Genomic DNA, 1146305 nt, shown 5'->3' on the forward strand with positions numbered 1-1146305 from the left:
TCTGGGTACACATTTGGACGTAACGTGTTCATCGGCCTTCCCACAGAACAGATTCTGCCCAATAGTCTGAATTATGAAGGGAATGTTCATTCATTTAAAAATGTACTGGGCATCTGCTGGGAGCCAGACACTGTGCTCCGTGCTGGGCACCCAGTCCCTGGCCTCACAAAGCTCACGTGAGAAAGACACATATGTAATCACCATATGGGGTGACACATACAGTGGTAAAGCCACAGAAAGCAGGGGACACCCACACAAGCCCAGAGAGCTGGGGAAGGGAGTCTGGGAAAGCTCCGGAGGTGTATGGGCCAGTCTCAAATGGTGAGTAGGAGAATCTAGCCACGGAACCTTAGCACAGACATGAGAAATGGCTAGCTTGGCTAGATTATGAAATTCTAAGTGAGGAATGGGGGGCGGTGAGACTCCACACAGGCAGGGGCTGTGGGAGTGGGAGACACTTTGTAAACTACACTGGTCTTACACTTCATCTGGAGGGAATGGGGTGCCCAGGTGCCTGAGTCGGTTAAGGGTCTGACTCTGAATTTTGGCTCAGGTCATGACCTCAGGCTCAGAGGATCGAGCTCTGCCTCTGGCTTCGAGCTGGGTGGGGAGCCTGCTTCAGCCCCACACACTTGAAGTGCACACCTGGGCGCTCTCTCTTAAAAAAGTTTATCTGGATGGCAATAGGGAGCCGTGGAAGGATTTCAAACAAGGTAGTGACTTCATCAGATTTGTCCTTGAAGAGAACTGCCTTGTTCCATTTGCAGGTAGAAGGCAGGGGTCCCGGCTGTACGAGACCCCAGTCCCTCCACACAGAAATGGGGTGGAACAGTCAGATCCTCCATGGCAATGTGAGAACCCCATAGGGCCAGCAGCCTTGTGGCAGGGGCCCACCCGGTCAAGGGAACTGGCCCCTCCTCTGCTTGCCCAGCCCCTGGAAGGGATGCCAGCTGAGCATCCGGGCCGCCCAGTGAGCAGTTCAGAGCATGGGCTCCAGAGCCAGCCTGCCTGGTTTCAGTTCCCCGCTCTACCACTTCCCAGGTGGCTGCCAAAGGATAGGCTCACACATTCGTTCACTTACCATCTCTTTACTCAGCACCTCAGTGTCAGGCGCCTTCTATGGACTTGTATCACTGACTACAAGGGACAAAGATGCCTGTCCTCTGGAGCTTACATTTTAGTGGAGGGAAAAGCCGTGTAGTGTGGTGACAGGTGATAAGTCCTTCCAGGAGAGAGGCGAGGTGGGCCAGAGCGAGGGGCTGAGGGTGCTGGGGTGGGGATGGTAGGTTGCCGTGCCCACGGAAGGTCACCGCAGAGTGATCTAGGAGGACAGAGTGCAGAACGAGACCAGATCTTACTCCTAGAGAGGTGGAAGCCACCGGAGGGTTCTGAGCACAGGAGGGACTCCCTGCAAGGGTACCTCTAGGCTAGTGCATGGCGGGTAGGTGCAGGGAGGTATAGTCATGGATGGGGGCTGGGGCAACCAGAGAGACGGTTGTTGCTGTGGGGGGGTGGTGGTGAGATGAGCAGAGTGGTAGGATTCTGGGTGTATTCTGAAGCCACTTCTTTGTGCCTCAGTTTCTTCATCTGTAGAGTGGGGCTAATAGTAGTTAGTTGCAAGTTTACATGAGTTTCATTCATGCCAACACATCCAGACCACCTGGGCTCGGACCCTCGCTCTGCAGCTAACTGGGCAGGTGCGTGTAACTCTGTGCCTGGGGGTTATCAGCCGGAAAGCAGGGCACCTCACCATCCCCATGAGTCTGAGCAGTGGGAGGGGAGCCGAGCACTAGGCGGGAGCCCTCTGCGGCTGGGTCCCTCGCCCCCCGGGCTCTCTCACCAGCCCTGTCCCCCGCCTGTGCCCGCAGACTGCTGCGTCCACTGCATCCTGTCCTGCCTGTTCTGCGAGTTCCTGACGCTGTGCAACATCGTCTTGGACTGCGCCACATGCGGCTCCTGCAGCTCCGAGGACTCGTGCCTCTGCTGCTGCTGCTGCGGCTCGGGCGAGTGCGCCGACTGCGACCTGCCCTGCGACCTGGACTGCGGTATCGTGGACGCCTGCTGCGAGTCCGCCGACTGCCTGGAGATCTGCATGGAGTGCTGCGGGCTCTGCTTCTCCTCCTGACCGCCGCCGCCCCTGCAGCGCCCCTCGCGCAGTGGCCTGGGAGGTGGAGGGGGTGGGGAGGAGGGCGGGGCCAGCTCCGCGGAGGGGGGCGGGGCCGCCGCAGGGCCCCTCACCCCACGCCTCCACCCGGCCTCGCATTGCCGGGACTCGCAGCCGCGCCGACAACCTAGGGGGCGGGCCGGGGAGGGAGCCGCGCCTGGCCCCACGGCCTGGGCCGCAGAACACTGTGAAAGTGGGAGGGCAGCAAAGGGGGCGGGGGGAGGCGGGGCCGGCGGGTTGTGCGCTCCTCTACCTCTCACGGCCCCTGCGGCCCCGCCTCCCGCCGCCCAGGCTCAGCAAAATGTGAAGTGAGACATCCCAGCCCGCTCTGGGCCACGCCCTTCCCCAGCGTCTTTACCCGACCCTCGTGGGGGCCTGACTTGTACGGTGACCCCCGAAGTCCTCCAGGGGGCAGGGCTAAGCTAGGAGGGACAGGAACGGTATAGAAAATACTGGAAGGGGAGAGGGAGGGAATGGAGGGTGGGCCTGTCCTATTTGTTGCTGTAAATAAAGTTATTTGTCCATCTCAGCACCTATGAGAAGTGTCCATAGAACCCCTAGTCTCAAAAGCAAACACTCCCCCCTCCCCCAACAGACACACACAAAGCCCCCAAATGATGGGGGAGGCCTCCCTGCCCTCTGGGGTCCCTTTCCAACTTCATGTTCCCCTCGAAGGCAGTAAGAAGAGAGGTACCCACTCCTCACCATTTTTTCCTTCTTCACACCAAAGGGATGGGGAAGCCCAGGGAGGGAAGAGTTAACCCTTGGCATAGAATTAATTAACAACAGATGTGTTCGGGGTTTGATTAATTAATCTCTTGCTGACTCCTGCTTCTCGAAGCCCTTCTCTGTGATGGCTCAGAGGCTTGGGTGCTGCCCGGGCCAGCTCTGGCCCGTTGCAGTCTGGGCTTGCTCCTGGGCTGCTCTGGGAGCAAGTACGGCCTGAGTAGGGGGTCACGTGGCCCAGCCTCAGTCTCCCGAGTGTCAGGGGCCTGATGAAGAAGAAAACTGGCGGGACTAGCCGAAGCCTTGGAGGCCATGTGGCTAGCACCTTTGATGTCTGTGGGGAAGGCAGCCCTGAGTACTGCAGGGTTCCCCTGGGGGAGAGGGAACTCCCACAGTGGGGAGGGCCAGCTGGACTGAGCCCTCCCCTCCCCATTCCGGGCCTGGAGGAAGCCAGTAGGGGTCGAGGGTGAGTGAGAGGACTGTCCCGTGGCTGGACTCGGATCATCCTGAGGAGAAGACAGGGCTAAAGAAGGCCTCATAAGGTTGAGAAATTGGTGGGTACTGCTTCCAGACAAAGGCTGGAGTGGCCCGGAGGGATTCTGGAAGGAAGGAGGGAGCTCAGAAAAAGGGCTGATGAAATGGGAGTGTTTCAAGGAAGGCCATATGGGGGAGCAGCCCAGGACTGGAGGGGGTCTGGTTGCACCAGAAGGATGTAATAAGGAGGGGTGAGAAGGACTGCCCAGACCAACGCTTGCCTCTCTTACATCTCCCCCCAACAGGTACACAGCCCTCACTTTGCCAACACCAAGGTTTCCCTGACCTCTAGAATCTCGTAGGACACTCAGGACACAGGAAGGAAAGGACCTGTCCAGGGTCACAGAGTCAAGACCAAAGCCAAGAGAGAAGCCCTATCTCCTCAGGTCCCCAGTGTTCACTTACCTATCTGTTGATCTGAATACTTGTGTTCAGCGATTGCACACCCAAAGTACAAAAGCCTCAAAAGTCTCACTTGTGCATACACAAGCATATACACCTATTTTCTCTTATCTCTCTTTTTTTAATATTATTTATTTATTTATTTGACAGAGAGAGATCACAAGTAGACAGAGAGGCAGGCAGAGAGAGAGAGAGAAGCAGGCTGCCCGCTGAGTAGAGAGTCCGATTCGGGACTCGATTCCAGGACCCTGAGATCATGACCTGAGCTGAAGGCAGAGGCTTAACCCACTGAGCCACCCAGGTGCCCCTATTTTCTCTTCTTTTTCTCTTTTACAAAGATGTCAAAATTCTCTACACGTTGTCCTGCCCTGTTTTTATCGCTTGACCATTGGTCCGGGGGATCCTCCTTAGCACAGCAAAGAGTGGCCTGGAGTCCCACGGAAGGACCAGCGGCCACCTGGTTACCCAGCTCCTGCTTAGCCCCCTCCCTTACTCCTCTCTGACCAACAAGGCTGCACAAGCAAGCTGTGTCCGTGGAATATTCCTAACGGTGGGGCTGCTGTGACTCTGACAGGGCCGCCCCATCCAAGTGGCACGCCACGGCTCACAAGGCCACAGGAGCACCACTTCTCGACCGTGAGGAGGGCGGACAGGGTTGGGAGGGGACTTCCAGGCAGTCCCTGCTCCACCTCAGGTCTCCCCCAAGGCTGGGGCCAGGAGGAGGGGCACGGTGCGCCTGACCAGCTTGAGGTCTGGTCCAGGTGGGCAGGAAGGCCCCCTCCCTGGCCCTCTCTCCTCCTGGGGGCCTTGGCAGGAAGAGGCGCCTCTTCCAACCCAAATAGTGATTTCCTGCTGCAGGCTCCGGGCTGTTTTCTTTAGGACAGTGGCTGAAACCCGAGAGGCTGAGCCGGGTGGGGGCCAGTTGGGGCCGGTTGGGGGTGGGACAGGAGCAGGGTTCAGCCAGCCTTCCCCAGCACACACACACACACACACACACTCTCACACTCACACCTACAGACTCTCCTTACAGTCACGTAGTCACATACATTCCACAAAGTCACACACATCACACTCGCACACACAGCACACGTGCATGTGTGGGCACTCGGAGTGCGCAGCCACGGAAGCCACGGAAGCCACGGGCAGCTCAGCCTGGGGCTGTGCGGCAGAGCCTCTCTCCACCCCTCCCCTTCCCTCTGCTTCCCCCAGCCTGGCCCACGTGGCCCTCAGCTGGGCAGGAAAGCCAATGACATTTGTCTTTGAGGCCACCCACCCACCCAGTCCCGCCCAGATACCCTTCCAGGGCAAGCTGTAGTTCTGGAATCTTCTTCCTCTGTACTCCATAGCTGTTCTCCGTTGGCTCCCCGATCTGCCTACACCCTGGCTGGTCTGAGCCAGGAGCCCATTCTAGCCCCAAGGAATGGGGGTCTCTCCCTTGGCCTCAGTGTCTTTGCATAGACCGTAGAACATCAGTGAGACTTGGAAATGTAACGGTTGCCACGGTGTTCAGAAAAAGAGCCCGCCTCTCTGGTTTCCCTTCATCTGTGAATCAGGCGACAAGCCCCGCTTTGGCCTGGGAGATTTCTTGCCTGGCCAATCCTCATGGCCTGAGTTGTCTAACCCAAGACAGGCATTACCACACTTGTGCAAGGAGAAGGTGGTGAGGCCAAGATAACTTGCCTCTGACCAGGACTGCCCGTGACCAGTGGGTGAGCTTGTGTGCCAGACTCAAAAGACTGTGCCCCAGGACTGAGCAAGCAGCTAAGCTAGGGCCTGGCTAATGAGAGGAGGGGTGGACAGCCGGGCCCTCTGCCTGCATGGCTTCTAGCAGCCTCTCTCCATCCTTTAGCACATTTAATTGATGTTCCCGGTGCTGGTACCCAGAGCCAGGCAAACTGAGACTCCGGTCCTGCCGAACCGGTAGCTACAGGACTGCCAGGAGGGGACTCCTGGAAGCAGCCTCCCTGCCAGATTGCCCACAACCAGTCATGCCCTGGGTCCTCTGCCAACCGTCCACCGCCACCACCATTGGGAGATGAGGCAGCCGTGGGGGACTGAGGGCTGCTCCCCGAGGCTCTCGGGACAGCTGCTGTAGATAGAGCAGTGGGACAGTGGTATGGTAGCTCCTGGAACTGGCCCTGAGCAGGAAAGGAGCCTCAGGCAACACATGGGGGCAGCAGAGGGTCCAGAGATGGCAGACCCTGCCCCTTGTTCACCTCCATGTTTATGCTCCTTTCCATATCCTGACTCGACTGGAATGATGTGCAGACACGGCATAGTGGGGACCCATGACCCCAGCCCTCCTGTTGACCCAGCCATCCCTTCACCCTTCACCTCCTGCAGAGAAAATCCTCCTCCCAGCCTTCCTTGCTCCTCACTGGTGTTACTACCTCTCCCCAAGCCTGTACTGACCTCCATAGTCCACAAAGGCTGCCATCACTCAGTATGCCTCATCCCCTCCTACTGCAAGTGCTAGGACTATGGTGGGCCCTGGGGCATGAGGAGGGAAAGATAGCCGTGTTCCTGTGCTGTGTCTACCCGACCTTTCTCGTTTTACCACCTTGAGGCCCCAGGGTCCTCATCCCTGGGCCAGCCACCTTGTCAAGGGATGGGGGGCTTTGATGGGCCAGACCTCTGTGGCCAGGGATGGCAGGAGACTTGGCTGCCCTTCCAGAACCATGTGGGATCCAGGAGGAGAGGCTTCCCAAAGAGGCAGGGGTGCTGTAACCAAAAAGGGGGGAAGGTCTGGCAGATGAAAACAACAGAAATCACAATGGGGCAGGACTCCTGGATGTGGATCCAGGACGGCACCTGGTTCAGGAAGGCCTGGCTGGAAACCCCGAATTATCAAGGGCAGCTCAGGGCACTTGGCCAGAGAAGAGAAGTCAAGGACGGCGGCCTTCAAATATCCAAAGCCCAGGAGGAGACTGAGGCTTATTCTCGGGCTCCAGCAGGTAGAGGAAGACCCAGGAGCAGACATAGCGAGAGAGAGCTCCCAGCCCCAGCATGAAAATGGCTGTGAGAGTGAGAGCTGCCTTGCCATGGCTGGCAAGGGAGGTGGGTGCGGCCTCCCTCTTCCCAGGACTGTTCTGGGGGAGAGGGTATAGATCGGTCCCTCCCTGGGGTTGACGGGTGGCAGGGAGGACAGATGGTGGGGTTGTGTCAGGTGGCCCCCTCAATTTCTGCTAACTCAGACCTTCCAAGGCTCCACAGTGCGGACAGAGATGGGCTGATGAGAGAGAAGCAGAGATGGAAGGATGGAAGGGGGAGGGGATAGTGAGGGGACAGTGCAGACAAAGTGTCCACAAGGCCCTGGAGACAGAAAAGCCATGCAGGCAGGCTGCAGGGCCGTCCCTCGGCTCCTCCCAAGGTCGCCAGCTGCGGGCTGTGGGGGCCATGATGCCCCTTATCCCAAGTCCCTCCCGTACTCGGAGCCTTGAGCACCGGGCAGCTTGGCATTCATTAGGGGCTGGCTAATGGCTCGGAAGATTGGCCAGGGGCGCTGCTGAATAGAGACCTCGGTGAGATTTATTCCTAATTATCTCATTTGTCTCCCCCCATTACTCTTTATGGCTGGAATTTATAGGGCCATTAGTGGGGCCCAGCCAGGCCAGGACGAGCTTGAGCCTTGAGATGCTCCATAATAATAACAATAACAATGCTCACCCTCGCCAGATTAATGGGGGGTTTGTCTTCCTGTCCTCCCCACCCCCTGTCCTTGCTGCCCACACATCCCTCTCCCCTCTGGGACCCCTGTCTTCAGCGCCAGGTCCTCAGCCACCTGTGGAGTTCAAGTCTGCGGCCTCCCCGCCCCCTCTCCACCCCATTTGGGAGCTTCAAGGTGGCAGTAGGGAGTGTGGATTCCAATGGCAATGCCTCTGGGACAAGCCTGTGTTGGTAATGGATGTATCAGTAATGGATGAGTTTGGTTATAAACAGCCGAAAAACCAAATAAAGGTGGCTTAATCTGTAAAGACAGGTATCAACTCCTTACCAAGAAGTACAGAGCTAGGTGACCCTGAGCCGGTCGAGAGGCTCCAAGATGACTCCAAGGAGCCTGGCTTCCATCCTTCTCCTCTGTCATCCTCAGCTTGGGGTTCACGTTTCCCCTCCTGGTCACAAAGTAGCTACCATAGCCCCAGGCATCGAGCTCACACACAGTGTCCACACCAAACAGACAAAAAGACAGATGGGGAAACGAGGGCTTCTCCTCTCACACCTTTCACCAGGGGAAGGAAATCATTCCTGGAGGCTCCTCACAGGTCAGCCTACACCTCTGCTCAGACTGGGCCACAAGCAGTCTTAGCTGAGGCTCCCCCACAAGCAGTCTTAGCGGAGGCTCTCCCAGAAGCAGGCCCTAGACAAGGCAAGTATATTTCTTCAGAAGGGGATTTCAGGAAACAGCAGCCGGGAAGCAGCAGAGAATGAGACCGGGAGGGAAGGCAGCCAATAAAGGGTGTGTTCATTGGTTACCCCTGTGAACAACCGGCACCCAGTCCCAGAGGACACGTGTGTTCAAGGGAGCAGTCGCTGGCAGAGGGCCGTTCCCAGAGGAGTGTCAATTTTCTGGTGCTCGCTACCCAGTTGCACTGCTGGAGGAAGAGTTCAGGCAAAGGGATGGAGATGCAGGCAGACAGAGGTTGACCAGCAAACACTTCACTCACTCACATAAGGCCTGAGCCAACAGGTGGCCCCATCACCTGGGTCTGCCAGGACCGGCATCGGGACCAGCCTGGACTCACGGCTTGGTAGGGAGAAAGGGGCTAGCCAGCAGGGAGGCTGCCATAGGGCTGGCGCAGCCTTTCCCCATGGCCTCTGTGTGTAGGCAGAATTCGCTGTCCTCAGCGCTCACTGTGGGACGTGAGATTCACATGGTGGGAGAGGATGCTGCAGAAGACAAGGGTCTCTCCAGGAAGAAGACGGAGCTCCTATTCAGTGAATAAATACCGCATTGATTCTCTATTGTTATGAAACAAGTAAACCCAAACCTAACAGCTTGAAACAATAATGAATATTTATTCTTTCACAGAGTCTCTGTGGGTCTGGAAGGTGGACATGGCCTGAGCTAGGTGGGTCAGCTTCAAGGTCTCTCTGGAGGTCACTGTCAGGACGTTGACCAGCTCCAGTCATCTGCAAGCCCGATGGGGTGGTGGCTCCCTCATAGGGCCAGCAAGTCGCTGCCAACTCTGGGCAGGGACCCTCAGTTGCTTGTGTGTCCAACTCTCCAGAGGTCTTTCTGAGTGTCCTCACATCATAGCCAGCTGACTTCCCCCATGAGTGACCCAAGAGACCAAGGTAGGACACCACAAAGTCTGTGATGACTTGGCCTCAGAGTTCCCCACATCTTGGAAGCTGGGTACATATATACTATGAACCAGGGTCCACAGCCTATTTAATCTTCATTCAGTTGTTGTTAGAAACCCACGTCTAGTGCTTATCACATGCCAGGCTCACGCAAGTGCTCAGCGCACATGGGCCAGGAATCACTCTCCCCATCTTACAGAGAAGAAAAGAGACTTGGAGAAGCGACGTGTTTAGGATGGTAGCTCTCATGAGGCCCAGTGCCAGGCTGGACCTCAAGTTTTCTGGCACTTGGACGTGTCTCATTTCACCACACTGCTTTCAAGAAAGCAGAATGTGCCCAGAGTCAGGGGTCCTAAGCTATGATTTAGACTCTCTGTTCGCTTGCTGTGACACCTAGGCCATCCCGTCCTGTAGCAGACGGTGTTGATTGCCTGCCTATATTCATTAGGATTATGTCTGCTGTAAGCTTATTTCTCTGTCATGTAGATAAGCTTGGAGACAAGGGTACAGAGCTGGGAGAGTGCTCTGCTCCTGGAGGTTCCCAGAGACCCCACGCTCTTTGGAGCTCACCACTCTGCTATGACCCTTGTTCTCATGGTGCACTGTGGTGGCGTTCACATTCCTGCCAGCAAGTGGGGAGAAGAACAGACAGGAGAGCAAAGGGCATGTGCCAGAAGTCTCTTAAAGAAAATTCCTAGAGGCTGCTGTGTGCAACTTCTGCTTACTTCCCATTGTTTGGGAGTTAGTCACACCATCGTGCTCAGCTTCAAAGGAGGCTGGGAAGTGTACTTTATTCTAGTGTACTCTATGTCCAGCTGAAATTGCTATTATTTTGGAAGAAACAGAGAATGGATATTGGGAGATGGCTAGCTGTTTCAACTACCCTACCCCACAGCCTCTTCTTTTTTTTTTTTCTTTTTTTTTTTTTAAATAGATTCCTGATTAGTTCACTCACCTCCAAGCAGCCATGAGCTTCCATGATAGCGGGTCTTGGCTCCAGGAATTAAATTATGATTGATCAAAGTCAATTATATGGTTTCATTTCCTTGCTAGTGATTTATTTTGAAAAGGGTGTGTGACACCATCTTGGCCAGGGAGAACCGAAAGTAAGTCTCAGAAAGCTCTAGGATGTAAGACGGGAATATCCCCATTTCTGCCCTTAGTGTTTATTGTCTGCATGGAACCTAGGTGGAAAGGGCTACCTTAGGGGTATGAAGGGAGACAATCTAGGAGGTCAAGATTCTGGAGTGGAAAGAAGAAAAATATCTGCTCCTTAATACACCTTTGAGCCACAGATTAACCAACCCTGCAACCTCAATACTTACAAATAAGGCCTGTTCTGAGTATCGTCCTGTGGTAATTCTTATTTCAGCTGCTGTGATTGGGCTATCATGTATGGCTAAAAACATACCGACTTACGAACACCAAACTGGAGAACCTAAAAATAATGGAAAAACTCTTAGAAATATATAACTTACCAAGACCGAACCAGGAAGAAAGAGACAGATTAATTAATCTAGAGTCTAGATCAATTAGATAAATTACTAGGAAGAATATTGAATCAGTAATCAAAAATCTCTTGACAAAGAAAATCTCTTGTCAAAAATCTCTTGACAAAAATCTCTTGACTGACCAGGTGGTTTTACTGGTGAATTTTTTTTTTTTTAAGATTTTATTTATTTACCTGACAGAGAGAGATCACAAGTAGGCAGAGAGGCAGGCAGAGAGAGAGAGGGAAGCAAGCTCCCCGCTGAGCAGAGAGCCCGATGTGGGACTCGATCCCAGGACCCTGAGATCATGACCTGAGCCGAAGACAGCGGCTTAACCCACTGAGCCACCCAGGTGCCCCTTTACTGGTGAATTTTACCAAACATTTAAAGAAGAATTAATACCAATCCTTCTCAAACTCTTCCAAATATATGAGGAGGAGGGAACACTCATTTCCAAATTCTTTTCACAAGGCTAGCATCATCCTGATACCAAAACCCAGAAAAGGACACTAGTAGAAAGGGAAACCACAGGCCAGCATCTCTGATGAACATAGGTGCAAAACACAGATGCACATTCACCATGATAAAAAAAAAATTATCCTTCAGGTAAGAGAATGGTTCAAAATACACAAATCGATGAGTGTGATACACCACATTATTAGAATCAAAGAAAAGAGTCATATGATCATCTCAATAGACACAGAAAAAGCATTTGACAAAATTCAGCATTCATTCATGATAAAAACTCTTAGTGAATTAGACACAGAAGGAACATTATAAAGGCCTATATGACAAACCACAACTAACATCATATTCTGTGTTAAAAGATTGAAAGCTTTTCATTTAAGACCAGAACTAAGATTTGAGTTCTCACTCTTACCACTCCTATTCAACATAGTACTAGAAGTCCTAGCTAAAGCAATCCAGTAAGAAAAAGAAATCAAAGATATCAGAATTGGAAAGAAAGAAGTAAAATTGCCTCTATTTGCAGATGACATGGTTTTATATAGAGAAAACCCTACAAACTCAACCCAAAACAATTAGATCTAACCAATCTATTCAGTAAAGTAGCAGGATATAAAATTAATATACAAAAACCAATAGCATTTCTATACACCAACAGGAAATTTTCTTAAAAAGAAATTAAGAGATCAATCCCATTTATGATAGTATCGAAAACATCAAAATACATAGAAATAAATTTTTTAAAATTAATTTATTTTTTAAAAAGATTTTATTTATTTATTTGACACAGAGAGAGAGATCACAAGTAGGCAGACAGGCAGGCCAAGAGAAGGGGGGAAGCAGGCTGCCTGCTGAGCAGAAAGCCCAATGCAGGACTTAATCTCAGGACCCTGAGATCATGACCTGAGCCGAAGGCAGCCGCTTAACCCACTGAACCACCCAGTGCCCAATACTTAGAAATAAATTTAACCAAGGAGGTGAAAGATCTCTACTCTGAAAACTAAATGACACTGATGAAAGAAACCAAAGAAGACACAAATAAATGGAAAGATGTCTCATGTTCATGGATCAGAAGAATTAATACTATTAAAATGTTAATACTATCAAAAGCCATTATAGATTCCATTTAATCTCCATCAAGATTCCAATGGCAGTGTGCCTGGGTGGCTCAGTAGGTTGAGTAGCCTTTGGCTCCAGTCATGATCCCAGGGTCCTGGAATCAAGCCCCGAGTCAGGTTCCCAGCTTAGCGGGGAACTTGCTTCTCCCTCTCCCTCTACCCATCCTCCTGTTTGCACTCTCTCTGTGTCAAATAAATATATAAGATCTTAAAAAAAAAAAAAAAGATTCCAATGGCATTTATTTACAGAGTAAGGAAAAACACTCCTGAAACATATAGAACCACAAAAGACCCCAAATAGCCAAAGCAATCCTGAGAAAGAAGAACACTCCCTGGATTCAAGCAATGCTAGTTATATTCGGGCTCCTGGGTGGCTCAGTGGGTTGAGTGTCTGACTCTTGATTTAGGCTCAGGTCATGATCTCAGGGTCATGAGTTCTAGCCCCATTCCAGGCTCCATACTCAGCATGGAGTCTGCCTGAGATTCTATCCTTCTTCCTCTGCCCCCCACTCACTCTCTCACTCTCTCGATAAATAAATAAAATATTTCTTAAAAATACTAGTTATAGTCATCAAAACATAATGGTGCTGGCATGAAAACAAACAAATAAACCACTAGAACAGAATAGAGAGACTGGAAATAAACCTAAGCACATACGGTCACCTAAAATTTGACAAGGTAACCAAGGATACTCAATGGAGAAAAGAGAGCCTCTTAAATAAAGGGTCCTGGGATAATTGGATATTTATATGGAAAAGAATGAAACTAGACCTCTATCTTAACACTACTTGAAATGGATTAATCTCTTAAATGTAAGATCTGAAATCATGAAACTTCTAGAAGACATAGGAACAAAGCTCCTTGACATGGGTCTCGATAATGGCTTTTTGGATATGACATCTAAAACACAAACAACAAAATAAAAAATGAGCAAGTGGGAATATATCAAACTAAAAAGCTGCTGCACAGCAAAAGAAAGCATCGATAAAGTGAAAAGCACTTTGGAATGGGAAAAAATATCTATAAACCATATGTATCTGATAAGGCGTTAATATCTAAAACATATAAAGAACTCACACAGGGGCACCTGGCTGACTGGCTTAGTTGGGGGAGTGTACAACTCTTGATCTCAGGGTTGTGAGTCCAAACCCCACATCAGCTGTAGAGATTACTTTTCTTAAAAAATTTTTTTTGTTTATTTGTTTGAGAGAGGGAGAGTAGAGGAAGGTGGGGAGCACAAGCAGGGGGGGTGGCAGAGGGAGAGAGAGAGAGGCAGGCTTCCCGCCAAGCAGGGAGCCCGATGTGGGGCTCGATCCCAGGGACCTGGGATCATGACCAGAGCCGAAAGCAGATGTTTAACCTATTAAGCCACCCAGGTGCCCTGGGCATAGAGATTACTTAAATAAACAAAATACTTTGTTAAAAAAGAACTCATACTACCCAATAGTAAAGAAAAAATTACCAATTTAAAAATGGTTTAAGGACCTGAATAGACATTTTCCCAATGAAAATCTGCAAAAGGCCAACAGGTATGGGAAGAGGCTCAACATCACTTTAGGGAAATGCATATTAAAACCACAATGAGGTATCTCCTCATGCCTGTTCAAGTGACTTATCCAAATGACAAGAGATGACGAAATGCTGATGTGGATGTGGAGGAAAGGGAACCCTCGTGAACTCTTTTTTTTTTTTTTTTTTTTTTTTTAGATTTTATTTATCTATTTGACACACAGAGAGAGATCACAAATAGGCAGAGAGGCAAGGGGAAGCAGGCTCCCCGCTAAGCAAAGAGCCCGATGCAGGGCTTAATCCCAGGACCCGAGTCGAAGGCAGAGGCTTTAACCCACTGATCCACCCAGGCACCCCCCCTTGTGAACTCTTGATAGGATTATAGATTGGTCCAGCCACTATGGAAATCTGTATGAAGGATTCTCAAAAAATTAAAAATAGAACTACCATGGAATCCAGCAATTCCACTTCTGGGAATATAGCCAAAAGAAACAAAACTAGTACTTCAAAAAGATACCTGCACCCCATGTCCATGGCAGCATTATGTACGATAGCCAAGATGTGGAAACAACCCAGCTGTCCATTGCTGGATGAATGCATAAAGGAGTCGTGGTATATATGTACGATGAAATTTTATTCAGCCATTAAAAATGAGGAAATCCTACAATGTGCAAGAACATGGGTGGACCTCGAAGGCATGATGCTAAGTGATATAAGTCAGACAGAGAAAGACAAATACTGTATGATCTCACTTATAGGTGGAATCTAAAGGAAAAAGAAAAAAGAAAAAAAAATCTCATAGATAAAAGAGATCAGACCTGTGGTCCCAGAGGCAGAGGGTGGTGGGAGGATTGGAGGAAGGCAGTCAAAAGACTGAAACTTCCAGTTCTAAGGAAGTGCTAGGGATAGAAGGTACCACATGCTAACTGTAGCCAGCATTGCTATGTGATATATAGGAAAGCTGTTAAGACTATAAATCCTAAGAGCTGTCATCGCAAGGAGAATTTTTTTCTTTTTTTTTTCTTCTCTTTTTATGGATTTATACGAGATGATAGGTGTTGGCTAAGCCTATCGTGGTCACTATTTCACAATATATAGAAATCAAACTATCGGGCAAAATACCGTAGAGCAATGTAGGTCAATTATTTTTCAATAAAACTGACAAACAAAACCTAGTGACTAATCTCCTTCCTTTCTCTTGGCGATCATTGTTCGATGAGAGGCGCGGAGAGGTTACCCCGAAATCTCACTCCCGGTGAGGAATCCAGAAAGCTCTATGTCTACCATGCTAGTGACAGAAATCCTATGCAAACCAGCTTAAGCCAAAAAAGATTTTATTGGCTCTCATAGCTAGGAGGAACACTCTGGTGATTTGTAAAATTAAAGAGAGATTTTCAGCAATCAGTGGGAGCGGGGGACCCGAGGCTGCCAGGATTGTCTCTCTCCTTCCTTCTGTTTCAACTTGGTAACTCCTTGCCTGTTGGCCCCAGAGTCTACCATTGCAGACGATTCTTCTCCAGGTTGGTGGATGGGGGAGAGAGCAAGGCAGGATAGGAATCAGATGTACCAGCACAAACTCAATAGGAAAAGTGTTCTTTATATGGTTTGTCAATCCTAAGAGAGGACTCTGAGGGCTCTCTTGGATCTTTCTAGATGAATCCCTGTTGTCAGGAGCATTGGACACATAGATTGATCGGCCTGCATCGTCTGTTTACTTCTGTTGAGAGGGGCATGATAATTGAGTCTCATCAGAACCACATGCAGGGGGAGAGGAACAGTCTCCCAAAGCAGGCGTCTTGTTTCCGAAGAAGCAGGGCAAGGTTGCTGGGAGGCCAAAACTGGACAGGTGCATAAGACGTACCTTATCCCCTTAGGAAGAGAGACCCCAAGTAGTTCTTTTCCACTAAAAGTTGCCGTGCATCTTGCTTATACTTTGAGTGAAAATAACCCCACTGCCCAGAGAAGGGCTTCCTACTGAAAACCTCCAGGGACCACAATTTACTGTGACTCTATGTGATTGGCACTCCTTGAAGCTAGACAGTGTAGGGCAGCCCTGAACTTGATCATGCCTGGTTGGACCAGGGATGGGAGGCTGAGACACGAAGGAAAGCAGCCGTCTTGGGCTCTTGTCCTAAAACTTTGCTTTCACTTTGGAGGATGGCTCTATGAGTTAGAACCAGTTAGGAAAATACAGAGTATTGCAAATTGTGTGTGTGTGTGTGTGTGTGTGTGTTTGTTTGGGGAGTGAGTGAGGGGAGGATTTAATTCAGGGAACGGGTTTGATGGGTGGTGGAGGAACTAAGCCAATGTGATGGGGAGGCAACCCAAAGATTAGCAGCGCTAGGAAGAGATGGAGAGAAAAGAGGAGGAGGTGGTGTTACCAGAACCCAGAAGCCAGGGCCACGCGGAAGGAGTGACACCCCTCAGGAGCCACAGAGGGGACACACTGCCGCTGGAGGGGTCACCCCAAGCAAACAGAGAGGGAGACACATATCCTGGCTTCTCCCTTCCTTCTGTCCTGCCACGTCCTTCCAGTGGTCCTCACTGGCTGAACTCAGCAGGGAAGACGGAGCCCAAGAAACATGAGGGGCCAAGGCCCATCTTCCCTGTGACGTGAGCAGAACAGAGGAAGGGCAAGGAATGCATCTGAGGACAAATAGACAAATGACAGAGAGAATGGCCGACTGACCCCATCAGATCCTGTCCCTTGGGAAGAGTGAAGGCCATCAGAGGTCATTTTCATGCCGTCTGCTGACATCCAAGTTCTGGAAGGTCGGGTCCTTGCATGACTACCCATCTGTATCTGCACATTCCTAAGTGTCCCTCAGTGATCCTCTGAGAGTTCCTTCCTACTCATCCTCCCAGCCTGGGCCCCCACAGTTCTAGGAGTCTGAGCCGCTGCTGCCTCTAGATCCAGCCTGGGCTGACAGGATTGAAGCCAAAGGCAGAGCGTCCCAGGACTGGGGAGGTAGAAAGCACAGGACACAGGAGGCCAAGCCTGCCATGCCAGCCCAGGGCCAGAGGCCCTTGGACGGCTTCCTGACCTCACTACCACCATGCTGCTCTCCAGGAAAGATCCTGAACTGAAGGCAAATGAAAATGCAGGTCAACATTTGTAGGGTGCAAAGAACAATTTGGAATTTTACACTATCTGATATAAATCTACAGTCATCAAGACAGAAAAGATTGATGGAACAGATAACCAAACAGATCAGTAGAACAGAATGGAAACTCCAGAAATAGACAGGAATGGTCAATTCATTTTTTAAAGATTTTGTTTATTTATTTGACAGAGACTGAGAGAGCACAAGCAGGAGGAGAGGCAGGGGAAGAGGGAGAAGCAGGCTTCCCACTGAGCAGGGAGCTGGATCCCAGGACCCCGGGATCGTGACCTGAGCGGAAGGCAGACGCTTAACCAGCTTAGCCACCTGGGCACGGTCAGTTCATTTTCAACAAAGTGGCCAATACAATTCGGATTTCAAAGGTGCCAAGGCATGGATGATCTTTTCAACAAATGATGCTTGAACAACAGCAATTTTTAATAATATTTTCTGTAAAAAAATAAACTTAGACCCATATCTTGCACCACATTTAAAAATTAACTCGAAATGGACCATAGGCCTAAATATAAAACCTCAAACTATAAAAGTTCCAAGAGAAAACATAGGATAAAAATCTTTGTGATTTTGGGTTTGGTAAATATTTTATAGATAGGACAAACAAAAAAGCATCAACCATAAAAGAAAACAAATTGATAAATTTGATCAAAATTAAGATCTTTTGCTCCTTAAAAGACACACTAGGAGAATGAAAATATAAGTCACAGAATGGCATAAAATATTTGTGATTCACATCTGATAAAGCTCTTGTATGGAGAATGTATAAGGAACTCTCAAAACTCAATATAGAGAAGACAAGAAACCCAAAAAAGGTGGGAAAATGTTTGAAGAGACACTTCACCAAAGGAGAAAGATAGATGACAAATACACATATCAAAAAAAGTTCAACATCACTAGCCATCAGGGAAATTAAAATTAAAATCACAATGAGGGGCGCCTGGGTGCTCAGTCACTTGGGTGTCTGACTCTTGGTTTTGGCTCTGGTCCTGGTCTTAGGGTTATGAGATCGAGCCCCACGTTGGGCTCTGCTTGCAGCACAGAGTCTGATGGAGAATGTTTCTCCCTCTCCCTCTGCCCGCTCCTCCCCCTGCCTGCACACACTCTCTCCCTCTAAAACAAATAAATAAAACCTTTTTAAAAAGTCTCTAGGAGATATCACTATGTATCCATCAGAATGGCCGAAGGGAAAGACTGGCCAGACCAAACACTCTGGAGGCAGTGGAGGAGCTGGAATTCTCAGAGGTTGCTGGTGGGAATGTAAAATGATGTGACCCATTTGGAAAACAGTTTGGCAGTTTCTTTCAAAGTTGGACATACACCCACCGCATGGCATGGCTGTTCCACTCATATGCGTTTACCCAAGAGAAATGAAAGCTTGTCCATCTAAAGACTCGTACACAGGTGTTCACAGCAGCTTTATTTACAACAGCCAGACTTTGAAGCCACCCAACATCTCTCAAAAGGTGTGTAGAGAAAGGAACCGTGATAGAGCCTTACAATGGACTGTTACTCGGCGACAAACAGGAGTCAGGTATGGAGACGTGCAGCCGCGTGGCTGAATCTCTAAATAAGTATGCCTACTGAAAGAAGCCAGAGTGATTCCATTTAAGGAAAATTCTAGAAAATGCCAACGAATCTGTTGTGACAGACAGCAGACTGGTAGTTGCCTGGGAGTGAGTAGTGATGGGTAGGGAGGAGCATAAAGGAGGGATTCCAGACGATCACAGGAACCTTTTGGAGGGGATGGATACATTCACTATCTGGATTGTGGGAGTAATTTCCCAGGAGAAAACATATATCAGACTCTATCAAATTGTACACATTAAATATATGCAATAAATGTCCAGTGTGTATCTCAATAAAGCCACTATAGCAAATGAAGAAGGAATGATGTCCCAGAGGAAACTGAGGCAGAACAACCTTGTGGTGGGGGGCAGTGTGGCACCATCCCTGAGCACATGGCCTCGAGAGCCAGACTATCTGGTTTCGGGCTTGAGTTCCACCTCTTACCATTCGTGTTGGACATTATAAATAACATCGTTATAGACATCTTTGAACATAAAACCTTGAAGCACATCTTGGATGATTTCTTTATGTCAAATTTTTATGTATTACCTAACTGCTTGGTACCTTGGTTTTTCCATCTATAAAATGGGGGTCACAGTGATCTCCATATAGAATTAAATAAGTGTGTGTGTGTGTGTGTGTGTGTGTGTGTGTGTGTCCTAGAATAGTTTCCTGGCACTTATTAATTTTCTTATCAAAAGCTGGACGGATGCTAAAAAGGCAAAAATAGAGATGACCCCTATATCCTGTGGTGTTGGCTGATGGTTTCCAGGATGGGAAGCTCTGGAGATCAGGGACCAGGAAGGGGACACCCAACCAGTGGAAGTCATGAGAAACGGAAAGCGGAAGAGGGGGCTCAGAATATCCAGCTTCTTTTCTGGGCAAAGCCCCCAGGATGAAGAAAACCAAAATGTTGTGAAAACATGTTTCTTCCCCCAAATTTCATCCTGGTAGAATTACTGGCCAGTAATTACCTAGCAAATTAGAGAATTTACCAGGACCCCAATTAGATACCTGAGGACATAATTGGTCCCTAATTAGAAAAAGTTGTCAAACGGGAACAATTATCTCTGTTCTGTGTTTCATTCTCTCCTCTCCTCCAGCCTAATCCCTCTGCTTCCTCTCTTCATTGGGTTCCCCTCCCCGGCACCCGCTGCTCATGCTGCTGGCCAGCCATGAGGCTGGAAGTAGAGAAGGCAGAGGCTCCTCTGTGCCCACCCCTAGGGCCAGCCCTCGGGGGTAGCATGAGCAGCCGCCCTGTGTTCCAAGGGCCCGTTTACTTGTTTCCTCTCCCACTAAACTGTAGGTTCTCTGCAGGCAAACATTTGTCTTTCTTTAGCTCCTGTCTCCAGACCTAGCCCAGGGCCCGGTTTCCAGAAAATGCTTAGAAAGGATTGTTGAAATGTGGTGATGACCAGGGGCCCCAGAGTGATGATGCCGAGGGTCCCCATCCAAGCACAGCTAGAGCTAGAGGCTTATTGCCTGTCCTAGCCCAGAATCACCATCCTACACACATTGGGCAGAGGAATCCTGGCAGGAGGTGTGATCCTACCCAGCATCCTATGTCCTGCTGCTCCAAAGTTGGAAACCGTGCCTCTGGGTTGAGGAATCAGGGACAGCTGCACAGAGCCACTGGTATTTGGTCTGGGAATTGGGAGTTTTGAGGCGAAGCCAACAGAAGCCATTGCAGATGGTCAGAGGAGGGCAGCTCTGGCAGGTGAGTGGGCTGGGCTGGTGGAATTATTGAGGTCCTCGAGGAAGGAAGGAAGGGAAAGGGGGCAAGGGAGGGAGTAAGGAAAAGGAGGAAGGAGGGAGAGAAGGAGGCAGTGAAGCGTCAAAGACCACCAAGGAGCGTGGGCTTCCCATAAGCATTGGGGGGAAATCCAGCAAAGACATTCCTAGAAATTGAAGTCATGACAAAATCTGGGGGATAGAGACCAAGGGTGGTCTCTAAGGCGGGGGGTGGTAGCAGGGGGGAAGGAAAAGGGACTAGAAAAAATGGGGGGGTCACCCCAAATGGCTCCAATGAGATAGTGAAGACAGAAGCGGATGAGAAATAGATCAAATCCAACGCCCCCTCCTTTGAGAGAGCAATTTCACGTAAGTTTCATGAAATTTATCCTAAAGAAATTAATCAAGATGTACTTGATGGACATCAGACCTTCAGGCGGAAGGGAAGGGTTCAGGGCTGGGGGATTCTGTGTGCTGGGAGGGAAGGCTGTGAACAGCTCTGGCCCCCAGCTCTGATGCTGCCCAGCTGTTGGAGAAGGGACCCCTCCAGAAAGGGTGTGAAACAGGTTGGAGGGAGCTGGGGAGTCCTGGAAACAGCTGGCTGGAAGCTGAGAGGTGAGAGGGAAACCTGCAGAGCACGACACTCCACACACAACTGTCGTCCCATATGCCCTCCATGGGAAACACAGAAAGGGCCCCCACTGTCCAGCAGAGCACCGAGGCAGCTCAAGCCGCAGCCTCCTGTCTGCAGGGGGTAACCAGTGTTGCTCTGTATCCGGCCAGGTCATGGTCGACTAACAGGGGAAAATGGGGTGCCTAGGTGGGGGTCAGAGGAGAGAGAAATTAGGAGAAAGCAGTGATAGAAGGCTCTGGAAAGGAGGCGGTGCAGGAGTGTAACCAGAGATACAGAACGCCGTCCAACCCTTTCCAGGCTTTGGTCCTTCCATCTCCAGGGCTGAGATCCAGAGCCTCCCAAAAGAAGCCCTGCTGGGGTGGGGGCAGAGAGGCAGAGTGGAGGAGGGAAAGAGGAAGGAAACAATTATCCATCACCTTCCCTGTGTCCAGTGTGCTTTGGGTCACTGTGGGCATGATGACAGGTCTGTTCGTTCATTCGGTCCACAGACACTCATGGAGAACCTATTCTGTCCCAGGCACTGGGGACAGAGCATGATCACAGAAGCCTCTCTGATATTTGAGCGGAGACTTCAACCAGTGGGCAGGCATGAGCCTCCCAGATATTGGGGGAAGGGGAAGCATCAGCAAGGGCATAGGGTCCGGGGTCATGTGTGGTTCCTTGCGTGCCGTGCACTTGTTTCCCCTGGCTTTGATTTTGAGAGCAGGTCTCAGAGTCTGGCCATCCTGGTGTTTAATCCCAGATCTGCTGCTTAACTGGCTGTGTGACCTTGAATAAGTTACTTAACCTCTCTGGTTCCCAGCATCCTCATTTTTCCTCAAGGGAGAGCAGCTGACGCTACCTTAAAACAAGTGTGGAGAATGGGGTGCAGTGCCTGAAGAGCCCACTTCCACGGAAGTCATGCAGGGGTGTCATCGCTCTGGGCCGACCAAACACTGGTAGTGAGGGACAGCCTCACAGGGCCCCCAAATCTCCATGACCAGAGCCAGTGCAGGTAGGACCAGGGGACAATAAGTCACTGATCCCAGAACTGGAGGAGGTATGACAGGAAGTGGGGCTTCCCTCCACACCCTCCACACCCTCTTTGCATCCACCTCCCCCTTCCATCTTCCATTCCAGAAGCTTCCAGCATGAGGGTCTTTCAGGCTTCTCTGAAGAGGGGACTAATTAAGCCTTAATTGACACAGCCCTAATTAGCTTCTTAATTACACAGAACCACATGATTAGCCATACAGCAGACACTAATTGTTCATTAGGAAGCAGCCTCCCCTCTTCCCTCCCCTTCTCTAGGACCTACCAGTTAAGGTACCTAAGAGGCCTCTGGCAGGCCTCAGCCCCCCAGCCTGGCCCCTGAGCCCATCCCGATGCTGGAGGTGTCCACAGGAATAGTTCCCACTGCGGGGGCCTGAAGCCTGGCGCCCTCTCTGGTGAGAATATAAATAACACCAACTTCTACTATTTTGAGCACCTTGGAGTCAAGAACCTGCAGCCTTTCTTCTCTAAAACCTCTGGCCCATATCAGGGTGGAAGTGTGTTCTGGAGCCACCTTGGGGTGAGGGGATCCCAGGGCAGGCCCAGCTTGGCCAGTGAGAAGAGGGAAGCAGCACTCATGAAATGCCCACCTTGCGCCCATTCCCTTCCACAGCTTAGATCTAGAACCTCCCACACCCAACGGAGCAGGTGCTTTCCAGATAAGGATGTGGGCTCCGTGAGGTGGGACACGCACCCGAGAGGTTCACAGCTGGTGAGTGTTGGCCCCAGCTTCAAACCTGGGTTTGACTCCAAAGCCAAGCTACATCCCACTGGTCCCGTGGCCTCCTGCACAATGTCCCAGATGTCCCAGTGTTCCAAATGGGGACCTGGAGTAGAAAGGTGCCAGTCCTTGTGGAGCCATTATGTCCCCAGCAACACAGCTTAACTTCTCTGTAGAGCCCGGAGCAGAGTCCTCAAAGAGCAGGGACAGGATGCCCGGGTCCTAGTCCCAGCTCTGCCCTTCCAAGCTGTGTGACCTTGGGCAAGTCACTCTCAAACTCTCCATGCCTCAGCTTCCTCATCTGCAAAATGGGGATAAGAATAGTCCCACCCTACCTCACCCTGCTAGGCTGGCTGAGTACTGGAGGAGCTAATGCATGAGAAACTCTGGAACGAGAGCCCGCCTTTGCCAAGCCAGCCACAAAGGCAGCATTTACTGTTTTCTGTAATGGAGGTTGTCGGTACCTCTAGGAGAGCAACTTGGGATTTGGGGTCCCCTACCCCTCTCTCCTACTCTTTGGATTTCCTCTCCACTGTCTACCCTTGCTAGCCATTCTTACGAGCTCCAGCTTCCCTGTCTCTAAGATGTCACCTCCTTCTCCCAAATTTCTGCCCCCAGATGTGACCCTCTCCACCCCCAGCCTTTTCTGGATCCCAAGCAGGCCCTCTCAGCAGCCAAGCCTATCTGCCCCTCGGGGACACACAGAGACCCCAACTCATCCTACCGGAGGTGTGGACAGGAAGGGGAGTGACACTGTGTGGATGTAGGAACACACATCTTGCTTCTTCTAGAACAGTCCATTTTCACCCAATGCCCTAATGTCACTAACAGTGACTTCTTCCATTCTCAGAGTGCCCTGATCTGGACAACTAATGATATGACCCCCCAGTGGCCACCCCCTCCATGCTCCTCTCATGCCTCTCCTGGTTGGCACAAGGATGCCACAAAAGAAGGACCTCGTGGGATGAGGAGGGGCAGAGGTTACTCATGGGGGAGTGTGGTCTCTGAGTTGGGTCTCGGGTGGGCGGGTCTGGGGCACACTGGGCTACAGGGAAGGTATAAGCAAAGGCACAGCTGAGGGACCCGTGTTGAGAGAACAGCACCTCGGTGTCTTCAGTCAAGGCTGCCTACTGGGGGAGAAGGCTGGACAGGTGACAAGTGGATTGGGAGTGAGTAAGAGAGAGGAATCTACAGAGACTAAGGAATGGAGGGGCAGAAGCCTACTATCCAAAGAACTACCCGACTACAGGCAACAGATTCCACACTCCATCTTCTGCCAGCAGTCTCGAGATTTGAGACAGCATGGCAGGGTCCCAAAATGCTTGAACTGAGAGCCTCGTAGAGGCTGGGCCACTTAGGCCAGCCTTAGGTATTGAAACAGATGCCACCAGGATGCAGCCTCTTGCCAACACTAAGGGAGGAAACATCAACGATCTCTTCAGGGATGCTGAGCAGAGCAGCTCGTCGGGCCCTGGGAAGGTCTGATGGGCACCAGGCCAGAAGGACTATCGGGCCTCCTGCTAAGCAGCTTGTTCCTTGTTGAGGAGTCCTAGGGCACCAGCACCTTCAGAGTGGGATGGACAGAGATTTGCTCACTGCCCCTTGTCACCTCCTCCCACAGCTTCTTGCCCTCCCAGAGTCCTTATCAGGTCCCCTTCCAGAGATGCAGGCCTGGTGTCCAGGGCCGAGATGCTCCGATGACACACCCCTTCCCCAGCTGGGTCCTGGGAAGGGGAGAGGGTGAAGGTGCCCAGTGCTGCCCCAGCCTTAGCATACTGTGGGCAGCACCGGCCTCCCACACCCCCGCCACGTCCCTGGTGTCACTTCAAGAGACACAGCAAGTAGGTCACAACGTTCTTCCAGATGCTCCCCAGCTTCTCATTATCTGGAAACTGTTACAGTGTGTCAAGGAAAGCCCTCTGGGGTGTTTTCCCATCTGTTGCTCTATTTCTGACACGGGCTGCTCTCCCACCAGGAATTCCCGTGCCCTCTGCTCCTCTTACCTACGCCTGCCTGTCCTTGGACAAGTTATCAAGTCTCCCTGTGCCTCTTTCTCCTTCTGCGTAATGTGGACGTGACAGGACCCACCTCCTGGGGTCACAGATGACTCACAGGGTTAATTCATACAGAGCACTTACGGCAGGGCCCAGCCCAGAGTAGGTGCTCAGTAAATGAGGGCTACAGTTCTTCTTCAAGGCCCAGCCCAAATCTCTCTTCCTCCGAGAAGCCCTCCCTGACCAGCCCAGCCTTAGGTGGGCACTGCCTCTTCCACCTTTGCTGCCCACTCCTTAGTGCTTATCATATCCTGATGAGCACCATTGTCTTAACAGTACATGTTGCCTCCACACTCCCCGGGGCTCCCTGTATGCCAGGTGCTAAGTGCTCTACTCTACATCTGTTAACTCTTTTAACCCTCACCACATCCCTGTGCTAGGTGCACCAGGTGGGAGGTACACCATCATTATCCCCATTTTACAGAGGAGGAAAATGAGGCACAGATAAGTTAAATAGCCTGCCCAAGGTCACACCGCAAGTAAAGTGATGGACCCAGCCCAAAGACCCAAGCAGGCAGACTCCAAAGTCCATGTTTTTATCCTCTGCTATAATCTCAGGTTGGTAAATGTTTGGGAGGGGGGGCAGTAGGCAGGATATACAGATGATAAGGACAAGTACCCACGGGCTTTGCGGAGTTTCCGGTTTCGCGGATGGGTACCCTCGGGGCCTCACCCCAGGTCTGTGCATGTGTGTTCACAGTGCATGTATGGTGTGCCTGCAGAGACATGTCTGAAGGCTGCCTGCTGTGCGTGTGGCGTGTGTGCGCACGCGTCCCGTGTGTGTGTGCACCCAGCATGTGTTTATGCAAGGGGTCGTGGGAGGGGGCATCTTGCTTCTTTATGTGGCTGTCCCTCTGTTATAACAACTGTTCAATACTGCAGAGGGAAGTGGAATAGCACTCATGTCCTCTTCTTTGGAAACTGAGCTGCTGGAGTCTGGAGTGGTCTCATGGCTAGGGCAGCATATATGTGTGGAGTGTGACCATTATGTGATCTAAGCATGCACACACATGTGTATATCTGCATGCGTGTGCTAAGTACACCCATGCCTACATGCGTCAGTGGCGTTTGCACGGTGCACTGGAAGGTGCATCTGGGTGCATGAAGGAGACACGGGATGTGTGTGCTAGGTATGTGTTCATGTGCAGGTGTGCATGTGTGTCTGTACATTAAGAGGCACAAGGGCAAGGGTATATGTCAGGTAAGGTGGTAGGGGCCAAGATCACCCAGTAAAACAGGCTGAGCACAGCTGCCTCCACCCAAGCCCTGCTGTGTGATCTTGCACGAGTGGCTCCCTCTCCGGAAGCTCAGGGTCTGAGCCATCAAGAGAGAATAGAACACCTATCTCAGAGGAGCACCAGCAGCATCGGAGAGCATGGGCCGGTTGCACAATAGGCACCGGCTGCATGCACGGCTATTGGAGAGTGTGCTGGGTGCACACGTATGTATGTGTGTCCTGAGGATGCATCCATGTGTGTGCACAGAGTGTGCAGTGTATGGGGGGGCATGTGGGTGAGCAAGTGTGTGAGTGAGTGTTGTGTGCACAGCAGGGGTGCATGCCCAAGCTGCGAGGGGAGGGGGTGAAGAGGCGGGAGGGGGCGCACAGTGATGTGACTGTAACTCGTGGGACCATGTGTGCCAGGTCACGCACTGTCTGAGCATGCAGGAGCTGCGCCCCTGGCTTCTTGTCCTAGGTGGGGTTGGAGATGAGGGGCTTGCCGGGGTGGAGGGGGGTATCTCTGGCTGTCAGACCCGCGCTGGGTGGGGGGTGGCCCCGCTGGCAGTGACTGAGCCCCCGCTCTCCCACCAGGCCTGCCAAAATACAGCGAGACAGGGTGTAATTACCGGCACTTACCTCGGCCATTACCCCCCTCGCCGCTGCGCGTGACACACGACCCGTCAGCTCCGCGTTGGCACCATTAAGGGGCCTCATTAGCATCCCGGCTCAGAAGCAAAATTACCCTCACTGCTCATTTCAAGATGTCATCAATTTTAATTTAGGGCCCAAAGATAGTACAATGGGAAGGCCCTCCCCAGCCCGCTGCACACGGAGAGGGAGGAGAGGGTGGGGGAGGGGCTGGAGGGGCAGCCAGGGCTGAGGGGGGCACAGTGGGAAGGGACGGAGAGGGGAGGGAAATGCAGGGCTGAGCGAGAAGGGGAGAGGAACGCTGGTCTCTGCGTGCCCGGGAAAGGTCTCCCGGCTGGGACTTCTGCTGGCACCAGCTCATGAGGGAAAAGGAAAGACACAAGCAGGGCTGGACCCTGAGCCATGCACCCCTCATCAAGGGCCATCTGAGGCTGTGATGTGGGGAGCCACGTCATGGGCAAGATGCTGGGGCCTATCACTTCCTTTCAGTTATTCCTTGATGTCCACAAGAGCCTTTAGATCTTGCAATCCCTCGTTACAGGAAAGGAAACTGAGGCACGGAGACCTCCCCCTCTCCGCCGATCACCTAGCAAGGCCTGGCAGAGCCCACATTTAAACCAGGCCTGTTCGGCTTTGCTGCCCCCTGCCTCCCCAGACCCAAAACCTGGTGGCCTTTGGGGCAGTCTTCCAGTCAGCCTGCCTGGGCCTGTGGGTGGAGGGCCTGGCTGGTCTTCTCATGCTACGTCCTGTGAGAATGTCCCCTCCCTCATCTTGTCAGCCCGGTCCCCATGACTCAGCTTAGTGTCCCCTCTTCCTTTCTTTAAACCTCTGACTGAATCTTCCCTATGGTTTCTGTGGCTATCTCCCTGCCCCCACCTCCCCCGGGGACTGGCTCCTAGAGAGCACAGGCTGTCCCTTAGCCACCCAAGTATCCCTGGCATCCAGCAGGGGGCCACTCAAAGTGGGTGCTGAACGAATGAAAGGCCATTGAGCAACTGGGGCTAAAGACGAGGTGGGTGAGGGGCTCGAGAAGGGCTGTCTGGGTCTACCTGTGACGGGACAGGAGCAGGTGTGCCGCGAAGGTGAGTTGTGTGAATGAACGATTGATCCCATGAATGAGTGAACCAGCAGCTGGAAAGCGCTTTGCCCTGGGTGCTTTCAGGTCCCTCTGTGGACAGAAATTGAGCTATTCCTTCTCCAAGCCTGGCAGCAGCTTGACTTATCAGCACTCGTGGGGCATTTCCATTGTACCAGCAGGGCTTGGGCACGTGCCATTCTGAAACGGGGAATTCACAGGCAGCTCCACAGGCCTCTGGCCAGTGGAAGAGATTTTCCAGAAGGCATGGTTTGGGAGGTGTGGTGGGGGTGGGGCAGTCTTCTCATTATTTCCAGCCAGCTCTGCCGCCCTGGTGCGTCTTACTAGGGCTCCAGGCAAGATCCTGAGTTCTGTGGGCCTCAGTTTCTCCAAGTGGAAAGGAGGAGGCCATAACCCAGTCCTCAGCTCTTCAGCGACAAAAGCAGCAGGAGGAGGGCTGGGCCTGTGGACGCGGGCTGGGTCTGTGGACACGAGCTGAGGAGAAAGAGCACTGCCAGGGACTGTGGCCGCCCTCCTCCAGCCCAGGTCCCGCCCACCTCCCCTGCTGCCTGCCGGCCCCTCCAGCTCCCCGGCCGCTGTGGGGGTGAGAGGAGCAAGAGGGCCCCATCCTGAGCCCCGAGACAGGGTCCTCGCTGGCGGCAGACTCCGCTCCCCAGCCTCACTGAAGACGGATCGCTCCCTTAATCACTCTGGAAAAGAACCCCAAGCCGATATAATATTATAATTAATTAATTCACTAAAAAGGTATTAAATTTCTCTCCCCCCTGTGGATATTATCTGAATTCATTGACCTTTAGAAAAATCACCCTCTAATTGTAACCAGGTCCAAAAGCATTTGCAGCCCGTCCCTTTTACATTAATAATATCTTCCCGGACTCGGCTCTGGCTGCTTAAATATTGTATAAATTCCACTGCCCTCCTCGGAAAAGAGAGAGCCAAGGAAAAAGATGTGGCCAAAGGAGCAGGAGAGGAGGGTGGGGGCCGGACCCTGAGAAGTGGGGGTCCCAGCAGGTGAGGGACAGGCGCTGGCTCCAAGGGCTCTTTAGCTGATATGCCAGGTGGCCCAGAGCGGTGGAGTAGGGCAACTGGCTCGGAGATGAGGAAGGGGGCATGGGTTAGGAGCAAGAGTGTCACACTTGGGGTTCCTTTTGGGGGGGGGGTATGTGTTTGTGTGGTGGGGGGGGATCCAGAGTGTGTATTGGACTCTTATCCAAGTCAGTTCTCTGAGCAGTGAAGGAAGAATCTCGATTTAAAGGAGCAGCGCGTGATGGAAATCCCAAAAAAAAACATTCTGAGGTCCTGCTGCTCCCTCCTAAGCTTCGCTCCACTTCCAGCTTCCCAGACAGCCCTGTCCTAGAGATAGCAGAGCAGGCCTCGGGCAAGGGGCTATCAGATGTCCAGGACGACCTGACACTGAGGACGTAGGTACTAAGGAACAGAGAGCCAGTGTCATTCCACCAGGCTTCAGCAGGGCCCATATCCATTCCTGGCCACCTGTTCAAATGACCAGAAGGGGAAGTCTCCATGGACGGCAGCAGTAGAAAGCCACTCTCCTGTGTGTTCACACCAGCGAATGTGTGGTCTCAGCCTGTGGGACTCAGGTCCCAGGCACCTCAAGGTTACCAGGAGGTGAGAAGCCAACGGCTGGTAGGGAAAGACAAACAGACACAGAAGTGGAGCTGAGAATGGCAGGATCCTCATGCCCAAAATCTCGCCTCCCACTTTGGGGCCCCACATGGGACCTAGGGTGTGACAGCATCTCATCCTTCCCCCACCTAGCTGGGACCCCTTTCCCACACCCCAAGGCTTGTTCTCAAGGCTTGGGAGGGCTTCTTCAGTGAAATGAGGGGGTTGGACGGGTCCATCTGTGTTTCACAGCAGCCTGCTTACCTACTCTACCTTTTAAAAAACAATTTCCAGGGTGCTTGGGTGGCTCAGTGGGTTAAAGCCTCTGCCTTCGGCTCAGGTTGTGATCCCAGAGTCTTGGGATAAAGCCCCACATTGGGCTCTCTGCTCAGCAGGGAGACTGCTGCCCCCCACCCCCACTCTCTCTCTGCCTGCCTCTCTGCCTACTTGTGATCTCTGTCAAATAAATAAAGTATTTTTTAAAAAATTTAAAAATAAAAAATAATATCCCCCTCGTGGAATGGAAGTCTAGGAGGGGCTTGTCTACCAATAAAGAGCCTGAATGAAAGCATTCACTGACTGAACTCTTGTTCAGTCAGAGATGTCCATAACCACCAGTTTGGAGATGTGGGCCTGACTCTGTTTCAGCCACAAGCTAAGGGTCATGCAGGCCAGCCTCAAATACACAAACCCTCGAGGCACCTGGGTGGCTCAGTCCCTTAAGCATCTGCCCTTGGCTCAGGTCATGGTCCCAGGGTCCTGGGATCAAGCCTGACATCAGGCTCCTTGCCTGGTGGGAAGCCTTCTTCTCTCTCTCCTACTCCCCCTGCTGGTGTTCCTTGTCTCTGTCTTTGTCTTTGTGTCTGTCTGTCTGTCTGTCTCTCTCTCTCTCTCTCTGTGTCAAATAAATAAATAAAATATATTTTATAAAGATTTTATTTATTTATTTGACAGACATATCACAAGTAGGCAGAGAGGCAGGCAGAGAGAGAGGGAAGCAGGCTCCCCGCTGAGCAGAGAGCCCGATGCGGGGCTCGATCCCAGGACACTGGCATCATGACCTGAGCTGAAGGCAGAGGCTTTAACCCACTGAGCCACCCAGGCGCCCCAATAAATAAAATATTTTCAAAAACATATACAGAAACCCTTGCTGGTAGCTTGTTGAAATGCTGGAGGTAGCACTTGTGCCTGTCCTAACCAAGCCCGCAGAACCGCAGGACCCGCCGCCCCCCCCAACCCCGGCCCAAGTTTGGAATGTACAATGAAGCTGAGATTCCACTATCCCCCACTAGAGGGCGCCCGCAGAGGCGGGGTGCTGGACCTGTGGCGCACTCTTGTGGTCAGAACCCCTCACACCCTCAGTATGGCCCAAAGGCGGGTTCAGACCCTGCTTCCCGGGTTGCTAGTGGTGGCTCCTCTGAAGCACCTAGGGGACCGGAAGCCAGCAGGCAGGCAGAGGGGGGTGTAATACAGCAGTCGTGAGGGGTTGCATGAGGAGCCTGAAGGGCAGCTCTCCACTCCATTGACTGAATCCCCAGGATGAAGGAGAACAGAGTAGGAGAGAGTTCTCATTTTGACTCAGGAGTTCCCAGACCCCTACGCCCTCCGGTGGTTCCTAAGGCAGGATTGGTTCCCGCAGCAGGGTGGGGCCTCTGGAGGGCGATGCCAGTGCCCCTTGGCTGGCTCAAACTCCACAAGGTCATCCACGGCTCCATCTGACCTTGAGATTAATCCTGCAGCCTCCGTCAGTCCAGCCGCCATCAGCACACACATGCCCAGCTCCCTTCCCTTCTCTCTTCTCACATGTTAATTGCTCCAATGTTGATTTGATCTCCAGTTCTGCACTGGAGGAAATTGCCCTCTTAGCCATTTTTATCCTGGGAGTTTTAATTTTTTTTAATTAGGCCCCTTTGGCCTCTCAGGGCCCCTTGAGGGGAAAACCATTTTGATGTCTGACTGAAGACTATGGGAAGCTGGGAGAGAACTAGGCAAAGCCCAAAAAGACCCTCTTCTCTCTGCCCCAAGACAGCTGGGGCTCAAGAAGCTGCCATTCAGCCCCTCATTGCCCCAAGCCCATCTCCTCTTCCTGGGTGAGGTCACAAAATCCCAGGATCTCAGAGCAGAGGCACATGGGAACAGAGCCAGAGCAGGGAATAGGGCCCACATCCTTGACTCTACCCAGAGTTGGGGACTCCTGCCTCCTCCCAAATTATTTCCACTGGGTCCCCCTTTCCCTAAACCCAGAGGACTCAGCTCCTCAGTTACTAAGGAGCCTGTCCTGCTAGAGACACTGTTCAAGAGCAGAGGGGCCAGCTCTGCTGCCATGGAGCAGGCAGCTGGACTTCTCAAGCAGGTGTCAGTCCACCCACCCAGGGCGGGAGAAAAATCTAGAGGGGTGACCACTAGAACAAGCATTCCGGAACAGGAGAAACATGCCCCCCACCCTGGGCGAGGGGCAGTCTGGGCTGAGGGTGCCCCAAAGCAGCAGCTGAGAACAGAAGACTTGGTTTCTGAGCAACCAGATCCCCCCCCATCACCCAGCTCATCTGTCTCCGGCCACAGCTGGAGGTGCGAACCAGCGAGGTTGCAGCGCCATCTTGTGGCCACAAGGAGGGAAAATGACCCCCTCAGTCCCCAAGCCCCCTAAGATGGGCTGCATCTCCAGCTTCCCTTGAGGCAAGTCTGAGAGGTGGGGGAAACCAGGTGATGGGCTTGTTCCCCACTCTCTGTCTCCCCCTACCCTGACCCCCACAAGGGGCGTTTGAATTCTAAATTCATTATGGTGTGCACTGGGTTAAATCCTCCAGCTGTGTCCGCCCCAGATCCCTCCAAAGAGACAGGACAAGCAGGTACAAAGCACAGTGTTTACTAAAGGCACAAAGTGGGGAGCCCGGAGAGAGCTGCTCTTCCAGCAGTGACCCCGCGCTCGAACAGGAACCCAGCGCCCCCTCTTCCGGCCACCCCCGCCCTCACACCACCTGGTAGAGAGCTGTTAGCACCAAAGGGGGGTGGGGATGCCAGGCTGGAGGGCAGACTTGTGGCCATCTGAGTCCCAGAAAGGCAGGCCTGGGCACCCCCTGGACCGGTCGCTGCCTCGGAGAAGGAACTTCCTGAACCCCCTTGCTCTCACATATCCTTCACGAGCAGGGGCGGGGATCAGACCCAGAAGACAGAACCCTCCCAGGACCTTTTCTTACCCCTAGCACACCTGTCCCCTCCCTTGCCCTCATGAGTTCGCCTCCAGGACCTGGGCTGAAGGCCTACTCAGACCCAGCCCCATCAAGAGGGCGATCCCTGGGGAGTACTGAGCCGGGTAGGTACTGAGCCTGCCCCCACAGGCTGCCAAGCAGGCACTAAGTCCAAAAGTCCAAACAGGGGGCCAACAGGAAGAAGTGAGGCAGGGCAGTTGGCTACGTCACACACAGTGCAGCCCAAGGAGTGGGAGGGAGGTGGCCCCGGCCCTCCCAGGCCCCAGGTCCGCCCCTGTTCCCCAGCATGGCGGCCGCCCGAGTCACAGCACGTCGCCCTCCTCCATGCTGAAGCTGCTCCGGCGGCTACTGGCCTTGGAGGCCTCAGGGGACATGGTGGAGAAGAGAGGGTCAGAGGCCAGTGGTAGCAGTGAGTCGTCCAGGAGCATGAGGTCCAGATCCTTCTTGGACAAGTTGGGGAACGGGGAGCCATGCTCTGGCCCCAGAGGCTCGGGATAGCCTGGGGGCCCTTCATCGCCCCCGCCCCCAAAGCTCAGGCTATGGCTAAAGTCCAGGTGGTGGAATGGGGACGGCGGCTGAGGTGGCTGGGCTGGCAGGGGCAGCGGGGCCTGGGGGGGCAGAACCGGCAGCGGCTCAGGATCCGGGACCTCGGCCTCCAATAGCAGGGCCTCCCCGGGGCCCTCCTCACTGGGCAGCTCCTGCTTCACCACCTGCTGGGCCAGCTCAGCCATATTCATGCCCGACGGCGAGGTGGTGGGCAGGCCATGGACTCGAGCTTGCATTTCCAGCTCCTGCAAGTGGGGGGCGGGCAGAGAGAGCAGAAAAAGAAGGCTGGGGGCACACACCCATGTGTGCCAGCTACCCTGCCTTCCGGGCACCCCCCTGCAGCCCTTGCCCCTCCCCTTGTGGCACCCAAGACCACAGCATGGCTCATGGGGAAGCAGGTAGAGGACGGCTCTAGAGTCTAGACCAGGGGGTTTTCAAACTACAAGTCACAACTCATTTGTGGGTTGTGAAACCACTGTAGTGAGTCTTGACCAGCTCACTCTCTCTTTCTGTTTTCACTGAAACAGACTTGCCTAGACTAGACCAGAATAGAAAGGATCAGAAGGCACTGCATCTATTAAGAATGACGGCTCTTTCGTGAAACTGATTTTTCCCTTGGAGTATGGCCATGCATGCTGGATGGTAATGCCAGCTGTATTAGCTCCTATGAGAGACAGAGAAGTTTACAAGCTGCCATCCGTGTGCCCTCTGTATAGATGGCCAGCCTCGGATCCAGAGAAGACAGAGACCCTGAGCACAGCCAGGATCAGAACCCTCAGCTCCGGATGGCAGCCAAACAGTTCTAGCTCCCTACCTCCCCACTCGGTAGGTCTGCCTTTTCCCATCCCTTTTGAGGTTTGGTGTAGGCCTGGACTTGTACTGATCAAGGAATTGTGAACAGAAGCAACAAGTGTCACCTTAAAAGGTGCACGTGGCTTTAAGAGCCGGCTCTAGATGTGCCCGTCCACTGGCCTGGGTCCCAGAAGGAAGGGCTCACAGAACAGAACCTCTAGCTGGTCCTTGTTGCTCCAAGTCGCTGGGGATGTACTGTTAGCAAACCATCCTCGCTCTTCACGGGCATCCTTCCCATCCCCCCAGTTTCAGAAGTGTAAACACTGCCCCTGAGGTCAAGAGCCAGGCCAGCGTCGGGAGTCACAGCCACCCAAGAAGTCCAAATGCAGGGGCCAGACCTGGATGCGGAGCAAGAGCTGCTTGTTGGTCATCTCCAGGCGCCGAGAGTGGTTCTCGAGCTCCCGGGACTTCTGCAGGTCCTTCTGCATCCGCCGGATGTAGTCGACAGAGGCCTTGAGGATGGTGCCCTTGTTCCAGCGCACGTCCCTGCGGGCCGGGCAGAAGCGGAGGCGCGGGCTCAGACGAGTGCCCGAGCATTCGCCGTGCACTCCAGGGGTTAAAGTAAAACCCTGCTTGGGTTCCAGAAGCCTCTGCTGCCTGTCCCAATGTTGCCCACAAACCCCAGATGCAACCAACCCCGATCTGTGGAGGCCATTCTCCATCTGCACGGAACAGACCCTCTCAGCTGACTTGGTCGCCACAACCCACCTCACGAATTTCATGCAAGCCAACAATTCAGAGCAGCCTCCCTCCCTAGGCCTTCCATTCCTGCTGCCAAAACCCACACCTGTCCTCCACTCTCACTCCTCCCAGCCCTGGGCCCCCTCTGTTCCAGCCCAAGTCCAGAGGTTCCCCGCATAACTCCTCCTCGAGGAAGCCCCCCTCCCTCTGACCCCAGCCTAACTGTTCTGATTGGGGCACAGGACGGAATCTTCTTTCCCTCATGGATCATAAGCTCTTAGGAGCCACCACCCCCACCCCCCACCCCCTGCAACCAGCAATCCCCCCAGGTGCAGAAAATACGCCTCAGCTGCTGCTGCCCCGCCCCCAGCCCCCGCACCCCCCACACCAGAAACCGCTCACAGGTCGTTGGCCTTGGGGATCAGCATTCCCAGCTCCTTGATCCGGTCATTGATGTTGAACCTCCGCCTCCGTTCAACTAAAGGTAACAAATCCCGAGGGACCAATTAGGAGGAGGAGGACCCCACTGGGGAGAAGGGCCCAGCCCAGGGAGGGTGCCTTGGCCCTTCTAGGAAGGAATGAGTGACCCACAGAAGCGACTGCAATTGGAATGAGGGTCCCGGGTACAGGCCAGAACCACCAAGGGGCTCTTCAAGGCCGAATCTCCAGGTCAGTTGTTAGCACAGCAAAGCAGCCAGTACCCCCACCCCCCTACAGGGCTGAGCGTTCCCAGGCTCCAAGCCCTAAAGGAAACAATCTGATATGATAAACCCATTCATTCTGAAGTCCTGGGGATTTCATGAATATCGCTTCCCCCAGGGGGCCCCTCTCCTATCCCCCTCCTAAAAAGGGCCACTGGGAAGAAAGCCGTGCGGGACCCATTCAGTCTCACCAACGGAGGATTTAAGGTCTCTGGTAGGGAAGCCTTTCTAAGAGCGGCTTTTGTTTTGCTGTTGTTGTTGTTTTAAGTAAACTCTCCCCTCAACCTGAGACTCGGGTCAGAGGGGCTTTTTAGGCAGCCCTAGCGAGGAGAGCAAGGAAGAGGGAGGCGGGGAGAAGGCGCAGGCCCGGGACTCACTTAGGTTGTGATTGTCTTTCTTCTGCCGCTCCTTGGCCAGGGCCCGGCTCTCGGCATCTGGACGTCAGGGGAGAAAGAGAGAGGAGCTGGAAGGGAGGAGATGAGGGAGGAATGCGGAGCTGGGGCACTGGGAGATAGGGAGGTGGTACCTGTAAGCTCTCGCTTCTGGGTCAGGTCGGCAGGGCAGGAGCTGCTGGTGACTCCCACCAGGGAGGCAGTGACCTGGGGGTCACCACTGTACACGTTCAGGCGGCTGCTAGACAGGGGCAACTGTGGGGTGAGGTGGGGAGAGGGATGCGGTGAGCAGCCCCCTCTCCAGGGGGACCCCTGCCCGGGGCCCATCATTCCACGGACACCCAGGGGCAGCCGTACAGGGTCCCCCACGCCCCACTTTGAGCCTGAAAGTCCCCACAGCCAGCTCGAGGATGTCAGAATCCACCCTGGGCCTCTGCGCCCAACAATTCCATGGGAAAGTCCGTAGGGGTGGAGGCTGAGGAAGGTGTGGCTCCTGCCCTCCAGGAGCAGCCAGCCTGCAGAGAGATCAGACCTATCAGACAGGGTCACAGCCCTGAGGGGTGACAGATGAGGGGATTAAGTCCCAGGCACTAGGAAGCCCAGAGGAGAAGCACCTAATCGATTCGGGAGTTTCTGAAAGATTTCTGGAGGGTGTGGAATGTGAATTGGGTCCGGAGCGGAGAAGTGAGGAGGAGCACGACAGGCAGGGGTGGGGAGGGCTGAGCAAAGACGCAGGGCTGGACAGAGCGGGTGGTCGCCCCCAGATGCTCAAGCTGCAGGAGCGGACAGTGTGATGTGGGCAGCGCGGGGGACACTGCCGGTTCCAGATCGGACTTGCAAAGACGCTGGCATTTTGTAATGGGCAGCCAGTGTGGGGTGGAGCAGGGGCCTGGCAGGGACAGACTAGAGCTCTAGAATGATCACCCAGCTCCTGCCACAGGAACCCCACAGAGCAAATCACGAGCCCAGAAGCCTAGGTGGGACACCAGCACCCCACCAGATACACGGAAACCAGAGAGGGGACTAGACACTGCGTCCTCTGGCCCTCTCCTTCCTCCAAGCCTTCAGTGCTCAGTGGGAAGCAGGTTTCAGACCCAGCTGACCCCGACCGGTCCCGCCAAGGTCCTAGGCACTGTTGCAGGGCAGCAGGGATCCGGGACTGACTCTTTGACTTCCTACTTCAAGATCTAGGGGCTTCCCCTCAGGGGCATGAGCTGGGGCCAGAGTCAGGGTCATAGGGCTTAGGCCCGAGAGGCAGGGACACCCACAATTCTACCTGCTCAGTGCGAGTACCTGTCACCCCGTGCAGAACTAGCCCCCACTCCTTGCCTTATCTAACTTTCCCACAATGCTGCGCATAGATGGCATCATTCCCATTTTGCTGCTGAGAAAACTGGGGTTCAGAATAATTAAGGGACTTGCCAGGATCACAACCAAAGCCAGAAGCTCAGCCTCTTGATTCTAAGGCTGGCTTCTTCCCCTTTGCTACCTCACCTCTGCCTGGGAGGCCCAGAGAGCCTTCACACTGCCAGGAGGCTGCTGGAGGGAAGGGACAAAGCCAGCACCCTATCACTTGTCGCATGGGGTAAGGGCCATAGGCTTGTCCCCACTGTGCCCTATGCTTTGTAGAAGAGGGAAGCCTCAGATCCCAAAGGAATTCATCAGCTCAAGGCCACACTGCTCCCCTCCAGCAGTGCTTTCCCTGCCTTCCCGCTGCTGAGGCCCAGCACCACTACCTCCTGCCCCTTCCCCAACACCCTCCCCCACACTCAGAGAGCTTTCCCCAACTGCCCAGCCACCACTTCCCACTGAAGCCCCATCATGCATGCATGCATGCTAGGCAACTCTCTCTGGAGTCATAATCTTGCTGGGCCGTGGGCTCTGGTCACACTATTTGACAGAGGTGACTCTCATCTCTGTGGCAAGATGGCTCTGCCCAGGTGAGGACCCTGTAGAGCCACCATAGAACCTCTGCCTCCTCCCTCTGACATACCCACCCCACCCTGGCCAGCAGTACCGTGTTGGGCATCTGAGTTTCAGGGTTGATGAAGCCCAGGACATCATCCAGACACATAATGTTGTCAATGACATCAAACTGAAAGAGAGAAAGTCCATCTGAGGAGAGCCCACTAGCAGAAAGGCACAGGGAAGGGGCACTGGGACAGCCACTGACCTGAATGGACCTTGGAGCCTACCTCCCCTAACCTGCTAATCTCTGGGGGGAAAAGGAAAAAGGACCAGAGAGGGGATGAGCTGTCCCACAAGCCCAAAGCCAAGGCACTTCCCAAGGAGCAGGTGGCTCAAAGAGACTGCTTCGTATACCTTCTGTCTGGACATGACTTTGCAGGTGTGTTGGGCTTTCCTCTATGAGTTTCCTGTTTCTCCCTAGCAAAGCTTTCAAAAGAAGGGAAGAGGCTTCTCTTATGAGACTAGGGTTCACTGGCAGGGTTGTGTATCCCCTCAGACTGAGGGTCCCTGAGGGCAGGATTGTGTCCCCCCCTCAGACTGGGGCTCGCTGAGGCAGGGCTGTGTCTCCCCCTCAGACTGGGGCTCCCTGAGGGCAGAGCTGTGTCTCCCCCCTTAGACTGGGAGGGACTCTAACAGCAGCACCTCGCCTCTGCCATTAGACTAGGAGTCCCAGGAGCACAGTGGTGGGCACCAGCTCTGCTCACCACAGCCACTGGCCAGCCCCTCACTCACCTCCCTCTCGGGGTTGGAGCCGATGTGCAGCATGGCCATGGGGCTGTTGGGAGCACTGTTGCCAGCTGAGGAGGACATCACATGCCCGGCCCGCACCCCTGGGGAGGCCGCCGGCAAGGGCTTTGGGGAGCCCTGAGCCGGGCTGATGTGGGCGGCAAACTTGTTCCCGTAGGTCTCGGACAGGTACTCCCGCACCTTCTGGTCCCGGGACTGCTGCAGGTGGTAGGAGGTGGGGTTCTCCAGGTAGGACTGCACCTGGGAGGGGGGCGGAGAAGGCAAGTGTTCTAGGGATCCCGGAACCGGGCTGGGAGGGGCCCACGCCCTACCTTAGGACAGGCCCTACCTTCAGGACCTCCCCTGGCACAGGTGGCGGAGACTGGAAGTGGACGGGGGTGCTGATGGCTGGAGTGGGCGGCCCGCCCAGCGCCTGCTGCTGCTGCTGCTGCTGCTGCTGCATGTAATGCATGACGGCCTGCTGCTGCATGCGCTCCCGCTGCTCCTCCTGCTGCGCCTGCTCCCGCATGAGCTGCATACGCAGCCCAATGCGCGACGCCATGGTGGCCACCAGCACGGGCTCCCTGTGGGTGGGGGGCAGGGTCGGGGTCTGTGAGATGCAGGCCCCCTGGGTCTCGGGGAGAGGGCCGGGACCAGGGGACGGCACCTGTCGTACAGGAGCAGACGCCGAGGCCCAGAAGGGAGAAGGGGTTCCTTCAAGGTCACCGAGCAAGAGGGTGACAGAGCTGAGACTTGACCCCAAGTTTCCCATTTCCTGGGCCAGATATGGAGACCCTCTGTTCTCCGTTCATTGCAGCTGGTTGGCCCCAAAACGTTGGAGTCAGTCTTGAGTCCTCTCTTTCCCTCATGCCACATGGTGATCCTGGCAGATCTGACTTCAAATAAGTCCCCTCTGCCACCACCTCCCGACCAGACCACGACGATGTGGGCCCAGCCTGTAGCATGCCTTATCTGGCTTTCTGAAGGAGTCTCCTCACGTTCAGATTCCCTCTTTTCTTGCCCTACAACATTCTACTCGTAGCTCAGTAATCAGAGGAATCCTGTTAAAACTTTGTTTAAGTCAGATCCCGTCCCTCCCTCAGCCCAGAACTCTCAATGGCTCCCCCTTCACTTGGAGTAAAAGCCACAGTCCTTCCCACAAAAGGCCCTCTGTGATCCATCCCTGCCTCATGATCCCCTCTGACCCCATCTGCCCCTGCTTTCTCCCTCGTTCCACCAGCTCTGGCCACCTCGCCAGCCTCCTTATAATCCCCCAAACTAAATCCATGACTAACCTATTCAAAACTGCAAAATTCCCACCTGCCCCCTAACACTCCCTATGCCTGTTCCTTTCTTTGTGTTTCTCCAGCACACTTATCACCATCTTAACCATTATGCATCTTTACTTAGTTATTTCATTGACTGTCTATCTCTTTCTCCCTAGGAATGCAAACTCCCCTGAGGGGAAGCACTTTGTCTGTCTTCTTCCCTGCTGTGCCTTCAGCCTTTAGCCCAGGGCCTGGGACACGGCAGATGTTCTGCAAATGTGTGCAGGGAATGACTTTATGAATCAGGCACTGGCGATACACCCCCCAAGCTAACTAGAGTCCCTGAGCTCATGGAGTCAAAAGTCCAGGGAATGAGAAAAGCCACCTGGAATGCCTGCGTGGCTCAGTGGGTTAAGCCGCTGCCTTCAGCTCAGGTCATGATTCCAGTGTCCTCGGATCGAGTCCCACATTGGTCTCCTTACTCCACAGGGAGCCTGCTTCTCCCTCTGCCTCTGTCTGCCTGTGCTCTCTCTCTCACTCTAACTAATAAATAAATTTTTTAAAAAAGAAAAGCCCACAGCTATCACGATCCTGGGCAGAGAGGGTCGCTGCAAGGGTCCGGGAGGGCTCCCCAGACCCAGGATGTCAGCCCTGATCATGGATGGGTCTTGGTGGGCCCCCAGGTCTAGTCTGGAAAGGGGGAGGAAAAGACAGACAGAGCCCAGCTGCAGGCCCTAACTCTCGGAGGGACCCTAGCCCATGGCTTCCCTTGGAGGCTTTGTTTCCCTAGGCACAAAATGAAATGGCTGAACTAGGCGATTTCTAAGGTCCCTCCCAGCTAAGAGACTCCCTGAGAGGTACAGAGCCCCCAGGGGTTCCCCAACTCCATGAAGTTTCCAGCATTATCAAACAGGGCAGACCTGGGCTGAAATCCTGGCTCTGCCCTATCTTGGCTGCGTGACCTTGGGCGAGTCACTTCACCTCTCTGAGCTTCAGCTTCCTCCTCTGCCAACAATTTCTACGTCAGACATTTGGCGAGCCTGTGAAGTGGAAAGATGCTGTCTTGCACAGAGCCTGGCACTTGGTAGGCTGACAGCGGAAGTAAAGGATAAACACAAGACCGAGAGGGTCAGCTCTAGGACAGACCAGAGCCCAGAGCTGTGCCCGGGGGATCTGAAGAATGAGAGCCAGACCTCTGTTGGGTAGCAAAGGAAAGCAGTATCGCCTCATGCCAGACATCAGACTAAGTCACTAAGTACCTTGTGGAAGGTACTGGCAAATATTCACTGAAAACCACCAACTAGGTCACGGAGATAATAATAATTTGCATCTATTTGCGCATTTACTCTGTGCCCGGCGCTGTTCCAGGCACTTGAACCTCAAACCCCCAAGAGGTAGTTTTGGTTATTCTCCTTTTACAGATAAGGAGAAACAGAGGCACAGGGAAGTTAAGTATCTGGGGACAGAGACAGAGCTGGGACCCAGTCCAGTGTGGCTCCCCAGCCCATCGTGGGGCGGGGGGGGGGGGGCATGGGGGGCTGCTGACCACTGTGTCTCCACACAGAGCTGGGAAGGAGCTTGTCCCGGGTTGCGTGTCTGGTTAGCTCAGGGCCACAAATGGAGCCTAGGCCACCAGACCCCAACCTAGGGCTCCCTCTACTGCTACAGCTGCTTCCTTGCAAAGCGGGTCTGCACACCTTCTGCCTCACCTTGGAGCTTTGCACTTTCTTTCCTCCCTTCTTTTTCCCCCCAGGCCAGAAATTAGTGAATCAGCCCCAAGGGTCTCTCTGCCCAGCTCCCAACAGGACAGTCCCCAGGGAGAAAAGATCAGACAGCCACCCATTCCCCCTTCTCTGTCCTGCAGCCGGGACCCAGCTGCAGCCTCCACCCCTTTTCTGGGCTCCTACAGAGGATAGCCTGTCTTCACCATGATCCCCCCCACCCCCGCAGCCCTGCAGACCTTACAGACTCTGACCCCAGCCCAGCCCCCGGCCCTGCCTCTGCACGCCCCACACTCCTGCATGCTCACAAATGCGGCGCCAGGCAGCCTGCCCCTCCGGGAACAATCTGACTTCAGTCGGTCCCTGCTGGGGGGAGTGGCACCAGGCCTGGCAGTGCCAGCCGGCACGGGGACGACTGGGGGAGAACGAGCCCCTTGTTTCTCTGACAAAGGGCTGGGTGCCTGTCCCAGGCTGAGCTAGAGCTGGCTGCCGCGGGAGAACCTGGGCTCCATCCTGCTGGGGTCTCCCTGGCTGTGCCAGCCTCAGTCTGCTCGGTTGGAAGATGCCAGCGGGAATCCTGGCCTGACCAGCCCCACCCAGGGCTGTGCGAGCCTCCTGGGAGAGGCTATCAGAGAATCGTGACCGGCCAGGTGTCCAGGTGTCCGTGCCTTGAGAGGTGTTGGGAGCCTTAGCCTGTCTACTGTCTTCTGACAGAGGGCAGCCCAGGGGCACAGCAGAGTCAGTCTTCCCCACCCCACCCACCCCGCCCCCACTATCACCGCTGTCACCCCAGTCACAGAGCTGATTCCTCACTCCACAGCCCAGCCTCCTCCCCTGGCCCTGTCTGGGTCACTCTGAGCCTGGCCTGGGGGGAGGGATGAGCACAGCCTTACGGGGATCTGAGGACAGATGCAGTGACCCAGGAGAGCCGCTGGGCATGCTAACCATTCCCTGCCCAGCCCTCAAGCACTCCTGCTGACTCTCAACACCTAAGGGACCATTGCCAGCCTCCCCCCGGGACCCATCTGTCAGGAAGAACCAGGATGAGGGACACAGGAGAACCTAGTCCTCCCCCTCATCTGACCTCCAGACCCACCAGGCCTGGGAAGGGCTCCCCAGTCATGCACTCGGGAACAGCGGAAGCCTGGAGTGCCCACTATCCGCAGACACCAGCGCTAGGAGTTTCCCTGCCCCCCCCACCAGGTGACACCCCCCACTGAGCGGACCAGGGGGTCTAACACCCCAGAGAACCCCAGTGTCTCTCCAGTCCTCTAGCAAAGGTAGCAGGGACTGAAGTTTCAGCCAAGACCATGAGAGCAGCCCCTTCCTGCGCCCCCAGAATCCACTAGCCATCCCCGCCTCCCTCGCCCCACGGTTCACTCAGAACCTCCCACCTGACTGCCCCTGCCCCAAGCTGCAACTGGGTTCCCAATCCAACAGATGCAGCTGAAGCCCTCCCCCGCTGCCATCCCCTGCTGTCCCCATACTGGGTTTTTTCTCTTTGGTCAAATGCGACCAACAAGGGCACCTGCCCCTTGGGCTGTCAAGGAGACGTGGTGGGTGTGTGGCACTCCCTAGCATGTCCTCAGGTAGCCCATAACGGACAGATATGCCTCCAAATCCATGCACGTCTCTAGTTGAGGCCAGGCCAGTTTCAGCCCCTGCGGGGTTCGCCCTCATCAACCCTGTACATGTCAGCATGTACCCATTGGGAAGCTTTCCTAAGGGAAAGGGGACACAGGGCAAAGGGAAAGACAGAGAGAAATCACTGGTCTCCAGGAGGGATGGGCACAGAGGGGGAGGCTCCCAGAACAGAAAAGCCTCAGCTAGAAGGATCTCAGAGACTGAGGACTGAGTGGAAAATGAAAACTATAGAATAAAATGTATAGCCTGAGCCCATTTAGACAGGGAAACATGTAGAACAGACTAGGAGCATCAGAAGGGTTGCCCTGGGGCAGGGCTGGTCTCTATGCTTTCACATACTAACTCATCCATTCTTCACAACACCATGAGGTGACTACTATTATTGCCCCCAGTTTTGGGAACTCAGGCACAGAGAGGTGAAATAACTTGCCCAAGGCTGCACAGCGGATGAGTAGCAGAACACACACTTAAACCAGGCTGCCCGGTTCACAGGCCTCACTCTTGAGCTTCTTTCCTGGGCTCCCCCAGGACCCGCAGCTGCACAGAGTGGGTAACAGTGGGCTGGGGAGTGGTAAACAGTGTTCTTGGAGTTTCTCATTCATTCTTACTTTTTTTTTTTTTTTTAAGATTTATTTATTTGAGGGCGCCTGGGTGGCTCAGTGGGTTAAGCCGCTGCCTTCGGCTCAGGTCATGATCTCAGGGTCCTGGGATCGAGTCCTGCATCGGGCTCTCTGCTCAGCAGGGAGCCTGTTTCCTCCTCTCTCTCTCTGCCTGCCTCTCTGCCTACTTGTGATCTCTCTGTCAAATAAATAAATAAAGTCTTTAAAAAAAAAAAAGATTTATTTATTTGAGAGAGAGAGAGCAGGCGAGCACACAAGGCAGGAAGGGACAGAGGGAGAAGGAGAGAAAGAATCCCAAGCAGACTCCCTACTAAACACACTGAGCCCAAGGCAGGGCTCGATCTCACGACCCTGAGATTAAGACCTGAGCCCAAACCAAGAGTCGGATACTTGACTGCGCCACCCAGGCACCTTGTATGATTCTTTTCATTCAAGGGGGAAAGAAAGGGCAGTTTCCAGGGGTTTGTGAGGGCCCCACCTGCTTCTGGTCATATCCAAAGCTGGGGTTCCCTCAATTTTACCCAGAGTCTGGCCCAAGCCCTGCCCTCCTCAGTGTGATGGTTGTTAAGCCAGCTGAGGACCCTGGGTGCAGACACTGAGTGACCACCGGAGGGTCAGAAGTCACATGCCATTTGAAGCTGGAGGGCCACTATCCAAGTCAAACTCCATTTCCACTACAGCCCCAGACATGAGCCCTCAGAGGAAGCGTGGTCAATCAGTGCCCCTCAAATTGCTCCAAGGGGAGCCAGGAGCCCTCAATTAATTGTGGGGCCTGAACTTCTCTGGGATTTTTCTGCCTCCCAGGTGATCCTTTAAAACTTGGAACAGGAAGGAATGCCTGGGTGGCTCAGTCAGTTAAGCTGCTGACTCTTGATTTCTGCTCAGGTCTCGAGGTCGTGAGATCCAGTCCTGTATCAGGCTCCACGCTCAGCATGGAGCTTGCTTGATCTTCTCTCTCCCTCTCCTTCTGTCCCTCTCTGACTCTCGTGAACACACATGCACGCTCTTTCTCTTCCCCAAAATAAGTAAGTAAAATCTTAAAAAATAAATAAAAAGAAACCTTGGCTTAGGAAGCAGAAAATATGTACCCCATTCCTAAGTGGATGCCCAACAGGAAAGCATCCATGGGCTCACCAGAGGACACACACACCAGAAGGTTCACAGCAGCCCTACGGTTAGCGCCCAAGCCAGAAAACACCAGACATCCATCATCAGGGAAATGGATAAGGTACACACACACACTGGACTGCTACTCCACAATGAGAGTAAGCCCGCTATTGCTACTACACACAACACGGACGCCTCTCACAGACAACACTAAACAACGCACAAAACACACCCAGCACCATCAACATTTGTGCCGTTCAAACAGGCAAAACGAACGAATCTTCTGTGAGAAGTCAGGATCCCTTGGGGGGCAGTGCCTGAGAGGTAGCCCAGGGCAGCCGGCCGTGGGGACACTGGGAATGTTCTGTGATGTGATGGACGGTTGGCGACGCAGGAAGTCAAGTTTATGAAAATGCAAGCGGGGACTCACAATGTGTACACTTTTCGGCATGTGTGTTTATACTGTCATTAAAATTTACATACGAATGAGGCCCGACCTTAAATAATTTAAAAGAAGAATGGAACAAATGGCCCTCAGCTCTGCCCAAGTGTGGCTCCGTGGACTTTAAAATGCCTTCATTGGGGGCGCCTGGGTGGCTCAGTGGGTTAAGCCGCTGCCTTCGGCTCAGGTCATGATCTCAGGGTCCTGGGATCGAGTCCTGCATCGGGCTCTCTGCTCAGCGGGGAGCCTGCTTCCTCCTCTCTCTCTGCCTGCCTCTCTGCCTACTTGTGATCTCTCTCTGTCGAATAAATAAATAAAATCTTTAAAAAAAAAAAAATGCCTTCATGGGCACCAGGCGACCTCAACACAGCGGACAAGTGTGGGTGCCGCCTCTTTGGAAAAGCAAGAGGGCAATACGGTTCAAAGCCTTGGAGAGTAGCCACCAGCCTGATAAGGTGATCCCACACAGCAGAAAAGGCTTTTCTGCATCAAGATGCCCATCATATTATATAGAGAAAAATGAAAAATACTCTCAATGTCCTGCAGTAGGATGGTTAAATAAATCATGTGGTAGTCCTCTGGATGGAATGTTATGTTTCCAGTTAGTAACCGGGCAGTGGATACATCAAGTATAAAAAGGCAAAATCATACAGAAGATCTGATCATCACCGTGGACAACTATATGCAGAAAACGCTTTGGGGAGGAAATATACGAAAATATCAGAATTCTTTTGATGATGCAATCAGGAGTGTGTGTTTTTAACTTTTACTTTCTGGGATGTAACTCTTTTTTTTTTTATCATGAACATGTACATGTTTCTAATCAGAAAATAATATTTTATACTAAGAGTTAACACCAACGGTGCACTTACTATGTGCGAGATGGGCTTAAAGCACCTTACTGGACTATCCTACTTCCTTCCAATACTGTTCGCTCCTTTACCAGCAAGGAGAAAGGCACAGAGAGGTGGTCACTTGCCAAAGGTCACAAAGCTAATGCATGGTGAGGCTAGCCCCTGGGGTTTAGAGTTAGGCCCCTCTGCTTGCATTTGGGGCAGGAGTGGCCACATTTTGTTTTCGGGATTGCCACTGAAGAAGCTCCCTACCAGCAAAGGGCTTCAGTCACCCATCTCTTTCAGCCAGCCCAGGGGGCCAGCGGGTGCCTGGGACGATGGAATGGTCTAGAATCCCCAAACGCAAGCAGAAAAAACTCTGCCCTTCCTCAAAGGGCAGAGATAATTTCCTGAATTCCCAGAAAAACACATGTCTCGTGGCTGAAACAACAAAGGGTACAAGCCCAGCCGCCGGGATGCCTGTTTAAACCATTTACTGCGTTCCGTGCCTCTGTGGTTGGAAGAAGTTTCCCTCTGATCCAGGCTCTTACATACTACCAGTTGTGCGGGAGCCTGCCCAGTGGCCTTGGAGGGGAAATCAAACCAACTGCTAAAGGAAGGCCTCCCGGACAGGTCCTGAGGCTCCCGGAGGCCGGGGGAAGGACCCCGTGACCCCCGGCGTGACCTTCCAGCCTTGGGAAGGGAAGAGAGGGGAAGATTCCAGGACCTGGTTTGTTTTGTCTTCTCTGAGCTCCCCTCTGGCAGAGGCAGTGGCAAAGGAAGGCCTGATGAACTAAGAAACAGAACAAAAATGTGCACACACTCCCCATGCCTTGGGCCACGGCCATTTGAAATGACTGAGGTGGTCACTGAGGTACCCACAGGGCCTGGGGGTCATCCACTGGCCCAGGCCCAAAGATAGCTGGGGAGGGGTGGAGGGGGGGTAGATAAGATTCTCAGGAGCCTGCCCTGCCCGATGCTATGAGAACCTGGCCTCAGAAGGCTAGGGTTTGAGTCCCAGCCTCAGTGTTAAAATCAGTCAAGTGGGGGCACCTGGGTGGCTCAGTGGGTTAAGCCTCTGCCCTCGGCTCAGGTCATGATCTCAGGGTCCTGGGATCAAGCCCCGAATAGGCTCTCTGCTCAGCAGGGAGCCTGCTTCCCCTCTCTCTGTCTGCCTCTCTGCCTGCTTGTGATCTCTGTCTGTCAAATAAATAAATAAAATCTTAAAAAAAAAAAAAAATCAGTCAAGTGGGGCTTAGCAGCTAGAACCACCTCTCCCAGAACAGGTGTTGGGATGCTGGGTACGGGAGCCTCTGCAAGGGTAGAAATGTGGGCATGGGAGAGATGTCACCACTTACTGTCCCTTTGTCCATGCCCACCTAGGGCATCCCTGGATCAATCAGTCTCCTCTTCCTGTTCCTCTTAAGTTTCTTTTGAGAAAGGGTCCCATAAACACACACACACACACACACACACTCTCACACACACACACACCATATCAAGACCCCAGGCTGGGGCAGGGCCTAGCAGTCCCCCACCGCAACTCATCTCTCCTTATAGAACAGGGCAGGAAGGCCTCGGGCCGGCTTTTCCTGTTACTGGGCACCCTCTCTGTTTCTTCTCCAAAAGCCTGGCGTTCTTATGAGATTTTCACTTTCAGAGCTTGGGTATCACCTAATTCACTGCAGTGCAATGGGAGAGGCAGGTGGGGAGTAACAAGCCTACCTCCGGGTTCTAAAAAGACCAAAAGTAGGCAGGGTACTCAGCATGGTGCCTGGTACTCTGGAAACACTTCTTAATTCCAGTGGTTTGTTACCTGGTCCAGCGGTTCCCTAGAGGTCAAGCAAGGCAACCTCCGGCTGCCTCCAAGATTGAAAGAGAGCAAATGGAAATCAGCTCTTGGTAAGTGTGCAGTCTTTGAATGGAACATATTTGGTACTAGAAGCAAGAATGGGGTCAGTAGCACATGCTTTTAACACTTTTGTTTTATTTTTATATTTTTTATTTTATTTTATTTTATTTTTTAATTTTTAATTTCAATAAGGCCTTTTCCCCTTGAACCAAGATATAATTCACCCCAGCAAAATGCACAGATTTCAAATGCACAGCTCTGTGCACTCTTCCAGGTGTGCACTCCTGTGTAATCACCCCCCAGATCCAAATGGAGGACGTTTTCATCACCAGGGTAAAGTTCCCTCCAGGACCCTCCCCTGGAGGGCATGTCCCATCTCACCTCCCTCCCCTGGCTCAGTGTCACCCAACCTTGGACAGACAGAAAGGCTATCAAGTGGGATGTGGGCCTCTGTCTCTCTCCTGCAACATAATCACTTGGCCAAATGGGACCACTCTTGGCCCAGGCTGAACAATCCCCTGTTTGTGATGAATAAAGACTGGGGAACAAACAGTGAATTCTAAGAGGAAGCGAAAGCTCCAGAAGAGTGGTCTGCACAGAGCACATCAGTGGCAGCCCAGTGAGACTCAAACCCAGGACGCAGCCCACTCAGCACTCAGAGCACCTGCCTCTAGGGGACCCACCCCAGGAGGCCGGGGGCAGGGAGGGCGCTGCAGGGCTGGTAGGGGGAGTGTGAGGGGGGTCAGGGGCTTGTTTTTCAATCTCTGAATGCAGACAGGAGGTGGGGAGGAGGGAAAGGAAGGGGAGGGGAGGCAGAGGGCAGCCACAGCAGCTCCTGGCCTGCTCAGTGGCTTCCAGCGCCCACAGCTCAGGCCCATCAGCCTCACATCCCAGCTCACATCCCACAGGAAAGGGTGGGAGCTGGCGCCTCCTGGCTGGCCCGCCCGCTGGCCCCGGGGCAAGGCACGGCAATTGTGTGCCACAGGGAGAGGCTTCAAAGGCAATAATCCCAGACCAGAGAGGCGCCCGTCCAGTCCCATAGGGACCAGCTTGGACCCTGGCATGAGGCCTGCCCCAGGAAGACTGCCACTGGGCTTTGGGGGACAGGGGGACATGTAGCCGAGGGAAGCACAGAGAGAAGAAACCAGGAACCTTTCTTCTTTCTTCCTAGTCTACCCTTGTGATATGCACAGACACAGCCCAACCACACAGGCAGACCATCTGCCTGCCTGTCTATCTCTCACACATACCTTGCCATACCCCTCACCCTGCCCCTCAGTGGGCAGCAGCCTCTCCCCACCTCTCTCCCTTGCTCCCTTGTCCCCACCATCTGGACACCTGGTCCCCTTGAGCACCCTGCCTGCAGCTATATTGCCTGGTTCTCCAGTGGTTTCCTGGCCACCAACCTGTCTCCACAGGTACAAGGAAGCTTCCAGAGAAATCAGCTTTCTTCTGAACCTCCATCCCACCCCACCCATCAGAATTCCCAGAACGAGACACGGGGCCCCAGAATGTTGCTTGTCCAATGACCCAGCACAGTCTCAGTTATCCCCTGTCCTCTCACTCAGCAAACACTTCTGAGTCCTTATTCTGGAGAGGGCACTGTCCGAAGCTAAGCATGGCCCTCTATCAGATCATCCGTCCCCCACAAACACTTCACAGAACAAACAGCACCTCTGGCGGGAGAGAACCGAGACTCAGGTTAAGTGACTTGTCCAAGGTCACACTGCGAGAACACGGTGAAGGGGGCGTGCAAGCCCAGGAGATGCGCGATGACCACCAGCTCCCGCCCCGATGAGGAGGATGAGGAGGCCAGGGGACGAGAGGGAAGACCCCTGTCAACGTCCCCCAAAATTTCCAGTCCTGTCCCACCCCCTGTCACCCTCGGTGAATCCAGGTGCCCAGAGAGGCCTGCATATCCTTCCCTCAGGTCCCCAAATGCAGGGCAGACTCCACCTGCCTGCCGAAAACTCTCTTCTGTTTAACAGCCAAGACTGATCCGTTCCCAGGGGCTCAGGAGACGGGAGATGTTCATGTCACGGAGGCCGCTCCCATGAGCTGTGAGAGGGTCTTGGAGGGAGGGAGAGATTAAGTTGAGCTGACTAGAGAGAAACGTGATTACACAGACGGAGGTCTGGCCTGCACTGCAGCAGGGATGGGGGAGGGGCTCCCCAGATACAAAAGGGGCCTGAAGTGCAGGGAAGGGACTTGAGATTGGGACTCCAAGTGTCCCCAGCCCCCACTGGCCTCCCCCTGCCATCCCAGCCAGCCGGCCCCCCTCTCTCTGCTGAGGGCAGATTGGCTAAGCTTTTGCAGATGCTAGATTGGCCTGTATGGCCCCCCTGACCACCCTCCCTGAGGAAAATGAGACCTGGCAGTCCGGACCCTTGGGAATGAATCTGTTCCAAAAGGGCTCCCTCGGCTCGGCACCAGAAACCTGGATGCTTCCCAACGAACCCAGTGTTATTAGAAGACCTGCAATAGGCTATCCACGGCGCAGCTGTGACCGCAGGCAGGTCCTGTCCCTCTCTGGGCCTTGGAACCTGGCTGATAACATGAGAGGGCAGGACGGCATCCCTGGCAGACCCCCTCCTGCTCCGTCCGGGCACGCCGAGCCTCCGGACGGCTCAGATGCGGCCAAGGACACATGCCCGTGGAGCCAGCCTGCAAGGCAGGAACGGCTCCGCACCATCACTCCCACTGCTGCCCAGCATGTGGGAACACCAGGGCTGTGGCAGCCTTGGGGACGCAGCCTGGGCTTTTCTTGCTCCTCAGGGGACGGCAACCCCAGCTGCACGCACACACCCTAGTGCTTCAGCCCCATGCTCGGGCCAGAAAGACTCGGGGCCTCTGGGCAGCACAGAGGAGCAGGCAGCCAGCACGCCAGAGTGCCTTCTGGCTTCCACCTGACGTCTCACTCCCAGCCCGGCCCCGGCACCTGAGCCCCCTTGCCCCAGCCCTCCCTGCCCTGGGCCCAGGACCATGGCGTCCCTGACCCACCAGCCCTGGCTCCTGCCCCGGCTCCCGGGGGTCTCTCCGTCCCTGCTGCCCCAGCCCTACACCGGCCTCTCTAGTCCCCGCCATGGCTTGGCTCATACCCTGCCAATGAACTACTGACAACCGCACTGCAAGTCCAGAGGGCGCCCTCCGGTACCTGTACCTCCCAGGTACAGACCCTCAGGCGTTCCTGATGACCCGTACTGAGCGCGTACTCCACACCAGGCCCAGTTCTGAATTGGTATATATCACCGATTTCATCCTCAAAGCAAGCCCACCCACCTGTGAGGAAGCAGTAACATAGCCCCATTTCAGAGAGGGAATAACCGAGGCACAGAAGAGATAGACACTTTGCTTGAGATCACACGGCTGGTAGGCCTGGGACCCGAGCGCACAGTCAGAGGAGTCCACACACCCACCCACCTCCAGCGCAGGCTCGCAGGCCCAAGGAGCAGGGCAGTGGGGTAGATGCCTGGTGGGGAGTCTGTCTGGAAAGGGGCCTGAAGAGGCAGGTGATGGCAAGCCCATTCGTGGAGGGGCCCCGGTGTAGCAGGCGGGACAGGATGCCGGCCGTACTTAGCTTTCTTCCTTCCAGAATTACTCCCCCTTCGGTCCTTGCTTCCCCTCAGCCTCCTAGGGCTGCCCCCCCATACAGCTTCCTAACCGCTGTGAGCCGTCCCCTCACCCACCCACCTCGGCTGCCACTGTCTGAGCTCTCTGGAAGACATCTGGGCTTTAGTGGAACGCTTATATGCTCTGGACACGGACAGACCAGAGTTCAAGTCTGGCTTTGCCAATTACCAGCTGTGTGGCCCGTGACAGGAACTTAGTCTCTCAGAGCCTCAGTTTCCCCATCTGTAAAACAGGATAGTGATAATGCCACCTCCCTCAGAGCAGGGGAAGGTATGGAGGAGCTGAAGCCTGGGACGCTCCTGGAGTCCACCTAGGGGGTGGCCGGTATTAGCTCTCAGGCTGGGTGAGCAGCGTCACTCCGGTGGGAAGTCTAGATGGTTCAGGGCCTTTTAAGTCCTTACCACTCAAAGCAGGATCCCCAGGCCTCACATGCCCTGGGAGCCAGTTGGAAATGCAAGCTCTCAGGGCTGCCCGGACTATAGAGTCAGAACCTGCATCTTAACATAGTATTCTATGTTACTTGTGGGTGCATTAAAGTCACTTGTAGCCGCCTGGGGGCTTGGTCACCTGGTTCCCAGCATGAAAGTGGGTGCATTAAAGTGGTGCACCCACTTTTAAAGTGGGTGCATTATGTTACTTGTGGGTGCATTAACGTCACTTGTAGCTGCCTGGGGGCTTGGTCACCTGGTTCCCAGCATGAAAGTGGGTGGAAGAAGACAGTGGGAGGTGCAGGTGCCTGGTGGGGAGAAACACCTGAGGGGACAGCAGGGCTCTTCCCTGAACAAACAGCCCTGACTCTCAGGTGCAGAGACAGAGGCAGAGGCAGGAACATGGGGGCACTCAGCTTGCCCTGGGCTGGAGCAGGACGGTCAGGGGCTATGGGGAAGAAACCTGGAAACTCATCCAGTTACCAGTTATCGGTTACCAGTTACGGATTACCAGTGGAAAGGCAAGCCGGACAGGCTGTGTTAAACACGCCCACTCACACACCCACCTACAGCATCTCCTACACACACACACGCTTACCCTCACATTCACATGGCCCCGGGAGGACAGCGTGCACTTGCACGCGGGTGTTCCGCGGTCCACAGGGATGGGGCGTGCAGAAGCCCCCGCAGCAGGTCCAGGAGACCACTCTTTCCTCCTTACTGCTTTACCCTTGCTTGCACCTGCCTAAGCCTCAAATCCATCTGAGCCATGAGAAACCCAAGTCGTGCTCACCTGAGGTCAACAAGGACCCACATTCTCATTGGTCACTGGCACCATGCCTGCGGACCGCCCCCATGCCTGAAACCTCCCACCCCAGGTGGCTGGGGGAGCAGATAGCAGGGTGAGGCTCCGATCTCAGGGTCCCCCCGGAGGCAGCAATACACAGAGGATGCCCATCTCCCAGGCACATGGACACACACAGAACAAGAGCTGAGCCCACCCCCTCTCTGACCACATTGCTTCCCGAGGCACAGGGCAGGTGGGGACACGAGAGCTCCCAACTCCACACCTCCATGTCTGGTTCAGAAACACACACCTACTGACCTCTTTCACCACTGCAGACTGAACTGCCAGAGGCTCCCAGGCTCATGCGGGCTCCAAAGAAACCCTAAAATGTGGGGCCAGAACCTCAAGCAGGCCTAGGATGCCCAAGAAAGAACCATAGATTAGGGGGTCAGTGGGGACTGCTGCAGAGTATGTGGTGTCATGGGTTCTGGAAAGGCCCTTGGCCCCAAAATATCTGCCCTCTGGGTCTGGAAATCCCTCCCAACCCTCTAAGAGCCGCTGCTGGGAGAAGTGGCCCAATGAAGCCCTTGTAGCTCCCAGCTCTAGAGAGGCTGACAGTTGGCTGAAGGGCAGTGAAAGATGGGCAGGGAAGGCACAGGGAGCCAGCGGCACCTCGCCAAAAAGCAGACCATCATCTCACCCGGGTGCCCTGCCTGCAGGCTCTGAGCTCCCACCGGGAGGGGGCACTCTGTCCCCCAACACCGGGAGGCTGGCTCCCTAGAAGCCAGCACCTCTGGGCCAGGGAAGGGGTCTGGCAAGGGGAAGGACAGGCAGCGCCCCGGCCCACATTTGCCAGAGGAAATCTAGTCCCAACCCCACTGTCCCCTTGAGGAAGGCAAAGCACTTATGGCCAGGAGGGGGTGGGGACCCTGAGAGACGAGAGGTGGGGGACAGGAGGGGAATTAACCAGGTTCCAAAATAGCACAGTTGGTTCTGCCTCGCTTCACCCTGTGCAATGTCTGGCAGCTTCTGCTTTCGGTCTGACTCACGCCTAGTGGGGGCGGGACAGGGCAGCCGGCAGCTCGGACGGACGGAGGCTGCAGGACAGCGGAGGGCTGTCCTCTGCTCACTACACACCGGCCCTCCTCCCCCACCACCCCCCTCCCCCCGCTGGCCTTCTGGAAACATCAGGAGCAGCACAAAATCAGGGGCTTCTTTGCCTGGGTCCTGTCCAGCCCTTGCCCACCCCAGGGCCTCCCCCATACTGGCCACTGCCCCAGACCCCAAACTCAGCTTCATTTCTGTCCTGCCAGGTACACTCAGGTGGGCACCTTGACCCCTTCTCCATCTGGGAGGACAGAGAAGAACTGGCCTGACAGCCAACCTCTTCCCACCCACCCACCCCCACCCCCGCAGAAGCAGCAGCCCCACATCATGGCCCATCTACAGAGCAAGGGAGTGGCCTGCACCCACCCCATCCCTGCAGAGCAGAGCTCGGACAGAGCAGTAGCCTTCTTCTCCAAAGTCACTCAACAGTTGGCCCACCTTTGCTTTCTGTCCTCAAACACAAGAAGTACCGTTCCCTTAACTGGGCAGAGAGAGGAACCAAGGGCCCTAGATTTTGTGCATGCTGGGCTGGGGGAGGAGCCCGTCACTCTGCTCTCTCCCTTGCATGATCTCCTACCCACCATGCCCAGCCACCTCCCCAGGTTCCCCCAACCAACAATCCCCACAGAGGTGAGACGTGGGCAGCCAGCCACCTGTACCTGCCTTATACCTCCTCCCCGGACCAAAGCCGCTTCAGCTCCAGCCCGAGCCACCAACAGAAAGCTTCATCACATAGTTCACCTCTTGGTCCCATGTAAACCGTGTCTGTCCCCCTGCCAGCCCTCCTAGCAGCATGCCAGCCCCAAGAGAACAGCCACCCTTCTGTCCAAGTGGGACAGGTGCATAGTAGATGGGGGAGACAGAATGTCAGAGGTCACGAGGTTGGCCCACACGGGCAAACAGACTCCTGCCGCCACACACCCTGACACAACCGGAGGGGAAAGGCCATGGGCGGTGGCTGGAGGGAGAAGCCAAAGAGAAGAGGACCTGGCCGGCCTGCCCGTGGCCGGATGCACCCGTCATCAGGCCCAGCACCTGCCCCGTGCCCCGCCCCAGCTGACCTCCCCCCATTCCCACACCTAAGGCCTTACCTATACACCACTTCCCACTCTTAACTCTTCCCATGCCCTGAGCCCCATAAGGCTTGAGACCACAGTGTGACACTGCGGGGTGGGAGCAGAAGTCAGCAGGGAGGAGGCCGCTCTCCAGGAAGCAGGCACCGGGGCGAGCCTTCAGCAGGAACACAGAAGGATGCCCTTGAATAAAGCACCCCCCCCATTGCCCCGCAAATTGCATCCTGTTCCTCATAGGGACCCAGAGGGAGGGCACTAGAAGACAACCACGTGGCAGCCATGGGGCTTGGGGAAGAGGCAGGGGCATTGAGAGAAAGGAAAAGGAAGTCAGCCAAACCGCTACAATCACAGTTCAGGATGCTGGGGCTGGGAGGGGACTGAAGGTGGCTCCGGGCTGTTCGCCACCTGGCACCTCGGTCCAGCCCCTAGAGAAGTCCACTTGCCTCCCAGGGGGCCTGGAAATGGCTGCCAGCGTCTGACACTTAGGAAGGACCCCATGTGCGCTGGGTCCCTTTCCTCTGCTGTGAGCGCCTGGAGGGATCCTAACAGCTTCCTCTTTTTATCCATGGCCCTGGGCACACAGTAGGAGCTCCTTAAGTATCTGTTGAACACAATGAATGAGGTGCTGGGGACTGGCTCCAGGGGAAGGGTCTGCCCAGGGCAGCTGGGAGGGGCAGCTTCATGGGCACGGAGAGAAGGGAGCTGTGGAAACAGGGCTTGGCAAGACACATGCTCCAAGAGACAGACGGGACTACTGGGCCCAGGTTCTGTGAGTGCAGCTGAGGCTGTGAGGGCGCAGCCATACCCACCACAACCTGCCAGCTGCCAGCACCTGCCTCTGTGTTCGAGCCAGGAACCAGCAAGGCCAGCATCCTGCCTTCCCCAGCAGCCCTTAGCCAGGGGCCAAGGGCAGCAAGAGAATAAACACCCGGTTCCCTGACCCCACCCCGTCCCCGGGTCACTCTAAAACAGGGGTCCCCAGTGAGCCTGAGCCTCAGGTGCCCTGCTCCCGAACACACATTGTCCTGGCTTCCCTTCCTTCCCTGTCTCACTCATCCTGTCCCACGGCAGGTCACCTCCTAGATAAAGTACCAGGATTCCTATCCCAGGGTCCTGACGAGGCAGTCAGTACCTGAAACAGAGCAGATAACTCCTGAGCTTAGAAAGAAAGGCCAGTAAAAGGGCCGGCATTAGAAAGGGGGCTGGCCATCTAGTGGAAAAGCAGAGGGGTGGGTGTGTACGCTGGGGAAGATGGGGCAGTGGCCAAGCGCGTTCCTAGAACTTTCCCACCTGTCAGAGGCAAGACCGCCCTCAGACGCAGATGGACAGAAGCAACAAGGGTGAGCCAAGGTTGCACTTTATGTGGGGAAGCCTCCATTTCAGGGGGATATGACGGCAACATGATGTTACCTGCGGCAAATGCCTAGAGGACTAGAGACCAGCAGTGCCTCCTGGCCCCAAGCTGCATGGAGGAGAGAACTCTAGAGCTGTGGCATTCCGGAACCCCAGCACGCCCATTCATTCCACAGCACGGCTGGTGAGGCTGCGCACGGACTAGACACTGAGGACACCAAGGAAGACCACTTGATTCCACACTAAGAACTCAGAACGTTTGTTTCAAAGCAGGTGGAGCTGAACATTCCAGATAATGTCGCCTATTGTCTGCGTGTCCTTCAGCAACTCACTTAACTCCCCGGCTCTCCCCAGCCTCCTGTGTAAGATGCAGAAAACGGCCATCTTGGAGAATTTCTGTAAGGACTCGATGTAAAGCCCCTAATACAAGTGTTCAGTAAACATCTGACGAATGGATGGATGCCTACATGGGTAGGCAGACGAATGTCTGAAAGGAGAGAGAAAAGATACCGTAGTTGTCTGCAGTCCGATTCCCATCTGGGTCCATACCCTTGCTGCTAAATTTAGTAACAAGAACATGAAGGCCCATCACTCTCCAGTTTATCTGTTAGACAAATCTGTATCTCCATTTATCAGGCTGACAAATGAGAAGTAAGGTCCTTCTCAGGAGCCCCGGCCACACTCCTGGGGGTGGGTCACTCTCTGAAGGGTGCAGGGAGCTACGTCAGAACAGGGGGCATCCTCCCGGCTCCGTCTTCATCATGCCCGGCCTGTGAGGTCCTGTCACGCCCACAGCCCCTCACCCAGGGGAGCCAGGTCAAGGGCTAGGGAGGGGGAGGGAAGCCAGACAAAGCCGGGCAGGGGGAGTAGGCCAGGATGGTGGACAGAGGAAGCCAAGAACAGAGTATGGACATGTGGGAGGGGTGAGCAGGAATCGGACAGAAGGGGCTGAAGAGCAGAGAGAAGGGTTTATTGTCTTTGGAGAAACAAAGAGAACAGCCCTGAGAGAACAAGGGAGTGGAAACAAAATGGACTGAGCAACAAAGAAAAGTCATTGCCTGCTCCATCACCCCCAATGGCGCCCCACTGTCTGCCAGACAAAGTCCGCCAAGCTCCCTACCAGGCCTCAAGGCTTCCAGAATGCCCTCCCTACATGGCCCTGGGTGGCACTGAGGAGGCCTCCTCACCCCTTCTCCCCAACACAGTCTGGGCTTCCAGCTGCTCCCCTGCCCCATCCCCCTTCCACACAACATCCAACCCCCACCGGTGTCCAGAAGCCCATGGATGTGTCCACTCAGATGGAGACGTGTTGGCTGGTCGGTGGGAACAGCCTAAAAGGAGAAAGATGAGCCCCAGCGGAGTGGGGAGGGAGACGGGGCTCCAGGGTAGGCTAGGAAGGGAGCTGGCTTCAGGGCCCTTTTCCAGTTTCTCTCTCCTCCACCTGTCCCCACGGCCCAGGCCTGGCCTTGCACAATCTTGTGGTCACTGCAGAATGCCCTGTCCATTTTTAAGAGGGCTGAGGTGGCACCGAAGGAGGGGACTAGGCCCCACGCCTAGGAGGACAGGGGACAAGGAGGGTGAGCTGAGCAAAGGGGAGGGATTTTCGTTCTCCAGCCCCAGGCTCAGGGCTTGTGGGGTTGAGGTGAGCTCAGAAAGTGAGAAACGGAATAGACCCCATAAGTGTGGCATCTGGGCACCGGCTATCTTGCCCTGAGGGGCATGGGCATGAGGCAGAAGCGGGAACCCCTCACAGCCTAGAGCCAGGCTGCCCCTGTAGGCTGCCTGGCCTCAGAGGTCCCTTCGGGCTGGGAAACCTGAGGAGATGGGGCAGCTCAGGACGGACTCTCAGAATAGAAGCAACTGGAAGCCTTGGCACCCTGCCTCCAGGGGCATCTAGACTGGGAAAGGGGGGCTTCCCCCCCCCCAGTCTGTGAAGCAGAGGAATAGTGCAAGTGTCCAGGCCCCAGCCCTCACCGCACCTCACCTCTATGTTCCTGTGCCCTAACAAAACGCACAGGAGATACACGGTGCAGGTGGAGCAGGGAAACTGAGGCACAGTGCTGCCTTCCAGCTCTGGAGATCTGCTTTGCCCACCTAGCCACCCACACTGTCCTCAGAAACTAGCTACCACACTTTCACAAGCACAAGAGGATTCTAGACCCTCATGTTCCTGGGCCTCCTTCCACCTGGGGAACATAAACTTTCCAGAAGTGGCTGCCGCAGTCCCCAAAATTGGGCTGCGAAAAGAAGAAGGCCTGCCTTTTCCTGAACCCTGACATGGAAGAAGGTGGTGTAGAGAGCCCAGACTCTGGGCCCAAGGCTGCCTGGGCCCAAGCCCGAACTCCAGCGCCTGGTAGCTGCATGACCTTGGGCAAGTCACTTATGTGTATCCATGCCACAGTTTCCCGACATGCATGGGGGGGGGGTGGTAATGCTCCCTGCTCTTGAAATCCACTCTTGGGGACAGAAACAAATGTATTCATTTGGTTCCCCAAGTAGCTGGATGGTCCTAGCTCCTCCACTCAGGACACTCTTACCATCCTGATCACTGGTCCTCCTCCCTCCCCACCAAGGGTGCAGAAGCTCAGGTCCTGGCAGGGGGTGCGGAGGAACTGAGGAGCCACTGCTGTTGATAGAACTGGTGCCAGGCCCACAGTGGGCACAGAGCCCAGGCGTACAATGGGGCTGTGTGTATGCCCAGCGTTACCCTGGAGCAGAGCTGGGCAGGCCGGCATCTGGGGTCAGGCCAGGAATTCGTTTCCCTGGAGAGGGCCTCCCCACCCCTCCTAGGCTGCTCGGCCCCACTGTTGGGGGGGGGTGGGTAGGGAGCCGAGCACCACCCACTCCCTCAGTGAGCCCAGGCAGTGGAATGGGGACGTGCTCAGTGCCGAGCACTGGGGAATTAGGGAGTCCTGGATCCAGCTGCCCCACTGGGCTGCTCCCTTGTGAGGCACATTGGACCCATTCTGTAATTTGGGGCTGTGACCTCCACTGTGGGCAAAAGGAAGGTAGTCTGCAGGACCAGGAGGAGGTATAAGAAAAGTCTACTGCGACCCTCTCCCCAGAAAGAGAGCCTCCATCCCAACCCCCTCCCCATCCTCACCCGGATCTTGCTGGGGCCCTGGGTGACCCAGGGGAGAGAAGCCGGCTCACTCCCCAGAGGAATGAGTCACCAGCAGGCTGGGCAGGGATGGCAGGGACGGTGGGCAGGTGGAGCCTCTCCTGTCCCCTCCCTGGCAGGTCTTCTCAAGCTGGAAAACCACTGGGCCGGTACAGGGCACTAACCACAGCATCCCAGCCTGGGCCTCTGCAGACTACTTCCTCGGGCTCAGGGGATTACCGAGTGCCTGAAATTGAGGCCTAGAAGCCCCTTGGTCCCCACACTGACTCCCACAGCTGCAGGTGCAGATGAACTCCCAGAAGCCCCTGAGAGGGGTGTCAGACTGCCAATCAAGGCAGTCCCCGCCCCCTGTGGCAGGGAGAGGGGGAGCACGGGCCTCAGGCAACTAGCTGGGGGCCAGGGGCAGGGGAGGGGAAGGAAGGAAGCCAGGCCACCCCATCCCTTAGGTTGTGGCCAAAATGCAGAGACTGAAAGGCTCCTTTGCATGAAATCCCTTGCCCTTCTCGGAGGCCTGGCAGCTCCTGGCAACAGCAGCGCCCTTGCTCCCTCACGGCCTCCATTTACATGCCCCCTCACACCCAGGCATTAACGACACAAATATGTGCCCTGTGGGCAGCAGCCCACACTCCCAGAAGGTCACACACAAAAGTCATGGTGGCAGCCGCCGCCCAGTGGACACAGCAGACGCCCACCCTTCTTCTCCCACCCACGGGCCCCCTCATCCCCAGCCAAGCCCCAGCTCCAGCACATCATGGCCTGGGGGCCCCATTCAGATCACTGCAGCACCCCGACTCTCGCTTCAGGAGAACCTGAGGGGGCTCCTGCCTGGGGAGAGGAAGGAGACCTTTGGCAACCAGGCCCACTTCTTGGAGCTGTATGAGGGCCTGTGTGTGTGTGTGTGTGTGTGTGTGTGTGCCACCTGCCCTAAGAACAGAGGCTGGTCACCAGAAGGGACCCTCTGAAGCTGAGCCCACCACCCTCCTTTTACCAATAGTCAAACTGAGGCTCCAACTGAGAAAGTGTCTTTGTTCAAGTTTACGAGCATGGCTGAGTCTGGACCCCAGGGCTGAGGCAGCTTCGGGCTGGTCAAAGAAGCAGGGGACAGGGAAGAGAGAGCGAGGGCAAGAAGGAACAGGAAGGGGTGGGGAGGACCGGCCACCATAGGAGAGGTACTATTTTCCTGGAAGGCTGCCCTGGTATCACTTCATTCATTCTGAGGTATTTGAGCACCTACTATGTGCCAGTGCTGAGGCAAGGGCCTTTCTGCCCCATCTCAGCCCTCGCTCCCTCCCTTGAGAGTCTGCTTCTGGGATTGAGGGTTGTCTTCAAGGCATCCCTGTCCTGTAGGCAGCCAGGCCAGGGCAGTGCTCGGCAGCCCCCCTCTGCGCCCCCACGCCCCGCGGGGAGTCCCGGCACCAGCGCCCACGAGATGCTGGAACGCCCCCTGCACAGGTCACCTCCAAGATTCAATGCCTGTCACAAGACAAGATGCCTGGGAAGTCACCCACCAGAGATCCCCGGGCTGTTTCTAGCCCTAGCTGTAGAACCCTGTTTTCAGATAAAATGAACCTAGTACCTTGATATGTAAACGAGAATGAAGAAGCTCTGTGCGGATGGGGGAGGGCCAGACCAGCTGGCCTCCAGCTGGGGGCCTCCCCGTCCTGTGAGCTCAAACAGTCCCCGAATCATTCCCTGGGGTTTGGAGGAAGAGTCTCAAAACCAGCTTTCTCTGGTCTCTCTGCTGCCCCACAGAAGCCGGGGGAAGCCATCGATGTGCACAGATCACACTGCTGAGGGAGAGCCAGGACCACAGGCCCCCTTCGCCAAGCCTCCAGGCCAGGCTCTCCTCCCTGACTCCCCAGGTAGCAGCACCACGTCCCTCTCATGGGAAAGGGCCACAGCAACGCACCCCACCCCGCACAGTCTCTCGGGTTCAGCTCCCACCAGGAGCCCAGCAATTCGATGGCCTATTAGCACCACTGTCTTGTGGGGAAAAAACGGATGTTCACAAAGGTCAACCAACTCATTCAACCCAGGAAGGGTAAAGCCCACGCTCCGACCCACATCTTGGCTCTCCACCCCTTACTGCAGCCCTACAGAAATCGCCTTCACAATGCCTGGGTGTCAGCCCCCCCTCTGAGCCCCATCCCCAGCTTCATCTCACTCAGAGCAACGCTTGGAAGCCTCCTACCCAACTCACTCCAACATCCAAAGAGGGCACACACAGAGCTGCTCATCACTAATAATAACAACAAAAGTAATAAGATCAGTCACCACCACGTCCTTATATATACACATACTAGCCGACACTTCAACGGTTCTTATCTTCATCCTCAAAACACCAGATTCCCATCCGCAGCCCACAGATAAGGAACGTGAGGTACAAAGAGGTGGACAACTGGCCCAAGGTCACCCAGCTGGGAAGGAGCAAAGCCAGGGTTGGCCCCTAGGTGGTCCAGCGGCAAAGCCTGCACACATAACCACTGAGTGACACTCCTCCCCTATGTCTGCCAGCTCCCCCTCTGGTGGGGGCAACAACAAGGGCCCCGAGCTGGGGGCTTGTCTCCCTCCTCTGAGGCCCCTCTCTGCAGCAGGCAGAAGCCAACTGGAACCTCCAAGTGGTGGGCCTGGGAAAGCCCACCTGAGGAGCACTCATCCCCCTCTTCCCCCACCACCCCGCCCCAGACACAGGAGCTTCGGGACCTGGAAGGATGAGACAGTAGGAGAGCAGTCCAGGCACAAAGCACAAATAGGACACCAACTGTGTGCCTGGCTGCAAGTCGTGACAGGTGCGGGAAGTAGAAGACTCTGTCCTCCTCCTCCTGCAAGTAGCTCCAGTCCCCGGCGATGCCCAAAGGGGTCGCCCCTGCCACCCCTATCCCCTTCAGTACTAGCTGCACCAGATGTTGGCAACACTTAGAAACAGGGCTAAAAATAAACGCTCTAATGAGTCAGTGCTAAGAATAACTCAGGCAAACAGCCCTCCAGGAAAGGACACTCTGCCAGGGAGGCTCCATCTCCCTCCACCTCCCAGCCCAGTCTGGCCCATCCCCTGGCCTTTCCCTCAGAGCCCACCACAGTCCACAGGGGGCCTAGGAGATCTATACCCCAATGGCTGGGTTGACAGAGGCATGGACACACTCACATGCCCTCCCCCTCCACGGGCCAGGTGGCCGGCCACCCAGGTGAATGGCGGTACCAAGGGGCAGGCAGGCCTGGAGAAGGCCACCCAGCTCAACGCAGAGCTGTGCTGAGATTCTGAGATTCTTTCCCCAACCTGAATGGCAACTCCCCCCACAGGAAAGTAGGACACGGTGCCCCAACGCCCACCCATCCTGTCTCACCAGAGTCAGCCAGACCAGCCCATCTTGTAGGTGATGGGGGGTGGGGGAGCTGGGACCTCAGACGGATAGCAGTAGCCTCAAGGGCAGACAGCAAGTGTGGGGGCTGAGACGGAATTTGGGATTGCAAACGTGTTAGATCCCACGGCCAGGGGGATCTCCCTCGTTTTTTCCATGTTCTTCCCTCATTGCCCCCCAAAGGTGATAAGAATAGTTAGACTCGTGGGCATCTGCACATGAACTGAAAACAAATAGCGTACATTCACTTAGGGTGTCAGAGGCGAACCTCTCAGTAAGGATGACAAACCAGATGATGAGTTACCTGACATAGCCGAGGAAAATGGGACTTAAAAAAAAAAAAAACCAACCCCACTAACTTGCTAAGGCCCTGCAGCTGGGGTGCAGCCTAATACTGCCATGCATTAGCCGGGCAAGTAGCTCCCCAGAGCCTGTGTGCTGGGCATAGTCTCATCTCTCATCAGTGAATGCCCAGAGGGACTAGGACACGCTCTAATCCTGCTGGCAGCCAGAGGGAAGGGGCCAGAAAAAAGTGAGGAGCCTTCAGGAAGGGAGCAGCACTACATACAACATTTCTCTGAGGAGAATGGAGGGAGGAGGGAAAAGAGGGGATGTCCTAGGCAAAGAACTGGCCATGCAGTCAGGAGCCCTGGGATCTAGTCCCAGCTTTATCAGAGATAACTGCATGATCTGGGGAAATCATTTTCTAGGCTTCACTCCAGGTCTGTTTCTCTTTCTGGAAAAAGGAGCTTTGAACACCAAGCCTTTGAGATACCCTACGGTATATCACAACCATATACTGGATGTACACAATGAATATCAGCACATCAAAGGCTCTGACAAGTCCTGCAGCAAAGAAAACCATTTGGGGTTTTATTTTCCTTCTTTTTTTATAAAAAATTATTTTACTTAAATTTAATTAATTAACATATAGTGTATTATTTGTTTCAGAGGTGGATTTCAGTGGTTCATCAGTTGCATATAACACCCAGCACTCATTACACCACATGCCCTCCTTAATGCCCTCACCCAGTTATGGCATCCCCACACCCCCCTCCTCTCCAGCAACCCTCAGTTTGTTTCTCATAGTTAAGAGTCTCTTATGGCTTATCTCCCTCTCTTATTTTATCTTATTTTATTTCTCCCTGTCTTCCCCTATGATCCTCTGTTTCGTGTTTGAAATTCCACATAAAAATGAAATCATATGATAATTATCCTTCTCTGATTGACTTATTTCGCTTCCATTTTCCTTTTTTTGACCCCTCATCTCCCATACCTGCTTGACCACCCAACCCTTCAACAGAACATATCTGGTGAAACCCTGGAGTAGAACTGGGGTGCCCTGGAGTTGATCTGAGGTCACCAACTCAAATGCCTATAAAGGCCAGCAGGAAACATGAAAGTTTGAAGCAGGCCCAAACAAAATGCACCAGGACTCTGCAATTAGCGGCAAGCCCCTCAAAATTCTGAGTGGTTCTTGGGGTTCAGGGAGTTTGGCACTTTGGTTCTATGAAGGTCTCCCTCGTTACCCACTGAGGGTTTTCATCCCGACTGATCCTCAACAAGAGGCAAGTGAAGGAGAGCAAAACATGTCACTTTGCCCCTCAAAATTCTGAGTGGTTCTTGGGGTTCAGGGAGTTTGGCACTTTGGTTCTATGAAGGTCTCCCTCATTACCCACTGAGGGTTTTCATCCCGACTGATCCTCAACAAGAGGCAAGTGAAGGAGAGCAAAACATGTCACTTTGGGGGGCACCTGGGTGGCTCAGTGGGTTAAGCCACTGCCTTCGGCTCAGGTCATGATCTCAGGGTCCTGGGATCGAGTCCCGCATCAGGCTCTCTGCTCAGCAGGGATCCTGCTTCCTCCTCTCTCTCTCTCTGCCTGCCTCTCTGCCTACTGTGATCTCTCTCTGTCAAATAAATAAATAAAATCTTTTAAAAAAAAAAAACATGTCACTTTGGCATATCAATTATTTTGAATTGAAGTTACTTAAGAGACAGCAAGTACAAGAAGGACACCCTGCCCTTCCTTTGCACCCCTGAGAGCAGGAAATAAATTTCCCACCTGAAAGGCACCCTCCCTGTACCAAGTGGTAGACAGACACCTTTATCGCCAGAAATAGGGAATTCAGGGCCCAGAAGGCTGTATACACAAACCTTGTTACTTCTTTATTAATCAGCTACCCCAAGCCCAAATCCCTTTCTTTTTGTCAATTCTTCACAAATGTATTGTTTCTTTGTCTAAACAGTATAAAAGCTGCCTGCTTGGTTCACTTCTTGGAGCCTCATTTTTGGGGGGGGCTCCTGTACATACAAAATTAAACTTGTTTTTCTCCTGTTAATCTAGCCTATGTCAATTTCATTATTAGACCAGCCAAAGAACCTAGAAGGGAAGAAGGAAAAAGTTTTCCTCCCCTACAGTTTTGGTGTTCAACATGGGGCTCTTTGCTGGTTGGACAATGCTCACTCCGAGTGGAGCTGAGAGATTCTGGACCTCTAGCAGGAGTCAGCAGAAGGTAAAAATTCTTAACCACATCAGTCCCCCAGATCTCTGCCTGCTGGGGCTGGCGAAAACAAGAGTGGTAAGTCCTTTTCTTTTCTAAATTTAGACTGGGAAGAGAAAATATTTGTGTCAACCAATTCCTTGGGTATAGTGACTCTAGTAAAAATGTATTATAATACTTTTGTTTTCTATTAATCCTCTGAAAGCCCGAGACTGTCACTGTTTTCTTCTGTCTTGGTCTTTTTTGTCATTTGTCATACAGAGGAGAACCAGGGGTCCTTTTCCCTTCATCTTATTCTATGCCCTGAGGGCTTGGCTTTGTGATCCATGAGAATATCCTCTCTGGTCTTCACCATCAGGAAGGCACATGTCCCGTCATACGTTTGATGGCCAGCTGAATAGACTGGGGGTCCAAGACACCAAGCCACAAGCAGCATTCTCTTTGTCTGACAATGCCAACTCTCAGAGCAATCTGTCATAAGTAGGTCTCAATCCAACAAAGGCCTTGGTCACCTCAACCTGCATTGTCTTGGTAGTGCCGCAGAGTCTCATTCCAGTAGCACCCACAATTAGCACAGGTTTTTCTGTAACCGGAGACATCTGATGTTTCCGTGAAAGACCAAAGAGACGCCATTTTTACTATACCGTTATTACCACCTATGATGACAAAGGTCTTTGCTTTCTTAGACTAACGCTGGGTGAACTTCCTGGATCTTGTAAGGGCTGCATCTTTTGCACCCTCTTTAGGAACACCACTAATCCCCATGGTTAAGCCATTAAAAGGCTTACTGGTTTGAGTCACTATTAAGATTAATGTAAGATCCTCGTTGTCAATGACTATGGATTCTTTGAACTGGACTAACTTCTATATTCACACACACACACACACAATCCGACAGCTCATTCTAAATAACTGCCTTATTGGAACCTATGGAAAGATCAAATTAAAAAGAAGACCCAAAGGAATATGGTGGCTAGCTGAAGGACTTTTTCAACAAGACATAATGACAAAGACCGTTTTGTCTCCACTTTGAGAAGATCCTACCAAATTTAAAGATGAGTGGTCATGCACAACCCCGCTCACAGAGACCTCTGCCACCTACTAAGGAGCATTACTCCCACCTGTGATTATACTATAGTTATCGGAGGGGCCAGATGGCCTGCGGGTGGGAGGGAGGAGCACCCCTCCCCCTCTTCACAGAGAAAACAGATGACTAGAATTTCTCCCAGGCCCTCCTACAAATGATCAGGAAATGAATCAGTTGGAGGTCGATGTTCAATAATAGGAACAATAATAGAGGCTTCCCCCCTAAGGTGAATTGGTCCAAGAAGGCCTTTGTTAAATGTTTTACATAGACTTTGAGACACACTGTTTTAAAGCCAGAATCTCTCGGATGTAGAAATTTTCCCATCTCAGTTGGAAATCTCTCTGATATAAAGAAGCAAATTTAGTTGGATGGGCAGGTCAGCCTCTTGATATTCAGGCCACAATCCAGTCCTTGGGGGACTGGAAACAACTGTCTTTGTCTTGCTAATCCCTACAAAGCCAGAAATGTGGCTCTACACACTCGAATCCCACCTGTCTTTACCAAACCCCAAACTTACTCATCTCAGAATGCTTGTAGATACTGTAAAAGATCAGGACGTTGGAGAAAGAGAGTTATCCTACACTTAAGAAAAAGTAGGAAAAATGTAAATGGGAATTACTCTAGATCTCTGATAAGAGGCAAATATACCCCAAAACTCCTTGGGAAAACTTAGATACATTCTCTGTGCCCTCATGATAGGGATTTTCCACTCCCATCTTCTAAGAGCCATTCTTTGAAATGCAAACTTTAGGGAGAAGTTTTTCATCAGGTGCAGAAAAAAAGGACCAATTTGAAAATTGGTCTAATGCAAAAATCTTAAGTCTGGCCTACAAACGTTCTTTTAAAAAAGCTTCAGTCATCTGAGTGGGTAAACTTAACCTGTCCCAACCGCTGGAAACATAATTTGGATCCAGCTGTTGTATAAACTCGTGAGTTTTGTATTATGGCACCTGACTCCCGTATAAAATTTTACAACAATGGCTATAAAGCCTGTTTGTGTCTCTCTGTATATTGACATGTGTCTGTATGTATGCTGTAGATATATGACACTTTTCTGCCTCCAGATGTGATGGCCAAAATTAATCTGTAAAAGAGCTCTACTGAGTTGGGGGAACAAGCACTCAGAACTATGAAAACTAACCCCCAATTTTTTTTAAGTTCACACTGATCTGGGATAATCTTTGGGAATTAAAAGCTTGTTGAAACTTGTTGACTTAATTAAAACAGAGGTGGCTTCAGAGTTATGAGCATTAATTATGATGCAAACATACAACTTCTACTCCACCATGGTTTACCAGTCAAGTAAGTTTATGTTTTCCGTTACAAAATTTGTCAGTGAGAAAAACATTTGGGATGATTTCTGATTTTGTCTAACATCTCATGAATTTTTTGTAGGTAATCTAAATGTAATGTTTAAAACAGGTAATTTAGAAAGATGAACGGGATAAGAGTGTCTGTGTAAACGTTTTTTAATGACTTCTTTTTACATACATGTTTCAATAATAATTGTGTTTTATATATGTCTACTTTAAAAATGGTTTTCCAAATTCTTTGATAACTTCCACCATTAGGTCTGCTAAGTTAAATAACAGAAATTTATTGAATATCGATATCCTTTCTAAGTAAGATAAACCATTAATTACTGAACATAAGCTTACCTAATTTTGTCTTCCTATTATGGAGGAATTAAAGATATTTCAGTCTGTTAAACATGTCTAGGCCACATTAAAAGATCGCAGTATTAAAAATGGCACATGTTCTAGAAATTTTAAGACGTATCTACAAATTTGCCAATTTATAGACTGCTGGTATAACATATGGTTCACCGCTGTTTACTTGTCAATTTTCATTATAAGTTAAAATTCTTTTTTTTTTAAGATTTTATTTATTTATTTGACAGACAGAGATCACAAGCAGACAGAGAAGCAGGCAGAGAGAAAGGGGGAAGCAGGCTCCCTGCCAAGCAGAGAGCCCGATGCAGGTCTCAATCCCAGGACCCTGGGATCATGACCTGAGCTGAAGGCTGAGGCTTAACCCACTGAACCACCCAGGTGCCCCTAAGTTAAAATTCTTAAGGGTTAAACATTTTATTTATTTATTTATTTAAAGATTTTATTTATTTGTCAGAGAGCTAGAGCGAGCACAGGCAGGCAGAGTGGCAGGTGGAGGCATAGGGAGGAAGCAGGCTCCCTGCAGAGCAAGGAGCCGGATGTGGGACTCGATCTCAGGACCCTGAGATCATGACCTGAGCTGAAGGCAGCCACTTAACCGACTGAGCCACTCAGTCATCCCAGGGTTAAACATTTTAACTGATACGTGTAATCACCACTAAATAGTAAGGGAAACAACTCTATGCAAAAAAAGTAGGGTGTGTTTTTTTTTTTGGTTAGAAAAGGTATGAGGTATGAAGATACATTTAGAAAAAATTAAAGAGAGAGTATGACAGAATTTTACCCTGTGCGAATAATCTGGCTAAAATCAAATTGCTGCTGGAAGGGTTTTTAAAATTAAGCTTTAATATCAATAGTTTGGCTATTATAGAACTAAAATTGCTAAAAGGACAAAGTTTTCGTGGACTATTGGTCTGCTCCTGATAAGAGATTATAGAAGGTCTTTTTCTTTTTTTTTTCCTTAGGCTTTTATTATTTTTTCACCCTCCCTGCCCCTCCTTTTTTTTTTTTTTCTTTTAATCTTTTACGTTTGTCTTTATTATCAGGCCTTTGATTACTTAAGAAAACTAAGTCTTCTCAATATTAAAAGAGCTAAGTTTTGCTCATAACTATAGAACCTTCTGTATTTGCCTTTAAAATTTTTTTTTTTGTCACTATTGTTAGTAGGGATCCTGCTTCTCCCTCTCGTTCTGCTGCTCCCCGTGCTTGTACTTTCTCTTTCAAATAAACAAATAAGAAAACCATGACTTAACAGCAATTTCGTAAATTACACCTTTATAAGTAAAATTGAAACATTTACCTTCTTCTCCCTACCTGATGTCTCCAGAATTTGAAAACTCTTCGTGAGCATTCTTGTTTTCATGACAATATAGTTATTTATACCAGTTCAATAAACATCTATTCTTCTAATAACAGAACACCATTGGAAACATTGGCTATATTACCAAGGCTTTGACTGGAATGTCATGTTTGAGGGAGCCATGCGTAGACTCAGAAATGCCCAGACAGCTTTAAGGAACTAAGGTTGACTTTATGAAGCCAATAAAACCCCTTGGAAAAATAAGCCTGGTACCTTGCTTACAGGCTTCCCAGCAGCCTCACCAGGTGAGTAAGGAAGGTCGACTCCTGGCAGGTGCAGAAACCTCAGGATATTTTTGCGGACTTTGAGAAAAGAGGAGTTATTGCAAGTAAAGCCTGAAGAGAAGTCCTTGGCTCAGCTTCCTAGCCTCAAGAGGCTTGTGAAAGCCCAATCTGAGATTCCTTATGAAAAGTTCCAACAGAGCAGATGAAAGGATTCTCTATAGTCAGTGGCAAGTTCTTGCTGCCTTTCCATAAATAATAAGTTAGATTTACTCAAACTAAACCTATTTCGCAAACAAGTTAGTCTTACTCTGATGACCTTTGGTAGTTATGGGGATAACCGGAGAGAAAAAAAATTGTTTCGATGAAAAATGATAGTACATCCTTTGGATATCAGATTCTAGTACTGGGAACAATCAATTGAGTTTTCTTTTCTACCTGTTTCCTCCAATACTTGGCTACAGCTCTCCAAACTAACGGCCCCAGTGTTCTTCCACTCTTAATGTAGACTCACCAAGACCAAAAGCTGCCCTTTTCCCTGAAGCCCTACGAGCGTGAACAATTTGAGGGAAACTTGAGAGAAACCACCGAAACCACTCACGCAGAGGTGATCTCTGTGCCTGTTGCTGTGTGGGCCACTCAGAAGAGACCACCAGAGACACTCAAACTGCAAACCAGGAAGACCTAGCAGATCACTCCCGTTCAGCCCTCTCTCCATCTGGAGATTCCCGGAGCTGACATCTCAAAACCTTCTCCACCAGCTGCCTGCAGAACTAAGAAACTGGGATCCTAGCCGGCTCCAGTCACTCATCTTTGGTTTTCTTTTCTTCCCATAAAAATGCCTTATTAAATACCTGATTTCTCACACGATATGGGCCTTACTTTAAGAGCCCAGATACATCACCACCTCCTAAAATGAAACACAGCTGTTTAACTGAACTGACCTATTTTCAAGACTAATTCAATGAAATAACAAGCACCTCACCAGCTCAGCTTCTAGACTTCGGTAAAACTAAAGGGGAACACAACATCCCACCCCAAAATATGCCGCTCTGGCATAATGATTATTTTGAATTAAAGTTAGTGAAGAGACAGCAGGTACTAGCAAGACACCCTGCCCTTCCTTTGGGTCCCCCAGAGCAGGAAATGAATCTCCCACCTGAAAGTCACCCTCCCAGTAGGAGGAGTCAGAGAGACACCCTTAGCACAAGAAACAGGGAATTCAGGGCCCAGGGGGTGTATAAACAACCCTTGTTACTTCTTTACTAATTAAGCTACCCCAAGCCCAAACCCCTTTCGTTTGTCAATTCTTCACAAATGTATTGTTTCTTTCTCTGAATGGGATGAAAGCTGCCTGCTTGGTTCACTTCTTGGACATTCATATCTTTGGGGATCTTGTACATACAAAATTAAATTTGTTTCTCTTCAGTCAATCTGTCTTATGTAGATTTAATTATTAAGCCAGCCAAAGAAACTAGAAGGGAAGAAGGGAAAAGTTTTCCTCCCCTACTCAAGGAAGGTGTCAGAGGAGGCAGCTGGCCTAGGTCACCCAGCAGGTTACTGCTGTGGGCAGGAGAGATGATGAAGCAGATCTTATTTACTGGGCCCTTATTATGGGCAGCAGCTCACCTGCATTACCTCCTGTAATTCTTGCAACAACCCTTGAGTAAAAGCACTGATGTTATCCCCATCTCTCAGAGCAAGACACTAAGGACCAAAGAGATTCAGTCCCCTGTGTCCAAGGTCACACAGCCAGTCAGTGGCAACCTGAATCCAGAGATCACAGCCTCAGCCCAGCTCTGCCACTCACTAGGCTAGGTCACCTTGGCTGACAGACTTCATTCTGGGCCTCAGTTTGCTCACCTAGAAAACTGGATAATAAAAGAACTGTGTCTTAGGCCATTGTGAAGATTAAATTTGCAAATGTACAAAACCGCTTAACACCCTGTTAGGGAGCAGGTGCTCAGTATATAGGACCTTATCATTAGAGACCACATTCTGCTATAGGAGCTCCCATCTGAGCCTCTGGGCCCTGGGCACAGCAGGTGAGAAGCCACCCATGGCTTCCTGGATATTGGCCTCCGCCAATCAGTCCCCAAGCACTGCCCCTCCACCTGGCAACACTTCCAAGCTGGGACTCCGAGGGTGCCCCATGTACGGGAGGACTCTGGAAGCTGGGGTTCCCAGACCCAGGTTTGACCTGGGTCTCATCTTCTGAGGCCCCTGAAAGGCCACCTCCCCCTCAGAGCCGGGGATAGTCCCAGCTCACCATGGGTCACAGGCCTCTCTCCACCATTGCCCCACAGCCCCAGGTCACGGGGTGGGGAGGCGGGGACTCTCCAGCCAGGCAGCTGACATGCTCATGACCTTTCCCAGCTCTCTCAGCCTTAGAGATGACAAGGACTACCCACCCAGAAGCCTTCACACTTCCTATAGCCGGTTCATCCACACAGGTCACAAGATTAGCATCACCAACCAGAAAGTCGACCGCTCAGGGGCTAGTATGCCCACTTTACAGATGAAGAAACTGAGCCCCCAACTGGCCCTGGGCAGAGATCTAAGTAGCAGAAAGGCTTCTGAACCCTGGACCAGGGCTCAGGACTGATCCAGTTTCTAGGCCAGATTCATTAAAGCCAGCTAGGGCAGTAGAGGGGGAAAAGGCTCAGGAGGCTCCCAAGGCTCAGGAGAGGGGAGGAAATGGCTAAGGCATGGGCCCTGGGTCTTACTGAGTCACTGTAGATCCTGCAAGTCTTGGGGATGGGAGGAGCATCAGTAATCCTAAGTCCTCCTCTACCCCCACCCCACCCTAGCCAGAGAAGAAGGACACAGCCCTTGCCCAGTGCCCTGGGATGACTCCCCCCACCCAGTCCCCTGCTCTAGCTAGCATGGACACTCCAGCCAGACCTGGCCCTGCAGCCCTCCACAGACAGGGACCCCCACCTCCCAAGGTGGCTCTCGAGCTCCAGACCCCGCATCAACCACTCACCCCAGGCACTCTCACCCCCCCCCCACACACACACACAGTCCCTATCCATGTATGAAGCCTTCTCTGGCCACCTCTGCCTCAGCTGACCCCCCCCACACACACAGGGCCCAGTCACCCACATATACCATGCTGAGAATCAGACCCACAATCCTCAGTCTAGACCCCAGCATGTGGCTCTGGGTCTTGCACTGAGTAGGTGCTCTGTAAACATTGCACAAGAGGGAGATAATCTCTAAGGAAGTGACCGTGAATATCTTGACCATGACCTTCAAAAAATATACTTTATTTGGCCCAGTACACACACACACACACACACACACACACACACACACGTATGCATAACACACATACACACACATATGAACCTGAAACAAAAAAAGTTGCTCAAAAAACATTTGGCCAAGACAATGCAATACACCTGGATATCCTCTCTAGATCTTCTTTCTCACTGAAAAAAGTAAATGTTCATTGAGACTCACTAAGCTGACTTCATGGCCAGAAATTAGGGTCCCATTAGTGGCCTTGATCCACAGTTCAAATTATAGCCTCTAGGGAGATCTGTGTGGCCCAAACTTCCCACCCAGCACATGACCTTCTGTATAATCATCAGACACTCACTCTGGGCCAGGCCTGTGCTCAGCACCTTACTATGATATCTCATTTTATTCTCACCATCGCCCAAAGAGATAGGGGCTCTTACTATCCCCATTTGCGGGTGAGGAAACTGAGGCCCAATGTCACACAGTACATGGTTCAGGCAGAATTCAAAGCCAGATCTGTCTGAATCTGGGGCCATGTTCCTAATTCCTGAGCCACACCACCCTCCCACCCCCAGCTGAGGGCCTTCAACCCCTCTCTTGAGTCTGCACACTGGCAGGAAGCTCACTCCAACTCCAAGTACTAAAAAGCCATTCCATGGGTGCATTTAGTTGGCTGCTTGATTGGAGACTGGCCGGGGCCCGCAGGTCTGGAGGCAAGCTAGCCTTCTTGCCTTCACAGTAGACCCTGCTCCCTCCTCCCAACCCACCTCCACCTGAACCCAGGAAAGGGGCTGGGATGGGGCAGCAGGGCTCCAGCGGACCATTCTGCGGTCCCCCCTCACTGATATCACTGCCCTGCAGCAAAGGCCTCACCCTCTCTGTGCCTCCATGTCCCCGGCTATGAAATGGGGTGATGACATGGCACCCACCCACAAAGGGAGACTCTGAGGGCTGAGGGGCTACTGCGGGGCAAGCACTTGGCACAGCACCCGAAATGCAGTAAATGCCTGGGAAAGGTGGGCACTTGGTATTATCGCCCCCAGGGCCAACGCAAAGCCCTGCCATCAAAAATAATGACAGGAACAGCAGGCGGGTTTTTGCGGTTCCCGAACATGCTTCTGTGCCAGGAAAAGGGTCACCTGTGCAGAGCACCTACTTACTGCTTGTCAAGCGGTGCACTGAGCACTCTATGTGAATTAAGTCTTTTAGTTCCCAAAATGAACCCACACGGAGGAACTATGATTGTTCTCTCCATTTTACAGACAAGGACACTGAGGCACCAAGGGACTAAGTGACTTACCCCAGGATCACCTAGCTGCAGAGTGGCGGGGTCAGAATTCGAACCCAGCGGGACCAACAGAGTATCTGCTCCCAATCCCTGAGGTAAGGAGGTATGTACTGTGTGGCCTGGCTATGCACCTCATTATCTCCTCACCAGAGCCTCTAAACAAGCCTGGAGATGTGGAGACCAGGCAGGCAGGGCTGGGCTCAGCTGCCCAGGGAGGCAGAGCTCTTCAGAAGTGGGGCAGGAGGGACGCCTGGGTGGCTCAGTTGGTTAAGCAGCTGCCTTCGGCTCAGGTCATGATCCCAGCGTCCTGGGATCAAGTCCCACATCGGGCTCCTTGCTCTGCAGGGAGCCTGCTTCTCCCTCTGACTCTGCCTTCCACTCTGTCTGCCTGTGCTCGCTCTCTCTCTGACAAATAAATAAATAAAATCTTAAAAAAAAAATAAAAAGAAGTGGGGCAGGAGCCAGCTCCTGGGACTCCTGAGCCCCCAACCTCGCTTTCCACCATTCCCAGTCCCCACCCGGAAGCTGGCCAGAGGCCCCTCCTTTGTGCCACCTGCTTCCCCAACCCAGACCCTGCAAGGTATCTCCCCATCCCCTTCAGAAGACACCCTGATGCCAATGCAGGCCTTAGGGCCTCATCCCCACTCACCTGCCTCCCCGAAGACAGGACACACACACACACACACACACATACACACACGTGTGCACACACTCCCTCATACCTGGGAGAGGCGAGTCCCCTGGAAGGAGCCCCCGAGAAAGCTCAGCTCCTTGGGGGGCCAGAGCCCAGGGCCAGGCCCCTGCCCCGGGTGCCAGACCCAGTTTCCTCATTCTCCCCAGCACTGCTTCTCACCCAGCCCCCTGCACCTCAGTCTGAGAGGAAGTTGCACAATCCCCTGGGAGCTGCAAGTGTGGCCGAGGATTACTCACAGTGCAGAGGGAACCGCACACCCATCCGGAAGGCTTTGCTCACCCACAAGACTACCCAGCGCAGGCAGGCTCCCAACCCGACTCACCCCATCTCACTCACACACCCTGGGGCCCAGGACCCCTACAATGTCCTCCGTCCTCCCGGCCTGAGCCTCTTTCAGACCCCATGAGCCACAGAGCCAAGCCCCACAGGGCACAGACCAAGCCCCCCCACCCCAAGATCGAGAGGGGCAAGAATTTTCAGGAATCTTACCAGGTCTAGTACAGGCCTAGCCCTAACCTGCATACCCTCCCAGCCCTCCTGGAGGCACAGATCCTTAGCCTGAAGCCCCACAGTCCCCCACCTCCCTGACTGACCATGTTATCTGCCACCTTGCCCTTGGGCCTTGCCAGGGCCTCCAGACACCCGGTTCACAGTCTTATGATATAGGCCCACCTGGGAAGGGACCCCGAGACTGAGATACGAGCAACCACACAATAATTCACTTGTGACAACACACTCTTGCTACATGTGATTTCAGAGGTTCCCCAGCCCCCAAAGTACTTCTCTAACAGCCTGTCAAACAAACATTCATTTCACCAGCGTTTCTCTCTGGTGCTTAAGGGATTCCTGCCTTTAACAGGGAAAATTCCTTGTCAAGAAAGGCAGGCAATGATGAAGCCACTGTCTGTCACCTGTCCCTCAAGGTGGGTGAGTTTCCTGGGCCCTTCCATGAGAGTATGGCTCAGGAAGGTACAGGGTAGTAGAAAGAAGATCAGGCAGGCCGTGGTTCATGGCGAAGGCCGGAGATGCCACTGAGGCAAAGTGCGCCCTAGAACAAGGAGGTCAGAGAGGCCCAGGGGGCTCTGACCTAGACTCTGACCCAAGCCTGGGCCCTCCCTGGGTTAGCAACTCTGGAAGAACACAGAGGATGAGTAGGAGGCTGGCCTGGGTGTACAGAGCCCCCAAGAATGACCTCTGGCTTCCACCCCTCACGGCCTGGACTCGAAACAGGGCCTCAGATAAAGAGTATGACAGGTACCTCTTATCACCCCACACAACCTTGGACTCCCACCCAGCTGAGGACAAAGTCAGAAATGGTTTTACCTGGGCCCCGGAGCTCCCCAGAGAGCCCCTCATTTCTGCTGCCCTCATCAAAAGGCTGGGGCCCTCGGGGCAGTTCCCCCACAGTCCCGAGGCCTGGAATAGCAGGAAGCAGGGCCGAGCTCACAGCTGGTCACCTGACACCTCCAGTTCAGTGGACAGGGAGCACAGTCAAGGGGGAGGGGCTGGTACCACAAAGGAAACAAGGAGCAGATGCCCCTTGGCAGGGATGCCTCCCAAAGTGCCCCTCTCCCCAGTTCTGACAGCAGCCTCAGGGAGGGGGAAGGGCAGCCCCCTCACCACCCTCACTGTCCCTAGCTGGAGACCAAGGCTTCAAGCACTGAAGTGACTTCCCCAAGGCTATGCAGCAAGTTCATGGCAAATCTCAGTTTCCTGGCTCTGTTCCCAGGTTGGAGTTTCTCAACCTCAACACAGATGCTCGCAGCCAGAGGATTCCTTGCTGGGGGGCTGTCCTGAGCATTTCAAGATGTTCAGCCACATCCCGGGCTTCTACCCACTAAATGCCAGTAGCATTTCCCGAGTTGTGACAACCAAAAATGTCATCAGACATTGCCAAATGTCCCCGGGGAGGCAAAATGACCACCAGTTGAGAACAACCACCCAAGGAGACCTTGAAAGACAGACACCTGCCGATTCTAAGGTGCACGGTATCTACTGAGGGCTCCAGTCCTCGAGCCTTCCGCCTCCGCTGCCAGATGTGCTGGGCAAGAGGCCCTTGCAGAGGCCGCCCCGTTGGGGGTCCCCTCTGAAGACCGTCTTCCTATCTCCCAACTTGGAGCCCTCCCTGGCATTCACTATTGTCACAGTCTTTCAGCCACGGCTGAAAGTACACAGCTACGAGTACAAAATTTCGAGCATCCCCAGTACATGCTTCTTTTCTCATAAATTGCTAATAAATAACAATGTATGAATAGATCATGCAGGTCAGCAAACCCCCACAAAAACAGATCAATAAAAAAAGGATGAAAAGGGGAATGTAAATTATACCCAAGGAGAGAGACAGCAACATGCACCAGCATGGAAGAAGTTAACAGTTTTTAGCAATACAAAGTGTTGGCTAGAATCCCGAGCAACAGAAACTCTCAGGTGCCCCTGGTGAGGAATAAATTGGCACAACCACTTAACAAGATATTTACTGAAGATAAGACTCCCGGGTGGCTCAGTCAGTTGAGCATCTAACTCTTGATTTTGGCTCAAGTCGTGATCTCAGGGTCATGGGATCAAGCCCCAGATCAGGCTCCGCGCTCGGCGTGGAGTCTGCTTAGGCCTCTCCCTCTTACACTGTGGGCTCTAGCAATTCCATTCAGGCTTATAGGCACTCTGGGGAAATACATGCACCAGTGCACCAGGAAACACACACGAGGACATTCTTACAGGACTGTTTACAGTAGCCGAAAAAGGAGAGCAACCCCCACGGCCACGAGTAGCAGGCTGGGTACAGCCCCATGGTAGCAAGTTCATAGAGGGAAAGGCGGCACAGCAGTGAAAATGAACACACGAGAGCTACACGTCATAACCTGGACAGATCTCACAAACAAAATGTGGAGCGGAAATAACCTTGACATAAGAACGCGTTCAGTGTCATCCTAGCTGTATCAAATTCAAAACCAGGCCAAACTGAACTCTTCTGATAGAGACTGCAGACATCAGTGGTTCCGCGATAAGAAAAAGAAAAAACTAATGATCGGAAAGGTCAGGATCGTGGTTACCTCTGAGGGGAGGGGAGTCGGGACAGAGGTGGGGTGCAGAAGCCTGCATCTGTTTCTTCACCCAGGCGGTGGTTACCTGGGTGATTACAGTTAGTTATTACAGCATACATACATGTTTGTGCTCTTATCAGCAGGGATGGCGTATTTCACTATTAAAAGGGGAGGAAAAGGATGGGATATAAATAAATAGAAACAGAAGTTCTAATATTATCTCCTCACTCCTGGCTTTGAAAACCACTATAATTAGGCCCAACAAACCAGAGAGGAATCTATAGTTCACCACAGGTCTGGATCTCTGATGCCCAGGTGATGCCCAGGGTTGTCTGTGGAGGGGCTCCCCCAGCTGGCCAGCTGCCCCTCAGTCCATCTCCCCGCCACCTCCAGCCTGCGTAGGGCCGGGCACCTTCACACCCGTCTCACCCTGCCCCGGGCCATTCTTCTGGGCCCCCAACACCCCAGAGCTGGTAGGCTGATACCGGGGAGGCACCGAAGGGACCCCCTGAACACCAAAAGGGGGGAGGCAGAAAAAGAAATAAAGAGGAGGGCGAGAAGTGGGAGAGAGAGCAGGAGAGAGAGCCACACACACACTTTGAGGGCCCGTGTTCTGGACACAGTGGAAGTCGATGAAGGTTCAAGAGGGATGAGAGCATGGGGGGCAAAGGAGAGAGGGGAAGACAGAAGGTGCAGGACGTGGAGGGGAGGTGCAAAATCATGGCCCCAAATCCCAGGTCAAGTGTTGGGGGCGCAGCAACAGGCAGGCCCAAAGAGGTCTGAGTTGTTGGGCCCGAGTTAGTACCTCCCCCTTTGCCCACTGCCGGGGGCTTCCGAACGGCAGATGGGCGGCCAGCGCCTTCCTGTGGCCTCCCCTTGCACTCAGCAGCCTCTGGTCCTCCTGGAAGGAAGGACTCTGTCCAGGAGGGAAGCTTCTGGGTCTGTGGAGATGACCCGCAGGTAAGAGGATCCGGGAAGCAATAGAGCTGCCTTGCTGGGGGCCCAGGTGGGCAGGGCTGAGTCAAGATCACCAAATTGGCACAACTCTTTCATAAAAACTCTCTGGACCGAGGAAGAACGCTTTTCAGAGTGAAGGGCCAGGCTTGGGCACATGTCCATTCATTTATATGTAACTCTGTACTATCTTCCACCGGTCCCCCTTCTCTGTCCTCTGTGTTTCCCACAGTTCCCCGCCGGGCTGTCAGCCCAGAGGTAGGAGCTGTGTTCTCATTCCCACCCATCCTGCTCTCCTGCACAGCGCTAGGCACACAGAAGGTGCTCAGTGCGTGCCTGCTGACCCTAAGCGTGCCCCAGGCCATGGGGTGCTGGCAAGGCTCCCTCAGGCTCCCAGGCCTCAGTCCTCTGCTCTCCAAAATATGGAGGAGGCACCAGCTAGCTTCTAAGGCCCCCAGCACCACAGCCCCAGTCAGCCCCCAGCAAAGCCAGCCGCACCCTGCTGCACGGGCCACTGAGAGCACACCTGCCCAGAGCTGGCGGGGGACAAGAGGCGACAGGGGCTGGACAGGATAGTGTGTCACCTCCCAGCCACTCTGTACCTCTCAAGGACTGCAGGGGGGAGCTGAGGCAGGTGCTGTCCCCAAACCAATTATAAACAAGGCAGAGGACAGGCTGTGACTTCCCTTGGCAAACAGGAGAAAATAAACCGGAGCCCCACCCCAGAGACCCACGGGTAGCACTGGGGGGGGGGGGAATGCTGGCAAACTCACCACAGGAAGGGACAGACTGTCAGCCCTAAACCAGAGTGAAGCTGGACCTGGATCCCGGGGAGAGCAGGTGGCCAGGCGGGGGTGGGGAGAGTGTGGGGAGAGGCAGGGAGCTCCTCCTTGTCTAGCCGTGTGCGCATCCCTGAGTATTAGATGGTGAAGCCGATACCCTGCCCACAGGGCAGAGACCTGTTGTGTCCTCATTTCTGGGCACTTGACAGGGGCTCAATTCACATTCAGGCCCTCACTCCATAAAAACTGACTGAGCTCCTGCTGGATCCCAGACTCTCTTCTGGACCCTGGGGATACAGCATCACACAAAACAGATCCAGCCTCTGGGCTCAGGGTGCTGGCACTGCCGGGTTCCATTCATCTGTTGCCTGACGTGCTCAGTGGCCAAGCCCACCTTGCCACCTCCCTGCAGGGCCCAAGACCCTGTCACAGCCTCTTCTCACCTCCCATCATGACTTCTCCAGCTTCCAAGGAAGGATCCATCCCAAGAGCTCAGGGGTGAGCCCCCAAGGTGGCCCACTATCTGCTGCCCTCAAGGCCCAGGACCTCCTAGAAGATGATGGAGACACTCCTCCATCTATCAGTGACAAGCCCCCCACCCCGGCCAACATCTCCAGTCTGGGTCAGGAGGGAGAAGGTCTCAGCTGCCTTCTGTGTGTGTTTAATCATTTCTATTAGTAGTTAAGAAACACAATTCAAAAAAAAAAAAAAAAAAAAAAAAAAAAAAAGAAACACAATTCAACAGTGATGCCATACTTGCCCACCATGGGGTAGGAAAGTCAAGTCACATGGTGGATCTTTCTCTGGCCTCACTTCAGCAGAGCCAAGGACCACTTTGGACAGCTCCCCACTAACCCAGCAATGGCACTCTGTCCCCAAGTACTTTCACAGGAGCTTTAGACCCCACTCCGTGTTCTGATGCCTCCTGGGGACAGTGCGATCCTTTGGTGTCTACCTCATCTCACCTTGATCAAGCAACAAGTATTTCCTGAGCACCTGTCCCGGAGGGTGGTGCTGAGACCACAAGGCTGGTCAGTTTAACGGGAGGTGCGGGCAGAGAGCCAAGGTGGGGAAGGCAGCTGAGTATATGATTATACCAGGGATTAGCAGTCACCAAGTGGTGTCACAGTGGTCTCCACCCCTTGGGACCTGGCTTCAGAAAGAAGACAGGCCTCAGAGGCCCAAAGCAACCAGAGACCCAGGAGACAGAAAGGTCTTGCCTGGGAAACTGCAAAGCAGTGAGTTCTCAAACCATGGTCTGGGGACCAGCGGCATTTGCATCACCTGAGAACTCACCCAAAATACAAATTCCAGGACCTACTGGAATTTCTAGGCCTACTGATTCTGGACCTACTCAGTCAGGAACCCTGGGGGTAAGGCCTAGCAATCTGTGTTTTAACAACTATTCCAGATGATTCTGATACCCACTCCAATCTGAGAGTCGCTGCCCTGGAAAAGGGGCATCAGAATCATTTGGGGAATTTTTAACATGGGCTCCTCCTTCAAGATTCAGATGTACTACTAATATTTATTTATTTATTTATTTATTTATTTATTTATTTATATTTGGTTAAGTAAGCTCTCCACCCAGTGTAGGGCTTGAACTCATGACCCAGAGATTAAAGCATGGTATGCTCTAGCAAGTGAACCAGCTAGGCATGTTCCACTATTTTTAAGCGCTCCCCAGGCGATCATAATATCCACCAAAGCTACAGTCATGGACCCATGGACCCATCGCCTGGTCTCCCTGGAAGGTGTGCCCTGATGGACAGAGGATTTGGTTAGAGGGAGGAGCACAGGAGGGGTGGGCAGGAGAAGGGACCAGCATGAACAAGGGACTGGGAGGAGGAATATGGACCATGGGTTTCTGGAAAACCTGCTGGAATTTTGGATTAATCCCACGGCATCACATGGTGGGGATATTAGTCCTCCTCTCTCCTCCTCATCATGCCCACACCTAGGAGCCAGGAAAGAAAACCAGCAATGGCTCTGCCTCATGCCCCTGCCCCTCTGAGGCATCTGCTGGGGGGCGAGCCATGGGTCAGGAGTGGGTAGTGAGTGTCTAGGCCAGATGCTACCCAGGGAATCCCCAGGGGTGGGGCAGGGCAGGGCAGGGGGCCGGAGAGTTGCCTCAAGCACTGCAGTCCATTCGATTTTGTTAACCGTAGAGACCGGGCTGGGTGTGGTCACCAGGGAATGAAGGGGGACTGAGGCCACCAAAGCTACAAAGCCCCATGTAAGGCATTGCTTTCGAGGGTGTCAGATGTGCAGGGGAGTCCACCCACAGGTCTTTTTCTCTTCACTAGAGCGTTCTGTACCTCTATTTCCTCACTTGGGAATGAGAAACAGAAAAATAAAGGAGTTGTAAGAGTCCGTTAACGATTAATAACATCTTTGAGCACGATGCCATTCTAGGTCTCATTTGAGCTATTCTAGGTCTCATTTGACTGGTGCAGCACGTGTCAAAATACTCAGCCCAGATGGGGTGCCTGGGGGACTCGGTCAGTTAAGCATCTGACTCTTGATTTTGGCTCCTGGTCCTAGGATTGAGCCCTGAGTTGGGCTCCATGCTCAGCTCCGAGTCTGCTTGGAATTCTCTCTCTCCCTCTCCCTCTCCACCTTCCCCTGCTGGAGTTCTCTCTCTTTCTCTCTAAAATAAATGAATAAAATCTTAAAAAAACAACACTCAGCCCTCCCTGCAGCACTAGTAAGCAGGTGCTAGCATAACACTTGCTTTCCAGTGCAAATGGAGGCACAGTGGGGTAAAGCAGCTGGCCCAGGGGTCACACAGCTAGGGTATGTCAGAGGTGGGATTCCAAGCCAAGCAGCCTGGCCCTGGAGCTCCTATTCTCAACAATCTCCTGGCGACATGGCACTTAACTTAGGGCTCAGTTCGCCCTGGCTCTGATGATGTCCCAAGAGAAACTGGCTGGTCGTACCACCCAGGCCAGCCTTAAGCTCATGCTCTAGAGAGTGGACTTCAGCAGTGTCCCCCTCCCCCGGAAGCACACACGCCTCCCTCTGGGGAGCCTCTCCTGTCTGGCTGCCTTTGCCAGAGAGCCACAGAAGGTTCACATTAGAGGGGAAACCGCACCACCATCACCACCCCCCCCCAGGCTAGGTGATAGGTTCCCAGCCATGGAGACGGAGGCTGAGAGCAGTGGGACCTGCGCGCCCATACCGGCTGGCCGGGAGGGGACTCCTGTGTTCTCGTGACTGGTGGCTGTTCATTCTCACTCAATAGCTGCCACAGCCTTTCCCCACATCTAGTAAACAAGTGCCTAGCGAGGGCTGCATGCAAGTTAATGTGTGAGGTTTCCAAGGAGACCCAGGAAGCCTTGTCTGAACTCCTCTCCTCCCCAGGGCCAGTCAGGAGAGTCCTCACCAGAGGTCCTTTGATCACCTGTGTCAGCAGAGTTCAGAGGAACAGCCAGGAGACAGGTGTGGCCCTGGGGCAGAGGCCTCAGCCAGTTTACACCCTGCTCAGAGCAGGAGACCCTGCCTGGGGCAAAGAAGGTTCCCAGACCCACACCTGCCCACCTTTTAAGAGAGAACTCCTGAGAAACCCAAAGTGGTCTGCTTGAGAGACTGAGAACATGGATTCTGGAGGAAGCTGGACCTCAGTTAGAGTCCCTACCTCTTCCATGCTGTGTGACTTCAGGCAACTTGCTTAACTTCTCTGAATCTGGATAATGAAAATAATCATTCCTACCTCACTCTAAAGAGTAAATACACAGGACACCTGGGTGGTTCAGTTGGTTGGGCATCTGCCTTTGGCTCAGGTCATGATCCCAAGGTCCTGGGATCAAGTCCCACATTGGGCTCCTTGTTTGGCAGGGAGCCTGCTGTTCCCCCTGCTTGTGCGTGCAGGTGCTCTCTCTCTCTCTCTCTCTCTCTCTCTCTGACAAATAAGTAAATAAAATCTTTAAGAAAAAAAAAAGTAAAGACATAATAAATGCAACTATTATTTATAGCTAAATTTTCTTAGAATGTTGTTCTATTATAGCATAAAGAAACTAGATGAATATTCCATCAACATATCGTGTGGTTATACTCCCACAGACACACACACGGACGATTCATCTGTACACATGTACCTAGATACCCATCATCTCATCACCATACACACACACACAAACTCCTCTCAATTACACATGCCCCACAGTGAAATATGGAGCAACATTACAGACTCACCAGTACCAGACACTGCTCTACCCTGAACCTTCACAATAGCCTGGAAGGAGGGTACCTTTTCCTCCCTCTTTTTTCAGAGGACAATAGACACCTTACCTACTTATCCACTTGCAGCATCGTGGGGGGTCGACACTTCTGGCAGTTCTGGAAATCCTGACCTCCCTCCCTCAGCATCAGAGGAGGTCTGCCCAATTTCCACAGTCATCTCCAGGGCAGCCCCAAGCTGGGCCCCAAGTGCTGACAGCCCTCCATCCCTAGGACAAAGGCCCAACCTGGCTCTCATGCCAGCTGCGGTTGGGGAAACCCCTGCTATGGGCAGAAACCAAGTTGACTTTGAAAAGGAAGAGACAGAAGCCAGGGGGTGGTTGGGCCACTCCCTGTGGGGGCAGGTGCTAAGTAACTCTATAAAACCCCAGCTAATGATACAATTACAGCCATAAACAAAGCCCCAAGAGGGATGAAGGCCAGAAGCCAGACCCCCAAAGGACAGCCAGCTCTGAAGGGTGGGAGGCCCCTCCTACCTACTTTCAAGCCTTGAGGCTCAAAGGGGGCTGACTGGCCATGGGGGTGGGCCGTAGGTAGGCCCATCATCCCAGGCCCTGGCCCACCCCCTGCCCACCTCTGACTGTGAGTCACCCAACTCTCAGCCCTCAGCAGCCCAGCTGGTTCTCCATGGATTTGGTGCTCACTCGAGGGGGGGAGGGGTCCCCTGCCCCATGCCCTGCACCACCTCCACCGGACCGGAACAGGATTCCCATTCGTCCGCACCTACTAGAGCTGAGTTGTAAGCAGTATTAGCTCCCTTCCAGAGAAGCAGACAGAGCACAGAGTCACACAAACAGCCTCTCATTTATGCTTTCTAGTGAACTAGCGTCGGGGTGTGGGGGACAGGCAGAAAGAAGAGGGCCAAGTGAGTTGCTCATTTTCCTATAGCTGGGGAAACTGAGGCATGGTACTAGCATACCAGCAAACTACCACGCAGGGCTCTCCCCTTCGGCCGCGTCTAAGACCAGCCTTTATTGCTGGCATCTCTCCCCTAGACTGTTATCCGCCTGAGGACAGGGCCTGGAGGCTCTCCACCAGGCTGGGCACACAGAGGGCCTCCGAGCAAACAGGCTAAAGATCCGGGAACTACCTTCCGATCTGAGCCAACCCCTTCTGGCCGCCCAAGAGGAAACCAGAGCCACCTTCCTCCCCCACCAATTGCCAGGTCCTGGGCCAGTGGAATCTTAGACTGGGCGGGTGCAGGGGTCTGAGCCCACATCTGAGAAGTATCACTAAGGGCCTGCACGGGCCTTGCCCTTTCTCAGCTGGACTAAGACTCCCTCACTCAGGGTGGGGGCTGTGCGGTAATTCACGGACACTTCCTGGGGGCGTAATGCCAAAGGAGGCACTGTGCTCAAATCCAGACCAGAAACAGAGCCGAACCGTCCCCGGAACAGAGAGGCGAGAGAATCCCGGCTGGAGTGGAATGGGGTGGAAAGGACTCCGCAGTGAGCGGCCACCAGGGAACGGGGAGGGGGAGCTGGGGACACTAAGGGCGCGCGTGCAGAGGAGCCCCGCCCCGGGAGCCCTCCCTCCTTCCCCGCGGGCGCGGGGCTGGGGCGCGCCAGGCTGCTGCGGCGCGAACCTGCTCGCGCAAACCGGAGCAGCTCCGGGCAGCGGTGCGTGAAGCCAGAACCCGGGGCCGGGAAGGGGCCGAGGGGCGGGGACAAAGCTGGCAACAACCCTCTCTCTTCGAGGAGGGAAGTGCACGCGCTATGCCCCTGTGGCCGACCAGGGTTTGGGGAGGTGGGGAGGAGACCCCGCGTGGATTTCGAGGGCGGGACGTCAAGGGGTTGGGCGGTACGAACTCCTGGAATAAGGGGGAAGGGGGCGTGTTTTCCGGGATTCTGGACCAAGAAGGTGGGGGTACTTAGGGGCCGGCAGATGGCTGGGAGCTCCGGGGAGCAGAAAGAGGGACGCGCGAAGTGTGAGCTCTGGGGTTGGGGTTCTCAGAGGTCGCGGAGTTAATGCAAAGGGGAGAAGAGCTTAGGATACCAGGGGACGCGCCGCTTCTTAAGACACCGAGGGGGAGGAAGAGACGGGAAGGGAGGGAGGGATGGTACTTCCACCCGCCCCGCTCCAGCAGCCCAGCCCCGGGGGCGTGGCGCCGTCCCGGCCCTCCCACTCCCCGGGACCATCCAGGTTGGGCCTGGCCGGGACGAACTCGGCCCCCGCACGCCTCCCGGGCCTCCGGCGCCCTCCCGCGTACCACCCGCCCCAGCCGCCTCCGGTGGAGAAGGAGTAGGCGCAAGGCCCACACGTCCCTCAAACTTGTTGCAAGTTCACTCCCACGCCTCCCGCCCCTTCGACTCCCAGCTCCCGAGTCGGGAAGGCCCATGCCCGCCCCGGCCCCTCCCGCCTGGTTACATAAGGTCGCGGAGAAGCCGCCCCCGGCCCGGGCCTGCAGTGAGGGGCCGGAGGGGCTCCCGGGCTCCGCAAGCAGCTCCGCTCCGGCCATGTGCGGAGGGTCCCGGACTAGACAGACCGCAGAGCTGGTGTTGGCGCGGCACACACACTCTCTGTCCCCTCTTCAGCCGGCACCCCCATCCACCCACCTGTCTCCCGCACCCACAATGGGGGCGGGGGAGCCTGGGTCCGAGGTTCCGGGCCCTCCGTGCACCCCTTGCCCCCCGGTCCCGCTCACCTAGCTCTGAAGGTCAATCCGTCCGCCGCCTGTGCCCCGCGGCTCTGGCAACTTGTCCCAAGTTCAGGTGTCCGGCCCGCGAGCTGCGCCTGCCGCCCCCTCCCGGACTCCTCCGGCTCCGCGCCACCAGGGAGGCCCGCCCCGTCCGCCCTTCCAGCTGCCGTCGGCGCCGCCGCCGCCGCTCCCTAGGTCCAGCCCGCGGCCGCCGCCTCTGCTGTCACCGAGCCCCGCGCCCGGCGCCGGGGCTCCCCCTGTCAATCCGCACCCACTTCCCGCCGCGCCCGGCAGAGGGCAGCACACGCCCCCGCGGTCCGCCCCGCCCCGCCCCTCGCGGGCCGCCCCGCCCCGCCCCGCCCCGCCCCTCGCGGGCCTACCGCGGCGCCCGCGGGGAAATGTAGTCCCTCCCGTCGGCTCCGCCAGGAACGCCGGGGTTTGTAGTCCCACTCTGTGAGCCCTGGCTTGTGTACGTGGCCATGGCTTTTTGACTTGGAACTTAAGTTCCACTTCATTTCTGCCTCTTCTGCAAGTTTTTTTTTTCTTCTTACTCAGAGATGTCACGAACTACAGCTCACTATGATACACCCCGTGGTTTCTCTGACCCCAAGGAGAGGTGTGCAGCATGCTGTCTTTACTAGAGTCTAGGAAAGATGTAGTAGGGTCCCAGATGGTGGGCTGTTGCTATAGAAACCACTACGTGGCAAACCTCAGTTTCCCTCGTGTTTTGGAATGGAGTGCCCGACTTAGATCTTGTCTTTCACCCCTGACCCTGAACATAAGGAGCAAGGTTGAGGTCAGACTAGTGAAGGATGGGGTGAAAGAAATGTGTACAAGGAGCCTACAACCCTCCCATTATGGTTTTCCAGTAATACCCCTCCTCAAGCTTCATCAGTCCTAGCTTCCCCCCCCCCCGCCCCCCGCAGAAGATTCTAGGTGAAAATGTGATCAGTTTCACTCAGCCCAGACCTTTTGAAGTCCTTCTGGAAATAGGTTCTGGGAGCATCACCCCCCTTCCAGAAGTAGCCATGACTGTCACACGTGTACATGGGCATCTAGCATTTCTCAGAAGCTCCCAGTACAAGCTTGATCACAGGTGAGGAGAAGAAGGCCTGGGTAGTGGGAGGATGGGAGCCCTCATCACAGTGCTAGTGGGCTTGTCTGGGGTGGTTCTGCCGGTCCTTTGGTCCATTAGGTCAGCAGAGCATTTTGGGTTGTGGTAATAGGGCCCCTTGGCGCGTCACAAAGGAATGCCTGCCTCAATGTGGAGAGACCCCAAGCTCTGAGGGGCCCAGGGCCCCTCCCCAAGCCCTGCCTTATGCCCTATCTCTCTTAGAACCTCAGTGACACCCCTCCCCACCCCCACAAACCTCTTAGCCCCTGAGAGAGAACAGGTCCAGCAGAAGCACATCTTCCCCTGACTCCGTCTTCCCTCCCATTCCTGTGACCAGGAGCTGCCTTACAGGCCACATCAGCCCTCGAAAAAAAAAAACATGCTGACCAACATGCAGAAAAACTATTTATTAGGACAGAAAGCCCCAAAGCCAGAGAAAGAAGGCTGATTCCAGAGAAGTAGCGCCTGCAGGGCTGAGGGTGGAGAGGAAGAAGGAAGCCAGGCATCTAGGTGCTGAGTCTAGGCGGCAGTGGCAAAGCCCACCCTGTTGTTGCCAATGTCGAAGATGGAATAGTAGGACCTGAGGAAGACGCCCCCGAGGATCCACAGGGACTGGCCACTGCTGGAGGGCAGGTAGGTGGCCTGGACCGCAATGGTGCAAACGCCATTTCCCTGCACAACACGGAAGGGCAGCGCTCATTCCTTGGACCGGGCCCTGCTCAGCCCTGAGCCCCAGGCCAGGAGCGCGAAATGCAGAAACGAGGGAGCCAGGCTTGTGACCCCTGGGGGCTCACAGGCCAGCTGAGCCCCAGAGTAGGAGGGATTTCTGCAATGGATGGAAGCAGGCTGTGGTGACCGTCTGCAGTCTCCTCTCCCCAAGTTCCCATCCACCTCCCTTTTGCTCCCCATCTGGAGGAGGTCAGCCTGCTGGCGAAGCCTTGAAGCCAGACCAATTCAGCTTCCAACCTGAGCTTCACCCCGACTAGCTGTGTAGCCTTGCGTCTGTTTCTTAACCTCTCTGGACCTCCAAGTTTTCACTTGTAAAATAGAAATTAGCACCCCCTTCCTCAAATGGTCTGACAGTTCAGTGGGATGGTGTAGGCAAAATGCTTCCCATAGGGCTTACCCTAGTGAGTACACAACCCATACCCCAGCGCCTCTCCACACTCATTAGTAATAGTAATCAATAATAGATGGCACTCTTCTGTTTCGCGGCCTCGTGCCAGTGTAGGGGTTTGGAACCAGTGAAGGCAGAAAATAAAGTGGGGCTCACGAAGAGCTGGGGGATAGCATGTGGTGAGGAGACCCGGTATCTCGGGCCCCCGGCCCCTCCTCACAGCCGTCGCGTCCCTACAGACTCACTGTGAAGACGTAGGAGTGGTAGGGCAGGGAGAAATGCACACCACTGATGAGGAAGGTCAAGGTGGGCAGGTTCTGGATGTTGTTACAGTCCACGGTAAACTGCAGAGAGGAACAAGGCCCCAGGTGCTGCATTGCCCACCTGAGAGGACCTGCCAACCCCCTCCCTTCAGTGCCCTTGATCCCGCTGGGGCCCTGCTTGGTCCCACAGTCCAGTTAGTTTGATCTTACTCCAAAGCCTGAAAAGTGTTTAGCCCATTACTTTGGAAGGGCTGAAGCTCCAAGGAAATTCTGCCCCAATAGTAGCCACCCATTACCCTCCCAGCTCAAGACCCAGCCCCCAGCCCCAGTTCTCCCAGGCCCCCACCCACCCACCTCCAGGGCTTTGGGACAACTAGGAGCAGGAGGCCAAGAGTGGGGCTATTTCCAGAAGAATCATAAATGCCTCCCAGGGGGCCTCTCTGAAAGAAGGAGGATGCCTACACTAGACACACCTGTCCGTACTGGTCAGCCTGGGCCCCTGTAGCCTGCAGAAGGGCGCTCAGGTACTGCTGGGGTACAGTGAGCGGAGATGTGCCTGTGTCCACAATGGCCTGACAGCCCTGGGAGCACCAGCCCGTGGCATGGCCACCAATGAGGAACCTGAATGGTGAAGAGATGAACGCCTTCAGCATCTCCAGCTCAGGGAATCTAGGAAGTTGGCTTTCCCGCACCCCCAAGGGACAAACAGCCACAGCCACAGAATTGTGGTATACCTGGAGGTAAGGACTCTGCAGAGGTCCTTCCAACCATCCCCCTGCCTCACACCATTCAGAGTCTTTTCAAAGCCACCTAAATGGCCATGGAACGTTGTTATTTAAAGTTCCAAGGAAGGTTCTAGAAACGCTGAAAGCCGGTGTCACTGAACGGTTTAACTATGACCACATTAATTCTCCCCCCAAAAAACATCATAGTTTCCAATTAGTAAGCACATAGTGTTGAACCACAGGGTTTAGAATGTTTCAGATTCCAGACCTACCCCATTTACATTGTGCCCACCTCACCCACTTTTCCAGGCTGAGCTGGGCCTTCAGTCTCCAGCAGAGGATAGCTGTGGCTTTGTGGGGGAAGACTTCAGGGGTCTCCTATGTGTACCTCCTAGAAGTACCTACCTCTGTGTGTGTATGTGTGTGTGTGTGTGTGAGAGAGAGAGAGAGAGAGAGTCTGTGGGTGCATAACATGAAATGCCTCGAAGCCTGCCAGGTCTTCAAGCTCCAGCACAGACTCACTCCTCAATGCCAATCTGCCAGTAGCGCTCCTGGGTGACGGGGGCCCAGTAGATCGGTCCACTGTGCAGGCTGTGGTCTATCCCTCCAAATATGAGAACTGCTCCATTCTGAGAGCTCATGCCTCTGCAGAAGGGAAAGGGAAGGGTGAATCAGGGAAATCGCTATAGAAAAGATTTCCTGTTGAACATTCATCCTCAAAGGGAAATAGAGGTCCTGCCCTGGCTGCAGGCTGGGGGTCCCTAAGAGCATGGCTATGTCTCCCCTCAGACTGGGGTCCCTGAGGGCAGGTCTATGTCTCGCCTCAGACTGGGGTTCCTGAGGGCAGGGCTGTGTCTCCCCCCTCAGACTGGGGTCCCTGAGGACTGGTCTATGTCTCCCTTCTTCAGACTGGGGCTCCCTGAGGCAGGGCTGTGTCTCCTCCCTCAGACTGGGCCCCCAAGGACAACACTGTGTCTCCCCGTCACACTAGGCTTGCTGAGGGAAGGAGTTGTATCCCCCTTTATCACTGCAGCTCCAAGCTGAGCCCCTCAGAATTCCCAGTGCCTCTGGTTCCAGATGCAGGGCCTCAGGGGAAGCTGCTGGCTGTGTGGCCCCCCCCATCCCACACACCCTTCTCTCTCTTCCAGTTCTTGCTACTATTGTCCTATGTCACTGGGAGTCTCACCCTGAGCCCCACTTGTCATTTTTCTGCTGGGACTGGAAGGAGGTAGAGCCTTGGCAAAGAGGAGAGAAGTGTATTCCCTGGTCCTTTCAGCCTCCCCTGGGAGCCGAACCTGAGTGTGGAATTGGGCAGAGCTCCTAAGGGCGAAACTCAGAATGAACTGTAATCAGAGGTGAGACTAAATCAGCAGCATTAGGAACAGGGTGACACTGTTGATAGTCAGACTCAGGAGATTAAGGTGAGAGAGTACATGCTGACTATCTCCAGAAGATGGCTGGCTAACTCTGGGAGAGGAAAGAAAGTCCCCCACAGGCCACTGACTCCGCCCCCACCACCTGGCTCCCAGGCACCGACATGAAGCGGCTGCATGGCTTGTGTTTGCGGTGAGAAAAACACCCTATTATGGGCAAACTATGAACCTTGACCAGAAGACTCCAGGACCTGGAGAGAACAATACATCAAAGGAGATGAAGCAATAGATTGTACACGAAAGAAGTGTCCAGAAGGCAGTGAGCTAACTGCAGCTCTGGGCAGGAGGTAAATCCAAGAGGTATCCAGAACGAGCAGCCTACTCAAAGCTAAGTTCACCCAGAAGAGGGAACGATTCTGAACTGGTGATGAAACGCGAAGTCTGAGTGGGCTGGGGACAGACACAGAGATGAGGGAAAGGACATGGCTAGGGGGACAGTTGGACAGGAGAGGACAGCCCAGGAGGAAAGTCCTAGACACAGTAGGAGCTGAAGCCAAATGCCTGATGGGAAGCCCCCAACCCCCAAAGCATTGAGCTCACTTGTCTGGGGATGGGGGGAGTTGCCTGGGAGCTCAGGAACACCCCCCCACCCTGCAAGCAGTATCTTACCTGCCCAGGTAGAAGCTGAAGACCGGGCTGGAGAGGAGGCCAGCCTGCAGCAGGCCCTGCAGAGCCGTGGCGCTCCTACCCTCTGCCAGGGCTGGGTAGGCCAGGCCCATGATGCCATCAAACTTGAACTGGAGGAAATAGGGACTTGGCTCGTGCTCACTAAGGCCAAACTGCTGGTTGGGGACCTGAGCGCTCTGGACCTGGAAGGGACACGGGGGATGGGAGAGGATAAGTGGAACTCCACTCACCTCCCCATACCCTCCCCCACAAAGACCCTCGAGGCTCCCTAGTTCATCCCTCCCTCACCCCGGCCCCTTGCCTTCTTCTTCTTCTTCTTCTTTTTTTTTTTTAATAAATATGTAATGTATTATTAGCCCCAAGGGTACAGGTCTGTGAATCACCAGGTTTACATACTTCACAGCACTCACCATAGCACATACCCTCCCCAATGTCTATAACCCCACCACCTGCCCCTTGCCTTCTTGATACATCTTGCAAGAGCCAAGTTTTCTCTCAAGTGGCCTTCTCTGGCTGCTGCTGCAGCCACCACCACCCCCCGCCATCTTCTTCCCCCTGACCCCCCTCCCCTGGTTTAAGCTCCTTCACTAAAGGACTAGGTCATCCCCTCCATCAGGGGCACTCAGTGTGCGAAGGGGACGGCATGGAGGGGCACTTGGTGTACTCATCGGCGGGTTTGTACTCAGTAGAGCACTAGGTTTTCTCTGTATTCTCAGGTCGGGCTAAACTCCCATCAGACTCAGGTCTGAGAGCTTCCAGGCCAAGTCAGAGCCCCAGGGACAACTCCCACATCCTGGGGCACAGAGTGGCCTGCAGCCCGGCTCACCCTCAGAGTGTCATAGCCGTAGACGCCACGGAGGCTGCCGCTGCCGTACTGCACGGAGAAGGTCTGCCCGTGACTGGAGTAAGTCGAGGACGCGTTGGGGTTGAAGCGGGAGTGAGTGGCTACAGCGGAAGGAGAGTTTGGGGAGACAGGCCAGCAGGCGGAGGGCTGCGCCCCCGAGTCCCAGCCTGTGCTCCCATCCCGGGGCCCCAGCATCCCAGGACACATGGTCTCGGGGTTCAGGAAGCACAGGAAGGCCTATGTGAGGGTGGCCAGGCTTGGCCTCAAAGCCCCCTCTGACTTGCAGAATCTTTTTTTTTTTTTTTTTTAAAGATTTTGTTTATTTATCAGAGAGAGAGAGGGAGAGAGAGCGAGCACAGGCAGACAGAATGGCAGGCAGAGGCAGAGGGAGAAGCAGGCTCCCCGCCGCGCAAGGAGCCCGATGTGGGACTCGATTCCAGGATGCTGGAATCACCCAGGCGTCCCTGACTTGCAGAATCTTGTGTTGTTCTTTGACCGTGACCCTTGGTAGGTAAGTGGCCTAGAATCCTTCTCTGCTTCCCTGCCCCCTCCTTGCAGATCCCCCCCCGAGAAATCACTCATCATCTGTGGGAGCAAATGAACGTCCAGGGGATCCCTGTGTTCCCTCCACCCTCACCCTGTCAAAAACCTGGACGTGACCAGTGAGGGACTCTTTGGATTAGAAGTGTCAGGACCCAAACCCCCAGGCTCTGGCAGGGACCAAGGCAGCCTTAAGGAGAGGAACTTGGCCTGTCTACAAATACGGCTACAAGACAGGGACCAGCTCTTGCATTGTTCTCCCCTGCGTCTAGGAGACACGCGGTGAGAACTTAGTAAGCAGCGGAGTGGAGTGACATGGAAAGACTGTTGTTGACTTTGGTGAGAGGGAATGGTGTCGTCTACAGGGAACAGAATGGAGCAGAGCAGAGTGGGATGGTTGGAGCTGGGGGGCAGAGGGCGGACTGGAGCAGGTGAAGGAGCATGTGTTGGTGAGAAGGAAGACAAACAGACCACCCAGACCTAGGGCCAGCCTCTTCCTTCGGTCCTGCACATGCCCCTTGACCCTGGCCAAGTACCTGACTCTCAGGATTAAAGCCCTCAGACCCCACCATCTCTTGCCCCTTCCCCCCAAGGCGGTCTGCGCCCTCCCTTGCCAACCACTCTCCCTAGCGAGCCCTGCACTTACCACAGGCCTGGCTCTGGCACTGGACCGAGGGCACCCACAGACTGGAGGATCCGGTATCAAAAAGGACCAGAAAGTTCTGCGGTGGGGTCCCGATGGCGATTTCTCCAAGGTATAGACTCTGGGGGGCCATGGGGCAGGCTGTTAGCTCTGGAGGGATACAGAGACCCTCAGGCCCAGCCTCCTCCTTGGACAGAGCCCTTGCTCTACAACCTGCCACCGAGGAAGAGGCCCAAGCCTATCTTCCATACTTGCCCAGAACACACAGACCCTCAGTGGGGGCTGGCAGGTGTGAGAGAAGGGAGCAGGACGCAGGCACCAGGTGGGAGGGTACAGAGAGATAGCTCGGCACACCCCTGGGAGTCCGGCCTCAGTCTTTGGCCCCAAGGAGAGGGAACCCCCACGGAGGGTCAGGACTCACATCCAGATAGGCCAGGGGTTCGTAGACCATGCCGAGATCACCAACGTGGTACTTCTGGGCAGGGTCATTCTTGTGGGTCCTCAGGAACTCCCCCAGTAAGCCCTTCTCCTTCATGGTTGCACGGACAGGCTCTAATTTCCTCAGGGGGACTCTGAAGAAGGCCTGGCGTCAGGGCAGGGCCCTCCCTACTTCCTACAGCACCTCTGACAGTCCTGGTTCCTCCATCCCTCCCTGCCGTGCCACCTCCAACCGCATCCCTCAGGCCCCAGCCCCCGTGTCCCCTGTGCCCATCACTGTGTCTCTGTGTGTGTCTCCCTCTCGCTCCTGCTCTGGCCCCAGCTCCCTTCGTTTCTCTCTGTCTCTATGTCTCTTTCCCTAGGTCTGTCCCTCTGTTTCTTTCTCCCTCTGCCTCTCTCTTTCCCTCTCCCTCTCTTCAAAGCTCTTCACAGGACTTGTTACACGATTCAGAAAACAAATACCTTCCCTGATGCATGCCCACATCCCATCTCGAGGGTCTACATCCTATCCTGGCCCTTTGCTCTGAGATATCCCATAAATTCCTTCCCTGGAAGGCAAGGAGGACTTTGGCCATTAGCCCTGGCAGGATATGTGCATTGTTTTTGTGTAAGTAAGCTCTACGTCCAGTGTAGGGCTTGAACTCAGGACCCCAAGATCAAAGGTCACGTGCTCTACCGAGTCATCCAGCTAGGCGGCCCAGGAGATATGCATTTTAAGAAAGATTTCAGAGATAGCAGAGTTCACCCCAGTCCCCTCCGGTGGTGGCCCTCCGGCACCTGGTCCTGGATGACTAAGACACAGCATGGGTATGGGGGACAGCACTAGACTGGGACTCAGAAGAAAGGATCCTGTGTCTGCCCTTGCCTCGAATTGTCTGGCCTGGGGCCAGTCACTGCTCTTCTCCCGATGCAGGCGCAGTAGAAGTTGGCCTGGGTGGTCTGGAGCCCAGATCCACCCTGGAATTGGATGAATTGGATGAATTGGATGATGAAGTCTGCACTTCTGCCCCCCATCTCCCTCGGGTTCTCCTCCTTCAAGACCTGCTTGCTGCCATCGCCTCGGAGGTCTCTGTGGGTCCACCCAGGCTCATTCCGGGCTCCAGAAGTCCTGCTCTTTGCATTTCTTTCCCCACCTGATTCCCCATTCCCTCAAGACCCCACTTTCGCCCTCCATTCTGCACGGAACCCATTCACGTTGAGCTTTGAAGACTGATGGTTGCTTGGGCTCGCCGCTTCCCCGGAACTTGCGTATCACACACAGGTTTCTTCGAGGAGCCTTGTCTTCAGCAGGTATCGGCATCGGTCCTCATGGGTGAGACGGGCAGCCGTGTGCAGGCCAGGCACCCTCCCAGGTCCTGGGAGCCACGCCTTCTCACCCCCTTTCTTCTGACGTCTCTGCAGGTGCACGTAACGTTCCTGCTGTCTCTGCTTACATGCCTGTGCCATCTGCTAAATAAATCGTGGGCCTTAAGGGAGTTTTTAGCAAACATCTGCCTATCCAGAAATCATCGTTCCTTTCTGTGGAAGAAAGCACACCTGCCGTTCAGTGTCTATTTGGACAGCAGTCACCCCGACTCTGTCCCAGGTCCATCTTTTCTCATCAGATGGGGAAGCAGCTGTGCTTTTTCCTTTGCCTGGAAGTGCACCCGTCAGCAGATTAAGTCTTCAGCAAGGCATGTAGCCTGTAGTGAAGGATTATGGGGAACACACCAGGATGCTTTGCTTAAGATAATGAAAAGGAAGCCCAAGAGAGTAAGAAATGAATTAGCCTGCACAATCGCAAAGTGTGTGGCCCCAGCTTTTGCTAACAAAGACAGCATCACTGACACACATTGCTGGGGTGTTTAGCGGATTCAGAGCAGGGAAGGAGAGGGCCACCCAGTCACAGCTGATGAAACCAGACAAACCAGGGGCGCCTGGGTGGCTCAGCCGGTTAAGCATCTGCCTTCGGCTCAGGTCGTGATCCTGGGGTCCTGAGATCGAGTCCCACATCGGGCTCCTTGCTTAGCAGGGAGCCTGCTTCTCCCTCTGCCTGCTTCTCCCCCAGCTTGTGCTCTCTCTCACTCTCTCTATCTCCAACAAATAGATAAAATCTTTACAAATAAAAAAGAAAGAAAGAAAGAAACCAGACCAGTGCCAGAAAGACAAGTCATTCAGTCTAGAGGTTGACCCAGTCCCTGACCCTTCAGAAGAATCCACTACCTCAAGCCCCTTGTCTCTGATTATTTCCCCCTTAAAAACCCTCACTTGCAAACCATCGGCGCATTCGGGACTTTTGAGCATTAGCTCCCCACGCTCCCAGGCAGCACCACACCGATCTTGCTTCATGGCAAAAACTCTGGGTCACATTTCTTATTGGCTTACAGGGCAGGACAAACTCTCCTTTGGTTCAGTTACAGACATTTCATGAGGGCAAAGTTGTAGCTCATCCGACCTCTGAGTCCCCGGCTTACACCTGCTCAGGAAACCCTCCCTGTCCCAGCGGAAACTCCGGAGTGGAGCCTGGTGGGGAGGCCACTGGCCAGGTTACCCCTCACAGGGCTCCAGACTCCTGCCCGAACTCCTGCTCCAGCAGCCAGGCCCCAGACTCACTTGATAACTGCCGCCTCTAAGAGCTGGAAGCTGACCAAGGCCACCACCATCCACTCCATGATGCCGGTTCCCAACTGGCCACAGAAGAAGGGCTGCTCCAAGTTGGGCTGTTGCACTAAGTGGATGCCTGAGCTCTCCTTCTGCCTTTATACCCCCAGGTCCCTGCCTCCTGGCCCCAGGCAAAAGCCTGACTTCAATCCCAGGTGCACCTGAGCTCCGCCTATCAGCTGTTTCTGGATGTTTTCCTTCTTTTTTTTAATTTTTTCCAATTTATTTATTTGAGACAGAAGGGGAGCACACAGGGGAAGAGGGGCAGAGTGGAAGGGGAAGCAGGCTCCGCATGGAGCAGGGGGCCTGACGCAGGGCTCAATTCCAGGACCCTGAGATCATGACTTGGGCTGACGGCAGCCGCTTCACTGACTGAGCCACCCAGACGCCCCTGTGTGTCTTCCTTCTTGAGGGTGGCCACAGAGGACTTTTCATCTTGTGCCCTTTTGAATGCAAGCTGTGGGGGCCAAGAAGTGTGAATAATAGGGGTTTCCATTAAGATGCACTGGTGGGGGCGCCTGGGTGGCTCAGTGGATTAAGCCGCTGCCTTCGGCTCAGGTCATGATCTCAGTGTCCTGGGATCAAGCCCCGCATCGGGCTCTTTGCTCAGCGGGAGCCTGCTTCTCTCTCTCTCTCTGCCTGACTCTCCGCCTACTTGTGATTTCTCTCTCTGTCAAATAAATAATAAATAAAATCTATTAAAAAAAAAAAAAAGAAAAGATGCACTGGTGAGGGTTTCTTCTTGTCCAGGAATGGAAGCATGATGTGACAGTTCGGGATGAGGGCCAGAGTCAGGTCCATGGAGGGCCACAGGGCCTCCAGAGATGGGTTTCTCAGCCTCCGTACTATTGCCATTTGGGAATTCCTTGTCGGGGGGCTGCTCCGTGCTGTTGAGATGTTTAGCGCCTTCCCTGGCCTCTACCCAGTGATGCCACCAGCAGTCCAAATGTTGTGAACCAACGTCTCCGGGCATTGCCCATTGTACCCTTAGGGGCCCAAATTGTTGAGAGTCACTGGTGCATAGGTGATGCCCTCGGAGGTCTGACTCAAGTCCTGGTTCCCAGCTCCCCCAAACCTTGTGGGAGCCTGATCGGGTGGCTGGGAAATGGGGCCAGTACCTAAGATGCTGGCAATTCCATGGGGGTAGTGAGACGCTGCTGGTGGTGTGATGACGGCTGGAGCCTTAGCCCTGAGGCCAGTGGTGGGGCTGACGTGCCGATGGCTGAGGTCAGAGCTATTTGCAGCAGCTTTGGAGGCTACCCAGTCCAACGGAGTTCAAATTGGACAGTCTGTCATCATAGCTCAGCAGGTGCTCAGGACACACCCGTGATGTAAATCACACTGGCCTCTGGAACAGCTCAGCAACAACAAGAGGCCTGGGGCAGGGGAGGAGGGGAAAGGCCAGACCTTGCCTCTCTTCCTCCTTGTCTCTCTTCTCTAGCCCCACGGAGGCTCTGCCCCTGTCTGTAGTGCTCCTTCCCCCGTTACTGTCCTCCAAGCCGCCATGTGCCCCTGTCCCGCCTGTAAGTGTGGTCCACCTTTTGCCTCTCTCTCTCTCTCTCTACCCCCCCAGCCCAACTTGCTTCCCAGCTACAAGTTTCTCATTAGCTGAGATGACCAGGAGCTGGCCCAATGCCCACCAGCCTAGCACAGGAAAGCTCCCCAGTTTGGGGTGAGTGGAAAAAGTTCCCAAGTTCTCCCCATCTCTGCCACCTTGTACCGCACACGCAGGGCTCCAAACCCTAGTCAGGCCCTCAGGTCCAGGCAGAAGGCCACAGCCAGGCCTGCAAACACGGATATAATCCAGCCATTGGGGGAGATTTGCCTCTGGCTGCCACCAGGCACTGCCCAGCCAGAGCACCAGAGCCTCCCCTAGCCCTGTGATGGGGGAGGGAGAGAGGGCACTAGAGGTCTTCCCAGGACTGGCACAGAATGGGATGGACCTGCCTGATGGTGTCTCAAAGCCAAAGCAGCTCCCATTCCTCCTGCAGCCCCCCAGGGACACGCTGGACTCCGGGATGGAAGGCAAGGAGTGAGGGACTGCACTCCATGGAGCAGGGGGTCCACAGATTCTCTCCCATCTAACGCGTCCAAATTCTGCCCATCCTTCAGTGCCTCTCCCAGATCGGGGGATGTGCATTCTGAAGACACCTTAGATGTCATCCACGGCCACTTCCTACCAAGGACACCCAAAAGCTTTTGCACAGCAAAGGAAACAATCAACAAAACTAAAAGGCAGCCTACCGAATGGGAGAAGATATTTGTAAACATCTTATCAGATAGAGGGCTGGTATCCATTGCATCATGAGAAAGTGTGTGGGGCCTGGTATTTCATATTTGTTCCATCAGACAACCCTCACAACCATCCCACAAGTTGGATTATCTTAACCGGAGGCCATTTCAGCCATCTGTATCTCAAACAGCTGGAACCTGAACTCTGTGTACAGACAGGGAGAAATAGACAGACTGATTATTTCCTCTCTGTTCTATGGACTAACATACTCTCGCTCCCTGGACACAACTCACCTGACTGGCTTACGTGGAAAGTTGGAGTGGGGCTGTGTGGGATGGTGGGGGGCATGTCACATGGCCACCCAGGTGCAGGAAGTGGAAGAATGGGGTAGGATCTCTGGGTCAACTGGAAGCCGGATTGCAAACCGCACTAGGCCCTTCCAGCTTCTTCTCATTCCTGCTTTGCTTCTGTCCCCCACCCCCTCTCCCATTACACACCGGCTTTCTCCTCATTACTGACCACAGCCAGCTGACTTGCACACTTCCAGAGAAAGAAGGAAATCAGCATTCCCAGACGAATTCCTTGAATCCCTGACCCACTCCAGGACCAGCCAACTGCAGCCCACAGCAGGGCCCTGAGAGAACCTGGAGGCTCCCTTGGGAAGCATTATGAAGGGTGCAGACAGAAGGCCCCAGAAGCAGCGAGGGATGCTTCCAGGCAAATCTCAGAGATGTCCACATACCTGTATTTCTTATGATATATGGACCCTACCACGAACTCTTCCTCACCCCTCTTTGCACAAATTAAAGAATGAGACGGTCACGGGTGACATGCAATTCCCTTGAGAAGACCAGTGTCCACCACTTGTTGACCCCCTGTCCCCAGCAATACACTTACCCTTTCCCAGCGGAGCTTCCCTGACTGGGAGTGGGGATAACATCAGCCCCCAGGCTTGCGGCAACCATCTAATAAGGCCTGTGATTGTGAAAGTTCTAGCAGGGGCAGGCCCCCAAGACCTTGCAGCTGAGTCGGAGTCTCTCTCTTAATGGATCAGGGCTGGCGGCAGGGCTGAAGAGGAAAAGGGACCTGGGGAGGCACAGACAATGTTCTGTTTCTTGACCGGGGCTCCCCTTACGAGGTCTGTTGAAGTCAGCAGAACTCACGTTCTGCACACCTTTCTGTGTGCGTGTAGTACTTCCAATCATGTTTTATAAAGTCACCATGGGAGCAGGGGGAAGAGAAGAAAGGAGATAGGACACCCGTCCTAGGAGAGCCCCTCCCCCGAAATGAAGAAGGGAGGGGTCCCTGCCAGGGAGTTCCCAACTGATGGGGACCCGGCAGGGTGGTCTGTGATACCACTGTCCCCAGCAGGGAAGAAGAGATGCCCTCACAGGAGATAAGGACCAGCATGTATTCTGGGTTGATCATAATACATTTATTTATTTATTTTTCATGACATGAGAGTTTATCATGAAAGTAAATTAAACAAACAAACATACAGTATGGCTAGTGGTGGCAAAGGCAATCTGGTAGCTTAAGGCAAGTTTTAATGGAGACGAGTTTAGACATATGATGCCGTGATGTGATTTTTTAAAAATATAGATTATGGAAAAATATCAAATTGTATCAATAACTTAATAAAAGTTTTCAAAGCCTGCACTCGTGGAGAAAAAAGATCTTAACTCTGGCATTAAGAGAGAAGCAGCAGTGTGCTGAATGATAGGAAAAGTCAAATATTTATGGAAGGATGACAATATGAACATTTAATAGCATTTCTTCTTAATTACTGGTGGGAAAAAGCCCCTATCTGAAAGCAATAGAGAAAAATGTATTATCATCATCATGTTATTTTTAAAAAATTACGTGCAGGGACGCCTGGGTGGCTCAGTCAGTTAAGTTTCTGTCTTTGGCTCAGGTCATGATCCCAGGGTCCTGGGATCGAGCCCTTCGTCGGGCCCCCTGCTCAGCAGGGAGTCTGCTTCTCCCTCTGCCTGCCACTCCCCCTGCTTGTGCTCTCTTTCTCTCTCTGATAAATTAATTAATTAATTAATTAATTAATTAAATGCAGAAGTCAAAAACCAAAAAGCTCTGGGGTAAAGTAATCTTAAAATACCATTTCGAGGGCCACTTAAAAGGTGATTACCTCAGGGGAAATGAGGGCCCTGATTATGTAAACACGTTGAGTTCACAACACCAAAAACCAACCAAATTCATTCATAGTCCTTAGTTACACAAGATCAGCACAGTCTCTTATGATGCATTATTGTTTATAACAATTTAAACACACTCTTTACCATGCATGACTATAAATATGTAAAAATATTGACTATAAATAGGTAAAATCAGATATGTAAAAACATATCTGAAACAAGAAATGTTTATGAATTAGAAGACCTATACACATTGAAAGTCACTCCCCCCATCAGTCAAGTATATATACATATATATGCATATGTGTATGTGTTTTATTTGATGACCTTACCTACCCAAAGGATACAAACATAGTCATCCAAAGAGCATCTGATCCCCAACGTTTATAGCAGCAATGTCCACAATAGGCAAACAATGGAAAGAGCCCAGATGTCCATTAACAGATGAATGTATAAACAAGATGTGATATACATGTGGTAGATAGACAGAGAGATAGATAGAACTATTACCCAGCCATCAAAAAAATTGAAATCTCAACATTTGCAAAATGTGGCTGGAACTAGGGGCATTATGCTGAGCAAAATAAGTCAATCAGAGAAAGACAACTATCATATGTGGAATTTAAGAAACAAAACAGAGGATCATAGGGGGAGGGAGAGTAAAATAAAATAAGACAAAATCAGAGAGAGAGACAAACCATAAGAGACTCTTAACCGTCAGAAACAAACTGAGGGTTGCTGGAGGGGAGGTGGGGGGATGGGGTAGCTGGGAGATGGCCATTAAGGAGGTCATGTGATGGAATGAGCACTGGGTGTTATACGCAACTGATGAGTCACTGAAATCTACCTCTGAAATTAATAATACACTATATGTTACTTAATTGAATTTAAATAAAATAAAATAAAAACATAAATGCGGTGGCCTTATTCAGACTTCAGTTCCTTTTCTGAATTGACCACGTCAGTTTTTCAAACCCTTTAAAATAATACCATTCTGTTATGATAAAATACATTTTTGCAAAAATTCAGGAATGTAATAACATTTAATGAATGCAACCATGAAAAATATTTGTAAAGAGGTACCAATGACTTATCACTTTTTCCAGTGCTGTATGCAAAAAAAAAATTGCATTCAATCTGACAGTGAGTCATTTTTTAAAATAGTCTTATACTACTTCATTTCAAAAGGTTCTATTAATAGTCCTTTTAGAAAATACCGTATGTATAACCTGTGAGTTTTTTCGCAGAATAATTAATGAAGAAAATGTACCCTCTGCACAGATGAACATTTTCTCTCTAATCTTATCACCCAGTATTGTTTTTACAAAAGCAAATATTATAAAATACACTTAAAAGCAGCTACCTTAAATACGATTTTAACACAAATTACTGTGGTAGCTGATTCATCAATATCTCCAGTTGTTTTTTAAAAGTTATTTATTTATTTATTAGAGAGAGAGAGAGAGCACACACGAGTGGGTGAGGGGCAGTGCAGAAGCAGAGGGAGAGAGAGAGAGAATATCAGATTCTGTGCTGAGCATGGAGTCCGACTCAGGGCTCAATCTCACAACCCCGAGATCACGGCCTGAGCCACATTCAAGGGTCGGATGCTTAACCACCTGAGCCACCCAGGCACCCCTTCAATATCTCCAATTTAATATGCTGTTTCATACATGAAGAAGCTCCACTATCCCTTTTGGGTTGACTTTTTTAAAATCCCTGAATAGAACAGAAGGCAACCTTGTACTTTAGGCGTTTTCGTAGAGTATTACCATCTACGGAGAATATCTCTGCACAGACTCATGATCACACAACAGAAAGTAAAACAGATCTGGGACAGACTAGATTTAACACCAGCTGAAAATGTTTATGTTTAAGGAGGAAAGAAAAAGAAGCTGATTAAAAAGGATACAGCAAGGGCTGCCTGGGTGGCTCCATGGGTTAAGCATCCGCCTTCGGCTCAGGTCGTGATCCCAGGGTCCTGGGATCGAGCCCCACATTGGGCTCCCTGCTCGGGGGAGATCCTGCTTTTCCCTCTCCCTCTGCCTCTCACCCCTGCTTGTGCTCTCTGTCTCTCTGACAAATAAATAACAAAATAAATAAAATCTTTAAAAAAAAAAAAAGAAAAAGGATACTGCAAGAGAGAGTCCAAGATAGCGGAGGAGTAGGAGACCTTAATTTTGTCTGGTCCCAGGAATTCAGCTAGATAGCTGTCAAACCACTCTGAACACCTGCGAACTCAGCCGAAGATAGAAAAAAAGGAAAACAGCAATTCTAAAAGGATATTACAGCTTTAACAACTATAAACTTTGTGATAAAAGGCTGTGGCAGGGGCATCTGGGGGACTCAGTCACTTATGCATCTGACTCTTGGTTTTGGCTCAAGTCATGATTTCAAGGTATTGAGATGAGCCTCCACCCTGGGCTCCACGCTGGGCCAGGAGCCTGCTTAAGATTCTCTCTCTCCTTCTGCTTGCCACCCGGCACTGAGGTACATGTGTTCTGTCTCTCTCAAAAAAATAAATAAATAAATAAAAGTAAAAATAAAAGGCTATCGTAGACAGCTCCACACTACAAGGCTTCTAGCTTACAAATAATTCAAATGCAATGCCATGGACTACAAAAACTGGGAAACAATTAACTGAACATCGCTACCTAAAATGCAGCTGTGTAACCAACACATCTAAAATTCTAAAAGAACAACTGATCTGGGGCCGGGAGCAGGGGGAAGAAACCCTCTGATGAAAATTTTAATTTATTGACTTGCTTTTAAATGACATAAACTTTTAAATTAAAATGGAGGATGAAAGGAGCTTTCCAAGCAGATAGTCTCAGCTCACTAAAATCATGCCAACAAGATAAGCCTGCAGAGAAAAAAATTTCAAATTATTAGCTGCATGCCTACAAATTTAGAAACACAGGTATTATATTCACACTGCCAAAACCATGGCAGTGTGTGATGCCTTGTTACTAAGGCTGAGGACAAGACCATAGTACCTCCAGTGACCAGAGTTTCTGGTCTTTCAGTGACTCTTTCTGCCAACTAGAAACAATGTATATGCAAAGCTGGGTGGGCACACCTGCTGTGCTGCTACTTAACGAAGGTGAAGGTCATCACCGTCACCTAAATTGGAGCCAGGACTAGGCTTTTATGGTTTCTTGACATCCAGTTCCTCCCGATGGCACCTGCTTGGTCTTCTAACCCACACCTCCTTCTCCAAACCTCTTCCAAAGCCTGTTGTGCTAACACATCCGCCGGTGGGGCACGCTCCTCGTCAGACCCCAGGCAACCCCTACCATCCAGTCTCTAGAGGTCAGTGCAGTCTTTCCAGATAACAAGACTCCGTTCAGAATCGTGGGAGCCTTCCCACATACCTTGCCACATCCTCCCGGCTAGGTGTGTCGTGTTCTCCTTGCCAGCTGGCTAGAAAACCCTGCAGAGACAGACTGGCTCCTGGGGCCACTAAAGTGATTTCCTAGTGGCTGTCAGGGCAGGTGTTCTGGAAGCATGCCTGGAGATCCTCATGGGGCCTGTTCCCGAAGCTCATGTACTTATTCTCACATTCGCAACTCAGCTTCCTGATAACTCGTGCTTGAGTTCTTGAACTTGGGTCTCTGGTTAGGAACAAGGCATGGCACCTTTCCCATCCTGAGACTGAGCCCTTGGTCTCCAGGCTTGCGGGACACCTGGGGGTCTGCTCCACACTGACCAGCTTGACTACAGTATATTTAGTATAGATGTATCACAAACACATCACACCCATGATTTCACGGACACCGAAGGGTAGGAAGGAAGGACTCCTAAGAGAGGAGGGTCAGGAAGCAGCACAAATGCAGTCTGAAATCCTTGCCTCTTGGGCACCTGTCCCCTGGGCTGGGCACCTCAGGGAGGGGCAGAGCCTGTAGTTAGTTCCCCGAGGGCCCAGGGCCCCAAGGCTGGGGTCTCTAGGGGTTAGATTTGTCCTCCTCTTTCCCCTGACCTTAACTCCCTGGCAAGGGATAGTCTGCTAGAGATGAAGTCCAGCCAGGAACCCCAGCCTCTCCCCACACCACCGAGGCCCTGTCCAGGGGTGGTTATGTCCATTGGAGCACACCGTCAGCCATCCCACCCAGTGGGGGCTCCCCATCCATGGCTCAACTTCCTCCCAAACTGACCGGACCCCCTTTTTCTCAAACCCCAGCCACCTGCCTGTTCCCCAAAGCCAGAGCCCACAGAGCCACTTTATTTGGGGTGTCCTAGCTCTCAGCCCTGAGAAGCTGGATTTGGCTGGAGTTAGTGATAAGTAGGGGCTCTCCAGCTTCTATGAGACCCAAAGAACCAAGGTCATGCCTCCAACCGGAGAGATAGGCAGAGACAGTCTACACAGCTGTGGCCAGCTCCCCTTGTAGTTGCCCATGCCAGACATGGAGTATAGACCCTCAGGAAGGCATCATCTGGGAAACACAGGGGCCAACTGCTCTCCCAGGGAGGAAGGTACTGCACGGACCTGGAGGAAGAGGACTGAGGCGCTCACCAGGCAAGTCTGGCTGGGTTAAGGCAAGAACCTGAGCTCAGAAATCAGAGAAGCCTGGGTTCAAATCCCAACCCACCTCTGCTAGCTCTGTGATATCGGGCAAATCACTTGACCTCTCTGAGCTTCCGTATCTGCATCCCTTGAAGGCAGAAGGGAGGAGATAATGTGCCTCACTGTTGAATTCTGCACCATGAATGTTGAAAAGAGTAGGGAAGAGTGGCTCTGGCAGGCAACATAGCACCTGCAAAGGGCCTGAGGTAGACAGATGATATGATAGAGCCATGAGAGAGAAGGGGGCCTACTGAGGGAAGCAGAGGCTCAACCACCAGAGCTGAGGCCTTCAGGCTTTTTTTGTTTTGTTTTGTTTTGTTTTTGTACCACGGTTAGAAATATATTTTACACCATAACCTTACACACATGCATATAAAACATACCGGAAACAAAACCTCCCATACAAAACTTCAGTCCATGGTACATGTGTGCACCTTAGTTTTTCTATTTCCTTTCTTTCTAAAGTGCTGGTTTCAATCAACAAAACTGATTTCTAAAGGGCCGGGAGCTGCAATTTGAGAAACAGTGATGTACATGGCATTGAGCCCATGTACGCACATGCACACGCTCACAAGCACACACACAGCCTTGTATGCCCAGCTGCCATTCCACACATAAGCGATTAATCCCAGGTTTTTGGAGAGCAGGGTGGTGTCCCTTCCATCCTCCATGTCCCTGGTGGAGGAAGTAGAGAGGTTACTCGCTGTGTATTTGTTCATGAGGAGCAGGGTGGAAGGCTGCAGGAGAAGAGGGGCATAGCCCACCACGTTTGGAGGAACCTGAAGAGGACCTACTGCCCACCATGCCTCTTGTTCTGGCTTCAACCCATTCCCTGGGCAATTAGAATGAAGACCCCTCACAGGTAGTCAGTATCAAGTCTCAGCTTTAGAAAAAGCTGAGGGGGGCACCTGGGTGGCTCAGTGGGTTAAAGCCTCTGCCTTCGGCTCAGTTCATGATCCCAGGGTCCTGGGATGGAGCCCTGAGTCGGGCTCTCTGCTCAGCAGGGAGCCTGCTTCCCTTCCTCTCTCTCTGCCTGTCTCTCTGCCTACTTGTGATCTCTGTCTGTCAAATAAATAAATAACATCTTTAAAAAAAAAAAAAGAGAGAGAGAGAGAAAGAAAAAGCTGAGGGATCATTTGCGGGAGTGAAGGTCGGTCCTGGTCTTGGGGCTGTTACCAGCATTTGAAGAGTAAGTGCCAAGGAGATTGCTTTGAATACCTTCTGTCTGGACGTGGCTTTGTAGGTGTGCTGGCCTTTCCTGTGTGAGTCTCCTATTTCTTCCTAGCAAGGCTTTCAAAAGTAGGGATTGAGGCCTTTCCTATGGGTCTCCCTGAGGGCTGGGCTGTGTCTCCACCCTCAGACTGGAGTTCCTGAGGGCAGAGCTGTGTCTCCCCTCAGACTGGGGCTCTGTGAGGGCGGGTCTATGACTTCTGCCCTCAGATTGGGGCTGACACTCCCCAAAGCTATCCCTATTGATTTCTTGGGTGAATACTCCCTTTTCCAGATTCTGAGGAAGGAGTCTGGATGAACTTCTCCTAAGTCCTTCTCACCACTCACCGTCCACCTTCTTTAGCGAGCTTTCCCCCAACACCTGCTATTACTGTGACCACCATAACAGAGCTTAACTTGGGCTCTGTGCCAAGCACCCACTGAGCCCTTGATGTGCATTTTCTCATTTAACACACAGCATTATGAGGTAAATGTTGTTAGTTTCCCTAAATAGATGAGGAAACAGGTTCAGAGACAGTGAGTAATCTACTCGAGGTCACACATCTTTCAAAAGCCAGACTCATGCATCGCATGCTCCCGTCTCTGTGAGCCTCCCTTCCTCAAATGCAAGTGTTGGAGAGTTGAGGCTTTGTCAGGACTCAGTCCACATGATCTGGATTCTGAATCCTGGGCCTGCTGTGTCCAGTGTCTTCTTGGGAAACAGAGACCACTAGACCTGTACGATTGTGTGTCGTGCCCGTATCCCAAGCCTGAAATATCAATATGTTGATCTATTCTTCAGGGCCCTTAATCCCAGGGGGAAATGAACTCAATAGGAAAGAGGCCAGAACCAACCCATTGGGTCAGAGAGGCAAAGAGCCTCAAAAAACACCTGGAAATCCTTCCCCACCCCCACCCAGCCCTATGCCCAAGGCCCTCCCCTCTTCCTATCCAGGCTCCCGTTTCCCTCCAAGCCCTCCCCAGACTTGGGTGCCCGACTCTGCCCAGCCCCGGCAGCACCCAGACAGAATTAGAGTTGCACTGCATTTCATTCCTTTCCCCAGGCAGTCGAAGTCTCCAGGTTCCCTTCTCCTTGCCTCCACATCCTGGCCTAGCTGCGCTTCTTCTAGGGCCTTCTCACCCAAACAGGAATGGAGCCAGGTAAAGACGGGTAGGTGGAGGGAGGCAACAGAATGACAGAATGACACCCCCAAGGGACCATGCCACCCCAGCTAGAGGGATGGCTAAGGAAACACTCCTGTCACTCAGCAGGCCCCCGGTGGGTTAAGGGGCCCCTCCCCCAACACACACTGCTCATTAACTCAGTCATTATATTAGTAAGCCCTTAAGAATGAGCATAATAACCTCCACCCGCAGCACGAGCCATACTCTCACACACCTGACCTCTGCAGCCGCGCTGCATAGGCCTCCACAGGGCAGTGAGTCAACAAGGTCCGTCCCGACAGAAACTGGGCCCAGAGAGGCTAAGAGAGGGGTTCACCTGGTGAGCAAGGCAAGTGGCAGGGACACTTCCTGTCAACCATAGCAGGCAGAGTACAGCTTCTAGAAGAGCTAGGCTGAAGGACCCAGGGATGCACCCAAATTCTTGCTCCACGACCCATGGAGAACCCCCTCCTGGACCCTTCTTTCTGATGCTCCCAGTCCCCATCTATGCTCTCCAGTCACCTCTGTGTTCATGGCAAGAGCTGACACCTCTAAATTCCAGGACAGACCAAACAACCAGGAAGAAATGTCACCTGGATGAACAGACTTTGAAGTCCTAAGCCAAGGACTCTAATATCAGATGGGGGTCGGTCGGGGGTCTCGAGAGCTGCAGGTGTTCCTATGGAAAGACCCGGTGTTTTGGGCCAGCTCTAAGGTCCCAAGAGCCAGAAGGGCCAGTGAAGGGAGTGCTAACTTGGGCCGCATTAGCAGAAGCATAAGGTCTAGAACAAGGAAAGAGTTGGGCTGAAGGAAGGGGAGGGTCAAGCCTTGGTAATGCACTCTGTTCTGGACCAAACTAGATCCCAGAGGGGTGGGCAGAAGGATGGATACCTTTCTGGTTATGCCAGAAAGAACCACGTTCTGGTGAAAATATTTGCCATGTACTGAGCACTTACTATGGGCCAGCCACCATGGTTCATGCTGGGCAGACATTTCCTTATTTTGATCCTCACAGCGATGTCACAAGAGAGGGACCGTTATTGTTCCTCTATCACTAGTGAGGGAACAGAAGCACAAAGGAGTCCAGTGTGAGTAAGTGGAGATGCCAAGTTTCAAAGTTCAGCACCCTTGGCAGAGGGACCAGATGGCCATGTGTGGGTCTGCGAACAGAATTAGGCCCTAATGAGGGGAATTTAGGGACATTATAACACTGACGGGAGGGAGGACTTCTGAGATAGCCATCTCCCCTTCCTGGGAAGCATGTGAGCAAAAACCTGATAGACATCTCCAAGAATCCTGTCAAAAGGATCCCTGGATGGCTCTTAGCTCAGCTGAGCCACGAAATTCCATCCTGGGCTCTGATTCTGCAGATAGAGAGCCCCAGGGCCGCCACATAGGCCCTCCACCCCTGCCCTCCACAGCTCTCCCTTCCCTTCTGCCTCCCTTCCAGAGTCTGGGGATCCCTCACTATAAAACTCCCTTCTCCAGCGAGTATGACTCCCCTTTAAGGAATTGCTCAGAGAGCTCCCCAGAGCTCAGAGCCCTGACCTAACCTAAGCCAGCCTCCTGTGAGGACCCAGACACACGTCAGGGGTGGGTGGCAGGGCTGGGCAGGGTCCTGCTGATTCCTGCATAGCCATCCACAGAATGGGAGCCATTCCCAGGCCTAGGGGAGGAAAGGGGGGCAGACCTGAATGTTCATCAATGGACGAATGGAGGGGCCCTGGGTGGCTCAGTCGGTTAAGCATCTGCCTTCGGCTCAGGTCATGATCCCAGGGTCCTGGGATTGAGTCCCATGATGTCGGGCTCCCTGCTCGGCAGGGAGCCTGCTTCTCCCTCTCCCTCTGCCTGCCATTCCCCCCTGCTTGTGTTCTTGCTCTCTCTGTCAAAGAAATAAATAAAATCTTAAAAAAAAAAAAGTAAAAATGAAAAAGTGAATAAACCAACAAAAAAGCAGAATGACACTTATAAATACAGAGAACACATGGATGGTTGCTAGAGGGGAGCGGTGGGGGATCAGACAAAAGGGGAGAAGGGGAGTGGGAGGTAGAGATTTCCAGCTATGGGATGAGTGAGTCACAGGAGTACAGGGTGTAGCATCGGGATACAGTCAATGATCTTATAAGAGCAACTGACGGGGGGCACCTGGGTGGCTCAGTGGGTTAAAGCCTCTGTCTTTGGCTCAGATCATGGTCCCAGGGTCCTGGGATCGAGCCCCACATCGGGCTCTCTGCTCAGCAGGGAGCCTGCTTCTTCCTCTCTCTCTGCCTGCCTCTCTGCCTACTTGTGATCTCTGCCTGTCAAATAAATAAATAAAATCTTTAAAAAAAAAAAAAAAGAGCAACTGACGGGACAGGTGGAAGCGACCCTCATAAGCAGAGAGCACCATGTATACACTTGTCACCTCACTGGGTTGTACACCGAAAATGAAGATAACGCGTGCATCAACTATACTCAAATTAAAAAAAAAAAAAGTAAACAACTAAGTCAAGGGGGCGGGTCAGGGTGTGTGGGGGGCCAGGCGCCTGGCAGGCTCCAGGCGGAGTACGTTCTCCTGTTGACCAGGCAAGGCCCTGGCTGGGATTCCCGAGGAGAAGCACTGGACATGCGGCCTCTGCCGGCCCTCCTACAGCCCCTGCCTTCCAGGCCACAGCACCCAACAGTCTTTCTGCAGCCCACCTGAGGGAACAAAGCCCCCACAGACCAGGTGGGAGCATGGAAAGACACACGCCTGGCACGAAGCCCCAGCTCAAGCCGCTAATTACCTTTGTGGCCCAAAGCAAGTCACTTTACCTCTTGGCCTGTTTCCTTCTCTGCACGGCGGTGATAACAATCCAGCCTGGCCAGCCTGTGAGAGATAAATGGTCTACAGGGCCCTCTGGAGAGTCGACTATGTTTATACCATTGTAGAGTGGTGTTATTACCCAGGGGTGGGCTTGGGGAGGGCCCCTCCTGGTCTGACCTGAAATGTCACTCCTGGACAGGATGCTGGCTCCAGTCCTTTCCTGAGGGCAACCCAGGGGTTGGGGAGGGCCTGTTTCTAAAGAAGGGAACTGAGCACTCAGCAAACATTCACTGATGTTGACGATGATCTTTGAAATGATTGCATCAGGACGCCACACCCGGACATCAGCGGAGCAGGCTCCCCCACCCCTCAGGAGTGGTGGTCGCCCTCCTGGGCATCACTCCCAGCCTCTACTTTCCACCTGGAAAGCTGTCCTCTCACACTCCACCCGTCCCGCCAGAGGAAAATTCCTGCCCTCGACCTCATGGGGCGGAGGCGATGACCTGGGGAGGGGAGCAGGAAGGCTGGCTGCCACGCTGGGCTGGGAGCCAAGTCCTGGGCTAAGTCCTCTGGACCTCCAGGCTCCACAAACACATGCACAGAAGCCAATGTGACTTGGTCTGGGTCTACCCCAGAGGAGGAGGCTAGCTGCCCCTGGCACCAGTCAGCAGGGGTGCAGCAGGAGGCCTGGGAACTCAGGGACTGAGGAGCAGTGACTTCCCATGGTATTCCCCTGTGGAACAGCTGGCTTCACACAGCTGGCCTGCTGTCTCCTTCCCAGCATGGAATCATGTTCATCATCTCACTGGCGTCTTCTCACAACTAGCACCATGTTTTCCAGGTGCCAAGGCCCACTAGGGGTGACCAGTTGCTCCAGAGAGCAGAGAACGTAGCCCAATCAGAACCCCAGCCCGGCCTTGTGCCGCAAGCATGCCCTCCCCAATAGCAGCGTCCGTCACGAGGAGCCAGAGCAGACCCGCAAGTCGCTGGTACAGTTATTCCTCCCCCTATCTTGGCCCTCCTGTTTGGAGAGACCAGCTCTCTTGACAAGGGACCCCCAAAGGAGGAGCAGAACTAGGGTGGGGTGGACACACAGAGAGCAGAACAGTGCTACCTAGTGCAGGGTGGACACCGTGTGAAGGACCCAGCCCAGAGTAGTCCTCTCTCCCGTCCAGAGATTAGGAGGAGGTAGAAGGAAGGGGAGAGTCATGGCAGCTGTACCCCAGGACCTTGCTAGGCCCCAGGGGAAGCGTCTCTCCCACAGCCCACTGGGGCCACTTCTCTCTTCACCCCTTTCACTGAAAAAAGTAACAGCCAAGCATGGGGAAGTCTGGAAGCTGGTCAGTTCAGTCCCCACCAGGGTAAAGGGCAGTCCCAGAAATGAAGCCCAGGCAGTGTCATCCTGGACAGCAGGTGGGGAGGGAACTGGGTAGGCCCCACCCTGGCTGGTTTCCTTAGGAAGGAGGACGGGTTGGCTTGCTCCAGGGGGCGGGGAGCTGGGGCACAAACAGGGACCAAAGGCAAGGTTTGTCCCTAAGTCTTGGGCAAACCTTACTCCCACTGCTCCCCTGGGTCCTAATCGCAGATGCTGGATTTCCTTTAGATGAATTATTCAGGGGGCTGAGATAGAAATGGAGTCTTAGAGGCAGGGAGGCCAGCGAGAGGAGGGAGAGGCGGTTTCAAGACAAGGAAAGGGAGCTCCTGCAACAGGGCAACAGGTGGGGGGCTTGTGGGGGCCTGTGCAGGCTCCAGGATTCCAGGCAGGTATTCAGTGGTGGGGACTCTGCTAGGGCCCACCCCTACGGTAGGGTACAGGTGCCGTGAGGAGCCCATTCCTGGAGAGCAGTTCTCTGGGAAAACAATGAGGCAAGCCCGAGGAGTTGGTTATATGTTACATTCTTGTGTTTTCCTTTTGCTGTTCCTGGGCTTTTAGCAAAGTCCTGTGTAAAGGTTCTAGCCTTGATCCAGCCGTGCTGGGGGTGCCGAAGGAGGATCCAGGGCCCACCTCTGGGCCAAGATGTCATAGGAGATCAGTAACCCCAGGGACCTGCCTGGTGGCAGAAGGTAAATCAGCAGGGGGTCCTGGAGAAGGTAAATCTGGTACAGCTCCCCTCCCCCAACCCTGCCCTCCTCCCACCTGCCCCCAACTCAGGAGGATCAGGATGTTCCCAGTAGGGTGGTTTTCCTTCCAGATCCCCTTTCTGCATCCAGGACTCCTGTTGCTGTCCTGTTGCTTTTCTTTGACAGCACATCCATCCCTGGCAACTAAGTTCTGCACCAGGCCTTCTCAGAAGAGAAAAAAAAATGGTCAGACTTGTCACAATAACCACAACCACCCCCAAATTTCCCGGAATGAAGCCCCTCCCTCTAGTCGCACTCCACCCCCAATCCCACCCAGAACCATGCCAGAAGAGACTCCCTAAGAATTTGATATCATCCACCAAGCCAGAATTTAAAAATAATTATATTAATAATAAATATGTTAAATTACATTTAAAACAATAAATAGAAAAATAAACTGATAAATAAAATCAACAGGTACAAAATGTTTCAAAATTTCAACCAAAGAGAACACACAGACAGACGAGAGACAAGACAAATGGACATAAACGGGAGGGTGCTTAAATGCATCAGAGGAACCCTTCACAGTTTACGACCCGGCTCCCTCCTTGCCTGGTCACCCTTTTCTGCCCAGCTTGGGAGACCAGGAGACTCAGTGGCTGCTATCTTCGGGGATGCCAGCCATCGCAGGGAAGCCTGGGTTTCCACCTCGGTGGCCTTCTACAAAGCAACCTTGAACCCAGGATGTGGGTTTGGGGAACAGGAGCGTGAGGCGGAGCGTTGAGGAAGTCCCTACAGAGGCAAGTCGGTGCTGTTGTGCCGGGTTTTCCTGGCAGTGCCATCGTCTCGGGGCAGCGCCCTCTGCAGGTTGGACATGGCCACGGTCTTTTTGAGGTCAATCACGGCATAGGAGTCTGAGCTGCGGGCAGGGTGGGTGGTGGGCATGGGGGCTCGCGGAAACGAGGGGTTCTGGGGCCCCTTGGGGCGGTCTCCACCCCAGCCCTTCAGCTCCACCTGGATGTAGTTGAGCTGCCTGGGGGGCTCGGGGCCCGGCCGGCGGAAATCAAAGTTGAAGACCCTCGGGGAGCCTCGGCGGCAGGTCAGTGGCACAGGAAAGCTGCCATGGCTACGGAGGGCAGCCCGGGTGCTGGTGGGCTTCTGAAGTGGGGTCTCGTCCTCCTCACCATCAGGGAAGCCATTGGAGGAGGGAGTGAGCCCATCCCTCGAGTCTCCGTCATCCCCAGCCTCCTCCCCCAGCTGTTGGCCATGGCTCTCCCACACGGGGGGCAGGGAGGGAAGGTTCTCATAGTGCAGCAGGGCGGCCCGGCGGTGGGCAAGACCATTCCAGCCTGGCTCCTCCGTGCTCAGTCTCCAGCCGGCCCCCGGTCGCAGGCCCGCGCTGACATTCTCATAGGTACACTTGGGCTGAGCCGGGCACTCAGAAGCGCCCTCGTTGTTGTTGTTGTTGGGGGGGGCATCATGCAGGCTGGGCCAGAGGCCCTGGCACTTCATCATGTGCCGCCGAGCGGGGGTGGGGCCCAGCACGAACTTCACCTGGCCTGGCTGCAGAAACACCTGGGGGTCCCGGGGGTCAGGGCCCCCGGGCTGGGGGGGGCTGGGCGCCTGGCCCTCGGGCAAGGGCTGCAGGCAATGCCGGCTCCGGCGGTGGTCATCCTCACCGGCTGGCGTGTTGACATATGTGTGGGACTGGAGGAAGGAGTCCAAGTGAAGCAGGAGGGCGCAAGGGCAGGGAAGAAGGGGAGGGCAGAAGGGACAGCATAAGAGCAGCACAGGGAAGAAGAGGCGGAGGGTCCCCCTCTTCCTGGTGCTCCAAACTTCCCAGGGAAGCTACATCCCTGGGGGGCCCAGGGATTCTCCTCCCTTCCCATGATCCTTAGGAGCGGCCATGTTTCCGACCCCCGTCCCCCCAACCCAGACCAGCGGGGAGGAGCAGCTTGCTCACCTGCTCATCAGGGGCAATGAGGGCATGAGTAGACTCTTCCCCAAGCGAGGGGTGTCGCAGGCTGCTCGTCGAGGGGCGCCGGGGTGCTGAGAATCTCGGGCCCTCTCCTGGGCAGCCAAGGAAGCCATTGGAGAAGCTGGAGACAGTGTAGCCTAGAGCTGGGCACACAGGAGACAAGGCCATATGGGGGCGGGGAGGGGGGGATCCTTAAACCACCTGTGACTGCACATGTGGCATCACGGGAGTCCTCAGAGGAGGGGAGACACTCCCCGGGCCCCCCAGGTGGTTAGCCTAGCTAATCCAGCAGCCCCCAGTCTCTTTCACCTCTCTGCTCCTCAAACCCTGCCCCTTCCCTCAAAGCTCAGCAGGAGCCCCACTTCCCCCAGTTCAGCCTTAGCTGAAACACTTGAGGCCACCTTGCCATCCTGAACTTTCCCTTCGCCTCATTATAGCTCTGCCAGTGAGCGCCAGGGAAGTGCCCAGACATCAGGGATGGTGTTTCTCTAGCTTCTGCCCGCCACAGGCCAGCCCTCGAAGAGAACACGGAGCAGGGGCTCAGGGGGTACTCAGGGAATAAACAAGTGGAAGGTATGGGAACCTCCCCAGGAGAGTTATGAGCCAAAATACCTGTACCAAGTCAAGAAAGGTAGAACGGGTATACCCCAGTAGACAGAAGGAAGGAAGCAAAATAGCTCCAGACTGCTGTTTCCATGGAAACTCAATGTCTTCCTGTCTGCTCCTGAACCATCAGTCACGACAAGGCCCAGGACTCCCCAGCCTCAGCCCGAGTCACCCGACTGGCCCCGACCTGGCCTTATTCATCCCCAAGAGTCATCAGATGGCAGGTGGCTGGCCTGGAGGGCTGGGTGGCCTGGCCGTCCCACCTGCCTGCCTGGCACTTCCTAGGCCTGTGCCTGTGTGTATAAGTGTGGAGGCCGAGGAGGGGTCTCCTCACCATTGGGAGGCTGGGGGGCCCGAGGGAGGCCGAGCTCAGCCGGGTGGCTGTTGCGGGTGACGATGACCGGCTCCTCCATCACGTTGATGCTGTTGCACTGCATCAGATCCTGAAGCAAGTTGAAGATCTCCTCAGCCCGGGAGCACTTGAAGGCAAATATCCCTGAAGGAGGAAAGGGAGAAATGAGGCTCCTCTCCCCAGAGAGACTGAGCAGAGGAAAGACACTCAGGGACTGTCCCTGATCTCGAGGACCAGGCCTGCAGTGGGCAGGAGGGCATCTCCTCATCCCCAGCACTCCCTTAAGGCCCAAGGGCTCCAGGAGAAGCTGGGCCCAAGGCCCCCTTGTTTCCCCCATTAACATGACCGTAGGCTAGAGATCTCTACCTCACCCGAACTCCTCCATGGACTGACCGTGTTCGCAGGTGAGGGGTACACAGGTGAGGGGAGGAGAAGTCACCAGCAAAGCAGAAAAGGACAGTAGGGGCCCCTTAGCCAAAGTTTTGCTTTCTGAAGTTTCAGTGACCACCAGTTAACTGGGGTCCGGAAGCAGACAAGCCTCCTTCTGATGCACCATCTGAATGTCAGCAGGAGCGGCCCACGAGCTCACGCTGCCCGCTTCCTTCCCCTCACTTCCCTCATTGCGTGGGCTTGTCGCCTTCCCACACCATCACAAGAAGAGGGAGCAGAGTACTGTATTTTGAGAGACAGACCACACTCACATAACTTTCATCACAGGCCACTGCTGTGATTGTCTGGCCTTGTTGCTATCGTTGTTCATCTCACTGTGTATAGAAATATACGCAGAACATACAGGTTTGGTGCCATGTGTGGTTTCAGGCACCCACTGGGGGTCCTCCCTGCAGATACAGTGGGGGCCCTACTGGGTCGGATGAATGACCATTCCTCTCCCCACACTGGCTCCATCTCCCTCTGCCTACCACCCTTTGCTCCCTGGAGAAATTTGAGCCCCACCCTCGGCTCAACACCCAAGCATGTCCAAGCTCTCTGAAGGTCAGAGAGTCTGTACTGTTCATTGCTTGCTCACTGCGCACTTAGTCCAGGGCCCGGCCAGAGAGAGAATGTCTACCCTGGAGAGGACAGTGATCTCCCGGCACTTAAACTCTGGTACAGAAAGGAAGAAGGATGGGCAGGCTTGCCTGGGACCCCCACGGCCAGGCCCTCATGCAGCTCTCCAGTGGGGCTGCTCTGACAGCCCCTCTAGCTTTGAGGTGGCAGCTCACGGTCCCAGGCACAGCGGGCCTGGGCTAAGTATCTCCAATTAAGGCGTCCGATTGTGCCCCCGGGGTGTTGGGCCAGCCTGGGATTCTGCATACCCCATGCCGGCAACAGCAGGGCCCAGCACTCAGGAGAGGCTACCTGGGGCGTGCACATGCACAGACCCATAACAAAGATCAACGAAAGCAGCCTGGGCTACAGGACAGCTGACGTTTGCAGGAATGAGACAACAAGGATAGAGGGGGAGGAGAAGGAAGAGGACTCTTCTGGCAAGGGATGTTAAGGGTGAGGAGAGGATAAGCCTGGAGTTTCAGGAGAAACCAGTGTGGGCGCCCTGGGCTGCCTCTCTGGAATCTCAGGTGTGGACGAAACACCACGATGAGAAGCCCCTTCCTGTCCTCCTGCTCAGCCAGTGTAAGCACCTCTGCCACAGAAGCCCAAAGGGGACGATGTGTGTTGAGGGAAGGCTCCCAGCCAAGAGCGCATCAGACACTCACTGCTGGAATGGTGGCCTCGTCAGAGAAGCCTGTTCGCGCCACGCCAGCAGGCACAGCCCTGGCAGCACCTCACGCAAGCCCAGGCCAGCCTCCTTCTGCAGAACTCAGGTCTGGATCCTAAGAAAGAAGCCCAAACCATGCTCTTCCTTCAAGAAGCCGTGGCGGGCCCTGGCCTTGACTTCCTGCAATGATCACTACTCTCTGACCCCCAGCTGTCCGGAGGAAGGGGAGGAAGGGAGAATACATCACTCTCTAGGTGAGAGGAGACAAAGATGAACCTCTTGGAGCCTCCTCTGTACGTCAGAGATCCAAGAGTCCGGCCTCCCCAAGCCTATCGTTCCCAAGCCACCCGGCCCCAAGGTGACCAGAGCTCCCAACTTAACCCTTCACTATTCATGGGCTCCAGAGTACCTGACCTAGGGACTCGGCATAAAGTTTGTTCCTACAGAGGAGATAAGAGGTCCCCTCGAAACTGGAGTAACAGAGGACGGAGGAACTGCTTGCCTTCCCAAGAGGGCTCTGGCCTGAGAGCACTGGCTCTTTCCCTCGGGCCTTGCAATAAACGCCCCCATGAAAGGACCCAGGCCGGAGCCACCGTGCCCGAGGACAGAGAGCACTGACCTGGGAGTCCACTTAGTTCCATACTGCCATGCTCTGTGCTCCTGGTCACCACCCCTGTAACACCTGCCCTGCCAAAAGGCGTCCCCACGGTCCCCAAGGCTCTGACTTCCCGCTGCCGTGCCAGCGCGCAGCAAGAAAAGTACTCACCCTGGCCCGTCTGACAGCGGCGGCCGCTCTCGAAGGAGAAGAGGTTGGAGTCGTAGCCGTAGCGCCGCAGGCAGAGGTAGGGCCAGCGGACAGCCTCGCGCCGCTGCAGGTGCAGCACCAGCTCACTCTGCGTCAGCTCCATAACCCCGGAGCCCAGTTCCACCCCCTCGTCATCCACATTTGTCACCTGGTGGGCAGGGAACCGAAGGGTCAGTGGGTGCGTCCACAAGTATGGGCAGGGGTCCCTGAGCCACTGGGAGGCAGGCCAATGTGGGGTGGGGGCTGGGCGGCCGCAGGGCTCCCCCATCCCCCAACGGGGTCTTGAGAAAGCCACATGACCACCAGGAGACCCAGCGGATGAAGAAGTGTCCTTCCCTAGGTCTCAGCTTTGGCCCTTAGGCAGTGGGGGAGGGGTGGCCAGCTGACCTCCAAGGTCAGATGGTTTGACGACGAAGGTTAGAGGACCTCAATGGTCCATCCCTTGTGCCCAAGAACTGGACGCTGACAGAGGATGGGGTTCAGTTACAAGTTCAAAATCTGAAGGCCCGAGGGGGACAGAACTCATATCAGACCTCCTCCACCTCCCCAGCTCTAGGACCTTGCCGAGGGCTCCCTCTTCTGGTTAGTAGGAGAAGCTGGGCCTCAACAAGTTGGGTGTGAGGAGGGGACTCCCCAGGGAGAGGTGAGAGGTGGTGAAGGTAGGGGGCGGTGCCCAGGTCCACTGGGTCTGGCCTTAGCTTCCCAAAGCCAACAGCCAACGCTAATATAGGGTTTACTGTGTGTTACACATGCTTTATGTGTATTAACTTAGAAACATAGACTTGTGTTGTTTTCTCCAAAAAATATCATGTGTAAAGCGACAAAGGTATACTGGCAGGAGTGAATGTTCCAAAAGCACGGTATCTCTTCATTCTTTAGAGGCCATTCACTGTAGGAGAGCCACACAATGAGCAGTGGCCTAGGCCCCTGAGGAATCTTAACAAGCCACCACCTCAGCCTTTGACTTCACCTTCTCTAGAGAGGGAAGGCTGCTGGACAGGTTGGCCCAAGGCCAGGAAGCCATGCTGGGAGCTCGGGAGAGGAGGGAGTTGTGGATACCTTGAACTTGGTGGGGTGGTTGTCTGGGACACTGTCTCTGTTCAGGCAGCTGCAGCAGCTCCCCATGGTGTCAGAGCAGCCAGTCCGCCCTAGGGGAAAACGTAAGGGAGAAGGTCATCAAGGTCAGCTCCAAAAAGCCCTGCTTTGGGGACGCTGGCAGAACCACATAATTGTGATCACCCACTGTTGGACACAGTAGGACCCTGTCCCTCCTCTAAGAAATTTACTCTCTCAATCCAGGGCCAGACATGCATTGGATAAACATTAAAGCAAGTTAGGATGTGTTAAGGATTAATGCTAACAGAGGGATGAACAGACTTCTCAGAGGTAACATCTGATCTGGACCTTGAGAAGTGAGGACAATTTTGACTAATGTATTGAAAGGGAAGGGAAACCTGACTAATGTACTGAAAGGAAAAGCCCAGATAAAGCAGGGAGGGCGCCTGGGTGGTTCAGTTGGTTAGGCATCCGACTCCTGATTTCAGCTCAGGTCATGATCTTGGGGTTGTGGGATTGAGCCCTGCATCTGGCTCCATGCTCAGCGTGAGTTTGCTTCTCCCTCTCTCTGCTCCTCCCCCAACTCATGCTATCTCTCCCTCTCCCTCAAATAAATAAATAAGTAAAAATTTTTTTTAAAGTGGGGGGGCAGGGGACCAGAAGGAGTGATTTGCTTCAAATGGAGCTGGGTCCAGGGCCTTTATCCAGATTCAGAAACTGGTAGTAACTTGTGAGTCCCCAACACTTTGGCCTGGACCTTCCTCTTTTTTTTTTTTTTTTTCCATCTTTTCCACCTAATCCTTCCCACATCACCCAAATTCTTTCTTACCTCACTACCATCCCAACATCTACTTCAAATTTATCTTTTTGATGTTCTCTTCCATGAGGCATCACATCATGCTCAAAAGATATAGTAAGAAGACAGAACTTGTAACAGAGCACATTTTTTTATAACCTTGATTAAGTCTTTCTTCCTTAAAAAAAAACAAATGCTGGGGCGCCTGGGTGGCTCAGTGGGTTAAGCCGCTGCCTTTGGCTCAGGTCATGATCTCAGGGTCCTGGGATCGAGTCCTGCATCGGGCTCTCTGCTCAGCAGGGAGCCTGCTTCCTTCTCTCTCTCTCTGCCTGCCTCTCAGTGTACTTGTAATTTCTCTCTGTCAAATAAATAAATAAAATCTTAAAAAAAAAAAAAAAAAACATATGCTCAGGTTACTTCTCTTTGTCTAAAGGGGAGACCAGAGGCCCTACTATCTGGCTTTTCCCTCCAGGATTACCGCACTTGGATTATATGTTGCAACAATTGGGCCTCTGTCTAGAATGAAGAGGAGACCACCAAGCTGGAGTGACCCAAGGGAGCAAACAAACGCATAGAACAATCCCAACCAGAAGGGGCTGCAACTTGAAGCGAGAAATGAATCTGTATGGGGCACGTGGGTGGCTCAGTGGGTTAAGCCTCTGACTTTTTTTTTTTAAGATTTTACTTATTTATTTGACACAGAGAGAGAGAAGCAAGCAGAGAGGCAGGCAAAGAAACAGGGGAAAGCAGGCTCCCCGCTGAGTGGAGAACCCGATGTGGGGCTTGATCCCAGGACCCTGAGATCATGACCTGAGCCAAAGGCAGAGGCTTAACCCACTGAGTCACCCAGGCGCCCCAAGCCTCTGACTCTTGATTCCAGTTCAGGCTGTGATCCCAGGGTATGAGATCTAGCCCTGCATCAGGATCCACGCTGGAAATGGAACCTGCTTAAGATTCTCTTTCTCCCTCTCCCTCTGCCCCTCCTGCTTGTTCCCTTTCTCTCTCTAAAATAAATACATCTTTTAAAAAAATAAATCTGTATGATCAGATATCCTTCCAAAACTCCCACTGTATGTGTAAAGCCTTGAACAATCCTATCTCCCATTCCACCCAACCTGAAAAACTCCAGAAAAGTGCCTCCCATACACAGCTCTCACCTCACCCAGGCCATTGGGGAGCTGACCATGGGAGGGGCATGGGGAAGGACCCCCACTTTATTCCCCCTGTTCTTGGTGGGGCATCATGGCAAGTAGTCTGCAGAGAAGTCACCTGGATCCCTCTGGGACACACCTGGGGCTCACCTAGCACAGGAGACAAAGACCACAGGTTAGTGGAAACTTTCCACCCTCGGCCCAGTTGTTAATAAAACTCACTTGCTGTTAGTCCAGCCCACCTGGATATTTGTCCCGGGTCCTAATGGGACAGAAACACAACAAAGAAAGTGAGATCAAAGGCAAAGGGGCCACCAATTCCAAGCCCCACAGGCCCTGAGAGGGAGCAACTCCCCTACTAGCAATGAGTTTCAAGTCTGAGGCAGCCTTTTACTTGCCTCTAGAACCCATCTGTATCCCATTATAACCAACACCAAAGCCACAACCTTACCTTTGCAGAGAACTTTAAGTCTACAGAGAGCTTTCTCAAAAGGACCCTGTGATGTATTGGAAAGAACACTGGCTTAAGATTCAGGCAACCAATATTCTAGTCTGTTTTGTGGCCACAAAGTATCTGGGAAACTCTGGCAAGGCAATCCCCACCTCCCACCTCAACGCCTTAGTTTTCAAGGGAAACATCTGTAAACAGCAAGGCTTCTTGCTTAAATAACCTCTAGAAGTAAGTACATAGGGAAAAGGTCACAAAAATGGACATTTGCCTCTTTCGGGACAAGCTAATAAGCTCCTTCAATCTCACATTTGGAAGCTTAACAGATTTTCTGTCCCCCAAGTGCTGAAAGGCTTACAATTTTAACATATATGCTAATATTAATAAAAATTTTAGAGATCTGAGGTGGACAAGTTGATGAGCAAGGACCTCCAAGATCCTTGAAACCCCACCCTCCTGCTTTTCGAAAGCAACTATCCTTTCCCAGGGCCCCTTGTGCTCTACTTCCACATAAAACTTTCCGGGTAAAAAGACCCCCACCCTCCTGGCCTGGCTTATTCTCTAGAACGAAGCAGGCTGAGGGAGGTGTGCACAGCCTAAAGGAAGGCAGTTAGGAAAATACTGAGGCTTAAGTCACCAACAGGGAGTCAGGGTGAAAACAAGAATTATAGGGTGCAAGATGGGGGAGGGTGTTACACCTTCTTCTGTCCCCTTCATTTGTCTTTAAGATATCAGAACATATCATGACACTTCGGGGGGGTGGGGCGGTACAATGGCTGGGACAGAAGGGGCTCTTGTCTGGGATAGGTGTGGATTGGAGATTAGATGTCAGGGTAGGTTATAGGGACCCCAAATATATGAGGGCTCGGGAAAACGTGGGCAAGTTTTTTGCATTTGAGTATGGTGCAGGGAGAATGGGGCGTATGCATGATCAGAGGAAACGCATAGCTCTGTAAGCATTTGGGGGCATCCCGGAGAATGGTGGCTCTGCGGGCGTTACCAGAATTCGCAGGAGTGAGGGGGTTCCAAGGGCTCCAGGACAAGCGAAGGTGTGTCCGGGGGTGGGGGTGGGGTGGTTCTGGGGAGGAGCGACAGATTCAGGTTGCGGGGTTGTCAGGGGAATTTCTACAGACACCGGGAAGCAATGGGGGGAGGTCGGGGCCGCGCGCCGTCCCTAGATCCCCGCCCCCAGTCCCGGGACTCCACCGCCCGCTCGCCCAAGGGCTTCCTCGGGAGGGAGCGGAGACTGTGGCGCGGCGCGGTGCGGCCTCTGTGGAACCGCCTCGTCCCCGCCCCGCCGCGCCCCGACTCACATCGCCCCGCGGCCCGGGCGGCGCCGGGCCCCGCTCCCGGGTCCCGCTGCAGCAGCCGCCGCCCGCCCGGAGCCAAGGCCTCCCCGCCCCGCCCCGCCCCGCCCCGCAGCCGCGAGGTCGGAGGTCACCGACAGCACCAACGAGACGCTGCGGGCGGGCGGACCTGATCGGGGGCGACCGGCGCGCAGCCTAGAAGGTCCCTTTGGAGGACTTTGCAGGCGGGAACAGAGAGCATGCGCAGACGCCAGAGGGCGCTCCCGGCCAGCCAAGGAGCTAGCCCCCGAGGGAGCGGGGAGGGGCGGGGAGGGGGGCGGGGAGGGGCGGGGCTGAGGAGGGAACCAGAGATGGGACCAGTGGTTTCCACTCCCGGGATCAGAAAAGGGACTCGGGTCGGGGAGAAACGAAAAAGGTGGAGGAAGGGCCTGAAGAGACAGAAGGGAGAAGGGCAAGACGACGGATCCCTAAGAAGGGCTGGGGACCGGCTGGGCGTGGGTGAGGATACCCAGAGAGGGGCGGGGCTAGGAGATCTGAGGGAGGATTGGTGGTGGGGGGCGGGTACCTGCTGGCTGGGAAAGGCGTTCCGTTCCTTGAGCGGTGGAAGACCCGGCACCGCCGCAGTTCCCTGGTGTCTACCCTGTGCCGGCTGGGGCGCGGTGCCGGCGCTACAAACTTGGGAGTGGGGAGGAGGGCAGTGGAGCCTGCACATTTTCCACCCTGGGATCCCCCAAATTCTTTCCTTCAGGCTGCAACTCCAGGCCCCTCCCGAGCCGCCCGTTCTACCAGTCCGGGAGGGGCGGGCAGGGGCCGCCGCGGGGCGTGGGAGAGGAAGGGCCGCGCTCCCGGGGCGGGCAGAGGCGGGCGCTGAGGCCTCGGGGTGGGGACTGGGTGGAGGGCCCGACGACTGGGTCTGTACAGAACGGTCCGGACGCGGGCGAGCAGCGAGGGTGAGACCCCAGCAAAATCCCATTCCCTCCCGTAAACTGCCAGCAACCAGACTGGGAATCTCAACTGACTCCCGGGGAAGTCCAAGAAAAAACTTTGGGGATCTGTCGAGAAGGACCGGACACTTCTCTTCTCCGTCTCACTGTCCGCGGAAAACCTTCCCATCCTTTTACCTCCCTAGTCCCTAGGGCCGTGCAGGCTCGGCCCTCGAGGGCAGGGGTGGATTGGGAAGGTAAAGCTCTTGAGCTCCGTTGCACCTGCGCGGGGTGGGGGTGGGGGGCAGAGAGAAGGGGTTCAATCCTGAGGGAAGAGGAATTTTTTAAGGAATCCAGTATGTTAGTAAGACCTGGTCCAGTGCTGGGTGGAGGTGGGGGGATGGAAGGGTGAAGGGTGAGAGCTAATTTCTGAACGTCGTTTTTGTGGGGGGCAGTTTCATACAAACTTTAACCTGGAAGAGGGCGCAAATCCACTCTGAGGTCCCAGATGGCCCCTGTCGTGTGCCTGACACTCTCCCAAGTACCTCTTGCTGCCTGGAGCAGGGGCAGTGCTGTTAGGGGAAGTGGCTACTTTTGGCTCTGAATGTGGCTGGCTGCTCTCCACAGGAAACTGACCAGAGGGACAGACCAGGAAGGAAGCAAATGGGTGTGGAAGCAGGGATGGGTGGCACAGAATGTCTGAAGGGTGGGGGGTGCTCAGGGCTGGGAATCAATGCAACTGTTATAGTCCAAACCTTGTTCCCAACTCCACAGCTCCGTCTTCTAGAGGCCTGGGATTTGGTCAGGCCTTCCTGTGCCCAGCTGCTGTCAGAATCCATCTGGGATCTCAAAGACAACCTCTCCCTAGGACATCCCTCAGCTTCCTAGTGTGACCTTAGGCAAGTTAACCTCTGTTTGTTTCAACCATCAAATGGGATAACAGAAACTATCTGATAGGATTATTTTGAGGATGCATTATATTGTGCAAAATGCTAGTATAGTCCCTTGCACAGAGTAAAACTTTACAGAAAAATTTGCTCTGGTTCTTTTTCTTCCTGAGGTGCTGTATACACCTTCCCCAGCCTCATTCTGCTGGGTGTCATCTCTGTCTTACCCACTGGACTCCTTGAGGACAGGGCCCATCCCTTCTGTACTTCAGTAGTCCCCCTCACCCCCAAGATACTGTGTTCTTGCTAGGGCCGGCCCCAAGAAGGGCTTAAGAGAGGTATTTGGAATTATCCAGTGGAATTGGAAATTGCTGCTATAGGTAGAAGCCAGATGCACAAGAGTTTCCTCTGTCCTCAGGCTTAGAGACTAGGTGAGGAACTGAGACAGGCACAGGGCACAAAGAGAAACATTAGTACTAAATCTCAGGGTGCAGACTGTATTTCCTTCTGAAGCTCAGAAAAGGGAGAGCTGGTATGGCTGGAGGGGCTGAAAAGGGCTTCCTGGTGACGTGGTCCTTTTACCTGGCCTGAGTCTACAGCTGGAGAAGTGGGGTCTGTGTTGGTAGTGTAGAGGACACTGGCTCACTGGGGTGTTCAGTGCACAGTGAGGAAAGGTGGAGTTAAGGTTGGGGACACGGGGAAGGGTCCAGTCTGCCCAGAGGCTTACTAGAAAAGTGGAATGCCCTCTCTTTCCATTGTGGGCTGCCTCTTTACTCCTTTCCAATCTTGGGAAACCCCAGAATTTGAGCTTCAGAAACTCTAGAGCTGAAAGGCGTGGCCTCAAGACCTGGCTCAGTCACTTGGTACCTGTGTGACCTCAGGCATTTATGCTCCCTGAGTCTCAGTGTAGCCATCTGTAAAATGGGGACAGAATACCACCCATGTCATCTGGTTGCTGGGAGGATGGGAGGAGATAATTCCTGCAGAGCACTTGGCACTGCCCAGCACATTGTTAAGGGGCCAATAAATCGAAGATGTTCTTGTCTTCTGGGCAGACTTTGTCACCGATGTCAGTTCTGAACTCTGACTGGCCCCACCAAGGGGAGAGCCTCAGCCCTCAGGAGCCAGGTCCACCAGCCAACTCAGACAGTGACCTAAGACACTTGCTGGAGAAGTACTCTGAGGGGACTTCTGCTCAGGTACTGGGAGCCCTTTCCTTCCCTCTGAGACCAACACGCCCTCTATCCTACAGCCTCCTCCCACTTCCACTGTCTGGAAGGTAGGTAGCTTTTGTGCCCAGACTCCCATGGCCCTTTTCTCTTTGCAGGAATCCCTGTCTCTACAGCCCCCTCCAGATGGGGTGTGGGGGTTTAACTTTAAACTTATTCACGTGAAGACACATTACCTCTCCTGGCATGGGGCAGGGCGGGCGTCTGCGTTGTCAAAGCACACTCTAGGCTTTGGCTCCAGTGGAGTAAAGGGAGCTCATTTAAAGCAAAAGAAAGGATACCATTTTGGGGAATGGGACCTCCCCAGCCTGCCTCAATCAGACCACAGATGCAGGCGTCGGGTCAGCCATCCTTGTCTCGATCTGGAAAGAGGGGGTGCTTGGAAGTCATTCCAGATTAGAGAAGAGGTGGCAGTGAGGTGGGAGGAAAGAAAAGCAAGGCAAACCTAACCACCCCTTTCCTGCATCTCCTCAGAGTCCTGAAGTTCTGAGCTTGGGGCTCCCTGGCCTGGACACCCAAGGGGCCCCCAACTGGCCTGAGCTTCGGATCCTCCTGCAGCAGCTGCCTCCACAGGACAGTGATGTGGGTCCCCCTCTCTCCAGGTTCCAATCTGTCGCCTCCCTCTCTCTATTTACTGTGGGTCCAGAAGCCAGAGGACATGGATCTAGGGCCTGGGCTGGCTATGCCACTAATTGGGGAAGTCATCCCCCATCCCCAGCCTGAGTTTTCAAATCTACACAATGGGGGCAATAGCATCTGCTCTGCCCACAATGCTTAGCTGAAGAGCAAATGAGAAAATGGACATGAACCACTTTTGAAACCGATAATGGAATGTACAAATGTAGAGTATGGTTAAGTATTTATTGAGACCCTATGTGTGCCCAGACTAAAGCCTTACACTTCAGTTTGGGGAGCTGGGGGGCAGGGGGCAAGACAGGAGAACATGGAATAAATTAGAAAAACAATGGAAAGTGATAGTGAGTGCCAGCTCATGGCAGGTAAGTCTCTAAATTTGTGGTGACAGGGCTCAGTGCTGTGGGCTGTCAGGATCCGAGTGGTGGCCATTCCTTGGGGGAGGTGAGACTGGGGTAGACTTCCTCCATATCTCTTCCCTCTCTCCCTCTCCTTCTCAGTGCCCTTTTGTGTTATCTCCTGGAGCTTCTACAACCTTCCTTTGACCTAGCAGCTAAGCCTCCTCTCTGCAGTCAAACTCCAGTCTCACCTGCTGGGGCTCTCCCAGTCTCAGTGGTGGCCTGTTTCTGCAGGAGCGCTACTGCCTGGCCCTTGGGGAGGATGAGGTGGCCGAGCTGAGGCTCTTCTGTAACCAGCGGAGGCAGGAGGCCCTGGGACAGGGGGTGGCCTGCAGGGTATCTCCCAAGCTGGCAGAACACACCTGTGAGAAGGTATGTGGTGTTCCCCCTGCTCCATTCCCCTTTGCCTTCACACTTCAGCAGAAGGGGCGAGCTCCAGGGACTCAGGTGGGGTAAAGGGGTTGGGGATTGACAGTTTGGCACACTTGAAAAAGAGGAGCCAAGTTTAGGGGTTCTTGGTGGGCCTGCAGTCGAGGTGGGCTGCCAGGGGTCTAGGGAGAACAGTTGGATTGGGGTTGGGATGGAAGAGCCAGGAGGGAAGCCAGGAGCATGCTGGGGCCTCTGCCCAGCCCAGCACACCCCGACTGGCAGTGCAGGGAGCGGCTGAGGCCCGGGGAGTACGGAGTGTTCGCAGCCCCGGCAGGAGAGCGGCGCGGCTGGCACCCGGCTTGCTTTGCCTGCCAGGCCTGTGGCCAGGCCCTGATAAACCTCATCTACTTCTACCACGACGGGCATCTCTACTGTGGCCGTCATCACGCAGAGCTGCTGCGACCGCGCTGCCCGGCTTGTGACCAGGTACAGCTGGAAGAGGGTTGCTTGGAGGGGGCTGCCCAGGGTCCAACGTGGCAGGATATAAGGGGACAACTCTGCCAGTACCGTGGAGTGAAGAACTCATAACCAGCCTGGGACTTTTTGTTCCCTGTTGCTCTGGGGATGGGGACCTGTTGCCTTGTGCCCTCCCCCACTGCAAGCTTTTCTTGGATTGAGAGAATTTCTCCCGAGCAGGGACTGTTGGGCAGATATTGGTTGGTCTCAGTTTGCCGGGTCCCCAGTGCTGTGCCCTATCAGGAGAGGACCTGCCATAATGTCAGCATAAGAGGCCGGCGGAATCCTGGGTTGGGAGTCCAGGCAACTGGGGTCGCACTTTTTCAGGCTATGCCACCTGCTAGCCGGATCCTAGCTAGGCCAATCAGCCCTCCCTGCAGCCGAGAGTGGTTGAGTAGATCAAATGGGATGTCTGTAGACGTGCTTTAGAGTTAACTGGGTGTAAGGCGTGGTTACTGGGTGAATGAATGAGTGAATGAATGAATGAATGAGCTGTTCTCCCTGCCTCTCCCAGCTGATCTTCTCCCAGCGCTGCACTGAGGCAGAGGGACGGCGCTGGCACGAAAACCACTTCTGCTGCCAGGACTGCGCTGGGCCCTTGGGCGGGGGACGTTATGCTTTGCCGGGGGGCGGCCCTTGCTGCCCTAGCTGCTTTGAGAGTCGCTATTCGGATGCCGGCTGGAGCCAGGCCCTTGCACGGGAAGGGAGGCCCTTGCTAGGTAAGGGAGAAGGTGCAGATCAAAGGAGAATGGGGCAGCGGCTTGGGCTGGGCTGAGGAGGGGACTCTCCCGGGCTGGGACCCTCGCCCCGGTCCCACGCCGTCCCGTCCCCCCACCGTACCCCCCAGACCCGAGCCTTGGGGCCCGCAGCTCTCACCGCGCGTCCCTGGTCGGAGCGCTCCAAGGGCCTCCCGAACCCATCCCTCGCCACCGTTGGGTATGCGGTGCGGGACTAGCTCCCGGACTGGGGACGCGGCCGCCCTCTGGTGGGCGGCGGCGGGGAGGGGCGGAGGAGCCCGGGAGAGGTGTCGCAGCCGCGGCGGCGGCGCGCTACGGCTCGGGGGCGGGGCGGGAGGCCGGACCCCAGCTGGAACGGGTTTCTGGGGCCCGCCCCGCTCGGATCCGGGATACGGAGACTCCCGGCTCTGAGATGGGCATTACGGACCCGGCCCGGAACAGGGGAGGCGAGACTCGGTAGAGTTGAAGAGGGAGACTGCGCCCCGCTGGACATCGCTACCATCTCCCGGGCAGCCCTCCCCGCCGCTGCCTCCCACTCCAGTCCGGGAACCCAGAGGGGGCTGCTTCGATCCAGTCCGGAACAGGAGGGTCGAGCTGGGGACCAGGCGGAGGCACCCAAAGGGCGGGAGCGGGGCCGCCTGGAGACGCCCCTCGATGCCAAGCAGGACGCCCCCTGCCCCACCTGCTCCTCTTCTTCTGACTCGGAACCAGAAGGATTTTTCTTAGGCCAGCGCCTTCCCGGTCCCTGGAAGACCCCCGGAAGCCTCCAGGCTGGGGACAGCGACAACTCCAGGAAGCACTGCACCATCTGCTAATGGCGCAGCCCGGAGAAGGGGGAGGGGATATGATGTTAGGTGGGAGAGCGAGATTTTTCTTCTCCTATAGAAATCCTAGACTGAACGCAATCCGGGGCACGCCTGGGAGAGGCGGCCGGATCACAAACTTGGAGTGCTCGCTCTTAAGCCTGCGCAATCTATGACTTCTGACGGAGACGTTCTTGGGGAACCCCACCTCCCAAAGCTTCACATCCCCTGCGGAACTAACCCCTAAGCCCACCCCTCCGCCCCCCCAGGCACAGTCCCATCCTCAGCATCTTTCTGAGCCAATGAAGTGATCACTCAGAGACCACGTGTGTCGGTGCCCAGGTTGTCCAGCCGAAGGCCTAGAGGGAGCCGGAGGTGGGACGCCATCCGGCGACAGTAGTGCGGGGTCGCGCTCCCCCTCTCGCTGAGGTCGTGGAGGCGCAGCCCGGGAGTTGTCCTTCTCCCCTAGGAGCTGTCCCTCTCCCCCAGTAGCCAAACCCAGCTGGAGCAGCGGCGCCCCCTGCTGCCAGTCGTCGGCGGAAGTGCGAGGCCGGAAGTTGCGTGCGCCCCCGGCGCCCACACGGTGCGTGGGAGAGGTCTTTCGGAGCTCGAGCGTGCCGCTATGGCTTCCAGTGGGGTCGGCGTGAGCGCTGCTGGCGCGACAAATGAAGCACCCGAAATCCCGGACAACGTGGGAGATTGGCTCCGGGGCGTCTACCGCTTCGCCACCGACAGGAACGACTTCCGGAGGTAACCGAGACCCCGGGAACTTGTCCCTTTCTGGTCCTCCGAGCCTCCTGCGTTATTTCCTCTACTTGCTGTCTTCGCCCAGGCTGGCCCCTCTGCGTTGCCAGCGTCTTGGCTTCTTAGTGGCTCTGGCTGCGCTTTGGAGAGGCCCTTGACTGGTAGAGTTCCTATGCAGCAGAACCGATTTTTTTCACCCTGTCCTGGGGGACTCGGGGAAAAAGAGGCGCCAACACAAACAGACTTTAAAGCCCTGGGCGAGTGCTTAATTGGCCTTTGCATTTGATTCTGCTCTTATTAGAGACAGAAACGAACTCTTAAGTAACCGTGTAGGTCTTGGGCAACCTCACTGTTGTAAAGCCCTGCGGTCCTGCGATTCTAGAATAGTGTTTTTCCTTCGATAGTTTTTTCCAGGTGATGGTCTTTTCCCCCAGTATCTTTCGTTAATTAAAGACAAGTGGTTCAGTGACCACAGGATTAATGAAGTGTCCTTTTCCCAGGAACTTGATCCTCAATTTGGGACTTTTTGCTGCAGGCGTTTGGCTGGCCAGGAATTTGAGTGACATTGACCTAATGGCACCTCAGCCTGGGGTGTAACCAAATAGGTAAGCACTTAACTACTGCTGTGCGTGTCTCGGAGCTTTAGAGGCTGAGAGAACCAATAATTTTTTACCATCTATGCACAAAATACAGAAAAGAGACTTGACAAAAGTCCCTTGACTAGCCCTAGTTAAATGTGTTACAGATGTTGCAAGAAATTTTGAGTCTCTTACTAATTTTCTTCCAGTACTTTTTTATATTTCTAATGCCACGTGTTGTCCTGTGGTCTGATTGCAGACACATGGAAGCCCCCCCGTGCTGTATTTGAACCTTCCGAAAACAGAGCCTCCAATCTGTGACTGTCACAAGACTTGCCCTGATGGAAGTTTAAGTTTCATACAGAGGGGCACCTTTCCTGCCCGACTGATTTCCTTTTCTCCGTTGAGCCCGCTCAGAACTCCGTTCTCTGATCAGCAGTCAGATTTCAGCCAAAGTGTTGTCCTCTGTTCTGTAAAGTTCTGCACATAGTTCCCAAGTTTCTGCAGGGGGTGATCTTTGTGCTTGTCCTGAGGAATAACCTAATGGTATTTTAACAGATATTTGGAATAAAGACTGCACACAAAGAATCATTTTATTCTTTTAATAAGAAACTTCAGCTTACAAAAACAAGGTGTAAAAAGTCAAGATTTACAAAAATCATAAAAACATGATTTATAGTTCACACTCAAGAGACAGAGACAAGCCCCAAACAGATTGTAACAGAGGTGGTTTGCTTTAAAAGGGGGGAAAAAAAAAAAGAAAAGAAAACTGTAGCCACTGTACATTGATGTCAACATAAGGTGAAACTTATTTTGGAGGAATTTCCACTTTTTTGAGCAGAACCAGGGGAAGAAGCCATTTGGTGTTGCATAGCATTTTAGTGCACCAGGTGGGTTTTCCAGGCACCAGAGGGCATTGTTGCTGTCATCAGTGGGATTTGTTGATGGAAAGAGGGCAGTGATGTGCAATGGAAGCAAAGTGTAAGCAAGCCTGGGCAGTGGGCACGGAAGTGTCACTGCCTGAGGAAGCTGCTTTCTTCACAAGGAAGTAGAGGTTTTCTTACCCTAAATTCACGATAGTGTCACTGTCCAAGAGTTGGGAGTTCTTTGGAAATGGAACGTATGGAAAAGACTCATGTAGGCTCAGGTAGATGTGGAGATGGTAGGCAATTTTATTCCCAGTTAATTTATTCTAAGCATTTAAAAATTTTTGTTTTAAAATTTATTTAATCTCTCTGCACCTAACATGGGGCTCAAACTCATGACCTGGGTATCAAGAGTCGCATGCTTTTCTGACTGAGTCAGCCAGGCACCCCATCTACTAGTCATTTTTTAAAATCCTGCTTTTCCATGCCAAGTCTCCTTTGGAACTGGTATGGGATTAAAGGACATAAATTGGAAAAGAGGGGGATCAGTATGAATACACCACAGTGGCCTAATTATTAGAACTGACAGATGTCTTACCGATCTGTTCACAAAAGGTAAATAGGACAAAACAGTCCTTTTTGACCCTACCTGTGTAAATCTCATTAAGAAATCTGTTTGAGAATGATATTGTATATGTATATTGTACAAAGCACCATTCCCTTGCGGTAATCAGGCAGGTCCCATTTGATTAGTGTGAATCAGGAGGAGTGTGAGTGTGTGTGAATTCAGGCCTGCAGACGGCTTACCATAAAGCCAAGACCCTCTAAGAATCTGTCTACACTGGGACCACAGATAGTTTGACAGGTGTAATAGCCATCTTATTGGGTGTTAAGATAAGGGTCACATACATGAGATCAAGGCTTAGATTGAAGCCATCACCTCCCAAATGGTGACCAGGAAGGAAACTTTAAAGCCATAGCATAGATTCTAAGCCCCTTCAGATCTGCATCATACCACTGCTAAAACAAGAAATACTGGCACCTCCTGTTCTTCATAGAAACAGATCCTTAAAGTCTGCAACCTGATCTATTCCTGTCAGCAGTTCTACTTTATAAAGTTTTTTAAAAGTTGAAAATGCAGCAAAAATTAAGACATGGCAGCTTCCAAAGCACAAGTCATATTTCACCCAAAATTTTGTTTTAACTTCAAGTAATAGTATTTACTGTTAGTTGGTTTATAAAGCCATAATACTGGCAAGGTAAAGTTTCATTTAAACTGGCTTAATTCCTCAAAGTGTTAAGAATTTAGCAAGTAAAGCTATCAAATCTACAATCTCCCCAAATTTCAACGAATAGTCATTAATTCTGTAGATTAAAATGCTGGCTTTCACCATTCCAACACAACATCCTCCCCGAGCGAAGTCAATTTCACATCTGTCACATGGTTTTCAGCCCTGGCTGGTTAACACAGTACTACAGAAATCTCTTACACTACCTGGTTAGATTTTAAGTGGAAACATGCCAGTAGAAGAATGGAAAGAGTCCACAAAAATGACCATTTACCCCAGTGCTAGAATAGCTATGGTGTATTTAGAACAATGTGGGTTGAAGATTAAACACTGGTTAAAGTCAGAGCCCTAGACCAAGAGAATGGTTAAGCGTGAAAGATCTAAACTAAACTCACAGTCATATTTAGAAGATGCTTTCAGCTTTAGTGCTGATTTCAAAAAGAATCTGAACCACCAGGGAGATGTATACTTACCCAGTAAAAAAACTAAGTTGCCATGGGAGATTCTGCTCCAAAAGTACAACCTCCTCACCTAATTAGGCCAGGAATTAGGCTGAAGGAACCAATTATCAAATGTGCTTTGAGCAGTGAGCTTTTTAAACACCCTTTGGTGAAGTCTCGTGAGCTCAGTGGAAACCTTAAGGTCAGTGTGAAAGAACAGACTGTAAACAGCCTTGCAGGTGAGTGGACTGGGTCTTCTCCCCTTCCACAGCCACTCAGCACCATCCCAGTCGCGCCTGCCAGGGAAAAGGGCTGGGGGGCCAGGACAGGTTCTTTGAGCCTTCTCTTTTGCATATTACACAGTGCACTGGCTTGCTATACAATCTAAAGGTTCACATATAGGGGATTGTGTCCTACACTGCTTCCTGAAATTTTGTGCAAAAGAACCTCAGAACTAATTAATGAAGGCAATACTTCAGGAGGAACCATTTTTGTTCAACCTCTACTATAAGTTGCCCAGCATTAGGAAAAAAAGGCCCTTTCTGAACATTTTGTGCTCTCCCAACCAGCTGGAAAAGCAACCCTTCCACTCATAAGATATAACCCGACAGGGGTATAGTATATGTTTGAGAAGAGTTAGCACTCCCAGCCTACCCGAAAAGGACCGAATTAATGTTTGGAACATAAAAGAGGTGGTGAGAAAGAACAGGGTACATAGTCTGCCTTGAAAAGCAGCCATTTGATGAATAATCAAATCCAAAGATTTTGGACATTACAGTAAAATTTCAGAACTTGCTGGTAAGAAGAATTATCTTTTACACACGAGATGAAATGCTTTTAAAAATTCTGATCCCAAATGTCTTTTACACTGTACAGACCCATTTGCCACCTGAAATGACAAGGTGACATCCTTCCCTTAATCTTTTCAATCCCATGCAAACCATAACGGTACAAGGCACCAAATGTTATGAATTGTATAAAATTAGTTCACAAAGCTTTATCAATAAGTAAAACAAACTCCATCTCCCCCTCCCTGCCTGCCCACCCACATCCCACCCCCCCACACCCAACCAAGTTTTCATTCTGTACTACTGTCGACCTCTCTCAGGCTTATGCAGGGGCCTGACAAGGGCCATCCATGCCCCACTACCAGCCAATCCATTTTATTAGTTCTTGCACTTGGATGAAGCTATAAGCATAGCCAGAGTAGGGAACTCATACAATCATTGACTCTAGAAGCCTTGCCATTAAAAACAAAAATAAACTCTTCTATTGAGTCCATAGGACACATTAATCCTCCTACAGTTTTCTAATTTTATTCATGACATTTTAAGAGACATCTGGAAATTCTTTTCAGCGTGGCACTGCTCCCCTCAGCCTGAGAGGGGACTGGATCAAAACTGGCAAGAGCTCTGCCCACCATTTAATAAGAGCTTCAGTTCCTGGCTGTTGAGGGCATTCCTAATTTTTTTTTTTTTTTTTTTTTTTAAACACTAGCATGGATGCTCACCTCAGAGGCAACCACAAGTATGAGGGTCAAACTAGATTGAGGTAAAAAATCCTTTTTGAGGGCCAGGGTGCATTCATCTTGGCTGGCTACAGCAGAAAGTAAACACACCAGCCAACTACAAAGGGTTCCTGGAACAAGACTCCCAACTAGTCTGGGAGAAGCAGGCCCCGTAGGTTCAGTTAGGAGATCTCGGGTTTGATTTGGCAGCATCTAGTCAACGTCTACCTGGTTCTTATCTTCTTCTCTTTAGAATGTTTCAGTTTAAAGTGAGATGCAACTAAGAAATCCATCTACTTCCAATATGTAAATAAATTAAAGGCAAAGGGACATTTCCCTCACAACAGCCATTGGCTTATGCAGCAGGGAACTCTTTAATAAAAGTTTCCATAAATACTAACTTCTCAACAGCGTCTAGTGCTGCTGCCTCTGGGTACCTGAGGTGTCTGTGACTGCAGGGGCACCTTCGAGAGTACGCAGCTCAGTGAGGACTCTGGTAGTGGTTTCTATTCCAACTCATTTTAAACAATTTTATGAACTTGTTAACAGGTGCTCAGCTAAGTCAAGCATTTCTTTCACAAAGTTCTTAAGTCTGCTTAATAATTTTTATAAATATTTGGTATAAAACTATTTTTAAAAATTAAATTTGAAGATCTTTTAATTTTTCATTAAATTTCCATTTTTCTTAAGTTTCCCCCGGAAACACCCTGAGGGATGAAGTAGATGCTCTATTCTTTTCCATTTGTAAGTTCTCTTTTTCTAGAATAACAAATACAGCATTCAAAGAAAGATGAGGCACAATTTATATTTTCCTTTTCACTCTCCTTGCAGTTTTTTGCTTGTTTTGTTTTGAGTTAATGGGCTTTTTCATTGCCATGAAAAGTCATCACCAAGACTGCCAACTTAAAAATGTGGATCTAGAGAGTATAGCTTTGCATCAGAGCCTCTGGCAGCATGGGCAGCTGTGACACTTTAAAACAGTGTCCAGGAGGGTGAGCCCGGGCCAAGCTTGTACAAAGAAGCCTGCAGTAGACAATATAAACCAAATAGCATAAAAAATGCCATACGCTATCGCTTCCAAATAAAAGCTAAATATTACAGAAACCTCACAGTGTTGGAAAAAGCAAGTTTAATTTAAAATATAGTCACTCCCCTTTCTTTATCAGGGTGAGCCATTTTCTGTCTGAATTTCCTCCATGTCTCAGTGCTGTCTGACAGGTCCTGTGGGAGAGTCCATCTCAAAAGAGGTCAACAGCAAATGCTACAGATCTGCTCTGGATATGGGGCTCATTAACACCCCTAAGCTACAACCCTCATTCTTACCCCCTCTTTTCCCAACTTCCCACCCGTCCCCAACTCCCTCCACATCTGCTTCCTTCAAGTGACAACTGTACTTCTACCTGAATTGAAACATTAGGTTGATACACTCAGTCAGAAGATGAGCATTCATAGTGACAGGCTGAGGCAGGCTGCAGCAGCCCCACAGTGAGTTCCGGGCTGCATTCACTTTTACTGCAGGACTGAGAAGGGAAATTCAGTGGTGCCTGATGAGAAGGAGGGCTTGGGGGCAATTTCATTCCACTTAGAAACTGACCCAGTATAAAAAGAAATATGTATCTTACTAGCACTTAAGTAAAAGACAGGGCACTCTTTTTTTCTTTTTTTTTACCCCCTCAGATGGACTGAGTGTAGGAGGGTAAAGAAACAGTAAGGATTATCAAATTTGGGAGGAGAACAGGCTGGGGCCAGCAGCAACGAACTGTTCGGACATATGGGGGCAGATTCCCAAGCCCTAGAAAAGCCTAAGTTCCCAAACCTTGTGCTGAACAAGAATGTTCCAAGCCCTCCAGGTGCAAGCTAAAAGCTGCAGGCTAAGAAAAGCTATGTGCTGCACCAAGGTGAGAACAGGTGATGGGCATCCAAGGTGAGAACAGGTGATGGGCATTCAGATAAGGCCTGGTCCACCAGCTATCCCTGCCTACCCTCAACTGAATTCTGAGCCAGCCTCAGACAACTGACCTAAAGACCAATTTATACCAAACCATGTGCTTATCCTATACCTGAACCAGGGATATGCTACAGAACTGGGCAGCCAGGGGTGCCCTTCAGCTTGGCATGCAGCTAAGAACATGTCATGGACCAGTTGATTGTTTTCCCATATGAACTGCTCCTTTAGAATGAAGGGATGTTCAGAAGACGAGGAATGATTCAATGACAGCAGCAGCCAGGGAAGGTAGGACACTTGAAAAACCTCCCATTTTGCATGGGGAAACTTGCTCTATGCATCTCATTCCACTCTCTCACTGCTAGTCCCTAAAAAAGGAAGTTTGCAAGTTGTCAGCCCTTGAGGGTTACTTCCTTTGTGAGGACAAATCCTTATTATTCACTTCCTGCCTTGGAACCAATCCCATCCAGCAAGCTGCCAGCCCAGGGCCCCACCTCTCATGCTCTGTCCAGGGCTGTTCACATCAGGAGGGTTCTTCTGGGGTCACAGGGAGGTCCTGGTTAATGGGGGAATCATGTAATGGAAAGAAAACATGGCTGCTCTCCTGGCTGCATATGATCAATTTACCCCCTCTTTCCTCCACCCAGATCCTCTCTTTTCAGAAGCAACTGATGAAAGAATCTTCATAGAAGTTACTCCTTCTGTTTTATCAAAGGAGGGAATTCCCAAATCCATTCAAGAGAAAGTGACTACAGATTTTATGATAGAACATGAGTCACCTAGCACCTTCTGCTGTAGTCCCAGTGAGGCAAACCTAGTACTCTGTTCCTGCACTAAACCTTATTTCCTGTAAGAGGAAAGATATATGAACACCAATAGTTTAAAAGCAGGCCAGTCCTTGAAACGTGCCTCCCATTCAGGGGATGAGCCGTGGTCTGCCCTCATCGTTGTTGCTGGACTGCACCTGAGCTTGGAGTTGGTTTTCTGAAATTCTTGCATTGCCCTGAACTGTTCTTTGAGTGTAAAAAAGGATGTAGGCTTGAGTTTTGCACACTTCCTCGACACTGCATACATTCAGCTTTGAGTCATTGCAGTGGACCCAAAAACCTAGGAAACCAAAGGAAAGAAAGAGAGAAAGTGACTACCCAACTTGTATTTCCAATCAGCAGGCAAAACCAGGAGATGAAGAAAGGGACAGAGGAGTTCAGAACAGAACCAGCCCCTGCCTGGTAGTGGGGGCGGGGAAGCAGGGGAGCCGGGAAGATTGGTAAATGAAACCAACAGACTTCCCTGCCACCTCTGGCTTCAACTCCACCCCAGCCCACCGCAATACTACTTACAATCAACTGACTGTAATTTTTGTCCTCATTTTATTCAGGCTTTTTCATTGCCCACTAGGGCCTGCTACAAAGGCAGCCTGAAGACTGGGAGCTAAGAGATGGGAAGAGGAGAGGCAGAGGTGAAATGGACATGGAGGAGTGGTAAAAGGAAATTTAGAAGGAATAAAAAGTTATTTCACCCTGGCCGCCTTAAGGGCAGCAGCGGAGCCCATCCACCTCAGTACACAGTATCTGGGAGGCTGTGCTCTGGGGGGACAAGGACTGAAAGCTCCTTAGGCGGGACCTTGTACCACCATACCTCCTATGGTAAGGACACAGAAGTGCTCAGGAAATGTATTCAGCTTTATCATCAGCCAGGGCTGGTGAAATTAATACAGTATCTCCATGAGGTTACGAATAGCATTTCTGCATAACCACGAAGGAAACAGAGGTCTGCAGAAGTATTAATAACAATGAGAAACCTCTAAAATCAATTGAACATTATGTTCTAGGAACCATACTAAGTACTTTTACATGTGTCAGTTCCTGTCCATTCTTAGTACAATCTTCTGTTGTCACTTAGTGATATATCCAAAGTCTGAACCCCACTTTCACAGTTCTTTCCACTAGATTTTCATGTATGTAATATCCCCCTATAGATGAAGTAAAAGGAAAGCGATGGAATGTGGACACACCAACCCTTTTCCGTGTTCCCCCACCCCACAGAGTCGAGCGCACGCACCTCCCTCTGTGTTGTAGCAATAGGCTGTGTAGTGTCCTGAGCCAAACCCTTTCCCGTGATGCATGACCACTGCGGAGAGATCATAGGCAAAGGTCTCTTTGTCAAGAGAGGAGAGCATGTCCCTGCAGCAGTAAGGTTCCATGGTTAATACCTGGTCAAAGACGACATGGACCCCAATCTTCTCTCGATGATTACGGCCAGACCACCTAAAACATGGATAGAAAGTTCTTACTAGTAAAAAAATGCCATGTTATCCTAGCAAGAGGAAGGTAAAACAGGGAACTGAGAATACATAACCTTCCGGATGTGGCTTTTGCATCAAATAAAACAGTGATCGATGTCCACATATATTTCCTGTGAGTGTTCCATAATGTACTCTGAAACTAGAAATCCCTAAAACAAGCAATTCAGGCAATAATCTTTTCGTAGTTTACTGCCTGCCCTTCTTTTCACAGATTATGCCATATTTGGTCCTGAAGGTGATTCTTGATAAGCCCAGGTGAGGCTAGAGAATCTCCAAGCACAGACACCCAGTACAGGCTGGCTGATGGGACAGAGCCGTGTAAGCTAAAGCCCTCTCCTGCCCGCTGCCCCACCCCCCTTGAACATGCCTCACTGGGCAGGAAGCATTTAATCACTATAGAAAGTGCAAGGTCTCTAGGGAACAGGCTTCTCATCCCAACACCAAAGAAGACATCCACCCTCACCAAAGCCTTTGAGGCAGCTGTCCCCACAGCTCACAGCCACCTGGAAGGCCCCAAAGCAAGCTCACCTGAATCTTTTAAGGTGCAGCCGGAGAACCTGAGGTAGTCTGTAGATCATTAACTGCTTTCTAGCTTCACTCAGAACAAGGGGTTTGGGATTGGATTTTCGTCGTTTGCCTATATGGTTTGGGAAGGTATAAGACAGATTGTGAGGAGTCTCGTTCCTTCTTGGCTATGGCAGAGACTATGACTTGCCACCCAATATGCCTTATTTCTCAGTAGTAGGACCTCGTTTTATCTGGGGCAGTGCTGTGACCCCTTGTCAGTCTGCATTTCCCAGCCCCACATGCCTGCCTGGTATGGCCACAGCAGTTCTCCCAGACACAGAAGGGATGACCATGTGATGGCACTCTTAGGGTGACTGCAACTGCTCCTCTTGGACCACGAGGTAACCTTGGGGAAGGAAGCCTTGAACTAGTCACGTTGAAAGGTGGAAAGAGCTTGGGTCCCCAGTGACCATGCAGCTACTATGCTAGTCCCTGAATGTCCTTCAGACTTCTATGAACAGAAAAAAAATTATACCTAATTTTAAAGTCATTATTTGAGTTAACTGAAAACAACCAAACCTAATCCTTATATATCCACTTCCAATTTTTTTTAAAGAGATTTTATTTATTTGACAGAGATCACAAATAGGCAGAGAGGCAGGCAGAGAGAGATGGGGAAATAGGCTCCCTGCTGAGCAGAGAGCTGGATGCAGGGCTCCATCCCAAAACCCTAAGATCATGACCTGAGCTGAAAGCAGAGGTTTAACTCACTGAGCCACTGAGGCGCCCCTCCACTTCCAAATTTTTGCATCAGCAACCTCCAAAACTGGTATGGGTTTTGGGTGATATATTCCCAATATCATGGATTTATTAATGAAATATACTGGAAGGTCGCTGCAACAACACGCATGCAGAGTAGATGCACATGTCAGGGTTCTATCCCTTTATATATGGGCTTATTAGCACTTAAATTGTGATGCACCAGAATGTAATTTTAAAAGTTTTTGTTTTCATCAAGTAGGCCTAATTCTATTTCCTGCTCACAGCTAGTTGTATGCTGTTCAAAACTCTCATCTTTCGTTTCCTCTCCTGTAAAATGGGAATAATGCATATATTTCAGGCTTGGAAAAAAAGTAAGAGGGCACAGGATTGCTAAAGGACAGAATATTTAAACAGATTCTTTCTTCAGCATGATTTGTGACGTATACAAATATTTTCAAAAGAAACTGCTAGTTTCGTAGTTTTATGCTTTATCTAGTTTTTGAAACATGTTTCTTGGATAAAAGCACACGGCTGGATATGGGAGGAAAAGGTGGACAGACTGGCCAAATTCATCCAGTCCAAAGAAGAACCAGTGGTTAGACTCTCTTTTTGTTTCTAAAGCTACTGAATTGTGAGGGGGAATGCATTTCTAAATTACATCAGATAAACAATGGAAATAAAGTTCTCTTAATTTCCATGGGAAGCCTTCTCTATACCCATTTACTGACAACTGCTCGGTTTTTATATTAATTAGACTAGTGAATGGATGGGAATATAAAACTAGTGGTCCTCTGTGCTGCCTGCTAATTACCTTTGAGATACCATGGTCTCAGTGTCTGAATAGCTTGACATCTAAGTCCTGTCTATACCACTCATGAAAGGCAGCAAATCGCAGCCAAATGATGCTTCACAGGGCTCCCTGGGACAATAGGACGTGTGGCTGCTGGTTCTCATAACAGGCTGTAGCAGATGAGTGTGCCAGAGAACTTTTCAGTAGGGCTGGTGGTCATGATATGTGGGGCATGAACAGAAAGAAAATTCTAAGGGGGGCCTGGCCTTCTTTTACATTCTAATTCCCCAAAAGATTTTCAGAAACTATTGCAGTGCTGCCTGGGAACCCTGGCAGTGACTGCCACTCTCAGTAGAGGGAGTATGTGAGCTAAGATGAAGACAATACAGAATCGGCTTTGTTTCCCTAAAATGAAATTCACAAAGAAAAAGAAATTACTGATTCAACTGAGATTGATCAGTTCTGTCTCCATTTGATTAAGCTGGCCATGAAGAGAGGTAGAAGCCTGATAGTTTTTAAACTTCACAAGCACAGTACAACAATGCATCTCGTACCTTTCACCATAGCTTTCCTTCCCTACTATTTGAGCTTGCCTAGAGAAATCCTGATACATTGGCACATCTGGCAAACAGAAAAATAATCCTTTCTTGCAAAAATAAATAAAAGTATTTTCTCCTTAATCCGCCTTGTCCGAGGACGATGGGAGCTAAAGCTGTTAACTTCCTTCTGTTCCTCACAAGTAAAAAGCTTTAGAATAATCACTACCTTAAAAAAAACAAACAGATACTGTTCTAATAAGGTAATTTAAGTCACAACCTTTATATCTCAATAAGGAACAGGGCAGGTGACTCTGTAGTTAACCAAGTACACCATATCAAATTTTGTTTAAAAATGGGAGAATAATATCAAGCATGATTTTTTGTTTTTGTCCTGCCTCTTCAAGGACAATAGGTTTCCCAGAGTTCACTATTTTAAAAGACCATATATGCAAATATTCTAATAAGGGTTATCATAAAATTGTGGTTCTCAAAACTTGTAGTCACAACTACTTTATGGGTGCAAATTGATCTCAAGACATCTATACAATCCATTAATTTTAGTTTCCAACCCCAAATTCGAACTTCCAGGTATTTGCTCTGCATTTCCTCTGTACGTGTTGGGTTAGCAAACGCACTAAGTGGCAGTGTGGCAAGACACAAGGAGCTCTACATAAGGTACCTACATAACCACATGGAAAGAGTTCCACTTTAAAATGAGAGCCTTGACAGAGAAATACTGTCTTACGACCTTCCCCAGATGCATGGCATGTGAAGGCATGTGAAGAAACAAATGCAGAAAGTAACCATGAAATGTATTATGCACCTTCTGGCTTGCCTTCCTGGTCTCATACCAATCTATAGCATCAATTCTGACAGGCTTGAAATCTGCAAATACAGTACAAGGCACATGTTTCTGATACTGTAACCCTCAAACAAGCAATGCTACCTATCTTTAGATGAAATCAAAACTGTCAGATCAATATTCATGAATTTAATCAGGACCTTGTAGCACTACAAAGCTAAGCACTCACATTCTTAGAGGCTCATTTCAGAACCCACACTTGAAAATGCCTCCCAAGATAAGAACTAATGTCAATCACAGCAGGAGTCAAAGGAAGCCCAGCTCTTAAGTTTTGTTTTGTTTTATAACAAATGATGACCACACGCTTGTTTTCAGGAAAATGGGAGAAAAAAATCTTTAAAAGATGCTTTAGAACCACTCAATATTATCGGTGTTACTTTGGACTAAGAGGGCAAAAACAGCACCTTACACTGACAGTCCAGATGCATGTTTCCCCTCTCCCTCTCCACTTCTACCCCCCCAGCACTCACTGTTACACTGGTCACAAGCGTAGATTCTCCCTTCCAGGGCCTCTGTCTCTGTGAACTTGGCCAGCATCTCAGTGAGCAGGCACTCTGTCTGATTCAAAGGGACAAACCCCTTTTCTATGCAGTGATACCGTTCAGGGAATTCCAGGGACAGATCCCAAAAGGGCTCAATGGTATTGGATTTGTAATTGCATGATACACATGTGACCTAGAAAGAAAAATTTGATTTACAGGTTATATAACCTCCATGCTTCCCACATACATTTTTGCTTGATTTATACAAAACACATAACTTACCAAAACTAAGTGTATAGTTTTCAAAAAAACTTTAATTATAATATTAAAATAATAAATGTAACCTTAAGAGCACTAGAGCATATTACTGTCAGTATACATTTCTAACTATGATGCTAGCTGGAACTGGAAAACCACACAGCACAGAGATCATTACCTACCCCTTTCTCTCTTCTCTTCTAAAGCATGCTCTACCATTCAGTGCTGTGGCAGTACAGACTGGGTTATCATGGGACCATTCTCAGATCAGTCTGAGATAGAGAATTAACAGATTCTTATCTGTTTCTCTTGTCATCATTCCTTCCTCATCCAAACCTTGCTGCTTCTACCCACTCCAACCGCCTCTCTTTTTTGCCCTTGTTTCTGGCAGTATCCTTATATGACACACAAACCTCTGTAACATAATGTAGAGGTTTTACTTGAATCCATTATGTTGCCCACCTTTTTAACTTAAAAAATTCTTTCTGTACATTTCCACAAAGTCTTACTCAAGAGTCTTTTCTTATGTCCCTACATGGCCTATGATACAGCAAATGAGAGGTAATGGGGAATAGAAGGGAGGCTTGCTTAGGCCTTTGACAACCTCCTAGCCATCTCCCTTCCCTGTATGTACAGAATGTTCTGGAAGGAAGAAGGCTCTTTCAAACTACTGTGAAACCAAGGCTATAGGCAAACTGTTCAATTTCCTAATATTGATCAAAGATGGCATGCCAACAGATTCTTAATTATAACAATGAGATTATATATATATCACCAATACTGTCATAAAGATTAAAGACATTCACTGAAAATGACGCAATATGGCAAATTCAACTAAAGATCTGCCCAGACAGAGGAGGCAAGTTCAACAACAAGGCCATAACAACACACAGCACAACCGAAGGTACAATGGCCACCCTCTGATAGGCACCATGACGGCAAATGCTGGCTCTCTTCGTCCGTCCAATAACCTAGCAGAGGCACTCAGGGAAGCCCCAACTAACCAGTGCCATGTGATGGGCAGGCAACCTACCTGACTGAGTAGCTGCCCGTGGAATATGGTGTTCACCACCTTTAAGACCTGTTTGGTGAGCTTCCTCTGGGAGAAGGGGATGAGAATCCGGCGCGTGGTGCCCTCGGACTCGAGCTCCTGCTGCACTTTGTGCAGCAGCTCGCACAAGAACTCCTGCGCGTCCTGCTGGTCGTAGCCGCGGAAGGCGGGGATCAGGCTCCACACCGAGTGAAGCATGGCGAAGGGCGACACCAGGGCCCACTTTCCGGACCACATGACTCGGAAAAGGGTGTGCAGTTCGTGACAGAGGGAAATGTGCTTCGAGCTCGGCTCCTTGTTCTGGATGAGTTCTAGGCTCCTGCTGATGGAGGCCCCGCCATTGAAGCAGAGGGCCTCCCGCTCGCAAGCGTCAGCCCCCTCGCTCCTGGCCGACAGCTCGGTGGCGGAGCCGCCGGCCGGCCTGCCGGAGAGCGGAGCCTTCCCGTTGGGGGCCTTAGGAAACAGCTGCTGGGTCTGGGAAGGGTCGAGGTTCAGAAAACATTCGCGGAACTTCTGGAGGTGGCTGAGCACCTGCAGGATGGAGTTCATGTAGCAGGTGTTGCCCAGGTTGCGCAGGCCGGTGACGCCCGGCGCCATGGCGGGCGCGCGGCGCGGCGGCAGGCGGCCCCCGGTGGGCGCGCGCGGTGAGGCGGGGCGCGGGGCGTCGGCGGCGCGCGGGGCGTGCAGCAGCAGGCGCGCGCTCTTGCGCGGGGGGGCGCTGGCCAGCTCCTCCAGCAGCCGCCTCTTCACCTCGCGCCGCCGCTGCCGCGCCTCCTCCTTCTTGCGCTCCAGCGCCTCCTCCTGCCGCCGCTGCTCCAGCTTCGCCTGGCCGCGGGAGCTCTTCTCGAACCAGTGCCGCAGCGTCTTGGCCAGCAGGCGCTGGCGCCGGTACCACAGAGCCGTGAGCATCTGCGGCTGTCCCTGAGGAGCGCGCTGTGGTGGTACGGCATCCTCGCCGGCGGCCATGGACCGCAGCGTCCGGCCGCGCCTCAGCGGCGGGTCCTGCTTCTGGCCCCTGACCGCCAGCAGGGAGCTTCTGAGCAGCTTCAGGTCCCCCTCCGGGTTGTCGTTGAGCACGTAGTCCTTGCACAGGTAACAGAACACGTACAGATCCCGGACCTCCATGGCTAGCGGGTGCCCGGTCTCCTCAAAGTGTTTCAGGGCGTGATCTTCGATGTAGCGGCCGCAGGCCACGTGAGAGCACTTGAGACAAGCCCACACGGACTCGGTGGTGGCGCACTCCCGGCAGCACCACTTCTGTGGGTTCAGGATGGAGTGGTCCTGGGCGAGCCGCAACCGCCCGACATGTTTGCATCTATCCATGTCTCAGAGAAGGCTCCGCTCTTTCAACCTGGCACGACAGAGCCCCCAGAAAGAGAGAGAGAGAGCTTTCAGCAAAATATTTTCCCAGGAAAAGGCTTGCAACTGCCATTTTCAATTTAATGCTCATTACATTTTAATTCAAAATTGGTTCCGTTGGAAGGTTAAAAAAGACAGTAAGAAAGAAATACTGGGGGGAGGGCTTAGCACCAAGTTGAATCTTTACATTTTCTAAGCCTGTACTAATTCTTGAATATCAGCTAATTTTTATGCGAGGCTAACTGGTATTCCTGAGGAAATGGCATTACCCTTAGTTCATATTGCACCCAACTGGCCACCAGGGGAAAGAAACTTGTATTCTGAACCATCTCTGAACTGATGATGTCCTGGAAGTGAAAGCCTCTATATCTTGTACTGATCAAGATCCTAGTTGTATGCACAAAGGGACAGAGGGCAGGAGAGACATGTTTTTACACCAGTGAGAGATGAAGATCCTCAAAAAGTCAATCTTAGGTCTGTTTCAATGTACTTCAAAGCAAAGGTAACAGGATAAGATAAAGGTAAGAAAGAGAAAGTCCTCTACAGTACAAAGTATCTTTTTTTTTTTCTTGAATCCAAACACCCTAAGGAGGTAGTGTGTGAGCCTCAATCTAAACAATTTTTTTAAGTAGGCTCTATGCCTAATGTGGAATTCAAACTCACAAGCCCTAGATCAAGAGTCACATACATGTTCTACTAACTGAACCTACCAAGTGCTCCAATCTAAATACCATTTTATAGGTCCACTATGGTTGAATGTTTGTGTACCCCCTTTCATATGCTAAAATATCTCTCTCACACACACACCCGGCAATGGCACTAGGAGACGAAGCCTTTGGGAGATGATTAGGTCAAGAATGGGTTGACCGTCATGGGATGAGCCTTCACTAATGGGATTTAGAAAACAGTTCCCTCACCCTTCACCCATGTAAAGACACAACAAAAAGCCAACGTTATGGTCACAAACCGGGAAGTCCTTACCAGACATGGAATCTGGAGCCATGATCTTGGACATCCCAAACTGTGAGAAATGTTTGCTGTTTATAAGCTACTCAGTCTATGGTATTTCTGTTACAGCAACCCTGAGGGACTAAGACAATGTGAAAAGAAAATGTCCGTCTTGTAGAAAGGGTAGGGAAGGGTTTACTTCCTTTACTGAACGCATAGGTAAATACAGAATTAGATCTGACTTTTAGGACAAGTGGTGGAGTGGCTACTGGTTTAACCAAACTATCAAGCAAAAAGAAAAAGAAAAAAGCAGGGGCATCTGGGTGGCTCAGTCGATTGAGCCTCTGCCTTTGGCTTGCGTCATGATCCAGGGTCCTGGGACCAAGCCCCGTGTCGGGCTCCCTGTTCAGCAGAGAGCCTGCTTCTCCCTCTCTCTCTGCCTACTTGTGCTATCTCTCTGTCAGGTGAATAAATTTTAAAAATCTTAAAAAAAAAAAAAAAAGAATCTTTCAGATGATATATGTGAAAATGCTTTTTAAAAAAGGTAACAACATATTGAGCTTTTTTCCCTTTTCTTTCCTGTCTTCCTAACATTGTTTCTAATGTTGTTCCTCAGATAAGCCTAAGGAGCAGTTTCTCCAAGAAGAGGCTAAAGGATTATTTTAAAAGAAAAACTTGTTATTCTTTGGAACCTTGACAGTCCCCCCCACCCCCGCCGTACCAGTATTTGAAATTCCCTAAAGACAGTTCCTCTTATAAAGTGAACTTCCTTCATCCCCATTTCTTCTCCACTTTCATTTCTATGAGCAGATGAAGTTCCATGATTATGGAATCACCCAGAGAAGTTTTAAATCCACTACACTGTGAGTAGTCCCTTTAGTTGGTTTCCAGATGCCCTTTTTGGCCCGGTACTATTGCCAAAACCCTCACAACTATACCACGGGACCAAATTAGAGATCCTTTCCATTTTTTATTGCCCATTCCAGATTGGCAAAGGCCAAGTCGCTAGATAAGAAACCTTTAAAATCATACAAAGTAAGCAACCTAGATGATTTTCAATCAGATTAGATCATGCTATTCCATTGAGTTCTTTCAGGATTTAGTTTTTCCTACATTATTTTTCAAATTATTGATTTGTTACTAAGTGCCCTTTTAAGTCTGCTCTCTGGATGTATTTATCCATTTCCAAACTAGATATCATCTTCAGAGAGAAGACCATGTGTTATATTTCTTTTTTTACTCCTTTATAATTTTGTGGGTGCGCAACTCTTAGTGGTCAAAGGCGTTCTATCAGAATTACCTTCCCACACAGTCCAGAATGGTACTGAAATAACCATTTGTTTACTTTTTATAGGGCACAGCCAAATTAAAACACATATACATTAAAAGATGAGATGGTAAATAACTGAATTTTCTTTTTGCTACTTACTACCAATCAAGAGCTCAAGTTGGCTACATAGGATGCTTACAAACAATTACTGGGGACACAAATGAAAGTCAGTAATGGAAGAATGAAGGGGGAAAGAATCGAGAGACTGGCAATTCCCAAGTTTCTCACTTACTATTTAAAAAAAATGTAGTTCCTGAGCCACTTACCAGCATCAGAATTCCCTAGGATACTTAAGTACAGATTTCTGGTCACAACTCCAAACCTGATGAATGAGACTCTGGAGAGGGGTCTCAAATCTCCATTTTAAATAAGCCCTACAGATGACCCACCTATACATTAAAAACCTTAGAAGCACTGCGCTAATCCAATAAATTATTTAGGAATGAAGGTGTCCTCATGGAAACCAAAGAAAGAATTTTCTTTCTCAAAATCTTCTTTAGGTGCCTGGGTGGCTCAATGGGTTGAACCTCTGACATCAGCTCAGGTCATGATCTCAGGGTCCAGGGATCAAGACCTGCATCAGTCTCTCTGCTCAGTGGGGAGCCTGCTTCCCCCCCCCCTGCCCCCGCCCCTACCTTTCTCTCTGCCTACTTGTGATCTGTCTCTCTGTCAAATAAATAAATAAAATCTTTTTTTAAAAAATCTTCCACTTTGGCTAACATTGTCCAATAGAACTTTCTGCAATGAGGAAAATATAATTTATCTGTGTTGCTTAATACCATATTAACTAACCTTGTGTGCCTGAGTACTTGAAATGTGGCTAGTGAGACTGAGGGACTGAACTTTTAAATTTATGTAATTCTACTTAATTTAAATTTAAATAGTGGCTGCATGTGCATATTGGCTGAAATACTGGATAGCACAGACTTAAATACCCCAGGACATATGATCTTTAGCTCACTTGGCTTTTCTTTTTGTTTTCTTTCCCTCAAAAGACTCGGCACTTGCTGAATCGTATCTGAATAGCTTCTTCTTATGACTCAGAACCTGGCAAATCCCCATTTTAGCCGAGCCTTGATGTGTCTTCAGGAATTTAATTGTTACTGAGATCTTATCACATGAAACACAGCACAGCTTCAAATCCTATAAAGAGACTATCTCTGTGAACAGGAACACAGCGACACAACACCCATAACACTGATGCCTTGCAAGATCAACTCCTGTGCTAGAAAAAATATGCTGCAACGACCAAAAGCCAAAATAGAAAAACACTAAAAAACCATTCCACACCCTCTCCGTGGAGAGCTATCAAATGGAAAGGGCACTCTGGAAATTCTTTCTTCCGATTTCATTTTCTGATCTATAAGTCTGCTGATCACGCACATCCCTTCCTGCACAGCCCTTTTCCCATTACAAATCTGTCGTGGTGACTCACTAACCTGCCATATGGCAGAGTAAATCCATTCAGGGAAACATGGGGCTACTTTGCACCTCACCACAGTGATTTAAGCTAGACAGACTAGTTTCTCTAAAGAAAAAACGTATCTGGATCACAAAATGGAAACAACCCCAAAGTGACAGACAAAAAAGCCCCTTTAACCAACATACAAAATAAAGAATAAAGAAAAAAAAATTCAAGTATACTTAGTTCAAGAAAGACAATGTTTAACTTACCTCTCATATACACTCTGACCACTTTATTTAAAAACAAGGCCTAACACCCAAAGGCATAAAGAATTCCATTTTACATTTTTCTGACATGTACACATTTTTCCTTCGTAATTCCCAAAGCTCATAAGAGTCCTAACATTTCCACTTAAAATAGACATCATCCAGGGTGACAAGTACCCAATATCCAAGAGATGGACTTGCAGCGTGACTGGCAAAGAACAAGAAGTGCCTTAACGTTCTCCATCATTAAGCAGATCAGCAACTTTCAATGACTGTCTTGTACACCCTGGGTTGATCTGCACATAGGGTAAACTTGACAAAATATTAGCTTTAGCTTCTTTAATTACCATAACTTCATTTTAAAAATACGACTCAAATGGAGCTAAAAGACATAATCACTATTTAAAAGTATTCTACTATAGTTAGTATCACTAAATATTAAATTAAAAGGTAATGAAATCTTAAATTCATGCCTTTGTTCTGCTAAGAAACTTCTAGACATCCCATTTTTAAAAAAGTCTCTGTATGAGATGACTGAATATTACAATCATCTTTCAAGAATCTATAGTTTAAAAATATGATTGTCTTTTAATTGGACTAGTCCAATTGTTCTCCTGTAGCAAATTTCTTAGCTGATCCTAAATGTGTAACTGCAGCATCAGAACAAAACTTCTGGGGGAGAAATCAACAAAAACCAAATAGGAAAAAAAGAATCTCCTTTGGGGAGATTTCCATTTCTTTTCTCTCATAATATTGATTTATTTTCAGTTCTTAACTAAGGACAGTGGAATAATCCTGCCTGGTCTTGGTGAGACCAAGTGGCATAAATTCCAGCTTCAGAGAGAGTAGACACTATGGTAACATGCTGACAGCCTTCATTTACATAAAAGAATACTAATTACGTGGTATCATCAACATCTGCGATTCTGCTCACTGCCATATGCGACAGCACAGGGTATTTTAACCCTTCAACTTACTAAATGTACCCTGAACTGCATGTATCACAAAACTTACAAAGATTGCTTAAAAAGGCATAGTGAATACATTTTTATAAATGAGTATTAAAAATTAATTTTATTTTCAGCTAACATTTTATTTCCAAAAGATATTGAAAAATATAATTTAATACCAATATAAAATGAAGGAAAAGATGAAAGACACAGTTAATAACCCAAAGAATGCTACATCCTAGAGAATTATGCAGGGCTCTAAAAGGCTGTATTATAAATACAATATAACCAGCCTTTTGAATTTTTAGGTGGCTAAAATAAAAACAAGACAAAAACAATAAGTACAAAATAAGAAGAAAAAAAAAGTCACAGCAGAGCATGAGAGGGATGAGGTTAGTCAAAGACAGTGTTCAGAAGCCCTTTGCTAAAACAGTGTACGTGTGGGGATGTGGCTAAGCAGGTGGAGTGTCCCCACACACTGCCGCTCCCCTACCCACCTCTCCCATTCTCCAGGAATGTGGGGGTGGCAGGGAGTGGGGGGGAGGAGGGTAAGACACTGGCTCAGAGATTCCCAGGGAGGCAGACCAGGGAGGCAGAACTCTCTGAGAGGGTTTCAGAGGCTCTGACTAAATGGGTTCTTTAGCTCTCTGACCCAAGAGCTGGGATGGATGGCGAGTGAAACAGCAGCGGCTCTTGGCCACAGGTAATGGTATGCTGCTGTACTGGGCATGCCCGAGCCTTGTGAGCTATGTCACTGCTCACCTGGCCTCGGCCATCAAGTCCTGGTGTTCAGAAGTGATTGTATAATTGTAGGTGAGAGCAGATTGCAGGTTATGCCCATGTAGTAATGTCTGTCTCACTGGCCTGAGAACCTGCCTTCTTGGATTAGAAAGGAGTAGTGTTCATCTAGGGAGCTCTGGGCTGGGCCCACAGCCCTGCTTTGCCCAGGGGAGGGGCTGTGACTCTGGCCCAGCAGCGAAATGACAAAGACAGCACAACCATGAAGGAACAAATGCTCTGTGCATTCACCTTTCTCTCCAAGTACACACATGCTCAAGTCTCTCCTGTCTAGACAGAGAAAGAGAGACATACAGACAAAAGGTCGCCCTGCCTCTAGATGATCACTGACACTGTTGTTAGGCTCTTCCTCCTTCTGCCCACTTTACTTCTGGCAACATAATGTGCAGCTGCATCACCTTCCTCACAGCTCACTCCTTAACACATTCATTTCATGGAAACTATTTTTGCAAAGGTTATTGGCAATTTCCTTATAGCTAAGTTCATAAGCCTGAATTTTCGGCTATTGTTCTCTGGTTTTCTTCCTACATCTGAAATCACTCCTTCCCTGTCTTCGTGTTTCTGTCTTCCTTAAAATGTATGCTTTCCTTAAGATTTTGCCCTCAGCTCTTCTCTCAGTGATTTCACCTATTCCTAGAAGGTTGAGTATCATTTCTATCATGTATTTTAATTTTCACAAATACTTTCTATGAAGTACTTTATTGATATAGCTTATATACCATTATATACCATTAAAGGGGTATCTGGGGTGTCTGGGTGGCTTAGTCAGTTAAGCATCTGACTCTTGGTTTCGGCTCAGTCATGGTCTCGGGTAGTAAGATCATGCCCCATGTGGGGCTCCACACTCAGCCAGGAATCTGCTTGGGATTTTCTCTCTCCCTCTCTCTCCACCCTTCTCACATGCACACACACACATACTCTCCCTCTCTCCCCCTCTCTCAAATTAAATAAAATATTTTTTAAAAACCCATACTTCTCAACAATTTTTGGTATATTCAGAGTCCCACAAAAGCACTTTGAACATAAAATCTTTCAATTTCATTGCAGTCTCCATTTCAGATTGAATTTTCACATTCTGATACCTATATTATGTAAACTACTATTAATAGTATTTCCAAGATGAAGCTATTGAATGTGTTTTGAGCTTTTTTTAAAAAATTTTTTTTTATTTATTTGACAGAGAGAGAGAGATACAAAGAAGCAGAGAGGCAGGCAGAGAAGGAGGGGGATGCAGGCTCCCTGCTGAGCAGAGAGCCTGATTCGGGGCTCGATTCCGGGACCCCGAGATCACGACCTGAGCCAAAGGCAGAGGCTTAACCCACTGAACCACCCAGGTAGTTTTGAGCTTTTTGTTTGTTCCTTTGGTAGCTGTAACGATCATGACTGAGATATATACAATTTCACCCAGGTCTCCAGGTACTCAAGATAGAAAAGATGACTGATGGGGGTTAGAGAGATGCCATCTGTGGAACAAAGCTAAGCTAGCTGGCCTTTGACAGATCAGACTTTTTGACTGATTAGCTTAATACTATTGCCAAAGAGGTCTGTGCCTAAAGCTCAACCCCTTGTCCAGGACTATAGTAGTCTGGCCACAAGGTGGCCAAAAAAGTGGGCTCACAAGAAATTCTGAATCCACAGGGAGAAAACACATAAGCACAGATGCGCTCTTAAAAATGTTACGTGTGACTCCACAGAGAAGTGGCAGCCAAGGGGCACCTGGGTGGCTCAGTCGCTAAGCATCTGCCTTCAACTCAGGTCATGATCCCAGTGTCCTGCGATCAAGCCCCACGTCGCCTCCCTGCTCAGCAGAGAGTCTGCTTCTCCCTCTGCCTCTCCCCTTGCTTGTGCTCTCTCTCCTCTCAAATAAATAAAATCTTAAAAAAAGAAAGGGCGGGGGGAGGGCGCCTGGGTGGCCCAGTGGGTTAAGCCTCTGCCTTCGGTTCAGGTCACGATCTCAGGGTCCTAGAATCAAGCCCCACATTGGGCTCTCTGTTCAGCAGGGAGCCTGCTTCCCCTCCCCCTCTCTGCCTACCTCTCTACTTGTGATCTCTGTCAAATAAATATTAAAAAAAAAAAAGAAGAAGAAGAAGTGGCAGCCAAGAGTAGAGGATAACCAGGTCACCTGTGTACTCATTAAACGGGTCTAATTCAGAGCTTAGTAATTTATGCTACCTCCTGATCAAAGAGGCCTTATTTGCTACAACCTGGTGTTGTTTTGGCATGGTCTACTTGATGGGCTTGTGTGAAAGCAAGGTCCAAACTAAAGGCTCCCTCTTCTACTCTTCTGCCATATGGAAAATTTCTGTTGCGACCACTGAGAGAATCAGAGTTAACCTTTGAAAATCTGACCACAGGAATCCTGGTTTGTCCCTGCAGTGTGCCTCGCAAACACTAGGTTCTCCACAGCAGCAAGGCAGTCAATCATCAAAAATGTATACATACATCAAAGTGTATATGTATGCCAGAACTTCTCGGATTATGGCCTTTAAATATGTGCAGTTTATTGTTTACACCTTAGTAGAGCTATTAAAAATTACACAAACACACACCCAGCGAGCAATTTGCCCCTACTGAAATAATGGAGTGAAGCAGCAGCTCCTTATACTACATGAAAGCTAACAGGAAACTTTTATCGGGGTGGGTAAGGCGGAAAACACCTGACTCATTGATCAGTTTCACACTAAAAGCAGGACAATCATACATTATACACTACATGCCGATAGAATGCAGTAAGGGGTTCACAGCAGCATCACCTATAAGGTACTTTGGCTGAATGAACTGAACGTGAGTCCCCTGAAGCATCTGGATCTAACTACCAGGGTATGAGAAATGTGGGAGACAGAACATGCTACACAAGGCTCCAATTAGCCAGATTACCAAATCCCAGTGTGGCAAATGCTACAGCATCAATTATCTAAAGTCTTTAGCAGATACATAGCATAAAGCAAAAAAGGGGGTGAGGGGACGGAACTACTATAGACTATATGAAACCCACAGACATGTCAACCACACTCAGTGTGTGGTTCATATTTAAATCCTGATTTCAACAAACCAACTACAACTGGGAAAAAATGTTTTAAAATATTGTCTGCCGGGCGCCTGGGTGGCTCAGTGGGTTAAGCCACTGCCTTCGGCTCAGGTCATGATCTCAGGGTCCTGTGATCGAGCCCCGCTTGGGCTCTCTGCTCGGCGGGGAGCCTGTCTCCTCCTCTCTCTGACTGCCTCTTTGCCTACTTGTGATCTCTGTCAAAGAAATAAATAAAATATTAAAAAAAAAATATTGTCTGCCTCTACCTATATCACTATGTTTTTTAACAGTTTCAATGAGGTTTAAGTGCCATACAATAAACTGCATACATTTAAAGTATATAATTTGGTAAGTTTTTGAAATGTGGTATATGCTTATAAAATCACCATCAAAAGCATGAACACATCCATCCATCACCCCTCAAATTTCTTCATGCCTCTTTGTAATCCCTCCCTCTCCACCACAACTGGAGAAATTTAAACACAGACTAAGTATTAGAAAACACTAGTTTAATGTGACACTGGTATGGTGGTTATATATATATATTTTTAAGTCTTTATATGTTAGAGATATCTCAAGTATCTATAGGTGAAATATTATGATGTACGGAATCTGCTTTAAATTATTCTGGGAGGGGGAAAGTGGCATGAAGACAGATGAAACACTGTCAAACCATTCATAATTGTTGAAGCTAGTTGATGTCAAACCATTCATAATTGTCGAATCTTTGTTAGGGTATGCTTACAAAGTTCCAAAAAATTGTTTTAAGACAGGGACACCTGGGTGGCTCAGTCGAGGTCATGACTCTGGGTTCCTGGGATAAGAGTCCTGCACAGAGCTCTCTGCTCAGTGGGGAGTCTGTTTCTCCCTCTCCCTCCACCCCTCCCCTCTGATAGTGCTCTCTCATGCGTGCACTCTGTCTCTCAAAATAAATAAATATTTTAAAATTTATTTTTAAGATAATAAAGAATATACTCTTGAAAACCTTGATACAAACCTATCACAAATTAGAGAAGTTCTGGGACACTTTTTATCTCTATCATCATTTTACCATCCTATCTAGCTTGAAATGTACCCTCCCCACATGAATGCACCAAATCAATGCAGTAGTTTTTCTCAGCAGCATTTAGTCAGAGAAGATGGCTGGCAAAATATCCTTTGGTCTGGGCTTCAAATATACCCTTTAGGATCTCTCTGCAGGCCCCCCAAAGTTGCTTTCAATAACTCTACCAGATTTTTTGCCCATAAGAACATTCTGAGTATCTCTGTCTTTTGGGGTCACAAAACCACTTTAGTCAGTCTGTAGAAATGCTCTTGTTTGGTCTAATGTTTTCTCCCTGAAACTTCTTCCTTTATTGGAAAAGAAATACCCTCATTTTTTCACAGTTCTGCTTCTTCCTCTCTAACTCTGATCATCCAGGTGTCAAGGAGCTCCTCTTGTACCTTCCTAAGGCTCACTGTGGTCTTAGCAAACAGTAGCACAATTCTCTGACCCCAGGCAGACACAGGTTACTCCCAGGCCACAGGATGTTTGGCAAAGCAACACTCAGTCACATGGATCCAATCCAATATTCACAAACATCAACCAACAGGTTGTCTCCCAGTTGAGACTTTGGAATCGTCTTCTCAGAGAAACAATGTTATAAATAGCACATGGGCCAGTGAAAGCCCATCGTGTATCTCCAGTGTAGTACTAGAATACTAGAGCTACCAGGAGGGAAGCTAACGACCACATGTATTATTTTGAGAAAATTAATTCAAAGTTTCAACTTGAAATGCCAAGAATTGCTCTCCCAGCTGCAGCCCAGGCAGTGAAATTGGGAAATCTCCCTCCTCCCACTCCCCCACGTGGCTGAAGAGGGCTTTCCACACATGGCCATTTGTATGGAAGACACATATATACGGGAGGAACTGCCTGTAGAGGAAAAAAAAGAACAATTTCTGTGAATGGAAAACAAATCTGACTAGAATTTGCAAATGGATTGTCAGGATTAGATGCCAGTATTGGTTATTTCAGTGGCTGTTCCAAGAAATGGGAACTTCCTCTTCCTAATGTCCTGTTTCTTAAAATGATAGCAGGATATTTAGTTCCGGGCCTTCCCCGTCAATACACCAAAGCACATTTTTCAGGACAAAGGCCCATCATATTTTGCATGAGTGGAGACACAATTTTGAAGCACTTTATTTCAAGAGCAAAGAAGACAAATGTCTAGAAAGAAGGGCCAAATACAAAGGGGTATTTGTCACATACACACAAAAGGAGAAAACTGGAAGCTGCAAAGAGAACACTCTGGCGCTTTAATGGAGAACCAATTAAATAAATTATAAATGGGCCATACAATGGAAACCATCAGTTGTTTTTCATTTTGCTTTGTTTTATGAAGAGGCAGACCTATTTGCACAACAATTCCAAATACAGTATGTGAAAAAAGGGGGGGGGCAGAATGGTGTATATAATATACCATCATGACTGTTTTAAAAAGTAACTATACTCATAAAACCTCCCCCACCCCATGTGCATTAAGAGGTTAAACTAGAAACTGGTAACACCACACACCCCGTGGTGGCAAGCTGCGGGTGGAGATGGAATGCAGACTCCAACCTTTGGAGTCACCAACCTTTGTACCTTTTAGGAAAAAGAAATCATGTGTTATCTATTTTTAAAAAGATATGGCACTGAGGAGACTGTTCAACAGTCTTAAAAATTCAGGCATCAGCAGGATGACTGAAGATAAGCACAGAGCATCCACGGTTTATCATGTTTTCATTAGAAAAGATGTGGAGACAGGTAGTCGGGTGATATTTATGGTATACGGAGAACCTAAGGAATTATATTCTTAGGTTATATTCTAATCATTGCACAGGGACCCCCACCCCCACCCCCACCCCCACAATCCCTCTCCAGAAGCTTAGGACCAGCCAAGTGCAGACCTCTCTGGGTTACTGCAGAGCAGCAACATAGAGCCTTCATGGGTCAAGTGTCAATCATGTGAAATTTCCTATCAGCCAAGGTACCAAGGTCATTTCCACTTTACTTCCCCAGGGGCCACTGCCAAAATTTGTCCATAGAAGTGATTTCCGTGGGCAGTCTCTTGTCTTTCCCAACTCTCAAGAGATCTTTCCTTCCTTCATGGAATAGCTCCTCACAGTATTCCAGTTTACTGGTCAGCAAACTACATCCCTCCACACCGGACCAACCTCTCTGAAGGAGTGTGAGCCTGAGCGTGCGCTAGGGGGCGGTGAAGGCAATCGGGTAAATGGAGGAGGACCCTCCTACATCCTGCTCCAAGTACAATGTAAAGCCACACAATAGCCCGTTTCTCAGTCTGTAAAATCAAAATCAGTACACAATAGTATCTCCTTCAGGGAGTTGTTCTTGAGGGAGGCTCAAATAAAATGGCCATGTAACTGCACTCTGAAAGTGCATGCTTCTAAGCAAAGTCCTGGCTAACTTGGCCAGCTTATCACCTATCCCTGAGAACAGTTATTTTTGCCTCCACAGGGCCTACTTGATTTTATCCAGACAGTTTCGTTTAATAAGGCATTTGGAAAAAAATACTCCTAAACAAGAAATTAGATGGTTCTTTTATATTAAAAATGAGAAAAATCACTATTTTCCCCAAGCAAATTAAAGGTTTTTTTCTAATATCTATTTTTCTTGGGTCTTTAAGACCTTTACGCAACACAATGCAAGGAAAGTAAAAGTCCAATTAAGATGTCAGAAACAAACCCATAGCACCATAAAATGCAGCTGGATGAAAGAAGCAGAATCAGTCTCTGCTCCCTCTCCAGTGGGGGTATGCCCATTGAATATTTACAGGTTCCACAGAATGTGCTGCATGGCAAAAATATAAAAGAGGCCTTCTTTCAAATAAGGCATAGAAGGCTTTTCAAAGACATGAACTGTGCATGAACCCTCATCTCTCGTATAAGAATAAAGCAGAAGTGCTTCTGGGAACTCAACTATAGTAAGCAGACACAAGAGAAAAGAGGGCCAGTGCACACCCAGGCAATGAACTTCATGTAGTTTAAATCCCACAAATTCCAGCCACCTCTGCTCTTATTTTAAAGATGCCAGCCCTCCTATTCTGCTGTGAGTCCTACCTTTTGGATTAAGACAATGATATCCTCAATAAAGGCAAATATAGAATCTTATAAGAGAAATGCACAAAGCCAATCAATCAGTGGCTAACACCTAAGTGCAGATTAATTTACCATAGCAGGAAGTGGAAAGCAGAGCTCTGAGGGACATGGTGCTGTGTAGATTTAAATATAGTGAGGAAGAAACTAAAGAGGGAGAGAAAATCTGAATCACTGCTTGAGACCCAATAGAAGGCAGACTTGAGCCATAAAGGGTAATGGACACCAAGGAGGGAGGGCTCTGAAACAAAATATATAAGAACACAAAAAATAAGCCTCACGACTTCATAATTTTTTCCAGCAACCTTCCCATGTTGCCTGTGGTAACTGCACTGAACATTGTACATAACCACCAAATTAGATCAGTGAAGTATAATGAAACAATGGACGTATGCAATTCATTAGCTTCTAATACATATGAATAACTAGAAAAGCAATTATTCTAAAGTTAAACCTTTCATTTCTGAAGATGTGTTGTCTGAGCCTGACTTCTTAGTAAACTTCAGTTTGTTTTTTATTTCTTCATTTTTATTATTTTTTAGGGGGGAAGGGCAAAGGGAGAGGAAGACAGAATCTTAAGCAGGCTTCACACCCAGCACAGAGCCTGACATGGGGCTCAATCTTGAGACCCTGAGACGAAATCAAGAGTTGAACACTTAACTAACTGAGTCACCCAGGTGCCCTTTCAGTTTGTTATTTTTAAGTTCATGGTCACTAATAGGCTATAGCCAAGGGTAAATAAAGAGCCCATCAAACCACCTAACTCAGCTATAGCAAATTTATCAAAATGTACATATCATCACTATACCTACTACCACTCACATGGGAACCTACCCAAACTAATAAGAACTAAACTGCTTAGAAGGAACTATCAATAAAAAATATCTAGGGATGCCTGGGTGGCTCAGTTGGTTGGACGACTGCCTTCGGCTCAGGTCATGATCCCGGAGTCCCGGGATCGAGTCCCACATCGGGCTCCCAGCTCCATGGGGAGTCTGTTTCGCTCTCTGACCTTCTCCTCACTCATGCTCTCTCTCACTGTCTCTCTCTCAAATAAATAAATAAAATCTTTAAAAAAAAAATATCTAATACTGGCAGAAGCAAAATAAATAATATTCCAAGAGACCAACCAACACACTTCTAAAAAACTATTTAATGCTTTACTAATTCCAATTAGAGTCTGGCTCCTCAGGGCTGGTAAAGAAAATACCTCACAAAGGTCCAAATATGCCCTGGACCTTAATAGGAGGAGGGCAGGTCCATTAAGGTGTTGATGTCATTGAGTAGGTTCAAGAAACAAGAAGATTAAAAAAAAAAAGGAAAATAAAAAGAAATAAGGAACTTTTGGGGCACCTGGATGGCACAGTCGGTTAAGTGTCCAACTCTTAGTTTCAACTCAGGGTCATGAAATCAAGCCCTGTGTTGGGCTCTGTGCTCAATGAGTCTGCTTGACTCTCTCTCCCTCTCCCCCTGCCCCCACCCCACCCACACACACTTTCTCTCAAATAAATCAATCTTTTAACAAAAAAGGAATAAGGAACTTTCCGTTCTCACATGATAGTAATATAAAATGTCTCCAAAAGAGCAGACAAGGATTTATCTTCTGAGATTAATGTTAGAAAAGGGGGGAAAAAAGTAGTAAACACAATAATCCATCTGTTAGGGCGCCTGGGTGGCTCAGTTGGTTAAGCAACTGCCTTCGGCTCAGATCATGATCCCCGCGTCCTGGGATCCAGTCCCACATCGGGCTCCTTTGCTCAGCAGGGAGCCTGCTTCTCCCTCTGCCTCTGCCTGCCATTCTGTCTGCCTGTGCTTGCTCTCTCTCCCTCTCTCTCTCTGATAAATAAATAAAAATTTTAAAAAAATCTTTAAAAATAAAATAAAATAAATAATAATCCATCTGTTAAAAATACCCAAACGTTGAGGTCTGAGTGACTACAGAGTTCCGAGGCCCCCACACCCAATCAAAGTGACCCAGGTATAGCCTCAGAGAGCTAGGGAGAAGAGAATATGACTATCCTGGACATATTAGCCTATGCCTGACCACAGACTAGAGACCACAGGTAAGAGGGAGCATCCTCAGAGGAATCATGAAACAGTGCTCTTTCTACATGGCATAAGGGAACAAGCCCCCAGTTTGTAAATACAACTACTTGCGCCTGGTGATACCAGATGAGGGCCAGATACCATTAATCATGAAAAACATTCAGCATACTTCCTTTGCATTAATTGCTTGCACAGAAAACTAACTTCAAAACTTCACTTGGTTTTCCATGTGGCTTGCCTTCAAGGAGAGAATGTAATAACCAAGTTCAAATACTAGTATGCTTAACAGTTATATTTCACTATAAATGAATATTCTAATTGTTTTGGTCACATTAAGTCAGTTCCCAAGAAACTAGACACCATATTATGTTCTCACAAAATTGAGGTTCTGAACCTTTAGAGTTAGGGTCTTAAACCCTAGTTATGACTTCACCACGGTAAGGCCATCTGCGAGGGCTAGCAAAAAGCTAGCTGGCAATTTGAGGGATAGTTCTCTATCTAAGATCTCTCTAAGTAGAACATGGATAAAATTTCTAGATACTTCCTAGTATTTTTATAATTAACTTGCATTAGAAATAATTGAACTATCATTTCTTGGACATTAATATATCCAGGCACTGTTCTAAAACTTAATGCAAATCGATTCTTCCTGACAACTTGATGAGGTAAATGATTTTAAATTCATTTTAAAAAGAATAAAAATAAAAAGGCTCGGAGAGGAGAAGAAACCTCTCCAAGGTCACATTGTTGGTACATGGCTGAGCTATGAGACAGATTCCAAAGCTGGCTCTTCACCAAATGTGACTGACTGCCGTCAGAACTTTAGATTTTTATAATCTAATGTGAAATATCTCATTGCTTCAGTTTTCATTTGCTTAATTACTAGCCTAACCATTTTTGTTCTCTTTTGTGAACTGAAGAAAACATACACTCACATAAGAACTTACCAGTAAGAATAAAACTGCTTTGGGCAACCCCTTAGGAACCCCTCTCACTCTTGAGAGCTTTGTCTGTATCTTCACTTAATAAACTTCAATCGCTTTACTCACTTACCTTTGTCTGCGAGATACACTCTTCGACTCTGTGAGACAATAACCTAGCTCTCCCGCACCATTTTGGTGCTGAAATCTGGGATCACTTCCACCAAAGGGTGCAGGAACCCCAGGTTACTTTCTTATGCAGAGGAATCTACCCACATCTACAGGACTCTAAATGATAGTATCCAGGCCCTGGATGCATTCAAGCCAACAAAAGAATGAAGTCAGAGAAGGACTTCTCAAGAACCATGCCACTATTGACTGCTACACCATTTGGGATGCGAAAAATTTCCTCACATGTGTTCTAATATTACAGTTAGCTCCTGCAAGGGGTCCCAATTAGCAGGGGACATTTGTGATCTATTAAGATCAAGATATCCACTGATCTATTTGACAAAATTGCTAACTAGGGAACTTATCAAAGTAATGGGATCATAATTTGGGGCCTCATACTTGTTTTATGTTTATCCCTTTGCTTGTGCTGGTGCATGTACCATTTGCTGCCCATCATGACCCCCCCTGGAGCCATACCACAAGCTCCTGGACCAACCCCTGGATAGATTCTAACTGCCATACAGCCCGCCACCCCATTTCAGCAGGAAGCAGCCAGAGCTGTCATTGTCCCATTCCCTAACAGTAGTTAGGGTTACTATTCCAGGGGGAGGAATGAGTAAGGGACAGGTGGGGCTAGGGAGGAAGACATAGAGAGGGGGCTATGTGATCAGGCTCACAGAAATCCCAAAAATGTGGAGGTGTGGGGAGACCAGAGATATGGGGACAAACCAGACCACCCTGCTCTAGGACCACTCTGCCCTAGGCATGGGGAGTGGGGTGTCTTTTATTATGATAATCACCTGAGACCAACAAAGAGAACAACAAAGAATAAGGAGATCCTGGCGGGGAGGTGGGCCACTGAAGGTGTTATCACTAGTCCTTGCTCAATGGTGCTATAAGTAGAGATGTTAAAAGGATTTAAGTTCTCTGGTTACATGTCTATAAAAGACCAACCCTGGCCGCCCACCCCCCCACAAAAAAAACCAACCCTAAAGGTACTTGTTGGCAACCCCATCAGGACCCCTCTCACCTTTGAGAGCTTTTTTTGTATCTTCACTTAATAAATTTCTATCACTTTACTCACCAAAAAACAAAAACAAAAACAAAAAACAAAACCTAAACTGATTTGAAGGTGCTATCAACAGATATATATCTAATATTGGCAGAAATAAAGTAACAGGCATTATGTATTTCAAGAGATCAACTAACCTTTGCCTACTTTTGGATCCCATTGTCTTCTTTATGTAATGAGTTCTTTATATATTCTGGATACCCTCTTTTAGTCTGCTGCTTGTCTTTTGTTTAAGGTATTTTTTGTCCTGAATACGATTCAGTTAATGCAATCATATGATGCAATTTAGGATTTTATATTTTATGAAATCCTTTCTTAATTCAAGGTAATAAAGATATTCTCTTTATAATATCTTCTGAAAGATTTAAAGTTTTACACTTAGGTTATTAAAATACATCTGGATTTATTTTCCTATTCTCTTCAGCCAGCTTATCTGACTAGTCCCTTAGGAAAGCTATACTGTTCTGATTACTACAGAGACAAGTTCTGCAAATCTTGCCATTCTGTACCACTGTTTCAATGCAGCCTTAGCCTTTTTTCCCACTTTACCATATGAAATTTAGGATAAGCTTGCAAAATTATTTTTTAAAATCCTTTGAGTTTTTGATTGGTATTGCTTTAAATCAAAAACTTATTTGAGGAGGGGCACCTTGCTGGCTCAGTCAGAACAGCATGTGTGACTCTTGATCTCGGGGTCATGAGTTCAAGCCCCATGTTCAGTGCAGAAACTACTTAAGTAAAACTTAGAAATTTTAAAAATAAAATAAAGCCTTATTCGGGGGAAAAGTAACCTCTTTATGATAGTTAAGTCTTTCCATCCATGAACATGGTATCTCTCATTTATTCAAGTCTTGCAATATGTTTCCTCCATAAGGACTAACATATTTCTTATTTAGATATTTCCCGGATACTTGACAGTTTTTTATGGGATCTTTTTCTGGGATCTTTTTTAAAATATACACTTAATAAATAGCTATTGATATGACTAACTTTTATATTAGATTGAATCATATGAAAACAACTGATATTTGACCATTTTTACCTACAAAGAAATGTTAATTTCATATGGTTCAACCACAAAATCACTGAACTCCATTATTAGCTCTAATACTTTGTCAATTCTCTTAAATTTTCTATGAATAACCACATCTTCTTCAAATATAGACAGCTGTGTCCTCTCTTTTCTATCTATATCTTTTATTTATTTTTTTCTGGAATTCACCAGAAACTCCAATTTATTACTAAATAGTAAGATGACAGTAGGCACCATGTCCTGTTCCTAACATTAGAGGGAATGGGTCCACAGTTTTAGTATTAAGTATGATAGCTATCACAGGGGGGTTGGGTTAACTTTGAATTAAGGAAGTTCCCTTTTATCTCTAGTTTGGTAAAAAGAAAATTTTAATCAGACTAAATATTAAATTCCATCTAATAGTTTCTTTCTAACTTATTAAGAAAATTATATGACCATACCACCTTATAAACTAATATGCTGGATTATGTCAGTGGTGGATTTCCTGATATTGAACCATCCTTGCATACAATTATTTAAAAAACCATCTGGTCATAATGTTTTAGTTTTGCCTTTTAATATAATGATACATTTAATTTGCTAATACTTCATTTAGAATTTTTACATCCATATTCAGAAATGTGATTAGCCTTTCATTTTCTTCTATCATCCTTCTGTTTTTGTGACAAAATTACACTAACCTCAAAAAAATGAAATGGGTAGCTTTACCTCTTTATCTCTTCTCTAAAACAGTTTAATTCCTCCACAGTTTATCTGTTTCCATGAAGGTCTAATAAAACTTACCTATACAGCTTTCTCTTCTAGGCACTCTTTAGGACTGTTTTCGTGATGGATATAGCTAAGTTCAAAGCAAGACCCATATTTCCTCCCAATGATCATAAGTCTCCAAACTTGGGGAAGTTTGTTTTGGTAATCCAGTGCCTACTTTAACCCCTGCAGAAATTCCTTGTTGTTTTGTACTTTTGAAAGTATTCAAGTAAATAGTAAGTTCATAGTAGGAAGAGAGACAATAGTGGAGTAAACAGAACAGATCTGCAAGCAATTAATACTTTTGAAGCAGTATGCAGCACCAGTGCCAGCCAGCAGGAGATCCTGATACACTGGTGCTACTTTTCCGGCCTGACTGAACTTCAGAGTATAACGGGAAACTCCAAACAAGATAACCTACATTTTGGCTATAAAAAGTGATGCTAGTATTTTTGAAGTAAACTGATTATTTCCCTTCACCACTAACCCTTTGAGCTTCCAAATCCAGACTTAACATTAACCATTGCTCCAAATTAAATAACAACAAAAACCCACAACTACCATCTCTAACAGCTTGCTATTATTTGTATGATAATGCCTAAGTCCCTTAGCCAGACCTTTGTAAGTATTCCAAACAACTGGATGCCAAAGTAGCCTCTCATATTATCTTGAACCCTTTCTTTGCATGCAAACCAGACTGATGTGCTCACCATTTACTCAAAATCCTGATAATACACATTTCCTTGGAATACCATTTTGTTTGCTCTATGCTCAAGCTTCTCCTAACCACTTCACTGCACAATGAATCTCTCCCTCCAAGAACGCCTCTCATTGCCTACAGCCCTCAGTTGTTTATCTATTCTCCTCACCATACTCCAAGCTCCTTAAGGCAAAGGCTGCACCACTTTTTATCACTCCTTACCCAGGGCTCTTCATACAGACAAAAACTAAGAATGTGACCCCAAATCTTTCCTGGGCATCTTCTATTCATTGTTAGTTGCTGGTCTTTTTAATCCTAGGTAGAGTTCCATCACTTTGATAGTATAAGTTGAACTGTTTGTTCTGTGTTACAAAGACACAATTGTCTTTTGAAGTTCTGTGATGACTGCCCATGTCACTGATTCCTTCCCGGTTCCAGTTCCTTTGCTGGACATTTTACAGGACTGTCACACTTTTGTAGCAACATATGTATATCTTGGTAAATGCCTAGGTCCTAGTGAAATTAGGTATTTGCTGGCAAAACAGTCAAATATTTAAAAAGACTTGGCTTTTCAGATAGTTCACATACATGGTGTGTTTCTTGTAAGCACAGTAAGAATGTCATTTCTTATAGCTCTCAACAAAGTGACATTATTTGAAAGAAGTTCGTTTTGTTCAACTAGAAACTCACTGTTATTATGAGGACTATGTTGTTCACAGATACCAGTTTACTTAAAAGGGCATTTCTGGCAGCAAACATTTTATCACTATAAGTTAATCACATCAAAAAGTACTATTGAGAGTCCACCTATGATGTACCAAGAAGTATGTTTTAGGCACAGAAACCAATCAAAATAGGATTGGAACATTATAAAATATCAATTAACTCAAATAATTGACTATTCTGGTATTTCAAAACACTAGAATAAACATAATTCAACATTTCTTTTATTCTTTTGTGATTAAAGATCATGTGATACTTTCAGTTACCTTTTTTGCCCCAACCTTTTTTGGGGGGAAAGGGGGTTGCTTTTGACTTGAATTCTAGTTAATGAAAAATTCAGATCTATGTTTAGGGAAGTAAATTTTTATTGTTAATTGAATATAAAATGTTTCCTTGTTAATCCTCACAGTTGAAATAAATGATTAATAACTAAAGAGTTATAATAGGTGATAAAATGTTTAAGCACCAATGTGCAACATTGCTCTAAATGTTCTGCCATACTCTAACAATACAAGGTTTTGGAAAGCCACTCCAGTTTGAAATGTGAAAAGAAGTACAAAAATTCCACATGAAGAACATAGCATGCTACAGGCCCCCGGGTGGTTCAGAAGCCTCTGCCTTCAGCTTAGGTCATGATCTCAGGGTCCTGGGATCGAGCCCCACATCAGGCTCTCTGCTCAACAGGGAGCCTGCTTCCCCCCTACCCCTGCCTGCTGCTCTGCCTGCTTGTGATCTCTGTCAAATAAATAAATAAAAATCTTTAAAAAAACATAGCAAGGCTTCTCTCTCACTAGGTCTCATTGGTATGATTGAGAATTCCCTTATATCTGTCATACATCACAGGTGAGAATCTGGGCTCAAATAAGGCAGATGTGGACAAGATTATCACAGTATGGGTTCAAGGAAAATAAGAAACAGTAGCAAGACTTCTGTACACTACAAGGAGCCAAGAGATAAAGAGCAGGGTAACAGTACATCTGGAAAACATTTATTAACCTGGCCCAGACAATTCACTGTCTGATTTCAAAACTGTCTTGGCAATGTCTCCTAAAAAGCTATTGTAGAATTCTGCCCTCTTCAAAAAGCACTGTCAATGATGCTAAAATGAGATAGAACTCGAAAAATGTGTTGAATATATTAGCAGGTCTACTAACATATCAATAAACAATGTTTATTTTTTTTCCAAAGATTTTATTTATTTATTTAAGAAAGAGATGGAGAGAGAGAGAGCTAGAGCAGGGAGGAGGGGCAGAGGGAGAGGGAGAAGCAGACTCCTCTCTGAGCAGAGAGCCTAACACGGGGCTCCATCCCAGGACCCTGGGATCTTGATCTGAACTGAAGGCAGCCGCTTAACAGACTAAACCACCCAGGAGCCCAGCATTTGACTTTAAAGCCCTAAAAGTTGGTTAGGGCATCTGGGTGGCTCAGTTGGTTAAGCATCTGCCTTCAGCTCAGGTCAGGATGCCAGTGTCTTGGGATCGAGTTCTGCATCAGATCCCCCAACTCAGCAGGGAGTCTGCTTCTCCCTTTGAACCTCCCTCCACTTGTGCTTGTGTGTTCTCTCATAAATAAATAAATAAATAAGTTTAAAAAAGTCAAATGCTCACATATTTGAATAGCTGAAAATATTGAAACACAGATGCCATCACTAGGGAGAAAATCAATGTGGGCAACTAAAAGAAATGTGTCCTATCTTAATGTTTTCATGAGTTTCTCTGTAGTATAGGGAATTCTTAGGTTTTCCATGTCTGTGACACATCTGACCTTGTGATTCTCGAATTTATAACCTCCCACTTCACTCCTGACTCTGCTATTTTACCTCACTCTAACATAACATCAAATGCTATTAAGAAGGCTTATAATGTAACAATTATACAACAATAACAACAGTAACTATAAAGATGCCCCAGGTCTCAAGTATTCTTCACAACTTCTCTAGGCCTGAAACAGCAAGATGCCATCATTCCCATTTGATAAATGAGGATCCTGAGGCTTTCTTAGATGTTAAATAACTTCCTTAAGAACACATAGTCAGAAAAGAATTCAACCAGGATTCAAAAGTAGTGCTATTTGGGGCACGTGGGTGGCTCAGTGGGTTAAAGCCTCTGCCTTCGGCTCAAGTCATGATCCTAGGGTCCTGGGATCAAGCCCCGCATCAGGCTCTTTACTCAGAAAGAAGCCTGCTTCCTCCTCTCTCTGCCTGCCTCTCTGCCTACTTGTGATCTCTGTCTGTCAAATAAATAAATAAAATATTGGGGGAAAAAAAAAAGTAGTGCTACCTATCTTCAAGTGTGGTCACACTTAACTATCCAAGATACAGAAAGGAAAAGAAATAATGCAACAGTAATACTTGGGAGAGGATGGCAAGGGAAAGGAGACGTGGTGATTCTTGGGGAGATGCACCATCCTGAGACCAAACCACCACTAACATCTTCGATCTGAGTCTTTACCACCATCCAGGGTGCGATCCTGAGGTTGGAGGACACAGCTTGCTACAGGGTTGCCATTTCTTACACTTACTTGGTATCTCCCAGAGTGGCAAAGGCATAACAACACTTTATGGATGGCTTGATGAACAGATGGAAGAAGGTTACTCATGTGTGGAAAGTAGAAGGCATTAGGATGTACACACAACTATTAAGAACCAGAGGACACAAGTTAACAAAAGGTAGGAAAAGTTTATGAAATGATAAATTGAATAGATAGGAAGGAAGTTAACAACAGTAGACACAGGAAGTGGCAGGCAGCTGAGAAAGAAGGTTTTTTGGCTCACAGAGAATAGTAAGTCTTTCTTCACAAACCAGTACCCAAAACACCTGAAATAAGACACCTTGACCAGCAAATATGAAGTTTTCCCTGTTAAAAACAAACAAAAACCACTTCCATCCTCTGATCTCCCATTCCCATTAGTGGCACTATCATTTTCCCATTTATCCAAGAATGAAAAGTTCTGTCTCATCAAGGATTACTTCTTTTCTATCCTTCTATGTACTCACATCAAGCCAAACACCTATATTTAAAAATTCTCCCTTCATAATGGAAAATAATTTCTACCCAATCTACCCCAAAAGCCCTTTCTAAAAGTAAACGCTCTAAAAATGTCCACAGCACCTTACTATTTTCTGCTTAACATTTAAGACTTTACCACCTGACCCTTCTATTTCTGAGTATTTCTGTAGGCTTCCTCCAAAAGTAGACAAACTGAACTATCCATTTCCTTGAAAAACAAAACAAAACAAAACAAAAAAAAAAACCTAAATATACACTTGTCTTCTCACCTTTGCTTATACTGCCCCCCTCTAGGAAGGGTCTTTACTCCTTTCTGCTCATTTATTTGTTATTTGTTAAGTAAATTATTTGAATATCTATTAAGTATTTTGTTGGTCCTGGAAATATTATAGTAAAAAGGCACAATCTTTGGGACACCTGGGTGGCTCAGTCAGTTAAGCGTCTGCCTTCAGCTCAGGTCATGATCCCAGGATCCTGAGATTGAGTCCCACATTGGGCTCCCTAGCAGGGAGCCCATTTTCCCTCTCCCTGCCACTCCCCCTGCTTTTGCTCTATGTCTCTCTCTCTCTGACAAATAAATAACATCTTTAAAAAAAAAACACACACACACACACAGTTCTTGTCTTCAGGGAGCTTCCCATCTATAGAAGCTTATTATTTGCCCAATTCCAGGTTTAAGATTTATGAAGTTTTACTCTCAGCTCCTATTGCATTTATAGGCTGAGCGCTTGTTATAGTCTACCAAATACTGATACTTTTAATTTATAAATCTTGTATTCTTGGTCAGAATATATATCAATTACTTTAAGGCAGCTTCCACTTCTTCCTATTGCCAATGCAAAGCAAAATTCTTTAAAAACAAAAAGCATTAGAGGGAATTATATCAGTAAGATAGCAGACTAGGAAGTTACAGGCCCTCATTCATTCTTCAACAGAGAAAGTGAGTTCATAACATATGGAACAGAATACCTCTGTTAGAACTCCAGAGATCATCTAAAAAGCTATAGCACCCAAGTCATTATAAAACCAGGAGATTTCAGAGAAAAAAGGGAAAAGAAATTTGTGTATTCATGTGCCCATTGATAACCCTCTCCCTACACAGCAGAGCATGGAGCAACTAGGAGGAAACCCCCTCAACCAGGACTCCTCTCTCTGGACAGAAAGAATGGTAGACAAAGCACCCAACATTCTGGCTCATCTGAGGGTTTGCTGAAGGACAGATTTCTGTCTCACCAGACTCAGCACTGACCAGACTGGTGTCAGAGTTTGGAAACCACTGAAAAAACAGAGGTAAACTGTATGTCTGAGGTACAGTTCTGTAGGCAGACATCTGGGGGACAAGAAATTAGAAAAAGTTTGAGGGATCCTAGAACCTCCAACTGGGCTAACTGGTGAAGGTCTTCCCTCCACAAATCGAGTACACAAAGACTGGGATAGGTGGTTGTTTTAAAATCTTTAAAAAAAAAGAAAGAAAGAAAGAAAGAAAGAAAGAAAGAAAGAAAAGAAAAGAAAAGAAAAGAAAAGAAAAGAAAAGAAAAGAAAAGAAAAGAAAAGAAAAGAAAAGAAAAGAAAAGAAAAGAAAAGAAACAGAAATTCTGGAGCTGAGGGGTGCCCGGGTGGCCCAGTCAGTTAAGTGACTAACTTCGGCTCAGATTATGATCTCAGGGTCCTGGGATCAAGACTTGCATTGGGCTCCCTGTTCAGTGGGTAGTCTGCTTGTCCCTCCCTCTCCCTCTGCCCCTTTCCCTGCTTGATCTCTGTCTCTCTCTCTAATAAATAAATAAAATCTCAAAAAGAATAAAAAGGAATTCTGGAGCTGAAAAATACAATAACTGAAGTGAAAAAAATCATTAGAGAGGTTTAACAGCAAATATGAGAAAGCAGAAGAAAAAAGCAGCAAAGGTCCTTTGCTTGCAATGACTTGCACAGGTCATTTGAAATTAACTCAGAGGAATAAAAAAGAAAAAAGAATGAAGAAAAGTGAAGAGAGCCTTAGGGACTTATAGAACACTATTAAGAAAATCAATGTACATACTATGGGAGTCCCAGAAAAGGAAGTGAAAGAGAAAGGGATAGAGAGCATATTTGAAGAAATAATGGCTGAAAACATCCCAAACCTGAGAAAAGAAATGGACATACATAGTCAAAAAGCTGAAAAGACTCCATAGTCTTGCTGTGGAAGAACCCAGCAAGACACACCACATTGTTCAAAGCAACAAGAGAAAAGCTCTTTGTCATATACAAGTGAGCTTCCATTTGATTATCAGTGATTTCTCAGCAGAAACTCTGTAGGCTAGAATGGAGTGAGATGCTACTATTCAAAATGCTGAAAGAAATAAAATCCCTGTCAACCAAGAGAACTGTATCCAGCAAAATTAACTTTCAAAAATGAAGGTGAAATTGGGGCACCTAGGTGGCTCAGAAAGTTAAGCCTCTGCCTTCGACTCAGGTCATGGTCTCAGGGTCCTGGGATTGAGCTCCACACTGGGCTCTCTGCTTGGCAGGGAGCCTGCTTCCCCCTCTCTGCCTGCCTCTCTTCCTACTTGTGATCTCTCTCTGTGTGTCAATAAATAAAATATTTTCTTAAAATGAAGGTAAAATTAAGACTTTCTCATGTAAGAAAAGCTGAGACAGTTCATTAGCACCAGTCCTGCTCTATAAGTAATGCTAAATGGAATCTTTACAAAGAAAAAGACAAGACAGCAACACAAAAACATACAAATATAAGGTTCTCCAGTAAAAGTAAACACACAGACAAATATAGTAACCTGTATTACAGTAATTTTTGATATATAAAATTTAAATGATAAAAACATTTAAAAACTATAAGTCTGGGGCGCCTGGGTGGCTCCGTGGGTTAAAGCCTCTGCCTTCGGCTCAGGGCATGATCTCGGGGTCCTGGGATCGAGCCCCGCATCGGGCTCTAGCTCAGCGGGGAGCCTGCTTCCCTCCCCCTCTCTCTCTGCCTACCTCTCTGCCTATTTTTGATCACTGTCTGTAAATAAATAAATAAATAATCTAAAAAATATATATATATAAATCTATGTTGATAGGTATCCAATATATAAAGATGTAATTTCTAACATCAATAACATAAAGTGTGGGAGTGCCTGGGTAGCTAGGGTGATTAAGTGTCCAACTCTTGATCTCAGCTCAGGTCTTGATCTCGGGGGTGATAAGTTCAGGCACCCAGGGATCCCTGGGTAGCTCGGTTGGTTAAGCATCTGCCTTTGACTCAGGTCATGATCCTAAGGTCCTGGGATGAAGTCCTGCTGAGCAGGGAGCCTGCTTCTCCCTCTGCTTGCCTCTCTGCCTACTTGTGATCTCTCTCTCACTCTCTCAAAAATAAATAAAATCTTTTTTTTTAGATTTTATTTATTTATTTGACAGAGAGAGAGAGGACAAGCAGGAGAAAAGCAGGCTGAGGCAGAGGGAGAAGCAGGCTCCCTGCTTGGGAGCCCAATACAGGGCTCAATCTCAGGATCCTGGGATCATGACCCAAACTACAGACAGACGCTTAACCAACTGAGCCACCTAGGTGCCCCAAATAAAATCTTTTTTTAAAAAATCAACATCCAGGGCGCCTGGGTGGCTCAGTGGGTTAAGCCGCTGCCTTCGGCTCAGGTCATGATCTCAGAGTCCTGGGATCGAGTCCCGCATCGGGCTCTCTGCTCAGCAGAGAGCCTGCTTCCCTCTCTCTGTCTCTGCCTGCCTCTCCATCTACTTGTGATTTCTCTCTGTCAAATAAATAAATAAAATCTTTAAAAAAAAAAATCAACATCCAACTATATGCTGTCTACAAGAGATACACTTTAGATCTAAGAATAAACACTGAAAGTAAAAAGGAAGGAAAAAAATTCCATGCAAATGATAACCAAAAGAGAACAGGAGTTGCTATACTACTATCAGACAGAATAAACTTCAAATCAAAAACTGTTACAGGAGAGGTGCCTGGCTGGCTCAGCTGGAAGAGCATGTGACTCTTGATCTCAGCGTTGTGAGTTTGAGCTCCATGTGGGGTATAGAGATTACTTAAATAAATAAAATTAAAAAAAAAAAAACTGTTACAGGGACAAAGAAGGATATTATTTAATGACAAAAAGGTCAATTCACCTAGAACATACAATATTTATGAACATTTATACACCAAACCTCAAGAGCTCCTAACTATCTGAAGCAAATTCTGACCAACTTGAATGTAATATAGACAGCAACACAGTAAGATGTTTCAACACTCCACTTTCAATAATGGATGGAACAACCAAACAGAAAATCAGTAAGGAAACAGAGAACCTGAACATTATAAACCAAATGGACTTAACACACATACACAGAACATTCCACCCGGTAACAGAATATACATTCTTCTCAAGTGCACCTGGAACATTCTCCTAGAATAAAACACATGTCACTGGAAGAGATTATGCTGAGTGAAATAAGTCAAGCAGAGAGAGTCAATTATCATATGGTTTCACTTATTTGTGGAGCATAACAAACAACATGGAGGACATGGGGAGATGGAGAGGAGAAGGGAGTTGAGGGAAATTGGAAGGGGAGGTGAACCATGAGAGACTATGGACTCTGAAAAACAACCCGAGGGTTTTGAAGGGGCGTGGGGTGGGAGGTTGGGGGAGCCAGGTGGTGGGCATTAAGGAGGGCACGTATTGCATAGAGCACTGGGTGTGGTGCAAAAACAATGAATTGTTACGCTGAAAAGAAATTTAAAAAAATACAAAACACATGTCAGGCCACAAAACTAGTCTTTACAAACTCAAGAAGACTGGAATCATACAAAGTAGCCTTTCCAACACAATGAAATGAAACTAGAAATCAACAGCACAGGGAAAATAAGAAAATCTTCAAATATATGGAAATTAAATGGCACACTCATAAATAACCAAGAGGTCAAAGAAGTCCCAAGGGAACTCAGAAGATACCTTGAGACGAATGAAAGTGAAAAAACAAATACCATGGGGCGCCTGGGTGGCTCAGACGGTTAAAGCCTCTGCCTTCAGCTCAGGTCATGATCCTGGGGTCCTGGGGTCAAGCCCCGCATCGGGCTCTCTGCTCAATAGGAAGCCTGCTTCTTCCTCTCTCTCTGCCTGCCTCTGCCTACCTGTGAACTCTGTCTGTCAAATAAATAAATAAAATCTTAAAAAAACAAAACAAAAACAAAAACAAATACCACAACTATGGAATCCAGTGGAAACAGTGCTTTTAAGAGGGTAACTATAAATGTGTACATTAAAAAAACAACAACAAAACACCTCAATCAATAACCTAACTTTACACCTCAAGAAACTAGAAAAAGAAGAACTAAGCCCAAAGCTACCAGGAGGAAGGAAATAACGAAGATTAGGTTAAAAAAAGAAAAAGAAAAAGAAACCAAACAGCATAGGAAAAAAAAAAGTCAATGAAACTAAGAGTAGGTTTTTTTAAAAGATCAACAAAACTGACAAAGCCTTACATAGTTAATTAGTACAAAAGAGAAGACTTAATTTAAATCAGAAATGAAAGGGAAAATTACAACTAATTCCACAGAAATAAGAAGGATTGTAACAGAATACTATGAGTGACTACACACCAACAAATTGGATAATTTTGAAGAAATGGATACATTCTTAAAAACACACAATCTACCAATCTACAAAAAACTGGATCACTAAGAAAAAGAAAATCTGAAAAGACCAATAACCAGTGAGGAAATTGAATATGAAATCAAAACCTCCCAATGGGATATAGTTGATGGTATTGTAAGAGCACTGTATGGTGACAGGTGGTAGCCGTTCTTGTGGTGGGAACAACATAATGTACAGACTTGGTGCATCACTGAGTTGTACACCTGAAATTAATGTAACACTGTGTATGCCAACTACACTTCAATGAAAACAACCTCCCAAAAAAGAAAAGGCCAGGACCCAATCACTTCACTGGACTAGACACAGATATATGAGAAGACATCTCATGTTCATTAGAAAACAGTATTGTTAAGATGCCTACTCTACCCAAAGTGATATAGAGATTCAATAAAATCTTAATCAAAATCTCAATGGCATTTTTGGCAGAAATATCACCCTAAAATTCATATGGAATCTCAAGGGACTCCAGAAAGCCAAAACAATTTTCAAAAAGAACAAGGTTGGAGGATTCATACTTTCTGATTTCAAACTGTTACAAAGCTGCAGTAATCAAAACAGTATAGTACTGTCATAAAGGCAAACAGACCAATAGAACAGGACAGAGAGCCCAGAAATAAACCCTTGTTTCCTAGTGAAATTATCCTGACAAGAATGCCATTCTTTGAGGAAAGGATAGTCTCTTCAACAAATGATATGGAAAACTTGATATCCATATGGGAAGGAATGAAGTTGACCTTTATCTTACACTGCATGGATTAAAGACCTCAGTGTAAGACCTAAAACTATACAACTTCTAGAACATAGGGGAAATTTTCATGGCATCGGACTTGGCAAGAATTTCTCAGATATGACACCAAAAGCACAGCCAACAAAAGCAAAATTGACAAAAAAGGACTATGTCAAACTTAAAAACTTTTGTGCACCAAAGAACACAACAGCTCAAAAAGTAACCTACGGAATGAGAAAAAATACTTGCAAATCACATACCCAATAAGGGGTTATATCTCACCAATGTTCTTGGTGTTATATGCCCTTTCTATAATGGTAAATGATAGCAGATGGTAGTTTGGGTTGGGGTGTGTGTGTGTGTGTGTGTGTGCACAAGTGTGTATTTGACAGATCTGTGAAATTTTCAGAATCTGAGAACTACGGTTTTAGATAAAAATCCTCTTAGAATGAAGCCTTGGAGGAACTTTTAACCTAACTTAAGATTCTGATTCTAAATGTCACTGTTCTCTAGAAATGGGCTTTCTCATAGTAATCGCCAGCATTGGTGTTGGGTTCTTATGCTACAGTTTTCTTTTGGAAAAAAATAATTCTTTATTAAGAGAACTATTATTTCACTTTCTGCTTCCCACAACTCTGAAAGATAGTTATGGTAGGTGTTTTTTTTTTTGTTTTTTTTTTGACAGAGAGACATCACAAGTAGGCAGAGAGGCAGGCAGAGAGAGAGAGAAGAGGAAGCAGGCTCCCTGCTGAGCAGAGAGCCCAATGTGGGACTCGATCCAGGACCCTGAGATCATGACCTGAGCCGAAGGCAGCGGCTTAACCTACTGAGCCACCCAGGTGCCCTACGGTAGGTATTTTTAATGCATAATGTAAAACCAAACTGAGAGGCAATCCAGCATAGTGGTTAAAAGGTAAAAATCAAGCCGCCTGGGTTGGAATTCTAGCTCTGTGCTTATTAGTTTTATACAGCCTTAGGCAAATCATCTCTTTGGGCCTCAATTTCCTTATCCATAATATGAGGACAATAACAGTTTCTACTTCACAGGGTTGTTGTAAGGATTAGATGAGTTAGTATGTAAAATGCTTAGAGCAATGCCTGGCACGGAGTTAGCGCTCTAGAAATGAGTGTCAACATTTAAATCTTGTGACTTGCTTCAGATCTTAAGATGATACTGCCAACAGAGTGAGGACTATGACTAGCTTGCTCTCTGCTGAGATCCTTCCACCTGATTCCCACAAAGTCCCCTTTCCCATTGGTCTAATATTATAAAGGTAATACAGAAGGACTTTGGGGCAAATTATTACTCTGGGCTCTTAGTCACCTCTTCAACTTAGTCCCTTAAAATCTGATCCTGCCATTTTACAGCTTTAAGTTTATTTACAATTTAAAGCTATCTTCATTCTGACCCCTTTTTGCCTGCACAAATTGAGGCTTGACACATTTAAGGCTCTAAGAATTTGTTAACATTAATAAGCTCTGCTGCCACTTTCAATAGCCTCTCTCTCAAGCATGCTTTCTAAAATTCTCTGCTTTGCATTCCCAAATAGCTGGTGTGTGATGAGCTGAACAGAGATAATTCAAGCAGAAGAGGAAAAAGAAACACTCTGAAGACACACGAAAGCAAAACTTCAAATGATACAGTACCTCAGGAACTCAGGGAATCACAGTGACAGATAAACCAAGAAAGCAAGGATGAATACCTCAAATACTTCTTCCTGAAGAGGAAAGTAAGTGCAAACTGTGCCAAACTTGGAACCTGGAGTCTGCAGCTACAAATCCCAGACCAGTATGGGCAGCTGGTGGGGACTGGTTAGGGGCATGGCAACTACTGGTCAGTGGCTGTCATCTTCGGCTACAAAGGCTAAAGTATGGCTCCCTACACCTGCATTCTTCAACGAGTTATTTATTTCAGTGCTAAAACAACAGTTGGTCTTGAAGCATGTTTCCCCATCTGCCTAAAAAATAAAAAAAGAATCATACACAAAGGGAAAACACACCAGAGGCTTAATAAAAAAGTGTACTGAGCCATCTGACAGATTCCCTCTTTTCAAGCCTCTCTGTACCTTACTATAGAAAAATCCCTTAAAATCTCAGAACCCAACTTAGATAAGTTTTTATGAAATCTGGAAGTGAGAACTTCTGTTTTTTTACTCTGAGTAGCCACTATTCCTCTGTAGGGCCATATGCTTCCGAAGGAGATGACTTCAGCACTAGCTCCAGAGGTGGGTCCTGAGAAGTGTCAGCCCGTTTGTGCGTGGTACTCCCTGGCAATGGTCACTAGGCCAGCAGCAGGCATGTGGCCAAGGCTTGCTAATCAAATTAAATGGAAGGGCATAATCCACATGTAGAGAAGAGGTATTATCTATTGGTTGTCTCTTTCACACTGGCTAAGAATTTCCCATTTTTCTGTAGGCTAAATAATTTTATACTCTGTCCTGGGCATTCTCAATATTATGAGACTCTGCATCTTGTTTAAATCCTATGGAAAATGTTGATATTTTTACTTTAGTAGGCAACCCACCTGGCTGGAATCTGATCCCAAGTTCCAACCAACCTTCTGTGGGGTATAATTTAAATGTCATTTCTACATTCAAAGCCTTTGCAAAACTATTCCGATACGTCTGGCAGGAGCGCAACCCAGTGTCCAGTCTAGGACCTAGACAGTGATTCATCTTATATCTCAATGCTCACAGTTGTTGGTATGCTGTTTGGGAACAGATCCATGCATGTGACAACTCGGGCGGGGGGGGGTAAGCCCAGGAGACCACAACCTTATGGGGTTACTTTCTTAAACTCCTCCCTCTCCACTGTCTCCTAAGTACTCTTCAGTTCGTTGGAGCTCCCCTTTCCTGTCTTCCAGCCAGACACCTGGGGCTTCTGTTATTTCATTCTACCTCCTAATTTGGAAGCTAGGCAGCAGGAAGACAGAGAAAGGAAAAAAGTCATGGGACTTCACCCCCACTGTTTTAGGATGACAGCTTCTCCAACTGGAGAGAAAGGTCCCACTCCCTTAAAGCTTCAGGGATCTGCAAGCCCCCACTGCTGCTGACACTGCCATCACCAACACAAGATTTCCTGGGGATTGGGGTATGACAGAATGATGAAAATTTCTTTAAAGGGGGCAGTTTCTACCACTCTCTCTAAGTGCTAGGAGTCTCCTTTTACATTTGAGTTAGCACTAGAGGGTTTATCCTAGAGCTCTCTCTGTCCTTGCCTGGTGCCCACTTCCAGGTTTGGGAGGCATGGAGTCCAGGCAAAGGATACTAGAAATAAGAAAGGAAACTCCCAGCTGGATGGTGGTATTTCAAATCCTGCTCTTCTCTAATCTACCTGCTACTGCCAACTTCTCAGAGTCCCTGAATTGCTACTCCATGTGTTCTACCAAGGTTTTTAGCTGCATCCTGTGGGAGAGACTGGGTGGCGTGTGCTTACCCTGTCTCATCCAGAAATGGAACTCTCCAGGGGCAAATATTTTTTAATATAGGAGTCATATAGTCTTATAAAATAACAGAAAATCATAACTCTGCAAATATTTTTTTTAGATTTTATTTATTTATTTGACAGAGATCACAAGTAGGCAGAGAGGCAGGCAGAGAGAGAGAGAGAGAGGAGGAAGCAGGCTCCCTGCTGAGCAGAGAGCCCAATGCGGGGCTTGATCCCAGGACCCTGGGATCATGACCTGAGCTGAAGGCAGAGGCTTTAACCCACTGAGCCACCCAGGCGTCCCTCTGCAAATATTTTTTAAGATGAGGTTCAAGTAGACTTTGAAGTTAGAAAAAAAGGGGGGGTGATTTGGCCTACAGAAAAATACTAAGTAACTCTACAAATTTTACCTGTGTGTGACAAATACCACTATGACACAGTGGTATATAAATGTCACAAGTTTGAGAAATGCTGTTCTGTAGGATAGAAGCCACTGTTTTGTTTTGTTTTTTTTAGAGATTTTATTTTTTTATTTGAGAAAGAAAGAGTGAGCACGAGTTGCGGGGAGAGGCAGAAGGAGAAGGAGGAAACTCCCTGCTGAGAGGGGAGCCAGAAAAGGGGGCTCAATGCCAGGGCCCTGGGATAGTGACCTTAGCTGAAGGCAGATGCTGAACCAACTGAGCCACCCAGACGCCCCAGAAGCCAAGGTATTTTTAAAGCTACTTCTATATAGTTATTTTTGTATAACAGTATTACTAATTTTAATTAGGAATTAATACAAAATAAACTACATATGAACCTACTAATACTATTTGCTTTCTGTTAACTGACCCCATAGTTGTTTCCTTCCAGCTATTATAGTCTACAGAATACTGGGAAAGAACAAGGAAGGTCATACAGGGACCTATAAACACAGTCTTCTCAGGAAGATTGGTCTGAAGAACTTGGAAAGAAGGACAGAAGTAGACGGGCATGTTCCACACAGATTAGGTAGCATATGAAAATGTCATGGCTTCAGAAGTTATCCTCCTCTTTTAGAAGTTTATCTCACTTAGCCAAAATTATAAGGAACCCTTCCCTGGACTCCCCATACCTTCTTCACACCCAGTATTACAGCATGCCTAACTGTGACCCCTGATTTCCCTTGTCCACCTTAGTAAATTTTGAAGTCCTTAAGAGTTGGCACAATGACCATATAATTGTGCTCTTTGTCATCTAGGCATCGCATGGAGACTTATGCAGATCATTAGTAAATGAGGATTTAATGGATGGATGCATCTCCGAAACCATGTTTAGGAAAGACATAAAATCATGATGACTTCCCTCTTAGCAGAAACAGCTGCAATACTACTGAACTAGGTTAATGTCAACTAGGAATTTAGCAGAGATCTTAAAGACTGCAAAGAACAACAAAATGCAAATGGGATATGCTGTGTGTCTGTGTATATAGGGTGTGGTAATGTGGTGGAGTAGTCTGCAGTATCCTAAGGGCTCTATCCATATCTAGCCTAGCTCTGCTTCCCCGTTCCTCAGGCATTCTCTTGGCTGCTGAGCAGTCAAGTCTGTCCTTAACTGGAGAACTACCAAAACCAAACGAAAATCCATTCTATGGTGAGAGACTTCTTCCCTTCATAATGGGTATAATCAATATTACCTCTTCCCCAATGTTGTAATAAAAAAGAGATTTGCATGATAATAGGTATCTAAGCTTATTTGCTCCAGCTGCTTTATTCTCTTAAATGAAGTCAAAATATTCACGTTACAAGTTGACTCTGTTCCCTATCTCCTTCCTCCTTTCCATCACCCATATCCAATCAATCCCCAAATCTTACTGATTCCTCCGTTTGAACCTTGATTCTACTTCTGTCCATCACAATTTCACAATGGCCAAAAGGCTATCTCTCTGGGCCAACTCCTCTTATTCTTCTGCTCACGTGTTCCTCTTCAGCCACTGGCCTCCTCACTGTTCCTCTGCCACACCACGCAACCTCTGATCCCAAGAACCATGCAATTCTGTTTCTGCTATTTCAAATACTCTTCCCTCAGATACGCGCATGGCTTGCTTCCTCACTTCATTCAGATATGTGCTCACATGCTAACTTCTCAGTGAAGCCATCACTGGTCACTCTACACAAAAAATCCTTTCCCACACACACTCCCTTATCATCCTCATCCCTCTTTGTGATTTATCCTTCTCCCAGGCAATTACCACTAGATAAGCCCAGTATCTATTTACTGTCTTTTTCCCCACTGCAGTGTACGCTCCAGGAGGGCAGGGAGTTCTATTTTGGTTACTGCTGACTCCCAAGCGCCTAGAATAGCACCTATCAAGAAACAGGTTTATCTGAAAGTATTTTCTGAAAGAACAAATAAGACCACTTCCATCTCTAATGCCTCTAACCTAATTCAAACCACTGTCAATTCTAGTCCACAGTACCATCACTGCTTTTTTAATAGGCCTTGCTGCCTTTGATCTGAAACCCACATAGGTCATCCTTGCTGCCTTGGGGATAAAGCCCAAACTCACTATGGCTCATCAAGTCTCTTAGGGTATGGCCCTGCCCCTCTCTAGGCAATCCCACGTTCCTCACACCACAGCTATGCTCCCATTATTCTAAATTATTTTTAGTGCCCCATGGAACAGCTTACTCTCACTTCTAGGCCTTTCCACAAGTTGCTCCCTCCCCTAGAATGTTTTCATCATTCCCTGGCCACCTGCCTTTCCTTGGTCTGGCTCTTACTTACCCTTTCTCCAGGAAACCTTCCACTACCCTTCAAGACTGATTTACGGTAACCTTCTTCATGCTTCGGAGCACACACACGTGTCTTCCCTTACTCAGCATCTACCATGTTGCACCATACTGCCTGTTTGAAGGACTGCATCACAACGATAATCAACATGAGCTGGACATGGTACCATGAACATAGCAGATATACTGAATAAACTCTGTTGAATGAAAGACTGAATAAGCAAACAAACAACTTTATAATCCAGTATTCTGTTTGGCTAATTATTAGTAATCAGGTCTCTGATTCCTTTTACATACACTCAGAAGGGAGAAAAATATCCAATAAAAACTGAAAAATTAAAAGTAACCTTTTTTAAAAAGATTTTTTTCATTTATTCATTTGAGAGCATAGCAGGGGAGAGGGTCGGAGGGAGAGGATAAAGCAGACTCTGCTCAGCAGGGAGCTGGACGTGGGACTCGATCCCAGGACCCTTGATCATGTCCTGAGCTGAAGGCAGACACTCAATCAATTGAGCCACCTAAGCACCCCAAAAGTAAATTTTAAGTTGGGGTTTAAAAAACATGATGATTCATATGATCAAATAGAAGACTTTATATCATGACAAAGGGTTCAAAGATAAACTAACAGACAAATGGAAATAGCTGCAGACAATAAGAGTCAGAAAGTATTTAAAATAATCTGTATCCAAATGTTGTATACCCTAGAATACTTAATATATTAGCCAAAGCCAATGGAAATAGTTCCATTTATGGAAGACTCTTCAATTAGTGGTCCTACGCAAGGATCATCAGTGGCTACTGACATCACAAAAAAGATAACCAGACAGCGATTCCTAGGAGGCTCAGTCAGTTGAGCATCCATCTCTTGGTTTCAGCTCAGGTCATATTTCAGGGCAATGACACTGAGCCCCTGTACTGGCTCCACACTCAACAGGGAGTTTGCTTAAGATTCTCTCCCTTTCCATCTACCTCTCTCCAGCTCATACTCTTTCTCTCTGAAATAAATAAATCTTAAAAAAATAAAAAATAAAAAGATACCCATACATTACCTCATAATGAAAATATACACCAACACTCACTAAGAATTTCTTCCTCAGAAACAGAACCTGAATCTAATTTGTCTCTGGATTTTACTACTGATTTACAGTCAATGTAGTAAACAATCTAATAATGGTTAACTGTCACTAGGATACAGTCACCAATATTCAGACTGAAGGAAATCCTACAGGACAAATGATTCAAATAGGACAAGGAAGTTTCAAAGAAAAAGAGTGGAAGGAGGAAAGAGAGAGAGATACTATCAGCTAATTGCAATGTTTGAACTTTATTTGGATCCTGATTCAAATGAGTCAACTATTTTAAAAAACGAAATAATTGGGGAGATCTGCACATTGACTAACATATTTGGTGATATTAAGGAATTACTATCAATATTTACAAGCATGAAAATTACTGTGGTTATGTTTATAAAAAATAATTCTTATCTTTTAGAGGCACATAATAAACTATTTATAGATGAGATAATATAATGTCTAGGATTTGTTTCAAAAGAATCCAGGGGTACTGTAAGGAAGACGGAAGGGGTATAGATAAAGTTTGAAATTTTCTATAATGATTTTTTTTTAGTTATGGAAAGCAAGGTTCATTTTAAGTTTTGTTGTTGTTGTTGTTGTTTTTTAAAGATTTTATTTATTTATTTGAGAGAGAGACAGTGAGAGAGAACATGAGAGGCGAGAAGGTCAGAGGGAGAAGCAGACTCCCCATAGAGCTGGGAGCCAGATGCGGGACTCGATCCCAGGACTCCAGGACCGTGACCTGAGCCGAAGGCAGTTGCTCAACCAACTGAGCCACCCAGGCGCCCCTGTTGTTGTTTGTTTGTTTCTAAATAGGCTCTATGCCCAGCACAGAGCCCAACACAGGGCCCAGACCCACGATCCTGAGATCAAGACCTGAGCTGAGCTCAAGAGTCAGACACCCAACCGACTGAGCCACCCAGGAGCCCCAGGGTTCATTCTAAGTTTAGCAAAGGAGGGGCACCAGGCTGGCTCAGTAAGCAGAGTAGGTGACTCTTGATCTTGGGGTGGTGAGTATGAGCCCCACGTTGGGGGTAGTTTATTTAAAAAAAAAGAAAAAAAGTTTAGCAAAGGACAGTGGAGTTCTGTTTTATCATATTAATTTTATATGCTTAAAAAAATAAAAATAATAGCATACAGAACATAAAACTATAAGAGTAAAGCTCTCCCTCTGCTTTTTGTCCCTAGTTGCCTCTCTAGAGGTAACTACTGTTAACTGAGCATCTTTCTGGAGCATATTTCCAAAAATATTTTTATGCTTTTAGAAACATAATTTTTTAACATAAATCCAACTTGATCATATATATTATCCCATATCTTTTTTTTTTAAACTTAACATGCCTTAGACATTTTCCCATACATATGGCTTTATCTCACTCTTTTTAAAGACTATATACCATATTCTATGAGATGGACTGCATAATCCATTGAACTAACTCTTCTATGAGTGAAGAATTAATGCTATTTTCAAAAATGCACCATTGGTACTCTCCGGCATCTATCATGACACACTTATGTAAGTGTGTCTATAAGATAATTTGCAGAAGATCAATTGCTGTATCAAGGGATATATGGATTTAAATTTTGGATAGATATCATCAAGCTCCCCTCCAAGAAGGATGCATTGATTTATACTCTCTCCCTCACCTCCCATCAGTAGTATTTGAGAATACGTGTTCCCCCAGTACTAAGGATTGACACATCTTTAAATAATTTTTACTTAAATAAAATATTAAAATTAAAATAAATAATATTTTGTTTGTGTATGTGTCTTTAATTATGGTGACGATTGATTTTTTTTTCTCTTTACCTGAACTGTCGATTCATGTCTTTTACATGGGGTTCCTGGTCTTTTAGAATTGTCTTGTAAAAACACTTTGTGTGAGGGACGCTTGGGTGGCTCAGTTGGTTAAGCAGCTGCCTTTGGCTCAGGTCATGATCCCAGCATCCTGGGATCGAGTCCCACATCGAGCTCCTTGCTTGGCGGGGAGCCTGCTTCTCCCTCTGCCTCTGCTTCCACTCTGCCTGCCTGTGCTCACTCTCTCTCTCTCTCTCTGGCAAATAAATAAATAAAATCTTAAAAAAAAAAAAAAACAAAAAACACTTTGTGTGCTAATGAAATCAGAGTACTTGCTTCCAAAAAGGAGAAAAAAAAAAAAAGGCCCTCAAATTGAGATTTAAAAATACTAAAGATTAGCTTAAAAATATGGGTATAGGGTGCCTGGGTGGCTCAGTGGGTTAAGCCTCTTACTTCGGCTCAGGTCATGATCTCAGGATCCTGGGATCGAATCCCGCATCGGGCTCTCTGCTTGGCGGGGAGCCTGCTTCACCCGCGCTCTCTGCCTGCCTCTCTGCCTACTTGTGATCTTTCTCTCTTTGTCAAATAAATAAAATCTTTAAAAAAAAAAATACGGGTATATACTATTTCCAACCAACAAATCATGTGACTGAATGAAATCAACTTTCTGTAATAGTGTACGATATGATTACAGGACATTCAGAAAAATGCCAAGAAACAAAGAAAGAAATACAGAAGACATGTCAGATGTTCATATTTCCAAAAAACCATGACATTCACATATGTTGTTCAAGTTTAGTTATTTCCCCTTGTACTTCTTCCCACCTTACCTTAAACCGAGATATGGCACTCCTATTTACCTGACTTGAAAACCTGACATTCCCTCTGATTCCTTATTAATGTCACAGTCAAGCTGGTTACAAAAGCCTACCAATTCACATTCAGAAATGAGAGTACTAGACACAGGGCTAAGTTCTTTGTTACAGTAGCTCATTAAAGAGAATGGATTCAAATCTCTCACACACACACACACACACACACACACACACACACGCTTCTTAAACCTAATTACCTTCCTCATTGCTATTGCTCTCTCCCCTCCAAATCTAGGCCCTTAACACTGCAGACCATTCATTACTGCTTTAGGTGCTAGTTGATGCCTCCTATCTTTTTAGATCTATTATGTTGTTGTTGTTTTTAAGATTTTATTTATTTATTTTGACAGAAAGAGAGGTCACAAGCAGGCAGAGAGGAAGGCAAAGAGAGAGGTGGGAAGCAGGCTCCCCGCCAAGCAGAGAGCCCAACGCAGGGCTGGATCCCAGGACCCTGAGACCATGACCTGAGCTGAATGCAGAGGCCCAACCCACTGAGCCACCTAGGCACCCCAGATCTATTATGTATCTTAAATATTATCACTATATTAAACAAAAACAGCATTTTCATCCTACACTGTGTTCCCCTGCTTAAAAATCTATAATGGTTTGGGTATCTGCTTGGCTCAGTCAATAGAGCATGCGACTCCTGATCTTGGGGTCATGAGCTCAAGCCCCACACAGGGCGCAGAGCTTACATTTAAGGAAAAAAAAAAAAAACCCACAATGGTTATCTAATATCCAATAGATAGTTGATATACAGAAAGAATATTTATTTTAAAAGCCTATCCCAAACCCAACTTTACTTTTTACTGGGCCTGTGACTTTAAATTTGTCTCCATATTCATTAAAATGAGGTATACTACCTATATGCATTGGAGTAAATGTGATGATTGAAGGAAGTGCTTTTTGTGATAGTGCCTAGTGTATAGAAGGTGCTCGAAAAATAACAAAAAATAACAGGTGAATAGCACTAATGTGAATGAATATTCTAACCTCAATAGAAAAATTTGAAGGGATTTTTGAATTAGAGAAAAGACAAGTGTCTAACACAATTCCTGGTATGCTGCACGCACTCAATAACACATGTTAGAACACGGGTTCCCAGTAAAATATGGCAGAATGAATACACTTTTATCTCCTTTTCTCTCAAAATCCCAATAAAATCACAGCAAAGGGTAATAAAGAACATAAATTCATGAGGACAAAAAAGAGTGGCAGATGATAGAATAGTACATGAGAGGTAACAAAATTTTGGACTCTGGTAAGCAAACAGAAGAATGGGAAGTGTAACAGACAAGGGGATACTAAAATTTAAATGTTACTCACACCAGGGGCACCTGGGTGGCTCAGTGGGTTAAAGCCTGCCTTTGGCTTGGGTCATGATCCCACGGCCCTGGGATCAAGCCCCATATCAGGCTCTCTGCTCAGCAGGGAACCTGCTTCCTCCTCTCTCTCTGCCTGCCTCTCTGCCTACCTATAATCTCTGTAATAAATAAAATATTTTTAAAAAACTAAAATAATAAAAAGCTCCTTTAACACCTTCAATAAAGGGAGGGTCACAATGCCACCCCCCATTAAAAAAAAAAAAAAAGAGCTTCTATTAAGAAGTGTATCTTTTTTTTTTTTTAATGGGGTGGCACTGTGACCCTCCCTTTATTGAAGGTGTTAAAGGAGCTTTTTATTTAATTTTTTAAAAAATATTTTATTTATTTATTTGACAGACAGAGATCACAAGTAGGCAGAGAGGCAGGCAGAGAGAGGACGGGAAGCAGGCTCCCCGCTGAGCAGAGAGCCTGACTCGGGACTCAATCCCAGGACCCTGGGATCACAACCTGAGCCGAAGGCAGAGGCTTTAACCCATTGAGCCACCCAGGTACCCCAAGAAGTGTATCTTAAAAATTAAAATTATGTTTAGAGACAATTGTTGGTCATTCACGTTTTGAATGTCACTTTCTTTTTTCGTTAATATTCTAATGATATTTCCACTCGTCTGCATTTGGAAATGACTGAATTTGGTAATGTGATAGACGTCCAGCCGGTGAGCAAGAGTCTGATGGCCGCATTAGTTAACCTTCAAGTCATTATTAAATGACTCAATCTAATGAGCCAAGTAATCTCTTTCTGTATAAAAGTCTATTAAACAAATTACAAGGTCTTGGGAGCAACTCACCAGGCAAGGAAAATCTCACACACATATGAACATTTTTATTCAAATAATGAAAAACAATTAGAATAAATTTAACATTAGTTGGTATTTAATGATTTTAAGTTAAATTTCTTGACAAAAGTGGCAATAACTTGAAAACAAAACAAGATTAAAATAGCCACAATAAGGGTGACTAAATAGACTACCTTTATTGTTCCACGTATGATTTGAAAATTCCCAACCATTTGGTACTTTTTAAAAAAATAATAATAATAAAAATCACAAAATGTCAAGCAGTTTCCACTCTATCCTCAGCAGCTAGCCACTTAGCAATACCAGTCAGTGCTCAAGACACAGAGGTGTGAGCACCACAGCAGCCATCACCAACTCAAGAGTCCCCTGAAGAGGGAGCTGGGACTACAGCAAAGGACTCCAAAGCTAGAATGGAAGCCCAATGAGGACAGAGGTGTTTTTGTTTTTCTTTTGTGAATTGACTTATTTCCAGCCCCTAGAACATAGCTGGAACATAGGAGATGCTCAATTAATACAGTCAAATAAAAGGCTGTCCTGAAAGGTCCTTTTGGTCCTCCCAAGATTGGGAGCAACCGATACAAGGAAAACTCCAAATATGGCACATATCAGTGGGGTCACTGTCAAGGTTGTATGGTGTTCCTAATTAAAGTCAAGCTCTCCTTTCTCTAGATTTCCATAGCTCCTTATAATCTGGAATAGACCATCTAGCACAATTATGAAAAAGGAGCAAAAGTTTCACCTGTCTAGACCAGGAGACATAGCCTCAGTCTATCAGGATGTCCCTAGGTACACGGAGGTGCTGTGTGGTGGGCACTGCCTATGACCAGTGGCAATCCACTCAATCACTAGACAGGAGCACCATGACTCTCTGGCCTAGACTGGGGTCACTGATACATTCTTTTTTTTTTTTTTTTTAAGATTTTATTTATTTATTTGACAGAAAGAGTAAGTGAGAGAGCACAAGCAAGAGGAGCAGCAGAGGGAGGAGGAGAAAGAGGCTCCCTGCTGAGGAGGAAGCCCAAAATGGGGCTTGATCCCAGGACCCTGGGATCATGACCTGAGCCAAAAGGCAGCTGATTAACCAACTGAGACACCCAGGTACCCCCACTGTTACACTCTAAGATAGAAACAAACCTTAGTGCTTCTCATTGCAAATCTAGAGAAGAGTGGTCTTACTTCACGTTTCTGAAGATCTTTTCAATGTCTGGATTAAGGAAGACAGCTAGATTCTCCTAGCCTTTTCTGTATTCACTTGGTTACACATTATATAGCCTTTGGAAAACTCCGCTACATACTCCGTAAGCAAGTAATGTTTTAGTATTGTTATGAACACAATTTTGACTCCTTAAAGAGTCTCAGGGGTCAATGAGCAACACTTTAAGACACTTGTAAAAGAGATGCATGCTGAAAGCCATAATTTTGATCAACACTTAGAGAAGGGATTCTCAGACAGGAAATGGGAATTTTAAAAAATGGAGAGGAGAGAGGAAAACATCGCTGACCACGTGTGGTCACACTTTAAAGAAAGCCAAAACATTTTATCAGTGTTGTTGTTATTTTAAATGTTGCCTACCCTTTGTACTTTACCATATTTCAACAGGGAATGAATGGCTACATGAAGGGGAAAAAAGCCAATGCTTCCCTCTGACAGACATAGCCCAGAACAAAAACCATGTACTATAACTCCTTCCAGTTCCTAGACAAGTGTCGATTGTTAATGCACGTTGACTTTTTAGACCATTACTTCTAAGTGGCATTCTAATTATAAGACCTGTAAGTCACCTTTCTCCTGCCTTTCTTTCCTTGTATAACTTTCTGCTGTCATTCAAATATTATTTAACAGGACAAAAGAACAATTTCCAATCACTAATCTGTTCCGAACTGCTGCACAGTTCAGTCTTTCTGAGAGCCTGTTTCTACAAATAGCAGCTAAATGGCAATCTACAAATCAACTCATTCTAGTCCCTTTTAAACACATACATGCTGGTCCTGAGCTAGGTGCAAGTGATTTTCTATCTACTGAAAATGATTCATAAAGAAGCAGGACAGCTGTATTCATTTAAGGATGGTCTGAGACAAACAATTATTTATGATTAATCATCTCACATCATCATTTTTCCCATACTTAAGAAGATACATGATTTCACATTTTCCTTCCCACAAACAATAAAATCAGATTAGTTATGGTGCTTTTTCAGGAAATATTTGGCTTTATTATCCTATTTAAATTTACACCCACCTTAACAAACCTTATGTGAGTTTACTAACTAGGCCAGCAGTTACAGGCTCTGGAACAGAGATCTAGGTTTGAATCTGAGAACTGCCACTTGCAATGTGACTTTGGGCAAGTTACTTAATCTGTGCCTCAGCTTCCTCAGCTTTTAAAATGAAGATAATAACAGTAGCTGCCTCCTAAGTAGATGATGGGATTAAAAGAGATAATGAGTAAGTAAAGCACTTAAAGCAGAGCCTGACACATAAGAAGTATTCGGTAAATGTTAACTTCTGTTTATATATATTAGTCTTCTAAAATAGTCACAACAGAGAGAATATTCCAGAATAATCTAATAAAGCCCCAGGGCAAAAAGGAGGAAAATATTAAGAAGAGATGACTGTCTCAGTGGCCTCCCTTCCTAAAAACAGGTAAGAAAGTGCTAACAAGCCATGGAAAAGATATCAAAGACATTTTCATAATTACTACAATTCTGTGAAACAAAAAAAATTTAAAAAGACTATCTTTCAAAAGAGACTGAAGGAATCTTAACAGAAAATTTGACATACCTATTAGAAACAAGAGTTTCTAAAGCATCCTGCTTTAACATGATACTTACATGGGCACGATAAAACTATCACAGACAGAAGACAGTCTTTACTCATGCGTATTTGTAAGCATCATTTATACACCATGAAGTATGCAGTAAGAGCTGAAGGTGTAGAACTCTGTTCTCACACACAGCCTAGCAGCATACTCTGAGAGAATCAAAGCTTAAACCAAAAAGAACACTTGCATGAAAATTTTAAAAATCCTTGCCACCAGGGTTAACCTTATCCAAGATGGTTTAACTCCTACAGTACCTGAGGAAAAAAGATTCATCTGTGGAGGGCTGGCACATAAAAAGGCTAACTAGAATACATACGAAAATTACAGCTAACATTTATTTAACACTATGTTTCAGGCATTTTCCCAAGTTTTTTAGATGTATTATCCAATTAATCCTCAACATCACAATGAGACAGAAATTTTACTGTCCCCACTTATAACCAAGGAATTATGTTCATAAAGAAATTTAGTTGCCCAAATGTTAATAGATGCCTAGTCAAAAACAGTCTGGCTTCCAAACCCAATTTTTAAATCATTAGGCAAAGAAGGTTGCACGAAAATGTATCATACATTCTACACCCTGGGAGGGGGCTAAGTTTTAGGGAGAGAGTTTTGGTTATCTATAATGTTTGAATTATTGACAATAAGAACGTATGGACTTGTAGTATTAAAACATTTCACATCTCATAAATTTAGTCACATGTTCTGTGGCATTCCATTGGCACAACCTGCACTTGCCTAAATGAACAGGATCATCAGAGTAAATCCTAACATCACAGCAGCTGGCAGGATTTGGAAAATAAGAATCCAACCACCAATAAGCTTCAAAACCTACCTCAAACCTGGATTTTAGTATGGTTGCTGAACTCCAGATCCTACTTTTATCTTCCAAAACAGCTGTGTCCCCTCTTAGCTTACGCTAACTCATAGTACTGAGAAATTCACAATGGTAAGAAGGAAGCAGGTAATGAAAGTTCAGACTGGGGATAAGACAAATATAGTGACTGGTCATTCACCCTAATGGAATACCAACGTTGGCCGCTTATTACAGACTGGCCATACATAACACTATTAAGAATAATTTTCATTAATCTTTTTATCATAGTTTTATTTCTTACCCATTAAACAAGTTTTTTTCATCTTCTTCCATATCATTCCACAGCCATTGATTAGGTTTCCTCTTCTCTATTACCTGCAGGGGAAACAATTCGTAAGGTTGGGCTAATAAACAGCAAAGAAAAGCAATTTCATGAATTTTATTTATAAATTCAAAAAAGGGATTAGTACCTAGGATATGTAGCTACATGGAATTTAGGTTTAAAAGCTTTATGGCAGGGTGCCTGGGTGGCTCAGTTGGTTAAGCCGCTGCCTTTGGCTCAGGTCATGATCTCAGGGTCCTGGGATCGAGTCCCGTATCAGGCTCTCTACTCAGCAGGGAGTCTGCTTCTCCTTCTCTCTCTGCCTGCCTCTCTGCCTACTTGTGATCTCTCTCTCTCTGTCAAATAAATAAATAAAAATCTAAAAAGAAAAAAAACTTTGAAAAAAAAAATAAAAGCCCTATGGAATAGCTATTAACTTCAGGAGTAATGACTTCAATAATTACAACAGTGATCTTGAAAATTGGGAAATTATAATTTAGCTTAATTCTGAAAACTATTACTAAGACTCTGTGTGTCCAAATATGTGCCATCTAGGTTCCACTTACATCATTTAAACTATTGCAATGTATTTTTGAATGGGAGGGGTGGAATTACAGATACATAAAACAGTAGGAAGAAACTAAAAATGTTGATGACATCCTTTAAATGGTCATTAAAAATAAAGTCCCTAAAAAGCAAATTTCAAGCTTACCTCCTAGTGAAACTTGCTGAATTCTCACGTTTTCTAGTGTCATGCAAGGCAAGAGTACAGGATGCAGAATGGCAAAGACCAGTTATCATCGTGTTGCCCACTTACTTGGACAGGACCTTATGCAAGTTTCCTAATTTGAGCTTGTTTTCTAATATACTTCAGGGCACTGGTGTAATGACTAAATGAAAATGTAGGTAAACATGAGGTCACTGCCATGCACGTAGCTGATGATGAACAAAGGTTTAGCTCCCTTCTTTCCCTTCTTTTTGTCTTTCTACCTTTAGTTTTGAGCAATTTTCAAGCTTGAGAAAGTCCATTCTTAAGCTTCCTCACATTATTCTGCCAAATAATAACAATAACAGTGACAATGATAGCTGCTGATGGCATTTATACAGTTCTAAATGTATGACAGACACTCCCCTAAGCACTCTCGTATGCATTAACTCCTTCACTTCTCACAATGATGAGTTAGGTATTATCTTTATTTCCATTTCACAGACATTGAAACTGAGGCACAAAATAAGTTCCACAGTTACTATCTGCCAGAGCTAGGATTCAAAGTCAGGTTTCTGCTCTGAAAAAATACTAGCACCAAACATCAAAGTGACAGCTATGCCCTCCCTTCCTTGAAGAGCTCTCTAACAGTAATGCAGCCAGATAGGGAATGTTCAGATGGCTCACCAAGTAGATTCATTTTAGGTAATTAAGATTATCTAAATATAAATATATATAAAATAAATGTAACTGAATATTAAATATAACTAAGATTCAATATATATAAATGATAATTTATACATTTAAAAATATAGTTTATGTGTTACATATCTCAAAATATTTTAAGTATATATTTTACAATATTATTTTTTAAAGTTTAAAAAGTTGATCATGAGAATATTAATACATTTAAATTTTTTAAAAATCTAACCAAGATTATACCTTTCTTGGCAAGGTCAGTTATGAGGTACTTTGCAAAACAGAAACATCTATTATCCTATGTTATACCTTGTCTATAACTATCTTCTCCTGTAAACTCCTGGGGGATAACAGTACCTTGTCTTACTTATTGTGAACATCAGTGACGTCTAAAACTATGCCTAGTCTTTACTGGGTGCTCAAAAAATACTGATGAAAGAACAAATAGGCTAGATACTAAATAAAGAAAATGTTCAAATCTGTTGTTTCTATTCACATTCTAAGGTACCAACATTCCACCCTTATTTCCTACCATGCACCCAATCTATGATTTTACCACCAGCAAGCCTTGCTGGATTTAAATGTTTTCCTTGACCCAGTCACATGTTTGGCCTATTCCAATCTATAAACTCTTGCAGCAAAATGTCATTTAACAAACCGTCTCAAGTATACAATTAGTCAGAAGATTCACACATGAATGCATGCATACAACATATTGTTATGGCACTTTATGGTTTTCAAAGTGCTTCTACACCTACCTCTCAGGTGCCTCAAGACAGCCCTGAGAGCAAAAAAGGCAGGTGTGATAAGCCAGGAAGCTACATCTAATGGTGTTTGTTTTGAAGTGGAAACATATTTTCATTGTCACTGCTGAAGAACCAACAGCTCACAAACCAATGCTTTCTCTGTAGCTGGGTAGAAAGTCTAAAAAATGACATTTTTAAGTCCATGTCATAAGTAATTTTTTAAATTATTAATAATCAGTTATATCTTTTTAAATATTTTATTTATTTAAGAGAGTGAGCGAGTGAGAGAGAGAACACAAGTAGAGGGAGGGGAGAGGGAGAAGGAGAAGCAGACTCTGAGAAGGGAGCGCCTAAGCCGGGGCTTGATCCCAGGACTCTGGGATCCTAACCTGAGCTGAAGGCAGACACTTAACTGACTGAGCCACCCAGGCGCTCCTGATCAGTCATATCTAATCAAAGTAAAAATAAGCCTTAGAAGATACAAAGGCAGGGTAAACTCATACAATAAGGAAAAATTTTAGATGCATCCACCATTGAATAAAGAGACTTCATGTAAAATTTTAAGATCACGATTAAATGTTTCTTGGATGTTATATTAGGAATTCCAGCAGGAAAAGAGAAAGCTAGGCTGGATATCAGCAAACCTGGGTTTCAGTCCTTGTTCTGCCACTGAAGAGTTTTGTGATCTCCAGGCCCAAATAAATTTGAAATTCCACAATTTGCACATAATACCCAGAGTAAATAATAATGTAAAAAGAAATGTGTAACACTTTACATTTCAGAGTACAGTATGGATAGCATGAACAAAAAAGTCCAAGGTCTGCTGACTTTACTTTTCTATGATTCTAAGTTATTAGTTGCCATGGGTTTTACCAATTAATGGCCCTAATGGTTTAAGTTCAAATTTAGGACCTCTGTACAGAAACTGGAAAACAGATTTATGATTTTCTGGGAAATACAAAGCATGCTAGGACTGCACTTACACACTCTGACTGTGGCTCAGGATAATTTAGGTGGTAAAATCTAAGTTCACTGGCCAAATGAACTGATTTCTTAGAAGCTGTTTATTAAAATGCTTGTTTGCCACAAAACAGAAATGTGCCCATGGGTTTACAAAGTTTTATTATACAGTGTACATGGAATGTTAACTTAACTATGGGCTTCCTGAGAACAGAGTGCTTCTCATTCATTCTAGTATCCTACTGATTTTTTTTTTAAAGATTTTATTTATTTATTTGACAGAGACAGAGAGTACATACACATGCAGGGGGAGTGGGAGAAGGAGAAGCAAGCTCCCCACTGAGCAGGGAGCCCATGTAAGAGATCCAGAGTCTCGGACTAAAAGTTGGTGAAGCCCCACATTAGAAATTTTTTTCCCTAAATGCCTGATGCCTGTGTGACTCAGTCAGTTAAGTGTTGGACTGTCAGTTTTGGCTCAGGTCATGATCTCAGGGTTCTGGGATTGAGCCCCAAGTCCTGGGCTCCATGCTCAGCACAGAAAACTGCTTGGGATTCTTTCCCTCTTTCTCTCCCTCCCTTGACTCATGCTCACTAATGTGCTCTCTCTCTCTCCCCCTCTCTGTCAAATAAATAAATATATACACAATTAAAAAAAGTTTTAGGGGTGCCAGGCTCAGTCAGTTAAGCATCTGCCTTCGGCTTGGGTCATGATCTCAGGGTTCTGGGATCTAGTCTCACATTGAGCTCCCTGCTCAGCAGGAAGCCTGCTTCTCCCTCTCCCTTTGCCCCTCCCCCATCCATGCATGCACACCCGTGTTCTCTCACTCACAAAGAGATAAATAAAATCTTTTAATAAAAAGTTTTAGAAATCTACCTGCTTTGATTGACTTCCATATCTAGCAATAAGATATTAGATGGGTCTGTTTATTTATAAGGGGCATAAGAACACAGAAGAGTGCAAGAGCCTTAGATTTAGAATCATAAAGCTTGGGTTTAAGCCTCAGGTTATGTTATCCCTTATTAGCAGTGTAACCTTGGGCAACTTACTATTGTCTTGGGACCTCTACCTTCTCACTTCTACTCCCTTCTGAGGGTTGCACAGATCAAATACGAAAATGTATGTGTAAGCGCACTGTAAACTGACAAGAGCTACACAAGGGTTAGCCCTTATTTCCCCGCTACCAAAAATAGCAAAGACTTTAGATCCTTATTCTGATGAGAAGAGACATTGATATTTGAACTTTCCAGGGGCTTGGAGGAGCATGCTAGGATAAAAGAACCTGATCTTTCCTGTGGAGCTAAAGAATCCTAAAATGGTTTTGGTACCTGCATCTTTAGTTAAATAACATCCTGGTCTTAACTAACAGCTTATAGGGATTAAAGGGCATGAGATATTAGCCACTCTGGGAAATTTCTTCTCACCAAAAAATAAAATGATTTAAAAGCAAGAGCAGATATACTTGCATTCTCCCCAATCATCCAAGATCAATATATACAAACAAAAGCAAACCAAAGCCCATTTAGTTTGTAGGGCAGGAGCCACAAAAATAGCCTTCCGTCTAAGATGCACCAGAACTGCCATTCCATTACTATGCTGAAATCGACTCCTGCTTTTCTACTCCCCACATACAATAAATATTATTAATTGGCAGAGTTCAGTCAGCCAGCATTCATTCAAACCATTTTAAAACCTTAGTTCTCATTATCAAGCATATTTTTTAAAAAGGTTTTATTTATTTATTTGACAGACAGAGATCACAAGTAGGCTGAGAGGCAGGCAGAGAGAGAGAGAGAGAGAGGGAACAGGCTCCCTGCTGAGCAGAGAGCCCGATGCAGGGCTCAATCCCAGGACCCTGAGATCATGACCTGAGCCGAAAGCAGAGGCTTTAACCCACTGAGCCACCCAGGCGCCCCTACCAAGCACATTTTATAAATACAATTTTGCCAGCAAAAAGCAGCAATTTTAATGGGAAGAGAACATTTGTGAACATTTATTTTACTCCTACTAGATACCACGTGAAGTGAGGTGTTTTCACGTGTATTTGTTCAGTTAATTCTCACAATGAGGCAGGTGCCAGTGGCACCCCATGGATGAAGAATGGATATTTGAATTGGTTGTTAAATGACTCATCCAGGATCACAAAGGAAAAAACAGCAGTACCTAAGCCCAAGACAATTGCTTACATCCATAACTCTACCTCTGTGGCAAAAAAAAAACAGGAGGTTTACTTAAGCAAAGTTTTGTGTCATGGTAAAATTTAGTTGTCAGTTAGCAATATCCTGAGGCACTTTATTTGCCTTGTTCGAGAGGAGATGGAGCCATAAATCTGCACTCCTATGGAAACAGTATCTGATTCTAAAATTTAAGCACAGAAACTTATTTTCACTGCAGGCTGTGCAGGCTGGCTTGGTGAAAGAGCATGAGACTCTTGATTTGGGGGTCATGAGTTGAAGCCCCACATTGCGCACAGAGATTACTTTAAAACCAAAACAAAAAAAAAAAGGAAAAAAAGAAAGATTTATCACTGCGGCTAGTTGTTTTCAGAGAAAACACTGCAAAGGACACATAAATTCACTAGAGGCAATAACAGTTTTATAAAGAAGCTATCTCTTGGAGATTATATCTAAACAAGTGCCAAAAATTATTGTGTCTTACAAACATAAAAGTCTTTTAAGAATTTTGAATATTAGAAAAATGTTTCCTATAATCACAGCTCTTCTTTTAAAAATTAAAGCTAACTCTAACCTACATATCACCATTCAATAAACATAAAGTGATGATTTTAGTTTTCCCTGAAAATTCCCTAGTACTTAAGAAAATCCACTGGTATTTATAAAATAAATGTTTATAAAATAAACATTTTAGAAGGGCTCTGAAATGGACAATACTAAAAGATACAATAAGGGTTACATAAATTGATGGACTATTTGTCTGTGCCAAGCAATGAGATATTACGAGTGTTTGGACAAGAACCAAAACCCTATAGAGCTTTCCAAGAAAACAGTTCTTGCAGAAACAATACAGAGCTCAGTGGCTACCCTGTTATCTGGTTAAAGTATTCCAAGATACAAAATAAACCCAGATCTTCAAAATATATAATTGTATCTAATTATACAACAGTACCCTAACTAGGTGTCATGCTTAAGAGGGCAAGTTTAAGCATCAGATTGGCTGGATTAGAATCTCACTGGAACCTAATTCCTAGCCTGGGCTCTGCTCCTCACCTACTTCAAACAGCTGCTGGGGAATTAAGATGTGGAAAGTGTTAGAAGAATCAATGGCATAACAGCATCATCTGTTATTTTTCTAGTACTACCTCATGTGAAAAATAAAACATGTAAAAAGAGACTGAAGGCCTCTCATTACTGAGCTAATCTATTCCCAAGTTTAGAATTTAAAAGATAATAAAAAGAAGCAAAATCCCACCTTTCTTGGTAAAATAAGGATGGCAGTTATCCTGGGGTGGGGTGTAAGGGAACATCATGCAGGGAATTTTTACACTTATAGGATGCTTAATCCTGGCTTTTGTTTCACCAGTCTTTAAAATGTTTTGGGGGACCTGGTTGGCTCAGTTGGTATAACATGAGACTTCTGATCTCAGGATTGTGAGTTTGAGCCCCACTCTGAGTATAGAGATTACTTAACTATAAAATCTTTAAAAATAAAAAAATTTTTTCCCCCCAAAGATTTTTGATTTATTTATTTGACAGAGAGAAAGAGACAGACAGCAAGAGAGGGAAGGAACACAAGCAGGGGAGTGAAAGAGAGAGAACCAGGCTTCCCACTGTGCAGGGAACCCAACAACGACAATGAAGCTGGATCCCAGGACCCCGGATCATTACCTGAGCTAAAGGCAGATGCTTAACGATGGAGCCACCCAGGAACCCCTAAAAAACAAATCTTAAAAAAAAAAAAAGCACGTGTTTTAAAATATCTTCACAACAAAAAAATTAGAAAAAACAAAAGCTAAAAAACATTTCCAAGGTATAATGAGAAAGAACCACCTAACTGGAGAAGAGGGGAAAAGGAAAAAAAAAATCAAAAAATGAAACCAAAGCACTATCATTCTAAGTGTTCTAGATTACTTCAGATTATGTATGCAACAGTTTAGCTCAGTTATGGAAACACATCCGTTGAACTCCATTCAATCCTAAGAGACATTTTCCTTTGTTCTTACCAAGAGTGTCACTGATTGAATGGGTGCACCTCTTTATGATCATAAAACCTGGAGGTTTTAAGGAGTCTCAAAGGACTTCTCTTACAACATGTTCACTTTCCACATAAGGGAACGTTAGACCCCTGAGCTTCCAAACAACAGGCTTTCCCCAGTCTGATCCCAGCCATTACTGCCAGCTACCAATGTGACGCAAAGGAAGGGGCAGAGCCCGTTCTTTCAATTCCTTTGAAATAGTGAGTAGAAAAAAAGAGAATTTATACCAACCATCGGAATCTGTTTAAGATCTAATATGTACCCCAAAAGATGCCAGCACCTACAGAGGAGCCTGGTACCTCAGTCAAAGAAGGCGTTTCATAAATATGCAAGTAAATTTAGTCAAAAGTACAATGTAGGAGTTTTGCCCCAAAGAGTTTACATAGAACTCAACAAAGAATTCAACACCAACATAGAATGAATCCAGCAATGTGCTGTGGGCAAATGTACCACATACAGTATACAGGAGGGAATGGGGAAATAAGAGATTTATGTCCGGGGGCACCTGGGTGGCTCAACTGGTTAAGTGTCTGCCTTTGGACCAGGTCATGATCTTGGGGTCCTGGGATCGAACCCCACGTCGGGTGGGTTCCTCACACAGCAGGGAGTCTGCTTGTCCCTCTCCCTCTGCCCCTCACTCCTGCTCATGCTCTCTTTCTCTTGCTCTGCTCTCTCTCTCAATAAAAAAAATAAAATCTTTTTAAAAAAAAAAAGCTTTATATTCCATGGGGTAAAACGGAGGAAGAGGCCTTAGAGAAGAAGTGAGAAATGAGTTTTGAAAAGTCGGTTAAGAGGGACGCCTGGGTGACTCAGTTGTTTAAGCCACTGCCTTCGGCTCAGGTCATGATCCCAGGGTCCTGGGATCGAGTCCTACATCAGGCTCCTTGCTCAGCAGGGAACCTGCTTCTCTCTCTGCCTCTGCCTGTTTCTGCGCGCGTGCTCTCTCTCTCTCTCTCTCTCTCTCTGACAAATAAATAAAAAAATAAAATCTTTAAAAAAAAAAGTTGGTAAGAAAGTGCTCAACCCTGTTGATATTTTTTATAACACCTGCTTCCCTTTTCCACATTACTTCCACATTTTATTTTATTTTTAAGATTTTATTTATTTATTTGACAGAGAGAGAGATCACAAGTAGGCAGAGAGGCAGGCAGAGAGAGAGGGAAGCAGGCTCCCTGTTGAGCAGAGAGCCCGATGCAGGGCTTTATCCCAGGACCCTAAGATCATGACCTGAGTTGAAGGCAGATGCTTAATCCACTAAGTCACCCAGGCGCCCCTACTTCCACATTTTAACAGGTATCCTGAGTTGTTCTAAATTATTTCATCTGCTATAATTATATTCAGGAAAACGTTTTCACTTTCCCCCTCAAGGAACTTTTGGAACCCAGTGAGAATGGAATAATAGGAAGAAAGAAAATAAACCTTTTATTTTTTTTTTTTTTTTTTTAAAGATTTTATTTATTTATTTGACAGATCACAAGTAGGCAGAGAGGCAGGCAGAGAGAGAGAGAGGAGGAAGCAGGCTCCCCGCCGAGCAGAGAGCCCGATGCGGGACTCGATCCCAGGACCCTGAGATCACGACCCGAGCCGAAGGCAGTGGCTTAACCCACCGAGCCACCCAGGCGCCCCGAAAATAAACCTTTTAAATGCTTACTATAAATTCTTCAAAACAGAAACATTTTTTGATGGTGAAATACACATTTTATCAAGTTTGAAGTTCACCAAAATAAAAACGAACCCTAAAAATTAACAAAGAAGAACACTTAAATAACCACCACCCCCCACTCATGACTGTAAACTCAAAGCATACACAAAGTTAACAGGACATTTGGGTGACACAAGAAATGGATAAAGGGCTTCTATTTCCAGTTACTTTAATGGGAAAAGACAGAACCATAGTGGTAAGGAAAAGACAACTGGAGAAGAGACCAGTTCCAGTTCTAGAGAGATGAGTAAACATAAATAGGTCACTTCTGCACTCTGGGTCTGTTTCCACGTCAAAAAGTTCTATTATTCTCTCTGTAAAGTTCCTAAAGCCACTCAGGTATCATTCTCTTTTAGAAAGCTACACATTAGGCATTAATCCATGAGGACAGCAAAAAACAAAATGAATTTATGCTATCCAGATTTCTGTCTGTACTGTAGCAAAGTTCTGAAATTGCCACAAGCCATTTATCTATTAAGTCTTGTACGGATCAGGGCATTAGAGAAGTTTGGATTTTCAGTGAAACATGATGCACTGAACACCTGCACTTACCTCTCTGCTCTCAGTAACTCCACTGAAAACAACAATAAGAACAAGATCTGAAAGACGAAGAATAGGAGAGGAAACAACTACAACAAATTTTGTGGAAGCTGGAAAGCAGATGGATGGGTTATTTGATTTAGCAGCACAAAGGAGCATGTTAAACAGAACTGCAGATCACACTGAATTGGGCTGGAATACACCAGAGAAGCTCAGAATACCTCTGAAAGTGGGGATAGCAGGCAAGGATGAAAAAGGAGAACAGGGTGAAAGTTCTGCCCCAAGATACCCAGCCTCACTCTAAGCAGCCACGGGTCAACGGATGGGAAGCCTACTCTGGAAACCAGACTCAAGCACAACTAGGGGCAGGCCTAGCAGTCTAAAAAGATGCAGATTATGGATGAGTTGCTATCCTGAAAGGTAGATACCTCCAGCTCTTTTCCCACTCAGCAACCCAGATGTTGCAGCCAGGGGTGTAAACTGAGGATGGGAACATTCGCTCTAGGGAAGAACCCGGTCAACAGAAAAACACCTACAAATACTGACTGCTAAAAGTGAGCTCTTCACTACCTTATAATGAATAACACCACCAGTCAACTTTTAGAAGCCCCCGCTCCAGCAAATCCAGCTTTCAGTTTTTCAGTGGCTTGTTACGGAACATGAGTAAGACATCCAAGACTATCCATTTAAGGAAATCCCCTAAATGAAAAAGCAAAAGAAATGATCAAGTAAAGGTATTTTAAGGAAACAGATGGTGCAGGAAACTGAAGAAAAAAATAAATTACAATTAACATACTCAGAGAAAAGCTATTCCACCCATGAAACAAAAATAGACTATTTAAAAGCAACATTCAGGGGCACCTGGATGGCTCAGTGGGTTAAAGCCTCTGCCTTCGGCTCAGGTCATGATCCCAGGGTCCTGGGATCGAGCCCTGCATCGGGCTCTCTGCTCTATGGGGAGCCTGCTTCCTCCTCTCTCCCTCTGCCTACTTGTGATCTCTGTCTGTCAAATGAATAAATAAAATCTTTAAAAAAAAAAAAAAAAAAGCAACATTCAGGGGCGCCTGGGTGGCTCAGTGGGTTAAAGCCTCTGCCTTCTGCTCAGGTCACGATCCCAGGGTCCTGGGATCAAGTCCCGCATGGGGCTTCTTGCTCAAGCAGGGAGCCTGCTTCCCCCTCTCTCTGCCTGCCTCTCTGCCTACTTGTGATCTCTGTCTGTCAAATAAATAAATTAAATATTTTAAAATAAATAAATAAAAGCAACATTCAGGGCCCCTGGGTGGCTTAGTTGTTTAAGCCACTGCCTTTGGCTCAGGTCATTATCCCAGAGTCCCAGAATCGAGTCCCACATCGGGTTCCCAGTTCTGCGGGGAGTCTGTGTCTCCCTCTGACCTTCTCCCTTCTCATGCTCTTACTCTCTTTTTCTCGCTCAAATAAACAAAATCTTAAAAAAAAAAAAAAAAAGTAAAAGCAACATTCACAGGGCAACTGGTAAGCTCAGTTGGTGGAGTGTGCGACTTTTCATCTCAGGGTTTTGAGTTCAACCCCCATGTTGGGGGAAGAAATTACATAAAAATAATTTTTTTTTAATTTTTGAAGATTTTTATTTATTTATTTGAGAGAGAGAATGCACACACAGAGGGGCACAGGGGGAAGAAGAGGGAAAAGCAGACTCCATGCTGAGTACAGCCTGATGCGGAGCTTAATCTCAGGAACCTGGGTTGAGTTGAAATCAAGAGTCAGACGCTCAACTCACTGTGCCACAGAGATGCCCCTAAAATCTTTTTTAAAAATAGCAGTATTCACTAGGGTGAGTGCTGTGAAGTGTGTAAATCTGGCAATTCACAGACCTGTACCCCTGGGGATAAAAATACATTATATGTTTATAAAAAATAAAATAGCAGTATTCAGAGAAAAAAAACTAGTGATTAAAAATATGAAAGCAGAAACATAAAACTAATTAGAAGAATCTGAAGTCAAGACATCTTCCAGAAAGTAATGAGACAAAAAAGATAAGAAATAGTAAAAATAGGAAAAGTAAAGCAGTCCATATATTCCAAACACAAATAGAGTGAGTTCAGGAGGGAAAGAATGGGAAAACTGAGGACAAGAGAGAGAAGGGGGATATTGGTTAGAATTTAAGAATTCAAGAAAATCTCCCAGAACTGAAAAATCTACATTTCCAAATTGAATAGGTCCCCATTGTGCCATGTATGACAGAGAGAACAAGGCTCACAGTGAGGCAGATTATCATAAAATTTCAGAATATCAGAGACAAAGATCAACTTCTAATTGCACTTCTAATCAAGGAGGGGAAAAGAAAAAAAAAAGTCTGAACATCAACAGACTTTTCGTTAGCAACAACAGAAGCTAAAAATCAATAAAGCAATTCCTGTTAAACTCAGAAAATTATTCTATACTGTATTCCCAGGTAAACTATAAATCAAGTATGAGAGAAAAGGAAGACATTTTCATATATGCAGATTCCCAAATGTACATCCTATGCAGCTTCTTAGGAAACTTCTGGAAGAACTGCTTAAGTATCAACACTGAAGAGGTAAGATGTGGGGTCCAGGAAACAGAGGTCCCAACATAAAAAAGAGATGAAGGAAGGTAGACCCAAGAATGACAACTGTACAGGTCTAGAGAACGAGCTATACAGACTTTTAAAAATAGCAGCATAAGCCTACTGCTTAAAAGTGTGGCATTAAATACCAAAAGAAACAGCTGGAAGAATAGAAAATGGAGGTCCCCATAGAGGCCAAATGCTGGGGGAAGGAAAAGCAGGTAGGGTACTTTTTATGCTACATACAGCTTAGCACTGATAAATGTTCAATTGTAAAAGATTCTTGAAAAGTTTAAAAGAATGTTTTAAAATCACATCTAAAAACATAATTGTTTAAATATTTCATTTATTTATTTGAGAGAAAGAGCAAGAGCTAGAGAGAGAAAGAGAGCACAAACAAAGAGGGCAGAGGGAGAGAGAGAAGCAGTCTCCCCAATGAGGAGGGAGCCCAATGTGGGATTCACTTCCACGACACTGGGATCATGACCAGAACCAAAGGGAGATGCTTAACTAATTGAGCCACCCAGGCGTCCCTAAAAAGATGATTTTCCAAGCAAGGTTTTGGGGAGAAAAGAAAATAATAAAAAATGTAATTTTCAAGGCAGAGCAAAACCCAGTAATTTGAAAAAACATACTACACCTTCACACAGAGTGTGGCATTGCTTGAAAACAATTAAGAACAGGAAATAATATTTTGCTGATACTTCTTCAAAAATCATAAACTCAAAGCCAGCCAAAAAAAAAAAAAAAGGAAAAATTTAAGCATATTATGCTATTACTGGGGAAAGTTCACAGCTTATGGCTCTATCACTTCACAAATTAAAATTCCTTTTTCAAACAGTCAAGCAGATGCTAAACCAATGTCAAAAGAATAACCCGACTGCGTCACATTTTGGTAAGAAATGAAAATGCCTCAGAGACCATTGTTTCCTCAGGAAAGCACAAATACTGAGGATTTGTTAAAACAAAAGCCAGCGTTTTCTATCAGAGATATTTATCCCTTCCTGAAGACTGACACAAAGAGTAGTGGGATTCACCAGATTTCAACTGCTGCTCAGCATTCTCTAAGACCCTAAGAAACAGTATCTCAGAAAATATGTTCTTCTCTATACCCAAATACTCTAAAAATTACATCTATAGCCCTCTCATAGCAAATGCATATGAATAGTATTTGTTCATCATATTTAATAATATCTATTTACAGTCAATGAACGTTAAGGTCATGCTTAGGATCAAGCACTGAGCTCTTCAATAAACAGACAAGTAGAGGAGGTGTTGCCAACTACTCAGTTTTCTGACATCTAGGAAGACTGTAAACATAGGAAATCACTGGAGCTGATATTTTTTGATAGTCTACCAATCTGTGGTCAAGGGAAATCTTTTTATTTTTTTTAAAGATTTTATTTATTTGACAGACAGAAATCAAAGAGGCAGGCAGAGAGAGAGGGGGAAGGCAGGCTCCCTGCTGAGCAGAGAGCCCGATGTGGGGCTCGATCCCAGGACCCTGAGAACACAACCCAAGCTGAAGGCATAAGTTTAACCCACTGAGCCACCCAGGCGCCCCAGGAAATCTTTTTAAACCACTGAAAGGAAGCACTCTCCAACCAAATCTACTCTAGTAAAAATGCCTGCTCTCCTTTCAGCATAAATGAAGACAATGAGAATAGATTAATTAGCAAGGTGATTTAATTGTAACGTACTCCACAGCTTTTGAGTTGAATGCATAAAAATATGTTCGTTTAGGGGTACCTGGATGGCTCAGTTGGAAGAGCGTGCAACTCTTGATCTCGGGGTCGTGAATTCAAGCTCCACATGGGGTGTAAAAATTAGTTAAATAGGTAAAATGTAAAAGTAAATAAAATTTTAGAAGAATATGTTTGTTTCAGGCTCTTGGAATCAGGAAGAAAATAATACTTTAAGATGTTGCATAAAGTATAATATTCTTCCTTGTTTGAAGTCTGAGAAAACACATTAATATCTTACAAAATAGGGGCACCTGGGTGTCTCAGTGGGTTAATAAGCCTCTGCCTTCGGCTCAGGTCATGATCTCAGGGTCCTGGGATCTAGCGCTGCATCGGGCTCTCTGCTAGGCGGGGAGCCTGCTTTCCCCTTCTCTGCCTGCCTCTCTACCTACTTGTGGGATCTCTCTCTCTGTCAAATAAATAAATAAAATCTTTAAAATATATATATATTACAAAATAAAATGCATAACCAAAAGCTCCTTAAACTTTAAAAACTAAAAAAGTAATGGGATGCCTGGGTGGCTCAGTGAGTTAAGCCTCTGCCTCCAGCTCAGGTCATGATCTCAGGGTCCTGGGACAAAGTCCCACATCGGGCTCTCTGCTCAGCGGGGAGCGTGCTTCCCCTCTCTTTCTGCCTATCTGTGATCTCTTTCTGTCAAATAAATAAATAAAAATCTTTTTAAAAATAAAATTAAATTAAAAATTAAAAAAAAATAGAAATAAAATGCACTATGTCCGGATCTATTCTCTAAGCAAATCAGAAAGATAGTAGAATAAAGTCTACACTGCAAGAAAAAAATTTTTTATAACAACGTATGGTGATAAATGTTACTAGATTTACTATAGTAATCATTTCACAATATATACAAATAGCAAATCATAATATACATCTGAAACTAACATGTTCTACATAAATTATACTTCAGTAAAAAATATTTTTAATACTATGCTGTTTCATGCTTATTTCACAGAAGAGAAACAGTTAACTAAAATATGAAGAAACGTTCAAACTCACTAGTGGTTAGAAAATTCAGATTAAAGGGGCGCCTGGGTGGCTCAGTGGGTTAAAGCCTCTGCCTTCGGCTCAGGTCATGATCTCAGGGTCCTGGGATTGAGTCCCGCATCGGGCTCTCTGCTCGGCAGGGAGCCTGCTTCCTCCTCCTCTCTCTCTGCCTGCCTCTCTGCCTGCTTGTGATCTCTCTCTGTCAAATAAATAAATAAAATTTTAAAAAAAAAGAAAATTCAGATTAAAATAGATATTAAACAGCAAAAATTCAAACTGGCCAACAGCAAGTGTTGGGAGGTTGCAATACAATGTCTGTGAGGTGTGTACACTCAGCAGCCTGACAGTACTTATGCCGCAATGCCACTCCTGAGTCTGCATCCCAAAGAAATTCTCAAACATGTCCATGAACACAAACAAGTCTGTTATTGGGAGCACTGTTTATGGTAGCCTAGACACCCATCACTATGGGAATGGATGCACACCATGGGGTAGCACACTGCAGGTAGGAGCCATTAGTTAATGTATACCCAAAACCACTCGCAGGTCTTAAAACAGTGCTGAGTGAAAATAGTAAAACCAGAGTAAGAGCTACAGCATTATTTTTTAAAGATTATCTTTTTAAATAATCTCTACACCCAACATGGGGTTCAAACTCAGAATCCTGAGATCAAGAGCCATAGCTCTACCAACTGAACCAGCCAAGCACCCCAGAGCTATAGCATTTTTACAGGGAGAATTCTATAGCCAAATTCTGCAATAGTGTAGTGGCATGAACAGTTTTGGAATTAAAGATAAGTACACCAAAAAAAAAAATCACTGAGCATTTTAGAAAGAATCAAGAATCAAGGATATACATCGAATACATTAGATAAGGTGCTTGTGACGTAGTAGAGGAAAAAAGGCATGGAAATGGAGGCTGCAGAGAAGGCCTTTACACGCCAATGCTAGACTGTGTGCAAATCACAGGGTATAAAGTTAAAATTAAAAATATTTTAAATTCATGCACACATTAATTTATTCAATAAAATTTACAGAACACTAAGTGCCAAGTACTGTGCTTAAATATATACTTTTATTGTTATTTCTGTTGAATGTTTTTATTTTAAAACCTCAAAAAGAGATATGCTTTAAGATACATCTTACCTGGAAGTGGAAAGGAAAAAATAATTTACGATAGAATTCATATACTATAAAGTGAGAAATTCATAGTTCTTAAAACAGTTTTAGAAATTTTTTTTTTAACAAATATATACATTCAAATTCTTTAAATGGCAAACTTCAATGGAAGGTTGAAATACAGAACGAACTCTAAAGTCCTAGCAAATTACATTGTCACATCTCAATCTACAAGTAAAGCATCTTTTCTCGTGGCTTTCAGTGGTGAAACAATTTCTTTTTGGAGGAGAAATTTTTTCTACTTTATTTGTTCTATGTAATTTTCCCAAAGATATTTCAACTGCTCAGGAACACTTCTAGCCAGATTTCTGTTTTTCTAAAAGAATTCACAAGCAGACTGCTGGCTGCCAATGTAGGTGTTGTAGCTAATATGCTCATTACACTGCACTGCTAAGAAAAACTGATGAACACATTTAGTGCAAAGTGACATATCTATTCCACATCCCATGGGACAGAAAATGTTTTCCCCCAAAATTACCTGTTCTCTCCCCTTTTTTTTTTTTTACAAACCCCAAAAGATAACTAGTATACAAGATAATATTGGCAAGCAAAACCAAAAGCAACTTGTAGGACATCGTATGTCTAAACCTCTAAAATTATAATCCTTCAGTATTTCAGATTTTAATACTACTAAGAGTTAGCAGGTGGGAGGATCAAAGGTGAAAAATAGAAATGGTTGGTCCAACCATCACTACTGCTGGAAAAACACACAAAAGCTATGTGATCTGTCAGAGGGGTCAGCAGAATCATCAGCACACATAATAAAAGACAATATGTTAATTTATTCAGGCTTACAAATGACAATGTATTTTCATTCAATAACAATAGCTAATAATGAACACTTACTATATGTCGGTTACTGTTCCAAACATTTTATATGCATTATTTAATTTAGTCCTCACAAGAACCCAATGGACTAGGTACCTTTTGGGGGGGGGAGGTTAAAGATTTTATTTATTTGACAGACAGAGATCACAAGTAGGCAGAGGCAGGCAGAGAGAGAGGAAGGGAAGCAGGCTCCCCACTGAGCGGAGAGTCTGATGCGGGGCTGGATCCCAGCACCCTGGGACCATGACCTGAGCCGAAGGCAGAGGCTTTAACCCACTGAGCCACTCAGGTGCCCCTGGACTAGGTGCTTTTATCATCTCCATTTTATAAGATCATTTTTCACATCAGATGCAGACTCTTTATCATTGCCTTTAAAACCTCCATCAAATGGCCTCAAATTCCAGTATACCCCCCTTTCTGCCATTCCAGTTCTCACTTCTGACTCAAAAATTTGACTGATGTGTATTACATGAATGAAGCAGTTCTCTTCTCCAGCCAGCTTCCTTCTTCTCCCTTTCTACCTCAGAAGATCCCACTGTAACGATGTTGTCAGTGAACCCCTTCTTCATAGGCTTATTAAAAGTAAACACCATAGAAGTATATTGAGGAAAAAGTGAATACCTCCCCCAAACAAGCGAACACCTTGGTAACAGTCCTTACATTTTATGAAATAGAAATATTCTACATATATTGTTCTGTAACATTTTTTAAAAATATGGAATTCAAAAAATAAAAACATAATTTAACAGGGGGCGTGTGGCTGGCTCAACTAGTTGGAAGAGTATGTGACTCTTAATCTCAGGGTCAAGAGTTTGAGCCCCACGCTGGGCACTGAGATCACTTAAACAAACAAATAAAGAAGAGCTTTTAGGTGTATTTAAAAATAAATAAATAAAATTTAACAGTGGACATCTTTCTACATTAGCAAACAAAGATCCACTGCATTCCTAATAGCTTCATGGAGGTTCCACTGTGTAGAAATGTCACATGTCATTTTCTTCCTATAACAAACAATGCTACTGTATCCATATTTTTCATGCAAGTGTATGAATATATCCATAGGACAGATTTCTAGGAGTGGAACTTCTGGGTCACAGGGTAAACACATTTTAAATTCTAATAGGCACTGCCAAATTTACCTCCAAGGAAATTTACATTCCCCCCAAAAGCGTGTGAGTGTTCCAGCTGTCCCACATCCTTACCCTCTACTGGTTACCATCATCTTCCAATCTAATAAGTAAAAGTGGCAATTACATGCTTTATTTTATATTTATTTAAATTATTAGGATTATTGAATTGATAGCTTAAATAGATTTTGAATTATTATTAAGTGTAGGCTAAGCTTTTTTTTCTCTATGGAGAAAATAAAAGTTCAAGCAGCACATTTACAGGGTAACTGGGGAGACTGGTAATATTTAACCAACGCAGGATTCTAGCATGGAGCAGACAATGATGTCAATCACAAATGAGTTTGATCTCTTCACTAAAGCACGCTTACCATGCACTTGAAATACACTGCTATCAGTTCTTCGAGCTATGCCATATATTTTAGCAAATGTTTCTTTTAAAAGAGTATATTTGGGGCGCCTGGGTGGCTCAGTGGGTTGAAGCCTTTGCCTTCAGCTCCGGTCTAGATCCCAGTGTCCTGGGGTCGAGCCCCACATCTGGCTCTCTGCTCCACGGGGAGACTGCTTCCTCCTCTCTGCCTGCCTCTCTGCCTACTTGTGATCTCTGTCTGTCAAATAAATAAATAAAATCTTTAAAAATAAAATAAAATAAAATAAAAGGGTATATTTAACTCCACAGTCATGTATTCACTTCGTCATCTTTGCTTACTCATAATAATCCTCTGTGTGATGTCTATTTCAATATTTTGTTTTATATAAAATGTTGCTCATTAATCTGACCTTTGACCTCTTTTAGATGTTAAAGCTCAAGTCTATAATGAGTGTCTGGCCATGAACATCCAATAATATTAAGACAACTGATATGGGTAGCTGTATTAGAACACAGAAAAAGGAGAATAAGAGAAGTAGATCTTAGCAATGACCATCCGCAGAGATGCTCTAGGCATTTCAGATTATGAAAACAAAACACGAACAAAACCTCCACCTACTCTATAAATGTTTACATAAATGTGATGTCTTCTGTTCATAAATGCTGATTCACTGTCAATGGCTAGATGCTTATGATTACAATGCTATTAGCAATGATGGCGGAACTGAGCTATACACACATTTTCTTACCTAATTCTCTTTGTAGACACCTTCAGGTAACAATTTTTGTCAGGGAGATTCTAATGAGCTCTATCAGGGACTGACCTTATTATCCTGATAAGTTAGTACCCATAACTGCAAAAATAAGTACCACAAATTATCTAGTATTCTAGGAAGGTTTTGACTCAAAATGATGGATCAGTAAACTCCTCTCTATGCTTCCCTTAATTCTCAAATAAAATTTATATTGTTCATAGAACAAACTGATACTTAAGACTTTATTTCAAAGCCAAAAGCTAAGCTCTTGCTACTTTAGTATGTCCACATGGCCAGTCCACATGAGCACATGACAGATCCTACACATCATCTTTCCCGTATCAGAGACTGGCAGAAAGAGATAGAGCAGGGGGCAGGAAAGAGCAGAACACCAACATGACAAAGTGCCAAAGCCAGGCTATAAATTATCTTTTGGTCACTCATGACTGCATTATGAAAAAGCTGACACAAAGGTAGGACCCATCCTTCCTTTGGAGGAATACAAGTATTGTATGAAAGCATCTTCCTAACTAACTAACAACAGAGCTGCACTCCCACCCCTCACATAACTTGCCCAATGAAAGAAGCGCTGCTGGGTTCTAAAGGCAATGAGAAGGAGCTCTGTATTCTGGCAATGGGAGGGAGCAATGAAGACCAGCTTCCCGGGCTCTAAACTCTGCCAGACTGCCCTGCTAATCCTTCCCAAATCCTGCAATGCTGGGGTGGGGGTGGGGGACAGAATAGAAAACGATCCAAAACTGAATCAAGGACAGTAGCTCTGGATTACAGGAGGTCATAACATGCCTATTTGAATGGGGGTGGGATGGGCATCGAGGCAGTCGCAGGGCACATACAAAAGCCTGTACGTTTATAAAAACACAATACAAAAAAAATTTATCCCTGATCCTTGCGAAGCGGTAACCAACGTCTGCCCCCAATCATTTGTCAGCCCAGGCTGCATGGAAGGCACAGAGTAGCATGCATTTTCACACAGTGAGGCTGGAAGAGATTCTACAGAGTGTAAATTACTAATTAGCTCAATAGAAGACAAAGAGAGAAAATACCTGTCACAGAATGCTATTTACAACTTGACATATAATAAAAACAACACCGAAAATTTTAGAAGAGCGCCTTACTTTTCAGACTTCTATTAACAAGTAAATGGCAAAGGAACAGTATTATAGTCTTTAAAAACTGCCCATGTCTCAGAAACAATAATGCATGACGGGAAAGGATGCTTTCCAAATAATTTATAATTTTCTCATCCTTATGAAAGCTAAGTGTTTTTAATTATTACAATCAGCTTTAGTAAGGAGCTATATTTCATAGCTTTGATGATCACTTAAAAACGTGGGGTGGGGAGAAGCCCATTTTACATACATAAGACTATAGTTAATAGTCCTTATACTAAAACTGAACAGGCCTCAATCTGCAGGTCATGTTTTTATGAAATGGACTGGCTACCATTTTAATAAAGACTGACGATGAGCTGGAAGATAATAGTGGGATGGAGGCAGTTACATCTCCATATATGATGACAACTGAAAAGACTCAAAATTTAGGTTTATTTTGGAGGAAGGTAATAACATGTTAGGATATTTATATTCATTCCTCTACCATAAGGCAAACCTGTTTGTATTAACTGCAACCTGGTTCTTTTTTTTTTTTAATTTTTTTTTTAAAATTTATTTAACAGAGAGAGATCACAAGTAGGCGGAGAGGCAGGCAGAGAGAGAAGGGGGGAAGCAGGATCCCTGCTCAGCAGAGAGCCCGATGTGGGGCTCGATCCCAGGACCCTGGGACCATGACCTGAGCCAAAGGCAGAGGCTTAACTCACTGAGCCACCCAGGCGCCCCTGCAACCTGGTTCTTAAGGAAGCACATTCTGCACTTAGATTTCTTCCCGCTCCTTGATGCTACATAAGGATCTTCAATATATGTATTTCACCTAAATATGTCTCAGTCACAGTGATGAACAGGCCTGTGACTCCTGTTTTCACATAACAATCACCCAAACAGGGTGCATGAAAGGCTCAGTCCATTAAGTGTCTGACTTCAGCTCAGGTTATGATTTTGGGGTCCTCCTGGGATCGAGCCCCACATTGGGCTCCTCACTGAGTGGGGAGTCTACTTGTCCCTCTCCCTCTGCCCCTTCCCCTACTCGTGCACGCTCTCTCTCTCAAATAAATAAAATCCTTAAAAACATAATAATCACCCATATGTCAACAGTTATCATATCCTGAGGATTCCCTTGTGTGTGGACACATCATGCCAGATGCTAAGAAGGTCCCCAACAGAGGTGTACACCACGACATGGTTTTTGCTGATGAGGGAGGGGCCTACAAATTTGTCATTCACAGGTGAAATTAACTAAAATCAAACATACCAACTTAATATACATTCAAAACATTCTCCCCTTTCCTTTTTAATTTTTTTAAAAGATTTTATTTATTTGAGACAGAGAGAAGGAACAGGGAGAAGGGTAAAACAGGAGAGAGAAGTTAAGCAGGGAGCCTGACATGGGGCTCAATCCTAGTACCTTGGGATCATGACCTGAGCTGCAGGCAGACGCTTAACTGACTGAGCCACCCAGGTATCCCCACCTTTTCTTTTCTTTTCTTTTCTTTTTTTTTTTTAAGATTTTATTTATTTATTTGACAGACAGAGATCACAAGTAGGCAGAGAGGCAGGCAAGAGAGAGAGGAGGAAGCAGGCTCCCCACTGAGCAGAGAGCCCGATGTGGGGCTCGATCCCAGGACCCTGGGACCATGACCTGAGCCAAAGACAGAGGCTTTAACCCACTGAGCCACCCAGGTGCCCTGCCACCTTTTCTTTTTAAAATTAGGCCTTCTAGGGGGCGCCTGGGTGGCTCAGTGGGTTGGGCCTCTGCCTTCAGCTTGGGTCATGATCTCAGGGTCCTGAAAATAAGGCCTTCTTATCCACTTTTTTTCAACTTTTCTTGAAAAATATTCAAGTGAAAGAAAATGATAAAGCAAAAGGGGCAAATAAAAGCAACTGGTGAATCTGAATGAGGGAAGAGAGAAGTTCCCACACTATCTTTGCAATTTTTCCATAAGCCTGAAACATAATAAAAATATCAAGTCACACACACAAAAAGAGCGTTAACAACAGAAGCTCTCTCACACGGTTGCTGAGAGTTTCAAACAATTCACATACTTAGCTCATGCTGGGCACTTAGTAAACACTAATTATTAGTTATTTTTAAAAAATGAGAGTGGATCAACTATAACAAATGAACCACTCTGGTGAGAGAATGTTGATAATGGGAGAGGCTGGCTGTACATGTAAGGGAGCAGGGGGATACAGGAAATTTCTGCACCTTTCTCTCAATTTTGCTGTGAACCTAAAGCTGCTCTAAAAAAATAAATAAAGTCTTAATAGAAAGGGTGGATCAATTTACTTAACCAAATTAAAGCATACATAAATATATTTAGTATATTGTTTGCACAGACACACATAAAGAGAAGACAGTAAAAAACCAGGCAGAATCTGAACATACTTTGCTTACAGACATCTGCACTGGAACTGGAGTTCCATTTTTCCTCAATGGGCAACAATCTCAACTATAAACCTATATGTGGTTTAAAACGAGTCTTTTTTTTTATGTGAAAAAGATAGGTAACCATTTATCTGCAATGCACTTAGGCATTTTTACTGGTTTTAGGTTGTTTTGTTTTATGAACACCATTTTGTAAAGAAAAAAATAAGGGCATGTAAGAACCCTGATGTAATCTTGGCATTAGACATAGCCCTCATGGTGTTTGTCCCAGGTTCCCCATCTAGCAAGCCACTAAGGAAAGGTCAGTAACAGAATCACAGGGATAATCTCAGGACTGGCAAACAGGACAGGTTAAGGGATAAAATAAACCAGCACTGTTTAATCCTAATCTGGAGAAGAACATGGATACTGATCAGTTCACAACAGTCAAGCAGAGGTAATACCAGAGCAGAGACAGCCTGCAAAATGCCAAGGTTCAAGTCCTATCCCCACCACTTGGTAGAATTCTACAACTGGAAAAAAAAGTCTGAGTGACTCCTTGAGGACAAGTCATTTAATCTCAAGGAGACTTTATTTCATCACATGTAAAATGGGAACAGTAACACCACCAACCTCATAGGGTTGCTGCTAGGAGTGAATGAGTTACAATCTACAAAGAACTTACAACAATGGGTGGCATAAAAGCATATATGTCGGCAGCCATTGTTATTAAGTTTATGAAGTACTAGGGTCTTCTTAATACTATAGTAAGCACATATTTTTACTAAAAAATGGAGAATAGGGCAACAGAGAACACATACAAATACAGTATTAGGTGTATGCTGGTTAGACAGAAGGCAGACTGTCCTAATAAAGAAAATAATTAAATACCAGAAAAGATTATCTACAGAGGTTGCCACATTCTCTCTGAAGATTTATGAAAACAGGATAAATTTTTATCTACCTGGGATGATTTAAGTGGGATATTGACTGAAGTTGCAGGATAAACTAGAGGTCCTTTCAAGGTCTCTTCCCATCCAAAGAATCTACAATTAATCAGAAAAACATTTAAGTATGTAAAACCTACTCACCCAAATGTGAACACAGAATTTAAAAGTTTTTTGCTTAGCAAACAAGATTATAACCAAAATAAAGTTCAACTGAGTTCACTTGAGCAAATGAAAAGAAAGCTTACCTTTATCACTGAGTCCTTATTGATGAATAGTATTATCTGAACCAAAAGATTACCCATTTTCAGTTTTAGAAATATCAACTGAGAAACAATCATTCCCAATAAGAATCAGTGTATTTAGCACACTACTGCGGCAGATAGAGACAAAAGACAGAACCCAACAGACTTTTTCCCTTCTTCACCAACATCAAATAAGTCTAAAATTATTTACATGAAGACATCAAATATAAAACAATTACATTACAAAAACAGCAAAACCATAAACAGAGTACAACCTACTAGTAATACCAAACTTATCTAGACAGGAAGGGAATATGCACAAATATCCTACAGAAACAGGTGCCCCACATCAGTTAATCTTCAGCTCAAAAGTTTACATTTCAGACTAATCCTCTTAAAATTTAGCAGCAAAAATAGTAATTTCTAAAAATCTTCTATTAAATTACAAAATCAATGTAGTCACCTTGACCATCTGCTTAAGAGAATCCAGAATCCATGAACACAGAAGCTGAATCCAGATAGATTTTAGATTCTAAACTGACAGAAATGAACATCAGTGATTCTGATAACCACTAATCAAAATATAAGTTTATTGTTACAAATGCTATCATCTTTGCCATTTACACAAAAACCCATAAAACGAAAAAAAAAATCCATAAAACGGTGGCAATTCAAAATTTATACAACTTTGGAAAAAAGTTATCTTTATATATCCGAATGTATACTAATAAAATAACCACAAATAAGATTCTCAAGATCGGTTTGCATTTTTTCCTTAAGTAAATTATAGCTATCCTTTGGAACTACCAAATAAAAAGTAATAATCATTCACATTCGTAACTAAATGTAAAAGCTTCAGAATAAATATCATCAAACAAAATAGTAAGAATAATCTAAATTTTGTCCCAAATTTCTCATCTTCCTTTATATTTCCAGAAGTGTCTTAAAAATCAAAAGCTTCTAGGAAATTAATATTAATATGGCCTTCTTTATTCACAACTACAAAACAGGAGAGGCAGTGGAGCTGTCCAAGGCACTGCATTATTGTATGGAGGCTTTTTCATGATAAAAAAAAAAAAAAAAAAAAACTCAAAAATTCACTACTTAACCTAAAAAAGAAGTCCCACTCTAAAATCCTCCCCTGTTCTACAAATTTCCCTTTCTTTATTCCATTTAGTTAATGAGTAAGTCACCCACTACAGTGTGAAATGTCCCACATAAAGCTAAAGGCAGCTTAGGAACTCAAAGCCCTCACAGTCCTGATTTAAATCTCTTCCTCAGCAAACTTCCCTAGTTGGTTATTTGCTCTCTTCTGAAATGATTTCTCAATATTCTCCAGCCATCAAAAAACAATTAGGCAGAAATCTGGTTGGTTAATCAAAACAAAAAGATGTTCATCCTTCTCTATCTCAACAACAGTAGGCTCTCCATTGAAAATGAATGTGCTGTGGCTAAAGCACTCTGCTCAGTGCTGTCAGGTACACCCTGTTACAACACAACACTATCACACCACACAGGAAGAGCCATACTGTAAGTAAATAAAACCTGTATTCCCATCATCACAATACTAGCGAAATGCAGAGGTTTTCAGCATCCAGTTGATCCTTCATCATTCACAGAAGAACAAAATCAAATCAAAATGGGTCTCATCTTTTCAAAGTAGACATGAAAGTCGAATTAAAAGCAATAAGAGGTGAAAGCAGATTCATGATGCCTTGAAGAGAAAGACAGGTTTCTGGAATTTCCTACTTTTGTAGACAAAAGGACCCACAATTTCAACACACAGTTCTCTTCTCAACAAAGAACTCCTTTCCTACAAACACCCACCACCGCTCCCCAACCTCCACTCTTACTTTTCAGTGTTTACTCCTATCTCTAGGTCTCTGTTCACTCACCATGGTTCCTCCTCTTCTGCACCAAAGGCTCCCTACACTTGATCCTTCACTATAGCATCTGTGCCCTGACCCATGCAGACTTTCTGGAACATCTCCCCACAACCTGCACATTTGATTCCCACTCCTGCACAGTCTAGTCCAGTTCTTCATCCAGCAGGACTTCTCCAGCTTCCCTTAATCCTATTCTCTTCCCTTACACCCCATCTCATCCTTTAAATCCCAGGGCCCATCTCTTCCTTGCTTCTCTCACCATCCCCTTTTAGCCCTGTTTCTCCACCTCACTGTTTTTACCTTGGATCTGGCTGAACCTAGTCAATTAACACAATTCCCCAGTTACCATGTCCCAGACCGCCATCACTCCTTTACACCCTTACTCTTTTCTCCTTTCAGCTTGTCTGGCCCCAGAATTACCCTATAAACGCCTCACCTCTCATCTGTTTCCATTCACCCTTCCACTACGCTAAGTCCTAACTCCACCTGGTACTCGTCCAGTATCTATTTCACCCTCCCTCACTTTCAAGAATTTACACCCATCGCCCACCCACTAACCCATACCTTTCTCAGAACCTCGCGATTCCCACCCCACCGCGGGTCCTAGTCCTTCAGCTCCTCTCGCTCTGCACTAGTTCACACCCTTGTCACGTCTGGCTCTTCATCACCCTCTCTCCTCTACTCCCAACTAGCACCCCAGCTCTGCCCCTCCTAGCCTTCCACTTCCAACTCTTCCCCCCAGCACCCTCACCCTGCTACCATTCCCTATAAAGCTCTCGTCCTCAAACCCCTGCTCTTAAACCTAACCCCAGACCGGGTCTTCCTAACCTCATTCCCTGCTGGCTTCCTTAACACCCACCCTGGGTTTTGCCTCCTTTCTACCTCCTTGGCTGGCTTTTTCTTACTCCTCCTCTCCCTGCCTTCTAACCCTTTCTCCCCTTAATCCTCCTCATCTCATTCTTAGACCCGTTCCCCCCACAGCCCCTAAGCCTTCCTTCGCTTCTCCTCTCAAGGCTTTTTTTTTTTTTTAACCCCAATCCAGTCGTAACCCACCCCGCCAAAATAATGCTCTGGCGCGCCCCGACTGCCGGCTCTCGCCTCCGCCGGCCCCCGCCCCGGGCGCCCCCAGCCCGCCGGCGCCGCGGTCCCGCCCCCTGCCGCCGCTCCTCCCGCCCGCGAGGCGCGCGCCGCCTTTGTCGCCCCTCACCCGGTGTGTGAGGATTTGGCTTCTTTAAAGGGGAGGGCCAGTGTGCCGGAGACTCCTGTCCCCGCCTCCGAGTCTTAGAACAGGCTCCCTGGCCGTCGCGTCCTCCCCGGTCCCCGTCCCCCCACCCCCTGGAGCTACCCCCTTGGCTGCCTCCCTACCTCCTCCGCCCCCTCCCCGACCCCCCCCCTCTATTTACCGCCATCATCAGCACGCGCGAGCTGTCACCAGGGCGCGAGACAACCGAACAGGCCCCGCCCCCTGCCCGCCCATTGGCCCGCCCGCTTGAGCCCCGCCCCCCGGACCCCGCATTGCGCCAACGGCGCAGCGCTCGGCCCCGACCCCGGCACAGACTGCCTCTCCGAAGGTTCGCGCTGCGGGCGCAAAGTTTAGGGTTAGCCACAAACGTGCGGCCGATTTGAGCCTGGCGTAAGGGGCGGCGGCGTAGAGGGGCGCTGTGAATCGCGGGTCGAAGTTTGGTTGAAGCACAGCAGGGTAAATAAGGAGGTTTCCAGACAAAGAGACTCTTAAAGGTACAGAGTCTTAAGGCTGTCCCTCCTCCTTAAAGGGCCAGACTCTCCGAGCCCATCTCCGCCCCCTTCTCCCCAGCACTTCAGCCCGCGGAACAGTGAAGGAATTCCATCTACACTAGTTCCCCACACACTTTTTGGAGCTCCTTTAACATCTCTCTCCACTACCACGGGTGGAAGCCTTTGTCACTATCCTATGTTTTTGTTTTATTCTGTTAAAAGACTAAGTGATTGCTAACATTGTCGTTCCTAAAGTAGCAGCCTCCGAACCCTGGGGTTTCCTGAGGCTGCGTTTGCAAAAGTTACTATTGGCTACCAGACAGTGAGCACGTGTCTGACTTTTGACACTGATGACCCAGGCGGGACCCAGCTGTTTTATGGAAATCCCCCCAAGGAAGAGGCTCACAGCCAAAAACTTAAGAAGTTCAGCAGATCGTAGGGATGCAGACCACAGGGAAACAACAGCGGCTATTTCTACTAGTCTTAAAGATTTCCTCCAGAGGCTGCATTGTTCTGACATAAATTGCGGGAGGTGACGTTTCACCCCCACCCACCCAGTTTACAGATACCAGACCAACACTGTTACATCACTCAACACATGGCTAAAGCAGGTAAAGGCTTACATGTAAATAGAAGGACAAAGAAAACAAACATCTGAGTTAACAGCTACAGTGGCTCAAGGCTACACACTTGTCAATATGAAATAAATAAGCACAAAAGCTCAAGAACAGCAAAATTAGAAGGGAGAAACAGCCAGTGCATGTGTAAGCATGAAACTACAATGCCTGCAGCCAAGCTTACATAAGTGTAAAAACAGGTCTAAAGGTAATTAACCTGGCCATTTTTAAGAGGTTTGATGATGGAAGGAAAGGACTCCGCGGTTGATTTGATGAAGATTTGCCATGTGGTTCATGAGCTCAAAGTAGGGTCTAAAAATTTGGCATTCCCTTTGTTGCCTATCACCTTTAATTCCTTTTTAAAATCTTATCTTACATTTTAACTCTTATTAGCAGTTTTCTCCCCTTGCTCCCCAAACACCCACCCCCCAAATTTTTGGAGATTCAAGATTGTACCTTTTTCAATGTCAATTCCTTAGCAAAGTGCCCCACACATAATAGGTGCTTTTATTGAGAGGTTTTGGAACACCTAAGACTTCTGAAGGAAGGAGTGTGTTCTCAGAATAGCAATCTAAGGGGAAAAGATTCTCAGTGCCCTGAGCATATATTGGATCAGCGGTTCTCAAAGTGTGGCCTATGGAGTCCTGACACACTTTCACAGGGTCCCTGAGATCACAACTATTTTCATCATAATAAGACATTATTTGGTTTTGTCAAAGTGATGACATTTGCACTAATGGAAAAAAAAGTAACAATGGATAAAATTACTGCTGCCTTAGCATGTATCAAGGCAACAGCACTGAACTGTGCTATCAATGTCCTCTTCACTGTCACCCACTCATAGGAAAAAATAAAACTTGTTTCACTTTAGAAATGTTTGATGAAATACTAAAAATTATTTTAAGTACCCATCTTTTCAATACTATTCTACATGATTAAATGGACATATGCATAAAGTGCTTCTATTTCTTACCTAAGTACCATCTTTCTCTTGAGGAAAAGCACTTGTGCAATTTCTCTGCATTTTGAGCTGAATTAGTAACTTTATTCATGGAATACCATTTTTACTTGAAAGAAAGCTAACAGAAAAACTCTATTTTGTCAGCTCTGGGTGTCTGACAGAGATTTTCTCAAAGATAAAGTGAGCCTGACAGCACTTGTTAGCAATGATGAAACTCAAGCTCTCAAGAAAAACTTCGAATTTTGTAAACCTGTAACTGCCACTGTGAACTTAATAGCCTCACAAGACTTTCCTGATGATAACAGTGGTGATGTTAATATGATTTTTTTCTCTTGTATAACAAAATGTGTCAGCACTTAAAAGATCTGCAATGTTTTCCAAATGACCAATGCATGATGCTAGAAAATCAGGTATCAGTAAAAGATCCCTTCAGGTACAAAATAAACCAATGAATATTATTATATATTATTATATAACAGAGTACAAAAAGTTTACTGATAAATTTGAGATTCTGCATTGCAACTAACAGCAGAGTTGCGATGTAGTTTCAAAGAATATGCACAATTATGTGTCAAGATTGTTAAAATACCCCTCCCCTTTTCCAACTACACATCTGTGAGGCTGGAGTCACAGTCTTCAATCAAAATGACAAATTTTAATAGACTAAATGAAGAACAGGTATGAGAATCCACTGTCTTCAATTACGCCAGACATTCAAGAGATTTGCAAAGATATAAAACAATGTCACTTTTGTAAGTTTTTTGCTTGAAAAAAAAAGTCATTTTTCATTAAAATATGTTAAGATGCATTGGACTTATTTTATCTTTAAATGAATACCTTCTTTTTCTCGTAAGTTTTAATAAGGCAAATATCAATAGGTATAACCTACATAAACAAAAGGTCTTTGGAACTTTTAAAAGCACCAAGGAGTCCTGAGACTAAAGAGTTTGAGAATTGTCTATTAGATGGAAGCAGAATAAAAAGACTATTTTGGATAATCCAAATATGAGAAGGCTATGCAGCATAGCTAACAAAAAGGTTTTAGTGTAGTTTCAGAGTTAAGAACATCAATGGTTCAACAAAAATGGAAAATAGAATCAAACACTGAGCTTCCTTTAAAGGCACAACTGGTAATGTGCATGATTACAATACACATGGCACCACATAAACACAGTTCAGAGACAGGCACAACTAAGGCCTGGGAAATGAGGGGAAACAGGGATGGGTATGTTCCACAAAGAAGGTAGAGTCAATTCCGCCCCAACTTTTTTATTTATTTATTTTTTAAGCAGAGCCTCTTTCCCTTCAGTTTGTAGAATAAGTAAAATCTTATCACTGTAGATATTAAAAATAAGAGTTCAGTGCTCCAGAGATGGGCCATACACTGTGCTCACTGATCTGTTTAAAAAATATACCTGTACTATTGTATACTTTCTTGGGACCCTCTCTCACTGCTCGTTGTCTATGACAATAGCATTCTTTCCACTGGGGGAGAATTTTAACTTGCCACCAAGCAGTATGACCCCGTAACTTCCCCACTTTTTTCTTTAAAGATTTTATTTTTAAGTAATCTCTATTCCCAGCATGGGACTCAAACTCATAACCACGAGATCAAGAGCCGCATGCTCTTCCAACGGAGCCAGCCAGGTGCCCCCATAATATCCCAGCTTAAACATCCTAATCAAACACCAGTACCTTCAACACCATTAAAAAGAAGCAAGAGCAGAGAGAGTGTCTCCTTACCTACAAAGCTTTTGATATCTACTCTCCTTTGAGCCCCTCAACAAGCCTATGAAAAATGGGTAGTGGGCATCATTTATTCCCACTTTACAGATGAGACCCAGAAAGGCCAACATGACTGAAGTTACAAAACAGGTTCAGGACAGTACTATGGCCAGCACCCAGCTAGCTACCTGTCTTCTAAACCAGCGCTCTCTCTCCTTTAGTAGCAGCCTTGGAATACCTGTCACCTCCACATCCCTAGCTTTGCCCTTCCTACATGACAGATTTCCAATACTGAATTCTGTCTTTGGGACAGAAGATACATATATTTATATACAGGACATATAAATGCATATGATAAGCCAGCAGGATGTATTTCACATCTGCTTTACCTCTGCCTTCCTGTTTCCCTTCAGGATGTGCTCTTTTAGAGACCCTCTTATAGGTCACAGATCTTTGAGATCCTCTAATGAACTCTACAAATCCTATTCCCCCCAAACTACACACATATACACACACAGAGTTTGAGGCATCTTCATCCTCTCAGGGCTCCCCTCGGGGCTTAGGCTGCCCTAAGTTCAAACTGCTACTTGAGAGTCATCGTCCGCTGACACTCTTGCACAACTAAGAAAAAACTCCCTCATTAAGCACAATACAGTCTCCATGATCCGGGAGGGAAAGGATAGGCTTGTTTTGCATTTGTCTCAGTTACTGAGAAAAGCAATGGAATACACAGGGAAGGGATTTCCCTAGATGAGGCCAAGTGAAGGCTGCATGACCCCCGGGAGGGATGATGTAAAGATCTGAGTCCTGAATCATGGTCAAACAAGGTGACCTAAAGGACCCTTGTAACCCAAGAGACTGATTTTGGAATGCTCTACACAATGGCAGAAACTCACCTTGGGGGAGAGTCCATCCCCAAGAAGGGACTGCTCAAAGTCCAAAGATACCAACCCCTAGGAGAGGACCAAATTTGTGATACAACTGGTTTTAGCCATGCCACATGGCACTTGTGACTGGGGCCTGCAGTGCAAGGGGTCCAGACAGCGGCAGATACAGAGAAGGAGGCTGTTGTAAGGGAATGACAATACTAGGAATCACAGGTATGTACCACCCATCAGCCCCACCTAGCTCCAGATCTACTATATGCACAGCTTCAAAATGTTCAGCCTATTGCCCTTCCTATGTTCACAGAGTCTCCACTCCTGACACCTGGAGGGCATGAGGAGGGCATGGAATTTCTAACTGCTTTCCTTTATCATCCAGGATTCGGAAAAGAAAAATCTCACTGAAGCCCCATGAATGAATACTGGACATACTGGGCCAGGGCTGACCTGGTAGTGGAGACCAGTGGTCAGTCTCTAGGTCTTCCTTCAGAGGAGCAAGAACACCAAGAGATGGCGGGGAAACGTGACTGACCACTCGGTACTCAAGATCTGAGGCAAGCAAGCAGGAGGCAGCCTGGGAACAGGAGTACAGAGAATCACAAGAGCAGGGGACACAGGAGGAGGGCACAGCCAGTGCAGGAACCATGAATGGATACAAGTGATGGGCTAGACACAGGTAGAATACAGGGTTCCCCAAATCCCAGCATTTGCCTTCTGCCATCCCAGGGTTTGCCATCTACAGGTATCATTTGTGCAAGAGCTCAATAGTTCAAGAACTCAATAGTTCTTCTTTAAAAACTTACCCTCATCCTAAGGAATAAAGTGCTAGTGATGCTTTTTTCTAATACACATTAGAATAAGACGTAAGTACTAACAGAAAAGTGTTTTCCACATTCCACCTAAAATAACCTGGCACCACACACAGGCCCAGGAGCCACACTTAGACACATGATAGCAGCTACGGGTCCTAAGTCTGGAGTTCGGTCCCAACTGCAGCCTCCTCTCTCAGCATGACCTATGTGGGGGCCCCACCTCCCCGGCTCCCAAAAAAGGAAGACTAGTGGAGTCCCACAGCTTTGCTGCAGAGCTCTGACAAAGGTACTCACCAAGCCGACATGTTAGCAGGGTCTTAGAACCCAGTTTCTGCTCTTTTGGGGTGGATACAGATGGGAAGAAGGGAAAAGCCTCTGCAAGCAGAGGCAGGAGACTCAGGAAGACAGATCTAGCAAAGAAGGAACCACATCAGATTTAAAACCAAACACATGGTATCTCCATTAACTAGCCACATTTAAGTTATCATTTATAAAATGAGGATCACCATGCCCTTTTTTCCTTAAATTTATACCAATGCTCCTAAGCTTTCATTCAACCTGAACTTTCAAAAATGATACAGACAATCCTCAACAGCTCTTGAAAGTCCCATTCCGACTTGCACATAAAAGCTAGATGACATCTGGACCCTTCCAACTAGTTACCAGTTCAGTTTTGGCAACCTCACTAGAGGAGCCATATATGTTAAATGAAGAAATATATTGCATTACCTGCCTTTTATAAGGATAAACTTTTTTTAATTGACGCAAAGAACAAGAGTGGACAGAAGTACCCAATGTGGCAGTTCATAAAGCCCGGTCTGGTGTCCTCTGGACTTGACTTTGGTTAAATGTATGCTCGAAATAAGGGAAAAGTATGAGGAAATGTATGAGCCAAGATTGCATCAAAAGGCAAACTACAGTTAGGGAGTTTATACTCTTCTTTACTTTTAGAGCACAGAACCCCTCCGTAAAATGCATACGTCTTGAATCACATTTATCACACTCTATCTCTGTATGTTTTCAAAACGCCGTCTCATCTCACAAAAGCTTTGAGGGAGTCTACAGAAAAACACAGATAAAGCTGGACGAGAGCAAATATAAATTAGAGGGCCAAAAACACAAGATCTATGTATGCATTTTATTGTCTGTAAATGACATCTAAAACACACCTCAATTTTAAAAAGCAAAAACAGAAGAAAGAACCAAACAAAAATGCCAGGGGCAAAGGAAAACAAAAAGTACAGGCAGCAGGTCCTGCAGTTGAAGTTAACCGAGCTTCCTGCCAGCCAAATCTACAAGGGAAATGTGACGGTCTCCCGATTCCTGTTGCAGAGGCATCTGATCTAAAACTAATTTCTCTGAGGTACCTGCAGTGAGGGACAGTATCCTTGAGGACAGCTCTGTGGTAAAATTCGTTAAAGTGTTTCCTCAGACCATTCCTGCCTGTATATATCAATGTTAGCCCAAGTGAACATTTCTGTAGCCTGAGTTGGTTGAGCAGGCGATGTAAGTTCAATGAGCAGCTTGGAGCCTCAAATGAAACAAGGACAAAGAGCTCAGGAAGCCGTGAACCCTTAGGCAAGGGAGGCGGAACGGACTACCCAGCGTGACTAAGCCAGGGAAACTCACGAGTGGCTCTGGCACCTGCCCTAACCCAATGCGACTGACAAATAACTCCGTTACCGGGGGTGCTCTCCAAAATAACCACCAAGGGCCCTCCTGGGCACATCCATTGAGCTCCATGTAGCAGAGGCCCCTGACTAGGCCCCCACATCCATTTTCTCCTTCATCTTTTAGTCATGGAAGCCCCGGGGTTTTAACTGGACACATGGTCAGTGAAGTAAGAGGCTCTATGTCCCAGCGCCCCTTTCAGCAAAGTGTGGCCACACTGATTTGAGGGACTCCAGGTCATATCCTTTAAAAAGAAAGTGCTTTGCTCTCTCTTTCCCTGGTGTACTGCAGACACGGAACTGATGAGTCTGCTTTGACCTGGTGGGCAAGGTCAATACCCCAAAGTTGGCTGAACAAGACAGAAGGAACCCAAGGTCCTGGTGACCATGTAAAATTAAATCTGCCCCAGACCATTTGATTACATCTGTACTATCAGAAGAGAGAAGAACCTTCTACCAGGAGCCACTGTACTTTAGGTTCTCTTTGTTACAGCAGCTTGGCTTACAGCTCAACCTCATTCACAACAGAACAGAAAGATGCCAGAGGGAGACTCCAAAGTACTCCGGCAGTATCCTAGAAAAGTCAACTCACAGTTCACTTCAGCAAACAGGTCAAGAAATGACAGCCATCACACCAAGTTATGCCTTCTACTCCTTCTCCAGGAGAGGCCCAACTGCATCCCTGGAGTAGAGGAAGAGGCTTTTATTACAGCCCAGCACAGCACAGCACAGCCCAGTCCATCCACTGTGGACCTAGGCCAAATCTGCAACAGCTGGAGATACAGACTGCTTTCCCACCAACACTGGGCAGGGACAGCCCTGTCCTACCTTTTCCCTAAAGCAGGAAAGCTCCACACTTCTCCATTCTTCGTAATTACCATTCTTGAGAACAGGCCAAGTCCAGTAAGGCGTAGGGTGAAGCAGCTGCCGGGGGGCTGTGTGTGAGGGTCAGGGGAGGGGAGTCCAGATCCCCAGAACAAAAGTCATAGCTGAGAGGAGGGAGAGAAGCCTCCATGTCTGCCCTGGGTTTCTGGGGTCCAGGGGTCTCAGGGTGCAGCCCTTGATCTTCCTGTACCGACCCCCTGGTGACAGAGCTCAGCTAGGCAGCCACCAGTCACTAACGAATCCCAGCCACTGGCACCTGCTGCTGCTTGCGGATCTTATTGAAGAGTTCCATGTACTGGATCATGGTATCTGCTGGGCCATAGACGGCATCGTGTCTGTTCCCAAACACTGCGGGAGCCCCTGGTGTGTGGCTGCCTAGAAAACTCTGTAGGAACTCGAGCAGCAGGCTCCAGCAGTCGCTAGCTACCACACAGGGGCCATACTCCACCTGGGAACCAAAAGAACAGAGAACAAAGGTGAGTGCAGGCAAGAATGAGGTCTTCTGCTTCTCTTGCACCTCTTGCCCCTTGCTCCCATCTTCTCCAACCCCAAGCCCAAGACACACACCTTCTAACAGTATTGCTCCACAGGAAAAACTCAAGCCACACACCAGGAATTCCACATTCCCTTTAGGGATCTCTGACATTCTCATCTTGGGAATTATCGACCCACAGCCCCCACCCACAAGACCCAGGACAGGATACAGGCCCCTTCTGATGATCTCAGAACTGTACAGTCCCTGCTATGGTGCATGAAGATCCAAGGAGAGCTCAGGAAAATTCTGACAGAAAATGAAGAACAAGAGAATGTAAAAGTGTGTATGTATCTGTGTGTGTGTCCACAGGGGGCAAAGCAGACACACATGCTCTTAGGTCTCTTTAAGACCAAACATTACCCCCACAATGGACCCCACTTGACCCTAAGAAGTAATTTCCCCACCAATGTGGCAAGGGCCAAAGGAGATACATCTTACACTTTCTCAATCCTTTCTCCTATTTTTTCACTGGAAGGATGGCAAGGAAAATAATTAGTAACCATGAGGAAAAACACGTAAAGAAAGAACTGGGATATATTTGTACTATAAAGCTGGAAATAGGAAGGACAGGCAGACAGTGGGTTCCCAGTGGGTCTCAGCAAATGCGAGGTGTATCACAAGCCAAAAGGGGTCAGGAAATCTTGGTCACAGGGGTCCCTGGAGTTTCAGAACAGTAATTACTGCTAAGGCCCTTTTCTCTACCTGGAATGCTTTGTGAGTCTCATCTATCCCCATATCTCTACATTTTAAGTCCCTCTTTACATGCTACTCCTGAAGAAAGCATCCCAATCCTCAAAGTCAGCAGTGTTCTCATTGGCCTGAATTCCCAGAGCAATCTGTGCCCGGGGAATGTCTTACAGACTAACTTCAAAAACACTTTGTTTCAGCTTTGCTCATTTACTATCATACGTTTTCAAAAGGCAGGCCCCTGTAGCTCACCTGTTTTTTGGGTTTTTTTTTTTTAATCTCACACAGTGCTGGGCATGTGGTAGACTGAGGAATTTCACTGGTCCCAAAGCCAGCTATTGCCACATTCTTTGTGGTTTCCAGTATACACCTCAGAGATGAAGTCTCCCCCCGCACACACACCTCTTTCTACCATGCAAGAAAATCGACAGCATGTCAAAAGGAAAAGCTCATCTTGCTACACAACCTTTGTGACCTATCTTAAGTTGTACTATGGAAAAACTATGTAGACACATGATTTAGGGCCCACCTCCCAAAAGTTCCTGCACAAAAAGTTGCCCTGGTTTGCTCCAGTCCTTGTGATGGGTGACTGGTCCCTTCTCTTCTCCAGCAAGCCAGCCCTCCTAAGCTTTCTATCTGCTCTGACCCCAACGTCCCATTCCCATCATGGACCAGAGCCTGAATGATTAAAGAAAAGGTAAAGGCCACAGGACAGAGGAGCACACAGGCCCTGGAGACAGGGATGAGGAAGGCATAAGTGCCTGTCTGCATTCAGAGGGGTGAGAAAACCTACAGGGCCCTCTGCTGAGCAGCGCTTCAGCACACAATGCTCCTGCTTCCCCAAGGTCTTACCTCTACGGAGATTCCCCGGGCACTGGGCCCCATGGTGACTGTGCCCACCTTTACTAGGAAGTCACAGTACTGGTAACGGGTACCCCGTGTCTCAATCTTGCTGGCCTTGGCACTCTGGAAGAAGCCCTTGAGTTTCACCATGAGCACGTCGAAGTTGGTGTCGGCAATAAGCCAAGGGCCATTCTCAAAGAGGGCGAAGCAGCTCAGAGGGTACTCTGAGTTGTGCATCACGTACATCAGCTTCCCAGCCTGACCTGCAGGGAAAGAGAGCCTATCAGCATCAAAATCTTCATCCTCAAATCCCGGGATAGAGTCAAATGTGCACAACAGGGCCAGATGGCAATCTGCCATTACCTCAGCCATCTTGGAGGGCAATGGCCAGGGGTGGAGGGTGAAATTCCCCTCACCAACGATCTTTTTCAAAGAGGAAGAGAGAAGAACGGCAGGCAAGGCAGCATGTGGTAAAACCCGGCTCTACAGAAAACGTGAGGACCACAAGGGAATTTTGATAGAGCTAGTAACAGTTTAGTTCTTAGGTTGAGAGATGATCTCCTAGATGGATGCTTGATGTCAAATAAAATCTTTAGCAAAAAAAAGATTTTATTTATTAGAGAGAGAGAGTGAAAGAGAGAATGCACATGCACAAGCAGAGGGGAACAGTACAGGGAGAAGCAGATTCCTTGATGAGCAGGAAGGTGGATGCAGAACTTGATCCCAGGACCCTGGCATCATGAACTGAAGACAGATGCTTAACCGACTGAGCCATCCAGGTGCCCAAACCCTTGGAGTGCTTTAAAGTATTAGCTGATTTGGGTGATTTCTCTGAGAAATGAGTTTTCTCACTGATGATTACTACTAGAGATTCTCTGCAAGAAGAAAGAAAAGCTACATATATTTGGTTAACTGAAAATGGAAAGCAAAATCCCCCTCTCATATACAACAAGAATCAATGGATAGACTACCAAGTATTTATTAAGACTTAACTATAAAATATTTATTAAGTACTTAACTATCCCTAATATTTTTTTTTTAGTTTTTTAGTTTTTTAAAAATATTTCATTTGTTTATTTGTCAGGCAGAAGGAGAGAGAGAGAGAGGGCACACATACCAGCAGGCAGAGGCAGAGAGAGAAGCTGGCTCCCTGCCAATCAAGGAGCCCATGCGGAACTCGATCCCAGGACCCTGGGATCATGACTTGAGCTGAAGGCAGCGGCTTAACCCACTGAGCCACCCAGGCGTCCCTATCCCCAATATTTTTTGCAAGAGTTTAAGAGGCAATGCAAGTGGAGGACTTAGCACCTGGCCCAGGAAGCTGATGCTCTCATTAAAGACAGGTGAGGGACACCTGGGTGGCTTGGTCAGTTAAACATCTGTCTCTAGCTCAGGTGATGATGCCAAGGTCCTGGGATCGAGCCCCACGTCAGGCTTCCTGCTCAGGTGGAGGTCTGCTTCTCCCTTTTTCTCTCCCTCTGCCCCTCCCAACTGCTCTTTCACTCTTTCTCTCTCAAATAAATAAATAAAAATCTTTAAGAAAAAAAAATAAAGACAAGTGAAAAACTTTTAAAGAGACTGTAAGACCAAAATGCTTACATGGGACAGACCAGAAGTCTTCTTGGAAGGAAGATCAGAGCAGAAAGAGATCAAATTGTGCAAGAATCAGCAGGAAAAACTTTCATGGAGAAAACAGGACCTGAACTATGAAATGAGGAGAGGATAGAATTCAGCCGCAAGGAGGAGGAAAGACATCCTAGGCAGGAATGAGAGTTTAACAGTGGGAAAGAGAAGATGGGGTGGAGACAGCTCTACACAGGCCTCCATTCTGCTGCCACTTCCAAATCTCAACAGGCTCTGTGCCAACTGCCCCCCACATCCCTCCTGACCACCTGCTGCCAATGCGTACCTTTCACCTCCTGCCAAACCCAATGCAAAAAAAACAAAAGTACCCAAAGATGATCTGTCATTCTGTTCTTGTGCAAACTCACTGTAACTAATTCATACTATAGTTGTCTGCAGTTCTTACTGTCTTAAAAATATTTTGAAAGTCAGCTAAGGTTTTTGTTTTTGTTTTTAATGAAGAAGGCACTGCCAATTGTTTACAAACAATAGTATTTTTTAAATCAAAATAAAGTATCTTTGGGGATGCCTGGGTGGCTTAGTTGGCTGAGTGCCTGCTTTTTTTTTAGAAAGATTTTATTTATTTGACAGACACAGATCACAAGCAGGCAGAAAGGCAGGCAGGGGTGGGGGGGGGAGCAGGCTCCCTGCTGAGCAGAGAGGCCAGAGCTCAATCCCAGGACCCTAAGATCATGACCTGAGCTGAAGGCAGAGGCTTAATCCAGGCACCCCTAAGAGTCTGCTTTTGGCTCATGTTATGATCTCAGGATCCTGAGATCAAGCCCTTCATAGTCTGCTTTGCCCTCTTTCTCTCCCCCAGCTTGTGCTTTCTCTCTCTCTCAAATAAATAAATCTTTTTTTAAAAAGTATCTTTATATCAGCACAAACTTGTGAAGCAAGCAGAACCAGTGTTACTCTCCCCCTTTTACATACAAGGAAAATGAAGCCTATAGGATTCTGGACCAGCAACAGCAGCAACAGCGCCACCGCCTGGGAACTTGTTGAAAATGTGGATTCTCTGCCCTGGCTGATACTTACTGAGTGGAAAAGTCTGGGAGGTACCCCCACAACCTGTGTTAACGAGCTCTCTCGGTAATGTTAATGCTGGCTCACGTGAAAACTTGTGATCTAAAGGCACAGAGTCAGCAAGGAGCAGAAGTGGAACTCCAATCCGGGCCTTCTGACCTCAAGTCTATTGCTCCTTCCATTCCACCCCACTGTCTGCTACCAATGTGTCCTCTCCCCAACTAGACTGTAGCTCCTTAAAAAGTAAAGGTCAAATCAGGAAACAGAGCCTCTGACAGGTAGTTTCATAGATATGTATGCCATCTTATATCTGTGCACAAATGTTTCGTTTTCCAAATGCCTTCGTAACTGTTCTCTCTTTCAATTCCTACATCCTTCCTACTGAAGGCAAAACTAATGGTAACACTGTGATTTTACTGATGATGAAATTCAGCAGAGCTCTTATTTATTAAACACTACATGACAACCTCAGTTCTAAGTACTTTGCATATATTATTTAATGACCACACAACTTATTTAATGACCACAACACTAGGGGATCAGTACTATGATAGAACAGTCCTGGGAAGATACAGAAACAGACCATGTAGCAAATAGTTTCATCAGAGGGGATTTTTTTTTAAGTTTTATTTATTTATTTGACAGCTAGAGATCATAAGTAGACGGAGAGGCAGGCAAAGAGAGGAGGAAGCAGGCTCCTCGCCGAGCAGAGAGGCCTACGTGGGGCTCGATCCCAGGACCCTGGGAACACGACCTGAGCTGAAGGCAGAGGCTTCAACCCATTGAGCCACCCAGGCGCCCCTCATCAGAGGGGATTAATAAAGGAAACAAAATACCAGGGTTGGGAAAACAAACAAAAAAAAAAAACCAAAACAAACAGTGAGGCCACTCAAATATTAGCAGCACAGGAAGCTACTATAAGAAATAATACTGCTGGGGCATCTGGATAGCTCAGTGGGTTAAGGCTCTGCCTTCGGCTCAGGTCATAATCCCAGTGTCCTGGGATCGAGTCCTGCATCGGGCTCTCTGCTCCTTGGGGAGTCTGCTTCCTCCTCTCTCCCTTTGCCTGCCTCTCTGACTACTTGAGATCTCTGTCTGTCAAATAAATAAATAAAATCTTTTAAAAAATAATAATAATAATAAAATAAAAAGAAATAATACTGCTTATTAGGAATAAGAAATACTTTCTATTAGCAGTAGGAAGCTACTGCTTCTCTAAGTCTGGAAGGAAAAAAGAAAGGATGTATTGTCATTCGAGCCAGGCACAAGGGGCACCCAGCAGGAGCTAAATCCAAGGGATAGACACAGTCACATCCGGAGACACTGCTCAAAGCAGGAGAGGAGATCCTGTGCTCTTTCTTCGGTCCTCTAGCCTTCCCCACTGCCCCTCACTGGCCAAAGGTGACTAAAAGGGGCCTGGCAAATGCTGATGGCAGGGAAAGTATGGGGAATGGGTCTACAGGAGAAATAGGCTAATGACCGGCACAGAAACGGTTATAGGTTGTGGAACTTCAATAAGTTGCATTTAGTATGTGACCAGGACTTAGTTCTCTGGTTCCATGATCTAACCTCTGTGCTCTGGAACTGTCCCAGGTCAAATTAATGCAGAGCCAAGACTAAGAGAACCCAGGCTCTCTAATTCACATGCAAACGTTCTCTAACACAGGAAACAACAGATGTTGGCAAGGATGTAGAGAAAGGGGAACCCTCTTACACTGTTGGTGGGAATGCAAACTGGTATAGCCACTGTGGAAAACAGTATGGAGTTTCTTAAGAATTTAAGAAACTACCCTACGACCCAGCAATTGCACTACTAGGTATTTATCCAAAGGATATAAAAGTACAGATTCGAAGAGGTACAGCATCCTGGTGTTTACAGCAGCATTATCAACAATAGCCAAATTATGGAAAGAGCCCAAATGTCCATCAACTGATGCACGGACAAAGAAAATGTGGGAGATGTATAGATACATATCTACTATCTATATATACATATGTCTATACATTTACTACATCTACATATATTATAGAGATGCATAATGGAATATTAGCCATCAAAAAGAAAAATCTTGAGATCTGCAACAACATGGATAGAAATAGAGTATATTATGGTAAGTGAAGTAAGTCAGAGAAAGACAAATACAATATGATTTCATTCATATGTAGAATTTAAGAAACAAAAGAGTTTAACATACAGGAGGGGAAAAAAAGAGATAGGGTGGAGCAAACCATAGAAGACTTTTTTTTTTAAAGATTTTATTTATTTATCTGACAGACAGAGATCACAGTAGGCAGAGATGAAGGCAGAGAGAGAGAGAGGAGGAAGCAGGCTCCCTGCTGAGCAGAGAGCCCGATGCGGGACTTGATCCCAGGACCCTGAGATCATGACCTGAGCCGAAGGCAGAGGCTTAACCCACTGAGCCACCCAGGCGCCCCGAAGACTTTTTTTTTTTTAAGATTTTATTATTTATTTGACAGAGAGACTGCGAGAAAGGGAAACACAAACAGGGGGAGTGGGAGAGGGAGAAGCAGGCTCCCTGCTGAGGGGCTCGATCCCAGAATCCTGGGATCATGACCTGAGCCGAAGACAGACGCTAAACAAGTGAGCCACCCAGACACCCCACCATAAAAGACTTTTAACAATAGATAACAAACAGGATTGAAGAAGGGAAGTGGGTGGCGGCTAAATGGGGTGATGAACACCCGTTGTTACAGTAAGCAACATATCAGTAAATTCTACTCCTACTACTTCTAATATACGCTGTATGTTAACTAACTAGAATTTAAATAAAAACTTGAAGAATAAGAAAGATTCTCTTTGCCTCCCTACCATCACCATCCACAGTCCATCTCAATATACTTAAAACAAAAGATTTTTTTTTTAAAGATTTTATTTATTTATTTGACAGAGAGAGAGACCACAAGTAGGCATAGAGGTAGGCAGAGAGAGAGAGAGGAAGAAGCAGGCTCCCCTCTGAGCAGAGAGCCCGATGCGGGGTTCGATCCCAGGACCCTGGGATCATGACCTGAGCTGAAGGCAGAGGCGTTAACCCACTGAGCCACCCAGGTGTCCATAAAAGTTGATTTATTTTTTATTTATTTTTTTATTTTTTTAAAAGATTTTATTTATTTATTTGACAGAGAGAAATCACAAGTAGATGGAGAGGCAGGCAGAGAGAGAGAGGGAAGCAGGCTCCCTGCTAAGCAGAGAGTCCGATGCGGGACTTGATCCCAGGACCCTGAGATCATGACCTGAGCCGAAGGCAGAGGCTTAACCCACTGAGCCACCCAGGCGCCCCACAAAAGTTGATTTAAAGGTCAAGGTCAGGGGTGCCTGGTGGCTCGGTGGGTTAAAGCCTCTGCCTTCAGCTCGGGTCATGATTCCAGAGTCCTGGATCGAGCCCCGCATCGGGCTCTCTGCTCGGCAGGGAGCCTGCTTCCTCCTCTCTCTCTGTCTGCCTCTCTGCCTACTTGTGACCTCTGTCTGTCAAATAAATAAATAAATAACTCTTAAAAAAATAAAAATAAAAAAAATAAAGGTCAAGGTCATGCCAGTGAGATATCCAATGCCACTGACTAGGTGTGGGAATCTGAAAGCCTTTCTGCACGAAGTTCAAACACTCTAAAGCTGTGAAAGGATCATAGACTTCCGGACCTAAAAGGAGTCTCTCTCAAACTGAAGAGTGTGTAAAGATCATCAAGGGAGCTGGCTGAAGTGTAATTATGAGGCCTATAGCACCAATCAGGTGGTAAGGAGAGCCGGGACTCTGCAACTTTATTTTTTTAAGATTTTATTTACTTATTTGAGAGAAAGCTAGAGAGTGAGAAGGAGGGAAGAGGGAGAAGGAGAGAGAGAAATCTAAGCAGATGCTGTACTCCGTGTGGAGCCTGATGCAGGACTTGATTCCTGAGCCAAAATCAAGAGTTGGATGCTTCATCGACTGAGCCACACAGGTGCCCCAGGACTCTGCACCTTTACCAAGTAATCCAGATGCTTAGATGCCATTAGCCAGTGACCAATCACCTGAGAATCACAGCTTTAAAAGTGCAAAGTGCAAAAAGACTAAAGCTTCGGCCCAGTCTTAAGAGATAAAGGACCAAGATTTAATGCATTCAGAAACATGTGCCACATGTTCAAGAATACCGCCCTTAGCAAAAGAGCATAAAGATTTCAATAGAGAAAAAAATATATTTTTTTCAATGAACATGAATGTCAATCAACTCCAAGCGAGGTTCCAGCCATCCTGCAGATCCATCTCACTGACCTTGGCTGCCAAGAGTGGAGGCAGCTGTGTGGTAGGTCTCACAATCCACACAAAATGTTCCTTGCTTCTCTGCCCCAAGCATCTCCAATTTCCGGGTGAGGAGCTCCACCGTCTGCTGGACACTCTTGCCCTCAGCCACAGGCATCTGGGACACACTGGAAGGGAGAGGACCAAATCATCAGTACCCAGAGACCTAGGTGCACTCACTGAGCCATTCACTCAGAATCACAGAACCACAGCTCTTCAGGGCCAGGAGTTCCCCTGATCCTCTCTCTCTCATTTTAAAGACAAAGAAATAGAGGCTCACAGTTCCTGAGAGCTCCACTGAGAACTAGAACACAGGTCTCAGGACACTCTCATCAGTACAGTGAACTCCATATCACACCAATGTTTCCCAAGCAGGACATGTATGTCAATGTTCAAGAGAAGGTTTTAAGGGAGCCTGTGTGGCTCAGTCGATTAAGCATTTGCCTTTGGCTCAGGTCATGACCCCAGGGTCCTGGGATAGAGTGCCACATCAGGCTCCTTGCTCAGTGGAGAGCCTGCTTCTCCCTCCCGCTCTGCCTGCCACTCTGCCTACTTGTATGCCCTCTCTGTCAAATAAATAAATAAAATCTTAAAAAATAATAAAATAAAATGATTTTAAAAATAGTCTCATTTTAAAAAAAAGAGAGAAGGTTTTAAATGGTAGAGATTGAGCAATCCGTAACATTGGGTCATATGAGAAAGGGATGTCCTTTGTGATTCCTTCAGTTCTGACTATATAGGGAAAATCTCAATCTGGGGTTAGTATGTCTTTACACCATTTCCCTAACACTTTGAATGTGCACTGTCTAGAACAGTAGCCACAAGCCGCATGTGGCTATTTATATTTACACTAATAAAACAAGTCAAATTAAAAAGTCAACTCCTCAGCTACACTACCCACATTTCAAAGGCTCAATAGCCACATGTGACCGAAGGCTAGTGTATTCAACAATGGTGTCAATAGAACATTTCCGTCAATGCAGAAAATTGTAGTCAACAGCCCTAGGATCCAAGAGAAAGCAAGCCTCAAGTTTATAATCTTTAGGAATGAGAGGTAACAGTGCGTACAAGAATAAAATCAAAACAATGAAATAAAAATGTTATTTTCAAGATTTCCTTCTATGGTAAGTGAAACTGGCTTCCCCTTTAGAGTAGTAGGTAACAATCATTTCGCATCAACCATGTACCAGGCAGAGTCCAAAGGCCTTTAGACAAATGAACTCTTTGAATCCTCCCAACAGCCCTATAAATGAGCTATTATTTATATCCTTGCTACAAACAAAGAAACTGAAGTACAGAGGGATTGAGTAACTCGCACAAGGTCACAGAGCTTGGTTTGGTGTAGCAAGATTTGAAGCCAGCAGGCTGGCTCTGTGTTTGTGTTCTTATCCATTATACTAGATTGTTTCCCTGGAGACGTTGCTGCCTATTAAAAAGTTTTTAAGGCAAAGACATAAATTTAAAAGAAAACAAAAACTACTGCATGTGGTACCTAGCTATATAAAAACTGCATGTTACTGAATTTTGGAAGACACCACGTAACTTTATGATCAACTACATGAAGGTATAAAAATGGAAGTCCTGCTGTTGCTAAAAATTGTCACAACTCTCCATCGAAAAAGGCACTCACGAGCAATGAGATGACGTGCCTTGTTGAGAAACATAAGAGAATCCCTAAACTGATGTTATAGGGGTCAGAAGTCCCAGGAATGTGAAAAACTTAAGGGTCCCATTCCCTCTCTTGTCTTCTACTGAAAGAACAGGGGCTTCCAGAGTTCCAAGGCTCTATGCTACAAACTTTTCATTCCATCCCTCACACATTCCCCCTTACACAAGAAGACTTAGAAAAGGCTCATGATGTCCACTATGGAAAACAAAACTGCAGTAACGGACAAGCCAGCAAGAACTAGAGCTACCGGAAAAAGTAGTTCCCACGGGCTCTGGCCACTAACTTCAGGATATCCCAGCCTCCAGCCCTCTCTTACTGGAAACATGCTAATACTTACCAATATTCAAAACAAAACCAAAAAAGACCTGAAATCTACCATTTTGGAACCCATGCCCCCAGGCATTAGGCCCATACCTTTCTCTGCCACCCTACTTATATCATGTCAGTAAAAGTCCATAGAAACTAGTCCAATCATATAATTAAACACAGTAGGAACCCTCATCTGACTCCAACAGCTTCTCCCTCCCGCCCCTTAGACTGAAAATCTTAAAACGGCCACACCAGAACCAGACACGGGCTGGTCTAACTTCATTAGGTGGCTGTAGGGAGGGGCAGGAGAAAACCTGGAAAAAAAAGATGGTTCCCCCGTGGCCTATCCTGCACCCCCTCTAGCCCCGCCTGCAGATTGGGTCCCAGTCCGGACAACCTATTTCCAACGCTTAAATTCCGCCCCTGGCAGCCCGATGGCCTCCTGGGAAGGAAGAAAAAGGAAGGAGTTTCACCACCGATGGGCTCCTGGGACAAAACCTTTTACCTGCCGCCTTCCAGGACGAAAAGAAGCATCTTTGAGCAAACAAACCCAGAGAATCCGCAACCCTCACAGTGCCTCCCTCACCCACACATTCCGAAGACATCTTGCTCAGCTCGTGGAGGACCGCGGACCCCGGTACCGAGCCTACTCCCGGGTACACTCCAGGCTCCTTAGGGCCCTTCCCGACCCCAAACGCCGCCCCTCAAAGTCCCTTGCGGGCCTACCAAGTCACTCCCATGGTACCGGGCCAGGAGGGTGAAAGGAATAAACAGTTAAATCACAGTGGTCTCCGGCCGCCCACACTAGACGAATCCACCCTACTGCAAGCTTCTAACGAGGGATGTGCTCCGGAAATGAGGTAAAAACAGAGCGTCCAGTCGACGCGCCCACGAGGAGCGGGGGCAGGTCTAGGCACCTCCTCGGTGACGCCTCCAGTGACGTCACGGCTCAACTCCGGGCCCCGGCCTTCCAGCTGGTTCACGTCTGGGGACATAGGTCTTCGATCCGTGAAAGTAGAAAAATCATCGCTCGACTGCCACCACTTGGAAAATCCAACGTTAAATGCAATGAGTTTATTCGGGAATCCAGCTCCAGGATCCGCGAGCTCTTTTAGGGGGTGTGATGGCGCGGATGGCACTCCTGGCCTCCGAACACTAGGAGGCGCTGTAATCTCCGTGGGAGTCTCTTGGGAAGTGAGAGTTCACTGCGCAAGTGCGCTGGAGACCTTTCCCCCCCCACCCACCCTCCGTTCCCACGTGTGAAGTTTTCCGGCGAAGTTTTGGAGGAAAATGCCCAAATTCAAGGCGGCTCGCGGAGCTGCGAGTCAGGAAAAACATGCGCCCCTGGCTGAGCAGATCCTGAGTGGGGACGCGGTGCGAGCAGGAGCCCGGGAAAAGCGGCGCGGTCGTGGGACCGGAGACGAGGAGGAAGAGTATGTGGGGCCCCGGCTGACCCGACGGATTTTGCAGCAAGCACGGCAGCAGCAGGAGGAACTCGAGACCGAGCATGGGACTAGGGGCAAACCCTCAGCGCCACGCGAGCGTACCACGCGGCTCGGTGAGTGGGGGTGGGGGAGTACCAGGAAGAGGGAGGTTCTTTTGGGGGAGGGGAGGAGTAGACGACCAAAAGGTATTTGGCACGGGAATCGTTTGAAATTAAGAAAATCAAATAAAGTAAATAAGGGGTCCGCAGTACACCCTTGCGAAGGTAATGAATTGGGAGACCCCGCTCTGGACCAGATTTAGAATGGTCAGATCTCTCTACATCACTTGTAGTTTTAGATACTCGGCTTCTAGGCACCCCTGAAGTTAGACCAACAGGAAGTAGTTGCTCGCGCCACAGAGCACTCCTAACATTTATCCATTTGTTCTGTACATTCTTGGGGGTTGTCTAGTCCGCGCTTTGCACTGTGCTAGGAGTTTAGATGGTTTGGGTAAAGAAGGAAACAGGAGAGCCATGTGCCTGACTTCAAGATCTTACAGTCTAGCCCAAGAGAGAGATAATTAAATTGATTTTTAGAACAATACATTCCAGGGTAAAGAAAGAATAGCTTTCCTTATAACAATAGCATTACTTTTGGGGTCAGGCTTCCCAGATTGCATGACTTTTGTGTTGAGAAAAATGAGTGGGAAGTGCTCTGAGCAGAAAGAGTGATATTGTTTAGGTGCTCAAGAGGAAGAGAGACTAATTTGTGTTGACCTCCGAGTTGCTTGATCCGTTTCTCAGATCTCATCTTTAATTTAAAGATCTCATCTTTAATTGTCCTGAGAGCACTGTTTTTAACAGTTGAACACTGGCCTTCTGGCTTCAGTATCTTTTGCTGGCTCCTCTTTTGGGTCCAGCCTCTTATCATTGTTGGGCCACAAGGTTCAGTTCTTGAACCTCTTCATGTCACTTCTGCGGTGCTGTCATCAGTTTCATGGTTTAAGTGCCATCTACTTGGTGACTGCTCCCAACTTTGTATTCTTGCCCAGATCTCTTCCATGAAAATAAGATTCTTCTATTTCAGCTGCCTTTTTTACATCTCAAATTTAGTGTGTCCAAAACAGAAATCCTGTTCTTGCCAAGCCTGCTCCTCCCACTGTCCTCCTCATTTCAGTTAATAGGATGATATCTTCCCATTTCGTCAAGACAGAAGAAACCTTGGATTCCTCTCTTTCTTACTCCACATCTGATCTATTAGGAAATCCTGTTGACTGTCTTCAAAATAGATTAAGAGTCAGACCTTTTCTCATCACCTTGAAACACAGTCCTGTTTGAACCACCATAATCTTTCACCTGGATTATTGTAGTAGCTTCCTAATTAGTATTCCCATCCACCTTACAGTCCGTTCGCAGCAGCGGGAAGACTTCAAAGATCTATGTGATCTGCCCCTGTTGCCAAATTGACCTCTTCTAGTACTTTCCCCTTCCCCTCTTCATCCATACAGGCTTTATTTTTCCTTAAACATAATAAGCTGGGGCTTTTGCCCTCATTATTTCTTTTGTATTCATACCCCTGTAGATTTATTCCCCTGATTCTTCACCTTCTCAGAGAAGCCTACCGTGGCCACTCCGAAAAATATCTGGGGGCACCTGGGTGGCTCAGTCGGTTAAACATCTGATTTCTGCTCAAGTCGTGATCTCAGGGTCCTGGGATCTAGTCTGATGTTGGGATCCGTGCTCAGTAGGGAGTCTGCTTGTCCCTTTCTCTCACTCCCAAATGAATAAAATATTAAAAAGAAGAAGAAAAAGAAAGATAGATAGATTGGGTGGCTCAGTCATTAAGTGCCTGCCTTCTTCTCAGGTCATGATCCCAGGGTGCTGGGATCTAGCTCCACGTTGGACTCCCTGCCTGGCAGGAAGCCTGCTTCTCCCTCTCCCACTCCTCGTGCTTGTGTTCCCTCTCTCACTGTGTCTCTCTCAAATAAATAAATAAAATCTTTTTTAAAAAAAGAAAGAGCGAGCTCCCATTTCTGTTTCCACACTTACAACTTCTCTACTCTGCTCTATGTCTTTTTTTTTTTTTTTTTTTTTTAAGATTTCATTCATTTATCTGACAGACAGAGATTACAAGTAGGCAGAGAGAGAGGAGAAAGCAGGCTCCCCGCTGAGCAGAAAGCCGGATGCGGGGGCTTGATCCCAGCACCCTGGGGCCATGACCCGCACTGAAGGCAGAGGCTTTAACCCACTGAGCCACCCAGGCGCCCCTGCTCTATGTCTTTTTCATAGCACTTGTCTTCTTTTAATACTTATTATTGTCTCTTTCCCTTATTAAAACACTCGGCTCTGTCGGGTGTTTTACACTAATTTCAGCGCTCAGAATGGTGCCTCACATATAGTAGGCACTCACTGTTGTTGAGTGAATGGGTTAATGGTAGTAGGGTAGGTAGGAACCAAATCTACAGAAAACTCCGAGGCTATGTTCAGGATTTAAAGTTGTCCCAAAGACAGTAGGGGGCTGTTGGAAAATATGGAGACCAGTTAGGGGATTGTTGAACTAATGCAGATGAGATGATGCTAATCTAGGTTCAGGCAGAACTGTGAAGGATTTGAGAGATAGTTTGGGAGGTAGAATTGAATAGGCCTTGCTCACTGATTGTGTATTGGGGTGAGGGCAGGGGATGAGGCAGGCCTACCAGGTTCTGCCTCAGCATTTGGTGAACAGTAGTGCCATTTAAGACATGAATACAGTGAATGCAGAGACCTAGAAGGGAAAGAGAGTGAATTCGGTTGATGACAGGTGAAGTTTGAATTGCCTGTGGCTTATCCAAGAGCTGCTCTACAGGAGGGAGCTGGAGTGAGTCTCTGGAGTAAAGGGAAATCTACCTACTGGCACAGATTTGGGGTTTGTTAGCATGTGGAGACAAAACATCTGGTGCATCCCCCTCCCCCATTTAGCTTTTATCACACATTGCCTCCATTCTTTTTTTTTTTAAGATTTTATTTATTTGATAGAGCGTGCGCACAAGCAGGGGGAGTGGCAGGCAGAGGGAGAGAGAGAAGCAGACTTCTTGCTGAGCAGAGAGCCATGCATGGGGCTCCATCCCAGGAACTCTGCAATCATGACCCAAGCCGAAGGCAGGTGCCTGACTGAGCTACCCAGATGTCCTCACTGCCTCTGTTCTTAATGAGCTATTGAGTGTAACATTTTATCTTTCTGCTTGGATTATTACACACCTTTCCAGATGCCCAGCTAGCTGTAGCCTTCCAATAATCATTATAAAAATGGGTTGTGCCAGGGTGCCTGGGTGGCTCAGTCAGTTAAGCATCTGACTTTGGCTTAGGTCATAATCTCAGTGTCCTGGAATTGAGCCCTCTGCGGCATCTGGCTCTGCATTCAGCTGGGAGTCTGCTGCTTCCTTGCCTTCTGCCTCCACCCCTGCCCTTGTTCATGCTCACGTGCATGCGCAGACACTCTTTCTCAAATCAATAAGTTCTAAAGGTAGGGGGAAGGGGTTTGTTCCATTGAAATCTGAAGTCCGTTGCCTGGCCTCAAGACCCTCTGCAGTGGAGCTTTACTTTACTGCTCTAGCCTTATTTCGTGCTACAGCCTGTTAGATACTCTGGTAACCAACCGTTTCTGCCAGTGTTGTTACCCACACCTGGAGCACACCCCTCCAGTTCCTGTACTGCCTGTCCAGAGTCTGATCATCCCTTGCTTCCATCACCTTTTACATGCCTGTGGTATACACTGCCTGTACTACTCGTTTTGGCATATATTGAAGCCCTACAACGTGTATAGAACAGAGGGGAAGAATGCGCAGTCTAAATGCAGACTACCTGCCTAGGCAAGTTACGTGACTTTCCCATGCTTCAGAGTCCCCCTCTGAAGCTGGGTAGAATAGTAGTATTTACTTCTTGGTGTTATGAAAATTAGGTACAGTGTTTAGAAGAGCTCCTGCGTGTTAATGATTATGCATTGGCATCGCTATCTCCTTGGCTCCTATTTGTACATTTTGTTTCTCAAGCGAGATCGGGAACAGGAACCCCCCCCACACCCCGGAACTGGAAGATAGTGGGGCATCACTGCTTTCACTACAATTGTCCATGTATGTTACAAGCCCATTTGAGGCTTGTACTGTGCATCATGGGTAACATTGAAATGACCTCTACATCTCCCACCCACAACTTGCCTTTGCTCATCCATTTTTCTCCTCTTCTAGGTCCAGGAGTCCCACAGGATGGATCAGATGATGAGGACGAGGAGTGGCCCACCCTGGAGAAGGCTGCCACAATGACAGGGTCAGGCCATCATGCAGAGGTGGTCGTGGACCCTGAGGATGAACGTGCCATTGAGATGTTCATGAATAAGAACCCTCCTGCCAGGTAGAGCTGGCATGGTCTGGGGCTGTGGGAGGTCAGGTTCCGGTGGCAGCTTTCCTACAGGGAAGCAGATGCCCTGGCAGTTTCGGTTCCCTGCCTTTGGGAAGGGCCTGAGCATAGCTAGTTTTGGGGAACCGGCCCTCCTCAGTGGGAATGACCCAGGCCCAGCTGTCCACTTATAGAACTGCCCGGGGAGACAGCTATAGGGCCTTCTCTCATGCCTCCAGGGCAGTCCATCCCATTGGATTTGGTTTTGGTCTGCTCGGTTTGCTGAGTGCTAATTTCCTTGGCCAGGTCTCTTTCACGCTCTCAGCATCAGTTCAGCCCAGGTTTCTCAGCCTCGGCTCTACTGGCATTTTGGGCTAGATAATTATTTTTTATGGAGGCTATCCTGTGCACTGGGGGATGTTTAGCAGCATGCCTGACTTCTGCTTGCTGGGTGCCAGTAGTGATCTTTTCCCTAATCACGATAACCAAACAATGTGTCCAGACTGTTAGATGTGCCCTGGTGGGCAGACTCACCCCGGTTGGAAGCACACTTTTCTTGCCATGTATCCTAAATGGCAGCTCCAAAGCACGCGGGCACTAAAGTTCCTATGGTCAAACTCTCAAGCCCATAGATTCTGACCCAGGGGAGGCGGAGTCTCGGATAAAGGCCCTCAACTAGTTCATTCTGACCCTGTGATACTTATATGATGCTGTTCTTAGTTCTTATGCTTTTTAGAGCTAATTTAGGGCATATCTCTTTGCTAGTAATATTGAGAATAAGAAAGGGATACTTAAAAAAAAAAGAAAGGGAAACTAAAGGGCACCTGGATGGCTCGGTAGGTTAAGCCTCTGCCTTTGGCTTAGGCCATGATCTCATGGTCCTGGGATCGAGCCCCCGCATTGGGCTCTCTGCTAAGCAGGGAGCCTGCTTCCCCATCTCTCTCTCTCTCGGCTGCCTTGTGATTTCTCTCTCACTCTGTCAAATAAATAAATAAAATCTTTTTTTAAAAGAAAAAAAGGGGGGCACCTGGGTGGCTCAGTGGGTTAAACCGCTGCCTTCGGCTCAGGTCATGATCTCAGAGTCCTGGGATCGAGTCCCGCATCGGGCTCTCTGCTCAGCAGAGAGCCTGCTTCCCTCTCTCTCTCTCTGCCTGCCTCTCCATCTACTTGTGATTTCTCTCTGTCAAATAAATAAATAAAATCTTTAAAAAATAAAAAAAGAAAAAAAGGAAGCTGAAGGAGTTCTGTGATCACTTGAGAGCACAGAATGAGAAAATGAGCCCATTGCCCACACTGATTCCCAGCAGCTGAAGTAGATGTCACAGTGTGTCCTGGTCTGGTATGTTTGTCCTGCCAGAGAGCCCGTTGGGTTCTCGCTCAGCACCTCTGAACTCCTTTGTAACACAGCATGCTGGCAGAACTGGCTGGGTGACTTTACTGGTCACAGCTACCGAAAACAGGGGCTGCTGATAGTCTTGAGAAATGACAGCTGGCAGCTTCTGAAAGCCAAGCCCAGACCCACATGAACTCAGCAGTCAGAGGCCGGTGCAGTTGGGGTTACATGATAGCATACCGTCGAGTACCTGAATTTTAGAATGTGAAAGACCAGGGTTGAAGATCCAGCAAGTCTTTAAGACCTTGGAGGAATTATTGACCTCTGTGGGTATCTGTTCTTGTGTCTGAATAAGGGCAGTATTGACACCTCTTTGAGATGTTGCACAGCCTGTATGAGGTAACATCTGCCAAGCCCTGCCTCACTGCCTGGTGTTGAGAAAACAGGAGGTATTTTATTTTTTTTTTTTTTTTTTTTTTTTTTTTTTTTTTAAAGATTTTATTTATTTATTTGACAGAGAGAAATCACAAGTAGATGGAGAAGCAGGCAGAGAGAGAGAGAGAGGGAAGCAGGCTCCCTGCTGAGCAGAAAGCCCGATGCGGGACTCGATCCCAGGACCCTGAGATCATGACCTGAGCCGAAGGCAGCGGCTTAACCCACTGAGCCACCCAGGCGCCCCAGGAGGTATTTTAAATGTAGAGCCTCTGAAGACACCGTTATTATCCTGAAGCCCAACGTGACAGTAATTCCAAATTGTCACAATAAGGTGATGTGTGATACGCTCTACATAAGGAACCTGAGAAAAATACCATTAATCTTAGAAACCTTTCCATAAATTTTAATTTTTTTAAAGATTATATTTATTTATTTGACAGAGAGATGGAGAGCACAAGTAGGCAGAGCGTCAGGCCTAGGGAGAGGGAGAAGCAGACTCCTGCTGAGCAGGGAGCCTGATATGGGATCTTAATCCCAGGACCCCAGGATCATGACCCGAGCCAAAGGCAGAGGCTTTAACCCATGGAGCCACCCAGGGGCCCCTCCATAAATTTTAATAAATGAAGTTATGGGGAAGTTTGTGTCATAGTCCCTCCTTAATGGCCCCTTACTCCTTGAAATTTTGGAAGGTAACTGCGATATGTCTGGCACGCTGGAGAGGTCATACCAGGACTTTGTAACAGGGGACTTCTCCGCATGTCACCAGCACAGGATAGATGCATTTGAAATAAACGATGTTTCCTGCATGCTTGCTATGTCCTAATATTAAGGTATGAACATTAACTCCCGTAATCCTCATGCTGACTTTAGGAGTTAGGTACTGTTAATATCCCTGTCTCACAGATGAGGAAAACTGAGGCGTAGAGAAGCCAAGGAATGTGCCCAGGGTCATACAGGGAGAATGCAGGTTCTTCACCTTCCTACACTGTCAGCTTTGTCCCAGAATGAATGACTTTCAGGTCCTCCGCACCCTGCAGGGATTCTGTGGTAGGTGGTATGGCCCAGGGAGACTGGGGCCTCACATCCCAACGCGGGCTGTGTAGAGTTTCCTGGACTGACCCCAGCCCTCTCTCCTTCCCTCCCGCACCTCCCTTACTCATAGACGTACCCTGGCTGACATCATCATGGAGAAGCTGACTGAGAAGCAGACGGAAGTTGAGACGGTTATGTCAGAGGTGTCAGGCTTTCCCTTGCATCAGCTGGACCCCCGGGTTCTGGAGGTCTACAGGGGAGTCCGGGAGGTAAGAGCTGAGAGGAGAGCCGTAATGGAATACCCTGCCAGGGGCTGTGGGCTCCCACCTCCGGCTTTCTTCCCACACAAATGAGGCACAGTGGCCAGGAGCAGACTTAAGAGCCTGTGTGTGTGGGTCCTGATTCCTGCTGTGCCACTCAGGCACGTGGTGGCCTTGGGGAAGGTTCCTTAACCCTGGTCTTGGTTTCCCCACCTGCGAAATGAGGTGCTGGGAGCACATCCTTACAGGATTGTTGTGAGGACTAAGTGAACAAGCCGTGAAAACCACACAGAGAGGCCTGGCATGGGGCACGTGGCTTCTGTGTCATTGGCAGTGCTCATTCTGCACCCCCACCCCCACCCCCAGGTGTTATCCACATACCGGAGTGGGAAGCTGCCCAAGGCCTTCAAGATCATCCCTGCGCTCTCCAACTGGGAGCAGATACTCTACGTGACGGAGCCCGAGGCCTGGACTGCAGCTGCCATGTACCAGGCTACAAGGTGGAGTAAAGGGGGCTAGGTAGATGCTAAGGGTGAGGGGGACAGGCTTTGTCTGCCATTGTTGTTGTTTTAGTCCTACCATTGTTGTCTGCCATTGTTGTTGTTTTAGTCCTGCCCCAGAGCTCTAGCCTGTACTTCTTTAGCTCACTGTTTCCCCAGCTTTCCTGTTTCCGGCCTCAGGGCCAGGACCACGTTGAGACTCTGCTCTGATGAGTTTCCAGAAACAGGGCTCATAACTACTGAGAGACAACCCTTGGTGTGTCAGAGGGGCTTCTGAAGTCTGGCTCCCCAGGCAGGCTCAGTTCCCTCGTAACAAGCAAAGAGAGAACCCATGTTGGAGAAGGAAAGGGAACAGTGGAGAGCGCAGGCTTTCCTGAAGACAGCACTCACTCTGCTTGGGGGCACCTGGTAGCCTGTCCTGTGCCCTTTCTTGTCTGACTTGGGTGTTGAGTGCACACAGCTGACTCCCACACACACCTCACATCTCATGTGTGCACCAGCCATGATGATACTCAAAGTGCCAGTGCCACACTGTCCAGTGACCTGGGATCTTCCCCCATATCCCTCTTTCCCACCCTCCACCCCCCAAAAAAACCTAGGATTTTCGCCTCTAACCTGAAGGAACGCATGGCTCAGCGCTTCTACAACCTTGTCCTGCTCCCCCGGGTACGAGACGACATCGCTGAATACAAACGACTGAATTTCCACCTCTATATGGCTCTCAAGAAGGCCCTGTTTAAGCCCGGAGCCTGGTTTAAAGGTGGGAACCCGGGAGGCTGCTAAGAGGGAGGGGCTGGAGCTCCTGCAGGTGAAAGCAACAAGCCTGACTTGGGAGCTGACTATATTTCGGGTAGGTGGGGAGCTGCTGTAGCACCTGAACTCAACCTGAACTCAAGGTGACCCCCGTCTGACTCTCCCCAGGGATCCTGATCCCACTGTGCGAGTCCGGCACCTGTACCCTCCGGGAAGCCATCATTGTGGGTAGCATCATCACCAAATGCTCCATCCCTGTGTTGCACTCCAGGTAGTGTCGGTGGGAGTGGAGGACAGTTAGGAGAGACCCAGATAGGAGAATCCCAGGATGGGGGGGTAGGGGGACACACACAGTGGAGAAGGAGCTGGAACAGCCCTGGGTCTGTGGCTTGTTGAAGCACCTAAGTGTGTTGCTGCTCCACTAGAATGTAAGCTCCCCCAAAACAGGAGCCCAGTGCCTGGCACATGGCAGGTGCTTAGTAAAGAGTTGAATGAATGAATAGGAAACATGGGAAGAAAGTGTGTTAAGGGTGGAGATCTTCACATGCTTGAATCTATTCTAGCCAGATAATGAGACTGAGACCAGCGGTTGAGCAAGAAGTAGGGATCTGGGGTGAAATCTGTGTTGAGCTGGTAACTGGGGCCGAGGGAGTGTCAGGTTGGGTAGGTGAGAAGGCAACCTGAGATGGCCCCCTTCGGGAATAGCACAGTGCAGGGGCCTACAGAGGAGGAAAAGGGTCGGAGGGACGATAGAAGGCGGCCCTTCCTCCAGCATCCCCCCCACCACTAATCCTTCCCCACCAGTGCAGCCATGCTGAAAATCGCCGAGATGGAATACAGCGGTGCTAACAGCATCTTCCTGCGACTGTTGCTGGATAAGAAGTATGCGCTGCCCTACCGCGTGCTGGACGCCCTGGTCTTCCACTTCCTGGGCTTCCGGATGGATAAGCGCGAACTGCCTGTGCTCTGGCACCAGTGCCTCCTGACTTTTGTCCAGCGCTACAAGGCAGACCTAGCCACGGATCAGAAGGAGGCCCTCTTGGAACTGCTCCGTCTACAGCCCCATCCACAGCTGTCCCCTGAGATTCGGCGTGAGCTTCAGAGCGCGGTCCCCCGAGATGTGGAAGACATGCCTGTCACCATGGAGTGAGGAAAGTGACTTGCCCTGGTCTGAGGAGACATGAGGGGATACCAGGATTCCCTGTTGGTGACACACAGCTTTTAACAGCTGAACTCGGGACAGGTCAGGACAGTGAGTGGTCACAGGCAGCTGTGACTCCCAGTGGCTGACAGGGAGGACTGGAGGGTCAGGCTGGCTCCTTCTTCCATTCTAGGTCTTCGTCCCTACTCAGTTCTGAGGCCTGACTGGAGGTGCCCCATGCCAGCATTCCCACTCCCTGGCCAGGGCTTGGAATAGGTTCTTTACGTGGGCTGTTGTGGCTCATCACTGGGCCATATAGATAAAAACCAAAGGCAGGTATTTATTGAACTTCTGTGTTTTGATGTGATCAGTAGAAATCTTTGTTTTCCCTCTTCAGCTGGCGGGAAACTCTTCCCTTTTTGTGTTCAGAGCAGATTCTTAACAGTTGATACCCTTCCCTGCCGCCTCATTCTGTGAGTCTGTGTCTCCAGTTAGAGCCTTCACAAAGTCAGAAGCTACTTTGGGGGAATGCCAGCAACCAGGAAGGAGGGTGTTTCAAAAGATGGTCCTGTCTCAGCTGCAGGTGGACTGCTGCAGGAGAAAGTCTCGAGAGAAAACTGCAGCCACGGAGAATAAGGTCAGGCCCTGGAATGCGTCAGTTTGGAGTCACCGCCAGCCAGGTTCCCTAACTTTATTGGCTACTTAAAGCTTCAGACCAGATGTTGGCAGAGTAGAGTTGTAAGTAGATTTTCCTGCAGCCCATGAGCTAATCGTGATTTTTACATCTTTTAAGTGGGAAAAAAAACTTGAGTATTTTGTGATAGGTGAAAATTATATGAAATTCCGATTTCAGTGTCCCTAAGTAAAGTTGTGTTGGGACACAGCTGTGCCTATCCATTTGTTTTTTATGGGTGCTTTGATGCTACAGCAGCAGAGCTGAGTAGGGTTGGACCTCAAAGAGTACATGGGGTTGGGGCGCCAACCCCCTCATATAGCCAGAAATCTGCGTATAAAACTTTTGACTCCCCAGACATGAGCACCAATAGCCTCCTATGACTGGAAGCCTTACCAATAACCAGTCAATTCACACGTTTTGTAGGTTATGTATCATACCTACAGCATTCCTACAATAAAATAAGCCGGAGAAAAGGAGATGTGAAGGAAATCATGAGAGAACACATTCACAGTCCCATACTATTTATCAATAGTGTTAAGTGAATACATCTATTTAGAAAAATCTGCATATGTAAGTGGACCTGCCTGGTTCCATCCCATATTCAAGGGCCAGCTGTACAGTCCTTCTAGAACTTTTTTTTTAAGATTTTATTTGACAGAGGTCACAAGCAGGCAGAGAGGCAGGCAGAGAGAGGGGAGGAAGCTGGCTCCCCACTGAGCAGAGAGCCCAATGCAGGGCTCTAATTCCAGGACCCCGGGATCATGACCTGAGCTGAAGGCAGAGGCTTTAACCCACTGAGCCATCCAGGCGCCCCTAGAACCCTTCTTGTTTGCTTTTGGTGACTTTCTTCCAACCTAGTTCATGTATTTGAAGAGAAACTGATCATGAATTTTGTATTTATCTGCATTTGCATCTTTGAGAAACACTACCAACTGCCCAGGCCCCTGACACCAGACCTGCCTCCCTTTACCTCATTTGGGGAACCACACACACACACACACTTCAGGTTTTTTTCAAGAGAAAGGGCTGTATTACAGTATATAGGTTTCTTAACCATTTAAAGCAAAAACTATGCCATCTACTTCATTTCCTTCCTAAAAATGTGTCACTGAGTTACTGAATATTGTGCCTCAAGCCTGTTTTCCCTGGGCCCTGTGGTTTTTATTGAGCAATTCTGCATGGTGCCATGAGTTTTAGGAATGCATACATCCCATTGTAATGCAGAACTGACTGTATCTGGGGCAAAAACCAAATGGCCCAGAGCCTAAAATACTCTGGCCCTTCACAAATTGGCTTTGTGATGACCCCTGCGTCATGACCCTTGACTTCTGCCCTGCTTTTTACATCCTGCCCTCTAAAAACAGCTTTTGCCCATGCCACCATCCAACCCAAGAAGCCAAAGCCAGGTCTATTCCAGAATCTTTATTAAGGTAGCGTGATGGTCCTGGGCCACCAGCCTGGACCTTGTGGCCTTAAGAAAGACCTGTGTCAACAGGGCTTGCCTCCCTCTCCAGAGGGGGGCTGTCACCTCCAGTTTATTCCTGCTCCATCCCTCACCCCCAGAGGATGGGGCAGAGGGCCAGAGGGAGAGGAGGGCATGGCCCCACCCCAGGCTGTAGCAGCTCCTCGGCCACAAAGATCCTCCAGTAGCAGAAGGGAGGGCTGCAGCAACCACCAGGGTTACTGCTACCTGTGGGGTAGATGGGCCCCACCACACCCTCTTACAGCCATCCTCAAAACAATAAATTAAAACCACCTCTTCCTTCAGCATTGACCCCCCTCAATCACACAGGAGAAGCTGAGCAGAAAGCAAAGCGGAAACCAAGGAGGGCTTGGTTGGTCCCGCCCCTCTGACAGAGGCCTGGGCCAGCCCTGTGGGAGCAGCTGTGGGCATGGATCATGCAGGGGCCTCCAAAGTGTGTCAAGAGGAGCTGTCCAGACTGTTTCCCCTCACACACGTCTACCAGAATATCTGAGACTTCTCCAGAAAGAACTCTGGAAGGTGCAACACCTTTACAAGGCACTGGGGGCATGTGGGCATCTGAGAACGTGAGAGGCCCAGAGATAGGGGTGCCTCAAAAAGAAATGTTGGTACGTGTATTTTACCTACTTCAATTTCATTCCAACCAGCCTGGCCCACCACCAGCTAGGATCAGGGAAGGGGCAGAGCTGGTCAGATGCAGAGAAAAGGAGGAGACCAGCCAGCCACCGACACACATGGCTGGCCAGGACTCTTAGTGCACACTGCAGAGATAGGTAGGGGCTGACCCCTTAGGCTTTGCAAGGGGCGAATAGGAAGTAGCCCCCTCGTGCTTCGGATGTAGCGCGGTTCGTTCCTGCAGGCAGGGAGGGGGGGTGGCAGTGTCCCCTCTTCTGCTGCCCATGGCCACTGGAGGGGGCCTCTCCAGGGCTACAGGTGGATAGCTGTGACATCTGTCGGAGTGCTGGTCTGGCTGGGCCCCTGGCTACTGGAGCCCCTGGGGGCTTTGGGTGCTGGACTGGGCGAGGTCTCGGCGGCTTCTCGGAGGCTCTCCCTGAGCGCAGCTTCGATCTGTTCCTGACAGGCCCGTAGGCAGTCCTGCAAACAGGGCAACAGTGAGCTGTGACTGCTGGGTACGATGGCAGAAGGTTGTCTCTTTGGGGACTAAGGGTCCACTTCCCACAGCCCACAGCATTTGGCGGCAGGTGTGGGGGAAGGACACCTTCCAGCACACAGGGAAGTCTGGGGAGGTTAGGCCACAGCCCAGCCCCAGGAATCAGCCTTCAGTTCTAAGAAACTGGCAAGAGGATGTGGCAAGGGGGTGTGAGAGCAGCCCTGCGTGTGACAGCAGATCCTCCACCCCCACTCCTGCACACTATTTGGCAGGAAAAGGGCACCCAGGGACAGTGCCCTTCAACCCACCCAAGGGTGCCTGCTCTTCCCCAGACCGAGGCAGGAGATAAAAGGCCACAGAAGCCCCAAGGGTGGGGCACCTGAAACCAGGAGGGGGACTGGGTTAGGGATGCACACCTCCCTCTGCTGGAGGCCCAGAGAATAGTGCTGCATCAGGAACTGCCCCCTGGCTGCAGGCCTTGGCCCCCTACTCACCACCTCGGTGCCTGTGATCCCTGCCAGCAGCTCCGTAAGCTCATCCCCAGACGTGGAACACGCACCCAGGCCTTGCACTGCAGCCCCAATGCTGCCCGTGGCAATCATGGATGGCGGGTACATGGCGAATGTGTAATCTTGGAAAGAGGGAGAGGGAAGCATGAGGCAAAGGCTTGGTGATGACTTCCTGTGGCTCAGAAAAGCGCCAGGCAGCGTGAATGGAGCTGGAATGGGCCTCTCTTGAGAGCGCCAGGCTGGACAGCAAACTCCCACACTACCATCTGGTCCAGGGTGGTTGGTTAGTGAGCCTGACCAGGGACTGGGGAGTGAATGACTTCTCTTCCTGGTGTGGAAAAAAACACGAGGGCCAAGAAGACCTTCGTTCTGCTCCCAGCTTCATCACTGAGACCTTGAGCAAGTCACTTCTAAGCCACCTACATGGTGGGGGGGGGGGTGTCTCTCAAATCCCATACCGCTCTGATTATGTTCTGCTGCCTTCTCTGGGGCCCCCACCTCAGAAAGGATAGGATAATCACAAATTTTGAGAGGAGTATACACCACAACCCAGTTACATGCCACCCTTCCCAGTCTTCGGATTTTCCTCATTTGGCAAAAAAAGAATGTGTACAGGACTCTTACCTGTAGCACAGAGGGCCAAAAAGGTCTGGGCATGTTTTTTGACCAAGGCTTGTCGGTCGTGGGGGAGAGAAAGCCGGTGCAGAATCAGGGCCAGGAAATCATGGGCAATCACAGCAGCCAGGTCCCACTTCAGTTTCCCCAGGACCAGCACCTCCCAGTCCTGGAGGTTGGAAAGAGGGTGGAGTCAGTGGCTGAGGAGGGAAGGAGAGGGAGTAAAGCAGAAGTCTGCCAGGGAAGGAAACCTTGAAGGTCAAGACCCCAGTTCTGCTTCTGAGTTTACACACTGGTGCTACAGAATGGCAAGTCCTGGGGGAGTTGGCTTTGGGCACCTGCTGCTCACTTACCAAGTACCAGAACTACATGGTCGATATAAATTGTTTCTTTCGATCCTGTTTGGTTATCTTTCAGGGGGGCCAATAATACAGGTCCTCTCCTGACCTCATGCAGGGTTCTGGACACTTCCCCCAGCCAGGGCTGAAAGAAGCGAAGCACCAGCGAATACCACCAGCAGCATCATAACTTTGAACCTCCTCTGGAATGAAACAGACTCTCCGAAATCCCAAGGATTTATGAAAGGGAAGACCACCACTAGCCTCTCCTCCAGTTCTGCATCACAGCCAAGTCCACACCTTTTTAAGACACCAGAATGAACATGAGGCCACGCCTCCTGTGACAGAGCCACTGAACCAACCCTGAGGTTCCTCAAAGGGGAGGTTGCCCAACCCAACCCACATCCCGCTGGTGGGACACTAGGGGTGGGTCTGAGACGTAGCACCCCACTGCACCCCCTTTTCCCTGGAACCACAGTGGCTAGTGCCATTTAAGCCTCAGAAGCCAAGGGGAGGCCAAACCCAACAGGATAGGTCCAGATGATCCCTGAGGGACCAAAACCCCTATCCTTGCCTGCCCTCACCTACATACCACTGCTAGATCCTGGCGGAGAGGCTGGGAGCCCCACCCGAATCCACTCATCTGGGGTTCCTAGTCCTGGCCCCATTTCTGAGTTGCACACATGAAGATTTCTTCATTGTTTTATCTCAGGAAGGAACTCATGGGTTTGGCTCCTTACTGAGGCAGAAATGGCAACCCCACCCAATCTCTTCCAGGTCCCCTGTCACAGCTGGCCCCCACCTTAGTGTCATCCTCCCAAATCAGCCCCAAGCCTCTCACAGGGCCCTGTAGAAAAAGCCTGGCCCAGAGCCAAAGTTGGGCTGAGAAGCCAGCATTCTACTCATGCTAGTCCCAGTGCTCCAACTTCTAACTCAGAAATGATAGAAAGCACCTAGCCTCTAAGGAACCATCTAGAAGGGGTGAGGCCCTCCCTGTGGGGAGGCAGGGAATCCCATGTGAGAGAAGCCAGCCACCCCACCCTGGATCGGGGCAATTCCTGAAAATCTCCGCCCTCACTTGGTGGACAAAACAGCCCTGGGAGCAATTAGTGGCAGTGGTTGGCAGCTTCCACATCTGGAAGCTCTGAGGCCCCCTGGGCTAGCCAGAAGACTCTGACCTTCCTCATCTGCTTCAGTGCAGTCTTCCCCCTCCTTCTCTGGGCCTCAACTGAGCCTCTCTGCTGTGCAAGGATTTGGACTGACTGGAGTTCTTTCTGCAGTCGCTTCCAACTCTGACCTTCTAGGAAGGCATCTGTCCACTCCTCCCCCAGCTCAGGCAGCAGTAGAGAAGAGTCCTTGTGGCCTATTCTGGAAAACTCCCCTCACATAAAGGAACACACCCCTTGCCAATCTTTTCACAAAAAGGAAGTCCTCTTCTACCCTCCTGCCCAAACCCCTCCAAAAACATCTGGCTCGCCAGCCCTGGAAACCGGCTCCACCTCCAGACTTGCCAAAAACTACCAGATTCATCACAAAAGAGCTGTGAGGCCTCCCAGATTCCCAACTCCGGCCTCCTACTCCCATCTCCAAGAGCGACTTGGCAGGAAGAGGAATCCCGTTCCTCGACAAGCAGCAGTCGGGGCCCCAGTACCCTGGCCTCCCGGCCAGCCAATCACAGCAGCCTCCAGGCTGCCCTCCTCCCTGGGAGATGGGGCCCAGAGACTCCTCTCAGGGTCAGGAGAAGACTTGGCTGGCCGTAGAGCAAGGTGGAGGAAGGTGCCAGCTCACCCATCCTCCTCTCCTGGCTCAATGGGGGAAGGAGAGCCTTGACTCTCCTGCCCTGCCTGGGGAAGAGCCCAGCCCAAGTTCCCAGCAAGAGGCCGAGGGAGCCACTTCCCAAACCACAGGAGTGACAGCAGCTCCCCACAGGGTTATGAAAGACTTCAGGGCGGAGAGGGTGGGCCCGGGGAGGGGGCAGCATTATCACATGGGAAGCAGCTGCAGCTCAGCTCCGGCCTCTGGCTGAGGGGGAAAGGGAGAGGTGACTCCACTGGGTCGGAAGCAGCAGCTTAAGCTCCTCAGAATGAGGACAAGGAAAGAGCTGGCTCTTCTGGGATATAAAAGGAAGGAAGCAAGGTGGGATGACAACTCCTCAGCCCTTCCTGAAAGCAATCAGGGCCTGACCATAATCAGCTCTGGGAAGCTTTTCAATCACAAAGTCCACAGTGGGACAAAGACAATCAAGGCAGCCCCTTCCCTCACATAAAGCACATTCCACTCCCCCCACTCCAGTGGTGGTGGTGGGGGGGGTGCAGGCATGACCTTTTGCTGCCAATAAATAACTCACGGTTGCTGTGTAAACCCAGAGGCAAAGTACTAGTGAGTGGAGACATGCAGTTTGACTTGTTGCTATCTGGGGGAAAGACCAGGAAGGAATGGCACCCCCTGGAGGTCAGGAGAAGGGGATCCGACTGGTGCCGGCAGCTCGAGCCTGGGCTGGGGCTACACTGACGGTCCCACCGCGGTGCCCCATCTTTTGACCCCCAAGATAAGCTGCCCGCTGCCCTACCCAGAGGCAGAAAGCCTCTGAGGTCTCCGGGGTTTTCTTTTCCTGCTAAGTGAGGCGGTACTGTGTCGGGGGTGGGGATTTGTAGGCACGCACCCGCAGCTGGCGGGGAGAGACGGAGTGGTCGGTGTAGATGCACAGTTTTTCGATGGTCAGGGGCGTAGTCTCGCGCAGCTTGGAGGCCAGCAGCATGCAGACCGCACCCAGGAGCTGCAACTGCGCCTTTCGGGTGGGGACGCAGGACAGGTAGCGATCCAGGTAGTTCATGGCCAGGGGGAAGACTTCCTCCTCACAGCGCTGCTCCTCACAGACCTAGGGGAGGGCGCACAGTCACTTCTGGGGGCGGGGGCCTGGGGAAAGCTGCGGGACTGAAGGATGGGGGCGGGTGGCGTCGAAGGGAAGTGGAATGGGAAGCAAAAAAATGGGGGGGGGGGATAAGTGTACCTTCGGTGACAAGGACTAACATACCGAGGAGGATGCGCCTTCCCCGAGGTGACGCCCCCCACTTCCTCTGAGTTGCCTGCCTCCTCGCCCCATCCCCTGGGGGCTGGGGGGTTACGCCAGAGGCTCCCTTCCTTAAGAAAGATTCCAAACTCAGACTGCCCTCCCCCATGGCGAGAAGGGGGTTGGGGAAACGGAAGAGTCACCCATGGTAGCCAAGATCACTGGGACCTTACCCCCCATTACCACCACCCACTGCACACACCCAAAGGGAAGGGAGGAGACTCCAGCCGCTGCCTCCCGCACTTTTCATTTCCCTGACTGCCGGAACAGCGCGCGCCACCCCCACCGTCTGCCCCGCCAGAACCCCGCGACAGACACAGGAACCGGCTCTGGGGCGGGGGCGGCCAAGCCCAGGGTTTTCCAGGCGCGCTCTCCCGAGAAATCCGGGCGGGGGAGGGAAGCAGGAGACGCCGAGAGAAGCCGAAGGGGAGAGGGTTGCCCTGGTCCCGCTTTCCCGGCCCGAAGAGAGGGTTAGTGAGGGTGCCAAACGACCGGCCGTCAGAGTTAGGGCTGGGGAAGGGAAAGGGACACCACGGAGGCAGTCGGCCCGCTAGGGTACCCGAGTGAAAAGCCAGGCCCCGGGGATCTGGGCCACCAAAGCATCTTGCCGATCGTTGTTGGGACCAGGATGTCCCAACAAGTCGGCCCGAGGATGTCCGGAGCCGGGCGGCGGGGGAGGGGAGACCCTTCCGGGCCATACCTCCAGCATCCAGTACGCCAGCATCTTCCGCATGTGCGGCTTGATCTCCCTCTGCACACACTGGAAGTAGGAGGCGCGGGGCACGTAGCGCTCCTCCAGGCGGAGCAAGCTCTGCAGGACACGCTGGTCCCCGAGCAGTCGCGGGTCCGGCCCGGCCCGGGGCGCGTGCCGGGTGCCCTCGCAGCACAGCAGCTCCATATTCGGGCGGCGCACGGGCGGGCGGGAGCTCGGACTCGGGAGCCAGAACGCAGGCGGCGGTCGGGAGAGCGCGGGGCGCGGGTCTGGTGCTGGCGCTGGCACTGCGCGGCCGAGCCCCAGCCCGCCCGCGCCGGCGCGCGCGCCGCTTCCCTGACAGGCGCCCCGCCCCTCGCGACGATGTAGCAACCGTGGAATGCTCGAGCGCCGCAACGCACAAGGGGCGGGGCCGCCGGAGCCCAGGACGGAAAGGGCTGGCTGGCCGCCCCCTCCCCCCGGGCGGCCGCATTGGTCGGCCGGGCGCGGGCAGGCCGGCTTCCGGGCGCTCCCGGCCCTTCTGACCACCCGGTGGAAAGAAGCTCCTTGGAGGTGGGCCTCTTCCTCACCGACCAGCCCTCCCCTTTGGCTTCTCCAACTCGAGCCGCCCAGGAAAGAACTTTTTTCTAAAGGTTATTCATTCATTCGTCAAACCCTGCTTCACCAACCGCCCCCCACCAAAGGCTCTGAGAATGATAATAAACTAGCCACTTCTTCATGCACACCGGTCTAAGCACTTAACGTGTCGCTACACTTACTAAATACTCACTCGCGCTCTACGAGTCAGGTATGAGACTCATTTCGCAGATGACGAAACAGCAGTACAGTGAGGGTCACAATCATAGAGTCTGTGGCCCAGCTAGGACTGGGAAGCTGAAGTCTGGCTCCAGAATCCATGCTCTGCACCACGGCCACGAGAACTGCAATCCCCAGCCGGGCAAAATTGGCATGGCCCGAGAGCTGCTGAGAAATGGCCCACCTCGGACCTGCTGGGTCCAAATCTGCATTTCAACAAGATCTCTTGGGCTCCCTTGGCACACCTAAGTATGAGAAGGATGGGTCTAAATCTGCATATTACAGTGATAGAACAGGGCGGAAAGGCCATGGATTCAAGGCCTCACCTTGTCATTCAGTCGGCTGGGTGGCCTTGGACAAGCCTTAGTTGCTGTTTGAGGAAAACATGGGCGGAGAAAGTAGATCCTCTGTGAAGAGAACTCCTGGCTCTAGCTCTGTAAAATCTCCCAGCTCCATTTCTTCTACTTCCCACAGTCTGGGTTACTTCGCAGTTTCCCCAAAGCCGGATTCTATGTGACAAAGGGCCAGACCATAGGCTTCCTGGAAGGCTCCAAATGGGAGAAGGCCTGAGGAGATCCCTGCCTCCCATGGGATCCTCCCCAGGAAGGAGCCACTGAGTTGTTAGAGAAATGAGTTAGGAAAAAGGCAAGTTTTACGCTGAGCATTTTCTCAATGAATTTTTTTTTAAGTTTTGTTGTTGTTGTTTTGTTTTGTTTTTTTAAGTAATCTCTGTTCCCAACATGGGGCTCAAACTCATGACCCGAAGATCTAGAGCCGCATGCCCTTCTGACTGAACCAGCCTTGCGTCTCTGTTCTTTTAGTGTCATTTTCATATCATAGGAATACTCATTTACAGTATAGAAAACTTAAGACAATATGTATAAGCCACAAAAAAAGGGAAATAACCACCTACAATTTCACCATCCAGAGAAAACCCTTTAAAGTGTCAATGTTTATCTTTCTAAAATTGTTCTACAAATATACATTTTATTTTTAAACGAATAAACATTTTTAGGAATAAGATTGCAAGTTGTTTCATAAGCTTTTTCACTAAAAAAATAATACTGTTAATACGTTTCCCATATCATTAAATAGTCCACATTTTAATGGCTATGTAGTATGCCTTTGGTGAATGTATCAAAATATATTTTCCAAAAGCTGTACTGCTGGAAATTTAAGTTGTTTCTACTTCTTCACTATGAGAAACAATACTGTAAAATATTTTTGTCATATCATTGTGCACATTCATGATTATTTCTAAAGTGAATTAATTTCTAAAAGTGGAATTTCTCAATGTAGGGTTATGAAACATTCTAAGGCTTTTGATACAGTTCTTATTACCAAATTTCCCTGATAAGAATCTGAACAGAGGAGCGCCTGGGTGGCTCAGTTGGTTAAGTGTCTGCCTTTGGCTCAGGTCATGATCCCCAGGGTCCTGGGATCACTCTGGGCTCTCGGCTCCTTGGGGAGCCTGCTTCTCCCTCTCCCTCCACCTGCTGCTCCCTCTGTTTGTGTTCTCTGTCAAATATATAAATACAATCTTTAAAAAAAAAAAAAAAAGCTGAACTAATCTAATGAACAAACAAAACTGGAAAGAAAAAAAAAAACACTACCAATTGGAGAGATGAAAATAGCAAATACTGTAACAGTAATCATATGTATTTTTAATTCAAGAGCACCTGTATCAACATGTATGTGTGCCATGCACTTTGCCTGATCCTGTGAGTCCTTTCCTTCCCTTGTCTTCAAAAATATAAACGTGGGGCGCCTGGGTGGCTCAGTGGGTTAAACCTCTGCTTTCAGCTTAGGTCATGATCCCGGGGTCCTGGGATGGAGTCCCGCATCAGGCTCTCTGCTTGGCAGGGAGCCTGCTTCCCTTCCTCTCTCTCCCTGCCTGCCTCTCTGCCTACTTGTGATCTTTGTCTGTCAAATAAATAAATAAATAAATAAAATCTTAAAAAAAAAATACAAACATGCATTTCTTTAGCTAATCATTGCAATGCACTCTTTATGAAAAAAGAACACTAAATTTAAAATTATAAAGATTGGGTATGAAGTTCTGGGGAGGCAAAGATGTGGAAATGTAAGAGGCTTTTAGGGTACAGGAGGACTAAAAAATGTAGCTTTGGGGGGCTTCTGGGGGGCTCAGTCCATTAAGCATCTGCCTTCAGCTCAGATCATAATCCCAGGGTCCCCTTGGGGCTCTTTGCTCAGCGGGGAGCCTGCTTCTCATTCTCCCTCTGCCTGCTGCTTCCCCTACCTGTGCTTGTGCACGCGCGCTCTCTCTCTCCCTCTGTCAAATAAATTAATAAAATCTTAAAAAAAATGTAGCTTTTGAAACACAGAACCAAAAACTAGATCTGTCCTGAAGCAAGGTGTTTCTTTACTTCCAGAATTATTGAGTAGGAGTGCTGAGATCAGAAAACCGTTATCTTTGATGAGAAAATAAATCATCATTATTTCATATCTTAAACATTTTCCAGACTTTTTTTTTAATTTTCCAGACTTCTTGAGCTATAATGACATATACCTAAATTGTAGTAGTTTAAGTTAGACAACATGACTTGATGTATGTATATGTTGCAAAACGACTACCCCAATCAGTTAACAACTATCACTTCAACTAGTTTCTCCTCTTCTGATGAGAACTTTTAAGATCTACTCTCTTAGCGAACTTCAAATATACAATACAGTAACTATAATCACCATGTTGTGCATTGTATTTCCAGAACTTTTCTACATTATAATTAAAAATTTGTACCTTTTGGGGTGCCTGGGTCGCTCAGAGAAGACTCTGCCGTCAGCTCAGGTCATGATCTCAGGGTCCTGGAATTGAGCCCCACCTCAGGCTCTCTGCTCAGCGGGGAGCCTGCTTCCTCCTCTCTCTCTGCCTGCCTCTCTGCCTACCTGTGATCTCTCTCCCTCAAATAAATAAATAAAATCTTTTGACCACCTTCACCATTTCCCCTACCTGCCACACTTCCCCACCCCCTGCCTCTGACAAGCAACAATCTGTTTTCTGTACCTGAGTTTAGTTTCCTCAGATTCCACGCACAAGTGACATCATATAGTACTTGTCTTTCCTTGTCTGACTTATTTCACTTAATATAATGTCCTCAGGGTCTGTCAATGTTGTCATAAATGGCAAATTTTTTTTCTTTTTTCATGGCTGAATAATCTTTATATATATATATATATATATATATATACACATACACATACATATATACATGCCACATTTTATAGAGAGAAAACTACAGATGAAAAGTGGAATATTAGTAATAATACTTTGACAAGCTATTAGACATTTACATGTCTTATGTAAATGAATTACCTATTTATGTCCTTTGCCCATTCTTTTTTTTTTTTTTTTAAGATTTTATTTATTTATTTGTCAGAGAGAGAGCAAGCACAGGCAGACAGAGTGGCAGGCAGAGGCAAAGGGAGAAGCAGGATTCCTGCCAAGCAAGGAGCTCTATGCAGGACTCAATCCCAGGATGCCGAGATCACGACCTGAGCAGAAGGCAGCTGCTCAACCAACTGAGCCACCCAGGTGTCCCTCCTTTGCCCATTCTTTTATATTGATTTTTTTCTTATTGATTTATAAGCACTTGTTACATTTGAAGGATATTAGCCCCTTTTCATATTTTTCTTTGTCATATATTTTGTAATTTATTTTTTTTTTAAGATTTTATTTATTTATTTGACAGACAGAGATCACAAGTAGGCAGAGAGGCAGGCAGGGACAAAGAGGGGCGAAGCAGGCTCGTCGCTGAGCAGAGAGCCCGATGCGGGACCATCTCAGGACCCCGGGATCATGACCTGAGCTGAAGACAGAGGCCTTAACCCACTGAGCCACCCAGGCACCCCAATGGGAGATTTCTTCTTATTGACAAATTAAAGTTTTTTATTTTACATAGCCTTATCTACTGATATTTTCTGCAATGACTTCTGCCTTTGAATCATGCCTTGTCCACCTTAAAATTTATAAAAGCGCTACAAGAAAATGTGGGAAATATTTATAGATGAATGTTTTTTATCATCTAGGAAACTTGTTGAAAATGCAATTTTCTGACCCCTACTTCAGGGCTTTTCATTCTTCAAGTCTGTCATGAGGCCCCAAAATCTGCATTTTCAGGAGTACATAAACTTGGGTGTTGGTTTTTTTCAATGTATACATTGTTACCTACCTTTATTCATTGTATCATATTAAGTGGGGCTCTAACCTTACTTTTCCCAGATTATCACCCAGAGTTCCCATGGCACTGATTTAACAATCTGTTCTTTCTTTGTCACTTACTTCTCTGCTACAAGCACTCCTTGGCCTGGTTCTTGCACTTCAGACTCTGCCTTATTTTTGTCATTCATGACCAAACACTTTCACTGGGATGAAATGACCCTCACAATTCTTGCAACTTTTGTCTATGGAAATTCACCTGAGGGCCCCTGGGTGGCTCAGTAGGTTAAGTGACTGCTTTGGGCTCAGGTCATGATCCCAGGGTCTTGGGATCTGAATCCCACACTGGGCTCCCCCTGATCTGTGGGGAGCCTGCTTCTCCCTCTCCCTCCGCCTGCCACTCCTCCTGCTTGTGCTCTCTCTGTCAAGTAAATAAAATCTTAAAAACAAAAGAAGAAGCAAAAGAAAGAAATTCACCTTGTCTTTACCCCAATATTAAGTACAATAGTACTTAAGAAAAACACCAAAAGCTCATCCAATCTGAAATAACCATGGTCACTTCCAAGAAAAGTGGCCTTCAACAAGAGGTATGTAAGGGCGCCTGGGTGGCTCAGTGGGTTAAGCCACTGCCTTCGGCTCAGGTCATGATCTCAGGGTCCTGGGATCGAGTCTCGCATCAGGCTCTCTGCTCAGCAGGGAGCCTGCTTCCTCCTCTCTCTCTCTGCCTGCCTCTCTGCCTACTTGTGATCTCTCTCTGTCAAATAAATAAATAAATATTTAAAACAAAAAACAAAAAACAAGAGGTATGTAAGGCAGCAGGGAAAACTCCAGTTAGACAATGATATGAGGCAGAGGAAACAGAATCTTCTTCTCTACAGACCTCTGAAAACATGGCAAGACCTCTCACTGCCCTCCCCATCTCTTCATTCCCTCTTCCTCCACTGGTTAGCCTATTAATCTCTCTGCTCTGTTTCCTTCTTAACTTTTTTAAGATTTGATTTAAATATTTATTTATTTGACAGACAGACTCCTTGCTGAGCAGGGTGCCCGATGTAGGGCTCGATCCCAGAACCCTGAGACCATGACCTGAGCCAAAGTCAGATGCTTAACTGAATGAGCCACACCCAGGTGCCCCTGCCCCATTTCTTTATTCATCCTTGGACTCAGATCCAATCTCCTCCTCCACGAAGCCTCCCTAGGATAATCCAACTACAGGAACCAATCCTTTGACCTCCAGACTCCTGCAGATAGAACTATCCATCCTCTACCTCTGGCTGGCTGGCTCTGGCCCTGCTCTCTTTCCCTATTCAGAGTGTAGTTCCTAGAAAGGGGAGGAGAATCCATATGTATTGAGATCCAACTATATGCCAGGCACGGGGCCAGGGTGTTTATGATGCGTGGTCTCACCCTTTAAGAATGGTTTTTGGATGGGAAAACTGAGGTACTGCAGAGTTAAATAACATACAGAAGGTCTACTTAGCTCTTCCCAAACTGCACCCTTTTCAATGCTGGACTGCCTCTTCTCAAGGAAGGGACTGTGTCCTATATGCTTGGGTCTCCTCTGCAAGACCCAGCACTGTGTTGGGACCACCAGCAAGAATATCAATCCTTTATGGGGGGCTCCCTCTGTCCCAGGCACCGTGTGTACCTGATAGGTATTGAATCGTCTCATTTTCACATCAACTGTATGAGAAGTATACTATTATTTCACCCTATTCTACACAAAAGGAAATGAAGACTCAGAGTAACTAACTAATTTGCCCAAGGTCACACAGGAAGTCGGAGGTAGTAGCAGGATTCAACCCGGGCAATCTGGCCGCAAAATTCCTGCTCTTAAACTAATTCATTCTTCTGCCTCTTCTGCTTGTTCCATGAATGGGTGTTGATTTATTAGTTGTTGATTTATTGAGGAAAAGGCACACAAGAGACCGCCCCATCCTGGAAGGTAGGGTGGGAACTTGTGCCCTGGGAAAGGGAACTCCTGGTGAGCAGAGGGACTCTGCCTCACCCCAGGCTGGGACTGCAGTGCCCAGGGCTGAGTCATCTGAACCTCCAGGGCCAAAGAGCCAGTCAACAACCAGCCGGCAGTCCTCAAAGGAGGCAGGTGAGCTCAATGCTGCCCGGGGTCAGGCAGAGCAGCTCCTGGATGTTGGCTGATCTGCCTACAGGGGCTTCACCAATCAGCTCTCCCTCAAAGGAATAGGGGCTCCCCTCGGTTTTTGTAACAACAACAACAACAAAACAAAACACAAAAAACAAAACAACAAAGCAATGAATGACTGGGCCAATATGGGAGGAGTTTCTAACCAGGTGCACTCAATTAGAAAACGCTGCTCAAGGAAATGGCAAGTTTGAGGAGGGGTGGGAATGGAATGCCACAGGCCAGATGAAAAGCCCCAAGAAGGAAGCATTACAATGCTTTCTCCCTCCTCTTCTTCCTTCTCCCACTCCTCCTCCTCCTCTGCCATTGAAATGTCCCCACCTGGGAACTGAGGGGGTAAAGAAAGTGATGAGGGAGGTTCTGCTCCCTGGCTTTCCCCCCACTCCGACCCCACCCTCTCGCCCCTCACTTCCTGCCTGACTCCCAGTCTCCATTCGGTGGCTCAATTACCTTCAAATCCCATTGAGAGGACAGGTAGAGGCAAGGCAGCCCTGGGGTGGGGAAAGGCTCTGGAGTCAGGCTCCTGGAGGCTAAAACCTGGCTCCGGGCCTTATGACTCTGAGGGAGTTACTGGAACCTCTCGGGCTGTTTCCTCTTTTGTCCAATAAGGACAATGCTCGTAGCCCATGGTGAGGTCCTGAGGACTAAACAGGCAGAAAACATCTCACCCTGGCTTATAGCACATGGCAAACCCTCAAAGGTGGTAGTTTCTGGGGGCACCTGGGTGGCGCCTGAGTGGAACAGCCTGGGTGGCTCAGTTGGTTATTCGTTTGCCTTTGGCTTGGGTCATGATCCCAGGCTCCTGGGATCGAGACCAACATCACACTGGGCTCCCTGCTCGGCGGGGAGCCTCCTTCTCCCTTTCCTTCTGCCCCTCTCCCTACTAATGCTCTCTCTAATAAATGAACAAAATCTTTAAAGAAAAAAAAAGAGGGGGCGCCTGGGTGGCCCAGGGGGTTAAAGCCTCTGCCTTCAGCTCAGATCATGATCCCAGGGTCCTGGGATTGAGCCCCACACCAGGCTCCCTGCTCAAGCAGGGAGCCTGCTTCCCCTTCTCTCTCTGCCTGCCTCTCCGCCTACTTGTGATCTCTCTGTCAAATAAATAAATAAAATCTTTTTTTTTAAAGGGCAGTCTTATTATTATTTATTTATTTATTATTTTATTATTATTTCATTATTATTTATTTATTTATTTATTATTAAAAAGGCAATTATTATTGCCTCTCTCGAGGAGTACACTTTCTGCTATGGACATGCACCCAGAACCCCTCAGAGAAAAGCAAAAGTCTGAGCAGCAGAAAACCCCTTCCTGGGCAGGCAGCTCCAGCAAAGCTCATGATGTGAAGTGCGTGGTCAGGGGGGAGTGGTGAACAACACAGGGCCCCGCACTCCCTGTCCCTGGCTGTGTGCCTATGGCAAGTTATATCACCTGTCTGTGCCTGTTTCCTTTTCTGAAAATGAGGATAAAAGTACCTCCCCTAGGGGCGCCTGGATGGCTCGGTGGGTTGAGCAGTTGCCTTCGGCTCAGGTTGTGATCCCAGAGTGCTGGGATCGAGCCCCGCATCCATGGGGCTCTCTGCTCAGCAGGGAGCCTGCTTCCTCCTCTCTCTCTGCCTGCCTCTCTGCCTGCTTGTCATCTCTCTCTGTCAAATAAATAAATAAATAATCTTTAAAAAAAAAAAAAAAGTACCTCCCCTATAGAGTGGTTGTGAGGCTGAAACGGGCTCTTTTCGTGTAAAATACACGGAACCATGCCTGGCATATGGAAAACCATAAAAAAATAAAGTCAGTGTGACTGTGGTAGTTTAAGACACAAACTTCTTCATACATGTGGACTATTTATGATAATAAATATAATATAAAGGACATGGAGGCTTCTGCAAAATAAATACACCAGGGATTACTCTTGCAGTAGCAAAGGTGTGGCAAATTCTTTGCCTCAGAGAGGGTGAAGAAGACAATATTCCAGCCAATGAAACAATTGAGTACACAAACTGTGGTCTGAGAGGCAGGGGAGGGAAAAAATAAAAATAAAATAAACATTGTCTGATATACCACTCTTGGATTTCCTCATTTTCTGAGAACTGACGGAAACTATATGTGAATCCTGTTTTTCCCCCAACTTTCTACGTTGAAATATTTCAAACCTCAAGAAAAGCTGCGAGAATAATAACATCCTTTATCTAAACCCATGTGTGTTTGGTTGAACCGTTTGAGACCTAATGACAAACATCACCCCCCCAATCCCTACATATTCCGGCCTGTGTCTCCTAAGAATGCAGCAGTCTCCCACATAACCCCAAACAAAGATGACAATTAGAAAATTCACACTAAGACAATACCATAAACAATCTGTAGACAAAGATCCCCAGTTGTTCCACCAATATCCTTTTGTAGTTTTTTTCCTTCTCAACCCAAGATCCCATCAAGGCTCATGCGTGCATTGTTACCCTAACTCTTTAATCTCTTTTATTCTACAACCGTCCCTCACCCTTGTCTTTGATAACACTAATATTTTTGAAAGCCAACTGTTTTATCAATGTGCTCTGATATGGATTTGTCTGATTGTTTCCTCCTGATTATGTAAAGAGTAAATAAATATTCTTGGGAGAGATACTATACAAGTAATGTTGTATATTTTAGGGCCACCGGGATGGCTCAACCAGTTAAGCATCTGAGTCTTTTTTTTTTTTTTAAGATTTTATTTGTTTGTCAGAGAGAGAGAGAGCACAAGCAGGGGGAGTGGCATAGGGAGAGGAGGAAGCAGGCTCCCTGCTTAGCAGAGAGCCTGATGCAGAACTCCATCCCAGGACCCTGGGATTATGACCTGAGCCGAAGGCAGAGGTTTAACCAACCAAGCCACCCAAGCACCCCTAAGCATCTGAGTCAATCTTAGGGTTGTGAGTTCAAGCTCTGTGATGGACTCCAAGCTGGGTGTGGTGCCTACTTAAAAATAAGTAAATAAGTGTATATTGTGCCGTGGAAAAATCAAGCATTAAGCCAAACTGAACATAACTTTGTTTTTTGTTCAAGGATTCAGGAGACACTTCAGGACATACAGTATTTCAAGCCATACTTTCGAGCACCTGTTGTAAAATATCTCAAATCAGTTATCTTCAGAGGTATCTCTCCATTTCTCAGTAAAAACAGCATATCATTCCTGTACAGGATACTTAATTTGTAAACAATTTCGTACCTGCTAGTCTACGATATCATGCATGCTAGAGAATATATTAAGAAATTTTAAAGGGTAGGGGCATCTGTGTGGCTCAGTGGGTTAAAGCCTCTGCCTTCGGCTCAGGTCATGATTCCAGGGTCCTGGGATCCAGCCCCGCATCTGGCTCTCTGCTCAGCAGGGAGCCTGCTTCCTCCTCTCTCTCTCTCTGCCTGCCTCTCTGCCTACTTGTGATCTCTGTCAAATAAATAAATAAAATCTTAAAAAAAAAAAAAGAAAGAAAGAAAGAAAAAGAAAAGAAAAAAAAGAAAAAGAAAAAAGAAAAGAAATTTTTAAAAGTAAGACAAAAATACATAGAACAGAATTTTTCACATTTTCTTCCTACTCCACAACAGAAAGTCTTACACCTAGAGTTCACCATTATTTGCCTAACCAGCTCCAGAGACAGGTCTCACTAGGGATCAGGAAACTCCCAAGGCACCTGGCTGGCTCAGAGGGTAGAATATGTGACTCTCGATCTCGGGATTCTGAGTTTGAGCCCTGCAATGGGTGTAAGAGATTGCTTAAAAGTAAAATATTAAGGGGGCACCTGGGTGGTTCAGTGGGCTAAATAAAGCCTCTGCCTTCGGCTCAGGTCATGATTCCAGGGTCCTGGGATCCAGCCCCGCATCTGGCTCTCTGCTCAGCAGGGAGCCTGCTTCCTCCTCTCTCTCTCTGCCTGCCTCTCCGCCTGCTTGTGATCTCTGTCTGTCAAATAAAGAAATAAAATGTTAAAAAAAAAAATTTTTTAAAGTAAAATAGTAGGAAAAAAAGAAAAACTCTTTTCCATTGGTGAGCCTTAAAAATCTCAACACAGGGGCTCCCAGCTTGCTCAGTCAAACGTGCAACTCTTGATTTCAGGCTTGTAAGTTCGAGCCCCATGTTGGGCATAGAGATTACTTAAAAAAATAAAAAATAAAAAATAAATAAAACAAAACCTTAAAAAAAACACCTCGGGGCACCTAGGTGGCTCAGTGGGTTAAGCTTCTGCCTTCGGCTCAGGTCATGACCACATGGTCCTGGGATCGAGCCCCACATCAGGCTCTGCTCAGTGGGGAGCCTGCTTCCCCCCTCTCTCTGCCTGCCTCTCTGCTTACTTACTCTCTGTCAAATGAATAAATACAATCTTAAAAAAAAAAAATCTCAACACCGTCAACACAGCCCTTGCAGGTAGCACTACCAAATCGGAGAAATCAGAGCTGGCATGGGAACTGACCTGTTTTCTGTTTGTTTCACATAGGAGGCTGCCTTCTTGGCTGTTCCATGGAGATTCAATAGACACTTTTTTTTTTTTTTAAGATTTTATTTATTTATTTGAGAAAGAGAGAGAGAGAATGTGGAGGGGGGCAGAGGGAGAAGCAGACTCGCCACTGAGCAGGAAGCCAGACTCGAGGCTCTACCCCAGGACACTGGGATCATGACCTGAGCCAAAAGCAGACACTTAACCGACTGAGCCACCCAGGCTCCCCTAATAGGCACCTTTAAATTCAACTTCTCCAAAACTGAGATCCTCATCTTTCTCCTGTTCCAAACCTGTTTCTCCCACAGGCTTCCTCACATCACCAGAAGGCAACTCCATCCTTCCAAAACAGAGCCAACACCCTTGGTGTCATTCCTGACTCCTCTTTCAAATCTCACATCCATCCATCAGCAGAGCAGAGATGCTCTACTTTTGAAATATCTCCAGAATCCACCCTTTTCCTTCCTCTGCCTTTGCTACTTACTTCCCTGGTCCAAATTCAATCCTTCCTTCTCCTTGGCGGTCTCCCACATCCACCCTGTTACCCATTTCTGGTTGATTCTATGCCCCAAACACATCTCCAGTCCTCCCCTTTCCTCTATTCACCTGCCACCACCTTGGCATAGTTGGATCACCTGGCTCACAGCTGAGATAGCTTCCCAGTGGGTATCCCTGGTCCACCCTGTCCTCCTCCGGTCTCATCTCAATACAGCAGCACTCAGGCAGCTCTTCAGTCCACTCCCGGTGACCGCTGACGTCCTTGTGATGCGCATTAGACCTGCGCCATCTGCTCCCACGCCATTTCCCACTATTCTCTCACCCACTCGGCTATTTCTGGAACAGACGCTACATGTGTCGCTAACATCCTGTATCTGTTTATACTTTGTTCCTTCCCCATCCCACCAAGAATGGTGCCGGGTCATAGTAAGTGTCCAAAAGAACTTTGCGGAATGAATGAATGAATGAATGAATGAAAAAAACTAGTTGTAAGAAAATACCAGCCTGAGCCACGGGATAAATGGCATTTTGGTGGTGGTAAGGGAGCTGTTGGGGAGGGGTGGGGCTGGGCGTGGGGACAGCATGGGTCCCACCCAAAGAAGGGAGGTACTGCTTAGCTCCCCCTTTTCGCTCTGTGGTTGGTCATGGGCGCTGCTGTACATTCCTTTTGTTTTCCAGGCACACACAAAGCTGTAGGGATTGGATCAGAGGGGCGGGGAGCCATTTGCAATCTCTAGCACATAAATTGCTTGTGAAAAGAAACCTCAGGTACTAGCCTGAACCTGTTTAGTCTCTCCTTATCATAAAATTAGAACACAGGCTATATATGTACATATTTGCTTTTTCTCCCTCCTCCTGGCCCTCTGGATTCTGAGTAAATGAAGCTTTCCTGTCCTACTACCGTCTCTGAGATTCCTGTTCAACAGCTAGGGGTGGGATGAGCATGTGGGCCTCCAGGGTAGATGAGTGACCTGCTCCAGCAGAACACCTGGCAAAACGAGACCTGTCCCTGGGCTCTCAGATGGGGAGTAAAGACGCCAGCATGCTTCATCCCAGGCCCCGGTTTTAGCATCATGACTAAGGGAGCTCTAGAGTTAGGCTGATGCCGGGCTCTGCCATTTGCCAGCTGTGATCTTGGGCAGGTTACTTAACTTCTCTGTGCTAGGCTCCTCATCTCCAGGCTGGAAAAACTAACACTTACCTCGTAGGGTGGTGGCAAAAATTAACATGGGAAAAAATACCAACAGCACCAGGCCCATAGTAAGTGCTCAGTAGCTGTGATCAACACCCACAACAACAATTTATTGAGTGTCTTCCCTGCCCCAGACCTCAGGAAGGCTTTGAGATGTCCTAGAATATTTGTTCGTTTTTTGTTTTTGGTTTCTGTTTTTAAGATTTTACTTATTTATTTATTTGAGAGAGAGACTGTGCACACAAATTGGGGGAGAGGAAAGAAGAAGAGGAAGAAGCAGGCTCCCCACTGAGCAGGGAGTCCCACCCAGTCCTGGGCTCCATCCCAGGACCTGGAGATACTAACCTGAGCCAAAGGCAGACACAACCAACTGAACCACCCAGGCGCCCCAAGATGTCCTAGAATATTCTGGACATGAGTCAGAAATGAGAAGCCTCCAGTTTAAAGAGTTTCCAGTCTAAAGGGGACCCCTAAGATGCTCCTACATCATGGAGAAATCCTGAGATGTCATTCTGACAGGAGTTTTACCTGGGTATTTGGAACACCCACCAGAAGTGATGGGAAGGATGGACTGCATTGAGAGTGGTGGGAATGGGTGGTCCTGGACACCTGATTGGAAGGAGACAGCCTGTGATGAAGAGGGGGCGCTGCAGAAGTTCAGAGAGTAAGTGGGGTGTAAGAAGGGAGAGGCAAGGAGTAGTGGGTCTCAACTATGCGGTACCCGCATACTGTAGCATGTACCAAAGCACAAGGCAGTTAGGTAGTAATAACAGTAATGGGAATAATAATAATAATAATTGTTATGCACTTTCTCTTAGTCAGGCACTGAGAGCTTTACCACATTTGTTCTATGAGGTACAGGGGCTGTTAAGTATCCTCATATGATGGATGTGAACAGAGAAACACAAAGAAGCTAGGTATTGTCAACACAACCAGCAAATGGCTGCCTTGGTTTGGGCTCTCTGGAAGCATAGTCTGAGCCAAGGACTCCAGGGAAGTCATTTCCCTGAGAGATGGTCCCAGGAAGCACCCAAAAGGGAGTGGGGAAATGACCCAGGAAAGGGGAGGAATGCAGTAAAGAGTGTGGGATTGGGTAAGCTCCCACTTACCCAATGTGGGCCATGTGAGAAATTTAAGCTCATTCGTGCTGGAGATAAGGAAAAGCTCTTGCCTGGAAGCCACTGCAACCAAAGGGGAAAGGCGAGGGAGCCGGGATGTGTGTGTCCACGGATTCCCAACAGGCAGAGGTTGAGGGCTGCTGGGGAGGGAGGGAAGAGCCTCCAATTAATTAACTACACTTACTTCCTGTGGGAGGGCACAGTGGACTTGGACAGACAGAACAAGCTGTCAGGCAAAGCCACAGCGCAGGCACTTGGAAGCAGGGGTGCACCCTGTAGTGGTGAGAGAGCAGAGGGGAGCAGCAGGATGGACCCCACCCCCAACCCTGCATGTATCACATTGGCAGAGCTGGGATTCCAGCCCAGTCAGGAGCTGGAGCGGGAGTTCTAAGCCTGAATAAATATTTTTAAGGTTGTGTGCTCATTTTAAGGTAGTAGGAGGGAGGCTGGGTGGCTCAGTCAGTTGGGCATCTGCCTTCAGCTTAGTTCATGATCCCAGAGTCCTGGGATCTAGTCCCCCATGGGGCTCCCTGCTCAGGGGGGAGTCTGCTTCTTCCTCTGCGCCCCCCTCCCCTCCCCTGATTCCTGTTCCTGTTCTCTTTCATCTCTCTCTCTCAAAATAAATAAATAAATAATCTTAATAGCAGGTCCATGACAGACAGTTGGTAATTTACAGAAGAGCAATGAAAGGGGAGAACTTTTGAATCCCAAGACCTGCACTTGAGTCCCAGGACCTGGCTCTGTCCCAACGAGAGAGAGAGAGAGAGAGACATACAGACACACACACACACACACACTCACACACACAGGCAAGCACACCTCCAGCTCCAGAAGCCTGTTTCCCGACTATGAAAGATGGATAATGACAAAGCACACTGCTTAGAAGGGGATTCTGAGACTAGCGGAGATCACACACTAGTTAAAAAGCCAATAAGGCAGGGGCGCCTGGGTGGCTCAGTGGGTTGAAGCCTCTGCTTTCGGCTTGGATCATGATCCCAGGGTTCTGGGATAGAGCCCCTCATCGGGCTCTCTGCTCAGCAGGGAGCCTGCTTCCCCCTCTCTCTCTGCCTGCTGCTCTGCCTACTTGTGATTTCTGTGTGTCAAATAAATAAATACAGTCTTTAAAAAATAAAAAAAGCAATAACGCAAGGCACCTGGCTGGCTCAGTCAGAAGAATGTGTGACTCAGTCTCGGTGTCCTGGGTTCGAGCCCCACATCAAGGGAAGAGATTACTTAAATAAACTTAGAAAAGCATTAAGTAAACTGAAGTGCTATAGGTGAAATGAAAGGGTAATTCCAAGGAATCTTGTGGAGAGCCCACAGGAATGGGGACTCCGATTCTGCCCCTCCTTATGACCCAAACGTCCCCACCATCATCCTTCCAACCTCTTCCTTGCAAACAATCCAGACTTTAAAAAAAAATATTTATTTAATTATTGGAGAGAGCAAGAGAGAGAGAGAGAGAGAGAGAGAGAGCATGAGAGGGGTAAGGGTCAGAGGGAGAAGCAGACTCCCTGCTGAGCAGGGAGCCCGATGTGGGACTCGATCCCTGGACACCAGGATCATGACCTGAGCCAAAGGCAGATGCTCAACCAACTGAGCCACCCCGGTGCCCCAACAATCCAGATTTCAATGAAGAGTCAGGTTGTCGTGTGTTTCAGGGGAGGCTAGACATTCATCTCAAAGGTTAAATCTAAATTACTCCAAACCAAATCATGATAATCCCACAGCTGGCTTAGGAATGGGCACCTGCCAAATTCTAGCCAATAAATGTGAAGTCAGTTTGCTGAGGGGCTTCAATAAATGGGGTACAAGAGGAAAAAAATTCATTTCTGCCCGTGTGAGAATGGAGTAAGATATATTAATATTTATTGTATGCTTACCATATGCAAAACACTATTTTAAGAGTTAAAAAACAGGGGCACCTGGATGGCTCAGTCGTTAAGTGACTGCCTTAGGCTCAGGTCATGCCCAGGGTCCTGGGATCAAGCCCCGAATCAGGCTCTCTGCTCAGCAGGAAGCCTGCTTTTCCCACTCCCACTCCCCCTGCTTGTATCCCCTCTCTCCTGTGTCTCTCTCTGTCAAGTAAATAAATAAAATCTTAAAAAAAAAAAAAAAGAAACAAAACCAAATCCTAATTCATTTAATCTATACAACAGTAAATTTTGAGGTAAAATACCATTATTATCCCATTTTCCAGAGAGGTTAAGCATTGCCTAGTGTCATAGTGATTTGGAACCAGTGTTAGCTACAAAACCCATCCTCTTAACCACTGTGTTGCAATGCGTGGAGCAACTGCAGCCATCTTGCAATAAGAGAAGAAGCTGACACCTGACAATGACACAGCTACAAAATCAGAATAAACTCTCCCCGATAATGTTGTTGAACTGCTGAATTAACCAATTCTGGGACACCTACTTCTGGACTTTTTGTGATGTATGGGGTAACAGATGTTCCTTATTGTTTAATATAACTCCTCATATAAAAGTTCCTTTCTCTACTATAACCCACATGATGGGATAAACTTCAATAGCAACCAAGCAAAGAGTTCCATCAAAAATTCAAGAAAGAAGCAATTTCAATATTACCTAAAGTCTTTTAGAAAATATAAAAAGAGGGTTCCCTTCTCAACGTATTTTTAGTGTCACTTGGATTCCAAAACCAGACAAAAACAGCATGAGAAAAGAAAATTACATTCATAAAGATATCAGCAAACTGAGTCCAGCAATATATAAAAGGATACTATGTTATGATTATGTTGACTTTATGTCAAAAATGCTTGGATAGTTTATTTTTTAAAATCTATACAATTTATCACACAAAAAGATTAAAGGGTGAAGAAACCCATATAATCACATCAACAAATACCAAAAAAAGCATTTGATAAAATTCAACACCCGCTCACAGCAAGCAAAGAAAGAACTCTTGGCAAAGCAGGAATAGATGAGAACTTCCTTAGTCTGATATAGGACATCTACAAAAACCCTGTAGTAAACATCCTGTCTCATAGTAATACATTAATAGTAAAGCAGGCAAAATGCCAAACATCCAGGCTAATGGAGAGCTTCAAGGGCAAAGGCTGAGAAAGACCCAGAAGTGCCAGTTCCTCCTGTATGTCCAATCTGCCCAGTCCTTTCCTGGGGCTAGCAAGGCCATCTGTTCCCTAGGTTCTCATGGTAAACCATCATCTTCCCTCCTTTCTCTCAAATGGTACATTTTTAAATTATTTATTTATTTTATTATTTAAAGAGAGAGAGAGAGAAAGCTTGTGCAGGATACTGAGTGGGAAGGGGCAGAAGGAGAGACTCTTCAAGCAGATTCCCCCACAAGCACAAAGCCCCAGGTGGGGTTCGGGCTCCATCCCAGGACCCTATGATCAGGACAGGAGCTGAAATCATGAGCTGGAAACTCCATTGGCTGAGCCACCCAGGCGCCCCTCAAATTGTACATTTTTATGAATAGCACACCATCTTTCTTCTGAGTCCTCGGATTTTAAACTCTGGCACCATCTTGGATTTCTTTCTTTGGTTTCCAACATCTAATCCTTTACCTGGGCCAAAGTGAAACCACTCCTGAAACTAAGATCCCACCCTTCCCATCCTTCCAGTTGACTTTTAGCAAATTTCCCAAAACCTGCCACCAAGTAAACCCTTTACAGCAGAGAACAGAGAATGCATCTCCCTCTGACGAATCTGGTAGTATAATTCAAAATTGTCCCCGGCAAACCTAAAATGTATTTGACGTCTAACATTCTGCCTTAGAAATTTATATATACATTTAGGATTCCAGTGGAGAATAATTGTTGTCATATAAAAATAATGATTTAAGTTACTTATGGTTAAGGAAAACTGAACTCTAGAGAAGCCATGTATACAGTGAGACTGGTAGGAGTTTCAAACCCTCTTTGGAAGGGCTGGGCTTCTAGTACTGTTGCAAAGGCCTCCCTGAGAGCCTCTTGGTCTTTACACTGCTTCCAGATAGATCCAGATCGATGGCCCAGAGCCATCAGATTAATCTCTCATAGACACTCCTTTCATCTTCAGTCCAAGGACCTGCTTATCAGGTCAAATTTAAAAGTCAACCAGCCTGGCTTTTAAAGTTCTCCTTCGAGAGGCCCCAACCACCCTCTCCAATTTATCTCAGACAGAGCACTCCAGTCCACCTCAAGGCCTTATCACCCGCCACTGGCATCTTACCCCTTTCTCCAAATCGAGCTCTTTCCTTCAAGGCCTACCTTCTGGGCCACCAATCCCACAGAAGCTTCCAGGGCTATAGGGCTGAATAATCAGGAAAATTTAGATCTGGAAGGATCAATGACGGTCAGAGATGGGAGCTGACCTCCCTGAGGGCACACAGCCAGTTAAGGGTCCTTTTAAATTATTCTCATTGTTTCCTATGAATAAAACACTGGACCCTCTCGGGGGTAGGTCCTACATCCTCTCATTCCCAAATTTGGTTAGCTTGCTGTAGAGGTGTTCTGCATAAAGCTTTGCACTCTGCTTCCAGACTCCCAGCTTGTAGGCTTGTAAGGTCTTTCTCCCACCTTCCATTAGCCATCTACACTCGCAAAATCCGGTTAAAGAATCCTCTAATTGGGGGCGCCTGGGTGGCTCAGTGGGTTAAAGCCTCTGCCTTCGGCTCAGGTCATGATCCCAGGGTCCTGGGATCGAGCCCCGCATCGGGCTCTCTGCTCAGCGGGGAGCCTGCTTCTCCCTCTCTCTCTGCCTGCCTCTCTGCCTACATGTGATCTGTGTCTGTCATATAAATAAATAAAATCTTTAAAAAAAAAAAAAAGAATCCTCTAATTGTTGGTAATTTACTTTTTCCTTTTAAAATTATCATTAGCGGGACGCCTGGGTGGCTCAGTTGGTTGGACGACTGCCTTCGGCTCAGGTCATGATCCCGGAGTCCTGGGATCGAGTCCCGCATCAGGCTCCCAGCTCCATGAGGAGTCTGCTTCGCTCTCTGACCTTCTCCTTGCTCATGCTCTCTCTCACTGTTTCTCTCTCAAATAAATAAATAAAATCTTTAAAAAATAATAATAATAATAAATAAATAAATAAAATTATCATTAGCAAAGTGGCACCTGCGGGGCTCAGTCATTAAGCATCTGCCTTAGGCTAAGGGTCATGATCCCAGGGTTCTGGGATCAAGCCCCATATTGGGCTCCCTGCTCAGTGGGGAGCCTGTTTCTCCGTCTCCCATTCCCCCGTCTGTGTTCCCTCTCTTGCTGTCTCTGTGTCAGATAAATAAATAAAATCTTTTTTAAAAATTGTCATTGGTAAAAATAAATAAATAAAATTGTCATTAGTGCTGTTCCACACTGAGCAAAAAAAAAACCATTTTTAGAAAAGATCCACACTTCCTCCAAACTCATAAATCTGGGCCAGATGACTCATTTCTATTTTTCTTTTTTTTACATTCCCTCCAGGAAAGTTTGTATTATTCATTCTCATTCATTCATTTATTCCACAGATCCTTACTGAAACCCTATGGCGTACCAAGATATTCCTGGGGCCCTAAACAATACAAATACAAGACAGTTCTTTTTTTCTTATTAAAGAGAACACAATCTCCTGGGAGAAATAAAATGTGCTTTCCTTCTTAATAATTTACCTTCACTTGATTCTTTAATTGACTCAAGTATAGGGGTTTTTTGGGCTTTGACTCATCATGTGGCCAGAAAAGTTCCCTGAAAGCAGGAATTGAATCTTCTCTCTCTCTCTCTTTTTTTTTTTTTTTTTTGCTAAGTAGGTAGAGTTCAGATGTTCCCATTGCTACTGGTTATCCTGGTGTAATTATTAATGGTGGACCCTTTTACCATCAACAGCCTCCCGGTTTGGAATAACAAGTGTTGGTGAGGATGTGGGAGAGTTGGAGCACTCCTAACCGCTGTTGGGAACCCAGAACGTTGCAGCCACTTTGGAAAATGGTTCAGCAGTTCCTCAAAACATTAAACACAGAATTACCATATAACTTCGCAATTCCTCTCCTGAGCATAGATGCAAGAAAAATTAAGAAAAATTTAAAAATCAAGAAAAATTTTTAAAAAATACATCCACATAAAACCTGTGTACAGATGTCAGAGCGTTATTATTACCCATAAGAGCCCCAAAGTGGAAGCAATCCAAATGTTTGCCAACATGTGAACAAGCCCAAGGAAGACAGAGGTGTATCCATACAATGGACTATCATTCGGTCATTCACGCAAAGAAAGGTCATTCACGCAAAGAAAGGCCAACCGGGATGCATTCTGGCAGCAGGAATGAACCCTGAAGCCTAATGGTAAGTGAAAGAAGCCAACCAAAAAGACCACAGTTCATAAGCTTCCATTTATACGAAGTGTTCAGAATAGGCAAATCTGTAGAGACAGAAAATAGATCAGTGGTCGCCCGGGACTGGGGTGGTGATGGTAACGGGGAGTGACCGCTAATGGGTACTGAGTTTCTTTTTGGGTTGATGAAAATGTTCTAAAATGAGATGACAGCAATGACTGCACAGCTCTGTAAATACCCACCAAAAGAAACTGTAGAATTGTAAACTCAATATAGGTGAATTCTATGGTATGAAAATTAGATCTCAATAAGACTTTATTTTTTTTAATTTTTTATTTATTTATTTTTTAAGTAGGCTCCGTGCCCAACGTGGGGCTCGAACTCACAGCCCAGCCAGATGCCCCTTGATAAAAATTTTTTTCATGTATTCCAATTTGGAGAATAAATTCTATGATCACCTCCTACCTAAGGAAGCCTCACATTCGCAATTGAGAGCACAGGGACTTTTGAGTTAGACCGCCTGACTCTATCCCTCCCTTGTGTGACCTGGGGAAAATGATCTGATTTTTCATCCGCAAAACAGGGTAGTCATGCCTCCCTCAGAGGCTTGTTGTAATGTAAGATAATGCATGACAACCCCATGTGCAAAGTGTTCCACTTTTAGCAAAAGTCTACACAGGATAAACGGATGGATGGATGGATGGGCGGATGGATGGGCCAATGGGCGAAGCAGGCCTGAAGCAACTCAAGATTCAGAGAGCAGATCACACTCATTCCATGAAACAAGATATTCTCTTAAAAAGGAACTCAAGGAGAAGACATGGACCAAATTCACCACAGCCACACATCCCACTTAGCCATTCAGCCCCCTCGCTAGTGTTCTGAGCCCCACAGTATACAAAACCCTAGGCTGAGCTTCCTGGAGAATAATGGGGGAGAAGTCAGGATCTCCACTTTCAGGAGATTTCTCTCAAAAGTGGGAGGCTGGACATATGTCTACGGAAGACCACGCAAACAAACTCAGGTTGAGCAGAAGCACTCCTGGTCTCTGAGTGGCTCTGGGCAGACAGCCCAGACTAGGTCAACTGTGGTTCCCCCTGGGACGTGGCCTCCATCACCACCCATCAGCTGCTGAGCTATGTCCAACGGTCCCAGAGATGCCTTCACCAAAACCCTCCTCCACAGCTCCCTCCTTAGCTCCTCTTCCTCCATCAGCCTCAAGAACTGTAAACACCGGGCGCCTGGGTGGCTCAGTGGGTTAAAGCCTCTGTCTTTGGCTGAGGTCATGATCCCAGGGTCTGGGATCAAGCCCTGCATCAGGCTCTCTGCTCGACAGGGAGCCTGCTTCCTCCTTTCTCTCTGCCTGTTGCTCTGCCTACTTGTGATCTTTGTCTGTCAAATAAATAAATAAAATCTTAAAAAAAAAAAAAAAGAAAAGAAAAGAACTGTAAACACCTTCCAGGGCTTAAGCCAAAGCCCTTATGTTCTCTTCTCACAAACAGCCGAGACTCCCCTCTCTTCCTTCAGCCTCAGCCTTCAAGCTTCTCCAGTCCTCAACTCCAGCTTGAACTCCTGGTCTACACCCCTACCTAGATGTCACACAGCTGGCTCAAACTCGAGGTGCTTAAAACCTATCCCTCCTCCTTCGTATTATGTGTCAGTTAACTGTGACCCACCAAGTCATCCAAGCTAAAGACACTGACATCATTCTTTTCTAGTGCCTCTTGCTCCCACCTAACATTTGGACTGGTGCAATCCCCTCTCTCCCCCCACACAGCCTCTCCAACCCCGCTCCCCACTACTGCCCAGGCATTCTTTCAAAAACATCAGGAATGCACACATGCTTCCTTTGCTTCTTTAAATCTTAAAACCCCTATGACTACAGAGATAAAATCCAGACCACTTATCTGAAATGGGCACGCTAAGTCGGCCATTTGAAAAAAAAGGCTGTCATGATCTACCCTACGTTCTCCCTCCAGCCTTATCTCCTCTCCCTCAACAAACACATCCTCTGAGCACCTACACTCCCAATGCACTAGATGGTCCAGCACGCGACACTTTTGTGCCACTCACACACTTCCTTCCACCGAAATTCTCATCCGTGCCTCTCTTGGCCATGCTCCGTGTCCTCCAAGACCAGTTCAGATGCCACCCCTCCAAAGACAGTCGCCTCAGATCTTCCTGCTGAAGTCTGAAGGAAGGTATGGAGGGAGGTACGGCAGTTGCCCACAGAGGCCCCTCTGACTACTGACCAGGGACAGGGAATTTGCCGAGGCCAAGTCACCACCACATTTCAGGGTCTGGTCCTCAGCTTTGCAGAATTGTGCTTTCTGAGACTGCCTGAGGAGTAGATACAGTTTAACTGTCTCCAATAAAGGCCACAGGAACGGATACACACAAGAGCAAAACAGAGCCACCCAAGTGAACCTGAATGGCAAGGCCGTGGATCAGCCCACGCTCTCCTTGACACGGGAAGCAAGCTCCAACTAGAGGGCTGCGGGGTGAACACAGAGCCAGTCACTCCTCAGCCAAGGCACCCACAGTGTCCAGCAAAAGGCTTTATAGAGGGATGATTGAATCAAGAGTTACAGAACCTGGGTTTTTCTGTGACTTTGCTTAACCTACCTAGACTCGGCTTGCTCATCTGTCAAATGGGACTATTGATCCCCTCTGTCCTGGCTATTCCCTCTGCCTGAACTACTCTTCCCCTAGATACCTACATAGCCCCCTCTTCTCCTTCCCTCAGGTCTCTGCTCCTCTTCAGAGAGGCTTTTCCTGACCTTCTTAGCTAAAATTGAAATCCCTCCCCTCATTTCTAGCACCCCCCATGCTGCGTGCTCTGTCATATCCCCAGTACCCAGACCAGGGCTTAGCCATCCATGTAAGCACAGCAGAATGAAGCGTGCCTTCCGCTCTGGTCATGATCCTGGCATCCTGGGATCAAGCCCCACATCAGGCTCCCTGCTCAGCGGGAAGCCTGCTTCTCCCTCTCCCGCTTCCCCAGCTTGTGTTCCCTCTTCTGTCTCTCTCTCAGTCAAATAAATAAATAAAATGTAAAAAATAATAATAATAATAAGTAAACGTTCTTACTGAGTGCTCGGAATGCCTACTGTCTGTTTTCATCCTTATGACAATCATGTACGATAGGCATTCATATCCCATTTCTCAGATAAACAACAGACTGAGGCTAAAAAAACAATGTAAAGAAATTTCTAGGGTCCACGGCAGGAAGCGAGCCATCTCGGATGGGAGCTCCCCCTCCTATCTGATGACACCTTACCCTCTCCCCAACCTTAACCTTGATGCCTAGAGTCTGGACACCTGGTGTACACACCTCTGAAGTCCTCAGCACCAGGCAACCCAGTCATAGTCTGGGGAATATGAGGGGAGTGCAGAAAACACCCTCTTTTAAAGGACAGGTGGAGAAAGAGGACCCATGGAAGGAAATGACAGTTTGAGAGGTCCAGAGAGAAAGGAAGGAAGCCCAGGGGAAAAGTGTAAGCCAGATCACAAATCACAATTATGCCAGGGGTCGGCAGGCCCAGGACCCATCCCTCAGCGCACAAAGGGCCAGACCAATGGCCCAAGCACCCTCCCACCCCCACTGAGGCAGTCTTTATTTAGATATGTTAATAGAGGCCACAGGTGAAGGTTGAGCCTTCTCTGGCTCTAGGAGCCTTTGTGTCTCTTTAAATCAGTTTGCATATCTTTGCTCTGACCTATTATGTATCGATTTTATAGTTTACAACAGAGGGAACAATCTTAATGTCAATTTCTGGGAAGTTTCTTCCTGGCTGACCTTCTGCAGTGTGGAATGTGACACAATGCATTCAAGCTTTCAGACTCAGACCTAGATTAAACAATGGCCCTGCTGGATGACTTTGGCCAAATTATTCAAACCTCAGCGTTCTTATCTGTAAAACGGGGATAATATAAACTGCCTTGTGGGGATGGTTACGAAGGGGAGAGAAATGAACCCCCGAGTTTATACTAACGTGCTCTGTTACTATTAGGTTGTCTCTGGTTACTGTTGGACTTCATTCCTCATTACCTGGGGAGCTTCTTAAGAATCCTAGTGCCTCCGTTCCACTCCCAGACCTGGACATCAGAATCTCTAGGTGTGGGGCCCAGGTTCTGTATGTTTGTTCCCCAGTGATTCCGAAATGCACCCAGGGCTGAGAACTGCAAGCCAGTTTCCAGCCAAGAATTACTCTCCTTCCCCTGTTGTCTGGAGAGCTGCAAACTGAATCTATCAACAGAGCAGTAAACTGCCTTTGGTAACAGGTCTGTCACTGCCATGATTGGAAATTTTCAGAGGGCCACCCTCCTCCCAGATGGAATGTGGTTATTCCCAAATCAACTTGACTGACTCATGCCTCATCGCCCATTAAAATAATCTCATTTTCAGAGAGCAACCCAGAGCTTTCTAATTTTATTAATTTATTCACTCATTTGCAGTTGCCCCCTTAAACTCTCTAAAGCATGAATAACTGGGAATCCATGCAAATTCTGGGGTGAGGCTAGGCAAATGGAAGGAGAAGTTCGGCACAAGATCACCCAGGTCTCATCCAGGTATTAACAACTCCTCCGTAATGAGTAAGAACAACAAGAACGGTTATAAAGTGATGACTCTAAGTGCTTCACATAGTTTGATTATGGTCTAAGTGCTTTACATAGTTTAATTATTTTAACCCTCAAATATACTCTCATCCCCACTTCGCTGAAGAGGAAAGGTGACATGACCTGGTCAAAGTCACACAAATACAAGAGGTAGAGGCAGAATTTGAACTCAGACAATCTGGGTCCAGCTTCAGGATTAACAATGTAAAATAAGCTCAGGAATGCTGGGCTGGACGGGCCCCTGGCAGCCCAGAACTGGAGACCGCTGAGGAAGAATGCCTGGTGCTGTCCCCCAGGGCCAGGGAGGAGTCAGGAGTGGGGGTGAGCCCCAGAAAAACCAGACTGGAGGGTCACAGCTGACCCCAAGCCCAAGGCTTCCTGGATTCCCTGGCAGAGGAATGAGCAACATGAAAGGGAAATTCCTCCAGGAAAAGAAAACATTTTTGAGGGTTGTGTTTTTTGTTTTTTGGGTCTTTTTTTTTTTTTTTTTTTTTTTTTTGCTTCATTTCTGATTTCAGACCTATGGTTTCTTTGCTGAGTCACGGAGGACATTATGAAAGGGGTGGGGCTGACATAGGCAAGTCACCTCCGCACTCCCAGAATGGGCTGGGGGCTTCTGCAGCCCCCCCCCCCGCCTCTGGAAGGTTGATTCCAGACAGCTCCAGTTCTAGAAAGGGTTCACCAAGAAGAAAAAGATTCCACTGCTCATCTCCCATGGTCTTTTCAATGAATAAATAAGAACATTAATGAATGCTTAAATCAATTAATCAAGTCAGTAAGTGATTCAAGCAACATTTACTGATCCCCTTTACTGAAGGCTTTGGAATCAGACATCCCTGGGTTCGGTTGGTTCCCAGCTTCTGCCACTTATGACAAGAAAGTGACGGGGCCTCAGTTTCTTTATCTATAAAATGGGGGCTTTCTGGGGCATACGGCTGGCTCAATCGGTAGAGCATGCGATTCTTGATTTTGAGGTCGTGGGTTCGAGCCCCAACTTGCGCATGGAGATAGTGTATGTACATACATACACACACATACATTGAAATAGGGATATTTGTTTCAGCCTACAGGCCTGAAGCGAGGGCCAAATGAGTTAAGAGAGACAAAGCTCTTGGCATGCAGTGGGCATTCCATAAATGGTACTTCCTGGGTGCCAGTACTGTGAAGGGCCAGAAATCAAAGAAGAGAACTCAGTCCCGTAGAAGTCTGCAGTCAGGTGGGAGAGGAACAGAGATGGAATGAATCCACACAATGGGCGACTGCCAGAAGCAAGAAGAGAGGCCGGTTCCTAAGGCTAAAGGCACAGCAAGGAAAAAGACAGCCGCCAAGCCTGGGCAGGCACATAGGAAGTTCCAGCTCAAGTCTCTGGTCCAGGGCTTCTCAGATAACCACCTGCAGCTCTGTGAAAATGCAGTTGTGGGTAGGGCCTGAGATTATGCATTTCTCTTTCTTTCCCTCCCTCCCTTCCTTCATCTCCAGGCCCAAAGTGGGGCTTGAACTCACGACCCTGAGAACAAGGGTCACATGCTCTACTAAGTGACCCAGTCAGGTGCTCCCATGAAGCCCGCCCCACCCCATTGATGCAAAACCAGCTCCCATAGCAGGTGCCAGACCACGGGTCACCCTTTGGGTCCAAAGCGAGGCAGCTGGAGCTGTTCTCACTCACACACTTTTTCTATTATTCTTCTTATCCATTTTAGGCCAACCTGTTCAAAGGGACTTGCAGAACCTGTTAACTAGGCAGTCACCGGAGCCTCTCCCCAGGTCTTGGAATCAGGCTCAGATACACCCTGCTGCCTCCAATGCCCACAAAGGTTCATATCCTTAAAGGTGGTTATTTATTCGCTGCCTCTAGCCTTCCTCTTTCCAGGCCAAATCATCCGAATGCTTCAAATGTTTTCACATCCGGTATTTTGTAATGAATTCCCTTGAAAAGGTCACAGACTTGTGAGAAAGGACTTTAATTATGAGTCTTTCAGTAACATAACTATCCTCATTCCGTCTCAAGGGGTTGGGAGACGAGAAGCTGGTACTAGAAAAGATGAGAATTTTTTGCCAATTTGACCCAAGATACTGATAACAAAGATTATGTTTAGCTGACTCAAAATCAGGTAAGAAATGTCCCCAAATCCAGAATTATTTTATATGAATCACTGCACCAGAAAACATGAAAGACCCTAAAATCTTGTGGAAGAAACTGTGATGGAGGCTTTTCCGAAAGTGACAATTATCCTAATATTTATATATTATCAATAATAACGTGTAAAACTGAGTTAAACTTTTCTAGACTGTCAGTAATTTTTATGTATTTATTTAAAATTTTACTTATTTATTTGAGAGAGAGGGAGAGAGGGAACACAAACAGAGAGAGTGGGAGAGGGAGAAGTAGGCTCCCCGCTGAGCAGGGAGCCTCATGCGGGGCTCAATCCCAGGACCCTGGAATCATGATCTGAGCCCAAGGCAGACGCTTAATGACTGAGCCACCCAGGCACCCCTGTCAATAATTTTTTTAAAAAACTTCCAATCAGGGCGCCTGGGTGGCTCAGTGGGTTAAAGCCTCTACCTTCAGCTCAGGTCGTGATCCCAGGGTGCTGGGATTGAGTCCCGCATCAGGCTCTCTGCTCCGCGAGAAGCCTGCTTCCTCCTCTTTCTCTGCCTGCCTCTCTGCCTACTTGTGATCTCTGTCAAATAAATACATAAAATATTTTTTTAAATAAAAAAAAATAAAAACTTCCAATCGGAGGCGCCTGGGTGGCTCAGTCGGTTAGGTATCTGCCTCCGGATCAGGTGATGATCCCAGAGTCTTGGGATGGGTAGAGCCACACATCAGACATCATGCTCATCGGGGAGCCTGCTTCTCCCTCTCCCACTCCCCCTGCTTGTGTGCTCTCTCTCTTTCTGTGTCAAACGGATAAAATCTTAAAAAAACAAAAACAAAAGCCAAAAAAACCCAACAACTTCCAATCAACCATGCTAGAGAAACACTGAGAACACTGAGTTATCTTTTTTATTTTCTCCATGGAAGAGGTTACAAAATCATTGTCATAGGGGAACACAACCAAAGAGGATGTAGCCAGAAGACACAGGACCAAAGTGTTACAGAGGAGCGTCAAGCAGTTATCACAAATGTTATGTTCGTTTTCTGGGGTTTGGGATGTTTGTGATATTTGGGCTCTGGCATGTTTTTCGAATATAAAGTGGTAATTTCACTGCAGAATCTCAATAAACATCCAGGGGCTCCTGGGTGGTTCAGTGGGTTAAGCCTCTGCCTTCGGCTCAGGTCATGATCTCAGGGTCCTGGGATGGAGCCCCACATGGGGGGGGGGGTCTCTGCTCAGCGGGGGGCCTGCTTCTCCTTCTCTCTCTGCCTGCCTCTCTGCCTACTTGTGATCTCTGTCTCTGTCAAACAAATAAATAAAATCTTTTTAAAACATCTAAATAAACATCCACTCTTGTATCTGCAATATTACTTTGTGATTTTGTATTGTTTTCCTTAAAGAGGGCTTCCAAAATTGCATAGGCTTTGGAGCCAAAAAAATCTGAACCTACCCCCGGTAGACCAGGAAGCACGTGGGGTTTAGGGTCAGCCCCGGGCTTACGTCACAGATCCACCGCTCCCCCCGCCTTGCGCGCTGTGTGGCCTCTGAGAAGTTACTTAACTTCCCCGAACTGTAGTCTTCTCCTTTATCTAAAATGGGATGGTAATATCTATCTGGCAGGCTTGTCTGAGGATTAAATAAGATACCACATGTAAAGTGGCTATTATGTGGCCATCTCAATGACCTTGTGGTCAAGAGACAATTGAGACAGCGAGGGGTTCATCTGAGGTCACATAGCTGAGGAGATGCCCTTCAGAAAGAATCCGGATTTTGAGTTTATATTAACAATCTTCCTTTTGCCATCGCCCATCACTTTTAAGACAGGAAGTAAAAAGCATCTGTACCATCTTGAGCCGACCCCCACTCTTCACCAGAAGAGAGGTCACCGAGCCGCTCACCTCCATGTGGGGATATGCAATGAGCACCCCACGGACGATGCCTGTGGGAAATAATGACTCAGATGAAATGAAGAAATATTTGGCCTTTTGTTGAAATCACATATTTGGTTACCAGTTTTGTGTTCTCCCTTTTCTACCAACTCAAACAACCTCGAGATTCTTCTCTTCTTTCCATAAACTTGTGCCAGTCCCTCTATAAGCATTGTCTCATTTCCGTCTTACCACGGCCCCACGGGATGAGAAGCTATAACTCCCATTTTGCGGATGAAGAAACTGAGGCTCAGGGTAGGATGTGAATCTTGGGCTGTCTAATGTCACAGCCGAGACTCTTTTCTTATATATTTATTAATTAATTTATTTATTTAAGAGAGATTGAGAGCATGAGAGAAAGTGTGCTTAATCCGGGGCGGGGGGGGGGCAGAGGGAGAGGGAGAATCAGGCTCCCCACTGAGCAGGGAGTTTGAGGTGGGGCTCGATCCCAGGTCCCCAGGATCATGACCAGAGCCAAAGGCAGACACTTAACCAACTGAGCCACCCAGGCACCCCGAAGCCCAGACTCTTAATCATTATGCCATGCTACCTTCCTGACAATTGTTCCCACTTGTATTTTTCTATACAGTGGAACTAGAATTTAGGTATGTGAGGGAATAAGGAGTGGAAAAACAGAGGATTCTTGTGGTTCCCTCTCTCCATGAACCCTAGCAATGCCCAGCAATACCAACCTACTCCTATCTCTCTGGACCTGCTCTACCAGCACATGCTTCAACTCCGAGTGCTCCAGAGAGAGTCGAGCTAAGAGCTATTTGCCTCTAGAGAGCTACAGGGTGGGCATCAGAAGACCTTTGTTCTAATCTGGCTGGCCCAACATCTTGCCCTTAGAAAAGTCCGTTGATCTCTCTAGACCTCCTCTTACTCACTTTAAAAATAAGGCAGGAAAGATACTTCCAGGATCCTTTGTGGTCCCAACACCCTCGAAGTGAGCCCAACTGGTAAACACACATGCAGGTAATTGGACATGTTCTTGCGGATTTCTTGCAAATTCCCCCCCAAGAACTACAAGGTCCTCTTTTTTATAGTGCATCACAAAGGCTGCAAAGTAGATGTAGCAGATCACATGATGTGGCCACAGAATTTAGACAGCCCTATCTCTGAACCCCGGCTCTATCAGTCCCTGGCTCCACAGCCTTGGCAAGCCCTTAACTTCCTGAAGCTTCCTTTTCCTCCTCCATAAGATGGCGTTTTTGTAAGGGTCCCCATCCCCCAAAGCTGTGAGGACACAAGAGGTGAGGACTGGACTCCTGCTGAGGGCTTAGTGTATGAGACCCTTACGGTCATCACTGTGTACTCAGGCTTCCTCTTCCATTTTCAACCTGGGACATAGGAACCAAAGGGGAAACTTCAACAGGAGACAGAGTTGGAAAGGGCATGGGATGGACAGATGGTGTGACTCCAGATGGCCGCACATGGCTGATCTGGGGAAGAAAATGGCTCACCCTCTGGCCAGCCCCACCCACGTGTATCTGGGCAATGTCAGTGAGATACTGGGCTGGAAAAAGCTAGAGAACACTAACACATCCAAAGTGGGAATTACAGATATTTCTGAAATGCATCCCCAACTCTCTATCTCAGCAGGCAATGCCAAATCCCTGGGCTAAAGCATGGGGTCTGTTCTTTCCTTCACTCCACACTGGCACCATTCCTAATCAGAATTTCATTCCCCATGCAAGCAGTCAACTCAAAGCCTCCAATTCTTCCAGCATCTGAGACCTCAGCCCATCTGCTCTAAATCCTTGAAAAGAAACAAATAAACTGATAAATCAAACAACATTCCTACCATTTCTCTCTTTAAAAAAAAAGAAAGAAAGAAAGACAGACTTGGCATTTATTTATAATGGGAACAAAATGGAAGCAACCTACATGTCTAACGATAGAGAATTCATCATATATATAACAGTTTTTTTTTTAAGATTTTATTTATTTATTTGATAGAGAGAGATCACAAGTAGATGGAGAGGCAGGCAGAGAGAGAGAGAGAGATGGAAGCAGGCTCCCTGCTGAGCAGAGAGCCCAACGCGGGACTCGATCCCAGGACCCTGAGATCATGACCTGAGCCAAAGGCAGCGGCTTAACCCACTGAGCCACCCAGGCACCCAAGAATTCATCATATAAACGGTAACCTCGTAACAGATCATACTACGATAGGGGAGTGTACTATAATAGAATGTCGTATGACGTTATATATAATACTACAGTGCACGTTCCTGTTGAATATTAAGGGCAACCACGGATACAACTCCAGAGGTGGACGGACCTGGGGCTGACTCCCAGGTCCACCACATACTATCTGTGTGACCTTGTCAAGCCTCTCTCTGCCTTAGGTGTGCATCAGAAAAATGACAATAATAAAACAAGCTCTGGGGGTGCCTGGGTGGCTCAGTGGGTTAAAGCCTCTGCCTTCAGCTCAGGTCACAATCTCAGGGTCCTGGGATTGAGCCCTGCATCGGGCTCTCTGCTCAGCGGGGAGCCTGCTTCCCCCTCTCTCTCTGCCTGCCTCTCTGCCTGCTTGTGATCTCTCTCTCTGTCGAATGAATAAATAAAATATTTAAAAAAAAAAAAACAAAAACAAAAAAACCTCTGACTCCCCAGTCAGACTTCCTGCCTGGTTTAAATCCTGGTTTTGGGGGCACCTGGGTGACTCAGATGGTTAAGCGTCTGCCTTCAGCTTGGGTATGATCTCCAGATGCCTGGGATAGAGTTCCAGTTCAGAAAGGAGTCTGCTTCTCCCTCTTCCTCTCCCCCTGCTTGTGCTCTCTCTCTCTCTCAAATGAATAAATAAAATCTTTATAAAAAATAAATCCTGGTGGGGCGCCTGGGTGGCTCAGTCATTAAGCGTCTGCCTTTCTTCTCGGGTCATGATCCCGGCCGGGATCCTGGGTTCCAGCTCACATCGGGCTGCCTGCTCGGCGGGAGGCCTGCTTCTCCTTCTCCCATTCCCTCTGTTTGTGTTCTCTCTCTCACACTGTGTTTCTCTCTGTCAAATAAATAAAATCTTTTTAAAATTAAATAAATAAATAAATAAATCCTGGTATGGAGACTGGGGAGGGTATGTGCTAGAGTGAGTGCTATGAATTGTGTAAGATCATGATTCACAGACCTGTCTGTACCCCTGAAGCAAATAATACACTATATGTTAATTAAAAAATAAATAAACAAAAACTTATAAAAATAAATCCTGGTTCTGTCACTTTCCAGTAGCTGTGCAGTTTTGGACTGGTTAATGAAGCCTTCTGTTCCTCAGTTTCCTCATCTGTAAACAGATCTACCACCCAGGGGCTTTTGGGGTGAAAATTAAATGAGGTAACACATTAATTCCTTAGAATAGTACTCAGCACAGCTAATAGGAGCCTGTCACCCCCATTTCCATGCCACCTCTCAACCACCAAGTGATTCCTAAATATAAACATACGTCCAAGTTATCTAGAATACACCACCTTGAAAAAGATCCCCCGAGCTACTCCGGATGGGTCCCATCAACCAGGATCCAGCCCATGTAGGACCCCTTGGCGGGGTGTCTGTCACGGGCAAGAAGGGGTGAAGCAGGCACGGCCCCCTTCCCTTGAGCAGGAGCAGCTGGAGGGTTCTAGGGCTCACTTTAGTCCAGTGGAAAAACAGCAGCCTGAGCTCAGCGTCTGGTGAGTCACGTGGTCATGTGCCCTGCCCTTGAGCTTTATGGGGAAACTCACTGGCTGTCCTGATGGAGGGTCCCAAGTGCCCCGTTTCCACTCAACAAAAGCCCAACTGAGCCGGGGTCACAGATAGGCAGCCACCTGTTGAACCACAGCCTAACTCAGTTCCCATCTTAGTTCTTCCTCTGGGTAAACCCTGGCACTATTATCAATTTAACCCTCAAAGAGGGGGGTAGGTGGCCAATCTGCTATTTCTCTTGAGCCCAACTGTCAATTTCCCATGGTTCTTGACTCCCAACAGAACTAGGGTAATTCATACGGCAACAGGGTTACACTTTTCAGAGTCTATACATACACACAGGATCCCACTTGATCACAACAGTCATCATCTGCACGTGTAGAATGCTTCGACATGTTAGCAAGCGCTTTCTTTGCCACTGACTGAATTTCATCTTCACAAGAACACAGAGAGCAGAGCTGGAGGAACTCCAGTGGGGTGGATGGTGAGGTGAATGGAGGTATGGGGTGTTGGCTGGGAAGGCAAGCCCCAAGGTCACAAGGAGGGTATGACCTCAGCGAGGGCTGGGCCTGCCTCCTCAGCTCCTCAGGCTCCAAACTAGGACCTGCCAACACACGTCCAGGGGAGCCTCCACTCCTGGGGCAAACTCAAGGTAACCAGTGCTCCCAGGCAGAGGTGCACTTCACACAGCCAAGTGTAAACCAACAGTGGGAGACACAGCGACTGAGCAGACATGACAGAGGCACTTGGGGCCTCGGGCCAGTACATTCTCTCCATGTAGACCCTTCCCCAAAGGCAACCAAAGGCAAAGCAGAAGGGAGTTAGGGAGTAAAGAAGCGGAACAAAGGGAAGCAGCCAACAAAGTTCCTGTGTTGGGGGCATGGCCTGGAAGAGGTCACTTTTTCCACAAAAGGGAAAATCACTAGGCTGGGTCAGCTTCCCTCTCTACTCGGTGACCTTGTGCCTGAGCTGGGATGCCTGGGTGGCTCAGTTGTTGAAATGTGTCTTCAGGAATGCCTGGGTGGCTCAGTCATTAAGCGTCTGCCTTTGGCTCAGGTCATGATCCCAGGGTCAGTGGATAGAGCCCCACATCAGGCTCCCTGCTCAAGGGGAGGCCTGCTCCTCCCTCTCCCACTCTCCTGCTTGTGTTCCCTCTCTTGCTGTATCTCTCTCTGTCAAATAAACAAATAAAATCTTAAAAAAAAAAATAAAAAGTGTCTGTCTTCAGTTCTGGTCATGATCTCTGGTACTGGGATTGAGCCCCATGTCTTTGGGCTCCCAGCTCAGCGGGGAGTCGGTTTTGCCGTCTCCCTCTGCCCCTCCCACTGCTCGTGCTCTCTGTCTCTCTCTCTCAAATGAATAAATACAATATACATACATACATACATACATACATAAAGTATCCAGAGCTAATGGACCTTTCTTTGTAGCCATGTTAGGTTAAGTTTCTGGGAACTAAGTTGTGGGGAAAATGAAGGTGTCATGGTTAGGAAGCCATTCTCTTTAAGGTAACTCGGCACATCTCCAGTCTGCTTTGATCTCACGGTCTATCTCTCAGAGTCGGATTTTTCTTTGCAGCTCTGGCTGGAGGTGAGGGAAGTAGGCAGAGATGCCTCTCCATGGCTGTTAGATGGTACTATTATCCTCATCTTGTATGGGAGTTGTGGTAACAAAACCATCCTTTGTATATGAAGGACTCTAAGCTCCTTGGAGTAGAGATCCTGGGGGATTGACCTCAGACTCTAACCTCCTGGCCCACTGGAACAGTAGTTCAGGAACACCGTGGCACAGAGCACAGAGTCTCCCCACCAGGAGCCTTCAGCAAGATGGAAGACGAGGACGCTGGAGGTCATAGGACAGTGGTCCCTCCCACAAGCTGGCTGCCAAGGGCATCCACTAGAAGAACTCTATGATAGCTATAGAGGCCGAGTGGTGCAGAACCATTCACCTCTTTCCCCAGTACCCCACCTAAATGCTCTCATTTGCAGAATGACTCACTTGGATCAGATGGTCCAAGCTGTGGCCCTGAAATGATAGACTCTCAGGTTCAGAAGGGGATTCAAAGGCGCCTACTTGAGCCTAACCAAATTATTCATTTTCCCCACAACCCTAGTTCCCAGAAACTTACATTTCAAAGACCAGTAAAATTTCCCCCCAAATTTTGGAGACCAAAAATCAAGACTATTGTCAAGTGAGGGTATTAGGGAAAAAACCTCTGGTCTATATATACCATATTTCATAAAACAAAGACTACCTGAGCACCAAGCACTTAAAGAGGGCTCAGAATAAAGGATGGTACTTATTTTAAAAATCTAATCTTTATTATTATGTTTCATTTTCATTTATTTCCTTTTATTTATTTTTTTTAGTTTAAATTCAATTAATTAACATACAACATATTATTGGTTTCAGAGGTAGAGTCGGTGATTCATCAGTCTTCCATAACTGTTCTATAACTATTCCATCATGTGCCCTCCCTAATGGCCATCACCCCGTCGTTACCCCATTTCATTTCCCCCCCCCATCTCCCCCTCTGGAACCCTTACTTTATTTCCTATGATTAAGCATCTATTATGGTTTGTCTAATCTTTATTATTACGATGATGACTTTTTGTAAATTCTACACCCAACGTGGGGCTCAAACTTACACTCTTGAGATCAAGAAATTGCAAGTTCTACCAACTGAGTCAGCCAGATGCCCCAATGGATAGTACTTTTCTTTTTCTTTTCTTTTCTTTTTAAGATTTCATTTAATTATTTGTAAGAGAAAGAGAGAAAATGAACCGGGGGAGCAACAGGCAGAGGAAGCAGGTTCCCTGCTGAGCAAGGAGTCCAATGTGGGGCTCCATCCCAGGACCCTGGGATCATGACTGGAGCCGAAGGCTGACAATTAACCGACTGAGCCACCCAGGCGTCCCATGGACAATACTTTTAACGGAATGAAATTAATCACCCAAAACACCCAGTACATCCTCTGATGAAAACTAGTTTGGAATCACAGCCCTGTACCAGCCCCTCAGTGATCTGTGCAGTGCCTGTTAAAACTGACTCAGCAGGGGCACCTGGGTGGCTCAGTGGGTTAATCCTCTGCCTTTGGCTCAGGTCATGATCTCAGGGTCTGGGATCGAGCCCCGCATCGGGCTCTCTGCTCAGCGGGGAGCCTGCTTCCCCCTCTCTCTGCCTACTTGTGATCTCTGTCTGTCAAATAAATAAATAAAATCTTAAAAAACAAAAAACCTGCCTCAGTGTCGGGAGCTCACCATTGGAGACAGCCTGACTCGGTTTCAAAAAACTCTTACTAAGTTTTAAAAAAATTTATAAACATATTTTATAAAAAATTAATCTGTAAGGGATAATATTTCAGTAACCTTCATACCTTCACTCCACTCCACTGCACATTCTGCAATCACATTCAGCACCAATTCCACGGAGGCCGGGTAAGTAGTAAGAATAATTGCTAAACCATCGAGTGTCTATGAGCTGAGCACCACTGCTCTGAGTGGTTAATATGTACTCACTCAGTTACTTCCTAGAACTACCTCACGGGGCAGGTATAACTATTATTCCTGCTTACAGACTCTTAGGAAACATAAAGACTAATTTGCCCAACTTGGCCAAGTTCACATTCCAATTCTAGCAGCCTGGTTCCAGAGCCTCTCCTCCTAACGACCACACTTGTAGTAGTAAGGCTTCCTTACACATCCATTTCGAGGCAGGAAACACATCCACTTCCCTCCTCCTCCCATGGCCTCTGCTCCAGTTCAACTTCTCCTTCCATTTCCCCTGGACTGCTGCAGTAAACCCAACCCATATCCCTGCTTCCACTCTCTGCATCTAATGTACTCCTTCCTCCTATCCTGCACACATTCATTCATTCATTCATTTACTTATTGTGTAGGCTCCATGTCCGGTGTGGAGCCCAATGCAGGGCTTGAACTCATGACCCTGGATCAAGACCTGAGCCGAGATCAAGAGTCAGATACTTAATTGATGGAGCCACCCAGGCGCCCTCTTGCACACATTTAATATTATCATAAAAGTAGTTACACTCAGTTAAAGAAAATATGGGAAATACAGACAACCAGAAAGAAAAGGAAAAAGAATCCAATCTTATTCACAGTCTTACCAACCACCAAAACCGTCTCTATGAACATTTTGATAATTTTCCTTCCAGTCACTCTTTTTCTTTCTTTTTTTTTTTTTTAAGATTTTTATTTATTTATTTGACAGACAGAGATCACAAGTAGGCAGAGAGGCAGGCAGAGAGAGAGAGGAGGAAGCAGGCTCCCCGCTTGAGCACAGAGCCCGATATGGGGCTCGATCCCAGGACTCTGAGATCATGACCTGAGCTGAAGGCTGAGGCTTTAACTCACTGAGCCATCCAGGCACCCCCAGTCACTCTTTCTTAATACATGAAGACTTTTGGGTGCCTGGGTGGCTCAGTCGATTAAGCAGCTGCCTTCCACTCAGGTCATGATCCCAAAATCCTGGGATGGAGTCCGACATCGGGCTCCGTGCTCAGCAGGGAGTCTGCTTCTCTCTCTCCCCCTGCTTGTTGCTCCCCCTGCTTGTGTGCTTGCTCTCTCTCTCTCTGTGTCAAATAAATAGATAAGATCTTAAAAAAAAAAATACATGAAGGCTTTTTATCCATAAAAGAGATTTTTTTTTAACTTGACTATAATCACAGTACATCTAAACTTTTAGTGAAAATTATCTCATGGGCATTTTTCATGTTATTAAACACAATTGATGTTATAAAGCTAAGCTCTGATCATATTAATTATATTTCAAAAATTTCCAAAGCTCCTCCTGCTCCTATCACAAAATTTTCAATTCCTTAGTTTGGTATTCATGGCCTTCTATAATCTACTGAAGAGTTTTTGGTTTTTGAGGGTTTTTTTTTTTGTTGTTGTTGTTGTTGTTTTTAAGATTTTATTTTTAAGTAATCCCTACACCCGATACAGGGCTTGAACCCAAAATCCCGAGATCAAGAGTTTCACGCTTCATCAACTGAGCCCACCAGGCGCCCCTACTGCAGTATATTTTATCTCCTATTTTTTTTTAAGATTTTATTTATTTATTTGACAGAGATCACAAGTAGACAGAGAGGCAGGCAGAGAGAGAAAGAGAGAGGAGGAAGCAGGCTCCCCGATGAGCAGAGAGCCTGATTCGGGGCTCGATCGCCAGACCCTGAGATCAGAGCCTGAGCAGAAGGCAGAGGCTTTAACCCACTGAGCCACCCAGCTGGCTCAAATTTATAAAATAAAATTTTATTTTATTTATTTACTTGAGAGAAAGAGTGTGTGTGAGAGAGCAGAAACTGAGGGAGCTACAGAGGGAGAGGGAGAGGTAGGTTCCTTGCTGAGAAAGAAGCCCCATGTGGGGCTCGATCCCAGGACCCTGAGACCATGACCAGAGCCAAAGGCAGATGCCCAACCGACTGAGCCACTCTGGCGCCCCGTATCTCCCATTTTTCCATACCCTGGCCCTCATCCCGATACATATTCTTAGCATATGGGATCTTCATTGTTTGAATACTTCCTAAACACACACCCTGGGCCTTTGTTGACACCTTCCCTCTACCCTAACCAAGCTCTACCATCATTGGCTCCGGGGAAATACCTTGGAGTTTTATAGGACTCCTTTTTTCCCTCACATGACCCACATCCCATCCATCAGTAACTTCAAACGGCTTTGACTTGGAGTATCTATCGTGAACCCAAACACTTCTCAGTATTTGCCCCTTGACCTTCCAAATTCAAACCACCTGTATTTCTCACCCAAGTGAATGTAACAGCCTACATCTGGACCTCCCTGCTTTTCACTCTGGCCTCCACTCACACTGCTTCTAATGCAGGAACCAAAGGGTTCTGTAGAAAAGTAAATTTTAAAAAAGATTTTATTTATTTATTTATTTGGGTGGGGGGGGGGTGGGGAGCAGACACCCCTGCTAAGCTGTGAGCCTGACACTGGCTTGATCCCAGGACCCTGGGATCATGGCCTGAACTGAAGGCAGACACTTAACCCACTGACCCATCCAGGTGCCCCAGCAGTGGGATTTTTAAAAAGCTCCCCCAGGTGATTCTAATGTCCAGACAGCACTGAGAACCACCAAAGCTCTGGTCAACCCTTGACCAGGAAACCTATCTCTAGAAATCTATCCTTTAAAAAAAGTTACTAATAGAATCTTAATAGGCCTCTATCGATTAAGGAAATTGAATCAATAACTAATAACTTTCCAAAACAGAAAGCACCAGGCCGGGACGCCTGGGTGGCTCAGTTGGTTAAGCGGCTGCCTTCGGCTCAGGTCATGATCCCGGCGTCCTGGGATCGAGTCCCACATCGGGCTCCTTGCTCAGCAGGGAGCCTGCTTCTCCCTCTGCCTCTGCCTGCCATTCTGTCTGCCTGTGCTCGCTCTCCGCCCCCCTCTGATAAATAAATAAAATCTTAAAAAAAAAAAAAAAAAAAGCACCAGGCCCAGATGGGTTCACTGGCAATTTTACCAAACATGTAAGGAAGGAATTATACTGATTCTCTGGAATCTTCTTTAGAAGATAGAAGCAGAAGGACTGCATCCCAACTATTCTTCTGAGGCCAGCATTACCCTAATACCAAAATCAGACAAAAATATTACAAGAAAAAATTAAAAAAAACTATGGACCCAATTTCTCATGAATATAAATGCAAAAATCCTCCACAAAATATTAAGAAATTGAATCCAACAATGTATGAAAATTATACACCATGATCAGGTGAGAATTATCCCAGGTATGCAAGGCTGGTTTAACATTCAAAAATCAATTAAAATAATCCATCATATCAATAGGCTAAAGAAGAAAAATCAAGGATGGTATCAGCAGAGGCAGAAACACATTCGACAAAATCCAACACCCATTCATGATAGAAACTCACAGTAACCAGAAATAGAGGGATACTTCTTCAACTTGAAAAAGAATAGCTACCTAAAACCCATAGCTAATATCATATTTAATGATGAGAAACTCGGTTTTCCCACTAAGATGAGGAACAAGATAAGGATGTCCCTTTTCACCACTGTTTTCAATGAAATAAATGATATACAGATTGGGAAGGAAGAAACAAAGCTGTTTTTGTCCAAAAATGGCATGATTACCTATACGGAAAATTTTAAATAATCAACAACAAAAAGTCCTAGAATGAATAAGCAATTTTAGCAAAGTTTCAGGATACAAGATTAATATGCTCAAGTCAATCACCTTTCTATATACTAACAAGTGGAACAAGTAAAATTGGAAATTACCATTGACATTAGCAGCCCCTTCCAAAATTAAATAGTCATTATTTTTTATATGAAATACCATATAAACAGATCTAAATGAGAAAAACTATAAAACTCTGATGACTCTGATGAAGGATACCAAAGAATTAAATGTTCATGGGTAAGAAAATCCAATATCGTCAAGATGCCAGTTCTTCCCAACTTGATCTGTAATTTCAACACAATCCCCCCCCCCCAAATTCCAGTAACTTATTTTGTGGATAAAAACAAACTGATTCTAAAATTTATATGGAAAGACAAAAGACCCAGAACAGCCAACTCAGTATTGAAGGAGAACAAAGTCAGAGAGGACTGACAATACCCAATCTCAAGACAGTGTCGTGTTGGTGAAAGAATTGACGAAAACGTCAATGGAACAGAACAGAGAACCTAAAATAGACCCACAAAAATATAACCAACTGATATTCTTTTCTTTAAAATGTGGAACACTTGGGGCACCTGGGTGGCTCAGTGAGTTAAAGCCTCTGCCTTCGGCTCAGGTCATGATCCCAGGGTCCTAGGATCGAGCCCTGGGTCTGGTTGGGCTCTCTGCTCAGCAGGGAGCCTGCTTCCTCCTCTCTTTCTGCCTGTCTCTCTGCCTACTTGTGATCTCTGTCTGTCAAATAAATAAATAAAACCTTTTAAAATATGGAACACTTCACAAATTTGCGTGTCATCCTTGTGCAGGGGCCATGCTCATCTCTTCTGTATTGTTCCAATTTTAGTATATGTGCTGCCGAAGCGAGCACTATAACCAACTGATTTTTTTTTTTTTAAAGATTTTATTTATTTATTTGACAGAGAGAAATCACAAGTAGATGGAGAGGTAGGCAGAGAGAGAGAGAGAGGGAAGCAGGCTCTCCGCTGAGCAGAGAGCCCGACGCGGGACTCGATCCCAGGACTCTGAGATCATGACCTGAGCCGAAGGCAGCGGCTTAACCCACTGAGCCACCCAGGCGCCCCCAACTGATTTTTTTTTTAAAGATTTTATTTATTTATTTGACGGAGAGAGAGACAGCAAGAGAGGAAGCACAAGCAGGGGGAGTGGGAGAGGGAGAAGGGGGGGTGGGAGAGGGGGGAAGCAGGTTCCCTGCTGAGGAGAGAGCCCAATTCGGGGCTTGATCCCAGGACCTTGAGATCATGACCTGAGCTGAAGGCAGAGCCTTAAGGATTGAGCCATCCAGGTGCCGCTCAACTGATTTTTAATAAAATAGCAAAGGCAATACAATGGAGCAAAGATACTCTTTTCAATAAATAGTACTGAAACAATTGGACATCTATCCACCAAAAAATGAATCTAGATATAGGCCTACATTCCTCACAAAAACTCACTCAAAATGGATCATAGACCTAAACATAAAACTCAAAGCTATAGAACTTCTATTTTATTTTTTTTACGATTTTACTAATTTATTCGACAGAGACAGAGAAAGCACAAGCAGGGAGAGCAGCAGAAGGAGAGGAAGAAGCAGGCTCCCCACTGAGCAGGGAGCCTGACACAGCACTCGATCACAGGACCCTGAGATCACTACCTGAGCTGAAGGCAGATGCCTAACTGACTGAGCCACCCAGGTGTCCCCCAAACTACAGAACTTCTAGAAGAAAACACAGGAAAAGCCCTAAAAGACCTTGGATCAAGTCATAACTTTGTAGCTAGAACAGCAAAGGCATGATCCATGAAAGAAATAATTAATAAGCTAGACTTCATTAACATTAAAAACTTCTGCACTGCAAAAGACAATGTCAAGAGAATGAGGAGACAGGCTATGGATGATGATAAAATATTTACAAAAGATACATCTATAAAGGACTGTTGTCCAAAATACATAAACTCTTGAGGTGCCTGGGTGGCTCAGTTGGTTAAGTGTCTGCTTTTGGCTTGGGTCATGATCATGGAGCCCTGGGATAGAGCCCCACATCGATCAGGCTCCTTGCTCAGCAGGGAATACGCTTCTCCCTCTCCCTCTGCCTGTGTATGTGCTCTCTCTCTCTGTGTCAAATAAATAAATAAATAAATAAATAAAGTCTTTAAAAACAAATATAAAAACAAAATACATAAACTCTTAAAGCTCAACAACATGAAAATTAACAATCTGATTAGAAAATGGACAAAAATCCTGAACAGACACCTCACCAAAGAATAGATACGGATGGCACATAAGTATATGAAAAGTTGCTCAATATCATATGTCATCAGGTAAATGAAAATTAAAATAAAGATGAGATATCACATGTATAGGAAACACCTCATAGTCCTCCTATATGCTTGTCCTTTACTCTCACGTGACAACCATACTCACAATGCTGCTGACCCCTGATGTGTGGAGGTTCCCCCCACCCCACACCAAGCAATTCTGCAACACCTGCTGGGTGGCCTACAATTTACCTCCGTTCTCACACTACCTACTGAGAGAGAGTGTCAGATCTCACAGGTGAAGGTCTCACTCCCCCAGGACTTCCTGGGGGAGTCATACTTCAGATACCAGTAACAAGTAGTAGTCCCAGGTTACCTAGAACTCTGTCCAACTGTCTCCAGGTCAGAGGTTCCCATGACCACCTCCTCCTTGGATCTGACTAAACTGCTGGTTCACAGATCTCAGGGACACAGTTACTGACCTTGACCAGTTTATTAAAGGATATGATAAAAGCCAGACAATCAGCCAGATGAAGAGATACATAGGGCAAGATCTGGGAAGGTTCCAGGCTTCTGTACCTGTGGAGTTGGGATGTATCACCCTCTCAGCACATGGATGTGTTTACCCACCTGGAAGCTCCCCAAACTTCAGACTATTGGGGTTTTGTGGAGGCTTCCTAATGGAGGCATTAATTATTAATTCCATTTCTATCCCCTCTCCCCCCTCTCCAGAATGAGAGGACAGGGCTGAAAATTCCAAGCTTTTAATCACGGTCTTTATAGTGAGCAGACCCACCCAGGAGCCAACCAGGAACCCACCCAGAGTCACTTCATTAGAACAAAAGACACTCCTGTCCCCAAGGAAATACCAAGGGGCTTCAGATCCCTATGTCAGGAACCTGGATCAAAGATCAAATATCAGAACAAAAGATGCTCCTTATGCTCTTATCACAGGAAATTACAGGGGTTTAGAAACTCTGTGCAAGGAACCAGGGGCAGAGACCAACATATATTTTTTCTGTTATTTCCTACCACTCCACACCTAAATGGCCAATATCCAGAAGTCTGACAACGCCAGATGCTGATCCTAGTGTGGAGCAGCAGGAACTCTCCGTCATCGCTGGGGGGAGTGCAGAGCGGGGGAGACACTTTGAAGACCAGTCTGGCGGTTTCTTACAAAACTAAATACATTCTTCGCATAATTTCAGTAATTGTGCTCCCGGGCATTTACCCAAGTGAACTGAAAACACATTCACAAAAAAAAAACCTGCCTGGGGATGTTCACAGCAGCTCTATTTATGATTGCAAAAGCTTGAAGAAACCAAGATGTCCTTCAGTTGGTGAATGGATAAAGAAACCATGCTTCATGCAGACAAGGAGGAAACTGAAATGCATATTCCTAAGTGAAAGAAGCCAATCTGAAAAGGCTGCTTATTATACAATTTAAACTATGTGACAGACTGGAAAATGCAAAACTATGCAAAGAGGAAAAAGATCAGTGGTTGCCAGGGGCTAGTGGGGAAGGATGGTAGAATAGAAGGGATAATAGAGCCCAGAGGATTTTTAGGGCTGTGAAACGACTCTGCGGGATACTGCACTGGCGGATACGTGTCATTACACATTTGTCAAAACCCATAAAATGTGTAACCCCAAGGGTGAACCTAGAGTAAACCATGGCCTTTGGGTGATAATGATAATAATGGGACAATGATTAGAACGGATGTGCCCTTCGGTGAAGGATGTCCATAGCGGGGCTGACAGTGGCGGAGGCTGTGTATGTGTGGGGATGGGGGGTAAATGAGAATGCTCTGCACTTTTTGCTTAGTTTTTCTCTGAACTTAAAAACTAAGTTTATTAGTTTAAAAGTATTGCCTATGTGTAGGACTACACCAGGGGTTATTTATGGGGCGCCTGGGTGGCTCAATTGGTTGGGTGTCCAACTCTTGATTTCTGCTCGGGTCATGATCTCGGGGTCATGGAATGGATCCCCGTGTCCAGCTCTGAGCTCAATACGGAGTCTGCTTGGGATTCTCTCTCTCCTTCTGTCCCTTCCTCCCGCTTATGCGTGCTCTCTCTCTCTCAAACAAATCTTCAAAAAAACCACAAAGGGCTATTTATGGTAGCAAATATGTGTAAACAATCTTACAGTCGGAGGGCAGGGGCATGGTTATGTGAATTACATCCCACAGCCACTAGTTCTATCTGTGAAGCATTTATAATGAGCAAAGCAAATGCTGAGACACTGAAAAAAGCAGGTATCTAGAACTATACGAACGGGATGATAAAACTATGTATTACAAAAAGCCCGGGAAGATGACATGCTGAAATGTTAGTCGTCTGTTGTCTTTGGGTTTTAAATTTTGTTTTTATGAATGTATATTCTTTTTATTGTAAAACTCATGATAAAAAACTTAAAAAATACAGAAATGGATAGCAAACAGAAATTACCCATAACTCCATTACCTGCCAGTAACAGAGGGCACCTTCAATTGTGAGAGAGTGGGTGATTTTCTTTTCTTTCTGTGTTCTACTACTTGCAGATTTTCTACTACTAGTAGTAAATTTACTACTTGATCTTGGAGTTGTGAGTTTGAGCCCCACATGTAGTGGGTATTTACTTAAAATTAACAAAAAAATATATATTTTTAAAAAGATTATTTATTTATTTATTTATTTAGACAGAGAGAGAGAGAGAGAGAGAGAGAAGAGGAAGCAGACTCCCTGCTGAGCAGAGAGCCTGATATGGGGTTCAATCCCAGGACCTTGAGATCATGACCTGAGCTGAAGGCAGAGGCTTTAACCCACTGAGCCACCCAGGCACCCCAACAAAAAAATCTTAAATAAGTAAATAAACATAATCCTTTTCAGGCACCAGTTCTAAGGCCACCAACACCCTCTCCAGGGAATTTTTCAAATCCTCCAGATTGAATGGGGGCTCTCATCCCTATCTATGCTGATTTGTGTCTGTTTCAGCTCAGGATACAGCTTACTCCGTGTGCTTATTAATTGTGTACTTGCATTTCCTTTTCTCCTTGTAGGTAGAGACAAGTCTTTTTTTTTTTTTTTAAGATTTTATTTATTTATTTATTTGACAGACAGAGATCACAAGCAGGCAGAGAGAGAGGAAGGGAAGCAGGCTCCGTGCTGAGCAGAGAGCCTGCTGCAGGGCTCGATCCCAGGACCCTGGGATCATGACCTGAGCCGAAGGCAGAGGCTTTAACCCACTGAGCCACCCAGGTGCCCCGCAGGTGAAGACAAGTCTTACCCTTTCTGCAGCCTAGCTCTGAATCTAGAATTTACTTATCAAATGTCTGCCATGTTCCGTGGCACGTCCCTGCCAGCATATCTGTGTGCCCTCTCCCCAGCCAACATGGTGGATTCTCAAAGAGGATCCATCTTCCTTTAGGGGAGTTGGATGGCCTGAATCTCTCCCAGCTTCCTAGCTTGTAGGTTGCTCCATCGCTCCCTCCCACAGACCAGGACACAGGGGGCGCGGCATTTTCTCCAGAAGGGCCCCAGTCATAATGCACCTTTGTATGAAGAGGCAACCTTTGCACTGGCTCCAATTAGTATTTTCAGAAATCCGTTTATCAGATTAACTAGCTGGCACTGACATGCAGAACCTGACCCTGGGACAGAGATAGAGGCAAACTAAGGTGGGGTGGTGAGCAGGTGGCAGAGCAAAGATCGGGCTGGTGGGGAGCAGCGGGGAGCTGGATGGGTGCTCTGGGGTAGACGAGGCAGACTGGGGGCAAGACAAGTAAGGGGGCAGGGATTAAGGCTGGGGCCATGAAAATACATTTCCTGGGACACCCTGGGTAGCTCAGTTGTTGGGCATCTGCCTTGGGCTCTGGTCATGATCCTGGGGTCCTGGGATCGAGTACCACATCTGGCTCCTCGGTTGGTGGGGAGCCTGCTTCTCCCTCTCCAACTCCCCCTGCTTGTGTTCCCTCTCTAGCAAATAAATAAATAAATAAATCTAAAAAAAAAAGAAAATACATTTCCTTTATTTTACCTAAACGCTTAGAGCCACAGCGTAAGCTAAAAACCAGGAGCAGCAGGAGAATCTGGCTAGACACCAAGAACAGCCTCAGTCTATCGTTTTAGGATTTCAGGTGATCATTTCTTTTCTGTCCCCAATGATGGCAATATCCACAATTATACAGCACTTACACCGTGCCATGGTCTATGCTTTTTATTGTGAACTTAAATCAATCTAAAAACCAGGGGAGAGAGATAAAGTAAGTTGCCCAAATTCCCACAGCCCGACGTGGACAATGTAGAGTACGGAATCCATCAGAACCTGTGCTCAGTCCGCCTGGGTGCTCTCCCCAAATGCTGGGAGGGCACAGTGAGATCCTCCCCTCCAGGATTAGGCATCCCTTCCCTCCCCCACCAGGGCCTCTGCTCAACCCTTTCACTTTTCCTTTCTGATTCTATAGGAGGAAGCAAAAGGGCTAGAAAGCCTGTAGCACTGAGGTGATTTTTACTTGCCTTCAGGGGCAGTATAGAGGTGACCAAGAAACAAGCTCTTAAAAAAATAAGTAAATAAAATAAAAGAGAGTGAGATCCACCCATTCCCTAATTGTGTGGTATTCAAAAGCTCCCTCTGGGGATGCCTGGGTGGCTCAGTCGGTTAAGCGTCTGCTTGTGGCTCAGGGATTGAGTCCCGAATCAGGCTCCTTACTCAGCAGGGACCCTGCTTCACCCTCTGCCTGTGACTCCTTCTGCTTGTGCTCCCCCACTCTCTGATAAATAAATAAATAAATAAATAAATAAATAAATAAATAAATAAAATCTTCGGGCGGGGGGGAAGCTCCCTCCATCTCTCTATCTGCCCCCCAATTGCTGAGTTTAATGTAGCCTTGCAAATAACCTCTAAGCACCTCCTGAAATTGAGACAAGTTCGGGCATTTAAAAAATATTTATTGTAGGGACTTCTGGGTGGCTCAGTTGGTTAAGCATCCGACTCTTGGTTTCACCTCAGCTTGTGAGCTCAGGGGTCCTGGGATCGAGCCTTGCATCAGGCTCCACACTCAGTGGGGAGTCTTCTCCCCACCACCCTCACTCTCGCTTCCTCTGCCCCTCCCCCCATCTTGTGTGCACACACACTCTCTCTCAAATAAATAAATAAACTAACTAACCAACTCACTAACTTACTGAATACCTACTGTGTGCCAAGCACTGGTGTAAGTGCCAGAATAATTTTTTTTGGCTGAAAGGATTATTATTATTACTTTTTAAAGATTTTATTTATTTACTTGTCAGAGAGAGAGCGCACGTGTGGGCGCACACAAGCAGAGGGTGTGGCAGGCAGGGAGAGAAGCAGGCTCCCCACTGAGCAGGGAGCCAGATGTGGGGATCAATACCAGGACCATGGGATCATGACCTGAGGTGAGGGCAGATGCCCAACTGACTAAGCCACCCAGGCGCCCCAGCTGAAAGGTTTATTACAGTCAACAAGATGGCAGAACAATTTGAGGATCTCCTCAAGCAGAGATGGAACACATGTGACTATGGAGGTGACTCCCTTCCCCTCCTGGGCCCAGGTCTTCCCAAGAAGAGCAGCCATAGGAACAGGTCGGGAGTGGCTGATGTCAAAGATGTCTCTGAAGTAAAAGATGCTTAATGGGGGCTTTGGGGTCCCAGAGACTGTGTCACCACAAGATGTAAGAGGCCTAGATCCCTGTGTCACCAGTTGGAGGTTGTGAAGTGAGGAAAAGCTGTCTGATTTGTTGTAACCCTCTTACAATACAATCCGTGGTATTGGGAGAATGACAGGTGACAGTGCTGGTATGTTTGGTGGAGCTGGGGAAATGGGCTTCCCCCAGTCTCAGGCTGACCAATTGGTCAGCCTCATCCCCATAGGGTCCATCTCTTCTGCAGGGTCTCAAAGCATCTTGTTTGAATTTCTATAATGGCACTTCTACTGGATGTTCTGGGGTCAGGCTTCTATTGGGTGGTGAGCTCCTGAAGGGTAGGGCTTCATGTCAGTCCATCTCTCAGGTGCTCAAGAAAATCAGATGATTCCATGGGGAGAGAGGAGGCACAAAGTAGCTTTGGACAGAACATCTAAATGGATGGTGAGATACCCATGGGGTCCTACTCCACTAGCATTTTATTTATTTATTTTTAAAAAAATTTTTTAAGATTTTATTTATTTATTTGACAGAGAGATCATAAGTAGGCAGAGAGGCAGGCAGAGAGAGAGAGAGGAGGAAGCAGGCTCCCCGCTGAGCGGAGACCCTGACACGGAACTCGATCCCAGGACCCTGAGATCATGACCTGAGCTGAAGGCAGCGGCTTAACCCACTGAGCCACCCAGGCGCCCCTCCACTAGCATTTTAGATAAGGGCTTCAAGCTCAGGTAAGACATTACAGGTGACTTAGGCCATCCGAAAAGTGCCAATATTGAAAACTCTAACAGCAGAAGAAATCCTGCAGATCAAGACCACGGTGGCTAGGCACTGTGCTGAGCTCTTTTCATCGCTATATTTTAAAATTTTCTTTCTTTCTTTTTTTAGGAGCAGAGGAAGAGGAAGAGAGAGAATCCCAAGCAGACTGCCCGCTGAGCTCAGAGCCCCATGCAGGGCTCGATATCACGACCCCAAGATCATTACCTGAGCAAGAACCAAGAGTCAGATGTTCAACTGATTGAGCCACCCAGGTGCCCGTCACCATTGTTTTACTCCATTCTCAGAGCAACCCCAGGAAGGAAGCAGAGACTCTAGTTATATATTTGGTCACCTACTGGTAAGTTGAGGAGCCAGAACTCAGATAAAAGCAACAGCGACACAATGAACATAATCATAAACACAGAGACATTGAGTTAGTATTTATTGAATACTTAGGATGCCCTAGATAATTTAGTAACTTTTTCTTAGTACTTTTTTAAAAAAAGATTTTATTTATTTATTTGACAGAGAGAGAGAAGAGGAAGCAGGCTCCCCACTGAGCAGAGAGCCTGATACAGGGCTCAATCCCAGGACTCTGGGATCATGACCTGAGCCGAAGGCAGAGGCTTAACCCACTGAGACACCCAGGTGCCCAGTACTTTTTTTCTTTTTCTTTCTTTTTTTTTTTTTTTAATATTTTATTTATTTATTTGACAGACAGAGATCACAAGTAAGCAGAGAGGCAGGCAGAGAGAGAGGGGGAAGCAGGCTCCCTGCTGAACAGAGAGCCCAATGTGGGGCTTGATCCCAGGAACCTGGGATCATGACCTGAGACAAAGGCAGATGCTTAACTGACTGAGCCACCCAGGCACCCCAATCGGTGCCAAATATTAGCATGGGATAAAACAGACGCTGAGGGGGCCGCCTGGGTGGCTGGGATCAAGCCCCACATCGGGCTCTCTGCTCAGCAGCGAGCCTGCTTCCTCCTCTCTCTCTCTGCCTGCCTCTCTGCCTGCTTGTGATCTCTGTCTGTCAAATAAACAAATAAAATCTTTAAAAAAAAAAAAAAAAAACAGACGCTGAGGCAAAAAGCATTATAAGAGACATCCACCATATGATGATTTAAAAAAAAAACAAAAACAGATGCTGAGGCAAAAAGCATTATAAGAGACATCCACCATATGATGATTTGAAAATGTGATAGAATAAAAATTTGTTTGCTACAATAATACAATAATTCCAAATCTGTATATCCCAAATAAGAAAAGCTTCTAAATACATAAAGCTAAACCTGACAAAACTATAAGGAGAAATTAGTAAATCCACGTTGGGGCAGGAGAGTTTTAATACATCTTTTTTAGTAATTGATAGATCAAAGGGCACCTGGGTGGCTCAGTCAGTATAGCGTCTGCCTTTGGCTCAGGTCATGATCTTGGGATCCTGGAATCAAGCCCTGTGTCAGGCTTCCTGCTCAGCAGGGAGTCTGCTTCTCCCTCTCCCTCTGCCCTTTCCCCTGCTGCCTGTGCTCTGTTTCTCTCAAATAAATAGAATCCTAAAAAATTATAATTGATAGATTAAGCAGAAAAAAAATATGTATATATGTGTATAGATCTCAAGCTTATTAAATAAATACTTATGTGTATTAAAAAACACGCATTTTTTAAAGATTTTATTCATTTATTTGACAGAGAAAGAGAGAGAGATCACAAGCAGGCAGAGAGGCAGGCAGAGAGGCAGGCAGAGAGAGAGAGAGAGGGAAGCAGGCTCCCGACCGAGCAGAGAGCCCGATACAGGACTCGATCCCAGGACCCCGAGATCATGACCTGAACCGAAGGCAGAGGCTCAACCATCTGAGCCCCCCGAGAACACGCATTCTTTTTGAGCATACAAATTTACTACATTTTAGATCATAGGCAAGGCTCAAAACATTCAAAAAATGTGTTATAAAGACTGAATTAACTGACCCAAGTGGAATTAACTTAGAAATTATCAGCAGCAACAAAAAGTTCCACCCATGTGGAAATTTTAAAACATACTTCCAAATAACTTAGAGATCAAAGAATCTTCATGGAAAATTTTTAAGAACTAGAACTAAATGAAAATCAAAATGCTATATCATAAAACTTAAGAGATGCCTACATTCAGACCCAGCTTTTCCAATTCCAGGAACCCACCCAAGAGAAATGAAAGTTTATGTCCACAAAAGACTTGTACAAGGATGTTCACAATTGCTTTATTTGTAATAGTGAAAAACTGGAAATAATCCAAACGTGCATCAACAAAGAATGAATAAATAAAAAGTGTATATCCATCTATATATTGGAATAAACTCAGTAATAAAATGGAAGTAATTAATATATACAACATGTACTGAGTGACAGAAGCCAAACCTGAAAGAGTATATACTGTATGATTCCACTTAGATGAACTTGTAGCCAAGTGTATTTCTAAACTCATTAACTCTGGTGGTGAAGGGTGGACTGATCCATAATGAACCCCACGGCCATGGAACTTTCTAGAATGATGGAAATGTCCTATATCTCAATCTGGATGATGGCAACATGGGCATTTACATTTGCCAAAACTAAAAAAAACTGAAGATTTTAAGATCTGTGCATTGTATGATATGCATATACAGTCAGGAAAAAAACATATAGGTGTTTCAGTAAGGAAAAAACACCCTATAGATGTGTGTGTGTTTGTTTTCACAGACAGAGATCACAAGTAGGCAGACAGGCAGGCAGAGAGAGGGGAAAGCAGGCTCCCTGCTGAGCAGAAAGCCCAATGTGGGGCTCGATCCCAGGATCCTGAGATCATGACCTGAGCCAAAGGCAGAGGCCTAACCCACTGAGCCTATAAGGCGCCCCCTTATAGGTGGTTTTTAAGGACACATATTAGAAAAGAAACAGATTCTAAATGGATCAACCAAGGTCAGAAGTAAGGAAGTTAAAAAAAAAAAAAAAAAAGAGCAGCAGAATAAGTCCTAAGAGAGCAAAAAAGAGAAAGGAGTAAAATAAGAGCAAAAATTAATGAAATGGAAAATAAATAGTAGGGAAAATCAAGAAAGTCAAAAGTCATATGCTCAAAGGACTAATAAAATAGACAACACTTAGGTAGTATTGATCAAGAAAAAAGATATAAACAATGTTACAGATTTTAAAAGTAATATACTTAAGGCTACAGGTGAGTTTAAAAAAAAAATTGTTATTTTTTTACTTATTTGACAGAGAGAGAGTACAAACAGGGGCGGTGGCAGGCAGAGGGAGAAGCCCGCTCTCCACTGAGCAGGGAGTCTGATCCAGGGCTGGATCCCAGGACCCTGAGATCATGACCTGAGCTGAAGGCAGACACTTAACTGATGCAGCAACTCAGGCACCCTTACTACTGAGTTTTAAAAATGAGAACTATATGAACAAGTTATGCCAATAAATTTGAGGCAAACTGGAATATACTATAGAAAAATATAATTTACCAAAACTAATCCAATAATAAAGAGAAAAGCCTATATAGTCCCATATGCAGAATAATCACATATTTTATTAGCCAAAGCAGGACATCTTTAAAAGTGAAAGCAGCCCCTATTACAAATATGCCAGGGAACAGGCAAAACCTGGCTTTAGCCCAGGCAAACCAGGATATGTAGTCACTTTACTTACAGCTATAAACAAAATAAAAAATCTTTCAACAAAGATGATACCAGCTCTAGAAGGTTTTCTAGGAATGCTTAACCAAATACTCACAAGTGCATCGATTCCAATTTTATGCCACTTTTCCTTTTTTTTTTTTTTTTTTTTTTTTTTTTATTTGACAGAGAGAGTCACAGCAAGAGAGGGAACACAAGCAGGGGAAGCCGGAGAGGGAGAAGCAGGCTTCCCGCTGAGCAGGAAGCCCTTATCTGGGGGGCTGTGATCCCAGAACACAGGGATCACGACCTGAGCAGAAGGCAGAAGTTGAATGACTGAGCCACCCAGGCACCCCATTATGCCACTTTTTCTTGGAGATTAAAAAATAAAGAAACTCTCTCAACTTACTCAATGATATTAGTAAAATGCCAATTCCAATCAGCCAAATATAGTATAAGAAAGAAAATCAACAGGTTAATTTAGGAGCCTAGATGCTGATCAAGTTTGTTCAAAATATAACCAGACCAAACCAAACCTAGCAGTATATTAAAAAAGATAATATAAGAGCACCTGGGTGGCTCAGTCAGTTAAGCATCTAACTTCAGCTCAGGTAATAATCCCCATGTTGGGCTCCCTGCTCAGTGGGGAGCCTGCTTCTCCCTCTCCCCCTTTGTGCATGTGCTCTCTCTCAGTCTCTCACTCTCTCAAATAAATAAATAAAACCTTTAATATAAGAAATAAAAAACAGAAAGATAATATATCATGCAACAATTCAATTTATCCCAGAAATGCAAAGAAAGTTCAACATAAAAATATTCTGATAGGGGCGCCTGGGTGGCTCAGTGGGTTAAAGCCTCTGCCTTCGGCTCAGGTCATGATCTCAGGGTCCTGGGATCGAGCCCCGCATCAGGCTCTCTGCTCATCAGGGAGCCTGCTTCTCCCCTCTCTCTGCCTGCCTCTCTGCCTGCCTCTCTGTGTATTTGTGATCTCTCTCTCTCTGTCAAATGAATAAAGAAAATCTTAAAAAAAAAAAAAATTCTGGTAATTTAGAGCATTCACAATGAAAAAAGAAAAAAAAAACAATTTATCATTTCAATAGATGCAGAAAAAGCAATTTGATAAAATTCAACCCCTGTTAAAAAGCATTTAGGGAAAAACCTACAGCAATCATTACTAGTACCCTAAGAAGCACTTCCTTCCGGGGGATGGAGGGTTGTGCAAAATGAGTGAGGGGAGTGGGAGATAGAGGATTCCAGTGATGGAATGAACAAGCCCCACAAATAAAAGGTACAGCAAAGGGAACATAGTCAATGGCAGTGTAATAGTGTCATATGGAGTCGGGTGGTGGCTGTCCCCATGGTGAACACAGCACAACCTATAAACCTCTTAAATCACTATGTTGTATACTTGAAGTTAATGTAACATCGTGTTAACTATCCTTCAACTGAGAAAAGTGGGGAGGGGACTGGCTGTTTCAGTCAGAAGAGCATGTGACTCAAGGGGCGCCTGGGTGGCTCAGTGGGTTAAGCCTCTGCCTTGGGCCCAGGTCAAGATCTCAGGGTCCTCGGATCAAGCTCCATATCGGGCTTTCTGCTCAGCGGGGACCCTGCTTCCTCCTCTCTCTGTGCCTGCCTCTCTGCCTACTTATGATCTCTCTCTGTCAAAAAAAAAAAATAAAAATCTTAAACAAAAAAAAAAAAAAAGAAGAAGAAAAAGAAGACGACGGGCGCCTGGGTGGCTCAGTGGGTTAAAGCCTCTGCCTTTGGCTCGGATCATGATCCCAGGGTGCTGGGATGGAGCCCCGCATCAGGCTCTCTGCTCAGCGGGGAGCCTGCTTCCTCCTCTTTCTCTGCTTGCCTCTCTGCCTACTTGTAATCTTTGTCAAATAAATAAATAAAATCTTTAAAAAAAAAAAAAAAGAGAATGTGACGCTTGACCTCGGGGTCCTGAGTTTGAGCCCCACGTTGGGTGTAGAGATTACTAAAAAACAAAAACAAAAAACATATATATACATATATATATGTGTGTGTGTGTGTGTGTGTATACACACACACACACACACACACATATACACAGCATTTCCTTCAAATTCAGGAACAAGTCCAGGAGGCCAGCTGTTCCTGCTTCTAGTTGACATTACACTGGAGCAACAGCAGAAAGGAAAGGAAAATACATTCGAGGTACACAATTAGAAAGAACCAATAATGCTATTAGTAATAGATGATGTGACTGTTTGGAGAGAAGCCCTTCAAATTAAGTTACTAAAATTGATTAGGAGAATGATCAATAAAACTGAGTACGTCCGTGGTGTTCACTGGAGCCATGGCACCAAAAGGGACACATAGGCAATGTCCATGGACTTGCTGATGTTGTATTAAATTGCAGGGGAGGTATCACAGGTTCAGTTTTATTACACTGCTTCATAATTTATAATTTATATATATACTTATATATGCATTTATATTCTTCTGGATCATACCATTCGTTATTCAATGTAAACGTTTAAACATAGTGTCTTTCTACTTTCTATATTACACGTTTATTAGTTGTTGTATTCTTTTACAACGCAAATGTCAAAATGGCTGTAGTTGGAAGAAAAACAATGATTAAAGAAAGAAAAAAAACAAAAGCCAATGAACAGAGGCCGGATGGGTCTGATGGATGGGCTGGTGGGTGGCTTTGAGGGTGGTGAATAAGGCCAAGTCCAATTAATGTCAGGACAAGAGCTCAGTCAAGGACAGAGAAGAAGCTGGCAGATTTGGAAGGGGGGGCGGGGAAGACTGATAGCCGTGACCTTTAAGAGGGCAGTTTTTATAGGCCAGCAGGAGGCGGGGCCCAAGAGCAGAGGGTTAAATCATGAATGAATAAATAGCCCCAAACTGGAACCCACCCAAAGGCCCAACAATCAGGGCCTGGTTAAACAACCATAGCGCCATTCATAGAAGAAATGATGCTGTGTCCACACACAGACGGGCTCACAAAATTAGGTGACGTAAAAAATTTCAGGGCACAAGATAGCATTTGTGCCGATTACAATCATGAAAGGGCATGCGTGTGCAGTGAGGAGCCCACGGGATTGGACCAGATAGAGCCCTCTGTGCGGATGCTGTTTTCAGGAGAGGGTTTTTTTTGTTTTTGTTTTTGTTTTGGGAATGCCGGCCACCAACAAACAAAAACATGTCATGTGTCTTTAAAACCCAAAGAATGGCTGGTGAAGAGATGGACCCAGCAAGTGCTGGTGCCGCCCGGGAAGGGCTGAGACAGCGGAGCAGCTGGAGGCCTGTGAGAAGGGCTTCGGGCTGCAGCCGGCGGTGGAGAGAGGAGGGCGGAGGCCGTCTGTTTCTTGGACTGCCTGTTTCTTTTTCTAATTAAAAAATTGATAATCTTGGGGTGCCTGGGTGGCTCAGGTGTTAAGCACCTGCCTTGGGCTCAGGTCCTGATCCCAGGGTCCTGTGTTTGAGCTCTGCATAGGGCTGCCTGCTCAGCGGGAGGCCTGCTGCTCCCTCTCCCATTCCCTCTGCTTGCATTCCCTCTCTCGCTGTGTTTCTGTCAAATAAATAAAATCTTTTTTAAAAAACTTGTAATCTTCCTTTTAACAAATTCGAACAGTCTAGAAGTGCGTGCACGAATGCACACACATGTGTGTGGGGGCGGGGAGAAAGAGCCCTCAGCACCCTCCCTGCTCCCCACTGTTAATAGCTGAGCGTAGCTCTCCTGAGCTGTACGTCTATTATATGCAGCTCATTGGTTTAATTACAGAAGGAGATAGGCTTTCTCAAGTATAGCATTAGAGGAACAGAAGAGGGAGATGTCCCGTCCTCCAGAGCAGACTTCTGCTGGCAAGTGTCCTTCCAGACTCTTTGGTCTGTGTGCATGTAAACACATATATGTATCTATATATATTCACATAGGGCTTCAAGGTTGGTTTTTTTTTTTTTTTTTTTCCAAAGCAGTAAGGTGGTTTTGGAAGACAGGTGAGGTTTGATGGGGTGGAATATGGAGGCCACGACCAAGAAAGAATTCTTGAGATGTTTTTGGTGCAAAATGGTGGTTTATTAAAACACAGACACTGTAACCGGAGGCAGAGGCAGAAAGAGAGACAGTCCCCAGGGTCTTAAGGAGTGGCTGACTATATACTCAGGAGTTGGGGAAGTAAGGAAAAAGGAAGGTTTCAAAAGAACTTTCATATGCTAAAGAGGACCTACAAGATACCGGAGGCCTTGCCATTGTCAAGCTAAGGTTGTTTCCTCCCCATCCCAGCAATGCATTAACATTCAGATAGTTGGGTGATTCCTGGAAGAAAGTCATGCGTGTCCCAAGCCGGAGTGGGGAGGAGTTGTAAGGGGTCTGCTTATGCTTGGTCTTCAGCCAGCCTTCTGCTCTCTCATCAGCAAGAACATTTTCTACCCATCATGGAGTGGTTTCACTCTACAATAGGTCATGATGGATCACTCCCAAGTCACCACACAGAGATTAACCTCATGCTTGAATAGCTGCCTAATATCCTACAGCATACAGAGGAAAGGTAAGCGTCAGAGAACACAGGGACATCGCTTTCCCTACCATTGGTGGGGAAGGAGACACAGAGACAAAAGATTCAAGATGGCAGGAGGCAAGCTGGGAGGCGGACTGGTCCTGAGAGCGGGAAGCAAGCAGACAGAGAGGGTCTTCTTTCTGCCCTCTTAAACCAGAGTCCCATCCAAATCTAGCTAAACCACACAGAACTGCAGGGGGGTAGGGTTATGATTTGAGCCCTGAGTGATAAGGCCGCTGCTGGGGGCCCAACTTCCTTGAGTGACCTGTTCTTCCCCCCAGTGGCGGCTAGGCTGAGCCCACTTACCAGAAATCTTAACGGGGGGCCCCGGAACAGTAGTTCTCTAAGTGGGATCCCTGAGCCAACAGAAAACAGCATCGACAGGGGAATCCTCGGGTTGTGGGTCCTACTGAATCCAAATCGAATCTCGGGAATTAAGTCCCAGCAATCTGTTTAAGGAGCCCTCCAGGGGAACGCAGATAGAGTAGGGAAGGCCACTCTGAATACCTTTGCTCTAGAATGTGGTTTTGAGTCTGACCCGCCCCACCCCATCTCCTAGGAGAGGCAGAGAAGTCCACCCAGAAGAGGATGGGTAGGCTGTAGGCCGGTCTTCTGTGAGTTTAGAGGCTGTTGGCAAGTCCCTGGAGTTGTCCTCCCCTCCCTATGACACCACCTCCATCTCACCACCTCCCTTTCATAAAAAAAAAAAGAAAAGAAAAGAAACACCACAAGAGAAAGGGAGGGTGGGGGAGCAACCCAAGCTTTCCACTTTCCCTTAACGGTGGTGTCCCCTCCCAGTTTAAGTAACCCCTCCCTTGGGGTACTGCCCTTCGATGGATGGAGGGTGGAGGAGGCAGAGGGGAGAGCAGCTTTGAAAGTTGGGGAGGAAATGGGATGTGGCTTCAGTGTGGCTGGGTTGGGGGAGGGAGTTGAAGGGAGAAGAGAAAGGGAGAGAAGAATGTCCTCATTTGGCCCAGCTGCTTCTGCCTGCACCTGTTCAGCTGAGGCCTGAGGAAGGACACCAGTAAATGAAACACAGCCCCACCCAGTCAAGAGGGGCCCCTTCCCACACTGTCGTGGGGCCTGGGTTAACTGACAGGAAAACTGTGAATGGGTTCAGGTGGCTGAAATGAGAGGCTAGGGGAAACAGCTGGGCTGCTCCGGGGCGTGGAGTAACTGTCTTCTGTCACCCCCAGACTCTCAGAGTTTTGGGCAAGGGGTGGAGGGATGGGGCGGGTGGGGACCCAGTCTGAGACCTGCAGATCTCTCGGATGCAGAATGGGACATCATTGCAGAGAGGGAAGTCTCGTAGAAACGGGCCACGCCCAACCAGAGCAGGTTCCTGTTGTTAAGCCCTACAACATTCCACGATGCTCACTGTTCTTCAGCCACTCGATGGGCCATCACCTTCTCTTTAAAAAAAAAAAAAAATTTTTTTTTTTACTTTATTTGTAGAGCAGTTTTACAGAAAAAGCTGTGAAAACTGACAGGGCATTTTAAAAGTCTCCTTTTGGTCTGTGGCCCAGACAGTAGTTCATCGAAGCAGTCAACTGGTCAGTCAGTCCGTCAATTAATCAATCACTTAATCTATACATATCCAGTGAGGGCTTTTGAGAGCAATCCTCAAACTTACTAAGAATCACGAGGAAGTTAATTAATGAGGTAGGCTCTGGGTCTCCCAACCAGAGATTCTGATTCAGGAGGCCTTGAGGAAGACCCTGGTTGTGTATTTTTGATATTTTTGACACACTCCGCAGGAGATGTTGATGTATTTGGCACACTGAACCCTATGCTGAGAAATCTGGGATTGTGTAGTGTACAGGGCCAGAGGCTCTGGTGGGAAGCAAGGAAGCGGTAAACATAAAAACCCCAATCTGCCCCTTCTCCCCCGCAACAAAAAACCCCAAAACGCAAATCCCATTCCCCATCCCCCACCTGATCCTGACGACACAGCATATGGATCCATGTAAACTGAGGCAGTGGGGGATGACGGGTGCTCACCCGCTCTAAAAAGGTCAGAGAGGGCCACTGACTAGAATACTCATGGCACAGAGATCTCTTCTAGAGAAATCAGAAAAAACTCTGGAATGAGGAGGAAACAAGCCAGGAAAATGTCCAATAATCATTTTTGTTGTGAGGCCTTGAGTAAATTAAGCTTTCTGTGCCTCCATTTCCTCATCTGTAAAATGGAGCTCATGATGGTCCCTCCTAGTAGGCTTAAAAGAACACTATGTGTAAAGAGTATAGAGCAGTGCCCCCGGGATATAATAAGAAAGTTGTCACTGTTAGCACAAAGAGGGGCCCCGACTGGCAGAGAAGAGTGGAGAGAGCCAGAAGAAAGCCTTGAATCTGGGATTTCAAAAGCAAGTATCCTCTGAAGATGGTTAGTGTGGATGGAACAGAGGGGCCATGGATAAGGAAATGCAGAATTAGGTTGGAAAGGTGAGGTGAGGGGTGCTGAATTATGGCTCGCTCCCAACATGATACATTGAAGTTCTAGCCCCCCAGTACCTCAGAATGTGACTTCATTTGGAAATGGGTTGTTGCAGATGTAATGAAGATGAGATCATATTGGAGTAGAGTGGGCCCTTTATCCCATATGACTAGGTATCCTTATAAGAAGAGACACAGAGGGAAGATGGCAGATTGGAGTGACCCAGCTACAAGCCAAGGAACAACTTGGAATACCAGAAAATAAAAGAAAGAGGAAGAATGCTCTCCTATGGTCTTCGGAGGGACATGGTCTGCTGACACCTTCGTTTTGGACTTCTGGCTTCTGGAACTGTGCGAGTACATCTGTGTTGTTTTAAGTCACTCAGTTTTTGGTCCTTTGTTATGGCTTCCCTAGGCAATGAAGAGAGCTTTTGGATTCCATGTGACGGGCAGGAGCACGGAGCCACTGAGGGATCTTCAGCAAGGAAATCGTTCTTGGTGAATAAACCAAAGAAACATAAAGATTCACATCAAAACCTGCTCATTAAAATGAGTCTTAGCTCATTTAAAAAAAAACAAAAAAAACCTTTGCTTAAAAGTCCTTTGCCCCACTGTCAAAAAGGTTGGTTGTCATGAAAGACAAAGAAAAATTTAAGAGCCATGTCAGGTTACAGGAAACCTACAGAGACATGACCATTGAATATAACCCATGATCTGGGTCTTTATTCTTGGTTGTTTTTGCTTTGTTTTGTTTGGGCTATAAAGCATGTATAATTGGTACTACTGGGACGTATGAATGAGGTCTGTAGATGACATTGTGTCAATGTTAATTTCGTGGCTTTTATCATTCTACTGAAGTTATGAAAGTGAAGACCTAATTTTAAGAGTACATACCAAACTAGGAGTGAAGGGACATAGTGCCTGTGACTTATATTCAAATAATGTATAAATATACTGGGTAGAATGATAAAAGCAAATGGGATGGAATGTTAACGTCTGGGAAATCTGGGTCAAGACTATATGAGGATTTCTCAGACAATTCTTGCAACTTTTCCCTGTCAAAACTGTCACAATAAGAAGGGGGGAAAGAAGTCTGTTGACTGATCCTCTGACTTTCCTACTGAACTTTTTCTAACCCTGTGAAGTTTCTGGAGCCCAAATCTGGACATGGAGCTAATGTGATAAGAGAAAGAATTCTGAGAACTTGTGATTTCTACATGTTGGGATTCTACGTATGCCCTTGGTGATTACGGACTATTACAATTGGTTAATTAATGTGGAATTGTATTCTCTACAATACAAATTATTTGCAGAAATCCTTTTCTCCTTCACAGTATTACCTGGGACTAGAAGGAGCCATACATATGTAACCCAGGCTTCTACCATACTCATATCCTCATTAATATCAAGACAGATGAATGCAAGTTCTTTTGATGGGAATCTAACCCTCTCACGTTCCCCATTCCATTACTGGTCAGCTCTGAGCACTGGACAATTTCTCAACCCACTGAACTGGAACCTCCCTTCCTGACACAGGATGACATACAAGTATGTCACTGTCCTTCCAGGATGTAAATGCAATATTTATTCCAGGTCCAGCCTGACAACCAGAGAGTAAAGGGTGTTTGCTGGGCATTCTGTTCACACAGCCTCAAAGGGAATTAGGCTTTTTCAAAACTGAATTACGCAGTTAATCATGATTAACTTAGACTCAACTCCAACCACAGTTTTCTTTTGTGAACCACGGCTAACAGCCATTGATGATCGCCACCCAGCATCACATTATGTATCTGAGTGTGCTCAGGGTCAGGTTCCACTACAAGAATGTCAGTTTCATAAAGGCAGGGGCTTCCTCTTGTTTCAACTCCCCAGCACCTAGAACAAGTCCAGGCCCATCATAGACGTTCTTTTTTTTAAGATTTATTTATTTATTTGGGGGGGCAGAGGGTGGGGGAGAGAGAATCCCAAGCAGATTCCATGCCAAGTGTAGAGCCCAAAACTGGGCTGGATCTCATGACCCCAAGATCATGACCCAAGCTGAAACAAAGAGACAGACACTCAACCGATTGTCCCACCCAGGTGTCACCCCCATCACAGACCACTCAATAAATATATGCTGAATAAATGAATTCAGTGTATCTATAAGATATAAGCCATATATCGTTTATCTTGTACTTGCATAATTTATTTAAAATCCACACCCAGTCTGCCAACAAGAACTTGAGATGACTTGCTTTGCACAGGACTTTTAACTTAGGGCCAACTTTGTTCTTGTTGGAATTTATATTTTATTAAATTTACATCCTTGTTGAAGATCTCAACATCTGGTTGAGATCCCTCGCTCTCTCAACCAACATGTCAGCCGTCCCTCCAAGTCTCAAGCCATTCATTCAAGAATGACTCTCTCTGACTGGTTTCCTGGCTATTCCTCAACGGTCCAGGAAGGTTCTAGTCCCAGGATCTTTGTTTTGGCTGTTTCTTCCCTCCTTCCCCCTGGGCCCAGCGACACTGCCAATTCCGCAGCTTCAAATCACCATTCAAATGTTAACTTCTCAGTATGCCCGACACTGGTCATCCTACTTAAAACTGTAAGATGTCACCCTCTCCAGTGCCATTCCCTTGCCCAGCTCTATATTTTTTGTCATGTTAGTAGTTCTTATTACCTCTTAATGAATGTTATGACTGCTTTTTTTTTTTATGCATATTGCTTGCTGTCCGTCCTGCTACTCCTACCCCGTCCTATACAAGGGAAAGATTTTTTTTGCCTGTTTTTTTTCACTGGTGTATCCCAGGTCATAGAACAATGCCTGGCACATAAGAGATACTCAATAAATATTTTCTGAATGAATGAATGAACAGGCAACTTACTCCGGACCCAGGAATTTATACAACACCAAGATAGGACAGACCTCCCTCCTCGCAGAATGGCCCCAATCTATGAATCAACTCCCTCCATGTACAGTTTTTCAATCAGTAAAACAAAATAAAACAAAACAACATTAATAACTCTATTTCGGGGCACCTGGGTGGCTCAGTGGGTTAAGCCATTGCCTTTGACTTGGGTCATGATCCCAGGGTCCTGGGATGGAGCCCCGCATCGGGCTTTCTGCTCAGCAGGGAGCCTGCTCCCCGCCCCCCACCCCCCACCCCCGCCTGCCTCTCTGCCTACTATGTGATCTCTGTCAGTTAAATAAATAAAGTCTTTAAAAAAAAAAAAAGTAACCCTGTTTCAAAAAATATTTTAATGGCATTAAAAAAATGCTCATCTTAGGGACGCCTGGGTGGCTCAGTTGGTTGAGCAGCTGCCTTCGGCTCAGGTCATGATCCCAGCGTCCTGGGATCGAGTCCCACATCGGGCTCCTTGCTCGGCAGGGAGCCTGCTTCTCCCTCTGCCTCTGCCTGCCATTCTGTCTGCCTGTGCTCGCTCCCTCTCTCTCTCTGATAAATAAATAAAATCTTTAAAAAAAAAAAAAGAATGCTCTACTCTTTAAAAAAAAAAAATGCTCATCTTATATACAACCAGGTCAGTGGGGGATACAAAACTGTATTACAGCACATGATCTCAATTATAGGAAAATAACTGTCTACATAGAAACAAGACCAGAAAGAAATACGCCAAAATGTTAACAATGATTAATATATTTTTTTAAGATTTTATTTATTTATTTGGCAGACAAAGATCACAAGTAGGCAGAAAGGCAGAGACAGAGGAGGATGTGGGACTCGATCCCAGGACCCTGGGATCATGACCTGAGCCGAAGGCAAAGGTTTAACCGACTAGCCACCCAGGTGCCCCAAGAGTGGTTATTTCTGAGTAGTGGGATTATGTTTCATTTTTGTTTTCTTCTTCATATTTTCCAAAGTTTCTACAATAAGTATTTTTTTGTATAGAAAGAATTCTAATATATGGCTATTTGTTGTCCTCTCACTAGCAGTGAGAACACAGGTGATACCTTCCTGAAATCGACCCTGCCCTCAGAAAGTTTCCATTCTAGAGCGCCTGGGTGGCTCAGTTGGTTAAGTGTCTGAGTTTGGCTCAGGTTGTGATCCAGGGGTCCTGAGATCAAGCCCTGCAGTGGGCTCCACACTCAGGGGGGGATCTGCTTGTCCCTCCGCCCCTCTCCCACCTTGTGCAGGTGCTATCTTTCTCAAATAAATAAATAGAATCTTTAAAAAAAAAAGTTTCCGTTCTCATTAACATCAGTAACAAATACATATACACATTCAATTTAATCCCCAAACAATTCTATGAGGAAGGCATCATGATCGCCTTCATATTATAGATGAAAAAATAGGTTCAAAGAGGTAAAACTAATTTGCTCAAGGTCACTTATCTGAGCCTGGATTTTGAATGCAGGTGCACTCCAGAACGGACGCTCGTAACCACTCCGCCACCCTCTACACACTCAAACAAGCAGCTCCCAAGGAAATGGTGACACAGAATCTGTGGGGGTGAGGGCTACAATGGGACAGGGATCTGATACACTGCATTTAGTTCTAGAAACTACCCTGGGAAAAACATGTTATTTTCTTTCTTTCTTCCTTTCTTTTTTAAAGATTCCATTTATCCATTTGAGAGAGAGAGTACACAAGCAGGAGGAGCAGCAGGCTGAAGGAAAGGGAGAAGCAGGCTCTGCACTGAGCGGGGAGCCAGATATAGGGCTGGATCCCAGGGTCCTGGGATCACAACCAAGCCGAGGGCAGATGCTTACCCAGCTAAGCCACCAGGCGCCCCAAACATGTTATTTTCATCTCCCTGCTACAAAGGAGGAAAATGAGACTCGAATAGGGGTTTGGGCCTCTGCTGTGATGCTTCAAGCTTCCTAAATCTTTTGCCTTCCAGTTTTCCCACTATAACCACAGGGATAACAATAGTTATTACCTCACTGACTATTACCAAGTACCAAGTGAGGAACAACAGATTCAAATAGAACAACAGATTCAAAACACTCATTGCTATGCCTAACATATGTTAAATGCTTCAAAAATATTAGTTACTGCTAGCACGATCCTTGATTCCCGAGTTCACACTCTTTCAGCTGCAACAGGCTGACCTTCTCGGTGGACAAAGCAGCCAGATTCATGCTAAGTGATGCCGTCAGGACATGTTTGGTGAATGAATGGCATCACAGGGGAGATGCCATCCGAAGGGGCCTGGACCGGCAGGCTTTCACCAGGTGGGGGGGGGGGGCATGCCTTAAACCAGGCAAGGGGCTAGCTTGGTTCCTGGCCCAGGCCCTGACTCTCTCCTGCTTGGCGGCCTGCCCCTCTCTGGCAGCTCTCTCTGCCTCTGTTCCCCACTGCGGCCTTCCGGTTCTCCCGCCCCCTCTGCCGTGGGTCCCTTGCCTCAGCTGTTTCCTTAATCAGGGCCCCACAGCCTTTGCAGCAGGGAGTGGGAGCCCCTGCCCCTGGGATGCCCTGATAAACAGCTGGAGCCCTTGGTCTCAGAATCTGTCATCTCCAAAGGAAAAGCAGAAACAAACCACCAGAGCTGGGGGGATGGTTGATAATAAGTCACATTGCAACTGGGGGCCCCTCCGTTCTGTCCTCCGCCCTCTGCCTCTGGGGCTTCCTGCTCTCTCTTTAGCCCCCAGAGCAACAGCGTCTTCTCCCCACAAAGCCTTCCTTGACCAAGCCCTCGCCCCTCCACCCCTCACAAACTTCCACTGCCCGCAGCACAGAACCCGTCCCTGCCATTTATTACATTAAGTGGAAAGCGTGCAGGCCTTGGGCTCTCAACCAGCCTGGGAGTTCCAGAAGGCAGGCATTTTGTCTCATGGGCCTAGCACAAAGCTTAGGAGACGTGGAGGAAACCCTGCAAACAATTAAGTAAAATATGGGAGGAATACTACACAGGCGTTGGAAAATGTATGCATTGACAGAAAAGTCTTTTTGTTAAAATGTCTGTCTTTTTGTTAAAAGATAGAACTCAAAGCCTGGGGATTTTTTTCTTTTTCCAAAATAATTAGCATTTTACATTTTAGCCGTAAGATGTTCACTTGAGAGGCAAGTTTCATTTGACTTGAGAGATCTAAGGATAACGCACTTTTCCTTTAGTTTTGTTTATGCAAAACAAACAAACAAAAAGTATCACCCACTCCTTTTAATTGTATATGTATATCCGTATATATACAATATGTGTATATTTTGGGAATTTTATTTATTTGAGAGAAAAAGCATAAGCGGGAGAACAGCAGAGGGAAAAGGAGAAGCAGACCCTGCTAAGCAGGGAGCCTGACAAGAGGCTCAATCCCCGGAGCCCAAGATCACGATCTGAGCCAAAGACAGTCACTCAACTGACTGAACCACCCCGGTCCCTTTAAAAATATTTTAACTTGAGGGGCACCTGGCTGCCTTAGTCTGTAGAATGTGAGAGTTTTAATCTTGGGGTTGTGAGTTCAAGCCCCATACTGGGCACAGAGATTACTTTAAAAAAATGCTTTAACTAGGGGCGCCTGGATGGCTCAGTCAGTTAGGTGTCTGACTTCAGCTCAAGTCATGATCTTAGGGTCCTGGGATCAAGCCCCGTATCAGGTTCCCTGCTCAGCAGGGAGACTACTTCTCCCTTTCCCTCTGCCCCTACCCCTAACCCCTACCCATGCACTCACTCTCTCACATAAATAAATAAACTGTTTAAAAAAATACTTTGGGGGGCGCCTGGGTGGCTCAGTTGGTTAAGCGACTGCCTTCGGCTCAGGTTGTGATCCTGGAGTCCTGGGATTGAGTCCCATATCAGACTCCCTTCTCAGCGGGGAGTCTGCTTCTCCCGCTGACCTCTCTCCTCTCATGCTCTCTCTCTCTCTCAAATAAAAAAAAAATAAAATCATTAAAAAAAATACTTTAGGGGGTGGGAGGGATGGGGTGATTGGGTAATGGACATTGGGGAGGGTATGTACTGTGGTGAGTGCTGTGAATTGTGTAAGACTCATGATTCACAGACCTGTACCCCTGAAGCAAATACTATATGTATCATATATTAAAAATACTTTATATATTAAATGTTAAGGTTTTAAAGTCATTTTGATTAATCAATGAGATAGTTCTGTCATGTTCTAAAATGTTCAGATTAGATTTCCAGGCAGTTGCGAAGTTGCAGTGTAACTAGATCAGGTGTTACTGGTATGGATTTGTTTTGTATAGTGTCAGATATTTAAGTATATTTACATAGTATTAAAAAAAAAAGTTATGTAAAAAAAGAGAAATGCAACACTGGGCATACAAAATGGCCCTAACTTTGTAAACACAAAAATGATAACACATAAACAATATTCTCTGGCCTGATTTTAAAAGGACACACCTATGAGTGTATATGTACAGGAAAAAATGGTTCAGAAGGACACATATCAACTCCTACCACTGGTATCCCCCAGGGGATGGGATTTGGAGAGCAGGGTGCAATTTGCACTTTTACCTCTTCTTCTTCCTGTCTATAATCTGTTTTTAAAATGATAAAGCTTGTTTCACTTTTATAACTTTTCACTAATTTAATACACACAGGAATGAAATATAAAAATTAACTATGTGTTGGGGCGCCTGGGTGGCTCAGTGGTTTGGGCTGCTGCCTTCGGCTCGGGTCATGATCTCAGGGTCCTGGGATCGAGCCCCGCATCAGGCTCCCTGCTCCGCAGGAAGCCTGCTTCCCTCTCTCTCTCTCTCTCTCTCTCTCTGCCTGCCTCTCTGCCTACTTGTGATCTCTGTCTGTCAAATAAATAAATAAAATCTTTAAAAAAAAAAAAAAGTTAACTATGTGAAGAGCTGTTTAGGGCTCCTGGGTGGCTCAGTCGATTAAGTGGCTGCCTTCAGCTCAGGTCATGATCCCAGAGTCCTGGGATCGAGCCCCTCATCAGGCTCTCTGCTCAGTGGGGAGTCTGCTTCTCCCTCTCCCTCTGCCAGCCTCTCTGCCCACTTGTGCTTTCTCTCCATCTCTCTGTCAAATAAATAAATATAATTTTTTACATAACTGCAGGACAATTATTTATATAACAAAGCTGTAAGACCAGAAAGAAACACACGGGATGTAAACCAAGGTTGTCTTGAGGGTTAAGAACCACAAACACCTTCTCTAACTTTTCCAATTTTTCCTCTATCGTCCAACTTTCCTATACCGAGCAAGCATTCATTTTATCATTTTGCAAAACTTTAAAAATAAAGGCTGAATGAACCAATGGACATACGAATGAACATGTGACCTTCCCAAGCTCTGCACTGTCCACATCTTACTGAACATGCAGGAGATTCTTAGCTGTCACTCTGTCCTTCCTCACTTTGCTCTGTGGATCAGGGCCTCTGTAGGACCCTGTCCACAGTTGCGGATGGTTCAAGCTTCCGCAGTGCCCTCCCCAGATCCCAACACCTGCGCAGCACTGGGGCTGGAGCAAAAATGGCCTCTGGTCAAGACAGTCACGGACACTGCTACACCCTGGCCTCCGCCTTCCAATGTCCCCAGCTACCCCCATTCACCTCCAAACACTGCTCAGCTCTCCCAGAATCCTCCCCCACCACCAGCCTTCCTGACTCGCTCTTGCTTCAGAACAACGCCCATGTCATCGAGTCTGTCCTTGAAGACTTCACATGTGCAGTCCTGTTCTATCTCCCTCACTCATTTGTCAGACCTGCATGTATTGAAAGGGTATCATACGCAGTGAGGGGCACTGCTGGAGAAGAAGCCCAGGGGCCCAGAGGTGTAGGGTGCAGAAGCGTCATCCTGCATACAGGTCAAGTTAAAGGAGGGTGGAAGGCGACCAAGAAGCAGAGCTTGACGTCTAGAAAGGACGAGAATCTGCACCCATTCGTAACATCCATTAGGACGAGCTACCCAGGAGGTGGACTACGTGAGCAGAAGCAGCAAAGTGGATTTATTTAATTTTTTCCTAAAGATTTTATTTATTTATTTATTTATTTATAAAGCATGCGGGTGCATGAGCAGGGGGAGGGGCAAGCAAAGAGAGAGGGAGAAGCAGGCCTCTGATGCAGAAATCGAACCCAGAACCGCAGGATAATGACCTGAGCTGAAGGCAGATGCTTAACTGAATGAGCTATCCAGGCGCCCCAATAGCCAAGTGGAATTGAACGGAGCCCTGAAGAACGGCCACATTTGGACAGGGTAGATGGGAGAAGCATGTAAGGGGTGTCTGAGGAAGGGAAGATGGCGAGAGCAAAGTGACGGAAGCAGGAGCACAACAGGATGGGTCAGGCTCTTTTAGTGGCAGGAATTGGGTTATCAAGGTTGATCGTGGGCGCAGGGGCGAGAAAAGTGGGTTGAGCGGAGACGCTAGGAGAACCAGAGCACCACGTAAGCTGAATTTGATTTCACAGGCCTGGGAAGGCTCTGCTGGTCTTTGAGCAGTGGTGCTGTGGAAATGCACAGTGATCCAGGCAGGTGTTCCGGAAGATCTGGGGCAGGGAGGCAGCCACAGGAGGAGGAAGGAGGCGCAGAAACTGGAAACCTTGTTTGCACGTGCGCAGTGTGTCCTTCCGGGAAGAAACTGACTCGCGCTGAGAGCTGACCACGAGTGCCATCAGTATTCTACACACTCCAATCCTCGAAACAGTCCTATGAAATGAGATTGTGTGATCCCACAGATCAACTTGCCCAGGGGGTCATCTTGCTGATAAGCAGTCCTCCCAGCAATGTGAATACCTGGGCCAAAACACCCTTTCTCCATCTCACTTTCTTTTATAGGAATCTTTCCTGTTCACCAGCATCTAGCACCGTGGGGGCTCAGTACGCGCTAGCATGAGTGGGAGAAGAAACGAAGGAACAAATGATGGGATCCCAGGGCGGCAGAGAAAGCTTCTCGGCACATATAAAAAGGGTGGAGGTGGGGAAGAGATGTAAGGGTAAGTGGAAAATAAAACAATCGTTTTGTTACCACTTCCTCTGGGGCCGGGTCTCGGTTTTCAACAGCACACAGCAGGCACACAGTCTGGCACGCGCAGAGACACGTAAAGAGCTATTTATTTACTTCCTTTGTGAGGGGTAAATAAAGATTAGGTCAAAACAGGCCCCCCCAAACTGCCAGGGGGTCTTCCCCAGGTGTCGATGCAGCACTTGGGTGAGAAAAGTCACAGGTGGCCACCCGCTCATGTCACCCTACCTCCCTTTATGCATGTGTGGGTCTCGTTTGCCAGTGAGGCCTCACTGTGCAGTGGGGAAGTAGGGGTTGGGTTGGGGGGAGGAGGGCAGGGCAAGGTTTCCTCTCTCCTCCTCTAGTGCAGGCCCAGGCAGCCAAAGGCACCCACCTGCCAACAAGAGTGAACCGTGGTACAGCATAGGTGCTGGCCCAAGTGTGGGTCTAGCGAAGCGGGGGGCAGGGGACCTGCTGGGCCAGGCAATCAACCTTTAAGGGTCTGAAGGTTGCAGGGAATGAGTTAGTTGCTGACCACCAGGCAGCGGGTATCCACCAACCCATGCAGTGCTAGAGTTGATCCTCATTATTTGTGGATTTGGCATCTGCAAATTTGCCTACTCACTAAAATTTGTTTGCAGCTCCCAAATCAACACACAGGCCACCTTCACGGCCATTTGCAGACATGCACAGAACTGTGAAAAAAATCAGAGTCACCTGATGCTCCTGCTTATTGTTGAGGTCACCCAAGGCACGCTTTGCCTTCTTGTCTCAGCTTCCATGCAGTAAGAAGTCTAGTTAGTGCGACCTTTTCCACATTTTTTGCCCTTTTGTTGGTTTCGCTGTTAAATGGCCCCCGACTGCAGGGTTGATTTACTGTCTAAAAATTCCAGGCCCAAGAAGGCTGTGATGGGTCAGAGAAAACACATGTGTTGGATAAATTTTGTTTGGGCACGAGTTATGGTGCCCCTGGCCACAAGTTCAATGTTAATGAATCAATAATACATTTTAAGTAAGTTGTCTTTAAACAGAAACACACATAAAACAAAATATTCTATCTGCCCACTGATGAAAACAGTGTGACCAAGGGCTTGAAGGAACCTCACCCAGTATTCTCCTAGGAGCAATGGCCCAGTATTCACTAAATCAGTGTTCACGGCAACTTTATAGAACCCGCTACCAGGAATAATGAGGGTTCACTATATTTCAATACTATAATAATCGGGCAGCCATATTTTTGGGTACCTATAAGATGCCCATCTCCGTCTACCACCCATCATCGACCGAACACCTGCTACGTACAAAAGAGGGGTGACAAGAAAGGCAAGCAGACAGACTGCATCCTGGAGGATTTCAGCCATCCCTCTGATGAAGAGGGGTCCCTCTCCTCTGCCATGCCACCGGCATTGTTCCATAGCAAGAGAAAAAGAAGTGATATGGAGCCCCCTCAGAAGTCTGGACTAGGCCAGGCCTCCGGGAAGAGAGTGAGAGAGGGCAACCCACGCAGGCAGACAGAGGGTCTGGGACAGAGGAAACAGGGAGCCAGGGCAAGCTCTCTGAGGAGCTGAGGGCATGGTGCCTCTCTTCCTGGGAGAGTTGGGGGAACCACAAGGTCAAGAGGGGCCCAGAGCCTTAGCAACCAAAGGCCCCACAGAGGAAGTGTCCCCACACAGGATTTCCACTTCTCATACTACCCCCTTTCCTGGAGCAAAGCAACGCAGTTGGAGAGCTGGTCACAGGGCCCCAGTTGGAAGGAATCCCAAACTGGAGCACTGGAGAAACAGCCAGGGTTGGAGGAAAGGGGTGGGAGTCGATCTTTCCCCTCGGCTAAGATGAGAAGTCACAAACCTCACCAACCGAGAAAACACGATTCCATGCTGGTATGCGACAGAGAAGTGAAACTGCAACTCCAGTGCTGCTCACCCCCTCCCCACGGGCACCCCAATCCCCTCCCCCAGCCCACAGCGCGCCCTGCTGCCCCAAGATGGTAGACACCTGGCTCCAAGGCGAGGGCCTGCCCTGTGCTCTCCTGAGCTCCCGTTGGGCCACAAAGCTGGCTCTCTTAGAACTGTGACAGCCTAGCAGGGACCAGAGAAACCGAGGGCTTATCAGCTCCATGAGGTAAGCAACTGTGTCTGCCCTGTTCTCTTCTCTTTTGCCCACAGTGAGCACAGTACCAGGTGTATCCATGGTAGGCGCTCAATGAACAGACACTGAGGGAGCGGATGGGTGGACGAGTGAGTGCTGGACCCAGAAGACTGCCTGCTGGCAACAAGCCACCAGGAGTTTCACAGGATTTTTGACAAAGCTTGACTCGGCTCGCTTTCCATCTGTCTCAGAGACTGAGACTGGACCTGAGAGCTCTGGAACTCTCTGTATCTCTCAGCCTTTCGATGTCTCCATTTCCTGGTGCTCAAGATAATTATTACCTCACTGAAGTGTAAGGATATGACCCTTCTCCATGCCTCCCAAGAATAGAAGGGCCCCCGAAAGAAAGAGGTGAATGTGGTGCTCTCAAAGAAGTTCCCCCGATCCTATAGGGCTAATGGGACCAGGGCTCCCTGAGGGCTTCCAAGAGGCTTCTGATCAGGGCAAGGGAGACTCGAACCCTCTACCCTGGACCAGAGATGAGGCAGTCCAGGAGACAGTGCATTTGTCAAGGGCTGACGGCCCCTCTGCCTTACGCCTCACCCAGAGAGAAGATCCTCTGAGAACATTTCTCTCAGAGTTTCCCCATAGATCGCCAGCCTCATCATGTGACCTCAGCTCTCTTGGTCCCTGCCCTTCTCCATCCGCTGACAAATATCAGTAATCGCTGCTCCTCCCCCCAGAATCCAGTTCCCATTCCTGTACCTTCCATACTAGGAACCAGCCCCCCCCCCCCAGTATATATGATTCCCAAGCTTGTGGCTCAGCGTGGCAGATGACCAACTTTTGGCCACAGGGATAGGCGATCTGTCCAGTTTAGGTTATGTCCAGAAAAGGAAGGGCAGTGCCTCTCCTTTTCCTTTTCTTCTGACTGGCAAGGTCTTGGACCCTGGACCCAGGAGACATGGCGCGGCGCTGTCTTCAACGTCCCAAGGCTTGAAGAAGCGACATCATGGGGAGGAGCTTGGGTCCTCAACACCGCCAAAGGTTCAGATCCCCCACCCAGACGTGTATGTGAGAAATTACTATTTTGTTTCAGTCCCTGATTTGGGGAGGGTCTCTGTTTACAGCAGTCTAGCCGCCCCCCCCCCCGACCCTGCCGCCAATGTCTATCCCAGAACATCTTCGGTGCCAGGATGCTGATGGGTACCAGGAGTGTGAGAGGCCTTCTTCCTCATGCGTTCGGCTCCAATCACCTAACTCCATGACACCTGCTTTCCCAAGGGCCTGAAAGGGCCTTCCGGGGAGATAAGATCCCCCTGACCCCCACCCAGTTCACGCAAAATGGAGGCAGGAGGTGAACGTCTCCCTCCCTCAGAATACACACCATCTTCTTCCCTCAAACTGACCATTTCTCAAACTATTTATTGACTTCTTGAGAACAGGCTCTTCCTTGCTCAGAGAACGGCCACACATTGTCAGGCCAGCCCCGTCCTATGGAGTAGATGGTGAGGGGGAGCAGGAAATGCCCCGGCTTCAATCTGGGCCCACGTCTCCTCCTTCCCGCTTATCAGCCTTGTAACTCTGGACAACCTCTTAGCCCCTCTTGCCTCAGTGGGATAATAATCATTGTTTACAGGTCTGTGGAGGGAATTCAAGGTTATACACCTGGTGGCGTGCCCAGCATATAGTAGGTGCTCAGTAAGCTGTGGCTTTTGTTACCACGGAGGGAAGTGTGGGACTACTGAGGGCACAGCTGGCCCCTGTGAGGGGTGGTGGGAAAGGGAAGGGGGAGAGCGAGGGAGGGGAGAGGCAGCGTGGAAGGTGAGAGCAGGGCAGAGCAGGGAGAGGGTGGAGGGCACAGCTGTGCTGTCTATCAGTGGCCTCCAGCTCACGCTGTCCCTGCACCCATCTCACCCATCTCCACCCGGCACTTCTGCCTGGGCTGGCCACCCTCACCGCCACTACCATTGTCCCCACACTGTCAGCTGCTGTTTCTTGCCTCATCTTCCTTCCTGCCTCTGATAGGGCAGAAAAAGAGGACGGGAAGCAGCTGTCTTGCCCAGCAACCTCCCTACCCTATAGGCTGGACTGGCGGGAGGGGGGTGTGGCTGAGAGCCCAGGCTTTGCTGACAGACAGGCTGGGTTCCTCCCTCCCCCACCTGGGCTCTGGTCCTTAAGAGCTGGTGATCTCAGCAAGTTATGTGGCTTGTCTAATCCCTCGATTTCCTTGTCTGCACAATAGGGATAATCAGGCCACTCAGAGTAAAGCATGAGACAACGCATGGCAAAGCGCCTGGCAGGCGGCAAAGGGCTGATACACGTTAGCTACATCGGGGCTGCCTTCATGGGCAAGTAACCTATGTAGTCATACAGAGCCCCATGCTCAGAAGGCCCCCCCCCACTTGGTTTAATGCTCTATTGTCACCATCTTGAAAGTCTAAATACTTACTTAAAAAAAAGTAAGCACTACATGGGGCTCAAATGCCCAACATGGGGCTCAAACTCGCGATCCCAAATTCAAGTCGCCTGCTCTACCAACTGTGCCAGTCAGGCATCCTAAAAGTCATAATCATTTTCGAACAAGGGGCTCTGCTAATTCTGTCAGTCCTGGCTATTATAGCCTGTATTACAGTCGGCTGGCTCCCAGGGGTGGGGGTGAGCTGTAGAAGGAAGGAGAGGCCTAGCAGTCTGCTTGCTGGAGATGTGGGTCACTAGAGGGCCCTGGGGACTCAGGGGGACATTTAAATACAGTGATGTCGGTCGGACCCTACCAGGTCGCCAGCAGTGGGACCGAGAGTGAGGTGCCCATACACACCCTCACTGGGCCTCGGGGCAGATGTGAGCACCCTGTCCTCCGACAGCCAGACCAACCGAGAGCCTCGGGAGACACCCCCCCCGCCCCATTCCTCTTTTAGCCATCCCCCCCCATTGAGGGTGAAGATTCCCAACACACCTCAAGGCACACACTGACCCCTGTCCCTGGCTTTGATACTCTCTGTCCTGGTCAGAGGCCACATACAAGCTAGGAGCATGGGAGTTATGCCCAGAATCTCTCCAGGTTTGGCTGTGATGGGAGCCAGTGCTGCCTTGATGCCCTGCGGTGTCCAGGTCCCGCTGGGTCCTGCTGTGCGGGCCAGGACTGGTAAGGGACTGACAGAAAGGAATGTGTTAATTACTATTCTGAGTGGCCCAAGGCATCGGTCCAGCCCCAGGAAATGGAAAATATCTGCTCCTTCTATCTCCTCCATTTTAAATCCCAGGTTAGCTGGGCATTTGGTGACTCAGTCGGTTTAGCATCTGTCTTCAGCTCAAGTCATGATCCCAGGGTCCTGGGATGGAGCCCCACATCAGGCTCTCTGCTCAGCAGGAAGTCCGCTTCTCTCTCTCTCTCTCTCCTTCTGCCCCTCCCCACCACTCATTCTCTCTCAAATAAAATCTTTAAAAATAAAAATAAAAAATAAAACAAATAAAATCCTAGGTTAGCATGTTTGGAAAGTTGTCTGGGGTGTCTGAGGCAGGGACTTGAACTCTCAAGAGACGTGGAGGCTCACAAGGATTCCCCTAAGCATTATGGTAAGGAATGACCTCCTAGAGCGGCCATAAACCACCTAGGGAGGCACCTTTTATACCTACTGCCTGCCTCTTCTGCTGGACTGTGAGATCCCAAAGGGCAAGGCCCACCCACAGGGAGGGCAGACCAGACGTCCGCAGCCATTAGTACCCCTGCACACCACCCTCCCCACACACCCCACACCGCCCCCCATCCCAGTCCTGCCTCAGCTTCCCCAGCCTTCCCCTCTTCTGTTCCTGGGCCCATGTGTGAGTCTGAGGGTGGCCGAGCCTGACAGGTGGAGCTGGGATGAGGCCCCGTCAGCATCCGCCTCCGGCCACCTGTCCCGAATACTCACTCCCTTCCAGACAGCTGGACACGGGCCCCAGAGCCTCTGGTTAATGGAGGGGGGCGGTGTGGGAAGGTTCTGAGGGAGCCAAGCCAAGGCTGAGGGGAGGCCCTCCTAGCTGATGGGATGCTGAGTGTGCATGCATGGGGGTGGGGTGGGGGACAGTGCTGGGGAGAAGCGGAATTGGGGGTGGGATCAGAGAATGGAATGTGGAGTTCATTCTCCTGGGGGCACAGCTGTTTATTTTGATCTTCCCGGTCAGCTGTTGCATATTCCTTATCTTGGGGATAAATCCAGACTCCACCTCCCTCACTGTTGCTGAGCGGGGGAAAGGCAGATATTGTGGGCTACAGTCCTGCTCCCGCGCTCACCACCATTGGTTCCCACTGCTCCAAGCTGCTAAAATGGACAAGGAGAAATCAGGCCTCCACCACCACCACCAAAGAAATGCCAGCTCCACCCATCAGATCCACTCTGTGCCCATCCATGGGTAACTGGAGCATGACAGTGTGTCATCCAAGGTTAAGACGCACCCCTAACAGCCATGACAGCCGGAGCTGGCCATCCCAGAGGTGCCTGGGTATTTCGGTGTTGTTGGTCCACTGGACCGGAAGGATCAGCAGCTGGTGTTGGCTTAGTTGTGAACATGAGGCAGCCATCCCTCCCCAGGCCACATCAGGATCTCCTGGGAGCACGCTTACCAGATGCCTCATGCCATCTCTTTACCTGGCCTCTACTGTCTCTGAGGAGAGACCATGAAATCAGACAGACGTTCTATATACTTATGGAAACAAGACTCAAGACTGTAACATTGTTCATGTCATTACAGAGCCGGAATATTTGGGGGGAATAAATAAGAAAAAAATCATGCATAGTTCTACTGTCCCCCCAAAATCACCACTGCTAACACTCTGGTGTATTTTCCTTCCAGTCTCTTCTGTGTGCATGTGTGTCTGTGTATGTGTGTATAGAATATATAATTGCCATATGTTGTGTGTACAGTTCTGCATCCTGTTTTCCTTCACTTGATATATAATTAATTTTTGTGATATCACATATCTTTGCAATTGACTTTTTAGAAAAGATTTATTTATTTATTCTTGAGAGACAGAGTGTGCATGGAGTGGGGGGCAGAGGGAGAAGGAGAAACTTAAGCAAATCTGTGCTGAGCAGAGGCCACTATGGGGCTCAAACTCATGACCCTGACATCACGACCCAAGCAAAAACCAAGAGTCAGGCATTTAACCAACTGCACCGCCCAGGTGCCCTGCAGTTGACATTTTTAATGGCTATCTAATATTTTCTTTACCAGAAATACTGTATTTTGCTTACTCATGCTCTATTGTGAGGCAAACTGCTTTCTGAAGGGAGAGTTTACCACGTGACAAGGCCACCAGCAGGGCAAGAACATGTCCAGTCAGGTCCACTATTGTGTAAGGACACCACTCACTATTAGACATAGTTTTTATTTTTAAGATTTTATTTATTTGAGAGACAGAGAGAGAGAGCATGAGCAGGGGTGTTAGGCAGAGGGAGATGGAGAAGCAGGATCTCCCCTGAGCGGGGAGCTCAACGCGGGGCTCAATCCCAGGACCCCAGGATCATGACCCGAGCCGAATGCAGATGCTTAGTGACTGAGACACCCAGACATCTTTTTAGGTGCATACCTGGCGCATACCAGGATACCTTTTGTAGACTCTTCTCTTGTGGCTGTCAAGCATCCAGTCTTCTTTCCTACAGCACTGCCACTTCCTTTTGGGGGACTCTCCTCTTCCCTAGTATAAATTGGGGAGCCAGCCTGCCTGCATGCACCACAGACACGGGCACGGCCAGCGCCTCCATTCCCACCATGCCTGGCCAGGCAGAGGTGTGACCCCCCAGCTCCTGGAATCTTCCTGTGTGGCCCTCTGCCCGGCCCTCAGGCACTTTATCAGTTTCTGTCCATTTCCAAAGCTAGTGTTCCAGCTTTTTTGGCAAGTCTGAGTTCCCAGCCTTCTTCCAGTAAATTCCTTTTGCCTCATATTGGACAATCTATTTCTGTTGCGAACAGAACTTTGAAAATACTAAGGGATACCTCGCCCACTTAAGAGTTTTTCCAATTGCAAGTCAGGATCCTTTACTGGGTACTAAAGTCATGAAGCTCAGCATGACCAGCATTTAAAAAATAAATCAAACAACAGAATAAAAGAAAATATCAGGGGACGCCTGGGTGGCTCAGTGGGTTAAAGCCTCTGCCTTCGGCTCAGGTCATGATCCCAGAGTCCTGGGATCGAGTCCCGCATCGGGCTCTCTGCTCAGTGGGGAGCCTGCTTCCTCCTCTCTCTCTGTCTGCCTCTCTGCCTCCTTGTGATTTCTGTCTGTCAAATAAATAAATTAATTAAAAAAAATAAGAAAAAATATCAGAAGTACATTATCAGGAGTAAGGGTAACATTGCTTTGTGAAACTTGTTTGATATACGTGTGTGCGCATGCACTCATGCATGTCTATAAAACAGGTTAAAATGAAAGCCTTTCTAGTTTTGGGAAAAACACTGCCCTAATTGAACTTGACTTACTGAAGAAAAATAATGGAGCAATCTCTCCTCGATATTTTTATAGTTCTCCCCACATCTTTGGAACCCAGGAACGTGTACTTCCTTGCCAACAGCCTGGTATATTTCAAGGTGCACCCACTATCTCTCTCTCTTTATAGCCTGACATCTCCCCCTACCCTTCTTTACTCAGTAATACTTAACAATAATGGACATATTTTCCTCCTGGTCTTTAAGTTTCTCTTAACGGCACCATGATTCTGCCAGCCACACAGGCTGAAACGTTCTGGGGAGGTCCTGCCTACTCTCATTCATTCATTTACCGCGGGCACCCATGGAAGTCTAGAGAAGACACACAAGCAGCACATGACAACATGCTCCATCTTAGAAGTATGTGTGGTGCCCAGCAGGGGAAGGGCAGAGCAATTTCACAGAGCGGATGATTATTCATACCTTCCTACCAAATAATTACTAAGTTCTGTTGCTTTTACCTTCAAAATATTTAGCCAAATCACCCCCTTATTTCCATTTCCACGGGCCTCACCCTAGTTTCAATCCTTTTTAGATTTTGTGTAGACTCTCTCTTACCAACTCTGTTCTACTGCTGCCCTAGAAATCCTCTTAAAACAGTCTGATCATGGCACCTCCATGCTCAGAAGCCTTCTGTGGCTCCCCATTGTCTATGAAATAGAGTCTAAACTCCCCTACGCAAAGCTGTTGATTTGGCTTCTTCACTACTGTCCTGTGTCCTACGAGGCCACAGGTTCTAAACCAGTCCACAGGTTCTCCCTTTCCAAACACCTGTCTGAGGCCAGATTTTCTTCATGGACATCAACCAAAACAACACAGTATAGCAGATGAGAGCAGAAGCCAACGCGATAACTGGGCTGTCTTCTACTAACTCAGGCATTACAGAGATTTGCAAAAAAAAAGTAAAACAAAGCCACACTGCTCACTAATTTTGAATAATTTAATAATATAGTTATTGCTTTATTAAAAAATACGATGCTATGTTAACACGCAATGAATTTTTTACTGTGACTTTAAAGGAATTTGTATTTTTAAAATCTTGCATTTAAAATGAGAAGTTGGGGCGCCTGGGTGGCTCAGTGGGTTAAGCCTCTGCCTTCGGCTCAGGTCATGGTCTCAGGGTCCTGGGATCGAGCCCCGCATGGGGCTCTCTGCTCAGCAGGGGGAGCCTGCTTCCCTTCCTCTCTCTCTCTTTGCCTGCCTCTCTGCCTACTTGTGATCTCTGTCTGCCAAATAAATAAATAAAATCTTTAAAAAATAAATAAAAATAAAAAATAAAATGAGAAGTTAAGGGGCACCTGGGTGGTTCAGTGGGTTAAGCCTCTGCTTTCCGCTATGGTTATGATCACAGGGTCCTGGGATCGAGCCCAGCATGGGGCTCTCTGCTCAGCAGGGAGCCTGCTCCCCGCTCCCCCGCACCTTCTGCCTGCCTCTCTCCCTACTTGTGATTTCTAATAAATAAATAAAATCTTAAAATAAATAAATAAAATAAACAAAATGAGAAGTTAAATGTCAAGAGCCACAATCTTCAAAAACAAAAACTCTTGGGATCCTCAGTAATTTTTAAGGGTGCAATGCCCCAGCCCTCTCTCCACTTTACCTTCACTCATGTCTTCACCCATCTGCCCTAGTGTCTTGCTGGAGTTTTGGGGTTTTCAAAAAATGTTTTATTTATTTTAGAGTCAGAGAATCAGAGAGAGTGCAGGGAGGAGGGGCAGAGGGAGAGGGAGAGAGAGAATCTCAAGCAGGTTCCCCACTGAGCCCCACTGAGCCCACATGACCCTAATATCATGACCTGAGCTGAAATCAAAGGTCAGACACTCAACCAACTGAGCCACCCAGGTCCCCCTGGAGTTTTCAAACCATGAAAAAAATAAGAAAGGGCATACTAAAAATAATTATTGTTCTAAAAATAATGGTGTAACAGAAATAGCCATTAATTGTTTCTTTAGAAAGAAACAATATTGATACACAGAATAAGTAAGCGTGGTAATTGTTATAGGAACAGGAATCGAAAAATGATTATTTCTACAGTGTGGTTTTCAGCAAAAAACTCAGATATTCAGAAAAGTAAAAAATTACAAAACCACCACCACTGAAAACTATTCCTGGGGCACCGGGCTGGTTCAGTGGAAGAGCATCCAAATCATAAACTTGGGGTTGTGAGTTCGAGTCCAACATTGGGTCTAGAGATCACCAAAACTAAATAAATTTAAAAATAAAATAAAATTTCTCCTGAATAATTTCTCAAGTCCACTCCTCTTTTATTTTCTCAAATGACATCTCTGAGAAGAAATTCCTGGTTAATCTATCCAAAAGCAACTTCTCCTTCCTCCAGATTGCCCCAGAACTGCTACTCAAACCTTTCCTGTGGTCCAGGGAGCCCATGAGAGCCCAGGAATGAATGTATATTGAATTTCTCAATGTGCCTCTCTAACGAACACAAATTCAATTACATCCACTGCAGACACTAGCATTAGCCACTTAGATATTATTTATACAATGTGGTCCCTTAACTCAAACCCAGCATCATGTTCAACCAAGGACTCAGCCATCTATTCCAATGGCAACTGGCCGTGTTGGTAGATTCTGAGATGGGGGAGAAGGCCCAAACTACACCTCCTATGTTCTATGAGCAGTTTCAGGAGGCTTTAGTGGTCATTTTCAGATGGATTTTGTTTTTACACTGACCTTGAACCCAGCACTGCCTTAACTGTGACTCTGCTGTACATGAGCAATGGATAAGACCTCTGAGCCTCACAGATGTTGCTGGAGGGACACACAAGATGGGTGAGCCCAGGATCCTAGATCCTAGACCTCTGGCCACTGCCCTTTTTGGGAGGGGTACCTTGAAGGTGAAGTTTGCAGGTCCAGTGCGAGGACTCAGCTTAACCCCCAATTCCAGAGGGGTGTCCTCAGCCACTGCCCTGAATCCACACCCCTACCAAAGCCTGAGCCTGGGGGAGAGAAAGGAAAGAAAAGGAACATTTGGGGGTACAGCTAGAGGAAAAAGTTGTGCGCACCATCACCGCAGATGGGGCGGCTGTGGTCAGGCTGATTCATCCAGGGCTCCCCAGATAGGTCAGGGCCCCAGCCCCACCTAGCAAAGCTCATATCACCACCGCCCACTCCTCTGTTTCCTGGGTCTTGTGTGACACCTGACCTGACTGTTGGGGCAGGGCTGGGCCATCCTCACTCCTTCCCTTCAGTCTTGCTTGGCTTAGAGGGCAGCTCTGTAGCTCTGGCCAGGAGTGCTGAGGGACGGATGAGGCTCTGGGCTTGCCTGGGGAGCTTGGACCCACACCATCATAGCTCCACAGAGACGTGCACACACAAATTCACCATCACACATGGAGGCAGCTCTGGGGCCTACCTGTCTATGTGACCTGAGGCTGTGTTCAGGGCAATGTCTCCACAGAACCTGAGGACATCTCACACCCACCCTGGTGGGTGAACACACGCATGTGGGAACACACACACACAACTACACAACATGCAGGAAAAGTCCCACTCAGGTCAGAGTTCTTTCAGCCCCCAGGCTCTCAGGACTGACTAGCCGTATGACCTTGTGCAAGTTACTTAACCTCTGTGCCTCAGTTCCTTCACCTATAAAATAAGGGAACCTCGTGGGATTCTTGGGAAGAACAAATGAGAAATGAGTTAATAGACATGCACATTTACTAAAAACTGATCTCAAGTAGAACATACTGTCCGCAGGTGCCCACTACAGCACCTGGCTTATGGAAGCATCATGCAAAAAATAGGCTATCACTATCTCCAGAGTGTTTGCTGCCATGTGCCTGGGAAGAAATGAGGGTTCAGAGAAATCCACACAACAAATTCCCACAAGGAATGCCAAAAATGACTCCCAGAAGCCATATCAGATGAAAGCCAAGGGAAGGCAGGACTTTCTGAGGATGACCCAGGAAGCACCAAGCTCATGTCCAGCATTTGTAAAGAGAGTTTTGGGGGGGCGGTTAGAACCCAAGAGGCTGGTCCTAAGCTGAAAAAGACTGTTTCCCTGGAGACACAGAGACCCAAGAGAAAAATTCAGCCTGGTCCTAGATGTGGAGTCAAATCAATTCCAAGAGGACATAGAGGCTGCCTGTAGGACCAGCAGGTACCAGCAGACTGGAAAGAAAAAGGGAGAGGGCCCAGGAAAAACCAGAATGTTCTACTCCCTGGCCTATACTCAGCTACCCGCTACATCTGAGAGTCTGTAACCCCAAGATCCTCTCTCGTCGCTGTGATGAAAATAGATTGCACATGTGAACAGCCTCCAAGTTTGTGGTTCTGCAATAGATACTGTTTAAAGAAAAGGGACTGAGCTGGAAGGAAGGGGAAACAGGGGAAACGCACCCTTGACTCACAGGGGCCTGGGGTTGGGAGGCAGCAAGCCTCCCTCCCCTCCATAATCCAAAGTCAGCCTGTGATAGGCGCTTGCCAGAAAGGAGTAAACCCTCCCTTGGGTCTTATCCAGACAGAACTGCTCGGCCCCCAGGGGTGAGCTTAGGAAAGAGTCTATGAAGGATAGATGACTTCCTGGGGACAGGCAGCCTGGGGGGCCCTCTATACCCCCATCCTCTCTCCCCATGGCTGCCGGGCTCCTCCCGCCATAGCCTCCGACACCTCCAGCTAGAGCCTAAGTTGGAGCCTGAGGTCTGCATCTGAGGCCCTGCTCCTGCTTCCTTTCCCAGAACTCAGGGCCCCTGGGGAGGGGCAGGAGGAGCAGCCTGGAGAGAAGAGAATCGAGGACAGGAGGGAGGGCGAGCTGGAGCAGACAAAGCTGGGGCCAGAACTGGGAGCTTCTGGGACAGTCCCAATTTCAAGTATTCTCATCCAACTGTCCGACCACAGGCCAGAACTTGTAGGCTGGTATTTATTTTAGAAAAAAAGGATGAAATGGGAGTCCTAGGTAGAACGGTGAGGAAAGAAACCCCGGCTGCCTCTTGGTTTGGGGATAGCCCCATGCCCACCTCAAGCCGCTCTGGCTGGAAAATGACTAAAACCACGTAAAGATGGGAGACTCATCACTTATAAGGACTCACGACCTGTCTGGCACTGGGCAGGTTTCAGGTGCATTAATCTCCCGTGCCCAGTGCTGGGGGTGGCCTCTGAAGCCTCAGCCCCTTACTCTGTGTAACAACTTGTGCCTCAGTTTCCTTGTCCGTAAAGACATAACACTAGTGCCGGCCTCGCAAAAATGCCGTGAGGACAAAAAGGAGAATACTTGTTATACAGTAAGCTTTCAAGGAATATGGGCCATTAGGGATCCCCGCAATGACCCAGTGAGGTGGGGACTACAGCCACACCCACCTGACAGATGAGGAAACTCAGTTTCACACTAGCAGGAAGGGACCAAGCCAAGACTCAAACCAGAGTGGTATGTGTACAAGACACTGGCTCTCGTAACCTCTACACAAGAGAAAGCACATATTAGGGGTTACACACACAGACTTTATGCCAAATGGCCAAGTCAGACTTCCAGCTCAGCCACTGACCAGCTGTGCGAATGGAAGCCAGCTGCTTAACCCTTGGTGCTTTGGTTTGCTCATCTGTAAAATGGGCCTCCTGCCTTATTGTGAGAAGGGAAGACGCGCCTAAGGAAAGGTTTGGAACACGACTAAGTGATGGGCTTGGCCTCCACAGTGCCCTCTGGTGACGGGGCTTGGAACTGCACTCTCGGTTCCCGTTCATGTGGGGGCCCTCACTGCTCTGTGCGTTTCCAAGGGCGTCGGGGGCACCAAGCAACCCATCTCTTCTCCACCATTCCTAGACAATTCCTGGGCCTCACCTTAGGAGTGGCCATTTCGGGGGCGACTTTCAACCAGAGTGGGAGAAGTGGCCGCTGAGAGCAAGTGAGGGGCAACTTTTGAGGCCCCTTAAAAGAGACAACATAGTGTCATGCCTTTGAAGGCTATGAAGGGCCATGTCCACAAGGGCTGCTGGCCTGGCCCTCTGCTCCCAACACACAGGTCCTTCTATCTCAAGGGCAAAGGAAGATGAGGAGTGTGGGGTGGGGAGAGAAGGTGTGGGAGGGAGGGGCCCCTAGGGTAAGGAGCAGCCCCACGGTCTCAGACCTAAGAGAGCATTTTATGGGGGTTGCATTGGGTCAAAACTGGCTCCCTGGGTCCTCGTGTAGATAACTGGGGAAGGGGTGGGGCAGAGGCCCCATGAAACCAGCCCGCAGCTGAAGGACCAGATGGTGCTCTTGGCCCAGTCTAGCAGTCCATGGACAACACACTGAGCAACAGCCCCACCTGGTGGACAGATGGGGATCGCCATGGGCAGGGTAGCAGAGGGAGCAAAGGGATGACCCAGAAGGGGAAGCAGGTGAAGAATCAAATGGGAAGTTTAGAGCTGGAAGGGGCTTCGAGGTTTTTTCACTAGCAGAAGCCCCTCCTGAGGTGCCCTAGAGCCCCGCAGACGAGGAACTCACTTCTTCAGACGGGGATCAGGCAACTGTTAGAAAGTTCTTACGCTTTTTGGAAAAAGTCTTCCAAAGTCCTCCAAGTCTTCCCCGCACTGCTCCCTACCTAGGGGCCTCCAAAGACAACCTCTCAAATACTTGAACACAGCTACAATATCCTTCCTAAGTCTCCCCATTTGTTTCAACCATTCAGAGTCTGACTTAAGTCATTCACCCACTGCATCTTTTCTTCACTTGGTGATCCTTTTAAAATACATTACCTTCCAAAGAACACCTTCCGATTCTCTATGTAAGCCACCCTTTCTAGCAAAGTCATTTGAATTTCAACTTCCTACTCTTCAAGGTCTGGTATGATACAGTATTGTTCAGGTCTGATATATACTAATGCTCTGATTTGGCTATTAATTTAAATGTCAAGAGCACAGGCTCTGAAGTCAAATACACCAAGTGTTCAAATCCGGGCTCTGCCACTTACTAATAACTGTGTGACCTCGGGGAGGTTTCTTAGCCTTTCTAGGTTTCAGCTTCCTCGTCTGCAAATCAGGGACAGGGATATTTACTACCTGGCGTTGTGATGAGTATCAAGTGAGATATCAAATGTTTTACTTGATATGAGTATCAAGTAAAACATTTGGGACAGCTCCTGGCTGCCTCATTCAGCTCCTAAGTGACCATTATAAGTGCATTCCTCTGAGTTTAGGGCTGGAGGGGGTGCTTTGGGGAAGAGAGAGAAGAAAAAGAGAGAAGACCTTCTGGAGTTATGCTGCCTTTCTCAAGCAGTGTGAATGCTGGGTGAAATCCAATAAAAGGGTACCTTACTTTGGTCTCATTTCCAGAGGTGTCTCTGCCAGCCCCTCCCCAACACCCCCCAACACTGGCCAGCCGCCCTCTAATCCCCCAACATCCGCTGCCTTCACCACCACCAGCCCAGCCACTGTAATGGGGCCACTGTAATGGCGCAGGTCTTGACAGCTCTTTGAAACTCAGAGGGTTTAAAATTTAAATGTCTTTGAGGGTAAGAGAAACACACCAAAATAAACATACCTCCTGCTGAACAGAGAAAGGGAAACTTGGCAGGCGCCCCAGAACTTTCCCCACCCCCAGCCCTCCCTAAACTTCCTCTTGTGGTTTCTCAAGAGTACAACCTGTTCTCCCCAGCCAAGAAAGCGCCTGGGGCAGGGGGCTGGGGCATGCCAAGGGTTCCACCGCTCCCCACCCTATGACAAGGGAGAAAAGTATGCATGGCAGAAGTAGCCTGGAGGTCTATATAGTTCTGAATTTCACAACCTGCTTACCTGCTTATCTTGGCCTTTACCCCCAACTGCCAGCCTCAAAACCCATCCTCATCCCCAACACAGGCCTCTCTCTCAAAGATAGATGCACAAGGTGGTTTGACTGCAGGTAGAGGGGACCACTTCAGGCCTGCCCAGATCTGTGCAGAGGACTCTCGAGAAACACCTAGAGTTCCAGAAAGGTAATGGAAAAGCAGCTTGGAATCCCTGGAGCCTTGGCCCTGTGGCCTGGCTCATATCCAGGGCAAGGTCTCAGCCTGCTGGGAGGGAGTGGGTCAGATACACGGTGGCAGCTCTGAGATGCAGCAGCTGTGGGCTAGAGAAGCGAACATCTTCTACTGTTTGACTATCTTCTTTACTCAACTACCAGGCTGGGACTGTTCCTCTTGGAATCTAGAATATGAAAGTCTCTGATAGTCTTAAAAGATTCCCACCAAATGAGGGGTCCGGGTGTCCCACATCCTCAGATTCTGGCACATCACACCCATGTTGCCTCCTTTCCTGCATCATTCTTCAGTCTGTTCCTCTTGAGGCTTATTCAAGAAAACACACACACACACACACACACAGCCTGAAGGAAAGGATACCAGCTCAGTGCTGTCCCTACAAGCCTACTACAGATCTACTGGGGGTCCATGTAAACCGTTACCAGCATCCACACTCTGCTAAAAAGTTTCTCTCCTGCCTACCACCCAAGATACAGGTCCTTTCAGAAACTCCTAAGTCCCTGGCTTAAGTGGACATTCTGTGTGGTCAGTCAGGGAGACAAATTAGCCTAGGGTTATGAACAGGGTCTCCCAGGTCAAGTGACCTGGCTTTCAATCTCAGCTGTGCCATTTATTTCTGGTGTACTCTTTAGGAAAATGACTCACCTCCTCTGTGCCTAGGCTTTCCCATCTACACAGTGAGATAATTCTAGTGCTGACCTCATAAGACTTAGGGAAATTAAAAGAGGACATTACACTCCAAACATTTAGAGTGTTCTGAACCCTTGAGGGAAGGAAACAAAAGGAAACAAAAAAGAGGCACTAAGGACCAAGGCAGTCATGGTCTCAAGGACTAGGATCCTGCTGGAATTCTCAGAGATGCTTTTGAGTGGAAATTCCAGGCAGAGTAGAAGCTCTGATTCGTTTACCGCTATGTCCCCAACATCTAGCCTGTGCAGAGGATGGTCACAGCTAGCAAGTGGTGAATGAATTAATTAAATGTTGTATCAGTCATCTCTCCAAGGAGCCTAGGAATTGACAGAGAAGAATCTGCAGGGACACAATGGGAGACCTAGTTCTCTTCACCTGTACGTGTCTGGTCCCCAAGAGAACTGAGGTGGGGGCATAGAGGAAACAGTGGAAACAGTCCTAAGGTCCAAGAATGAGGAATGGGTACCCCAACATTGTGTGGATGGTCACATAACTCTCAAGCAGACTCCCAGCTGCACGCAGCTAGGGATTCCTGGATTTTTAGGGACCAGCCCAGAAACTTGCCTATCCCTGAATTTAACCTGTTCATTCCCACCTCTTCTTCATGCCTAGACAGCAGGTGAATGAAAGCAGGAATGCCTTCTGGGTCCTCATTATACCCCAAGGTCCAACACCAGTCAGGGTTCAGTGCAACTCTGCCGAATGAACAGCTGGCCCCCCAAAGACTTCCTACCACTTCTCAGCCTGGTGACTCTCCTCTCACTCAGAATCCAACTCCAAAGCCCCCTTCTCTCTGGAGTCTTGCTAGCCAGCCCAACTTGGCACTTTATCTCTGTTGTTCCATCATGCACACTAAACACAGATGAAAAACATCATTGCACCCTCAGCATCCCCAGAATTCCAGAACAATAGTAGGTGCTCAATGTTTGCAGATGAAACCATTATGCTCCCTTAGTAACAGCAACCAAGTTCTTCAGTTACTCTTCTTGGCAATACATTTAAAAACCCAGAAGAGGCTTGTATACCCATCAGACACCAGAGTGACAAACACTGAGGGGTCCTTCCTTCCAGTCCTGCCTTCTGACCTCCTTCCTCCCTCTGCTCTCGCTGGCAGGAGATTTGGAAGGCTCCCTGCCCACATTGGCTCTGCCTTCCTACTAGCCTCCCATCCCTATCTCTGAGGTATGAAGAACGAAAACCCAGTGAGGCCACTGGGCTTCTAGGTCAGCTTAGAGAGCGGCTGTGGGGGCAGGGCCCAGGGCTTCGGGGAGGGGGGGGGGACATCTCTGCTCTTCGACTAGGTGCCGAACAGCTCACCGAGAAAGCAACGGAGCCGAGCTTTGGGGGACAACCGGGAGGTGATGACGACGCGGGGACCCACTTAACGGACCCAATCTACCTGCCCCAGGCGTCCAGCCCGAACTTGGAGGCCCCAGCGAAGGGGGGAGAGGCTGACACCGCATCTATCTAGGCTTCTTCAGCCATCAAGCCTACCTCCATAGTAGGTGAGCCCCCCGGAGCACGGATCGTGGCCTCATTCTCCCGTCGCCTCTGACTTCTATCTTTGGGGAGGTAGGGGGTCGCCACCTCCAGCCGTGGGGAGGGGCGTGCACTGCAGCGTCAGGCGACCCAGCAGAAAGAGTCTCCACCCCCGCAGGCGCCGAGTGTTTACAAAGTCCGCGCCGCGCCGCGGATCCCGAGTTTAAAGCTGGGCAGGAAGTGGGGAAGAGGGGGCGGGGGAGACAAAGGGGCTGGGTGCTCGGCTCCACTGAAGTTTGGGCCTGACTCCTCCCCCGGCCGCCCGCGGCACGCCCTGCAGCCCCCGACCCTAGTGCCCTCGGTGAGGGGGCGGGGAACGCCCCCAGGCTCAGGTGCACCCGCGGGGCCCGTGCGGCGCGGGTTGCCAGGCCTCTGCGCGTTCGCTAGTCATTCACGCGTCGCGCAGGAAATAAACAACTTCAGGTGCTGTTTCTTGACCGCTTACTACGCGTCTGGCACTGTGCCAGACCCTTTGTGTGTATTAGCTTATTTTCTTCTTTATCAATTCCACCCCAGTTTCATACCCCCCAACACACACAAGTAAACTGAGGCACAGTGTGGTTAAGGAACGCGCCCGAAGTCCCACAGCCTGCGAGCGCTATGATTCAAAGCCAGCATCTGCACCCTCCCAGGCACCCTCAAACGGAACCGAACGAGGAGCGGTGCGGCCCCCGGTGCCGGCACGGAGAATCCCGTCCCGGAGTGGCTGATGAGCGAGGGAGACGCTGAAAACCATAAGCCCCGCGCCGACTCCGCGCCCTGGGAGTGAGGCGGGCACGGGACAGCTTCCTGCCGCCCGCACCTCCAGCCTCGCCCCGCAAATACCCGCGGCCTGAGGGCGAGAAGGCAGCGGGGATGCAGAGGAAGACCGGGGCTACCAGGTCGGTAGGCTCCAGTTCCGAGCGGACCACTGGCGGGCTGCGGGGCTGTCAGCACGAAATAAGGCTTCTCCAAATTTCCAGGTCAGGAGAATCACCTGGAGAGCTTCCCAGTACGGATTTCCAGGCCCCTTCCCCACTGAGTGAGTCATTGGCACCGGGCGGGACACAGCCAGGTGCTGCTAACACCAACAAGCAAGTTTGGAGCGTTCCAAGGATGTGCTCTTTATGAGAAACGATTTCATCTAGGAATAGGTGTGATGCTGCGGGCGCATCTTCCTAGCCAATTCCGACGCTCACTAGGGCCCCAAGAACCTACCACGCACTGAAGGTCACGTGAGCCGGGGTCCTGAGACGTACACACCACCCACCCACTTGGGTTTAGGAAAGCTTGTAGGGGTGCACGCCGCCCCGCCTCCTCCCCGCCTCCGCCCCTCCCCGTTCGGCGACTACAAGTCCCATACTGCTCTGCGCCCGCGCACATTACGCCAGAGCAAGATGGCCGACACGGCGGCCACTGCCGGGGCCGGTGGCTCCGGAACGGTAAGGGCGGGAGGCGCGGGGCCGAGGCGAGAGAGTCTGGGCATTTTGTAATTTCCCCCTAATGTGGGCAACAATCCCATAGCCAGAAATCCAGCCCCACTATGAGCCCCGAGTGGAGGAGCGTCTTTCAGGCCGTACATGCCCCCCTCCTTGGGACTTGGCTACAGGCCTCCGGAGTTGGTGGACCTGTGTAGTGATTGGGCTCCTTCCCTGTTGGGGGTTGGGAACCCGGAACACCTCCTGATTGGTCCGAAGAGGCTGGCTTCGCCTTCTTATTGGCCAGCCGAAGTTGGGGGGATTCCGGTTTCAAAATATTTAGCTTTCCTACTTTCCTGAGCGGTTGTCCTTTGCCTTTCTCTCCTTAACGTCGTGTGGTGGTGTTTTAATTTTTCCTGTTAGTGAAGTGGTGTGGAGATGGGAGGAAAAAGAGAGAGAGCATTTTCTGGGAGAAGGCATGAATTCAATCCCATCATGCATGTTTTTTTCCGCTATATATTTTGATAATCTGCTAAAATAGAAAGTAAAAAGTAGACATTTTGTGGTTTTGGAATTTTAAGTTTTAGGTAGCTCCTTGGTATTTAGAGCCCCTTGGGTACTCGATTATTATTACTCAGCTGGCCAGGGTTTGTAAGTCTAAACACCAGGGGCATTTATTTTTTTATTTTTTTATTTTTTTTTAAGATTTTTAAAAAATTTATTTATCAGAGAGAGGGGGGGGGGAGAGAGCGAGCACAGGCAGACAGAATGGCAGGCAGAGGCAGAGGGAGAAGCAGGCTCCCTGCCAAGCAAGGTGCCCGATGTGGGACTCGATCCGAGGACGCTGGGATCATGACCTGAGCCGAAGGCAGCTGCTTAACCAACTGAGCCACCCAGGCGTCCCGCATTTTTAAATTTTATTTTAGTAAGCACTGATAAATATTTGCTTCCCAAACCTTTGCTTGCCATTGATGATATGGTAATTATTTGATTGCAACCTTGTCTTACGGGCGAAAATCTTTTTTCTTTTTTTTTTTAATGGGGTGCTGACTGGCAGAGATCAGGAAGTAAACAATCCACTAACCCTGCTGACAACTACCATCTGGCCCGGAGGCGAACCCTTCAGGTGGTTGTGAGCTCCTTGTTGACAGAGGCAGGGTTCGAGAGTGCTGAGAAAGCATCCGTGGAAACATTGACAGAGATGCTGCAGAGCTGTAAGTACCAAGAAACAACAGGCCACCTTCTTGGAGTCAACCAAAATCTGTTCGGTGTTCTGCAATCTGATAGTGTTAGCGAGGATCTAGGAAAAAGAAGAATGTAGTTAAGTGACTTACAGGCTTTGGAATCAGTGGGATGTGGGTATAAGTCATCACTCTGCTACTTCACAGCTTGAGCAAGTCACTAAATCTCCTGAACCTCAATTTCCTTATTTGTGAAGTAGGATAATAATTTGTATTTCACGGAGTTGTGAGGTGTGTATGTAAAGCATTTGATGTTAGGAACATTGTAATCTCCTGAGGATTTGTAGGTGCTGTTGTTGCTGCTTGTTTTCTGTACTCAAAGTAGAGTTTTGTTGCAGAGTCACAATGAATTCCCATGAATAGATGCTACACATCGCATAATCAAATGGTATCATATGTGATACAAGAGGGAGGGCAAATAAAGTTTTTAGAATGGAAAACAACTTGAAATGGGTTGAGGTATAGGAGCCTGGAATGGTCTCACATAGGCTTTTCTGCTTGTGCATTATATTTCCTTGCTTGGGTTTTATTGGGGTGGGTGGTGGAAGGTAGGGTGGAATGAGAGATGGGGTTACTTAAGTTGTCTCTTGAGGGATCAACACTTACAAATGAAAGTGAGAAAAAGGTTTAGGCAGTGGGAGACTTTAACTGCAATGCAGGCCAAATAAAGAATTAGCTAACCCAGTGGGGAGCTCTGGAGCAGTCGTTGCCTTTCAGAGTACGCCTCATCAGGCTGAAAAGGCCCTGCCTTTGTACTCAGTTCTCCATCAGGCACTTGATGTGGGCTGCCCCAGGAAGGACGTGGTCTGAGGTGAGATGACTCTCTGCAGCTGATGTTCGCAACTCTATTTATTTATTTATTTATTCACAGATTTTATTTATTTGACAGAGAGAGAGAGCATAAGTAGGCAGAGAGGCAGGCAGAGAAGAGGGGGGAAGCAGGCTCCCTGCTGAGCAGAGAGCCCAAAGTGGGGCTCGATCCTAGGACCCTGAGATCATGACCTGAGCTGAAGGCAGAGGCTTAACCCACTGAGCCACCCAGGCGCCCCTGTTCAGAACTTTTATTTTTATTTATTTATTTATTTATTTATTTATTTATTTTTAATTTTATTTATTTTTATTTGATAGACAGAGATGACAAGTAGGCAGAGAGAGAGAGGAGGAAGCAGGCTCTCTGCAGAGCAGACAGCCCGATGCGAGGCTCGATCCCAGGACCCTGGGATCATGACCTGAGCTGAAGGCAGAGGCTCTAACCACTGAGCCACCCAGGCACCCCTGTTCAGAACTTTTAAATACCAAATGTTTTCCTAAAGCAGTGCTCTCAGATGTTTGGGTCTTAGAACCTCTTTAGACTCTTAAATATTGAGAGTCCTGAGAAGTTGTTCTGTCTACATGGGCTTTACATAGAGTGATTTTTGCCACATTAGGAAATAAAATTGAGAAAAATTAAAAAAAAATTTTTTTTAAGATTTTATTTTTATTTATTTGACAGAGAAAGATCACAAGCAGGCAGAGAGAGAGGAGGAAGCAGGCTCCCCACTGAGCAGATAGCCCGATGCGGGGCTTGATCCCAGGACCCTGGGATCATGACCTGAGCTGAAGGCAGCGGCTTAACCCACTGAGCCACCCAGGCGCCCCTAAATTGAGAAAAATTTTAAACGTAAACATATGCAAGCCTACATTTCATTGTCCATCAGAGCCATGATATCATCATAGACCAGGTCGCCTTTGGAAGACTGCAGGAGACAATGAGAGTAAAAAAAAAATCAACATCTTCATTTCATTATAAACATGGTTTTGGCTTGTGGAGTTTGGAAAGGATTCAGGGCTGCCTGGGGATTCCCAGACCATACTTTGAGAACTTCTGTCCTAAAAGAATAGACAAATAGTTCCCAACAGAGAAGAATTCAGTTCTTGGAAAGATCTTGGAATTCAGAGTTTAAAGGTCCTCATGGTTGAGGCAGCTCTTTTTTTTTTTTTTTTTTTTTTTTTTTAAAGATTTTATTTATTTATCAGAGGGGGAGAGAGCGAGCACAGGCAGACAGAATGGCAGGCAGAGGGAGAAGCAGGCTCCCTGCTGAGCAAGGAGCCTGATGTGGGACTCGATCCCAGGACGCTGGGATCATGACCTGAGCCGAAGGCAGCTGCTTAACCAACTGAGCCACCCAGGTGTCCCGAGGCAGCTCTTTCTGACATCACTGACCAAGAGGGCCTTCTTTCTCTCCGAAGAAATAGTTGCCACTCGGGGGATGGAGCTGCAATAGTGGCGCTGGAAAGCTGTGAATATTGAAACTGAAAGGCTTGAAAATAGTATAAAAGTCTGTTGCTTTGTTCCAAGGAATACCAAGAATGGATAGCTTAAGCTGGGGTCTTCTGAGTCTTGAGCATTTCCATGTTGTCAGGAGCTCTGGATATCGAAGTTTCAGCATTTGCGTTAGTTGTCAGGCAGTTTTTGTGTTTGTTGCCTACAGTCCCTTAGTTTCTAGGGACTCCTGTCTTAGACTGTCTTCAGAGCCAAGTCTCTGAATATTATTTTCTACATTTCTTTTACATATCCTTTGAAATCCTAGGATCTGATAAAAAAAAAGAGAGAGAGAGAAAGGCCAAATGGGTATAGATATTTTATTTATTTTAAAGACTTTATTTATTTGACAGACAGAGATCACAAGCAGGCGGAGAGGCAGGCAGAGAGAGAGGAGGAAGCGGGCTCCCTGCCAAGCAGAGAGCCTGATGCCGAAGGCAGAGGCTTTAACCCACTGAGCCACCCAGGTGCCCCAGGTATAGGTATTTTAAATGCCACCTGGCTTGTTTCTAAGATATTCTATCAGGATTTTAATTAGACTTTCCCCACAGTAAACAGATGCGGCACCCCTACTCCTGCCATTTTCAGGTGTGGAAGTTAGGACTAGTGACTTGATCTGGGTAGTGGTAAGTTGGTCGTGGGTCTTCAGTTAGACACTCTTCCCTCTCAAATACCACTTGCTTTTAACTTCTGAGCCATGAGGGCTTCTAGAGCAGGGGTTCCTTACCTTTTGGGGCTCCTTTTGTAGCTGAAGAAATCTCTGAACCTATCCCCAGAAAAAGAATTTTCTGTATGTAAAATTCACCACAATTTCAGAGTTTCCATGGAATTGCCTATCCACCTCTGAAGCCCAGTTATGGAGCCCAGCTTCATACCTCCCCTTTTCCCTGAAGAACTTTGGCATAACTTTTTTTTTTTTTTTAATTGTGTTTTTAAGTAATCTCTACTCCCAACATGGGGCTCAAACTTAGAGCCCCAAGATCAAGAGTTGCCAGGTCTGCCGACTGTGTCAGCCAGGTGCCCCCATAACTCTTAAATAGAAGTTCAATTTCAGGCAGAAAAAACAAAGACTTGTTCCTCCTCCCCCTTTTTTGGTGGCAAGATGTGCATAACATAGCATTACAAGCGTAACCATTTGTAAATGAACAATTCAGTGGCATTAAGTATATGCACAATATCAAATGACTGTCAACACTATCCATTTCCAGAACTTTTCCATCATCTAAACAGAAACACTGTGGAATGCCTGGGTGGCTCAGTCAGTTAAGCCTCTGCCTTCGGCTCAGGTCATGATCCTAGGGTCCTGGGATTGAGTCCCGCATCAGGCTCCCTGCTCAGTGGGAGCCTGCTGCTCCCCCTGCTTGTGCTCTCTGACAAATGAATAAATAAAATAAATAAATAAACAGAAACACTATATCCGTCACATTAACTTCCCATCTCCTCCCACACTCCCGCCAAGCTCCTGGTAACCTCAAATCCACCTTTTGTCTATATGAATTTTCTTTTTTTCTAGATACCTCATATAAGTGGAATCTTAAAATATTTGATTTTCTGTGTCTGACTTATTTCACTTTACCTAACATTTTCAAGGTTTTTCCATGTTGTATGAGAATTTCATTCCCTTTGAAGGCCAGATAATGCTTCACATTGTATGTGTGAACCACATTTTGTTTATCCATTCATTTGTGGATGTACACTGGGTTGTTTCCACCTTTTGGCTACTGTGAATCACGCTGCAGTGAACTTTGGTGTACAAGTATCTGTTTTCAGTTCGCTTGGGTGTATCCCTAGGAGCGGAATTGCTGGCTCTTACAATAATTCTGTACTTAACTTTGTGTGAACAGAGAATAAGACTTTGTGCCTTTGATCCTTTGCTAGACATTTCAGAAATTGGGAGGAGTGCCAAGTCCTACTGTGAGCACACAGCCAGAACGCAGCCCACACTGTCAGACATCGTGGTCACGCTTGTTGAGATGGGTGAGTACACCTCCAGTTTTCCAGTTGTCCAGTGCAGCTGAGTTGGGGTTATGAGAGAAAGAAGAGTCCCCAAGAGTTAGCCCTGTCTGCCAGGTGTTCTCGAGTTTCCTCAGGAGTCTCCTGGTTTGTTTTTAGCTTGAGAGAGGGTTCCCTCAAAAGAGGGTTCCTCTGACTCTATTTAAGAGACTTCCTACTTTCCTGCTGGGGGATTCAGCTGGAGCTGCTTTCAAGTGGCCGCAAAGCACTCAAGCTGGGGGTCTCCACTCTTTCTCCACAGTATCACTCCCCCTTTAGTGATTTTTTATTTTTGTTCTCCTGTTTCTTAGGCTTCAATGTGGACACTCTTCCTGCTTATGCGAAACGGTCTCAGAGGATGGTCATCACTGCCCGTAAGTGTCTTTGAACTGAGGTCCTCAGTAAGTGCTCAATCAGTGGTTATGGAATGACTTCATTGAAGAGGGCAAGGATCGATTTGCAGCTACTTCCCATTGTGGGCTCCCTTCCATTATTTGGGGCTACCTGAAATAGGATCTTTATTTAGATTAATAGGATTAAGTTGCGAAGTTCAGTCACCAGAAAGGTAATCCGTTTCTGAGGTGTTGCTGTGCTTTAACCCCAGAAGAGGGCTGTTTGAAAAATGTGAAAGGTCTCACTCTTACATCAGTCAAGTAAGCTATGGCCTGGAGGCCTAATACAGCTTGCTTCCTGTTTATGTAAATAAAGTTTTATTGGAACACAGCCATGTTTAATTATTATCCCTGGCAGCTTTCATGCTATAATGGCAGAGTTAAAGTCATTGTGACAGACTATATGGCTGGCAAAACCTGAAATATTTACTCTGTCCCTTTACACAAATGATGACTTCTCCCTTAGATGAAGTGAGTGCCATAAACTGACTTGGGAGTAACAGTTTGGGCCTGTAGGACCTTGAGGAGAATATACTAGATTTTTTTCTCTGCATTCTTTTCATGCTTGCACCTTTTTAAGAAATACGGTCATGGCTCCATAGCTCAGGGGTTAGAGCACTGGTCTCGTAAGAAATACTCTCAGAGTAGAGTGGAAAGACCATTTATTTTTATTTAATTTTTTTTTTTTAAGATTTTGCTTATTTATTTGACAGAGACATAGCGAGAGAGGGAACAGAAGCAGGGGAGAGTGGGAGAGAGAGAAACAGGCCTCCTGCCGAGCAGGGAGCCTGATGTGCGGCTCCATACCCTTGGGATCCTGACCTAAGCCAACGGCAGACGCTTAATGACTGAGCCACCCAGGCACTCCAGAAAGGACCATTTTTAATCCCTTCTTGTTTTCGTTAGCCCGTTCTGACTTACCCTGCCTGGCTTAGGGTTTGTCTTTGTCATCTGGGTTCTATGGAAAAAGAGCCACTAGCCCACTTGAGTCTCCTTAGTTCCTCGTCTCCCTTATGTATTTAACTTGTCACAGCCACCCACTCACCTGCCTAGGCGGTATGCCATCAGATTGTCGTACGTGCGACTGTGACCCCAGGTCATCCAGCAGAGCCTGGCGTGGCAGGGGCGACCTTCTCAGGTCCTCAAGCCGTTAAAGGCCCTTTATTGATAGAAGTACAAAGTGCCTGTTGTACAGGGAGAGCACTGAGGTCCAGCATTTACTTTGAGAAAAGTGGGGACAGGGTAGAGAAGCACAGCCTGGGGTGGTGGAATAACCCCTTGTAACTCTGTTGCAGCTCCAGTGACCAATCAGCCGGTGACCCCCAAGGCCCTCACTGCAGGGCAGAACCGACCCCACCCACCGCATATCCCCAGCCATTTTCCCGAGTTCCCTGACCCCCACACCTACATCAAAACTCCGGTGAGTGAAGCGGCCACGCTGGGGACTGGGACCAATGCAGAAGTAGTCAGTTCCTACTGACTGTCAGGCTGGAGTCCAAGAGTTTGATGATAGAAGGGCGGTTCAGGGCTCAGCACGTCTTTCCTCATTGACACACAGTTTGGCAAAGGAGGATTACATTCTCTAGGGTTCGAATGTGCTCCCATTTGCCAGATCCACGGTTTCACCTCCCCTTGGGGAGGTGTGCTGTGCCCAGGGGTCTTCATACACCTCCTTTGTCCTCACCTCCACCCCATGTCCTGGTGCACATATGGCCATTAGGCAGCTTTTGGGGCAAGTCCTCCAGGACATTTCTCTACACCTAAGAAGAAAATGGTCACCCACCACTGCAACACGGCCATCGTCCTTGACCAGTAGTCTCTGTATGGGTGTCGTACGGCTGCCTGCTACAAAAAGTGCCACAAACTAGGTGGCCTAGCACAACAGAAATGAATTGTCTTACAGTTCGAGAGGCTAGGGTTCAAAACCATGGTGTTAGCAGGTTCCCTCTGAAACCTGTAGGAGAATCCTTCCTTGCCTCTTCCTAGCTTTGAGTGGCTTATGGGCAGTCTGTGGTGTTTCTTGACTTCTAGATGCATCCCTCCCACTGTCTTCACAGGGCACTCTCTGTATCTCTCTGCACGCTGCCATTTTCTTCTAAGGGTACAGTCCTGTTGGACTAGTACCAACGTACTCCAGTTCAGCCTCATGCTGATTACATCTTGCAATGACCCCATTTCCAAACAAGATCATATTCTGAAGTACCAGCATTAGGACTTCAACAGTTTATCTCTTTTTGGGGGGACACAGTTGAACCTACAACAGTCTCCCACTCTTATACAGTGTCTCTTTGTCAGTAAAAGTATTAAATTAAGCCCATATTCCTCTGTTTGCTTATTGACATGACCCTAATGTAGCACTCTGCCAAAGTTAAATATATTAACAGATCATCTCACCCCTGTTAAAGGTTCGGGAAACTTGTTTGCTTCTCCACAGTGGCAGCCATGGGATCACCTCTGCTCTTTATTTTTTGGAATTGTTGTTTGACACTGGGGATAGTAAGTCAGAGGTCTGATCCTAAGGTCCATTTACTTTGGTTCTTGAACAGCTCTCATAGTTGAAAAGGCATATTGCAAAGCTGTGCAGCATCATCGGTTGCCCTTAAAAAATCATAAACATAATTGTTTTTGTTCTCATCGACCGGTTATTTGAAGAATCTTATTAAAATTTTTCTATTAAAATTCCAGTTTCTTGAATGTCAAATGGTTGTCTTTAAAAATAATTGTAAGGTCTTGCATTTTTTTTTTAAGGATTTTATTTATTTATTTGACAGAGAGAGAGAGAGATCACAAGTAGGCAGAGAGGCAGACAGAGAGAGAGGGGGAAGCAGGCTTCCCGCTGAGCAGAGAGCCTGATGCAGGGCTCGCTCCCAAGACCCTGAGATCCTGACCTGAGCCGAAGGCAGAGGCTTAACCCACTGAGCCACCCAGGCTCCCCAAGATCTTGCATTTTAATGTTTTTAACAAGTACGTTCACAATCCCTTCCAATTTTTTATTTGGGGAAAATTTTAAACACGTCTGAAAATGCTGTTCTGTGTTTCAGTGGAGCTAGGGGAAGCATACATATAGGCGACACACTTGAATTAACATTGACAACAGTCGGAATGTTTCCAATACCTCTTTTTTTAAAAGTATACTTTAAATAAAATATCACAAACATACAGAAAAGCACAAATAATAAATGTATAATTTGATGAATTTTTACTAAGTGCACACGCCTGTTGAACTAGTGCCTGAGCTAAAAACAAAAGAAAACCAAAACCAAAAAAACTCCATGGGGCACTAGCTGGCTCATTCGGTGGAACAGGTGACTTTTGGTCTCGGAGTGGTAAGTTCAACCCCCACAATAGGTGCAGAGATTGCTAAAAAATAAAACCTTTAAAAAAAAAAAAGAACAAAACACCCTAAGCCAGCCTTCCTAAAGGTTCCCATCCCCCTTCAGCAACTAGCCCCCCAAAGGTAATCTAATTTTAATCACCATAAACTCTTTTGTCAGTTGTTGTGCTTTATGTAAACTACGTGGCTTCTTCCAGTCAATGTTCTGTCTCTGAGATTTGTCTGTGTTGCTGGGTGTAGTTGAAGTTTATTTAACATATGCATAATCTTTTGGCTTTTGTTCCTCTCTAGGTTTTGGCTTACACAAACGACACTGCTGTGAACATTCTGGCAATTTCTGTATATCAACTGTCAGATACTCAGAATTTTTTTTTTTTTAAAGATTTAATTATTTGACAGACAGAGATCACAAGTAGGCAGAGAGGCAGAGAGAGAGAGAGAGAGGAGGAAGTAGGCTCCCCGCTAAGCAGAGACCCCGATGCGGGGCTCGATCCCAGGACCCTGAGATCATGACCCGAGCCAAAGGTAGAGGCTTTAACCCACTGAGCCACCCAGGCGCCCTAGATACTCGGACTTTTATACGTAGCGTTCAACCCATGACATCTTTTGGGGCATGTATGTTTGCGTTCTGCTGAATATATACCCAGGGCCTGGACAGTGGGGTCATCAGGGAATACTGGAGTTCAGCTGTAGTAGATGCTGCCAAGTGGGTCCAGTACCTCTTTAAAAAATTGAATCTCCATATCATGAAGAGCAGTTGCTTTTTTGTTCATAGTTAAAATGTCAGTTTTACCCTTGCAGTTTAAAACGTTTACACTAACTTCTCATCATTGATGAGCTCTCGGTCATCTTTCACTGGGTGACATGATTGCCAAAGAGCCCATAATTAGGAGCCAGAGTGTCAGCCCACCATTTTCTCATTCTCTCACACTTCCATTAATAGCTTCAGTCTTGGGTTTCTTGTTAAGGCTCTTTTGGGACAACACAGCCACTTTGTAAAGGTTGGTTTTAAAAAACCCAATACATAAGCAGCCACTCACTTCCTGTGGGATGTCCCCTTACACTGGTGGAACTGGAGGTGGAACGTGGCTCCCTGTCACGGCTTCCCAGGGGGGATTCCCACTCTCCCTTCAGGGTGCGTCTCTAATGCCTGAGACCAACTGTCACAGAAGCCACATGAAGGCCCAGGGGCATTTGTCGTAGTAAATGTGCAGTTCTTAATTTTGAAGCTCAAAAACAAATTATTGGTAATAGTTACATCATTTTCTTTCTGCCCCTCTACTGCCCTTGGGGGTCTTGGCTTCAATTGACGTCAGTGGGCCACTTCGAAAAGGTGGAAGGAGATTGCAACAGCAAGAGTGATCCATTGGTATCCCTCTAGTGTCCTTGCTCTTCTCTTTACAGACGTACCGTGAGCCCGTGTCAGACTACCAGGTCCTGCGGGAGAAGGCTGCATCCCAGAGACGAGATGTGGAGCGGGCACTCACCCGCTTTATGGCCAAGACAGGCGAGACCCAGAGTCTTTTCAAAGATGACGTCAGCACGTTTCCATGTGAGAGTCTGTCCCCTCTGGGGATCCTGTCTTGTCATTTGAATTAATTATTCCATCTTTCCTATCTCTCAGCGTGAGAGGAAGAAATGCAAGCTTTGTCTTTGTCTTGGGGGCAGCGTGTGCTGCACGTTTCTGGCTCCTGTTCTGAGGTCTTAGGGGCCTGTCCCTCACCGGTGACTATAAAATGTTATGGCCCGTTTTGGGATCAGCTCTCTGAGGTTGAGTTCAGGCTGCCTCGAGGATGACTGACAGTAGGCCTCAGAGAGGCTCACCCAGCAGAAGTGGCTGCCCTGGGAGTAGGAGGGACACAGAAGGCAGGCAGCAGGGCACTTACCAAACACCTCCCCAATCCTCCCCTGCACGTCCCCTACCCCTGTCTCTGCCTTCACCATGTTCTTTCACAGGCTCCGTGTCACTGAATTTCTCATCTGGGTGCTGATGTTACCTCATCACTGTGGGCCACGGTTTTGCCAGAGGAGAACGAGACAAATGGGTTTGGGTGACTGATTCAGTCAGCAAGGCCCTATAGGAGGCTCACTGTGGGCCTGGCCCGGAAATGAGAGTGTTCACCAGTATTTTCCCTTATGTTCTCTCACTGAATCCTCTCACGAACCTGTGAGTCAGGGACCGTCCCACCACCCTTAGAGGCTTTTAGAGAAAAGAGATGAAGTCATTTGCCCAAAGTCACACAGCTGGTAGATAGAATGCACACTAGCTCATTCCAACCATGGGACCCTACATTAGAGGCACAGCAAAAGTCATCTCAGAGTGTCTCCTGCACGTCATGTTCTGCCATCAAAGTATACATAGATGATGTCTTTCTTTTAATTTTTTTTTTTTAATTCATAATTTTTTCTTTTCATCGGTGCCTTTTGGAAGAACTGGAATGCTCACATACTTGAAGTGCTCTCTAGCTCAGGGAATGGATACATGCAGAGAGTTTTCGGGTCCAGTATTTAGACTGGAGTCCTTTAGCCTCTAGGGATCAATACCCTCACTCAAGAAACGAGGCTGAGAGAGCTTAACTGACCTTGGGTCTAGGATCATGAAGCTGACGCTTTGCTAGAATTCAGCCGCAGTTTTATCTGAGTTTAGTTATATGTGGTGAAAGTGGGCTCTGAGGTCATAGTGCCCGAATTGAGATGCCACACTGTCACTCTCTGTGTGCTTGACGAGGTCACTCCATGACGCAGGGTCCTCATCTGTGAAATGAGGCAGGCAGTTGCACTGAATAGGGTGGGGGCCAGAATTAAAGATAGCGCATGGGGTGTTGAGTGGCCTGTGGTGAAGGTTCGGAGCACGTTAGCCATGACTGTTTATTGCCGCTCATGGAGCTGTCAGAAGGCCCTTGGCCCACGGCAGGGACACTGTGACTAGAATGGTCCCTCTCTTCCCATTCCCCAGTGATCGCTGCCAGGCCTTTCACCATCCCTTACCTGACGGCCCTTCTTCCATCGGAGCTGGAGATGCAGCAGATGGAAGAGACAGATTCCTCGGAGCAGGATGAGCAGACGGACACAGAGAACCTCCCTCTTCATATCAGCACGGTGGGTCCTGCCTCCTCTCTGCTTCTTAATACCCCCAAAACACGCCCGTGCTGCCTGCAGCCTGTCACCCTAAGTAGACACGACCCACCTCAGGTCTCTGGCTTTGTGGTAGGGACTTGCGTGTTGGGCTCGTGATAATCCAAGTGTGACATGAGCGCTTGCCTAAGAGATAAGTCCATGTCGTGGGGATCACTCATTCATTCAACAGATACTGAACGGGTTTCTGCCAGAGCCAGGCACAGTTCCAAGTACTGAGGAATTCGTAGGAGACAAAATAGACAAAATTTTGTGCCCTCGTGTAGCTAAGAAAAATGATAAATTAGGAGATAGGAAGTAGCATAGGCATGAGGGGATATGTGGTACTGGATAGGGGGACTGACAAAGTGACAACTGAAGGGAAGACCTGAAGGGAACAAGGCTTGTACACAGCTGGGAGTAGAGCATTCCTTGTAGAGGGCACAGGAGATGCAAAGGCCCTGAGGTGGGAGCCGTTGTGTTGAGGAACCTCAAGCCATCAAGGAGGCATGAACAAGGGTATCTCCTGGGCAGTTGCATCTTAAAAAAGACTGTATTAAACACTGGGCTTTTTCTCAGTGAGGTGGGAGCCATTGGGAATGCTGAGCAGGGGAGGTCAGGGTCTGATGGAGGTTTATTAACAAGGTGGTCAGGTTGCTGTGTTGAGAGTGGACTGCAGAAAGTAAGGGCAGAAGCAGACACTCTACTTATGAGGCTCTGCAGTAAACTCAGTGGGGGTAATAGAAGCGAAGACCATGAGATGTGGTCAGATAGAGTATTTGGTCAGATTCTAGACTATTTTCAGAGCAGAGCCAAACGATGGAGTGAGTATGAGTTCAGAGAGAGAGCCAAAGAGGAATGCAAGGCATTTCGCCTGAGCAACAGGAAAGATAGCGTTGCCTTCAGCCAAGATAGGGAAGCCCTGGATGGGCCAGGTGGCTGGGAAGAGAGGCAGGTGTTCCAGTGAAACAGGATACCTTGAGATGCTTATTAGACACCTGGTGGTGATATCACATGGAGAGATGGATATAGGAGTTGGAGTTTGAGGAGCTGTTAGGGATAGAGATGCAAATTTGTAGGTTTTGTTTAAAACTGTGAGACTGGGTGAGCTCCTTGGGAATGGGTAAGGATACAAAGAATAGGAACTGGACTCTATAAGTACAGATTTGTGCCATCCATTACAGTAGCTACGTGTGTCTATTTAAACTGAAATTAGGGGTGCCTGGTGGGCTCAGTAGGCGGAGTGTGTGACTCTTGATCTTGGGGTTGTGAGTTCGAGCCCCACATTGGGTGCAGAGACTATTTAAAAACAAAATCTTAACAAAATCTAAAAAAAAAAAAGAAAGAAATTAATATAATTTAGATAAAACTAAAAATATAATTTCTTAGTCACACTGGCCATTTTTCAGATAGCCACCTCTGGCTAGTGGCTACCATACCGGGCAGTGCAGATGTAAACACTGATGTCATTGCAGAAAGTTCCACTGGACAGCGCTTTTTTTAAAAATTTATTTATTTGACAGACAGAGATCACAGGCAGGCAGAGAGGCAGGCAGAGAGGAAGGGAAGCAGGCTCCCCGCTGAGCAGAGAGCCCGATGCGGGGCTTGATCCCAGGACCCTGGGATCATGACCTGAGCCAAAGGCAGAGGCTTTTAACCCACTGAGCCACCCAGGCACCCCTGGACAGCACTTTTATAGACAATTTTTTCAAGGAACTTTGCTGTAAAGGGAAGGGGAAAAATGGAGCGGTGGCCAAAGGGGGAACGTTAAGGGGTTAAGAGAACCGTTTTTATTTTTGTTTGTTTCTTTAAGATAAAAGAACAGGATGTCAGTATGCTGATGGGATGATCTGGTAGAGAGGAAAAGTGGATGCAGGAGAGAAAGAAACATTTTGGATTGATGTTCTTTGGTAGGTGAGAGGTAAGGGCTCTAGGGGCCAGGGCATGGTGGAGGGGTTTGTCTTGTTAGGGGCATTTCACTCCCGGGGGAGGAGACCCAAGTGTGCGAGCACAGAGACCGAAGCGGGTGAGTCGTGCTCGTCAGAGCTCATGGATGTTCTCATCTGGGTATCAAGGTGTTGTCCTCAGCACGTGCAAGGATAAAACCCCACTCGTGTTTCTGCATCTTTTTGAGAAAGTGCCAAGTACAGCTACAGAGCTGCTAGAAGCTGAAATGCCGTTAAGGCTTGTGGGACCCTGTGGTCCGCTTACCATATTCATCCATCCTTTAAGGCCGGCCCTGGCTTTGAAGCAAAGGATGCCTTGGTGGTTATCATTGGACCAAGCATTCTGCACATTCTCCAGGGTTCCATGCGGCAGGTGGCAGCCAGCAGCCCCAGTATGCAGGTGGAACGCGACCTGTGCTGTCTTCTGTTATTTGCCGGTGGGCCTCCTTGCTTGAACACGTGTCTCTTTAATGTTGGATTATTCCTTTCTGAATTAGGGCTGGAAGCCCATGGCTTTACCTAAAGCAGAGGACCTTGTTATTCTCCACTTCTGTTTTGGACTCAGTTAATTTGGTCTGCGATATGGTGATGTGGTCGTGGACTCAGATGAGTTTCATGTTATGAACAGGAGGCATCCTCTAAGCAAAACCACCATCCCTTTGTAAGTACCAAGTAGCTAAAGGGTCTGCAGATATGTGACTGGACACCGCAGGTGGTGACAGAGGTCAGGTCATGGCCATGAATGAGCTGAGGCTACAGGAACACGGGAGCTGCTGTAGGACTCCAGGGTGCCGAGAGGCCAAGCCAGACGGCAGAGAGGAGGAAGAGCTGACCCTCAGAGTCACGCTGGCCTGGCCTCCGATCCAGATGGCGCTGCTTTCCAGATAACTTGACCTGGGTGGCATTCCCTAACATCTGAGTCTGTTTCCTCACAAGTACAAGCAGGAATAGGAAAACCTGTCTCAGCAGCGTACATTGGGTGCCTAACTGACGGCTCCCTCCCCCAGCCTCCCACCGTTTTAGGCTGTACCACCACCTGCTCTTCTAATAAAAATAAATAAATAAAAAGACCTCAAGAAAAGGATCCTAGCAACAACAGATACACAGTTGATTGGACTTACTCCTGTTATTCTGTTGAATGGCAAATACAATCCTATGTTTCAAAATTCACAAGGTAGAAGGAAGTGTATGGCCACCCTCCTTTACCTCATCCTTGTTCCCTGTCGTCCGCTTCCCCGCCTCCCAAGCCGCCAGTGTTCCCAGTCTTTTTTGTATCCTCCCAGAGACAGTTTCCTCCTTGTTTTAAACACAAATAGCAAGTCACAGTGTTCCCTTTCTTGGTGTATCTTGGTGATCATTCCATATGTGTATGTCAGGAGCCTCTTCGGCCTTCCTTAGGCTTTCATTGTGTTCCACTGTGCGGACGTAACCATGGGACCTGACCAGCTCCGTGTAGACGCTTATGTTTTCTATCTGTGCTTTACAGACATCGTTAACAGTGAATTAAATAACTGCTGTTTTAAATTATTCTTTTATCTACCAATGGCAGCACCCTTTTCAAGGACTGTTGCTAGGTGGTTTACTTTGTTTAATCCGGTTCCGGTTTCTCCATGTACTTGAACATAAAAGGACTATTCATTTTAAATTATGTGTAAGAGAATTTTTTCCCCTTGTATATTTGAACTAGCTGCCTTCTGTGATAATACCCATATCTAAACTTGATGCTCCTTTATCAACAATGTACCATTCATTCACTCAACAAGTATTTAGTACCTGTATGTGCTAGATACTGTTCTGGGTGCTTGGGATGCCTCAGTGAAAAGAATTAATGAAACATCTGTCTTTTGGAAGCCTGTGTGTTGGCCAGGGTGGGGGGAGGGGAGAAACAATGAATGTAATATATAAATGAATCATCTACAGTATATTAAAGATGCAGATGCTGTTGTTGGGGCAAGGGGACCAAGGAAGGGGAAGATCCAGGGTGAAAGATGGAAGTTTCAGTTTTAAATAAGGTAATCAGGGTAGACATCACTGAGGAGACATTTGACAAGAGACTTGCAGGAAGTAAGCAAGTGAGCCATGTGGATATCTGGGGAAGAGCATTCTGGAAAGGGAGCAACCAGTGCAGAGGCCCTGAGGAACAACCCAGAGGTGAGTTGGACTGTGGCTGAGGGAGGCAGTGGGAGGGAGGCTGAGGTCAGGTCAGTTAAGATCCTGCAGTCAGCTCTCAGAACTGGCTTTTAATTGGGTGAGTGGGAGTCGTGGGAGGGTGTGAAATGGAGGAGGGACATACCAGAACTTCCTTAAAGATCTCGGGCTATGGGGGAGGTCAGTTAGGAAGCTGTTGCAGTAGTCTTGATGAGAGCTCTTGAGGGTCCAACAGGGCAGCTGCAGTAGAGAGAGCAGAAGTGGTCAGATTCTACCCGTATTTTGAAGGTAAGGCCAAGGAGTTATCCTAACAGATTTGGTTGTGAGAGTCTGGGAGAGAAGAGCAAGCGTGACGGTGGAGTTGGCTGGAACGGCTGGAAGGACGGAGTCCCCTCAGGAAGGGCTGGAGTTTCGATTCTGGCACAGAAGTCTGAGGTGCCTCTCGAGGCCCGGTGGAGATGTTGAGCGAGCAGGTGGCTATGCAAGCCTGGGAGTCAGGAGAGAGGTGAGGGCAGAGAGGTGCCTGCAGCAGTGGTCAGGATAGAAAGATGGCATTGGAAACTGTGAGGCACTGCAGTCACCTGGGGTCGTGGGGGGCTTACCAGAGTGCACACACTCTGGCCTTCACAGGCCTGGGGAGCTTCTCACAGACTCTTCTGCTCCCACCTTTTTCAAGCAAATCTCCATGAGTTTGGCATTTTACTTTTATCTACTCCTGTCCCTCCCTATTTCAAGGCTGCCTGTCCCTGAAGGAGGCAAGAAAGTGGCCATTCCAGCTCTACTTGGGAGAAGAGAAGCTGTTGTCCCATGACTCAGGACCCACATCCTGGCCTTGTGAGACAAGTGAGCCGAACAAAGGAAGCCTAATGCCCTCTGGCAGAGCTCCCAGGGCTGGCTTTTTTGTGCCCCTCACTGTCCCTCCCCTCCTTATTATCTCAGGAAACACTTAAGTTGTGGTTGAAGGAACTTGCCACTACTTAAGATAGGACATTTCCGGTAGAGAAAGGACAGCAGGGAGGTAGGGGTGAGTTATTAAACCAACCCATTAACAACTTCAGAAAAATTGGGAGCCAAATATCCCAGGGAGGTCTGGTCGTCTGGCATGAGCTAGGTTAGCCTGGGGGCATCCCCTTTTAAGGGAGCCTCCAGAAGGTCCGCAGTGGTTCTAGGTCACTTTGTGGGAGAGGGAAAACACAGGGACCCTGGATGGAACTGGGTTTGGCGGGAGAACAGAATTGGCGGGGTGGGGGGGGGGTTGGGGTGTGGAACCTAGAAGGGAGCCAGTTTCTTCAGACTCGCTAAGCCTGAGACAGGAGTCCCTGAATGGCCTGCTGTCCCTTGTGAGGGAGCCTGCTGTTCCTGTCATCCAGTCACAGTGTCCTCTTCTGCCCTGCTGTCTTTGGACAACAGAATCTCCTGGTTGAGGTCAGGTCCTCTTTTGCCTCAATTACTAAACAGGAATCTCAGTGACAGGAGCCGTGGCCTGTCACCAGGGGGCGCAGCCCAATCAGCTGCTGCTGGTCACTTCTAGCCCCTCAGGCCTGAGCTTCTAGGTCAAGGCCTTGGTGTGATTTTTCTCCCCCTTCCCCAGCAGCTTCTGCTCATTTTAAAAAACTTGGAAAATAAAGGAGGGTATAAATAAGGGAGAATCAATCACCCATATTTCCAGAACCAGTTTTTAACGTTTCAACCTACTTTTAATATGTCTACACTGATTAAAAAATGTTTTAATTTGAGATCATGTGGAATATATGTAAACCTATAAACTTTTCTCCCAAATCACCTTCCTCAAAAAGCAAACAGTGAAAGAGCTGAGCCACGGGTCACAGATGGGGAGTATCGTTGACGTTCCCGTGTTGGCACCTGTGTGCTCTCTTTGCCTTGGCGGGAACCCTCAGGGCTCAAGGAATGTTCGGCTTCTGCTGCAATATGACCGTTGGTACCTGTTGCAGGTAGCAGATATTTGAGAATCTGAGGGAAATTGGTTATGACTGGCATTCAGTTTGGCCCAGGAGAGGCCCTGTGCACAAGATCTGTTCTAGCCCTCTGTCCTGCAAAGCATCACGGGTCATTTCTCTATTTCTTTATCTCCACACAAGCCGGGTTTCCTCCTTGAGTGTCTAATTGTTTGCCTCTGACTCCTCGCTCCTGCCAGGCCTCTGTTCTAACTCATGTCCTTGCCTTCTCAAGAGACTCAGAGTTTTGTTTTCCATGCTGCCCTGTGTCCAAGCTATGTTCTCATCTTCCTCTGCTAGCTGGTCCATGCCTGGGCCTTACTTCTCCGGGGCAGAGATAGGTACATTAGAAAGAAGGTGGTCCCTGGGCTTCTCATTTCTTGACGAAAGGGATGCTAATAGTAGTTCTTATTTTGGGCATGATCTCTTTCCTTATGCCGTTGGTGTTTTGCTTTATTTCGGCTTTTACTCAAAGGATGATTCTGGAGCCGAGAAGGAGAACACCTCTGTCCTGCAGCAGAACCCCTCCTTGTCGGGCAGCCGGAATGGGGAGGAGAACGTCATCGATAACCCCTATCTGCGGCCTGTGAAGAAACCCAAGATTCGCAGGAAGAAGTGAGTTGGAGGCTGGGGAGCCGAGAGGCTTCTCTGGCCAACTGAGGTGGTCTTCTCTGCTCCCTGGCAGAAAGGAGAGGCTCCCCAGTGGGTCTGAATCTAGGGAAAGGAAATTTTCTCCCTTTTTCTCTCCTCACTCATCCCCCACATGTACCTCTTGTTGCAAAGAGGTTGAGCGCCCTGCGGCCCAGGGGCCAGCCCTCAACAGCCCTAGAGCTGTCCCCCTTAGAAGGAGAGCAGGTGGGGACCCCCCTACCAGGCAGGCTCCATGGATTCCTCTTCTTTCTAGGTCCCTCTCATGAGCCGAGAAGGAAGCCTGCCTTGTACAGAAACGTGGACACCACTCTCCTGGGGCTGTTAAAGCCACTGGAGGGAAGAAGAGAGGGTGGTCTCCTCGCTGTCAAGCCCTGGTGGCTGGCATGACCCGGCATGATTTTAATAGCCAGCTCAATATTAAGACTACCTAATTTCACTGGATCTTTGGGTGGAGAAGACGTGATGGTGATGATCAGACTTTTCTAATCCCCCTGGCCGTACTGTGGGGCGCCGGAGCAGACAGTGACTTCAGTTATTGTCACAGGACTTGATTCCTTTGAACCCTGGAAGACCAGGCACACACAGATCTGCTAAACACACAGGAGTTAGAGTGACGCGTGCGCACAGCACCGACTCTCTCATGGGCACTTGCTCCCAAAAGCAGGGCCGCACTCTCTCCTGGGAGAGTAATCCCCGACTCTCCCTCTGTGGGATGTGTGCTTGGGGACTTCCAACTAAGTCCCGCTCCATCCTGTGAAAGAGCTTTTCTCTGATGAGCGCTAATCAGTGAATATATTATGGTGTGACTTGTAGAGGAATCACGGATTGTAAACAACAGGAAAAGGATTTGATGGGGAGGGTGGGGGAGGGGGAGATTTCGAGGGATGGGCCTGGCTAGCTGCTGGAAGGCTGGCAGGGACAGAAGGCCGTGGTTCCCCTTACGGTGGAGCCTGCAGACCAAGCCAGGGTCTTCTTCCAGAAGCACGTCTGAATCTGATCAACCTCTTTTCCTCCTGGGGAGAGAAGACTTCATCCTTGATGTACTCTACAAACAAAAATCAAAACCAAAAATCCCAAGTGTTGAGGAAGATTCTGGACAAGCTGATACCCTTTGGCTGGTCTCCAAAGGAAGAGATTTAAAAACCAAAGTCCAAAGAAGAAAAATGCCAGTGACACCTGGAAGTTAACACAGGATAAACAAGTTGTTCCCTGGGTTAGCATCCTGAGGTCCGTATTGAACTTTCCTGATGCTCCGCTTCCAGAGTCCTCTCCTGATCTTCCATGCTCTGGGTGAATTTGAAAACAAAAAACTTGACAGCAGGTTCCATATTCCTCTGGCCTCACTGTTGCTTTAGGGCCCTCCATCCCATTGCCCAGAGGCAAAGAGCTGCTTGTCAGTCCCCAAAGATGGCATGCTGGGGAGATATTTGGATTCCCCCATTCCGGACCAAATAAGCATTCAGGTTTGTAGTGGCCTGAAACTCTGGATGACAGTCAACTGGACGGCAGTCAGAGTGGGCCCTTGCTGAGTTTGTGATTTGGCTCGTGGCAATTCTTCGCCGGTTAAGTTTACAGGCCTGGGTTTGAGTCTTGGCCAGTGCAGGGCTGAGACCTTGCCAGCTTGCTGTTCTCTGCCCTCGAGGCAGCCACCCTCGTCAGCATTTCTGCACTTCCTCATTCGCCATTACTGTCCAAAACCAGCACCTGCTCCATGCCATGTTGCCAAGGGAAGAGGCAGGTTTGGGAAAATGTTGCCCCTTCTGCTTTTAAGATCGGAGACCCGAATTCTGTTCTGGGTGAGAGGCCCTGGGAGGTGATAAGACAGCTTGAAACATTGACCCGACCATCGTTGTGTAAAAACTGTGCATAATTCTCAGTGTATATTTATAAATGTCTATTTTTTTATAACTTTGGGAGACTTCTTGGAAAGAAAAGTAGTAAACAGAGCCAGATTAAGGATGTGATTTATGAGCTTTTAATCAAAGGTCATAATAAAAACTGCAAATGAAACAGAATGGTATACTTTGAATTTAATTTGTATTGAAAAGTCACAGCAAGGACTAAGACTGTAGGCAGATAAGGCTTAGTCCTTCTGTTGGACTTAGTACCCCTGGGAGCTATCTAAAACTCTACTTTGGGAATTTTCAAACACAGAATGAGGAAAGTATATGTGCTTTCCCTCTATATCCTTCGCCCAGCTTCAACACTAAGCAATATCTTTTCAATTCTGTTTCGTTAATGTCTCCCACCTTTTTTCCCTTTATTTTTCCTTCCTGGAGGGTTTTTTTTTTAAGATTTTGTTTATTTATTTGAAAGAGAGCAAAAGCAGAGGGGAGGAGCAGAGGAGAAGACAAAGGGACCAGCAAACTCCCCGCTGAGCGAGGAGCCAGGATGCAGGGGTCAGTCTCACTGTGATCATTACCCTGAGATTACAACCTGATCTGAAACAGGGAGTCAGAGGACACTTAACCAACTGAGCCACCCACGGGCCCCTTTTCCTGGGCTTTTAAAGTAAACGCAAGACCTGTGTCATTTAACTTGTAAATAGGTCTCCATACATCTCTCTTTGATAAACCTTTTTTCTTTCTTTCTAATTTTGAAATTACAGATTCATAAGATGTTGGAAAGAAAAAAAATGTCCCATGTGCCCTTGGCCCAGTTTGCCCCAGTGGTAGCATCTTGTGTAACAGGTGCAGTATCAGACCCAGGAGACTGGCCCCAGTACAACCCATAGCACCTACTTGGTTTTCACTTTGACCTCTGTGTGTGAGTGGTTCTGTGCAGTTTGGTTACATGTGGATTCATGTAACAACCACCGTGATCAAGATCAAAATACAGAACGTTCATCACCACCAGCTCCCCTGTGGCAGTCTCTATAACCACATCCACCCTTCCCCGTCCCTAACCCCTGGCAGCCACTCTTCTGTTCTCCATCTTTATAATTGTATTTATAGGTTGTTGGGGCACCTGGGTGGCTCAGTGGGTTAAGGGTCTGCCTTCAGCTCAGGTCATGATCCCAGGGTCCTGGGATTGAGCCCTGTGTCAGAACCCCCAATTCTCCCTCTCCTCTGCTCTTCCCGCCCCACTCAAGTTTTCTCTCTCTCTCAAAAAAAAAAATTTTTTTTAAATAGACATGGGGGTGCCTGGCTGGCTCAGTCGGTAGAGCATGCATCTCTTGATTAAGGATTTGTGACTTCCAGCCCCATGTTAGGCATAGAATTTACTTTAAAAAAAAATTGTTAATATAAATGGAATCATATAGTTATAACCTTTCAAGGTTGGCTTTTTTCACTCGGCATGAGGAAGAGCCCTCCAGGTTGTGTGTATCGGTAGTTCCTTTGTTGTTTTTTTTTTTTTTTTGCTGAGTCCTGCTTCACGGTACAGCTGTACCACAGTGCGTGTGACCATTCGCACTTTGAGGAACACCGTGACAGTTTCCGGTTTCGGCCTAGTATGAATAAAGCGGCTATGTACATTTGTGGAGAGGGTCTATGTAAACATAAGTTTCACTTCTCTGCAATTAATATCCAAGAATGCGATTGCTGGGTCCTGTGGTAACTGCTCATTGAATGTTAAAAGGAACCGAAACTCTTGCAGAGTAGCTAGCTGTACCATTCTGCATTCCTGTTTGCAGTGTATGAGGGATCCGGTTTCTCCGCATCCTCGCCGATATTTGGTGTTATTATTTTATATTGCTTTAGCCATTCTGACAGGTGTGTAATAATAACTCGTTGTGACCTTAGTTTGTATTTTACTTATGGCTAGAGGGGTTTATTTGCTCTCTGGTGGGATCTAGTTTAGTCTTTTGCCCATTTTCTCATTGGGTTGTTTGTTTGTTTGTAAATTTCTTTATTCTAGATAAAAGAACTTCTCAGGTGTGCGGTTTGAAGACGTTTTCCTGCTCCACAGCTTGTCCTTGTGTCCTCCCCACAGGTTCTAATGCAGACCAAAAAGCTTTTAATTTTGAAGACCAGTTTATCGGTGTTTTCTTTTACGGGTTTTTTTTTTTTTTTAAGATTCTCTTTATGTATTTGATAGAGAGATCACAAGTAGGCAGAAAGGCAGGCAGAGAGGGAGAGAGGAGGAAGCAGGCTCACTGCCCAGCAGAGAGCCGGACGCGGGGCTTGATCCCAGGACCCCGAGACCATGACCCTAGCTGAAGGCAGTCATTTGATAGTCAGCTAACCACTGAGCCACCCAGGCGCCACTATGGGTATTTTTAGTGTTGGGTCCAAAAACTCTTCACCAAGCCCTAGTTCCCGAAAATCTTTTTCTCTTTTTTTTTTTATAACATTTTTATAAATGTATGTTTTACATTTTAGTCCTTGATCTGTTTTGAGTACATTTTTATAGAAGATGGGAGATTTAGGTAGGCTTCCTTACTTTGTATCTGTCCAGTTGATCTGGCACCTTTTGTTGAAAAGCTACTTTTCCTTCACTGAATTACATTTGTACCTTTGAAAAGACTTAGCATTTTTTGTGTTGGGGGCCAGATTTGTGTGGGTTGATAGACTTTTTTTTTTTTTAACATCATCACTATCTCAATATTATACTTAGCAAATAAACAGATTTCATTATAGCCTTTAGTATCTAGCTCATACTCCGGTTTTTCCAGCTGTCTCAAGAATGTTTCTGTTTGTTTGTTTTTAATAGTTACCTTGCTTGGATCAAGATCAAAAAAAGATCCACACACCATATAGGTTTTCACGTCTCCTAAGTATACAACAGTCCCTCTGCTCTTTACCAAGGAGCACGCCCCTTCCTGGGTGCCCCCTCCTGGGCCAGCAGCCCCCAGTCTGGCCTCTGGCGAGGACACTCACAGGCTCCTTTCCTTTGTTTCTGACCAAGGGGCAGTTAAACAGTGACCAGTGAAAACTGAGAAACCAGTAACAAAATGGCCCGGCCCTCTAGGGAAACAAGCGTAAAAGGAACTGAGGTTCCTGTGCTTTGTTTTTCTAGAATCCTGAAGTTGCTGTAAGAGGCCACGTGGTTCAGTAGAACAAAGCTCACGGACATGTGTATTCATGGTCCCACAATTGACCAGCTGTGAAATCTCAGGCAAATCACTAAATTACCAAACCAGTTTCTATAACATGGGATAATTATGATATCTCGGGAGGAGGATTTAATGAGAAATGTCTGTAACCAAGGCTTATAAATGACAATATTATTTCATTGCCAGACTTTTCCCTATTGCTTTAAAAATGACATATAAAAAACTAATACTAACTGAGAACTTAACTCTTGTCCATCACTGTTTTACATGTATTGACTCATTTACTCACAGTGATCTCATAGCAGATTTTCTTATGGCTTCCATTTCCAACTCGGGACGGGAGGCGCAGGGAGGGCAGTAGCTTCCTGCAGTCTCCTCGGCTGCTGAGTCCCACAGCTGTAGTCCGTACCCAGCATCCTGCTCCCGAGCTCAGGCGTTTTGACCTTTGGCTGTTCCTTCACGGTCATACATGATTGTCCCTCAAATGCACTGGGTGCTACTGTGTACAAACTGATTCCCAGCACACACCCACACTGTCGTTCGTTGGTCTGTGGGTGGGAGAGGAGGGACCTAGGAATGGAACCAGTGACACAGCGGGGAATGGGGAGGCAGGATGAGGCTGCCAATCACAGCTCTTGTCCATGCCTCGATGAAGTAGATGAAGACACAAAAAAGACTTGTGAAGGACTTTGATCTGTTTATGAATAATGGATCTGTAGCAGATCATAAAGGAGACTACAGGTACTACCACTGGTACAAGGAGAGTGAGGGTCTTGTCAGGGGAAATGCCTGGGGCCTCTTTCCCTGCCCTGTGTGGGTCCTGGCAGAGACCATCTGGGACAACTTTTGTTCTGACCTAAGGTGGTATCTCTCTACTGGATTAAATGGTGTGTTCCAGTATGAGTTGGGCTGGAGAGTCTCCAAAAGTCCCCAAAATCTAGTGGTTTAGGACAGGAATGTATGCCTCCTATGAAACTTTTGAGTAGGCGGTCCAGGCTGGTTTGGTGGCCCGATGGTGTCAAGCGTCCTTCTGTTTCATGGCTTTTCCATCATCTCAGGTGCTGTTCCCATCCATGCGATGGAAGGCGGCTGCCGCCCTCTCCACTGGGTCCGCAGTCCAGCCCGAGGGGAGGCGTCTGTGCAGGAGAGCTCAAGCCCTGGAAGCTGCCCTCTCCTAGTCAGTGGCCCCACCAAACTGGAGGGAAGTGAGGACACGTGGGTCTTAGCTGAGGTCTAGGTAAAATTTGGGAGCTCCATCACCGTGGGAAGAACAAAAGAATGGATCTGGAAGATAGCCGGCAGTCCGCCACAAACGAGGTTGAGGGTGTGTGCCCAGGAGTGCCTGGTGGGACAGGCAGCAAACCCCTCATGAACACGGAAACCGCCTGACTTGGCACCCGTGGTTCTGCCAGCCAGGCCCAGAGGCTAGCAGTCGGGTGCTCCTCTGGGCTGGGGTCCTCAGTGAGGGCCAACCCTTACTGCCTCTGATGTGTGACCTTGTTTCATTGCCCCTTCCTTCAGAGCTGTTCTTGGCTTCTAGGACATTACTCTCCCTGCCTTGGTTATTCTACCTCTTGGCTTCCCCTTTGTTAGCTGGCTCTTCCCCCTGACCTACCCAGCTGTGGATGGTCATAGACATTCTTCTGCTTATGCAAGGAGTTGGCTCATCATTCCACCTCTGTCTGGTACCTCCCTGGGAGTCCTCAGCATCTGTCTGTAGCTCTCTGGCCACTGAGCTGTCAGGCTGTACTCTCGATGTGACACAGTCCACCTTGGTGGCAGGCTTTACAGCATTGTCTCATCTCCCTCTCCCCCCCCCACCCCTCCCCAGGGCTAAACACTCTGGAATCTTCCTTCTTCCTCTACACTGGGTCAGTCACCAAATTCTGCCATCTCCTCCTCTTGTGCCAGTCTGATGCCGCACCTCCCTGCTATTCCCCGCCTGTGTCGCCTGCAAGCCCACCTTCCTCCACGTCTCGTCCCTCCCCGGAGGACAACTCGAAGTTCTTCCCTGTGGCTCCTTACCCCAAGTCTAACTTGCCCAACCTGGCTTCCCAGTCTCTTGCCCAACCTGGCTTCCCAGTCTCTGCCAGTCCATAGTTTCTTTTGGATAACTCCTCTCTCTTTAATTTATTCAACAAATGTGGGTCTAGCACCTTCTGTGTAGGCCAGGCACTATTCTAGGCTGTAAGGATACCACAGTGAACAAGACAGACATGGCCCCTACCCCCAGGGAAGTCAGTTCCGTTGGGAAGAAAACAAAACCCAAGCATTAGAGATTGTGGAGAAATCGGAAGAAGGACGTCAAGGGGAGAGTGGTTATGCCTTGAGTGAAGAAGGCCGTTCTCATCACCCCTACATCCCATGCCGCATTTTGTGCTCTTCGTGGCCAGCACCTCCTAGAATCTGACCTTTCCTTCGAGCCTCCATATCCCCTCCAGATTATATTGATCCATTCTTTCCACACTCATTCGTTCCGCAAACATTAACTGAGCTACTTAGTGCGGGCGCTGAGCCAGATGCTGGGATACAGCACAGAGTGTAGTAAGGTCATTACCTTCTCTGACCTTGTGGTCCAGCTGTGGGACAGACAGCTCACCGACAGCAGACATGTGACGTCGGGTGGTGAAGTGGGGTCCTGAAAGGAAAGCCATAGTGTGCTTTGCATAATTTAAAGATTTATTCGTTTTAGAGAGAGAGCGTGCACATGCATGCCTCCACATGTGTGTGGGTGGGGTTAGGGGCAGAGAGAGAGGGAGACAGAATCTCAAGCAGACTCCATGCTGAGCCCATCTTGCTCGATTTCATGGCTCATGAGATCATGACCTGAGCCAAAACCAAGAGTTGGAGGCTTACCCAACTGAGCCACCCAGGTTTCAGGAAGATTTAATAAAGGGATTATCTCCAAGGGGTGGTGTAGGGAAGACAAGGGTGGTGTACTTCCTGGGTGAGTAACAGGGAGGGAGAGGTCAGTTACCAGAACCTGGAGAGAGGCCTGTGTGGGCGCCTTCTGCCAAGAGCGGAGGGCTTGGCTCATGGTGGCCTCCAGTCACACGCAGCAGCCCTTTAGGGAGGGAGCCCGCTGGGGAATTAATACCAGGACCTCAGTCTCCAGCCCCCCAAACTTCTGATATCTTGCCTGTTCTCTGCCGAATGGAAGCCAGAAGCCAGAGGGCCAGCCTCCCAGGGCACAGCGCAGGGGGGACAGTAGGAGTGAACGGATCCGGAGGAGCAGATGAGAGGAGCTAGGTGCCAAAGGGGTTGCTATTTTACTTTGTTGTATTATTTTTTTAAGATTTTATTTATTTTTGAGAGAGCATGAGAAGGGGGAGGGGGAGAGGTGGGGAAGGGACAGGGGAGGGGCAGTGGGAAGGAGAAACCCAGAATATCCTTGACTGCAGAGCTCAGCACAGGGCTGGATCCCAGGACTCCAAGATAATGACCTGAGCTGAAGTCAGGTGCTTAACTCACTGAGCCACCCAGGGGCCCCGAAGGGGTTGCTGTTTTAGAAAGGGTAGGGAAGGAAAGCTGTCTTTGAGCAAGGCTCTGAGTGCACAGACGAGGCCAGGCTAGTGGAAAAGCATTCCAGGGAGAGGGAAAAGCAAGCGCTGTGTGCCCGGAGAAGGTGGGGGGGGGGATCAGGGAGGAGCAGGGGCCCCACCATGCAAAGCCTCCTGGGCCTGAGTGGGGACTTGGAGTGTTAGTCCCAGATGGGTGGCAAGGGAGTATCAGGATCATTGCAGCCTCTGGGTGGTGTTCCGGCTGAGGGTATGATGAGACTACTTGTCTTCAGTTAGTTTCACGAAGTTTGGCATTTAGCAAATTCAAATGATTCAACTAGGTGGACAGCCAGCAACCCCAAAACTGGAGGCCCCAAGAGAGCCAACCAGGCCTCTGGACCTCACCCTGCAGTCTGAGCCCTATACCCCAGGGTGAGGGAAGAAACAGACACACAGTAACTCCCTTCCCCCCGGCGCTCACTTGTAGTCCAGGAGACAAATAAACGCAAGAACCTGATTAACACCACGGACCTAGATGAGGAGCAAGTGTCCAGAGGGTTGGGCTTGAGGGCTGAAGACCGGCATGAATGGGGTGGGCTTGGCAAGTGAAGCTTCTGGAAGAGGTATGGGACCGGATGGGAGAGCCGAAATGGCCTGAGGGAAGGTGGGAGGTCAAGGGACCCAGTGGGAGAGGATTCAGGGGCTTAGTTACCCTCCACCCTCAAGGCCCTGCTTTCCCTGTACTGCTCCTGAGGCTCCCGTGCCCCTTCTGCACAGCGGCGAGTCTGGGGTCAGCTGGAACCAGCCTTCTCCCCTGTAAACCTGGCGGAGACCCCTTCTGTGGCATTGGTCTGCACATTGTACCCCAGTCAGGCAGGCTGGGTTTTGGAACATCTCCTCCAGCTCCACACCAGTATTGCCCCAGGAACGGGGCTATTTTTTTTTTTTTTTAAGATTTTACTTATTTATTTGAGAGAGAAAGAGAGATCACAAGCAGATGGGGAGGGAAGCAGGTTCCCCTCTGAGAGCAGAGCTGGACACCAGGCTTGATCCCAGGACCCTGAGACCATGACCTGAGCTGAAGGCAGAGGCTTAAGGGACTGAGCCACCCAGGCACCCCGAAAGGGGCCATTTGAACTGATGGGGTCTGGGGTTTGAAGGGGCCCTGCTCCAGCTCATTTACCCAGGTGAGTTCCTGATATTCTTCAAGGTTTTTAAATAGAAGGGTTAGGAGGCTCAGAGGCCCTTAGGAGTAGTGCCCTGGGTGTATGAGGAATAGCCGGAGCCTTGCCACTTCCTTGCCATCGTGAAAGAGCCTCGGGGGCCCCAAATTCTAATTTGATTTCTTTAGGACTTTGTTAAGCATTCATTTATGAATTTTCTTCAATCGCTGCTGACAGGTCTACTATCATTCTTCTGTTTTACTCAGGCTCATACTGAAACAAGTTTTTAATTCTCTGCACGTCAGTCAGCCCACAGTGCCCAGGTGCAAGTGGGGGGCAGCCGGCCCGAGGGTAAAGAGTTCCCATGGACATTCTCGCTTCTGGAAACACATTCGAGGTATTTCTCCTCCTCTGGGAGCGAGCAGCTTACCCTCATCTCCATTTTATTACCAGCTTTTCCTTCTTTACTAAAAAGTTATTTAATTTTGACTAGATAATATATGTACACAGTAGAAAATTTCGAAGACAAAGATAGAAGGGATCCCCTTCTTGCCCCTGGAGGCTGCCGTTATGTTAGTATCAATATTATCTTATGTATTCTTCCAGAAATAGGCTGTGTTTTGAATGCGAATGCTTGTATATACTCTCTCCTCTTTTTACACAATGGCAGATATTATGTAAACTATCGTTGCTTTCCGCCCCACTTTGCAGTGTACCGTTGGGGAGGGGTTCCATGTCAGTAATAAAAAGTTGCTTCATTCTGTTCCTTGGCTGCAATGATGTTCCACAGTGTGGCTCTACCATGAACTTACCAGCCAGTGCTGGGGGCTGGACGCGTAGGGAGTCTCCAGGCTTCTTTTGTGCACGGATGCTGCGAGCAGATTCAGGCACATGTCATTTCGCTGGGCATGCTCACTGCACGTGGACAGGTGTCCCCAGATGGCTCACGAGCCACCACAACTTACACTCTCATCTCAGCACCTGCCTCTTACTGACTTCCACCTCCTGTTCTCCAAACCTGTTAGAGCTCGCCAGCCTGAGAGGTAGAAAATGGGCCCTTGCCGTGGTTCCGTTGGTGTGGAGATGGTTTTATCATAGCAAGCAGGTGTGTGGTGGGGGGCAGTAATCGGCCAGAACTGGGGACTTCAGCACCACGTGGTGTGATGATATACCTCAGGGGGACCACCCCCGACCCCCACCCAGGAGCCCCGCCATCACAGGCTCCTTCTGGGCTAAGGCTTGAGAAAGAGCATCCCAGGGATGGTGACCCCGGAGTTGGCCCTTAAAGCTGAGCAAGTCAAGCAAAGGACAGAGGGGACAGAGACCACAGCAGGTAAGGGGGACACAAGGCTCAGTGTGGAAATGAAGGCTAAAGGCGGACCCTCAGGGCCTTGCGGGAGAGTTTCTGTTTTGATCCTGTAAGGGTCCGGGTGCTCGTGAAAAACCAAGATGCATGTGCACCCAGATCCATTGACAGAGTACCTGCCGCGCGCACGCCGGGGGCCACGCTAGATGGCACGTCCTCCCAGCAGCCCGAGCCGGGGTGCGATTATCATCCCCACTTAACACATGTCTCATCTCATCTCGTAACAGTACTACCATTCTCGCTGCTTCTTGCTGCGTAACACAAGGGGACACAGAGGCTTAGAGGTTAGAGGACATGGGTGAGGTCTCCAGACTATGGAATGGCTAAATGGGTTTCAAGCCCTGCTTCCTCCTGACCACTGACTGCCACCTCTGGGAGCCACTGGTTGGGCCCCACTTTGAGGGAGGATGAAGGGGACAAGAGCCCTCACTGGGAGCAGAGGCAGCTGCAGGACACCAGGCCCCCTCCCAGCATATCTCCTGTGATACCAGTGGCTGACGTGTCTTCCAGCAAGCTCTGTGCACAGCAAGCAAACACAGACACACATTTCCCCCTTTTTTTACACAGGTGTTAGCAGCCTCGTCCACTCTTCTGCATTTATTTTCTTCCCGAGTAATAGCTCTTCGGTCTTCTGTTCCATATTAGTTCATAAAGTGCATCCTTATTTGTTCTTACATCTGCAGAACATTCGTCGTGTGTCTTTAATTTGTCACCATTGATTTAGAGAAATTGAGGGTATTTCCAACAAACAATGCTGCGATGACATGATGTCATTTTACTGGGCTCTCTGTAAGCCAACTCCCTGGGAGTGGAATTCCTTGCCCACGATATGTATTTCATATTTTGGGAGCTATTGCCAAATACCTCCCATGGAGGGTGGTACCATTTTAGCTTCCATCCGGGGGAAAAAGAACCTGTTTCCCTATACCCTTGTCAAGACAAGTGATCGAGGTGTTAATCTTTTGCCAATCTCAGCAAAAAATGGTATTTTAGAATAGCTTTAGGTGGCATTTCTGTTATGGCTGAGGTAAACTTTTCCATGGTGGATATTAAAATGCAGTGTTCCCAACACCACATCCCTGCCGAGGAGGGACCCAAGATGTTCGTTCTTGGGAACCCAGCCTTCTCCACTGTCCCTGAGGTGGTCGGGGCACCCACCAGTCCTTTCAGTTCACAAGTTGTCCTGGTGGGCGTGCACAGGAGCAGAGTGAGAATTCCTTCTGAACCTCGGCATTCTGAGTGTGTGTGTGTGTGTGTGTGTGTGTGTGTGTGTGTGTGTAATACTCCATGTAAATCACCCTAGGAGCTGTCCCTGGCTGCCTTATCTTTCTCCAATGCCAGAAGCTGCCCCCTTCCTTGACCATCCTCCCCTGAAAATAGGATTAGCCAAGCAGTGTCTCCTGCTTGGCTATATATACTCCTTCTCCCTTTCCCCATGTTTCTTGGGCCGGGTACATTCTGGAGAATCATTAGACACTGTCCTAAACTCCCAAGTGCTCCCAAGTTGGCCAGTCTCCAGGAGAACAAAAAGGTCAAAGAAGACACACATGTAAGCCAGCCCAGGTTTTGTACTCCTTCCAAACCTTGCTAGTGTGGGACACTGTCCCTACAAACTTGTCAGAGACAGTGGTACCTGGGCCTGGGCCCTTTCTTGATTACCGAGGGGACAGGGCCACCTGTAGCCCTCTAGAAGGTCATTCAGACATGGACCCTGTCCTCGAGGAGCCCAAGGCTAGTCCTGCCGTGTCCTCTAAAGTACTTAGTTTCTTTTCTCAGAGGCCCGAATATACCAGGTCTCATGGTCTCCTCTGAAGTCTTCTCCTGGTTCGTTCATTCTTCTGGAATGTTCTGGAAACTTGAGATCCTGTCAGGGAGTATGTCCCCAGCTTGTGTGAGAGAGACCTGCATCCTTCCTGAGCCCTCAGAAGCACCCAGGAACGCTGTCCCCAGTAGCTCTCCTTTGGGGCCATCTCCAACTCATCCACCTAGACTGGGGCAGACCCACTCCCACCCCATTGGCCCCAGCTCTACTATCCCTTCTTTCCATTGAAATAATTTCCTATTATTTTTATTTTTTTTTAAGATTTTATTTATTTATTCAACAGACAGAGATCACAAGTAGGCAGAGGAGGCAGGCAGAGAGAGGGGGGAGCAGGCTCCCTGCTGAGCAGAGAGCCCAATGCGGGGCTTGATCCCAGGACCCTGGGATCATGACCCGAGTTGAAGGCAGAGGCTTTAACCCACTGAACCACCCAGGCACCCTGAGGGAGAGGGAGAGTCTTAAGCAGACTCCATAGTGAGCATGGAGCCCGATGCAGGACTCCACACTGGACTTGATCTCACAACCCTGAGATCATAATCTGAGCCAAAACCAAGAGTCTGACGCTTAACCGACTGCCTCACCCAGGTGCTCCAGAATACACTCCTATAATACTTCCATGTGTCAGGTACTATTTTAAGTATTTATATTAAATGATAAATGGGCACAGTAAAAAATTCAAAAGGTAGAAAAAGATACACAGTAAAAACTAAGTCTTCCTCCTCCTGCTGTTTCTACTGTCACCCCATCCCCCACCCCAGAAACCACCACCAGTACAGGTCTCCTGTGTGTCCCTTTGGAGCTCCTCTACGGAAACATATGCACATGGGTATCTGTTCCTTTGTCGCTGTCACACAGGTGGTGGCATATAAAATGCCACCTTTTGTATCTGGCTTTTTTGGTTAATTTTTCCAGGTTTGCTTTCCACGGCTCTGAGGGTCTCCCCTCCCCCCCCCAACCCCTTCCCACCTTGGAATGCAGAGCGCTGTGATGGGGCGGAATGGTGACTGGCAGGCCTGTGGTCAGTGCCACGTCCCTCTGTGCGACTAGCTGCACATGACTGAACCGCCCGAGTCTCACTTTTCCTCATCTGCAAAGTGGGCTAATACCTCAAGGGTGTTATTGAGCAGGAGAGAAAATGGGAGAGAGAAGTGTTGTGTTAGAGATGATACGTGTGACACTCCTGCTGGTACTGACATTATCCCCAGTTTCCTGCTCCTCCCCTGGCGCCCCCCCCCCCGCCACCATGTAGTGATGGCGGCCAGGGCCTCGGTGATGGGTCAAGAGCACATCCCAAGGGAAGGTGACACACAGGAAGAGGATCCAGGCCTGACCCATCACTGTATTTCCGGGATGCCTGAGCAGGGAGGGAGTGAGAAGGGGAAGCAGGAGGGCTGGGTTGGTGGCCTTTGTCTCAGATGTCAGCACTGGTGAGCTTATAGCTCTGCCCCTTTGGAAAATGGGCATGCCCCCCACTACAGACAGTGCAGCTCCAGAGGCAGGCTGGGTCCCTTCCCTGCAGAGATTTCTGCTGTACTGGAGACAGTCAAGCGTGAGCAGGCCTCAGCTCTGGGTACCGTAGGAACCGTGAGCCTGACAGGGCCTCAGGAGCCCACAGCCTGTTGGAGCATTTGTCCAGCTGCCCAGCCCTGCAGTACCCCCCTCACCACCATCTAATCTCCACATCCCGGCTTCTTTCTTCCAAGCATATTCCAAGCTTGGCAGGAACGAAGAGTTAACGAACCCTAGCCCTTCAGGAAACCGAGGCCAACTACACACAGAGCTGTCTGGTAATGTCCACTTTGAGTCTCCTCAGGGACTGGGGCAAGGCAGGGGGTACGGGGGGCCCTGGGCCCCCAGATCAGTGACACATTCAGCCCTCGCTTTCCACATTGGGTTTCTTGGTGGTGGAGTGATTTGTACTGAAAAACTTCCAGAAAAATGTTTCCTAGTTGAGTAAGTATAAATATATTAGGAAATAAAGTGAAAAATGTCCAGAAAAAGCAAAGCCTCAAGGAAACGTCGCTTTCTTTTCTTTCTTTTCTTTTCTTTTTTTAGTGACAACTTCAGGGTTCTCCCCAAAGCTTGAGGAGATGGGATGGCAGGTTCATTTGTTCCACTTTGCTGTTTGGAAATCTTGGTGGAAAAATATTAGAATTAGTCTAATGAATGGTTCTTCCATTAACCGTGTCATCATGAGATAGTTCCTTTTTGTATTTCTTTTTATTCCACAATGGATTAGAGAGAGTTTGTAACAGAAACAATAAAGGATGAAAACACTAAAATCAGGACCAGTGGGAAAAGGACATTAAGCAAATCAGGGTGGAGATGAGGGAGAAGAGGGCCAGGGATAAGCAAATATATATATTGTACATCAGATGGTTTATATCTGCACTGAGGAAGAAATAAAGCAAGGTCATGAGAATAGGGAGGAGGAAGGGCATTGCACTTTTATGGAGTAGTTAGGGGAGGCCTGGCCTCTCCAAGAGGGTAACATCCGGATTAAGACCAGATAACTAGTAGAGACTATTCAGTGATGAAGGACCAGCAAGTGCAAAGGCCCTGGGGCAGGAGTGGCCTTAGCACATTGAGTACAGTGTGGCCAACATGGAGAGATAAGGGGCAAAGCGGCAAGAGGAAGGAGGGAAAGGGCGAGTCTCCAGGGCCCTCAGGTTCCTCTCTTCTCACTACTCACATACCCCTGTGATTCTCCAGTTTCCTCACCTGTCAACTGGGGATAATGTTTGTTCTTCAAGGGTTGTGAAGTAGGAAGTTTGCCCTTCAAACCCTCTCTAAACTGCAGGCTCAGGGACCTCTGGCCACCTTCGCCAGAGCCTACTCTCAACTGGCCATCACAGTGGGACTTCAGGGAGACCAGGCTTCAACCTAGATGGCAGGTTTTCTCAAGCTGATGTTTTGGGGCTGGATTGTCGGTGGGGGGGGGCAGTGAGGGAGGGGCTTCCCTGTGTGTTCTTAAGACATGAGTAGCATCCCTGATTCCCATCTACTGAATGTCCATAGAGTCCCCCCAGGTCTGACAACCAAAAGTGTTCCGACATTGCCAAATGTCCCCTGGAGAGCAAAATGGCCCCTGGATGAGAACAACTGAGCTAAAATTAAGAACTAAGGCTGTGTATGTTCAGGCACCAGCAAGAGGTTGGTGGAAAAGTATTGGGCGCATCAGAGACTTTTTTCCCCCTCTCAAATTAGAATGTGTCTTCAGCTGTTCTCTTTGTTTAATTTCCCTGCGGCTAGACCACAGGAATGTTCTGGAAGACAGTGTTGGGTCATACTTCCGAGTCTGACTGCTTGCATAGGAATCCTGGCTCTGCAGCTTGCTAGCTCTGTGACCTTGGGCAAGTTACTGAGCCTTTCTGTTCCTCTGTTTCTCATCCATACACAGAGGATAACAAAAATACCTGCCTCCTGGAGCTGTTGGGAGGATCCCATGACATAATTCATGTAATGCTTAGAACAGTACCTAACAAGTCCTTGCAGGACAGGTTCCCTGGGAAACGGATATTTTGTGTGCAGGGAGTTTCTTGTGGGGGGTGACTTCAGGAAGTATACCCAGTGTGGGAAGGGGTGGGGCAGAGCGAGAAGCTGGGCTTCCTGAGCTTGTGGGAACAGAGGCCATCAGAAGCCCTGGAGCTAAGACAACTTTTCAGAGTGGTCCTTAGTCGGAAGGTTGGATGCCTCAATCGGTGAATGTGGACTGCCGCCACCCCCTACCCTGAGAGGAGGTGTGACTTGGACAAAGGGGGCTCTACAGTGGAAAGAACAGTTCCCAGGGAGGGGCTCAGCTGAGTGGAACTTTAGTCCGGAAAAGGGAAGGGGGGCTGGGAGGCAGGCAGGGCCCAGAGTACTTACTGGCCAATATTGTGGGATTAGATTTCTTTTCTTTCTTTCTTTCTTTTTTTAAGATTTTATGTATTTATTTGACAGAGAGCTCACAAGGAGGCAGAGAGGCAGGCAGAGAGAGAGTGGGGGGAGGCAGGCTCCCCAGTGAGCAGAGAGCTCAATGCAGGGCTCAAATGCCAGGACCCTGAGATCATGACCTGAGCTGAAGGCTTAACCCACTGAGCCACCCAGGCGCCCCTGGGATTAGATTTCAACAGAAGCTAAAGTGCTTTTAAAACACCCTGCCAAAGTGTGGGGGGAAGCATTTCTGAGCAGCACGGGGCTGGGGAGGGCTTCCTGCAGGGGCTGATTTCTCTCTGCTTGCCTCTCTGCCTACTTGTGATCTCTATCTGTCAAATAAATAAAATCTTTAAATAAAACCCACAACACCTGGGACAGAATAGAAATTACTCAGTCTGACAATGTCCCATGTCCCTCCCAATACCCTGCTTATCCCAAGTCTGCTCTCTCTCTTTTTAAAGATTTTATTTATTTTTGAGAGAGAGAACATGAGCAGGGGGAGGGGAAAAGGAAGAGAGCAGAGGGAGGGCAGACTCTTCTCCCAGCTGGGATCCCAAAGCAGGACTGGATCCTGCCACCCCGGGACCTGAGCTGAAGGCAGACGCTTAACCGACTGAGCCACCCAGGCACCCAGCCTGCTGTCTTTTCTTGCTCTCCTGGAACTAGAGTGGGCAGGTTGATTTCAGACAGGCATAGCCATTCCCACCCCCGCCGGCTGCCCCAGCGGGGACAAAGACCAAGACAAGGTCACTTGGCCTGCCAGTGCTTTAGATTCTTCTTTGGTGTGTTGGGAGTGCTACCGCTTCCCCAGAGTGAGGAGAGAGGATTGAATGGGATGCCACATGGCCATGGTTCTCAAAGTGTGGTCCATGGGCCATCAGGACTGGCTGCCCAATCTGGGAACTTGTTGGAAATGGGAATTCTCAGGCCCCATCCCAAATCCACTGAATCAGGAGCTCTGGGGAAAGGTTCTAGGAATCGTTGTTTTGACAAGTCCTCCAGCGCTACTGCCACACCCTCACGTTTGAGAACGACCTGTGTGCCGGACAGCACTTAGCTCTGAGTCTGGATCCTGGAAGGAGCCGTGTCGACCTCAGTTGAATAGGATTCTGCCTTGAATCAGATGCCCGGGGGCAGAGCGCCACCTGCTGGTGATAGCCGGTATGTGCACACATAAGGAACGCGCGCTCGCGCGCGCGCGGAAAGCAGCTCTGCCACCAGGGCAAGTTAGCCAGATGTCCTCTCCTCACTCCGCTCCACTCGCCCTGGAGAAATCAGGTTAAAGAGAATGTCGAGGGCAGCTTTCAAGGGCCAAGAGAGGTCACCAAAAGACACCAGCGATGTGTTTGAATCAGTGATAATGGGGGCTCCTGACCGAGGGTTTAAATGTCGGACACACTGAAGGAAAAAGGAACAAACGGCAGACCTCGTTCCTCCACCCCGATTACGCACGGGCTCCCACTGGAATGACGGAGCTAAGGACAGCCTTGATGACTAGTCATGGGCAAGCAAGAGGGGCCACCCGTGGACCTCGGCCAGCAGTGTCCTGTGCGGTCACCTGCTCTATTGGGCTACCCAGCTCTCCTGGGTGGGAGAACTTTGTATTCTGCTTTATATTCCAGCTGGGTGTGTGTCTCCTGAATTGGACTGCAAGCCTTTTGTCTCTGGCTCTTTGGCCTGTACTGAGTGGCACCCCCTAGTGGTGTTGAATGGAACTGATGGGGCTTTGTGCCAACCTTAAGTATTTGCAACAAATGCTGAAGTTTGGAGCCCAAACATGGAAAGATCCAAGACAGGACAGAGATGAGAGAGAGAGAGAGAGAGAGAGAGAGAGAAAACAAGCACAGGAGCCTCCCAAGCCCTCTTTGAGTGGCTCAGAAAATGAGCTAGGTAACAATGATAAGAAATGGCAAGGAGATACATCTCTGCGGTTAGGAAAGGTAAAAGCAATCCAGAGGCTCAGACTATGAAGAACCCCGGCAGAAGAAACTCAGTGTTCAAGAATGTGCAGGGGGCATCCTGCCGAGAGCTGGCTGTGCCTGGCCTCAGAGAGCAGCGCTGGGGGTCAGGATCCTAAGGCTTTTAAAGAGGATGAAACTGAAAGCAGCAAGTCTGGCAAGCCTGAGCTTGGCACTTTGCTCTCTGCTAGACCCCGAGAACCCCATGCAGGTAGCTAGCTGTTGAAGGGAAACAAGACTGCCAGCCAACCACAAGGCTTTCCTCTTGAGGGAGGGCTCTCTGGGGCAGAGAGGGCCAGAGAACAGGACCTGTTCCTTCTCATTCTCTGGCCCATATTTGGCAGAGCCTTTCCCATGGGTCCCCGTTGCACAGGTGGGAGAAGCTGCGGCCCCGAATAACATTACCGGAGACTAAAGGACATCAAAAGAGAAGTTAAATTGAGTGAGAGCCCCCTGGATGGTTGGGGCCAGCGGCTCCAGGAGGCTGGCTCACTCGAAGGGCCACCTGATATGAGGGCCAGCTGCCACCCCTCACCCTGGCCCTTTATAAGGCTGGTAGCATTACTTCCTAGCCCTTCCTGTCTCCACTTAGAGGGCAGGGCGTCTCAGCCTTCCTGGCAGGAGCCATTCCAAGGCACCCTGCCACCCCTGTGATGAAACCCAAGAGCCCTCACCTCTAAAACCATAATTTTGTGCTACCTGAGAAACCTCAGCATTAGGTCAGGTGACACACCACTAGAAATAAGAAAGTTATATGGTCCCTAGTCTGTGGGAGACATGATCTTTGCCCTCAAGGAACTTAAATAGTGCTTGACAGTATTCGATTAAATACTAACATGGATTCATTCAACAAACGTATGTTTAGTGCTCCCGCCAGTGCCAGGAGCAGCGCCAGATGCTGGAGATACCGTGATGAATGAGACCGGCAGTCCTTGCGTTCTGGAGCTCCCCAGCAGCAGGGGGAGGGAGACATGGAGCAGGTAACAGCCATGTGAGGGGACCAGGAGGCCTTGGGAGCCTTAGCAAGAGCTGATGCAGCCTGGGGGGGTGAAGGGTGTCTGAGCAGAGCTTGCAGGGTGAGAAAGGGCCAGGCAAGGGAAATGGGTGCCAAAGTGTGTATGTGGGGGGGGGCACTTTTGAGCAGCACGGGGCTGGGGAGGGCTTCCTGCAGGGGCTGATTTCAACTGGGTGTTGAAGAGCGAGTCAGCCTGAGGAAGTGGAGGAGACAGAGCAGCCGGTTAGGAATCAGCATTTGGGGATGGTAGGGCTGTGGGTCTGGCTGAGAAGGAAGAAGGGACAAAAGAATCCCTTTTCCAGAGGCCAAATTTGAGTGGCTAGCCAGGCATCCACCTGGAAATGTCCAGGGGGTGCTTTCTCATTAGTAACATGGACCTCTGGGGGCTCCTGCGTGGCTCAGTTTGTTGGGCGTCTGCCTTCGGCTTAGGTCGTGATCTCAGGGTCCTGGGATCGAGCCCCATGTTGGGCTCCCTACTCAGCGGTGTCTGCTTCTCTGTCTCCCTCTGAAAACTTCCCCTGCTTGTGCTCTCTCTCTCTCAAATAGAAAAATAAAATCTGGGGGCACCTGGGTGGCTCAGTGGCTTAAAGCCTCTGCCTTCAGCTCAGGTTGTGATCCCAGGGTCCTGGGATCGAGCCCCGCATCAGGCAGGGAGCCTGCTTCCTCCTCTCTCTCTGCCTGCCTCTCTGCCTACTTGTGATCTCTGTCTGTCAAATAAATAAATAAATAAATAAATAAAATCTTTAAAAAAAGAAAAAGAAAAACAAAATCTTAGAAAAGACAAGACAAGAAGAGAAAAGGAAGGAGGGAGAAAGAGAGAGAGAAAGGAAGAAGAAAAAGAAAGAGAAAGAAAAGAAGAAAAGAAAGGAAGAAAGAAATGGGGACCTCTGGTGTGGAGAAGCTCAGTCTTCCAGAGAAACTATGTAGAAGAAAGCCAAGGTGAGCATGTTGAGACACTGGGGTGGGGGAAAGGAACCAGCCTGGAAGACAGAGAAGCCCATAAGAACACATTCTGTAGAAGCTCAGCAGGGAAAGGAGAGGCTCCTGTGGGCCAAATGTTAGCGACGTTTCTGGGGCTCCAGGAATTGGAAGGGAGCACAGGATTATATACATAAACAAGTGAGCATTCATAATGCACTGTCTTGGTCTGTACCCCTCTCACAGCACTGCTGCTTCTCTCACCTTCCTGCTAAAAATATCTCCCCGAGGTCCCAACCCCAGGTCTATGGCAGCTGGCCATCCCTACATCTGTGGAGGGAGGAGGAGGCCCAGGTTCTCTGCCTAGTGTCATGGGCCACCCGTGATGGACAGCTATGATGGGATGCCAGCATTGCCTTTCAGTGATGGAAATGAAAGTGGCCATGGGCTGCTGTGAGTAGGCAGGTGGGGTGTGTAGGCAGGGGTAGGCCTGCCTGATAGCTCTGCACTGAGGTCGCTTCTCTCCCACACCTGCCGGTCCCAAGTCACCCCTATCCTCCAGCTTCCCACAGAAGGGAAGGCAAGCCTCCTTGGGAGTCAGAGAATCCTCCCCCCCCTTAAACGAGAGGAGGCCTTGGAAAAGCTGGATTCCATCGAGGAGGATCGGGATGTCATGTACCATTGACAGCAGGTCCCAGCAGGGCTTCACAGAGAGGCGGGGTTCTGGCCACTGGGGATTGGGCCACACCCAGGCAGCTGCTGGAAGGTTCCAGAAATCAAGGTGCAGCCAGCCTGATCCAGGAACACCTGTGCCATCCACGCCAATGAACATTTTCTGGCACCAGAGTACCTATACCCTCCTTAAACCCTCCGGACTCCTGCTCTGCTAGGAAGATAGGAAGTTTGGGTGGTGGCTTGTGGGGGATAATGGGCAAGGGGATGCCACGAGAAGGGAGGCCACTGTAATGAGGTTCATGGTTTGGAGGCAGGTGGGCTCTTCTGAGTGACTCACTTTTCTTCTTAGAGCCTTGATTTTATCACTGACAAAATGGAATTAGGAGTATTACAAGGCCAACACGTTTCAGAGGACTATCGTGAATAAACAGAGAACCAGTGAACTTTCCAAGCTGTCAAGGTCAAGTGTTGCTGGGTTCCAAGACCAGCCAGTGTTGCATTGCGAATTTTCAACGTGAAGTCCATGGAGCCCTCATTGGAGGAATTCTGTGAACTACTTTGAAATAATGTGTAAAAATGCACGTGGCGGGGCATCTCTCCTGGGTGAGGAGCCATAGTTCTCAGCAGCTTTTTATTTTATTTTAATTTTTTTCTCTCCCCCCCACCCCCGCCCCCAGGCACCAATCAGCAGGTCTGGGACCCACATGCGTCTTAGGTCTGTCCCTGTCATGTTTCTGATGAGTTAGTGGAGACCCGTGGTAACACAGCTTGTCAGGCCCTGGTCCCCCACCCTCCAGAAGATCAGGGAGGGGTAGGCAGCCAGAGGAAGAGGCCCAAGTCCTACAGGGAATTAGGGCCCCTGTCCTCTGTGTTACCAGGATGAGAGCCTCCAGTGGAAGGGCAGGAGAAGGACGAAGCCTCAGGCTAGGGGAGGCCCAGGAGGCCTAGAAGCAGGAGCTGCTGAATAAGTGAGTCATCCTCCTGTCTCCCCAGCCCCCCACCCCGCCCCTGCCACCCCACACCACAGAAGACTCAAAGGAGGAAATACAGCTCTTTCTGACACTGTCTTGAGATAAACACTCTGGTTGTGTTTCGTCTTCTGAAAAAATTGGAGACACCATGTCAAAGCTTTAAGAGAAACTGTGAAAGGCCCCACACAAATGTAAGGGAGTCATCTGCCAAAAATGCAAATTTATTGAACAACTACTGACTGCCGGACACTTTTGGATGCTTTGGCGAAATGGGCATAAATGTTACCGCTTCAAGAGGCCCGCCCTGAGCACCCGATTAAGGTAAATCCACTCCTCTCCCCCACCCTCCGGTTATTCTCACACTCCCTGTGCCTTTCCTTCCCACCACTTATTATACTGTGTGATGCTCCTGGGTGTTGTTTTTACCCCCTCTCTCCTCCGTGAGACTGGCCATGAGCAGGAGTCATGCGTATCCATGCCGAGCACAGTGCCCACCGCCCAGCCGTCCCTCAAATACTTGTTAAGGAACACGTGACTATCTCTGATCTTCATAGCAGCCTTGTTAGGAAGGCATTATTATCCTGCCCATTATACAGAAGAAGAAACTGAGGTTCAGAGAGTCAAAGAGACTTGCTTAAGGATACACTTTGTTGCCACCACACTTTAGCTCTGCTCCTCCCCCTTGAAAGATTTAAAGAACAACAGGCTTAAGTGTCAGAAGAGAAAGTGTGGCCCCAGCGAAATGGCTCATGGGTTCAGTCGCCACCCCGTACTCAGCCTTCCCCTGCTGAGCTCTTCCAATCTCTATCACACCCAAGTAGCTCCAAGTCATCAATCCACAGCCATGGAGCTGAGGCCAGTCCGAACTGGCCTGTTTATTTCCCAAGTCAAGTGACAGCCAGTCCTTGCTGTCACTCTCCTCAAACCCGTCCCACTCCTCAAACCTGACACAGAAGATAAATTAGGGAAGTCTTTTATAAAACATTGTACAGGGGGAAATACATACATATTTATAGGGCCAGTGCTGGTTGGGGTGGAGTTCGCTTCTTGAACACAGGGAACCAGATCCTGCCCCATTAGGGTGCCTGCACTCTCTTTCCCTGAACTAGTTCCCTTGCTGTCCTCACAGCCCGGTCCCTGGCTGGTTAGATCAAGTCATAAAGGTCCAACAGCTTGCCCCCCAAGGGCACTGCTTCCTGGCTGCCCCCACCAGCTGCTCCCCTGGTGAGTCACTCCTTGCCCTTCCTCCTTACAGGGGTGGCCGGCCTTGGCCTGGCCCTAGGAATTCCGCCTCCAGAGGGGAGAGGGAAGGCAGACGGAGGAATACTGTTTCCTGATATGTATGGGAGATAAATGTCCTCCAAACCAGGACTACTTCGGGAAGTGGATGAGGGTCTAATTCACAGGCAAAGAGGCATAAACCCACACTGCCCAGGCCAAAGACAAATGGTCACCCCACTGACAGGTCTCCCCTGCTCTGAACTGGCCCTGTCCTACCACTCTAGACTTTCTAAAACACACTCCCGGTCAGCAGCAAACACCTCTCAGATCCCAGTGCCCATCTCTGCAGTCTCCCATTCTGTATCTCCCAGCATCTTTACTATGCATTTTAAAGCCTCCCTAATACTGGGGACCTGTAGTGTTGGGATTGGGAAGGGTAGCTGGTTAGGATGCCCCCACCAACTCCCAAATAGGTTCTGGCTGTATTAGGCCTTTGGTGTCACGCCCCCAGGCCTTCTGGCTCCTTGGGCCCAATCCCCCAAATCATGGCTGCCTGGGTCTGAGTAGGAAAACAAGACTTGGTCCTCTGTCTCCCATCCCATACTTGCCAGGTCTTCTCTCCCTAGGCTTCCCCGCAGCTGAGGTAGCTAAGGGCCAGGGCCAGGGAACCACTGACCCTCCTTAGCCCCGCCCTTGGCCAATGCAAAGAACTCTGTTCCAGTACCTTCTCCACACCTTGTCCATGCCTATTCCTGGTCCCACCTCAATGTGGCTTCTATGCTAGGAACCCCAGGAATCAGCTCTTAGAGTGGCAAATGGTGGATTGAGATCAACCCTAGTTCCCTGCAGCCCTAGCTGGATGGAGCTGGCTCTCAGCCCTTTGGGAGCGCCAGACAGCCAATTACAGCCACGTAGAGGGACCCAGTGAGTGCCCCACCCCTTGCTTTTAGAACCTGCTCAGTAGGCCTGCTTGTCAAACTCTTGCTAAAGCCAACAGTACCAGGTAAGGGAAACTCAGGCTCCAGCCCCTTAAAGCCGCCTCCTCTCCTCCCTCATTCTCCCTCCCCTCCCTCATGTAGTCCACAAGCCACACCAGTGCTTCAGGAGCCAGAGGCCCGCCCTTGATCTTTCTCTTGCTTCTCACTCCACATCAGCGTTTGGGTAACAAAGACTCCTCCATGTTTAAGTCCGGACGCCTAATGCCCGCCACATCCCTCCCACCCCCCCAAAAACAAGTGCCCAGATCTGACCCCTCGGAGTAGAGCTGAGAACACCTGGGGCTCAGGACGGGGCTTGCCGGTGGTTCCCCGAGTAGGCATAGGAGATGGGATGGCGGGTCCCAGGCCTCACGGTGAATGTGTTGATGGGGCTTCCGTAGTGGGGGGTGCTCTGGGGAGACCTGGAATGGGGGAGCAGGAGAGAGGAAAGTTAATATTTGCAACTAGTTAACCAACACCCCTCCCATCTTCCTCAGGGCACGAGAGGAAAAGATACCATAGGGCTGTGGTATCTGCCCACACAAGCCCCGGGGACAGGGTGGGACCGGGCCGACCAGTACTGATTCAACTGACACTGGGCTCCTCCTCCCAGCTAGGTTTGGCTGGCCACAGAATAGTCAGTCCCTGATTCCCTTCTGTTCAGAACTCTTCACTCCTAGCCTGGGTCTGGATCCTCTGTGGGAAATCCCCATAGGCAAGGGTCACTCAGGTCTCGCCCGCCACGCCACTCTTAGCCCCCCATCCCTGAGTCTCTAGAGAGTGGGAAAGAGGAGACAGAAGAAGGGGAGCTGGTGGGGAAAAGCAGGAGGGTAGGAAGAGAGAAAACAAGGGAGTAAGTTAAGTCAGGCAACCGCTAACATCGCTCTTTCCGAGTTAAGTGCACCTCGCGTCCCTTTCTCTGCCCAGAGAGCCAGAGGAGAGCAAACCCAATGTCCCCACACCCCCGTGGTGGCCATGGCCTACTGGGCTCCTCTGGGGCCCAAGGGCAGGGCTCCCACTCACCCGGGTTCTCACCCAGGGCTGCGTTTCTCGCCCCGCCCCCAGCTCACCTGCCAGCCACAGGGGTGAAGCCGAAGTCGCCTCCGGGCGCCTTGAACTTGGCCTCCCCGCGGGCTGCGCCCTCCATGGACAGCCTTCGAGCGTGCAGGCCTCCGGGGAGCGCGCGGCCCGCTGAGTTGACGCGCCGCATTTCCGGGCCTCCTGGTGGCGGCCCAAAGCAGTTTGGGGAGCTGAGGCTGCGGCCGGTGCCGCCGCGGGGCTGCCCGGGGTGGCGGTGGGGCTCCCCGACATACAGGCGCTTCTTGATGAGCGACCGGCCCCCGCCCGAGAAGCGTTCCAGGCCCCCAGCCCCGGCGTGGTGCCCACCGGCCGGAATACGCGAGAAGCCGCGAGGTGCTGAGGGCTGCCCCAAGTTTGAGAAGTTGTTCCGGGGAGGGGATCCCCGGCGCCCCAAATACTGGAAGGCCGGGGCGGGGGGCTCGGGGTCGTTGCTGAACTCTGGCGGTGGCGGGATGACCTCAAAGTGGAACTCCCCCACCTCGTGGTCCTCCTCCTCCTTGCAGGAAGGGGAAGGAGGGGACGAGAAGGATTTGGGCAGCACGCGGCCCTGGGGGAGGTTGGAGGATGCTGGTCTTTCCCAGGCCACTGGGGCCTGGGGCTCTGCCTTTGTCCCATTGTGTCTGAGGCTTGGCACCGTGCCCTCCGGGTCTCCCCGGGGCTGGGGCTTCCACTGACTGGCTATGGTGGGCTGTACCGGTGAGGCCAGCTGAGTGTCCTTCTCAGCCTCCTTGGGCAACTTGGGGACCACAGTGAAGGAGTTGGGCCGGCCCTCCTTGTGGAAGATGCTGTCAGAGCCTGCTTGGGGCTGGCTGCTGTGGCCCCGGAGGCTCCCGGGCAGGGAGGACCGGCTCAGGGCCAGCCCTCCGGGCCTCCCCTTCTGGGCCCTCTGCCTGGCGGCAAGGAGCAGAGCCATTGGGGAGCCTGGCTGCACCACCTCCCCGGTCACCGGATGCCTGAGGAGTTCGTCGGCAGGCTGGGCCGAGGTGGGGGGCTTGGCTGGCTGTCCCTGGGGCTCCTTCTCCTCCTCAGGTCCCCCTGACCTGTGGGCTGAACCTGTGGCCAGTGGTGCCGTCCCCACGGCAACCTCATGGCTGGGGCTTTTCTGGGTGCGATGGAGCTTGTAGAGGAATGTCACCTCTTCCCCGCCAGGGGATCTCTTTGGTGGGAAGGCTGGAGCTGAGAGGGCTCCTGGGGTAGGAGGTTTACTGGGCTCTGTGGGGCGCCCTTCTGCCTCTAGCTGGCCGGGCACTGTAAGTTCTTGAGGTCTGGGCTTCTCCCACTGCCCAGCTGGGACAAGGTTCTCTGTCGGCTGGGGAGATGTGGTGGGCACAGGTGGGGCCGCAGATGGTATGGCAGGCCCCGGCCCGGGCTTGGGTGGTAGGGCTGGCCCAGGCGTGGCTTTGGTAGGTGTGGCTGGCCCAGGTGTGGCGTTGGGTGGCGTGGCTGGCCCAGGCGTGGCGTTGGGTGGCGTGGCTGGCCCAGGCGTGGCGTTGGGTGGTGTGGCTGGTCCAGGTGTGGCCTTTGGTGGTGTGGCTGGCCCAGGCATGGCCTTGCACTGAAGTGGTGTGGTTGGCAGAGGGGTAGCGGATAGAGAGGGGAGATTCTTGGCTATGGACTTAGAGAAGTTGCCATTAGTCCCCCTGTTTTCAAAGCTTCTTCCCCCTTCTAGCTGAGGCTTGGGAGGCAGAGACCCTATGCTGGGCTTGGCTTCCTTCTCTGCTGAGGAGGAAAAGCGGGCCTCCAGCTCGTTGCGGATCTGCCGGACACTGGGAGCAGAGGACTCTTGGGGGATGTAGTCCACGGGAGGGAGGGTGAGGCTGGTGGCAGCCCCCTTGTCAGGCAGGCTGCAGGGACTCTTCTCAGGGACACTCGGGAGGATCTCCTTCTCCGGCGGGCTGGGGCCCTTCTTGCCCTCCTTTTCCTGGGAGGCCACCACCATGGGGCCAGCCGAGTGACTGAGGACTCGGTCCTCCCTCTTGGAGCCACAGAGATAGGCTGCCAGCTCGCTCCGCAGCTTTTCCATCTGGCTGGGGTCCCTCCAGTCCACAGGCGCTGAAGAGGCTGTGTCCTCTGGGCTGGGGGGATTCGGTTTGGGTTTGGGAGCAGGGGAGCTGGATGGGCGGCTTTTCCCAAACCTGGAAGGCTGAGGCACTGCCTTCTCAGCGGAAGGTAAAGGAGGGGCAGGTGGGGGAAGTGGCGGTGCAGGGGGAGGTTGCGGGGGTGCGGGAGAGGGCAGGGGAGGGGCTGGTGGCAGAGTCTCAGCCTGTTCCTTAGTCCAGGACTGGCCATGGCCCAGGCCGGGGCTGGCTGGTGCTGTAGTCCTGAGCTCCCCTGAGTGGTCTGGCTCAGGGGTCCGATCTGCGTAGATCTGGGACGCGGGGCGGATGTGGAAGCTGGGAGGCAGTGGGAGTCGGTGGGGGGCTTTCTTGGTGGCCCCTTCCTCTACAGGAGTCGCCTGTGCTTCCTGAGCTGGGATGGATGAAGTCCTGACTGGGGTTGGGGGAGGCACCTTGAATGAGCGCGGGAAAGTAAGGTGGGGGTCTGGCTTGGGCCCCAGAAGGCTCCCCTTTGGCTCAGCTGGGCTTTGCGGGGGGCTGGTTCTGGGGGTCTCTGGCTGCCTTCCATTCAGCGCTACCTCCGATTTCCACTTGGTGACACCCCCAGGGGCAAAGGGGCGAGTCCCTGTCGTGTGAGGAGATGCTGGGGGTGCTGGGGCTGGCAGAGGGGGTGGGGGTGGGGCCAGAGAGGCCAAGGGTGGGGCAGGAGGAATGAAGTCCGGAGGAGTAGGTGTGGATGGGGAGGAAAGGGTGGAGAGAGGGGCTGGGGCCCCCAATACTGGAGGCGGGGGTGGGGCCGTGCTGGGTGGGGGTGGGGGTTCCAGTAGCAGGGGAGGTGGCGGGGGCGCCATGGAAGGTGGGGGTGGGGGGGACTCCTCTTGAGGTTGAGAAGCATCTGTGGGTGGCCCTGGGGCTGGACCTGGGGGAGGTGGGGGGATGAGTGGGTCCTGCCCATAGTGCCCAGGCCTCAGGTCACCCACAGAGCTGTACAGCCGGAGGTTGCCGTTGACTAGTGAGCTGGTACCTGAAAGAAGGAGACACAAAGAAAAGCAAGGCGATGAAGCCAACCAGCCTTGCCCATCTCTTCAGGGTGGCACCCAAGAGAGTAACCAGCCAGCTTCATGTCTTTCCTCCTACACACCAGGTGGGGGAGCAGCAATGTCTCCAAGTCCCCTGAGCTGTCCTGGGGGTGAGCTCTCCTTTCTAGGGAGGGGCCCCTGCATGTCCTGGCCACTGCGCCTGGAGCCTGGACTGAGTATTCCCTGTCTGCTGCACTCATCTCTGCCCTGCTGTGTGCGGGGACTCCCTTATCCTCCGGCTACAGCTGGGTTGAGCCCATGGGAGCTGCTGGCAGAGGTCAGGCTCCCTTCTTGACGGGCCAGAGTCCAAAAGGGCTGCCTTTCTGCCAGGTTAGCCCCTGTCCCACAGCTCAGAGACAGGAGTAGCTCACCACTGCTCCTTCGGCCTCTGGGGCGTCACCAACAACTTCAGTCCCCGCACCCTGCTCACACCCTTGTATGTCATGCCATCCCTCTATTAAATGCCATGGTTATCCCCTTGGAGTTGCCATCTGTGTTCCATAGAGGCCTTGGGTGATACAAAGCCAAAGAGGCCAGGGTTCAGATCCCAGCTCTAGCACTTACTCGGGTGTGTGACCTCAGACACACTAGTTAACCTTGCTGAGCCTCTGTTTCATCATCTATAAAATGGGCATGACGCCAATGCTTACCACATAGAGCTGTGTGAGGCTCCATGAGAGAATTCATGTAAAGACCCATAAAGGGCTGATCATGGTGCTAAGCCCATAGTAGGCACTTAATGGCCGGTGACCACTATGATGGTGACCACCTGCGCTTAATCTTTCGGACTGTGAGACAGTGAAAGTAGGAGAAAAATGGGAAATTGGGGATCAGGGGATCAGAGGCAGGGGTCTGGAGACTTTCTCAGTAGGGGTCTAGAGACCTCACTAAGAAGTTTGGGTGAAAGACCCATAGGAGAGAGCAGGATACACGAGAAACTTCTGCTTTCCAAAGACCCTGAATCTACCAAGAACCCAACTTCCCACCTCACACAGAGCTTCTGGAACAGACGCTGGACTGTGGGGGTAGAATCAGGATAGAGGTATGCAGAAAAAAGGTGACCTGAATACCCAGGCGCTAAGAGATGCCCAGCACCTCTGGCCCCAGCAGCTCATACCTTTCCCTTCTTGGACCTGGACCCCAGAGCCCCCACTCCACAGAGTCTGCAGACCACCGCGATGCCCTGTTACTTCTCTCTTAGGGGCACCCATCCTCTGCTTCCCTGCCTCTCAGCTTCTAGCACAGAACATAACAAACCTGGGGAATGTGAGTCAGTTGTCTGACTTCAAGACAAAAAACATAGTGGGGGTGTGGAGAAGAAAAAACTCACATTCATTAAGCACCCAAGTGGGCGGCCTGGGTGACTCAGTCGGTTAAGCGTCTGCCTTTGGCTCAGGTCATGATCTCAGGGTCCTGGGATGGAGTCCTGCATCAGGCTCCCTGTTCAGTGGGGAGCCTGTTTCTCCCTCTCCTTTTGCCCCTCCCCCCACTGCTTATGCTCCCTCTCATGCTTTCTCTCTCTCTCAAATAAATAAATAAAATATCTTTAAAAAGAAAAAAGCAGGGCGCCTGGGTGGCTCAGTGGGTTAAAGCCTCTGCTTTCAGCTCAGGTCATAATCCCAGGATCCTGAGATCAAGCCCTGCATTGGGCTCTCTGCTCAGCAGGGAGCCTGCCTCCCCGTCTCTCTCTGTTGCCTCTCTGCCTATTTGTGATCTCTGTCTGTCAAATAAATAAATAAAATCTTAAAAAAAAAAAATCCAAGTGTTAGGAGCTATGATACAGCAGTGAAAATGAAACAAAAATGGTCAAAATGCTGGCCCTCCTGGCCCTCCTGGAGGACACATCCATGTACTAGTACCACATTAGCCGATGAGCAACACATGGAACACAACCAGGAGGAGTGCTGGGGTACAATTTGAATAAGGTGGTCAGAGAAGACCTCCCTGAGAAGGTGACAGCTGAGCAAAGAGGGAGTGAGGGAGAAAAAGTGTTGTACCTATGTGTAGGAGAAGAGCAGTCAAGGCAGAGCGAATGGCAGTGCAAAGACCCTGGGGTAGAAATGTGCCTGGTACTGAAGGGCAAGAAGGATACCGGGATGGCTGGGGCCGTGTGAGACAGGGAGAGAAAGCAGGATCTGAGCCTAGGTGAGGCCAGACTCTGGCAGTCCTGGCCAAGAGCCTTCGACTCGAGCGACATGGAAAGTCACAGGCACTTTTTGACCAGACGTACAACAAGAAGCGCCTAATGTCCCATCCTGTACTTCAGAACAGAAATGGGGTTGGCCCCGGCTCATTCACAGATACAGAGGTGCAAGGGGTTAAGTGATTTGCCCAAGGGAGCAAAGCTAATCTGTAGCTGGGACTGAACGCCAAGTCTGTCTGACTCCAGGGTTCTTCCCCCACTTCATGCTGCCCTTGTCCCTGCTTTGACCTTGGCCCTCACCATCCTTCCCCCACTGGAAGCGGGCCTTAGCCAGCCTTGGCTCTCTTCAGCTACACCCCCCCACCCAACCCCACTGCAGCCAGTAGCCAAAAGGCCTGCAGATTCCAGCTTTATCACCAGCTGGGGCGGTGGGCCTGATGCTTAGGCCAAGGGAGGAAAAAAAGATGGATAAGCCCCAAGCCCAGGGCCCTCTTACCTGTTACTTCTTTGTCCGCAAATTCTCCTGGGACAGAGGGGGTGGGCACAGCTAGTCCATGGTTCTCCTGGGCATTCTGAAGGAGGGCAAAGAGAGCAGGGAACAGGGAAAGACAGAGAAATCTTAAGTTGCTGCTCTAGGAGGTCATTTTACTGCTCAAAAATCAGCAGTGATGATGAGGGTTTGTGTAACCTTGTGAATATACTAAGATACAAAAAGGTTAATTTAAAAGGGTGAGTTTTGGGGCCCCTGGGTGGCTCAATCAGTTGAGTGTCCGACTTTTGATTTCGGCTCAGGTCACGATCTCAGGGTTGTGGGATCAAGCCCTGTGTTGGACTCCAGACTGGGCGTGGAGCCTGTTAGGATTCTCTTTCTTCCTCTCCTTCTGCCCCTCCCCCTTCACATAAATAAACAAACCCTCAAAGGCTGAATTTTATGTCCAGGTGAGCTTGTTATTTGCAGTAGTTATTTGGTCTGTAAAGTTGCTTCCAACACTAAATTAGAAAATGTGGAATCAATGCCCCAAGGGAAACACAGGATTAGGTTCCTGCAAACTTTAGTCAAAGCATTTTCAACCCGTCAATACAGAATTTAGTTTCATGTGTGTTTCTGTTTAAAGACACCTTATTTAAAATATTCTTGACACATTGACATTGAACTCATGGCCAACAGCACTGTAACTCAAGCCTGAACAAAGTTTATCTAACATTTGTATTTTTTCTGTAAGCACATCACAGCCTTCTTACACTTAAGGATGTTAGCACATCAGCACTATATTTGGGGGCATTTTAAACAGTGAAATCACCAACAAAAAGCAAAGAAGTACAGGGATGCCTGGGTGGCTCAGTGGGTTAAAGCCTCTGCCTTTGGCTCAGGTCATGATCCCAGGGTCCTGGCATCGAGCCCCATGTTGGGCTCTCTGCTCAGCAAGGAGCCTGGTTCCTCCTTCTCTTTGCCTGCCTCTCTGCCTACTTGTGATCTCTCTTTATTTATCAAATAAATAAATAAAATCTTAAAAAAAAAAAGCAAAGAATTACAAAAACGCCAACGCACTACAGAGCAAAGGACACTTATTTATAGTATGAGACCCGAAGCAAGAAGGCAAAGGGTCCTGTTTGATCTCAGCTGGGACTGGGTACATCAGGTAACTCAGATTTTTCCTAGCTCTGCCTGTGTCCAAAGTGTCTGGAGGATTGCTTTGGGGGAGTTACAAATACATTTTAGTGAGTAGGTGAATTTGCAAATACAAAATCTGCAAATAATGAGAGTCGACTGTCTGCGAATGATATCTCCATTAAAACAAAACAAAAGTGGCTTGCTCCCCTGTGCAAGTCCATAAGTTAAAAGCCAAATGCTTTAGCCAGGCCTCCTGTTCGCTCTTGGTTTTCATTAGGTATTTACAGAGAAGTAAATGCATTAAAAGTGGCAAACTGGAATAGTTCTAGCACTGCAGATGCCCTTCTGATCTTAAGCCTCACAAACCATAATGTATTTACACAGCTGTCAGTTTGTACATACTATTTTGCATTCTATTTTTTTTTTCAAATACACATTTCCATACATCAACAAAGTACACACCTGTGTTTTGGAAGTGCTGTGGAGCATTTTATGGCAGCTCTCAAGGTCCTCGACACCACCCTGGCCTCATCTTTCCCAGCGAGCTTTTATTTCCCACTCAACATGACGGACCCATCCTGGATTCTACTTGATCATCCCCCTCTCCACTACCCTTCCAACCCACACACGGAGTTCATGCTCATCCCTGAGGCTGCGTGTTGGTCAGGTTGCACCCCTCTCCCCACCCTTTATTTCTAACAATAATACTCCTTGCTCTATGCTCTAAACACATGATCTCTGTCACGCTACTCTATGAAGAAGACGATATCCCCATTTACCAGATGAGGACACTGAGGCTCAGAAGTGTTTGTTAAGTTGTCTACAGCCACACAACCAGTACTACCACACCCAGGTCTGTGGTGCTCGTGTTCTTCAGTATTTTGCTTCTCTGAAATCTCTCCTCCTTCAAGGATTAGCTGACCCCTCGAGGTGGATGGTAGAGTGAAGGGGCTAGGAGCACTGGCTTTGGAGCCAGACTACCTGGATTTGAATTCCAGAACTGCCACCTACTAGCTGTAGGGCTGTGCTGGTTGCTGAAGCTCTCTCTGTCTCAGTTTCCCTGCTTATGAGGTGGTGATATGAAATAGAATTTAGCTATTCTAGGGCAGTCGTGGGGTTAAATGACATAATACACAAAAAGCACTTCACTCCTAGCATGTGGTGAATGCCCGTTAAGGGGAGCCCAGTAAACATTATTAGCAGGAGCCCTCACTGACCTGATGCTTTATTTTTTTTTTTTTTGAAGATTTTATTTGTTCATTTGACAGAAAGAGAGCACAAGCAGGGGGAGCAGCAGGCAGAGGGAGAGGGAGAAGCAGGCTCTCACCGAGCAGGGAGCTCAATGTGGGGGCTCGATCCCAGGACCCTCGAATCATAACCTGAGCCGAAGGCAGCCACTTAACTAACTGAGCCATCCAGGCACCCCTGACCAGACGCTCTTCAGAGCAACCCATAGCAAAACCCCTCAAAGGAAGATTTTCGTTTGCTCAATCGATATTCCCCTAGTTCCTCCAGTGAGATGTGGTTGACCTTGGAGCCCAGGGAGTACGTCCTATATGAGCCTCCCAAAGCTGGACACACAGTAAGCCATGTTGTTACTCACTGATGGGCTGACGGTGCTTACTCTGGGCTTAATGGCCTCATGGCTTCATATAAAAGATGGGAAGTTTAAGAAAGGTGTTTTGAAAATATCCATGAGACTCTGGGTTACCAAGTGCAATCTTGGAATTATTCTTTGCCCGTTTGGGGGCAAGAAACCACTCATCTTCTCATCCTCAAAGAATTCTGATGCTGGAATAGCCATGAGGCATCATCTTCCTCCTGCCTCTTAGTAATTTTTTCCTGCCTTTACTTGATTCACACAGCCAACACACACCTGTTCTTCACATCTCTCAAACCCAGCGATCTGGACCGGGGGAGGGACAGGGGCCAGCCAATCCGAGGAGTGTCTCCCAGGACATTCTGAGGCACACACACACCCCACTGACTGTCTAATAAACCTTCATCAATTATGTTCCCTCTTTTGATGAGGTGGATTTTGATGAGGTGGAGGCCAGACCATCAAAAGCTAGGGCTGAGACTTCTGTTTACTCTTTTGAACATAATTGGAAAATAAAAAGGCATGGGGACTCAGCATAAAAGGTCTTGTATTCCATTTGTGCTCTGAATTTTGCCAGGGGCATGACCTTGGATGAGGCAGTGACATTAAACCATCACTTCTGTACCTACCGTGTGCTGGCACTAACAGCTTTACCTACATCATCTCAAATCTCTTAACAGAGCCAGGGTGCAAACCCAGGCCTCCTAACTCACCTTTTCTACCAATCACCCATTTTCTTCACTTATGAAATGGAGATAATATTCCCTACTTTGCATTATGAGGGTGAAATGAGATAATATTCCTAACCCAGGAAATCTGTGTTAGCTGAAGGCTTCTGTCTCCCCATCCTCTCTCCTACAAAGGTGAAAAAATTGTGAATGATCAAAGCTAAGCTGCCTGGAATCCTAGAAACTTCTTCTGGGTCACCCGTGGTGCTCCAGTACAATGAGGCGTGGAAGAGGAAGATGGACAGATTTTATGCAGCAAAGGTCCTATTGCCCATCCCACCCTTTGATCTTCAAGAACTCTGGAAACACAGTAGACTGACTCCGCAGACCACAGGATGGAAGTCTGTTTCATGAGCGGTCTTGGAGCAACAGTGCAGAACAAGGTCAGGCTTCTCAGGTTCTCCCCAGAGACATGGGCGGGAGGAGTTCCAGGACACGCCCATCACCTCGCTGTACTGCTTGAGATGATGGGGCTCTCTATTGTTCACCACCCTCGGGGCATGTCCCAAAGTCTAGCCTCATCTGTTCAGGAGCTCCCAGTATGGAAGTGAACTGACCTTGCATCCCCAAGACCCTGATGGCTCTCCCCTTTACCGCTCATGCCCACACAGTCCCAGAGTGCTCACTCAGCTGTCCTTTCCACGGCTGCCTTTGCCAAACTCATTTTCACCTTAGTCCTAGAAAAACAGACCCGGAAGGTGAGTTCCCTTCACTCGTCAGGGAGACCCAGGGAGCTGGCTGGGATGGGGCCGTGTTTTAGTGGGCAAATGCACTGGTGTAGACAGCATCCATCTCCACGAGTGCTGAATTCCTTGACCTGCCTCCTTGAGCCTCAAAGAATGGAGGTAAAGCCTACATGTGAGCCGTAACTGCAATGTGTGATCCTGAATTGGACCCTGGGATGTGTGCCATGAAGAACATTAGTAGGGCAATTGGCAACAACATAAATGTCCGTTAGATAAAAAGTATCATATCAATATTAAATTCCTGACTTTGGTAATTGTGCAGAAAATGTCTCTGTTCTTAGGTTACACACAGTGAAGTATTTAGGAGTAGAGGGACACAAGGGCTCAATGGTTCAGGAAGAAACAGTGTGTACATAGCAAGGGTGGAGGGAGCAAATAAAGCAAACGTGCTGAATGTGGGCGAAGGCTCTAGAGAGTTCTTTGGGCTATTCCCGTAACTTCTCTGCACACAGGGATTGACTGAAAGAAAAAGTTACTTAATGCCACTGAATTACACGTCTTAAAATGATTGCAATGGTTACTCTCATGGAATGTGTATCTTATAATTTAAACAAAATGAAAATAAAAGAGAAGACCGTGGAAAGAGAAGGAACTAAGAGAGCCTCAGAGCTTCTCCATCCGCTGGCGGTCAGCACCTCACACCATTTTTCTCCCACCGTCTCCAGAACTCCCAGTCTCCGCAGTGACAATGGCAGTTGCTGATTTATATCAGGTGTTCTTTCTGTGTTTTCTCTCTCTTAACTCATTTACTTTCCACAACAACCTGATGAGATTGGTGCTGTTATTGCTACCTGCCTTTTGCAGAAAAGGAAGGACACTGAGGCACAGAGAGGTTAGGGGACTTGCCCAAGGACCCACAACTAGTTATAGATCTCTGTCTTTCCAGGCACCTGGTCATCATCTGCACACCCAGCTTGTCACCTGATTCTGCCAGGCACTTCCTAGGTCCCTCTCTTCTCTCCATCCCCCCAGCTCACCCCTTCTTCAGTCCTCACTGTCTCTTACCCAGACGGACAGACAAGACTACCATCACTGTCTCCAGATACTTCCCTGGCCTCTGCCTCACTCTGTTCTTTACTATTTATTTATTTGACAGACACAGATCACAAGCAGGCAAAGAGGCAGACAGAGAGAGGAAGGTGGGGGAAGCAGGCTCCCCGCTGAGCAGAGAGCCTGATGCGGGGCTTGATCCCAGGATCCTGAGATTATGACCTGAGTTGAAGGAAAGGCTTAACCCAATGAGCCCCTTCACTCTGTTCTTTAAACCAGATGCCAGGATGTTGTTTCTGAAATGCATCTCGAAGCTGGTCACTTCCCTGCTCAGAAACCTTCCACTAGTCCAGAAGATGAAACTGAAGCACTTTCACATGGCATTCAAGAACTTTCATAAGCTGTCCCCTCTGTGGTTCCTGCCATCTTCTCACCACCCTCTCCACAAACCCTGGGCTCCAACTAGTGGTTCTCATCTTTTTCCCACTCGAGTGTCCGTGGGGACCTGACTCACTCATGAGCAAGTGGGGTCCTTGCAGCAGGGATCCTCAGTAAGCCAGAGACACGATCTTCAAAGAGGCTATTTGGAGGTTCTGTGGGTGGGTGACTAGAAAATACAAATAAGCTGCCTCTCAGGGTTACTTGAGGACTTTCTATGTTGCTCCATGTCAAGTACTCCCGATGGTGCCTATAGCACATAGTAGGCACCTAATAAGTGGGAGCTGTGGTAATAATGCACACGGGGTGAGGACATACAGGGTAGAGACGTTAACGCTGGCTGGAGTTGCCAAGGAGGGCTTCGTGGACCAGGGGCATTTATTCTGGGGTTTAAAGGATAAGTAAGAGTTTTCCAGGCAAAGAAGAACATCCCAGGCAGAATCGGAGCAAGAGCAAGGCTGTGGACAGACACTCAAGGTGTTTCTAATCTCAAAAATCCCAAGATTCTATGGATAATCAAAAAGCAATCAACTAGAGTATTTTTATTCTTAGGGTATTCAATCAGACTATATAGTCTAGGGCTCCTGGCTGGCTCAGTCAGTAAAGCATGCAACTCTTGGTCTTGGGGTCATGAATTCAATGCCTGAGTTAGGGGTAGAGATTACTTTAAAAAAAAAAAAAAGGAGTTTCTAGCTCAACCTATAATCCTGAATTTATCTTTAATTTATTGGAATATTTCACTGACTTTGGATAGAAGAAACTTTAGATTTTAAAAAGTAAAAGGCAATCACAATGATGAAAAGGTTAAAAAGGGCCCTAAGCGATTCGGTCACACCTCCCTCCTCCACCTCCTAAGAACCACTGTAGCTGCTTGGGATTCATTCCCCTGTCCTCTCGGGTCTCCACAGCCTTGCTCTTGCTCCGATTCTGCCTGGGATGTTCTTCTTTGCCTGGAAAACTCCTACTTATCCTTTAAACCCCAGAATAAATGCCTCTGGTCCACGAAGCCCTCCTTGGCAACTCCAGCCAGCGTTAACGTCTCTACCCTGTATGTCCTCACCCCGTGTGCATTATTACCACAGCTCCCACTTATTAGGTGCCTACTATGTGCTATAGGCACCATCGGGAGTACTTGACATGGAGCAACATAGAAAGTCCTCAAGTAACCCTCAGAGGCAGCTTATTTGTATTTTCTAGAAGAGGACTCTGAGGCATGGAAAGGCAAGGAACATTGCTCAAGGTCACACAGCTAGTAAGTGGCAACTTCGGGATCTGCCCTCATGTCTTTCCTCGAGCACAGACGGAACCGGTCTTAGGTCAGTGTAGTCTCTGCTACCCCAGCCCAGCCTCCTTGTGGGTCAGGTGACGGCTACTCATTTGGTCACGCTTGGCACAGAATGGACAAGGCCGCAAGTTTGTTAAGTGAATGAGGGGAAGAGAGAATACAGGAACAGGAGCAATGGGAAGGCTGCCTGTGTTCTGGAGCCAGCCCTATCACCAACCAAGCTGGAGCCAAGTCACTTGTCTCTCGGGGCCTCTCTGCCTCTTCTGTAACCATTTGCTAAGTAAAGGTCACTTCAACCACGGTGCTCTGTGAGTACCCGCCAGTAAGGTATTCTGCCAGTGACTCTGAGCCCCCTGTGCCTTCTGTGGTGGCCTGGGTGCTCCGGGCCAAGCCTCCATGACCGGGAGTGAAGACAGACGTCTGCCGTGGTCTCCAGATGATTCTCTATCTCCAGAGAGGGGAAGAGACAAATGGGATAAAGGAGGAGTTCCTGAAGCTGTTTTCCCAGGAGCCACAGGGTGAGGCCAAGCGGGCGGGGCTGGGCTTGAGGTCATGGCTAGCTAGCCTCAGTCCCGGGACTCTGACAGTCCAGTCCTGGAGGAGCTGGGCGTCTGCCACCCGTCATCGCGCTGAGAAAATGACAGAGCCCCGGGCCCCGCGGCGCTGCCGACAGGAGCCCGCATGCGCCTCAGACTCAGCGGGGAGGATTGTGAGGCTCTTTGAGGATGGCAGCCCACAAGCACAGAGCGCCACACCGACCCGACCCGTGCGCGCAGAAACCAACCGAGAATAAGCAAAAGAACCTTCTGAGCACCCCCCTCCACCCTAGGCCACGCCCCGACCCGACCACGCCCCTCGACAGGCCACGCCTATCCCTGCTCCGCAGCCTCAGCCTGGCCTGCTTGGGCCCTGGAGCAGAGTCCAGCCCCTGCCCTGACGGGTGGGGCCCTCCACCTGAAACTGGGGCTCAGGCCCTCCCTGTCCCAACGCCTAGTGGCTAAGATCCTTGATCACACCTCACTCACCCTGTTCACACAGGGTGCAAGCCAGCTCCCCGCCTCAGTCAAGCATCGCAGCCTGATATATAGGGAAGTTACCCAGCAACGATTAATTGTTGAGAAAGATGGGGGTGGAGGCAATTCCAGGAATATTTATATTTATTTTCTTCCTTATACGTGTCTCTAATTCTCAGTTCTTAACAATGAACGTCTGTGTCCTTCATAATTGGAAAAAAAAAAAAACAATACAATAGTTATTATTATTTTTTTAAAATATGAACTTGGGGCACCTGGCTGGCTCAGTTGATAGAGCCTCAAACCCCACGTTGGGTCTACTTAAAAAATAGAAAACAAACAAACAAACAAAACAAAAGAAAACAATATAACATTAACTTTGGAGTCAAACCAGACTGGCAGTCTTAATTTAACTCTATCGTCTCAAAGGAATGAAATACAGTATGTGACACATGGTCAGTGCTCAAGTGTGCCCCTCTCTTGCCTTCTGAGTCAGTTTTCTCATTTGTAAAATGGGGATGATCTCACTGGCCTTAGGCTTGTTAGGACACCAGAGGTCACCACATACCTAAAGAGATCTTGCAGAGTTAGCACTCAAGAAAGGTCATTCACCCCCGCCCCTGGGCCTCCCTCAGGTCCTAACTCAGTGCAGTGGTTAGCAATGTCTCCAAGTCTCCAAGAAGTTGGAGACTCTGCTCCATGGCATGGCCTCTAGTTTGTTGTCTCTGGTTGAAGCTGAAAAGATAGACGCTTCCCAGGTCACTAAAAATCCCTGCCCTTTGACTACACACATTTCAGAGTTGAGGAGAAGGAGGAAAGGTGGAAAACCCTCACTATTTGAGGGGAGGTTATGTTCCTCTTAGAATTTTAGGGGGTCAGAGTCCCACCATGGTCTCAGGGGGACAGGACTCACTCCAGTGATGGCTCCAGCCCTACCCTCCTGGCCTCCTCATGCCTGGGACACACATGCCTGGGACATCCTCATGCCTGGGATTCCTCAAAGTCCAGCCAAACCCCAAGGGTGGGTCACCAGGGGTTGGGCCAACGGGCAACACATGGTTGACCTTGGGTGTGGGCCAACTCTGAGTCTTAGCCGCACATTGTGGAATGCAAGCCTCCTCACCAGATTGCTCCTGGAGCTTGGCTGGGGCACCTCAGGATGGGGCGCAGAGCTGCAGGGGGTAAAGGAAATGACCCTCAAGCAGATTTAGAATTGGGGAGCAGAGGATGGAACCCTAGAGTAAAAGCCACAAGGAAACCCTTCCAAAGTCTCCAGCTGGGTGAAGCCCAAGTAGGTGTTGCTTGGGTTTGAAGAGCAGTGTGAGGGGAGGGGGGGTGCTGGCCAGGAGCAGGAGGTAGAAGTTTAAGAAAGGAAACTGTGTGTTCTCCACAGAGCAGCTTCTCTAAAGTGGGGAGCCAGTGAGCATTTTATTAAACACCTTGATTTCTTCCTCCACCCTTTGTCACAGTTCAAACACTCTTGGAGGTCAGAGCAGAATCTTCACTAATGAGGCCATGTTCCTCCGAACCCACCTGCTATCTCAGACCGCTCTTGAACGCAGGGCCCCGCCCCTGCCTCTGTGTCCTGAGGGCCCTGCTCTGGTTCCCTACGCGGTGAAGAGTCTATGGGATCAAGGGGACATGCTCTTAGAGCCCATACCACCCCCTTCTTGACCTTGCTCCAGGCACCAAGGCTCCTAGAATTGAAGCCCCTGCTTCAATGGTCCTGAGCCCATTTCTAGAGCTTCTTCCACAGTTAGTCCTCCTGAGTGCAGCCCAAGCTGGGGGTACGCATATCCCGGAGCCCATAGTGTGGTCAAGGGGGAGATGCATGTGGGTAGGATGAAGGTGTAGAGCTTCAGAGTGAGGCCCTCACGGTGAGGGAAAAAGCCAGTGCATAGAGCAGGCAGCGGGCTTCCATGCGGACTCCATCTTGTTTCAGGCCTCTGACACCCACCCCCACAGGAACACACAATGCTCCCTTACCCCGCAGCCCTTCCAGCCAATGTCAGCCACATGAATCAGTCAAAAACCAACAATGACTGCCCTGCTTGGTTCATCCTAAGAAGTTCAAACCCCAACCCCAAAGGGAGCGTGGAGTTTGAATTCAGAGATGAGCTAAGAGGGGGTCGAGCGGAAAGCATAAACCCAGCGGACTTTGAGTTTCCAGGCATGGAGGAATAGGGGGAGGGAACCAGAGCCCATGGAGCTTCCTGCCCCCAGTCCAGCCTGCCACCTCCCCAGGCAGAGCCAGGATTGCCTGACTCACAGGGTGGGGTGACCCAGGGAGCTCTCACCGCCTGGGGCACCCCTAGGGACCTGTCCGGCCAGTTTCCCTATATTTGCCACATTGGCATTTAACTGTTAATTCCTCACATGCGTCACCCTGGGTATGGTTTGATTCAGAGCAGGGGAGGGCAAGAGGGAGCCCCAGAGAGAAGGACAAGCTTCCTACTACTGGCTGTTTGATCAGCTCAGCTCTGGAAAGCTTGGGCAAGCTCTGGCTTGAGCCTTGGGCCCGGCCTCCCCTCAGGGGTAGCAGCAGTAAGTGGAGAGAAAGGATTCTTCCTCCACTCAGCCCAGGCCCTCAGTGGTGTGGACCGTTCTGGCCTGGGAGGAAACCCGGGCTCTGGTCCCGTCTCTGCCTCTACTGAGCTGGGTAACCTAGACCCTTCCCTCCCCAGGCCTGGTTTTTCTCATCCTAATGAGCACCAAGGTCCTCCCCAGTTCAGAAGTTTGGTGATTCCGATCCAGTTCCTCTTAGCTCTCGGAGCAGGAAGTAGGGGGGCTGGAAGGCAACCCGTGGCAGCTATGGAAAGATAGCTCAAGCAGTGAGTGATCTGGGTGTTGTGAGGGGCCTGGCTTCTTGTAGGGGCTTCCTGCCTCTCCATTAGGACTTATATAACACAGACAGTTACAGCTAGGGAGACCCAAAAGGACCATCTGGTGTAACCCCCCTGAATGGGTGGGGACCCAGGGGCCTGGGGAGAGGAAGGGCCGCCCTGCCAGCTCCCTGAGGGCCACTTGGGTCCCATCCCAGTCACAGGGGGGATGCAGAGGTTCTTTTCAGCCCTGGCCTTTGGCTGCCAGCTGCCTGAGAAAGTATCTCTTAGTTCTCTGTCCTTCTACCTCAGCTCTAGTGAGGAGGCTCCAGGAAGTGGTCAGAAGCATCTGCCCTTGCCTCGCGCTGCCTCCTGTCGCCCTCCCCACCTTGCATCCAGCCCTTTGAAGGCTGGAGTAAAAAGCTGACAGTGAGCGTGCCTGCAAAGCTCGAGGAAGAACATGGGCCTCACTGGGCCTGTCACCTGGTTTCTTGGGACACTGCTGCCCAGCACCGCCCCTGCCCCAGGGAAGCATGGCCTAGGAGGTGGCTGAGTATGGTATGGGAAGGGAGGACAGGGAGGGGTGAGACCCGCCTGGCCAGGACAATGTCAGCCAGGGCTTGGGCACGGGCCCAGCTTCCCACCCACCCTAACTTGGCAGGCTGTGGGGGCGGGCTGTGCCCGAGTGTGTATCTATGCGTGAACCCACACCCACAGGGAGCTTCTGTCCTCCTGCTTCTCATTCTCCCAGCCTCCTGCCCCAGATGGAAGAAAGTAAAGACCTGGTCCAGAGCCTAAGGGAGAGGAGTCAGATTCCCCTCAACCCAGGTGACAAAGGATACTGAGGCGGCTGTGTATCTTATGACCTGAATCAGGAGCACAGGGATGTCCCCAGGATATGAACCGTCAGGCCGAGGGTTCCTGATCTAAAGGCCCATCATAGGTGGGCTTCTGGGGACTTGAGAGGGGCCTCTGCTGAAATTGTAAGCAAAACTGCATAGATATGGCTTATAGCCTCATCGGGGTCTCAAAGGGGTCTATGACCCCAAAGAGGCAAGAGACCCTGGTATCCAGCAAGCCTCCGCCGTTGGACAGAGAGCTTCGGAGAGGCAGACGAGAGAGATGTAGGTGTTTGTGCAGGCTGGTGCTGGAAGAGAAGAGAAAAGCTTCTAGATTGTGCATGGAAGGGAGCATAGGAGGGCCTGAATAGAACTTGGACCCTGGAGCCTGGCTGTGGGGCTCCAAATCCCAGCTGGACCACTTAGGAGCTGTGTGACCTTAAGCAAGTTACTCTCCCATTCTGTGCTCCAATTCCTCCATCTGAGAATTAGTAACAGCACCTTCCTGACAAGGCGGCTCTGTGGACTCTGTTAACACACCGGAGACACCTGGAATGCTGCCCAACACAGAGTGAGTGCTCTGTCTGTGTGTGCCACGATCTCAGGGCCATGCCACTGGATGGGACCCTGCAAGCCGCAAGGTGGACTGCCTGGGGAGAAGCCCCCATCTCCTGACTGGCTTGGAGCCTGGCCTGGAGGACTGGCCCTCCCAAAGGCAGTCTTGGATCTCCAGGCCTGATCTGCCAGCCAAGCCCATTCCAGTGTCTCCACCACACCCACACCCCCTTCTGCCTAGTCTGCCTGTGCTCTGGGGAAGGGCTCCAACCAGAAGGGGTAAGGCAGGAAAGCTGGGACAGGCCCTAATTATGGCAGGGACCCAAGGGGGTGGGTGGGGCAGAACATATCCATTTCAGCCAATCTGAGCAAACACGGCTGCACGGCAGGGTGGCAGGAACTAACCCTACAGCGGCTGGAGCCACTCCAGGGGCAAGGGCCCTATCTGAAAGAGCAGAACAGGTGCGGGTGGGTCAACCCTGGGCCCACGCCACTATAATTCTGAGTGTGTGTCTTGGGGGTGGCTGAAGGGAGAGAATCTAATTCACCTTCAGCAATAGAAGATCTCGAAATTATTTCATGGCTGCAATGACCCCTGTAACACTTTTATACATCTCTGGAAATAAAGTTAGGGGCTGGCTCATTTGCTTCTTACCTTTTTGTTGGTGGCGTCGTACTTCCTATATTTGCCTATAATTCCCACAAGTTGCTTTTATTTATTTTTTTTATTGTATTTATTGTATGTATGTATGTATGCATGTATTTTTTGAGAGAGAGTGTGTGTAATGGGGGAGGGGAGGGGCAGAGGGAGAGGGAAAGACAGAAAACCTTAAGCAGGCTTCACGCCCAGCATAGAGTCGGATGTGGGGCTCCATCTCAGGTCTCTGAGATCATGACCTGAGCCAAAATCTAGAGTCAGATGCTTAACCGACTGAGCCACCATGAGTTGCTTTTATAAGCAGAAAACAGGGTGAAGTTGTATTCCCAGAGGTCTGTGCGCTCAGCCCTCCACCTCCAGGTCTTGGGGAATGCAGCCAGAATAGAAGACTCCATGTCTCCCATCTAGAATCTCAGGGTCTTGGTGAGGTTGGACAAACCAAAAAAAAAAAAAAAAAAAAATCAGGTGACAGAGAGGGAGGTGGTTGTGCCAAACAGCGCTAGTGACCAGAGGGCACAAATCCTCAAGGATGCCAATCATAATATTGTCCCAGCCAGGAACCAGACAGACAAGCCTGAACCTAGAATCTAGGCTCTAGACCTTGGTGAAGCAGTCCCGGAGCCACTGGCCACAGTGAATGTCACTCATCAGGGATGTATATGTAAGTACAGTACTTCAGATGTCAAAGACTTAGCATGAAAAATTCCCTTTCTGGAATTTCTAATCTGACTTTCTCACCTGAATGTCAAACAGCTCAGCAGTATTTTTTTAACATCAATTTAATGTTGAAATAATAATTTTTCGAATATATTGAATTAAGTAACGTATTATTAAAATGAACCTTGCCTATTTCTATGTACTTTCAATGTGGCTACTAGAAAATTTTAAATGACATATGAGGCTTGCATTGTATTTCTGTCAGATAGCACTGGTCCACACTGTCCCAGAAAACCCCAGAACGTGTCTCACAATCAACAGAACCTGTCAGAGAGCAGTGGATGTTGAGTTTGTGTCCCTTGCCAAAAAACAAAAGCCCAACCATGGCTCCAGAAGGGAGATTTTGGTTTCCTGCAGTTTCAGACCCACGAACAATCCTGTCCCAAATGCACTTCTCCCAGGGATCACGGCTATTTGTCCTTTGAGACAGCTCAGTTGTTACCCTCTTCCAGGAAGCCTTCCTGACCACCTCTGTGGCCAGATTGGCTGCCGGTGCTCTGAGTTATGTTCCAACAGTCTGTTTACTCACTCCTGTCCTTCCCTGAGAGCAGCAGTGTGGGCTCTGTCCTCTCTGTGTATCCGTGTCCAGTGCAAGGCCTGGCACAGAGCAGGCAGTGGTCAGTGCTTGCAGAACAGGGACAAGAATCTTGCTTCGCTAGAGGGACCCATCACTGCGTTGCCTTTGCATACAAGATCCCCAGAACCTCTCCTTGGGTTTCAACTTGGAGGAGCTGACACCCTTAGCCTCAGCCTTTCTGCCATGAGTCTTAGCCATGCTTCCTCCCAGAAGCCACCCTGGGTTGGCATCAGGAAGGAAGGGAATGAGCAGAAGCTGAGATGTCCACTAGGGCTAGGGCAGCAGGTGGCCCAACCAGAGCCAACCCCCAGACCGCAGTCCAGAACCGTACTTACTAGTGGAAGGAAGGTCAGGAGCGGCCGGACTCTTGGCCGAGCTTTCAGTGTGGCCGTTCCTGACTCACTCACAGAGTCAAACCGATTGTCTCCATAATAGATAGCACCTGGGGGAGACAAATGCAGGAGACCATGAGCTGGAGATCAAAGGCATGTGCGACGACTGAATTAATCTACCCTGCAGTTCCGAGGGAGGAGAGCCAGGCCCTGTGGTTGGCCCATCTGACTCAGCTCCTCGGCTCTTACACAATAAGATCCTGTCAATGGGGTGGGTGCTCAGGGGGCCCACTGCAGTGGGGTTGGGAGCGACGCCAAGGGGGCTGTTTCCTGGGGCCTCCTGCAGCGTTCCCAGCTTGCCCCAGCAGCATGTTCCTCCTGATTCCCGGACAGCTCCTGAGTCTACACTTCAACAAGTCGTCCTTCCTTTAGGGGCCCTGAGATTGTGACCAATGCCCCAGTTAAAGCTTATCTCTGAGCAAGGGAGGAACGCAAGGTGGCTTTTCTCTCAAGTGTTTGAATTTCTAATCTGGAACAAGCAGAGAAGATGAGGTCACCTGCTGCCCCCAGTGGCTCAGCCCCCACCTTCTGGACTCTTCTAACTCAAGATTTCCCTAGTCCCTGAAACCATCAATGTTTGTGAGCATGGCTCCCCTTCATTGTACCCTTGAGGGCAGAGCAGAAAGAGTGGGACAGTAGGGTCCATGTGACCTAGCACAAATCCCAGCCTGGCTACTTACTGGCAGTGTCATGTAACCTCTCTGGGCCTCAGTTTTCCTATCTGTACAATGGGAGTGATATTAGTGCTAACCTTATAGGACTGTTGTGAGGAGTTAGTGTGGCCCACACATAGTAAGAGCTCAGCAAATGTGGTCACTTCCCCTGTAGGAGGATGATACAAAGACTCTTCTCTTCCTCTAGTTACTGGGTCTATATTCTGGGCTTGCTTGCTTGCTTTCAATATTTTATTTATTTATTGGAGATAGAGAGCACAAGCAGGAGGAGAGACAGAAGGAGAGGGAGAAGCAGGCCTTCCCCTGAGCAGGGGTCACTGTGGACTTCCTACTATGTTGGTCATAAGCAGGAAGGGTTTTCACCCCTTTAACAGGGCACGAGGGACTTTTGGTTCCTCTATAACCAAAGGGGAAAGAGAAGAAAAGTCAAAATCCCAAGGAACCAGAATCCTATAACTGGAACATTGAACAAATCATGATTACTTTTCCCATTGCACATGACTCCAGGAGCAAACTGCAAGAAAGCCAAAAGATTTATTCAAGAGAGACTGGGCTTGTAAGGGAAGTCCTGAGATCAGAACACATTCACCCCAAATTCCCACACTTACAGCCACACACCCCCCCCCTCTATGTCAGAATCTAGGGTTTTGAATGTGACATAAAGGCTCTTGAGAACATCAAAGCAGCTGGACCCAGAGCCCTTTGTGTGCTGTCCCTCCAGGCAGAGAGTGACTGGAACGTTCAGGAATCTCCACCTCTGAAAAGGGGCCAAAAGGACGAGTTCTCTGTGTGTGCCACAGTCCCCAGTAACTCCAGTTCCCAGCAGGGCCCTGCCCAGCGCACTCCAGGAAGACATGGTTGCCCAGTCCCTACCAGGTGCCAGGGAGCGGGGGCGGGGGCGGGGGGGTGGGGGCGTGCAGGAAGCATAGGAGTGCAGATCTGGCCCAATCAGAAATCACAAAAGTGGAAGATAACAGGGAAATCCCAACAACGACGGCTCTTGCTAAGGCCCACCTGATTCTCTCTGGCTTCTAAGGGTTTGCACATTGACACCAGGATCTCCTGGGACGTTCCCCAGATAGTGGTGTGCGGACACCGAAGTCTAAATCCAACTTGCCTGATATGGCTGCTGGGCCCTTACTAGGACCGGGGTGGGGAGAGATAGCAAGAGAGGCAGGCTCCCAGGCTGACCTTTTCTCTAATCATCTCATCTCTGCATTAGTGCTGGGATCTATGGGGCCTCCTTTCTACAGGCAAATTGTCCTAACATCAATGGCTAGTGTTATCGTGTGCCTTTGGAAGGGAGCACCTTGGCAAGGGGATCACAGGGGCAGTAATAATATAGTAATGGGTAAAACTTACGGAGCACTTTTTTTTTTTTAAGATTTTATTTATTATTTGACGGACAGAGATCACAAGTAGGCAGAGAGGCAGGTGGTGGGGGGGGGAGCAGCCCCCCCCCGCCACGATGAGCAGAGAGCCTGATTCGGGGCTCGATCCCAGGATCCTAGGATCATGATCCGAGCCGAAGGCAGAGGCTTTAACCCACTGAGCCACCCAGGCGCCCCTTACTGAGCACTTTCAATGGGCCGGGGACTGTTCTAGGCGACTTGCACATTATCTATTCACTTAATTTTTGAAACAGTTCCATTTTAAATTGGGACAATCATCACTGCAATTGGACAGTCATTATCCCCATTTTACAGATGAGGAAATGGGGACAGAGAGAGGTCTAAGAACTTGCCCGAAGCCTCTGAAGCCAGGATTTCTGCTGCAGGGCTGATCTCTGAACCATGACCTGTCCAGAGTAGGGAATCCTAATCCCGCTGTTTACAGGGTGGGGGGTTAGGGGTTAGGGGCCGGGTGGGGAGCTATTTGGGGGTAAGAGAGTCTTGGCTGGGGCCCTGGAGTAGCTCTGGGGAGGGGCGGGAGCGGAAGCTTGCCCAGGCCGGGGCAGAGCTCAATCTGACTTGCACGCAGGTGCTTGGGCTCTAACCACCTCACAGATTCCACAGTTCTAACTGCCTCATAGATCCCATGACTCAGCCCTGACTGGGAGGCACTGTCGTTTTGGTTTGTGGTCATTTTCAACGAGGGAACACTTTCTAAAAATACAGTCCATCTCTGGGAAAGCAATCAGAGGCGAGAGGCGGTGCTTGAGGCCCCGTGGCTCTTTCCCCACCAGGGCGCTTCTGTGAAATTCAGTTTGGCTCTCCAGGACTAAGAGGCATGGCTGGGGTCAGGGCAGGGGGTAGTATGGTGACAGAGTCAGAGCGGTGTGAGGTGAGAAACGGTCCACTGGCTCCTGCTGGCTCTCAAGATGGCAGGGGCCACGAGCCAAGGAATGTGGGTGGCCCTTAGAAGCTGGAAAAACTGAGAAAACAGACTCTCCTCTACAGCCTCTGGGAAGGAACAGAGTCTCATGGACATGTTAATTTTAGCCCTGTGAGCTCAGTGTCAGACTTCTGACCGACAGAACTTCAGATAATAAATGTATGTCGTTTGAAGAAAGAAAAACAAAACAAAAAAGACGCGTGGCTAGAACCTGCCAGACTTTCCCTGGGCCCCTCGTGCCTGGGCTCAGTTTCTGACTGAAGCACACCATCAGGTGAGGCAAGAGGGGCCACCACCATGAGCTGGGTCCTCCACGAGTTCAAGGTCAGGGCTGAGGCTTTCTAACCCTCAAGATCAAGGTCCAAACTAAACAGAGACAATAGAGTCCAACTTGGGGCTTTTCCCATGGAAGTAAATGAACTGGGTTCCAGTCACAGTCTCAGGGGTGCTGGAATGGAGCTTCCTAAGAAGCAGTCCCCTCCTCACCCAAAGAGGTAAAGGAGGGCCAGGCCAGATCTTGAGGAGGGAAAGGGAGTGACAAAGAGGAATCTGAACTTCTCACCCTCTGAGGACACAGTGAAGCTGCTCAATAAAAAAAGATCCCAGTCTACTGTCTTGCCCACCCTGAAACCTGGAAACTCCCTCTGCATCTGTCTTTTTACTCGGCACCTTGCCCACCGGAAGAGTCCTTGGGGGATCTCGAGCTTGCAACATGGCCCAGAGGGACACCAGGAGCATCCCAGCAGGATTCAGGAGGCAGGGAAGTGGAGAGAGCCACCAGGGACCTAGAAGCTTCTAGAGAAAGGGGGCATCTTCGGGAAACCCTGGGGCCATTCCAGCAGCCAGGTAGACTTAGGAGGCACCAGGGGCAGGGCCTGAGCAGAGCCGAAGCCCCAGGTGGACCACAGCCCTGTCAAGGCACAAACAAGTATCTCTGCCTGGCAAACTCATCTCAAACGAGCGCAGTGATAAGAGAGGAGAAAGTTCAGAGCTGCCTCCCCATACCCAGACCCGATCTTTAAAACAATCCCAGCTTCCCCTGCAAATGAAATCTTCTTCCTGACAGGCCTGTGCCCAGGATCCCTTTGCATTTGGTTACATTTCTCTCTCACAGATGGACGGGAAACAAAGGCCGCTTTTCATTTACGTTTCCTCAAGGATCTCAGTTCATGTAAATCCTATCTCCTATCCAGAAACCCGGTTCAAAAATAACTCTTGGTGGCCCCACGTGTTTCAGCAGGAAGACATCCCCTCAGACCTCAGGCCCCACCTCCCCAGCTGGGTGGCGGGGTGGGGGGTGGGGCACAGCAAGTGGTGCAGGGACCCGGGCTGTGGGTTTAGGAATCAGCAGAGCCTGGTTCCAGTCCTGGCTCCATCACTTACTCACTGTAGGGCCTTGGGCATGTTTCTAGGTCTCTGGGAGGCTAGCCCTCATCTTTGTAACTGTAGGTGATGATCCCGACTTGGGGGGTGGGCTGGGTGAGGCTGAGTGAGAGACACAGTATGCAACAGCTGAGCACAGTGCCTAGCAGATAATTTCTGCTCAGTAACCATCATCATCGCCACCGCCCTCATCATTGCGCTCCCTCTGTCCCCCCTTAGCTTGCTTGGGCAAGGGTTTGGCTATGAGCTCGAAACACAGCAAATTAAGGGTAAATAGCTATGCCCCTGTGTGTGAGCCATGGGGAGGCGGGTAGCCCTTTGCTCTCATGTCGGGGAGAACTCTGAATGCGGACATTTGGGGCTGCTCTTGGCAGATGGGAAGACAGAGGTGCCACGTGGGTGGGGCAGGCTCAAGGTCACAGAGCAGCCCCTGTGCCAGGACCCAAACAGTGTGCCTGACTTGCAATGCTGGGCTCTGGGCACAAATGATGAGTGCCTTACATATGGCACACGGCTTGCTGCCTCTCCCCAAATTGGTTCTCTTGGTGTATGTGTGTGTGTGTGTATGTGTGTGTGTGTATAAGTGTAGTGGGGTGGGTGGGTGGGTGGCCTGCTCTGGGGAAGCTGAGGGCTGGGCCCAGCTGCTGCCTCCTTCCCAGCCCTCCCTTCCTCCCCTTCTTGCCAAAGGGAGCAGCATCTCACTGGGTCTTTGGCATTTCTTTTCTCTGAGAGTTCTGGGTCGAAACTCCTTGTCCAGCCACAAAGCAGCCACAGATCTCCTTGGAGGCTGAGGCTTGGGACCGTCCTTTAGCTCTTTCCCCAAATCCTAGACAGGTCTGAACTAGAGAGAAAATTAATAATAAAAATGCAAATGTCTAACATCTATTAAGCAAGTATTACGAGCTTGGAGTGATTTGAAGTGCTCTGTGCATTCTCATTCACAAACCTTGGGAGAGGCCCTCTCATTATGCCCATTTTGCAGATGAAGAAACTGAGGCGCAGAGAGGTTAGGTCCCTGCCCGAGGGCCCACAGCTGGTGAATGAAAGGGGCCAGGATTCAAGCCCAGACAACCTGACTCTAGGACCCTCTGACCACAACCAGAACAGTGGGGAAATAATGAAGAGGTCTGGCTCCTCTTCCCTCTATCTCCTGTTTTCCCAGACACTCAGAATGGGGTGCCACCTAGAGGAAACAAATGGACCTAGGAATCAGCTCTGGGGTCACGGTGGCTCCTCAGTGTGTTGCCTGAGGATTTGGGGGCACTTTCTCGGGCTTTGTTTCCCCACTTATCCTATGGGGTCCATTACTCTTATGTTGCAGGAAGCCTCCCACAATCAGAGGGAAAGGAGCTGGCAAGGACATGAGGAGGGCTGGGGGGATGATATGTGGCCCCAAATTGCCGGAAGCCCCCAAATGGCCCCAAGTGCACTGGCCCCAGGGTCTAATCCCAGGGGCTTCGGAGGGGTGAGGCTGTAGCTGAGGGAGTTTGTTGCCTTGACACAGAATAAGCCAGAACCCCCAAATCGACACCCCATCTCTACCCCACAGAGATGAAGCATCCAGTCCTTGGTCACTAAGGAGCCCCAGCCTTTCAGGGAAGCAGCAGAGGGGCCCCACAAAGGTAACACACAAATGACATTAATGAGGCCCTTCCTTGCTAATTAACAGGTCCACATGACAGAAACCTGAAAAGGCCAGTCTGTCCCAGCAAGCCCCAGCAGGTCTGACCCAGGCACCAGAGAGAGGCCTTTGTCCAAGGGCAGAGAGGACGCAGCAGGTTGAGCTGGGCCTGAGCAGGAAGCCACAGGTAGAGTCGGAAGGGGGTGGGAGGTGGGGTGGGGGATGGAGTCGGTGGGGACAGAGCGCTGGGGCCTTGGGGGCGGGACCTGGCCCTCTGCTTTCTAGTTAGGATGCACTGCTCAGAGTACAGACTCACCCAAGGACTTCACCTGGGGACCCGCTGGAAATGAAGTCTCCCCCCATTCCGAACGGACTGCGTCAGAATCTGATTTTAACAAGGCCCCAGGCGACTGGATGCACGGCAGCATTTGAGCTGCCCTGAGCTGAAATGACTGAGTCTTTTCACCTACCCAAGCCTTTCGACTCTGTTAACATATGGAGTTTTTTTTTTTTTTTTTTTTTTTTTTTAAGATTGTATTTATTTGACAGAGAGAGACACAGCGAGAGAGGGAACAGAAGCAGGGGGAGTGGGAGAGGGGAAACAGGTTTCCCTCCAAGCAGGAAGCCCAATGTGGGGCTCGATCCCAGAACCCTGGAATCATGACCTGAGTTGAAGGCAGATGCTTAGCCGACTGAGCCACCCAGGAGCCCCTAACATATGTAGTTTTTAGCATGGTGCCTGGGTCAGTAAATAACTGATAATAATAATAATGATGATATTATTACTGCTACTCATGTGTCTGCTGGAGAGAAGGGGTACCCTGGAGCTGGTCTGCTGTGGTCTAGGGAGACCCTGGCCTTCTGGAGTTGAACCACAGGGACAAAAGGAGCTTGGGTAATGGGTGAGTATGTGTGCACTGACCTGCCAGCTAACCGCAGTGAACCTCCAGGGGACAGGAGGAAACAGCAGTCTCCTTCACACCCCTGCAAGGCCCAGGCAGCTCTCAGGAGGCCGGGGACATCCTGGCCCAGGCAGTGACTAGGCGCTCAGCATCAGGGATTCACAACTTCCTACCTTTCAGTCTGGCCTGAGAAAAGGTCACGGACCCCCAGGAGCAGGGACGCCAGAACCACTAGCCAACCCTAGGGATCATTGGGATTCTCTGGCCAGGAGCTGGCTTCAGTCCCTGCACATTTATTTAGACCTGCAGGAAGTCCTAGCCCAGTGATTCTGAGTGGGACCCCAGGAATCTGCATCTGTAATAAGTGTCCTATGTGGTTGTGACATAAGCAATTTACATTTGGAGAAACAAGGCAAGAAAGAGAGGATGACCCATTGCTGGGATGGGGTGAGATGGTGGGGAATAAAGAAGGTGGGTTAATTCATCCAAGAAGTAAGGGAGGAGTCCCGAAGGATAGACAGCCTTGTTTCTGGCTGCCGCAGCCCGTCCCTGATCACGGAATTTGCAAAGATCCACATCTCTGCCTTCTCAAGCATTTCGAAAACAATCCTGTGGCCTTTTAAGACCCCTCTGTGGGCTGGTGGATGGGGAGCAGGAGGCTTCATTAGGATTACATCTGCATTAAGTGAAGCTCTCCCAATAGTTATTAGAATATATGTCAAGGAAATTGTTTAAAGAAAAGCAGCTGTCACCGCTTTCACATGACTGTTTGCATTTTACCCACTGCACCCAGCCTACCCTTATGCAAACAGATTTTTTACATACTATAGCCACAGAGCGGAGAGTTACCTTCCACACCTTCCCTTCCACACCTCTGGATTGATATCCCCCTTCCATTCCTCCACACCACCCCCACCCTGTTCTCTAGGGCCCAATACCACCAGCATCTCAGAGAATGCTGCAGACTCAGGGATCCTATAGAATGCTAATCTCAGCCCCTTTAAGGCCTTAAGATGGCCTCAGTTTCCTCTGGTCTACAGCATTGTTAGGAAGAGATGCTGAAGCTGGCAAGGGCAGGAAGCGCAGAGTTGAAATGACCGGAACATAATAAATCATACAGTAGTCAACCTATTTTTTCTGTGAAGGCCCAGCTAGTAAATATCCTGGGCTTTGTGAGCCATACCGTCTCTGCTGAGGCTACGCAACAATGCCACTGCATCATGAAAGCAGCCACAGACAACATGTAAATCATGGGCATGACTGGCTGTTTTAATAAAACTTTATTCATGAAAACAAGCCAGGGGCCAGATTTGAGCCAGGTCTATAATTTGCCAATTCTTACTTTTAGGGCTTTTCTTTTAAAGAGTCTTCAAACCACTGCCATGTACAAACCTCAAGCAGCCATTCTCCAGACCACCTAGAAACCATCCCCATTTCATAGAAGAAAAAAACCAAGGCCCAGGGAGTGGCTAGCCTTCACTTTATAGACAGAGACAGGTCTGGTATCTTCATCCCATCACAGAATCTCCAACACTGGTCCCTCCTCTCCCAACTCCTAGCACATGTCCTGGGCTACACCCACTGGCACCCTGGGGAACACCCCGGAAACACTGGGGGAACATCCCACTGGGTGCATGTTGTTTTCCACCCCTCCATGCGCAGGGTGCGACCAGGCTGAGTCAGCTGAGTCAGCTAGAGGCCCAGCCCTGCCCTGGGAATGGGAGGAACTGCCCCCTGGGCTTCAGCCTTGCCCAGGCTGGTGAAGGCTGCAGCTGGCCGAAGGTGACAGGGAACAATGCCTCCACTTCACTCACCAGAGGGACTGATCCCTACCAGCAGCCTGATTAGTGCAGCCAAAAATACAGAGAAGGGTCTAAGATATTTCTGAGGTCTCCCCTTAGGAAAGCAGTGTGTGTGTGTGTGTGTGTGTGTGTGTGTGTGTGTGTGTTGTGGGAGGGGTGTGTTCTCAGGCAGGTGTCCCTCAAGTCAAATTCACCTTTGAATCACCTCTCCTTAAGTTAATTCAGCAAGCTGGCTAAGAATGTTGTCTCTGGGGCCTGGCTTTGGGGTTCAAATATCAGCTCTGCCTCATGAAGGAAGTTTTGGGGTAACTGAAGGGTTCTCAAACCGAATTGTGGTGACGGTTGCACAAGTCAGTAAGCCTAACAATCATTGAATTGTATACTTAAGAAAATCCTGACATGGTCATGTAAAGCTGTGTGATTTGGGGCATGTTACTTAACCTCCCTGTGCCTCAGTCTCCCCATCTGACAAATGGGAATTATAGGACTTGCATCACTGACTACATGGAGATTGCTAGATGAGGAGGGTCCAACCAGTAGACAACATACAGACTTTAGAATGGTATCTTGCATTCAGACTTTAGAATGTAACCCTAGCAAAGGGTCAGTAAGTGTTTGCTACACAAGTGAGGAGAGGTGTTCAGGCCTCGCAGAGTCAGTACACTCGGCAGTTAGTAAGTTCCTAAATTGTGCCTCCACATTGCTCTGCCCCTCCTAGGCTTTGCTCCTGCTGTTTACTCTGCAAAGTGCTGGATGCCCTTCCCTCTCAGCTCAAACCCTAGTTCCAAGCAGAGGTCATTTCTCTTCTCCACCCCTTACGCCCTCCATTTTTTAGAGCAAAGGCTCAGAACAGTCTAAACAGCCTATGGTTAGCTTTGTTCATCCACTGGTCTGAGATCTTTGGGCCAGAAGAGGTGATACCTTGTTTCTCCCCCTCCTGTCCAGGTGCTTTGTGTCCCCACTCTGACAACCTGGGTGCCGAACCGAAACCAACAGCAGGTATAGGGGGTATAGGATGAGTCCATACCATCTTCTTGTAGGTCATGGTATAGTGGCCATAAAGGTCAGAGGAGACATTAGGGTGACAATGAAGGAGGTGAGCCAAAGCTTCAGCTCATACACAAGAAGTGAATTCCCGTCCCTATCGCACTGGTTTCCCCTCAGTTACTGAGGGTATAAACTGCAAAAAAGATGCAGTGGTGACCAGATGACCCACAGCTAAAGCACCAGGGCTGGGTTGGCTTGGTGAGTCCAGACACAAGGCTCCCCAGGCCGCTGCCCGTCAGGAGGGTGTTCCCTGGACTCCACTGTCCCTGCTTGGCCTCCGGGACCTGAGCCCATAGACAACACCGGCCCCAGGCTGACCGCAGGAAGGGACTCGGGTGTATTGCACCCACTGGTCATTTCGCAGCAGTGGCTTCGGTTGATTTTCCCTGGGCCGCCCCTGTGCAGAGCCTAGCGTGTCAGCACCAAGAGAGCAGCCCCTCTTTTTGCCTAGGACCCCGGCCAGGAACTGAAGGGACACCCCCTGGGGCTCGGCTGGGAGGAACAAAGCCCAGGAAGACTTTCTGACAGTAACTCAGACGCACTTTTCACCGAAGGAGGGAAAATAATCACCTCCGACGAGCAGCCAGGGTAAGCGGCGAGCGGCGGGGGGCCTCCCTCCCTCCCCGTCCCTCTGGCCCCTCGACCCTCTCCCGGGACAGCCAGCCGGCCGCCTTCCCTTCCCGGCAGCGCCTCCGCACCCGGGGCGCAGGTCGCGGCGTGTTCCTTCCCGACCGCGCGGAGCCGCGCCTCCCGCGCTCCCCGCCGCCTCCCCCGGGCCCGGGGGGCCGCCACCCAGCGCGCGTGCTCCTACCGAAGTCCCGGCTCCCCTCCTCCGGGGCCTCCTGGGTGAAGATCCAGGGGGGGTTGGTGGCGTAGAGGGAGGTGTTGGGAGGGTTGGCGTGCTTCTTGCCGAAGAGTTTGCTGAAGGTGCCCTGCACCGTCTGGTTCTTTTTCATGCTGCCGCCGGCCGCGCGGCACCAGGGGAAGGACCTTCCCTCCCCCGGCCGTGCCCTGCCCCGGACCCAAGTCCGCTCCGGCTTCCCCGGGGGCCCCTAACAGGCCATGCCCCCCGCCCGGCTCCCCGCCCGCGCGCACCCGCGACAGGTGCTGCGGGCGCCGCCGCTCGCCTGCAAATGCGAGCTACCTGGACAGGTAAGAGGCTGCCGCCGAGCCCCGGCCCCGCCCCGCCCCGCCGCCACCGCCAGGGCCGCCCCGCCGCCCGACTCCCCCGGCTGCATTCCTGCCCGCCTCCTCCGACAACAGGCCATTGTTGGCACGGCCCGGTGGGCTGGGGACCTCGCCCAGCCCACGCCCAGCCTGGAAGACGAGCCGCCGGCCTCCCCCGGGTCCCCTCCTGGCCCTCCTCCTCCTCCACCCCTCTTCTCCCAAGGCGAGGGAGGAGGCGGGCTAGCTCCCTACTCCGGAGGAGGTTCACGACCAGGTCAGTAGGCGCGCTTTGGGTCCCACACTGGGGCAATGGCTGGCCCAAGCGGGCACGTTGCGGGCCTTCCAAGATGTGGGCCGTAAGCCTTCAGTGGATTATAAGGAAGTGCCCATGCAGCAGAAAAGAGAAAGGAGGGAAGCAGTGAAGGAGTCTCCCTAGCTGATGACAGAGGTGGAAAAGAGCGACAGTGACCCAGCTCCAAAGAGAACGCAGGACGCCTGAATCTTGCCATTTTTTGTACAACAAATTCTCTTTCCTTTTCTGTGAAGTGAAGTGAATATAATTTGTGGAAATTCAAGGTGGGTTGAGTAAATGTAGTGTTGAAAAACTCAGGGTGGGTTGAAAACTCAGGGTGGGTTGAGCCCACTTAGGGTTCAGTTGTCTCTCCCGGGAGAGGAGCTGTGGCCCTTTAAGGTACCCGGGAGGACAGTCCTGGCTGGGGTGGGCGGTGGCTGCTGCCCTAGTGAGGAGTCCTGGGAGTTGGTCGATGACTGGGAGACTGGAGATGGAGTGCAAGGTGCTGAGAGTAGGGGACTGGCAGGCCAAGGGGTTGGACTTCCATGCTTCCTGGCAGCGGGCATGGATGGGTGGGTGGGGAGACCAGTCCCAGACAGTCCCTGAATTTCCCCTGAGTGCCCCCAGACGGTTGTATTTGTCCAAGTCTTTGTACCAGAGTTCCCCCTAAACTTTTCATTCTAAAAAACTTGGAAGACTCGTAAAATGACCATCTATACACCTTCCTCCTGGATTGTCAATGTGTCACCACGTTCTCATGCAAGCCCCCCCCCCACGCCTTTATTTTTTCATTTTCATTGCTGTAGGTGGAAACTTGCAGATACCCTGGCCCATCCCCTCATGCATACTTCAATATCCACTGCCTAAGAGTCAGGACATTCTTCTAAGTGACCGCAGTAGCTACCACACTGAAGTATTAAACATTTCCCAGTTATCTCTCAAATGTCATTTTTGTTTATTATTTTTTTTCCCCAATCCACAGAGCCAATGTGGTCAAGAGCCACACATTGCATTTGCTTATCGTGTGCTTTTAAGCTCTGATTTAGTACCACCACCCTTGCTTTTGTTTTTCATGACAGTGGCTTTTTTTTTTCTTTTAAGATTTTATTTATTTGACCGGGAGAGAGACACAGCCAGAGGGGGAACACAAGCAGGGGGAGCGTGGAGCAGGGAACCTGATGCAGGCGGGGCTGGATCCCAGGACTCCAGGACCATGACCTCTGCTGAAGGCAGTCGTGTAACAACTGAGCCACCCAGGTGCCCCTACAGTGTCATTTTTTTATTTTGAGAGAGAGAGAGAGAGAGATCACAAGTAAGCAGAGAGGCAGGCAGAGGGAGAGGGGGAAGCAGCCTGAACAGAGAACCAATGTGGGGCTCGATCCCAGGACCCTGGGATCATGACCTGAGCTGAAGGCAGAGGCTTTCACGCACTGGCCACCCAGATGCCCCATACAGTGGCATTTTTTAAAAGTCCTCTTTACTTGCTCCAGGTTAAGAGACAGGATGAGTTGGGTTTTCAGGGCTTGTGGCTATGAGGTCATTGTCTTACCGGCAGGAGGGAAGAGACTGAGGAACAGATGGGCTTGGGTTGGGGGCAGGGCAGGAGCTTCTTTGGAAACCCTCATGTTACCCAAATGTTTTTGGTTGGAGACGCCCAGGGTCAACCCTGTCTCACCCCAGCCACTCCATGGCACTCCTGAAACCCACTGCTGTTCATTCAAGGAGCAGTTATGGAAGCTCTCCCAACTGCCTAGTTCTGGGTTGAGGGTTTCGGGGTATGCAGGAATATAAGAGCATTATAGAGGCCTTATTTCTACCATAGAGGATCTTGGGGTTTCATCAGGGAGACGAGGTGTATATGATCCGAGGTGGTAGACCACGATGACTAAGTAGAACAGGGATTGCTGTCACTCATACACATAGCAGGAATTCAGAGGAAGGGAAGTCAGTGCGGGCTGGAGAAGTCCAGGAAGTCTTCTTAGAAGACTTGAGACTTGAGCTGGCCCGTGAAAGATGACAAGGATGTTAACAGGAAAGGGAAGGACACACATACCCACTTGCACACACACCCATACCAACCATCCCTCTCCATCCTCCTGTCTCCGCAGCATGGTTCCTCCCATCGTCCACACAGGGAGGGCACAAGGGAAACCCAGATGCCCCATGCTGCACTGGACATCATGATAAACTGCCTGAGGGCTCCAGACACTCAGGCTTGAGATAGAGGCTTCTTTCTTGGAGACCTTGGAGCCATGAAGCGTTCCCAGGTTGGGTAGCTCCTGGGTTCTTCTGCCCTGAACCAGCAGCCCCAGCAGAGTCTCAAGGGAGAGGCTCCATTCATATGCAGTGCTCCACTACAGACCTAGTGTTCTAGAGAACTGCTCTGTGCAAGTGGTGGGCTGTGAAGGATCCGGACGGGTCAAAGACATGGCATCAAAGTTCAAGTTGCTTTAGTCTATCTGGGGAGGCAGAAAGAGACAGGTGGAGAGATGAAGAAGGGAAGTTAATGAGGAGGAGACTAAGGGGGCAGAGGTTCAGAGCAGTAGCTGTGGGGGTGGGAGCTGGAGCATCTGGGAGGGCATGCAGGAGGTGTGAGGGATGGGGCAGGAGCTCTGCGTGGTGGGAGGTGGGAACTGGCAGGGTGAGAGCCAGGTCATGGCAAGATTGGCCAGGGTATCACGGGCTTCAGAAGACCATTTGGTAAGATGGGAAACAACCCAAACTGTCCATCTGGAGATGACTGGTTAAGTAAATTATGGCACGTCCACACAGTGCAACTCTAGAGATGTGAGTCAGCTGACTGTGTCCAGTTATCTCTCAGATAAACTGATAAACTGTGGACAAAACGGTGTGTCGTTTGCTACCATTTGGGGCGAGATAAGTATGATCTTATTTGTATGGGTACAGAAAAACTTTGGAGAGACCTTACAAAACTAATAGAAGTGGTTACTGGAGGGTGGGTATGGGGGGAACTGAGCAGATGTGGGGATAGAAGTGGGAGGGAGAACTTTGACCAAGTACATTTTTATACTTTTTCATTTTCCAACCATGTAAATGTATTTGCTGTTCAAAATTAAAGAAAAACGTGTGTCAACTATACTTCAATTAAAAATAAAGAATAGGGTGCCTGGGTGGCTCATCTGGTTAAGCATCTGCCTTTGGTTCGGGTTGTGACCCCAAGGTCCTGTGTCGGGCTCCCTGCTCAGTGGGGAGTCTGCTTCTCCCTTTCCCTCTGCCCCATCCCCGGTTTGTGCTCTCCATCACTCACTCTCTCTCCCAAAGAAATAAATAAAGTCTTAAAAATAAAAAAAAATTTAAAAAAATTAAAAATTAAAGAAAAATAAGTAGGTGCCTGGGTGGCTCAGTGGGTTAAGTCTCAGGGTCCTGGATCTGAGCCCCACATAGGACTCTCTGCTCAGCAGGAAGCCTGTTTCCCCCCTCTCTGCCTGCTGCTCTGCCTGCTTGTGATCCATCTCTCTCTGTCAAATAAATAAATTCTTAAAAAAAAATCTAAAAAAAAAAAAGAAAAAATAAGTAGGCAGGAGAGTCTAGAAATATGGTCTATGAACCAGCAGCATCAGTATCACCTGGAAACTTACTAGAACTGGAGAATCTCCTGGAAATGGAGAAACCCCATCCCAGACATTGGGCAACCACTCTTGGGCCTCAGTTTGTTTGTCTGTCAAACAGGCTATTAATTTAAGGTTGTTATGAGATGCAATGAGCTGATGGGTTAAGGCACCCAGCAGAGGATGTAGGTTTTAACAAGGTTCCCGGGTGACTCAGGACCATGTTAAGGTTTGAGGAGCTCTGGCCTAGAATCTGTGGTTACCAGGAGCAGGCACTGGTGACTGATAACAGCTGTGGGGTTTGGTTTGTTTGTTTGTTTTTGTTTTTAAAGATTTTATGTATTTGATAGACAGAGATCACAAGTAGGCAGAGAGGCAGGCAGAGAGGAGGAAGCAGGCTCCCCACTGAGCAGAGAGCCCGATGCGGGGCTCGATCCTAGGACCCTGGGATCATGACCTGAACCGAAGGCAGAGGATTTAAACCACTGAGCCACCCAGGTGCCCCTATTTGTTTGTTTTTTAAGTAATCTCAACACCGAATCTGGGGCTCAAACTCATGATCCCGAGATCAAGAGTCGTCCACTCCACTGACTAAGCCAGTCAGACTACCCTATAGCTGTGTTTAGAGGATGGTCATCTAGCAGCAGGATGGGGGGTGATGGGAAGAAGGAAGTGGAGGCTAAGGAGCAAAGGGGAGCTGCTCAATTGCTCAGTAAATTGGTTAGTTATTTAGTAAAGCAGGAGAGGAGTGGGGGTAGGACTTAGTTTACTGGTGGTAGAAACAGAGCAAAATTGTTAGTCTGTGGAACATTTTTTAGGAAGAAAGGGAAGTCTTGATGGACTGTTTGCATATAGGAGAAGTGAAAAATGCACTGAGCATTTTTTAAAAAAAGATTTTATTTGAGATAGAGAACAATCGCGAGCAGGGAGAAGGGTATAACGGGAGGGAGAAGCAGGCTCTCACTGAGCAGGGAGCCTGATGCAGGGCTCGATCTGAGGACCCCAGGATTGTGGCCTGAGCCAAAGACAGACATCTAACTGACTGAGCCACCCTGGTGCCCCTGCTTTCCTCATCGGTAGCGTAGGTGTAATAGTGCCCTCATAGTGTTGTCAGGAAGATTCAGTAAGATTGTGGGTGTGCAATGCCAGCACAGGGCCTGGTGCCCACGGGCGCTCCCCAAGTGTTTGTTCATTTCTCTGGAGGTGTTTCATCCGTGACACGAGGGAGAGAGGGAATCGGTGTGATCTTGAACACCAGAAGGCTATCAGGCTGCAGGGTCTGAATGTCAGGGTTCTTTGTGCTGTTTCACCACCCATTTCACCCGGACTGCAGTCCTACATTGGCAGGGGCTGGTGGGGGCAGCCTACAGAAGGCCTGGGTTCAACGATGGGCACTCCGTCTCCACCAGTTCGGCCCTGGTGGCCTGGACAGCTTTGGAGTCCAAGTCCCCTGGGGCAGTGTCCCTCTCTGTGCCCTGTGATGCTGCAGCAGGGCCCCCCTTTCAGCTCATAACACACCTCAACCTGCTCCCCCAGTAAAAGAAACAGCCAAATAACAGGCTGTCCTTGAAACAGCCAAAGCCCAATCCTGTAATTAAATCTTGGCTCCTCAATGACTTAGGAACCTCTGAGAGCCGACTTTCTGGCCACTTCTGGGCTGTGGGGTGAGATTGGGGCACAGAAGCTGTAGTCTTCTCAGAGAGCCAGCCAGGACTCTGTCTGGCTTTCCCTCCATGCAACAAAGCCAAGCACTCCTGGCTGGGAGAACGCACTCCTGGCTGGGAGAACGCACTCCGTGTGGGGCAAGTGCAGGGTGAGCAGTGCTGAGACCCCCAGCACTCCCATCCGGGTGTCTACAGGGGCAAAGGTCAGCGCTCCCAACTCCCCCATGCTACTGAGCTACAGATCCTCTGGTCCAGCCTCCTGCTTCGGGCTGGAGACACTTTATACCAGACCAGCTCCTAAAGCTATTTCTTTCCATCTGCAGGGGTGGGTAGGCTCCAGAGCCTGGACCTCAGCATTCCTCTGGGCTGGACGCGTACCAAGAGATGAGGTCAGGCTTAGATGAAGACCAGCGGGGGTGAACACCCACCTCCTGAGAGGAGGCTCAGAGAATGTCGTTACCCGGTTCCCCGAGAGTGTGGAGATCCAACTCCAGCCCTGGGTGGTTGGGGGGGGTATGTTGTGGGGTGCTGGGGAGACACTCATTTTCCTTGGTAACCATGGGCTCTGCTGAGAGGACCGTGCCATGGTGGGAAGGATCCCTGCTGGGGAATAGGTTTGAATCCTGACTCAGCTCTTTGGCCAGAGTGTGGCCACAGCCAGCTGCCATCTCTCTGAGTGTCAGTTTGCTCAAATGGAAAAGGGGCTATTAATGTCAGGTTATTATGAGGTTCAACAAGATAGTTGGTTCAGGTATCTGGGAGGCTGACTTACTGTAGGTCCTTAGCACCTGCACGTTCCTGCCCCCGTTCCCTACCCTGGCTCTGGGCAGAGAGGGGCTACCCAGAGAGCAGCAAAGACCGACCAGAGGCCCTGCCAGGCTGGAAGAGGGCAGTGACAATTCAACCAAAGAAGCTTAAGAAGGAAAATTCCACTGGAGCCCAGGAGACAGGGTGCGGCAGGTGTCTACAGGATCACCTTGAAGGCCAGGCGAAAACATCCCATTGTAAAACACACCCCACGATCTGAAATAACACGTGTATGTGCACATGTTTTAAAAAAAAAAAAAAAGGTTGCTAAGTACAAAAAGCAAATAACAAAAATTCCATGTAGATTGTAACCATAGATATAGAAAGTGAATTTGTAAATGGCCAAGGATTAGAAGGGAGCAGAACCATGGAGAAAGTGGAATGCCAGCCGGAATGCCAGGACTACATGTGGGGATTTTTGTCTCATTTTGTTTTGTTTTGTTTGTTTATTTATTTATTTATTTGACAGAGAGAAATCACAAGTAGATGGAGAGGCAGGCAGAGAGAGAGAGAGGGAAGCAGGCTCCCTGCTGAGCAGAGAGCCCGATGCGGGGCTCGATCCCAGGACCCTGAGATCATGACCTGAGCCAAAGGCAGTGGCTTAACCCACTGAGCCACCCAGGTGCCCCTCGTTTTGTTTTGTTTTGTTTTTACTGTTTAGTACTATGCTCTGCTGGTAGGTCATTTGTTTTAAATGAAAAGTCCATAGATAATAAAGAACATAAATTTTTTTTAAAGATTTTTAAAATTTATTTGACAGACAGAGATCACAGGTAGGCAAGGAAGGCAGGTGGCAGAGAGAGAGGAGGAGGCAGGCTCCCCGCTGAGCAGGGACCCCCCGATGCGGGGCTCGATCCCAGGACCCTGGGATCATGACCTGAGCCGAAGGCAGAGACTTAACCCACTGAGCCACCCAGGCACCTCAAAGAACATCATTTAATATGGAAAGCATTTTCCTTTAAAGAGTCCTTCAGCAGAGAACCCAGAGATGCCCATTCTAGAGCCACTTCTGCCACTAACCTCCTGTGAGACCATGCAGCTAGCCTGAGCCTCAGTCTCTGTCTCTACAATGGGAGGGTGAAATCCAGCACTCAGGTGTGGTTTCACATCCGGTTAAAATGCTCGTTGGCTGACAGAGTTGGGACAGGAGAACAAATAAGGCTATCTGGCACCTTCCGTGTGAAGAGATTACTCTGGCTCCAAGGAAAGAGTGAGAAATGGGATGTAGCAGGCATTTCCTGGGCACACCAGGACCTACGCCCGGGCTGCGGGAGCTTCAGATATTCCAGATCATTCCATACCTCCAGGAATCAGCCACACATTTTTTTGCGGGCTCTGCAGACCAATCCTGGAGCTGGGACTTTGAACCCTGGGTACATTTCTCTGGGAGCCCACCTGGGTCCGGCTTATCTCCAGCTCTCCCTAAGGTCTGGAGGGAACAGCCATTGATCCTCTCTTCTGTGTCAGGCATGGGGGCCAAGTGGATTGCTTTTGTTAACCCACCACCATCATCAGTGCCACAGGGGACAGGACAATACACTCATTTTATGGATGGAGAAAAGACCTTAAGTGATGTTTCCTCCTAGTCTATGGTTAATCAATTCTGCTCTTAGGACTCTGCCCCAAAATAACCCCCCCAGCTCCACAGAGGGCCAAGGATGGGATAGCATTGTGGTGTTGTCTGTTGGGATGGGGAGTGAAGGCCCTTGGGGGTCCTGGGGTGGGGAGCAGAGACATGAAATGTGGTGGATGCCCTGAGTGGGCTACTTCTCCATGGGAACCAGATGCTGGATCTTAAAAACATTAGGGAGCGGGGCTCCTGGGTGGCTCAGTGGGTTAAAGCCTCTGCCTTCGGCTCAGGTCATGATCTCAGGGTTCTGGGATCGAGCCCTGCGTGGGGCTCTCTGCTCAGCGGGAAGCCTGTTTCCTTTCCTCGCGCTCTGCCTGCCTCTCTGCCTGCTTGTGATCTCTGTCTGCCAAATAAATAAATAAAATCTTAAAAAACAACAACAAAAAACACTAGGGAGCCTTCCAAGTAAACAAGCGAGATAAAAAACACACCATGCCACTTAGGTAAATGAAAATGACCCGCATGCACAACAATAGTACATATATTTTGTAAGAATCTATGAACGAGAAGAGAAGATGCTCATTAAGTGCATTAGAACAGTTGCCTCTGGCTGGGGCGGGTGGGAACGTGGTTGGAGACTGGTGAAGAAGGGGGAAAATTAATGCGAGAGAGGAGGCCTCCGAAGACCAGGGAAGATAAGGCCCCATGAATAAGGTGTATGAATAACTCAGCCCTCAATACCTGAAGTTCAACAAAGGGAAAACAAGGAAGGATCAGAGAGGTTAAGTAATTTGCCCAAATCGCACAGTAGGTAAGGAGGGGTGGAAGGAACGGCCAAACAACCAGGCCTACGTAGAGCAAGATGCTGGGAGAACACTTCGGCAGCGGGGAGGTGGGGGTAGGGGGTGGGGGTAAAAAGGTGTGTGGGTGCCGGCCGAGTTTCCTGTGCTCCAGGTAACTGTGGCCTTCACCAGCTCCAGCTCTCCCCATCCTTCTCAAGTGCCCACCGAGGAGGATACAGGTCAGTCCTTACCCTCCAGCAACTTTGACAATGAATAAAACGAGACGATGCTTGGAGTGTGGCAGAGAAGTCAGAGAAGGGTGGTCTTCAGGCGGCAAGAGTGAATCGGTGTGGTCTGGGGTTTAGAAATAATAACAGGATAACTGCTGGTACCTACCGCACAGCGGGCAGGGCTCTAAGCTCATGGTTGGGGGGGGGGGTGCACAACAAGCTTCCAGGTGGATTCCATTATTAGCCTCACTTTGCAGATTAGGGATTGAGGCAGAGACAGGTTAAGTGATTTAGGCAAGTTACGTAGCTGAGAAGTAGCAGTGCTGGGATTTGAACCCAGGCAGAGTGGGTCTGGGGGCCACAATTTTTTTTTCTAAGATTTATTTATTTGAGGGGCCCCTGGTTGGCTCAGTGGGTTAAGCCTCTGCCTTTGGCTCATGTTATGATCTCAGGGTCCTGGGATAGAGCCCCACATCTTGATCTCTGCTCAGCAGGGAGCTTTCTTCCCCCTCTTTCTCTGCCTGCTGCTCTGCCTACTTGTGATCTCTCTCTCTCTCTCTCTCAAATAAATAAATAAAAATATATGTAAAAAAAAGATTTATTTATTTGCGAGAGGAGGGGCAGAGAGAGAAGGAGAGAAGCAGACTTCGCCCTGAGCACGGAGCCTGATCCGGGGCTCAATCTCATCACCCTGAGATCATGACCTGAGAGGAAACCAAAAGTTGGATGCTTAACTGACTGTGCCATCCAGGTGCCCCATGATCTCAACCATTCTGTGATTGACGAATGAAATAAGATAGATGTGGCTTGACGGGCCAGGCCTTCCTACAGGAAGTCTCTCCCCCGCTCTGCCCCACCTGGAGGTTCCCACCAAGAGGATGGCACAGCCTGGGCAGGAGACACTCCTGGGGCAGGGTCCAGGCCTATGGTCAGTTGTGGGAGGGGGGTTCCTTATTTGAAGTCTTCAGGATGGGATTCAATCCCCCTTCCTTCAAATGTCCAGGATGGAGAGACCAGACATCCTCATTGTGCACATGTAGAAACTGAGGCCCAGAGAGGCCATGCGACTCGTTTCAGGTCGCCAGTGCCTCCCCATTGGGCTGAGACAAGATGTAGGGTGTGTTACACTGTGGTGCCCTGCTCCCTTGAGAGAACCCTTGCCTGTCTCCTGGGCTCCTTCCTGACAGCTCCTTCAGGCCGTGGGCCAGGAGCCACGCCACTTTCCCCACCATCAAGAATACCATGTTCCCACCTTCCCTCCCTCTCTCAAGCAAGCTACCATTGCCCCAGAGCCTTGGAAAACCCTGATCAGAGGCTCCGTGAAGGTAAGCCTCTCCTCCCCGCCCACCCTTTCAGAAATTAGGGGTCATTACCATCAGGATATAAGATCTGAGCAGGACACATGCCATCAACACCCCAGCTTCCGATCTGCCACAGGGCCCCAAAGTCCACCCCGTAAACGACGGTCAGTGCTGACACAGTACCAGGAAGGAAACGAGTGCTGGGCCCAGCCCAAGCCAGCGGGGCAGAAGGCAGGAAGTCACTGGCTTGTACTATCTCCCTCTCCTCTGGCCCCAGGGAGAAGCCCAGTTTCCTTCCTATGTGTGGGATTTCTGACACATTCCTGGAAGGTGCCTACGGAGTCTGGCGTTGGGAGGGCCTGGTTTTCGAAGACGGCGACAGGATGGCCCATTCAGCCGCCTACCCATCAATCCCGTTACCTGCCTACCCACAATAATAGCTCATAGTTACTGAGTGCTTACTCTGTGCCAGGCACGTCCTGAGTGCTCTGCCCAGCCCTAATCGGCCGAGACCTATAGTCTTCCCACTTTCCAGATGAACAAATGGACAGCTAGTAAAATATTAGAGCCAGTTTCGAGCTCAAGGAGTCTGACTCTTGGATCTGCTATCCCATCCTCTGCAGCACAACCGTCCCCCCATCCAGCCATTTACTGACCACCTGTTTATCCTTTCTCCCAGGGACACCCCGCCCAGCCACCTATCTATGGAACAGCATATGCAAAGGCTTGAAGTGGGAAAAGCGGGTCATGTTTAGAAACCAGCTTCTGCATAGAGCGAGGGGAAAAATAGCTCAGATCATGGGCATCTGCCCAGCAGGCGTCTGTCTATCTCCTGCCCACCCACTCTCCCATTCCTCTGTCTGTCCGTGCATCCGTCCACCCTTTCCTCCCTCCCTCCAGCCATCATCTCGGTAATTTGGCAGGCAGAGAGATGGGGAGACAGAAAGGGAAGGGAGAGTTGGCTGGGGACATTCCCTCCCTGCCAGTAATTTCTTATGACCTGTTGGGGGGGTCTGGGGGGAAACATAAGGATTTCTGGAAGTACTTGAATAACCAGGAGAATTTCTTCCCCTTTCTACTCACCCCACTACCCACAGGTCACAAGTCCTGAGAGACTGTGGGAAGAGGGCACTGCAGAGTGGATCAGTATCAAGGCGAAAAGACACTTCCAGGCCTTGAGACTCCAGCCCCCGGCCCGGCCCCTGTGTCTCCTTGGGAAGACAGAAGGAATTGTGCTGTCAAAGAGGCATCACAATGTCCCTGCCTACGCACCAGCCACCCCCCACCCACCCCGCATTCCCAGTATTTTCCAAGAGTCCCTGGGAGACTCTGGAGCCTGCAATCACCAGAAATCCATTTCACCAACAAGAAAGGCCCCAGTCAACGATGTACCAGGTGGGATGACAAAACAGGGCTGCATCAGGGCAGCCCAGGGGCATTAAGTCTGATTGACTGGAAAGCGTATGAAGGCCCCAGCCTGGCCCACCCACATGGCTGGGAGCTGGGGGCCTCCTACGTAACAGATAGCCATGATAGCTGAAGTTTACTGAGTGCTCACGAGGTTTAGGCACTTTATGGCAAATGTCCCATGAAATCCTCACGGTAACCCTATGAGGTAGATAACTTCCGTTGTTCCCACTTTATAAGTGGGAAGACAGAGGTATGGAGTATTATAAATTTCTGAAAGATCGCCCGCCTAGCATTAGTGGTGGAGCGGGAATTCGCACCCCAAGCCGCCATGCTAGACAGCCTCACGAGGAAGCTAAGGCCCAGGCTGGGCCTTCTCATCCTCTCCCTTCCCAGCTCCTCTGGGAACCACAGACCCAACACGCTCCGGCAAAGAGGAGCGTGTTCGAAACCTACGGGTACCCGCGGGAGGGGGCTGCCCATAATTACTATTTGCATTATGTTCCTACGGTTCCCACCCCCACTGCTCCCCCATGGCATGCTGGTGAAGGAGAGAGCCTTATTATCCTCATTTTGCCAACAAGGCAATGGAAGCTCCAAGAGCTTCTGAGACTCGCCCAAGGTTGCCTGACCTGTAGGGGCAGAGTGAGGGCCTGAGCTCAGACCTTCACACTCCAGAGCCCAGGCACATTCCACAGCACCAGGTGCCCTGGGAGGCCTGACCAGCTGCCTCACCCAGTGCCATTTGCATTTCAAGAGGGCACCAGGATTCCCCTCCGCCCCCAAGAGTGAGCTGCTAGTGGTAGAAGGTCAGGGTCAGTGGGCCTGAAGTATTGGAAAGGGCAGTGTCTTCCCAGACCTGGAGAAATACCCCATATGAGGTCTTTGGGCCCTATTCAGAAAGCCTCACTTTTTTTGTTTTTTTAAGATTTTATTTATTTGTCGGAGAGAGAGCACAAGCACAGGGCGCTGCAGGCAGAGGGAGAAGCAGGTTTCCCCGCTGAGCAGGGAGCCTGATGCAGGACTCGATCCCACGTGACCTGAGCCAGAGGCAGACACTTAATGGACTGAGCCACCCAGGCGTCCCAAGGAAGCCCCACTCTTGATTCACCCTCTTCCCTACTGTAAGTCCTGGTAAAAGGGACAGACACACAGATATGGGTGTCTACAAAGCCTTGGTAGCTCTGCCTGGGGTGGGGGGTGGTGAGGCTCATGGAGGGAGAGGTCTATTCAGGGTCCTTCTTGAGTCTCTAGCTGGAAATGGCAAATAAAAATAGGGTAGTGAGGGGCGCCTGGGTGGCTCAGTGGGTTAAGCCTCTGCCTTGGGCTCGGGTCATGATCTCGGGATCCTGGGATGGAGCCCCACATGGGGCTCTCTGCTTGGCAGGGAGCCTGCTTCCCCCTCTCTCTCTGCGTCTCTGCCTACTTGTGATATCTCTCTCTGTCAAATAAATAAATAAATAAAATCTTAAAAAAAAAAAAAAAAAGGATAGTGAGAGGGAAGGGACTGGTGAGACCCTCTACTTGACTTCTAGACTTCCTTGCCCCAGGCATGGGAGGCTTAAGGGCGGGCTGAGGAAGCAGGCGGGTAGTTAGAGATCTTCCTCAAAGCTCTAAGGCAGGTTCTCAGCCTTGGCGGTGCTGACACTGTGTGCAGAGGATTCTGTGTTGGGGGCCTGTCCTGGCTCTGTAGGATATTTACCTGCCAGTAAATATGTCTTGGCCTCTCCCCACTGGATGCTAGGATCATTCCCACCGTGAAAAGCAAAAATGTCTCCGGGCATTGCTAAGTGGTTTCCTGGAGAGAAAAACAACCCTGGTTGTGAACCACTCCTCTGGAGTCACACACACAGGTATCCTCCCCCCACCCCCCATCTCCACCCAGTACACTTGACAGGAGAACCCGAGAGGGGAGGAGATGGTTAAATGAAACCAGATGGTAACCCGGAAAGTATGCATTCAGGCCCCACCCTCCCCCAGAGCTGGCAAGTGCTGGGCCCTAGGCTGGTGATGGGGTGTTCTCAGCCCTCTGAGGTTAGTCACCTGGAGCCTGGCTGGGCCCTTGGAGGGAGCAGGGCAAGGCTGGGCTGCCTGGGCTTCCTCTCCCTCCTCCCCCCTCCTTTTCTCTCTCCTCCTCCCCTTGCCCCTCCTCCCTGGTGTCTTCTCTTCCTCCTCCCTTTCCTCCTCTTCCTTGCCTTGCGGCAACACCGCTCTGCCCCAGTTTCTGTGAGGGCCTCATCCCTGGATGTGCTGAAGGCTCTGGGTGACCCCACTCCAGGGCCCCAAAGTTTGCTGTAGCAGCCACTGAGGCATAGCTGACAGGTGGACCGAGGGCAGGAGGGCCTCCAAGGCAGGGCCTGGGCAGGGCCAGAGGCAGGGCAGGGGTGGGGTGGGAGCATTCCAGCCCTGGTTCCCGCACTAAGTAGTCTTCGCTGTGGGACTTCTGCAGGTCCCCATTAGCAAAACTGTTGCCCTTCCCTCCATGGGTCTCTGGTCAGACACCCCCAGCCATTCTGAAAGCACATGCTCCTGTCACTCCTGACAAGCCTCCCAAGCCCAAGGAGCAGGGACCAGATGGCCGAGACCGGAGGCTGGCGGGCGCTGCAGGTCTTCATCTCCACGGCCGTGGGCTGAGCCCTTCTGCAATGTCAAGGGGACCGGAACCCCACATCCTCAGAAGCATACTTCCTACGCTGAACTTCCTGCATGTCCAGCACTGCCCCACAACAAAGAATTCTCAGTGCCCAGGGTCCGTGGTGCTGAGGGCAGGACGCCCCGCACTATAGGGCTTCGTGAGTGTGCTTCCACTTGTGTTATTTGCACACTCGGAGTCTGGCCTATAAGAGGAGTCATTTTGAATGAGTGACTGCGTGAGGCAAACAAGGCTACAGCCTCAGGGGTGCTAAGCAAGGGTAATGCCAAAAGCCAGCATTCACAGCCCTGTAGCCTTCCTGCCCACTGGGGAGGTCTGGCTGCCCTTGCCCTCAGCGGCTCCCCTGCTGCCCTTGACGGAACGGAACGTGGGTAGACCCACACGCCCCTCCCCGTAGACATAGTAGGCACGGTGGGGCGTAGCGTGTGGACCGCGGGGTCAGGCAGGCCTGGGTTCAGTCACTGGCCCTCTGCCCCTAGATGGACAATGACCCTCCTTACTACAGTTTGCTCAACTATAAATAGGACTGAGTAACAATATCTTCCTTAAAGGGTACTGGGAGGATTAGAAGAGATAATCCACATAAAGGGTTCGATGCTGTGCTCGCAGCAGGTGGGGAAGAGTGATTGTTGATTACTGGCATCGGAGCCCATTTCCGGTGTTGCCCCTCTGCTTGTAAAACCCCCAACCCCGTCCCCGCTGCTGAGTCCAGAAGAGTGTGGGAAGGCTGCTGAATACTTGGTCGCCCCTCTCTCCAGCTCAGCCATGTGCCAGCCCTGGGATAAGCCCCAGCGACACAAAGGCGACTAGGATGTGGTCCTGAACACTGCGAGCAGTTCACGAGCCACTGGAACACTGGCAGGAGCCTGGAAGGACTGGGATCTGGGGTTAGGATGAGGCCAGCACAGCAGCCAGGGCAGCGAGAGGCCCCAAAGCATTCAGGGCCCTTGCTGACAGACTCAGAATTAGCTCCTCCTTGAAATGTGCACTGGCCTCCTCCTAGTCCCAACCAAGCAAATGACCACACCCCAAGAGGAGGGCCTGAAGGCACAGAGGAAGATGAGATCAGGGCAGGAGCTGCAGTGCCAGAGGCTTCCTGGAGGAGGTGTCAAGAGGGCTGCTGCCCTGAAAGGGGAAGTAGGATTTTGAAAGGCAAAACTGACAACACACACATTCCTGGGTAGGGACTTCTAGCACCAAAGCCTGCTTGGGAGGAAGGCCCTGGGCAGATGTGAGCTGGGCAAGTAGTTTGTAAATTAAATGCAAAAGAGCGTACATCATCTCTCGAGTACAGGGATTTCCTCTGGAAGATGGCAGTTCTCTGGAGCTGGGGGTTCCCTCCCAGGGACCCGGGGGGCTGGAGGGCTGTGAGGCCTGGCAGAGTGGAAGTGGGTTCTCCTCGCCTCTGTGTCCTGGAGGAGCGGGACAGAGCCAGCCCGACACACAGGCATTTCGTCCTCTGGGTCGTGCTGTCATGTCTGTGAAGGTCCCCAGTACAACGGGCATCCAGTACCTGGGAGATAGTGTGGGGTCAGAGGTGAACCAAACACTTGGTTGTCACGAAAGCGGCAACGGAGGAGTAAATAAATGGCACTAGACCTGATGGGCATGGCCCTGGGGGCCTCCTGGAGGAATAGACCTCTGTGCCCCATCAACCAAGAGTGGTGATTATGGAGAGCCGCGTTGACACCTCGTAACAATGAGAGGCGTTCTAAGATAGAACGGGTGGACTGGTTGGAATGGGGACTGCCCCTCGCTAGAACCCAGTTCAATTGGACCAACATTTATTGAGTGCTCACTAAATGCCTTGTTCTGGAGTGAAAGAAGGAAGAGGATCTGGGAGGCTGTTATGTCAAGGGTAAGGGCGAGGGAGCACTGCCCTTAAGGAGCTCACAGCTGGAAGGGAAAGAGAATCTCCCTGACTGATGGGGGGCCGGGGGCATGCTGGGCTGGGGGAAGCACCCGAGCAAATGTCCAGGGGCTTTGAAGGACCAGGTGCCACCAGGGGTGATGGGCAGGAGGTCTGGCAAGAGCACAGGTGATGGGAACCCCGTCCTTAATGTCCTTGCCTTCAGGGCTGGCAGTACAGAGCAAAAGATGCTTTGAGGAGGAGAGCTACACAAGTTGGCCATTGATATGGAAAGATTCATTTGGTGTGAGTGTGAAGCCCAAGCTGAGAGGTCCGAGATGGGCCCTGGGGAGGGCTTGGTGGGAAGCCGGAGGAACCCTGCAGGAGGATGGAAGCCTGGTGGGAGTAGTGGCAGAGGAGGGCTGGATGAGAACCATATGGAGGACACTGACAGCCGTACATGAGGGAGAGGGGTGAGGGGTCACCTTGGCTTCTGGCCTCTGAGCTGGCAGAGGCCTCTGAGAAGCAGGCTGGGGTCTGCACAAGCCAGGGACATGTCAGGGGACCCTGAAGGCCACTCTCCCTTAGCTGGAGCTGTCTGGCTCCATGGCCAGCAGAGCTGTCAGCCAGAACCAGGCTGGCTCTAGAAGCTTCTGACTGGTGGCACCTTGCCCCTCATCCCACCCTTGGCCATAGCAGTGGAAGCCCCAGTGTCTGATGCCTCAGCTCTCCCCTTCTTTCCTCCCTCCCCCCCAGAACTCAAAGAAACCCTCCTTACCCAGCCAGGAGCCGAAGACACCATCGGGCAAAAAGGTGAAGTCTCCATGCCCTCCCCTGTCCCGGTCATGGAAGCAGGACCGCGAGCAGACGCTGGCGGCGGCTTACGTGCCAGTGGTGGTAGACCCAAGGGGGCAGAACCTGGACAAGCTCAGGTTCAACTTCTACACCTCCCAGTACTCCAATTCCCTGAACCCCTTCTACACCTTGCAGAAGCCTACCTGTGGCTACCTGTACCGAAGGGACACTGACCACACCCGCAAGCTCTTTGACGTGCCTCCTGCCAACCTGGCCTTGTGGCGCTCCTAGGCCCCCACCAGGCAGCAGCCCCCGCCTGCACCTTTTCCTCCGCAATCCTGGGTCCCAGGCAGGGGGGGATGGGCTGCCTGTTCCAGGAGGAGTGGACTGAGCCTGGACTAGGAAAGCTGTGCCATGCTGAGTGTCAAGGATGACAAAGGGAGGTCCCTGTTCTTGGCAGCAATTAAAGTTGGTCCTTCCTTTCCCCAGCATCTGAATGAGTGGCTGCTGGTGGGTAAACCGAAGCCATAAGGTTGTTGTACAACAGGTCAAGTCCAGAGGTGCCTGAAGACTTGGAAGGACTTGATTCACAGCCTCCTCTCCTCAAGAGTGGCCTCCACACCCCTCCAGAGCCTGAGTCCTGGTGAAAGCTGAGGCTGGCCACACCCTCCCCATAGTCGAAGCTTGGCAACCGCTCCAGAGTCAACAAAGAGAAAAGTCAGCTGACTGTGAGCCACCGGAAAATGGGGAAGCCATGCAGGGCGAAACCCAGTCTCTGGGGAGGCCTCCTCTGCAGTCTGAGTCTTAGACCAAATCAGCCCTTCTGCAGTTCGTTGCTGGGCGGATGGATTTCCCATCTTGTTTCCCCTCTGGTCCAGAAGAGCTGACCCTGAGGTTAGTCGGGCTCACAGGCCATGCTTCCTGAGAAAGAGCGATGAAGGCAGAAGGCGCTTGACCCCGTGCAGTCCTGAGGGCGTCCCTGGCCGCTCTGGGACCCAGCGGTATTCTGGAATCAGATCAGACGGGCCTGAGGGGGCGGACGGCGGGCCTCTCCTCCCGAGTCCACAGCTGGTGACTCTGTGTTGGTGACTGCTAAGACCAGCAAACACCTGAAAATTAGGGTCTCTCTTTTCCAGAGAGCCAGTTGTAAAGTGTCGGCCAGCACGTCACTGGGTGGGCCCAGCAGACTTCATCCTAGAGGTCACCGCTCATTCCGGGGAGGGGGGGGCGGGCAGGGGTCGCGGGTACTGGTGTACCCAGGAGAGCATCCTTCTGCAGTGGAAGAGAGAGGGGCCGGTGTGGGATGGAGGAACAGGATTCTGGAGACCCAGACACGCCGCCAAGGCATTGGCCAGGACTCCCTGGATGCCTTTCTCTTTTCAGAGAAAGGATGCCCTTTCTCTGAAAAGAAGAGGGTGGGAAGGGAAGAAGGAGCCCCCCCCCCCAAAGGTCCCTCACAGGACAGAGTCCAGGTTTTTCTGTTTGTTGGCAGTAGGCTCTCTCTCAAAAGCCAGAGGCTTTCCTTCAGTGCCTGGCGATCCTTGGCTGGAAGCGGGCCCTTTGGCCTCTGGACCGGGTCGCTCCTGCCCGATTGTCAGTGTCGGAGTTGCCGGCCTGAGAAGGAGCTGGGGGTCTCTTCGTGTGCGAATTCTCCCTTAACTCCCAGTTTCTAGAGCGACCTTTCGCTCTTCTCCAGCCTCTTGGTCCAGAGCCCCAGAATAAGCGACAGCCGGGGGTGGAGGAAGGAGGGCCAGAGATGTCCGTCCTGCTGCCTTGCAGAGCTGTCTGGGGAACTTTCCACCTGGCCACCTTTTCCTGCCCCTGCCTGTCCTAACCCCAGCTTCCAGGGCACCTTCTGCACCCACGCCTGAGCCCGCAGGCTTCTGAGGCAGACACAGGCACTACGTCCGGACCATCCACCTGCCCTCTCGAAGTGTTTGAGTTTTGACTTTCTGCCCTGAGACAGTTACCCCTTGTCCATCTGCCTTCTGTTGTCCAGAATTTTACTAGAACCTCTCTCCTGCTGTTTTCATTCTCTTTGTCTCTGTGGGTTGGTAGGTTTAAAGCCATTATTGCCTTTTTTGTTGGAATAGAGATACATTCAAGTGTTCAGCCTAGGTGTAAAGAAAAGTCAAACATCCACTCCATCATCCAACAGACCCTTGCTGAACACCTGAAGGCTGGGTCCTTAGGCTGCAGAAATGTCTGAGAACCGTCTCTGCACCCCCAAAACCTAAGAACCGGGTGGGCTGAAGTGGGGATGGGGGTGGGGGCCCAGCATTTTCCCTTCCCCAAGGGACTAATGCCCTTGCCTCTCCCCTGGAGAATGGTCTCCCCCTTGAGGTTCACCTTGGTAGAGCAGCCTTCCAAGGGACTTTTTTAAAGAAGCTGACCCAGGTCCCACGTGGGTGTGGGCGGGATCAGTCCAGAAGGCAAAGACCCAGTGCTTAGGGCTCTGATCTGTTTCTGTGGGGGTGGAGAGTGGCGGCCAGGCAGCCTTGGAGGGGGATGTTTAGGCCTGGGACGGCTGCCCCCCGATCTCTTCCCAGCCCGGTTTCTGCCTCCGCACACCTGTGCCAAGCGCTCCTTCTCCCTGGAACGGCTCAGCCAAGTGGGTCTTCTCACTCGGCTCTTGGCATCTGTCCCAGGAGGGATTCCTGAAGTCATGAAGCAGCCTGGGGAAGCCCCCAGGCCTCTGTCTGACGTGCCCACCACAGTGGGTGTGCACTTGGCCCCTCCATACCTCTCTGTGCGTTCACCTCTTCCTGGAGGCTTTGGTGTGGACCCCAGCCCTCCTGACCTGGCATCCGTGTCTGGGCGAAGAATGGAGAGCGGGACTGAGGGAAGCCACAGAAAGGGGAGAAGCTGGGCTCTGGGCTGGGGAAGTCGGCGGATGTCATTCCCACCCGGGGTCTGAGAGAAAGGATGGGGGCCCCACATCCAAACATCCTGACCCCTGTCACTAGAATTGTCCCTGCAGACGGGCCATGGAGAAGCTGCTGGAGTCAGGGTGGAGGGCTCCTCTACATCCACCCCCACCCCCTCAACCGCCGGGCCTTTCTCAGAGATTTAAAGGCTTGGGCTAAGAGCGTGATGGTGAGGGGAAAATTCTGGTGCCACCACTTGAAATTTCTGTGAACCTCAATGATTTTTCTGTCCCCAGTTCCTCTTGGGTCACGTGGAAATAATCCCACCCTACAGGGCCATTGTAAGCCTCTTCCTTGAGCTTAGCTCGGTGCTCTGAACACAGGAGACACTGGATGGAGGCTCCGTCCTGCTCCAGCCTTCTTGAATTCTTCCTTTAATCAAGCACACATGCATTCACTCACATTTTACTGTGCTCAGGTCCCTGTCGGTCAGGTGTTACCCTCAGAAAGATAACTTTCTGAGTTTCTGAGTCAGTGTTTAAGGAATGGAGTGTTTGCAGAGAAGGGGGCATCGCTGAGGGACAGTGACACGCCCAGAGAGTGGCCACAGAGGGCAGCCCATCTTGCTTCCAAACCTGAGTGGTAAAGGGAGGTGGCTTTACCAGAGGAGCCCAGGGAGAATGTTCCTAGGAGCTGTGGTTGAAACCAAACCACCTCTCTCCTACTACCAGCTGGTGTCCTTCCAGGGCTTCCCAGGCATGAACCGCCGGGAGCCAGAGGGCAGGGGAGCCCGAGTGAGTGAGTCTGCAGGGGTCAGCCTCCGGGAGCTCAGAGCACACAGAAAGCTGTAGAATGAATGGGGAGGGGGCCAACAGGACAACCAGCAACACGACCATGTGGAATTCAGGTACTAGGTCCGGAGCAGGAGCAAGAGATGAAGAGCACAGTGGCCTCTGCCCCAAGTTCCTGAGGACAGGCTGACAATACACAGCTGCTTATAATCCAAGAAATAAATGAACATTATAAATGTTATAGAAGCGTGGACATTGTCATAGATGTGAAAGTGACCCCCGTGACTTCCATCTCCTGCTCTTTCTGTCTTGCCACAGTCCTCCTGCTTTGGCGGGGGGGAGACCCATGACTCGCAGCTCACCCACGGAACGTGCCAAAGGTAATGGGATGGCATCGCCTTGGGTAGGTACCCTATGTAAGCTTCCTCTGTAGTGGATTGGAGAGTGTCCTTGCTGCTTTATGAAATAAGGAGCCACATTGGGGAGTCCATGGAACAAGGAACTTTGGACAGCTTCTAGAAATCGCAGGCAGCCTCTAGGACCTGAGAGTGGCCTCCAGACAATATCTAGCATGAAGCCAGAGCCCTCAGTCTGAGAGCCAGGAAATGAATTCTCCCAAGCACATGAATGAGGGGGAAGTGGATTCTTCCCCAGTCAAGCCTCCAGACTCAGACACAGCCCAGATGACACCTTGATCCCTGCCTTTCAAGACGTGGGACAGAGGACCCAGGGAAACTATGCCCCGACTCCTGGCCCCCAGCAACTGTGGGATAATGTGTAGAGTTAGCAGCCACTGACTTTGTGGTAATGTTAAAGCTGCGTAGAAAGCTAACATAACACATAAGCAAACAGTAGGCTGAGGCGAGAAAAACGAATTCTGTGGAGATTCACAGAGGAGGGTGTGTGTGTGCTCACACAGGAAGGGTGGGGAGACGATGGGAATAGGGAGCGGTGGAAAGATGATTGTCCCCTCACCCCTGCGCCCTTCACCCCAAATCCCGAAGCTGAGAGGACTCCAAGAACAAGGATGCCAGCCTGGGCCCACGGAGTTCACTAAACCCGGCCTAGGGTGCCCTGTGTTCATCACTTTGGGCAGAGGAGAGGCAAAGCAGTCCTATTCAGTTTCTTTTTCTAAAACAGCTCTCCTCTCTTCTTATGAGTAATATGAGTTCGTTATAAACCACTTAAAAATATGGATAATTTTTATTTATTTTTTTAAAAATAGTTTATTTGACAGAGAGAGGCACAGGGAGAGAGGGAACACAAGCAGGGGCAGAGAGCGAGGAAGAAGCAGGTTCCCCGCTGGGCAGGGAGCCTGATACAGGGCTCAGTCCCAGGACCCTGGGATCATGACCTAAGCCGAAGGTAGACACTTAACGACTGAGCCACCCAGATGCCCCAGGTAATTTTTAAAAAGCAAAGATTAAAATTTCACTGGTGATGTCATGACCCAGGTTTGAGCCTTGTTAACGAGTTGGCTGCTTCCTTCTAGTTCCAGATATCATGAACATGACAGTGTTGTGTGACAGGGGCAACCCTCATCCTGGACAGGCACTATGCTTGGCCTAGGACATTTCTGGGATGAGTAGTAGCAGCTTACCATGCACCTGTGTGCTGGCACACACACACACACACACACACACACACACACCCCTCAGGCCACTAGGCACACACTGTTCCCCATCCCCATGCCCTGGGAGGAGATAGTATCAAGTGTGGATCAAATGGAAGGCTAAATTCAAGCCTCTGGGGATGAGTCTCTGGGAATGTAAGAGTGTGGCCAGAAGAGGACCAGTGAGTGTGTGTGTGTGTATATACAAGGCCGTGTGTACTTATACAGTATTACGTTGGAGGAGGCTCCCCCTGACTGCTCAGAACTCATCTTGGAAGCCCACAGACTCTGCATCACTCAGGTGTTCTTGTATATTAACTATCCCTGATGTGACCGGAAGCCCTTAATTGTGCTGCCCAAGTGCAGTGCACAGCCTGGATAACTGTACATAACTGTCCTGTCAGGAGCCCACAGTTGGCCCAGCTGTGGAAAAGGAACCAGCTCTATCTCACATGTACCTCAGTTCCATGTCTGAGGGCAGGAACCAAAAACATTGAGAACCCACTCAAAGCAGGAGAGGAGAATGGAGGTAATGGGATGAGAACAGCCACTGGCTCACCACCCACTCCGCCCTGGTAAGAAGGGATAAGGAGATTGCAAAATGGGTAAGAACATCCTCTCACCTGTCAGCTCAAGGCCGTAATCCTGGGCCTCTGCTTCCCTAAGCTCTTTTCTATTTTCACTCCTCTTTTCTACCCCATTGGCTGCGAGGGTTTAGTGGGGACTTAAGGCCGGTTCTCAGGCATCTTCTGGATTTGGTCGTGGGACTGCACAGCCCCCCATTACCTTTGTCCCTCTGCTCACCTCCTCCCGACATTTTCCTGCACTGTCTGATTCATCAAACCCTCTTTGCTGAGCTCGGGAGGCCTCCGGCCTCTGATCGAGGAGGGCCCAGGGTTAGAGAACCCAGCCGCCCTGTTGCAGGGGCTGCGGGGAATAAGATCTAGCCACCTGGGGCACAGGCCCCCCGCAGGCCTGGGAGATGGGCAATGTGATGGATGGGAAGTCCGTGGAGGAGCTGAGCAGCACCGAGTGCCACCAATGGTACAAGAAGTTCATGACTGAGTGCCCCTCCGGCCAGCTCACCCTCTACGAGTTCCGCCAGTTCTTCGGTCTCAAGAACCTGAGCCCGTCGGCCAGCCAGTATGTGGAGCAGATGTTTGAGACCTTTGACTTCAACAAAGTGAGCGGAGGCCTGGGTGGGGGACGCTGGAGGCCCGGCCAGTGCGGGGCTCGGGTAGGGGGTGCAGGGGCCGGAACATGGCGTCTGCTGGAGGAGGGGGCAGGCCTGTTGGTGTATATGGGGTCCCTTTAGGGGGTCAACGGATCTCACGTTCATTGAGCACCTACTGTGAGTCAGGCACTGGTGGTTCAAAAAGGAACCAGACCCTGTCTGCACCCTCACCTTCCAGGCAAGAACAGAGAGGTCCACAGGTTAGGGTGTCAGGAGACCCAATCTAATGACTTCCTCTGCCTCGTCCACACACGCGTGTCTCGGTTTACTCCAGAACGGGTGTGAACACCTACAACACAGTGGTCGAGCACTTATTAAGTGCTCAGGTCATACCTGGCGCTTTTGCCCAGGCCCTTAGAGGGTCCAAAAGGAAGGGGAGTGGAGAGGAGAGAGCAGGGTGATAAGCCTCTGGCCCCTGCTGGCTGGCACAGGCAGGCCCATGTTACATGAGCCATCCCTGATGCTCTGGGGACAGGCCAGGCTGCCTGGCCACTGGGATGTCCAGGCTACGCCCGTCTCCAAAGTGCCCAGTGACCTCAGCTTACCTTCTCTTGAGTGGGTCTGAAGGTCTGCACGGTGGTCAAATGGTATTGTCCCTGAGTCATCAGCGGGACATGGGATGAGGACTTCCTGTCAGCTGGGGGGGTGGGCACCCAGGGGGACTGGGCACAGTGAGTTAGGGCGCTTGGTTTTCATCAGCTGGATGACCATGCACCCAGCCCCTCTCCCACAGCACCCTTAGCTCAGTACCTGCATCTTTCCCGGATGTTGAGAGCATGAGTTAAGATGCTTGTTAGTTTCCAGAGCAAATCTTTCATTGGTTTGGAGCAATTCAGTCAAGATGCCGTGGTAGAAGGACCCCTGGTCTCCCTGCCCCGTTGGGCCCCACCCAGGGTGTGCTGAAACTCTCCCACGTGTCCTCTTCAAGCTGGGGACACGCTGCCCAGAGCTTTCTCGGCCCCCCACCGCCCAGAGGGTTCAAACACCACTGTGGGCAGGGCTTCTAAGGACAGCTAGGGCTCAGAGGCTATTTAAAACTCACTAATATTTAAGGTCAAGGGGCCAAAGCAGATTATGGGTGTTGAGTCCCAAGCTCAAGGGCAGCATCCTGGAGCCCACGGGCTTTCCTAGAAGGGTTGCTGGGAACAGAGTGTTGCAGCCCATGGCATGAGCCCAGAAGGGATGGGCTCAGCTTGCTGGGCCCCCCGAGTGCTCCCCACAAGGAGGAGTAATTCCTGAACAGGAGAGAGGAAAGTAATGGTTGAGCCTCAACGCCTTACACTCAAATACACAGGAGTATCTCAGCTTCTCACCTGCTAAAGAAACCCTTGGGATCAAGACATATCTCCAGGAGGACCCCCTAAAATCACAAGGATGACACCAGGGAGGGACAACCCTCCAACTCTGTATTGGCAAGCATCGCCCCCTCTGTCCCAGACCTGACTTTCTTGATTACACCATGCACACCTTCACTTTAGGGCCTTTCTGATGCCTGGGACCCTCTTCCTCCAAAATTCTGCTTGGCTCACACCCCACCCCACCCCTTACAAGTCTCTGCCTAGAAGTCTCCTTCCCGCTGACACCTGCCCCAATTTCCTGGTTGAAACCCTGTTTAACTGGGGCTAGCCGCTACCCTTGCATTTCCTGTCCCACCACCCCCAGCACGTCTAATCTTCTAAGACGTGCTGAATAACACTTAGCCACTATGTTTGCTGTCTGTCTCCCTCACTGGAATGTGAACTCCAGGAGGACAGAGATTTTTGTCTGTCTGGTTCAGTGCTGCATCCCTAGCACTTAGAACGATGCCTGGACGTGGGTAGGGGCTTAACGAGTATTTGTTATCTGAGAAACCATGAGTTCTTTGGGCAATTCTGTGTTTTCTAATACACATGAATTTAAACACATAATTATTACAATGAAGAGTATCTCTGTAACATTTAAAGGACCTCACATACACCAACGGTGTAAATCTCACTTTGGGCACTATTGCCTTCTATCTATTGTCACGTGTGCAAAGCTAGGGGCCCAGCAGGTCAGCGGAGAGATGGGACAATGGAGCGGGAAGTTCAATGGGTCTGTGCAAACGATGGCCTGTAGGCCTATTTTTGTAAGTGAAGCTTCAGTAGAACACACCACACCCACTTGTTTACACATCACCCAGACTGAAATACTTGTGATCTGGTCGTTTACAGAAAAGGTTGGCCAGCCCGCCCCTGAGTTGACAGGCAGCGAGATCCTGTGGACTGTGCTGGAAGGGCAAGGTTGAGGGAAGCAGAAGCTTGAGTGGGGAGTGTGCCTCGGTGGGGATAAGCGCCTTCAAAGGCGCTTGCTTCAAAGTTTTGCCTGGGCTTGGCCGTGCCCAGCACTCACACAGGTACACACAAATCAATGTAAATCTTCACCCCTGCCTCTGAGGCCCAGTGGGGTTTAGGCCACCCAGCTTCTAGCCAAGGCTTGCTCATTCACTGGTTGTGAGGTCTAATTCCTCCTCACAACAGCTTTCCTCCGAAAATGGGGACCAAACTCCCACCTCCCAGGGGTGGTCATGAGATTAAAGGAGGAAAGCAAATAAAACACTGAGCGAGAGGCACTAGAAAGAAGTTAGTGTCATTGTGGTATCATTATGGAATCTCACCCAAACCGAGGTCTTGAAAAGCAGGCCCTGTCATTCCCAGTGTCCAGCTGCGGAACCGAGACTTGTCCAAGGCTGCACTCTCCTAAGACATCAATTAGCTCTTTCTGGCACAAGAGCCCATAATTTTCCATTGCTCCTTTTTTGCCATTTAAAAAAAAAAAACAAACTATGAAAGTAATTTTTAAAATTATTCACTGTAATTATGTGAAAGCTCATTATAAACATTTCCTACAGTAGAGAGAGATGAAAAATGAAAAACCAAAGTGTCCTTGTCCCATGACCTCTTACCCAGGGGAGACCTCCTTGGCCGTTTTTCTTGCTTCTCTGAGCATTGTGGCAAGGGAGGCCTTACTCTGTTCTGAGGACAGCCCCGGGCATGGATCGGGCAAGGATGGAATGAGCTAAGGCTTATGTGAAAGCCTGTGAATACAGGGAAGCACCACACGAATGTTCACTATGACCTCAGCACCCACTGTGGGGCTCGGGCTCATCGAGACCTCACCTGAGGCCTGGGGCGGGGGGCACAGAGCCAGACCTCAGAGGCCATCCTGCCCAGCCTCTGCCAAATCTTTAATGACAGTGCTCCAGCCTCTGCTTGCATGCTTTCAGTGACGGGGAGCTCATTACTACACCAGGCTGGCCCATTTGCCAGCGGCAAATCTGCCTGTTAGAGGTCTTCCTTCCGACCCCAAACGTGCCTCTGGGTAACTTCCCAGTTCCAGAGCCGGGGTTGTGAGTAAGTGAAGGAACAGGGGCTGAACTCCAAGTTCACATGCTGAGCCTGTGCTCCTTAGGAGGGCTCAGCCTTTCTGTAAAGCACAGACTTCCCTCTCCCAGCCTCACTCAGGGGCGAGATGGGCAGAGGCAGGCCTATGTTCCCCACTTCCCTGACGCCCCCCCGCCCCGGTGGGACTGGCAGGGTCAGACAGTGGGTCAGCCTATGAAATTTGGGGGGCCCTGGAGAAATAGCCCCCAGGCATGTCTTGTGCCACCTTCTGGCATGGTCAACCCCTCTCAGACTCAAGAGGGCATCACCTTTCCCAGGAAGCCTCCTTGAGCCTCTCCTCTGGTCTCTGTCCTGGCAGAGCTGGGTGATCTTGTTCTGGGATTCCATAATGTCCCGTCCAGATGTGCTGTCACTATATTTCATCACACTGGCATACTGACCTCTCTCTCTCTCTAAGATTTTTAATTCATTTATTTGACAAAGAGAGAACGCAAGTAGGCAGAGCTGCAGGCAGAGGGAGGGGGAGAAGCAGGCTCCTCGCTGAGCAGAGAGCCAGATGCGGGACCTGATCCCACAATGCTGGGATCATGACTCAAGCTGAAGGTGGGGATTTTATCGACTGAGCCACCCTGGTGCCCTAATGATCTCTTTATAGAAACAATTCTAGTACGTGTAGTAAGGGTTGCCATTTCCTCAGTGTTTATTGTACATCAGGCAGTGTTGAGTGCTTTAGACATATAAATTCACCCACTCCCACCGCAGTCCCACAGAGGTAGGTACTATTAGAATTATGGATGAGGAAATGGAGGGCCAGAGACACTGAGTGCTTGCCCCAGATCCCATAGCTTTGAGAGGGTGAAGGCAAGATTCAAACCTGCATCCCAGTACTGCACTCCCATCAGGACCGGGGTCATATCTTACTGAGTTTTGAAGCCTCTATCACTGAGCATAGTAGGTGCTCAGTGAAGTTTGAAGAATAAAGGGAAGAATAAGACAGGTGCTCCGTCCTCCCTATCTACTACTTGCCCTCTCCCCAGCTCCAAAGACCCCAACTTTCCCTGGCAGTTTGTTCCTCTTCCTTCACCAACACATCTTGCAACTGGAAGGGCTCCAGTTGGAGAATCACAGGGGAGCAGCCAGTGACCGCTGGCACCAAAGTGCCAGTACAGAGAGAACACCACCATTTACAACCCGGGAGACGGGTGGTTTACCAAAGCTGCTGGCAGCCTCTGGGGCAGGCTTGGTGGGCTGCCTGGAGGCGGGGACAGAAGTGGCAGGACTGAAGCAGGAAGGGCACGGGGATCCACGTGGGCTTGGCCTTCCTGGGGCCTCTGGAGATCGGGCTCAAGGGGCTGTGCCTCCCGCCCAGGACGGCTACATTGACTTCATGGAGTACGTGGCTGCGCTCAGCCTGGTCCTCAAGGGGAAAGTGGAACAGAAGCTGCGCTGGTACTTCAAGCTCTACGACGTCGATGGCAACGGATGCATTGACCACGATGAGCTGCTCACCATCATCCGGGTAACTCTAGGTGCAGAGGGCCAGGCCGGGGCAGAGGCAGCAGCAGGGCCCACCGGAGCGGACAGGCAGCCTGAGGGCCGGCAGGCATGATGGGTCTTCAGCAGGAAGAACTGCAGTCTCAGAAGGGGGCAGGGTTGGGACTGAGCGTCTGGCGCAGGGCTGGGGATGGGGGGAGGAGTGTGGGTGGGATGGGTAGCATGACCCGGCCTCAGGCAGTCCAGCCTCTGGGCCTCCATTTTTCCATCTGCACGGAGACAAGCTCTTAAACCCCAGTGCTGCCTCTAGAGCCCAGTCTGTTGCTCTGACACCACTGAGGCTGAGCTAGGATGGGTCCTCTCACTTCTCCCCAGGCCATCCGAGCCATTAACCCCTGCAGCGACTCCACCATGAGTGCCGAAGAGTTCACCAATACAGTGTTCTCCAAGATTGATGTCAACGGGGATGGTGAGGAATCTGGGATGGGGACCGCTGTGGGAAGTGGGGGGGCGTGGGAGAGGGGCGGGGCCTCTGCTGGCCACATCCTCCATCTGCCCCTGCCCCAGGCACAAGAGTAGGATTTTAGGGACCATTGGACCAGACCTTGGCTCTGGCTCCTTTAGCCGCCCCCCCCTCACAGCCTCGCTTCCCCTCCTCACAGCCTCGCTTCCCCTCTCATTGGCTCTGCCCCCCTCCATGCTACCGGGAAGCGGGGAGCACCCTCCCCCTGACTCCCTTTCTCTGTACGCCAGGGGAACTGTCCCTGGAGGAGTTCATCGAGGGCGTCCAGAAGGACCAGATGCTCCTGGACACGTTGACACGGAGCCTGGACCTCACCCGCATCGTGCGCAGGCTCCAGAACCGCGAGGAGGAGGAGGGTGGGGAGGGGGCAGGCGGTGGGGAGACTGAGGCAGCCGGCTGAGCCCACTGCTGGGCTGATTCTGTACTGGGGAGGGGTCGTGTGTTGGTGCCTAAGGTCGTCACTGTAATACTAGATGTGGTTTGCTGAACTCAAAGGCTCAGCTCCCCTCTTTGGGGTGTGGGATGGGTGGGCCAGAAGGGCAGGGGTGGGAGTCTGAAAGGGTGGTTCCTGAACCCTGTGCATGACTCAGCTGGTGGTGACTGCCCCTCCTGGGTGACCCTCAGGGACTTCCCCAGCTTTTCCCCAGTGAGATGCTCCAGTCCCCCTATTTCGGAGCTGGGCTTTCAGGGACCCTGATGGAATCCTACAGATCGGATGCTGCAATCACACACCCGACCTGCACCCCAGCACCGGAGCCTACTTGTATGGTGTGTTGATTTATTCCTCCCTTCTGCAAGCGTTTATCATACACCTCCTTTGTAGGAACACTAGATGTTGGACACATCAAGAAGAGAATCCCTAAGGAACTAACAGGCTAAGCATTAGTATAATAAAATATGGGAAGAGAAGCTAGGATACTACAGAAAGTCCTCATTTATCCAGAGGAACTCTGTCTTTGTTCAGAAGTGATAGCACAGCACCCTGACTTCCCGCGCTGGCCCTGCAGTGGCCTGCAGGGCCCTGGGGTTTCCCACAGTTCTGTGTCTCACTGCCTGTGGCAAGTGTCCTGACCACCCCCCGCCCCGGGTCTAACTTAAATCCCTCTTGCTGCAGTGATACTTGACACCAGTTGGGAAGTGGGGCAGGCAGTTAGTTACAGGTGGGCCCCATTCCCGTTTTTTGCATGCCCCAGCTTTGGGAATACCTCTCCAAGAACCTGGGGAGAGACACAGGCTGGAGCAGCTGGGCTTATTTTTGCAAAGATGCTCCTTCTGGGCTTTGAGACTTTGCTTCTGTTGGGTGTGGGGGAAGGACAAGGAGTGAATAAAAATCCAAGGGTAGGAGAGAGAAAACAAGGGGCAAGAGGAATGAAGCTCCAGCTTGCTGAGAGGCACCCTCTCGCCATGGGGAGGGGGTTGGGGAAGAGAGGGTCCTACTAGTAATCACTGGGACCACCTCAGGCTGTTAAGTCAGCCAACACCTGAGCACAGACCTGGCAGGAAGGTGGAGATCAATGCCCTGGGCAGCCTGGAAGAAAAGGGAGCTGACATTTCCACGTCTTCTCTTGGTGGCTGCCTCTTGGGAAATCCTGAAGGTGGGAGGTGGGAGGTTATTTGAACAGAATTAGGACATTTCCCCAATGTCAGGCCCACACCACCTTCCTGATGTTTGGGCTGATCTGTGTCCACCTTGATTACTATTCTTTTTTTTTTTTTAAGATTAAAAAAAAAATTATTTGACAGAGAGTCAGAGATCATAAGTAGGCAGAGAGGCAGGCAGAGAGAGAGAGGAAGGGAAGCAGCCTCCCTGCTGAGCAGAGAGCCTGATGCGGGGCTCGATCCCAGAACCCTGAGATCATGACCTGAGCCGAAGGCAGAGGCTTTAACCCTCTGAGCTACCCAGGACCCCCTACTATTTTTTTTTTAAGGTTTTATTTACTTATTTCACAGACAGAGATCACAAGTCAGAGATCACAAGTAGGCAGAGAGGCAGGCAGAGGGCGGGGGAAGCAGGCTCCTTGCCCAGCAAGGATCATGACCTGAGTGGAAGGCAGAGGCTTAACAACTGAGCCACCCAGGCGCCCCTAAAGGAAACTTTATATGAATATCATGCCTAAGAAACTGCAGTTCAGTAGGTGAGTTTTATTTTTCATCCATCAACATAAAAACACATCTCTTCAAAGATGTTCCTGTTCTGAGTTCCTCACTGCTCCCCCACCCCCCGCCCCCGCCCAGTTCAACCAGAACAACTCCCTTTAAATCTAGTTTGTACACTGAGGCTACACATAGAGTTGTATGACAAAATAACTTCACATCTAAAAAAATAAAAAATAAAAAAACCGCCTGGTTTGTCCAACTTGCTCAGTGCACAGAGATGATAATTGAGGTTAGGGAGAGAGAAATGGCCATCTTGGGTCAATGGGAGAGGCAGGTGTGGGATGAGGGGCAGGGAGGGGGAGAGGAGGTTTGTGTGGGTGTGTGGCTGGAGGAGCCACACCGGGGCAGAGCTGAAACAGCTCCTTTGAGCACAGCCCATCCCTCTGAGGACAGAGGGCCTGGAGACCAGCGCCTTACTGGCTGAAATTTTCCCTTGCGGACACCCCTGGTGAAGACAAGTTGGAAGGGGGAGGCGAGAGACCTCCCCACGAACTCCTTAGGATCCAGGACTCAGGCCCAAGTCCTATTTTTTCTTCAGATGCGACACTTTCCAGCCCCCGGCTTCCCACTGTGGGGGCAGTCTAGGGGACCCCCATCCCTCAGTATTCCCCTGCTTCCAGGTAGGAACCAGGTAGGAAATTGTGGACGCCCCACAACCACCCAGCCGAAGCACACTTTCCCCAGAAGCAGCTGAAAGGAGAGAGGAAGCCGGTTCTCCTCGCCTCCCGGGTAAATCCTGCCCTCGGACTGTGTCCTCTCACTTTAGGCCAAGAGCCCCTAGCCACCCGCCTCGGCCCAGTCCCTTTCATAGGGGGGCGCCAGATAAGAGTGGGCACAAGCAGGCTGAGCCAGGGACCCTCTGGCTCTTCGGGAAACCTGGTGAGCCTGGAGTCCTGGAGGGGCCTGTGGACACATACTGGGCTCCCAGGACGCCCGACTCCTCAGAACATGGCACTTTTCCGCCTCTGCTGAGAGATCCAGCCACTGGGGTTCACGTCCATCTGCAGCATCTTCATCACCCACTTGTCCCGACGGGCACCTTCCATGAACTCATTCAGAGACAGCTGGCCTGAGGGAGGGGTAGGAGAGATGGTGGTGCGGGAGGGTGAGGAAATGGGGCTGGGGGCAAGAGGAGAGAGGCCTCCACTCGCAGGGGGCAGCCTCTCAGACAAGCTACACCTCTTACACAAATGAGCCCGCAGTCTGGGGCCCACCAGGCCGGTTAATTCTCCCTTCTCCCAGAGTCTCCTGGAAGCTTCCAGGATTCCTTAAAGGGACTGGCTTTGCAAATGAATTTGTGTTTACTTTGGCCCCTTCAAAATGCTCCTGAGGGCTCTTCTGGGTGTGTTCCCAGTCAGCCGGAGGTGTCAAGCCACAGGGCAGAGGGCCTCAGTAGCCTGAATGGGGGCCTACCCCATGCCTTTCTCTCAAACACCTCCCCTCATTGATTCCTCGGAATTACTATTCTCCCCATCTTCCAGATGAGGAAGCTGAGTCCAGGCCGAGTGGGGAAATGGCTTGCCTGACTCCTGAGCTCCTACTCTTTCACAGCGCTCTGCCCAGCTTCCATCAGCGGCTCTGGTGGGAGCGTCCATCCCTCTTTCCAACCTCACGAGCCAGTGACATCCCTGTTACGTCATGTCCTCCTCTCTGCCCACAGCTCACAGATGAGGAAACCGTGGCTGGGAGGTGGAGGGCCTGGGGGTGCTGTGGAGTGGGCCGCCCCCCACCTCTGCCCCCCATTACCGTCTCCATTCTCATCCAACAAGAGGAAGATTCTGTCCACCACCTCCTCGGGGGTGAGCATCTGTCCCTGCCGCTCACACTCCATCTCCACCCTGCAGGCTTTCTTCAGCTTGTAGATCGCCTGTGGGAGAAAACCAGGCTGTGGGCCCCCCCACCCATACCACCCTGAGACCTTGCGTGCTCCCTCCCTCTTGCTGCCAGGACCCCAGGCCCTCAGCCCTGCATCCCCAGCACTGTCCACCCTCCGCTGCCAGCGGGTGCATCTTAGGCCCACAGGACCCAGACCCTAATAAAAACTGACCCAGCCTAGAGCCTAGTTCCAACTGCGTGTCAGGCCTCACAGGCTCCCTCAGCCTGATGCCAGTGGCTTTTCCCCTGTGAGCATCTGAGTGAACCCAAAACCCTTCGGTGAGGGAGGTACCCTGCTCTGTGGTGGTCTCAACTCCACTTGACACACAGGGAGAGCCCGAGAGGAGAAGAGCATGGAGTGTACTTATGGGCGTGTGTGTAACATAGGATGATGGGAGATACGGGGGTTTGGACTGGAGGGAAAAACAGGTTTCTCCTTTGCCCTGTGTTCCCTCCCTGTGAGGCACCATTGGTGAAGGGAAGTGGTGAAGACACAGAGACATGTGAGGGTTTTCCTCAGTTCCCTGACAGGGCGCTCTGCCTATAGAGGCCTGTCTTGTCCGCCCCAGGGTCTCACAGCCCAGCGTGGCACCTGGGACACGGTGGGCCCCACAGACAGGGTCTGGGAACCCCGGAGCTACAGCCAGCCCCAGCACCTCCTGGGAGAGATGAACTTGGGCAAACCACAGAACTACCCGGAGGGGACCCCTTTGTCTCTGACCTGGGTGGACAAGCCCTACTCGGGAGTACAGTTCTGGGGAGGAACAGGCTGATCGGGTCCAGTGTCAGTCCGAGTTATACTAGGGACGGTTTCCTCCTTGCTCATTCTTGCTGTCAGTGTGGTTCATAGTGCAAAGAACCAGCTTTTGGTTTTGTTGACTTTTCTTCTCTATGTGTTTGTTTCCTATTTCATTCATTTCTGCTCTTTAGTATTTCCCTTCTTCTACTCTCTGGGTTTAATTTACTCTTCTTTTTTCTCAATTCTTCTTTTCTTTCTTTCTTTCTTTTTTTTTTAAGATTTTATTTATTCATTTATCAGTGAGAGAGAGAATGAGCAGGAGGAGGGATAGAGGGAGAGGCAGACTCCCCACTGAGCAGGGAGCTGGTTGTCGGCCAGGGATCATGACCTGAGCCCAAGGCAAACTCTTAACTAACTGAGCCACCCGTGAGCCCCTGTTTCTTTTTTCATTTCCTGAGATGACTTCTAAGATCATTGATCTCCAGCCTCTCATTTTCTGGCATATACATTTTGGGCTAAAAAGCCTCTGCCAGCCTAGTGTTGGCAACATTTCCCAGTTTTGTTGTTACGTGTGCATTATCATCCCGTTCAAAACACTTGGTGTGCCTAGGTGTGATAGAATTTCTCTGATTTCTGGACTATCTGGGAGTGTGTTGCCTTATTTCCAAACAGATGGGGAATTTTTAGGTATCTTTTTGTAATTGATTTCTAGCCTAACTCTGAGATGGGAAAGCACCCTCTGATGGATTCCAGTGCCACTCCCCACCCCCAGCTGCAGGGGCCCCTCTCACCTCCACAATGTCGAGCAGCTCCTGGCGGTCGATGCGGCCGTTGCAGTCCTTGTCGTAGATCTTGAAGGTCCACTTGAGTTTGTGCTCCAGGGTGCCCCTCAGCACAAGGTTCAGGGCTGCCACATACTCCAGGAAGTCGATGGTGTTGTCCTGCGGTGGGAGTGGGAACGCGAGCTGTGAGGCCCATCCCGCCTCCCCCCAAGCGCAGTGGTGGCCCGATTCTGGCTGGTCCATCCCCACACACTCGGGGCTTGGCCTCCAGCCATCCTCCTGGCCTCTAAGGCTTCGCTCATGGGTGTTCTCCAGCCCAGCATCCTTGCCCGATCGGGCATCTCCCCACACTACCACTCCACCAGGCCAGCTCAAGGGTTGCCTCCTCTAGGAAGCCTTCCTTCTCCGACCACTTCAGCACAGTGGTCTCTCTCACTCCCTCTTCTAGCATCCAGGGGCCTTCTACTCAGTTCCGCGCAGTTCGGGTCTCCCTCTGGGGCCTCACTCAGCCGTTGCGTGTGTGTGTCTCATTTTCTAGCTGTGTCATATGCTCCTGGAGAAACAAGGGGCTTCCATGGCCTTTGTCTCTCCTTTGTGCTTTGCACAGCGCCACTTCTGTGCAGTCAGGTCTTATGAATATGTATGAATCTACAAATACATGACTGACTTAATTTCAATTTGGGTCTAAGGCAGTTCTGGAAGATTAGAAAGCCACGCTCACACTAAAAATGTCCTTTGTCCTTTCATTCACTCTGAGCCCGAGGGAAGGCAGACAGGCCTTGGCTCCAGCTCTGTTGTGGTCTAGGCTCAGATGGGCATTACCCTTCCTGCAGGACAGGCCTCCTCCACCCCCACCCAGGAAGGGGCAAGGAGAGTCAGGACTCAGGGACTAACCACCCAGAAGGAAGGGGGGCACGCGGTCTGCCTCTGGGGTCACTGCCCAGGTCACCGAAACTCCTATCAAGAATGTGGTGACAGGGGCGCCTGGGTGGCTCAGTGGTTAAGCCGCTGCCTTCGGCTCGGGTCATGATCCCAGGGTCCTGGGATCGAGCCCCGCATCGGGCTCTCTGCTCAGCAGGGAGCCTGCTTCCTCCTCTCTCTCTCTGCCTGCCTCTCTGCCTACTTATGATCTCTGTCTGTCAAATAAATAAATAAAATCTTTAAAAAAAAAAAAAAGAATGTGGTGACAATGATTCCAAAAGCAGCAAACGAGGCAGGGAGCACTTGCTTCTTGTTCTTCTAGGCCGATTGAGTTGGAGGTGAGAGGCTGCTGCTGGTGGTGTCTGCAGGGGGCTGGTCAGGCTGAGTTTTACAGGGTGCTCCCACTTTCAGGAGCTCCTGCTTCTGAGGGCGGAGACCTCAGCTCTCCAAAGCCAGAACCCAAGTCATCACTCTCCCGGAAGTGGCTGTCAGGCACAGGGCTTTGGAAATGACATCGCTGGCCCAGAGCACCCCTGTCCCCCTGGGCCCTGCCGCTTGGGAGCCCTACCCCCAGATCAAGGGGCGCTTCGGCAAGCAAGGTGTGAGCCACAGAACACGACAGAATACGAGGCAACTAGAAAAGAGCCTACTGACAAACCAAGAAGGAAGCAAAACAAGCCCGCCTCAACACCCCAGGTGTCTTACTCAACACCTTTTGTGGGATGATTTCTGGTCCCCCTACCTCCCACCGTGTATTTCTCTAATTGAGGTCAGACTGGAGCTATGGTTTTATCTCCTGGGTTTTTGTTTTAAAATGCCCCATGTCTTTAAAATTATTTGAAATCATTTTATCTTTTTGAGGGGTACTCTGCAGTCCCTCTTGCTGAACACGGGTTTAATATTTTGCATTATGCAACGAACATCTTTGTGTATAGGTAGGCTTTCTTAGATAGTTGGTAACTTTTTTAAGGTGCATTCTTAGCAATGATTGTTTTGGTCTCATTTTTCACTAGTCTTTAATGCACCTTGTGTGTAAGTCTGCCATTTGAGGTTTTGTCATATGTGTAGACAGGTGTAACTCAACCCGAGGACATTGTCTTGTGTTACTAGTCACATCCTTCTTCCAACTGTAACCCTCAGCGGCCGCTGAGCTGGTCCCCAGCACTACAGTGTCTCCACTTGGAGAATGGTATACACATGGGGTCACAGTGTGTAGCTTCAAGACTGGCCGCTTTCACTCAGCACAATGCCCTTGGGCTGCTCACTCAGCCCAAGCTGCTGAGCGCATCAACGCTTCCTTCTCTGCTGTTGCTGAGCACGAACCGCCCCTCGCTGTTCTCCTCACTCACCGAAGGTTATCTGGCTTGTTTCCATACACCCTCCCCAAGCTTTGTTGAGATATAATTGCAGATACAGCCTTTTAGAGAATGTTGTGTGAGTTTAAGGTGTACAATGCGATGACTGGTGAGTTGTTCTTTCAAAGGCTATTTTCATTAGTAATTGTGTATTAAGCTTACTGAACATCAATCTTATATTTCTTTTTTAATAAGAGTAGAAAAAAATGTATGTAAAATGGCAGGTAGGAACCATCTACGTCACATACGTTTTCCCCCTTGGGTTTGTTATACCCACTTTATGGATGAGGAAGCTGAGGCTCAGAGGTTAAATAAGTTGCCCAAGGAAAACCCACCTAGGAAGCGGCAGAGCCTTTCAAGCTACAGATCTTCTCTAGTTCAAGTTGAAGAACTTTCCTTCTCCTCTCTAGAGTCTAATAGTCTCTTAGAGTCCAATAGACTCTAAGGCCTATTATGGTCTGAAAAATGAGCCTCATATCTAGCACCACAGAGAGAAAAACAAACCAGCAAAAAACGACTGACAAATCCTTACTCTCCAACCTATAGATTCTCCCACATTCTTTGTCTAGAACATTCTGTTCTCACAGCATCCTAAACTCAGCATGCTATGGTTTCCACAATGAGCCCTTGCGTCCTATGAGGCACACCATAGTGCGGTCCTTCCTGTGGGGTGACCTCACCTGTAATGTTTCTTCAGCCCCAGGACAAGTCCTGGGAAGCTCCCAGAGAGGACTAATCTCATCCTGTGTGCCCGGCCCTCGTCAGCTTCAATTACCCACAGAGGCAACGGGAAGATGATGGGAATAAATGCTTCTGTCGACTCAAGAGCAGGAGCAGAAGTGACAGGCGTGTGATCTGCTCTGTGGGATTAGCTGCCCCATTTCTCCCTGATTTGGCCATATTTGCGCACCAGCCCTGACCCTACTTCAGGTTACATAAGGATCCCGAATGACATTTGATTTCACCACCCTTTTCTTCCATCCCAGTGCATCACAGGGCAACCACTGGAGAGAAGAGTGTTACAGGGAGAGGCAGAGACAGGCGCTCCGACCTCATTGCCTCCTCCAGGCCCCCATTTCTATCCCCCCTGGAACTGACGTGTGAGCTAGATCTATGACTTCTCGATCTTACTTGCCTCAGAGAGTTCAGACCAATTGCCCAGAAATGAGACTCACTAATGTAAGAACAGTGCCAACACGGGGAGTGGAGATGGGTGTGGGTTTGGAGACAGAAACTAAGTGGGAAAAGAAAAGAAGGAGGGGCTCCATCTCTGACAGAGGAACTTAACAAATGTCTAGGAAAGCTCTTCCTTAGTAGTAGAATTCCAACTGATAAAGAAGGGATGGTAGAATTAGAAAATTATCGATGGGGGCACCTGGGTGGCTCAGTTGGCTAAAATGTCTGCCTTTGGCTCGGGTCCTGATCCCAGGGTCCTGGGATTGAGCATCACATAGGGGCTCCCTGCTGGGCGGGAAGTCTGCTTCTTCTACCTGCCGCTCCCCCTGCTTGTGCCCTCTCTCTGTCAAATAAATAAACAAAATCTTAAAAAAAAAAAAAAAAGAAAGAAAGAAAGAAAATTATGGGTGGATGCCAAATTTAGGAGATAAAAATCTGGGGGAGCCACGGGATATTCACATAGTTTCAAAGTATCTTCCTGTAAAATGCTTGTTAATTACAGAGGAAAAATGGTAACTTTACAGTGGAGGAAACTGGCAGACACCATGTAACCAAATGATGGAAGTTAACCACTCAGCAATGGGACAGACCAACATCATAGGCCCCTGACATATGAGAAGGACGTGATATCACCTCTGGGGCACCTGTGCCAGAAACAGAAAACCTGAAACTAATCACAAAGCTACACTGAACAAACCCAAAGTGTGAGACCTTCTACAAAATTAATTGGCCTGCAATCTTCAAAAATGTCAGGGTCAAATAAAACAAAGAAAAGCTGAGATTAAAGATTCTGAATTAGAGGCTAAAAAGACTGGACGAGGGGCGCCTGGGTGGCTCAGTGGGTTAAGCCGCTGCCTTCGGCTCAGGTCATGATCTCAGGGTCCTGGGATCGAGTCCTGTATCGGGCTCTCTGCTCAGCAGGGAGCCTGCTTCCCTCTCTCTCTCTCTCTGCCTGCCTCTCCGTCTACTTGTGATCTCTCTCTGTCAAATAAATAAATAAAATCTTTAAAAAAAAAAAAAAAAGACTGGACGAGTGAACACAATGTGTGATCAAACCAAAAAAAGAAAGAAAGAAAGGAAAGCAAACAAGGAAGCTATAAAGAACACATCACATGTCAATTTGACAAAACTTGAATATGGATTAAGTCATGGAATTGGGTCAATGTGGAATTTCCTGATTTTAAAAAAAGATTTATTTATTTATTTGAGAGAATGAGATAGAGAGCATGAGCAGTGGGGGAGGGAGAGAGAAACTGAAGCAGACTGCACACACAGCACAGAGCCTGACGCAGGCCTCCATCTCACCACCCTGAGATCATGACCTGAGCAGAGACCAAGAGTTGCACGCTTAACTGAATGCACCACCCAAGTGCCCTTGAATTTCCTAAGTTTGATCTTTGTATTAGGTAATTTAAGGGAACATCCTTGTTCTTAGGAAAAACACACTGAAATACTTAGTGGTAAAAGGGCATGATGTCTTCAACTTTCTCTAAAAGAGAACGACACACACACACACACACACAAAGCAAATGAGGCAAAATGTAAACAACTGGGTAAACTGTGCCTGGGAGTCACTTACACTGTTCTTCCAACTTGGTACAAATTAGAAATCCTATCAAAATAAAAGTTATAGGGACGCCTGGGTGGCTCAGTCGGTTAAGCATCTGCCTTCTACTCAGGTCATAATCTGGGGGTCCTGGGATCGAGCCCCACATGAGACACCCTGCTCAGTGGAAGTCTGCTTCTGCCTCTCCCTCTTCCTCTCCTCCTGTTTGTGCTCTTTCTCTGTCTCAGATAAATCAATAAAATCTTTTAAAAAAGTTATAGGGGCGCCTGGGTGGCTCAGTGGGTTAAAGCCTCTGCCTTCAGCTCAGGTCATGATCCCAGGGTCCTGGGATCGAATCCCACGTCAGGCTCTCTGCTCAGCAGGGAGCCTGCTTCCTCCTCTCTCTGCCTGCCTCTCTGCCTACTTGTAACTCCTGTCTGTCAAATAAATAAAATCTTTAAAAAAAAAATAAAAAGTTATAATGATAGGAAAAAAGCAATCGATGCCTATCATGCGCTAATTTGTAAGAAGAGATGAGGTAGCTATAAGGGGTACAGCCATATTACGCCCATGAAACTTGACAATCCCTTTTCAATCTTGAGCTGTTGTTGAACTGAATTTTTAGGTGGAGATGGGGAATAGTGATATATTTATGATAGTAAGTCTTGTCACGTATGAGCTGTTTAGTTAAAAATCATTTTCTCTTTCTCAAAACAAAACAAAACAACACAAAACAACAAAACCAAAAACAAACTGCCTTCTGAGCAGGCACATTGATGGGGAGTCAGGACCCTTCAGTCTATAATCTTGGCCAAACCGTTTCACTTCCTTTTGTCCTAGTTGTGTTGTCATTTAATTTGGATGATGAAGAGGGCTGCGATGGGCTTGGACGGGGGAGCTTGGAGAAGTGTGAAACTCTGTCTGTGAGGGAGTTCATAGGGTTCATCTCTAAGGAGGTTTCTGTTGCCCTGAGGATGCTCACTGCACCCTCCCTTGCCCCTGACAGGTGCTGACTGGTCCCGGGGCCAAGGTCAGCCCTGAAGGGCATTCCCAGCGACTCAGCCTAGAGAGTGAAGCTCTCCATGCATGGAAAAGCAGGGTATAGAGGCTTTCTCCAGATTGGTTATCTAGACCCAATAGCCGCCCCTCAATTTGGGGGATGGAAATAGTACTTGAGGCAAGTCTAACGATCTGAAGGATCACGGAGGCAATGGATGGATGAGCTTCAATAATGAAGGGGTTTCTGTTTCTAAGTTCAATCTCCAGGGGCACACTTAGAGCATCTTCTCAGCTGTAGGTACCACTGGGGGGCTTACAGAAATCCTGTGGTTGGATAATTTCATGGACTCTTCCCTGACTTGGAGACTTGTAAAGGACTTTTGCATCATCCGTCTAGTCGCCCCATCAGCCCAGGAGGTCCCTCCAGCACGCTGGGCGGGAAGACCTGACTGGTCTCAACTCCAATGACCCCAATGAGGGGGAGCGCACCGTCTATACCAAGCTAGCTCAGCCCTTTGGAACAGCTCTTGAGCTCCTTAACTTTAGAGTGACAGGGGCTCCGGTGAGTGTGAAAAACCAAGCCCTTAGGCTGTACAGCCTTGGTCAAAAACACTCAGATTGCAGACTGACGTTTGTGCCTTTCTGCCCAGCTTGCCTTCAGCTCTCAGCAGGAGGAGAGAGGGAGTCAGGAAGAGTAGAGAGGCCGAGGGAGAGAAGGTGAGACAGAGAGGAGGGAAGGAAAGATGGGAAGTGAGAAGAGTGTGGGGGAGAGAGAGACAGAACAGGTGAACAGGGATTGGAGAGAAGAGCGGGACGCCTGGGGACGGGGCGCTCCCTCCCACAGGGGTGCTCCTTCCGCTCAAAGGGACATGAGCCAGGCAGGCTGGCCGCCAACCTCCCTTCAGTGCCTCCTTACCCCATTCTTGTCGAAGGCTCGGAACATGCCCTCTACAAACTCGGTGGCCTCCTCGTTGCCTGTGACCTTGAAGAAGCACTTAAACTCATGCATGAAGAGAGAGCCGCTGGGGCACTCCACCACGAACTTCTTGTACCACTCCTGAAGCTGGGCCACGTCCATCTCACCGGCCGCCTCCGCCTCCTCCCAGCTGAACTGCTGCCCCATCTTGGCCTGGGGGGATGTCAGGGAGCCAGGCTCTGTGCTGCCTCCTGGGCTGCTGCTGATCAATGCCTTAGGAGAGGGTCCTCTTCCTGCCTCTCCTCTGCTCAGCCAGCCTCTTCCTCATCTCCTGGCGACTGAACACGATGGGCGGTATAGGGCAGGTGGCAGGGGGGTGGGACCAGGCCTGCTCAGCACCCTAAGATCATTAGAAGATTCCTCTGGAAGGTCTGACCTCCAGTCAGCTAAGCTCCCCCAGCCTCACCCCTCCTTTCTGTCTTGTCAATCATGTAACTCAGCCAGATTCTGAAGGGGGAAGACGGGCAGGAAACCGACACCCCCCCCCCCACACACACGCTCCCTGTTCCTTTAGTTGGGCACCACGCTGCTCCAGAGAGGCCCAACTTGGAGACACAGGGGACTCTGAAGGCCAGAGAGGGAGCAAGACCAACTCCTAGCCCACAAGACAGAACCTGCTGGCGACCTGGGGCTCACTCTTCCCCACAGTCCAGTGAGAAGCAGCAGAATCTGTGACGTGAAGGTCCCCAAGCTCGGTCCCAGCAAGCCACACCCTTGAGTCTAGGAAATTTTCCATTTCCTAATTTAAAGGACAAATGATTCCCTCTAACACCCTTCACCCAAAACCTAGAGAAAGGGTTTCTCCTACTTTCTTTCCCAAGTGTGAGTACAGGAGAAGAATCTGGGAGATGGCTTAAAATATCTCTAAGTCTCTTCTTGTTTTTATATTAAATGTCCTGCAAATTTGTTTTCAAATCAATTATATATTTGTGCTTATTTTAAAGTAATAGTAAAATGACACCTTGAAGAAACCAGAAGATTTGATGCACTTTTCCAGGTTGTAGGAGCAGTCGTTCGTTCCCATGAATCTCATCATCTTAGGGGTAACACTGCTGTCTACCGCTGGCTATTCCTGAATTGTTCTCTACACCTCCAGGCCTCACCCCCTCTCTCACATAACCCCCGCCTCTGTACATCCCTAATCTCTTGATGTTCTCCTAAGTCCTTGCCCTTCCTGAAGTAGGAGCTCCACTTCCTGTCATCCTTTAGGGCACTCAGGGATTTTTCATCTCACCCATGTCCCTTGGGGTCAGGAGAGTAGGGCTAGTCGCCTCCCTACTTGTTGCCTCCAACTCTTCTCTTTTTTGCCTCAAAACTGCTAGTCCCTTTGAAGCCATGTCCGACTCAACCCACTTGCCATCACTCACTGGTGTCTCCCCTGGACACAGAAGTCACAAGCTGCTTTGAGACAAACCTCAAACCTTCCGCTCACTCCCATGTCCATCTGAGGACCTTGTTACAAACTTCATTGCAGACAGGACTAGATGCATCACAGGAACACTTCATCTTCCCAGGAGAGTTCTCTGCACCTGTGCCCACGCTCTCGCCTCCTTCCTGGTCCGTGGAGGTGGTGTCCCTTTCCTTCTTCTCCACCTGTTGGCTCCTCTGCTAGGTCTCACCTCTCTCCAGCTACCCAAGCACTTCACTCCGCAAATAATTCCCTTTCTCTGCTGCATCCTCAGCTTATCCTTCTCTAATGGATCATTCCTGTCTGCAAACTGCCTGAATATCACCTTTTAAAAAACAGAACCAAACAAAAATCCTTCCTTGACTCCACAGTCAGGGTCCCATTATGGGGCATCCAATGAGCCCGTACGCTTTTGCCTTCATGGGTCATAAGATAAAAACTGAGTAAATAAATATTAATAAATATTAAACATATTTTATCACTCATTGGTGTAAAGATGAACATAGTCCAGTCGAGACTGCATTTTTTTCTCGTTCTTCTGATTTTGAAAGAAATTAAACATATAGAAGATAGTAAAAATCCTGCGGGTCCCAGGCACTATGCCTACCGCATCCGGTTGCCTTTCTAGCTACTGTGTTAATTTGGCTCCTCTTCTAACAAAACCCCTTGTGGAAGATGTTCTTTTCCCAAAAAATGGCATAGCGACAGATCTGGTCTCCCTCGTTCCTCCCATCAGGGGGAAGAGCCTACTTCTCCTTCTCTTCCACCTGCACGGGACTTTGTGGCTACTCATTGGAGAGAATAGGCAAAATCCTTTTTTGGAAGTCACGTAGTGACTACGTGACTTCCAAATGTCAGCCGTCAGAAGCAATCGGGCTTCTGCCTGCCTCTCCCTCAGGACTTGCCCTGGGAGCTCAGCCCGTACTGTGGGAAGCCCAGAGCACCCGGGGGCATTCTGGCTGGCAGCCGGCTTCCACCACTGGGAACGTCGGGTGAGTGAGTGACTCTGCAGATGACTCCAGCCCTCATCTTCCAGCCACTGCAGCTGATACCCAATGGGCATGGTCCTCGAACCGTGACCGAGCTGTAACTCATGTGCGAAGTAAGCGTCAGTGAAGCTACTAGGGGCTGGGTGTTTTTCAGGTAGCGATAGATAAGCGAACCTTCTCAAAACTGTTTTGCATCCTCTTCTCTCTTCTTCACACAGCTTTTACTCTAACTGGATACTCATCCTTGTTACTCCAGGGAGAGGTAGTCACCAATGACCTACTTTCCTTACTCAATCTGCCAACAGATTCACCCCAGCTCAACCAATGAATTCCTTCCCCGAAACTCCAGGTTTCAAGAACGCACAATCCTCTGATTTCACTCCAAACTCACTCTCACTGACCGCTCATGTCCTTTGCTCGCACCTCCTCCTGTTTAACAAACCTCTTCCTGCTTGGGGCTCCCAGGCTTGTCGTCAGTTCTCCTCTCCCCTCCCCATGTTGCCGTCCACGTGAACTCACTCACCCCGACATTACAAACCATTGGTTGGCTGATAGCTTCCAAATCCCAACCCGCCAGCTGGACCTCTCTCCAGAACTCCAGATTACAAACCTAGCTGCCTACCAGACATCTATACTCAGACTGCAGACGTACCAAAGCCAAAGCCAAAGCCAAATCCCTGATTTCCATAGATGCCTCCCTCGAGCCTTTTCCACCTCTGTAACAGCATGATCATGTACCCAGCTGCTTAGGCCTAAAACGAGGAGTCGCTCTTCAATCTTTTCTTGCTCCTGGATCTCATTTCAATCTACCAGTAGGCTGTTTCATCAGCTTCACGTCCAAACCATATTCTGAGTCCAACCACTTCTCATCATTCCTGCATCTCTTGTCTAGGCCGTGTCCTCACACTGGTCCCTGCAGCAGGTCCTAACATGTTTCTGCCCCCTTTCTCAGTGCCTACCTAGCAGCCCGAAAAGTGTGCTGTAAAGATCTGATCTGTCACTCTCCTGTTCCAAACCTTCCTATGGCTTCCCATTCACACTCAGGATTAAACCATGCTCCTTCCCACAGCCATGATGTGTGACACGATTGAGCCCTTGCTTGCTTGGTCTTCATGCTCCTCAGCCCTTGTCCCCAGACACACCAAGGTCATGGGGCCTTACCATTGATTGCTCCTGCTGCCCGGACCGCTCTGACCCTATGTCAGAAATAGCTCAGAGAGCTATTTCCCAAGCCCACCTCAAGTAGCCCCTCAAGTCATTCTGACACTATCCTGTTCTATTTTCTTCATCATGCTTAACTCCATCTTATTCTCCCATCCCACCCCCCACTTATATGTCTCCTTCCCCAAGTCCAAGATCCTTGAGGAGAGGACTTTACCATATACACGGAATTCCCGGTATCCCCAACAGTGCTTGGCAGATACAAGGAACTCATATACTTATTGAGTCACTGAGCAAAGGGCTCGGCACGGTGCTGAATGAATGGGAGCTCTTACTCCTAAATTTTATAGAGCAGCTCCCTTGATTCAAGAGTGGCTGGGTTCACGGGTAGCTCTTGATGTGACATGGCAATGGGATTTTAGACCTGGAAGAGGCCTTGAAGATCCTGTAGCCCAGGGATTTCCATTTTCCCCACCACCTCACACCTGAAGACAGGTGCCTGGCAGCTGCAGCGGCTCTGCACCCACAGCACCTTAACGGAGGGGTGTGAAGGGGCTGTTATCCCTGTCTCTTCGTGCTTATCGAGATTTAAGCAATACTGAGGAGTGACTGCAGCACGGCACCTGTGCTCACCTTAAAGAACAATATGAACGTGGGGCGCCTGGGTGGCTCAGTCGGTGAAGCATCTGCCTTCGCTCAGGTCATGATCCCAGAGTCCTGGGATCCTGCCCCACATGGGGCTCCCTGCTCAGCGGGGAGCCCATTTCTCCCTCTCCTTCCTGCTTGTGCTCTTTCTCTCTCAAATAAATAAATAAAATCTTAAAAAAACAAACAAACCTATGAATGAAATAACTCAATTTAACCTCTGGTCAAGGAAACTACAATTCAGTTGGCTACTTCCGTGTGGGTCAGTTGCCCATGACCTGTCCTTAAATACCGCTGAGCTGTTGAGGTATAAATATATCACCTGAAAGAGGATTAGGAGCCATACAGGCAAATGATAGCTGGAAGCGAGTGACAATAGCAACGATTTAAGGAGGGCAGGGTTAGGAATTGAACGAGGATTTGCAGACAACACTGGGGATCCCACGCAGTCAGCCGTAAGCCTGGCTCCAGGAATAACGTCTGGGAGCTACAAGCCGGAATGTGCTGAGCCCTGAATGGGCCTGGCCTGACGCCCTACTGTAAATCGTCTCCATGCCAGTTGTCTTGTGACCCAGTGAGACCCCCCTGCTGAAGAAGCCTCAACTCTCCTGTCGCCCCCCTTGGACACTTGGGACCAGTGTTGGCCCTGAGACCACAGGGATTACACTGTATATCATGCTTCCTGCCTTTATTCATACACATTTACGCCTTTTATTCTTCAGATACTTTCTCCCTTATCAATCCCACTTTTTTTTTTAAGTCAGCTCCACCCACGCTCAGCCTGGAGCTCAATGTGAGGCTTGAACCCACGACCCTGAGATCAAGACCTGAGCTGAGATCAAGAGTCGCACATTTGGGGCGCCTGGGTGGCTCAGAGGGTTAAGCCTCTGTTTTCGGCTCAGGTCATGGTCTCGGGTCCTGGGATGGAGCCCCACATCTAGATCCCTGCTCAGTGGGGAGCCTGCTTCTCCCTCCCTCTCTGCCTACTTGTGATCTGTTAAATAAATAAAACAAACAAACAAATAAGAGTTGGATGTTTAACTGACTGAGGTACCCAGGTGCTCCCTATCTCTTTACTTCCAAGCTTTAGGGAAACGAGTACGTTTTGCTCACATACAAGGGGAAATGAATTTGGATTCTAGGTTTGAATATTCTGCATTTAATACGTGGACATCCGAGTACTTCCTAGCCTTTCTAGACTGTCCCTGCCTTTACCTGGAACTCCCACTGATCAGTTGCACTTTTGGTCTGTTTCATCTGTGCACTGGGTGACTGAGTGGGCTAGTCAGAACTTGGTTTTCCCTCCTGTAAAATGGAGGTAATTATTGTTAACTCCTTTATTGGGTTGTTATGAAGATTAAGTAAGATAGCATCTGTAATGACTACGTAAAATGCTTGGCATAATGGGTGGTGGTGATTATAATAAGCATGTTACATGTTTTCTCATCTAAATTAACCCTCGCATCAACTTCGGCAAATAAATAAGACTTTGTAGCCACTCTAAGTGTTGTCCTCGCCAGCTGGGTCTTAAACAGTCCCTACAGCATGCAAACACCTGGAGCTTCACGGATTGGTACTGCTGTCCTATAACTGCTACTCTGTAGTGGATGTCTATTATCCCCCGGGACGACGCGAGGTACTGCTCAGCGATCTAATTTAACACTCCTAACCTTAATAAGTAGGTATTGTTTCCTACATTTTCCTAATGAGTAAACTGAGGCTCTGACAGGGTTAATTACTCCACCCAAGTTTAAAGCAGTTAGGGCGTTGAACTCTTACCTGAGGTCTGACTCCAAAGTCTGTGTTTTCTCCACTCTGCTCCTCACTCAAGTTGTGGTAATACTAAGTAATATAATGTAGGAAAGGATCAATGGTAGCTTTAACAAGTAAAAATGCTTTAGGAAATTAGACTACAGGCTGAAAATAACTGCCGTATGTATTTCCTGTGGCATGTTCAAGCAGCCAAAGGAACCTGTCAGTGATTTGCTTTGAAAGCATCAAAACCAGGCCCTGAATGAGTTTATCTGTGGAGGTCTGTCAATAACTTTAAACAGATAATAACATTATTTTGTTTAATATAAAAAGAAAATGTATCTCAGATCAGAGAGAACAACAATGAACCCAGGATTACACCTCAGTAAATAAAAACAACCCTCACTTCCTACCTGCCTTGTGGTTTATTCCATCAGGTCCTTTTCTCTCATGACCTCCCTTCCCCAAACGGACAAAATATGGTACTTGGGTATTAATTATGATTTTCGGAATAGGCACTTTTCTCAGGAAACCCAATTTAAAAAGTCCTGTCAGGATGAAGAAATTACCTTGTTTATATCAGGAAGTAGGCTTCAAATATGCAAAATACTTTTGTCAAAGAAAGACCACTAAGTTTTTATTATGTATGTAGTTTATTTGTATATTCACCTTAAAACAAGATTTTAATATGTAATTTGAAGTGCTAAGCAATCTGGTTATAGACTGATTTAGTCGCAAACCAGCTCTTAGGAGATTCATACCTTTGAAAGAGCTCACGAGGACCATCACTGGAGGCAAGTTTGCATAAATCACCTTAGGATACAGTGATTAATACTGTCAGTAAAAAAAGGCTTAAATGATCCATATTTAAGAATTTCTTTTAAAGTAAAAAGAGCTCACAGATTGTGGCTTTGCTAGATACAGTTCTGTTACATCAATCTTGTTTTATTCATTAGTTCTTGATGTCGAGGCTTAGACCTGGGATAAGCGTGCCTTACACACTCGTGAATGTCACCATTGACCACTGAGTGGGAAACCGAGTAAGGTCACGGGCACAAGACTGTAACTCTTTTCATGTTAATGACAGCACTGGAAGTCTGACGCCTAAGCAGTGTGCATTCAAAGCGCCAATACCTGAAAGTGGGCCGGGGAAAGGGACCCGGGATGCCAGTTTAAGGGGAGAAAAACTGAGAAGTCATAACGACCCCAAAGATAGGAAGGAAACCGCAAAAAGACACAGATCGGATTGTGCTGTAGAAAGGAAACGAATCGCTCCCTTGGGGTTCCTATACCAGCAGTTCCAGCCCATGGTAGCTTTGCCTCTTTCAGGCTTTTAACTCTGATTTAATTTCATGGAAAAGTAGACCTCTCCAAAGAGAAAGAATGCCATTTACCAAAAGAAAGAGGCCTTGTCAACATGGGGTTTATTAAGGAAAAATATTTATCCGTGCCCTGTACAGTTTTCAAAAGCCATTATTTCCATTTACTGTTTGGTATTTTCTACAGTGCTGGTTATAGAGTTAACAAAAGCCTCCTGAGTGAATGACTCACAGGATGAAAAAGGTGATACAGTGATTTCTTGAGAGCTCAGATTCCACAACAGTGAGCCTTCCCAGAGGCCTGGTGAGGGTCTGGGCCACAAGAGGAGTTCAGTGCGTGAAATGCTGCCCACTACATTCATGTTCAAGAACGTCACGCTTAAATGAGGTAAAATTTGGAGGTTACAATCCCCAAACTAGCATTTGCCAGCTAGCATTGCGGTAAATGGGAAGACTTTAACTGTTCGGTGTTAAACTAACCAAGTTAACCGAAGGTTCCTTCTAGGTGGCTCAAAAGGGAAAATGCGTAAGGAATATTTCAAAGATTGACTTTCAGATGAAATGATACAGATTAAAATTAGCACGATCTAATCACTGAACAGTAACAGAGTACCAAAATACAAACTCGATTCTCTTGGCGCACAGCAGTCAAAGTGGTTTGCTCACATTTGTTAAAATCAGAACTGAAAGGATGAGTGTACAGAAGAACAGGTCAAGTGGTTTTTCACTCTAGTCCAGTGTATCACTGAAGTTCGGCCCCTTGCTGTGAGCTGATCAGGGCATGTGTGGTCACACAGGCTCCACGGAGCAGTCAGGTAGACTCATGGTCGAGCCTCTCTATCTCAACATACATTTCTGACCTCCTCTTGGGTCAAAGGCCAGCACCAGCAGACTCGCTGAGACTTTAGGACTTGCTTTCTTTTTCTTCTGGTACCGTTTCCCAGACTGGCTCCTTGATGTGTTCTGGTAACTGTTCTAATTTGGTCTAAAAAGAGAAAAACAGAACTACAACATAATGTGGACTTCACTGAACTCTTTGGCCACAGATGGGATTTATTCATTTTGTTCCCTCAAGTCCTCTTGTTTCTTTTTCCCTCTCACTCCCCCTCATCTCTGTGTAGGGCTCTCAAACAAGGAGAAGGAACCTGGACGGTGTACAAAAACACTCTCACACGCATCACTCGGTGATCTCCAGGGACTGCCAATGAATGTGGCCCCTCTGTCCACTACTGCTGAGGGGAAGGGAGACCAGGGACAGCTTGGGGAGACGTGGGCTGTCGGCACTGCAGGGAGGCAAGGACCCCCACCATGGTGGCAACTCAGCCCCCAGTCTGCCTCAGGGGCAGGACAGGGCTGTGAAGTAGCAAAACAGTGATACATACCTCTTGCCAATGGAGCCAGAAATTTAAGTCATACCTTTGTTACTTCCATGGCAACTCCTTCAGGTAAGTTACGCTGAATATATTCCAAGTAGACATCTGCTGTACTTCCAGTTAGATGTTCTAACTAAAATTTCAAATATGAAATTGGTTCATGATATGCTGTTAAAGCAGAAATTTTAAGTTTTTTTTTCTTCTTAAAGTAAAAGCTCTATAGCCTCTTCTTTCGCTATGAAATCTTACATGGAATTCCAGCTTCGTTTGTTTTTAAGACAGAGAGAAAGCGTGAGCACAGGTGAGGGTAGGAGGGGCAGAAGGAGAGGGAAGAGAATCCCGAGCAGGCTCTACGGGCAGGCTCTATGGGCAGCACATAGCCCAGCTTGGGCTTGATCTCATGATCCTGAGACCACGAACTGAGCTGAAATCAAGAATCAGACACTTAACTGATTGAGCCACCCAGATACCTCCAGAATTCCAGCTTAAAAGGAAAAAAGTATTGGGGTATCTGGGTGGCTCAACTGGCTAAGCAACTGCTCTTGGCTCAGGTCATGATTTCAGGCTCCTGGGACTGACCCCACATTGGGCTCCCCACTCAGGAGGGGAGTCTGCTTGTCCCCCTGCAACCCCTCCTCCCTCTGCTCACATACAGATTCTTGCTGATAAATAGATAAAATCTTTAAACATAAATAAATAAATAAAAATAACTAAAAATAAATAAATAAAAAAGATCTTCTGGTTGATTGGAAGGGGCGAGCACAGCACACTGGATACCTTAAAACCAGGGCTCTATGGAACCCAGCCGGCAAGTGTGATTTACCTGCATTTGTTTTCATGACATTTACTAATCATTTACTATGTAACAGGAGGATTCTAAGTGCTTTCAATAAATACCGCATTTAATCCTCACACTAAACTTACGAGATGCATACCAGAATCGCTCATTCCACAGATCGGGGAACTGAGGTGCAGACCACACTGCTGGGACATGCCAGTACTTGGACCTGATTCCAGAACCCTTGCCTCCTTAACCACAAGACCACGCTGACCCGATTGGATGCGCGAACGAGTAACTGATGAATGAAAAACCTTCCTGTTTCCCGTTGTGGACATGGAAAACCCACTAGTGTGTGAGAAGAATCACTAGAACTATGTAGGAACTTAACTAGAATTTATGAAATATAAGCCAAATCCTTCCAAGGTTTCATACTGTATGAAAATTAGCATACCCTGCATTGCTGAGTTGAAGTACAAACTGCTCTGAAGGATGGCTGTGAGTCTCATTTCCTATCATTTACCTTTTCTCCAGTCAAAAGTCACCGGCTGACAGAAAGTCCACCCAGTCAACGTCAAAGGACAGTTACAGGGTGCTAGTATAAAACCCCGGGCATTTCAAAAACGCTTTAATGTCTGAAATTAACTCACCTCTAAACATCTGTAAAGTGTTCTCATTTCATACTGAACTCTGTGCTTCTTGAAAATATGCACTGATTTGAGAAGAGTAAATCGCTCTATTTTCCTTGGAGGTTCATGTCTGAAAAATCAATGGGCAAACAACATACTAAGCTAAGTGGTGTTAAAACCTGAGTCACCGATAGCAAAGCATAATTCCACAATTTCGTAGGCGGGGCTCATAATTATAGGCATTAGCTACCACTTACAGACTTGCAGCTGTCAAGACTGTCACGCGTTAACAATTGCTGTCATAAAGCTCAGGCCAAAGTAAACACAGCAGACGGCAAGGGGAACAAATATCCCACAGACCCAGAACTGAGCCTTGGCAATGCAAGGGCACAGTGCATGCCTCTGGCTCTTATCCGCCGCCCACCTTAGTCTGGTTTTGGCCAAATGTATGAACTGTGAAGAGTGGAACTAATGTGTTGCTGTGTGTGTTGTTTTAGGGAAATCTGCAAATCTACCAATAACCACGAAACTAAAAAGCCTATTATGGGAAAGGTGTGGGTTCCTTCTGTTTTCTTATAACGCAAGCCTGACAAAGCCCTAAATGGGCCTTGTTCAGCACCAGAAGGAGCAGGTGACAAAAAAGGTGCAGCAGTGCCCCCCCCCCCAACCCATGGTTTTGCTTCCAGCAGTTTTAGCCGCCTGTGGCCAACCACAGGCCCGAAGCAGGTAAGTCCTTCTGAAAGAGTCAGTAGGTTAAGAGCAGCCTAACGTACATCACAGTGCCTACAGCATTCAGCTCATTTCGTCTCACTGCCTGGGCAGCTCATCATCTCACATCATCCCAAGGCTGAGTACAGCACAAGAAGGTATTTTGAGAGAGGAAGAGAGAGACGGCATATTCACGTAGCTTTTATTATAGTATATTGTGGCAACTGTTCTATTTCATGACTGGGTATTGTTGTTAATCTCTTCCTGTGCCTAATTTATAAATCACTTTAGCACAGGCATATAGGTATAGGAGAAAAAAAACGACATGCAAGATTCAGTGCCCTACCCAGGTCTAGGCACCGGCCGGGGGTGCTGAGTGCCCTCCATGGACAAGGGGGAGACTACTATAGTTATACTTGACCCAGCAGTGATTTCAAGGTCATCTGAAGCTTGCCTTGCTCCTGCGTGAAATGACTAGGTGAGTGATGTTTCCAGAGGTAGTTTTGAAACAATAGCTATTAGCAAAAACCATCAGAGTCTGAAAAGATTAACTTTTCACCTAATTCACCTCCCTGCCCCACGGAGTCTCTAGACATTAGGGCTTTGTGGGTCTCCTTATGTCTGTGCAATTGCTAAAGAAAGGATTTCCTTTATTTTCCTTGTTCACTCGTTCTAGTTTTTAAAAATTCTAGTAGGCAGGAATCCTGATTAGGATAACACAATAAACCTAAACTCTACCCACTATGAGTTTCTATGCTACCTTAAGGCCTTAGACCTAGCTGGAATTAGCACCATTTTTCAGGTTGATCACGTTATAACAGATAATAGGTCAGATTAGGAAAGATCATACTTATATTTTATTTTTTTAGAAGATTTTATTTATTTATTTGAGACAGAGAGAGAGAGAGAGATCATGAGCAGGGGTGGGGTAGAGGTAGAAGCAGACTCCCCGCTGAGCAGAGACTCCCCCCCCACCCCCGCCACCCCCGCAGTGTGGAACTCAATCCCAGGTTCCTGGGATCGTGACCCCAGCAGAAGGCAGACACTTAACCTGATTGAGCCACCCAGGCGCCCCATACTTACACTTTAATAGAGATACCAAGTTCTTTCGCAGCAAGCACTGCAAAATATTCATAACTGTCCAATACAGCCTTATCATGGCCTTTTACTAAAACTGACAGGCGCTTATATAATGTATCTGGTTCATCAGAGATGGTTATCTACAATTTTAAAATCAAAAACAAAAGTTTCAGTTATGGTTCCTCTAGTATTTATAATTGGAAAATTTCATGTATTATTCTCAATTGAGCAATTTCAGAGTTTACTAATAAGCGGGGTGAAAAATGCTGAGTAATAGCTTAATACTATTAGCTTAATTACCTAGCTACTTTCACATTCAGATCTCCACAATGACTCCTACAATCCGTTAAAATAAAGTTTAAATCAAAGGACTTTCAAGCAACCTACAAAGTCACTAATGGAACCTTCTAACTTCATAGTTATTGATAATTGATACTGATATTGGTATCTGATCCCAAATACCTAATGGGAAGAGATTTTGGGGTCTGTTAACAAAGTAGCCTGGTGAGAAGATCAGAAGATGTGGACTGGGAATTAAACTGCCACTTCCAGCTGAGTAAAAACAGGCAAGTCCCAGGATTTCACTGCATGACAGTTTGCTCATATATAAAATAGGATCATCCTTATGCTAGAGTTCACAGCATTTCTGTGGCCAAAAAATAACAAACACAGATGAAGTGCTTAGAAATTACAAAATGTTGTTACACAAAGGCAAGCTATTGCTATTCATATTTTTACTAGTTTTTTTTCTTTTCGATTTTGTTAGAGCGAGAGTGCACAAAGCAGGGGACAGTGGCAGGCAGAGGGAAAAACAGGCCTCCTGCTAAGCAAGGAGCCCAGTGCAGGACTCAGTCCCAGGACCTTGGGATCATGACCTGAGCTGAAGGCAGACGCTTAACTGAATAAGCCACCCAGGCGTTCCTTATTAGGTTTTATTCATGTATGTTTTGCCTGCCCTAATAGAAAAATTACTCATTTCTAATTAAAATGTTTTGGCACTGACTGTACATTTAACTTCTCCCTCTTCTACTCTAATATTTAAAGATCTTAGGAATAATGGGTCTGACATTTCTGACTTTCTTCCAAAAGATGAATTACATTCACCTTCATTTGTCCATTAGACCAGTAATTTATCTTACTAATCCAATGATTCAGGGTTAAATTACTTCACTCCTGAAAGGAGATCTACTTATTAACCAGGAAGCTACCTAGACATTTACTCTCAATTACCCCAAATACAGTTGCTGGAAGAAGTGACTACGCTGATATTCTGTATCATAACTTGGGGGACTGGGGAAACGGAGTAGAGCTCCAAGATGTGTTTTGACTGGTCCCTGTAGGGCTTTAAATACAGTCTGAATCTGTTGTGATAAAAAAAACTCAAAAGATTTTGAATAAAAATTTGGATTTCATGTTAGCTTGGAAAACTTAAGACATCACTAGTCTACATGTCTACAGGCAACATGTGGCTGGAGTAAGTGGTAGCTGTCTCACTTATAAAGGGCATAGCCTATCACTGTGCCCACGCCACCACCTCTCCTTACAGACTTGCCCATGAGAACACCTGGCGTGGAGGCCCAGGGTTCGTATGTACTTTCATGGAAAGAGATCCAGTATCTATTCAGTGAAAACAAATCAAAAGAGCAGTACATGATGTATAGCAGAATTCCAGTTTGGTGAGCACATGCATAGAGAGGATGGTTACACACAGAAAAATGTCTAGAAGAAGTCATACCGAATGGTTAACAAGGGATTATTTTTGAGGGGTGGAAATGAATAGATCCAGAATTTGTAAGGACTGTTTAAACCACAATTTACACAAAAACTGGGTTGATAAATTATGGTTCTTATTTAAAGGAAATAAGGTTACACAGCTACTTCTAGATTTTCTTTGCCAGTGGTAATGCTCCTCCTTGCTGTGAATAATAAAGGACTGTCCAGGCCCAGCCTCTATGCCTTAAAATGGAAACAAAGACTTGAAGCCTCCAAAAAAAATATTTTCTGTAACATAATATGAAGTATTCTGTACCATTAATTATGACTACTCATCACACTGTGCTGAGCTAAAGCAAAAATCTGCTTCTTCTCACAGTAATTAGTTATTTGGGGTAAATAACCAATTCCCTGACCCCCTGAAAGATGGTATGAGCATGCAGAAATGTCAGAGTACTTCACTCAGGCACACCGTGCCCCTGCCAGTATTCCAGAACAAAACATTTTTGTCCATAAGGTGTTTGGGAAACAGCCTCAAATGAAATACAGAGGAAAATCTATTGCTAATACAGCTCTTTATCAAGAAATAGGAAGTACAAGAGTGCTATGAACTGTGTAAACCTGGCAATTCACAGACCTGTACCCCTGGGGCTAATAATACATTTTATGTTTATTAAAAAAATTAAAAAAAAAAGAAATAGGAAGTACATACCTTAGGTTTGGTCAAATCCTTGGGAATATCAACGTGTAGGTTTGAAAACTGTACCCATTTCATACTGGTAGTGCTACGTGTGGAAACAAAGGAAAAACCTAAGTGATATAGTACAAAAGCCCATTTCCTTATTCAATTTAGCACATCTAATTACATACTTACAGGAGAAAGCCACCATTTCTGGCTGTACTGCTCTTAGAAGGGTTTACAGAAAAATTCCTTGAACCCTAAAAAAGGGGGGGAGCATGTTTTAGAATTAAAGTCAATCCTTAAACATTCAGTTTCCCCTAAAAAAAAAAAAAAAAGAAATCAAAAGATATACAATCCTTCAAATTAAGGACTATCTCATTATTTCAGATGAAGATACTAGGGTAACTAAAATGCCAGATTAGATTTCATTTAAAAACAAGAGGAGGGGGCGCCTGGGTGGCTCAGTGGGTTGGGCCGCTGCCTTCGGCTCAGGTCATGATCTCAGGGTCCTGGGATTGAGTCCTGCATCGGGCTCTTTGCTCAGCAGGGAGCCTGCTTCCCTCTCTCTCTTTCTGCCTGCCTCTCCATCTACTTGGGATTTCTCTCTGTCAAATAAATAAATAAAATCTTAAAAAAAAAAAAACAAAAAAACAAGAGGAGGGACGCCTGGGTGGCTCAGTGGGTTAAGCCTCTGCCTTCTGCTCAGGTCATGATCTCAGGGTCCTGGGATCGGGCCCTACATCGGGCTCTCTGCTCAGCAGGAGGCCTGCTTCCTCCTCTCTCTCTGTCTCCCTCTCTGCCTACTTGTGATCTCTGTCTGACAAATAAATAAAATCTTTAAAAAAAAAAAAAAAGAGGACAACGAAAGAGTTGGTAATCAAAATAAATTCTCAGAATACGACAGCATCTATATCTCTTAAAGCTTAGATTAAGAACTTTTTAAAAAGGCACTTTACACAGACACACATAAGCAATTCTCACACTGAAAGAACATCTATGATTTTAAGTATGTGGACATCAAGGAAAAAGTGACTTCATTTTCCCATTTTTTTTAATAGATTAAATGTACTACAATATAATACTTACCTTGCCTATTTCTGAGCAAGTCTCTTTTTAATTTATTTATAAGAATTGAAGTAAGAATTCTAAAGTACCCTTTTTGCAAAGCTTTCATACATCTTTCTACTGTAAGTTTCTTGGCTTGGCTGGGAGATTTATAAATAAACTGAAATACAGTGAAACACACATCATCTTACACCACTGCTGTACCTCATACTCCCAACAATCCAGCCTTTCCACATCCTTTATTGTCAGCTCCCTCTGGTGGACAAAACTTCTAGCTGCAGGACACCTGTGGCACTATATCTAATAATGTAATTTGCCATCTGTTTCCCCCTTGAGCTTTCCTGATTTAAAAATGTAACCTGGGAGGGGTGCTGGGTGGCGTAGTCAATGAAGCATCCGACTCTTGGTTTTGGCTCAGGTTATGATCTCAGGTTATAAGATCCCAGCCCTCTGTGGGACTGTGTATTCAGCAGAAAGTCAGCTTAAAACACTCTCCCCTCTGCCCCTCTACCCCATGCTTGCTCGATCTCTTTCTCTAAAATAAATAAATAAATAATTTTAAAATAAATTGTATTTATTTATTTGAGAGAGAGAAAGCAAGACAGATCAGAGGGAGAGAGAGAAGCAGACTCCCCACTGAGCAGAGAGCCCAATGTGGGGCTCAATTCCAGGACCTTGAGATTATGATCTGAGCCCAAGGCAGATGCTTTACCGAATGAACCACCCAGGCACCCAATAAATAATTAAAGCACCACAGGTCTGGGCACCTGATAGGACACTTTCCAGTCATATTCTCCAAGTACAAACCTCTGCTTTTAAAAGTTGGAGCTTAGGGATGCCTGGGTGGCGCAGTGGGTTAAGCGTCTGCCTTCAGCTCAGGTCATGATCTCATGGTCCTGGGATCAAATCAAGCCCCACATCAGGCTCCCAGCTCAGCGGGCAGCCTGCTGCTCCCCCTGCTTGTACTCACTCTCTGACAAATAAATAAAATCCTTTAAAAAAAAAGTGCTGTTATAACCACAAATCAACTTTTTAAAAAAATCTTTATTTTATTTATCTGGGTGGAGGGGCAGGAGAGGGAGAGAGAATCTCAAGCTGACATTGCACTGAATGTGGAGCCTGATATGGGGCTCAATCTAACGACCCTGAGATCCTGACCTGAGCAGAAACCAAGAGTTGGATGCTTAACGGACTGTACCACCCGGGTGTACCCAACAGGAAAAGATGTTCACTGAATCTTCTACAAGAAATGATTACCTCTTGCAACTCAGACAATGAAAAACCATCACTCTGAACTCTTGTTTTCCACTGGACTTTCAAAACCCCTCCCAACTTCTTCCTTTTTCTCCAAAAAATATTTCTCTTCTTTGTTTCTGGGACTTGTCCATGGTTTTGCAATAACTTGCATGTCCCAAACTCCAATTTTCTGCCATTCCCAAATAAACCAAATAACTTTCATTTTTAAGGTTAACATTATTTGGTGATCAGAGTGGGATCCAGGGCGCCTCGGTGGCTCAGTGGGTTAAAGCCTCTGCCTTTGGCTCAGGTCATGATCCCCAGGTCCTGGAATCGAGTCCCGCATCAGGCTCTCTGCTCAGCAGGGAACCTGCTTCCTCCTCTCTCTCTGCCTGCTTGTGATCTCTGTCTGTCAAATAAATAAATAAAATCTTAAAAAAAAAAAAAAAAAGAAGAAGAAGTGGGATCCAGAAATATTCAATAACTTCGAGGCTGATGAGCAAACAGGTGCTAGGGCACACAGAGCCAATGAAGTTCACTGTTCTCTTACCAACCCTGGAGTTGGAGGCTCTTTTTCCTGGACTTCGAGCTCTACTCTCTGCGTTTTGAGCTCTCCAGGATCTGTTTCAAGACTCTGTCCTTTCAGAGAGTGCTGGTCTGACCTTTGGACTGACTTCTCTTTGGAACCAGACAGTTCCTATTGGAACTGTGCCTACTTGGAATGGAAGTGTGTTAGTTTTGGTCCACCTCCTTTCCAGAAATGGGCTGTTCCTATTGGTTCCGTGCTGGCCTTTGGTCCAATTCCTTTGGAACTTAGATGTTCCTGTTGAAACTGTGCTGTTGAGGAATTTTTCTTTTTTTACTCTAGAGAAAAACCTCTAAGAAACAGGATCCCCGTCATTAAAATGATTTGAGGGCAGCTCCCCTTCTGAAACACTAGTGGTTTTATGTTTAAAAGCTGTGGTTCTTCCTCCTGACCATCTCTAACTGTAGTTACTGACTTAATCAAAAGAAATTTAGAATGTCAATGGACATTATGGGGAACTTCTGATTTCCTCCCAACTAAACCAGGCAGCTAAGTCTCCAAAACTGTCAAAACTGAATAGGATGCCTATTTTGATTGGTATCTTAGAGCTTCTAAACACTATCATGGAATCTAAAATAGCCTCTCCACAAAATACAATTTCTAGACTAACTGCAGCAAAGATAAAAAGGCTCCTGAGATCTGAGGGATGCCCTCCCTGCCCAACTCCCAGGACTGTGGCAACTACTTTATGCTCAGCAGCGCCCCCCCACCCCCCGCCCCCGGGTGTCATCACCCTCCTTCTCCTTGTGACGCCTCCAGCTCCTCCACACCCTCAACTTCCCTGTTCTAATTCTCCCACCAAACTTTCTTTTGCATCTGAACCTCAGCCTGCTCCGTCCTCTACTGAACCTATCAAAATCTGCCCCTTTAAAGTTAAATCTTTTTACTTTAAAAAAAATTTTTTTCTTTTTTGAGAACATGCATGTGCCCAAGTGAGGGAAGGGGCAGAGGGAGAGAATCTCAAGCAGACTTCCTGATACGGAGCTTGATCTCACAACTCTGAGATCACGACCTGAGCCGAAATCAAGGTGGACATTTAACTGCCTGAGCCACCTAGGTGCCCCTAAAGTTAAAATCTTCTGAGGATCCAAATAAAACCCAAATTTCTTATGTTCTCTAGAATGATGCTGAATTGAGAGCCATAGTTGAAGTTTCCTGTAGTGACTGAGAACCCCCACAGGTTTGCAGGAAGCATTTCACATAGTTATTCAAACTTACCAACCTGGTTTCTCAGATTTTTTAGAAATTAGTCCATATGCATGTTGATGAGGGCTAAGCCAAATATTGGCTGTAGCTAGCCCGATGGGAATATCTCGAAAGGAATTTAGAGAAACAGATCCCTAACTTTTGCTAAGATGCTAGAACATTTGCTGGAAATCTCCACCAAGCAATTACACTAGCTTTTCCTAAGCCTGTTGAATGGACCAAAGTTCAGTCTCGCATACAAAAGCCTGATGAACCTCTTCATGGCTACTGTAATTGATTTCAGATTATTTTCAAAGAAAATTCTGGTCTTCTTTTTCATGTTGAATCCATCAGAGTAGCATTTAGCTATGTTTCTTAATGGGCTGAACTGGGCTAACTCTTTTAGGTAAATAAAACCAAGATGGAGTGGGAAACTGCGTCCACTCCTGATTTAGTTAATTTGGCAAACCAGCTTGCTAGTACCCTAGGGCAGTCACCTAAAAGACCACTAAAATTCTTAACTTTCTTTCCATCTTCTTCTTCTTCTTTTTTTTTTTTTTTAAGTAGGCTCCATGTCCAGCATGGAGCCCAATGCAGGGCCTGAACTCATGACCCCAAGATCAAGATCTGAGCTGAGATCAAGATTTGGACAGTTACCCGACTGAGCCACTCAGGCATCCCTAAATTCTTAATTTTCAACTCCAACAAATGAAGGTCCTTAAACAAACCAAAAACTTTCTCGTTTCTGCTATCATTGCAAAAAGCCAGAACACTGGGAAAAAGGTTACCATCACAAGTGCTCCAGGTGTCTTCAGCCCTCTACAGCCAGCCTTTCCAATGGCTACGAGGAACTATAGGGGCTCCTCCCCAAAATCCCTCTTGATTGGCTCAGAGAAACCACTGTTCAGTTCAGAAAGAAAATCTTTGTCCTTACTGACACCAGAACTACACTACCGCAAAGCAGTTCCTCCCTGCCTTACAGTTCTAAAATGGTTCAAACAACTCTCTAATGAACTTCACCAGTTTCCTGTCTCTGAACCAGTTCCTGTTGGTCTAGGTCCACTGGGAGATACAAACCCTTTTCTCCTTAGTTCCTCTGCTCCTAGTCATTTATTGGGCTAAGACTTTTAAAAAAATTTTATTTATTCATTTTAGAGAGAGAAAGATACAGAGACACAGCATGAGCAGGGGGAGAGGCAGATGCCCTGCTGAGCCAGAAGCCCAACCCCGGACTTGATCGAAGAACCTAGAGATCATGAGCTGAGCTAAAGGCAGAAGGGAGTTGGGGTAAATTGGAAGGGGAGGTGAATCATGAGAGACTATGGACTCTGAAAAACAAACTGAGGGGTTTGGAGTGGCGGGGGGGGGGGGGGTGGGAGGTTGGGGTACCAGGTGGTGGGTATTATAGAGGGCACAGATTGCATGGAGCACTAGATGTGGTGAAAAAATAATGAATACTGTTTTTCTGAAAATAAATAAATTGAAAAAATAAAAAAATAAAAATAAAAAATAAATAAAGGCAGATGCTTAGCCATCTGAGCGACCCAGGTGCCCCTGGGGCAGGACTTTTTCTTTTTTAAAGATTTTACTTATTTATTTAAAAGACAGAGACCACAAACAGGCAGAGAGGCAGACAGAGAGGAAGGGAAGGAGGCTCCCCGCTGAGCAGAGAGCCTGATGTAGGGCTCGATCCCAGGACCCTGGGATCATGACCTGAGCCGAAGGCAGAGGCTTTAACCCACTGAGCCACCCAGGTGCCCTGGGCCAGGACTTTTTAAAAATAAATGTATCATGCTGGAATTCCTTTCTCCCAAAAGGGAAATAATTCTAGAATTTGATAGTAGTAATCAAAATGGCCAACAAGGTGGATTAAATGACCTTTTGACATCTTTTATTTGCTCCATGTCTGTTAGCACTGTGGCTGCATCTGGCGACAGTTTGTCCTTACTGGCACAAATCCTCTTTCTGTACAAAATCCTCAACTGATAGGTAGAATCTACAGAGTACTTCCCATAAAGATTCAAACAGATCCCTCAACCCTCTCCCCAGAATTGATGAATACCTTATAAATAAAGAAGCCCCGGAGGGCATCAAGCCTGTAACAGCAGATTACAAAGCTCAGGGCCTTATTATCCCCGGCACTAGTCCTAGTTACTACCTACCCCTTTTGACCTGTGAGAAAACCCAATGGCCAAGGATGGAGGTTTGTCTACGGCCTCTGAACAATACACTGTTATCCCTGGAACCCTGTTGTTCCTAACCCCCACATGCTGCTGATAACCATTCCCAATGAAAGCAAATTTTTCACTGTAACTGAAAGGCAGAGTGTATTTTTTAGTATTCCAGTTGGTAAGGATAGCCAGTATCTTTTTGCTTCCACTTGGGAAGGTTGTAAAGATACCTGGACAGTAAGGCCTCAGAGTTGCACAGAGTCCTTACTTTTCACCAACCTTAAAAACAGATTTGGATGACTAAGTTTTCTGTAGGCTCTACCTTGTTATGTAGGTGATTTGCCTTTCTGTTGCCCTTCTCAAATCTCTTCTCAGTAAGATAGCATCTACCTACTAAAGCTTTTGGCTTGGGCCTTAAAAGGAACACAAAGCCAACAAAGGGAAAAACTGCAATTTGCTCAAACCCAGGTTCAATACTCAGAGCACCTATCTCAGATCAAGAACTACATTTGGATCCAGGGAGGACTCATACCATCTTGAACTTCCCCAAACCTAAAAAGAAGTGCCAATTACAAGGTCTTCGTGGACTGGCTGGCTGCTGTTGAAATTGGATTTGGAAACTTCTTCTATGGCTCACTCTCTATATGCTTTACTAAAAAACAAACAAACAAACAAAAAACCCCCAATCCTATCATTTGGAAAAATCAAGAAGACAAAACTTTTGGGACTTTAATAAAGCCCTCTGCCCTCAGACATCCTAATTACCAACTTCCCTTTACTCTTTGTACGTGGAAGGGAAAGGAACACCCTTGCGAGTACTCATCCCAAAACACAGTGACCATGACGGACCCATCGGATACTGTAGTCAATAACCAGACCCTGTAGCAAGATATTCCACTAACTTCTGAGCCATTCCCGCCACTGCACTTAATTAAGGCCACTGAATAAAAAAAATCAAGGGATTCCCCTTTAACTATCCTTGAATTTTGGCTAAGGGTAAAGCTGCAAATTTATACCAACAGTCAGTATGTCTCTGGGGTAGTTCGTAATTTTGGAATGTTAGAAAGCAGTCAAGAAGTTTCCTGGGACACCTGAGTGGCTCAGATGGTTAAGCATCTGCCTTTGGCTCAGGTCAAGATCTTCATGTCCTGAGATCAAGCCCCACGTCAGGCTCCTAGCTCAGTGGGGAGTCTGCTTCTCCCTCTCAGTCTTTCCCCCTGCTTGTGCTCTTTCTGTCTCTCTCAAATGGATAAATAAAAAAATCTTAAAAAAAAAAAAAAAGTTTCCTAATCTCCAATTTATCCCCATGATAAATTAATAACATTTCCTATTTCCAATTTATTCAATACCATACTTTGGCTGGCTGCTGTTACTAAGGTTCCCAGGCATTCCAGACTCAACTCCCTGGGCACCAAACGAAACCACCTCACTACTACTTTCAACAAAAATACTGCTTTCAAAGAAATCAAAAGCCAAACCTCTGTCATGGTCCAAAGGGATGTTCCCCAAAATGATAACCTGGAAAAATTAACCAGAGATACCCAACAATTGGTCCCAGAGAGGGAAAAACAGTATCAGAAAGAGAGTAATTATTGGCTTGATAAAAACAGAACTGTGGGGCGCCTGGGTGGCTCAGTGGGTTAAAGCCACTACCTTCGGCTCATGATCCCGGAGTCCTGGGATTGAGCCCCGCATCGGGCTCTCTGCTCAGCAGGTAGCCTGCTTCCTCCTCTCTCTCAACCTGCCTCTCTGCCCATTTGTGATCTCTGTCAAATAAATAAATAAAATCTTAAAAAAAAAAAAAGAAAAAAGAAAAAAGAAAAAAGAGAGAGAGACAACTGTAGTTTGGACCAAATAACAATATGACCTTACCAGAAATTCTAACATTCCCACTATTAAACACTGCACATGCATTAAACCATTGGTCTACTGACAAAATGACAGCATCACTAACTAATATTTATGGGGGAATTTTTTTCTTTAAGAGAGAGAGCATGGGGAAAGGAGAATGGGGAAAGTCAAAAGTAGAGGGAGAGAGAGTCTTTTTTTTTTTTTTTAAAGATTTTATTTATTTATTTGACAGACAGATCACAAGTAGGCAGAGAGGCAGGAGGAAGCAGGCTCCCTGCTGAGCAGAGAGCCAATGCAGAGCTTGATCCCAAGACCCTGGGATCATGACTTGAGCTGAAGGCAGAGGCTTTAACCCACTGAGCCACCCAGGCGCTATGGGGAAATATTAGTAAGGGCGCAAAAAATATCTACCTCACTCATCCCACCTGTCCAAAGTGCAATGAAAAGAAATCTATTCGCAAGAATTTCACAGTAGTCCCCCACCTCATGGATATAAATATGCTTTAGTCATGGTTTGTACATTTCTCACTGAACTAAAGCTTTTCCTTATAGACAGGCCACAGCTTCTTCTGTGGCTAAAATTCTGTTAGAAAGCATTATTCCTACTGGGGAACCCCTCTTGAACTTCAGAGTGATTGGGGAACCCACGTTACTAGTCAGGTGCTTTTAACAAGTCTGTGCTGTTTGGCTGGTTTTATAACACTTTCATTGTATATATACCATCTTCAGTCCTCAGGGTTAGTTAAACTCACTAATGGTACTATTAAGATTCAACTGGCAAAATTTGTAGAGACTCTCCCAATACCTTGGCTGAGAATCCTTCTGAATCTCAGATCCACCCACTCTGGAACTCAGACTCTCACTCTCTGAGCTAGTCACAGGATGCCCAATGTACCTAGTCCCTGCCTCCTTGACTCACAACTAATAAAAGGATATATACTTCATATTATAAAGGCCTAATTATTTCTATTAAAAACTACCATCCTTTGGTCGAGGAATCTCTTCACAGTGCATTCCTGGGAGAGAGAACTTAATCATCACACCATGCAACCTGGAGATTTCATCTACTGGAAAAGATACGTCCAGAAAGACTCCCTTTAACCTTGCTGGAAGGGACCTCATCGGCTACTGCTAACCAACCCTTGTGCTCTGAACTCCAAGGGACAGACTGCTGAGTTCACATGACACATCTTAAAAAAGATCAAACACTGACTGGACCTGCCCACCATCTGATGAACTAAAAGTAAAGATTTCCCAAAACTCAAGTAGATGAATTTGAAGAAACAGCTTTTTAAAGATGTCCAGGCCAGGCCTGTATACCTTTTCCCATTTACTTCTACTACCTCTTTTGTGGAAAGAAAATGCCCTTGTCTACATTTTGCAAACCCTTGTGAAAGGGGGAAACCTCTTCCTTTGATTATGACCTTTTGAAAACAGCCGCATCATGATCCTAGGTCAAAAACACCTTCCAGGGGCACCCGGGTGGCTCAGTGGGTTGAGCCGCTTCCTTCGGCTCGGGTCGTGATCTCAGGGTCCTGGGATCCCGCATCGGGCTCTCCGCTCAGCGGGGAGCCTGCTTCCCCCTCTCTCTCTCTGCCTACTTGTGATCTTTCTCTGTCAAATAAATAAATAAAATCTTTAAAACAAACAAACAAACAAACAAAAAACCTTCCACATGCTTTTTCTGAAGGGTGAGACAGTTCAGCATTCACAAGTCTCCTGTTCATCCGGACTCTTAACTGACTCTGGCATCTTATCCAAATTCACAATCTCTGAATTTGCAACCTTATGTGCTGTATTATTGGATGACATTTGGTTCCAAACAGTTCTTTTGGGATAACAATAGTGCTTTCATTTATCTTTGAAGTTTTACTATTTTTGTAAAAAGTTCATTAGCTATTAGCTTCATGTTTATGACTACACTGTATCTTCCCAAATGCACTCAGTTATTTCTTTCAGAGTGATCTTACAGCCTTCACTATTTTGTCTTCATGGCTACATGAAGCAGGGACTTAGGTTTGCCTTTGTAGGGGTAACTTTCCTCCCCTAACTTGGAATAAGTGCCACTAAATATTTCAGTAGGCTACCTCCAGACTTAGGGCAGAACCATCATACAATCTGAAATTGTTACACTTATTTTGTTTTGTGTAATTATTTAAGTTTTGTACTTAGCCTGTCCAACTTTTGTAAAAACGATGTAACCAATAAGGAGATGATCTCCAGTGCTCATAAGCTTGATAATGTCTTGACAGATGGAAATGCCTGAGCATTTTCCCTGCCACCCCTCCTTGTTACTTGAATGAGACCTCAGTAAGTTACCAATCTATAGCTTCCCTCAGACATAAAACATGGCAACCAGGAAAAGTCCTTCCTGACACGGAGGGACACAACCACTAAACATGGAAACCTGACTCCCCAATCAGCAATGCTTTTGGAGAAAGATCTTAATCAAAAGGAGATGTAAAAATGAAGGGAAACCTCACTCAAGTAGAGCTGGCGGATTAAAGGGGGACCCACACTACTTAAAATCAATTACAGGAAGAACTGCCAATTACAGGCCTCAAGAGAAGAATCATCAACAGAAAAGAAAGATCAATTACAGGCCCCAACAGAAGAAGACCTACACTGAATCTTCTACAAGAAACTGACCACCCTGCAATTCAGCCAAGGAGAAACCACCTTCACCCTGAACTCTTGCTTTTCTCCAATGGACTTCCATTCAAAACAGTCCCTCCTATGTACTTCCTTCTTTGTAAAGAAATAAGGCTTTATCTGCGGACTTACCATTAGTTTTGCCATAGCTTGCATGTCCGAAATTGCAATTCTGTTAATTCCTGAATAAACTCATTTTTGCTGGTAAAGTAAGTTTTATTTTTAAAGTTAACAAGAGACTTACAACAGAAAACACAGCCACTCTTATAACAAACCCTGAAAAACTTAGTTATCGCTCCATAAAAAAGTTAATAAGCATAAGCTAACTTTATTTTTAAATGAATAAGTATTTTTAAGACTCTCAGTTTGATTTTCTAGTAAGCTACATAACCATAGCTAAAACCCACAAACACAAAAGCTCTTTGGAGTCCTCAACCACTTTTAAAATGTTACAGGGGTAGTGAGACTCAATATTTTGAGAATGACTGCTTAAGTTTTTGCTTTGTCTCCAGAGAACGGCAGAGAATCCTTAACCCATTCCTAAGACTTCAGCGACTCTCATCTAATCTCACAACTTCCAGATATCAAAAAAACATCACAATTTGGTTCCATGAGAGGTCTAAGACCTTGCACCAGTTCAGCCCCTAATTTTACCGAGGCAATCATTCTCTGAGCTTCAGTTTATTTTGTAAACCTGAAAGCAGGGGTTTGAAACATATGCTGCTCAATATTCTTTCCAGCTCTGACATACTGTGATTCTTGTTCCCGTTTTTGTCCTGAATCTTATGTTTTAACCCGTGAGAGAATACGAAATAAAACCAGTCGCTTTCTCGCCACTTTCCGGCAAAGCCCCACGATGAGGAATAAATATCGGAGAAAATTCCAGATGGCCACAACGACATCTGGCAATCAGATTTTGTGGCTACTAACATGTTAGCTGGCTTAGCACCCCCAGCCCGCCAGGTACCTGCCAGAGACGCCGGCACATGGAGCCGAGCGCTCCCCGCGCCGCCATCTTGCCTCCAAGGCCTCCCAAAACGGCTTCCGGGGTCACGGCAGCGCCCTCAGGCCATAGAGTTCCGCTAAAGGAGAGAGTGTAGCCTTGCGTTCCGGCACAGAAACAACCATAGAGACTTTATTCCATGCTTTTTGAGGGTGGGACTGATAATACGGCTGGCTTCCCTAGGGTTGGCTGACTAGCCGATGCTCCGTATTGATAACATTGCATCAACCCATGTCTAGATTGTTACCAAGTTCCTTAAATGTTTCCTCTTCAAATCCTGTTTGCCTTATGTAGTTCCTGTTTTGTTGGAGGCAACATAATACATGCTTTGAAAAATATATGTTAATATATTAGCAGCAATTATTTCTGGGTAGTGGATTATCAATGGTTAATTTATTTTCCTATTTCTGCATTTAAAAAAAAATTTGTATTTCATTAAAAAGAAAAAGTACCAGGGGTGCCTTGCTAGCTGGGTCAGTGGAGCGTGTGTCTCTTGATCTCAGGGTTGTGAGTTTGAGCCCCACGTTAGGTGAAGAGATTACTTAAAAATAAAATCTTAGAAAAGAAAAAGAAAGAAAGAAAAAGTACTTTACTTCATTTCAATAGCCTTGCTATGTTCTGTAATTCTATATTCTTTTCTGACATCATTTCACATTTTTGTGCCCCACCCCCTGCCATCCTGCACAACACTGTCCTACAGGTCTTCTGAAGTCTTCATTTCCTTATGTTACTTTAGTATTTCAGAATTTACAATTGCTGCCATTACCCAGTACCACAAACCAAAAAGTTTTATAACTAAAAAATGGTTATTAGTGTCCACCATAATTTAGCTCCAACCCTTTTGAACTGGGGTTTGTTGTAGTAGAAGTCTCTTACATTTGTGTAATTCTTTAAGTTTTATTTTCCCCAGGTGTTTTCACAGATGCAATTCAGCATAATGGAAAACTCTAGACTTACAATTGGGAGATCTGGGTTTACCACTTAGCTGAATGACTGGGCAAGTTACTTGCCCACTCTGAGCCTCAAGTTTCTAATATATCAACTAGAGATGATAATAATTGTTCCCATTTCAAATAATTGCTATGCAGGATAAATGAAATATTGATGTGTGAAGGTTTGGTATAATGCCCAGCACATAATGATGCAAGGTAAATATCATCCACTATTTGCAACATAAAGTTTCTGCACCTGGATGGTGCAGTCGGTTGAGCATCTAACTGTTGGTCTCTGCCTGGGTTGTGATCTAGGATTCATGGGGTTGAGCCCTGCATTGGACTCTGTATGTGACCAGGAGTTGGCTAGAGATTCTCTCCCTCTATCACTCCCCCAACCCAAATCAACCAATCAAATCAATCTTTCTATCCTTCTATCAATCAATCAATCTTCTACCTCACAGGCCTTGCAAGATTGTTGACTGGATTAGGGATGCCTGGGTGGCTTTGTTGTTAAGTGTCTGCCTTCAGCTCAGGCTATGATCTCAGGGTCCTGGGATCAAGTCTTGCATCAGGCTCCTGTTCAATAGGGATTCTGCCTCTCCCTTTGCCCTCTCCCCTGTTTGTGTGCATTCTCCCCCTCTCTCAAATAAATAAATAAAACCTCTTAAAGAAAAAGATTGTTGAATGGATTAAAAATAAAAAGATCAAGTTTATGAGAATATTTTGTACCACCTAACTAACGTACTATGCAAATATATTCTCTCCCCTCCAAGTAGGTTATCACTCACCCTACTTGGCAGGCAAGAGAACCAAGGAAGAAGTAGCATGATTTTCCCAACATCACACAAATTGATGAGGATAGGAACAGAAATCAGTTTTGGGGCCCCTCAGACTAGCCTCTTTTCACTAGAAGTCTGTCCACGTGGTGGCGTGGTGGAAATGTACAGATGTTGATACACCAGAGCATGTCAACACCACACCTTACACCTGCACTCTACTGTCCTTGACTGCGCCCAGCTTTGGCAGGCTGCCCAGAGCCCTTTTCAGAGATAGGCTCCCTCTCTGAATTGTGACGTTCAAAGTTGGCTGGTCTCTCCCAGCCAGTGGGGCTCTCCAGTAGCTCTCCAATTCTCCTGTTACTTCTGAAGTTTGCCTCTGTTTCTCTTAATGGCACTTCTGCAACAGCTTTTCAGCCTGCCTCCTGCCCACTTTGAGTAGTCTCTAGTGGTTGAGTGTTCCACAGCCACAATGATGGTGACATTCTCCCAATTTGATCCTCACAGGAAGACACAAATTTTATTCTAATTTTAGAGTGAGGTCACTGAAGCTCAGAGATGAAATGACTCCTATGAATTAGTTACAGCTGAACCAATAACCATCTTCAAAATCTTAGCTCTGTACCTGTCTACCTTTGCAGTGGGTTGCAGTGGGTTACTCTGTGATGACATGTGGTTCTATTTAAGTCCCTGTGGATTCGAGGGCTAGAGAACCCCACTCCCCCACCTCCCTGCAAGAGAAAGGGCTTATTTTTATTTTTAAAAACGTGTGGACTGAACTACCCCTAGAACTGGAAAAAAACCCACTGGAAAAGTGGGTTCAAAGCAACCTTAAGGACTGGATACCCTCTCCATTTTTAAAACCAAACATGGTCTCTCTAATGGTGGGCTTTCCCTGCTTTCAAGGAGCTTCTGCTCCTCCAGAATTCTGCATTGCATGTGGCCATTGCTGGTTGCCTTTGGCTTTCTGTGTTTCTCCATTCATACCTTCAAATCCGGAGATTTGATTTGGTCCCTCCTTTTTCCTGGGCCAAACCATATTGTGTGTCACCAAGCAGCCTATGGGCCCAATAGCATGGTGTCAGGTGCCAGCCCTGGTCCAATTAACTGGGGGCGAAGGGGAGAGTCACTGTGAGGGGTCTTGCCAGCCATGGGGCCATAGAGAGGGTTCTCTGCCATGGTGTGTAGGCAAGGACAGTGCTCTCCAGCTTGACCCAGCCATCATGGGCCTCTTCTACTACCTAAACTTTCAAATGTCTGACTTAATATAAGATGAGTAGGAGGCTAAATGATTCTATGCAGTTGAGGGAAGTACACCTTGCTTTATATTCAGGAAGAACAAAAGTATATGAGTCATATATTTCTACCTTATATTTTGATTGCACCAGCTGTTCTGTTTTAAAAGACAGCCCTTTTCCCTTGATTGTGATGGTTTCACAGGTATATACTTATCTTCAAAGTTACAGCTCATCGAGCTGTATATGTTAAATATGTATAGCTTTTTGTATGTCAAGCACATCTCAATGAAGGGATTTTAACAATGCCAATTATTGCTAAAAATGAAGTTACACAAGCAGAGGAAGTAATGACCTAAAACAGCCCAAAGCAAGCACCAGTGTGGTAAAGGTATGTGTGCTGGAATGCAAGACAAGCAGGGATGGCTTCTCTGGCCTTTACAACTAACTTACCTTGGGGCAGGGGTGGGATGGGGAGGGCAGCCCTTTTCAAAGATTATCTCTCTCTCTCTTTTTTTTTTTTTTTAAGATTTTATTTATTTATTTGACAGACAGAGATCGCAAGAAGGCAGAGAGAGAGAGAGGAGGAAGCAGAGAGCTCAATGTGGGCTGGATCCCAGGAACCTGGGATCATGATCTGAGCTGAAGGCAGTGGCTTTAATCCACTGAGCCACCCAGACGCTCCAAAGATTCTCTTATATAAAGGAAATAATCAGCACCTTTTCCTCTCTCTTTTTAAAAAGATTTTTATTGTTTATTTATCTGATAGAGAGAGAGACACAGTGAGAGAGGGAACACAAGCAGGAGCAGTGGGAGAGGGAGAAGCAGATTTCCTGCTGAGCAGGGAGCCTGATGCATGGCTCAATCCCAGGACCCTGGCATCATGATCTGAGCCAAAGGCAGACACATGCTTAATGACTGAGCCACCCAAGCGCCCCATTTTGGCTCTTTTATACAGGGATGTCTGTGATCCAAAGATCACCTATGGTTCACTTAGGAACATATTATTCGATTTCTTAACTTATCTTCTTAAACGTGTTTTGCTTGTGTCAACATTGAAACTCATTCTCATTCCTAGAGCACACCCCAGCTGGCTGGCTGTGGTCGAGGGAGGTAGACTGGGAGTCTATGAATTTCAAGAGGCTTTATTTACACACACACACATACACACGCATACCTAGAAGAGTAAATTAATAAATTTATTATATTAGTATTATTAATATTAGTATTATTTATTTTTATTAGTATTGTTAATAATTAATCAATTTAACAGATTGTTGCTGAGCACCCGATACACATTGCTGGGGGAGGCAATGGTGGTAACGGGGTTCAGATTATTAATAAAACATGACCTTTGCTCTTCCCAGTGGTGAAATTAGATCAAGTCCCAGACCTCTATATGTTCTAAGTATTAAATCGGCAGGAAGGAATGTTGGTCATCTTCACACTTTCTTCCCACATGTATAATACAGTGTGGAATAGTGTTTTCTGGGGCGCCTGGGTAGCTCAGTGGGTAGAAGCCTCTGCCTTTGGCTCAGGTCATGATCTCAGGGTTGTTGGGATTGAGCCCGGAGTATTGGGCTCTCTGCTCAGCAGGGAACCTGCTTCCTCCTCTCTCTTACCTGCCTCTCTGCCTACTTGTGATCTCTGTCTGTCAAATACATAAATAAAATCTAAAAAAAAAAAAAAGGAATAGTGCTTTCTACATGGGTATCATGAGTACTGAATGAATAAACAGGAAAATGTCTTCAGATCGGACATGTGAACCTCTGCAAGCAGAATTTAAATTTACAACACTGGCCACGTACATGCTGCTTCTAGAGGAATTGCTATTTTATTTATACAGAACTGTCTAAAACTGATAGCTAAATATTAAAGTAACCTCCCCCCCACCAAAGAACCTAGATCAAAAGGCATGAATGGGTATGCCCCACTTGGAGCAAATTTAAAAAAAAAAATTATTTGTTTAGTGGGGTGCCTGGGTGACACCTCAAGTTTGTTTTTAATCGTTAAAAAGTAAGCACACTCCAGAATTTGGAAATCCAGACTAGCAAAGCTGATACACCAGGGTGGCCGGGGTCTTGGTGGTGAATTCACCATGAGCGACCCGCGTGTAATACTGAGCCCCCATAAGCTACAGGCCAGGAAGTCTGGTGCAGAGACCACTGACCTGGCAAGGGGTTCATCCTCTCTTTGTAGCAGAAATGCTATGTTCTTGTCTCCAGGAAGTGTTGGGTAGAGGGTGCTTCAATGAGCTACCAAGTGTCATCGGCAGACCTCTGAATCGCTCTACGGAAACCAACTAGTAGGTAAATTAGCACTTATCCAGCAGTGAGAAGTGGCTAGAAAGAAGGAATGTTTAAGCCAAATGAAACTCAAAAAGATAACATTTTATTTTCAGAGCAGCTGATGCAGTATTGAATCAGGTTTTCACATATAAATAGGACAGTGTCTATTTGGTTACATCTCTGTTTGATGAATGCCTAGCTATAGGAACTGTAATAAATTTCTGAGAAGGCTAATGCCTGGAACCTTTTAAGTAAAATTCTTCTGGCTCTCTTTCTGAAAAAAGGATTGTGAGAACTTAAAAAAAAAAATGCTTTTCACTCAGGAGGAGAACCAATCTAGAATGCCTCATTTAAGTTTTGAAGGAATGCACCTTTTTAGGACAAGTCTATAAAACAACTTTATTTGTTTGTTACATATGATGTTTAAATATAACTTTGCTTTCAAGCTTCAAACTTTTTTTTTTTAAACCCCTGGTAAAATAAGACTTTTGGTTCACCTTAACAAAAACTGACCTAGGAAGAAACATTTTTAGCAAAATGTATTATAAAATTCACTAGAAAATACTGTCCTCTTTTTTGCCAAAATGTTACATAAAATCCTTATTAAAAATACACACGTTACAAAAGAAAAAATTAAGAAGATGCTAATACATAGTGCTTTGGATACGGACCCAGGGACCTGCATTCCGGGAAAAATACAGTTAAGTACACTAAATATTATGATGTCAACTTATAATAGTGCAAACCTGAATAAATTACATCCTGAAATGAGAAGGCATGCAAGTCACTTGCTGAGAATAGAACATAATGAAGCCAGAACAGGAAGCAATCACAACACTATTTAAAAATGTTTTCGTTTTTATTACATTAATTTTTTTCAAAAATACTTTTCTTTACAATAGAACTCCTAGAAAATATTTACAACCTTCCTCTAATAAAATATAACAGCAGTTAAATATATTTGAAAATAAGATGGGTTTTTCCATAAAATATATCTGTTAACTTTTTATATACAAGCTTTCTCAAAGAGGTCTAAATTCACTAATGAAAAACCATCTGATAGTAAACAGTAACGGTGTTGAAGACATTAATCTTTAGGAAGAGAAATTCTTTGGGGTGGGGAGGGCGAGGGAAGCAAAAACACAACACATACATGCAGGCAGAATCATTTCAGAAGGAAAATAAGTGCAATATTTTACCGTGAAGTCAATTCTTTAAGTTGATATTGTCAAGAAATACTACTTCAGCAATTTGAACTGTCTCATTAAGGAGGAGTTCTTTGGTTATTTCAAGTCAAAGATGCTTACATTATACTGCATGAAAAATCAAAATTAAATTGTGCATTACATTTTTTGCCTTGGCAACTCAGTTTATTTTTAATGTTTAAAACTGGAACGGCTGGGCAAGTCTCCAAACACAACAAGGACATTTGCTTTATAAACATGTTTCTGGGTGTTTGCTCCTTTGATAGATAAGCTTTCATAGACCCGATAGCAGAACCATTCCAGAATCACTCTCAGAGGCCAGCACACGCCGAGGGAAGCAGTCACCGGGACAGCCGCAATCAGCTGATCTTACGGAATGGTTCTGGAACAATTCTGCCACAAAGTTGATGCGCAAGGCCTGGGCAGTTTTAACTCGAAATAGAAGAGAGAATAACCTGTCAAGAATGGCAGCAAATAAAACCTTTCTTTTTGCCTGTAGGAAAGGATGAATGAAACCCCCAAGGCCTTTTTTTCTGAAAACGCAAAGACAGAAACGAAAAGAACCTTTACATTTATCTTCTGACTGTGGCTTTCCTGAGATTCAGAGAACACTGCCTAGGCAGGGCTGCGAGGGAAAGCGAGCGTGTGCTAAAATGCTTCTGCTGGAGTCAAACTTTAAAAGATGCTCAGGTCCTGTCCTCATGTTTGGCTGACCTTCTAATGTCAAGCTATTAACTAATGTGCCAGCAGAGTCTTCAGGGACAGGCCACACCTACACAAGCTCGGGGAGCCAGCCTCCCTAGGGTGGGGCAAGGCCTGAAAGCCCTCCTTCCAGAAGTCAGGCAGCATTAACGCTCCAGGGGAGGTCGCTGGGGGCAGTCCTCTGGCTGGGCTGCGTCCCAGTCTGAAGACACGTGCTCATTTGCCCTACCCAGGGAGGGGGCAGTCTGACTCAGCTCAAAAGCCTGAGCTAAATGCCATTTTTGAAGGATTATAGGCTTATTACCTTCAAGTACAAACAGCAACCCTGCTAAGGAGACAGGAGGAAGCAGAGTTCTGTAGCTTGGAGAATTCTAGAAATGCTTTGGTAAATGACTTGAATGAATACATTCCTTGTTTGAATGCAAATATTGGTGGCTAAAGTGGTATCAGAAACCATTATTGTTGGCCTTTAATGCTATTTCACTTGTATTTGCTGTTAAATCGGTTAGGAAACAGTCCAGCAAAGGTGAATGACAGCAGAATCCCAGCGAATGAGGTTTCACAGTACTTCCAAGGGACACAAAGTAATTCCAGAACTCCATGGACCATTAAACAGTGCTGCAAAAAGAATGGGCTTTTCCAGTCTAGTTTTTGGGCAAAAGAACACTTTTCAGTGTCCCAGAATGTGTGACCCTCAACCACTTTCCCTAAACAACTTCATGGTTGGGGTTGTTTTCCTCTAGACAGCTCAAACAGAGACACGGCTCTGCCAATCCACCAATCGGAACCAACCAGTTCCAGGGGAAGGGGGGAACACAGGAGAGGATGATGTACTCCCTCTAGGGACCAGGTCCTCAGTAAAGCCTGAAATTGTACAGTACTCCTGGAAACAGGCCAACGGGGATAGCCGAGACAGGGAGAAAACTTATTTTCACATTTGGTCGACTTTTCAAATGGTGTATGTGCTAGAGGAAAGCCGTGTAAGAGGAGGGCTTGCTTTGCTCACTGGAAAGTTACCCCTTAACACAGAATCTCCTGCTAGAGACTCCAGGTTTGCTGCAAACTCCAGAATGAGGTCAAAACAGAACAAAAATAACTCTTAGTGGGAAAGGATGGCCCAAGGCCCCAACATGAAGAGGGGAGCCTGCTCCACACACGCACACGCATCCACACGCTCACGGCAAGCTTTGGGATCAAAGGCAGCAAGGATGGTTGACATCTGAAAGCAAAAGAACATTGAAGGTCAGGTTTATTCCCTGCCAGAAATGAGTTCGTGGGAATGCAGCCCAGATGAAACACCTCTTAAATAGAGTTGTGCCAATTATTTATTCCCTCCAACCTCCCACAGAAACATTGATTTTTTTTTTAAATAAAAGGAAAAGAAACTGAAAAAAAAAAATTTTTTTTTTTCCTAAACCTGAATGAAACGACCACTTCTTTAAACAGGTAGTTTAAAATGGTTACAAAACGAGCAGGGAGTCCAGGTTTCCTGATTAACGAAGACGGAGGCCGTGGGTGTTGGCTGTCTCTGCGTGACAAGTGGGCCTTTATAGTTCGGCATCACCCTGAAGTAAAACTGAATCTTGGTCGTCCAAGAGGAGATCTGTGTCCACAACCTCGGCCTCTTCCATGACGCCTCCCAACTGCTGGACCATGTCGCCATCGAGGATGTCCACGTCCTTGATGGGTTTGATCAGGCTCAGCTGGTCCAGGGGCAGCAGCCCCGGCGCCCCTGCGGGCCCCGTAGTCCTCTCGATCGTGGCGGCCATTTCGGCGGCAAAAGCTGCCTTCTGAGCCTTTTGCCTCTGCTGTTCCTCCTGCTGCCTGTGTGTTTTCATGTGCGCATTTCGGCTTTTGATCTTGAAGAAGACTCTAAAAATGAGGAAAAAGCAGCATGTGAAATTTAGGGGATCTGAGTTCTTGGAAATCTGGATGCCCAACAGGGAATAGGTGCTTCGTGGTCTAACATCTGGTTTGGGTGGCATGGAGAGAGTCTCTGGGTCACCTAGGACCTCCTGCCCCTGTTGCTTCTCCTCTCCAAGCATTACAAAGGAAAGGAGGTGGGCATGGGAGCACATGTACAGTGTTTTAGGCTTCCTCCCTGGGACAACGGAGGATGGATTCTCAAAGACCTTCCTGTCCATCTGTGGTCTGCAGCATGTGCCTTTCTCCCCCTTTAGCCTTCCCCACCCCCGTCTCCTCATCGCAACTGGAGAATCCCTCAGTCATGCTGCTGAGCTCTCACAGTTCCCATAATAAAGCCCATCATCTGCCTTTGGCTTCTGTCCCTGTTCCTCCGTAGTCAAATTTCTGGAAGGCTCTGCCCAATCCTTCACACTTGTTATCTTCCTCTCTTCTTCACCCTCCCCAACTGGATTCTTGTCTCCTCCACTGCAGCCCCAGCCCTCTTCTCAAGGTCACCACTCTGTGTGGCCAAATCCAATGCCCTCCGCAATTCCATTTTCATTGTACTTGACTTCTGAGCTACACCCACCACTCCTTTTCACCTAAGGCCCCTCTTGTTGGCCACCAACGACCAAATTATTGTCATAATTTCCTACTTTTAGCTTTAGAAGGAAATAGTTCTCAGCTGCAGGTGATTCTGCCTTCCCAGGGACACCCGGTGATGTGTGGAGTCATTTTTGACTGTCACAACTCGAGGGGAGGATGGTATTTCTCGCATCCAGTAGGCAGAGGTCAGGGTGGTCTCCATAGCCCATCACGTGGAGGGTGGTCCCCTTCTTCCCCAAACAAGGACTGATCAGACCCAAATGTCACTGCTGAGGTTGAAAAACTTTGAGACAAGGGGCCTGCAAACTACAGTCAATGGACCAAATCCAGCCCACTAAATTTTCATAAATAAAGTTTTATTGGAACCCAGCCATGTCTATTTGTTTATGGACTGTCTGTGGCTGCTCTGCTCAGCAAAGGTACCACTGGAAGTTGTGACACGGACAGTATGGGCCACAAAGCCTGAAATATTTCTCTCTGAACCTTTTTCAGAAGCCATTTGCCCAGATGTGAGGCTGCCTCTTTTGGGAGAGGGGGTGGCACAGATACCCTGCATTCATTCCTGAGCTCATAAAGGGAAATGGGAAAAAAAAAAAAAACCCTCTGATTTCTAAGACAAGCAGAGTTGATGAATCACAATTGCACATATTGAAACTGTTTCATGTAATGAACATAATTTCAGCAGCTAAAACAGGCATTCTGCAAACATTTGCCTGTTATTCCTACTCTGGAAAACCACAGAAAATATTTCTATTTTCCACAAAATCTTAACTGGAGTTATGGTATTAAAAGGTCCCAAGCAACATCAAAACAAGACAAGAAAAACACTTAATGGGTGTCACTGAGAGACAGCCAGTGAGCTCAAGATGCTAATTCTGGTTTGCTAAAATGTTCTTTGTCTCCACCTGCTGGAACAAGGAGTTGTAGCCTGTGTGTCCCAAAGTGAGCAGAGGGAGGTGTTGGCTCCTCTCAGGGGACAGGTGGGGGATAGAGCGAGTCAGTCTGAAGATGGCTCCTTACTTCAAGTCCGGAAGCCTAATGATCCATCTGGAGGTTCACGTCTCCGTGGTAAGATGAAGAGAGAGATACTTTGTCCTGGCTCTGAGGGGTATGAGAATACAGAGGAGCTGCACTAAAGGCATCTCCCCCATCACTGTGCTTCACAGAGAGAAGACTGCTGCTAATTCCATCTCACCTTGGCGAGAGCCACCAGACGGAGTTAGGCTCACTCAGAGGCTGAGAGCGCTGGCCTGGGTCAGGCTGCGTAGCCTGAATCCTGACTCAGATGTGCACTGTGACCAAAACCTTACTCTTTATGTGCCGCATTTTCTCAGCTTGTCCAAAAGCGCCTATTAAAAGGGCCTACCCTGGGGTGCCTGGGTGGCTCAGTGGGTTAAAGCCTCTGCCCTCGGCTCAAGTCATGATTCCAGGGTCCTGGGATCGAGCCCCGCATCAGGCTCTCTGCTCGGCGGGGAGCCTGCTTCCCTTCCTCTCCCTCTGCCTGCCTTTCTGCCTACTTGTGATCTCTCTCTGTCAAAGAAATAAATAAAATCTTAAAAAAAAAATAAATAAAAGGACCTACCCTGTGGCACTAAAGATTAAATTAATCAATACCTGTACAAATCCATTAGAACTGTGCCAGCAAACAGTACCCTACAAATGGCAAGTACTGGTAAGTTGTCGGAAATAGCCTAATGAGTATCATAGGCAGAGGTCCTATTGGGCCTCACTCATACAACTAGGGATGCTCAAGGAAGTCACTCATGACAACCCCTCCAAGTCAGGCGGCCTCACTGAGACGTGGAGTTCTACCCTGGATGGTGTGGGAGGGAAGGCCGTGTGTCTTACCATCCGTGATCTTTTCCACCTAAAATAAACAGACCGGTAAGATGGAGCAGTGGTCAGGGTCCTGGGCTCTGCACTTTGACAGAGACGGGCCCAAATCTCAGTTCTGCTCTCAAGGGGGATGTGACCAGAGGCAAGTTATTTTACTTGATTTTCAATCTTTATTTGTGTAACAAGGATAAAAACAGTCTCTGTACCACATGGAGTTTCTGTGTGAGGATTAAAATGAGCTCCTGCACATAAGGTAGTTCCCAAAGTGAGTGCTCAGCAAGTGTTAGATGTTACTAGTACTGCCTGCTGTCGGTTTTCCTCTCTGAGTGGTCTTCAGTTATACTTAAAAGGGCAGGGATGACAAACAGGATTTTTCTCCTGAGTCATCCTGATCAATTGGTTATGCCTGCTTGAAGCATTAGGGTCGAAAAGATCTGAGGTCCTGTCTTAAGATGACAGTGAAGAGTGCAGCAATCGGCTAGTGATGTCTGCCCCGACACAGGAAGGAGCCTGCAGTGAGAGGATACTTCCTGATACGTGTTTCAGAGCCATTCTCAAATCACTCAGAAGGAATGCAAAGAGAGCAACACTCGTGAATATGGTTTGGGTGTGAAGGGAAGGAGTGGGAATCAGAGTCCCACCCACCGTTTCTGAAAAAGAGGGAAGTTTTTGTTACTAGAGGTTTGCCCTGAAGTTGTCTGTCCTTATTAGGCATGAGGATATCAGAATGACCATATTCTGAGTCAGAGACAACGTCCACCCACCCTGAGGCTCTGTGCAGACCACAAGGATGATACGAGGGAGTATTTGGAAACACTGGGTTCTTTTTTTAGCTGAAGAAACCTCAGACCATCTTGGCCAGGCCTCCACAGAGCACTTATTCATCACAGACTCAGATTTGGTCCCCAATCCAACTGCACGTACTTGCCACACTCCTTGCAGGGGAAGATGGTGGTGGGGTCTGTCTCGCCGCTGGTGGTGCTGTGAGAGGGGGAGCTCTTCACTGAGCAGTACCCACTCTGGGCACTGCCTGGCTTCTGCTTCCCAGAGGGGATGGCCCCCCGGGCTTTGGTCACCTGGTTGGTGCCACCATGGATGCGGGCGTGGCCATTCAGTGCCTGTCGGGAGCTGAACACCTGGGGAAGAAAGGGAGTGACATGACATCTACAGTCCTGAAAAGGAAATTAGGGTTATTAGTTACTCAATGGTGAAACACGTGATACTTGAAACAGTGTTTAATGACGGGGTGCAGGGGTTTTATGCAAGCAAACTTTGGACGTGGGCACGAAAAGGTCAAGGTCAAATACTACCACCACTAACACTGCCTGCGCCCATAAAAAAAACCGCACCGTTGTTACAACTGGAAGACAAGAAACACTGTGGCCGAGTCTGAAGGACAAAGCTGCCATCTAGCAGTCAGGGACCTGGGGGGTGAGATCCGGCCTCTGTGTCATAGGGAAAGCTGCTGGGCCATTTCCCCTCTGTATACCCAATTTCTTTTTTCCACCTGTAAGATGAGGGAGTTGACCAGCTTCCAAACTCTTTTTTTTTTTTTAAGTTGGAAATTACCTCCCTCTCCTCCCCTCCCCCTTTCTCCTTCCCTTCCCTTTCTTTCTTTTATTTTAAGAAAAACAAAACAAAATAAATGAGGTTTTATGCAAATGCTCAAAGTTAAAAGCAGAGATGTTCTGGCTGAAATAGAGCCAGCACCCTGGGAAGTGGGCCTACTTGCTCAGCTCTATCTCCCTACCACGGAAAGACCGAGCACCCCAAGAAACACAGGTGGAAAGACACTGATTAGCGGCTCTGATAAATTCTGTACATTACATCCAAGCCTTAATCAGTGACCAATTGTCAAAGCAATGTTTCAGACTCCCAGATTTTACTGTGGGATGATAAAAAGGGGCAGGACCTGGACAGTCTTTTGAAACTTGCCAAAAGCAGTCTCTCCCAACCTCAGTATGACTGACATTTGGGGCCAGATAGTTTTTGTTGGAGTGGGGCCGTGTTAAGTAGGAATTTTAGCAGCATCCTGGTCTCTACCCTGGAGAAGCCAACAGCACCTCTCCAGATGTGACATAAATGTCTCCAGACATTGCCAAATGCTCTTGGGGAACAAAATAACTCCTAGTTGAGCACCACTATTATAAAGAGATTCAATCCACTTCCCTGAATTTGAAGAGCCCCGACTTCAAGATTGTTAAACCTATCAGCTAACAGGCCTACCCACGGAGCCGTAGGAGGTTTGCTCTGTGTGAAATTCATGAGTTCTGTTTATGGTCTTACTGGGGGGGAAAAATAAATCTATGGCTGATTTAGCAACCCAAATCTCCAGACTTAGGCAAGGAATAAAACTAACATGTTTTCTCCTTGTGAATTTTAAAAATCATTAAAAAATATCCAGCTTGCTGAGCATTTCTGATTGGCAAAAGTGAAAGATGACTTCCCACTCAGTCAAGAATTTACTGTACACCAAACTATGAGCTGATGAAAACAGTGAATTTCTAAACTAATTCACCCAGAAATACTGGCATTGAAAGTCACATCTTAACCATCCCTGAACGGAAGAGCTCTATACAAAATGGAAATGATGTGGTGATGCTTCCAGGTCATTAAACATCAAAGACAGAAACAAGCTAGCAATTTCTTATGTTCTCTTCGAAGCTAATGCCAGATGTATGTTTTTTTTTTCTTACTTTTCCAGTTTTTTTTTTCGAACGTAAGTCAAGTGAATTTCTGCATTAGTATCTAAATATTTTAAAAACTATTGCTTTCTCCATCTAAATGTCGGAATCATCAAGCAGCATTCAATACACTCTGGAAAACAGTGTTGTCCTGCATAATATACAAGCAAAGATGAGCACTAGCTTGGAAAACACAGGGGTTCTCGTGAAGGAGTTAACATTCTCATTTTTTGAGGAATACTTCTAGAACTTACCTGTACAGCTGTGCCTGGATTTAAGATACCTGACTCAGGAAAAGTTCAACAATGCAGGCTAGTGGGGGGACTGGTGAGGGACTGAAAGTCTAAAGTTAACATCTTAAAAAAAATATATCCTTTAAGATACACTGGGGGCCTTAGACCGGACCAGTATAGATTGCATAAGGCCTTCCTTAGTGGTAAGAATGATCAAACAGTGAATTTATTTTAGCTAAACGGTATTTCCAATGTACTTGAAAAGTACTATGCTAATTGTACAGACTTACTGGTTCAGCCTGTTTACATGATTAAATTGCTTAGTAAAAATTTTCTTGGTTCTTTGAAAAGCATACAAAGGTAAACTTCCACTAAATCACTGTAATGATTTTCTCAAATTTCAGATTACTGACATTTGAATGAGTAACACTTAATGGAATCATGAAACGCAAAACCTTCCAGACAGGTGAGATGACCAGGAATGGGGACAAGTGTTACGAGAGGGCAAGCCTTCTCTGTGGGCTCCCCCAAGGCATTTCAGTGTGTGCCAAGGGGGCAGGACCTACTGTTACATGGCCCCGAGGGGTGGCGGGGCACCAAGAAACAAGGCTTGTAAGTTCTGGAGGCCAAGGCTCACCGCTGAAACCATGCTCAGTAGCTCTGAGGAGCTTGGATCATAAGCTTCCTGAGGGCAGGGACCTTCTCTGGGGCCCCAGAGCACCCCAGTGCTCATCTGCCGGCTCATCAACATCTGCCGGCTGAGTGAATAAGGAAATGGAAACACAGGGAAAAAAAAACAATGCAACGTGAAATTGCCTCCGTGAAACTTTCCTTGCTAAAAGTGCAGCCTTTCTAAAGCGCTCTGTCCTTAAAGCCAGGCACGGCCCGCTGCCCTCCTAGTCCCAGCTTCCTGAAGGACACAGTGACACTTACAGCCCCGCAGTTGGGCATCTCACAGATGAAGGAGCCGGATGGCTGGCCGAGGGCCTGCAGGGGTGGCCCCTCCGTGGGAGCCAGTGCGGGGCCTGGCGGTGGCTCGGGTGACTTGGGCACTTCACTCTCCTCTTCTCTTGTAGATTTCCTATCTTCTTCCGGGTCCTCCTCCTCCTCCTCTAACTCCTCTTCTTCTTCACTCGTCTGGTGGTGAGACAACAGAAGCAAAAGAGGGGACATCCCCAAATGGCATTTTTAGTGATGAACAGGCCACCAGCCAGAAGGAGAGAGGGGCTGAACACAGAGGGTTCTTTCTGCCTAAGGAATAGCAACAGATGGTCTCTACCAGTCCTGTCATTGGGTGCTTGGGGTTTTGAGGTCGAGGAAGTCCCCCTGCCTCACTGTGGGGCCCCCTCACCACTTTTGTAAAAATATGCGAAGGCAGAGAAGAGAGATTTCTGTGTGTAGAGTTTCTCTCCCTTGCTCAAGACCAGCAGACTTTGAATTGGATTAAATCTCACTCATGAGCAGCTCTGTCTCCCCAGAGCAGTAAGGAGGGCTTTTAAGCAGTCACGATACTGCGGAACCCCCCCCCGGAGAGAGACTAAAGACATATATAGTGATTTGTTTCCAGACCTTATGATACATTTCCGGGCAAAACAACCCACATATCTGATCTGACCTCTGGCCTGTGGAAAGCATGGGACTCACTGTGCTCTGACGGGTTCCTGCTTACTCTTGTCAAAATAGAATCCAAGAGTGAACGTCAACAGCTTTGTAGAGAGGAAAGGGGAAGGGATAACCACCCCAAGCCCCCACATTTTTTTTTTTCTTTCTGGACTATGTCATCATGGGCTTGGAGAAATGCCTAGCAGAGGTATTCTATCAAAAATAACATGAAAAATATTAGTAGCCTCACTGCTACTGTGTCCCTTCCCCCTACTTCAGAACAAGCAGGTGGAGAACAGAGACGCAGGAGGCCTTCATTCTATTTGTTCAACTACCTTACTCTGTTTCCTCCGTCCTCCCGGAGGGATGCTGGCTCCTCCAGGCTGTGGAAGGATGGAGGCTCAGGGAGAGGGAGTTCTACGTTATGTCATTTTTCATTCCAGCTTCTGTTTCACAGCACTTCACAGTTTACAAAGTATTTTCATGTTTGCAGTCTCACCCAGAAGCTGGAAACATCTTCCCATTTTACAGATGAAGAAACAAAAGGCATGTCCTGTTGCCTCCACCCTGACAGGTCAGCTGTGTCTGCCAGGCTCTGCTTAAAGCACATGGGCTCCAGGCTGATTTATCTCAGAGAATGATGGAACTCTGGGGGAACCTACGATTCTTAGAACCCAGAAGCAAAAATTCCTGAAAAGGACGAAGATTTCTAAGAGTAGAGGAGCAGTCCCCTGGGATCCAGAAACCACAAACTTTCTCTCTCCAGTTTGGATTGGGGGCAGGAGAGAAAGACAATGCTAGTACATATGGGGCATTTAACATTCCAATGTTGTCCCACTGCTGTCTGCATTTAATACTATATGCATATTTGAGAGAATGTAGTGATAGGGTATACTTAAGAAATAGCTTCAGGGTGCCTGGGTGGCTCAGTTGGTTAAGCAACTGCCTTTGGCTCAGGTCATGATCCTGGAGTCCTTGGATCGAGTCCCACATAGGGCTTCCTGCTCAGCAGGAAGTCTGCCTCTCTCTCTGACCCTTCACTTCCTGTGCACTCTCTCCCTCTCATTCTCTCTCTCTCAGATAAATAAATAAAATCTTAAGAAGAAAATCTTAAAAAAAAAAAAGAGAGAAAGAAATAGCTTCAGTTTCCAGTGGGTTCATTACAATGAACCAGTAATGATTACATTTGCTGAAAGACTTCAGTGAGCACAGATGTAGGCCTACTTCATTTTGCAGAGTTATTTCTGATACATGAGTCGTAGGTCTCATAATTATGAGTATAGAACACACGGGTTGATTTTCCTTAAATGGTCTGATTCCCACGTGAATCCAACATCTTTGAACCTCAAAGGGTTTCAGGTAAAACCATGTCATGTCAAACTCCAATGGTTCACTCCAGACCTTTCTAGAACTGGAGCTCTGTGGACTCAATATTGCTTTATTAAGCAAGCCATTGTCCACACCTTGGCCCTTAGATTACATGGTAACTTTTAATGACAATGGCATTTGTTTTACAGTCCTTGCTATAATTACAATTTTCTCACAATACCATTTTTTTGGGCTTAAAAACTCTTAGAAAGAGAACGAGATCTTAGAAAGATTCCATATAGTCACAAATTTACAGATTAAATTACACTGTGCTGTGATTATATATGTCTCTGGAATTTAGATAGGTTTTATTTCAACTGGCAATCTATACATGTTCACAAAATGATTTATCACCAAGCCATATGGCTTACCAAAGTGACTAAGAGATACAAAGATAGGAGGACAAGAATCCTAACATGGACAACTTTGTATCAACAAGTTGGCCATTTCACGATGTATTGTGAAATAAAACACTGAATAATATTCCCAAACTGGTAGCAGGTGGGCAAATACAGGATGGGGAGGTGGTGATGTATTTAACACGGTGCTTAAAACCTTGGGAGTCTGCAGTAAGGGTTCCTTGAGGAGGATGATACTCTTATTTCTCAGGCATGCAAATGGAATTTGCATGATGAGACATTTGTTAAGTGAAAATACAAATGCTCAACAGCCCAAATTTACTCAGAGACATAAATCTGAGCGTCACAGTTACTTATGATGATGGTAATGGTGGGGATGAAAACATGTTGGAAGCCTGCTAGGAATTAGGCACCACACACACACACGTATGCACGCATACATATACACGAAATTTCTGGTGCATACGATAATCCCGTACAAATGAGGAAATCGGCCAGAGAGTGACTTTCCCTAAGGTCACAAAGCCGGTAAAAAAGTTGAACTGAGATTGAAACCTCAACTATCTGATTTCAAAATCTAGCCTTCTTCATTTATTGGCCCTGCAGTGATGTCCACAGGGGGACATGTGTTCATCTGCACACAGTTTATATTTTCAGCCCAAACAAAGAGATCCTAAACCCCTCAAACCATTGCAAACAGCTGCCTATAAATGTCAAAGGGCAGCAGGCGCGTTCCCAAGCTTCCATCAGCAGTGGACCAGGTGGTAGTAACTTAGGTGCTTAGACCATGGGTGAGCATTGCCCTTGGGAGACCTGACTGCTATCTTCCAAAGTCAGCTACTCTTCTCACTTAGTTTCTTGAATTGTGCTGAATTTACAACCAGACCCACAGATTGGCCTTGAGTGGGAGCATGAGTGCGGGCAGGAGACAAGGAGATGTGATCAGTACTTTTCTCCTACATCCTTAACAGAGCCCACCCTGGTCCCCTTCTTTTGCCTCCAAGATGGGAGGACCTCTCATGGCTTTAGGCCAGAAGTCTAATCAGCTGAGGAAGCTACTGCGGTCTGTTGGCCTTCTGGTTACCTCAAGAGCAGCCATTCCTCACAAACTCTCTTTTTCCCTTCTCCCCACAAAAGTCCCTGAACTATCCGAGTGTGTTCCATCTGGACGAAACACTGCGGACCTATGATCAGGAAGCCTTTGGGCAGGCCCAGAGGACAAAGGGCAGGACCCCTATGACTGTGCCTTCTACACCCTTCCCATTTCTTGCATGGTCCCAATTTTTCATCTCTACTTTGCAAACTTTCCTTAAAAGGCTGACTGTGTCTTCACAGTGCCTGAAAGAAAGTGTGAGCTACCATGCTGACCTTAAATCAAGATTCGCTCCCTCTTTCTTTCTTTCTTTCTTGTGGGCCTGAGTCATCTCTGCACATGGCTTTTTGGTCTCCTTAAGGTAACAAGGGTGGGGATGCTCCCGATCCAACCTCATCCTGGCTCCTGGTGAACAGGCTTAAGAAGGTGTGGTTCCTTGGGCATCATCTTACCCTCTTCTCCTTGTCTCGGGCTAACAGGCTGGCCTGGCCTTTCTGCACAGCTCCAGAGCCCTGCCAGCCCACATCGGCCCCTCTTCCTTACGTGGTAATATCTTCCTTAGCAGCAATCCCCTGCTCTGAATCCCCCTGTTCTCCCCATCTCCCTGCAGTGTGTTCATAGAGGGAGCACTGCTATGAGCCCCAGTGACTCCTCTCTGGGAATGATGTTCATTCACTTCATTCCACAACAGATATTTAAAGGATTTATATGATGCTAGGAACACCCCTAGGCGCTTGGTAACACACAGCTAGAAAGACATCCATTGGCCTTAGGAAACCATATTCTCTGAGTTTGCCTTCTTCCAAAACATGACTCTGACAGAGACCAGAATGTTTCAGAACTGGAAGGGACCTTCCAAATCATCTGAGCCATCTGCCCCATTTTATAGGTCAGTAAGCTTAGGAGCCAGGTCTTAGGTCTGCAAGACCAAGTTTCTTCATGCTTGTTTGCCATCTAGTCCACTCATCTGGAAAGTAATGCTCTGTGTGACCTTGGGCAGCCCTTCCCCTCTCTGGGCCTCAAACCCTTGCTCGGGCATGGTGGAGCTGGAGGAGAGAGAGGACCTAAGGTGCCATCCAAGTCCTTTTGGCTCTTGTCTTACGCTGCTTGTAAACACTCTTGGGGTTCATGCTAAAGCTTCCATTTGTGTATGCCACATCCTCCAACTTCAGTATACGTTCCTGGTGTGGGGAGGGGGGCCAGAGGCCAGTTGACATCCCCGGGTCACCCACAGTACCACATGCGCTTTGTTATTTACATCGTGGGAACTCAACTGCGTTCAGCTGATTGAGCCAGAACAGACCACATTGCTTTTTTTAAACATTAGGCCACAGGTGAGAACAATGCTCTCCAGATAGAAGACAGCACCCACTTCAGTTACTCAAACAAAAGCCCTGGTCACGGGAAGCCGCAAGCACAGAACACCATCATCTCTGATGCAGATGTCGATTCTTTCCTGATACCTGGGTCCAAATATAAATTCAAATATGTGTGTATATTTCACAGCTAGGATAATTCTTAGGTAGGAACTTGGACCTCAAGGAATTAATGAGCCCCAAAGTTTTTATACTTCTTTAAGAGTCTGCATTGTACTGCTCTTAAGTATCACACAGGGAATCAGGCTCAGACAACATCCTCACCAGCCATTTGACCACGGCTAAGTTACCTACGCTCTGTGCCTCAGTTCCCTACCTCCCGGATGTCTATGAGGATTAAGAGTTCATACTGGTAAAGGGCCTAGCACAAGGCCCAGCACATAGAAAGGGCTATGTAAGTGTCCATTAAAGAAAATAAGCCACGTATGTGCTATCACAACTGGGGCATGATGGTGAATGACAGTGTAATTACAGATATTCACAACAATCATGAATTCCGAACACTTTCCCCGATGGTGACAGCTTGGAGTTCACGAATCTGTTGTAAGACATGCCATTTTTATACACCCCTGCACGGCTGGTAATGTTTCCCACAGTGCGTGGAAATATTTCCCCTGGCTATGGATGCAGATAAAAGGAGTGAACCACAAGTACAAAAGTGATCATAATTACTGAAGCCACACATTAGGGGTTCAGAGAAGACTTCAGTGTCTTTCATCCTTAGTGTGTTACGTCTTTCATGTCTGCTTAATATGCAGACAACTTTGGATCGTCTGCCACCGAAGGAAATCAATCTTGAGGATAAACGGTGATTAAGGATTAGAATATACACACTGCTAACTATTCCTCAATAATTGAGAGCTCCTGACACGGTCTAGAAGCCAGAGCTCCTCCTTGGTCATGCTTCACAGACGCTGTGGGAAAACCCGAGGGCTGTGCTTCTCTGGCCAGCAGCATCTGTGATGCCAGTGGGATCAGAAAGGATATCCTGGGGGGTCAAGGGCACCCACTTATAAGCCATCAAGTCAAGGCAGGGATCACCCTGGGTGCCTCAGAAGCCAGGCAAGCCCTCACCTCCTTGAACTGAGTGCTGAGCTCCGGGGGAAAGTCAGAAGCACCTTCCTTCTGGCATTTCTGTGCCAGGAAGTGGAGGCCTGAATCCCGCCAGGGAGTGGGCCATCACCTGCTCAGGTAGTCATCTCCATAAAGCCGAGCCAAACGCCAGCCGCTTACTAACCTGGGTGTGGGGCGGGAGCGGGGCCCGCATAAGCAGCGACTGACCAGCTTCACTCACCACAGAATCATCAATTTCTGCGAGGCGTGTCCGGTGCTTCCGCCCCAAGCGCATGATCTTTTTCCAGGTGTAGTAGTACTCCACACACTGAGCCACGGTCTTAGACTTCACCTGCCGGGAAAGCCATCTGCAGATCAGCTCGGCAGCATGCGCTCTGCCCAGCCATCAGCTTTTGTGAAATAGCTCACAAGTGTTTGCAATTCAATTAAAAAAAAAATGTAGATCGGGAAAACCCTCCTTCGGCACCTGGTCTCCCTCCATCCAGCCCTCACTCTCCACCCCCGCCACACAGCTACCCCTCATTTCTTGGGTCTCATGCCAAAAACTGAATGCAGATACCAAAGAATACAAAAATGTATTTCTCCTCACAAGAGGCAGCACACTGTCTGCTGTTTTGCAACTTGACTTTTTTTTCCCACAATATAGCCTGGAGATCTTTTTTGATGTTGGTTCACAGAGAGCTCATTCCCTTTTTTAACCCATAAAGCAGCATGTTTTTTCATTTAATGTGCTTGAGTGTATTTGGCTCTCTGGCTGGTTGACCTTCAAAATCTATTTGTGAAAAATGTTCCTCAGTAATCGAACAGGAATGTAAGGCAAAAGTTATGATGATAAGAGCTTAGTTTCTGCAGGAAACCAATGCTGCTCTGCCCTCCCCCAAGGGGGCAAAGGTACATATATTAGAGGGGGGAAAAATGCCTTTGTGTAGTTCATAGATCTCCAAGCTCAAGGTGTGGTTCAATAATGTGTGTTTTCTGGAGGCTGGCCACAATTCTTGCGGGGAGCCAGCCAACCCAATCGTAAGATCAGAGGGGCAAAACCCCAAGTCCTGTCTTCCTGAAGCTGTCCCCTTCTCATCCCTGGATATCTTGAATTTCTAGAGCTGCGCAGGGAGTGAGGACACTGGCTCGGAGAGCACTTGCTCGCAAAGCCAGGGAGTGAGGACACTGGCTCGGAGAGCACTTGCTCGCAAACATGACACATGACTCCATCACCAGTCAACACGGTGCAGGCCTGCAAGGGGTGAGGCCTCCCCTGGCTCAGTCCTGGGGCAAGGGGACTCAAAAAAGACGACAGCATGGAAGCTGCTGAGCTGACGGGGCAGCCAAGAGTGGGGTGGGCTCCAAGGCAGAGAAAGCCAATAGTGAATACAGATCTGGAGAGGGAGGAGAGTCTACCTGTTCTGATTCCTATCCATCAAGGAAGGCCCTAGATTAAGGACAGGAGACAGGCATCCAAGTGGGTGACATCGGCCAGTACAGATGCCAGTGGGAGTTATTACCTGCAACTGCTCTCTGTGGACCTGAACATTTTAATTACCTTAATAACACAACACGTCTCCATTGTTCATGGATTTTCTGAAACACCCTTGGGATCATTTTAACTTTTAGTCTAAACCACCTCACCTCTTAGAAATGAAGGTCTACTAAGTTCATTATCTGCTGTAAAAGTGCTATTTCATCTGTATAGAAGAGTTCTATTTTGTTGCAAGATGTTATGTATGCAAACTATTATTTTTATTATTATTGCCATTATGATTAGGGGCCCCAAACCAGATGCTTTGCTGCTGGCTAGCGGGGAGGCACCTATCATCCCTTCTTTAATTTCTCAGAAAAAAATTGCCAAAACACAACAAATCTGTCAAATATACAAGAAATGAATCATGTATATTGTAAACTAGCAGACCCGTCCTATTTATTCTGAGAGAATGTATAAATTACATGTATTTAATAAGATAAAAAATACCCCCCGACCACTATGTCCAAATAATGTAGGTTCTCCTTCTCCCTCACCTCCCTGACACTGGAGTGACCCTAACATCCTTCTCGTGAGAGTGTTAAATGAGTACCAGATATTTCTGTATGTCTTTAGGTACACAATTTCCCAAATTCAATTTCAAGTGAGCGATTAGAAAAAGCATGCTTACCATCTTCTGTACAAAAATAAAGTCTTTGCTGTAAGTGGCTAGTGCTTTATTGAACAGTTTTCTTTCTAGGGAGGTCCACTTGTCGGAACCTACAAAATAGAAACATTGTAAGAACAGCTCACAGTTCTCCCTACTTTTAGGTGCTGGCTTATTTAGTTACAAAACATGACTGTTTAGAAAGTGATATGATACACATCCAACTCCAGTTTGAACAAGAAATCCAGTGTAGTGTAATGGTTCGCAACCCTGACATCTGGATTCAAATCCCAGCTCTGGCTTTGACCTTGGCAAGTTACTGAACTCAAGACTCAGTCTGGTGACCTACAAATGGGAATGATTCCAATCGTCTTCAGCTTTTGTGATCTCTGCGAAGGTTAAAGAAGATAAGACACCACAAGTGCTTAGCTTAGTAACTGGAAAACAGGGAGTGCCCAGCAAAATGTAGCTAAAGGTAGATTCAGCAGTCTCCACCATCAAGATGCTCACCATCTAGTGGGGAGAGACACACCAGCAGGCCACGGTGTTCAAGGTGAGCCTCACGCTCAGGTTAGGGTCAGGCTTCCCGGTAGAGAAAACACCTGAGCTGAGTTTTAAAGGACACGCAGAAACAGTTCAGGCATGGAGGAGATGGAAGGGAATTCTGGGGAGGAAACGTGTTTGAGGCAAAAGTAAGAGCAAAGAGTGAGATGATGCATTCATTCACTCCATTCATTCATTCACTCAATCAACAGGTATTAGATGTCTACTACACGCAAGACACCGTGCTAGGAAAACAAATGACAAAACCCCTAGCATTTCTAGGTGCTTACTATTCCGCTTTCTAAGTACTTCAGAGGTATTAATCATTAGGCTGTACTGATAACCCCATAAGACTGGCATTACTGTTACCCATTTTACAGATGAAATGGAGGTGTTCAGAGAAGCAGTAACCCAGTATGGTTTAACTACAAGCTCCCAGCAAAAAGAAAGCAGATGAGGCTGGAGAGGTGGGTAGGACCAGTCCTTGATCTGCAAGACCAATGAGGACAAGGCCCCACAGTGCTGGGTTGGTGTACCTGCTTTGGTGGCTGAACTTGATTTTCACATTTGTTTCCCCTCCATAAATAAGAAAGCAAGATATGCAGATCATCATACAGGGTGGTCCTGTTAAGAAATTAAGCTTATTTCTAAGATAGGTCCTATTTCTGGAGGCTCTAGATAAGGTTCAGTCCTGGTGGCTGGTTCGCAGAAAACTCTGCTTCACTTTCCTGGCTTTTTGAGTTCTCTACATCTCTGAATTTTTTGGATGGTACACGGCAGGACCTTTGACGTTCTTCTACTTCTCAGAGCTATAATCCCCCAAACCGTAGTACTTTCCCTCCTCACCAGCGTAAGCCCAGGATTTCCACTTTGCTATGGCTGGCTGATGAAGATGAAAATACAGGAAACCTGAATTGTGTCTCCCATTGGAAGTTTCAGCCAAAATCAGTGAATCAGGCTCCTTGAGAGAATGTGTGAGTCAGTGATAGAAACAGATTTCTCAAATAAACACCTTCTCCGTGTGACCCAGTGATGGGTCCCCAAGCCAAGAGCTTTGGCTCCAGACTCAGAATATGTTCTGTGGAGTTGGCTGGCTCAGATCTCCAAAACACAGGGCCACCACCACCTGATTTCTTTGGTTTGCAAGTTTCTCTTTATTTCCAGAAGGGGAGTGGCCTTCCGAATAATCCTCAGCAGAAAGAAGCATCTTCCACAGGTTCTGGAGGCTGGGACATCTCTGGCTGTGCAGCCATCACAACAAGAAGGAGAAGAGAGGAGGAGTAGAGAGGTTTTGCTGGAATGGATATGAGCAGAGGACGTCAGTGCGATTTGGGTCTCTAGAATGGTTCCATCAGTGTTCCTCAAATTCTGTCTAATATTCAGGGCCTTGGAGTTCCAGCAATCATATTCCTCTTGCTCAGGAGCAGACGTAGAAAGAGAGAGACAGAAAGGATTACCAACTCTTCAGTTGAATAACCAAAGAGCAGCTGTGATTTCCTTTAGGTAGCCATCCAAACAGCAGAGGTAAGAGGAATCAGACATGTAATGATGGAAGAGGATCATTATGGGGACATGTCACATTGGCTGAAGCCCTGGTCAAGCTATCCCGCTGCAGGTCCAGAGCCCAGACAGCTCTGGGTTGCATCTCAGATATGGAATCAGGGGACCTCTTGCTGATGATGACTAGATCAATGAGAATTCTGTCTGCTCTCAGCCAGAGCACACATTTCCTAAGTTAGAGTGGGGCTCTCAGACCGGATGAGACACTAACAGGGCCAGGCAGCCTTCTCAGGTCAGCACCCATCTCTACGGTGGGCACAGGTGATTCCACCCCACGCCAGGAGAAGAATCATCACGTGATTACAGCCCAGGTCTATTATTTTTTTTAAGATTTTATTTATTTATTTGACAGAGATCACAAGTAGGCAGAGAGAGAGGCAGAGAGAGAGGAAGGGAAGCAGGCTCCCTGCTGAGCAGAGAGCCCCATGAGGAACTTGATCCCAGGACCCTGGGAACATGACCTGAGCCAAACACAGAGGCTTTAACCCAGTGAGCCACCCAGGCACCCCCCCAGGTCTATTTTTAAGCAGCATATCCCTTCATGCCTCCAAAGAGCTTGCCAGTTGCAACCCCACTGAATGGGAAGTAGCTTCCTGGACCATCTGACATGGGGGACTCCAAGCCTCATGGGGGAAGGGCATCCCCCCTGCTGATTCCTCAGTGACTTTTTTAGGGCTGCTGCTCTGTGATGGGGTCTTCAGTCTCCCCCACCTGAGTGTTTGTTCTGTACCTCTAGCCTGGATCAGAAGTGTGCTGCACTTCCCTGCTCTGAGGGCTTGCAGGGCCCGGGGCAGGGAGCATGTGCTCAGAGTAAAAGACGGCTGCCTTATGTGGTCCTCTGGGTGCACTTCAGTGCACAAGACAGCACCATGTATGTGTGTCTATCCAACAAGGACATCCATGAAGTGAGAGGCAGAGGCAAGGCCAGACCAGCAAATCCATTCGCTCACACTAGAGCGGGGTCCATCTTCATGACATCCTGATTAAGAGTGCCCCCAGGGCTGAGAATCCACCCCTGGGCTCCTGGACAGAATTCCCAGGACCGCATCTAGAAACACCCAAATGTGCTTTTCCCAGATAAAGGTACTGTGCTGTGATAAAAAGGGGTGACTTCAGCGGTGCCTGGGTGGTTCAGATGGTTAGGCAGCTGACTTTGGGTCAGGCCATGATCTCGGGGTCCTGGAATTGAGCCCCCACATCGGCTCTCTGCTTGGTGAAGCCTACTTGTCCCTCTCTCTCTGCCTACCATCCCCCCTGCTTGTGCGTGCTGTCAAATAAATGAATACAATCTTAAAGGAAAAGCAGTGACTTTAGTCAAGAGACCCCAGTCTGCAAATCCAGTTCTGCCACTTACTCCTATGGCCTCAGGCAAAGGTACTCAACTTCTCTGGCTCTCAGTTTCCTCTTCTCTGACAGACAGCACCATTTGGTCCTAAGTGGGTAGGTACACAACAATTATTGCTGGTCCCTTGGAAAGGAGATTCCAAGTCAGCCCACAGCTAGGGGATACACACTGTCCCCGGCTGACCTGAATTAACGGCACTGGAGAAGAATACTGGTCGTGCTGGTGTTCCTAGTTCTGTGGGAGTACAATCCCACCGCTGCTGGTTGCTGGTGGCTCCCCGACTTCCACTCCCTGACCCCCAAAATGCCTTCTGTAATCCCATAAAGGCAAGACTCAGGCATCTCATTCCCAGAGGCTCTGTCGGACAGGAGCGCTTTCTGCATTTTTAGACAAGGTTCTAAGCCAGCCCTTCCTGGATTCTGTGTCTTGGACAAAGTCCAGGATAAAACACAAAACCGAGGCAGGGGGCTGCCTCTAACAGTCCCCTTGCTCTGCCCTTTCTTCCTCTCCAGGATCCCCGCTGTCCACTCAGCATGCACACAGGGTTAGTGGGCTGACATTCCCCCTGCGCTCATTTGCCCTACCTGGGGATTCCTGGCTATTGGGCTGTTATCAGCAGGGGCCCCTAACAAGCCGATTAAGGCTAATTACAAAGGGCCTAATTAACTGAGGAAACTGGTGCTGGAACAGTATCCAGAGGAAAAATGTTCTGAGCTTTGGTTGCTGGGAAACAGGCTCTGGACTAGGGCTACATTTGGGGCCATCTATAGCTAACACAGGCAATTAAAAAGAGACATGGAGCGGTGAGAGAATTGGGCTCAGGATCTTTTAGAGGGCCCTTCCATCCTGCTCTCAAGACTTAAAATACTTTGGTGATGGTGTTGTTATTGCACAGAACAAGGAAGACCTGTTCACTGCAGGGAAAGGGGGACTGTTTTTAAATCAGATCTTCATTTCTGCGTAAGGTTTTCCACAGTAGGTAAAGGATGAATCCTTTTTTAGGGGGTGGAGGGTGAAATCGGCTGCTGCCAAAGATCCCCGTGAGGCAGAAGGAAGGGAGGCCTCCATCTGAATCCACACCTCGAACTCAGACGCTGAGCCCTTCTTTACCAGCATTGTGTCAGGCAAGGCCAGAGACCAATTACAACGACTCAGGTCCTGCCCTTGAGGAGACCACTCTCCAGCCAGAGACATGAGCTGAGAAAGCCTGGAAAATGCCATCACAGCTGTGTTCCTCGCCAAGCATTCTCTTGAGTATGTAGTCCTATCTGCTCATCAAACTGGGCAGCTTCCAAGATAGAGAACAGGCCTTCGCCAACCGATTGGGGATTTCCTCCAGGAATCCTGCAAGTCCAGAGTGAGGTCAGGGTCTGGGACTTGGGAAGAGCCTGGGCTGTGGTGGGAGCTGGATGGTAGCCTTTGTTGCACCCTTGCCAGGAAGCATGAGGCCAGTGTCTGCACCCACCTGCAGGAATGATCAGTTCGATGGAAAACCCAGGGATGCAGGAAGCCCCTTAATCACAACCAGGCGTCCTCCTCACCCTGACTCCCCCATGTTCAGGCCTTCCCCACCCAACCCAACTGCTAGCAGGGGAACTTCTGCAAAGTGCTACCCACACATGGGCGGGGGGGGGTGGGCTGAGAGGCTGGACAGCGTGCCTGGGTGTGGATTTGCATGCCGGAGGCCCATGCAACGGCATGTTCCTTCCTCCCAAGGATCTTGTACAGCGCTCCTCTGGCCTTGGCAAGATGCCCACCCATACTGGTGTCTTTCCTGGGCCCCAGCACTGGTCACTTTTTTCTTTTCATACTGAATTGTTTGGGATGAGGGGGGCAATGTCCTAAGTAAAGTAGGGGAAGTGATTTTCACACAGGCCTGGGTCTCCGTCTGTCTCCCCCCCAAACTTGTAGCCTCTGCCTCTAACCTTAGATGTTCTACCTCGCCTCCAGGGACAGAGTGGGGGTGGGGTGACACTGGTCACAGCCACAGAGCCAAAGCCTAAGGCGATCCAGAAGACCGTGTCCTGGTGATGCTGACTTTACAGAATCCTATTGGAGAGCAACCAAAAAGGGCACAAAGGCCAAGACAGGATGGGGCCACAGGGATGTGAGTCACTGATACCCTGAACCAAACTGAGGGAAGAAGGTGGTGGCTGGTAATTAGGACATATAAGGGGGATATACTCTGGGGCCTCTTCTGGGGCCTGGAAGAGAACTATAAAGTTATGGAGACTTTAGGGACCCATGACCTGTGGCCTTTTTGCTCATAGTTCTACTAGATTCTCCACGGCCCAGTCTGTGATCACTTCCTGGAGAAGGGAGACGTCTGGCAGATATATGTGAATACCCTTTTCTTGGAGACACAGGGCTAGTGGAATACCAACCTTTCAGACCTCAGCTCCACCTCTCCTGCCTCCAAGGTTGAAAATTTCAGGAGGCAAAAGAGTGCTTCCTGGTCTGCTTATGGGGGAGGGAGGCCAAGGATGGGCAACTAATTAGCTGGGTACCCTAAAAGATGGGTAATTTTAGCAGAGTTTAGTTTCAGAACCCTTATTATTATTACAGCATTTTGGTTCTGTTTTCTTTGGGGAGGGGTGGCTTCTATATAGCTTTCCAAATGTTGTGTCATGACACACATAAAACAATGTTATACTTGCTTGGCACAGTGGGAAGAACTGGATGGAGGGGGTCTGGGTCTCAGACAAGGTTGCTTACAGCTGGAGCTGACCAGCCCAGAGGCTCCGGCCACCCTGGTTCCCCCGTGGGTGAAGCAGCTACAGCAGATGGCTGGGAAGCTCCCTGTCATCAACAGTCTCGCCCACTCTTCAAAGAAGCCTGAGACAGGCTCCAGTAGGCTGGACAGCCTGTCAGGGTTTAATGGGCAGCAGATGACACTGGGAATTAAGAGGACTGAATTGTTTCCACGGCAGATTAGGGAGAACTCCCACATCTTCCTACCCGTACTCGGGGCAGACACCAAGCAGGAAGTTATGGAGACAATAGTAAGAAACTGGTTGGCTTAGGCCCCAGTTAAATGATTTCTTATCCCCGTGTCCCTTTTGTGCTTGCCTACTTCTGGTAGCAGCCCATGTGCTAACAGTGATCCATAGACAGACATCCAGGGCTGTCTGTGCTCAGGTAAGTGGCTTCTGGGCCTTTCCAGCCCGTGATGCCACCCACAGTTAGCGTGGCAAAGGACGCTGGGCCCAGTGGGGCACCCATGGAGAACACTCTCATATTTGCTGAGCAGCCCTCACGTTAGGCCACATCTGTCTGCCTGGACTGAGGACTAGGAAAGGTCCAACCAGGTCCCCAAGCCCACTTCAGTACTTAGCACCTACTTATGCAGGATCTGCCCAAGGCACCAATGGAACCTTCAAATCCTCATTGGAGGATTTAGTCCCCTCTCCAGCAGGCTTGCACAGCCCTCAGAACGGATGGAGCTGACCAATTAAAATGTTGATTTCAACTTCCTTTTGTCACTTCAGGCTCCCTGACCTGTCGCCTTCTCTTTCCATGATTCTTACCACATTCAATTCTCAAAGGTGTTTTCTTCTTCCCCCTTACTGGTGATGCCATCATTAACCCACACCGTCACAGGACACATTCTGTATGTGTACGTTTATGTGTGTAACACGTGTACATATATATATATGCATGCGTATATATGTATGTGCGTGTGTATAGTACACACATATGTAGATGTCCTTCTCTGGCCTTGAGTGTCATCTGTGGTTGGTGACTCCTTCCTCCTCAGACTGAAGACTGCAGGAGGTAGGATTCCACCTACGTCCGTCATAGGCACTGTTTTATCTTAGTACTTAGCACAGTTTCTTGTATGCAGCAAGTACTCAATAAGTAATTAGTCAATAAATAAATGATAGTGACTAGACTATGCCATGCGTTGTGCTACATCTACTATCTCTGATCATCACAAAGTGCTGCAAAGGATGGAGGAGGAGCCCCGTTTCACGGGTGAGGAGACCAAGGTTCCAGAAGGCCAAAGGGTGCAGGCAAGATCTGAACACATGGCCACTAATTCCAAAGCCGAGAGGGCCACCGAGCGTTGTCTCTGTGCCATCCCCTGGGTGGTGCCTTCCTGCCGACGCACCAGTCTCACTGCCACACACGCAGGCACCGGCCACTGTCACCCAGCTCTTGGCACGTCCATTAGGGTGAGGGGAACCCATACAAACACCCAAGAGTACCCAGCCAACAGACACAACTGCCCCACCAGCTGTGCCCCAGAAGTCCTGGAGCTCACAAGGGGAGATTAGGACAGGACTGGTGGATCTATTATTAAAAAGTAACCCCACCAAACATGCAAAAAGCCTGCTCTCAGGAAGCAATGGGGCACAAGGCTCCTGGCAACCTACCGGCATAGTGGTAATTTGCTAACGGATGACATTTTAACCTGACTGGCTTCCTCAGCAGCAGCATTTCCAGAGCAACCTGCAGACCCATGGGAGAGAAAAGGGAGAGTCAGTGAGCGGTCTGTGGGCTGCGGGAAGAGCATTACCTAACGGGGAAAAGGAGTCAGCACTACAGAGCTAGGAGTTCCGGGTGCTGGAAGGAAACCCAGACCGGGCTTCCTTTCTGGCCGGCACCCCATGGGATGTGGCACTTAAACGCCTCCCCCTGCCCATGCCTGTGGCCAGAGAAAAATAGTGGAGACCCCACTCCTTCCCTGGTGAAGGCCCCAGCCTCAGAGAGACAGTGGGATCTCCACTGAATGGGGACTCAATCTCTGGGGAAAGGCTCCAAGTAAATGAGTGGGTGATTTGTGGGTGTTTTGCAGAAAAATGCATTTTGTTGCAATTAACATAAACAGTTGTGTTAATAGTAACTGTACTATGCACTGTCTTTCCAGAGAGCCTAGGTAAAGAACACTTTCAAATATGCCTCTTTCAGCCTGTTCAACTTAAAAAAAAAATGGTGGCTCTGGAATTGTACATGGGAACAGTAGATGGGTTAGGAGCAGAGCAAGGCTTAGAATCTCGCTTCTCAAGTGTGGTCCATGGGCCAGCAGCATGGGCATCCACCGGGAGCTGGTTAGAAACGCAGAACCTTGGGCCCCACCTCCAGAACTGTTGAGTAAGAATTTACATTTTAACAAGATGCCCCAAGTGATTTGTGTGCACATTAGAAGTTTGAGAAATGCTTCTTCTCTGCAATACTTGTCTTAAAGGATTAGGAAGCATTCTCTTAACATCCTAGAAAAGCCATGAAAGGAATCAATAATCTCATGAGAAGGTAGTATTGGGACACAAGAGGCCAGATTTGGTACCAAAACCATGTACTTCTTAAGGGGGAAACTGATGTGAGTAACTGAGTGCCCCTGGTAGGAGCCCAGGTGAAGCAGGTAAATGGTCAGCTAGGATCCTGGGAGAATGACACCAAAGGTCTGACTGTGCCAAAGCTGCAAGAATGACCCCAGTTGGTACACAGCAAACCCTTCATTTTGGGTAGGAGATAAACTTCTATGAACATCAAACTGGCGGACTTCCACAGCAGGGAAGAACAGTCAGCAGAGTAGGATAGGCTCTTTCAGGCCAAGTCTAGTCTCAGTAAGGTTTTCTACCTCTATCATTGGAGGCCCAGTTTCTGATGTGAATTATAAGACTACTGAAAAGAAATTCTAATTTCCCAAGACAGGTGTGAACATAATTATTACTCAGGAATAGACGTACAGACAGAAGTCCAGCTGCAGGTTTCTCCTACAGGCTTAAATCCAGACCCACTCAGTGAGATAAGGAACATGGTGGCATGTTGATTGGTGATGATCTTAAAAACTGGTTTTATGGCATGTGGGACAACACAGAATTTCAGGAAAATACTTTTCAAAATTCTGACATGGGGAATATGAACTGTGAAGTCTCTCTCTCTCTCTTTTTGATGGTCTCTCTTCTCCATTCCTTACCATCACATCACCTTTGGCCTCGAAAAGAGAGTGCAAAGCAAATTCAGAATTGGTCCCTCCACCAGGCAACGCACTTGAACAGCACAAATTCAGGAGATTCTCCACTGTTGGGGACAATAAGAAGCCAATGCATCAGAGAGAGCTCAAATCTCAAGGACAAACAACACCCAGCCTGAAGCCAGAGACCCTTGTGAGAGGATCAAGCCTTCCCCACCCAGTTCTTCCCACATGCCAATACCTCTTTGCTGGAGGTCATGGTTTTCCAGCTCTGGCCAGGGCTTCCATACTAGTGTGGCCTTGTGTGTGTCCTGAGCCAAGGCAGAGACATCCTGAAGTTCTGGGATCTCTGCTTGGAACCTCAAGCCAATGTTGATGCGTCTTTAAGGACAAGAATGAAAACAACAGTGTGGCCTTCAATTTGAGGTCAAGAGCAACTGTCAGAAACTTGAAAAAGGAGGAAACCAGTTCCTTCTGCAAGAAGAATGCAGAGGCATTTCCCAACAGTGTGATCCTAAGATTCCAGGGATGGCCTTTTCACTGGGAGAAGGAACAGCTTTAAGATTGGGGAGAGATGCTACATGGAGGGGCGGGGGAAAGTCTGCTCGGAGCATCATAGCTCACTGTAACTCAGACAGGATAGGTGCTAATTGCAAGGCAACAGCTGCCCAGGGTATGGCCGCTGGCACAATTTAACCAGGATAAACGGAACAAGCATAATGTGCTTATTACATTTGTTATCCCTTTCAGACTACTTTCACATAAATTATGCCATCTGAATCTCACAAAAACCTGAGATGTAAGCAAGGCAGTGATAATTATTTCCACTTAATAGGTCGGTTAACTAAAGCCTAGAAAGGTTGGGGTGCCTGAGTGGCTCAGTCGGTTAAATGTCTGCCTTTAAGCTCATGTCATGGTCTCAGGGTCTTGCAATGGAACCCCTCATCAGGCTCCCTCCTCAGCAGGGAGCCAGCTTCTCCCTCTGCCCCTCCTCCCACTCCTGCTCTCTCTCTCTCAAATAAATAAATAAATAAAATCTTAAAAAAAGTAAAGCCTAGAAAGTTTAACTTCATCAATGTCAACTGAAAAACGGTGCTGTCTCAATGTTGTCACCACTCTACCACCTGGTCTTTTTTGCGCTTATCTATGAAAATAGCACCTTCCCTGGGTCTCCTGGGTGGCTCAGTCAGTTGAGCCTCCAACTCTGGGTTTGGGTCCAGGTCGTGATCTCAGGATTTTGGGATGGAGCCCGGGGTCGGGCTCCTCACTCACTCAGCAGGGAGTCTGCTTGAAAGTTTTTCTCCCTTTGCCCCTCCCCTACTCATGCTTCCTCTCTTTAAGTAAAATACATAAACAAACAAAAGAAAAAAGAAGGAAAAAAGAAAATAGCACCTTTCTTCCATTATATCTCCAGTCTCTCCCACACTAAGCCTATTTGGAGGACCAGTCAAGAATTTTAGGGAAGGGACAGGGAAGCAAGGGCATTTGGATGGAGCCTTGTAGAGAGCTCAATGTCACTGGGAATGTGCAAGCATGTGGCCCGAACCATGCAGATGGAGATGGGGACACTAGGTTCTCTGAATATAGGACTTCATGCTTTAGTATACATTTAGTCTTTGGCAAAAGCCTTGCAACACCAGAAACTGAGAAATACCATGATCTTATAATTTTTCTAACTTCTCATTCGGTGGTAATTCTCAAAGTTCCTCATCCCCAGCTGAGGCTTCTGTTACACAAAACAAAACAAAAACAAACAAACAAAAAAACAACCAAAATTGGCTTTCCTTACGGTTCAACATCAATGGTCTGCTCTCCAGGCCCTGGGGTGACTGTCACGTTGCTGCCATCAATGCTGTCTGAAGCACAAAACCCAGAGGTCAGTGGTCAACAGGAAAAGGAACGGAAGAAACTATAGCCAATGAGCAGTGACCTAAACACTCACAATGGGACCCCCCCTCCCACTCAACCCACACCAGAATTACTCGCAGTAGTCTCCAAGGAACTGGATGGCATGTGGTGCTAAATGGTTTAGGATTACTCATTTCTCGCACAGGGCAAGGAGAAGCCATCGCCCCGATTCTGGTCCACTAAGCTCCTCGTTCGTTCCTCTGAAACCATTCTTACTCTAGAAAGAGATACTGGCTCCGAGGCTCTCCATGCTTGAACTTTAGACAACGTGTGCATAAGATGCAGAAGCGGAGTCTTGCAAATAATACCTAATCCTATTTGTCTATCTGCTTAGTACATGTATTGCGGGGGGCTGTCTCCGAGGATGATCCGTGGCACCGGCTTAGGGACCGCGTGCGCACTTGAACTGTTCCAACTTAGGCCAAAGAGACAGTAATTAACCAGAGCTCCGGGGTCTCTCCCGCTAGACTGGGGATCCCGAGGGTGAGAACCACCCGTGGAGTCTAAGTGTTTCGGGCACCTCGCCCAGCGCGCTCCCAGTAGAGACAAGCCCCAGCAGAAGTGAGTGCGGTGCAGGAGCCCCGCGTGGGAAGGGAGCCCCCGGGGCGGGGTGGGGCCGGGCGCGTGAGGAGGGCCCGCGGGGACTCACTGGAGCGGCACAGCAGCACCCGCGGCGTGGGCGTCAGGGGCGTGAGGGGCAGCTGCGGGTGCGCGCCGGGGCCGTGGCCCGCGATGAGGACGTTGCTGAAGAGGCCCGAGCCCTGGCGCACCGGGCTCAGCATGGGCGGGGGCGTGTAGGGGGGCAGCTCGTGGGCGGGGTCCAGCAGCAGGTGGTCCCCGAGGATGCGGGGGGAGCGCAGCTGGCTCTGGTACAGGGTGGCGCCCGAGTACGAGGAGGCGGCGGCGGAGTTGGCGGTGTAGGAGGGCGGTGGCGGGATGAACAGCGGCTCCGGCCGGTGCCGGAACTTTTTCTTGTCCGGCAAGCTCTTGAGGGGCTCCTCGGCTTTGGCCACGGCCGGCTGATGTTTCTTGGGGAGTTCCTAGAACGGGAAGAACGGTCCGGTTCGAATCCTCAGGCGTTCCCCACAGGCCACTTCCACAGGCTGAAGGAAGGGGAGCGTCTGTTCTAACGGGGGATCCCCCCCCCGGGCCCCCCCTCGGCCCCCCCCACCACTTGTCTGCTCCCCCCTCCCCCCGCATCCCTTGCCTTGAAAAACAGCCTCCTCCAGTTCCCACAGGGCGAGTTTGGGGGCTTGATGGGGGAGAAAACTGGGATTCAGGAGGAAATCCCTCACGTCTGGAGGCGATGGGGATGGTAGGAAAGGTGGGTGGGCAAGAAAGAATAAATTCACATTCTCTATTGCTTAGCACCGCATTCCCATCTGGTGAGTGGAATCCAGCCGAGTGGGTCCTTTAATTCCCCACCGCTCCCAGGGGACAGACATCAGGGACAGATAACACATGTTCTGAGAAGGGGACAGAATATTCAGGGAGGCTGGGCTGCGGCTGAGGAGCAGAAGAGGGGGGCCAGTGACCCGCACTGGGCTCTCCTTTGAGGTAACTCTGGAGCTGAGGGACAGCCATCTTCAGACCTGTTCCGTGTGCTCCCCTAAAACCGGATCCGGCGAAGCCCCCCCGCCGCCCGCCCCTCACCACCGCTCCCAGGACCGTAGCTCATTTGCTGCAAGCCCCTCTCCTGGGTAGCTTCCTGTCAGCAGTGTTAGTTTACTTTATGGCAGCGGACCCAAGCACAGTCTGGAAGGAGGATCTGCCACATGGATACATATATACTAATAAGTAAACATGTGCACATAAATAGATAAGCAGGGCATGCCAAAGCCAAACAGAAACAGACTTGGGGCGTGTGCCAGCATCAGCCCAGAGAAACCCGCTGGGTGTGGCTGGGTGTGGCTGGGGAGGCCGAGGTGCGGTTGGGAGAGGCTGTGGGGATACCTGCAGAAAGTTCTGGGCAGTCTGTGGTACCCTCCCAGGCCCTGCAGGCCAGTGCCTGTCACAGCTGCAGTTCCTGGCAATTCCTGTGCCCAGGGTGGCAACCGAGTAGGAGGAGCAGGGGGTGATGGGAAGGGCAGGCCATGGTCATGTGACCAGTTGCCTCCAACCATGTGACCTGCTCCAGTCTTCCCTCAGCTCTGGGCTCCTGCTGCTGCCCCTCCTGTTTTCTCCCTCAGCTTCCCTGTCTTCTGGGCTGCTGTCCCAACCCCTAGGAGGGAAGTCTAGGGAAGCTGAGGGGTGGGGAAAGGAGAGGGGACACCTCTGTGAGCTCCCAGCTCACCCCCAGGGGGTTCTCCTTAGGCCAGAGTGCCACAACCCGCCTCCTCTCCCCACCAGAGGGCTCCTTACCACCTGAGGCTGAGGCGGAAAGAGAGGTCTGAGGAGAATGGGGAGTGGGTGTCTCTGCCCCCCAAGCTGGGAAGCAATCCTGAAGCCTTATACCCTGTTCCGGGGTAACTGATGAGGCCATGTGAGCACAGGCTGACCTGGCATGGTTTCAACCCTGTGTGGGCATCTAGACCTCTGATCCCAAGGTCCAAGGTCCCTTTTGGGCTCCCTCTACTTGAGCCTCTGGTCCTTTTACTCCAGTTCTCAACTCCAGGCAAGACCCTGAGACCCTGAGCCAGCGGATTCACCCAGAATGCCAGGCCTGGATGTCACTTGAGAGGAATCATTTATAGGGTTCTACCTCTACCAAGCTATTCAGACTCTGGAGGTGGGATCACTCATGGAGAGGTTTTTAAAAGCTCCCCCGGGGCAGGGAGAACCACTGATGAGTCCAAACCCAGGCTTTTTGAGGGAGAGGGTCTCACAGTTGCCTGCATCCCCAGGGGGCCAGCAGCAGAGTGGGGACTGAAAGCCAGGGCTCCTCCCCAGACATTTTAATTTCTTTAAGTGTCAGGATCTTGCCCGTATTTTCCCAATCCCAGCTACAGGCTTCTGGTTCAGCTTATCTCCTTACTACAATGTCTCTCTTTTCTACAAAGCCAGCTTTATCCCTGCCTTTAAAACCCTGCTCAAAACTGTGCTCATGGTGGTCTTCTGACCAAATTCTTACCAAACTCCCTGTGTCTCCCCAGTCCCTAGTTACTTTAACTGCCCAGGGGTGCCCCCCTATGGGGGACTACTGTTTCTTCTGTGCCCTGGTTTCCCTCCAACTGTCTTAAACTGGGGCAGGGGGTGCTGCCTGGGGTTTAGACCCCTGTGTGACAAGGAACAATACTGTCTCCAGCTTCAAGCTGAGAATTCTCTAGCGGTAGAAACAGTGGGTCTCCCACTAAATCAGGGACTTCCCTGGGCAAAGAGGGAGCTTGGCTCTGAAATTTCATCTCTCTGCTTATTACTGGCCCCCAAGTCCTGCTGACTTCTGAGAATCGTGCTCACTCCCAGAGGTTCCCCCTCCGCCTCTCCTCTTCTGATGCCTTGATATTACATAGAGAACCAAGAAGGTTCTTTCTGGACTTTTCTAGTTTTCTTAATTTTCCACCCTCCCTCTGTTTTGGCCCAACCCCACCCTCATACCACCTGGAATCCCAGCAGCCACTTATTCTTCGAGGACAAATGTGACCCAGCACACCACTTTGTGGAGAGGGAACAAATCCAATGTAGTCAACTGCATGGGTTACAGACTCCCCAGGGGAGGGAAGGAGGGAAGAGGGAGGAAGACAGAAAAAGACGGAGAGAGGGAGACGGGAAGGGTGGGGTAGAGAGAGGGAGAGAGAGAGATCTCTGTCCCAGAGCCAAGCTAAGCTGCTTGGGTGAAGCAGAAGAATTTGAGAAGGAGGAGGAGAACGTAAGAGTGAGTGAGAAACACAGATCTCTTTGCTTTCCTGAGATTGGGGGATGAGTGTCTCTCAGTGGAATTACTTTGGGAACCATAGCGAATTAGGTCCTCTAAGGCTAATGATGCAGGTGGGATACCGAAAATATGAAGCATCTGCTGAGGCTGACCACCAGAACGGATGCAGGGCTATCCTACGGAGGCTTGCTGTGCCAGGGGTTCCCTCTGGATCTGAGGAGGTCTGGAGATCCTGCAGGCCCCAGGCAATAGCTCTTTATTACCTGGGATAGTACTTCCATGTTTTAATAACTGTGTGATTACCAGCTGAGTTATCATCTTTGTTTTCACCTTGGAATAGCTTCAGCTCTCTTAGAATCTAATCCAGACCGTTAGCCTGGTAGAGGTGGTCACTGGGTAGCAAGCAATGTGGACAAGGATGGGATTCCCAAGGCAGCCAGGATTGGGAGCTCAAACTGAGGGCCAAGCCATGTCTGAGAGCTCAGGTCAGTGATTGGAAGAGCTGCCCCATCTCCAAGAAAGCAAAGGGATGTTCCCACCCCAGGCGGGCGGGGGCAGAGCAGCAACTCACAGCAGGCGGGTGGGGGGCAGCCCCTTGGGGTGAGTGTGGGGGAGAGAGGGTCATCCTCACGAGCACGGGCATCTCGTCGTCCGACATCGAGCTGGCTGGCTTGTCTCTGGTGGAGGGGGCGGCAACGATGCTGTTGGCGAAGCCCTGAGAGCCTGGCTTGGGCGGGAGAAGCTTGACAGGGACAGACACGGGCATGACCATAGGCGTGAGGCTTTCTGCCTCGGGAGGGAGCTGCGGTGGCGGCGGAGGCGGAGGTGGCAGTGGCGGCTGGGGCTGAGGCTGAGGCGGCAGGGCCTTCTCTCCTTCCTCCTACACAGACAATAAAGGCTTTGATCCTGGGCTGAGAGCAGCCTTCCCAAACTGGGGACGCACTCTGCTCTTCCTGAAATGTTGTAGGACATCATAAGTGGGTGATGGAGAACCACGGCAGGGTGGTTTCCTTCCTGCAACCCTGAGTCTCTTGGCTTTATTGAGGCCAGTTGGGAGTGGACAAGGCCATGCACTCTATTTTCTATGTTAAGAGAAGCTCCTCAACCATTATCACTTGTATAATTAAAACATATTAAAATTTTGTTGTTGTCATTGCTTTTAAAGAAAAGGATGTAGACTGGGAATTAGGCATAAAACAAAACAGAACACATAGGCTTTTGTGTAGGACCTCTGAATTCTATGGGCCTCAGTTTACTCATCTGTCCAATGGAAGACAAAGCTATTTTATCTGGAATGGTCAGGAGATGGGGTGAGCCGGGATATCCAGGCTTTTGGCAAACAGACAGTTAATCCCATAGACTTAAATTTAGATCAACAATATCTAAAGAATTTGAGAAATTCTTTGATTTCTAATCTTACTCTAAAACTGCATGGATAGTTCACCACATGGATAGCCTTCCTCCCTGGATAATCCTGAGGGTAATTAAAGACCTTCTTTTGCTAGAATCAAACACTGAGTAGAAAGTGCTGGCTGAGAGCCCAATGGTCACGTTAGCTTTCCTTGGCCATCGGCTACTATGCTGGAAGGCCCAAGAGACTGGTCTTCTAAGTCTTTAACTTAGAAGTTAAAAATAATATTGCCTCTATGTGTTTTCTTTGCTGTCTTTTTCAGATAGTGGAGAGACTCGGATCCCTCAAGAATTTATTCTAGCCTCTGTTTTTGACCCTTGTTCACGAAACCAGTGGAAGCGGGGTCTGTTTGACCTGGCTGGCTCCTAGTGGCAAAGCTTTAAGGGAAGGACAGTGCCTTCCTGGGTGCCCACCTGGGGGTCCCATTACTCTCTGATGGCAGCAAAGCAAAGCAAGCAACACATGGCCTGGGAAGGGCTGGGCGCTGGCTCCTGCTAACCTGTTTGAGGCTGGGGGAGGCTCTCATTCCCCCATGGGACCGCATGTGGCCGTTCAGGGCAGGTAGGCTCTTGAATTCCTTCAGGCAGATGGAGCACGTCAATTTGTTCTTGGCATCAAACTGCTCCCCAAACACTCCTTTTGATTGGCCACTGCTCAAGGGTAGGGACAAATGAGAGGACACACATATTGATAAAGAGGAAGGGTGACTTATCACAAGACCTCACACCCCACAGTGAACCCATTTCATTCACTCAATGCTCCCATGGCCCCACTTGTATTATCCCAGTACCCTTCAGAGAACTAAGCCCACTTTACAGGCGGAAAACTGAGGCTCAAGAGCGGGAAAAGGCTTACTCAAAATCATGTGGGAGTTGAATAAAATATCCTTCATTCTAAGCCATCAAGTGCTAGGTTTTTTTCACCTCTGGCCTGTTATCTTTCTAGAGTCAGCTCAAGTGGCCTCTAAGCATTCCCTTAGAGACATGCGTCTAAGTCCCCTTGCTTAGCCTCCAGACTTACATGTCTTAGCATTTTATCAGGTTCTGGCTAAGAATTTACCATGCCCATGATGGGGGAAAACAAGTCTGTACTATTTACTGCTGCATTCTCCAAGCTTAGCTCTATGCCTGGCACGCAGTAGGTACCCAGTGAATATTGACTGACTGAGCAGGGGAGAGAATGTGGCGTCAGGACTCAATTCCAGTATTGCCACTTACTTGATGTACAACTCCAAGTCTCTGAGCCTGTTTTCTCATTTGTAAGGCCATTGGAATAAAGCCAAGAATGATTGAGCTCTTACTACGTGCTAGGCACATGGTAATCCTACCTACCCCTACTGGGTTGCTTTATTACACAAAATATAGTGTGCTTAGCACACAGTAAATGCTCAGACACAATAGCTGCTATTATTATTATAAACTTCTTCAGAAAACTGACTTTGAATTTGAAAATGAGTCTGGAGAGACAACCCAGGAAAACCTCCCCAAATGCCAACATGCCTTCTTGCATCCATCCTACCTTGACTCCGGGGACCCTGGCTGGGCTCTGCCATCAGGTAGGTGCATCTAATTTAATCCATGCAGGACATGGGAAGAAAGAAGAAAGAGAAAAAAAGTGTATTTCTACTGGGAGAAGTCTTTGAGCTAAGGGAACCCCAGGACCTGCACTTTCTAGAATACTTCCTCAAGCTCACAGCGGCCAGCAGTTCATGTCCAGATGCTGGAGCACCTGACACTTCTTTCCCGGGCTTCCTTCAGCCCCCCAACCTGGTAACAGATCCACTCCAGGAGTTGCCACCAGCCCCCAGCCCACCAGGATTCAATCCACTGCCTCAATACCCCCTTTTCTCCCTGTCCACCACCGTGTGCACAGACAGGCTTCATTTCCAAAAGACATAGAACAGAGAGCCAGACGACACAGCAGCATGCCCAGAGACCTCCTGCTTGTCATGTCAGCACTGGCCATGTCACCTTATTCTTATATTCATAACGGCTCTCCATTACTACTGGGCCTGGGTTTCAAGCAAGACAGAGTCAAGTGAAGCTCATCTACAGCCTCCATCAGAGCCCTGTCTCTATCTATTCTGGCCTCTTTCTCCCCTGAGCTGTTGTCACATGACTGTAGCACCTGGAACATGCCAAGGCCTCGACAGTGCCCAGCACACAGGAGGCTGTTTTGTGGCAACTACATTTGGGAAACAATCAAGGGTTAATAACAACCTTGGCCCATAGCCTTGCAGACGCCATCAGATGGGGCATTTGTGCTCTAGGCCACCACAGTGGGCACCACTCCCCATTATCTCCTAACAAGCCACTTTGCTTACTCCCTTTACCTGCCCGGATCCTGAGGGCAGCTAAGATTCTCATCTCTGAAGCTAGCCGAGATATCCCCTCTGGGAGAGTCTCAGTGCTCGTTAGCATATTAATGGCTCTGAGAAGCCCCTCAGCATTGCAACCTGATTCACAGTAGGAGACCCTCAGATGTATTGATCTGGAGAACCCACACCCCTCAGCCATTCCTATTAAAAATTCTATGGTCTTCCTGGTCTGAGCAATATACTAGGAGAAATGCTGTCATAATGTGGTCTTCCCAAAGAGGGAACAATTTCATGGGAATTCCCCGAGGATTCAGAACTAAGGGGACCAGATGCCTTCCCTGTGTGGTCCCTGGGCCCAACTCAGGCTTGACCGCTACATGCATCATTCAGGCCCGGTACTGGCCCCCTCTGCAGCAAGCTCAAGCTCAGCGGGCAGAGGGCTGTGTTGAAATTGATTCTGTGTTCCCTGTGCCTAGCACAGACAGCGTCTGGCATGTGTGAACATTAACGTTCGCGGTGTGAACAGAGAACAAAAGCCCGGGAGGGGCTGCGAGAGGGTTGGGTGCTGCCTAGACTCGGCTCTTGCCAGAGCAGTGGCACACAGAGGGACCCAGAGATGCTCCCGCTCTGAGAATACCTGGGGCCACAGGGCACTGGGAGACAGCTGCTGGTGCTGAGACCCCATGTTGTTGAGGTGGATCCCGCTGGGGGACAGCAGCGGCCGGTGGGGGAGGGCCCCGCCAAGCCGGTTCAGGTCTGAGCTTGCCGGGTCTCCCATTCCTGCGTCGGGAGGCCCCAGGTCGCCGTGGGAGCTCAGCACGGCCTGGGCCTGCCTGTCGCCCGGGTACGTCTTGGGCTGACTGTCCTCGCGCTGCTGGTGCTGGGGCAGGTGGCTCTGCTGGCAGACGTGGTGGCCGTAGGGCTGCTGGGGCTCCTGGTAGTAGTACTGGGGTACGGAGCCCAGCTGGATCAGCTGGACGGCGTGCGCCTGCTCCGGGCCGTACTGGTGGGCGTCCCTGTGATAAGAGGGGGGCTGCAGGTGCATCTGCGGCGGCTGTTGCTGCGGCTGTTCTTGCAAGTGCTGCATCACGGGCTGGGGCTGGTAATACTGAGGTATCTGCATCGGACCCTGCCGCTGCTGCAGCTGCAGCTGCTGTTGCTGCTGCTGCTGCGGCTGCTGCGGGCGGCTCTGCTGCTGCGGCTGCTGCATTTCCTGCAGGGATAGAGGCTGCTGCCCAGCCTGCTGCGGCTGCGGCGGGTAATACTGCTGCTGCTGCATCTGCTGCATGTGCTGCGACAGCATCGGGGGGGCCTGCAGCGGCTGTCCTCCCTGCACCGGCATCTGGGCCAGCGGCTGCTGGTAGTCATAGTACAGGTGCCCCTGGCCGGCATGTGGCCCCACCTGCAGGGCTGGTTTGGACAGGCCGCCGGGGAAAGCGGGGTGAGCCTGCTGGGGCACCTGCTGGTAGCGAGCAGGAAGAGCCGGCGCCGGGGGCTCCATGGGCTTCTGGGACAACAACTGGCGGAGGGCACTGTCAGGGGCCCCGTCCATCACTGCCGACTGGGTGTGCAGCACCTGGGCCATATTGTTGACCTGAATTCGCAGGTTTTGGTTGGCGAACACCTGGGTGAAGGAGTCTAGCTTGTGCAGGACACCGCTGGTGAGTTTCTGGGTGCGGATCTCACTGGCCTGGGAGTAGGTATACTGGTAGCCATCGGCGGGCTCAGGCTGGGCCGGGGTCCCCCACATCATGTTTGAGTTGGTCAGGTTGCTGCGTAGCTGGACGTGGTTGCCAGGCCCAGTGTGACCTCCCCACCCTCCCTGCCTCGAGGTATCCACTTGGCCTAGGTTTTTGGAACCAACAGGCAAGCCTAGACCATCCCGAGTATCTTGAGGGAAGTGGGGGGAGAGGGGTGATGCCTGAGGGGCCTCCAATCCAGCCCCTGTGACTGTATTCCCATAGTTGTGGTTCAGCCCACCATGGATGCCAAGCGGTGGCTGTTGGTAGAAAAGGTTCTCACCACCGTGGGCCACGTGATTGGTCTTGTAGAGTTGCTGATCCCCCATGGCGCCTGCCTTGGCTGGGAACGTCCAGCCACAAAACCATAAAAAAAGGTCAATGAAACAAAACCCAAAAGGACTGAAACCCTGAGAAGCTGAGAGAAGGTGTCCACACTATTCCACGGCTGACATGTCTGTGAACGTGGCTGCAGCCAGATGTTCCTGTGGGCCTGTACCACTCATGTGCAGGGAGGGGGGCTTGACATTGTCACGGGGGCTGAGGTATGGACCGAACACCACCGTGGGGCACAGATGTCGTGCACACCTGTAAGACAAGGTACAAAAGCACAGGACCAGATTTACTCGGATGCTCCACATGAACAAGGACATCTACCCCAACCAATCAGAATTTAATACAAAACAGAAGACTTGATTCAAAATAGCCTGTTTCATACACTGACCACACTTTACACTAATTCTGCAGCTATGGGCCCTCGTGGGAGACAGAACTCTCTTACTTTCCAGCCTTTGTTCAATGGCTCATTAGTTCATTGATTTGTTAATTCATTGTTTTTTGCTCACTGATTAATTCCTCCATTCTTTGGAGGCTCGGCCCTATTCTAGGACCTGCAGGGGATGCGCAGAAGGTCAAGGCATTCATTTATCAACTTTTCTGCTCAACACATACTTACTAGACACCTACTAAGCATAAGGCACAATGCCAGGGAATGATTGCAACATGGGCCAGCTCTTGAGGTGTTTATGGTGGAAAGAACATTTAAGGAGGAAGGATGCGCATAATAAAAAGGTAAAATAACAGATATGGGAACTCAGACCGGAGAGCTTATGCTGGGTAAGAACAGAACTGGAGAAAGTGTCAAGGAGGAGTACGGCACATATTAGTTCGCCGGTCCAGTTACCAAGGTTCCCTGCTTTCTGAGGTCCCCACTCAGGCAAACATCTCCAAACAGGGTTGATCTGGCATGAAAAACCATACCAGGACAAGTCTTAGAACCATGAACTAGGCCATCTGGGGAGACAGGTTTAGTCTGGTTTGAGTCAGATAGTTTTTTTAGGGGACTTCTAACTGGGGTCTGTAAACCCCCGGGAGTACATGAAGACTTTCCAAGCACTACACACATGCACTCCAAGTTTTAAGAAAAACTCTTTCTTCCTCTAAACTCCGACAGCCTCAAACTTCCATAGAAGCTATTTTCTAGAACCGAATAGTGATGAAGGTGCAAGTTGACATTTTAAACTTGCACTCTCACAACTGCCCTCCTCCCTTCCAAAAGGAAAGACAGACCTTTTACTCACGTTGTCTCAAATCTTTTTTTTTTTTTAAAGCTAAGCTCTTTAATTCATACATGCTCCGAGAAATCAATAAGAAAACGTCACTATCCCAATAGAAAATATGAAAACAATATGGAAAGATTTCTCAAATGAAAGAGAAAGAATTCCTAAACACATGGAAATTCAGCCAAACTTGTTCGTAATAATCTAGGTATTAAAAGGTCTCTGAGTTACCAATCAGATTCACCTGACAGATTGAAAATACATCCAATAGTTTGATAACGCACCTTTTTATCAGAGTGCTAGGGAAAATGGCACTCACAATGTTGGTAAGAATATAAATTGATGTAATCCTGCAGAGCACAATTCATTAATAGCTATCAAAAGTCAAATATTAACATTAAAATTCAAATGTATTCAACATCCTTCAATCAAGGAATTTCATTTTGGAGGATTTATTCAATAGGCATGACCTCATCCCAAATCTGAACAGGGCTTATTACCCAGTAAAACCCCCCTGGCCACCATATGAAAGGACATCTAGAAAACAAGCAACTCTAATAAAAGAGTAGTGTATCTGCTTTGACGCTGGGTGGTTTCCAATTCTCTTTTTCCCCCTTAGGAAAACCTAATAAAAGTAATTAAAGTCTAATTGTTAGTGATAGATCACTATGTGATTTTTGGTATAGAACTCAGAAGCAGATCAAGAACTGAGTGATCCTGTTTTACCAAAACTTCCATCCGTTCACGCGAATGAGGATATACAGTGCTTACATACAGATGAATGAAAAACAGAAATGCAATCAGTGTTGGCACCTGTCTCATATCTCCTACCAAGCGTAATATTCTTCCAAGGATTTAAAAACAAACTGAACAAATAACCCAAGGCCAGCAATATTCTATTTCTGGACGTGGTGATAACGGTACGAGTGCGCTCAATCGGCTAATTCAAGCTGTAGGTTCTGGTCATATATAGGCATGTCTGTCGTAAATCAATAAAAAGATTTGTTTTAAAAAGTCATCCAGCATTACCATCCCACCAAGAGATGCATCTTCAATGTAATTTTAGGTTTTATGTTTATTAAATATTTATCCAAATTAGCAATACATTTATGTTATTTTGATTAATTGTCTCCTATCAATAATTTTTATCAATAACTCAAATAAGAAAATGTCAATACTTAGAGCTTTATGATTTCAGGAAATTAAAGAGGTTTTAATTTCATATAAAATTGTTATGGAGAAACATGATAGGGAACAAACGAGAGAGTTTTAAGCATAAGATGGATTACATATATTCCATTAGGATAAAATTCCACAGGGCAAGTGAACCGAAATAAAATTTCAAGAAGAAAAAGGAACACTGACTATTAGTGAAGAGGATGTCTGTGCATTTTAAAAATGGATGATGGGGGATATTGAATGTCTATGGTGCTTGGATTCCAGTGGATAAATTTAAAACAGTGATGTCATGGTTTTACTTAAAAATATCAATGTTGGTAATATGCTGGAACTTGCATCTTCTGCAAATGTATGATAAAAAATGTAGAGGTAAACTTGAAAATATGTGAGTGGGTCATTATATTTACCATATCCTTTTATGCGGGATTTTAAGCCACAAAGTGTGGAGACCATTATAGTAGCCCCCTCCAACCGGGAGCTAGACTGAGTTGGTCTCTGTCCCTTTCTGCATGATAGAGAGGGACAAATTCAGAGCAAGGGATTTGGTTTGGCTTGGTAGAATGAAGGGTGGATGAAGGGAAGCAGTGGGAGGAAACCATGGTGGCCAAGGAGAGCCGGAGCAAATCCTGAATTTAACCGTGAATGGCTGCTGAAGGCCTCCCAGCAGTGGCATGATGATGCTGGGCTGGATGGCCCTGAGCTTCAGAAGCAGGGTGAGACTCGATCCCCTCATTGAAAAGGTGGTCCGGGGGCACCTGGGTGGCTCAATGGGTTAAAACCTCTGCCTTCGGCTTAGGTCATGATCTCAGGGTCCTGGGATCGAGCCCCACATTGGGCTGTCTGCTCAGCAGGGAGTCTGCTTCCCCTCTCTCTCTGCCTGCCTCTCTGTCTACTTGTGATCTCTCTTTCTGTCAAATAATGAATAAAATCTTTAAAAAAGAAAAGAAAAGAAAAGGCTGTCCGTATCACCTGAGAGCTTGTTAAAAATTCAGATTCTCAGGCTTCAGCCCTCATCTACTGAAACATCATCTCCATTTTATCAAGACCCCTAAGTGATTCACGTGCATATTAAAACTTGAGAATTTTAGTAGGCTCTTGCTGCATCCAGATGAGACCTAAGAAAGACCTGAACTTAGATGATGGTAAGCAGAACCAAGGGAGAAACAAGAAAAACAGCCCCTGTGGTGCCAGTGGGAAGGGAGTCTCCTTCAGGGGCTTATGACCCAGTCTGAAGAGATACCCCTTCTTTCCTCGCACAAGCTCTCCTCCTTGACATCCCTATTCACCACTATACCTTGCTGACTCCCAGTCATTACTCCCAGCCCAGAGGGTCTGCCTACTCCAGCTGCCTACCCCAAATTCTACTTCCATGTTCAAAGGCAAAGGCGACATCGTATTCCCCAGAATAGATGCTCCTCTAAACTCTTGCCCTCAACTCCTCCCTCTCTCTTAACCAGCCTCACAACCTATCCATTTACCTCCTCATGCTTTCTTAACTGCATCCATTTTCCCTGTTCCACTACTATCACCTTAATCCAAGACACCTCATTTGTCTTCCAGACCATCCCAATAGCCTTCCAACCCATCTCCCTGCTTTTGGTCTTGTCTATGCTCCAGACAGCAGCAACACAATGAACTTTTCAAATATAACTCCAATCCCATCACTGTTCAAAATTCTTTGATGTCATTTTAGTGCTCCCAGGTTAAAAATTAAAATCATGAACAAGGCCAATTTGGCACAGCAGTCTGTCCCAGTCTGGTGATGTATTTCTCTTTCCTTTGTTCTCTACCCCCTTCCCATCCCACCACCCCAAGCCATTCTGGTCTTCTCTCAGTTTCTTGAAGCTGCCACATTGTCACCCACCACAGGACCTTTGCACATGCTGCTGGTGTGTCCCCCACACCCCTAATTTGGGAAGTTGTTCCTCTTCCTATACTCTCTTCATCTAGTGACGTCCTGGGCATCCTTCATTCAAATGTCAGTCAGCTCAGGCTATATTTCTCAAGGAAGTCTATCCTGATCCCAGCCACAAGTAAACATCAGGGTCATTTCTTACACGTTCCTTTCTTTCAAACCACTCTTCTTAGTCCATAATTGTACTTCCACCAGTACCACTATTTAATTAATGGATTTCTCTTTATTAGAGCTGGGGCCACGTCCATTTTTGCCTCTGATCCTATTCCCAAAGCCTACCACAATGCCCAACATATGGTAGCCCCTCCAGTAAGGATTTGTTGAAGGAGGAATAATATTTATTGAATTAATGAACTGATGAATGAAAAAACAAAACAAAACAAAACAGAACAATGATCAAGTTTCCCGCTGAATTGTTATCAGCAGAAAAAGATGCTCAGTGTAGGGGGAATGAATGTTAAGTTCTTATGGAGAACAGTCAGATTTACCTGGGTGTTGATGGACCAATAGGGTTTATACAGAGATGAGAGGACCAGGAAGGGTATTCTGGCTGAGGAAATAGTGTGTATAAAAGCATGGAGTCAGGGGCAGGTGTCCAAGTCAGGAACTCACTGATGATCAGACTGAACTTGTAAGGCAGGGATAAACTGTGGGGGCTTTAAAATGACCTCTAGCAGTGTTATCCTGTGGGCATTAGGCCTGGTGGAAACACTGCCCTGCCTAGCTTAAACCTCACCACGTAACTTTTCTCAAAAGGCTTTGCACCTCGTTACCTCCCACAGGAAGAATTACTTATCGGAACTCACCAGATTCTGACCATGACCTGATTTCATGTTCCTCCACTGTGCCCCTGTGGGTGGAATGGAAGCTAGATACTTTTACTTCTGTTGAAGTGTCCGCTTTGTGTTCTCAGCTACAGAAATCTATTCTTTATTCTCTAATATTTTCAGAACTGGAAATGTAGTTTATTTACAAGTACAGAACCCTACAAAGTCAGAAGTGGTTCCTGGGTCAGCAGCATAAGCATCACATGGGAACTTGCTATAAATGTTAACTCTTGGCCCACACCCAGATCCACTGAATCAGCAACTTGGTTGGGGGACAGCAGTCCGTGTTTTAACGAGCCCTCTGTTGGGTCTGATGCCCTCTCCGGTTGAAGACTGCAATAAAGCTCATCTAATCTCCCCACGTGACAGATTTAGACACCAAGGCCCAGAAAATAGTGCCCAGTTTACAGGGGCAGGCATTTAAGAATCATACATTGAATGGAAGAGAGGGGAAAATGACTTCCGTAGGAAGATATAACGAAGTAGTGGGAAAACCAGGTGCTATTTATGTTAATTAATTTTTTAAAAGAGAGCATGAGCAGAGGGAACAGAAGGCAGAGGGAGAGGGAGAAAATGGCCCCTGTGACCTTAGGAGCCGGACGGATGCAGGGCTCAATCCCAGGGCCCCGAGATCATGACCTGAGGTAAAAGTGGACACTTAACCGACTGAGCCACCCACACGCCCCTATTTTATGTTAAATTTATAGATTTTTAAATTTGTATTTATTTATTTTCCCCAAGAACTTAAATTCTTTGTATTCTGCATATGTGCATACATTTATATATATATATATACATATATATTTTAAATAGGAACTATATTTATGTGGTTTAAAATTCAAAAGGCATAACAGTATACAAAAGAGTGAAAATTACCCCCAAATAAATAAGTGCTTAAAAAGAAAGTGAGGGGCACCTGGGTAGTTCAGTTGTTAAGTGTCTGCCTTTGGCTCAGGTCATGATCCCAGAGTCCTGGGATTGAGCTCCGTGTTAGGCTCTCTGCTCAGCAGGGACCTGCTTCTCTCTCTCCCACTTCCCCTTGCTTGTGTTCCCTGTCCCATTGTGTCTCTTTCTGTCAAATAAATAAATAAAATCTTTTTTTAAAAAAGAAAGAAAGTGGGGGCGCGCCTGGGTGGCTCGGTGGGTTAAGCGCTTCTGCCTTCGGCTCAGGTCATGGTCTCAGGGTCCTGGGATCCAGCCCTGCATCAGACTTTCTGCTCAGCAGGGAGCCTGCTTCCCCCTCTTTCTCTGCCTGCCTCTCTGCCTACTTGTGATCTCTCTCTCTCTGTCAAATAAATAAATAAAATCTTAAAAAAAAAAAAAGAAAGTGAAAAGTTAGAGCAAAAATTTTTTTAAAAGGTATGCATGAAAAGTCTTCTTTTTGCCTCTATTCCCAGATACCCAGCAGCCCAACCCTCTTGGGATAATCACTCAGATTCTTGTGTATTCTAGAAACATTTGCCTTTTGCAAAGAGGATAGCATGCCACAGTTCAGCATCTTGTCAAAAGGTATCTTAAATATACATTTACAACCTAAAAACTGTTCTTCTTGGTGGATTAGTCAATCTTCTAGAATTGTCATAATACCATCGCAGGGTTCAAGTCTTAATGATTTTTCTAATAAGGTAACTGCTTTCCTCATTATGTAAAACATTTCCTATTGGGTAATTGGCACCAGGAGCTTTTTCACTCGTGAACTAATTAACAGAACTACTACTTTCACATTCCTTGGATCAATTCCTTCCTTAGAGCAAAACTCAGGGATTCCAGAGTAGAACCAACAAATGAAGGCTGACTCAGAACCCGAGGTGCCCTCTCCGTTCCTCCCAACGCACGAGAGCCACACAACCTGCTCCCATGCCCATCTGTCCACTGGTTGTCCTGTCATTCTAAGGCAGGGACAGCATCCTACTCATCTTATGTCCCCAGAAGCTCAATCAATGCTCATTGAACCGATACGCTGAGGCAAACCGATGAGACGGGGAGTACTTCAGCCCTGACACGGAGCCAGGGATGTAGTCTCTTATTCTCTGTTTCGGGCTGGGTGCCCTACAGCCCCAGCTGGGATACTATAGGTAGTAAGGCTCTGCACAGAGTTTTCTACACTGGAGGTTTTCTGTACGGGACCAGCTAGCAAATATTCTCAGGTTTGTGGGCCATACGATCTTGGGACACAACTTCCCACCTGCAGCGTGAAAGCAGCCATAAAATGATATATGGCTGTGTTCTGATACAACTTTATTTATGGACACGGAAATGTGGATTTTACATCTTTTCCTCATATCAAGACATATTACTGTTCTTCTTTTGATCTTTTCTTCAACCATGACCACATGTAAAAACGCTTCCTTAGCTCACAGGTGTGGGCTGGGTTTGGCCCTGGCCAAAGTTTGCAGACCCCCATTCTGATGCATCAAAGTCCCTACCAGTCTGTCTGAGCCCTCGCCCTCCCCGCCTGGAGCACCAGGAGACAGAGCACAATCTGCAAGGAGGATATCTGTCCAAAAGGACTGTCCTTTGAACCAGAAAGAGAGAGAGGGAGGAAGTTGACTTTGGCCAAGGACCCAGCGGGACTTGTTTGCTTACAATTCAGCCGGGGTAACACCCTGCTCCCGCCAGACCACCACCGCTGGTTGGAGAAAGAAAAACCAAAAAGATTTCCCTTTTTCCGACACCGGGTCATCCTTCAGAGTCTGTATACACAATCCCCCAAATGACTTGGCTTGGGTTTTGGGGAAGCCTTCCCCTCAGGTCTGTCAAAGGAGCTTCATTTGGGTTCTCCTGGGATTCTTCTCACTCCAACTCTCTCCCCAGCTCCCCAGAGGAGGCAGAGGCCAAGGGCAGCTCTCCAAGGCGTGGGCCCATGGTTCAGGGTCTCCTTTATAGCAATGTTGTTGTTCTAAATACTTTCTGATTAGTCTTCTAAGTAAAGTCGGTGGGTATTTTATGATTCTGTAACCCAATGACTGCAGACGAGTTTCCAGTGCTGGCTATTAGCACCGTTCCCCCTCACAGAGTGACTGGTCTGCTCTTTTCCTTTGTAGCCTGCTGCTCCCCGTCCTGGGTCTCTGATGACTCCCCACAGTGGAAGGATTTCCAAGACTTCCCTCGGGCTTCAAGGGACACTTATTGCTCCCTCTTTAGGACTCACCCTGTGGCATCAATTATCATTCTAAGCCCAGGAACCAGGAAGAAGCCTGACACATAGCCCAGGAAGTTGCAAAATGGGAGTTTGGATTGTGCTTCCGATGGACAGTCACCATCAGTAAATGGCAATGGGAGCTATTTCATTTTCGGGGGGGTGGGGGTGGGCAGAGCTATTTCACTTTCTGACCCACACCGTCATTGCTCATTCCTTTGGGCTAGCAGTAGTCCTCGACCAGGGAATCAACACCGTCTTCCCCCAGTGACTGCCTCATGCCATTTCTTCTCTCCCTCCCCCCAGCTGGCCTGAAGGATGTGGATGCTAAGGATATAGGGAGATAAGGGATCACAGGAATCTAGGATGGCTTCCTGGAGGAGGCAGCTATGGTCTGAGTGTGCCTTGTTGATATATTTCTGAATATACTTTTGGAAACCACCTTCCTCCACAAATGGCTAGACCTAGGTAGAGACGTTAGGAGTATGGGCTTTGACTCTGGGAATACGGTGCAATTAAAGGGGCACTGGAGGAGTAAACAGAAGACTCGGCTATGCCTATATTGACTGTGTGACCCCGGGCAAGTCATTTACCCTGTCTGGACCTCAGCCACATTTGTATGTATCCAGATAATTAAAGTCAAATTTTTCTAGAGGGAGCCTGAATGAAATACATAAAATCCCTACCTCATCTTTTATCAACTTGTAGAGGCTGAAATTAATGGTGCAGTATCTAATTAGTATTTCATGTGCAGAGTGGACAGCTGTTCAGGGGTGAATGCACACAGCTTAGTGATTGCTACGGGGTGTCTATCTCCCCTAGGACAGAGAAGTTAGGGAGGAGGCGGCAACTGACGTGAATGGATGTGGCCCAGCCCTTCCTGACTCCCCAGGACTCCATGATGTAACTGCTCCAGGAGACCAGAGTGGGACCTGCTCAGATTCACCTGGTAAGATCCATGTTTGTCACAGAGCAAGTCAGTTACATCCTGGGGAGAAGGCGTCATGGGGGACAGCGTAGAAAATTTATACTCTAAACTTAGGGCTCCTTAGATCTCAAGGGAGAGATGCATCAGATTCTGGGGCAGGAATGCCAGCGATGAGGTCCACACGGGCTCCAGGAAGGCTCCTCCCAACCACAGCTGACCACTCCTGGTGGTGGGGCGGTTGACAGGCAATGCGGCCAAGAGGTCCACAAAGAGAAGGCAGGCCAGGGGGATCACCCGAACAAGCCACACAGGAGGTCCCAAACAGTGACTACTACATAAGAACATGTTTCTCCTAAGGAGGAGTTCTAGGAGAATTTCAGAATCCATCAGCAACTATAACGAAGACCGTACCTGTGCCAAGAAACCTGATCAAGTCATAGCTGCTGCCCTCAAGGGGTTTACAGCTGATGGAAGGCCATCCGTGCCCGGCCCATCCTTTATATTCTTTCACACCATCTAGCCCCAAGGAACTATGGTGCCAGGACTCTGCTAGGGAATAAAAACCTGAAAACTTGCATCTTTAACCTCATAGTCTGGGGTGGGGCTTCCAAAAGACTCCAAGGAATTTTACAAAGAGGAGTAAGAGGAGGGCCTGGGGGAGTGTTGCGAGGTGACTCTAGCCAGGGTCCAGGAGGCACAGTGGGCAGACCCTTGCTGTTGGGGATGGAGTGGATATCTCTGTAGGGTGGACACTGGAAGAGGGGCTGGGCCTCGAGTCACAGGGAGGATCCACCACTCTTGTCCCTGAGGACCTAGGATGTGGGCTTTGTGAATCAACACGTGGGACTGCAGCCAAAGAAAGGATCCCCATCCCTGCCCAGAGCCCCCTGTTCAGGACAGGGCAGGGGAGGGCAGGGCAGGGCAGGGCAGGGCTGGGAGAATGGAAGATTCCCTCCAGCTGTTCTGATGACACCTAGGAAGTGTGGGGGATGAAGAGGGACTGAAGGGGTGCTGGTTGGTGGGTAGATCTGACACCTGTACTCTGCCTCTAGCCTCCAAGTGAATTATAAATCTAAGAAAACCCAAGTGGAGCATCTGAGGGCTCTATTCCTCCTACCTATGACTCAAGCCCCACATCCAGCACCCTGGGCTCAGCCACCAAGAGGGCCTCCAGCAGGTCAGTGGTACAGACCGGCTTCCTTGGCAGGGGCGGATGAGAAGGGCAGCAGCCTGCTCTGCCTCCTGGGATAGACCAGCCCGTAGACTCTCCTGCCTTAGGACTCTAAGTAGGCTGCCCAGTCAGGGCTTCTGTTCCCAAATGGAGCAGCTGGCTTGGCTTTGGTCTATGGCCTTTAAGGTCTGATGTTGATATAGAAGACAAATGCCACTGGACACCCAAAGTCTCAAAGATGGGGGTCAGTGTCTTGGAGAAAACACCGCCCTTCTTTCTGGAAAACAGCTTCCAGCTCATTGGGTGACAAAGTCAGTGATGTTCCTTTGTGTGTAAAATAATTGTGCCTTGCATTCCTGGTGCTGGCGGTGTCTGAGGGTCTCTCTTGGCTCTCCTAGCCGCGTTTCAGACAGGGGGCTCCCCGGGTTATGATGTCAGTGCTACGTCTGGGCATTCTGTAAACAGCAGCGGCAACACAGCCCCATCCTGCGGCAATGCCACGGCTCCCGGGCTCCTCACTTGTATGACTAGGGGGCTAAGACAAGCAGAAAAGCATGCCCCTAGCCCTTTCTGGCTCAGAGGTCTGAGACTTTGGAGGAAATTCTGGGAGTCAGGAAACAAGCCAGAGGGACCTCTGTGTCTGGGGCAGGAAGCCTTCCTAGAGGCACTTCCTGAGGGGCTCCCTCCTCCAGACCCCTGTAGATTAGACTCTAGCCCATCATCACCGCTCATGCCCGAACCTTGCCAGCCCTGAGGGCTGCTGGAGGCCCATCCTGGTCAGCTCTGGGACCAGCCTTGGCCTCAGGCCTGGCTCTGTGCCAACTAGGTGTTTGCTCTGTGAAGCAGACAGAGGGCCTCACAGCCCACCTGGAGCCTCCTGTCACCCCGTAGCCCCCTGACCAAGGTTTGACTCTGTGGCTTGGCTGCCTAAGATGTCTCCTTTGTCCTCTGGTGTGCAGAGGCCTCCACCAGATGAGAGGGGCTCCTGGTCCCCAGGTTCTTGGGAAGTTCTCTGGGGAGCAAACATGGAGCAGATCCCAGAGATGAACGTCCTGCAAGAGGCAAAGCTGATGGAGTTGTGGAGACCAGTTCTGTCAGGAGGGCCTCGTCCTGAATCACAGTGTGCCGAGGTGAGGAACAGCAGCAGGCTTTTATCTACAGATGCTTCTAAGAGTTCAAATACTATAAAGTTGGAAGCAACTATTCCCAACAAACCCCTCACCTGAGATTCCCCCACTGTTGAGTTCTTTTTGCTGATGATGGGAGGGACAGGAAGCTTGGTTTCCATTTGCTCAAAAGGCTACTGACAGGCCTCTGGGAATCAAAAGGGTATCTTGCCCTTTTCTGGGTTTGCTCCCTCTTGGTGATCCTTTACATCCTGGGAAGCCCCCAAACGTGTCCGGACTTGCCCAAGTCTGATATTCTGTTGGTCATCCGTTCCTACCATCTCACTGTCTCAAATTCTTACATACATATTTTTGAAGATTTATTTATTTATTTGAAAGACAGAGACAGAGAGCACATGTAAGTGAGAGAGCACAGGCCAGGCATGGGTGAGCGCAGAAGGAAAGGGAAAGCAGTTTCCCCGCTGAGCAGGGACTCGATCCCAGGACCCTGGAATCTGAAGCTGAACCTGAGCTGAAGGCAGACACTTAACTGACTGAGCCACCAGGCACCCCTCACTGTCTCAAAGTCTTGCCCAACCAACTTCCCTTTGCTGCTCTAAGACCAGGAAGCTTCAGGATGCATCCACCAGGGGCCCCGTGGCTGAAATGAGAGGGCTGAAATGGGGCCCTTAGAGCTTGGGGATCTTGGGGAGAATGAGGACCATACCCTAGAGGAAGGATTTACAGGCCCAGAGACGAATCCTTCTGCTTATTGGAAATATTACTCATCACGGAGTCGCATAAGGTATTCTATTTTTCAACCAATGCTCAATTTTAAGTTCTGAAGGCACAGAATTGTGTCTTAATACCTCTGTTTGTATGTCTCTCCCTACCTTCTCCACCACGTCATGACCAGTGTTGGGCCCAAAGCGGGTCCAGTCAATGCTTACGGAATGCAGCAACCAAGTTTGCCAAACATCAACGCCGTGTGCCTGGTGAAGGATCAGGACGTGAAGGAGACAATCCCCTTCCCAGGAAGCTGATGTGGCCCGGTGTAAAGCCTAGGTAGGATACCAGCCTATGAATGTTCCCAGCAGTGCCCAGGCGTCCTCCAACCCCATGTGGAGACAGATCACAGAGAGATGAGCTGTGGTTGGGAGAAGAGAGGTAAGACCCCCGCTGTCATGCTGATGAGCTGGACTAACGCTGCTGAGCGAACAGGAAGGAAGAACAATAAAGATAACGTGGCCAACATGCCTGGGCTGCCAAGCTCGGGCCAGGCACAGTGCCAAGTCCTTCACATGCCCTTCACCTACCCCCACACCCACCCCAGTAGGAACCCACCCCTCTTACACCTCACTACCTTATTGATCTCCCACAGACCCCCCAAGATAGCATTCTCAGATGAGTCCCCTTCCAAACCTCTGTGAGATCTGTTTAGGCTACACCCCAAGGAGTCCAGAATTCCCTTTCTAGTAAGTTGGTTACAGAAGACAACAAATGACACGTACAGACAAGCATGTACACTGCAGTACTGTTTTGAGTAGCCAAAGATTGAAAACATCCCAAATGCAGACCAGTAAGGGACCAATTAAAGAGAATTATAGAATAACCCCAGGGTGGAATACTATGCAGCCATTAAAAAGAACAAGGAACCTCTCTGTGGACTGATATGGAAAGCTCTCCAAAGTTAAAACAGAATATACACATATCTGTAAATAGTCAATTCTCATTATTAGTAGTCCTATGTCCTGTAAAGTCATCAAGAACACGGAATTTGTGAACACTCTACCACTGCTTCTGAGGAAAATACAAGTCAGGTCCCCATGAGGTCACAACATTTCCATCAACTGATCAGTACATATCTCGTTTTACGTGTGTTTCTGCTTAAAGGCACCTTATTTAATATATATTGCTGATTCATAAACACTGAACTCATGGCCAACAGCCCTTTAACTCTTACTTAAATGAAGCTTAGCTGACAAGTGTTTTCTCCATAGGTCACACACAACCTGGTACTTCGGAGCCCTAGCCAGCACATTAGACCACATCTTGGGGCTACGTTAAAACGGCAAAATCAACAGGAAGCACAAGAAGGTGAAAAATGTGGCACGAAACAGAACAGGAGAAGGACACCTGTTTATAGCACGAGCGCCTGACAGGAAGGCAGCACATCACGCGGGGCAGCCTCAGCTGGGGATGTGTGCTGGGCAAATCCAATGTCCACTGCTCTGTGCCTGTCCGCCAATGACTTCCCAAGTGTTGCCAAGTATCGATTTGGGAGTTATAAGTAAATCGGAGAGAGCAGAAGAATTTGTAAATACAGAACCCGTAAATAGTGAGGACCCGCCGTATATTCACAGTTGGTGGCTGTGCAAAAAGAAAGTTTCGAAGGATCCAAGAAACCAGTAAGAGCTATCTGTGGGGAGAGGCTGTGTCTGGGCTGCATGGGAAGAGAGTGGGAAGGAGACTCCATTTTATAGCTTTTTATGTTTTTCTCAATTATTGAACCACAGGAAGCTATTACTTCTTCAAAAATAAACAGACATCTTAAAACATTGAAAAACCTGCACGTACACTTAAAAGCCCTACATTCATGCCTTAAAATTTTATTTAATCTTCAAACACAGATATCTTAAGAATCTTTCTGAGGCAGCATCCAGGCCTCTGCACACAGAGAGCTTTGTGTCTTTGTGTCTCATCTGTCGACGAGAGCTTTGCATTTGTCTTTTCGGCATAAATCGCCCCACCATGCATCATGGGTCATTTTCTAGTGCGGTGTCTGGAAGGTAAGGGCCAGTGGCCAGTGGAGGCAGCATGGCACAGACTCCCCCCTAACAGGGACATCCGGCCCTCTCCTCCCAGGGCTGGTCCCCGCAGCCGTGGTCACGCACACAGCTGGCGAGGGATGTTTCTCAGAGCGCCTTGCTTCCATCAATTCTTTCCAAAGCATTCAGTTCACTTTTCACAGAAACAGCATTTCTAGATCTTCCGTGTACTCAGAGGTCATCTGTTCATGTCACATCGACGTGACATCACACTGCCAATTGCAACTTGGCCTAAGCAGGTGGATCGTGAAGGCCGGACCATCCCTGTGGGGGTGGGGGCTGCGTGGGCGGTCTGGGGGCCAAGGGGATCTGGGCAGCCACTGGTCATGAGGTAGAAGGTGACTGACGACGGCCTCACCTGTGCCTGAACATGCCTTGCGACCCTGAACACACCACGAAGAAGCAGGATGTCGCTGAAGCATGTTTTCGTGTCTGTTCTTCATGCATGTTATGTGCCAGTTAGGTCTGTGGGTCAGAGAGACTGTCCGGGTGCGGAGGGCTGGTCCCCGCAGTGCTCAGAGCAGAGCTGGGCGGAAGGACAGAGTAGGCCCTCGGCAAACATCTTCTGAAGGGAGAGACTCTCCTTAGAGTCCTCCAAGGTAGGATTTCTGACAAAGCAGACATTTGGCCATCCCATTTTTAGGAAAAGGTAGAGGAAAGGCAGGTCTGTAAAATCTCCTTAAGGGCCCTATGAATCCCCAGGGAAGCTATTTGGGATTGAAGTCCTCAGTCTGGGCCTCCCATCCCCACTTCCGGCACCCGGCAACAGGGCAAAGGGGCCAAAGTTCCAAACCCAAAAGTTCTTTGTCTCAGCAGATGATACTGACTCTGCTTCGCAGAGGAGACGGAGGCTGCTGGCCTTGGCTCCCTCCACTTCCTGGGCCCAAACGAATTTTTGAGCCTCCACCCCTGCGTCAACTCTTTCCTCTCCACTGTCTTAAGAACTGGAAGGGACTGAATCAGAAATCTGGGGCCCCCAAGTGCGCAACACACTTCTTACTTCTGATAGGTTATCAATTCCTGTTGACCTCTCCTCCATGGCATTCCCTGACCGTCTTCTCTCCATTCTCTTGCCAACTCTACAACAGAGTCTATTCATGGCCGGTCTCACTTCCTCCAGCCCACTTCCCCCCAGTAGCCCTGCCCATGGCACCCTTCTGCTCCCCCTGCCGACAGTGCTCCCCCTGCCAACAGAAGTGTCCCCATAGCTCAGCCTGGCACATGGGGCCCTCACGATTTTGCCTCATCTGTCTTTGCAACAATTCCCCCAACCATTCACCCATACATACCCCAAGCACTAGACCTAGGAAGCTACCCCAAGTTTCCAGAATGCTGGTTCCTCTGCCTGAAATTGCTTTCTCTTATTCTCCAATTTCTCAGTCTACAAGTTCCTGCTCAGACTTAACATCTTTTATGAAACTTTCCCTGATTCTCAGACATGGACTGTAACAAAATATTTGGGTGCCTACTTTATAGCAGGCACACTAGATATAATGGGGTGGGTACATGACTCAGTGTCAGCCCTTGTGGGGCTTGAGCTCTGGGAAGGCAGTGTCATACCCAGACAAATGTAATTCTATGACCATGTTGAATGGCTCTATTATCAGGTCATGACCTCAGCAGAAAGGTCTGGGAAAGATCCTCTGAGGAAGTCACAGTAATGCAGTCATTGGAAGGATGAGAAGAGTCTGGAAATGGTGTGATATGTCACATTTCGGACAGAGTCAAAGGCAGTATGGGCAAAGGTCCTGGGGCAGGTAGGAAAAAGGTGGACATGAAGAACAACAATAAAAAAGGCCAGAGTGGCTAGGGCCTTGCAGGACCAAGGAGCATGGTGATAAAACTGGAAGGGGGTAAGGGCCAGACCACCCAATGTTCTTAAGGGTAAGGAGTGTTATCTTTATCCTAAAAAGTAATGGGGAGCCAAAAAGTGTTTTGAGTGGTGTGTGTCTGTGTGTCTGTGTCTTCTAAGTAAGTGTGACTGGCCAGATTTCCATCTTGAAAAGGCCACAGTGGTCCAGGTCCATAGTTTTTCAAAGTAAAGAGCTAGTTAGAATATATTCTAGCTGTTGCAGCCAGAGGACAAAACCAAGGCTATAATGTAGACACACATGTAATGAGGGAAATACACATTTCTACAAATTTTTCAAGGAAACTCAAAGTAGAATAATAACTGAGTACTTTTTTTTGGTAACACAGATCTGCTAAGGAGAAGAGTGGAAATATTTTTTGGAGGGAAAACATCTTGCTTAAGTGGGGTTCAAAGCTAGTGTTCCCATATCATCAGTGTTCATATGTACAAACCATTCTGAGCTCACGGGCCATAGTGTGTGCACCAGTGGTGCAGACATGGACTGGAGGAGGGTGAGTGGGAACACAGGGCCCTTAGCTTTACAGTGATCCAGAAGGGGTAACTCACACGTGGGAGGTGATGGAGAGGCGTTTCGGGGTGAACTAGGCAGAACTTAATGATGGGGTGAGTATAAAGGCACAGGAGGGGCAGGTGTCAAGAAGACGTCCTGATGTCAGGTTCGAGCCTATGAAGATGGGGCACTGTGAGAGTTCAGTTTCATCTGAAGACCTACCACAGGAGCTGCCTGTGAGGAAGCCGGACTGGGGGATCCCAGGCTGAGAGGTCTGTGAGTTTCCCGACAACAGGTAATATGTGAAGGGAGGAGCACGAGGAAGAACATCTGGAGGGTGAGCAAGAATGGGCCCAGGACTCTGCGTGTCATCACACCACTCAGCACGCTGTGCCCCACCGGGCTACTGCCTCTGCCATTAGGCTAGCACCTCTTCTGAGGAGTGCCACATCAATTCTGTCTTCAGGGCCGCCATATTCCATGGTACCCACTGGGTACTAAAGACATGAGAGAGGGAGAGAGACAGAGAGAAGGGGAGGCCTTTTGTTTCTACAGGATAACACGGAAAAGATTCCCTCAATTCACAAGGGAATCCTTCTCTGAAGAGCATACTGTGTCCTTCCCAAGAGCTGCTTTCGATAAGGGTCACTGGACCCTCCCCAATCATGCTAAATCATCCAGGCGTGTGAGCGCACATGCACATTTACACACAAATCTCCTCCCCACCAACCCCTGCAACATGATTTGTGGTGATGGTGTATTAATAACACACCCATCAGCTGTCAGTTGAACATGTCTAAATATTGTGTCCCAGCAACCAGAACATCACTTTTTTAAATTTAAAAAAAAAAAAAAAAAGCAAAATGGCAATTCCACTCATAGCAAAGAGGGGAGGAAGAAAAAAAAAGCCACAGATTAAAGAAAATTAATTTTTCTCTTTTTCCCATTTTGTTTGTTGTTGTTGTTTTTGTTTTTCAACAGAAGAATAAGAAGCTCTTGGTTCCATCTCTTTAACAGTCCAGGGATGGGGTCATCAGGGTGACCTGCCCTGATGACCACGGGGTGTGTTTGCGGACATCTGTGGAGCTCAGGGCTGGTCCACAGCCACAAATCCTCTGGCCCAGTGTGAAGTCTCTGACAGGGACAGCAAGAGTTCACAGGAGGGTGTGTATATCCTCCTCATGGCCAAAAGTAACATTCTGGAAAGCAGTGCACAAAGCACAACATACACTATTTCTGTTTGTCCCCATAACAAGCCTGTGAAGGCAGAAGTGCTTTCCCTATTTAAAAGATGAGAGGATTAATATGGGGGGAATAATCTGCACAAGATCACACAATCAGTGATCAAGGACAGACCTCTAATGATCTGATGCCCAAGGATGAGGCTTCCTGGGGTCCCGGGTTCCCCATCACAGATCTGATTAGCATGAAGCTACTTCCCCCGAGTGTGAACCTTCCAGCTTTCTCTTTGACTCTAGAAGGCTGAGGAAAGCCAGTTTCACCACAGTACAGACATGCCCTGGGAATCTGGCCATTGGCCCTGAGCAACCTTCAACCCTCCACATACAGCTATGAACTTGGAAGTATGAAAAGAAACTGATGCACTTTACACCAAAAAAACGTCCTATTTCTAGTCTGAAAGGGGCTATCTTTTACACACATCAGGAACTTCTCCCCACAGAGAAACACTTGCGGGGGATGTAGCAGGAATGTTCTTCACAGAAATGCTCAGACCACTCTTCTGGAGTCAGAAGATCTGAGTTCAAATCCTAAACTTCCACTGGCAAAGAACCTAGCAGGCTGATCTTGTCCTTCTGTTTTTGGAGACTCAGTTTGGACTGAGGAATGACAATACCTACTGTTCCATTTTCTTTTCGTGAGTATTAAACAAGAGAACATATGGGACGTGCGTGGCACCCAGTGAGACTCCCAGAGCCTCACCGCCCGGGGTGGGGTTCCTGTTGTTTTGTTTTGACTTGGGTACAGTTTAGATCAGGCCTCAGTAACTCAGTGGGGATTGAATTGGGTTTGGTTATTTGTTTCCTGGGCAACCTTGAGCCCTCCCTGTTTCAGTTAGCAGACTGGTGCTTGGGGGGCAGGCGCTGCAGAAGTGGACACCGTAAGGAAGAGAGACAAACTGCAAAAACCATCCACCGGGAAACGTCAGCAGCAGCGGGGACCAATGACCACACTGACCCCACCACCCAGGGTGCCTTCTCTCTTAGCCCTCACAAAGATCCAGAGACACTACGGATAGCCTCACGCACATTAAGCATATTCTTCATGAGGCAGAGAAGTAACCAGAAGAACGTAAATGCTCATGGGACTGGTTCGTCGTTGAGGGAAGCTTTCCCCGGCAGCTCAGCCCCCGCAAAAGAGGCCTTCAGCTCTCCAAGGCTCAGTGTGCTTCAGGAGGTGACTGAGGAACTTAGAGTGGGGCTGCAGGTCTGGCCAAGTTCTCCCACACGGTTACTGGTAATGAAGGAGGGGCTCTGCTTTCTGGGGTCTTGCCTTCAAGCAGTTCAAGACTCACTCCCCAGACCCCTGCCCCGAGGAAAAGAGAAGAAATTATTTAGTGGCCATCTAAAGCTTAACCTTATCCGTGGTTATCATTCAAGAAGAACTGAAGGCCCTGCAGTTACCCAGAAAGAGTAATTTCATTCCCTCCATGATACCAGATAAAGAGATCGTCTACTCCCTTTCCTGTTTCAAGAGGGCCCCCAGTGCTCAGATTCCTGGAAACTGGCAGTAACTCTGTCCCGATCTGCAGTTTCCTGACTTCTAGTCCCAGCCTCTCGGCCTGTCTCAACAATGGTCCCTCGAAGGAAGCCGGGACACACCGTGCGATGGGGCTGTCCCAGGGCAGTGGGCCTGGGGTGGCTCTGGGGGCCCCCTCTATCACTGGATCTGATGGGAAAATGAGAGTTTGCCTGGTGGAAGCACTGAACTCTCTCAGGGCTCAGGCCAAGGCAGGTGTGAGAGAGGGCCAAAGGAGGCCAACCTAAGCCTTACCATGTTGAGGACACTTACAACCCATTATTTTTCTGTGAGGCAGACCGTCAGGATGTTGCATTCCCATTCTGAGCTAAGCTATGAAAGCTCCGAGGGAAGAAGAGATTTCCAAAGGATCCCCCGTGCCAGGAGTAGCAAACTCGAGGGACTCGAGGGCAGAGGCCTCTGGTCCCAGGCCAAAGAGCCCCCCCAGAGAGCATGAAACCACTGCCACTAAAACGGGACTAGGGCCACCAAGTGACTTGAACGTTCTCCAAAAATACTAACAAGAAGGCATTGCTAAAGTGCAAAAACCAAATTCCTATTTATTTCTATTCCATCGATAAAAATGTCCCAGCCTCCTCTGAATGGCTCCTATTTTGTCCTCCTTCTCCCCCCCCCCCCCCAACCCCCACAACTCTTGTTGGTCTTTTGGACCCAAACCAAGTCTTCCCTCTCCTTTTGATTATGTGCACATAGATTATCTCCCGCTTCATGGGACACTCACAGGAAATTTAAACATTCTCAGATGGGGTTCTTTTAAGCCCACTTCCCCTGCCCTCCTCCTCCCTACCCCCACACCCGTTGCTGGCGTATTCAGGAAATGCAAACCCAATATAAAGATAACCCGGACCAAACAGAAAAGGAGACTGGCCCTGTGACCTTGTTGGGTAAATGACTTCCCCTCCCTGCACCTCAGACTCAGCTTCCGCAGAACGCGGAGGCTGGGCCCAATGGGCTGCCAGGATGTCCCTCTGGCTCTGACCTTCGAAGGCTCAGCTGAGTGAGCACCCTCAGCCCCTGCTTGGTCCCAGGGACATCCAACAATTCTGAGCCAGGATACTGAGGCACTGGGGTCTTCTACCGCTCATACCTGAGCCCTGAGGGTCCCACTACAGTGGATCAAAAGTGCTGCGAATCGGGATGCCTGATTCTAGTCTCAGTTCTGCCACCTTCTCGAAAAGGGAAGAAAGAGAATGGGGGAGGGTATCTGAGCAGACATATGCTCCAGCTACTGTGTTTTAATTAAAAAAAAAAAAAAGAATAATAATGGAAAGGACTAGTAAAGATTTTTTAAAAAGATTTTACTTATTTATCAGAGAGAGAGAGAGCACAAGCAGGAGTAGCAGCAGGCAGAGGGAGAAGCAGTGTTCCTGCTGAGCAAGGAGCCCTACATGGGACTTGATCCCAGGACTCTGGGATCATGACCTGAGCCAAGGGTCGATGCTTAACTGACTAAACTACCCAGGCATACCTATAATAAAGATTTAAAAAATATTTTTAGAGGGGAGACCACACAACAGTGAGAAGGAAGTGATGGTGAATCTCTTAGAGCAGTACTTCAAGACGCAGCTGAGAACATGTGTCCATTGGCTTTCTGTGGCTTTCCCTGGGTCTCCCCGTGTCCCTGTGTCCATAACAATCCTGGCTCCCCAAACTCCTAAGATAGCCCCAGACATAAGGTGTTGGACTTCCTGGTTCTGGAAAATGGCCTCCATGACTGTACCTAGAATAAACCCCTTGTTTCACTGTGCAGGGCTGACCAGGAGAACACAGGCTGGGTTGTCACCCAATGAAGACTATTTAATCTACCAGCTAAGCTCCCCCTGGGCAAAGCCAGTTGAATGGTATAAGTAATCAATCTTGGCTCACAGCTCTGAGTAACTAGAATGGAGGAGGGACGGACAGGAAGCATGAGTCATCATTGGGAGAGAGCTGTTAATAAACTTTGAGGTTTGCAGGCAGGGGTGGGGTTGGGGCTGGGCCCTCAGCTGGGTGGAGAATATCCAGGACATCATCTTGGGAGTTGTGGAGAACAAAGAAGCCCCTCTCAAACCACAGCAACATTAAAGTTCAGGCTTCTAGAATCTTCATCCTTCGTGGAACAACTTAGAAAAGGAAGACAAGTGGTTGGCTCCAAATAAATCTGATACTCACAGACTGAATATTTATTTATTTATTTATTTATTTTAAAGATTTTATTTATTTGACAGAGAGAGAGAAGGAGTAGGAGAGGAAGAGGGACCAGCAGACTCCACACTAAGTGCAGAACCCAACTCAGGGCTTAATCCCATGATCCTGAGATCATAACTTGAAACCGAAATCAATAGCTGGAAACTCAACTGACTAAGCCACATAGGTCCCCCTTACCTGACTGAATTTTTTTTTTTTTAAAGATTTTATTTATTTATTTGACAGACAGAGATCACATGTAGCAGAGAGACAGGCAGAGAGAGAGGGGAAGGGAAGCAGGCTCCCCGTTGAGCAGAGAGCCCAATGCGTAGCTTGATCCCTGGACCCTGAGATCATGACCTGAGCTGAAGGCAGAGGCTTTAACCCACTGAGCCACCCAGGCGCTCCTACAGACTGAGTTTTTAAAGAAAGTTGCCAGTTACTGTTTTAGGATAGTGAGCTGATGGCCTGGAGTCAACTGAAGCATTGGTTAGAGAGACAGAAGCCAAATGTTAATTAGCTCAAGACCTCCATGCACTCAAGACCACCATGTTCAATGGCCATGAGTGGTGAATCACGCTTGGGAAACCTGGTGAAACACAGTCAAACATTAACTGTAGGACGTCTCCGGGTGTTTGATATGCTAGTGGATGTGGCTCTCCAAGAGGAGTCACAGGGGCCATTTGTCTCATATCTCTATACCTCATGTCACACCATAAGGCCAGCTCCAACCCACCTGCTCCAGCCTTCTCTGACCACAGAGTAGGGCACAGTGTTGTCCTTCATGACGACCCATTCTGTACACCTAACACTTAATCTCATGAAGATGTTTTATTCTTTGTGTCTATTTTTGGTCATAAAGTTTTTGAAGATTAGTAGACCTTATTTTTTTAGAGCAGTTTATGGTCACACCACCTCTATGCATTTTTTAATACCACTTGCCTAATGTATAAAACCTAGAGTCACTATGAATAACAGGCACTGCAAAAAGTTGTTGCATCATAGATATCAAATCAGGGAGTGATACAAATCTGAGCATGATATAAAGCCAAATAATAGAAGGGGGTGTATGAAAAAAAGTGAACATCAGCTATAAGAATGAAAGTAAAATGGACAGTGAGGACGACCTCTCTCACCCCCACTGGACATGTATCTGGCAGGGTGGTTGTGCCATCCTTGACCTTGGGGGGGCGCTCCACAAGGGAAAAGTCCCCAGTGAGTAGTGTCATCAGAGGGCATGGCTTAGAGGGAGGGCTGAGATTTTGGAGTACCCCATTTCTAGAGCCCACAGTTTATATACTCTGCAAATACTGGCCAGATGGATGTGCTCTGTTTTCCCTCAAACTGCCTTTAAAAACACCCCCAGTTTGAAGTACATAATAGTGAAGCTGGGAATCCCACACGGACCCCTAGATTTCTGCCTCCATTTTCATTGTGGTTCACAAACCAGTTCTTGTCAACTTAACAGCATCACTGAACAAAAGCTTGGGGCTTGAAGGGTATATCTTAGTCATAACAATACTGGCTATTATAGACTGAGTGCTGTAAGGCTCCAAACTCTTGTCACAAGCTCTATGTACATCGTCTTTCTAAAAAATTTATTTATTATTTGAGAGAGAGAAACAGGGCATGTGCGTGCATGGGGGAGGGGCAGAGGGGGAGAGAGAATCTCAAGCCGACTCCACACCAAGTGTGGAGCCTGATGTGGGGGTTAATCTCACCACCCTGAGATTCTGACCTGAGCTGAAGTCAAGAGTTGGATGCTCAACCCGCTGAACATTGTCTTATTTAGTCCTTAAATAGTTCTGCCTATTGTCCTCATGGTACAGATAAAGAAACTGAAGTTTAGAGACACTAAGCTAGTACGTCGCAGAGTGAGGTTCAAACTCAGCTCCTCTCCCTGCCCCCAAAGCTCAAAAAAATCTAACCACGGTGCTCTGTGGCCTCCCCTCCAATGAACGGCACACACGAGGAGACAGAAAAACCAAGAGCAGAAAGGATGGGGGTGCGGGAAAGGGAAGGGAGGAAAGTGGGGGAGGAGATAGTGGCATGCAGAGGAGAGGAAGTTGAGATCTGGAGGAGGTGCATAAGGGGTTTGGCATTGGGTCCAGAAGGCCTTTGAGCAGTGGAATGGAGCAGGAAAGTTGCTGGTGCCCGCTAGAGAAATAGGCCACAAAATATGCAGAAGCCATTTCCTCTCTCAAGGGAAGATAAACAATAGATTCATAAACAAATTTTACAAAGCTGTCCAGCTATTTAAAGCATTCTGCTAGGGACTCATATCCTTTGTAAGCATAAAGTTCATCCAACTGAAACGGTCAACAGTTACTTTGGGGAGAGGGAAAGTGGGGAAAGGGGGACAGGTAGAGACACACTCTTTATAGTATGTCACCTGCTAGCCCTAGGGCTGCAGCCAGTTACATGCCCTCTCTGAGCTCTGGTTCACTCTTCTGTGATAAGGACTAGAAATTTCTACTGTATGGAGCTATGGTGAAGAAGAAAGAAGATACTTTCAGGCAATATGGCAGATCAGATAACCCTACCTGACTTTCCCAATCGAAACAACTAACATGCTGGACAAAATTTAGAATATAAATATTGTATACACATCACTGAGCTCATATCAATGCAAGGATTCTTCAAAAGACCAAACACAAAGCCAAAGCAGGAACCCTGGGAGGTGAGCTAGCAGCAAAGCTGACTTTTGCCCTGAGGGTTCCTGTCAAATCCTAGAGATTCTATGTCGTGAGAGCTGCACAGTGTTCAGGACATAGGAGAAAAAAACCTCATTCCTCCATAAAGTTGGGGCTTCACACTCAATGAATGAGAAATAAGTGCACAACACAGGAGGAGACTGCAAAGAAACCTGACTTTGGGCTAGTGGAAAGGGAAACAAATCTCTCCTGAAAATTTGTGTGTGTGTGTGTTTCTTTTTCTCTCTCTTTTTTTCTTTTTTAGAGAGGGAGAGGGGGGAGGGGCAGAGGGAGAGGGAGAGGGAGAATCCCAAGTGGGCTCTATCCCCAGTGTGGAGCTGACATAGGGCTCCATCTCACAACTCTGAGATCATGATCTGAGCAGAAATCAAGAGTCAGTGGCTTAACAGACTGAGCCACCCAGGCACCCCTTTGCTTTTAGAGAGAGAGAGAGTGCATGAGGGAAGGGGGCAGAGGGAGAGGGAGAGAATCTCAAGCAGACTCTGAACTGAGCATGGAGCTTTAGCTCATGTGACACTGAGATCATGACGTGAGTCAAAATCAAGAGTCAGACACTTAACTGAGTCCTGGCACCCCTCTCCTGAAAATATGTAACCAAAAGCTAGAGCTCACACAGGTTTAGAGTTTGAATTAATGCTTCTTACGTAGCCAGAGAAAGCTTAAGTAGAAAATTAATTTGAAGTGATTTTTGGTTGCTAGTGACCCCAAACAATTAGCAGAAATGAATAAAAATTCTTTCTGGAAAAGTCGATGTCAACGAATACCTCAAATAATTCTCAAAGTTTTAAGGAAAATAAGCAGCTTGCAGGAAACAAGACACCATGATTACTAGCCAGCAGACACAAGAGACAGCAGTACTGGACCTCCAGGGATTTCAGAATCTGGAATTACCAGACATGAGAGTTTACAATTTCTTTCAAAGATTTTATTTATTTATTTGACAGAGAGAGAGATCACAAGTAGGCAGAGAGGCAGGCAGAGAGAGAGAGAGAGAGAAGGAAGCAGGCTCCCTGCTGAGCAGAGAGCCTGATGCAGGGCTCGATCCCAGGACCCTGAGACCATGACCTTAGCCAAAAGCAGAGGCTTTAACCCACTGAGCCACCCAGGTGCCCCGAGAGTTTACAATTTCTAAATAGCTAATTCAACAGGTTAAAAAAAAAATAAAAAAGAAGTTTGCAAATATGAGCAAGGAATAAGAGACTAGAAAAATAATGAGCCAGAACTTTCAGAAACAATAAATAAAACAACCACAAGGAAAATGGATGTAATCACTGGGGGATTAAAGAGCATTTGAGACCCCAAATATGTGAGTTGAATGGAAGGCAGATTTGAGGAAATTATTCAGAGTCAGCCCAGAGAGACAAAGAGATGAAAAATATGAAACAGAGGTTGAGAGCTAAACAGAACAGAATGAGAAGGTCTAACATAAGTCTAACAGGAGTTCCAGAAGAAGATATTAGAGAGAATGAAAAAGAGGCAATAGTCAAAGAAATGAAGGGTGGGAAATTTCCAGGACTGTTGAAAGACACCCATCTTTAGCTCTAGGAATCCCTACAAACCCCAAGCAGAATGAAGACAGAAAAACTTATACCTAGTTACGTGGTAATGGAAGCTGCAGAACACCAAAGAAAACAATGTGTTGTTGTTGCTGTTGTTAAAGGTTTTATTTATTTCTTTGAGAGAGAGAACAAGTAGCGGGAGTGGGAGAGGGAGAAGCAGACTCCCTGCTGAGCAGGGAGCTCAATGTGGGATTTGATCCTAGGACCTGAGCTGAAGGCAGATGCTTCACTAACTGAACCACCTGGTGCCCTGAAAACAATGTTTTTAACAGAGCCAGAGAGAAATACCAGGTCACTTACAGAGAACAGCAGCTGGACTGACAGCCAACTTCTCAACAGCAATTTCAAAGCCAGAAGCAGTGATACAATGGCTTTAGTGACTTAAGAGAACATATTCAGTAAAGCCACCGTTCAAGACGGAGAAAAAAATAAACACATTTTCAAGCCAACAAAAGCCGAAAACCAAACCAAACCAGACCAGTAAAAACACTTGGGAATTTAACACCACCAGACTCTCACTAAAAGCTAATGCTAAACAAGCAGAGGGAAACTATCTGAGATACATAAAAGAATAAGAAAAGATAATGGTAAGTATGTGCGTACATCTGTATCAACACTTACTGTATGAAACAGTGATGTTTCATGAAGTAAAGACCCTGATGAATTTTGGTCTTTGGTGAGTATCCCAGCTACAACAGCTCGAGTACCCATTGCAAGAACAGAGCGTGTAGAGCTTCTAAATAAGAAGATGGAAAATGGAACAGGGGTGGAGGAACAGCTCAGTCTAGAAGAAACATCAGAAAAAGCTGCAAGTCTATAAAGGTGGTAGAAATCTATCTCAACTCACCAGTAATATACACTGATTCTAAACATCGAGACACCCAATAGCATTGCCTTAAGATATATAAAACTGACAAACCCAATGGGAGATTTTCAACACATTTCTCTCAATAACTGATAGGCTAATCAGACAAAAACAGAAAAGGACATACTATAGATGATTTGCACCATACAATGAATGAATTCATTTTGACCAGCCTATACAGAAAACTATATCCAACAATAAGAGAATATAGCTTTCTATCGAGCGCTCATGGAACATTTGAGGAAAAAAGTTGAAAGGAGATAAAACATGAAAAAGGAACACGCTGAGGGGGTTATGTTTCTTTCTAACTCTCTCTGAGGATCCAAACTTGTTTTGTCTTGATGTACCTCGAGTCTAGAGCAGTGACTATCACAAAGGAGGTTCTTAAGATGTCCTGACCAAAGAATGGTAAGTAGAGGTTCTCTGCGGAGGCTGGCAGAGGCTGAGTGAGCATGGAAGTCCTTTCCAACACAGAGAGGGACAAGGGGGCCCACAAGTGAGTGGGGCCAGTCTCCAGGGTGAATGAATACCAACAAGAAAAACAGAGTCATGACCGCCATCTTCCCATTTGAAAAGAGAGTCATGTGGAAGAGATTTTGAAAGCCCAGTCTTTGTGGTTCCATAAGGCAGAGCAGTGAAGGGCAGACCAGAATCACAGAGAAAAAGAGTTGCTTCCAAATTAGGAAGAATTTTCTAGTAATTCACTGCTCAACTTTGGTTACAAATTGGCCTGGCTGGTCCTTTAAGACCTCTTACAACCCTGTGTGGGACAGGAGTCTGTCCGGGGAGTCCCACATCACAGACTAAATGTCTTTCAAATCCCATTCTTTCCAGGGAGTCCTTCACCCCAAATTGCCTGGATATACAATCCCTAAAAGATATGCCAAAGGTCCCAGATTCAGGAGGTAGTAGAGGAACATTCTTTCAGAACACGGTGCGAGATCACAGAAGCACAGAGAATTAGTTAAAATAAAAATGCCTGAACCTTCCAGGAGAAAGGCAAGCAAGCTTACCTTGACCTCTGCAGCTGATGGTTGAGTTGGGGGCCTGGCTCTGGGGGCTTCTCCTGCGGCCGGGCAGTCATGCTGCTCTCATGCTGCTGGGCAGGTGGGAAGAGGAGACCTGGTTCTGCGGGGGCAAGAGCAGGAAAGGTCACTCCTTCACTGTCTGCTCCTAGCTCTCCATTACCAGCCTGAAGGGGATCCTATCTGAAAGCCCAGGGAGTTCCTGAGGCTAGCCTCACCCACTCTCATGTCCTCGGGGAGCAGAGAGGCATGGATGGGACAAACATTTCCCACGCCCTGCAATGTGCCATGCAGGGATCTGGGGAATGAGTCTGAAAAGATGGATTAGATGCACTCCCTACTCTCAAGAAACAGTCAGAGAGAAAGAGAGAGAGAGAGAGAGAGAAGGGAAGGAGGGAGGGAGACGTGCACATGTTTCATTACAATATAATTTGGTAAGTGCTGTGATTTCCCCAAATTCATTCAGCAGCCTACCTGTCCCACAGGGAGCAGAGACAGCTCACAAGCGCTACCCACAGGCCTTCCCAAAGAACTTGGCAGGAAGGAAAGGAGTTGTCTCTGTGTTTTAATTTCCAACCCATCGTGGGTCACTCTTTTTAATAAAAGATAATGAAAATGAACTGGTGGATAAATGAAATAAAAAAATGCTCATACAAAGCACCATCTCTTCGATGACCTGACTCAACAGATCACTCTGTCCAGTCGGGATGGAAATTTCTAAGTGCTTCCTCACCATTTCTGTACTCATCTCGTGGACGGGTGAGCAATTTGCGGCCAGCGCCATCCGCAAACCGCAGTTGGGTCGCATCCGTGGAAGTTCCCAGGTTGTTGGGCTGATCTCCTGAGAGGGTGGCTAGCAGTGTGGTTGATGCCAAATTCACCCCCTGGACTACAGATCAGAGTCTCTCTCCTGGAGGAAGGCCACAGCAGGGGCTTTGGGGAAAGCATCTGGGTAGAGCCAGTGGACTTGCTGGGCTCAGGTTACAGAGCATGGGATTCATGAAACCTGGTCAGAATTTCCCAGCCCTAACTCTGGCAACCTCGCCAAAGCTACCACTGTTATCTGTTAAAACGGACTGGGACATTGCAGAAAAATCAGTTCCAAAATGTCAAGAGGGCTGCTGGTGCTCATTCCTATCATTTAATGCCATAAAAAAGTTTTTTTAAAATTGAGAACTCCTTTGTCTGTGACAGCCAGCTCAAAAAAAAAAAAAAAAAAATCAAAAAAACCTTTAAATGCCTATTGCCTTAATACTTGAGGGAGAGATTACAAGTCATTTTCACCCATTTGAATGTTTAAGAGAAAGTGTTCATTCCTCTAAACTCTGAGCTTTTAAGTAGTTCCTATTTTAAACTTTAGAAGATAGCTCCACAGAAGAAAAACTTCCCCCTTTCTAAGTCTTTTTTTGTTTTGTTTTAACGCAAACACTCATATATTCTCACTCCGTGCTTCAAATGCTAAATCATCTGCAATTTGGTAGTTTGAAGCTCATGAAATTCTAGCGAGAAGCACATCAGATAGAGGCTTATAGCAACAGAATGCTTTTGAACCGATGTCTGTGATGTTATAAAGATTGCATATCATTATCTCTGAATGGTGGGGAAGAGAAGGTTATGGCAATAGCTGTTTATGTACAAATAAGTCAATATAGTAACTGGCAAGCCGCGTAGAAGACATTAGCAAGAAGCTAAATTACAGTGTGTGGTGAGAAGCAGGGATGCACTTCCTCAGTTTCCATGACTAAAGGCCTGTGCCATCTCTCAGCAAGGTCCCAGCCACAGCCTGAGTCCTTGCAGCTGATTGTCTCAGGGGCAAGAGCTATGTGAGGCAACCAGAGAGCCAAATGTGACTGGTCCTCTGCCGTAAGTCAGGTGCTGGGCTGGCCTCCAGGGTCCTCAACACGGGTGCTCCTTCAAGGTGGCCCAAGACAGACATGGAAGCAGGTATTTACAACCTCCCTACCCTGCTAAAAAAACAAAAACAAAAACCGCACACACTGGCTGGAGTTAAGGGAGAGGAAGTCAGTAACTAGCTCGATCCATCTCTCCAACCATCCATTCATCCATCCAGTGATGACTGAGAGATGGTAGGCACCATCTTCAGCCGCAAGGCACTAGGCAGAGAACAGGTGAGACCACAGTGGTCCCTGCCTTCACGGAGCTTATAGTCTAGAGGGAGAAACAATGAGAAGTAACTGTAATAGTGATGTGCTCTAAAGAAGTATGGCTACTGCTTTAAGAACACGTGATGGGGGTAGACTCGTCACGGAAAAGGGTCAGTGGCATTTTCAGAATGAACTGTTCTTTAATCGGAGCCCTAAGAGCACATTAGTGAAGCAAAACAGAGAGGGCGGGAGAGGAACGAGAGAGAAAAGGTGTTGCTGGCACAATGAATGGCCTGTGCAAAGGTCCTGTGATTAGAAGGAGCAAGGCACATTCTAGTTAAAAAAGGAGGCTTGTAATAAGGACCAGATCGGTTCTTGGCCTCACACCACGCTTCAGTCAACTGTGGTATTCAAGGAAAGCACGAAAGTTGTGCAGGTTTTTCAAAAGTGCCTAGGAAGTTACTTATGGCAAGCCAGGAGCAGAAGGTGCATACATACACACATATGGCATAATTTTCTCTCACCCTAAGCAGGCACAAGGAATCCAAAATAGGGGCTACCTCGCTCTCCCTCCAATTTTAGACCAAGTTTTTGGCCAAGTTTTCTTACCTATTTTCTTTACAGCAGTGGTGACTTGGTTAAATTCAATTCAATTCGGCCAGTAGTAAAAGACTAGCTGATCAGCGTTGATAAGAGAGTGAGTGTGTGGGTTTTGGAATGCGAATGAGCATTCCATTATTAAGATTATTGCTGGAGAAGCATCCTGCGGGGGAGGGGGCGCTCCTTTAAGAAAAGTCATATGATTTCAGGCATGGAACATGAGCTTTGGGGCCTAGCAGGCCTGGGTTCAAATGTGACTCCACCCCTCACTGGCCATTTGGCCCCTGTTCTTCTGTTAAAATGGGATTAGCTGTACCTCCTTGCATGGGTCTCAAGGAGATCAGCAAGAAGCACACTGCCTGGCTCCCAGAAGCCCCCGAATAAGGGGCAGCATCACCATCAATGCACCCCAGTGAGCAGGGGACAGGGACAGCCACAGCCCTCCCTCCCTGTGAAAATCAACAGGAATCCATGAAATGATCTCCCAGGCACTACTGGGGCTGTAGGGGAGCTTTGCAAGGACTCAGGGGTTACCCCTCAGTGGCTAGGTATCCTGGTGACTCATGGTTTCTTGGTGTGTACCCTCAATGGTCCCCCGCCACCTTGCTCAGAGTCCGCAGCCAGAAGTCCTGCTCTCCGCATTGAGTCACACCTCATCTGCCCCAGGCTCAAGTGCATCTGAGAAATCCAGATGTCCCTCCGGGGACTGATGAGGAGCCCCACTCAGGAACTCTGGGGTCCCATCATGGGTGGAGCCAAGGGTTTCCTCTGGACAAACAGCGGAGTCCCCAAAGGTAGAGGAAATGGACCAGCATCCTACCACAGACTAGGCATGGTGCTGGGACTTCCCAGCAATCGCCTCTGATATTGACAACAATGCTGCTGAGTCACTGTGGGTATCACAATCTAACAAGGAGGAAACTGAGGCCTGCAGACTTGCCCAAGACCACAGAACTGAGCGCTGGAGCCAGACCCTGAAGCCCGGAAGCCCTTCCTCTTTACTCCAGCACCACACTGCCTCACGGGGACAGAAATCTTACTATCTCTTTCCCAGGCGACCAAGGAGGACACAGCCCTGGGAGGCTGTGTGCCGTTCCAAGAATCTGCAGCCAGCAAGCCACCAGGCATGGCCAGACTCTTCCCACTGCCCCACATGGCTGTTTGGGCCTCAGTTTCCCTTTTGCACACTCATGGGGACAAATACCCCTTACATACCACACTCTTTTCAGAGTTAAGGGGCAGGGGAGACAAAGATTAAAGATCTGGGGGGAGGGAAAAAATTAATTTACAATAACACTTTAAATGGGTACTGAGAGGCTCAAACCAAAGAGGGAGGGTTCTATTCAGCCACAAAGTGGTTGTAAAGAAAAGAGCAGCTCAGGGATGCCTGGGTGGCTCAGCTGGCTCACGGCATGATCTCAGGGTCCTGGAATTGAGCCTGGTATCAAGCTCCCGGCTCAGTGAGGAGTCTGTTTCTCCCTCTGCCTCTGTCCCCCTCCCCCTCCCCTTGCTTGTGCTCACTCTCTCTCTCAAATAAATAAATAAAATCTTGAAAAAAAAAAAAGAAAAAAGAAAGTAAGGAAGAGTTCACATCCTGCCCTGATGGGTTTGGGGAAGGCTTAGCTGGGGACACAGGATATACAAGAGGGAGCCTCTGAAATGGGAAGCAGGACCAAATGAAGTCTGGAGAAGTCCCTCCATGCCACCCACAATAAATTAGGAATTGGCACAGATTTTATTTTTATTTTTTAATTTTTTTTAAAGATTTTATTTATTTATTTGATAGACAGAGATCACAAGTAGGCAGAGAGACAGACAGAGAGAGAGGGGATCAGGCTCCCGCTGAGTGGAGAGCCCGATGTGGGGCTCGATCCCAGGACACTGGGATCATGACCTGAGCCAAAGGCAGAGGCTTTAACCCACTGAACCACCCAGGCACCCAACACAGATTTTAAAAAGAAGGAAAAGGAGGGGGAGGGGAACGATGAGGAGGAGGAAGATTCAATCTGTAGCTTTAATTTAAGAAACAGTCTAAAGAGTGATGGATGCAATGAGGAGTCTCAGACTCTAGGTGCTCGGGGGTCAACCCTTCCGTCCAATGAGCACTATGCAGAGACAATGCGGGCACGGAAGAAGATCTCATCTTCAAGTGACACATTCCCCCCAACAACCAGGGGAGGCTCGGAAGCTTTTAAGATGGGGTGGGGGGTACTCATTCACTCCCCAAGCATCTCTTCTTTTGGTGCCCCACTCCCATTTCCACTGAGGTTGAGAAAAAAATAGCTGTCTGCACGGCAGGAGGGGGTTCTGCCCAGGCCACTATGAGTTAATCCAGCCTCTTGCACCTGGTTACTCCAGAACACAGAAGCTCGGCCATTCACATCAGTACCAGAATAGCTCAAACACTGAGAACATATCATCAGACAGACTCACTGTAGACTGATGGTGAACAGCAGGCCACTAGCCACTCTGCAACCTCCTCTGGCCTCCTACACCCCTATTCATGGCCCCAGCCAGCCTGTGTTTAGGGTTTCACACACCCACAAGCTCTTTCCCACCCCAGGGCCTTTGCACACACGGACCTCTCTGACTAGGATGCTCTTCTCCTGGCTCCTCCCTCATTAGCATCTAGTCAAGTTTTCAGGTTAAAGTTTCAGCGAGACTTCTGACTCTCCAGAAATATAAGTGTGCAGCAGTACTCATCACAGTTGCAATCGGTTAATTATGTGCTTAGCAAGCTGGTCTCCCCAGTCAGACTGTGTAAGCCCTACTATGGCATGGACAATGTCTCTCTCTTTTTTTAACCATTGTGTCCCATGGCTCGCCCAGCAGTTCTCAATCCTGGTTGCACATCAAAATCATCTGGGGAGTTTACAAAACCACGGATGCCTGGGTTCTACCACAAACCTATTAAACAATAGTGCTTAAAGCTTGCCAAGTGGTTGTAATATGTGGCCAAGGCTGAGAACCGCTGACATAAGGAGGTCGTGGGTGCTAGGCTTATGTCCTACAGCAATCTTGCAGTGGCCTGGGGCGTTACAGTAGACCTTGCTCCCATTGCTTGTGTATACAATGTAGCATTTAAATGTTGTTTTTCACTCCAGAGATTAAATTTGAGGAAATTCCAGAAGAGGGAAACAAAATCCTCATTGTTAGAAAGGAATACTATGCCTTTCGCTCAGTTCTCCCTATATAGTCCCCCTCCCCAACACACCTCTGTCTGTTTACTCTGCTTTATCACCTTGATCCTCAGAGCCATTAAATTAACCTCATGCGTTCCTGAAATACACTTAAATACCGGGGATGAAATCTACTCTTTTTTTTTTTTAATTAAAACAGGCCTCGCTATACAATGCAATAGGATGCAAAAATTTCACACTGAGTTTTAGTAAAACAGCAGAGTTCAAAGCCAGTTTGCACTGGGACAGGCTTGCTGAAGCAGCCTTTCTGTCCCCAGGTGACCTATGTGCCTAACGAAGCGTGGGCAGCCCTGGTCTCTCCAGCTGCACTGTCCAACATAGTAACTACTAGTCACAAGTGGCTCTTTCCATTAAAATAAGATGAAATGAACTTAAAAACTCAGTGCTTCCAGTTTTACTCGCCACATTTTAAGTACTCAGTAGCCACATGTGGCTAGTGGCTACCATATTGAATGGCACAGAACAGAACATTTCCATCACTGCTAAGAGTTCCTTCTAGAGCAGAGTATTGCTACATGGGCGCTAGTGACATTTGGAGAGGGATAGTTCTTTCTTGTGGGGAGCTTCCAGCCTATGGTGGAGTGGTATTTCTTGACCTTGGATGATTTTTGCCCTTCAAGGAACACCTGGCAATGTCCAGAGACAGCTTTTGGTCCTCACAGCTAGGGATTCTACTAGCATCTAATGGGCAGAGGCCAGAGATGTTGCTAACATCCCCATAGCTCACAAGGCAGTCCCCACAACAAAGAATGCCCTGGTCCCAATGTCAGTAGTGCTGAGGTAAGAAACTACTCTAGGTTCAACAAGAAAACACAGCCTTTCTCAGTAAAACTGGTGGCAGGAGACTCATAAAACCAAAGGGCCCCTAACCCCCTCCTTCCTCAAATTCAGAGAACAAGTATCTAGGCAAACAGGTGTCTCTATTTGTCAAGAATGCAGGTTTCCAGAATAATCTATGAATTCATTTTTAAAATGAAGTCCCTGCACTTGGAATCCTCAGGACTGGGAAAAGTAGAGATTCACTTCTAGCACTGTGGTTTGGAATGTGTGATTGATTCCACAGGAAACCAAGTCTGCCTGTTAGATGTAGATATGCCTTTGTTGACACTTCTACTTATTCGGGAGTATTTGCTGAGAACCCACTATGAGTTGGGTACCTTTCTAGTGCTAGAAACAGAGCAGTAAATAAAAGAAGCCAGGTTCCTGACCTGTGGAGTGGACTTTACACTAGGGAAGACCAACAGTACACAAGGAAACAAATACACCAGCAGTGGAAAGTGGGAATGATACTGTCAGGAAGGAAAACAGGACAGGGTAAGGAGACCGCGGTAAGGGGGACGGATGCCTGAGGTCATCCCCCTGAAGAATGAACAGGGAAGGTCAGCAGAAAAAGTGACATCTGGGCAGAGACCTAAGTGAACTGAGATTGAACAAGGTAATTCAAGGAGGCAAGAGAGTCCCAGGCAGGGGGAAGAGTGGATGCTGGGTCCTTTGATGATATGAGCTTGGGGGAGAGAAGAGGGCTGGCAGAGACATCAGTGAGGCAGTAGGGGCCAGGTGACAGTGCTAGGAAGTCACTGGATGGCTCTGAGCAGAGGAGAGACGGGGCCTGGTTAATGTTTCACAGAGAGAACAAAGTATGGGAGGACAAGAGTGGAGAAAGACCAGTTATGAGGTTGCTAAGGTTTTCCAGGCAAGACATGGTGATGACATTATTAATCAATCAATCAACGAAATCATTAATACTAATACCGGCTCTCTACTTGGTCAATGCTATTCATATTCTATCTTGGATAGATCATGGGCAGACCAAGCATCCTATTCAAGCTACCTGTATGGGAAAATACACTCTAAGTTCCAAATGGTCAGCTAGGGTTTTAAGCTGAGGACCGAGTGATCTGAGAAAAGATGGCAGGGAAAGGGAGTTGGGAGTTGGGAAGCTCTGCAGGAGGAAAAAGGGAGAAATCCCCAATTACCATCCCCCCTTTCTCCAAAGGCGTCAGAGAAGGGGAGTCTGAGAGGGCCCTTCCCACCATATTCTTCCCAGGGTTGTTGGGTAGCCAGTGGTTGAGACCCACTCGCCCACTATAGGCAGAGCGGAAGGGGAAGGACTGGTTCCCCCAGAAGGATGGCATTGCAGCTGAGAACGAAGGAGGGCATGGCATCTCTTCCAGAAGCGAGAAAGACTCTACTTCTGGGGTTTCTCGTGTTGAAGGGCAACACAGGGTCAGGGAAACAGCCATGGAGTCAGCAGACGTAGCACAGAATAATCTAGCCATGTTTCTTCCTAACCGTACAACACTGAGCATGCTGCCCGATCTCCCCAGCATCTGTAAAATGGAAACGAGACCCTGCCTCTCAGTGGGGTTAGAAGGGGTCAGATCAGACAACACCCATGCTGAGAGTAAAAACTGCTTCCAGTCCACGGGCCAAAGTTTGGACATGCAAGTCTTCTGGAGTAGAGGCAGAACCCACCACAGTCCACGGGCGTGTCGGCGGGATTCAGCTCTATCCCTGGGAAGGGGCTTCCCTTTCATTAATTTGTTTCTCCAACACACACTCACTAGGTCTCAGTGCTGGCCATGGTTTCTGGAAAAAAGCGAGAGGATGATGCAGCGTCTCCTCTCTAGGAACACAAGAGCAGTGGGAGTGGTGGGAGATGCGACAAAGGGTCCTCTAATCCTCTTTTTCCCTTGGTGTGTGGTGACCCCACTCAGATGGTTTTCACACCGTTAAGACCCTGGGGACCCACCCTCCAGCCTGGCCAGCAGGTCTGATTGGTTCTCCTGGAGGAAAAGGATGGGGAGGAAAAGGCAGGGCTGGCTGGGTCGATGGGGATGCAGGAAAAGCGACTGCTTTCAGCCAGGCCTTCCCTCCAGCCGCCTCTTCCTCCCTGCAGTGGACGAAAAAGAAAAAGACCAGGACAGGTCAGGGGCCAGAAGGACACCTGATTCTGACCCTCAGATGGCCTAGTGCTCGGCATCTTCTCAGGCGCTTCCCTAGGAATGTCTTCACGAGAAGGCCCCAGCTCTGAGTCATCCGAAGCAGAGAAGGGACCTTGTAAAAATAACTCCCGAGTATGAGGAACCTGTATTCACATTATTCATGAAACAAAGAACAAAAAAGCAGGGCAGGAAGCAGAGGAGGAAAGTGTCGTTCACGTCAGTTTTCTTCACATGACAAGCAGCCAGGAACTCATTTGCTGAGCCCCATCTCTCCCTCTCTCCCCTCCTCTCTCCTTAGAGCGATTACATAAGCTGGAGAGAGGGTCTCCTTTTAACCTTTTGACTCTCCCACCCACCCTCCCTCAACTGTCACCCCCAAATCTGAGCCTTCCCAGTAATCCGGGACCGTATCCAGAGGGGTGCAGGTGGGGTCTACCCAGACACAGGGAATTCCCATGAAGCCCCAAGAGCCTCTGCCAGGTGCCAAGGGCAGCATATCTGCCACTGTGACCAAAAATATTTTAGTAAACATCTATAAAAACAAAAGGAAAATACCTTATAATCCATCACTTTGGGAGAATATTTATTTCAATTTTTTTTTTTTTGCTCAATTTTTAAGGAACTATGGTTTGAGATCATATTGTATATATAATTTTGTATCCTGTTTCTAACATAAGCATTTTGGCATGTTATTAAAAGCTCTTTGTAAATATTAGCTTTAACTGTTGGATAATAATTCACTGAACATTATGGTCCATTCCCTAATGTTATAAGGAACAGGAACCCGTATCCTTCCTGGACTTATTTTCCTAATAATGCAGGTACTTTTAAGTGACCCATCTCTGAGCATTTACTACTTTGTACCTGGGACCCTGCCTCCTGCCATGTCAGCTGGCTGGGAAGGTCAGATGTGGGGATGGCTTAAGAGCATACTATCCCATGCAGAATAGATCCCCTTTCTCCACACTTGGAGCTTCTACCCCTCCCTTGGTTGAGGGCCGCCTCCTAGTCCACTCTTCCTTCTCCCAGAAAAACCAGGGCCTCACCCTCATTCTGTTGAGGGGGAACTCCAGGTCTGAAAAGCAGAGGTCTGAAAGACCTCGGGTTGGTCTTCGGGTGTCAGGGCTGGCCAACCACAGCCTGCTCACAGCCAGCCCCCTATATATATGCGAAGAGAGCTTTCACAGAACACAGCGACACCCATCATTTACATATTGTCTACTGCTGCCTTCAGTACAATAAACAGACTTGCGACAGAGACCATATGGCCCACAAGCTCTTTAAGACCGTTTGCTGACCCTTGTGTTTGAAGGCCAAACATCCTCCAAAATCCATGCTCCCCATTATTTAGTGAGAGGTGTCCTTCAGAGGCAGTTGCCCAGCCAGGAACCCCATCTGCCAGCTCTTCCTGCAAGATGGGACCCTATGACTAGTTCTCATCAATGAAACAAGGGCCTGGGGACATATGTCATCTTGGGGCCCTGCTGGCGAAGAGGTAGGTGAGCTTCTACTACCTTCTTTTTTCCCTTCCACCTGAACCCAGGGGCCTCCTGGGCCTGCAGTAGTGTTTCCTTGCTTTCTTCATCATTATTCCCCAGAAAGGAGCAGTTTTGTATATTTTTTTCCTAATTGCCTTCCTCCATGAAATTATACCACAGATACACCATATATCTGGTTAGCTACCATGTATAGATCCATCATATTTATGTAAGGAATGTAAAATTTTTTTTGCCCCGGGAACTAATTTTTGCTCCCCTGAGTGTGATATTAACCCCACTGAGAATGTACCCTCTAAAATATAGCAGAGTCATAAGACAGAGGTACCTGGGTCCCTGAATAACCCTGTGGAGGAATACCAGGCATTCCTCCAGAACACTTGCTTTTGACCGTTATCAAGGGCAAGACATAATTGATCATGGTAAACTCCCCCAAACCAGAAGATAACTGTGGCAGCTAATGTTGCTTTAACAATGATAATACAAGATCTAAACTTAATCATTTTTGTTTCAAAAGTATAGATTGGATAGATATGTAATATTAGAAACAGAGAATCTCTCCTAAATCCCAAAGAAAGTAAATTTGGGATTAAAAGCCCCTACTTAGATGGGGGAGAGTTTAGCCTGTTATCTGTAGAAGTGATTTGGCAAAAATTTTAAACAGATTCAAGAAGGGTTGAGATTCCATCTTTATTAGATGGAACATGGATAACACATTACTTATATTCTTTTCATATAGCTAAGTCACTGCACAGACAAAAGTAAAGGAAGTAAGATTTTAAAAAGACATCATTTCAGGATGCCTGGGTGACTCTCAGTTCGTTAAGCATCCAACTCTTGATTTCGGCTCAGGTCATGTTCTCATGGTCAAAAGATCGAGCCCCATGTCAGGCTCCAAGCGGGGCATGGAGCCTGCTTAAGAGTCTCCTTCTCCCTCTCCCTCTGCCTACCCGCCACCCTACACTCATATTCTCTCCAAGAAAAAAAGAAAAAAAAAAGACATCATTTCAAATAACAAAGGAAATAGGTAAGGGTTACTAGGGAAGAGACTGGAACAACTTTGTGGAAAATAAACAGATGATGCAAGGTTGGAAATTGATGATGCAGGCACAGGAAGCCTGAGTCCAGAGTAGATGTGAGTATCATGGGAGCCCATCAGCCTGGCAGAATGGCCAAGAGGCTCATGACTCAGGGCAATGGAGGGCAGGAATCAGATGTGAGGCTGAACAGGGGGGGATTATATGAAATCTGAAGTCAAGAGGAGTTGAATCCTCTATAGGTGGCTGACAGGCAGTCAGGTATCTACTCTCCCGAGCAAAAAAATGGCATTTTTTCCCTGAAGAAACTGAATGGACCCAAAGAAAAGATATGAGGTCCAGAAAGCAGTAGAACAATAGTAAAATAGTAATAGTAAATAGTAATAGTAAATAGAAAATAGTAAAATAGTAAAGGAAAATCCCAGATGACAATGTGTAGCAGGCCTAGAGAGCAACCAGATCAAACTTGAGGAGAATAGAGGCTCTGGGAGAAAGGGAGGATATATAAAATACCCAACTGGCTGGAGGGTTTGGGAGGAAGGAAAATGACAATATGATAACAACAAATGGTTAAAAAAAAAAAAAGGCAATAAAATACTCTTGGAAAAATAAAAGGCTGCTCCCCAAAAGACTCCTAATATATTATTACTTGGTTCCAAAGAGGATAATATATCAGGTCTCAGGGTCACACACTTTAAATGCCTTCATGGTGAAGCAAGTAAGTTAATGATCAGAGCAGGTTAAGTATCACGCACATGCATACACTGAATGAGTAGGTGGGGACTGTAAAAACTGGTGTAGGCATGCCCATTCTAAAGAAGGCATCCTCAAGCTGGGTTACCATTTGGGAAGTCAGACCATATGTGCCAGAGCTTCCAATTTTAAATCAATATCCCAAACTCTAACTCTTTTATGAAAATTCTATTTTAAAATATTGGCTGAAATTAAAAAAAAATCACTAGGCAAACCAAACACGTATGTCCAAGGGCAGACAGCCAATACACAATTTATTATTTACATATTCACAGTAAGACAAATCCTATCTGCTGATTTTTCAGTCTTAAGGATCAACCTACAGTTAAAGCACAGAAGATTTAATGGCCATTAGAAATAAAAATGTAAATGCTATCACCTTTATTGTAAAGGGAAAAAAAAATAGAGATGACTTAAATTGGAAAATGGGAGGTAGCTGGGGTACGAACACTAACATCTTCATCTTACTGAGAAGAGAATCAAGAAATATTGTTGTTAATGAACAAGAAATATGACAGCAAGAATCTCTGGTTATAAAGCTAACCAAATAGAGGAACTATAAATAACAATACAACTATGTTGTGAGGATGTGGGGAGGGAGGTAGAAGGGTGGTATGAGTGAGCTAAATCATCACCTATCACAACAGGAAGTGAGTTGATAATTTCTAAAATAGGAGTGAAATAAAAGCACCTTCTTTTCAAATATGGAGATAAGTGCCAGAAAGAAGTAACTGAAAGAGTTAAAAGTGATTGCCCCCAAGGGAGTGCGGCTGGGTTAGGGAGAGAAGGGGACAGGAGACTGTTATTTTTGTTATAAATTCTTCTGAATACAAACACCCCAACCCTAGTGGAAAAAAAAAAAAAAACGTTTGAAAGAAAATGAAACAGATCACTTCATGGGTTTGCCTACTGAGATAGGTAAGTAAGCCTATAAGCTGACTGAGTAACATAGTATGGATGGCACCCAAAAGAGTTTAAATGGAGATAATTTAGTGAATGGACAGAGGTTAAGGGAACCAACAATATATGGTACAGCGCTCAGAGACTAAGACCAACAAGAAGCCCTTACCACTCCTGGATGTGAAGAGCAAAGGAAGGGAATGGTGTTCCTGGAGCCCAGTGAGGCTAGAGCTCTGGGAGAGGGGCTGAAGCTGTAAACAAACAAACAAACAAACAAACAAACACAGCCACTGCCAGAAATCAGATAAAGCAAAAAGGAACCAAGAGGATTAATACTCCAACCTTTCCTTCCTCTGGTTCTTGACTCTCAAGAACCTCTGGTGCTGGCATCTCCCATTAGTCAAACCCAATTAGAAGGTAAAGTAGAGAAGTCCAGCTGATGCAATCCACAGAGGCCAGCCTCCCAAGGACACAGCAAGGCAGAGAATGGATCTAGAAGAAGGCAGGCAAAGAGAGAACAACCAACACACATTCTCACACTCTCCATTACCTGAGAGTTAAAAAAAAAAAAAAAAAAAGAAAAAAAAGATTAGATGCCCAGAGTGGTAACTCTGCCCTTCTCTAGTTCAGCAGCAGAACTATGGGTCTGCCATGAAGAAGTGATAAATGATGTGTAATTTCCCCCCAATTTTAATTTGTAAATATAGATGGAGGACCTCCATATTTAAGTCCTGCATTTAGTCAAGGAGAAGAACCAGGATGTATGAAGTAAGAATCCCATCAACATGAAAAAAGGAGAGAGACAGGCCTACACAGCAAGGTAATGAATGATACAGGGTGGTCTGACGAACGTCCAGAAATGTGCAACCACACATCTCCAAGACCCAAACCAGGAAGCAACACACCTCCCCAGGCTTTCCTGAACAGGGAAGATGGGATCGGCTCTTGAAGGACAAGTGCAATTAGATAAACAAGAGAGAGCAGCACCTGAGACATGTTCAGGGGCACTGAGTGGGTCTGCTCGGTCACAGGAGGAATGAGAAATAAGCTGGTCATCGGGCTGGGACAACATAGAGGAGGGATGCCAACGTCAGGCTCAGGAGCTAAAACCTTCAGATCAATGACATGCCTGTAGCTGTGCAAAAATTACACGGGTGGGATATGAACCAATGTCAAAGAGCAGGTGGGGACATAAAGGACTTGTCCTACTGGATGCTTAATATCTGTGGGAAGATGAGAGTCCAGGAGCTAGGAAGCACCTATAGATGCATATAGGTAGGCACTGCGCTGTCATTTAAGATTCAGTTATAAGGTCATTACCTCTTTTAAATTTTTCTTGACCAAACCCTGCCTTTTCTCAGTAGTGGGAACATTAAGCCCGACTATCGGAGCTTGGAACACTTCCCTGAACTCATGTTTCCTGCTGTATGAACTCATATTACTGTATGAAATATCTCGAAAGCAAGAATGGTGACTTATTCACCTTTATATCCCCAGATCCTAGCTCAGGGCCTAGTCCATAACAAGTGACCCCCTGGATGGATGGATGATGGATGGGATGACAGGGGCCTGCATTAGGATAATAATAATAATGCAAATGAAACAAGAAATCAATAGCATTTGGATCTTCCCGGAGTATGCAGGGCAGATGCCTGTCTCTTTTGGAAAGTGGGAGATTATAACTTAATTGCTTTATGATTCTGCAAATATTCCCCAGCTTGTGAGGGCATGTTTAGTTATTAGTAGCAGATCGTGCAGCAAATTGGACACAGGAAATAAATGACGGGTGATAGAAAGGTGGGTCGGGCTCAGGGCAAGAAGCAGAGACCAAAGACCCCCTTGCGTACCATTTAGAAGGATGGGGTCGGACATGTTGGCTCGCTTAACTTTGAAGTTTTGGTTGCTTCATTTTTAATAATTCATCTCAACAGAATGACAAGGAACAAGAAGGCCGTTTCCAGTTCCACACATGAACATCTCATCTACTACCATAGGCTTGTTTCCTAACTATTGGTCTTGGCAAAAGTCATAGAAAGCAAAACATTGCCCTTACATTAGGTTCCAGAAAAACACCAGCTGTTGAAATTAAACAGCCAGACTGGGGGCCTAATGATGAGTAAGAACAACTTCCTTCAGAAAGTGCCATCACTATGCAAGAGACTTTCGGATCCTCAGACAATAAAATCCAACCACTCTAATCAGATGGGACTGCGGCCTCGAGTCCCATAATCCTCTTGACCAGTTACATAAACACAGCATCTCCTACACCAGGGGGCCAAAAATTGATTCTGAGATTCTAGCTAGAATCTCGGAGACCTTTAAGAACTCCCCGAGAGACTATCAGATGCCTAGAAATAAGGGAAGGCAGTGATACTGATAAAAACTTTCAGGACTGCCATGACAGAGATGGGTGGTGGCGAACTATCCACCTTGCCTGCGTTCAGGGAGGAAGGGAATATGTCTACTATCTCCTTGTGTTGGAGGACAATGCCCAATGATGCCCTGCATCTCTTCTGCCCTATGAATGCCCCCAAGTAATTTCAACAACAAATCTCCCAAGAACCCAGAGGAGGAGCTGAAGCAGGTTCCTCTAGTCACATCTGACAGATGGAAAAATAAACTTGCATGAATCTAGATATGCAACTTGCCCCAGGGCCTCAGAGAGGAGTCCCAGACCCAGCCTAATCTGGAACACTGCTCTCCTGATGACCCGGATGCAAGGCTGGTGACCTCCTCTTTCTTCTCTCTCTGACTCCTAGCACAGAGCCTGCTCCTGGTCCATAACCAGTTCTCAACAAACACCTGGGGGATAGATGACTCCTGGTGTCAAACCACTACGTTAGCCCCGCTGGGGAGTTGATCTCTTTCATCTCTAAAATGGAAATAATAATATTCTTCTCATAGGGTTAATAGGAGGCTCCAAAGCGTCCAAACATGTACAGTTTTGATGACACTGCCTGGCCCATGGTTGATACCCCTCAATAGTAGCTATTACTACTACTGTTGATGGTGTCACTGCTGTGAAGGAAAGAGTAAGATAACTTGAGTGAGAATGACATACTGGGGTGGGGGGAGTATACCTTAGCTGGGCTTGTGGGGAAGACGCTCTTGAAGATGGGACATTGGAGCAAGACCGAAGTGACAGAAGGAGTCAGCCTTGCTGGATCTGGGGAAGTGGGGGGCAGGTTGGGTGGAGGGGGAGGTACGCAGGGCAAAGGCTGAGAGACTGGAGTGAGCCTGGCGTGTCCGAGGGGTGGAAGGATGTGGCAGTTTTGTGATGGTCCCAATCCATTTTATACATCCTAGTTCCTTTCCATCCTTAATTTTTAGGAGGAAATGTGGAATTATCCATCTTGGATAGCTACCCCACTGTAGGCAGAATCATAAAGGCCACTCTTGAGGATTTGGTCAACATATCTTGAAAGACCCACTTTGCTGAAAGTTTTTAAAAAGTCCCTTCAGCATTGTTCACACATTTTTAAAAGAGATCTTACTTCTACCCCACAGATGACTGGCTGGGGAAACTGAGGCTCCAGGCCACCTTGACCATGGAAGTCCCCAGCTTCTGCTCAGCAACAGCACCCACTGCTCTACCGCCCCCCAGTCAGCCTCCTCCCTGAGCCTGTCTCACCAGGAGGAAATCTGGTAAATGTGGAGGAAGGAGGCAAGTCAATTCAGTAAACACCAAGGAGAAACACACATTGCAATGTAAAGCGACTGCATTGGAATAGAACTGTCCTGTAGCATTTGAGGCTACCCTATGCTATTATCACAGGAAGCTGGAGCTGAACCAACTCGGGTGAGCCCTTTAAAGCCCCAGACCCACTGGTCTTGTCCTGACTTTCCTTGAGGCTCAATCGGGCAGAGAAGATTTGGACAGGAACAGCCCCTCCTCATAACCATCAGCCCTAGTGAGCAACACTGCCCCCTGAGGCCAGCTCTTAGGGGCAGGAAAGATCTGGAGCTCTGCTGCTCTGAATCATGTCCATACCCCTCACTGACATTCATCCTCTGCCTCTGGATCACCCCAGTGTGAGGTGGGTTCTGGAACATTCCAGCCAGCAGCTCCCCAGGCCATGTAATGCTGAGTCCCAGGCAGGGGCTGCCTCTTCCGCAGCACTAGTCTCCCACCCCCACGTGGGGTTAGCAGTCCCAGGAGAACTGGTGTTCGTGACCTGGCCCTCATTCTGAAAGAACTGAACTCAGTTGCACTGACATCTGCAGCCAGCCCATCACTCAGGCCCTAGCCCTGAAGAAGTGAAGGTAGCCCAGGAAGTTCAAGGTGCGAGTGATCTTGGACATGGACCATGAAGGCAACAGACTGATCAATCCTGGACGCGGACCATGAAGACAACAGACTGATCAATCCTGGACACGGACCACGAAGGCAACAAACTGATCAATTTTACTGTTTAAGACTTACTGGTTGCATACTCAAACAAACACCAAACGGTAGACAAAATTAAAAGTCAACAAAATAAAAAAATAATTTCCTATATGCATATTAGTATCCTTCATATATAAAGAGAGCCTAAAAATCACAAAGAACAAAATGGGTTACAGGCCATCCATGAGAGAAGAAATACAAATGGTGTAAAGACATGAAAAACTGTAAGCCTAAGTAGAGATCAAGAAAAGGCAGATGAAAGGAACCTATCAAATTGGAAAATATTTTTTATATCCTAGTGCTGTGCAGGCAAGAATGTGGAAGAAATGAGCATGCTCATGCATGATGTTAAGAGGACCAATGTCTATCCAAACCTTAAAGCGCACGCAGTCCGACCCAGAAATCTATCCCATAGAATGCTCACATTATAGAGACAAAAATATATGCTGTATGATCTCCAGCACTGACAGGAATGTGGAGAAGCAGGCACATTCATTACTGCCAGTGGAAATGAAAATTAGTCCCATATGAGGAGACATTTAGCAACATATACCAGAAACATCTTAAGGTTTTGCATATCCTTTGACCCAAAAATTCTACTTGCAGAAATTCACCCTTTGGGAATCATCATGACCATGCCGGAAAATTTACTACAAGGGTGCCTCATGTGCTGATTTTAATGGGGGGGGGTGGGTAGTGCAGAGGGATGAAATATACATGTGCAAAGACACAAGCCTAGGTAAAGGGAAGGTACAGACACAGCACAGAATACCGTGAAGTTCGTTAAATGACCGCGTAGCCCTTCCAGTTTAAAAATGGAAGACTGAAAACCTGTTTATCCCTTACTCCTTCTAGGACTCCATTAAAATGACAGTCAAGGAACTCTTTTAATTGTATAACCTTAACAACACTGAAGAGAACAGGAAAGAAGCAATTAGCGACAAATTATAGGAAGATGGCCAATGGACAGGAGGCAGCACTGAGAAAGCAGGACAGGGCACTCCAGGGGAAGATGTGGATGAGGAGGGTGTGTCTGTCTTCTCCGTAGACTCCAGAGTGAGGGAGGCAGGGGTGTCAGGACTGGGGAAGGGTGGAAAGAGACGAGGCTAGAAACAGGGACTAAGGGCAAATCAGAGAACAGAAGACTGGTGCATCCATAAGGTTCATCGCTCCTTCCTACCCACTTGCACCTACCTTGCAGGTAGGAGACTAGAGGCCCCTTCTCCAGATTAACTGAATGACAAGCAGGTCACCCCAAGTAGTGGCCAGGTCCCCTGTGGGTCACCCAAAAAAGCTCCCCAGCTATGAGCCACTAAGTCAGAGAGAGCAAAGGTGCAGGAGAATAAAGGGCCCCCGCGTGCCATGGATCCCCAAGCAAGAGAAAGAAAGAGATTTAGAGCCTAGGGTAGGGTCTGATCTCCTTAGGGGCACTGGGCTGGGTGCTGGCTGCTGTTGCCCCCCCCCCCGCCCTGAGGTTTTGGGCCACTCCAAGCTAGACCCAGGCTAGTAGGTACGCCCCAGACCCCAGAGGCCACACACATATGTAGTCCCTTCTGCCCTTAGCCTTTCCCCTTCCTTTGAGCTCTGCCAAAGAGCTGAGAATGGAGACTGTTTCCAGGGAAGTAAAATGCGTGTCACCGGTCATTCTTTTCCTGAAAAGTCAGGAAGTGCTCTAAACCAAGTGTAACATCCTGGCAAAGAAGAGGCCCAGTGGGGTGCCTGGCTGGCTCAGTCGGTTAAGCAAGCATCTGACTTGGCCCCAGGTCCTGAGATCGGGTCCCACCTTGGGCTCCCAGCTCGGGGGAGAGCCTGCTTCTCCCTCTCCCCTGCTCCTCCCCACTGCTTGTGCGCACACTCTCTCGCTCTCAAATAATAAATGAAAAATATTTTTTTAAAAGAACTATTAATAAAAAAAAGAAGAGGCCTTGTGAGGGACACGGTGCAGTGTCATGTGTGGGGCCGAACCCAAGGAAGCTGGAGCCATTCCTACTTTTCCACAGATTTCTAGAAAGAGAGAAAAATGGCTTGGAAAACAGACTATCCAGTACAAGATTCCCTCAGATGGGCAAAGCTCTCACAGAAGAGAAGCTCACAGCAAAGCTACCCTACCTCCTTGGGCATAGGCAACACTGAAAGGGTGGAACTCACAAGGGTGGGGTGAGGGTAGGGGGCAGGAGCAGCTCTCCTCAACCTTTTAGGCAGGCGACAGTCTCAAATCCCCAATGGGTGGGACAGTCTTGCTCATTCTCTAGGCCTCCTCCCCTCCACTATGAACCTGACCTCTGTGAATGTGCCTAGAGGCTCTCATAATTAGTCAGGGTCAGTCTGAGCAGACTTCTTCCACTGGCTTCTTCAAGATGGTCCGTACTCTTTTTCCTGTCTCAGTGCTTACTCTTTCTAAGAATTCCAGAAGGCTATATTCTGGCCACTAAGATGGGTGAGAGGACAGTCCTCTATGGAGTGTCTGATGCAGTAATGCCAGGCCTTTCTGCTAAGCTGAGCGCCAAGGACAGGAAGCCGACCTGCTTTTATGGATCTGGTTTCCCACCACGTTTCCAACAAATAGATACATATATTTGAAGAGCATGTCCATGATGCTCCAGAGAGAGTTGTACGGGGTGGGGGGGAAGAGGAAAGGAAAGAGAAGGAAAAAGGGATTCTAGTAAGTGATGAGGTTGTAGGTTAATACAACACAAAAGTCTGGTGTATGAGCCAGTGGAGAGAACTGACTTCCCACAGCCCATCACAGAAGCACACACTTACCAGTTACCAGCTTGCTCCTTAATAGCGACTGATAACATGCTAGCTGATTTTAACTCAGATGGTTCCTGATTAAGCTTATTTCATCTCCTGCTTTCATAAATTGGAAAGCTAGGTTCTGGCAACATTTTGGGGTGCTCGTGACTGCAGTCAATGCTTAAGGTCTCACATGCATGAGGAAGTTACCACCCTCCTCGTGAGAATGAAGGGGGCATTTAAAGGGATGTTTTCTAAAGATCCTGTCATGTGGTTCTAGCAGGCACCTGACTCGCTGGTCACCTCAGCCCCTTCCTTGCCAGGGAAGGTGCTCACTCGCCTGACAGAAACCTTCGGTATCCACATCAAAGCCAGCAGCTTCCCTTCATCCTGGTACAGCTGGGCAAAGGGTTCTTTGTGCCAGAGAACTGCCCTGGGCCCCTGAGCCAGGATGCAGAACTCCTACCATCGTTAAGGAAAGGGACCGACACCCCCTAATTCCAACTGGCACAAGGAGCAGAAAATAACCACAAGATCCCAAGGGGGCCCCGTGACTGACTTCATCCTCCATGGGAGGAAAATATAGGAGCCTTCAAGGGCCACATGGGCCCCTCTACTGCTTACTTAATGTGAAGAGGAAATTGCCCCAGACACCCACCAACGGATGCCGAGGCGCTGAGGCCAAGAGCAGTGACGAATCCCAACGGCCACATCCCATCGCGTCTCAGCCGTAAAAAAAAGGAAAATTCCAAGGATACAGCAAAGATATTTTTTATTTTAGGTCAGCAATCCTAGGTGGGCTTTCAGCTGGGGCCAGTAAAAAAAAAAAAAAAGAAAAAAGAAAAACAAAACAACTATATAGACATGTAGCTCAAAGGGTGTGTGTGTATGTGCATGCGCACATGTGGATGTGTGCTTGTGTGTGTGTATACCAAAAGGTGTGTGTGTGTATGTGTGTGCATGTGTGTGTGTGTATACACTGAAAGGGGTGCCAGCGAGGTCAAGAAGCCCTGAAAGGATAAATGTGGAAATCTAAAAATAAAACAAAGGAAAGTTCGGGAAGGCGAGTGGGGCCCAGTGATTTGAAGATAGTTGAGCCATGGGGGTGAAAGTAAGATAGCAAATGTAGGAGATGGGCCTCCAGAAGCCCCTGACACGCTCACTCCTTCCCCAGCAACGGCCTGTTCGGGTTCCTCAACCACTTCCACTGTCACGACCCGCTTTCGAATTTTAAAGCAACCCAAGCCCAGCTCTAACATTCTCCACAATTGTGCTACCTAATAATATTATCCAGGCCGATCTCGTGTATCAAATCTCATTACAAGAGAGAATTGCTTGGATGGGCCAAGTTACGGTGATGTTTTGATTTGGTTAGAAAGGAGTCTCTCTGGGAATTAATCCTATGCAGCAAATCCTATCTATCTGGGCTGGACCACTTAGAGTGGTCCCTCTCCGCACTGAAACAGCTGGCTCGGAGGGGACAGCAGCGCAGATCAGAGAGAGGGGACGGCCATGGCTTTGCTGATGGCTGCAGCTCCCTAAGGGGAAAAGGGAGCGAAGCTCCGAGACACCTCCCGCCCCCCCCAGGTAAGGGCCAACACGTCCCACGAGCCTGGCGGCTCTGGAACTGAAAAGGTGCCGTGATGGAGGGGCAAAGAATGCTCCCTCTGATATTTCGAAGCTGTGCGTGATCAATGTGCCCGTGGTCGCACCAGAGCACCGAGACATCCCACCTGCACCTGAGTGACGCCCCGGAGGGGACAGGAATGGGTACTGGGGGTCCAGCCGGAGGGAAGATGCTGGCTACCTCAGCTACATGGGTTAGATCTTCCCTCCCTGGAGTCCTAACATTGACGAGGAGGTGAATCCGATACACTGGTGTCAGGACTGACCTTGCTGGATTATTGGATTGTTATGGGACTACATGATGTCCAGGTCCCAGACACAGTGACTTCTGCACCATCAAACCAAGTGTCTGTGGGGTCCTCTGGGAGGACTGACATCAGAGAGGCCAGAACGGGACAGGGTGGGGAGGGGACACTAGGAGCCAGAACTTTTGGTTTGCCTGGCAGTATAAGCCAAGACCCCAGAAGCCCTGCTCCCAGGTGATTCTGCTTATGATCCCATAAGCAGCTGGAGGGAGGGCATCACCCTGCTGACAAGTCAGGGGTCCTGGAAACAGCAAGGGTGACAGCAGCCAGCACTCAGAAGCACTTACAGGGTGCCAGGCACTCCCAGATGCTTTGTGTCTATTAACTCATTTAATCTTAGTGACAATTCTATCATGGACATACTATTTTGTCCATTTTACAGATGAGGAAACTGAGGCACGCAGAGTTCAAGTAAACAGATCTGAACCCAGGCAGTGTGTGCTCACCAGGGAACAGCAGGCCCTGTGCTCCATACAGCTCCAAATTAAACAGTCGCCATGAGTGTGCACTGGGACAGTCGGTCACTGAATGCCAGTGATAGCCCATGTCTAGGCACTTCCCTGTGCACTAACGCCGGGACCCTCTCTCCTTTCTCCTCTCCTCTCCAACTTCCCTGCCAACCTGGTTACCATCTGCTCCAATCCCAATGCAGCCATCACTTCCTCAGGGAAGCCCAGGTTCCCCCAGCTAGGTCCAGCTCCCATTATCTGCTGACAGGACTCCCTTTACTTTGTCTTCCTGTTGCCTTCCATGGCTCCACATTATGTCTGTTTACATAATAAATGCTCTTCTGGGGCACCAGGGCAGCTCAGTCGGTTAAGTGTCTGACTCCTGACTTTGGCTCAGGTCATGAGTTCACAGTCGTGAGACTGAGCCCCAAGTCAGCCTCTGAGTTCAGCACAGAATCTGCTTCAAATTCTCTCTCTCCCTCCCCCTGCCGCTTGGGCTCTCTCTCTTTCAAATAAATAAATGAATAAAATCTTAAAAAGGAAAGTAAATGCTTTTCTCCCTGGCTAGATGGTAGGCCAGCACCATTTAATAAGACTTTATGCGGTAGCAGAAAGCTCTTCTGTTTGTGCTGTTCAATGTGGTAGCCTGAGCCATGTGTGGCTGTTGAACGCTTGAAATCTGGCTACTTAATGTAACTGGGGAACTGAATTGAAGAATACATTTAATTTTATTTAATTGAAATCTAATTATCTACAGGATACGCACAGCCACTATATTCCACACTGCAGGCCTAATCCCCACAAGGGCCCGTTTTTGCACTGCACTATCCCCAGAGTCAGGAGGCAGTAAACACGGACATGAATGAAAGAGGAATGAACAGAGGAAAGAAGACAGAAATGCAGGAGAGGGAAGCTGATGAGGAAGAAAGCAGCAGGATTCCAGGGGACACTGCATTCTTGCCTCCCATTTACTTTCTACTGTCTCACCCACCTGGCTATACTACCCACCTGGCCATCACGCTCACCTGGCCTTCACACTCCCTGGCTTTCTCGCCCACCTGACCATCCCACCCACCTGGCCATGACGCCCACCTGGCCATCACACCCTAGTGCAAGGTCTTGAGAGGCTTGCATAGCCCTGCTCACCTTCCGCAGCCTCTGAGGTCCAGGAGAGTCTGGAGCCACAATGCCCGTTTCTATCCTTCCCCACCCTTGCCAGGAAGTAGCTTTATTCTACCTACTGGGGACACACTGGGGTCAACAAGCCATTACCTGTGAGACAAATGATTCCAAAGGAGGGATCATCACTCCTTCCTCCACTCTTTAAGCTCTGCATGTCCTGTGCCGGCCAGGGGGGTTCACATCATGCCTGCACAGAACTCAGTGGAGCAAATGATCCCCATCAGACCCTCAATAGCTGTGTGAGAACCGTGACCTAAGGAAACAGTGGCCTGTACGGCTCAGGGCAAATTCACAGCACCCCCGGCTGGTGTTCAGCAGCCAGGGGTCAAACTTCAGTTCTGCTACTTAAGTGTCACATAGCTTGGTGCAGCTGCACCACCTGTCTCAGCAGCCAGTGCTCCACGTCCATGCGGGTCATAGTTATTAGGCTCCTACTGCATGCAGGCTATGGGTATGACGGGGCATGGTGGTGGTCATGGTTGCCGCTCAGTGGAGCACAGGCCCTAGCAAATGTGAAAAGAAGAAAAATACGGGGTGGTTTTCTTTCTTTAAGGAGGCCAACTGGGGGCCATGGAGTGTGTATCTGGAAAGGGGAGAGAAGTAAGGGACACAGGAAGATGCCAGAGAAACTCCAGCCACTGACCCATCCTTTGGGCATCCTGAGCTGCTCATTGGAACTGTGAGCATTGAGGAGCCTGGGACAGGCCCTGCTCTCTCCTTCTGCAGAGGTGTGGCTATGTGGCCCAAGGCCCAGCAGAGAGGAAGCTGGCCAGGTAAGGGCAATGGGCAGGTGGTCAGGAGTCCTGGGGCAGTGGAGCAAGATCTTTAATATCTGCAACCTTCTCCAACATTAGAAGCACCCTCTTTTCACGTAGACTTCTTCTCTTGGAAAAGTTGGGTTCAAGTTCTGGTTCTATGGCTCCTCAGAGAAATGCAGGAGAAACTCACCATAGCAGGGTGAAGCCCCTGTGGTTTGTCTCTGGGCCTGGGAAAAATCTGATTCACTCCTGTTTATGGAATCCCTGCTTGTAGTGGAGTAGGTGCATCCATCCTCAAAGCCAGCCTGCTTGGCTGCAAGAGGCAGCCATGCCCAGACCATCTCCATGGGGAGGAATGCGTGATGGAGAGCACAGAGGAAAGGGACAGACTTACCCTGGTGGGGACTGAGAAAGGCTCCAAGGAGACAAGCCTCTGCGCTGAACTTTGAAGGACAGATATAACTCTCCCAGGTGGAAAGAGGGAAAGGCGTAAGCAGGAGGGACAGTCTAAGCCGAAGGACGGAGATAGGTAGGTCGCAAATCAGTGGTTCTCAACCTGGCTGCATATTAAAATCACTCATGGAGCTTTGAAAACGGATGGATGCCCAGGCCCTGCCACCCAGAGATTCTGGTATGACCCATCTGGGGTGGGGTCCTAGCATTGGTTTTTATTAAAAACTCCACAGGGCTGAGGGTTGAAATCCCAGCTATCTGGGCCCCCAGCACCACCAACACTTGGGAGCTTATTCAAAACACAGAGTCTCGGGCCCCATCCCAGACCTTCTGAGTCAGAATCTGCATTTTCACAAGATCCCCAGGTGATGTGTGTGCACATTAAACTTTGAGAAGTCCTGCTCTAGGGTACTGGAAGAAGAGCGAGGAGTTGCATTTAAATCACCTTTTTTGTTCAAAGGCAACTGGCTCCCTGCTGTGGGGAAAGTGGCAGGACCCCAAACGATAACCAAATGACCCAAAACAGAAAGAGCTGGCTTCCACTGAGCACTGTGGGGAAAGGAGTGCTGCCATAAAGCACAGATACAAAAGACAGAACTAAGAAGTTGGGGGGCAGGGGAAGCAGCACGCTGACAAGACTGGGATTCTGTGAAGCCATGAGAAGAAAAAATGATCTGGGCCACAGCAATGTGAACTCAAGAGTGCACGCGTGCACACATGTGCACATACACGTGCACACACAGAGGCGTGAAGTTCAAAATGGCGCTATCAGACTTTGAGCTACTTACCAGAGGCCAAGCATCCTAAATTGAATGGAATTTACAAATTATTCAGGGGAATTGACAAAGAAATTAACAAGGCCCTACTATGAACTTCTGAAAAGCAGTAATCTTGCTTCTGAGTATTATGGGCTAGAAAATGGCCCTCCTTTGCCTCCTCCCTTCTTATGCCCCATTTCCACCCCGCAGGATTTAAGAGGACTTCCCCTGAATCCAGACTGCAATGTCACACACAGACTTTGGAAAGGACTGGCCACGTTGCTGGAAGGGGACCCAAAAGAGGCCCTTCCATACCATAACATTCTCATTTGGAACTCCATTCACAGCCCACGCAGAGCGAACTCCCAGGAGCATCTGGTTTTCTGTGGTGATGATTCAACACCCATTTGTTTTTACTTATTTTTCACAACTGGTCTATGCCCACCAGTTGGCTGGATAACCCACCAGCCATTCCTAACCCCTCTTGCCCACCTCCGCTACTAAAAGGCTGGAAAAACTGAATAGTCCATCACCAGCTTCCCTTGCAGCTAGGGGTGACCACGTCACACTCACGGAACTAATGAGAAAAGAAGCCCAAGGACAGAAAGCCAGAACACCAAGGAGAGTGAAGCAGGAAGACTGAAAAGACTCTGGTCCTTGACATCACCACTGAACTGCCCCAGGTACACAACAGATAACCACTGAGTCCATCCTAACTTCTTGCTTTATGAGAAAATGTATTACTGTTATTTATGGCCCAAAGCATATCCTCAGCTCCTCTCCCTCCATCGGCTTCACCTCCTTGTCTGCTCACTATTTCCATTTCGTTTTTGCACCAACCTCTAGACGGCTCCATTTTTCCTTACTCTTTTTCTAATTACAACCTCCATCCCCAACTCCTATAATAAAATGTACTAGAAGAGCAGGGTCAGATACACAACCCCCACTTTTGAAACACCGAATCAGAATGTCCCATCCTTGAGCCCCACACAGTAGCCTCTTCTTATCTCTGGAAGCTTTTGCATTGCTACAGATTTTACCCAAAGCTGCAAAAGCCACGAGCAAATTCCATTATTATGTTTCTTTACATCTTGGGTTATCGTTACAAGCCAATAAAGGTATGTAAGGATATTTCTCAAGTGTGTTTATATTTTAACAAATCTTGAATTTCATAGCAGGTAACAAGCCTCCGGTAACTCAGCCAGGCCGACATTATCAACAAAGACAGAAGGCCTTGAATAAGTAACTACTCCTGAGAACAAATGTGTAAACAGAAACACAATTTATGAACTAGCCCAGTGCGCTTTCCAACGTTGACTCATGGCATCCAGACACTACCTGGCTAGCCCCGGGCATTTAACTGGATATGTGATTAGGCAAAGCATACTCTAATCTTGATGAAGTTTAAGATTTCTTTCTTTCAATGAGATGCTTAACATGTATGTTCAACTGACATGTTTTCTGCAACTGTTGACCTGCCTCTGCCTCCTTCAAGTTGCGAAATGCTCGAAGGCAGGAATTGTGTCCAAAAAGCTCTTCGTCCTTCCACACTGCGCCCAGCCCAAGGCCAAGTCGGATCCAATCCCCAAAACAACAGCAACCAAGTCAAAATCAGAAATAACATGGCAGTTGCCAGTCACAACCAAACAGCCATTTCTTACCTGTAGGTGCTACAGAAATTAGTCACATTTTCAGGGCTCCCTCATTTCAAGAATGATTCACAATTTTTTTGTGACTCAGACACACCACCCCATTCCTGCTCTAGCTCATAAGGAGTGTGGAGTGAAAGCGTCAAGGGATGGATAAGTCCCTCAAGATTACCCTGGTGGGGGAGGCAGGAGGGGCAGACCACGGAACGGACGGGAGCTCACCAGGCCCATCACAGAAGGTCAAGCATTCTAACTGCAAACTTCAATTGCCCCTCCCCCACGGAATATCACTGCCATGGTCAACATCTATCCGTCAGCGCACGGATGGATCTATTTATGCTTTTGCAAGTGGCATTTCCCCCCTTTCTTAGCTTTGTGTATCCTCACCCCTACATGTGAGGCTTCAGAAGGGTCTTCCTTCCCCAACCACATATATGAGCAAAAAAGAAAACTCTCTTATCAGATCACATCAAATTAACATTCTGAAAATTCTCCTGAAATGATCGACTTCTTTCTGGAACTTACTCTGACCAGCACCACCTAACTCCTCCATAATATGCCCAGCTGAATTTTTTTTTTTTTTTTTTAGGGTTCATCTTTATGCACTCAGCACTTGACCATGGCTGCTGGGAACTGGTTCAGAATCTGTTACTCCAAGGCAGGGGCTGGTTCGGAGATGCCGAGAGCCCATCTGTGGTGACGGGCTCCCCAGCAATCCCCTGTGTGCCATGCTAAGCTCAGCCTGGTGGCTTCCCCTCACATCCTCCCAGATCTGGGTGTGGGACTTTCATGACCCCAAATCATTTACCAGCAGAGCAGGAGGTGGAAAGAACAAGGGGCTTTAGAGACAGAATGCTCTGGGCATGACCCTGGCCTACCACTCAACGTCGACAAGCTTCTGTTTTCTCATCTGTAAATGAACACCTGCAGAGTTGTTTCAAGGATTACAAATGGTGTGGGAAGTTTCTGGCCCAAAGGGGATACTCGGTCTGGTCAATTACCAATAACCACCCTTATCGCCATAGTGAGAAATACTCCAAAAATACACTCATACACTTATGTGATACCTCAGACAGAGGTACTGCCTGGTTTCTGTGCATCCATTCAGGTTTTCATTCCGTGGCATGTCCCTGGGTCTGCCTTAGATTCTAAGTCCCCAGGAATGGGAGCAGGGCAAGGTTTGGCTCCCAGGTGAGGGCAGGGCAAGTTTTAGACAATACAGCAGAGGAAGGCACATTCCCTTTGGAGATGAGGCACCTGTCATTTTTACGGGCGACCTGGCTTACGGTGAAAATTCAGCAGGTGAGCTACACTGTCTGAATAATGCCAAGGTCTAACCCTGACATGGCGCCCTCTTCCAGAGCCACAGAGCCCAGACCCCTTCCAAGGTCTGCTGCTTCATGAAGTCACAAACAGTGAGTTCTGGCACTACCAGAAGAAAATGAAAAGTCTGTTTTTCAATCCATCTTGGATGCAATGGGGAGAGGAGTTTCCACTTTATTTGTAGGAGGGACAGCTTGTAAATGTTCAATACCCGGACGCCCAGGTGGCTCAGTCGGCTGAGCGTCTGCCTTCAGCTTAGGTCATGGTCTCAGGGTCCTGGGATCAAGTCCCACACTGGGCTCCTTGCTCTGTGGGGGCCTGGTTCTCTCTCTACCTCCCACTCCCCCTGGTTGTGCTTTCTCTCTCTCTGACAAATAAATAAATAAAATCTCTAAAAAAAATGCTCAATATCAATTCATAGGCTGACATCCCCCCCCTCCGCAACCCCAGGCTTTGGTAATTATTAGTGAAGCCATCTGCTCAGCCTAATGAAATGTGCAATCTCCTGCACATATAATTAGTGAAGTCATTTTAATTAATTAAACAAATTAATTAATTGCAAGGATACTGCAACCATTTCCTAGGAACTGCATCCAACTCATTTATTCTGCATGTGTCTACTGGGCTCCTACTGAGGGAAGAGTCCCACACTCGTGCTCTGAGGAAATAAAGATACACCATGAGGAGAAATGGAAGGCCAATGTGTAGAGATTTGCTGATGCCAATTCCCTCTGCTTTGGGTGACCAATTCATTTTGGTTTTCCTGGGATTGTCTTGGTTTGTAAGCTCAAAGTCCAGGTCCTGAAAACCAGCCCCTCAGCGTAATCCCAAGCAAACCAGGATGGTTGGTCATCCACTACTGTTTGACCTGGGTCAAAGTTCACCACTAGATAATCTCCACTGGAAAGGAGATAGCTAATATGAGCCTCCTGCAATCTGGCCTCCTGTCATTGTAGACATTGTTTTTGGTTGTTTAAGTTTTTTTTTTTTTTTTTTAAAAGACTTTATTTATTGAGAGAGAGAAGGAGAGAATCCAAAGCAGATTCCGTGCTGAGTGTGGAGCCCGACAGAGGACTTGATTCCACACCCCTGAAATCATGACCTGAGCCAAAATCAAGAGTCAGACACTCAACCAATTGAGGCACCGGGGCACCCCTCATGGTAGACACTGTTAATCAAAGAGTCCCTACTTGTTGAGCCAACCCCAAATCCTTCTCACTTTCGCTCTGGAAGCCACTATGAAAATCCTGAATAAGAAGCCCAGAAAATTAAATTAATTTTCCAGGTATGCCCTAAAATCATAGAAGATCTAGGCTAGCAAAGGCCTTTGAAGTCTAGTCTAATCACTCATCCAGAGCTTAAATCACCCTTATCGCCTTAGTGAGAGGCATAGTATCCTATGGTATCCTCCACAAGCAGCCAATCAGTCTCTCCTTACATACCTCTAATGATGGGGAACTCACTATTTCTTAAAGTAACTCTTCCTCTTTTCAAAAGGTTGGGCTGTCAGACTCCTTCCCTTAATTACTGAAATGTCTCTCTTATCAGTCCTTTTGGGGGGACCACATCATGGTGTTTCAAAGAATGAAACACAGCTATTAAAGTCCTCCCAAGTCGTCTTTTTTCCAGGTCCAATTCCTCCATCTGCTCCTTGGTTTCAAGCTGGGAGTGCTGTCCCAGTCCTCTCACATCCTGTTTCAGCCCCTCCTGAGGCACAGTACCCAGATACGTCCCCCATGCCAGTTGCCAAGCCCCCGGTGCCTTCTCCACTCTGTCGTAGCACCTGGCAGCTCCCCCATGCACTGACTCATACCAGCTCCCCGACGTTGTTTCCGAAATTGCGACGGTTGAGCCACAGCTCCATCCATCTGCCATAGGACTTCCCAGGAGCTTACGCTCCATCTGGAGTCCTGGGGTATGAGAAACCCCACCAGACGGTAAGAAAATATACTATAAATGACTGACTGCCAATTTCCCTGTTACAAACAACTTGCTCTAAAGGTTTGCTTTAAAGTGATTTCTTAAGAATCCTGACAGCATGTAGCCACAGAAACCATATTTAAAATGATGGTTAGACTCCTGGGCCAGCCCACAAAAGCCTTCTGCACTCACAATGTACCTGCAGCATAAAACTAACAGGATAATTTTACCTACACAGAGCCACCACTTACATGACGGTTTCCACACTAACACACGCTCCTTGCATTTAATTTCAGAGAACTAGACAGGAGATAAACCCAGGGCTGCGCTACTCTGGGCAGTCCCCATGTGGGGGTGTAGGTGGGGGGTGCTGGCCTCGGAGGAGAAATGACTCTAGACACCAGTATTCCCACTTTGGCAAGACTCCCAGGTCTTTTAATGGTGTGGCCTACCTACCCGAGGGCCTGTTAGGGCTAGGCTTGCTGGGAGGCCGCTGCCAGGAGACCTTCTGGAAGGAGGCAAGTGATAACAGTTACAGAGTTTGGGTGTTGTCTGTGGTGGCAGTGTTGCAGACACAAGGATGGGGTATTTCTCAATGGAAATGTAAATTGGAAATGTAAAACTAGAGAAGTCACTACAAATGGTCGTGTTCCTGAGTCTTTATGAGGGATTTTTACAAGATGCTGGGTGTGGTGTCTGGGGGGACCTGGGCGGGGGTGGGGAAGATGTGTTGACGCCCAGTGAACAGCACTGAGGATGCTAGGCAGAGCTGCCAAGCCTCAGCTCTTCCCAGGAGAAGCACTATATCCTTCCTTCTTCCCACCCCGACCAATCCTGCCCCCCGACTCTTGCCTGACCTTGGGCTGCTTTTCTTCAGAGGAGTCTAGAGAGCAATCAGGAAGGCAGCAAATGGAATCTGTGGCCACATACCTGGGCACCTGTCTAAAGCAGGAGTAGCTGTGCCCACCTGGAGGAAGGCAGGTGCTTACCTGGATTGAGCTGGGCCTGGAGCCTGAAGCCTGTGATTTGAGACCCCACTCCACCACCCACTAGCACCCTGAACTTGCTCATTAGTGCTGCTAACTTCCCTGGGCCTCAGCTTCCTCATCTCTAAGCTGAGCTTAACATCCTCCTCTTGGGACTGTCCCAAGTAATACATGAAAGGGAGTAGTAATAACACCCAAACCTCTTATAGCAGCTCTTTCCAGCACTGTTCTATACACTCGGATCATCTCATCTAAACTGTACGACGACTCTGATACTTTATAAATGAGGCCCAGAAAGGGAGGGTTAGTGGCCCCAAGTTGTTCAGGCAGTAAGCAACAAGGAAGGGTAACAGACAAAAAGCTACACTGGAAACAACAATATGTTATACAAATGGCAGTCACTGTTGTTGGTGATGAGCAACGTAAGACAGGCATGGATTGCTCAAGTCTGTTTCCTACCACGAGGGATCTGAGTGGCTCCTGCCCAGCCCTCCTAAGTCTCTGACAGTGAGTCCCCTCCAGCCACAGCTGCAGACCTAACCCAGCAGTCATCTTAGTGGCATGTGCTGTGCGCTGGACATTATAGCCCCGGAGCTTGTGCAAAGGCCTCTCCATCACCTGAGCACCCAGTTTAAACCCGCAAAATGCATGTTACCCTCTTCACTCCCCCTTACCTTCTTTATCTCATTTTCCCCCATAACATGTATCACCTTCTATCCCACCACATGCTGTCTGCTCAGTTATTGCCAGTCACCCCGGCTAGACTACAGGTTCCCCAAGGGCGTGGAGTTTTATCCCTGCTGTTCAGTGTTACATTCCCAACACCCTGTATCCTGCTGGACACACAGGAAGCATTCAGTAAGTGTTTGCTGAACGAATGATAAATGAATCTTCACTGACACGGAGAAAATGTCAGTAAGACAGTGTTAAGCAAAAGAAAGCAGGTGCCTACATTTTATATAAAATGATCCCATCTGTGTAAATATACCATTTTATGTGTGTGCGTACGTGTCTGAACATATGTGTGAGTGCACAGAAAAGAATCTAGAAAGAAGCTTTAACTTCCTACTAAATGTTTTACCAAGACCATATATTATTCCTATACAATTTTAAAGCTATTTACGTCGAAAAACAAATACACTGTTTATGCAGGCATGCACAGAGCAGAAGCACGCAGTTGGTTACAGGAGACCCAAGCTAGAGGTTTGGACCAGCAAAAGCTCGACATCTCTGCCCTCCAGGTGGTGGGCCGGAGCTGCATTTTCACTCGTGGATCAGCATGCTGAGACAAGTAATAGAATTTGGTCTCCAGGGTCCAGCACAGCACACAGCACTTCCTTCAAAACTCCTCCAAAAACGGAATGAATCAAAAAAGGAAAACTCTATAAAAATCAAACCCACTTTACTGCCTCTGTAAAGCAGTCTCAGAATTGTTTCCTCCTCTGTGATTATTTTTAAATTACATTCGAATGTTCCAGAAAATGTAAAGCAATCCTAATATATAGAGTGAAGTATTTTGCGACTGAAAATTCGCTTGTGCCAGCGTTCAAGAGGATGTCGGGGAACCTGAATTCCAGCCAGGACCCAGGGCCTGGCTCAGGCCACTCTGTGGTCCTGCCGTCCTCCTCCTCCACAGTACCCACGTACTCCACATTCAGAGGCTCACGGAGAACCAGCCCACTGACCATCCTCTGTCACCCACAAATCACCAAGGCGCCCTCAACCACACTACATACCCCAAGCGAGGGCCAGCTATGGGCCAGGTGCAATGAGGTAGAAGGAAAGGAAGCAAGATAAGACGCCTGCTTTCAAGGAAGAACGAACACACGAGAAATGCAAAAGAAAACAATGAGACTCGCTGCATGGAGCAGCACGGGATGTGTACTAAGAGTTCTGAGAACAGAGAGCTAAATGTGGGCAAGGAGGCTTCGGAGAAGAGAGCCGCGGCCTCTAACAGCAGAAATGCAAGCAGGGTTTGGGGCTTAGCTTAAAAGAGCTAGCGAAGAAGGAGTGGCGAAGGGAAAAAGAGAGGAAGAATGAGGCCCAATCAAGGACCTTGCAAAGGGAAAAGAAATGGGCAAAGAGCTGGCCAGGGCAGGGAAGGGAGTAAGTGGCATCTAAAGTGACCGACTATCCTGGTTTGCCAGGGACAGAGCGGGTGTTCCAGGACTCAGGACTTTTATCACTGAATCTGGGACAGTCTTAGGCAAACATGAGCTCGTCCACCCTGAGGTACCTATAATACCACTCAGGGATGCTAAGGGGGTGCTGACCCCTTGATGTCCTCCACCCCTCCTTTGTGGATCTGTTCTTGCTGATCAGCACCTCCTAGGGCAATGGGAAGGATGCAGCTGTCAACGCAGGGAGAAGACCATTTACCCTTCCTGGCTTGGGTCCTCTTATCTCCACCACGATGATTTCTCAAGGGCTTGGGTAGAAAATTCTTTATTGTTGTTGAAATAATAGCTAGAATTACAGCCACTATCCTTTACTCAACTGTTTCTCATGCACTAAGCTCACCAGCCACCCCCAGGGGAGAACACAGCACCCTGCCATTAGGGAAGTGCCTTATCTGTACCTGGAAATCAGAAGAAAGGAGTAGGCACACCCAGCTCTTGAAACCATCCCCATCCAGTCTCCATCACCCTCTTCCCTCTCAGGGCTTTAGTTCCCATCTGTGTCTCCCCAAGACAGGGTCCTAAGATGATGCTGATCCCTGGCCTCCACCTGCCCATGACATCCATCTACTCAACAAGAATTTACTGAGCATTTACTATGGGCAGACACGGTTAGGGACTATGAAGAACACAAAGGACAATAAGATACATTCTCTGCCATCCAAAAACTTATGGTTTGGCGGGGGCGGGGGGTTGTGGAGTGAGGTGGGAATGTAGGGGTGGTATAGAGAAGGCGAGAATCATTTAATTAGTGAATACATATTTCCTTTCCCATTAAAATGTGCCAAGAACTGTAGTGGAGGAATAGAGACAATAGACAACCGCATAAACCACTGGAAGTACAATGAGGGTGATTCGGGAGCCCTCAGGAGGGGAATCTGCTCAGGGACTGAACCCAATACCAAATGATCACCCACTTCACTTTAGCACGGAGGTAAGTGCTATGGAGGATTGAACACACATGTGCGTGCACACACACATATGCACACACCGTGATAAGGCCAATCACGGACCTCAAACAGTTAACCAAATGATCACAGACATGAAACCCACACATATGAAATATTCAGTGTATCACAGGACACAGAGGAAGGGACTAACTGTAGAGTCCACACATCAGCACCAAGAGAAACAGCAGGAGAAGGTCCACAAAGCTGCCAGAGGAAGTGGAAGTAAAATCAGAGATGGAATATTGATGGGGAAGGGTTTTCCAGGCAGGGAGGTATCAGGTATCAGTCATTTTGCTCAAAAAGGAAAAGCAAATGCATAGTCACTTCTAAAAATGTTTCTGAGTGGCACAGCTATTTACAGGTCTCTGGTGTAAGCAAATGAGGACCTTGCCAATAGTAACTTTCACAAGTGTAAGTTACATTACAATGAAAAGATAGAGATCAAATCTAATTTCAACTGAACTGAAACATACTTAATTTTGTAACTGCAGGTCCATGTACATACCTGCATGCATGCACGCAAAGACACACACACACACACACACACACACACACACACACACACAGCCTTTGGCTCCTTTCTGTACGTCTATCCTCAAGCCGTCCAAACTCCATCTTTGTATTAAAAGAATACCATAATCCAGGGAAAGAAAAACTGAATTACCAGGAACAATCTACAAATTAATGACTGAGCATCGACCACATTGGTTTTTGCTATAATGATATCCACAAAGTATGAGTAGAAAGGTCACATTTGGTCTGATGGTACACCGGTCAGTCAATAACAAGTTAACAACTATTGATCGACTGTCTATTTAATGAAGAGCCCCGTGCTGGTGTTGGTGGAGTGGGAAGGAGGGGCTGGTGAGAGGGGTTGGTAGAAAAAAGGATGACACAGTGAAAAGAAATGGAAGACTCATTAGACAAGGAGTCTGGTCCTAGCTCTACCACTGACAAGGCCTTGGGTAAGCGGATCCCATGGTGAATTTCACCTCATCCTGGAACAGCTCCCACCAACCTCTTAGGGTCATCTGCACTTCAAAGGAGGGAATGTAGGCATACAGTGCTCAGAAAAGCAGAAGGATCTACATAATGCAACATGAAGGTTTGGAGGTACCTCCCTGACTTCACTACCCCATCAACTTTTCCAATAGTCCCCCGAGTCTTTCAGGCAGCCAATCTGTCCCATCCCCTCTACATGATACTCATACAGGGAAGTGTTAAGATCCAAATTAAGCCAACCAGGGGCAACTGGACACAATTCTACACCCTTGGTTCATCCATTAAGGGTCTTTACTCCTACCTGATGAGAACAAGGAAACAGGCCGACACAGGAGTTGTGGGCTACCATTCTGTGGCTGGAAAGGGAGAGCATGCCTGGGGAAGGAACCAACATTGAAGGAGAAATACTGGATCTCGGGCACTTCATTTGAGCCCCTGGATAAAGCCTCACCTGATGCTATCATCTAGTCCTAAACTGAAACCAGTCTGGGTTGGTTTTCAGTTAATCTGTCACCTAATAAAATTAGAGAAAGTATGGCTAATGCAATGTAATAAATGTCTCTAGTCCTTCACCAGATTCCTGTGGTTCCATAAACTACCCAGGGAGCACTGAACAGGGAATCCTCCTGAACAGGGAAGACATGAAAGGGCTCAACAAAATGAAGAAAGGCAATCATAAGCAATAAGACATAAGTGACTACTGGGCCTGCCAATAATTCATTTGCTTCCTGTCTTCCAAAACCAGTGAGGGTGGAAGTGGTAGAAGGGGAAGGAAATCTCCACGATAAGCTCAAGGATTAGAGCTTCTGTCTCAGCTCTATTCTGCAAGCTTCCTCCAGATGTTTACCTATTCTCTTTTATGGTAACCACTGTAGAGCCCAGAGGAATAATACCAGTATCCTACTGACTTATTTTATATCTTAAAAAAAATTACTCAGGGCCTGCAGTACTGAGCTCATGTTCAAATTAAGTTTGCTGCAAATCTAATTTGGGATGAGTAATTTAATTTGGCTACTACAATTAAAAGTGGTGCAGTATTTGTGTTTTAGAGGAAAACCATATTAGATTCATCTAATCTTATTAGGCGAATATCACATTTAGATCACATTATATCTGGAACAGATATATATGGGATTGATTCCTTTCATAAATCACTCAGGAGACCAAAGGGACTAACTTTCCTCCCACTCCCCACACAGGTCAGAATAGGTGGTGAAGGTCAACGAGGCCCCATGGAGAACTCCACTCCACAGCGGGGGCGATCACACATCCAAAACATCACCTACGACAACCTCTCAAGTTCTGCTGATGAGTACACTGAGGGCTCAAGTGGACAAGGGTCTTGCTCAGGGTCACAGTCAATGGCAGAACCGAGACTCCCACCCAGCTCCTTGACCCCTACCTTGGCTCCTGCCATTCTACCACGTGTGTTTTTATTAAGATCTAACATGAAGGAGAGCCAGAGGGCTCTGAGACCCTACTGCGACTCAATTACCTAAAGCCATGGAGTCCTTCAGATACCATCAACCTGGCTCCTTGCTGCTCTTAACTATCTTGGGAAGATAAAGAAGGCAATCTCAACAACTCCGTGGCTAAAAAAAAACCAAAACACCAGTGCCCCAACTCCTCCATCTTGAGTCCATTTTCTCGATGACTACTTTAAATGCCTTCACTTCAAGATAACTAAAATTTCACAATAAGAACATTCAAACCATATGATGCGTCAGAAAAAAGAATCTGATTTGCTTTTTAAAAATGTTATCAATCTCAGAAGTACCACTAACCAGGCAGATTCAGTGGGTATGATAGCACATATTGGGGTTCCAACTGTAGAGTTTAATCTTTAAAAATTAGTTCACCAAGCAAAATCAAGGAAAAGAGAAGATAGATAAAAGTGTTTATAACATGGCAAGTTAATACATACTGCATAAAAATCTCTTATAAATGATTGAAAAGAAGATGGAACACTTCAAAGTAAAAATGGAAAAGGATGCAAAGAGGCAATTCTCACACACGCACGCACAGATTATTGACAGCTGCTTTAAAAAATGTTCAAACCCACTGTAAGGAAAGCTTACAAAGTAAAACAGTGCAGTACCTTGCTCAACAATCAAATTGGCAAAAACCGAAACAATTCTAACGCCCATGATAGTCAAGAGTGCTCTGAAATAAGAATTCTCAGACACTACTGATAAGAGTGTAAATAAGTCCACATTTCTGAAGGGCCATCTGGTAATATGCATCACCAACCTCAACACTGAGCAAGTTCATTCCCAAGAATTTTCCCTGAGGAAATAATCAAAGGAATACTCCAAGATTTATGCACGAGGACATTTATAGCAGCCCTATTCAGAATAATAAAAATCTAGGTAAAGCTAACTGTACCATAATAGAAAAGTGGTTAAGTCAATTATGATATATCAAAACAAGGAATAACATGTAGACATTAAAACTCTTGTTTTTGAAAGAGACTCACACAAAAGCTTACAATATGATGCTAAAGGAGTGCCAGGGGGGGATCAGTTGGTTAAGCGTGTGTCTTCAGCCTGCTTTCGGGTCCTGGGATCAAGCCTCGTGTCAGGTTCCCTGCTCAGTGGGGAATCTGCTTCTCCTTCTCTCTCTCCCTCTGCCCCTCCTCCCCCTCGTGCTCTCTCTCTCAAAAAAATAAAATCTTTTATAAATGATGCTAAAATTCAAAACTTTTAAAAGGATGATTCCATTTTGTAAAGAAAATATGTATCATATACGTTATAGACATAACAAATGGTGGCAGATTCAGTTGAATGTCAAACAAATATTCATGCTCTTTCCAGAATGCAAGTTTTTCACTGGAAAGTCATTAGCCAGCCAGGAACTACATTTCCCAGCATCCCTTCTACAAAGGTGTTATACATGTGACAATTCCCACCAATGGAAAATAGGCAGAAGTGACAGGAAGCACTTTTAAGCTTAGGTGGTTTTAATAAATGACATGTATTCTCCCTGTTCTCTTCTTTCAACGTGCCAAATAGATGCACAGAACCCCAAAGCCCCAGAGAATGGAAAAACCGTAAGACAGAAGGACCGTGGGCCATTGAATAATTCACTGGAAGGCTGCCCACCAATCAGAAACAACTATGTTGGATTAATAAATAAACCCCTACTATGTCGTTATAATCTGGGGTTTTAACTGTTTCATCAGCAACTATTACTTTAATTAATATACAGGTATAGAAGAATTACTGAAAGGAAAATCACCAAATTTTGCCCGAGGCACTGTGTGACAGACAATTATAGGTAAATTTTTTAAAAAATGTATTCTTGGGGCACCTGGGTGGTTCAGTGGGTTAAATGACTGCCTTTGGCTCAGGTCATGATCCCAGGTCCTGGGATTGAGCCCCACATCCGGGTCCTTGCTCAGTGGGGAAGCCTGTTTCTCCCTCTCCCTTGCCACTCCCCCTGCTTGTGCTCTCTCTCTGTCAAATAAGCAAATAATATCTTTAAAATTAATTAATTAATTAATTAAACAAAATAAAAATAAAAGTACAAATGTATCCTTTCAACCACAAATATCTTATTTAATAACCAATAAATGTATTAAAATATAAAAGCAAACTTTCCAGGGCAATGCTATATAATGAAATCCCTCAGTAAAATATTGAGTAAGACTACAAAAAAGAAAATGTAGAAAATTACAAAGGCTCAAAGAAAAAAAATAATCTAGATTTACAACTTTTAAAAATCTAAAATGGGGTGCCTGGGTGGCTCAGTGTGTTAAAGCTTCTGCCTGCCACTTAGGTCATGATCCCAGGGTCTGGGATAGAGCCCCGCAGCATGGTAGCATCGAGCTCTCTGCTCAGCAGGGAGCCTGCTTTCACCTCTCTCTGCCTGCCTCTCTGCCTACTTGTGATCTCTGCCTGTCAAATAAATAAATAAAATCTTAAATAAATAAAAATCTAAAATAATTCCAGACAAATGATGGTTCAAAAATGACCTAAGGTTAAATGACAAACAAAAAACTAGGGAGAAAAATTGCATTTTATACAATATATGAAACATTAGTGTCCTTTAACATGTAAAAAGACTTTATGAATCAGTGGGAGGATAAATACAACAATTGGGGGAAGATATAAACAGCTAGTCATAAAATAAGAAATACTGACATACACATACAGAAAGATTTTCAACTCACAAATAATTTTAAAAATGCAAATTAAAATAAGATATTCTTATTTTATTTATTCTTTATCCCTCTATCAGACTGACAAACATTTAAAAATTGTGACTATAGCACTCAATGTTGCTGAAATTATGATGAAATGGGTAATCATATATACTATAGGAGGGAATTCAAAATGGTATCATATTTCCAACAAAAAGTCTGCCATGATAAAGAAAAAAGCCTTAAAAACTCTTGGATTTTCCAGGTATTTCTCAGAAGAAAAATGTATGCAGAGCTGTTTGAATAGAAAAAAAAAAAAATGAAACAACTTAGATATCTATTTGTAAAGGATTGCTTAGATCAAAACAAATTATGGCATTTGTGTGTGTTTTCCCGTATTAGAGTAATACATAGTCATAATATTAAGTTATGAGGAAGATCTAAATATACTAAAGCCCAATAGTGTCCACAATATAAAAAAGCAGGATGCAAAAACAATACAGATAGTATAATTTCTTCTTTAAACATATGTATGCATAAGAGTATGTATTTTAAGTGCACAAGGAAAGAGTATAGAAGGAGCCCTATAAAAATGTTGATAGTAGTTATCTCCAGGGGATGGGAATGTGGGTGACTTTCATTTCTTTCTTTATACTTTTCTATACTTTACACATTTTCACCTGTAAATATGTATTACTCTTATTTATATTTTATTATGAAAAGTTCTAAACATCTATACAAAAGTATCAAGAATATATGTACTCACTGCCCAACTTCAGTTATCAATTACCATGTAATAATAATAATTATATTATTACATGGCTGACCTTGTTTCATCTATACACCACTATAGCCCCTACCCCTGCATTATTTTAATGTAAATCCTGGATATATCATTTATCCACAGAAAAACCCCAAATATGGACTTTTCATATTTAATATACCCAAACTCTCCTCTAGATTATCTTAAAGTAAAAATCTGATATATTATATGTTCCTAAACACTATAGCATGCATCTTTAAAACATAACCATAAATAAAGTCATACCTAAAAATTAATAATTTCACAATATCAAATATCAAATCAGTGTCCCAATTTTCCCAATTATCTCATAAACACCTTTTCACAATTGGTTTAAGTCAGGATCCAAACAAGATGTGCACTGGAATTTGGCTGTGTCTCTCAAGTCTTTTAAAATTTATTAGACTGCTGTCCCTCCTTTTCCATGCCATTTTATTTATGAGCAACGTATGTTCTAAGAATATCCTGGCTGCACCTTCATGGTGTCTTTTACATGTTCCTCTATCCCAGTATTATCTTTCAACAGAGCTGTAGTTCTAGTGTCTGCGTGACTTACAAATTTTTGTAAGACTATCTCATTATTGTTATTATTTTTGTAACCAGTCAAAATACTAAGCTAAAAAATATTTTAAAGGAACCCAAAGAAATGCCAGTCTTTCTAATTCATCCTCAACAGCAATACAATAAACTCAGTATCCATGAAATTTTCTCAGAATTCAGGCTAGGTCAAGGCTTTCTCACACAAGTAAGATGCTCAGTAACCATTCATAGATGCATTTATTCTTTCCAAATACATTCCTTTTACATTTTAAGTACATCTTGGGGGGGGGGGCGCCTGGGTGGCTCAGTGGGTTAAAGCCTCTGCCTTCGGCTCGGGTCATGATCTCAGGGTCTTGGGATCCTGGGATCGAGCCCTGCATCTGGCTCTCTGCTTGGCAGGGAGCCTGCTTCCTCCTCTCTCTCTCTGCCTACTTGTGATCTCTGTCTGACAAATGAATAAATAAAATCTTTTTTAAAATAAATAAATAAATACATCTTGGGGCACATGTGTGGCTTAATAAGTTAAGCATCTGCTTTCAGTTCAGGTCATGATCCCGAGGTCCTGGGATTGCACCCTGTGTGGGGCTCCCTCTTCTCCCTCTGCCCCTCCCCTTAACTGCACATGTGTGTGCACATGCTGTCTCTCTCTCTCTCTCTCTCTCTCTCTCAAATAAATAAATAAAATTCTTAAAATAAATAAATCCACCTCCCCTTCTGCCTCAGTGGTGAAGTCTAACACTCGAGCAATGGCTCACTCTACTGAGTGAGCTTAAGTCACTCTACTGGAAGCTTAAGTCATCCTATAGTTGCAGAAGTCTTCTTCAATTTTCCTTTCTTTTTTAAAAAATGAAACAAAAGCACATACAGGCATACCCCAGAGATATTGTGGGTTCAGTTCCAGACCATTGCAATAAAGTGAATGTAGCAATTATGTGCTTTAAATGAATTTTTGGCTTCTCAGTGCATATAAAAGTTGTGTTTACACTACACCATAGTCCATTAAATGTTAAATAGCATTATGTCTAAAAAACTATTATACATAACTTAATTTAAATACTTTATTGCTGGGGCTCCTGGGTGTGCAGTCAGCCAGTTGAGCATCTGGTTGTTGGTTTTGGCTCAGGTCATGATCTTGGGGTTGTGAGATCAAGCCCCACATCGGGCTCCGTGCTCAGTATGGAGTCTGCTTAAAAGCCTTTCTCTCCCCCTCTCTCTGCCCCTTCTCACTCAAATAAATAAATCTTTTTAAAAATAAAATAAAATACTTTATTTCTAAAAAATGCAAACCATCATCTGAGATTTCAGTGAATTATAATCTTTTTGCTGTTGGAGGGTCCTGCCTCAATATTGCTGGCTGCTGACTGATCAAGGTGGTGGTGGCCGAGGACTTGGGGTGGCTGTGGCCGTTTCTTAACATAAGACATCAGTGACATTTGCTGCATCATTTGGCTCTTCCTTTCAGAATGATTTCTCCGGACCATGTGATGCCGTTTGAGAGCATTTTACCCACTGCAGAACTTCTTTCAAAATTGGAATTAATCCTCTCCCACCCTGCTGCTGCTTTATCAACTACGTTTACAAAGTATTCTAAATCCTTCACTGTCATTTCAACAATCTTCACAGCATCTTCACCAGGTTTAGATTCCATCTCAAGAAACCACTTTCTTTGCTCATCCACAGGAAGCAACTCCTCATCTATTAAAGTTTGACCGTAAGACAGCATAAATTTAGGCACCTCCTCAGGCTCCAAGGGTAACATGAAAGACTATTGACCACAGATCACCAGAACAGATAGAAACAGTCAGGAACAAGTCTGAAGTACTGTGAGAATTACCCAAATGTGACCCATAAACACAAAGTGAGAAAATGCTACTGGAAAACGGCACCGACAGACCCCCTCAACACAGGGTTGTCACACAACTGCGAATCACGATAAATGGAAGAGCAGTAAAGCCAGGTAAGACTGTCAATGAAAATTCGGAAATGAAAGAAAATGAAAGAACGACCCATCCATAATTTCACTCCTCTTACACGTCACTATTACCTATATACTTTCTTACCATCTATTAGGGGTAAAGATTTTGTACATAATTGGACTCCGTGAATATGGTTTTAATACTCCTTTGTTAAATTAACACTAAATACACAAAAAATACTTATCGCTTATTTTAAGGTATAAAAAAAGGGCTATAAGGGGAAGCCTGGGTGACTCAGTCGGTTGTGTCTACCTTCGACTCAGGTCATGATCCCAGGATCCTGGTGTTGAGACCCACACTGCCCACACTGGGGGCTCCCTGCTCAGTGAGGAGTCTGCTTGTTCCTCTTTCCTCTGCTCCTCCCCCCACTCACACACACACATACTCTCTCTCTCTCTCAAATAAATAAAGCCTTTAGAAAATAAATTTAGGGCGCCTGGGTGGCTCAGTTGGTTGGGTGACTGCCTTTGGCTCAGGTCATGATCCTGGAGTCCCAGGATCAAGTCCCACATCAGGGTCCCTGCTCAGCGGGGAGTCTGCTTCTCCCTCTGACTTCTCCCTTCTCATCCTCTCTCTCTCATTCTCTCCCTCTCTCAAATAAATAAATAAAATCTTTAAAAAAAAAAAAAAAGAAAAGAAATTTTAAAATTTTAAAAGAGCAATAATATATATACTTTTGTGAAAGAGAAGTTTACCATCCCCTAGATAGCCCCCATGGGCTCCTCCCACAACCTCATCTTTCCTCCCCCAACTAGACTGAATTTTTGTCTATGCTTGCTTGTTTGTATTGGGTTTGCCACATGCCTGCAGATGTCTAAACGCTCTATCACTAGTTTTGCTTGTATCTGAACTTTATGTAATTGGGATCAAGTGGCTATTCTGCAACTTGCTTTTTTTAAAAAATTGTATGTTCTCATTTTAATTCCAATTAGTTAACAGACAGTATTATATTAGTGTCAGGTATACAATACAGTGATTTAACAATCAGACGTCATTGGTCCTCATCACGGTAAGTGCACTCCTTCATCCCCATCACCTATCTAACCCATCCCCCTTGCCACCTCCCCTCTGGCACCCATGAGTTTGTTCTCTCTAGTTGAGTCTGTTTCTTGATTTGTCTTTCTCTTTTTCCCTTGGCTCATTTGTGTTTTTCCTTAAATTCTACATATGACTGAAATAATATAGTATTTGTCCTTCTCTGACTGACTTATTGCACTTAGCATTACACTTTCCAGCTCCCTGCATTTTGTAGAATAGAAAACCCAGAAATGAACCCAAAACTATATGGTCAATTTCATTTCAACAAAACAGGAAAGAACGTCCAATGGGAAAAAGACAGTCTCTTCAAGTAATGGTGTTGGGAAAACCGGGCAGCAACACGCAAAAGCAAGAAGTTAGATCACCTTAATACATTATACACAAAAATACATTTAAAGTGGATTAAAGACCTAAATCTGAGACCTAAAACCATAAAAATCCCATAAGAGTACACAGCCAGTAACCTGTTTGACATCAGCCATAGCAACTTTTTTCCTGAATAGGTCTCCTGAGGTAAGGGAGATAAACACAACTTGCTTATTTACTTAACAGTTGTGTTCCTGAGATCTTCAGTCGTCACAGGCAGCTATGGGTCATTCAATCTAATTGCACAGCAATATAGCTGTATTCTATAGTGCAACTACACCACAATTTATACTGTAATTTCTATACATAAAATTATATTGTAAGTATCGTGCCACATTACGATGTATCTTCAAAATAATTGTTCATTATATTACAGTATTATGCTGAGAAGAGCTATTTCATTTTATGGTTACCTAACAGTTGGACATTAGTTGTGTGTGTGTGTGTGTGTGTGTGTGTGTGTGTATTTTGTAAATAATGCATCAGGGAGCATCTTTGTTGAAATAGCTTATTAAGTATTGTGTATTATTTCCTTCACTGAGGGAATGGGGGGAGATGGTCCACAGAAGTAATATTACTGGATCAAAATGTATGAATAAATAATATGGCTCTTTAATATATTGTATAGCCATTTCGCAATATTGCAATACCACCAGAATTGGGGATTAGCATTAAAAATGCATTCTTTGGCTAATACGTTAAAATCGTATTTTGCCAATGTTTTAATCTACATATCTCTTATTACAAAATTGACCATTCTCTCTATATATTTGTACAGTACTTATGTAGTCACCTATACAAGTGTTCCAACAAGGTTTAATTTTTTTAATTAGTTTTTTAAGTTTGTTTGAGCATGTCCCAAAATAAAGATGCTAATTCTGTCCTGTTACTGAAGATCTTTTCCTAATCTACTATTACCCCGTTGGCTTTTCACATGAAGAAATCTTTTATTTATTTTTTTTTCTGTAGTTTGACTTTTCCTGTTTGAGGGTTTTTCCTTTGTTTCTAAGCAATATTCAATTCTATAGATTTCCTATGCCTCTACATTTTGCAGTTAATTGTTTAATCAATATGGAATTCATTTTGGTGAAGTTAGAATGATTTTTTCCAAATTGCTAACTATGCATCAAAATTACTTTTTGAATAATCTTTCCTTCCCCACTGATTTCTGATGTCTTCTTTATGATTTACCATATTATTTATGTGAGGGTCTGCTTTTGAACTGTCCTGGTTCCCTTACCTACTTCCTCGTCTTCCGCCAGCATCACTGTGTTTTAATTACGAAGACTTCATTAGGCACTTTAATATCTGGTAGTGCAATATACTATAATATCCAACAGATCTAACACCCTCCTCCTACAGCCATTTCCAGAATTCTCCTGAGGTTCTCATCTACTTATTTTTCCATATAGACTGATAATCATCTTATGAAATTTTTAAAACCTTGGTGGGACTTTGAAAAGAATGGCATTAGACTCGTGAACTGATTTCAGAAGTATCCAAATCCTTAGTTCATTTGTTTGTTTTTTAAAAGATTTTACTTATCTATTTTGCAAGACAAAAATGGGGGTAGGGTCAGTGGGAGAGGGAGAGAGAGCATCTCAAGCAAACACCACACCCAGCATGGAGCCCAACGCGGGGTTTACTCTCAAGACCCTGAGATCATGACCTGAGCCGAAATCAAGGGTTGGATGCGTAACCTACAGAGCCACCCATGTGCCCCTCCAAAATCCTTAGTTTTTATCTTTCCATCTAAAAGTAATCTCTTTAAGCCTTCTTGATCTACAACTGAGTGATCTGTAAGGATAATTTTATCCTTTTCCTTATAATATTTCTTCTCTAAAGTTAAAGTTACTACTTTCATAAATTTCTACATTGGCTTTCTGTTTTGATCTCAGTCATATCTAATAATATCTTTATTGGGGCCCCACAAAAGTATAAATGACAGTGGGCTCTTATCATATGAAGGAATGGTCATGTTATATGCTCGTTTTTAAGTGGTTCATAAAAATTAGAAGTTGAATTGACTGAGTGTTCTTCTGAACTAATGAGATTATCGCCTATGTTCACTTAAATAATTTATGTGACTCAAATGAAAATCTATGTATATGAAGCCATTCATATACATTCCTGTATTCCATAACCTACTTGGGTCTGGTGGAACATTCACAAAACCTATTGTTGAAACCCACTCACTAGAATTTTATCTGAAATTTTTACATTCCGGAGAGAGACTGGTATATAGCCTCCCTTTGGGGGCTTGCCAGATTTGTTATCAGGGTCATGTTTGCTTGAAAAAAGAATCTGGAAGTTTTCCATCTTTTTTCTAAAGCCTGGAACAGTTTATATAACACAGAAATTATCTGTTCTTGAAAGTTTAAAAAGAACGTTCAAAGGCCTTTTATATTTTAAAATATTCCACCTGGCACAGGTTTCTCTGTGTGTGTGCGCGTGTGTATGTGCATTCACGCACGCCTGTGTCCATGCAGACATTCCTGAATTTGTAGACACTTCAAATGACACTGCAAGATATTGATCTCTAATGGAAAAGGGAACAGTTTTAGTATAATTTACTGCCTTCCTTTCCCCCATGAAAAGGAAGTAAATGCCCAAGAGGATAAAGTGCTAAGAACTCATTTTCCCAGGCTTTCATTCTGAAAGCCTCCTTTTTAGAGGCCTAAAAGGGAGGCTACAGATGGTGGTCGGGGAATACTGAATGCTGACCTAGCCACACTTCATTGAGGCTGACCGAATTTAGCATCCATAACTTTACCACTGACATTTGGATCTAAGAAACCCAAGATCTGAAAAGAGGAGGAGATCACCAGTCTACCTAGGTCACCTTGAATTCTGTGGTAAACGGTTTCCAACTTTGTAATCCCCCAAGCCACCTATAGAATGCTGTATGTGTTCCACAACAATAATTCTAAGGCTTTCTTTACTTACTGCAGGGCTCCTGGACTAACGACACTGTAAACACTTCAAGGGAGCCACAAATAAAGATTCAGAATTATTATGGACAGGAAATTTGTGTCTGGTCATCCGTCACCACCCACACAACCAAAATCGTATGTTTGAAATCCTAGCCCCCAATCTGATAGCATTAGGAGGCGGGGCCTCTGGGAGTCAACTTGGTTAAGATGAGTCACAAGGGTGGAGCCCCCCTGATGGGATTAGTGTCCTAAGAAGAAGAAGAGTCTCCAGAGCTTCCTCTTTTCACAAGGGCACAAAGAAGAGGTCAAGTGAGCACACAGTAAGATGGTGGCCGCCTACAAGCCAACATTAAGAGGTCTCAGAATGAAACCTGCCTTGCCAACACCTTGATCTTAGACTTCCCAGCCTTCAGAACTGTGAGAAATAAATTTCTATTTTAAGCCACCCAGTCTGTGGTATTTTGTTATGGCAGCCCAAACTGACTAAAGCAAGAGGGTTGTGGTAATGGCTGTCCAAAAGAACACTGAGCTGTGACTAAACACACAGAATACCCTGCTGTAGAGAGAGAGACACCCGAATAGAAACAAGTGGTAAGGAGTCCGAGTGAAGATGGAGTATCTGTTGGAACAGGCGAGGACTGTGCTGTAGGAGCGTATGTGAGAATATCAACAGGACTCAAACAGCGACACTGTGCCTCACAATGAGGCTGTCAACAGGGCAGTTAACTGCATGTGCGGTGTGTTGCAGAACGGTCTGTTTTTTCCTGAGAAAGACATATCTTAGTTCATGTCCTTGTTCACAGAGGATCCGTGAAATGTTAGAGGTCAATGACACACTAGGATTAGGTCACCTTTTGTCAGTCATGGAGATGAGCTTTCAGGTAGCCTGGCAGGAAGGCATGGAACTCAAGACCCTCTGTGGCACTACAATCCCACAATTCCATTCAGGATTTCGCACAGGCATGCAAGCAGTTTTCTCTCCCCCTCAACAATGACAGAGAAGTTGTTTTCACACCAGTCATGGCCTCATACGGAAGCTTAATCCCTGGCTGGAAGGCAAAACATGTTTGTGGCAAAATCAAGCAAGCATGTGAAGTGAAGCAGAATGAGGAATGTTTTATTACTGTTTGGGATGCCAGGGGTGGTTGGGTGTATGTGTGGGGTTTTTTCATGATGTCAAAAGACATCTTAAAAAGCCATATTCTGTTGGCAGCTCCGAGATGTAATTGTTACTACAAGTACTACCGCTTACCAGCGACTGACTAAGGCACACATTGATTTTCTCACAAGCACCCTTTCCTTTCTGGGGCTTTTCACCTAATTAAGTTCTCTCTTTCTCTCCCTCACTCCCCCCTCCCTCCCTCCCTCCCTCCCTCCGTGCGAGTGTGTGTGTGTGTGTGTGTGTGTGCTTTCCCACACACAGAGGCATATACTACACAACTGAAGGCCAAATTGAAATGAACAGATTTATCATTTTTACGGTCAAATTATGGAAAAAGAAAAACTGTTGATACAGCTAGGTATTGCAAGATTTTCTACAACTAACAATTCTAAGTTAATGACTTGAGAGGAAACAGTTCCTTCTTTAAAAAATGGATTGGATTCATCAAAACTTGTATACAAGGGAATTTCTCCTCCTTTAAGTCAGATAAAGACATGACTTAAGAGAATGCCTAGGTTCTAAGAGAATCTTCAGAAAAGTAGGCTCTCCCCCGCTCCACTGCACATTAAGTAAATTACTCCCCATCTCCCCAGTGCTTGCTACCCATAGACTGTAGCTCAGGGCCCAAATATGCTGTAGTTTTTATAGGTAATATCAAGAAAAAAATGTTCCTTTCTTGTATGATAACCGTGGTAATGTTAGATATTTCAAAATATCCACTAAGGATGGCAAAATCAGAAGTTGGTAGCCCTAAGCCAATCCCTTCCATTTTCTTTTCTTTTTTTTTTGACAGTTTCTTCAACCAAGTGATCTATGTATGAGAACCACTTGTCTGAACCAAGGAATTTAGGGTCAATCATTTAGTTGTTACTAGCTGCCATCTAGTTATCACAATGGTGACCATCCTCAGGACCAACAAGCAACCCATAGAAAATTTAAGGTTTATTTTAGTCAAATGCAAGGAAGAGAGTATGAAAATTTTTAAGGTCTATAAACTTGTGGTCTATAAGTTCCTGGTTGTTCTGGAAGTTTTTCCTCTATCTGCAGGCCCCTCACTGCACCCTATTCACCCCTCATTCGAAACACAGGTGCTAAAGCTTGAGGGTACCACTAATCTGGGAACCCCCAAATTAAGACAATTCACCCTGAAATTCTGAGAGGTCGGCCTTATGGTACTAAAGGCTTTAGAGAACAATTCACAGCATTTTGTCACAGCATTGGTTCAGTTAAATTCAACTGAAATAAATGCCTGAGACTAGCTTCTTGCTACTGTAGCATCTCACCCGATCCAAGTGATCCTAAAATCCATCCACCCAGAGAAGCCAAATGGCATGGTTGGCTTGGGAAACCAAAGCTTAGGAGGGTCACTTGTTCCCTCCAGAACCTCCATACTGAGAACAAAAAAAAAAAAAAAAAAAAAAAAAAAAAAATCAGCTGGGATACATCATGACAGGACTTCAACGATTTATAAAACTTTTCAAGTAAGAATATGTTAAAAAGTGACTGTAAACTTAAATCCCATTTTATCCAGGGATTCTATCTACCCTTAACTGTATGATACCTAAATTTTCTTTTTTTAGATTTCCCCGAAAATGATTTCTAAAATAAAAACCATTCTGGTGGGGAAAAAAATCCATAAACAGTAAATTTTTTAATACCTTTATTTACCTCATCTCTAAGTAATCAGTGACAAATAATGTATTTGTTGTGAAAAGAGTTAATTTCCTAGATTAAATGTGCACATAAACACATAAATGTGACAATATTTTGAGATACAGGATGCTAATAAAGGTAACATTTATTGGGCTAGCTACTGGGACACTGGGTTACTTTACTTGGATTACCTCGGCTAATCCTTAAAACAAACCTATGAAGTCGAGGCTATTCTTACTCCCATTTAAGGGTAAGTTTTAAATGATGAGACTTTTAATGTAATTTAATCTCCACTAACCCAGAATTTGAGTTCAGTGTTTACTCTGGGTATACAAAGTATGAATACGCATATGAGAAATTAAGCAGAATTGTAGAAAGCATGGTTGACCTACCAGAAGAGTCTGTTTTCAGACATACTGGAAAGCAGATGCTAATTGCAAGCCATCCAACAAGAACTGTTTGGAAAGCTTCTGTCTGAGACAACTGCCATGAAATGCTTGAAGATTCGGACTTTCGCTAGTTAAAAGCAGGTTTCCTGTCACTGTTACTTCCAAATTAGTAAGGTTTCTACAGATGATACAGTATACTGGACGTCAGCTGCCACTCTCCCAGCACCCATCTCCCTTTTCCAATGCTACTCAGTTCTGTCCCCTCCATCTGCCCTCCAAGCCCTAGTACTAGGGAAAGGTTATGCATGCCCCCAGCAGAGGGATAGAACAATCAGAAAAACCTGCCGCCCCTGCCAATCAACAGACTGTCTACTGTTCACCTGTCTACTGGGATTGTCTGAGGAATGAGAATGTGGCATAATTCCCACCAATGAAATGCCAGGGTTGGCTTGCAAGGGATGAAATTCTGGGAAAGCTACTCTCTCAGTTTTTTTAGGAGTTACTGGCAGGAATGCTTCTTTCCTTCTGGCCAGAGAGACTTAACTATGAGCCCAGGAACTTCCGCAGCCATTCTGCCTCCCTGAGGTTGAACTGACATCATGGAAGAGTGACAGAGAGAGGGAAAGAAACTGGATGGTTGATGTCATATTGAGTTGCTATTTCACACCCACAATGCAGTCCACCCCATCCCTGAACTTTGCAGGTACAAGAGCCAATTAATTAATTTCCTGTGCGGTGGGAGCCCCTTTGAGTTGGGTGTTATGATGGTCACAACCCCAGAGGATCCAAAATGATAAATGAGAAAAAGCACTAATTCACAGCCTTCTCCCCATGTGCTTAGATTTTACTTGACACTGCTTCTTAACTGTTTCAAGTGGCTTTGTGTTGGTTTTCTCCTTAAAATGGAACAGGTTTTCAAGACACACTTTCAAGAATTCATGAGTGGCCTTAGGCAAGTCACTTGACTTTCCTGGGTCTTCCCAACTGTAAAAAGGATGACGTTTGACTAGAGGATTTCTGTTGCTCTTCCCAGCCCTCACAGCCAACAGCTCTATGTGGCTGACCTAATAATGCAAAGTTTCATTTACTCCACCAAACAAAAACCCCTCTTTTTTTTTTTTTAAGATTTTATTTATTTATTTGACAGACAGAGATCACAAGTAGGCAGAGAGGCAGGCAGAGAGAGAGAGAGGGAAGCAGGCTTCCTGCAGAGCAGAGAGCCCGATGCGGGGCTCGATCCCAGGACCCTGAGATCATGACCCGAGCTGAAGGCAGCAGCCCAAACCACTGAGCCATCCAGGCGCCCCTAAAAACCCCTCTTTGGATAGAAACATCCAATATAATCCAAGCAATTTGCATTGCTTGCTTGGTCAGCTATTTTCCACTTGCATCCCTATATCCATCCCCCCTTCTGCAGTCAGTTCTATGCCCCCCAAGAGGGTCTTGATCTCTATGGACAGCATCAGTCTGGCTCACTGCCTTCTAGCTTCTGGCTGAGTGTGCCTAATGGGAGGGGCCATCAGGAGACAGGGAGGACTAACAAGGGAGTTCAATGAGGATATTTATTCTCTTGGCTCCTTCCCAGCTGTGTCACTGAAGGTTGACTACATCCTTCCACCAGACAGAGCCTTTCCATGGAGCTTCTCTTTCCAGTTCTAATAACCATCCCTTCCCTCTTGCTTTCAGGACCAGGCATAGTAACAGCTCCCTGATACCGCTAGCCTCGGGATACTTCGACACCCTGTGCTTGGTTCTCTTAACCCTGCCTATACCTACAGCCCCATCAGAAGAGTCTTTTGGATGACACCACCTGTTTCTTACTGGATCCCCAAGACACGATGGCTTAAAAATTAAAATTAAGCACAAAAAAAAGAAACAGAAGCCATCAACTTTGAGTCTCACTAAGAGAGATGAAAAGTGTGGCCCTTGCCAAGAAAAACAACCTGCACATACCAAGAGAATCCAGTTTGACACCCACCACCCTCCTTTCTCTGCTGTCACTGAGAATTGTGGGAAGTGGCTATCCCTTGCTATGCCAGGGTTTAAACATTAAAAAAAAAAAAAAGTCTCTTTATACACAAACTTATTGACCCCTCAGACAACTTCTGTGTGGGACCTGATAGGGGAATCCTGGCTATGTGTCCATTTTCTAGGGGGGCAGACTGAGCCTGGAAGAGAATACAGGGCTATAGCTGATTAAAAAAAAAAAAAAAACAAACACTAGAAATATCCCAGGGCCAATTCAAAGTCTCCTTAGGTCAAGAATCTGCCTCCTACAGGCTCTGGTGGCTTTCTCCAAGCAGCCCTCTGTACCACCATTCTCCAGAGAGGTCTAATTCCCCCCTGAACACATCCAGAGCTACCATTCATGAATGTCTTTTGGCTCCTTCACTGTTCACAACTCTGCAAAGTCAAGTGACAAAAGGCACAAGGCCCTCAGCCCCATTCCACATGATGCTGAATGCCACTAAGTGAATCCACAACCGCCGACCATTTCCCAAAGAAAGTTTTCCAGAAATCTATGGGTGAGCAGGCCCACAGCATCCTTTCTCCCCTTCTTGGGGCATTTTCCATTGCATGGATATCCAAGGAATGCTTTCAAGGACCCCTTCATCACAAAACACTTCAGAGCAGCTACCTGTTTCAGGATTAAGAGGCTTAATTGTTCAGGGTTGTCCTGCTTCCATGTCTTCCTCCTTCAGCATCCGCCAGAGCCAGGGCCTGTAGGAGTGACCCAAAAAGCACATTCAGGATATTCAGCTTCACCATGGGAAAGATTGTATCAATCAGGAGAGACTGGAGCAGCCAAGGATGAAGCCCTGAAGAATCCAACAGCGGATGGACCGGAGGAAGCCCCTGAAAGGCTGCTGAGGAAGCCCAAGGGAGAGGAGAATGTAGAGAAGAGAAAGACACCCAACGCCATTCTAGTTCCTCAGGCCTTCATGAAACCCAGGAGTCTCCTTAACTCCCCTCTTTCCCTCACATTCCACCTCCACACCATCAACCAGCAAATGATGTCAGCTGATTCTTCAAGACACATCTAGACTCACCCCTTCTCGTTCATTCCATTGCCACCATTTTGGTCCAAGCCAGCAGTTTTGCTCCTTGGATTATTGCAATGACTTCCTTACTCGTCATCTCCCTACTTCCACCCTTGCTTGCCTTTCTAGAATCCACCTATGATGGGGATTGAATCGTGTTATGGGTTGGACTGCATCTCCCCCAAATTCCTTTGTTAAAGTCCTAACCCCCAATACCTCAGAATATGACCTTATTTGGAATAGGGTCATTGCAGATGTAATCAGCTGTTGAGATAAGGTCATCCTGGAGTTAGGGTGGGTCTCTAACCAGTACAACTGGCGTTGGTATAAAAAGGGGAAATTAGGAAGCAGGCACCCACACGGGGAGTACTGGGGAGTATGCTGCTGTGTGAAGATGGGAGTTCCACTGCCACAAGCCCAGGAACTACCAGAAGCTGGGAGGGGGGCCTGGAACAGATCCTTCCCTAGGGCCTTCAGAGGGTGGGAGACCCCGCTGACACTTTGAGCTCAGATTCTGGCCTCCAGAACTGTGAGAAAATATACTTCTGTTATGTAAGAGTTATAAAATACACTTCTGTTATCTGGTAATATTCTGTTATTACCCAGTTTGTGGTATGTTTTTATGGCAGCCCAAGCTGATAAATACACCATGCTCCCCACAACAGCCTCAGTGATCATTTAAAAATCACTCTTCTGCTCAGAAGATTCCTATAGTGTTTCATCTCTCTCAAAATAAAAGACAAAATTCTTGAAATGACCTTCAGGGCCCACATGACCTGGTCCAGCCTCTTCCTTGACCTTTTCTTCTACTCTGCCCTTCTTCAGTTTCCTTTAGCCAGAAGGGCTTCCTCAAACACCCCAAGCAGGCTTCTCCCTCAAGACCTTAGCCTTTGCTCTCCCCTCTGCCCAGAACGCTCTTCTTCCAGGGCATCCTTTACTTTCTTCAGGTTCTGGTGACAATGTCCCTTTCTTAATGAGACCCTCCCCCACAACCCCATACCCTTCCTATCACCCTTCCTCACTGTGTATTTTGGTGTAGCATTTATCAGCACCTGACATTTGTTTATATTTTTTGCCTTCTTCCCTCACACTGGTCTTCAAACTCCCTACAAATAAGGGGCATGGTATTACGATCCATCCCAGAGTCTGGAACATGTTGGTGCTCAAGAAATAGTTGCGGAGAGATTTATTTGTGGAATGAAAGAAGCCAAGAGAAGTGAGAGGTGCAAAAAGGAGGAAGTTGTCCAGTGTCAAAAGTAGCAAGGAGTCCAGAAAGATAAAGAGTGAAGGGTCCGTTGGGTGTGGCAATATGAAGGTCACAGGTGACCTGACAGGGGGCAGGTTGCTATGGAAGGCATGAGCCCTCTGCAGCAAATCCAACCAGGTTCCTCCCCTGGGCCCCACACCTCCTCCCACAGGCAGAAAACATACCGAGATGGCTGTGTCAACTAAGGAGCAAAACCTGAAGGCAGATTCTTTCCAGACAACTGTCTCTTAAGGGCGGAGAAAAAGGAATGAGAACTAGAGAGGGTGAAGGTTTTTGAGGTTTGGCTTCAGCCAGCTGATGGAAGGGTGTGAGGTCCCAGAAGCTACGGGAGATGGGGAGGATTCAGGCACAGGAAGAAGCTTCTCTCTGGCCAGGAGGAGGGAAGCGTCCATCTCTGAGTGGAAGGAAGTCAGGCTGGGATGAGCCCCAGTGTCAGTACCCACAAGGAAGTGGAGCCAGGAACCTGACACGGCTTAAGACTACGCTGTTTGGAACCTGTCAAGGAATAAACGAAGCCAGGTTGTCTCCTGAGTGAAGAAGGGCAGAGAGGAAGGAGCTCAACAGGGGGTATGGTGTGAAACACCCCTCCAAGGGGAATCATGTAAGTGACAGGGCAGCCCTAAAACAGGGGGCCTCCTTAAGTTTTATGCCTCAGTGTCTCACTAGCCTCCCCCAGTGGCGACCTGACTGGGGTTGGAGGGCCCAGCAGTACTGAGGGCCCAGCTGAAACCAGAAGCCATGGTTTCACAGAGGCATAATCCACAGGGCTGTGGGGGTTCTGGACAGGCCCACAGCAGCCTGGATTAGAAAAGCTTTCCCCAGACTGAATCTGGAGGCCCCCACAGGTTCCCAGAGTGAGCCCCTGGAGAGCTCTCAGAACGCTCCCCTGCCGCCTCCCCACATGTCACAAACTGGGCCTTGCCCCCACAGGAGGACTCATACTCTGCTGAGCACTGACCACAATGTGTGGGCCAGCCGCCACACAAGCCAAACCCTCACACGACCGTCCCGTGAAGTGTTTTTGGCCTCCACACACAGACGCTGAAACAGAGATTCAAGAAATTAAGTAACCTGCACAAGGTCCCACAGGCAGCAAGGGGCAGAGCTCGGGCTTAACACCTTCCATTTCTCTGTCTTCCCTTCTATATTCATGTCACTACCTTCATCCAAGCCCTCAAAGTTTCCCCTCCTAAAATTCAACAGGATAAATGTGTTCTTACTCGCCCCCTGGCGTTCCCCGGCATCTCCAGGGCAGCCAGCCAGGTGAGCCTAGCCTGTGTTTACCTAGCCTGGTCCTGTTCAGCTGGCTTTGGCAGCTCTGGATATGGGAAAATGGCCAACACCAGAGCCATATTCCATGGGATCCTTCAGGAACACTTCTTCAGTCTTGTTTCCCATAGGCACCCTCCATTCCACCCCACTGACTATGCGCCTCCCCTTTCCAGGCCCCTCAGGTCCCAGGGCCCCACATATTTCTCCCCCTGCAGCCCCGCCCCTCTCAACCCACCAGCTCTTGGCCCTCTCCTGCAGCCCACTGAGCGACACTACCCCGGCATCCTAACCCTCCCGGATCTTCTGAGCTTACGGCATTTCCCTTCCATGTAGACTGCGAACCCCTCGAGGGTGATGATACTTGTGTTGAAAATGCTTGGAATTGCCCACTGTTCAACACAGGGACTCTTGGCTGGTAAACACTGCTTGATCTACAAAACAATGCTGATGTAGCTCTGATGATACAGTTGCAGAAGTTTCTCAGAAAATAGAAGAGAACTGGAATGGGCAAGGGACGGGACACACGGCCATCTTCAAGTTTCTGGAAGCGTACTGATTGTTCCTTTGCAGGAGCACCCAGAGTCTGGCATCCTGTAAGAGCTATCCCAATGAGAAGGAGGGTGCTAGATTTAGCTCCCCCTCCTCCTCCTTCCCACATATTCGAGGCCTTGGCATCCTTCCTTAGCTACCCCTTCACATGCTTTCACAGACACAGATAGCTAACCTCTCTTCTTCCCTCTTCAAGGGAAGAGCTTGAGATGTGAGAAATCCAGCTCAGCAGGGTTTGTGGTGACCAGAGGAATGGTCAGAAGTAGAAAAAAGGACACTCCATTTCTGGGGAATTGGGAGTTGGCCCTAACCCACTTTAGTCATCAGCCACGGACAACACATAATTCTGGGCTTTGTGGGGCTACAAGGGGAAGATGAGTGGGAAAGATCGAAGTCAGCAGAACACTCAAGGACCATCAAATCACACCCCAGACCGAGAGAATGGGCAGCCCCTGAGTAACAAGAGAAACAGGGATCAAGGTGATGCTATCCACCAAGAAGCCCAATAAGATATCAAGATCTCCTTAAACCAGTGGAACCAAAGGCGCAGCAGGGTCCTCACGGACCTCTGGAGTCAGGCTGGGATCCAATCCTGACCTGGTCACCCAGGGGCTGGCCAGTCTTGGGCTGGTCCCTTAACCTCTCTGAGCCTGGTTCTGCATGAGCTACCATGAGGCCTAAATGCAACACACATACAGAAACATCTAGCACACTGCCTAGCTTTATATAAGGGGCCCAATAAATGTTGCCCCCCTCCTTCCTCCCAGCCTTCAAACCTCCCAGCTCTCAACCCTGGATAATGAGAACAAGAACAGAAGCTACCGAGTGCTTCCCAGAGAGAAGGTCTGCAAAGAAAGATGGCAACCGTCAGCGAAAGGAAGGAGAACAAAGGGGCCACCCCACAGCCTCTAAGAGAGAAGCGCCGGACCTCTGTGAACACCAGGGTTTCAAAACACAACAAAGCTTTGAGCCTCAGACCATACCCAAACAGGAAGTTTGTGACAAACTTAGAAAACACATAGGCACGACTGAAGGGGGTAGCACATCCCTCCACAAAGATAAAAACCAGCCCCTCGCAGGGGTCCGCGGGGAATAAAAGGAGTGCGCCCGCTTGGCGTTCAAAATGCACAAAACTCTCTCTGGGCATCAGGGAGCACCCTGCCCTGTGCTCCCCCTCACCTCAAACACGTGGCCCAAAGCACATACAGCTGCTCTGGTTTTGCCAAAGCCGGGGTCTGGCAATTGCTCCCTGCTCTCTGTCCTTCCCCCCACCCCCGCAGGGATCGGGGACAGTGGGCACCCTGAAAAGTCATGGGGGGGCGGGGCAGGGGACTTAGGTGTGTGGGGTCACTTTTCAGTCAGGAGAAGGGAGCACAGGAAGAGGAAGTGATATGTGGAGGTGCCTGGCCTGTGTATGTTCCAGCAGGCCCCCGGCACTCCGCGCTGGGGTCATCAGGCTGCCATTTTTCCTCCTCTGAAATGATGCCTGGCACTAACCTTTGCACTGGCACTGTTCACACTGGCGCGGGCACTACAGCCTCCGTCCATGTGTCTGTAAGTGCAGGCAAATAGGGACATGCCTAACCGCCACCTTTGAAGGCTCATGTCCCCACCTAGAGTGCAAACCAGGAGGTCTCTTCCCTATGGTTCGCCATCCCCTAGCCCCCTGGAGGGAGCCTTGCTACCAGTCCACATGCTTGGTGAGTGAGTGCACTCCAGAAAATACTGGATAAATTAATAAGCATACCAATGCCATTTCTGCTACCTCACCCCCTCCCAGGCTGTGTGCCTCTCATCTTGATACACCCTCAGCAGACAGGTTCCCGGTTCCAGCCCTCCCAGGTGCAAGGCCCAAGTGTAAACTCGGTCCTCACTGCCCACCTCCCCTCCTTGGCACCTCTCACAGCGGTTTCCCCACCTCCCCAAGTTAGGGTCCTTTAAAAAAAAAATGACTCATTTAGGAAGAGACAAAACCAGAAACTTCAATGGTACAGATAAAACAGCATCAAGTCTCTTTAAACATCCCCTACTCCATGTAGGAATTAGGTCTGATAAAGACTCCCCAAACTGGACCTCTTAATTCGGAACTTAGGGTATATACAATTCTTCTAGTGAAAACATTTCCAGTAATGCCTCCTCTCTGAACTTTTCAAAGTCTCCTTCTTCTTCTTCTTCTTCTTTTTTTGGTTAAGGTTTATTTATACACTCTAGAGAGGGGAGGGGTAGAGGGAGAGGGAGAGAGAAACTTTAGCAGACTTCTCGCTGAGCCCGACACAGGACTTAATCTCACGACCATGACATTGTGACCTGAGCTGAAACCAAGAATTGGATGCTTGACCGACTGCACCACCCAGGCGCCCCCACATCTTCTTTATACACGGAGGTGGACTCAGGCTTCTAGTTGGTAGCTTTTTCAAAATGAGAGAATGAGAAAGAGAAGTCCATGCTCTCAACTCCTGGTGCAAGAAGTAACTATTTGTTGTTTTTCTATGTTTATGATTCCAACTCATTGGAAAAAGGATGTTGGCATTATATCCCTGGCCTACTCAGAATTATGGGGAGTGTTTCTTTCTTTCTTTCTTTTTTTCTTAAGATTTTATTTATTTGATAGGCAGAGATCACAAGTAGGCAGAGAGGCAGGCAGAGAGGGAGAGGGGGAAGCAGGCTCCATGCCAAGCAGAGAGCCTGATTCAGGGCTCGATCCCAGGACTCTAGGATCATGACCTAAGCAAAGGCAGAGGCTTTAACACACTGAGCCACCCAGGCACCCCATGGGGAGTGTTTCTTAAATAGTAAAACTTCTTGGTAGTTAACAAGTTTATAACATCGGTGCACAGTGTTTGAAAGGAATAAAATTATATAATACCAGACACAGAACTGTAACATTTTTTGGCTACAATGAGCGATTAGGTGAATTCTACCCCAGGGATATTTAACGTTGACTGCATTAAAAAAATTCCTAGGCCCCACCACCAAAGATTCAGGCAACTTTGGGCTGGAGTAGGGCTCTGACATGGGGTATTTTTTAAGTTCCCTCATGATTTTAATGTGCATCCAGGACTGAGAACCTATCAACTACAGATAAGAAAGCTGAGATCTGGACAAATTAAGGTACAATCCAAGAAGGCCTAGCCAAAGACAAAAGCAGAACAATATCTGACAGTTAGGACTCCCCAACCAGTTCTCCAGTCTTACTCAGATTCTCAGCATTCAAAGATTTGTTTAAATTTTTTTTTTTTTTTTTTTAGTTTGGGGGTCTAACACAGACTTGTTGACTTTTTATTTTGTCAACCAAGGGTAATTTTATAAATATCCACCAATTACTGTCACTGCTTCCTAACACGGCTCTTGCTCATTTGCATTCCTGCCACCCTCCCTACCCCAATCCCCGCCCAGGGGGTAAGATCTGATAGTATTTGGCCCCTGCCCTTGGTCTCCCTCAGCTCCACTCACCCTGCTCTGCTCCTCACCGACACCCATGTGACAAATCCAAACAGAAACCAGGCCTCAAAAATTCGGCATCCCCTCCTTCCCCTAACCCCCCAGTATCAATTTCTGAAAGCCCCTTCACTAACTACAAACTACTTCCCAGTCCCTCCAAACCCACCCTTCACTTTCCTCCTGACACGTGACGGCTAATATTTGCACAAGTTACAACAACCAATATTTCCAGTTTGTTATTTCATGTATATTGTCCCTTCTATCTTGTTCCCTAATCAGGGATATCCTGGAAACTTCTAAAGAAGAATAGAATTAGGGGTGAGGAGGGGAGAGCAAGGGGAGTTCTCTTTATCCCCTTCAGTTTTAAGTTGGGGCAAGCATTTTATTATTATTTTTTTAATGGGACAAATCTCTCTCTCTCTCTCTCTCTCTCTCACACACACACACACACACACACACACACACACACACACACTCACACACCAGGTTACAAAATATATCTACAAATACCATCTAAGTGGTTTGCTTCCACTCTGTAAATACAAAAAATCACCTGGGAAGTTTCCCTACGTAAGTTCTAAATGTAAATGATATCTGGGTGGCAGGATTATGGGTGACATTAATTTCAGTTCCCTTTCTTCTTTGCTTATCTTTATTGTGTTTTATTTATGTAATGAAGGAATAATGAAAGTTTAAAACCTGAACCAAAGCATTATCTGATCTCTGAATCCTACACAGTGTTGAGAAGCAAAGTGCCAGAGCAGGTCCCAGTCTGGTATGTAGAAAGTCTCCTTCTTGTAAAATGAAAGCTGTCTCTCCAGGACCAAGCCCACCGCTGTCACTGACCCCCAAGCCACACCCAGGCCCTGCCGGTCCCCAAGAACAGATACAGAAGAGGTGCCTCAGCCCAGCTGGAGCCATCTGGCCTCTTCAGCTTCATCTCCCCCTTCTCCCTGAATTTCAGCCCCAGGGATTGGTCGTCTTGCCTGAGGGTCTCCTCTGGTCCCTGCTTCTGAGACTGCACCTCAGCTTCGTCACCCGCCCCAACTGGTTTCCTTCCTGAGTCTCTGCCAAGGTGACCAGTCACGCCCACTCCAAGGAACAATCAAAGCCACAACGTATAGATCAGGAGCCCAGAAAAGCTTCAGATGGAGTGTAAGCTATGGACTTTTCCACAGTCCCCACTGCTCCCTACTAACAAGTCCGTGAAGAGGGATGAGAGAGTCTTCCAGGCAGAAAGAACAAGGAGCTCAAAGGCCTGGAGGTCGGCTGAGGTGTGGTGTGTTCAGTGAAGAAAGGGGCATTTAGGATGTCTGGAGCATCCCCTAGCATGTCCAGGACTCAGTAGAGAGAAAAATCCAAAGAAACTCATCATCAAAAGGTAAGAGCTAGCAAAAAGAGGCCCTTTGGGTTTTCATCCTTCCAACTGCTTGACCACAATTCACCCTACCCTTCCAGTGTCTAGTTGGGTCTAGGCCAACAGGAGTGGGTGGAAAAATAGGAATAGAGAAAAAAAGAAATGAGATTAAGCAACACCATATGGAGGAAAACCGAGGTCCTCCCAGTGCAACATCAATTCTTCCTATGTGGCTCTGGGTGATTCTTTTTTTTTTTTTTAATTTTTTATTTTTTATAAACATATAATTTTATCCCCAGGGGTACAAGTCTGTGAATCGCCAGGTTTACACACTTCACAGCACTCACCATAGCACATACCCTCCCCAATGTCCATAACCCCATCCCCCTTCTCCCAACCCCCCTCCCCCCAGCAACCCTCAGTTTGTTTTGTGAGATTAAGAGTCACTTATGGTTTGTCTCCCTCCCAATCCCATCTTGTTTCATTGAGGCTCTGGGTGATTCTTATGGCGTGTGGGGGACATGGTGCTTCAGCTTCTCCTAAGGCCAGCCCCAAAGATGAAGGATGTTTGCTAATTATTCAAACTTCTGGGACCCTCGAAACATTTTTTAAGTACTCTGAAACTTCAAAATCACTGAAACACAGACTAGCCAGGCTCCACCCAGATGCCTCTGTGGCCCGTGTGAGGCCTTGCAGGAAATAACTCACAGCAGCTGCCGGACAAGAACCACCTCTTATCCCTGAAAGAAGGAAGCCTTCAACAATTTTGGCTCCTCAAATGTCCACCTCCATTGGGCTTGAGTCTTGGCTAATGGTATGCTCATCTGTCCAGGGAGAAAATACTGCTCCGCAAAAGTGCTGTGCTATTTTAGGAAGGGGTATGTGCCTGTCTTCTCCCCCTCAAATACTCAGCTAGACTGTAAGCTCTTACTGGGCTCTGCTCTAGCTTATGGTCTCTCCTTCTAAAAAAATCCTCCCCGTTGGCTTTCAGTGGGCATTTACTGAGGAGAAAAGCAATCCTCAGATCCATCAGTTCCTACCATGTGGCCCCTCTCCCAGCCATCTCTGGGCGCCATGACTGCTCACTCTGAGGAAATTCCTTCCCGCTCTGGAGTGGTAATAGCTTGCTTCCTCCTGCCACCGCCCCTCCCCGTGTTGGTCCCTGGGCACCAGACCACCACTGCTGTTTCCCTTAACCCTATAGCTCTGTAAATAATTACTTTATTAAAGTCTCTTCAATTCAACCTTTTGAGTGAATGAAGAGTTCAAAACAAAAAAAAACAAAATAAAACAACTCGGGATCTTAACACCTCTATTAATGAAAATTGGAGTCTTCTTGGAAATGGAGGAGAGGTACCACTCAAAATAGCCAGATAATCCCATCACGGATTGCTGAAAGAGAGGTATAGAAGGCTGGACTGGCTGGAGAAGGTCTCATGGAGGAAGTGAGATCTGAGCTGGGTCCTAACAATGGGTTCAACTGGGTCAGGTGGAGAGGAAGTAGGAAGACCATCCCAGGCAGTGGAACCAGCACACATGCGGCATGGACCACAGGGTGGGGAGGGCCCCAGTGCAGAGGAATGAGACCATGAGGCACTGAGAGGTCAAGAGTATGTGTTCAGGAGTCAGACAGAACTGCTCAGAGCCCAGCTTTGACTCTTGTGAGCTCTGCCACTGGGCAACCTACTGGCTGTCTCAGTCCCATGACTTTACCAGAAACATGGCAAAGATGAGAACAAGAGGGCCAACCTGCTGGGGGGTCCTTGTGAAGATTTAATGAGGATGCACATAAAATGCTTAGGCTGCTCAGTGCCTGCCATCGATGAATAGGATGTTTTTCTTGCTATCGTCAAAACTACCCAATGCCTATCCTGCTGATATAATTACACTTTCTGCTTGATAACAGCCATGATTCCGGAAGGAGTGAACTCTGGTTGACCGGTCCCATGCTGACTAACCTAAGACATGCAAGAGTCAGCTAGGCATTAGAAATTAGAATGCCCATGCAGCTAGGACTAGGTCTTGTCAATCTGACACACACACAATGTGCTCTGCTCTGATCAGACTAGACCGCATTGACTGGGTTCCGTAGGCTTCCGGGTGGATTTGGATAAAAGGAAAGCATTTACTTCCCTCTACCTTTTACCTGGCCAGTTTGGCAGTAGCTGTATCCCTTCAGAATTCCAGCCATTGTTGGGGGCCCCTTCTTTAGAGTTCTCTCCTACCGGCCTAAGGGAGGTGGGTAACAGCTTCCCACTACGGCCAGCCCTAGAGTGCTCCTAACCCTTTGGGGTGTCTAGTTCTGACCACACGTCTCTAAACACTCACCATTAAAGTCTCACTAGCTAAGCCCTTTGCATCTGCCAGCCATTTCATCCTGGGTCCCTAACCAACAGAGCCAGGACCTCCATCCATCATCAGATGCACAGGGCTGAAAGTGCAGCCCTGTCCCATACTTACTTCCCTCTTCCCCAAAGAGGCAGGATGTGAACAGCAGTGTTCACGATGTAAGCACCAATGCCTCTTGCCCATGAGCAATCACATGGGAAATTAAAATCCCCAGGAAACTGGGGAAAAGCCAAGTGGCTCAGGGAAAAGCAACTCTCCAAGCCCAGGCAGGAGTATATTCAAAGGCCTTGTGCTCTTCCACATCTATCATACATGGAGCCTCTTTGGATGTGGCCCTCCGATTCCATGACCCAACGGAGCTCCTACAAAGTGACAGAATCCAGCTTGGCGCCTGACACACGGGAGGCACTCAGTAACTGGGTGCTCATGCAGGTCCTTTGACTAATGATGGAAGTCTGAGATCTAAGAGATCATTTAGGAAAGGATACTCCGCGGAAGCTTCTACTGCAGGCGGCAGCTTGGGAGATGCCCTTTGTTTGTCATCTCACGTGACAGGAAGCTCTGAGATGCCCCTGTGAATGGGCAGCAGGTTTCAGACTTTGTTCTTTTCCTACCACAAATGCTATTCTCTTGTCTCTTATCAAGTCATTCCTCAGGCTTGTCATCTCCTCAGCCTCTCTCTGGCTCATTCTGTTGCTTCGCACTCCCTCACAGGACCAAGCACAGTCATGGTTCAGTGCAGTTCAAGGGAATATAAGTGACGGGGCATGTGGGTGGTTCAGTGGGTTAAGTGTCTGACTCTCGATTTTGGCCCAGATCAGATCTCAATGCCTTGAGATCAAGCCCCGTGTTGGACTCCATGCTGGGTGTGGAGTCTGCTTCAGATGGTCTCTTCCTCTCAGTCTGCCCCTCCTGCTCATGTTTTCTCTCTCTCTCAAATAAATAAATCTTTAAAAAAAAAAAAAAACCTACACATTTACTAAGTGCTTACTGGGTAGAAGCACTGTGTCAGGCATTGTGGATCCAAAGATAATTTTTTTTTTTTTTAAGATTTTATTTATTTGGCAGAGAGAGCGAGCAAGTGCACAAATAGGGGGAGCAGCAGACAGAGGGAGAAGAGGAAACAGACTCCCCACTGAGCAAGGATCCCTATGTGGGACATGATCCCAGGATCCTGAGATCGTGACCTGAGCCAACATTTAACTGACTGAGCCCCTAGGTGCTCCAAAGATCCAAAGATGATTAAAAGAAAGATCTCAGAATCCAAGAGCCACAAATAAATATGAAGAAAAACCATTTAATACCGACTAAAGGGATTCTCAAAGAGCTAGAGCTTGAACTACACTGTGTCCTGAGGGATGGGGCTATGGCAACAGGGACGGAGGCCAAGGCAGCAGGATATGTGAGAGGGACAGGGGAGAAGGAGCAGTCCCGGGCAAGGACAAGCAGGACTGAACTGAGAGGGACAAGAGCAGAAGTGCTAGGCAAGGGGTTTGTCTCAAATTGGGGCCACCTGATTCAAGAACCAAGCACATTAACAAAGCAGTAATGAGACCTGACTGGAAAGATGCCGCCCGCCCCAAGCAGTCCTCCATGAACTGCTCCCCCACTCCCCCTCCACCCCCTAGCCGAGAAAATAATAAAGGCAGCTGGGGTCCTGGGGCAGGGACCCTTGTCCTGAAGGAATATTTCTGAGGCCTGCCCCTCACCCACTGCCCACCTGACTCTGTCTTAGGGTCAGCCAGCTCGGTGGGCAGAAAGGGCACCTGGTCACCCCTGGTTTCACGGGGCACCCGGCCCCATGAAAATGAGCAACCTTCCACGCTCACTTGCTCTTACTTGGAATTCTAAAATTAAACATTCATTCCTCTTACCTAAAAGCTTTCTCCCTTTATAAGCTAATATGCAAATGCCTTGGATGGGGCTAAGTCTTAGCAGCCACAGATCCGCTTAGCATGAATGCTTCCAGAAGATCTTTCCTGGAAAACGGGCTTTGTATAAGGGATGCCCAAGAGATTATCTGCAGCTGAAGGTAAGGCAGGAAGAAGAGGGAGGGGCTCGTGGAAGGAGAGGCCACTCCTGCACTGAACCCACAACACCCACCAAGGGCAGAGGGTAAAGAGTTCAAGTCCAAGCCTTCAAAAGATCTTTATTTTCACATTTTAAAAAAATACTGAGCTTTAACTTGTGAACTGTAAAATTTACCCTTTAAACTGCATGGTTCAGTGGTCTATTAGCATAGCAACAAGGCTGTCCAACCATCGCCACTACAGGCTTATTTTCATCACCCCCCCCCCAAAAAAAAACCCCATACCCAGTAGCCATCACTCCCCATTCCCCTCTTCCCCTGGCAACCACTTTCTCTTTCTATGGGCTCGCCCATTCTGGACATTTCCAATAAATACAACCATCCAGCTTCTTTCCCTTAACATAATATTTCCAGGGTTCCTTTGTATTGTACCACAGACAAGGACTTCATTCCCATTTATGGCTAAATCATACTCCACTGTACAGATAAACCACATTTTGTTTATCCATCAAAGGACTTCCTAAAGGCAAAGCAAGTGATGCCCTGCAGAAAGGAGCTTCCCGTATCCTTGGGGCTGCTTGGGCAATGTAATCATTTCTAAACCATCATCCTCTGAGCCTCCCACGGGCACTCAAGGACATTGCCCAAACCCTCCCCACTACACACGCATGATTTCCCAAACACACAGTGGCTCAGGCCAGAAGCCCTGAATCTCACCAGAGGCCATGACAGCGACACCTCCAACTCCTTCTGAAGAAGCTGGTCATGAGCGTTCAAATGTGTTTTATAAGTCTCTCTGGTCTTGGGAACGTAAGAGGGAAGAGCAGAGCCAGCCACAAGGGCATGCGACTGGTGTAAGTTCAGAGGGCCCCACACCTGGCTGAAGGCACTACCGTCGCCGTCTTGAAAGTCCTCATCTTTAAACAAGGGGCCCCACATTTTCATTTTGTGCTGGGCCCAGCAAAGTATGTAGCTGGTCCTGGGCAAGAGGCTGGGGTTTGGGAGTGGGTTGAAACTTAACAACCTCCCCAGAGAGACTGCCATATGATGGGAGCTCAATGAGTCAGGATGGGGTGCCGGGGAGGGAGATGGCAGATAAATGAGGAAGAGGAGCCAGGTCTATGGGTGCGGAGGACCCAGCGTCCAAACTGCAAACTGCCCAAGACCAAGCCTTCCTGCCCTGACGGCTGAGCAGTTGACTGACAAAAGCCTCCCCAGAACAGCCCGACTAGTTGAAAGTAAACGTGGTAAGCTGACGCCGTAGAGACTCAGACTGTAAAGCATGGGGACTCAAACTGAAACTTGTTTGATCTTGTAATCGCTTACAGGTTAAGACCAAGAAGAAAGAAAGAAAAAAAAAAACCCCACACTTACTACAGTAACTGGCATTGAGAACACTTTTTGACATGTACTTTTTTTTTTTCTTAACTGTCACCTCTATTTCCAGCATTATCCAGGAAGTCATGGTTTTACCAAAAACCTGATATTCGATCCAAAGAGTGTCAGAGACCTGATGTCGGGATGGAAGGGAACCTTAGGAACAACCCAGCCGCATGAATCCCCAGGAGCCTTGACCAACCCCCTGGGGCCCCCAGGTTCAGTCCAACTCTTTTATTTTATAGATGAGGAAGCTAAGCTGTGAGAGAGGAAGTAGCTAGTCAAGGCCACCCACAAAAAGAGGCAGGACGAGGAGCCGGGAGCTTTCAGCTTCCCCTTCCAACCTCCCAGCTTCATAAGTCCAACCAAAATTCATATGCCCCCGCCCCCAATCTGCTCCTGGATCCTCAACACCAATCTTGGGGTACTTGTCTTTGTCCTTGTGAAAAGGGAGTCTGTCTGGTCCTGCAGATAAGTTGAAGACTTATAAACCCCAAGAGAGAAGACGCAGCTTCCTTCCACCACAATCTCTGTTCCATCATTTGGCACAAGGCGAGAAGAGCTCCAGGGGAGGGGTCAGAGCCTTTCCATGGCCGGGGCATTTATAAACACATTTCTTTTCTGGGAAGGGTGAAGCTGAACCTAGTTTCTTCTCCTTATAAGTGAAAGTATAATACAAGGTAGATGGAGGGAAGGAGCAACAGAGACTGCTGCCAGCCACCCAAGACACAGGTCCAGATGACACTGGCAGGTGATTTGATCTCGCCACTTATCGTTTTGTCCTTTTTCTTTTTTTTTTTTTTGGTCCTAACCAAATGAAACGACTAACACCGAGTGATTTCAATTTGTGTTTTGTACTCTCTCCTTCCCTCCTTTCCTTCTCTGAACAAACAGATATTAAGCATTTACTATGTGTCACACATGTTCTGGTTGCTGGGCATATAGCAGAGAAGGAAACAGACCATTTTTTGGTATTTACATTCTAAAGGGAGGAAACTAAGAAATAAATGAAGAGAAGCCATTTAAGATGGTGACAAACGCTCTGGAGAAAGTAAAGCAGGAGAAGAGGGATAGAAAATGGCAGGGAAGGAAGGCTTTTATCCAGGACGGTCCGGTTAGGGCTCTCCGAAAGAGGTGAAGAAGTGAGCCATCTGGGTAAGATATTTCAGGCAAAAGGATCGGCAAGTGCAAAGATCCTGAGGTTTCGAAATGGCCTGGGATGTTCAAGGAACAACCAGGAGTCTAGTGTGCCACAAATGACAAGCAGAGTGGCAGACAGAGAGGCGTGAGGTGGGAGCCAGATCAGGCCACCCTAAAGCCACAGAAATACCTTTGGTTTTACTCCACGTGGGATGGGAGTGGAGTATGCAGGCTCCAAGCAGGGGGAGTAACGGACCTGGTGGAGGCTTTACCAGGACTTCCCTGAGTGCTGTGGTTACCAGGCCTCTTCTCTAGGGACCAGATTCAGGAGCTAGGCCATAAGCCCAACACAAGCTCTAAGCCACCTTGAGAAAAACACTTCCCTTCTCTGGGCCTCCACAATCTCCTCTGTGAAATGGGAAGATAAGACTAGATGACGTCTAACATCCTTTCTAGGATATTCTTATTGTTCTGACCTTAAAACAGACTGTCCAAAGGGTCTCCAGGTATCCCCCTGTGACTCAGGAAAAGGCAAGGGACCACAGCCAAGTTCTGGAAGCCCTCAGTCACTCTGCACTGCCTCCCCTGCCCCAAGCCAAATTCTCACCCAGCTAAAAGCACAGTTCTCTAGGGGGAGAGGTCCAGCCCAGGAAGCAGCCACGTCAGCAACGGCCTCTAAAGATTACAAAGGGTGACCACTAAAGATAGCGCAGCCTGCACATGTTTTGGGGTGGGGCTGGGCGGGCAGAGGCCAGTAAGAGTGGCTGCTACAGCCCAGTCAAAGGGTGCTGCTGAAAATGCCCCTTCCCCAGGCTGCCTCAGTCTCTCCTATCTCCCCTACTTCTATTGTGGACGCAGAAACAAGGCTATGGGGTTAAGCACTGCTCCATCTTGCCCATTTTTTTGAGGGCTCTGTCTGTATCACATCATCAAACCACGTCAGAAGGCAAGACTCCGGTCTCCTCCATCAGGCTAGATAAACAGGCTTTGTCTCTCCCACATCAGACTGGGAGTTCCCTGAGAATATGAGCTCTCTCACCATCAGACTGTGAATTCATCCTATGCCTCCTCCATTAGATTGGAGACTCCATGAAGGTCAGGGCTGTATTTCTCCCAAGAGAGTGGGAGCACCTCACATCAGGGGCTGTGCTATCTCCACGGGACTGGAAGCTCCCTGAGGACAGGGTTTCTGTGTCCCTCCACCTCCACTACCCCACTGCATCCCATATGTCTTCTGTAGGTTTTGTGAGTTCTTAAAAGAAGGCGCTGATTGAAGCATTCAGACGGTACCACCCACCCAGGCACAAACTCTTGTGATCTTCAGCCATTAAAAGATCCACGAAAACCATCCGGATACGAACCTTCAAAGTGAATGTAAAGAAAACAAAATGAGAAATTGGCTTCACCCAACATTTCGGCAGACTGTTTATAAGTTCTGGCCAAAGACCGTCCCCAGTTTATAAATAACCCCTTCTGGTGACTGTGGCTGAGGCCAAACTGAAAGGCACCTAGACAACCAAGAGCAGTGAGCTCAGGAGCCCAGGACTGACAGAAGCCAAGTCCTTCATGGGAGGGAAGCCCACGGCCCAGACACAACCATCCTCTCAGCTTCCAACTTAGGCTTTTCCAAGGCAGTCTCACCAGATGATGTGGGGGGAGACAGGAAACTGGCCACGGGAACTGGAATCAGGAGAATGAAATGAAGAGACCCATCTCAGAGAGGCAGGCCCAAGCCTCCCTCGATGGAGGAGATCGGGGGTGGGAGGATGGAGAGCACAGGGCCCGCTCCATGAAGCTCCCAGTGCCTCCTGGGAGGAGCAGAACCCTCCCCAGACACGGCGAGGGGCACTCGTGTTTCTGTGGACTCAGGAAGCCTCCAGAGGCACCGTGGGACTCAAGTATGCTGGCTCATCTTGGCAAAGGCTTTCTACAGAACTGCAAAAGAGGGGCAAGAAGGTTGAAACCTCTGAGGGCAGAAACCAATAATCACAATCACGATACTATGGCAAACACAAACAAGTACTGTACGGAGTACTTTCCATTTAGTAACTCAGTTCATCTTCCTTCTCATGCTAATACTGCTCCCTTTGTACCCAAGAGGCAACAGGAGGCCGCTCAAAGTTGAGCCTTGGTGAGGAAGAAAGATTTCAAGTGGCAGTTGGCCTCCCCAGCAAGGGCTTTTCCCCTCCTCCTGCTCTGAAAATGAGGAAAATCCTAGGGTATTTCTGCTGGTTCCTCTGAACCTCTGGGGTTGAGGGCCACTGGCAGCAGACATTCTAGAGGTTGGGGGACTCACATAGAGCCCAGGAGGGTCCCTGGGTTGCCCTCCCACTGTGCGGAAAGCCCGGATATCTGAAAATGCCATCATGCTGGCATCCAGGTCCCTTTCCTTTCAGGAGTCTCGGGTTTAAAAAATCGGCACCCCCTTGCCCCCACTTTTTACGTGCATGTGTGCACAGGGCAAAGAGTGATGGCAGTAAGAAGGGACAACGGTAGTGACAGGTCTCTGCCCCCACTGAAATCCCACAGGGGGTCAAAAACCTCAGGAAACATAGGATTGACTTCTTTTCAAATGGTGTACTAGTCACATTTTCAAATCAGATTCTCCAAGTTCTTCTTCAACCTCCACACCTTTTCAGGTGAAGGCCATCTAATTGTGACACTATAGAAGGTCCAAAATGTTTGAAAACTGAAGGAAACAGTGCACCTATTGTATCTTTTCTTTTTTCCTCCAGATTTACCACTGGATCCTGTTGTTTTACGAGGGCTTTCCATGTATTGACATTATTAGCATTTAGGGCTGAAAACTGTCTGCTGCAGGGGCTGTCCTGTGCGTTGCAGGATGTGTAACAGCCTCCGTGGCCTCCACCCACTCCAAACCCGTGGCCTTCTCCTCCCCCCCCCCACGCCCCCACTCCCGAAGGTGACAACCAAAACTGTCTCCAGACACTCAACTGCCCCAGGATGGGGGCAGGAGTGGGGTGCTGAGATCGCTCTGGGTTGACAAACACTGCTTTGGGTTTAGATAAACCTCCTCTAGAAAGGTGTCTGAAGGCTGAAAAATGAAACCATATTAAGGATAGTACTGAAAACATGACCAACATACCACTTAAAATTAAGCGCATCCTATTTTCCTAGACTTCTCAGATACTGTGTATTTGAAAATTTTCGGTGCAGGGGCGATGACCCTTCCCCATGAATCTGCCTCAACATAAACACTCAGCACCCCAAGTCCTGGTGCGCCACTCCTCTCCCTCGCAACCCCAGCCTCCCCGGTCTCGTTCATGTCCAACCCCAAATCCAATCTATCCTCACATAGCCAGCACAGCAGCGGGCACTTGCTGTCCACCTGAATCAGACTTCTGCAGGAGCACCGTGGGGATGCCACCAGAAACCACTAGGTTCAGGGACCCCAGCAGCCTTGGGGGCAGCAGTGGCCACACCCAAGAAAATGAACCTGTTTTCAACCCTAGCATAGTCGATCCACCCCACTCCCCAAAGCCTCATTTGAATGCACGCATCGTCGCCCTGGCCCCCAAGAGTGAGCTCTGCCAAGTACAGAAATGGGTCAAACAGATACTGAATCTAAAAGACGATGAACTTTCGATCTACAGCCTGAGAGAAAAAAATGGGCAACAGATACGAATTAAAAGGAAAGGAAATACAAATGGATCTTAAACCTGTGAAAAATGTTCAACCACACTCATGAAAGAAATGCAAATTAAAACTGAGATACCAATTTTCATCTATCAGATTGGCAAAGATCAAAAAACTTCGATAACTCGCTGTGTTGGCGAGGACGTCTCATTCATTGAGGGTGCCAGGGTAAAGCATTACCAACTCCTTGAAAGGCTACTTGCAGTGTCTACCAGTATCACAGACATCTATATATGCTTTTACCGGCAATGCCGCTTCTAAGAATTTCTTCTGCAGACATACTCCTACATATGCAAAATGGTGTGTATACAAGGATACGCCAGCAGTGTGATTTGAAATGACAAAAGACTAGAAACAGCCTCAGTATCCACTGCTGGGGAATGGCTGTAATACATTGAGCTCATCCATAAAGTAGAAAGCGCTATGTCATCATGTGGACTCGTTTTCCACGTGTGCTATTAGGGAAACAGGAGAGGCACAGACTGACGTGAAGAGTATGCTAGCGGTTGTTGAAAAACACTATGTGTTCATATGTGCATTTATGAGAAAGATAAGCCTTGAGAAAGATAACCGAGAAGCTAGTAACAGTGGTTATCTCTAGAGAAGGGAACTAGGAGACACTGGGCAGAAGGGGAAGAGTTACTACACACTCCCTTCGACTGTCACTTCCAACGTTTATGTCATGTGCACATATTAATAAAGAAAGAAAGGAACAAATAAATAAATAGGAAAGGATTTTACATAACTGCTCTAGCTCTCCCATTGTGACACATGGATGCATGCAACAGATGGTAAATGTCAGCGTCAATTATACATTTTTTATTCCTGTGCGTATCCTTTCTCATCAGTTCAAAAGTCCCAGGTGGTTTTGATGCAAAAGGCGGATGGATGATCTCCACATCCAGAACACACAAGAAACTCACCAGCTTCCCTCCTCACTTCAGTTTGAAATCATTCCTCCTCAAAATGACCTTCCATATCTGAAAAATGTCCAGCCTTGACCCTGGAGCCACAACCACACTGAAGCTCCACAAGTGGCTAAGTGGAATCCTTTGGAAGGTGCACAGCATATCCACTTACTTGTCAGAGAGAGAGAGAGGGAGAGAGAGAGAGAAAGTGCACAAGCAGGGAGAGAGGCAGGCTCCCCGCTGAGCAGGGAGCCCGACAAGGGACTCGATTCTGGGACCCTGGGATCATGACCTGAGCCGAAGACAGAGCTTAACCGACTGAGCCACCTAGGCATCCCCCCCCCCACACACACACTTTTAATAGTGCCTCAAAGCACTATTATCTGGGACCATGTATCACAAAAGTGACCTGGACCCCGATACCTATCAGGAGTGACAGGAACCTCCCCCCAGCACCCCCGCAGCCACCCAATTCCTCCCCACAGCTCTGCCAGCAACACCATTTTAATGACACATTACTCAAAGGTGCCACAGCTGTCACTGGTTTTAAACCTAACCCACTACCACTGCCACTTCATCAAAAAATAACCCTTATATATATTTTAAGCTGTAAATCAGCATTTGTCAAGTTCTAAATTGGGCTACAGCAATATTTATTCATCAAAGGATAAATTTGCCCTGCACAGCCATAAAACTGCCTAATAATTTAATATGCTATCATTCTTACCTGAAACTTGTCAAAAAGTGGCCTGGAAGAGGCATGTGCTTTACAGTTGACTGGCGGTATGTCTGTAGTTTATTAAATAGTTCACGTTCTTAATTCTCTCTATGGGGAAAAATGGCACCCAGGACACATCTTACGCAAACCGCCAATCTGGAGATTCATGAAGCTCGTTTGGCGTAGAGAAAAGCAGATTCCCCCAAGAGGCCCAAGGACTTGTCCAACACCACCTCAAAACGGGTGGTAGAGATAGAAAGGCAAAACAATTCAAATTACGGCATTGTGCATGGGGTAGGGGCAAAATACACTAAGTTACAGAATTCACACTGCTGCGCAGGGCCATGGCGCTATAAGACAGGAAATTGTCAGAAGGGTGGGAAAAAAGACACCAAGCTACAAAATTAGTACAGCTGGGCCAAGATGCCAATTTCTGGGACCCTTTCAGATCTTTGGAGCAGTAAACATTCTGGACCTGGGGGTTCCACCGCATTAGGAATATGTACATCCTGCCACCCAGAGCCCAAGCCATTGCTGTCCCGGGACGGACAGACAGCAACCAAGCCCTGAGATCAAGGGTTCTCAATCTTGGCACCACTGACACCTTGGACTGAGAACCCTTCCTCGTGGGGCTGTCCTATGCATTGCACGATGTTGAGCTATCCCAGCCCTCTACCTGCTCATTGGCAGTAACCTCCCCCCAAACCACTGTGACAACCAAAATTGTCTCCAGACATCATCAAATGTCGTATGGAGGCAAAATCACACCACACACACACACACACATACACACACACACACCCGTTGAGAGCCACTGGCCTAGATGAATGAAGTCTAACTTGACGAAGATGGACTGATGTAGTTAATCCACTCCACAACAACCAATGTCCTGTTTCCCTGACGCCGCTTTTTCTCTGAAGTTTTAAAATACAAATCTAGGGGCACCTCGGTGGCTCAGTCAGTGAATTGCCTGCCTTCGGCTCAGGTTATGATCCCAGGGTCCTGGGATTGAGCCCAGCATGGGGCTCCCTGCTCAGTGGGGAGTCAGAATGCTTCTCCCTCTGCCTGATGCTCCCCCTGCTTGTGCTCTCTTCTCTCTGACAAATAAATAAAATCTTTGAAAAAAAAATGCAAATCTAAGCAAATGAAGACATTAGAACAGCAAAGCTGAGTTGGCACACTGCTAACCTTCTCTCACTAGTGATGTCCAAGCCTGACTCAGGGCTTGGGAGTACCTTGCCAGACTTTGTTTCCCTGTCTCTTTTATCTATCCTTCAACACCCCTCCCACCACACACACACACACACACACACACACACACACACCACCCACAAGCTTCAGGCTTTACCTTTTACTACCAACTTACCCCCCCCATTTCCTTTACGTTTTTCCACAACTTTGCGGTTTACGCGGGCAAAGTACATGTTTCAGGCTGGCATTCACTGGTGGTTAATGACAAGGTGGGTTTCTAAGCCACAAACACTATTAATTTTAAACCCTTTGAATAGACTCTCCTTGTTCACGGGCAACCTGGGGAGGCAATCCCTCCCCAGGGCTCTACACTGAACTCCTAGCAGAACTTAACACAATCATCAAAAATAGAGCGCCAATTTCTAATTACGAAAAAAAAAAAGGGCCAAGTTCATATATGTTCATGTTCTAGGCCACATTTCCCACAAGAATTTTATAGTCAACAGAGCAGGAGACTACATTTAACCTGCAAGATTCCATCCAGGGAGCTGTCTAGCTCTTGGGCTTTAAAACCCTACTGGAAGACAATAGAACCTGAACTGAACTCAGATAAATGCAGTTAAGAGATTAAGCTTTGATTTCATTGTGGGGTTAAAAAAAAAAAAAGAAAAAGGCGCCTGGGTGGCTCAGTGGGTTAAGCCTCTGCTTTTGTCTCAGGGTCCTGGGATCAAGCCCTGCATCCTGCTCTCTGCTCGGCAGGGAGCCTGCTTCCTCCTCTCTCTCTCTTTCTCTCTCTTCCTGCCTCTCTGCTTACTTGTGATTCGTTAAATAAATGAATAAAATCTTAAAAAAAAAAATGTTAGCTCTATGAAGACAGTACTTGAACAGGACGGGAAAATTTCAAGGAAGCTGGACTGGAGGTTCCGAAAGATTTCTCGTGTATTTATAGTCATCCGTCAGGGTTAGTTAGGTTTAGGGCCCCCCTACCAGAAGAACAAGAGAGGTGAGCGGAGCCCTGAGGCTCGAGGCTGGCGGCCTCACACCAGGACTGCACCACAGCCACAGACTCCTGTCAGTGGTCAGCTCCCAGTCATGCCAACCAACCTCTCTGTGTGTCTGATTCACAAGCAACTGAAACGCAGCCTGCTGCGAGATTTGCCTGGACGCTCTGCCTTCCTTCCACAAGGTTCATCTGCTCCATCGTCACCACCTCTGCCTTAGTATGCCTCTGAACAGCTTAGTGGAATCACCAGGGTAAGAGACACCTAAGGTTGGGGCTGTTTGCCACGTGGGGGGACTCCTGTACAAGGTCGGTTAGAACTCCCCAAATTAGCTCATGAAGGCCAACCTTCCGCAGGAAGCAATCTAGTTTGCTGTTGTTGTTGTTGTTTAAAGATTTTATTTATTTATTTGACAGAGAGAGCAGCAGAGGGAGAGGAAGGAGAAACAGACTTTCCACTGACCAGGGAACCCGATGCCGGGCTCAATCCCAGGATGCTGAGATCATGACCTGAGCTGAAAGCAGATACTTAACCAACTAAGCCACCCAGGAGCCCTCCTCTTTAGGTTTTTAAAAACTCTTTCAGTCCCATGCCCTACTCCTTCCATCTGTCACGTACACGTTTGTTAAATTAGCTGACTGTTCGGTTTGCTTATGCTCTCCACACCTCTATTCCAATAGAGATTTAAAACACAGAAATGAAGTCACAAGAGGGTAGATAGGAAGGTGCCCAAGTCTCACTGGTGCGGAGGGCCTCTGAGTATAACCTCTCCATCAGAGGGCCATCAGAGCTTGGACTCAGACTCTCAGAGCAGTCCTTACACACACTCTGATCATGGCAAGGCAAAATGCCATAGACATCAAATGGAACTGGGGAGAGGGGTAGCTTAAAAAAAAGAAGGGGCACCCAGGTGGTTCAGTCAGTTGAGCATCTGCCTTTGGGTTAGGTCATGATCCTAGGATCCTGGGATTGAGCCCCATGTCAGGCTCCTTGCTCCTCGGGGAGTCTGTTTCTCCCTCTCCCACTGCTCTCCCGCACTTGTGTTCTTGCACGCTCTGCTCTCCTTCTGTCAAATAAATAAATACTATTTTTTAAAAAGAAGACCTTAACCTTTCTTTGAACTAGCCCATGCCCTAGTGTATTTCCAGGGGCACACAGCCCACATAGTCCTGCAAGGCCTTGGTGGGCGGCGAAGATGCCTATCCACGAGCAAAGCTTACGGAGTCAGGGTCGGGACATGCCTTGGAGCGGTGAGCTTCCCCCAGAGAACGCTTCTATTGCCAGCTCATCAACCATACCCCCAACCAGCCATTTCAGAAGTCAATGTCAACAAACACAGAAGGCAACACGGGAGACGCCATCTGTGACACATGTGAACTGAGGGGCAGGACACCTGCTCCATTATTTCAGGTCACTGAACTTATTATTCCATGGCCCATCTGTACAATGGAATCCCCTCAGCATTAAAGAGCGTTAGGTCATACCTATGACCCAGCACCAGGCTTCCAGAACCAAAGAAACGTGCCCAGGAAGCGCTGGCTTACTGTTCCTGTATTCGTTATTACGTTACTAATATTATCCAGCCACCAACAATGGCGCACCTGTATGCCTCTATCTTCCCTCCCAATGTCATCGTAAGCTTGGTGGAAGGGTAGACCGTGGAAATGCAGGTGAAGAAGTTTCTACAAACACAGCTCTTCTTGCTCGCAACGCTATTGTTACTTCAGATCCCCAAACTCAAAGCCCCAACGGAGCTAATCCAACCTGAGCGACGGGGCTCCAGTATCCAAACAGCCACACCTCTCAGCAGCCTCCTTCCTCGGACCATATCTGCTCCTCAGATGAAAAGCTGTCTGTCTAAACTAACAATCCCTCTCTCCATCTGGCCAGCCAGTGATTTGTCCCCGGATGTGTGAAGTGTGCCCTCCCCAGTGGGAGGCAGCTGAGGCAGTGACAAGCTTGATGGGGTCTTGTCAGAGTCAACACGGGTGGGCCCTCACCATACCGGAAACTAATGGTTAAATGTGCGCTCTCTCCTTTTGAAGTCATTAGTGGGAAATGAGAAACTGAGGTAGAAGCCAATGAAGAAAAACCGTGGGGGCAGAATTCCACTTTCCCCACCGTCTTTCATCAAGCACAAGAAAAGCTAAATTGAGTCCTCCAAAGGAAGGTCTAAAAAGAGGAGCAATTTAAATAACTTTCCCCAGCCCTTGGTAGAGAAATGGAGAGAGAGGATCAAACAGCCTCCAGAACCCTGACATGAATTTGCATAACTTTGGCCAAGCAAGGGAGGAGGAGGGTGGTTTGCTCCTTCCCTAAACTTGTTTGACACCCACCACACACTCTCTCCAGAGGTCTCTTCAGAGGGTGAACCTTTTCAAACAAACAAGAACTTCTACCTCAACAATCTAACAGAACGCTATGATTTTAAAGAGAGAGAGAGAGAGAGAGAGAGAAAAAAGGTCAACAGCCTTCTGAGTACACAGCGCAGGCTTTGTTCTGCTCCCTTCCCCACTTCCTGTTGCCTCCTCACCTCATCACTTTTTAGTTTTGAAGTGTATGTGTTTGCTCTGGTGTCACTGCACGGTTTCAGTGGGAGGCCATCGGAGCGACCAGGATGGGGACTAGACCGTTCTGACACACGAAATCACCACCGCCCGACCATTAGGAAAGTACACCCCAAATTTCACTCCCCTCCTGTCAAGAGTGGGCGTGCTAGGAAAACACTTGTGGGCGAGCTTTCCTTTGTGGGGAAGGTCCTGTGTGGGCAATGGCCACCTAACCGCTAGCGAATACCAGGTGGCTTAGAACTGGGAACCGAGGCGGAAAATACTCGGTACCCACAGACCAAGAAATACCCTCGAGGAGGCAAATTCCAGCCCTGAAATCCTTCCCCAAACCCTGCACTCCGGGCAGCACACAGCACTTGGGAAAGGAACTGAAAGACTAAAATGCTCTGTGAGGGGGACCCTGTGTAACCTCCTCCTTAGACGGAAAGGTCAGAGCAAAAAGAGACATCAAGACCGTCTGGATAGCACCTTCTATCACAGAGGAGCAAACCAACACCGAGACATTTATCATACAGGTCATTTATTAATAGCAGGGCCGGTACTGGTCCCCGGCTCTCCGTCTCCCAGGGCAGGGCTTTTCAACGTCTTATCCACTGAACATGGACAAGATGCTCACTAAATGTTGGCTTGGCCACAGGGGACACCAGCTTGTCCCCAACACGTGAGGGTCAGGGAGGGTGACTCTAACATGCTTTTGTCTGTTACTCACTAGAAGGGCCCATCTTCTAGAAGGACGTTTTGCCGGGTAGAGGACAGTCGGTCTTTGTGACCCACTCTGACTCCTGAAGGCCTGGAGTTAGGGGCTGTCTTTTAATGGGTCTCCAAACTAGCTTACTGCATCCATCCTCCAGGCAGCAATAAAAAAATAAAATAAAATCTGGCAGAAGGATGATGTTACATAAGGTGCGGGACTGGGAATGGGAAACTGGGCTCCACCCTTTGGTGAACTTGGGTCTCATGGGGAAGCCTGGGGAAGTCATCCTGCCCTCCACACCTTCCTGTGTCCGTGTGTTCCATGCAAATGTTGACCTTCAAGAAACTGTTAAAAGCCTTGTGAGTCCTAAACCTGCGTCCCTTCTCCCACCCACTGACTGCCACAGAGCTCATTGTCCTCTTCCTACCTTCACTGCTCAGCCCTCCTGCTCGTTCTACCGGCCCAGAACACCTGGGAGCCCTCAGAAGGGAGACCAGTGCACCAGACGGGGCCGGGGGCACTCGCACCTGATTTGAGCTTATTGTAAGCTCTCAGCGTGCCTTCCTGTGTCATCTCCGTGCAGCAAAGCTCCAATCACCCAACCAATAAATATGTGACATGGGGCTGCTGTGCTCGAGGTGCCCGACTACATACAGGGTGGGCGTGTTTCAAGGACAGAGAGGCAGACATCCAGGATTGGAATCTAAACAGCCAAACCCAGCCCTTGCCCCATCAGCCTCAAGCTCCCTCCCTGGATGGCTTATCTTGTAGCCTCCGGAAACTCCTGACTTGGCAGTTCATGTTTACGTGTTTATTTATTATCTGTCTTGCTCACTAGAAGGAATGCTCCTTCTAGACTGAGGGGTACAGAGACTGACTTCGTTCATGGCAGCGAGGGCAGCCCTCGGCCCATGGATGAATGAGTGAGCAAACTCGGATCTTCCTCCATCACAACCAAGGTACTGAACATCTCTAAAGGTCACATTTTGGGGGCACCTGGTTGGCTCCGTTGTTAAGCATCTCCCTTCGGCTCAGGTCGTGATCTCAGGGTTCTGGGATTGAGCCCCGCCTCGGGCTCCCCGCTCTACAGGAAGCCTGCTTCTCCCTCTCCCACTCCCCCTGCTTATATTCTCTCTCTCGTTGTCTCTCTCTGTCAAACAAGTAAAATCTTGAAAAAAAAAAAGAAAGAAGTGTCACCTATTCCTCATTTCTAAAACAAGGGTAATGTTAATGTATTCTTTATATGACCCGAGTAAAGATTAAACAAGAAAATGATTGTAAAAGCATTTAGGACGTACCTGCCACACAGTAAACAATCAATGAGTGCTACCTATTACTTGTTAGCCATTATTATTATAGCCACTGATGGAAACACAGGCAAAAAAAAGCCTATTTATTATGCCCTGGGCAGTTTTAAGGCTAAAGAACTAAAATTCGGAGTACGGAAGACCCATCCATAAAAGATCATTAAGAGAGGACCGGGCCACAGGCCCGCATAGCTACTAGGAACCCCTCAGAACTAAGTCTTAGCATAAATTTTTTTTCATGTAGTTTATTTATTTTTTTTTAAGATTTTATTTATTTATTTATTCAACAGATAGAGATCACAAATAGGCAGAGAGGCAGGCAGAGAGAGAGAGAGAGGAGAAAGCAGGCTCCCTGCTGAGCAGAGAGCCGTATGTGGGGCTCCATCCCAAGACCCTTGGGATCATGACCTGAGCTGAAGGCAGAGGTTTTAACCCACTGAGCCACGCAGGTGCCCCTTTTCATGTAGTTTAAAGTCATGAGCTCATTTGGGTAAATGCAGCTTTACAGGGCCCTATTGTTAAAAATCTTAGAGTATCTAAGGCCTGCTCTTAAGATCCAGCTGGGGAAAATGAGACATACACACACAAAAAAAACTATCAACTGAAACCAAAACAATGTATGTCAAATGTTAAATAAGAGCCCTGGACAGTAGGGGTGCCTGGGTGGCTCAGTGGGTTAAGCATCTGCCTTCAGCTCAGGTCATGATCTCTGGGTCCTAAAATTGAGCCCACATCAGGCTCCCTGCTCCATGGGGAATCTGCTTCTCCTTCTCCCTCTGCCTCTCCCCCTGCTTGTGTTCCCTCCCTCTCTCTCTCTGACGAATAAATAAATAAATCTTTAAAAAAAAAAAAAAAAAAGCCCCAGACAGTAGGACTGTAAAGTGCTGGTAAATGTTTACCGATCACCTCTAAAGAAAAGGGGGGGGGTTAGCCTTGATTGTAGCATTTGTCTATTTCCATGGTACAGACACACTCACTACAGCCCATCTCGAGCTTCCAGCGTGAGGGCCAGTGGACATGGAGTTGGGAAGAGGTGTGTGCAATCCACCCCCAAGAGCTGGTGTAAGCCAGCTGCAGGTACCACAGGACCAGGCCCTGTAACTGGTCCTCAAGGTCAATGCTGACAACTAACATCTTTATGTACTTCAAGTTGCAAAACAGCTAGGGCCACACTGCACCTCCTCATTCAGTCACAAGGGTATATTGCCCTCATTCTGCAGAGAAGGAAAACAGAGTGTCAAAAATGCACCCCAAATGTTTGGGCTCTGCCAGTAACTGACATTATCAGGGCCCGAACCAGTATCTTCTCTCATGGCCCCCACTACCCCTGAGAACTAGTGCTTCCTAGAGGAGAAGCAGTTGGCAGGGTAAGTAGTATGCGGAGACCAGGGCAGAAATGCAGGACAGGGACCGTGGTTTTACCTCAACAGTGAACTCAGTAGCAGAGGCCAAGGGGCTAGGGAACACGTAAGGTATGAAAAAACTTGAAACTAATGAAACCATTTGTTCAGCGTGCTTCACCGGAGAACTGCTCTCCTAAAAACAGTGATCCAGTTATTAAAATCTGCATTCCCAAATTTGCTGCAGCATAAGGTGAAGGAGCACAAGAAAGGGGAAGCAATTTAAATGACAAACAATGGGGGGCTCGGTAAATCACTTAAGGGCTACCCAGCACCACAGAATGCTGTTGCCACCACCCAAAGTCGTGTTTTAGAAGAACAATCTACAACTAGGAAATGCTCACAGAATATTGTTTTAAAAGCGTATTACATAACAGTATGTGCAATGTGACTCCAATTTTATAAAAACGGACAAGCAGGCAAACGCACCCTATGTATAGATGCAGAGAAAAAAACGACTGGAGACACAGATTTCAAATCCTCGCACCGGTCTCTTCTAGAAAGGTGTGATTATGGACGATTTTTATTTCGCTTCTGATTTCCTGTATGCTCCAACTTTTCTATAAATGTGTCGCTTTTATAACCAGAGAGATAACCAGTGGACCATATATTTCCATGAGGATTTTAAAAGGCTGAGAAGAATAACAGCACAGAATCAGAGAAATAAACTCCAAGGAGGCATTCCCCTGGAGCAAAGGTCCAGCTGTTCAGGCTTCTCGTACTTTCCTCCTATTCCCCAAGGAGAAAAGCCCCCCAAACTCCAACTCCCTTACACACACACACATACTGACACACACACTGACCAGCACCTGCCTCACCTCCATCCCAGCCCCTCACCTCTGCCTTCAGGAGACCATCCTCTCAACCTCATCCCATGATCTACCCCCGACCTGGAGGGGGGCAAGACCTGGAGGACACAGAAGAGGACGGACAGCCACCAACAACTTATAAGCAGTCCCCATGTGCTGTGAATTCAGATGTATGGCAATTCTAAAATGTAACTACTGATACCAACCTTTTAAAACAAAGAAAAAAGAAGTTCAAGAAATGATACCCAAGGTCATGTAGCCAGCAAGGGCCCAGAATCGGGAATGAAACCCAAATCTAATCAAAAGTGGCCTGTACATGCCTAAGAGGCTTGCCCCCTAACTGTATTTGACCATCATGAAATACAAAATAATAATATGCCAATTCAACCTACTTTGGTTTATATCCAGGCTGGAAGTGAAATGCACCACCAGTCCTGAATTGAGAATATACAGATAATTAATAATTAAAAAAAAAAAAAGAAAGAAAGAAAGAAAGGAAAGGAAAGGGTTGGGGGAAAAACCCAACCCTCAGCTCTGTGCTCATCCCTCATTCAGTGAAGTAAAAATAAAAATTGAACCTTCCCCCAACACATTGTGCTTTAATGAAAGCACCAAGCCAATCTTCTTCACTACCACCCACCCCAGCCCACTTCGTTTAAATTTAGGCAACCACCAGGCAAACTGTACCCAACTGCATTATCTGAAATGAAGTCATAGAGCCCTCATCTGTAACACCAGCACATGCTCCCAGGAAAATAGGGTAGGGCACACAGGGCTGGTGTCCCAGGGGGGCATCCGAGGCTGTGCCTCGAAGACCCTTTGCAAAGAGCGAGTTCTATGAGCAGCTGTGCCCGGGTGATGCTGTGTAACCTCGTGACCGCCAACTTCCCCTCTCTGCGTTCAGTCACCAGCTTACAAGTCTGGGGTGGACCCACCTCCACGTACAGCTGTACGGCTCCCCGGTTCCTAGGACCCTGACGTGTACAAGGCAGCTTGCAGGCAAGGCCTGGATGCCCCATCCCACCTTACAACGCCCAGCATGAATGAACAGCAACCCAAGGTATGGGTGATGGGGGTGACATGAGTTGACCAGACCCGGAACTGCTATAGTAAGATTCTTAAGCTCCGGCTTTGGAGTATTTGGTTCCCACCCGATGTCTGGTAACAGGAAGAAGAGAGAGGGCTAAACAGCCAGAGGTTTCAGCAAGGCGGGCTCTTCGGGGACCACCCAGGCAACACTGGAAGGGATTCTGCCCGCTGAGACCCAACAAGCTCCGAGTCCCTCTCTCCGCACTTGACCTTCTACATAAGATCTGGCCGGAGAAAGGGAACTTACAAGCCAATGAAAAACTCCTTCTGGTTCTCTAGATGAACCTGAGGCTCTAGGGGCCCACAGGCTAGCTGGATTTTTCTTCCAGCAACCTAGTCCATAAATGTCTTTTCAAGGTTTCCTAGAGTTTCACCAGTGTGTCTAAGCCCTTATCTGTCGGTCTATACCCACTTCCTCAGGAAGAGGTATCAGGCACCTGGGAAAAGAGGATAAAATTAATATTCCCAACTCAAGGAGAAACATAGTCTTCACAAAAGTAGAACTCACAGCTCTACGCTGGAGGAAACCTTAAACTACTGTGCACTCACTGAGACCCTGGGTTGACAGCACTGTCTAACCAACCTGGGGCACACACACACAATTCCAGTCCTGCTCCAGCCCTGCCTCCTTCACACCTGGACTCTCCCAAGCAGACTGTCCCTGCTGAGCCATGCTCTAAGACTCTGTCAGATACCCAGTAGGTGACCAGAAAGGCTCAGAGACAAGAGGTTTAGAGAATGCAGAGGGCAACCAATGGCCTCAAGGCTCTGAAGCTCTCAGACAAGTGACTTTAACTATTCAGCTTCAGGACCTGGGAAGCAAGCCTCACACACCTCTCCCCTCGGCCTGAATCCTACAGAACAGAAGACTCAGAGCCTGAGCCCCCTCCCCCAACACTCCCACACCATGGTCATCGTCACAGCCCAGAACATCCCACCCTCCAAAGGCAGTACTTTCAAGGTGAGTAAAAGTGAGACATACATATTACGTTATTTTACACAGTGTTAAATTTACCCAGCCCACATCCCCAAGGGGGGGAAATGACAGAGAATAATAAATATTTTTGATTGTAGGTAAAAGTATGACTGATGCATACAGTACCAACAACCATGAACTCTGGAATCAGATCTGGATTCAAATCTAGACCTTTTCCGTTAAAGGCTATGTGACCTCAAGCAAGTTACTTGATGTCTCTGAGCTTCCTCATCTGTGAAACGAGAGTGTATAAAACTTAGAGACAGTATATAGCAGAGAAAGTATCTGTAACTTGCAATTTATTCATTAGTTTTGATTGTGAAACTCCCAAGTTGTTCTTAGCAGCCCGGGCCGAAAGGAGAATTATGAATCCCTGGAGAATGAGGACCCACACTCAAGGAGCAGAGTCAGAGCAACAGGACAAGCACATTGGTCCCCTGCCCCCAACATGCACAGAGTGAAGCAGGAGGTGTGGCCCTCACTCACAGACCCCGGGGCCCTTGCAATGAGCACTGCAGATACGCTCTTAGGCATCTGGTTTTCAAACTTTTTTTAGCACCAGAATCCCAGGCCCTAATATAGAAAACAAAGATAAAAGGCAAGATGCTCTTGGAGAAGCAGATTCTAAGATTAACTAATCTGTAGCCCTGAGAGAATCTGGCAAACTATAATCGCCCTGTAACAGAGAAGAGGGGAAAGTGACGAGGAGGAGGAGGAGAGCGAGTCATCGGAGGAGGGTGTCAGCTGTGCCACAGGATGGGAATCTTGAGGCAACGGTACCCAGGTACCCATTTGCCTGACAAAACCGACAGCCTAGGGCACCTTCCTCGGCCAGGTTTTGCTCCCCGAACCCCTTTTCCGAGGGTGAAAATGGCAAGACAGAGGTGCCACGGAGACAGGCTCTAGAATTACAATATTATTTCATTATTGCCAAACATTTATTAAGGTTCAAACACCCACCCTGCCCCTGACGCCCCTCGGGTCTCAAGACATCTCTTGGGAAAAACGGGCCCAGAATTCCCAGGGCCCAATCTCCAGCCTTGGTCCCAGCAAGTGTCTCCTCCCATTCCTCGCCCTGCTCACTCTCACCGTCTCTCCTTTCAGATTTCATGACTTGGCATTCATTTGTCCAATAAAAACCTCGCCCCAGCAAACTCCTAGGAGGACTACCAGGCCAATTCAGCCAGCTCGCAAAAGCTTGTCTCCATTAGAAATGTATAAACAACCCATTCCAGCACAGAATGTGACTATCAGAAGATAGCTGCTCATAAGAAAGTAATACGCACAGCAATCGTCTCATAAACCAGCCAATAGCAGCACTGCTGGAGAGCAACACCGTGGCGTAATACCATCGTGTAATACCATGCTTCCAGAAAAGCATGGCCAAAATGACACTTGTCCTTCCATCAACCACACGAAGTCTGAATGACATGAGTTAAGAGAGCAAAATAATTTCACAGTATTCCCGCCCGTCAGAAGCCAACTCCTACTTTGCAACCTGAACCCTACAGCTGGGGAGTTACTGCTTCAGCAGCAGCAGCTTCCAGGGAGAAGGTGGTAAGGCAGCACGGTGGGAACAGTCCCAGGATCCTGTGTTCAAATCCCAGCTCCAGCACTTGCTAGGGGTGTGCCCCTCAATTAGCTGATGTAAGCAGAAATATTCAATAAATGCAAGCCTGCTCTTAATGCCAACCTTCCACCGCAATCCCTAATCCTAACGAAGGGAGACCGCTCCAAACATTTTCCCAAACCATTAATGGGGCAAGTGTCCTTCAACCCAGGTCAGGATCACCTGTGTGTTCACAGGATGGTATTCAGGAATCATATGCTCTCAGTCCTTACTTCCCCAAATGCATTTCTGTGCTCTGCCCAGCACCAGAATTCTATCCACCCTTCAAAACTCAGTTCCAGTGGTGTCTCTGCCATCTCTCAATGGAAATTAACCCCTCTTCTGCTACTCCCCCTTGCTTGTTTCGTACAGCACTCAGTTGTTCTGCTTGGTATTATAGTTGTGTTAGGGTTCTGTGCCCCAAAGAAAAGATTATTCAGCAATGTTTGTCTCCCTCATCCCCCCCAAAACCTCCTGGGTCTGGCACATTGCTTTGTGCAGAGCAGGTCAAGAAATATTTCAGAAGGATGGATGGGTGGGGAAGGAACCCATTCGAGAGAGACCTGATACCACTTAAAATGTATTTTGGTGCACTCAGTGGGAGCCCGTGTTACCTAACCCAATCAGACTACAAGGAGGAAGGACTAAGGATACACAGTGGCAGGGAGAACAGTCTGCAAATAACACCAACACTTGGAGGTGGGGGGAAACAGAACTACGGGTCTGGAACCCAAGCAGTATAGACCTGACTCAGTCATTCTCCTGTAACAACCTCAACCCACTGCCATCACCTCAATGGGGCCTCAGTTTCTTCAGGTCGACTACCTAACCTGCTCCACCATGAGACAAATGGTGGGAAGGAAGGCACCACAGTGGGAAAGTGTTGTGTATTTCCTGGGGTGCAATTTTATTTTCTAAATGGTTTGGGTTTTTATAGGAGGCTATTTGTGACTTTTCTACTAGAAAAGTCCAGAGGAAGAGAAATGAAACAGAATGTACAGAATTTTTAAATATAAAACAAAAATCAAGAGGAAGTGGGTCCCTCTCAAAGGTTTCTCATTAAACCAATAGTCAAATTTTAGTAATCATCTTGTGTTATGATTTCCATGACAGATCAGAGCATATTCAACCTAAAATGATCAGAGAACGTACAGCCCCCCCCCCCGCAACTGGATTCCACCCCTCAATTTTCTCTACCACCAGCTGGGGACCCTGGGTTTCCTCCTGCACCTGCCTGCAGGGAAGAGACACTGATAAGCAGGAGGGGACTGTCCAAATGACAAGACGTGACCAGAAAAGAACCTACGCCTTCGGAACAGCCACGGCGCTGGGGGTCCTGGATGAGAGAGTTCTTCACCTGAAGACTTTAGGAAAGGCATGTGCATGGCTGTATCCAGCGCCAGAACAGATGTTGACGTGAAGTAACTGGAGTAGACAGGAGGGACAGAGGGAACATAGGAAGGACAGCTCCTTCAAGTCACTGCCACTGGAATTAGGGGGTGGCGAGCAGGATCAGAGTAAGTGAGGGCTCTGGGAACAGAGGCCCGCTTCCCCGCCCTGATTTCTGACTCCTCTAGCTCATGTCAGACCCTCTGTAGTACAGTAGGGAATGGAGACCGCCACTTCGGTGACCGCCACTTATTCACACTCTTTCTGTTCTCCAAGCAGAGCCCTCAGGACCCAGGGGGAACAGGAGGATTGGATCGCAGGATTAGAGCCTTCTAGCATTCCAGGAGTCGGTGTGATGCTTCAGAAGGAACACTACCTTCGGAGTCAGAACTGTGTTAGTATTGTGATTATTACATACAGGGTGTCACTTGGCCTCCCTGACCAATTTGACGTGCATAGGTTTTCTTCCTCAGCCGGATCCAGTTATAATGAAACTGAGGTCATAGGATCCACACTTTCTCTGCAGAGAAAAGCATTCCTGGTCCCAGTTATGGGCAGTACCCCAACCCCATCCGGCCTCTGCCTAAATGCTGCACCATTACTACACCAGGGAGTACCAAGCAAAGGCATCTGTATTGCTCTGAGAGCACAACTCAAGAGACATAAACACAGAAAGAAGAAAGTAACAAATTATAATGACCTACTTCACATGGGGGTGGGAGGCCAGTAATCTCCCTGAGTTTTTCTCATCCTGAGCACCCTTCATTCACTCCCTCTCTCAACACTGGCTTACAGAGGGGATGTCCTGGATGAGTGTCCCAAGTAAGACACTAAGCATCCCCCCACCCCCTGCCCAGGACTGTACCCTCTGGGAGGGCAGCAAACATGGGGTTGGTAGAGGCAGCAGTATCACCGTATGACAAAGTCAAGAAGCAAGGGTGCTCCGCTGTAGGAAAACCATCCCCACCGCTGAAAGCTGAGGATGGCAGAAGAGGGACTTGAGGAGATGTCAGTACGGAAGGAGGCAGAGGCAAAGGATGATACCTTTATCCCACCATCCTTCACTGCAGGTAAGGTCAGCTACGGCAACTGCCACCCTGAATGTCCCGAAGTTCCGATAGCAAATAGCGTGTCATGACTGCCCCCATAAACTTTGGTCATCTCCCAAGGAGGCCCAAACAGATGCCCTTCACAACTTCTTCTTCCCAGGGGAGGCACAAAGATCTCTGGGAGACCCTGGGGCCTGACTGGCCAGAGCAAGAGGGCAGGATGTGTACTGAACTGCAAGGGTTTGTGGCCATCGTCTCAAAACACCAGAAAAGCCTGGTCTGGCCAATCCCAGGAGAAGCCCAAGAGGAGAGAGGATGGGAAAGGGGCATGCTCTACCAGGACCAACAGCAAGTCCAAGGTGCAGAGGCAGGAACTAGTTAAGTGAAAACAGAGGCCAATTTAAGATACTGAACTAAGTACCATCAATAACCAGGGAGTTCACCACTAATTACCTAGAAGGAACATCTTCTCTCCCCTCTTCTTACCAAGGGCTTCCTCCATCATCCATGCTTTTAAAATACAAGATTCACAGCACTGCTTGTCTTTATAACTACCACTTTTTCTGTACCAGGCCTGTAGTGAGTGCCTTAATTTATCTCATCAAATCCTTGAAACAATCCAACTGAGCAAAGTGTCAGCGTTCCCATTCTACAGATGAGCAAACTGGCTGAGAGGTTACATAACTTACCCAAGGTCCTATGGCACAGATATGCACGCACACATGCACATACACATGCACACACACACAGAGAAACATTTTATCTGTTCACTCCAACTTTAAATTCCATCAGAGCCCCAGACCCGGCCACAGAACCCACCTGCAGGGAACCAGGTTGCTAGAACGGTCTCAGGTATGTACAGGGCACCCCTGGCCGCTTCTGCAGCCACTCACGACTCCCCACGCCCTGCCACACCCAGCCCCACCTGCAAGAGGGAACAGGCTGCCCCATCTTCACAACTGAGCTCATCCTCAAAGACTAAAAATGCCCCAATCCCTGTCTGCCACTGGAGACCAAATGGAATTTCACAGGTTCATCTCTTGAAAGGAAAAGAAAACCATCACCTGCAGGCAGAGAGGAACCAAAGACATTTTTACTTAAGACGAAAAAAGGTCTCAGGCTTTGAAGTGTTGCTCTCAGTGGCCGATAATCAAGAGATGAGAGTCGATCCCTTAAAAAAAAATTAATATTCACACGAGACCAAAAGCAGACACAGCATAAACCTCTAGTTGAGAGGCAGGCAAACACCAATTTGCACAGACTTATTTAACTGACTTCAAAAATGCTGAGCACCATTTTCTGGGTCAAAATAAAACTCGTGTAGGGAAATCTGGGGAAGGAGGAAGTCGAGAAAGCGACGGACCCTCACCCAAGACCTTCCTACTACTTGGGACCATGGCAAGTATTTTCCCTCTTCTTCTTCTTCTTTTTTTTTTTTAAACATTTTATTTATTTATTTGACAGAGAGAGACACAGCGGGAGAGGGAACACAAGCAGAGGGAGTGAGAGAGGGAGAAGCAGTCCTCCTGCTGAGCAGGGAGCCCAACAAAGGGCTCGATCCCAAGACCCTGGGATAATGACCTGAGCCAAAGGCAGATGCTCAATGACTGAGCCACCCCGGCTCCCCTTTTCTCTCTCTTCTTCAGACATTGATGGCTGCTCTGCCTTATGGCAGAAGGCCCTACCGCTCCCGTCTGGCAAGGGCCTGCCGGGCATCTGAAAGCTTTACAGTAAACGGTGACTCACCTACTGCAGCCACCATAGGTACCGCTAATGTAATAGGCGCGAGTTTGTTCCATCCACATGAAAGAGAAACACTGGGTGCAGGGCTGTAAGTCTGACTCAAACTGTGACCCCCACTCACCACCACTCATCAGCATTTAGCTGAAACTCAAACTGTAATTACCCAGCTCTTGGGGACCAAGGACAGGAGGAAGGGGGTTTCTAAGGAAGGGTCACATCCATAAACACAGACATGTCACTTCTCATCAGACTAAGTCTACTCATGCAACCACTTATTCGACAAATATGCAGGGAGCAGCTACTCTGTCAGATACTGGGCCCAGTGCCAGATAGACAGAAGGAAAGAAAAACCATAGCTGCGACCCTCAAGGAGATCCTAAGTCCTGCCTTCACTGCTTTACACACTTTTTCTCACTGGATTTATGAAGCTCTCATGCCACAGCTCCAGCCGACAGAGGAGGACACTGAGGCCGGGAGGTTAGAGCCGGGTCACGGGGCTAACTGAAGTGGACAGCCAGGACTCGAATTCATTTCTAAGCACCCTCGGGTCTGGGCTCTCAGACATGATGTTACCCGGAACACAAATAAATAATTACAAATAATAATGACAATGACTAGGGTGCTGGGGGGTGGGTGCCTGGAGGGCTCAATCGTGTAAGCCTCTGACCCTTAGTTTCGGCTCAGATGATGATCTCATGGGTGGTGGGATAGAGCCCTGCCTCAGGCTCTGCGCTCAGTGGGGAGTCTGGTTGAGAGTCTCTTTCTTCCTCACCCTTTGCCCCTCCCTGCTCTCTTAAATAAATAAATAAATAAATCCTAAATAAGTAATAAATAAATAAATAAATAAATAGGAAAGCTCGGAAAGAGACAATGAAGTTCAGGCAGGATGGATTCTGGACGCCTTCGCATAAGGAAGCCAAGGTCGGGGGGGAAGTGAGAATACGGCCAAAAAAGCAAGTAGAGGCGAGGCCTAGACTGGATTGAACAGTGTCATCCTTCTCCCAAATTCATGATCACTGGGAACCTCAGAATACGATCTTACAAGGAAATAGGGTCTTGGCAGATGTACTTGTTAAGATGAATTCCTATTCATCTTAAGCCCACCGATGCCGTGAGGAAGAGAGAAAACAGACATAGAAATGCTCACAGGGAAAAGGTCCTGTCACAGGCAAGGCAGAGATTGGAGGACGGATGTGTCTCCAAGCCAAGGAATGCCAGCGTTGCCGGCAGCCGCTGGAAGAAAGGCAGGGAACAAATTCTCCTTCAGAGCCTCTGGAGGGAACCAACTCTGCTAACACCTTGATTTCCAACTTCTAGCCTCAGGACTCTGAGAGAACAGGTTTCTGTTCTTTGAGGTCACCCAGCTAACATGAGGCCTGCTCTCGACAGGCCGTACGCATTGGCATCAGGAGTCTGGAGGTCGGGGTATATTCAAGGGTGTGTTTTATTACCAGTGCGAAGCTTGTGCCCTTCAAAGCTGGGGACTCCAGTCCTATGGATACCTGTTAGTGACCTCCAGTGATCTTCCCACCCACGTACTTGCTGGTTTCATCAGGGGTCACCAACTGTCCACGCCACTCCCATTTTCCACCCCCATCACGGGAGCGCTACGGTACCTTCTGGATGTCTCTATGGCCACATGATGAATTTTCATTCCTCTGGGAGGACCCGACCCCCTTTCCTTACCGGCCCCCACCCCAATCCAGCCCTCCTGAACAGCACAGCCACGGCCAAATCAGAGAAGCACAGCTCCCAGAACACCTGACCTCTGGCCCCACTGCACCCGGCCTCAAGGCTCTGGCTGATTCATAGGCCTTTACTCAGGCCGGAGTCCGACCCCAACTCATTTCCCTGTCCTCTGCTCCCACCTCTCGCTCCTACCCTCCTACCGTTCTCTCTGCTAACGCCTGCTTCCTGTCCTAGCCAAGCAACGCAGAGCCAAAGGCCTCAAGAAGTTAACACCATAGCCGGTCTGCCTTCTCTCACTAGGAAACTCTCACATGGAGTTTTCTTTGTATCTGTCCAGAGTGGAGCTAAGATCACACTTGCTGCACTCAGTGATCTCCTCCTGTCTGTGGGCACCACCAAAGAGGTTTGGAGGGTGGCAGAAGTGTTCACATGTTTAGTCAAAGCTCATGTGCCACCCCCCCCGCCCCCGTTTATGCCAGAGACCAGGTCCCTTTCCCATGGGGCAGGATCATGCCTGGGGCTGCAGATGGGGTAACTGCCGCCCCCACTTCCAGCCACGCTCCAAAGCTTTGGCTGTTATCTTACTTAATCTTCACAGTACCCTTGCCAAGTATTGCTGTTATCACTGCTAATTTCTAGACAGCAGGGTGAGGCCCTAGGTGGTTAAGCACCTTGACTCCAAGTCTTATAGGGAAAAAGTGAAAGGCAACAGTCCTGCTGTGTCCCAACTCACGGGTTCAGGGGAGGGGTGCAGGGAACCCGAGCCCCAGCACACAGCGCCCACTGCATGTCCCCAAGGACCAAGACAGGTTGGCATCCCTCCTGCGGGACCCTCTGAGCCTCCACTTCCATATCTGAAAAACAAGAAGGATGACTCCCACCTTCAACAGTTACTGGGAGGATTTCAATGAGGTACCATAGGTAAAATAACCGAACAAAATGCCTAACCCGAGGAAGGTGCCTAATACAGTTAAGGTGCCTTAAATCCAAGAGAGGGACAGAGACAAAGAAAGAGGGACAGAGAGAGGTAGGCAGAAAGAGAGAAGCATCCACCTGCCCCTGAGAAGTAAAAAGTAGCACTGACCCCCTGGGCAGCAAAGCCAACGACACAGAAGCAAATGCCATCATTTCCTGGAGGCTCCAATCCTTCGTGATCACAAAATAGTAACATCGGCAGCTATGACGCATGGAAGCTTGCGCTTTGTGCAAACACTTTCCACAGATAACTCTCAATGAGTTGGCCTCTCACACCCCAGAAGGGAAGCTGGTTATCCTTCTTTTACAGACAGAGGGACAGAGGCTCAGAGAAGTCGATTAACTTGGTCACAGTCACACGGGTTGGCAGTCGTAAAGCTGGGGCTGACCCCCAAGTAACTGACTCCAGGCCGCATTATCCTTATCACTGCCTCCCTAAAGTCAGTCAGACCCACCTCATGACCCTCACCTTCCATCTTCTCCACCTCAGAAATTCCCTGCCTTTCATCCTCTTCTCCCCACTGAGAGGGAGAAGCAGAGTGCTCGCTGCTTGGTGCCCACAACTCATCGTTCTCAGGAAGGTTTGTGGCACAGATGCAGAGGAAGCCAGGAGCCTGTCCTGGACCCCTGTTATCCCAGGAAGGAGCTCAGAGCCCTTCGCAAGCTGCCCTTCACAAGCCCCTCCCCTCATAAGCTGCTGTAAGGCTCACATGAGGTAACAGACATGGATGTGTTCAGTACATCCCACAGGACTGCACAAATCCATCTCAGGCCTTTGGAACCTTCCAGAAAACACCACCTCTCTCTCAAGCGTCCTCACACTCTGTCTCTTGCCTAGTCACTAGCCCCTTGCCCTGAGTAGCCCCAATTTCCCTCATCCTAAAAGGCCACCTCTGACCTTGCCGGCTTCTCGGGACACTTGCCCCTTTGTAGAAACCCGTATCATCACCCCCTCTGGGCTGATCAAGCTCCCTGGAGGCAAGGACCATCAATCAGACGGCCCCATATCCCTATGGGATGCAGCATGGGGTCTTTTGGGGGCATGCATTCGGGGAACACCTTGACCAATAATAACTGAAAGCACAGAGAAATCCTAAGTCATTCTCACAACCAACGAGGGAGACAGAGAGGTTACCCTCATTTCACAATGAGGAAACTGGGGGTCAGGTTAAGAAATCCAAGGACATTCAGCTCCCAAGCAGAGGAGCCTGACACTAGAATTTCTTAGTGAGGCCCCAAAATGTACCAAACAGGCCGAATAAGGGCCTGGCCTCCTTCCCTTCCTGCCTTGTCCACAGGCTGGGCTTCTAAAAAGATTCAGCTGTGTGGTAATTCTGAACCTGCTCACCAGAAGATTCTCCCGAAGTCCCTGTGTCTTCCTCAGGCCACATCTCCCGTTCCAACATGGAAGGGGCACATTATCTCTGTTTAATGTTTCCCGGGGCTGCCGATGCCTTCCAGAAGTAATTCAGTGGCTCTGCTGGCTGTCTTGTCTGGGGGTGTATCTGTCTGCCTCCCTCCCACTAGAAGTGACATTCTGCAGAGTTGGGGAGAAAGTGAAGGAGCGAAGGCAGGGGCTCCCAGCACCCTGCAAAGCTGTTCATGAAAAGAGTGCTCGCCACAGCCAAGAGCTCCTGGGATCTAATTTGTGGGTGTCACCATCACCTCCCTCTGAGTGGGGACAAGGGGGCTGGACAAGGTGTGTGACTAGCCCCAAACCACATGGCAACGCAGTGACTCAAACCCAGCCCATGTGGATGCCTTGCCCAGTGCTGTCTCTCCACCACAACACGGTGCCCACGTTTCCTCTTTTTTACTACCAGAATTTTCCCCCTCCTTCCTGCACTGCATATCAACAATTTTATGGGGGGGGGGTGAAACCTCTCCTCGTTCCACCTAACTTCACCCCACACAGTCACCTAACTTCACCCCACACAGCCACATGTGGGGGATCCCACGGGATCGCTGTCCCAGAGTTTACCTACACAAGGGTTATTTCCAATTTTTCCCCATCTGTGGACAAGCTGGTTGTTGGCCCCTTTGCGATTACTTCTGTGGGACTTATTCCCAGAAGTAAAAATACTGGTCCCAAGGCATGAACCATCCCGGTGCTATTGAAGCCCAACGTCATCCTGATGTCCTGAAAAACAGCCCCACCTTTCAGTCACACGAGAGGCACCCTGTGTTCTTTCCCACAGGCCTCCGCACTGGGTTCTAGAAATCCGATCGATGTGCTCCTAACTTTATAGGCCAACCGAGCTGTTTGAACTCCTGTATCTCTGGCGTTGAGGAAGATAAACGCTGCACATCTCAGGGTATTTGGGCTTCAGACAAAATGACCCTCTTATGTTACCAACAGTCTGAATATTTGCCTTTAAAAATCTTTGCCAGTTCTGTGTCTACCTTTGACAACAAGTTCTTTTGGGTTTGTTTTGGTTTTTTTAATTAATTTTTTTTTAAACAAGTCCTTACCCATCAGCTCAGGGCACCTGTTTCCCTCTTATCCTCCCCTTTAGCACAATTTTTATTATCAGTTTTGGGGGAAAACACTCCTCCCCCTTTACTGAGCCACACAGAGCATAAACATGTCCCTGGAGAGCCCCACCCCAAAGCCCAGGTCCACAAAGCCCGCCCTGAAATGACCGGGTACACGTGTATTCCTTCTACCTCACAGATTTCACTCCTGTATGGCTGAATGCATCTTGGTTTCGTCAATGATTACTGGTATGGAATTTTCACAAACACACCATTGCTCCCTTCAGCGAGGATAAGTATTCCATCTGCTTCCTCTGAGTTCTGACAAGTTTTTAACATCAGGTTTTTAATATGTTGAGATTTTATAACCTATGATGAGACGTAAGTCTAAGTGTGCCTTCTCTGCGTGGCTCTCTGGTGGTTCCCAAGAGCCCCTTTAAAATAATATCCTTCGCTATTGTTCGCCATTCCAAATTTGCCACGTGCGAATGTCTTCCATTTCTTTAGATCCATTTCCTCGCACCAACCTCCCATTTTTCTATAATACCACACAGCTTTAATAACCACTGCTTGCCTGCCCCGTTTGCCAAGAGGAGCCCGCTGCTAAAAGATTTTCGAAGGATATTTCGGTATGCTTACCCACCAATTTTTCCTGATTATTGCTATTATTATCATTTTGCATGCTTTAGAACGTTTTTTCACTGGGATTTTAACTGCCGGGGCATGAAATCGAGGCAAAAACCTTGGGAGACTGACTTTTCAGTACTTTAAACTTCTGATCAGAAACAGCCATGCAGGATTTTGTAATTCTCTTTGAATAGAAATTGTGTCATTTGCAAACAGTGATATTTTTATCTCTTCCTTCCCTATACCAATCCCTCCAGTTTCTTTTTGTTCCTATATTGTTATGACAAGCATCTGTTAAACTATGTTAAATAAAAGTAGTGATAAGGGACATTCTGGTTTAGTTCCTGTTTTTCAGGGCACACTTCTAGTATTTCTCCACTTGGTATCTGCACTCCTGGAAGGCTTGGTACATGATTATACACACCAGGCTCTTTAGCTCATTTAGGAGTAAATCTCCCAACAATCCCATTTTTAATCTTATGATGCTTTATAATGCATCTATAATTAAGTATTTTTTGGCATTTACTGAGACCTAACTCCTTCATTCATTGAGTATTTGTTCAGCATTGATTAGGTTCCAGGCATTGTCGTAAATATTGGATGCTCTGATTTTTATGGCTTATTTCTATTAATAGCGGTCTCTCTGTATTAAACCACGCATATATTCCTGGGATGAGCCCTACTTGGTAACTTTTCAAGACTCATTTTCCAAGAACCCAAGTGGCTGTAAAATTTATCTGGAGAGGGGCGCCTGGGGGGCACAGTCGGTTGAGTGTCCCAACTCTTGGTTTCCGCTCAGGTCACGTTGTCAGGGCCTGCACTGGGCTACCTGGTGAGCTGGGGAGGAGTCTCTCCTTCACACACACACACACAAGCGCGCACACACGCACACACACACACATGCACTCTCAAATAAATAGATCTTTTTAAAAAATTCATCTGGAAAAATTAATAGACAAGGATCTTGAGTTATCAACCTTCAAGAAGCAATTCTAATGTTGCCTCCCCCTTCTGAAGCAGAGGTTCCAGTTCCTTCCTCTGGGCACGATGGCCCCCCTCCCATCCTCTCCCAGCCTTACCGCACTTACTGCGGGGGCTGTAATACAATCAGACATCCAGCTCTCTGCCCCACCTCAGGGCTCCATCACTGACTGCCCTGAGGACAGAAGCCTGGGTGTTTCACTGGTGCGAAGCACCATGACTAGCGGACAAGAGTTGCTCAATAAATATTTCCCGGAGTAGTTAGGTCATTCATCTATTTGTTTATTTCACCCATGATCTTTTGCAGCTGTACTTTTTAAGTGAAACTGATATGTAAAATCCTTCTCAGGATCAGCTGGACGTGGACAAGCCAGCCCAATTCCACACACACACACACACACAGAAGCTGTCTCCTGCAGCGTGGGCCTCCAGTCAAGAGGAGATCCTAGGGATCTCCAGCTAGAGGATGGGCTCACAGTGACTTCGGAGTAGGTGACAGCGTAAGATGAGGTGACGAACAGTCTTTACCAAAGGGCAAAGCCCTGTGACATGGGAGCCCAGACAGTGACCCTCCACCACACAAGCATCTGGACATCTATGAAAAGGTTACCAAAGCCCCAGCTGGCGGGTTGAGGCCAGATTCCAACACCCGGAGTGGGACTAGTCTTGCTAATTGTTGCTTATCAACACACATCCATGCCCCAGACACCCTACAGAGTTATCTTTCCAACCACCCCGGGAGGTATCCTCAACACTTCCTGTCACACACATGAAGAAACTGAGGCCAGGCAGGTCAAGTAATCTACTCCGAGCCACACGGCCAGTAAATGGATGAGCTGGGATTCCAGCTGACGACTTCCCACCACACCTTGCCATCTCCAGCAAAGGGCCAAGGCAGGGTCTTAGTCCCAGCACATATATCAGGCATGTTAGCAGAACAGGAACCAACACAGAAGCCTCTTAGAAGAACCGAGACTCAGAGAAGGAAACGGGACACAGGAACAACGCAGGAGGCCCCTGCCATGTTAGAGCCAGAACAGTGTCTGAGCCCAGAATCCTGGCCGGAAGGGACTGGAGTCTGCTTCCTCAGACCATACGGGACTCTAAGAGCTGAGGGCAGGGAGGAGCGGCAGGAAATAGCCCATCCTCTCCCAAGATGATGCAGGCTGGGTCCAGGTGGGCATGCCTCTCAGCTCCACAGACTGCGAGGGGAAGCAGGGTCAAGCCAAGCAGGCCCTCCACTGCCACGGGCAACTGTTTAGAATGGGGGCTTGGGGAACAATGAGAATCCCACTTAAACACCTGAAAATCTTGGCCTTTGGTTTCCTTATGCATAAAGGGAACAGGGCCGGATCAGATGCCTTCTGTAGATACTGTGGGTTCTAGTCTTCATTTGGGGATTCTTTGCTTTAGCAGCACCATTTAATCAGGGGTCTTATGACCTAGACATAGGCTTCAGGATGTTTGAAGCCCCTACAAGCAAAAGAATTGAGGGTTTCAGTGGGCATGAATGAGGGTCGGCCTATTTCTGGAGCAGAAGTCTAGATTTTCCCTCACATTTTCAATGGGTCCACAGACCATCAAAAAGGTTCAGAACAATGGATCCAAATGTACCTAAAGTCAGCTAAACCAGGACAGGCTAGACAGCAGTGCTGAGGTAAGGCAGTCCACTCACCCACCAAGTATGGCTAAAGAAGTTCTGGACCTTGTAGTGTTTAAGACCACCTGCAAAATGTGTGGTCACTAATGAAGCCAGAGAAAGTGACCAGGATTTGGGGGGGGATCCCATCTTCCCTACTTCAAAGAAGAACAGTATGAATTTTATCACAAGAGTTAGTAGCATCATCTTTGGACAGCTGACAGGTTTACTGCATACCATTCCCTCGGGAGATCTAGTGCCCAAAGTTCAGAGAAGGAACAGGTGCCACTTCCTCTCCTTTCTTGCTCCTCAGCGGTCGGCCCCACCTGGAGCTGGTTAGAAACCCAGAATCTGGGGCCTCACTCCGGGCTGGCAGGATCAGAATCTGCATTTAACAAAGGCCCTAGACCCCAGGGGATTTGTGTGCACTTTAAAGCTGGAAAAGCGCTGCTGTACTTGTGTGGACGGAAATTCACAGGAGGAAAAAAAAAAGAAAGATAAAATAAAAGTGAAAATAGAAGGAACAAACAAGAATGTGAGCAAATGTCCAGGAAGAGAACAAAAGCCCAAAGCTGACTCTTAGAAAAAATAATGAGGGGCGCCCAGCTGGCTCAGTTGGTAGAGCAAGCAGCTCTCGATCTTAGGGCTATGAGTTCGAGCCCCATGATCGGTGTAGAGATTACTTAAAAAATAACAATCTTAAGAAAAAAAAAAGAATGAACGTTCTATAAACCATGGGCACAAGTAATTTCAAAAGAATACACTAGAGGGGCGCCTGGGTGGCTCAGTGGGTTAAGCCTCTGCCTTCAGCTCAGGTCATGATCCCAGTGTCCTGGGATCAAGCCCCGAATCAGGCTCTCTGCTCAGCAGGGAGGCTGCTTCCCCCTCTCTCTCTATGTCTGCCTCTCTGCCTACTTGCAATCTCTGTCTGTCAAATAAATGAATAAAAATAAAAAAAAAAAAAAAAGAATACACTAGGAAAGTCAAAAAAGAAACACAACCTCATAAATGAGTCACTGATACACTAACAGTTTCAGTGATCATAAGCTAATCAATGAAAAGGCTAGGATGATGCTGATAAATATGTAAGATCCTCAAATTAAAGCAAAAAAAAAAAAAAGGCAAGAAAACTGATCAGAAACAGAAGACGGGTCACAAAAAAGCAGAAACAACCAAGGGAAAAGCGCCTGTGCTTAATGGCTCCATTGGAAAATCTCTGCGATGTGTAAATATTTTTTAACATTCCAGTAAACAGCTAAAGCATTCATACTTTCCTTTTGACAAATTAAAGCATGCAACTCAAAGCTGAAGCCTTTCAAATCTGACTCCAGTTCCCAGAGGGCACCTCCGAGAAGAGCTCGGTGCCCACCTTTCAGGCCTGCTTTATATGAAAACACGATCCCCCCCAAAACATGATACTGTCAAAAAGATGATACCATCTTCCTTTTCAAAAATGGTAACACATCGTATGCATATCACCCTGCAACTTGCCTTTTGCACTCAATATTACATTTCCAAGGTCTACTCTTTATCATAAGATTATCACAACATTATCTATTCCTTTGAACCACTCCTGCATGGTTTTTCCAACTTTCTAGACTGAGTCCCATAAGACGAAGTCTATTTTATAGTGTGACCCAGTTCACACTTGGTGAATGTGCAAAACTGAAACAAAAAGTCTCACCAAATATCAGCCCCCACTGTGGACAAGGCTCCCCTGATCGCCCACTGCCTCCCAACCCACCACGCTGATTTACTGGCACCCTCAGGGTCTGCGCAGCCCAAGCTGTATTTAGCCCTCACTAAATAAACACATACTTATTTATCCATCATGCTTATGGATGTTCCCCTTGTCCTCTCCAATCTCCACTACAACAATGTTCCATCGACACTGCCCATGGGTGTGAACGTTTCCCTGGGGCAGACACCTAGGAGTGGGGTCACTGGGTCCTGAGACATGGGCATGTATAATTTAGATAAACACCACCAACTGCCTTCCAAAGTCATTTATCCATTTGCTCCCACTGAGGATGTACAAATGTACCTTTCCTTTACACACTCACCAACTCAATATATTCTCAAATGCTTTCATCTCTTCCAATCTGACAGAGGAAAATGTCATTTTACTGTTGTTACGATCTGCATGCTTTATTGGAAGAGTCTGTGCATCTTTTCTTTTTAAGAGTCTGTTACCTTTCTTTTCCTGTGAATTTCTGTTCTTATCCTTTGCCCCTTCAATTAAGTCAGCAATCCTTATTTCTAAGAGCTCGTTATATATAGACAGTTAGCTCCTTTTATCATGTACATTGCAAATATTTTTTTCTCAGATTATCACCAATCTTTTTTCTTAAAGATTTATTTTATTTGAGAGAGAGAGGGCACGCACACTCACATGAGGGGAGGGACACAGGGAGAGAATCTTCAAGCAGACTCCCCACTGAGAGGGGAGCCCGATAAGGGGCTCAGTCCCATGACCCAGGAGATCATGACCTGACCCCAAACCAAGAGTCAGAAGCTCAACCGACTGAGCCACCCAGGTGCCCCATATGACCACCTATCTTTTGACTTTGTTTATGATGGTCTCCTCGTGCAAAAATTCTCATTTTTCTGTTGTCAGTTTTATCAATCTTGCATGTCCTCTGGGAAATGAGTCACACTTAGGAAGGTCTCTCTACACCAAGACCGTAGAAAGATTCTAGTGCTTATATACTTTGATTCTTCATTTAAATCTTTCACCTATCTCTGATAGACTTATTTTGATCTAAGGCACAAGGTAGGGACCCTACTTCCTGCACCTCCCCCTACCACAGACGGCTATCTAGATGTGAAGATATTATCGTTCCCCATAAACTTGAAATGCTGCCTTTATTACAAATCACACACACACACATACACCCCTCCTTTTTATTTTGGGGCTCTCTATTCTGCCCTGTCACTTGTTATCTTAATTACTACAGCTTTTATTTATTTTTTTAAAAAAGATTTTATTTATTTATTTGACAGAGAGAGAAAAATCACAAGTAGGCAGAGAGGCAGGCAGAGGGTGGGGGGAAGCAGGCTCCCTGCTGTGCAGAGAGCTCCATGCGGGGCTCCATCCCAGGACCCTGAGATCATGACCGGAGCCAAAGGCAGAAGCTTAACCCACTGAGCCACCCAGGCGCCCCACTACAGCTTTTAAAATGTTTAATATCTGTTACAGTAGACCCTTCTCTCTTTTTCTTTGTCATATTTTCATGCAGATTAATTTTTCTATATGAACTTAGAATCAGATTTTTCTACTACCAAAATAACCCTATTGGTAGTTTTTATTGTGGTCACATTTTTACTGTATAGGAGAATTGATATTTTTCTAACACTGACTCTTTCCAGCCAAGATTATATTATCTTCCTGTTTAAGTATTTTATGTCCCTTTGCATAGCACTGAAGTCACATATAATTTTTGAAGCTTATAACTAGATAGTTCATCTCTTTTGTTGCTTACATAAATCGAATTTTTTCTTCCATCGTGTTTTCCAGTTGGGATATTGTTTATATGGGAGAGGTACTGATTTTATGCATTCATGATATATTCATCTACTTTAACAAATTCTCTGTCCTTAGTCTCCTCCTTCTAGTTCTTATACCTCTTATTTCTTTCTCTTATCTAATTTTACCAGCTTATCCTTCCAAAACAAGGTTACAGAATTATGGTGCTGAATCATGATTTTATTGGGAATGTATCTACTACCCACCATTTCAATGCTAAGCAAAATTTGGCTACCAGTTTGACAAAGATCTATTTTCTCACAGTGAGGAAGTATCTAATTATTCTTATGTTATGAGTTTTTATTAGAAAGAGATGCTTAATTTTTCATAAATCTTTTCAGCAGCTTAGACCCTTGAATATGATGAATTGTATTAATAGAAATCCTAAAATTAACCTATCCTTGCATTCCTGCTCTGAAACCCACATGCCTATGCAGTTCTTTCAGTGAACTACTAGATTCTGTGTGCTAATCAGTAGTAGAATTTTGCATCAATATTCAAAACTGCGATCACTTTGTAGCTGTGTGTGCCCCTACAACTCTCTTGCCAGTATTTATTATGCTACGTTCACAAGAAGAATGTAAGCATTCCTTCTTTCTTTGCTCTAGAACAATTCAAGTAGTATTAGAATCACCTGCACCTTCAATATTTGAAAAACTTTACCTGTGAAACCCATCTGGTCTTATGACTATTTTAAGGAATAGCTCTTCGATAACGTTCTCAGTTTCTTCTATGGTAACTGATCTGTTTAAATTTTATTCTGTTCTGGTGTCAGTTTATTGCGGGTTTTTTTTTTAAAGAATGCATACGCTCATCTTCCATAAACTATTTCTAAACACAGAAAAAGATCCTACCAGTATACCTGTCAGAAGTAAATATAGCCTCCACCCCAAACCTTATCAGGACAATGCCAGTTCCTAATATCTGCACCTGTCCTCCCTGCCTCTCCTTAAAGGATCTACCTTTCCCCACCATCAGACTTATGTAAAAAGAGAAAGGACAGGTTAGCAATAAACCAGATACACGAGGGCACTCATTCTCTCCCTCTGGGACCATTATGGAAAGGCTATAGACAAGGGGCCCAATTCCCACCTCTCCTCTGTGGAGTCCCTTCCAATCTCTTCTAGGCTTCTTTTCAGAGCCCTCACCAATCCCCACCCCAACTGTGAAGCCAGCAACACAACTTACCCACTCATATCGAATCCTTGCCCTCTTGATGCTGGACAGCCTCAAGGAACCTACAGTGTTCATTCATCAGGCCATACCCACACTCTAATGAAAGTGTGTTATCTGAGCGAGGGGTTAAGACCAGCCCACAAAAACAACAAGGCTTCAGTAAGCAGCCCCAAATCACCAAGTACAAAACAGTGCAGCAGAGCAAACAAGGGTGCAGAGAACAGAGAAATCACGGGACTACCAGGAAGGCAGTGGGAAAGATACTTCAGACATGGGACCCTGAGTCAGGTTCAAGGAGAATCAGCCCAGTGCAATCGTGCTATACAGTGGGATGCTGCCTGGCCTTGGAAAGAGGCAGATAAACCTGGGCCCCGAGGTGTAGGAACCCCAGTGAGAGGTTTGGATATGACACAGCAGGCAATGGGAGGTACCATGGGCTCCTGTTCAGAGGAGCAACAGGAAGAAAGTGGTGTTCTGGTCATCCTCCCCACCACCACATTCTATGATGCCAGACTTGCATTCAGAGAAATGACTAGCTATGCCAAGAACTCGGTTAGCGGAGGGGGGTAGGGGCACAGGAGATGTAAACCACAACCCTATACTGACGCCACAAGTGACAATGGACACACACACACGTCCACACAGACAAATCCAGGTTCTAATTAAAGACACTGGCTGGAAACCTACAGCAGCCCTAGGGTTCAAATATTTTATTGCACTACCCAATAAAAAACACATTGCCACAAATCTCTAACCTCAGGGGGCATGTGTGCTGGTCCAGTGCTTCTCAAATGTTAAAGTACACCCAGACCCCCTGAGAACCTTGTTTAAAATGCAGATCCAGACTCTACCAGTGTGGGTTCTGCGTTTACTCTAAGAAGCTCCCAGGGGATGTGGGACGCCACTGATTCAGGGACCATGCTTGGAGAAGCAAAGGACTAGAGGAAACAGAGGCTCTAGTGAGCTCTCAGGCAGCAGGTCACGGGCATTAACTACAGGTGGAGAGAAAGCTGAGAGCAGAGCATCCAAACTAACCAACTCATTTTCTTTTTGATAAATTCACCATGGGGGTTCAGTGCCAGGCAGGGCTCCCTCAACGCCATTAGTAAATGGAAACCGCCCCCCATTTCACAACTACCATCTAATTACTCTCCCTGTAACCTTCCACAGCAGCCCTAAGCCAGCTCTTTCAAGCGCTGATGCCACTAATCAAGTCATAAAGCCTTAAAGCTCATATTATGAGCCTTGATAACAGAGGGTAAAACAAACTCCATCAATTGCCTTCCATCCCAGCTGAGGCCATCCGTCAGGTTAACTGGCTGCATTTGCATGACACCCCAGGTAAAGGAAAAACACAGCTAGCCCATGAGGATATCCTATTCTGGATGGGTCTCGTATGAGAAATTTATCTGCTCTCTTAACGATCCTCTGAGAAGATCCTGGAAACTGATCACAATCCACCATAATCCTAGCGATTTCTTTGCTATCCACATCTCCTTGGGTAATTTGGAAGCCTGGAAGAAGCTTCTCCCCACCCCTCCTATCTCCCCACTCCTTCCGTGGCATCCCCTCCCCTCAGATTGTTGCCTACTTAGGCACAGAATGACCGACTTCAAATGGACCCCATCACAAACCACAGAGCTCCTCAACACAGTTCAATTCTTAAATCAGATGGCTTGTGTTTCAAGATGCATGCCTGTACCACTTGGAGATGAGGCGACTGGTCGATCCATGGAGCCACAGTAACAGAAACTATTCAAAGTAGACTTGGATCGTACCTCCATGTGACTCATGAAAACACACACAAACATCAGTTCAATGACTCAGACATGTAAAGCATATACAATCTGAGCACCTACTCGGCACTATGAGGATTCAGAAAACAAAAATCTCTGAACTTGAGGAACCAGTCAAAGAGAAGATGAAGTTCTCCATGGCCATGTAGCAACTGTACTTTAAGTTCCATGATGGTTGGCACCCATCAAGCTGGAGAGCTTCCTACACTTGTGGCCTAAAGTCTACAGAACATGGTCAATGACAGCTCTAAGAAGATGAGGCCATTGACTCTAGAAGGAAATTAGCCTTAGGACCTGCTCTGTTTGGGGATAGTATTCCTGCCATGAGCTGACTAAGTGATATGTGAAGAAGAATTAAATTCCTCCAGTGACCGTGAGCAAGTAACTAACCAAAGATTACACAGAGAGCTTTAAAGCTGGAAGCAGAACCCGAGTCGCTCAATTCCCAGATCAAGGTTCTTTCAACTAAATCCCAGTCCTCTCACCTCTGCTTTGGAATTTCCCCACAAATTCAGAATTTGAAGTTGGCCACTTCTTTGGTTTTTATTCACCCCAACCTCAACCAACTTTTAGGACTGCTTTTCCTTGAGAAAGCAACATAGTTTAGCCCATATGAAAGCTGGTCCCATTCTGCTCTCTATGGGATGGGTCAAAGGCAAAACAAAGTCACATTCCCTCTTCAGGACTTAGTTTCCTCTTCTATAAAATGAGGAGTTTAGTGGAGATGACCTCCAAGATCCTTTCCAGCTTTAAATAAAATCAGTGCAAGCTTCACTTTGGAGCCGTGGTCCCACATGTCATCCTGTTTTGTGCAAGCAGGATGGGCTGGTACAGGCAACTGATAAGAAGCTACTGTTCACACAAAACAAAAACAAAAACAAAAACAAAAACCTGTCCACCAATCACCTCCCATGGTGTGCACAGAGCCTCTCCAGACCACATTGGAACAGAAACAGCCACCTGCCAGCTATCTTCACAAACTTGCCAGGAAGAATTCTTAATTAAAGTTTTTGTTGCATTGCACCATTATTTCCTTTTTAATGACTTTTTAAAAATTATAAAATTGATGTGTGCTTGTTACACAAAACAAGAAAACATTTTTTCATATCTTTTTAAAATCATGAAATAAATGTACATTCATTACAGAAAACTTGTTAAAAGAAAACTCCACTTGTAAACAAGTCTACAACTATGTTAACTAAGTAAGTTGTACTCTAATCAAGGATCAAAGAAACCCAAGAGTTGGACTGCCTTTCGACAGGAACAGGTTGCATTCCTAGCTACACCATAAAACATTTGTGGGAATAATCAGGGATCCACAGTACTGATCCAATCCAAACCCCCATCACCACTGTCCCACAGGTGCAACTCAGCCTCTGCTCAAAGACTTCCCACTTTCCACCCGTTTTCCAGGCTTTGGGAAAGCTCCATCAGTGCTTCTTCCTGTAGTAGACATTCATTATATGCTTAGGCCTGTAAAAGGCCTGCAGTTGGGTTCAATTCCAGACTCACATGCTCCATGACTCTGGGAGAGTCACTTAGCTTCTCTGAACTTGATATCCTCATCTCTAAGATGGGAATGATAATATCTGCTTAAAAGAGTTGTCCTGAGATTTAAATGAGAAAATGTATGGAAAGCACTTAGCAGAGTGCCTGGCACGGTATAAGCGCTCCATAAATAGTAAGGACTATTATTAAATGGTAGCTTGTAACAAAGACTTTCAAACTTTCTCCACCTTACCTCTAAAACAAAATTATACTTTTTATCATGACTCAGTACCTAAAATATCTATATATCCATATAAATATATAAAATGGAACAAATATTTTCTCTCTTTTTAAAAAGATTTTATTTATGGGGTACCTGGGTGCCTCAGTTGTTGGGCTTCTGCCTTCGGCTCAGGTCTTGCTCCCAGGGTCCTGGGATCCAGCCTGGCTGGCATCAGGCTCTCTGTTTCTCGGGAAGCCTGCTTCTCCCTCTCCCACTCCCTCTGTTTGTGTTCCCTCTCCCACTGTCTTGCTCTATCAAATAAATAAATAAATATTTTTTTTTAAAAAAGGACTTTATTTATTCTCTCTCTGTCAAATAAATAAATAAATAAATCTTTAAAAAAATAAAAATAGATTTTATTTATTTGACACAGAGAGAGAGACAGCAAGAGAGGGAATACAAGCAGGGGGAGTGGGAAAGGAAGAGGAAGAAACAGGCTTCTTGCCAAACAGAGTCTGTCTGACTCAGGGCTTGATCCCAGGAACCCTGGGATCATGAAGTGAGCTGAAGGCAGATGCTCAACGAATGAGCCACCCAGGTAACCCTGAACAAACATTTTCAAGAAACAATGTTGACCCATCCATCTCTGATCCACAGGAAATTTGTCTTCCCGTTTTATTCTTTCCTTTCCATTATATTTCATCTTCCTAAATTGCTGGTCTTCATCATTTAGTTAATTAGACAACCCACTAATGGACTGCAAACTACAGTATGAAAAACACTGGACTTATACTAAGACCAAATATCTCCTCTGGAGCTCTCACCTCGGGCTTTCCTTTCTGGAACACACAGAACCACCCTGGTCCACCTGCTCACCTTCCAGGCACTCCCTGTTCTCTCACGCAGTCACTGCATACGGTCTGGCTTGCTGATCCCCCTTTATCCACATCCCCTCCTCTGGACTCTTTCTTTTCCTCTGCAAACGTGTTCCCCCTTAACCCCTGCTGCCGGGGAGGACCACGCTCAGTCAGCAGGTCCTCTGTGCCCCCGATGGCTTCCATGTCACCTCAGGTCAGACAGCCTGACAAGAGCATCTTTCCAAACCTTCCCACCAGATGAGCTATTCATCCCCAGAGGAGCACATCTTGGTTTCTTCCAGCCCACCCCCAACTCCCCTCTGGTGCTTTCATACAAAAAGTTGCTCCCTCTGCTCTCTCCTCTGTCCTTCCACAGATGACTTTCGGACGCCTCAAGGCCCATCAATGAGAAAAGCGAAAGTGAGGAAGAGTTTCGATATGCATGTGTGAGCCTGAGTCTACAACCAAAAAGTGCTCCCCTCTTACTCATCTCTGAACTACCTCTGCCTGCTAAACCTGGAACCGGAGAAGGCCTCATCACAGCGCCACATCAGTCTCTTCATGGGGAAGGGGGCCCTGTGACCAGGAATCTCACAGCTGGCTGCAAACACAGCCGCCCTCCAAGCTAACATCCGCCGACACCACTCTTGGGGGCAGGAAACGGCAGCGATCACGACACTCAGGCCACAGTTTCCCATATCCCATCTGCATTTGTGGTCATCGAAAAAGGCGTTCAGGGTAAAAAAAAAAAAAAAAAAATACATAAAATGCACACAGAGGCACCTAGCGTCACTACTCCGATAGGTAACGTTTTGTAATTTGGGTTAAAAAAAAAAAGCTTCCAAAGCAATCGGCAAAAAAAAGGCTACAAAACACAAGCTGGCTCCTGGTTCCTCCCCACTCCCTTCTCCTCACTGCTCTTTAAAAATAAAGAGCCAGTGTCCAGAGAAGCAGGTTCAAGAGACTGGCCCCACCAGAGGATCCTTCCCCAAACCCAACCCCCTGCCCCCGAAACAATGTATTTTAAATGTTCTGTTGACTTTAAAATGAATTCCGAAGGTAGTCCGCTCTATGGGCTGTGCAGGGTCTTGCTTTAGCTACAACTGCAGACAGGTTTAAGATTCACTCTTACCCATACACGCAGATGCTGTTCATTTCTTGTCACTATGGCCTAGTGGCTCATCACGTGACCACAATCTCATTCTCCAGCAGAAGAGCATTCAGGCTTCCAGCTTCCTGCTCACATCTACAGTGTTCCAAGGAGGAACATTCTTAGGACACATCTCCAAGTGCCCCTCTGAATGAGTTTCTCGTGATTTTGTACCCTGAGGAGTAGACCGGCCAAGTCACACAGTACGCGCACATACAACTTTACAAGACAGCCCCAAACCATTCTCCAGTGTGGCTGCATCTGTTCAGGCTCCTAACCCGCAGTGCACATGAGGCCAGGGGCTCTACACTCCCTCCAATGCTCGCTCAGCGAGGCTTCCTCATGTCTGGCCACCCAATGCTGATAAGATGGAATCTCGCCGTGAGCTGTATTCCCCGATTACTAATGAAATTAAGTGTCTTGTAAAAAGAAAGATCGTCTCCCAACCTAAAGCCCTGTACTTTTCTCTCACTGCTCTTATCACAGTCTATAATTAAACATTTGTGGGATTATTTGATTAAAGCCCATCGCCATGCCTGCTTTCTTCACCACTGCACACTGTACAACAGAGTAGAGCCTCTGCGTAAGTGCCGAATGAATGAATGCATGAACGGCTGAGTCAATGAGATGATCCCATTGGTTGTCAGACTCAGATCTGATTTTATTAAAAGCCTGGGCTCAGGAATCTGGGTCTGACCTCCCCATCTGAGTTATCCAGGGAGTGGGGATAGAAGTGATGGGAGGAAAAGGAGGGGAAGTCCAGTCTTGGTCTCGGGTAATTTCCGGGGCCTCCCCAGTAACAAGAACAGTAAAACGACTACTGCTGTGAGTTGCAGGCCTAACATGGGCCACTTGCTTCACACCAAACAATTACAGCTATCATTTACATAGAGCGCTCATAAACCAAGCACTGTGTAATGTGCTTACTGGACTATTCTGTCTGATCCTCACCACCTCCAGGGAATGGTATTACTATTTCTTTTAAAGAGTTATTTTGTTTGTTTGAGAGAGAGCCCACATGTGTGGGGAGGGGGAGGGGCAGAGGGAGAGAAAGAGAATCTCAAGCCCTCTCCCTGCTGAGCTAGGAGCCTGACGTGGGGCTTGATCTCACGTCCCTGAGATCACGACCTGGGCCGAAACCAAGAGTCAGATGCTCAACTGACTGAGCCACCCAGGCGACACCCGCTATGGAATGGATATTATAGCCCCATTTTATAGCAAAGAAAACTGAGGCATAGAGAGGCTAAGAAGCACCCCGCTATGGGGCGTAAGGGACAAACTCAAGAGTCAGAGGCACATCAAGGTCAGTCTGGCCCCAGAACCCATGCCCCTTCCACACACTGGCTGCCAACCCTGCCCCCTGGGCTTTTTATCTTCTCTGCACAGGACTGCTCTCCCTCCCCATCTACCCACAAAATCTCTGCAGATTCCAAGTTTGCTCCACCGCTTCCAAATGCTTTCCCTGCAGTGGGGGAGAGGTGCTTGAGTAAAAGATCACCCTGCTATCTGTCACTGAAACATTTACCCTGAGAACACACTTACCTGGCAGGTCCCCGGCTACAGGGTGTGGACTGTCACCCCTTTGGCCAGCATGAGGATACCACCCTCGCCCGACTCTCCCAGCGTTCTCCCAAGTCAACACTTCTCACCAGGGGCGGTTCTGCACAGACTAGCTCCTTTTCAACTTGGGAAGGGTTTTTACTGCAACTGGAAACAAACACCTAAGAAATGCCTACTATACCGGGGCATCTAACAGGCCTTAACTCAGCAAGAAATATTACGTAGCCACTACAATTAAACAATCCAGGCCAATGCATGAAACTATGCATGTGAAATTGTTAAGTGAAAAGAAAACAAAAACAAAAACAAAAACCAGCAACTCAAAAATATATCTACGTGCCAAATTAAGTACACACCGTACCCTCAGACACCAGAGGGTACTATAAATAGAACTTCCTATGCACGAGTAGAACTGCCTATGCACCAGGACGTTTCTCCAGGAAAGTTACTTACTTTCCATGAAGGTTTCCATGGCCCCCCTAAAGCTACTTGTAAAACTATTTACAACAGGTGTGGTCTCAAAGCAATGCTACTAACAGTAGCAAAGAATCATCCCCAGCAAAAATGAAAGTTCCCTGAGGGTCATGATCAGGTCTGTTTTGTTCATGGCTATATCTTTAATGAAGGGGTTGAAGGGGTCAGACCAGGGGTCAGTAGCTGGCCTGCTGCCAATCCCACCACCTGCTTTTGTAAATAAAGTTTAATGGGTACACAGCCCCGCAATTTATCCAAACACATTTTGTCTGTGGTTGCAGTTATGCTACAATAGCAAGACTTACTTAGTACAGAGGACAGAGACATGGCTCCCAGAGCTGAAAATATTTACTCTCCGGCCTTCTAAAGAAAGTTTGCCAATGCCTAGCTTGGAGTCTGCATATAGTGAGGATTCAATAATGTGTACTGAATTAATTATTTCAAGTATGTCCAAATCAAGCTACTAGATAAGAACAAAGACCTTATTTACCCAGGACACATAATAACAGATGTCTAACAACTGGGAAATCTACTCCTGTATATTTAAATCAAAAGTGGGACTCCTGACACCCTCAGTAGGAGGGCTATGCCTTGAGCATTTTCTTCCACAGTGGAGATAGATTACACCAAATCACCTGCACCCAAGAGCTACAGGGAGAGACAGCTGGTGAGGGCTTGGCAGGCCATCTGAGGCCAGGAGGAGGAGCCAAGTCTGGGTAACTAGTCACCATAATCTCATGTGGGGCTCAAAGCAGGATTTGGGCCTCCTTAGTCGTATATTCTAAACAACTAAACTATAGGGCCCAAACGACCTAGGGTGAAGTCATTTTATTTATTTCCTATGTAACTTCTGGTGGGGACAATGCATCAGTAAACAGCAGTAGGCTCAATTATTTTCCCTTTAATTTATTAGTATATCTGCATTATAATGTAACCGTGTATTTTTAGTTGTACAGACTTGATTATTCAGAGGCTGATCGTTCAGCTGGTGGCTTTTTGAAGCTCATTATGGCCCCAGTACAGACAAGAGAAAGGAAATGAAAGGAGGTGAAACTCACATCAGTTGGTGTTGCTACTTTATTAGCAGATGAAATGCCAAGATTGGGGTGGAGGGGGTGGGAGAGGGTGAAAACCCAGGTCTCCAAGGCTGAAGCTCTCCCCAGGCCTCCCTTATCGGATCCCCACATCTCACTTACATCACTGTATGCTGACAGCCTATTGATAATTTTGTTATCCTGGCCTAGCCCTGTGACAACCCAAGAATATTACAGTTGACCCTTAAGCAACATGGGTTTGAATAGTGCAGGCCCTCTTGTATACCGGTTTTTTTCTGATAAATATGATACAGTACTATAAATGTATGTTCCCTTCGCTGTGATTTTCTTTCTTTTTTTTTTTTTAAGATTTTATTTATTTATCTGACAGACAGAGATCACAAGGAGACAGAGAAGCAGGCAGAGAGAGAGGAGGAAGCTGGCTCCCCGCTGAGCAGAGAGCCCGATGCAGGGCTCGATCCCAGGACCCTGGGATCATGACCTGAGCCTAAGGCAGAGCCTTTAGCCCACTGAGCCACCCAGGCGCCCCTCACTGTGATTTTCTTAATAACATTTTCTTTCTTCTAGCTTCCTTTATCCTAAGAATACAGTATGCGCTACATGTAACATTCAAAATGCATGTTAAGTGCTTGTTATTGGTAAGGCTTGTTGTCAACAGCAGGTGATTAGCAGTTAAGTTTCTGGGGTGTCGAAAGTTATACACAGATTTTCGAATGCCCCCCAAACATCCCCCAGTGTTCAAGAGTCAACTGTAGGGGCACCTGGGTGGCTCAGTGGGTTAAAGCCTCTGCCTTAGGCTGAGGTCATGGTCCCAGGGTCCTGGGTTCGAGCCCCACATCAAACTCTCTGCTAAGCGGGGAGCCTGCTTCCCCCCTCTCCCCCCCACCTGCCTCTCTGCCTACTTGTGATCTCTGTCAAATAAATAATTTAAAAATCTTAAAAAAAAAAAAAAAAGAGTCAACTGTACCCTCTAAGCTCCCTTCTTTTGTTCACAAGGAGAAAACAAAAGTCTAAAGGAGATTCGCAGTTGAAGCTCCGGATGAACAAAGCCTTCCTTGGCCTACTGAAGTCAGAGGACAGGTCTGCCCTGCTTGAGAAGCCAGAGCATGGATTCATTTAGGGAAATCTCTGGAAAAGAATGCTGGGAGGAGTCTGAGCCCCTTCCCCATCCACCACACACGTTAATTACTCCCAGCAGGTCTGCCCCCTTCCCAGGAACCCACAGATCCAGAAGTTCAACACGCTGGCTTCAGAGCCACAAGGTTCCACACCCAAGCCCCCCCATCCCTGGTGGGATCCCTCCTGCAGCAGAATGAGTACTGAGTGACCCAGAGCCCAGGCCCACAGGCCCTTCAAGCCTATTTGTACTGTAACCACTGCTGAACACATCAACAAAATCCACTGGTTGTTTTAAGCGAAAACTAAAAGTCACACCCACAGAGGACCACAAGTCTACTTTCTCCTTGGGCCATTATTCCTCCACCTGAACCATATAAAACACACCTCACTGCTCTCCCTTCTCACCAGCCTGCCACCTCTTACCCCTTCTATCCTGACTCCTGGTGACTGGAGAAACCCTTCAATGTGGGAAGGCAGCATTTTCTATTCTGGCTGACAGGAAACTCTCCAGCTGGTTGTACCCCTTGAGGCCCGGGAACCCCTGCTCACCTCGACCCTGAGGGCTTCAGGCCGTCCTAAGGGAACCAACCCCATGAGACAACCACAACCACGGACGGGGGAAATGGAAGGAAGTACCCTCCATGGCTGCCTCCTCGCACTTTCCCTGGGGCCTTAGCTCTGTCAGATTTTGAAGCATAATGAGTTTTGTTTCATAACAGGCTTAAATGAACTGGAAGGGGGAAGGGGATGACAATGATAAAAATCTTAATTAAAAAAATTCCTACAGGCAAAGACTTTTCAGATCCTAAGATGTGATAAAAGTCTCTTGAGCTGGGGGCCCTACAGAGCCCCCAGGAGCCCAGCACTCAACAAACATCTCCTGGGGGCCTACTATGTGCCTGGCCCCATGCTGGGTGCTTAGGGTCGGCAGAGAATAAACACAGAAAGATCTCTGGCTCCTCGGGGCTCATGTTCTAGAAGGGAGGAGACAGTAAAGATAAGAAATAAGTAAACTATATGGAATCCTAAATGGTTAAAGTGGTTGTTTTTTTTTTTTAATGATTTTATTTATGTATTCGAGAGAGACAGAGATAGGGAGAGCGAGCATGAGCAGGGAGGAGAGGGAGAAGAAGGCCCCCCACTGAGTAGGAAGCCCATCAAGGGGCTCGATCCCAGGACCCCGGGATCATGAGCCGAGCCAAAGGCAGACACCTAACAGACTATGCCACTCAGGTTCCCCTTAAATATTTCTAAAAAAGACAAAGAGCAGATAAAGGGAATGGAAAATCCAGGCAAAATGTATTAAAGGGGATGGGCAATTCAGCACTGAATACAGTAGAGAGGAAAGCCTCAGTGAGAAAGGGACGTCTGAGAAAAGACTTGAAGGGGAAGACAGTGAGCAATGCAGATGGGTATCTAGGTTCTGGAAGAGCAATCCAAGCATAGAAGACAGCCTATGCAAAGGCCCTAAGGCAAGAAGGTGCCAGGTACATCCAGGGAATGGTGAAGAGGCAGAATGTGGCTCAAGCAGAATGAAGGAAGAGAGTAGCAGGATGAGGGAGCAGAGTATCACCAGGCCACTGCAAGGACACTGGCTTTCACTGACTTTCACTGGCTTTCACTCTCTTCACTGGGAAGAGAGTATCAGAATGAGGGAGCAGAGTATCACCAGGCCACTGCAAGGACACTGGCTTTCACTGACTACAGTAGGGGCTGCTGAAAGGCTGTGAGCAGGGAAGGGACAAGTTCTCCTTCACTTCTCTGCCACCTAGTCATCCTTCCTACATAGCTCCTTTGATACCACTTAATCAACATGCTCAAAGCCACCTCACCCGCAAAGCTCTCTCTGATGAACCCCTTCAAGGTACAAACCCAACAACCCTAAGGAAACCAGTTATCCCCACATCCACCTCTTCCCCAAATCCATGTTATACCCAAAAGGGGAGATGAGCAGGAAGATGAAAGAGGGGAATGGGTAGGAGGAAGACATAACAAGCAGAGAGGGACAGGAGACTGATGGGGACACTTACAGAAAGATCCAAAGAGAGGCAGAAAGACAAATGTCAACGACTTCTCCACTCTTCATCCACACCCCACAGTCCCTAAAGTCCAAAGCACCAGTGCTTTATCAGGCAAGCCCTGATAACTATTTGTGCTCCTAACCGGAAGTGGAACTGGAAAAAGGGAGAAGAGAAAAGGATTACTTCACTCTGCCTCTCTAAATGGCAAAATCAGCAGCCAGCTAACGCTGGCCCGTCAAACCACAGGTGGAGGCAGAATTCCCTGTCATTCGATCCACACCCAGAGTCCCCAACAGACACACTACAAGCCACCCGGCAAGCTTATCTGGTCAACCTATAAAGTGAGCTGTCCCTGCACAGACCCAGTCCCAGAAACAGCAATTTCTGTCCCTGGCACCTTGTACCCACATTCACACTCATCCCCCAGCAACCACAAGGCAGACGGTTTTTAAAAAAAAAAAAAAGGTCAATTAAGAAAAGGCTGGGGCAGCTCTGGAATAAGCTAAAATGGGAGGAAAAGGAAGTGATAAGTTAGAACAATTAGCTCCAGGTGGTACAGGGGAGGAGCCAAAACCATGGGCTCTAGAGTAGGAACTCATGGCTCAGCTCTGCCACTGACAGGCTGTGTGACCTTGGAAGTTACTTGGGTGACCTTGGGCAAGTTATCTACCCTCCTGTGCTCAGAGTCCTCATCTTTAAAACCATTATCATTATTACTACCTGTGTCCTAGGGCCCTTAGGAGAATTAAAATTAGTATTATAAAGCATATAAAAGAATGCCTGGCACATGGTAAGCACTAAATGAATATTTTTAAAGAAATAAAAACACTTTGGAAAAAGGAATGTTTCTCTCTGGACCATCTGAGATAGAAAAGTTTTGTATTTATTTTTGTACCTGACATATACATGGAAACAATCACTACTGATTAATATTTTCAACTCTGATCATTCATAGTCCATGCTTTTAAAATATATTAAGATGCTCTGGCACAAAGACATTTACTGCAGCATTATTTTTTTAAAAGCAAGTTATGGGAAATGACCTAAGCATCCAACATTAGAAAAATGGTTGAGTAGATTATAAAAGCCATAGCAAACAGTTTTGTGCAGATATTAAAAATCACCTAATGAAGAATTTTTAAAAATTCATTTATTTATTTGAGAGAGAGTGAGTAAGCGGGATGGAAGGGGGAGGGGCAGAGGGAGAAAATCCAGAAGCAGGCTCCCCACTGAGCACAGAGTCCTGATCCCAGGACCCTGAGATCAGGACCTGAGCTGAAATCAAGACTCAGGTGCTTCACCACCTGAGCCACCCGGGCACCCACCCTCCATGAAGAATACAAAATACTTAAAATGTCAAATGATAAAAGATTTAAAAAAACTAGACTTCACTTTCAACTGTCATGACACAACTGCTATTAGATTAACCCTCCTGTATAGAACAAGTATAAAAGATAGATAAAATATGAAATAATAATAATAATAATAACCATAATAACTGTTGAAGCTATGGGAGTACAACAAGGCAGCCAGGCCGGGAAGGATGATTCCCCTAGAAGAAAGAGAACCTTGGTGAGGTACATATCAGTTGCTGATGTTTCTCCCCAGAACATGTGCTGATCTGGTATAACAAACACTGAGAGAAAAGGCAGCAAGATACAGCATGCTGCAGCTCTCTCCCTGGACAAGGAAACAAAAGCTGCAGTTCAGGGCTATAATGACATCCAGGATTTAAGACCCAAGATCTCAGGGAAAAATGAACCACTCATACATGAACCCAATGTTCAATAATTTCCCCTCAAGGCATTTGATGACACTGAAATCACCTGTGTACAGAGCTAGGTCCTGGAAATCCAAACCGGGAAAAAAAAAAAAAAAGTTAAAAAACTGAAAAGCTAAGCAGAGACTTTGGTAGTCTCCCAGAGGTAGAAAAACAAATTGTGAATATCAGGGTCTATCAAGGAAGCGGGACCCCAATAAACACTCACTCTAAAAGCAAGGGCAGATCAAAAGTAGACCAGCCTTAACAGAATCAAGGTGACCCAACATCCTGAGCTTTTTCCATCTGAAATGCCCAGCATTCAAACAAAAATTACCAAGCACATCAGGACCAAACCAAGAGAAAAATACAATCATTAAAAACAATCAGAAACTGGGCACCTGGGTGGCTCAGTGGGTTAAGCCGCTGCCTTCGGCTCAGGTCATGATCTCAGGGTCCTGGGATCGAGCCCTGCATCAGGCTCTCTGCTCAGCAGGGAGCCTGCTTCCCTCTATCTCTCTCTCTCTGCCTGCCTCTCCGTCTACTTGTGATCTCTCTCTGTCAAATAAATAATAAACATTTTAAAAAAATCTTTAAAAAAATCAGAAACTATCTTTTTTATAAATAAGATATTTACAACAATTAAAATAAATTAAGAATTTACTAGATAGGTTGGACAACAAACAGGAAAGAGATGACTCATGAAGTGGAAAATAGATTAGTAGAAAAAATACTCATATTGAAGCACAGAAAATACAAAAACAACTTCAGGGACCTGTCAGATACCACAAAAGAGTCTAACAAATGCAAAGACAAAGAAGAGGAGAGAAATAATGGGGCAAAAGCAATTTAAAGAGAACTCCCCCCAAATTTTCTAAAATGGACTTTAAATCAAGCCATAAATTCTAAAAGCTCTCCAAACTCCATGGGGGATACATACAAAGAGAGCCACACTTAATGTACACCATAATGCAATTGCTTTAAAAAAAAAAGCTAAAGAGAAAAGAAAATATTACTTTCAAAAGAAACACAATAAAACTGACAGATGACTTTTTAACAGAAATGCAGGAAGCCAGTGGACAATGGAACATTATCTTTAAGGAATTAAAAGAAAAAAAAAAAGGCAACCTAGACTTCTATACCTGGTGGAAATATCCTCCAAATAAAAGGGGAAAGACATTTTCAGACAAACATAAATTGAAAGACTAGGGCACCACCAGACACCCCCTATGCATGCTTACACACACACACACACACACAACTAAGGGGGTTTCTTCAGAAAGAAGGAAATTAATCTGAGAGAACATCATGAGCACGGTCATTCAAGAAGAAACGAAGAACACCACAGAGATCTACATATTTATGGAGATTAATCTAAATTATTATTGACTTTTTAAAACAACATCCCTTGGGGCTTAATCTAGAGAGAAGCTTAAAATCACAAGACCACAAGAGGCATAAAGGAGGTAAAGGGAGCCTAAGTGTTGTATATAAGTAGCTTGAACCAATCAGGAAATGGTTAAAACAAACAAACAAACTCACACCCAGAAAGCCTCCAACTATGCAAAGATATAGATATATATATATTGTTTTATATATATATATATGGGAAAAGAAAACACTAGAAAGGAACACACCATTTTTTTTTAAAACAGAGGTTCTATCTAGATGATGGAATGCTGTCTGGTTTTCATTCCCTTTCTACTTTTCAGCATTTTCAATAGAGCAACTTTTTTCTCCATATTTCATTTCATACAACACTTGGACACTATGATACTTGTGGGAGGTAAAAGGAGCCTTCCTTTCCTTATAAAGTTTCAAACAGAACAAATTCCTAAAACTTTCAACAGGGACCCCGTAATTCTGCAGTCGACTGCTAACAACGATTATTTACATGAGTGGAGAATCCTGGTCGCCTGACAATACAAACCAGCTATCTGACACACCCCATGCCCTGGGCAGGGATGTGTGTGGTGAGAAGAAAGTACTTCTCAAGTCTCTGCATAAGCATAAAGAAATTCTAACTTGGCTGAAAGCAGCACTTTCAATAATAATTCAGGTCATCTGCACAGCCTTTCTACAACAGAAACCCAAAGATCCTGCTAAATTTATAAATAGTAGTTACCAGCAGGAGACCTTTGTACCCCACCTTGCAGCAGGAAAAAAATGAGTCCCAGAGAAGAGCTGTAGTCCATGGTAGAAAGGGTAACCCACACTACACAAGAATTACCATTTTTTGAAAAATAGTATTAGAGCTGGTGAAGGGAGGTCAGTACTCTCACATGCTAGTCGGATGAATGAAAATTAATTTTTAAAAATGTTTTGAAGAACAATTAGGAAATATTACTGAGAACCTTAAAAACACCCATTATCTTTAACACCGCAATTCTTCTTTCCAGGGATTTATCCTAAGAAAATTATCTGAGATGTGATCAAAGATTTATGCACAAGGATGTCTATCGAAGCATTATTTATAATGGAGTGAAAAACTAAATTTCTAATAATAGGAGTTAGTAAAATAAATTCTGGGACCCAGTGCCTGGCACACAGGCACACTATTTCTGGTGCTCCAGAAATATTTGTTGAACATAAAATCCACATGAGAATATACTAAAAAAACTATAAAAAAAAAAGGACCCAAAGAATATTTAATGAACAAAATATTAACATTAAATCTCATTCAAAATTAGCCCAATACTATTTTCAGGCTTAATATCATAGCTAATGTCTACTGAGAACTTACTAAGTGCCAGGCATGTTTTACATGTATCCGTTTGTTTCATCTCACCCATCCCCATTATTTCCATGAAGTGAAGGATTCTGGATCCAAAGCCAGGCATGTCTGACTACAGAACTTAAACTATTAATCAACAGACTATGCTGCCTAGAAAAAATACTGGAAGGAAGTTACTAAAAAAGTAAGAGGAAGGAATTAAAGACAACTGGTATTTTCTTCCTAAGGCCTACCAATATTTTCCAAATGCTCTATAGTCACCTCGCACTACCTGTAGTCTCCTTGTCCAAACTAAAAAGTTCTATGAACTTTTCACTTATCATTTACACAATTTCAGTGAAAAAGTCTTAGCTCCAAAGGGGTTTTGAATCGTGTCCTTCTCCAGGTCTTAAAAGCAGGAGAACATATGAGCCATACATTCTGACCAGGAAAGGGAATGGGCTGAGAGTGTGCTCAACCGACCATGCTGCCCATGACCTCCATTGCACATACACACATCACTATCTGGCTGACAAGGTGCTGTTTCATACACATATTCTGCCATTAATCTTCCCAATGACACCTCTGAGTAGATGTGACCATCTCAGGAAATGGAGCTTTAGGAAGGTGAAGTGACTTTCCCAAGGTCATGCAGAGCACTCCAGCACTGATCAAGGTTCCACCTACCATGTGTCTAGCCACCAACCATTCCCCCAAATCGTGGTGACTGCAAAGTTTGGGAGATAAACCAAAGTCTCCCAAAGGAAACAAGGGAGATCTGTGGGACAGGGTGCGTGCACGCACACACACACACACACACACACACACACACACACTGTGCCCAAAACCCAGATACAACCCTGGGACCCAACCATCTCAATGCTTTGCTCCTTCACAAAACAATTCTGCAGAAGAGTAAAGTATATGGCTTTGTATTTGTCAAAGCACTTGTGCATCCTTTCTCTCCTTTGATTCTTAAAATAAGCCTTTTCAACCAGAAAAGCAAAAGTACTGAGAATAAGGAAAATGAGGCTCGGAGAGTTACACCGCTATCCAGGAGTACCCTACAAGGGTCAGTGTGGTGTCCCTTCTCCATATTATCCTGGCCACATTCTGAACTGAACTCGGGCCACACTGTCTGGTAAGGCTAAGTGGGAGGCAGGAGGAGGAAGGGGGAAAAGCATCTGCTTTTACAGTCACACAGGTCTGGATTCCTGGGTTTGAATCCCTGCTAATCACGAGACCTTGAGCAAGTCTGTTCATCCCTTTGTCCCCCCACTTCCTCCCTTGTTTAGTAAGGATAATAATGCCTTCTCCATTGAGTTGCTCTGAGGCTTTAATGAGGTCCTATATATAAAATGATGGCATGTGTCTGCACTTAGGAGGTAGCTGTCACATTCTGAAATGCATCCTATCCCCAAACATACAGTGTGAGGTCACCACGTCCAGAAGAGCACCTTACCTCACCTTCCTAAAGAAAATAATCCTTTTAATGTTTCTCTACTTCTGCTATCCTGGTTCCTTTCCACTCAAAGAGCCTAGATTGATCTCAGTTACTTTCCAGACTCCTTTGCAAAACTCTCTACAAGTCTTCTTAAATTTAGGCCCCCAGAAGTGTCCTCCAAGGAGAATCCATCATGGGCTGAAAAAGACAGTAGGCTAAAACCCCAGCCTCTGTGCTGAGCGTCAGATTTACTACAAGGGGTCAGACATGGAACCATACTGAGTAAAGTATACCCTGAGGGGAAACTACCCTGAAGAGAAACGAGCAGGTGAGCACCCGGCAGGGTAAGGGTGAGAGGGTGAGGAGATAAGGGGGTGGAGATGCTCACCATCTACAAAAGTAGAGACCAAGGCTGGGGCCCCCTAAGAAGAAAGAGGTTGGGCGCCTGGGTGGCTCAGTTGGTTAACCAACTGCCTTCAGCTCAGGTCATGATCCTGGAGTCCTGGGATCGAGTCCCACATAGGGCTCCCAGCTCTAAGGGGAGTCTGCTTCGCTCTCTGACCTCCCCTCTCATGCTTTCTCTCACTGTCTCTCTCTCTCAAACAAAGAAATAAAATCTCAAAAAGAAGAAGAAAGAGGTTGAGGGTACCCAGAAGAAGTGAAAGGGAATGTTTTCTGCAGCTTCCCTTAGAAACGAACGGGAACATCCAAAATGGAGACAGGAATGGTAGGAAACCCTGACTTGGCAAGATGGTGACATTACTCCTCAAACTCGCTAGCATAGCTAAGGAGTAGAGACCTTTCCCTTCCTGCTTCTGTCCTCCAAATACTTTCTTACCTCATCTCAGTCTACAACCTCAGCCCCTCCAGCCTATCCTCCATACCTTTGACCGACAGTTCTTTTCTTTTTTTTTTCTTAAGGATTTTATTTATTTATTTGACAAAGAGAGATCACAAGGAGGCAGAAAGGCAGGCAGAGAGAGAGGGGAAGCTCCCTGCTGAGCAGACTCGATCCCAGGACCCCAAGATCATGACCTGAGCCGAAGGCAGAAGCTTAACCCACTGAGCCACCCAGGCGCCCCTGACTAACCTTTCTAATACAGAAATCTGACTTGTCCACTTTCCCCCCTACACCTCTCCTCACTTCAAACTCTTCAATGAAGGGTTTGCCTACAAGGTCAAGTCTAAGATTCCTATCATGGTATCAGGTCCTCCCAGCCCAATCCCTTCTCACCTCTCCAGCCTCATCACCTGCAATTACGACTGGGAACTTCGTATGTGCTGGGCCCTGACTGGTTGCTGGGGACACAACGATACACAAGACGTGGCACAAAAATGAACACAACCTATCTCATGCCCTTTAGAAAATGAAAGTCCTCATAGGCAGACGGACACAGAAAGGGATCACTGCAATCCAGGTGGGCAGTGGGCTGGCGACATACCCTGGGGTGCACAGGGAAGGCCTCTGGAGGAAGTAGGAATGAGCTAGGTAAGGGATAAAGAAGGAAAACATTGCTTGCAGAAGAAGCCTCAGGGCAAAGTTCATGAGCAGTGCGACCTTACACAACTGCCTGCTCTAATGGAAATATTCTATATGCATGCTCTCCAATATGGCAGCCACCAGCCACATGTAGCTAATGAGCACTTGACGTGGGGCTAGTGCCACGGGGGAAAACGAATATTTTATTTTATTTAATTTTTAATTAAAACTTAAATGGCCATGCATGGGGCGCCTGGGTGGCTCCATGGGTTAAGCCTCTGCCTTTGGCTCAGGTCAGGATCTCTGGGTCCTGGGATCGAGCCCTGCATCAGGCTCCCTGCTCAGTGGGAAGCCTGCTTCCCCACCCTCCGCCCGCCTATAGATCTGCCTACTTGTGATCTCTCTCTCTCTCTCTGTCAAATAAATAAATAAAATCTTTTTTTTAAAAAATGTCCATGCGTGGGCTAACGGCTACCATATTGGATAGCACAGTTCTAAAGCATTAAACTGAAGGTGATGGAAGATAACATTAGATGAGTAAGCTTTTTATTTCCTAGACAAAGAGAGAGCTTGAAGCAGGGGATAGAGGGGGAGCAAAGGGAGAGGAAAAGAATCTTAAGTAGGCTCTGCGCTGAGCTCAACACAGGGCTCGATCTCACGACCCTAAGATCACGACCTGAGCTGAAATCAAGAGTCAGACGCTCAACCAACTGAGCCACCCAGGCGCCCCAGAAGGGTAAGCTTTGAATTGATGCTTCAGTAAAGCCAGATTCTATGTAGCTTCCTATACTCGCCATGCTATCTGCTAGTCCCTCCCCCCTTGCCTACCCAGCAAGCCCCCACTGAACCCATACAACCCCACTCATGTACCACCTCTCTGAAGACTTCCCTGGCTCCTCCACACAGTCTCTCCCACTGACTGCTTCTGCAGTATGATCTTTTTCTAAGCAGGTCTCTCTGTGTGCCGGGTTTATATGTTCTCCTGACTTGTCCCTACCAGACTCTGAGCTCCTTCTCCTACTGGTCCTGGAACTTCCAGCCACTGGTACAGTCTGGGCACATGAGAAGCACTAACACACACTTGAAGATCAAGTTGTCAGCACTGACGGTCACTGTAGCCTGGCAGGATGAGAAGCAGGGCTCTCGCTCACTTCTTCTAACAAAGATGTGAGCCACTAACCTTGATCTTAGAAAGACAGCTCTGTCCAGGGGCTCAGCAAAAGTTCTCGTGAACATCCTGAGCACTCCACCCTTCACTTGGATTGCAGGCCTTGGGGTAGTCCAGGTTCCTAGAATCTAGATAGCCGTACGGGGAAGGTGACCAGGCAGCCTTTGCGGGTTAGCCCTGGGTCTGGAGACCAGCCTGGCAGCTCAGCACCCACGTCTCCTTAAGCCTCAGTTTCCTCAAGTGTAAAGTGTAAAGTGGGCACCCATCTGCCTCCTACAAATGCTGGAAGACTGAAGTGACTAGTACACCTGCACAGGGCCAGCGACACACACTAAGCTCTCAGTCAACAACAGTAGCAACTACCCCTAAAGCCATCTGAAAACCTCATTTGGATACCCCACAGCATATGCAAATTCTTGAGCCCCTAAATAAGGCTCTTCTTGGTGCTCTCCGGGATGCAAGGGATACAATCCAATCTCTGACTCACAGCGTGTTGCCAAAATTCTCCCTGAGTTCCCAAGAGAAAATTTATTTTAATTCCCTCCAACTTTAAAAATTAAACAGTCCTTACAGCATTTTGGGGTGGCACGGAGTGACAATGGAGACCATGAAATCCAACAAGCAGCTTTAAAAAGGTTACAAACTGATTGGAGAAAGAAAGGAGAAGGCAGCCGAAGGGGGTGAGCAGGGGGGGTTGGAGACAATCCCCCGAGTGTCTGCTATTATTGAATACCCCAACTCTCAAAGCAGCCTGGCCGCCCCCTCCTCCATGCGAGCTAAGCTCTGTTAATGAGAAAACGGAGCTCTGCCTACATTTTACCACAATAATGATTTCCCCGTTGCATTTTTACATGCCTGCCGCTTTATCATAGCAGAAGTAGACATATATTTTCAATAAATCCCTTCTCTCCTTCCTCCTCCCCAACTCCAGCTCGCCCAGTAAATGTTGTTCCCTCCGCGCCCTCCCCCAACGCAATCCCAACCCTGGAGCACAATGAGTTCCACTAATCAAAACAGAAAGAAAAAGAAAAATGGAAAAATCACAGCTGCTGAAAAACAGCATTCGCTACAAGTCAAAGCCCTCCACATTTTTTCTGCATGCAGCATTTACTTCTTCAAGGACATATCACCCCCCCACCATCAGAAATCTTATGTAGAGTTGCTCCAAGGGGAGAGGGAAGGGGGGGCAGGGAAAGAAATCTAATATTCACTCTCTTTCCTATTTTGACTAAGCCAGCACAGACAGAAATATAGATAAGGCCTCAAATAACTGATTTAACAAAATGTCACTTATTAAAAGGCATGGGGGATGGGGCTGCACTTGAATTTGAGAGCTCAGTTAAAGCACCCCAGCTAAAGGCTGCCAGACCGTGAGAGGCAAGGGGGAAGGAAACATTCTCTAGCCTGGTCTCCTTCAGGGGCTGCTAGAGCTGACCCTGGTGGCAGAGGGGCCTGGATTTCTCCCTCCAGGGAGAACCAGTAGGGGGCGGGGTGGGGGGAGGAGGCAGGGGAACCTGAGATGAAACAAACAAAAAAACCAAAAAAACCCCAGTTGATTCTTAAATATATAAGCATTTATACTGCACCAACTAGTGCCAGGTGCCGGGGGTACAACGAGTGCTGACCCAGTTCTGCCCTCCCTGGGGCAGCAAGGAAGGGGTAAAAGACACACGGGTTGGGGGGGCAGGGGAGGCAGATATTATGACAACAGCATCCTAACAGCCCAGCCCAGCCCACAGCACCGGTCAGTGACCAGGCACATGGGGGCACACGGGGCTCTGGAGAGAGAATGAAGGAATGAATGAGCATAAGCACACTGAAATTGTTTGAATTCCATACTGGTTTCTAAAGCAGCTCAGACTCTTCAAAAGAAGATAGGCCTCTAAATGTCCTTACCTACTGTAGCTCCCCATAACACCACCCCAGCTCACATCTGTTCACCCAATTAAGAACGAAAAGTGAACAAGCCCTGGTACTTGAGAATCAGCCTCATTACTGGTATCCTTGAGTTGAATTTTAAGGGAGTGTGGTATCTCCTATTGTGATGACATCAGAGGGAACTCGAATGACACCCCCTATCCAAACGCCTTGGGCATCAACTCCAACTTTTTTTTTTCCCCTTTCCCTTTTTCAAACATCTTTTAAAGAAGTTAGATGGGAGGTGGTTTCCCAAGACGAGCAGAGAGGCCCTCAGAGCTGTCCCTGTTATGACCAACCACCCCCCCACACACAAGGGGCCCCCAGGAAGCTTTCCAAGGTAGCAAATAGCAAACTATTGGAAACTAAAGGCCAGGCCGTCTAGAAACAACCATGGCTTGTCCAGGTCCCTCCACTCAGGAGCCCCACAAAAAGGACAGGGCTAAGGGTAAGAGGCTGATGGAGAACGGCCATGCAATTTGTTAAAGTCAAGTTTTGGCTTTAATTATGAGGCAGCCTTTGAGCTGTGTGCTCCAGAACGAGCCAGACAATTCAAGTTTTTTAAAAATGAAACGTCGGAAACATGTTTAAATCATCTGAGTCTTTCCAACGAAGGTGACTGGGACTTAGAAGCCCAAAGTTCCCAGATGATGGTCTTGGTTTCCATGATCTCTACAGCTACTCAGTACCATATCCTTAATACTGCATAGCATTATCTGAGGGTGCACAACATCTGGAGACCATTCAACTTCTGGCCTTAAACCAGGATGCTGGCTGGACCTGGGACTCTGGGTTAATCACTTATTTATATATTTTTTTCGATTCTCCTTCTTGAGCCTCACTTTCTTTGGCTGTCAGATGAGGATACCAACCTCCTGTGGTTGTTGCTTCTGTCGTCAGATAAAATAAGAAGAGGCTTTGGACCAGCAACAAACTAGGTAAACACCGGTTATTTCAATGATGGCATCCATTTCCTCTCTCTCTGATTTTTCGTTGATTATTTTCCCCTTTATGAAACCAAATTGGTATCAGTTCCACTGATCTCTCAAAACTGACAACTTGTATTTATTATACAATTACAAGGAGTCCTCTTACACACAGGTGAGCAAAATCTCAGTAACAGCTGCATCTGGGTGACGGGTACAAGGGAGCTCATTATGCTAGCCTGTCTGCTTTTGTTGCATTTTCAAGTTTTCCCATCATAAAAATTAATTCAGAAATAAACAAATAAAGCCTCCCCCTCTAGCCCGGAGGCAAGCGGTCTGATGAGGGAAAAGCACAAGGTATTTCTTAAAACTAGAAATGACTTTTGCAGCATGACAGTATGAGAAAGGGCCCAGGGCTGGTTTTTGTTGTTTGGTGGGGGTTTTTTTGTTGTTGTTGTTGTTTTAGGTAGACTCTGCTTTACAGTACAAGCCTCATTTGCGAAACAAAAGCTGAATGCAAATGAAGACCTGCCAGGACCCTCGGACCCCAGTCCGGTTTCCTGCAGAGGCTCAAGGCTCCCCAGCACCCAGTGCACAAACCAAGTGTGTCTGTCGCCTCGACTGGGCAGGTCTCCAAGTTTCAATTCGGGATCAGAGTCTGAACCTAGACCGCCTAGCATGTCACCGCCTGAGCTCGGATGCCAGCCTTCCTGTAGCACTTTCGATACAAAGATCCCAGAGGACCCGAAACCCCTAAGGAGAAAGTGGCTAGGAGGCTGGAACAAGAGTGAGAGAGGGCTTGGTGAACAGGGGTGTGGGCAGAGGCTCTGGGAAGTTAAGGGAAACGTTTCAGTGGTTGTCAGGTTTTATATCTGAAAAGGAGATCTGGCTGAAGATTAATTCACCTCGCTGCTCTCGGTGCGCGATGCCTCTTACAGTTTACATAGCACTTTCCGTACATTATCTGATGGCATCCTCACAAGTGGAGGGGAGAGGCGACAGATGGTATCACCCGCCCTTTACAGATGCCCAGACAGGCTGGGAGGCCCCCTTGGCCAGAGCCAGGAGACCATGAGGGCGCCGGACTCTAACCTAGACCTTCAGCCGCCATCCTCACCCTCCAATCCCCACGCAGACCCCTCGCTGGGGGCCACCCAGGCTGGCAGTCTGTGGCGTGTGCTCCTGAAAGGCTGCCCAGAGGAGAGGGCTCTTTTTTTTTTCCTTCTTCTTTTCTTTTTTGGAGCCTCTTCCTCCAAACCTATGCCACGGTGCCCACCAACTTTTGAACAGGGCTGAAAATCACAGATTTTTTTTCAATGATAGTATTCAAACAAATCTAACGTGAGGCCCAAATTACTTTAACTGAAGACTCTTCCTCAAGCGAAAAGAATTTGCTCTCGTCTCTGTATTGCTCAGTAATGCAGTCAAATGTTGAGAAAATGCAGTACAATTTTCTGATGCAGTCTTAACCCTTAGAAGTCTCTGGCTGGTGTCAGGTCCTGAGCCCAAACCCTTTCCCTAGGAGGGTGCAGACACAGCCTGGAGCAGCTTCCCCACCTTCTGCTCATCTGCACCTGTCTTCTCAGGTTTTCCCTTGGTCCAGGACCGAAGGCCCTCCACACCCATGCACACCCCTTCCCCTGCCCCTGAGGAAAAGGCCACATCTTCTGGAAACCCTCTCAAGGGCTTTAGTCAGCTGACCCTACCCACCAGCTGCTCTCCTCAATTCCTCCCTCTCCAGGATCTTTCCTGTCCATACACCAAGGTAATAATACCAGCACCCAAAACACCCTTCCATTCTGCACAGGTCCTTCCTGCTCCCGCTCCGTATCTCTGCCCTCTCTTGCACAATCAAACTTTGCCAAAAAGTTGCCCACACATGCTGTGACCAGTTCCACCTCCTAGAACCCCCCCAACCCCTTCAATCTTGCCCCCACCCCATCCATTGCATTCCACGGAAGCGGTTCTTTGGAAAGTCCCCACTGGCTTCCATTTTGTCAAATAATCCAGTGGTGACTTTTCTGGCCTTATCAACCTCATGAAACATTTAACCACCACCCCCTCCCCACCAACACACCAACACACACAAACACAGCGCCTCTCCTCTCTATAGGCTCCTTAGGGCATTCCATCCAGTCTCCTAGATTTAAACACCAGTTCCCTGGCCAATGGCTCATTTTTATCTCTTGCCTGGCCACTCCTCTGGTGCTGGACACTGCTGTCAGACTGCCTTCCTGACCTCTCCACCTTGAGTCTATCTAACAAGAGCTTCAAACTTAGCGGGACCCAAACAAAAATAGCTTGATTCCACTCCCCTCCTTCTCCCAATCTTCCCCGTCTGGGCAAACAGCACCAGCCATGTACCCAAATGCTCAAGTCAGAACCCTCAGAGCTTTCCTCAACTCTTTCTCACCAGCTACCATCAAACCCAAACAGAAATACCTCCAAAGGTACGCACTTCCTGATACCTCCAAAGTGCATCTCACATGCACCTGCTCTCTCCACTGCCCATCATCTTCTACCAGGCCTGCTCTCCAACTCCACACCTGCCCACCTCCACCACTGCAAGCCCCTTTATCAGAAGTTGGGAGTGCCACTTCCCACTGGAAACTTTCAGTGGTTTCTCACTGCACTTCAAATGAAACCCAACCTTTTCAAAGGCCTCCAAAGTCCTGCACATTCACCTCGTGCTGCCCTCTCTGTCCCTCTTGTCTGCCTGTGCCCTTCTTATACAGCATCCCCCAAGCCAAAGTCCTTCCACACAGGCTCTCCTCCTGGTGCTCTCTTCCAAACCTCAGAGCACCTTTATAGGCTACTCTAGCTGCGTAAGGCCAGGTCACTGTTCCCTGTGGTTTCATCATTTATCACATTTTGCAATATATATTTCTGTACGTGTCTACCACTCCTCTGAATGGTAAGCTAGAGGCTGGGGTGGGGGTAAGGGGAGAGGGAGTAAAATATGTGTATTTTAATTATCATCATAGTCCCAGAGCCGTAAGACAGTACCTAGAATAGTAGGTATTCAGTAAAGTAGTTGCTGAACATACCAGTGAATAAAGTAGATCCAATTATGGCATGAAAATAATTGTTACCTTCTAGGACCCCAGAGTTATCACTGCCATTAGGGCACAAGGGTTCTCTTCCCCCCTTTCTCTCTAACAACAACAACAAAAATGTTTAGTATGGTTGCACCGACAGCCCAATAACTCAGCATATCCCACCAATCCCCAGCTTGTCGTCTTTGACCAGGAAAACACAAAAACTACCCTCTTGCTCAGTAAACGCAAATTAAACAGAAGACCTTAATAAGCAGATACCATGAGTACTTTAAAATTCTTAGAAAATATCACACGATCTTTTTATTATGCAGTTTCTTTAACCCAGAAGAAAAGATTTAGTAAGAAGCCATGGGATCAAACGTAGTGTTACCAGGACTGTATTATTCCTTAAAATGCCACAGTACCCGTGGTGACAAGTGCCAATATCTTGGTCGCCAGCTACTCCTGTCTCCTCCCCACAAAAGAAATCAACTATGTTTTACTTTCCCCTTTATTTCTGTGGTTCCCCTCCAACATGCAAATTCAGAAATATTATTAATCCACAAGATCCCAGCTGATTCTAATCCTCCCTTCTCCCTAAATCACACTGTTCTATGAGGTGATAAATAAGCTGAATTCAACTGCTTTTAGAGCAGAACAACCAACATCCATTCCTACTGGCTGGGGTCTGAGCCACTTGTCTGGATCCTCACTTTTTATGTCAATGTTCAAAGTCAATAAAAACATCTAGAGCTTTCCCCCAAAAAATGCCCAAGGTGAAATACAGGATATCCCAGAAATGACAGGAATACGACATCACTATTATGAACTCTATCACAAACATATGACCAAATCCCAATTACCTGTATGTGAATTCTCCACAGAAAGTGGGTAAAGCCACACTCAGCCTTCTCCCCCAAGACTATGTCCTCCTGCGGCGTGGGAATAACAGCTCAATTAACCTTAGACTTGACCAAGCATAATTAGACAGGTAAGCCAGCTGGCTGGAGGGGAAATTTTCAAGATTAACTGAAATTATTTTGGGTGCCTGGGGTAATGTGCCCCTACGCTCTATTAGCACATATAATTGCGAAACAACCATCTACTTTTTTTTCCCAAGATAGTGGCAGACTTTCCTTAAGTATTTCTTTGTATTCGATGGTCAAGATTACCAGCTACCTACTCAAGAGTCCTTTTTGGAATGCCAAGGTACAAATCCACTCTCTCCATGAGAAGACAAAAACGGAAGTTAATCAACTCGTCCTAGTCCATGAAGCAATTTGGCCGTTGGCCCAGGAAGAGCCTGTCGAGACCTCCTGAGACCTCTCTCCACAAGACCCAAGTCACAGAATTTCAGAAATGGGAGAAACTCATGGGTCAAATACGTATTATTAAGATTAAAAAAAACCCAAGACCCAGAAGTGGCTAAAAACTGGTACCTTCCCAACTTTTCTCCTAGGTGACATTTACTCCCTGCTTTGAGAATCAAATCACCTTAAAAGTTCTTTGTCACTTTACAAATAATGTGAACTGAGCCAATTCTCCAATGCAAGACAATGGTAACACTTTCTGATTAGTAGACTTGATGGAGAACCCTTAAACTTTCAAAAAAAAAAAAAAAATCAATGCGTTTGATTATTATGACCAACCTACCTATCAGAGGAAAAAGAATATTCTGAGTAAGCTTTGTTTTTGTGACCACACATTTTATTATATAAGCAGCAGTCCCCTTTTACTACAAAAGCTCCTACTTCACCAAAAACCACAGGCCCAAGCCAGTTAAGGAGGCAAAACTGAATACTTTTCACACAGTTCATAGAACAACTGTTTTCACAGCAAGCTCACATAAATGCTATGTGATATTAACACATGCCTGCTAGGTGGAAGCCGGCTTACCAAGCTGTGAAAAGACCCATGTTCACCATGGAACCTGCAAAATTAATATTCTCAATGCCCATAAAGCAGAAGGGAAATGCTCTTTTTTTAAGATGTCAAGCTGGCTTCTCAACAATCCTTTGGCGAAAATGGACATGCCTAAAAGGGCGGGGCCCCAAGAGGTGTGTCACTCCCGGTATCAATTCCTATAAATCAAATCCTGACAATCACCACAATATTTTAAAAGAATAAATTATGATTCATGGGCCTTCAAACCTTTATTACCACAAGAACATTCTCGGCAAAACAGAAAAAAAAAAGCTACTGTGACTTGATTAATGGCCAAAGCAAGACAATAAAATAAATCTCATAAATATAAGGGAAAAAAAAAACTGAAAGACTGCTCTTGGCTTCTCGGATAGACACGTAAATAATTCAACTACCCTGGGGTAAACACATATAAAGATTTTGTTTACCCTCCCAGCATATACACCATCCAGACTAAGATTCTCAGCAGGGAAAAATAATAGTGAATTTTTTTAACTAATGCCTAGTTAGGAATATTTGTTAAGTGGCAATAATATTTAATTTCCAATGAACTCAACTCTCAACTGGCCAAAAATCAAATTCTCAATCTGGAAATCTGATGACAGGAAGGAAAGAAGAAAAGCACCGTCCATCAGTAACACGTAGAGAGATCTTTTTTTAAAACCCACTTTTTCCCCTCCTAGAATTGAGCTCATCCACAGAATTGCACAAAGCTTAACCAACTTTAGTTAACCACACATGTAGGTTACTACCTGACCCTAAGAAACACGTCTGGGTTTCCGTCTCGTCTGGGTTTGAGTCTCTGGAGTTAAAATTATACTGGCAAAGTTAAAACTCCCAGTATCATCAGGGTCCCTGATAGCCAAATCCTATAACTCATTTGCAGAAACCAGCAGGCTGAAGACCAGGAAGAGAGAGGCTGGGAGAAGCAAAGACTGCTGGTTAAGCTTGGAGTCCCGCTTATTATTCTGACAGTGGGCATCTAAATCACGTTTTCTACCACCGGATTGCTTTCTTGAAACATAAATGATGCCAAAGGTCGGTACCAACTGGGACAACTTAAAACTCCTCTCTTAAGGCTCTCCACCGCAGCCTGCTAAAAGGGGAACCCAGGTGGCTTTGGGGAGGCATTTTTTTTTTTTTAAAGTACTCTTCAGTCATCCCTGGCTTCTTCATTCCCAAGCATCACCTCCACGGACTTCACCAGACAGCCCAGGCCACGTTGTGAGCCACCGGCTTCAACGCTTCATTTGCCAAAGCCACGTCTCGTCTTGGGGAAGAGTTTCCACAAAGCAGGCTGTAACAGACCAGCCGAAGGTACTCGGAGGAACCAGAAGTCATTTTCTTTAACCTAAGGATGGCAGGCGCACATGCTCCAGCCCAGTGCTGGCCAGAGGCTGCCCGCCAGGTGCTCTCGGCCTCCACCAGTGAATGGGTGGTTTTGTGTTATTCTTAAATGTCTATTTCTTCAGCCCACCAGCAGTTAACTTCCCAGTCTCCTAAACTGAAGTTAGGGAGTGAAGGGGGCAGGCTTACCCCCTTACACATTTCTCTTATCTGGGTGGCCGCCGTAACTTGGGGGAGTACCCAGCCCCCAAAGAGCCTTACAGGCACATATCCATACACATATGCATCATGTCAAAAACCCCCAAAGGCACATCCCTAGGGTCCTGCGGTTTCTTGGCTGGAAGAATGAAGGCTTTATAACATCACAAGCTTCAATTGCAAGCCCCACCACCACCACCCTTTAAGCCGGGGCTGCCAATTATAGCGCCCACCGTGGCCCTCCCCCTTTGCTGGGATGCTGGACAGCCTGCAGAGGGACGAGGGAAGAAGGGAAGCAGAAAGAAGGCCCTGCTAACAGACTGAAAGTACAGAAGTGTGTGTAGGGGGGGACTTTTCCCTTCCCCTCCCCCGTCTTCTCACGGAGCATCCCCCAACTAATTTTTTTTTTAAATGAAACTTAATAAGCTTCTTGCCTACCTTGGCTGTTTCTGCAACAAGTGCATGGGCAATCCGACAAGACCAGACTCCGCTTGGGGGGTGAGATGGGGGGCGAGCAGAGCTGATGGAATAATTTCAATATTAATTTATGTCAGAGCCGCCTTCTCGAAGCGCTACTCACTTACAGTACTGCCCTCAGCCTGTAAACAAATATCGCTCCGCCAGGAAACATACTCCCCAGATGCAAGCCCCTTCCCCAGCAGGGAACAGGGCCCTGCGCCGCCCCCACCCCACCCCCAACAGCATGCGCCCCCACCCCGGGGAGGAAGCTCCGGGTTCCCAAAGCACCAACCTACCACCTCCGCCACCACCCCAGCAAGAAACTTACTCGGTCCGTCTACGCCTCCACCCTCCCTTCAGGAAATCTACTCTCCATATGCATTCAGCCTCCCCGCAGGAAATCTGCTCCCCCCTCCCCCCTTCTATATACATGCACCCCTCCCTCTCCTCCTCCCCACGCGCCCTCCCCAACCAGAAACTTACTAGCGTGCAAGCGTGCAGGCTCTCCTGATCCTGGAAACTTACTCCCAGATATAGCGCCCGCCAGCCCCCTTTCCCGGCCCTGCTCCCCTTCCTGCCCTCCGCGGCAAGCAACTCCAAACTCTCCGCATCCAGCCACTCTCCCTCCCCGGTGGAAATTTGCAGCGCGGGGCCGCGCGCGTGCATCCACCCTCCCCTTCAGGAAACTTACTCCCCATCTGCATGCACCGCCTCTCAGCCATCGCTTAGAGGGAAGGGGGTGTGCTAGGGAGACAGAAATACATATGTATCTCTCGCCCCTCCCCCGGCCGCAGCCCACTCGGGGCCGAGCCGCGGTAACCTGGCCTTACCTTTTGCATTGCTCCCCACCCTCGCCCCCTCCCTTAACCCTCCTTATCCGCTCCCCGGCGCCCCCCTTTTTTTCACCCATTACCCACCCCTAGCAACCGTTCCCAAGCTCCTCTCGGCCTTTTTTTTTTAATCCAGGATGCAAATTCCTCCCCTGTCAGCAAATCGACTGTCAAATTATTTTCTTGCAAAAGGAGAAAGGCGGGGTGGGGGGGGGAGCAGAAGCAAAAAAGGGGAGGGCGGGGGAAGGGAGAGAGGGACAGAGGAGGGGAGAGATATCCCTCCGCAGAGCTGGGTCTGGCGGCGGGCGGGGAAGCAGGAAGTAAGGTGTCCAGCGCCGCGGCCGGCGGGTCCTCCGCCGCGGCCCCCACCCGCGCCCCCTGTCCCCCCGGGCGACGCGCTCGGGCGGGCGCGGGCAGCCTAGCGCATTGTTAGCAGCCTCCCCGGCGATGCGCTGCCGACCTTATTTGTGTGCTCTGCATGTGCGTGAAGTTGCACCTTTTGTAGGCTGGCGAGACTCTGGACGAGGATGGGGCGGGGGACGCGGACCGAGTTGCGGCCCCGTGCGGGACCTGTCAGCCCCGGGGTGTGGCAGACTCTCCGGCGTGACCGGAAAATCGAGGCCCGGGAGAAGGCGGCGTGGCCGGGAAGCTGCCGCCTTAGACCCGGACCAGTGCAGGATTGCTTCCTGCGTAGCCGTCCCGGTTATTGTAACGCGCTTTGCAGTTGAACGACTGGGGGTGGGGGGCTATTTATTTTTTATTTTTAAGGGGTTGCAAAGACGCCAGGGTCTAGGTGGAGTGCGGAGAGATGGTCTGTACCTACCCCCGCTGCACCGAGGCTCGGCGGGGCTGGGAGAGGGGCTGGGGCTCCCGGGAAGGGGCTGGAGGTTCGCGAAGCGCGCGGCTCCATCCCTCCGCCCCGATGGGGGCGGGGAGGGGGTGCTGCAGCCGGCGCTGGAAACGCAGCTCTCTGGGGAGGGGTCTCCATCTCCGTGGCGCTGCAGGCCGGGGAGGGAGGTTGCCTAGGAGAGGAGCCGGGGCCGGGAGGGGAGGGGAGGGGGCGGGGGGGCGGTGGCTGCGCGCGCTCGCCCCTCCTCGCGCGCCATGACTGTGGAACGTGGTGCCGGGGAGGAGGGACGGCCGCCGGGGGCCGCCCGGGGCTGCTCGGCATTGGTGCGGAAACCCGAGCCCCGAGTCGCTCCTCGCGCTGTCTCCTCCTCCTCCGCTGCGGGGGAAACCGCTGCACCCAAACCGAGAGCAGCTGCGAGCAGGGGGCAGGGCGCGGGCTGAAAGGCGAGCCGAGGGTTCAAACCTCGGCGGCGCCAGTGGGGCGAGGGCAGGATGGCCCCCGGGGCCCCGCGAAGGCGCGGCCGCCGGTCGGTCCAGCGCGGGACCCCGGCATTTCCAGGCTTCTCTCCCGGTCAGAGGGAATGGGAAACCAAAGGTGGCCAGGCTAGACAGACCCCCCTCGAGCCGGGTCCGAGGCGTCGATCTCAGGAAGGGCCCACAAGACAGCGAGTAGTTTTTGCTCAAGGGAAAGTTAAGCCATGTTTTGTTTTGTTTTTTTTTTTCCCCAGTGAGGGGAAATCGTTGCGTCCCTTCCCCGAGATCTCGCGCGGGATAAATGAGGTGCGCCCCTACCCAGACCTTCACTGCTGTCCCCCACCCCACCCCCACTCGGGCGCTGGGTGGGGACTGGGCGGGGGAAGGCTATATGGGAGCTTAAAGCATGAGGTCATGGGCGGAGAAGGCTGCTGCCAAAAGCGGCCGAGGTTTGTGTGTATTTTGAGGGGTAACGGTTCTTCTTCAGCAGTGATAAGTTCTCCCGCCTGACCCTACCAATTCTGGGGCGCCTGGGCCAGAGAGCCCCCGAAGGAAGACGGTGGCTCTGGCTATTTTCGCTCAGTGAGTGTTTGGCCGGTGCCCAGCCCTTTATGAGGTCCTTCCATAGAAGCAAAGAAAGCTGAGGGACAGCGCACAGTGTCTCGGGGACTGAGAAAGGCTTCAGATGCTCGGTTGCCGCCCCCCTCCCTTCTTCGGTCCTCAGTCTCTTTCAATCGGACTGCTTTCTGTGATAGCCTCCTGTCCCCCTCCCACCCATTCTTCCCTAGCGGCCAGAGGAGTCTCTAAAACTCTCCGCCACACTCCTTCAAAACCCTCCCAGTTGCTCTTAGAATAAAGGCAAGCGCTGAAACCCCTGCGTGATTTCGCCGCTACGGACCTCCCCACTCTCGCAGCTCCTCCCCTCCCACACTCTAAGGCGAGTGGTGCTTCTTTGTTCTGCATGGGGCGGGGGGCGGAGGGGAGATCTCTAACCCTCTTATTACTAACTCCCGCTAGACCTTTAGGATTGGGCTCTACCGTCGGCGCTACCTCCAAGAAGCCTTCCTGAGCATACAATCTCATCTCTAACACCCTCGGGGGAGAAAGACCCTCCCTAGGACACCCCTCCCTCTCCCTCCAATCCAGCTCCTGCTGGAGCTGGCCCCAGTAACGGCCCTTTTCCCAGCCAGGGAAGAATAGCAAAGCTTGAGCGCCATCACTGCCTGGGGCCTGATCTCCTGGAAGGGAGAAAAACCTCCAAATACCCAGTCACCTTTAGAGACCTGGAAGAAGCAGCACTTCCACGTCCCACCCCCAGCACACACCCGTACATGGGAGGCAAGGAGAGGTCTTTCCATCTGAAACTCCTCCTTGGGGCAGAAAGATAAGGAACCTGAAGCAAAGACTGAGTAGATAAATGGCTCAGGGTCAATGCAGAAATTCACACTCTGGTCTTTCCGGCTCCTAAACCAGAAGATGCAAAAAAAGAAGGATTGGGGATTTGGGACCCAAGGTATCGCTGCTACACAATCAATCAGGCTTGAGTCACCTTCAAAGACCCCCTGCATCCTTGGGCTGCTACCAACAGAGAAGTAGTATTGCCTGTTGCTTAGTCCAGCAAGCTCTGACCTTGAAGCAACTTGATTCCGTTGCTTTGCCTATAAAATTGGAATCGTGGTATCTACAGTGTAGTGTTGTGAGGTTTGAATGAATTAATATATGTGAAGGCCTTAGAAAAGTGTCTAGAAAAACTCTTGATTATTTGTGAGAGGGAGTTAGGTGTCTCCCACCTTCCCAAGGACCCTAGAAAATCAGGTCCTCAGAGACTACAACTGACTTAACCATCAAAAGTGTTCTGGCCCAAAGAACTCAAAAGCCCTGATAAATGTACAGATAACACACAAATATGTTATTTAGCCAGTAAATTCAACCCTCAACAGTGCATGTGCTTGGAGACAATCCACCGGGTAGATGACCCCCATTCTGTGAGCTGTGGTTCTGGACCCTTAGAATGAGTGTCAGAGGGAGGACACCTGAGATTAAAATATCACCTTGGATCTTTGAAATGAGAGTCAAGCTTGGGGCACCTGGGTGGCTCAGTTGGTTGAGGGTCTGCCTTGGACTCAGGTCATGATTCTAGAGTCCTGTGAACAATGACCATCAATGGCCGTCTCCCTGCTCAGCAGGGAATGTTTCCCCCTCTGCCCTTCCCCTGCTCGTGTTCAAATAAATAAATAAATCTTGGGAAATAAACAGAGTCAGGCTGAAATACTCCTAATACTGGTGCAAAACCCACCTTGTATGATCTAGACCCTCCTAGGGCTGCAAAAAAATGTAAGGGGACTATTTTTCTTATCATTAGATTCTAGTCTTTCTATTCTCAGTACCCCCATGATAAGGGTTTTTTTAAAAAAATGCACTCACATGGCTCCCGATTCAAATAAACATTGAGAAGTCTCCCTCCCACCCTGTCTGACACCCACCGATTTTCCCTATGTGGAAGCAACCAAGGTCAGTCTTCAGAAGACATGTTTTAACTGTTTTCCAGCTGAGGCCTTCAGAGAACTCCTTGGATGCCTGTTTATATCTTCATGTCCACAGCTCCCTTCTCGAATCCAGGCAGAAATCACTACCCAATCCCACCCTAGCCACCCCCTTCAGGTTGTATTACTAGTGATGACCATTTCCTGACCTACCAACAAAAGCAAACACTTTGCGGGTTCTTTCTCCTTTTCTACACCAATAATAATCACTAAGGTTTATTGAGTACTTTCTATGTGCCCAGCGCTGTGCTAAGTACTAGACATGCCTAATCCTATTTAATCAGCCCCAAATCATCATTATCCTTACTTTACAGATGCAGACAGAAGTGGAGGATCAGAGTACATAATTTACTCCAATTTGCAAGCCAACTTGAGCCCAAACCCTCTCTCCTAACCAGCAGTCCTCTTGCCTCTGCAACACAGGAAAAAAAATTTTGGTAGCCTGAAGGGGAAGGGGTAGAATGGAGTCTTCAGACTTTGTCAGCCCTCAATTCAAAATTTGGCTCTGGCTCTCACAGCAATGAGACCTTGAGGAGGTTTCTTCAGCTCTCTGGGCCCCAGTTCGCTGCCCGCCTATGAACCGGGAATGTACAATTTTCGTGGGGTTAGTGTGAAGATCAAATGCATGTAAATAATGGCTTCCAAAATGCCTAGCAAACCAAATGCAGTGTTTAAATCTTGTGTGGTTCTGATTTGAATAAGCCAATCGTTAAAGAGAGATTTTTGAGACAGGGAAGTAAAATGTGGACTTGATGGAAATGTTAGAGATTATATTAATGTGATATAGATGTGATATATATAGATATCATAGATATGTGATAGATACAGCTATTATAGGTGTGATAATGGCATTGTGGTTAAGTTCTTTCTTCAGTTCTTATCTATTAGAGATGCATAATAAAAGATTTGGGGTGAAAGTATGTCTAGGACTTATTTTCAACTACTCCAGCCTCCTCCTCCAAAAAACAGGAGACAAATAAAATGAGATTAGCAAAATATGGATAATTGTTGAAGCTATTTTTTATACTGTTTTCCCTACTTCTGTTGAATAATTGAAATATTTCAGGTCAATTTGAAATAAATTTAATAGTAAAATGATTATATTCTAAAACATTAAAATTTAAAATGATCATTCAATTACTATGAATTGTTAATAATCATAAAATTTTCTAAATTATTGAAATACAGTACTAACTTACAGTACTTACATGCAAAAATGGCAGTTTTGTTCCCGGGAGACATTCAGGACAGGTCTTAGCCGCCGTTGGCAGCTAAGCAGGTGGTGGGGGTGGGAAGATGGAAAAGAATGAACGCTGCAGAAAGCGAGGTGAACAGGTAATTGTTAAGGACCCATTCAACCATACAGAGGTCAATGTACAGGCAGGTAAATGGCAGGACGAATGGGGCACAGAGGCACAGACAAATTGAAATTGGGGGTGGATTTTCCCCTAAAATGTACGTCTGCACGGAGCCACTTCAAAACTGAATGGATTAGGAATCAATCAGATGCACTGGGCAAAATTCTCAATTCTACCAATGCTGTTACCCAGTCCAGAGGGCCCTGAATTCCCTTGTTTGCAGTTTGGGTGCAAGACTTCTCCCAACCCTTCTGTTGTCCAGACTGGAAGTCTAAGGAATGCTATTGGCCTTCCACAAGAAAAGCATCATTTCTGAGGCCACTCTGGTTATTTGCTTATCTCAAGAACAGATCAGAGCTGAATAGAAATGGAAATATATCCAACTCATAACTAAATAAGATTTTTTAGGACCAGCAAGCATTTGTTTATTGTTCTAGGAGTAATTTTTTTTTTTTAATGCTCTGGATTCAAACAGCTGGAATTATTTTTACATGCGACCCATTTTGAAATAAATGTTTGTCTTCTTTGAGAGAAAATTTGCATTTCAGAGAAAATATGAGACAATATATTTGGCAACTCTTTAAAGAAAGGAACCCTTCTGTATAATACATTCCTTTATATTAAAGTTAGCTCTTGCGAACTTTCTAAAAGCTGGAAGAAGGGGACGTACGAAAAAATAGGGGAGAAGCCTATATCACCTTGCTTCCTGTATTATCTGAGGCTGCGGAGTGAAGGTTCTGATAGACAATACGAGCAAGTCAAGGGACCATGGAAGAAGTGGACTGTGTGCTTTAGGGATGGGTGATGGATGGAAGGATGTCACTAATGCCGCTGTCGAAGGAGGCTCAGTGGTGATGGCAAGTTAGAGCAAAGAAACAGTATGGTGATGGACTGTTACTGAAGCTCTCATTTTTTTCTCCTTAAATCTGGAACAACCAAAGCAATGAAAGCAAAAAATCATGGCAAGGAAGGGCTGACGGGGTTCCCACTTTAAAACCTTTAAAACCAGTAAGATAGCGTAAGTCACGTCAACTGCCAAGTCTGTTAGGGATGGTGTTGACAGAGAAGACCTTACTCAAGACAGGAGGCCTAACTGGTGTTTGCGGTAATACTAAGAGATTGCTATCTTGGCCAAGTTTCTAGCCAGAAGGAGAAAATAGGTTCCAGGCTTTGAGAATGTTCTCAGTTTCAGTCATATTTCCAAGAGGGAAAAAAAAAAAGAGAGAGAGAGAGAGAGAAAAGCTAGGATATTTAGTAAATTCCGTATCAAATATAAAAAATAAAAAGGGGCTAACTGGTGGAAATCACTGCTAAAAATTCCCATCCCTGTCCAGAAGGCACGCTTGGGAGTCACACATTTCAGCTATGGTATTAGTACATGGTGGGAGTGCTCAAGGGCTGCGGTAGCCCACAATGGTTCCCATAAGAGTGGCTTTGTTCGCTGTGAGGGCGAGCACGAGATTAACTGAATTTCCTAGTTAGGATGCAAATCTATTAAAAAGTTTTAAATTGTGGGGCGCCTGGGTGGTCAGTGGGTTAAAGCCTCTGCCTTCAGCTCAGGTCATGATCTCAGGGTCCTGGGATCGAGCCCCTCATTGGGCTCTCTGCTCAGCAGGGAGCCTGCTTCCCCCTCTCTCTCTGCCTACTTGTGATCTCTCTCTGTCTATCAAATAAATAAATAAAATCTTAAAAAAAAAAAAGAAAGAAAGAAAGGATCCTGGCAGGAACCAGCTAGCCCGCTCAACAAGTGACTGACAAGTATTTAAAGTAAGCACTAGCTGTAATCATATGCAGGCAGGGCAGACTTCATGGATGTGATCACACAAAAACCCCGCTTAGAAGGGTCTTGCACTGAGCGTAGTGCCTTGTGGTTACCATCTCCAAATTCTCAGTAATTTTTTAACAAAGTGTCCTGCGTTTTCATTTTGTACTGGGTCTCACAAATAATGTAGGCAGTCCTGCGTGCAGGGTTAAGGGAAACCAGCAAGAAGTATAGTATCTGAAGATCAAAGTAGTGTAGAGCCTTTAGCCCTCCCTAAGACAGAAAGGGCAAACAAAGGAAGTATCTGGCGTGGAGAGAGGGCTGTTACTGAAGTTGTGACTGTAGCCATAGCTATAGGACAAAGTCACACCAGAGACGCAGTGGCCTTTGGTAGAAGAAGAACAATAGTCACCCCATACACTGTACAGAGGGAGGCAGGTGAGTAGATACCCAAGTTTTTCTCCACTCCTCCCCTCTGGTCTCTTGCATATGCTTCCCATAGGTTGAACCCTACAGGAAACCAGAGGGTCTGGGAGCCCACTGATGAAATCAGTGAGTATTAGCTCGGGGTACAATGGAAAAAGGTAAGAGTTAATCTGGAAACGGCAGAAAATATCCAGCTCAGGACTTTTCCTGAAATCTTCAGGATCAGGGTTAAGAGTAAACAAAATGGAAATACCACAAACAATGAACTTCAGTAAAGGACTTTAAGTTGTGATGATTTTTTTAAAAGATTTATTTATTTATTTGAGAGAAAGAGCATGTGTACACACAAGCGAGGGAGGGACAGAGGGAGTGGGAGAGTATCCTAAGCAGACTCCCCACTGGGCACCAAACTCCATGCAACACTGGGTTCCATGCCCCAGGCTCAATCCCACAACCTGAGATCATGACCTGAAACAAAATCAAGAGTCGGAGGTTTAACTGACTGAGCCCCAAATTGTAATGATTTTTAAAGGATAGTCATTTGGTGTGTATTATGCACAGGTTTTTATACACTTTCAAAAGAAAAACAAGACAATTTAAGAATTTTCCAAAAATTGGGTTGTGTGGTGGAAGGAACTGTCATTAGCAAAGAGATAAACCTGAAATTTCAAAAAATTTGAGAAACATTCCAGGCCCCTTGGGGCACCTGGGTGGCTCAGTCAGTTAAGTGTCTGCCTCCGGCTCAGATCATGATCCCAGGGTTCTGAGTTCGAGCCCTGAATTGGGCTCCCTACTCAGCAGAGAGCCTGCTTCTCCCTCTCCCACTGCCTGCCTCTCTGTCTACTTGTGCGCGCTCTCTCTCTCTTTCTCTCTCTGTCAAATAAATAAATAAAATCTTTTTTTTAATAAAATATATATTTTTTAAAAACCCACAAAACATTCCAGGCCCCAAAGTAAAATTTTGCAGACCGCCCCCCCCCCAACGCTCCTCTTTACTCTTTCTTTTCCTTCCCCTTTCAAGGCACCATGACAACAAAAAGGGCCTTTGACAGGCAGAGAATTCCATGAATTACCAGAGCCACAAGGGAAATAGCAGCTGAAGAGAATCTATTCCCAAAGACGATTTTGATATAATTAAATATTTGTAGATACCTTTTACATATGAGGAGCACTGAAAAGCTCATACAAAGGGAGTTCGTTATGCCGATTAGTATCTCTTGCAACTATTCCATGCCTCTGAATGGTTTCTACTACCCAGATCACGTTCAAAAAAGTACATATCACTGATTAATTTGGATTCCACTCAGAGTTCCTGACTATTCAGACATGGGCTGAACTTAATTTATCCATTATGGTCTCCATGAAAGACAAAGATTTCGCTTACAAATGTGAATAAGATTACAGGGGCACACCTCATCTTTTTTCAAAATTGAGACAAAAGTCACAGAATATAAAATCAGTAATTTTAAAGTATACAATTCAGTGGCATTTAATACATTCACAATGTGGTATAACCATCCCCTCGATCTAGTTGCAAAACATTTTTATCATCCCAAGGGGAAATCCCATACCCATTATGCAGTCATCCCCGATTCTCCCCTCTCCCTGGCTCCTGGCAACCACTAATCTGCCTTCTGTCTCCAGATTTATCTGTTGTGGGTATTTCACATAAATGGAATCATACAATATATGACCTTTCCTGTCTGGTTCGTTCACTTAGTCTAACATTTTTGAGGTTTATCTGTGTGGTAGTGTGTATCAGTCCTTCATTCCTTTTTATAGCTGGATAAAATTCCATTGTATGGATTTATAACATTTTATCATCAGCGGATGGACAGTTGGGGTGTTTCCACCTTTTGGCAATTGTGAATATACCACTATGAACATGAGTGTGCGTATACTCATTTGGATAACTGTTTTCAATTCTTTTGGGTCTATGAGTAGAAGTGGGGTTGCTGGGTCATATGGTAATTCTATGTTTAACTTTTTGAGGAACCGCCGAACTGATTACACTAAATCTTTTTTGGGTACTCACTGTTTGAAATCTCTTTTAGAAGCACTCAATTACAATCACTTGAGAACATACCTAGAGGAATGAAGCCCATTCTTGCCTATGAAATAAAACAAAGTCCAAAAAATATTTCTACATGGAAGATACTCTAGTTAGCAATTGACTTGAGTTCTTACAACTTATTTAAGTTATTAGTTTCTAAATGTAACACATACTTATTAGGCATTTTTTAGAAAGATGAAGGGGCACATAGGTGGCTCAGTTGGTTTAAGTGTCCGACTCTTTTTTTTTTTTTTTAAGATTTTATTTACTCATCTGACATAGAGCACAAGTAGGCAGAACGGCAAGCAGAGGGAGAGGGGAAGCAGGCTTCCTGCTGAACAGGGAGCCCCATGCGGGGCTTGATCCTAGGAACCTGGGATCATGACCTGAGCCAAAGGCAGACGCTTAACCAACGTACCCTGGAAGTGTCCAACTCTTAATTTCAGCTCAGGTCTTGATCTCACAGTTGTGAGTTCATAGCCCCTGTGCTGGGCATGGAGCATACTTTAAATAAATAAATAAATAAATAAATAACCTAAATGGCCCCAGACTAAGTGTAGGCATTCTTTTCTTTTTTAAATGACACAGAGTAAAATTGACTCCATGTGTGTATATGCATGTTTATGTGTGTGTATGCATGTACAGTTCTATGTATAAACATCATCACAGTCAGGAAACAGTTCCATCATCCACCCCCAAATCTCCCATGCTATCCGTTGAGAGTCACACAGTCTCTCCCATCCCTAACCCCTGGCAACCGCTGATCTGTTCTCCATCACCCCTTTGCTTTTTTCCCCGAATGTCATATAAATGGAATCACACAGCATATAATCTTTTGAGACTGACTCCTTTCGCTCCACATAATGTCTTTGAGACTCATTCATGCCGCTGCATATGATAATAGTTAGTTCCTTTTTATTGCTAAATAGTATTTATATTATATTAGCAATAGTATATATTGCTGAATAGTATTTTAATGCTAAATAGTATGAATGCACACAGTTTATACACCCATTGAAGGACTCTTGGGTTGTCTCCATTGTTTGGCTATGATTATGAATAAAGCTGATACAAACATTCCCGTACAGGTTTTTGGGTAAACATAAGATTCACTTCTCTAAGGTAAATACTTAGGAGGGGGATTGCTGGGTCATATGGTAAGTATGTGTTTAACTTTATAAAAGACAGGTATATTGTTTTCCTGAGCACCATTTACATTCCCAATAGCTGTGAATGAGGGTTCCAGTTGTATTGTTGAGCTTTTGTTATCGTTTCTGTTCCCATTCTTAACAGCTGTGTAATGGTATCTCATCCTGGCTTTAATTAGCTTTTTCTTAATGGCTGCTGATGATGACCATCTTTTTATGTGTTTATTTACCTCCTACAAATCCAGTTTGTTAAATGTTTATATGTTTAAGGCTTCTGACTCTTGCCTTTTTTTTTTTTTAAACCATCTAACAAACTATATATTTTACCTATTTATTTTACTTATCGTCTGTCTTCTCAAGTTAAAATGTAAGTTCTGGGGCACCTGGGTGGCTCAGTCTGTTAAGCATCTGAGTCTGAGTTTGAGCCCCACTTCGGACTCCACGCTGGTCGTCGGGCCTACTTTAAAATGAAATGAAATGAAATGTAAGTTCATGAGGACAGGAATTCTGGTCTATGCTGTTCAGCGCTCTAACAGCTGTAACCAAAAATATTTATAACCTGCAATATCTTGTCTCCTGTAACAGTGCTTCACACATAGTAGATCTCTCACTAATATTTATTGAATGAATGAACTAACATTTGTTGAGTATTTCCTGTGTGTCAAGTTCCATTCTAAAAACACCATATTATCAGATTTTTGTTGACATTTAATTATTTCATCAATACTTCTTATTTATTCTTTCCAAGTCTTGCTCAACAAACACACTGAGTGGGTTACTATGTATCAGTTACTATGGGATAAAAGTGAAATAGGAATAAAGTGAAATAAAGTACCATTTTCTATAGCTACCATTAAGAGTCAGGCAGGTTGATATTGCAAGATAAGAAAGGTGCTGTGGTAACGACATACACATAGGAACCTGCCAAAGTACAGGGGAGGAACACTGAAATCACACATAATGGTCAAGGGAAGTTTTCTGGAAGAGCTGATTGCTTGAATTAAACTTAAGTGACAAAAATGCTTAGCTTAGGGGAGCCTGGGTGGCTCAGTGGGTTAAAGCCTCTGCCTTCAGCTCAGGTCATGATCCCAGCGTCCTGGGATCGAGCCCCGTATCAGGCTCTCTGCTCCGCGGGGAGCCTCCTTCCCCCTCTCTCTGCCTGCCTCTCTGCTTACTTGTGATCTCTCTCTGTCAAATAAATAAATAAAATCTTAAAAAAAAAATGCTTAGCTTATACTTGTCCCATACCGTTAAACAGAATTAAATTTTAAAATTATTTTTATTCCCACTTACAGTAATATAATTATCAGGAAGCACTGTACTTTATTTATTTTTTTCAAGATTTTATTTTTAAATAATCTTTATACCCAAGATGGGGCTCAGACCCACAACCCCAAGATCAAGAGTCACATGCTCTACTGACAAAGCCTGCCAGACACCCCAGAAGCACTACTGGACAAGGAGAATTGGACATTGGAAATAATCAAACAAAAGTCATCAGTTATTGTTTCTTATCATGGTAAGTACCCTGTTTTAAGGATTATAAGAACTCAACTATAACAAGATGGTTTCCTTTTTTTTTTTTAGAGTGAGTGCTCACACAAGCATAGGCAGGGGTGGAGGGCAGAAAGAGAGGGAGAGAGAGAATGTTAAGCAGTCTCCACATTCCTCCCAGAGCCAATCGGGGGTCTCAAACTCATGACCCCATGATCATGTCCTGAGCCGAAATCAAAAGTCAGATGCTTAACCGACTGAGCCACACAGGTGTCCCACGTATCCTCATTTTTTTTAAATTGGGTTTTTTGTTTTCCTGTTACTAAGTTCTGAGAGTTTTGTTGGATATGTGATTTGAAAATACTTTCCCCTTATCTGTAGCTTTGCGTGCACCTCGTTTCTTTCACAAAGCAAAAGTTTTTCATTTTCACAAAAGTCCTATTTAATAATTTTTCTTTTATGGGTTGTGCTTCTGGTGTCAAGTCTAAGAAAGGTCTTCCTAATTCCAAGTCCAGAACATGTCTACTATATTTTCTTTGAAAAGTTTTATAGTTTTACCTTTTACTTTCATCTCTGTGATCCATTTTTGAGTTAATTTCTGTAGCAAGTATGAGATTGAGGTCAAGATTTTTGTTTTTTAATTTTAAGTAGGCTCCATGCCCAACATGGGGCTCAAACTCACACCCCTGAGATCAAGAGTCATGTGCTCTACTGACTGAGCCAGCCAAGTACCCGAGGTCAAGATTTTTTTAGGTTTCTTTGCTTGTTTGTTTTGTGGAATACTTTTGTGTACGGATGTTCAGTTGTTCCAGTACCATATGTTGAAAAGACTATCCCTTTTCCATTGAATGGCTTTTTACCTTTGTCAACAACCCACATTCTGTCAATCAATTGCTGGACATTCTATTCTACTCCATTGAGCTAGGCCTCTATCCCTCTGCAAATATCCCACCGTCTTAATCACTGTTGCTTTACAGTAAGTCCTGAAATCAGGTAGACAGATTCTTCCCACCTTACCATGTTTTTTTTTTTTTTTTTTTTTTTCCAAAATTGTTCTGGCTAATGTACAGCATAGGGAATATAGTCAATAATATTGTAATAACTTTCTGACAGATAGTAACTAGACTTATCATGGGGATCACATGTAAAAATGTCAAATCTTTATGATGTACATCTGAAATTAATAGTATATTATACATCAATTATATTTCAATGAGGAAAATTGTTTTGGTTATTCAAATCCCTTTGCCTTTCCAAAAAATTTTAGAATCAGTTTGTCTACATTTGCAAAAATTCTATTGGCATATTTATTGGAATTGCATTCAGTCTATAGGTTTACTTGGAGAAAATGGATGTTTTACCAAATCAAGTCTTCCAACCCATGAGCACAGTATATCTCTCCATTTATTTATGTCCTTCGATTTCTTTCCTCAGTGTCAGCATACAGATCCTGCACAAGTTTTGTTAGATTTACACCTAGATATTTCTCTTTTAAAATTTTCTTTCTTTTCTTTTTTAAAGATTTTATTTATTTATTTGACAAAGATCACAAGTAGGCAGAGAGGCAGGCAGAGAGAAAGAGGGGGAAGCAGGCCCCCTGCTGAGCAGAGAGCCCAATGTGGGGCTCCATCCCAGGACTCTGAGATCATGACTTGAGGCAAAGGCAGAGGCTTAACCCACTGAGCCAGCCACCCAGGTGCCCTCTTCTTTTCTAATATAGGCATTTTAAATTTATAAGCATTATAAGCATTTATAAACATTATAAATTTCCCCTTTAGGCACTGCTTTAACCTCATCCCACAAATTTGTATGTGTCATGTTTTCATTTTTATTCTGTTAAAAATATTTTAAAATACATTTTGGGACTTCTTTTCAGCCCTTAGATTTATTTAGATGTGTGTTAATTTCCAAGAGTGTGGATATTTATCAGTTATCTTTCTGTTGTTGATTTCTAGTTCAATTTAATTATGATCTACGAATATACATTACATGATTTCAATTTTTTCAAATTTGTTGAATTTTGTTTTATGAACCAGGATGTGGTCTGTCTTGATGAAGTTTCCATGTGTACTTGAAAAGAATGTGTATTCTGCTGTTAAATGGCATACTTTACAAATGTCTATTAGATCCAGTTGTTTGATAGTGCCATTCAGCTCTATAACCCTGCTGATTTTCTGTCTAGCTGTATCATTTTTTTAATGAGAGAAAAGTAGCGAAACCTCCAATTACAATTGTGGATTTGTTGTATTTTTCTTCATGTCTTTTTTTTTAAGTTTGTTTTTCTTTTTAGTTTTTAACAGAGATAAGTAGGCAGAGAGGCAGGCGGGGGTGGGGGGGTGGAACAGGCCCCCTGCTGAGCAGAGAGCCCAATGTGGGGCTCGATCCCAGGACCCTGAGATCATGACCTGAGGCTAAGGCAGAGGCTTAACCCACTGAGCCACCCGGGTGCCTGTTTCATGTGTCATGACGCTCAGTGGTTTGATGCATGTACATTTAGGATTGTTATGTCTTCTCAACAAATGACCCATTTATTGTTTTGTAATGTCCCTCTCTATGCTTGTTTATTTTTCTTGCTTTAAAGCCCACTTTTTCTATTGTTAATTTAGCCATTCTTGCTTTCTCTTGCTTAATGTTTTCATGATATAACTTTTTACATTTTAAAATTTATGTTCCTTATGATATTATATTTAAACTTGTTTTCCAGGGTTCCGGGATGGCTCAGTGGTGTATTGGACTTATTTACCATTTTACTATTTGTTTCCTGATTTTTGTTCTTCAGTTTTCCCATTCTTATTTCTTTTTGATAATCTAAATATCTGATGAAATATATATTAGAATTTCAGATATGGTGTCATGAATTCCTGAGGTTCTGCTCATTTTTTTTTCTTTTTTTTCCCCTCTCTATTGTTAAAATTATTTATTGATTTGTTTTTAGGATCATAGACTCTTTCCTGCATCATCTCTATTCTCATCCAGTAAATTTTTATTTTAATTACTGTATTTTTCATTTAGAATTTTTCCATCATTTCTTCTCTTTTTTTTAAAGATTTCTTTTAAAGTAATCTCTACGTCCAGTGTGGGGCTCAAAACTACAACTCCCAGATCAAGAGTCACATGTTCTCCTGACTGAGCCAGCCAGGTGCTCCCTTATATTTTTATCTCCTTGCTGAGAGGTTCTTTGTACCATTTGTTTCAAGAGTATTCATCTGTACCTCTTTGAGCACTGCTGTTGAAAAGTTTGTCTCATTAATACAACACTTATGTCTCCCTAGGATTAGTATCATTGATTGTTTTTTCCTTTATCACCTGAGATTTTTCTGGTTCTTCATATGCTGGTTAATGTTGGATTGTAAATCTGGGATATTTTTAAGACTAACAACAGATCTCAAAAAGGATTTGACTGTACACCTTTCAGGCTTAACCAAGTTCTGTAATATCATTACAAGCCAGTGGAATACAAAAGGGGATTGTGCATTCTTTAAAAACAACAACAACAACAACAACATATACACTATGCATGTATGCAAAGGTTCGTGTTGAACTCTTGTTTTTTTTAGCAAATTAATAAAAGAGTGTTGCTCTTTTTAAAAAATTTTTTAAATTTTTAAAAATGATTTTATTTATTTGAGAGAGAGAGCATGGGGGGATGGGTAGAGGGAGAAGCAGACTCCATGCTCAGCCGGATGTGGGTCGGGCTCTATCCTAGGGGCCTGGGATTATGACCTGCACTGAAAGCAGATGCTTAACCATTGAGCCACCCAGGTGCCCTGAGTATTGCTCTTTTCAAAGCAATAATTATTGCATTCATTGCAAGTTAAAATAGTTTTTAAAATATTAAAATATTTTTTGATTGCTCTGACCCTATCCCCCTGAGCCTCTTTCCACTAGACCCACATTACCTCAGCTTCCCCATCAGGAAACTCCAAACCTGCCTTTTATTTAACAGTTAAAGAGTTAACGTCTGGCCCAGGAGGAGCTTACCCGCCTCTGTTCCAAGGCTGTGGTTGAAGACTCTTCTGATTAGTCAAGGGCAATGCCTACCGGTCATTAAATATTTGGAATATCACCTCTGCCATTACCTCATATTTGTACAGCATTTTATAGTTACAAACGATGTTTACATATATTGTTTTAGTTAATCTTCATGCTAACTCTGACATCAGTAGGAATTATGACTGCCATCAGAAAACATCTTAATGATAAAATTAACATGATGAGTGTGGAAAATGAATTATTATTGGGGAACTCTTGGCTCAGGAAGGTTATCACTTATACAAATCCCATGGTTATAGGAGTTGGAGTCTAAACTTCTCATAGCACCAAGAATGGTATATGTCTTAAGTACCCAGTTTGGGGGAGGGAGATTTCACTCTGGGCTGGATATATCTGGGAAAGCAATTGTAGGAGGAAGGCATTGAACTTGATACTGAGGGACTGGTGGGATCTGGAAAGCAGAGAAGAGCAACGATGTTTTACTCAGGAAGTGTGAGATGTAATCCAAATATAGTAAAATATCCCATTTCCACCACTATCTCAAGACTTCTTGTCTGGAGTCTTGTACTGGAACTGAAAAATGCCCCAAGGTTCAATCACACAGGGCCCTGGGCAGAGCTCTCCTCCGCTACATTGCTTTCTCAGTCCTGGATTACTGTTGACTCCTTCGAATATTCATGAGCCACTGAAAACAAATTGTACTTACTGAGCCTTGTGTGTCCTTCACAGTCTGGTCCCTCTACATAGAGTAGTTGATGCAAAAGAAGGTGAGGAAGTCTTAAATATTATTCACAGTTCCCTGGCTGCTTTGCTGAGTCCACAAAGCCTTCTCCAAGAGGAGAGTATTGCTCTAAGTCTAAGCATGGCCACCATGGCCCTCACGTTCTCTGGGTATCTGTGTCAGGTCTGCAGTAGTGATCGGAACACTTTGCTCACTCAACACTCCTTTAAGCTCCTTGTAACAGTAAGGTTGAATCCAGGTGTGGTGGGCCCTAATCTTACACAATTTGGGACCTCTTTAAAAACACACACGCATGATTACAAATAAAAAAAAAATCGATACAGGACTTTGGAAAGAACTCTGGGAGGGCCTGGAAGCCTTAATTTCATTAGCTTTATAGTGCATTTGACACTGGAACAATGCAGGGGTTAGCTGAAAATCAACGTGTAACTTTTGATTCCCCCCAAAACTTAACTACAAATGGCCTACTGTTGACTGGAAGGTTTATGAATAACACAAACTCAATGAAGCCATATTTTGTATGTCATATGTATTATGTACTATAACCTTACAGTCAAGGAAGCCAGGGACAAGAAAATGTTGAGAAAATCATAAGGAAGAGAAAGTACATATACAGCACTGTCCAGTTTTAAAAAATGCATGTATTACGTGGACTGTCACGGATCAAACCCGTGCTGTTGGAGGATCAACTGTCTACCTGTGCTTAGCAATATAACAAATCTCCTCTACAAATGGAGGAGAAACTATTCAATTAAAGAAAACAGAAGTCTTTTTTCACTGTATATTCACCTCTGCTGAACAGTAATTTTAAAAATCTGCTAAAAGAACGGGAAATTATCCAAGTAATAGCCAAATAATGAATAAGAGATCTTTTTTTTAATGGTACCTATGCTCCCAGGCTGGGTTTTTTTTTTTTTTTCTACCCAGTACTTTTTAAATAGTTTTATTGAAATCTAGTTGACATACAATAAACTCTCATATCTGAAGCAAACAATCCAAGTTTCGAATTATGCATATACCTGTGAAAGCATCAAAAGTTTCTTTGTGCCTTTTTGTAATTCCGCTGTCCAGCCCCCTCCACATAGTCCCTCCCCACCTCTGCCCGCATATTGTATAATACTTTAATCTGCTTTCTTGATCTTTTTCTTTTTTTAATTAAGTAGACTCCGTGCCCAGTATGGAGCCCAACACAGAGCTCAAATTCATGACCCTGAGACCAAGACCTGAGCGGGAAATCAAGAGTCAGACCCTTAACCAACTTAGCCACCCAGGAACCCCAATCTGCTTCTGTAGTTGTTTAAAGCAGAAGAATAAATTTGGTCCCTGGTATTTTATCTTGTCCTGATAGATGTCTCCAGGCTTTTTTTTTTTTTTTTAAGGCAGAGGAAAAATATTAATCCAAATATGAAGAAGTGAAGAGATGCTCCTTCAGGATAAGTAGAATTTTGAGTAGAGAAACTAGAAGACCAATAATCCAAGAGAACTCTCTGATCTTTTTTTTTTTCCTAAGATTTTATTTATTTGTTTGACAGAGAGATAGAGACAGCGAGAGAAGGAACACAAGCAGGGGGAGTGGGAGATGAAGAAGCAGGCTTCCTGCTGGGTAGGAAGCCCAATGTGGGGCTCGATCCCAGGACCCCGGGATCATGGTCCGAGCTGAAGGCAGACTCTTAATGACTGAGCCCCCCGGGCACCCGAGAACTCTCTGACCTTAAGAACAAAAGTAGAGAATATACCTAAGATGTAGGTCCAGTCCAAAGGAGTCTTTGTCTGCGAACTCACGGATTAACTTCAGGGATGTGGTCATCATGCAGAATCATGTAAAAAAGAAAATGACCGACTTTTCTCCCATCCTTGACTTGTTATAAATCCACAATGAAATTAATTTTGGTTCGTCTCTGTGCCTAGTGTGTACTTGGGCCCAAGCGAGGTTTCTATATGAATTCAATAATTTTCCAAGTCTTCCCATCAACAGTGTTCACCAAACACTGTGCTATGTAACCGGGTCGCAGTGGGGATTTGCTGAGATGCTTGCCTCCTCCTCACCCTCTGCGGGGAGGCTCTGGCGGATGCCAAGCTGTTTTGTCATCCAAGACTGGGCCCGCATGGCCCTTCTAGTGATCCCCAACCACTTATTTTTTCCCTTCCAAGTACTTGCCAACTTACATTTAGTCCTCAGTGCATGCTCTTTCCTGAGTATCTTATTACTATGTGTTTTTCCCATGTATGTTCTCTTTTACGAATGAATGAGATCATAAACCTCTTAAAGGCAAGAACATATTTGTATTCCTTTTTAGCATCTCAGTTCTTATCATGGAGCATAATACAAGTTGACATACATTTATTTTACTATTATCCTCTTTCTTTTTTAAAGTAAACTCTACACCTAACTTGGGGCTTGAACTCAGGAAACAGATATCAAGAGTTATATGTTCTACCCACTGAGCCAACCAGAAGCCTCTATTATATATCCTTATTATCTAATTAACACTTGTTCATAATGGAAATGTTCAGCATGGATACGTAAGATAATGTGGACAAGCAAAAAGATTTTTAAATTACCTATAATTCTACCACCCCCAAATAACTACTGTTAACAATTTTTATAGGGTGTGCCCCAAACAGGATGTAAAATTGCCCCAAGGGAGCTAAAATTTTAATGGAATAAATTGAAATATACACAACTACAAGTAAGGCCAGGTAAGTGGATAGAGTTACTTTTTTTTTTTTTTAATTAATTGTGGCACCTGGGTGGCTCAGTCGGTTAAGCATCTGCCCTTGGCTCAGATCATGATCCCAGGGTCCTGGGATCGAGACCCCCATCGGGTTCCCTGCTCAACAAGAAGCCTGCTTCTCCGTCTCCTTCTCCCTCTGCCTACTGCTCCCACTACTTGTGCTCTCTCTGCCAAACACGTAAATAAAAAATCTTAAAAAAAAATTAAAAACAAAAAGAATGCACACTGGTATTAGTCTCTGATTGAAATTATTACCTTCATGGTGATTCTACACATTGATGCAAACATTTGACAACTTCGCCATGCTTCCTATTGTAGTTAGGTGTACACATTTTATGTAGTTTTATGGGAAACTACTCTTCTTTTATTTCTCCTTTATATCTGGGCGCTATAATTATTTTAAAATTTTGTGTGTAGAATGATCCTATCACCTGTGAATTTCATTTTGGTATTAAAAAAGTACATTATAAGATATTTCTTGAAAACCAGTGAACCAAGAGTTCCTTAGTAAGGAAATTTAGGTTAAGAGAATGAAAAATAAAACAAAAAAACAGAAACAAAAAACCCCCACACCAAACCCTCACTTAAGCTTCAGATGACACAGTGGGTAATTGAGACAGGACCGCTGTATACCCATTGCTGACTGACAGCAAGTCTAGACTCTTTGATTAGGCCACTCTAATTTCCAAGGCCATGGCCTCCGTGCAAGTAATAGCGATCACAATACCTTTGATATGCCTAGTCTTGCTGTGCGCTAGACATGGTTCCCACAGGTTTTACATTTGCTAACACTCTGACCCTCACAACAGCCCTCTCAGGTAGGTACTCTTCTTCAACTGTACAGGTGGGGAAGCCAATGCACAGAGGGGTTAAGAGATCTTCCCAAAGGCACACAGCTGATGTATAACCCAGTGAAGATGATCCATGGCTATCTGGCTTTTCATCACTGTATCATTTCAAAGACAGGGTCGGAAGCTGGGCAAACCCAGTGGAGACATTTGGGCTGTAGAAATGGAAGGAAATGGACACACCCAAGCCATACCATTGTTCAAGTAAGACAATGTCCCTGGATGAGCTTTGCGGTTTTTGTGGAACCCCTGACATTATATGCAAACTATGAGTCTATATGTGTGTATTTGCACATTATTTTAGTGAGCAAGTTCATGGTTCTCATTTGATTCTCAAAGCAGCTTCCTGACCACAGAAAAGTTAGAGCCACTGGTTTCAAGAGGTAGTAGAAGGACTTGGCAAGGTGCAGGATCTAGGCACGGAACTTCCAACCCCAGGGATAGGCTGAGCGCTGGGATGGGAACTCCCTTTGCTGGAACTTCTCTGCTCTTGGGCATCTCTGTCTGGGAGCAACCTCTCAATTTCTGTTCCCAGCAAAAGCAAACCCTGAGAAAGTCAACACGCTGCTCAGATAAGACCCTATGCACTGATTTACAGTAAAGGGAGAGAAAAAATCATATTCTGAGAGCACGATTGAGGTTGAAAGGGCTATTCGGTACCCAAATGGCTCTCAAGATTTTTCTGCCCCCACACATCAGGGCACGTCGAGAGGGCACAGACCACCAGGGGCCGTATGAGGATCTGCTGTGCGAGGAAGAGCTTCTGAGGGAGAGATGGTCAATGCCCCTCAGTGCTCTGTGACTGAGCCGCCTTCAGCTTTGGTGCAAGTCCCCATTCACACCAACAGTTTCAGATCCCAAACCCTGGCTTCTTTTCTGCCTCTGAGCTGCCTCTGGCCCCTATGCCCTATCAGTCTGCGCTCCCAGGGACAATTGTCAATGAGGACGGGAGTTAATGAATAAATGACTCCGTTTGCCCACCCTCAGTGGAACAAATCTGAGGTGTGTTTTACACAGTCTTTCAGAACGTCGCTAGTGGGATGGGGCCCCAGCTGCCCACAGCCGTAGCCTGCTCCTTGATGCATCTTGTACTGACATTTTCCTTACTTCGTATCTCAATTTCCCAACCCCTGCTTCCTGGGGCCAACTCCAAAGTAAACCATATTCAAATGCTTGTCTTACGGTCTGCTTTTAGGGGAAGCCAAGCTAAGACAGTCCCCGTGGAGATCACGTGTCAGCTGAGAATCGTTGCTAAACAAGCCAGGCCTCTGACACACCTTGGTTGCGAATGTCATTGAGGCATCATGGGCCTGGCATTACTGTGGACAGGGTGCTCACAAGTCCTTTGTAGGATGAATCTAAAGTGCTCCAAAACCAGGGCAGTCATTAAGCCTCTGCCTTCAGCTCAGGTCATGATCCCAGCGTCCTGGGATCCAGCCCGGCATCGGGCTCCCGACTCAGCGGAGAGCCTTCTCCCTCTCCCACTCCCCCTGCTTGTATTCCCTCTCTCACTGTGTCTCTCTTTGTCAAATAAATAAAATAAAAATCCTAAAAAAAAAATAAAATAAACTGTTTGAAAAAATTTTTTAAAAATACAGAGCTCCAAAACCAGGGAGAGAAAGCATTCATTCACATCCTTAAATGAGAAATTCTATCACAGAGGACCTTCTCACTAAATGCAAACTGTTCCAAGATAGACCCAAGAAAGAAAATTCCAGAGAATCACCTTATAAATAGGCCTTAAAAGAATAATTTTGTGCCACTAGGGGCCTCTCCAAAGGTTGCACCCTGGCTGAGGGGGCAAAGGGAGTTAAATTTCAGCCTGCGTTCTGGTCACCAAGCTGTGTGCCCATGTGAAGGGTTTACCTTTTAAAAATATGCACAAAAGGGGTGATTCACACTTGACCCCTTGCGTATCCACCAAGGTCTTTGCTGGTTCACTCTAAAAAAAATCAGTTAGTTTTGGTCTTAGATCCAAACTATCATTGCTAGCAATATATTCTTTATAACAATATTCCACTGATCTAGAACAAAAGCAATTTGAAAGCCCCAGGCTGTTGGTTGTAATGGAATTTTCCTCATGTGAAAAAGTAAGCATTGCTGTTGTATTATTAATGGAGTTTATCCTTTTTCTACCAAGTTGACAGCTTTAGTATCATGTTGGTACAATTTATTCTGCTAAATGATTAGAATACTTCTCTGTCACATTTCTATCTTCCTTTTCTAAATTGGAAACGCTTGTATTCTTGCTGCAAAGTCCGACATTTAATGAGATTTGAACTTGTTTGCTTTGTGTTGAATGGGATTAACCCCCCCGCAGGGCCCACTCACCAGTCTTTGTGTTGGGAAGGCCCCAGTTAGGGGCCAAATGGATGGTTATTCTCAGCAATAAAAATGAGCAAATAACGTGAAAACACCCATACCTCAAAAAGCAGAAGAGTGACCTTGGTTTGACCTTGAGGTCTGGGCGCTGAAAAGTTCCCTAACAGACAAAACAAGCTTTGAGCCAGAGAAAAAGAGAAAGATTGCTTACTTTCTGATTACTTTGTTTAAACCAACCTCCTCTCTAGTTTATAATCCTTTACGGGAGCGTATTAGGAAGGGGCAGTTTAAGGTCTGTTTAGAGTGGCGAGGAATCATGAAATAAACAATTAATATTTAGGAAAGGGGCCCAGAGCCTTTTTTGGAGGCCTTTTCCTCTCCCCATTTAATGAATCATAGCCTTGAACTGTGGTCTCAGGCATCCCATGTATTTATTTTGATTACTATTGTCATATATTCAGTGGTTACTCTCTCTCTGCTATTTCAGACAATCCAAAATCGGGGACTTCATTGGAGTAAATAATGCCATGATTTTGGCTGGTGTGAATTGTATATGGAATATAGCAGTGTCCGTTCCAGTAACAGGGAAGCAAAGTCGGCATTCACATTTTATCCTGGCAAAGCGGTTTTGGAGATTTTGCCTTGGGTGGTTTCTAAAAATCAGTCAGTATTCTTTCTCTCGCCGCCAAAGACTCCATATTACATTGCAGTGTAAGCTGTGGTTGCTACAGCTCCTGCCTAAGGCTGGTCTGCCCTGTCCAGCTTCTACATCTGTTCAGGTCAATGCCTTTTGTGTCTCTTGTGTTAGTATTTCCCATCCTCAAAGAGGAGTTCAAGGTGCCTGGGTGGCTCAGTCGGTGGGTGGCTCAGTCTGTCAGCATCTGCCTTTGGCTCAGGTTATGGTCCTGGTGTCCTGGGATTGAGTCCCCCATCAGGCTCCCTGCTCAAAAGGGGAGTCTGCTCCCCCTGCTTGTACTCCCCTCTCTCTGTCAAATAAATAAATAAAATCCTAAAAAAAAAAAAAAAGGGAGGGGGGTTCAAATCCTAGTTCTTCCAAGCAGCTTTCCCAGGCTACCTTGACACCTTCTCTCCCTCCTCCAAATTTTGATAACCCATTGCTTGGCCCCTCTCAATATAGTACTGATTGGTTTTTCAAGCCTACAGGTTATTTGTCCAGGTAAATTTTAACTTCCTAGCAGAAATTGTAAGTTGCCACCCAATATCCATTCTGCCCCACTTTTTAGTAACAGACCCCCAGTTACTCAGGATGGCAATAAACCCACAGAGAATCTACCCTCTCGGGACTACCTTGCCAAGTATGGTCATGTGACTGAATTCTCATTAGTGAGACACATAAGGAGAAATGTTTTCTGGAACTTACAGAAAGACTGCTAAAGGAGAGAAGACTGGACCTTTTGTCTTTTCCTCCTTCCTTCCACCTTCCTGTTGCCTACGGTGAAGAAGGGGGGATGGCTAGTGCTAAGAAAGCCACTTTGGACCATGAGGGGACCATCAGGATGAACACCATGGTCAAGGATAATGGAGTTAAAAATAAGAAGAGACGATGTCCAGTGACTTTGTGGAGCCATTATTCCATCCCTGGATTATCTCCTCTAGACTTCTTTTCTAGAAAAGAATAAACCTTTTATGTTTAAGTCATTGTTATTCCCTTTCTTCTCTTGTCCAGCAAATTGAGGGCAGGTTGGCTTTTTAATCATTGCACGGCAAAAAGTGCCCGACAAAGTACATGATAAATTCTAAACAGCTATTTGTTAAAGCTGGAAAATATTTTCCTTCTGACCCATAAAGTTCTCATCCTCCTTAATAAGCAGAATGGCCCTCTTTAAAATCATGCTTATTGATCTTACGCTCCAATTTCAGAAGTTGATATGGTTTCCACTGCGTAGGATTCTGTATCCTTACAGATGAAGTCATTGTTTATGTAAGAAATATAAGAGATCACAGAAAAGAAAGAAGGCCATGATTAGGTCACAAGTAGAATTAGGTAAGTTTATCATACGATCCAGAGGAGCCTTCATGAAAGGTATATTGGGCGCATTTAATGTCATTTTTGCTCCATTGCAGGCAGAAGAGAAACAAGGCATTCCATTCATATACCTGGACAATTCTTTGTGGCCAACTCTTCTTTCATTAACTTGACCTTCTAATGTTGACCTCCTTGAGTCAGTATCTGCGACCAGTGATATGAATCCTAGTCATCCATCAATAAGAAATGCTACTGTAGATTTTGAACCAGAGATTTTGAACCATAAAATATAAGAAAGTGATTGTCACATTTTTCCTAGGGATCTGTAGATTGACCTTTGACAAATCATTTAGCTTTCCTCTGTAGCCCTTGGCTTTCTATAACATTGTCACATATGTGTGTACCAGTCCTCCCACACAAAAGTGGCTGAGATTAATGAGGTCACCATTTCCAAATGTATTTAAAGGTACTTCCATAGAAAACCACTTTACAGGCAGAAAAAAAAATGATTATTGCCCTATTATCATTTCCTACAACATCAATGGCCAACCTTGAATAAAATCTTATTTAAAAAGAAACCCTCGGGGCGCCTCGGTGGCTCAGTTGGTTAATGCCTCTGCATTCGGCTTGGGTCATGATCCCAGGGTCCTGGGATCGAGCCCCGCATAGGGCTCTCTGGTCCGTGGAGAGCCTGCTTCCTCCTCTCTCTGCCTGCCTCTCTGCCTACTTGTGATCTCTGTCTGTCAAATAAGTAAATAAAATCCTAAAAAAAAAAAAAAAAGAAAAAGAAAGAAACCCTCTTCCCTATGTCTTTCTCCTAAATATAATAATTCTTGGGAATAAATGGTGGAAGAATTGTATTTAAAAGCTGTATAGCTTATGTAGCAGGTCATAAGCTTTGTCATTTTAAGGAAATACGATTTTAAATTTTTTCTTTCCACTCACCATTTCCACAGTTAATACCAAACTTATGTACCTTAAGAGCAAAACAAAATGGGAAGCTTAAATTGTGTTTGTGCTCTTCAATTTTAAAAATGTAAAACCTCAGAACTAGAAAAGGACCCTGTAAGAGTATCTGATGGTTATTCTTCCTCCAGATAGATGAAAAGCTAAACTATGAAGGACAAGTTTCCATCCATTCCATTCATAAAGGTCTCTAGGAATCAGGAAATTCTTTGTTTTCCCGGAGTCTTGTTCAGCATTTTAAAGTTCCCTTTCATATTTGACCAGAATAGCTACATCTCCAGTCCCACGAGTGCCCCAGAAAAATAGTTTTCCTAGAAGAAGGTCACCAATACAGGGAATCTTTTATTATAAGCCCTATTACACAGAGTGAAATGGCAGCCATCTCTGACTTGCTGTAATCTTTGAGCATAAATAGGCACATCTACACACAGGACCCACAAATAGTTGAGTTACCAAAAAATCAAATCCATAGCTAAGTGGACAAAGAAATATTAATGTCTTAAATAAGGAGCCTTCTCCCCCTTAGCCAGGTCATGAATTCCGTCCTGGAAACTCACTTATAGAGGGGAGTGACTTTTCTATAAAATAAGAGAACATTTTTTCCTAGGAAAATATTCCCCCAAAGAGAAAAAGATTAGTGGGAAATTAGGTTAAGATCCAATTTATTTGAAACCGATATATAAAATTAGGTCATTCATTCTCTTTATACCCAAATAACAATGACTCATGTTCCTAGCAGACTTTGCTATATACTACTACACCCATCCCCCAACGTATTTGAGAAGCTCCTCCTCCAGTCCTCTCGTCGTGGCTCACCATTCTGCCGGACACAACTCTCTTCTGCTGACTGATATTGCTAACCATCTCCACCAGAAATTTGGACTTCCACCTTTCCTTCTTATTTCTTTGTACCAAGCCCAAACACCAGCTCGTTCCTAATTTCCCCCAGCAGCTCTGAGACTGAAGTGGAACATTAATAATAACTGCTGAAGGCTAAGAGGAAGACAGGCTGAGAGTAGAGACAGAGTGTACCATTCAAAAACAACGTATAGGGCGCCTGGGTGGCTCAGTCGGTTAAGCTTCTGACTATTGATTTCAGATCAGGACATGATCTCAGGGTCCTGAGTTGGAGCTGGAGTAGGGCTGTGCACTGCGTGCGGAGCCTGCTTAGGAGTCTCTCCTCTCCTTTTTCCCTTTGCCCCTCCCCCGGCCCCACTCCTCCCTCCCTCCAACCCTTACTCCTGTGGGCTTACTCTCTCTCAAAAATAAACATACAGGGGTGCCTGGGTGGCTCATTTGGGTGGATTGGGCGTCTGCCTTCGGGTCAGGTCAGGATTCCATGTCCCTGGGATCAAGCCCCACATCCAGCTCCTTGTGTGGCAGGGAGCCGGCTTCTCCCTCTGCTTGCTGGTCCCCTTGATTATGTTCTCTATTTCTTTTTGACAAATAAATAAAATCTTTTAAAAATAATAAAAACAAACAACTTATAATTCCTTTCTAAGCCCCGGTGACTCCCTGGCTCTTCTGACCTGTACCTAAGCAGCTCACCCTCTACCACAAAAGTACTTCAAGTCTTTCCTTTCTATGAAGAATGGATGTTCCCACCATCAATCATGTCGTAAATAGGTTCATTTGCAGTTAGAATTTGGAAATGTAAGAAGACTCCTAAACAAGAGAGGGAGAAGGAAATTTTATTTTTCTTTTGGGGATTAGAGGTCAGTTTTTCCAAGACTTGGAAATGAGGAAAGACCTGGAATTCTAGCCATTTTGGTACCAGGAGGATGAAAACAACCAAGAAATAAGTTCAGAGCCAAGAGAAGTGCAAGGAAACAGAGGTTTGGATCAGTTTGGATCAGTTTTAAACTTACCTTGTCTCTTGAATTTTAGGTATGAGAGCAAAAACATATACTTATAATCCAAGTCAAATTGAATTAAGGTTATTTTTGTTATTGAAAAAAAGCTCCCAGGGGCACCTGGGTGTCTCAGTAGGTTAAAGCCTCTGCCTACGGCTCTGGTCATGATCCCAGGGTCTTGGGATCAAGCCCCACAATGGGCTCTCTGCTCGGCAGGGAGTATGCTTCCTCCTCTCTCTCTCTCTGCCTGCCTCTCTGCCTACTTGTGATCTCTGTCTGTGAAATGAATAAATCTTATAGGAAAAAAAAAAGCACCCTGATGTACTTCTATATTCCTAATTATACTTCGACTGCCATTTTTTAGTTTATCAATATTGGATATTATGTATTTAATCTGTCATTTGATAAATGAAAAAATAGGCTCTTTTCAACACCTTTCCTACCTCCTCTTTTAGTCTCTTTATTCGTTACCTTTATAACATTTAAAACTTTTACCTTTATAAAGGTCATCCTAACAGATTTATTTTTTTGGTGCATCAACTATCTTTTTTTTTTTTTTAAAGATTTTGTTTATTTATTTGACAGAGAGAGAGAGAGAGGGCGCAAGCAGGGGAAGCAGCAAAGGGAGAGGGAGAAGCAGGCTTCCTATGGAGCAGGGAGTGCCATGTGAGGCTTGATCCCAGGACCCCGGGATCATGACCTGAGCCAAAGGCAGATGCTTAACCAAGAGAGCCACCCAGGCGCCCCCATCAATCCTTTTAATGCTCTTCATAAAATTAAGATATTAGCTCTTCAACAAGTCCATTTAGTAATTCTACACTTCCCTTTGTACCTTCTGTCATTCATACTCAACCTTTGCATTATCAAGGTTGATAGAATTTAAACTATAACTAAATGGTCTAAGCTTTGTCTGTAGGTTGACCATGAACAAAAGTCAATGAAAACTCATTGCTATTGGCAATGAATGCACCAGGATGGCAAGGCTGAACAGTATTCAATAATACCGTGTTCCGGGGCACCTGGGTGGCTCAGTCTGGTGAGCATCTGACTCTTGATTTTGGCTCCGGTCAAAATCTCAAGGTCATGAAATTGAGCCCTGTGTCAGGCTCCATGCTCAGTGGGGAGTCTGCTTGAGGTTCTCCCTCTCCCTCTGCCCCTCTCCACTCTAAATGAATGAATGAATGAATGAATGAATAAATAAATAAATAACAGCATCATCCATCTTCTCTCATTTTAAGTCCATGGAAGTCCCTGGAAACTTGTCTTGCTTTGTAGCTAAGATAGACAGAGGTAGAATGGAGACAGAAAGAGAGAGACAAACAGACAGGGCTGATGTAATTGTAAGAAGCAAGGACCTGGTCTGCTTGGGAGTTATATTCCACACCATAAATGAACAAAATTTTATCATGGCATGACTATTTGTGAACATAAAATGCTGGTGGAAGTTAACATACTCATGTACATGTAAACACATAGATAAATCATCCACACTTACCGTGCAGAAGGAGAGGAAGAGAGAAAACAGAAACAAAAACAGAAATCTCTACATTATTATGACTAAAATACTGCTCATTCCAGAATCAGTGATCAGTAGAGTTACATTTCCCTTCTTTTTTTAAAATTTTTTTGAGATTTTTATTTATTTATTTGAGACTGAGAGAGAGAGAGAGGGCACACAAGCAGGGACAGTGGGGCAGAGGGAGAGGAAGAAGCAGATTCTCCACTGAGCAGGGAGCTCATCTTGGGTCTTGATCCCAGGATCCCAGGATCATGACCTCAGCCAAAGTCAGATGCTTAACCCACTGAGCCACCCAGGGTCCTTAGATTTCCTTTCTTACTGCTTTTTGTTCTTTCTAAAATTTCTGTCTTTATTTTTATTCCAAACTGTTTATAAATTTAATGTAGGAAAAAAAAGTAGGAAAATTTCACTGTTTTTATTTTTTCCATAACTATCTTTTCCAAAACTTTTCCTATTCATTTGCATACATGTGTGCGTGTATAAAGAGTTTTATTTTGCAGTTTTGTTTTACATAAGTGTTATAACATTGTACACATGGTTCTTTGACTTGCTTTTTTCACTTAATAATATGTCTTGGGAAATAACATTTCCATGACAAAAAAAAATACAGCTCAACTTAATTATTTTCTCTTAACTCTCACCTAAGTATTAGTATGGTTGTATCACAGTTCTGTTTATTTGTTTTTTGTTTTTCCAATTGTACTAGACCCCAGTTGTACAAATAGATTGACATGATTTGATTATTCATTTACAACCAGTATGGGGTTTTTTCCTTTATTTCCATTCTTCTCCCTTTAACATAGGCATCTAGTCTTAGATATTTAATATATATCTTTCCAATCCACCTGTCATGTTTTTCTTATATAATACACAGCATTATTTAGTGAGCTTAAGCTTTTTTAAAAAATTATGCTTGAGATCCATCCACATTGATAAATATGTTTATTCCTTTTTTTTTTAAAGATTTTATTTATTTATTTGACAGAGAGAGAATCACAAGTAGGCAGAGAGGCAGGCAGAGAGGGAGAGGGGGAAGCAGGCTCCCCGCTGAGCAGAGAACCTGATTCAGGGCTCCATCCCAGGACCCTGAGATCATGACCCTAGCCAAAGGCAGAGGCTTAACCCACTGAGTCACCCAGGTGCCCCAAGTTTATTCCTTTTAACGGCTGTGTGGAATCTATCATATGATGAGACTGCATTATCTATCCATTCTCCCATGGTTGTCATTTAGGTTGTTTTTGACTTTGCCAGCAAAAGCAGTGGTGTAATGCATATTATTATACATATCTCCTTCTGCATATGTACAACCCATAATGATTTAATCATATCACCACTGATGGAAATTTAGTTTGTTTTGAATTTTTATTAATATGGATCTCTTTGTCCTATGTGCATATATTCCTCTACCAAGTGCTATGTAAGTCATGTTCTTACATAAAAGGGTATGCATTTTTAGAATTTTGATATCCCTAGATTATCTTCCAAAAGATTATATCAATTCAAATCCCCAACAACGGAGTATAAGAAATCAATTTTCTACACATTTGTCCACACTTGTTATAATCAAGATGAAATTTTTCTCTATGACACAGTTAAGAAATAGTATCTCATTGTTAAGATTTGCATTTCCTCAACTGACTGTAAAAGTGGGGTATTTTTTAAATATCTTCACTGGCTTGCCTCTTTATAGCCTTTGACAACTTTTCTATTGAATTGCTTTTTTCTTTCTTGTTGACTGTCTAACGTATTTATGATCTAATTTTTGTTACTGTAAATATGATACAAATCTTTCTTCTCACCTTGCTCTTTATTTTACTTGGTTGTGGTGTGTTTTATAAGAAGAATATTTTACTTTGAAGTCATCAAACTTATCACTCTTTCCTGTAAAGGTTTTTGAGTTTGAGGCTTTCTTGCTTTAGAGACTTTTCCTATCCCATGGGTTAAAAATATTTGCCTATATGTTCTTATTATTTGTGTGTGTGTGTGTGTGTGTGTGTGAGAGAGAGAGAGAGAGAGAGGATCCTTCCTTCTCAGTAATTATATATATGTGTCTGTTTTTATCTAATACTTCCATAGATTATGGGTCTTTTATAAGCTTACCCTTTAATTCATTTGGAATTTAATTTTGGGAATGGTATATGGCAGGGATGTAGCTTTTTTCTCCCAATTATTCCAACACTATTGAATTTAAAATAATTTTAACATTATATACTACTACATTCTCACATATAGATAAATCTACTTCTATGGTCTCCATTCTGCCCCATTAATCTCTTTATGAATTTCTATGCCAAAACCACACAATTTTAATTGCGTTAGTATTATAAAATATTTTTGTATTTGATATAGCAAGTCATAATGTCTGTTTCTAGGAGTATAGTAGACCAGACCCTGAACAACTTCTTGGTGTAAGGCAACTAAAAATTCGAATAAAATAGATGTCTTTTCATATTTTTCAAAAGATTTTAACAATTTATTTATTTGAAAGAGAGAGCAGAGAGAGAGAGCACACACACACACGGGCGGAGGTTGGGAGGAACAGGGAGAGAGGGAGAAGCAGACTCCCTTGCTGAACAGGGAGCCTGATGTGGGGCTCAATCCCAGGACCCTGAGATTATGGCCTGAGCTGAAGGCAGAGGCTTATCCAACTGAGCCACCCAGGCACCCCCATATATTTTCAATTTTAAAAATAAGTTAGCAAGAAAATTACAAAAAGTTACATAGGCCAAATGAGTGAAAAGAGAAATCCATGTGGAATGCCAGGTGCCTTATATTCCTCTTGTATGACCTCACGTTTCCATTTCAACATTCTCCCAACGTCTAGAGCATTGAAGTACTTCCAAAGTGAGGAAAATGAATAGAAGACCCATGCACAAAGCTAAAATCTAAAAGATGTGTTAGAAAAATCAAGCCCACAGGAAAGTACAGTAAGAAAACTTATCTGCTTCAAAGTTGGTGGTGGGTGGGAGGGGAAATAAAAAGGTATCCTCAGAAAATATAGAACCACAGCTAGCCTTTCCATTGATGTGTAGCCTAAATTCACGTGGCCTGTGTTTTCTGAGAAACCTCAATCTTATAATTTATTTGTAAATGCTTTGAGAGTAAACATTACATTGACATCAAAACCTGACAAAGATTGTCCAAAGGAAAAAAACTATAGACCAACCTACTTACAAATATCAAGGTAAAAACCTGAAATAAGACATTAACAAGCATGGGGCACCTGGGTGGCTCAGTGGGTTAAGCCTCTGCCTTCGGCTCCAGTCATGATCTCAGGGTCCTGGGATTGAACCTCACATCGGGCTCTCTGCTCAGCAGGGAGCCTGCTTCCCTCTCTCTCTCTGCCTGCCTCTCTGCCTACTTGTGATCTCTCTCTCTCTGTGTCAAATAAATAAATAAAATCTTAAAAAAAAATTAACAAGCAGAAGCAAAGGGTACATTACAAATAATAACCAAATGATGTTGATTGCATGAATGAAAAGACAGTTCCATACTAGGAATCTATCTATATTAACATATCTGAGAAGAAAAATTATGTGATCATCTCAACTGTTACTAATAAGTATTTGCAAAAGATAAACATCCATTCTTGATTTTTAAAAACATTACTCAAAATATAAGTAGGTAATTTATTTTACATGATTAAGATTTATTAATCCAGAAACCAGAATCAGTCTGCATGAAGAGCACTAGAAGAATGCATCTTGAAGTAAGAAACAGAACAAAGATGCTCATTATCACCACTGTTATTCAATACCGTCCTGAAGATATTAAAAAAATATAATTAGATGAAGAAAGTAAGGAATTTTCTTTTTATATATTTCTTTACTTTTTTTATTTTTATTTTTTTTAAGATTTTACTTTTTGTCAGAGAGAGGAAACACAAACAGGGGGAGCAGCAGGCAGAGGGAGAAACAGGCTCTCCGCTGAGCAAGGAGCCTGATGTGGAACTTGGTCATGACCTGAGCTGAAGATGGATACATAACCAACTGAGCCACCCAGGCGTCCCTTATTTATTTAGTAATGAGACAGAGAGCAAGTGAGCACAGGGGAGGGGTAAAGGGAGAGGAAGAGAGAGAGAATGTTAAGCAGGCTCCAACCCTGGTGTGGAGCCTGACACAGGAGCTCCATCTCACAACCCTCAGCCCAAACCAAGAGTGAGACACTTAACTGACTGAGCCACCCAGGCACCCCAGAAGTAAGGAATTTTTAAAAAGATGGTAAAAACGTCACTATTTTCAAATGATTTGATTTGATTTTATATTTAAGAAAATCAAATGAAAATTTACCACAAATAATAAAAGAGTCCAGTAAGCTGCAGGATATAAAATTAATATAAATCAATGAATACCTTTCTTATATAAAACAATACCAGTTTAAAAATATGGTAGAAAAGAATATCACATCTGCAGTAGCAAGAAAGACAACAAATGGATATACTACTTAAGAATAACTTCATAAGAAATATGCACTTTTGTGGGGAAAATTTCCAAACACCACTGTTGGACATTAAAACAGACCTGAACACACACACACACACACACGAAATAATAAAATAAAACAGTCCTGAACGATAGAAATATATGCACAAAAAGCCAACATGGCAAAAAGTGTGTTTTCTCTGAGTCAATTTATAAATTTAACCTTAAAAAAATTATCAGCAGATTTTTTTCCTCCAGGAAATGGATAAATTGATTTTAAATTCATTAAAAAAATATATAAGCAGGGATAACTAGGTAACGCAGCTGGCTCAGTTGGAGCTGTGTGCAACTCTTGGTTGTGAGTTTGACTCCCATGTTGGGTGTAGAGATTACTTACCTAAATTAAAAACTTAAAAAAAAAAAAAAAAGAGTAGACAGAAACACTCTGGAAATGGAGATGTGATGAATTTATCCCAAACAGGTATTAAAATATACCTACAGGTCCCTGAAATTAAAACAGATATTGGTGCATGACTAGACAGGCTACCAGAGGAAAATGTAAAATGCAGAAATAGAACCAAATACATTTAAAAACTTAATACATGAAAAGATGGCAACTCAAATCAGAGTGACAAGAAAGAATTTTAAATAAAAAACTGGGTACCGGGGCACCTGGGTGGCTCAGTAGGTTAAAGCCTCTGCCTTTGGCTCAGGTCATGATGCCAGAACCCTGGGATCAGGCTCTCTGCTCGGCAGGGAGCCGGCTTCCCTTTCTTTCTCTGCCTGCCTCTCTGTCTACTCTCTCTGTCAAGTAAATAAAATCTTTAAAACAAAACAAAACAAAAAGCAAGAAAAAAAAAAAAAACCTGGGTACCACCTGGAAAAAATAATGTTGAATCAAGACCTCTCATTATATACCAGGAAAAAGGCAAATATCTTTACAATCTTAATATTAAAAGATGCACCTCGCTGGTTCAGTTGGAAGAGCGAAAGACTCTTGACTCGGGTTGGTGAGTTTGAGCCTCACCTTGGGTGTAGAGATACTAAAAAAAATAAATAAACCTTAAAAAGTCTTAATATTTAAAAATGTAACAATAAAACTATCAGAAGAAAACACGAGGGGCGCCTGGGTGACTCAGTGGGTTAAACCTCCACCTTTAGCTCAGATCCTGATTGAGGGTCCTAGGATGGAGCCCCGCACCAGGCTATCTGCTCAGCGGGGAGCCTGCTTCTTCCTCTCTCTGCCTGCCTCTCTGCCTTCTTGTGATCTCTGTCTGTCAGATGAATAAATAAAATCTTTTAAAAAATAAATTAAAAAATAGAAAAGAAAACACGAGTGAATTTCTTTAGGAGCTAACTATGACTTAAAATACACATACAAAAAGCTTAGTAATTTGATAACATAAAACAAGTTTCAAGTGCATGGAAAAATATAACAAAAGCAATGCTTAAAGACAAAGGACAAACTGGGAAAATAAATTTGCAACCTACGTCATTGCCAAAGAGCAAATTATCCAAATATGTAAGGAGTAACAGTAAATCAATATTAAAAAGACCAATAAAGATCAGTATTTTTAAAGAAAAATGAACAGAAGCACCTGGGTGGCTTAGTTAAGTGTCTGCCTTCGGCTCAGCTCAGTTCATGATCTCAGAATCTTGGGATCAGGCCCAACTTCCGCTCCCTCTCCCTTGGCCCCTACCCCCACTCACGCTCTGTCTCTCGATTTCTCTCTCTCAGATCAATACATAAAATCTTAAAAAAAAAAAAAAAAAGAAAAGAAAAGTAAAATGAACAAAGTACATGGAACAGAAAATTCACCAAAAAAAAAATAATAATAAAAATAAACAAATGGCCCTAATGCATATAAAAAGAAAGTAAGCTTTCTTTAACTTATAATAAGAAAAATGCAAATTGAAACTAAACCAAGGTAATTCTTAAATTAGGAAAAAAAACCCAAAAGTTGAACTGCAGTTTCTGTTAGCAGGGCTGTGGGGAACCAGGTCACCTCAGACGTTGCCCATAGTAGTGAAAAACGTTACAACCCTCACAGAAGGCAATTGGCAGTATTTCCCAAATTTACAACACATTTACCCTTTGACCTGGCATTTTTCACTTCTAGAGACTTTATATGTTCCCGTACTCACTGACAAAATGATGTATGTACAGGGTAATTCATTACTGCATCATCGTCTGTAGTAGGAAAGGATCCAAAACAAGTACCTACCAATACGGAACTGCTTAAGTAAACTATGCTCTATTCACACAATGGAACACAATACAACTGTAAAAAAAAAAAAAAAAGGAAGTTTCTTTATGGACTGATGTGAAAGTTCTTTAAGATCTACTTTAAGAACAAAGGGAAGGTACAGAAGAGTAATTTATAATTTTGTGCCTTTTTTGCAAGAAAGGGGGAAAACATATATTCTTGTTTGTATCTGCATAAAGAATATGGGAAGTATTGAAAAGAAGTTGATAAAAGCGCTCAACAGCAGCAAGAAGGAGGAAGTGGAGGGTAGCCTATCAGTAGGGAAGGAGTGACTGGATTCTTTGTTAAAAAGGAGGATAAAGATGTGGGCTAACTTTAGATTTTGTGGATTGAGTCAGGATCGGTTTGGTTATGTATGTCACAGTAACAAACACACCAAAATCTCAGTGGTCTAACCACTAAGATTTTCTCTCTTTCTCTCTCTCTTTTTTAATTTGAAAGAGAGCAGAGCAAGAGAGAGGGAGTGAGAAGGAGCAGGGGTGAGGTGGGAGAGGTAGGGGCAGAGGGAGACAGAGAAGCAGGCTCCCCGCTGAGCAGGGAACCCACGCGTACTCCATCCGAGGATCCTGGGATCATGCCCCGAGCCAAAGCAGACGCTTAACAAACTGAGCCGCCCAGGCAGCTTTAACCACCAAGATTTTCTTTCTCCCACTAAATGTCCATTCCATCATGGGCATACTGGGAGCTCTATTCCATAGTTCTGGGATGGGCATAGGACCTAGTTTCCACCAGTGAAATGTGACAAAATATCCTGGGGCACTTCCGGCAAACATTTCCTCACTGCTGAGAGGAGTCACACAGGAAGCCATCGCTTCTGTGTCACAGGATGCTGACTGGTATGGACGCCATGTTGTTGCCTCGGAAGGGGGAAGCTTGAGACACTTAAATAGCAGGCCTCCTGGTTATGGTGGAGTTAAAAATGGAAAGAACCCGGGTGCTTAATGATGTCAGCAAGCCCCTGAGTCGGCCAACTCTGGAGACTTTCTACCTCAGGAGTCCTTATTATGTGAGATAATAAAATGAATTTTATAAATTTTTCCAAATTGGGATTTCTGTTAGTATTTGTAGATGAAAACGTCCTCATTTCTAGGTTTCTTATTCATTTTTCTTATTTTATTGCATTGACTAGATCTCCCAACGTAATGTTTTATAGCAGCATGAAAGCAGGCATCCCTGTCTTATTCCTGATTCAACAGGATCACCTCTAAAATCATCCCTAAGGATTAGAATAACTGTAGGTTTTGGGTTGGTTCTTTATTAAAATAAGAAATTTCCTTTCTGGGGGCGCCTGAGTGGCTCAGTGGGTTGGGCCTCTGCCTTTGGCTCAGGTCATGATCTCCGGGTCCTGGGATCGAGCCCCAATAGGGCTCTCTGCTCAGTGGGGAGCCTGCTTTCCTCTCGCCGCCCCCCACCCCCGACTCCCCCGCCCCACCTGCCTCTCTGCCTGCTTTTGATCTCTGTCAAATGAATTTTAAAAATTAAAAAAAATTTTTTTCCTTTCTGCTTCAGGTCTTTTTTCATCCTTAATAGATGTTAAATATAAATTATTTTTTGGTGTTTATTGATATAATCAGATGCTTTAATCCGTGAATGTAGTGGCTTATATAAACCTTTTGTTTTTGTTTTTGTTTTTAAGTAGGCTTCACACCCAGCGTGATGCCCAGTGCAAGGCTGGAACTCACAACCCCAAGATCAAGACCTGAGCTGATGCTGAGAGTTCGACTCATAACAGACTGAGCCACTCAGGTGCCCTGTGAATTTTATTAACTTCCAAGTTAACATTAGATCCATGGACTTCTGTAATTAACCTCCATTTGTCATAATAGATTCCTTTGACACACTGTTGTATTTGCTTTGCTGAAATTTAAATAGGATATTTGCATCTATGTCCCAAGTGTACTTGATTTTATTTGGTCTTGGCATTCATGGTTTGCTGGTCTTACAAAATGAGTCAGATACCTTCCAACACTAGAATAATACCTATAACATAGAAATTATCGTTTTTTGGAAAGTTTTGTAGCACTCACCCATAAAACTCCTTAGACTTATTGTCTTTTTTTAACTTTAAAAAATTTATTAAAATGCAAGAAATAATATAACTCCCCATTTACTAATTCATAGCCAAAAATGTTTGACTTGTAACAATGATCATTTGACATAACATCTATAATATTTCAGCATGTATCTCTAAAATATAAGAACCCTTTTTAACCCTGCCCTCACCCCGCCCAAAGTGTTCTTATTGCTTAAGAATTTATTTGTTGAACGAACTGAGTCATTTGTTCTGTGGAATTTGGATACTGTTTGGATTTTGTCGATTATATCCTTTAGTGTTGTTTAATTTCTTCATTGTCTCCTATTTCTTGTAGCAAGCAGCCAATAAGAATTGTTCATTTGTTTTAATTCTCACAGACACTTAAACTTATTATCTGAAGTGTTTTAATCCAGTGCATGTATTATTTTTATTAGTCAGAGGGAGCCTCTTTATGTTGGTTCCCAAGTGGTTTTGACACTCTCTGTAGTCTTTCACTTTCTTGCTTCTGATAGGAAAGCTTGTTCCAGGCTCATCTTTTACATTTCCTGCCCCTGACGTGGAACCAGCGCTTTCTCAAGTGAACTCTGATCCCTTTTAGTGGGAAATAATGTTTAGAGAACACTACTGAGGCACCAGGGATGCTTACCCCTACCCAGTGAATCTCTTTTCTAGATTTCCTTGAATTCTCTTTTATTTGCTTTAAATGTATTCACATAGAGGTTCTTTCCATTCATTTCTTTTTTGAATATCTTTTTCCATCACTTTGTTTTCAACGTTCACAGGTGATTTTATTTTACATGTATCTCTTGTAATAGCTGGATTGATAAAAATCCAACATAAGATTCTCTTTTCATCCATGAACTTAACCCAATCACAGGCAATATGGTACTGACACAGCTGAGCTCTCATCTTATTTTCTTTTCTATTTATTCTGGATTTTTGTTGTTTCCTTTTGTCTCTTGTAAGATTTATTAAATTTTCTTTGTCTCATTTTGTCCTTAACATTTGGAATTTCTATCCACTATTTCTTCCAGTAGTTACCCTCATTTATATGGATTTTACAATAAGTTTCACTGATTTCTTTAAGAAGATACTGCTTCATATGTCTCTGTGGGATTATGTTTAAATTTAAAATTTTGCCAGGTAAGTACATCCTTTATTAATTATTTGTGGATGGTAAATTTTCTGAGTCCTTGAATATCTATAAATGTATTTATTTTGCTTTCACACCTGAATAATAGCTGAGTATAGAATTCTAGATTTGTAACCATTTTCCTATACATTTCTATTTTCTTGTTTTCAACATGTTCTCATTGAAAATTCTTATATCAACGTTTTTAGAAATGCTTTTAAGAATCTTTGGATGCTTTAAGGGATTCTCCTTATGCCCTATTGCTTTAAAATTTTACTGTACATATCTAGATGTAGTCATTTCTTTCTTTCTCCCTTCTTTCCTCTTTTTTTTTAAGATGTAGTCATTTCTTTTTCTTATTTTTTTAAGGTTTATTGGAGAGAGAGAGAATGCAGGGGGAGGGGCAGAGAGAGTGAGAGAGAAAGAGAAACTCAAGCAGACTCCACACTAGCATACAGCCTGATGTGGGGCTTGATCCCAGGACCCTGAGATCAAAACCTGAGTGGAAATCAAGAGTCAGATGCTCAACTGCTGAGCCACCAGGTGCCCCAAAGATATAGTCATTTTTTATTCATCCCACTCAGTTCCCAACCTGAAGACTTGTGTCTTTATTCAACTCTGGAAATTTTTCTTTTATTATATTTTGAATTTTTCTTTCCTTTCATTTCTCTGTTTTTAAAATTTCCTTCTGGAACATGTATGACTAGGTTTGGGTGGCTCTGGCTCTATTGTCCATGTTTATAAACATTTCTTTCATACTTTCAGTCCCTTTCTACTGGCATTCTGGGAGAATCACTTGGCTTTTGTTTCTAGCTCACTAAGTAGCTCTTTATCTGTATTCATTCTGCTATTTCCCCCTCTTCTGAATACTTTTCATTTCTAAGATCTTGATTCTTTCTCTTTGGATCCTTGGTACTTGGTTCTTTTTCGTGCTTCCTTTTTGTCTAATGGATTCAGTTACATTTCTTACCCCACGAAGATTTTAATTATATTTCACTTAAAATCACCTGCTGTGACTCCTGTTAACTATTTCTTAGGTATTCATCATGTGTTATATTTTCTGCTTCTCTTGGGCAATGTACTAGTGATACGTACCTCTATGCACATCTTTTCCTTTGAGATTCTCTGTTAATCCTGCCTGGGGGAGCTGTTTATTGAAACCTACTGCCAGTAAGCATTGGGGAGGGATGTGGGGATGGACCTGTATTTGGCGTTCTGAATGTGGAGCTGCTGTCTGTTTCTGACTATCAGCAGCCCCCTAAGATTCTACCTTGCCCCTTACACCCAAAGGTCTCTTCTCACTTTTCAGGGGCAGATACCTCTGCTCACTGCTATATGACACAAAGTGGGAAGTAGTGAAGAAGAGAACACTCAGTCTCCTCCTACCTAAGTGTACTGGATTGAGTAGTGCCCCCCCCACCCATGCCCTGCAAAATCCATGTTCATTTAGAACCTGTGAATATGACCTTATTTGGAAGGAGGGCCCAAATGCAGATGTAGTCAAGAGAAAATGAGGCCATACTGGATTAGGGTAAGTAAATCCAATATGGCTGGCATTCTTATAAGAAGAGGAAAATTTGGATGTTAAGACATAAACGGGGAAGGCCATGTAGAAGGCAGGCACCAAGACTAGAGTGATGTACTTACAAGCCAAAGAATGCCAAAAATTACAAGCAACTCCCAGAAACTAAAAGAGGTTAAAAGAGGCAAGGAAGGATTCCTCTCCCAGACCCTTCAGAGGTAGCATGGCCTCACTGATGCCTTGATTTCAGACTGGTAGCCTCCAAAACTTGGAAAGAAACAATTAAAAATTTCTGTTGTTTTAAGCCACCCAGTGTGTGGTAATGTGTTCCAGCAGCCCTAGGAAATGAATACACCATGCAACCCTACCAATCATCCTCCATCCCTTCTCTAGCCCATTTGGCATCTTTCCAATCTTTAACCATGAGATGGTCAGGTTCATGATAGAAACCCTTTTCATTTCCTTTGCAGATGACAACAGTTGACTGCCACCCTCTCCTGCCACCTTGAGCCAAAAGAAATTTACCATATAAGACAAGAAATTGACCCTGCAGTTGAAATTCAGTATGTCCTCCTAAATATCAGATCATCATAAAGATTTAACTCTTCAAGTCACAGTTTAATCATCTAGCAAACAGAAATAATAGTACCTCCTACTGTACACAGTTATTATGAGGAACAAAAAAATAAGGTTGGTATAAAGAGCTGTGTGAGTCAGGGCATTGCATATTGGCTTATGGTAAGTAAGTGCCACACAAAGAAGATTAGCAGTGATAACACAACTCAAAAGTAATATGTGTTATCCTGACTTGGAGTAAGAACCCTAATTCTGTAAATAGACCTCAAGAAAATAACAAACTATAGAACCATCTTTATGCTTGAAAAATGTTCACCATAGCAATCCTTATTAAAGCAAGGGATTGGCAGTAAACGAAATAGCCAACAATGAGGACATCATTACATATATTTGCCTTTCCCTATAGATATAAATATAAATATATATAGCTTTTTACTACCTAAGTCTTTGTCCACTCAAAATAATCTTGTAAAATTCATTGCATTTTAAAAAATCATTTTGTAATTGTTGTATTATTTTTATTTAACAAGCACATATAGTGCTTACTATGTGCCAGGCATGGTTCTAAGAACTTCAAAAGTATTTTAAAATATTAATATCCTTATTTTAAAAACTTTTTGTTGGGGCACCTGGTTGGCTCAGTCAATTACACATCTGCCTTCTGCTCAGGTCACCATCCCAGGGTCCTGGGATTGAACTCTCCATTGGAATCTCCGGTCAGTGGGGATCCTGCTTCTCCCTTTCCCTCCAACTACTGCTCTGCCTATTTGTGCTCTCTGTCAAATAAATAAAAATCTTAATAAAATAAAAACTTTTTTATAAAATATTTTGTATTTAATGAAATAGTATTAAAATTGTATGTTAAAGACTGTTTAATACATCAGTCATTAATATCTAAGACAAAAACATAATGTCCTATTAACATGTGATGTATGCTTTAAATAACTACATAATTACATTTTAATTGCATTAAAAAGCATAATTTGTGGTATACATTTTGAAATGGAATTGCTTAATATGCTTAGGGACAAAATCTATATTTTGATTAAAAGAAGCTACATGCTATGGCATTAAAATGGGTAAACATTTTTCTAGTTACCTACTGTTTAGAATTTTTGCATTTTAACTTAAAATAACAACTATATTCTCTTTATAATTTTTATATTTTGTTTCCAGATGAAGAGATGAGGGAAACTTTACACCTCATTTGCAAATATTTCTCTAAAATACATTTGGAAACTGAAGGTAAGTGCAGATAGTCATTATTCCTAGGAGTGAATTACTCCTTCCAACCTTTATTTTATTTTATTTTATTTTATTTTATTTTATTTTTTTTTTTTTAAAGATTTTATTTATTTATTTGACAGAGAGAAATCACAAGTAGGCAGAGAGGCAGGCAGAGAGAGAGAGGAGGAAGCAGGCTCCCCGCTGAGCAGAGAGCCCGATGCGGGACTCGATCCCAGGACCCTGAGATCATGACCTGAGCCGAAGGCAGCGGCTTAACCCACTGAGCCACCCAGGCGCCCTATTTTATTTTATTTTAAATCTTAAGTGATCTCTATACCCAAAATGGGGCTTCAACTCATGATCCCAAGCTCAAGAGTCATAGGCTGAGATAGCCAGATGCTCCTCCCACTTTTAAAACAGATTTTAAAGTACCAGACATGTTTTGATGTTTAAATTCATATTACTGTAATGATGAAATAAATAAAACTTGCCTATCTGATTATCTCTCCTTCAAGGAAAGAAATTCAGAATTATCATTTTTTATTTTGGTAAATACATGTATTGTAAAATTTGCCATTAGTGGCATTTAGAACATTCACAATGTTGTGCAACCACCACCACTATCTAGTTTGAGAACATTTCCATCACCCAAAAGGAAACCCCTTTCCCATTAAGCAGTCATCCTCCCTCCCGGCCCCCAAAACCGCTAATCTACTTTCTGGCTTTATGGATTTGCTTATTCTGAATATCTCATATAAATGGAATCATATAGCATGTGGCCTTTTGCACTTGGCATCTTTCATTTAGTAGTTACTAAACTACTGTTTAGTAGTTTTCAAGGTGCACCCATTCCATAGTATGTGTCAATACAGAATTATAATTTTAATGCTTCCCATTAACTTATTATATAATTTTTAAAGATTCTACTTATTTATTTGACAGAGAGAGAGAGATCACAAGTGGGCAGAGAGGCAGGCAGAGACAGAAGGGGAAGCACGCTCCCTGCCGAGCAGAGAGCCCAATGTGGGGCTCCATCCCAGGACCCTGAGATCATGACCTGAGCCGAAGGCAGATGCTTAACCCACTGAGCCACCCAGGCACCCCAACTTATTATATTTTAACATAACACTATTCCTTATTCTTTCTGTTTTTACCCTATAGGCTATTATGTGTGTAGATTAAATAATACAACAAGAGTAAAGGCAGTTTACAACTGCCAATAGGTTCCTTAGGTATTAGGGATCATGGTGTGGTGGTGATCAGGATAAGGACTGGGGGATTGTTTCACCATCTCCACTAACCCTGTCTGGGTGCTCTGTCTCCACACACACTCAGAGGTTCCTCCCCCCACGCCCCCCAGTTTTTATTTATTTTTTTGAGAGAGAGAGAGTAGGGGGAGCAGCAGAGAGAGGGGGAGAAGCAGACTCCCCACTGAGCAAGGAGCCTGATTTGGGGCTCGATCCAAGAACTCTGAGATCTGCTTAAGCAACTGAGCCACCCAGGCACCCACACCCAGAGGTTCTCTCACTACTCACTGTTATAGGGCAAATGTTTTTGAATAACTAACTTTTTACTTTTTGAAATTCAAACAAATGCCTTAGCTATCTTTGAAAAAGGAATAACGTTCCACGTTCTCTGGAATTCCTGGAATGATGTCCACAGATGTAGCAGAGGATCGCACACTTTATGGGTCTCTCATGAGGTGGAACGTTTTATGACCATTTAAACATGATGCTCATGAAGACTATGTATTACATGAAAAATATTGATGATATAACGACACAGGGGAAAGCAGCGTACAAGTTTGTAAACATGCTACAGAAATGAGAACAAGTGTAAAACTGTGAAAGTTACTTCTATAAAAAAGAAAGGAAATATTCAAAATAGTAACAATAATGAAGGATGGTGAAATACGATTATATTTTTTCTTTCCTAAATTTCCCAAAGATCTGCAATGTGCTTATATTACATTCATAATTTAAATAATTATACAAGAAGAAAATACTAGTTCATGACCATTGACCTTTAGGAACTTTCTGCTGACTTCTGTTGATTCCGGTCATCATAAAAGGACATGTAGACCCACATATACTTTACAGATAAAAATCTTGAAGTTACATGATTGGAAAATTACACGGACATTGCTTTCTTTTTTTTTTTTTTTTTTTTTGAGAGAAAGAGAGAACATGCACATACGAGCGCTAGCAGGGAGTGGAGCAGAAGGAGAGAGCAAATCTTTTTTTTTTTTTGAAGATTTTATTTATTTATTTGACAGACACAGATCACAAGTTGGCAGAGAGGCAGGAAGAGAGAGGAGGGAAGCAGGATCCCTGCTGAGCAGAGAGCCCGATGCGGGACTTGATCCTAGGACCCTGGGATCATGACCTGAGCTGAAGGCAGAGGCTTTAACCCACTGAGCCACCCAAGAATCCCCCCCGCCTTTTTAAAAAGATTTTATTTGAGAGAGACAATCTTAAGCAGTCTCCATACCCAGCATGGAGCCCAATGCAGGGGTCAAATCTCAGGACCCTGAGATCACAACCCTGAGATCAAGACCTGAGCCAAAATCAAGAGACAGACACTTAATGGCTCCCTCAGGTTCCCCCTCTGTAATGTTTGCTTTAAAAAGGTAACTTTTGGAGGTCAGCTCTTTTTGATGAGCCCCTTTTTGTACTTCATTAATCCCCATTGGATGGCCTTTAATTTGACCAAATTCTGCTTACTATATACTTCTTAAAATAAAAGCAGGGTTGCATTCGCTTCCGGTAACAGGCCACCTACTGTCATGTGTGGGGAAGGACACGGACATAGGTGTTAAGAGGCCTGAGGTCAAGGCTTAGCTCTGTGGTCTAAGGCACGTCAAACTACAGGTTTGAACTTTGTCTTCCTCATCTGCACACGGGGAAGGGAGTCCCAGCCTCTATGCAGCTATGCTATATGTGAGAAGGAGCTTCTCAGCTATTCAAATGATCTCTCATTTCACATAAATAGGGGCACTCCAAAAGCGTGAGACTCCTGTTATAACAGAAACAGCTGGAGAGACGGAAAAGGAAGAAAGATCAAAAGAGGGCACTTGAAAATCAGCCTGGAGCAGGGAGGGCACTAGAGGGTGAATCTCAGGAGACCTGAGTTCTAGTCCTTGCTCTGCCACTCGCTAAAGATGTGATCCTGGGTTAGTCATTTCCCTTCTGCAGGCCCACTTTCTTCCTCTGTGAAATGAGGTGACAGATCAAAGGCCCCTTACGGTTACAAATTCTATTAATACATGACTATAGCATAGGACAAGGGGTGCTGGTCGTAGCCTCACTTGGTTCTTAAGGGTCCTCTTGGTTAGTCAAGGGATTCAGCACAATGTTGACTTTTTAATCCTTTCATTCTTTCTAGTGTCATCCTTGAAGTAAATCAGAAGAGAAAATCCAGATGAACGTTCCCATTTAAACCAGTTTCTTGAGGCTGATATTTTAACAAATAATAAATCATGAGGATGGCCTTGGAAAATATTAGACAATTAAATCTGCTCAACATTTTTTAGGAAACAGGCTGTGGGGGACCTGGGTGGCTCAGTTGGTTAAGCAATTGCCTTGACTCAGGTCATGATCCTGGAGTCCCGGGATCGAGTCCCACATCAGGCTCCCTGCTCTGCAGGGAGTTTGCTTCTCCCTCTGATGTCTCTCCTCTCATGCTTTCTCTCATTTTCTCTCTCTCAAATAAATAAATAAAATATTTTTTTAAAAAAAGAAACAGGCTGTAAATGAGGGAAGAAAAAATGTAAATATGTTCAAAATGGGGAACTGTCTTAAATAAAAATAACTACATTTTACTTTTAAATTTAAAAAAAAAATCTGCTAAAGAGGACTTGGGATGGGTACAAACATAGTGTCAGGGATTTTCCTTTAGATCCCACAGTCAACTCAGAATGTGCTCAACAGAGCATTTTGGGAAATTTGCATCACGAATGCAGCCTGAGACAAGGAGGATCTGGAGATGGGTGACTTCTCCAGCCCTTCCTCAGTTGCATGGTTTTCCCGATGGTCACACTCCATGCGAAAACCAAGCCCCTCGCCATCAGGAGAAGCTGGGGGCAAAAGTTACCTTCAGACTCAGCATCTGGTTCTCCTCACTCAGTATCCAGCCCTCTCCAAAGGTGCCTTACATACCTGGAGTCTGTCCTCCCTCCATTCCTTTCTTCCTTCCTTCCTTCGTTCCTCCTTCCTTCCCTCCCCACCCCCTTTTCTTCTCCTTCCTTCTTTTCTTCCTCCCTCTCTCCCTCCTTCTTTCTTTCTTTTCTCTTTTCTTTCTTCCTTACTGTCTTTCCTCTCTCTTCCTCCCTACTTTCCCTCCTTTCTTTTCTTTTCTTTCTTTTCCCCCACACCTTCTACAGGAGAAATCTTCTGAGTATATTGTTCTGAGCTATAGTGGGTTGAGAATACTCTACAATAGGTTGTATCTTCCCAGGTTCCCTAAGCTTTTTGAGGATTCAAAGGCTCAAACAAATGGAATACACTTTCCCATAAGAAGTATGGCCCGAAGCCATGGTTGAGGGAATGTGGGGTATGAGAGGAGGGGGTATTAATAGGCTCTATCAGTCAGGATCCATCTGCAAATAACTGAGACTATTTGGGCTAGTTTAAATAACCCTTTAAACCCTTCAAACCCTTCAAACCCTTGTTTGAAAGCTATGGGAAGAGCTTCCAGGAATGGCTCCCCAGAACACGATGGTAGAAGTGGCCCACAAAGGGAGGTATGGCTGTCGATATCACTAAGCTAGGGAATCCCAAATCTCTAGGGCTGGCTTGCTCATGTGTTAGTAAGTGGGGGAAGGACAATAAAGTATCCTCCAGACAGAGAAGGCGCTTAGAGACAGTAAAATGAGGGAAGCCACTCCTTATCATTTACACAGAGTTTTATTTGGGGTTACTTACTGATGGTGGTGGGGCAGGGTATTGGGCAGACAGACCATCCAGCCATTCTCCAGCTCCTTCTGGACCTTAACCCATGGGTTTTATAGAGCAAGGGGATCACTGTCGTGGTGAAGTGAAAAGAAGTTACCTAAGTTAGTATCCTCCGTGCACCGGAAGATCTCTCCTGGTCCTGTACAGTGGGCTGTATGTACCCAGTCTGTACCCAGATCTCTCCTGGTCCTGTACAGTGGGCTGTCTGTAACCCACTAGTTACCCACTCTGGATCTCTGCTAGGTAACTACAGTGATGCCTTTTCTGCACCACTTGAGGGAGGATCAGAGCAAACCTCCTCGAATTCTGGTCAGGGCATAGGTTAATCTCCAAGGGGACTGGAGCACATACCCCTGAGGGAGGTCATGGTGTGGGCACCACATGAGGGCGGGCCAAAGATGGACTCAGTGTTGTCAGCATTGCTACATCCTGACCCCCAAAGAGCTAAGAACCAGACCCTGGGACTTCCAGCAGAAGAACCCAGCTCATCTCTACTTGCTTGCAAGCCAGCAGGAATGACAAAAAAACAGAAGTATGGCCTCCCCCTCTTCCTGACTTTCAAGTCCCATCATGTTTCCATGATGGGCTTGGAACGCTGGTCATCAAGGACTCTAGGAAGTATGTTGTCTTTTATTTTTTATCTAAAGCATTTAGAAAGGCATATTATAAGGGAGTTGAAATGGAGCTGAGTGAGTGTATCTGTAATATTTGACATGAAAGGAGGGAGGGGGAAAGACTTCATTTTCCCCAAGGCCCTAGAAGTTCACTCTCATACATGAAGGCCAGCCAAGAACATCTTGGTGTAAGAGGAGGCCATGCAGAGCATAAGGCCTTCTGGCAGGGGAGGACTCAGAGAGTATATATCATCCTTGGCTACCTAGACCTTACACTGTCCCATTTGAAAAATAGTAACACACTCTCAGATTGGCAGGTCAACATTATATATAGTATATATTATATATATGACAGACGTTGAAAACAATTGCATTAGGAAATTTGTAATTTCCTTTTTTAAAAAATCTACCTTAGATGACATTGGTATGTAGAGGCTAGAGATAACGTCCAATTTACAACATGTGTTTGTTCTGAGCCTACAAGTTACCAAGAAATACTCTAATATTTCTTTTCATTCAATCTTCATAACACATGAATTTGGAATTCCAGAGGTATGAGACATATTACATATATAAAGCAGTTACTGACTTCCCAGAGCGGGCAAGATGGAGGTAGAAACAGCACGTGTAGCAGCAACTCATTTATCTTTACTAGAGAAGCGAGAATTGCAACAAGGTACAACCATTTAGAGAGGATTTCAGAGTTCCAAAAGTATAAATGCGTAAGGAAATTTAAATGTACATCTAACCCCCATGACCTTGGGCTGCTGGAGTTAATTCTAACTTTAAGTTACTGCGAAAGAAGTGTTATGACCTTGGTGTTTTTGCCTGGTTGGGGTGTGTGTAGGTGGTGGGGTGACAGGGAAGGATCCTGCTTCAAAAGATACCAAAGAGATAGTTTTTTTCTTCCACGGAAGCAGCAGAAAACCACTAGCCCATGGGCACAAGTCATAAAACACAGATTTATTCGACAGAGAGAGAGTGAGAGAGCACAAGCAGGGCAAGCAGCAGGCAGAGGGAGAGGGAGATGGAGGCTTCCCTCCAAGTTGAGAGCTCAGCAGGGGGCCCAATCCCAGGACTCCAGGATCACAACCCCAGCCAAAGGCAGACACCCAATTGACTGAGGCACCCAGGCGCCCCCAGAGCTCTCCTATTAAAAGGCACCATCTGCCGGGCACTTGGGTGGCTCAGTCATTAAGCGTCTTCCTTTGGCTGGGGTCTTGATCCCAGGGTTCTGGGCTAGAGCTTTGCATCTGGCTCCCTGCTCAGCAGGAAGCCTGCTTCTCCCTCTTCTACACCCCCTGCTTGTGTTCCCTCTCTCACTGTGTCTCTCTCTGTCAAATAAATAAATAAAACCTTTTTTTAAAAAGGCACATCTGCTATGGACCAGCAGCCAAAGGCTTAAGCCATATCTGGGTAGAATAACTATAGGAAAGCATTTTCCAGAACTCTCTTGAGGAAATCAAAGGCTTTGGGGGGGGGGGGGAAGTAACCATTCTATGTTCATAGGCAAAATACATAAAAAATGGACAGAGGTCGACTTTTTGGTTTTAGGAGGTAGGTATTTTTTAAAAAAATTGTTATTACTGGTGCGTCTGGGTGGCTCAGATGTTAAGCATCTGCCTTTGGCTCAGGTCATGATCCCAGGGTCCTGGGATCTGGCTGAATCAGGCTCCCTGCTCAGCGGGGAGCCTGCTTTCTCCCTCTGCCTCTTCCCCCACTTGTGTTCCCTCTCTTGCTATGTCTCTCTCTGTCAAATAAATAAATAAAACCTCTAAAAAAATTATCTTTTTAATTATTGAAGTATAGTGGATAAGAAGTAGGTCTCACTGAAGGGCACACACCACTTTCTGGTCCTTTTTAAATTTTTTAATTGTCTGTATTGATACTATTAATAGTCTTATCTACTGAGTTCTTATATCTGTACTTTGTGTACATTACCTCATTTATCGACATGTCTGCTTATAATTTCCATTTTATACATAGAAGGTGGAGGCTTAGAGAATTTATCAAAATTATACAGAAAATAAGCATGGACTCTGGGATTAAAAGCCAGGTGTGACTCCAGACAACCACTGACATCCTAGCATCATTAGACTGAGCTGTGGGCTCAGTTCTATCACAAATACATAGAAGATGCTGAATAAAATACAACTGAAACACGTATTTAAGTAAATAAGCTTGAAAAAAGTAAAGGAAAATGTCTAAATACTAGGAATGAAGAGAGCCATCAAAGGCAGAGCAGCCAACAAGTGCACTAATGTTACAACAGCCCACAAGAATTTGGATCTGGAGTTAGGGCCAGGAGTTTATACCCATAAAGGGCAAGGGGAAGGTGGCAAGCCATGATTGTTCTCTCTGCATAAAATCTAAGGCCTGGGGGGTGCCTAGATGGCTCAGTCCATTAAACATCTGACTCCTGATCTCAATTCAGGTCTTGATCTCAGGGTTGTGAGCTCAAGCCAGGAAAAAATCTAAGGTCTTGAAGAAGAACCCTTCCCTGTGAAATGGAGGTAGAAAAATTGCACACAGGTCCTGGAAACTGGCCAGGAAGTTTACCACTTGTCAAAGTTCTTATGTGGAGCAAAAATATCATCCATGAGAAATCTAAACCTTGGGCCTATGCCATGTGCCAGAGCAGAGGTCTAAATTAAACTACCTGCAGAGTGCAAAATCCAAAATGAAAATTTGACATAAAAACTGGTTTAGGGCCATTGAGACACTTAGCATTCTAGTAGACACAAATCATGAATCTGCTCCATGGAGATAAGCCACTATACAGAGCTTCAGAGATTCCCATAGGAAGAAACAACCTCTGCTGAAGATAAGTTCACAAGAAATTACAAATATCTTGTCATGCTGGTGAGAGAGTAAAATCATGTCTGGGATTTAAAGAGTGCAAATTGGTTTGAATTAGAAAACAAAAGAAAATGGCAGCTCTGTCAAATTAGGTGAGAGGGCAGGAGAACAAGTACTAATACAGCCAGATAGAGTTAACAGGAAACATTCTTACTCCCGAGGTCAGACAGCCTTTATAAAACACCACAATGAGCTGTGGTGAGTGCTGTGAAGTGTGTAAACCTGGCGATTCACAGACCTGTACCCCTGAGGCTAATAATACATTATATGTTAATAAAAAATTATAAAAAAAATACCACAATGACCCCGAGTGACTACTGTTTTCCTACCAAACCCCAATCACTTTGCCATACCCTTCTATTGCTTGGGTACCCTGTTGCTAAACCACCTTCTCCTCATGAGGAGAAGCACCCACCTTCTCCTCAGGAAAGCACCCAAACCCTAGTTAATCTGCACTTCTCCTAATACCGCCTCAGTAAGAGCAACCAATCCAGAATTGATACCCACTTCCCTTAGCATCGTCAGAATCCCTCAGTGGGATCTGAACCTTACAAAAATGCCCCCCTCCTCCCGGTTGTTCCCATGGAATGCCTTTCCTTGCCGCATTGAGTCGGTAACTGACACGAGCACACTCTGGCCTTGCTCCTGGTGGTCTGTAGCTAATTAGACTTAATCAGTAGAGAGTTTGCATATGCAAGAGAAAGAAAACTTGGCCCTTCGCCCAAAGTCAAAATAATAGAAAATCTGAAACTAATCACGGGTAGATTTTTTTTTTAAAGATTTTATTTATTTATTTGACAGACGGAGATCACTTGTGCCTACTTGTGAGCAGGCAGAGAAGCAGGCAGGAGAGAGGAGGAAGCAGGCTCCCCGCTGAGCAGAGAGCCCGATGCTGGGCTCTATCCCAGGACCCTAGGATTATGACCTGAGCCTAAGGCAGAGGCTTTAACCCACTGAGCCAACCAGGTACCCTCACAAGTAGATTTTAAATGAAGATGATAGTAAAGATAGCTAACACTCAGCTAACACTGTTCAAAGCACTTCACAGAATGTGAATTCATTTAGTCTTCCTGAAATCCCTGTGAAACAGATACTATTAATTTCTCCATTTTACAGAAGAGATGTGAGGACATTTACCCAGGATCTCATAGCTAGTAGGGAAACAGAGCTGGGGTCTAAACCCAAGCAGGCTATTGCCAGAGCTCATGCTACTCATCACTCTAAATGGAAAGCAAAGGACACTCTTTTTTTTTTTCCTTTTTATTAAATTTATTTATTTTTTAAATAAACATATAATGTATTTTTATCCCCAGGAGTACAGGTCTGTGAATTGCCACGTTTACACATTTCACAGCACTCATCATAGTATATACCCTCCCCAATGTCCATATCCCCACCACTCTCTCCTGTCCCCCCTCCCCCCAGCAACCCTCAGTCTGTTTTTGAGATTGAGTCTTTTATGGTTTGTCTCCCTCCCAATCCCACTTTCTTTCATTTTTTCTTTTCCTACCCCCCAACCCCCCCAACATTGCATCTCCACTTCTTCATATCAGGGAGATCATATGATAGTTGTCTTTCTCTGATTGACTTATTTCGCTAAGCATAATACCCTCTAGTTCCATCCACGTCGTCGCAAATGGCAAGATTTCATTTCTTTTGATGACTGCATAGTATTCCATTGTGTATATATACCACATCTTCTTTATCTATTCATCTGTTGATGGACATCTAGGTTCTTTCCATAGTTTGGCTATTGTGGACATTGCTGCTATAAACATTTGGGTGCACGTGCCCCTTCAGAGCACCACGTTTGTATCTTTAGGATGTATACCCAGTAGTGCAATCTCTGGGTCATAGGGTAGCTCTATTTTCAGTTTTTTGAGGAACCTCCACACGGTTTTCCAGAGTGGTTGCATCAGCTTGCATTCCCACCAACAGTGTAGGAGAGTTCCCCTCTCTCCGCATCCTCGCCAGCATCTGTCATTTCTTGACTTGTTAATTTTAGCCATTCAGTCTGGTGTGAGGTGGTATCTCATTGTAGTTTTGATTTGCATTTCCCTGATTCCAAGTGATGTGGAGCATTTTTTTCATGTTTCTGTTGGCCATCTGGATGTCTTCTTTGCAGAAATGTCTGTTCATGTCCTCTGCCCATTTCTTGATTGGATTATTTGTTCTTTGGGTGTTGAGTTTGCTAAGCTCTTTATAGATTTTGGATACTAGCCGTTTATCTGATATGTCATTTGCAAATATCTTCTCCCATTCTGTCATTTGTCTTTTGGTTTTGTTAACTGTTTCCTTTGCTGTGCAAAAGTTTTTGATCTTGATGAAATCCCAATAGTTCATTTTTGCCCTTGCTTCTGTTGTCTTTGGTGATGTTCCTAGGAAGAAGTTGCTGCAGTTGAGGTTGAAGAGGTTGCTCCCTGTGTTTTCCTCAAGGATTTTAATGGATTCCTTTCTCACATTGAGGTCCTTCATCCATTTTGAGTCTATTTTCGTGTATGGTGTAAGGAAATAGTCCAATTTCATTTTTCTGCATGTGGCTTTCCAATTTTCCCAGCACCATTTGTTGAAGAGGCTGTCTTTTTTCCATTGGACATTCCTTCCTGCTTTGTCAAAAATTAGTTGACCATAGAGTTGAGGGTCTATTTCTGGGCTCTCTATTCTGTTCCATTGATCTATGTGTCTGTTTTTGTGCCAGTACCATGCTGTCTTGATGATGATAGCTTTGTAATAGAGCTTGAAGTCTGGAATTGTGATGCCACCAACTTTGGCTTTTTTTTTTTTTTTTCAATATTCCCTTGACTATTCGAGGTCTTTTCTGGTTCCATATAAATTTTAGGATTGTTTTTTCTATTTCTTTGGAAAAAATGGATGGGATTTTGATAGGGATTGCATTAAATGTGGTAGATTGCTTTAGGTAGAATAGACATTTTCACAATATTTGTTCTTCCAATGCAAAGGACACTCTTAAATAAGGACAAGCATGTTTGAAGGAAGAACTCATTCAACTTTTTAGAAATAAAAACAAGTAGAGTCACTTGTTCATTCATTTACCAAATATTTCTTGAGCCCATATTATATAGCAGACATGAGCTCTGGGAACATTTCAGTGAACAAAATAGACAAACACTTCGTCTTAACAGAGCTTACATTTTAGTGATGAAGATAGATAATAAATACAGCATATGAGGGAGAGATACATGCTAAAGAGAAAAAGTAAAGTAGTGAAGAAGGGAACAAACTATCAAGAGGGAGTGGGTGAAATTTTAGATAGGGTATCTAGGAAAACCTCACTGAGCAAAGGATTTTTATTCAAGACCTTAAAAAGCAAACCATATAGATGTGTGAGAAAGAACTTTCCAGATGGAGAAAGCAACCAGAGCAAAGGCCTTGCAGGAGGACTATGTCTGGTGTTTTTAAGCAACAGCAAGGAGCCCAGTGTAGGTGGGAGTGGAAAAACAGAGTGGGAGACTGAGAGAGAGAGGGAAAGAGAGAGAGAGAGAGAGCAAGCAGTGGGAGGTGAGCCCAGGAAATAACAAGGGGCTGGATCATGCAGGAAATTGCTGATCACAGTAAGGACTTTGGTTTTACTTTGAGAGACAAGGGAGTCCTGGTGCGGTCTCAGTGGAGGGAAGTAAGGATCTGAATAACATATTGGCAGGATTGCTCTGGCTACCATGTTGAAAAGAGGCTGTAGGCAGACAGGTCAGGAGGTTATTGCAATAATCCAGGCAAGAAATGACAGTGATTTGGACCAGAGGGGACAACAGTGAGAATTGTTTAAAAACAGCCAAATTGTGGGGGCTCCTGGGTATCTCGGTTAATCATCCAACCCTTGCTTTCAGCTCAGTTCATGATCTCAGGGTTGTGGGATTGAGCCCTGTGTCAGGCTCTGTGCTCACCACGGAGTTTGCTTGCTCCTCTCCTTCCACTCCTCTCCCTGCTCACTCTCTTTCTCTAAAATAAATAAATAAAATCTTTTTTTAAAAAGTGGCCAAATTCTGGATCTATTTTTAGATAAAATCCACACGATTTGTAGTATTTACAGTGTGAGACAAAGAGAGGTGATAAAGCTGATCCGAGGGGTTCAGCCTGAACATCTATAATAACAGTTACCATGAATTGATATAGGAGGAAGAAAACTGCAGAATCTGAGAATGAAGATCAAGAGCTCAGACTGCAAACTCCTGCATGGAGAGGTGTCATAGCCAGCTGGATATATAGGTCAGGAGTTTAGGGGAGACGTCTGAGCTGGAGATATAAATTTGGAAGTTATCAGCATATCTATGGTATTTGAAGTCACAAGACTGATGACTTCATCTGGAAAGTGGTTTAGATTGTGAAAAAAGAGAAGAGGTTCAAGAACCGAGCCCCAGGGACTTCATCATTTAGAAGTGGGGACGATGAAGAGGAACCAGCAAACAAGACTGAAACAGAGCAACCAGAAATACAGGAAGAAAACAAGATGAGTGTGTGTCTTCAAAGCCAACTGAAGGAAGTTATTAAGGTATTCAAGTCCATAGATGGGTTCAATAGCAGTTTAGACATACATGAAGTTAAAATTAGCAAATTCAAAGGAAAAGATAGAAAGATGGAAAAAAGGGGGTGATTATAAGGAATGGAGGATAGAATGAAGACATTCAACATGTATTTATTCAGTGAACGTACTGGAAGGAAAGAACAGAGAATGCAAAAAGGTGATATTTCAAGAAAATATCTAGGAATTTTCTGTCATTAAATTTAGAGAGACATTAGTGTTGCAGGTTGGGTTCCTGGGGAGGTAAGTTGAGACAGAGGTTGGTGAACAGGAGGCTTATTATGGAATACTTCTGGGATCAATATCAGTGGAAGGGATGAAAGCAGGACAAGGCAGAGGGAGAGGGGGAGTGCTCTGCCGTCTCAACAAAGACTTCATTCACCTTTATGAGAAGGATGACCAACTGCCCTGGTTTGCCCAGGATCAACGGATTTCCCAAGATGCAAAATTGAGGGTTTTCAGAGACAAGAGTCTCTGAAATCTAGGCAAATCTAGGATGAATTAATTGTCCTATGATGGAAGCTGGGAAGCTAAGATGGACCTTTAGAATTGTCCCATGTAGAGACAAGAGGGCTGACTCTATATACCCCTGCCTCAACCAATCATTGGATGCCAGCTGCACTCAGGAAGGGGTGTCATGCTGTGGGAGAAGCAGCCCTATTCAGCTGAAGGCAATTCCTAGAGAGGGGCTGACATTGTGAGATGTCTGCTGGAAGTACCTCCAGCTTCTATCATCTGGAATATTAGGACTAAGTCCTTCAGCCCTGAAGAGAGAGCCAGGTGGTCAGGACAGTGTCAAACACCATGAATCTTGGGTTCCTGGTGGCTCAGTCATTAAGCATCTGCCTTTGATTTGGATCATGATCCCAGGGTCTTGGGATCAAGCCATGCTTTGGGCTCCCTGCTTAGCACGGAGTCTGCTTCTCCCTCCCCCACTCCCCCTGCTTGTGTTCCCTCTCTCACTGTCCCTCTCTCTGTCAAACAAATAAATAAAATCTTTAAAACAAACAAATAATATCATGAGTCTTGGGGTACCTGGGTGTCTGACTCTCGGTTTCTGCTCAGGTCATAATTTCATGGGTCACGGGACTGAACCTCACATTGGGCTCCCCACTCAGCAGGTAGTCTGCTTAAAGATTCTTTTCCTCTGCCCCTCCTCCGGTTTGCACCCCCTCACTCTAAATATAAATAAATCAAATGAATTTTTAAAAAGCATGAAAATATAAAAATCATTTTAAAACACTGTAAGTCTTTCTAATGGAAGTAGCCAATTGAGTCTTGACAGAGTAAATAAATACAAATCCATACGCAGACACATCATCACACCTGCAGAGCAATATAGACAAAGAAGAGAGAAATCCAACCAAACTGGAAAGACAGATTGTCTACAAAAGCACAGTAATTCCTGAGAGTCACCTTCTCATCCGCAATAACAAGAAAAGAAAATGAAACAGTTTGTTCAATGTAGCAAGGGAAAGTCATTGTCAACATGGAATTCTATATTCACCTGAATCATGTTTCCAGTCTGAGTTCAAAATAAAATAATGACATATTCAGAGAAGCTAAAGATGGAGAGAGTTCATTTCTCACAGAACCTCAGTGAAAGAATTCCTGAAGAACATTCTCCACTAAGATGATAGTTGGAGTGGGATGCAAGGAGCAGTGGTGAATAACAGACTCTTAACTCTAGAGAACAAACTGAAGTTTGCTGGGAAGGAAGTGGATGGAGAATGGACTAGATAGGTACTAAGGAGTGCATTTGTGATGAGCACTGGGTGTTATATGTAAATGTTTAGTCACTAAATTCTAGTCCTGAAACCACCCCCAAAAAGGGGGGCGGGTGGTGGAGGCATCATGACATTAAAATAATTATTTTTCTTTTAATAAAAAAAAAAGAAGCAGTGGTGAACAAACAGGTAGATTGGTAACCTAAACCCCAACAAACACTATTAAAAATTACTAATTTGTGTGGAGAGGTTTAGAAACAAGACAGAAATACATTTTTTGGCACCTATAATATGAAATGTAAGGGGGGAGGTATTAAATCATTATAAGACCTTGCATTTTTTAGGAAGATAACAATACCAATTAATTTTGTAATTTATTATGTCAAAAATACATATTAAAATGCTAAGTGTCGCTTCTAAAAGAATAAAAAATAGAATACATAATTATCAAATGCATAGAAATGAAAGGGAGGCCATATGAAAAACTTTTTATTAATATAATAAAAACAATTTAGAAAAAGAAAAGGCTTGAAAAAGGAAATGCACAAAAAGAGGACAGCAACATAAATCCAAACAGATCACTAGTCCCAATAAATTTATGTATTTACTTACTTCTCTTTTTAAAATTTTTTCAACAAATTTTTAAAATTAAATCCAGCTGTTAAAAGAGAAAATTTCCAAAAAAGTAAAATAAAAAAGACAAAAATTCTCAGACCGGGATGTGAAATCCAACAGTTACGTTCTTTTTAAAGCAATAAATCTGGGGGTGACTGCATGGCCCACTGGGGGTGCCAAGTGCCTGCCTTCCACTCAGTTCATGATCCCAGAGTTCTGGGATCAAGCCTGAGTTCAGCTCCCTGCTCAGTAGGGAAGTCTGCTTCTCTCTCTCTCTCTGCCCTGCTTGTGGTCTCTCTCTCTCTCACTCTCTCAAACAAATAAATAAAATGTTTTTAAAAATAAAGAGGTAAATCTGAGGGGCACTTGGGTGGTTCAGTCAGTTAAGCTGTCTGACTTCAGCTCAGATCATGATCTCAGGGACCTGGGATAGAGCAGAGCCCTAGTCAGGCTCCCTGCCCATTGGGGAGTCTGCTTCTCCCTCTCCCCCTTACCCCCCTTTACGCCTCCTCCTCCCCCTGCTTGTGCTTTCGCTCTCTCAAATAAATAAATAAGATATAAAATACCAACAATAATAATATAATAATAAAGAGAAAAATCAAAGATGTAATGATATAAGAATGTTCAAAGTAAATAGATGGCAGCATCTACACAAGGCAAATGCCGCAGGAAAGACAGCTGGTGTGGCAATAGCAATGTCAGGCAAAAAAAAACATTACTAGAAACTAACTAAACTTCAGCTTGCAGCAAAGATGGAGTAACAGGACCCAGATTTACCCTCTCGCCTGAAACAACTAAAGAAGTGAGCAGACTACTGGAAACAAAGGCTTTTCACACTTTGGACATCAGATGGCACAGATAGATCTCTGAGAGAGGAAACAAATTTGGCAAGCTGTATAATTGTTCCAGTTTAAAGCCTGGAGAGTTCCCAGGACATGGCATAGGCAGGGAGAACCCAGGCAGACCTGTGGTCTCCCTGAGGTGAAGAGACAAGTCTGGGAGTCCAAAGCAGGGAGATAAAGCTGTTATGGGTTTGCAGGCATAGCATTGGACAGAAGAGAATTGCACACAGAGAAAAACAGTTCCAGAGATCTGCATGTAAGATCCCCCTTAAGTCTTCAACTGAGTACTCTTCAGTACATGAGTGAAAGGAAACTTCCAAAAACCAGAAGAGAAGTGACCCAAAAGGAGAAGAGGGAACCATCCAGGGAGATGACACAGGGCTAGGAATAGTTGGGTTCCCATAAGACAAAGTGGAAAACCCTGTAATTGATGCAGCATTGAGTAATCAGGACACGGCCTCAATAGTGGGGAGAAAACAGCACTAGACTAAAGACTACAAGAGTCTCACCAAACAAAGCTTAAAAATGAAAAATCCTGTGACACCTGGGTGGCACAGTCAATTAATCATTGCCTCTCAGTTTTGGCATAAATCATGATCTCAGGATTGTGAGATCAAGCCCTTCACAGGGCTCTGTGCTCAGTGGGAAGTCTGCTTGAGATTCTCTCTGTTGCTCTGCCTCTGCCCTTCCCCTGCACTCTCTCTCTCAAATAAATAAATAAATCTTAAAAAAATAAAAAAAAATCCTTAGGGGGCGCCTGGGTGGCTCAGTGGGTTAAGCCTCTACCTTTGGCTCAGGTCATGATCCCAGGGTCCTGGGATCGAGCCCCGCATCCGGCTCTCTGCTCCACAGGGAGCCTGCTTCCTCCTCTCTCTCTGCCTGCGTCTCTGCCTCCTTGTGATCTCTGTCAAATAAATTAATAAGATCTTTAAAAATAATAATAATAATAAATAAATAAAATAAAAAATCCTTAGGAGAATCAGCTGTTTCCTTGTAATTTAACTGGGTCCCAGAACAAAGCTCAAGAACATTTACAGAAACACAAAACATCTAGCATTTAACAAGGTAAAATATACAATGTCCGGAAACTAAGCAAAACTTAAAACTAGCATGAAAAGAAGCAGGAAACTATGATCCATAATGAGGAGAAAATTGGGGTGGAGGGGGAGGAATAAGGATGAGAAGATGGTGGAGGAGTAGAGACCTAAATATCACTGGGTCCAAGGAGATCAGCTAGATAGTTATCCAACCATTCTAAACAACTGTAAACTCAACAGGAGATCGAATGGAAGAGCAGCAATTCTAGGAACAGAAAAGTGACCACTTTCTGGAAGGTAAGACACACAGAGAAGTGAATCTGAGACGATATACGGGAAGATAGACCACCGGGCGGGGTGGGGGTTGGCTCCTGGTAAGTGGTAGAGAAGTGGAGCACAAAATTGGAACTTTTAGAAGTCTGCTCCACTGAGGAACACGGCTCCAGAGGCTAAGCGGGGAGTGGAGCCCTCGTGGGGACAGTGTAGTCTCAGGACCCATGGGGCCACAGAAAGAGCGGGGGTGTCTGAGTGTGGCAGAGCTCCCAGGTATCGGATCAGGGAAGACAGCTATAGAGATGGAACCAAGCAGTGAGCTCTCAGCTCAGGGTTACCTTAAACTGTGATCTGCAGCATAGTCAGACCACTGCTCATTGAGCAGAGATCCTGCTAGTGGCAGATCTGGGGAAACTCAGCTTCCTCCACCAGGAGGAGTGATGCGGGAGTATGCTGCAGGAATCAGCTAGGTTGGAGACTCCAAACAGGGTTATGTGCCAGAGATAGAAACTCTTGGTCACAGACTGGGTGCGCAGGGAACGGACTGGAGACTAGGGAGACAGGAGGGATTGACTGCTTATCTCTGAGGGCACACTGAGGAGTGTGGCCCCAGGCTCTTGGCTCCTCTGGGCTGGAGATTGGGAGGCCACCATTTTCATTCCCATCCTCCAGAACTCTCCAGAAAGCATTCAGGGGGGTGCCTGGGTGGCTCAGTGGGTTAAAGCCTCCGCCTTCCACTTAGGTCATGATCTCAGAGTCCTGGGATCAAGCCCCACAATGGGCTCTCTGCTCAAGCAGGGAGCTGCTTCCTCCTCTCTCTCTCTGCCTGCCTCTCTGCCTACTTGTGATCTCTGTCTGTCAAATAAATAAATAAAAATCTTAAAAAAAAAAAAAAAGATAGCATTCAGGGAACAAAAGCTCCAAGAGCGAACCCAAGCAGATTACTTAGCCTGGCCCCTGGAAAGGGCAGTGCAATTCCACCTCAGGCAAAGACATTTGAGAATCATGGCAACAGGCACCTCACCCAGAAGATCAGCAAGAACATCCAGCCAAGACCAAGTTCACCGATCAATGAGAACTGAGGAACTGCAGAGCTAGGGAATGGAACATATAGAATTCATGGCTTTTTTCCCATGATTCTTTAGTTTTTTGAAGTTAAATTTTTTAAATTTTATTTTTTTCTTATTCCATTTTTAAAAATTTTTCCTCTTTCCTATTTTAACATTTTTAACTATTTTATCTTATCAATATCTTTTTTAAAAATCTTTTTAGGGGTGCCTGGGTGGCTCAGTGGGTTAAAGCCTCTGCCTTTGGCTCAGGTCATAATCCCAGGGTCCTGGGATCAAACCCCACTTCGGGCTCTCTGCTCTGCGGGGAGCCTGCTTCCCCTCTCTCTCTCTGCCTGCCTCTCTGCCTACTTGTGACCTCTGTCTGTCAAGTAAATAAATAAAATCTTTTTTAAAAATCTTTTAAAATTTTCATTGTTATAGTCATATTCTATCTCTTCAGTGCATTTAACCTTATTTTTTGTACATATAGGTTTTTCTTTCTTTAAAATTTTGGGATACAGTTTCTTCTAACAGATCAAAACATATCCTGAATCTAGCACAGGGTTTTGTTCCAGTCTCCAGCCTGACCACATTCTTTCCTCTTTTTTTTTTTTTCAACTTCTTATCTTATCAATTCCTTTTTTAGAATCTTTTTTAAAAATTTTCATCTTTACAGTCATATTCTATCCTTCATCATGTTTACACTTATTTTTGTGTATATATAAGTTTTTCATTCTTTAAAATTTGGGAGGCAGTTTCTTCTAACAGGCAGGTACACCCAAAATCAAATGTGTGGCTCTGTTCTATTCACCAGTTATATATAATCATTAGTAAGAAGCCAGAACTAGAGTTCAGAATGATGATTATCAAGGTGCTAGCTGGGCTTGAAAAAAGCATGGAAGATACTAGAGAATCCCTTTCTGGAGAAATAAAATACCTTTATGGAGAAATAAAAGAACTAAAATCTAACCAAGAAGAAATTTTTAAAAGCTATTAAAGAGTGCAATAAAAAATGGAGTCTCTTACTGCTAGCATAAAAGAGGCAGAAGAGAGAACTAGTGATATAGAAGACCAAATGATGGAGAATAAATATGCCGAGAAAAACAGCTATTAAATCACAAGGGGAAAATTCAAGAGATAAGTAATACCATAAGATGAAACAATATTAGAATAATTGGAATCCCAAAAGAAGAAGAAAGGGGGGGGGGCGCAGAAAGTATATTGGAGCAAATTATAGCAGAGAAGTTCCCTAATTTGGCCAAGGGAACAAGCATCAAAATCCAGGAGGCACAGAGAAACCCCTCAAAATCAATAAAAATAGGTCCATACCCCATCATCTAATAATAAAATTTATAAGTCTCAGTGATAAAGAAAAAGCCTGAAAGCAACTCGGGACAAGAAGTCTGTAACTTGGTAGAAATATTAGATTGGCAACAGACCTATCCACAGAGACCTGGCAGGCCAGAAAGGACTGGCATGATATATTCAGAGCACTAACTGAGAAAAATATGCAGCCAAAAATACTATATCCACCTAAGCTGTCATTGAAAATAGAAGGAGAGATGAATAGCTTCCAGGACAAACAAAATCTAAAAGAATTCGCAATCACCAAACCAGCCCTACAGGAAATATTGAAAAGGGTCCTCTAAGCAAAGAAAAAGCCTAAAAATAACAGACCAGAAAGGAGCAGAGACAATATACAGTAACAGTCACCTTACAGGCATTACAATGGCACTAAACTCCTATCTTTCAATGTTACCCTGAATGTAAATGGGCTAAATGTCCCAATCAAAAGACACAGAGTACCAGAATGGATTAAAAAAAAAATAAGACCCATCAATATGCTGTCTGCAAGAAGCTCATTTTAGACCCAAAGATACCTCCAGATTTAAAGCAAAGGGGTAGAAAACAATTTGCCAGGCTAATGGACATCTAAAAAAAAAAAAAAAAAAAAAAGCTAGGTGGCAATCCTTATTTCAGAGGAGAAAACTCAATTAATAGAAACACATCATCCAGAAACAGCACAGAGGATAGAATTAATAGATAAGGACGCTAAGTTACTGTAACTATATTCCATAAGTTCAAGAAGGTGGAGGAAAGATTGAGCATGTTAAGAAGAGACATGAGAGATACAAAAAAGACCCAAATTGAAACTTTTAGAGATAAAAACTACAATGTCTGGGACAGATTTCACTGGTTGGTGTGAGCAGCCGATTGGCCACAGCAGGAAATAAAAGGGAGTTCATTAGAAAGTTATAAAAATCCATGGGACGCCTGGGTGGCTCAGTTGGTTGGACGACTGCCTTCGGCTCAGGTCATGATCCTGGAGTCCCGGGATCGAGTCCCGCATCGGACTCCCAGCTCCATGGGGAGTCTGCTTCTCTCTCTGACCTTCTCCTCGTTCATGCTCTCTCTCACTGTCTCTCTCTCAAGTAAATAAATAAATATAAAAAAAAAAAAAAAAAAAAAAAAAAAAAAAAAAAGAAAGTTATAAAAATCCTGAACAGCCATGCACCTAAACATAGAGACTTGAAGTATATGAAACAAAAATTGACAGACCTAAAGGAGTATTTGATGACTTCATGACCATGGTGAGAGATTTGCTTTATCAAATTCTGCTAGATAGAAAGGCAGAGCTTTACATTAAAACAATAACAAAATGGGCTGCCTAGGTGCCTTGGTTACGCATCTGTCTTTGGGTCAGGTCATGATCCCGCAGTTGTGGGATCGAATTCCCGTATCCTGCTCCCTGCTCACTGGGGAGTCTGCTTCTCCCTCTCCCTCTGGCACTCCTCTGACTTGTGCTCTCCCTCTCCTTTTCTTACTCTATCAAGTAAATAAATAAAATCTTTAGAAAATAAATTAGTTAAATAATAACAAAATATAATTAAAAACATAAATTCAAAGTAAAAATAAACTGCCATTGCAGGTCATATATCCTCATGGATTCAGACATTTGTCATCTATTATGAGGTCCCCAAAGAACAGAATTCAGGATCGACCCCTCAGAGCCTAGCATGGGGCCTGACATAGTTTATCAATAAATAAACATTTATTATTTTAATTCTAAATAACTAAAACATTTGTAAAGTCATAGAGCACATAAATGCATAATTAGCAAGCTTGAATTAGTGGATATATATAAAACTGCACCTAACAACAAATGGAACATACTTTTTAAAAAAGACTTATTTATTTATTTATTTATTTTAGAGAGAGAGCAGGGAGGGGCAGAGGGAGAGAGAGAAGTTTTAGCAAACTCTGCGTTCAGCACAGTATTCATTGTGGGGCTCAATCTCACCACCCTGAGATCACGACCTGAGCCAAAACCAAGAGTCTGATGCTCGAGCGATCACTCCACCCAGGCACCCTGCATATATACTTTTTTCAAAACCATGTGAAACTTCTGGGAAAGTCAACTATGGAGTAACCATTAGATAATGAAAAATGTGCTGTTATGCTGCTGTAGGAGAGTCAAACTGTACCTTGGAAATAAAAGTTATGAACACTGTTTTGTTTTCTGGGAAATTGAAGAGGGGACAATACTTCCCTCTCCCCTCTCTCCATGTCGACAAGCTACTATCACTTCATAATCAGAACACAGCAGATCCTAAGTGGTGGTTTAAACTTCATATTCAGAGAACGTAAGAACTCAGATCAAGTCTCCATACTGATCTTCACCTTACTGGTAAGAGGAATATAATAATATTAACTGTAATATTACACTCTATTAACTGTATGATAAACTGACATTTAATTCTCATTTCACATTTAGTCCTATAAACTCCTCCATCAAAAAGCCCATTAAAGTTAGCTATTGTTGTTAGCTATCTGGGTTGATTTCTCTTATCTGGTGATAGGCAAGAGTCTGGTGCCCCAAATAGTTAAAACAAAATAGACATCAGTCTCATAGAATTTTGAATTAAAAAAAAAAAACAATTTTGGGGTGCCTGGCTGGCTCAGTCAGTAGAGTGTGTGACTCTCTTTCTTTTTTTATTGAGAGGGAAAGAGAGAGCAAGTGAGCAAGCACAAGCAGGGGAATGGCAGGCAGAGGGAGAGGGAGGAGCAGGCTCCTTGCTGAGCAGAGCCTGATGTGGGGCTCGATCCCAGGACCCTGGGATCATGACCTGAGCCAAAGACAGACAATTAACCAATTGAGTTACCCAGGTGCCCTAAGTGTGTGACTCTTGATCTCAGGGTCATCAGTTTGAGACTTGTACTGGGTGTAGGGATTTTTTTTTTTTTAAGATTTTATTTATTTATTTGACAGAGAGAGATCACAAGTATGCAGAGAGGCAGGCAGAGAGAGAGAGGAAGAAGCAGGCTCCCTGCCGAGCAGAGAGCCCGATGTGGGGTTCGATCTCCGAGGACCCTGAGATCACGACCCGAGCCAAAGGCAGAGGTTTAACCCACTGAGCCACCCAGGCACCCCAGTGTAGGGATTTCTTAAAAATAAAATCATAATAAAAAATTTTTAAAACACCTTTATTGAGATATAATTCATGCCATACAGTTCACCCAAGTGTATAATTCAATGTTTGTGTATCCACAGTTTGAAATCTTCAAGCAATCAATTTTAGAATATTTTCATTAACCCCAAAACAAATTCTTTACCCACTGATGGTCGTTTTTCATTGTTCTCAGCCTAGGTGACCCTAATCTTCTCTCGGCCTCTATAGATTTGCCTATTCTGGACATTTCATATAAATAGAATTATACAATATATGTTCTCTGTGACTGGCTTCTTTCATTTAACATAATATTTTTTTAAATTAATTTTCATTTAAAAATATTTTTAAACTAATCTCTGCACCCAACGTAAGGCTCAAACTCACAACCCCAAGATCAAGAGTCACACATTCTACATACTGTGCCAGCCCAGGGACCCCTAACATAACATTTTATTTTTCATTACAATTCTTTTTTTTTTAAGACTCCTTTTTTTTTTTTTTAAGATTTTTTATTTATTTGACAGACAGAGATCACAAGTAGGCAGAGAGGCAAGCAGCAAGAGAGGGGGAAACAGGCCCACTGCTGAGCAGAAAGCCTGACATGGGGCTCAATCCTAGGACCCTAGGATCATGACCTGAGCGAATGGCAGAAACTTTAACCCACTGAGCCACCCAGGAGCCCCAATATAACATTTTCAAGTTTCATTCACGTTGTAGCCTGTGTCAGTACTTCATGCCTTTCTATCACCAAATAATATTCACATATATGGATCATGTGATTTATCCATTTGTCACATGATGGACATTTGGGTTGTTTCTGATTTTCAGCTATTATGAATAATGTTGCTATGAATGGTTCTGTACAAGTTTTTGTGGGAACATACATTTTCCATTTCCCCTGGGTATATGGTAATGGAATTGCTGGATCACATGCGAACTCTATGAGGAAACTGCCAGATAGCCTTCCAAAGCAGCTGCACTATTTTGCATCCCACCAAAGGTGTTTAAGGGTTTCGATTTCTCCACGTAACTGTCAACACTTGCTACCATCTGTCTTTGATAATTGTTATCATAATGATAGATGAAAAGTGCCATCTCACTGTGGTCCAAATATCAAGTGTTTTTTAAATTACCTTGCTATAAAATGCATTGTTATTAACCTTGTGTATCCATATAAATAACCAGGTTTGATATATGAAAATGGAAGGTGTTTGGTTACCTATTGCTATGTGACAAACCACCCCACAACTCAGGGGCTTAAAATAACAACCATTTTATTAGCTTTCGTGATTTTGTAGGTTGATGAGGCTCAGCTGGGTGATTCTTCTGCTATGTGTGTTATCAGCTGATACCACAGTCACGGTGGCGGGGTGGGGGTGGGGGCTCTACTGCACAGGACCAGCCAAGATAGCACATCATCATGTCTGATACTTTCTTGGAGATAGCTGGCAGGCTGGACTTTGAGACCTTTCTAAAGCTTAGGCCTAGAACTGGCAAAGCTTCCACCATATTGTATTGATTGAAGGGAATCTGGGCCAATCTAGACCCCCAGACATGAGTCCTATATGGGGCAGATCCTGGGGGACCATCTTTGTAGTCTGGCTACTGCAAAACGAATAGCTCACTCAGGTAATAATATCAACAATTGTTCTAATTTACTAACATTACTGTTCATGCTTTCAATGGTTAAGGCATTTCTGGCATCTATCATTCAGTACCTTTTGAAAAGTAAGGAAGAACTTGGTTTTGTAAGAAACTCTAAGAAAATATTTTCCCCCACCTTCCAGATTTCTTGTTCTCTCATGTGTCAAGGAGATTCAAAAAGGATCATTCTTACAAAAGAATCTTGAGAAAAAAGACCCCCATGGCAGCTCAGAAAAATTATATGGAAACAGTCAGTCATTCCCATTGTCAAAACACACCTTCTTCTGATGCTTTTGGAAGATTGCCCTACCCACCATTCCACATGTTAGGTTATTTCTGGATGGGCATGCTTGTATTTCCCCATGGGCTCATGTTAAAGGGAAATAGAGGCTCCATGCTGCAGAAATTCAAACCCCAGTCCTAGACAACACACCTGAAGATGTTCTACATTTTACAACATTTGAAGGCATCTTGCCAGCATCTGATCCTAAGGTAATTTGAGATTTATTATTTTAAATGCACTCATCAAGTCCAACCATGTTGCTGATTCCTGATGAAGTAGGAAGCTCCCATCCCCAGAAGGCTTCCTACAGAGCTGGGTCCCCTGTCATGGATACTGCAAATTCCAGATCTTATTATTTTAAACTTGTTCAAAGTAGCCAAAGCATTGCCCACTAATGATATGTTCCATTTCTGAAGTCATATTGATCTGGCTTTATAACGTGGATTCACCATTTGCCAGCCATATGACTCTTGGATGGGTCATTTAAACTCTGTCAGCATGTTTTCTCAACTGTACAATAGGGATGAGAGTATTATCTATATTTAAGGTGTGGGTCCTTTAGCTGATCCAGAAAGCATGCAAGTGCTCCAGCCTTGGACCAGTTGCCTTTACTTCCAAAGTCACAGACTCCTCTAAGGATCTGAGAGCAGTGGAACCTCCATATTCCCCCAACCTGTGTTCGTATGATGAAAATGTTACTAAACATAAACAAGTTTATGGGTTTACAAACCCTCAGTTGCTCATTCATGGTTCTTCTAGGGAGTTCCAAGCCTTGGCTCTAGACTAAACACAACAGCAAGAAATCAACAAAGAAAAGGCAGCAACTCCTCTTCGTGAAAACTAGAGCAGCTCCAAAGGCAAACATGGACTGTGTCTTTGAGAGGCTCAGTCTACCTTTGATGTCCAGGAGTATAATCTTCTGGGACTGAGCTGACCCAATGGAAAATTTCCCATGTTGTTGTTTTAAGAACTATCTTGGAAGAAATAAAATGTAATAAGCAACACATAACCATCTTACCTTTAACATTTCAGTCATCTTTCTACAATCTAAATAATTTTTGAGAAGTTCTCTGAGGAAAACCTAATTTTATTCTTTCCAGAATTTCCCCTGGATCTTCACTCTCTATTCTCCCACGTAGAGACTAGAAAGGCACAAATAGATTGAGAAGCTGAACTTGGAAGCCAAGTCTGTCATTAAAAAGAAGGAAGGGAAATTTGCAAATTTTTGGGTTTCTCACTCAAGCCCTGGCCTGAGTATTATCTAGAGGCTTATGAACCTATGAGCATTTATTTGATGGTTTAGGGGTTGGAAACTCTGAGTGCCCACTGAATAAGGAGACCTAGTCCTATGGCAGATGGGGAGAAATAACAAGTAACCCATCTCAGGACTAAAGAGAGCTACTCTTCTAAAGTCTATCCTCTCTCAAGAGAGGTCCAGTAGGGCCTCTGCATGGATGAAAAAACACTGTAATGTGGTCTGAGCATATTATTATTGTTAATGATTGACTTTTCTCAAGAAGTAAATGGATGGGGCACCTGGGTGGTTCAGTGGGTTAAGCCTCTGCCTTCGGCTCAGGTCATGATCCCAGGTCCTGGGATCGAGCCCCAAGTTAGGCTCTCTGCTCAGCAGAGAGCCTGCTTCTCTCTCTCCCTCCACCTGCCGCGCTGCCTGCTTGTGCTCTCTCACGCTCTCTCTCTCTCTCTCTGTCAAATAAATAAATAAAATCTTAAAAAAAAAAAAAAAAAGGAAGTAAATGGATAACATCTCTTGTGTTTGACCAAAGAGTTTTTGTGTCCCTTATATGGTTGTTTTAAACTAGAGCTTAATTTTTAATAATTCATTAATGAATCTTGTTTAACCTTGCTTAATCTTCTTGCCTAATTCTCCTATACATTAAGGGATTAAAGACAGAAAAGGCGTAGCCAAGGGATGACTCACTCCTCTTTCAGTGCTGATCCCCAAAGGCAGATAGATGAGAATATATGTCCCAAGAATGAATGAAACACACAAGTCTAAACTGAAAAATAAATCATCCGAATCTCAGTCTATTTATTCTAACTTCCCCTTTCTTTCATGGCACAGAAATTAGTCTTAAGAGGTCTGCAAGTGCTAGTCACTGCTGTACCTTCCACAGAATGCTCTCGAATGAAGCTGGCATTACTAACTCACTGCCCCAAATCATTTGCTCTGAGCTTCTTCTCTGATGGTGGGTTGGGCCACACTGAGTCATCCACACTCTCCCCCAGGCCCCTAAGAATCCAGGAGATTGTTTATTTGACAAGTGGCCAGGATTAGTAATGCAGGGACTGTGGCTGCGGGGGCGGGGGACAGGCAGGCCATGGGGCCCAGGCCGTGCTAGGGCTGAGGAGGCTGGAAGGAGAGGCTGAGTCTCAGACTAGTTGGTTGCAGCCTGATGAGGTCAACTTACCCTACAGAACTCAGAAATGGTGTCTGGGTCACTTCAGTGGGTTCTGTGTTGCCCTTACCTACTTCCTGTTTCTACCCAAACTGGTGAAGTGTATCCTGACGTGGTGGGGCTCGAAGGGTCCCTGCTTTGAGGCCACCTGTGTTTTGGTCTTTCTGAATTAAACCTGGAAAGCTTCCCCCTTTCCACCACATTCTTACAAGCCATCAGCCTCATGTGTGGGAGAATCAAGTAGGCACTTCCTAGACACCATGATTTAGGGGTACCAGATAAAGCCCTGTTCCCTGAGAAGACCTGCCACCTGGTTTAACATTCCCGTAGAACACCCCCCTTCGAGGTAAGACAGCGAAAGTAGCTGCTAAACAGCAAATGAGGTTTGGGTGGCCTGACAAATAAACCTGTTCTCTGCCATTAATGCCTTTCAAATTCATTGATAAGAATTGCCCATTGAGACATTTGAACTCTGAAAATAGCTCTCTAGACTGGTTACTTTTAGATAGCTTGGAGCCCAAATTTTCAGATTCAGCTTTCTGCATATTTTTGCTAGTGAGGATTCCAGCCACTGCATTGAGATTTTGTGTAGAAGGTGTGGAATCATGATGCTAGCAAACACGAAACAGTACACGCTTTGCAGCCCACATTCCTCAGCTGGTTCAAAGGCTGTGTTCTTCATGCTGTAAGACAAAAACCAAACCAAGATGGGGAGAAAGTGTTTCTATCTTCTGGCCTCCCAATGATCCAAAGCAGGGAAGAAAAGTGAGAGAGATTATAAAGAATGCAGAAAAGCAGATTAGCACTAAAGAAGTTCACGACTTTATAGAGTGGTCTCCCCCTTCTCTGTGGGAAACCCCCAGTGGATGCCTGAAATTGTGGATAGTACTAAACCCTATAGGTACTGGGTTTCTTCTACACGTACATACTTATGATAAAGTTTCATTTATAAATTAGGCACGGTAAGAGATTAGCAATAACAAATAATGGAATAGGACAATGATAGCAATGATAGTAGTAAAAGTTACGTGAATGTGCTCTCTCTCTCCAAATATCTTATTGTACTGTCCTGACCTTTCTTCTTGTGATGACTTGAGATGATAAAATGCCTACGTATGAGATGAAATGAACAGAGTGCCATAAGTGCATGAAGGATTGTGATGCAGCCTTAAGCTACTGAACATCAGAAGGAGGATCACCTGCTTCCAGATCACACTTGACCTCACATACTAGAAACCACCGGCATTGACACTGTGGATAAGGGGGACTGCTCTACATGCTTGCCTGGTTGGCTGGCTTTCTGAATTCACTTTTGCCTGGGCCAGTGGTTGGCAACCTGCTCTGTGGAGTCCAGGTGTGTTCTGGTCTCTTCCCCCAGCCATATGATAAACCAAATAAGATCACCTCTCTCCTTGCAGGGGTGGACAATGGTGTTTTGGAGTAGTCCAAAACAGGACAGTATTGCCAAGACCATTTGACTTCACAACCGAGTTTGGTAATGAAACCAGCATTTTATTTTATTTTTTTAAGATGTTATTATTTACTTGAGAGAGAGAACACAAGCAGGGAGGATGGGCAGAGAGAGTGAGAGAAGCAGACTCCCTGCTGAGCAGGGAGCCCCATGTGGGCTCAATGCCAGGATCCTCAGGTCATGTCCTGAGCTGAAGGCAGAAGGCACCCAAAAACCAGCATTTTAATGATCCCTTAAAAATAAAGTTTAGGGGCACCTCGGTGGCTCAGTTGGTTAAGTGACTGCCTTCGGCTTGGGTGTGAACCCAGTGTCCTGGGATCAAACCCCACATTGGGATCCTTGCTCAGCAGGGAGCCTGCTTCTCCCTCTCCCTCTCCCTCTACCTGCTACTCTGCTAGCCTGTGGTCTCTCTCCCTCTCTCAAATAAATACAAATTATTTTAAAAAAATAAAATTTAAACATCTATAAAATTTAAATATAAAAATATATATAAAGTTAAACACATGTAAAATTTATATATAATCCTAAAAATTCAAATAGGAGAAGAGACGTACTGTTCCGTTGTCCCCCTGCATTTAGGGTGACTTTTGTTTCCATTCACCGGTGTTCTGGAGTGCACCGCCAGGGGCTCAGGGCTTGAGGCAAGAGTTCATGAGACTATTTCTGATTCAGCCTTTTTACCAAGAGCCTCACCCAGGCTGAGATTACTCAGGTGTGTATGTATGCTGGCTGGGTACACCACTTCTCTGTGCTCTCAAGAAAGAGTGTCCTCCAAGGCGCCTGGGTGGCTCAGCCGTTAAGCGTCTGCCTTCAGCTCAGGTCATGATCCCAGCATCCTGGGATCTAGCCTGGGATCAAACCCTGGGATAGAGCCCCACACTGCGCTCCCTGCTTGGTGGAAAGCCTGCTCCTCCCTCTTCCACTCCCCCTGCTTCTGTTCCCTCTCTCTCTGTGTCTCTCTCTCAGTCAAATAAATAAAATCTTTAAAACTAATAAAAAAAAAGAGTGTCTTCCACACTGCCCAGAACAGTGAATATATAGAATCCTCATACCTACTAAACAAATGTTTCTGTGTTGTTTATCAGGAAGGATACTGAGGTTACAAAATGAAAGAGAAACCATGAATTCTTGGGATGATCTCACAAACAGGTCACATCTACGACTGGCATAGAGGTAACACACAAGGGGTTGTGGACACAGAGAGGAGGGGATTTTTAACTCTATCTAGGGAAGAAAGGGCTTCAAAAGGCATAAATATATACACAAAAGGCACAAATATATACACATATATACGTATATATTTGGCTTTGAGTAGTAGAATATCCAACTACAGTAACTGAAACAGTAAAGGTGTTTATCTTCTCATATAACAAGAAGTATGAAGACCAGGAAGTGCCGGATTGGTCTCGATGCCATTAAGAACCAGGTTCTCAAAAAACCCCAAAACCAAAACCAACCAAACAAACAAAAAAAAGCAGGCTCTATTTGTCCTGGCCCTGGGGAAAGAAGACTTCATTTACTTTAAATCTTCCCCACGGTGGATTTAATATGAAGTTTCCATTCTTATATTCCTCATTTCTGATCCAACAGTTCAGGATTTCTTCAGCGACTAAAATACATTTCGTGGTTTGTTATTATTTTATTATGAATTATTATATTTTATTATTTTAATAATACCCTTGGACCAAATATGTTTCTTTTTCTTATGAAGAACCTTTCAGTTTTGCAGCAGTGACTGAATGCCCCACTTGTCTCAAGCATTGATGAGTGTCCCTTGTAACAATCATTTTGGAGGACCAGGATAATTTCTCTCCCATTCTAGTAAAAATGCTGAACTAGGTCAATATCAGTTGTCTTTTAAATGTTCTAGGGAGAAAAAGCAAGGTTGCCATTTATTAAAACTGCGTTTGTTTATTTGATTACACAAGAGTAATACACATACATTTTAGAAGCTAGAGGCAATAAAGGAGGTTGTATGAGCCAGAGGTGTGAAGAGGGACAAATGGAGTCCTCTGGAGTTGTACAGTGCACATCCTATGAGACAGTATATGGCAACTTATTTCTGAACACATAGCACATAAGTGAAACAATTCCCCATGATTCTACCTTCTAGCAACAATATTAATATTTTTATAAGTTTATTTCCAGTCTTTCTTCTAGGTACATTGTGTTTTTAAATATTATAATGTACGTCTGTTTTGTAACCTCCTTCACTTAACAATTAATTATGAACTTAATTATATTTAAATTTCTTAAAAACATCATTCTCAATTGTGCCATATTTTATTATTTCATTTAACAAACACTTACACAGTTGACCCTTGAAAAACATGGTGGTTAAATTTTTAAATTAAAAAAAAATTTTTTTTAAGGTTATTTATTTATTTATTTGACAGAGAGAGAGAGAGATCACAAGTAGGCAGAGAGAGAATCAGGGGAATCAGGCTCCCTACTGAACAGAGAACCCGATGTGGGGCTCAATCCCAGAACCCTGGGATCATGACCCAAGCTGAAGGCAGAGGTTTTAACCCACTGGGCCACACAAGCGCCCCAAACATGGTGGTTAGGGGCACCAACTCTCCCATGCAGTTGAAAATCCACATATAACTTGTGACTCCCTCAAAACTTGACTACTAATAGCCTACTGTTGACAGGAAGACTTACTAATAACATAAACAACACATATGTTGTATGTTATATCTGTTCTTACAATAAAATAAGCTAGAGAAAAGAAAATATTATTAGGAAACTCATATGGAAGAGAAAGTACATTTACAGTACAGTACTTATCAAAACAAAAAAATCTGTATAAATGGACTCATGTAGTTTAACCCCATGTTGTTCAAGGTTAACTGTACAGCATTTCCTTTTTTTAAAAAAGATTTTATTTATTTATTTATTTAGTTAGTTAGTTAGTTCACAGAATGAGAAAGAAAGCATAAGCTGGGGGAGCAGCAGGGGCAGAGGGAGAGAGAGAAGCAGGCTCCCCGCTGAGCAGAAATCCTGAGGTGGGGCTTGATCCCAAGACCCTGGGATCATGACCTGAGCCAAAGGCAGCCTTTTTAACCACCTGAGCCACCCAGGTGCCCCTGAACAGTACTTTCTTAGTTTGTTTTTGTTTGTTTGTTTGTTTTGTTTTGTTGAGAGAGACAGAGAGTGCACAGTGACAGAGGGGCAAGAGGGACAGGGAGAAAATCTTAAAAGACATTGCTCAGCTCAGAGCCAGACACAGGACTCGATCTCATAACCCTGAGATCATGATCTGAGTCAAAATCAAGAGTCACCTCAGCCAACTAGGCACCCCCTACAGTATTTTCTACATACTAGTCACTATCCTAAACTCATTAAAAATATTAACTCATATAATGCTGCACAGATACCTTCGTTTGCCTCTCCAGTCACCTCTACCTTCTTCCACCCTGCTCTGTGCCCCAGAAGGCCAACTTGCGTAGGTCAACAAGCTTCTGTACCATCTCACTTCCCTTGGGTTTGGCCAGTGACAAATTGTGGTAGACTGGATTGTCATTCCCAACTCCACTCCCTGCCTTTCTTCCTGTGTTAGCATTTACCATGTCAATGTGCCTTCTCGTAGAATACACGGAACATAAATATTTCTACTCTGTTGATCTTGGGCTCAGTCATGTGACATGCTTTGGCCAATGGGATGGTTGTAGACTGGGGGCAATCAGAGGCCTGAAATGGACTTGTCTGTCTGGTTTGTCCTCTTGACTTCTGGCCCCAAAATAAAAGGCCTTCAAAGCTGACCAGAACCCAACCAATCCAAAACCTGAAGCAGAGCCACCCCTCAACCTGGGAATGAGAAAAACAAATGTTTGCAGTTGGTAGCCACTGAAATTTGGAGTTGTTTGTATATAGCCCTACAGCAGAAATGGCAGACTCATCACAGGTGTCTCAGAAGGACCCTAGAGAGTGAGGTCAAGGTACTTATGAAGGCTCTGTGGGCTTTCTTCAAAAAGCACAGCTCCTCCTAGATTGACCTCTTTCTCCCTCTCCCTCTCTCTCCCCTTCACTTTCTCTCTCACCAGGTTCCAATCACTGCCCAACTGCTTCCTATGACTGCATACTTTACTAGCCCAGGGTACTGCACTGTCATTTTTTGCCCGACACCCTGCCCCCACCTCTATAAAGAGTCCCTTTGTTAAATTCTCCTCAAATTACCTAATTTCAGTGTGTCATTGGTTTTCCCTGTGCACCCTAACAGAGAAACATCCTCATAACTATCCTACAAGGCAGGTAATTATTGCTATCCCCACTTTACTGATGACCTTGTACAAGGTCACACAGCAGGTAAGTGTAGAAGATTTGAATCTAACTGACTTCACTCCAGGACTATCAGTCCACCTAATGGACCCATATCACAGTTTATTTATCTAGCTCCCTGTTGTCGAACATTTAGATGGTGCTTATATGTTTGCTATCAGGTTTTTTGTTTGGTTTTTTTTCTGTTGTACATACTGTTGGTGTGAGCAATCTCTGCATAAGTATTTGTTCATTTTCAGGGTGAAGAGCATTTCTGTTTTAAGATTTATTTATTTATTTATTTGAGAGAGACAGAGCACATGCATGTGTAGGGGGACAGGGCAGAGGGAGTGGAAGTCTTAAGCCAAGTCTGAGCTGAGCGCAAAGCCCTGCCAGGGCTCGATCTCACCACCCTGAGATCACTGCGAGAGTGAGAGTCAGATGCTTAGCTGACTGCCCCACCCAGGCGCCTCAGGGTTAAGAGCATATTTAAAAGTGATATTGTTGAATTAAAGAACATGAACTTCTCTGTTCTCTAACTCTTTCTTTGTTTTTAAAATTGTTTCTTTTTTACTATAAAAATGACCAGATTTGATAAGCATAGGTCAATCATAACACAAGTGTATCTTGTAGGACATGAACAACCCTGTAATTCCATGCCCCCAGAAAACCATTGGTCCAGGATTTGTTACATTCTCTTTAGTAACAATAAATAGTAATTATTAATTTTTCTTATGGGAAAACCAACAAATACATTCTGTGGAAATGCAAAAAAAGAAAAGGAAAAAAATATTTTGTAATGTACAATTCATGCTGTGTGTGTGTGTAAACATAGGACCATATTGTGAATACAACCCAGTAAGATGCATTTTTCACTCTGCAATACACATTGTCATGAATATTTATCATGTCATTGAATATTCTTCTACAATATCAGCTGTGTAGTACCTTCTATATCTACCTCCTATTTTACTGAATAGTATAAAACACTGGCATTTGTGCAACCAATTCCCTAGAAATAGACATTTAAGTTTTTTCTCCCTTTAAAGTACAATACAATTTCCATGAACATAATTATAAAGAGATACTTACACATACTTCTGGTTATTCCTTTAGAAAATATTTCTAGATAAGCAATTGCTGAATCAGAATGGATGCACGTTGATAAGGCTTTTGATTTATAATACAACTGGCCTTACAGAAGGGCTGCCAATTTAGTCTCCCAACAAAGGATACTATTGTTTAAAATTATTTTGTCAGTATGATTAAGTTTTTTAAAAAACAGGGAGGAGGAGATCTTCAGGGTCATTATTTACTCTCATTTGCTAACTAAGAAGATAGAGCATTTCCCAATTTTGTTGTCATTTGTACTTCTGTGATTAAATTATGTACTTTCCCATTTTTCTGTTAGCATGTTAATTCTTTTCTTAATGATTTGTAAGAATTCTCTTAAATTATCATATATGCCACAAAGGTTTTTTCCGCATTGTCATTTCTACTGTACTTTTTTGAAATGGATTTTTCATGCAGTCAGATTTTATCTGTTTCTACGTTTATGGTGTCTGCCTTTCACGTTATATTTAGAAAGTTTTTCTTCACCCAAAAACCATGTAATCATTGATCCTTCTTCTAATTCTTCTGTGGTTTTACTTTTTTTTAATGTTAAAAGTTGTAAGCCATCTGAAATTTATTTTGGTATTTTGGAGAGATAGGAACCTAGTTTAAGTTGTGTTCAAATAATGGGGTGCCTGGGTGGCTCAGTGGGGTAGGCCTCTACCTTCAGCTCGGGTCATGATGTCAGGGTCATGGGATCAAGCCCCACATCGGGCTCTCTGCTAAGCGGGGAGCCTGCTTCTCCCTCTCTCTCTGCCTGCCTCTCTGCCTACTTGTGATCTCTGTCTGTCAAATAAATAAATAAATAAAATCTTTAAAAAAAAAAGTGTGTTCAAATGATCAGTCTATTCTCCCAACATCATTTACAAAGTAAACCATCCTTTCCCAATTGACCTGAACCACCTGTATTATGTTTATCATATACCAAATTTTGGTATATTTCCTGGGCTTTTCATTTTGTTTCATTGGTTGAATAATTCTATGCCAATACCTCACTGCTTAAAATACCAAAGTTTATTATTATTTTATTTTATTTTTAAAGATTTATTTATTTATTAAAGAGAGAGCATGAAGGCAGAGAGAGGAAGGGAGAGTGAGGGGGATAGACTCTCAAGCAGACTCCTCACTGAGTGCAGAGTTCCCTGTGGGGCTCAATCTCATGACTCTGAGATCATGACGTGAGCCAAAACTAAGAGTTGGGCGCTTAACTGACTAAGCCACCCAGGGGCCCCTATTTTTATTTTTAAGTCGGCTCCATGCTGAGTGTGGACACCAACTTGGGCCTCAAACTCATGACCCCGAGATCAAGACCCAAGCTGAGATTAAGAGTCCGATGCTTAATCAACAGAGCCACCCAGATGCCCCCAAAGTACCAAGTTTTAATAACTTTTTTTTTAAGATTTTATTTATTTATTTATTTGACAAAGAGAGAGAGATCACAAGTAGGCAGAGAGGCAGGCAGAGAGAAGGGGTGGGGGGGGAAGCAGGCCTCCTGCTGAGCAGAGAGCCTGATGTGGGGCTAGATCCCAGGATTCTGAGATCATGACCTGACCAAAGGCAGAGGCTTTAACCACTGAACCACCCAGGCGCCCCTAAGGTTTAATAACTTTTAATAACTAGTAGCTAGTAACACAACACTTCATTCATAATTGTTCTTTTTCAAAAATTTCTCACACTTTTATTCAGGAAGTATTCTAGCAGATGAACTTGGGATCACTTTTGCCTTGTTCAAAAAAAAAAAATTTACTGAAATCTTTTAAAGATTTATTTATTTATTTTGAGAGGCGGGGTGGGAGGGACAGAGAGAAATGGAGAGAGAGAATCTCCAGCAGATTTCCCACTGAATGGGGAGTCCAATGTGGGTCTCAATCTCACAACACTGAGATCATGACCCTGAGATCCTGACTGTAACCAAAATTGAGATTAGGGTGCTCAACCTACTGAGACACCAGCCATCCCCTGAAATTTTAAGTTAAAACTGCATTCAATGTATTAAATAATTTTGAGGAGCCTATCTTTGCAATATTGAATTGTTCCATTTAGAAAGACAATATTCCATATTCCACTTATGCAGGTCCTTTGGGAACATCAAAGTACAGTTCGTGTGTTTTTTTGTTTTGTTTTATTTTGTTTTGTTTTCACAAAAATCCTGTGCAATTATTTTAGATGTTGAAAGATATGGGAAGTTGAAACTCTATAGTGGTTTTCAAATTCCAGGGAGCCCTGATTAGAAGCCAAAAGATCTAAAAGAGCCTGGCTTAGTCAGTAGAGTATTCGACTCTTGATCTTGGAGTTGTAAATTCAAGCCCCATGTTGGGTGTGGGGATTCCTTTAAAGAGTTGTCTTGGGGTGCCTGGCTGTCTCAGTTGGTAGAACAAGCTCCACACTGGGTGTAAAGCCTACAAGAAAAGAAAGGAGAAGAGAGACAAGAGAAGAGAAGAGAAGAGAAGAGAAGAGAAGAAGAGGAAAGGAAAGGGAAGGAGGGAAAGGAAAGGAAAGGAAATCTTAAAGAAAAAATCCTTGAAAGATAGGTTTTAGGCATTCACTTAGAAAAATTCACAAAACTTTCCTCACCCTCAGTTTCCTCAACTAGACTAATAATCCTTACCTGTTCCTACTTTCAGAGTTGGTCTGAGGATCATACAAACACTTCAGTAGAGAAAGCCATGTTAATACAACAGTTATTGTTTTACCAGTATATAGCTAACAATGGGGACGAGCTAGGAGGGATTTTACCGTATAAAATAATCCAACCAATCAAGAAATAATTACCCAGTAAAGTGCCCAATGTTTTTGCCAAAACCAGGTTTTTTTGTTTTGTTTTCTGGACATGTTACCTTCAGTGTTAAGACCAGGAAAAGTCTCAGCAAGCCAGAATGCATTGGTCATGCTAGCAGGCAGGGATTCCCTTTGAACTCTAAGAGGTTACAGTTCCGGGGACAAAACTGGCTTGTGCTCGCAAGGTGTTTCCAATCTAGTAGTAGTGGAGTTCTAGTGTCTGCCTATGGCGTGATGAGGAAATGTGTACACACTGGGTTGTTCCATGAGGACTGGTGGAGGAATAGGGCTCCAAAGCGGGTGACTGGTTTAGACTGGAGACTCCACTGGAGGTGCCCGAATTAGACCTAAGAACCAGAGCATGTGTGGGGGATGGGACTCCAGATGAGGAGGGAACAGAAGGTAGGAATCAGAGTTCGATTGCATGGAAGACATGATTGAGCTTTCTGCCCCAGGCCTGACACAAGGGTGGTACTCAATGAACACAAGTTCGGTCGCTTTTGATGGACCTGGTGACACGAACTGGATTATGCATGGAGCATCTGCTCAGGGTTGCACACCCTCAAGTTTGCACTGTGAACAACAGGAAATGCAGAGCACCCCCTAAGAAGCTCTCTTCTAAAATGCTAAGTGAAATCACGGGAAATTTATACAAGTACGTTTCTCTTTTTCCTTTGGCATGCAGTTTTAATGCTAAATTTAGTGCCCAGGACAACTTCAAGAACTAGTTCCCATTTACTCCCTCCACTTCCTTCAATCAGGCATTGTTCTTTCATATCCTGAAATATCACAGTTTGCATTGCTTTAAAAAAAATTTCTACTTTGTGGTGGGGGCGTGGGATGGGGGACCCGACTGGCTCAGTTGGTGAAGTAACTTGACTCTTGACCTCAGGGTTTTAAGTTTGAACCCCATGTTGGGTGTAGAGATTGTGTTTAAAAAAAACTTACTACCTGAAAAATACGCTATGAAAAAAATTAGGATATAAAGAAAAAGGTGAGGATGAAAGCCAAAATTTCTGATACACCCTCTAAGTATAGCTAATGTTAAGATTTTAGTGTTCCCTCCCCTCACACACACACACACTCCCACCAAATTATTCTTTCTGGATATTGAACTGAGACTGTTTTCTTTTTTATTATTATTATTTTAAAGGTTTTATTTATTTATTTGAGAGAGAGAAAGAGCATGAGCAGGAGGAAGGCACAGCGGGAGAAGAAGAAGTAGACTCCCTGCTGAAGAGGGATTCCCAACATGAGTCTCCATCCCAGAACCCTGAGATTATAACCTGAGCCGAAGGCAGCTACTTAACTGACTGAGCCACCCAGGTGTCTTGGAATAGTTTTCTAACTTACTTTAAAAAAAAAATTATTATTTATTTATTTGACAGAGAGAGATCACAAGTAGGCAGAGAGGCAGGCAGAGAGAGAGAGAGAGAGAGACAGGAGGAAGCAGGCTCCCTGCTGAGCAGAGAGCCTGAAGTGGGACTTGATCCCAGGACCCTGAGATCATGACAGTGGGTTAAGGCAGAGGCTTAACCCACTGAGCCACCCAGGTGCCCTCTAACTTACTTTTTTGACTTAATACTTCATGAAGATTTTTTCCATTTCAATAAATTGCCTCTGTATCAGTAGTCTTAGCTGTTACATATCATTTCACTTCGTGGTGATTCATTAATTTATGAACTAGTCTCCTGGTCTGCCTACTTTTGCTCTGCATTATGCAGTTGTCTGGTCATTTCCTTGAATAAAGTCCTAGAACTAACATCACTGGGCAAAATCTAAGTGTATTTTATATAGTATCACTTGCAGGTGAAGAGGCCAGTTCTTGGGTCAGATTGCCTAGGTTTAAAGCCTCTATTTTCCAGCTCTGTGGCCATAAGTCTCTTCTTGAATCCTTCTAAACCTTGTTTTTCATCTGATATTAAGATCACAATCGTACCCACTACATGGGGCTGTTGTGAGGATATAAATGATATGATATATGTGAAGCACTCAGCACTGCATCTAACCAGAGTGAGCACTAAATGCCTTCTATAATTATTTTGCTAAAGTGATCTCCAGAAATATAGCATCAGTTTGCACTGATAACAAAGATCAATGGCCTTTGAGGGAGCAGATAGGATTTAACTCAAATAAAAGTTAAAAAGTAGCAATACATGCTGGTCCTTTGCCCACTAGGATGACTCTGAGCAATGTCCCCAAGAATGTCAGCCTATCCTTCCCAGAGTGTTTTAATCCAGTCCCCCTAGTGGCCAAGGGGCTGAATTTTCCTTTTTTTTTTTTTTTTAAGATTTTATTTATTTATTCTACAGAATAAAGACCACAAGTAGGCAGAGAGACAGGGAGAAGGGGGGGGGGGAGCCGGCTCCCCGCTGAGCAGAGAGCCCGATGCGGGGCTCCATCCCAGGACCCTGAGATCATGACCCGAGCCAAGGGCAGAGGCTTAACCCACTGAGCCACCCAGGTGCCCCAGGGCTGAATTTTCACAATAACTAAACTAATTCTGTTCTTTCAAGGTTAATTCACAAAGGGAAAATAAAACAACCTTGATTTTTTTTTAAAGATTTTATTTATTTATTTGAGAGAGAGAGGGAGGGCACAAGCTCAAGCAGGGGAAGCAGCAGAAGGGAGAGGCAGAAGCGGACTCCCGGCCAAGCAGGGAGCCCAATGCTGAGACTCCATCCCAGGACCCTGGGATCATAACCTAAGCTGAAGACAGGTGTTTAACTGACTGAGCCACCTAGATGCCCCAATTTCTTTTTAATAGAAAATTTGTCATGGCCCAAGTAACAGTCCTAAAGATAATATCGGGTCTCTCTACCTTCTGAAAGCTGCTAGCCTACTTTCCCAGATAGATGTAGTTTGTCCCTGCTAAAGAAGAATAAATCTGGCTAAAGCAGGGGTTCTCCATCTTGGCTGAGCCTCAGCATCCTGAAAAATAGAGATTCTCCAGAGATCCTGATTTAATCAGACAACAGTGTGGCTGAGTATCAGAATTTTAAAAAGCTCTCCAAGAAATTCTAATGTTCAGCTGAGGCTAAAGACATTTGGCAAGAATGCCCTCAAATTCATCTAAACCTCCACCCATTCTTCAACCAGACAAGCTACAGAGGATTTGCTTCTTCTCTTACCAATTCCTCTACTCTTAGGAGGGTTCCAAAGAGAATAAAGAACAAGTGTGAATAAACCCCCTGGGTCTAACTTCCCATTGCCTCTACCTGGCTAGAAATAAAGTGTGAGCTACATAAGTAATTTAAAATTTTCTGAGTAGCTACATTTACCCAGGGAAAAAGAAACAGGTGAAATAATTTCAATAATATGCTTTATTTAACCCAAACATATCTAAATCAATGTCATTTCAATGTATAATTAATAGATAACATTATTATGTTATTATACATTGTTATATACATTATATAAATACATTTTATACATTATTATACTTAGCACTATTATTATGAGCTTTTACTTTTTTTATACTAGGTCTTTGAAATCTGGTGATATTTTACACTTAAGGTACATATCAATTCAGACTGGCCATTTAAGTGTTCAAAAGCCATCTGTGGCTAGTGGCTTCCATATTGGACAGCACAGGGCTAGGAATTAAATGCAAATGAAGTCACCTCGCTAGGGCTCAGCCTTCCCTAAAATGGCAATACTTGTAGTGCTCCTCCTTGACATTGTCACAAGGATCAGTGAAATGCCTGTTACAGTGCTGGGTGGCCAGTGATCTCTCAGCAATGTTTAGTTTCTCTTATGCTAAGGGAAAGAGATGCACTGGTAGGAGGTAGATGGACAGACTCTTATCTCTTTAAAACAGGGTTTTTTTCAGTATGCTTAACCCATCTTCCCTTTTGCTAACCAAAGAAAGCTCATGGTTTCCTTTGTGATTATTATTTATCTCAAAATACAATTTAAAAAATTCAATATTGTGACTAAAAATAAAAGAGATAGCACAAAGACTGCTTTGTCGTCATTCTCCCTCTTCCAGACCAAGCACGAGCCCTCCCTTCCCTTTTCTTCTCTCTCTTTTTTTAAGATTTTATTTATTTATTTGACAGACAGAGATCACAAATAGGTAGAGAGGCAGGGAGAGAGAGAGGGGGAAGCAGGCTCCCCACAGAGCAGAGAGCCTGATGCGGGCTCAATCCCAGGACCCTGATACCTTGACCAGAGCCAAAGGCAGAGGCTTAACCCTCTGAGCCACCCAGGCACCCCCTCCCTTCCCTTTTCTATTGTGAATCCTGCTCTAAACAATCTTTCTCATTTCAAGTCTGCTGTCTAAACTTCAGATGAGCCTTACATTCATGTTTAAAATAAGTTCTTTATCATTACAAAAATGATACATGTTCCCTAAACAAAATGAGAAAATGCAGACAAGCAGAAAGTATAATGTTGGAACCGCTAGATCTGCACCATCCACAGGGAGCGTACACTAACACCTGTGGGAGATCTTTGAAGCAGCTGTTTCCAATCCTGGCTGTTCATCAGGATCACCTGGGCTTTCTAAGCTATAGGATGCCCACCACCCATCCCCCTCCCTCTCTCTCCTCCTTTCTCCCTCTCTCCCTCCCCCACCCAGAGACTGTGATTTAATTGGATTGGGTGCCGCCTGGGCACCAGGATTTTTTTTTAATGGACCTGGCTGGCTCAGTTGGTGGAGCAGGCAACACTTGATATCAGGGTTTTAAGTTCGAGTCCCACACTGGGTAAAGAGATTAATTAAAAATAAAATCTTTAAAAAATAAAAAATAAATAAATGCTCCTCAAGTGAGCTCTAATGAGCAACCAAGATAAGAACCAGTGTTCAAGAGCAGCGAGTCTCGGACTTTAATGTGCACACCAATCGTGGTGACTTCGTCAAAATGCAGATTCTGCTTGAATATCTCTAGAGTGGAGGCCAGGTTCTTTTATTTTTTTATTTTTTAATATTTTTGTTATTTATTTGAGAGACTAAATAAGAGAGAGAGCACAAGAAGGGACAGAGGCAGAGGGAGAAGCAGACTCCCCTGCTGAGCAGGGAGCCCGGCCCGGGGCTCAATCCTGGGCCCCTGGGATCATGACTTGAGCTGAAGGCAGATGCTTAACTGACTGAGGCACCCAGGTGCCCCTCCACAAACAACTCTTATATACTATCCCTCTCTCTTCTTTCCAGACCTTGAGAGCCACTGACTTAACACTTCCCTATTTTATAGGCACTAAACTTCCAACTGCTTTTCAGGTAAACATAGCTAAAAAAGAAAAAAGGCGGGGGAAGAAAAGGTAGATCACATCGCTCTTATGAAGTGTTATTACTGTCTCCATTTTACAAATAAATAAAACTTTTGTGTGTAAAAATTTGCCCGTTAGATTCCTCTATTCACTTGGTTTGAGAATCATCAAAATTCTAATTTTACCCTTTTGTACTTGTGGGAAGGACAACAGTGTTTCCTAGACAAAGCCAAGCTCAGAGTGCTGGGCACACCCACAGCCCTGCCAGATCCCTGCATGAAGGGAAAGACCCCAGACAAAGCCACAGGTATCCATGGGCAAAGGCCAAAAGACCAGGGAAACCAATGCAGGTCAAGCCAGCCGCCTACGAGGAGCTCTGCTATAAAACCCCTGGCTCAGCAGACTGGAGGCAGGTAGTAGCACCATGAGACACAGAAGCTGTAGAGGCCCAGAACTCTAGAAAAGCAGAAGCTAAGAGAGAGCAGAAGCCATGAGGCAGAGAAAAGAGGTGTGAAAGGTGGGCTGACAGCAACAGAAGTGTGAGAAGCGGAAGCAGAAGAAGGCTGTGTCATGCCGCGAAATGGACACTGTCTTGCCAAGGTGGGAACAAGACACTGTCCTTCAGGCTCTAGTTCCCAGAGCTCCTCCCCATCCTTGAGCTGTGTTCCAGTGAAGCCAGCTGGGAAGCCACTCCTGGTGCTTCTGGGGCCCTGAGCCCCACAATTACTATAGGGACTCTTCAAAATAATTATGTAGCCTCCTGCCCAATAAAGGAGGGGAATTATTTAAGGTAAACCAGAAAAACCTTCCTTACAAGCAAAAGTGTCTAACATACACTCCTCATAATTTGACCCATTTCTTACATTTTGTGGGAAAAAAAAAAGTAAAATCTGATTTGTTTTAATGGGAAGAAGAATGAAAGCAGGGTGATTGAATGAGGTGGAGACTGGGGGATCCCTGGAGAAGCAAGAGAGGAAAGACATTGTGGGGAGGGTAGAATAGGGGGAGATGGGAACAGACTTTTCCATCAGTAGCCAGTCTAGACTATTCCTGGAATGTTCGACTGTCTAGTCAGAAAGAGGACCCAACTGGTGGCAGAGTCAGAGAGAAGGGAAACTGGGCTGCAGTGTTGTCCATAAGGTGCTCAGGGGACAGTGTGGTGACCAGAGCAGGCCAAAGTGTGCAGGAAGCAGGGACTCCTTAAAGTCGCCTTTGGTCTGTTGAGGATCGGTCAGAAACAGCAACCAGATTTGCCCACCCAGAGTCCAGTCGTTCCATCGGAACAAGAACAAATATCCCAGTGCACTTTTAGAGGACAGAACTTAGGCATCCAGAAAGTCCCCACCATTTCCCCTAAGACAAAAGATACGCACCAAGAACTGGAGAGTCAGAGGTCAGCAGGCTCCTGTGAGCAGTGGGCTGACTGGCTACCATCGAACTCCCGGAGAAGCCTCAATTTTACATGCATCTCTCCCAAAGCTCCTATTTAGTGACATAAGAATAACAGTATTAGCAAAAGCGAATATGTGGTAAATCCTTAATGTGGGCCAGATGCCATGATAGAAGCCTCAAACCCATTATCTCATTTGATTTTTATATCACCCTTATGAAGTAGGCACAAAGACTCTCCCCACTTTACAGATAAGCTTATGCTCCAAGACACTGGTTAGTTTGATCAATGTCATACAGCTAGTTAGAGCAGAAATGGGATTCCCACTGTATGTCCGAATCCAGAGTCTGTGCTCTTGGTCACTTGAGTCATACAGACTCTCTAATCAATTATGATATTGAAAGGGAGTATAGTCATGATCTAAATTCAAAGCTCCATTTAAAATAGGAAAACATGTTCAACACCTCCGGATTTCATAGAGTGGTGAGCTTGGAAAATTACAAGAGTAACCCAGGCACCCAGTCTGGCAACAGGTGGTGAAGTCAAGCACCTAGAGGAAGTGACTTTCATTTGCAAATATGGCCAAACATTTCTCCTTTATAATGTACTGAACCCTTCCCAGAACCTTCACCTCAGCATTTCTCCTGGAGGTAGAAAACCCTGAAAAGCCATTAGGTCTTGAATCACACAGGCAAATCGAGCTGGTACAGTGAACTAAACACCATCTTTCATCAGAGAAAAGGATCAGTAAGTCCCCAAACCGGCACAGGGCTTAACTGTTTATCAGCAAGTAGCAACTCCAGATCTCATTCCAATGGTGCAGAGGGGGCCTCACATATTTCCTCTGGGGAAGTGTCTACAAAGGTGACTGGGGAGACCACGGGAGTGTGGGGCCAAGTCTGAGGACTGTGGAGAAAGGAGTGGTAGAAATTCCTTTTATTTTGTCCTATTTTATCAGGGCTGCCGAAGAGAAACATGGTCTGTTGAACTAAATTCTTATCCAAACAATACAATTAACTTCCTCCTCCTCCTTTTCCTTTTCCTTCTCCTCCTTTTCCGGCTCCCTGAAGCTTCCAGAAAGTAAATTTTACATCTTTCATTCAATATTACTTCTGCGCCGCTGAGACTACAGCTTACAGGGTACGTCTGCTTAGAGATGGGCCTCACCCTACCAACTGTGATTTGATTTGAAGGATGGGGAAGGGCCAATCTGTCCAAGTGCTGGACACTATTATTTTTCAAATTTACTCACCAGATGGTTCCAATGCTGTTAGGCAATTTAGAAGCATAAGAGAGAAAGCAAGCTTTCAGACTTTTTTTTTTTTTTTTTACAAAACCAGTATTACACTGATATCAAAACCTGAAAAATACAGCACCCAGAAGAAAACCACAAATTTCACTCCTGAATAGAGATTTTAAAAACCTGGAAGATGCGACATTGATTTCTGATAAAATCTCTTAATAAAAAAGAAGGATATCCCCGTAACATAAGAAACATATTCAGTCACACCAAAGCTAGCATCATGCGTAATCGTGAAATAATAAAAGGACACCCAGTAAACCTAACAAAAGACAAAGAGGCCCTCATTTGGATACTGGAGGGGAGGGGTTTAGGAGGGATGGGGTGGCTGGGTGATGGATATTGGGGAGAGTATGTGTTATGGTGTGTGATGCGAAATGTGTAAGAGTGATGATTCGCAGACCTGTACCCCTGAAACAAATAATACATTATATGTTAATTTTTTTAAAAAAATGGGGTGCCTGGGTGGCTCAGGTCATGATCTCAGGGTCCTGGGGTCGAGTCCCACGCCGGGCTCTCTGCTCAGCAGGGAGCCTGCTTCCCTCTATCTCTCACTCTGCCTGCCTCTTCATCTACTTGTGATCTCTCTCTGTCAAATAAATAAATAAAATCTTTAAAAAAAAAAAAAAGATGCCCTCACTGCCACTATTATATTTTTCATGTTGTAGTAGAGGTATAAGCCAATGCAATTATAGAAGGGAAAGAAATAGGAAATATAAAAATCATTAAGGGAAAGACAATTTTCATTATTTATGGATGCTATGATGGTATGCTTTGAAAACTTAAGGGTAAGAAACTGCACTACAGTGTCTAACTGCAAAATAAATACAACAGAATATATAGTTCTATCAGTAAACGACTCAGACCTGAGAAATAGAATTGTAAGATGGCAGTGGGAAAGATAAGAATCAAACCAATTTGTACCGCAGAATCCCCCACAGGCTCAGGAATTGGTGGGACCAGTTCCCTTCGGAAGTGGAGGAAGAATTAAAGCAAAGAGAACTGATGGAAATATTGTTTGAGAAGCAGTTAGAATCCCAAGGATCCTCTCACCTTCCTGCCTCGCCACAGCAGAAGACTGGAGGTTTATACTCTGGAAAGGGAATACCGGGGAGGTCTCTGGCTTGGAGGACATTAGGCACACTTGAGGGCAGGGGTACCAGTTGGAAAACAGGACTAGGTGTTAAGTATTGGTTGCTGAAACTTCTGCCCTCTTCCACCACCACTGCTCCTAGGAGATAGCAGCCTGCCTTTCTCCCTTGCAGAAGGAGGTTGGAAAAGACTTACCTGGGGAATCCAACCAGCTCACATGGAAAGACATAAAGGTACAGACAAAGGTCCCCCCCAGTGAAACCATCCACCTGGAATACGTTACAAATCCTTCTCTACACCTGCAAAGCTTCCAATCAGCTTAAATAGGAGCAGATGACCAAAGATCACCAAGCATCTGAGGAAAACTTCTAACATGCAGAAACCAAATGCGGAAAGAGAAAAAGGAAGATGGAGGAAATGGATTATGCAATTATGCAAGGAGAAGAGCACAAAAACAAGGACAACAAAAACCATTATTAATATCCTTAGGAACATAAGAAGCTATTGTGACATTGCATCCACAAAATAAGAATAGAATGCTCTAAAAAATATATGGGAAAAAAAAAAGAGCGAGAGAGAGCTTTCGAAATTTTTTAAAAAAGATTTTATTTGAGGGGCGCCTGGGTGGCTCAGTGGGTTAAAGCCTCTGCCTTCAGCTCAGGTCATGATTCCAGGGTCCTGGGATCAAGCCCCGCATCGGGCTCTCTGCTCCTCGGGGAGTCTGCTTCCTCCTCTCTCTCTGCCTGCCTCTCTGTCTACTTGTGATTTCTGTCTGCCAAATAAATAAATAAAATCTTTAAAAAAAAAAAAAGATTTTATTTGAGAGAGACAGAGAGAAAGCGCGTGCACATGCACGGACAGAGGGACAAGCAAACTTCCCACTGAGTGGGGAGCCAAGATCCTGGTGGTCATGACCTGAGCCAAACACAGATGTTTAACCAACTGAGGCACCCCGGCACTCCCACTCCGTAGCTTTTGGAATTTAAATACATGATATGAGAGATTTGGTTTTAATCTACAGAAATGTTGGAAGTTGGTGTGGAGAAAATCTCTCAGTGTAAAGCCGAGAGACAAAAAGATATGGCAAATAGGAGAGAAAATATAAGAAAGTTAGCAGCCTGGTCCTAGAGGTCCAATACCCGAAACGCAGGAGTTCAAGAAAGAATAAACAATGAACATAAAAGGGAGGGAATTATTAAAGAAATAATTTGAGAAAATTTCCCAGAACTGGAGAGCATGAGTTTCCAAATTAAAAGTATTCTACACAAAGAATTAAAATAGACCTGTGCTCACATTTATCATCGTAAAATTTCAGAACAATGAAGACAAACAAAAAATCCTCCAAATTTCTGGTGAGGTAAACAAAAGACTCAAATAAAAATGATCTGAGAATAGAGATGGTTTCTGACTTCTACCACATGAAGCTAGAAAGCAACAGAATGATGTTATCAAAATTCCAGAGTGGCTTTCAACTTAGAGATCCATGTTCATGATGCCATTACTGAAGTACAGGAGTCAAACAGGGACATGTTTACTTTTATTTTTTTTTTAAGATTTTATTTATTTATCTGACAGAGAGAGACAGAAGAGGGAACACAAGCAGAGAGAGTGGGAGAGGGAGAAGCAGGCTTCCCGCTGAGCAGGGAGCCCGATATGGGGCTAGATCCCAGGACTCTAGGATCATGACTTGGGCTGAAGGCAGAGGCTTAGTGACTGAGCCACCCAGGCACCCCTAGGGACATTTTTAGATGTGAGAAAATGTACCTCTAAAGCACCCTTCCTTATAAAGCTATTGAAGGATATGCTTCACCAAAACATGAGAGTAAACAAAAAAAAAAAAAAAAGAAGAAGAAGAAGAAAGAAAGTAAGAAAGAAAGAAAGAAAGAAAGAAAGAAAGAAAGGAAAGGAAAATCTAACGTCCAAAAACTAGAGCTCTTTCACAGGAGACAGGCTGAGGGGCTCTCCAGAAGAAATGACCAAGAGAGGAAAATATGTACCAGGCATAGAGACCAAGTCCACATGTTTCTTAGGAAGAAAAAAGTTGATAAAATAGTAAACCTTGAGAAGAGATTTAGAAACTAGCAAAGAATTTGAAGTGGAATCAATCATAAACAGAAGAAATAAACAGAAAAAAATCAATCAATAAAAACAATCAGTAAACAGAAAAACAACTAAGAAAACGGGGGGGGGGGCGGGGAAGAAACAGTTATTAACTCAGACACAGAAAACAAATACTGAATACTAAAACACATTATAAATCTACCTATTTGAAACAATTTGGTGCCAGTTCAGGAATACACAAACAATTGTAACAGATTAAAGAGTTTAGGAAAAACTCTACATACCAATGAGAATTTAAAGTGTAATTTGGGGGGTGCCTGGGTGGCTCAGTGGGTTAAAGCCTCTGCCTTTGACTCAGGTCATGATCCCAGGATCCTAGGATCAAGCTGCATCAGGCTCTCTGCTCTTTCTCTGCCTGCCTCTCTCCTTACTTGTGATCTCTGTCTGTCAAATATATAAATAAAAAATCTTAAAAAAAAAATAAAATAAAATAAAGTGTAATTTGGTTGGTATTCCCAATCAGTGGGGGAAAGGATAGTTTCTCAATAAATCATGTTGGCTAGCCATTTAGGGAAAAAAAAAAAAAAAGGTAGATGTCTTTCTTACTCTCCATTCCGAAGTAAATTTTAGATGGATTTAAACAGAAGAAATAAAGTCATAATAGGTATTGAGAAAACATGGGTAAATACTTTATAAACTTATTGTGAAAAAAAACCTTTTAAATAAAAAACAAAATCTAGGGGGGCGCCTGGGTGGCTCAGTGGTTAAGCCGCTGCCTTCGGCTCGGGTCATGATCTCAGGGTCCTGGGATCGAGCCCCGCATCGGGCTCTCTGCTCAGCAGGGAGCCTGCTTCCTCCTCCTCTCTCTCTGCCTGCTTGTGATCTCTCTCTGTCAAATAAATAAATAAAATCTTAAAAAAAAAAAAAATCTAGGGATGCCTGGGTGGCTTAGTCGGTTTAGTGTCCAACTCTTGGTTTCAGCTCATGTCAAAATTTCAGGGTTGTAAGATCAAGCCCCACAACAGGCTCTGCACTCAGCAGATAGTCTGCTTTCTCCTCCCTCTCCCTCTGCCCCTCCTCTCTTATGCTCATGCATGTGTGCTCTCTTTCTCTGTCAAATAAATAAATAAATAAATAAATCTTTTTTTTAAAAAAGGTACGAAATCTGGGGTGCCTGAGTGGCTCTGTCAGTAAAATGTCTGCTTTCAGCTCACATGATTTCAGGGTCCAAGGATAGAGCCGCGTGTAGAGAATCTGCTTCTCCCTCTCCCTCTGCTCCTCTCTCTCTCTCTCTCTCAAATAAATAAATAAATAAATAATCTTTTTTTTTTTTAAGACAAAATCTAATACTATAAAGGAAAAGATTAATAATTTTGACTACATAAAAATATAAATCACTCCTTTTCGGGGGGAAAAACCATGAAAAAGTCAAAAGACAAGCAAAAAGACAGAGATAATAGTTGCAACACATATAATGACCAGAGAGTTATTTTCCTTAACATATAAAGAGTATTAACAAACCAATAAAAAGGACCAAAAATCTACTTGAAAAATGGAACTAGGGAATTTACTTATAGGGAACATAATTGTGCTTTTAGAAGACATAAGAAGTGTTTAATTTTGCTCATAATTAAGAGACATAAAACAAAAATATAATGCTATTTTATCTGTAAGATTGGCAAAGATTAAAAAGTGCTATAATCCTCAATGTTGCTAAGAATATGGGGAAACATTAATTCTCACATACTGTTCGTGGGAGTGCAAATCAATATATTGTCTTAAAAAGGGAAATTGGCTATATATATCAAAACTTGTAGTGTAAATACTATTTGGACCAGCAGTTCTACTTCTGGCAATTTATACTAAACATATATTCTCATATGTTTACCAAATCGTATATACAAGATTTGTCATGTTAAACATATCTCTTTGGGGACTCCTGTTTGTGTAATAGGATTCAAGATAAATTCCACAAGCGGCATAGTGTGGGTTAAAGAATAGACTTCAGGGGCACCTGGGCAGCTCAGCTGGTTGGGCGTCCGACTCTTGAATTTGGCTGTGGTCAGATCTCAGGGTCATGAAATTGAGCCCATGTTCAGGCTCCATGTTCAGAGGGGAGTCTGCAGGAAATTCTGTCCCTCTCCCTCCCTCTCTACCATCTGCCCCCCCTTGCTCTCTGGCTTGCTCTCTCTCTCTCTCTCTAATAAATAAATAAAGCTTAGAAAAAAATAAAGAATAGACTTTAATGAGGGATGGTTGGGGTCAACAAGAGAAGGCCCATGATCCCCATCAACATATTTGCCCCTGGAGAAATGTGCTAGGACCCTGCAGTCTACTGGATATGCAATGCACATTTGTGTTTCATGGGAGGGACTCCAGTTCCCTGACAGAATCCCATCTTTCAGGGGAAACATGAGAACCACCTTACCAATGAAGCACAAGCTTGGATGCTGTGCCGTCTAGATATGGTGCCAGCGAATTTAGACACAGGGTGAGGCAAAAGAGCCACCTATTTCAGGTACAAAATTTAAGAAGCCACCCATACCTCAGTAATCAAGATAATTTATATTTTAATAAAATATATTAAAATAAAAATCAATATATAAGCCAAAATGACTTGGCACAGCACTGTTACTGATTCTGTCTTTATTTAAAATGTTGATATTTTGTTCATCATGGATTTTTTTGATTAATATTTATTTTTAAATTTTGCATCAAATATCTTTTTTTTTCTTAATTACTGAGATTTGACATCCCTCTTAAAAGTTGCATCCAAGCACCATAGTCTCAGCCCTTTTGCCATTGTTGGCTATGCTGTCTGGGAAAGCCAGCGCCCTCAACCCTGCACCTGGATGAAGGAGCTCTCAGTATTACTGATGGAGTTCAGGTGCAGCCCTGTCCACTGATAAAAGTAGAGTGGAGGGAGACTCCAAGTTCCAGCTTGCTCATTTTCTAGACTGCTTGGGAGAAACACTTGAGGACAATCATTGCACCACAAAGATGTTCACCGAAGCAGTAATCAGATAGAATAGGGCTGAAAGGAAACCAAATGACCATCAATAGAAACAAATTAATTTTTTAAAAGGATTTCTAGGGGTGCCTGGGTGGCTAAGTCGGTTAAGTATCTGCCTTTGGCTCAGGTCATGATCCCAGGGTCCTGGATGGAGCCAGGTCCCATGGTCCCAGGATGGAGCCCCACATCTGGCTCCCTGCTCCGCGGGGAGCCTGCTTCTCCCTCTCTCACTCCCTTTACTCGTGTTACTGCTCTCACTGTATCTCTCTCTGTCAAATAAGTAAATAAAATCTTTTCAATAAATAAATGAAAGGATTTCTACGGATCTGTGAAAAAAATAAGCAAGACTTAGAAGGTGAATAAAAGCAAGCTATACAACGATTCATGTAGTACAGTGGTTCTGCCTTAATCCAGGGTTTTGATTCCCGCAGTTTCAGCTACTCGTGGTAAACTGTGGTCTGGAAGAAAATAGTCTTCCTTCTGACATATTGTCATCAGGTCAGTATAGCCTAATACTGTATCACAATGCCCATGTCATTCCCCTTCACTTCCTCTCATCATGTAGGCATTTTATCACCTCACGTTATCACAAGAAAAAAGAGGTGAATACAGTACAATAAGATATTTTAAGAGAAACCACATTTGCCTCACTTTTTTAAAAAAATATTTTATTTATTTATTTATTTATTTGCCAGAGAGCGAGCAAGAGAGCGTGAGAGTGCAAGCAGGGGGAGCAGTAGGCAGAGGGAGAAGCAGGCTCCCCATGAGGAAGGAGTGTCCTGGGATCATGACCTGAGCTAAAGGCAGATGCCCAACTGACTGAGCCACCCAAGTCCACACATTCACTTTTATTAAAGTATATTGTTATAATTGTATAATTTTATTATTGTTAATCTTTTATTGTGTCTAATTTATAAATTAAACTTTACTATAGGTATGCATGCACAGGAAAAAAACGTATATATATTTTTAAGATTTTATTTATTTATTTGACAGAGAGAGAGAGCACAGGCAAGGGGAGTGGCAGGCAGAGGGAGAAGGAGAAATAGGCTACCAGCTCAGCAGGGATCCCAACCAGCATCTCCATCCCAGGACCTTGGGTTCAGGCACATAACCATTTAACCGACTGAACCACCCACCCATGTGCCCAGAAAAAACAGTATACATAGGGTTTGGTGCTGTTTTAGGCATCCACTGGGAGTCATGGAACACACCCCCATGGATAAGAGGGGACTACTACATGTCTCCATATGAATTTGCAACACAGGATATATAATATCAATGGTAATAATTATCATTATTGATAATAGACAGTCATTCAGTGCCTTATGTGTGCCAGACTCATTTAACCTCCATTAAAACCCTATTAAGTGGATACTATTATTATCCTCATGTTACAGATAAGGGAACTAAGATCCAGATAAATGAAGTAACCCTTTGAAGTCACCCAGCTAACAACTGAGGGAGTCAGGATTCTTCATTCCGCAAGGCCAGAAATTCCCTTGCTCCTGCCACAGTGAAATACCAATGATCCCACAACATGTCTCAATCTGATTAAGACAGGATTTCAACAGGTGGCATAACGCAGATATTGAAGTTACTCAATTCAATTACAACATATTAATTAGGATGATTCAGAAACAACTGTGCCTGAAATTCTGCCTTCCCTTGATTTTTTTTTTTTTTACTGAAAAGGGATTAGTTGTCAACTACAAAACACCTCAGGCGCCCTCCATGGCACGGTTTGGCTCTATCTCTAACCCCAAGAGCAAGCAGAAGAGGCTTTTGTTCAAATGCCCTGCCAATAAAAAAACAGACATATATTAATGGGAATTTCGGGCTCTAGAGAAAGCAACTCCACATCTGGGTACAGTATCGGAATTTGTATGGGGTCTGAACCACACACAGCTTCGGAAGCCTCACAGACAGCCATACACGCCGCCCTTCCGCTAGGTCCATATCACAAACCAGAATAGGAGGTGTGTCTCCTTGACCCATGGAGGCTAGATCCTCTCTGGGATTCCTCAGGGAGGGGAAGGAATTGGCCCCAAGCTTCCGGTCCTGAGGAGGCGGAACACCGCGCTCCTTTGAATGTCAGTTACCAGTCGCTTATTGAATGTAAAACAACAAAGGGACATCAAGTACTTCTGCGTCCCAAGCTGTGCAACGGGAATCGCTCATGTTCAAACAAATGCAAGCTCCATTGTTAAAGAAGAGGAACCCCAGGGAATAGGAAAGCCCAGCCCCGCCGAGTCGGCCCTCCCCGACGCGCTGCAGAGGCCAGCCCTGGGCAAGAGCGCCCCCTGCAGGCACCCAGCATCATTGCCAGGGAGCGCAGTCTAATTCAGAACCTCAGCCAGGTAAGTGCATGGCCTTGACTCACATCTAAAACCTCCTTAGGTGGTAGTCCTCTTACACGTAGCTTGGGTTGGGGGGTTGGGGCACTACACTTGAAAAGGAGAATGAGGGGTCTCATCACAGTGGGGGCCGATTAAAGGCAGTACAAATGACATGACTCTGGACTCTGGAGATAAACTGGATATCCTCTCATGGTTTCAAAGCCCTGGGCTGTGATGGATGTTGACAATTGACTTTGCTGGTACAAAGTCAGTTGTCTGGCAACAACTGACTTCAGTTGACTGGCAATTCTGAGAAAATTAAACTCCTGGTTCTTTGTGTGGACGCCACCAAATCCCTGGTGAGGAATCCTTGTTCTTACAAGATGAGGGAGGCAGGCAAGAGACACATGAACAGAGTGATCACAGAGAAATGGATACAGCCCAGGCAAAGACAAGGGTCCAACATATATAACAACTAACATGCTATTTTCAACAACCCTGGGAGGAGGTTGGCCTTTCCCTCCATACTACTGTGCCTAGAGATAACATCCTGCCCATAGCCTGCTACTCAGGCTATCAAACCCACGAGAGTGTTGTCACATCAGTTAATGCTTAATTAAGTGAAATCAGCCATTATGGAATTATGTCTTTAGAAGCTTTCCTAAGAAGTTGTACAAGAATATGACATTCCTGGGGCGCCTGGGTGGCTCAGTGGGTTGGGCCTCTGCCTTCGGCTCAGGTCATGATCTCAGGGTACTGGGATCGAGCTCTGCATCGGGCTCTCTGCTCAGCGGGGTGTCTGCTTCCCCCTCTCTCTCTGCTTGCCTCTCTGCCTACTTGTGATCTCCATCTGTCAAATAAATAAATAGAATCTTAAAAAAAAAAAAGAATATGACAGTCTCGATTTCTTTTTTTTTTTTTTTTAAGAGGGAGTGATAGAAAGGTGAGGGGAGAGGCAGAGGGAGAGAGAGAATCCCAGGAAGGCTCCATGCCCAGCTCAGAGCCCCACAAGGGCTCAGTCTCACAACCCTGAAATCATTGACCTGAGCGGAAACCAAGAGTCAGAGGTTTAACCGACTGAGCCACCCAGCGTCCCCAACATTCCTGATTTCTGAGCATCTGATTTGGAAACACAGCTTCACAACTGTTGTGATTCAAGAACGGGTTTATAATCTAAGTATAAAACAACCTTCCCACGTGTCCATCTCTCCCAAGCAGCAGGTAAGAAAAGACCCCCTCAGGGATCAATGGAATTGATCCCTCATTTCATTGCTGAGAATATTTATTAGGTTAGGAACATGCATTAGAAGGTTTACAATTCTAAGATATGCCAGTCACTCTCATGCTAATTGTTCTCTACCACATTCCACCTGTTGGTAGCACCAAGGAATGAGTAAAAATAATGAGGTATAGTAAGAGTCCTAACATATGGGCCAAATCCCCAAATATATCTGGCTATGTCACTTATGAAAGGACCTGATAAATACAAATAAGGAGGTTTTCTTAAAAACATTTTATTTATTTATTTGAGGAAGAGAGAGAGGAAGGGACAGAGAGAGAGGGAGAAGCAGATTCCCCACTGAGCTCATAGTCCAATGTGAGGCTTGATCCCAGAACCCTGAGATCATGACCTGAGCTGAAGCCAGACACCTAATGGACTGAGTCACTCCCAAATAAGGAGTTTTAAACTTAGCTTTGATCGGGGTGGGTGCCTGAGCAGCTCAGTCAGTTAAGTGTTCCACTCTGGGTTTTGGCTTGGGTCTTGATCTCAAGGTCGTGAGATTGAGCCCCACATCGGGCTCTGGGCTCTGGGCTCAGGGCAGTGTTGCTTGAGATTCTCTGCCTCTCCCTCTCCTTCTGCCTTCCCCTGCTCATGCTCACATTTGTTCTCTCTCTAAAAAAAAATCTTTTAAAAAATAAAAAAATAATAAACTTGGCTTTGATAAAGCACAAGTGAAGGATGTGGGCAAAAGTGAGAAAAGAACTATGAATTGGAAAAAATAACAAGTAAACATATGAGTCTCAGATGAAATTTCCCTCTATCTTTTGGGTTTTACACAATGTGGGTGACCAATCTGATGATCGTTTACTGGGTAAAGTGGGACAGGAACTTATGATTTCACAATTTATCAGAAAGATTAAAGTAAAAATGAAAACTCCCTTTAACTAAATGGTAGGTGCATTATGAACTTACTACCTTGGAATCAAACCATGAACGGGAGAAGAAGGGAGGCCCAGAAAAGATTGAATATGATCATAAACATAAATTCAGCACTCCCAAATCATGTGATGAGGTCTTTGATTGAATTTTCCTTTTCTAGTGTAGCTGCTCTGATCTTGTTTCTTTTCATTAGGGCTCCTGTTGCTCAAAGAGCAGCCCTTGATGGATGTGGGATTATTCCCTCTACTGGGAAGCAACACAACCTCCAGCATAAGGTGACTCCTCATCCATCAATTGCAGACAGACTGGACATGTAAGACTCTCCCAAGCCAGGATGGGATGTATAAAAAGAACAATCATGGGGTGCCTGGGTGGCTCAGTGGATTAAGCTACTGCCTTTGGCTCAGGTCATGATCCCAGGGTCCTGGGATAGAGCCCCGCATTGGCCTCTCTGCTCAGCAGGGAGCCTGCTTCCCCTCCTCTCTCTCTGCCTGCCTCTCTGCCTACTTGTGATCTCTTTCTGTCAAATAAATAAATAAAATCTTTTTAAAAAAGAAAAAAAATAGTCACATACTCTAATTAATAACATCCAATTATTTGAGTGTTTGCAGATAGAAGACGATATGGGAGGTAAGCTCAATTATGGAAGGATTCAACTATTGTAGCCACTGGCAAAAATAAATAATGAATGGAAATAAAAGCCAACAGTAAGTAATCCATATGTATAGATCCAAGATCAGAACATGACTTTTTAAAAAGTATACTGATATCCTTTTAACAATAAAAAAATGAGCACATTCATCCCTTCCAGTCTACAATGAGTTTGTTTAACTGACTCAACTTGGGAGCCTGGGAATTGTGTTCCTGCAGGTTCTGGCAGTGGGTGCCATATTGGACTACTCCACTGACAGTGGGAAAAGATTGGAACATTTTACCATCCAGGCAAAAGACGAAACCTAAATCAAGAGTCGGATGCTTAACAGACTGAGCCATCTAGGTGCCCCTGATCCATGTCTTTAATATCTTTTTTTCTCTATATTTTTCAGGTGCATAATTTTCCTCCCCACAATCTATTGTGCAAAAATTTTAAACTATAGGAAAGACCCAAAAACTTCACGATAAACACTATACACCTACCTCCTAAATCCTACACTTAACATTTTATTATGCTTATTTTATCACCAATCTGTCCATCTATCCATTCCTCGGAGTTTACATTATTATGCTGATGAAAATTAATTATAGCTGAACCATATGGTAAATTACGGTGACTTTTCCTGAACAGCTTTTTGTTTTCCATGGCATTAAAAATTGTCTTGTTTCTCATTTTCACTTCTCTCTGAACACATCAGAATGTTCAACTCCCAAGTCTCCTCTCCACCAATTGGCTAAATATTTCATTATACTGAGACACATGCAGTTGCCTATAATTTTAGCTCATTGAGATCTCTCCTGGAGTTTTCTGACCTACTCCAAAATGGGCTGATTGCCCTGTTAGCTTAGAGCCGGAAGTGGACTTCTCATGAAGCTAATGAAGCCTCAGCTGCCGGAACCCTCCACACAATCATGAATTGGGTAAAATTTGCAAAGTAAGATATTTTAACTGTGATTGGTTAAATTCACTGTTTCTTTTCTATTCAACTTTCCCTCTGTCATACTTGTTCTCACACTGCAGTTATAGGAAAGTAAATTGGAGATCCCTTCAGTTTAGATTTAGTTGGATTTATTTCTGTAGCTTGCAGTCACATCTATATTCAGTTAGCTTATGGTCAACCATTCCAGTAGGAATTGCTTCAGGAGTATTTCTACCTCCTACTGTACCCAGCTCACCTAGAGCTATTACATGAAGGTGCTAGGTCAGAGGTTATAGCAAGATGTGCTATGGTGCCTAGCAGCAGGGTGAGTAGGGGCAGAGAGACAAAGATTGAATGTAAGGAGCCAGAAGCTAGTCTGTGGAAAACATTTTTCATTAATCAGATATAGGAAATTGCAAGCAACAGATTCGATTCTCAGCAATTCAGTTTTCTCCTATCAGGAATATACTGGATAATGCCACACATACAATTATAAATGCACTGTACAGTTTTTCTCTTTTGGGAGAATACATATATGAAATTTATCAGAATTTTGCTTAAGCCTATAGCAGAACAATACTATGTGTATATAAAGTTGCTTATTTTATACATCTCTACTGGTAATAATAAAAACAAATTGTGACTAACCACGCTCAAGAAAAGATTGAATTATCTCCCTATTCTCTCTAGAGAAAAATATCACAAAATCACTGTCACATGACTATATTAGGACGATAGAGGAATAGGAAAGGAGCCTGTATGTGGTGGGGGCAGGGGCTGAAAGAGAGTGAAATTCTCATCTTTCGGTACAGGAAGTGCATAAACGATACCTAAAATGGAAAAAAAAAAATCAAGAAGCAGTACAGGGAAGCTATTTTGAGATATGGAAGCAGCTAAAATAATTCAAAGTGATTGCCTCTGAGAAGGCAGAAATGGGAGGAACGAGACTAAGCACTGCTTTGGTTTTTTTCTTACCAAACTTTGCAGAACCCTATAACTCTTGAAATTTGTGCATGAGTAATTTTGATAAAAATTAAAAATTAAAGAACACTCATATCCTGAAATCGAGGGATTCTAGCTTTGAGAATTTATCTATCCCACAGATAGATTTACATATCTGCATAATGACATTTTTACAAAGTTATTGATTGCAACATGATCTATAAGAAATGATTTAAATACCATCAACAAGGGCTCATTAAATAAATGAAGTATATTCATTGCAATACTAGATTGCCTATTTTTAAAAAGAGGTGACTTGATATACATGTGGAAGTATCTCCTAATTGAAAAAGAAAAATGCAGAAAATGTGCATGGATCCTACCACTGGAATAGGAACAAGAAAATACTTGAATAGAAACTCTAGAAGGTAGGGCCACCTAGGTGGCTCAGTGGGTCAGCCTCTGTCTTCGGCTCAGGTCATAGTCTCAGGGTCCTGGGATCAAGCCCCGCATCAGGGCCTCTCCTTCCCCCTCTCTCTGTCTGCCTGTCTGCCTACTTGTGATCTTGGTCTGTCAAATAAATAAATAAAATCTTAAAGAAAAAAAAAAAGAAAATAAAAGAAACTCTAGAAAGACACACCAAAAATAAAAAGTTAATATTAGTTGTCTCCAGGAGAGAGAACTTGATGGCTAATGGAAAGGGTAGGAGTGTGACTTACTTTTCACTACTATACCCTTTCATACTTTTAAAATCGCAGGCTGTGTGATAATATTACTTATTAAAAATGAATTTTTAATTAGAAAAATGTTACTACAAAATGTAAAAACCATACAGTTAATTAAAGGAGCCCAACAACAAAATAAATGTGTATTTGCTAATTAGTAACAGTATCAATGAGGATTCTCCAGAGAAACAGAACCAATTTATATATACAGAGACAGATTTATTTTAAGGAACTGGCTCTCACGATCAAGAGGGCTGGCAAGTCTGGAAAATGTGGGGCAGGTCAACAGGCTAGAAACTCAAATAAGATCTCTATTACAGTTTGAAGCAAATTCCTTTTTCTCCAGGAAACCTTAGTTTTTGTTTTTAAGGCCTTCAATTGACTGGATGGGGTCCACCCACATTATCAAGAGTAATCTTCTTTACTTAAAGTCAACTGATTATAAATGTTCATCACATCTGCAAGATACTTTCACAGCAATATCTACACTAGTGTTTGACCAAACAACTGGGCACCATAACTCAACCAAATTAACACCTAAAATTAACCATCAGAGTAACCATCAATGAAGGTCGAGTTACAAAGCATTGAAATTGCTATGCAGGTTTTTTTTTTTTTTTTTTTTTTAAGAAAGTAGGTATTTGATACAAGAAAGTAGATGCTCACAAGGGTGCAATTTTTGAATGAGCATCTAGGAGATTGATCCTGGAACTGCTAAATTTACTGCCACAATAATGGCCTCTTAATATTTTAGAAACTATAGTCTGTAATCTACAGATGGTGTAGATAACTCAACATCTCCATGATCATGCTTGATATCTGTAATAGCCATGGAAACAGAAAGACAGCCGCCAACTCACTTTCAACTTCTAAATCTCACCAGAGCACATATAACTGATTTGTCTTAGAGCCCTCATTGCAAAGGAAGGTGGGAAATGTAGTGTTTAGCTTACCACACTTTGTAGCATGTGAAAGCATACCCCCTGATGAAACTGGCTGGCAAACCAATCCACAGCATTTCCTGCAGCAACTAAACTTGTGAATGATGGTTCCTGAGAGGCCAGTAGATTAGTACCCTTCCTAGCAGCCTTAAGCTTTTGTGGTTTTTGGGTTGGAAGTCATTGGCTTACTAATGCCTTTGCAAAGCCAGGTGGATAGAGATCATTTCTTTCACTGACACAGTGACCAAGTATAATCATTTATACACTTTAAAGAGTGTATTATACCTGTCAAGAAAAAACAAATTTCATGATACTTGTTTAAAGATGATAAAGAAGACTTTATTCAAAGAGGCTACTACAGAATGGGGTTTTGTGATCAAGGAGAAAGATCAGGTTCAGAATACAACAAAGACAAATAGAGATTTATAGCCAAGGAGCAGGATGGGCTCACGGGGTGGACGATTGTTAAGAGGAAACATCAAAACTAGCAGGATTCTTGTTAGCCCAACTCAACCAGATTCCTGCTGAAGGCAGGCTAGGGTTATAAAATATCAAGGATGAGGGATGAGGAATTTGATTAAATATCAAGTCAGTCAGACCAAAGGTGGGAGATTCTTGCCAAACTGACTCAGCAGAATTCTTGCTAAACTTGAATAAGCAGGCCAAAGACAGTTCCCAAGGCCTAGTCAAAAACAGGACTCAGAGGAGTCTGACTAGAGGTAGGTCGAGAGCAAAGTCTTTGTCACATCTCTCCACACTCAATGGACAGAAATAATTGGGGAGGGATGAAATGTGCTAGCTGAACAATTTTTCCTTATGGTATGCCATGTGATAATCCTTGCCAATCTGGAAAAAAGACTGTCTTGATAAGCTGTCTTTAGGGAGCAGAAGGCTCCTAATGTTCTGTTCCCAAGACATCATTTACCTCTGTGACAACAGATGAAGAAAATATGAGGGCACCTTGGTCTCCCTGGACTCCTTCACGTGCTTGCAGCTACCTACAGGTCAGCAGGTGACTCTGCTTCTAGGAGTTGGCTAGCTGCTAACCTGTGTACCACTATTCTCCTCCATGTGATCTCATCCTCCAGCAGGCCAGCCCAACTTTGTTGCCATGGGGAAGGCAGAGGTCCAAGAAAGAGGGTTGCAATGTGCAAGACCACATCTGGGGATCTAGGCTTGGAACTGGGATACCATCATTTTCATTGCATTCTATTTACTAAAGCAAATCACAAGGTCATCCCAGTTTCGAAGGATAGGAAAATAGACTCAAAGACTGACAGAGTCACATTGTAGTGGAAGTAGTATGGGGGGGCATTAATTAGGTCCATAAAACTGCATTCAAGGGTGCCTGGGTGGCTCAGTTGGTTAAGCATCTGTCTTCAGTTCAGGTCATGATCCCAGAGTATAAGGATCAAGTCCCATGTTGGGCTCCCTGCTCAGCAGGGAGTCTGCTTCTCCCTCTGTCCTTCACCCTGCATGTACTCTCTCTTGCTTTCTCTCTCGCACTCTCAAATAAATAAATGAAATATAAAAAAAAAATTGCAATCAATCTATCACAGTGACTTTGAGTAAGTTACTTATCTATATGATCTATCTATAGTTACTTATCTATAGATCTATACTTATCTATCATCATGTCTTAAATGAAAGTAAAGTAACTTTTCATTTCATTTAATGAAAGGAAAGTAAAGTAACATCTGAAAGGGTTTTAGTAAATAAGAATAATACACCTGTTCCAATCACTAGTAAGCACAGCATTTATTTATCTGAAAACTTTTAAAATATATTTTTAGGGGCGGATGGGCAAAGAAAGAGGGCAAGAGAGAATCCCAAGCAGGCCCCACATCCAATGCAGAGCCCCTACACAGGGCTTGACCCCATAACCCTGAGATCACGACCTGACCTGAAATCAAGAGTCAGACGCCCAACCGACTGAGCCACCCAGGCACCCCATCTGAAAAGTTTCTGCAATAAAGTCATAGCTTTCATATTTTTCTTGATTCATTTCAAGTTTGTTTCAGCCTCAGGGCCTTTGCATTTGCCACATCCTTTGTCTAGAATGCTCTCGTCTCAGATCCTAACATGAGTATTCTTTTCACTTAGGGCTCAACTCAATTCTTTTTTTTTTTTAAGATTTTATTTATTTATTTGAAAGAGAAAGATCACAAGTCAGCAGAGAGGCAGGCAGAGAGAGAGAGAGAGAAGCAGGCTCGCCGTTGAGCAAAGAGCCCGATGCGGGGCTCGATCCCAGGACCCTGAGATCATGACCTGAGCCAGAGGCAGCGGCTTAACCCACTGAGCCACCCAGGCACCCCAGGGCTCAACTCAATTCTTACCTGCACCCCCAACTCACATATGCCTCCCTGACCTGTCTATACTTAAAAAGAGTTTGCCAATCTATATGAACAAGGAATTTCATTATTTTAATTACACAAAACACTGAAAAAAGCCAATGAGTTTATCAGTAAGGCTAAATACATTATGATGCATTCATATCTTGGAATACTATGTAGCTATGAAAAATGATGAAGCATTATGGGGTTTAATAAAAACAACATGAAGGAGCACCTGGGTGACTCAGTCAGTTGAGTGTCTGACTGTTGATTTTGGCTTAGGTCATAATCTCAGGATCATGAGATCGAGCTCCATGTCAGGCTCTGTTCTCAGTGAAGAGTCTGCTCTCCTTCTCTCTCTCCCTTTGCTCCTCCCTGATTTGCACATTTTCTTTCTATATATTAAACAAAAAAACAAATTGATCTTTAAAAAAGATCAATGTGGATTTGTGGTTTACTCATTCATCTGGTAAATATTTATGGAGCATGTAGTATGTTCCAAACACTCTTCTAGAAACATGGATACATGCATTAAAAACAGGGTCCTTGCCTTCATTCAACCCACATTTTAGCAATTCTGAAAATATGACAAACTTTATCACCTCAATAACCACCACTTCCAAGACAAATACCTAGAAATTTTGGATAAAAATATAATAAATATGATGTAAATGCATATTTTAAAGATGGGTTCCATTCTGATTCTGTTGCCTTTGTGTTGTCTCTTTCTGGAAGTTGGTAGACTTCTTTGTTCCTGATGTTCTAAAAGGTCCTTATGATTTGTCATGATGTTGCTACATTTATTTATTAAATAAAAATATCTTGTTTTTAAGTAATCTCTATACCTAATATGGAGCTTGAAGCAACAACCCTAAGGTCAAGAGTCACATGTTCTTCCAACTGAGCTAGCCAGGCACCCCAACATTGCTATATTTAAAGCAATTGTTCTGTGTACTGGATGGGCTTATTCAGTCTAGAATCTCATATATTTCAGTTTTTGCAAGTTTCCTTGAAAATTTTTCTCGATAATTTATACTCATCCATTTTTGTTGTTCTTTCTAGAATTCCTATTATTCAATTTTTACTCTGAATATTTTAAAGGTTAGTGCGATTCTGATTCAGTTGCCTTTTTGTTTTCTCTTTCTGGAAATTTTTAGGATTCTCTCTTTGTTCCTGACATTCTGAAAGTCCAAAACCACGAGAAAATAAATTTCTGTTATTTAAGTCACCGAGTTGGTAATATTTTGTTATGGCTGCCTGAGCTGTCTAATATAGGGTTCCACTCCTCTGGCAGATTTTCTTTCTTTTGAGCTGGTCAGTTTCTCTGCAGAAGACTTTCTCAAACTCCTGCCTGGGAGTTATAAGCCAGTCACTGATGTTCTCAGAGTCAAGTGGGGGGAAATGCACTGGAGTAAGTCTGTTCAGTGGAGAGACTTTGAATCAATGCCCCAGTATTTAGTACAGTGTTACTGTCCTTAGCTGTGCCTGGTGTCTCACAATCCAAAGACCTCAGGAGCAGCCTCTCTAGAGGAAAAGCCTCCAGTCTTCTTCCAGGGTAGAAGATGGGGTGATCTAAATTCCTGCTATATAGACATTTTTTTTAAAAGATTTTATTTATTTATTTGACAGACAGAGATCACATGCAGGCAGAGAGGCAGGTGGTGGGGTGGGGGTTGGGGGGTGGGAGCAGGCTCCCTGCTGAGCAGAAAGCCTGATGTGGGCTTAATTCCAGGATGCTGGGATCATGACCTGATCCAAAAACAGAGGCTTAAACCACTGAGCCACCCAGGCGCCCCCATACAGACTTTCAAACAATATTCTTGCTTTTAAGATCATCTTCACCCACTCTCAGAGCAACATAGTGCTTCAAATTTCTAAGTCTTTCAGGGTTCTGTACATGAATTCACTTGATTCTGGGTTTTCCTGCTGCTAACTTAGGTTTTAGCATTCTCTAATTGCTAAGCCAGTTATTTCTCATCCATTTGCTTCCCATCTTCCAAAATTTTGATGTTGCCATTCCCTAGCCTCTTCCCCACCCCCTGGCCTTTTGCTCCTATGAGTATTCAATACGTCCTGTCTAACCAGATGTTTTAAATGCCCACATGGGAACATAAGACAAGACCTTGGATCCAAGGAACACTAATTGAAACTGTGATCCCTACATAAAGCCACGGCTTTCAAAGGAAAGTAACATCAGTGAAAACATAGACTAGAAAAACACACACTGACCTGAAGAGGGAAATGACAAGGAAGATTTTAACCTTGACTCTGAGAAGGAAAAAGTATTCTCCCTTAAGAATTTACAAACAGGGACAATGTCACACAATTGAATTTATATTATTAGGGAACCCCAAGACAAGAAACTGACATAAAAATTGGTCCCTATGCATATGATACTCCCAGAGGGCCTAGTCCTGAGTTTATGATGCTTCTAGAATGCTTGGCTTTGCAGAGGTAAATGCAAAACCACTTTGAAAGTACATGCTCTCAACAGAGGCCTCTCAAGTTTCTCATGGCTAATGTTTAATGAAGATGATCTCAAAATTCACAATTACAAAGTGGAAAGGAAACAATCATTAAGGTGATTAACACATAAACACACACAGTAAGATTAGATTCCCAAGATCTTCATAACTACAACAATCTAATGAATACTGAATATGCCTATTTAAAAGTATGAGAGATATAAAAATATTTAGAACCATACATTAAGTAACATGACATTATGAAAGAAGAACAAGAATCTTTGAAATGAATTAAATGTAATTTCTAGGAATGACAAAGGAAATCACTGAAAATAACTTAGCAGATTGTTCAATATCAGATTAGACACAGCTGACGAGAGAGTTTGCATACTAGAAGATATATCCAGAATGCAGCACAGACAGTTAAAAGTATGGAAGAATGTGGGGCTCCTGAATGACTCAGTGGTTTAAAGCCTCTGCCTTCAGCTCAGGTCATTATCCCAGGGTCCTGGGATTGAACCCCGCATCGCATCGGACTCTCTCCTCAGCAGGGAGCCTGCTTCCCCTCCCCTCTCTCTGCCTGCCTCTCTGCCTACTTGTGATCTCTGTCTGTCAAATAAGCAAATAAAATTTTTTTTCAAAATATGGAAGAATGAAAAAGATTAATAAAGAATAGAAAAAGGAGTCAGAAAGAAGTCCCAGAAGGAGAAAATAGAATGGTAATATCTGAAGAAACATTTGAAGGTAATATTTGAAAAAATAATGGCTTTGAAGAATTTGTTGGCCATATACTCTAGTCTGCAAACCAAAAGTCATTTTATACTACAGAATGTACATCATATAGACCATGTTCTCTCCCCACAATATGATACAATGAGAAAGCAGTAACAAACAATAACAATACCACACATATTTGAAAAATTTAACCTATACTATATGGGTCAAAGAAGAAATCATAGTAAAATCAGAAAATATTTAGCAATGGATGATAATGAAATCACTACATACCAAAATGTGTATAATGCAGTCAAAGCAGTAGATACAGAAATGTATTGCCTAATAAATCTTTTGGTTCTAAAGTTGGTCCCAGGCCAGCAGGATGATCCAGGAACTTGACAGAAATGCAATTTTCTGTCTCCACCCAAAACCTATTGAATTAGAAATTTTGAAGGTGGGATCTAGAAATCTGTATTTTATCAAGACCTCCAGGTGATTCTGATGCATGCTTAACTTTGAGAACCACTGCCTTAAATGTATATATTGAAACAAAGAGAAATATTAATAGCAAATACCCAACTCAAGAATTTGGAAAAAATAATAAAATCAATCTAAAAGTAATAGAAGTAAGGAAATAATGTTAACAGCAGACATTTTCTTTATAATCTATTTAAATGGCTTTAATTCTATGTTAGGACCCTTAAAGAGGCATTACCTTTGCTTCCAGGTTGTAACAATCCCAGTTTTCCTCCAGCTTGACTCTGACTAGGTAGAGTAACAGTCAAGAAAATTGGGTAAAAAAGAAAGTAACATATAGAACAACATTTCAAGATAATTCATTCTAGATATCTATCTAGATATATGTATTTTTTTTCTAGACCAAGTCATAAGAAAGTATTAAAAATTATTTTCTTTGGGGAGGAGGGACTGGGAGTAAGTGGAGTAGTTTTCATTTTTCTTTTTAAAAACTTTTTAATGATTTTACTTATTTATTTGAGACAGAGAGAGAGAGCATGCACATACAAGCTGGAGAGGGTGACAGAGAGAAATGGAGGGAGAAGCCGACTCCCCACTGAGCAGGGATCCCAATGAAGGACTTGATTCCAGGATGCTGGGATCATGAACTAAGCCGAAGACAGACGATTAACCAGCTGAGTCACCCAGGCACCCCTCATTTTTCCTTTTAAAATATTTCTACATGGGCACCTGGCTGACTCAGTTGGTGGAGATAGGACTTTTGATCTTGGGGTCGGGAGTTCAATCCCCATGTTGGGCATAGCACTTACTTTAAAAATAAATAGAGAAATGAATAAAATATTCCTACCAGGGCACCTGGGTGGCTCAATCATTTAAGCATCTGCCTTGGCTCAGGTCATGATCTTGGAGTCCTGGGATGGAGCCCCAAGTCCGGCTCCCTGCTCAGTGATGAGCCTGCTTCCTCTTCTCCTTCTGCTCCTCCCCCCTGCTCATATGTGATTTTTCCTGCTCTGTCTCAAATAAATAAATAAAACATTTAAAAATATATTCCTATTAAGTTTGAATTTCTAATCTTTTATTTTCAAAAGCAATAGCAAGACTTATTTGATCTATGAGATTATAGGTAATTTTTATTTCCTAATCAAAAAAGCAAAAACAAAAAGATACTTGGTTAATATTATTATTAAAACAATAAAAACAAAAACATTTCCCAGGCCTGGAGTGTGTCAGATCCCCCCCCCCTTAATTCACAATCTCTTTCTCGGAATTAACTAGCATGCTTGATAAAATGTGTAAGCAATTTTCTGATAAACTCCAAAAGAACTGAAGACTTGTTCTAAGAAACCCATTCACCTAACTGCCAGTCAAAACCCTAATTACCTCTAAACTAACATTGTACCTAATCTATTTTTATAAAATGTCCCTATCAAGAGTAAATCTTGATAGATTTGGCTTACAGGCTACTTTTCCTTTCCAGCAACATTTATAATAAACTTTGAGATAAGTGGTCATAACTAAATTACTTGGAAATATTTTCTTGCCTAGTGCTTAAGTATGTTTCAAACCCTTAAAGAATCTGGGTAATGTCCACCGAACTTACAGTCTGAAAGATGAGGGCATGATGAATGACAGGGCCATAGAACTATGGGAATAGAATGGGATTCTTCCATTCTTTCCACGATTATCTGTCTACCTATGTCAGGCTTTGAAAAGTACTTGAGCGGTTGCCACGTGCCAGGCACCGTTCTAGGATCTGCAGATACAAACAGGAACAAATAGACTGAGGGAATAAAACTACACTTCCCACAGTGTCTTGCTCTTCGGCTTCTTCCCAGGTGAGGGCTTCTTTCCGCCAGTCTCTTCCCAGGATCCTAGTAGTACAGGAAAGCCCCGCCCGCTTAGCTGCCATTTGCCCATGTTCTGGTTAAAAGATGGACTACAACTCCCAAAATGCCTTCGTGGGGCACCCTATAAGGGCTCCACCCGCTTCCCTGCCGTGTGGCGGAGGACTACAGCTCCCAGAATGCTCTGCTTCCTCTTTTGGGTGTTGTTGCCCCTTTCCCGGTGCCGGACGCGGTAGAAGCTAGCGAGAGTGCCAGGTCCTGGGTTCTCTGTGTCCTTCTCCGGGGCCAGGTCGAGGCAGTGACTTGACTTTTGGGCGCCGAGCTCGGAGGGAGCGCAGGAGGCCGCTTTTCCTTCTGTCCGGTTTACCTCAGACTACTCTTCTTCTTCCCCACCCGCGGCCGCCTGGACGACTCCGGACTGACTGCCTGGGGCACGGGTGGCAGTCTCGGCAGCTAGGGCTGTGGCGAGGCCGCGGCCCTCGGGACGGCGGTCGCGGCGTCAGCTCTGGTGAGGAGGAGGAGGGAAGATGGCGTCGGAGCTGGAGCCCGAGGTGCAGGCCATCGACCGGAGTTTGCTGGAATGTTCGGCTGAGGAGATTGCAGGGGTGAGTGCCGGGACCCGAGCGGGGACTTTCGGCCCTCGCAGGCCGCGCGTCCCGGGGGAGGAACCGACTCCTGGAAATCTTGGAGCAGCCCTGCCCTGACTTGGGGCTACGACCTCGCCGGGCTCTCTGTCCTCGCCTTGTGGGTAACGGCCCGGGGAGGCCACTGTGCCTGCCCCGCTTCTTCCTTCTTTTATCTTCTAATGGGCGGCAGAGCCGTGCTGGGCGCCAGCCACCTTTGCGCTTCCCTTTCTGCCTAGGAGAACCGACAGCTCTTCCACTATTCCTCTTTTGCCCCCAGGCTCTCATTAGGTCCCCAGCACGAGGGCATTTGCCCTTTTTGCTAGCTCCTGGAAGAGGGAAGGGGAGACGCTTCCTGGTTTGGGGGTATAATCGTCCTACTTCATCTGCCTAATTCCTTTTCCGCAGATTAGCGGAGCGTTGCCTCCTCCACCGAAACATGCTACCCGAACCGGGTTCCTACTGTGTTCTGGGATTGCCCTGGGCACCGGAGGATGCAAACGGCGCTGTTTTCCCTTCATCCCCTGTTCAGTGCATTTTTGCCCCGGTTTGGTCAGTCGACAGCGTTGATGAATGTGCGGAAAGTAGTGTCTGGTCGTGTTTACTGAGTGTGAGAAAGCAATAGTGGAGGCTGGGAGAGTAAAAAAAATAATTTTTAGGGAGTTGGGGTTAGTCGGGTGGAAAGAATTGTTATGTAACTTTGAGAGAGCAGCTTTCAACAAATAGAAGCCAATAAAGTGAGTTTTGGTCACAGCCTAGTGGGTGCAGTTAAATCCCAAACTTAAACATTCAAACCCAGTATTGTAACGAAAGTGTATTATGAATATGCTCTTGTAAGTAGCAGAGTTGTAAAATGATTATTTTAATAAACTTGATGGCATTTTTGCTCAAGAAGGACAGGGAACACCATTAGAACAAATAGTTCAGGATGGCTATAAGAACCAAAACAACCTAGGCCTCACCTCTAAGGCCTCTGATTTAAGAAGGTTAGTTTCTGGGGAGGGAGGGACCTTTGAACACTTGTCAACAACGCTAATGTTAGGAACAAAATTTTAGTGGGGCCCTTTGGAGCTGTTGGTCAGTGAGGAGTTATTTGTGTGACTTGATGAAGACACTAGAGGCAGAGTGGAAGCAGTTGACAGGAGTAGAGGTGAAGAGTTTAATATGTTGAATGATGACTCTTGCATTTTATTATTTTGAAACCACCTTGTTTAGTGTAGGTCTGTTTTCATTTACTTCCTACTTAATATCGCAGCAACCTGAGGGTTTTCGTCCCTTATCTATGAGATGTGAAAAAAGAAAAAGTGTTACAAGTAAACAGTAAAATGGTCAGAATAACAGCTATTCCCAATCTGTCACTGTGTTAGTATCCATGTTGATATTTTAATCTGTTGTCTACCTCAGAGTGTTGTTTTTACACCCACCAAATTATGTGTGTGTTGGCCCAGCGATACAGGCTGTGTGCTTCATTTTTGCAGTTCTGAAAGTGCAAGCTATCAAGTGATTGGGAGTTTCACCAACTTGTTGAAGTTCCTGCGAAGACAAGTTATAAACGGTGTTAGAGGGCAGTGTAATAATTCTTGTGCAGGGAAATTCTCAGGCAGATGCAGAGGGAGAAATTAAGGGAAAAGCAGTAAAAATTTATTAATTTGAGTTTGTGAAGATCACAGTCTGAGCCACATTTTACTTTTGTTCTGTTTACTTTTGAATGGCTTTCTGAACAATAATATGAAAAAATATCTAGTCTAAAGACCAACAGAAGTCCTTAAAGAAGATGCACACTAATATTAAAATACAAGGCTCTTCTAGCTGTATAACCTGCCCTTACTTTGTGAGAAATTGTCTGTATTTAGTTAAAATGATATAACACTTACAAGCTGTTCTTTCAGCTTGGGCTGTAGCACAGCTCTATATCACAAATTGAAATGAATTAATAAAGTTTTTTCAAGTTAAAAGTAAATTTTAGAGTAAACAGCAGTAATTGCAGCCTTTAGACCTTTGTTACTGGTAATTTTGGGGATCACATCCACTTAAAATTACTTAATAAGCTTTTCCCACACTTTATTTACACACTGCTTTTTAAATTTCTATTATAAGGAGGAAGGATTTTTGTGATTTTGTATATCCTGACAAGCATTCTCACAAATAAAAGCCTTTACGCGCTCTCTGCGATAGTTGTAAGCCTTATCAATTATCTTACAGTGACCCTCTTTTCTCAGTTTTCTCCTTTTCTTGGTAGACTTGATTGCACAACAATATGACTTTCCCAGCGCTTCTTGAGTCTATCTACATTTTTTACTGCACAAATTTTATTATCATGCGTTCTAGTGGATGATTGTGACTTAAGAAGTACCTATATTGTTTTTCCCCAAACCTAAAATACATATTCATTATAGAAGTTTTATGTTGAGTTTTATGTCTGTATTGGATACTTTTTGCTTTTAAATTTTGATAGTTTTATACATAATTCAGATATATAAATTCAGTTTAGTGTGTTTTTAGTATATTCACAGTTGTGCGACGTTCACTACAATTTTAGAACATTTCATCATCCCAAAAAAGAAATCCTATACCTATCAGTAGTCACTTCTGTTTTCCTTTAAACTCCCAACTAAACTGTGTATCTATTTTCTGCTGCCATCAATTTGCTTATTCTGGAAATTTCTTTTTCTTTCTTTTTTCTTTTAAGATTTTATTTATTTATTTGACAGAGATCACAAGTAGGCTGGGGGGGAGCAGGCTCCCTGCTGAGCAGAGATCCCGATGTGGATCTCGATCCCAGGGTCACGACCTGAGCCAAAGGCAGAGGTTTAACCCACTGAGGCACTCAGGCACCCCTATTCTGGAAATTTCATATAGATGGAAGCATAACAATATGTTGTCTTTTTTACTTTTCTCACTTAACAGATGTTTACAAGGTTCATCCTTGTAGCATATATCAATACTCATTCCTTTTTATTGCCAAATGATAGTTCATTATATGACTATACTGTATTTTATTTATCCATTCATCAGTTGATGGACATTTGGGTTGTTAACACTTTTTGGATATTAGGAATTATGCTGCTGTGAACATTTGTGTTTGTTTTTATGGGAACATACGTTTTAATTTCTCTTGGGCATATATACCCAGGCATAGAATTGCTGGGTTCTATGGTAGTTTTATGCTTAATGTCTTGGGGAACCACTCAGCTGTTGTTCAGAGTGACTGCATCCTTTTACACTTTAACCAGCAGTATGCGAGGGTTCTATTGAATTTCTCTGTATCCTTTCCAACCCTATTATCTTTTTGATTATAGCCATTCTGTTGAATGTAAAGTGGTATCTCATTGTAGTTTTGATTTGTATTTCCCTCATGACTGTTGATGCTGAACATCTTTTCATGATCTTACTGACTATACATCTTAAGAAGTGTCAATTCAGGTCTTTTGCTTATTTTTTAAATTCGATTTTTTTTCTTTTATTACTGAGTTTCTGTATTATTTTGATTTGTGAATGCTTCATTTCTGGAACTCAATATGATTTGTTTAAAATTTTTCTAATCTTAAAATTTTCATTTCAGCACTAGTGATTATTGTTTTGTAATTAACTTACATGTTGGTGGTTCTTGTTTGAAAACAAATCAAATGTGGTTGAAGGATACAGTTTTAATTGGGTATAGAATAATAATTAGATACTGTAATAAAAGGCTAACCTCTAGGGATTCTTTCATTTTTTTGTGTTTATCGTACTTGCTCTCTATCCCAAGGCTTAAATTTAGCATTCAAAAAAGGAAAGCTCCTGGAAACATTGTCATAACATGTTTACTTTAGTGGAATGAGTTGACAAGTTTCTTTAGTTCCCTTATGGAGGACTTCTAATAAGATAGTGCTTATTACTTTGTTGTGCACATTGGTGTGACAGCCACAAGTGTCTGAAATACTAACATGCAACCAAGTTAGAAATCAATAGTTTTTCCTGTTGAGGAAACAGTTACTGTTAGCTTATGTTAGTGAGGAGAGGAAAGGCTATTGATTTTATTCTTTTGAGAAATACGAGCTGTTATTGTGAAAGGTGGCCAAAAAATTTTTACCTCCTCAGTTTTTCTTTACAATTTTTTTTTTTTAATCTATACTGTTGCCAGTCACTAATTCAGTATTTCTGGTATGGAATTCTCATGTAAAGGTACTTTGCTTTTTTTTTTTTTTAAAGATTTTATTTATTTGTCAGAGAGAGAGAGGGAGAGAGAGTGAGCACAGGCAGACAGAATGGCAGGCAGAGGCAGAGGGAGAAGCAGGCTCCCTGCTGAGCAAGGAGCCCGATGTGGGACTCGATCCCAGGAGGCTGGGATCATGACCTGAGCCGAAGGCAGTCGCTTAACCAACTGAGCCACCCTGGCATCCCGGTACTTTGCTTTTTATGTTGTTTAAATTTAAAGAAGTTTGAAATGCCCATTTCAGATCTCAAATCTGTTAGGTGATTTTAAATTTAAAGCATATGCCTGTGTTTTTTAAACCAGATATTTGTATTTTCTTAGTAATTTATAATAATATATTACAAACAGTATTCAGACTGAAATGCTTTACTAATATGTGATATATTATCAGCAGATATTATATATAGTAATATATTATTTTATATATAACAATATACAAGTATTAACAGTGATGATATAGTATAAATATATAACATGTAGTTAATATTATAATATAAAAAATATTTCATATAAGAGTGCTGATTTTTTTCTTAACCAAAAGTTGGTATTAGTTTCTGAATTTTTTGTCTAAGGAATCTATGAACAGGGTGTGCCTTGCTGGCTCCTTTGGTAGAGCATACAACTCTTAATCTCAGGGTCATGAGTTCAAGCCCCATGTTGGGCATGGAGTCTACTTTAAAAAAAAAAAAAATTATGAACAGATTTGACCTGTCAGTGTTGTTGGAGCCACAAAACATATAATTTATTTTAGAAATCATCACCTTTTATTCTACCTGGATGAAAATGCTGCAAAAGTGGTTTTAAGAAAATGGGAACATAAACTATAAAAAAAAAAATTGTTGTTAAAATAAAACCTTTAAATGTGCTGTAAATTAACATTGCCTGAAGTGTAACTTTCTAGCAACATAGGAGTGAATTCTTTGAATCTTAAAGCTTTTATATCCAGAAAGAAGTTACTTAGGATAATTTTACTATCTTCATTCAGATTTTGAAATAGGGTTTCTGACAATGGGTGAAAAACTGGGCATTTATCCTTAGATATGGCCAAAAGGTATTTTTTAGCCCAGAGAATTAGATTTTAGGTTGCTTATTGATTGATGACTCTTTGCCTTATACTATTGACTACTTTTTTTTTAAATTCATCCTTTTATAATTGCTGAATTGTGTGTGTGTGTGTATAATTTTGATTGCAAGTCACTTCTCTAAAGAGTGGTAATCCTTAATCCTGTGGGGTTATCTCCCAAGAAGTGCTTTTAAGAGTAGTTTAGTCTTTCTCCTTGAATAAAGCAAACAACTAAATTAGTAACATTTGAAAAAGATAGTTTCTCTTCAGGATAAAAACTTTTTTCACTGTGCTCCCTAAGAAGCTTCAATTCAGTCCTTTAATTTACAAACAAAAAATTTTTTTTTTTTTAAGATTTTATTTATTTATTTGACAGAGAGAGATTACAAGTAGGCAGAGAGGGAGGCAGAGAGAGAGAGGAGGAAGCAGGCTCCCTGCTGAGCAGAGAGCCCGATGCAGGACCCGATCCCAGGACCCTGAGATCATGACCTGAGCCGAAGGCAGCGGCTTAACCCACTGAGCCACCCAGGCGCCCTACAAACAAAATTTTTACATTTTTAGTACACATGAAAATATGAAGTTGACTAGAAATATATATATTATATATATAATATAGAATATTATATATATAATATATATACCACCTCAGAAATATTTAAAATTTCTCTCTCTATATAGTTATTTTTAGAAGGAAGGAAGTGGGTAAAGACTGTACAAGTAAGAGTTAAAATGAAGACCTTATACTGTTGTCTTATGGTGTTAGACATTACTAAAATGTAAACTCTTTTAACAAGGATGTAATGTAAACTTTGATTGTAATCCATAGGTAAACATGGGGCATGTGAGTTAGCAGCTCTATTAACTGCATCTTTGTAGAAGTGAGTCCTTTCATGTGTTCTGATTTTAAATTTTTGCCTGGTTTAGAGCCAAAATAAGTAGCAAATACACAAAGCAGTATGGGAGATAAATAAACATACAGACAGAATTGATGGGGGATTGATGACAATACAGGGAAGAGACTTAGATAAAAGGAAGTAAAAATGGAAAGGAAAGAAGACGGTTTGAAGGATGCCTTATCTAGGGCTTATTGGTTTGGTTTTTAGAGATTGCAGGCCTGGATCTATTATCTCTGCTTTCATTAAAGCCACAAGTAGCATCTTTCTGTAGTATCAATACGTATGATAGTAAGTAGTATATTATAAACATGTTTATAGTCACTCTGGTAAAAGATTTTACTAAATCCCCACTGACGCTGGGTTCTATTTTAGACCTAGGGGAATTGGGAACGGGTGATAGGAATGAGGAATGGGCTGAGCAGGCATCTTAGAGAATGTGAAACATGGAGTTCTGAAGAATGAGTAGAAAATAACCTGTAAAGCAGAGAAGAGCACTACTCAGGTGGAGGAGACAAGTATGACAGAGGCAGAGGACCTTATAGATCCTGTTGGGGACTTCACTTGATCCTAAATGCAAGGGGGAGTGGAATGACATGATCAGATTGACGTTTTGCAAGAATCACTCTGGTAGTGAGGTTGGAAAATGGGCTGTACAAGGGCAAGACTAACGGGGATGAAGGAAGATTTTCAGGTTTTTCTGGCCCACTTTATGTGGGTGTGGTTACTTAGGTCGATGCTTGTATCTAAAATAGGGAAGTGGAGGCGATAGGTTTTTGAGAAGGGGTAATGGAGATCTTAAGTTCAATTTTAGACCTGTTGAGTTGGTGTTTGAATCAAGAGAAACTTTCTTCTATTTTTCTCTACACTTAACAATACCTGTGGCCACTGAATGTGTGAGTTTTTTCCCCATACTAAGTTCTCTAATTCCCTACAGACGCCAGGTGGGTGTCCTACAATTCTGACACCATACACCTGGAATTAGAATCAGATCCCATAGATTAAGGGCACGGTCCCACAAGACTGACCCCCCTCACCACTTAAGATGCCAGTCACAAACAGTGGGTCCTCAGGTTACATAGAACTTCTGTCTGACTTGGCTACAAATTGAGGGTTCCCATGACCCCCTCTTCGGGTTCAATAATTTGCTAGATTGGCTCACAGAAGGTTTATTTAATAAATTACTGGTTTATTGTAAAATGATACAACTCAGAAACAGCAGGTGGAAGAGATGCATAGAGCAGCGTATGTGGGAAGGGGTGCAGAGCTTCCATGCTGAATCTGGGTGCACCAGCCCTTCTGGGTTCACCATTCCAGAAGCTCTTTGAACCGCAGCATAGAAATTTTTATGGAAGCTTCATTATGTAAGCATAATTAGTAAATCAGTGGCCGTTAATGATTAGCTCAACTGGGAGCACCTCTCCCCTCCCTGAGGTTGGGGGTGGAGGCTATTATTTCCAACCTTCTTATCACATGCTATGTTCCCCTGGCAACCAGGTATCCATCCCTAGGGGCTTTCCAAAAGTCATCTTATTAAACTCAGCTCTAGTTCAGTTGAAAGGAGATTAATTATCACAGGTAGTTGGACATCAGAGTTTGGGGCAGAAAAGTAGCTTTTGTTTTTGAGCAGGAAGAGCAAAGGGGAAAGGGTTTACAGAGTGGTTAATCAGGGAAAGAAGGCATAATTGATACAACAAAGTCCCTTGTAGATTCCTATTCATAAGAGACTGGTATATCATTTATTAATCAATGAGAAGTGTAAGTAGGCATAGTATAAGGCAGTTCATTTTCATTGCCTACTCTTCCTGTTAGCAAACTGACATGAGAACCCAAATTACAATCAGTATATCATTTGAGCAAAGGGTTAGAATGGAAGTCAGATGGGCATAATGGTTTGTCTCTTACATGATGATTTGTTGTGGTCATTTTCCTATAACTGCCTATAGAAGGTTGCTTCAAGAGTAATTTTGAGGAGAGGGATCATTTTACTTTAAGTAAAGTAGAATTCTTAAATAGTGGCATTTTAGTAAAGTTCTAAATGAATTTTACCCTTTTTGGAAAGAAAACCTGGTTATGAATTAAGTCAATAAAATAGTTTATGTGATTATCTTAATCACTGTTTTTGTACTAAAGGAATATGTAGTAGGTTTATCCCCATTAGCAGTTTGACATTGTTTAAACCTAATTTTTCTTTTTTCTTTTTTCTTTTTTTTTTTTTTTAAAGAAATGGCTGCAAGCAACTGACCTCACTAGAGAAGTTTACCAGCATTTAGCCCACTATGTACCCAAAATCTACTGCAGGGGTCCCAACCCTTTTCCACAGAAGGAGGACATGCTGGCACAGCATGTTTTGTTGGGACCAATGGAATGGTACCTTTGTGGTGAAGATCCTGCATTTGGATTTCCAAAACTTGAACAAGCAAACAAACCTTCTCATCTTTGTGGTCGTGTTTTTAAAGTAGGAGAACCTACATACTCTTGCAGGTAAAATACTGTAGTTTTCTTTCTAAAAGGCTCTTGTTTTTACTTTTTTTCCTGAAACTTTTATGTTTTTGTTTTAAAATTATGAAATATGTACATATTAAGAAAGTCTACACAAATATATATGGCTTATTAAATAATCATGAAACAAATATTCATGTAATTATTTTCCAGGTCAAGATACAGAACATCAGGGGCACCTGGGTGGCTCAGTGAGTTAAACCTCTGCCTTCTGCTCAGGTCATGATCTCAGGGCCCTGGGATGGAGCCCCACATTAGGCTCTCTGCTCACCAGGGAGCCTTCTTCCCCCTCTCTCTCTCTCTGCCTGCCTCTCTGCCTACTTGTGATCTCTGTCTGTCAAATAAATAAATAAATAATCTTTGAAAAGAAAAGTAAAAGAAATAGAACATCATCAGCATTCCAGAAAACCACAGTATGTTTTCCTCCTGCCCTGTATTTAACTGCTGCCCTGACTGTTAAAATAATCATTTCTTTGCTTTTCTTGATAGTTTTCTAGCTGGTGATTTCTTTTTTTTTAAATGTTGAGAATTGAGGGCAGAAGATGGAGAGGAAGGTGCCCTGTCTCCTTTAAAACCATCTACTCCTTTTCACAGAACTAGTCATTGTCAACAGTTTCTTATGTATCTTTCCAGAAATTTTTAATGCATAGTCAGTCCCATATATATGGCTATCTTATACATGTATACAAACATACATACCAAAGGGAATATGTGTTATATATTCTGGGCTGAATTTTCCTTTCTGTGTTTAACAAAGTCTCGACTTCTGTCCATATCAGTTGGTATAGCTAGGTAATATTCCACTGCGTGGTTGTACTATTTATAGAGGCATTATGTACCATTTCTTTTCCTTAACACTTTTTTCTATAAGACTTAAATTTAATAAGATCGGGATGCCTGCATGGCTCAGTTGGTTGAGCAGCTGCCTTCGGCTCAGGTCATGATCCCAGCATCCTAGGACTGATTCCCACATTGGGGGCTCCTTGCTCCACAGGGAGCCTGCTTCTCCCTCTTCCTCTGTCTGCCACTCTGCCTGCCTGTACTCTCTTTCTCTCTGACAAATAAATAAATAAAATCTAAAAAAAATAAAAAATTAATAAGACCAGTTTTGGTTAAGGCCTGTAAGCATCTATGGTAGTCTTCCTTTATAAGCATGGTTAGAATACCAGTGGAGGTCTTTTTATATTTTGAAATACTGTTAGATTTAGTTTTTTGTTTGTCTTTATAAAAACTTCTTTGAGTTCTCTATTGATGTTTGCAATAGATTAGTTTAACATCATGATGTACAGACGAGGAACCTAAGACCCACTTGTTCCACTAATGTCTTTTGTAGCAAAAAGATCCATTTTCAGCACATGTATTTGAATGTCATATCTTTTGATCTTTGATCTGGAATTTTTTCTCGGAGTTTTTTGTTGTTGTTTTGGTGTGGTGTTTTTTTTTTTTTAACTTTCATGATCTTGATACTTTTGAAGATTACAAGCCAGTTGTTTTTTAACTGTCCGTTTAGGTTTGTCTAGCCCACTTTATGTTGGAGTTCGGTTGCATCTTTCACAGAAATATCACAGAAATCACATGTTCTCATTTTCATTTTACCCTGTCAAGTAGCATGTGATTTTGATTTGTTTGATAACTGGTGATATTAATTTTGATCGCTTGATTAAAGGAGTGTCGACAAGACTTCTCTGCTTGAAGTTACTCTTTTACTCTTTGTAGTCAATAAGTATTTTGTAGGGAGGTACTCTAAGATATTTAATGTCCTGTTTCTTATTAAACATTCATTTTATTCATTTATCTCAGTATATGTTCATGGAATCCCATTTTTATGTTCAAATAGTTCTGTATTTGACCAGTGGGAGGCCATTCAAGCTGTCTTCTTTGTTCTTTTCACGTCCCCATCATTTTTTGAATACTTCTTGGTCTGTCAAAAGATGTTTAGGGCACATCTTGAACTTTCTCTTGTCCCAGACCTGAAATCAGTCATTTCTTCAGGGAGCCTTGTTCCTTTTCAGTAGACATTAGTATTAAGAAATAAAATACTAGGTGTGCTTATTGCTATTGGTATGTCACTAATTCCAGGCCATCTCAGTGGATCTGTAATTTATAGATGTCTTTAGATACATATTGAAAGAAGTACTGAAAATCATGCATTTGCAGTAATCTCTCTAGTCTAGTCCAATGCCATAGCCTTTTCTCTTGTTTTCTCCCTTTGCGCATATGTATAGATAGATAGATAGATAGATATTTTTTTAAGATTATTTATTTATTTATTTGCAGACAGAGATCACAAGTAGACAGAGAGGCAGGAAGGGAAACAGGCTCCCGGCTGACCAGAGAGCCCGATGCGGAGCTCGATCCCAGGACCCTGGGATCATGACCTGAGCCGACGGCAGAGGCTTTAACCCACTGAGCCACCCAGGTGTCCCATCCCTTTGCATATTTTTAATTTCTGTCTCTGATGAATCTGAGTCTCATTATCCTAAAAATACTTATTTGAGGGACACCTGGGTGGCTCACTTGGTTAAGTGGCTGTCTTTGGCTCAGGTCCTGATCCTGGGGTCCTGGGATCGAGTCCCGCATCAGGCTCCTTGCTTGGTGGGGAGCCTACTTCTCTCTCTCCCTCTGCCTGCTTGTGCCCTTTCTCTGTCTCTGTCAAATAAATAAAATCTTTAAAAAAATTTTTTTTATTTGATCATTTACTTACGTACAACCACTGCTGCCGCCACTGCCTTATCCCATTTGGGCTCCATACCCTATGCTAGGTCATGGTAGCCTTCCCTCACCCCTCATTAGGACAGATCTAAAAGAAGTCTTCAAGACACATGATGTTGAATCAGCTGGATGTCTACCTTGACAAGAAGTCCAGAGTCCTCTAGCACTGTTGGCTGGACTTGAGTTATCTCTGTGGCACTCTTGATTCCCTAGCAGCCATTCCCTGAAGAGTGTTACTCTCTGTGTGTGCAACCTAACCCTCAGCCAAGAACTCATCTGTAGGTGACCTCCATATAGACTTCTGTCCTTTCCTGCCCCACCCGACCAGTGTACATTTCCACTCTTGGACCCTGACCCAAGATTTCTAGCTCTTTTACCTGCCCCCAAATTTGATCTAATCTCAGCTCAGTGGGACCTTCCTGTACTGCTTAGATTCTAGCTCACTGTGCCACAGGTGGGAATTTACCGCCTCAATGAGAGAGCCTTATGTATTCATCCAGTTTTATGGCTGTGTAGAGTATTCTGTTGAAACCAGAAGTGGAAGTTCTAATATTTATTTTAACAATGTTGCTTATGTTTGTTGAGCACCTTTAAGGCTCCACATTTAATGGTAAGTGTTTAATATGAAATCATGTTTAATCTGTCTACAAACTTCTGAGATAATATCCCTGAGGAGACTAAGGGTCAGAGTGGTTAAGTGACTTAACTTGCAGTCATAAAAATTGAAACCAGGGAGCTCTCAGACTCTAAAATCCATTATCTTTTCATTTTACCTTTGATCGATTCTCTTATATTGGTCTCTTACGAACTTTTTATTCATATTCAGTAAAAGAGGAAAAATGTTGTTTTTCTTGCAACTAAATCTGTCTAGTTCCCAAATTCTGGGAAATGTTCTTTGTTGCTAAGATATTAGTATTTAAAATGAAGACAATGAACTAGGTAGTTTTGTTTTTTATTGATTTTAGACAAAAAATCAGCAATCCTTTTTGTGGTCATTCCACTGGTCCCAGAAACTCAGTAGCACTTGATTCCTAAGCAGAAAATCAAGTTGCTCTGTAGTACTGCTGTACTACAAAGTACCTGCAAAGAATATTAAATAAACTTATTTGGGCTGGAGAAGGAGCTTTTGGTGACGGTATTGTGAACTGGGCCTGAATCTTTTTTCCCCTCATTATTCCCAGTTAGCCTAGTCTATAAGATACTCTTTCCCCATTGCAGATGTTTGGCACTAGTAATAGCCTCATACATATTAGGTGCTTAGCAAATATTTATTAAGAAAATGTCTGTTTTATTGTTCAAAGTACAGAGGACAGTTTTTTTTTTTTTAATTTTTTATTTTTTATAAACATATATTTTTATCCCCAGGGGTACAGGTCTGTGAATCACCAGGTTTACACACTTCACAGCACTCACCAAAGCACATACCCTCCCCAATGTCCATAATCCCACCCCCTTCTCCCAAACCCCCTCCCCCCGGCAACCCTCAGTTTGTTTTGTGAGATTAAGAGTCACTTATGGTTTGTCTCCCTCCCAATCCCATCTTGTTTCATTTATTCTTCTTCTACCCACTTAAGCCTCCATGTTGCATCACCACTTCCTCATATCAGGGAGATCATATGATAGTTGTCTTTCTCTGCTTGACTTATTTCGCTAAGCATGATACGCTCTAGTTCCATCCATGTTGTTGCAAATGGCAAGATTTCATTTCTTTTGATGGCTGCATAGTATTCCATTGTGTATATATACCACATCTTCTTGATCCATTCATCTGTTGATGGACATCTAGGTTCTTTCCATAGTTTGGCTATTGTGGACATTGCTGCTATAAACATTCGGGTGCATGTGTCCCTTTGGATCACTACATTTGTATCTTTAGGGTAAATACCCAATAGTGCAATTGCTGGGTCATAGGGCAGTTCTATTTTCAACATTTTGAGGAACCTCCATGCTGTTTTCCAGAGTGGCTGCACCAGCTTGCATTCCCACCAACAGTGTAGGAGGGTTCCCCTTTCTCCGCATCCTCGCCAGCATCTGTCATTTCCTGACTTGTTGATTTTAGCCATTCTGACTGGTGTGAGGTGATATCTCATTGTGGTTTTGATTTGTATTTCCCTGATGCCGAGTGATATGGAGCACTTTTTCATGTGTCTGTTCGCCATCTGGATGTCTTCTTTGCAGAAATGTCTGTTCATGTCTTCTGCCCATTTCTTGATTGGATTATTTGTTCTTTGGGTGTTGAGTTTGCTAAGTTCTTTATAGATTCTGGACACTAGTCCTTTATCTGATATGTCGTTTGCAAATATCTTCTCCCATTCTGTCAGTTGTCTTTTGATTTTGTTAACTGTTTCCTTTGCTGTGCAAAAGCTTTTGATCTTGATGTTTTAAAGATATTCTGCTTTTCCTACTGTAGTTAAATTGTTTGAGTGTTCTTATTTTTTGCTTATTTCCATACCTGCCTGGTGGCAATATCATATTTATTGTAAGCCAGTACTTTGGGAGGTGTTATTAATGATTATGTATAAGAAATCCTTCTCATTCTAGATTTTACAACTTTGACTATTCTTCTATCCAGCCAAATCATTACTAGGACAGCTGGTGCTACCAGTACGTAGCACATTAATCTCTCTTATGAATTTATTGCCATCTCATTTATCTTTTAACCATAGGCACAGTATTCAGAAATTTTGTTAGTACCAGGAATTCATATGTGTCAATGTGGGCCCATCCCATGGGAGAAGAGATTGGGTACAGGTTTGAATGCTTTATACGGAGATCTTGTTTAAATTGACAGGGTTCTGGGATCTTCCATTACTAGAAGAAAAGGAAGTAAGAAGAACCTTGTCTTCAAAAGTGACTGTGGAATAGACTTTTGGGAGCTTGGAGGCATGGAGTGGGATGGCAGGAAGAGGAATATATTTATTCCCTCAATGAAAATGGTGCACTGAAAAGCTATTTTCCTATATTGGAAGGTTAGGTGTGTGTAAAGATTTGTGGGGGAAACTAAGTCAGAGATGATGTTAGTAGATTTTTTTTCTTTATTACATGTGGTCAAGTTTGAACTTGGGTACGTCAGCCTGGAGTTTCTCTGAGATATAAATTCTTTTCACTATAGTCCAGGTGTTTAGGTTAATCCATCATCCCTGTTCTGGATATTCTAACTGTATTAAGAGGTTGTATATAATCGGTGGAAGGAAGGCACAATTGGTAAGGGGAATGCCTCATGTTATGAGGAGAAAATTACTTCGTTGACATCATCTCAAGAGAGTCACAAGGGTATATTAAGGACAGAACATAGAAGAAAAGCCTTAGCTACTGCTTTTTAGAAATTAAAAACCTAACAGGCAAGACATGCATTTGGTTATATCTTTCAAAAGGTACAAAAGTATATGCCATGAAAAATAACCTTCCTCCTCCGTCCCTTAATTTCCCGGCTTCCTTATCCAGAAGTGGCCACCATTAGTAGTTTCTTGTGTATTCTTCCAGATATCCTATGCATTTGCAAGCATTTGTATTTTAGTCAGTGAATGCTAGCATATCACGTATCATATATACTGTTTTCACCTCGTTTATATAATTTCAAATTTGTCCTTAAAATTGTTACATAACATTAGAGAGTAACTATGCCAACTTTGTCTTATGTTTTTAATGGCTGATTATTCTATTGCAAAATAGTCTATCCTTTACTTACTAGCCTTCTATTAATAGATATTTCGGTGGTTTGAGGTATTAGAAATAATAACACACTAAATATTTTTGTATGTCTTTGTGCACATGTAGAAGTAGATCACAGTATAGATTCCTGTAAGTCGAATTTCTGGGTCAAAGGATGAATACTTTTATTTCTCTTTTCGTGATCAGTAGTAAAAACCTATAAAATGGGAAAGAGATGGGGACACCTGGGTGGCTTGTCAGTTAAGCAGCTACATTTGGCTTGGGTCATGATCCCAGGGGGTGCTAAGATCCAGTCCCACATCGGTTCCCTGCTAAGCAGGGAACCTGCTTCTCCCTCTGCTTGAGCACACGCTCTCTCTCTCTCTCTCTGACAAATATATAAATAAAATCTTAAAAACAAAAAAGAAAGGTGATGTGCTAGTTTGAGGAAGAGAGGCAGGGTGGGAGGCAAACAACAGACACTGCAATGGAAATGATGAGAAAGTTTGGAAGATCTGTCTTCTAGCCAACCTTACAGGGATAAAAAACCAGGCAGAACAGAACAGTGTGCAACCCACTGAAAGAGGAAGCAGATTGGTCAGTTACCTGAGCTGTAGAGGAAAGAAAGCAGTGTCTGGTGAGAATCTCACGTGAAAGAACAGAAATCTTTCTCCCTGAGGTGGGAGTAAAAGATTTAATCTGTAAAGGGTCCAGTAGGTCCTACTGGAGTAGGTCCACTCTTAACAGATCTTTGTAAACTTTGCTGATACCTGAAGTTAGCCACACTCCAGATTAAAGGTACTGTCCTTCAAGACTGTTCAAGATACAGATGCATCGTATTTCATCTTCTCAGAGGCACCTTCAATTCTAATCAGCTGGCTGCAAATTTCAGGTATCTCGGGCTACCAGAGGTTACATAATTCATTAGAACAACTCCCAGAACTGAGGATAATGCTGTACTTATGATTAAAGTTTTATTACAGAAAAAGGATACAAATCAGAATTAGCCAGGGAGATAACGTGGGAAGATTTCCAAATGCAAAGCTCCTGTTTTCCTCAGGGACACATTATCTTCTGGACACGTTAATGCATGATGATCCACACACAGTATTGGCAACTAGGGACTCTCATCCAGGCTTTGGTGTCCAGAGTTCTGTTGGGTTTTCATTATGTAGAAATAACTAACTGAATCATTGCCCATGGACTTAATATCTAGCTCCACTTCCCTTCCCAGAGGTAGGGCTACTATTATGCTGCTGAAAACCCCAACCCTCCAATCACATGGTTTGTCTTTCTAGTATGACCTATCCCCACTCTCTCATTCATTAGCATAAACTATCACATGGAGGGGACAGCATGAGTAACAAAGATACTCCTATCACAGGAAATTATAAGGATTTAAGAGTTCCCTGCAGAAATCCTGGGACAAAAGCCAGCCACATTCTTCAGTTACAGAGTTGTTGAGAAAGTAAAAGAGATCCATTGTATATTGCTTTCCACAATTCTTAGCACATGGTAAACTCTTCGTAAATGTCCGCGCTGGGGTCCTGGGGATGAATGTCTCCTGTTACTCCCATGTCTCATGTATTCCTGGTAAAATAACATGGAGCCTATCATTTGGAAAGATGAAGTACGATTATTGAAATTCTAGGGGAGTTTCTAAACTAGATCCTTCAAGGATAAAAATGATTTGTGTCTACAGGATAGAGGTTTTTTTGAACTAGAAAAAATGATATTCAGGAGTCTTTTATATGTGTTACTTAGGAAAGGGATTTGTGAAGGAAATTAGGTTAGTTTTTCTGTAGTGATTTGTACATAGTTTCTAAATTTGTATAGGTTCCAAATTACCTTGCTAAAGCCTCTGTGATACCAGAAAAACCTGTTTTCAGGCAGTAGGCTAGTATTTTATATTTGTCTGTACTCGGTTATCTATTAGGAAAAGTGTAGTCAAATTTAACACTTGTTATTCCTTTCTAAATAGGGATGGTTATTAGGGACAGTAATCTTAGTATTGATCATAACTATTTACCATTTTATAACCATTAACAGAAATAAAATATTAGTAAAATATGAAATCATACTTTAGTGTGGTATAAATTTTAATTTGAGTTTAACACTTCTGTTAGATGTAAAGAAATTAGCTTTAGTGATTTCTTTGCATAGTTAAATTGAGAACATTTTTTTTATTGGAGTTTTATTTATTTAAATAATCTCTACACCCGATATAGTTGTAGCTCAAACTCATCATGTGAGATCGAGTCACATGCTCTTCCATCTGAGCCAGCCAGGCACCCTGACAACATTTTTTTTTAGCTAATAGTTTTAAAAACTTACTGCATAAATGTTGCAGATAACCAGAAGTTATGGTTGGGGAGTTATGCTGCCATCACGAATATTCTTACTGTGTGTTTCCAGATGATGCTTTATTATAAATTATTAAATGGTTTTGCTCAGGTTTAACTTTTTTTCTTAACTTTGATTCTGTTAGTCGTGATAGATGAAGTTATGCTAAAAATAACAAACCAACCTATGGTCTTAAAGATTTGAACTACCTAAAATGTATTTATCACTCAGACTGTGACCCATTCAGATTGGTGAAGGCAATGAGTCAAGGGTTCTATATTGGTTAGTTACTTAACACCATATTAAGTCTTTGTAAACTTAACATAATGCTCTTTAGGGTTCAGCACAGCAAGGGAAGAGTAGGACTGGAGAGTCTTGCCCTGCAAATAAATTGCAGTCCTCAGAATTATCAACCATGCCATATCCCTTTAGCCAGAACTAATCTGAAGGCCTCTGTCTAACTACAAAACAGGGTGGGGAGGTATAATTCTCCAGTGTCTAGAAGAGATGGTAAACTCTCTGGATGAACATTAGAAGTATCTTTAGTGATTTTTTTAGGTTTGGGGGTTATTTTTCCTTCCTCACAGAGCAGTTAGGAAAAATGAGGTAATACGTAAATACAGCACTCGAGGAATTATGTAGGTAAGAATTTTTAAACCAAACACGGAGCCTTCTAATGAGTTACTGAGCCATGAGTAATATCTCAAGCAGAGGGGTAGAGATAATTTCATTTCTATTCTGTGTGGAAATATAACGGTCTAATGTGGAAGAAAGAACCTCTTATTTCCAATAAGAAGAGTTTGTTTAGTTTCTTGACTTTTAAAAAATTTGAAAACTTGATCTCTTTTTTAGCTGAGTTATAATTTAAGACTTTTTGTCTCGAATAGTCTAGAGATTGAAATCAATGCTATGTTAGTTTTAAAAGATACTATTTACCTCTAATTACGATGTGCTGCATGAATGAAATTACACTGTGTATATTGCACTTGTGACTTTTTTCCGTTTAACAGTTTGTCTCAGAGAACTTTCCCTGTTGATATGTATAAATCATCACTCTTCTAACTCTGTGTTTCTATAGTAAGTTCAGGCCATTATTTAGTTCACTGCTCTGTTAATGAAATTAGAAATGGGGAATTTCTGGGATTTTTTCCCCATAATAAACTGCTGCAAAGAATACCCTGTACATATTTGTACACATCTCTTTTTATATATGTCCCAGTATTTCTCAAGATAAATATCTTGAAGTAGAATTTCAGTGCTGCGTGTTGTCATTGTGAGCTTCAATGTATAGGAAATTGCCTTGTCTGCACTGCTGTCTTTGCCCCAGGAAAATGACAGAGAGTGGGCAGTTGATTCCTTCTAAATAGTTTGGATTCCTGTAGTTGTCTAAAATGAGTCCTGTAGTCTTGTTTTAGATATCTGTGATTGTTTTTAATTACTCTGTGCCAGTTTGTTGCAGGATCAAATATAGGCATGCATGGGGTATAATATCAACTTTATATGTGTACCTTTGTCTAGATGTTAGGAAACAGTAGAACTATGACTAGATTACTATGGCCTGATCCTTTCAGGTACAGAAACTCAGATTTATATCTAAAATTTTCCTTTTGATGCACAATTGAGTTCTGTGTGTGTGTGTGTGTTTTAAGTGAAAATTTACATATTTCAAAAGGCACAAATCTTAATTATACATTTTTGGCAGTAGTTAACCTCATGTAACTCACATGCCTTTTGGATATGAATATTTCCATCTGCCTAGAAATTTCCCTTTGAATAGCTCCAGCCTCTAGGTAACCACTATTCTGATAATTTCACTTTATTTTGCCTGTTCTAGAACTTCATAAAAATGAAATCATTCTTTTGTGCCTGGCTTCTTTTACTCACGTAATGTCTATCAGATTTATCCATATTGGTACAATTGTGGGAAATTCGTTCCACTTCAATTGCTGAGTAGTAGTCCATTGTATGAATGTCCTTATATTTGCCCATAATCCATTGGCCTGCTGATGAACGTTTGGATGGTTTCCAGTTAGAGGCTATCATGAGTAAAGTTTCTATGACCTTTTTTTTAATTGCTTTTTTTTTAGTAAGATTTTTTATTTATTTTTGAGAGAGAGAGAGAGAGAGAGAGAGAGAGATAGCACAAGCCTGAGCAGGGGGAGAGGTGGAGGGAGAGGGAGACACAAACCCTCCACTGAGCAGGGAGCTCAGTGCAGCACTCGATCCCAGGACTGTAGGATCATGACCTGAGCTGAAGGCAGACAATTAACCTACAGGGCCACCCAGGTGGCCGCCTTTTTTTTCCTTTTCCTTTTTTTTTTTTTTTTTTTTTAACAATTCTATTTTTTGTGTGTGAAAATTTTCTAAATTTAAAGGAAAGAAAATGGTAATTTTCTTTCATAAATCATATCATATCAGTTTTTATTTTTTTATTTTTTTTTCTTTATCCATTTGAGAGAGTGTGACCACGAGCCAGAAGAGGAGCGCAGAAGGAGAGACATATACAGACTGAGGGTGGCTCCCAAACAAGGCTCCATCCCAGGACATTGAGATCATGACCCGAGCTGACGCCACTTACCCAACTGAGCCACCCAGGTTCCCCTAAATCATATCAGTTTATGCCAGCATTATTTTAAATGCAGCATACTAAAGTACTGGGTGTTATTATTCTGTACTTAAATGTACTTATATGTGTCTAATAGGCCAAATAACATAAATCTTGGACTATTAAAAATCTTCAGCTTTTTATGACACATTTTAGGAATATTAAGATACCATTAAAATAGACCTTTCTGGACAGTAATCTAATACAGTGAGCATTCTTATCTGATACATTAGTTACTATTACCATTTGCAAACAAGTCTTTTTCTAGACTTAATGTTTAATTTTTTCATGGATAATCCTTAGGAGTGGAATTGCTGAATCAAAGGGCAGGTATATGTTGAACTGCCAAAAACTTTCTCCAAAATGGTTTTTGTTCCCACCAGTAATGTGTGAAAACTGTTTGTTCCATATGTTAGTTTTTTAAATTATAGCCATTCTGTGTAGTGGTATCATTATTTTTTTGTGATTTTTTCTTAAAAATTTTATTTATTTATTCAACAGAGAGAGAGAGAGCACAAGTAGGCAGAGAGGCAGGCAGAGAGAGAGGAGGAAGCAGGCTCCCCGCTGTGCAGAGAGCCCGATGTGGGGCTCTAGCCCAGGTCCCTGAGATCATGACCGAGCCGAAGGCAGAGGCTTAACCCATTGAGCCACCCAGGCGCCCCTCTCATTATGTTTTTAATTACCCCTAATGATGAATGATGTTGATGGAATTTTACAAGTACTCTTTGCTCATTCATCTAACTTTCAAAGTTTTTGTTCCAGTCTTTTGTCTATTTTTTATTGGATTGTTTGTCTTTATATTATTGAGTGTTGGAGTTCTTTAGATACTCTGGGTTAGATGTGTTTTGTGAGTATTTTCTCACAGTCTGTGGCTTGCCTATATGGTGTCTTAATGATAGACGTTTTTAATAATGATGTCTTTTTACCAGTTTTTTTTCTTTTCTGATGATTTAAGAAATGTCTGCCTTCTCCCAGGTAGCATAGTCTGTATATTTTCTTTTATAAACTTTGATATGTTAGATTTTATGTCTGGGTTTATGATCTTTTTCAAACATTTTTTTGAAATGTTTGTAAACATTTCAAACAACTACCTGTTGAGGTTTGAGGAGTTGAGCTTCACGTATTTATATGTGAATATCCAGTTGTTCCAGCACCATTTTTTCTTTTCCCTAGTGAATTGCTTTGGTACCTTATGAAAAAACATTTGACCATATAAGTGTTGGTCTATTTCAGAACACCTTAATCTATCATAGCCCTCTTTTATCCACATGGGATATGTTCCTAGACACCCAGTAGATGCCTGAAACCATGCACAATACCAAACCCTATATATACTGTGGTTTTTTTGTATATACATACCTGTTGTAAAGTTGAATTTATAAATTAGGCACAGTTAGAGATTAACAAAACACAACAATGATAACAGTGTACTGTAATAAAAGGTATGTGAATGTGGTCTCTCAGAATATTTTATTGTATGTATTCGCCCTTTTTTGTGATGACGTGAAATGATAAAATGCCTACATAATGAAATGAAGTGAGGTGAATAACATTCCCTTGATCACATTGAGGAAGTTCTTATTTCTAGTTTGTAGAGTTTAAAAAGTATTATAAATGACTGTTGAATACTGTCAACTGCTTTTATATTGCAGCTTTCAGAATTGTCATAATTTTCCTTTTTTATTCCATTAGTGATTGCATTAATTGATTTTTCAGATGTTTTTCTTTTTTCTTTTTTTAAAAATTAATTTATTTAATTATTGGACAGAGATCACAAGTAGGCAGAGAAGTAGGCAAAGAGAGAGGAGGAAGCAGGCTCCCTGCTGAGCAGAGAGCTCTATTTGGGCTCTGTCCCAGGACCCTGGGATCATGACCTGAGCCGAAGGCAGAGGCTTTAACTCACTGAGCCACCCAGGCGCCCCCAGATGTTTTTCATTACTGAGATAAACCCAACTTGATTATCATGTATTATAACTTTTATGTATTACTTGATTCCGTTTGCTAATACTGTGTTAAAGACTTTTGTGATTGTGTTCTATGCAGTATACCAGTCTGTCACCTTCTACAATTGACTTTGGTTTTTATATCTGAGTTAGTGTTGGCCTTATAAAATGAATTAAGAAGTATTTTTTCTACATTTTCTGAAGAATCTATGTAAAATTGATAGGATTTCTTGCTTAAGTGTTTGATAAAATTTTTCAGTAAAACTGTCAAAACCTGGTGTTTTTGTTAAGGAAGTTTTTGTTTGTTTGTTTTTGGTTTGTTTTTTAGGATTCTATTTATTTATTTGACAGAGATCATAAGTAGGCAGAGAGGTAGGCAAAGAGAGGAGGAAGCAGGCTCCCTGCCGAGCAGAGAGCTTGATGCAGGGCTCTGTCCCAGGACCCTGGGATCATGACTTGAGCTGAAGACCAGGATTTAACCCACTGAGCCACCCAGGTGCCCCTGTTGAAGGAAGTTTTTGATGACAAATTTCTTTCATACTTATTATACTTGTTCAGAACTGTATTTCATCTTGTGTCAAGAAATATGTTTGATTGTATAATTCAAATTTATTGATATAAAGTTATACATAGTATTTTCTTATGCTATTGATGTCTGTAGTATCTGTAGTGAGGTCCCCTCTTTAATTCCTGATATTAGTGATTTGTGTTTTCTGTTGTTAATCAGTTTTATAAATCTTTCCAAAGAATCCATTTTTGGCTTTGTTAATGTTCTCTTTTATGTGTTTTGTTTCATTGATTTTTTTTTCTTAAGATTTAATTTATTTGACAGAGATCCCAAGTAGGCAGAGAGGCAGGCAGAGAGAGAGGAGAAAGCAGGCTCCCGGCCGAGCAGAGAACCCAATGCGGGACTCGATCCCAGGACCCTGGGATCATGACCTGAGCCGAAGGCAGAGGCTTTAACCCACTGAGCCACCCAGGCGCCCCTGTTTCATTGATTTTTGCTCCTGTTGTTACTCTCCTTTCTGCTTACTTTAGATTTAATGTGCTTATATTTTATTCTTTAATCTCTCAGTTACTTAGAAGTATATTGTTTAATTTCCATAAACTTGAGGCTTTCCTAGATACTGTAACTTATTTCTAACACAAATGTTCTGTAAGGTTTCATTCTTGAAATTTATTAAGACTTGTTTTATGAGGAGCGCCTGGGTGGCTCAGTCATTTAAGGGTCTGCTTTCAGCTCAGGTCTGATCTCAGGGTCCTGGGATTGAGCCCCAGGGCTGGCTCCCTGCAAGTTTAAAAAATCTTAAAAAAAAAAAAAAACCCAAAAAAAAAAAACTTGTTTTATGATTCAGGACCACGGCCAGTCTTGAACATTCCGTATACACTTGAAAAGAAGGTGTATTTGGCAGTTGTTGGTTATAATATTCTAAAATGTCAATTAGAACAAGGTGGTTGGTAGTGCTGATCAGGTCGTCCTTGTGCTTATTTAGTGATTTTTATGACTAGTTGTTTTTATCAATTACTGAGAAAAGGGTATGAAAATACTCTAATGTGATTGTGGATTTATTTATTTCTTCGAGTTCTGTCAGTTTATTTTTCAGTTATCTTTCAGCTCTTTTATAAGCCACATACATAGATGTTCATAATTGCTGTGACTTCCTTTCGTATTGACCCTTTTATCATTATGAATTGTCAGTGTCCTTTATTAATTCTGGTAATATTCCTTGCCTCAGGTCTACTTTATCAGATGTTAATATAGCCATTCCTACCTATTATAACATTCGTTATACTTTTTTTTTCCATTTTATTCTGTGGTTGCCCTAGAATTTGCAGTATATATTTACAGTTAATCCAAGTTTCTTCATCTGAGAAAATTTTTTCTTTCTCCTTCACTTTTGAAAGATAATTTTGCAGATACAGAGCTGTAGGTTGGTGGGGTTTATCCTTCAACTTTTTTTTTTTTTTAAGATTTTATTTATTTATTTATTTATTTATTTGACAGAGACAGAGAGGGAACACAAGCTGTGGGAGTGGGAGAGGAAGAAGTGGGCTTCCTGCTGAACAGGGAGCCCCATGCAGGGCTTGATCCTAGAACCCTGGGATCATAACCTAAACCAAAGACAGACTCTGAAGGACTGAGCCACCCAGGCACCCATATCCTTCAACATTTGAAGTGTTCCACTCTACCCTCCTCTAACTTGCATGGCTTCTGAGAAATCCAGATATAATTCTTATCTTTATTGCTCTGTAGGTAAAGTGTTTTTTCTCCATTTGTGGCTTTTATCTTTAACTTTCTGTAATCTGAAAATAATATACGTAGGAATCATCTTTTTGGCATTTGTCTTGATGTTCTCTGAGCTTTCTGGATCTGTAGTTTGATGTCTGATGTTATTTTAGGGAAATTCTCAGTAATTTCTGTTTCAAAGAGTTCTTCTGTCCCCTTTTCTTTCTTGCCTTTTTTTTTTTCTTTAAGATTTTACTCATTTACTTGTCAGAGGGAACAAACAAGCTGGAGGAGCACCAGACAGAGGGAGAAGTAGACTCCCAGCTGAGCAAGGCCTCCCTCCTCCCCCACCATGCAGGACTCCATCCGGGGACCCTGGGATCATGACCTGAGCCAAAGGCAGACACTTAACCAACTGAGCCACTCAGGCATCCCTCCTTTTTCTTTCTTCTTTTTCTCTTCTCTGGTATTCCTTTTAAACATACATTCATATCTTTCGTAGTTGTCTCACATTTTGTGGATATTTTGTACTTTTTTTTTGTCTTTTTCTGTTTGCTTCTCAGATTGTTGAGATATTCTCAACTCAAGTATTCTTTGTCCAGCTTTGTCCAGTCTGCTAATAAGCCCATCAAAGGCATTCTTCATTCTTTTACATCGTTTTGATCTTTAGGTTTTTTGTTAATTTTTAGCTTTCTTGTTAATTTTTTTTTTGGTTCTTTCTTAACATTTCCATCTCTGCTTACATTGCCCTTATTTTCTTGCATGCTGTCTACTATATTCATTAGAGACTCTAATATATTAGTTAGAGTTGTTTTCAATTTCAGATCTGATAAATCCAACATTTTTTTAAAGATTTTATTTATTTATTTGACACAGATCACAACTAGGCAGAGAGAGGGGGCAGGGAAGCAGGCTCCCCGCTGAGCAGAGAGCCCAATGTGGGGCTCAATCCCAGGACCCCAAGATCATGACCTGAATGAAGGCATAGACTTAACCCCACTGAGCCACGCAGGTGCCCCATATTCATCCTTTCTGATGGAGGCATAATACTCCATTGTATATATGGACCATATCTTCTTTATCATTTTGTCTATCGAAGGGCATCTTGGCTCTTTCCACAGTTTGGCGACTGTGGCCATTGCTGCTATGAACATTGGGGTACAGATGGCCCTTCTTTTCACTACATCTGTATCTTTGGGATTAATACCCAGTAGTGCAATTGCAGGGTCATAGGGTAGTTTTCTTGTTAATTTCTTAAGGAATCTCCACACTGTTTTCCAAAGTGACTGCACCAACTTGCATTCTCACCAACAGTGTAAGAGGGTTCCACTTTATCCACATCGTTTCCAACACACGTTTATTGTCTTACTGATTTTGGCCATTCTAACTGGTATAAGGTATCTCACTGTGGTTTTGATTTGAATTTCCCTGATGGCTAATGACAATGTTTTCTTCATGTGTCTGTTAACCATTTTTATGTCTTTTTTGGAGAAGTGTCTATTCACGTCTTCTGCCCATTTTTTGACGTGATTATCTGTTTTTTGAGTGTTGAATTTGAGGAATTCTTTATAGATCTTGGATATCATTTGGACATGGACATGTAGTGTCATTTGTGAGTATCTTATCTTTTAAATTTTTTAAAATTAACATATAATGTATTATTTGTTTCAGGGGTAGAGGTCTGTGATTCATCAGTCTTAACATAATTCACAGCACTCACCATAGCACATACCCTCCCCAATCACCCATCACCCAGAAACCCCATCCTTCCCACCACCCTCCCCTCCAGCAACTCTCAGTTTTATTAACCCTCTGAGCCACCCAGGCACCCCATAAATCCAACATTTCTGGCATAAAGTGAGTTTGATTTTGATGCTTGCTCTGTCTCTTCAAGCTAAATTTTTGCCTTTTAGTCTTATAATTTTTTTTTTTTTTTGGATAGCCAGGCATATGATATACCAGGTAAAAGGAATGTCATAAGCTTTTAGTGAAGTGGTAGTAAGGTGTGGGAAAGGGGAAACATTTTCTATCCTATGATCAGATCTCAGTCTTCTAGTGAGTCTGTACCTCTGGACTCTGAACTTCTCAGGTGCCTTTCATTACCCCGCCGCCCCGCTCCCCTGGTCTTTATGTGGGACAGGATGGCTAGAGTGGGCTGGAAGTGGATAGTTCTCTTTTCCAGGTCAGTTAGATGCTGATAAAACCCCAGCTGGTTAAGCTCTGATTTATGGTTTCTTCTGAGGGCAGACTTTTTAAGAACAGAATGCCCTTGCATATTTTAGAATGATTCCTTTTTTTTCCTACCTGCCGGAAATTTGAGATTTTTTTTCTGATGTTCACTGTGAAAACCTAGTAGAATTCCAGGAAATAAAACTCACCAAAATGTTAGGGCCCCCAGTGACTAGGTACCCCTCTGGTTCCCAGTGACTGGAGTTTTAATCTCTCAAACATTCACACTGAGCCTCCAGCAGTTTGGCAGGTACAGTTCAGGTTTCCCTACCTCAGCACTGGTTCCTGTAGAGGTTTGTGTTTGTGGATTTCTGCTCTCACAAGTTGTGTCTCTGTATTCATTTATTGGTCTGTGTAATTTCAGGGGAAGACTGTGACTTTACTCCTTTCGAAATCTAAGTAGTATTGTTGGCTTTTCAGTTTGTTTAACTTTTTTACTTGTGAGGACAGTGTGGCAACCTCCAGACTTACATGCTCACTAGAAACTGGAAGTCTGCTCTCATTTTTGGGGGATATTTTCCTGAATATAGAATTCTGGGTTGATACTCCCCCCCACACACACACACCCTTCAGCATTTTAAAGATCTTGTTCCATTGTCTTCTGACCTCTGTTAGCTTTGATGATGTCCGTTTTTATTAGCATATGTATGTGGCTCTGTATTAAGTGTGCTGGTTTTCTCTAGCTGGCTTTTCAAGATTCTTACTTTATTGTTGGATGTCAGCAGTGTGACTGTGATATGCCTGGCTGTATGTTCCTTTTTTGTATCCTTGAGTTTCTTGGATCGTAAGTTGATGTCTTTAACCAAATTTGGAAAGTTCAGGTTATTACTTTTTCAAATAAACTTTCTGCCTCATATTTTCCACTGGGACTCCAGTTACACAGTAGTGTAAGTGAGGGACAGATTTTACTACATAGTAGTAAAGCATAAATATAACTTTAAAATATATGTAAAATTACTATGGAGATATGTGTGTAATACAAATGTATTTACATATTGCGTAAATATTTTAAATAAGAAATGTTTAAATATTTTAATAAGAAATGTGTGATTCAAGAGAGATTGGAGATGACTGCTTTTGCTAACGCTCTAAAATCTCAGGGATCTTTGTGTGCTTTCACCAAACCAGCATACCTTTAATATGGCAATTAACAACTGGTCCTGTAACTGAACTGTACATATTTGTCTTTTCTGTTAAATGATGGGCTCTTAGAGAACAAGGGTCTGACTTTACTTTTCTTTTTAGTTATGTAAAGAGAGTGGCTCCCAGGTCGATTTTTAGAAACCCCAAAATTCTGTTTATGAGAGGCAAAGTAAAACTGAAAGTCACTAAAAATAGGAATAGAAATGGAGAAAAAACTGCCAGCCAAAACTATGATACAGTAGAAGGCTGGAATAACAATTTTTATATCTGACAAATAGAATTTATCATAGAAAACTAAAGGACACAAAAAGACAACCTAATTTTTAAAATGTGCAAAGGATCTGAATAGACATTTCTCCAAACATTTTGGTTGGTTATGTTTGTGCAACCTTGTAATATTACAAAGCTACCAAGTTGGACACTTTTTAAAAAATTAATAAGCCATTGTATTTGTTTTTGTTTTTGTGTTTTTTAAAGACTTTATTTATTTGTCAGAGAGAGAGCACACAAGCACAAGCAAGGGGAGAGGCAAGTAGAGGAAGACACAGGCTCCCTGCTGAGCAAGGAGCCAGATACAGGACTCCATCCCAGACTGTGGGATCATGACCTGAGCCAAAGGCAGATGCTTAACCCACTAAGCCACCCAGGCGTCCCTTTTTTTGTTTTTTTTTTTTTTTTTTAACATAAGTCCTACATCCAACATGGGGCTTGAACTCATGATCCTGAGATCAAGAGTTACATGCTTCACTGACTGAGACAGCCAGGTGCCCCTAAGGTGGACATTTTTAAAAAGATGAATTTTATATGTTAATTAGATCTTAATTTTTTAAAAGCAATCTGTTTATTTAACATAAAGGAAACTTCAGTTAATTCTTGAGGCTCAGAGCCATGCAGATTGTTTTCCCCCTATGTTTAATAAAATTCGAAACTACGAAAGAGTAGGTTAAATAAATTTTATGTTCGGAAACTAACATTGCTAATGTTAAGTAAAAGAATATCACTGAAATCACTAAGAAAATTTAGAAATAGAACTGAATGATAAAAACGTGTTAAAATTTTGGGGACATAGCTAAGGGAGTATTCGTTCAGAAGGAAATACATACTTAAAAAAATATTTGCCAAGAAGAAATAAAGGTTAAAAATAAGCTATGTGGTGGAAAACAAATGAAAACAAAAACAAAACAGTCCAGAATCTTTGGGATATAGACAAAGTGATTCTAAGAGGGAAGTTCATAGCAATACAGGCCTGCCTTAAGAAGCAAGAAAAATCTCAACCAAACCTTTTACCTAAAGAAGCTAGAAAAAGAACAAAACCCAAACCCAGCAAAAGGAAGGAAATAATAAGGAGTAAAGCAGAAATAAATGATATAGAAACTAAAACAACAACAAAAAAAAACAGATCAGTGAAACCAGGACATGGTTCTTTGAAAAGATTGACAAAATTGGTAAATCCGTATCAAAACTCATTTTAAAAAAGAGGGAAAACCCAAAAAAACAAAATCACCAGTGGAAGAAACAACAACCAACACAATAGAAATACAAACAGTTGTTACAGAATATCATAAAAACCTATATGCCAATGAATTGGACAACTTAGAAGGAATGGATAAATTACTAGAAACATACAACCTACCAAAACTTAAACAGAAAGAAGTAGAAAATTTGGACAGACCGATTACCAGCAATTAAATTGAATTTGTAATTTAAAAATTCCAAAAAACAAAAGTCCAGGACCAGATGGGTTCACAGATGAATTCCATCACACATTTTCTCAAACTAATCTGAAGAAAACACGAGAGAAAGGAAAACTTTCATATTCATTCTATGAGGCCAGTATATCAAAACACAAAAAAAGAGAACCACAGGCCAGATAGATCGAAAAATCCACAACAACATAATAGCAAACCAAATCCAAAAATACATTAAAAAAATTGTACACCACGATCAAGTGGTTCGGTATTCATAAAACAATCTACATGATATGTCACATCAGTAAGAGGAAGCATAGAAACCATATAATCATTTCTGTAGATGCAGAAAAAGCATTTAACAAAGTACAACATCCATTCATGAGAAAAAAACCCTCTGCAAAGTAGACCTAGAGGGAACATATCTCAGCGCAATAAAGGCCTTATACAAAACACGCACAGCCAACATCCTATTTAATGGTGAAAAACTGAGAGCTTTTCCCCTAAGGTCAGGAACAAGACAAGGATGTCCACTCTCACCACTTTTATTCAACACAGTACTGGAAGTCCTAGCCAGAGCAATTTAGAGAACATAAATTAAAGGCATCTAAATTGGTAAGGAAGAAGTAAAACTCTCAGTGTTTGCAGGTGACATGGTAGTATATATAGAAGACCCTAAAGACTTGCCCAAAAAGCTACTAGAATTGATAAAACAAATTCAGTAAAGTCACAGTTTACAAAATCAGTGAACAGAAATCTGTTGCATTCTTGTACACTAATAATGAAGCAGCGGAAAGTGAATTAAGAAAGCAATCCCATTTACAATTGCACCAAAAAACAATAAAATATCTAGGAATAAACTTAACTAGAGAGGTAAAAGACCTGTCCTCTGAACACTATAAAAGACTGATAAAAGAAATTCAAGACAATGCAAGGAAATGGGAAAGATATTCTATGAAATGTTCATGGGTTGGAAGAACAAGTATTAAAATGTCTGTACTACCTAAAGCATTCCCTAGTTTCTGGAATCCCTATCAAAATACCAACACATTTTTCACAGAACTAGAACAATCATAAAATCTGTATAGAAGCCCAAAAGACCTTGAATATCCAAAGCAGTCTTGAAAAAGAAAAACAAAAATGAAGGTATCAGAATCCCAAATTTCAAGTTACATTACAAAACAGGGTGCCTGAGTGGCTCAGTCCTTTAAGCATCTGCCTTTGACTCGGTCATGATCCAGGGTCGGGATGGAGTCCCACATTAGGCTCCCTGCTGAGAAGGAAGTCTGCTTCTCCCTTTGCCCCTCCCCTCTCCTTGTACTTTCACGCATTTGCTCGCTCGTTCTCTTGCTCTCTCTCATAAATAAGCAAGTAAAATCTTTTAAAAAAACACAAAATGGGGGGAGCCTGGGTGGCTCAGTGGGTTAAAGCCTCTGCCTTTGGCTCAGGTCATGATCCGGGTGTCCTGGGATCGAGCCCTGCATCTGGCTCTCTGCTCAGTGGGGAGCCTGCTTTCTCTTCTCTCTATGCCTGCCTCTCTGCCTACTTATGATCTCTGTCAAATGAATGAATAGAATCTTTGAAAAAAAAAAGTTTTAAAATTAAAAAAAAACACACAAAATGGTAATAATTTTTTTTTTTAAGATTTATTTGTCAGAGAGAGAGGGAAGCGTATATGCTTACATGAGCAGAGGGAGAGAAATCCTCAAGCAGACTCCCCACTGAGCATGGAGCCCAAATCAGCGCTCAGTGCCAGGACCCTGATATCATGACCTGAGCCAGACTCAAGGGTTGGATGCTCAACTGACTGAGCCACCCAGGTGCCCCAAAGTGGTTGTAATTAAAATGGTATATAGTACTAGCATAAAAATAGACACACAGATCAATGGAACAGAATAGAAAACCCAGAAATAAACCTTTAAGAGTATGATCAATTAATTTTCAAGAAAGGAGGAATGAATATACAATGGGGAAAAACAGTCTCTTCAACAAATGGTGTTGGAAAAATTGGACAGCCACTTGCAAAAGAATGAAACTAGACCACTTTCTTTCATCATATACAAAAATAAATTGAAAATGGATCGAACACCTAAATGTGAGACCTGAAACCATAAAAATCCTTGAGGAGAGCATCAGCAGTAAAAAGCATCAGCAGTAATATCTTTGACATCAGCCGTAACAGTGTTTTTCTAGATATATTTCCTGAGGCAAGAGAAAATAAAACTTAAACACAGTGAAGGAAACAGTCAACAAAACTAAAGGCAGCCTATGAATGGGAGAAGCTCTTTGCAAATGACATAATTGATAAAGGATTGGTATCCAAAACCTGTAAAGAACTCCTACAACTCAATATCCAAAAGACAAGTAATCCAATTTAAAAATGGGCAGAAGACATGAACAGACATTTCTCCAATGAAGACATATAGATGGCTGACACATGAAAAAGATGCCCAACATCATTCATCAGGGAATGACAAATCAAAAGTACAGTGAAATACCACCTCACACCTGTCCAAATGACCAAAATCAAAACAAACAACCAAGTGTTGATGAGGATGTGAAGAAAAAGCAATTGGTAGGAATGCAAACTGGTACACCCATTCTGGAAAACAAAACAACTTAAAAATAGAACTACCTAATGATCCAGTAATCATACTACCAGATATTTGCCCCCAAAGTACAAAAACACTCATTCAAAGGATTCATGTACCCCGGTTTATTGTAGCATTATTCACAATGGCCAGGCTGTGGAAGAGCCCAAGTGTCCATCAATAGGTGAAATGGGTAAAGAGGATGTGGCATATATTACACAGTGGGCTATTATTTGGCCATTAAAAAAAAAGAAAGAAAGAAATCTTGCTATTTGCACAATGTGGATAAAGCTAGAAAGTATACTGCTAAGGGAAGTAAGTCAAAGACAAATATTGTATGATCATACTCCTGAGGAATTTAAGAACAAAGCAGACAAGCAGAGAAAAGAGAGAGAGAAGCTAAGAAACAGACCATAACTATAGAGAATGAACTGATGGTTACCGGAGGGGAGGTTGGTGGGAGATGGGGGAAATAGGGGATGGGGTTTAAAGAGTACATTTATCATGATGAAAAAAATAAAATACTAAAAAATAGCTATACATTTCCTGGTTTTGTCTGCTGAAAGGGTCTAGAACAATGGAACTCCTGTAGCAGTGAGCACATCTAATACCCAGATACTGGTTTCTTAATTCCAGTGTCCAATAAAAGGAATTAGAGCTCCATGATGAAATGATTGATTCCAGGGCTGGGACAGAGAAAATACAAATTAAGTTTGGAACATGTTGTGTTGCTCTCTTCCCCCAAGAAAAAGAGGGAACATGTTGAAAGGGCACAGGAGCCAACCTGAAAGAGCTCCTGGTGGTCACAGTTGAAACCATTTGAACAGTAAAATGATTGGATTAAACTCTAACCCATAGACTCAAATAAATACTCATGAGACCACACTGATAGAAGTATTTGGTTGAATAAATAAATGGGAGAGAAGGGATGTTTTCAGTAGTTTTCCCATACTGAAAAATTCCAATTAATAAATAAGACAGGAATGCAGAAAATAGAAAGTTATCATTAGGCAAATGACATATCAGTAACTGTAGACAAGATTCATTGATAGGGGCACCGGGGTGGCTCAGTGGGTTAAAGCCTCTGCCTTCGGCTCCGGTCATGATCCCAAGGTCCTGGGATGGAGCCCCACATCGAGCTGTCTGCTCAGCGGGGAGCCTGCTTCCTCCTCTCTCTCTCTGCCTGCCTCTCAGCCTACTTGTGATCTCTGTCAAATAAATAAATAAAATCTTTAAAAAAAAAAAGATTCATTGATAAATGCTAAAAGTAGTAGAAAAAAGTTTGAGAAATAGTAGGATATTTGCATAGTCTCAAAGTATCTCCCCAAATATATTTATTGATAAATGCTAAAAGTAGTAGATAAAAATTTGAAAAATAGTGGGATATTTGCATAGTCTCAAAGTATCTCCCCAAATATATTTAATTATAAAAGGTACAGTAGCAAATTTATAGTGAAGGAATCTGACAGATACCATTTTTTAAAATTAACATGTATTATTTGTTTCAGGGGTACATGTCTATGATTCATCAGTTTTATACAATTTTTTTTAAGATGTTATTTCTTTATTTGACAGAAATCACAAGTAGGCAGAGAGGAAGGGAAGTAGGCTCCCTGCTGAGCAGAGAGTCCAATGGAGGGCTCGATCCGAGAATGCTAGGATCGTGACCTGAGCTGAAGGCAGAGGCTTTAACCCACTGAGCCACCCAGGCGCCCAGTTTTACACAATTCTGAATGCTCACCATAGCATATACCCTCCCCAAGTCCATCCCTCCCACCCCCCTCCACTCTAGCAACCTTCAATTTGTTTCCTGAGATGAAGAGTTTCTTGTGTTTTGTCTCCTCTGCTTTCATTTTGTTTCATTTTTCCCTCCTTTCCACTATGATCTTATGTCTTGTTTCTCAGATTCCTCATATCAGAGAGATCATGTGATAATTGTCTTTCTCTGATAGACTTACTTTGCTTAGCATAATGCCCTCTAGTTCCATTCATGTCATTGCAAATGGCAAAGATTTTGGTGTTTTTTGATGGCTGCATAATATTTCCATTGTATGTATAAACCACATCTTCTTTATCCATTCGTCTGTTAATGGACATCTAGGCTCTTTTCCATAGTTTGGTTATTGTGGACATTGTGGCAGACACCATCTTAGCAATGTAAGCAAAGTTAATGCCACCAGTACTACGGCATATCAGATCAGCATCTTGTGCCCCATGTTACAATGTACTGAGGACAGAGCATCGCTTCCTGCAACATCACTTCTATAGTATCTTTGCCAAAAATACCTAACTTAATGTAATTCTGAACATGTCAGACAAACCCAAATTGTGGGACCTCTACAGAATAACTAACCAACATTTTTCAAAAGGGTATGGTGACAAAAATTGAGAGAAGGCTGAGGAACTGTTAGAATTTGGAGGAGACTTAAGGAGCCATGACATCTAATACAATGTGGGATCTTGTATTGTATCCTGAAAGAGAAAAAGGGACCATTGTGGGAAAACTGATTACTTCTGATTAAGGGCTGTAGTTAATAATATTATGCCAATATTTATTTCCTTGTATTATTGTTAACATGAGGAAAGATTTGTTTAGGGTATAAAGGAATTCTTTTTTGCACCTTTCCTATGAATAAAATTATTTCAAAGAAAAAATAAAAATAAATAGAGTAAACATCCAGCTCAGTAGGGTAGAACAATTGAGCACACTCAAAGGAGAGAGAAGAGAAATGGTCAGAAAATAAAAGTAAAAAATTGAGAAATACTGACTCTTTGTAATTAAGCCAATTTCCTTGCAAGACTGAATAAAAAGAATGCAGATACATAAAATTCAGAATGAAAAACTGGGAAACACATTTACATATTCCTTTTGGTGGTGTTATGTCTTACAAAGCTAGGTCCTCAACATTGCTGTGGTTGAAAAGCAGATACTTTGTGGAATAGGCAATGAAGGTAACAGTGTCCAACTTGATTCCAAAGTGTTAAAATATTGTTCAGTGACCAATAGTTACTAAGTTGTTTGGGCTTTATTTGATAAACAGAACAATTGTTTCTTTTAGACTAGGGGTACCCTGAAAAAAGAAAAAAAAAACTATGGTGACACTAAAGAACTTGGCAACCTCTGAAATATAAGGATTATAAACAACTAAATGCTAAAAAAAATTCAAAAACTTCAATGAAATGGATAAATTCATAGAAAAATAATAGGCAGCTTGAATGAAAAACATTGGAATGGTAATCAAAAATCTTCCCTCCCACAAATTAGGTATGACTGTATAGGTAAATTTTACCAAATTTCAAAGGGAAATTAATTCCCCTTTTACACAGGTTACTACAAAAAATAGAAAATGTGAAAACTGCCTTAACTCTTTATGAGCCTAATATACTCTTTATGAGCCTAATATAATCTTGTTTTCAATCCCTGATAAATTTAAGAGATTCTAAAGCCATTTCTCTTACTAATGTAACCAAAAGTATCTTAAATAAAATATTAGCTATCTGAATCCAGGAATATACTAAAAGAATAATGCATCATAATCAAATGGAGTTTAGTTCAGGAATCTAAATAGTTTGTCTTTATAACAATTATTAGTGTAATTCACCATTTTAATAGAGAAGAAAACTTTCTGAGTTGATTCTGGAAAGCATTATATAAATTTCAGCGATTGTTTATGATATAAATTCTTAGCAAACTACTGAATAATTTGGTGTTGGATTTTTAGAAACTTTTTGTTATGGACATTTTCAAACATTAAAAATAGAGTGAATGAATGGTATGATGAATCTTAAATGTACTTACTGCTCAGCTTCAGCTATTACCAACATATCGCAACTCTTTTTATGCACACACATATACTCACACACTTTTTTCTCTTGCCCTGCAAGTTTTTGTTTTTGTTTTTGTTTTTGTTTTTTTAAGAGAGAGCAAGCAGAGAGACCTGAGTGGCTTAGTCAGTTAAGCATCTGCTTTTGGCTCAGGTCATGATCCCAGGATTCTTGGAGAGAGAGAGCAAGAACATTGTGGTGGCGGGAGAAGGGGGTGTTGCAGAGAGAGAATATTAATCAGGCTCCACCCTGTGCTGCTCCTGATGCAAGGGACTCAATCTTACGACCCTGAGATCATGACATGAGCCAAAGTCAAGAGTCCGATGCTTGACTGAGTGAGCCACCCAGGCTCCCTATCTACCGGATTACTTTAAAGCAAATTCCAGCAGCATGCCTTTTAACTCAGAATATAGCTTTTTTTTCTCTACAACCATTAACATCCTAAAAAAATTAACACTAATCTCTTAACATTATCTAATACCTAGGCTGAGTAGAATTGTCCTGATTGACTCACAGGTGGATTCAAAGTCCACACATTGCATTGGCTGTTATTCCTCATTTTTTCTTTTAATCTGTAATAGTTCTTCTCTCTCTTATTTTTTTTTCTTTTCTTCTTTTTTCCATTTATATTACTAAGAAACCAGGTCATTTGTCCTGTGGAATTTTCCACAGTCTGGATTTGTTTATTGTGTTCCCATGGTGTTGCTTAACATGTTTTTTCATTCCTTGTATGTCCTCTAAACAGGTAGTTAGGCATGATTAAATTGTTATTTGGTATTGGGGGTGAATTATAACTTCATAAATATTGATGTGCTTAATTCTTAATGTCAGGAAGCACATGATGCTTGTTTTTTTTTTATTTGTTAAGATGATCAGTGAGTTTAGGTACATGGCAGATGCAACCATTAAAAATGTCTTCTTTAACCTTTTTATTTACTGTCACTGATGCCTGTTGTTTAAATCATTATATTATTAGGAGGTAGCAAAATATTCTAACTTGTCATTTCCTTTATTAGCTTGTCTTTTATAAAAGAAGCACAGTCCTTCCTTAATCCTCTGATTAGCTTCAGATATAGTTTAGATAGGAAAGAAAAGGCAAGATACATGCTTCATTTTCCCCCCCTAGAAGGTCACGTTCTTAGTAAACCTACTATGAACATAATACTAATGGAGAACCTTTAGATATGTTTTTCTTTAATATCTAAAGCAAGGCAAGGGTGCCTACTTTTACTGCTGCTGTTTATTATATCATTGGAGGTCCTTGTCAACAATATAAAGGAAGAAAAATAAAATGCATTAATATTATATAAGGAAAGAGATAAAGTTGCCATATGCAACTATATATATTCATTTACCTTGGGAGAAAAACAAAACAGAATTCAACAAACTGCAAGAACTGCCTTGAGTTTCATCAAGGGTCCTAAAAATCAGTGGTGCTACTTTTCATCATCCTTAAGCAACTAGAAAAGTATTTTTTAAAAATATGTTTTCACTTAAAACCTAGAGAGTATCTAAATATTAATCTAATCAAGAATATAAAGGATTCATCTGAAGAAAACTTTATAACTTCAGTAGAAAACTTAAGAAATAATCATGGACATGATAATTTCCTCTTATAACAATGTTCTTATTCCTGAAGTTTGTCAATAAATTCTAAGTAGCCTCTGTCAGAATTTTAGCTAGATATTTTTGAGAGGTTCTATACACTTAATCCTAAGTGATGTGTGGAAGAATAAAGAAGAGTTTTTGAATAGCTACGTCAACATTTTTAAAAAAGAGAAAAAAGGGAACTTCCAGCAGATATTCAGATATACTACAAAGCTATGTAATGTAACGTGGTATGGTGTAGGAATAGATGACTTGCACATATTAGCTGAGATGTAGACCCAAGGAGATGTAGGAACTTAATATATTACAAAGATGACACCACAAGTACTAAAAGATCATTGAGTAGATGGTGTTGAGAAAAAAAGAGCTCAGTATATATTGAGAAGTTAAACTTTATTCTGCATCATATGCAAAGGTATAATGCATTCTACCTAAATGTGGAAGATAAACCAAAAGGTTAACAGAAGAAAATAAAGAATATTTTTGTGACCTGGGTTTGGGGAAGAACTATTTTTTTTTTTTAAGATTTAATTAATTTATTTGACAGAATACAAGCAGTCGGAGCAGGAGAGGGAGAAGCAGGCTTCCTGCTGAGCAGGGAGCCTGATGGTGGGGCTCAATCCCAGGACCCTGGGATCATGACCCTAGCCAAAGGCAGCCATTTAACCAACTGACCAGCCAGGAGCCCCAGGAAAGAACTTCTTAAAACCTCAAAATACAAACCAGTTGAAGGTGTATGTGTGAATTTAATTGCATCAAAATAGGTACATCTATTTAACAAAGGACCCATAGGCAAAATTAATATACATGTAACAAATGAGAGACAATATTTGCAGTGTTCGATATTGCCAAGTGATTATATCCTCTAGATTAGATTGTGCAAATAAAATAAAGCGATCCCAGCAGGAAAATGGGCAAAGACAATATAGAAAAGGAAACCCCAAATGCAATAAGCGTTTGAAGAGTTGATCAAACATATTAACAATCAGGACATGCAAATTAAAACAATAATACACCATTTCAAATATGTTGGCCTTGCACATATTAGAAAACTAGATAAAACCAAATGCATTGAAGATGCAGGGCTATCCCTGCATCCCTACACTGGTAGGGGATATGTAGCCACTCTGGACAGTAGCATGGCATTCAAATTAAGAACTTAACATGTATATGACCCAGCAATTCTGCTCCTGAGTTTATTTGCCAAAGAAAGTCTCAGACACATCTGTAAGAACACATTTATACTGCTTTTATTACAGCATTATATATGGTAGAAAGGCATTGGAGTTGATCCATGTGTCCAGTACAGGGAGAGTAGAGAGATAAAATATTTTGGAAAAATGCCATGGCATATTATGTAGTGATTAGAAGCAGCAAATCAGATGTTCACTTACAAAATGAATGAATTATGTTATAGAAGGGAAAAAGTAACAGAATGAGATATATGATATAATAAGAGTTATATGCATTAAAAATACATGCACTTAAAAGAACACAGAGTAAGAGTAAGCACGGAGGAATGGTTGCCTATCAGGTTACAGTAACAAGGATAAGGGGAAATGTAAAGATTTTTGTAACTCCCTATCTCATTCCATGGAAGTATAGGGAGTCTCTTGTTTAAGATATGATCTATAAACGTATCTAACTGGCAGTATGAGGAAAGCAAATGAAACAACTGAAGTGAGATGAAAATGTGATTTACCCAAATCTAGTAGAAGATAATACATATCCAGTAGTATAAGAATCAGGTTCTTAAGCTGACTTCATTGCCCAAAGATCTAACAGATCTTTGGAAATAATACTTCCTTTCTTATAACACCAAGGCAGTTCACTATTCTGGCTTTTCTAGGATGGATTCCAACTGAAATATTATGTTGTGAAATACAGTTTTTTTAATGACACCCTGATTTTTTTTTTCTTTAACTTTACAGAGACTGTGCAGTTGATCCAACTTGTGTTTTATGCATGGAGTGCTTTTTGGGAAGTATTCACAGAGACCATCGATATAGGGTTAGTAATGTCCAGATAATAACCATACCCAACTATTAAATTTTATGTTAGATACCTTTTCTGCCTTTTTTAAATTCCAAGATTTAACATTATAATGGAGGAGAGTGGTTTAATAAATGTGTTATTTAAATCCTGTTAAACATATGATAGCAGTATAGAAATGAATTGTGAATCCAGACTTCTTGAACACATGGTTTAGGAACGACAGCACAGATACCAGTTTCTGCATATAGGTTTTTAACTAGTCTGTTTTGCTATTTCCTTATGTTTATTATTGTCATAATTCTCTGTTTATGCAGAAGGTTATCAAAAATTAGAGGGTAAAGGTGAGAGGTAAAACCAGGAGGGAGGTTCTGAAGGGAAGGATGTGTGAGAAAAGGAGTAAGGAAAAGTGTCAGGAAATTTAAGAAATATTCTATCTATTGGTCATCTTCTACAGAAAATTTGTCATTTCTTAATATTAAAGAGGCATCTTCTGCATTGTGAAAGAGGGCCCAACCCCAGAACATGACACCCGCGAATTTTACTATTTTTCTACTGCTGTAATGCAACCAGTACTTTTCCAAAAATCATCTATGTTTGCTTTTAGATCAGGGATCTGATCAAAGGCAGATTATTGCTAAGCTTATCCTGATTGATTCCGCTACTGGATATTGAAGACAAAGCCTTGGACATTTAAAAGTTAGGGAAGTGTTAGTAGCTAGACCTTGGCACCCTATTCTCAAATCATGGAGAGGGAATATTGCAGTCTTGTTATTAATTCAGGAGCCCTATTGGCTCAGGACTTTTACTCCTGTTTTTCTTCACTCTACCCGAGTATTGATAATAATGAGCTAAAACATACAAAATTGGATCCCTTGGATCTTTGTATGTTCTCTTTATTTTCCTAAATTGGTAAGAGAATCCCTGTTTCCCATAAGCTGCCTTACCTATCTTGGGTAACCATAAGAAGCACAGAAGCTACAGGGTTATCATTTTCCAAATGTTTGGCTGCCTGTGTATCTTGGCATATATCCTTGCAGCTCCTGGGAATAACTGTCATTTGTGGGTTTACGTTAATTATATTTTGATATAGAACACACAGATAACTTTTGGGGGGGGCAGAATATAATAGGGCTCATTCTAAAGTTTGCATCAAATACCCACTCCTAAACTCTCACAGTATTTTTTTTTTAAAGCAGAATTTCTGATAATTAAATAAAAAGTCTGTCTTGCCAGATTCCTTGAATCATTGCCATATCAGGGAAGTATGAATAATTCTTGAACCCTGCAGGTTGTGAAAACTTTCTCACTGGACAGTCTTACTTGTACATTTCTTTCCTTGTAAATGAAGACTATTTAGAAGGTGTTAGAAAAGAAAAACAAACTATTTCTGTGGTTTTTGTTGGTCACATTATCTAACGCAGTTATAGCACACTCATGAGACTGTTCCTGAGGGAAAGCAACTGTAGTTACCTTTATTACTGGAATCTGTTGTGTTACATTAAGCACTATAACCTGAGGGCATTGATACTGACATTTTACCAAACCCAGCAGGAAAACCCTCATGATTTCCTTAATTAAGGAAATCCTATAGGTGGACACATTTTACCTCTTTAAAATATCTGTAGTTTATTAGACATTACGAAGTAGTTTATTTTATTTTGAAATTGCTTAAATTAGTGTAGGCTTATTTAAGCTTTAAAACATTGAGGGTTTTGGCCTTTTATTTAATTTTAACTCCTCCAAAGGAACTAAGCACTTTAGCAATGTTATTTCCTTAGCACTTGATATTCTTATTTATAATCTGATAGCCCTCAGGAAACACGTATTGACAAGATACTTTACAATTTTTTTTTAAGATGACAACATCAGGAGGTGGAGGTTTCTGTGACTGTGGTGATACTGAAGCTTGGAAAGAGGGTCCTTACTGTCAAAAACATGAACTTAACACCTCTGAAATTGAGGAAGAAGAGGTAAAAACATTTTCGCTAAGTTGTTTTTAAGGAAATACTGTTTTAACTACAAATTTGAAATAGTTTCAGACATAGGAATTAGCTTATGAGATATGGGTAAGCAAAATAGTCCTGTCACTATAACCAGTGGCCAGATATACTTTGTAAGTTTTTTGCATTTTATAGATGCCATACCATTGCTGGTGGTACTCACTTGAAATTCTGGAAATTTAATTTAATTGGGATTTATTATTTGAGGTTTTGCTTTAAGTCCTCATTTATCATTGAAGGATATTTTTCCCATATGTAGAGACTAGTTAACTTGGTTGGTTTTTGTATAGTTGTGTTGTGACTAAGATTTTGTAGGCTAGATACCTTTCTTTACTGTAAGCGTACATGGTAGCCAGTCCTAATCACTAGCTTGCCTATCATGACCTTCGGATAAGTGATGGGACCAAGTATAAAGACAGTATGCTGCTCAGTACCCATTATAGTCACTCCAGCTGTTAATATGTGCTTTTTAAAGTAATTGATTCTGCATTATTTTTCTCTAAATGATATTTGTAACAATGTAGTGGACTCTTACTAAATAAATATATAAATCTCTGCTATTTCTGACAGTTTGATGTTTGATTCAGGATCCTTATTTCACATATTATTTTTAAATGCAGAGAGATAGGTACATTTGAAGTACTTATGCATTGTTAGTAGGTCTGCTATAGATCTACGACAGGCGAACATTAATGGTGCTTCTGGTGCACATACCTTACAGGTCTCAAAATTTGACTAAGATTTTATAGTATGGAACAATGTCTTTTAGATTGTGTTCCACTGTGTTCAGGACAGATTAAAATTTGTATGAAGTGTTGAGTGCTATGGGAAACATATTTTGTGTTTCATTTGTTTTGTGTAAGTGTTTTAGGATTTGTGACAGATGCCCAGTGATCAGGATTTCAGAGCTCTCCACTTACATTGAAGGAGCTCTCTTGTTATCTCTTTTATATACTGTATTAGAGTTCCATTTGTAAAAATACAAATAGAAAAGCTGTTTTTGACAAAAAGAGCTGTGCTTCTTCTAAAAAAAATTGGAAACCGGTATAAAACTATGGGAGAAAATATTTACAAATTTTATAGAGTAGTCCCACCTTATCCGTGGAGGATATGTTCTAAGACCCCCCGTTAATGCCTGACATCATGGATGGTACCACACCCTGCATAGACTGTGTTTTTTTTTCTTATGCATACATACCTATGACAAAATTTAATTTGTGAATTAAGCACAGGAAAAGACTGATAGTAACATTACAATAAAAGTTATGTGAATGTGCACTCACTCATTTGTTCTTATAATATTGTGCTGTGATGATATGAGATAGTGAAATGCCTACTTTGATGAGATGAAGTAAGGTGAATGCCACAGGCATCATAAGATAATGTTAGGCTACTGTTGAGCTTCTGAGTGTACATGAGAAGAAGGACTGTCAGCTTCTAGTCTGCAGTTGCCCTGGGAGTGCCTGAAGCTGTGGATAAGGGGGAATTTAATGGATCTGACAAGGGTCTAGTATCCAGAATATGTAAGAACTCAACAACAAAACCACAAATAACCCTGTTAAATATGGGCAAAGGACTTAAATAGACCTTTCTCCAAAGACGATACAATACAAATGACCAACAAACACATGAAAACATGTTCAGCATCATTAGTTACTAAGGAAATGCACATTGAAACCACTTCACACCCACTAAGATGGCTATAATCAGAAAGAAAGAATGTGTGTGTTGGCGAGGATGTAGAAAAACTAGAGCCCTTGTACATTGCTTAAATGGGATGCAAAATGATCCAGTGCTGTGGAACAATTTGACAATTTTACTGTTCCTCCAAAAATTAAACAGAATTACTATATGAACCTTTAATTTCACTCTTGGATATATACCCAAAAGAACTGAAAACAAGTATTCAAGTAAGTATCACCCATAACATCTATGGGTGGATGGATGGAATTGTGGTATATAGCTACAGTGTAATATTACTCAGAGGTAAAAAGGAATGAAATACTGATACATGGTACAACTTGGATGAACCTGCCAAAACATGCTAAGTGAAAGAAGCCAGGCACAAAATACCACATATTGTATGATTCCATTGAAAAATATCGGAAAGAGGTAAATCTGTAGACAGAACTCATACTGGTGATTGCCAAGGGAGGGAGGAAGGGGGAGAATGGGGGGAAACTGCTTAATGGGTAAGGGGTTTTACTTTGAAGTAATAGAAATGTTTTGAAATTCTATAGGCGTGGTAGTGGAACAGCATTATGAATGTAGCAAATACCACAAAGTAGTTTACTTTAAAATGGTTAAGTTTAGGTATTTGATTTTATCTCAATAAATTTGCAAAGAAAAACCTTAGGACTTTTGTTATCTTTCAGTCTTTGTTTTAGAGTAGACTTAAATCACTTTCTAAGAAAATTTGCTTTATTTTACTCTGTTGACCTTATTCTCATACATTAGTAGGGTTGCTATCTAATAGTGCAGACTTGAGTTAATTTCCTGAATTTTAGGAAGATGTTACCAAGATCACCTTCCTGGCTGAAATTATATGGTCCTGCCTGGAGAATTCATACTTCAGCAACTTGGCAGAAAATAAAACCTCCAGACTCTGCCATTTAATTCCTGTTTAAGAATTCAGCTAAGAGAAATGAAGTCCTCAAGGATAAGACTGTAAGAGAAGCTATTTTTAAAATAGCATTATGTTTAGCATTGCTGGTCCCCACTCATTAAATTTATACATATATGTAGGTTTTTAATATTTTGTGCTTGAAAAGGAAGAAAGCTATATAATATTTGCAGTGTACTTTTTAAAAAAAATCTGTCATAGGATTGTTTTTATTGAATGTAATTTTTGTTATACATTTGGCCTGCATCTTAAGAAAAGGTAGAAAAAGCTTAATACACTTCTATAGGGATAATGCTTAGCACTTCCACGGGTCTTCTCAACTCATTGCATATGGGATGGGACTTTTTTTTATTGTATAGGCCAAGGGTCAGCAAACTGTGGCCCCACAGGCCAGATCTTATTTTCAACCTGTTGCTGGCACCACCATAAGCTAAAAATGGTTTTTATATTTTTAAATACTTGGAAAAAGTCAATAGGATGATATCTGTGGCATGTGAAAATGATAGGAAATTCAAATTTTTGTGTCTGTAAAACAATTTTATTGCAACAAAGCAATGCTTGTGTTTATTGTCCAAAATTGCTTTTCCACTACAATAGAAAAATTGAGTAGCTACAACAAATACCCTAGAGTCTACAAAAACTAAGAGACAATATCTGACTCTTCACAGAAGAGTTTGTGGACCCCATGTGTATGCTGTCAGAAGCATTGTGTTTATTATACCTGCTTCCCCCTCACTAAATGGCAATAGCATCTCCCATCACTGTGACGATAGTAAATGCCAGACCAGGTTTCCAAATGGGCCCTTTGGGCATGGGAGGTGAGTAAGAAGGCTAGAGTGTCCCCTTTGATAATCTTTACAGGAACTATAAGAAACTTCTCTTAGGTCTCTGCATTAGGAAATATTACTTTCTCTTTCTATGGGTCTGGTAACTGATTTTTTCCTCTTACTGAAGCTTTTGGGAAATAGAGTCAAATGTTTGGAAACGTGCCTGTCTATAGTAGCTGTTCAGAAATTGTATGATATGTCTGTATAATAAACATGTTATCTTGATTTCATTTTCCTACCTTTATTCTGGTTTTGCCCTCTTTGTACATCTATTTTTTTAATATTATGCTTTGGATGTATTCTTAAATTGCTATAAATCCTTTTTGAAGTGAGATTTAATTCAGTAACAAATGCACTTGAGTGAACAACCTCAGTGAAGACTTTCTTTTACCTGAAATTTTCACTTATCAGTGCTGCCCCCATCTCAGACATAGATTTGTGATTATTAGCTAAATATTATGCTAAGTATTGTGTTTATTTCTTTAATTCTCAGAACAGCCCTATAAGATAAATACTGCTGTTAATGTTAGTGCAGAAGCTTGAGTTTTAGGAGTTAAAAATTTTTCCAAAGTGTCTTAATGGTAGTATGGGCTCCAGTAATGGAATTCTTTAACAGTATTTTGCACTGATTTTATTTTATTTTATTCTCCAAATTTTTATTTAACATACAGTGTAATATTAGTTTCAGTGTAGATTTTAGTGATTCATCACTTAAATACAATACCCAGTGCTCATCAGAGCAAGTGCCCTCCTACCATTACCTACTTAACCCATCCCCCCGCCCACCTCTCCTCCAGTAACCATCAGTTTGTTCTCTGGTTAAGAGTCTGTTTCTTGGTTTGCCACTCTTTTCCCCCAGTGTTCATTTATTTATTGTTTCATTTCTTAAATTCCACCATATGAGTGAAGTCATACGGTATTTGTCTTTCTTTGACTGACTTATTTCAGTTAGCATAATACTCTCCAGCTTCATCCACATTGTTGCAAATGGCAAGATTTCATTCATTTTTTTCGCTGAGTAATATTACAGTGTGTGTGTGTGTGTGTGTGTGTGTGTGTGTGTGTGTGTGTATCTCACATCTTCCTTATCCATACATTAGTCAGTGGACATTTGGGCTCCTTCTGTAATTTGGCTGTTGATGATGCTACATTACACTGATTTTATAAATAATATTCAGCAGTGGAATTGCTTTTTTTTTCCCAACAAAATTCTAATTTTAAAATCCCAATAATTAAAGAGAATAAAGAGGGAAGCCTGCTTCTCTCTTTTTATTCCAGTGTAATTAGCATACAATGTTATATTAGCTCCAGGTACAAAATACAACGTTTCACCAGTTCTTTACATCACTCACTGCTCATCAGGATAAGTGTACCCTTTTTTTTTTTTTTTATAGATGAGTTCTTTTTTTTTAAAGATTTTATTTATTTATTTGACAGAGACAGATCACAATTAGGTAGAGAGGCAGGCAGAGATAGGAAGGAAAGCAGGCTCCCTGCCGAGCAGAGAGCCCAATGTGGGGCTCGATCCCAAGACCCCGGGATCACGACCTGAGCCAAAGGCAGAGGCTTTAAACCACTGAGCCACCCAGGCGCCTCTAGGATAAGTGTACTCTTAATTCCTTTCAACTGTTTCACCCATGCCCCACCTACTTCCCCTCTGGTAAACACCAGTTTGATTCCATATATTAATTTAAGAGTCTGTTTTTTGTTTATCTCTTTTTTCTTTGCTCATTTGTTTTGCTTCTTAAATTCTACATAATTGAAATCATGTGGTATTTGTCTTTCTCTGACTTATTTCACTTAGCATTATACCCTGTAGATCCATACATGTTGTTGCAAATGGCAAGATTTATTCTTTTTTATGGCTGAGTAATATTCCATCGTGTATATATATGTCACAGCTGCTTTATCCATTTATCAGTGGGCACTAAAAGCGGTATAATTAATGAACTTACTTTTTATCAGTTGAAATGTGTATTAATTACTTGCTAGAAAGTCAACTTTGAAATAAGGGAGGTGGTTTTGATAATTATTTAGTTTCTAGTTTATTACTAGTTTCAGTTGGGGAGTATAGGAAAAGTCCTTATTCATAGCTTATTTGCATATGACAACAGTTAAAATTGTTATTGTAATACAGTGTATGCTTACACTTTAAAAAATGACACAGGGGTGCCTGGGTGGCTCAGCTGTTAAACATCTGCCTTCAGCTCAGGTCATGATCCCAGGGTCCTGGGATGGAGCCCTGTGTCAGGCTCCCTGCTCAGAGGGAAGCCTGCTTCTCTCTCTGCCCCTCCCCCTGCTTGTTCCTGCTCTTGTTGTCTGTCTTTCTTTCAAATAAATAAATAAAATCTTTTTTTAAAAAGTGTATGACAGGGGCGCCTGGGTGGCTCAGGGGGTTAAAGCCTCTGCCTTCGGCTCAGGTCATGATCCCAGGGTCTTGGGATCCAGCCCCGCATCGGGCTCTCCGCTCGGCAGGGAGCCTGCTTCCCTTCCTCTCTCTGCCTGCCTCTCTGCCTACTTGTGATCTCTGTCAAATAAATAAATAAAATCTTTTTTAAAAAAAATAGATAAAAAGCGTATGACATAAAAAACTAGTTTTCCATAATTCCCACTACCTTCTAATGTAAGCAGATATCCTTTTTAGTAATATGTCTTGTGTTCTTCTAGTTTGAAAGAAGAGTAACTCACAGTTGACTCACAGACCAGAGTTTGCATTCTATAAAATAAATGTAATCAAAGAACTACAGTTATTAGTCATAATTGATAATACAGTATAGGGTGAGATGATCATTTATTTACAAATTCCAACTGACTTATGATATCATAAGAGCACTTTGAGCAGAAGTCTTTCTTAGCATTTAATGAGAATCTTAAGCAGACTCCACAGTGTGCATGAAGCCCAATGGGGGACTTGGTCTCATGACCCTGAGATCGTAACCTGAGCTGAAACCAAGAGTCAGACGCTTAACTGACTCTGCCCTCAGGTGTCACCAGAAATAATTCTTAATGAGTGACCATCTTTGAAGATGTTAACTTGTATGCAGAGATGGCAGAAAAATCTTTATTCCTAGCCCTGCCCCAAACTGGGTTAATGTAATGGCAAAATTACTAGTTGGTGATCCTCAATATGTAATATTACACATCTTAGAGTGTATTTTTACATTCCATTTTAAAATACAGATAATTATATATTTTTAAGCCAGTGTGTAATTTAAACAGGAAACAGCTTTACCGGGCCCTCGGATTTTATAGAACAGTTTGAATACTACTGTCTTGGATTCTCAAGAATTGGCATTTGTTTCTGTTTCAGGACCTGTTTCGTTCTTATAAATTCTGTTTATTGTAATTCATTCTCTAAATGTCTTGTATTATGGGACATAATTGTGAGAAATGAGTGACTGACTATATAGCAGGGTAATATCACCAAGCAAACTGAGCTTTGATTCTACTTTCTATTTTGGTGTAGAAAGAGGTTCATATATATATATTTTTTAAGATTTTATTTATTTATTTGACAGAACAAGAGAGCACAAGCAGGGGGAACAGTAGAGGGAGAAACAAGCTCTCCACTTAGCAGACAGCCCAATGCAGGGCCCCATCCCAGGACCCTGGGATCACAACCCGAGCCAGAAGTAGGCACTCAACCATCTGAGCCACCCAGGCGGCCCTCCCCGCATTTCTTAAGATTTTATTTATTTATTTGTCAAAGCACACACAAGCAGGGAGAGTGGCAGGCGGAAGGAGAAGCAGGCTCCCTGCTCAGAAAGGAGCCTGATGTAAGACTCCATCCCAGGACCCTGAGATCATGACCTGAGCCAAAGGCAAGCACTTAACTGACTAAGCCACACAGGCCTCCGGAGGTTCATATTATTATTAATACCCATTCTTTTATGAATCTCCAGGAGGTACCAGTTCTAGTTCCTTCTTTGTATGGATGGTTTCACTATGTTAGTGACTTCTAGTCTCTGAAAGAAATAGTAAAATAAACTTTGCTAGTAGGATAAAAAAAATTTTTCCCATGGGACATATAAAGCAGACCATTGAGAAGATTGTAGATAAAAAGTCCTGTAAGACAAAAATCTTCTTACTCTTCTTTTTCTTATGTTCTTCACACTCTTTACCCATCTCCTTTAGGAGTCTTTTTTCTTCCGTTCTTTTTATTCCCCGTCTCCATGTGTTTGTTATCAGTTCCACTAGGCTTATTTTTGGTGAGGATGTACAAAAAAATCTGTATCCTTTATGTATATTTGCAGTAATGTGTTGATTCCCATTCCATGATGTTGGAGCATACTGATTTTCCCTTTTTCGTAAAGATATATTTATTTTAAAGGGTTTGTGTACAAGAGAGAGGAGGGGCAGAGGGAGAGGAAGAGAGAATCTCTCAAGGAGACTCCCCACTCACCAGGGAGCCCGCTGCTGGGCTCAGTATCACAACCCTGAGATGAGGACATGGCCCACAGTCAAGAGTTGGATGCTGAACTTACTGAGCCACCCAGGTGCCCCAGAACATACTATTTTATTATTTGGGAATGAATATAATACTACTTAGCCATTAAGCTAGGTAACAAGCAAAGCATTAAGATTAAAATTGTGTAAAACATTTTGCCTAGAAGGTATGATAAGCTTAGTGTATATTTACAGTAATACTTTTTCACATTAACCTAGAATTTTTGTGACTTATTCCCTGTTAAGTATAAGGTGCTAAGTTCCCCTTCCATACATACATGACATGCACTGCTAAAACAAAGTAGACAAGGGAGTGATACTTACAGCATCAAGGGGCGGTTTTCTGACCTTGTATTCTGACCGTTTAGAGTTGGGCTGAAAATGAGGCTCTCCTTTATACCTATAAACTAAATTATCTGTCCTTAGGTATCATTACTTTGTTTATTCTGGAAATTGGGGATTAGTAGGATATGAAGCTATAAAGATGGTTTGATGTTAGGTTTTAAAGATCCTGGAATGCCATGCTAAAATTTTTAGATTTATTCATCAATGGCCTTGGGATGCCATCGATTATGTTTAGGTTATCCAGTAATTGGGATCATTATAAACAGAATGGTTCAGGAAGCTTGATTTGGTAGGACATACAGGATCAACCTGAAGAGAAGCCAAAGCTGGAAGATCAGTCAGCTGTTCACAGTAGTATTTTGAGGGGTAGAGGCAGAACAGGAAAGAGGAGAATTAATATGCATTTAAGATGGTTGCAATTTTTATTTTCTGTTCTTAACAGGATCCTCTTGTGCATTTATCAGAAGATGTGATAGCAAGAACCTACAACATTTTTGCTATTATGTTTAGATATGCAGTGGAGATACTAACCTGGGAAAAAGAAAGTGAATTGCCAGCAGATTTAGAGATAATGTAAGTACAGCCCTTTTATTCTTTGTATTCGTATTTGCTCAAACTCTGTTTTAAGCATTTTGATTCTAATTCCTCAAATTAAGTTTAATACAGCTAAGATCGAACATACTCTCTTTTAGTAATTAGTTTTCAGAATACTTTATTTCAGAGTTTTTAAATATGTGTGATCCACTTAGTTGGTAGAGATTTCTCCCTGTTCATTGATTAGTTTACTTTAGCCTCGTATTTCAGGCACAGGCACTTTTCCGTTCTTTGTGTGATAAACCTGATAACTCTCACATTTTTACTGTTTGCGTTTTGATTATTGATTATTGCAAACTTGTGACCAGAGAGTTGGATTCTGCCATAGTTGTATTAAGGCTCAGGGCTGGCTTTTCCATGTGATGTGCCTGCCTCAAACAACCTTCCCTTTAACTTTTAATTCTAACTAAATTTATTGGAGTCCTGTTCATATTTAAGGTTGATTACAAGTTGAAGTGAGGGTCTAGTGAACATCAGTGGTTTCTTTTTTTGCTTTTTCAGTACTGTTCTAGACACTTAGACTCTTCAGTGTTTTTTAATAAAGTGAGATGTTAATTATACTTTTTTAGAAATGTTGAAAATAGTGCCTTATGAATCTATCTTCACATGTATCCATATTGCCATATGAATCTTCACATATATCCACACATACCCATATATGTCGTATGAATGTATCTTCACAATATCTTGCAGGTATTGCAGGTTGGTTTCCAGACCACTGCAATAAAGCAAGTCAAATGAACTTTTTGGTTTCCCAGTACACATGAAAGTTAGATTTACACCATGCTGTAGTCTAATAACATTATGTTTAAAAAACAAAGTACATAACCTTAACTTAAAAATACTTCATTGCTAAAAGATGCTGACCATCATCTCAGATTTCAGGGAGTCATAATCGAAGGTCCTGCCTCAATGTTGTTGGCTGCTGACTGAGCAGGTAGGGAGTGGCTGTGGCAGTTTCTTAAAACAAGACAACAGTGAAGATTGCTACATCAATCGACTCTTCCTTTCACTTGAACACTTAGAGATCATTACAGTTTCAGTTGTCTCAGAATACAGAGGCCCAGGGAGAGGGAGAGAAACAGGAAACAGCTGCTCAGTGGAGCAGTCAGAACACATACAACATTTATACCTAAGTTTGCAGTATTAAATGGATGTGGTTCCTAGTGCTCCAAAACAATTATGACCGTAACATTAAAGATCACTGATCACTGATCACAGTTCACCATAACAAATATAATAATGATGAAGATGTTTGAAGTATTGCAAGAATTACCAAAACATGATGCAGAGACATAACATGAGCAAATGCTGTTAGAAAGATGGCACTGAAGAGGCTTGCTCAACACAGCATTGCCACAAACCTTCAGTTTGTAAAAAAACAAAACAAAAAAACAAAACCCACAATATCTACAAAGCACAGTAAAACAAGATGTACTTCAAGTTGGGAACCGTTGATCAAAGATACAAATTTAGACCCTAGAGAATAGAAGAGTTTTGTTTTTATCTTTTTGTTTCATTGTAGGTTCAAAATCACCAGTATAGAAGGGAAAAGAATGTAACTTGCTTCTCTTATACTATTTTCCTGACTTAGTAGATGGCATTCCATCTACACAGAAACCTGAATCGCCTATACCCATTTAGATTTCAAACCCAGCTGGTTCTTCCTCCATCAAATCATATAACTTCTGTTCTTCTCCATTACTGCTGTCCTACTCCAAATTAATTAATTTCATCATTGACAACATTGCTTCCCTAGCAGAATTGCTATATCTATTCTTGTCCTCAACGATTCATTCTCCACATGGTAGCAAAGTGAACTTTAAGGCAAACCTGACTGTTACTTATTTTAAGGATCTCTGATATAAATCCCAAGTGGGGCTTGAACTCATGACCCCGAGATCAAGAGTCACATGCTCTTCCAACTGAGCCAGCCAGGTACCCCAGTGTATTGTAAAATACTTAGCAGGATCCCTGGTCCTTAACTGCTAGATGACAGTGGCACTCCTGCCCCAGTCATGACAACAGAAAATGTCTCTAGACATTGCCAAGTGGTCCTCTATGGTAGTTAGTGGAGAAGTGCCTCCAGTTTAGAACCATTGATAGTTAGTTTGACTTTGGGTCTCAGATTACTTCTCTGCAGTTCTCTGAAGTCCCAGATCTATTTTACCCTGTTGCAGTTTTTTGTTCTTCTTGATAAAAGCCAGTTCACTTAGAATTACATGTCAAATACATATCTTCCCCAACAGATAGTGGTGTCATCGAGCATGGGGGACCACAGATGACTTTGCTACAGATATGTGCCCAGTACCTAGCACATCCCCTAGCACTAGAACCAAGTGTGCTCTTACTTAATCAGCCTAGAGCTAGAGAATATGCAGTTAGATAATATATAATTTACGTTTTACCCCACAGAGAGAAGAGGGATACCTACTATTGCATGCTGTTTAATGATGAGGTGCATACTTATGAACAAGTTATTTATACCCTTCAGAAAGCTGTTAACTGTACACAAAAAGAAGCCATTGGCTTTGCAACTACAGTAGATCGAGATGTAAGTAATTTTCATTATATTAATGTCACATAATAAATTTGAACCTTTATTACAGATAAGCTATTCTGGGAAAATTGAATAGTCTAGGGTGTTTTTGTTTTAAGGATTTTATTTATTTATTTGAGAGAGAGAAAGAACACAAGTAGAGGGGAGGAGCAGAGGGAGAGGGGGAAGCAGACTCCCCACTGAGCAGGGAGCCCAATGTAGGGCTTGATCCTGGGACTCTGGAATCATGACCTGAGACAAAGGCAGGCACTTAACCAACTGAGCCACCCAGGTGTTCTTTGGCTATTTTTTTTTTTTTTAATTTCATTTGAATATTGGGACAGATACATATTGGGTATAAATATAAGCTGTTGTCAGAAAGTTTAGAAGGAAATGTAGATGGAATTGCCCTCATTCTACCCAGTGATTAGAAATATTCAGTTATGGAGCACCTGGGTGGCTCAATCAGTTAAGCATCTCCCTTCAGCTCAGGTCATGATTCCAGGGTCCCTGCTCAGTGGGGAGTCGTCATCTCCCTCTGCCCCTCCCCACAACTTGTGCTCTTTCTCTCTCTCTAACTCACTCTGTCTCTCAAAGAAATAAAATCTTAAAAAAAAAGAAAAGAAATACTTAGTTATGAAAACAGGAATTATAGCAACCTAGAAGAATAAATGTTATATCATTTAAGGAAATATACTTATTAGTGAGTTGAAAATATTAGGATGGTTTTGAAGGAAGATAATTTACTTTTCATCATTGAATAGAATGAATGTTGTAAATATTAAAGTTGACTGGAGTTGTTATATGCTCAAATATGTTTATTTACTGGATGAAAAGTTATTAATACTGAATATAATATTTTTACATGTTAATTTAAAATATCTTCATTTACCAGGGTCGTAGGTCTGTTCGATATGGAGATTTCCAGTATTGTGAACAAGCAAAATCAGTGATTGTTGTAAGTAATTTAAAAACATGTCTACGCTATTATTTTTTTTTTAATTAGTTTAAAACTCATTCCATATTTTGGCATTTATGAACACATATTTCTGTATTCATGAATGTAAAGCCAGCATCAGCCAAAAGTCATGTTTAATGATATGTTTCTTGAGCATTCATTCATTGTATTATTGCTCTGTTTTTTTAAGGTAAGAATAATATTGAAAATGAACATTTACATGAAATACAGATTTTATGCCTTCCTATTTCTCTGTCAGAAATATCTTAGAAAGTGTATCATTTTTGTTTTGTTTTTGATAGCATGTCACATTACTTTTTAGGACTTTAACTGACTTAGCACCAAGATCAGAATTCAAGGGAGGTTGTTTCTTAGTAACTTATACCAAAGTATGCTGCATATAATAATAGCACTTAATGTAGTATTTCTCTAAAAGAAAACTATTCCTCACATTTATATTTATTTTAAAAAGTAAGAATTATTTTAAACTCTTCCATGTAAATGAATTTTATGTAAATGTCCTTTTTGTTAAGTATTTTAAATATGCAGATAAAAATAGAGATAACATAGCAAATGCCTGTATGCCCACATTATACAGCTTTTCCTCACACTTTTTTAATGTAAATAAAATAGTGTCGAGGACCCTGTATTAACCCTTCTTTATCCTATTCCCTTTTCTCCTACCCTAGAGATAGATAATGACTTTTACTCATTTGTTTGTTCATTCTTGTGCGTACCTTTATGCTTCCATTTATTAAATCTGTTAACATTATATGTATTGATTTGGAGGCCTTTAAACATTAATTCATAATGTTTCATAACAAGGTTCATACTGGATGTATTTATACTACAGCTTTCTATTTCATTGTTGATACTAGGTTTGTGTGTGTTGATGCATGTACCTGTGAAGTATTCGATTAATAACTTTACCATAATTTTGCCATTCTCCTACTGATGGACAATTAGGATAATTCCTTTTTTTTTTTCTTCTTTTGCTATGACTAAAAATCCGGCTATGGTTGCATAGATGTAAAAGTTTCTCTAGGGTATATACCAAGAAATAGGATTTCAGAGCATTTTCATCTTTACTAGAGTTTGCTAAGTTAGTCTCCAAAATGGTGGCACTAATATGCATGCCCATCAGAGGTGTATAGAGAGTTCCCATTTCTCCACAACTTTGTCAAAACTGTGTATTGTCAGATTTTTAAATTTTTGCCAATTTCATGTGTGTGGATGGCATCTCGTCAATTAAATTTACATTGTCTTAATTATGAGTATCTTTATATTTTCTTTAAGATTTATTTATTTATTTATTTATTTGATGGAGAGAGAGAGCGCACAAGTAGGCAGAGCAGTAGGGAGAGGGAGAAGCAGGTTGCTCATTGAGCAGAGGGCCTTTTGTAGAGCTGGATCCCAGGACCCTAGGATGATGACCTGAGCTGAAAGCAGACACTTCAGCTGACACTGACTGAGCCACCAAGGCACCCCATTTTATTTCATATTTATTTATGTTTTCTGTGAATTTCCTATTGATATCCTTTACCCATTTGGGGGGTTTTGTCTTTTTCTTACTTTTTTGTTAGGGGTTCTTTATGTAACCCGAATTGTGGTCTTTTGTTACAAATATCTTTTCCCACGATGTGACTTAATTTACATTTGTCTCTGGTTCCTTTCATTGAGCAAAAACTTTAAATTTTACTGTAGCAAAATACATCTTTTTCTTTATGATTTGTACATTTGATGTTTTATTTTAAAAATCCTTAATATCTAGACATAATAATACATGAGGAACTATATCATGGTTGGGTAGAAGAATATTTCCATTTTTAGGAAATGCAGATTGAATATTAAGGGATAAGGAGGGATGATGCATATAACACACCCTCAGTAGTTCTTGGGGGTTTTTCTTTTTTTTTTAATTTAAGTTAATATATGTTTATCTGTGTGGAGAGAAGAAAAATAAGGTGGAAATGATAAAGCAATCGGGATCAAAGTTATAGTAGATGAATCTGAGTAAAGCAAAGAGGTATTTTTTTCTTATATTGGTTACTTTATAACTTCTTATTTGTAGTACTGTCATTTCAATTTTTCCTTTTTAAGAAAATTAGTATTTGTAATCTCTGGTGGCATTTATATAGATATATTCATAATACAGAAAAGAAAGTCCAGAAATAGATACTAGCTAGAAGTAACTATAGGTACGTTCTAAGGAAGGAGGAGAGCTTCTTAACCTATACTAGAACCCCAGGAGTTAATAAAGAAATGTATTTTTTGGCTACGTAAAAAATTAGCATAAGAAGATACTCCATAAACAAAGTCAAGAGACAAACAGTAGATTTAGGCAAAATTATTTCTAACATAGAGGATAGACATTTAATGTTTATGATAAACAGAATACTCATAGATTATCAAGTAGGGAACAAATAACAAAATAGAAAAATGGACAGAGGATATGGAAAGGCAATTACAGCAGAGAAAAAAATCTAGGCAGTCAGTATACATGAAGAGACTCACTCATTGGTAATCAGTAAAATGATGGGGAGATTTCATATTCAACAGGTTGGAGAGGTTAGAGTGGTAAAATACCTTACTGGCAGAGATGCAGAGAATTTGAAAGCTGGTGTAAAATAAATGGCTACAGCATTTGGGGAAATAACTTAGTAGCATCTATTACTAAAGTTTTATCTTTCCTAAGAATTTATCTCATAGAAATGTAAGCACTAGCAAGTGTGTATACAAAGATGTTCAGTGCTGCTTTTTTTGTAGTCACAGGAGACTGAAAACAAAGGGAATATGAATGCCCTTCTCTAGAGGATGTTTGAATAAATCCACACCACAGAATATCATGAGTCATTAACCCAAAAAAATTGGTTAACGCAAAGATACACAAGAGTATGTATAGTATCCCATTTTTGTAGATCAAATAAAAATCTTTATAAATGTATACATATATAACATATAGATAGAGAAAATATGCAGAGACATACTGTGTTAATGTGGATTATGGGGATGGGATAAAGTTGGGGGTAGAAAGATGATCCAAACAAAAAATTATAATAGACTTAAGTAGACCTTTCTTCAAAAAGGTATATAAATTACCAGTAAGCACATGAAAACATCCTCAATAATCACTAATTGTTAGGGAAATGCAAATGAAAACCATGATGAGATACCCACCTGTTACCCATTTGGATGGCTGTTATAAACAAAAAACGTAACAGCATCAAAAGAGTTGGCAAGGATATGGAGAAATTGCAACCCTTGGGCACATTACTGGTGGGAATGTAAAATGGTACAGCTACTATGGAAAATTGTAATGTAGTTCCTCTAAAAATTAAAAGGGAATTAACATATGATCCAGCAGTTTTGCTTCTGGGTATATGCACAAAAGAATTGAAAGCAAGGTCTAGGAGATATTTGTACACCTATGTTCAAAGCAGCATTGTTATTCACAATAGGCAAAAGACAGAGCAACTCAAGTGTCTATTGATGGATGAATGGAAAAATAAAATCTATATACATACAATAGAATATCATTCAGCCTTAAAAAGGAAGGAAATGCTGGTGCATGCTACAACATAGGTAAACCTTGAGGATATTATGCTGAGAGAAATAAGCCAGTCACAAAAAGATAAATAGTGTATGATTCCATTTATATGATACCTACAGTGTTTGGTGGGTATAAAGTTTGGGTTCTTCAAGATGAAAAGAATTCTGGAGAAAAAAAAAAGAGTTCTGGACTGCCCTATGACCCAGCAATTGCACTACTGGGTATTTACCCTAAAGATACAAATGTAGTTATCCGAAGGGGCACGTGCACCCGAATGTTTATAGCAGCAATGTCCACAATAGCCAAACTATGGAAAGAACCTAGATGTCCATCAACAGATGAATGGATAAAGAAGATGTGGTATATATACACAATGGAATACTATGCAGCTGCATCAAAAGAAATGAAATCTTGCCATTTGCGACAACATGGATGGAACTAGAGCGTATCATGCTTAGCGAAATAAGTCAAGCGGAGAAAGACAACTATCATACGATCTCCCTGATATGAGGAAGTGGTGATGCAACATGGGGGCTTAAGTGGGTAGGAGAAGAACCAATGAAACAAGATGGGATTGGGAGGGAGACAAACCATAAGTGACTCTTAATCTCACAAAACAAACTGAGGTTTGCTGAGGGGAGGGGGTTTGGAAGAAGGGGAGTGGGGTTATGGACATTGGGGAGGGTGTGTGCTATGGTGAGTGCTATGAAGTGTGTAAACCTGGCAATTCACAGACCTGTACCCCTGGGGATAAAAATATATATTTATAAAAAATTAAAAAAAAAAAAGTTCTGGAAATTGGTTACACCACAGTGTGAATGTACTTAAGACTTCTACATTTAAAACTTAAGACTTCTATACATTTAAAAATGGTTATGTTGGAAATTATAGTTTATTATACAGCAGAGATTTTCTTTTTTTCGAAGTATGGATAACATCACTTCTATACTGTGAAGCAAATTACTTAAATAAATATGTAATTGCATTTAAGAAATTGAAAACCTAAAACAAATGTCAGCATTTAAGTAATTTCTAATTGGTGGGGCAGATTTTCAAATATAGGACCAAAGACCCAGGTTACTCATAAGCTGTAACTTCTTACTTTTTTGGAGGAATCCTAAGATTCTTTCTAGATCCTAAATTAGGATCTGAGTAAGGCAGGCCAAGTGGTATTTTTCTTACACTCATACATGAAAAAAAATTTCTCCTGTATGATGAGAGTATAGTTACATCAAATAAAAATGCTAGCTTTTTTCTATAAGACAGCCTTTTTAAGTTTGTTTTTTTCTTTCTGCCATTTCTTTTTAAGAGAAATACCAGTAGACAGACAAAGCCACTCAAAGTTCAAGTTATGCATTCGTCTATTGTCGCACATCAGAATTTTGGTTTGAAACTTTTGTCTTGGCTGGGAAGTATTATTGGATATTCAGGTAGGTTCAAAAAACTATTTTGGAAAAAATATCAAGTGAAATAATTTCTTTCTTTATTGTCACATTTTAAAATACCATCTCAGAATATATTTATGTACATAAATTTTCTCAAATTTTGCTCCACAGGATTTTTTATATGCATACAAAGGATTTTGTGTTCAAATAAATGCAGGAAATACTGGATTAAACAATAATAAATGACTTTAATATGCTAATGAAATGCAAATCTTGCAGACTTAATAAAAGAACCCCTTTTTTTTTTAACCCCATCCTGTGGAACTCTGTTCCACAGAGCAAGCTAGGAAATACTACTATAAATAAAACATAAGTGATTAGCAGTTTAAAGGATACACACTAATGTTGATATCTTTGTTTTGACTCTTCTAACTTCTGGTTACTAATAATTTGCAACTCCAAACACTTGCAGATTTGAAGTTAATGATTTATATTTGTTATTTTTTGTCTTTCCACATTCCACAAATTAGATAATCTTTTTAATGTGGTAGCAGAATGAAGAACCCACATGGCTAATGCCAAAAATACAAGTTTGATGTATAAAATAGAATACTAAAGAGAAAAATAGGAACAGATCTAAGCTATCCGTTATACTGTTCTTCGGAAAGCAAGAGTGGTGATTTGGATAAATGACATTGTGATGTTTATTATAAAAAGAAGTTCTAAAGTTTTGTATTAAAAGAGCATTGCCACACTGTGAACATGACAGTTGAAAAAATATGGAGGTACAGAAATTTAGGAAACCATGTTTGCTTGTCTTTTTAAATGTTTTTCCATTATTTTTCTTATCCTCAGTCTTTTTAGTTTTGGTATTTTCCATTGGATACCTGTTCACCAAGTTCTCCACTAGAGTAGTAATGAATAGTATCATGGAAGCAATTTCCTGCCAGAAATTTTTTTGAGATATTTACCCTTAATTATTTAAAGACCTTGTCTCTTATTTAATACTATATACGTATTTCTCTTTAGTCTTATAAACAATTTCTGTTTGGTGGCTTTTATAATTTAAAATACATACATTTCTTTCTGATTATTTTGCATGCTTATAGAAGACTAAAAACTGATTTTAAAAATCATAAAGTATGAAACATAAGGTATTAAAGTTTTGGTTATGTTAATGCTTATGTTAATATTTGAAGAACTTTTTTTTTAAGTTCAGCATTTAGAAGATACAGGAATTTGTCTTCCGGGACCTTTCACATAGTAGGTACACATAGGTTCACAGGGAACATTTATTTAATGAGTGGAAACATTTTGCATAGCACTGACAAGTGGACTGGTGCTTATTATAGTACAGAGGCCATACATACTTTTTTTTTTTTAATGGCAGCACAATTATACCTACCTTCACTTGTCATGGATGTAACAGTTTTATTATAATCTGGTTTAATTAACATAGGTCCTTAAAGAACTGTATTTAAGTTCTTTACAACATAAGAGGTCGTTGCCCTTCTGATAGGCTTATATTTTGGTATTCTGGAATGAGTGTTGGTGTAGAATGTGAGATTTGGAATTTTTCTCTTTTTGTGAAAATGCTAATAAAATAGTTAATATGTTTACTTTTTCTGAATAAAGTTGACCATTAACAAACATATAAAGCTCTATAGATTCACTGGAACATTTCTTTTAAAATGTCATTTTATTTTAATACTTGAAGTTTATATTTCATTGACTACTTTCCTTCCTGTTTTAAGATGGGCTTCGTCGAATTTTATGTCAAGTTGGTTTACAAGAAGGGCCAGATGGTGAAAATTCTTCTCTAGTGGATAGATTGATGCTTAATGATTCCAAATTGTGGAAAGGTAATCTTTTAACTACTTTCAGGGTATAGGAGAACCTTAAATAAGTAAATGGGAAAAGGTTTTTTGGTTTTGTTTTGTTTTGTTTTCATTTGTGAAGGTATTTAATAAATATATTTATAGTTTTTAGAATTAACACATGCAGTCTTATTCTTTGGAAAAAACATCAACAGATTTTGGAGTCCATGACCCAAATTAAATGGCCTTTATATTTTGGTAGAAAACTATTTTTAGAAAAAATTTTTTAAGAAGCAGATTGCAAGTGTTTTATACTGAAGGAACACATTTAGAGTTCTGCTCTTAAGACTTGAAATATAGTTTGACATATAAAAATCTTGGAATTGTAATTTTTGGCTTGTTTGATACATCATTATTTTACATCTACTCTTTTTGTAAAAGGTGCTAGGAGTGTATATCACCAGTTGTTTATGAGCAGTCTCCTTATGGATTTGAAATACAAGAAATTGTTTGCTGTTCGATTTGCAAAGGTAAGTAGTCTCTCAGTTTGAAATTTAACGAAATGGGTATATACAGAGTAAATATAACCCATGATTATATCCAGGCTTTATAATATTAGCAACCAATAGTAATATGTCACCGTGTTGATTTTAAGTTCTCAGAAACTTCAATAGATGATCTTTTTCTCTTTTATAAATAGAGTAAAATTCCAGCAGTAAGGCTTTTCTTTTGCGTCACCTACCATGATAATAAAAAATCCACCTGTGAGATGTATATGATATCAAATGATAAATGAAGAATTTAAACCTATGCCATTGTGTATTATGTATGGTATTATACCCATTAAAATTTGTATAAGGAAAAGATCTTAGGTGAAATGACATGTATATGTGGATGTGTCCCATTCTCAAACTTAATTAGGCAAATTCACCAAGAATGGGATCCAAGCATGTGTACTTGGAAAGAGCCATCAGGTGATTCTGATATACATCCATAAGAAATAGAAGTCTGTTTTCATCAGAGACCATGTAGAGCTGCTGTGATTTAGCCCTACCAGTGTACAATAACATCCCAAGATTTTAGAAGCTGTTACTCCTGTTTGAGCTTGTAAAGATTGTATAGTGAATCAGTATTTATACAAAATTTCATTGATAGAAATTATTTCAGTTATCATTCTCATAGCAGTGTTATCTTACTGACTCCTCCAACCCTGACTTTTCATTATAATCCTTAAACATTTGGTCGATGTGGATTAGAGGTGAATCTCCCCCTTGTTGTTTAGAATTACCAGCAGTTGCAGAGAGATTTTATGGAGGATGATCACGAGCGAGCAGTGTCCGTGACTGCTCTGTCTGTCCAGTTCTTCACCGCACCTACTCTGGTGAGTAGTGCTTGCCTTTTCTTTGTAACTGATAGCTGGCACTCCTTGCCTTTTTTTGCCTTCTTAATAGAACTATGAGCGTTTGCAGAGTGATTATGTGACAGATGACCACGACAGAGAGTTTTCAATCGCAGACCTCTCGGTTCAGATATTCACGGTTCCTTCACTTGTAAGTACTAAAAGACTAAGAAGAACTTTCTTGTTTGCCATTGACAGAAATAAAGCCTTAAAATACTAGAGAATAAAGATCTGTATATTCCTGAATAGAATAATATTTTATTAATGGGTGATCACACTTCAGACACCTTCAGCCATACTAGAACATAGCCTTCAGTATGTAATCTGAAAGAAAAAGTCATTTAAACTTAATCTGTACATTGTCATACACTTCCCCAAGGTTTTGAACTGGTAAGTTAAAAATTCAGCTGATTGGTTTAACAAACGTATCCATTAGAAATAGCATTTTTTTTTAATTAGAAATAGCATTTTATATACAATCTCACATTTTGAGAAGCTTCCTTCCTCCCAATAAGACAATTGAATCACAATGGTTGGAGGTGGTCTCATACTAAGTTTCACTAGTTGCCCAGGAAGGCATCACTATGTTTTAGTGCTATTCAGTAATTAAAATTCATATTTAATTTATTTGACAAAAATGTGTTGAGATCTTTTATTTCTTGGACACAGTTCTAAGCTTTGGGAGTACAGTGGTGAACTTAAAATAATGGGAAGGACTCACAGAATTGGTTAATTAAAACTGTAATGAAAACTCAAGAATTTCATTGTTTTGAGAGAGAATCAGAGAAAGATCTAACCTATTCCCAAATTTCCGAGAAGGGTTCTGTAGGGAAAGCACCTTTATGTGGGGTCATGAAGGAAAGTTCATTTAAATGGATCAGCACTTGAGCAGGTCTTGAGTTAGGAAAGTTCCTATCCAGGAAACAGAAGGAAAGCCAGCACAGTTGAAGATCCTTAAAGATGGAATAAAATAGAAGGCCGGTGCCTAATTGTATAGTATTCTAGGGTTATTTTCCTACAGAGGTGCATTTTCCAGTTTTTTTGTGTGTTTATAATGAGTGTTTTTCTCGGGATTACCTTTATGTTAAAGGATGTATTCTAGTCTAGTTGAAGCTGTCTGTATCCACTAATGAAATATTATAAGCCAAGAGAAAGATTTTGGTTCAATGGGAGACCAGTGAATATTTTAAAAGTGGCATTTACATCATCATGTTTGTGATTTTTAAAAGATCGTGCTGTTTGTAATTTGGAGAACAAATTGACAGGGGGCAAAAGTGAGCGTGAGGAACCTAATTAGAAGCTGATGCTGTGATCCAGACAAAAATTGGTGGTAACTCAGTCTGGGATTGTGGCAGTAGATGTGAGTTGTGAGAGAGATTTAAATAGTAAAAGCTACAGAATTGGCCAGACTTGGGTTTGGAGGATCAGTTGGTGATTGGTTGTTCAGTTGGAGAGAAAGAGTAAAGATGACTCCCAGGTTTGTGACTTGCAGCCCAGTGGATGTCATGCCACCTGCACAGGGGATTTTGGAAAACGAGTAGTATTTGTGAAGAGAGAAAATGATGCTTTCATTTTTAGTCAGAGATGTTTGAGAAGCCTCTGAGATATCCCATATGTGTTCATATCTGTGCTTCCTCCATTATTATCCATTTCCATGTCTGAACTAAAATTGGGATGCCTGGGTGGCTCAGTTGGTTAAGCGGCTGCCTTTGGCTCAGGTCATGATCCCAGGATCCTGGGATCAAGTCCTGCATTGGGTTCCTTGCTCCTTGCGGGGAGCCGCTGCCTGCCACTAGGCCTACTTGTGCACGTGCTCGCTCGCTCTCTCTCTTTCTCTCTCTGTCTGTCTCTGACAGATAAATAAATAAAATATTTTTTTTTAAATGAACTAAAAACACAAAAAAAACACATTAGGATTTTGATTGAAAATGTATTTAAAGATACTTTGGGAAGAACTGATATCTTTGCAAATATCCCTGTCCGGGAACATAGTTTGTCCTCATTTATTAAGTCTTATTTTATGTTCTTATTACAAACTTAACCGTTCTCTTCTTGTGGGTCTTACACATTTTTAATCTGGCTATGTCTGGCATGTAGAAAAAGCACTGTTACTTACATACTCATCTTAAATCTTTCTGGTCCTCTTAATTAACATTTAAATATTAAATTTTGTGTTAAATAATTTTGTATTAAATAACAAAATAATATTTTGTGTTGATTCCTTGGAATTTTGAGTAATCTACAAGTAATTTTTGTTCTACTATTTCATCTTCTATTTTTTCTTGTCTGATTCTTTTAGTTAGAAACACTAGACAAATAGCATATGTACTCATTTATTCAGAACTTACTTATTTAGCACCTTTGCTGAGCAGGTACTGTTGTGGGCTCTGGAGAAAAATATTGCAGTAAACAAAGCAGACAAAAGTCCCTGATCCTATGGAATTGGGAAGAGACAGATATACAAACAGTTGGATACCATTTATGAATCAAGTGTTGATGAGTGCTATGAAGTAGAAAAGCAGGTTGAATGGATAGAGAGTGACACTTAAGGGATCATACTTTATACAAGGTTATCAGAAGGCCTCTTAGAGAAGTAGTGTTTGAACAGGAACCTGAAGAAAGTAAGAGATGAGTAATGTGACTAACTGGTGGAAGAGCCTCCTGGGCAGAGAGAACAGCAAGTACAAAAGTTCTGAGATGAATGTGCACTTGACATTTTGGAAGAAAGAATCCCAAACAGGCCAGTGTTGCTAGATAAATGAGGAAAATGGTCAGTGACATCACTGAGGTATAGGGTTGAAGATGGAATGGCAAGGGCCATTGTAAAAGCTTAGGTCTTTTGTCTAAAGAAAGTTTAATAAGGGAAATGATAAAAGAACAGAAATTAATAAAACAAAGCAAATATATGTAATAAAAAAATCAGTACAACCAAAAGTTGGTTCTTTTAAAACACCAAGGAAAAAAGGAATAGATATTTAGAAAGACTAATAAAAATAGAAAAATTTTATTGTGAAAAGGGCTGCAAAAAAGCACAGGCCTTACAGTTATTAAGTAGAAAATAAGACAATATTGGGACCAACTTAAATCATATAATTGGAAGTTTGGATAAAATGAACAGATTCCTAAGAAAACCCGCAGGTTATTAAAAGAGAAATAAGGAACAAAAATTTTTAATTATTATAAAAATCTTCTCACAAGTCCCCAGGCCCAAGTGGCTACACTGGAGAATCCTTCCAAATATTTAAGGAAGAAATAACAACTGTCTTACATTAATTTTTCTGGAAAACAGAGAAAGAGAATATACTGGCCAATTTAATTGAGTTCTCTGTTATCTTGATACCAAAATCCAGCAAGGCAATTTACAAGAAAATTACCATCTACTCCCTCTCACAGATGAGGTTGCACAAATCAAATCAGGCAATATAGAAAAAGGATAATACATCACACCAACTTTGGTTTTTTTCCTTAATGCAAGAGTAGTATAACATTTGGGGGAAAAAATCAGCTGGAATAATTCACCTTATTAACAGTTGCAAAAAAAAAATTGTATCAAATGTTTTTTCTGAATTAATGAAAATTCAACACTTTCTCATAATTTAAAACAAAATACCTCATACCTAGAAATGAAAGAGAACTTTAATCCGAGAGTACCTAAGAACAAAACAAAAAGTGAAAACCTCAAGCAAACATTCTGTTTAATGCTAAGTGTTAAAAGCTTTTCCCCTGAGATGAGGAATGAGAAAGATTCCTGCTTTTATTCACCACATGATGACAACCATTCTTCCTGTAATTTCTTAAGATAGATGTTTAAGTTGTTGGCTTTCAGCCTTTCTCTCCTGATAAGTGCATATAAGGCTTAAGTTTCCATCTAAGCAATGACGTTAGCTGCATCCCACAATTTTGTAATGTCCTATTTTTATTATACAGTTCAAAAAATCCACTGAGTTCCTTTGGGACCTCTTTTTCCTTGATCCATTTTTTTCTTCTTTGTGGTTATACTCCTTAGAGATATATTGCTAAATTTCAAAACACTCGGGCATTTTCTAATAATTATTTTGTTACGAATTCTAGTTTAATTTTACTGTGGTTGGAGAACTTGCTGATTTCAGTTGTTTAGTCTAGCTTTATGGCCAGAATATTTTCAGTTTTGATAAATATCCCATATGAACTTGAAAATAATGTATATTCTCTTATCATTGGGTACAGTGTTTCTGTATGTCACTTGGGTCAAGTTTGTTCATTTTCATTTTGTAAGTCTTACATATTTACTAATCTTCTGCCTGCTTGTTCCATCAGCTGTTGAAGCATCTTAGGGCTTCCCACAGTGATTGTTAGATTTGTCTTTCTCCTTTTACATCTGTTTCTATATACGTGTTTTATATATCTTTATGTTATTGAACACATACAAATTTAGAATTGTACCTTATAGATTAATCCTTTTATCATTGAGTTATTTTTTCATCTCAGATAATACTGCTGACTTAAAGTAATTTATATGATATTACAGCAACAACTGCTTTTTATTGGTTAGTGTTTGCATAATATGTCTTTTCCATTCTTTTTTTTTTTTTTTTAAGAGAGAGATAGTTGGGAGTTGGGGAGGGCCAGTGGGAGTAGGAGAGAATCTCAAGCAGCCCCTACTCCTAATGCAGAGCCTGACATGGGGTTCAATCTCACAACCCAGAGATCATGACCTGAGCTGAAATTAAGAGTTGGATGCTTAACCAGCTGAGCCACCCAGACACCTCACATTTTTAACTTTTTTGTACCTTCATACTAAATTTAACATCACTTTTATAAAGCATGTATTTAGGTTTTGTTGTTTACCCAGTCTGTCACACCTGATGATATATAATCACATTACTGCTCATTTAATGTAATTACTGGTATATTTGGCTTTAAAGATTACCTTGTGATTTTTTTGTTGTTGTTTGAACCACCTATTTCGTTTCTTTTTCTCTTCTTTCTTACCTTCTTTTGGATTAAGTAGTTATTTCTTTACCCCACCCTTTATTAACTTGTCTTACATTCACTTACTACTCTCGTAAGGGTGACTCTAAAGCAGTTTTATTCCGATGTGTCAGTAATGACAGGATAAACAACTTGTACCAGAATGTGAACCAACACGTTGTTGATCTCAGCATAACTCTTACTATGAGAGGGGTGCCTGGGTGGCTCCGTAGGTTAAGCCTCTGCCTTCGGCTCGGGTCATGATCTCATGGTCCTGGGATGAGCCCCGCATCAGGCCCTCTGCTCAGCAGGGAGCCTGCTTCTCCCCGCCCTCCACCCCACCTGCCTCTGTCTACTTGTAATCTCTCTCTCTCTGTCAAATAAATAAATAAAATCTTAAAAAAAAAAAAAAACACTCTGGCTATGAGGAAAAAAAAGTCAGCTAAATTAAACTGTTACTAGTTAATTTATCTTCTTGTCACAACAAGCAGTTTGTATGCTGCTGGTCCATGGAGAGTACTTTGAGTAGCACTGCCCTAGAGGTTACGTGTGCATCCCTGATACTGCAGGCCAGCGCTATGTTTCAGCCCTGAAGGGTGGAAGTCTAGACATCGCCACTCAGCTTTTGCTGGTGTAGATGGGACTGGAGCTATAGTTTTTTCTGTAGCAGTTGCCTAGAGTAGAGGGGTTCTTGTTGAAAGTTTTCTCTCCTGCTGGGTTACTTCTTTCCTGTAGCTGAGAGAGCTGGCTTTTATTGGGGCTTTAAAAAAAAAAATCTGTGCCCATTGGCATTTTCAGATTACCAGCTTCTTAGAACTCTGCCATGTCATTTTTTGGGTTCTCTGAGGTCCCTAGCCAGTCTGCCTTCTATCTAGCCACCTCTCTGAAATCTTCTGGTGTTCTTTTGCATATAATATCCAGGATTTTTAGGTGTACTTAGAAAACTAGAGAAAACTAAACCTACTCCCTCTAACCTGATCACTGGAACAAAAAAATTCATTTTTTTTTTAAATGGATTCCAGTTTTCTGGTGAAATACTCCATTTTTTCCTCAGTTTTCTGACCATGTAAATCGTAGTTATTTTAAAGTCATGGTCTGATCTGGAAGTGCCTGGGTGGCTCAGTCAGTTGAACTTTCAGTTCTTGATTTCAGCTCAGGTCATGATCTCAGGGTCATGGCCTTGAGCCCCGTGTCAGGCTCTGTGCTCAGTGTGAATCCTGCTTGGGATTCTCTCCCTCTTCTTCTCCCTCTCCCCCTGCCCCTGCTTGCTCGCTCTCTCTCTCTCTCTCTCTCTCTCTCTGTAAAGTGGATAAATAAATACATCTTAAAGTCATAGTCTGATAATGTCATTATCTAGATCATTTGTAGGTCTATTCCTGTTTTTTTATGTTTTTGCTTCAGATGTTTTCCTTCAGATGCTGAAGGAAAAGCAGCTCCAGAATGTTGGCTCACCTCCCTCTGCCATGCCCCTTCTCCATGGTTTTATCCCCTCGAGTCCTTATTGTCTCAGCAGCTCTCTAATGATTTCAAACATTTCTTCCTAACTGATCTTTTCTGGTTGTTCTTAGGGGGAAATGTTGGTCAGCCTCAAGCTTCCATCATGACTGGATGCAGAAGACTTACATGTATCATTTCTTGAAAAAGCACCATTAGTAGTTCATCTGCCTATCCCTGCTTAAAAATCAATTGCCTAGGGGCGCCTGGGTGGCTTAGTCATTAAGCATCTGCCTTTGGCTCAGGTCATGATCCCAGGGTCCTGGGATCTAGACATGCGTCAGACTCTCTCTCATTTTGATATTTAGTCCTTTAAAATGCTTAATAACTTTTTATTGACATTTGTCTTAGATTTCAGCAGTCTTGATTTATGATTTATATAGCTTTGATTTTCTTTATAGATACTGAATGTAGATACTATATCCCTATGCTGGTGGCTTTCTCAGATTTGGAAATTTTGGAGTCCTTCTCTTCTCAAATACGGTTTCTGTCCATTCTCTTTCTCATTGCCTTCTGATAAGATGTTCTTTATTACAAAATCTTAGATACTGCATGATATCTTTCTCCTAAGAAGATTCTCTTTAATGTTAGGCAGCTGGAGAGAGGTCTGTCACCTTAGTCCAGTTAGGAATTGACATGACGCCAGGTTGTTTTGGCAAGACTCTGTCTTCTGAGTCATCCTCACCCCTGCAACATTATCCTCCAAGATTTCCCAATCGAGAGCCTAGAGGGTTCACAAGAGTCCTCCCCTCTCTAGGGTTCTGAACTTGTTTTATTTCCTCCACTTGCTAAAACTGCCACAGCGCTCCTCTGTTCTTCTAGTCTTTCTGCTCTTAGACTTCTGGCCTGCGTAGCTTCAGAATTTTGCAGGTATCTTATGGGGGAAAATGGAAGAAAATTGGACTCCATTCCTACTCTTCTGTTCTTACTAGAGTCCTGACCACCCCACTCCCCACACCAGATAAAATCTTTGGTTTTTCTTCCTGTTAGCAGTTTTGTCAGACTCTTTCCCAGGATCTTCTGTCTCATTTTGTCCAGTTCCCAGAAGAGTCAGATGCTGAAGGAAAAGCAGCTCCAGAATGTTGGCTCACCTCCTTCTGCCATGCCCTTCTCCATGGTTTTATCCCCTCGAGTCCTTATTGTCTCAGCAGCTCTCTAATGATTTCAAACTTTTCTTCCTAACTGATCTTTTCTGGTTGTTCTTAGGGGGAAATGTTGGTTAGCCTCAAGCTTCCATCATGACTGGAAGCAGAAGACTCACATGTATCATTTCTTGAAAAAGCACCATTAGTAATTCATCTGCCTATCCCTGCTTAAAAATCAATTGCTTAGGGGCGCCTGGGTGGCTCAGTCATTAAGCGTCTGCCTTCAACTCAGGTCATGATCCCACGGTCTTGGGATCGAGCCCTGCTCTCTGCTCAGTGGGGAGCCTGCTTCTCCACTCTCTCACTCCCCCTTCTTGTGTTCCCTCTCTCGCTGTGTCTCTTTTTGTCAAATAAATAAATAAAATCTTTTTAAAAAAAAATCAGTTGCCTAGATATTAGTGAAATGTTATATATCCGTGATAGAACTCCATATATTGATTGATCTTTTGGGTTAACTGAAAATTCAGTCTTCATTTTTAAATAACCTGGTCAAAAAGCAAAACTAATAATTCAAGTGATGACAGTATCTTATTTGTTCTAATTTGTTTTTGTTATATGTGCCCTAATTTATAGTCAGCATTATTCCTGTATGCTGTATCATGTTTAGCTTAACTGAAAGTGTGTACACAGGCCATTATTATTCAGTAAAGTTTTTCAGAGGAGTGTTTGGGTGGTTCAGTCAGTTGGTCATCCGACTTGATTTCAGCTCATGTCCTGATCTCAGGGTGGTGAGATTGACCGCCATGTCAGGCTCTGTGCTCATTGTGGAATCTGCTTGAGATTCTTTCTCTCCCTCTGCCCCTGCCCCTCCTGATGCTCACACTCTCTTGGTCTCAAAATAATAAATAAGATCTGTATAAAAAAATCTTAAAAAATAAAATGGGGGCCCCTGGGTGGCTCAGGCATTAAGCCTCAGACTTTGGCTGAGGACGTGATCCCAGAGTCTTGGGATCAAGCCCTGCATTGGGCTCCCTGCTCCATGGGAAGCAGCCTTCTCCCTCTCGCACTCCCCCTGCTTGTGTTCCCTCTCTCACTGTCTCTCTCTGTCAAATAAGTCAAATAAAAAATCTTTTTAAAAAATTAAAAATAAAGTTTTTCAGAGTCTTGGGGAACTATGGCCCATTTTGAATATGCTGTTAGATATGTAATGAGCCTTGCAACACAAGATTGAATACAAATTATATAAAGTGAATAAAATTATAATTAAGGTAAGTAGCAGTAGTAAAATTTAAAGCAAAGCGAATTGTAGGCATTTAAAAATTAAGCAGTTTGGGGATGCCTGGGTGGCTCAGTTGGTTAAGTGACTGCCTTTGGCTCAGGTCATGTCGAGCCCCACCTCCCTCTCCTTCTGCCACTCCCTCTGCCTGTGCTGTCTTGCTTTCTCTCTCTCTCAAATAAATAAAATCTTTTTAAAAATAAATAAATTAAAATTAAAATTAAGCACTTTTAGGATAATAAGAAGTTCTAGGACTGTATAATAATGTTAGATATTTAATGTTGAAGGTTACCTTGAAAGGTTAGCAACAAGCTAGGCAAGAGGTGATAAAGCCAAGCACTTAAAGTTTTTTGTTCTTTTCTGAACTTTTTTGTTCTTCTTTCCTGAACTTTTGCTCTTGCTTTCTCTGGTTTTCATTTTAGAAGTAGAAATACCTGAATAACTCCTATCTCTTAATGGGACATTACTAATGGACGTCTTAGTGATTTTTTTTTTAAGTTGGCACCCATGACCATCAGAATCATTTTACTTTCTCAAAATCAACTAATTCAGCAAACAAAGAAAAGGACTGTTTTGTTTTGTTTTTTAAAAGATTCTATTTATTTATTTGAGAGAGAATGAGAGAGAGAGCATGAGAAGGGGGAGGGTCAGAGAAGCAGACTCCCTGCCAAGCAGGGACCCTGATGTGGGCCTCAGTCTCCAGGGACTCCAGGATCATGACTTGAGCCAAAGGCAGTTGCTTAACCAACTGAGCCACCCAGGTGCCCCAACCTTTTATCTTAACCTGTCAATACCTCCTCTTCTTCAAAGTTGACCTTAGTCTTCACTGTGTAGGAAAATGAACAGAACTTAATCCTGTTGATTTTTGAGGTCTTAGGTCCTATGTTTTGACAAGGTGATGATGACTTGAGTTTTTCAAAGGAATATTTAACTACATAGATTTTTCTCTTTATCTGATAACCTCAGAACTTTTACATTAGAACACAGCCTTACTATATACTTAGACTTATATCTTCTGCACTTTTTTGTCCTACCTTTTTTAAAAGATTTATTTATTATTTTAGAGAAAGAGAGCACATGTGGGCAGGGGAAGGGGCAGAGAGAAGGAGAGAAGTATGGAGCCTGGCATGTGGCTCGATCCCATGACCCTGAGATCATGACCACCTGAGCCGAAATCAAGAAGTTGGACACTTAACCAACTGAGCCACCCATGCACCCTGTCCTACTTTTTGATGCAACTTTCTATATTGCTAATTGATTAGTGGGAGACCTAGTTAAGTAGGTCCCCCCCAACGCCAGTAATACCCTTGAGCCTAGTTAGGCTAGAAAGGTAGGGGAAAACCGTGATCATTTATAGCACAGTAATAATGAGGTATTCAAATAATATTAGACCTTCTGACTTTATTATGGAGCAGAAAAGGAAATGCAAATTGTTATAAAATAATATCCAACCTCATTCAAAGTAAGATGAAATCTAAAATCATCAGAATGGCAAAGATCAAATGTTTAAAGTTTCATTGTGTTACTGAAAGCATGAGGGGAAGGTCACACACTGTAGATGGACATATAAATTGGTGAGCTTCTTTGTGGAGACAGTTTGGTGATATCAGTAAAATTTATAATGTGCGTACACTTTAACCCAGTAATTCTACTTCTAGAAAATTATTCTATAAATATCCTTGCAGTTGTACACAGCTAATATTCATTGCAACATCTTTTGTAATAAATAGCAGAAGACTGGAAAAAATCCAGATGTCTCATGTCTCACCATTAAGGGCCTGCCTGGCTAAATAAAGTACGGTAGAAAAAAATAACCTGGTGATAGTTAAGATGATTGAGGGAATTTATATGAACTGATATGGAACAATCTCTAAAATACATGAAGTTAAAAAAACAAGTGCAGAACAGTTTATAATATGCTATCCTTTGAGGGTCAGAAATAGATATAATTAAATATATGTAGAGAAATAGGTATAGTTAAATTTATGTATACTTCTATCTACTTAGTAACACTTAACCCATATATTATAAATGTATATACGTGTGTGTGTGTGTGTGTGTGTGTGTGTGTGTGTTGTTGGTACATATATGTATGTATTATACACACACACATCATCTCTGGAAGAATATGCAAGAAAACTGCTCAAAGAGATTGCCTTTGCAAGGGGGACCTTGGGAGCTAGGAAACTTTTTACCTTTTTTTTTTTAGTCATTTAAATGTATTTGCTTATTCAAAAATACATAGATACGTATATACATAGAAACAAAAAATAAATTTTAAAAGGAGATTAAGAGGAAATATAGTTTCATACAGAATCTGATATGAACCTCTGGATCCTAGAATAATTATACCATACCATTATAGGTGTCTAAATGTCTCAGTTAAGGAAAATTTGCAGCCTGGTTCAGATCCCCCACCCTGAATTGTCTTTGAATAATGAGCCTTGGATCTGTCTCCTAAAATTCTGGCATCTTTCTCCATGATATAATTGTTGCTTCATACACGTGGCTGTTGGAGTAAGTAATTGTTATTTAGAAATAATGCATTTATGATACATAGTTACAGTGAAAGAGGTTTAAACTTCAAAGAGCTAACCAGTGTTGGTGACTTTTTTTAGCTTTCTAGTAAACAGGTTTTAATCACCAATGTGCCCTGATACACTTTTTTCTAGGCTCGGATGCTTATCACAGAAGAAAACCTGATGACCATCATCATTAAGACTTTTATGGATCATTTGAGACATCGAGATGCCCAGGGTAGATTTCAGTTTGAACGATATACTGCTTTACAAGCCTTCAAGTTTAGGAGAGTTCAGAGTCTTATTTTAGATCTCAAGTAAGTTTTTGTTTAATTATCCAACCACTTGCAACTTGTAATATGTCAGTGTTTACCCATATGTTCATTGCTATTTTTATCTTGTTCAGGTATGTGTTAATTAGCAAACCAACCGAGTGGTCAGATGATCTGAGGGAGAAATTCCTAGAAGGATTTGATGCCTTTTTGGAATTACTCAAATGTATGCAGGTATGTATAAATGGAACATTTTAAAGAAAAGAACTTTCTTTTTCTTTCTTTCTTTTCTTTTCTTTTTTTTTTTTTTTTTTTTTTTTTTTTTTTTTTTTTTTTTTTTTTTTTTTTTTTTTTTTTTTTTTTGGTTTATTGCACTGAACATCTTTTGTGTTTTCATTTGGGGCACATTTCCAAAAGAATGATTTAGATGACTATAATTTGGACAAAGAAACTCTTTGGAAGAGTTTCTTTCTAAGAGTTGGAAACTCTTAGAATGGTGTAGAATGAATGACATCCAAGCAAAAGTTCTGGCATCTGCTATTCTTTTGTATTTGGCTGTTCTTTTGGTTACCATTAACGGGTTTTTTTTGAGGATTGCAAGTTTACTGTTTTTAATATGCTTACATGGAAATATTGTGAAGTTAAGAAACTATAATATTTAATTTTTTTGTTTAATGTTTCCATAATTCTTTTTCTCTCCTTGGTATATTTATATAATACAGTATAGAACTTACTGCCCTCTGTTTAATTCTGTTTTTTTGGAAACACTGTCCTATACAGAACAGAATCTAGAAGCAGAAGCTAACTGGTATGGTTTTAACTGTAAGAAGGTTGATATCATGCCAAAATATCTGAGCCATACCATTATAATTCTTTTATTTTTTTTTTAAGATTTTATTTATTCATTTGATAGACAGAGATCACAAGTAGGCAGAGAGGCAGGTAGAGAGAGAGGGAGAAGCAGGCTCCCTTGTCGAGCAGAGAGCCCGATGCGGGGTTCGATCCCAGGACCCTGAGATCATAACCTGGGCCGAAGGCAGAGGCTTAACCCACTGAGCCACCCAGGCACCCCCATTATAATTCTTTTAGTAGCTATCTGACTTCCTTAAGCAAGAAATAAAATCAACTTATCATTTTTGGAAAATATTCTGGTTTCTATATTGGGTTAGGATGTTTAATTTATTATAATACTTTTCTGCTTTTCTATCTGTAGAAACTTTGGCCATTTTAAGTATTAGAGCTATCCTCTATTTCTGTAATCAGTTCTGATGCACCAAGAGGGTAGTTAGGCTAGTTTCTTATTTTACTTTTTTGTCTCTCTCTCTTTTTTTTTTTTTTTAAGATTTTACTTATTTATTTGACAGAGCACGCAAGCAGACAGAGCAGCAGGCAGAGGGAAAAGGAGAAGCACGCCACCCACTGAGCAGGGAGCCCAATGCAAGGCTCAATCCCAGGACTCTGAGATCATGACCTGAGCCGAAGACAGATGCTTAACCAACTCAGCCACCCAGACACCCTGTTAGGCTAATTTCTAAAACATTATATTCTTACTTAAAATTCTTCTAAAACTATATATTTTGGGGCGCCCAGCATGGCTCAGTCGGTTAAGCATCTGCTTTAGGCACAGGTCACGATCCCAGGGTTCTGGGATCAAGCTAGGTTGGGCTCCCTCCTCAGCAGGGAGCCTGCTTCTCCTCTCCCTCTGCCTCTCTCCCCTGCTCATGTTCTCTCTCTCTTTCCCTCAAATAAATAAAATCTTTTTTTTTTTTTAAGTATATTCTTATATAACTATTTTGTTTATCTTTTTGTTTTCTATTTCTGTTTTGGAGGGGCTTTTTTTGTTTTGCTTTCTTTATTCTGTGAGAACTTTTAGTTGCGGATTAGCAATAATTACAAAAACTTTATTATATTGTAAAATATAAATTCATTACTATTTTAAAAACCTGTTCAATTTCTTTCAACAGTTTAGTCCGTAAATGATAGAGCTAAAAATATAACTTGAAGGATCATTGGAGTGAAGTATACATTTTATTGTTTAAAACATATACAAGATTGCCTCAAAATTATTTGTTCTAATTTTTTTTAATTCCATATTTTAGAGAATGTTAATATAGAAACATGTAAGTTAGGGAGTTGGACTTCTTATAAAACTTGCATTTTACGTGTTTTTATAATCAAAATATATTCTATACTATTTCTTAAGTTTCATTGTAAGAGGACAAGCATAATTTTAATCCATTTAAAATCTTTTCTCTTCTTTTGGGGCACCTGGGTGGCTCAGTCAGTAAAGCGTCTGCCTTTGGCTCAGGTAATGAATCCCCTGTCGGGCTCTGTTCAGCAGGGAACCTGTTTCTCCCTCTCCTTCTGCCTGCCCTTCTGCCTGCTTGTGCGCTCTTTTTCTCAAATAAATGCATAAAATATTTTAAAAATAAAATTTTTTTGCTTCTTCTAAGGGAATGGATCCAATTACACGTCAAGTAGGACAGCATATTGAAATGGAACCAGAATGGGAGGCAGCCTTTACGCTACAAATGAAATTAACACATGTCATTTCAATGATGCAGGACTGGTGTGCTTTAGACGTGAGTTTCTTCGAGGGGTAGTGGGGGAAGGAGATAAATGGAAGAGGGGCTGTAGACAGATTCCTAAGATTTCTGAGGACATTTGGAGAGGATAGTGGTGATACTTAACTCGTGAAATAACATTTTTTTCTTCTCTTACCTACAAATTCCTTAAACGTTAAAATTCTGAAGCCTTAGGAAGAAACTTGGAAAACAGAGAAAGAAATGATCCACTCTCTCTTCTGTTACTATCTACATTTCCCCCCCATAATCTCATCTAGATTTTGAGCTTATAAAAAGAGTTTAGAGATTTATTCAAAAATGAAGCTTTATAACTATTTCATTTGTTCTCTGTCTTAAAATTACTTTGCTCTCCTTTGGCTATAAAGTCTAGGTGAGAGCCTGTGTAAGTTAAGAGGTAAGAGAAGACTTCTATGAGATCTGAACTATGTGTCAGAGTTAACTGGTCAAAGAGCAAAGAATATTCCTGACTGTGAGACAGCTGCAGCATGCTCTGTTGATGAGAAAGAGTATGATTGGTCCAGGGGCCATGAGAAGGCTCAGGTTGGAGCACTGCAGTTGAAGGTAGAGAACTGGACAGGGACCTGATACTGCAGGGTCTTGGAGGCCATGGAGAGAAATTTGGGTTTTATTCTAATAGAGTTGGGATGCCACTAGTGGCTACTGTGCAGAAAAGGTGACATGATACAGGTTACATGTTGTTGTTTTCTTTTTTTTAATTACTCTGTGTGAGAATAGATAGAGGAGAGGTCAAAATAGAAGCAGGGAATTTAATAAGTGGTTGGCTTTCCTTTGAGTTACTGGAGATGATAATTGGCCAGTTTTGAGAGAAATTTAGGAGATGAAATTGTAACTTAGTAATAGATTGGACAGTGGGAAATGAGGGAAAGGAGAGTATTGGAATAATTTCTAGATTTCCACAGCTGTATGGAGATGGTGTTCCCTGAGATAGGGCACTGGAAGAGGGACTATATTGGGGGAGGGAAGATTGTGTTTGGTCTTGCCTATATTGATATCTGAGGTACTTAGTAAGTAAGTAAGTAAGAGGGCTTATTCAATGTTGTAGAAACCCAACTTTTTAAGTCACTTACAGAATACCCTCTTTTTTAGGAAAAAGTGTTAATTGAAGCTTACAAGAAATGCCTTGCTGTATTGATGCAGTGTCATGGTGGTTTCACTGATGGTGAACAGCCAATCACGTTAAGCATTTGTGGACATTCAGTGGAAACTATCAGATACTGTGTTTCCCAAGAAAAAGTTAGCATTCACCTCCCAGTTTCTCGCTTACTTGCAGGTAAAGCATTTTTCCCCAAAAGAGAACCCTGAAATTATCTTTTAAGTTGTCTGTGGTTAATATTTTTTGAATACTTTCTGTACATTATATTGAGAGTTTTATAAGCATTGACTTACTTAATCACCACATTGGCCTATGAGGTAGGTATTATTACTATTACATTTGCTTCACAGAAGGGAAGACTGAGACATAGAGGTGACTTCTTAGTGTCATGCAGCAAGAAAGAGTCAGAGTAGGAATTGTGAGGTGCTTTGGTCCCAGAAGCCATGTTTATAAGGACAGTACCATAGTGCTGCCTCAGGCTTCTAAACTGCACATACCACGTGTTGTATACCACATGGTTAACTCAGCCCACATTCAGAGTCTGTGTTGTTACCATTCAAATCACCCTGTCACTTAAGTGATTGCTGATAAATTGGAACCACCCTAATTTTTTTTCTTCTCCTCTGAACTGTTTCTTACTCATTTATTGATAACCTTTTAAGCAGCAGGTCTAGAGTGAGTCCCACATTGGAATGACAGTTTTTTAATCATAAGTAGTTGATTTACAAACCCGTTTTTACTTGGTGGAATATTTGAAGCCACCACCTTGTAGCAGCCAAAAACTTCGAATATTCACTTGTCCATCTCTACCTTCAGACTCATTTCGGTGTAGCTTCCTTCCATATTTCTTAATTGCAGGAATTCTTATCCTGCTCACATACTACTGTTCCCTTTAGTTACATTTTTAACTTTTGAGAGTAGAAGTTCTGAAGGTAGCTATTTTACTCATTGCAGAATTTGTAGTTTATCTTAAGTATGTGGCTGAATAATTTATTATGATGTAAAAGTGGTTTGTGTAAGAGATCGTGGAGAATTGATACCATTTCTTCCTTAAATGTTTGGTAGAATTCCTCAGTGAAACCATATGGGCTTGAGAGTTTTCTTTTTTGGAAGGTCATTAATTACTGGCTCAGTTTCTTTAATGGATATAGGTTAGTTCTAGTTATCTGTTTCTCCTTCTAGGAGCTTTGGTAGTCTGTGTTTTTCAAGAAATTGTTACATTTCATCTAAGTTATCAAATTTATGGGCATAGAGCTCTTCCTAGTATTCCTTTAGTATTCCTTTAAGTATTCTATTCTTTATTATTCCTTTATTATTCTTTACATACATAAAGTATGTAAAGTATTCCTTTATTATTCTTTATTATTCTTAAATGGACATGGGATCAGGAATAATAATCCTCTTTCTTTTCTGAGTGCATTTTTCTTTGACTGCTCTGAGCATTGTCACATTTTCTTAATGCTAGAGCCTAGCATTCCAGCAGTCTTATGGAAGTTGTGGAGATTTAAGAGAACTTAGACATCCAAATATCAGTAATGCAACAAATAGAACAACAAAGAAGTACTTAGTATGAAACTTGTTGAGGCCCTGTTTTGTTTCCACAAGTGCTTTGAGCAGACTGAACCTATTGATACTTGTGAGCAGGTGATAGCACAGTGTTGTGGGAAAGTTTTCAGCTGGGATGTAGGAATGTTGGTCCTATTTACAACTCAGTTGCTGATCTTTGCTGCCTTTAAAAATTCTGGTTTTATGTTGGAGGCCAGTGCTGATAGTTATCCACAAGGAAAACAGTCAGTACTCTGAGAGTTGTACTCATTTCTGCCTACCTAGGTCTTTACTGCTCTCAGACCTCAGTGAACCTTTTTGAGCATTCTCCTGACTGTATTTGATAAAACTTGGCCTAAATGCTTATAATCTAATTGAAGAGCTTACTAAGTAAACACACATAAAACGGTTCAACAACAACCTGGGGTTTGTACTAATGGAGCTTGAGTGGCAGATGTCAAGTGCAGGTCATTAGAATGAAGACTCATGATTCAGGTCTTCTCGGGTATAAAAGCCTCAAGCCAGTATTAACCAAGTGGTCCGCCTTATCTATTGATAAGATTGTAGAAAAACATTCTCTATGTAGACAGCAACATAAATAGAATTAGTTCTTAGTTAACAGAATTAAGCAAGGTTGAGCAATACAAAAGCCCTTTGCAGTTAGGAACTAGAGAGGCTTTGATCTTAAAGTTCTAAGGGAACTTAAATCTGAGATCAGGATTGGCATGGACCATGAATCCCAGGACTCATCTCTCTGTTGACTTGCCAGAAGGATCTCCTGCTATACTTTAAATGGGGACAGTGAAATATGACCCTTAAAGTGAGGATAACATATATAAATTGCTTTGATAATTACAGAACTGCTTTTGCTATATTTGTACGTCTAACATTTAGTTCTGTAAAACATCATCAGTGTGTATTAGTAAATGTAATTAGGACTCTAGCTCTAAGTGTACCTTTGATACAGAGGTTCATGAGAATATCAATTCAAAAAGCTTCATTTATAGATTCAATTCATTTTTTATCTTACTTTGTAATGAGATAGGTTCCCAAAGAGAAAGAGTAGATACGAAGTTGAGTGAATATTTAGGACTTTTTTCTAAATGATTTGCATTTGTAGAAATGCTTTTTTGTTTGTTCTCCTATGCAGGTTTACATGTATTATTAAGCAAAAGCGAAGTGGCATACAAATTTCCAGAACTCCTACCTCTAGTAAGTAATTTTAACATTTAAAAGTAAATGCCTGTTTATTATGTTTCATGTGCTTGAAATTACTTTAAAACAAACTTTATTAATCAGGGTTCTGGAGAAAAAAAACAGAACCAATAGAAGATTGTGCATACGTGCATGTTCACAGGGGTGTGTAAGTATGGAGAGAGAAAAAGACAAAAAATTGATTTATTGTAAGGAATTGGCTTACGCAGATTATGGGGTCTGGCAAGTCTGAAATATGGAGACCCAAGGAAGAGTTCATATTGTAGTCTGAGGTCCAAAGGCATTCTGGAAACCAAATTTCTTCAGCTGTGATTGGGGGACCTCAGTGTTTCTTTTAAGGCCTTGAACTTAATTGGATGAGGTCCATCTACATTACGGAAGGTAATGTGCTTTACTCAAAGTATGGTGATTTAAATGCTAATCACATCTACAAAATATTTTCACAGCAGCATGTGGACTGGACTTAATCAAAAGCTGGGTACCATGGCGTAGCCAAGTTAACACATAAAATTAACCATCAGGCAAACATACTTTAAGTAATTTTGACTGCTGTTTTATATAGTTTCCATCACTATCACCCTATCTTCTTTATACAGTTGAGATTTTTATGGATTAAAAAAATTTTTTTTTATATACAGAGTGAACTTAGCCCACCCATGTTGATAGAACACCCTCTTAGATGTCTTGTTTTATGTGCCCAAGTACATGCAGGCATGTGGAGAAGAAATGGGTTCTCTCTAGTAAACCAGGTAAGTGTTTTTTAGTTCATGAAGAGATTTCAGTCCATCTATCCCTTTGGCTTCTGAGAAGGTTGTAATTTTCACTCTACTTAAGTCATGGAAAGTTGAGTATCTATATTAAATTGTTCAAAAGGATAAAAGTAATGTTAAACCAAAAAGTTTCTTAGAACTCTTATTCATACTTTGTCAAGAAACAGTATCAAAAATAGAAATGAACTTAAGTTACTTGATTTTTTTAAATTTGAGATCATTCTTAGAATCGTTTAACAAAACATAATGTAGTAAAAATCCAGATTTCATCTATTTAAATAAAATTGTGCTAAAAGTTGAAAATTCTCTCAGAAACTAATGGTTACCAGAGGGGAAGGGGTATGGAGATGGGTTAAATGGGTGAAGCATAGTGAGGGGTATAAGTTTCCAATTATGGAATGAGTAAGTCATGAAGATGAAAGGCACAGCATAGGGACTCTTAGTCAGTGGTATTGTGATAGTGTTAAATGGGGACAGATGGCAGCTACACTTGTGAGCACAGCATAACTTAATGGACTTGTCCAATTATTGTGTTGCACACCAGAAACTAATGGAATATTGTGTGTCAGCTGTACTTCAATCAAAAAAAAAGTTATATTACTATAGCTCTGAAATTGAGGTTTTTATTTTTAGACCTTATCAAGGCTTGGTATAGGGTTTGGTTTGGTTTGGTTTTCATTCTTCATAGCCATAAACCTTATAGAAAAGTAGTTTTGTTGGGGAAACCAGAAAGTTGGTTGCAAAATGTGGGCTATAGAGTGAATACTGAAATCTGGAAATTTCTAATTAATTAATCTCTGTGAGGATAGTATTAACTGTTGAGAGAACCACGTGTGTGTGTGTGTGTACAAGCATGCATGTGCGTGTGCATCTGCGTTCACACTTGGATTAAACCCATGTGCTATTGGGGATTGGGGAGGGAAGGGAGCTGCACAAATAAAAACCTATTTACCCAATATAATCAATTTTTTTTTAGATATATTACTACCATAATGTGAAATGCAGACGTGAAATGTTTGACAAGGATATAATAATGCTTCAGGTAATGAATTAAAAGCATTAAACTTAGGGGTTGTAGGAAATGTTTTTCTTCTTGTCATTTTCACAGAACCCAGTCACTTATGATTACTCCCAAATCTGTAGCTTTAGCCTAGCCCTGTCTGCTGAGCTCTAAACTCATATGGCTAACAGCCTGTAGAACATTTCCATCTAGATTTCTTGGACATGTTTCAGATTTAGTATATTCAAACTAACTCCTCTTATTTCCTCCATACCTTCCTCCTGTCTTGGGTTTCCTATCTCAGTATATTGTTTAATAATCTATACAGTCGTATAGTTGAGTCAGAAACCTGAAAGCCATCTTTTTCTTCATTGTCCTCTGGTTAAAGACCCCAGACCCTAAGGCTTATGAAACTTAACTATGTTAAAATTCCCTGAAATTGCCATGCTCTCTTAAGTCTTACATTCTGCACATCTGTTTCTTTTGCTCCCCAGTTTGCCCACCCCATCCCCTTCCTTTTCTGTTCACCTTGCAGCTTGTCTTCCTGCATGTCTTAGTGTTTAGTGTCACTTTCACCAGAAGGCTTCCCCAACACACAGAAATGTAGCTAAATATCCCATTTGGGAAGGTCCTAGCATGGTGTTCATCCCTACCATAGCATTTACAGCTCTGGATCCGCAGTTGCCAATTTACTTTTTGTCCCTTCCACTAAACTATGGCAACTGTATCTTAGTCCCTTTTTGTCCATTGTGCAGATAGCATAATCACATAGTAGTTGTTATTGCTGAATAGATTTAAAAGTGATACGAAAGGTTATGAAATGTAAATTTCAAAAATGATTGGCTCAAAATAAAATTCGAGTTGATTTAATTAAAGAAGAATTAAAACTAATATTTAAAAGCTGTTTCGGGGGCACCTGGATGGCTCAGTGGGTTAAAGCCTCTGCCTTTGGCTTAGGTCATGATCCAGGGTTCGGGGATCAAGCCCCGAATTGGGCTCTCTGCTAGGCAGGGAGACTACTTCCTCCCCTCTCTCTCTGCCTGCCTCTCTGCCTACTTGTGATCTCTGTCTGTCAAATAAATAAATAAATAATCTTTAAAAAAAAAAAAAAAAAAAAACCTTTCAGTTAGTATAGTTTTTATCACCAAAAATTAGTTTGAGAGTTCTCCTTAAGAACTTAGTATTAGGTAAATAAGTGCTAGAAGCTTAATTGCAATAGCACATTTCTCTCAGAGTCCATGCACTACTAGAGAGTGATAAGAGAGCCCGGAGATAAAATTTCGAATGGAATTTATAGGGTTGCAGTTAAGTCAGAGCATTAAAAGACAAGAGAACATATTAGTCCGTATTATTCCAGTGGGTAAGGTTAGGGTGTTTTTGTTTTGTCTATACTTTATTTTGTTTTACCAGCTTAGATTCTTGTCCACACTTGTAGCTTCAACAGGTAGGGAATTGACTGGGGGGGGGGGTTCATCTTTTATAGGGATTGGTGAATAAGTAAGCTCTTTTCACTTATTCATCCCAAAATATCTTTCACTAATTGTTTAGTAACCCTTTTAACCTCCCTCTTTTCCTTTATCTCAAACATTTAAAAAAACAAAACAAAACAAAAGACAGGTGTCTCCATGATGGATCCAAATCATTTCCTGATGATAATGCTCAGCCGCTTTGAACTTTACCAGATTTTCAGTACTCCAGACTATGGAAAAAGATTTAGCTCTGAGATTACCCATAAGGTAAGAGCATGTTTTATAAGACCACAATACATTATTTAAAAAATATCTTTCATTCTTTTTGGATGTGTTTGTATTTGTATCTCTGAACTTCCCTTCCACTTGTTACAGGATGTAGTTCAGCAAAACAACACTTTAATAGAAGAGATGTTGTACCTCATTATAATGCTTGTTGGTAAGTTTGGATTGTTTGCAACATTTATCAATTACATTGACTTTTGTGATAAGAAATAGTTCCAAGTTTCTAAGCTGCAGTTCTTTTGTTTGAGCAGTTCTTCAGTTTCAGGGGAAGATTAGAGCATCCATCTCTTTCTCCCTTCCAGTTACTGTAGCACTGAGAGTGATAATGCCTTGGTGCTTTGGAAGAAGAGAGTGAAAGTGCTGAAGCAGAATAATCTGAAAGGCTCTTTGTTGAGAAAAAAGTAGGACAGAAGAGTTTATCAAGTAAAAATAAGATGTTTAGGAGCTATTTGAGCTATTTACTATTACTTCATATCTTAAGCATGTTTCTTTCTGTGGTTTTGTGTTACAGAACTGTCATCTTGGCTTTTAGATAGGATAAAAATAAGTTAATAGAGACCTGTGGCTAACAGATGCAGATTTCTTCTCTTATTGCCTGTATTTTCAGTCCAGTCACCGCCATCTTTCCTATTCTATTTTTTTACCTTCTCTACCTCCTCTACTATTTTAGACTCTGTAGTCCGTACAACAGAGCACCCTGGCTTCTGTCAGGGGGTGATACTAACAGAGGTCTCAGAAGGTGAGATCTTATTTGCCACTAGATAGAAGGACAGAGGAAGGCTCTCCCTCCCTGCTACCTGTGGCAGATGGTGTGAAAGCAGTTTCCTAGTCCTCTGGTTACAACTACTGCTCTACCAGTTACTGACTACATCTAGTCCCTTCCTGCCTTCTCATCCCATTCTTTCAAAATAGCATGCAGAGTTTTCTCTGTGCTACCCAAAGCCTGTACTCACCTGTTGTGTCTGAGCCTCAGAAGTATGGTTAGGAGCTGCTCTCACCCTAGCTTCTTGCCAAACCAATTATTACTTTCCTAGTGCACAAAGAAAAATACATTATTGCATTGCACTGATTAAAAGTGTATGCTGCTTAAGTATTGTGATTATGTTAAATGTGTGAATATATACTTTTGCACTAACAGGAGAGAGATTTAGTCCTGGAGTTGGACAGGTAAATGCTACAGATGAAATTAAGCGAGAGATTATCCATCAATTAAGCATCAAACCTATGGCCCACAGTGAATTGGTGAAGTCTTTACCTGAAGATGTAAGTACCTACATCTTACAAAAGAAATTATGGAAATTCTTCCTTTCCTGACAGGCTAGTGTGTTTAGATTTAGAGTGGTAAAGACTGCAGTTCTAGGACAACTGTAATTCCCAGTCACTCTTATTAGAAATAATTAGAGGGGCACTTGGATAGTTGTTAGTAGAGCGAGACTCTCTGAGTAGAGTGAGACTCTAAGGAGTTGTGGGTTTGAGCCCCACACTAGGTGTAGAGGTTACTTCAGTTTTTTTTCTTTCTCTTTTCTTTTTTTTGTATGGGGGAAACAAAAGAATACTAGTGACTGGGAATAGACAGCAGCATAAGAGTAGAATGTTTTACAGTGAATTCTTAGAAGAGGTAAGGATGCTGAATAAAAATAAACCTGAATTCTTAGAAGAGGTAAGGATGCTGAATAAAAGTAAACCTGATCTTGAAAACTGAATTTATTTATCCAGTAGACAGGGTTTATTATTGAGTCCTTACTACAAAGTTGCCATGGGTGGAGATAATGCTTTACAACTTCATATATTGGAGAAGGAAGTGAAAAATATCTATTCATCTGTATTGAGGATACTAAAGTTTTTCAGAACTTTTTCCTTCTGAAGCATCCAGAAACTCTCTTTAGGGAGCCATCTCTTTCATTTTAGTAAATGTAAAGTAATGTTCACATGGGCATTCATGGGCTAATTGTAACTGTTTACCGACAGGATCTCAAGTTCCCTGGCAACCTGTTTTTCAGCCACAGGGCTTTTCAGATAGATACCCAATACTTATAGTTAGGAGAGGTCCTTTTTTCCTTGAGGCTTTTCAAAATGCTTCCCCAAATTTGAAACATAGATCAAAACTTTCAACTTTAATGTTCATTCTTCTGAGATTTAAACCTGTATTTGTTGCATAATCCTTCCTTTAAACTTTATATTATGAAAAGTTTTAAATATCTATAGAAATAGAAAACATAGTGTAACAAAACCCATCACCAGTTTTAACCAGTCTTGTTTTATCTATACCCAAACCACTAATCTCTGCATGCCCACTGGATTATTTGGTTAAGAATACTTGGTTTAGGGGCGCCTGGGTGGCTCAGTGGGTTAAGCCGCTGCCTTCGGCTCAGGTCATGATCTCAGGGTCCTGGATCGAGTCCTACATCAGGCTCTCTGCTCAGCAGGGAGCCTGCTTCCTCCTCTCTCTCTGCCTACTTGTGATCTCTGTCTGTCAAATAAATAAATAAAATCTTTAAAAAAAAAAAAAAAGAATACTTGGTTTAGGGACACTTGGGTGGCTCAGTCGTTAAGTATCTGCCTTTAGCTCAGGTCATGATCCCAGGGTCCTGGGATCGAGCCCTACATTGGGCTCCCTGCTCATCAGGAAGACTGCTTCTCCCTCTTCCACTACCCCTGCTTGTGTTCCTTCTCTTGCTGTGTCTCTGTCAAATAAATAAATAAAATCTTAAAAAAAACAAAGTTTGCCCGCAAATGATACACAGTCTCCACCACCCAACCAAAACCACAAAAAAGAAAATTTGTATTTTTTATTATATTTTATATTTTATGTACGTATTGCTAGTGCTCAGCCATGTTTAATGATCTTGGATGACCAAACCAGCCTTCAAAGTATCTTCTGTCCTGCTTCTGACTTTACTTGTTTGTGACCATGTTCATTATCATTTCAAAGGAGAGAAAAAGATCTTTATTTAAAAAAAAAAAACCCAGCAACAAAAAAACCAGTCTTATTCCAAGCATAGCAGTAACTTTTTTGTTATGCGCTTAGTTATAATATAAGTAGTTGGTTTATATGAGATGGTTAAAAAGGTCAAAGATGAAGATTTCTTTTTTTTTTCCTTTTTTTGTTTATGAAGTTTCCTGGCAGGGGGTGGGGGATGGTTGGCCTGTTTGATGTATGTGTAAAACAGTGCTGTACAACAATAAGCCAAAATTTTATTTTGCTGAGTTGTTCTAACCACTACCCTTCCCCCCAAAAATTAAAAAACCGGAATGCAGGGCTTACCATTTCATCTATAAATAGAACTGTTTATATGTTAAAACAGTGGTTCTCAACCAGGGATAGTTTTGCCCTCCAGGAGACATTTGGCAGTGTCACTGCTCAGGGCAGGGCTGTGTGGTGCCCCTGGCAGCCGGTGAGCAGAGGCCAGGAGTACAGCTAAATATCCCTCAATGCATAGGGCAGACCCCCACAACAACATCAGAATTATCTGATGCAAACAGCAGTGCCATGGTTGAGAAACTGGCCTAAAAGGACTTTTAGAAAAACCTATCTATCCCTATGCCATGATGAAAGAACAATAATTAATAATTTCTTAGTATCACTAAATATCTGGTCAGGATAAAAATTGCTCCTACTTTTTTATACAGGATATGAATCCTGAGTTGTTAGATGAGGAAGCAATTACAGTTTCACTTAGACTTTATTCACTTAGAATAAAGAAGAATATAATTTGGGGGTGGGAGGAGAGGCAGAGGGAGGAGAGAGAGAATCTCAGGCAAGCTCCATGTCCAGCACAGAGCCCAACACAGGGCTCGATCCCAGGACACTGATCATGACCTGAGCCAAAAGTTAAGAATCAGACACTTAAGCGAGCCACCCAGACACCCCAAGAGGAATATATGCTAAACAGCATTTTAAAGTACACCTGGTACAACACAGTGGCAACTATATTTACCAAACATCTTTGACCAGAGAATTCTTTAATCAGAATTCATATTAACATCTTTTTATAAATACTTTATGATTTAGGAAATGCTGTTGTACTAAAAATAGATAAGGAATCAGTGTAACTTTCACAAAATAGTATAAATATCTTACATAAATTTTGTTTAAATATTATGTGTACTTTGTGTTTTTAGCTTAATTCCTTTTGAAAGCTGTTGCCTTGAGTCCATATGGTAATGACTTGTTTTTAATTATATGAGTCTGAATGAATGTTAGGTGACAAAATAGGTTTCCCTGGTTATATATTAAAAATTATGTTTACTGTGGAATCCTCAACTGTAAAAAATTTGGGGAAAATCGTGTATCTGCTTCATAGGATTGCTGTAAGTGGTTAAGGAGAGAAAAACACCATGTTCAAAGTGCTAGCCGATACTGTTAACATGAAACGCACTTACTTGTTTTTCGTACTGTTAGGAGAACAAGGAGACTGGCATGGAGAGCGTAATTGAAGCAGTTGCCCATTTCAAGTGAGTTTATTTCCTGTTTTTTTCCTCTTCCATTTTTTTAATATAAATTAATTTTTCTTGTGTTTTGATGGACGTGAGAATGAAATTGTTCCTTTCAGAGAGTGACAGACATTTTCAGATACTTAGTTCTGAACTAGATTTCTGTCATTTCACTCTTCTGATCTAGCTCTGCACTAAGCAACCTAAACTGGTTTAAGAGAATCTTCACTGTGCTCAGAACCAATATTCCTGATAGTTTCAGATAATTGACATTAAACTGGCAGGTGACAAAAGTCAATGCATTGAGTTTTCTTAAAACTGCTTTCTTTGTTTCCATCTGAATGTGTCTCCTAAGTTGCAAAACGCTCTCTCAGTACTGCCTTCACTCTCTGGAGGCCAGGGTGCTGCCCAGTAGGTAAATTAGTCGATCTGAGGATGATTGAGGCAGTTCCTCACTCCTGCTTTGTCCTTGCTCCCACCCCACCTGTGATGACTGTTTTTGTTCATTATAAAGATACAGTAATGCTTTTAGAGAAAATACAGAAAAAAATATATATAAACATTCCCTAACCCTTAAAATTGTACCTACTTTTTCCAACTGATAGAACTTATCAGAGACATCTTTATACATCAAAATTTAGATATTATTATCACTTTTAGTGATGTTCAACTGTGTGGCAGTGTAATAATGTGTATAACATATTTCCTGTTGTTAGTTTTTGAATTGTCACTATAATGACCATCACATTCACCTGTCCAGTTAGGATAAATTCAAAGTGGATGTGTCCAATAGGATGATGCATGTAGAGCTTTGCATTTAGGTTACCAGATTAGCCTACAGAAAATAGTACCAGTTTACGTTCATCAGCAGTAAATGAGAACTCTGCTTTTTTGTTATGTTATCTAAGACTATCATAAGTTAGGGTATGACTTTAATAATAATATTTTAAGGACTTTTTTTTCCATAGAAAACCTGGATTAACAGGACGAGGCATGTATGAACTGAAACCAGAGTGTGCCAAAGAGTTCAATTTGTATTTCTATCACTTTTCAAGGGCAGAGCAGTCCAAGGTAAATGGGAAAATAGAAAGTATACTGGGGAAGAGCTGTGTGTGTTTGTTGATTTGATTTGTTTCTCCTATACAACTTTTACTGTCTTTCAGAGATTAAAAAATGATACATTTTTATTGTAGGAAATTTGAGAAGTATAAAAAGCTATAATGAAGAAGGTAGAGATTACCTAAAAATACCACGACCTAACAACCTAACACCTCCCTCCCACCATGTATACTACATACATATATAAGATCTATATAATTGTATCATAAACCATACATATATAATTATATTTTGTTGGCTTTTGAAAAGAAATTGTCAACGTGTATAATAGTTAAGCTATTTTATGCTCATTTCAGAATTGCTACTACCTAACACTGCTTTTCCATAGTACTTTATGCGATTTTCCTCGTGATTCTTGGCTAAGTTTTGTCTTTTAGCATTCTACTTTGTTTTTAAGATTTGCTTATTATTAGAGCGGTAGACTGCACACACACATGGGAGTGAGAGGGGAAAGGGTGTGGAAGAGAATCTTACGCGGAGTCCCCACAGAGCACAGAGTCTGGCACTTAACTGACTGAGCCATGCAGGCGCCCTCGCAGTCTACTTTTAAAATACTTCTTCAGGGCGCCTGGGTGGCTCAGTGGGTTAAAGCCTCTGCCTTCTGCACAGGTCATGATCCCAGGGTCCTGAGATCGAGTCCTGCATCGGGCTCTCTGCTCAGCAGGGAGCCTGCTTCCCCCCACCCCGCTGCCCCCGCTTCTCTCTCTGCCTACCTGTGATCTCTGTCAAATAAATAAATAAATCTTTAAAATAAATAAATAAAATACTTTTTCATAAATGGCATTAATTAAATTTAAACATGAAGCTTTGTTTAGTTTTAGATGCATGTCATAGAGTTTAAGCCTAAATAATACTAAATAATATTTTGGTTTGATTTGTATGTGTTTCCCCTGCGTTTTAAAATAAGAAAGAACTCCTTGGGGCTTGGTGGCAGTGAGTAGTGAGGGGAAAAAATAACTTAGATGTGTCATTTGGGGGCTGGGGAGAGCACTATAAAACTAAGAGTAAATATCAGAAGATAATATGACAAAGATTAACTTAATGTTTTGGATATTAGGTTGTTGTGTATTACTAATTCCCTGTCCAAATTTCTTTTTTATTAGGCAGAGGAAGCTCAACGAAAATTGAAAAGACAAAACAGGGAAGATACAGGTATTTTTAATCTTTCTAAAAATCTCTTGTCTCTTCTTCTATGTGTTAAATGATGTTTTCTATTGACTATGATTATCCTTGGTGAAGTGGAAGATGTAAATGTATGCTTTCCAAGTGAACATTCACAAGACTCGCCTATATAGAAATAGGCTATACTGAGTCATCTCTGGGTTAATGGTTTTATCTCAGATCCTAGGATATTCCTAGGGAAAAGTCTTCCCTTTGTACTGCTACTATTAATGTAGCTGTTTTTATGCATTTGACCTTGAGAAGGTAAAATACAGCTTTAAGATGTATTAATATTCTTTGAGTGAAGACTATCTAAAGATGGGGTCTTTTTTTTTAAAACATGTTCTAAAAAGAAACCAATAATAACCTTATTTTCAGCACTTCCACCTCCAGTTTTGCCTCCATTCTGCCCTCTATTTGCAAGTCTGGTAAATATTTTGCAATCAGATGTGATGTTGTGCATCATGAGGACAGTCCTCCAGTGGGCTGTAGAACATAATGGATATGCCTGGTCTGAGTCCATGCTGCAAAGGGTAGGTTTAAAAACATTTATTGTTTAAATTTTAGTGCTTTTTTAGTAAAAGCCAAAGTATTCATCAGTATCTAGATACAGACAGCTAAGCACTAAATGTAGTGATGTTTAAATTTGAAATATAGTAATATTATTACTGCTTTTGTGTCTGACATTGAAAATGGTAGTCTGGCAGATACTTTTTATACCAGTTGGTTGTGATTACCTTGGTCTTACTGGCTAGTCTTCTTCTCATTGATTGTTAATGATATGTCCCTGTTTATGCAGTACTCTGATATTTGTATGATGTCTTATCTTCAACATTTTTTTAAATTTAATCCCCTCAAAAACCCTGTGGGTTCATCAGTATCTATACTTTACAGTTGAAGAAATTGAAACTCAGACACATATGGTCTGTTGCTAATAAGTGGCATGTCTAGAACCTTGTTTGTATTTTATTTTGTAGCCTTGATGTGAGTCATTCTTCTACTGTTTATTTCATTGAATTCACACAATACCCATTTGGGTAGATACAACTTTTTCTGTTGTATAGATGAGGAAGTCAGGTTTCAGTGAGATTCACGTAACTTGTCCATGTTACTCAACTAGTTAGTAACATAATAGTAATTAATCAGTTAATAGAATTAGCCTGTTCTGTGCCTTATTCTGTGGTATGTACTTTTACATTCATACAATGTTTGCAATTCTCAAAATTCTAAAGGGAAGCTTTTTTTTTTCCATTTTAAAGTTGATGAAATTAGGCTCAGATTCCCTGAAGGTGTGTTACCTTGAAAGCTGTGAAGCCAGGATGTAAATGAAAGCACGCATTCTTCCAGAGTCATCCTCCAAAACTATTTTTCTTTCCATTGTCTTAGCAGGCTTAAGTGTCTCATTGGCTAAGATACATATATACTACACACCCCTCCCATTTATAAACAGACACTTAAAATGTAAAAACAGAGCTGGGGTCTACTAGAGACCATCATTATGTGAGCAGAGGAGTTGTAGGAAATGATGGAGAAACAAAGAACAGTTTTTATTTTTTGTGTACATTTGTTTCATGTCCTTCAAGCTAACCTAGTTCATCCAGCTCTCTGACATCCACAGTAGCTTTTTGTGTGGGGAAACATACAGACACCACACCGATATCTCCTTCCAAAATTGGGAAGCAGGATAAGAGCAATAAAAATGCAAATAAGATAAGTGTAATTTTTTATTTTCTTAGAAATCTGGTAAGGAATTTTTTGTGAGATATAGGGAATAACTGTAAACATCTTCAATAATTATGTGGCATTAAATTGAAAGTATGTATCTTTCTGAGACGATTAAGATTTTTAGTCCTTAGAGAAATTTAACTAGAGAGTATTATAGACCATATCATTCCCTGATAGATGCTTTCAGCTCTAATTATTTGGCCACCAATTCTTAGAAGTTTTTTTTTTTTTTTTAAAGACTGTAGTGTAGGGATGTATATGAACTTACCCTAAGAATATACGGTTGAATTTTCTTCATACCTGATGTGGAAATTTTTGTTTCCTTACTGAGAATTTTTTTATCAGAAAATGAAATATAGAGTTTGAGTTTAATAGTTAGTCTTTAGTAGTTTGCTTTATCTTTTTCCAGTGGTGAATTCATTTTTGTTACTATAAACTTGGTTTTGGATTTACTAAAAGTTACAAAACATTTTATTCGAGGTGTTACATTTAATTGGAATGGCACTACAAGAAGAAAAACAGCATTTAGACAATGTCACGGAAGAGCATGTAGTAACATTTACCTTCACTCAGAAGATATCAAGTACGTATACACCTTTTACTAAATTAATTCAAGATACTAGTGATTTTAAATATGTAATATAGGGGCACCTGGGTGGCTCAGTTAAGTGACTACCTTCAGCTCAGGTCATGATCCCAGAGTCCTGGAATTGAGCCCCACATCAGGCTTCCCACTTAATGGAAAGTCTGCTTATCCTTCCCCCTCTGCCTGCTACTCCGTAAACTATGCTCGCTTGCTCTCTCCCTGTCAAATAAATACTTAGAAAGAAAAATTTTTTAATAAATATGTAATATAACCTCTTATTTGCTCCTACAGTTTCAAAATAAATTTTAATCCAGATTTCTGAGATTATATGTATTTATCTGTGTTAAAGGTACTATATGAGATCCTGATGTATTTTCATAAAAACATATAGTTTTAATTCATAAACTGCAAACATTAATGAGGAGTCACTAGCTTGAAGTCATTATGGCACATGCATTTAAATAATTCTCAGATGCGCTTTAAAAACAAAAAGTATGCTATCAGGATTTCACTTTTAAAATTATTGCTGTTACCTTGTAAAGACATAATGAAAATAAGAGAATTAGCTATAGGGGGCACCTGGGTGGCTCAGTCGGTTAAGAAAATTAACTATAGTGGATTAGATTATCATTTTGTATATAAAGTTACACGACTTTTTTAGAAGGCCAGGAGACATTTTTTCCTATCTTTTTATTATTAAGAAGTTTAAACATACAGGCAAGAGTTGGTAAAGCAAACATCCATACACCTGCCACCTAGATTCAGTAGTTAGTATTTTTCTATATTTGCTTTAATATTTGCACACTTCTTTAAACCATTTGTTTTAGCCATCATATTTCACCTCTGAAGAAAACCTTTTCCAGGGTGCCTGGGTGGCTTAGTCGTTCAGCATCTGCCTTTGGCTCAGGTCATGATCCCAGGGTCCTGGGATCAAGTCCTGCTTCAGTCTCCCTCCTCAGCTGAGAGCCTGCTTCTCTCTCCTTGTATTCTCTCTCTCTGTCAAATAAATAAATTTTTTTAAAAAATCTACTGATTTTCAGAATAAGCAGTTGGTTTAGTAGTTAACTTCAGTGGTGACAACTGTGAATCTTTTTTGTTTGCTTAGGATTGTTACGCTTTATTTTTTTAATATTACTCTTGTGTTTTTATTCTCTGTCTTTGAGTCACATGATCAAGTCTCCTTTTTTAAAAAAAAATCTTTTTGATACTCAAACTGCCAATTTTGGTCACTGGGAATCTGTTCAGTTGGCCTCACTGCCCTTTTGACCCAAGCCCACTAGTATTTGAGCACCACCTTGCTTTCTAGCACAAAAGATAACCCAGGCTCATCTTATACCCTGCCCCAGACAGATGTGCAATCAAGCATTTGGTGAGATACTTATGAATTTATGCTGGTATACTAGGAGTTACAGCAGTCAGTATATAATGGGTAATATGACCCAGTAGAGGTAGTATAATGGATAATATGGTCTTGTTTGCTGCTGGATCTCTATTTTTCCCCTTTTTGCCCTCATATAGAAAAGTAGGAGGATGAGGGGAAACTGCCTTTCCATACTGAAGCCTAGGTTCTTAGGTGCCAGCCTTTCCCTGCTCTTTTCTCTCAGTATTTCTTCCTGTGGATTAGCATTGTATGTTTTGCCCCCTTCATCTCCAGGGCTTTTACTTTAGGATAACCACACAGAAAACTGCCTGATTTCATCCACTTACCACTATACAATCCCAGATTCTCTCTCTCTTTTTTTTTTTTTTGTCTCTCTTTCTTTGAACAAGCAACCTTTTTCTTTAGACATTCCTCCTATTTCTCTTTAAACATTTTATTTCATTAAAGCACACTGTTTAGAGCGAAATCCCTAAACTATAGGCATAAAACTTTACATCTGAAAGAATATTAAAGATCACGTAGTTCAGTCTCTTCCCCTCTTAAGAATATTTTGCCCAAATGATGACACTTAAACCAAGAAAATCAATAACTGGACGTTTCTGACTACAGAACTAAATTGCAAACATTAAATTACGTGTACTTTTGAGCCACTGAACTTGACTTGTATGTTTTTTCCTCAAATGAAGAAATAAATTTACAGAGGAAGAAATGTATTTTTTTAATTTTTATAAAGATTTTATTTGTTTGTTTGTTTGTTTAAGAGAAAGAGGCAGAGAAAGCAACGGAGAGTGAGAGAAAACACAAGCAGCGAGGAGAGGGAGAAGTAAGCTGCCAGGCGAGTAGGGAGCCTGACAAAGGGCTCAATCCCAGAACCCTGGGATTATGACTTGAGCCAAAAGAAGACTCAACCAACTGAGCCACCTATGTACCCTAAAATGCACTTTATTTTAAATCTAGGTTTTATTTAAAAGGAAAACAAAATATATTTTTACACACACATCCTTACAAATGCAGTTCATTTCTTAGACTTGGTAAAATCTCAGGTAGATCTTTTAGCTGGATTTTTATTTAATAGCTAAAGGCTATGTTAAATAATCATTTGGTGTAAGGTGTCCGTTTTGAATGATTAAAGCATTCTGGTTGTTAACTTGTTTGTTAAGTACAGATACATCATGTTCTCAAGAAGTATTGAAAATCTCTAATAAGTAGAGCTATAATTAAATGATGGGCAGATAATGTTATAAGCAACATTATCTTCTCATGCATAGTAATAAGCACTGTGAAGTCTTAGCTGTTGTTATTGTGCCTTTTATTTTTTTTCTGCCTTAGAACCTGGTGAAGCACCAAACAACTCCCCTAGTATACTAGCTATGCTGGAAACACTACAGAGCGCTCCCTACCTAGATGTACACAAAGATATGATTAGGTGGATATTAAAGGTACAATTTCTGGCATCACTGTTTTTGTGATAAACACTCAGTGTTTGTTATCTTTAAATTTTTGTAATATTTCATAGCTTCCAAATAACTGATACTTTCTGTCATAGACTTTTAATGCTATTAAGAAGATAAGAGAAAGCTCATCCACCAGTCCCGTGGCAGAGACTGAAGGAACCATAATGGAAGAGGTATGAGAAGCAAGGTGTGGTGCTACTGAAGGATTGTAGCAAGTTCACTACACACAATTGATTTTATCTGTAATAAGTTGGTACTTGATAATACTCACAAAAAAATGTGAATTCCAAAAAATGTGCCACTATTTATCTTTATTTGTTGTAGCAAAATTTTTTTGCTCCCTGTTCTTTTTTTAAAAACAAGTAAAAAAAATATTTTCTCTTGTTTTATAAGTGACATTATAAAACAGTTTTTTAATTAGTATTTACAATCAGGGTAGTTCTGCTTTGGGGGAAAAATATGCATTTGGCATCTAATGGTCTAACTAAATGAAGCATACTTTCAGAGTTCAAGAGACAAAGACAAGGCTGAGAGGAAGAGAAAAGCTGAGATTGCCAGACTGCGCAGAGAAAAGATCATGGCCCAGATGTCTGAGATGCAGAGACACTTTATTGATGAGAACAAAGAACTCTTTCAGCAGACTTTAGAACTGGATGCCTCTACCTCTGCTGTTCTTGATAATAGGTAAAAGTTAAAAAAAAAATCAACATTTTTAAATCTCTTGACTCTTGGTTCTCAAATGGGAAAGATGTTGCTTTTTTGCCTTAAAAGTACATGTTTAGTCTTAAAGTAATTTAGAAGGATTGGTAGGTAAATTTTACAGTCTCCAACTAGAGGAATTAGTCTTAGAATTTGAGTTTATTAGTATATGTTTATATCTCTTAACTGTAGATGAGATACCATGTGCACACTCAGAATGATATGTCTCACAGAACACCCTTGACATTCATAAAAGCATGGGTGCACAGGGGCATCTGGGTGGCTCAGTTTGTTGATCATCCAACTCTTGATTTCGGCTCAGGTCGTGATCTCAGGGTCATGAGATCGAGCCCTGCATCAGGCTTCACACTTAACAGGGAGTCTGCTTGAGATCCTCTCCCTCTCCCTATGCACTTACCCATGCTCGCTCGCACTCTTTTTCAAATAAATAAGTCTTAAGAAGGAAAAAAAAAAAAAAAATGAGTGCACTAGGTTCAGTTAACTGAGTGGCTTCTGTTTTGCATTTTGGATTGCTGTGAGGATTATAGGAGAAGGTTTGAGAAATATGAATGACTTCTGCCAGTTCAAATCATACCATGTGTTCAATATGTGCATACCTAAAGTCCACTGTTTTATGATTAAATGGAAACTTCTTAGGCTCGTTAATGAAACATCTACTATTTTATCGCAGCCCTATGGTTTCAGATACGGCACTTACAGCGTTGGGCCCAGCACAAACTCAGGTCCCTGAACAGAGACAGTTTGTTACTTGTATATTGTGTCAAGAGGAGCAAGAGGTGAAGGTGGAGAGCAAGGCAATGGTTCTGGCAGCATTTGTTCAAAGATCAACTGTATTATCAAAAAACAGGAGTAAATTCATTCAAGATCCAGGTAAGTCATAGCCAGATCCTCTCCTCCCTCTTAATGATTGCCACTCAGTGTGGCATAGAAATTTTATTAAGCTAATAGTAACTCCATAGGGTTGGTGGTGTCTAGGCAGCTGTCTTAGACAGAAATTTTCCAGTTGACAGGTGTGGAAACACTCCAGAAAGTTAAGTATCAGTCATGAATTAGATAGCTGGTAAATAACAGGGATTCAAAAGGAAGCTTTTCTTTGTGATATAACATTAATATAATTGGTACTTAACTGTCCCATTCTTCAATACACTTGGAAAGTCCTAATAATTAGTTGGCACATGGAAATAATAATAATTTTGTCTCCTGAATAGATCCAAAGTGTGATCTCTTGGGAACAGTTGTGTGAGTTACCTATGTGAGAAGCAGTCCTTGAGCCAGATTCTGATGCAAAGTAGTAATATCACTGATAGGGTTCCCCAGAAAACAGACTCTTAAAATAGAGATTACCATGCAGGACATTTATTCGGGATAGCCTTGGAATAAACATCTGTGGAATGGAGAAGAAGGGAGCAGCTTTGGGCAAAGGGAGCAGTTGAGCTTTCATGCAATCCCCCAAAGGCTTCATCCCACCCCACTGGAGCTCTCTAGCTGATGGCCCTTTGGAGGTGTTCCGAGTCAGAGCAAGGGGAATAGGGTCTTTAAACCCCAGCAGTGATCAGTGACTGTGGGCCACCTCTAGAAAGAGGTGTGACTTTGAGCAAAGCAGTTGCCACTTACGAATAAGAGTAAAGTGCCCTTGGGCGCCTGGGTGGCTCAGTGGGTTAAGCCGCTGCCTTCAGCTCAGGTCATGATCTCGGGGTCCTGGGATCAAGTCCTGCATCGGACTCTCTGCTCGGCAGGGAGCCTGCTTCCTCCTCTCTCTCTGCCTGCCTCTCTGCCTACTTGTGATCTCTCTGTGTCAAATAAATAATAAAATCTTTAAAAAAAAAAAAAAAAAGAGTAAAGTGCCCTCTTCCAACTGCTAAGGAGGGAGTAAGTCATTCATTCCTCCACTGGCATCTAAGCTGCACATTATTGTTTCCACCACAGACATTTTTCATATCTCTACTCTTAGACTCGTTTATATGTGCATATACCTCGACAATTCTAGTAAACTTCTTGAGAGTGGGAACTGTGTCTTAGAATTTCCAAAGCACTTATTTAACAAGTGCCTTTTACATGGTAGAATTAAAAAGCCACCGGTACGATAGCTCTTTCTCCATAAGGAAAGTCTTCACAGTGTGGCTCTCAAGCACCTAGTTGATAAGGATTAGTCTGCTTCATCTTAAAAAATGGTCCTTTGAACTCCACGATTTGTAAATTTCATTCCAGGCCAAAGATTAAAGTTAACAGTTTTATTTAAATAGTTATTTTGTGAAGAAAAAACTTGGGCTAAAAGAAGGTTTTCCAAATGCTTTCACAACTTATATTGGAAATATTTTCTTTATGCTATGTAAAGCAAATTGAAACTTGAGTAATTCTTTATAGACTGCTATAGAATTTCTAAGATCATACTAATTAATATAGAGAATTTGAAAAATTCTAAAAAGCCAGGGAGCCATCTTAAGTTTGTCTTCATGTTTTCATCTTCTTTGAGTATAAAAAATTAGCACTAGATTGGACAACTGTCTAAATTATCCTATTCCCCATCTGGGCTGCTATCCTGGGCATTCTGTTCCCACTTTGGCTCTGTCTGGTACTCATTGTGACTCTTCTTTGCACGAGAGTCTTTAGGCAGAATCTCCTCTAGGGGGCGTCCCATTACTGCCAAAATACCTTCTTGTTGCAGATACGGTGACCCAGCCCCGCCAAAGTATTAAAGGCAGCCCCATGAAGAACGAGTTCTGGGCTTTTGCAGGGGATAGGAGTCTCTTAGTGCCCTGAAAGCATGGAATGTTCAAAGGAGTAGATGTACATAATTCAGAATTCCAGTTTCAGTTAACAACTTAGGGATGTTTCATTTGCTCAGGGTGATAAAAATTAGAGTCCTGCTTTCTAAATAATCCAGGGTCTTGCATAAATGACTGATATCTCGAAGGAATAAACTAGCATTTCATTTCAAATTTACAAGCCCTTATTAAGGATTTCACAATTTAAAGCTGTACATTTATTATAGGAAGATTAAATGCTTGTTTTTTTGTTTTTTGTTTCTTTGTTTTCTAATGCAGAAAAATATGATCCATTATTCATGCACCCTGATCTGTCTTGTGGAACACACACTGGTAGCTGTGGGCACATTATGCATGCCCATTGTTGGCAAAGGTAATTTATATTCTTAATATTAGTCAAGAGAAGCTTATCTGAACGCTCAAAATTAACTTTTTAAATAAAGGACATATCATTCTAGAAAAAGGGAGAAAGAATGAGAGATGCTGAAGAAAAACCTGCATATCACTACTTAATAACAATTAAAATTGAGCTGCTTTGTTGTACATGTTAAAGGAGTAACTTAGAAATTTCATAGTATATCAGATATATTTTTTAATGTGGGGATCTATAGTAACTAACAAGTTGGACAAAGAAAAAAGATTTTTTTTTTAATAGAAAAAAGATTTTTATGGTGGCATAAAAACTAGGTGAGTAATGTCTTGCCAGGGTGTTCACTCTTAACTCTAAAGGTATTAGTACTTACCTTATTACTTCCTGAGATTGTCCTGGCTCCCCGACCTAAGATGGGATAACCTCAAATTTGTTCTACTTTGGTCTATTCTGCAAAGCCAACAAGTCAGTGTTATTGTTGCACTGTGCTCATTCAGTAATCATGCACTTCCACTAGCAAGTAGCCACCGGCCCTGGGAAAGTGACAAAACAGCACTGGGACCAAGAACTGTGAAGATTTTATTGTATTGTGGAAACAAAATAGTTAAAACGTAGAAGCTTGTGGCTCTCATTGAGAAAAATTACCGTTGTTTTTGATACCTCATGTTCTCTAATTGTAAAGGTATTTTGATTCCGTTCAAGCTAAAGAACAGCGAAGGCAACAGAGATTGCGCTTACATACCAGCTACGATGTGGAAAATGGAGAATTCCTTTGTCCCCTCTGTGAGTGCTTGAGTAATACTGTAATTCCTCTGCTGCTTCCTCCACGAAATGTTTTTAACAGGTAAGTTTGGGCCCATGAAACCTTTGTATTTAAGCTGTAGTTTTCCATTAAAGATAATGAGATGATAAACCAGAGAGGGGAGAAATCATTCCAGGTAATCACATTGTTTTCCCGATACATTTTTTGTAGTCATTTCTTCTGATAGACTTGTGAAATACAATTTTGGTTTTTAGAAAGGAATAGGCCAGACTTCAGTTTCTTGGTCATCCATTATAGAAGGTGTAAAATGCCCATATGTTTATGAAAACTGTTTTCCTTTATTTCTAGGACCCTACCTTAAGTATCTTCCTCATACTTTGCAAGATATGTTTGGTAAATTGGTAGGGGATGGAGGAGCTGCTCAAACTGAATTTATTGAATATTCTAACAAATATAATTTTTTACAATTTACTGGCTGATAATACCTTCAAGAGTTGGGCCAAAAAAATTAAAATCTGTTGATGTTTTTAAAATGGAAATTTTTTGTTGTTTTTATGTTATTTCATAATTTGTAGGATGCTTCTAGTTAATAGAAGTATTGGATATTCTCATTTCAAATATGAATTTGATACTATCTGCTCTTCAGATCTGGTTTTTATATTTCAGTATTCAATTATGCTATCTACCTTACATGCACAAATACTAATTTAAGTTTTGTAAATATGAATCATCCATTAATTTCTGTGCTGTTTGGATTCAACTCGAAGCAAAGTTCTTTTCAGTTTTAAGAATTCAAACTATGGTGTCTTATTTATGCTACCACAAAATCTTCTTAAAATACGAGTAGAAAAAAAAACACACCAGTAGATTTGAGTATAAGGTCATGCTTTTTAATCATAACAGAAAGTCATGGTGACTTACATCTGTATTTGAACTAATAAATTAGTCATTGTTAGATTAAGGATTCACTGCATATAAGAAGTAAAAAAATTACCTTTGTTGTGTTTCACACATCACTTCTGTTTTGTTTCGTTTTCTCATGAAGGCCAATTACATCATAGTCCTGAAGAACACAGGCTTTTTTTGGAGTCTGTATAACTGGGTTTGAATGCCAGATCTGTACTTTATGTGGTCTTAGTCAAGTTACATAGCTCTAAACCTCAGTTTCCTCATCTGTAAAATGGGGAAAATAACATAATCTATCACATAAGAGTATTTTAATAAGTCTAATACTGTAAAATGCTTTTAGTATTTGTCACATAATAAATACTAGTAGTGGTGCTATGATTGTCTAAGAATTATTAGCAAATTCCAGTACTGCGAAAAAAGTGAAATTTTTGACAAATAATGTTGTTAGCATTATAGTAACAAATAGTATCTTCTCATTTCCATTGGCAAATACCTATTATTTTTTTAAGGCACCAAATTTTCCCCTACCTTTTTTTTTTAAAGTATTTGAAATGTGTTTAAATCATTATGCTCAAGCATTTGAAGAATCTTTTTGTATCTTAAACTAAGCAGCAACAGAATACTAAACAGTTTCTATAATCTTCTCTAGCAGGTTAAATATTTCAGACCAACCAAAACTGACTCAGTGGATTAGAACAATCTCTCAGCAAATAAAAGCATTACAGGTTCTTAGGAAAGAAGAAAGTATTCCTAGTAAGTTCTGATAAGTTCATTTTTCCCCTAAAGTCTGAGATTGTTGGAAAATGTAGCTCCACAAGAAATTATTTAAGAATATTTTAAAAGTGAAACCTCTCATTTTAAAATTTGATTTATTCTGATTTTCTTTGTCTTAATGAACTAATTTTGACTTTACTACATTATTCCTTATTCCTTGAAAAACATACAAGCCCATGTGATGTTTATAATAAATACTTCTCACTTATTCCCCCATTTTATTGAAGAGCTTCTGGGGGTGGGGGAATGTAACTGAGTGTTGGAGAGCCAGCTTTAGTTGGTGGTGAGCTGACTCACTTTATTGAGACTTCCCAAGTTTCATAAATATGTACGGCATTTAATGACCTTTCAAGAAAGCAGTCTGAAAAAAAAAAAAAGGCAGTCTGAGCAGAATTTCTATCATTGGACTTTATTAAAACAAAATAGCATACTCTCTTTACCTTCCCTAGCTGTGTCCTAGTGGCTCTACTATTAGGAAAGCGTAGTTGACTGTGAAAGGTGCCTTGGTCAGTCAGCTACTATTTCTCATGCTTTGAATGTACCTTAGGACAGTTTTTGTTAATGGGACTCTCCCCTGTCATTTTTTAATTTCTTTGACCTACTTATATTTAGAATTAAATTTATGACTGAAATTTACAGAACTACTATAGAACCGATGATTAATAATATAAAATGCTTATTTCTTTAGATACCGCTTCTTCAAAGAATTCAGAAAATATGGATGAACTGCAGCTCCCTGAAGGGTTTAGGCCTGATTTTCATCCTAAGTGAGTATATTATTTGATTTCATTCACACTTGTTCCAGTTAAAATGAAAAATTTAATGGTTAGAATATGATTTATCAAACTAGGGAGCAAAATATTATGAGACATTGATCTTGAAATCTGAGGTTTAAAGATTACATGATAAAAACCAAAGAACCATATGACATGCTTTACTCCTCCCAGCCTCCTTTAGTTTGCATTGCTGACTCCCTGCTCTACCCTTTGTCTGGCTCTCCCCAGCAACAACTAATCAGTACATCTAAATCTGAACTGTTCAGCTTCCCCACGAAGTCCTGTGCTTTCCTTCTGACTTTCATATTTCTGTTGAGGGCCCCACCAGTGTCTGAGTAACCCAGGATCAAACCAGAATATTTTCAGCCCTGTTTTAAGCAAATTAATTGTGAAGTGTAGTATAGATTATAGAGCCAAACTGCGACTGCTTGATTCAGTCTCCAGCAGCACTACCTACCTACTAGCTATGTGACTTTTTTTTCCAAATGCATAACCTCTCTGTACTTCAATTTCCTCATCTGTAAAGTGAGAGTACTAATATTCCCCTTGTCAGTGTTGTGAGGGTAAAGTGACATGCTGTAGGTAAAGCCACCTGGCTGCCACGCCTGGCATGTACTACGTTAACTCAAGAAAAGCCTCAGTCCTTTGCCTTCCACATCCCCTACTTCCGTCCCCATCACCAGTCCTATGATATTGTTTATTTCTTCTGCCATTTACTTCCATATATCTAGTTAAAATGCTTAGTCGACTATCTCTTGATTTATCATTTTTAAACCATTACCTCTCTGTTGACTAACTGGCAGTTAATTCACCCCTCACGTCTGTTGTATCCACTGCCCCTCACCAGTGCGTAGGTAAAGTTACTTCAGGTTTTAGATAAATCAGTTGGCAGTTTTTACGTTGTAATTGTCTCTGCTGATAGAAGTTATGTGTTACAATTTTATTTACTTATATAATTTTGCCTTTCTGGTGGCTAATAATCACCTCATATCTTTCATGTGCTTGGTTTTCTATGTGTATATTACTTTCCCCCACAGACACCCATGGTGTCTAGCTGTAGCTTTTCGAAAATGCTCAGATGGATCAGATGATTTTCTGTCCTGGACCATCACCCCACAGCCTGCGTCCTCCTGTACTTATCAGGACAAGGCCCAGCTGTCATCCTGAGACTTCCCTTCGCCATGCCCTTCATACTTCCCTGACTCTCATATCATGCTCTTTCTCGATTTACTTCTGATTCCTAAGAAAGGGTGCCTGGGTGTTAAATTTTCATGTTTGAAAATACATTTATTTATTTACTTGGTTGATGGCTTGGGTATAGAACTGTAGATAGGTTAGAAGTAATTTTTCATCTAGACTTTGAAAGTATTGTTTTACCAAATTCTAGCGTCTGTTGAGAAATTAACGCCATTCTGACTCCTTTTCCTTTGTAGTTATTACTTCTGGAAGCTGTGGGATCTTCCCTTTAATTCTCAGTGGTGCTTTGTTGTTGTTGTTAAGATTTTATTTATTTGACAGAGAGAGAGATAGGGAGAGAGGGAACACAAGCACGAGGAGTGGGAGAGGGAGAAGCAGGCTTCCGGCTGAGCAGGGAGCCCAACACAGGACTCAATCTAGGACCCTGGGATCATGACCTAAGCCAAAGGCAGACGCTTAACAACTGAGCCACCCAGGCACCCAATTCCCAGTGTTCTAAAAATTTCTCTGTGTTGTTCCTTGGTATGTGAATCTTTTCCTCATCCATTTTGCTACATTTTTAGTAGGCTCTTTGGAGATTCCCATCCTTTAGCTATGAGAGTTGTCTGTTTCTTCGACAGTCCTCTCCTTTTGGTTTTTCGGCTCTTGGAGATAGTCTTACTGTTACCTCAGTGTTGGCGCTCTTGGACTGATCCTCTAAATTTCTCACAAGTTTGCTGGGTTCTGTACTGTTTCTGTTATCCCTGTATTTTTTGTTTCTGCCTGTTTGTTTGAATTTATCTCTTTGATGTTTGATTCTTTCCTTAAATGTTTACTGTTCCTCAGGTGGCTATTCAAAAGCTCAATGGATTCCTGGTGGGCAGGCTGGAGCTTGCTGACCTGTTAACTTCACATTGAAATGATCAGGCCCCCACCGGTCCTTTACTTGGATCCCCAAATGCCAGTGTGTAAAACAGCTTCCCTCTGAGGATTCTTCCCTGAAGAAACTAAAATTTGTGTTAGTGGATATACACTGCCAATGTTCTGTAGATGGAGAAAGAGTTCAAGGGTTAACTTTAACCTTTGTTATGATTCAGTATATAGGCTTCCACTGGATAACTTATTTTCAGCCCTGGGCTTCACCCCTGCCCACTGAAATAAAGTATAACTCCTTTCAGGCAGAGACAGTTTGCAAGTCTCTAATTCCCACTTTGCACACTCTGTTTTTAAGTAGTTTAAGTGTTTCAATTCCAGCATAGCAAATGGCTGTTAAGAAACTAAACCATTGACGCCTGGGTGGCTCAGTTGGTTGAGCGGTTGCCTTCGGCTCAAGTCATGATCCCAGCGTCCTAGGATCGAGTCCCGCATCGGGCTCCTTGCTCCGTGGGGAGCCTCCTTCTCCCTCTGACTCTGCCTTCCACTCTGTCTGCCTGTGCTCCCTCTCGCTCACTCTCTCTCTGACAAATAAATTTTAAAAAATTTAAAAAAAAAAGAAACTAAACCATTGATTATCATGAGCACATTGTTTTGAGCTAATTCTATACATGTTCACTTCAGGAACCCTTATTCTGAGAGCATAAAAGAAATGCTAACAACATTTGGAACTGCTACTTACAAGGTGGGACTAAAGGTTCATCCCAATGAGGAGGATCCCCGTGTACCCATAATGTGTTGGGGTAGTTGTGCATACACCATCCAAAGCATAGGTAAGAGATTTACAATTGTCTCAACATTAAGTCACAAGCATGTGCTAACATGAGTTATGTGTAGAAGCCTCTATTTAAATGAGTTGTTTAAAGTGGCAATAGTCTGAGGATATAAAGACTTTGAAGCAGGAAGTATATACGGACAAAATATTAGACTGACAGCTTGTAAATTAAGCACAGAAACAACTTATTCTTGTTGGTTGAGAGGATGTATTTCCAGTTTTACTTTTCATTCAGAGTTAATTCTTGTGAAATTACTTAAAAGATTTCAAAATGTAACAATATCGTGCTTTCAAATATACATAATATCCAGTTTATTTATCATCTTAACCATTTTTAATCTGCAGAAAGAATTTTAAGTGATGAAGATAAACCATTATTTGGTCCTTTGCCTTGCAGACTGGTAAGTTGTCAGTTTGCTCAGTTCACAGAATGGTGGGAATAGAAATTCAGAAGTTCTGCTTTTTTTAATTTTAAAAACCTGAACTGGTTATTTAAGCATAGGTTTATCACTCCTTTCATAGTAAAACCCATTTTCTTTAACAGTAATGAAGAAGTCATGCTTGTTGTTTAATTTTTCATGACTTTCTTTTAAATAGATTTGAGCTCTTCACATCCAGAGATCTTGGTTAAACACATGAAAAGTGGGAAAAAAACTAAAAAGAGTTCTTTTTTTTTTTTTTTTTTTTTTTTTTTTTTTTGTTTTAAAGATTTTATTCATTTTTTAGATCACAAGCAGGCAGAGAGGCAGTAAGAGAGGAGGAAAATCCCCGCCGATAAAACGATCCCAACCCATATCATCTGACCGAAGGCATTTGATTAGGCCCAAGAGTTCTTTTCTTGATTTTTAATGCAGTATAGTAAAGTACATTATGTAGTACAGATTGATGTGAAAATAATACATTTAATACTAAGAATGAAGAAGGAATATACAAAGCTTGCTAATTTTTATTGTGTAGTTAGTGTCAGTGTGATAGACCACCCTGCTATCCAAGTTTAAAATCATAAAAGTGCACTTAAGAACAAAATCATGTAATTTTATTCATGTAGAATCACTTGGGGAGTTTAAAAAATGCCTGGGCTCTACATGAGTCAATTAGAGTCTCTGGAGATGGGCCCCAGGCATTAGGGTTTTTTTTTTTTAATTTCTTAGGTGCCAAGATTGACAACACAGAGATAAGAGCCTAACGAAGAAACAAACAGCATAGAAAATACAGTTCAGCATGATCACTCAACAACTAGTGAATTTGCTGACTTTTGTTTTCATTGCAAACACTAGAGTCTCAGGACCCTTTCTTATCATTTAAAGAATATAGTTTGCATATCAGAAGTACTTAGCTTGGGGTTGTCCATTCAAATCCTCTTTGGAACATTTTAATAATAGAAGTATCTAAACTGCTTTGCACTTGGAAAATCTGGAAGTAGACCTAGTATTAAAACCATCCTGAATTATATCTTTATAGTAAATCAGCAGAAAGGTAGTTCTTAACTATCAGATATACGATGATATAATGATATGATATATCAGAGTTGACTGTGACATTTTTCTTACAGTAAATAAGAGTTGGTAATAGGTTGATTATTAAAAAGGCAATCTAGGGGCACCTGGGTGGCTCAGTGGGTTAAGCCGCTGCCTGCGGCTCAGGTCATGATCTCAGAGTCCTGGGATCGAGTCCCGCATCGGGCTCTCTGCTCAGCAGAGAGCCTGCTTTCCTCTCTCTCTCTGCCTGCCTCTCCATCTACTTGTGATTTCTGTCAAATAAATAAATAAAATCTTTAAAAAAAAAAAAAAGGCAATCTAAGTAGCCATCTAGTTGATCAGCAGAGTTTGTTGAATTCCTCTTCTTTGTATTTGTCCTGTCCCTTTCATTCATACTCCCGCTCGTTTGGTTCATACCATTTCTGGCCTAGATTATTATATCAGTCTCTACCCTGAATCTTTTTCCTAATACAATATCAGAGGGTTCCTCCAAACAAGTGACTATATCTCTTAACCTTTTTTTTTTTAAGTATATTTAGTTATTTATTTAAGTAATCTCTGCACCCAATGTGGGGCTCAAACTCAAACTCCAAGATCAAGAGTTGCATGCTCTACTGATTGAGCCAGTCAGACACCCCTATCTCTTAAGCTTCTTTTTTTTTTTTTTTTTAAGATTTTATTTATTTATTTGACAGAGACACAGCGAGAGAGGGAACACAAGCAGGGGAAATGGGAGAGAGAAATAGGCTTCCCACAAAGCAGACAGCCTGATGTGGGACTCAAACCCAGGATCCTAGGATTTTGACCTGAGCTGAAAGCAGTTGCTTAACCAACTGAGCCACCCTGGTGCCCCTCTCTGAAACTTCTTTTTTTTTTTAAGATTTTATTTATTTATTTGACAGAGATCACAAGTAGGCAGAGAGGCAGGCAGAGAGAGGGGGGAAGCAGGCTCCCTGCTGAGCAGAGAGCCCGATGCAGGGCTCGATCCCAGGATCCTGGAATCATGACCCAAGCCGAGGCAGAGGCTTTAACTCACTGAGCCACCCAGGCGCCCCACTCTGAAACTTCTTAACCTGTTTCTCCATTGTCACTTCCTGCCAATCCCCACATCCATGGTCCAAGCTGACAGAATTACTGCCAGTCCCCAAATGCTAATTCCCAGGCCTTCCTCTCTGTTAGAGTGCCCCAAATAGACTCCTCTTTTTGATGGCTATTCAAGCTCTGCCTTCTCTGGGAAACCTCTGAGCCGTGCCCAATGAGGGGGATATCCCTCTTCTGTGATACTGCCTCCTGCAGTCATTTTCTCCCCATTTCCTCCCCTACCTCTGCTCACCCCAATCCCCCATCCATCCACCCCCAGCCAGGACCATGAGATTCTTGAGTGCAGGAGAAGTGGAGTAAGTGTTCATTTAAGAGTTTCAAAACCTAGACTGACATATATTAGTAGTCCTCAATATCTGGTGAACCAAACAGTGTTACAGGAATTCAGAAAACAGAATTAAGCAGAAAGGGAAAAACTCATCAGTTCACCACCTTTTTCATTAGCATGTTGAAACTTGATTACAGTTGATACTTAACATGTAGTTTTGTTCTTGCTATATTCTTCACTTTACATCAAGATTTTTCTCATTGTTGGGGCACCTGGGTGGCTCAGTCGTTGAGTGTCTGCCTTCAGCTCAGGTCATGATCCCAGGGTCCTGGAATTGAGCCCTGCATTGGGCTCCCTGCTCAGCAGAAAGCCTGCTTCTCCCTCTCCCACTCCCCCTCCTTGTATTCCCTTTCTCTCTGTCTCTCTCTCTGTCAAATAAATAAACAAAATCTTTTTTAAAAAATTGTTTTTTTCTCAATGTTGCTACGTAGTCACTATAATAATTTTGATGAGCTGCAGACATGCTGATTTGTTACATCCATCTTCTTGCCCATAGTTTCCCCACTATTCGGAGGATTTCCCACATTTTCGAATATCTTTTTAGAATAAAGAAATACTGCATCACCTTGGGAGTCTTGGTTATTCACGGTTTGTCTTGATGCATGTGTCCGTTTCCTTAGAGAACTAGCAGCATGGTTGCAAGGAGATAGCTTTAGTGTTTTCTGCGTACAATTAGATATTCTTCATTCCATTCCTTTCACGTTAGAGTCCTGTCATTACAGATGTGACAGAGTCAGTTCCTTATTACCTAGAAATATCCAAAAGAGATCTCCTATGCATCCAGCTTTGCTTTGACTAGCTGTGCTCTGAACTAGAATTCCTGAAAGGAGAGAACTACAACATAGGTTTGAACTGAACAGGTTCATTTATACATGGGGTGTGTGTGTGTGTGTGTGTGTGTGTGTGTACAGTGCCATAAATGTATTTTCTCTTAAGTCATAATGGCCTATTTTCTTTTTTCTTGCTTCTTCTATTATAAGAATATAGTATGTAATACATGTAACATACAAAAAGGTGTTAACTGTTTATGTCATCAGTAAGGCTTCTAGTCAGCAGTAGGCTATTAAGTTTTGGGGGAGTGAAAGTTATATGCAGATTTTCAGCTGTGGTGAAGTGGGGCTCGGCTCCTCCAACCCCCAACGTTGCTCAAGGATGAAGTGTACCTTATATGCTGGCTTCTTTGCTCATTGCATCAATCTCTTTATTTCAGGATGACTGTCTTAGGTCACTAACAAGATTTGCTGCAGCACATTGGACAGTGGCATCACTTTCAGTGGTGCAAGGACACTTCTGTAAACTTTTTGCATGTGAGTATGAACACTTAATCCGTATATGGTAATTTCTCATCTTCCGTGATTTTTTCTTAGTGGTGCAACTTCTCTCCGTTAGTAAAAATAGTTTGGTAATACTGTTTATGTGCAGGTTCTAGCTTATAAATTCATACTTATCTTACAGAAGAACACATTTAAACTCTAGGGTGTATACGTTTTTATGTTGGCATATGAGATGTGCTAATATATTTTTCTTTAACTATTTAGCATTGGTGCCAGATGACAACCATGGAGACCTTCCATGCATATTAGATATTGACATGTTCCATTTGTTGGTGAGTATCTTGTGATTTGTGTTTGGAATTCTCTTTATTGTACTCTATCTTAGACTTGGTGAATAGTGTAAAGGCAAACAGGAGGAGTTGTCATCTATTATTATTAATACTTTTGAGTATAATTCTTTTCCCAGAAGGCTCAAAAAAGAAAATGTTAAGGAATATAGTTAAGAGGCTTGACCTCTTATTTTGCTTTGTGACTGAGGTCAGTAATTTAACCTCTTTATGTTTTTTACCCATACAGTGCTTTGGGACAGATAAACCCTATGGTCATGTTGCTTAGCAACAGACAGCTCTTTTCAGTGATTTAAGGAAAGGTTTGTCTTCTGAGCAGGTGCTTTCTAGTGCCAGGACGCAGCACGGGCCAGGCAGTGGGTGGCTAACCTTTAGCACCGCATCAGCTGGGTGCCTTACACAGGACACTGAGTGCGCCACCACACACAGCAACCCTATGTGCTGTCCCCTTAACCTCTTTGGGCATCAGATTCTGAACCTTTGAGTTAGTTAGTTCCTATCTCGTATGATTGTGTCAGAACTAGCATTTACTGTGTACCTGACTGCTTTCATCTGTTCTCAGTTAGCCCTTACATCCTTACTGCTGAGGTATTAAAGCATATATATATTAGGTCTAGTTTACCAGCAGGAAAGCTGAGGCTCAAAGTTGCTAACTTGAATAAAAAGCCTGTAAGAGGAGCTGGGATTCATATCTAGATTTTTGTGTGTCCAAAACCCTGGGTTTTTTTTTCCACTGCTCACTCCCTAGAAAGGTATCAAGTGTTATCTTTCTTACTACTAATAAGGTATGTATGAGGGAGTCCCTGGACGTATGAAATGATGGTACTTATGCAGACTGCATTAGGCCGTAAGTGGTTTCATTTAGCCAATCCCAGTGGAATTTCTAGCATGTGCCCTTTAACAACAAAGATTTCTGAAGGGGAGGGGCTAAGCTCAGAAGAAGATCATGTTAAGAAAATGGAAATGTTTTCAACTGTGGAAGGAAAGGTCACCTGTCTGACTCTTGGCATTTGGTATCTAGGTGGGCTTGGTGCTCGCTTTCCCTGCTTTGCAGTGTCAGGATTTCTCTGGGATCAGCCTTGGCACTGGAGACCTTCACATTTTCCATCTGGTTACTATGGCACACATCATACAGATCTTACTTACCTCATGTACAGGTAACTCATTTTTTTTCAGTTTCTTCAAGGGTGTACTTGAGTTTTCCCTGTTTAAAAAAAAAAAGAGGGTGGGACACCTGGGTGGCTCAGTCAGTTAAACATCTGCCTTCAGCTCAGGTTCCTGGGATCGAGTCCCACATTGGGCTCCTTGCTCAATGGGGGAGCCTGCTTCTCCCTCTTCCTGCCACTCCCCTTACTTGTGAGCTCGCACATGCAAACACACACTCACTTGCTCTTTCTGACAAATAAATAAAATCTTTTAAAAAAAAGGAAGAGGTGCCCAGACAAGGATAATGCATAAATTAGCATAAATTATAATTAGGCTTCTTTTTTCTGTTCATCCTCACATGGATCATTTTGAAACCAATTCTTTTCTCCTAGTAAAATCCCCTAGCAGTGTGAGTGTTTTCTACTTATTTATTATTTCTTAAGTTCAGTAATAGTCGAGTACCATAGAATGTGTATTTGGCTAATTTCCTCAAAGCCTGCTGGCTCCTTGTTATGATGGAGATTGACACAGTGCTCATACCTGGGAGCTAAATTTCTTTGTATTCCGTGTGAGTATTTTCAGATATGTGCAAATATAGGAATCTATTTGAGGACTTAAATGATGTCATTAATCCATAAGCAAATATAGGTTACTGATATTTTCATATCTTTCAGAAGAGGATGGCATGGATCAAGAAAATCCTGCTGGGGAAGAAGAATTAGCAGTTCTTGCTTTGTATAAAACACTTCAGCAGCATACAGGAAGGTGAGGTCATAATCTTGACATCATCACAGTTCCCCAAATATTAGTGGCTGATAGCATGAGAAAGGAATTCCTCTGTTGGAAAGGGACATTGCTGCCTGTTGACATGTGTAAAAAAGAAAATGAGGGATGAAATTTTAATATGCTAACATGATTGGAAATCTCTGAGAAACAAGTAATATATAGAGCTTCCCACGTGTATTTGGCCATAGAACCTTTGCTCACAGGATCTGGCACGGACTAGTGAAAATATGGAACTTACTTTGAAAAGTATTATTCTAAAATATATGTTGTTGGGGCGCCTGGGTGGCTCAGTGGGTTAAGCTTCTGCCTTCGGCTCAGGTCATGGTCTCAGAGTCCTGAGATGGAGCCCCGCATCGGGCTCTCTGCTCAGTAGGGAGTCTGCTTCCCCCTCTCTCCACCTGCCTCTCTTCCTACTTGTGATCTCTGTCTGTCAAATAAATAAATAAAATCTTAAAAAAATAAAATAAAATATATGTTGTCTCACTAGGAGTTTTTAAATGCAAGTTAAGTCAGCATAATATATTTTTAAGGTAATATCCAGGACTGGCTGGAGTGCAGAGGAATTACTAGAATTCCACATATTGTTGGAGTCATTTGGATTTGTTACGGCAGTTTCACTTAGCTTTCTAACAGTGTGTGTCAAGAACCATAATTTTATTCTTTAAATTTTATTCTTTTTCCCATTTCTGAGAATGCACTCTAATAAAATAATTCAACATATAGAAAAACCTATCGCCATAAAGATATACACTGTGACAAAGAATTTAAAGCAGTCGCAGTGTTTGCTTATAGGGGAATAATTTTCTGAATATTATGATTGATGTATTCTGGAATATTACAGTTCTGATAAAAATTATGTTTTATGATGTTCTGAAAAAGATTTTTATATTTCATATGTTTCAGCTATAACTACATAAGACATAGATGAGTGTGAAAATAAAAATAGCTAGAGTAATGGTGCTGGTAAAAGTTTCTAGAATAGTGTTTTGTTTTTTTTCAAACTTTACATAGTTATACTTTTTTATATTTTAATAACAGCATTCTGGGGGCGCCTGGGTGGCTCAGTGGGTTAGGCCGCTGCCTTCGGCTCAGGTCATGATCTCAGGATCCTGGGATCGAGTCCTGCATCGGGCTCTCTGCTCAGCAGGGAGCCTGCTTCCCTCTCTCTCTCTGCCTGCCTCTCCATCTACTTGTGATTTCTCTCTGTCAAATAAATACATAAAATCTTTAAAAAAAAAAAAACAGCATTCTGTATTTAATAACAGCGTAATAATGGCTATAGCACCATTTATACCTGACATCCCATAATGGGGCTGCCCCACTCCTTTTAAGCCTCTGCCACTGATTCCAAATAGCAGTGTTCCCCGTTTTCATGATGTGCTATAACTAGAATGACCTTTCCTCATAGATTTCCCAGTTACCATTTTTCTCTTTTTAGTGCCTTGAAAGAAACACCATCTGGCTGGCATCTGTGGAGGAATGTCAGGAATGGAATCATGCCTTTCCTGAAGTGTTCTGCTTTGTTTTTTCACTACTTAAATGGAGTTCCTTCCCCACCTGAAATTCAAGGTAATTTCTTATTTCTTTCAAAATGTAGGAAATGTATGTAGTCTTTTACTCTAGCAGTATATAATTAAAGTTACTTGCAAAAAATGAAAGCTTAGGGGGCACCTGGTTGGCTCAGTCGGTCAAGCATCCAACTTTTCATTTTGACTCAGGTCATTATCTCAGTGTCATGAGATCAAACCCTGTGTGGGCTTCATGCTGGTTATGGAGCCTGCTTAAGATTCTCCCCTCTCTGTCTGTCCTCTCCCCCCAACTTGGGTGCCCACTCTCTCTCTCTCAAAAAAAAAAAAAAGAAGGAAAGAAAACTTAGAACGTAGCTAATTGAACTGTTTTGAGGTACACAATTATAGAATAAAAATACATATACATGTATATATGACTGATTTTATTTAGCTCTCATAAATGTATTGTTTTTATGTACAAAAACATACTAGTTTTTCTTCAGAGTTAGAGTGTTCAATTATATGTTATTCATCAACTGGGTTCTTCAGGTAATAAAAAGGGAAAACTCATAATGTCAGGTGTTTGTTAACTTGAAATGTTTTGAAATATGTGGCATTAATGTTCAGAATACCTGTAATTGCACATGTGATTTTAATTTAGAAATTCATTTGCTGTTTTACAGTTATTTTCTATGTTTTATTTTGATTCATCTCATAAAATTATAGCATCAAGACAGACTTAAAGTTTACTTAGTCTCTGTATCTCATAGTGTCTGGTACAGGGCAAGGGGTGCCCACCAGTGAGATTGTCCTCTTAAAGTATGTTGACTGGCACCTTCGTTCAGCTAACAGTGTAGACTTCCTAATCATTTGCAGTGATGATTAAGGGTAGTGCTTAAATCCATCTCCCATGATAAAATGATTTTCTATTTCTGTGCTGCTTTATACTTTTCTAGAGCATTCATACTTTTTATTATCATCTGTTTGTTCACATATAACCCCAATGAAGTAGACTGGTCTGGTACATAATTTTTCAAATGGTTAAATTGAGACACCAAGAAATCGTGACCAGTTTGGTGTGGGAGCTGCATGGTTTTGTTCTCAGTTCTCCCATTTTCTAAGGACCCCTTCCATATGCCCCTTGTGAACTTCCAATGAGTTATGTATCTAGTAAATCCAAACTCTTTCATCATGCTTTTAAGTTCTGCTAGTGCTTACTGTCCTACAGGATGCACTCTCAGTTGTTATATGCACCACTCTTCTCTGCCCCATTTGCAGTTTCTGGAACAAGCCATTTTGAGCATTTGTGTAACTACCTTTCCCTGCCAAACAACCTCATTTGCCTTTTTCAAGAAAATAATGAGATAACAAAATTACTGATTGAAAGGTAAGGATTATATGCTTTTCTTCCCTTATATTGAATAGTTCTGTGGAAACAAACTTAGGTTTTTTTTTCACATATTACAGAATTCTCAGGTAGGGAGCCTGGAAGAATTCAATCTGTATAATTCATCCTGTAAGGATTAGGCCTTCTTAGTTAAGAATCTACCTTTGTGGAAAGGTTTTTGCCAAGCTAGAATAGCATAAGCAAATTTGCTCAGAAGGAGGATAGTGGTAGGAATGTTTATTTCCTCATATTAATTTACTTGTTAAGGATTCTGTTACATAAATTTTTGGAACTGAAAAACCTTGAGTGTTATCTAGTCCAATGCCCTCACTTTATATTTGAGAAAATTGAAGTCAGTCATGTCAAGTTAGTGAGTTAAGATTAGAATTTGGCTGTTTAACCCACCGAATGGGGGGTTGCAAATCATGTATCTGGTAAGGGATCAGTATTCAGAATGTATGAGTATATGGCCAGAATACTTACATCTCAACCAAAAAAGCAACCTCCCATTTAAAAAGGAGCAAAGGACTTCTCCAAAGAAGATAGAGGCCAGTAAGCACATGAAAACATGCTCACATCCCTAGACGTTAAGAAAACACAAATAAGGGCCACAGTGAGGTTCTACTTCACACTTATTAGGATGGTTGTAATCAAAAGACAATAATAACACATGCTTTTTAGAAATGAAAGAAATTGAAGTTCTTGTGCATTGCTCATAGGAATAGAAAATAGGGCAGTTGCTCTGGAAAATAGTATGGCATTTCCTCAAAAAGTTAAACATAGAATTATCATATGATGCAGTAGATCACCTTCCTGGTATATATTGCAAAAGATTGGAAATCAGGGACTCAGATAGCTAGTTGTACAACTGTGTTCATAGCAGCATTAGTCATAATAGCCAAAAGGTAGAGCAACCTAACTGTCTAACAAATGAGTAGATAAACAATATGTAGTATATACATATACTATATGACATACTCTTTTGGCCTCAAAAAGGAAGGAAATTCTGGCCCCTGCTACAATAGGGATGAAGCTTGAAAACATGCTGAGTAGAAGCCAGTCACAAAAGAATGAATATTATATGTTTCTATTTACCTTAGGTATCTTCGGTAGTCAGATTCATAGAGACAGAAAACAGTGATTGTCAGAGGCCAGAGGGAAGGAGGAAGGGGTTAGTGTTTAACGAGTACAGAATTTCATTTCGGAATGTTGAAAAAGTTGTGGAGATGGATGGTAGGGATGGTTGCCCAACTGTGTGAATGTACTTAATGCCACAGGACTATATGCTTTAAAATGGTTAAAATAGTAAGCTTCATGTTATGTATATTTTGCCACAATTTAAAAAAAAAAAATTTTTATAATGACTGTTCTAGCTCCAAATAATAAGAGCTTGTCATTAATTCATACTGCATTTTCCAGAATGCCCAAGTTAGTGGGATAATAGTGTATGCTTTTAGGAAATCACAGGTCATATTCTTCTGAATTTAAAAATTACAGCAAAATATGTCTTCCTCCTTTTGATGTGGTGAGTATATTAAGCCAAGAAGATTTGGTTTTTTCTTACTAGATAGAGAAATAGGAAAAAATCCTATTTTCACCTTTCAAAAGTTAAATTTTGGTTTTTTTTTTTTCCCATTCACATTGAAGTTGGTGCCATAACATTGAAGTGAAAAGATATCTAGAAGGTGAAAGAGATGCCATAAGGTAAGTTAAAGATTATCAAAAATTTGGTTGGGCAGGAAGTAAGGAAGAAGCAGGATGTAAGTATGCCTTTCCTTTAAAATTGACCTCCCAGGGGCACCTGGGTGGCTCAGTGGGTTAGGCCGCTGCCTTCGGCTCAGGTCATGATCTCGGGGTCCTGGGATCGAGTCCCACATCGGGCTCTCTGCTCAGCAGGGAGCCTGCTTCCTCCTCTCTCTCTCTCTCTCTCTCTGCCTGCCTCTCTGCCTACTTGTGATCTCTCTCTGTCAAATAAATAAATAAAATCTTTAAAAATAATAATAAAATAAATAAAATAAAATTGACCTCCCAGGCATTCAGTGATTCTGAGAGGAAGAACATCTTGCCTTCATACTTTTTTCTTAGTCTAACAATGAGAGTTTCTAAAGAATAAGAATTATGAATCTAAGTATAGTGCATTATTCTTGGCAGAGGAAAAAAATAACAAAATTATTATATTTTGAAGTGTTTGCTCTTTTAAAAATATAGGTCCTTTTTCAGATTTTTTCTTAGCTGTTTTTTTTTTTCCATTTATTGTGGAAAATTTTAAACTGTCCAAAAGTGTGAAAGGTTGTATGATAAGGTTCCACATTCCTATCACTCAGTTTCAGTAATTATCAAATCATGGCCTTTCCCCCCCCCCATTCTTTTTGATGTTAGCTCTATTCTGATTCCGTAGGAAAGTATGCTATCGTGGTGATAACAGATGTATTTCATCTGTTAATCGCTCCTTGGTTCTACCAAATACATCTCTCATAAAACTCAGAAGGCTAGAGGAAATGATCTGTTCTGTTTCTTTGATTTTTTTTTAAAGATTTTATTTATTTATTTGACAGAGAGAGAGATCACAAGTAGAGCAACAGGCGGGGGTGGGGGGAAGCAGACTCCCCGCTGAGCAGAGAGCCCTATGTGGGGCTCGATCCCAAGACCCTGAGATCATGACTTGAGCCAAAGGCAGAGACTTAACCCACTGAGCCACCCAGGCACTTTTATTTCTTTGATTTCATACACATCCTGTCCCAAATCTAGAAATGATAGCACCCTAATTTTATTAAGTTGAGCCACATGAAATTCCAGTTAATTTAAGTCAAAAATGGTTAAGTATCACCAGTGTCATATGGTTCAACTCTGCAGTCAGAAAACTCATGTGGAACAGTAGTTCTCTACTTAACATCTCCATCAGCTTTTTAAAAATACTCAGGCCTAAGGGTGCCTGACTGGCTCAGTGACTCTTATTCTTGGGGTTGTGAGTTTGGTTCCCTCATTGGGTATAGAGATTACTTTAAAGAAATCTTGGGGAAAAAAAAAATACCCAGGCCTTACCTACCAAATCTGATTTCTCTAACATTGGTATGTATATGTGTCTCCCCAAGTTCCGCCCATGTGACTCTGGTATAAGATCTGCTATCTGAGGGGCACCTGGGTGGCTCAGTCAATTAAGTGTCCCACTCTTGATTTCGGCTCAGGTCATGATCTCAGGGTTGTAAGAGCAAACCCCCATGTTAGGTTCACATACTAGGCCTGTTTAGGATTCTCTCTCTCTCACTCCCTCTCTCTCTCTCTCTTTTTTTTTTCCTTAAAACGATCTGCTATCTCAGTCACTCCCCCTTGGCTATGTGTCTTGCCTCAGGGAAAGAAGGGGCAGGCCATATTACACAGCCTGTGTTGGGCATATGTGAACACTGAGAAGAGATCCACACATATAGTTAAATTTGGAACTACATATTATATGAATTAACTTGTCACAGAATCATCATGGCCTGGTGTCTCGAATTTAAAGAAAATCTATTTGTTCTTCTACTGCCTTCTCTTCTCCCCCCTCATTTCACCCTTAATAAGTATATCTTCTCTGTCTTACCCTGAGTTTTGTGGTTGGACTCTCCATTACTGTGCTGTTTTTCCATAGAAGCCCAGGGAGGAATCTCCCCTTCTTCCCAGAGCTACCAGATTTTCACTTAAATGGGGCAGGTACTAAGTACTATCTACTGTCTTGATTATGTATTCTGGGCTCTTCAAGTAAAAATGTAAACAGTAGGGTCCTGTGTTATTTAAGAGTGCCTTTTTAGGAGTCCCTGACTGGCTCAGTGGGAGAACATGGGATTCTTGATCCTGGGGTTGTGAGTTCAACCCCCATGTTGGGCATAGAGCTTTCATAAAAATTTTTAAAATACTAATAATAAAGATACTGCATCTTTTTTTAAAAAAGAGTGTCTTTTGAATCTTTTATTGTGGCTTCTCTTACCACTGTGATAATACCCAGTCACTCAGATTGAGTCTTCCTTTATTTGTTTCAACTAAGAGTTACTTGTCATTGTTGTACTATGACTTCTGACTGGTTTTATATGTGGCTTTTTGTGTATTGGTTTTGTTTTGTTTTAGCTATCCAAGAGAATCCAACAAATTAATAGACCTTCCAGAGGATTACAGCAGCCTCATTAATCAAGCATCTAATTTCTCGTAAGTTCTGATATTTAAGTGTTGAGCATTTCTTAACACTGGAAGCCCTCATTGTTCTATACAGATTTGAGGGGATTTTGTTGTTGTTCTATTTTGTTTGGGTCGGGGAATTAGAACTTTGGTAGTGTTTTTCATTGCCCATCTTGTAACAGCACCATTCCAGAACGCTTCAGAATAAGGTATGAGAAACGCTGATGGGTGACAGATTGGATTCATTACACGTTATCTAAATAACTGTTTGCACTTTAAAGTAATAACAGCCCTTAGTAGTATTTGTAAACGTTTGATGCAGAAACTGCATAAGAATAATGGGTAGTGTAAAAACCGGAACAATACCGAGGCAATTGACGCTGCCTTGTGTACCTCTTCTCTACACTTCTCGTGTTCGTCCTCCTCCTCCCCCTGCAGAGACCCCCTGTTCTACACAGAGTATCAAGCTTCTGCTACATTTATATGTTAGCAACTAATGTTTATATTCCCAAGCAGCATATTTTGCCTTTCTAAGCTTTAAAAATGTCACTCTGTTGTACATATCCTATAGTTCCTTGCACTCAGCACTGTTTGTCAGAGGTTTTTTTACTTTCAGCATATATAACTATTAACTCATCAATTTTCATCTTGTGTAGTATTTCTTCACAACAGAATTTACTGGTTTTTTCTCTTACTGATTTTAATTTACCTCTTTTCCAGTTGTTGAATGAATGTTTCCAGTACATGGTGCTTGTGTGAGATGTTCCTAATTCCAGAAGTAAATTTGTCTGGGCCGTAGGATATAGGCATCTTCAGCTCTGCTTGATGTTGCAGAATTTGGTCCAGGGTGCCTTTACCACCATCAGCTCTTTAGCCACTCTTTTTTAGAGCAATGACTTGAGCTTTTTTTTGTCCCATGGAGGTGCCCCAAATCAGGTGGTGATAAGAGCAGAGCCCCCACTCTGTGCCTTGTGTGTGGAACTCTGTTGTGCTCCCAGAGCTACTGCTGTCAGACTGAACTGGAAGGGGAAGACGTGGGAGCCTGCACAGCTCACACCTACTCCTGTGGTTCTGGGGTGGGCATCTTCCTCAGGTAAGACCCTGACAGGAGCTGTTTGTTCACTTTGCATCTGCCATGGTATGTGCATGTTGAGGGATAGCACAAGAAACTACTGTGTTGCAGAGAATTTTGAGAGCGCTGTTCTCCTTGTTTTACTCATTCAAGGAACATGGGAGCCTTGTCTCCTCACATCTGTTTGGCTCATGCTATCTCTTTGCCACTTCTTCCATTGTCATCCTTCCCACTTCCATGGCAATTCAGTTCGACTTTCTGTGTGCCTCATTCTAGTGTGAAACTTTACCTTGATTTCCTGCCCAGATCAGTCAAAATTACTTCTTTAGTTGTATCCTTATGGTTTGGGATCCATAAGATACCACTGGCCGATGTGTATACCGTTGACCCTTGAATAACATGGTCTGGAACTATATTCAAGTCTGCTCATACATAGACTTTTTTCAGTAAATACAGTATAGTGCTGCAAGTGTATTTTCTCTTCCTTCTGAGTTTCTTAATAACATTTTTCTCTTGCTTTATTAAAAGAATACAGTACATAATACATAAAACATGCGAGACGTGTGTTCATAAATTGTCTGTGTTATTGGTAAAGCTTTTAGTCAACAGTGAGCTATTGATAGTTAAGTTTTGGGAGAGTCAGAAGTTAAATGCAGATACTCAGCCGCATGACGGCAGTGGCAGCATCTCTAACTGCCGTGTTCTAGGGTCAACTGTGATTATATTAGACAACAAACCAAAAATACTGTGACTACTGTTTACTGGACTTTGAGAACGCAATAGTCAGCAAAACAGACCAAAATCTCTACCTTTGTGGAGCTCATTTTCTAGTGTGGGAGATGAAAAATAAGGCTGATAAGAATTTTAGAAAGTGATACACTCAAAAGAGAAAAACTAAAGCAGGGAGAGGAATATGAAATGGCAGGTGGGGAGTTGGATTTTATTTAGGGAATCACGAAGGTGACTTTTGAATAAACACTGAAAGAAGTGGAGAGAACACTCTAGGGAGGGTACAGCAATTGTGAAAATTGCTGGGGAATGTGCCTGCTGTGTTCAGGAAACAGCAGTGAGGCTGGTGTCACTGGAATAGTGTGCGCAAAGCGGGGAGTCCTGGGACTTGCTATATCCTGGTGACACCTCTGAGTGAGAAAACTCAGTTCAGGGTTTGAAGGAGAGAAGTGACAAGAGTTTGAGTTCACCTGAGGCATTAATTAGGTCTGTATCTTAGGTAGCTTTGTGCCCTGGAACCTGACAGTTTTCCTTTGTGACAGGTTCTCAGTAAATATTGAATTGAGCCAAATTATTAATACCCCAAAAAGGTCAGGCAAACCTCTCAAAGGGATTGGGAGACACATTTTTAAATAGCCCTTAGGAGAAATCAAAAAGCAGTTTCTCTTATCTAGCATATTTCAAAATCGTTTCAGTCATGTATGGTGTAACTTTGTGTTTCAAATCAGTCAGTGTTTTTGTACATTTTTTAAATGAACAATTTCTTCATAATAGTGGTTAAAATATCAGTAACTATTTTATGTTTAGAAGTTAACTGTCAGAGCTTCTGGATAGCTCAGATGGTTCAGCCTCTGCCCTTGGTCAGGTCATGATCTCCGATTCTGGAATCAAGCCCCACATCAGGCTCTGCTCAGTGGGGAGTCTGCTTCTCTCTCTCTCCCTCTTCCCCTCCCCCTGCTTGTGCTGTCTCTCTCTCTCAAATGAATAAATTTTTTTAAAAAGATTTAAACAATCTTAAAAAAAAAAAGCTAACTATCTCTCTCACACTTCATAATGTTTTTAAATGCTAGTATTACATGAGCCATTGGTTCGTAGTCCAAAATGTTCCTCACCCTCCCTATACTGATTTACAATGCAATAATTATTGGTTACAGTACAATCATTTTAGTTATTTTAAAACTTGGGCAGATGTGTTGATACTTGAAGTATCTTTGCTTGAATGTTTCTTCTAACACTGGTGTTTAGTTTTATGAGATTTCAGTCCATTAGGAACTAAATCCAAGCATCGGTTAATAATATATAATGTGTAAATGGTCTCTCTACAGAGTGCGGGAATGTCAGGTGCTATTCTTAGCTGGCAAAACCAAAGGCTGTTTTTACTCTCCTCCTTACCTTGATGACTATGGGGAGACTGACCAGGGACTCAGGTAAGAGCCCATCCTAGGGGGCTGGGTTGGCTGACCCTAGGCCTCCAGAGCCGTCAGCACACAGTGAATGTGATCAGCCTGAGTGAGGCTAATAGTCTGGCAGCTGTAGAGCTGTTTTGGCAGAGATGGATCTTCCAAGAAGGGCACCCTGTCTGCTTCCTTGGGGATTTTCTTACCCAGCCCTCAGAATGTCATAAGTGGGGGTGCCTGGGTTGCTCAGTTGGTTAAGCATCTGACCTTGGCTCAGGTCATGATCTCAGGGTTCTGGAATCAAGCCCTGATCAGCAGAGAGTCTGCTTGTCCCTCTGCCTCTGCACCTGTTTGTACTCTGTCTCTCTATCTTCTCTCAAATAAATAAAATGTATATTTTTTTGATGTCATGAAGGCCATCAGGACAGATAAGGGAAAAGAAATGGAGAGAGTGCAATTTTTTCCATTTATCACTCTAGGGAACCATTGAAATGGCCCCATGGCATCGACAGCATCAGAACACTGCAGGGATAGCCTGTTGTGATTTGTGTTGCTTTGTATGAGGAGACCCAGTGTTGTTCAGATGATGTAAAAGAGCAAATCTTAATTGGTGAGAGATGAGCTTGGGGCGCCCAACTGGCTCAGTCAGTGGAGCATGCAGCTCTTGATCTCAGGATCGTGAGTTCCAGCCCCATGCTGCGTGTGGTGCCTACTTTTAAAAAAGAGAGAGAGAGATGTGATACCTTTTAACTTAAGAGTCTGGGGACAAAGATACCGAACATATAGAGCAATACAACAGTATTTGAGGCTTAATCACTTCTACTCTGGTTGCTTCTATTATAGCATGAGAAAATGCTAACGGCAGTTCCCTCGAGCACTAGTAACTTCTTTTAGACCATCTTTTTGCCCAGAGGAGATGAAAATATTAACCTAGGTAGAACCATCCAGCCTTGGGGAGCAGAAAATGAAGACCTAGAAACCAAGGCAAGATAAGTAGGGGCCTGTCCCATGAGCTCGGCCGCAAGTTTACAGGCATATGCCACCTGGTAATGGCTCTCCCGATACCCTGAGGAGTGTGGGCTGTAGGAGGAAGAGCCCTGGTTAAGAGAGTAAGAGGATTGATGTGCTCTGATCAGGAGCAAAGGCCATCAGCGTGAACTCCCCAAAACCTTCTCTCTGGTTCAATTAGACCTGGAAGTCATTCACACTTGGCTGCTTCGCTTCTGCTTTGTGGCTGAAAGAGCACTCTGGGGAGTGTTTTTTACCCTTGCAATTCTTGCATCCTCTCCCCTTCCTTCTCCCTTTTTTCTTACATTTTACCAACAAAGTGAACAATGAATGGATAGTTCTAGCCTCTCCACCCAGACCTTTCTACTCAACCCTACCCTCTCTTCCCTCACCCCAGCTTGAGTAAGTGTAGCTCGTGTACATTTTCCTCTTCTTTTCAGCACCTACTCGCAGCTGCTCCTAGCCAGCCTTCAGAGCCAATGTGTTAATAGCCACAGTCTTGTGCCGAACAGGAATTGTGCAAAGGATCTTAAACCAGTAACTTGTAACTGTTCCTAAATCAGGAAAGGTTGGGGTATAATAGATGAATAAACAGAATGCATCCTGAGTGACATGCATCTTCCTTCTAGACGGGGAAATCCTTTACATTTGTGCAAAGAGCGATTTAAGAAGATTCAGAAGCTTTGGCACCAGCACAGTATCACGGAGGAGATTGGACATGCACAGGAAGCAAATCAGACACTGGTTGGCATTGACTGGCAACATTTATAATTACTTCACCACCAAAAACATAAACTTGGATTTTTTGTAACCCAGTTGGCTTTTCAGGAAAGAGAATAGGAAATAAATTCTGCTGAATTTGGAAATAAATTCTCTATTTAAGCTTTTCTTCCCAGTTTTGTTTTCATAGTTTCTGGCTCCAGGGACTGATGAAAGTCATCTTCCATCAGTGGATTTTCTTGCACCGTTTGCTGTGCTCCTCAAATGTAACTGCTTGAGTTTTAGGACCCAGCGAGGAGCTTCTCTTCGCAGGTTGAGCACAGCCCTTTTTGGGCATCTGACTGTGTCTGACCATTCCCAGTAGTCTGAGCCATGTTACATTACTGATCACAAGGAACTCCAGGCCTGAAGCTGACTCAACAGCAGCAGGAAACAGTCTCTGTAATCTGTTGGGGTCACACTTCCTGGTCCCTTTCAGTGACTCTCAACACTGGGACTAGGTCGCTGTCCCCTCTGCTGACAGGACCCTACCTCTAAGAGCAAAGCAGTGGATTTTTAAAGCGGCTATCCCTCATCTCCACTGGTTACGAGCGGGTTGGGGCACATGCTCAGGAGGAGCCTGTGGGATGAAGGGGAGAGCCTGGTTGTTTCATATGCTGGGTGGTTTTCAGGGCTATAGAAGTTGGATTTTTATTTTTTTATTTTTATTTTATTATTTTATTTTTTTTGCAAGACTTTTGGCTTTGAGAGGAAAACTCAATTTAAAGGGCTTTTTGAAAACTTAGAGTATCCTAATTTTTCAGACAGTATATTCCCATTTCTAAATCTAAACTGAGAGATCGTATGCATCTAGAATCAATCAAACACTAGAGGAAAAAATGAGAACTCAGAGTTTTGAGGTTCCCCTACTCCTTCCAGCATTTCCTGGACTAGATGAATTGCTGTTTACCTGCTGGCTCACTTAGATATTCCTGGGACAGCCTGTGTGCCCAGGCTTTTTATTATTTTTAAACATTATTTTTCTTACTAAGAGGTGCCTTCCTAGAATGATAGCCACTTAGTAAAATAACTTTTAACTCATATACTGCACAGCCACTCTCGTTTGATATATATATGCTGAGAGCTTGAATACACACAGAGAATGATGGCAGATTAGTGGAGGAAGAAATTCTGAGCCTCTCTAAGGTGGGACTGAGGGACAAATGAATAATAAAAGGCTCTTGGATTTTTTTTTAACCAGTGCAAGTAACCCTTTCACTCAGTTTTTTTGAACTGCATCTAATGGTTCTGTTCCACTCAGCTTTGCATACACTGCAATAAACCCAGGAGGAAGGTCAGAAATCCAGACTTTGGGTCAGAATAAGTGGTGGGAATGAAGAAGCCACATTCACTGCTGCTTTTCCAAGATAGTGTGTGACAGGAGTGCCCTCTTCTGAAAGGATGACCATAACCCTTCTTGCTTGGGACTGGCTCACCAGCTGAGAGGAGGACCAACAGGAAGAAAATCCAAATTAGAACCCAGCACTTTACCCCTTCTTCTGGCCTTTCTTCCATTCATAAGATCTGGGGCTATGGATGGCATAGTGATTTTAATGTTTATTTTGGCATTTGTCACATCCCCATCCCTTTAGCTTTTAAGCCCAGCTTCTTTTGGCCTTTATCCATATGTTCATCAAGCTTAAATTTAAAATAGAACCAGGTTTCTCTCTCTATAAATGGATTATAAACATTTCCACCAAATCATAGCAATACTCTGGCTTTCAGGAATGACTTCATAGAAGTCCTTGGTTAGCAGAGGGTGTCCCTGGATTTCATTTTCTGAAAATGTCGGGGAGTCTGAGAGATGATGAACTTATATGAAGTAGCAACACACGTATGCCCTTTATTTTCTAGTGTGTGCATCATTAAGCTAATTGTCTTCCTTACCTAATGAATCATCTTAGTTTTTATGATTTGTTCCGCATGTATTATGTTTATTGTAGAAATGTTTATATAACATGCTTTCCATATCAGGGAAAATCATATCTGTTTAATAAATTGGCTATAACTTTAATATCTGTGGACAGCTGTAAAATTTGGAATGTATTATATGTAAAAAGTTTAAAGATATCAAAATAAATGCTTTAGGTGTTGACATTACTTTGGATCTGCCTACATTTTCTTTCTGTTTTGTTTCACACATTTAAATGCCATGGAAATGCTCCCCATGTCACCTTGCTACAACTAAAGTGGGACGTCTGTATTAGCTTGAAAATTAAGATGCTTATATTATTAGTGTCAGTTATGGCCATTAGCCAGACAAACCATCTTGACCTTCCCAGAGATAGCTGGATCATCATTTCAGCTGATTAATCTCCGTATTCATTGGCTATGACAACTCATGACCTTTCTGAACCATTTTGAACCTCAAATCGCTGGGAAAACAGCATTCAAAGTCTCTCTCAGGAACGAGACTTGTCTCCAGGTTTATGCTCTTCTTTCTCTTTCTTCCCTGGTAATCTCCGTGTCCTTATAATTACACAGTCCCCAGACACTGATTATGAGAGACCCATGTAAGAAAGAACACGTATATCCTTCATTTGCAGGAGAGTTACTACCTACAAGAGCTCTGCTGTGCTTTTCAAAATTGCCTTAAAGTGGAAGGTATAAACTTAAGAAATCAAGGTTTCCATCCACTTTCCCTGTCTCCTGGCCTTTCATGCTGCTCCCAGCTTACTCCCTTCCCTGGTCCTAATGTTAGCATTAGCCCTGTGAAAATGTTGCTTGTTCTGTCTGTACTCTTGTTTTTTCAAGTCAAGTTTATTAAGGTTTATTTTACACACAGTAAAATTCACCCTAATTTTTAATGGAAAGTTTTATGCATTTTAACAAATGCATACATTGTTTAACAACTGCTACAATCAAATAGTACAGTTCTGTGTCCCCATGAAGCTCTCTCAAGCCCCTTTGTGGTCACCTTCTTGCCCCATCCTCACCCCAGCCAACCACTAACCTTTCTGTCCCTTTGTTTTGCCTCTTCCAGAATGGTCTATAAATACATATCATGTAGTCTTTTGAGCCTGGCTTCTCTCACTAAGAAGACTAATGCGTTGGAGAATCATCCACATGATTTTGGTTGCTGAGCCGCATTCCGTTGTGCAGATGTTTATGCAGTTACCAGGTGTGAAGGATGTTTGGGTGGTTTTTGGTGATATGAAGAAAGTAAAAACATTAATGCACAGGTTTTTGTGTGGACCTACATTTCCATTCTCCTTGGGTAAATAACTAGTTGCCCCTGGTTAATAAAATAAAATTTTATTATTTTATAAACTATCTTATAGTTTATATATTTTATTATTTTAAAGTTGCCCCTTTATCTTAAGCGACTGTATATCATCTTTAACTTTGCTGTTTATACTCATTCTCTTTTTGGGAGGACAAAGCGTACCATTGAAAGTTAAAGACTGTTGTTTCCTCCCTTCAAGCTAGTTTCCTGCCCACTGAGGACCAGGAAGGCATCCCCTCTCTCCCTTACTTACATACTGTCCCCACCCACCCCACCCCCCAACTGCCACATTCCTGTTCCTAACACACCCTGCTGCTGCCTGCTGCACTGTCTTCAGGAGCCCTGTTCTTACCCAGTAGTAGGTCAGAGGCCCTGTCTTGGTTCCCCCTTCCCCCACCCCAGCTCTTGGCTAAGCTGCAAACCTGCTGGCCTAGCATTACAGATGCCGGGACAAGGAGGGGCAGGGGGCCATGCAATGCAGAGCAAGCACTTAATCTTATTAACTTGTATTGAGGTTACTTGGGGTTTATTTGCTGGTGGCTCAGCTCTGCGCTGGACAGTGTTGCAAGAGACTGTGGGTTCTTAAACTGAAAGCCACGGATTCTAGGATACTTGTCTTCCTAAACGTTCAAGAATAAGTAACTAGTACTTACTTCACCATGGGGTAAGTGTTTTAAAAGGCCTAAGGTGATGCCTTTATCTCTCATCCTACCCCAGGGCTAGGCCTGCCAGACTTGAAAACCTGGCTGAGTCCCTGGGGAAAAATGAATTTACACTGTCCCAGGAAAGACTGAGGTTAGACACAAGGAAGTCCTGGTACAGAGTCTTGCCAGCAGCTTCCTGAGAGGACCTGATAAATGCAGGTCGCCCTAAGTCTGCTCTGAACCAACCAGGGATATTCATTGTAAGGTCAGTTAACCCTTAGTCCTCCCAGCAGCTCTCCGATTTACATCTGCCCTATTACCTGGCCCACAGAGACTCACATTTCCTTGTTTGGGAAAATACGTTTTGACCAGTGCAGGAAAAAACATGGTTTGGAATTTTTGCTTAAATCGTTAAACTAAAATTCCACCTATTAAATGAATTCAGCTCTGGTCTAAACTAGCAAATGTCAAGATTATTTGGATAACCTTATAATCACTGTACTTACAGACAGGAAATGGTAAGAGGGAGAGTGGTAACACCCATCTTGTTGAAACATAGCTACCCTGTTGAAACGCTTCCTTTTAGGGTCAAGTGCAATTTGGCTTTGTTAACAAATACTAGCTAGAGTTGGGAATGCTGTGATAACATACTGTTGAATAGGCTAAGATAGGCATTAACACAAATGATTTTCACACAATGTAATTTTTAATGTCTATCATACAGCTGTTAACAGCATAGTTACACATGGGCCTAGAGCAGCACATTCACGATGGTTCTCAGCACTCCTGAGGGGAGAGAGTTCCAGGCCCCTTGTCAGAGGTGGCTGACTCCCTCAGCATTTTCAATGTGGACCATTCTTTGGTCTCAAAGAGACTCAGAAGTCTAATTAAATTAAACCTGGGACCAAAGTCTGACAGTGTCCAAATATCTTTGATCTGATCTTATGCCGGGGAGAATTAGAGCCCCAGAACATACCCCAGGCAGCACCAGAAGTTTTTTTCTCCCCACTGAACACTTCAGAACAGTAACAAAGTCATTATCTCCTTCCCCTAAAAGCTTCCTTTTTTTTTCTTTTCTGAGAGAAGTTAAAATTTCTCTTGCCATCACTAGCTCGGGAAGATGGACGGTCTCAAGGAATCTTCTTTAATACAGAGGCATTCCAGAAATATTGCTTTGCAGGATGGGTATTTGGGAAAAGAAACAGGAAGAATCTCCCAGAGGATACCTTGCGCTCCACTGTAGACCATACGTGTGGTCCATGGAGGCTGTCATGGCCACCTGTGTGGGTATTCCTGGGCCCCTCAAGAGGTGAGGCCTGGTCTCCAAAGGATGGACTCTTATCTGATTGTTGCTCCTCTTCCAGTAAAGGGCAACCACCTAACCCAGTGCTTCCGCAGACAAGCCAAAGGAGGTCAGCTGGCACTTGAGGGGTGATATGTTGCCGGAACATGCAAATAACCTGACTTCCTCAGCCCATGGCTCACTCCAGGCTAACTGAGGGCATGGGACTGTGACACAAAAGTAGCCTTTAACTGTGTTTTTGGTGAGAAAGTAATCCCCTGTCTTTAGGTTATTTTGCCCCATGATTGAAGGCTTCCTCTTGTGAAGCCCTCAGTGCTTTGAGAGTGCATTACTCTTAGAAAAGTATAATGCCCCCCCTCCTTCCACAATTACACAAATAAAATGGCTGACCTGTCGATCTTGGCATTGGTAAAAAAAAAAAAAAAAAAAAAAAAAAAAGATGACAACACGGCCAGGACATTTTTTAGACTTCTCTGCCTGTGTACCGAGTGACGCTTTGGATACAGAATGAAGCAACTTGGAGCTCGTGATGGCATACACTTTAAAGGGGAGCTGCCCTCATGTGTGGCCAGTAGCTTCAGGGTGGAACTGAATTCATGTGCTATGAAGAGTGATCCGTGAAGAGTCCACCATGAGGGCATATCCAAAAGTAGTGGGCCTGAGTAGGGGTTCGTTCATTTTTAGGTCATTCAACAAATGTTTGCCAAATGCTTTTAGGGATCCTAAACTTTAAATCCCACCATCCAGAAGAGTCTCTGTAAAATTGCCATCCTCCTTGGGAGATTCAGATTGGATGGGCGTGTATCCACTTTTTGGAGTCTGCTACTTCTCCGTGTTCAGGAGGGGAGGGTGCCCCGGGGCCATCAGCCAGCCTCTGGGGCCTGGCCCGCATCCGCACCCTCAGCTTCCACCTGGTTACTCTTGCCCAACTTTTTCAGACTCTCCAAAAAGGCCTTCCAAGTCTCCGACACACTCTTTTCCAGAAGCCAGCCCTCACTCTCACACTCAGGGTCTTCCGGGTTGGACACACTTTCCAGTGCTGTGTGTAGGTAGCGCAGGCCAATTGTGATGGTCACCTGGTGGGGAGAAGAGATTTAGAGGAGGTCTGGGAGAAGGAGCTAGGGGCTGGAGCTATTAGGAAACTGTGCAGGCCACCAGCCTCTTCAACCCTGGGGCCCCACAAGTGTGACAGGATCTCTGGAGTCTGGGTCGGTTGAGGGCCTGCACACCAGCCTGGCCTCATGCTCAAGATAGCTGCCTCTTCTCCAGCCTCATCTCCAGCCCCATTCTCCTCTCTCTCTGGTCACTCTGGGCTCCTTAGGGTCCCATCCACACTTCTTCCCTCTAGTTTTTACCATTTGCTGTTTGCCTAGAACATTGTTCCTCTCCACATTCACCTGTTAATTCAGCTTCAGCCTTCCGTGAGTGGCCCTGCTACTCACTCTCCTTCCTCCTCTCAGGTTTCACATTCTGAGAGCATTAGTCCCAGGCTTCTCCTCATAACCACCCCATTCCTAGCACAGTGCTTGGCCCGTACTGGGTGTTGGGTAACTATTTGCTATACAAAATTAAAGTCACCCCCTTCTCAGCAAACAGTACCACTGTATGTGGTTTCCTCTACTTCTGTTATTTTGATTCGTGCAGGGATGAGTGGGTGATTAGTTTGCATTTGTTCACTAGCAGTCATTGCAGCAGGCTATGGAGCCAAAATGCCTGGGTTCAAATCCCAGTCCTGGCACTTGGCAAGCCATGTGACTAAGAAGCCTCAGTTAACTCATCTGGTTTACAGATTTTCAGATGGAGTGTCTCCGCCGCGTGTGCATGCTGTGTCATGTCAGTAGCAGTAGAGCGCGGTACGTGGTGTGCAGTAAGGATGAATAGACATGTCGGCCGTGGTTGGTTGTTAGTGTGGTAAGTACTGTTTCCACTGTTCTAATGTATTGTGTTACCCACTTGTTTCTACACAGATTCCTGGTTTTATTCTCTTACACACTGTGAGGTGGTAAGGCCTGCTTACAGAGAATGTCCACCCCCTAATCCATCTCATTCATTCAGTCTCCCAGCCCCTAGGACAGCGCCCCATGGCCGTAGGGCCTCAAGAAACATCTACTGAATCAATGCTCAAGGAGTAGTTTATCATTGCAATAGTAGATGACATTAGTAACTAATAGCTTTAGGTTTTTGTTATTGTCATTGTCTATTGAAAGTTTTATAAAAATATTTTTATGGTGGAAAAACTCACCTCCAGGAGGTCCTTCTGGTATGCATGCTCCCACTCTGATCCCCTCCTGCTTTCCTGAAGGGGGCTTACTGCTGCATTATGAACTTTGCACTTGGTAATGGTTTTCCCTGTGGTTCATGAGTTAGGTGTCACCTCCTAACTGGATTGTGAGGCCCAGCAGGGCAAGACTCAGGCCAGAGTCCTAGCATTAGTAGTTCAGCCACCCTTGTGCCCATCACAGAGTTCAGCTAACCAAAGACCTCAACTAAAAATCAAGGGCATTTACTCCCTGTTTCCAGTGAGCCCGTCCTCATCTCATACAGTCATTAGCTCCCTAGAATGGTGAGCAAACTGAGAGGCAACCGGTGGGACCCCATTTTCCCACTGACTTCTGTTATCCTTTCAGACTTCTTTTCATGGGTTTTCAGGGGACACGACCTTCTGACCTTCTAGCAGTAAGCTTCTCGCCCAGCTCAACCCACTCATACCCAAGACTGTGCCTCAAGGAGTCAATGGCCAATAAAACGATATTCATGTGCCTCAACAATAAAAGAAGCCCTCCCTTCCCAACCAGCCCATCCCCAGATTTTACAGTACCTCTAATGGGATGTAGTGAGTTAGAAGCAGTCATCTCAGCCAAGGGCACAACTAAGTGTGAACTTCCATAGCACTAAGAGAACAACTTACTTAAAGGAAACTTTCAGTGAATCTTCTCTAATGGACAAACTTTCCCCACCTAAGGCTTCTTGCTTTGTACTTGTGAATCTGGGGGTCTGAATTTTCTGCTGTTAGCACAAAGCAGGAGCCCCTAAGTCACCCTCTCTACCCCCACGGTTTATCACTCCCTAATACTTGCTTTCATTCAGCACCCAGGACAGCACCTAGCAGTCCAAGAACTAACTCTTCAATAAATGAATAAGTGGCTACATCCCAAACTCTTCTTTACAGAGAGGAATTAAGCCTTACAGGTGAAATCAGATGAACACACTAATTAGAATAACAGCTAAATTGCTACCAGAGTCTCCAGAGAATCACAAATCCAAACAGCTCCAATTTCCTGAACACAATGTACGTATTATCTCCTTTTGCCCCCCAGGAGTCCCAAAGCTAATGCTATCGGCACCCTATAACAGAGAGGTTAAATAACTTTCCACAACCTCAGACTGAAAAAACAAAGGCACAGGATGAACCTCTAAAACGTGCAAAGTGAAGGAAGCCAGACAGGAAAGTTACATATTGTGATGACATTTATATAAAATGTCCAGAATAGATAAATACACAAGAACAGAGCACAGATTAACGGTTGCCAGGGGCTGGGGTGAAAGAGATGGGGAGTATGCTCCTTAATGGGTATGAGCTTCTCTTTGGGAGTGATGAAAATCTAGAGCTAGATAGAGGTCATGGTTACACAACATTGTGAATGTACTAACTGCCACTGAATTGCTCACTTTAAATTGTTCATTTTATGTTCCATGAATTTCACCTCAACAAACTACTTTTTGAGTCATAGGAAAGAAACAAAAAATAATGAAGGTGCTGGGATTGAAACTTAGGCCTGCCTGACCCACAGCTAGGCTAAGGGCTGGTGCCAAGGAGAGAGACAAGCACTCCAGGCCAGGCCCCACCCATGAAATCCAAATGGAGCAGGTGGCTCCCACTTCCTCGCCCCCACCTGGCCCAAAGCCTACCTCAAAGAGCCAGACAAGGAGGGCGACAGCACCCATGGAGTTCATGAGGCTGCTGTAGTAGTTCAGCAGGGCGGCCCTGCAGCCATTCACCCATAGGTTCAGCTCCTCTGTCTGGTGGTCGTAGCTGTAATGCGCTGAGTTGTTGGTGAGCTGGTACTGAATGCAGGGCCGTGGTGAGCTGGGGTTGCAGCAGCTGAAGGGAACGCCATCCACCAGGTATCGCCCATCCACATTGCTCTTGATGCGACTAGAGGAGAAAGATGGCTTGAGAGAGGCTTCTTGGATTTCTCACCAGGAGCCAACTCCCCCCATCCCCTGACTCTGAAAATCTATAATATTCATTCATCCATTTGTTCATTCATTCATTCTTGATAAATATTTGTTGTGCATCTACTATGTGCCAGCCACTGTTCTAGGAGCTGAAGATAGAGAAATGATGGGGCGCCTGGGTGGCTCAGTTGTTAAGCATCTGCCTTTAGCTCAGGTCATGATTCCAGGGTCCTGGGATTGAGCCCCACATCGGGCTCCCTGCTCAGCAGGAAGCCTGCTTCTCCCTCTCCCACCCCGCCCCCTGCTTGTGTTCCCTCTCTCACTGTGTCTCTCTCTGTCAAATAAATAAAATCTTTTAAAAAAGAGAGAGAGAGAGAAATTACCCTAGAAAACCAATCTTCCTGCCTTCCTAGAGCTAATGTCGTACAGGGTTGAGACAGATGATGAATCAAGAAGCAAGTCAGTAAGAAATGTAGAAATTCATCCAACCACCCTGTGGACTGCCCAGGCCCTGGCCTGCAGGGATTATTTGGAGCCATGTCAAGCTGGTAGGAAGAGGAACAGGACAGGTGGTGACTAGGACAAGACTTGCCAACAACCTTTAGCCCCCAGCCCTGTCTCCAACCTTCTGTCTCCCAATAACAAGTCACTGGGAACCAAGGCCCCCTCTGGCCAGACCAGTTCTATTCAAGAGATGTTTCCAGAAGTCCTGCTCTGGCCCGGGTCTATGTGCGGGCAGGGAATGAGACTGGACAGTCACAGTCCTTGCCGTCAGCTTGCTTGATGTCCACAGTGAACTCTGCCTGTGGCCAGGTGGGCTCTCCTTACTCACCTGAAGGATGCAGTGCACATTACTTCTGCACTTCCATTTTTACTATGTTTTTGGTTAGGGCGTACCATACATTCATCTGGGTTGAGAATTCAAAAGGGGCAGACATCTTTACAGTGAAGGCTCTCCCCATCCTCTTCAGGCATCTGGGTATGTCCTGTCTGACCTGAGTGCAGTTACCCAGATGTCTTATGTGCGAGACGTCCTCAAGCTTCATACTTAAGATCTGTGCGAGTGTATGCCTGCCATCTTGAGTACCAAGTTTTTTTTAATTTGCACATGAACAATACATTACATAATAGTGGCATACTTTTACAATGCAAGAATAGAAAGCATGTAATTATTTAAAGTAGAAATTATAATTCCACTTCTGGGTATTCAAAGAAAATGAGAACATTAACTCGAAGAGCACCTGGCTGGCTCAGTCATTGGAGCATGTGACTCTTGATCTCGGGGTTGTGAGTTCAGGCCCCACATTGAGTGTAGAGGTTACTTAAAAATAAAATCTTGAAAGAAGAAGATATTAAGTTGAAAAGATATATGTATCCCTGTGTTCACTCCAGCATTATTTATAAAAGCCAAAACATGGCAACAACTTAAGTGTCCATTGATGGGTGAATGGATAAAGAAACTTTACCACACAATGGTATATTATTCAGCTATTAAAAAAAAAATCTTTAAAAGAAATCTATAAAAAAAGAAATCTTGCCATTTGAAACAACACGTATGGACCTTGAGGACATTATGCCAAGTGAAATAATAAAGACAAATACAATTTGATCTCACTTATATGTGGACTCTAAAAACAAAACAAGCCAAAAAAACAAGTTTATAGATACAGAGAATATTTGTGGTTACCAGAGGCAGGTGAGATAGGTGGGTAAAATGGCTGTTGGTGACCAAAGTAGATGCTTCCAGTTATAAATAAATAAGTCCTGGGGATGTAATATACAGCATGGTGACTATAGTTAATAATGCTGTATATCCTATTTGAAAGCTGCCAAGAGAGTTCATCTTGAAGTTTCTTATCACCAGAAAAAAAATTCTCTAACTATATATGGTGATGGATGCTAGCTAGATTTATTGTGGTGATAACTTTGCATTTTATTCAAACAAAAAATCGTATGTTGTATCCAAAACTAATATAATGTTGCATGTCAACTATACCTCAATAATATATAAGTAAATAATAGAAATTGTTTTCAATGGGCGCCTGGGTGGCTCAGTTAAGCGTCTGCCTTTGGCTCAGGTCACGATCTCAGGGTCCTGGGATTGAGCCCGCATGGGGCTCCCTGCTCAGTGGGAAGCATGCTTCTCCCTCACCCTCTGCCCCTCCCCCCACTTGTGCTCTCACTCTCTTTCTCTCTCATGCGCTCTCTCAAATAAATAAAATCTTCAAAAAACATTAATAAAAAGAAATTCTTTTCAACAATGTTCATTGAAATGTTAATTTCAATATTTAGCTTCTAAATGTCCATGTTTAGTCTGCCACTCATTCTTGTCCCTTGACCTCCAGGTACACCCAGCTGTAGCCAACTGTCTGTCCTTCTAAAAAGGTTTCATACGGGGCATCTGGGTGACTCAGTCATTGGGCATCTGCCTTTGGCTCAGGTCATAATCCCAGGGTCCTGGAATCAAAACTCGCATCAGGGTCCCTGTTCGGCGGGAAGCCTGGTTCTCCCTCTCCCACTCCCCGACTTGTGTTCCCTCTCTCGGCTGTGTCTCTATCAAATAAGTAAAATCTTTCAATAAATAAATATAAATAATAAAAAGGCTTCATACATGAAAAGTAAACACAGAATCTGCAAATATTCTTATTCTTCCTGTTTTTTTACCCCGATGGTAATGTACTGTCTTGAACCTTTCTCTTTTCCTTTAGCAGAATCTTTGAGATCTTTTTATGTCTACTAGTGGAGTCTTCTCCAGGTTTTTTGTTTTGTGTTTTTTTTTTAATTAGTGATGGACATTCTTTTTTTTATTTTATTTTTTTAAAGATTTTATTTATTTATTTGACAGAGATCACAAGTAGGCAGAGAAGCAGGCAGAGAGAGAAGGGGAAACAGACTCCCTGCCAAGCAGAAAGCCCGATGTGGGGCTTGATCCCAGGACCCTGGGATCATGACCTGAGCTGAAGGCAGAGGTTTAACCCACTGAGCCACCCAGGCACCTCTGTCTTCCAGGTTTTTAATGAGCTGCATGGTATCACCATTGTACAGGTGATCCATGGAATACTAGTCAGTTCCCTACTGCTGGATATTTAGGGTTTTCCCAGTGGCCTGTCAATACAAACATTTTGGGTATTGTGAATATATCTAGAGGGTCAATTCCTAGAGAGGTATCCCTGCATCAAAGGGTGGGTCCATCTGTAATTACCCTAGATCCCTGCCATATTTCACTCTGGAGTTTGTACAATCACATCCCCAACAGACATGCATGAGACAACCTATCCTTCATGGCTATACCCACACAGGTTTGATTTTTTACCTTTGCCAACCTGATAGCTGGAAGATAGTATCTAACTTCCATTTTCCTCATTATGAATGAAGTTGAGTATCTTCTGCTATGTTGAAGGGTCATGTGTGGTTCCATTTCTGTGAACTGTCTGTTGATCAGTATAATTAAGACTTCAGGAATGTTCTGTACAATGTGGCCTCCTTGGTTCCAGAACAGTCCTTGCCTGGGTTATGGTGACCATATTTCCACACGCTCTCCAGTCCCTCTACTCCCTGGGCAGGACCCTTGCCCAGAGAAAGGGTGGGTCTGGGTACACAGGAGATCCAGAACAGTGGTAAGAGCAGGATCACCTGTACTTACTCCCAGTCCATTCCTCTGGACAAGTTCCTCTGCCTCTCTAGGCCTCAGCTTCCTCATCTGTAAAATGGAGTTGATATGAGATCGTATGAAGGCATGCATGTAAAAAGTCTTGGAAGAGTGGCTGGTACGTAGTAAGTTCGCAACAAGCATGGACTCATGGCCAAGCCTAGGTGAGACGATGGAGCAGGAGCCTTCACATGTGCTCAGTGTGCTCTCAGGAAACAGCTGTGACAATGAACAGACATCTTTAAGGAAATGCTAATACTATACTATACTGCTGTATATCAACTGCTATATGTGTATTATTATATGCTATATGTGTATTATTCCATTTACTTTCTACTGCGCCCCTGTCATGTCATTTCTCAGATGAGATAACTGAGTCTGACAAAGGCCAGGTGAATTGCCAAGGTTCCCACAAGTGTCACTTAGCATTCCAGTTGGGGACTGATTCATTATCAGTTATATTCCTGCCTTCCCTTCTCCACACCACTGTTTATTTCCATATGCCTTTCCTTGTTCATTTATTGATTTACCTCCTAAATTACGTTGGTTTTTCCAGGAAAACTCTGACATGATGATTTTCCCAAGCATATATGACTTGGCTGTGGCTGAGTATGCTAGAAAACAGGTCTTATCTTAACCAAGACCCTTACAAGCCCTGGTGAGCCCTGAGAAGAGCAAGATTTGTAGCCTGGGAAATACTCTGATATAAATAGCCAGCTCACCACCTAAGGAGCTCTCCTTGCCTGGCTTTGTCTTAAGAGGGTGAGTGGGGGCTTAATCTGTCGTTGGAACCAGGACAAGCAGTAAATAAACAAGGTGATGCTTCTAGAGGAGAGTGGGGTGTGGGACCTACCTCCAGAGGTGTGAGACCCCAACAGATCCTAGGCTGGGTGCCCAGGGAAGTTTCACCCTCTATCAAGTCAGACCTGCCTCCCCTATGCTGTCCTGAGCACTGTCCTCAGGCATTTCCAGTCTGAGGGGAGAAGAAACTACACAGCCCTCAAGAAGCCCCAGTCTGAGTGGGGAGATACAGTCCTGCCCTCAGGAAGCCTCAGTCTGATGGGAGGAGACATAGTCCTGCCCTCAGGAGAACACCACTCTGAGGAGGAGACACAGCACAGTCCTCAAGGAATCCCAGTCTGAGGGGAAACTCAGTCTTGCCTTTGGGGAGCTCCTAGCCAAGGTCTGGTCTTCATGAAATCTCTGTAAATTGTTCAGAAAGAGTGAACAGGAGTCTGTAGCCTGTGGATTCCCTGAGTGGGACGGGAAACTGAGAGAGCTTGATGCCAACTTCTCCTTCAGACTGAGGGCTCCAGGCCAACCCCTCCTGGCTGTGACAGTGCCTGGTGCTAAGGCCTCTCACCCCAAGACACTAAAGCTCTGCTCATCCTGAAATCAGGGGACACTTTGAAGGAATTGCTATAAACTGGCTGAAGACTTCACTCTCTTCATGTGATGCATTAAGATATACAAGGCACCCCAGGAAGTGTTCTTGCTAAAACCAAACCTGAATCCAAGCCCACCTCAGCCCTAACTACTGGCTTATGGGGACATAAGAACAACTTAGATGACACCACTTGGCTGCTGTTGCCCGGCTGAGAATGTAAGGAATTCTTTAGGATGAATAGCCCCATTCCTTCAATACACACATGGCATGACAGTAACTGTTCTAGAGTAAAAGAAACAAAAGTGGGGGTGCCTGGATGGCTCAGTGGATTAAGTCTCTGCCTTTGGCTCAGGTCATGATCTCAGAGTACTGGGAACGAGCCCCCCGTATGAGGCTCTCTGCTCATCAGGGAGCCTGCTTCCTCCTCTCTCTCTCTGCCTGCCTCTCTGCCTACTTGTGATCTCTGCCTGTCAAATAAATAAATAAAATCTTAAAAAAAAAAAAAAAGAAACAAACAAAGGTGATCAAAGAACCAAATGCGCAATGTGGGCTTTGTTTTGCTCCTGATTTGAACAAACCAACTGGAAAAGATAGTTTGAGGCAATCAGAGAAGACTGAACAGACCAGATGATCTTGCTGCTAGTTTTGTTGGTCATGATTACTATTGTGCTTATATCAAACAAAAACAAAAAGACAAAAAAAAAAAACCCTCTTTACCTGTTAGAAATGCCTCCACAAGTATTTACAGGTGAAAGGAAACCATGCCCAGGATTTGCTTTAAGATACTCAGGAGATGGTGCTTGGGTGGCTCAGGGGGTTAAAGCCTCTGCCTTTGGCTCAGGTCATGACCGAGCCCCGCATCGGGCTCTCTGCTCAGCAGGGAGGCTGATTCCCTCTCTCTCTGCCTGCTTCTCTGCCTACTTGTGATCTCTGTCTGTCAAATAAATAAATAAAATCTTAAAAAAAAAAAAAAAAAAGATACTCCGAGGGGATAATGTGTGTTTGGGAGAATGGTAGAAATGAAACAAGAAAACAAGAATGTGTGTTCTGTTGAAGCTAAGAGAGGTGTACGTGGAAAGCCATCATCTCTCTACTTTTGTGAATGCTTGAAATTTTCCATGATGAAAGTCAAAAATGCAATAAAATAAAATAAGCACTGAATAGGAACTACAAACCTCTGTCTTGATAACTTACCTTGAAGATTCAGGGGCTGAGAGGGACAGCATCCCTGGACATGGCTTCTCCCTCCGAGGGCTTCCCCCAGTTATAAGGGAGCATGTCTCCCCACCCACAGGAGCACCAGTCCAGAGCTGGTGAGAAGGTAGACACAGGGTAGAGCGAGCCCCAAGCCTCGCTTGCCACAGGCCGCAGGCAGCCTCGCTAGTGTCTCTGGTTTCTGTGCGGCCACCTCACGATTATCTAGGACCTGAGCACAGAAGAACTGGAATCCAGTCAATCCACAGAAGTTTCTCAAGCCTAGGTCATCTCTGCCGACACCTTCCACTGTCCCTCTGGAGGAGGACGACATTGATGACAAGAAGACAGAGAAAGACAGGATGAGAGAAGACAGCGTGGCCTGGATAATTCCAAGTTTCAGTCGGTAAGGGCACAGATTCATCTAACACTGAAGCTATGCAAGGTGACTTCGACATCACTGGCAAGCAGCATGGTCATCTGGAAGGAGCAGAATTACAACCTGGCCTTCCATCCAACAGGATATCATTTGTCCATAAAAGGGAAGGACAGTCTAACAAATGTAGCAATAGCAACATGGTTGAACTTCAAAAACATTATGCTAAGTCAGAGGAGCCAGGCCCCAAAGGACCAATATTATATGATTTCATTCAAATGAGGTGTCCAGAAGAGGGAGGAATATAGAGACAGAGAGGAAACAGTGGTTCTTTAGAGGCAGGCCATGGGAGGCCAGGATACAGGCCATCCCTGCCCCATGATGAAAATGTTCTAGAGTGAGCTATGGTATTGACTGGTAGCACAGCTCTGTGGACATGCCAAAAACCATTGAACTGTCCTCTTTCAGTGGGTGAGTTGTAAGGAATGTGAATGATATCAATAAGCCTGGTTTTTAAAAATCGACCCCTGCTTCTTGCTGTGAGATTCAACCTGAGGCTCCCATCCTATAAAATATAGAAGTAAAATAGATATATTTTTCCTATAAATAAAATAGATAAAGAAATAAAAATAGGATAATAATAGTAATAATAATAATAATAGAATAATAGAATAGAAAGAGAAATAAAATAGATATATATTTCCTATAAAATAGAGAAAACAATACCTAACAGAAGAGCAACACCTAAAAGAATTATAAACTCCCCAGGGAGGGGTTTTTTGCAGAATGAATGTGGGACCTGACAACAGAGTGATAGGGCAGACTGGGGGTGGGGTGTGACCAGCAGGCTATTTGCCTGGGACTGCCGGGGTGGGGCAGATGGGGAGATTCTAAACTCATAAAAATCTGGGGTGGAGCACCTGGGTGGCTCAGTGGGTTAGGCTTCTGCCTTCACTCAGGCTCTCTGCTTAGTGGAAGTCTACTTCTCCCTCTCCCTCTACCCCGAGCCCCTGCCTATTCTCTCTCTCTCTCTCTCTTTTTCTCACCGTCTCTCTCAAGTGGATAAAAAAAAGAAATCTTTTTTGGGGCACCTGGGTGGCTCAGTAGGTTAAGCCTACTATTGCCTCCCCACCCCCGCCTGCTTCTCTGCCTACTTGTGATCTCTCTGTCAAATAAATAAATAAAATCTTTTAAAAAACAAACAAAAAAAAAGATTCTCAAAAAAAAATAAAAAGAAATCTTTTTAAAAAATCTTCAATTGAGGGGCGCTTGGGTGGCTCAGTGGGTTAAGCCGCTGCCTTCGGCTCAGGTCGTGATCTCAGAGTCCTGGGATCAAGCCCCGCATCGGGCTCTCTGCTCAGCAGGGAGCCTGCTTCCTCCTCTCTCTCTGCCTGCCTCTCTGCCTGCTTGTGATCTCCATCTGTCAAATAAATAAATAAAATCTTAAAAAAAAAAAATCTTCAATTGATATTGTTTAGTCCAGGAGCCTTCAGGAAACAGTCCTTGATCTTAAAGATCCCCCTAAGAAATCTCTAAACACCAGCCACCCCTCCATGGGTTTTGGTTTTTGCTTTTTGGGTTTTTTTAAAGATTTTATTTATTTATCTGACAGAGAGAGCACAAGCGGGCAGAGCAGCAGGCAGAGGGAGAAAGGGAGAGGGAGAAACAGGCTTCCCGCTGAGCAGGGAGCCCAAAGTGGGGCTCTATCCCAGGACCCTGGGACCATGACCCAAGCCAAAGGCAGCCGCCCAACTGACTGAGCCACCCAGGCACCGCACCCCTCCATGTTTGCCAGGACCACAAGCTCTGTGCTCAGTTTGTCAGGGGACCATTGGTGGAGGGGCATTGCTTGGGAGGTCCCAGGGAGCCCTGTGTGCAGGAACCCAGTTCCACCTTTCAGCACCCAGGCTGGAAATGTTTTCTGTAGCCCAGTCCAGCAAGGTGTGCATAGTATGAAATGAAGAGAGATGTCCCAGGGGCAGAGCCTCCAGAAAGGACCAGAAGTCATTGGCACTAGACACTGCCCTACCTAGGACCAGTGTCACTGGAGGAGCTTGGTGCATTTTCTGCAGTCTTCCCACCTCCAACCAGCTCACTGCTCCTGAGATTACCTCTCAGAGTCTTTAGGGTCAAGGAGGAAACTGAGACTACCCCAGCCTTTTTATTGGCTAGTCTGAATTTGGTGGGGAGAGGAAAAAGAGAGAAAAGTGAAGAATTCCTTAAAAAAAAATTTGGTGAAAGGAGTGTCTAGGTGGCTCAGTTGATTAATAAGTGTCTGCCTTCAGCTCAGGTCATGATCCCGGGGTCCTGGGATCGAGCCCCACATCAAGCTCCCTGCTCAGTGGGGAGTCTGCTTCTCTTTCTCCCACTCCCCCCGCTTGTTCTTTCTCTCTGTGTGTCAAATAAACAAATAAACCCTTTAAAAAAAAAAGTCTTGGGGCACCTGGCTGGCTCAGTGGGTTAAGCCTCTGCCTTCGGCTCAGGTCATGGTCTCAGGGTCCTGGGAGTAAGCCCCACTCTCTGCTCCACGAGGGGCTTGCTTCCCCACCCCCACCCCCGCCTGCCTCTTTGCCTACTTGTGATCTCTGTCAAATAAATAAATAAAATCTTAAAAAAAAAAAGTCTTGGTGGAAGATGCCGCTTCTCCCTGGTCCTGCCCTCTGGCCAGGACCCACCCCTGCCTCTCTTGGTTCTGCTGCCTCTGGATCCCTCCACTGAGGGTGCTGCTGAGAAAACCCAGAGAAAGTAAATGCTTCCTACTTCCCACCACTTGGCCTCCCCAAAAACAAATACACTTGATTGTTCAGAGGAGGATTTTCAGGGGCCAGCTTTGTCAGGAAAACTAATAATTCTCCTAAATAAAGAAGTCAAGACATGGAAAAAATGTGAGCACCTGGAAAGGGAAGAAAGGCCACTCCACACCCCAGGAGCCTCCCCTCACTCACAGGTGTTGTCCACTGGTCAAACATGAGAATTTGCAGAAAGCAATGACGTGGTCCTCTCTCTGTGAAGGTGACCCTATGAGACTGTACCCTTAGCACAGGAGGGTGACCTCGAGGGAGGTTTTGGAAAGGAGAAAGGCATTTCAGTTCTAACATTGTGTCTTAAGACCAGCTTTATGGAAAGTTACAGCCAACAGGTACACTTTCCACCTGGAAACTTAGTCTAAGGAAAGTAAGAGAGAGACCAGAGACAAAGAGACAGAAGCCAAAGCCTACTCCAGTGTTACCAGAAGAGGCAAATTAGAACACCCTAAATGCCTAAGGGTGTCCTTTCAGTGAGTGTAATATGATGCATCACTGAAACATGATCCCTTTACACAAATACTTGATGATCTCACTGACCTGTAAAATCTAAAAAAACAAACACATAGAAACAGAGACTAGACTGGTGGTTGCGGTTGCTGGGGGCAGGGAGAGGGAAAGGGAGTTGTTGGGTGAAAGGGTGCAAACTTCCAGTGATAAGATGAGTAAGTTCTGGGGATCTTCTACACAACATGGCGATTATAGTTAACTATCCTGTGTTAGATCCTTGAAACTTGCTAAGGGAGTTCTCACCACAAAAAAGCAATGGCCATTACGTGCCATGATGCACGTGTCAGCTAACGTGACCATAGTAATCACTTTGCAATACCTAAGTCTATCAAATCAACATGTTCTGTGCCTTAAACACACGCTAGGCTATTTGTCAATTATATTTAAACAAAGCTGGGGAGAAAACAGTTGTTTTGGACATTATGCAAATATTACGTGATCATATTACAAAATGGGGCGCTCAGTTGTATTTATTCCATGGTTATGCTATTTATTATGTAAATGTTAACAAGACTAAACCAAAATGGGAGGAAATTAAAGCCATTAGTCTGTGGTGGGTGAGAATCTGGCTTGAATTCTTTTTCCTGTTTTTGTTTCTCTTAATGTTGTCACCGCATTTTTTGTGTAGCTGAGAAACTTTTTTTAAGTCAGCGAGTTAGGATAGCTTCACTCCAGCAAGTTGGTATGAAGCATTGAGGTGGTTCGGATCAAGCCTGCTGTTTGCGTGACAATGCAGATAAGCCAGCCATTGGGAGTAGAACAAGCTGGAGAATTTCTCTGCTCCGGGCCAAGAGGAGATTTGGGGATTACAGAGAGATTTTGTACATCTCTCCTGCAACTAACTCTGTGCAGAAGGCAATCAAGGAAAATGACAGGAAAAAGTAAAGCCCTTTCTTATTTGCTCACAAAGGCTGTTTCAGCTTCACCCCCTCTCCCACTCCCATGCCCAGGAATTCTGCTTGTCCCTCCTGCAGCAGATTGTGTGAGTCCTGCCACCTTGTGCTGTCCCTGCAAGACCTGTCACCTAGGAAGGGCAAAGCGATTTACCAGCCTCTCCTTGACTGGAGATTTGTAGCAGTAATCCCCACCCACAGAGAAAATAGAAGCCCCAACAGTGACCTTCAGTCTGACTTTCCTTCCATCTGAGGTGCAGCTAAGCTAGCCCATCTGGGCTTCCTGGGTGTTGTCCGAGCTTCAGCCGTGCTCTGCTGCTGGCGTGCCCAGCACCCTGTGTGCAAGTCCCCCTGGACTCACCAGTCTTACCCAGGACCAACCTGGATGAACAGCTGACCCCTTGCCTCAGCCAGGGAATGGGTTGTATGGGATGGAAAGAAGAGGTGAGGACGAGCCACAGGCTCAGGGCAGGCCACCCTTTCCCTGGAAAATGACTTGAGACCCATAATGGTGGGTCTTTTGGGAAGAGCAGCGGGCCGGAGTCAGCCGTTCTCACCTCCACCTCTAGCTCACCAGTACTACGTCGCACCTCAGGATTTTATTTTTATTCACACCACAAATACTCTAGAAACATTATTGTGTCACACTATCGTGATTCAAGAAGTACACACCAGGGCGCCTGGGTGGCTCAGTGGTTAAGCCGCTGCCTTCGGCTCAGGTCATGATCTCAGGGTCCTGGGATCGAGCCCCACATCGGGCTCTCTGCTCAGCAGGGGGCCTGCTTCCTCCTCTCTCTCTGCCTGCCTCTCTGCCTACTTGTGATCTCTCTCTGTCAAATAAATAAATAAAATCTTTAAAAAAAAAAAAAAAAAAAAGAAGTACACACCAGCAGGCATTTAATAGGCACCTGCTGTATACCAGGCTCTAGATGAAGCTAGGAGGTGACCTCTCAAGATTATCTATTCCAGTGCCTTCATTTAAAAGATGGGCAAGCAGGGGACCGGAGTGGCAAATGACTTACCCAAGGTCACAAGCTAAGTTACAACACATCCTAGACTATAGCCTGGACCTCCTGACTGCCCTGTCCTCTGCTCTTTCCACCATATCCAAGGACAAACATCTTGAGATGCTCCGAGTCAGAAGGTTGGAAAACAAGGGGAACTAACCAGGAAATTTAAGTTCTGGGACTGAATGCATGAACTTTGAGTGAATAAGATGAACCAAGTGACATCTCAGTATTTGTGATCTGTGAGTGCCCCATCCCTACTGAATGAAGCAGACTCACATTCCTGGCTGTGTCTTCCTCCCTGGAGACTCCTATCCAAGCAACTTCTATAACTCGACACCTTCCTCCGACAGCCATTCCTGCCAGACATTAGGTGGAACATATGACATCGCCATCTTTATAGGTAAAAAATGTTAGCATATTGGCAACTTTCTATAGGCCAAGTGAATCCAGACTCTCACACAGAGCACCCCCATGGGCCTCCAAGTCCCCATCTAGCTCTGACCCCAGGACAGGAGACCCACTCACTCTTTGACTTCTTTGGAGGAGAAGTCCAGGTAGCGATTGCTGATCCACTGAATCTCAAACCAGTCTCGAAAGCCATTGTTGCCACAGCATTTGAACTCAATCTGCAGCATGTCGATGGTCTTCTTCATGAAACACCTGCCAGGGGTATCTGTGTCTCGGTAGTACTTCATGCCATTCTTGAGCCCGTGGGCCAGGGTGCTCTCCAGGGAGCCCCGCATGAGGAAGCAGCAGAGGGTCACCAGCAAGAGGGCAATGTTGAAGAGGACACAGACAGCCAAGTATGGCTTCAGCCAGGGCTTCCACTTGGCGTACTTGGCAGGGTCCAGGGCGTCATAGCAGATCTTGCCCGCCAGAGAGTTGAAGACACAGGATAGTATCCCCATCCCTATCAAGGAGTTGGGCACAAAATGGCTCTCTGAATTATTCATCACTTCACTCCTCTTCCGCAGTTCGATCTTAAGGAATAGCCCTAGGCTGAAGATGACGATGCCAGCCAACACCGAGAGCCAGTTCATGAGCCAGAGCCCTTGGGCCAATTTCACCCGCTTCATCTGGTCAAATTTGACCTTCAGCAGCGCCATGCTTGCCGAGTGTAGTCCAGGCAGCTTCCCACAGCACAGCTCCCACTCCTGACCTTTGTGAGCCTGGAGGCTGAAAACTCAGGGCCTTGGGAAGGGAGCAGATGGCCCACGCTGCAGGGAGCCACCCTGGGAGCTGCCCATGTTGAGCTCCTTCCCCTGGGAACCCCAGGGACGTAGTCCTGGTAATGGGCTGCAGAGGCGCAGCTCAGGAAGGGGCCCAGTCTCTGCGATGTTCCTACAGCTTCCTTCCTGGCCAAGCAGAGAGAGCCTGAACGCTGCAGATTAAAAGTGGGGACCACAAGACATCTCGCTAATCTCATTAGCCAGGTTCATCCCATTAGATAAAGCTGTGCCAGTTTCAGAGCATGGCCAAGAGGAGCCTAAACAGACACCCTGGAGCAGAGAGCTCTGGGTTCAGCTTGAAGAACCAGCACCAAGAACAAGACTGGCCAGAGGAGTGGGCTCTCCTTGAGGGCTGGCTCAGATCACGTGGCTCCCTGGAGGCCCGTTTCCAGGCCAGACTCTCTCAAATTCAGAGCTTTCTCCGGGACAAAAGACATTATTATCCAAGTTGAAAAAGAAATGACAGACTGTGGGAAAATATTTACAACATGTTAAAAAAAAAAAAAAAGAATATACTTTTTTTTTTTTTAGCTTCCACAATTCTACTTTCAAAAGATCAACAATTGACTGGAAAAACAGGTAAAAGGCAGGAACAGGTGATTTATAATAGGCAATAGGCAAACTTGGAAAGTCCAATCTGGAAAAGATGTTCAGTCTGAGTAGAACACAGGGAAATGTGATTAAGATAATAATAAAAGACCAAATTTAATCCATCAGATTGAACACCTGTCAAAATTTTGTCATCAAATGTATAAGCAAAGATAAGAATGAAAATGTACACTCTTGATGAGTCTATAAATTTTTTATGTTTTGAAGATTTTTAAAAATTTATTCAAGAGAGACACTGAGACAGCACAAGCTGGGGAAGAAGCAGACTCCTCCCTCAGCTGGGAGCCGGACATGGGGCTGGATCCCAGGATCTAGATATCATGACCTGAGCTAAAGGCAGACGCTTAACACTGTAAGCCACACAGGCACCTCAACTTTTTAATGTTTTTAATTAGCACACTTTCTTTCTTTCTTTTTTCTTTTTTTTTTCTTTTTGTTTTTTTTTTAGCAGACTTTATTTCTTAAAGCAGGTCTAGGTTTAATTTTTTAAATTTAATTTTTTAAAATGGGGGGCGCCTGGGTAACTCTGTTGGTTAAACATCTGCCTTCTGCTCAGGTCACGATTCCAGGGTCCTGGGATCGATCCCCTCCCTCATCAGGCTCCCTGCTCAGTGAGGAGTCTGCTTCCCCCTCGGCCTGCTGCTTCCCCTGCGCTGGCTCGCTCTCTCTGACAAATAAAAATACTTACAAAATTAAACAGAAAGTACGGAGAGTTCCCATATATTCCTTTCCCACAATCAGTTTTTCCTGTAAGTAATACAAATATTGGTATCATCATCATCTTCATCATTATTATATTATTATTAATCACAACCCATAGTTTACATTAGGGTTTGCTTGTTGTACATCCTGTGGGCTTCGCCAAAGGCATAATGTCGTGTACCCACCATTATCAGATCATACAGGATAATTTCACTGCTCTCAACAATCCGCGTGTTGCACCCAGTCATTCCTCCTTCCCTCCCTGCCCAACCCCAGGCAACCAGGCTCTACAGCTTCATCTTTTCCAGGACGTCGTATAATTGGAATTACAGCATTTTCAAACTGGTTTGTTTCTCTTAGCAATACATACTTGGTATTTCTCCATGTCTTTCTGTGACTTGATCGCTCATTTCTTTTTTTTTTTTTTAAGATTTTATTTATTATTTGACAGAGAAAAAGATCACAAGTAGGCAGAGCAGCAGGCAGAAGGAAAGAGGGGGAAGAGACCCCCTGCTGATTAGAGAGGCTGATGCGGGGCTCGATCCCAGGACCCAGAGATCATGACCTGAGCCGAAGGCAGAGGCTTAACCCACTGAGCCACTCAGAAGCCCCGTCTTTTTATTGCTGAAAAATATTCCATTAAAATGGATGTGCCATGGTTTATTTATCAATTCACCTATTAATGGGCATCATGGTTGCTTCCAATTTTTGGCAATTATAACTAAAGCTGCTATAAACATCTATATGCAGGTTTTTGTTGGACCTAAGTTTTACTCTCATTGAGTAAATATCTAGAAGCTGCATTGCTCGGTCATATGGTAAGACTATGTTTAGCTTTGCAAGAAACTGCCCAATTATCTTCCAAAGTGGCTGTACCATTTTTCGCTCCCCCCAGCAATGGATGAGAGTTCCTGTTGCTCCACACCCTCACCAGTGTGGGGCTCTTAGCATTCTGGATCTTAAGCATCTCACTTGCTTTAATGTGCATTTCCTTGAGGACATATGATGTGGAACTATCTTTTCATGATTAGAGGCCTTCTTTGGTGAGGTATCTGTCCAGTACTTTTGTCCTCTTTTTAATGGGGTTGCTTGGGGGTTTTAGACTGTAAAGATTGGGAGAATAATTTATCTATCTCCATTAAAACTTAAAATTCACATTCCCAATGGTTCAGCAGTGCCACTTCTCAAACACCCTGTGCCTATAACACGGGGAGTTTTAGGAACAAACCAATTGTGTCCTCAAATTCATGTCCACCTAATGCCTAAGAAGTCATGAGCTCAAGGCAGTAAATGGGTCCGGTCTCCAATCTGGAACCTGGTGTCTTCCCTTACATGTATTAGATACCAGAACCACCATTTGCATGTCCCTCTTTAAGATCTCTAAGTCACTAAGTAGAATCAAAGGAGTATTTCTCCAAATAGAGGAGGTATGGGAACAAAGCAATGAGCTTTTCCACTCCAGCACAGTCACCTTAGAACAAGACATCTATTTCATTGCTCCATCCAAATTTGGACTCCAATGAGGGAGGGGCCAAGGCCCGGTTCTAACACATATAGGAAAAACAGTCTCATTATTTTATCATCACACCATGTTATGGGCCAAAACCAACATTAGTATTAAGAGAGTTCTCACGCTCTTCATGGCCAAGACCTGGGGATGACTGGGTGGCTCAGTCAGCTAAGTGTCAGCCTTTGGTTCAGGTCATGATCCTGGGGTTCAGCCCCACATCGGGCTCCCTGCTCTGCAGGAACACTGCTTCTCCCTCTGCCTGCCAATCCCCCTGCTTGTGCTGTCTCTCAATCCTCTGATAAACAAATAAACAAACAAACAACAAATAAATAAAATCTTTAAAAAGAATATAAACAAGCCTTGGTTGCTAAGAAACCTCGGATGTTCAAAGAATTTCAACCCTTCACCATCAGAAGAAACATTGAACAGAATGTGCTGCATTTTCTGGAGTTTGGTTTTGTTTTTGTTTTTCTTCCCAAGACAGAATGTTCAGGCAACCAGAAGTGTGACCAGACCCAGACTTCTTATACCCAGAATTTAAAGACAATAGTCTTGAGAGAAAAAGGGTGTGGGTGACCATGAAGCTATCTCAAAGAACTTATTTGGAACATGCACGTGGACAAGACAAAGTCAGGATATAAAAGTCGATGTAGAAGCCAGAAACAAAAATTTGAAAATACTTCTACAGGAATAACCTTATAAGCGATTAGCCAGGGACTTCTCTCGCCTCAGTTGACCATGAGAAAGAGCAGAGCTGAGTGGGGATGCCCCCTGGTGGTCAGAAATAGAATGGCTTCAGTGTCTGAAAAGGGAGATTTTCCCTTTTGGGCTGTTATCTGAAAGGAATAAGAGAAAGAACAGACATCAGAAATGTCCCTGACCAAACCTTTCAGGGAAGAAGCAAGGCAGAATATGGTGAGGATGAAGCAGAGAAAAGTAGACTGCAGATAAAGGAATAATGAATCTCTGCTGGAGGATGGAGGATGGGGGGGAAAGCTGGCTCCCTCCCCACTGGACCAATGGATGAGTCTAGATGCCATCAGTCTGGTATAGAGACAGTAGACTAGGTTAATGGAATTAAGGCTGACTCATTTTTCTTCAGAATTCCCTTAATGCTATTCTAATAATGAAATGAAAATAACAGAAGTATGCAGTTAAAAAAATGATGAATGAACCAAAGAGATCATCTCTCTGGGCCTCAGAACCAAGGAACAATGAGGCAGGGGTTGGTGCTTTGAGTAATTAACTGACTTTTGTTTTCTTAACCTCTCTCCTTTGATCATCATCCTTACTTCCCTGTACCCTCTACTCTTTTTCCTTCTCTCTTTCTGCCTTCTTTTCCTTCCTTTCTTTCACTTTTCTGGTTAAATATATCATACACAGAGAAAAGGATAATTTTTAAATAAACATTTATATCCTCTCCCCCACATAAGAAACAGAATATCACCAGTACCAATGAAGTAACCTGGGTGCCCCTCCTTCTTTATTCTCAGGGGTAACCTGAATTTGGTATTTATCCTTCTCTTCATTTTCTTTTGTGTCACCACCTATACATGTATTCTTAGACAATATATCATTTAGTTTTGCATGACTTTGAACTTCACATAAATAGAATCATATAAGTATTCCTTTTTTGTTGTTCTTGCTTTCTTCAACCAAACATTGCATGTAAATTTTTCATACCTCCAGGCGTGCCTGCATGGCTCAGTTGCTCAAGCGTCTGACTCTTGGTTTTGGCTCAGGTAGTGATCTCAGGGTCATGAGATTGAGCCCCGCATCGGACTCCGCACTCCCTGGGGAGTTGGCTTGAAGATTCTCTCCCTCTGCCACTCCCCCATTCTCGCACGCATACTTTGTCTGTCTCTCTCAAATAAATAAATAAATCTTTACTTTGGGGCGCCTGGGTGACTCAGTGGATTGAAGCCTCTGCCTTCAGCTCTGGTCATGATCCCAGGGTCCTGGGATCCAGACCTGAGTTGGGTTCTCTCCTCAGCAGGGAGCTTCCTCCTCTCTCTCTGACTGCCTCTCTGCCTACTTGTGATCTGTGTCTGTCAAATAAATACAATCTTTAAAAAAAAATAAATCTTTACTTTTTTTTTTTAAGATTTCTAAAATTAACTTGAGAGAGAGAGAGTACAAGTGGGGGAGAGGCAGAAGGAGAACCAGACTCCCCACTGAACTGGGGAGTCTGACATGGGGTTCTATCCCAGGACCCAGAGATCATGACCTTAGCTGAAGGCAGATGCTTCAGTGACTGAACTACCCAGGTCACCCAAAAAAATGAACTTTAAAAAAAATTTTTTTGTATCTCCAGAAAACCCACATCTCATAAGTGTATAGCTTGATCAATCAACATTAAATTTTTCATTTGAATTTCATCAACATTAATATATAGCTCTAAGTTCATTATTTTTTTATCTTTAAATATAATTTTTTAAAAGATTTTATTTATTTATTTGACAGCCAGAGATCACAAGTAGGCAGAGAGGCAGGCAGAGAGAGAGAGAGAAAGGAGGAAGCAGGCTCCCTGTGGAGCAGAGAGCCCAATGCGGGACTCAATCCCAGGATCCTGGAATCATGACCTGAGCCGAAGGCAGAGGTCCAACCCACTGAGCCACCCAGTGCCCCTAAATATAATTTTTTAAAAGATTTTATTCATTTGAGAGAGAGAGAGCATGAGCAGGGGGAGGGGCAGAGGGAAAAGGGAGATGCAGACTCCCTGCTGAGTAGAGAGCCCAAATTGGGGCTTAATCCCAGGACCCCAGGATTGTGACCCGAGTCGAAGGTGGACATTTAACTGACTGAGCTACCCAGGTGCCCCTAAATATAATTTTTAACACTTTATTTTTTTAAAGATTTTTATTGGTTTGACAGAGAGAGACACAGTGAGGGAGGGAACACAAGCAGGGGGGAGTGGGAGAGGGAGAAGCAGGCCTCCTGCTGAGCAGGGAGCCCGATGTGGGGCTCCACCCAGGACCCTGGGATTATGGCCTGAGCCGAAGGCTTACACCTGAGCCACCCAGGTGCCCCTTAGCACTTTATTTTTAAGTAATCTCTACATCCACCCAACAAGGGGCTCAAACCCACAACCCTGAGAACAAAAGTCACAGGTTCCGTTAACTGAGCCAGCCAGGTGCCCCTAAATAAATTTTTGATACAAAGAATACAGTAAGTATATAAATCATAATAATAAATTAAATACTTTATTCCATACTATTCCATAAATGAAATTTCACAAGTAATTTGTACCTACATATGATTCTTCTCATCACTTCTCATCTCATCTCTAACATAGACTGATTGTGTCCCCTGAAAATTCGTATGTGGAAGCCCTAACCCCCAGCATGACTGCATGTGTTACCTATAGGGAGGTAATTAGGTTAAATGAAGTCTTTTTTTTTTTTTAAGATTTGTTTATTAACTTGAGAGAAAGAGGGAGGAGAGAGGGAAATAGAGAATCCTCAAGCAGATTCCCCACTGAGTGCGGAGCCTGACACAGAGCTCAATCCCAGGACCCTGAGATCATGCCAGGTTAATGATAGCATAGGAATAGATAGATAAAATAAATAAATGCCCCAGGTTAAATGGAGTCTTACATACGGGGTTCTAATCTGATAAGACTGGTATTCCTTTTTTTTTTTTTTAAGATTTTATTTATTTATTTTATTTATTTATTTGACAAACAGAGATGACAAGTAGGCAGAGAGGCAGGCGGGATGGGGGGAGCAGGCTCCCCGCTGAGCAGAGAGCCTGACGTGGGGCTCGATCCCAGGACCCTGAGACCATGACCCAAGCCGAAGGCAGAGGCCTTAACCCACTGAGCCACCCAGGCGCCCCAAGACTGGTATACTTATAAGAAAATAAAACAAGATGAAATCAGAGAGAGACACAAACCATAAGAAACTCTTAATCATAGGAAACAAACTGAGGGTTGCTGGCGGGGTTGGGGGAAGGGGTAACTGGGTGATGGGCATTAAGGAGGGCAGGTGGTGATGGAATGAGCACTGGGTGTTCTATAAGACTGATGAATCACTGACTTCTACCTCTGAAACCAATAATACATTATATGTTAATTAATTGAGTTTAAAAAATAAAAATAATATTTTAGGGAGTGCCTGGTTGGCTCAGTGGTTTAAAGCCTAAGCCTTGGGCTCAGGTCATGATTCCGGGGTCCTGGGATCAAGCCCCATGTCCGGCTCTCTGCTCAACGAGGAGCCTGCTTCCCCCTCTCTCTCTGCCTGCCTCTCTGATTATTTGTGATCTCTGTATGTCAAATAAAATCTTAAAAAATAATAATAATATTTTGTTTTTAATATATTTTTAAAAGAAACAATACATTAAGGCTTTTTAGCACTTAGTGGGTGCTCAATAAATATTAGTTCCCTTTAGAGGCGCCTGGGTGGCTCAGTTGGTTAAGTGACTGCCTTTGGCTCAGGTCGTGATTGCAGGGTCCTGGGATGGAGTCCTGCATTGGATTCCCTGCTCACTGGGGAGTCTGCTTCTCTCCCTCTGCTGCTCTGCCTGCTGCTCTGCCCGCTTCCTCTCTCTGTCAAATAAATAAAATCTTTGAGAAAAAAAATATATTAGTTCTCTTTAAAAAAAAGAAAGAAAGAAAAAGAAAAGAAAAGGAAGAGAGACCAGAACTTTCTCCCCGCCAGCACACATCAAGGAAAAGCCATGTGAGGCCTCAGCAACAAGGCGGGAAGAGAGATTTCACAGAAACCAAATCAGCAGACACCTTCATCTCGGACCTCCAACCTCTAGAACTGGGAGAAAATAGATTTCTGTTGTTTAAGCGCCTCCAGTCTGTGGTCTTCTGTTAAGGCAGCCTGAGCTGACCAAGATACCTTCCCTCCTGCTAAAGAGGTAGCCGTTATTCTGGATATGTCAACTTTTTCTTTCATAGAAACACCATGTAGTGTTTCCCTGCGTATATTTTTTTGTCTAAGGTTTTGAGATTTACAAAGTTGTATTCAGGCCATACATAGCCTTCAGAACTTTTTTTTCACTCAGCATTATGTTTTGGGGTTTTGTTGTTGTTGTTGTTGTTTTGTTTTGTTTGTTTTAAGATTTTATTTATTCATTTGACAAAGAGATAGAGAGAGCACAAGTAGGCAGAGGGAGAAGGAGAAGCAGGCTCTCCACCGAGCAGGCAGCCCAATGAGGAGCTCCATCTCAGGACCCTGGGATCGTGACCCGAGCTGAAGGCAGCCACTCAACTGACTGAGCCACCCAGACGCCCCAACGTTATGTTTTAAGACTTACATGTGTTGCTGCATATCACTATAGTTCATTTGCATATATAGATCTTATGGCATGGGCCATTCTGTCAGTGGATATATGACTGATTTCCATTGTTTTTTTGTGTGTTTGTTTGTTTTTTAAAGATTTTATTTAAATCTTTAAATTAGAGAGAGAGGAAAAAATCACAAGTAGGCAGAGAGAGAGGGGGAAGCAGGCTCCCTGCTGAGCAGAGAGCCAGATGCGGGCCTCCATCCTAGAACCCTGAGATCATGACTCGAGGCATCCCTGTTTTGTTTTGTTTTTAATGGTTTCTAGTGTTACTTTTATGAGCAGAGCTGCATTTTTAATTTTTTTAAGATTTTTATTTTTTATTTATTCATGAGAAACACAGAGAGAGAGAGAGGCATAGGGAGTAGCAGGCTCCTAGCAGAGCAGGGGGAGCCTGATGTGGGACTCGATCCCAGGATCCTGGGGTCATGACCTGGACAGAAAGCAATCACTTAACCAACTGAACTACCTAGGTGCCCTCAGGTGAATTTCCATAAACAAAAGCTGCAAGAATTCTGAGAGCCATTTCATCCCAGTGAAAGTTTTTGGCCATGAATGACAAAAATAAGGCATAGTCTGAAGTGCAAGAACCAGGCCAAGGGGTGCTTGTAGCAGAGAAGTGAATGACAAAGAAAGAACAGATTGTTAAATGAGTGCCATGGGAACTCTGGGTGATAATTGAGAAAATAAAGCCACTTAATATGATATAATGAATAAAGGTATGTAACAATGTATACAGTTTTTTTCTTCTTTTAAAGATTTTATTTATTCATTTGACAGAGAAACACAGAGAGGGAAGACAAGCAGGGAAGCAGGAGAGGGAGAAGCAGGCTTCCTGCCGAGCAGGGAGCCCAATGCCCGGCTCAATCTCAGGACCCTGGGATCATGACTGAGCGGAAGGCAGACACTTAATGACAGAGCCACCCAGGCGCCCCAACAATGTATACATTAAAAAAAAAAAGCACCCAACTTTATGTACTCTTAAAAATGCAGATTTTGGGGGCCTCATGACAGAGTTGAAGAATGAAAAGCCCTGAGGCAGGTCCCAGAAAACTGCATCTTCAACAAGTTCCCGAGGTGATAAAATACATTCATCTGTAAATATTTCCTACATTTTCTTGTAGCACTTTTATAAATTTAAGGTGGACAAGGCATGATTCAAAGCCAGAAGTCATTATAGAAAATATCAGTAGATAAGGCTATGTAAAATAAAAAAACTTTTATTTGTCAATAAAAAGAAATCTCCTGGGGTACCTGGGTGGCTCAGTGGGTTAAGCCTCTGCCTTTGGCTCAGGTCATGATCTCAGGGTCCTGGGATTGAGCCCTACATCAGGCTCTCTGCTCAGTGGGGAGATTGTTCCCCCACCCCCACCTGCCTACTTATGATCTCTCTCTCTCTGTCAAATAAATAAATAAAATCTTAAAAAAAAAAAAGGAAATCTCCCATGAACCAAAAGTGAAAGGCAAACAATGAGCTAAAAATAAAAATTACAAAATATATGACAAAGAAAAATATGAAAAGGGGTCAATAACCTTCAAATGTAATGAGCACTTATAAATCAATAAGAAAAAAATTCCTATAAAAGAATGGTCAAAGGACATAAATAGGTAATTCATTTACATAAGACATGTAAATATCTAATATTATGTCAAAATATTATTACATATTCCACTTTTCATCTGTCCAGTTTTTTCCATAAAAAATGTGCATATATATGTATATATAAAAATATTTACATATATATAGTGAAAGATTATTCAGCCACTAAAAAAGAAAAAAATTCTGCCATTTATGACAGCATTGACAGACCCTGAAGCCATTATATTAAATGAAGTAAGTAAGACAGAGAAAGACAAGTACTATATGATGTCACTTGTATGTGGAATCTAAGGAAACCGAACTCAGGTAGCAGAAAACGAATTATTGCTTGTCAGAGGCAGGGGGTGGGGAAGTGTGGTGGATAGAGGAAATGGTGAAGGTGGTCAAAAGGTACAAATTTAAGGTAAAAGGTAGAAAAGTTCTGGAGATACAATGCACAACATGGTGACTATAGTTAACTACTGTATTGTATATTTGAAGGTTGCAAAGAGAGTAGATCTTAAAAGTTCTCATCAGAAGAGGAGGAACTGGGATGCCTGGGTGGCTCAGTTGGTTAAGCAGCCGCCTTTAGCTCAGGTCATGATCCCAGCATCCTGGGATCGAGTCCCACATCGGGCGCCTTGCTCCGCAGGGAGCCTGCTTCTCCCTCTGACTCCCTGCCACTCTGTCTGACTGTGCTTGCTCTCGCTCACTCTCTCTCTGACAAATAAATAAATGAAATCTTAAAAAAAAAAAAAAGAGGAGGAGAAACTAGGTGAAGTGATAGTTGTTAACTAAACTGATTGGGGTAGTCATTTTGCAACATATACATACATCAAATCATTATGTTGTCTACCTTTTTTTTTTTTTAAGATTTTTATTTATTTGACAGACAGAAATCACAAGTAGGTAGAGAGGCAGGCAGAGAGAGAGGAAGGGAAGCAGGCTCCCCACTGACCAGAGAGCCCGATGAGGGGCTCAGGCTCCCAGGACCCTGAGATCGTGACCTGAGCCAAAGGCAGAGGCTTTAATTCACTAAGCCACCCAGGCACCCCTATGTTGTCTACCTTAAACTATTATAACTTAGGTATACGCCATTATAGCTCAAGAAGTCTGGAAAATTTTTAAGATATGAAATAATGGTGATTTACTCTCTCATCAAAGATACAGGTTTCTTATCTCAACAGTCCTCCTCATAATTCTGAAAGTAAAGAAACAACTTTCTTCAGGACAGATCTAGTTTCTGGTTCTGTACTTCAAAAGCTGTATCTTTTTTTTAAGGTTTCATTTATTTATTTATTTGACAGAGAGAGCACAGGTAGGGGAAGCAGCAGGCAGAGGGAGAAGGAGAAGCAGGCTCTCTGCTGAGCAAGAAGCCTGATGCGATGCGGGGTTGATTCCAGGACCCTGAGACGCCTAACCAACTGAGCCCTCCAGGAGCCCCACTTTTCTGTATTTTGTTTCTTCTGTTTCTGCTATTCTTTTAGTAAGTTTTTAAAGATTTTATTTATTTATTTATTTATTTATTTATTTAAGAGACAGACAGAACACAAGCAGGGTGAGGAGCAGAAGGAGAGAGAGAAGGACAAGCAGACTCCTTGCGGAGCACGGAACCTGAGTTAGGGCCCCATTCCTGGACCCCGAGATCATGACCTGAGCCAAAGATGTTTAACCAACTGAGCACCCAAGCACCTCTCTTTTTGTAACTTCTTAAGCTAGATACTTAGCTCATTCATCTTTAGACTTTTTTCTTATATAAGAAATTCAAGGGCAAAAGAAAAATCTTACTTTTTATGGCTAAAGCATAGATATACATAATGAATGATAGAGCACAGCACAGAAATCTACAGTGCATCTGTGATCTTAAAATTATATAGACAGGGAATTATATAGGTGATTAGGGAAAGAAATGTCTAAAAAGTTTCCTTAGGGGGATAGTAATGAAAGAAACATTGAAAAACACCACCCTAAGACCGGGATCTGAGAGAATGTAGTTAACTTGGAGAGTTCATGTGGCACCCATGGGGAGGGGAAGAAGTGATACAGGAGGAAAGGCAGCCACGCGGGAGGATGCTTTCAGGCCAGCTTCCACTGGGGAAATCCAGAGGGCATCGCCTCCGAGTCATGTCATGTGCGCTGAGGGAGCCCAGGTATTTATTCGCTAGCTCCTGGCCGGCTTTCATTGACAGTCTTGGAAACCAGAACATGCTGGCACTAGCTATTGGCCATATCCTGCAGTAGTGACCGGGGCATAAGAAAAAGAGAGAGATGGGTGGTCAGTGCCCCCTGCTACACTATTGTTACTTAGAATAATAGAAAGTGGGGGTGCCTGGGTGGCTCAGTCGTTTGGGCGTCTGCCTTTGGCTCAGGTCATGATCTCAGGGTCCTGGGATCGAGCCCCGCATCGGGCTCCCTGCTCGGTGGGGAGCCTGCTTCTCACTCTCCTGCTTGTGTTCCCTCTCCTGCTTGTGTTCCCTCTCTCGCTGTGTCTCTGTCAAATAAATAAAAAAATCTTTAAAAAAATAATAGAAAGTGCTATTAGGAGAAAATTTTTGATATGAATAATCACAAGCAGCACTTTTCACAAAGCCCTCAGGGAGACCCAGCTGTCATGTAGGTGCTGCTGGACTGAACAGGGTCAATGTTTCTTATGGTCAGTCATACATCATCAGGGTGCTTCAAGTCTAACCCATCTTTCCTAGAGATGCAATGTTACAAATTGTGTTTTTTTTTTCTTTTAAGATTTTATTGTAAGTAATGCCTGCACCCAGTGTGGGGCTCGAACTTACAGCCCTGAGATCAAGAGTCGCATGATCTACCAGCTGAGCCAGCCAGGTGCCCCACCCTGTTCTTTGCTCCCGAGCTCATTCTGTGGTCTTTCTGAGAAGTATTTCCTCTGATGTCTCATCTCTTAAGCGTTTCCAAAGGACAATGACTTTGCAGAAATCATTTCTTGAGTCAGAGGCATAGTGGCTTCTCTGTATCTGATTATGCTGGACACGCATTCTTAAGTGTTGCCATCACAGGATTGTTGGCTGCATTGGCTTGCAACTCCCACTTCCTTCCAATCTTTCTTTCCCTCAAAACCTGTGCCTACTAGAGAATGCAACTCGACTTCAGGAAGACTTGCTCATTCACTTTTCTTTTTTTGCCCTGTTATCTTAAAATATCATGCTTCTTTTTCAAAGAAACTAAGGGGAATCCCAGAAAACTTCCCAAAGGAGGTGACAATTGGCTTGTGCAAAATTTTGGCACGTGTATAGGGACTTAAGTGTGGGAACTGCTTGAGAAAAGGCCAGGAAGTATGGCAGGTGTTTGTACTGATGATGTTCCATTTGTTCCTCCAAATCCATTCTTCATTTTTCTCCACCCTGCTCTGTGTCCTGGGAGATGACAGTTAGGGACTACACCAACAGACCTCCTTGTCCTACAGTTTCCGGTTGGGTGCGGGCAGTGGAAGGCACCAGCAGAAGTGTGGCATTTTTTCATTCCCACTGTGGCGGCATCCCTCCACCAAAGCTCCTGCCAGGTAATGGTTTTATCCCTTCAGCCCTAGGAGTGCTAACAGGTATCACACCATTTCTTACTGCTCTTCCTAAACTCCACCCACAACTTTGAAAGAGCTGCTGTATTAAGCTCTTCTTAAATTATCCATTTTGAGTGTGCCATCTGTTTCCTGCCAGGTCCCTGATTGATGCACTGTGTTTGATTAATGGGTATTAGTTCAGACTAGTTGGAGCATGAAGTGTTGTGTGATGAAACAGCAAAACATTATGTAGGAACAGTAGGCGGAGAACAGATGGTGAAGGGGCTTGTCTTCCAGGCCAGGGAATGGGAACCTCAGAGGGTTTTAGACCAGGAGTGACATGCTCTAAGAAAACTAATTTGGCAGCTGCATGTAGAAGAGTTTAACATTCAGAGATGGGAAGACAAGTTAGGAGATGATTACAACTGCTCTTACAGGAAGATGTGTACTTTGTAATTATCAGATTGGCAGAGCGCCAAAGATTTGATAGCACAGCAGGTTGATCAGGATGTAGAGAAGCAGTGCTCACAGACATCACTAGTGAGGGCATAATTTTATAAACCTCTTTGAAAGGCAATTTGATAATATCTATCAATATTGTAAATGATCATAAGCTATTGGTCCAGCAATTCCTCATTTAGGTGCTTAACCTATAGACAACATTGCACAAATCCTAAATAATTTATATGTAAGACTATGTAGCATTTTTCTAATGGCTCAATTTTGAAACAACCTAAATGTCCATCGTTAGAGGCTGGTAAACAAGTATAGCACAGGGACGCCTGAGTGGCTCTGTGGGTTAAGCTTCTGCCTTTGGCTCGTGATCTCAGGGTCCTGGGATCGAGCCCCACATCGGGCTCTCTGCTCAGTGGGGAGCCTGCTTCCCCCCCTCTCTCTGCCTATCTCTCTGCCTACTTGTGATCTGTCAAATAAATGAATAAACTCTTAAAAAAAAAAGTATAGCATAGCACAGTCCATGGAATGGAATACTATGCAGCAGTTAAAGAGAATGAAACTACCATGTCTTCATGTGGGAAGATAGCCTAATAGTTTACATAATAGGCTTCTATTTGGGTGGGAGGATAAAAGGATATTTTTCATATAAGTTTATAAATGCAAAAAAAAAACAGAATAAAGGAAACAGGGACAGGATGATTGCTCTCTGAAGAGAACTGAATGGCTAGGATCAAACAAAGGGAGATTTTCCTTTCATTCTAATCTTATTGTCCCTGTGCATAAATTACCTGTGTTTAAAAATCCACTGCACTGCCATCTTAGACTCAAACCTCTACCTTGATAACAGTTCAAAATATCAGGCTACGTATAGCTTTCTTGGCGAAATAACACAACTGCGAGGTATTCAACTAAAAATAATAATAATATTATCTTCACAACACAGCATTTGTTGAATGTTGAGCTTTATTACCAGGTAAGTAAAGGGCCTTGAATTGTCTTGCCTGGTCTTGTCAGTTCTTAAAGTTCAGAGTGAGTACAGTATCTGAAAAACTGGAAGACAGGTCTGTGACTAGTAACTGCATCCTTTTGTGACGGTTCCTGATCCAAGTAGGTAGTGGGCAGAGAGGTCATTCAGGGAATTCAGCCCCTGGATGGGTGTTTGATATAAACGCTTCACTTAATGTCTTTTCTGAACTGGAGAGGTTATAAGGCACTGCTCTTTCAGAGCTTTCAGAATTTCTCTGTCAGGATTGCTCTTTCATTCATCTTCACCTAAACTGTATGCTCCGTAAAGGAAGCCCACAGGCTTGTTGGCCATTGCATTCTTAGTGCCCAGCACTGAGCAGGTGCCTAGTAGTTGCTCAAGTATTTGTCCAGTTGAAGCAAACATGGCTTTCTGTGTCATATTGCCCCTGCCCTTCCTGGATAAATAATTGACCCTTCATCTCCCTTTGTCTTGATTGCAATGACCAACTTATCTTCTTCATAAGAGAAGGAAAATAGTCAAATAGTGTGACTAAGTTTCCGAGTTAATGAGACTTTTTATTTTTTATTTTTTTAAAATATTTTATTTATTTATTTGACAGAGAGATCACAAGTAGGCAGAGAGACAGGCAGAAAGCAGGCTCCCCGCAGAGCAGAGAGCCCAATGCGGGGCTCAATCCCAGGACCCTGAGATCATGACCTGAGCTGAAGGCAGAGGCTTTTACCCACTGAGCCACAGTGGGTGAAAGTGCCCCAAGACTTTGGAATTAAGTGCAATTTAGTCATCTAATTTCTGTGATACTAGAGTAATTGTATGATGTTTCTAAAACATTGTATTACCTTGTAACATTACCCATAGAAAGTTAAATCTTTACATCTTGCTGCTTTAGTTCATTTCCTAGTTAATACAATTAAAACTTTTTTTGTCAATAACTCCTGCATTGCAGTCAGAACTTCAGGATTAGAACTTCTATACATTGGCCATTTCTCATATTTTTATGGGGTTGATACTCTGGAGAGATACTTTACAATTATGTAATACTGTACTGAATTATGTCTAACATAGCCAATCATAAATGAAGTTTGATAAACTTGACTGCTTGACTAATGTGTAATTTTATTGCTTCCTTAGAGGTTTTTTTGTTTTTTTTTAACTTTTAAAAAGATTTATTATTTTAGAGAGAGCAAAAGGGGGCACAGAGGGAGAATCTCAAGCAGACATATAGTTCTATCCCAAGGCTCTGAGACTATGACCTAAGCTGAAATCAAGAGTCCAAGCTTAACCCACTGAGCCACCCAGGTGCCCCCCAATGACTTTTTTATGAAAATATATAGTTATCACATTTATTGGTGCAATATGCCCTCACTATAATGACATAGTATATTAAATTTGCTTAATAAAAACATAGTAACTCTAATTAAGCTTTTTTTTTTTCTTTTTAAGTTATCTCTATGCCCAGCATGGGGCTTAAATTCACAGCCTGAGACCAAGAGTTGCATGCTCTACCAGCTGAGCCAGCCAAGCGCCTCCCAATCAATGACTTTGATTCGGGTTTTTTTTTTTTTTTTTGGTTAAAAAAACAACCATCACAGTTTAAGTCTAGGGAAAATGTAGCAATGTCTAGTTTTCTGAAATGCCAGAAAGACTTGAGAGGATAGGATAAATAGGCAAGATCTGCTGCAGGCCGAACTGACAGGATTTGGAAGTCTGGTATTACAAATCGGCCAGCTCAGGGACCAGATGCAGACTGCAAAAAATGTTTTGCTTGGTTTGTACGTTGTTTTTTAAAAACACTTAAATTTGTCTGCTAAGTGACTTGGTTCCCCACTCCCTAATGACTTTCTCCCAACAACCTGACCTTACCTGCTTGGCTCTCATAAGCATCGAATGCCTGGAGAAGAGCAACATCATAGAAAGAAATACGGAGGGTGCCTGGGTGGCTCAGTGGGTTAAGCCTCTGCCTTCAGCTCAGGTCATGATCTCAGGGTCCTGGGATCGAGTCCCACATTGGGCTCTCTGCTCAGCAGGGAGCCTGCCTCCCCTCTCTGCCTCTCTCTTCCTCCTTGTGATCTCTCCCTCTGCCAAATAAATAAATGAAATCTTAAAAAAAAGAAAGAAAGAAAGAAAGAAAGAAAGAAATATGGAACTTGGGAGGGAAAGAAATGAAAATGATTTTAAGAATATATGAATTTGACAGGCAAGTGAGCCCACTGTCAGAACTGCACACAGAGGTTCAACATGCATACAACATGCATACAAAGAAGCTAAAGGTAAACCCTTGGGTAATACTCAAATTCAAGGGCTGCTGGAATCATAATGAAAGGAAAGAACTGTCCTAAGAGACATAGGGTAGAGTAAAGCTGTGGAGGTCAGAAAGAGAACTTCAAAAGTTAGAGGAAAGCTCAGCTGAGATTAGAAAGCACCAACTATGGTTCAAACAGCCATGATTTTGTTTTTATTATCTACTACAGACTGCAGGGACTTTTTTTTTGGATGCAACTACTTAACTGTCCTGTGGAAGTTCCGTCCGCAAATAGGAATGACAAGCCCATCAGTGCCATAAGCATGTTTTTTTTTTTTCCTGAAGGGCACTTGGTGTTAAACTGTCTTTAGAAGCATTGCTTTACAATACCAGTCCGAGTTTCTTATGTGAACACATAGTTGAGAATTTCATTACATGTTGTCTCTTTTTATTACCAGAATTCATTCTACGAAGCAACAGATTTTTATTTTTGCCCCTTTCCTTTGTAGATGTTGCACATTGTGACATGATTAGGCTTATTTCAAGTCAGCCGATAGTTGAAGGAAAAAAATTCCAGATTCATCTCTAGCTAGAACAGAGCTTGGTAGGCCACAATTTTTACCGGCCTCAGTTATGCCTGGGTGACTCTATCCTTGTTCCTCCTTCTCATTTGTTATCTTGCTACATTTCACATATCCTAAAAGCTACCTTAAGTTCTTTTTTGGAACAAGATAGAACATATAAATACTTAAAGTACTACAAGCATTTTAATGCCTGTGGTCATTATTAAAATCATGTCTGCAGTTATAAGGCCACTAGACCCAAAAAAGCTTTTGAAACTCTTAAATTTCCACTTAGGAATAATGGGTGATAACAGGGCAGAATGCCAAATATGTAATAGTTGAAAATTATAGCAAAGTGTGTGGAAAAAATTAAGTCTCAGCTAGTTGGTTTTTCTGTGAGGATATGTAGGATATTTATTCCTGAGCTATCAGGAAAAGCATTTTGCCCTCTTTAATGACTTTGGAAGCTCTCTTTCCAACTCAACTAACACTATTCAAAATCACTATGTTGTAGGGGTTGCGAAGGTGGGCTCTGAAGCCACACCACCTGGTTTCAAATTCTAGTCCACGTAAGCTGTGTGACTCAGGCGACTGACCGGCCTCACCTGAAAAATGGTGCTAACAGAACCTCCCTCATAAGATTTTCTGGACTTTGACATGTTTACATGAGTAAGGTGCTTAGAACATTGTCTGTGACCTTTTAAGGGCACAAAAAAACTGGTAGCTATAATTATTATTGCTTTACAGTAGGTTAAGCCTCATGAGCCTCCTGGGGTCAATGCCAAAACTCTGGATCAAAACAACTAGATGCGTAGCTGGATTCCAGAAGCCAAAGCGAATGTGCACCTGAACACCGGTCTCAACACCGGTCTACGCACCGCCCTGCTGAGTAATACCTGTGGAAGTCAAACCTTCAATTCAAGAGCTCTCAATTACTAGTGTTTTACACAGGTTTGATACCATACTTTACATTAACTGGCTCCTAACAGAGCACTATTAAATTCATTTATTAAATATTTACTGAGGGCCTACTTTGTCATTAAGTTTTAAACGCCACAAACCACTAATAACCAACACACACCCACACTCTTCCTCTTGCTGCTTCAAACGATCATGGTCAAATCAAAGCTACTACACATTACTGAAACAGCAAAAATGCTTCAAAGTGTTAGACCTATGGTGAATTTAATGGAAATCACAAGTAGGAGCCTATCACAATCTCATGCCTTAAAATACTGAAAAAATACAAAGTATGAAAACAATAAGTAAACTCTGAGGTCCCATTAGCAGGAGCTGGTCCCACACGGGAAGTATTTGGTAGGAGTGAAGAACACAGCGACAACTGTTTAGTCCCACTGGATCATTCGCTCTTCTTCAGGGAGAATACTCCAGTTCGGGGAGGCCATATCCCGGGCCAGCCAGTTGAAATCGTCGACGTCGTTCCAGTTATTTCTGCTCCTATCTAAACCAGAGCCCTCGAAGTCCTTGTCGATGCCCGGGTAGCTCCAGGTATAGGGGGCGAACTGGATCCCGCTGCAGTCCTCCACGATGGCCCTGCTGGTCACCTGCAAAAAGATACGGGTGTCTCTCGTAGTGTGTACGCGGAGCTGTTGGCAGGCCACGGCCAGCACGCAATCACTGCAGTCCTCCAGGAACACAGAGGTGGACACCGGGCCGCAGAGCAGTGTGCAACTTCGGGCTTTGGCCAGCCGCACGGTGTTGGGATTGCCATACAGTTTGATTGTGCATTTGCTCAGATCGGTCAAAAGGACGTCGCGCTGGTGCAGCTCCTCCGCCCGCTTCTCCAAGGCTTGGGACTCCACATTGGAGAAGCCGCAGACAAAGCTGGAGCCGATGCCTCCCTCCTCCTTCAATGGCGGCGGGGAGGTCGGGACGCCTTCCGCGGCCGGGGCGCCAGGACCCGCGTCGACTTTGGTGCCCGAAGCAGCGTCCTTCCTCCGGGTCTTGAAGGCGAAACGCTTTTTGGGTTGCAGCTCCTGGCGCCGCTCGGCCAGGATCGCCTGCAGCCGCGTCAGCGCCTCCTGTGCCTGCCGCAGGTCGTAGGCAGCCAGAAACAAAACCGAGTCGTTGAGAAGTTTCTGCAGGCCCTGGAGCCGAGCAGCCGCCTCCTCCAGCTGCTCCATGGATTCCCCGCTCTTCAGAAGCTCTCCCACCGCCGCTTGCTCCCGAGAGAAGGCGGCGGCGAAAAAGTCGCTCTTCTCCTCCTCCACCTCCTGGTTCTGCCGCTTTTGCTTCCGCCTTTCTACCTCCAGTTGCCGCTCTTGTTCTCGTCTTTGAAGTCGTTCAGGCACCATGCTCCGGTCCCGCGGCGAACCCATGGCCCCGTTTGCCGCGGCAGCGGAGCAACCAGCGCTCTCCATCTTGACATCCAGTTTCCTTTCTCCTACCTTGCTTCCTCAGGGCGCGCCCTCCCTGGGGCCGCCCACCAACGCGTCCTGTGATTGGCCGGACACGCTTACGTCAGCCCCGGCCTTATTTTCTTCGCCCATTGGTCCCTCTGCGTCGAAGGGGGCGGGGATATGAGGCGGGGCCGAGTGACAAGAGGGGTGGGGAGACAAAGGTCCTTGTGGATGGGTGGGGTGGGAGACAGGAGGGGGAAGCTTTTTTTCCTCTTAAAGGGGCAGGACTTATATCCGGGATTGTGGGGTGAGTTGCAGCAGCGGCAGCTGCACATGTGGGTTTGTTTATAAGAACAAGGTTAGAAACTCGCAGGCCTCCCCCTCCCCCCGGCTCCTCCCTACTACCCCCTTACGGGCCGGAGATCCGCTACTGGTGGGGGGAATGTGTGCGTATGGTGGGTGGGGGGGACAGGTAGTGGTGAGAAAGATGGAGGGGGGGGTATATTGCACCGCCCGGCCCGCGCCGGAGGAAGCGGCAGCTGGAACAGCTGGCTAGGGAGCCGCTTGCATGCCTCTGGTTTTTTCTTTTCCTTTCCACCACCCCCTCCCCCAACCCATTCCTGCCGTCCCCAAACCCTTATTCTACCCGCCTTCCCCTCTCAGCCGCAGCAGTTCGGCGTGGCCTGGGGTCTCCTGGATTCCCGCAGGCACTTACGGGGGCGGGAGTAGGCGAGGGGCACCCGGATGGGAGAGACTGGGTTTCTCATTGCAACCGGGTTCCGGGGGCCCAGGGGTAGTCTAAAAACGGATTACTATTTTTTTGGCCAATTGCTGCGGTCGGAGGGGTGGGGGCGGGGGAGGGTGAGATTCCACACCCCCTTCCTCTTCCTCCCACGTCCCCCCTCCCCACTTCGCGGTCCCTCCCTCCGCAGCTGAGCGCTGCTGGCGGCGCGGGGGTGACACTCCCAGCCCCCGGCTCTGCAGCTCTCCGTGGGGCCGTCGGTCTTTAGGAAAGCCTTGGGGGAAATGTTACATTATTTCTAGAGGTGGTGGGAGGGATTTGTCACCGGAAGTGAATGAGCCTAGCCCAAAGTCAGGATCAGGCGGAGGTGTTAGTGGGCCGCCGAGACGGCGTAGTCAGTAGCAAAACGCCGGGCAACCGGCGGGCTCAGAGCCGAGACGCCGCCGGCTGCGTGCCCGCCGCAACTTCGCGTGCTGGGTGCAGCCCGCCGAGCGCGGGGCGCGTCTTTAACCCCGCCCGCCCTGCAAGGCTTTGGTTTCACCCTGCTCTCCGCCGCGTTCCCAGCCTCCACCGTTTCTAATTGGGGGTATTTGTCCAAGAAACTGTCACTTGAAATTTCACTGATACGTCTGCATTTGGATGCAGAGAAAGATGGGAAGAAACGAGAAAATTAAGACTTATTTCCAGTTTTTCACGCCCCACTGTCCTCCTTCCCTTCCCATTTAAAACAACAAAACACAACACATAAATTCCTGTATTTCTCCACTGCAGGCAAGCACAGATCACAGCGCTCGTCAAATTGCTCGCCAGGGTGAGGGGTGGGGGTGTCCAGTGTGTATGTGTGTGCAGCGGCTGGAAACCAGGAACTGGGTGGTAAAATTTTTCTGTGTTTGTACTTGTATATATTCTTCGTTTTCGTCCGCTTTGTTTTATGTGCAAGCTGGATAAGGCTTTTTGCTTTTTGTGAGGTTTGGTTCTGAGGCTGGTGAATGAGATGTAGCTGGTTATCTTGTCTAAATCGGGGGAATGCAATAGCCGCTTTATTTTGTAAAGAGTTGATTTAAGCAAGGAAGGTTTAAGATTTATTTTGCTAGGGAAACAACAAAAAACAAAAACCGACCTGCCTTCCTTAAGTTTTTCAGCAGTTGAACTTGTCGCACTCAAATTAAGAAAGTTTGTAGCGGAACGAGGTTTACTGGAGCTGCAGGTGCATGAGGCAACATTTCTGTGTTAGCCACAGTGAATCTGTTGGTGGTTGGTAGTGTCTGTTATCGTAAGTGGAATTGAACGTCGTGAGACCTTCCCGAGAACTTCATTTCTGCCCCCAAACAGGTTTTGACATAAAGGCCAGTAGACCTTGGAAGTTTCTGAATAGTTCAAACTCTCTCTCTCTTTTTTTTTTTTTTTTTAAGATTTATTTATTGGACAGAGAGATCACAAGTAGGGAGAGAAGCAGGCAGAGATGGGGGTGGGGGACAGGGGGGAGCAGTCTCCCTGCTGAGCAGAGAGCCCTGTGGGAGGCTCGATCTCTGGACCCTGAGATCACAACTAAAGCTGAGGCAGAAGCTTAACCCACTGAGCCACCCAGGCACCCCAGTTCAAACTCTTATGAGAAAGAATAGCCCCTTCCTGTCCTTTGATGAAAACATGCAGGTCAGCCTATTGGCACCTCCCCTTACCCTGCCCCCCCCCCCCCACACTGAAGGCAGTTTCAGAGACTGATGTGGAGCCTGAGTGGGAATGGGCGGGGGTTGGTGATGTGATCCTCATGAAACATTGGCTTGACAGTTCCCTGCAGCCCCCAGCAGAGCTGCAAGCCAAGGTAGGTGGCCAAGATAGGAACATGAAGCTACATTTCTATGTTCAAAAGCAACAGGAGAGCCAGAAAATCTCTAGCAGGTGCCAGGCTGTATTGGGGTCTTTCTTCTGATATTTGAGGGCAGTCAGTTCAGTGTGCATCCTTGAAAGGGATCCCAAGTCCTGAGAGGGGAGGGCCTATTCCAATGCCGGGAGACAGGGTGATTTCATGACAACAATGTGACATGTGGCAAAAGGCAAACAGCACAAGAACTCTGAATCCTACTTTCAAAATTTCAAAGAGCTTGTGAATCAAGGACTGCTTTTCTCTTTGAGACATCTTGAAAGACTCCTAAAGTGTTCCAGACTTCAAAAATTACTTAACAAACATTTATGGTTTATGATTCTGTTGTGAGATTGATTTTTTAACATCTTCAAAATTTCAAACCTAGTAAGAGGGACAGTGAAGGGGGTGGGTTCTCATCACCCGAGCTTCAAGTTACCAACTGACAGCCTGGTTTCTTCCAAAACTCTGGCCACTTACACACCCCATCCCCCTAATTATTTTACAGCAAATCCTAGACATTGTATGATTTCATCTTTTACAATCTGTGAGTATTTCAGTATGTCTCAAAAGGATGAGGACTGCCTTTTTAAAACATGACCTACATACCATCACCACATTCCCGAAACATAGTGAAGTTTCCTTATTATCAGAGTTCCAGTCTGTATTCATATTTCCTTGATTATGCTATAATTTCCTCCCTTTTAAGTTACTTATTGACTAAGGATCCCAAAAAGTTCCACACAATGTGTCTAGTTGATCTGTTCCTTCAGTTACTTTAATCACTTCTAAAGCCACCCCCATGCCTGAGCAATTGTTGCGTTGGAAGAGCCTGATCATTTGTTCAGTAGAGTTTCTCCCTGTCTGGATGTTGCCGGTCGCATCTCCATACCGTATTGGATGCTAAGTATTTGTTGTATTCACTTGATCTTTTCATATCATTAGTGAATGTTTATGTATTAGTATGCCAAAGAAAATGAGAACATTTCAGCTCAAGAAGCAGTCTTCAGTTACGGCCAGACAGCCAGGAATAAGGCCTTTTGCTGTTCTGTGGAATTTAGCAGAGACCCGGTGTGGATGGGAGATACCAGGCAAACAAAGAGGTCCAGGCCCTGTTTTCTAGTAGCTGCATTCCAAAAAGGAGGTAACATCTTTCAGCAAATATTGACTATATAGCAGATATAAAGCATTCATTAAAGAGCTCTACATGCCAAATATTTAACATTAGGCAAATTTCCCAACTTAGTTGCTGACTTTCCTGACCCGGAAAGACGACAGCATGTCCTTGGCATGTGCTGTCCTTGCAAAGGCTCCAGGTTGGTCTGGGAAGCTCGACCGGAGCAGCCCCTTCCTTCCACCTCTGCCCCTAGCTCTCCTCGCCTTCAACCCCCTTCAGTTTTCTGGAACGCTTTTCATCATTGTACACCCAAGGCCATTTTTGAATCTAGCCTCAGTTTATGAAGCACTTGCTGAGCCCCCTGCTGAGCCCACAGACCCCTTCAGGCTGCCAAGGTGAATAAAGACAGGGTCCCTTTCCTCCTTGAGGAGGGCTAACTGGGCCAATAATGGCACAAACATGTAAAAGTGTAACAGTGACATCTGACAACAGTTACAGAAGAAAGAGGAACAGTGAGTGCTGCCAGGGGGAGGTTTGACCTTGTTGGGGAGATCAGTGAAGACTTCTGTGGGGCTTAAGTGAGGCTGGAAGGGTGAGTAAGCGTAAGAAATGAGTAAGCACTGCAAAGTATCTTCTAGATGTATGGGCTCATGGAGTCACTGCTGACTTTCTGGAGAAAATTCCAGAGGACTGCTGTGGGCAGTAGACTTGGGCGGGGTGGGGGTGATGGTGGTAATGGAGCTAGTGACAAACACAGATAACTCTTTGGAGAAGTTCTCCTGCGAAGGGGAAGGACAGTAACTGGGGGATAGGAGGAGGCCAGTGAGAGGTTTTTGTTTTTTTTACAAAGAAACATAAGGTTCATAGTAGAAGGGTCTTGAAAAGGCTAGGTAGGGGGAGTGGGTCCCAAAGCACAGGCACGGGTACAAGGATCCATCCTAAATAGAGCAACATTGCAATGTTGTTGTTTAAACTTTTTATTGTTGCATGTTTTCCAACATACACAAACTATTTGACCTCAGCCCACAGTAACAGATGCATGGTAATCGAAACAGAGGCTGTAAGAAACAGTAAATACGCTTACAATGTACACTAGATACTATTTTCTGTTCTACTTACTGCATTTCAGAAATACTAATCAAGGCCCCCTAAATTAAACTGCATTTTTTTTTAAAATGCTGTATCAGCAGGAGAGGGTGCAGCTGTAGGTAAATTTGTATGTTTGGTAATCAGCAGCTGAGTCGGATGGTTTCTGTGTTCTCTATAAAGGAGGCAGTGAGGTCCTCTGCTGGATATGGGAGGGAAGGGTTGGGCTTCTCTATAAGTGTGGGTAAGGTTTGAAAGCTTTGGGGGGGGGGGCGCCTGGGTGGCTCAGTGGGTTAATCCTCTGCCTTCAGCTCAGGTCATGATCTCAGGTCCTGGGATGGAGAACCACATCAGGCTCTCTGTTCAGCAGGGGGCCGACTCCCCTCCGCCCCCCGCCTGCCTCTCTGCCTACTGTGGTCTCTCTCTCTGTGTCTAATAAATAAATAAAATCTTTTTTTAAAAAAAAAAAGAGAAAGAAAGAAAGAAAGCTTTGTGGGAAGAGGATCAGTATGTTGCCCAGAGAAGTGAGGCTGGGTGGTGTAGATTATCAGCACTCGGAGAATGAATGAGGGAATGACTGAGAACCTCCCAGAGACCAACTCAGGGAAGGGACATGGGGTGTGGGGTAGGCCCCAGGGAAGAAGCTGGTGTTGAGAGCCTGACCCTCAGAAGGCAGGGAATCCACGTAAAGCAACTTTTCCAGAAGAGTCTGAGGCTTGTCACCTGCAGTCCTTGGTTAATTCCGCATAAGACTCTTCAGGAAGTTCTATCATGGAGTGCCTGGGTAGTTCAGTTAAGTGCCTAACAGGCTCAGGTCATCATGGGGGGTGGCTACCCACATCAGACTCCCTCCTCTCCTTCTGCTCTGCTTCCTCCCCTCTCCCCCACTCCCCCTGTGTGTGCTCTCTCTCTCAAATAAATAAAATCTTAAAAAAAAAAAAAAAGAAGAAGAAGAAGAAAAGAAAAAGAAAGTTCTGTCACTTCCCAGGAGCCCCACTGCCTGTCAGCAGATGAGCTTACCTCCTCTTCACAGAGGAAAAAGCTCACCAGTTGGGAACCTGAACTTGCCTCCCATCTCAATTATAGTTTGTCTGTGAAGATCCACCTCTTCATCTTTACCTTCTCAACCAAAGCAAAGCCATCCACCTGAGTTTCCATATCCCTTCCCCTTCATGTTTCTGGGACCTCCAGCCACACTCATCCTCTCTTCCTTCAGGATCTTTCCTCTCTCTTCTTCAGCATCTCCTTCCAGCAAGTAGGTTCCCTCAACTTACAACAATTTTCTTTTTGTCCCATCATCCACTTAAGTGGATGCTCTTTCTTCCTTTTCTCTCTCTTTTTTTTTTTTTAAGATTTTATTTATTTATTTGACAGAGAGAGATCACAGGTAGGCAGAGAGGCAGGCAGAGAGAGAGGAGGAAGCAGGCTCCCTGCTGAGCAGAGAGCCTGATGTGCGGCCAATTCGAGGACCCTGGGATCATGACCTGAGCTGAAGGCAGAGGCTTAACCCCCTGAGCCACCCAGGTGTCCCGGGAGAGAGATAATCTTTTTTTTAAAAGATTTTATTTATTTATTTGACAGAGATCACAAGTAGACAGAGAAGCAGGCAGAGAGAGAAGAGGAAGCAGGCTCCCTCTGAGCAGAGATCCTGATGCAGGCCTCGATCCCAGGACTCTGGGATCATGACCTGAGCTGAAGGAAGAGGCTTTAACCCACTGAGCCATCCAGGCGCCCTGAGAGAGAGAGAATCTTAAGCAGGCTCTACACCCCGCACAGAGCCTGGTGTGGGGCTCAATCTCATGACCCTGGGATTGTGATCTGAGCTAAAATCAAGAGTTGGATGCTTAATCAAGTGAGCCACCCAGGCGCCCCTACAGTGTTCTATTTTTTAAGAACAATTTTTGGGGTATAGGTAATTAGGTTTATTTTCCCCCCAGCTTTGCGGCCATTTAATTTGGTATATAACATTGTGTGAGTTTAAGCATACAGCATGATGGTTTGATATACATATGTGTGTATTGCAAAGTAACCACCACAAGAGTTAGTTAATATATCCATCATTTCACATAGTTACCTTTCATGTGTGTGTCCGGTGAGAACTTTTAAGATCTACTCTCACAGCAACTTTCAATACACAATACAGTGTTGTTAACTATAGCCACTGTGCTGTACGTCACATCTCCAGAACCTATTCATCTTATGACTGGAAGTTTGTACTTTTTTTTTTTTTTTAAGATTTTATTTATTTATTTGAGATAAAATGAGAGGGAAAGAGAGAGAAAGAGCACAAGCAGGGGAAGCAGCAGGCAGAGGGAGAAGCAGACTTCTTTCTAAGCAGGGAGCCCCATGCAGGACTCGACCCCAGGACTCCAGGATCATGACCTGAGCCAAAGGCAGACGCTTAACCAACTGAGCCACTCAGGCACCCCTGGAAGTTTGTACGTTTTGACCATCTTCACCCATCCCTCCACAATCCCTTGCTCCTGGCAACCACCAGCCTACTCCCTTTTTCTATGAGTTTGGTTTTAACCACAGACTTTTGAAACCATAATCTACATATGCTATGTCTACATTTGCTATGTCTTAAAACCATAATCTACATTTCTCGATTGTCGTCCCTCCTTAGCCCCTTCTCATCTGACTTCTGCCTCTGTCACTTTATTTGAATGCGAGATTGCTCTCTTCCCCTCTAACTTCAAACCCGATGCTGTTTGCAGCTCAAAGAGCTGAGTACCTCTTTTCGAAGCACAGCTCCTGGTTTTTAGTTCTGTGTCTGTCTCTTATCACTGCTGCTTCTTGTCTCCTTCATAGACTTCTCTCTGCCCACCCGTTAAATACCCGTGAAGTCAGGATTCTCTCCCGGTACCCCCTCCTCATCCTTCTCGCCTCCTTGGCCACCTTACCTTCTCCTAAGACTCCTGTCCACATGCTGACCACCTCTCCATTCCCTGCCTCCTCCACCTCTCTCCTAAGCCTGACCCTGAACTGCCAACACCCTTCTAGCAATTGCCAAGTCACTATTTACTGTCCTCGGAACTATCTTCTATCCAAAATACCTCATCTTAATAAAACAAACAAAAAATACCCCATCTGAAGTAGAGGGCCTAAAATGAAATCCTCTGTGCCCCAGTGATACTCTTTTTCTCCTCTATGTAAGTTTCGAGTCTTTGTTGCTGCATAACCATCCCAAAACTTAATGGCTTAAAATAACAATAATTTATTATTTCTCACAATTCTGTGGGCTCAGCTGGGGCTGGAGTGTTCAAGATAGCCTCCCTCCCACGTCTGGGTCCTTAGTGCTAGCTGTTGCCTGGTGTACCTAGCTTCTCCTGGTGGTCTCTCCCTTATGCTTGGTCTCTTAGCCTGTGGTGGTTGAACTTCAACTTTGCATGGTGCCTGACTTCCAAAGGGGTATAAGCAGAGGCCACTAGGCCCATTTAGGCTTGGACCAAATCGGTACAGTGTCACTTCTAGTGCATTCTTTTGGTCAAAGCAAATCACAAAGCCACCGCAGATTCAAGGGGAGGAGAAACAGACTCCGCCTCCTGGTGGGTGGGGCCGGAGGCCTCTAGAGAGAGATGGAAGGAATGGGCCACCATCTTCGAGGGTAATCCGCCATGCTATATAATAGAAATTGTTCTGCTAACTCTTACATGACATTCACCATGTGCCAGGCAGTGGCTGAACATTTACATGTATTATCTTATTTAGTCTTAACATTCCTGCGAGGTAGGAACTACTGCTGTCTCCATTTAACAGACGAACAATTGAAGAAATGACAGTGATTTCCTCAGGACCAAGACCTAGCAAGTGGCAGAGCTAAGATTTGAGCCATCCTGGTTCCCGAGTCCAAGCTTCTAACACCACCCGACTGTGCTCCCAACGCCACATCGGTAAGCTCCCAAGCAGAAGGTGACGGTGCCTCATTCTCCCTCCCGGGGCCTCACAGCTGCAAGTCTCTCTCTCAGTTCTGGGCACCCCCCTCATCTTCTTCTCCCTGGGCTATTGTTCTAGACTCCCAGCTGGTTCCCTACCCAGTGCCACCTGGCGTTCCCCCAGCCCTCCAAGCCTCAGATAGTGACTGCCCTAAAACCCAACTGTTGAAGTTACTTCACTTCAAACTTCTGCTGCCTCCCTATTGTCCAGTACTGTTCCAATTCCTTAGTGCTGTTACCAGGCCCTTCTCAGCCTGTTCCAAGTGTACCTCCTCTGCCTCCTCTCCCACCAGTGCCACACCACACTCGCCATAACACCAGCACACCATGCTCACCCACTTCTACTTACTCGGCTGCACTTAGTCAGACCCAACCATGTGCTAGGCACTCTGCAAGGTGCTGAACACACAGACAGGGCCCCCCTCTGAGTTTACAGCCTAAGTGAGGGATACAGACAATGTGGTGGGATGATACACCCTCTAATGGGGGGAATCCTGGGTGCTAAGATCACCCACAGTAACCTAATCCAGACCAGAGGAATGGGGTGGGTAAGGGGGTGTCTTTTAGAAAATCTAAGCTGAATCTTGAAAAATGAGTGAGATCTAACTTGGAGAAGTGGGGGAAAGAAATCACTTATCACTCCTTTCTGTGGATATTCCTGGAGCACCAGCTATGATCTGGGTACCGTTCTAGGTGCTGGAAATACAACAGTGAGAAAGACAAGAAGTCCCTAGCCTTATGGCCAGGAAGCTAGGAGAGTTCCAGTGCCTCTAGCAATAGAGACATGGCAGTAAACCCGGACGTGAGAAAAAGATGTGTTCAATGAGAGCAGTGCCCTCTGCCCTGGCTGCACATTGGTAGTCCTGGGAGGAATCCCTGGGAATGGGACTTTGGCACTGGTGTTTTTTTTGTTGTTATTTTTTAAAAATTATATCTATTTATTTGACAGACAGAGACCACAAGTAGACAGAGAGGCAGAGAGAGAGGGGGAAGCAGGCTCCCTGCTGAGCAGAGAGCCTCATTCGGGGCTCGATCCCAGGACCCTGGGATTGTGGCCTGAGCCAAAGGCAGAGGCTTAACCCACTGAGCCACCCAGGCACCCCGACACTGGTGTTTTATAAAGCTCTCCATGTGGTCCTAGTGGGCAGCCAGGGTTGTAAGCCACCCTGTTTTAGGACCTGCAGCACATTAAAGCTGTAAGTGATCAGAGTTGAGCTTGGTGTAGTGAGCCGAGGCCAGACCACCAGGGGTCTCGAAGTTTGGGCTTAACATTGAAGTGACTAGGAACTGGGGAAGGATTCTGACAGGATAATGACAGATGCAGATCACTTTTTCCTCCCCACCGTCCCTTAAGAAAGAATCGGGCTGGATGCTCTATGTGGAATGGATTCTCTTGGAACAAAAGTAACCTGATAACCAGTTTGGAGGCTGTCTCTGGAGCCAAGGAGAAGCGGAGGTCCCAGGCTACGATGAGGAGTGAAGAGAGAGAAGGAAGGGGGTAACATATGAGAGATTTAGGAGACTACACAGGACTCTGACTCACTGGAGGTGAGGGATAAAGGAGGGCAGAGAGTTGTGGAAGGTTTGGGCTTGAGGAGCTGGGTCCGTGGTGATCCTGGTGCGAGAGATAGTGAACCAGGAAGAGCATGTTTGGAGAGCGAGCTGGTGACTCCATTTGGGACCTGCTTCTTGCTTCCTTGTCCTACTGCCTGTGATTCTCTAATCTCCACGTGGGGGCCTTGCCTCCCACCAGACCCATTTTACACACCTCTTCCTGGAAGCCTTTCCAGATTCTGCCTTCCATTGGCTCTGGGTGAATGCCTATCCATTTGTGAGGTCAGTATCTATTTATAGATACGTATTCTATAGCTTGGGCTTCTCCAAGCATGGATGTGTCCTGTTCTAGCTGTCTGCCTAGCACAGTGCCAGCTACACAGGAAGTGCCTGATAGATGTTAAATAGATGAGTTAACAGCTGAAGACGGGCCAGAAGCAAGAGCTCTCCTAGCACTGTGATTAGAAGTTGGAAGGGGCTTCTTGTTCTTATTTCTAGGGAAAGGGACAGACAAAGTCCAGGGCCAGAGGAGGGTATTTGCTGAGCTGATCAGGAAAGAGGCTGAGTTAGAGGCTCCGAAGCTGTTGACTCATAGAAGGAGGGACAGATAGTCAGCTACCTAAATTGTCTTTTGAGTATCATTTCAAATTCTTTTTGTGGCAAAGGCATATACATCTCTAAAAAACTTTCCTGTATCTGTCCTTTCTCTTCCTGTCAGTGAAGTAGAGTGTCGGTAATAAGTGGACAGATCTGAGTTTAAATGCTGATTACTAGCTCTGTGACCCTGAGCATAATGCACAACCTCTCTGAGCTCAGTTTCCTCCAATTGTGAAGTGGAGATAAAGAAAAATATATTTCCCCCAGGATTGTTGTGATGTTAAGTAATGTGTGGGAAAAGTACCAACTATTGGGCAGACCTGTGGTAGACCGTCAGCTATTGCCAGTTCTCTTTCTGCCTGCCAGTTGCTGGACCTTTGTGCCAGAACATTTCTCAGTCCTCAAGGTGAGTAGTAGAAGCAGAATTTGCTAGGTGCATTATATACTGTCTCATAAAGGGCCCTTTACTGTCCAGGGTTTCTGCAATTCTGGGGATATTTGGGCATATGCTACATGTAAGTAGTCCTGCAAAAGAAAACGAGAGAATCCCAGGAAGAGAGACCTGCGCAAGCTCTGACAAATCCTTGAATATATCAGGATAAAACCTGGCTTATAGTTGAAGGGAAAAATAAGGATATGTGGTGATTCTTTTTTCTTGACAATTAATTCAGTTTAAAGAATTATATTAATAGAGCATATCATTTTTCTTTTTTTTTTCTTTTTTTTTAAGTATTTCTTTTATGACAGCCTTTCTATCTATGAAATCTTTACCTTGGGGAACCACTGATCTTACCTCACTTTATAAATAAGGGAGTGTCAAACAGTTGTATGTTATGTAATACTAATGGAATGTGTCATATTTTCCCAAACTCTAAACTCTTTGACTGTAGACATCCTAAGGACTGTGGTTGTATCTACTGTTTTTTGGATCCCATAATCCCAGAATATGGCACCATGCCTAGCATGGGAGGCTGACAATAATTATCTGTTGGAGGAATAAATGAATTGTTCAGCCCAGGCACTCTAGAATTCTAGGGATTTATTTGTAGTTTTCAAGGTCCAAAAGCCAATTTATTTAGTTTTTTAAGATTATTTATTTATTTATTTGACAGACAGAGATCACAAGTAGGCAGAGAGGCAGGCAGAGACAGAGAGAGTGGGAAGCAGGCTCCCCGCTGAGCAGAGAGCCCAATGTGGGGCTCGATCCCAGGACCTTGGGATCATGACTTGAGCGGAAGGCAGAAGCTTTAACCCACTAAGCCACCCAGGCGCCCCGAAAAACCAATTTATTTTTTATCATGTATGTGTATAAACTTACTATTTAAATTTTAGTTAGTTAGCATACAGTGTAATATTAGTTTCAAGTGTACCATATAGTGGTTCAGCACTTCCATACAACAGCCCACAGCTGGTGCTCATCACAACACAAGCCCTCCTTAATCCTCCCACCCAGCTGCCCTCTGGTAGCCATCAGTGTGTTCTCTAAGGTTAAGAGTCTGTTTCTTGGATTGCCTCTCTCTCTCTTTCTGTCCCTTTGCTCATTCATATGTGAGTAAAATCATAAGGTATTTGCCTTTCTCTGACTGACTTATTTCACTTAGCATTGTACTCACTAGTGATAATTCACCCCAAATGGCAAGTTTACTTTTTTTTTTTTGGCTGAGTAATATCCCACTGTATATATACCACATCTTCATTCTTTCATCAGTTGATGAACACTTGGGCTATTTCCACAGTTTGGCTGTTGTAGATAATGCTGCTGCAAATGTCAGGGTGCTTATATCCCTTTGAATTAGTATTTTTTTATTCTCTGAATAAAAATACCTAGTAGTGCAATTGCTGGATCAGAGGGTAGTTCTGGTTTAACTTAAAAAAAAAAAAAAAAGATATGGGACGCCTGGGTGGTTCAGTTGATTAAGCGGCTGCCTTCGGCTCAGGTCGTAATCCCAATGTCCTGGGATCAAGCCCTGCATCGGGCTCCCTGCTCAGTGGGGAGTCTACTTCTCCTTCTCCCTTTGCCATCCCCCATGCTTGTGCTCTCTCCCTGACAAATAAATAAATAAATCTTAAAAAAAAAAAAAAAAGAAGGAGAGGAAGAGAGAATCTCAAGTAGACTGCCCACTGAGCATGGAACCCAACTCAGAGCTCTATCCCATGACCCTGAGATCATGACCTAAGCCAAAATCAAGACTCAGAAGCTTAACGGACTGGGCCACCCAGGCTTGCCTCTATTCTTAACTTTTTGAGAAACCTCCATCGTGTTTTCCAGAGTGGCTGCAGTAGTTTGCATAGAATCTGAGTTGCTAATGGTATTTGTTTTTATTCATGGAGCCAGTACACTCTGTGAGAGACCCTGTTCTCTATTGCCCAGCAGGGCAGGTGCTCAGCGAGTGATTGAGCCTCTGGCCATGTAGAGATCAGACATAGCCAAGAAAAGATAACCTGAGAACCTGAATGGTAGCAGGAGCCACCATGTACTTCCCTTATATTATCTCCCTTAATCTCCGTGGTAACCTTGCCAGGACCTGTTTGTGCTGTATGTCATAATTTGAAGCAACGATTTTAAGATTGTTTAAAAGATATTGCTGAATTGTAATCCCTGAACAGATATGTTTTAAATACAGACTGTGAGGGGGGCGGTGAGAGGTGGAGGTAACTTTTCTGCTTCAGTTTCTTTCTTTCTTCAGTGTAAAGAGAATAGTGCGACCCACAAGGTTTTGAGATTGTTTAAAAGTTTTTGTTGAAGTGTTCATTTACTAAGATCAAATACTTGTAAAGTGTCCTGGAAGTTGAAAGTTAAATAAGAAGCAAAAAGTTTACTCTTTGTCAACTCTTCTGCCTGGAATTTTTAAGGCCCCCTTCTTTAGTGGGATTTCATTATTTGCCATAAAATGATACTTTTCTGTGAAATACTATAAACTACTGTTTCCATGTCATATGTTCCAATGCAGTAAGATCATGAAATCCATTTAGTGGATGGTGGTCTTTTAAAAATGACAAAAGAGGGGCATCCGGCTGGCTCAGTTGGTAGACCTTGTGACTAAGTTCAAGCCCCATGTTGGGTGTAGAGATTACTTAAAAATAAAATATTTTTTTTTTAAGATTTTATTTATTTATTTGACAGAGAGAGATGACAAGCAGGCAGAGAGGCAGGCAGAGAGAGAGGAGGAAGCAGGCTCCCGGCCGAGCAGAGAGCCCGATGCGGGGCTCGATCCCAGGACCCTGGGATCATGACCTGAGCCGAAGGCAGCGGCTTAACCCACTGAGCCACCCAGGCGCCCCAAAAATAAAATCTTTAAAAAAAAAAAATGTTGGGTGGGGTGCCTGGGTGGCTCAGTGGGTTGGGCTTCTGCTTTCGGTTCAGGTCATGATCCCAGAGTCCTGGGATCAAGCCCCACCCCACATCAGGCTCTCTGCTCCGCGGGGAGCCTGCTTCCCTTTCTCATTCTCTGCCTGCCTCTCTGCCTACTTGTGTTCTCTGACTATCAAATAAATAAATAAAATCTTTAAAAAAAAAATGTTGGGTGCTCGGGTGGCTTAGTTGGCTAAGCGTCTGCCTTTGGTTCAGGTCGTGATCTGAGGGTCCTGGGATCAGGTCCCATGTCAGGCTCCCTGCTCAGCTCTACCTCTTCCCCCAACCCCGCTCATGGTCTCTCAAATAAATAAATAAATAAATAATCTTTTTAAAAATGTCAAAAAGATGTCAGTGCATTGTGTTGCATAAATGAGTTTATATTACATGTGTATGTTTTTATGGATATATAACATGACTTGCAAGATAAAATGTATTTCTTTTTATAGGTTACAGTCAAAAAAGTTTGACAAGATGGTTTTGTTGGGGCGCCTGGCCAGCTCAGTCGGTAGACCTTGTGACTCTTGATCTTGCAGTGGTGAGTCCAAGCCCCACATTGTGTGGAGCCTTAAAAAAAAAAAAAAAAAAAAAAAATATATATATATATATATATATATATATATATATATTTAAAAGAAAAGATAAAATGGTTTAGTGAATGATGCCTTGACATTATGGTGTTCAAAAGTATACTTTGGCATGGGTGAAGGGACATTGTGTCATTATGAAGAGATAACAGTAAGGAAAAATGGATACTGAGCTAATTCCTACAAAACATCTTCTTAGGTGGGAACCTGTTGGTGCCACTCGTGCTTCCTACTCCTTCCATTTGGAAAAATGCTGGAAGGCTCCCTCATAAAAAGTGAAAAATTTGGAGGAGGGAACAATGGCACATAAAGTTTGGGAATGAGTGTGAAACAGGCTACAGTGTGAAACATTTCTGCCTCTAATAGTTGTGAGTTTTACTCTCTGGAAGGGGCCCTGTCATGTAGTAACTTGAAATGTGCTGAGGCACGAATGTGAGTACATCCTAGTTGGCCTGTGGGTAGAGAAACAGTCCTTTATTTAGCTCATAAGGGAGCCACACCCCCTGCCCTCCATCATCTCCATTTTTTCTATTCTTTGGGTCTTTTTTTTTCAAGATTTATTTTTATTTTGTGGGGGGAGAGGTGGAAAGAGAGAATCTGAAGCAGACTCCCCACTGAGCAAGGAGCCTCACGTGGGGCTCGATCCCACAACCCTGAGATCATAACCTTAGCCGAAACCAAGAGTCGGCCGCTTCACCATCTGAGCCATCCAGGCGGCCCTCTATTCTTTAAGGGCATAATTCCCATAAGGTAATAAAAATTTTATTCTGTCTGGAGAATGACCATGAAGTGAAAGGCGAAGCTTGGTGTAACTGGAGATGTAAAGACCCAGTGAGGAAGACAGCTTCTTGACAAAGCTGCCATTTCCCAGAAAGCCAGAGTCACTACAAGTGTCCTTGTGTTCCCCAAGCTGGCAACTCCTGGAGGTCTCTGGAGGTTGCTCAGGCCGTGCCCTATGTTTTGCTGCCTTTGTAGAGCCTGTGGGGTGAGCACGATTTGAGACGGTATTCATTTACTGTATATCCTATGAAAGACAGAGACTTAGTGTGTAGGAATTTTCATGTTTGTTTAAAAAGAGGAACAATTCTATGTTCTATGGGCTATTTTTGGTTTTTGCTTATTGATCAGTGTTTCTTCTTCAACGGCTTTGGAATGACTGTGTAAAGTTCTCTGAGACAACCTGAAGTGGTTATGCTCTTTAGGATTCCACGTTGTCTGTCTCTGGTTTGCTGAGAGCTGAGGCCTTCACACAGCTCTGGAGGGATAGAGGAACACCTGGGGGACAGGACAGGGGTTGTCAGTGGATAAATCAGGACCAGTTTCTGCTTCTGCCTTCACGTGTGGATGCTGACTCTTTTGAAAGAATTACAATAAAGTCACTGATGGGTCGACTCATGTGCCCTTTCTCTAAAAGGTATAAACTGGATAGCTGAAGCGGGGAGGGATCACCCCCTCCCTATTCTCCAGTGTTTCAACCTGAAGCTAGCATTCTGTAATGTGCCTGTGAGTCACAGATACAAGGTAGAAATAGGGAAAGAGAGGAAAGGGGGAGAAGCAAGTTAGTTTATCAGGAAATTGTAGCTCCTTCTTTATTTAAAAAAAAAAAAATGGGGGCTGGGATTCAGTCATTTTTGCACCATTGATGTCACCAGGAGCCTGCTTCTGCTCTCCCAGCTCTGCATAGTGAGGCTAGGTGACCCCTTACCTAAATGTGATTAGGTCCGGGGAGAACTTGTCTCTACTACCCCAACTGACTATAATCAAATTTGGTGACCATTTGTGGAGTGCCTGGTCCCTCCTAACAACAGCTAGGTGCCCTGATACAGTAAATGCTCAATAAATGTTCCTTTAGCATGGAACATTGATGAAGATGCTCTGGTTGGTCCTGGGGTTGGGGGGTGCTGCAAACGAGGAAAGCATAGTCCTCACCTCCTTGAGGCTCATGATCTGGGGATGAACATGAAGATGATTAATTACAAGTCAAGCCAACTGCAGTTTGTGTTATAAAGGAAGGAGGAAGAGGAAGTTCTTTGGGAGTACAGTGGGAAGAGGGAAGAGGCCAGAGAGAGGGCTGAGGGAAAGTGAGCAGGAAGGGGAGCTACCAATAGTATTTGCAGAACATGGCGTAAACACCATGTGTGAAGAGCGGAGAGCCGTCAGAGGGAACAGAGAGGGAGGTGGTGAACCATGGGCTGGAGCCCACCTTCATCATTCCAGTGGCACCGGGCCCCATGCCGGTTTTGAGCAGGGAGTGAGGCACTGGATTTGTGTATTAAGAAGAGAAGTTGAAGAGAATGGATTGGAGCAGGGGCCGCTGAAATGGTTCGTTGGCTAAGTGACAGGGCTTGACCGAGGCCAGTGGAAATGAAGTGAAGGTCACTCAAGAATGATTTGTACCCAAAAGGCAGTCTGTGAATTTATAATGGGCATGAGCCTACCCAACCACTGGAGTGATTAGGTCAGTTGGCCAGAACACAACTTTTAAAATTGAAGTACATTAATAATCAAAGGATTACTTGGTGAAAATGGAGCGAAGGCAGAAGGAGTTGGATGGTCTGAAAGGACCTTTTACACAATCCGTAGCTGTTGCTGTAGAGCAGTAATAATGAAGCTTAGTGGGATACTTGGCCTGCTGGAGTGGAAGGAGCTGCTACGCTGGACAGCGCCCTGGAGAGGCTGCTGGGCAGCATACCCGAGGCTCTTTTGGTTGCAAGAGAGGGAATTCACTCATAGGAGAGCAAGTAAAATGAGGAATAATTCTAAAGAACAGTCTTCCAATCCAAATGCTAGAAAGGCAGCCAGGCCTCATGGGGCTTACAATATCAGCAGGCATTTTCTCCAACCCTCTTCCTTCCCTCCACCCCTAGTGAGAATCCCTTCCCCCTGATGCAGTGGCCTTCCTGTTCCCACCCACTGGCATGGGCCCCATTGTAACTGCTCCAAAATGGCGGCCATGACCCTTAGTCTTTCCAGCCATATCATCTGCTCCCCACAGCTGAGCCAGTTTCTGTGTCCCAGGTACTAACATGAGCAGAGAGGGTCCAATTGGTCCAGGTTGGGTCATGGGCCTTTCCCTAATTAGGCTGAAGATGTGAGGTGATAGATTGTTGGAGAAAAGAACAAAATGATACTAAACAATGGGTAACTCTAGTATGCTGGTATAAATGTTCAGCTCTTCCAGACTTTATGAATAACCCAATGTATTAGTCTTGTATGGCTGTATAACAAAGTGTCTTATAATGTATCAGTTTAGTTGGGTTATGGACATTGGGGAGGGTATGTGCTATGGTGAGTGCTGTGAAGTGTGTAAACCTGGCAATTCACAGACCTATACCCCTGGGGCTAATAATACATTTTATGTTAAAAAAATTTTTTTGAAAAAAAAAAAGAAAAATAATAATTTAACAGTTTGGGATGCCTCAGTGGTTCAGTTGGTTAAGCATCTGCCTTCAGCTCAGGTCATGATCCTAGGGTCCTAGGATCGAGTCCCACATCGGGCTCCCTGCTCAGCAGGGAGCCTGCTTCTCCCTCTGCCTGTCACTCCCCCTGCTTGTGCTGCTTGCTCTCACTCTCTCTCACTGACAAGTAAAATCTCTAAAAAAAATTTAGCAGTTTCTTTTTATTTTTTAATTTTTAAAAAAGATTTTTTTAATTGGCAGAGAGAGAAACAGCTAGGGAGGGAACACAAGCAGGGGAAGTAGGAGAGGGAGAAGCAGGCTTCCCACTAAGCAAGGAGCCCCATGCAGGATTCAATCCCAGGACCCTGAGATCATGACCTGAGCTGAAGGCAGATGCTTAACTGACTAGGCCACCCAGGTGCCCCTAGTAGTTTAATTTTAATTTTAATTTATTTTTTAAGTAATCTCTACACCCATCATTTGGCTGGACCTCACAACCCTGAGATGAAAAGTACCCGCTCTATCTCCTGAGCCAGCCAGGCACCCCCAAAATTTAGCAGTTGAAAGCAACAAGCATTTATTACACCACAGTTATGTGGGTCAGGAACCCAGGAATAGTTTAGCTGGGAGTTTCTACCTCGGGATCTCTCAGGAGCTTGTAATCCAGCTATGCTTTGGGTTGCAGTAAACTGAGGTGTGGGCGAGGTGGGTGATGTGCTTGCACAATGGGTAAAAAGCCTCAGGGCCCCTCTGACTGCTGGCTAGAGACCTCAGTTCCTGGCCACATGGGTCTTTCCACAGACTGTCCTAGGATGGGGCAGCTGGCTTTCCCCAGACTGAGTGATCCAGAGACAGCACCTCCGAGGGAATATGCAGCCTTTATAACCTACCCTCAGATGTGGCAAACAGTCGCTTCCGCCCTGTTCTGTTAGCCACAGACCACCCTTGGTACCGCGTAGGAGAGGGGTACACAAAGGTGAGACTGCGAAGTGGTAAGGCTTCTTGGGAGTCATCTTGATTAGTCATACTCAGGACTTACCGTACTCAGTCAGACATGTATTTGGTGCCTACTTGTATGCCGGGTGTGAGGATTTCAGAGCTATGTGATGGTTCTGTCCTTGAGGAGCTCCCTGTCTAGTGTGGGGAAGCCTTACAAAACACACTGCCATGTGTCCCCTGAGCTTTTTTTCACTTCTGTGCAGCCGTCTTTCACACTACCACCGCACTTATTCTCATAAAATTCCAATCTGTTCATAGCAATCTAAAAGGCTGCTTAAACCCCTCAAATGGTACCCCTTTTTGCCTAGACAGGTGTTTTGGGGGCGGTGTTTGTTTTTTTTTTTTAATATTTTATTTATTTATTTGAGAGAGAGAGCGTGTGCGCAAAGGAGCAGTGGAAGAGGCAGAGGGAGAGGGAGAAGCAGACTCCCCACTGAGCAGGGAGTCCGAAGCGGGGTTCGATCCCAGGACCCTGATATCATGACCTGAGCCGAAGGCAGAGGCTTTAGGTGCCCAGAGGCTTTTGGGTGCCCACTGAGCCACCCAGGCACCCCCCTGCTTGTTTTTTTTTTTTTTTTTTTTAATTTTAATCACCACCACAGGAAAAAATACTTTTCTTTTTTCATTTTTTTACTTAAACGTAGACAAAATACCATCTGATTTCACTTATGTGTGGAATCTACAAAATAAAACAAATGAATAAACAAACAAAAAACAGAAACAGAACCATAAATACAGAGAACAAACCAGTGGTTGCAGAGGGGAGGAGAATGGAGGGGTGGGCAAGAAGAGTGGGAGATACCAGCTTCCAGTTATGGAAAGACTTAGTCACAGAGATGAAAGGAACAGCATAAGGAATATAGTCAATGGCATTGTAGTAATAATTATAATATATGGTGTGGTGACAGATGGCAGTTACACTTGTGGTGAGCACAGCATAACCTAGAGGGTTGTTGAATCAGTGTGTTGTATACCAAAAATTAAAGTAGCATTGTGTGTCAACTATATTGCAATAAAAATAATTATAAAAATTTTTTAAAAATTTAGTCACCACCACAGTAAGAAATACATATATACATAAATAAATATATATATTTAATTGAAGTGTAGTTGACATATGGTATTATATTAATTTCAGGTATACAACACAATGATTCAACATTGATAAACATTATGAAGTGATCACCAGGATACATCTCACTACCATCTGTCAGAGAAAGTTGTTACATATTTTTAACTATATTCCTATGCTGTACATTGTGTCCTCCTGTCATACTTATTTTATATCACAAACCAACACACGCATATATAGACATGTTTATAATGAAAACAAATTTCACAAAAAAGTTGACAGTACTTTACTACCTGTGATATGTTCAGATATTTTCTATTCTAGGCTCTTTCGTTTTTTATGAAAGCTGGTCACAATTTCATGAATTTTATAACCCATTGAATTGTGACCTACAGTGTGAAAAGGAGCAGTCTAAAGAATCACCCAGACTCCCTGCCGTGAGCTGCGGAAGCCCCACATAAAGTTCCTCTGCCCAGAGCTCTCTCCTCTCTTTCCCCACACCATTTAGAGAACTCTTAGGCATTCTTTAAAACCCGTCATTAAAGTGTATCCTCTTCACCTCTCTTCTGGCATAGAATTATAAGGCTTTCAGAGCATTTCAGCCTGCTCTGGGGCCAGTTCCCCAAGTCCACAATGCATTTTCATAAAGGCTCTCCAAATATGTTTACCAAGACATGGAGCAAATTAGCATCACGCAAATGACAGTGCTGCAAACAAGCAGGCGGGCAGCAGGCAGGTGGGGGTTGTCCCACGCAGGTTTCCTGTTGCTGGAGCCACGTGTTGCAGAAACAGGATCCCTCCCCTATGGGCCACTGTCTCGCCTGGTGCATGCAGCTCAGGTACATTTCACACTAGAACTTGCCACCCGGGTTCTTTGCTGCGATTCATTTTAGCTTTTCTGGGGTTTTCTTGTTTCGGGTTTTGGTTTTGGTTTTGTTTTGTTTTTCTACTTTTTTTCATTTGTTTGTGTTGATGGAGACAGCCTAGTGAGAAGCGGAGCTTCGGGCAGCACAGATAGAAAGGTCTTTGCACCGGCCCCAGAGAGGGGGTGGTTCCTTTCTGAAGTGGTATGGAAGGAGGGTTTTGAGGTTTTTGAATATTTGCTGCTAAGTATCTAAGAAAGAGATTTGTTTGCCCACATTTGCACTATCTTGGCAGGCTAGCAACCTGACAAAATATTTTCTGTTTTTTTGCCTCTGTGGTTTTTATTTTTGAGGGCAAGAAGAATTTACACCTTGGTTCAGTGGTGCTGAAATACAATGGCTGATTCCTTTTAACTTAAGGGTTGATGCTAATACGATTCCTAGACCCAGCCTCTTGGGAGTTGCTGATAGGCTATGCTGGGAGCCATAACCAGAAAAGGGGGAAAAAAAAAGGCAATTAAATTATTCCTTCTCCAGTATTCTCATTTCTGCATTTGTCAACGGCTGTGTAACTGCCCAAGGATATGTTGACTTGCTTCTGGTGTGTGCATATTTGGGGGAGGGAAAGTAGGGGTGAAGACAGACTGTAAACAGATAATTACTGTGGAATATGGTAAATAGTATGATAGAGGTATGTACTGCATGCATAGGGAAAGGGGGCATTTATTCCCTTCAAGCGGCAATTTTCAAATGAGGGTCACCTCCATTAGTGGATCATGAAATCCATTTACAAGGTGGCTTAACAGCCCTTCTAAAAGTGAGATAGAATAGACTGAAAGTTTGCCCCTTGAACAACATAGGGATTAGAGGCCCCAACTCCCCCACAACCTCCACTGCTTAGTCAAAAATCCATGCATAACTTGACTCCCCCAAAACTTGGCTACTCATAGTCTACTGTTGACTGGAAGCCTTCCATAACATAGAGTTGATCAACACATACTTGGTATGTCATATGTATTATATGTTGATTTTTTTAAAGATTTTATTTATTTACTTGAGAGAGAGAGAGCGAAGGAGCAGTGAAAGGGGCAGAGGGAGAGGGAGAAGCAGACTCCCTGCTGAGCAGGGAGTCCCACATGGGGCTCAATCCCAGGACCCTGAAATCATAACCTGAGCCTAAGGCAGACGCTTAACTGACTTGAGTCACCCAGGTGCCCATATGCTGTATTCATACAATAAAGTAAGCTAGGGAAAAGAAAATGTTATTAAGAAATTCATAAGGGGAGCACCTGAGTGGCTCAGTGGGTTAAAGCCTCTGCTTTCGGCTCAGGTCATGATCTCAGGGTCCTGGGATCAAGCCCCACATCCGGCTCTCTGCTCAGCAGGGAGCCTGCTTCCTCCTCTCTCTCTGCCTGCCTCTCTGCCTACTTGTGATCTCTGTCAAATAAATAAAATCTTTAAAAAAAAAAAAGGAAATTCATAAGGAAGAGAAAATACATTAACAGGGCTGTGTTATAAGAAAATCTGCATATAGGAGACCCACACACTTCGAACCCATGTTGTTCAGTGGTCAAAGGGCATCTCAAGTTGCAACCTCCATAGTAAGTTTTTAGATACTGTTTTCCAAAACCTTTGATTTTTTTTAAAAGATTTTATTTATTTATTTGCCAGAGAGAGAGGGAGGGAGAGAGAGAGCACGTGCAAGCAAGCACAGGCAGACAGAGTGGCAGCAGAGGCAGAGGGAGAAGCAGGCTCCCGGCCGAGCAAGGAGCCCGGTGTGGGACTCGATCCCAGGACACTGGGATCATGACCTGAGCCGAAGGCAGCTGCTCAACCAACTGAGCCACCCAGGCGTCCCCCAAAACCTTTGATTTAATTAGATATTTATTGCATGGTAATGTGAAATCTATTTCTTGAGAGTGAGTGAGTCTCAGACAAAGATGTCTGAAAGCCACTTGTAGGGGATAGAAGAAGGCACCCCAAGGAGGTGGCATTTGAGCTGAGTTTTGGAGAATGGTGGACTTGCCCCAGAGGAGGAAGGGCATTCCAGGCAGAGGGGAAAGCTTATTGCTCACAGCGGGCAAATTTATTCAGGAACAGGCTGTCCCCCATGATTGCACTGCAGGGTACTAGGAGAAGAGCAGTTAGAGGTGCTCCTGGGGGGCAAGTGCAGTAATTCATGGACCACTTGAAAATATAAATGCCGGCACCTCATCTCTCCCCAGAACTTCCAAGTGTCTGGGCCTTGGGAATCTATATTTTGGATAAGCTTCCCTGAGCAGTGTGGTGCTAACGAAGGTGTGACATAACCAGCTGGGTTTGCAAAAGGTGGTTTTTGCAGTAATTTAGATAAAGATTGAATGGGGAGGCCAAGCAAGAGAGAGATGAGGACCTGAAGTGAGGTGGAGAGGAGAGACTGGATTTGAGGGGGATGTTGGAGGTGGGTTGCATGGACTAAGGGAAGTCAGAGAATAAGAAGGAATCGTAGATAATCCTAAAATATTTGGGGTTGGTGACACAGAGACTAGAGGGAAGACCAAATTCAGAAGGGGAGAGGATGACTTGAGTTTGGGGTTTTGCCCTAGGACAGGGCAAGAAGAACCCATCAAGCTTTCACCATGCCCCCACGCCATCTAAACCTGCAGAGCATACGTGTCCTTTGCCCAGACTGCCCATCTCTGATCCTAATTGCCTTAGACCTGACTCCAGGTCATTTAACTCACAAGAGATTGATTCATACACCCACCTTCTAGTTGACTGGTATGATTTACAGTGAGGGGAGATAAAAACTTTGTGAGGTATAAGAGTACTTACCTCTTTGCATAGGGTGTCACCTTTATGGTCTCAGAGTACCTGGGAATGGAGGCAATCATTAAAAGACATAGGTGGGAGGGAATTGCATAGTCTGAGGGGTGTCGTATGTGGGCTGTGAAAATGCCTAATTAACTTTACTCAACTCAAATAAGAATGTGGCTCTTTTTTTTTTTTTTTAAAGATTTTATTTATTTATTCGACAGAGAGAGAGATCACAAGTAGGCAGAGAGAGAGAGGAGGAAGCAGGCTCCCTGCCGAGCAGAGAGCCCGATGTGGGACTCGATCCCAGGACCCTGAGATCATGACCTGAGCCGAAGGCAGCGGCTTAACCCGCTGAGCTACCCAGGTGCCCAAGAATGTGGCTCTTCAGTGATCAAAGTACTCGCAGAAGTTACAGTGTCTATTCTGCCTTGGGCGTGGTGGGGAAGGAGTGCTCTGTTTTGGACAGGTTAGGCATTCTGCCAGAACACCAGAGGGGCTGGGTGGGGACTTGGCAAGTGACACATCCCAGCCATGCCTTCCCGTTGCTCTGGCATGTGGTATCTTTTTTTTTTTTTAAGATTTTATTTATTTATTCGTTAGCAGAGGGAGTGGCAGGCAGAGCAGGCAGAGGGAGAAGCAGGCTCCCCAGTGAGCAGGGAGCCCAATGCAGGGCTCTATCCCAGGACTCTGGGATCATCACCTGAGCTGAGGGCAGGTACTTAACTGACTGAGCCACCCAGGCATCCCAGGCATGTGGTGTCTGAACCTGATGACTGCCCTCCCCCCTTATACTCTGTGGGGAAGCAGGCTAGATGTGTAAGACAGTAAGCCCAGTGGGAGTGCTGACTGCCTTTTTTTTTTTTTTTTTTTGCAGTTCTGTTATACTCCTTATCCTTGTACTAAAAGCTTGTGGGAGTTCAGACTTTTAAAAATCTGTCAAGGAAAATAACCAGCTTGAAATATGTCATGACAAGAATAGCCTTAGTCTCTACAAAGATGATTTAAGGTGTTTATATTCATGTATCAAATAATGTAGGCAAGGTTTTGAAAACAATTGTAAGGACTCCAATAAATTGTGTGTTTACCATTGCTTTGAAAACAATTATTTCTAATGATAGTATTAATAGTGACAACACTAAGGGTAACTATTACTGAATATTTACTATATATCCAGTTCTAAAGCAAAGATTTTGTCATACTAACGTCATTTAACTCTCCACCAACCTGAGATACAGGTATTGTTACTTTCATGTCCCAGATAAGGAAACAGAGGTGAGAGAAGTTTAAAAAATTAGACAAAGAGACCACAGGGCTAAAATCCGGAAATGACAGCTTTAACTGGTGAGAGAGAGAGAGAAAGAGAGAGAGAAAGGGGGAGAGGGAGAAAGAGAACGAGAAGGAGAGGGAGGTGGGGGGGAGGGGGAGGAAGAATTCTAAACCATTAGCCTCTTCTGCCTGTGATCCATTGGGCAATGGTTTTATGTGGTTCTAGGAGACTTACTGCACTCCCTTAATATATAGGTCTCTAGATACAGTTTGATTTCTTGTGTTCTTATGCTTCTTGCGGACTGGGCTGGTTTTCTTTTATCCCACAGGTACTGATGGTGAGCTAACTATACAGAGTACTCTGGTAGGCCCTTAGAGAATAGAAAGCCCTTATGGAGCTCCCTATCTGGGAGGGAACATAAGAGAAAGATAATTAGGTTGAATCATATGAGCTTGCCATTGGGAAATTACAAGGGACATACTAAAATAAATTACTGATGCATAACTAAAATAAGACAATATAATATTAGCTAAATACTGTGACCTTTCCTGTTTCAGGTAGCTTGCTAAATATTTTGCATGCACTAGTTCCTGAATCCTTAAAATAACTCTCAGACATGATTATAATTACCCCGTTTTATAGATGAGGAAGTTGAGGCTCTGAAGGGTGAAGTGAGTTGCCCAAAGCCACACACCTGGCTGTGTCAAAGGTGGGATCTGAACCCAGGTCAGCCTGAATACAGAGCTAGTGCACTTAAGCCCCAGAATATAAGTACTTCTAGAGGTACAAATAAAGTTATACACCTTTTTACACACATTGGCAATTTTTCCATTTTTCTTTCACACACACTATATAGAGCATTTACTAACTCATCTGGTATATTTTGGCATTTCTGTGATGGGGGCACATCTGGTCATGCGCACCACCACTTAATCTCAGCATCTGCTTTCTTCCCCTTCTGCCCTTCTGAGAATGGCCCACCAACCAAGGGGAACATATGGAGGGAAAAAACAAAAAAACAGATATATTTCAACTTGTGTTTTGTGGACATTGGACCTGTTCATTTATATGCCCAAACACATGCTAGAACATTTCAATTATAATTTAATTACTTCCTTTTTTTTTCTTCTGTATCCACTTGTCCTTCTTTCTTTCTAAGTCACACATGCAGATGGGAATCATAGGAATGACCATTTCAGTTGTACATAATTACAGGAAATATATTAAAGTTATTTGTGTACAATCAAGCCATTTTAAGAAGTTTCCTCTTAAAATTTTTGTTTCCTTTTTTTTTCTTAAAAAGTTTCCTGATATCACATTCAGATACCAAAATCCTGTTTATATAAACCACAATTTAAAATTTTATATACAAAGGCATATCCCTTATTTTAAAATGTTAGGTTTTTTTAATCACATGGGAAAAAAGTAAAGATGCTTTTGTTTTGTTATAGTATTAAGTGGTATCAGTTTTGGTGGTGTCTGGTGAATCTGAGATTCTCCCCACTGCTGTCCCAGGATTTTGTAACACCCCCCAAAATTTAAAATTAGATTTGACAGCTGGCATTCTCAAACTTGGTCGTCACAAATCAGACAGTTGTCCCGTCTGCCTATGCCACAGTACTGAACTCTGTTTATATTAAAACAGAGAGGACTGGGGCGCCTAGGTGGCTCAGTGGGTTAAAGCCTCTGCTTTCAGCTCAGGTCATGGTCTCAGGGCCCTGGGATAGAGCACTACATCGGGCTCTCTGCTCAGCAGGGAGTCTGCTTCCTCTTCTCTCTCTGCCTGCCTTTCTGCCTGCTTGTGATCTCTTTCTGTCAAATAAATAAATAAAATCTTTAAAAACAAAAACAAAAACAAAAAACAGGGAGGACTGCTTGTTCCCTAGATCCTTTTCAGGCCTTGAAGAGGTTGACTTTTAGCATCAACCTGACTTGGGCTCCCTCACCAGCCCATATTAGACTGATGACCTCAGACGAATTACTGAAACCATTGGGAGCCTCAGCTGCAAAATCAGGTTGATTAAACCTTATTCTACAGGTTTGTAGGAAGGTTCATCCAGTAATGTATATAAGCATCTAGGTGGTTAGTAGGCATTCAGGAAATGTCAGTGCTTTTCTTCTATGTGGACGTTCTTTTAAAAATCCTGCAGTGCCCTATACTCTTTATAAGTATACAAATTCAAATTTGTTTGACGATCTGTTAAAGTCAAATTTGTGTGTCTTTGGGTTTGGGGCAACTTGGGAGAATAGCATTCTGAAATCCATTAATATTTCATTGGAGCTGTGGAGCAACAGCTGTATAACTTGCTTGGTGGGTACTAATTGCAATGAATAATCCATGAACTCTTTTGAAATGTAATTCTTCAAAATGGGTATTATAATTAAATTCCAGCCAATCCAAGAGCACTTTAAAACGTGTTTAAAAATTTCCCAAGCCAATTAGAAAACTGGTTGGTCCAACTGTCAAGTGTAGAGTAATATGCTAATTTATGCAGAGACTACTGTTCCAGGAAGGCCTTGGCTGAATGTGAAGCACATTTTCTGAGAAAACACCTCGATGATACTATGTGATACTAAATCACTGAATATATTTTTAAGGCATGTCCAAATACAAAGCATACATTGTGAACCACAGAGCAGCAGTTACTAGAGCAAGATATGGTTTGTTTTTTAAAAAGATTTTCTATCTTGAGTATGACAACATTGTATGCCAACACTGACATATTTATCTTGGGCAACCCAGCATAGTTACAGTATCATTATAAAAGCAAGCAAGGTGTACTACTACTGTTTAATTCTAAGGGGATATAGAAACTAAACAATTTCACTTGAATAATTTAAATCTAGGGATAACTTGATTTAAAACTCACCAAGTATCTCGGGGACATGGGTCTGAACATTCTGTTTATCAGCAGGACCCCCACTGCTATATGTATTACAAACTAATTTAAAATAATTTTAGAACATTTTTGGAGCTTACATATGTAGTTTTTAAAAATCTAAGTCACATTCCTAACAATTCACCCTTTACCTGCCCTTGATGTTTATTTAAAAGATAACAAGACCCCCCACTCTATTTTCCTTGGCATTTACAGGAAAAGTAAATACAATTAACCTAGACACAAAGACACCCCCTCCCAATCTACCCTATCATAATTAACGTTTACATAAACACTTTGAGGGCTGGATGGTTTATGGAGAGGTCTCAACAATTTGAGATTTGTGATTCAGAATGGGTAGTAACTATATACTTACACCAAAGAGTGTTATAAGATTGGGTAGCTCCGTTTTTAAAACTGGGGATCACGTAATGAAAATTCCACAAATTTGGAATATTGGTGGTGATAAAGGATATCCAGTAAAGAGAAGGCAATAGGAATTGGATGTTTCCAGTGACTTAATCAGCTCCTCACCTTCATCCTGGCCGCTAAAGTTATGTTTTCTTTTCTTTTCTTTTTAATGCTGACTTACAGATTTCAGATAAGGTTTCACGATTCTGGAATTAAAAGAGAGGGTGTTGCAAAGGAAAGCCTAGTACATTTAAAAGTTAGAATGAATCAGTTATTTGCCAAATAACTAAGTAAAAGTGGTGTTTTACTTTTTTCAAAAGCATATGCAAAAAAGGTACTTACTGATTCTTATCAGAGTTCTAAACAAATATTTTGCTTTTTGTTTTTAACCTCCCGGCGCCCCCCATCCCCCGTAGAGCTAAAACTGGATAGAGAGAGTGTGGGCTGTGTGTGTGTGTGTGTGTGTGTGTGTGTGTGCAGGGCGCCTGCAGAGAATAGCACGCATCTTGTAGATCTTAAAAAAAAAAAAAAAAAGCCAAATAAACCTGTTTCTTGAATAAACCAATACATTTCTGAAGTTAAAAAGGATCCCGAAGGAAACAGGAATTGACAGCTTGGGAGCTTGATTTAAAAAAAAAAAATTTTTTTTTTAATTAAAAAAACCCTAATCTCCACATTTTTTGCTAGGCGAGAACCGAAGTTTGGAGGTAGACGAGCAGGCGAGCGGTTTGCCCGGGCGCAGAGCATGAAGGCCGGGCGGGCGCGGGGAGCGGGCGCCCGCCGCCCGGCGCGGGGGTGAGCGAGAGAGAGAGCGGAGCGCGTGTGGCCGGCGCCGCTCGGCCGGGAGCTCCCGCGCCCGCGCCCCGCGCCCCGCGCCCGCCGCCGCCGCCGCCGCCGCCGCCGCCCCTGGTGCGATGGCGCAGAAACCCCGTTGACAAGGCACTGCTTTTTCATGACGGTGAGTTTCCCTTTGAGTGTATTATAATTTTGTGATAAAAATTTCAAGGAGAAAAAAAAAACACACACAACCTCCTTCCTCTGCCTCTTTCCTTCGGGGAGGGGAAAAGCGAGGGAGGGGGGGGCTGGAGATCTATCTCCAGACAGACAGAAAAGAAAGAGGAGCAAATTAAACACCGAGTTGCCAAAACCAGGATATTAGGTTTCAGCCCAGAGAGCTATTGGCTAAGGCTGTGTTTTTTTTGGGGGGGGGTGGGTTTGTGGGTGGGTGATGGTGGTGGTGGGTGGATGTTTAATGGACACGGAGAAAAGGGGAATCGAGTGTTTATGCCTTTCCCAGCGCCGCCCGGGCCCCGGGAAGACCAAGTTCAGTGTCTCGGGCGGGGGCGCGGGCGGGCAGGGGGCGGCGGGGCCGGGCTGGGGGCGCCTCGGCGGGGTGGGGGCCTCGGCGCCTTTTTTTTTTTTTTTTTTCCTTTTCCGCGGATGCAAATTTCTGGAGCGGGGAGAGGGAGAGCCTGGGAAGGGGGGTGGCGTGGCGGTTGGTGGTGGGGAGGAGAGGGGAGGGAAGCCTTTTAATGACTCATTGATTGAGCCGGTTTAAAATTAGTTGTGTGCGCGAGTGTGAGTGTGTTTTCCGCCCCCCGGAGCCGCCGGGAGCCGGGAAGGAGGGAGCGGGGCTCGGCAAGGGGAGGACGGCGCGGCGAGGCCGCGAGCAGGGGGCAGGGAGGGCCAGGAGTGACGGCGGGCGAGGAAGAAAAATAAGCTTTTCCAATCTCCTCCCCTCGGTTTTCCCCCCCTCATTTCTTTTCTCTCTCGGCAGCTTTTGGGTGTGAATCGCATTTTCTTTCTTCTCGGCAAAATGGACCCCGCGTCTCGGGAGGGGGAGGGGAGAGGGTGGGGAGAGAGGCGGCGGCGGGGACCGGCTTTCTTCTTCATCCCGGCTTCCTTCTTCCCGCCGCTCGTGCGGGCGGCCGCGGCGAGAGCTCGGAGCCGGCCGCGCGTCCCAGGCGGGGCCCGGTCCGGCCCGGTGACCGGCGCGCGCCCGCCGCGGACGGGCCCTGCCCCGTCGCCTCGCCGCCTGGCCCCGAAGCTCCGCCGAGGACCCGCGGCCGGGCCGGACGAGCCCCCGCGCCGCGCCGAGGACCCGCGGCCCAGCCAGGGGCCTCTTGCCGGGCCCGCGTGGCCGGGCCGAAGAGACGAGAGGCCGTGGCGACCCTGTTTTGGCCGAGAGCGCGCGGGCCCGACGCGGTTCGCGCCCCCCGAGTCGCCCCGAATGTGGGATCTTTGGGGGGGTGCGGCTGGAAGGCGCTAAGATGGCGCTGGGCCTGGCCCTTCGCCAGGGCTGGTGGCGCAGTTGCTCCGCGGGCGCCATCTTCCCTGGCGGCTCGGGCGGCGCCCTTCGTGGACGCTTCGCCGGCCGGGGCGCGGGGAGGTCGAGGGCAACGGGGAGCTTCGCTCGGGGTGTGGGGGTGTGTAAATGGGGCCGAGGCCGCGTAGCCTTGGTCTTCCTCAGACCTCCAGACCCAAAAGGCGAGGCGGCCGGGTCCGGCGGCGTCTGGAGCCTTAGCGCTTGTGTTTGAGCAAAAAGGGGGCCGGGGGTCGGGCCTTGCAGCTGGTGGGTTCCCCCTTTGAGTCCGCGTCCCCCTCCGGTCAAAATTGGAGGGGGGGTGTTCTCGTCCTTTTTCCTAGGACTTGAAACTGGACGGCTTTGTCTTCCCAGACCTGGCAGGGGGCAGGGCACGGAGGCTTTCTTTTCATCCTCTTCCAGTTAGTTTTCAAGAGTAAAGTCAAACCAGGTCATAAAATTGCAAGAAGTCGAGGACAGTGTCCGCCTTCTGGTGACACGGTTCTCTATAGGCACCCTACCTTAGTTTTCTTTCTTTAGTTGCATTATTATAAAACAGCCCTGGGGAGACATTGATCCAGTCAAACTGTGGGAAGGTTATGGGTTCCAGTGATTTGAAACATCTTGTTGGCTTTCATCTTAATTATTCCAAATAGCAGCGACTTAGAACAGTTCGTTAGCACTCTGATCGGAAAAATTAAACTCGCTTTGAAACTCAGACTTTCTCCCTTTTCCTTTCTAAAAAAACCCCTGCACTGTTTGTGTCTGTTCTTTCCCATGAGTATAATAAGGCTTTTCAGTTCCCTGACACCCTGTTTCCTTAAAACCACCCATACAAGTATTTATCTGTTCTTAGAGCTGTATGAAGAGATGTGTGTGGGTTTTAACTGTTTTCAGTTGTTACTGAAAAGAATATTGGGAGGAGGAAACAAGTCCCTAAAACTGATCTCTTTAGGAGTCTACAGAGATGGAAAGTAAGTAGTTAACTTCTATTGGGTGAAAGTAACATAGTGGCAACAGTAGGTGTGTCCTTGCACATACAAACACAATGTATATAGTGGCTGTTTTAGGCATGGTAATAAGACCTACCGTGTTTTGAACACTGCTGCAAGTTTGTGCCTGGTGCATTATTTAACTCCTATTTATAGCAGTCCTGCAGTACTGGTTTTATTATCTGTTTATACTAGAGAAGGAACTAGTGTTCACCTAGATACACAAATTGTTCTAGGTCTTGCCATTTTATTTATTTTTTTAAAAAGATTTTATTTATTTATTTGACGGAGATCACAAGTAGGCAGGCAGGCAGAGAGAGAGGAGGAAGCAGGCTCCCTACTGAGCAGAGTGCCTGATGTGGGGTGGGGCTCCATCCCAGGACCTGAGCTGAAGGCAGAGGCTTTAACCCACTGAGCCACCCAGGCGCTCCAAGGTCTTGCCATTTTAAATGGTAAAATTGCCATTGGATTCCAAAAGCCACGTTCTTGGTTCTGCCCCTGTGGTGTCCCAAATCTGAGTTTCAGAAGCAAACTGGGGGGAGAGATTTTTAAATAAAGATTTGTTACATCATGTTTTTTCCCCATTATTTGTTAAGGCCAGTTGGGTTTGTGTGTGTGTGTATGTTTATTCAAAACATCTTTTGTGTTAGGCAGTCTCAGTTTTAAGCTGACTTTCAACTTTCCCAAGCCCCTAACTCCCAATTTTGAAATTCTGGCCCACCCAGCACCCCCTAAATCTGACGATGTGAGTCTGTTGTTCCAAAGCTCTCCAGGTGACTCCACTGTGATAGATGTGGATTGGGAATATCACTGTACTACACTGTGCTGCTGGCTCTTTTTTGAATCGGAGTGAGACTTGAAACCCATATCGTTTCAAGTTTCAAAGTTTATTGCTCATTCTCAAGTTCATTTTTCTCTGGCTGCTGTTCATCAGATTTTTTTTTCCTAAATTTTTATTTATTTGACAGATCACAAGTAGGCAGAGAGAGGAGGAAGCAGGCTCCCTGCTGAGCAGAGCGCCCCATGTGGGGCTCGATCCCAGGACCCTGAGATCATGACCTGAACCAAAGGCAGAGGCTTAACCCACTGAGCTACCCAGGCACCCCTGTTAATCAGATTATTGAAACAATTTTCTTAGAGAAAGGTTTGCCTAGTCTAAGCCTTTGAAATCTCAGTACATTTTCAAAAGTGTATCTCATTCTGCTGAGAAGTTACTAAGCACGCAGGCATCTAGGTCTAGCTGGGCCATCTAGTTTAGATAGCTGTGGAACAAGAATAGAATTGAATCTAGGATTGAGATAGAAATTGGGAATAGGGTAGAAAAGATCCTGGGGTGGGGGAAACCTAGACGTAAGTCCTTGGAAGGAAGGATTTTTTTCAGAATTTTGAATTCTGAAGGTATTTTTCGGGACCTAGGATGGTGAAATTATTCTAAATGTGAGACTCTTTCAAGAACAGAGTATGCATTTAGGACACAGAAGGTCAGGAAGAAACATCCAGAGCAGATGATGAATAACTGACCTGACCAAAATGAGAGAGAACGAAGTCAGTGATGAAATCATTAACTTTTCTGCCGCAAGAACCATATATACTTATTTTGTGTTTTCGAAGCCCTGTTGTGTTTAGTAATTGCTAGGGGGAATGGTTAAAAACTTTGATTTTTGATGCAGATGACAAAATTATATTATCTTTGCATACGTCTCCATTTTTCTTTCCTTTCACATTTGAAAATTTTTATCAGGAACACCTGTTGAATACCTGTGTGCAGTCCGATTCCAGTCCAGATTAGTAGGAGGGTGGAGGTCCCGGCTTTGACTGTCCTGTGTGCTTTTTCTCCCATCGTGTCTCTTGGTAAATGCCAGAGTAATTATATTGTTTAACTAAAATCCAGTGAAGCTTGAAAGGAGGGGAAATCTAAAATAAACCTGCTTAGACAGGAGGCGTAGCGTCTTTATTTTAAAGTAGCCTTTATTGGGGGTGCCTGGCTGGCTCAGTCGGTAGACCTCAGTCATCAAGATCATCTTGATCTTGGGGTCGTGAGTCTAAACCCCTCACTGGGTGTAGAGGTTACTTTAAAAATAAATAATTTATAAAAAATAAAATAGCCTTTGGTGGAATTCAAGACAGGTGAGCTCTCTGCCTTCATGGAATTTATGGTGTAGTGGGGAAGACAGGAAATAAGTTAAATACTGATAATCAAGATGATTACAGATTAAGAAACCTGTAAAAAGTTAGTAAGTTGGTGGTAGATCTAAAAGAGCGTGGTATGGGGAATGGATGTCTTGGCTAGTGAGAGTCAAGATGCATCCCTTTGAAGAGGTGTTATTTGAGCTGAGGCTTAAAGCTTGAGCCTGTGCTAGCCACAAGAAGCTGGGGAGACAGAGCTAGCCTGTGAACCAGTGCAAAGACCTGGAAGGCCCAGAAGGGCATGGGTGTTAGAACAGAGAGAGGTAAGAGGAGAATGGAATGAGATGGAAGTTGAGAGCGCCTCTGGGGTTTCCTGTATGAAGCTGTACAAGGAGTTTGGAGGTTTATGTTATTCAAAATGACAAGCTATTGAAGGGCTTTCATTAGGGCCTCGATGTTTTTGTTTTCAACAGTCACTGCCCCTCTGTGGAACAAGGAAGGAAGTCAGGGGAGTTAGGAGGCTATTGCTGTGGCCAGTTCAAAATTGATGGTACCTTGGGCAAATCCAGTGGCAGTGGGGATGGAGCAAAGTGGATGGCCGGCTCCAAAATTAGAAGTATTTACTTTAATGGGTTGGCTGTGGAGATAGGAAGAATCGAGGAAGCCTTCAGGGTTCTAGCCTAAGCCTTGGTGGCTGATGGTGCCATTTGCTGGTGGAGAAGACTGAAGGAAAAGGCAGGAATGGGTGAGTAATAAGAGCTCCTTGTGGAGCCTGTTACGTTTTTGAGATACTTGCAAGGCATCCAAATGGTATGTCAGCTAGGCAGTGGATATACAAATTGGACTGATAGGAGTAGACTTAAATTGTGGGAGTCACTAGCGGTACAGATGGCATGTTGTAGAACTGGTTGAGATCGTTTGTGATCCGGGAAGTCTTAACATTAAACCGTAAAACACGTCCAGTGGCTCAAGGTTGGACAAAAGAGACGGGGAAGGTTTAGCTCTGAATGTGAAAGAGTGTATTATTCTTTTCAAGAAAGAAGGAATGGGCTCTGCCAAATGCTGCTAAGAACAGTAAGGATGAAAAAGTGACCACTAAGATTTGGCAACATGGAGGTGGCTGTTTGACAAGTAATTTCTGTGGCATATGGGGTTGGAAGCCAAATTGGAATGCACTGAGAATGGGATGCAGTGAGGTGAACGGAGCCCACTTGTTGGTGAAGTCTCACTGTAAGGTGAGAAGAGCGACAGCACAGCAGAGGCTGGAGAGGGAGGTGGGGTCAAAGATATGCTTCCTTTTAAATCATGGGGAATAGAAGAGCGTTTTAAAATAGACTAATGGTGGGGGGCACCTGGGTGGCTCAGTTGGTTGAGGGGTTGCCTTCAGCTCAGGTCGTGATTCCAGGGTCCTGGGTTGAGTCCCGCATCGAGCTCCCTGCTCAGCAAAGAGCCTGCTTCTCTCTTTCCCTGTGCCTGCTGTTCTGCTTACTTGTGTTCTCTATCTCTCTGTCAAATAAATAAAATAAAATCTTTAATAAATAAATAAATAAATAGACTAATGGGAATATCTAATAGGGAGGGAGAGCCTATTACAGAGAAGAGAGAGAATACTACCAAAGGTGCAGAATTCTTGAGGTGAGAAGCTACTCAGAACACAAGAAGGTTTGCCTTTGGTGGGAGCAAGACAGCTTGAGCAGAAGAGAAGGCAGAGAACATGGGTGCTGTGCAAGGACATGTATGAATTGAGCATAGAAGACAGGGCTTTAGGTCCTGTGTTCTCAGTGAAGTCTCAGGCATGGCCAGCAGTTAAGGAAGGAGCGATGGGGATGGTTTCAGGTTAGAAGGACTCCTCGCCTTGGGCAGCAGAACTGTGAAGTCAGTCACTGGGAAACAAGGTAGGACTGTTGCTCACAGGACTGTCTGGCTGTGAGTCCAGGCTCTCGAGTCTGAATTTGAAACCAGTCCATCCAGGTAGTTGAGTGGTTTACACCAGTGACATCCACCTGTTAAAGGGAAGGCAAGAGCAGGCAGGGGATTGGTTTGACCAGAATTGGAATCCCCCCTACCCCTCAACCCTGGTGTGACAGAAGAGAGAAGATAGGGACCTGAAGGTGGGTGCAGGGGGCAATTAAAATGAGGAACCTTGGAGTGTTCGCTGGTAGGAAATCAAGAGAATGGGGGTGGGGGCCATGAGGGTAAACCATGAAGATCAGTCTTGGTTAATAAAAAAATGAGTTAATGGGTACAAAATGTCAAGGTGAACTGCTGAAAAATCCTGAAGTCAGGTAGTGGCTGCAGCCACTCCGCAGGGTGAATGGACAGAAGGCCCCCGAGCCATACACGTAAAGGTGGGAACCACGTGTATTTTACCACAATAAAAATGAGTTAGCATCAAAACATTTTGTGGCAGGTAGAGATGTTATTCGCACACTGCCTTGGACTCTTTGCAGAATACTGTATTTTCTGTAGAAGAAAGTAGCTTTAAAAATCGAATCTCAAATTCCTGGGGCTAGGGAGAGCATCGCCACTTATCATGGTCCCAATCTTGTGTATGCAGAACAGTTACCTAGAGATTCTGGAGTGGGACCATGAAACCTTATATTTTTTCTTTCCCTTTTCAGTGACTTGTTCTGGCCCTTCAGCATAGCATTTAAAACAAACCAAGCACTCAATTAACATTTGCTGACTAGTTGTCAACTGGGTTTGACAACCCAGGTAGAATAATCAAAGGGAAAGTTTTTCCAGATAGGTTGAGATCTACAGTGCCTTATTACATTCTGATCTCTATGGGTGATTTAAAAAAAAAAAAAAAAGATCACAGGCAAGGAGGGAGAAAATAAGTATTAGGGAAATGATTTTTTAAAGATTTTTATTTGTTTTGAGAGAGAGCGAGAGCATACACCTATGCAACAAGGGCAAGGAAGGGGGAAAGAATCTCAAGCAGATGAGTTCAGAGCCAGAACCTGACTTGGGGCTGGATCTCATGACCCTGAGATCATATAAACCTGAGCCAGAACCAAGAGTTAGACACTAACCGAGTGAGCCACCCAGGCGGCCCATGGAAAATCATTTTTTAAAGATTCTGGGGTGCCTGGGTGGCTCAGTGGGTTAAAGCCTCTGCCTTCAGCTCAGGTCATGATCCCAGGGTCTTGGGATGGAGCCCCGCATGGGGCTCTCTGCTCAGCGGGGAGCCTGCTTCCCCTCTCTCTCTCTGCCTACTTGTGATCTCTGTCAAATAAATAAAATATTTAAAAAGAAAAAAGATTCAAACAATACCAAGTGAAAGCGTGTAGCACTCCCCTCAACCTCCCTGTCTGCATTCTTTTCTCTGAGTGATGTCATTGACCTTTTCATAAGGTCCCCTGTTCCCAGCTCGCCTACAGAGTAACAGTAAAGTGGAATTAGAGAAAAGGAGAACAGGGTATAGATGTCTGTGGTCTCCATTGAGAAGAGAACAAGGTCATTTGTCAGGGGCAGAGGCAAAAGGCTTTGAGTTTAAGGAGAGAGGAGGAAATTTGTGGAATGTATCAGATGTGGAGGGAAATGGACCAAAGAAATGGTACTTGGCTGTTAGGAGGCAGCATCAAATTAAGTAACATACCAGATCCATCTGCAGGGCAAGATTCCGTGGTCCATAATGCTCTAGAGTAGAAATGGAAAATACAGTAAGTGAGGAGGATGGCATAGAAGGAGGGTTTGCTAAATCAGTGTGGGAAAGTGGGAGTGCTGACAGAAAAGGAACGGGATGTAGACTTCAAAGGAAGGCCCTACAATGGAATCGTATGTGGTACCTCCTGGGACTGCCCAGGCTGTGGCTCTGCTGGGGATGGCTTGCCCCTCTGTAGTGCAGTTCAGGAGAGCTCAAGGGTGGGTCCACATGTTGTATGGGAAAATGGAAGAGGTCTGGGGGAGAAACAGGTGGGGGCTTTGATCTCTCTTTTTTTTCTTTTCCTTACCTCCTTTGTGCTTGCACTCAGGAAGAGATCCTGGGGCCTCACTGTACCAGATCTTAAATCCAGTTTCCCCTTCCCCTTAATGCTCATCGACTTTATCTCGTTGTGACTTAATGATAAATTTCTTCTTAATAAAGTTGTAAAGTTGAACATTTTCTGGTTTTGTGGGTTCTTTGGCTGCCTTGCAAACACATTAATCACCTATATTACCTGAAATAAAAACCCTGAATGTGAGAATGTGAGGGAATGAGAGGCATGAAAAAGTGCTATCTTTTTAGAAAAGACTTACCTCAGTTCAGCCAAAATCCAAGATGCTTCCTTGCATCATCAGAAATTGTGTTTTATGTCCTGATCCGTAATTGAAACATTTTCATAAGGAAGAAAATGGAGGGAAAGAGAAATAATATTTGTTAGACCTTAACATTATTTCAGGCCCTAATAGGTATTTAATATCATTAAATTCTTACAGTAACTCTGGAGGTGGGTTTTGAGAGTTATTTTAAAAGTATTTTATAGATATAAAACTGAGGTTTACAAAGGATAAATAACTTACCCAAGGTTGCTTTACTAAGGGTCAGAGCTAGGATTTGAATACAAACTGTAGATCCGTGCAGCATACATTTTGCCATTGATATCAAGCCTGTGTATAAATTTAATCTACAGATGGCTGCCTGCTAAACATTTTTTTTTCAAAGATTTTATTTATTTATTTGACAGAGAGAGAGAGATCACAAGCAGGCAGAGAGGCAGGCAGACCGAGGAGGAAGCAGGCTCCCTGCTGAGCAGAGAGCCTGATGTGGGGTTCATGACCTGAGCCGAAGGCAGAGGATTAACCCACTGAGCCACCCAGGCGCCCCCCTGCTAAACATTTTAATATCTTAAAATTGGATGACTGTTAGGTCAGTAGGAAGAATAGGGAAAAGGAGTGTTTTTATCGATAAACTATAATAAAAAAAACAAAAAAACTTATGGTAATAGTTAAATTCTAGGTCAAAGCAGTCATTCTACTCCTTCGGCAGATTATTCAGTTTTTATTTGCATAGTGTGGTGAGTCAAACATGGGGACCATTTTAGCTCTATATTTGGTAGCAATCAGAGATTATGAATCATATCTTTCACTTAAAAAAAATCCTAATCAGAAAAGAGAACACTTAGGACCTTAATTAAAGATGATACAGTGCAGCTCAAGTTGTTCCCTTGCTTGGAATGTCGATGTAAGCACAGTAATTAGAAGTACAGATTTGGGGGAGAAAGTATTTAAAACGCTCAAAGTGTGATTCACTTTAAGGAAATGTTCTTTTAAAGAGTCCATACTGTAGATTGAGTGTAAGGCACATTTACTAAGTGGGGCCAGTAAGATCACATGTCAAAAGTAATTTTTTTTTCTTTTTGACTGTGCAAGAAAGCTTAGCCCTGAGAGGCCGCAAGAGTGAAAAGATCATGTAACATTCTCACTGTAGATTTGAGTTCATCAGGGCTGACCTGCAGCTTTTGAGCCTCACGCCACTCACCCAGCAGTTTGCAGTAGTGTGTGAGCTCTTCATGCAAGGCTGCAAGCACTGACTAGAATTTTCCTCCTTGCCCAATGAGAACCAACATAGTAGCACTACATATTAGTGGGAAGCCTTGGTTGGGGAGATGAAGAATTTCAAAATCTTGTGGTAAGTGTAATATCAGAGAGAATTTCAAAATTTGTCATGTGGACTGTAAATATTTTGACTATAACTAAGGAGTAAGAAGACTGCTATTTTATGTATCAGAGTCAACCATCCTTCAAGTTTCTTGCAGGGGCGCCTGGGTGGCTCAGTTGGTTAAGCATCTGACTTTGGCTCAGGTTAAGATCCCAGGGTCCTGGAATCCGGTTCCGCTTCATTGGGCTCCCTGCTCCACAGGGGGCCTGCTTCTCCCTCTCCCTTTCCCTGCTGCTCCCACTGCTTGTGCACTCTCTCTCTTTCTCAAATAAATAAAATCTTTGTTTTGTTTTGTTTTTTAAAATTTGACAGAGAGACCACAAGTAGGCAGGGAGGCAGGCAGAGACTGAGGGAAGCAGGCTCCCCACCGAGCAGAGAGACTGATGCGGGGCTCGATTCCAGGACCTTGAGATCATGACCTGAGCTGAAGGCAGAGGCTTAACCTACTGAGCCACCCCGGCTCCCCTAAATAAATAAAATCTTAAAAAAAAAAAAAAGTTGCTTGCAATATATTTCAGATATGACTCCTGTTTTTAAAAGATAAATCAGCTTGGGGACGCCTGGGTGGCTCAGTGGGTTAAACCCTCTACCTTCGGCTCAGGTCATGATCCCAGAGTCCTGGGATGGAGCCTGGAATCAGGCTCTCTGCTCAGCAGGGAGCCTGCTTCCCTTCATCTCTCTGCCTGCCTCTCTGCCTACCTGTGATCTCTGTCTGTCAAATAAATAAAAATCTTAAAAAAAAAAAAAAAGATAAATCAGCTTATCTTTTTTCTGGTTAAATTTTTGTTTTAGAATTGTTTGGTGCTCCTAGGAAATTTTTTACTGTTAGGGCCACTCCCAATAAAACTTATTTTTAGCAATAAGTTTTAAAGCCCTAAGCATTTCCCGTGAATTTAAAAAAAAAGTCATAGTTATTGAATAAGTCTAGCTTCAGTAGAGTAAAACTGGTAGTTTTATAAATATAAAATAAATTAGGGTAGTATATATATATATGTATACATATATATATTTTTTTTTCCCAAAAAATCATTTTTCATTGTGCCTGACTGGCTCAGTCAGTAGAGCATGTGACTTGATCTCAGGGTTGTGAGTTCAAGCCCCACACTGGGTATAGAATTCACTTCAGAAAATCTTTTAAAGGGCACCTGGGTGGCTCAGTGGGTTAAAGCCTTTGCCTTCAGTTCAGGTCATGATCTCCGGATTCTGGGATCGAGCCCTGTATTGGGCTTTCTGCTCAGCAGGAGCCTGCTTCCCCCCCACCCCTGCCTGCCTCTCCGACTACTTGTGATCTCTGTCAAATAAATAAATACAATCTTTAAAAAGAAAAAAAAAAGGAATCTTTTTTAAAAAATTCATTTCTCTGGGGTGCCTGTATGGCTCAGTGGGGTAAGCCTCTGCCTTCAGCCCAGGTCATGATCCCAGGGTGCTGGGATTGAGCCCCGCATGGGGCTCTCTGCTTGGCAGGGAGCCTGCTTCCCCCTCACTCTCTGCCTGCCTCTCTGCCTACTTGTGAGCTCTATCTGTCAAATAAATAAATAAAATCTTAAAAAAAAAAATTCATTTCTCGATAAACAATAGAACTGAAGAAACCTGGATGCCATTTTGAGAGATTAAAATCTTTGTGTTTGACAAACACATTTGTTACATACAAAGTTAGAATTCACATCGAAGAAAGTTTTCTAGAGCAAAAAAAATTTTTTTTAAACTGGAACTAACCAAAGAAGTAGAATACTATATATATTATATATATATATATATATATTTTTTTTTATAGTGGAGAAATGTCTTAAAATTTCCATGTAGAGACTGTTACCCACACACAAAAAAATCAGATTTTTTTTTCTCCTGATTACTGAGAGTAAAAGTTATTTTTGTGTGGTTTTGATTTGGAAGTACTTCTTCTAGGATTTAAAATAAAAATGAATGCTGCTATATTTAGATTGGTTTTAACTCTGGCATTTCCTAGAAGTGCAAAGAAATATATTTAGAAATAGGTCACTTTATTCTTCCTATTTGTATTCTGATTCTCTAGATCTGTGAGAATCTCAGGATTGGAGAGATCCACGAGAGCCCAAATCCTTTTCTCTAGGTGTGATCACACTTAAAAGATGAGTATTTACAACTGGATATGTTTGGAGCTGCTTCTATCCATAGACCTCAAGATTTTTATTTTCAAATTTTAAAACCGTTTTACTTATCTGACTTTATACAGCATGTGATATCCTTACTATTTTTCTGTTATAGCATATATCATGTAAATAAAACAATCTGAAAGTAAATGTCCAGAGAGAGTAATACAAAGAGAAATAAAAATTGGGTAACCCTGCCATTTGAAAAAAAGGGGGGGGGTTAGGGAGGACCTTCACATACCTAGGTATGTGAAGTTGACATTATGCCACGTGAAACACCTAATGCATCCCAAAGAAAATCTGCTTATCTTTTTGATGGTATTTTCCAAGTACAAATATATTGCTATATATGCTTTTTTCATTTGCAAAGCCATGTTCAAATTTTAGAGTTAAATTAGTCATACAGTCAATTAAGAAATTACCATATGTCCTGCAGGAGTCTGTTTACAGAGCTCCCCACCCCCTCACAGAGGGAATTGTGCAGGCCCTGCAGTCAAGTTAAGGAAAAGATCTGCAGCTAATGTTACAAAGTTGTCTCCAGGGGTTTTCAGAAACACACATGTTGTGTATGCAGCACAACAGGCACAATGTAGAGTAGGCTCAAGTGTTTGTGTAGGTGAATACTTCTGTTCTCTAAATAACTGTATAATATAAATTTAGATAAATTATTTTATAGAACAATTTTCTTCAATACAGTGAAATTCTCCCAGCCAGAGTTTCTGCTGTCATTAGATCAGAAAATGACATTAAACCTATTTGACATTAACTTTTTATTTTTGTCACGTTACATAATTTTCCAACTCATAATTCTCATTTAAAGTATGTTCTGTGTTTCATATTGCCTGTGAAAACATTACTTTTACAGCTGTAAAAGTCACAAAGCACATATTTTCCTTTCAGAGCATGAAATGGATGTGTGTGTGTGTGTGTGCGTGCGCGCGCACGTGCGAATAAAATACATCCTTTTAAGATTAATTTAGAAGTTGGGCGCCTGGGTGGCTCAGTGGGTGAAGCCGCTGCCTTCCGCTCAGGTCATGATCTCAGGGTCCTGGGATCAAGTCCCATATCGGGCTCTCTGCTCAGCAGGGAGCCTGCTTCCCTTCCTCTCTCTCTGCCTGCCTCTCTGCCTTCTGTGATCTCTCTCTGTCAAATAAATAAATAAAATCTTAAAAAAAAAAAAAAGAAGAAGTATATATTCTAGGGATGCCTGGGTGGCTCAGTCGGTTAAGCATCTGCCTTCAGCTAAGGTCATGATCCCAGGGTCCTGGGATCGACTCCCACATCTTGCTCCTTGCTCAGTAGAAGGCCTGCTTCTCCCTCTGCCTGCTGTTCCCCCTGCTTGTGCTGTCTGTCTCTCTGGCATAATAAATAAATAAATAAATAAATAAATAAATAATTTTTTGAAGTATATATTCTAAATTTTTCTTATACTGCTTTCTAGAATGCTTCTTTTCTAAATGGAATGTCAAAAATGAATCTTTTGAGGAAATATTACTCTATCTGCTCTGAAAGAAAAGGCACTGCACTGATGTCATCATCAAATATTTGTTAAATGCTGATTTTGTACAGGGCACTTAGAGGTTACAGGAACACATAATCTAGCTAGGTGAATAGTAGGTGCGCACAGAAAAAGACACAATGGTATATGGGAAGTGCCAAGTGATACGAATGAGAGCAAAGGAGAGCCTTCAAAGTGTGGGAGAGCATTGTGCTCCTGCATTCAGCGATGATTGGGCTAACCTGGGCCAGGTGCCATTCTGGGCTCCCAGATCCCTCAATGAACAAAAGACCAAGGCCCTTCTCTCATAAGAAGACAGACAGTAAACCCAGGTAAACACTGTAGTAAGTTACAGGAAAGAAAATAAGTCAAGATAAGGAAAATGTAGAGTGCTGGGGAATGGGAAGGTGGTCATGGTCATGGATCCGCCATCTGAGCAGAGACTTGAAGTAAGGGACAAGCCTGGTGATATCCAAAGGAACCGCATTCCAGGCAGAGAGCAGCCAGTGCAAAGGACCTGAGACATGAGCATCCCAAGTAAGTTCAGGGCATGACAAGTCAGCAAGGGATAGAATCAGAGTGGGGGGGCAGAGGGGTTGGGAGGCCAAGAGAGTAGTTGTGTAGGGCGTTGCGGGTATCCACAGTTGAGTGTAGGAAAGGACTTTGTTTTTTACAGTGAAGAAAGCGGGGATTCATTGGAGGCTCTGTGGGCTTATGTTTTATTTTATTTTATTTTTTAAGATTCATTTATTTTACAGAGAGATCGCGAACCAGCACGGGTTGGGGCATAAGGGGAGAGAGAAACCTTAATAGACTCCACACTGAGCATGGAGCCTGATTCCATGTCCCTGAGATTATGACCTGAGCCAAAACCAAGAGTCGGACACTTAATGGACTATGCTACTCAGGGGCCCCTTGGCTTATGTTTTAAAGGTATTACTCAGGAGGTTGGGATGAGAATAGATTGTAGGGGGTAAAAGAATAAAAGCAGACCACATGGGATATGATGATGACATGGATCAGGGCGATGGCAGTAGAGGGTGGTACGTGGTTAGATTCTGATCTATTTTGGAAGTGCTGCCAAGGGGCTTTCTTGATGGATGTGGAACAGAAGAGAATGAGCAGTCAAGGGTTACATATAGAAAGTGGAATTTGAGCTGAAGCCTGGAGGAATTTTTTGACCACAAGAAGATGGCATACGTAGAGGAAGTTAGGTGGGAAGGAACTAAATTAGGTGAGGAGAGTAAGAAAGGGGTAAGACAGTGAGGAAGGTTCTTTGATGGAGTGAGAAGTTTGTAAAAGAGGAAGGAAAGGGGGAAAAGGAAGGCTGGGAAGGGACTTTGGAATCAGTTTGTGAAATGCACTAAATGCCAAGTCCAAGCATATGAATTTTTCCCTTACATGTTAAAAAAATAAGAGTTTTCAAACAAGGCATTGGTGCGACTTAAAAAGAAAGAAGCATTGTAGTTAATAATAGCTTCGGAACCAGACAGATTCGGGTTCCACCCCTCACTCTTTTCCTTTCTGTGCTGTCTTTGAGTAAATTATATAACCTCCCTGAAGGAATGTGCCCAGTTTCTCCCTCTGGATTGAGAACTTCCCATTCCAAGGAAGTTTGTAAGCATCAAATGAGATCATGCATATAAAGGTTTACATTAGTGCCTGACCCATGTGGGTCTCAGCTATCACTGCTATTTAAAATTATTATTGCTATGAAAAGTAACATTAAAACAGTGTTTCATTAGACATGTCTGCTACCAGTGAATGAATGGTTCCTTTAGGAACTGAAGTGAACTCTTTTCTAAAGTGAATTATTCCTGTCAACCAGTATTTCTGTCTAAGACTGGGCATTGCCCCTTGAAATTCCTATTAGTTATCCAGTAGTATATCAAAACAGCAGGAGATGTAATGCAGAATTTCCCCCCAAATATTTAGAGATCAAATCTAACAGATTGCCATCTTGATATTCCCAGTTTAGTACAGAAAAGCTTCTGAGAAATGTAGCAGCAGAAACGTAATGTCATTTTAAAAACCAGTTGCCCAAAATTAAGGTCCTGCTGAACACTGTTCTGCAGAACACAGATTTAGAAAATGCTGGTAAAGTAAAAAAAAAAAAAAAAACAAACAAGGCATATGGGTTTTGATTTCATCTACATATAAAAATGTGCCTTAAATGTAAAAATGTACTAACGAAGAAGACTGAAAGATCATGTTCTATGGTATCAGCTCAGGATGCCATAACAAAATACCAAAGGCTTATGGGTGGCCTAGACAACTGAAGTTTATTTTCTCACAGTTCTCAAGGGTGGGTAGTCCAACATCCGCATCCCTGCAGGGCCCTCTTCCTCATTTGCAAACCGCTTTTTCTCCGTGTGTCTTCACCTGAGCTCTGATGTCCCTTCCTCTTATAAAAGCACCAGCCTTGGGGCGCCTGGGTTGCTCTGTCAGTTAAGCATCCGATTCTTGATTTTGACTCAGGTAATGATCTCGAGGTCCTGGGATCAAGCCCCAAGTCGGGTTCCACACTGTGCAGGGAGTCTGCTTAAGATTCTCACTCTTGGGGGGCACCTGGGTGGCTCAGCGGGTTAAAGCCTCTGCCTTCAGCTCAGGTCATGATCCCAGCATCCTGGGATAGAGCCCCCCCCCCCCAAAATCAGGCTCTCTGCTCAGCAGGGTGCCTGCTTCCTCCTCTCTCTCTGCCTGCCTCTCTGCCTACTTGTGCTCTCTGTGTGTCAAATAAATAAATAAAATATTTTAAAAAAAAAGAAAAGATTCTCACTCTTGGGACACCTGGGTGGCTCAGTCAGTTAAGCATCTGCCTTCAGCTCAGGTCATGATTCCAGGGTCCTGGAATCCAGGGTCCCACATCTGGCTCCCTCCTCAGCGGGAAGTCTGCATCTCCCTCTGCCCCTCCCCCTGCTCCTGCTCTCGGTCACTCTGCTCTCAAATGATTAAATAAAATCTTAAAAATAAATTCTCTCTTTCTCCCTCTGCCCCTCCACTATGACCTACTTTCCCTCCTTCTCTTAAAAAAAAATACACACACACACACACACACACACACACACCCCTTGTCTTCAAATCCAGTCATACTGGGGGTTAGGGTTTCGAACATGAGTTTTGGAAGGGACATAGTTCAGTCCATAGCAGACACCTCTGGGCAGTGGAATCATAAGTAATTTTCATTTTCCTCTTTATACACTTCTGTACTTTCCAAACTTTCTGTGGTTGTAGGGGTTGAGTGAAACTAGATTCTATTTCTAGATTCCATTTATATGAGGTACCTAGAGGAGTCAGATTCATAGGGACAGAAAGTACAGTGGTGGTTGCCAGGGGCTGGGGGGAGAGTGGAATTAATGTTAAATGTGTACAGGTTTTCCAGATGAAGACTTCAGAAGACGGCCGGTGGGAGAGTTGCACAATGATGTAAATGTACTTAATACCACTAAACTGTACACTTAAAAATAATTAAGATGGGGGTGGCTGGGTGGCTCAGTCAGTTAAACATCTGCCTTTGGCTCAGGTCATCAAGTCCCACATCGGGTTCCTTGCTCAGGGGGGAGCCTGCTTCTCCCTCTCCCTCTGCCCCGCCTCCCTCATCAGGCTTGCTCCATCTCTCTCTCAAATAAATACAATCTTAGGGATCCAGGTGGTGGGTATTATAGAAGGCACAGATTGCATGGAGCACTGGGTGTGGTGAAAAAATAATGAATACTGTTTTTCTAAAAATAAATAAATTGAAAAAATTTAAAAAAAAATACAATCTTAAATAAAAAGATTTTTTTTTTAAGATTTTATTTATTTATTTGACAGAGAGAAATCACAAGTAGATGGAGAGGCAAGCAGAGAGAGAGAGAGAGGGAAGCAGGCTCCCTGCCGAGCAGAGAGCCCGATGCGGGACTCGATCCCAGGATGCTGAGATCATGACCTGAGCCGAAGGCAGCGGTTTAACCCACTGAGCCACCCAGGCACCCCAAGATTTTCTTTTTTTATTTGACAGAGAGAGAGATCACAAGTAGGCAGAGAGGCAGGCAGAGGGGGAGGGGGGAGCAGGCTCCTCACTGAGCAGAGAGCCCGAGGCGGGGCTCAATCCCAGGACCCTGAGAACATGACCTGAGCCAAAGGCAGAGGCTTAACCCAAATAAGTAAAATCTTAAAAAAATACTTAAGATGATAGATTTTATGGTATGTGTACACCCTCCATCAGAAAAAAAACTTCTAAAAAAAAATACACAGATACACAGCTTTCGGAGTTAAACATGGTTAAGTACTAGTTCTGTGTTGGTCTAGAGGTTCTCAAACTTGAGTTCATATCAGAATTATGCAGATGGCTTGGTTAACACCCCTTGAGTTCCGGATCCAATAGGACTGGGATGGGCCTGAGAATGTGCATTTTTAACAAGCCCCCAGGTGGTTGAGAACCACTGGATAAGAACAAGTCTTCGTTCCTGGTTTATAAAAATGGAGATGTGAGTCAGATGTGAGGCTTCTGTGAGAACACTCCAGCTCTCAGCATCAGCTTTAGTTTCCTTCTAACAAATTATTTGCTTGTTTTTATTTTCAAATAATTTAATTTTTGGATTTTTACCCCAGGGAATAATTATGGTCATTTTACACAAACAGAAAGAAATCACTCATTTTTATTTTACTTTATTTTTTAGTAAGCTTTACATGGGGCTTGAATTCATGACCCCAAGATCAAGAGTCACATGCTCTACCCACTGAGCCAGAAATAACTTGTTTTTACAAATATATATTACAGTGTGACAGGCGTGTAACATTAACTTTGTTTCTTAGATTAGGATTATTTCAGTCCAATGGCTAGACTGGGGTTATCTATTTAATGATTAACTCTTTTCTTATTTCAAACTAAATCTGCCCATGTACGTCTGGCAGGCCAGTGAAAATAAGGTTAAGGCAACTCCCCTCCCACCTTTCCCGCCTGTAAAAAACAAAAAAACAAACAAAAACACAAAAAAATGACAAAACCTCTGAGAAACCCTATGTAAATAATTGGGGTAAATATTACGCATACAACTTCAGCTGTTCCTTTTTTTTTTTTTAATATATATTTTATTTATTTGACAGAGAAAGAGAGAGATCACAGGTAGGCAGAGATGCAGGCAGAGAGAGAGGGAGAAACAGGCTCCCTGCTGAGCAGAGAGCCTGGTGCAGGGCTCGATCCCAGGCCCCCGAGATCATGACCTGAGCCGAAGGCAGAGGCTTAACCCACTGAGCCACCCAGGTACCCCTACTTCAGCAGTTCTTAATTCTTAAAGTTTTCCACTTTGTGGCTATCTGGAAGAGCTTACAAGGGGAAAGGTACAACCCCAAGCCAAGGTTGTACCTACACTAGATTCTGTAAACATTTCTAGACATGGACTGTCCAATATGGTGCCCACTAGCCATATATGACCAGTAGCACTTGAAATGTGACTAGCACCAGTTGTGATAAGCTCTAGTGTAAAGTCCGTACTGGAGTTTTTTTGTTTTTTGTTTTTTAAAGATTTTTTATTTATTTATTTGACAGAGAGAGATCACAAATAGGTAGAGAGGCAGGCAGAGAGAGAGGGAGGGAAGCAGGCCCCTGCTGAGCAGAGAGCCCAATGCGGGACTCGATCCCAGGGCCCTGAGATCATGACCCGAGCCAAAGGCAGCGGCTTAACCCACTGAGCCACCCAGGCACCCTAGAGTTTTAAAGACTTTGTATGGAAAAAAAAAAAAAAGATGTAAACTACCTCATTAGTTTTATACTAATTACAAGTTGGAATGATTAAATAAATATTAAAGTATGTTTATATTAATATTTTTCTTTTTTAATTTTTAAAAAATATTTTAGTTATTTATTTGACAGAGAGAGACAAAGTGAGAGAGGGAACACAAGCAGGGGGAGTGGGAGAGGGAGAAACTGGCTTCCCGCCGAGTAGAGAGCCCAGTGCAAAGTTCTATCCCAGGACCCTGGAATCATGACCTGAGATGAAGGCAGACACTTAACTGACTGAGCCTCGGTGCCCCTTTATTAATCTTTTTCATTTAGGCCAAAATATTGCTGGGTATTCTGTACTAAATAAAATATATTAAAATTAATTACACTTTAAAAATTTTGGCTACTAGGAAATTTTAAATCCACTATGTGGCTCTCACTCATTTCTTTTGGACAGCTGAGCTACTCTAGACCTTCTGGGAGTTAAGAAGTGTTGAGGGTGGAGTTGGGGGAAAGAGGAGGGCTCTGGCAAAGTCAACATGTGAAACATTGGGTTTTAACAAGCAAGAGGTCTAATATGCATTATGAATTATCAAGAAATATATATAATATGTAGCATTTCCCAAACTCGTTTCATTATGGAACCCTGCCATCCTTTTTTGTTTAAAGAACTTCTTTACCTGCAGTCCTACAAGGAAAAGACTGTAAAATGCTACTCTCAGCTCATGTTCCCAAAAGCTCCTTTCTACAGGCCAGTTGCAATACAGTTCTTGCTACTCATGTATACTCTTTTATCGTGATCAATTTAATATAATATGCTTCATTTTTCTCAGTGAAAATACCATATAACTAGTTGATTTAAAATTGTAAAATTTTAACTGATGGAATACTGAGGTTTTTGCTGTGGGAGAAAATGTTTTAAGATTCTCAATTGCTGTCTTTTGGGATGGAAAACTTTTCTAGAAATCAAACCTTCCAAAAATCATGGTATTTCCACCCACAGCAATGAGAAGCAGCACAAGCTTGGGAATTAGAGATTTGAGTTCAAACTTCTGTCTTGCTACTTACAAACTCTGCAGTGTTGGACAAGCATCTTACATCTCTATAAAAATTAAGGTAATAGTGCATACCTGCCAGGATTGTGTTGGAAGGGTTAGAACTGAAGTGCCTGGCAGAGGGAAGGTACTTAGTAAATGTTAGCTATTACAATTTTTTTAAAGATTTTATTTGAAAAAGCGAGTGAGGAAAAGAGAGCACACATCGGGGAGGAGCAGAGGGAAAAGCAGATTCCCCATTTAGTATGGAGCCCGACATGGGACTCGATCCTAGGACTCTGGGATCATGACCTAAGCCAAAGGTAGATGTTTAACTGACTGAGCCACTCAGGCGCCCTTGCTATTAAAATTTTTATTACCTCATGTGCCATGGTATGTCAATTACTAGTAAAAGGGACTTAGTATTACTATAAACCTCCATACTAGTAATATGTTTATTTTCATGTATACTGTTAATGCTTTCTGTAGTATGGAAAGTTATCTCAGATGCAGGTCTTACCTTTTTAATAAGATTATCAAATACTTGAGAGCTGGGACATTATTATATTTGCTTAGCACTCCAGGACAAGGCTTACCTAATAAATAATCATTGACTCCAGTCCTCATTATCATTAGTATGGTAAATTATAATGGTACTGCTTAATATGTCATGCTATATTAATGTACTTTCTTGAAGAAAAATTATTGGGATGTTAAGAGAATCATTAACAGAAGTTGCAAGCTATCATTATAAGTTTAAGAAAAAGCTAAATAATGACAAACCTTTATAGAGAAATCTCTTTACTCAGTAAGGCAAAATCTAAGAACTTAAATATTTAGAGAGGGAAATAGGGTGTTTTTTAGGCAAAACTGTGAAGACGTAATAAAGCAAGAAAAAGTTATTCTAATTTGTCCAAAAGAATGACACTGAATAATGGTGAAAACAGAACTACGGTTCTGTCCTATCCTTTTTTATTGAAGTATAAGGGACAATGTAGCATTAGTTCAAGTGTACAACATAGTGATTCAACAACTCTCTTCATGTTCATCTCAAGTGTAGCTGCCATTCATCACTAGCCAACAATATTGCAGTACCACTGACTATATTCCTGATGCTGCCCCTTTTACTTCTGTGACTTATTCCATAATCCAGAAGCCTGTTATCTTCTACTTTCCTTATCCCATCATTCCCTGGACTCACGTCCCTCTGGCACCCACCAGTTTGTTCTCTGTATGTATGGGCCAGTTGCTGGGTTTTTGTTTTTTCGTTTGCTTTTTTAGATTCCATATGTAGATGAAATCATATGGTCCTTTTCTTTGTCTGGACTTCACTTAGCCTACTACCTTCTAGGCTCATTCATGTTGTCATAAATGGCAAGATCTCAGTAATACTCTGTTATGTGTGCGTGTGTGTGTGTGTGTGTGCATGTATCACATCATCATTCATCTAGCAGTGAGCATTTAGGTTGCTTCCATATCTTGGTTATTGCAAATAATGCTGCAATAAACATAGGTATGTTTTCGTTTTCTTTGGGTAAATACCCAATAGTGGAATTACTGGATTGTATGGTATTTCTGTTTTTACTTTTTCTTTTTTAAGGTTATTTATTTATTTATTTACTTACTTACTTATTTAACAGACAGAGATCACAAGTAGACAGAGAGACAGACAGGCAGTGGGGGAGGGGGAAGCAGGCTCCCCGCTGAGCAGAGAGCCCAATGCAGGGCTCTATCCCAGGACCCTGGGATCATGACCTGAGTGGAAGGCAGAGGCTTTATCCCATTGAGCCACCCAGGAGCCCCTCTATTTTTACTTTTTTGAGTAACCTCTATACTGTTTTCTGTGGTTGTACCAGTTCAATTCCCACAAACAGCTCATGAGAGTTCCCCTTTCCCCACCTCGCCAACACTTGTTATTTTTTGTCTCTTTTTATAAATAGCCATTCTGGCTCCTGTAAAGTGATATCTCGTCGTGATTATGATTTGCATTTGCCTGATGATCAGTGATGTTGAGGATCTTTCCATGTGTCTGTTGGTAAGCTGTATGTGTTCTTTGGAAAAAGAAAAATGTCTATTCGGATCGGTCTGTCCTATTTTAAATGACCCAGAAGTGATATAAGATAGTGTCAAAATATCTATTTCCTAAGGAAAAAGGTTGTATTGTAGGCACAGATGTCTCAGAAGATGGAACTGGATTCTAAATCATTAGACAGTTTCTCCTAACATCATTCAGTTCTGGCACATGTGACCGCCGCCTTGAGAATGATGTGGTTTTCAGTAAATAATAATGATAAAAGAATAATTATTATTTTATTATTTAAGGACAATTATTAAAAATTATTATTATTATTATTATTAATCAAAGTGAGTTGTCCTTAAAAATATATCCAGGGCGCCTGGGTGGCTCAGTGGGTTAAAGCCTCTGCCTTCAGCTCAGGTCATGATCTCGGAGTCCTGGGATCGAGCCACGAGTTGGGCTCTCTGCTCAGCAGGGAGCCTGCTTCCCCCTCTTTCTCTGCCTGCCTCTCTGCCTACTTGTGATCTGTCTGTCAAATAAATAAATAAAATCTTTTTAAAAAAATTATATCAATCAGTCAATCAATCAATCTAGCCTTTTATTCTTAGACCACTGGAGGCTGTCTATAAGTTACCTGACTCCCTTATTTAGGGGTTCAGTAATCTATAGCTGAATAGCCCAGAAGTGAATATAGAAAAAGTATTAATTCAGGGGATCCTGAATGGCTCAGTTGGTTGAGCGCCTGCCTTCCGCTCAGGTTGGGATCCCAGGGTCCTGGGATGGAGCCCTGCATGGGACTCCCTGTTCAGCGGGGAGCCTGCTTCTCCCTCTCCCGCTCGCCCTGCTTGTGTGCTCCTGCTGTCTGTGTCAAATAAATAAAATCCTTTAAAAAAAAGAAAAAGTTTAATTCAGATGTCATTCATTTCCAAGCACTCATATAAAAACTAGAAAAGTGCATGATTTATTTATGTACCTGTCTTCCACTTTGGATGTTTGGGAGAATGAAGGTGTGAATTTTGAGTAAGCTTTCCAGAAGATTGTCACATATTTATCCGATGAAATTTGCCTTTGTGTCTCACTCTGGTGCAAGGTCGAGAATTTTGATGAGCTTTTCCACTGCAGTCTTGGGCTTTTTAAGTTGTAAAATATATTTCTACTGCTCTCCACTGAGCATACAAAAAATTAGCTTTACTTGACCTTTCTTACTCAGGGAATTTTTTGGTAACTTTGGCGATACTGAGGAGTGTCCTTTCTGCACTATTAAATTGACAGCTTGCTGGTACCCCCCTGTGTATTAGGCAGTGCCTTCAGCATCTTTGCATTGCAGAAATTATATTAAACAGTGTTTAGGAATGACCACTTTGTGCTTAGCAAGTATAAAGATAGCTTGTGGATTATATGCAGATGTTTAGAATCCCACTGTCTGTTATTGGATTGAGTTTATTCACTTCTCATGGTAAACAACTGTCCTGGGCCCTAGTAGTGTGGAAGGGCTCTGTGGACTGACCCTTAACAGGTCTGGGGATAGAATTTGAGGGAGGGTGGACCATGAACTTGGATATGAAAAAAATTGCTTGTTATTTTCTCTAGACTCCAGTTGAAATTTATCATTTCCTTAATCTGTGAATGAAGGCCACAAACTGTGGTATTAACAGTGCCTGGGAATTTGTTACTAGTAGAAATATCTTTTTAATCCCCTTACATTTGCAAACATCTGGAAAGATTACTGTCTTCTAAATGATAGTAGTTATTAGACTCACCACTAAATCTTGTATACTAACACATTGACAAAGAATCACTTATACAACCATATCACAGTTTTTAAATATCTTTATATATGTATTTTTTAATAAATGCATTTTAAAAAATCCTACATATATTATACACCTCGAAATATTACTCTGCAAAGAACCCATAGGCTTCACCAGAGAGCCAAAAAGCACACAAAGTTTCAAGAACCCTCCTCCTTCCTTGGGGAGATTTCTTCCCACAGCCAGATCTGGTACCTGTCGGTAGTTGTGAGGTAAACTGCCTCAGCTTCTCTGATCCCATTGCTTACTGAGGTTAACTTTAACTGATGAGCCATGGGTCCTTCATCTCACTTCAGCGAGCATCTGTCCTAAACTTGCCAGCTTGAAAGCTTTTCCTGGGGGAGAAAAAAAGGTTTTTTGATCATGGATCTACAGATAGTTATGGTCTTTGAGGGGGACAGTAAGAATATTCATAAATGCTTTATTTTTAATTTTATTTAAAATTTATTTTCATAACAAAGGTTTCCATTTTAGCCATTTTAAGCCCAATTCTGTGCCATTAAGTACATTCACAATATTGTGCAACCATTACACCATCCTTCTCCAGAATTTTCTCATCTTCTCCAACTGAAACTCTCTTCCTTACAGTCTTTTGATAGAAGTATAAATATAAATTCTCTTCACATGGCATTTCTTAGGGTTTATAAAAGATTTTACACTAGATAGATGTTTATATGTCTCTTACATGGAATATAGAAAGGTGAGATTAATTCAGCTTCTTTAAAATTTTTGTAGAAACTCAAGTCTTGTTTGGAATAATATACTACAGGTGTGTTTATTCATATTCTTTCCTATACTGTTTTTCTAAAAGATTGTATTTATTTGAGAGAGAGAGAGAATGAGAGAGAGCATGAGAGGGCGAAGGGACAGAGGGAGAAGCAGACTCCCCTCTAACCAGGGAACCCAGTGCGAGACTCAATTCTCCAGGACTCCAGAATCATGACCTGAGCCAAAGGCAGTCGGTTAAAAAACTGAGCCACCCAGGAGCCTCTCTTACATCTTTTTTTTTTTTTTAATATTTCTTCATTTGGGGTTTTTTAAATTATTTTTTAAAATTGGGCTCCATACCCAACATGGGGCTTAATCTCAGGATCCTGATTTGGTAGAGTCACATGCTGTACCGACTGAGCCAGCCAAGTGCCCCTTAAATCATTTTTACTTAAAAAATGTTTCTCTGGGGGCACCTGGGTGGCTCAGTGGGTTAAACCTCTGCCTTCAGCTCAGGTCATGGTCTCAGGGTCCTGGGATCGAGTCCCGCATTGGGTTCTCTGCTCAGCAAGAAGCCTGCTCCCCCACACCCTCTCTCTCTCTGCCTGCCTCTCTGCTTACTTGTGATCTCTCTCTGTCAAATAAATAAATAAAATCTTTAAAAAAAACGTTTCTCTTATTCTCTTCTCCTTAACTAATTGCTTTTGTGCACATATCTTCCTTGTGAACCTACTTTTACAAGAGGGGACACTAGACATCTCTTGTTTAGTAACATCATTGACTTCGTAAAATGGAATTTTGTTTGTTAATAGTGGTAGTTGTTTTTATAGTGCTTGTTTTTCTTGGAACATACCATAAAACCGAAATATTTTGAATGTTACTCATTGAGAGAGAGCGATGAAAGTCAAGAGTTTGCATAATAAGTTTAACCAGATTGCTAGTAAATATTTTTTGCTACTGCCATTTAAAAATCTCTCTTTTTTTTTTAAGATTTTATTTATTTGCAGAGAGAGAGATCACAAGTAGGCAGAGAAGGAGGCAGAGGGGGAGAAGGAAGGTGGGGGAGAAGAGAAGCAGGCAAAGCAGGAAGAGGGGGAGAAGAGAAGCAGGCAGAGGGGGAGAAGGAAGTAGGCTCCCCACCAAGCAGAGAGCCCGGACATGGGCTAAATCCCAGGAACCTGACATCATGACCCGAGCCAAAGGCAGAGACTTAACCCATTGAGCCACCCTGCCGCCCCCAAAGTATCTTTTAAAAACAGTTCCATACATAGGGACAATAATACTTACAAGCTATAGTGGCAGATAGCAATAGTGTCCTGTTATATTTGAGGAAGTATAGAGAAAGATTCATTAGTTTTTATTTTAATAGCTTGTTACCACCCTGTATTTTAGTGAATTCTTGACTGCAGGATAGAGAAGGCAGACAGCAGTCCCTTTAACTCTTTGTTGTGACTTGTACTGTATAATAATACCCATTATTTTCAAAAGTAGAAAAAAGTCACATTGGTAGGGTTTTTGCTTTTACCTCATTTAAAATGTTCTCTGCTAGAAATCCCAGTTCCCTAAGGAAGAACTCAAATGACTTAGATACATTTTCATTTCATTTAATAAAACATATCTTATTTTTCTGAATAAAACTGAAGTCAGGAAAAAATATCAGCACAGTTTCTGTTTACGATTCAGGTATTTTGTTTTTATGAGAGGATGCAAGTATGACTTGCTTTTGGTGCTTCTAGTTTTTAATTCCTATTCCTGAAAGTTTTGCTGATGTGTTTTTTTCGTTGATAGATGTTCATCTTTATGGGTGATAAATTTCAACATTGGCATTGCTTCCTCTTACTAGTTAGCTTGTCATTGGGGCTGAGTCCCTAAATGACCGTTTTTAGTGGAAGAACGTAATCAATATAGCAGTTGGATAAACAGAAACTCACCTTTTATTTGGAAGGAAAATACAAGAATTCTTTAACTGAAACAGTAGTGTAACAAAAGAGAACTGACTCGTCTTTTTAATATGTATTATTCTTTTACTGACGTACTGTGGTTTATCATAAAGATAGTTTCAACTGCATTTCACTTAATATTTAATAGCAGTCAGGATAGCAGCAGATCTTTGTATCATGTCTCAATCATTTCCTATATATTGTTTTCCATAGTCAGTCACTCTTAAAACATGGTAAATTGGGGCACCTGGGTTGCTCAGTGGGTTGGGCCTCTGCCTTTGGCTCAGGTCATGATCTCAGGGTCCTGGGATCAAGCCTCGCATGGGGCTCTCTGCTCAGCAGGGAGCCTGCTACCTCCTCTCTCTCTCTGCCTGCCTCTCCACCTACTTGTGATCTCTGTCTGTCAAATAAATAAATAAAATCTTAAAAACACACACACACACACACGCAGAGTAAACTATCAAGACTTTTTGACAGGGCATCTGGTTTTTTTCCTATAATATACAGTTGGTTTTCTTTGCTGTGAAGTCCAGCGTTGGTGCCTCAAAAAGCCATATGTGGCTGTTCCAGAGATTCTTCGACTTAACACTTTTACTTCTAAATCTTTAATGAACGCAACTATTATTAATATAATAAATTACTGTGCTAAAGACTTGAGAACTCCAAGGCTTTATTTTGCATTTATGTTTAGTACGTAAATCCTTGTTTGAGGAAGGTTTATTTAATACCAAACAGATTATAATGGAGCATACACAATCTTTTGCCCTATGAATCTTAGAAAATGACACTTCTTATGCCTCAGGGATGGAGTCATCTGATCTGGAGCAGAGACGGGGAGTCGGTTGACTTCTCACAGCTTTTTCTACACAGCAGGAATGCCCGGCTAGATACATAAGGGCCCAGTATAAGCCCGCAGATCCTGGGCGATGGACCCACAGCCCTGCATCCCAAATCCTGTGCATTATGATGTGGAAAAGTGCTCGTGTGTAGCCTAGCTGCATGGGAAACTAAATAATAAGAAACTGACATCACACCTAGAAAAGTTCGATCAAAATCTTAGTAAAGTATTTCAGTAGAGTAAAAGACATTTACTAAGCACATTTACATCAGGCGTTGCACTAAACTCTAATAATAAAAAGATGGAAAGAAACTGCCCCAACTTTCATGGAACTTACAACTTAACGAGTGGATCAGAAAACAAAGTTTTGTCGTACACCTGTCAGGTGCTAGTTACATGTGAGATGTGCTCTAGGGATACAAATGAGTGAACAATTAATTTTGCTTGGGGATTTAAAAAAAAATAGAGGCAGTGTAATTTTATGCAAAGCCTTAAAAAATAAACAGGCATCATCGCCCACCACTTGGGAGGTGAGTGGGAAGGTCTTCTTGTCTTCTCAAAAAGATAGGTGCAAAGCCAAAGAATTTCAGAAGTGATGTAGTAAGTTTGAAGGATCTCAAATGGTCAAGATGGCCAAGAGCCAAGGGGTGGGTAGAGGTTCAGAATGAAGCCAGAGCCTATCGTAAGGAACCAGTATTTCCAGTTGACTGATGTCAAAAAACCATGCAGTGTGAAAGTTGCTGAGCTTTGGGATGGGTGATTACGTATGTTTACATTTGAGTATGTTGCTCTTCAGTATTCTCAAAGCCCTCTAGACTCTTTTTACTTAAATTTGAGCTGTGCTTTGGATGAGAGCAAAAGATAGGCATAATGAAGATAATCATAGAGAGCAAGGACTGATCAGTTGTCTAAAGACATCGTCGTTGCTTTTAGAAGTCTTGCTAGAGACTCCTAAAGACCGCCCAGAGTTGTCAGAGAAGATTCACAGAGGTAGATTCAAGCTAAATTTTGAATAATGGATGGGATATGAATAGATATGGAAGAGGAAGAAGAGCATTTCCGGTAAGAAGATTGTCTCCTGGGGGCAGGAGAGTGGCAGTTTGGCTAGAATAGAGTGTAGGGGAATAGTGGGAAATGACTTAGCCCCATTGTGCATCCTAGGCTTACACTTTACACTTTTCCACTTTAGATTGTTTTTGCATAGGAACAACCTGGGGTCCAAAATAAGCATCCTTTCTTGGAAAACTGAAGCAGGTTTCAGGGAAAAGGGAATGAGCACACTTTCCCTGGTATGCCCGATCCTGTTGGAGGTTTTGCCATCTTGTAGCCAACATGCTATCACCTCGTACCTTGTTAGAGTGGCTATCACAAAAAGACAAGGGGCGCCTGGCTGGCTCAGTCAGTAGAGCATGTGACTCTTGATCTGGGGTTGTGATTTCGAGCCCTATGTTGGGCGTAGAGATTACTAAAAAATAAAATCTTAAAAAAAAAAAAAAAAGATGTTGGCATGTATGTGGACAAAAGGGAACCCTAGTGCATTTTGCTGGAAACGTAAATTGGTGTAGCCAATATGGAAAACAGTATGGAGGATGCTCAAGAAATTATAAATAGAGCCAGTATATGATTCAGCAGTCCCACTTCTAGTTATATATCTGAAGGAAATGAAATCACTGTTGCAAAGAGATACCTGCATCCCCCCTGTTCACTGCATCATCATTCACAATAGTCAAGACATAGAAACAATCTAAGTGTCTGTCAGTGGATAAAAAAAATTGTTTTACACACACACACACACACACACACACACACACATACATGCAATGGAATATTATTCAACCATAAGAAAGAAACCCTGCCATTTGTGACAGCATGGATGAACACTGAGGCCATAAGTATAAACCAAGTGAGAAAAGTCAGACAAAGATCAACGAATACTGTATGGTCTCACTTCTAGGCAGAATCTAAAAGAGTCAAATTTGCAGAAACCGTCGACTGACTGGTGGTTGCCAGAGACTGGGGGCTGGGAAATGGAGAGATATTGGTCAAAGTTCTGGGGACATAATGCATAACGTGGTGACCATAGTGTATTTATATACTTGAAATCTGTTAAGACAGTAGATTTTGAATATTCTCTCCACATTAAAAAAATTGGTAACTATGTGAGGTGATGGAGGTGTTAACTAACCTTATTGTAATCATTTCACAATATACACATAAATCATCACACTGTATACCTTAAACTTACACTTTTATCTCAGTGAAGCTGGGGGTAAGAAAAAAATTTTTTTAAACGTTCCTTGAGCTCCCATTATGGGCCCGGTGCTCTTCTGAGTGCTGAGTTTCCTCAGTGAAGCTGGCAGAGCTGACTTTCGAATGTAACTAAGTAAATGTGGTCAAGATGGGAGGGAAGAAATGAAGAAATTATTTGATGGCAAGGAGCGGAAAGAGTGATACTGAAGGTGGTCTAGAGTAACACGCTCCCAAATAAGATTTCACCTATGACATTTTCCTTCAGTCAAATTACCAAAACACTGAACCCATCCCCTGAGTTTGAAGAGTAAGGAGCCTCAATTTTTGTCTCTGAGCTGACCTGACGCCATTGTTTGCAGGTCCCACCTGACTGTCAGTTGGGGACAAGTTCCCCAGTTTGCTTGAAGTTTGCGAGAGTAGGTGTTATAATACAAGGGAAAAAGTGACTAACTCAGGTGGTCACAGAGAAAACCCCATAGTAACTCCAGATTCCTGATGAATCTTCTGGAGGGGGTTGGGGGAATGGGATTCCATGTTTGATTTGTTGGTTGGGTTTTTGTTTTGTTTTTTGATGTACTATATTTCCTTTTAGGCATTTTTCTTTGTATGTATTTTTTAAAATATTAATTCCAGTGGAGTTAACATGTGGTATTATATTAGTTTTAGTGTACCAGGATTCCATGTTTTTAATAACCAACTTTATATTATTTTGACTGTATCCTAGACATCATAGTAGTTCATTCATACCTATTTCAGTATGAAAAAAAGATGTGTTTTTTTAAATATAACCCCCATTTTCATTATTACATCTAAAAAAAATCTTAATAGATTTTGTATATGTTCTAGAATATATTTATAAGTCCTATCAGGAATTATGAAATTATGAAATTTCAGTGTTGATTGTCTCTAGAAAAATTGTATATTTCTTTGTCAGGGTTAGTCTAGAATTATGTGAGTTTTTAATTATGCAGGGTCTTTGGGAAAACAATCCTTGCATAAAACGCAGCTGTGCTATATTCAAAGCATGGATATTTATTCACTGTTTCTTATACTTATTTATGTGCTATTTGCTGGGAGCATACAAATAAGTATGACAAGATCCCTGCTTCTAAGGGTAGCACTGTAATATAGTCTGTATTTGTATAATACAAAGGTATTATATTGTTGATTTCTAGATTATCATCTAGATGATATCATTTCTAGATGATAATCTAGAAATCAACAATATAATTGATTTCTAGATGATAATCTATTAATAGCATTTAAATTTGAAGTCAGTCTAGTCTGTCAGTCCACTGTAATTGAGCCGTAACTTAACACTCCAAGCTCTGAGCTCCGCAGCATGCAATGTGAGTTGAGATTGGCGCCGTTGCTGCTGGGGCTTGTCACTTGCAGAGTTGGTTCCTCTTGAACCACCCCCATTCCCTCCAACCCCGCTCTGAATTTAGATTCAGCAAAGACTTTTGGGACTCAGCCAGTACTCTCTTTTGATGCCCTCCTTTGTTTAGACCTGGGACCCCCAGCCTGGCACACAATTGACAGCTGAGATTGAAAGAAGATGGAGAAGAGAGGCCTGGAAAGATTTCCCCCAGGACCATCTCTGCGTCAGTCAGACAGTGTATGCACATGTCTTCCATCTGTAGATTTCTAGTGGATATTAAGATTTTGGGAGGTCTTTAGCAAACATGCTAAGCACCATTTTTATGAGCCCTGAAGTTTTTCAGTGTGTATATTTCTGGCCAATTTTAGAATCTGTTCATGTTTCTCAAACTTGAGTACTCAGACTGCCCGAGATTATTTTCTCAGACCCCAGTTTGAGAAACACTGATTTGTATGGTTAATGATTCTATAGTCAGTAAACTTAAGGTTATTGTCACTGTATTGCAATTTCTCTTAAAGAAGTTTGATATTTTTTTAAGATTTTAAAAATTTATTTGGGAGAGAGAGACAGAGATAGAGCAAAAATGGGGATAAGCAGGCTCCCCGCTGAGCAGGGAACCAGACATGGGCTGATCCCAAGACCTTGGGATCATGACCTGAGCTGAAGGCATACGCTTAACTGACTGAATCACCCAGGTGTCCCAAAAGTTTGATACATTTTTCAGACTATATTTATCACTATTCTGTCACTTGCTGAAATAATCATTAATGCACTTGGTATCTATGGGTCCTTTCATTTTCAGATTGACCACTCGTGATGATCATTCTTTCACAACACACAGCAAACCTTTGCATTCTGGGGGTTGGATAAGTTAAATGGTTTTCAAACTTTTTTATCCTAGTTGAATATGAATTGAGTTGCTCAGATGAAGGGGAGAAGTGAGAGTATCAGAGTGTCTCTACCACCAATTTAGGCCTTCAAGAAAGCTCCTGGACACCTTAGAGAATGCTAGGTCTCCAGGGAACAAAATTTAACAAATCGTAGTAGAGATGGCTATTAACTTCATTTGGGGATGAAAAGATGCTCCCTGAGAGACTGGAGCTTGTTGGTAATCACACAGTAGTCATTGTCAGATATCTAAAACAAGTCCTTTGACTTCCAAATTCAGTGTTCTTCCCCACGTGTCCCCAGCCTCTGTAAGCCTTGCCAGACTTGGCCCTGACGCCCTGAAGTTGGCCCCTCTTCTCCCCATGGTATAGCACATTGTGTAGCCAGCTAGATTGCTTATTATGTGAGGTTTATTTCTGCCGTACCTTATTCTAAGTAGGAACTAAAGCAGCTTTCAAGCCTTCAAATTCTGTATTTCATGAGTTGAAGCAAGGCCCAGTATCGCCTACATTAATGATCATCTGATGGAAGAATTTTCTAATTCTCAAGGTTTTCGTCTAATAATATTTCTTAGTCTTTTCTACCTTCTCTTTGTTTCTTGCTAGAAGTCTATAGCTAGTGACAAAATGCAAGACGCTCTTTGTTGAATAATAACTGAAAAACTCAGAGCCCATCATGTTAAGTTTGACTGCTTCTTCTGATTGCAAATGGGTGAAATTGTGAAAATACCATCATGGTTTCTTTTCCTAGTAAAATGTTCTATTATTTCACCAAAAAAAAACAAAAAAACAAAAAACAAAAAACCAGGGGCTTTACCTAAAGAAGCTTGAAAACCCCTGCCAAAAATTCTTAGCACTTTTCACCTTACATTGTAAAACTATTGAGCGTCTCCCTTCCAGAAGAAAGTGAGTAACTTAAAGTCAGGAACCATGCCAGAAGGTTTCACACTGTCTTGCAATTTTAAAATTTAAGAGCCCATTACAATTACAATAGAGCAAAAGGAGTAAGGTGAGAATACTTTATATCTTAGTTGACAGTTACTTACCCTGGTAACTGGCTGTTCTATGGCATAGCTCTTTGATCATGACAGTCTTGGAAAATCGTTTGCTAAAACATGATAATTTACTTTTCAGCATTGCTTTTGCAGTCCTACAAAAATATTAAGTGTGTTTACATTTATTATTACATTTTATGTCACGCTCATTTGACATTCTCAGCCTTAACACAGTACCTGGCACAGAATAGGGGCTAAATGTTTACTAAATGAGTAATGAATACTGTTTTCATCCACTGACCAACTTTAGTAAAGATTGGAATTAAAGAAGTAGCTTTCCTCTTTCCCTAAGCTATTCTTCAGGGTAGAAAACAAAAGGAGGTATGGGATAAAACTACGATTTACTGTCCTCTGTTTCCCCCCCCTTTCAGTATACTCTGATCTTATAATTCATGCCAATTAACTCATATAAACTGCTGTTACCACCTAAAGTGCTTTTTTTTCAAAACCTTAAATATGACTGTAGAGCCAAGATGAAGGAATAGGGACTGGATTTACCTTCCTGCATTTAAAAAAAAAAAAAAAGGTTAAAAATAGGATAAAACATATTAAACAATGGCTTTGAGACATGGGAATCAGGAAGCATGGACAAGGACTCCTGAGAAATGGCAAATGGATGAGGTGAGCCCAATTTATAATACTCTCTGGGGAGAGTTGCCAGACCACAGCATAGGGGATGGGATGCCAGATGGAGTCTGATCATCTCCCAGGGTTGAGCTGATGTGGTTGGTAGGTGAAAATGGCTAAAACACATGGCAGAATACCGGAAAGGAGAGCACTGCCCAGGGAGAAAACCCTTGAGTCCTTAGCTGATGACTGGTCAGTACATGGGGTGTGGGGGAGAGACCCAACTCCTGGGAGAGAACCACCCAAAAGGATTAAAGGGAACAACACTCGGAGCACAATTTTTATGAGGCCTCAAGTTTTTCAGTGTGTGTATTTCCAGATGACTCGAGAATCTGTTAATGTTTCTCAAACTTGGGAACTCGGAACACCCAAGATTATATTCTCAGACCTGAGTTTGAGAAGCATTGCTTTGTATGGTTAATGATTCTAGGGTCAATAAACCTAAGGTTATCATCACTCTGTTGGAATTTATCTTAAAGAAGTTTTGTTTTGTTTTGTTTTGTTTTTAAAGACTTCACCGGTTTATTTGAGAGAGAGAGAAGGGACGAGAGGGGGGTCAGGGAAGGACAAAGCCAGAGGGAGAAGCGGACTACCCACTGAGCATGGAGCAGGGAGGCCCATGTGGGGCTTGGCAGCCCAGGACCCCAAGACCACAGTCCAAGCCAAAGGCAGACACACCCAACCGACTGAGCTACCCAGGCGCCCCTTAAAGAAGTTTGATTTGTTTATCAAACAGTATTTATCCAGGGCTGAAAATGGTTTGTGTTCCTACCTGTGAGAGTGCAAAAATCCTTGTAATTCCTGAGACATCAAGTGATGTCCTCAACAGATGAAGAGTATTGCCTCAGGATAGGGCAGAATTCGCCTAAAGATTGACAAAACTTGAAAGCAAGCCTCAAGAGGATCAGATGATTTATAAGTAACTTAATTGAGTCACCTGGGTGGCTCAGTGGGTTAAGCATCCAACTCTTGGTGCCGGCTCAGGTCATGATCTCAGGGTCAGGGTATCAAGCCCACGTCAGGCTCTGCGCTAGGTGTGGAGTCTGCTTGGGATTCTCTCTCTCCTACTCCCTCTGCCCCTCCCCCAAACTCTGTCTCTCTCTAAAATAAACACATAAATCTTTAAAAAAAAAAAGGTAACTTAATTATGTCCTAGACAAAATTATAAAGTATCCATAGGGATACAGAAATATCCAGTACTCAATAATATAAAATTAACAATGTCTGGCATCCAATAAAAATTTATCAGGTATGCAAAACAGCAGGGAAATACCACCAGTAATGAAGAGAAAAAAAAATCAATAAAACAGACCCAAACATGATACAAATGATAGAATTGGTGGAGAAGGATATTAAAAATTTATTGCTATTTTTCTTAAGTTGAAGAAGATAGAGGAAAGATTGAACATACTGTAGTATACACACTCTTCTGTACCTTTTTCCTTTTTTTAACTTTATTTTTATTTTTTTAAAGGTTTTTGTGTGTGTGTGTGTTTTGTTTTGAGAGAGAGAGAGAACACAAATGGGGAGGAGACACAGGGAGAGGGAGCAGCAGCCTCTCCACTGAGCAGGGAGCCCGATGCAGCACTTGATCCTCAGACCCTGGCATTATGACCTAAGGGGAAGGCAGACGCTTAACTGGCCGAGCCACCCAGGTGCTCCTGTACCTTTTTGCTTTGACCATGTATCTTTCAAAGTCAGTTTGTATAAAGCTTTTCCATTGTTTTTAATGGCTAGGTAGTATTCCACTATGTGTGTAAACCAAACTGGTTTAATGTAATTCTCTCATTAAGGACATCTGGGTTTTTTCGTAATATTTTAAATACGTTACAATTTATATACCATAAATTCAACCTTTTAAAGTGTACAGTTCAGTGATTTAGTCCCAAAAAGAAACCCTGTACCCATGACACCTAGATTTTTTAGTCTTTCGCTAAAAGCAGTAATGCTGCCCTAGATACTGTCATATGTTTTCATACATGTGCAAGAGTATCTGTAGGACAAGTACCTGGAAATATTCACTAAGTAGAGTGATTTGTGCACCTAAAACTTTGAAAGATACTGCTAAATTTGCCTCCCCAGAGGTTATGGAGTTTACACTCTCGATAGCAAGGTATAAAAGTTCCCATTTCCCCACTTACAGATCGGCATAGTCCAAAAACCCTTATTTTTGCCAATCTGATAAATACTAAGATCTCACTGAAATTTTAAATTTCTATTTCTCTTATTCAAAGTGAGATTGATTTTTTTTTTTTTAAGATTTTGCTTATTTATTTGACAGACAAAGGTAACAAGTAGGCAGAAAGGCAGGCGGTGGGGTGGGGGAGCAGGCTTCCAGCTGAGCAGAGCCCGACACGGGGCTGGATCCTAGGACCCTGAGACCATGACCCAAGCCGAAGACAGAGGCTTAATCCACTGAGCCACCTAGGCGCCCCACCAGATAGGCTTTCAACAACTCAAAAGATGCTCCACAGAGAATACCATTTCTTGACCATGAGAGCTGTCCAGAAGCTAACAACACACATTTTGGGTCAGGAGGTTGATTCTTTTTATATGTTTAAGGGCTGCTTTCCTTTTTTTCTTTTTTTTTTAGATTTTATTTATTTATTTGACAGACAGAGATCACAAGTAGGCAGAGAGGCAGGCAGGGAGAGAGGAGGAAGCAGGCTCCCCGCTGAGCAGAGAGCCCAATGCAGGGCTCAATCCCAGAACCCTGAAATCATGACCTGAGCCAGAAGCAGAGGCTCTAACCCACTGAACCACCCAGGTGCCCCAGGGCTGCTTTCCTTTTTTAATGAACTGACTGTTCATGCTCTTTGATTTTCTGCAGGGTTAACTATTTTTCTTGGTTATGGGAGCTCTTTATGTATTTAGGAAGAAATGCCCTTTGTGATATGAATTGGAAGTATTGGATTTTTTTATTAAAGTATAGATCCACCATCTTTTCTCCATACAGCTAACATCTTTCCCCCACTGATTTAAAAATTTAAAAACTGATTAAAAATGTCACTTTTGTGCTGTGTCCTCTTGATTAGAAGCTATTATTCAAAGTGTTGACTTGCATAAGGACAATTTTAATAGTAGCTTCAGTTTTTTTTTAAGGAGCGGTAATCAGAGGGCATCAGGGTGACTCAGTTGGTTAAGCGTCCAACTCTTGATCTTGGCTCAGGTCTTGATCTCAGAGTCAGGAGTTCACGCCCCATGTTGGGCATAGAGCCTACTTTAAAAAAAAAAAAAATTTAAAAAAAAGGAGTGGTAATCAGGTGTCTGGGGTAGTGATTTCTGACCTCTTGTGATGCCTGTCAGGATTCTGTAAGAACTATAGTCTCCTTCCCTCTGACAAATCCTCCTGTTGTGAGCTGCTGTTACTGAGTGTATGCTGGGCTAAGTAGTAGTTTTTAACCATTGATCTAGAGGTTTTCCCTAAGAGGGAGCCTCCTCTTTCCCATGTTATAAATTTCACTTGTGGCCAGAGGCCACTTAGTGATTCCAGGGTTGTTACTTTCAGGAGAGAAGAGTCAGGAAGGAAAGGGAGAACCTTTACAAAGAGAACTAAACTCTTCATTTTTTAAGTCAGTTTCTGATCCTCAGGTTGTCTTCCCACTTCCGAATTGTTAATTTCTACATCTCTCCTTTGGGGAATTGACTTTGGTGGACCGTGTGTCATCCTGGGAAAAAGACCTGCTGGGTTAGGTGGAGGATGATTGTGTTTTGGCCGTATGTAGAGCTGGGGACATAGGAATGGGAGTCATCTCTTTGAAACTGTTTAAAGTCAGAAGAGTATGGCCCTTTAAAAAGTAGAATTCCCAGGGTACCCCTGACTATAAAGGCTCCTGGAATTCTACCCAAAGCGGGCTAGAGTCAGAGGCCTGTCTGGTAGGCATATGCCACTGACTGGGACTGATAACCCCGGGGAGCGTTCTATCAACCTTTTTAGCAGTCCGTTGGGTTTGATAGGGGAAGGTCCACAATGGCTGTTTATTTCATCCTGTATTATAAAATTATTCCCATGTTATAATTGTGCTACTCAAGGAATAGCTTGTCACTTCGAACATCGGCCAATGTTTTCTGGGCTTGAAAGTCCCAGTGGAGGTGATGCCTTGGTAGAGGTGACTGGTGCTGACTTCCTTTCTCAACGAGTTAACCCTTGGGTGTCTCCTTTGCTAGAGACACTCGTACAGATATAAAATAGAAAGGGAAGCGGGGATAGTTGGGAAAGGTAGTTTGGGTACAGGCTAGTTTTCACTTACAGTGTTTTCCTAAGTTTGTTCCAGAAACTGTTAAACACTATAAAAAATAATTTACAAAAGATATAGTGGAACTCCATTTAAAAAGTCATGTCAAAGTAAAGAAAAATATCCACTTTATAGGCTTAATGATACATCAAAATTGCCCAATTTATTCCATGTGATTGTGATATCTGGAAGACAAGCTTGTGGCACAGTAATGAGCTGTGGCTGATGCAGTTCTGCCATATTCAGTATCAGGATTTAAGAGAAGCCCTTCCTACAGATTTCCATGTATCTATTTAATGATAAGTTTCCTTGCTTTTCCTTCAACATTTTCAGTCCTCAGAAGTACGGTCGTGCTAGCATGTTCCTTTGTAACTCCTGAGTCCTCCAAGTGGATTTCACCTGGCCTGCTTTCACAGCTTTAGCCTGCAGGTTACCCTTGGATCAGCTTTCCCTTCTTCTTCCTCCTGTCTCTCTGGTCATCCACCAGAGTTCCACTTCTGATCACCCAGGCCATTCAGCAGCTGAACGAATTCATCTCCCTCCCCCCAACAGGAAGGTCTTACATTGGGGGATACTTACCCCTTCCAGACCCTTCCTGGAGGAAGCAAGTTTCCTTCCATGTGGCAGGAGCCAGTTTTATACTTGTTTGACCTTGTGACTGATAGGATGGGGAGTTTGGGGGAACTGGAGAGGAGATCTTGGTTTTAACCAAGAAAAAACATTGAGTAGAAATTATCCCTTCTGCCTTCTTCGGGCGTGTCCCTCTTCTGGGCATCTCTTCAGGATTTCATTCCTCCGTCCAACTGCCGTTCACAACTGCCCTTTCCAACTGCTCCAGAACTCTTGGCCCCGGCATTCCGTGATGTAAATTATTCCACGCATGGCTCGAAATGGGTGCGAAGCAGTGTTGCCAGGTGTCGGATCACTAGTGTAAGTTTACCGGATCTCGGGGGAGGGAGGAGAAAGGGAGAGAACTGCTCTTGGAACTTGTCCAGTTGTTACTGTTTCAGCCAGAGCACAGTAATCGCGCTGGCTGAACTTGATGCTGTCGGCGGCTGGGGAGAAAAGGAGCTTGGAGCTCGGAGCTGGGGGGAGTTGGGGGTTGAGATTTTCTACTTTAAAGATTCTACCGATGGCATATAGATTGTTTGGAATCAAACAGTTGGCGGTGCTGCTACCCGGGGAGAAACATGGGACCTCTGGGGCCAAGCCTGAGGCAGGACTGCTTGGGGCTGTGGTGTCTCCTCTGTCTCCAAAAGTAGGAAGAACTGGCTTTTTCTGTTTTTGTAAAGAGAGCCAAAATATGGCAAGAAATCCAGATTGCTCACCATGTTTGGAAACAGTCAGTCATAAAACGCACAAGGCCTCTGAATACATAAGATTTTTTTTTTCTAAAACAAAAATACTATTTCTCCCCCATTTTCATGGTAGATTTTGAGGAAGTTGCAGTTCCTGGTTTACAGTCCCTTTGGGAATCTGTGTGGGAAGGGTTGCTGCCAATTATCTTGGATTTATCTAGATTCCTTTTTGACTTGTAAGTTAAGGATTTGTGTTCAATAAGAACAACTTAAATTGAATATTCAGTGTCTTAAAGACCATAAAATTTTAAAAATGCTATTAAAGACAAGCAATTAGAGGAAAAAAGTACACAAATTACACAGTTACTTTACCTAGGAAAGTAAAGAGTGTATTTTTATGTTGTACTGATGCTATTGGCTTTAATCTGCTTGGCTAACCAGCACATTATTCCTTTTCTTACAGTTGTCATGGATGATGATGATGACTCGTGTCTCCTTGATCTTATCGGGTAAGACACTCGTTCCAAAATCAGGGTAAATCAAATGTGTGAGGTTCACTGTACTAAAACAACCTAATAAGCATATTAAAAACTGGGTGGGTTTTTGGGGTGCCTGGCTGGCTCAGTCGGTGGAGCATGTGACTCTCGATCTCAGGGTCTTAAATTCAATCCCCGTGTTGGGAGTAGAGATTATTTAAAATTTAAAAAAAAAAAAAAAAAAAACCTGGGTGGGCTTTTAAAATGAAAATCAACATAGAATACTGGTTAGCAAATAAAAAGACAAAATATTTGGATACTCTAGGTTTCATAATTGGGCCATCCTTTATTAAATTTACCCTCTAACAAATCCCAGCAGGCAGATATGAATGATAATAGGAAATGGAACAACATCAAGAAATCAATAATAAGGGGCGCGTGGGTGGCTCAGTTGGTTGGGCGGCTGCCTTCAGCTCGGGTCATGATTCCAGGGTCCTAGGATCGAGAGCCTGCTTCTCTCTCTCCCTCTGCCTGTTTGCTTGTGCTCTCTCTCTATCTCTCTGTCAAATAATTAAATAAAATCTTTTTTTTTTAAATCAATAATAAAACAAAAAACTATTAATAAAATTGTTTAAAAATAGGGAGAGAATGTTACTCAGGCCAATATGTCATTTTCTTTTTACCCTAGTGAAAATGAATCCCAAATATAGGTCACATATTTATTTGCTGTTTTCCTTTCTTTTTGCTGTTTTCCAGAGACCCACAAGCACTGAACTATTTTCTACATGGACCTAGTAATAAATCTGTAAGTAATACTTAGAATGTCGCAGATATAAATTTTGGGACTTCTTTACAATTAAAGTAATCACTTTATCAAATTTGTACCTTTGCAGAGCAATGATGACTTGACTAATGCAGGATATTCTGCAGCCAATTCAAATTCAATTTTCGCCAACTCCAGTGTGAGTATTAGAAACTGAATCCAGTGGTAAAGTGTTTCTGTCTCATTGATGGCTTGTGAACCAAGGCTTTCATTGCCTTTGGAGCCTGATGAAAGTTATTACCTTGTCTCTTATAATTGACACGGAGGGAGGACCTGCTGAATGGTGTTGACGTGGTCTCCTTCTAACTTCGTTGATCCAGATAAGCTATATGAGATTTACTTTGCCATTTTCCCGAGCTTTCAACTGTCTTTCTAAAATGACTCTAAAATGTGATAACCTAAGACAGTCATACTAGAATGTTTTAGACCTTATCACAAAGCTTTAAAGAAATTATTCTTAATTGTAGTTACTTACTAAACATTTCCATCTTAAGTAAGAAAAAAAGGTAATAACTAAAACTTACTGAGCATATCATGTTCTTGGCAACAAGAGTTTAGCATGATTAAGCACATTAATCCACACAGTAACTCTGTAAAGTAAGTTCTATTATGACCTGTATTTTATACATGAGGAAACTAAAGCACAGAGAGGTTAGTACTTACTCAGAAGTTTACAGCCAGACGTTGCAGAGCTAGCATTCTCCCTCAGGTCACCCATTCTGGATCCCATATTCTCAAGCTCTAGGAGCATCTAGACAAGAAACCTGACCTCTGGGGGATAGGGAAGTCCTGCTTGCAGACTACATCCAAATAACTAAGTTTACGCCTATGTTGCTTTCATCTTTTCAAGTGCCTACTTCTGTCATAACCCAGAGTCAGACTGCCCAGGTTTGAATCCTCACTCTAATACTTACTTGCCATGTAACCTTAGATCTAGCATTACATCTCTGTAAGGTTCAGTTTCCTTATTTATGAAACCAGGAGAATAATAGAACTACTTCCTAGGTTGGTTAACATTAATTAACTAGTCTGTGGAAATTACTTGGTACAGTGCTCAATAAATGTTAACTTATCAGCAGGGACTTTTATTTTCTTCATCTATAACATGGAATAGTATTTGGAAAGTCCTTGGGAGTGCACCTTTCTTTCAAGTATTTGAATGTGTGTGATTTAGGTCAGATCATATCATGCAAGACACCTCCACGTGCTAGGGGCGGTTTTAAAGTCACAATACCGATCTCCCATAAGGCTTGCAAACCAAGAGCATTTGGCTTGCAAACCAGGAGCATTTCTGAAGTTCATTCTGAATGAGTAATAACTTCATGTGATGCCATTAAGCCCATAAAGTAGTTAGCCTACCCCTCAACATTAATGAATTTTGTTTACCAACCTTCCCCCTTCCATGTGAATATTAATTAACTTTTCAGACTGTTTCATTTGGTATGTATTTATTGGACATTTCTATTCCATCATGATATAAGGTATAGTAGGAATTTTTTTTTAGTAGAAATATTTTGGGTCACGTGGGTGGCTCAGTTGGTTGGACAGCTGACTTTGGCTCAGGTCATGATCCCAGGGTCCTGGGATGGAGCCCCACATCGGGCTCTCTGCTCAGCAGGGAACCTGCTTCTTCCTCTCCCTCTGCCTGTCTCTCTGCCTACTTGTGACCATTTTCAGTTTTCTTCATATGGCTGTGTTGTCTCTAGCTAGAATGCCCATTCCTAAGGACTCCTTGAGGACAGAAACTAACACACAAGTGGGTGCTCAATAAACTGTTGATGGACTCTTACTTGTAAATAGGACACTGAAAGTAGTCTTGAAAGCATCATAATAGGCTGATTCTTTCTAAGAAATCAAACAAGCATTTATTCATTTTATGTGGGAAGCTTGTTTTTGTCTGGACTGGTCTTGCTTGGGGTGTTAAGGGTTAGAACATGGGAGATGGGTCTGAGAAGCCTTGAAAGACAGGGCTAACTCTGGGCTACCTTCTGAACCTCTAACAGAACAATACCCAGAATGCCCAAAACTCACTCGGACTCCCGTTGTACAGAGGACTAGACATGGCCATCTCCTGGATACACACACACCCTGGGCTGAGTCTCACTCAAGCCCTGGACTGGGGGCAATCCTGAAAAATCAAGTGTGTCCCAATATCACAAAAAATGAAGCTGAACTCCAGGTAGTCATCAGTATATTCCTGTTACTTATCTACTTTCTATAAAATAATTTACCAGAGCACTGAATGGGTACACTTAACACAAACAGTATTAGATGTTACTAAGGAAAGAGAACATCAGAATAAGCTAAGCACTTTGGAGAATTCGTGCCTGAAAAGCAGACTGTTAGACTTTATCCTGTTCAAAAGTGAGGCGCTTTTTATTATTATTGTTTTTTTAATATCTTTCCAAGTTTCGAAATGCCAGGTAACACACTGCTTTTCCTTTTAGAATGCTGATCCTAAGTCATCCCTCAAAGCTGTAAGCAACCAGCTTGGAGAAGGGCCTAGTGATGGACTGCCACTCTCAAGTAGCCTTCAGTTTCTGGAAGATGAACTTGAGTCTTCTCCTCTTCCCGATCTCAGTGAGGACCAACCTTTCGACATTCTTCAGAAATCCTTGCAAGAGGCCAATATCACTGAACAGACATTGGCCGAAGAGGCATATTTGGATGCCAGTATAGGTTCAAGCCAACAGTTTGCACAAGCTCAGCTTCATCCTTCTTCATCAGCATCCTTTACTCAGGCTTCTAATGTTTCGAATTACTCAGGTCAGACGCTGCAGCCTATAGGGGTGACTCACGTGCCTGTCGGAGCATCGTTTGCAAGCAATACGGTGGGTGTTCAACATGGCTTTATGCAACACGTGGGCATCAGTGTTCCCAGCCAGCATCTATCTAACAGCAGCCAGATTAGTGGCTCTGGTCAAATACAGCTAATTGGGTCATTTGGTAATCAGCCTTCCATGATGACTATTAATAACCTAGATGGATCTCAAATCATATTGAAAGGCAGCGGGCAGCAAGCCCCGTCAAACGTGAGTGGAGGGCTCCTGGTCCACAGACAGACTCCTAACGGCAACTCGTTGTTTGGGAACTCCAGTTCCAGTCCAGTAGCACAGCCTGTCACCGTTCCATTTAACAGCACAAACTTTCAGACATCTTTACCCGTGCATAACATCATCATACAGAGGGGTCTTGCACCAAATTCAAATAAAGTCCCAATTAATATCCAGCCAAAGCCTATCCAGATGGGTCAGCAGAATACATACAATGTGAACAATTTGGGAATACAGCAGCACCACGTTCAACAAGGGATCTCTTTTGCCTCTGCCAGCTCACCCCAGGGCTCCGTCGTCGGTCCGCACATGTCCGTGAACATTGTAAACCAACAAAACACAAGAAAACCAGTCACCTCACAGGCAGTGAGCAGCGCTGGGGGTAGTATCGTTATTCATTCTCCCATGGGCCAGCCTCACACGCCCCAAAGTCAGTTCCTCATACCCACAAGCCTTTCTGTCAGTTCCAACTCGGTACACCATGTCCAGACCATAAATGGGCAACTGCTTCAGACTCAACCTTCTCAGCTCATCTCTGGCCAAGTGGCCTCAGAGCATGTCATGTTGAACAGAAATTCTTCCAACATGCTCAGGACCAACCAACCATATTCTGGGCAGATGCTGAATAACCAGAATGCCGCCGTCCAGTTGGTGTCTGGGCAGACGTTTGCCGCCTCTGGAAGCCCCGTGATAGTCAATCATGCCTCTCCTCAGATCGTCGGTGGACAGATGCCCTTGCAGCAGGCATCACCAACTGTATTACACCTGTCACCTGGGCAGAGCAATGTCTCCCAAGGAAGACCTGGCTTCACCCCCATGCCCTCGGTGACCAGCATGTCAGGACCCAGTCGGTTCCCTGTTGTCAGCTCCTCCAGCACTGCCCATCCTAGTCTTGGGTCTGCGGTTCAGTCGGGTGTGTCAGGATCAAACTTTACGGGAGACCAGCTGACCCAGCCAAACAGGACTCCAGTACCGGTCAGCGTGTCTCATCGTCTTCCAGTTTCTTCTTCCAAATCTACCAGCACCTTCAGTAACACACCTGGAGTGGGAAGCCAGCAGCTCTTCTGTCAGGTACGTTTGCTTTAGCATGCGAACATTTGGAGGATTACAGAACAGAAAAATGGAATGTGTATTTCACAGAATGTTGTTTTCATCCTAACCTCCCAATTTATTGACTTCCAGTTTTCAACTTATGGTTGATTACATTTTTTCTTCCTAATTAAAATGTTTATCCATCCTAGCATTATGGTTTGGAGTGGGGACCGTAGAGTCAGACTTACGGATTTAAGTCTAAGCTTTACGACACAGAGTCAGTCTTACTTTAACTTACCTCTCTAGACGTAATTTTCCTCATCAGTGAAATAGACATTTACTAGTGCCATTTCATGGCGATATTGGAGAATTAAATGAGATAATCCACATAAAGCACTTAGTGCAGTCCCTAACAGAAAATAGCAAATACTTAATGAAAGCCCATTGATACATATACTTGATGAAATGTATTATAGGCATTTAAAATGAGAGTTTAGTGTAGATTATTTACTTACATCACGGAGCAAGCCACTAGGTGTTGTAACTACGGATTGAGTGAAGAAGTTGGGGCTGCTTCCTGGGTGCCAACCGGAAAGGTTCCGGGTCTCAGTGTGACTCATCAGTGGTAACTGGCCTGCACCAGAGGGATGCATACGGCGGGAAGGATCCCAAATTACCTCGGGCAGTTGGTAAACCCACAGAAGGACCATGTCTCTGAAAAGCATCCCAGATGTCATCAGCTTTGGTTCTCACCCCACCTTCTGCCCCCCTCGGCAGATCCTTTAACAACTCTTGCTTCCGCTTCCATTTCCGCTTCCGGCTCCTTCTGAGCACCACCCATAGTTGCCACTCCGCACCCTGCCTGCAGCCCTGGGGTGGACCCTACTTCGTCCTCCTTTTCCACTGCCTTGCTCCTCCGCATCTATAAGTATTCAGAAACCTTTCTGTGCCAGGTACATTGATATTAACTAGGGAAACAAAGATTATTTATGATCAAGGATATTCAGTGCATTACTTTCCGTGTCAGAGGTGTGTATGTGTGTGTGTGATGAAAGAATGTCAGACTTCTAGAAAGGTTAAAGCTGAAGAGTAGTATAAGCACTTTCATATCCCCTTCACTAAGATTCCCCAAATGTTACTGTTTTGCTACCATTCATTTTAACCTTCTCTTCCTCTCCCCCTGTACTCACACTCTCTCTCTCTCTCACACGCACACACACACACACACACACAATTTTGAGAGTAAATTGCAGGCATGATGCCTCTTTGCCCCTAAATACTGTGGACTTCAGTGTGTACTTTCAAAAAATGGTGACATTCTCCCATAGAACCATAAATTATATGGTTAACAAAATCAAATTAGCATGGTTACAATATTATCATTTAATCAACAGTCCTTTTCCAGATTTGGTCGATTTTCCCAAGAATGTCCCTTTCAGCAAAAGGGGGAAAAATTACATTGTTTTGTGTTTATGATGCAGGATCACTGCCTAATTTTGTTGTCATGCCTTTAAATCTAGAACAGGTTCTCTATCTTTCTTTGTCTTTTATGACCTTGATATTTTTTTAAAGGTTTTATTTATTTATTTGACAGAGAGAGAGATCACAAGTAGGCAGAGAGGCAGGCAGAGAGAGTTGGGGAAGCAGGCTTCCTGCTGAGCAGAGAGCCCAATGCAAGGCTCAATCCCAGGACCCAGAGATCATGACCTGAGCCGAAGGCAGAGGCTTTAACCCAGTGAGCCAGCCAGGCGCCTCTGACCTTGATATTTTTGAAGAGTACAAGCCATTTACTTTGTAGAATGTCCCTCAATTCAGGTTTCTATGCCATTTCCTCATGATTAGATTCAAGTCATACATTTGTGGTAGCATTGCCACAGAAGTGATATGTCCTCACAATATGGACTTGTCCCATTACCAGTGGTGTAAACTTTGAGCATTTGCTTTGGATGGTGTCTGATGCTTCTTAGTAAGTTTCTTCAAGGGGATACTTCAGCACTCTGCAGGTGTCCAGTTGCTCATCTAACTTGCACACACTGCATTAAGATTCCATTGATAATTCCTGACCAAATCCTTCCTTACAAAATTAGCTATTACCATGATAGCCATCAAATTGAGATTGTCTAATTCCATCATTTGTTCTACATTAATTGTTGGCATTATATCTAAGAAAGCTTTTCTTTTCCCCTTTTTACTTAGGTGTTTGTTTATATCAGTATGGATTCACAAATTCTTTTTTTTTTAAGAGTTTATTTATTTATTTATTTATTTGAGAGAGAGAGAGAAAGAATACAAGCAGGGGTAAGGAGTAGAGGGAGAAGGAGAAGCAGACTCCCCACTGAGCAGGGAGATCAGGACCCGAGCTGAAGGCAGACATTTAACTGACTGAGCCACCCAGGCACCCCTCATACATTCTTATTTTATTCAATGAGTTATAAATTGTTATAGTCACTTATCTTGATGCTTGCTACTTTGATGGCCATTGGCTACTCCTCCAGATTGGCTACTGGTCCTTCTGACATGTTTCCATCATGTCTTGAGCACTTTCTTTAATTTCAAGCAAAACAAAATGTTCCATGTTCATTTTTTACTTTCCCACTTCTGCCCTGGAATAGCCATTTCTTTGAGGAGCCTTATTCCTGGGGAACCTGGGTGGCTCATTGGGTTAAGCCTCTGCCTTCAGCTCAGGTCATGATCTCTCCTGGGATCGAGCCCTGCAATGTGGAGGGGGGTGGTCTCTGCTCAGCGGGGAGCCTGCTTCCCTTTCTCTCTCTGCTTGCCTCGCTGCCTGCTTGTGATCTCTGTCAAATAAATAAAATCTTTTTTTTGTTTAAAAAAAAAGGAGCCTTATTCCTTCTAGTGGAGAACTATTTAGAAACCAATACTGTTTAGAACAGTATTTAGAAACAGTATTTAGCACACTACATGTTCATTGCGACTGACCTGTATATCTTTACACACATGCAACATCTGTAGCTATTTATAGATCAATCTCTATTAAAAACAGTGAGTTCAGGGGTACCTGGATGGTTGAGTTAATTAAGTATCCCACTCTTGATTTTGGCTCGGGTTGTGATCGCGGGGTCATGAGCTGGAGCCCCATGTTGGGATCAACTCTGGGCATGGAGCTTGCTTAAAAGTCTCTCTCTCCCTCTCCCCTCCTGCTCCTCTCAATAAACAAACAAATAAATAAAAACACTGAGTTTATATTGATACTTTGGATTCTAATCCAGGACCGCTGTGTTCATTATTTAAGTCTCCTTCTTTTCCATTTCCAAACATCTTTCATGTTTCCTCTCTTCTAACACTGAGAAAGGCAGCTGCACAATATATTTACTAAATTGCTCAATCCTGGAATCCCAGAAAAGAGTTTCAGAAATGCTAATCCACACCGCCATGAAAAACAAACCTACTAATGGACATCAGTGCGGTTTACCATTCTGTCTTTAGCCTAAAGGTCTGTAGTCAAAATGCTGTGTTCATGGGGTACCTGGGTGGCTCAGTTGGTTAAGCATCTGACTCTTGGTGTCAGTTCAGGTTGTGATCTCAGGGTTATGCACTCAGACCCACATTAGGCTCTGTGTTGAGCTGGAGTCTGCTTAAGAGTCTCTCTCCCCTTCCCTCAACCCCTCCCCCCAACACATGTGCACTCTCTCTAAAATAAATAAATCTTTTTTATGCGTAGATTTTATTTACTTATTTGTCAGACAGAGAGAGCGCGCGCATACGGAGGGGGAGCTGTAGGCAGAGGGAGAAGCAGGCTCCCCACTGAGTAAGGAGCCGGATGTGAGATTTGATCCCAGGGACCCTGAGATCATGACTTGAGCTGAAAGCAGGTGCTTAACTGGCTGGGCCACCCAGATGCCCCTAAATAAATGAATCTTTCAAACTACTGCATTTGACGGTTGCATGGCCTAGTGCTTCCCCCTCCCTTCGAGTAGTTATGCTAGTCATTGGAAGTCTAGTTCTGTTTGTTTCTGTTCATATTTCATTATGGAGTCTTTCCCTGATGTCCTTGTTGATTTTACCTACTTAATTTCCTTTGAAAGTACGACCCATTAGTATGGTTCCAAAAGTCAGGGCTCTGCAGAGGGTGTACCTGGAGCACCTCACTGCATCCTTCTCCCACCCTTCCATCCTTCCCTGCCAGAGCTCAGCCACCTCTGTTGTCCCCGATCTCATTCCTCTCTAGTTGATTTATCCTACGTTTATTTTCACACAAATGAGCAGATACGTGTATGTTTTCTTACTTACCTTCCTTTTTTTTTTTTTTTAAAGATTTTATTTATTTATTTGACAGAGAGAGATTACAAGTAGGCAGAGAGGCAGGCAGAGAGAGAGAGAGAGGAGGAAACAGGCTCCCTGCTGCGCAGAGAGCCCAATGCAGGACTCGATCCCAGGACCCTGAGATCATGACCTGAGCTGAAGGCAGCGGCTTAACCCACTGAGCCACCCAGGCACCCCACTTACCTTCCTTTCTTATGCAAAGTATAGAGAGCTATAGATACTCTTCTACATTTTAGTTGCCAAAAAGTTTTTTAAAAACCCAAATGTCTGGGGACCCCTGGATGGCTCAGTCAGTAAAGCATCTGCCTTCAGCTCAGGTCATGATCCCAGGGTCCTGCTCAGCGGGGAGCCTACTGCTTCCTCTTCCTGCCTCTTCCCCTGCTTGTGCACTCTTTCTCTCTTACAAATAAAAAACATATTTTTTTTAATTTAAAAAAATAATAAAAATTAAAAAACAAAAGCCCAGATGTCTAATACTAGAATCACGGGCTGTGATGAATTCTCTGCAGCTATTTAAAATGTTTTTGAAGGGTGCCTGGCTATCTTAATCAGTGGAGCATGTGACCCTTGATCTTGGGGTTGTAGGTTCGACCCGCACATTGGGCATAGAGATTATTTTTCTTAAATTTTTTATTTATTTATTTATTTATTTATTTATTTCAGAGGGAGAGCACAGGTAGGAAGGGGAGAGGCAGGGAGCCTGATATAGGACTCAATCCCAGGACCCTGGGATCATGACCTGAGCCAAAGGCAGATGCTTAACTGACTGATCCACCCAGGTGCCCTGGATTACTTTTTAAAAAAGTAAAATCTTGGGGCACCTGGGTGGATCAGTCGGTTAAGCGTCCAAGTCAATCTCAGCTCAGGTTTTAATCTCAGGGTCGTGAATTCAAGCCTCCTGTTGGGCTCCACACTGGGCATGGCACCTACTTAAAAAGTAAATAAAACAATATCTTTTTATATAAAAGTAAGTAAATAAAATGTTTTAAAAAAATAACTTGGTCAGTTGAGCCTCCACCTCTTGGTTTTGGCTCTGGTCGTGATATCAGAGTCATGAGATTGAGCCCTGCATTGGACTCTGCATCAGTGTGGAGTCTGCTTGAGATTCTCTCTCCCTCTCCCTGTGCCTCCTGCTTGTGCACTCTCTCTAAAATAAATAAATAAATCTTTAAAAAATAACTTAAAGATTTGGGAAAGGCTTACAAAATACTTTAAGTGTATGTTTAAATTTGAAATATTTAAAATGTGCTTTTAAAGGTATAATTAGGAGGGATACCTGACTAGCTCGTTCAGTAGAGCATAGGACTCTTGATCTCAGGTTGTGGGTTCAAGCATAGAGCTTACTTAAAAAAATGAATGTAGGGGTGCCTGGGTAGCTCATTTAGTTGAGTGACTGACTCTTGGTCTCAGCTCAGGTCTTGATCTTTGGTGGTCAAGAGTTCAAGCTCCACATTGGGCTCCACACTGGGTGTAGAGCCTACTTTTTTTAATTTTTTTTTTTTAAGATTTTATTTATTTGAGAGAGAGAGTGAGTGAGAGAGAATGAGAGGGGAGAAGGTCAGAGGGAGAAGCAGACTCCCCGTGGAGCTGGGAAGCCAATGCGGGACTTGATCCCCGGACTCCAGGATCATGACCTGAGTAGAAGGCGGTTGCTTAACCAACTGAGCCACGCTCTGGAGCCCACTTTTTTAAAATATATATATATATATATATTTAATAAACAATGTATTTTCACTTTTAGAAAAATAATGGAGCAAGACAGTATGTTGAATTAGAAAACAGAAAACATTTTTGCTTACAAAACACCCAGAAATTTCATTAGAAAGAAATGCAATATAACATTAATAGCAGTTCTCTGTATAGTAGAATTACAGATTATTCTCATTTTCTTCAAGATTTAAAAACTTGCCCCACATAGAAGACATGAACTGGACAGTATTTATCAAAACATATATATATATATTTTTTTTTTAATCAGTAAAATATGCAGTTGGTGAAAACTTAAAATAGTTCCAAAATAGTTACAGAGAAAAGCAAGTCTTGGGATGCCTGGGTGGCTCAGTTGGTTAAGCAGCTGCCTTCAGCTCAGGTCATGATCCCAGCGTCCTGGGATCGAGTCCTGTGTCAGGCTCCTTGCTTGGTCAGGAGCCCACTTCTCTCTCTCTCTCTCTCTGCCTGCTGCTCCCCCTACTCTCTCTCTATCTCTGTCAAATAAATAAATAAAATCCTAAAAGAAAAAAAAAAAGAAGAAGAAGAAAAGAAAAGCAAGTCTTCCTGCCAGTCCGCATGTTTCCCTCCCGGAGGCTCCCACCATTTCTAGGTTCTTTATATTCTTCCAGAGATGTACTCTGCATATACAGTGAAAGATACCACAATAGACCTACTTACCTCTGCAATATACCATGGATGTTTTTACTTAATTACATAAATTGAGGATTATTTTATATCAGTATGTATTGATCTGCTTTATGTTTGTTGTTACAATTAATTATATAGAAATCAGCCATGGCATGATTTCTTTCTCTTTTATATTTTCTATATAAGTAATGGCTTGATATTCAGGAGAAACATCTCTCTGACTCCCAAAAGTTTCAGTGTCCAGAGGTAACAAGAAGCCTCCACTGACAGCTCCAAAGTAATTTTTTGTGACTTTCAATGCCAAAAGGTACTGGGAACTAGGTCAGTTGTATTATGTCAAGCGTGTTATTGCTGTAGGTTTTCTGGAACAATTAAGGTATCAGGTGTAGGGGCGCCTGGGTGGCTCAGCGGGTTAAAGCCTCTGCCTTCGGCTCAGTTCGTGATTCCAGGGTCCTGGGATCCAGCCCCCTCTGCTCAGTGGGGAGCTTGCTTCCTCCTCTCTCTCTGCCTGTCTCTCTGCCTGCTTGTGATCTCTGTCTGTCAAATAAATAAATAAGATCTTTAAAAAAAAAAAAAAGGTATCAGGTGTATTGGAATAAGGAGGATAGAGCCTTGGAGGCAGCATAAGTTAGAAAAGTAACGTTGAGGTGTTATCTAACATTTAAAGCCCCAGGACATCCAGAAACATTTACAGCTGCTCTATTTTGCTTGATAATTTCTGTGTAAAATTTCTGTACAGATTACTTTATAGAATGTCATAATAAACAAAAACACCATTACAGGGACTTCGCTTGTTTGCCTATTTTGCAAAATTTAACTCAGCAAGTTTTTTTTTTAAGATTTTATTTGTTTATTTGACAGAGATTACAAGTAGGCAGAGAAGCAGGCAGGGGTGGGGGAAGCAGACTCCCTGCTGAGCAGAGAGCCCAATGTGGGGCTCGATCACAGGACCCTGGGATCATGACCTGAGCTGAAGGCAGAGGCTTTAACCCACTGAGTCACCCAGGTGCCCCTAACTCAGCAAGTTTTGATCCTATAAAGGGTTAATTCTAGGGAGGAATAAGTTTCTAGGTATAAATTTTGGTTCTGTTATAGAAAATGCATTTATTTGGTTCAAAATTCAAAAGGTACAAAAAGGAATATATAATGGTGAAAATTTCCCTGCTTCTGTCCCCCAGCCACCCAGTTCTCCGCAGGCGACCAATGTAACCAGCCTCTTACAGAATGAATGTAAGGCCCCACCCCACCTTTTGTATTGTGAAAACTTCCCAAACCCACAGAAAATTGGAAGAGTACAGTGAACCCATTCACCTAGATTTACCCATAGTTGTTTTGCAACATTTTTTTTAACTGTGTGTCTCCTTCTCTCCCTCTCTCTCTCCACACACACACACACACACACACACAAACACACACTTTTTTCTCTGAACCATCTCAAAAGTCGGTTACAAATGTCTTGACCCCTTGCCCTAAATATTTCACCAGCTATTTCATATGAACAAGGATTTTCTTCAGCACAGCCATAGTGTCACGATCATACCCGCCCACCAGAAAAGTTAACATTACTACAGTAAAATTGTATCAGATTTCTTCCAGTTGACCCAATAATGGCCTTTACAACAATGTTTCACTCTAGAATCCAGTCAAAGAGCACTGATTTCATATGTCACCTCTCTAGGCTCCAGGAGCAATCCAGATCATTTGTCTTGTAGATTGGCCTTAGTGTGGAGTTGTCTGATTGTGTCCTCATGGGCAGAGGCAAGCTAAACAATTGTGGCTAGACACAAAGTGTTGGCTGGGGCTGTTATTGGTGATTCTGGGTGTGATCACTTGGTTAAGGTCAGGTTTCTCCTCCAGGTCCTCAAAGGTACCTTTTTCCCTTTGTAAAGCAGACATGACCTCTAGGAGAGTGCTTTGGGACCATGTGACTCTCCCGTTCCCCTGTCTCTCCCATCTGTTCTCCCATCTCTCTGGTGATTCGAGACTCCATCAGTGAGCCTCTCCTGAATATTACATTGGTGGTTGCAAAATGGCGATTTTCTAACTGTATTATCCTATCTATAGAGTTTTTGGCTGGGACTCTTCCATAAAGAAGAGCTTTTTCTTCTTCTCCCTCTCTCTCTCTCTTTGGGGCTGTCAGCTTCAGTGCTTACCGACTCATGGCTGTGCTTATCCCATCCATACCAGCTAACCCTCGCTCTCCCTCTGCCCAGTATATTTTGAGGCTAAGCCAGACATGGAAGTTCATCTGTGATATTTAGATATTTGGGATCTCTAAAAGGTCATGTATTCATTTTGTAGTTGATGTTGCCGTCTGTTGCTTTCACTATTTTTTTTTAATGCCTAATGTTGGGTACCCCAATAATGGGTCCGTGATTAAAGGAGCAAGATACAAAGCGAAGGTCAAGCAAAGCTTTATTTCATGCCAAGCATCAGGAATCAGACCGACCGTCAAACAGACCGGTTGGGGGCTGCCCCTACAGAGAGGATGACCACTCCCTGCTTTCCAGACTAACTTTTATAGTCTGGAAAGTCCATGTGGTTGGACCTGGCCACATACAGGTGGCCAATGAGATTGTAACACACACAGGAAACTCCACAGTGATGCTAGGTGACCAGTTGAATTACAATTTACCCTAGTAGACATTTGAACCAGCCTATCACACCTTGGTTAGGATTGGCGCCAAAGGCTCTCAAAGGGTGGGGCCCATATTCCTTGGTAGCTAGGAGACAGTATGTGCCCCCCCACTGATTGAATACCTCCACCTGGCCTGACCCACCCTTGTATTTGAACTTTGTTACCTGGGACTGGTTTCCCGGACTTGCTTTTAAATAAGTTCCCCTGGTGGGGGGGGGGGGGGGGCGAGGTCAATTGAAGCTTTACAGCAAAATGGCAGTTCAACCGGGGTGGGGCTGCTCTGGCTGAATAGGACCTTACACCTAAAATGTCCTAAATGAAAAAAAATTAAAAATAAAAATAAATAAAATGTCCTAAATGTGGTCAGTGGAGGCCTGCTGAAGCTGGCTTCTATACTTTTGACGCGGCCTGGTCTACTTTGAGCACTTTGTGGCCCAAGACCCTGTGCGAGTGTCTTCTGATTATCTTGCCTCAGACCTAGAATCAGCCATTCCTCCAGAGAGCCCTGTGAACTGAAATCCCTTAATGCAGAGCATAATTTACAGGATTTAAGCTTTCTTGTAAATAGATTAATATTCAGTCAGCGATTAAAGCAGGCAATTTACAAGAGTTTAGCCTATTAAGCAAAATTAAATTATTTTAAGTCCAGATCTCCTTAGATCACTAGAAGATTTAGGCGATCATAAATCCCTTGAGAGCAGCACTCACCATGCTTCGTGTGTCGAGAGAGTGATCACAGCTGGTCTCTAGCCCATCCCTGCTCCACCCGACTCCTCTTCCTCCCTCTAGCTCAGCCTGATAACCTTAAATAGAGCCAGGGGCCACCAGATCTTCAGACACCCAGACTGCAAAATCTAGGTGGTATTTGTTTTTCTCCTTCTGTACTTTTTTTTTTTTTAAGATTTTATTTATTTATTTGACAGAGATCACAAGCAGGCAGAGAGGCAGGCAGAGAAAGAGGAGGAAGCAGGCTCCCTGCTGAGCAGAGAACCCCATGTGATCCCAGGGGCTCCATCCCAGGACCCCGGGATCACGACCTGAGCTGAAGGCAGAGGCTTTAACCCACTGAGCCACCCAGGCACCCCACTCCTTCTGTACTTTTAATAAGTTATTAAATCCTACTGATTCAAAAAAAAAAAAAACCTACTGATTTGTCTTTGAATGTCTCACACTTGTTCTTGCCAATAATAATAAAAGTAATGATCATATTATTAACAGTTGGTATAGTACCAGGGGCTCTCCGTGTTACTACTAATCCTTACCTTGGAACTACAAGAAGTGACTGTTTCCAATTGACTGTCAAGGAGATGGAGGTTCAGAGCATGGCCACATTGCTTAGAAAAGCAAACTTTTACCTGCTAGTCGGCTATGGTGTATGTACTTTTTCCCATTTCCCTCCTTTTCTGCATCCTTACCCTGAGCTAGGCTTTAAGAGGGACTGCAGTGGAATGGGAAAAACAGGAGCTGGGTGAGGAATCAGAGTTTGCTTGTAGGTCCCGCTCTGCCAGGGACTGGTTTGGTTAAGTTTGTGTCTTAAACTCTCTGAACCCTAATTTCTCTCTCAATGAGGAACCCCAACTATGCAATTGAACCACCTGGGAACTTTTTAAAAATATGGGTGCCTGGGCCTCTCCTCCATAAATTCTGATTTTTAAATGGCCTGATGAAAGGGCTCTAAGCATCAGCATTTTTCAAAAGCTCCCCAAGGGATTCTAAAGAGCAACCAGAATAGAGAAGCACTGGGCTAGATGATTTCTGAGGCCCATTCAGACCCTAACACATCAACAAATGTTGCAATTATCTGAGTGATTGATTTGCCTTCGGCCTCTTTCTGAAGGCAGATTTCTACCACATTAATCTTCCTAAAACATTTGTTTGATGACCCGAACCAGATCATGAGAATCCCCATGGCTGCAGGAGAAAGTACAAACCCCTGGCTGACAGTTACACTGCTCTGGTTGGAAAGCCTCCATCTGCCCAGGCTGACCCCTTCTCCCCGCCTCCCTGATGAGGCCAGACTCACTGTGAGCTCCACCTTGTTACTGACACTGGTATTCATTCAACTTCCTTTTTTAGCAGGTAGAAATGCTTCCCATCCTCCAGGCAGCCCCCAAAGTCCCTAAACGAATGAAGCTTTTTCCAGTTACCCCAGATACCTTCTCTGCACTGTTGTTGTTATTGTTGTTTTTAAGATTTTATTTATTTATTTGACAGACAGAGATCACAAGTAGGCAGAGAGGCAGGCAGAGAGAGAGGGGGAAGCAGGCCCCCCACTGAGCAGAGAGCCCGAAGCAGGACTCGATTCCAGGACCCTGTGATCATGACCTGAGCTGAAGGCAGAGGCTTTAACCCGCTGAGCCACCCAGGCGCCCCAACCTTCTCTGCACTTTTTGTTCATACTGTTCACTGGGAGGCACAACCACCAACAGTGTGGTTTCCTTCCTTCTTTCCTCCCTCTCTCCATCCCTCCATCCATCCTTCCTTCCCCAGTACCTCAGTACCTGCCTTGGCCAGCCCTGGGCCAAGTGTCAGGGAGACAGCAGTCTGTTGCAGGGCAGGAGGCAGACAGATAAACTGATAGCCGCAATGCACAATGTTTGATGCTCTGCTGGAAGTAATCCAGGGTTCCAGGCTTAGAAAAGAAGCCTCTCACCCAGATGGCATGGTTGGGGAAGGTTCCCTTGACCAGTGGTTCCTGGCTGAGGTCTGCTAAGGGAAAGGAGAGTTAGTTACCCAGGTATTAAGGGCCTGAGGGAAGAATTTTCCAGCAGTAGGAACAGCCTTGCAAAGGCTAGTGAGAGAAGAGACCATGATACTGAGGGGTCAGAAAAACAGGTTCATGTGAGGTGTTAAGATTTAGGTGGGAAAGGTGAGCAAGGACCAAATCACGCAGGACCTTGTATGTCATGTTAAGGAGCCGGTGTCATAATCGAAGCATGAAATGCTGAACCCCTACACGAGCCGCGAGAGATGGTGAAATGGCATGGATTTGAGACCATCAGGTTAGATAGAACTTGCAATTTGGCTGTAGTGGAGAAAAAAGGATGATACACAGACGCTTGACCGTGACACCAGCTCCACTGAGCTAGAGAACCTGAAAAGAAATTATGGTTTGAAGGGAAGTTGGGGTTTAGTTTAGGATACGTTCGTCAAGTCTCACAACCCGTGGGACAACCAAACTGTATGATAAACAGCTACAGACACCGAAGCATAGGACCAAAATGTGGACTCAGAGGGACTGAGCAGCATATAAATTGTAACTCAAGTGGTAGAAACGGATGAAATGGATCAGGGAAAGTGTGTGAGTAAAGGAAAAAAGTGGCCAGGAGCACCTGGGTGGCTCAGGGGGTTAAGCCTCTGCCTTCGGCTCAGGTCATAATCTCAGGGTCCTGGGATCAAGTCCCACATCGGGCTCTCTGCTCAGCCGGGAGCCTGCTTCCTCCTCTCTCTCTGTGCCTCTCTGCCTACTGATGATCTCTGTCTGTCAAATAAATAAAAAATATTAAAAAGAAAAAGAAAAAAAGTGGCCAGAAGAGAACCCCGAAACACCTCAGCATTTAGGGGATGGACACAGAAAGAAAAGTCCGCAAGTGAGACTCAGAAGGTTCGAGAGAGGAGGAACCGATCAGGTTCAGCATTCGGGAAGCTAAGGAAAGAGGGTTTTACGGGTGGGAGGGCAGAGGTCTGCAGAACCAAGTGCCAGTGTGAAGCCAGAGTTGGTGAGGGTCAGGATGCTTCTTTCTGACGGATTGATCAACAAGGTGGCAGCTGTCAATCTTGGGGAGACTCGTTTCCCTGAAGTGGTAGGTGCAGGAGCCAGACTGAAGGAGAGCAAGGGGAGAGTGGGACGTGTGGTAATGAGCAGAGACAACATTCAGAAAGATGAAGGTAACAGAGCCACGGGAAGGGCAGGGTCAAGGGAATAAGTCTTTTTTAAGACATGGAAGAGGCTTGAGCTTTCTTCAGCAGTGATGGCAAGGAGATGGACACGAATTCCAGAGCACTGGTGGGATTCTTTCTAGAAAAGAGGAGGGATGCGTCTTCCCTTGTAGCAGGAGGAGCAAGGAAAGGTCGAATGGGGATTCGGGGAAGGTTGTAGCTGTGGTGGGAGATAGTTGAACAAGCTCTCACCTGGCTTACAGGTTTGAAGATAATGAGATAGCGTTCTGTGGAAAATGGGCAAAGGAGCTGACTAGGTACTTTGGGTGGCAGCTCTCAGAAACGCACCCTATCATGTTTAGCAAACAGGGAGAATGTCCAGGAGGTATCATGTATGTCCTTAGAGGTCAGCAATCAGACTCTCGGCTATCTCTTGGCCTATTCAAGATAGCGTGGCCTTCTGTCTGTCTTCATCATTCTCTCTCTCTCTTCTGCTCCACCAGAACGGCTACCCTGGTCCAGCTTTACATTATTATCCAGGCATTTAGCAGAAACTGGCAAATGCAGTGGTTTCCCAAAACATAGCAATGCATCAGAATCAACTAGAGAGCATTTTAGAATAATAGTAAATTTTTAAGTCCCATATCGGATTCCTGACTCTTGTGGATGGAACCCAGAGACTTGGTGTTCAGAAGCTCCCCAGGTGACCTTGATGCAACTGGTCTGTAAACCTGCATTTGAGAACCGCTGCTCTTGGGTGTCCACCGCCCACTACCACTCTGAATTCCCAGGGAGTCTGGGTGACGGTGCATTAGGGTCAGAGGAGCAGGGGCATGGGTGACATGAGGAAGCAGCCGTACAGGGCCTCTGCTGCTCTAGCCAAGGCCTTTCTTCAAATTAAGAAAAAGTCCCCCTCTAGGTAGATAAACTGCTACACTGGCAGGCTTGGCACTTTGATTGATTATTTATTTATTTATTTATTGGGGGTGTGAGGGACAGAGGGAGTGGGAGAGAGAGAATCTCAGCAGACTCCCTGCTGCGCTCGGAGCCCAGTGACCCTGAGATTATGACCTGAGCAGAAATCGGTAGTCACACGCTTAACCCACTGAGCGCCCACAGGCACCCCAGGCCTAGCACTTTAAGACAGGAGAGAAAGTGCTCCTTCCCTTCCTGAAGTTTAGCTCTTGGTGCCTGTGGCGGGTTACACACCTTTGTGGCTCCTGTTGTTGGATCAATCTTATCTTCTTTCAAAGTGTACCACAGAAGGGGAGATTGACACATTAAATATTTTAATTTGTTAGGGGTTTTCTGTATGTCTACATGGTATCAAGATAATCCATAGATCTAAAGAATTAAGATGAATACTGATATTAACAGAGTTCTTAGAGCCAAGGTTTCAAAAAGGATCCTTAAATAGTCTATTTGTGAAAATATATATATATATATAGAGAGAGAGAGAGAGAGAGAGATTTTATTTATTTATTTGACAAGAGAGCACAAGCAGGGGGAGCGGCAGGCAGAGGGAGAGGGAGAAGCAGGCTACCTGCTGAGCAGGGAACCCAATACGGTACTCGATCCCAGGGCCCTGGGACCATGACCGGAGCTGAAGGCAGACCCTTAACCAATTGAGCTGCCAAGCACCCTTAAATAAATATATATGTATGTACACACACACACACACACACGTATGTATGTATACATTTTTTTTTAAGAAAATGTATTTAAAGACCAAGTCTTCTCTAGGAGTTCAGCAAAAACAATAGAATGATAAATTTCTGGAAAAGATTGTCAGCTGCAGGCAACATGAAGTTTTGGGGAATGGGGGAAAGTTGCTGGCTCCTGGGGCGTGGGGGTCGTTGGACCAGCGGGGAAGGACAGACCCCCGTTCCCCGCAGACTTCCACTGCACTCAGTTTATTTCACAACTATTTACTGTGCGCTCAATGTGGTGCCGGCCGTGTCCGGTGCTGGGAATACAGCAGGGAGCCAAACAGACAAAAGCCCTGCCCTGAGAATAAGCAGGCTGGGAGCAACAGTGAACTGCTAGAGACAGCACTCCCAAGGCAGTTGGGCTTTCCAAACATACAGAGCAGCTGAATTGAAGTGATTCCTCTGCAGGGACCTGGACAGGTACCCCCACCCCCGCATCCTCATCCTTCTACCACCCCCCCCAACCCTCCCCTCCCCTCCCTCTGCAGTTGCCCCAAGGGAAGGGGTATAGTGAGGAACACAGGTGGTGAGAGGATGAAAACACGCTGATGCCAGTGCTTAGCCCCATACAGGTAGGCGAGGGGACCATAAAACACTCCCAGCTGTGCTCAGACGAGAAGTGGCCCCTTCAGAAGGTGTCCTTGTTTTTAGACACAACAGTGCCTCATACCCTCCATTTGATGGTGAATTTTCAGGCTTTGACATGAGATTGTTCTAGGTTTTTTTTCCTCTTTTACTTGTCTGTGTTGTGAAAGAGAACACATTTAGAAAAAATACGTAAAACATCAGCATACAGTTAACCGAGAATATATATATTTTTAAGATTTTTGTTTATTTTTTTAAGAGAGAGTGGCCAAGAGAGAGAGAGCACAAGCAGGGGGAGAGGAAGAGAGAGGAAGAAATAGGCTCCCAGGGAGCCTGATGTGGGGCTCAATCCCAGCACCCAGAGATCATGACCTGAGCTGAAGGCAGATGCTTAACTGACTGAGCCACCCAGGCACCCCCAGAATTATAAAATTATAAAAGAATTATAAATCAAATTCCCTTCCATGTGAACACTCAAGAAATAAAATATTGGGGGCGCCCGGGTGGCTCAGTGGGTTAAAACCTCTGCCTTCAGCTCAGGTCATAATCCCAGGGTCCTGGGTTTAGCCCTGCATCGGGTTTTCTGCTTAGCAGGGAGCCTGCTTCCTCCTCTCTCTCTGCCTTGCCTCTCTTCCTACTTATGATCTCTGTCAAATAAATAAATAAAGTCTTTAAAAAAAAAAGAAAATATTGCCCCGTAGTCCCGGAAACCAGCCCCTCCATATACCTTCCCAACCTCCGCCCTTCTCCCGGCTTTCTTAGTGATCTCGTCCTTGCTTTTCTTTCGGTTTTACAACTAAAGGGATTTTGTTTTATTCATCTGTTTAGTAGCTATAAATCATTTTAGGTCATGTCTGATACATAAGGTAGAAGATGAGGCTGGGTAATGCCACTTTTTTTTAAATTGTGTGCTCTAAAGCAATAAGGATGATATTCTTCTGTTTCACATGAACTGGGGACGTTGGGAAAAAATGCCAAAACTGTTGAGTACTAACTCAACACTGCTGTAAGGACTACGGTCATTTGAACATATTCACTCTGGTTCAGCTATTTGTCTGTGGATCTGCTTAGTTCAGAGTTGTATAGCCTTGCCCCTTAATTAAACCACATTTTCCCAACTTTTATCTGTTTTGTTTTTTATTCAAGATGGCCCTTAGTGTTCATGCCCTGGAAATATTTACAAGGAAGGCCAGTGCTCACTGTTTGCCCCAGGCCTCTCCATAACCCCAGTGTTCTCTGCGTGAACAGCTTCCTACAGTAGGAGAGTGGAGTCATGTTCTAGTGGAAATGCTGTGAACCTGGAAAATTTTCCCCTTGTGGTTTTGTTACTAAGTATGTATTACCTGTCTGCCTAGAATAGTGCAGGTCTGACCTTCCCTGCTAATGGATGAGCAAGGTGACCATTTCCAGCTTTGTAATGACCTCCTTCAGATCTTCTTGGGTAGTGTCAAATCCTTCTCCAGTTTTGTATTTTTTTTTCCCTAAAGATTTTATTTATTCATTTGATAGAGATCACAAGTAGGCAGAGAGGCAGGCAGAGAGAGAGGAGGAAGCAGGCTCCCTGCTGAGCAGAGAGCCCAATGCGGGGCTCGATCCCAGAACCCTGAGATCATGACCTGAGCCGAAGACAGAGGCTTTAACCCACTGAGCCACCCAGGCGCCCCTCCTTCTCCAGTCTTATACTAGAAAGGGGAACCAAATAATTAACTGTTTCAAATAATTGTTTAGAATAAAAATGTTAACATGAGCTTACTTGGCCAATGGTCAGGTGTTGCCAAGGTCTCAAATGAATAGTTGGTGGAAACATATTAATCAGGCCAAGGTCATAGTTTAGGTCCCCCATGGGGTGGTTGGACTAAATTCTAAATCTGCTGATAGTATACAAAATACAAAACTAGAGAAGAAACTCTGAAAATTTGCTGCACTATGAAGTGGTAATGATAAAGAAGGTTAAAAATTGAGAGAAATTTAAAAGCCCTTTATTGGGCACCTGGGTGGCTCAGTTGGTTAAGTGACTGCCTTCGGCTCAGGTCATGATCCTGGAGTCCTGGGATTAAGTCCCACTTTGGGGGATTCCTGCTTAGCAGGGAGTCTGCTTCTCCCTCTGACTCTTTCCCCTTTCAGGCACGTGCTCTCTCTCTCTCTCAAGTGAATAAATAAAATCTTAAAAAAATAAATAAATAAAAGCCCTTTATCATCTTACTTTTTATAAAAGATTTATTTATTTATTTATTGGAAAGAGAGAGCAGGTGCATTGGGGAGGGACAGAAGGAGAGGGAGAAGCTGATCCCCCACTGAGCAGGAACACCCCCCCAAACACAGGACTCCAGGATCATGACTAAATGGATGGCAAAGCTTAACAGACTGAGCCACGCAGGCACCCCTATCATCTTACTTTAAATAGGTAACAGGGGCGGCTGGGTGGCTCAGTTAGTTAAGAATCTGCCTTTTAGTCCCAGGGTCCTGGGATCAAGCCCCACATCAGGCTCCCTGCTCAGCCTGCTTCAACCTCTGTCTGCCACTCCCCCTGCTTGTTCTCGTTCTCTCTCTCTCTGTCAAATAAATAAAATCTTAAAAAAATAAATAAATAAAAATAAATGGATAACAGATTTTTTTAGAGCTAAAAGGAACTTACCAGTCCTTAAACATCATACAATTCATCTTTTCTATTAATAGAAAAGATGCACACACCCATTAAAACATCAGATTAATTTTTCTAATAATATTTTCCTCAGGCTAACATTCAGTTGACATTACATTTCCTAGTTACACCTGATGTTGACATGACGTGAGCGAGAGACATACCAGTGGCAGGGGTGACACATGCTTTAGATCATCTACACAGCAAACAGTGAGTGCTGACAGTAGCTTTGGGGTTGGCACTTGGGCCCTGACCAGGTGCTCAGAGTCTGTGTAGACCCTACATAGGATCTGATAGTCAGGCTCATAATCCTCGCAGGTGTGATAGAAAATTTCTGGGGATAGAAACTGTTAGGGGTAGAAACTGTTTCTGGCTCAGCCTTTGCATCTGGGCATCACGAACACAGCAGTTCCAGGGGCAGGAAGACAGCTTGGTGTCCACTCAGCATCCCTGTGAATGGCGTCCAGAAAATTCAACACGCCCACAGATTCTTAAAGGGTGCTCTTTGCAATCCTCCCCGAGTGATAGGAAAGTAGAGTAAAATTCTGGTTTTGCTTTGTAGTCTAACCTGAAGGTGATGCCAGGTAGGCATTAACAGGCTTGGTTGGTGTTTTGGGCAATCTGCTAAGGCTTTTAGTCATGAAATTAACTTCTTCTCTTGGCCATATTTTTCCCAGGCTCAGAAAAAAGGTTTGAATCAGACTTCCCCCATTGCTGCTTCCAAGACCACGGATGGCCTGAGGCAGGCACAGATTCCTGGCCTCCTGAACACCACGCTGCCAGGTCAGGAGCCTTTATCTTAAGCTCCCCTCCACTGTCCCCTCTCTCCCCAAACCCAGAGGACATCTTCTGCCATCCCTCATCCAGCCTGCAACCTTTCTCATTCCACTTCATCCCCACTCTGACCATGTCTCCTGTGCCCTTTCCACCCAAATAACAGACCCTGTTGTGTCTGTACCTTCATTTTATATACTACTAAGAAAGAAAGAAAGAAAAAGCACTTCTGATTAATTATGACACACTAAATTATATGGGAAAAAATGTGCTGCTCAGAAACAATAAAATCTATTTTTTAGTACTATATGGCAAAGGTGACTTTGTAACTATCCTCACGTCACTTTATTTATCTATTCTTTGGCATCCCCCACAAGACTAAAAATAGTGTGCACTGTGTCTTCCATTTCTTCTAAAGCTTTGAATGTCTACACTGCTCATTAAACACTAGAAAGGACAAAAGCAGGAACGCCCCCTAGCCTCTAGCCCCCTGTTTGGGCCTTCATTCATTAATTTGTGAGCGTCTGGGGGGTTCGGTGTTGCTGACGGATTACTGGTTTGAGGCCTAGTCCTCAGACCTTGAATAATTTGAAACTGTTACATTGGACGGCTTTTATTTACTACCTTTTACTTATGTATTTGTTTCTATTTACTACCTAAATAGGCTTTACGAATCCTGACTTCTGCCTCTAGAGCTTTTATAGATAAATGTACTTCTTGCTCCCCTTCCTCAGAGCAGGAAATATAGAAATCCCTTTCAGAATGGTCAGTAATCCACATACGCTGGGCTCTATGCGTTGTATAAGAGGCTTAATTAACTGCTTCTGTTGTCTTATGTTCATTCTAATAGGGCAGGATTCTGGAAGCAAAGTCATGCCCGGGTCCTTAGGAACCACGCAGCCACAGCAGGAAAAAGTAGTTGGATCATCTCCCAGCCAGCCGGCCGTGCAGGTAGAAGACAGTTTGCGTAGCTACTTCTTAATGTTGAGCATGACCGAGAGAAAATGTAGTCCTGTCATCTTCAGCTTGGTAGCTGCTGCCTGCCGGCGTCTGCGCGTTAAAGTGTGCTCACTGAAGACCTTCCCTGCAGGCCAGGCCATGTTATGTTACTGTTTACGGGATTGATGTGCCTATTCTGTTTCTCAAATTACAATACTGTCATTTCCTCATGAATTAACGATATACTAGCAGCCAGTACATAGTAGATACTCAAGAAAAAATGTTGTTTACTGTTGAATCATCACTCATTGTCATGGCGAAAGTGAATCTGTTCCTCTTTTTTTTTTTTTTTTATTTATTTGAGAGACAGCAAGAGAGCACACACATGCAAGCAGAGGGGTGGGTAGCAGATTAAAAGAATCTCAAGCAGACTTCCCACTGAGCACTGATACCTGCGTGAGGCTCAATCTCAAGACCATGAGATCATGACCTAAGAGTGGAAAGCAGGAGTTAGCTGCTTAACTGACTGAGCCACCCAGGCATCCCTGGATCTGTTCATCTTGGTTATCTGAGAGATTTTTTTTTTTTAAGACTTTATCTATTTATTTGAGAGAGAGAGAAGTGTACAGCAGGGTGGCAGGAGGAAGGGTAGAGGGACAGCCAGACTCCCCGACTCTCCATTGAGCATGGAGCCCAATGCAGGGCTCCATCCAGGACCCCAAGATCATGACTGGGGTGAAGTCAGACACAACCCACTGAGTCACCCAGGTGCCCCTATACGGAGAGGTTTTTTTCCTGCTATAGCAACCAGGAATGTGATGATATAGCCAGTCCCTATAGTGTTCTAACCCAACAACTGATCTAAAAAGAAAGGAAAAAAATCTTGTTTTCAGTTTACTGAGCCCTTAGATTCTTCTCCGTCAAACCCCAATTAATGGTTTAATGAAACTTGTTATAGTGTGGGCCCGCCTAGAAGACTCCATGAAGGATCTGGTTCAGTTCTCAGGTTCTGACATAAGTCATGTTTGTTTCCTTAACATTGATGTAACAAGTGCTACTGTGGGCCCCTGGCTATCTCGGTCAGTGGAGCATGCGACTCTTGATCTCAGGATTGTGAATTTGAGCCCCATGTTGGGTGTAGAGATTAGTTAAAGGAAAAAAGAAAGACAGAAAGAGATGCCCTACTAGATCACACACCTAGACTGGAACAGCAACTGAATTTTCAGATGTTCATGGAGTTGGCACCCACAAAATAGACTTCTCCAAAAGTTTAATAATACGTTTACAGAGTTGGAGATTCAGGCTTTAAATACAAGCTGCGTCCTTCCAAGTAACCTATCGCACAGCACAGCCTCCCGTGATCTTGACACAGTGTGACTTTGCTATATAGGTCTATGGCTTTGCTTGTTTTATTTTTTAGCAGGGCACTTCTGCATTTTTAGACTATGCTCTTGATAAGGAGTTGAAAATATTCATGGGGTACCTGGGTGGCTCAGTGGGTTAAAGCCTCTGCCTTCGGCTCAGGTCATGATCTCAGGGTCCTGGAATCGAGCCCCACATCGGGCTCTCTGCTCAGCGGGGAGCCTGCTTCCTCCTCCCTCTCGGCCTGCGTCTCTACCTACTTGTGATCTCTGTCTGTCAAATAAATAAATAAAATCTTTTAAAAAAAAAGAAAAGAAAAGAAAATATTCACAACGTCATGTCCTTTATGTATAATGGTATTCTGCGTATTTTTTCTACAGAAGGGAGTACTAAGAGATGTGTTTTGTCTTCAGGTGGATAGTCACTCAGGAGGACAAAAGCGGCCTGCTGCAAAACAGCTAACTAAAGGAGCTTTGTGAGTGACCCTTGGAAATGACTCATTTTGAACATTTCTCTAGGTTCCTAATGTTTAATCACTATACAACAGAAGGCAGGTTATAATAATATATGTAGTATTTTTAAAAATATACTTTGAAAATAACTTTAATAATATTTATTACAATATTATTATATATTATATATATGATAATAATAATATAATAATAATGATACAGTTTGCTTCTATTAGGACCCATAAGTACAGTGACCCTTGAACAACATGGATTTGAACTCTGCAGGTCTGCTTATTTGCAGATGTTCTCCGATAAATACAGCATAGCACTGTAATAGTGTTTTCCTTAGCTTTTTTTTTTGTAAGAATAATAAATGTACTATACAAAATATATATTAGTTATCTGTGTAATCAGTAAGCCTTCCAGTCAACAGGACACTCTTAGTAAACTTCTGGAAAAGTCAGGTAATATACTGATATCTGACTATGCCAGGAGTCAGTGCCCCCAGCCCCCTCATGTTGTTAAAGGGTCAGCTATGTACCAATTATAGTTTGAGTCTACTGTCTGCTCGTTTGTTCTGAAGGAGAATAGTTCTCTTGTCTTTGGCATACCACATTACCCTTTGATCGGCCAGAGGGTCTCTGCGGAGAAGCGTGGTTTGATAAATTCCTGTGTTTGGAACAGAAATATTAGCATAAGCTTAGCTGGCCAACGGTCAGGCATTGCCAAGATCCGTGTGAGCACCCCCACATGAGGGGTTGGTGGGAACACCATGTTTTTGAAGCCAAGGTCATAGTGTGAGTCCCCTGTGGAGACAGTTCAACCAAACTGTACTCCCAACATGGTGTACAAAGTATGAAACTGAAGAAAACACAGAACCACCATCCTACGAATAATAACACTCCTATAGGTCTGACTTTCTTTGCATGCAAATAGCCATCATGACTAGATTTCCTGCCACGGATCTCCACTGACATTGGCAATTCCTCTTTTAAAGCATTCTCCAGCAGTTACAGAGGGACCAAGCCCACGCTGTGACACCCGACAAAAGTCAGTTCCGATCGCTAAGAGATGCGGTACAGAGGCTCCTGTCCTACCACGTGTGCCAGGGCTCCATGCCCACGGAGGAAGACTTGAAGAAAGGTAAACAGGCTGTCACCCCAGAGCACCCCTGTGACACCAGACACCATCGTACAGATGCCCCACAGAAGAGTGAAAGCCCTGTGGCTCCCGGATGGTGGTCATGTCCGTGTCTTTCATTGTAGACCTAACTTGTTCCCAGTTTACTCCATTTCTGTGGTCCCTGTTTAGGGTTGTGACTTACTCTTCTCAATATTCGGTGAGGGGATACCCAAAGGTCAGAGTATTTTATTGACCAATTCAGGGGGCACTGAACCCAAAGTGTTGTTTGGACGGCCAGCTGCAGATGCTGCCCTCCGCTGCTTTCACCCCGCCTGCAGCGGCCACCAGCCTTGCTGCGGTCTCTGATCTGAGCGCAGATTAGTCCCAGTCAGTCCCCTGCATCTGGGGAATAGGGTCCAGATCCAGCATGACACAGGGATGTGAAGACACAGAGTGACTAGAAAATGGGAAACCTTTGGAGACCGGCAGGAAAAGGACAGAGCCACAGCACTGTGACCTGCAAGATATCATGAACTAGTTTATGTCCTTACATAAAACCAGTCCTACAAAAACAAGTCCTAATTTCCTTGTTCAGCTGTTTCCGTTTCTCATAGCACTGGAAGGAAGTGGAGGTTTGCCCATCTAGACTAACAGATCTTCTCTATTCATTGATATTTATTGCATGTCTGTGCTTTATGGTTTTCTTTTATTGGTCATGTTAGAAGTATTCTAGTTTTGGCCTCCTAATTAAAGTTAAAATAAGGTAGTATTTTGATGAGTTCCCCAGTCACCTAACAGTGGACAGTGAGGGAAAGTGCAGAAGCACGTTTAATCAAGGAAAGCTAACCTAAGAAGAGAAGACTGTCACAGGCAAGACATGTTTGAGTAATGGAAGAGTAATGCATTTCAGTCCTGAGAAAGAAAAGACCTAGTGAGTGATTGCACTCTCTTACCATTTTCTCTCTCTCTCTCTTTTTTTAAAGTCGACAATGAATTTGAAACAGTTGCCACTCAGCTCCTAAAAAGGACCCAAGCTATGCTTAACAAATACAGATGCCTGCTTCTAGAAGATGCCATGGTAAAATTCATGCTACCAAGTGTATTTGTTTTTTTAAGACCCCACAGGTCACAGCTAGTAATTCAGAGAGGAAAAAACTTCAGGGAATTACATTCTCCCAACATAATCTCAAAGGCACAGATACTGAAGACTGTAGAAAACCTTCCACCTGACTGGTCCTCCTGCCAAGCGAACTTGGCATTCGCTGCACTTGTCATGATTGCCCACACCTGATGAGTGCTGTTCTAAATGAGCTGGTTCTAAATGAGCAAACCAGGGCTTTGGTTAAGTAATTTGCCAAACGTCCTGCAGCTACTGGGTTTGCAGAGCAGTTAGCAGAGCTAGGGAACAGACTAGGACCATCTGAGGCCCCCAGCCCCCATGCACACTCTGATGCTGTCAGCTCCCTCTCACCAGCCCAGAGATGTGGGGAACATTGTTCAGAAGAACATCTGAAAAGCCCAGGGGATGACAGATGTGGAAATTAGCTTTATCTTGTTTTTAACTGAGTGATCATTAACATACCATAAAGTTCATGCACGATCTAAAAATATGCAGCTTAGGTGCCTCCTTAGCACAGTAGGCAGCACATCAGTCTCATAAAAATATGCAGCTTGATGGTGTTTAGTATGTTCGTAAGGTTTTGCAGCCATCAGCCACTAGTCAAATTCAGAAAGTTTTCATCATCCCAAAGAGAAACTAAACTTAGTTTTAAAACACCAGTTAGAGAAAGAAGATGCCTCAGGAAATGATTGAAAGACCAAACCTATTCTGAGATTTTATTTATTTTTTTTTAAGATTTTATTTATTTATTTGACAGACAGAGATCACAAGTAGGCAGAGAGGCAGGCAGAGAGAGGAAAGAAAGCAGGCTCCCCGCTGAGCAGAGAGCCCAATGCAGGGCTCAGACCCAGGACCCTGGGATCATGACCTGAGGCGAAGGCAAGGGCTTTAACCCACTGAGCCACAGAGGTGCCCCCTATTCTTCTGAGATTTTAGAACCAAATCTGAAATCATACAGGCTTTCACCTATAAACTGACCTCTTATAGGCAGTTTCCAATTTAAGATCAGCTTTGAGATATACCTTGGGAGCTTAGTTGAATTACATTATGTACTTACATGATACAGTATAAACGTGTGTGTGTGTTTACTTATATATATATATAATTTATATTTACTTTAAATTTTGCCTCCAAACTTTGAAATAGTTGTTCTTATATTGATAACCATTTCAGGAAAAAAAATGCTGAGATATTAAAAAGACTTAACTCTTACCATTTTTTAGGAAAGGACCACTTACTTGGTCAAGTTATCTTATATCTGCTATGAATTTTCATGTTAAATAAGACTCACAAATATAATTTAAGCTTCATTTCTGTACAGCAAAAAATAATTTTAAGGAAAGTCTTCTAAAAAACACATTGAAATCATAGTAGAATATCAAGAAAAATGTCATCCTCATGAAAAGATCTCTAACATATTATTAAGCAGAGGGGAAATAAGATACGTCAGATTAGATACAGATACAGAGAAGAAAGTCAGTGCCTTTGTGCGCATCAAACCACTTTGTGCAGAGCCTATTAAACTGCTCGGTGTGGGTACCTGCAGAGAGATGCGGGGGAAGCAAGGGAGGCAGGCCTAGTTTTCATACCCTCTCGAGAAATCAGTGTAAATCACCTTTTCCCAAAAATTACAATTTCAAAAAATGCATCTTTACGTGACAAGGATAAATGGAGCTAAATGGGACGTGAGTAGAACGTAGACACCAAATCTTTATGTCTGGTTGCTTCGTTAGTTTCAAAGACGCAGTGGGATGGGTGTACTTTGTTAAAAGGCATCTGAAATGACCAGATTGTCTTGTTTTCAGCGGATCAATCCCTCTGCTGAGATGGTGATGATCGACAGAATGTTCAACCAAGAGGAGAGAGCTTCTCTGTCCCGAGACAAGCGTCTGGCACTTGTAGATCCTGGTAAGAAATGTCAGAGAAAAATGGAAGGGAGGTGCTGCCGGGGTTCCAGGCTGCCGGCCGTGGGGAGTCTGTCTGAACCGCCGCTGGGCGGGAAACTTGAAAGTACAGAATGCATCCTGGGGAGAAACAACCCAGAGTGAGCAGTGGGGTCTGTAGTCTAGAAAATCCACGCTGGGATTCCACATTCATTGTGTGATTGTTTTTCCCCATTATAAACGTAAACTTGTTTTTCTTTCTCTATTTCTTTTTTTTTTTTTAAGATGTTATTTATTTATTTGACAGACAAAGACCACAAGCAGGCAGAGAGGCAGGCAGAGAAAGAGGGGGAAGCAGGCTCCCTGCTGAGCGGAGAGCCTGATGCCACCTATCCCAGGACCCTGAGATCATGACCTGAGCCGAAGACAGAGGCTCAACCCACTGAGCCACCCAGGCGCCCCCTTTCTCTAGTTCTTGAGAACTAAATTAAATTAGAAGCCTTCCCAGAAGCATGTAAGCCTCAGCAAATTATCGAGTTGTCTTACCCTGTGCAAGGCTTTGTTAGGGGCCCTGCTTGCGAGCTCATAAATTAAGATGCTCCGTTTAATACCTTTCTCTTCCCCTGCCAGCTTCCCACTGATTGCACCAAAGGACAGGAAGAAATTCTCCTCTGGCCAAGGTTTTTCTAGATGGAGGAGTTAAATTTACATGAAACATATTAACAGGAGAGAAGAAAAGTTTTATTACACAGGTACAGAGACCCAGTAATGAAATTGAACCCCAAAGAAAGACCAAGGCAGGCAGTTTGTATACTTTTTAGACAAACAGACAATAAATCTGTGAGGAATTGACAGGATAAAGAAGACATAACTCTGGGAGCTTCAGTTAGTAAGGAATTCTAAACAGAATTTGGGCTGGAGTAGTAAATTAGTGAAAAGTAAAATGGGCTGTTTCTATACCTTCTGGGCCCTGAATTCCCTGTTTCTGATAATAAGGATGTCTCTCTATCTGCTGGTACAGGGAGAGCACTCTGCATGTGGGAGATTATTTCCTGCTCTTAGGGGGACAGAGGAGGATCTAAGTGTCCTTTTCGCATGGGCTGGCTTTTGGTTTGTTTGTTTTGTGCTTTTTTTCTTTTTTGTTTGAGAAAGAGAGAGAGCAAGCGTGAGATAGTGGCTGGAGGAGAAAGAATCCTGAGCAGGCTCCATGCTCAGCATTCCCCAACACGTTCTGCCTTTGAAAAATGAATCCTTAGGGCACCTGGTTGAGCCTCTACCTTCAGCTTGGGTCCTGATCTCGGGGTTCTCGGATCAAGTCCCACATCGGGCTTCCTGCTCAGTGGGGAGTCTTCTCTCTCTCTCCCTCTCCCTCTGTGTACTCTCTTCCTCTCTCTCTCAATAAATATTTTAAAAATAAACTAAGGGGGGGCGCCTGGGTGGCTCAGTGGGTTAAAGCCTCTGCCTTCGGCTCAGGTCATGATCCTGGGGTCCTGGGATCGAGTTCCACATCAGGCTGCTTCAGCAGGGAGCTTGCTTCCTCCTCTCTCTCTCTGCCTGCCTCTCTGCCTACTTGTGATCTCTGTCTGTCAAATAAATAAATAAAATCTTTTAAAAATTAATCAATTAATTAATTAATTAAGTGTCCCTGAATGGCTCATATGGCTAAGCGACTGCCTTCAGCTCAGGTCATGATCCCGGAATCCTGGGATGGAGTCGCACATCAGGCTCCCAGCTCCATGGGGATTCTGCTACTCCCTCTGACCTCCCCTCTCATGCTCTTTCACTCTGTCTCTCTCTTTCTCTTTCTCAAATAAATAAAATCTTTTAAAAACATTTTAATTAAAAAATAAAAATAAAATAAAACTAATCCTCCTGGGGGGCTTGGTTGACTCAGATTGAACCCCATGTAGACAGAGCTCCCTGCTTAGCAGAGAGTCTGCTTCTCCCTCCTTCTTCCAATGTCCCTCCCCCCACTTGTGCGCTCTCTCTCTCTCTCTCTCTCAAATAAATAAATAAAATCTTCTAAAAAATAAAAATATGGACCCCTGGGTGGCTCAGTCAGTTAATCGTCTGCCTTCCACTCAGATCATGATCCCTGGGTTTTGGGATCGAGTCCCACATGGGGCTCCCTGCTCAGCGGGCAGTCTGCTTCTCCCTCTGACCCTCTCCGCGCTCTCATGTTCTCTCTCAAATAAATAAATAAATAAATACCTTTTCCCAAAAAATCCTCCTTGGGATGCCTGAGTGCCTCAGTTGGTTAAGCGTCTGTCTTTAGCTCAGGTCATGATCCTAGGGTCCTGGGATTGAGTTGCACACTGGGCTCCATGCTCAGTAGGGAGCCTGCTTTTCCCTCTGCCTGCCATTCCCCCTGCTTGTGTTCTCTCTCTTTCTGACAAATACATATTTAAAAACAAAAGAACACTTTTTAAAAAAATTCCTCCTTTTTTCTGGCCTCTAATATTTTTTAAAATCAAATAACATTATAACTATTCATGGAGGATAAATTTTACCCATACTTGCACCATCCTATAAACAAAAAGTTCTTATTTCTCCCAGTTTTCTTCCAGTTTTGGTTCTCATTTGCATACATCCTTTACATATAGTTACAATCATATGCTAGATATGATTTTGTTATTCTAATTTTCTTCCATTTAACACATCTGAAGTTCTTATCACTTGCTAGAGTCTTCAAAATAATAGTTAATCAGTTTTTAATACATTAATTTAAGAATTTAGCTAAACCATTCCCCTAGGGACGTGTGGGTGGCTGGGTCAGTTAGATTCTGCCTTGGGCTCAGGTCACGATGGAGTCCTGCATCGGCCTCCTTGCTCAGCGGGGAGCCTGCTTCTCCCTTTGCCTGCTCATGGTCTCTCTCCGTCTCCCCCTGTCTGACAAATAAATAAATTAATGTTGTAAAAAGATAAATAAAATAAACCATCCCCCTACTGTTAGACTATTATTTTTCAGTGACTATATTTCCGTTACTATAACTTGATTCTTGGATATCAAGACTCTGCTCATGAAATCTCTCAAAAGAATAAATGATCCTTACACTCAGTCTAAAGGAAAGGTCTGAAAGAAATGCCATGCAACTATGAGAATCCTCAGATCTTTCCAAAAAGAAAGGGAACAATGTAGGATATATTTCTGTCCCTCTATCCTAGAACCTGCAATCTCCTCTTGCCTTACAATGAATTGGACTTACAGATAAACCCTCCTGCTTTGTCACAGCGCCCCAGACACGAGCATCCCGAGGACCTGGATGGACTTCATCCCCCTGTGTGTTGTGTCCACACAGCCGGTGTTTGTTGGATGGAGTCTTCTTTTTAGATGTCAAGGCTGTGTTTCCTACATCTCACATTTTGTGATTTGGTGAAGAAATTCAAATTTCGGTTTTACAGGTGTCACCATAGCCCTCTTATACCTCTTCTGCCCTTCTGTAACAGCCGGTTGCCTCTGTTCCCTCAACCTCCCCAATCCTAACATTTCTCTTGCCACCCTGGGCTCCTCAAGCCTGGCACAGTGCAGGGCTCATTCATAGACCCGCTTACTACACATGCCATTGTCCTTCCAAGCACATACCATTCTGGATGTGTGTCGACTGTCTGTTCTGTGCTTCTGGCAAAGTGCAGCTTTATAATGCCTGGTCCTCTCACATGTGTCCGCAGGGACCCAAGTGCCATCACTCAAAGACAAGCAGTGTGTCCACTCCCACCCCTGACCTAAAGCCTCATTCCAGAGCCCTCTGCTCCAAAGGAGAAACCCAGCTCTACTAGCATCGAATTTCTGTTTTCAGACTGTTTCAGAGCAGCCATTAATTAAAGAAAAAATAATAATAATAAAAACTAGCTAAAGAGGGGCGCCTGGGTGGCTCAGTGGGGTTAAGCCGCTGCCTTTGGCTCAGGTCATGATCTCAGGGTCCTGGGATCGAGTCCCACGTCGGACTCTCTGCTCAGCAGGGAGCCTGCTTCCCTCTCTCTCTCTCTCTCTGCCTGCCTCTCCGTCTACTTGTGATTTCTCTGTCAAATAAATAAATAAAATCTTTAAAAAAAAAAAAAAAAAAAAGATAACACTAAGAGGGCCACCTGGCTGGCTCAATCGGTAGAGCATGCAATTCTTGATGGCAAGGTTGTAGGTTCAAGTCCCAGGTGGGATGTAGCGCTTATTTAAATAAATAAGTAAATAAACTTAAAAAAAAAAAAAAAACAAGAAAGAGAACACTAAGAAATTAAGACAAAGTGGAGCTTTTGGCTCATCTGGTTTCCCATTTGTCACCACGCATCTTCCTGGTCAAAGAGGTTAAGCTTTTGTCTGGAAGCCCGGGCTGCTGTCCAGGAAGCCCCTTCAAGTGTTGTGCCCCTGCATGTTCCTGGACACGAGGGACTGGCCCACTGGGCTGGGCTGGGTTTGCACCTGACCCACTGGGGGGTCTGTTGTAGAGTCCTTCCTGCAGAGTTCACTCAGTGTTCTTTTTGTTCCCATTTCCAGAGGGTTTTCAGGCTGATTTCTGTTGTTCCTTCAAACTTGATAAAGCTGCTCCCGAGACCCAGTTTGGCCGGAGTGACCAGCATGGCAGCAAAGCCGCCAGCTCTCTACACCTGACCGCCAAGGCCCAGGGCCGAGACCGAGCTAAACCAGGCCTGGCAGAACCAACGAATCATGACCAATTTCATCTAGTGCCTAATCACATTGTGGTCTCCGCAGAAGGAAACATTTCTAAAAAAACTGAATGCCTCGGCAGAGCACTGAAATTTGATAAGGCGGGCTTAGCTCAGTACCGGGGTGCGTCCGAGGAGAAAGGCAGCCGGAGAGAATCCCTGAAGGCCAGCGAGTGCTCTCCCGGCCCCGAAGGGCCCCGGAAAACCTCATCCCGAGCGGATCATGGAACTGAGAGCAAACTCTCCAGTATCCTAGCAGATTCTCACTTGGAGATGACGTGTAACAATTCCTTCCAGGACAAAACTCTGAGGAATTCTCCAAAGAATGAAGTTTTACACACAGACATCATGAAAGGGTCGGGCGAGCCCCAGCCAGATCTGCAGCTCACTAAGAGTTTAGAAACAACATTTAAGAACATCTTGGAACTCAAAAAGGCTGGGCGGCAGCCCCAGAGTGACCCCGCGGTTAGCGGCTCGGTTGAGTTAGATTTCCCCAACTTTTCTCCAATGGCTTCGCAGGAAAACTGCCTGGAAAAGTTCATCCCGGACCACAGTGAAGGCATTGTAGAAACTGACTCCATTTTAGAAGCAGCTGTAAATAGTATCCTGGAGTGTTAATAGCCACAGCCCTTCCCTACCCGCCCCGAGACCCCAGCCCCGGACAAGTCACGTTCTTTCCTGGCAAAAGCAAATGGAAGCAGTCTCCTGTCTCCAGCCTGCTTGATCTTTCATCACAGGTGGTTCTTTCTGATCTCGATCCCATTCTTTGTTTCAGAGCAATACTCGTCGTGGTTACAGGGAGATCCCTTCGCGAAACGAATCCTTGTTAGAGAGCAGTCTGATAGGCCCGACACATTTCAAGTGTTACGAAAGTGCTTATTAATAGTCATTTCTGTGTTTGTTTACGTGTTTTAATTTAAAACGAAACAAAACACCGTTAACTCGCTGAGATCACAGTACACTTGGCCCTGGGTAAAATTCTGACAATCATAAGTCATTTGAAAAGAACAGACTTATTATTAAAGAAAATCAAACAGGACTGATAGAAGCTACTTTTTAAAGAATATCCCACCGCATCTCCAAATGTTGCCGTTTGGGGTCTGTTGTCATCGTCGTCGGGAGGGTGGACCACCGGCTCGTGCCCCCTCAGCCATCCCTGAGCGGTGAGTTGCCGGCTGCTCTGCCGGGGACACCGCAGCACCCCCCCACCCTCCCCAAGAAGCAGCCAGTAGCACACCAGCAGGGCACGTTGCAGGGCTTCCTTGCTCATCGTTCAAGTGCTTTTCTGACGCTCCCAGAGCAAAGCCTCATGCTTTTCAGCCGATGCGTGTTGAGTTTCATCTAGGGAATGCTCTGTTCTTAGTTGCAACAGCATGACTTGAGATCATTTCACCAGGCTAAATAAAGGAATACGGAAACCAGTTAAGTGGCACAGTGTACAGGGGAGGCCGGGATAGAGCCTTGAGGAATATAATATGTATATATGTAAAAGCATATATATGTGAACTATTGAGAAAAAAAAAACGCGTTTTGCATTTTCTAATTGGATGTAGTCAACATATGCTGTATGTTTTTGTTTGTTGCTGGGTTTCCTTTCATTTAACCTCTCCACCCCCCTCTCCCACCAACAGCCAAGCGTCCAAAGCACTTTCATTCGAAAACTGTGTTGTAATTTTTCAGTTTAAACTTTAAGGGGACTTTGGCCTTGTTTTTGCTTCTTGTCTGAGAACAGTAGTCACTCCCCGTCCCCCGGCAGCAATCATTACCAAAACACAGACAAACCAAAGTAACCAGCCAGCCCCCCCACTGAAAGAAAAGATCTGAGACACGGGATTCCCACTTGAGAGCCAAAGGACATGCCCTGTCATGGTCTGTGTGCGGCCCGTGTTCATATTAGTGAACATGACTTACTGCTTTATTTATATTTCTTTTCAGGGAGCTTTTCCCGTTTTCCTTCCTTGTGTTCTTGTCCCCAGTCATCCCATCCCATCTCTGCTGTTCCCTTCATCCTCAGCGTCACTGTAACCAGCCAGTCTCTCCCATCGTTGGGAAGGCGACATAACGGTATTTCATACGCACCCTACCCCACGCGTGCATGCGGGTACCGGAGCTGTTCAGATCTAGAGCTCACTCTGGTGACAGTGTGGACACACCCACTCTTCCTCCCATGTGCATGCACTCTCTCATTTATTCTGTTGATCTCTCTGGCTTTAGAGGTACACCCGTTGGTCTCCACTCTCGCACGGTGCCAGCATCTGTTTCTGGTGTTGCCAGAACGGGGATGACCCCCATTGTCATCATGTTGGGCACTTCTTCTCCAGATTGGCCTGCGATGGAAAGGAAGGCTTCTGATTATTGGAAAACATGGCAGCAGAAGACCCAGACTCTCCCTGTCCCTCTCTGTCCCCCGCATTGCCCTCAAAGGAGCCCCCTCAGACAGCCAGTCTTCATAAAAGCAAAGTACCTTGTCCTTGTCCCCCCACCGCCACCCCAGCCAATAGAACTTGGAAAATCTGGGCCATTTTAGGGTTCCCATTTTTTCCTTATTTGTGCCAATGTCCAAGTTGCAGATTTCCCCTTTTTCCTGTATTGTAACATATTAGAAGGATAAGTTGGTATTGCCAGTTGGAACTTTCTGTTTGGGCAGCCCTGGGATAACACTCTGCCCTGAACCCCATGATTTCGTAGGCTCTTCTTCTCTTAGGACTCATGCTCCCCTCATTCCTAGCAAGACTTAAGGATGGTCCTTCCTAATCAAATTCTTCTCATTGTGGAACTCTCTACCTGGAAGCCGTCATGTAGGCAACTAATGGGTTACATTAATTACTGCCAATCAGTGGAATTCTTAAGAGAAAAGATAAACTTCATGTACATTTGTCACCTCCTCTTCTTCCCTATCGTCCCCTCCTACCCCAACCCCTGCCTTTCTAAATACCATCTCAGAGGGTCTTTCAAGCCCTAACATTGGTCTAGCAAACGGAGAGCCTAATTCACCAAAATGAAACTTGTAAATTTTTGTGTCCTTGTATGTAAGTTTACTTTCTATGGAGGAAAGATTCTAGATAATGACAAATGAAGATTACGAAAATGTATTTTATCCTGTGATTAAGTTATGCGCACATGGGTCATAACTCGCATGTCGAGCCCCCTCTGGCGAAGGGTAAGGGAGCTCCGCCTCGGACGGCCAACTTTCAGTTGTTCAGGTTCATTAGTCAAGGTTAAGTTTTAGAACTACTTGTACTCAGTAACAAAAATCATTTTCTTTTTTTTTTTTCTTTTCTGTTGTTGTTGTGGAAAAGTGTGCATTTGTTATTAAGCATTTGATTTTCTGTGTCCTTAAGTACTGCCTAAAGATAAAGCAAATTTTAAACTGGCAATTACGAAAAAGAACTATTTTAGCTCTGAAGAATTTAGTAGATTTTGTTAGATTAGGGAGGCCTTACAGACTGACTTGACTTATAGAGGACGCGTCACTCACTGTCAGTGTGGTGTGGGCTTTATTTGCTTAAATACCTTCATTTGTATAGTATGTCTCACTTGAAATTGCTTTGTATACATTTTGTAAAAATATTTATAAAATGTTTTGTAAAAAAAAGTATAACAAATTGCAGTTTATTTTGTTATGTTGGATAAATACTGTTAAAAGAAACCAGTCAGTAACTATATTGTTAATCCATGGTTAGGAAATGTTTAGTTGGAGATTACGAAATGAAACAACCATTGCAATACAGCCAAAGATTTGGGAAAATGTGCAACTGTGATTGTCTTGATTTTGCAAATAGGAATGGCTCTTTCCCCAGAAGAAAAGGGTAAGTGTTTAGTGGGAGTTCAACTGAAATAGATTTATCGTTCCCAAACAGGAGCCTAACTAGTGAGGGGATAGGAGTGTAATTGATCGGCCTTTCCAAACAGTTTCAGATCCAACAGGGTTGGTCAGTGAGGAAGGTTAGTCATGTACATGTCTGGCCTCCCTCCCTGCTTTTGTCACATGAGTCCTTAACTGAGGAAGGAAAAATAGAGTCATTTGAGAAGTTACATGAATGAGCCTCAATCTTCAGGAGGTTTCTTCAGTCATATTTCTTTTGCTTCAGTTAAGGACAAGAAGGCTGAGGGATAGGGACAGAAAACTATTTTACACAAGATTTATGCCAGAATTAACATGTTTCTGTCTGGATTCACACATTGGATCCATTGAGAAATACCTCTGTAAACTTGTGTGCAAAATCAGCCCCCTAAGGCCGTTCTGAATTCTTGCCCTCACAAGTGGGGATTCCGCCCAAATTGTTAGAGAAACTACCATAGGGTGAAATGTATTTCTGGGGGTAAATGTAGAAGACTCCTTAGGTTTTTCTTTGGGGCCTAGGATTTACACTTACATTCGTTATGGTTTAATTGTGCCCCCCCTCACACATACACACACACTGGTAAAGCAGTAGCAGTTAGGAAATCCAGATTCTGTAACCAATATCAGACGAGATCGGGCGCGTTCAGGGTGGTATGGCCGTAGACCTGTAACCAATATATAAACAGGAAGTTGTTCTCCTAGAACTAAGAGCAGTCAGAATCCTTACTGCTAGAATAGTTACATCAGTGGATGGATCCCTAAATGTCTTTTGCAGTGTTGCCCTGGTGTTGAGATTCTCTTGCTAAGAACAAATGACAAATGTGTGCCCAACATGACATTCCTTACCCCTCTTTGGGCCACTGGCAATGGGAATGCCTCATGAATGAAGCAGGCAGGATGGCCTGGCTGCTTGATTAAGATCAGCCTCTATTCGCCAGGGACGTGCCCAGAGAAAGACCAGGCATCTCCTTTACAGATGGCTAAACCCCTCAGTCCTGTGTCCCAGGAAGGAGGCCAGTGGGTTATTTGGGGGCAAAGAGAAGAGAAAGAAACCACAGTCTGGGGGCGCTGAAACAGCATCACTCAGACAGGACTCTGGGAGCGCTGACCTCCAGTGGCTAGCCTCAGGCTCCGACTCTGCTTCACCCTTGTGGCTGTTCTCCAAGACAGAGTGAGGGCTCCTGGGTATCCAGCGGCAGGTGGAGAGCATCAGCCACCGTACAGAGCTTGAGCAGTTGACAGGCACCGTGCCAGGTACTGGGGATACATGAATAATTCAGGTCTGACACCTACTTTCAAGGAGCTCACAGTCTAGAGAGGAAAAAAGCACACAAATAATTGCATTATATTGGGGAATTGAGTGGAGTTCAGGAGACAAGAAACTAAGGCTAAAATTCTTCCCAGCCAACCACTTTGGTAGAGTTGCTGCCTATATTCCAACGTCCTTCTTGGTATATCCTAAGTTACATTTGAGAAAAATGTCTGATACTTGGTGCAGGAATAAAGGTAAAGGCATTTTGTAAATATAGGGTTAAATATGTGGGGAAATCTGGTTTACACAAATGGTAGGAGCACCTTTGTAGTCTTAAGTGGTTTCTGTAATATGGGTAGCCTGTGTCTATGTTGCTGCCCTTAAAAGGCCTTCAAGCCCTAATCTACATTTCCTTTTGTTTTTTTTTTTTAAGATTTTTATTTATTTATTTGGCAGACAGAGATCACAAGTAGGTGGAGAGGCAGGCAGAGAGAGAGGAAGGGAAGCAGATTCCCCCCCAAGCAGAGATCCTGATGCGGGGCTCGATCCCAGGACCCTGGGATCATGACCGAGCCCAAAGCAGAGGCTTTTTAGCCCATTGAGCCACCCAGGCGGCCCCCTAATCTGTATTTCCGATGGGCATGCGCTAGAGCCTGGCTTTTGAACACACTTGCAAAGGCAAGAAGATCCTCAGGGGAAAAAAACCACTTCTGTGAAGACCCAGGAAAGCAGTGCAACAGGGTAAGAAACAGTGCAAAGGGCAGAAAGTACCTTTGGCAGCTGAACCTAGAAATGGGTTCTAGGACCTTGTCTAACACGTAATTAGAGATCTTCGTGTTAAGTTTCTCTCAGCCTCTACTCCCTTGCCAACAAACTAGGAAGCTTCGTCCCAGCCCTGCACTCCTTAAGGTGTAAAATGAGGTTACTGAAGAAGTGGGAAAGGTGGGAGAAGCTAAGCACCATTATTCCTGAAATAATTCAGGGGAGGTTTGAGTTTTTCTGTTTTGCTCTTGGTCATACCTCCTGCATGTTGTCTGCTTCCTACTCTAGCTTTCCTGGGTCTGTCCTGGACCCTCAGAAGCATGCTGCCCTTCACAGGCTCTCTCCTTTTTCCTTCTCACTTCGGCCCCCTCATGCTTGTCTTTCATCAGCATGATGTTGAGTCATGTCCTCCCCAACTCTAGGCTCATCTGGTTGCTCTCACACTAATCTCTTTCCCACCTGATTCCTGGTAACCCCATGTCACTCTCTGAGGAAGCAACAAGGAAAACTTGAAGCAAAACGAAGTCAACCTCTAGAAGGTTCATTATCCAAGAAAGAGGTTTGGGGACGATGTTGGAAATTGCAGATGGAGCCCCCTTTTGGGTGCAGTGAGTGTGGCGGTTTTGCCTGAGAAGGCACTGTTCCAGGATCTCCTAAACAATTCCAAATAATCCCAAAGTGCAGACAATACAGAAATAACCTGTTGTGGAATATGCTAGGAAAGGAACCCTGGAGCCAAGCCAGAGAGCCACAAAATGTCCTGAACGGAGTCTTTAAAAAATAATCAAGAGGTTTCTAAAACAGGCAAATTAAAAAAAAAAAAAAATCAAACAGGTAAATCACAAAAATGTAATTACCTAGACAGTTTTTTTTCTTTCCTTCTTTCTTCCTTTCTTTTTTCTTTCTTTCTTTTTTTTTTTTTTTAATTTTCTTATTTGAGAGAGAGAGAGAGCAGGAAAGCACAAGCAGAGGGAGAGGGAGAAGCAGGCTCCCCGCCAAGCAGGGAGCCAGGTACGGAGCTCCATCCCAGGACCCTGAGATCATGACCTTAGTTGAAGGCAGAGGCTTAACCATTTTTCTCTTAAACAAGTATACATAGGATAAATAAAAAACATAGCACAAAATCTAAGTCTTCCTATTTCAGGCCCCACTCCCATTTCCTAAAAAATAACCCCCATCAATACTTTTTTGTATATACTTCCAAAATTGTTACATATAAATACATCTATAGCCAAAAATCAAAAACCACAAAACAAGCAGGAGCCACTCTCTTACACCCTATTCTGTATCTTGCTTTTTCAAATGTAACCAAGTATCTGAGAGTTATTATAGCCTGGTTGCAAGAAACGGAAACTGATCCACTTGGTTAACCAGCATAATGGAGTTTTATAGGAAAGACAAGGATTGAAGGGAAAATTGAAGAACCACTAATCTTGAGAAAGAAAGAAGGAAGCTCTAGGTCTTCGCAGGTAAAATTCTAAAAGTTTTACCCCAAACCTCCAATGTTTCTCCATCGTCACCCTGCTCAAGATTCAAAACCCAGAGGGGAGAAGTTTTTTGTTTCTTAAGATTTATTTATTGGGGCACCTGGGTGGCTCAGCTGTTAAGCGTCCGCCTTCAGCACAGGTCATGATCCCAAGGTCCTGGGACTGAGCCCCACATCTCCCTCTCCCACTGCCCCTGCTTGTGTTCCCTCTCCTGCTGGATCTCTCTCTGTCAGATAATAAAATATTAAAATAAAAAAACCAACAAGATTTAGTTATTCATTTGAGAGAGGGAGGGAGAGTGAGCTTGAACAGGGGGAGCAGCACAGGGAGAGGGAGAGAATCTCCAGCAGGCTTCCTCCTAAGTGTGGAGCCAGCCATGGGGCTCAATCTCATGACCCTGAGTTCATGACCTGAGCCAAAACCAAGAGTCTGACAAGTCAGACTTTAAACTAACTGAGCCACCAAGGTGCCCCCCAACCCAGAGAAGTTGATACCATCTTATGCCCCCTCCCACTGGACAGATTGGAGGAGTTGGAAAGATCTTCCAGAGATCCCTTCAGCTTATATACTCGGAGGACAAACATTTAGAATTGATACCCTACTCCACTCTGACAAAGTACGCGATGAAGGAGAGACCAGTACACAAGAGAAATAGGATACTGTTAGGAAATGGACATGGAGATCAGCAGGCCAAAAAATAAAAAATACCACCAAGATTTCAGGACATGAAAACCTACTTTAGGGGCGCCTGGGTGGCTCAGTGGGTTAAGCCGCTGCCTTTGGCTCAGGTCATGATCTCAGGGTCCTGGGATAGTGTCCCGCATCGGGCTCTCTGCTCAGCGGGGAGCCTGCTTCCTCCTCTCTCTCTCTCTCTGCCTGCCTCTCTGCCTACTTGTGATCTCTCTCTGTCAAATATATAAAATCTTTAAAAAAAAAAAAAAACCTACTTCATTGCATATAATTGCAAAGTCTTTCATAATTTATTTAATCATTCCCTTGTCATGGACAACTACAGCAGTCAAGAAAAAAGGCCTATGACAACATGCTAAAAAAGGATAAGATTCTTGGGGCACCTGGGTGGCTCAGTCAGTTAAGCACCTGACTCTTGGTTTTGGCTCAAGTCAGGTCAGGATCTCAGGATAGTGTGATCAAGCCTGTGTGGGGCTCTGCGCTCAGCAGGGGAGTCTGCTTGAGATTCTCTGCCTCCCCCCTACTCCCTCCCCCCAACTCTCTCTCCTTCCCTCAAAAATAAGCAAAATCTTTAAAAAATAATAATAATTTTAAAAAGAGGGGCACTTGGATGGCACACTTGGTTGAGCATCTGACTCTTGATTTCAATTCAGGTCATGATCGCAGGTCTGTGGGATCGTGCCCCGTGTGGGGCCCCTCCCTCAATGCAGAGTCTTCTAGTCCCTCTTCCTCTGCTCCTCCCTCTGCTCTTGCACACACACTCTTTCTCTAAACTTTCTCTCTCTCTAAACTAAATAAACTCATTTAAAAAAAAAAAAAAAGATGATTCTTGAGGCCCATTATTCTTCATTCTTACTCCTATCCTCACTTTGAAATAAAAGGTCTTATATCTTGCCTAGTGCTGGAGCATATGGTCAATGCTCAGTAAACAACATGCTTTCAGTTAGTGAATAATTTGGGGTTGAAGACATCTTTTCCTCTGGATCTTTGTGGAACAATGGCTTAGGCACTGGGATTAAGTATGCTTCTAGCACCATCTGCTGGCATTTGTAACCTTTCCTGAATCATGGCCTCCAAGTCTCTTTCCGCCAGTATTGTTAATTGCCCTGAAATTCCTCCTCTTCTTAATACTTTCAGTACAGCAGAACTTACCTCTTATCTGTACATAGATACAGTTACAAAATAGTGACTTATTTTTGTTCCTTGTTTACTATCTAATAAATGTTTTACACTTAGATGATCCTTGTTTTTGCCTTTTTACAAAGTAAGACACACGTGAAACGCTGAGTGAGGAGCCTCATTTCAGTCTTGGACTCCAAAGACTGTGTTGTCCTTTGACGTTGATTCATAGGTAATGAGCTCTGTGTATGGCACTATCGTTCTGGTTGGACTAGTTACATAGCACATACCAATATGATGCTTTGAGCTTATTTAAAAAGCCCCTGTAAGTGCCCACTATTATGACAGGAGTTGTAGAAGACAAAAAAACATGAGGTAAGTTCCCTGCCTTCAGAGCACTCCATCTAATTAGGGTAAGTGGAACAGTATGGGATAAAGTCCATGGTGATGCCTGTAAGTGCCCATTGTCAAGTGATGACATTGGGATACATACTAGGCTAGACATCCAATGCCTGGAAACATTTTTGTCATATCTGGGATGGGAGTGCTACTGGCATGTAGTTGGTCGAAGCCTGGGATGCTGCTAAGCATCCCCACAAGGCACAGAGAGCCCCCACATAATAAAGAATCATCTAGCCCAAAAAAGCCGGTATTGCCAAGATTGAGAAGCCTCCCCTAAACCTTTAGCAACTGCCACGAGCGAGGCAGTTATGGTCCCTGCCCTCCTAGTATCATGAAGAAATATTAAAAATAGGGGCACCTGGGTGGCTCAGCTCTTAAGCATCTGCCTTTGGTTCAGGTCATGATCTGAAGCTTGGGATCACTTTGAAGCACGCTTAAAAAACAGAGTATCAACCTCTCAACCTCCCACTGAATGAAAATCTGCATTTTCACAAGACCCTCAGGGGATTACTATGCACGTTAGTGCTGGAGACAGCGCTGCAAAGCGCTGCGCTGGAGGGTTTTCACTGTTTTATGAAGACCAGGAAAGAAGGCAGCAAATCCCGTGGTGAGAGCCATAGCAGGGAAGATTGTGAGATGGCGGGAAGAATTTCTAGTTTTCGACCCAGCATTACTAACTAACATAGTGTTGCCTGCTTACAGTCAGACATAGTGCTAAGCGCTTTATATCGAGTATTTCACATCATCCTCCTAACGCTATTAGGCAGGTCCATTTTAGGGGTAAAGCAAATCAAGGTCCGCTGGGACCAGTGCTCCGGGACGCACCGACCGCGCCAGGCCGATGGAATCGAAGCTGCATTCTCTCCCACCCGAAGTCCTCCACAAACACCTCCACCCACACCTAAGAGCCAAAGTCTCGGCTCCAGCTCTCTCTACCCAACAAGGGCCAACCACGCCAGGCGGTCCTCCCTCCAGGACTCGCGCCGCCGAAGGGAAACCCGGAGGAGCGGCGCGCCCTCCACCCCGGAAGTCGTAGGTGCAGCGAGGGAAGCGGCTTCGTTTTTGAGCTCCGCCGGCGGCATCAAACGAATACAGCGTCAAGGAACAGGGCGCGATTGGAGGATGACCCTAAAGGGCTTGGAAGCAGTGCGAAGAACGTTTTGTGCAACATTTAGCAGAAACCTGTGTTAGCGAGACCTCAGCGGTTCACGGCCGCTCGCAGGGCGCCGCCGGGCAGCGGCCGCCGGGATGGTACACCGGGAGCAGGAAGACAGGTCTCTATGGTCAAGTAACTATAGAGCGGGCCTCTCTTCCCCCACGGGGTGGGGCTGCGCATGAGCAGTCGTCGCAGCTTCGGAAACATGGCGGAGCAAGAGTGAGTGTTTGGGCTTTGAATTTCTCTAGTGGGGTCTTAAGCATCTGGTACCATCCACAGTGTTTATTCCGTAGCGGCGGAAAATAAGGATACTTGTGGACTGAAGGGAAAGATTAGAAAAGACTCCAGATTACAGAGGGTGGGATGAGGAGGAAGGAGCCGTAGGGTTCGGGCTGACGATGAGACGGAGGGAGACTCCGTGAAGTTTGGGTTACCTCGAGCGGAGAGGATTGAGTTTCTGGCTGCGGACTGAAGAGTGCCAGGCTTGGGTTCATTCAGCCTGGCTTAAGTGTTACCCCTGCTGATGGAACTGCAGCGGTCCCAACCCCACGGGGTTTTACGGGAATCACGTAGCTCCTAGTGTGATTTAAAAGGCTGTGGCAGTAAAAGCTCCTTGGAGGCAAACGGGGGGTTAGTAGCCAAGGGGTTCATGACTTTTTACAGCTTTAGGAAAGAGTGAATGTTAAGGGGTCCGTTTTGAGGACTGGAGTCAGAAACCACAGGTTTCAGCGAAGTCTGTCTTCAGGAATTTGAAGAGCGTGGTGTTGCTCGAAGACCAAGAAATGGTTTAGAAATCCATTAACATTTATTTTTTAAACATTACCGCTGATTGCAATTTTCCGTATCAGGCAAAGAAAAAAGATCCCATTGGTTCCAGAAAATCTCCTGAAAAAGAGGAAGGCTTATCAGGCCCTTAAAGCCACTCAAGCAAAGCAGGCACTTTTGGACAAGAAGGAGGTAATGATGGGGAACCAAGAGAAGGGAATTAGAATGTGTATTTGGTGAGTTGTGTCTGCAGTGTTTGAACTAGATTTCGTATGGACAGTCCTTTCCACATAGATTCTAAGAGGTATATGGTTCATGTCTTACTTTAACAGGTATTTATAAAACACTTTTTGCAGGTAAACTACTGGAGTAGAGTTTGTTAAGGAAAAAATGGAATAGACATTGTACTATTTAGGCTAATACTAAGTGATTCGAAAGACCAAACATGCGTGTATACCTGGAAGAAAATGTATTTTTTTCAGATAGGGCAGACAACTTTTGCTGTTCACTCAACATTTTTGGAAATTACATATTTTGGAGTCAGGACAATGAAAGGGGCTTATGCTTATTCTGTACTTCATGAAGCTTAACCCAGTGTTACATTCTATAAACATGGGTTGGTAAACATTGGCTAACGGCATGTAAACTAACGTGTTTATGCATTGGAGGCGCTTCCTAGTACTTTATGAATTTTCATAACTCCACCTTCTCTTGGCTGTCTCATTTTTCCCTTACATGGAAGATGAGCTTCTGTTTAAGGAGCACAGTGGGAAACACACTCAATTGATACTGACTAATGAATTACTTTTATAGAAGTAAAAAATGGACATACAAAATGATGACAATGGTCTGCCTTCTCTGTAGCAGAAGAAAGGAAAACAGCTCAAGTTTAAGCGACTGGAATGGTTCTTACATGATTCCTGGCGGCAGCAGCGTGACAGGGTGCGCCTCAGACGACTAGAAGTGAAACCTCGTGGCCTGGAAGTGCCAGATAAACATTCCTTGGCCTTTGTTGTACGCATCCAAAGGTGGGGAACTTGACAGATACCATAGGCTGAAGAAGACTGTTGGTTCAGCTTTAGACCCTTTTCTAGGGAGATGAGCACAGTAGGCTTTAAGCCACTAAGGCAAGTTGTGCTGGGAATTCAGGGTTGAACACAACAGAGTTTTCATCTGTAAGGTTAAGGAGACTGACCTTAGGCAGACAGGCATGAAAATATACCCAAGCCCCACATCGGACTCCTTGCTCAATGGGGAGCTGCTTCTCTCTCCTCCTGCTGCTCCCCCTGCTTGTACTCACTCTGTCAAATAAATAAAGTTTTTTTTTTTTTTTTAAAGATTTAATTTATTTGACAGAGAGCATGAGGAGAGGGGAGGGGCAGAGGAAGAAGAAGAAAGAGGCTTCCTGCTGAGCAGAGAGCCTGCTGTGGGGCTCAATCCCAGGACTCTGGGATCATGACCTGAGTGGAAGGCTGACACTTAACCAGCTGAGCAACCCAGGTGCCTTGCAAGGAGTCTTTCTAGGAACTGAACTGAGGTCAAGTAGAGAAGCATATTTAGTTCTGGAGAGAGTTCTTAAAGCTTTTTCCTTATTAGTTGTACTTTTCTCAGTCTACCTGCATGTATAGCTACCTTTTTCTATTTCCCATACCCAGTCACCCAAACCAGAAACCTGTGGGCTTTAAATATTTTTGAGCCGTTACTAACCTTCCCTACCGCTTCCCAGAATCTCTTCTTAGACTACCACGTCTGGGAATCTACTGGGTTTCCCTGCCTCTGGTGTCACACTTTCAGATCTGTCCAGTATGCTCTTCTCAGTGATAGTCAAAAAGAAAGTGGAGTGTATCTCCTTTACCTAGAATCTGTCATGGCTTTACTGCCCACAGAAGCAAGTCATCTTCTTTGGTTTGACATGCACAGCCCTACACACACAGAATCAGGGCCCATCTCTGTGTTCCTGTAGCCTTCAGGCGTTGTTCCACATCATGTGAGAGTGATCTCTCTATATGCCTGCCAGCTCCTGGCGTGACCTGTAAGACGCAGTCTGTGTCCTGCTCTCTGGATCCCCTGTAGTGGCAAACATATTGTAGGTGCTTGCTGGACTGACATAAACTGGATAAAACTCACTCCCTGTGCTCTGCATTTCAGGATTAATGGGGTGAGTTCACTGGTGCAGAGGACCATTGCAAGGCTTCGCCTGAAGAAGATTTTCAGTGGTGTCTTTTTCAGAGTAACCCCCCAGACCATAAAAATGCTGCGTATAGTGGAACCTTATGTGGCCTGGGGGTGAGTAAGGGGTGTGTGTGTGTGTGTGTGTGTGTGTGTGTATTCATACTAAATTGTATTTGAGCATGAGGAGAACATTAGGATACCCAGAGTGCTGTTCTCCAAGCCTAGGAGCTCACTGCTATTTCAAAGAAACATTCTGTTGTGACCACGGTTACCAGAAATCAGCTGCTGGCCGTGAAACTTTGGAACACAGGGCAGGTATATCAAGAGCTACCCGTGCTGCTGCTGACGCACCATGAACAGTACCCCTCTAGGCACATTCACTTGCAGCCTAGGGCTGAGTCGGGGGTAGAAGAGAAATTAACTCTTGGAGTCTTGAAGCAAGCTAAGGGCCGTGCTTGTGTAAAAGTTGTGTTCCTTCAAATGAAATGAAAACCCAGGAGAGGCCGGGATTTAATTTCAAACTCTGCCCCCATCTTGGGTACAGGGTCATCCGAGGCCAGAGTCCTGAACTGTAAGCCAGCACTTGTTTTATTCTTACCTGGGAAAGTAAAAATTTTTTTGCATGGTGAATGTTTATATCCGTATATTTTAATTTCTAATTACTCAGTCAGGGCCACTCTGGTTTTCTGCCCTCTTCACTTGTGTACTTCAAGCACCCCAGCTGCATTGTGCTTGCAGGAGATATCTTGGTAGGAAGAAGGGGTGGTGGGAGAATCTCTCAGCCAGGCTGCAGGACTGAGTGGCCAGTGCCACACCGTGTGCAGGGGCCTGATGAGGCTGTACCTCATTCGGTCTCACATAGGTTTCCAAATCTGAAGTCTGTCCGGGAACTCATCTTGAAACGTGGACAAGCCAAGGTCAAGAATAAAACCATCCCTTTGACGGATAATACAGTGATTGAGGAGCACCTGGGTGAGTGTTGCACTTAGGGGTCAGTAGGGGTAGAAAGCAAGGATTTCTGGTGGTCTTGATGTCAGATCTAGGTCGTATTCTTCTTGGAGTCCCAAGAAACCACCAGAGTGGGACGCCTGGGTGGCTCAGTTGGTTAAGCGGCTGCCTTCGGCTCAGGTCATGTTCCCAGCGTCCTGGGATCGAGTCCCACATCGGGCTCCTTGCTTGGCAGGGAGCCTGCTTCTCCTTCTCCCTCTGCCTCTGCCTGCCACTCTGTCTGCCTGTGCTTGCTCTCGCTTCTCTCTCTATGGCAAATAAATAAATAAAATCTTTAAAAAAAAAGAAACCACCAGAGTGCCCATATCTGCCACGTAAGAGCCTCATGGTTTATAATGAGCCAAATGTTGAGCGAAGGAATCTCTACCCTTATGTTTCCCAGGGAAGTATGGTGTTATTTGCCTGGAAGACCTCATTCATGAAATTGCCTTTCCGGGGAAGAATTTCCAGGAGATCTCTGCATTCTTGCGTCCTTTCCATCTCTCAGTGGCCCGTCACACTACCAAGAATAGAGTGGGCTTCCTGAAGGAGGTGGGCTTACCTGGCTATCGAGGTGAACGCATCAATCAACTCATTCGACAGTTGAATTAAACCCAGGTGAGGCTGGAAACTGCCCTTGGGCTGACTTTAGATGGGCCATGCTTTGCCAGTTAAAAATCCTTTTTGCATTTACCAGTATCTGAAAGTGACTGGCGTTGTGGGGAGAGAGGAGATGGGTAGCTACAAGTCTAACGGATAGAAATGTGCTTGGGGCAGTGAATTCCTGGGTAAGACATGGGGCTATGTGGATTCCAGCAGTTACAGGCTAGAAAATGCTGTATTGCTATAGTCATTTGGCCTAGAAATGGGGAGAGAATAAAAACCAATTTCAAAAAGGATGGGAAGATCTAACCCATCTATTTTGTTGAAAGTATCTTAACTTTTTGAAATTGCTTATTACTAATATGTGGTGCCACCTTTCATTAAACTTCTATTAACGAACTTGTGTTTTTCTTCCTCAGCATATCTGAATGCACGGCACGTCGGTGGCGCGTTTTGTCTCTTAGAATTGTTACCAGTATCTTCGAAGAAGATTATTTTCTGTTATATCTTGAGAAACTAGAGGGAGGGTCAGGGAAAAAATGATGATGATCTAGCAGGCATTTGTCATCACAGCCCAGTTCCAAGGGAAAGTTCCAGTGTGTTTTCCACATTGCCTGCCCCCACCACCTCTGACGTCAGCAAAAGACTCCTGCCATGGAAGGGAAAGTTCTGCCGTGTCACATCTTCTATCCTGGGGTTTAAAGTTGATGAACGAATACCCAGGCATGAATACAAGACAGCAGTGGACCAAGCTCAGGGACGTACTTGAACCCGGGGGTTTCTAGGGCCTTGTTTTGAAAGGAACTTGAAATATAACTACAAAGAAGAGCACAAAAACAGTGCTCAGTTGTCTCTGCTGTGAATCCCTGTTCTTGCTTTTCAGTGACAACTTTGCAAGGTCTCAGACTTGGATGGCCCTGAGGTGTATCTGGTGGCTTCCTTAGCCTAGCCCATGATTGACTTAGTCCTTTTCTTTAGCTCTGATTCTTAACCTATTCTTGGGTCTGTGAGAAGGGAAAGACCCTTTTCCCAGGAAAATACGTATATTCAAATTTTTGCTTGGAAGTTTCTGTGTTCATAGACTCTTCTTAGGGACCCATGCATGTTACATGAAGAATTCCTGCACTACGTACATAGGTCACCTGGGCCCTGACCTTGTTAGTCTCCTCTGGTCCCATATCCTGTGGAAGACCAAGGCTTACCAAGAGAGCTTTCTCCCTTGGAGCCAATTGGGTGTTTTCCTATTAGCAACACAGTGGTAGATTTCTGAGCCCCCATGCCATCTGCCTTAGGGAAATGCCCACCATTTATTTCTGCTGGGCTTCAGGATGAGATTTTCTTTGGCATGGATGTTATTTAGGCTTCATTGGACTCTCTCCTTGCATATTCTAGACTGCAAAGGTATTGTTGTCTATCCCACTGGTGACGATGCCGTAGGCCAATACCGAGACTCCCAGGGACTGAGACCTAAAAGGGGGATCTGATTGTGCTTGTGTTTATCATCTGTGTCCCCCTTCTATGTGGGCCTTCCTCTGCTTCTGTCACTTTGTTGCCTCAATTGCCATCTGAGTAGTTGGTGAGGCTGTGCCGGGTATAGGTCAAGACTTGGAAACATGCTTAACCGTTGTGTGCCCTGGTCCCTTAAGATCAGCTTTGCTGCACTTTTGGCTCATGGGGCCCTCAAACATAGCTGTGAGGTTGAGTTAGAATGAGAACAATGCCTTAAAATGTGCCAGGTTATGAGGTAATTAATTAGGTTGGTTGGCTCAAGAGTTAACCTGCCAAGAATAGATGTTAGAGCTTACACTTAAACTTTAAAGCATTATGAAATCAAATTACTTTAAAATGACGTATCAGAAAGCCATGGGAAAAGAGCATTTGTGAGTGTGGAAGCGCAGGGTTTCTGTCACAGATCTGTTTTATACTAAATACAGGAATAATGTTTTCATCTTGCCTGCAGAATCAGACTATCTAATGTGTGTGCCTCGGTGCAATTCAAAGGATTAAGCAAAAGAATATTTCTTAACTTAGAATTTTATGGAAATAGATGTTATAAAAATTAATGCCCTGCTGTATTGTGTACTGTGATATACCATTTCCTAAACAAGTTGTGGAACTGTCATTTGTGGGGAAAACGAGTCCTTTTGTATGGTACGTAGATTTCATATGTGACTTGTTCATGGCTGTCAGCGTATATTCCTGTCCGCACTTACCATATGTATGTGGAAAATAGATCTGTTTCAGGAAGCAGTAGGGGCAGTGAGCCACGTGCCTCTTTAAAAGAGACAAACTTGGGGCGCCTGGGTGGCTCAGTGGGTTAAGGCCTCTGCATTCAGCTCTGGTCATGAGCCCTGCATCGGGGCTCTCTGCTCAGCAGGGAGCCTGCTTCCTCCTCTCTGCCTACTTGTGATCTCTGTCTAATAAATAAATAAAACTTTTTAAAAAATAGAGACAAACTTAAGAAAGTGGTTGTAAGAGCTTTTCTATTATAAACTTCAAGCCTGATCCAACTAGTTGCCAGAGATTTTGTTTTTGATCGGCTTTTTTTCTTTTTTATTTTTTTGATAGAGATCACAAGTAGGCAGAGAGACAGGCTTAGAAAGAGGAGGAAACAGGCTCCCCGCTGAGCAGAGCACCGATTCGGGGCTCCATCCCAGGATCCTGGGATCATGACTGAGCTGAAGGCAGAGTCTTAACCCACTGAGCCACCCAGGCGCCCCTTTTGATCGTCTTTTTTAATGCTTTCGGATTTTACTGGTTTTTTTTTTTTAAGATTTTTTATTTTATTTATTTGTCATAGAGAGAGAAGCGAGAGCAAGCATAGGCAGACAGAGTGGCAGGCAGAGGCAGAGGTAGAAGCAGGCTCCCTGCCAAGCAAGGAGCCCGATGTGGGACTCGATCCCAGGACGCGGGGATCATGACCCGAGCCGAAGGCAGCCGCTTAACCAACTGAGCCACCCAGGCGTCCCGGGATTTTACTGGTTTAATGTGTCTTTGAAGTACTTCTGGGGCCAAGTGTAATCATCAAATCTTGCATTGCTAGCCGCTGATCTGGAGAATGGCTGGAATCAACACCACGTTGATCCCAAATCCACTTCCACAGCCGCCAGAATAAGCTGACCTGGAAGTAAAACACTGACACTCTCCTACGTCACTAACAATTTGTTCCCCCTGAGCCAGACCGTCAGTGTGTTTAAAAAGTGGCAGTTCAAAAATGAAAACACATCTATGCATCTCAGTAAAGGATGAGATTTGCCAAATACAAGGTCTGAAACGGGATTTGAAAAACTTTTTTTTTTAATGAGGACGATGGTCCAGAAATAGGGATACAAAAGTCAACTGTAAGGACGCTCCCAGGAGGCTAAAGTCCAGCTAAGACCGGTTGGGGCAAATGCAGAAAAGACGAATAACCGTGGCCGGTATCCGCGGTCAGGTGATACAGGACACAGCCACGCCCTCCAGGTCTAGGAGGCGAAGGACCTCGAGCCACAGGAACCCACTTTGTGCCATCAGGAAGACGCAGTTACTGCCTCAGCCGAGCAGGGCCCCTCCACGCGGTTCCTCTACCGGGATCCGAGGGTGGGCGGCGCAGGGGCCCTGGCCGATCCCGCGGCCTCCCATGGCTTGGGCCTCCGCGGGAGCCGCGACGACGTGGGTTCACCGTGGGTCGCCGTGATGTGGCGCTTCTCCACGCCCGGGAGCTCCCGGCCCTGCTGAACCAGCTGCAGGAGCTGCGCCAGGCTCACCGAGGCGGGGGCTGCATCCTCCGGCGCCGGGCTGGGGCCCGAGCAGCTCCGACCGCCCGGCTGCTCCATGCCCCGCCGCTCTGTCCGACTCGAGTGCGCTTCCGGGTGGGGTGGGTGCAACCACTGTCGGAGGAAATGGAGGGGGTGCGTAGACCATACCAAGTCGGCCCAGGAAGGGGGAGCGCTTGAGACCGCGACCGGCTCCACGCAGAGCGCTTCTCTTAGACACACACACACCAGCTCCACGGAGAAACCACACACACACACGCTCCACGCACACACACACACACACCAGCTCCACACACACGCTCCACGCACACACACACACACACCAGCTCCACACACACGCTCCACGCACACACACACACACACACACCAGCTCCACGGAGAAACCACACACACACACACACACACACACACCAGCTCCACGCAGAAACGCTTCACACACACAGAAAACAGCTCACACCAGAGCTCCACGGAGAAACCCTTCACACACACACACACACACACACACACACACCAGCTCCACGCAGAAACGCTTCACACACACGGAAAACAGCTCACACCAGAGCCTGCAAAGTGCAGTCCTTTAGAAGGAACTCGAAGGCTTGCACAGAACGGGCTTACGTGCGGACACGCTGATTCAGGCAAAAAGACCCAATTTGACACACATGCATAGGAACTAAATATAAACCTCTGGTCGTCGTCGTCGTCTTCTTCTTCTTCTTCTTTCTTCTTCTTTCTTCTTCCTTCTTCTTCCTTCTTCTTCCTGCTTCTTCCTCTTTCTTCTTCTTCTTCTTCTTCTTCTTCTTCTTCTTCTTCTTCTTTCTTTTTAAAGATTGATTGATTGATTGACTAATTGATTTGAGAGTGAGCTAGCCAGAGAAGAGCACGAGTAGGAGGAGGGGCAGCGGGAAAGGGAGACGCAGACTCCCCGCTGAGCAGGGAGCCCCATACAGGGCTCCATCCAGTGACTGGGATCATGACATGAGCCGAAGCTGGAGGCAGAGGCTTACCCGACGCTCCTTATTTCTTTTTAAAGTAATGTTTTGGGGCGCTGCTGGGTGGTGCTGCCTTCGGCTCAGGTCATGATCCCAGGGTCCTAGCAGGGAGCCTGCGTCTCCCTCTGCCTGCTGCTCCTCCTGCTTGTGTTCTCTCTTTCTATCTCTCTAATAAATAGAACCTTTAAAAGAAAGTTTTTTAACAAATCATCTCTTGGGGCTGGAACTCACGACCCCCCAAGATCAAAAGTCGCATGCTTCACCAACTGAGCCAGACACCCTCAGTACAAACCTGTCTTCACCAACCTCCAGGGACACATGTAGACACCGGGCACATGTAGAGACTCATAGCAAGCAGAACATCTCCGAGCTGGACTCTGCAGCTCTACACGAAAAACAGCTGTGGAGAGATTGCCAGTGGCCTCAGAACTGGGAGTAAGTGACAGTACCACAGAGCCTTGCCACTCTCTCCCCATTTCCTGCCAAGGAGACTCTATTCCGGGTGTTCCCAAAGAGGATGAGAAAAGATGAAGGCGAGCCACCTGTGCTGCAGTCCCTCTGACTGCTGGCAAAGCCAGTGTCCATAATTCTCAAGTTTCAAAGTTTATTGAAAGTTGGCTTGATCTGGCACACACTGCCTTCACCATGTAATGGAAGTCTAATTACTATTAACAGAAGGAACTGGTGCCCTGCGTCTCCTGAGGTGATCCACTGAGGAGGACGCTATGGAGATAGGAACACTCTATTTCTTCAGTATTCCTGCCCGAAAGGTTCACTCTGAATCTAGTCTTTTTTTAAGATTTTATTTATTTGACAGAGAGATCACAAGTAGGCAGAGGCAGGCAGAGAGAGAGAGAGAAGCAGGCTCCCCACTGAGGAGAGAGCCAGATGCGGGGCCTGATCCCAAGACCCTGAGATCATGACCTGAGCTGAAGGCAGAGGCTTTAACCCACTGAGCCACCCAGGCACCTCTGAATCTAGTCTTGAGGAAATGAACAGACCAAGCAAAGTGAGAGACATTCTGTAAATGACTGGCCTGGATGCTTCATAAATGTCAGTGTATAAATGTCTTGGGATGCTCACAAATTCTGATCAGATGGGTGACTGCAGACTCTCTTCTGTGGTCCCTCCATGTCCTCTCTCCACCCTTATCCACCCAGCTTCTGCACACTGACATCCATAGACACTGCAATGGGCTCCCTTAACCTCTGGCTTTGGGGTCTGGCCAGTGGGGGCCCCAGTGGAAGAAAGAAGGTCAGGGTGTTTATTCCTCAGTTTCCCTCCCTCCGGGATTCCCACTGGCTTCAAGGTCTCTCCACCAGCTCTCTGGTTTGGGGACCCTGCCACTGCTCCCTTCCCTCACCCCTTCAGGCCTGTTACCAGTTCCAGTACTGCATTGTCACTTGGGATTTCCCTTTACTGTGCCATACCTCTATAAATAGTCCCTTTATTAAATCCTCCTCAAGTTTCCCTATATGCATGTGCCCTCTGTTTCCTGTCTATACTCACCAGTAATAGAATTGGTTCCAGGAACAGCCTCAGGCAGAATACTGAGACCAGACTGATCATAAATTCGGAGAGTACAGGGCAAGCCTCCTTGCTGAGGGAGCAATGCACCCAGTAATCCACTGCATAAGGACTATGGACATTACCCAAATTCTCCTTGGGGGCGGCAGGGGTCAAGAGGAAAGTACTGCGTTGTTGAGGTGGAGAGATGGCTCTGGTTCATATGGCTGAGGACTGGCACCAGAATGTCCTCGTAAGGGTTTCCAAGGGGCAGTGCTAATGAAGTGTTAGCACAGGAGTGTGCTGACACAAGGGCACTGAGGGGGAAGGCGTGGGTCTCTGAGAGGAGATGCGGACGTCTGGGCAGACATGTAGTGCCTCTCTTTCCCCGGACATCAGCTTCAGGACTCTTTCCACCTCCAATTTTCCCTGGCTCTTCTCAAATTAGATCCCAGAATAGCCTGGGCAGAGAAGCATGAGGCCCACGCTGAAAGCAGAACGCCCAGACAGAAAGAATTACAGACCTTGTTAAACTCCCTTGGCAGGGTCCAGAGCCGTGTGCGTGGGAATAAGTTCTAAGGGAAATAGACCCAGGAAGGTGGAATGTAAGGCTCCATTTGGCCAAACACAACACCATGGATGCTCATCCAGGGTTTGGGATTTAATGTGTTGGCTCGAGCACCCGGGAGAGGCATCAATCGTCTATGAGGTTGGTTAATTAAAGCCTGGACTTAATGGTAGCCTACAGTTAGGAAACTTGAAATGCCAGAATCTCTCTGGCATACTGTAGAGGAAGGAATCCAAAATTTCAGGAAGGTGGGAATGCTAGATTGGATTTATTATGTGCAACCTGGTTAGCCACCCCTCAGCACATATTTTAATGGGGTCTAGAAAACCCTCCCTTCTCCAAAGCATTAAGAAATGCTTTGGTGGGGGGCACCTGGCTGGCTCTGTTGGTTAAGGGCCTACCTTTGGCTCAGGTCATGATTCCGGGGTTCTGGGTTTGAGCCCTGAATTGGGCTCCCTGCTCAGCGGGGAACCTTCCTCTGCCTCTCCCTCTGCCTGCTGCTCTGCCTGCTTGTGCGTGTTCTCTCTCTCTCTGTCTGTCAAATATGTAAATAAAATCTTAAAAAAAAAAATAGTGAGGGGCTCCTGGCTGTCTCAGTCAGTAGAGGAGGCAACTCTTGTCCTCAGAGTCAAGAGTTTGAGCCCCAGGTTGGGTGTAAAGTTTACTTTAAAAAAAAGAAAGAAAATGAAGAGGAAATGCATTGGTGAGAGCTACCTGTCTCCTTGACTTACTCTGATGGCTGTCCTCTGTAGGCTGGAGGTGCTGCTGGGGTGCTGGATGAATCCATGCAATTATAGTCTACGATCTCAGTGGGAATAATAGTATCCTGGTAACATAAAGGCCAGGTGGTGATGTTTAACAGACAAAAGCAAGGTAGCTATAATACCTCCTGTAAAGACATGGGAGGGGCACCTGGGTGGCTCAGTCAGTTAAGCAGCGGCCTTTGGCTCAGGTCATGATCCCAGGGTCCTGGGATCAAGCCCCACCTTGGGCTCTCCTTACTCTATGGGGAGTCTGCTTCTTCCTCTCCTGCCCCCTCCCCTGCTTGGGCTCTCTGTCTCTCACTCTCTTGAGGGCCCATCTGACTTACAGCCCAATGCTGGGTCCCTGATTGGCCACAACTTTCACCAGGTTGGGGACAGATCCAACTGGACCCTCTTAGCATGGAAGGGCTATGCTTTACCCTCATGGGAACAGACACATATTCCAGGTATGAATTCACCTTCTCTGCCTCCAGTGCTGCTGTCAGCACCACCATTCTGCCAGCAGCAGGCATTCTGATGGACAGAATGAATACCTTACCCATCACCGTGGCATTCCACTTAACATCACCTCCAACTGGGGCACACATTTCACTGCCAAAAAATGAATAAATGAGCTCACTCCCAAGGAATTCACTGGTCTTCCCATGTGCCGCATGACCCAAAAGCAGCTGGCAAGATAGGATGGTGGATGGACCTGCTGAAGGTTCATCTAGAACATAACTGAGAGGGACGCCTGGGTGGCTCAGTGGGTTAAAGCCTCTGTCTTCAGCTCAGGTCATGATCCCAGGGTCCTGGGATCGAGCCCCACATCAGGCTCTCTGCTCAGCAGGGAGCCTGCTTCCCCCTCTCTCTCTCTGCCTGCCTCTCTGCCTACTTGTGATCTCTGTCTGTCAAATAAATAAATAAAATCTTAAAAAAAAAAAAAAAGAACGTAACTGAGAAGCTGCACCTGCCAGAGGCAAGGGCTGTCCTACTGGTTGCAGCGTATTCTTCTCACCACAACCATGCGTGGTCATATAGAGCCAAGACATAAGGGCAGTGGGAGGCGCCTCGCGATTATTCCTCAAGGCTACCAACTACTGAAAGAAATTTTTTGCTACCCATTCCAGTAATGGAATGGACTCAGGGAGCTTGGTGATCCCAGTACCCAAGGGAGAAACACTTTTACCATACAGTAATCATAGTACTGATGACTTGGAAGCTGAGATGGCACCTGGCTATTCTGATCCAATACACAGAGAAAGGCACCTCTGGAATGTCTTGGTTGACTAGACCAAATTACTAAACAAAAGTAGGCTGCTCCTGCATCTGAGATGGGGCTCGGTTTGGAGTCCAGGGGATTCACCAAGGTATCTCTTCTTAGTCCTCCAACAGGAGTCCAGCTTAACAGGACAATTCAGCAACCCAACAAAGTCAAGACCATCTAAGGACTCAGACCCCATAGGAAGCAACCCACCAGGGAAAGAATCTGGTGCTGGCAAAGGATAAGGAGAATGTGTGAAATGTGTGAATGGGAGTGAAAGTAGGCAAGTGTGAGTTGAACTTAGGCTGCATAACCCCCAGGTGTCCCCTGCTAACTTAGGTAAAGAACCCTTGTGGTAGGTAACATTTTAGGTTTCAGTAGGGGCATGGTCAAATTGACATTTTCCCTCACTGATATTGTAGTACATGGGACACTGTGCGTCCTGTGTGCTAGGGGCATGGATTTCTTTCATCTGGACAAAAGATAAGAGGTGCTTCCCTGGGGTGGCTGGGTGGCTTAGTGGGTTAAGCCTCTGCCTTTGGCTCAGATCATGATCTCAGGGTCCTAGGATCGAGCCCCACATAGGGCTCTCTGCTTAGTGGGGAGCCTGCTTCCCCCTCTCTCTCTGCCTGCCTCTCTGCCTACTTGTGATCTCTCTCTGTCAAATAAAAAAATAAGATCTTAAAAAGAAAAAAAAAAAAGAGGTGCTTCCCTGAGGCCCTTCAGAACTGCCCCCACCACACCCCTCCCACACACCAGGCATGTGCTCTGAGAAGCCGAACTGCACCAAAGGACTCCTACACCCTCCACTTGGATTCATCCAAAGGGGGCAACAGCTGGGGGTCAGAAGATGGGAGGATGCCCAAGTCAGGGAATTTATTCTCCCACTTCCCTAGCTGCTGGATCCACACCGACTATGTCCATCAACTGAAGGTCCCATCTACTGCCAGGTACCCTCTGCACACAGCTCTCTCCTCTCTCCAGCTCTGGGTTCCAGTAACCACACCCCCTCCTCCCCTCTTCAGACCTCGGGTGCCAGTACCCCGCCGTTATTAGCTGGAGAGTGCTGTTACAGCTCCAGTGATTCCCCCAACCCCTACCCATACCTTTATTTATAGTCCTTTTTTTTTCAATATTTTATTTATTTATTTGAGAGAGAAAAAATGAGTTGGGGGGAGGGCAGAGAGAGAGGGAGAAGCAGTCTCCACACCAAGTGGGGTGCCTGATGCTGGGTTCGAAGGCAGATGCGTAACTGACTGAGCCACCCAGGTGTCCCTATAATATGTATTTTAGTTAGGATTGGCTTTGGCAGTGAGCATTGGAAAACCCCAAATAACAACAGTTTATATAAGATAAAACACTCTAAATTCTTTCTCATATAAATTAAACTTGGTGTTATGCAAGCCAAATCTGGTGGTGGCTCCGTGAACATTAGATCATACTATATATGCATCTTTTAATCCTCTTTAAATGAGCATCATAATTGAAACATTTTCCCATGTCATCATAAACCTTTCAGAAAGAATCAAGACTTGGCTCAAGTGTCAGCTTCTAAATAACTTTTCCTAATGCTCACACCAACTCCAGAAGGATGATCTCCCTCTCCAAGAACCCCACTCTCTACTGTTATACACACACACACACACACACACACACACACACACACTTCAGCCATTGTGTCTGCTATGCTCCAAGTCCCTGATCTGTTTGTGAGCCTGTCTTCCTTGACTGCTGGGAGCATCTCTTTTTGTCTTATTATCTCCAGCCCCAATTCCTGGAATAAAACAGACACCAATAAATGAGAAGGATATTTTAAGACCTGCATAATATTTGATCATATAGAAGCACCTTAGTTTACTTAGCTACTTCCTTGGGTGTTTTTGTTTTTGTTTTGCTTTAGATTTGTATTTATTTATTTGATATAGGGGAGAGAGAGAAAGCATGGGCCCGGGAAGGGGCAGAGAGAGAGAGAGAGCATGCGCACATGGGCTGGGCGAGGGGCAGAGAGAGGGGGAAGCCGACTCCAGGCTGAGTGTGGGAGCCCGGATGTGGGGCTCAATCCCAGGATCCTGGTATCATGACCCGAGTGGACATGACACTTAACCGAATGAGCCACCCAGGCACCCTTAGCTACTCCCTTGTTACTGAACATTCAGGTGATTTTTATTCCGTACTATAACTATCATAGTGGGATTTTTTTTTTCCCGATCAGTGAAAATAGGTGCTCCTCTCAGTGTTAACTGGAAGAGACTTCTTGCTACTTCAGCACCCACACACATACTGGTTGCAATCTTCTGATTGGATGGGTCAGATTCACAATCAGTAATCGCTTGGTCATATTGGTGGTCTTTTTCCAATAAGCACTGCTACTTTTCCTTAACTTTCCTTTCTTAAAAAATGATTTTATTTCTTCATTTGTCAGAGAGAGAGAGCGAGCACAAGCAGGGGGAGAGGCAGGCAGAGGGAGAAGCAGGCTCCCCACTGAGCAGGGAGCCAGATGTGGGACTCAATCCCAGGACTCAGGGATCAAGACCTGCGGAGCCACACAGGCATCGCCTTAATTTTCTTTTTCAGGTCTTATGTGGTTCATCTCAGTCTAAAAGGGCCCCTGATTTTCTATTTGACAAAAAAAGGGGAGACAGGGCTAATCTGTTGTGCATCAGGCGTTCGGATTGGACAATCTCCTAAAAAGAATTCTGGAGAGAGACCTGTAAACACGTCCGTCCCGGCCGTTAGCTCCCAGCTCCCGCGCTTTGCTGCGTAACAATCTCCGCTATGTGACTTCGCTTTTCTGTCTCAGTTTCCCCAGCTGTGACCACGGATTCCAACACCTGGTAGGGTGGTTGTGAGGATCAAACGGAGAGGTCTGCGAACAGGACCTGGCTCTTAGCAGCCGGTCAGCAAACCGCAGGTTTAATCCGGAGCGAGGAGCTCAGAGAAGGATTTTAGCTTTGAGATTCAAGGCCGGATTATTGGGGCAACCTCACCGCCCTGAGTCAGGGCATCTTTCGGGTCAGCAAGACTGTGGCCTCAGAGGGAGATTCTTGGGGCTCCTGGAAGGAGCAGACCTATGAGAGATCGGGCAAGGAAGGCTTGCAAGCCGGCCTGTGGCGAGAAGCAGGGGAAAGCGATTAAGTGGGAGGGTAGCTAAGCGGGCAGTGGCGGCTGCTGGCACCGGGGTCTAATGCCTCCCCATCCTCCCCATCCCTGGGAAGCTCTTAAAACCCTAAAGGGGCCAGAGGATTCCTTCCCCATCTGTAATGTGGTAACGGAGCCCGGGCCAGCACCTCCCGGGGCTGCAGGGCGCGAGAATCGTTAGGGACACCTGCCTCCCCCGCCCCCTCCCGGCGGGAGCCCGCGCGGACCCAGCGCACCTGCGCGCTGGCAGCGCCTGGGAACACGCGGCGTCTCAGGCCTCCAGGCCGCGCAGAGGGAAGGGGGCGGGAGCGCGGGGAGCCGGGCCAGCGCGACCGGGGCTCCCTCCTCACGTCCGAGGGTGCAGTCCCCACGCTATTAAAGCAACCCGCGGGAAGAGGCTGGCACCAGAATAAAGAAGTCGGGGAGCCAGGAAAAATTAACGGCCAACATAAAAGATACTAACGTAGAGAATGTTTCACAAATAATAGGGACAGGAAGGTGTATTCAATTAATAACCCTGAGATCATCGATTAGCTCTTTGGGGAGGGGGAATGAAATTTAGATGCGTATCTTCTACCCTACACCAAAATTAATCTCTGATAGAGTTAAGTGGTGGTGGGGGTCTGGGGATTAAACTTCACACGCACAAAAAGACTTGGTAGAATGTATCTCTAGAGGGGGAAGGACTTTTCTCGATTTAAAAGGGATGTGGTAATTCCCATTAGGAAAGATGGATGCATTGGTTCATACAAGAAAAAACAAAAACAAAAACAAAACACATCAACTAAAAAAAAAAAGTAACCAGTGGGGGCGCTTGTTGGTTCAGTGGGTTGAAGCCTCTGCCTTCTGCTCAGGTCATGATCCCAGAGTCATGGGATAGAGCCCCGCATCCCCCTCTCTGCTCGGCAGGGAGCCTGCTTCTCCCACTCCCCTCTCTCTGCCTGCCTGTCTGCCTACTTGTGATCTCTGTCTGTCAAATAAATTTAAAAATAATAAGAAGAAAATAAAAGTAACCAATGAGTTAGGAATGGCTTCGGCACGTGCAACGCACAAGGATTGGTATGATCGCTATGTGAAAGCCCTTACAGAATTAGTAAAACACCAGGACTGCAAGAGGGCAATAAGCAATACAATGAAGGAAACAAGGAAATGAGAAAAGAATGCTGTAATCAGAGAACTGATTACATTTTCTAACTGATTAAATTAGTTTTTTGTTTTTTTTTTAAGGAATGTCAAATGCTGGTGGGGACTCCCTGGCCTTTCATACACTGAGATAGAATATAAATTGGTATAACAGATGTGTATCAGGGAGCCCTAGATGCTCAGCATCAGTCATCACTAGGGAAATGCAGAATGAAGTCGCACTGAGATAACGCTTCACACTTACTGGGATGGCCACTATGAAAAAAAAAATCACAAGTGTTGGCAAGGATGTCGAGAAATTACAACTCTTGTATATTGTTGTCGGAATATAACTGGAAAACAGTATGACAGTTCCCTCCCAAAATTAAAAACAAAGTTTCCATGTGATCTAATTCCACTTTGGGGTATACATACAAAAAGAATTGAAAGCAGGGTCTTGAAGAGATATTTGGGGCGCCTGGGTGGCTCAGTGGGTTAAGCCGCTGCCTTCCACTCAGGTCATGATCTCGGGGTCCTGGGATCGAGTCCCACATCGGGCTCTCTGCTCAGCAGGGAGCCTGCTTCCCTCTCTCTCTCTGCCTGCCTCTCTGCCTGCTTGTGATCTCTGTCTGTCAAATAAATAAATAAAATCTTTAAAAAAAAAGAGAGATATTTGTACACCCCTGTTCACAATAGCGTTATTGGCAATAGCTAAAACATGGAAGCAACTATTGAAAGATGTCCATCGAGAGATAATGGATAAGAAGCCAAGTGTGGTATAGCATGTGGGGAACAAAGGCAAAAGAGAAATTATTAAATTTCCTTACTACCTACAGCCCATTGAGAAGTCCTTGAAACAGGTAGAGTGACTGACGTTCCTCCAGGGACTCAACTGCCTCTGGTGTTGACACTTTCCTAAAGGCAAAAGGCAATCCTAGCCCCACCATCCACCCCCAGGATCCTGTAAATCTACTTTAACATAAAAGAACTCCTTTAGAAATTTCCTTTATCTCTAAATCCTCCAAGATACCTGTTGGCAATCATCCCCAAGCATATATGGCCCACCGATATATATCTGAAGGGTCTTGTGACTAAGGTTTTATTAGATGGTAATAAATTACCTTTTCCCAACAGCAGCCAGCCCCCTCAAGGTCCTGGAAACCTTGCTTCCAAATTCCTTAGAGATTTATACTATCCCTAACCCCCTCCCAACTTGGGAGTATATAATGGGCCACTCCTCATGACCCTGGTGCAGCTCTTTCTGCCCACGAGTCCTGTCCCGTGCTTTAATATAAATCACCTTTGGGGTACCTGGGTGACTCAGTGAGATAAGCCTCTTTTTTTTTTTTTTAAGATTTTTTATTTATTTGACAGAGAGAGAGAAATCACAAGCAGGCAGAGAGGCAGGCAGAGAGAGAGAGGGGAGGAAGCAGGCTCCCTGCGGAGCAGAGAGCCCGATGCGGGGCTGGATTCCAGGATCCTGGGATCATGACCTGAGCCGAAGGCAGAGGCTTTAACCCACTGAGCCACCCAGGCGCCCTGAGGTAAGCCTCTTTATGTTTTTAAAATTTTACTAAAACGGGGCACCTAGCTGGTTCAGTGGGTTAAACCACTGCCTTCGGTTCAGGTCATGGTCTCAGGGTCCTGGAATCAAGCCCCACATCAGGCTTTCTGCTCAGCAGGGAGCCTGCTTCCCACCCCCAACCCCCCCCCCCCAGCCGCCTGCCTCTCTGTCTACTTGTGATCTCTATCTCTCTCTGTCAAATAATAAATAAAATCTTAAAAAAAAAACTATCTATAAAAAAATCAGCTTTTCACCAAAGACATCTTCAAGAATTCTTTCTTGGCCGTCAGGTTTGAATTCTAATGTCTTTTCCTACATCAGTACATAAATGCAATGGAATATTATTTGACTCTAAAAAAGGAAGGATATTCTGACACTTTCCACAACATGGTTGATGACATCATGTTGTGTGAAACAAGCCAGGCACAAAAAAGCAAATTCTCTATGATTCCACTTTACTGAGGTAGTCAAATTCACAGAGACAGAAAACAAAGTGGTGGTTGCCATGGGATTGAGGGGAGACAGAATGGAGAGTTAGTGTCTAATGGGGACAGAGTTTTAGTTCTGCAAGATGAAAATAATTCTAGAGATGGGCTGTGGTGATGTTCTCACAACACTGTGAATGTACTTCCTACCACTAAACTGTATACTTAAAAATGGTGAGAATGATAAATTTTATGTTATGTGTATTTTACCACAACTGAAAAAAAGTTTTTAAAATTTCACTTATTTATATGACAGAGAGAGAGCGAGAGCAAGATCATAAGCAGGGGGAGCCACAGACAGAGGGAGAAGGAGGGAGCCTGATGTGGGACTCAATCCCAGGACCCTGGGATCATGACCTGAGCTGAAGGCAGAGGCTTAAGAGCTGAGCCACCCAGGTGCCCCTATTTTTAATATTTCTTCATGATACTAGGAGGCCTCCCAAGAGTTTATTTTTATTTTTTTTTAAGATTTTATTTATTTATTTGACAGAGATCACAAGTAGGCAGAGAGGCAGGCAGAGAGAGAGGAGGGGAAGCAGGCTGTCTCCTGAGCAGAGAGCCCGATGCGGGGCTTGAACCCAGGACCCTGGGATCATGACCTGAGCCGGAAGCAGAGGCTTTAACCCACTGAGCCACCCAGGTGCCCCAAGAATTTATTTTTAAAAAGGGGTTCAAGGGAAGGGGCATGGAATATATGGAAGTTCTCCAAAACTTCCCCTAAATTTCGATGTGAACCTGAAACTGCTCTGAGAAATAAATTCTGTTTTTAAATGGGTGAGTATGGGTGGGTGTGGGTATGAGGTGTTGTAATAACAAGGAAATGAGTGTGTTGGGCTTTGGGGCTATAGTAAGGCCAGTCTGCCCCCTGCCATCTGTTGGCCTCGAGCAGGTCATTCCATGTCTCTGAGCCCCAGTTGCCTCATGTGCGACGGAGCTCACAGCTGCTGGGTGGGTGGAGTGGCGAGCTGAATGGAAGGCTCAGGGTGCTGCCTGGTGCCCAGTATCCCATAGGTGGCTGAGCCAGTGACTGGGAAAGGGCTTTGCGGACCGTGCTGTGCTCTTCAACCAGGAGGGAGTAGGGTGTGGGAGGGGCACCTGAGTTGCTGGGCCCCTGAGAGAGGACCGGGTTTGAGGGCCAGGGTGGAGGCAGGAGGGGCTCCTCACCGGGAAACGGCTCTGGCTCGTGGTGGAACAGCTGGGCCTGCTGCCTGGGAGACAGTCTTGCGGGCGCCTCCTCCCACAGCCCACACCTCAAGTCTGCAGCTGGGCCCTGCCTCCTCTCAGGAGGGCCATGGCCAGGACCTGGCTGCTGCTTCTCCTGGCCCTCGGATGTCCAGCCCTGCCCACAGGTGAGCCCCCTCCCTGCCTCCCTCTCTGTGCCCCATTAGTTGGCCCAAGCCCCCCTCCCCAGCTCTGGTACTCCCTGGGTAGGCGAGCGTCTCATCATAAGCCCACCATTTCCTTCCCCATCATCTTCTGCCTTCCAGCTGCCTCACCCTGGGGCCCCGAGTCCGATCCCTGGAGTCTACTGTGTTGGAGTCCCTGGTTGGGCAGTCGCCTCTTGGAGGTGTAGAGATATGACAGCAAGCTGGATAGACATCCAGGGAGGATGGAGATGGGGTAGCCTGGGCTGAGACAGGGCAATGTTGTAAGGTCATCTCCTGTCCTTCCTGTCCCGGGCTCCTGCCCTCAGATTGCTCTATTCCCACAGGGCTCAAAATGTCTCACGTTCACTCCCTGCTCCCCCTTCTCAGTAGGCTCTCAGGGGAGGTTGCAAGGCCCCAGTGACTTCTCAAGGGTATTACCCTCAGTCCTTCAAAGATCGAGGATGAGGTCAAAGGACTTGTGTTTAGAGGCGAGAATTCCAACTTCATCTAGAAACATGCACGTGTTTGCATGTATGTGGTGGGGGAAGGTCATCTTTGATCTAAAGCTGGCCCCCAGTATTTTCACAAGCTCTCCCTTGCTAGGGAGATAAACCACATCCACGTGGAGCAGGAAGAGCCCATGGCAAGAGGTCCGAGCTCTGAGAAGGAGGCAGCTAGGGTGAGGAGAAGCAATCCCGGGCAGCTTCGTGGAGGAAGCACATGCTAAACTCAACCTGGGGAAAGCATCTGTATAAGTGAAGAGGCTCAGGAGCTCGAGGGTCCTGGAGCTCACTCTTAGCTTTCTCTGTCCCCTTTGTTTGTCATGTCTTATTATATCAGCATTGATAATAATACTAATACTTCTCTGCCAAGGTGTTTGACATTCATGATCTTTTTTCTTCACAATTTTACTGGGCTGGTGTTATTAACCTCATTATATGGATGCAGCAATTAAGATTCAGTAAATTAAGCAGACAAGTTGGGAGTCCACCCAACTCTGCCTGAGGCCATGTCCCAGGCTTGATGCACTGTATCATGTAGCAAAATCTTAGTCATCCTTCCAAGTGGGGTGGTCTACGGGAGTAGGAGTCAGAGACCCGAGTTCAAATCCTGAGTAGGCTGCTTACTGTCCACATGCTTCTAGATCTGTTCTTTGACCTTCAAGAAATCTTTCCTGAGCACCCTTCTCTGACCTCCCCACAAGATCCTCCGGTGTCCTTTCCTGCATCCTGGGGTAATTCTTTATTCTTTTATTCTTTTCTTTCTTTCTTTCTTTCTTTTTTTTTTTAAAGATTTTATTTACTTCTTTGAGAGAGAGAAACAGCTAGCAAGAGAGAGCACAAGCAGAGAAGAGAGGTAAAAGCAGACTCCTTGCCGAGCAGGGAGCCCCATGTGGGGCTCGATCCCAGGATCCTGGGATCATGACCCAAGTCAAAGGCAGACACCTAATGACTGAGCCACCCAGGCACCCCGCCCTTTTAAAAAAATTTTTTTAAACTATAAACTATAGTTTATAAGGTTTATAAACCATAAACTTTAAACTATAAACTTAAATAATAAAGACATACACTGGAAATGGGTGAATTGTAGGGTGCCTGGGTGGCTCAGTTGGTTGGGCATCTGCCATTGGCTCAGGTCATAATCCCAGAGTCCTGGGATAGAGTCCCACATCAGGCTCCCTTGCTCAGTGGAGAGCCTGTGTGTCTCTCTCCCTCTGCCTGTCCCCTCCAACTTGTGCTCTCTCTCTCACTCTCACTCTCTATCTCAAATAAATAAATAAAATCTTCAAAAAAAAAAAAAAAAAAGAAATGGGTGAATTGTATAGTAGTACATAAAGTATATCTGAACAAAGGTCTTTAAAAAATACTTTAGGGACACCTGGCTGGCTCAGTCAGTACAGCATGGGACTCTTGGTCTCTGGGTTGTGAGTTGGAGCCCCATATTGAGTGTAAAGATTACATAAAAATAAAATCTTAAAAAAAAAAGAACAGACCTACAGAAAAGAACTGACAATGATTAAATAAACACTTATGCATATCCCATTCAGATTAACAAATGGTTTACATTTTGCCATATTTGAATCAGATAAAAGAAACAAAAAGTTACATTCAAAACCCTCTTTAATCTCTTTCCAGATCTTGTTTCCTTCCCTTCCCGGCCAGTGGTAACCACCCTCCTGAGGCTGGCACGACCAGGTATTGTAAGAATTTGTTGCTGCATCTGCTATCTTTCCCCTGGGACTGCATTCCTTGAGGGCAGGGCCAATGTCTTCATCAGTGTTACATCCCCAGTTCCTGGCACAGATAGGTTGAGATAGGATAGATGGGTGAGGGATGGATGGATGCCTGGAAGCATGGACAGACACACAGATAGAAGGTAGAAAGAGTAGGTGTGGGGTGCCTGGGTGGCTCAGTGGGTTAAGCCTCTTGCCTTTGGCTCAGGTCATGATCCCAGGGCCCTGGGATGGAGCCCTGCATCAGGCTCTCTGCTCAGCAGGGAGCCTACTCTCCCCTTCCCTCTGCCTGTCTCTCTGCCTACTTGTGATCTCTCTCTGTGTCAAATAAATAAATAAAATCTCAAAAAAAAAATAGTAGATGTAGGAAGGATGGTTGCTGGGGGAAGGATGAATGAACAGATGGGCAAATGCAAGGAGAGCGGAATGGATGAGTGGATGGAAGGAGATGGATGATGGAAAGCAAACCCAGATGGAAGGATAGAAGCCTATTATGGGAAGCTGGCAGGGACAGACCGGCCCACCACAGGTGCATGCTCTCTTGCAGGTGTAGGGGGCACACCATTCCCCTCTCTGGCCCCGCCGATCACGCTGCTGGTGGACGGGAAGCAGCAGACACTGGTGGTCTGCCTGGTCCTCAATGTTGCACCCCCAGGCTTTGGGGGCCCCATCTGGTTCTCAGCTGGCAATGGCAGCTCCCTGGATGCTTTCACCTACGGCCCTTCCCCAGAGGCTGACGGCACCTGGACTAGCTTGGCTCAGCTCTCTCTGCCCTCCGAGGAGCTGGCAGCCTGGGAAAACTTGGTCTGCCACACAGGGCCTGAGGCTGGCAACCGCAGCCAGAGCACACAGCCCCTACAGCTGTCAGGTGGGGACGGAGCTGGGGCCCCTGTGGATGCTCCCTGCCCCTCCCACACACTCTGGAAACAGGATATGCTGGGAGACAGGTCAGGATCCCACGGGGGCATGGTGGGTGTCCCTGTGCCAACTCTCCAAATGAGGCGATGCCTGGGTTCGGAGCAGGGTGGCCTCAGGGCCCTGAGTCTTGGGTTTGCAACTCCTTCAAATATCCAGGCCTCAAGTATCTCCTTCAAATCCAGGTTCTGAGGCATGACCTCCAAGAGTTAATTACACTGCCTCCCTCCTATTACCTTGGGTTGATATCTAGATTTATGTAGCTAAGGTTAATATCTATATCACCCTATCTATGACACCTGACCTAGCAGAACCAAATGACAATCAAATAACACAACGCTACCATCTACTTATTGACTACACTGTGCCAGGCATTGTTGGAAACACCTCATATTCATGAAGAAAACCATATTATTTTCCCAATTTTACAGGCCAGAGATGTTTTAGGGACGTGTCCAAAGCCAGCTGTTATTATTACTAGATGACTGGCTTCCTGATTTTGGATTATGGTAGTTTTGGCATCTTCCAAATGGGAATGTTTGTTGAATAAATGCCCTGCCTTTCAAAGGAGGCTGCTAAGAATCCAAGTCCTCGTCTAAAAGTGCTGAGAGACCTCAGCTTCCTTGGGGAGGGGTTGGGGGAGGGAACACAGAATAGTGGACAGTGGGGACAGAGAAAGATTTGAGTCCCTGAGAGACATTGTAGCAAATGGGCTCAGCTTTCCTGGTGCTTGTTCATTTGTCCATTTATGCAACTTACCATGCGTGGCTGCCACCTGCCAGGCCTGGGGCACAGAGTTTGGGTGGATGGAAGAGCCCATCCCAAAAGACTCATTCTCTTCCTCTTGGCTGCCAGGAGAGGCTTCCTCAGCCAGGACCTGCCTCTGGGAGCGTCTAAGGGGTGAGTACTGAGGACCAGGATCTTCAGCCTGTTTGGGTCTGGCATGACGGTCCCACTCGTGTTGGGGTCGGTGGGTGGCGTGGTGGGAAGTTCCTGAAGAGGCTGCCTTGCTGGGTTGGGGCACTGACAAGCCTGGGCTTCAGTCTATCTACGGGTAGATGGGGGTGGATCCTATGACCCCAGACTAATTCCTGGCCACCAGTTGAAAAGCGTAGGCGACAGCTAACAGAGGGCTCTGTGAAGCTCTCTCCGGGCAGCCCAGATAGATGGTGTCAGCGTCAGAGCCCTGAGAGACCAGACCACCCACTAGACGGAGTACTGAGTCCAGTTCTACTTCCGCTCATAATAGAGAATAGGGGTCCGGTTTCTCTCTGCGTCAGATGCTAATCCCTGCTTGGCCTGCATCCCCCTGGTTTTGGGAGAATAAAATAAAATGAAGGCTAAGAAGGAATGTGTTACTATTTCCAATTAGAGCTGAGTCTAGACACCAAGGAGGACTTTCCCAGGCTTTGGGGAACGGCGGGGAGGAGGAATGGCAGGAGCGGAGGACAAGGCCCCTGCTCCCCGGAGAACTTTCTCGGGCGGGTGGGGCTGGGGCTGAAGCCGGCCTCTGGCCCTAACCTCTCGTCTCCGTCCCGCAGGGACGCGGGGCCAGGCCCTGCGGCTGGGGGCGCTGCGACTGCTACTCTTCAAACTGCTGCTGTTGGACGTGCTCCTGACCTGCAGCCGCCTCCGCGCCCCACCTTCCGCGCTGGGGGACCCCGGGCTCCCCGCGCCCCCCACCTGCCGGCAGGCGCCCGGTGGTCTCCCGCAGCCTCCGCCCGCGGGCGGGCCCTCAGCCCCCGCCGCCTGGATTGGTGGCTGTGCTGGAGGGGCCACCGGCCCAGGGCTCACCGTACCCGCCCCGCTGACGCCGCAGCCCCGCCGTTCTGGCCAGGAGCCCCCCTAGAGTCCAGGCTGGAAGGAGGGGACGCTCTCTACCCATCGAGCTTGGGCCCGGTGCTCATGAGCCTCCCCGAAATTCCTTCCTTAAGGCTTGCAGTATTTGTTTGTGACCTGCCTTCTCCTGCAGATGGAAGTTTCCGGCGCAGGGCTCTGTCTCCTGTCCCAGACTGAGGCCTTCTCAGGGAGGAGGGTGATGTGCCACAGGTATTGAGACATTTGAGGGGCAGAGAACTGAAAACAATTAAAGGAGAACGTAAATGACACAAACGAAACATCTGAATTCATGTCTGCCCTGGGAGGAGGGAATCTGGCAAATTTTGAAGAGCCAGAAATCTGGGAAGTTTCCCTTGAGGAAGAGGGCTTCCTGAGGGTGAGACTCTAGAACTGCAGAGTGATGCCGGGGTTTGGGGAGGACGGTTTGGGGAGGAGCTGTCCTACCTCTGTCTCTTCCCACAGCCAGGCAGAAAAGGCCTCCACTCTGTCTCCTCAACCTGGCCCAGCCTCTGTGAGAGGTCAGGGCGAGATGCCCAGGAAGTCAGGAAGGTGGGGTGCTGGGCCCCACATGAAGTTTTGTACAGACTTGACAGAAAAGAACAGGGCCAGGATCCCAGGGTAGCAAGATCATGTACAATGCCAAGAGCATGGATGTTAATTCCAAACTTACACCTTATTAATCAATTAAGGGTCATTATTCATTTAACAAATATTCATTGAGCATCAGGCCTGAGTCAGGCACTAAAGAAATTTTGTTTTGTTTTGTTTTGTTTTGTTTTTTTAAGATTTTATTTATTTATTTGAGAGAGAGAGCAAGTAAGAGAGAGCATGAGAGGGGAGAAGGTCAGAGGGAGAAGCAGACTCCTCGAGGAGCTGGGAGCCCGATGCAAGACTCCATCCCAGGACTCCGGGATCATGACCTGACCCAAAGGCAGTTGCATAACCAACTGAGCCACCCAGGCGCCCTGTTTCTTTCTTCCTTTTTTAAAAGATTTTATTTAGTTACTTGACAGATAGACAGCAAGAGAGGGAATACAAGCAGGGGGAGTGGGAGAGGGACAAGCAGGCTCTCCACTGAGCAGGGAGCCTGATGGAGGGCTTGATCCCAGGATTCCCAGATCATGACCTAAGCTGAAGGCAGAGGCTTAAAGACTGAGCCACACAAACGCCCCTGTTTTGTTTCCTGAAAAGGGCTCTTGCGCTGAAAATATATAAGGCCCCCACAGTATAGCGTGTGGCCTGTTTCTCCAGCACTGGCAGGAGATCCAGGCTTTCCAGGGGTTTCTTTCTCCAGTAACAACTCCCAGGAATCTTGGGAGCTTTCACCTGAACCTAGGTGCCTCCTGGGCAGCACCGGACAATTGGCTGGACCAGTGGTTCTACCTTAGTCTTCTTTCCCCCAAGGTGGTGATAGCAAACTATGCTCTAACAGCTCAGGGGCAGTCCAAGCAGCCCCAAAGACCCAGAAAGTCCTCCTCTTGATGATACAGCAGATGGGGCCCCACCGAGCATCTCCTCGTGTCAGGCACCCGGTTATTGCTGGGGAGATGGAAGGGAAATACAATCGTAATTAGCCAAATCCTTGTTTTGCGGAGGAAGGCAGGAAGGAGGGAAAAAGAAAAGAAACTGAGGCTCAGAAAGGAGGCGACTTGTTCTAGCTCTCAGGGGACCAATCTAGGATCACTTGGCACTAAGACAGTTTGAAGACTGGGGACTGTTTGCGTAGCCAAGGTCTCACCCGCAGCGCCTACTAGAGATTAGCAATTACAACAATAACAACAACGATAATAATAACAAAATTAAAAAACAGGTGCTTAATAAGCATTTGCTGCATTACGACCCCAGGAGTGAAGTGACGTGCAAGGAGGCGGAGAAGGCCGAAAAGACTGCCTTCCGCACCTCTACCACGATCCAAGAGTCGGACCTCCCATTCAAGGGCCAGACCGCTACTTCCCGCCTCCGCGTCGTAGTCCTCCAGGCCCTCCCAGAACATCCGTTAGTGGGTGGGGAAAGATGCTGCCATAGGTCACTGAGGACACCATGAGCTCTCTCATTGGTCAAGACTGAAAAAAAGATCGCCCTCCCATTCGCTGCAGGGCAAGCCCCGGAAAGCCCATTGGCTGCGTAGTCCGCGGGCCTTCCTGGGCTCTGGGGGCGGGCCGAGGTGGCCGGAGGCAGCCGCGGGTGGGGGCGGGGGGCTCTCTGTTGCCCTGGTTACGCCGAGGCACGTGTGCAGTCCCGGAAGCGGCTGCGGGAAGCTGCCCAGCGCGCGCCGCGGGAGGAAGCGCAGCCGGGTCCGCTGGGGTCGGGTCCGGCTGGACCATGGAGCCGTTGCCTGAGCTCGCGCCCCGACCCGGGCCCCGCTGTCTTCTGCTTCTCTCCCTGCTACTGTTGCTGCTGCTGCTACTGCCGGCCCCGGAGCTGGGCCCCAGCTCCGCGCACGCCGAGGAGACCGACTGGGTTCGACTTCCCAGCAAATGCGAAGGTGAGGGGGCGGGGCCCCGGGGGAGAATCCCGCCAGAGAGGCGGGGCGTGCGGAGTCGGGTGGGGGGATGGAAGGGCCTTGGCTCCCTGAGCAGGAGGATCCTCTTCATTTACTGAAGCTACTGTGTGCCTGGCACTGTGCTGGACGCTGGGGACGCGGGGGGCGGGGCAAGAGATCAGGTCTCGGGTCACTTGGAGCTCTCAAGCCGGTGCAGAACAAGCAGTTACGATCCAGGCATCTAATCTAGCCTACAGGGGTGTGGGGGGTGGGAGGGAGGCTGTGTGGAAAGGGAAGTCAGGAATTCGTACAGGAGGACCAAACAGTAATTAGGAGTTAGCTGGGCGAAGAGACATGAAAAGAGGGAGTCTCTCAGGAAACCGCAGATACAGAGGCCTACAGGCTAAGAAGCAAAGGACAAGTTTGAGGAACTGAAAATGTCCGTATGACTGTCCTTAGGAAGGGCCCTCACCACAAGCTATCTGTGTAATTGATAGACTCCACCACTAGCCTTAAGCTCCTCGAGGACAGGGACCTTGTCTCAGATATTTATTCACACAGTGCCTGGTGGGCATCCAGGGAATATTTTTGAAATAAAGACAAACACGTGGGGGCTGCGGGTGGGTGTGGAGGAAGGAGAAGGGTCTGAGGCCTATGGGGAGAAAAATAGGGCCACTTTGGGATAAGAGTAGATCTAGCGTGGGAGAATTTGGTGAGGGAGGAGGATTTGAGGAATCAGGAGAAAGTGTATCCCAAAGATACAGGGATGGAGGCATAGAACTTCAGAGAGAGAAAAATACCACCAGCACCCATGCCAGTGATGCAGGACTATGAATGGGCTACCTTTTCTCCCCGCCCCCCCCCCATCCCCGCACCTCCCCTACTGACACACCATTTCTTTTTTCTATGCAGACCTTCATAGTCACTCCTTCCTTGCCATCTCCATAACCCCAGACCCCTCTGAAAGTTGGCTATAAAACTGTTTCATCCCAATTCAGAGCGTACAGCAGGCCAGATGTTCCCTAAGCACTGGGAAGTAGGGATGGGGTGGATTGGGACACATAATCCTTTCATTTGAGAAATGAAAGATGAAATGAGCCGACTTCACTGGGAGGGCTCGCAGTGTGGGTTCTAGCCTGTACCTTGTCCCTCTCTTCCATAAATAGGAAGGCAGAGAGTTGGGATGCTTTCCTTTCACTCTTGCTCTAGTCCTAACCTATATGGTATGGTTTGGGGGTTTCACTTCCTCTCTTTGTTTTCTATTCTCATAGCCTGAGAACCTCACATTTCTTTCCCTTAGGAGGCATTCACAGACTCAGAAGCATAGAGCTGGCAAACATCTTAGAGATCATTCTAGTCCAGCCTCATTTTGTAGGTAGTAGGTAAAGAATAATTTCTTTTATTTTTTAAAAGATTTTATTTATTTATTTGTCAGAGAGAAAGGGCACAAGCAGGTTGCAGGGGAGAGGGAGAAAGGCAGAGGTAGAAGCAGGCTCCCTGTTGAGCAGGGAGCTGACTGGGGACTCCATCCCAGGATGCTGGGATCATGACCTGAGCTGAAGACAGACGCTTAACTGACTGAGCCACCCAGACATCCCGATAAAGATTAGTTTTAAAGGAATTTTCAGTTACAGGATGGCTTGGCAAACTCTTAGGCTCTTCTTAATAGTGTATTTGCTCTTATTTATCATTGTTGCACCTTTATTACTAAATGCTGACTGTGTCTGGTCCACAAAGCCTGCCTCCTGGCTCCAAAGCCTGAGTAAAATAGGCCTTGGCACAGAGGAAGGAGGACCTGCCTGGAAAAAGAGTAGGTGGGTATCCATGAGAGTCTGGGGTCTGTGCCATGAGTCTCCTCCAAGTCTAGTTCTGGGTGGGATCCCCAGAGGGAGTCTTGAATAGGTAAGGTTTGGATGAGTTGAGAAGCAGGGTTGTGGTTGATGGGCACAAGAGAGAAAGGAGGTTCCAGCTCCCCAGGGCCTGGAATCCTACACACTGAGGGCGTGGGAGAAGGGGGCAAAAGCCAGAAAAATGATGAGCTTACCCAGAGTGCAGAACGGAGAGGGGGAGGGGGACAGGTGTTCCTGGCTAGAGAGCCAGGGAGGTGAGCCGCCTCAATTCGTGGCAGACTCTGAGATCACATGGAATTTTTCATGTGTTCCAAGTTCTCCAAGCCATATATTAAATGTATATGTTATAAAATTTTACCAAGCAAGCCTTCAGGGGATGGTTTGGTTTTTGGTTTTTGGTTTCGGGGGTGGGGGGTTTTGATGGTAAATTGGTCTTCTATCAAATTCTGCTGTCAGCATTATAACAATACTAGTGGCATTTAGTCTATAGATCATATTTGTTCAGAGGCATCAGAAGCTGCTCCATCACAAACACAGTCTCTTTGCAATATTTAAGTATCTAACACAGAGTCCCAGACTAGAGGAATATAGAAAAAGTCCAATACGTGATACTTACTTTGTGTACCCTTATAGTTGGGGAGACACAAAGTGACCAAGAGCTCTTAGAACATGGATCCTGTAGAGACCCAGATGAAATCAGAACAGGTCGGGGGAGGGCCCAGAAGAGCTTTGCAGAAGGAAGAGGCTTTATTTATTTTTTTTTTAAAGATTTTATTTATTTATTTATTTGAGAGAGCCATTGAGAGAACGAGTAGGAGGAGGGGCAGAGGGAAACCAGTGCCCCAGGAGGAGGTTTTTATTTTTTTATTTTAAAGATTTTATTTATTTATTTGAGAGAGTGAGAGAGCATGAGGAGGGAAAGGTCAGAGGGAGAAGCAGACTCCCTGCAGAGCAAGGAGCCAGATGCAGGACTCGATCTTGGGACTTTAGGATCATGGCCTGAGCCAAAGGCAGTCGCTTAACCAACTGAGACACCCAGGTGCCCCAAGAGGATGTTTTTTAAAGTGAGGTTGTGGGACGCCTGGGTGGCTCAGTCAGTTGAGCGTCTGCCTTTGGGTCAGGTGCTAATCTTAGGATCCTGGGATTGTCCCCTGTGTCAGCCTCCCCACTGAGCTGGGAGTCTGCTTCTCCTCTCTCCCGCCCCCCACCTTGTGCTGTGTTTCCTCTCTTTCTCTCAAATAAATAAATAAAAATTTTTATTTATTTATTTATTTAAAAGATTTTATTTATTCATTTGACAGAGAGAGATCCCAAGTAGGCAGAGAGGCAGGCAGCAAGAGAGGAGGATGCAGGCTGTCTGCAGAGCAGAGAGCCTGATGCGGGGCTTGATCCCAGGACCCTGGGATCATGACCCGAGCTGAAGGCAGAGGCTTTAACCCACTGAGCCACCCAGGCGCCCCAATAAAAATCTTTTTTAAAAAATTAAAGTGAGGTTATAGGGCACTGGGTGGCTCACTTGGTTAAGCAGCCAACTCTTGGTTTCAGCTCAGGTCCTGATCTCAGGGTCATGAGATTGAGCCCTGAACTCGGAGTTTGAGCCTCACATCAGGCTCTGGGCTCAGTCTACTTGAGATTCTCTGCCCCTCCCTACCTAACTACCCCTGCTCATGCTTTTTCTCTCTGTCTCTCACTCTCTCTCAAATAAATAAAATCTTTAAAAAAATAATAATAATAAAAGTGAGGCTGGGAGAATGGGTAGAAAAGCCCATAGAAGGCATGAAGCGCTCTCCCATGGCCTTGGGCAAAGCTCACGTTCAGCGGCAATACTCCTTACTCCTTACGCACGGTGATCACTCCATTGGAATGTATTTGGCAGGGAGGAAACTCTTTTCAGCTGCGAATCCCCAGACAGTGCCTGGCACACAGGGGTTGCTTAGTAACCGAGGAAGAGTAAGAGGAAATGAGAGGATGAATGTAACAGAGTTGGTGGGAGCAAGGCCTTTGGAGGGGATGGAGCAGATGACCTTGGTAGGCTCAGAGTGGTGGAGCCAGAACAGCATATGAAATCAAGTCATAAAACAGGCAGACCGCACATTTGGGGACAATGGGGGAAATTTAAATACGGACTGAGTATTAGGCGATATTGGAATTATTGTTCATTTTCCGAGGATCAGTATGTTTTTATGGTTGGTAGAAGAAAATCCTTGTTCTCCAGAGATGCGTGAGGGCATTTTGAGGGGTGAAAGGTCATGTTGTCTGCAACTTACTTTCAGAATGGTTTAGCAAAAACAGTGTATATGCTGTTGAGCTATATTACTGTATTATTCTGTTATTTTATTTCTTATACTGGAGAGAGATTGTGGCAGATCATGAACAAACTGTTGAAATGAGTGGAAGGTGTATAATTACTCATACTCATTCAGCTTTTTTATATGTTTGAAAATTTAAAATGATTAGAGGGGGTGGGGGGGGCAAGAAGCAACTGGGAGAAATGGAGTCAGTAGGATAAGGGCCAGGACTGGACAGGGAGCAGCGAATCTTGGAGCCGAGTATCACCCAGTGACCTCCACGTGGTGGTCTGGGGCTAACTCCTTCCCTGCCCTGAGTGTTGACCCCGTCTGGAGAGGCACCCACCATGGCATATCTGGCTGGGAGCTGGCTCCTTCCTGTCAGACTCACATAGGCTCAGTGGGCTGTCCTGTGTCTCCCACCCCCAGTGTGTAAATATGTCGCCGTGGAGCTGAAGTCTGCTTTTGAGGAGACAGGAAAGACCAAGGAAGTGATCGACACAGGCTATGGCATCCTGGATCGGAAGGCTTCCGGCGTCAAATACACCAAGTCGTAAGTGAAGGGGGTTACCCACTGACCTGGACTCTTTTGTTCCTAAAGGTTTCGGTCACGTGGAATTCCCTCTCCCTCCCAGCCAGGCAAACCCACCAAAGGGAGGCAGTTCTCATCAACACCTGAGTTTGCCCGCTGGTTTTACCCCAACTAATTGTGGGATCTTCATAAATCCCTTCCTTCCACTGAGCCTCAGACTTGTCAAAGACTCTGTCAAAGCAAGGTGGTTCGACCTTATCTCATCCCAGACTCTTGGATTTCATGGGCCAATGCAATTTTAAAAAAAAATTAATAACTAAGGATTACCCACTTTTAATTTTACCAGTAATAAATATTAAAAATAAGCCCCCAAAAAACCTTCATCAGCCATGATCATCCTTTCAAAATAAAATATTTTGACATCAAAATTTAATACATTTTGCCTTAGAAAAACATCTAAATATTGAATCACTTTGCTTTATAAAGGATGCCTTCCCATAGAGCTGTTACATTTTGTCTCTCTGGTCTGTGTTCCAGCATTTCAGAGCCCCCAGACCAGATGACCTATCTTCCTTCCAGCTCTGACTTCCCTTTGGTGAGATGCGCAGGTGTTGGGGTAGCAGGGCTGGAGGGACGGAACGCTAATCCGCTGGGGCTGGGAAAGGAGCTCAGTCCCTCTTGTGCTCCTGTCTCTGCAGGGACTTACGCTTAATCGAAGTCACTGAGACCATCTGCAAGAGGCTCCTGGACTACAGCCTGCACAAGGAGAGGACCGGCAGCAACCGGTTTGCCAAGGTTGGGTTTGTGCTTGTCCTTCCCCACAGGGCAAGGCCTGCATGTATCTAAGTGGTCTGTTGTTGTGGCTGTGACTTGAAGATCCTGGTTAGGGAGCTTCCGTCCTTGGCCTTGACCCGATCTTTACCGATTGCTTTACCGATTGCTACTTGCATTTCTCGCCTCCTGAGTGCTCTGACTTTCCAGTGGCAATAGGTACTTTTTTTTTTTTTTTTTTTTTTTTTTTTTTTAGATTTTATTTATTTATTTGACAGAAACAGAGCGAGAGAGGGAACACAAGCAGGGGGTCAGGAGAGGGAGAAGCAGGCCTCCTGCCAGGCAGAGAGCCCAACGCGGGGCTCGATCTCAAGGTCCCGGGATCATGACCTGAGCCGAAGGCAGATGCCCAATGACTGAGCCACCCAGTTCCCAGTGAACTGGGCCCTCCTTCACCCACCCCATCTGAAATGCCTCCCCCTCTCCTGTGGAGGCTGACCACTGACTCAGGGAGAGCTCAGACTGCAGTGCTATGGGGTTTAGAGGAGATGTCAGAAGACACAGCAGGGTTGAGGGCGGCAGTGATCACCTTATCCCTTTAGGCCCACAGGGCACTCACCTGGACCTCTGTCAGGGTTCCTGTGTGACATTTAATGCACTTACTCTGTGCACAAATGCCTCTGTCCCTGAAGAATGAGCTTCTTACCACAAGGCCCACAGTTCTTTGCTTCAACATTTTCAGTGCCAGGCCCATATGGTAAGAGACTTGTCTCGCATACTTCTCCACCTAAGTACCCTTCTTGTGGAGTCTTTTAGTTAGAAATCCCTGGGGAACCTAGAGGGATAGTCTTAAGCAGCAGAAATCTTAGAGACTTTATCTTTAAGATTTAGGGGCACCGGGGTAGCTCAGCTGGTTAAGTGGCTGACTCCTTTTTTTAATTTTTAATTTTTTTTTTTTTTTGAGATTTATTCATTTGAGAGAGAGAAAGCACAAGTGCATGTGTGCACTGGAGGGAAGGACAGGGAGAAAGTCTCAAGCAGACTCTGCTGAGTACAGAGCCTGATGCGCAGGGGTCCATGCCAAGCTTGATCTCACAACCCTGATGTGACCCGAGCCAAGACCAAGAGGAGGACGCCCAACTGACTGCCACCCAAGCATCTGACTCTTTTTTTTTTTTTTTTTTTAAGATTTTTATTTATTTATTCGACAGAGAGCGATCACAAGTAGGCAGAGAGGAAGGCAGAGAGAGAGGAGGAAGCAGGCTCCCCGCTGAGCAGAGAGCCCGATGCGGGACTCGATCCCAGGACCCCGAGATCATGACCGGAGCCGAAGGCAGCGGCTTAACCCACTGAGCCACCCAGGCGCCCAGCTCTGACTCTTGATCTCAGCTCAGGTCTTGATCTCAGGGTTGTGAGCTCAAGCCCTGCAGTGGGCTCCATGCTGGGAGTGGAGCCTCTTTAAAAAATAAAATATAAAATAAAGGGGCACCTGGGTGGCTCAGTCAGTTAAGTGTCTACCTTAGGCCGAGGTCATAATCCCAGAGTCCTGGGATTGAGTCCACATCAGGCTTCTTGCTCAGCTGGGAGTTTGCTTCTCCCTCTGCCTCTGCTTGCCACTCCCCTTGCTCATTCTGTCTCTCTGACAAGTAAATAAATAAAATATTTTAAAAATAAAATAAAATTTGTACGAATTTTGTACTCTTATTTAGTAATAAATCTGTGTTTTGCTTTGATATAAAAATGTTTAAAACTGTTGTCTATAGCAATAAAGTTAGAAACACCCCACTCATTCACTGGTGGCTAAATAAATTGATACGGCCATTCGGTGGACAAAACAAAGAATGAGGTCAGCTCTTTATGAGTTGAATTCATATTGTCTCCAAGGTCTGTTAGTAAAAAAAGGCAAAGGACAGAATAGTGTGGCTGACACCTACTGCCACTTGTATAAGAGGTGGGGGCAAGAGAGGATGATACATTTGTATGTGGATTTGCTTGTATTTGCATGCATCGCCTCTGGGAAGAAAGAGGAAATGGACAGTGTATAGATGGAGTCTCTGGGGAGAAGACCTAGGTAGCTGGCAGAAATATTTTTGCAGAACTAGGCGTCCTCACTGCCTCACCTGCCCCCTTCCGGCCCAGGAAAGACACAAGCCCCAGGAAGAAGCCGGAGTAGGCAGTGGGTCTAGACATGAGGGAGTGTTCCTGGGCACAGTGAGGGGAAAGAGCCAGGACACACTTAATTCCTGGAAAAGGAGTAGCCATTCAAAGAGCCTGAAGGCGAACAGCAGTCCTTTTTGGAAGGTTGAGGTGTGGGGAGCCGTGGTGTGTGTGTGTGTGTGTGTGTGTGTGTGTGTGTGTGTGTGTGTGTATGTGAGTGTGTAGGTGTGTAGGGGTTGTGGGGGGCAGGCCTGAAAGAGGGGAGAAGAAGGTGAAGTCAAGTATGAGAAGCCTTGGAGGGCCCTGACTCAGCTGGCTGGTCGGGCTTCCAGCACTACCCAGAGAGGAGGGTGGGGGGTAGAGAACACTCTAAGCCACTCAGACCCGCTGCCTCTTCCAGGGCATGTCTGAGACCTTTGAGACCCTGCACAACCTGGTCCACAAAGGGGTCAAGGTGGTGATGGATATCCCCTACGAGCTGTGGAATGAGACCTCTGCAGAGGTGGCTGACCTCAAGAAGCAGGTACGGGCCTCTCAGCCTTCAGAGGCTGCCCTGCCTCCCAGGGGAGCGTGGGGACCAAGTCTGTGGCTGAAGAAGGCCACCAAGAGTTGAGGGTGAGGGTTGGGGGGCTTTGGTCAAGTTGTCTCATCTCTCCAGCTTCAGTTTTCTCGGGGAATCACAGCCATCTGCCTGGCCTGCGGTGGTTTGTGAGACTCAGCTGAGCTCCCCAGGGAGCGAGTCAGTGCTGGGGCTTTGCCAATGCACCGTGTTGTGATTCGTAGTGTGACGTGCTGGTGGAAGAGTTTGAGGAGGTGATCGAGGACTGGTACAGGAACCACCAGGAGGAAGACCTGACTCAGTTCCTCTGCGCCAATCACGTGCTGAAGGGCAAGGACACCAGTGAGTGTGACGGCGGGAGAGGGCAGGGCTCTGTGCCCTCCGTTTTACTGCTCGCTCCCCCTCAGGGGAGGTGGGTATGAGGATTGAAGAGAAATAAGAAATAGAAGGCATCCTCGCAGCTCTGCCCTTGGGGAGCTTGAGGGGACAGGGTGGAATAAGAGGTACTGAAAGCAGGTGCAGAACCACAGGAAGGGGATGCAGATACCCCTCCGGGGCCTCAGTGAGGCAGGCGACAGGGACTCTCCGCGGGGTGTCAGTTCTGCGTCCCTGCTCCCACCCTCATCCCCGCCATCGTCAGTGCTCTGCTCCCAGCAAACCAATCCGTCGCGGGTGTTTCTCTTCACCCCAGGTTGCCTGGCAGAGCAGTGGTCCGGCAAGAAGGGGGACACAGCCGCCCTGGGAGGGAAGAAGTCTAAAAAGAAGAGCAGCAGGGTCAAGGCATCGGGCGGCGGCAGCAAACAGAGGAAGGAGCTAGGTGGCCTGGAGGAAGACCCCAGCCCCGATGAGGATGAGGGCATCCAGAAGGCGTCCCCTCTCACACACAGCCCCCCGGATGAGCTTTGAGCCTAACCCAGTGCCCCCTGAACCGAGACCTCTGATCTGGAACCTGAGGAATCCGGGACCCCGCTCTGGCTGGCGGACAGCTGTCCTGTTCCAGGCCCTGCCTGGCGGCTTGCCACCAGGAAAGACAGGGTCAGGGAAGAACTCGCCTCCTCCCTCTACCAAACGGCTCTCCTGACCCCAGCTTCGGGCAGGCCCTTCCACTTCCTGCCTGTGGGGGACTCCGGTGTGAACTCCGGAGGGGCAGGTGTGGGGTCCATGGGAGGGCACCCCAGCCTTCACCTCCCCTTCCTTCTCCCCGATGGGGAAGCAAGACTACAGGCCACCCCACCCCTGACCCCTCCTGTGGACACCTGGCACTCTGCCTGGCCCTCCCCAGGGCTCACAGAGTAAAAACCTTTTGGCCTTTTTTGTTCCAATTTTTGAGTCCCCTCCAGCTCCTCAGAGAGGCCCGGAGCCCTTGTTGCTCTTTCTTGCCCCTTACCTTCCAGCCGTGGGGGGCTGAGGACAAAGAGGCAGCTCCCATCCTCCCATCACTGAGGCTGGTCTGTCTGCTCTGGGGAACAGCAAGTGCAGGGAGGGCCCGGGTTGTTTGGAGACGTGGCCCAGCACAAGGCTTTGGACTGCCCCTCAGCTGCCCACTGAGCTGCCTTGGACTCCCTGAGCTCCCCAGGCCAGGAGGGGCCTCACTTGTGCCCTGGGCACCTGGCTGCCTTCCATCCTCTCCTCTCTCCTGGAAGGCCTTCCCATTTGTTGTGTAAACTGTTTACTGATGACCCCACCAGATCCCGCCCTCCTTCCCATCTCCATCTGCTCTACCTGTTGATCTTGAACCTTGTTCCCTGATGACCACAACTTAGCACTCCGCTCTTTCTAATTGTTGTGCCCGGAGGGGAGGACACTCCAGTCCCCCAGTGCAGGTTCCAGCATGTTCTCTGGGAGCGGGGAGGAATAGGAAGGCTGGCCTCAGGGAGAAGTTGCAGGAGGCCCAGGCACCTCCCCATTCTGCCCCGAGGGCAGGGATCAGGATGCTCAATAACAGTGGTAATGACAACTGTACACGCTCCCCCCCCCCGCCCCCTGCCGGGCTTTAATGTGAACCCGTACAACTCCTGTGGGATGGGTGCCATTAGCCTCATTTGGTAGAAGGCAAAACTGAGGCCCAAATGAAGTGACACGCCCGAAGTCCTGCTGTTAAGTGTACCTGGGGAACTGAGACTCAGGATTCAGCCTCTGGGTCCGTTGTGTTTCTACTACCCCATGGCTGCCACCTGGTACTGGCAGTGTGACCCACATTAAACTGGTTTGGCTTCTTAGCCACAACTCCACCCCTACCGGTAAACCTCTTCCCAAAGTAAAGGAGGAAGGAACTATGGCTTCTTAGAAGGAGACAGTAGCAGGAGGTCCTGCCAGCACCATGCCCCCACCTGGCCCCCAGGGATCACCCCCGCAGACCCCTTCATGTTTCTGGCCTGGGCCTAGTGGGGTGCCACAGACCCCGACTCCAGGGAAATGCTCCAGGGTCTGAAATAACTGGGGGTGAAGGGAGCTCTTGTAGTTTGGGCTCAGGCCTTCTGTGAGGTGGGACAGCCAGGGCCAGAGAGGGTGGAGCAAACTGGGAGCTGTTTTCCTCTGGTTGGTGAGGCTTTGGAAACGTCCCTGGAGGATGATTCCTCTAGAGTTTAGCCCCCCTGCCCCCACCCATCTTAGTGAGATTCCAGGTAGAGGCTCAGTTCCTGCCCTGGACTCAGGACTGGAGCTCAGGAACCTGGAGCTCTGGGCTGGGAAACTCTTTGTAGCCCCCTGGACTGTAGGATTTTGTGGCTAGTCTCTGATACCCCTGTTCTGTCTCTAACACACTGCACTTGAGTGCCTGGCTTATGTCCGGATCCAGAGCTTCACTGATCTCTAAAGTAGGATAGGACAAAGACCTGTCCCTTTGCTGGGGTGTAGGCCTAGTGGCCCAATCCAGGCCCGGTCCCAGAGCAGAGGGCAGATGGTGCTGTGACTGCTTTGCTCTTTGACCTGTGGCTGCTGTGGATAGCACCTTCCTCTCCCTACCCCCCAAAGGGCCGGACGTGTTGCACACGCACTAGCTTTCCACCCACCTACCCCAGCAGGCAACCGCCTCCCTGGCCCAGCCTCGAAGAGCCAGAGGCGAGATCCAGCTCCCCAGGTTTTTCTTTTCCTCTCCCCACCACACATCCAGACCTTTCCAAACCTGCCTCCTGCCTCCTGCTCTCCCACACCCTGTCTCTCCATGAAGTGAGGGAGGGGTCTGGCTGAGCTCAGGTTAACTAGATTTTAGTCCCCTTATTGGAAATCCTGTTAGAACAGGATTTCTTAAACTCACCTGAACATGAGTGTCACATGGAATGCCTCTTAGACAGATGTCTGGGCCCATCTCATACTTGGTGGCTTAGGGACTTGCTTATCTAACAAAGCTGTTAAGAGGAGGCCAGCTGGAGCCCACCCACACAGGGTGTTGTGCAAAGAGCGGGCAGCAGGACCTCCATGAAGTCAATGTCAGGGTCTTGTTCTCAGAGGCACAGCCAGTCAGAATTCAGAAAGGATCAGTCTGTGGCAGAAACTTCCATCATCCAGAACCGCAAAGGCTGATGAACCAACTAGAAAGCCGGTTTCTGGGAGTGAAGTCTCGGGCAGCTACCCAGGGACTGTGTGTTCATTTTATTTATTTTTTTAGTTTTTTTGAGAGGGAAAGAGAATCTTGAGCAGGCCCCTCTCCGGGTGTGGAGCCCAACGAGGGGCTCAATCCTGCAGCCCTGAGATCATGATCTGAGTGGGAAGCTTAACCGACTGAGCCACCCAGGCCTTCCTCTGTATTTATTTTAAAGGGCAATTTCTAGAAAGCGGTTTCCTCTATTTCCCAGTTTCTGGATGTTATTCCCACACGGTATCTTTTTTGTGAGTTAGAAGACAGTGCTCTTCATACCTTTGACTTCATCTGTTAGAAAGTCATGTATTTAATATAAATCTTAGGATAAGACACTTGGCCGCCAGAACATAATAAATTGGCAAACCCATGCTATTTGCAATAGGAATGACAGCCCCTCAGATCCGAAATCTGTGCAGCGCACAGCTGGCCACATGTCCCCAGTGGCCCTGCAGCCCCTGAGTTCACAAGTAAGAGCAAAATGCCTCTTCTATTTTTTTAAAGATTTTATTTATTTGACAGACAACAAGAGAGGGAACACAAGCCAGGGGAGTGGGAGGGGGAGAAGCAGACTCCCCACCAAGCAGGGAGCCTGATGTGAGGCTTGGTCTCAGCACTCGGATCATGACCTGAGCTGAAGGCAGATGCTTAACCAACTGAGCCACCCAGGTACCCCTCCTCCTTTTTTTTTTTTTTTTTTTTTTTTTGGTCTTAAAGCCTGTTTTGTGTGTGTGTGTGTGACATGCACAGCCCTCTCCTAACTGGTTGAGAGGAAGGCTCCGTGGGCTGTGCCTAGCAGCTGAAGCTGCTGAATCCCTCTTGAGCGTCCCCTGATGGCCCATTTTTTTCTAAGGAGTTTTGTGGCAATAACAGCAGGTGGTTTTTCAGTGTGGACCCTGCGAGGAGCCCAGCTTTCTGTGCTTTACATACTGATTTACCATAGCTATGGCCTGAAGCCCAGGGATTCCTAGAAACTACTGAGGTAAAGCACATACAGGAAAGTATACCTAAGTATACAGCTCACTGGTTTTTTACAAACTGAATGCCCGAGTCCCCACCACCCAGTTCCTTAAAAACATGATTATCAGTGCCCCCTCCCCACAGACACCTCTCCCACCACAGAAAGAACGGGGACTTTTGTCTGTTTTGTTCACTGGTCTATCCCCAGCACTTAGTCTAGTACCTGGCACAGAGTAGCTTCTTAGTAAATAGCTGCTGAATGAATGAAGCACAGAAAGGTTAAGTAACTTCCCTAAGGTCACATTCTGTAAGTGGCCCAAGCAGGTTATGAGCCCCTGGTGGACTGGCTTTGGTGTCCTGGGAGAGAGCCACAGTGCCATAGCACCCTACGCTATGGGCTGGCTTGGGCGCTAAACCCCCTTACATGGCTCTCTTCTAGAAGGCAGGCAGCTACAGTCTTAAGAGTTCAATGTGGAGAAGTAGGAGGGAGATAACTTTCTTTTTTTTTCTTTTTTTAAGATTTTATTTATTTGACAGACATAGTGAGAGAAGGAACACAGCAGGGGGAGTGAGAGGGAAAAGCAGGCTTCCTGCTGAGCGGGGAGCCCAAAGTGGGGTTCAATCCCAGAACCCCAGGATCATGACCTGAGCCCAAGGAAGGTAACTTTCAAACCTTTCTCCCTTTTCAGAGTTTACAGTTGTGTATAACTGAAAGCCAGCTTGACCCTCATGCTGCTCTCAAGGGCTGGCTTTTTTTTTTTTTTTTTTTTTTTTTTTAAGTAATCTCTGCACCCAATGTGGAGCTCAAACTTACAACCCCAAGGTCAAGAGTCACCTGCTCTGCTGACTGAGCCTGCCAGGGGCCCCTCAAGGGCTGGCTCCTGTTTAGTTTTTTGAAGAGGAACCCTAACTTATTCATTCTTTAAAATTGTATTCTCCATCTATTAAGGTTGTCCCAGCCAACAGAACTTAAACTTCTGTGAAAATGATTGTGATTCTTTATAAGGAGGTGTTGTTGCACATCGAGAAGGGAGAGAAGCAGGCTGAGCCCATTACCAATTCCAGAGATGGCAACACCTATCACCACCACCACCCCTAAATACATATAAACATGTAAAAGTTTCTCTGTTCAAAAAGGAGAGAAACAGGGGCGCCTGGGTGGCTCAGTGGTTTAAAACCTCTGCCTTTGGCTCAGGTCATGATCCCAGGGTCCTGGGATCGAGCCCTGTATCAGGCTCTCTGCTCAGCAGGGAGCCTGCTTCCCCCTCTCTCTGTCTGTCAAATAAATAAATAAAATATATATATATAAAAAAGAGAGAGAGAAACAAAAAAGACAAGGGGCACCCAGGTGGCTCAGTTGGTTAAGCCTCTGACTCTTGATCTCAGCTCAGGTCTTGATCTCAGGGTCATGAGTTCAAGCCCCATGTTGGGCTCCATGCTGGGCATGGAGCCAACTTTAAAAACAAATAAAACACTCAAAAAGTCAAATTTTTATTTGGTTAGGAATTACTCTCCAAAGTGGTCTTGGTATTTTACCATTCATCGCATCAAGACAGGATGGCATGTGCTAAGTCAGCTGTTTCAATAAGCAATGCTTGCTTAAAGCAGCCTGTTACCAGGGCTCAAATAGTGTGTCATTTGAAGAAGAGCTCAGTGAGCAGATTGGTTTATACTGAAGAGGTCTTATTGGACTTTAGCACACCTTTAAATTGCTTATAACAAAGCATGAAATGGTCAAAGAAAACCTCTCTTCTGAAACATTGGTGGAATCCTTGCAGGTGCACTAAGTTTAATGGTAAAGGAGTGACCTTTCATTAGTGTGGCAGTCCACCAATGTAGGGATCAATTTTACACTCACTTAACAGGACTTTATTAAAGCAAATTAGGTCTTATATGATATATTAAAAAGTCCGAAGAGGAATCCACCATGATCTATCTGTTAGCAGAGTCCATGTGGGTGGGTGGCTTCCCTCCCCTCCCCTCCCCCAGCGTCCCAGTGTGCAGTCTGGGGAGACATAGCAGACAAGAGGTTCCTTTGGACTGGAGTTTAGAAACTGGCATCCATCCTCTGAAAAATTTCTACCTCGTCTGAATCTAAACAAAAACAGGATGCCCTTCACTTGTAGTTACCGTATGTACATACTTCACAATTCTAGGATTTTAATGTGTCCTCAAGTTGGAATAGCCTGGGAGTTGGTCCAGCTCCAGCCATAGTCCCAAGCTAAGGTTTTTTGGAAAACATCACACATTTGGGGATGAAGAATTTACTCTACTCAACTAATCCAGGGAAGCACTGCATTTTAAAAATACCCTCTATTTTGGGGGCACCTGGGTGGCTCAGTGGGTTAAAGCCTCTGCCTTCAGCTCAGGTCATGATCCCAGGGTCCTGGAATTGAGCCCTGCATGGAGCCCTGCATCGGGCTCTCTGCTCAGTGGGGAGCCTGCTTCCTCCTCTCTCTCTGCCTGCCTCTCTGCCTACTTGTGATCTCTGTCTGTCAAATAAATTAATTAATTTTTAAAAACCCCTCTATTCTTATTTTCAGTTAAGTCAGACTAAATTGACTTAGAGTCTGTGATGGTCTCTTCCACAGCCCAATGCCTCACATTTAGTTTCTCTAAAATTCGCTGAACTAACAGAACAAGAGGCAGTTGCAGTATGCATCCGTGCACGGGGCGGGGACATGACAATTTAGGGGTGCAGGACTGCAATTATTTGGTCTGTTTTGGTGGCAATTAAAGATTACAACACTTAGATAAAATTTTCTACCTTGTAAAATATCAAGAAATAACATCTTCATGTAGAGAAGAGTGGAAACAAACATTTGTTTTGGGTAACAGTATTGATTAATGGAAAAATTCCATTTGGAAAATTGATTGTAATTATCCAAGTGTTCACTCTCTTGAAAAATTTTAAATGTTCAGGATTTGGGGAATGATGAAACAAGTGACATCTACTCGATGTAGTCGTTGAAAGCATGATAATAAGGCCTGATAATTTAAGGTCAGGAGAAGAAAACATGCTTTTGATGGTTAAAAGTTAAGAAAGAAAAAAGGTACATGAAATGTCATGTGTCTTACGATGTTGACATATTTTTTAATGCCTCTGGATGAGAAAGCAAATAATTATTAACTTTAGAACAAAAATCTTTTCTTTCAAATGGATGGGGTGCCTGGGTGGCTCAGTCATTGTTAAGCATCTGCCTTGGCTCAGGTCATGATCCCAGGGTCCTGGGATTGAGCGCACTTCGGGCTCCCTGCTCCATAGGAAGCCTACTTCTCCCTCTCCCACTCCCCCTGCTTGTGTTTTCTATCTCTGTGTGTCTCTCTCTGTCAAATAAATAAAATCTTAAAAAACAAACAAAAAAGGTTGGAAAGTATACTTACAAGCTACTCAAAACCTTTATTTTTTTTTTTAAATCCAAATTTACCACTAGTATTCATATTGTTTTAAAAAATTGTACTAGAGGGCGCCTGGGTGGCTCAGTCGTTAAGCATCTGTCTTCAGCTCAGGTCATGATCCCAGGGTCCTGGGGTCTTCATTGGGCTCTCTGCTTGGTGGGAAGCCTGCTTCTCCCTCTCTCTCCCTCTCCCTGCCATGTTCCCTCTCTTGCTGTGTCTCTCTGTCAAATAAAAATTTTAAAAAATCTTTATAAAAAATAAAATAAAAAATCATATTATGGCTGTGTGGGTAAAATTATATGTTTCTTAAAAATTGTAAGCATCAATATTTAAATAAAAGATGAGTATTTAAATACAATTCCTTATCAGAATGGAGAGTATGGCCTTAAGCCTCTAAAGGCTGCAAACCAATCACAAAAAAATGTTCTACAGGGGTGCCTGGGTGGCTCAGTGGGTTGAAGCCTCTGCCTTCAGAACAGGTCATTGGGATGAAGCCTGCATCTGGCTCTCTGCTCAGCAGGGAGCCTGCTTCCCTCTCTCTCTGCCTGCCTCTCTGCCTATTTGTGATCTCTCTCTCTTTGTCAAATAAATAAATCTTTTTTTTAAAAGAATGATTATATAATCTTTGGGGTTCCTCTAGCTCCCAGATTCTATAGATAATGAAAGGGTGAGCATAGGGGAGTCTCCTTCATTCTAAATTCCATACCTAGCTCTTTCTGAAGCCCAACATAGTGGGGAAGGCTGTTCTTGCTGTCTTGGGCTTCACTGGGGGGCATCATATTGCTGAATCCACCTGAGTTTAGGGTCTTGTCCTAGAAAGAGATCTGCTTTGCGGAGATGTGTAGATGTGCACCAACCAAGTCCAACGGCCAATTTATGAAGTGACAGCGAGTGCTGTAACAGCAAGGGCACCAAGCTTTTCCACCCCTGTGGGTACCTCTATCGAAAGCAGATAGTGTTTACAAAATTAAAACTTCTAGGGGCGCCTGGCTGGCTCATTTGTTCAGCAGCGAGCTCTTTTTTTTTTTTTTTTTTAAAGATTTTATTATTTGTCAGAGAGAGAGAGAGAGCTCGCACAAGCAGGCAGAGGCAGAGAGAAAAGCAGGCTCCGTGCCTGAGCCTGAAGGCAGCAGCTTAACGGACTGAGCCTCCCAGGCGTCCCTCAGCGGCCCAACTCTTGATCTCAGGGTCCTTACAAGCCAAGCCGAAGGTGGGGCTTTGTATCCAGTGCAAGTCTGCTCAGCCCTCCGCCTTCTCTTGTTCTCCACCCACCGCCCCTCCCTGCACGCTGGCTGGCTCTTGCTCTCTAAAATAAGTGAATAGATAAAATCTTAAAACATAACAAAATTTCAAAACTTTTAGGGGTGCCTGGGTGGCTCAGTTGGTTAAGTGCCGGACTCCTGATTTTGGCTGGGGACATGATCTCAGGGTTGTGAGATGGAGCCAGTGTCCAGCTTTGCACTGGGCATGGAACCTCCTAGAGATTCTCCCTCTCCCTCTGCCCCTCCCCCCGTCTAAAATTTTTTAAAAATAACAGACTTTTATGGGCACCTGGCTGGCTCAGTCACAGTAAAGCAGGCTACTCTTGATCTCAGGATTGTGACTTTGACCCCCATGTTTGGTGCAGAGATTACTTAAAAATAAAATCTTTAAGATATATTTTTTTAATTTTTATGTTTACTTATTATTCTTTTTTTTTCTTTTCTTTTTTTTTTTTTTTTTTGGTAATGCTGGGTTTCGAACAGGGGCCTCAAACAGCAAATTGTGCTTAGAAGGGTGCCAGTCAGTGAAGAATTGGGAGGAAAGGACCGACCCCGCCTTAGCCGACTCATGGGAAAGCTTAAGCGTTACCTCCACCGTAGATGAGCACCTGCCTCCAGGTGGGCCACGACCCGCTGGGCCAGAACTGCTCCTGGACTTGGGTGGCCGGACTAGCATTATCCCCAGATACTTCCTATTCCTCCCTTTCTTGGCTGACCCGGGCCTCCTTCAGCGGACGGTCCTTCTTTAGATATGCTAATACCTTCCTTCGCCCGGGTCGGTCCAATCCGAGGCGCTGAACTCGGTGTGGACTGGCAAGTTTTTTTTTTTTCTCTACCCAATTTAGGTGGCGGTGGAGTGGGCGATCTCACCGCTGCCCCCTCTGCTGGCCCCTCCCGAGTGCTCCAGAGGCCCGGCTTAAAGGGGGTGGGGCTGGGCAGGCCCTTTCCCGCCAAGAGGTCGCCTGGGGGACGGGATCTTCCCGCAGGCGAGAAGGGCTGGTTCGCCTCGCCGGGTGGTGCCCTCCCCGGGGCGGCAAGCCCAGCAGGGGCGTGTCCCCGCGCTCACCTGCCATTGGGCAGGTGGGGCGGCCGGCCTCGGGCAGGGCCGGAGTATATAAACGCGGAGCGGCGCCGGGCCAGGCGCGCCGCAGGATGGTGGACAGCGTGTACCGCACCCGCTCCCTGGGGGTGGCGGCCGAAGGGCTCCCGGACCAGTACGCGGACGGAGAGGCGGCGCGCGTGTGGCAGCTCTACATCGGGGACACCCGCAGCCGCACGGCCGAGTACAAGGCCTGGCTACTCGGGCTGCTGCGGCAGCACGGCTGCCAGCGGGTGCTCGACGTGGCCTGCGGCACCGGGTGAGCCCGGGCGGGGGGCGGCGAGGGGCGGGCGGGGGGGACCTCGGCCAGGCTCGTCCGGCCGCCTCCTCCGGCGACCCGCAGCCGGACGGGGACGGGCGGCGGGGTAGAGCGGGCCGGAGGCGGGGCGGAGGGCACCCAGGGTGCGAGGGGGGTGTGGGCACCGCAGGGTGGGACTCAGGGTGGGGACTGCGGGGCACCTCGCGGCGACGCGGCGGCCGGGCTTTGGAGCTAGACCAGCGGAAGCTCTCACGGGTGCTGGCTCTGGCATGGCTCCCCAGGTATGGCCTTGGACAGTGTTAACAGTTAACATTCGTTCAATATTTGCCTGTGCCACGCGCTGTGCCAGGAGCTGTCCACAGGTCCGCGTTTAAGGTCCTCACAAAGCCTCATGAGCTAGGGAATGCTGTCCCATTTACAGTGGTCAGAAACCTGCCTCAGAGGAGTGAAGGCCCTCTACCTAGTAGAGAGGAGATTCAGACCTGGGTGGGTCCGGGTCTGGCCTATGCTCCAAACCCCCAGGCTGTACTACCTCCCCAGGCACGGGTCCTCAGTTTGCCCCATCTATCCAGTGGGGCTAACACCAGTTACCAGGGTTGCCAGGAGGATTAGTGCACACTGATAGGGTGCCTGGCTCTGAATGGGTGCTAAAAAAACAAAACGGGAAAGTCGCTACCTGGTGATAACACGGATGTGAGGAACCTCATTCGAGGTAGGTGGAGAGGGCCTGGGGAGACATGGAAGAAGATGAGTGGAGGAGATGGAAGTGTCCAGCATAGGGTCTCCTCCTTGCCTTCCTAGGCCCCCTGACTGCCCCTCTCTGCCTTTCCCCTCCGGCCCTGCCCAGGGTGGACTCCATCATGCTGGTGGAAGAGGGCTTCAGCGTGACCAGTGTAGATGCCAGTGACAAGATGCTGAAGTATGCGCTTAAAGAGCGCTGGAACCGGAGGCATGAGCCGGCTTTCGACAAGTGGGGTACGCAGGTCCAGTCGGGCCCTCCCTGCCCAGCACCCCAGGGTACAGTACTTTCTGCCCCGGGCTCCTTTAGCTCCTGTGGCTGGAGTGCTTGATTTCCTTAAGGCGACAGCAAAATTACTTTCATTTCCCGGGAAAGGGAGGCTCAGGCACCGGAATGAGGTATCTGGTAACGAGGGGCTAGTTTTAGTGAAGTTTGTAGGGTCTTCTCCTTTCTCCCAGATAAAAACCGGGAAGCGCAGAGCCATTCTTCCCAATCACAGCTTCCTCCACCTTTGACTCCTCCTCCCCTTCACCCTCCATTTCCATAATGACCCCATTCCCCTAACTGGATAGGGAATCCCCGTGTATCTTGAAGGGGAAACTGACGCAGGGCTGCACTTGGTGTAGGTGGGTACTGCTGGGGCCATGGGGCCATCCTGATCCCTCTTCCCCTTCCTGGTCCCAGTCATTGAAGAAGCCAACTGGATGACCTTGGACAAAGATGTGCCCCAGTCACCAGGGGGTGGCTTTGATGCGGTCATCTGCCTTGGAAACAGTTTTGCCCACCTGCCAGACTGCAAAGGTGAGAGGGGGTGTGGCCTGGATCCTGGCCCCTGCTTTGAGCTCTGCCTCTTTCCACAGACCCTCTGGGTGCCTGCTCTTCTGTCAGAGCAGACTGTTTTCTGTTCCGCTCTGCTCTGCCCTTGGCATCCGTATCCCCAGGGAGGAGGAGGAAGATGGGAGGGAGACTGGACCCCAGGGCTCTCGGCAGACGCAGCCTCTCTGTCCCCATCCTGAGCTCCAGGAGACCAGAGCGAGCACCGGCTGGCGCTGAAGAATATCGCGAGCATGGTGCGTTCTGGGGGCCTGCTGGTCATTGACCATCGCAACTACGACCACATCCTCAGCACAGGCTGTGCACCCCCAGGAAAGAACATCTACTATAAGGTGGGGGTCCCCGAGGGTGGGAGGCCCAGAAGGAGGGGATGGCATCCTGGGGTCCAGGTCCCCCAGTGGTTGCAGAGGCTAATGTAGCCACCTGTCCCGCCACCTACAGAGTGACCTGACCAAGGACATCACAACGTCCGTGCTGACTGTGAACAACAAGGCCCACATGGTGACCCTGGACTATACAGTGCAGGTGCCAGGGGCTGGCCAGGATGGTTCCCCTGGCTTGAGGTAGCCCCTGGGCTTGCTGGGGGGTGGGAGGGGGCGTTGCTGAGGCTGCCAGTCTTCACGGCTGCCTGGGGGCTCTGTTGCAGTAAGTTCCGGCTCTCCTACTACCCACACTGTTTGGCTTCCTTCACGGAGTTGCTCCGAGCAGCCTTCGGGGGCAAGTGCCAGCACAGCGTCCTGGGTGACTTCAAGCCTTACAAGCCGGGCCAGGCCTATATCCCTTGCTATTTCATCCACGTGCTCAAGAGGACGGACTGAGCCTTGAGCGTGGCCTCAGCTCCTACAACCCTCTGCCCAGGCCCTGCCTGATCTGGCTGGGGAGGTGGGGACCAGGGGTCCCATACCGAGGGCAGCCCCCAGCACAGATCCTGGGGTGTGGGGAGGGGCAGACTGCTGCTGTAGGTGTAGGGATTTGGGCAAATGGAAGCGTGAGCAATACAGTCTGTGCCTTTTTCGTTTTCTGCATGCCTTGTGTTTGGGTCAGAAGGCTCCAGCTCCCGGAGGTGCCCTCCCTTGGCCTTACTCCTTCCACAAGCTCTTCCACGCCAGCCGTTCAGACCACAACCAGCAGGGGGCAGCATAGACTTTATTTTCAGCCAAGACTGGGCTCCCTCTGGGGCCCAACCCCTGCGCTACATCCAGGCCCAAGCTCCTCCTCCTGAGCAGGGTGTCTTTAGTCCTGGAGCTGAAGCTGGCATGGAAGGACAAACCCGTAGGCGGGGGTGATGCCCTTTGAGCGCTTGTGGGGCTGCTCGGCTCCGGCTCCGAGGGCGTCTGCCTGGAGGTAGGCAGCCTTTGGGTGCGACAGCAGCAGGCGGAGAAGGAGCCCTTTGCTCTCTCCAGAGTCTGCGGGGTTACCTAGCACCTTCGGCCCTCGCGGGCCAGAGGGCAGGAGGCTCCTAGCAGGCCGCAAACTTGCGCTGGCTGCGCTTGTACCTGAGCAGTTCCTGCTCGCTGACCGACGGTTGCAGCCGGGCGGCGGCCTGCAGCAGGTCCTCCATGGTGAGGAGCAGTGCCGAGCTGCCGGCCTCCAGCCCTGGTGGGGGGAAACGAGGGGGAAATAGCCTGTGGTCTGGGTCCGAGGAGGACAGAGCCTTGGGGTGGGCCCCTTCTTGCCCAGAGCCCCCAGATGTCAGTAGTCCCTCCTCTGAAATCCAGGAGCAGGCCTGGATCCCATTAGCTTTTTGGTCCACCTCTGGGGCTGGCAAATGGCTCACCTTCTTCCAGGTCCCGGACCCTGCGTTTGAGGGCAGCTGTCATGGCATCAGAGCAGAGGGAGTAGAGGTCTGCCCCCGTCAGCTGGGGAGGGCAGTGATCCAGCACATTCACCAAGCTCACGGAAGGTTCTAGCTTGAATCTGTTGTGCCGGCAGAGGAAAGAAATGGTTGAGTGTGTCAAAAGGCATCCTGGACCAGCTTATTCGGCACATTGCCTTTATTCCCTAACCATCCCAAGGCCCAAGGCCCCTCAGAGTCTCCCGCTAACGGGGCATACTTGCGTGTAATGGCACTTAGAACACGGAGCTGGGAGGCACGGTCCTCGCTCACTCCCACGAACACCAGCTTGTCAAATCTGTAGGGAAACGGGCAGGCATGAGTGTCAGAGAGCCCAGCACCAGGGTGGAGGGGGCACAGGCTGGGGCTCAGGGGCCAGGCCCAGGTGGGCATAGTTGAGGTGAGCGGTTCAGGGTGTGTACCTGCCGGGCCGCAGAAGGGCAGGGTCCAGGAGGTCTGGTCTGTTGGTGGCTCCAATCACAAACACATCCTGAGTGCTGTGAAGACCATCCAGCTCGGCCAGGAGCTGAGACACCACCCTGCAAGTGAGGACATGGAGCCAGAGTGTCCTTGGCCCTTCCCTAGCCTCTGCCCTGCCTGTGGGGCCCCTCCTCGCCAGGCCTTCCCCGAGGGGCCACCGACACAGCTGGGTCCTGTGTACCCTTCCATGCATGCCCCCTGATCTCAGTGTTCCCCCCCCAACCCCACGGCCCCCTTTTCTCTGTTTCACTATTTGGGAACTGGAATGGCTGGCAAGCTCTGGGCTCTATAAAGACTGCCGCAACCTGTCTCCCGTCCCTCCGCCTTAGACCCCAGACTCCAATCTGGCTGAGACCCCCACCTGTCCATCACACCTCCAGAGTCTCCGCTTCGCCCCCGGCTCGGGGCTAGGGAGTCCAGCTCATCGAAGAAGATAATGCACGGAGCTGCGGCCCTGGCCCTGGCAAACACTGAGGAGAGAAAGGGACCCAAAGGAGGGGGAAGCTCAGGGGGGTCTGAAGTCAGGCGATGGAGGAGGGGAGCCAGGAGTGACAATTCGTCACTCTAGGTGCTAGGCCACTCTGGGCAGGTCCTCTTGTAGAAAGGACCATGAGGCGGTGCAAAGACTAGGAGCCACTGGAGGGTCAGGGAGGCACAAGGGCCATTAGGGTTTGGGAAGAGCTAGAAGCCTGGCCCCTCCTTGCTCACCTTCTCGCACATTCTCCTCACTCTGACCCACATACATGTTGATGAGCTCAGGCCCCTTCACGCTGAGGGAGAGGATGAGATTCATCAGATGCGTAAGCACACAACTAACCTCCCAGCCAGCCTCCCTCAGGCTCCCCAGCCTCTGGAAGCTCCCAGTCCACCCACCACCCCTTCCACACCCCCTCGCCACCTGAGGAAGGTAAGGCAGCATTCGGTGGCTACTGCCTTGGCCAGGAGGGTCTTGCCCGTGCCCGGCGGACCATGGAGCAGAAGGCCCGAGCGCCTGAGGCCCAGGCTCAGCAGCTCGGGGTGCTCTAGAGGGAGCTGAATGGTCTCCAGAATCTCCTTTTTCACCTCCTGCAGCCCGCCCACATCATGCCAGGACACAGAGGGGATCTAGGAAATGGAAAGTATGTGGTTGGGGGCAGGGTAGTGGAGAGAACTCCTGTCCTACCTCCGAGGACCTGGAGTCTCTACCTTGGGGGCTCCAATGGCCTGGGAATGAGCTGTCTGCAGCTGCTCTAGGGCCTGCCCGAAATCCTCAGCCAGGAGAGGAAAGCCAGCAGCACACAGCTCCCCCTCGTCCTCCTCAGTCAAGCCACCTGCCGAGCTGCAAAGAGAAACCCAGGAGGACCTCTGGAGGAGCTGACCAGAAGCATCCTCCCCAACATGGTCCTCCTCCCCCTTCCCCAACTCCCACCCTCCTCCTCCATATTTCCTCTTGCCTCCTTTCCCTCCCAGTTTTCTCACCCCGAGTTCTTGATCCTGGCGCAGGCTGCCCGGCTGCTGTGGGTCAAAAGGGCATAGAGATCCCCTACCACGAAGCCCTGGGGAAGCACAGGAGAGGGCACGGGAGCTGGGCACAGCAGGAAGGAACCCTCAGAAGCTGGCCCCCCAGCAGGAACAGAGGCCCCGGGCTGAAGCCTGCAGGGGCAGGGCAGCGGGACTGGGGGGCGGGGGTGCGTGCCTCTTCAGGGTACTCACTGCACACCGCCGTGCCAGCTGCGTCAGGTTCACCTCTTGGCCCAGGGGAAGGTGGGCGGTGAGGGCCCGCAGGACACTGAGCCGCTGCCCCTCTGACAACACGGGCACCTCCAGCTCGTGAGGAAACGCCGTCTGCACATCGGCAGGCAGGTCCTGGGCCTGGCTCGTGGTAGCCACGACCAGCAGGGGCGGGCGGCTGCAGACACAGAGCCGGCGCTGAGGGCCAGAGCGTGGCTGGTGGCCCCTGAGGGCTGTCTTGTGGTGAGGCTGGTGCAGTGGGGCAGGGAGGTGGGTGGGTGCTGGGGGTGCTGGGGTGCTGGTGAGTGCTGGGGTGGGTGCTGGGCAGGGAGGAGGTGGGTGCGAGAGGGAGCTGAGCACCCCAAAGCTTCCTGCAGGGGCTCCATGGGCACACCTGAGAGAGACCTGTGACCACCCCCCTCACACAGGGAGCTCACTGAGGGGAGATGCTGTGCTTTTCCTCTAACGTGGTGCTCCCCACGAAATACTAGGGACCGCATCATCCCCCTCTCTCTGGATACCCCAAGCCCCTCAGCTCAGGACTGCCAGGAGGACAGCCAAATGGGCGAGAGGTCTGAGAAGCCACTGAGGAAGAGAAGACAACAGGCTGAAGAGAGGTGGGGGGGCTGGGCCTCGCCCTTTACAGTCCCAGCTCTGCACAATACCTGGTGAGGGGATCCTCATCGAGGAGGAGGCGACGCAGCGTGGCCACCACACGGGTGTCCTCCCCTAGCCCGTCACGGTCCCGGCCCAGGAGGTCCACGGCTGTCAGTAACAGAACCGCAGGCCGGCAGCGCCGGGCCCGGGAGAAGGCGGCCTGCAGCTTCGTCTCCACAGCCCCACTGCTGTCGGCGCAGAGGCTAGAGCAGGGCACCTGGGGACAAGGTGGCCTGTGAGCAAAGGGCAGGCGTGATGGAGGCAGAAAGGGCAGGGACAGGAGCCACAAGAAGAGGCGGAAGATCTTTTTTTAGAGGGCGGAGACAGGGGAGCAGTAACACTAGCCAAGTGGTACCTCTTCTTTACCCTGACCTCAGTCCCTGGACCGCGCGTCACAATCTTCAAACCCCTTCCTTTTTGAAAGTATCTTTCAGTAGCGGAGAATCATGGGAATATGTCTGACCTGCTCAGGTCCTGGGGCCAGGCTGGTGGCCAGAAGGGGGAGGGGAGAGGGAAACTCCGGGCCAGGAGGTGTACTTGGGGTTCAACTCTCCAGGTACCCTCACCTTCAGCAGGTGGAGCCCGAGGCGGCTACAGGCTGCAGTGACAGCTGTGGTTTTCCCACTGCCCGGGGGGCCCCGGAGAAGGACACTGCTGGTTCCTGTCAACAGAGCACCTCTGCAACCAGAGAACAGACACTTGTCTTTTCTATTCTGCTCAAATTGAGAGCCCTCAGTAACAGAGGGACCCCTGGATCGAGAAAGCAGGCACTCCCCTCCTTGTAGGCCCCTTCCTCCTCCAGGGCTGCTGCCCAGTGGTGAGGCTGTAGTTCCCATGCCACCTGTGGGGCTCTGGCAGGGGCAGGGAGCATACCCAGCAGCCAGGACCGTTCCCTTTTGTCATCGCTGCCTTCAGTAAAGCCTTGACTACTATGTCTGGTCTGGACTATATTGAGAGGAGGGAGGGCAGGGTCTGTGTCTACACATAGGCCAGTGGTATGAGGAGCTGTGTCCTTTGGTGAAGGCCAGCGTGGCTAGTGGGCTCCCCACGGGGAAGGGCGATCTCCAAGACAGCTATCCCCGGTGGAGATTCTGCTTCCAAAGCCAACCCTGGAGGGCAGAGGTTACCCCCAGGAAAGAGCCTAGGAATTTGCCTACAGAAAGGACGTGGGCTAGCGGCCTGGGCATACTGGTCTGAGGGAGGACCACCAACCTTATGCTGGCCAGCGCATTAGGGACTGCTTGTCCAGCCCACTGCCCCTCCAGAGATGTCCCGAGCAGGCTTCTCTCATACCCTGGGGTCGCAGCCTCACTCACCCCGGCTGGAGGCGAGGCTTCAGGGCAGCACAAAGCTCAGTCACCAAGGTTTCCAGGCCTGGAGGTGACAGGCTGTTCCAGGGAGTGGATTCTCCTGAAGTGAGACTGGGAACAGGGCTCAGGGTAGAACCCACCTGTGCAAGGTGGGAGGAAGCTTTAGTGTCTGGAAGCTGTTTCTGTCCCTTTTCCCAGGTCTAGTCCCATCCCCAGGGCCTCACCAGGTACAAGGAGGTATGAGCCGTGTCCGCCAAGTAGGCCCCGGTGGGCCCATCCGGAGCTTCGCCGACAGTTTTCTTCACTTTAAAAAACATTTCCCGCCACCTGCAGAAAAGAAGCCCAATGAACTGCAGATCCAGAGCCCACATACGTCCCTCCCAAAAGGACAAGGTGGCTGTCTCCAGCGCAGAGGTGGACTGCAGGGACAAACTCAAGAGCAGCACAAACAACTGCCCCCAGACCCAGCAGGGGGTGGTGGGGGGGAAGGTAAGGGAGAGCAAGTAGTGGTCCTTCTTATCTCCCTGGCAGGCTCCTGCGCATTTTGAGGGCAGGAGTGAGAGCTGCCCGCGGTATCCCTCATGACAACCATCAGAGAGCCTTGGGGTGTTTCTCCAGATAAATGGCCCCCCCTACAGTTCCAGTGGGAGAAGCCACAGCTGCACTGAGCAAATGATCATGTGACCATTTTTTTTTTAAAGATTTTATTTATTTATTTGACAGAGATAGAGAGAGATCACAAGTAGGCAGGGAGGCAGGCAGAGGCAGGCTCTCTCCGCAGAGCAGAGAGCCCGACATGGGGCTCGATCGATCCCAGACACTGGGATCATGACCTCAGCCGAAGGCAGAGGCTTTAACCCACTGAGCCACCCAGGTGCCCCTCATCTGACCATTTTCAAAGGCTTCAGAACACAGTCTTCCCCCTGCCAATTCATACAAAGCCTTCCAAAACCTCAGCAGGAAGGGGCCCTTGGCTTATCTGGTAATCCACAAAATTGAATTGCAGATTCCTTATTAAAGACATCTAATGATTTTCCATTTTGGCTGCACATTAGAATTATCTGTGAAATTTGGGAACATCAACATCTCCTACATATTGCATGATTCTATTCGACAAACTGGTATTTGCTGGGGCTGTGGGAAGGAGGGAGTAGGTAGGGTCTGCTAATGGGAAGGGGCTTGGGGGGGATGAAAATGTTCTGGAATTAGATACTGGTGTTGGTTGCAAAATCTTACGAATATAGTAAAAGCTACTGAGCGGTATGCTTTAAATGTATGAATGAGATCACAATTTTTAAAAAAGTAGTCTCAATGCCCAGTGTGGGGCTTGAACTTATGACCCTGAGCTCAAGAGTTGCATGCTCTACTGACTGAGCCAGCCAGGCAGGCCCCAGCCTCACCTTGACTTTGCGTCAATAGTTCTGGGCAGGGCTCAGGCATCTGTAATTTTGAAAGCTCCTCTCAGCCATAACCAGGGCTGTGCATTCACTGGCTAGTCTCAGAGTGAGTTGGGGCCACTCAGCCTAAGAAGGGTGCAGTGGGGAGCAGATAGTACTAGCCCAATCTTCCAGAAAAGAAACGATGAATGATTCCCCTCTTTAATCCTAGGGGGAAAGGCAATGACTTGGCCCAGACTCTAACTTGGGCCTCTTTAAGCTCCAGTCCGTGCAAATTCTTTTGTTCACATTGTCTCATTCATAAAGCTGCTTACTCTGGCAGCAAGTGAGGTGTATGGGAATAACTCCAGGTGGAGGGGAGAAGCATACTAGATCAGTACTATGAACTTTGGCAGTTATTAGACTAGGCAGATATCGTGATAAAAAGTGGAACATAGGGAAGCCAGTGTCTTCCTGTTATTCAGTATTAATGAACAGTGGGTAGTTCTAGAACCTGGCATCTCAACCCTGAGTCACAGTGCACATGGTGAGCAGTGGAATCCAAGGAGGAACAACACTGTGGAAGGCTAGGGGGAAGTCCCCCCTTCCACGGACAGCAGGACCATCTCGGTAAGTACAAGGACCAGACCTCTTGAACATATCTGGGTACTGGGGAACGCTGGGTTGTGTTCTCAAGACAGTGGAGCTAGATCCTGCTGGCTTGTTCTGGGGGAGGAGAACCATGGAAGAGCTTGCAGAGACCACAGCACCACCACTGGAATTCCAGTCCAGGGATCACAGGACTCCCCAGCAAAGGCTTCCCTTACCAGGTTTGGGGGAGGAGGGCTAAAGCACCCATCTCTGTCTTTGGACCCACCTGCCCACCCTAATCCTGCTTTCCAGGACCTGCTCAGTGGGAAGAACTGTGGGCTCAGCACCCAGAGGAGGGAGGCAGGTCTCTACAGGGCTGGAACAGCAGAGACCCAGGAACAGAACAGGCTTGCTGGTCTGTCTCAGAAGGGCCCAGTGTCTGCTTTCCTTTGAAGTACAAAGGGTGGGCCTTCTGTAATATTCCTACAGAAAGCTAGCTCGTAGATATTAGCTATATTTAAGATGGGAGGCACAAATGGGAAGTAACTAATACACATCAGCCTGGCATTTTCTACCAGGCCCCAGTTGTAGATTAGATTTGGGAAAGCTCAGAGGTGCCATGAGCATTAAATGGGGTTACAAAGGGCACTATCAGGCCCTCGTGTGGGTACCACAGCTCTGAATAAACCGAGCTCTGAATGTTGACCAAGAATGAATCAGGCACTCCACACAAGGCATCTCTCCCGGCAGAGGACCCAGGCTATTAGGCCAGAGACCTTGGGCCTGCCAACTCATACACCTCAGTTCCTTCTGGCTGGCTGGCACCACCTCATTGAAATCCCCTGTTGTGTTCTCCTTCTAGTACATGGCTACAGAAAATCAGTCTTGGGGTATCAGGCTACGCATTCTCCTGCTTCACAGAAAACCAAAGCAATCTCTGAATTCCTTGCCTTCCATTTTACATGGAACCTCTGTGATCAGTATCTACAGGGGGAGAAAGGTTGGACTCCTTGTTTTGGGTGGTTGGGTCACTTATACTTAATTTCTTGCTCCTTATTGAGAATAAGGAGAAAGAGGCAGCCTTTCAATGACAGCATCAATCTGTCTCTCCCTTATTTTGGGAGATGGAATTGAAAAGCTGCATGTGCACACACCATTAATTAGGGCAGAAATCAAAGCCCAGGTCTCCTTATGTTGAGTATATGGGAAGCGTGGCCCGAAACCTGGCCCAAATGACCCTGCGGTTGTGAATGAAAAGCAAGGAATCTCATGTTGGTCTAGGTCCTTAAACTTCTTAATGCTTTCCTTTACCTATGACCACCCAAT

At 45.6% G+C, this 1146305-nt stretch overlaps 27 protein-coding genes, 2 long non-coding RNA genes, 1 other non-coding gene and 2 pseudogenes across 101 annotated transcripts in view; 14 read left to right on the forward strand and 18 right to left on the reverse strand.

Annotated features, from left to right (window-relative positions):
- MDFI (MyoD family inhibitor) overlaps positions 1–2696 on the forward strand; it is a 16636-nt gene extending 13940 nt beyond the window's left edge. For all 4 annotated transcript variants that reach the window (XM_004739936.3, XM_013062410.2, XM_013062415.2 and 1 more), the window contains exon 5: positions 1869–2696. In XM_004739936.3, the coding sequence (XP_004739993.1) occupies positions 1869–2125 (257 nt within the window). In that variant the 3' untranslated portion in view covers positions 2126–2696. The remainder of the gene's footprint in view (positions 1–1868) is intronic.
- A 29312-nt stretch (positions 2697–32008) lies between these two features.
- Positions 32009–86587, reverse strand: TFEB (transcription factor EB). 5 transcript variants are annotated; one of them, XM_013062399.2, is made up of 10 exons: positions 74675–74860; positions 54764–56585; positions 38583–38817; positions 38240–38494; positions 37557–37634; positions 35674–35794; positions 35525–35581; positions 34849–34924; positions 34104–34251; positions 32009–33158 (listed from the first exon to the last, which is right to left on the reverse strand). In XM_013062399.2, the coding sequence occupies exons 3-10, from the start codon at positions 38793–38795 to the stop codon at positions 32670–32672; spliced, it is 1437 nt and encodes a 478-aa protein (XP_012917853.1). In that variant the 5' UTR covers positions 38796–38817; positions 54764–56585; positions 74675–74860; the 3' UTR covers positions 32009–32669. The 5 variants fall into 5 exon arrangements, with proteins under 5 accessions (XP_012917853.1, XP_044926998.1, XP_044926999.1 ...); XM_045071063.1 differs by lacking the exons at positions 54764–56585; positions 74675–74860 and adding an exon at positions 86307–86586; XM_045071064.1 differs by lacking the exons at positions 54764–56585; positions 74675–74860 and adding an exon at positions 83714–83931.
- Positions 86588–87812: 1225 nt separating this feature from the next.
- On the reverse strand, positions 87813–110855 carry PGC (progastricsin). Its single transcript, XM_013061335.2, has 8 exons — positions 110798–110855; positions 93610–93756; positions 92406–92524; positions 91562–91761; positions 90042–90164; positions 89268–89415; positions 88777–88875; positions 87813–88086 (listed from the first exon to the last, which is right to left on the reverse strand). The coding sequence occupies exons 2-8, from the start codon at positions 93737–93739 to the stop codon at positions 87934–87936; spliced, it is 972 nt and encodes a 323-aa protein (XP_012916789.1). The 5' UTR covers positions 93740–93756; positions 110798–110855; the 3' UTR covers positions 87813–87933.
- Positions 104088–106302, reverse strand: LOC123389503 (annotated as a pseudogene).
- A 2380-nt stretch (positions 110856–113235) lies between the features above and the next one.
- On the reverse strand, positions 113236–129207 carry FRS3 (fibroblast growth factor receptor substrate 3). 3 transcript variants are annotated; one of them, XM_045071080.1, is made up of 7 exons: positions 128898–129207; positions 121318–121461; positions 119368–119456; positions 118270–118456; positions 115769–115930; positions 114814–114971; positions 113236–114557 (listed from the first exon to the last, which is right to left on the reverse strand). In XM_045071080.1, the coding sequence occupies exons 3-7, from the start codon at positions 119431–119433 to the stop codon at positions 113643–113645; spliced, it is 1488 nt and encodes a 495-aa protein (XP_044927015.1). In that variant the 5' UTR covers positions 119434–119456; positions 121318–121461; positions 128898–129207; the 3' UTR covers positions 113236–113642. The 3 variants fall into 3 exon arrangements, with proteins under 3 accessions (XP_044927015.1, XP_004739982.1, XP_044927014.1); XM_004739925.3 differs by lacking the exon at positions 128898–129207 and adding an exon at positions 123632–123745; XM_045071079.1 differs by lacking the exon at positions 128898–129207 and adding an exon at positions 123073–123154.
- On the forward strand, positions 123391–129579 carry PRICKLE4 (prickle planar cell polarity protein 4). Of its 4 annotated transcripts, XM_045071082.1 has the most exons (9): positions 123391–123564; positions 124060–124246; positions 124764–124888; positions 125932–126075; positions 126580–126687; positions 127371–127508; positions 127788–127991; positions 128536–128740; positions 129200–129579. In XM_045071082.1, the coding sequence occupies exons 4-9, from the start codon at positions 125944–125946 to the stop codon at positions 129571–129573; spliced, it is 1161 nt and encodes a 386-aa protein (XP_044927017.1). In that variant the 5' UTR covers positions 123391–123564; positions 124060–124246; positions 124764–124888; positions 125932–125943; the 3' UTR covers positions 129574–129579. The 4 variants fall into 4 exon arrangements, with proteins under 4 accessions (XP_044927017.1, XP_004739988.1, XP_004739987.1 ...); XM_004739931.3 differs by lacking the exon at positions 124060–124246; XM_004739930.3 differs by lacking the exons at positions 123391–123564; positions 124060–124246 and adding an exon at positions 123867–124016.
- Positions 129580–130121: 542 nt separating this feature from the next.
- TOMM6 (translocase of outer mitochondrial membrane 6) lies at positions 130122–131180 on the forward strand. Its single transcript, XM_045071084.1, has 3 exons — positions 130122–130311; positions 130806–130910; positions 131143–131180. The coding sequence occupies exons 1-2, from the start codon at positions 130184–130186 to the stop codon at positions 130900–130902; spliced, it is 225 nt and encodes a 74-aa protein (XP_044927019.1). The 5' UTR covers positions 130122–130183; the 3' UTR covers positions 130903–130910; positions 131143–131180.
- Positions 131181–131471: 291 nt separating this feature from the next.
- On the reverse strand, positions 131472–226638 carry USP49 (ubiquitin specific peptidase 49). 13 transcript variants are annotated; one of them, XM_045071074.1, is made up of 9 exons: positions 218476–218653; positions 215155–215236; positions 198513–198570; positions 191538–191611; positions 144469–145837; positions 143166–143370; positions 139764–139872; positions 138992–139197; positions 131472–138037 (listed from the first exon to the last, which is right to left on the reverse strand). In XM_045071074.1, the coding sequence occupies exons 5-9, from the start codon at positions 145807–145809 to the stop codon at positions 137847–137849; spliced, it is 2052 nt and encodes a 683-aa protein (XP_044927009.1). In that variant the 5' UTR covers positions 145810–145837; positions 191538–191611; positions 198513–198570; positions 215155–215236; positions 218476–218653; the 3' UTR covers positions 131472–137846. The 13 variants fall into 13 exon arrangements, 12 of the variants coding, with proteins under 12 accessions (XP_044927009.1, XP_044927007.1, XP_044927003.1 ...); XM_045071072.1 differs by lacking the exons at positions 198513–198570; positions 218476–218653 and adding exons at positions 215386–215421; positions 215846–217246; XM_045071077.1 differs by lacking the exon at positions 198513–198570 and having other exon boundaries at positions 137858–138037; positions 138992–139060; positions 139143–139197.
- MED20 (mediator complex subunit 20) lies at positions 226306–238494 on the reverse strand. The gene is made up of 4 exons (XM_004739922.3): positions 238267–238494; positions 235536–235690; positions 228631–228884; positions 226306–227004 (listed from the first exon to the last, which is right to left on the reverse strand). The coding sequence occupies exons 1-4, from the start codon at positions 238278–238280 to the stop codon at positions 226789–226791; spliced, it is 639 nt and encodes a 212-aa protein (XP_004739979.1). The 5' UTR covers positions 238281–238494; the 3' UTR covers positions 226306–226788.
- Positions 238495–238544: 50 nt separating this feature from the next.
- On the forward strand, positions 238545–250364 carry BYSL (bystin like). The gene is made up of 7 exons (XM_004739921.3): positions 238545–239098; positions 243187–243349; positions 246265–246403; positions 246761–246894; positions 247494–247654; positions 247816–247918; positions 248452–250364. Exons 1-7 carry the CDS (start codon positions 238831–238833, stop codon positions 248795–248797), a joined length of 1314 nt encoding a protein of 437 aa, XP_004739978.1. The 5' UTR covers positions 238545–238830; the 3' UTR covers positions 248798–250364.
- Positions 250365–250871: 507 nt separating this feature from the next.
- Positions 250872–345458, reverse strand: CCND3 (cyclin D3). Of its 4 annotated transcripts, XM_013062357.2 has the most exons (6): positions 257291–257414; positions 256555–256661; positions 256183–256398; positions 253192–253351; positions 252553–252689; positions 250872–252042 (listed from the first exon to the last, which is right to left on the reverse strand). In XM_013062357.2, the coding sequence occupies exons 2-6, from the start codon at positions 256621–256623 to the stop codon at positions 251875–251877; spliced, it is 750 nt and encodes a 249-aa protein (XP_012917811.1). In that variant the 5' UTR covers positions 256624–256661; positions 257291–257414; the 3' UTR covers positions 250872–251874. The 4 variants fall into 4 exon arrangements, with proteins under 4 accessions (XP_012917811.1, XP_004739975.1, XP_004739974.1 ...); XM_004739918.3 differs by lacking the exons at positions 256555–256661; positions 257291–257414 and adding an exon at positions 345243–345456; XM_004739917.3 differs by lacking the exon at positions 256555–256661 and having other exon boundaries at positions 257291–257651.
- Positions 298234–298340, reverse strand: LOC123389537. Its single transcript, XR_006604152.1, has one exon. It is a non-coding gene; the product is annotated as a U6 spliceosomal RNA (small nuclear RNA).
- Positions 345459–345949: 491 nt separating the features above from the next.
- On the forward strand, positions 345950–376164 carry TAF8 (TATA-box binding protein associated factor 8). Of its 7 annotated transcripts, none has more exons than XM_013062350.2 (9): positions 345950–346168; positions 347742–347898; positions 352106–352204; positions 352531–352593; positions 353907–354031; positions 357350–357497; positions 358902–359044; positions 365584–365723; positions 366013–367774. In XM_013062350.2, the coding sequence occupies exons 2-9, from the start codon at positions 347886–347888 to the stop codon at positions 366023–366025; spliced, it is 744 nt and encodes a 247-aa protein (XP_012917804.1). In that variant the 5' UTR covers positions 345950–346168; positions 347742–347885; the 3' UTR covers positions 366026–367774. The 7 variants fall into 7 exon arrangements, 5 of the variants coding, with proteins under 5 accessions (XP_012917804.1, XP_004739972.1, XP_004739970.1 ...); XR_006604106.1 differs by lacking the exons at positions 345950–346168; positions 366013–367774 and adding exons at positions 346620–346708; positions 360873–360969 and having other exon boundaries at positions 365584–365705; XR_006604105.1 differs by lacking the exons at positions 345950–346168; positions 365584–365723; positions 366013–367774 and adding exons at positions 346620–346708; positions 360873–360969; positions 361503–362650.
- Positions 376165–388266: 12102 nt separating this feature from the next.
- On the reverse strand, positions 388267–422309 carry CUNH6orf132 (chromosome unknown C6orf132 homolog). Its single transcript, XM_004739911.3, has 5 exons — positions 422165–422309; positions 411534–411640; positions 397115–397190; positions 391330–394420; positions 388267–390681 (listed from the first exon to the last, which is right to left on the reverse strand). Exons 1-5 carry the CDS (start codon positions 422307–422309, stop codon positions 390564–390566), a joined length of 3537 nt encoding a protein of 1178 aa, XP_004739968.2. The 3' UTR covers positions 388267–390563.
- A 102-nt stretch (positions 422310–422411) lies between these two features.
- GUCA1ANB (GUCA1A neighbor) lies at positions 422412–442585 on the forward strand. Of its 4 annotated transcripts, XM_045071023.1 has the most exons (4): positions 422414–422505; positions 433833–434130; positions 439401–439457; positions 439635–442585. In XM_045071023.1, the coding sequence occupies exons 1-4, from the start codon at positions 422416–422418 to the stop codon at positions 439670–439672; spliced, it is 483 nt and encodes a 160-aa protein (XP_044926958.1). In that variant the 5' UTR covers positions 422414–422415; the 3' UTR covers positions 439673–442585. The 4 variants fall into 4 exon arrangements, with proteins under 4 accessions (XP_044926960.1, XP_044926958.1, XP_044926959.1 ...); XM_045071025.1 differs by lacking the exon at positions 433833–434130 and having other exon boundaries at positions 422412–422505; positions 439401–442585; XM_045071024.1 differs by lacking the exon at positions 422414–422505 and having other exon boundaries at positions 433990–434130; positions 439401–442585.
- On the forward strand, positions 440262–453116 carry GUCA1A (guanylate cyclase activator 1A). Its single transcript, XM_004739910.3, has 6 exons — positions 440262–440333; positions 443416–443477; positions 445114–445892; positions 450675–450824; positions 451175–451268; positions 451553–453116. The coding sequence occupies exons 3-6, from the start codon at positions 445692–445694 to the stop codon at positions 451720–451722; spliced, it is 615 nt and encodes a 204-aa protein (XP_004739967.1). The 5' UTR covers positions 440262–440333; positions 443416–443477; positions 445114–445691; the 3' UTR covers positions 451723–453116.
- A 1046-nt stretch (positions 453117–454162) lies between these two features.
- Positions 454163–463995, reverse strand: GUCA1B (guanylate cyclase activator 1B). The gene is made up of 4 exons (XM_004739909.2): positions 463789–463995; positions 456885–457034; positions 455226–455346; positions 454163–454548 (listed from the first exon to the last, which is right to left on the reverse strand). Exons 1-4 carry the CDS (start codon positions 463993–463995, stop codon positions 454421–454423), a joined length of 606 nt encoding a protein of 201 aa, XP_004739966.1. The 3' UTR covers positions 454163–454420.
- Positions 463996–470437: 6442 nt separating this feature from the next.
- On the reverse strand, positions 470438–489939 carry MRPS10 (mitochondrial ribosomal protein S10). 2 transcript variants are annotated; one of them, XM_004739908.3, is made up of 8 exons: positions 489799–489939; positions 488964–489032; positions 478278–478342; positions 478116–478188; positions 475694–475830; positions 473924–474032; positions 472539–472628; positions 470438–472107 (listed from the first exon to the last, which is right to left on the reverse strand). In XM_004739908.3, exons 2-8 carry the CDS (start codon positions 488985–488987, stop codon positions 472027–472029), a joined length of 579 nt encoding a protein of 192 aa, XP_004739965.1. In that variant the 5' UTR covers positions 488988–489032; positions 489799–489939; the 3' UTR covers positions 470438–472026. The 2 variants fall into 2 exon arrangements, with proteins under 2 accessions (XP_004739965.1, XP_004739964.1); XM_004739907.3 differs by lacking the exon at positions 488964–489032 and having other exon boundaries at positions 489799–489903.
- A 5501-nt stretch (positions 489940–495440) lies between these two features.
- On the reverse strand, positions 495441–697227 carry TRERF1 (transcriptional regulating factor 1). 19 transcript variants are annotated; one of them, XM_013062255.2, is made up of 18 exons: positions 697030–697227; positions 695719–695800; positions 615243–615325; positions 561896–562010; positions 532684–534373; positions 531248–531294; positions 530229–530379; positions 528890–529198; positions 525157–525547; positions 524389–524455; positions 522841–522980; positions 522603–522706; positions 521059–521134; positions 513259–513347; positions 511275–511442; positions 505173–505376; positions 502247–502494; positions 495441–498847 (listed from the first exon to the last, which is right to left on the reverse strand). In XM_013062255.2, exons 5-18 carry the CDS (start codon positions 534112–534114, stop codon positions 498523–498525), a joined length of 3750 nt encoding a protein of 1249 aa, XP_012917709.1. In that variant the 5' UTR covers positions 534115–534373; positions 561896–562010; positions 615243–615325; positions 695719–695800; positions 697030–697227; the 3' UTR covers positions 495441–498522. The 19 variants fall into 19 exon arrangements, with proteins under 19 accessions (XP_012917709.1, XP_012917699.1, XP_012917702.1 ...); XM_013062245.2 differs by lacking the exon at positions 697030–697227 and adding an exon at positions 696657–696791; XM_013062248.2 differs by lacking the exon at positions 697030–697227 and adding an exon at positions 696431–696601.
- A 109268-nt stretch (positions 697228–806495) lies between these two features.
- On the forward strand, positions 806496–930624 carry UBR2 (ubiquitin protein ligase E3 component n-recognin 2). Of its 10 annotated transcripts, none has more exons than XM_004739893.3 (47): positions 806500–806933; positions 815327–815586; positions 846101–846179; positions 848021–848134; positions 856848–856978; positions 859415–859553; positions 860434–860496; positions 865356–865476; positions 867186–867293; positions 867690–867778; positions 868531–868629; positions 880125–880288; positions 880378–880477; positions 882697–882825; positions 883936–884119; positions 886638–886699; positions 887341–887451; positions 888449–888514; positions 890086–890208; positions 890317–890380; positions 891365–891489; positions 894629–894681; positions 895629–895731; positions 896883–896931; positions 897319–897473; positions 899146–899248; positions 901962–902071; positions 902179–902259; positions 902592–902770; positions 903477–903676; positions 905851–905944; positions 906624–906785; positions 908263–908366; positions 909076–909154; positions 911897–912045; positions 912393–912448; positions 916165–916261; positions 916493–916560; positions 917597–917732; positions 918396–918486; positions 919946–920076; positions 921294–921402; positions 923050–923106; positions 925501–925578; positions 926471–926641; positions 928675–928776; positions 930384–930624. In XM_004739893.3, exons 1-47 carry the CDS (start codon positions 806856–806858, stop codon positions 930523–930525), a joined length of 5268 nt encoding a protein of 1755 aa, XP_004739950.1. In that variant the 5' UTR covers positions 806500–806855; the 3' UTR covers positions 930526–930624. The 10 variants fall into 10 exon arrangements, with proteins under 10 accessions (XP_044927178.1, XP_044927177.1, XP_012917693.1 ...); XM_013062232.2 differs by lacking the exon at positions 868531–868629 and adding an exon at positions 868700–868798 and having other exon boundaries at positions 918399–918486; XM_013062235.2 differs by lacking the exon at positions 868531–868629 and adding an exon at positions 868700–868798 and having other exon boundaries at positions 908266–908366.
- A 5486-nt stretch (positions 930625–936110) lies between these two features.
- Positions 936111–953049, reverse strand: PRPH2 (peripherin 2). The gene is made up of 3 exons (XM_004739891.3): positions 952214–953049; positions 939596–939842; positions 936111–936762 (listed from the first exon to the last, which is right to left on the reverse strand). Exons 1-3 carry the CDS (start codon positions 952792–952794, stop codon positions 936550–936552), a joined length of 1041 nt encoding a protein of 346 aa, XP_004739948.1. The 5' UTR covers positions 952795–953049; the 3' UTR covers positions 936111–936549.
- Positions 953050–970008: 16959 nt separating this feature from the next.
- Positions 970009–972846, reverse strand: TBCC (tubulin folding cofactor C). Its single transcript, XM_004739890.3, has one exon. The coding sequence runs from the start codon at positions 972760–972762 to the stop codon at positions 971728–971730; it is 1035 nt and encodes a 344-aa protein (XP_004739947.1). The 5' UTR covers positions 972763–972846; the 3' UTR covers positions 970009–971727.
- A 128-nt stretch (positions 972847–972974) lies between these two features.
- On the forward strand, positions 972975–1081275 carry BICRAL (BICRA like chromatin remodeling complex associated protein). Of its 4 annotated transcripts, none has more exons than XM_045071188.1 (15): positions 972975–973048; positions 981307–981440; positions 987435–987523; positions 1001945–1002215; positions 1042198–1042243; positions 1042967–1043015; positions 1043104–1043172; positions 1045481–1047157; positions 1065890–1065995; positions 1066837–1066937; positions 1068701–1068762; positions 1069737–1069882; positions 1070845–1070939; positions 1072787–1072889; positions 1077354–1081275. In XM_045071188.1, the coding sequence occupies exons 5-15, from the start codon at positions 1042203–1042205 to the stop codon at positions 1078139–1078141; spliced, it is 3237 nt and encodes a 1078-aa protein (XP_044927123.1). In that variant the 5' UTR covers positions 972975–973048; positions 981307–981440; positions 987435–987523; positions 1001945–1002215; positions 1042198–1042202; the 3' UTR covers positions 1078142–1081275. The 4 variants fall into 4 exon arrangements, with proteins under 4 accessions (XP_044927123.1, XP_044927125.1, XP_044927124.1 ...); XM_045071189.1 differs by lacking the exon at positions 972975–973048 and adding an exon at positions 973083–973099; XM_045071190.1 differs by lacking the exon at positions 981307–981440 and having other exon boundaries at positions 972990–973048.
- LOC123389521 lies at positions 1002682–1005122 on the forward strand (annotated as a pseudogene).
- Positions 1026526–1041103, reverse strand: LOC106006988. Its single transcript, XR_001181435.2, has 3 exons — positions 1041016–1041103; positions 1035566–1035669; positions 1026526–1026850 (listed from the first exon to the last, which is right to left on the reverse strand). It is a non-coding gene; the product is annotated as an uncharacterized LOC106006988 (long non-coding RNA).
- Positions 1079743–1088351, reverse strand: LOC106006989. Its single transcript, XR_001181439.2, has 4 exons — positions 1088262–1088351; positions 1082477–1082678; positions 1081938–1082032; positions 1079743–1079850 (listed from the first exon to the last, which is right to left on the reverse strand). It is a non-coding gene; the product is annotated as an uncharacterized LOC106006989 (long non-coding RNA).
- On the forward strand, positions 1088320–1094884 carry RPL7L1 (ribosomal protein L7 like 1). Of its 2 annotated transcripts, none has more exons than XM_004739888.3 (7): positions 1088320–1088454; positions 1089084–1089192; positions 1089865–1090028; positions 1091149–1091286; positions 1092035–1092144; positions 1092563–1092777; positions 1093182–1094884. In XM_004739888.3, the coding sequence occupies exons 1-6, from the start codon at positions 1088414–1088416 to the stop codon at positions 1092769–1092771; spliced, it is 771 nt and encodes a 256-aa protein (XP_004739945.1). In that variant the 5' UTR covers positions 1088320–1088413; the 3' UTR covers positions 1092772–1092777; positions 1093182–1094884. The 2 variants fall into 2 exon arrangements, with proteins under 2 accessions (XP_004739945.1, XP_004739946.1); XM_004739889.3 differs by having other exon boundaries at positions 1089868–1090028.
- Positions 1094885–1096041: 1157 nt separating this feature from the next.
- On the reverse strand, positions 1096042–1096627 carry CUNH6orf226 (chromosome unknown C6orf226 homolog). Its single transcript, XM_004739883.2, has one exon. The coding sequence runs from the start codon at positions 1096575–1096577 to the stop codon at positions 1096326–1096328; it is 252 nt and encodes an 83-aa protein (XP_004739940.1). The 5' UTR covers positions 1096578–1096627; the 3' UTR covers positions 1096042–1096325.
- A 12507-nt stretch (positions 1096628–1109134) lies between these two features.
- On the forward strand, positions 1109135–1114515 carry PTCRA (pre T cell antigen receptor alpha). Its single transcript, XM_004739882.3, has 5 exons — positions 1109135–1109248; positions 1111402–1111461; positions 1112047–1112367; positions 1113270–1113314; positions 1113956–1114515. Exons 1-5 carry the CDS (start codon positions 1109191–1109193, stop codon positions 1114261–1114263), a joined length of 792 nt encoding a protein of 263 aa, XP_004739939.1. The 5' UTR covers positions 1109135–1109190; the 3' UTR covers positions 1114264–1114515.
- Positions 1114516–1116449: 1934 nt separating this feature from the next.
- On the forward strand, positions 1116450–1125916 carry CNPY3 (canopy FGF signaling regulator 3). Of its 3 annotated transcripts, XM_045071156.1 has the most exons (7): positions 1116465–1116738; positions 1121303–1121426; positions 1121943–1122013; positions 1122070–1122200; positions 1124734–1124856; positions 1125117–1125234; positions 1125584–1125916. In XM_045071156.1, exons 1-7 carry the CDS (start codon positions 1116576–1116578, stop codon positions 1125796–1125798), a joined length of 945 nt encoding a protein of 314 aa, XP_044927091.1. In that variant the 5' UTR covers positions 1116465–1116575; the 3' UTR covers positions 1125799–1125916. The 3 variants fall into 3 exon arrangements, 2 of the variants coding, with proteins under 2 accessions (XP_044927091.1, XP_004739938.1); XM_004739881.3 differs by lacking the exon at positions 1121943–1122013 and having other exon boundaries at positions 1116468–1116738; positions 1122104–1122200; XR_006604121.1 differs by lacking the exons at positions 1125117–1125234; positions 1125584–1125916 and having other exon boundaries at positions 1116450–1116738; positions 1121943–1122000; positions 1122104–1122200.
- A 9139-nt stretch (positions 1125917–1135055) lies between these two features.
- On the forward strand, positions 1135056–1138040 carry GNMT (glycine N-methyltransferase). Of its 2 annotated transcripts, none has more exons than XM_045071159.1 (6): positions 1135056–1135448; positions 1136296–1136423; positions 1136872–1136988; positions 1137205–1137353; positions 1137463–1137584; positions 1137668–1138040. In XM_045071159.1, the coding sequence occupies exons 1-6, from the start codon at positions 1135243–1135245 to the stop codon at positions 1137837–1137839; spliced, it is 894 nt and encodes a 297-aa protein (XP_044927094.1). In that variant the 5' UTR covers positions 1135056–1135242; the 3' UTR covers positions 1137840–1138040. The 2 variants fall into 2 exon arrangements, with proteins under 2 accessions (XP_044927094.1, XP_044927095.1); XM_045071160.1 differs by having other exon boundaries at positions 1135066–1135448; positions 1137211–1137353.
- Positions 1138041–1138149: 109 nt separating this feature from the next.
- The window catches only part of PEX6 (peroxisomal biogenesis factor 6), an 11957-nt gene continuing 3801 nt past the window's right edge, over positions 1138150–1146305 (reverse strand). Inside the window, exons 4-17 of the mRNA XM_004739875.3 lie at positions 1143237–1143339; positions 1143019–1143152; positions 1142269–1142380; positions 1141711–1141919; positions 1141028–1141223; positions 1140794–1140870; positions 1140521–1140653; positions 1140234–1140439; positions 1140044–1140105; positions 1139697–1139805; positions 1139278–1139394; positions 1139076–1139153; positions 1138799–1138938; positions 1138150–1138617 (exon numbers count right to left, since the gene is read on the reverse strand). Of these exons, the coding sequence (XP_004739932.1) occupies positions 1138481–1138617; positions 1138799–1138938; positions 1139076–1139153; positions 1139278–1139394; positions 1139697–1139805; positions 1140044–1140105; positions 1140234–1140439; positions 1140521–1140653; positions 1140794–1140870; positions 1141028–1141223; positions 1141711–1141919; positions 1142269–1142380; positions 1143019–1143152; positions 1143237–1143339 (1813 nt within the window). The 3' untranslated portion in view covers positions 1138150–1138480. The remainder of the gene's footprint in view (positions 1138618–1138798; positions 1138939–1139075; positions 1139154–1139277; positions 1139395–1139696; positions 1139806–1140043; positions 1140106–1140233; positions 1140440–1140520; positions 1140654–1140793; positions 1140871–1141027; positions 1141224–1141710; positions 1141920–1142268; positions 1142381–1143018; positions 1143153–1143236; positions 1143340–1146305) is intronic.

This window comes from Mustela putorius, unplaced genomic scaffold (assembly GCF_011764305.1).
Source record: "Mustela putorius furo isolate JIRA1106 unplaced genomic scaffold, ASM1176430v1.1 tig00003983_pilon_pilon_pilon, whole genome shotgun sequence".
Taxonomy (NCBI): Eukaryota; Metazoa; Chordata; class Mammalia; order Carnivora; family Mustelidae; genus Mustela; species Mustela putorius.

Bases quoted from the DNA above. Each gene is read 5' to 3' on its own strand.
- PRICKLE4 (XM_045071082.1), top strand. From the start codon at position 125,944: ATGTCAGTTCTGAACTCTGACTGGCCCCACCAAGGGGAGAGCCTCAGC. The intron at 126,076-126,579 runs GTACTGGGAGCC...GCATCTCCTCAG, and splicing joins CTGAGGGGACTTCTGCTCAG to AGTCCTGAAGTTCTGAGCTT. The intron at 127,992-128,535 runs GTACAGCTGGAA...TGCCTCTCCCAG, and splicing joins GCTGCCCGGCTTGTGACCAG to CTGATCTTCTCCCAGCGCTG.
- BYSL (XM_004739921.3), top strand. From the start codon at position 238,831: ATGCCCAAATTCAAGGCGGCTCGCGGAGCTGCGAGTCAGGAAAAACAT. The intron at 246,895-247,493 runs GTGGAGTAAAGG...AAAAAAACCTAG, and splicing joins GCCATGTACCAGGCTACAAG to GATTTTCGCCTCTAACCTGA. The intron at 247,919-248,451 runs GTAGTGTCGGTG...CTTCCCCACCAG, and splicing joins ATCCCTGTGTTGCACTCCAG to TGCAGCCATGCTGAAAATCG.
- PRPH2 (XM_004739891.3), bottom strand. From the start codon at position 952,794: ATGGCGCTGCTGAAGGTCAAATTTGACCAGATGAAGCGGGTGAAATTG. The intron at 939,843-952,213 runs GTGAGTGGGTCT...TTTCTCCTCTAG, and splicing joins TCCTCCAAAGAAGTCAAAGA to TCGCATCAAGAGCAATGTGG. The intron at 936,763-939,595 runs GTAGGCTTTGGG...TCTCCCCACCAG, and splicing joins TCCTTGTCTGGCTCTTTGAG to GTGACCATCACAATTGGCCT.
- CUNH6orf226 (XM_004739883.2), bottom strand. From the start codon at position 1,096,577: ATGGAGCAGCCGGGCGGTCGGAGCTGCTCGGGCCCCAGCCCGGCGCCG.
- TAF8 (XM_004739912.3), top strand. From the start codon at position 346,664: ATGGCCGACACGGCGGCCACTGCCGGGGCCGGTGGCTCCGGAACG. The intron at 352,205-352,530 runs GTGAGTACACCT...CCTGTTTCTTAG, and splicing joins GGTCACGCTTGTTGAGATGG to GCTTCAATGTGGACACTCTT. The intron at 354,032-357,349 runs GTGAGTGAAGCG...TTCTCTTTACAG, and splicing joins ACACCTACATCAAAACTCCG to ACGTACCGTGAGCCCGTGTC.
- TBCC (XM_004739890.3), bottom strand. From the start codon at position 972,762: ATGGAGAGCGCTGGTTGCTCCGCTGCCGCGGCAAACGGGGCCATGGGT.
- MED20 (XM_004739922.3), bottom strand. The intron at 228,885-235,535 runs GTCAGTGAGATG...CTTTCCCTGCAG, and splicing joins CTCCACTCTTGGCAGCCAAG to GTCAGGCTGGGAAGCTGATG. The intron at 227,005-228,630 runs GTAAGACCTTGG...TTTGGTTCCCAG, and splicing joins CCCGGGGAATCTCCGTAGAG to GTGGAGTATGGCCCCTGTGT.
- BICRAL (XM_045071188.1), top strand. From the start codon at position 1,042,203: ATGGATGATGATGATGACTCGTGTCTCCTTGATCTTATCGG. The intron at 1,043,016-1,043,103 runs GTAAGTAATACT...GTACCTTTGCAG, and splicing joins ATGGACCTAGTAATAAATCT to AGCAATGATGACTTGACTAA. The intron at 1,068,763-1,069,736 runs GTGAGTGACCCT...CCTCTTTTAAAG, and splicing joins CAGCTAACTAAAGGAGCTTT to CATTCTCCAGCAGTTACAGA.
- UBR2 (XM_004739893.3), top strand. From the start codon at position 806,856: ATGGCGTCGGAGCTGGAGCCCGAGGTGCAGGCCATCGACCGGAGTTTG. The intron at 891,490-894,628 runs GTAAGTACCTAC...TCGTACTGTTAG, and splicing joins TGAAGTCTTTACCTGAAGAT to GAGAACAAGGAGACTGGCAT. The intron at 897,474-899,145 runs GTAGGTTTAAAA...ATTTTATTCGAG, and splicing joins CTGAGTCCATGCTGCAAAGG to GTGTTACATTTAATTGGAAT.
- CCND3 (XM_004739917.3), bottom strand. From the start codon at position 257,488: ATGGAGCTGCTGTGCTGCGAGGGCACCCGGCACGCGCCCCGGGCCGGG. The intron at 253,352-256,182 runs GTGCGTGCCTAC...TCCAACCTCCAG, and splicing joins TCTCTCCCCGCCAGCTGCGG to GACTGGGAGGTGCTGGTCCT. The intron at 252,043-252,552 runs GTGAGTAGGGGG...CCCTGTTTGCAG, and splicing joins GGATCACAGGCACCGAGGTG to GACTGCCTACGGGCCTGTCA.
- GUCA1ANB (XM_045071023.1), top strand. From the start codon at position 422,416: ATGCCCCCCGCCCGGCTCCCCGCCCGCGCGCACCCGCGACAGGTGCTG. The intron at 422,506-433,832 runs GTAAGAGGCTGC...CACTACCCACAG, and splicing joins AATGCGAGCTACCTGGACAG to GTCACAAGTCCTGAGAGACT. The intron at 434,131-439,400 runs GTGGGATGACAA...CCTCCCCCCCAG, and splicing joins CCCAGTCAACGATGTACCAG to AACTCAAAGAAACCCTCCTT.
- GUCA1A (XM_004739910.3), top strand. From the start codon at position 445,692: ATGGGCAATGTGATGGATGGGAAGTCCGTGGAGGAGCTGAGCAGCACC. The intron at 445,893-450,674 runs GTGAGCGGAGGC...CCTCCCGCCCAG, and splicing joins AGACCTTTGACTTCAACAAA to GACGGCTACATTGACTTCAT. The intron at 450,825-451,174 runs GTAACTCTAGGT...ACTTCTCCCCAG, and splicing joins AGCTGCTCACCATCATCCGG to GCCATCCGAGCCATTAACCC.
- TRERF1 (XM_013062255.2), bottom strand. From the start codon at position 534,114: ATGGGGGATCAGCAACTCTACAAGACCAATCACGTGGCCCACGGTGGT. The intron at 522,707-522,840 runs GTATTGGCATGT...TGTCCCCAACAG, and splicing joins CCATGACCTCCAGCAAAGAG to TGGAGAATCTCCTGAATTTG. The intron at 521,135-522,602 runs GTAAGGAATGGA...ATGGGTCTGCAG, and splicing joins AGGCCAAAGGTGATGTGATG to GTTGCTCTGGAAATGCTGCT.
- USP49 (XM_045071068.1), bottom strand. From the start codon at position 145,809: ATGGATAGATGCAAACATGTCGGGCGGTTGCGGCTCGCCCAGGACCAC. The intron at 139,873-143,165 runs GTGAGTGCTGGG...CAAACCATATAG, and splicing joins CGCTTGTGACCAGTGTAACA to GCAAACGACGAAAATCCAAT. The intron at 138,038-138,991 runs GTGCGTGCGCTC...TTGGTTTCCTAG, and splicing joins TTGCTACAACACAGAGGGAG to GTTTTTGGGTCCACTGCAAT.
- CUNH6orf132 (XM_004739911.3), bottom strand. From the start codon at position 422,309: ATGAAAAAGAACCAGACGGTGCAGGGCACCTTCAGCAAACTCTTCGGC. The intron at 397,191-411,533 runs GTAAGTACGGTT...GCCCTCCTTCAG, and splicing joins TCCTGACCTTCCTTCCACTA to AATGCCCAGGAGAACCATGG. The intron at 390,682-391,329 runs GTGAGCTGGGGG...CCCCCATTCCAG, and splicing joins TTCACCCCTGTGGCTGGCAG to GTCTCCCCAGAGCACCCCCC.
- GUCA1B (XM_004739909.2), bottom strand. From the start codon at position 463,995: ATGGGGCAGCAGTTCAGCTGGGAGGAGGCGGAGGCGGCCGGTGAGATG. The intron at 457,035-463,788 runs GTAAGGAGGCAC...CTCCCACCGCAG, and splicing joins GAGCCTTCGACAAGAATGGG to GACAACACCATCGACTTCCT. The intron at 455,347-456,884 runs GTGAGAGGGGCC...TTTCTCCCACAG, and splicing joins AGCTGCTCGACATTGTGGAG to GCGATCTACAAGCTGAAGAA.
- GNMT (XM_045071159.1), top strand. From the start codon at position 1,135,243: ATGGTGGACAGCGTGTACCGCACCCGCTCCCTGGGGGTGGCGGCCGAA. The intron at 1,136,424-1,136,871 runs GTACGCAGGTCC...TCCTGGTCCCAG, and splicing joins GCCGGCTTTCGACAAGTGGG to TCATTGAAGAAGCCAACTGG. The intron at 1,137,354-1,137,462 runs GTGGGGGTCCCC...CGCCACCTACAG, and splicing joins GAAAGAACATCTACTATAAG to AGTGACCTGACCAAGGACAT.
- RPL7L1 (XM_004739888.3), top strand. From the start codon at position 1,088,414: ATGAGCAGTCGTCGCAGCTTCGGAAACATGGCGGAGCAAGA. The intron at 1,091,287-1,092,034 runs GTGAGTAAGGGG...GGTCTCACATAG, and splicing joins GAACCTTATGTGGCCTGGGG to GTTTCCAAATCTGAAGTCTG. The intron at 1,092,145-1,092,562 runs GTGAGTGTTGCA...TATGTTTCCCAG, and splicing joins AGTGATTGAGGAGCACCTGG to GGAAGTATGGTGTTATTTGC.
- TFEB (XM_045071063.1), bottom strand. From the start codon at position 38,795: ATGGCGTCGCGCATTGGGCTGCGTATGCAGCTCATGCGGGAGCAGGCG. The intron at 37,635-38,239 runs GTGAGTGAGGGG...TCTCTCTTTCAG, and splicing joins GCTCCAACCCCGAGAGGGAG to TTTGATGTCATTGACAACAT. The intron at 34,925-35,524 runs GTGAGTCCCGGG...TGTTACCTTTAG, and splicing joins GAAAGACAATCACAACCTAA to TTGAACGGAGGCGGAGGTTC.
- CNPY3 (XM_045071156.1), top strand. From the start codon at position 1,116,576: ATGGAGCCGTTGCCTGAGCTCGCGCCCCGACCCGGGCCCCGCTGTCTT. The intron at 1,122,014-1,122,069 runs GTGTTGGGGTAG...GGGCTGGGAAAG, and splicing joins CCCTTTGGTGAGATGCGCAG to GAGCTCAGTCCCTCTTGTGC. The intron at 1,124,857-1,125,116 runs GTACGGGCCTCT...TGTGATTCGTAG, and splicing joins TGGCTGACCTCAAGAAGCAG to TGTGACGTGCTGGTGGAAGA.
- FRS3 (XM_045071080.1), bottom strand. From the start codon at position 119,433: ATGGGGAGCTGCTGCAGCTGCCTGAACAGAGACAGTGTCCCAGACAAC. The intron at 118,457-119,367 runs GTATCCACAACT...CCTGCCCACCAG, and splicing joins ACCACCCCACCAAGTTCAAG to GTGACAAATGTGGATGACGA. The intron at 115,931-118,269 runs GTGAGTACTTTT...TTCCTCCTTCAG, and splicing joins CCGCTGTCAGACGGGCCAGG to GGATATTTGCCTTCAAGTGC.
- PGC (XM_013061335.2), bottom strand. From the start codon at position 93,739: ATGGCCCCCCAGAGTCTATACCTTGGAGAAATCGCCATCGGGACCCCA. The intron at 91,762-92,405 runs GTGAGCCGGGCT...TGTCCCTTCCAG, and splicing joins ACGGCTATGACACTCTGAGG to GTCCAGAGCGCTCAGGTCCC. The intron at 88,876-89,267 runs GTGTGTCTAGTG...TCCTCTCTGCAG, and splicing joins AGGCTGACCAGTACGGACAG to TTTACCGTGGACTGTAACAA.
- TOMM6 (XM_045071084.1), top strand. From the start codon at position 130,184: ATGGCTTCCAGTGGGGTCGGCGTGAGCGCTGCTGGCGCGACAAATGAA. The intron at 130,312-130,805 runs GTAACCGAGACC...TCCTTTTCCCAG, and splicing joins GACAGGAACGACTTCCGGAG to GAACTTGATCCTCAATTTGG.
- MRPS10 (XM_004739907.3), bottom strand. From the start codon at position 489,846: ATGGCGGCGCGGGGAGCGCTCGGCTCCATGTGCCGGCGTCTCTGGCAG. The intron at 475,831-478,115 runs GTATGTACTTCC...TTAAAATTGTAG, and splicing joins AGGATTTGACCAAACCTAAG to ATAACCATCTCTGATGAACC. The intron at 474,033-475,693 runs GTAAGTATGGGG...TTGATTTTTCAG, and splicing joins CTTGGTATCTCTATTAAAGT to ACATGAACCTCCAAGGAAAA.
- PTCRA (XM_004739882.3), top strand. From the start codon at position 1,109,191: ATGGCCAGGACCTGGCTGCTGCTTCTCCTGGCCCTCGGATGTCCAGCC. The intron at 1,112,368-1,113,269 runs GTGGGGACGGAG...CTTGGCTGCCAG, and splicing joins ACAGCCCCTACAGCTGTCAG to GAGAGGCTTCCTCAGCCAGG. The intron at 1,113,315-1,113,955 runs GTGAGTACTGAG...TCCGTCCCGCAG, and splicing joins CCTCTGGGAGCGTCTAAGGG to GGACGCGGGGCCAGGCCCTG.